Source organism: Harpia harpyja, chromosome 1 (genome assembly GCF_026419915.1).
Source record: "Harpia harpyja isolate bHarHar1 chromosome 1, bHarHar1 primary haplotype, whole genome shotgun sequence".
Lineage (NCBI taxonomy): Eukaryota > Metazoa > Chordata > Aves > Accipitriformes > Accipitridae > Harpia > Harpia harpyja.
In genome coordinates, this window is record NC_068940.1 from 21,924,693 (window position 1) to 23,078,125 (window position 1,153,433).

The window sequence follows — 1,153,433 nt, forward strand, 5'->3', positions numbered from 1 at the left end:
AAGCAAAGCAAAATAAGGAATTCATTCACTACTTCCTATTGGCAGGCAGGTGTTTAGCCACTGCCAGGACAGCAGGGCTCCATCATGTGTAATTGTTACTTGGGAAGACAAATCTAACTCTGAACGTACTGTCTTCCTCCTTTCTGCCAGCTGTTATTGCTGAGCACGACATCATACGGTGTGGGATATTCCTCTGGTCGGTTGGGGTCAGCTGTCCTGGCCGTGTCCCCTCCCAACTTCTTGGTGGTGGGGCACCCTGATAAACAGAAAAGGCCTTGATGCTGTGTAAACACTATTCATGGTGCTTACATTCCTGTGTTAACAACACTGGTCTGGTCGCCAATCCAAAACATGGCACCATTGCAGCTGCTATGAAGAAAATTAACTCTATCCCAGCCAAGGCCAGTACAAGCACCCTTCCTACTGCAGGGAATTTTAAAGTTTCCACCAAAGTAGTTTCACAGTAGTTAATAAAACAGTATTGACAGAGGAACTATCTGAAAGGTTAAGAGACAGATCCTGGACTTTAACTGATTAGTAATTCAATTTGCTTTTACTGTAGCCATTAGCAACCAGCATACTTTCAGGGCACTGTCAGGCTGTTGCAGCCCTACTGCTTTCTGGTTGCCTTTGGATGGCTCAGTGACAGAGGAGATCAAAGGCAGATCAGCTCAGTCCCTCAGCCCAACTCCCTGCGAAGTTACACTGCTGTCTCCCTGGCTGCACGCAATTATTTAACTCTTAATTCTCTGCTGATCATAGTAATATGTCTGAAGAAGAAGGGGGGAATGTTTTGTTAGACCTGTAGGAAGAACAGACACTGTTAAGAGTTCCCTTCTCAGTGGCTCCAGATAGAGCATGCAGGAGAGGAAGGGAACATAGGAAGGGATTGTTTTCACCTGTTGTCCTGTCTGGCAACTTTCAGCTCATTCTTTCTTTACACTATGGTTTTGCCCCTCGAAAGTGAAAGAGTAAGAAAACCCTGGCTGCACACTTAAAAGAACAAGAGCACACTTCTAGGATTATTTCATTTAGAGAAACATAGTCATCGTTTTCTTACATTTGGTGCAATACAGTTGGGAGGCAGCAATTTCTTTACGAGGTGAAATGCATATAATGTATATTGTGATCAACAGTGGCAAAAAGTTCTTTGTAGAATGAACTATCTAGGACCTGAGAAATAAAAATGCAGCATAAAGGATGGGATAACAGCAGGGGCTTTGAAAGCACAGGCACAAAGAACCAGGCCTGTAAACAACCCACCGATGACTAATTACCAGGGATTAAAGGAATGCCTCCTTGAGAGCTGGAGCTTGTTTGGGGTGTAAAAAAGGAACAAAGTGACAACCAAGGGAGAAAAAGAGTGTTCACTCATTCAGGATGACCAGAAACAAGAGAACTGAATCAACTCAACTGAAAAGGGGGCTCTTGTTATCTGACCAGAAACAGAATATACCTGAAATTAGTACAGTACCTGTGGGCCTCCCCCTTACACCTCCAGGCAGCACAGGCACCCACTGCTGGGGAGGGATTGCTGCTCATCCATGCTGAGCTACTGCTACATATATCCATGCAATAGCTTACCCAAAACAGGAAAAGCAATGACAGCCATTAGGAAAAGGCATAGGACTGAGCATTACTATGTAGTTGTAATTTATGTATATACACATGCATACTTAAACTAGCAATATGGGGATTAACCAGTAAACCTTAGTTAAAGGAACTGCATGGATTAGAAATTCTCTATGGTCTACATATACCTTTTGGGTTGACCATTGCATTGTAACCTAGTCTGGATCTCAGGGGCAAAGTGGTAACGCTTTTCTCTTGTACTTCACAAATACTCACTGTCCTAAATCAATGTACTCATTAGCTAGCCATCCCTGCAAAAAGGACGGCAGGGGACAGCCCTGCTCCCCCAAAGCCATTCAACCAAGCATCAGCATCCAGATAAATAGCTTCACATGTACTCATTAAGATTTCCTAATACAAATAACACTATGCAAGGAGCTGCTATTGGCTTATTTTACTGAAAGGAGCAGTCTGGTACTAATCAGCTATCGCTTCATCCTGAGAGACTTAGTACCACGCCATTATTAACTAAAAGGGGAAAAGTGGATTTCTTGAACCTTACGGCCTGTGCCAACGATTGTTAACTAAACAGAGAGAAGGCAAAGTAGAAACACCACCAGAGAAAACTCGTCTGCATTCACACTAAAGCCTGTAAGTTTATTTAAGCTATGACTTTGTACAACACCTGGCAGCTCCCGTTCTATTACATACACATGGTGAACAATGGGGGAGGGGGGAGTGGGGAGGGAAATAGAGTTTATCATCTTGAATTGCTTGACCAAAGCCTTAAATCTCACGATAGCTGGTTTCCTGGATTTTCCATGCTCCTTCACAATTATTTTTGCTCCTCCTCTCACATGTATATAAACTGCCAATATTTTCAGCAAGAGCTTTGAATGAGCACATGGAAGTACTTCCAGTATCTCTAAGGCTCAGATCCCAGGAGTATCAGTATTTTTGTGTTGACAGCTATGTTCAAACTCCCTCTCAACTTTTACTTCTATATATCTGTAAGAACATGTTTAAAAACTAGTTGATTTTTTTTTTATTGCACAGTTTTCTAACCTCGTTTTTCTCTTTGAATTTGTTTGATATGAGACAAGGCTTTTAATAAAGTCTCTTTCATAAAGAGCCCTGAACTTGATTTTAAATAGACTTAGTCACTAAATTTTAATAAAACACACAAAAGACAATTACAATTGTTAAATGCAAAATATTTAAAATGTCATTTTGTGAGGAAATATAAAAGACAGTGGAATGAAAAGACTGAACTAACAGAATTGCCCCCACAGCAGAAGATCTGATTCCTGCAGAGTTTAATATTTATGAAAGGAGTCTAATAACATTAATACAGCAAGGTGAGATATTTATAGAAACATCCTCAGTGTGTTCTTCAAGTATTGATACAGCACTTTAATAGACAGGCAAAACATACAGAAGCCCTTAAATGTGTTTTTTGCTTGTTTGCACTTATTTCCACATTCGTGATTATGTTTTCAAAAGACAGCAGTAGCAATTTAAGTCAGAAAAATAAATAGTAAAAACTGTAAAAACACAGTAAAAACACAGCGTTTTGGATGGGATTTCCTCCAACTTTTACTTCATCCTTTCTTTTTCTCGATTTAAGATCAGTAATCTTGTCTTCTAAACTGAATCTCAGAAGCCCAATTCCATGTGGCCACATATTCCTTTGACCCTGTCAGTTGCCTCTGAAGCAAGATCCCTTATTCTCTTACCCTCCCTCAGCCTGCTTGATTTCTCCAACAAAACATAACTTCAGTTACCGACCAGTGGGTCACTTACCTCCCTCTCTGCTTTCTAAACTCTCTCCTTTCCAAATGAATGAACTTTTAAGGTCCCCAATGTTAGTGACAAATGTTAGTGATAGGCACTCCGAAGTGAGGAAAATCTTATGAGATGGGGATTAACACACTTGCTCAAATATGGCTCTAAAGCTCGAAGCATTTGACAAATCCACCATATGCCTTTTTTGGTCTCATCTAGTCATAACTTAAAAGGATAAGGTAATAAAACAAATTTTAAGAACAGCAAAGTAGCTGAAGAATGGTTTCTGTATTTAGCATATCACCAGTGGGCACTTTGGCTATTCTAATCTCTCTCATTTGTACTGCTTTATTGTGTAATGCAAAGATGCAACCCTTGACACCACAACAAGTTTTAGCCAGGATATCCCTTCATAAGTTATCCCAGTCTTGCCCCATTCCAGTCTACAGAAAGAAAAATGGAGCTAGAAATCAGGAATAAATGTATCCTTCTAATTATCCAGAACCATACCACTGAAATAAAATCAGCTTAACAGATTCAAATCTACTTCTACTCTGCAATTTGAAGATCTTATTGTAGTTGGAGTTGCTTCAAAATACCTAATTGACACCGAGGATTTGAGGGTTTGGGGTGTGTAGTTTTCAAGGTGGGTTTTTTGCACATGAAATCACTGTGGCACTGCCATGCTTTTCAAATCTTTACCACTCTGGCTCTGTCTTGAAGTCACACAGAAGTAGCATGAATTGAGTGAATTAGCATAGCTATATGCCTCCTGCAGGTAACCATTACAGAAAAGGATTCCCTTTTCCCTCTTTGTTTTCTTACTTCAAAGAAGTCACTGTCCATCATTTCACTCTGCTACAGAGAATTGAGAACCACACTGTGTAGAGCTTTGCCATTTTCCCATTAAAGCACACCAATCTATATTATGAATTTATTTCTCTATATATTTCTTTATAGGAACACAGTTATTCTTGGGGCATTCCAAAACTATCTGGTCAGCTGAATGAAACTTAAGTTTCGTATTTCTGCAGCTGTGATAGCAGGATAAACAGCTGGCAAAAGTGAGGGAAGTACCTGCTAAAAGACAATACCTTTTCTGTTGGTTTTCAGTTTGCTTTATAGTCAATAGCTTTATGGGTTTTTTTGCTTCTGCAAGAGCAGAGAGGGAAGATACACAATCTCATTAAAAAAAAAACAAACAAAAAAAAAGTCAGCCAAAAAGCATCTTAAGATGACAAGTATCCAACTCTAAATTTTGTTTTTGAAGACTCCTTTATTCAAATGAAAGTAAACAAACCCATACAGATAGGACTTTAGTTGTTTTGTTAATAATTTTCTGCTCTCACTTAAGAGACTATTTCCAGAATCCAACTGTAAGTGGTCAAGTTACCACAGCATAGTTATTTTCTTTACAAAACATAAAAATCACTAATTCCTCTGTAAATAAATATTCATTAGCAGAAATTACATGTATGAACTACAGCCTTGAAGCGGACAATCTATGAGCACTCTCATGATTAGTTAGCACAGTTCCACTAATAACTTCAGAAGCTATGATATCTTGCTTGCAACCATTTGACAGACTGTCTGATTTGGGGTGCTGTCACATGAAAGAACCCCATTATAACAGATGGAAGGATATTACATTTTTAAGATAATTAGTTCTTTGGTGAATAGAATTGTGTCATCGACCATGAATTTCTGCACTGGACTTAAATCTCCAAGACTTTTTGCTTTGGGTTTTTGGGTAAACAGTCTAGGAATAATTATGTGATGTTTTGGAATTTACCTATAAATACGTCATTCAGGAAGGATACAACCCTCATGTTAAAAATTATCACAACAGTATTTTCCAAGCTTTAGTTTAGTGTTTAGTAGCAATTTCTAATAAGGATACTTTTATCAACACCACACAATTCAAACTGCAGACTTAAGATTAAATTGAAACAGTAGGGGTATATAGCTCAGTGATCACATGATATGGACATCTCATCAGTGACCTGGTGGTTCCAGCTCCATCTGTTTTAGGAGTTAATTCAGAATTACCCCACAGGTGTTGAGAAATAACTCACTCAGTATTAGCTTTCAACAGAACATAGAGTTTAAGAGCAAAGCATAACATTTGCACCTAATAAATGCAATAAAAGTTGATGTTCAACTTTATTAATTACTACACAGATAATTTCTGGGATCTGTATTTGGAAGATGCTAAAAAAACTGGATTGGTTTCAGAAACAAGCTGTAAGAATTGTCAATGATTTGAAATAGCTAACCTTTGGTAAGACAACAAATAAAAATCTGTTTACTTTAGTGAAGACTTCATCCCAGTCCAAATTTACACAAGACTAATAGAAGACCACATAATTTGGCAGATGAGGATATAATAAGATACAGCAGTAGAAAGCTGGGGAGACACCATTATAGAACCTTTTCTTTTTGTCTTTACAAAAATTAACCCTTGGAGCTATATACCTGGAGTTTTGTGGATTCTCTGACACTGCAAGCTTAAGCAAAGACAGAATATCATTCAGAAACACATGCTTTACCTTCATGTTGTCACAGACCAGACAATCCAGAGACTCCCCTATGCTCTACTACTTAGCAGACTACTCAGTGTCTCTGCAAAATTTAAGAGCTAAGTCATTTGAACTGGACAAGTAATTTTTTGAGGATGTGTTCATTTGTGAGTTTCCTAGTGATTTTTGTCTCCAATAAATGGCATAGGATCATACTGTTCCCAAATGCGTTTAGGTGTTTGCTGAATCTTATGTGTATTTCCTTTTAAAATACAGTTCTAACCTCTGAAGTCCCAATCTGGGTAGGTAATATTCCCATTTAAACTTAGTCTATCTTCACAAGAAGGACAATGCAACCACAAACTTTTTCTTTGTCCAGAATTTTTATGAGAAAACAAGCATGGGTTTGTTTTTCTCTTTAAGAGGCAGATTCAAAGGTGATTCAATTAAGACATTGGTCTTTAAAATTCTTTTAGGAAGTTGAGGGTTCTTCCCCACATGGAAGAATAAAAAAGTTTATTAGCATTTATCATAAATATCTCTTGCTTCCCCCCCTAAAATAAGAAAAGGTCTTAAATGCAGCAAAATTCTAGTATTGTCATGTCAAAGTTCTTTGGACCACTCAAAATTGAAAATATTAATAAAATCAAAGATCAAAATCCCTGAAAGTAGTTCATTTATTCAAGGACTTGCATACTTTGCTGCTAAACATTCTAAATTAGATTTAAATTTAAAATGCAGGCCTTAGGAGACTTTGATTTTACTAAATTCCGGGTTTCACAGAGAAGTTCAATAACTCAATGTGATTTTTAAGAGAACCAGGTCTCATTTTACAAATCCAATTATTTTCGTCTATGTTTTAGAAATCATATTCTCTTTAAAAACAGTCACTGCATACTCTTTTCAGTTGGGTTAGCCACAGAACAGGGAACACTTTTTTGCATCTACATACACATTCTTTTCAAACTAGAGACATGGGGTTATTCCCACGGATGACAGAATTCCCAGAGCAGAAGGTACTTTCTTGTTAAACAAATCTCTCAACTAGTGACAGTGGTTGGTTACAAAAAGCACTTAATGATGTTTGATATTCTCTTCACTTGTCACCCACATTTCCTATGGCTGTGTCGTGTAGAACTACAGCCCTTAGCAGCACGCTGTTTTTTAAAAAAAAACCAAAAACAAACAACCTAAAAACCTCCCCTGAAATAGTCATACTCCCAACTGCAGTGGGAACAAAATGTTATTAAGTTAGTTCATTGAATCATTTAACTTATGACCGCATATTATAAAAAAATTTCTCTAGCATGGGTCCTCAAACCTGTTTGTCCATTCCTACCATACAAAGCAGTATTGCTATGGAAACGACTTAAATTTCTGGACAGAGAGGATACACAGCCTCCCAACATATTGGCCCTTAATTTGAACTTCATTTGAAGCACTGCCCTGTTCATAGTCCTCTATGAAGGTCTTCACTAATGAGTGTAAACTACTCATCTCCCAGCCACAGAGCATGAATGAACAGTCATGAAAAAGCCAATTTTTAATTTAATCAAACAGCCCACAAGAAAACAGGAAGGCTGCAAATCAATTCTGTATTGTATTTACAAGCTGGAATGTCAATCAAGCCATCAGCAACAGGCAAATTACTACAAAGATTAACCGACTTATCTATCAACTTAGTATCCTTGGAAATGGGCAAACCACAGCATTTGAGGAATCGTTGCTTTGCACTGTTTATAACATGTCATCAGCTTTGTAGTGCTCTTGGGGTGCATCATTCCCTAAAGCAACAGAGGTAGCAGAGCTAATGTTCCCTTGACGTCAGAAGTAACAGACTTCTCATCAGGGAAGTGTAATAAGTTACTACTTCACCCTGAGAGGAAATATAGTTTAAAACAACAACAACAAAACCCAATCCTTGCCACTCAAAATCACACCAAACCAAAAACTTGTGGTGAACTTGCAAAACAAATGACAATGAGATGTGTACAAAAGAAAAGCATTTTGTCTGGAAATACAAACCTAATAAATTTTCCTGAGGATTACTTTGAGACCCTGTATTCAAGTGCTAGAAGAATAAATATGTGCAAATGAAATTATAGGTGCCACCAGTACTAAAAGGGTCAGACTATCACAGAAGTGTTGGATAACTTTGAGAACTCGTGTAATACAAATCACAATTAAATGTAACGTTCTTGCGGGCTAACTCCAAACACCACCTGTAACATAATCTTAGAATATACTGGATATGCATAATATTTTAAGCAGAGATAAGGAAGCACTAAGAGGGGAAACTACTAACAGAAATGCAAAAATTGTAGGTCTTGGAACACTGTGCACAATTCTGGTAATGCATTACTCAGGAATGATGAACTCAGACTGGAAAACAATCTGGGAAGAGCTAGGAAGATCATAAGGGACACAGAAGGGTTTAATCACATGAGAAAGGCTAAAAGACCTTCTCTTGATTAGCTTAGGAAATAGTGGGTGTGCAGTAGCTTACATACAGAGAAACACGAAGGAAAGCAAGCTGTACGATCTATAAAAAAAAGACATGCAAACCCTTGACTGATACTTTTATCAACACTTTATCTAGAAATTTCAAGGACAACTACTGGTTATTATCACCCATTAGGGATTCTGAGATATGCTGCCAATAGAACTAAAAGGGAAAAGGAAATAATTTTAAAATGCAGCTTGTTATGCATGCTTTCAAATGCTGATCCAGTAACCTGTATTGTATCAAATGAAATAACTCTAAAAAAAACCCTAGTAGCCCTAAATTTAAGCTTTTGTCCCAAGCCTTGTGTGGCAGTACATTCCCCCCTCCCCCCCCCCCATCCTGCCAGCAGGAAACAAATCTTCTCCAGGAAGGGAGAAGGGGAAGGAAACCCTGGAGGCTGCAGGTTGAAATTTGAACTGGCCAATCGAGATGCGCCAGGTACACCGAGGTGACCCTCCTAGCCAATAGAATTAAATGACCACAGGTCAGATTCGACAGGGGTATAAACGGGGTCCCGCCGGAGGACACGTTGGCAGTCCTCCTCGGAGCAGCGGGTCTGCAGTCGGGGACTCCCCCTCGGGCCGGGGCACCGCCCGAGGTAACTCCTCGAGGGAGAGAGCCCTCAGCTTTTAGGTAAGTGATACGCGCATTTTGAGCCATCACTTTAAGTCTTGGGAATTCTTAAGTCAGCCGTGTAGTATTAATTCTCTTTACATCATTGAGCCTGTGGTTTTATTAGATGTTACCAGACTTCTAACTAACTTTTGCTGAAGAATAAATCTGAGTTTTAACACCTGTTGGATTTGGTTAGTCGTGCATCCGTAACACCTTGTTACCATTAGGGTGCCTTTTTGTAAAAAAATCCATTTTCCCTACCTTAGAGTGGAGTGCAAAAAACTAATCCCAATAAGGAAATTCTAATTAGCCCACAGCTTACTTCAGTGTTTCATCTCCCAGAAACATGAGGAGCTGTGAGTGGCATCTGTCTAACACTTAATTAAGCAGGCATGAGTCTGCTAGAACCTATGTGAGATGCTAATTTATTAGGAAATGAATAGAAGCAGCTCCAGAGAGCTGTGGCAAGATATATCACCGGTTTATTGGACTAAAAATCTACACTAAGTGCCTTTTTCACTAAGCACACACATTGCAGTTTTAAAAAAAGGAAAAAAAGAAAAGAAAAAGAAAAAAGAATGAGGTTAAACTGCAAAGTAGCTGTCACCTACTTAAAACACAAAGGCTAAATGTAAAGAGCAAAAAATAATAATGAAAAACCAAGTAAGAAAAATTACAGCACATTTCTCACATTCATAGATTTTAATCTGTTCTTTGCTTATTTGATTTTTTTGCTAGAAACCAATATGCAGTTTCTGCAAACATCTCAGACATGAAACTGCTCATCATCAGCAAGTTTTCAATAAGCTAGGGTTTTTCATTGAAATAAAACACAAGTCTAAGCATTTTTTTCCCCAAACACAAAAAAACTTTCTAAAATAACTAGTTAATTATCTACACAACACAACTCAGTGTGCAGTATACACCTTAGATTTTTCCAGAAACCTTAACAAATTTCTAATCTAACACACCTAAGAACTAGGTTGAATGAAGATGGTTTCAGAAGCAAAGTGGGTATCTTTTGGAGTTCAATATGTTCTTGAAAAGGAAAAAAAAAAAAAAAAACAAACAAAACCCACAACTCTTTAAATTAGAGTCCACAGGTCATAAATGGCTTTTCCTGCCCATCTCAAGTCCCTTCTATAAAGGCAAGCTTGGAAAAAAACCCCCAACAACCAAACAATAAACAAAGATACTTCATTTGTTACTTGTAAAAGTTACAAAAAACCCAAGAACGTTCTCACAGTGAAAATCTGTTTTGTAACATTAACTGCAGAGGTCTTGGCAGGCCTTCATAAGAACATAGGGCAAAATAACACATTTCCCAGGACAGGAATACAGTGGCTGTAGGAAAATAAACACTGCAGGTGTGCCTTTACATGATAATTTGATTAATGGATGTGAATAAAAGGAAGCCTACAAGCTGGTTGAAATCCTTTTGCAATCAGAATAATATCACTGCTTAAGCATAAAGTTAGCTGAATGATAGTAATGACATGACGAACTTTTAGCTGAACTTCTGATCTTCCTATACATACCAAATCCCCTTCTGGGTTATTAGAATTTAGTGAGCAGTACTTTCAACATACTAAAGTGTCATGGTCCCTTCTAGAGGGAATAAAGAAGAATGGCTCTGGCTGACAGACCAAAACTGTGCAGGGCAAGATTACTAAGGCATTCAAGCATGTTCTAGGAAAAATACTGTCTTATTCACAACAGCTATAAGTAACTTTCAGAAACCTAGGTTTAATAAGTATGCACAACTTCAAATTTAATCACCACTGTAACAGATATACAATTACTTGGAAACTTACAGTAGCCAAAATCTGTATGCATCACTCAGTGGAGTAAAGGGGTTGGAATTCAATTTGCAAGTATGTTCTAACATAACAACAGGTTGGTTGAGTGGGTATATTCAACAAATCATTACGATTTACATCAAATATAACATGAAATATGTCCAGTAAGCATTAAATTAAAAAAAACCACAAAACTACAAGTGCCTCCAAGTCATCCTTCTAGAGAGCAGTAAGAGAAGACAAAGCACCCTAGCAGATTAAAAAGACATGACATCCACTGACCTGAACCTATCAGAGTTGCTCAAGAATTAAAACTGAAAAGCATGTGCCTCCTGCAATAGAACTGCTTAACAAAATATGAAATCCAGCCCCAAACACCTGGCGATGGAACAGCTGAAGGATTTGAAACAAGCATGCCAAAGACATAGGACTGTTGGTCCTGCTAACTATTGTTAGAGGGAATGAAAAAAAAAAAAAGGTGGTGGTCAGGGAAAACATAAAAAGAAATGCTTCCACTGATTAAAAAAAAATGCAGAATATGTTTTGAAGATATGCACTGATGTTCTGATACAGACATTAAATTCCCAGACAATTTTTTTAAGTACCCACTTCTCGTTTTCCTGTCCTCATAAGTCTTTCTCCTTCACAACAGGTGAATGTAGTTTTAATTTCTCACCTTAGCTATGCAGCACTAGTCTTTCTTCTACCCTGCCTTGTACCGCTTGGACTTCTTTCTGTGGAAACCACTTATCCTTTACTTTTAGCACAACAGCGTCTGTTGCTCTCCATGCTAGATCTCAGGGATCCTTCACAGAGTGTTTCAGAGCACCCCAGGGGAGGAGGGGGAAACAGAACAGAAAGAACCGTGACTGCTAGAGGTCGCTTTCCAACTTGCTTGATTCATCCACATGGCGCACAGGACAGAACGATAGCATCTCTCATATTAGTGTCTGACGTTTTATGGCTTCCTTCAGCTCCACCCAGAAAGCCACCAAGAGCAGAGAGGTTTTTTCTCCTTACTAATACAGTGTCCCTTCGAGGGCAGAACACCAATACACTAGCACTGCCACAACACCCCGCTGTGACCTTGGATGCTCTTCCTGACAAAAACCTACCATGACTGTAAGCTTCACCACTCCCACCTCTAGACCTGTCTATAATATTCAATTACAAACTATAAAAGCAAGCATGGATCTTATCTAGAAGAAAAGATTATAGGAACTGTTTAATGTCCTTTCACTGTATTAAGAGATCGGTTGCCTTTGTTTCTCATTTTTACCAGGTGGATGCTGAGCCTAGCCATAATCTTTATATACGTTCACACAAATTCAGACGTGCTTCCAAAAGACTTGAGGATTTGCCATAACTATGTCTCATTACAATTTACTGTCTTATTACTGTACAATTAACACTAGCCCAGCTGAAATGAAACATAAATTTTACAGATTATTGGTAACATACCTCTTAAAAAAAAAACCCAAACCAAAAAAAACTCCCCAAAACCAAAAAGAATGTATGCTGACAAATACTAACAGGTAAGCATGGAAAATGATGAGGCCACTTCTTATCGTACAACTAGGTTCATATAAGACTTAAACTTCTGAATATATTCAGCATAAGAATGTACAACCTCCAAACAGCACAGATAAAATTTACTTGCCAATTGATACCATCTCAATTTAAGGTCTGTGAGATATAAAGTGTTAATGTCAATATTTCTATTTCTTCTTGCATCCTTTGAGAAATTTTAGGAGAAATGTCAGGATTATGATAGTAAAATTTCAATTTTTTATTCCTTCTAAGATCATTAAACATTAATATAAGAAACAATAATTTTATGAGCTAACCCAAATAAGTGCAGGGCAAAATAATCATATGCAATATAATCTGCCTGTTTATTCAGTTCTTTGCTCAGTGACAAAAGAAAACATTTTATGAACTTCCAGTTTCCTTCACTTACTATAGTTTTAAGAAGAAAATCCTTATTAGCTGCTTTTTTGCACTTAAAAGGAAAGTCACCCTGCCCATGTGAATGACTGCAGTAGTGAACCTATGTACCAAAAAAATGCATTGATTTTCTTCTTTTTAATTCTTTAAGAAAATGAAGAATCAAGGTTCATTATTCTTTGAGGAAGAAAATGATCTAATTTTATCATTGGTTGACATTTAACTCTTAACTCAATAAATCTTAATATTAAAAGTCCATACTGGCTCATTAAAGAGATTCTGCAATTCTGGATGATGATTCCACTCTTCCTGTATTTCTTTCTATGAAATACACATTGCCCTTGACATATAGGCTTCCTGTGCCTAACCTAAGCACCAATTCAACATGCTATTAAACACATCTGATATTTCAGCACATGGATTAAGCACTTCTTATGTAAAATGCTGTCACTTGTACTTGTTTACTGAATCACGACCCTAGTTTGGTTTCTGTTTGGAGGCAGTTGTAGTTTGCAACATGTGATTTATAGTTGCTAGACAGTAAGACCATATGTACATAATGCAGTAACAATAATGAATGATAAAACTGCTAAAAGTTTCTGAAAGAAAAATAGTTGTGCGATCTTAAAATTTATTACTGCACTGGCAATTACTCTCGTAAGTATTTACGAGACTTTGTAGCAAGTGAATCATCACAGACCCTGCGTCACTATTTTATATTCACTGCAAAAGCCTGTGGACTGTGGAGCCGTGAATATCACTGGCAATTTGATTGTGTTTTAACCCTGGTGATTAAAGCAATTAGAATGGAATTTTGCTGGCTCACCAGGTTTTCACGTTTGCTGATGCATCCCCTAAGCCCAAAGGGAACACTGGTAGCACTTTGGGCACAATGCTTTAACCCTTACTCATGCATATGACAGGAATTACTTGCACCATGGATTATGATTATTTATATGCAATAAGGACTGACTCTACAACACTTTCTCAGGTATTCCATATAGAGATTGCAGATCCAGGTTCTTTTCCCAGACTGGAATTTCTTGGATTCTTTTAAATGACAGTTATGTAGAAAGAAAGGAAACTAAACTCTGTAAGGAAGGGAGTGATATCCTGGCTAGTGCCAGGATGTTAGATTTCCTAGTTTATTTAAAATAGACAGTATTTTTAATTGCCCAGACAAGGCTATCAATATGAGGTAATCAATCTATAAATTAATGGAATACATCTTGTAGGATTAACTCTCTTCATTTATACTGCCATGCTTGAATTTGTTGTCCTGAAGAAATAACTTAATTAGACAGTAGGAACCAGAAGTTCAATCATTGCTAATTAGTTTATTGGCTAGTAATAAACGTTAACAGTAACATACGTCTCATTCTAGTGTTTCAAATTTGGCATTTTATATAACTCTTTCCCAAATCCATAGGTCTGCAGATGAATTCTTCCCTTCCATTCCCCATGCTTACATTTACAGAAGCTAAAGAGACTGTATGCACTTTATGGATTCTATACTGACAAACAACTCCTGGCTATGTGGGTTAAAGAAAAGGAAGAGAAGAGACGAAGCAGCAGCAATACCTTCCCCTTGTTGAGATTAAAAAGAATCTTTAAGCATGACCAGAACGAGTACAAGCACTATCCTCTGGTCCTCCTTGAGGATGTAGCACAGCAACAGAACCTGCTGGGAGGAAGAGCTATGAATCTCATAGCTACTCTCCTTCCGCAGCACTACAGTTACAGGGATCCAAAGGAGGAAAACAGTTGCTCAGCTACTCTCCCTTTTTAGGGAAAAGGGACACCGCACCAGCAGAATAAAATTTCTTCCCAGGATCCAAAGAGATAGATGTATACAGATGTGTATTTGGATAGTTATAAACCAGCCTGTCAATTGCCTTGTTCATTTTGGCAGGAGCACAGGCAAGATGGCTCATTGAGACCAAGAGGAAGTCTGTCCTCCCAGCTGCGCGCTGCATCAAATTCCCACCTCCCTGTGTCACCTTCTCTGGTTATTAGAAAGCCAGTCTGGAATGCCTCTCCTTTTGGTGAAAGCTTTTCACCTATGTCTTTGTCCTCACCCTTTTCCTGCGTGCCGAGGCAATTCAAAATCCCTTCACCACTTGATGGTAACTTGAATGTCAGTTCCTGTTTAACAACTGTTCTCAACAGTCATCTGCATGTGGGTTGTGCATTTGTTTTACAGGAAAATATCATGAAAGAATGAGGTGGACCAGGTGATACTTTCTGAGGTTTTGTTTTTCTTGCTTTAAACAGCAGTAGAAGTAACAGAATTCTGTAGATACTGCCTGAACATAAATGAACAAAATAGATACAGAGGATATATTGTCCTCTAGGAAGCTTGTATTTTTGCATCTGCGCTACAGAAAAAGCTTTCTTTTCTAGGGTATGACTTAAGGCCATGAAGACGATGAAGGGCTTGGAGCATTTGTCATACAGGGAGGGGCTGAGAGAGCTGGGATTGCTTAGCATCAGAAAGAGAAGGTTCAAGGGGGATCTCAATGTATTTAAATACTTCAGAAAGAAGAGGGACCGAATCGTCTCATTGGTACCCACTGAAAGGACAAGAGGTAACAGGCACAAACTGAAACAATGGATATCTGTATCCAAACATTTTAAAAAACAAAAATGAAACAAACTAAAAACTCCACACCTTTTGCTGGTGATCGAATACTGGAACAGGTTGCTCGGAGAAGTTGTGGACTCACCATCCTTGGAGATACTCAAATCTGAACTAGAGACAGGTCTGGACACTCGACTCTAGCTGACCCTGCCTTGGAGCAGGGGCAGGGATTAGCTGAGGTGATCTCCAGAGATCCCTGCCAACCTCAGCCATTTTGTGACTTTGCAAAAAGTATTTGAAGACACTTCTGGAGTAGCAACTCACAAATGAAAAGCAAACTAAAGAAATTTAGTTGCAGAAGGTCGGTATAATATCTTACTTGTCTATATTCCTCACTGAAAAATACATTCAGTACAGTCCTAAATATCCTTTATAAATATTTCATAATAGAATATGTTATTATGCTGTTCATTATCACAAGATAGTTGGGAGAAACAGCTGGCTATAGTCACTTTTTTTTGTGTGACTTCTTCAGTTACATACATCCACCAACATCTATGTAAGAATACAGAAATACTGTATTGCAATGAAGAAAACAATAAGTTTGTTTTCTTTTGATAATCCAAAAAGGTATTTGAAAAGGTCTAGCCAGTTCAATGGGAAAAGTAAGGCACAATGAAATTGCATTTCTACTTTTGTTTGTACATGGAAAAAGTAAAAATGTCACTTTGGCTAAGTTAAAAATGGTTTCTCATATTGTAAAAAATCTTATCAAACCAGAATAAAAAAAAGGTCAAGTTCATGACTGGATGCTTCACTGCATCTGTTTCCACATGGACTTACCATTTTATTGAAAATATCAAGCACATAGATCAAGGTTCCATAGAAGTGAATTACTAGACCTGATACGAAAAACCCGTCTTAAAAAGTTTGAAGGTTGTTGCAGCACAGGTTAATTGTTTCATTATCCATGAAAAAGGGAAAAACCACCCCAAACATTTTCTCTTCAAAAAGCATTATTGACAGCACTGAACAAAAATGTGACTTGAAAGCCGCACGGGAATGTAGAGAAATACTCGGAAAAACAATAATAAAATAGAGCAGTGTCAAATACAACAGTTGTTTATAAATATCAACCCTTTGGCTTGGGAAGTTTAATTAGTGTATTCAGATCTCATTAGATTTTGCTTCTTTGGCTTTTTTTTTTCTGGCAGTATGGCCTGAAGTCAGTGCAAATTAAGTACTCTGAATGCCCCAGGAGATTGGGCTCATAATTATTTCTCACCTTAACATTAGCTAGTTCAGCTCAAAACAACCAAAACATGAGAACGAGAAGAACACGTTTTAAACAGTCTCATTTGAATGCATTAAAAGTTGTTTATGGGCATGCTTAAAGTGTCAGGCATCTGGCTCAGAAGTTGTAGATAACATATGCTTGCTATGAGTCGTATCAGAAGCACAATTTGAGGTAAGGCAGAAAAACGATAATTTAGTTTGTCAAGGGCTTTGGTGTATACTAAGACTCAGACTATGCAAATATTCAAAAATAAGGAAATTTTTGTAATAGTTGTGCTCTACTTCTGCATTGTTTTTTGGGGGGAAGTGTTGGTTTGTTTTTTTTTTTATTATAAACTGCAGCAAGTTATCATACACTACACACTTTAGTAATGACTAAATGCATATGAGGGAAGTTTAAATTATGTATTTCTGCTTCCTAGATTACTACATCTTGTAAGTAGTGCTTTGTGCATACCTTACCCATTTGGTACATGAACAATGCTACAGTATTACTAATATTTTTTGTTGTGTATATTTTGCTGCAGCCACTATAAATTTAAACACATTTTGTATTATTTTTTCCTTTGAAAATTAGATACCAAATACAAAATGCTTTGTATACTACCAAGTTGAAACAGGAATAGAAGACACTAACCTTGAGTGTTTTAGGATGGGAGATAATAAACTTCTACTTTGCTTGATAAAAACCAACAAAACCCCTGAAAAGACTATTCCACTCCAAGTTATTCTAAATGGGAATGGCATGGGATTTGTCCCTTGGGAATAAAAAGAGCAGAATAGCAAAGGAATGGCTTACATCCCCTTAGACAAGATGAGTTAAGCACAGCAGAATATGAGGGTGAAGTTCAATTCATCTGCTAAGATGTGTCTAAAACAGATACATCTACATCAGATACGGTGCTGGGAAAAGACGACATGTAGTGTATTAGATGTTGACATTTAGCCTCTGCAACAACATAGTAGTCGAATTTAGTGCATTGTTGCTGAAAACACTGTTGCTGCTGCTTGTGCTGTTTTTCAGGATAGCATGGATAGCCATGCTACCTCATTATTCAGAGGCACAGAACTGCACTCAGGGTCCACAAAAGGGCATCTAAAGATTAGCAGCAAGATTATCCTACCCCAACAATTTGTCCCAGCTGATGAAGGAGAATACTGTGATTTGCTAAATCTTAATTTGATAACCTGAATAAAAATATGTCAACTATAATTGTTTTACAGGAAGAGGATAGGGTGTTGTGTTTTTTTTTTTTAATACCTGATAGTCTGGGTTTCTCATAATGGGAACAAAAACATGGAATCAAGACTAAAGTTCTTTCTCCAAGAGAAGAATACACTTCAGGTTGCAGAAAACTTGTCAACAGAATTACAGATGCATCTCATGCCTGCATTAGTCACAGAAGCACGCACCTAGATGACAGAAGTTTGCATTGCTTAATTATTTAAGGTAGGATAAGAAGAGCCTAATATGGAGAGATCAAGTCCCACTAAATTAATCGGGAATCTAAGACAGAACAGCTTACAGGATCAACTCTTTCTCTTGATGAGTACATCTGAAGAAAAGCCTGTTCAAATCACAATAAAGGAGTCAGGAGAGCAACTATTTAGGTAGTAATGACATTTCATTTGTTTTAACCAAGCAGTTTCACCACACTTCACATGAATTGCAAGTATCAATGACAATATAATTAGTCATCTTTACATCTTTTCCAGCTGAAATGGGTCACCACACGGGAAGGATGCACTAATACACGAGTTTGGTTGATTACTGGACAGCTATTTCTTTTGGCCCATGAAGTCTCAGCAGTATAGTACAAAGGGTTAACAAATCACAGAGTTTTGCTAACTTGCAGAGCTTGAAAGCTGCTGAGCTGGAGAGCTGCTGATAAACAATTAACAGAACCTTTATTTAATGAGCGCTACAAAAATGGAAAGAAAAAAAAAAAAAACCTGCACCTTCACAGCACAAAGCTGTAAGCAAGCTTAGGCCATGCAATACAAAAGCTTTGTTGGAGAATTAACAAAACACAAGGTCAGAGCACTAACCGGAGTCTCTCTTGGGCATACATGTGGGCGCATATACATGGGCGCGCACACACACACACACACATAATTAAAAGAACAATGCTACTTACTGAAAATAAGGGGAGTGCTCCCCCGAGACCCTCTTATGTTAACTTGAGGAAAAAAAGTGGATAAAATGCCGGAACAGTTTTGCGAATACAAATAATGGTTTTGTCTCCTGCTATACAATTTCTACTATATACAAGACTACAGAAAACCTTATCTCCTTTTATCTCACAAGAAACATAACCAGGTGAGGGAGGGAGAAGGGAAATCCTTCACCATTATTTCTTCTTTTCCTAAAGAAACAATGAACAAAATCTCAAAAGTCTTGCTAATCACGTAAGCCAAAAGGATGCCAATACCTTCTTCTGAGGCACACACACATCCCAAACAAAATAAAAACAACAAAACCCACACAGATTATCCCAACTTTACTAGTTTCTGTCAAAAACTATGATATATTTCTGACATTGCAAAGACTAAGCTATGTATTGAAAATTACTCGGATTTCATTTTTACCTCAGTCAACATTAATCTCTCAGGCTTCTGTATAAATCAATAATAGATTATTATTAGCATCAAAATTTCTCAAGTTGTTGTGAGGTAAAGTTTTGGTAGAAATAAGAAGACTTTTTGGATGGAAAAATAACTTACATGACCACACTAAAAAGCACTGTGAACAGTTTGATTAAATATTTTAGATAAACTAAAACTAGTTCATAAATTCTTTGTTATACTGAGAGCAGTAACAATTCTGCCTCTACTTCAGATATCACTCTAGCGTAAATGCTCTAACATTTTCATAAATACCAAAAAAATAATGTAATATAATTGGTCTTGAAGCCAATGATATAAATAAATCAGACATGTGGACCTTTCCAGGACTTACAACCCAAAATTAATCGAGATCACCAACGCTATACATAAGAATCAAGTGAAAAGAAAATTAGTGGGAATTTTCTTGTTTCACATATAAAACTCTAAGTTCATCTTTGAAATTCAGGTTTTTCTGTAAGCTGCATGCTATGCAAAGTTAATCCTGAATCTTAAGATTGACTACTAAACACATTCTTCACCGTGAAAGGAAATAATATAAATATAAATTACTTGCCTAAATTCAATAGCACTAAAGAAAGAAAAAAAAAATCCCAAACCAAAAAATCAGGATAAATTAAGAAAGAGGTTTAGCAGATTCATTTGCACTGCTTTGAAGGAATAGCCTCTCGTATGGGCTGGAGGCCAAAGTTATCATCCATTCACATCAGGTCCCTCTGGAGCAACCACACACCTGGCCGCAAGGAAAGGCAGCTCTGAATTGAATATGGTTATCGTGGAACACAGACATGGGCATAATCCCTATGGATGCACACCCTGCACGTGGACAACTTGACACCCTGTGCTTGGTCTAGCACAGCCACCGATCCCACCTACCTATGTGTGCCACTTGTACGTCGCATGAGATAGACAGGATGGTGCAAGGTCTTCTAGTTAGTAGCCCTGTTATGGTTTGCTGTAAGGCGAGATGGGACTTCTAAGTGAGCAGGACTCAGTCTGCATTTATGCTGCCTATAAGGAAAGTGGTCTGTGAAGCACACTTACCCTAACGGCACAAACTCCAGGGGAGAAAAGTCAGGAACTACCATGTCTGACTCTTAAGTTAGACCACGAGTGACCTACCCTAACTAGATGGCAGGTATTTTATGACCACAACACACAACTTCTTTATGAGGGAATAGCAAAATTCTATGTGGATTACTAATCCATTACAACTGTTTTATAACTGCTTCCTTCTCCCCTTTCTTTTTCAGAGACAGAACACATAGTAGGTACATGATTGAGACAGAACAGGGTCAGGTCCTCAGCAGAATTAACAGAAAAAAAAAAAAAAAAACCAAACAAAAAAACCCCCAAGAAATACAATTTAGAAAATATCAATTTCGTTATTTATCCACCTCTGAATTTAACGAACATCTTTAGTAATAATGACTAGTTTTCTATATTTATAGACCAACAGCACTCCATACATATTCCATTTTACTGTTTAGCCTATGTATCCCTAGTTCATATACAACACATGTAAAAAATAGGTAATTATCACTAGACTATTTTTACAGTCAAAAATATTCAGAAAGACAGTTATTTACCCATTAAAATGCAAATAACTAAATTCCTTTACCCTTCATGTTTTACATCCTTCTAACATGTGAATAAAAGGACAGAAATGATGGGTTAATTCCAGTGCTAACTGGAGAATTATCTTTAATGGCAATAAAGGTATTTTTGTTTACATTTCTAGATCACAGTGTTAACAGTAAGAGACTACCAGTTTAAATATTTCATAATTGAGATAAAGTAGATATATGTAAACTGTACAACATTACGCTTACTGCTCAGGTCTCTCCAATAGAGCTACAAAGCTTTGGCCACTCTCCCTTTCTTTCATCCATTCCACACTTCCCTAACTGCCGGCAATGTTCAGTGGTTTTTCCTCAGAGCCCTGTGGTTTTTGGTTCTGCTATTTGACAGTTCATGGTAATTTCATATAGCCATAATCTAAAGACTGCCACTTACATGCACCTGTTAGAACCATGCTATTAAATAACCAGTTATTTCCACTACTTAACATCGGATCCTATCTGAAATGAACACTCTGTATGGATTGTCAGCATTTAAAAACAGCCCAAGCATCCCAATCCTGTATTACTGAGTTTTACATCAAATTATCTGCCCACAAAGACCTCAAAGTCAGTGCACATAAACCTGTTAGACCTAGATCAAGCTCCTCATGGACAATAACATCCCTATGAACTGTACTGTTCACATGGTTTTCATGTATTGAGCCCACACTGCGAAGGAGTAAGTCTGGATGGTTTAACAGCCACACACTTGAGTTTTTTATTGCTCAAAACAGCGAGACAAAACCGTCCATAGGATGCACACTAAGTGCTCCAGAACATCCCAAGCATCCAAGCTGGAAAGCTGGAGTCCCTTTATAGCGAGGTAAGGTCAGACCCTCTGCAGGACACTTCAGACCCTCAAGTCAGAAACCTGCCTCCCTTCTCCAGCAACAGCACAGGAAGCCTAGCTGCCTCCTTTAGGCACCTACACTGGATAGAGAGTAATAATACTTTTTAGCAACTAGGAGGTCAAGTAGTTCAAGAGTCCCACCAGTACTTAAGTACAGATGTATTCATTCTGCGGATGTGTGAGAATTGAACTGTATTCATGTTGCTTATAGCAAACTAGATAATAGTTCTCTTAATTCATGAACTTGCATATTATCTTGCTACTAATCAAGAAACAAAAGGAAAAAACCCTATTTTTTCTGCTAGTATTGCAGCACCTATCCCTGAAGGCTGTTCTGGACTGTGTCTTATGAAAGACATTTTTAAACGTAACCATCTAGAACAAAAGAATAAGTCAGCTTAAAAGTACTCAGTCTTCCATTTAAAAAAACAAAGAGAGTAAAAGGAAAAGAAAATTCCATTTGTGCAGTGACACAGTCAACAACTCCATCTGGGCTGAAACTTCACAGAAACGTAGGAGCTGGAAGCATTCAAACACCACCCAGTTTTACATTTGCAAAGAGTAGATGCTGCCCCAGAATGTGACAGGGAGGAAGGGGAAAGATGCCTTTAGAATCTACTTTGTATTTAACTCCAGTGGTTCTGCAGCTTAGGAAAAGCCTAGAAGTTCTCAGGTGGTATCCTTCTACGCAAAAGGTGCTTCCCACCCTGCCCCAAGAGATGGAAGAGAAGATAAAGATTTGCTTAAGGGCTGACTCTGCCCTTGTGAGAACACCCTCTTTTGGCACTAGGATAGAATAGAGTAGACTATTTCAGTTGGAAGGGACCTACAACGATCATCTAGTCCAACTGCCTGACCACTTCAGGGCTGACCAAAAGTTAAAGCACGTTATTAAGGACATTATTCAAACGCCTCTTAAACACTGACAGGCTTGGGGGTTTGACCACCTCTCTAGGAAGCCTGTTCCAGTGTTTGACCACCCTCTCAGTAAAGAAACGCTTCCTACTGCCCAGTCTAAACCTTCCCTGGCGCAGCTTTGAGCCATTCCCCCATGTCCTGTCACAGGATACCAGGGAGAAGAGCTCAGCAATCACTGATCAGGTTCATGCACAAACACTTCTCTGCACCTAAGAAAAGTAAGTTCCTAGAGAGACTACCAAAACCCAAACCCGTATCTGGTCCTTACCCTAATCTACAACCATGTGGGCTGCATTCTGAAACCTTAGCGTGGAATCTGCCAAAGCTCAAAATGTCCTTCCTAGATAAACTAAAAGGGATGCATATTAATAGTAATCATCTAGTTGTCTCCTGAATTTGAATTCAAACTGAAAACTTCTATTCAAGTGGTTTGAAAAAAATGATTTGTTAAGAAGCAATATAGACTATTTCACTAGAGTTTATAGAAGCTATTGCCTATGCAACAACAAATTAGTTGGATAGGTGCAGAGGGGAATGACGTTTCTCTGATGAAGTAAGAGAATACAACAGCCACACAAAGGCTTCTGTAAGTATCGTGCTTCTTAGTGTCTTAGATAGTTTTTAATGTATTTGCAGATGATATGATAGTATAACCACAATGTTCTTCAACAAACTTCACATGAGACTACAGTGCAATAGAATTTGGATCTTAAATCATTAATTTCATTTCAGTCTAAATAAAACAATATTTGACTTGAGAGAAAACTCTGGAAGACTTTCTTCTCCTGTTATGTTTTTTACGCCTATTTTTGAATTTAGTGAGTCATATTCAAACTTCATTTACAACAGGCAAAGTCTGTAACAATATAGAGATGGAAAGGAGAATAATCTACATTTTAAAATAGGAATATTTCTGTATTTGGTAATAGCATCAAAGAACAACTTATCTCCCCAGGAGCAAGGGATAAAGCACCGGTTTGTTCTTTTGAAGAAGTTTGCAATGTAATGACCTCTGTTACAAGACAAGAAAAATCAGTGAAGTATAAAATATCTACTAATTGTTATATTCGTCTTGTCAATCTGTTGCCTTAAACCAAATCTCACCCTTCCAAGAAACTACTGCTTTGCGGTGAATATAAAATATATGCAGTAAATGTTCTAGCTTATGGCACTGGATTATAGGCTACTGAGTTTCCTGGTGAGCAAAAAAAATAATGGGAGGGTTGTTCTATTTCACAGGATGATAATCCAGTTTGAGCAATAATTTATCAAACAGCTAACACTACGTTTCCAGGATGAATAGCTTTCATTGACATGAACTACAATCTAGTCACATAACTACTGCCACAATTAAAATTACATTATTTTAAATAATTTTCAACTGATTTTCTTTCTTCCTTAGTTTAAAATAGACCCCTATCGCTTTTACTTCTTCAGCCTATAGCTGAAAGAGGAAAACAGAGGAAAGAAATGCTGAAGCTCAATGTCATCAAGGAGAAGATTTTAAAACAAATGTTTTGGGATCCATGTTGCTTGTAGGTTTTTATTTTACAGCAATTTACATGTTTAGACAGAAGAATAGACAACATGTTCCCATATCAGTTCACTTTTCCCCACTTCTAAGGCTTTAGATTCAAGTTTGAGCTATGCTTTATGCAAATGCGGCAAAACATGATACATTTTGGAACTAAACCCAACATTCTCCATTTGTCCTAGAAAGAAAACTTCACTCCATCATGATATCAAGCATCTTTAATCTTTTCAATATGTCAGGTTCTTAAAAGGCCCGTAACAGCTCTGTGGAGAAAAAACTCCACACCTACATTTCTGCATAAGAGTAAAATGATCACATATTATATATCATATGCTCCACAGAGAATACGCTGCTGTGGTGGATGTGATCACAGAAGAAGGGAAGGTGGACTGTGGCCTCCACAATGTCCTTAGTTTTCCCTTCCACTCCCAGTACAGACTTGCTTTACAGAAGTGACTGTTAGTAGAAAGAAAAGATGAGTCAATGAGTTCATTTCAGTCAGTCCCACGCTTGAGAAAAACTTTCATGGTTATCACTTCTGATTTTAACTCCTTCCATAGATTCTTCTCGTGCAACCTGTCAACTTCATTGTCATTAGAAAATGAAGTATTAGATACTATGGGAAACAGGACTTCATGCACAGAAAGGAAGTCTCTGTGGGACTTTGTGGAGCTGTATCTGTCTAGTCATTACCAGCAACTTCCAAGCACAATTTCATGACTCTTGTAATACATGGAAGAACTCAAGATAAATGTTGCCAGTGTGTCTATTTGTACTTTCATTTTCTGTCAGTTTTTTGGATACTGATATTTTATTGCTTCTTATGTGCTTTTCTTTTCAAGTTTACACGCATCTTGAGTGTTTTAAGTGTCTGATTAATGAGACAAAATGCATATTAATACCTATCAAAAGCTCAAAAATAATAGCAGCTAAAGTTTTCAGTGTACTGCTTTAGTCAGTGCTCTTGATATGCAATGAATCACTGAAAATTAAACCATTGTAACATAGTTTATCAGATGATCAAATGTAAAGTTGTATTGAAAGAACAAATTTCAAAACATAATACTACACTAAGCTATGTTTCTTTATAGGAACATGTAAGGTGGCACTTAACATTCAGACACAACACAACTTTTAGAGATTCTATCCTTTCCAAGGGACATTCAAAAAAATGCTGCAGAACTCAACAACATTGATCCAACAAGAAAAGGAAAACTAATATTGGATTGGAGATACAAAACGATGTCTGAGAGCAAGGAACGATTTACTTTGCTGTAGAGATCTAGCAAGATCCATTTGTCACACATACCTAGGTTTAGTGGAAACAACAAAAAAGTCTTAGTAGTATTGAAGAGCAGCTTTAGTTGTTTTTCCTATAAAAAGCAGCTAGATGCATACCATCCCCTTCTTTTTCAATTCCCCGGTATGTAGTCATTTATACAGCAAAGACATTCACCTTCTTCATTTCTTAGTTTCTTATTTAGGTATCAAAATTTCCTGTCCTATTTCCTTCCCATGCTGACTCTCCCTATTTATTAAACTTCTTTGCCTTCTTAATATGAATGCTATGAAATAAATACTCTTACACTATTTGCCTCCAAAAGAATTAAGTACTGTTTTCAGTATGAACTACATGCCAGATGGCACGCTTGAGTTCCTAGACACACACAATATATGACATTGTTGCAGTTTCAAATAAATAAATAAATGAATAAAATCAGGCATGAAAATCATATCTTCCTGTTGTTAAAAAGTTTGTTTGAATTTTGGGGTTTTTTTTGATAATAAAGGAAGATACAAAATCATTCATACCTCAGAACATCATAGTACTACCACAACACATGAAGAAACATTTCAAAAAGGCCATTTCCTTTTTGAAAAACTTGTTTTAGGCATTGTATTTGATCTTCTAAAAGCAACCTTGGCTTAACATGGTTAATGTCATTAGGCTAGCTTGCAAAAATAAGATTAAAACTATAAAGATTCTTTTATATTTAGAAAGTGTTAAGATAAAACTATAATATTGGATTATTAGTTCCACAAATGAGCTCTGTAACAAAAAGCCCACTGATAAATTATTTTGAGTCAAATTCAAAGCTAGTAGCTTCGCAAACATTGAGGAAGCTTGCTTCCCCTTTTCAATTGTTCCAACGCAGGATTCTTCTAGCCTCGTGGACCTGCTCACAACGAGCTTCCATTTCATATTCACCATGTCACATTTAAGGGAAGAAAAAAAACTAACGTATTTCTAGTTCCTCAGCATGCTAAACAACCCTCTCTAATTTTCATAACTTGTTTTATATCACCATATAGTACGACAATATTTGTAGTGATAAACTGTCCTTGCATAAAACTGCTTTTGTGATTATAATAAACTTCAGCATTTTATCACTAATAAAAGTGATTTATTGCTTCCAGTACTGTGTGGGTGAAGCAATTCATGAAAGAACCCTAACGTCACTTCCCAATGTTTTAATTTAACCAGCTGTAAAACGGAGATACTAAATTATACTGTCTTGCAGGTTCGAAGATTATGTATGTCCAGTGGTCCATGAAAAATCTAAAAAAAATGTATTTGGTTCTTATTTTTTATTAACTGTCTACCTCACTTACATTGCTAAGTATTAATCCAGGAGAACGATGCTCTGTTTGCTTTACTGTGCAAAAACCTAGTTATAACTGTATAAAAATTAAACAGCTATAATTAATGCAAATGCAGCTTGAATGTTAAACAATTTTCTCTTCCTTATTCTGAAAAGGATTTGTGGTCCTGAACTTCATCAGGACTGTAACCTTATTAGTTAGAGACAGTATGCTGCTTTGCTCTGCTTCCATACTAATTTTCCCAGCATTCCAGGAATAATTCACTGACAGAAAGATGAGAAATATCGGACGTTTGAATGCTTGTAAACCAATGAACGTCTAACATGGCAAACCCATTAACAGACCTTTTGTCTTAGGAACTGCTTTGCCATCAACCCACAGTAGTAACCTGTGAGTATTTACTTAATCAGCTACCTTGCTAACACTATTGCTTATAGCTAGAAGCAGTAGAGTACAAAGGATCAGAAAACCAGAACATTTTTACTAGAGAAATGAAGACTAGGCAAACTCTATCAAGAATTAGTAAAAATATGTAAAATTCCGTATTACTTTTAAGTGGTGGATGTTCAGAGGCATACAGGTCATATTCCAACAGCATCATCCACTTTAGACAGATCTTTATTTTTCCTCTTTTCTTTTTGGGATAGCATCCGTATTCCCATTCCAAGTTCAGTTACAGCACTTTGCTCACCTGGTGCTGGATCTTTCCTATCCATCACATTCTACACATTTTTTCATCCTACCAGTTTTTCCCCAGCAAGTCCTTCCACTGTAGTTTTTCTAACCTACAAATTTGATCAACTGATCCAAAAACGTTTCTCTTCCCATATCTAGGGTAACAGTCCATAACACGGACATTAGAGAATCATTAAAACAAATAATAATTAAAAAACACCACACATAGAGACAAAAATCCCTAAAGAGAAACCAAGTTTCTTCCTCTCACGTGAAAGTCTTAACCAGACTCTATAGCTATGCTCACTCTTCCTTTTCTGGCTCAGTTAATCTTGAATTGGTTTTGCACGGTGGAATAGATGGGCAAGGGACATGTTGCTGGGACATGAAAGTTGGGATTTGAGTTATATTATGAAAGAAGTATTTTTCACCCTTGGTTTTCTCATCCTATTAAAACTGTATAGAGAGGAAGAAGGATAAATCTGTTGCTCAGCATCGTGGGAAAATGGTCACAGTTTGAAGTTGTAAAGGAATTCTTCTGTCAACATATATTAAGCAATATTCAGAGCATGCCTTTTAGCATGGCAGCAGAAAAAGACACCTTTTGTGAATCCCAAGGGGCTTTTAAGTGCAGGATTATCCCTGGGCTACTTAATGAAAAAAAAAAAATTAAAAAAAGTTTAAGAGGAAACACTTGAAAAAGCCTACCTAACAGCAGCCGCTTCAGTTACATTTGAAGTTATGCTCCCAAGTTGTTACATCTTTAAGTGCTTTTTTGACAGTAGCATCACAAAAGTGAAATGAACAGAATTAACACATATTCCATGGTTTTGTAGGCTATGGTGATTCTCCAAAAGAGTAAAATAACTCCTTAGTTCCCGACAACATCTGCAATAAAATAGGGGTAGCTGAACAAATGTTTTATCTTAAAAAAGATTTACTGCATATCTAGATATCAAAAGTCAAAATACAGAGGAAAACAAAACCAAAAAACACACACAGCACCACCATTATGAGGACAGAACAATGCAAGCAGGCAAGAGAGGCAATGATTTTGTTAAGGGGATACTAGGATATCAGGAGTATGTTTACAGCAAGATGAGTTACAGTGAGCCATTGCTGAACTACCTCAGCTGGTCTTCCTTCCTACGTATGGATAAATATTTTTTATAAGTCTAACTTAAAATAATTGGCAGGTATTTCCTTTCCTTTGACGGAAAAATCCAATGCGTACTGAAGTTTTGCAATCAGTTTGAATATATGCTAGATGAGGTTACAATGGGTAAGTCTTCTTCCAGTGCACATAAATACAGTAAGCGAGGCTTTTATGTGTGGAAATGACAATGCATATTGAAAACCACCCAGGTGCTGCCAGGCCATTTAAAGAACTTTAATCCAAAGTCTGTTGCATCATGCACTCATAGTACTGCATCTGACACTACTTAAAATAAGTACTTAATAACAGTGTAGGAAATTCTTCCGAATTAAATGGGATAAGCAGTTTGTTCCCATTTTTTACTTATAGAAATAGTTTATCCATGATATGCAAGTCAAAGACTATCTCTAATAAATGTATTTTATCAATTTGCATACATTCCACTATGCACTTCAAAACTGCTTGATAACCTTGTTCATACAACAAAAATATCCCCAAAAGAAGATTACCAAGAGATTTCAAGTGTATCACATGACAAAGTCTGCATTTTCTTTTGTGTTCAGGTGACTCAGGTGTGTCAAGATGATTTTGACTTAATTACCTCAGAAAAAAATTTGGTCTATAAACTACACATAAGTTCTTGTTTAATAAACCGAAAAGGCTGTCCTTTCTTCATGCTATCTCATATTTTCCCTATATGGCATAAATATTTAAAGCTACCAAAAAACCCTCCCGCACCAACAACTGTAGAGTTTTAGGGTTTTTTTTTAAAGGAATCTTACACTTACTATCTTAATTTGAATAATCATTTGCTCTCAGTGTCTACTGAAAGAAACCCTGGTTGATTAACTCAAAGACCATCATATAGCTGACACTCTCAGTTCACTATTAAAATTAATGTTTGATTAGAATTATACATCACTCATGATAATTTGATGATGAAACCACAGAGACAGAATTATTTCTTATTCAATGGTCTTATCTTAACTATCTCTGCAAGTGACCTAAATTGACATTCTTGTCTATAAAGTGTAGCCTTCTGCCATGGTTTAACCCCAGCCAGCACCTAAGCACCATGCAGCCGCTCGCTCACTTCCCGCCCCACCCAGTGGGATGGGGGAGAGAATTGGGAAAAAAAAAAGAAAAAAAAAAGAAAAAAGTAAAGCTTGTGGTTTGAGATAAAGACAGTTTAATGGGACGGAAAGGACAAAAGCAATAATAATAATGATACTACTACTACTAATAAAATGACAACAATAATAATAAAAGAATTGGAACATACAAAATAAACGATGCACAATGCAATTGCTCACCACTTACTGACCAATGCCCAGTTAGTTCCTGAGCAGCAATCCTCCCCAGGCCAACTCCCCGCAGTTTATATACTGGACATGATGTCCCATGGTCTGAAATACCCCTTTGGCCAGTTGGGGTCAGCTGTCCTGGCTGTGTCCCCTCCCAACTTCTTGTGCCCCTCCAGCCTTCTTGCTGGCTGGGCATCAGAAGCTGAAAAATCCTTGACTTAATCTAAACACTACTCAGCAACAGCTGGAAACATCAGTGTGTTAGCAACGTTATTCTCACACTAAATCCAAAACATAATACTATACCAGCTACTAGAAAGAAAATTAACTCTATCGCAGCCAAAACCCGGACAACTTCAAACACGTACATAAGAAACATGTATGATTTCTAGCTGCCCCAGACTGTAATAAAGTTTTTTCAAACTAACACTCCCATCTAATATGGCAGTCAAACTAACGCTCAGCAATAAGAACTACAAAATGGCTTGTGGGAAGATTTTTTCCTTCGTTCTTTGGGAGTGCTATAGCAGGATGCTGAGACTGCTGTAGAGGGAAGGATACTGTATGTAGCAAGATAGGAAAACTTCTTGATGCTCAGTGATGAACTTACTGGTCTGACTCAAGAATAAGTGAGGAATGGCAAAGTCTGGTTTGCATCACACACAAGAACTCCAAATTGTTTTCCTTGGAGTTACATGAAATGAAAACAGCAAGAACTGACACATTATCTCCAGAATCCTTTTGCTAATGGCCAAACCCAAATGATTTTTAAAAAAATACATAGTGTCAGATTTATATCCATGTGTACCTCTCCTGTAATTTTGTGAATGTCACTACATCTTTTTACATTAAATAAATAGCTGTCACACTATGCTCCAACTACTCAGTGTATCAGTAGAATCTAAAATCTGCTTACATCCTGAATTAAAAAAAACCAAACCAAACCAACAAAAAGTTAAAAATCTTCTGCCATTTCTTAAGAAGTTAAGTTATTTGGTATTATGAAGCTCAGGATAAAATGGGCAAAATTCAGTATATTCTTGAAAGTGAAATTAATTTTTCAAGTTCATTGAAGAACAGAGGGACTGTACTAACATCTTTCATAATACAGATGACCATCTCCCATAATATAGTTAGTGGTGGCTCTTCACTAAAGAGACCACTTTGTTTCACTTAAGTTTGGCTTTTGCAGCCACTTTAACATTGCTCATCATATCCATCAATCTGAAGTGAATTGTTTATTGGTATGAGTTAAATGCATTCCCATAAAATTGAAGACAGAATTGTGCGTATCAAGAAAATGGACAATTGGTATCTCTGTAGACATGACAAATAAAATTTTTGAATGTTCTTGAAGTGACAACTGTATTTAATAGAATTTTTGGGTTCTGCAGGTTCTCTCAATTGCACCAATTATCTAACTAATAAACACTGCTCCTTCAAGTAAGATATTAAGGTGTCTAGACTATGCAAAAGTTGCTGAGGTACTTCAATTTATCTGGCAAGATATCTGACAAATAAAATAACTGTGTTCATTCTTTGTTATAATTGAGAAGCAAAATTATTTGGGACATACATTTTCAAAGCAATACACTTCCACAAGGAGATACAGAATAACTGCCTAGATTACCATATATTGCTGTGACTCCGTATCCCACCTGCCTCCCTTGAGTCTTATAAATCTTTTAAAATAAGCACTACTCTGGGGTATTTGAAAGCAAATTTGTACCATTCAGGTATGCATGTCTTAAAAAAAGAAAAATACTTAGTTTGCTCTGCCCTAATGTCTTTTAATCCCAGATATCAGTGATATTCACATCCTTCTATAATAAGCTGTCAGGATCTAGTTAACTGCCACCAGGCAGTAGCAGAATGACCTACTATAAAATAAATCACAAATCAACCATATCTGGAGAGTCTATTGAAATATTTCTAAATATCACGTAAACTACAAAACAATCCACTTTGTCTTTGCATCCCCTGATCTTTAGGACACGGATGAGTTCCCTGCTGGAGCATAGCATAGTTCTGGCTGTGCAGATCTGTTTCAGCTGGACTCCTCCTGGTTACAGCTGTGCCTCTAACTGAAGAGCAAGATGCTTGCCATGGAAGAGACCTACCATGCTAATAATAATTTTACTGCAAACAAAGAAAATATTATTAAAAATATCTTCTGTACACTCTTGGATTAGCTCATCAGCCCACTGATGATATACTTTGACATGATTCAGGTCCTTCTCTCAGGAGACAAACAGAAATTTTGGCTAGATCCCCAAATTTGATACAGTTGTTCTATCTTTTAGATACTAGAGTTCCCAGGTATTCCTTTATTACCAGTCTTCTTCCCCTTAAGGCTCTGACTTGTGGACACCCAAAGACCTTTCTGCATTTTCAATTTTCACTAAGCAGCACTTCCTCACATCCTCTAAGTGCCACATAAAAAGCTGCATTATTTCCTCTACTCCAGAGACTACACCCTCCTTTTCAGTCTCTAACATTACTGAGCTCCAGCCAGCATTTACAAGGCACAGATGGGTTTCTGTCCCATGGACACAACTACAGAAGAGACTTGTTCATAGGCCCAGGCCTCCTGGGACAGATCTCTTAACTTTCTCCTTAAACACTACTGGCTTTCAAGGTATTGATCTTTTCAAATTCTTCTAGGTCAAGGGAAACTGTTACCACTTGCTCCTCAAAATGTATAACACTAGTGTAACCATTGCTCACCTCTAATAAATACAACTGCAACCAAAAAGATGCATAGTTTCATAACAGTTTTTAACGAGTAGATACATCCCTTTGGAAATTCCACATACAAGGCAAATCTATATATACACGCTCTCCAGTGGTCTTCCTTGGCTACTGTCAATCCCTTGGGAATATGCTGTGACATACAGGATGAAAAACACTCATCAAGACTTCCCAGTACTTGGATGTGACTTGTCCTGAATAGGCTGCACTGTATCTGGGACTCAGTTCCTGTATTTGGAGCTTGTATTTTGCAGGTTTTGAGTCTATGGAATGAAATGACACACCTTGGATTTTATTAATACAACTATGTTTGCTAAGTGGCTTAATAAGCATATGCTGAGTATAGTTACATTCCCATCAGGAAATGTAAAACACTATTTAAAACAGTGAAATTACCATAATTGAAAGAACACAGATGCTCTTTAATAATCTAGTAGATTGCACCCTCAATGGAAATGCTCATTAATTCTATTTTAAGACAGTGTGATTCACCTGTATGTCAGATAATTATCATTGAAAGCTAGGTAAGCAGAAAGGTTACATATTCAGGTTTGATGACTCCATCACAAAATAGGCAACATTTTCCATTTGGCAGCAATATGCCTATTCACTTACTTCTCCCATATCGTGTCATTTATAAGTAGCAAAAAAAGCTGGCAGGAACATTAAATTCTTCTTCCACAGAAATCACTTTCTGAAGTCAATCTGACTCCAAAACCTTACATTAATTAATACAATAAAATATCTGCAATCCAAAGGACGAGGTTACGATCCCCATAACCTGATTTCCAAAATCCAAAAGTGACCTACATTAGTAGCAATAAATAAGTGCTGCTAAATTGCTGCAAACATGAGGAACATAAGAGTAGCACGCAGTCAGCAGCATACAAGGATAGAACATGAACCAAGACTGTCATTGAGATCTTTCATGCTATTTTGTACAGGTGTGCTATGCGGCTCTTCAGTAGTCAAGATCCTTTAACAGATCCTAACGCAACATGGTGTAAGTCCATGTTTCAACATTGTTTAAGCAATTACTAAATTGCTGCCAGAGACATCATTTAACCTGTGTTCCTTTTACCTTATATACAACTTTCATATCCATGCTACAAAAATGTTCAAGTAACTCCTTAGTTGTTGGTTTACAGAAATTTGTGAAAACTCCACAATCAAACTTCTGAAGTCATTGGGAGGGGTAGCTCAAACTCATTCATTGCTCACTGAAACAACCAAGTATTTTTCAAATACTAAATCTTTTTCTAACTTGCTTTTGCTTTTCTACATTTCCTACTTCCTGAAAGGAGTATCTTAAACCTGCACACAATCTGCAGATATGTGCAAAACACTTAAACAATAAGTATTCAACACCACACACACATACTATTTGTTGTAATCTATTAAAGCAAGTTAACGGCAAACACAGAAGAAACAGAATTTTCCTAAGTTTGTTTTAGCAAATATTTTATATACTTTTAAAATAGATTTTAAAATATTTTTTAGGTATATGTAGATATAGAAGAACCTGAACTTTAGCATGTTCACAACTAACTTTGTGCCTCTAGTTAATATATGCTTTGACAAAATGCCAAAGATAAATGGGATATCTCCACTTACCAGGGAGAGTAAAACTCATTCATCTGCCATTTCAACAATGTAGGTGTATGTAATACTGTACTTATCAAACACTCCTAGAGAAGCTGCTCAGATTGTCTCAAAATAGTCTCCCACATTCCCATATGCCAGTTCAACAAAGTTGGTCTTGAGTAGTTTATACTTTTCTCTCCCAGGCCATTGTTCCTTGTTGGTGTTCAAAGGAAAGAGACTGGGAATACCTCTTGAAGGTCAGACATTCAATCCACCGCCACAGAGCACCTTCCCAGCCCCCTAATGAAGCTAGGATAATCCGGAGATTATCCAGGAAATAAAAGCTTGTTTCATTGAGCTCTCACTGTTCCTCACGCTCCCCTGCAAATGATACTGGCCTATAGCAACATAGCAAAAGAACCAAGCATGCTCACAATGGAGTGAGAATAATCTTTCTGCATAGCTCAGTCTGATACAGAGCTGGGGATCCAATCATGAAAAGCTTTGCTATAGCAACTCAATGATACGCTACAGTTGTTTTATGATTGTAAGCACTCCCTTTAGTTTTTCATATAAAAGACTAATTTTATTCAGTTACTCCACTGCATCACAATGTTAACTCTATGCTTAAAAGGCATAAACTATCCAAATGTAATAAATGTGAAAAGATAAGGAAATACAGCAGAGTTCCATCACATTACCCCCCCTTTTAGGTAAAATTAAAAGTAAAATTCAAGGTGAAATTTAACAAAGTCAGAAGTTGTAACCTCATTGATTCCACAAAGAAGCCTCTGAACAACTGGAACTAGGATTCTGGAAAGTTGTTGGAAGGGGTTTTTTTTGTTGTTTTATTTTAATCTTTGCAGTAGTGCACTAAAACTAGGATAAAAGAGAAATATCTGCTCTTTACATAGCAAAGCCAACCAAACAAGAAAATAGAATGCATCTGTTCTATGCTTTCATGATCGCATTCAAGACATTTATAATAACTTATAATGGGTTATGAGCCTGACTGAATATATCTGTAGCAATGGTATGTTTCTAAATTCCACAGAGAAGCAAAGTGAAGGGGACAAAAGAAAAAAAAGGAAATTTTTTTCTCTAGCAAAATAAAGACATTTACTAAGATCCACTGAAGACCAGAGCTGTAGAAAAATGTAAAAAAAATCCCAAACAACCCCAAAATAAACCCCCAAACCCCAACCACAAAAACCTGAAGAGCAGTAATTTCAAAGAACAAAAGCTTATGCAAAATCATAGAAGTTTTCAATTTGCTTCTAAAAGTGCATATAATGTCTATGTTAAAGTTGTGGAAACTGCCATACTGTGCATGAAAAGATAGCATGTACCAAGGGTACATCAATAAATAACCCCCTTTAAAATATAGGGCATTATGATTAGCTTTAATTAAACTGAAAAATTTAAATTAAAAACCAAATATGAAAAGATTGTGTAATTCTCATTCACTGTGAGAAAATACAGTATAGAATTACATGCCTGAAACCAGGACAATGCCTCAAGTCAGTCTCCTCTTGATACCTCCTGGTTTACTAAATATTTTATAAAATGCAATATCAAAAGTAAAAAGAGTGACTGAACCAATTATTCTAGTATTCAGAACAAAGAAATAGCTGTTTTCAGGTTTTGCCAGTGATCATGGATAACCTAAGCACATTTTACTAAAGTAAAGAGGAACCAGAATATGTTATTGCTCTAGGGAAAAGAAGTTAACTCTAGAGTTGCTCAAATACAGCCAAGCATTAACAACATCTGTAGGCCATTTCCAAATACATGGGTTTTTTCAGTATCATATCTGAAAAACAGAAGGGAAAAAAAACCCCAAACCCCCTCCTCTGAAACGAACAAACTAACATTCTTCTAGCTTTTATTGCACTTACCTTTCCAAGATGCAAAACTAAAAATATTTAGAATCTTAGTAAAACTTTCTAACCTGAAATCTTTTTCTGATCCTCTTCCACTCCAGAAATAACATATTCAGAATCTGTAAGTAGAGTACTAAAGCCTAGAGGTAGTCCTCTTTCTGTACCAGTAGGAAGAAGGGGAAAAAAAAAAAACCAAACCCAAAAAACAACCAACCCACAACCAAACTAAAGACTTTTTTGTTTGTTTGTTTGTTTGTTTTTAACCTTGAGGCCCACAGGTGAACTTCCTCCTTTCTATCATCTAGTCAGGAATGTGAGACAGAGTGAGCACACCTGTGCAAATGGTGAGGGTCAAGGACAGATCCATTGTTTAGTGTCTACGACCTGTAAGTGACCTAGAAAGGATCAGGCAATTTTAATTAACAATCTAACACTCTTGTGTCTGAACACAATACTACTGATGACTGCAAAACATTCTGTCAAATGCCCTAAAATAAACACATAACTGAAAAACAGCTACTGTCCAAAGAGATTACACTTTTGTATTAAAACAAAAACCAAACACGAATGTTTAGATTTTTCTAAAATGAAGATATGATTCATATCTCGTAGGCTTCTGCCTAATTCCTATGTGGTTCTTAGTTCTAGCAAAATTAAAAGAAATAGCAACAATTCTTTTAGCCCCAATCCTATTTTGGTAAAGCAAATGTAAAATTTACCAGCGGATATTAGGAATAGCTTTTGTTCTGCTTATTACACATATTTGGGTATGCTTGTTTAATTTTAAATTTCCTGGTTTGTTAACAATGTTATCACTTTATTAGTATGGCTAATTTGCAAAGCAGCCACAAATGTGAAGCCACAGCTGGGCTTTCAAAAAATAAATATATATGCAAGAAGTTGATCTTTAACAAAAAGAAGTTCTTCTTATAAAAAAGAATTTTGCAATAATATCATGACCTTGTAGGCTCATTAAAAGAACATTTCTTTTTCTTGACAAAAAGTATGAACTTTACAAAAAACAACGGAAGACTCAGCAGAGACAAAACCACAGGCTTAATATCTCAAGGAGATATTAAACTGTGGCATCATTGAGTTAGGATTCCTTAATAATGTCTGTAAATCAAAATGAAACATGACAGCACCAGTTACAGGTTTTTCTTTATAAATGCATTGCCTCATCTTCCAGCAGATTTCATCAATGCCCAACAGGACTTTACCCCTCCTAACTTCTTGACCAAGTTTTACTTTGTTGTTACTGTTGGAGCGGTACAGCAAGCCAAGCTATACTACCTGTACTGACCATTACTGTGCTTCAGCATACCAGATCATGTTTAGATAGGAATTCTCCTTTTCATCATTTAAGCTTAAATTGTGAACTTAATCCATTTTAATATATATCTCAAGATAACCTCATCTGTAGGAGCTTAAATAATGCTATGGGGTGGCAATACTGGTACAACTGCAACTTGTGGTACAGCTGTGTGCAGGGGAAAATGTTTGAGATCAGTCCATTGGGCTCAGACATTCCAGGAGGAGAAGGTACCTGCAATGCTGTTTTTCAAGACCCTGAAAGGACTGTGGAAGTGTAAGAAAGCACTAGTGAAGGGGCAGCACGCAAAACTGACAGTGTAACGCTCCTTTCTACCAGTGCAGCTGAAGAAAGAAGTTAAAAAGGCTGTCACACATAAAAAACAACTTTGGTGGTTAACTGTAATCTTACCTGAATGTCTATCCCTCTTGTCTCCAAAGTGTAAGAAGGTAATTTTCATATAAACCCACCCTTTCTCATAAAATCCTCTTGATGAATGCCACACACAACCATGCAACTCAAATTCATACAACATTTTTTGAGACTAAAGGTTCACTAAAATAAACAACAAGGAAATAGTTAATTATATCCATCCCTGTATTTGCTGGTATTACACTTCTGTTAAGAACACCCCAATTTCAGACCCCTATTGTCAATTTGTTTTAGGTTTGTGTGGCAGGGTTTTGGTAAAGGGGCCACAGGAGTGGCTCCTGTGAGAAGCTGCTAGAAGCTTCCCCGGCTCCAAGTCAGACCCACCTCTGGCCCAGGCTGAGCCCATCAGTGACAGTGGTAACACCTGTGGGAGTACAGATTTAAGAAGGGGAACCTGCAGCAAGTTGGGGGATTGGGATGTGAGAGGAACTCCTCTGCGGATACCAAGGTCAGTGAGGTGGCGGCGGAGGATGCCCCCGTAGCCTGCAGTGAGGCAGCAGGCTCTCCCCCCCCCCAGCCCACGGAGGGGAGCGGGGGAGCAGATGCCCACCTGCAGCCCAGGGAGAGAGGAGCTCATGCTGGAGCAGGGGGGTGGATGCCCCCCAGGATGGCCGCCGCTCTGTGGGGAAACCCATGCTGGAGCAGGCTGTGACTGAAGATCGGCCTGTGGGAAGGACCCACGCCGGAGAAGTTTGTGGAGGACTGTCTCCTGTGGAAGGGACCCCACAGCAGAGCAGGGGATGAGTGAGGAGTCCTCCTCCCCCTGAGGAGGAAGGAGCAGCAGAGACAAGGTGTGGAGAACTGACCCCAACCGCCATTCCCTGTCCCCCTGTGGTGCTGGAGGGAGGAGGGAGAGAGAACCGGGAGTGGGGCTGAGGCGGGGGTGGAGGGAAGATGTTCTAAGGTTGGGGTTTACTTCTCATTATCCTTGTTTTGTTTTGATTTGTAGTAAATTAAATTGATTTTGTGTTTTCCTGAAGTCTGGTTTTTGCCTGTGACCATAAGTGGTAAGTGATCCCTCTCTGTCCTTGTCTTGACCCACAAGCTTTTCTTTATTTATATTTTCTCCTCCTCATCCCACCATGGGGCGGGGAAGGAGTGAGTGAGTGACTTCGTGGTGCTTTGCTGGCAGCTGGGCTTAAACTATGACACTACTGTCTCGAAACTTCCAGTTTCAGGCTGTTTGTTTCAAGAAGGTTATCGTCTCTCATCTCCTTACTTATGGAATGACTAAATCACAAGGCAGTTAGGCAGTCAAGTTCGTCCCATAAAGTAGAAAGCTTACATACTTACAAAACACCAGGATCTGCTAAAATTCATAGTGAAACTAAATAAATGGATTGTGCGAAAACTCTATGCCAATGGATTTCTAGCGCCCCAGGGTATACACCATAACACAATGTAGTCCTCTCAAATAAATGGTAGCTAATAGAATAAATGTGTTTAAAATGAGATTACTCATTTAACAATTTTATACTATGTGTTCATTTTTCACATAGCAATTACTTGCAACTATAAAAAGGAGAATTACAGAAAAGTGAATTTAAATTGCCCTGCATGGAACAAAATGCTAATTCACTCCTATAAACAAACCCAAGAACTGTAAATAAATTGGCTTTTTTCATTCTATAAAGGAAGACTACCACTACTGTTACTTCTGCTCTCACCTCATGTATGGAACAGATCACCAAGATGCCATGTGAAAACTCACTCTGTAAACAAATGACCTTTTAAATTTTGGAAAGATTGTCAAGAAAAGATGGCCTAAAATGTGGAGTATAACAAAGTGCTGAGGAATTCAAATAGAAATAGCAAGGAATGATGAGTACTGTATTGTGTGCATTAGATGATTTGACAATGTTGAGAACCAAAATGAGTAAACCTTGTATAAGCAGTAATGTCAAAACACTATACTCAGTGCTGCTTCAGACTGTCAACAACATTTTAGTATTAATTATAAAATTCAGTCATGCCGCTATGTGTTCATGAGTCACTGTGTTACCTGACTACCAAAACCAATAGTCTCTTAACATCTTTTAAAATTGACATAGAAGGACATAGAAGGTGTCCACTTTACTGCAATAGTCATTCCAAATGCTGCTCTGTGTCTCTTTCTCTGAAATTTTAAGAAGAATCATGGAAGAGAAATGCAAAGAGGAGAGCTATTGAAAAGGAAAGGAGTATATGGCAGAGAGGGAAGAAAGCCTCCACTGAATAAAGTACTTATATATTTTTAGGCAGATGCTTAGACTAGGTTTTCCAGAGTTTCCCCCAAAACCAAGTTAGGCACAGGCTGTACAGATACCAGATTTTACTTAGTATGCTATTAAAAGTTTTAGGATTACTAGTAACATATACTGTAATGCATTCATAAGATTTACAAACTATTAATATGCATTGTTAGTCTTTAAAGACTGATTCTCAAATTATACAAATGGCAGTTAGTCAATCTACTGATAATGGGTTTTTCAAACACTCACCCCACCCATCCCTATAAGGATCAGGCTCAAGGGAGGATTCGGTCAAGATCAAAGGAGATGCCAGTAAGGGTGCTGTTGTGGTAGGAGACTGTTACAGACCACCTATTAGGATGAGAAAGCATAAAAAGTCATTTCCAAACAACTTAAGGTGGTCTCTAAATCATACACCCTGACTCTTAGGAGGGATTTTCATCTTACTGCAATCTACTGGAATGGCAACACAGCTAGAGCCAAGCAACTGAGCAGATTTTTGGGGAGGTGTCAGGGCTAACTCCTTGATAAGAGTAATGGATGAGGCAATTGCAGGTGATGCACAGGTGGATCTGCTATTCACTAACAAGGACAAACTTATTGGGGAGATAATAATTGATGGCAGCTTTGGCTGTGGTGGCTATGAAATGGAAGAGTTCAAGATCCCCAGGGGAGGGAATAGAAGGCGGCAAGTAGCAGACTACAGACCCTGGGCTCTAGAAGTGAAGAATTTGACTTATTCAAGAAAGTGGTAGGAGTGACCCAGTGAGAGGCACCTCTGGAGGGCAAAGGAGCTTGTAAAAGCTGGCAGGTCTTTAAAAGCAATCTCTTAGCTCAAGAATGGTCCCTCCCAATAACCAGGAAAAGAAACAGATTAGCAGATCAGTTTAACAGGGAATTCATGAGACTGTTTCAATGCAAAAATGCAGTATGCAGGAGGGGGAAGCAGGAACAAGCTACAAGGGAGCACTATAGTAATATTGCCCAGACACGCAAGGGTGGTATGAGGAAAGTCAAAGCTCATCTAGAGTTGATACTTGCAAGGGATATTAAGCACAACAGGACCTTCTAGTGCTACGTTAATAGCAAAAGCCTGGCAAAGGAAAACATGGCTGTATTGTTCTATGGGGTACTTGGCTGGGGTGACAGCAAACACAAATAAGGCTGAACTACTTGATGTCTTTCTTGTGTCTTCACCAACAAGATCTCCCAGGCCTCTGTGTGTAGTGAAAGCATTTGAGGAGGCAAGGAACTACCAGCAGTAGGTGAGGACCATGTGTGGGAACTCAACCCACAGAAGGCCTTGTGACCTGACAGACTGCATCCAACGGTGCTGAGAGAGATGGAAAATTTCATAGAGGCCATTATCATCTTGGAAAAGTAGTGAAGATCAGGGAAAGTTAGCAGTGACTGAAAAAAGGTAAATGCTGAGCATGAGCCAGCTGAGCATGTGCTCATGAGAGCACATCTAATAACTGCTTTCAGTTTTGGACCCCCCGGCACAGGAAGGATGTCGATTAACAGAAGTGAGTTCAGCAGAGAACCCTTAGGGTGATCAGGGGCTGGAGCATTTGTCCTGTGAAGAGAGGCTGAGGGAGTGGGACATGTTCAGCCTGGAGAAGAGAGGGCTTCAGGGTGACCTAACAGTAGCTTGCCCATACCTGTGTGCTGGTTACCAAGAAGGTGGAGTTGGTCTTTTCACAGCAGTCCCTGGAGGAAGGACAAGTCACAGCTGGTAAGGTGTGGACATAAGACAAAAAAATTGCACCTGAGGAAAGTGGAGTAGGCTGCCCAGAGAGGCTGTGTAGCCTCCATCCTTGGAGGTTTTCAAGACTCAACCGGATAAAGCCCTGAGCAACCTGGTCTGACCTTGTATCTGGCCCTGCTTTGCACTGGAGGTTGGAGTAAAGAACTCTTGAGGTTCTTTCCAGTCTAAATTATTCTGTAATTACATAAATTTATACAAGGAAACCAGGAAGAAATGAGATTGATGAAGGCCTTACAATGTAACAGAAAGAATGTTGTGCAAATAAAACTGTTCTCCTTATTTTAAAACAGTTTGTGTGTGCACTGCTGAATGAAAGGGGGTTCTGATCAACTCCACAGCTGTGCAAAGAAATGAAATCTGAAGATTCAGAGCTCTAAAGAAATACCTTTTAAAGTAATTTCTGAAGTGCAATGGGAGAAAACAAATGAATAATTGCATATAAAATTTAGAGTTGTGGTATACATTTTTTAAAGTTCAATAGATGTAATAAATAGCTTGTGAACAGCTTCTATAAGATGAGCCCAGTTGCTATAATAGATGTTTTTCAATCAGAGACTTTTGAATCAGACACCTAAGCAGCTACTTCCTCAAACAGATGCAATTTTTCTAATACCCAAACTAAAAATCAATCAATGGCTATAAGACCTGACCTTGATAAATCATTCTTTCCCCCTTCCTGAAGACATTGTACAACACACACACTATTGTGGCAGTTGAGAAATTTAATAGTATGGTAAACACCACTAAAACCTTTCTGTGCCTTCAGGGAAAGCTGTAAATATCAGTTCAAAAGGCGCTGATGGTAAGCTATTAGGAACGCCTAAATAATTTCTACTCTTAATACCAATTCGTAAAAAATTTGCTAGAATGACAGTGATAAAATTCTCAGTGAAATTGGCCAGAGTTCCTTGGACAATATTAGTGGTAAACTAATCCAAGAGAAAAGAGAATGAAAAATAGGGAAAAAAGATGAGTAAAATAATGTATCATGAAGGAAATAATTGATTAAATCTTACTGAAGACATTAATAGTACATATAAACATAAATACCATAGAAATGTGGAAAAAATCTATAATTAAAAGACAATTCAAGTGCAGCAGCAAGCCAAGAATATATTGCTTATCTGGAGCATATGTGACAACCAGAGCCAGGTAGTAACTTTATGTAGTACATGATACTGCTCTGAGGATTTGCCAAGGACAGGAAAGGATTGATGGAAGAAACCTTAGGCCAGGTGTCTGAAGCCTGTGTTTTTGGAACTAACAAACCTCAAGTTTCAGCATCAGTTCCTTATACAAATATGTTTGTTGTCTGTGTACTGGCTTCTTAGCAGACAAATCAGCATTTTCAAATCCTAGGGACGCTAACTGCCTGACAGGAGGGAAAAAAAATAAACAAGCTATCCAGGTTCGTGATTTCTGTGCTCTATTCCGTCCATGACAAGTAAACAGGTCTTACTCATCTGGAACAGAGAGAGCAGCAGCAGAAATGCATATGCACAGGTAAATGTAAAATGAAGCGCAGGGGAAATGTGCATATGTAAGTGATGTACAATTGAAATGATGGGCCCCGGGCTGATTAGGTGGGGACTGTGGGATTGTGATAGCTCTGTAAAACCAGCAGCTCAGTACTGACTAGCAGTCAAAAACCCAAATGAAATGTTAGGGATTATTAGGAAAGGCATAGAGAATGAAAAAGAATATTATTACGCTGCTATTTAAGTCCTCCAAAGTAAGATCTAATAAGACAGAAAAAGGCCCAGAGCACGTTGGTAAGAACGTTCAGTGGCATTGGACTCTTCCCGTATGAAAAACAACAGACTGGCTTGGCATCTTCAAAAGACTCTTGTCTCTCGAAAAGAGAGATAGAGATAACAGAGGACTATAAAATCAAACTGACACAGAGACAGTAGATATGGAGAAATTGCACGCTGTCTCTTCCAATATAAGAACTGGGAGCATAATATGAAACTAGTATAAGCCAGATTCCTAACAAAGGAGGCAGTTGCTCAGACAATGCAGGAGTGCCACAAGATGTTGCGAATGCTAAAAGTTTACAGAGCCTCCGGGGTAAACTGTAAAATTACATGCAAGCAAAACACACTGAAACCACATTTGGTTCAAAAAGTCTTGTGAGCCAAAACCAGTTGAAAATTGAGAATAATTCAAATGAAAATCATTACGTGCTCTGTCCTTATTACTAGACATTTGCTCTATAAGCTCTGATGGGCACAGGTTAGTAGGCTAGACGAATCTTCGGTCTGACCCACAACAACCTTTTTTTCTCTTATGTTAATGCCATTTTCTGAACCTTAGTTAATGCATCACCTTTGTGCTCTTAAATTTTAGTTGAGCAAAATCAACATTGACTATTCAAAGTTCACATTACATCTGCCATGTGAAAATTTCCTCTCTGTACCATTGCATTAATGAAATGAAACAAGAAATCCCCCCACACCTACAGCTCAGAAATTACTGTTTTACCAGATACACTTTCTAAAGAGTGTAGGGTAACCTTTGTATACTTTTTTAACCTTTAATTTTTTCTTACGCAAAGACAATGAAATCCTGTTGTGCTATATAATGTGCATATATACACTAAAGGATAGTTCCTCACCTGAAAGGGTTTGCCACCTGAAAGAAGTCATACAGCAGGTGTGGGCACGTGTATAAAAGAAATCTCTATCTGCATAGAGATAGAAGCAGATAGGTAACACAAGATGTAGTGGATAACAAAGCAGATGACAAAACCAAGCTGATTCTAGTTCTGTATGCAATTGTTAGACAAAAAGTGCCAGTACCCACAACTAGCTGCTTGTGAACAACTGATTTGTGGTTACAATAAGAACTTACGTTTCCTTTGGAAGAAGGAGAGGAGTTAAGGAGAAACTGCAACTAAATGGGAGGTAATTCAAGCCACTGTAGCATGAAAAGTGTCCTTCTTTTTTCTTTCTTCTCCCCAAGAGGTCTATGAGGTTCCTCTATGGGGGATTTTATATAAATGCATCTATTTATAATCTGTTAAGGTTACTCCTTCATGAAGATCACAGCAGGAACTCATTTCAATATCTGTGGCAAATAAATATCTTTACTATAACAGTATGTTTCCTGAACCCACTTGATCCATACTAAAGACAGTCAGAACCTGAACTACCATTTTTTCCTATGTGGGCTACACATACCGCACAAAGTAACAACTGGATTTTAATGGATTAATTCTCAGCAGGTTTCTCCCTATCTGCCCCACAATGGATGGAGAGAAGAGTGTGATGATGCAGAGAGAGTCAGGACTTTTTCCACCCGAATATAAGAGGTGATCTGAAAATAATCAGTTTAGAGACCATATGTACATTGTTTGTATGGTTTTGTTTGCAGTTTGCTTAGTGCAGAAAGCGCTCAAACAGGCACTGTGGGCTTGGGTCAAATGAGCTATAAGTGAGATAGATACACTATACATAGCGTTTCAGAGATGTCTTTGTGACTTTGGTAAAGAAAGATACTCTAGTCCTTGGAAATCAAATTTCAAGGTACATGGTTAATTTGATCTGAGTTATTGGTTTGTCAGGTATATGAAATCTCACCTTAAACAAAGTCCATTACCCATACACACAGTGGAAGGGTGAGTTTACTACCAAGAAGATAAAAGAAATTGCACTAAGCATGGTTGACTGAGTTCAAATTGAAGATCCATTTAGGGATTCAGGTTAAAGGGATACCTACTTTTGCATAGGCATGGATAATCAGAGTATCCACAGGAAAAAAAAAATGGAGTTTGAGAAAACAGGGCATAAAGATCTGTGATGACACATTTTTAAATGGCTTATAATCAAAGTCTGACCTGCAAACATTTTTAGCTTGTTTTCCCATGGAAAACTTGCACTATTTGCCAAAAGCACAGAGATCTGAAATGCATTAGGTTTCTAGCAGCTACACGACAACAGGAAACCTGGCAGAGAAGAGAGACTGTATTGCTGCTTAATGCTCAGAAGGTGGCTGAGCTCATGTGACAGTTTCTCTTCAGACATCAAGTACCCAGCCAGAAAAGAGCTGAATTGCCCCAAAGCATGTTTAATTCAGCATTACACCTTATCAGACATTAGGAGATATAATCATGCTTTGTTTCTAAAGGACAGTGGGCCTAGTAAGGCCCACCACTAATGATAGGGTTTCTTACTTGTAGATGTTTGTTGTTAACTCATTTTCAGGTTTTGAAGTTCTTGCTATAAAATTGTCCTGGTTTTGGCTGGGATAGAGTTAATTTTCTTTCTAGTAGCTGGTATAGTGTTATGGTTTGGATTTAGTATGAGAAGAATGTTGATGACACACTGGTGTTTCCAGTTGTTGCTAAGTAGTGTTTAGATTAAGTCAAGGATTTTTCAGCTTCTGATCCCCAGCCAGCAAGAAGTCTGGAGGGGCACAAGAAGTTGGGAGGGGACACAGCCAGGGCAGCTGACCCCAACTGGCCAAAGGGGTTTTCCATACCATGGGACATCATGCCTAGTATATAAACTGGGGGCAGTTGGCCTTGGGGGTGGATCAGTGCTGAGGAACTAACTGGGCATTGGTCAGCAAGTGGTGAGCAATTGCATTGTGCATCGCTTGTTTTGTATATTCCAAACCTTTTATTATTATTATTGTCATATTATTATTATCATCATCATCATTATTACTTTCTTCCTTTCTGTTCTATTAAACTGTTCTTATCTCAACCCATGAGATTTACTTTTTTTTCTGATTCTCTCCCCCATCTCACTGGGTGGGGGGGTAGTGAGTGAGCAGCTGAATGGTGCTTAGTTGCTGGCTGGGGTTAAACGATGACAAAAATCATAAAATCCTGATAACACACAGTTCTGTCACTAAAATCTTAAGAGGTATGAGTAAATATCTTTAACCCTGAAGAAAAAGAAGGACAAACAATAAAATCTTTCCTTCCTGAAGATGCTTCATCTCCCTCAAGGCTGAATACAAAAGCAAAAGAGATAAAGATACTGCAGGGTCAACAGGGACTTTCCAAGAAGAAAATCATCACAGACTTTTTTTTTGTACTGCACTGTACGATGTGGTGCCATGAAGAATTACCCAAGAAAAGTTGAAACAACTTTTCTCAGGTATCGAAAGTAATATAGCTATGCTTGTGTGGAGATCTGTGCAGAATAATTCACCAGGTTTCTCAGTGGCATAGATCTATAAAGTTGGTGGCTGCAGTTGAATGTTATGGATGCCTGGAAGGAGTATTTGCTTTAGTAGTTCACTGACCCCACTAATGGCTAGACAGTACTTCCCAACTGTTTGGAAGGACAGAAGACATCCACTGATGTCCAATGACTTTGGCAATTTCATGAGATGTAGGAGTTGCCTCATTTCATTAATGTATTACATTGGCACTTCTTTCCAAAGGCATTCAGATTTCTTGGGAAATGGTTGCACAAAAACCTGAAGATAAGGGAGTAACATGTTATAAAAGAATTCCTTTCAAACCTCAAATGAAAAAATGTGTTTTCACTTGACAGCATTAGAGTTTACAGCCCTTCCAAAAGTCATTCTAACCATAGCCACCTGTCACCTATGTATGTCTACCTATACGTATCTTTTATTCAGGCTAAAGTCTTACCCTCCAATTATCTTTGACAAGCAGTATCAAATATTATTTAAATTCCATGGGAAAGTTTTTTTTCATTTATCAAATTTGAACCAGTCATATCTAAGTTCCATTACACCTGTCCTGACTAAGTAGTGTAAAAAGACAGGCTTTGTAACTTTGTTATTGTAAGCTTTTGGTCTAATGACACAGCATTTACAATATTCTTATCTTGTTATATTTTTGTTTTTCATATCCAAACTCAAACAGTCTTTATTAACAGCATCTGCACTGATAAGAAATTCTGGAGACCTATCATATGTCAAGTAACCTATCACCTATTTAAGTCTACCATGTCACCTTTGATGCAGGTGACCAAAACAGAAAAGTACAAAAGAGATTAACAATATGCAGAATTTTACATAATCTGAGATAGTATACAAATGCAAACCTCTTCTATAGTGAATATTCCATTTCAACTGGAAAGGCAAATCTATAATTTTACTATTAAAATTACAAGAACAATAGAAAACAAGACAAATTAACACTGAAAAGGTTTTTATTCTGCCTACAGACACAGCTGGCAAATATCTAGGGAATTGAATACTATATAAACGAAACAGTGGAGAAAAAATATGCATGGGTAATCTTAATGAATCACTGGAGACAGCAATGGACCTTGAGAGGTTATCCAGTTCATACACTTCCCCAAGCCACGATTAGTTAGAAAAAGAAGAGAAAAATCACTCCAAAATTTCTGAAAACTATCAAGATAGACTTGCATGAGCAAATATGTTTTCTAAAAGACAAAACTATCAAGGTTAACGGTGCTGAGAGAACAAACAGGAAAGCTGAAGAAGAAAAATGTGCAGAAGATTTTTGTAAATAGTATTTTTCTCAGTGTCTGGAACTAGTATCTTATTTCTGGCAGTGTCTGACTGGATATCAAGTATCACTGAAATAGCATGTCAGAGCACTGATAGGAAAGCTATTTTTTTTTTCTTTTCCCTGTGCACTGTGCAGGTAGGAATATTTGATTTCATACATCATTTGCAAATTGCTGTGGGGATTCCAGAAAGCCAATTTGGCTTCACAAAATTGATGAATGAGAAAAAAATACTGCTGGTTTTGTGCCTGTTGTTTTTGAAAGCTGCGCACCTGGGACATTGGCACACTGGGCATCGCTAATGATTCATTGTCACAGCGCTACAGTGAAAATGCTGAAGTTTCTTTCAACCTTCAGGGAACTTGTTCATCAGAATGCGTAAATTATTTGCATTTTACTGTTCTTTTACTGGTCACCCTTACTAATAGCAAAAAAGAAACACTACAAAAATAACCTATTAAATCTAATAAAGCTTCTAAATGAACATGTTCAAGCAGCAAAACATGAGGGAGGATGCAGTCCAGGCTGAACAGGGGAAGCAAACAGGACTGCAAGGGGGCATGATGTGCAACTGCTGCTGCATCAGGCACGGAGAGCTGGTTTGCATAGCACTGTACATGGTGCTGGTGGGAAAGGAGACAGCAAGAGACACTAGTCCACTTTGGTTTCTAATGACTTTAACAGAGCTACATTAGATCGAAGTTCAGAAGGAATTTAGAAGATCATCTGATCTATTACATCCACAATACCTGGAAACTAATCCATTTACATTTTGTTTGAACTGCAGCAATCATCATTTAGCACACTAAATGAAACAGACTTCCATAAAATAGTCAGTGAACTACAAAGCAATCATTCACAATTCAAAAGAGCAAAAATGATAGGCATCCTAAACCGAAAAGTGTTACATAAAGGTTTCTATGTGCTAAAAATACTGAGAGAATTTTGCAAACCAGAGATTATTTTATATAGAAAGGTGTGTGGTTTTACCACTTCACTGTATAATTACCAATCTATGTTCTACAGACAATAATCTGCAGTAATTAATTAAAATAATTAAATACAAATTAAATATCTGATAGATGTCAGTTCCTTCAACCATAAGTTGAAAGAATAAATTTTAAAGTTATTAAAGTCATAAGGAGAGAGAGCAGTGGTGATCATCACCAAGTCACTATTGCTGCTTCCAGCTCAGGGGAAGCTGGTATGGTCCTGCTTGGCGAAAGGAGGCAGCTACAGATGTTATGAGACAGATGCTTTCAAAATTGCTATTTTTTAGTCGCATCAAGATGAGAAAGGAGCTGCCCTATTACACGTCCATTGGGAAGTCAGTTGCAGGGGCCTGAACACTTGGTGTGATCATGTGGATTAGCCAGGATCAAGAAAGGATTCCTTTGCATAGGATGTGCAGGCTACTCCATAGCCTCCATGGAAAAGAGTCAGATAACCTGCGGGTTAACACCATAAAACTGTCACGGCTCAGATACACTGTGCACCTCAGTCCCAGTAGGCAGCATTCAGTAAAAGAGATGAGGACAAGACAACAGGGAGCTCATTTCCGAACAACAACGAGGGCTGAGCCTTCACCAAAGACCGTGTCAGGTTAACCAGTCTCGCCGCCCAGCAGAGGGACAGGACAGATGCTTCCTGCTCAGACTGGTCACGCTTCCTCCCCCATCCCCAAAAAACCCCCAGTTTGACTGGGGAATTATCTGGGAGTCAAAAAAATCTTCATCACTTACTGGTTAAAATGCATGTCTGGTTCTTCAACACATGCATCTGAAATTGAAGTCTTTTGGGTGCTACTGAAGTGTCTGTGTCCTTTACCTGTACTTCTAAATCAACAGGTATAACTCAGTCCAGCTTCTAACAAGAGTAAAATGGGAGTGCAGCATTGCCTAACCCTATGCACTGGATTCCGAAGAACAATCCTGACATACAATCAATTAAGTTCAAATACATCTATTAAAATGTACCGAAATACCCATGACAAATTGATAATTATGTAAGCGGTGAAGAAAAACCTTCAGAAATCTAATATGGGAGTTCATGCAACCCTGAGGGTATATCAAATACAACGCCAAAAGAAAACATCACATTACTCCTCGAAAGTTATGTAATTTTCATTTTAAATCTGGACAATATCTTGATATAAAATACAGGAAATGCTTAAAAAATTACTACATGAACAGATATCCATCATCAGATATATCTGCATTAGCAGAAACATTCCTAACTACTTTGTGTATCCTTGAAGTAAACAAAAAACATGAGTGAAAGAATACCACGTCAGATTTCACATGTCCTTGTTGCACAAACACTTAATTAACAAATATGTAAAAAAAAAAAAGGAAATACACAAAAATCTCCCATGCCTTAGATATCAGAAAAAAGCTCCTTCGTTCGATCTTGATTTATCCAAGACAACCCCAGAGTGCTAGAAAGTGAAACTGGTGGGAAATTACATGTCCTCATTCAAATAATATACAAACTTTCTGTTAAGTCATAGGAAAACAGAAAACCAAGAAGAAGCGCCCAAGACACAAAAGGGCAGTGTCCTCATTGATTTTGCTTCTCCTACCATTACCCCTTTCCCCAAAAAGCTACCAAAACTCTCTCAATAAGCAAGAATAAGTATGAGCTGTGAGTGTGTATTAGGTTTGTGTGGCAGTGTTTCGGTAGCAGGGGTGGGCTACAGGGGTGGCTTCTGTGAGAAGCTGCTAGAAGCTTCCCCTATGTCCGACAGAGCCAATGCCAGCCGGCTCCAAGATGGACCTGCTGCTGGCCAAGGCCGAGCCCATCAGCGATGGTGGTAGTGCCTGTGATTTAAGAAGGGAAAAAAACCTGTGCAACAGCAGCCTGAGAGACGAGTGAGAACATGTGAGAGGAACAACCCTGCAGACCCCCAGGTCAGTGCAGAAGGAGGGGGAGGAGATGCTCCAGGCACCAGAGCAGAGATTCCCCTGCAGCCTGTGGGGAAGACCATGGTGAGGCAAGCTGTCCCCCTGCAGCCCAGGGAGGTCCACGGTGGAGCAGATATCCACCTGCAGCCTGGGGAGGACCCCATGCCGGAGCAGGGGGATGCCTGAAGGAGGCTGTGACCCTGTGGGAAGCCTGCACTGGAGCAGGCTCCTGGCAGGACCTGTGGCCCTGTGGAGAGAGGAGCCCACGGAGCAGGTTTTCTGGCAGGACTTGTGACACCGCGGGGGACCCACGCTGGAGCAGTCTGTGCCTGAAGGACTGCACACCGTGGAAGGGACCCATGCTGGAGCAGTTTGTGAAGAACCGCAGCCCACAGGAAGGACCCATGCTGGAGAAATTTGTGGAGGACTGTCTCCCGTGGGAGGGACCCCATGCTGGAGCAGAGGACAAGTGAGGAGTCCTGCCCCTGAGGAGGAAGGAGTGGCAGAGACCAGGTGTGATGAACTGACCCCAACCCCCATTCCCCATCCCCCTGTGCCACCCAGGGGGAGGAGACAGAGGAAACTGGGAGTGGAGTTGAGCCTGGGAAGAAGGGAGGGGTGGGGGGGAAGGTGTTTTAAGATTTGGTTTTATTTCTCATTACCCTACTCTGATTTGATTGGCAACAAATTAAATTAAATTCCCCGAGTCAAATCTGTTTTGCCCATGACAGTAATTGCTGAGTGATCTCTCCTGGTCCTTATCTCGACCCACGAGCCTTTTGTCTTATTTTTCTCCCCCTTTCCAGCTGAGGAGGGGAGTGATAGAGTGAGTAGCTTTGGTGAGCACCTGGCATCCAGCCAGGATCAACACACCACAGAGTGAAACCTAAGATCCAGTTTTAACAACAGGTTAATATGACTGAAACAAATCCCTCAGATAAATCCTAAATTTGCAGTTCCAGGAACAAATGCTTTGTATGCGTAAGAACTCAAGCAACAACTGTTACAGGCTAGTACCAGAGCAATTCCTAATGCTCAGCAACTGAGAAAAAGGAATATTCAGCTTCACAAGCCACCTCAACAAGGCATCAAGCATGCTTTCCACTTCAAAGAATGACAGAACCAAGCACTAAATTAAAATGAAAGCAAAATCCACTCACGCATATCCACTCACACAAGCAATATTGTTCCCCAAGCTCAGCAGCAGCAGCTCCCACTCCTGAGTAGCACAGCAAATAACAAAAGCCTTAACGCTCAGTAGGCCAGACTGGCACCTGAAATATCAACATAGAAGTTGCTGGCAAGAACAAATCAAAGAAAACAATAGAAATTCTACAGGTCCCCACCACAATATTAGCACAGAAACAGACTACTTTAGCACAACCAAACATGCAAAATTAAGTCAGACCAAATTCAGACTGACCTATCTCAAAATAGGTGAGGGTATAACCAGCCAGCAAATACTGGCTAAATCCTTGTGCCCTTTTCTTAGCTTTAATAAATGTTTTTATGGCTTATTATTGCAATATAGTCTTAATTGCACTGAATAACCTATACTCAAAGACCAAACAGGAGAGACAAGTGTTAGTCCAGTTTCCAGTCTTTTGGGAAACTGGATGGAATTGTAGCACTTCACAAGAAATTCTGCTGTTTCACATTGGTTTTTACACTGAACCAGAAAAGCAGATGTCACTTGAAATGAGCCAATGAGCAAAGTTTCAGAAACAGTGTTTTATATAAGTCTATTTTTACTAATTAAATATTTTTTCTTTGTTTTATTCCACAGTACTTAAACAAAGTTCCAATGATTATTAAAATAAATGCCCACAAAAATAATTTCACACTCTAACATTAAAATGCCTGTAATATTTGACTTTTTTTACTTCTGCCTTCTTAATTCTGTTCTCTGCAGCTCTGCAAAAAAACCCAATCCAAAACCCCAACAGTTTTTAATATTTTTCTGATTTGTATATTCCAGGACAGCTTACTAATACCAGGCAAGAAAGGGAAGTGTATGCAAGTCTGCATTAAAAAAAAAAAAGCCTGTGAATTTTGAATTCCAGGAAAAAATAGTTATTACTAAGTTTCAACTCAGTTTTTGGCTTTGACATTATTCATTAAAAAAGTATAAAAAGACCCTTGACTGAACAAAATGTTAGTATAAGTACATGCAACTGAATACAGCTTTAATTAAATGATTGTGGCAATTTTAAATCATAGGCATGAATTTAGAGAGCACGACTCATCAGTCAGAGCAGCAATGGCTACTTCTGCCACACTATCATCCTAACAAACAGTAATAAAGTACAGTCTGGAAACTCAAGATTTACTTTACCTCAAATATGGTTTTTTAAGGATTTTTTGACTACATGAAAACATTACTGAACTCAGAGGTTTAAATACAGGAGCACTAATGAAGGGGAAAGCAAAAAATAACTTTGCAGACCAGTATCAGCAGAGTTTGCTAAACAAAACAATATGTTTGAAGGAATAATTTTATTTCAATCTACAAATTATTAATATTCTTACATGTAGAAACACTGCTCTGAGTCACCAGTGCTTCATAATGACTTTATAATCCATCATGTAATTTAGAAGAGTCTCTTTTAAAATTAAGAAGTGCTGTTATGGCTTACAGCACATGTTAATTAACAACCATATTTTTTCATATCAAAGGTAGTAACAGCTGCATTTTAGAGTGAACTGAGGACAAGAAGCATTTGGATTAAATAAACTAGCAAAACTTCTCTCCCTGTCAAATCCCTGACTGTTTCTTTTATTTGCTTTTATTTCCATTTTGGCTGTATTTCCCCCCGCCTTGTATATATTAAACTTCAACTGTTGCAAGCAAAGTTTATTTTATTTGCTTTTCATCTGAGTTTCTTTTTTGGGGGCAATCTTATTGTGTTTGAGAAGGATTATCAAGAAAGACATTAATACACATAAAATAGAAAATTTAGACCTCAGGGCATGTTTATTTTTCCAAGAAAAGCACAAACTGAAATATGTCATCACATTGGTTGGGTAATTGAAATAGGTAATAACAATGGTTTCTGTGCTATGTTTAAATTTAGGTTACTAGAACTGTTAAAAGATGGAAAATACAGTCAGAGAATTGCATCGGCTTTTCCGTGTGTGTTCTTTGAAGGTAAAGCTTGCAGAAAGAAACAGAAAATTTGTTTTTTGTTTGGTTACCTAAGAATGTTCTAATAATTTGCAAAAGTCTGTTATAAGTAATTTGCAAAAGCAAACAATTTGCAAAGGTTTGCTCTCAATGCTCACTTCAAATCCTTTCTAGAAAATCAACTATACATTTCAAGTCAGAACTCAGTTCGCAAATCAGTCTGAATAGTCAGTGAGTTACAAATGCTTAGCTTGTTTTAAAATCATTCAATTAATTTGAATGCCAGAAATCAAAAAGCACATTAGAAAATGTTTTGTAATTGCTTTGGTCTTGTCTCAAGTCTTTGTATATTTTTAGGAGCCACAATGTCCTGTGGCTACCAATTCCATTGCTAGACTAACCAATATATGAAGACCTGCTTTCTTTCGTTTATTGTGAATGTGACTCCTAATAGCGTAAATTGTTAGGCCAGGTTCTTCTATCAGAAGAGAGAGCATAATAATTTCTTTCTGCTCTTCCTATGTAACCCATATGAAACCTCAATAAACCTCTCAGTCACATCCTTTCTGAGACATCTCTTTTCAAGACTGAAGAGCCCTAGCTTACTTAATTCTCAGGTGGAAGCTTTTTCCATATCTTTGATCACCACTACCGTGCTTCCCTAAATTTTCCAACTTGGTATCATTCTTTTCTCTCATGCTAAGGGAGAACTGTACAAAGCATATATCCTCTGGAAAAGCATGCAATTATACAGTGGCTTAAAGATTTTCTCTGCTCTGATCTCTATTGCTTTTCTAATAATCCCTAATTCTTTTGTGACTGCCAGTGATGAGCAAGCTTACATTTTTGAGGCTCACTCCTTCCTAACTGAAATCTACCATCTGACTGCAATAATTGGGAATCTATTTTAAATGGCAAGTTAGGTTTGTCCGCTGTCTTTGCCATCAGCATCACTTTACATTTATCTATCCTGAATTCCATTTTATTATCTGGTCACTGAGTCTCATAAGATTTTTCTACAGTTCATCACAGTCAGCCCTTGTCTCACAAGCAAGGCTTCATTGTAGTCAGATTCACAAAAGTCTTCTGCAGCACACCACAAGTTGCAATGCACTTTACATAATCTATGGGATGCAATGTTATTCACGCAGTCCTTCAGTGTCCAAAACATCCCAGGCAGCCAGTCCCATGTAATTTAGAAAGCACCCACTAGCTTATAAAAGTCCTTGATGGCGTAAGCAAAGTGGAGAGAGTAACAAAAGGTCTTGATCTATTTGCGTCCAGGAAGAACCTTCAGAACTCAAGATATAACTTAATTTTCAGTTCCCTATGTGGTGCATAAGATTGGGTCAGATCTCACCTAACCATCCTGTTACTTGTAATGTCATTTTAAGATACTTAAGATATTCTGTAGCTGCTGATAATAAATTGCACATTAGGTGACTAGTGACATAATGAGTCACTGTATTTGTACTTGGGATTGTCACGGTAAACTGGAACAGCTATTTACTGTCATTGTAGGGATTCTTTTGCTCATCTTGTTATCATGCAGTTTCCCTTTTTGAAACTGAGTGGGGATGCAGTGATTTTTGATTGAATCTGCGGGGACATTGAATATAAACTCATCATGCTTATTGTTATAGAGAGGCCCTGTAACTGAAGATTTCAGACCTGTTGCATCTTTGCTCAAGGATACAGAATTTCTGTGATTTCATCAACAACAGATACTCTACGCTGAATTATGCTCTTTCACTGTTGCTGACTTTACCGTACTCTTAAATTTACATATAAGCTAGTCAGTTTTCAATTTCAAAAGCCCTAGTTCTTCATTTAAATTAAGTTAACCTCTTCTGTATAGGCTTGCTTTATTACAGAGGCATCCCCAGTCTCTGGAGAATCTGAATTCCTGCTTACCACCCCTTCGACAGCCAGGCACTAAAAATCTGCCTTTCAGCCAGTTTCCAAACCAACATAGAGTACTATAAGAATTTAAGAGAATGCTACTACAGGTGTCCTGGTCTTCAACTGCCTTCCTAAAGACCCATATTATGCTTCTGTAATAAAATGACTAGGGGAAAGCTGTGGATGCCAACTATCTTGACTTTATCAAGGCTTTCAACACTCTTTCCCAAATTAAGGTCTGGATGGTTGAACTGGTAGATGCACAAAAAAAAGGGTGGATGATTGGACTCAGAGTATCATGGTTAATGAATTGTACTCTACCTGGAGGCTTGTAACAAGTGAAATACCACAGGGGTCTGTATTGAGACCAAAGTATTTGACCAAAATAAAGCATAATTCACTGTAATTGATTAAGCTTGGGAGACCTGCTCTCTTAATGAATGCCCAAAAGGAGAAAAGAGAATGCAAAATGAAGAAACTTACTTGGCAATTGATGTAAGTGGTCCCACACCTGTTTTTCTTGTCTTTTTCTTTCACCCTTTAATTATTTGAATTGCCTGTACTTTCTGTGCTTATGGATTTCTCTCCTGATGCTATCTATTGTTTCCAGTTTCTCATTCAAGCCTCTTCTCACTCTATTGCTTTCTAAAAAAAAAAAAAAAAAAAGAAAAGAGTATAATTTGAGTCCTTTCTTAAAGTTGAGATAAAATTTCAAGGAAGTAATTAGAAAAAGAAGCAGAAGCCTCTAGTAAAATGGTCAATATATGAGATTTTATACTAATACCATGCAGCTCAATCACACTGTTTTGTTTGTTCATTACTATAAACCATATTTCTCATCTGGTTTGATTTGATTATAACTTCTTATGGCAAGACTGTCTTCAGATTTACCAGTCATATAATTATCTTGTTGCTGATAAGTAATTATACTGATAAAACTTTAATTGTGGCAATCATCTTCTACTACGGAAAGACTCCCAATGATCTCAGTAACACTGGACTAAATGGAAGGAATGGAAGTTCTCTCTGTACAGAGATAAAAGTCTAGTTTCCTAATTTCCTGATTTGAGAATATATGTTCTTATTTCAGAAGACTACAGTCTATTCTGATGAGATACCAATTCTTCTATTCACTTCAGTAAATTTCTACCTGCTACAGTCACATTTAAAACTGTAAATAAACATTATGGACAAGAGTAAATAGTTAGATTTTCAAGGATTTTGCAAGGTGAAATGCAATAGAATGCTTTACTGAAATCTTCTATTTGCTGGGTATTTTTACATACTACATTCTGAAAATCCCTCATGATCTTTACTGGTTTAGTGACCAAGCACATGGCTGTACTTACCTGTCAGTTCGATGTTGTCCATTTGTTTTAGTACCTCCCTATATTTTAAACACAATTGAATTTGACAGGATATCTGTCTTCTTTTCTGATAAAAATGTTTGCAACAAAGTATCTCCAAGGCTTTCACCTAAGTCTCTTAGGTAAGTACAACCCCCAAGACTAGTAAAGCAGACCTTTTGGAATTATTTTATATACTGCAGTATTTGTTTCCTAAAAAACCCACACATATAGCTGGTAAATACATCTATTTTCCAGTTTGCTATATTAATAATAAATCACGATCAGATTTAGTTGCTACAAAGTAGGTAGTAAAATGTAACTGCTGTACTAGCTCCCCATGTAATTTCAAGCTGTGGTAAAGCTTGCTATTAGCAACACTTGCAATTTCACATTAAACCTACACAGTACAGCAGAGATTATTTATCATATCTGGTGTGATATGGGAAAAGAAAAAGTATTGTCAACAGTATTAGAACCAGGACTTGGTATGTTTCTAACCCTTAGATGAACTGGTTTACATATTATTTTGAAAAAAATTTACAGAGAATGTAAAAGTTTAAAAGAGAAGATTAAAAGAATTTCACTGATGGATTCTAGATATGGTAGCGTTACAGATAGTGGTGCAATCGGTCACAAGAACACAAACAGAAACTAGTTCTCTCCCACTGAAATGCAGTGCCACAACAGGGAAGAAAACCTAAGTACTTCTCATATTATGTGTTCAAATCACATACATACTCCCCAATATGAACGGGCTGGCTATCTCCGCCAGCGCCCTCAATGGGAACATGCATTTTGAATCTTCTGGGCTTGCCTCATAAAGTATTGATTTGTCAATAGCCAGTTGCAAACAGTTTTGGTGCAACCATTCCCAGAAGCATGCTTAGTACAGATAGCCTAAAGATCCATCCAACCTCCTACCATGAATTTTCCTTGAATTCCAGCACCCTTGGGAGGTCCAGCAACTGGAGCTAACTTAGATCACAACTGCAGCAAATTGCAAACTCTTGGGAATTACCCTTCCCTCACCTTTACATGTTTGGTAAATGTAACTTAGAGCCACCCTTTGGTTTAGAGCCAGATTTTCATCCGACATTTCCTGTAAGAAGGAACAGGTTTTCCGGAGCCGCAGTCTCACCCAACGAGCTGAGTGGGTACCTTATCTGCAGAGCAAAGCCTCCTGGTGCACTCAGGGACTGATGGTTGATTTCCATTTAGATGTTTAATTAAGGTGAGCTGTTCTAACTAGCTGATCCCTAGTCTCCTCTGTGCTCAAGTCTTTTGCAATGGACAACTCCTTTGCCCACGAGCTGCAGCCTGGACCTGAATGGGGAGGGCTGATCTCATCTGGAAGCTGGTGCTTTCTGCTGCCCTCTGTGCAGTTTCCAGTTCTACCTATTCACCAGCAACTGGGCACTGAAAACAACCCTGCCTTGAATTAAGTACTCTCGGTGAAGCGTTCTACTTAAAAAAGTTATGACAGCCCTTCTTGCAGCTTCTAGCTGAATTTAGGATGGCTCTGTGTGTGATCTCCTGCAATAAAGAGAGATTTTTTTTTTTTTTTTCTCACTAAGAGACATACACTTGCTGAGAACACTTCCTTTTTCAGTACGGTTTTGCAAATGTATTATTAGTTAAATGTGCAGTTTCATACCTGTATGAAAAGTTAACTAAATCTTTGACGGTGAATTCTATTTAAAAGAAAAACTAAAAACATTTCTGTTGTGATATTTTCTGTTGTGGTTTAACCCCAGCCAGCAACTAAGCACCACGCAGCTGCTCATTCGGTCCCCTCCCCAACCCAGTGGGATGGGGTAGAGAATTGGAAGGAAAAAGGTAAAACTCGTGGGTTGAGGTAAGAACAGTTTAATAGAACAGAAAGGAAGAAACTAGTAATGATAATAATAACAACAATAAAATGACAATAATAACAAAAGGTTTGGAATATACAAAACAAGCTATGCACAATGCAATTGCTCACCACTCGCTGACTGATGTCCAGTTAGTTCCCAAGCAGCGATCCTCCCTGCAGGCCAACTCCCCCCAGTTTATATACTGGGCATGATGTCCCATGGTATGGAAAACCCTTTTGGCCAGTTGGGGTCAGCTGCCGTGGCTGTGTCCCTTCCCAACTCCTTGTGCCCCTCCAGCCTTCTTGCTGGCTGGGCATCAGAAGCTGAAAAATCCTTGACTTAGTCTAAACTCTACTTAGCAACAACTGGAAACATCAGTGTGTTAGCAACATTCTTCTCATACTGAACCCAAACCATAACACTATACCAGCTACTAGAAAGAAAATTAACTCTATCCCAGCCAAAACCAGGACATGTGCAAATATATTTTTTTCAAAAAGTTTCAATTTAAATCCTGAAATTGTTTTAGTTCAACATCACATAAGTTTTTAAGGGTAACAAATAAAATACAAATTTGAAACAAGTTCAATGTTTTATTTCAAGTCAAAAATTAATGCTTTTTCCCCACAGATTTGGTCATTCACCATGAAAAACTTTCACTTCTCATCAAGAAAACCCAGTACTTCTTTCTATAAATTATATCCTAATTCACCCTTTGAATGAAAAGAACCCGTTACTGCACATCTTTACCTACATACAGTGTCACAGGCTAGGGTGATTCCATATTTGAAGAAAGACGTACAAGTAAGTAAAAATCTCTCCCTGTCCTTTCATATCCTCAACACCCATGCTGTTATGCAGTCAGCATTTCACAGATGAAACAATTTGTCTCCTTTCTCTACAAATCCATATGCACATACAAAAGTCAGTAATGCACAGTCTACTTATAATAAATAACTTAAAACTATTGCTGCTGGCTAAATTGTTCATAACTAAACCACATATACGCTATTAACATCGGCAAGTGATTATCTACTCCAACAGGCTGTGCAGTAGGAACACAATAAAGTAATCAAACAAATAATTATATAAGCCCTTACAAAACTTCAGTCTTAAGAGTTACAAATAACAATAAAGTCTGCATAAGTTTTGATGACGTTTCTTAATCACATCCACCTCATGAAGTTGTGACCAATCAGACCCATATTATGTTTTAAAGAACAGATTCTGTATAAAGCGTTTCTGTTGCTGAAAGCAGCACAGGAACTTTTTAAGGCATCACTGAGAATATTGCATTTATTTTTTAAATTGTATTCAGAATGGATTTCACAAGAATCATCTGGAACATGCCCACAAAAAGCAATTATAAAAACAGGCTGATATACCATCAGCCTCACATGCCAGAGTTGGGGTTTTTTTACACAGTCCCCCAGATCCTGTGAAAATTTTCTCTTCAGCACTGTCCTTACAAATGAAAAGATCGGCTAAAGAAAATACTCTAGAACACCTAAATCTCAGAGAAATTATGTTTTACCTGCATGGCAAATTGGATTTACTTAAAAAACCACACCGTAATAACAGTTGAAGTTTATAAATATAAATATTCATAAATAATCAAGACAAATTATGATAAAGGTGGTGATCTTCATGTAAAGAAAGGATTATAGCAATATGATCCACCATAAGGCGTATACCTCTTTTGGAGACTGAGTTGTTCTTATGAAAAGAGTATGCTAAATGATTTTATTTTTCTCTTTACACCTTCCTAGCAGATTAGAAATCCAAATCCAATTCAAACTAGCAGGAAGTTCTTTGTTCTGCTCAGCAATCACCCCTCTCCACATTAAATATAAAAAGTTATCTTTTTAAAACCCTGTAGACTTTTACTTAGTATCAGTGGAAAACTTGCACAAAGTTTTCATGAATAAATGTATTTCAGTGTGGTTCATACTTTGAATGAAACTAGGCTTTGGTGATTAAATAGCATAAAAAATGCAACATCCCAACAGTGTATGACACAGGCTCAATTAATATATTTTTAGTTGCATATAATGTTATTCTATCTTTTAAATGTTAGTGGACTAAAGGAGAAATCTAATATATGTCTAGATTAGCGATGAAGTTTCTTCTGAAATAACTTTGATAAAAAACTTGTAGTGTTTGTATTTTTCTGCAATGCCTTCTAACTCCCAAAGTAATTTTCTTCAGGAGACATTATGGAACTCTAGATTAATCTTACTGGTTTTAGGCTTCAGTGATTAAAGCAGCACGTACTGCCCAGTTACTCAACAGCTCAGCTTGTATGAATGTGTTCATATCTCTGCACCTGAGTAAGGATTTCTAACTTATAATACGTTTTTGCACATTGATACCAAGTCAGAGACAGATTTAGCTCTATGGAAGAGATTACCACTTTCAAACTGTTGTATATAAGCTATGGTAATCTTCAAAATAACTCCAGGTCTACCTCCCTATTTTAAAGATAAGGAAGCAAGAAACAAGGAATTACAGAGATTTGCTCAAGATCCCACAAAAAAACTATGTCAGAGCACATAACACATTCAATCCTCTTATATCTCCACCTCGCATCCCAACCTTACAGCCAGGCTTCCTGTCAGTGCTGCGGATAAAGCTGTAGGGTTTTGAGAGGAAAAAGGCTTTAAGGTCTGGAATATAGTCCTGCACAGGTAACAGCTAGAAACAAGTACTCATTTACAAAATAAGCAAAGCTGGAGGGAGGACAGAGGGAGAAAGAACAAAGGGCAAGCGTAGGAACCTAATTTAGAAAGGAACATTTTCAGAAAGAAATATTCAGTCTGTAAAATCATTCCAAACAAGCTTCAAAAACCTTAGCTTAATCAAGTGCTTTTCCACAAATGAAATTCAAAACAGAATGAACTGCTTTGTCCCCAGAATACACGTAAGGCAGACGATCCTCAGGCCAGAGCATGTCTTACCATCGCTTATAAAGTCCAGTGAGAAACTCCCGCTAACTAGCAGCTCCTTATGGTGACGGCTTCTGCCGAGCCTTGCTGTACAGGCGAGACAGCAATCTTTGCCATCTCCATGGTCAGGCGCAGGAAAAAAGCACCCAGGTGTGCCTAGGAGATATTCCCTGTCCTGCACTGAATTCGGGCTGGCATCTGCTGAAGTGCACTTTCTGTTTTAAGCACGGTATTTTTCTTTTGAAGTGTAATCTCTATGCTTTTAATACTTTGCAAAAATTTATTTTCTAAAAGAGTGAGATTAATCAGTTGCCCAGAAGTTGCTTAAAATTTGAAGGAAAATGACACTTTGAAATAGCAATAACTATGGATATGTATCAAACACAGGCTACTGCAGCACTGACTTGCCTCAGACTACCTGTAAATTGCCACCCTGCCAACAGAGAGCCAGAGGAAAGGCATGTAGCGAGAGCTCCCCAAAGTCGGGGAGCTCTGAGGACACCCCTCTCTGGCTGGCTGCACCCAGGTAGAGGTGCCTGGGCTGTCAGGTACCCCAGCATATCAGCACAGGCCAGAGCTGGGAAGCAAATACATACAAAGCCATACTCAGAGCAGCTGTCAGAACAGGAGTTTGGTTGGGGTTTGTTTTGTTTCGTTGGGGTTTGTTAAGATTTTTTGGTTTAAGGGGTAAGATCGTGTCTACAGTCTTCAACTTCCCCTTCAACTGATGCTGAGTTTTGCTATCCTTCTTCTTAAGGGCAATGCTGGATACTAAGCTTTCCCCAAACAAATATCAAGAACTGGATACTTAAAAGTGAGGAAGAAAAAATAAGTATATAGAGCAAATATGATGACATACACTCATCTCTGTACCAATAACACATTAAAACTTACAGACTGGTAACACTGTGTTTTTTATAACACACTATTAAGATTAATGAGATTTACTAACATAAAATATTTGAAACCAACAAAACACCAAGATTAAAATCAAGATACATTTCTGAACTGTTTTCCTACCTGCCTTTCTTTCATCTTATTACTGAAAAACATGTAGGTCACAGCTGTATTTATATTTTCAAGGTTCAAAAATAATTTTTTTTTAAATCAAGATTTCTTTAGCACACTGCTTTATCCCCAGCACTGCCTAACATGAATAAATAAATAAATGAGTAAGGGGGCACTAGACCACATTTTGAACATAATGACTATGCAAAACTGACATGACTTCTCTATTAGATTAAAACATAAAATCTGATAGGACTCTTATTCCACTAAGGACTTAAATTCTACCAAATATATACACAAAAGTATCAGCAATGGAGTGGAAGAGGTTCTAAACTTGGCTCTTCCAGGACACATTACTGACAATAACAAACACAACTTTGATGACAATTACATAACTTATCCTAACAGGATAAATGCTAATGGCTAACTGTCGTAGTTTAACCCCAGCCAGCAACTAAACACCACGCAGCCGCTCACTCACTCCCCCCCACTCAGTGGGATGGGGGAGAAAATCGGGAAAAGAAGCAAAACCCGTGGGTTGAGATAAGAACGGTTTAATAGAACAGAAAAGAAGAAACTAATAATGATAATGATAACACTAACAAAATGACAACAGCAATAATGAAAGGATTGGAATGTACAAATGATGCACAGTGCAATTGCTCACCACCCGCCGACCAACACCCAGCCAGTCCCCAAGCGGTGAATCCCTGCCCCCCCCCACTTCCCCGTTCCTAAACTGGATGGGACGTCCCATGGTATGGAATACACCGTTGGCCAGTTTGGGTCAGGTGCCCTGGCTGTGTCCTGTGCCAACTTCTTGTGCCCCTCCAGCTTTCTCACTGGCTGGGCATGAGAAGCTGAAAAATCCTTGACATTAGTCTAAACACTACTGAGCAACAACTGAAAACATCAGTGTTATCAACATTCTTCACATACTGAACTCAAAACATAGCACTGTACCAGCTACTAGGAAGACAGTTAACTCTATCCCAGCTGAAACCAGGACACTAACCAACAACCAAATATCTTTAAATACAATATCATTCTATAGTTATTAAGTATATACCATTTTTTAAAAATTTCAAACACAGATGATCAACATGAATTTCAGATTAAGAGGATAAAATCATTCACTGAGAATGTTCAAGAGGCTTCACATTCTAATTGAAATTTTGCATTTATTCTGTATATTTATTTTCCCCAAAAGGCTCTGAGATAAAACTGAACAGTCAGAATTAAATTGCAACCTCCATTTTAATAATTACTTTTGAATGTAGCATTCAGTAATATAGTAAATTGCAAGCATCTAATATGTGACAGGATAAATTTAAAGCAGCAGACTGAGACTGGGGAGGGGGGGGAAGAAGCAAAGTCAATTTGCTGATCTGATAGAAGTCAGAAAATGATGTTATGTAAAACATTTTGAAGCTAACCACCAGTAACTTTGAATCTTACAAAAGATGTCTTGCAGAAATAATAGATACAGGAATGCTGCATTCAGAGAAAAGTATGGCAGCAAAAAAAGAAATGCAAAGACTGTGCTGATCAGGAAGGATATCCAAGTGCTGCTAAGGAATAGGGTCCCAAAGTAAAGTGTGTACCCTAGATAGACTTAAACCCCCCACTTTCAATGAGGAAAACAGAATACTGTTCTGTAACCTTGCACTGGAAATGATTGAAATACTGCTGCTTACTGAACCAACTGAAAGCCAGATTTCTTTATTCTAGAAAGGGAGAAGAGCTTGATTCTGAAGAACCTGAATCAAGAGAAAACCTAGCTACAAACGTCCTCCACTGGCTTTGCTAGATCAACATGATAAACTCCTTTTTGCTATTAAAAAGCATTCCTTACTAGGCAGACCTTAGTCTTCTTACAGGAAGAGCTACTGTCTAATCCTAGGAAGCATCAGCATCCTGGCACTTAGATGACGATCACTGAAATTCAAGTGAAATATTTTGCCTGTGTCACAAATAAATTTATTTTAAAAAATATTTATTTGTCAGGGAGTTAGAGATTGCTGTGTTGACAGTGTCTAAAAGACTGAACAATCAGGTCACTTTCATACTTCAAAATACTTATTGGATTGACATTCAGTAACAATACATGTTGCCAGTGGATAGTTCCTCTTCACTATCAGTCATTATCAGTACGTATTCAAAGCAACTAGTCATTCCAAATGGATTATAGAGTCAGAAAACATAATGCTCTTTGATGGACTCTGACATGAAGAGCGTGACTCCAGTGATACCCTAGTCTCAAGCTCTCAGTGTCAGGACATTTTTCTGTACATCAGTTACTGGAATCTGCAACAGCTGAGGATATCTGCTGGACTGCTAAAAGTCCGAGAGGTAGATTTGGATTGTAGATGACGTGGCCCATGCACCAATTCTGAAGAGTGGTTCACCCCATTTATTGCTGCAATAACAGACAACAGCAATGCTGATTGTCATGAGTACTTGAAATTGCAATGTCTGGAAGAAATGCAGGATACATGTACCTGGCCGCTCTGAGTTTCTGAACACTACTAACATATGATTGACAAGTCTTCACAGTACAGAGACCTTGACCTATACATTCTTCTGGCTGTGCTCCCTGCCCAAGTATGCATGAAGGAAAGATTACGCTGTGGTTGAAGGAGATTCCATGAAAGGACATACTTTCCATACACTGCTTAGGTCTTTTCTTCCAGTGCATGGATTTATGAGTGAATTCACATGTCTATGGAGCACATATGTTTAAACTAGAGCCAAATTTGAAGGGTCACCTTCTTGCACCAAGGGGTCATGAAACTACATACTGCCATGTAGACAAGAGACAGGAGAGTCTTTTGTCAATGTATGGTGGCTGGTGTATACAGACAAGATGAGATTGATCAAAGTCCTAGCTGCTGTAGGTTTCGATAATGCTCCTAGGAGTTCTGCCTGCTGAGTTTGCTAGATGTGATTTTTGAACATTCATCCTGCGGTTCAGAGAACTCAGGATTCCTACGGTTTCGTTCATGGAATTCAGTGTTTTGGGGAAAAAAAGACTCATCTTCTATCAGCCAGTTATCAAGATAGGGACATAGCTTTAACGTCTGACATTTAGGAATCATAACCTTACCCGCTGTGTCACTCTTGTTCAGGCATCTTCCACATCATGCGGCAAACCCCTGCTATCAGGATATATACGGTGTCCCTGGTGGCCAGCCAGTCGCACACAACTAGGGAACGGTGGCCTCCACTGCTTCTCAGAATGGGCCGACCCTCATTCTTGCCAAATTGCTATCTTCAGGCTCCCTGCTTTTTCTTAGTGTCTCATATATTCTTAGTTTTTCTCTTGAATCCTCAAGCTGCTAACCGTCACCATCTCAACAATTTCAGTTCTGTCTGCATTCTTTCTTTTATTATTGTACATGCTTTAGCTCATGTCCCTTCTCATGCCTTAGCAACAGCCTTCATAATAAAATTGATTCAAGACCACACCGCTGTGCTGCACCAAACGAGGTCTGAAGTGACAGGTTGAAGGTTACAGCATGCTACCACTGGAACTAGGAATGTCAGTGAACACCTACTCATTAAACACCTTCAGTGCCATGTGAAGACCAAAGGCCAGAAGCATGAATGGGTAATGATGCCGGCCTATTGTGAATCTAAGGCGCAGTACAAAGAGCTGGTACAGACCTGGAAATAACCTTCAGATTCAGAAATGGGAACCAGTCTTTTTTCTGAAACAAGGGGATTATCCCCACAAAGTCACTATCTTGAAACTGAATTTTTCAGTACACGTGGTTCGGGTTGCTCAAATCTGAAATTGTTCTTTAATAATAGGGAAGTAGTTAATGTAAAGGGTTCTGCTCAAAACACTGCTATGGGCAAAAAAGAAACACATCTCTCATGTAAAGCCAAGATTTAGTTAGTATAACTGAAATCCTAACAGTTTGATCAATGAATTCATAGTCCAGTTCTAATTATAGAAAAAGAAAACTAAAAGAAAATAAAATACTATTCTATGAAAAAGTCTCAATAATAATAATACAGTTAAAACTACACACATTTTCCAGTAGCTACCCCTTTTTTCAATGTTATAGTCACTGTCCTGCTCTCCTGCCAGGCCCTAAGGTTGGTATCTTCAGTCCACACTGGGGGGAGAGGGTAAAGCCAAAACACATTATGTCCTTAGTTCTTTGCTGGGAGGTCAATGTTTGTTTATCATGTTGACGGTTTCCTCCTCACTCCAGGATCTGCTTGGGGTCATTTTTATATGTTTGCTAACAAATTCTACACTTTGTTTTCCTCACTGTCTGCAAGTCCACGTTGCATTGAAATTTACCATTTGTGCAACATTTATGTATGTTAAATCTTGTTCTTCATTGTTACTCCTCTAACTGTTTTACTCCTGCTCCCAGATCTGATTTTTTTGACTGATCTTTACGGAACGTTTTACAGCCGTGGGTTCTCCAATGTAAGCATGGGTCTGTTTTACTTATCATCCTACATCTGTACACCTCTACACTGTCCCCCCAATTTTAAGACCTCTGCTATTGTATCAAGCATGTATTCCTCTATATCACTAAGTTGTAAATATTTACTTCTACACAGAACTACTTGTTACTGCTATCTATATAAAACCCGTGGCTATACCATGCAAAGCTAAGCAAAAGTAAAACAAATTGGGCATAACCACCTGGTCATTATGTAAACTGCCAGTACAGGTCAACAAGCTAAAACAAAGCTCCAGGAAGGCCGTGCTGAGTTCAGATAAAGCAGTCCTGGCAAGCCTCAGTCCTGATGCCTTGCGAAGTCAGTACAATTCCTGCGACCTGTTACTAGCGATGATAATATTTTATTTGTTGGGCTACAAGACACAAAGGACTTTTCCCAGTCTGTTTTGTTGGCTTGTCCATGACAGCTTCAGCAAGAACTGAAGTTTAGCCAAAGCCAGTGGAGGGTCCCTGAGAGGGATAGAGTGGGAGACATAGACATTGTTAACCTACATAGTTGATACAGTTAAGAGGTATGAGCTATAACGCCCACACGGAGATGAGGGCAAAGTTAGAGGGAATGATCTCGGAAGTAAGGGTGATAGTGACAATGGTGACAGCACAGTGACATTCAGCAACAGTAATGACATTGGCTGTTTCTCCCCCTCCTCCTGGGGAAGGGAATAGGGAGCAGGAACAGATGCTGCTGATGTGGCAAAGTTAACAATGGTTGGCCACTAGTTGTTTTATTTTGATATGCCAGATATGGTCTTTCCAATAATTATTATTATTATTAATAATAATATTAATAAATAATAATAATTGGAGAAGGCTATCAGATTGGTTAAACATTATTTCCCCTTTGTAAATCCATGCTGACTACTCTCAGTCACCTTCTTGCCCACCCTTTTAGGGATTGAGGTGAGTCGGACTGGCCTGTAGTTCCCCAGATTCTTGTTCTTGCACTTCTTGAAGATAGTGGTAAAATTTGCCTCCTTCCAGTCCTAAGGAACCTTTCATGATCGCCATGACCTTTCGGAGATAATTGAGAGTGGCCTTGCAATCACATCAGCCAGCTCCCTTGGCACTGTCGGTGCTTCCTGTCACATCCCATGAACTTACACATGTCCAATTTGTTTAAATGTTCCCTAACTGGATCCTCTTCCACCAAGGCTGTTTTTCTTGCTCCAAACTGACACAAAGAAGGCATTGCAAACTTCAGCCTTTTCCATGTTGTTTGACACCCCGGCCCCTGTCCCATATAGAAGCAGATTTTCCCTGGTTTTCCTTTTGCTGTTGATTTACTTGCAGAAGCCCTCCGTGTTGCCCTCCACATCCCTCACCAGATTCAACCCCAGTTGGGCTTTGGCTCTCCTGAGGTGATGACAGCATAGTGTTGGCAAGTGACAGTAATCACATTGCAGAAAAGTTTACAGAAACTTCTTTTTGTGTTCCCTACCCTCACAGCAATTGGGACTGGGTGGGCTTGGCCACTGGTAGAGAGAAAATACTTTGGAAACTGATTTTTTGGTCTGACCCAGTATGACTTCCGTCACGTTCTCAGTAAGTTGCAGTGGGTAGTCCATGTGTGAACTCTGACAGGCATGGTGCCTCTGTGAGATGAGGTCTTTCTAGAAGCTGGTTTCGACAGCAAGCTCTTTGTAAAAGATACAGTTTAGCCCAATGCACAGTTTGGATGAAAGGAACAATAGACATAAAGAAATAATATATAATATAGCTCCTCAATTCAAAAATATCTGTTGTACAAAATGACCAGAAAGGCAGACTCTGCCCAAACTGGGAGGACAGATCAAACTGACAGGAAAAAAATATGATAGCAATAATTGTTATAAGTCTCCAGGGCTCAATAACGAAACTGGTCAGAGATTTGGGACTGACTTATGAAGAAAGCAGATAAAACATTTATCATAGCAAATTTCATTTAGCTTGACAGTCAGGAGCAAATATGAGATGTGGAAATGTTAAGAGATGGAACATAATTTATTGTCTTCACTGTCCAGGAGAGTATGCAAAACAAAGAATTCAGCCTTTCTTGTTTTTAATGAGAGGGACATACAGGGACATTGTTGTATAATACACCAAAGTTTATGAATCTTTGCATTTTAAGAATAATTGGAGCTTTAGTTGTATGAAATGCTAGCCAAAGTGTATTATGTTCAGGCCTTTCAAAGGAGAAGCTGATTTACACGACCAGATATATTGTCCACATGTAACAAAGCTTCTATTGTAAGATGGTGCCTTACATCAAAATCAGGAAAAAATACATAAACATATAATTATAGTAAAGGACTTACACAGGAAGTATAATAAAATGTGTTTCACTGACTGAAAGCTTTATTTCAGTTTATGACATCATTACTAAAGTAATTATATTTGTGAATGAAATGCCTGTATATACTATACTGACTGCCCATTTCTTTCCAAAACTTGGTAAAAATTCCATTTGCATAAAAAAAACAAAACAAAAAACCACCCCCCCAAAAAAAAACAGAAGCAGGCAACTCATGTAACTCTTCTGAAAACCACTGTCAACCAGCAGAAGTGGCATGATTTCTCCCAGGAAGTTACCATGTTCATACTAAAAACCAATAAATAATATTTTTAAATAGGATTTTTAAAGTCTGTAGCTATAGTCCTTATGTGGGCAGCCTCCTTTGGGATCAGCACCTATACATATCTTGAAACCTTTTGTTACTCCTACTTACACTAACCAGTAGTGAAGGTACTGAATTCAACTGGAATGTGTATCGCACAAGGTCAGATGAGAAAGAATAGTGAAAGAATAAAGAAAGCAGGCAACAGTAGATCTCTTAAGAAAGAAAGAGAGTTTTTTGTTGTTTGAGTCTTCCCAGGCATTGAGTTCCGCCTTGATTTAGCTGTATAATTCAGCATCTTAAGAAAATGGAAGCAATCAGACCCACCTACTCTGGCTTAATGGTGAAGCAAGACAAGGGGCAATTGAAAGTTGGTGAAAAAAAACCCTTCTAAAATACAAAATAGACACACACTATTTCTGATGTTTTGTCAACTCTTTTATTTCCCACCAACATTCAAAGATAAATGAAGCTGTGAGTTTTTCTACACTGCTGACTGAAAAAAAAAGGAATCAATGCTTTCTGCTGTGATAGAAATGGATAAATGGATTTTGTAAAAAGAAAAAAATCTCATAATTTTAGTGGCAGTGATTGCAGGTTTGGTTGTACACGAAATTTTGGGGGTAATTTTGTTCCAGTTTATACAGAAGATAAAATGTAACACAATGTAGTAAAACTGACAATTTTTAAGGTTTTATGTAAAATTTACAGTACAAATGTTAACATGGTTACTCAATGAAACATTCCAATCACTTGCAAAATCTGTTTGCAGAAAACGTCCTACTTAAAAGCTATTTTGTGCAATGTGATTTCTATTAATGGATAATAATTATTTAATAATAACAATCCTTAGGGAAGAAATATTAATCATATCAGATAGGTGAAATGCAAGCAATTAATTGTACACCTTAGTGATCTTGTAAGTCCTACCTACCTAATACCCTAGGGTTATATGTGATATAGGCAACTGTTACTCGAAATACATGATGTCATTATAAAATTCAGATATTGTGCTTTGAAATGCTCAGTAAAATAGAACAAAACCCAGATTTTTTAAACAGCCCACTAAGATTTGTCAAAGTAGTCTAGGTAGCCTAGCAGTAGTCTACTGACTTGTGTTGTAGAAATAAGGTTATGCATCAGATATGTGTTTATACAGCACACTGTTTCATAACTCCTCTTTACAAAAAGGTAGTAAGGGACAGAACTGGATTTCTAGCCCTATCTGTGTATTTATATGTTAACAAAAGACTGCAACTATCATGCTTAATTTCATTTCTGTTTTATCAAAAGCCTTCATTCAGGGTATTTCCCATATATATGCAATGTGATGTACTGATGTACCTTTAAATTTTAATAATACATAACATACCCTCCCTCAGGTGAACCCATCTCCAGATGCTTTACATGGCAGCTGCATTTTTATGTGGTAGAAACATCCTCATAGACTGTGTAAATTGTGTAAATTTTGAGAACATACCAGTGATATTGTCATAACTAGTAGATACTTAGATTGAACTATTTATTAATGACCTTTGAACGAGGGTATATGTGCAAATAGATTTAGCTACTATAGTATTAGTTCTGCTGTCAGGACACTACAGCTTGAAAGCTCCAGAACTGGGAGTTTTAAGAGGACCACTCAAAAGTACAAGCAGAAGATGACACCAGACACTCTAGGACTTTACACGCTGATTACAGGTGGTAAATTACTAACAATTACTACTGATTCTAGGAATACAACTTTGGGAACTGGATAAAACTGGGTTTAGGGATAACAAAGAACAACTCTCCAATGTATCCATAGATAGTAAATTAGGAAATGAGGTAGTGTTATGAAGCAATTAAAAAGAATCCCACTTCCTACAGAAGACTTGAAGCTGTCAACCTTAGAACTATAGGAGCACTGGAGGGGTAAGAATAACACCAGCAAAAGAGGCAGGCACTAAAAAGTCTATGTAATTTGTGATTCAAAACCAGACTACAAACAAAATTCCTAAAACCTTGAGAAATTCCAAAAGGCAGCTGGGGCTACACTCCACCATTTCTTACTTACATAAAAAAAAAAAATTTAGTTGCATTAGAAGGCAAAAAAATACATATCTTCTCCCTTTAATGCAACCAGTTTTTCTTGCTTAGATCTTTAATGCTGTCTATGGCCGCCTTCTTTGTAAGTTTTAGTATTAGGCAATCTTTTCGCTTAATAGTCTTCTACATTGTAAATTTCAGCAAAATGCTATCATTCATGCAGTCCTATTCACACCTAAATAAACAAAAATAAAATCTACTTATATCTCTTGGCGAGTTAATTCATTACACTGGACAATAATGTACACTGGTTAACATTTTAAAATGTCAAGCAGATTTGTCTAATTGCACTAGTATCTTTGCAGATAGGAACATACAATTTTGACCTTCTGAATGGTCATATTAACATTTAAAACAAATCTACATATATCAAGCTATGTAGAATATTGGTTGTAAAGTTCAAAATATTTTGAATCAATTCATGCAAGATTAGATAAGAACATGCAAAGGGCAGAAGGAAGATGGAGAACTGCAGATTCAGCTAACTATTGATTACTAGAAATACAGAGGTTTCAATCTGAATTTGAAATGTTAATAAAGCATTATCTCTTGTGTCAAAAATTTACATGCAAGTGTAAAACCAAAATATAAACCAAAACCAAAGCCACTAAAAAGAGCTGTTACATTACTCTGTGTAATCTATTAAAAAAAATCGAAACACTTCACCATTAGGTAATGTTAAAAATTGAACTGGTAGGTGTTTCAAGGATTGCCTTTTGCAAAATAGTCCATTAACATCAACATGCATTCTTAATATCTGTGCTTGTGCATTAAAATATAAATATATACACCTTGAAACTTCAACAAAGATTATGGAATTTTCAGTGGTTTTATTCGCACCAAATTTCCAAAGTGTATTAGCCAAATTGATGAAAGCCAGTTTCAAAATTTAAAGGCCTGGAGGAATAGAGGAATTCATTGAATGCTGAAGCACAAATCTAAATTGAAAAGGAGTAGACAATGTGATATAAATATTCTAAGACTAAGATTCACAAAGAAGGCTGCTTGTACCTAACAAAGCATGCATCATCTCAATGGTCATGTTATTTTCTATAAGCTTTCATTTTCACCTTTTTTCCAAAATAAAATTTTAGGAACATGCTTATCTTTCTTGTTCAGAATGCAGTATACGTGAAAATACTGTGAAAATATATATATGTACTATAGGTGTATCATATGTGAACATATAATGTGTTTCTCTTGTGAAGAATTCAGCCCACTGTTATTATATGTACCATGTAAGACTCATCATTATTTACTTTTTTAGCTTATAGAATGGTAGTCACCAAAGGCTTTAAGATTTATACTGGGTATTGTACATACTAAAGAATAAGTCCTTACTCTAAAGACATTGTTACGTAAATAAGCAAGAAACAATAGAGTAGGGAGAATAGAGAGAGTTGTAAAATGATTTGCCCACTCACACAGCTGCAAGTTAAAGATGTACTGTGGCATATACCCACACGCCCATCCATAAATCAGTTCTGGGGATTACCTGTTCTAATACCTGTTATTAGGAAAGTAGGTTTTCCTTAAAAGCTGTAAAATTGTTTGTCTGGTTTGTGTTGCCATTTATGAAGGTTTTCTTTCCACCCAGCACCTTTGCTCTCAGTAGCAGATTCAAAGCCAATGCAGATCATAGTGACTATGTCTGTGCCTACAGCTGCCTACACTGCACATGAATTTGGTTCAAACCAGAATGATTCTCTGCTTCCTGGAACCTCCATTTCACTCCATTCTGTTTAATTTCTTCTAATGCAATATAATCTTTAAACCCCTGGAAAAGCATGTAAAATGAGTGTTTCATCCTCACTTTTTATACAAATTAATGGCAATCCCAATCTGGCCAGACCAAAGAAACCACACCTATTCACAGTAATCCACCGCCTTCTGCACTTACAAAGTAACTGTTGAGTACTGCAAGAAGTAGGGACTCAGTTCATCTCAGGGCATAATACAGGGCCGAACAAAGATACCCAAGATAGATTACGCAGTGACAACAATATGGAGCTCTGCCTAGACTGATTAGCCCTTTAAAAAACAGGAGCCTTCCACCAGACTTGAATACCATACTATGAAAGAGTTAAAATGCTTCTACCATGAGAGCCCTGAATGTGGCTCTGAGCAAGCTATTTTTGGTACAGCTCTTTATTATGCAACATAGACATATCCTTTCTTTTAATTGCTGAATGAAATCCATGGATGTTTACACCAGGTAAAGTCCCGACCATTTGGACAGTAACATTACGACCATAAGAGGAAAACTAAATAGAAATGCAGTTGTCTGTACCTGTAGATGATTAGAGCACTCCCTGCTATGATTTTGGCCCCATGTCAAGCAGCATTCTCCAAACCAGCTCCTGGGTGCAGTTTAACAGCGAGACTGCTCCAGGAAAGACATCCAAGAGACAATTTCCATGCAGCCTCTCTGTTCTGGATGTTAACAGCATAAGTCATGCAGCTTTGGGGTATTTCGTCCTGAGGTCCTAGAAACATCTGTGGCATTCCTTAGTAGATGTAATTATATTGCTTCTGTTAGTCTTTGCACCAGTCCGTCAATGAAAGTTAATGGAGGCTTATGTGAGGATTCTAAGGGCGGCAGAGTCCATACTATGGAAACAGATTTCCAGACAAAGAGTATTTGGTGAAAATAAACATACAACCTTAATTTTGCTTCAGTGTTGGTCCCGAAAAGCTGTTTGATTATACCTGTAAATCCAAATTAATTGAAGCTGAGGTTAAAAGCACCAACATTCCTTAATTTGACAGCCTCACCACAAGAGAGGGTTGAGACTGGTGTCCTGGTTTCAGCTGGGATAGAGTTAACTGTCTTCCTAGTAGCTGGTACAGTGCTATGTTTTGAGTTCAGTATGTGAAGAATGTTGATAACACTGATGTTTTCAGTTGTTGCTCAGTAGTGTTTAGACTAATGTCAAGGATTTTTCAGCTTCTCATGCCCAGCCAGCGAGAAAGCTGGAGGGGCACAAGAAGTTGGCACAGGACACAGCCAGGGCAGCTGACCCAAACTGGCCAACGGTGTATTCCATACCATGGGATGTCCCATTTAGTATAGGAACTGGGGAGTGGGGGCAGGGAATCGCCACTCGGGGGACTGGCTGGGTGTCGGTCAGCAGGTGGTGAGCAATTACACTGCGTATCATTTGTACATTCCAATCCTTTCATTATTACTGTTGTCATTTTATTAGTGTTATCATTATCATTATTAGTTTCTCCTTTTCTGTTCTATTAAACCGTTCTTATCTCAACCCACGGGTTTTGCTTCTTTTTTCCTGATTTTCTCCCCCATCCCACTGGGTGGGGGGGAAGTGAGTGAGCGGCTGCGTGGTGCTTAGTTGCTGGCTGGGGTTAAACCACGACAACTGGATAGCTGCCTACACCAAGCATTATTTTTCTTAATCTAATGGGATTCCTTTTAAAACTTATCTTTTAATTTATTGAGTTCATATTACCTAGTTTTGGAGTGTGCATAAGATTAAGGTTTTTTTTTTAAATCTTAAATTACCCATGCATTCTATTAGCAATAGCATCTTAATTTGATTTTCCAGAAATACCTGTTACACTGGAAAACTTCTATGCTCACATTATGATTAAGAGCACTTAGTGAAGAATTCAGATTTAGAAAGTGGCATATTAGGTAGGGAAGTTATACAGTATTTCAAGTAATATTTTCTGTTCTCTTGTCTTCTACTTGATTCCATCTATAGGTTAAAAACTGCTTAGGGAATGAGGCAGGTCTTCATATTTTATTTTGTATTTGCATCATTCAATATGTACAACCAGACCTTACTATTTCCCATACTGATGCAGGACCAGGAATAGAACTAATAATTTCCTATTGGGCTTTTCTATAGTACTGCTTATTATTGTATCTAGATATTCATTTAAGGAGTTTAATATTCACAGCACACCCATTAAGCAAGAAGGGATTATTGTTCCCACTTCACAGATGGGGTCTTTGTGCACTTAGTTGAAAATACGTTATTTGAATGCCTTGAGGACTGAATTCCAAATTCAAAAAGTATAGGTTTTTTTTCAGAATTATTGGTCATTCACAGCTCTCATTCTCAGCGGAAGCTGTGACTACTCATAGCTATGCTAATTAGATCACAGGTATTTTCAGTCAAGAAAGGTTTTCATTATATTCTTGTTCAAGACAGAGAAAAGATCTGCTTGAATGATGCAGGACTGAGTCCAGAACAAGAGAAATAAATATTATGTCCCTCTATCAAGTCTTGCTTTAAGCAATTTCTCTTATCATTCAATGGAATTAGAGAATAATTTAAGTTGGAAGGGACCACAGGAAGCCATCTAGTTCAATTCCTTGCTTGGTTGTCCAAGGCCTTGTTCAGTCAAGTTTTAAACATCTCCATGGATGGACAGTCCACTGTCTTTCTTTACAACCCATTCCAATAAGTTTGATTACCCCCATTGGAAAAATTCATTCTATATATCTAATGGGAATTTCTCTTGCTGCAACTTGTGTTTGTTGACTCTTGTTCTATTACCCTGCACTTCCAAGAAGTGCACTTAGGCACTGAGGTAGAACGCTTCTAGAAAAATGGTATGTGATCATTTGCTGAGCAGTGAAGAAGGGGATGACAGAAGTTCACCTAAGAAGCTCTGAAGCTGTTTTGCAGATGAAATTAAGAACAGATAACTGCTTTCTATCTGTTGCGTGAATTCTAGTGTTGCCTGACTCGCGGTAAATTACTGAGAAGAGATTTAGATTTTCTGAGATAACAAAGTTCCAATTCAGCTGATTACATATCAAAAGATTACAAAAGACAAATATACAGTAACTGGATTAGACCAAATTTATCCTTCCAAGTTGTGAGACCTGGTAAACTAGAAGAATACAAGACCAAGACTCAGAACTCCAACAGTAATGTGGTAGCAATCTAGCCAGAATAGAGAATAAAAAAAAAAAAGTTGTCTCTTGGCAGGGGAGTGTACCTTAATTGTATATTTATGTCATGAAGGTGAGAAGGCTTTAGTTATTAATTATTCTATTAGTTAGACACAGGTTTGATTTCAAAATGGCTATAGTTTAACTGTATTATAGCTATAATGACTATAGTTACATTAATCTAGAAAATCACAAACCAATATAAATAATAGCTCTTTAGGAGCCAATAGACATGAAGTACGTAACTATTTTGCAATTCAAAATATTGTCAGAAATAACCACTGTGAGTAGCAGTATGAGAACACTATCTTAGGAATAGAAAGTTTCAATTAAAACAATTTGCTCCATAATAGAAGACAATTCCATTGAGAACATAATTTTTAGATAATTCCTAAGCCAAATGATTTAAAATGGGACATTTAAAATTCATGATAAAATGTCTTCATAATTACTATTTCCCAAATATGGAAATACCCTTTCATTTATAAAAAAAAAAACAACCAAAACATTTAAAGTAAGCATGTTTCTGAAAAATTATGCAGAAAATGAATACTGATTTGCAAAGTGAACTATCACATGACACTAACAATACAAGAAGATAACATTTATTTGTATTGAGCTCTGGGAAACGAAATCTCAGAAGATGTAATCTCTGTGAAATTACTTTGGCCTCCAATGCTTTTACCTAATGAGCATGAACAGATTCATTTTAAACTTAGAAACATGTACATAGTAATGGAAGACCATAAGAGATTCTAACTTTAGGACTGCAATACTAATCTTCACTAACTCACTACACACTGATTTTACTAGTAAAGTGATAAAAAGACACCCTCGTACCTAAACTCTGTTGACCTCCTTGGTGTGCAAAGAGAGCAATTTTAAAAATAGGAGAAAAGTTCCTGAAATAAAGTTTTTTACAACATGGAAGTTAAGCTAGCTGGAAAACCTATAAAAGAGCTCAGAAGTGAGTTTTTTTCCTGGTCTCCATGCCATTCTTTAGCTTCAGGATCTCAGTGTCTACGTAGGAGCTCTTAAATGTTCTGATTCTCACACAGTATAAACAGGTATCCTGGACTGTATGTCCTCATCTAAATTATTAATACACAAGCACATTTGTGGTCTTGCTTAAACTAGAAGAAAGGCTGTGGTGTTTAATTATGAGAAGCTCTGCATAAAGGAAATCATTACATTTAACAAGAAGCGGTCCTTCTGCTAGAATGAACAGTCATCTAATATACTATACCAGCAATATGATTTCTACTGGAAGTATGATTTTTGCAAGATAATATGTCATTTATCCTCACTCTGTTCTATGACTTCTATATTTGGGTATCAGCAATAAAATTTAGAATATACATAGATTATGCATGACATGTTTTCTCTCTTCTAAATAGACCTTTAAACCCCTAGAAATTCATTAAAAGGTAACACTGTTGATACAAGAAACAGAAACCTCTAAAAAAAAGGAACAGCAATGTTTCCAGAACAACATCATTGTGGATGTTTCCGCAGATGAGACGGAAACATTTTATTAAATGACCATGCCACAACCGATTTTAAGCCTTCCAATTAAAGTTCTTCCTCAAATTATTCCCATGTTTAACCACTGGGGTATTATGAACACTACATTTCTTGAGATTTATAATCCAATCTGTCTCATGAGGCTTCTGATTATAATTCAAGCAACTGCAGCACACACAAAATATGAAAAGACAAGCTTAGTTTGCAAGAAATTGGGAGTAGATACTAAGTCTGCATTTTCTAGGTAGTGTATATTAATGATTCCAACAACTTAGCATAGCAAAGACCTTAGTACAATTATATTATAATACCACAGTATCTAATGGACTACCCAATAAATACTAATATCATACTCCAATTCCTATGCTAGGTGAGACCATAAGTATCATTATAGCTGAGTAGTTACCCAGTAAAGCTGAGTAAATGATACTGGTCATTGTGGTGGCCATGTTTTATTGCATGCTCATGTTCAGTCTGGCATTCCACTCTCTTAGCCTTCGCCACTGATTTAATGATAGAAATTTCCTCATAGTCTGATTAGTTACTGGTATGATATGTCACAGTCTGATACGTTAACTAAACATGCACTTTCAATCTCATTCTGCTGATAGAAGCCAGAACACAGGGCAACAAGATCACTGGCTTTACCCAGCAGGATTTTTATTCATACATACATATATGCACATATATATATGCACACACTTATGTTCTATGAACCTCTTTTAAGAATTCATGTCAGAAAAATCATTCATGGCATTCCTTCCACACCAAGATACTCTAGTGCCATCTTCAATGTATTAATACTTCCCTCTATCTATGTAAAAGTTTTACAAAGACTAAGACTGTGTTCTCACTCTTCATGGCAGCATGATGTTGATGACCTAGATCTATGATGTGGTACACAAGAACTCCTTATTAAACACCTCAAGGTCCCAGTCTGCAGTCAATACTCTTGTTATTCCTCTGTAATTGCTATCGTGCAAAATGTTATGCCACTCCCTGCTTTGGTAAAGCTTCTCACCTTTGTGCCTGCAGGTATCTTTAGCCCATTTCTACTTTTCCTTCTGTGATGATTCTAAACTGAATATACACTTCCCAAAGAGTCAGTTTTTTAAAGATATCCATTAGGAACCTTCCCCACTAGTTTCCTTTTAGGTGCAAACCCTTGTTGTCTCATATAGCCAGTTCTTCAAGCTGAGACTTGCACAGCAACTGAGTAAGTGCTAATTTTTCAGTTTAATCCATTACTTCCCATTTGACACTATACCAGATGCTTTATGGATGACCAGATTGCATCTGCTAAATTTAGCTTGGTCAAAGCCAGAAGAAACAGTAGAAGAGGAGAATCTGACAGGATGTCTCTGGTATATTTGATTTGTACCATTTACTTCCCTATCCTTTAAGATTTGAGGTTGAATTTATATGTTCAAGCCAATCCAATAAGGTCCAAATAATAAAGACATGTGGTATAAAACCCATTAATGCCCTGTCCTACTTCAGTATGACTGCATCTTTAATCTTGTATTTAACACTGGATTTAAAAAACACCTTAGAACATTAATCTTCCCCCTTTCCAATGAAAAAAAAAATAATCCATTTTAGTTGATTCCACCTTTTAAAATAGTCCATTGTATGAGTTTGGTTACCCTTCGAAGCCTTCTTCCTTTTAATGTCTTCCTAATGTTGTGTAATTGACCAAAGGAAGCATCAAAGTAAGTCACTTCACTGACTGAATTAATTTCTGCAGATAATACAGTTCAATTTCTTTCCTCTGCTATCGTTATTGTCAGTAGCAATATATGCCAACAAAATGCATATGATTTATTTTCTTATTTTTACTTCAGTAGGCAGGGAAGTCATATTGAATGTTCAGAATTTAAGCTTTTATGTAATGCATTGCAGCTTAGTCCATCAGTGAAGAAGATAAAACACATATACATGCACTTAATCATTGCCAGTGCTATTTTTGCCAAGTTGTAAACTTATTCACTCAACTTGGTGAAAAACACTTGTTGATTCTTACAGTGAGAGTTCACTCTTCCCATCAAGAGCAATCCTACAGTCACAAACAAATGCAAGAGAAATGAGGAAGTTCTATGTGGGTATGTCTGAGATGCAGGCAAACTAGAAATCCAAATCAAGTCTTAATTTCAGTAAGTTCTCCATCTTACTTAGTGAAAGGCTAATATACTTAGTATGCCCAAAGTACTTCATCAGTTTTCTCTGGAAAAAATCCATATCACTTGCATCTTCACTTTTCCATAAAAACTATTAGCCCTGTAAACAGAACACAGACAAGGCAGTCTATAATCGCCTTCTGGCCTCAACCGATACTCCTTTGCAATCTGGTTAGAGTGAAAGCACAGGGTAGCTTTCAGTCTATCCTCGACGCTCAGCACAAACTAACTAATTTTTAAAGTATATTTTTATAGACGTGACAATGTACAGGCACTTACTGTTACTTACAGAAATCTATCTTTTTTTTCCTCCAAATTAAGTTACTGTAACTCTAGCTTCTCTGAATCCACACTTTTTTCACTTCTTCTGCCTCTCATCCTACAGGCCATATACCTCGTTGAGCAACAGAATCCATAAATAACAATCCTGAAGACTGCAGTTGACTAAAGTTCAGTGCAATTCCTTTAGCTGTACTTCCTGCACTTGACACAAACCATACTTTCATAAGGCATGTTATGTACAATATGAATGTAATTCCCCTGAAAGTCTTTTTACTTCCTTTCATTCTACTCTTTTCACTTTTTCTTGGATGCTGCCAACATGAATGGCTTTATACTTTGAAATTGTTTCATTCTATACTTGATCCTTTACAGGACTTTGATGTATGTTACTCTGTAGTCTGTTCATTTTTTTAAAAAGCTATCTGTAAGTGTATATGACAGCTTGCACCAGGTGCAAAAATCATTATTTGAACAAAGGTGTTCAGTAAAACTACTGCCACTGCTCAGCTTTGCAGAACCCATCTTGATAGGGCTAATTATAATACTCTAGCTTCTTTCTTCTAGTCAGCTTTTGACCAAAGACTCCATCCCAAAATTAATACTCATACTTTTGACCTTTTAGATTAGGCTATGTGACACTTTAATCAGTCTTTAATAAAACCTAAACTACATTCTACTGTCTCCCTGAGATTTATTTTTCAAAAAACCCTATCAGAAACTTTGACAAGACCTGTTCTTTGTAAACCCATGTTGGCAACTGATTATCTCATTCCCAATTCTTTTTCAAACAGCTGGTCTTTATATCACCGTGGATTATAAGCCTTCTCTGACATTGAAGTTCTCAGCCCATAAATAAAGGAAAAACCTCTTGCTTTTTATGACTTTTTTTTTTTTCCAAAATAGAACTTCCAGTAGGTTACAGATATGTTTTTAAAAAAACAAAATTGCTGTATACTACATGACATTAAAACCTTCAGTAACGGAACTGTATACTCAAAATGTCGCATGTGTATTAAAGCTAAAAATGAGAACATATTCATTAGAACTTAAATGTCAGGGAGTGGCACTTCTCCACGCGGGAGGATGAGATGAAAGCCATGGGTGATCCCAACTCAGACAGTGCCCTCACCAGCCAGGACACAACGGCACAATATCCGAAGGCTGTGGGCAGAGCATGGTGCGGGTAACAGGCTGCACCGACAGTCCCAGACAAATCAAAGTCTGGGTGAACTGGGTCCAGAGTGCATCCAGTGAGTCCAGTCAGAAGATGGGGCCAGAAGCATGACTGGAAACAAGACTACAACATAGATCCAAGGTTCATCCAAGAGCTGGGGCCAGAGATAAAACTTGAGAGAGGCACACCTCTAGCAGGGCTCTGACAAGGAGGGGGCACCCAGCCTGACCTGAAATGGGCTCCTGGACCCACAGGCAGAGGGGGAAAGGTGCGCCCAGGGGAGGCTGCTCAGGACAGTTAAGGTCTCAGGGTACACTCAGGGTCCTGACACTTAACTAGGAGACTTTTTCAAGTTTCTGTATCTTTCTTGGTATTGTAGCCTAAAAGTTCTACCATTCTGGGTTTAGTTAAGTATCAGATTTGCACTAAGGAAAACCTTAAATGTAATAAATCTTGGACCTCGGAGCCAAATTTTGAAAATATAAGAAGAAATTTAAAAAGTATACATACAAGTACGTGAGTTTCTCTTGATCTCATTCACCAATCTTTTCCACATAGCTAGTTTTTGTACTGCTTTCTAAAACATTCTCTGCTACTGAAGTTCTCAGCCAACAAACAGAACATAATGACATTAATTTATGCCATTATCCGGCTGAGCATTTGTAATCCCACTTCAATTGTCTCTACAGCTCGAACATTTTTTTCACTGCTAGAGATCTGTTTCATCTTATGATTATAGTTTATCTTTTAGTTAATTTCTTTAAACTCATCAAATAATTATCCCAAATTTTATTCAAATTTTACAACAATCACTGACTGCATTTGTGTGCTCTTAGCTTTTCATTTTTTTAAATGCGTCCTTCTTACCAATTTTGCACCACTTGGGACTTTGCAGTCAATAAAGCTGTTATAAAGGGAAAAGTGGTTGGGGTTTTTTTGTTTGTTTGTTTGTTTGTTTTTCCCCCTGCAGGAAAAATCATGGGCATTCTTTTGTATAAAAGAAATAATTCCACAGAGTTTTAAAAGTTAACATTTTGAAAGTATCTACAAGTAGTATTTACTTAACTTTTGTGACTCTGGTTTTATTTTTAAGTCTGTTCATCAGCATTTTTTTTCTCTGATATTTATGTGAATAAAAATTTCTTAGTGGAAGCACTGTAGAAATAATTTTGATTACCAACTCTCCAAATTACTCTAGGTATCAGGAGGCAAGACCACCAAGTAGTTGTGTACCTTTGACTCTACACAGCTTCCGAGCCATACAGTGTCATCATTTCTAGATATGTGTAGAAGTGAGTGAGGCATCTGGACAGTATTTTTTCTGAAGAGATCATCTAATATTAAGTATATAGTCTTCATCTATTTAGTTGTCTAAACAAAGGTCAAATGTTTCAATACTATTAGCTGGTTACCTCCCTCAAGTGTACAATCCTGTGCAAACACTGGAGAAACTAGGGAGACTTCTATATTCATGAACACAAAGGTATACTTGCTCTATATTTTGGAAGTGGGAAATTTTTAAGCATCGTACCTTAAGAATCTTAAGACCTTTATAGAAAGGAATAATTTAATTACTTTCCATTGGTGTTGCATTACTTGCAAGATCACTGAATTGACCCAGTCTCTCATGCATTCAAGAAAGGGAGAATGAAGCAGCACATCTGGCACACTCACACCATCACCGGAGTTCTGTGGCCAACTAGTAGTCTTTCTCTTGCTATCTAACACCTATTCTCAACCTTAAGTCATATTGTTCCAAGAATACCTTGACTCATTAATTTAAATGAATAAGCATTTCAGTCAAATGTCACAAATATGCAGTTGTCTTTGATATTAGAGTTCAAGAACTGCCATATGGCTTCCTTATCAAAACAGAAAGGAAGATGGAAGCAAAAATAAACTAAATTTAAAAATTATATTATTTAGTCATCAATGACATATCATTGTATAAGTCAGTTACAGCTCAGCCAGAAACAATTTTCTAGTACTAACATTCAGTAAAATGGGCACATTTCTGCTACTTTTAATGGAGCTATGTTATCTTCCTTAGGAAACTGACATTTGTTTCATGAAAAGAGCTTGTAAAATAATATGCTCCTCCATGACTGTTAGTAGCACAAGCTTGATCCAAATCATGAAAAATTTCATTTTCCTCCACACTTAATAACATACACTCTCAACTCTCCACCTGGAAATTAACTTATCAACATAAATACCCAGTTAACAGAAATGAATATTTAAAACTATAAATCAGATCCATGTGACAAGGCCCTGTGATTTAAGCAGGGCTGAACCTTAAAATTCTGCTAGGGAAGCTGTAGATTAAGGGAAAAAGTAAGAAGAAAAAAATGACAGAGATTTATGAAAGGGATATAAGAAAATTTGATTTTAAATTCAAAGTGCAAAGCCTCAAAACACAGTTTAGACGTCTTAAGTTTCTCTCAGAGAGGGTATTTACAACACATTTCTCCTTCGTAGTCTTCTTTCTCAGGAATGATACATCAGTGAGAGAGCATGACCTGGGACAGACCACAAGCATTTGGCAGCAGAATGCCTTCATTAGTCACAGATGTGCTCCTCATTTGGGACTGCTTGCCACCAAGGGGATCCTCATGAACGCATGATAACACTTCAATTTCTTTATCTACCACCTGGTGACCAAGCACACAGATAGTCTAGCAGACAGATGAATACAAAGACATGCCAAAAACCCAGTGCCCACATCAAGTTGAAGTACCACATGTGGAGTCTGTAAACAAGTGTATCAAATGCAGGCTTCTGATAAACTACAGCCTTGACATATTTAGGAGTATTACAGATTAAATTTACTTTAATCGTCAATGATTGAAATAATTTAGAACTATAGTTTTTTAATACTCCTTAGGGAAGAGGGCAATTTAATACATTCACACAACTATCCAGTTGTTCATAAGAGCCTTCTGCAGATATGGAGACCTCATTTAAAAAAGAAAGCTGAGGGCAGAAAGTCTAAAAGACACAGGCCATTTTATATACATAGAAACATTGTAATGCTAACAAAGATGTAGCAAAGCTCAATGTAAGATCTTACAGGAGGGGAAGGTGAGTTTATTTTAAAACAAACCCAGTTTTATTCACTCACACTCATGCTCTCTCATACATACCAGCAACCACCAAAACAGTTGAGTCCAAGGAGTCTGGCCAGCAGTTTGGCTGCAAGATGCATGAACCCAAGTGGTCTGGCCAGTACTGAAGCACCAAGACATATATCCAGTGGTCTAGTCAGGATTAACAATGACACTAATAACAAGTGACAAGAGCTATCCAGTCCTGCTAATCTAGGTGCTATCAAAATCCAGCCATTCTTGAATCTTTGGCTGTCTGCTGATCTCACAACTCGACATTCCCCTTCTTTCTCTATTCATATCAATCTAACATTTCTATTACAAATGTCTACATAAAACACAGACACCTGACATTTTAGAATCATAGTATGCTTAACAGGGCCCTAGCTACCATGACACAAAATTCACATTATGCTCACAGTTGCTAAAAGTCTTGCTTAAGAACATGGATGATCCCAGAATTTTGTGTTCTGTCCAGCTGATGGCCTGACCTGTTATTTCTGAATCACTGATAATTTTTAAACACGATTTTGTTTTATGATGGTTTTAGAATAGCCATAATTATAAAAAGCTCATGTTTATGATAGGCAGTTCTAAGCATTGTCATTAAAGGATTAAATGCAATTAGACTGTGATGTAGATTCATAATGGGACCATAAAAATACATGATCGGAAAAGGCTAGTAGTGCCAGTCAGATTATACAGACTGACATATAAATTAAACGAGACTCTGCTATCATTCAAGCTAGAAAGAGAATTAGGTTATTGTGTTACTACACAGAATTTATGAAAATAAGTGACTGCACTGATGCCAAAACAAACTACACGTATGTTAGGAGACTGGGAGTGTACTGAAGCTAACCATGGTCTGTATAGTTTCCAAAATCTTCTTGGATGCATCCTGCTACTGATAAAAAAGGAGAGGAAAAATAACCTCCCAACAGAAATAACAACATGAATTTTACTTCCATGGGCTATTGACATCACTGATACAAACGCCAGCACTGATGTGCCTATCTTTCAAGGAACCATTGAAAATTTATACACATTTCCTTTGTGTTTATGAAGTCAGCAGAGAGATCTGTGCAGCCATAGGGTAGTTATATGACCAAAAAAAGGAGCCTCACAGTGCTAGTCACTCAAAATGCCAAGCCCTCAAGTTCTGTCCAGAGCTGATCCATATACTTGGCACAAATGCAGTCTTTTATAAGTCTTCCTAGCATTCATGCTCTATGGCATTAGCTCTGTAAAACACAGAACCCACTAGTACAAGGATGCTGAGGATTTTTACTTTGAACAATTTTGTGGAATAATAAAAAAGGAAATATTTTGGTGCATTAAACTGTTAGCTTGACTTCTGCATCACCATTTGTTAGTGGCATAAGCACTCATCTCCAGCAGGCTAAAGGGTTCTGCTGCTTGAATGGCTTCTACTGAAACAGAAAGTTGTAAATCTCTTGCCATAATACATGTTACTGTATACATTGCAAGATCCTTGACTCCTCCCTAAAGATTGCAGGCTGAATGATGAAACACCTACAATTCAGGTAGGCAGTGCATCACGGAAAACGTTGAAGCAGAATAATGAACAGAGCCATTAAATACTGTATTATTGGAATGCAGCTTGGCTAGGACTCATTTTGTATTCTGTATTGAACTACAGAAGTGCACGTATTACAATGTACAAATTGCTCTGAATAGCTCTTCTGTGTCAATGCAATCCATTAACACTGCCTGTAAGATGGTTTATTATAAGCAATTTCTTTTAAAATATTAATTTCAAAGCATCTATTAGACTCTTGTTAAGCTTTGACTATATTACTGTTGATAACCTTCCTTCGTAACTAACTATATGGGTTATTTCCTTTACCATTTTCATTCTTTTGTAATTCCATTCAAAGCCTAGTCACAAGGGATACTAGAAATGCAGCACAGCTCAGTTCTTGATCTTTCCTGAATATGTCCCGGAACTTCAGAGCCAGAAAAAAAAATCTAAATTCTGCAATGATTTCAACAAAAATTAGAGAAAACATTATTTCTGCCCAGGAGTATAAAGAAGCAAAATCTATTTATTCCTATCTTAACTGTTTACACAAGCTTTTAAATCCATTGTTAGTTTCAGGCACTCAGAAGCTGGGAGAACTATACTGCTCCCTTTTTCACCTCTTTCCTTCTTCCCTCACCCCCAATTAAAAAGGAGAAGGCAGGTTGCTCATGCCACAAACTTAGTCTTCAAACCTCTTAACAATGGGAACACAACCTTTTTCCAGCTTCACAAATAATGAAACTGCTTTCACCTACTGATTAGTACCACCATAGGTTGAAAGGTTGAACATGCTCCAGGTCACGTTTCCTTTTTTTTTTACCTATTAGTTCACACTGTTTACATTGATAATTTTCCCACCCATCCCACCCCCTGTAAATACTAGTTAATTTTTTTCTTTTTATTTCCTCATGGGCTTGTATTCTAGAGATCTGACAAAAATAGATTTCCAGTACTTAGTGTTCTCAAGATTTCACATACCGCTTTGACATTGTTCTTCTAGACTGTCTCTTTTTTTAGGATGTGTACATTATGGAAAAGGAGTCTCACAAAACTGAAATCATCTACCTGTAATTTCCCCCAAAATAAGCACATTTCATATTTTCAGAGCTTTGTTAGGAACATTCTTGTTACTTGCACCTGTTACAAGCAGCTTTTGAGAAAAACGGTAAAACACTTTCATCTATGTTTACTCAGATTTGGTGTGGTGGTATCAATCACCTTGTCACAAGGGAAGGCTAGCGCTGACCACACATGGATATTCCTCTTTAAAACTGTCATTTGCTTCACCCAGTAACATTGTGAAAGATAGAATTTTATTTGTGATTGTTAAGTCTTTGATAGCAAAAGGTATGAGTCAAAAAAAACACCCGCAAGAGGCAAACCCAAAAGCTGTGCTCTTTCTTTACCAAACACGAAGGGGGAACCTGCTGTTATCAGCAGTGATGGGAGGCAGTGTCATTAAGCACAGAAGGCAGTGTGCGAAAAACCCTTCTCTTCTTTTTCTTCCTTCCTCCTGTTCTTATAGAGGCTGTCACTGGCCTTTATACCTTCTTGTTATCTCTCTTTTTGTTTTCACTAAGTCATATTTTACATATACTGGCTATATTTTTTTTTCTCCTTGCTGTGTCTGAAAACCAGTTGCACCCAGTTCTCAAGGCTCTGTTCCCTTAGTAAATGGTAACTGACCATTTTGTGGTCTCATGCTTTTACTCCTGGGGGCCTGTGGCACCATCTTGGGCTGGTACTCAGAAGCCCTTGTTATGCGCCATGGTTATAGTACAAGAAACAAAGTAGGTGCATCAATGTTTAAATTAAGACTATAACATTTTCTAAACAGAATAGTCATTAGAACTAATCTATATCAAAGTTTTTAATAAGCAATGTGATGTTAAACTCAGAAGGATTTGAAAGGTTCCCTTCCAGGCTCTCTACACTTGTAACTACTATAGCATGTCTCTCAGCAAGAAGCATTAGCTTCTGCTTAGTACTGCATGCAGTAAATTGCAGAATATATGAAGCTTATATATTTCACCAGCCAGTCCACACAGCTTCTGTTTGGACAAAGCAAATTCCAGTATGATTATGAAAGGGCATACCCTCAACCTCTTTCTACATTGCACTCCTAGTTCAAACTTAATGTACATATTTGTAGGTTCGCTCTTCTTCCCTCTCCCAAGACAATTATCTTGCCCTTTTTGAGTTAGGAAAAGTTAAGCAATAGAAATTGTGGAGGTGAAAAGAAGGAGAACTCGAGGAAGACTAAGTAATATCCCGTTGAAAGGAGCTAAAAAAGCAAAATTTGGTTGCTCATGTATCTACTAAGGAGAGCAAAACCAGCTTTCTGGCAGTAACTACACCAAGCTAGTTTGGGGGACAAAACCTAGTTCCGATACATTTGAGCTGTGAATGAGATGATTGAAGTTCTGTGATCAACAGAGTTCTTGCCTTAATGAACTCTCATCATGTAGAAGAGACGTGAACTTGCCAGCAAGCTTCAATGAACATCTGTAATTGTTTTGAAAGGACTTTCATGATAGAATATTTCAAAATTTATTTTAAAAAAATTCAAAAACTCTCAAAACCCAGCATATTTCAAAAGCTTATTTAAAGTCTCACACATTTTAAAAACTCCAACAAAACCACAATGAAATAGCTTCTTTTTGTGTTAAGAGGAAGTCAAGTTTTAACATGTTTAACAGAAGAAAAAATTATTGTAAATTGCTAATCATCAGAAATGAAATCTTCTTGAGTTTCTAAAATGCTACTCTTGAATCACAGAAACATGACTATAATTATAGTACTTATTTTCTGTTGGACATTCCTAGAATACCTCCAAAACTATAATGGCCTACATATTACAAACACCGAACTACTTCAAGTTTTTCAGAAAAGGTCTTGAGTTAGCTCAGAGTTCCATCAGTCTCATACAGAAAACTGTAACAAAGCCTACATCACATTTATTTAGGTTGTGTATCTCCACAGGAGGAATGTTGCCCTGCATTCAATGGATTTGCTTTCTCCCCTACCCCCATCTCCCAATAACTAAAGTAAAAGACTATAATTTTGTCACAGTTGGGTGTTAAAAGAGATTAAAATTTTCCTATAACTTTGCTTCACTGCACAATTGCAGTAAATGCTCTCTTATTCTAGCAGAGCGAGCTGTTTTGTCATAAAACCACTTAAATGACAAAGAGGGAGAAAATGTTTTTTCGCCTTTTTCACATTTCTTATAACACTGAGGAAGTCATTCATCACTGCTGAGATTACTGAATTTAGCTATGTGTCACAATGTATGTGATATCCTATAAATGAAACAAATGCAGAAAGTAAGACCTCTAGATACTCACTTTTTAATACGCAGTTCGGACTGTAGATTGCCCAAGAGATGAAGAGTGCATTGCAATGTGAAAATGCATTCTTCTCCAGAATTCCCAGAGGTCTAAGGAAAAAAAAAAATCTGAATGAGGACAGTTTGAGACAATACATAAGCACAGAAACACAATCTGGAAGAGATTACAAGGAGCTACTTGCCCCTTTAACACTGTTCAAACCCAGAGTGTTTTATTAAGTGAAGTTGACTTCTTTCTGGAAGCTGTTGAGAAAATTGCACTCACACTACAAATGAAAATCCTCACCATACTTATCAAAAAAAAGGAGTTCAATCAAAATTACCTGACCACACATACAGAAGTATATGATATCTGCAATCTTAAGATTTTTCATAGACCTTGACCTTTTTTTTTCAGTTCCTTGTAATTTTCAATCACGCCAAATTATACACAAGAAATATGTAAGATTTTAGTGTTGCCAAATAAAGTCTGCTTTCCAATAGCTGAATAAGTCACTTTACAACAGTCACTAAGTCAACACTTTTTGGCCTATTGATGAAAAATATTCTGTAAATATTTTTATTATTTCTGAGCAAGCCCACAGTCATCACAGAATAAGTGGCAAAGTAAACTTTGGATATATGACAGCAGTAAATTCAGAAATTCAGTTAAGTTTCAGGTTAGCTAAATTTCAACTACCATACTACACTACAAGATACAGACAAATTATTATTTTTTAAAAACAAGATCACTATATCACCTTCAGTAAAACACTGTTACAGTCTCATCTGGTAACTATGAAAAGATGGAGTATATAAACCTGTTATTTCATGTCAAGTACACAGTTTTACCTCCTCTTTGTTGCTTAAACATCTGCCTATATATATATATATTTAAAGGTAGACATGGCCCATAACGGAATACAGATAATTTGCATAATGGAGCCTGTGTTTGATCTAAATCTACTGGCCTCAGAAACACTTGCAAGGAGCATCTAAATTTTCAGTGTTCTCACTTGTAGATTTTAATGCTGCAGCTTCATGACTCTTGTTATATTTAAAAAATTATTTTTGTTTTGCACTCATTTGCAAAGATTAATACCTGAAATCTGCTATTTGCCAGAGGCAGCTAAGAAGGCAACATAAACTGAAACTATTCCCAAACTGTTTAGACAAAGCACAGCTCTCTCATCTGAAGTGGTCTGGTTCTCATGGTAAAAGGAATCAATAGTGTTAGTCATGTCCCATTGCTACATATCAAGTTAGGCCTTTGAGGTATAATGAAACGCACTCACACTGAAAATTAATACCCTGTGAGGTGTCATTTTAATGGAATGAATAAATAAATACAAAAACTTAATAAGAAAACTTCATTCCTATTCACCTGATCCTGCTTCTCTTCCAAACAATCTCTAAACTTTTTGTGATTTCAAGACTATCCTGAAAATGGAGTAACTACAGAAAAGAACTTCAAAGATCTGTGATCAGCCTTTTTGGCATATCTTATTATATGTAAGGGGGAAAAAATGTCAGCTGCTTTTCAGATGTAATCTATCAAAACCTCAAAGTTCTACTCTTCAAAACACTTTTTAAGAAGAAAACAAATCAATAAGATAACATTATTCAGAAAAGGGACTGAATTCTAGCAGCAGGACAGTAAGACAGTGATTCAGTTCCCCTTCTTCTGAAACCAAAGACAGGCAATACAAAACAAACTATTACTGAGAAAAATATTTCACTGGGACTTAATCTTTTAAAAGTATAATTTAGTATAATTTAGTTTGTGTATTGCACACTTTGCCTTTACTCAACTCTTTGACCCTACCTATACACCTCAATGCATTTTACTTTGGTTATGCTTTCCACTTATTTTTTGAATCCTCTGATCTCTTGCTTCTACTCCAACACTGCAAAAAATCACCAATATTGTACTGATTTCTTATTCAAACATTCTCTTCCCTGTTTCTACCAGGTCTTTCACTTACTCCCTGTATTCAGGTAGTCTTAGAACTCCCCTATTTGAAGTCCCATTTGAAATCCCATTCTTCCATCTCTAACTCACTTGCACATTCTCTTCCCCCAGGGCATATAGGTGGTCTCATTATATCAAAGAGTTTGAGGTGAAATTAAATCAGTTTACATGGGAAACACACATGAGAAAGCAAAAAGACTGATTAACCCTCTTTTATATCACAACTGTCCCTTCCACTATTGATATTGTCAGACACAGAAAGGCATACTGCAAATTCAGTACACACTCAAAAACTTCTGTGATATATCAGTCACATCCTATACAGCATATTTCCTTTCCCTGTATTTCCATGTGACCAGGCCAGCTTATGGGAGTTATTAACGTGCTATTTTTAGCAGTCATTTTTATTTTCTATTCAGATGGCTCAGAACTACACTCCACATCTCAGCATAAGGTTGCTTTACTTACAGAGAATAAGGCAGATTTGTGAAGGCAGATATCCCTCTCTTTGCTCCAAGATAGCTTGAGGTAAACTGCACCAAGAGCCACATCTCTTCTGAGCCTTATGTAAACTCTTCAAGGGCCTGATGCATTTAAAAGATGCATTCTATAAATCCTTTTATAACGCACCAAAATGGTAAGGCTACCTAGCTACTTGACATACATGTGGTTTTGCAGCATGATGCTGAAAGTGCAGCTGCTTGTTGATTTGTGTTGGAGGACTGCAGTAGGCAGAAGGAATGAGATCTGGTATAGTTCTGCCCTTTAAAGTAGCTCCTAGACCAACTGAATCACCCTACATTTTGTCTGGGGGGAAATCTTGCTGCTAGACTGCAGAAAGTAACCTGGGAGTAATGGAGCATTCACACAATATGGGCACCAAAACAGAGTGATCCAATTTGAAAAAAGAAAATACACTGGAAGAGTAAGAAAAGAGCAAGGAGAGAAAGTACTTGTTAGGCATTTGAAACCAGCCATTTTGCAGGCAGAACAGGGTACTGGTGTGCTCCTTTCAGTGAGTATGACAACAAATATTCACTTTTGTTAAAAAAATATGCTCGTAGTATTACAATATTGGTATTGACAAAGGAGAACTGCAGTGGGTATTGATTGACATACGGACCAATATTAAAAGTAAACAGGTTAAACATGTTCACAGAAAGTACAGTTTAAGGCTTGGAAATGTAACGACAGCAGATGTAAATTATCAGTGAATCAAGAAAATGCAGAAGAGCACTTTGTAGCCTGAATTCCCACATCTTACTTGCACAGGATTGGGGCAGAGAGGGAAGTTTTGTGCATGACAGAGAAGCATCATTGGGATAATTAGGCAATCAGAAATGCAGGGCATATCACAGAGGGCACCTGCTTTGAAATGTAGACATAGCCCTTATAATAAAAGAGCCCCATGGTATCATTCTTTTGACAGTTTCCTCATCTGACAGATCTGCTCTCATAACTTTTCCCAGAAGAACTCCTTTGAACTAGTAGATTGACATGGCAACAATACAAACCACTGGAAATATTTAAGAGTTTTACCAACCTGTGCAGAAATATACATTCTGTGCTCTGTAACCTATGTTTGTGCCTGGTTTTTTGAACAGAGCATGCAATGAAGCCATGTGGTTTACTTAGTGTGCCCAATTAAACTAGTATATCCTGGGTGACCAGGAGCCTTTCTTTGTATTTCAGATTAGTTTTCATCAAAACACTCCGACACACATTACTTCACTGTTTTCGTAGGCACCTTCCTTTGCATTTTATTATCTCCTGTAACTTCCAAGTCAGTGAAAACCACTTTTCATTTTGAATCTTAGTGATTCTAGCCATGTAATGTCCAAAGGCCCAATCTGTTGTTGCATGAAGCACTGATGACTAAATCCATCTCTGTCTTCCATCTCAACACAGCAATTCAGATCAACTTGAAATCCTTGCAGCCAATCTGTTACTGACTTGATAATTAGAAGACAGGGTTCACTGACTATTCAGAGCCTACTAAGAAGTTGTCACAAGAAGAACAGTAACAACAATAAAAGGCAGACACTCCTCACTCCCCCACACCAGTCTTTACGTATCTTTCCTGAAAGAACCAAACTTGAAAAAAAGTAGAAGTCTGTAAAGTCCTAACAATAGCCCTTCTTTTAGAAGTAAAAGATGCAATGCTTTTCATTCGGGACACTTGAAAGACACTTTGGTGCAATACCTGATTTTCTGCAATGAACAGTCTATTCAGTACTGTCACTTAAGTCCAATGTCTCTTCAAATCTTTCTTCCCCTAAACACCCTGGTTTCTACATCACAGGCATCCTGTAAGCTTGTAGCAGATTGCAGTGTTCCACCTGAAGTGAAGTCTTCTCTGCCAACTAAGAACACTCCTCAGCTGCTATTTTGTAGCCCTCAAACCCCAGCATTTCTAGGAGTCCATTACAGAAGAATTATGTGAATAGTTTAAAGGATAAAATTTTAACTCCTGAAACTTCATACATTTTACAAAGTTTGAAACAGTTTGTAGACAAGGAATTTTTGGCCACAGAGTCCATATACCATGAAAAACATGCTGTTTCCAGAGAAGAATAAAAAAAGAAAGAAAAACCCTGTACATATTAGAGTTCCACATCAGTGCAGAACTTCTAAGAAACTATAGGTGCAGAAGTCTCTAAGTGTTGGACTTCTTTCCCTAAATATATCTTTCATCTGTATCTAGTTCCAGTGCACTAACAAAGAGCACAGCTGGAATCTCTCCTGGCTCAGAACTTGTGAATACAAGCAGAACTGCCTCTCTCTTCAGTGCAACTCAAAACCAGGAAAACCGGCTTAGAGGTATAAACTGGTGTAGAATGTCATGGTTGCTGCCAGTTTTGTTTTCTACCTAAATGATGTAACTGTCAGTTATAAACTGGGATGTTTTCAGGCTATATGCACAGAATATTTTGAGGAAAAACAGAACAAGCAATAATTTATGATCACATAAACATATTCAGCCTGTACTAAAGAAACACGGGCAACTACCTCTAATTCATCCTGTTCATCTCATTAAGTTAATTCAGCCTGGAAAAAAAGATCCAAGAAGAGAGCCCAAAGTCATATTCCTACTCAGTCTGTTTTCTGGAGAAAAAACCACTCGTGCTATGTTTTACACAGATATGAATCTTGCACCCAAATATGACACCCCTCAATTTCCATTACGAGTTGTGTATTTTGCTAGCTAATGTTTAAAGGGGTTTAGTTCAAGTAGTACATATCTAAAGAATGTAAATATTTCAGAGTTAGAAAATGCAATATATACAATTATCTCTGCAACCCATGCACTTTCGTTTTCAGATACCAGTTTATGAACTGAAACAGACCAGGAACCTGTGAAAAAAGTGTATTGTAAGATTAAAAAGTGTGTGTACAGGTGAACTAAACAGAAATAACACTATCAATACTGTTTGCTTACTTCTGAGCGCTTGGGTTTTCAGCATATGTAAGTTTTAGCCTGCATAACATTTTTCAGCATAGAATATACTCTTCTGGATACAATTTCAAAATATTTTTCTCATCTAACACTAATAATCTCAAATGACCGTTGACTGACCATATGACCAGGCTTTGAACTCTGAATTCATTTGCAGCTTCCTGGTTGAGATACATGAGTGGTAGATCATACAAATATACTGAACAGGATAAAACAATCTCTTCTTTTACATCACGACTGTTCCTGCCAACAATTCTAGGTAGTCTCAGAGCAGGGCACTTTTAATGCTGGAGTGGGACCTTGAGCATTGGAACATCTGTGTTGTGTGGTCATAAACTGTGAACAGTCCCAGCTCTCTCACCATTTCCTCATAGAAGAGATACTCCAGTCCCTTAATCAACTTAGTTGTCCTTGACTCTTTCCACTAGATCCATCTCTCTCTTGTACTGGGGAGCCCAGAAGCAGACACAGCACTCCACATGTGACCTCACCAGGGCTGAGTAAAGGTGAAGATTCACCTCCCTTGACCTAGTGGCAACACTCTTTCTAATGCAGCATCTCTGTATTTCTCCTGGATCACCTGATCCTGCTTCCACCTTTTTATAACTGAGTTTTCTCAGGAGCCTCTTATTTATCCATGCAAATTTCCTGCTACCTTTGTTTTAATTCCTGCACATCGAAATGGAATATTCTTGGGCTTGGAGTGGATGAATGCTGAAAATCAACTAGCTTTCTTAGACCCCTCTTCTCTTCAGGATTGTATTCCATGGTATTCTTCTAAGCTAATTCCTGAACAGGTCAAAGTGTGTTCTCCTGAAGTTCAGGGTTGTCATCCTGCTATTTGCCTTGTTTCCTTCTCTCAGGATCCTGAGCTCCACCACCTCATGTTCACTGCAGGCAGCCAAGGATAGCCCTGCCCTTCACATCTCTGACCAGTTCTTCCTTATCTGTATGTATCAGGTACAGCAGAGCATCTTCCCCATCAGCTCCTTGATCACCTGTGTCAGGAGGTTCCTCCTAAGGCCCAAGGCCTCCAAACACAAGGTTTCTTCCAGTTGTCTGAAGAAGACATTACTCATACATTACTTCATAATCAGGTGGTCTTACAACTTTGCACATGTTGGTCTGCACTTCAATCCTGACCCACCAGTTCTCTGCTGGCTCATCATCTGTTCCCAGGCAGAGCTCCACGCATTCCAGCTGATCTCTCACACACAGAGCAACCAAAGGCATTTCACTTACTGTGAAAAGTAGCGCACAGATACATACACATACATGACACAAATACCTCTGTATTGTTCTGCAAAAACAAATACAACATTTTAATAAATTCACTCATTTCAGCTTCAATAGATAAAAAATTTATAGCATAGCCCATTAATTGATATTTTTGCATTCAACATATTTTCATTATGAATCATTCCTGAAGTGAAATATCAAACAAAAAATCTTCCACTGAATAAGAATGTTTATAACAAGAATAAATACAAACCACAAGTCAAAATCCCACTGTTCTAGCTAACAGTGGATATCATCTTGTTTCAAAAGTAACTCCAGTGGCTTCAAAACTACTGCACAAATGGCTCTACATGAGACCCTTTATAATGTCTGTAGCAGGTAGAACAACTTCTCTTTCTGCACCACAGAACACTATTCAAAGCTAGTTTTCCTGCTTTGCTGGTTTTGACAAGCAGACTGTGAAACAGATTTGCAAGACAATATACAAAATCAGGGAACTGCAGAGTTATTTCAGCATCCCTAATTACAATGCAGAGTTGGAAATGCAAGGACTGTCGACGCTTTTCTTCGCAGAGCTCAACTATCTATCAGCTGAAAAAAGCCTTGTTATAGCAAAAGTCAACTGGATAATTACAAGTACCTCGAACACCACTGCACAGTAAAATCTCTCATGTATATTTCATATGAAAATCTACTCAATTATACTATTATTCTTAGTAAATCTACACAAGAAGAAAAGATTTAAATTTCAAATTAAAGAACCGATCTAAAGCACGAAAATACACTGGAACTGATTTAATATATGGGAATTTGGTGAGGTCCGATGAGCAGACCATGGACTGAAAGCAGTTTGCCATATATTTCTTAGATGAAATAGCAAAAGGCTGTTCAATTGTACTGCCTTAACAGCCAAACATCTTCCTAATGTGCTTGCTCATAACAGCATTATCATGAGCTTTTATGTTTAGCTGTTGCTCCAGGTAGGACTGCGGACATCCCAAGAGATGGTACATTCTTCATGGCTGCTGAGAGTAGATAGCTGCAAACTTCTTTCCATACAGCAATGTCATTGTGCAAGTCTGGCTAGCTGTATTGGAGATATATCAGAGCAAATCTACGGAGTGTTTGAAAGCTCCATTTTTGCTGACTACTCCCTTGCTATGAATTTGGGAAAAGACTTAGGCAGAGCACAGCAGTGGAAGTTTAAAATCAAAGTAGCTGAACAGAAATCAGAAAAATGGTACAGTAAAGTTTAAGAGAGGCATATAGAGCAACAGAACTACAGCTATCTCAAAATGAGTGAAGGCCATCAGCCAGGGTCCGTACTGAATGCACAAATATCTTCCCATATTTGTGAGGGATAATAATAGATCTAGAGGACTTATTATTATTATATGTTCACTACTGTGCTCCAAGGTTGATACACAATTTAAACATTAACTGCAAGGTCTTAGCACTTTTCAAAAGAGATGCTGCTAAGTAATTATCAATAGAATTGAATATTCTGAAGAATCTTCAGAATTAAATAAATCTCCAAGTCATAACAAAAAATGACATACCTCATGCAAAGTCATCTGAAAAACAAAACAAAAACCCAGTAGTCCTCCCCTAAGACAATGGATGGATTTCCTTAACCAATATGCTGAATGATCCTGCTACTGCTTTCCAAGAGAACTCCAAGTAGAGCTTTAAAGTGTTAAGATGCATTGGAAGAAATCTCTATGTGGTGGTGTCACGATGGCAACCATGAGCACCTGAAACACAAATCTTGATAGAAAAGAGGTTTCCTTCAGAGTGCTTCTTTGGATGGGGGCAAGCAAAGACTAAAGGACTGACGTTATAACCCTCCACTTGTTCAGGAACACAACTATCAAGGTTCCCTTGAAGTTCTTTAGTTTTTACTCTTCTCCATCAGCAATTTCCTCTTCACTTCTGTTTCCTGAAAAGTGAGATGAATCAGCTACCTATTCTGCTATCTTTTCCTTCTGGGGCTTTATCTTAGTTTCCATATTAATTGATAAACAAGAATTTATGAAATCCTACATAAGAAGGTATTACATCTATTAAAAAAAATAATACAAGCTTTTCTTCTGTAAGACTTATGTCTCTCAAGGGATCATTTTCTTTTCCCCCTAACTTGACCCTTATCCATACTAGAAAAAAGTAAGGCAAGTTATCTGGATACAACCTTTGACTGACTCTCACTTCCAAAAAACCCCCCCCCCAAACAAGCCCTTATTTTTTAAAAAAGTCCTTACATCGTTTCCATTATATGTAAGTTTAAACTGATACAAGGCTGCCCTGGCAGAAGCTTTCTCTTCTATCCTTCCTTGCCATCCCCTTGATGAAGCACTGCATCAAGAAAAAAGGGTTTTCAGAACGAACTAAAAGTTGATTGTGAAAAAGTTGGAAATCCTGAACTGGCAAGATTTCTTATATCTAGTGAATAAATACTACAAACTGGAATATTCCTGGGTTGGATCTGTAAGGACCTGGATCTGTAAGGATCAAGTGATCTGGGACTGATTTAGCTGAGAAACAGAATCACAGTTATACACAACAAAAATAGTAAAGAGATGCTCTTCTCTGAGCATCTGAATATAGCTATATTTCAGGTGGGCAGGAGAGTCTAAAGAAAAAATAGGTGAATACAGTATGTTTAATTTATTGATTTCATAAGTCAAACCACGAACTACAAGAGTCACAGGTGCTTTCCAGCAGTTGGTAAAACCATACCAAGAACTGACCTCCAGGAGATGCTTAGCATAGAAGATGACTATTGTATGGCTGCTACAACAACAAATCTCTTCTTACAAAGGAAGAGGTAGAAGAGGCAGAACAGGTGTTCCTTGATGGCTTTCAGACATCATTACTTTAATCATGGCTAAGTATTCAATAAGTAAAAATTAAACACTTCAGGCACAGGAAGAATAAAAATATCTTCACTGAGAGCTAGAGCATAAACCCTTTTGTTAAATAGAAATGAGACAACACAAAAGATTTTACCTAGATGTAAAAAAAATTCTGTAATAATGCACTGCTTCTCTTTGGACTTATTTACATCTTGTGATTATTTCCAAAAGGTCACTTGTTCGACCACCATAAAGGGATTCTATTCTTTACTCCATATAATCATGTCCAAGGAGAGGGGTGTCATGCTAACACACCCTTATTTTGTTATTTTTTATTGACTGTGATCCTATTCTCCTCTTTCCAGCTTCAACGGGGCCAGATGACATCATCTCCTCCCCTCTAACTTGGATTACAGAGTGGATTGTTTCTGAAAACAAAGTATTAATTTTGGTGCTCATTTGAAAAGTTGCTTCTATTACCATTAATCATCAGATTTTTCCCACTGCATGGCTATCAATGAACAGCAAAGGAGACAGAGACACTGTAAGGGTGACTGTGGACAGGTGGGCCTAGGTAAAGTTGAATCTCTCCCACTAAACTGACCTTCTGTACAAAAGGAAAAACTAAGCTTTATATAAATAAAAAATTATCTTTGGTTCCAAACATTGCAACTATTTTCCTTGTACTTATTTCATTTCTTCTTTGGTAGTGCCATGAGTTCCTGGAGAATAAACACAACACTACAGGAAAGCAGAAAAAATATTAATCTCATGTGAACACTACCCAGCCTGCTTTTTAGAGTACTTAAATTGTGCTTTTGCCTTCACCAGAATGGAGAAACCTATAGTAAAATTTCTTCAAGCAAAATGATCAAGGAGTTGCCTGAATTTAGTTCTATTCTGCTGGGTCCTTCCAAATGCAAGGAGCAAGCAGAGGAGAGCTGAAGCAAACAAATGAACAAAGTCCTCTGTTATTTCAATCTTGAACAAACAGCAAAATCCAAATCACTGGCTACTGTATGGATTGTTCAGGACAATTCTCCTGACAGGTTCCTCTGTTGTGAGCATCTCAGCCATGTATTACCCCAGTTCCCTCTTTTTGCAGTAAGAAGGATGAGTAAGGAAGAGAGACCTTAATGCTGTATTTCTCACAACAGCTTAGAACAATTACCACCCATTTTTCATTTCACTTGAGATGCTTGCTACCTTCAGTCTCTATAAACATAACCCACAAGTTTTCTTATACTTTATTGGAGGGAGAAAACTAAAGGGGTTCACTCAGTCCTCCTTCAGTTCTTCTCTATCCACCCAAAATGCTGAAGCCCTCTTCAAGGGTGCATTTGGCACAATATTTTTATTGTTTTTTAATGTCAAAAGTTGCATCAGAATGGATAACTTTCTGTAAGAGAAGACAAACAGTCTTGCATTCAGACCTGTGAACGCAGCCTGGGCTTTAGCTTCTCAGTATTGTTTCCCATGAGAGTGAGTCGGGATGTTTTCCATCAAAGATGCAGGATAGGTGCGGTGGGTTGACCTTGGCTGGATGCCAGGTGCCACCAAAGCCGCTCTATCACTCCCCCTCCTCAACTGGACAGGGCACAGAAAATATAACGAAAGGCTTGTGGGTCAAGATAAGGACAGGGAGAGATCCCTTAGCAATTACCGTCATGGGCAGACTCGACTTGGGGAAATTAATTTAATTTATTACCAATCAAATCAGAATAGGATAATGAGAAATAGAAACAAACCTTAAAACACCTTCCCTCGACCCCTCCCTTCTTCCCAGGCTCAACTCCACTCCCAATTTTCTCTATCTCCTCTCCCCAAGCGGCACCAGGGGACACGGAATTGGGGTTGCGTTCATCATACGTTGTCTCAGCTGCTCCTTCCTCCTCACACTCTTCCCCTGCTTCACCACGGGGTCCCACCCATGGGAGACAGTTCTCCATGAATTTCTCCAGCAAGGGTCCTTCCCACAGGCTACAGTTCTTCATGAACTGCTCCAGCATGGGTTCTTTCCACAGGCTGCAGCCCTTCAGGAACAGACTGCTCCAGCGTGGGTCCCCCATGGGGTCACAAGCCATGCCAACAAAACTGCTCCACCGTGGGCTCCTCTTTCCACAGGGCCACAGGTCCTGCCTCACCATGGTCTTCCCCACAGGCTGCAGGGGAATCTCTATTCCGGCGCCTGAAGCATCTCCTCCCCCTCCTTCTTCACTGACCAGAGGGTCTACAGGGTTGTTTCTCTCTCGTATTCTCAATCCTCTCTCTAGCTGCAGTTTCTGTTGTGCAGCAACTTTTTTCCCTTTCTTAAATCTGTTCTTCCAGAGGCCCTACCACCATCGCTGATGGGCTTAGCCTTGGCCAGCGGCGGGTCCATCTTGGAGCCGGCTGGCACTGGCTCTGTTGGACATGGGGGAAGCTTCTGGTATCTTCTCGTAGAAGCCACACCTGCAACCCTCCACTACCAGAACTTTGCTACACAAACCCAGTACAGTAGGAATGATTATTGTGAAAAGGTTTGAATGCCTTATCTTACATTTGAAATATGTAGTTACCACAGATCAGCTAGTACTTTGTAATTCTACAAGCTCTGGTAACTTAGCAGGTACTTGAACCCTCTCAAGACTGAACAAGTTAATTCATGTTTGGGTGCCTCTCTTTGTTTTTCAAACACGGAGACGTGGAATTGTCGAGAGGATATCTTCACTTCTGCTTCAAACTATTTACATATAAGAAATATTGGCAGCAATAATATTTATTTTTAAAGTACTAGGTTGAGAAAAGTTAGAAACCTTTTAGAAAAGGTCAGCTTTAGTTCTTTGCAATTGAAGATAAACATCTGAAATGTCTTTCCTTCTTGTTCCTTCAAATCTGGTTTGAAGAACCTCTATTTAAGTATCTTGGCTTAAGGGAAAACTGTACTAAGCTATGCTGAGATAACACAGGTTGTCCAATATCCATTGCTGTTAGCTTATGCATATCACAGCATCAATTCTGCTTCATTCTAGTGCAGTATTAATGACGAATGCTACAGCTGCAGAGATACTGAAGTTGAATGGCTTCTAGTAGGATTCAGATCCTCTACAACAGTCAGCTGAAGAAAGGAGAACTACTCCTTGCTTTAGAAAATTGACATGCTACACAGGCCTGGCTAACATATTCTTTTTATTAATCTATATATAAAAAAAATACTCCTTCTGTTCAGCTTTTCCTTCTGTAGAGAAGAAAGGTATAAACTCCCTCTAATTTATTAAGGTATCATCCCTTGTACCAGCATTCTGTTGCTATTTCCTATGATGGTCAGTCTTGTGAAGTCTGAAGAATATTTTTTTTGTTACACTGAAAATGTTGTTTAAAATCTATTTAGTTAAACAATCACACAGCACTCCCACAGCATTCTCCTGGAGAAACTGGCTGCTCATGGCTTGGACGGATGTACTCTTCACTGGGTAAAAAACTAGCTGGATATCAACAATGTGGATGAGGGGATCGAGTTCATCCTGTCTGAGTTTGCAGACAACACCAAGGTGGGCAGGAGTGTTGATTTGCTTGAGGGTAACGAGGCTCTACAGAGGGATCTGGACAGGCTGGATGGAGGGACCGAGGCCAATTGCATGAGATTCAACAAGGCCAACAAGGCCAAGTGCTGCACTTGGGTCACAACAACCCCATGCAGTGCTACAGGCTTGGGGAAGAGTGGCTGGAAAGCTGCCTGGCAGAAAAACACCTGGGTGTGCTGGTCAACAGCCAGCTGAACATGAGCCAGCAGCAGTGTGCCCAGGTGGCCAAGAAGGCCAATAGCATCCTGGCCTGTATCAGAAATAGTGTGGCCAGCAGGAGCAGGGAAGTGATTGTCCCCCTGTACTCGGCACTGGTGAGGCCGCACCTCGAATTCTGTGTTCAGTTTTGGGCCCCTCACTACAGGAAAGACACTGAGGTGCTGGAGCATGTCCAGAGAAGGGCAACGAAGCTGGTGAAGGTCCTGAAGCACAAGTCTTATGAGGAGCGGCTGAGGGAACTGCGGTTGTTTGGTCTGGAGAAAAGGAGGCTGAGGGGAGACCTTACCGCTCTCTACAACCACCTGAAAGGAGGTTGTAGCGAGGTGGGGGCTTGTCTCTTCTCCAAAGTAACAAGCGATAGGATGAGAAGAAATGGCCTCAAGTTGCACCAGGGGAGGTTTAGATTGGATATTAGGAAAAATGTCTTCACCTAAAGGGTTATCAAGGACTGGAAGAGTCTGCCCAGGGAAGTGGTTGAGTCACCATCCCTGGAGGTATTTAAAGATGTGTAGATGTGGTGCTTAGGGACATGGTTTAGTGGTGGACTTGGCAGTGTTAGGTTTACAGTTGGACTCAATGATCTTAAAGGTTTTTTCCAGCCTAAATGATTCTATGATCACAGAGGCTCAACACTTATTCCTAATTAAGCGGGGTTTGTTTTGGTTTACCTTAAATCAATGAGGAATCAGTTGCAGCTAAATCAAAAGAAGCACTCCGTATCTGGACAGGGATTTATAATGTTTAAGTTCAATGGATTCAAAAGCAACTAGTCATGGCCTAGGTTCAAAAATATTAGCAAGGCTTTAAAGTTAGTAAGCACTAACACAATAGTTTCTTAGGCTGTTCTATGTTAACAGCAATTTTGCATAATGAATTCATAACATTCAAAATTTGCAAGGGAAATATAGAACATTTACTTAATACTACTCCTAAGAACAGCTAAAAAGATACAACTGCTTATAGCTACTGTCTTTTAAAATTGTCACATTGATATTTACCTCCTGAAATAGCTGAAAATAACCCTGGACTTTGGACACTACTGAAATAGTTAGACTGTTGTTTCTTAAATATACATCATTTTAATCATAACTAAGTTGAATGAAAGTGTAATTTAGATGTATACATAAGGGCACATACAAGCTGAATTACAGAACAGAACACACACCAGTTAAGAATGCTGTTTGAAATTATTCCTTGAATTTTTTCCCCTAAAATACTGTATGCCATAGACTGTTAATGCTTGAGACTTTAGACTATTTTGCCTTCTTAGTAAAAAATTAAAAAATAGGTATATTCAGAAGCCTAGTAACATCATAAGGAAAGCATTTTTTAGTTTTTCTCTGTGCTTCTTGAGCCTGTAACAGAAGAATAAGGTATAAAAGAAAAAACTGAAACCTTTGTGAAAACAAACACCATAATATAGCACAGAATAAAATGTGTAACTGCTTAACATGAAACCTCCCTTCAGACAATTTATTGACAAAACCACCAGAAATTTTTGTTAGTCTCAGTAAATGCCATTTATGACTGAAGAGCAAGCATACAGATTAAACCACGTTTTACTGAAACAAGACAATGCCAGCTACACAATGTAGTCTGTTATGCTAGTATTGTCTAATCATCTTTTGAAGTCAACTTCCACACCTTTTGGTACAATGGTCTATTTTAATATACTTGGACATAAGTAATTCAGTAATAACTGTCAGATCTCTTAGAAATGCACTCTTCCTACTCAAGCCAGTGCTCGAGGGACAGACATAAAATAAATTTCAAAGCCTAATAAGCTTTATTACCTTAAAACACATTAATGGGTATAGTTTCAGACAGCTCTGTAGAAATTAAAACACACAGTACTCTTAGAATATCAAGTTTAAACTTTCAACTAGGGTAAGGATCAGTATCCTTTATCACAGTAACTGTTTGTACTTTGCAACTGTATATCCACAAAAGAGTAAGAAAACGCTAGGACTCATCGTTTTTAAGCACCAAGAGCTGGGAGCAATCTCGAGCTTTCCAATAGATCTAGGCATGCAGACAATAGTCCCAGCTTCTTTGTCTTCACATGCCTCTCCCGTTGTCCAGGTGTTTATTACACTGCACAAGTTTTAGGGGCTTTATAAATATGTACCACAGTGAGACATCAAGAAAGGGAGTAACTGTCTTACTGTAAAGGAATAGTAAAAGGTATTAGCATTGTTTTCTTCTGTATTCAGATACTCTGAGAAAAAAAGTACTGCAACTTGCACCTGCCTGAAATTCTGCAATTGCATCTCAAAATTTTCAACCACAATTATAAGGGCACAAGCTTTGTTTACATTTTCACCATATAGTTTCCATTAGTTCATGACATTGATTCAAATAAAACACATAGAGTGCAAATGCTGCAGTAAGGGAACTCTAAATAATTTTGATAATTCATCTTCCTTCCTGAAAAGTATGTGCATCTTCCTTAATCTGTGACACCCTTAAGACAAAATACATTGTTTCTCAGGGGTTTTCTATATAGATTTTAATTATACAGTGCTCAAATTTTAAATTACAATAGAAATTTGACAAAAGACTTGCATGGGGCTACCATTTTTGATCCATCTCTCAGAAGGAGCAAATCCCCATGAGCCTTCTTAAAGAATAATTTTCTTGAGTTGCAAAGAAGTATTTGAACATCAATAATAAAGCCAAGTCTGTCACTCCAGCTGAGAACAAAGCTTTTCAAGCTTCAGAACTGCCACAGGGACACACTTCTTTTGAGGAGCAAATCCAAAGTGGCACTCAGGATTTCATGGCTCCTGTGGAACAGTGGTGATTGCTGTGCTTGGTGGTTTGTTTTTTTTTTTTTTCTCCTTCCAGCGGGGATGCTGCATTTAAAAAGTTTATTTTTTGTTTATTTCCATGTCTCATTGGAAACAGGAAACGATGGGCATTCTTTTCCTCTTTCCTTCTCCCCAAATTCAAGCTATCTCCCATAGGCTTTTTTGTGTTTGAAGAGATTTTTATTTTAACTCAAAAAAGCATAATCGAGTATGGCTGATGCCCTGTGGGGGAATCAAAGTTCTTTCCTAAGTTAAGGCAAACAAGTTACTTTGTCTATTTAAGGGAACAAGGTGAAGTACAGATTAAGAGTAGCAAAGCCACAAAAGTAAATGTGAAGGCTGCACTTCCACCCAGAAACAATGCATAAGAATACCCAAACATTGAGATTAGAAGATATATGTTCTTTAGCTGCATGGCAAATCACAGCACACAATATAAAAAACTAGCAACATTTTGGTTGAAGTTAATCTCTTACATGATTCTGTTGGCTTCAGCCACATTACAGCAGGATAAATTCATCTGTCTATTTGGCAATCACTACTGTCAATTCACCTTGATGTCTCTTTAAGATTTATGTAGGAAATAGACAGTTTTTGTTGTATACAAGGTGTATAATAATTTAATACTTAACCTGCATGGAAAGCATTACTGTAAAGCAGACACCTTTTTTTTTTTTAAATAAAAAATTATTGAGAAGAAAATACAGTGCAGGAAAGATACTTCACAGACCGCTTGCTCACACATAACAGAAGTCTAACTGCACCTCACAGGTCCCAGCTCCCAGCCTTGGCAACTATTCTGCCAAATTCAGCAGAACTTTCCTGGTTTACGTTAGTTAGAGACCTCATCTCTCTCTTCACTTGTTTCTCCTCTTATTTTTACGAGGAGACATTTTCTGCTACCTTCAACTGAAAGCAAGTGAAAAAGCACTATTTTGCCAGTAATTAATTTTATAGTAAGAAGAAATTTCAGCTGGAATTGATTAACAGAAGGAATGAATCAGAGTTGATGTGCAACATTTTAAAATATAACCGTAGTTGTGAACACACATAATCACAACCATAAAACCAGATCCAGTGTCTTCCACTGAGGCTTGAAACTTACTAAAAGGTATGAAAGAAGTCCTTTTGCCAGTTCCTCCCATACACATTCTCCCAATCATGTAACTGGGACACATCTCCTCTCCATTTGTATACAAGCTAAATGCAGCTGCATTCTTCACTGCTCATGCCCCCAACAGCAAAAACAAATATACCACAAAACAAAATATACTGCCATCAAAAAAAAAGAAAAAAGGAAGGAAAAAAAAAAAAAAGAAAAAAATCCAAACAGTTTCCACATGTGGTTTGTTTGATTTAAGCCTACCAATATTCTCTGTTGAAACTGAAGCTCAATTATTTTCAAAGCCTCTGCTCTCTCAGTCTTTTAATAATCTCATAATTTACTCCAACCCTGGAGTGGTGGTTGTTTGCTTTACTTCTCACTTCTGACACATATGGACAATGCAGAGGAACTCAATAAAAGTGACAGAGGCACCCTAAATGTACACCAAGCATCACACTTCTCAGCTTTGCTTCTTGGGAGGACTAGGGTCCTCAGCGTGGATCAGTTACATTTCCTATTCTCAGCACATTACAATTGATTTCCTCTTAACATCTTTCTTCCAGGTAGCTTTATCCCTCTCTTGCTACAGGACTCTGCCTCTGTGCAAGCTTATATTAGCCTGCAGACTTCTACTCAGGCTGTTCAGAGCTTCCAATTTCTATTCTCTTTCCCTGTTCATAGTTGTAGCTCCCATAAGAGGATGATACTCCACCCTAGCCCCTCTTTTAGATGCATTCAAGAGCACACGGCAGTACCTTTTTCCCCCAATAGCTCTATGAGTTGCCAGATTTGGAGCTCTTCTACCTTTGGCCCTGGAAAATGGCTGCCTTAATAAGGAGCTTCTCATGTGTCGACTCTGCTCAGAAGTGAGTAACAAGAAAAGCAAGAAAGAGACAACTAGGCTTTCCATCTTGGAATAGCATAATTGGAATATTAATGAGGTTGCTGTTGTGCACCCAGTGAAGACACAGCCCACGCTCTAAAGCATTCAAGCCATAGTAGACTTAAATGATCTTCTGCATTGAGATTACGGGGCGAGGTGCTGGCAGCAGTGAGGTGCTGCCAGGGCGGCCTCTGTGAGGAGAGGCCGGGTCTGCCCTGTGCTGGACACAGCTGGTTCCAGCTGAAGGGATAGGCCATATTACTCACATTTTATGTATCTGGAGCCTTAGAGCTGCACAGTCAGCCTAGGGATCTTCTATTTCACAAAAGAGGTGGCAACGCTTCCTAGCATTTTATTCTGCAGTATTGCAGAGTTTGTGGCTACAACCAACTTTATAGTTTGACTGCACTTAGCAAGCTGGAATACCGCTGCTTTTTGATTCATTTATTCATGGAAGAAATGGTCCCTAAACAATCTGTCCTTATACTATGCAGTCGTCAGTCCAACTCGTAATCTGCTTAAGATGTCTCTCTATTCAGCTATTCATATATTCTCTGCAGATTCTGTTGACAGCCACTCTTCCTTGCTGATCAAGTTCATGAGCCCTCTTAATCTGCACATATGTTTAATATGAACTTTGAGACTTTCTATATGCTTGGGGTTATTCATTACTGAAACATGGAATTAACCAAGTGGATCTTCTTCAGCATAGGTGACAGGAGGAATTACAATTGCAAAACTGAGTATATACTTTTTGGTGATACTTCTGTTCTTTACTGTTCTTACAGATACCAAAGAATCTCCTTTATTATGTTTGTTTTCTAACACTGTTTCTACAGTTCCAAAACCACAGTGTAATTCATTGCATTTCACAGAAATTCTTACCTTCTGCACGGTGACATTTTCATCTGTTACTAATATACACAAAAGTACCCTTCTTAAACCACTATCATCAGTTTGCAAAAGAATGACATCTGTACGACAGTATTCCATGATGTTGCAAATGTGGGGATTTTAATAGCCCTCCCTCTCTACTTGAACCCAGCTGAATTAGAAAAAACCAAGCGTTCTGTGAAAGAAGTTTCTCAGAAGCACATCTTTTTTAGAATCCATTCTTGAACATACACTTTCTTCGTGCCTTGCACTTTCCCAATGAGTTAGTTCTTCCATGATAAAGCTTGCAGCTGGAAGCAATTAAACACCATAGAGCTACTTCCTATCAGAAACTATGGTTTTAAAGGTACCATAAATAAAAATAAGTGCAGTATTAAAAATGAAATATTAACATAATACACAGAGACCCTTTTTATACTTGAAATAAAGTTATCCTTGTTTTCAATTAACTGCCTCTCCTGAGTCAGGATACGAGCATTAGATGTATTATGCCTTCAACCAAAAGGGATTATGATTAAATTTAGATTGTTAAACCTACAAATTTTTTCTTTGTGTATTCTCTGCAAAGTAAGTTCTACTGAATATCAAAAATTCATTGCTCAAAATAAAAATATCAAAAACAAATGCTTGATGAGGCTGTTTGAAATCAAAGCTTGAAACATAGGAGTCAGAGACGGAAAGGTCAGCTGCCTTTTCTATTTTTAAATGACTCAAGCAACAGGAATTTTGTATTATTCCTTAGGAGATGAGTCCATTGTCACTCAAACTTTTCCTTATTAACTCTAACTGTAATCTTATTTTATAATCCTTTAATTATAAAACTTAGAGTCAACAAGGCAATGCCATGCATGTATAACATCCTTCTAAGAAGGACATTAGGGATCAATATTCCTTAATCCACTGCCACCCCAGAGTGATTAATTATAACCATGTCTGTGTTCTGTCAAGAGCTAGTGGTGGGTACACATATTTATCCCATTTATAAATTAAGTAAACTTAACGGACTGATATAGAATGAAAGGCCGCATGCAAGTTTAAGACGTATTTCCCACCAAGGGGTAATGTCCCAATAGGGAAGAAGAAAGGCTTTTCAGGACAGAAGCTCACTGTTAGCCAAATAAATTGAGCAGCTGGCTCCTTCTTTAACAAAGATGCATCTGCATACTTAAGAGAAACAATTTAAGAATAACCAGGCTGTCTCTTACATTAGGGCAGAAAAGATTAAGCTTCAGAAGAAAATGTTCTCTTGAACTTCTGAAAGACTTCACAAGGAGACTGGCAGTACGAACTAATATGTTTGATTAAATAGGAGTAATCTGAGCCAATCCTAGAAATCAGAGAAGTTAACTGAAGGCAAGTTGCAAGGGTTTTTACTGAGGATATCTGGCAGAAACAGTGTCTTCTGGGAAAAACCCCTGACTGAGGCTCCCAAGTAGGCTGTCTGCAACAATGTGAACTAAGGTTTAAGGTACGCACACAGACTGAACTTCTGTTCTTTTAAGGATCTGGTTCAATAAAAGCAATGACATATTTCTAATTTTCTTACTACCATAGCCAACATTGGACTGCATTCCAAAACCAAGTTAAAATCAGGGATCTGCTACAGTTAAGTGGAGTTCCAAAGATTGTCAAAATGCAACTGATCAGAACAACAATAAATAGCAGATGTGAAAAGTGTGGCAGTAATCCCACGCGGATGTATCAGTCTATATGAGTCATAGTAACAGTGCAGTGCAACTATGAGAGGAGTTCACATCAAAATTCTGCCATACTCAGGCTTTCCATGAGTCCTACCAGTGCAAGTGGTAGGATGGAGGGGCAGTGAAATACTGTTCTGATATATTCAATTCAACAGTTTTATGAAACCTTCTAAGAAGTCAGTTCACAACTAATTTTGAAAAAGTCAAATCTATTGACTTGTTCACTAAAATAGTAGTTCAAGTCTTATGTATAACAAACATCTTCCTTCAAACATAAACTAGCTAATCCACTTGACAAAGGCTGTAAGAGTCACCTGAAGACTGAGATGCTCACACATTTTACATCATATGGTTTGTAGCAGACACACACTCTATGTTGTCATTTTAACATCACTTTATACCACTTCTAGTTAGACTAGAAAATATTTGAGGAGCTTTGCTGATATCACAGAGCAGTGCAAACAGATTCTCAGCTGGTTACTTTAAGCACAAATGTAATACAAGCAATAGCATCAGGGTTTTATACACTATTAATAGCTATTCACGCAAGCAATTCCCCACCTGAAACAAAACCAATCATTTAAACTAAAAAAAGAAAAATCATAAAAACAGTAGAACTGTATTTGAAAGCTTAAGTTTTTTCAGAGCAACTCAACATTCTTATTTCCCAGTTCACATTTTTGTGAGAGCTTTCAAAATCTCACTTTCAGTAGGTAAATGCAAATTTTAAACAATTTCCCTTTTAGCCTCTTCTCCCTGGATGATAAATCTGGGAATTAATGACTAACTCAAAATATTACTGTTTTCACAATGGTAAAGGCTACTGTGCTCTCACATTTCCTCATTCAAGAGAGGTTGAGAGTAATCACTACACTCTTTTCCTCTTCTCTTGGCAACTGCTCAAGGCCAATGTTATAAAGATAGTAGGCTACGCAGGATATGGCTTGACACCATGTGGCCATTTGAAGATTCTTGTTAGATCATTTCTCTAATTGGGAGATTGGGATGAATTATCTAAATTATTAACTGACAAAAATAGTTGGCATTTTAAAATTCATCTTTGACTTGTTAGGGCAATATAACTGAAAGATTGTTTTTTGACTGCCAATATGCATATGCAATTGAGCTGTAGAGAGCTCAGTTCCTTCCCTAAGCAAGACAGAAATTTAAATCAAGAAATCTTACTGGTTTCATTTAACTTTATAAGACTGCCCATTTAAATTTTACCTTCCTGTGTCTTATGTATGTCTAAATGAATACACCAAAGGACAGAATCTCTTATGATGCATTGCACTGTTGAATTAAAGAAGATATACCATCCTTCATCAGCTGAGGAGTTAATGTTACATTTTTAGTGCTAAATTTTACAGGTGCCCCACAAAAGTTGGAGTTCATCAGATGGAAGCCTCAGCGCTTTAGGGACTGAATATGATGTCTCGTTACTAAGAGACACGGTGATGAAGACAGGAGGTGTTAACAAGGAGATAGACCCAAGTTAACATCATAAACCAGCTGCCAACCACTGTAGGACTTAGACACAGAAGACTACAGCTGGCTCCCCCCTATCTTTCAGACTTAACCACAGTCATCTGACTGAGGAATCTGGATTCCACACGGGGAGCCAGGGTCCTGAAATTCAGCTGGGATAAGACTGAGTGTTGCCAGGCCAAACTCCCTTTTTTCTGTGTATGGCTTGTGCATTCTTGAATTATAAACTGAACATTTGCTTACAAGTTGTACACATAGAGTGGGTAGCATAAACACATGTTGAAACCAGTACTCTTAGCAGTTCTATTATTGGGAAGGGAAGTAATTATGAGGTGCCATATGAATAAAACATATATAGGGACAACTTGGATGACAGTGCATCTTAGATTATGTGTGATTTAGATGACATAAAATATGACTTAGATAATACAGTGATTCACTGGACAAGACCACTGGGACTAGATTCTCTTTTTAGTTCCAAGTGCTCATGGATTTCAGCAAGTCACATAATCTCTTCATGATTCAGGGTATCCTGTGAAATAGGGTTCATTATACTGGCTCCTTCCGTAAAGAACTTTGAAATAAGTCAGATGTAGAAAACCTCCACATTCAATAGCTTTAGATGCTTTTTGCTTACATGATTTTGGTCAGTTCTCTGACCTCACTTTTAGTAAAACATAATATTCTGCAGCAAGGAGCTGCACAGTTTCATTAAACATATTGTAAAGAAACACTTTCCTTTGTTTGGTATGTAAGTTTCTCCTCATTTTTCTCATGTTCCCTAATGGTCATATTCAAAGAGACAATGGGGTTGATTTTGTTTTTAACAGGATACACACATGGAGACACATTGTCTCCAAATGTGAAGCGGATGTTCAGTGGGAAAATCTACTCTTCTGATTCAGGATGCAAGCAGATTATTTCAGTAAACATGTGAGAAATTTGCTACCATTGAAGCCTATCTCGTGTGTCTCAGCTGGGCTTTGTTGTGCATGAGGGAACAGAAGTCCTGCTGTAATAATAATGGAAAAGAACATTATTAATGTATTAGACTCCACAGTGAGTCCTATATTCTAGTAAAGGTAGGTTTTAGACAGGAGAGATGTAAATCTCTAAGCAAGCCTACAAATACTAGCCTGCAGATCAGATTTCACTCTAGAAAAACACAATGCTAATTTTGCCAGACTTTGTAACACACTGACAGAATGGATTTAGACCCTCATGTACCATCAGATCTACTCTGACAGTCCTTCTGTTTCAAGTTTTCTCTAGAACTTCTGGCTATCCCAAACCCAGAAACAATGATGATGTCATTCTACTGGCAGGAAAGCTACACAGGTAACCCCACAAAAGCTGCTAAATACAAAGGACACAAACCCCCAAATGATGAAATGGGTACCTGCCCTCCAGTACTGCTCACACCAGAAACAGCAGGAGGTTTCTTTCAGGAGTGGCTGCTTTCACAACAGCCAGCCTTGAAAGGTCGTATGTGCCAAAGCTCCAAACTTTATATTGAAGTTAGGGGAAGCCTTTAAAAATACAGAGACAGATGCACAGGTCACTGCTGCCAGCTGTATTTTGTAGGAGGAAAACCAACATAGTAATAGCTGCAACTTCTAAGATGTATAGCCAAATGTAGATTTAGCATCTGCACTTCCATCTTAGCCAGCACGGTCAGTTCCAGATACTCAAGGTTATACAAGACTAGAAAACAGACATGTTCTACACAAACAAAAATCCTCTCAGAAAGAGCAAGAAGATTGCCAGTTCCTCAGAAGCAAATACAGTCAATTATATAGCATGGAAAAAGTAATGCAAAGGAGCTGGAGGCTTTGAATATTTGAAGCAACCCAAAACACAGTGGAAGTACACCATATAATGCAGATAAGTAAATGGTAGCTTAAGTTAAAGACGGTGAGATTTCATAGATGCAGACTGGTTTTGTACCTAATCATGGATTTAAAATATGTGTACTTTGATATAAAAACACCTTCTGAGGGCAATAGTTTAACAGGTAAGGGAAATCCACTTGATGTATGAAAAGCTTGCTGAGCCATATGCAGCGAGAGTACAGAAACAGCCAAGGAAAAACACATCTGGCATTCCTCCCTAAGCAAAGCCAAGGTCCAAGGTGCTGCACAGATCCTGTTGTGCTCAGTAACCAGACACAACACTTGCAATCATTTGTGCTGTATTACTGGGGACTGGTTACATCCACCTACAGCTACTGAAACCAATGAAATACTACAGTTAAAGAAGAGCTATTATGTTATTAATTGTATCTCCTCAGATACTGGAAAGGTTTTACACTAGTTTACTTTCTGTCTGCAGTAAGACAGTGAACAATTACAACCACTGTGTAAAGTCATAGCCAATTGAGAAGTTAAACTCAATTTCTCAGCTTCTTAAAGCTTGAGATTCTGACTTCAACTTTATTAATATAAATAATCATCACTGGTACTTGTAACAGTGAAATAGAATAGCGTAGGTACATCTGATATCTACTGAAACTGTCATAGTAAGAAATAACACTTCTTGCAAGCACATTTTTGACATCAAACTACTTACAATGAGTTGCCAATTCATGAGATAAGTTGGGTTGTTAGATTTCACTAGCTTCAGTGAAAGCTAGTGGTACTAAAGACTCATGAGGACCTACTCTAACATTTTCAATAAGCAAAATCCAAACAATACAGCTTAACCCTTAAAACTCACTACAGAAAAAAAAAAAGTAAAAAAGCCATTACAATTAGAAAATATATTAAACCTAATTGCAATAAGTTAAAACCCCCTGTTAACGTTTAATTTTACACTTAACCTATAAAAGTTACATTTGAAATCTGTTTTTCATTAGGGTTTTTCACATGTTCAACTGCACAGACTTAGAAATGTTTCTCACTTCTGTGCATGTACAATCTTTACATATGAATTATAAAGAGATTTACTGAACCGTGTTGAGTAAACGTTCTGAAGTTTTCCAATCTGATTTTTCATGTTTCAAAACTGTATTGGGCAAGAACAAAAATTGTACCTTCTGAAAATCATAGCTTCTGACTTCAGTGCTGAAAATTCCCCTGTATGGAGCTTAAGTATTAAAATTTCACTTAAACTTCCACCATCTTGCACACATGTACATAGAAATTCATATTAATGATAATTTTTCATTATTAGAAATTAAAATTGATACCTGGCAATATCAAATTAATCTGGGATAATAATACTTTTATTTCATTAAGGAATGACTGTATTAGGTGTCTGGAAGTTCCAATATACATTTAAAACTACTATACCAGAACCACGGTTACAAACTATGCAACATGCAGCCCTTTTTCCTCCTGCCCCATTGCACCTGATATACTCATCATTTGACAGCTTATACCTTTATCAACAGCTCTCCACCCACAAGCTGCTTCAGTCTTCCCTTCCGTACACATTCAATTTTGTATATTCAGTGGCATGCAAAGCTGAAGAACTTCAAACTGGGCTCCACCAGGAAAATGAGATCTTTCTCCAGCTCAGAGCAAATTTGGATTGAAGCAAATCTAGAAATTCATATGACATTTCACTCACTGTCATTTCAAGAACTTGCACATTATTGAATGAGGCTACAGTTCTGGACCTAGACTGGAACTTCTGTGCAAGCTGATCTTTACTATTTCCTTCAGCTGTCCAATAAACCTTTAGAAGCTCATAATTTTGAAGACAGACAGACCACAAAATTTTCAACCATGCCCTTTTCTAGAAGTGTCCCTATGAAACAACCATGCTGTTTTAATCTCAAACTTTTTTTTTTTTTAAATGAAAGATGAGGTGTCAGTAAGCACAAGGATAGGTATCTGATTTAAAATGAGTTGCTGCAATTTACACAAGACAAAATAAACAAAATACAAGAGAAATTATGACCTAGCAATAGCAGAGAGGGCAGAAAGGCATGGGTGCTTGCTGTCAGGCTTTTAAAAATCCATGGGGAAAGGCTGGAATGCTTTCCAGCAGAATGCTGGGTTTTTGGTGGTTTTTTTGTTTTTTTTTTTTTTTTTTCCATCCACAGGGAAAAGATTTTCCTCCAAGTTTTAAGGATATGGAGTTCGAACTTCCAATACTGCAAAAAAATTCAGTCCAAAATGATCACAGAGCCCAAGACATCATGCCCCTATTTGACATACTAATAACCCCAGAAATAATCCGAAGACAGCAGGAGTGGGACTGATATTCTGGTGTCAACGTCTGTACTGCAGACAGCTGCCCAGACTACTCTCTGGGCAATGGAAAGAAATAAGTATGTTCAGTGAACAAGTCACATAACCAAGTAAATGCCCCCACCCTGCCTCCCCAACAGATAAATTGCTCTAAAATTGTTTGTATATGCAGATCCTATAAACAGAGTCCAGATATTTCAGATGTGAAAGTCTATGTTACACCTATCTAAAGTTCATGCATCTTACTTGGAAGGGAAACATGGCAAGACTAACCCTCTCATAAACCTCATGTCCACAAGAAAACAACGTCAGCCACCAGCACCTCTGCTGCCTCCTCTCCATATCAAAGTTTGCCCAGCTGGAGTTGCAGCCTGACAGCAAGACCAAAGCAAAAGCTGTCTCTTCCTTTTCCTCAGCTTTTCAATAAACCACATTAAAAAAAAAAAAAAAAAAAAAAAGGCAGAAAAAGTAAAAGAGTACTTGAAGCACATATTTTTATTTCCTTAAATCATACAGATGTTCTTAACAGTCCTGTTTCTACACACAATGATTTTCAGAGAGATGTCGTACATGTAAGTAATCCTCCTAATTCTCAACTGAACTGAAACGCAACTAAAGTATGTTAGAAAGAAGCAAATAAATCCTAGTAAACTGATATAAATTATTCCTTATAATTTACAATTTGTATGCAGTCAACAAGGAAAATTAATACTTATTTATCAAATTTGATTAGATGCCTCATATCTGTAATTAAAGGTAAGTGTTTTGGATTTTAAATTTGTACTCTTGTTAATTTTAAGAACCATACATCAAGGAGGATATAACCTGGTCTATGAACTTTGAATATTCTCCAGGGCCTTCACAGAGACAGGAAACTTTTGCTTGGGATTGTGTATCAGATCAGCTCCCCCATCCACCTGCTTCACAGTGCATGGGCATGAATGCTTAATTTGGGTTCAAACCATAATAATTTTTCGTGGGTTAAGCCCAGCAGGCAGCTCAGCCCCACACAGCCACTCGCTCACTCTCCCCACCAGTGGGATGGGAGAGAAGGGGAAGGGTAACAGTGAGAAAACTCATGTGTTGAAATAAAGACAGTTTAACAGGGAAAGCAAAAGATGCGCACACAAGCAAAGCAAAACAAGGAAATCATTTAGGTTGGAAGAGATCTTTAAGATCATTGAGTCCAATCATAAGCCTAACACTGCCAAGTCCACCACTAAACCATGTCCCTAACCACCACATCTACATGTCTTTAAATACCTCCAGGGATGGTGACTCAACCACTTCCCTGGGCAGACTCTTCCAGTCCTTGATAACCCTTTAGGTGAAGACATTTTTCCTAATATCCAATCTAAACCTCCCCTGGTGCAACTTGAGGCCATTTCTTCTCATCCTATCACTTGCTATTCAGGAGAAGAGACTGACCCCCACCTCGCTACAACCTCCTTTCAGGTAGTTGTAGAGAGCGATAAGGTCTCCCCTCAGCCTCCTTTTCTCCAGACCAAACAACCCCAGTTCCCTCAGCCGCTCCTCATAAGACTTGTGCTCGAGGCCCCTCACCAGCTTCGTTGCCCTTCTCTGGACACGCTCCAGCACCTCAGTGTCTTTCTTGTAGTGAGGGGCCCAAAACTGAACACAGTACTTGAGGTGCAGTACCAGTGCCGAGTACAGGGGGACAATCACTTCCCTGCTCCTGCTGGCCACACTGTTTCTGAAACAGGCCAGGATGCTGTTGGCCTTCTTGGCCACCTGGGCACACTGCTGGCTCATATTCAGCCGGCTGTCAACCAACACCCCCAGGTGTTTTTCTGCCAGGCAGCTTTCCAGCCACTCTTCCCCAAGCCTGTAGCATTGCATGGGGTTGTTGTGACCAAAGTGCAGGACAAACTTCCACTCAGGAACTCAGGGCTCTCACCACCACTCATTTCCCACAAGCGAGACCACCACTGCCTCCACCAGGCAGTCCCAGCTGCTCCGGACCCAGAGAGCAGTCACCTCCTCAGGAGCTTCAGCTGGGTCACAGCCTCCAATGCGCCCAGGTATGGCACCCAGCCAGGGACCCAAACCCTGTGGGTCATCACCCCTGCACTCCCACGTAGCCTAGAGCAGCCTCCAGGCACTGCTGCCTGCTCAAGCCTCCGGGTGTCCCCAGCCAGCTCACCCAAGCCAAGATCCCCCACCCACTCACCAACCCCTCCCCTGCAGGGCCCTTTTTCCACAGCAACCCACCAATCGGACAATAGCTAACAAATCAAGAACCCACCAATTAGGAAGGAGCTAACATCAATCAGAGGTGAAACTTAACAAGTGGAAATGCCGGATTCTGCTGGGTCACCCACCCACCCACCCACCCTAAAAACATCTGCGGGGGGCAGGGGGAGGAATAAAAAGCTACTGAAAAATCAAAATAAAGTAAAAAAAGCCAAACAACAACCCCCCAGAAAAGTACTGCATGGTCATAGCTCAACTTTGTCCCAGATACATAATTTCTGAAATAATCACTAGCACACTCAAGTGTAAGTAAGTTATTTCTTCATTTTGACCTCAGTCCCATGGTTATTTGGTACTCATTTAATGAGTTTTAGTTGGCACCGGGTAGAGTGGCCTCATCACATAATAACAACATAGGTCCAGTTTGGTTAAAGTACTTTTAGACATCATTTAATTTAGGCTGTGTTTGTCTTTTACTGAACACATAGCCTGGTATCTTTCCTGTAATTCTAATGGTTTCTATGGTGATAAGAAGATTTGGTAGAAATTAGTCACATTTTCTGAGCACATGGGTTGGTACTCACTTAATGCAACTAATTTTTTATTTTTCTCTGTCATTTTCCTAAAGCTGACTTGAAGCAACATTATTACTAACTCTTCTTCAAACAGATTTTAAATATGAAAGGCAAAAATCCCAATATTTAAAGGCTTGCTGTGAACAAGCTATGAATATGTTCCACGTTTTTTCTACAGAGCAGATTAAACAGTAGTCGATTTCTTATATTCATACTTGAACCTGCACTGATTTTAGTTTTATATTTTCAATTTAAGCAATACTAAATATTCAGGGTTGAAAATTCTTGCTGCAATTTACCATGAGTTTTATCCAGAACAAAGTTTGTAGTAATCTGTGAAGACATATGTACTCTTTCAGTTTCCTCTGGGACAAAAATATTCAAGATAAACTCTCTCTCTCACAGTGAAATAATTTGTAACGAAATACTGCTTTCTGTCTAGATTGCATTGCAGAGTAATTGCCAATCACAGAGTTTCTGAAAAATTGTGCCATTTTGTAGTTGTCTATAATATTAAGACAACTCTGCATAATTGAAAAGCTAATTCTAATGTAATTTGAATCATCAATCTGAGCTACAGCTGGGAAAAAACTCGGTAGTTACCGTGAGCAGAGAATATGATGAATTTTCATCTTCTGTTTTGCTTTCCCCAAGTTGGACCTTCATCTGGAGTCCACAGAAAAAAAATCTAAAGCAACCCAAACTTTCTGAAGTTATTTTGACATTTACAGAGAAACTATGTGCAATATGAAAATGTTTCCTTTGGTGCAGACACTCAATTTCATTTTAAATAAAATTTTAATTTCCAGTTTTCTATTGTCATCTGTTTTGTAAGCTTAGGCATTATGATACAAAATCTAAAATTTGTGTTTTTTTCTTGTATTGTTATATATGAACATGTGTTGATTTCCAGACAGCTTAAAAATTATGTTTGTTGTAAGCCACATTTGTGTGTGTATATATATATATACACACACATATATAAAAAGTGCTCGGAAGTCTCATAATGGCCTGCTTTCCTCCTCTTGCTTTTGGAGTAGAACTGGTCACTGTGGGTTGGAATTTCACTTACCCAGGTAAATTTTCAGAAATTTGACCAGTATAGGTTATAGGGCTACTATTAAGCAAAATGATAATTTCAGTTTTGAGATTATAATTTGGTCAGACACCAGAAAATACAGAAATACAGAAAGCTGCCAATTGTTGATGTGATGTTGTTAGCCTTGTTTGCTAATAAGGTCTCATGTAAATTGCTGGTGGTCGTGCAGTCTCACTGCTGCTATTACTGAGTCAGTACCTACCGCAGCAGAATCTACTTGGCCCCTTGACAGCTGTTTCTTGGTCACCCATGTCAGCAAAGTCTCTACAGCCACATAGCCCTTCATTGTTGCCTGAGCAGCACAGAGAAAAACCATTTTTTTCTTATGCCTGCTATGAGGAATCTTGCTAACATTGTCAGCTGCTGAGGTTGAGTACAGCTACCAGCACCCTTTTACATGTGCAAGGATGGGGTGATGCACTTACCCGTGCTATTGATTGAAAGCAAAAATTCAGCCCTCTAAATGGTCTTGCCTCCCTTTCTGAGTTTAACCCTTCAAGTATTGCACAGGACCCGACTTACCCTTTCCAAAACAACTGCCAGCCTTTCTTTCACTCAGTACTTGGAGTGAGTTACAATCCACCCAAGTTTTCTGAATTCAAGCATCTTTAGGTAACTGTTTACTGTTTGACCTACTTTCTCCAGAAGAGTTCAGGTAGACATTCAGCATTCACAGGAACATCTTCTGTCCTCTAGTGTCAAGATATCAAACATTGCCTAAGGTGTCAGTTGAGCTCTGACCTTTCTAATTGTTTATCCAGATCTGATAGTCTATAGCAAATGTCTGCTAAGCCAGATCCACAGGAAAACCTAATCTAATTTTGTCTTGAAGGACTTTATGAAAGCTGTCAGAGGGAACTATAGATGCCACTGGAATGCATGAAGCTTATGTGCCATTCACAACTGAAATACAAATCCAGTTTACGCTATAACTTTGTGTCTGTAATTATCCTGAAACAAACTCTCTCTTTTATAGCTCTTGCTTCCTCTGTAGTCTAGAAGACTCTCAGTCTCTTTAAAGCTGTAAACTCTCAGGGCAGGGGATATCTCTGAGTACGATCAGATAAAAATGAAACAGAGTTTTCATCATTAGTTAAGACTTTTAGTCATTGTCTTAATTTAAGTAATTATGCGTATGCACCTACAGATACAAAGAATCAGTTCTTCATTAGCATGAATGGAATGGCCACAGACTTCAGCCACTTCAGTAAGAAGTGCTACACAACACTAAAAATAGTTCTTATTCAAAATTTTAATCCAATTTCCATTTTATAATGTAAATGTACTAGAACATTCTGGTTGTTAACATTACACTGCCTTTGAAAGTAGTTCTCACTCAGCTAACACCATCTGTTTATACCCAAATATTTTCATTCCATTCAGCCAAGTTGAAAGTATCAGTAAAAACAGTCTGCGTAGGGAAAAGAAATGTGCTGATACACATACACATTGACACAAGAGCCATTTTTAATACTGCTTTACTCTGCAGCCAAAAATTGAGCTGTTGCTTTTGAAATTCAGTAGAGGGAAAATTGAAAAAATCTTGTGAACATCTGGAACTGGATGAAAGCCAAAGGCAGAACTTCCATTTACTTCCACATATGAGCATCAAGACCCCGATTCAATTCACTTGCAAAGAAATGTTTGAGAAAGTAGAAAATAATTACTACATCATACACATAACATTCATCTCCTCTGTAATAGCAACCTTATGTTTCAGAGCTCACCTTCCATGAACTGAAAAGGAAGAGTCATTTGGTTGGGTCCTTTCTTTTCCTATTTATCCCAATGCAGTTTTTCATCCTCTGCAATCCTACCTTGGGGGGGGGGGGGGGAAGCACTTCTTTCTTTGCAGAACTTTGTATTCTTCTCTTCCATTTAAAAAACTGATCCAAGTGATCCCCATTCACTGCTCAGCTGCTGCCACTGATCCCAACTATCTGCTGTTTTGGCTAATCATGATTCTCACAAAGTAATAGACAAAAACCAACAACCAGAAGGATGACTACAAGAAAAGGCAAACTAAGTATGCTGGCATTTAAATCTTCCAGTTTTCTTTGGCAGGGGAAGCATTTATAAATGCTTTTTAAAAACTATTTACATCAAGAGTTTTAATATATCACTGAGGGAAGGACCAGAAGCTCCCTCTGGAACTATATAGACTCCACTAAAGTCTTTTCACGTGGCTTTGTTGTCTGTATTGATTTCTGGTCTCACTTGCATTCAGCCTAGAAGACAAACAGCCCCAGTAATCAGCAGCTCTTTACATCAGTTGCCCTTTTACAAAGTCTCTTTCCAGCTGGAACCAGGAAAATTCTTTCACCTGCAGGTCACACAGAGGAACCTATCTATGCAGAGGTGGCTAGTAGGAACAAACATCAAAATTTATAGCCTACCTTGTCAAAAAAGTGTGTGTTGTGACTAGGCAGTTTTCAGAGAAATAGTTCAGGATTTATAAGCTAGTTGGTGTTGGAGTGTTCTTCTTAAACGTCTTTCTCTTACTCACGTACTGTTGAGTTGGTGACAATAAGGGAAGCTGAAGTGAAATAATTTTTCCACTGTTGGAGCACTGAACATCAGCTTACCAGTTATATTCCATGAAACCAGGGTTCTTATACTCTTGCTCCCATAAATTGACTTTTCTATCAGTTTTAGGCTCAGTGCTTTCTACTAAGTTGTTAGAATATATTCATTCAATTTAATGAGCATTTGCTTGTCTTGCTCTTGTATGTACTAAATTTATATTTCAGTGTTGAAAATGCTGACACTGAGGAAAAAATGAACTTTCAGTTTAAAATTTAAAAAAAATCATTTGAATAAGGATCACAACTCAGAAAAGGGATACTTTTGCTCCAGTGTTACACATGGCTTTCTTTTAGCATCTGTAAATCACAAATGTGTTTTCAGTGATATGGCTTTGTCATATAAGCAACACCATGTGAGTGACTCAGATTAACTAACTACTCAGGTTAATATACCCTAATACAGGTGTATATTAACATTATATTTGCATATGATAAGATCTGAAAAATTGTAATGATCTGTATCGTCAACAATAATAACTTGCATTCTCTCACTAATTATGATTTTATAAATAGCCATTCTGTATGTATAAAGATGGCATCAGTCAATGCTGCAAATTTTTGAGGAAAACAAACCAGAGATACCAAATGCTTTGGAAAGAAATTCTCTCCTAAGGAAAAAAAAACCCAAACACATAAACACATATTTACATATACGTATGTCTATAGATATACATATAAAAACCCATCCTACCTGAACACCTAGCGGGAACATGAAAACTAGTACTGACTTTTGTGCTGTTCTTTTTCTAGTTTTCATACATATGAATAAACAGATGGAAGTGTTTCTACAGGGAGTTTAATCTGCTGATAGCAAAGGCTATGAAAAAATATATGGCAGTTTCTCAGTTTCCAGCTGATAACCAGATGACTCTTTTTTCAGATGCATACAATGAGCTTCAAGAGGCAAAGGTATCAAATAAAAAAATAAGCTGCAAAGTGACAGGACATAGAAAATGTGACTGTTCTCAACAATGCGTTGGTATTTATTGACTGGCTCACCAAATATGCAGCAACAATTTATCGAATGGTTTGGAGAACAGAATGATTTCTATGCAATGCTTTGGTTTAAAAACCAATTTTCTTTCCAGAAAGGTTATTTTTGAAGTGTCACTCTGAATTCGTGTATCACTGCTTGAAGTTATTTTAAAATACATTTCCGTGTTACCAGAAGCTAAAGGGGCAATATAGCCAAAAACGGAGCTTGACATCTGCCATTTATAAACAGAGATATTGAGACAAAGCTCTTTGTCCATACCATAGTTAAAACCCCAAACAAGAAACAAAACTAACCGAGCTTTGATCTAAGGCATTATTTTAATAAGTAGTGCTGCATCACATATGTGAGATCACATTTTGTGTGAAGCCTGCTATTAAGAAGAATCTATTTATGGTTGCAAATCTCTTCAGTCAGCTTATGCTTATGAATGACTTAAAATATATTAAGATAAAAACTGTGTCATTAAAATTTGTGGAAATATCTTTGAAGAGAAAAGCACCGCTACTTTAGATGTTACTAGAAAGAAAAGGTATGTATTTTGTAAAACCCCTGTTCCCAGGGATGTACAGATGACACAGACCTTTCACTGAATAACTGATACATTTCTTTACATTTTAAATGGCTTAGAAAATCTAGTTTTCAAAGAAAATATAATTGTTTTAAAGCACCCTATAACAAAATACTTCATTGTCACAAGGACTCATTCTTAAGATTTCTGATAAAGGTTTTCATTTTAGCATTCAGCACTGGTATTCTAAAGTAAGCTGCTATTAGTTGTACCTGATCAGTAGTAGAGTCAATCTTGCCAGATGTTACATGAATCTTTGAAACACAGAGACATTGGAGGGCTTTCTTTGGGATGACTGGCTCAAGACAGTTCTTAGAAATACAGGGGGGGTTCTTTTTTTTCATTGCATTTCAAATAAATGCTAATTTGACAGAACTTTTTGCAGATGAATTCTTCATTATTGCATTTTATGGTCTTCGTTTTATTTCTCAGCAAATATTAATGATTTCCAAACAAGGAAAAAAGTAGCCATCTGGTATATTTACAAAATCATGTTAATAGAATAACCCTCCCCTCCAAAATGTCAAAACTGAGGAGGTTCAAATAATCTTCCTCTCTTAAAAAAAATAAAAAAAAAATTGGTTAAGGAACATAAGAAATTTCCATATTGCATCCAATTGGGAAATGGGAATATTTGCAAACTGTTAATTTTACCAGACAGGAAAAAAAGGTACCCTTGACTAGTGGAGTTGTATAGCCAAATAGATGCAAAAGAGTTATGTTACATTCGTAAGTTAAAGTTTCAGTAGTAATTCAGAATATTATTAAGCTACAAATGAATTTGTAGCACTTGAAGGCAAAACTAGTTATTCACATTTTGTATTTTTAGATGAAGGCATAGAATATCTCATACAGTATTAAAATTTTTCAAAAAGCTTTAATTACTAAATTTCTAATGAGGTCATAAGTTGTGTATTGTCTTTGGTTGCTCAGAGAAAGCCACTATTACAAGAGAACTCCTGTGCTAGTTAGTACATTTGGCATTCGTCTGCTACAGTGAAGACTCAGAAGTCCACAAACAGCTACTAATATGACATATTAATCTCTCTCTGTCTTGGTAACAAAGATGACTAGAAGAAAAACCACATATTCGTAGGAATGAACACAAGGACACTTAAGTCTCATAGAGAAGTCATACATTTCAGAGCCAGGATCCTTCCCATCGTAAAACAAAAAGAACAAATTGAGCTGTCCCGTGAGACTCAGAAGGTCTGTTCAGAAAGCAGTTTTTAATCTGGAGGTAGAGCTACAGAGTATATCCCCTATGTATGTCCTTGTTCTCCTAGGCCCATGAAGATAATGCATTGTACATCCCCCTGAGCTGTTAAAAAATTCAGGGTATTCAGTCCTTTTGAACAGCATAATGAGGAGAAAATTCATGTTTTTCTACTTGAAGAATAATCGGTGATTAAACTCTTCCCAGTAATCCAGCTAGCCAATGTGTACAAGGCTGCACAAGGGAAAAGACTTTCTTGCCCTAGAAAATTATCATCTTGTGATATGAAGCATGAACTTTCATTAGCCTTTATTTAATTTGCACTACTGTGATGTTAGACATACTTCAGGTCTGCCCATCCTACTGGACTCGATCTCTTGAAGAATGAATTAGTCATTCACAGGCTGCTGATGAGGTAAACTTCCTTTTCCCCCCAGCCCCTCCGAAATGACTGTCCATTTGTTTAACCATCCTTTGTTCTTTTATGCTGCATCAGAATACAAAGGATATACCAAAACCAGTCACTATAAACTTAGTAATTCTGCACATCTAAGTTAGGTCTTCTTGATTTTTCATTTTTATGCTATCATGTGACCCTAAATTTTATCTAACTTTAGATACAAAATTACTTCCATATCCATGCTCTGAGCCATGTCACATTTTCAAACTGATCCTTCTTAAAAGTCAGGGACTAATTAGGTACATTACTGAATGACTAAGTGTCTTCCGGAGGAAAATACAAAGTAGTTATATTTATGTATATGTTGCTTTCTAAATGTATGTAAGCAAGCATCTAAAATTTTGACAATTACTGTACACTGCACATTTTTATTGAATTATTCACAATTACTCTTTTGTCTTTTTTTTTCTTCAAAGCTTCCTATGCATTCAAAACTCAGAATATCTGAAAAGTTTAGAACACTATTGTAAAGGTACACTGGCTTTATACTGACCCAACTGGAGCTTCATCTGCCAATACAGAATGTATATTCCTGCCTCTACATACATCTTAATGTTTTAATAATACAATAAAATTTAAAAAATAGAGCTAGCATGCTTATAGACATTTCTTCCACTTTTTAATCTAATGATCATGTAACTAATAACATGATGTCAGCCACAGTTCCTAAAAAGACCAAGTTTACTTTAATAATTCTTACACAGACATCTACTATGGTTGCTTGCACATAATTCTCCACATTCTACAATTCTTCATCATGTCGCTATTAAAACCTGTGTCTAGCATACTATTTGCTATAAGAATATAATCTGTTAGGAATGTAGACCTTCTAAACCTGCTCTGAAAAGAGGTGTGTGTGCCCCTGAATTACGCTTCCAACAAGACCACTCCCTTATAGTCTTCACTGACTATGCAGATAGCAGAGGTTCCTAAGTTAGTTTCCTAAAAGACAATATGCCAATAAAATAATTTAAATCATTACCAAAACATTAGAGTGGGAATCAGGAAACTTTAGAACTCCCAGTCTGCTTTCTAACCCTAGATAATTCTGTTTTCTCTGCAGAAGTACTGGAAATGCAGATATATTCCCAGGCAAAAACTCTATCAGTTAAAAGTGCTATTAAAACTTTTTGCTATAATAAAAGCATAACCAGGTAAGTTATACAAATTTTCCAAAGCATTTAACACTAACCTAATACTGTTCCCACTCAGGCCACTGACCATAGGAGTAAGGTTATGCCATAACTAAATGCTCCATAAAAAAAAAAAAAAAAAAATAAAAGGCTTAAGCACAAGCGACATTATTCATCTTTTTGAGGAGCTGGAGACTATCAAAGAGGCACAGATTTTCTGTAGAGAAGTACCTTATACACATTCAGCTCTTAGTCTATTCCACGCATAATCAGATTTCTTTGTCGTTGAATCAAGGAAGGCTCATGAGAACAGATTTAGGCAAGGTCATACCTTACAATACTGGAAAGCAGAAAAAGTTACAGGGCTTGGAGCCTCAACTGAGGTTAAATGCATTCTACAATCTCAAGGTAAAAAGGTCTGTATTACTTTACATCGGCTGGTGATCTAGGGCCTTATTTTTGATGTTTACCCATATCAATAGTATTTCTTCCTTCCTCCTGAATCTTTACAAGAATAAAGTAAAATTCTGAGTCTTACAAGAGCACATCTCCAAAATCTGAGATGACTTCCAGCAGTTTGTTCACTTATTCCAAAGCATCCCCCTGAAATATTCCAGTCATCATATCATTTACACACTAAATTAGTCAACAAGCATCTTTGTAAGTAGGAACTTGTTCTATATCCTCTATGTGTTACCCACAATTCAAAGGGAAGATGGAAATATGCAGTCATTATGGAAAGTGTGCAAGGATGAAGTAATCTAAGTTAAGATTTACTTCATACCAATCTGATCTTTCTAAATTACTGAAGCTCTAGCTGAAAGCACCTAACAGCCCAAAAGACATTAAGTATAAAAGAACCAGGCATCTAGCCCTTGATTATCTTAGAGTAGTGCCAGAAGAGAAAAAAAAATTACAGCAGCTATCATATTTATTGTCATCAGCTCATAGCATCCAAGACAGTATGACACAATTTTGTTCTGAAAAAAATAATAAGTACAGCATTTACATGGCACAGATTTTCACAAAAGGACAGTTTTTCCCTTCAAATAGGATAGACCTTACTGCATGAGATAAAGAGGTAGAAACTTGTCTGCTTCAGCAACGTACAAGTACACTGTGAGATCCAGATCCTGGGTCTGAATCTCTGGCAAAATAAAATGATAGAAATTTCAAAAGAAAACAACTACCCAGCATCCATTTACATACAAGGATATGCTCTGGAGAGTTGCAAGCCAGACCTCTTCACCTCAGGAAAGCGTGACCATCCTCAGCATGTTAGAATGGGCCCTTCATGGAGCCTGCGCAGGCTGGCTGAGGGCGCACCAAATATGCTCCAGCCCAAACAAGTATCAGAACCTCATCCAGGCTTCTCTGCAGCATAGATCCTCTGAACCCAAATGCAACATGGCTAATAGCTAGCAGAGTGGAAGGAAAAACAAAACTCTCGCGGATCTCAGGGCTTTGTTTCCTATCCCGATATTCAGTTTCAACACACACATTTCAAGCAACAACTTAAAAATAACTGATGAGGCTAAGACCTGTAATGAAAAGTGCACAAGGTATTTATATCAGTGGAAATTCAGCACAAAATCACCTGAGGATCTGGACTGAAGTGCTCCCTACCCCCAAATCCTATAAGAAATCTGTAACAGAGCAGGCACTTTAACCTAGCTTTGAGTTCATACCCTTTTGTTCAGCAAGTAAAAGTATGCATCTTAATTTATAAGCTGCAATTCAACTTTTGCAAGTGAAATAACAGCAGCAAGAGTAGAGCCATAGGTGATGGCAATTTTTGACGTAAAATTGGTTTAATATCAGCTTTCTTAAGCAACTGGAATTTTGAATATTCAGCATATAAGCGATCAGTGTTGCTGTTAATTCTTCAGAGATAGGTCCTTTCTGTAGCAGAGGAACAATGCACCATCTGTGCATAAGCTTGACACTAATTGCTAGTACAACAAATATTAAAGTTGATTATCCAGACTTACAAATTATAATAAATACAAGTAAAATTGAAGACAGCCTTCTCATCCCCCCCACTACCTAATAAAGCACAGAATAATTAATACAGAATGAAACATTCTTTTTTAAGCATAATTGGTCACAAGTATTTTGAAGAAACTCAGTGTGTTATTGGTCCGTATAATCCCTCCCTGATTATAACCAATGATCATGACGGTATTTGAAGGGCAACGGATTTTGTTTCAGGCTGTGGGAAATCAAAGGCAGAATATGATAAATCCTTTTAATAAAAAAGAAATTTTGAAGGCATTTAAGAAAAAAAATTAAAACAACCACGAGAAGACTTTTGCATTTTCAAGTCTATCACTATTATTTTTTTAGGGTGGTAAAAAACAATAATGAAATTTTTGTAGTCTCAGGCTTTGCTTATTCTAGTAAATTATATATGGCCAAGTCCTAGCCTTAAGTGATGGCATATGATCATCCATACTGCCTGTCGGTCTGCTCTTTGGCATGGGAGCACACCAAATTAACACCTTCCCAGTCAACACCTGTACACAGACTGGGGAACTTCATGGGCCAGGGACTGTTGTCAGCAGGCTTTCTGGAGTAGATTACCTGTTTTTTTAAGGGAAGTGAGTTAAACTCTGAGGACAGCATTATGATTTCCCTGAAAAAGAAGTTGTTTGGAATCCGACTCCTCAAACCCATGGCTACTCAAAGTGGCTCGCTGGCATCAAGGTCAGTCTCAGTTAAGACAGGGAAACAGGAACTGAGCTGAATGAGGAGGAGAGTAACCTTTCTTAGCGTAAGTAGATGAAGCATAGTTTCTTCTTTCTTTTTCTATGCTCGTAACAGACATTTGTACCTCCTGTCTGGTTTTATATGCTGTCAACAAATGTTTGCATTAGGAACATTTTGAGTTAATTTAGTCCGAGTGTGATTTAAGATGCCTGGTTAACACCAATGCACTTCTTCCTCAAAGGCTTGCCAAATCTATAATCCAAGACTCTGGAATATTTTAGTATCGCAAAGGGCTACAGCTTGCTATTATTCAATGCATCCAAAGGACAGGTGGGCCAGGTGAAGAGGTGGTGCCACTGGGGCTCAGGGAGGCAGACGCATCCCCCAGTGAGTGACTGCTGCTGACACGGAAAGGTCTTCAGCATGCAGTAAGGTATGAGGGTGCACACATGAACCCCAGGGAAGGCAGTGTGGAAAGTGTACACACAAAAGTAGTAGCATGTCACTTGCTGTCAAGGCCAGAAAATGAATTCTAGCCAACTTCATTTAGTAACAGGATTGTAGCCTCAGTAAAGTGGAAAACCACTGAAAAAGCTGACTGAGCAACCAGAAGTACTGAACTAAAGTATGATGTCAGCCTTAAAATTAAAGCCCTTAAATACTATTAAACTACCAGGTATTATGCTAGTCAAATTTTGGATTATCTGATTTGGTCACTGTCATTAATACTCAACACATTTCATTTATCAGTATTGATATTCAAATAGGGATAGAAATATTTAATACTAATGCCTGTGTCGTAAATATTTTCCATTGACACTGGAAAATAGGGCTGAGAAATACTACAATTTTTGAGTAAAGCATAGGAAAACATCTATTTAAAAAATGGGTGGACTTTTTCTTTGCTAATGTCTGTAGATTCAAGCAATCTATTTTTACCTATGTGAGCATCTAGAAAAATGAGATATAATTTAGCATCCTCAAATATTTGAACAGATGGGTTATAATGTCAAAAAGAGTTCTAGGATAAGGGAAAGATTTTCAGAGGCACAATGGCCATTAGATGACTAATTACCCTCTGCGTACTTCCAGCACTCACTGCTAACTTGTCTTCTCAAGCCTACCCAGATCAGGGCCCATTTTTGTTATTTGAGGTCTGCAGTTTGTATCAATGACAGACCACTCAACAAATGTTTGATGGATCAGTTTAATTCTCTAACACAGCATAAGTACTGGTTTCTCTGAATAATGGTCTCTTCAAGGACTGAAAATACAGGTGAGCCAAAGTCAGCGATCTCACCACACCTAGGCTATAAAAGCTAACATACTTGACCAAGCAAAATTATAGAGAAAGGCTGAACCTTTGAACTACCAGCTCTCAGAAAGAAAACAGCAAATGAGCTTAAAGAGTGGGGGAAAAAAATCTTTGTGATGTGTCCTTACAGTAAGTAAAGTTGGCATGGCTCTCCCTCCGCTCTTCCCCTAAGCGATCCCCCTGCCCCTCTCAGGGACAGAAGCGCACACAGTACTCTGGGGGTACACTGCCAGCCTGCCACAAAGCCGTCATTGCCCAGCTGCCCCGAGCAAAGAGCCTGCGGGAACAGGCCGTGGCTCTCTGTGGCCCCGTATGCAAACTCCCCTTCCTTCAGAAATCCCTGGCTGTAACTGGGTCACTATTGCACCGTCAGTAAGGAATAATATTCAGAAATCCATTCTCATAGGTATCTTCAGCAAGGCCTTTTCTTTGCTCCTAAAAATTTCCTGCTTAGTATTTTGCATAGTTTTGGTTCACAAATGGAGAGCTGCTCTCACATTTTACTCATTAATAAGTCATCACACTCTCAATCTCATGAGCATTTTATGAGGTGGTTTCAGGTGTATTTTTCTTCCCTGTTTCATTGCCTCCTCTGGTGTAAGGGTGAGGCATTGCACTGAGACGGTACTGTATTTCAGATCAGTTGTAACAATAAGTAGGCTGTACAGTACAAATTCAGAAAAACGTCCCATCACAATATTGTCAGTATTGTCAATACTCTCAGCAAAAAATAAATATTAGAAAATAGAAATAACTACCATGTTCTTCGAGTGTGTTCACACTAGCTATTTTTAGTCTCCAAGTAGAATCAGAATCAGTAGAATTAGCCCATTCCTGTCTTTTTCTATTACTATTTCCTGGAAGGTTCCACATAGTAAATTTAAAAATCACCTGGTATTGTTACACTTTCTGCCTCAATAATATGACATAACTGCTTTCCCAGAACTCAAAACATGATTTCTGCAGTGAGCAATAATATCATGTTGTTTCTTTCATATTTGTGGCCATAGGGTTGTTTTACAGGAGTGTGCTTGAATTAATAGGCAATTTCATCCATTGTAAAACATTACCAATAAATGGATTGTTTATTGTTCTTGTAACAGACGTAGCCTGAAGTGTATAAATGAGGTATGATTTCTGTATACTGCACCTCAACCATCAGGCTCTATTTTTAAAATCTCTGTGTGGCGTGGGTTGTTATTATAATAATTTCTTCTTTAGCTATATTTAGGTAAGAGTTAAAGACAACATGGGTGTCTCATCTCTAGCACCTCTAGACAACAACCCATTTATTTATGCATTGTGCCTTTAGATTTAGTTTGAAATAAAAGTGTGTTTGAACTAATAAGTTATTTCTCCAGATGTTAAAAATCAACAGTAAATCAAAATTCATCAAAACCTCAAATGTCTTTGCAGTACAGACTGCATTTGGGAGGTGATGCATGATTTCCAACCTTCTGAAACAATACTTTTGTGAGAACAGGATCGGGTTGTGCTGCAGTATGCAAAAAATACTGATTTTGTTTTTAAGTAAGCTCTTGTGCTAATAAAAACTAATAGATCAAAGACAAATGATTCAGAAATTATTCAACCTGTCACAGCATAAACTTGTTACAATGCAACATATTCCTGAATTATAACAAATCTTTCTGTTTTAATTGGAACTTGAATCACCTTGACCTTTCCTAGCACAGAGCAGAGTGCCCCTCTGAACTAACGGCAGCATCTGCATCCTCATTCCATTTTAATCAGAGCTCAATTTGGATTTCTATGTCTCGGCAATCAGTGCATTGCAGAGCAAGGAAACTGCAGAAATAAATGAGATGTTGCCTTGTTCCAGCTGATTAAAACATGATTCAAGGTGACTTTTAGGTGACACTACAAGTTGTCAGAACAGCAGTGTACTTTACTTTATGAAGGAAAAAAAATGTGTGAGGGATGTTTATTTCCCCTATCTGAGATAAGTGACAGAATTGAAATGCGAGCACTGGTGTGTCCATGAAAATATATCAGTGTTTAAAGAATCCTGTTATTAGGCACAGTGGAAACTACATCTTGGATAAGCCTCCCACACTGTGGGTAATTATCACTAGCCAGAATGCTAATTGCTTTTCGATCTGCTCTGTGCCTCCAATGAGTCTTGTTGAGGACTACTGGGGCTGTACCAGACACTTAACACTTAATGACACAAAGTTTATCAGAGTACAGCATCAGCTATTTCTAAGTGAAGAACAGGAAAAACATGCCTTAGAATGAAAAGAGAGAAAAAAAAAAAAGAGGAAACTATGGAACAACAAGAAGAATTAAACTCAATATTGTTTTCATTATACTTTCTTTTCAGGTGATAAGTAACTATGTCTTCATTGCAGTAAAAATGGTAAAAATTTGCATGTTATGGCTTTGTTACCTGAAAAGGTGACCACTTATTCTGTGTTTAAAAATTTGTGCTTTGTCATTCTATTTACAAGAGAGAAGTCCATCCATTAGCTAAGAATTCATAAAGCATTTTTTTTTTTACAGTTCCGACTGTTCCAGTTGAGAACTATCAAGGGTGGGATTCTACACATTTTTTCACTTTCTTATGGAAAAAAAAAAAAAAATTGGAAACTATCTTCTGGATAATCTACCATGTCTTCCATGGTAGATTTTAGTTTACCCCCTGAGACTCCAGAAAATATGTGGGATGGGAAATGTACATTCTGCAGAAAGCCTAATGCAATAAAAATGACCCTTCTGAAGAAAAGCGGGAAAATTCCAACATTTCTTCATTTTACAATATTTCCTTTCTTACAATTAGAACTTTTCCATATTCAACCATCAGTCAAGAACTCAAAGAACAAGTTAAGCAATTTCCACAGGAAGTATTCCAAGTATCATTAAAGCATGGTAAGATATATTGACTGCTTTAGAGACACGACAATAAAGTCACCCAAGTTTTACTGAAAGTCTGCAGAAGAGGGAGAAAACACAAAGGTCAGTGCTTCCACTCCTATATTAAATGCAGAAGCATTCTCCCCTATAAAACAAAGCTAATGCCTCTGCAGAAAGGCAACGACAACAAAATCGTGGCTGCACCACCAGTTATTTATTGCACTGATTCATACTTTGTTACGCCTCTTTTTCTAAATCTCTGATTTAGGCAGGGTAAGAAGAAATAATTATAGTAAGGAGGCAGAGAAAGGAGTCTTTGACTTTTGTTCTGCAAAAACCTGTCAGTTCTCTGTGCTGACAGTTTCAAGTGTGGAGGTCAAAAAAGCAACAACGGAGAACACAAGTAAGACCAGTAAGTTAAGGACCTCAACAGCAGTAACACTAAATATGAGTCACAACAGCTGTGAAGATGAAAGCAAACCTGAGTAATTCAAGTCAGCAGACTGTGTCACAAAATTTGAATGCAGATATCAGTATTTCTGCATGTGTGTGTGTGTGTATTCACTCACCTTAAAAGAAAATACTTTGCCATTCTTAAGTTACCATTTAAAACAGTAAGACAGACTACCTCAAAACAATATTTTAAACCTACTGTTCATAAAGTCTTTAAGTCCTAGTGGTTCACACAAGCTGACGAAGAAAAGCTAGCCTATTGTCAGTAGGCTGCTTTGAGCCTACAGCTCTCTGGACTTCAAAAGAAAAACTTTTAAGGGTCTAATCCAAGCGAAACAGAACAGTAAATCACAGAGCCCACCGATTTACATATAGAAAACAAACATTAAGCTCTTCATCTGGCTTGGATCCTGTTTCTCTTGTAATCACAACTGTAATTACACGATATTATAAACCCTAACCTCTGCTTCTCATAATAGGTGCAAACTGTATTTCTAATAAGTATTTTTAACACCTGAATCATTGTCTTAACCTTACACTGCTCCATCTCTAGGGCAATCTCATCCTTCCACAAAAAAGGTGACCTACTTCTGAGATGAGGTCTAACAATTGGGTTGTTCAGTGACAATACTGCTTTTCTTTTCTTTTGCTTTTCCTTAAAATAGTCTATTTGCCTTAAAAATCCCTTGCCCTCATTCTCTAACTCTTTTGATCCAAGTAAACTTTTGACAGCTTGTCTTAATATCAAGTATTACGGCAAATAAGATAAATATGCCTCAGGAGTGACTATAACATTATTCTCTGAATTCTCAGTACAATCAGTCAACAAAAATATTTCATTTCATACATCATTTACCACTTCTATAGGAATCGCAGAAGATACTGTGAATGAATTCTAGAATGAAAATTTCATAGTAGCAGGTGATGCATGATGCATGTATAAGATTACTTTTCACCAGTTCTTTCCAGCTTTCATCATTATGATCTTTACAATGCCTCCCCTTAGGGATAAAACTTTGGAATGAAAACTACGGAAAGCCCACAGAAAGGAGAAAGAAAACATTCAGAGAGAAAAGATGGCTACATGGTAGATCTTTGTCCACTGTATGGACAAACTCTAACTCATGAGTTCATGACAGGAGTTGGGTAAAACAACATTTGAACACTTTAAAAAGAAAAAAAAAAAGGCAAGCTTCCTCTACTTAGTACAAATACTGCATTAAGGGTATGACTTCGGCCAAAACATTAGCTACCTACTCAGTCATTTTCTTCCTCCGTTTTATTCTTTTATGAAATAGAAGCTAACAGCAGTATGGCTGAAAGGCGACAGAGAGACCTTTAAAGGCAGGTATCACACTGCAACAAGAATCTGTGAAGTTTAGAAAATCACCCACCAAGGAATTAATCTCAATCTGATGGGAGCTGTTTTTACCTGCTTACCCTCTAGTTGTGCTGACCACGGTGCCAGGCAGAGAGATGATGAATCTGCTCAAAATTGAAATACCAAGTCGGAAGAAAAAGGCACTTTTCTCCATCCGTCCTGTGTTCCTCCCCTATTTTCCAAGTGAAATATTAAACAGAAGTGAAATTTTTTGGTATCAGGAGTGATATTTCTTGATATCAGGAAAAATTACAATTCTGCTGAATTCTGAAGGCATATTTTCTTTTATCAGACCCCTGTACATATTTGTCTTGGAGATACTCATATTAGCATCTAAGAATTATAGCAGCTTTTTGGTATTTTTGGTTTTTGAGTTTGTTTTTTTTTTTAAATCTAGACAGTGTTGTGGTCATGCTATTCTTTTGGTAGTTACGGTAGCAGCTCTGGTTTGTGTTGTGGACTACTGTCCAAATGCTATGGGCAGCAGGCAGCTCAGCCCCACACAGCCACTCGCTCACTCCCCCTCAGTGGGATGGGGGAGAGACTGGGAAGGGTAAAAGTGAGAAAACTCCTGGGTTGAGATAAAGTCAGCTTAATAGAGAAAGCAAAAGCTGTGCATTCAAGCAAAACATATGCACTGCATATTATGTGTGTTTCTTTAGCCTACATAAATTACAAGGGGAGTAGTAGCCACGAAGATGATCAGAGGGCTGGAGCAGCTCTCCTATGAAGACAGGCTGAGAGAGTTGGGGGTGTTCAGCCTGGAGAAGAGAAGGCTCCGGGGACACCTTACAGCAGCCTGCCAGTACCTAAAGGGGGCCTACAAGAAAGCCAGAGAGGGACTTTTTACAAGGGCATGTAGTGATAGGACAAGGGGTAATGGCTTTAAACTGAAAGAGGGTAGATTTACATTAGATGTAAGGAAGAAGTTCTTCACTGTGAGGGTAGTGAGGCACTGGAACAGGTTGCCCAGAGAAGCTGTGGATGCCCCATCCCTGGAAGTGTTCAAAGCCAGGTTGGATGGGGCTTTGAGCAACCTGGTCTAGTGGTAAGTGTCCCTGCCCATGGCAGGGGGGTTGGAACTAGATGGTCTTTAAGGTCATTTGCAACCCAAACCATTCTATGATTCTAGTGCAGTAAAAATAAGGGTCTAGCAGTTGTTCTCCTCCTCCTCGTACTCCATAAAGTAGGGTTTAAATACTGTGCACCCTTGCTCAGGATCTCTCTCTGGGTATTTCAGGCAAAATTTCTGTCACATAAGGTGCTTACAGTGTGCTACAGTAGCTATTACTACTATGTAAAGATTGCAGCGTAAGAAAGTGAATGAACTCCAAGAAACGCTAAGAGAAATCTTTTAATGCAACAAAACATTATGTCCCTTATTGCCTACTATTTATTATCCACTGGCACAATTGATAAACACCCACAATGTATTTTCTATCATCCAAAATGTATGTACTTAAGATCAGCTGCTTTATTCAAGGCTTTCTGTACTGCATCAGGACAAAGGTCTGTCGAGATGAGAACTGCAGTAGAAATGGATTTTTAGGAAAACGGTGTAGGAAGCAGAGAGAGCAAAACCATTTTTCCTTTCTGTTTCTACCACAGATCCCTTCCTTCCTCTTTTCCATACATCTCCATCCAGAAAATGTTCCCAAATACGTGTCTGTTAGAATTCTCACAAAATACATTGGCTTGCATCGTGCAGAAGGTAAGAATCAAAACTCACACCAGTCCCTTCTGATGTATGAATATGACACTTACATGCATTTACCTTGAAGAGATTGCTTGAATAACTAGTATTCTGCCTTTTAAAAGGTATTTGGCAATGCTAGCAATGGTGACTATAAACGCGAGGGATATTAGTAAGGTAATATGATTTTTCTAATTATGCTGCTGTTACCCCTCAATATTTGTTTTTAGAGTACCACAAAGCCCTAAAACAGGGTAGAAAGACATTGTACACAAACTATATGAGGTGGAGATGGAGGACAAGGCTGAAATGGCTGAAATTTGTGATATCTCTGTGAATTTGAATTATACCTCACTATCAGCTATGAAGAAATCAGAGGTTTAGAATGGATTTGAAGACTTTGGCAACTTTAGCAGAAAAAACAATTAGAAATTAGTTTACATATTTTACTGAAAACCCTCCAAGAATACACAAAAAGTTTGCCCAGTTTTTCTCTTTTTAGTCATCTGATAAATATGATACATTATTATGTCCCTTTGCTTAAGGAAGCCAGTGTTTTGTAGAAACACAAAGATTGAGCTGTTACTGTGACCAGATCTACCAGATTCAAGTTACACAAACTTGGAATGTAAGGGGCCATGCAGCCCACTGCAGTAAGTTAGAGTAGTTCAGCATATTTCAACAGAAACACTCTTTTCTGCAGCATCTCATAAGATAACCCAGCACCCAGGACTTTATATCCTTAACTAATATTGTGGATTTCTCTGTCCATGAAGGCATAACCTCTCAAGTTCCCATATAAGCATTTATTCTGCATTTTTAAAAACATTTAAAGTGTGACAAATGAATAGCTAATATGGACAAGCATAAGCAATTATCAAGGTTAAAAGATAAGAAAAGTGAAAGGAAAAGTAAGCTAGCACTACTTTGAACTTCATATGTCATGAAATTGTTGCCGCTTTCAGAAATGATAACGTTTTGAAAAGGAAGACTGTATCTCTTTTTACACTTTGCTTTTTGAATTCTCTCCAGTGTCCAAGTTTACAAAGGTTAGATGCCAGTATGATCTAGAATAAGACCATTTGTGACTGATTTTGAAAGGTTACTGAGAGGGAAACCTGATGTGTGAGAAGCCTTGGGGAATGCAGCTGACTCCTATTGTTTCCTAATAGATCTGGTATCCCAATGAAAGACAAAATTGCTGAATTCTTGCCTGGATTTCCAGACAACACATCAGGATATCTAAGCAGTCAAATTAAGAACACATTTTGACCCCTCTGTATTGTGACAGATTTTTGTCAAAATCTGATGCTTGTCAGGGATGCTGTGAATACTACCTGGATATCATAAACAAAATCAAACAAATAACGTGCATTTATTCTCTACAACCACAGAAAACAGTTTAACCTTCACAAGCCCTGCTTACTATAATAGGCAGTATATTACACTAGAGAAGCAAGGCCAAAATTGACATTTGTCACTGTATTTCTGCAACTTTCTACCCTTATACCATCAGGCTGCACTGATAATCAGGGTTAACCTGAGAAAGAGAAAATGTTATCCAGGTGTCTGACATAGCATGATCTAGTCCCATAAAGGGCTTTGAATATTAAAGTCAAAATCCTCACCAGGGTCCCTGTGGGACACCAAAGCAGAATACAAAGAGCTTCTACCACGTATTCACAGTAACCTGACCTGCTAAACAATGGGGCTGGTGTGCTTGGTACCCAGCAGTTTCCAAGTGAATGTATATAATTCAAAAGGTACAAACCAAAACAATCAAGCTTAATATATTTGGACTTCAGGAGTCTAATATTGTGCAGTGCTAATCAGGATTGGGAGAAAATTTTCAGATGAATAATTTCTTTGCCCAAAGTGGAAGTGAAAGTCATCTGAACTGTTTCTGAATAGAGCGATTTACTCACCGAAGAAATATGGATATAAAACATCTGCCAATTTATGTATTTCATTTGGGACATGTGAGGTATTTTATGTGACTTGCAACAACCCTCCCCCCCAAAACCAGGTCAATTTTTTATTTCAGCCACCAAACCAACCAACCATCCACACAAGCACAGTTGACATCTGGCAATTTGCCATAAAACACACATACTTTGTACCCTTGATAAGAACAGATACCCCCAAACCACTGTGGAGTCCAGACTAGCAGCATGTAACTACCATTTAGACACAGAACGGTTTTGTTGCAGGGATCTCATGTCCAATTGCTTCTTACTTTCAAATATCATTATCTCTACCTTCCCCTCCATTCAGTTTCAATGAAGCTGCAGATTCTAGTGTGACTGTGGGAAAACTGGGACAACATACACCTATACTTGATCTAAGGGAAATACAGGGTTGCCATCTGTACAGAAATAATGGAAACTTGCATTCTCTTGCCCCACCTCACAATAGCTTCCTATAAATCAGGAACAATAGAGAGGAAGAAGACTGACTTCAAGAAGAAGAAATATTGCCCAGAATGAAGTGTATTGCTGTTTGTGCAAACACTTGCAGAGAAATCACATATAATTTTGAAACTCACAGTTCTTAAAGTTTTAAGAATGTTGTTTCTGCACCATCTTTTCTCCTCCATCATAAGGAAAAATATTTTTAGTGAAACTTTGAAATAGAGAAACTTTTAACTATGATTATTGAAACTGATATCCCATAATAGGTGTTACCTTTAAATTTCAAGTATCAATTTGGGCAGGAAAAAAAAAAAGTGATGGTACTTCAAGAATCTAGAGACATGTTAACTTCTTGATTTAATTACTATTTCATAAGTTATACAAATTTTCATGATTACTTAGATCTACATAAGTACCTATTTTGGCCATCTAGGAGTCTAGACTGGCAAATGCAAGGTTATGTCGAGCTCCTCTTATCACTGTACCAAAATGTTTCTTGCATTGTGCCTGTCAGTCCAGCAGAGAATGAAATCCCCAGACTTTTCATCCCTAACCTTTAAAGGTAAATTATTTCTGGTAACCATTTAAAATTATTTTAGATAATGCATGATTTTGAAAAGGCTGGAACTTCTTGTTATTATCCTTTATTATATGAGGAACTTAAAACTACAGGAATAAAATGGTAGTCTATTTTCATGCAGTTTCTTTTATCAAACTAACCATATTTGAGTTTTTACCTTCTGTCTGCCATTTCAGCAACACAAGGGAGTTTGGGACAAGCCATTTTACTTACAGTTATTTCAGCATTTTATTTAGGCTCAGAGGAAGATAAATTAGTTTGAGAACATTCTGAATATTTTATTCTGAAGACTGGAAATAATTACATCATGCCAAGTGATTCACCCTCCTGAAAGCTGAATTGCACCCACAGTTCCCAAAACAGAGAGAAAGTAAAAGAGCAGAGAACTGAATCTCTGGTTTCCCTGATTTCTCCAAACATTTTCTGAGTGACTGTGCTGCTTCTGCTGAGAAAGGCTTTGAATTTGAGTATGTCATCTAACCAGGTTACTTGGCGAGATTAAACAAAACCCACAGTGGGCTAATTGTTGCCCAGTCAGGCTTGAATCAGACCAAGATATATCAGCTAGTAAGATGTTTCGTTAAGCTAACTAATCATACAGACAGGCTGTAGCAAGTGGCAATCTTAAGTGTAGCGCCTGAAGAATTATCATAGTTTCCTTTAAACATAAAAGATAAAAAAGAATAATCACTTTGCTTCATATAATAACATAAAAACAGAGTACCGTCTTGGTTTTCAGTAATGCATGTGGTATATAAGTCATTAACAGGCTTCCAGATGGCACAATGGTTACATTTTAGCATCTTAGATGGTGTGAGGAAAGCTTTTTCGGGTGAGGGTTTGGACTCCATCTCTCGCTTGGATCTCTGATTGCTGATGCAAAGAGACAGAACAAAATGAAATAAAGCAGTATGCTTCAACACAGTGTGCCACTATAGGGAATTTACATTTATACTGAGTCATAACTTTTATTTTTGTGCTGTACAGACTTCCAGGACATACTGCCAAAGAAAGTCTAGACCACGGTACAACCAAGCTGGATGCAAGCCTGAATGCTACAGGAAGTTCCAATTGCAGAAAAAAGCAAATGCTTTCCCTGTAAAGGACCTGTCTATATTCCAGATTCTAAAGAACTTTGAATAAAGATTGATATAAAACTGCTGTATCTAGGCAAAACATTTTGCCTGCAGTAATATGTACTGTGAGCTGCAGACCTATTTCTCTGCTTGTCTTTTTCCGCAACTTCTGAAGCATCTTTTTTTGTTCACCGTGTAAAAGTACATTGATGCTGAAAAACCTGGTGATTGAAATTTTGAGAGTCTAGTCAAAACAGGTTTTGGCCCTTAAGGTCCCTTGCCATTTACTCCAATTGACGGTTTGGTAGTAGGGGAGAATGTAGGACAAAAAAGCACTAACAAAAAGAAAATTTACATTTAAAAAATCTAATGAAGAAACAAGATATGCTGCACTTCAGGTGTTTGCTGGAATCACAGGCAGAAGAGAAGCAGTAACAACTAAGGCCATCTAGTTAGAAAACACCTGAAAGAAGCAAAGACCAGAAGTATAAGCTCATCAACTACATCTTCCTGGAGACAGAAAATGTTGCTCCCAACAACACAGTGACTTGACAGGAGCTCATGCCATCACAGCCAAAAGGTGCAGTGGTCATGCGTATACATGAGACAAGCTTATGTTACCCCAGAGTTTTCGCACAGCTATTATTGCCAGCTAAATATTACCTTGTCTACTTTTCCTCACCAATAATCAGCAGAAGGCAGTGGCAATGCTGATTAGCACACTGAAGGGAAGGTGTTTTACCTGATATCACGTATTTGCTTTATGCAGTTGGCAGCACTAATCTAGATACTATTTGTTAATAAACTAGATTTCTTGGTGATAATTTTCATTTGAATTAATTCCACTGTGGTTTGAACACATGTAGTTAAACAGGACTGAAGATAATTGTATCCATTACTCCTACTTTTCAAGGCACCTGCAAGTTGGTAGGTAGTCATTTGATGTGCTTAACGTGTATGTTATGGAGACAATAGAAGGACTGAATCTAAGGGAATATTGGTTAAACTTTAATTTTTGTTAGGCTTACTCTGCTTATTTTGAAAAATGGTTATGCAGAACTTAAAGTCCAGGCCCCTATTTTAATTTTTCAGGTAATTAGAAAGTTACCATGATCTGAGATGAACACTACCTAGAGTTTATCTTCTCATAGCTTAAAAGAACAACTTCAAGTAATGCAGTTATACAAAAACCAGGATAAGAAAAGAAGTTTCAATTAATATGCAAAGCTATTAATTTTTGGTTTAGCTGTTCCACAGCTACAAACCACCATTTGCTGATGTGTTACAAAGCCAAAGAAACCTGCACAATTCAGTGACAGTAACTTACTAAATAGTTCATAGGACATTCAGGCATGGTTTGTGAACTTACTGACTTCCACTGACAGTTAAAGAGAAGACATCAGTATGCTTTCATTTGATGACTACTCTAAACATAGTTGTAGAGACCGGATTCAATCTAGAGCTCCTCAGCCATACTTTTTAGTGATATGAAAACCTTAAGGTTATTCTTACATCATAATATGCATATTCATAAGAAAAAGAAAAGCATCCTATTATAACTTACTTATTCAAAAGATATTTGCTATTTTTTTTTTAGTTTAATGTAAAATTCTGTGGATTCATATAGATGGATAGTATGAACAGATGTAGTAGAGACAAGGAAAAGTTGTTTTATGCAACTTGTTTTAGTACTTATTGAAGTTATCTAAAATTAGAAACAATAGCAAATTGAATATAGAATTCATTCTTAACCTTATCTACTTCCTTTCTAACTAGAGACACACTGTAAGTCAAAGTCTGAAATGTTCATCCCTCATTTAGAACTTCTCTTGACGTAACCTCAGCTGGCAGCTGAGTCCCAGTTAGCCACTCACTCCCTGCGGGTGGGATGGGGGAGAGAATGGGAAGGGTAACAGTGAGAAAACTCGTGCATTGAGACACTTTAGCAGGGAAAGCAAAAGCTGCGCATGCAAGCAAAGCAAAATAAGGAATTCATTTACCGCTTCCCATCAGCAGGCAGGTGTTCAGCCATCTCCAGGAAAGCAGGGCTCCATCACACGTAACCATTACTTGGGAAGACAAACACCATGACTACGAATGTCTCCTGTTCCTCCTTCTTCCCCCAGCTTTTATTGCCGAGCATGGCATCATATGGTGTGGGATGTCCCTTGGGTCAGTTTGGGTCAGCTGTCCCGGCTGTGTCCCCTCCCAACTCCTTGTGCCCCCCCAGCCTCCTCGCTGGTGGGGTGGGGTGAGGAGCAGAAAAGCCCTTGGCTCAGTGTAAGCACTGCTCAGCAGTAACGAAAACACCCCTGTCTTACCAACACTGTTTTCAGCTCAAATCCAAAACACAGCCTCATACTAGCTACTGTGAAGAAAATTAACTCTAATCCCAGCCAAAACCAGTAGAGAACTTCACTACAAATGGAGTTTAATTCACATCTGGAGATCCAAATTTAACTAATTTTTTAAAAATGTAGTGGCAGATCTGCTATGAGCCATTTTAAAGGTCCTGAGATGAAAGGTGAGCTTAGGAAACTAAAAATGGTTTAGCTTATGCATCGTTCTAAAATCAATCCATCACTATAAAATTTTTAGAAGTTTTTCCCAGCCGTGCTGCACTGATAATAAAAAAAGCTAACAAGAAATGTTGAACATGAGTATTATGAAGAAAGTAAAAGTTGTATTTCAAAAAGAATTAAAAATAATGCAGAAGAGAAAGCACGTAAAATATATAAGAGATGGCCAACTCCAATCTGAACTGAACATCTAACCACTGACAAATTCATGATGTTCCCCAGGTGCTGAATATTTCTTGATAAGGTACATTAAGCTGAAGTACAAAACTAGAGCTAATATAAAGTATGGTTCATAAGTCCACATTAAGGAGGGGGTACACTGGGTGAAGAGGACACACTGAAATACTTTAAAAAATAGTTTTATGAAGTCAAACTAATTCATGCACACTCTTTTTTATATTATAATAAGGCCATTATCAAATGTTATATATTTTTAATCTTCAACAAGGTCAGCAGTCTGCCTTCTACTTATTGTAACTATTCCTTTGTGCTGCAAAACAATTTGCATCCAAAGAATTCAGCATTGGTGTGGAGCTCTTATTATAGGACTTCTGAATACATTACCCCTCTCTGTTGTAATTAGTCTTTTAATTGCTTGATACTATTTTTGCAGAAAGAGGTGGTGAATTAATGCAGATGCACATGTCTCTGTCTACTGTCTGTGCCTGCCAATAGCTTTCCTTTTGAAGTTGCATTCATGAAAACAGTTTTAGTGATTCCTTTTTAGGATTTACAGTGCCTCCATCAAGACACTGATATTTTCAGTAGTAAGACTGCTTTATCTTTGTTTTGGTAAAATTTGAGATTTTGTTTTATTTTGCTACTCTGAAAAAAGTTAGTTTCTCCTTCCATTTGCTTTTTGTCTATTTCCTGGCTCCCCAGACCTAACACACATTCAACATGGACTCTTCAGGCACTTCTGAGTGCCTAAGACATTAAAATGAAGGAGTACAGTGCTCACTTCTTGTGACCTATGACATGGACAAATTATTTTCTCAGGAGTGTTGTGTATCTTGACCAGCAAAAATAATCTTTACTAAACCCCTAGTGGTTGCATGGACTCGAATTCAGTCTGGAAGTAGCCTATTTGAACCGAAATAGCAGCAAAAGAACATGTGGCAGAAGGGCACAGTCCCCACTGAAATGCACAGTTAGGTTTTGTGGTAATAAAAAGTGTGACTAAAATGCTACCCATCAAATTTGAAATCAGCTTCCAGGTCTGTAAAAATCTGCAGAAAGTGCTTGAAATCAAACAGAAAAAACCTCTTAGCCCAAGTTCCCAATACTAGGTGCCACAAAAGAACTATTTAAATTCAAACATGCAGTATTTCTTCAACTTTGTCGTATCACTTGAATTTACTTATCAATTATGGGATTAAGGTATTAATTTTCAGTCACCAATTTGAAATGTCCTTATGGATTTTATTCAAGGTCAAACTGAAAAAGGAATTCTCACTAAATGAAATGGTAATAGTGTTTTCAAAAATAGAAGCAATGTAGAAAAAGAGGAGGTAAAAGAGTTCATTAAAAGTTTTCCACCATGCTGCTTGAAAATTCTCATAATCATTGAAACCAAGTAAAACAAGGATACCATGTAATCTAAGGTTTCAGTATAAAAGGAATAAGTATATGACTTCAGTAACTACTTCTTCAATATTTTAAATTCATATTATAAAATAAATAGAAAGAATTTGTGTTCTAACGTGTAAATAATGGCTGATAAGAATGCAATAGGTCTATTTTTATCTAATGGACAGTTAAACAAAACCACAGAATTTTGAAAAATTCAAAATATTACCCTTCAATCACGTAATTTTGCCAAATTTTACAGTGCTCCCTTCTTACTAAAAAGCTGTTGATAAGGAAAAAAACCCAAACACACACACAAAAAGAGCTTTTATATCAAAAGAGTTAGGCTGTTTCAGTCAACAAAGCAAGCAAATCAGGAATTTAAGTGGCTCATAGGAAAACACCTTTCTTTTAGTTGAGCTCAGGCTAAAGAATCTCTTCTGATTGCTATTAATGATAGCATGTTATTGGATGTGAGACTTTTTTTTGTAGCAGGCAACTCAAGCATTTCTTTTGCTTTGTGGAGTAGAAACAAACCCCATCATCTTCACCCAGACATTGCCAGGGTCAGTTTAAATTAATGCTGACGTTTGCAGTTAGTCAGCTGGCATTCTTGCACAGCTGTGTCCTCCAAATACACATCAGATTCCCCGTTACCTGATTTTATACTGACAACAGACACAATGAACCATCAGAGGAAGCCATATAAAATGCCCAAGAAGCACCTCTATTTTCCCTTTCTATATATTAGACAGTCTAAATGTAGACTACTACAATATTGATGCAGGAAAGATAAAAATAAGAAATAAAGCTCAGTCGCAGCAACCATAATTTGAAGTATGCCTTGGTAATGTACCTATTTTGATCTAGTACAATATTTCTAGGTATCATAAATAAATATGACCTGCCAGCCCTTAGGCTTGACTTAGAGACTGTGACATATGGCTGTTATACATACACAGTCCCTTGGTTTCTTACTAAGGCTGACAAAGGTCAAGCAGTCCCGTGCCTTCCATCTCTCATTTACATTTTAGGCTTCAAGAACAAGAGGAGGCCCTCTAGACAGCTATTGCCGAGTAACACAGTGGATGGCTATGTTACAGATCATAAATTAGCAGGGTCAAGAAGTGGTCTAACTCACCCAGATTTTGGAGCAATTGCCTTCACAGATACTTAAATTATTAGGAAATAGCTTAAGGCAGCTTAGCTTAACTTCAGAAATGCCTAGTACATCAAAAGTCGCTTACTTCTTTTCTTCCACAAGAGGTGATCATAGTATTAGTAACACTATTATCAGTTCTTCAGGTAGTGCACAACTAATCTTTTCTGACATATTCATCATTTGCATATTTGTATTGATATGGCTAAGAGCCGTTTTGGTTCTCTGCCAAAGACAAAATTCTGACCTGTGCCAGTTTTCAGTCTATCTGTGCTAAAATTGAAATTCTAGACCTGGAAAGAAAAAGTAATAACAAGAAAATACCTTTGCTAAATGTGATCTGAATTGTGAGGTATGTTCTTTGTTGTCTTACAGAATCTCAAATGCTAAAATAATGAGATAATCTCTGGCCTCAGGCTTGGATCCTAAAGCTTATGCACCCACAGGACTTCATGAACTTCTACAGTCTCACCAAAATCAATAGGAGTATTCATGAGATGAAAGTTATTTGCATGCTTAGGTCTTTTCAAAGTCAATGCCTTTATTATTTGGATTCAGACTCAAAGTTTTCAGTGACCAACCATGTCAATAGCTCACTCGAAGAGTAACAGACAATTTATGTCTGTCGTGCTGGGTTACCAGACAAAATACTTCCCCTCACCTTCACTTCCTCTTCTGTGTGCCTCGAATATATCAGCAACCTGATACACCAAATCAGCATGCCAGTGGTTTATGAACATTGTTAAAGTATGCTTAAATCAGTATTCAGCAAGTAGAGATTTTTTTATTATTGTGACATTGTTTTATGACTGCTGAAGTGCAAAAACATCACAGATTTTATATGTAAATTATGCAAAAGCACAAAAGTAATACAAAAAAAAAGATCTAGTGTGATGAAGACATCTAAGGTTCAGAGTACAGACAGACATTTAGTAACCTCAATTCACTGAGCAAGAGTGAATGGATGGAAGATGGAGGATGTAGAACAGAGAACATGTCTGTTAATAGGACCGTCAGTGACAATGCACAGAAATCATCTGACCCTGATCTTTGCAAAACAGTCAGCAACAAGGTGCTGCAACTGGGTAAAGCAAAACCAGAAACATCTCGTTGATCCTTTGTTAGAGAGTCAGTGCCAGCAGAACCATTACAGAAGCACCAGTGATATGGCAGCGTCTATTTTCTTACTTCCTAGAGATCAAAAGAAGGCTGTCCCTCTTACTTATCTCTTCTGTAACAAGAACTTGAAAACCTAGTGCTCCTGTCTTCTTCAGCTAGGAGTTCCAGATGAGAGAGAAGGAAGATAGGAATGCCAGTCACTGTTTTTTTGAGAACTTATTCTAGTTGAGACCTTCCAACGTGTCAGGTCCATCTCCGGACTGAAAGGTGGCTGCTGGCACTGGAAGAAGGGGATCTAAACACTTTCATATCTACAGGTAATATGCTTGTAATAATCCAATCTTTACAACATCAAATTAATAAGACCAGGTGTAGGCTATTTAACTAAGTGTAGCAAAAGCCTTGCATGGGTAGTCAATGTGGTGTCTTCATCACAAGTAAACTTTTAATCATCTCAGTTCTTGCAACTGTGAAATAACAATCCATGATTTCGTATAACCATCCCAGTAACTTCATACTTCCTTCATAAAGGAGTAGTTTATGATCACCCTTAGAGAGTGTGAGTCTGCATACATACACATACATTTACTGTTGTATAGGAAAAGTTGTAAAGCCTGATCCAATGTCTATAAAATTAAATTTTCTGAATTCAGTAAAGGATTTCTTGTGTCAGACTCACTGTCAGTAATTTCCCTATCACCTTCCTATCTTTCTGCACATTCTTTCAAAAAGATAATGAGTTTCTTAACTTAAAAAAAAAAAAAACAACCAAAAAACCACTGAAAAATAGTTTGGTTTTTTTTAAAAAAATTATAGGCTTTTCCATTTTAAGTAATTTTGAAACATTTACCATTTGCCTGTGTTCAGCCTTTCAGCTACTAGACAAATTCTCTCCAAGTCCCAAAACACAGAAAGTTCCTGTTAAAAAGGTAAATAAATTTACCTTTACTTCCATTGCAGCACAGGAAAATGTTTACATATTTCTAACAGTAAGATCCCTAGTGCATTTGCTCTGCCAGAGTAAGCAAGAGAAGTCTACTCTAAATCAAGAATGTTACCCTTAATTCTCAAGATCTAAATGGCAGGTTAATCTATCCCACTAGGCTTTAACAACTGACTCAAAGTTGGATCCTAAGACCTTTAAAAAAAAAAATCTTCTAATTGAAAGTGTTGGCTATTGATAATATGTTGCTGTCATATAGTCATTTGCTACTGTATACCATAAATTTCGATTCTTGGCAGTGAAAGAAAGTGTTCCCTTAAAACTCCCTGCATTCATGCCATTTTTTTAAGCTGAAGTATAATATACAAAACTAGTCTTCCATGATTTACAGAACTTTTCTCTTTGTGTAAAGAGCAAAACAAAGTTAAATAGAAGATGATTTAAATTATGCTATTTACAATTTCTCTCTTTTATATAGATCTGTTTAGTATTGGGTATACCTTGCTCACTATTTTACGAAATTATTCATTAAAGATTTTGACATTTAATCCTTAAAGAGCAAAGAGAAATACAGCTATTTTAGGATTACTGAATTTTAAAAATTTACTTCCCTGACTTGGATGAATTCCTTTTGCAGGTGAAAAACACAGGTATGTGTATTTGTATGCTTGACGAAACCAGATAAGATTATCCGTACTAAATTGCATAAGTAGCAAATAAGAAATACCATAAAGTTCAATAAGCTCATCTTCCCCCGCAAAAAAACAAAAGCAATACCCACAAGGATAGTATATGCAATGTTCTTTGCGTTAGCAAAATTGTAGATTCTGAAGTTCCCAAAGGTGATACAAAGGTGATACATCTAAGAATACTGTTACAGTTGTGTTAACCTCAGTCCTTTAGAAAAGGCGAATACCAAAAAATGTGTTAAAGAGCATCTGAATGGAGTGCGCCCAAAGCATTTCACAGTATGGAATCAGATTACCATTTTTATATATAAACATACAGAATAGCTTAAATTCATATTTTTGTTCATGCTGTGTAAATCTATATTTCAGCTTTTATCAAATCCTGGTTTTCAATTAAAACATCGTGTATCTATCTTTTTCTCTAAGCTCCAGTAGAATTTTCCTCTTTATTTTCAGTTCATACAGGTTTGTCATGACACACGACTCCATTTCCTGTGACTCTATCACAATGCAGCCTTAAGTAATCTCTCTGCCATTTGCTCAAATTCCAGTAACTGTTATTAATGCTACTTTTGTACCCAAAGCAAGTAATTCTCACATCAAATGGATTGAGAAATATTCTCTTAATGCTTAGTAAATTTCACTGCAACGTGTACATGCACTTCAACAATACAGGCAATAAATTAATTGCAAAATTTCCTTTCCTCAAAAATGACTGGGGTTAATTGTAGCTTCTCCTTATTCTGAGAACATTAAAATCTAGCATGACTATGCAAAGGCTGCATCCAATTCCAGTCCTGATAGGGAAGGAATTTTGCATGAGTCCCTGAATGGCTGATGAAAAAAATGTCATCTTGTTACTATAGGAGATCCTGTATTTCCTGTTATTCTCCTTCTTTCTCAGAAGTACTTCCAGCACTTCACCATGATTTCTAGACACAAAAAGCACATGCAGTATCTGGCTGGCTTGTAAAAGCCAGAGCCAGCCGAGTGTTTCCAGCTGAGAAAACCCAGTACGATGACACACCGAGCCTTAGACAAAAAAACACAAACCAGTAGTCTAACTAGATTACCTAGGATTTTTTTGTGTGGCTACCTAGTGAGTAGAACATCTCTACAGCCATTTCTTCACACTTGGGGGACCACAACGGTGTTTCCTCTGTCTCCCACTAACAGCATTAGCTATAGTCCCATAGCAAAAGGAAATACATGAATTGCAAAGAGACAAGTCTGCCATTGAGAAAAGCCGAAGTACTTCATTCTCCCAGGCATGAAGCACTCATTGAAGACCATGTGAAGGACATGGGTTTTTTTGGAAGGCAATATTAAGTCTGACTGCCTTCAGGAATGTATTACTGAATTACCTTCCCATAAACTATTAAAATCAAAGTTTGCTCAGTTTAATTGAGGCCTCATGCTCTTGTCTCTCTCCATAAACCAAGCATGGGATAGGTTAACAACTAACACAGCAGAGTAACCAAGTTTCTGACATTACTTGCCAAGGTTTTCACAGCAGTCCAGTTAAAAATAGCTGTGCTGCTCACAGCTTGTGCCAAGACCAAGTGCCCACCTCAAAACCAGGTAGAGTAGCCTACTGTGAAATGTGAGAGTAAAATCCATATTCCTACTTCTTCACATACTTTGATCCAGCGCATGCAATTATGCCTCCCTCCCATGGCTGGTTGAAGCAGCTACTGTGACCTACTATTGACTTTGAAAGCAAGGAGATGACCTATAGATAAAGGGGTAGAAAGCTATGCTTTTGATTTTGACAACTTCCTCTTTGAGGCACGTTCTTGTTTTCCTCCAGGAATGATACATTACATACCACTGTTTGGCTCAGAAAGGAAAAACTTTTAAAGTACATAAAATTCCCAGTTTGGTTCACATTATTCCATCTTCAGATGTTCAGAGGCCAAATGCTCTTAAGTCTTCTGAATATTATGAATGATGAAACTCCAGACAAGGAATAGTAAAAATTCTATGCAACTTTCCTGAAAAATTAGAGCTAACCAGGCCTGAAATAACCACAGTTCAATATTCTCTGTGAAATATAGTTGGTCAGTTCCAAGATTAAGAGACTTGACAAAACCTTATATGAATAAAGCTGAGCAATAAATAAAGCAATAGGTAGGCTCAGCTAAAGTGACATTAGTGCTAGACATATAGGTAGATAGTTGTTGATATTTTTAAGGAAAAAAAAAATAGTTCACTGCAGAAAGAGAGGAAACACCAAATTAACAGTGTTGAGAGAACTGTACACTAATCACAATTGAGGAGAGAATATAGCAGATATAGAGTAGATTTGTAGACACACTTGACTTCACTTGGGTGCTCATACTGTATTTTGAATGTCTCATGTCTTACTGAAATAGTTTGGGTTTAAGAATATAATTACAACTGGTATCATAATTGACATGTATATTAGATCAAGCTAAGTTTGTGCATGTGTGCCATCTTTCTAAGAGTCTGCTCAGAAAGCAGAATTAGGTTTGGGAAGGATACTGAATAATATCTAATAATAAAACCAAAACAAGTTATTTTAGTAGGTTGTGTAATAGGAAACTTTATTAATGAAGTGTCAAGGCCTCTGGCTATCTACAGAAGATACTGAAAATAAATTAATTTAAGCCATGAAACAAAACCCAATATCCTTTGTTAAGCATTAACACTGCATAACTGTGGAAGAAATCATGGTACAACCAGACAGTCAAACATTTTTCATAAAGCAAAGACTTGGTTGGCAAGTGCAATTTAGCAGGTATGTGGCCAGAAAGCATTTTGTGTGGGAACGTGGCTGGGACAAGGAAAAAAGTAACACATTAAACCTTTGGAAATTGGTACTGCGCATAAGCTGAAAGAGTTTTTCTTTATGTCTACCTAAAGGCCTAGAATGACAAAGCCAATAAGATCCCGGTAAGACTGATAAGTTGTATTTACAGAAAAGAGTAAAAAAACCCCACTTTCATATAACATTTCCTAATATCAAACTGAAAACAAAGCAAATGAGCAGCTCCTTTGAACTGACTGCAATCTTGGCCGGTGTTTTACCTGCATGCAACATGAGCATGTATAAAACATAAAGATTCTCATAGATTTTGTAGCCAAGGCAGAAGGGTATGTAAGGCACCATTACAGTATGAGGTGCATATGTTCTTTGGAAATATAAAGCAGATAACCTCGTGGAAAGCTTATCAAGCTCTGATATGAATAGGCATTGCCAGGAGAACGCAACTTGTTACAATGTACTCAGTGGTCTTGAAAATTAAGACATGTCAAACTGGGCACACAGCGCATTGCAAAAAAACTGGGTCCAGTTCCCTGTATATGACCACAAAACTGAGCCTTGAAGCATTTTTTCAGATTTCTGAGGGGAAAAAGAAACCTGCTAGAATTCATCAGGACCAACTGCAAAATACTATATTCAAGCAGAAATCATCAGCTGCATAATTATAGGATAAGGAACAATATCCTAGGCTGCAGCTGTTCAGGAAAAAGAAGCCATGAATGATAGCAAGACATAAGATCAATTGAAGTCAAGATTGCCATAGTGTTCTAACCAAGACAGATGCTACACTGGGAAAATAAACAAGACTGTATCTCATTAAATTCTCAGGTATAATACTGTGAATAGTTCTGAACACTAAACGTTGAGTAAAATAAACCTATTTGAAAAGCATCAATAGAATCATGTTTCCCAGAACTGCAACTGAATAAAAGACTGAATGAAGTAGCCTTTCCAGTGAAGACATTGGTGGACATGCAACAGATAACATGATGATCGTATTCAAATATGTGAAAGGCTGCTGAAGACAGGAAGAGGAGAAAACAGATACCGAGTGCACTAAGACAGGTGATATGGACCTGCATGTACTGGTACCCAAGAGCTTCTTTTTAACAAAATACTTCTAGCAATTGACAAACCATTGCTCAAACTGATTTTCACATCAGATAACGACAGAACAGTGCTGATTAGTCTTAAATAATGTAAGTGGCTAGCTGACCAAATGGTGTAGCCCATCTCAATCCATAATCATGTTGAAAAAACTCTACCTGTAATATCTAGTATTCCCAAATTAATTTAGCTGTGAAGCTGCTATGATGCTTGCTCACCTACCTAAAATTTCAGTAGGTCAGGGCATCAGTTCATCTTCTGCAAGATCTTAAAAACTTGTAAAAGATTACAGAATTAAGATGCCAAAGTTAAGTAGCATTCCTTTCCCATTCTCGTTATTTTGATAGCCCTCCCCTGGAAAATACATTGCAAATCAGAATTAAGAGAATCAGCCCCCTGAAGTCAACAGATGTATTTCTCTGGATTTCTAACTTTTAGAATTAATCCTGAAAAAAAGGAAAGGATATGACAGAATACAGCAGAAGCTGTAGAGAAAAGATCCCTCCCTCATCAACAATATTGATACTGCGAAAAATGATAAAAAGAATTATATCAGCTTCAGGGAAAAATAACCAAAGTAGCTCAGAAAATAGGCATATATATGAAATGAGCCCTACAGGGTCTAAAAATCGAGAATATAAGGCCAATCCAAATAGAAGTCTGCCTAGTCATTTAAGGATAGACATGACAGTGTAGCTCTTCTCTGGCTTTTTTCTAATAGGGAAGTCATATTTCTAAAGGTCAGAATGTACTCCGACTCTAGTCTTCATGCAGAAAGGAAAGACAACCACTCTCCTCGCAGTCCCCAAATACAGCTTTTTCTTCCAGCAGTTTACTATGTGTTTCAACTGGTTAACAGAAGAGATGTAGACTATAGTGAAGATGAATAAATGTGAGGGTGTTGAAAAACGAGAGATGTAGTGCAGGCCTGTAGCCCACAAGGGACGGCATTGCCACTGCTAGTAACAGGCCACAGGCCTTGTGTCAGGCCTATGGGCCTCAGGTGGTGTCAGGCCTTGCTTGGACTCATCTTAGTCTGTCTGGAGCTATGCGTTAGCTTTTCTAGCTGTAACAGCAATTACCTAACCATCGCTTGATGGTTATACCCTTTTTTATTTCTAGCTTTTGCTTAGCTTTATCAATTATATTATGGTTATTGTTGTACATACAACCATAGTAATAACTGCTGGGGCAGCCCTGGTGGGCCATGGGCTGGGGCTCTGACATGGCTCCCAAGCACACACTTCTCACAGCTCATTTGCACAATTAGCCCTTTCACCAGAAGCCTGACTCAAGATCAAACAACTGCATCAAAATCTGGCCCTGACCCCAGACCACCAAAGCCATGGGGTTGGAGGGAAGAGGTTGTTCCCAGGACCTTGACAATAACATAATTAATCTGTGTAGAATGAAATATCTATGACCCTAGAATCAAATGCAAGATAGAGAAGTACAAGCAAAGGAGGCCCAATGCCTATGGACAATTCATCAATCGTCCTCTACTGCTCGTTAAAGGAATGCAACCATGGGAGCTGGCAAAAACAGTTTTAAGGGTAGCAAAAAACCAAAAAGTACCCAGTATCTATGTAAGACACTGTATATAATAAATCTGGATGTAATGGGGAATTATAAACAAAAGAAGAAAGAGTAAGGTGTTAACAAACAGATAAAAATGACCACAAGCAGACTAAGCAGTGAGGAGGAAGAAACCTCACTTTTCTCCTGGTGAAGGACTCTGGATGCTGATGGCTTCCTCTAACCCCATCAGCAGAGTGCAGCCACTGACCTTAATGTCCACAGGAGCAGTGGAAGTGGGAGCAGAACACCACAGAAAGGGGTAGATACTAGAAATTTTGTGTTCCCCATTTTAATGGTATACAATTTGAATGCTAAGTGTTATCATCACTGCAACTAGACTAACAGTAATTCTTTGATTAGAACTTTAAAATGTTATGCTAACACTAAATTCTTGGCTTTGTATGTAGCGTGTGTTCCTTTGGCCCACAGAATGCACAAACTGTGGTGCAATAAACTGAATGAGCATTTGAGCAACCTAGTCTATAAATTGGGTACTAAAGTGGTAACAGGAGTATTAAGCTTTTGCTGACACTATTTCTTAAAGATATTAACAACTGGTAAGAAGAATGTATATCTTTGGTTTCCTTCTTTCTTCAGTCTCTGAACAAAAAGTTTTCAATGGGTTGCACCCCAGCTCCCCCAGGCCTTCATATCATCTAGCTTACAAGATAAGTATTATGTCATCTTCTTTTTTGTTCATTCTGAAGAATCATGTAAGGAGCATAACTGAGTGGTTCTCAAATGAACATATTTTCTATCTACACTTGTGGCCACAGAAAATTCGCGATGGCTGCCAACTGCCTGATAAATAACTTGTGGTTTTTCAGAACAGTGCCATGGTAAGTGCTAATGCCTCTTTAAACTCTTGTGGTTTCAAGCAAGTATTGTTAAAAACTCCCTGAGTTTTCAATTTAAAATAATTAGATTACTTCCATACCAATTGAGGTACTGTTCTACTATATCTTGATGTAGAGCATTCAGCATATGCTTGCATGAGCATCTTTACACAGTTTGTTATAGGGAAAAAGAGGACTATACTAATGTCTGCCACAAGATTCATATTACTATATATAGGGTTCTTCCTGAGAACTATATAGCATCTAAGACTGTACAACATGTAGCTATATTGCTTACAGTAGAGTAGATCTCTACTGGTAGACTGCCAAAGCAATCTAATTTCAGCTGAATATTGTTCTCATTTCAGTCACGTTTTACTGCACAAGGAATTTTCCTTCTTTGGTACCTACAGTATTTGCTTGAGAGAAAATACCTGGATGAAAACACGGCAATACTTGACCACATCTATTCTTCAGAAAAAGTTTGGAGATGGGCTTCAGAGTTAGACTGAAGGCTGAAATGAGATATTCTAAGTCTCTTCCTGCCTGTGTTGGCATCCAGGAGCTGAGAAATATCAAAATTTCACTTAGAATACTCTGTCATACTTCACAGGTTTTGGTAGGTAAGGTTCCTAAGTAAGGCACTGGAAGCCTTACTTAAAGTAATCATGATTGCAAATGAAATGCAACTGTACAAATACCAACTCTATTGATAACTCTGCTTTGAACATCTACCTGAACAGTTTGTTCTTATGCAGCTTTCAAAACTAAAAATAAGAAAAACTCTACATAAGGTGCCTGAAGCTTTCCTTATGGAAAAAATGCAGACTTGTAAATTAAGCATTCCTCTTTTTTAAAAAAAAAACAACAAACTTACATGGTCTAACTGATTCTTTCTTATTCAAACATGAAAAATGTGTGAGTAGAACATGTCTCAGCTGTTACAATGAAGAATAGTTAATCAGAACTTAATATGTTGTCATTAGCAAAGAGATAGAAAAAAACAGTGTAAATATTTGTTCAGTAAATCACTGCACTTGAGATAATGAGACATTCAAAACATTGCAGCAGACATAATTGTGCAAAAGCTGTTATTTGTTTAATGTTTTGTCTAGTCTATACTCCCCCTCCCAAGAAAATGACTGTTCCTTTATTTCCTAGTATTGTTATAAGAATGTAAAGTACCTCAAGACAAAATTCTCAAGATCTCTCATTTACAAGTTTGTTCACTGAAATGTAGTATTTCTGCCTTAGTTAGTATAGTACATACAAATGCTTGCAATAGTAAAACAAAGTATATCCTGAAAGCTGTTTGATACAATTCAAATCAGAAATTGAGTACATTATGTGATTAGAAGAATATTTATATTTGTAGCAAATTATTTACTTTATATGAGAGACTGCTAGTGGCCGTTTCTCTCTATCCATGTAACTGATGCTAAGTTGTTTCCTTTCATCATCATTCTTGGAGTATAAGGCTATAAAAAATCTATCCATTCACACAATTTTTCCTACATAGCAAGTAAAATCATTCTACGCAAAACTAAAGTTTGTATGTAGTAAGTAGAGAACTGAAGAATAAATTTAGTTGATGCAAAATTATAAGAATCTTGTGGACACTGATACAAAAGCTGCTTCTTGAAGAAAACCGTAATATTTTCACCCTATACAGAGATTACAGATTGCAGTTTGCTTTTATTACATTTTATTGTTACTAAAAATTGCAGGTTTTAAATATAGTAAATATTAAATGCATTTACCTTTGATGAACGCCTCCCCTAAAATTGTGTCCTTTTGTCCAAGCAAATTATTGAGGCTAAAAAACCTTTACAAAACCCACAATTTATCAAATAGGACAGAATCTTATCCTAATTTCAGCTCTTGAAAATTCTTCCTTTCAACAGTAATGCTGTTTGCAACTTAATACCACTGAGAGAGAATCTCTGGCATGTCACATTTCTCCTGGAGTTCATTAAAAGAGTGTGAGTGTCTCCCTGAGTTAGCCAGAGCAGTACGGGAGGAGTGAATGCGTGGCCCAGGCTACCACAGAGTATAAAAACTAGACAACTAGTAAAAGAATTTCAAACAGAGCAACTGGCTTGAGCTGGCTTCAACCTTCATATTCCTTCCTGGTGACTGGAGACGCCCAGCATTGTGACAGTGAATATATTATGGTAATGGGAATCACATTGGTATTGGCATTGAACTTTATATTACAATTGCTGTATTTTTCTAAGTGAAACTTACATTTGTAATGTGTTTTCACTATATTTTGTATCACTCTGCTAAATCAGAGATCTCATATGACATCGACTATCTTTAAATAAGTAAATTTGATATTAAATATTACAAGCTCCATGCATGGAATATCTAAAAGAACCTGGTCAGAGAGTATTAGACTCTGACAGTGCCTTTCACTTGAACCTGTGGGTAACTGCCAGGTACAATGCTGTACCAGTCTAACGGCAGGTGACTCACAGGAAGAACAGACTGTGTAAATCATGAAGCTCAGCTCACAAACAGAGTGGTTGCCCATGTCTTTTCCTGCTTCGGTTATTGACTTGCAGGACGTTTAGCTAATGATTTCACAGTAAAGGCAGTTACCCAGGGTCTGGTTTTGGAACTTATATCAGGGAGCAGCAAGAGTGGGGCTGCACTTCAAGGGAGGACAAGGCAGGAACCAATGGTGCCAGCACAGGCAATGCCTTCACTGCCAGGGTGCCCTCCTGTAGCACCTGAGCAAAATAAGCAGTGCTGGATGGTGACAACAGCAGGTTCCAGTGACAGTCCTGTGATCTTCAGCCAAAGGCAAGGTTAACAAGTCAGGACTGAGGTTAATCCACGAAAGCTCAATGACTGTTCAGGGACAGCTTGAGACAGGACTAGACCCTGGCACAACCACAGCGTACCTCAGGCCATGCCTGAGCACCCTGGCCTGAACTGAAATGGAACCTTTTAACAAATTATTTTTTTAAGAAGAGACCAGTAATCCAGCCTCTTAAAGGTTTGATCTTTATCCATAAACAGATTACTTCATAGCTTTGGCTTTTCAAGAAATCAAGTGGATGGAGGGATAGGTTTTATGTGGTATGAATATTCATAAGAACATCTGCATTTGTGTTGCTACTTTCTGGTAATAAACTGTTCATATTATTTTTGTTTTCTTTCTTCTTCTTTTAACAGAGTTATGGATGTTTGTTAACACATTCTGTAGCTCCATACTATGGCACAAGCTAAGTCCACCACAGAAGATACAGAGACCACTATCCTTTGCTCAACATAAAGGTGTTCATCTTCTGAACGGGACGTCTCTTGGCACAGTCAAGCACATTATAGCTGGCCTTATTATCCTTGGCATTTCTCACAATCTGAGTCTACCGACAGATTAAACTGTAACACATAGTTTTTAGATATAATTAGTGACAGAATATTGAATTCATATCTAAGAGGGCAGGAAATCAGCTAATACCAGTAACAGCATCACTGAAGAGGGTGCTGAATGGAGCCTCTGCTTGGCTCTTTCAATTAGATTTGGACACAACTTAAGATTTCAGTTCTGCAACACACTTCTGTGAAGACAGATCCTTAATACTGCACAAAGTCCCACTCAAATGGATGAGGCTCAACCCTGCAATCCATGCAGAGTTCAAGTCTTCTCCTGTTGCCATAGGGAACAAAAGCACAGTCACACAAGGTTGAGAAATTGCAACACTACTGTTAGTAAATACAAAAGGTATCGTCAGTCCCTTTTTATTTATAGATGGCAAACCTTTTATGTTCACAGCTCTTTTTAACCAAACTTTTTTCTTTTTTTTTTAAAGGGAAGCAGGGGAAGAGGCAAATGTTCTCCTCTTAGCAGCTTTTCAAGCTCAGCTTGAAAAAACATACTTGTTTCATTCAAGAGAATAAATTTTCAGTTCACAGGGCAGGAATAACAACAGACAATACAATGTCATATTAGGGATCAAGCAATACAAGACAAGACATTAAAGAAGAACACAAAGCACCTAAAAAAGGTTAGGTTTAGTAATGAACTTCTGCAACAGAACAACGAGGTGGAGCTTTGTAATTGATCTGCCCAAATCTTGTCCTCAGAGCCAATACACCACAAAATCATGAGAGCTCGTGGAACTAGGCTCAGCTCTTACAGGAATTGGAAGAACGATCTTTTTAAAAACATACATCTCCAGTCTTATCAGACAGAAAAAATAAATGGAATTGAAAATCACCCTGCTGTGATCTCATATGCTACATCCTGTCTTTTATTCCCACAGACCTCTGGATTTCCAGAAGATTCTCCTTTCTCTCCATAGCCTAACTATGCCAAGACCCTACTCTTCAGAGCAATCTCTCCCCCACAACTCATTACATTGTGGGCTCTTGATGACATCTGCCAGCCTGCTCTGCACATAGCATATGCAGTTAAAGCAGCCTGTCCTCATAAACTCGCCCAACATTAGAGCTTTCCTTGTTGACACCTGCAAGCAAAACTTAAATACCAGGCCATGTGTAGCAGAGTATAGCATTATGGAGAAGGAAAACAGGGAGAAATCTCAGCCACAGACTTTTAGTGGAATATAATGTAAGCTATAAAGCATACTGTTTCTGCTCTGTTCTCTAAGCAACAGATTAAAAGAAACATTTGGGTTGATTTTTTTTTAGCTAAAAATAACTTAAAAATTTGAAGTTACTTATAATACGAAATAAAGAGTAAGTCCATAGTTAATAAAATTGTCTTTACAGTTTTTCCTGTAAATAAGTAATTTTTAATATTAGTTTATATTATTCAGTATTCTGTCTAAAGAAATACATGGAGCAATACTGTCTCTAAGTGTTAGGCAATCCTAGCATGCATGTTCTTTCTTTTAAGGCATGTTTTACTGAAACTGAATAGGCTTGTTTTTCAGTTGCAAAAGCCACTTCTACTCAAGTGAAATCAATGAAGTATCACAACTTACTCTAGCTAAGGAATTCACTTCATAACCTATTTAAACTAAGGAAGATTTTTTTAAAAACTCTATTTTATAGTTACAATAATTATGCAGCAACAGTACCAATTAATAAGTAGGACTGATAGTCAACCATCCCTAAAAAATGAGTGCATTAAACAAGAAAAAAAAGGCCAATAAGTAGCTACTCTCTCCTTTGATGTACATAACAGCCATTACAAACAAGGGTTCACATCAGGAAATTTTACATATTTCTCTCTCTCTTTCTCTCAGAAGTTTTATATGTATATAAAAATGATACAGATATCCTATTTAAGAATAATTGTTGAATAACATTTTCTTTGTACAAATAAGTAATTCTATGGATTAATGGAACACAGTACAAAAAACCATGAAAAACTACGTAAGAATAAGGTCAGTTAGATGTTGGTTAGCAGAACTGCCACCTTGGACTTCCAGAGGGCAGACTTTGGCCTGTTTAGGGGTCTGGTTGAAAAGAGTCCCTTGGGAGGCAGTCCTGAAGGGCAAAGGAGTCCAGGAAGGCTGGACATTCTTCAACAAGGAAATCTTAAAGGTGCAGCAGCAGGCCATCCCCATGTGCTGAAAGATGGGCTAGCGGGGAAGAAGAGTGGCTTGGCTGAACCAAGAGCTTTGGCTGGAATTCCAGGGAAAAAAAGGAGAGTTTATGACCTTTGGAAGAAGGGGCAGGCAACTCAGGAGGACTACAAGGATGGTGTGAGGTTATGCAGGGAGAAAATTAGAAGGGCCAAAGCCCAGCTAGAACTTAATCTGGCTACTGCTTAAAAGACAATAAAAAACATTTCTATAAATACATTAGCAACAAAAGGAGGGCGAAGGAGAATCTCCATCCGTTATTGGATGCAGGGGCAAACATAGTGGCAAAGGCTGAGGAAAAGGCTGAGGTACTTAATGCCACCTTTGCCTCAGTCTTTAAGAGTAAAACCAGTTGTTCTCGGGGTACCCAGCCCCCTGAGCTGGAAGTCAGGGACAGGGAGCAGAACGAAGGCCCCACAATCCAAGAGGAAATGATTAGTGACCTGCTTCACCACTTAGATGCACACAAGTCTACGGGGCCAGATGGGATCCACCCAAGGGTACTGAGGGAGCTGGTGGAAGTGCTCACCAAGCCACTTCCAATCATTTATCAGCAGTCCTGGCTAACCAGGGAGGTCCCAGTTGACTGCAGGTTAGCAAACGAGAACGCCCATCTACAAGATGGGCCAGAAGGAGGATCCAGGGAACTACAGGCCTGTCAGCCTGACCTCGGTGCTGGGGAAGGTTATGGAGCAGATCATCTTGATTGCCATCACATGGCACGTACAGGACAAGCAGGTGATCAGGCCCAGTCAGCATAGGTTTACAAAAAGTCTGTGGATATTGTTTACCTGGACTTTAGTAAAGCCTTTGACACCGTTTCCCACAGCATTCCCCTGGAGAAACTGGCTGCTCATGGCTTGGACAGAAGTACTCTTCACTGGGTAAAAAACAGGCTGGATGGCCGGGCCCAAAGAGTAGTGGTGAATGGAGTTAAATCAAGTTGGTGGCTGGTCATAAGTGGTGTTCCCCAGGGCTCAATATTGGGGCCAGTTCTGTTTAATATCTTTATCAATGATCAGGACGAGGGGATCAAATGCACGCTCAGTAAGTTTGCAGGTGACACCAGGTTGGGCAGGAGTGTTGATCTGCTCGAGGGTAGGAAGGTTCTACAGAGGGATCTGGACAGGATGGATGGAGGGACCGAGGCCAATTGCATGAGATTCAACCAGGCCAAGTGCCGGGTCCTGCACTTGGGTCACAACAACCCCATGCAACACTACAGGCTTGGGGAAGAGTGGCTGGAAAGCTGCCTGGCAGAAAAGGACCTGGGGGTTTCGGTTGACAGCTGGCTGAGTATGAGCCAGCAGTGTGCCCAGGTGGCCAGGAAGGCCAATAGCATCCTGGCATGTATCAGAAATAGTGTGGCCAGCAGGACTAGGGAGGTGATCGTCCCCCTGTACTAGGCACTGGTGAGGCCGCACCTCGAATACTGTGTCCATTTTTGGGCCCCTCACTACAAGAAAGACATTGAGGTGCTGGAACATGTCCAAAGAACAACAACAAAGCTGGTGAAGGGTCTAGAGAGCAAATCTTATGAGGACCAGCTGAGGGACCTGGGGTTGTTCAGTCTGGAGAAAGGGAGGCTGAGGGGAGACCTGATTGCTCTCTACAGCTACGTGGAAGGAGGTTGTAGTGAGGTGGGTGTCAGTCTCTTCTCCCAAGTAACAAGTGATAGGATGACAAGAAATGGCCTTCAAGTTGCACCAGGGGAGGTTTAGACTGGATATTAGGAAAAACGTCTTCACCTAAAGGGTTGTCAAGCACTGGAAGAGTCTGCCCGGGGAAGTGGTTGAGTCACCATCCCTGGAGGTATTTAAAGACATGTAGATGTGGTGCTTAGGGACATGGTTTAGTGGTGGACTTGGCAGTGTTAGGTTAACGGTGGGACTTGATGATCTTAAAGGTCTTTTCTGATCTAAATGATTTTATGATTCTATGTAGATTGACCAGGTCTCTGTAAATTAACAGATTTCTTCCTAAAAACAAATGGTTTTATGCAAGTTTTATCCTCACTTAAAGCATCAAACGATGATTTTTTCTTTCTAAGCAACTGTCCTGGTTTCAGCTGGGATAGAGTTCATTTTCTTCTTAGTAGCTGGTACAGTGTATTTTGGATATAGTGTGAGAATAATGTGGATAACACGCTAATGTTTTAGTTGTTGCTAAGTAACACTTATCCTAAGAGAAGGATTTTTCAGTTTCCCATGCTCTGCCAGCGAGGAGGTGCACAAGAAGCTGGGAGGGAGCATGGCCAGGACAGCTGACCTGAACTAGCTAAAGGGATATTCTATACCATAGAATGTCATGCTCAGTATATAAACTGGGGGGAGTTGGCCAGGAGGGGTGGATCGCTGCTTGGGCATTGGTCAGTGGGTGGTGAGCAATTGCATTGTGCATCACTTGGGTTTTTTCTTTTTTTTATTGTTGTGGTGGGTTGACCCTGGCTGGGTGCCAGGTGCCCACCAAAGCCACTCTATCAGTCCCCCTCCTCAACTGGACAGGGGGAGAGAAAATATAATGAAAGGCTTGTGGGTCGAGATAAGGACAGTTTAATAAAGTGAAAGCAAAGGAAAACAAAAGCTTTTATTCTCTACTTCCCATCAGCAGGTGATGTCTGCCCACTTCCTGGGGAGCAGGACTTCAGTACATGTAGTGGTTACTCCAGAAGACAAACATAAATAATGAATGCACCCCACTTTCTCCTCCCTTTACTTAGCTTTTATTGCTGAGCTGACATCATATGGTATGGAATATCCATTTGGTCAGTTTGGTTCAGCTGTCCTGGCTACGTCCTCTCTGAAGATTTTGCCCACCCCCAGGCTGCTGGTGAGTGGGGGGCAAATGTTGGAGAGACAGCCTCAATGCTGTGCAAGCACTGCTCAGCAGTAGCCAAAACACTGGTGTGTTATCAACACCTTTCTAGCTACCAATACAGAGCACAGCACTATGAGGGCTGCTATGGGGAGAATTAACTCCACCTCAGCCAGACCCAATACAATTACATTCTTTTTAATTACAATTATTATTGATATTATAATATTTTATTATTATTGTTAGTATTACATTCTATTTTACTTTCGTTATTAAAGCATTCTTAACTCAACCCACGAGTTTTACTTTTTTTCCAATTCTCCTCCCCATCCCAGTGAGCGAGCGGCTGCATGGTGCCTAATTGGGTTTAAACTACGAGAGCAACTCCTTCAATACAGCACACTTTTCATACTGAGGGCTATATCTACACTGAATCAACTAATAGTTTAGGTGAAGTGTATCCTGGCTGAGTTGCTACAAGTTGCGTAACCACACCAACCTCAAACTCATTTTTCTGCTATAATAATCATGAAGGTTTGGCTGCACCAAGACGTATTGCACACAAAGACTGAAGGAATTTGGAACTGAAACTTTGTGCCCCTATTCATTCAAGTCTTTGTTGTTTCTCTTCTGAAAAAGAATCATGACTTCTGCACAGCTCTTAATTAGCATTAATTCAGAATTTGGAGGCTATATCCACTAGATTATTTGCCATTGATTTGTATTTGTGACAGGTGAACACTAATTGAATTGCAAGAGCTTTATAACCTCTCACCAAAAAAATGACATTTTTTTAAAATAGCTAGATTTATGGAATACTATTTCAGGAGGTGAACTTATCCTAAGCGTTGTACCAAAGACCCATGAGGCAGAGTAGCTATCAAAGTCTTATTTCTAGCTGTGGGAGGATTCCCTTGGTTCAAGCACTGAGGAAAACAGCCACAAGGCAACCCACTAATGAGCATCTGAAAATCTGGCTAGAGGCAGAGCTGGTGAGCCACTAACATGGCTGGGGGTGAAAAAGGTACTGTGGGACTCCAGAGCTTTTGCACAGCATATTGGTACATAAGGCATGCATTACAGAACGAGTTCCCAGGATTGTGTGCTATGTCACAGGCAGCAGAGTAGCCCTGGATTAGAAAATGTAAAAGGGAACTTAAAGCTGCCTTAACTATTTGCCTTCAGCTTCAAGGATGTCTTTCTACATTAGAGCATCAGTAAGTTGTTTAACAGCCTCACAAAACAGTATCCAATGAAGAACAACCCTTTCATATCATACAAAGCCTTCTCTTGGCATTAGAATGGTTGAACTGAGCTGCCATCATCAGTGGGTACAAAAAGAAAAATATTTTTATTTTATTCCACAAAAACCAAGTTCCTCAGAACACTTTGAAATTAAATTAGCTAAATTTGAGTTTGTGACAACTGAAATAAGCAAAACAAACAATAGTAAAATTTTAAGGACTGGTATTAAGGAGCAATAGATACTGTTTGTCAACAATTTATCTTACAAAACTATTTGATTAGAAATTAGTAGAATAATTGTATTGGTTTTATTTAAAGTGTTGTTCTTGCCTGTCTCAGAGGTCCTCTTTCCATAAAAAGATATATAAACTGTTTCTCATAATGGTATTCCCCCCAAAAAAACTTTTTTTCCCCTAATCTAGGTTGTGCTCTCAAAACAGAAGAGAAAACCTGGAGTGGATTCATGATATGAAGAAAGATGATCCATGGAAAAGAGGCAAAACTTCATGTCTTCTCAGACTGTTCTGTATTCCAATGAGTTTCAACTCACTCTCTTATCAGGTGCCTAGGTGGAGTGGGATCCTTCTCTGACTTGTCTTGCATACTTCACTCTAAGGGATTACTTGTGCCTTTTGTTACTTTGCCCTCTGACTTCCATCAGCTACTTCTAAGGTAACCAATCTTGGTAATCATTTATATTTTTCTTCATTTCTAATCCCTAAGAAAGACCTTTCCATTCCTTTCATGAACTAAAACATAACAAAGAACATATAAGAAAGTATTAAGTTACAATGTATGCTATACACTAAGCTGAAAATAATGTAGTGAGAATTTGCCTTAACACTTAATTCTTATAAGTTGGCACCAGTACATGTTCCTACTAAAAAAAAAAAAAAATATATATATATATATATAGTGTCTTCTGGGTATTATAAATTTATAGATTGCAATACTAAGATTAACAGGGAACACAGAAAAGAAAAAGCAAACCCCAAGGAACTTGAAACTCAGAAAATGCTATTGAACATACTCACTATAAACTAACTTTTTTTGCCATAAAATAATTTCATTATTATATACATATTTGAAACAGAGCTTAAATTTTCACCTCCACATAATATGACTGAAATGAAATGTTCTACGCAGAAACTGCTATACATCTATTCTGCCTCATTTTGATGGCAGACAAGAATTTAATATTTTCTCCCCACCCCCCATTGTAAGAGTTAGTATCAGACTGCATGGAAAAGAATAAAAAAGCAAAAGACTGTTGGTATGATAAATTTATCCAGCATTTATCCATATTTCGTGCTGTCCCCCTGCATACTTTCCAGACGAATACATGTTCAAGGACAGAACGACTTAGAATCTCCCTTGCAGCACTGAAATGCTATGTTTTGTGAATAGTCTATATATCTCAACAAAGAATAAGGAGAATGTCTTCTCTCAGGCCTAAGGAACATGACAAAAATGATATCTGGATTAATTACTGCGAAGAAAAAGAGGGCAAGGGTAGATTGACAAGAAGGTCTTAGACTATAACAGAAGCCATCAGTGGGAAAAAGAACATAGTGCTGAGAGCTGGACTGGATTGGCTGTACAGAGAACCTGGGTATTAAAATGTGCAGGGAAGCAAAGGAAATATTTGTTTAATGAGACCAGAATAAGGAGCATAAAAAGTTGAGAACAAGAACTATCAGTGAACAATTAAATGAGCAATTTTAGGGAAAGCTTTTATGGAACAGGGGAGAAGGGAAATATGTCAAATATGCAAGTGTTCAAACTAGCTTATGTGAGTAAAGAAAAAATGGACAAGAAGTTGGAGGAGGTGAAATGAGATATCCATAGTCTGGTAATTACAGAGACAAGGAGAATGAGCCTGGGATAAGATCTACAGATGAAAAGAGACAGGATGGAAACCATTTGGAAAAAGAGCACACCAAAGTAAAATAGGAGGAAGCTTACATTCATCAGCACACCTTCTCTTTCTCATACTTGAAGTAAAAAAACCCAAACAAATTAGTTCCCTCGAAAGCCCCTGTAACTTCATTAACTCAAATGGCAGCAGTCTGCAGTTACTCCCCTGGCTCAGCAGTAGGGTTCCACATGATGGAGTTTCAGATAAGGCAGAGGGAAGGACATCGGGAAGAAGAGCAAACTGGAAACCACCTCCTTTTTAAAGACTGCGTTAAAAATGACAGAATTAGGATTCTAGCCTTAGTTTAGTACTTTTTAAATGCAAGCTATATTTATAACCACAAATACAAAATTCACCTTCGCCCATGTCATGATTTTCTTCTCTGTGGAAGGCATACAGAAAGAAAAGCCATTCACCTTGGCTGTCAGGTCCTTAGACTAAATCATGCAGTCTTTTTCCTTTTTGCTTCTGTTTCAAGGTATATGGCCTACCCGTTTCCCAAATTTCTTTCCGATTTACTGTCACAGTTAGTTTGGAGGTAAGTGGCTGGATTCATCTGTACTATTTTCCCCTTCCAACAGCTCCTGGTAGCTCTCAATGCTCTCATTAAACTTAATGCTTAGTCAGCTGTTCACTAGCTTCAGATGACTCTTCTTCACATTCATTCCCTTCACCCAGCAAGGTGGCAAAATAGGGCACAAGTGCAGCTGAAGTACAAACTGCTGATAGAGGCAGCTCCCTTCCTGAACATACTAACTGAACATATGGTTTACCATTACTTGCTTGCTACCAAAGTGGCTGGAGATAAAAATGATTACAGCTTATTTAGCCTATATTTAAATTGTTGCAACAGAGAATGAACAGAAGCTACATCTCGATTTCTCTTAGTAACAATAACAGAAGTTCCAGCTGCTTATACTTTAACAGCCAATGAAACTATTATGACAATTTAATAGGATATTCCACATAACAGAGAAAATGTTCAACTAGTAATACTTTTTGTAACTTCTAATTGAGTTAGAATATATTGTTTGCAAGAAAACCAGTGACAGTTTAAAGAATATGTCAACTTATTAATGTCCTTTCAGGTTTTACTTAGCATCTATGGCTGCAAGCTCTGTGTGAACTAGAATTTCCAATCCGTGGTGTGAAAAATAGCCTTCCTATCTGAAAAGCTGAATAGGACCATGCAGAGGCTATCTGTATTAAAAAGATCTTTACAACTGGAACAGTGGGGCTTCCTCCAAAAGAATCATTGCCTTTTAACAATGTTTAATCTCAGAAATCTATTAGGGGGATAACTGGGTGAAATATAATGCTTGTGATATACTGTGAAAACAAGTTAATGATCTAATGATTTCTCCCAGCCTTAAAATCCATTTCCTTTGACAATAACTCAATGTAGCATGAAGAGCACCCTAGACTGTGCAGTCTGATTCTCACAGTCATAAGTGTACTATGGATCAATGGGATGATTCAATAAAGATAAAAATAATGTCTCAAACATTCACAAGCACTGGCCTGGGGACAAACATTGGCCCTGAAGGGGAAGGGTGATTTCACAAGATTTCACTTTGGAGAGACGATAGCCTACTAGGCATGCAGGATGAAGACAGTCCCTTCATACAGACCTGGTGTGAGGCATTCAGAGCAGGCTAACGGCAGCGTGTGTTCTCAACCAGCACCTGCCTGACCAATAAACTTTTTATTTAGTGCCAACATTGTTAATTCCTAGAATAGAGACCAGAAAAGACCTTCCCTAAAATTTATTCATCCCCCAAAAATATCATGTTGGAGAAGGAGTCTTATGCACCTTATTCTTAATGGCCAAGGCTAGGCTAGTTAATGGTCCTCCTATGTTTGTCAACCACAGATTTGCAGACTGATGAGTAGTCAATTACTTGGTTTTAGGAGGATTTTTTCTTATGTTTTAAAATTAAACCATTATTACTGAAAGGAATATAATGAATATATCTATATTTCGTACAGATATATGTATATACACATCATTAGAATTGTCTAATTGTTCTAGAAATCCCCCCCTTTTAGTGTCTGCTCCTTCTGCTGTGTTACATTGAATTTGAAGTCTGAAAATTTCCATATTCTCCTCATATTTCAGCCATCTACCAGTGTATATAATAAATGAACCTCTCTGAGCACACGGGCTCAGGAGATGATTGTTTCCATTTAACAGGAAAGGGCAATTGCACGAACACAGAACTGAAGCAGGACAGAGAACCAGGTCAACCCTGGAAGCACAGCAGGAACACACACTCCACTCCTCAGGATCTTGCTCCTCTCAAGTAGGGAGTTTTGGTCCAGATTCTAGTATGTGGATCCATGATTCCACTTTTTGGCTTTCTACAAGACACTGGTAGCAGCCTGGTTCTCATGCTGGAAGCAGCTCCTGCCACCAGACATCTGGAAATAAACATGAGAGGGAAAGAAAGGGCAAAAATTGAAATGAGTGTTCAAGCACCTGTCCTGGAAGAACCTATGGTTCTGTCCTAGCTTTTTCCTGTTGTGATGGGTTAACCCTGGCTGGATGCCAGGTGCCCACCAGAGCCGTTCTATCACTCCCCCTCCTTCTCAACTGGACAGGGGAGAGAAAATATAACAAAGAGCTTGTGGGTCGAGATAAGGGTAGGAGGGATCACTCACCAATTACCGTCACGGGCAAAACAGACTCAGTTTGGGGAAAAATTAACTTGATTTATTACAAATCAACTGGAGTAGGGTAATGAGAAATAAAACCAAATCTCAGAACACCTTCCCTCCACCCCTCCCTTCTTCCCAGGCACAACTTCACTCCCGGATTCTCTACCACCCCCCCAGCGGCACAGGGGGACGGGGATGGGGTTTACAGTCAGTTCATCACACGTTATTTTCTGCCGCTTCATCCTCCTCAGGGGGAGGACTCATCACACTCTTCCCCTGCTCCAGCGTGGGGTCCCACCCACGGGAGACAGTCCTCCACGAACTTCTCCAACGTGGGTCCTTCCCACGGGCTGCAGTTCTTCACGAACTGCTCCAGCATGGGTCCTTTCCACGGTGTGCAGTCCTTCAGGCACAGACTGCTCCAGCATGGGCCCCCCACGGGGTCACAAGTCCTGCCAGAAAATCTGCTCTGTGGGCTCCTCTCTCCACAGATCCGCAGGTCCTGCCAGGAGCCTGCTCCAGCGCGGGGTTCCCACGGGGTCACAGCCTCCTTCGGGAACCCACCTGCTCCGGCGTGGGGTCCTCCACGGGCTGCAGGTGGATATCTGCTCCACCGTGGACCTCCATGGACTGCAGGGGGACAGCCTGCCTCACCATGGTCTTCACCACGGGCTGCAGGGGAATCTCTGCTCCGGCGCCGGGAGCATCTCCTCCCCCTCCTTCTTCACTGACCTTGGTGTCCGCAGAGTTGTTTCTCTTACATGTTCTCACTCCTCTCTCCGGCTGCCGAATACCGCCGTCCCAACTTTTTTCCTTCTTAAAAATGTTATCACAGAGGCGTTACCACTATCGCTGACTAGCTCGGCCTTGGCCGGCGGCAGGTCCGTCTTAGAGCCGGCTGGTATGGGCTCTCTCTTGAACACAGGGGAAGCTTCCAGCAGCTTCTTACAGAAGCCACCCCTGTAACCCCCACCCGCTACCAAAACCTTGCCACACAAAACCAATACACCTGTTAAGACATTTATACTAATCATTCCACTGACTGCACTTTCCTGATCCAAAATGGTCTATTTCTCAAGTAACCAACCAACAGAACCACCTTAAAGAATATGGAAGAACAGTCAGGTGATAGACTTGAGTATATTCAGCAGCTGTACTTCCAGGATTAGCCTCAATACAAAACCTACAATCTTCAGTGACTCCAGCTGAGACCACTAACTCCTGTGCTCCTATATTTTCAGCCTAATGGTGATTTAAGCAGAGTATCATTACATGGATCAGTACAGCTTTGCACAGAGAAGTGAGAAATATAAGACAATCAAGCGATCATACTTCTCATTTCTGAGAAGATGGAGGAAAATCTCAAAGGTAGTTGCCAACCACACTCAGAAAAAACAATTTAGCAGATAAGATACTAGGAAGGAAATGAAACAAAATGAATTAATAGAATTAATGGAATAAGAATGAATGAAATAAAAGCCAAGGTGTTCCCAGCTGAAATATTTAAAATGAGTCTATAATCCAGGGGGGGACCAGGGTGGAAATAAAAAAAAAAGACATACTTGCCTACTAAAGATAGCTGTAAATAATTTAAGGAAAAAGTCACAGGTCTTTTTCAGGAACTTGTCATTTATGATTCACTCATCTACTTAAAACTATTTTCTCTCAAATTCTGCAGATGGTAATAAGCTCCTACGTACTGTATGACTAGCCATGTAAAGGAAATACAATTCACATGGCTAAGTAAGCAGAGTTAAAAGGGCAGGGAGACTGTTTAATTCAACTGTCAACATTAAGGTGTTTAGCACCAGCTAAAAAGTCTCTAACAAATTAAACTGAATGAAGGACTCTGAATTCATCCTATGTTTCCTCTTTCCTTCCACCTTCATCCTCAAAGAATGTTTTAATTCACACCCTTCTTCAGATAAAAGAAATACAGAAGAACCTTTACAAAGCTTTATTGACTCACAAAGACTATGAAAGTGAAAGGCACCTCAAAAAGTGACTTTCAGGATTTTTTTTTAAAGGAAAGAGGTTGTATGTACTGGAAAAAACACTGTCAAAAAATTGTGAGCAATAAAAAAAATAAACCTCTTCTCAATTCTTATTCTCTATTCCTACAGTATCTGTTAGATTTTCACTTTGACTGAAAATTCTGTCACTTTTCCTCTATTAACATTTGGGGTTTGCTGCTTAGCCTTCCTTTTTTTACTGGTTTGTTGGCATGCCAAATCTGTGAAATCTCAGTGACTTCAGATTACACAAAAGATGTTCATATCTCTGATTCTGACACTGAAATTATGTGAAAGTTTCCTAGTTCTATGGAAGAAATACTACAGTAACTGACAAAATATTTGGTAAAATGTACCTGAAATTTTATTTTAGACAAGTAAATTCTAATTAGAAAACATCTTTCTAACAGAAAAGAAATTAACTTTCCCGAATCCATGTCATTTTTGAGTTACAAAGGAAAAGAGTCAAGGCTTCTCATTTTAAGTATCCATTTGTTTCATGTTAAGGTGTTAAGAATTATTGATGTCTTACTAATGAAGTTTTTAGCTGCATAAGCATTAGTCACAACTATCTTGAAAGCATTCCCGTTGTGCAAATTCTAACTTACTATTTCAGAAAAAAATCTTAAGGATTTTTAATGGCTGTTATTAAGCTTAGTGGGCTGCAAAATGTCTTGAATAGTTTCATTTAAGCTGCTAGCACATCACGTGTGTGTTTGCACCTCAGAAGTGCAGTTCCACTTGCTTGACATTTGAATTGCTTTGTCAGTCAGCGGAAAACAAATTCACACTTCCAAAATAAATAAATAAATAAATAAGTTTGTACTATTATGTTTCTCCAAGGGTCAAAACATGGAAAAGTTACAACAATAAAATTGTGTTTCATTTATCATACCTAACCACAGCTCAAACCACCAAAGCAATGTCCTTAATAGACTGAATACAAAACATAAAAGTCCTCTTACACTATAATAGAACACTATATTAAAATTAAATATTTACTGTTATCAGGAAATATTATATTAGCTTCCAAAAATAAATGCGATAGGCTATTCTATGATGCATGTGATAGCTAAATCTTGAAAGCTGCTGTAGTCTTTCTCCCAGCAGATTAGATTTTTAGATTGTTACATTGTATTGATCGTCCTCATCCCATCTTTCATCAAAAGTATTATAACAGCTTCTGATCTCTCAGGAAAATAGTTTGATTCTTGTATTTTCAGACACTTGCACATTGTATCTTAATGGTAAGACAACATATGTGATGAAACTGTGGAGAGGACTACAAAGTTTAAAGATGCCTGATTGTTTGGGTTTTTTTTAATTTTCCTTGCCAGGATGCCAGATTTCTCAGATTTACCTGATTCCATGGAGTCTGTTTTAATATTATATTCAGAATACTGTTTTCAACAATAGCTTTAGAAAGCTATTTTGCCTCATTCTAATATTAATTTATGATTACTCTTTAGTGCTGAAAAACTATACGCTTCTGTAAGAAAAATGAACATTAGGACCCTTTGTGAATGTAACATGTAAAAAAAAAAAAAAGAAATTAAATTTTTTAGTGTCCAGTTTCTGATGCCTGTTATACTATAGTATTAAAATAAAGGCATTTCTCTGAAAAAAATTATTTAGACAGATAGAAAGGAAATCAGATTCTCATCCAAGATACTATTATGAAATTAACTAAAAATCCTGCTATATCTCTATGGAGTCTTGGCAAATAAAATGCTGAAAAAGTTGAGAAGGTTATAATCACTTAATATCAGTGGAGCATATGAAACAAACACACATAGGGAAATAATGAGAGATCAAACTGTATATGGGAAATCTTAAGTCTTACCATTTAATGCACTGTTTAAACACACTGAAAGGTTATGGCTATGAAAATGGGTGAGACAATGTCTGGAACAAAGTAGGAACTGAAAATTTATGTCCCTATCTTGTTTGAAAAATTGAAGAAGTTAACTGTGGCTCCACCTTGGACAGAGACACAGTTTTATCTACTGTGTAACTTTTTGGTTCATACCCATGGAAAATGAAGCTATAAATGGTTTCAGTGACCGGTAAAATGGATTCCTGTGCTGTTTTATGACTGCTTGAGTCATCAGTTCTTTTCTTCTACTAGGAAAGAAAATTAATATTCTGTCTGTTTTCACAGCTGTTCTATTGCTTTGCAGAACCATTTTTATTTCAACTACTGTATCTTTCTTTGAAAGGATTTTATTCTCAGAACTGACCATTCTCTAGATGTTTGATTTTGAGGTCAATCTGTTTTCACTCCTAGCTACACCAGATTTTCCTCTGGATACCATCTAGTACAAGCTCCCTCCAGTTCCACTCCAAGAAAGCTTTTAATGTTGCCTCCTAGGACATTCTTCATGTTTGCACTCTTTTAACAAGCCACATTAATGCAGAAAACTGTAATAAGGTGAAAAGTTAATCTGCATAAGTGGTAAAAACTTTTCCCCCATAAACTTTTCAGGGGAGTACACAGAAGACAGCAGCAGAAGCAATACCTTGTTTCCAGTCCTATAGAACAGAACAGAACAGAATAGAATAGAATATTTCAGTTGGAAGGGACCTACAACGATCATCTAGTCCAACTGCCTGACCAATTCAGGGCTGACCAAAAGTTAAAGCATGTTGTTAAGGGCATTGTCCAAATGCCTCTTAAACACTGACAGGCTTGGGGCATTGACCACCTTTCTAGGAAGCCTGTTCCAGTGTTTGACCACCCTAACGGTAAAGAAATGCTTTCTCATGTCAAGTCTGGACCTCCCCTGACACATCTTTGAACCATTCCTACGCGACCTGTCATTGGTTACCAGGGAGAAGAGCTCAGCACCTCCCTCTCCCCTTCCCCTCCTCAGGAAGCTGGAGAGAGCAACGAGGTTGCCCCGCAGCCTCCTTCTCTCCAAACTAGACAAGCCCGAAGTTCTTAGCCGCTCCTCAAAGGACATTACTTCCAGTCCTTTCACCAGCTTCGTTGCCCTCCTCTGGACACATTCAAGGACCTTCATTGGCCTTCTTAAATTGAGGGACCCAGAACTGCACACAGTACTCAAGGTGAGGCAGCACCAATGCTTCCTGTAATGCTTCCAAAACACTGTTCTCTCCTTCTGGAATTTTTCTTTAACTTCCCCCCTGACCAGGTACTCCAAGCATGGTCATGGAACAGCCCAGGTTGGAAGGGACCTCAAAAGATCATCTGGTCCAACCTGTCATGGGAAAGGGAGCCTACATGAGATTATATAGCACACTGTCCAGTCACATCTTGAAAACCTCCAGTGATGGGGACTCTACCACGTCTCTGGGGAGCTTGTTCCAGTGAATGATTGTTCCCACTGCTAAAAAAATTCTTTCTTATGTCGAGATGACACCTCTCCTCGTGCAACTTGTACCCATTGCCCCCTGTCTTCTCCATGTGGCTCCATGTGAAGAGAGAGCCTCTGTCCTCTTTGTAGCTCCCTTTGAGTACTGCAATACTGTGATGAGGTCCCTCTTGAGCCTTCTCTTCTCCAGCAAAAAAAAGACCTACCTCCTTCAGTCTTTCTTCATAGGGCAGGCTCTCCAGCCCTTTCGTCATCTTCACGGCCCTCTTTTGGACCCTCTCCAATCTGTGTCATTTTGCATTGTGAGACCAGAACTGGACACAGTACTCCAGGTACAGCCTGAAAAGTACTGAGTAGAGAGCTTGTAGGGACATACTCTACCATGTCCTCTAGAGGAAAATGTCTATTATCCTCTGCCAGCTTCACGAAATACATCTATGTTTTGGGTCTGTCTGACATTGTTTTTTGGAAGAATTTACTTCCTTAACCTCAGTGTTTCAGAAAAATAAAATAAATGCAACCAAATGTAAAACAAGAACAAAAAAAATGATCAAGACAAAAAGCATTTCCTTTTCCCTGGTTTTCACCATGGCACTTAAATGCCTCTCTAACCCACAATTTTTTTTTTCCTTTTGACCCTATCTAATAAAGAACAAACAAACAAACAAAGAAAAATAATAATAAAAAAAAACTCAGAAAAAACAAAACTCAGAAACAAAACAAAACTAAGGGTAAAAATATTCCACAGAGAAAGGATGCATGTTATGTGCACACAGTTCACTCTGATCCATCAGAGCATGTCTTACCTCCCAAGACTTGAATGACCTAATCAAACATTTACTTGCTCCCTGAAGCTACAGGATAATAAAAATTCCATACCTCACAAAGATCCTATGAAAATGGAGAAACACAGGTTAAACAAGCAAACAAGGAAAAACTTCTTTTCCTAATGTACCACCCATTGGTAAAAAAGAGTTTGGTTTGGGGTTTTTTTTTCCCCTCTAGTTACTAGACTATGCCGTACTGAATGATACCCATATGCAAACAGATATACATGCAAACACAATCATTTTTCACGCAAGCACATACAGACCTCAAATGCATTACCAGCTTCAAAAACAGCAACAAGACATTCTGTTACTAAAAACATCTGAGGATCCCTTTTTTTTTGCTTTAAACAGCTACTGCCTCTAAAATAACCTTCAGGTTTCCTCTATTGCACCTACAATTCACTCTAAAATGACTACAGTCACTGAGGAATATACTGATATCTAAATGTATCACAGTGGAATTTCCTTCAAATTCTGATACTCTTGGGTTTCACACTAGCCAGAAGGTAATTTCAGTGCAGAGGTGCAGGTCACAGAATGTGAGTCTACTTCTAGATCTAATATCATCTGGTAATAGAAGCACATACTGCATAATTTCTCTCAAGATTCTTAGCTGAAAGATACTGAACCTCCTCATATGGCAAAATGATCCCTGGAATGTAGTTTACTATTTTCATATGCCTATGTTTGATCCAACATCAGACTAGTAATATTGATAAAAATTTCTGTTATTTCCAAAGACCAGTCTATTTCATGGCAATGATCTAGGTTGCCCTAATGGAAGCTTTGACATGAATATGAAAATTTTTAATACAAACCCTAAATTCTAAAATACAGTTACCAGGGGTATCAGCTCTGACAAAAAACACCTCTCTGTGGCCTTGCCAGGCAATAATTAGCACCAGCCTAACTTTAAAGTCCTTCTGAGGTTTAGTATTAGCATTAGAAGTTGCGGTATTAACCAAGTTATATCCAACAAGATCATGTTGTTAAAATATAAGGTAGCCTGGGAACCAGTAAGATAATTATAGCTTGCTCTATAAGGGAATGTGCCAAGTTTCATGCATCTGTTATTTTTCAAAGCGATGATGTGGAACAGGACCTTGTCATATGTCTCTTTCTTCCATGTCTCTCCTTATTTTACTATCTGTGGACTGGCAAATCAGATGATGAAGATGAGCTTGCTCTGCATACAGGCTCACACTGATCTCTGCCCCCTACCCTTTGCTTCTGCCTACTGTATGCTTTATTCTTCAGCCACTAAACAGGTATTATTCTTCCATGTTTATTATTACTTTCTGACACATTAAAAGATACTGCTTTTAGTATGGCCAGGACAACTACTTTATTAGGAAGTGTTCGTAACCTTCATTACAGAAAAATGACAGTGGTGTATTATCCAGGAAAAGGAATGCAGGGAAAGTGGTTGGCCGAATCTAAAGATGCCCGTGTGTCTTATAGCAATTATCAATATGTAGTAAAAGGGGGATCACATTAGAACACGATGTCTTCATGTATTATTGTAGGAAAAAAACTTAGGTTGCATGTACAAAAGCATACTAAAGCTGGAGGGATGTCATTAAAGAACTGCTGGATTTTTCGCCTGATAACTTTAGTTCTGAGCTTTGTACTGATAAGTAGCATGGTTTTCTTAATACACATCATGTTTAAAGCACAGCTTTTTAATTTATTATATATTCATGCTATAGGATGACACTTCAGATTTTTCTTAGGATTCACAAAAGGCTGATTGTTAAACGAGAAGCAATAACCTACTGATCTCAAAAGAGAGAGAGGATTCACAGGCTGTCAATAAACACATCAAAAGAAAGCTAAATCCACAAGCTAATTAAATAAGTCTCTACAGATGAGCAGAGATGGACTAAAGTATGTTTCAGAAGACTCTCTCTACATAGTGTACTCATTACTTGGATGTATTTGTTACCTGAATAAATAAAACATTCTTCAGACTCCACTGTTCAGTTCCATTCATCTTCTGTCTGACTAATGAAAGTGAATCTGACAAGCCGAGTAAATTATCCTTGCTCCGTACTAACCTTGTGAGTATCCCCAGGAAAGAATATGAGATTTCCATTCAGTGCCTGGGTACCACAGAAACTGGGTTGTTAGAATAACTGGTTTCTGATTGCTGTCAGAAATACTTTGACAAATCAAAGCATTAATCCTGCTTATTGCTTTTCACTATGAGGCACCACATTTCACCTCTGGATGAAGGTTTGATCCATAGTCTTTTAAATACCCATTAATTCAAACTTACTTAACTTACTATCATGAAGGTTTTCTGTCTGATCCTTCGTTCTTTTAGTAGAAGCTTTCTCTATTAGAGAAATTTTGGAACATAAGGTTGCCTTTGGGTCAAAGGCTTTGGGTCATGCCTCTGTCTGCTAGCAAAAAGATTTTAAAAATTGTATTTTTCTTCGACAAAGGCTAATACTCACATGTACTTAGAGGAGTCCAAAAGCTAGACCTTCAAAGAAAATATAGAGCATCTTTAGATTGGTGATAATGTTATAAAAACCTTCAGATTTAATATTACAATACTTCAAGAAGAAAGAGTTACTGTGGCTTTCAGCACAGTTCCTGTATTTTTTCACAGAAATGGGCGCTGCAGAGGAGAAGGAAAAAACGTATACAATGCAAGTGGTTTTTGGTTTTTTGTTGTTTTTTTTCCTCATCACTCCTTGACCATTTCCTTAAGACCACTTATTCCCATTTGTGAAAACTCCCAAACAGCACTTCGGCCATTCAGAGAAAATTCCAAATTGTCACTTGTCCATTCCATGGCATAAATTCATAAGCCTGATATTTAATAGGAATACAAATACTTTCTGTTATATTGAATACAGCTTCAGTACATGGCATTGAATACAAACAGAAGACACGCAATGATAACAAATGTAGCATATATTCAGAGATGAACAATAGTAATAAAATATTTCTGCACATTCCAAACCTGAATATAGACATGTCTCCTGTTTGTATAATGGTAGGAAAAGGTAAAAAAAGCTAAGGAAAAAAGCTCTGAAATAAAAAGTATAAAAGTATTCTTAAGCTACTATATAAATACATCTGTATTTGATGCAAACTGATCTTTAAAACTTAGAATAGTAGAGTAGAGCAGTAACCCAGTAGCAAACAGGGAGTGAAAGCCAAATCAGTGTTACCAGGTTTTGAAATTACTGCAATCCAATGAGATTCCAGCAGAACCTCAATAGATTTATGGAAGCATATACTGGTGAGGTGTACCAGCAGAAGAGACAGAAACAGTAGTCATGGTATGCAGCAGTTAGATAGCATCCCCATTCCAAAGAAGCTGCCTTGGACATTATTCTGGCTGAAAAGTATTTCTGTGGTTTTGATCCAGCTCCTTCTTAAGTGAATGGAAAAGGAAAACCTTTTTTTTTTTTTTTGTGATGTGTTGTTGGTCTCTTAGTTAATAGCCATTTTTGAAGATTGGTCACTGATTGCTTTGCATGTATTACAGCAGAAAATGAAGGCTGGGTAACACATATTTTTTTCTTTCAAACTCCTCCCTGCAGTTTTGTCCCCAGTTCTGCTAATATACTGATGTGCATTTTTGTGAATAAGCTTTATCAAGCATCAGTTACAGCTCTTCCTAGGTCACATATCCTACTGCTCTTCACCTATGTGAATGGTGCTATCCAAATTTACTCCAGTTGTGGTTCTGGATGATTGTACATACTATACTATTTTGCTAATTTTCTCTACTTTATTGTGTTGAAATGTCACTGCTGTGTTTCCAGGCTCAGAATTGGTCATGCAGTTGTATTCAGAAAACAAGAGAGGCAGCAGACATCCACAGATCTATATCCGTGACGTACTGATGGCATGGAAAAGCCATGCCAGGAGATTGATTCAGTTACTTCAGCAAACTCTAAGACTTGAGTTCAAAAACATACAGTAACAGATTTTAGTCAAGTAAATTAAGGAAGTATTCATGCTGCACATGAAAATACCTGATATTAGAATGAAGTGATGGATGTTTCCTCACTGGAAGAGCATGAAAAGTGTCACAATTTGTACAGGAATATTTATCTGCATATGTTACAATTACATAATCTAACAACAGATAAAAAAAGAAAAGCTAAAATGTTTAGCATGTCACATCAAAGACTGGCAAAGAGAAATTCTAATCCCCTCTCCCCAAATACTTTCTAAAAAGTGCCTTGAATTAAATTCACTTATATTGGAAAATGATTCTAAAGTGGTGTCAAAATGTTATACCATAAATTGTATTGACTGCAAACTTCACCCTTTCAGGCCTTCCAGACAGCTAAAAAATTCTTATTGTCAATATAACTGGGAAATCTCTCCAACATACATTAGCACAGGAAGGACAGAAAAAGAACCCGAATACAATTTTGTTGAAATATGAGAAACACTTCCTTATTGACTGTAATAAGGGCATGCTTAAGAACAGCATTCAATCAGTCCCAAAGGGGAACGAAATCTGTAATGCTGCTGCGATAAAGTGTACTGCCACTGTTTCCCCATTAAATATGTTGCAAACATAACTCTTCTTCTGTGATATGAGTTTGAAAATTAACTTCCATGTCAGTGGTACTAAATCAGTGTAGATTTGTAGCAAGCATAGAATGTCCAAAAACTTAATTCGTTCACTCACTATTAATTGAAAAATATCAAAGGGAATGGTTTTCCAGTGACACAAACCTATCTTCATCCACTTTGTAGAAAATCTAAGTAATTAAATAAAATTTGCAATATGCCTTGCAATAACATCTGCTGTTCTACTGTATTGACAAGTTCTGCAGAGTTCTGCTGTGCCCACAATTCAAAATAATTCCAGACAGAGGGCCTTCTTCAGGATAAAACGCTGGCTATCACAAACATCTGCTCTTTAAGCATAAGACCATCACTGAGAACAATCTGAGTACCATTAGCCAAAAGGAATGACCTATCAAGAAAATGAAAAAGATACAGAGAAAGGTGAAAATATGTTTGATTTTTGTATTTAACAAAGAAAAATTGGGAAATTACTGCACTCATTTACAGTACAACAATTCATTAGGAGAGTGCTTATTCTTCTGAAGCAACTACCAGTTTTCAGGTAATAATTCACAAATGAGTAGGATGCAGACTGATAAATCTACATTAAGAGAAAGCAGTTAAAAGTGATGCAATGGCACAATGGTTTCTACAAAAGAACAACAATATTAGCATGAAATAATAATGCACTCTGTGAGATAAAAAGAGAGTTGAATGCATTTAAACCTTTAAAACCATAATTAGCCCATATTAATATACCTTGTATTCTTTTGAATATCAGTCTTCCTGTACCATAAATCCAAACTGATGGAAACAATGAAACGAAGTTGTTTGAGATGACAGTATTACCACATAATTGGAAATGAGAGAGACTTTTCAGTACTGTTTCAGGAGTATGCCCTCTCCCCACCTCCAGCACTCCTCAGCATGCTGTAAATTGTAAGCTGCTTTTTTAAGTCCTTTAGCCTTCTACAAAAATCTGGAGAGGCCACTAATATTTTTCTGTCTTCTAACAGGGTAAATGTGAACTTTTATATACATATCCTGACCCTAATTCATGATTTCATGCAAGCTCGTACTTGTTACTAATATTCTAGTACCTGCTTAAATCACTCCGAAGATCAGAGAGATGCAAAAAGTGCCTTTAGATAAACATAGCCTTAACAATACAAACATAGCTGGGATATCAGTCATCTTCTGAATTAGATTCTGAGTTGAGAAGCAGAGATGTCATGTGTCACTTGAACAACTAAGAGTTAAAAGGTCAAATTGCATATATAAGCTTGTGAGTTATTTTTAATTCTCAGTACTTTATAGGGTGTGTTTGTTTGCATTTACTCAAAAAATATGTAAGCTATGGACCCATATACAAGTATTATAATTCTTTCACAGATAGCTTATTAAAAGGCATTGATCTTAGCATATTCATTGACTAGTAGTTAAGCACCATTTCCCAGGTTCAAGTGCACTACTATGTATTTGGGAATGTTTTCAGAATATTGTTGCACTCCTTCAAAAGAGAAAATTCTTTTAGAATTCTTATTATGTTACAGTAACATGTATTTAGTTTATTTTGAAACAGCATGTCCTCTAAAGAATGCAGTTATTCGTCCTCATTATTATAATCTATTATGTTCCATTAGTCCGTCATGTGGTTATTTCATTTTGATACTATGAATATGGACCAGGATTCTAATTACTCTGAAATGTTTGCAGTACCATATATTCTATTTTATCAATTTAGCAATGACTACACTTGTGGAAATAAAGTGTATTGTTTATTTCATGTAAAGCTTAGGGTCTCAAGTCAGCGATGCTCCAAGAACTCTGGCACCAATTCAACAACAACAACAGAAACCCTCATTTGGGAATATGTAGGGGTATGCAAAGCCTAATTAAACTACGAAATGGGAGTAATTGTATTTAAAATGAAAGCTTAAAAAAGAAACAATTCCTTAATAACAATATTAGATTATTATTTACATAATATTTAGGCAAATATACATCTTGGCTTCCTGAGACTTTTAATTCAAGTCAATCAAAAAGAATTTCAGTATTTTCATGTCAGTTTATTTCGCAGGGCTGAACTGTAGCTCTAAGGAATGCTTAGCACAAAGATGTGATGTCTGAAGGGTAGTTTAGGCAACCTTGGATTGTATTATGATTCTGAATCTCTTTGGTTTTTAGCTTCTCTTTTGCTGCGAGGCTGGGAAAGGAACAAAATGTCCTTAAAAGATCATTAGCTTGGTAGAAATTACAGAAGACCTTTTATAAGTGTTTTGGCTGTAATGCACACAAACAATTCACTTTCACTGTTTGCAGTGCCTTCATTTACCTGGGGAATCTGCTCTTACAAATTTAAAATTCTACCAACCATGTTATGCATGGTGAAAATAATTAGACTCCTTGCACTAATTGAACACGTTAATATAATTTTCAGTAGTATTAATCTATGTACTGGTTTTGTAAGGCTAACTGCTTTGCAGGGTTCCTCATCTGATTTATATTTCACATAGAAGCATACAGGTTTTTAGCTTCTGCTTTAGGTATTATGCAACTGGAATGCAAAGAGGAAAGGTAGGGTTGGTGCCAGGAAGAACAGCCAAGTAGTTCCAATTCAGGTAAATTACTCAAGAGGAAACGGCCCTGTGGTGATGTTGCTTTGAATTCTTCATGGGGCTCCCAAAAGTGACAGATGCCGCCCTGCCTCCAAATCAGAAAACCTCGATCTGCTTCTAGGAAAAGCACAATCTGTGCTTTTTTATAGTCTGGTTTCAATGAAAGATAATGCGTATGAACCACAGCTACTCAGGTGGAAAGTAGGCTGTTTGTTAAAGGACTACATCATGGGCTGCAGCGACTACCATGTTGTTTAAAGCTTCTCTGCTCTATAGTTACCCTTCAAGCTTGCTTTTCTCTTTTTCCTGTCATTCTGAATATTGAATTAAGTGGAACAAGTAACATTCCAAAACCACTTTCATTGAATTTGAACTAGGTTTAAACACGACTAATGTGTACACCTAGTATATGCAAAGTTTTGCCTTATAGGAAATATGCACGAAAATAAATTAAGGTGATTCTACTTAAACATTTTGAAGATTGTATGAGAATGTGAGGCATAATATCTCATTGCAGTTTCTGAAAAGTTGCTTAGACCAACCTGGATGGCTTTGCACCAGAGCATACACAGAACTATTACTCCTCTGAGCTGTAAGATCAAATTGCCAAATCTGGGTCTGTAAGACAGAGGCAGATGACAATTAAACTTTGTCTGTGAATACTGAGAAAAGTGCCCTCAGCGTTGGCCCTGCCCCAGCCACACCAGCCACACTGTCCCCACCACCTGGCTCGAGCCTGCACTTTGTTGCTGCTGCCTCACCCGGACATCTGTATTGGGTCTGGCCCGCAGGCCCTAGTTCTGTTAACTTCTGTATCTCTATGTTTTTCTTTGTGGGAAAGGACTTAATCTACCACACCCTTCCTAACTTTACTTGTGAGTGTTTGGATGGGTGAACCTAACAGACAGCTCAGAAATAATAATAGAATTCCACTACCTGTTGTCACAGTTTCGCAATTTTTAAATACCAGCAGCATATAAATGTAAAAAACCATAATAAAATACCATTATAATAGAGCTCCTGTAAAGTAAGCCACTTGAAAATCCTAACACATTTAGTGATGTTTTACACCCATTTTTTTTATTGCCAAGTAAATCAGACCAATGAGAATGCCTACCTTTAGTCAAGTCATTGAAACATCAACAACTTTAGCTGAAATTTTGTCTGACCACTACCTAAAAGATTTGAAAATCTTAGGAAAAGTGCTTTAGTTGTCTCATATAAACTAATTGTTCAATAAAAATATTCTTTAATGAAAGGGCAAGTCTATTCTCCTAAGCCAAGCATAACAAGGGATTAATTCTCAGCATAAATATCTCAAAACTTCTATCTGCACTGAAAGCATTTCCAACTTGCCATTTCAAAAGTTTAAATATAAGCATGAAATACACATTTAAAAGAAGAAGAAAGAAAGGGATCTATGGGGTACACACTCTTTGGAACCAATATAATAATTCTGAAGGAGTTAGAATGACTCCCCTCTACTGGAAAGGGAAGTATGATAAGCTACATTGTCACTCTATTAGTGACGGGCATATAATGAGGTACAATAAAACAACAACAAAAAAAATTGTTAGATCTTCCAAATATGAAATATGGAAATTGTAGTGTCATTTGCATGGATATAGCCCAAACACTGCTTATTCCACTACAGAAATATTAATTCTAATTAAATTTTTATTTTCAGAATTTAAGCATTTCTAGGCTATTTTTCCAGTCTTCCAACTGGTGGAAAATACCTCAAGTTTTTGTTTTCTGTTAGTGTTTCAAAATACTTTAGTGAGACTTCTCCATTCTGACCATGCGGTATTATTAACAATTAATTGTAAATGCATTGTCATAAAATACAGAGATCTAGTGTTAAAGGCGTAAGTATGAACACTTCCAAATTTTTTACAACAGAGTTTACAAGAAGTTAAGCAGATGGGTACACGATGAGCCATCACTTTCTATTCCAAACAGGGCAATACTATACTTTTAATTTGTCTTTCATTCATCCTACATCTGGACTCCAGATTTCTGCTTTAGGAAATGAGCCAGCTGTACCATGGAACTCTGCATTTATTGATGTATTATTTTATTTTAACATAGAACAGTAACCAGACACAAAGCTTGGCAGTGGCTTCAAACATAATTGTTGAACCGTTTTGGTAAAAAACCTGAATAGCTAGCCTGTAGTCATTATACAATAGCTGTAGCTTTTCAGAAAACACGGAGGTTTGAGGAAGCTTTTGATGGCTTGACTTATATTAATTAAGAAGCTGCTATAACTGCAAAAGACAAGACTGGCAAACACAGAAGGAAGTATGTAAAATAATTAGAATTATTAAAAGAGCTGAAATAAAAATTCTGAGATAACGATCTTGGGTTAGGAATCTGAAAACAACTGCCATCTCAAAGTTGAAAGAATTATCAGTATGCAATGAAACATTCTGAGAAAAATAGGTTAGATTACAAGATTTCAGAGAAGGGTCTTCTAGACAAGATCCACTCCAGTGGGATATATTCAGGAAGAAACTGGAGAACATAAAAGGAATCCATGAATTACAAGCTGATGCACGTTAAATAAGCATCTTCACTCAGGCTTAGCACACCCACCATACTACAAGGAAAGGCCAAGTCCAGGATCCCTCTAAATTCCAGTTGTTTTGTAGGCTTGTGATTATGGTGCCACCCAAGCATCGGCCTTGTACCAACACCTCAAAACCAGATAGAAAATGAAAGGCTAAACTGGATGCTGTGTTGCTGACAGCCCATACTAAACAGTTAGACAGGCTTATGTTTCTCTCCAACATACCCAGGATTCAGCCATTCCCTTGCACTAAACATGGAAGCAAGACAGTCTTGGATTTAAACCTGAATTTAGCTAGACGTGCACAAGGGCCAATGTAACAATACCAGCGTTCAGAATAAAGCAAAGACATTTTCTCTCCCGGACGTGCAAAAGGAATGCACAGAAGTTTGAAATAACAACTGTAATTCATCCCCTGCCTTGTCCCACAGGTGGTAAGCACACCTCTGCAAGAAAACTGCTCCCTATCCTCTCTGGAGTAGTACCTGCATAGGTACTCCCAGAGCTGTTGCCACAAGTGAAAGCCAGATGATGGTGGCAAGAGTGGGAAATACTATGAAGAAGTCTTTACTTTAGGTAAGGCTTTAATCTTGTATCTGCTTCTCAGTGACATTATATGCTACTATATACTTATCCGGCCATACAAAGGACTACCAGACATATGCTTTAAAACACCAAGAAGCTGGGGACAATGCGTCTCCTTGTATTGGGACTGTGTGGCAAGGTTTTGGTAGCGGGGGGCCTACAGAGGTGGCAGAAGCTTCCCCCATGTCCGAAAGAGCCAATGCCAGCTGGCTCCAAGACAGACCCTCCGCTGGCCAGAGCTAAGACAATCAGTGATGGTGCTAGCGTCTCTGGGATAACGTATTTGAGAAGGAGAAAAAAACCTGCTGCACAAACAGCAGCTAAGAGAGAGGAGTGAGAATATGTGAGAGAAACAACTCTGCAGGCCCCCAGGTCAGTGAAGAAGGAGGGGGAGGAGGTGCTCCAGGTGTCAGAGCAGGGATTCCCCTGCAGCCTGTGGAGAAGACCATGGTGAAGCAAGTTGTCCCTTTGCAGCCCACAGACGTCCACAGTGGAGCAGATATCCACCTGTAGCCCATGGAGTACTCCATGCTGAAGCAGGTGGATGTGCCTGAAGGAGGCTGTGACCCCGTGGGAAGTCTGGAGCACTGGAGCAGGCTCCTGGCAGGATCTGTGGACCCGCAGGGGACCCACACTGGAGCAGTCTATACCTGAAGGACTGCACGCCGTGGAAGGGACCGACGCTGGAGCAGTTTGTGAGGAATTGTGAAAGACTGTCTCCCGTGGGAGGGACCCCATGCTGGAGCAGGGGAAAAGTGTGATGAGTCCTGCCCCTGAAGAGGATGAAGCGGCAGAGACAACGTGTGATGAACTGACCCCAACCCCCATTCCCCATCCCCCTGCACCGCTGGGGGGGTAGATAGAGAATCTGGGAGTGAAGCCGAGCCCAGGAAGGTGGGAAGGGTGAGGGGAAGGTGTTTTAAGATTTGGTTTTATTTCTCATTACCTTACTCTAATTTGTTTGCAGTAAATTAAATTAATTTCCCTGAGTCAAGTCTGGTTTGCCCATGATGGTAATTGGTTGAGTGATCTCTCCCTGTCCTTATCTCGACCCACAAGCCTTTCATTATATTTTCTCTCCCCTGTCCAGCTGAGGAGGGGAGTGACAGAGCGGCTTTGGTGGGCACCTGGCATCCAGCCAAGGTCAACACACCACACTCCTAGATTTCTGTAGGGTAATGGTAGGATAGTCAGATCCCGTAACAATTTGTGATCTGTGAGAGATCTAAATTATTACCGTAGGTTGTTGAACAGTTAACCTTGTTTCTCCATCTGAAATGGCTTTTAAAATAAATACAGGAGTGATTTACCTCTACAGAGTAATATGCAATCATTCAAGGTGTTTCTTAAAGAGTGTATGTAAAATACTGCTAAATATTTGTGTAACAGCCTGTTTCTATCCATCCTACAGCTTGCAAATAGAGAATCTGCCAATGTACTGATAAATCACCAGTATGTGTGTCCTTTGTTTTTTTTCAGAAAGCAGTGCAAAGAGGCAACAGTAATGAGGGAACAAGGACAAATGTGTATGGAAGCTGAGAACAAACCTTAATTTCTTGTCAGATATATTTATCTTTCCACTGATTATTCTTTTAGAATTTAGAGACATCTTATTATCTGGCATTATTTGTCATTGTTATCTGGCTGTAAACTGCAATTTAGCACTGCACCATTACTGCACAGTAGCCCTCCAGCAGACCTAGCTGACAGCAGATACCAAGCTCAACAAAGAAACAATAGTAACTTCCAGACCAAAGTGATCCCTGTCTCAAAGACTGTGAGCAACAAGCTACTCTCAGAAGCCGAAGAAGAGTAACAAGAAGAAAACCAAAGCCCGTAAGGGAATCAAAATACTGTATTGCATCCAGTATGACACCTTTCCAGTATGGTTCCCCATGGACTATGGCAGATTAGGAAATACTGCTTATTATGCTGTGAGAAGTAGGGGACATAAAACCTACACAGTGTTTTATTCTCTCCCAGCTACTATGATGGCTCACTGGGATCACAGGAAACCTCCCGACAATTGCCCTAATTTACATTTAAGGGATCAGCCCTACAGATAGTCTATAAAACTTATTTGTCCACCTCCTCCATAACACTCATATTACCTGCCACTCCTCCAGAGCAAAGAAGGATAGCTTTTCTGTTACATCTTCCTTGATGCTGGAGCTGAGATATGTGGGTAACAACAGGTCAGTGTACAGTATCTCAGCAGGGACATGCCTTGCTACCTTTCATTCAAAATGCACATTTTCTCCGAAAATATTTTACTGTTGAAACTTCTTTTGCCACATGCGTAACTGTCAGGCAGTCAGCAAAAGTCATGGTACTGCTACATTCAAACACAGAATTTCATTGTGCTGAAGGTTTCAATCCATCTGAAGAAGTAGGCATCCGATTTGAATATTCCACACAAAGCAAAAGATTTTTAAAGAATATGTGAGTCAGTGGTGTGACTAAGAGTGAAACAAAATTGCTTCCCCACACCTCTTTCCCTAGTACATTATGAATAATTTCCTGCTTGTGCTGTGTGATGCATGATCCTGTGCTTGGACTATTGACTACATCTGAGAGACACAGGAAGAAAGAGGAGTATGTAAATAATGATGAATTTAATATAATATGAAATTAAGAAAGGGAAAAAATCTTTTGAGAGATGGTTTAGACTATGTCATAGCAACCAAAGAAACGAAAGAATCTTAAATTCAAAGCACAAAATTAGAAAGAATAATGAATAATCCTGCAATGACAAGAAAATCAGTGGGTTAATCTAACAGGTCTCTTACTGTTTGTTTAAACTTTATTATATTCCACTCTCACCCTCCCACATTTCATCTCAGAAAGGACAGAGATCTTGTTCAAGACTCAGAAACACTGGCATGAATCATAATAATCCTTTGTATACTAATGATGCACAGCTTTGTATCTCATTTAGGGTAAGACTGTTACTTTGTCCTGATAATAATATCCAGCTGACATTCCTCCTCATAAACTCTCTGACAGAAGGAAATACATGTAGTGTCATTTTGTACAAAAAAATGGTGTAAAAAAACTCAGCTGACCCTGAGAAAACCTTTCTACATTGGCCCAGCTTTGAACACAAGAGTTGGACCAGATGACCTCTGGAAGCGTCTTCCAATCCCTTCCATTCTATGATCTATGATTTCACAAGTCTTTTTAGAATATTTCAAGTTGCTCGCATTCTTTCAAAGAATGAAGAACAACACTGGAAAAGGAAGAAAAATGAAAAAGGTAAAGATAATGTTCAGATTTGGTTATAGACAAATTATCTGAACTGGTCACAAGTCCTTATTTTAATCCTTAGTATTAAGTGTGTCACAATTTATTTCACTGGAGTTCAACAGATCTCACAATGACCGCACCACAGAAATATCAAACTTACAGGAAACAAGGCAAAAATATTTCTCTTTCTTTCTTCTACCTTATCATTGAGTGTGTACTTGATGAGATGGAGACAGAAGGGCTAAATATGACATCATCTGTGATGATGGAAAAGTTAGCAAACCTCTTTATGGACATAATGACCTGAAATAACATCCTCACTGACGTTTCCTCCAGTGAGTGATATTCCTTTCACACATATGATGAAAGAAAATATTTCTTCTTTAGTACTCTTTCTGTTCTCTTTCTCCTTTGGCAGGAAGCTTCTGCTTCTAATCTGTTTGCCACTGGGTTTTGACAGTGAGTTAATCACCAGCTGTGATGCAGTCATTTGCAGTCTGTGGTGCAGACTCAGATGGCCTAATTTCCACCTAGGGCTTTTGCCAGCAGTCTTCTACCAGCTTAGTGCTTCTAAAAGTCTGAAGCAAATCAATAGTAGGGCACTGCAGCTGGGGTAGAATCTAGACCTCAGTGCATTTCTGCTTAGAGATTTCCTTGCTACTTGATTTCATTCAGAACTGTGCTAACTTTAACGTCATTGAACCCACAGGTCCTATTATGTAATTTCAAGAAACCTGAACCCACCAGAAGCACAGTTCCTACTCTAAAGTATGCTTCCAGAAGAGTTTTTTTTCCAAGGCCAAACTCCCTCCAATGTGCAGCACAGTCTTCCTTCACCAGAGACATGAAGAGATTTTTTTTTTTTCACTTCCTGCTATTCCCCCTTGTCTGTGACAGGATGGAAAGTACATTTAATCTTGTCTGAGAAGAAAGTTTGGTTTTAGGTAAAAATTAAATTATTTTCTAAAGCTTTCAGCATTTGATTTCCACTGGCTGAATTGGAACCCTCACACTCCTCTCAACTCCAGGGTTTATCATTATCAAGTTCGTACTTTTTTGTGTAACATTTGAAAATTTGTAAAGATTTTCCCCCCCAAAAAAAAAAACAAACGCAGAGAAGAATTATTTTACTGTGTGCATTGTACTGCCTGTAGAATTCCACAGTTAAAACCAGCCTCTGAATTTCCAGGGTCTAAACATCAGAACACAAAGGAAAGAGAGGCATCTTGGTGAGACTGTGACTCAGTTTCTTTCCTTAACTAGCTTGAGGATATATTTGCACTGCCATACCCAGAAGTTTTCTGAGTGCCTTGGATTCCAGGCTTTTGGTCATGTGGTGTCCCAGCACTGTATCAGAGCCAGAACAGAGCATTTTTTGTGCCTCAGGCTTGAAAGGAAACCTGAGTACACAAATCAGATACAGGCTGTTACATGCACTGATTTCAATGGAATTCCAATTCTGATTTCCAAGAATTAACTGGAAATATGATCCCCCCAAAACCTTAACCTAGTGCCTTGAGTGGTTTCTCAGCTCCCTCTTTGTATGAGGAGGAAAATACCATTTTTCCCCTTGCTCTTTATCTGTCTTGTCTATGTGGACCCATATCTTGTAAGTGTAAATGTATTTGATTACGTTGACACCAAGCACAACATCAGATGAACAACGGGACTACAGTGAAGCTTGAAGTTAATCTCCTGCACAAGTGTTTCTGGGATGTAGGTCTTAGACTGTAAGAGAGTTCAAGGCAAGAATGCTCTCTTGATAAGGTGCATATTTGTCCAAGATCGAGGATTTGATTTAGGCTAAGCACTACTACAACCAGTCACTACTAACAATGAATCATACATTCATAATTACATGGAACCAAAACCTGTGCAACTATATTTGGACAAATCTAATTTATTTGATAATCAGCTCTGTTGGTATTATTAAGTAAGAGTTTTTTGCAAAGGTCAGGCAGGACACAAACTCATTTAAAATGCCTATTTACATTCATTTCTTTTATTTCCCCAAAGGCACGAACAAATTGCTTAAAATTTTTAGCTTTTCATTTTGCCTGAATAATATACAGAGGACTCATGACAGCATGTTTTATTACTTCTAGAGGTGAGCATGAGTCTAATGCTCTCTCACTTGCTGGGTTTTTAACACATATAAAGCTTTATTAATGTGAAATATATATTTTCATTCTTCAGTATCTGGGGTGTATCAGCTAATTACTCGGTTTAAGTAAATTTTTAAGTATGACATAAGTTCCATTTCACCCATTTGGAGCCTTGCAAGTTGTTTTCTCCTGAAATAATAAATGAGATCTTTTTTCCTTCACAGTCATTGTTCTGATGGTTAAATTGTATGCATGCATGACACTCATGTTTCTTGTTTGAAGTTTCTTGATTGAACCTGGGTATTTCAGATCCTTAGTACGTGTTCTAACTACTACATTACTCCACATTTTAAGGTCTTCACCCTTCCTTCCTTTCCAAACAGAAGACAGGTATTTCTCTTTTTGTCAAAACACATCCTTATTTGGGAAAAAGTTCAGTTCTGCTATATTTTATTACAATTTTTCATTAACTTTTACTTTTCTCTTTAGCTAAATTTTAATTATGTATTATTTTTCCTATATAACTATATATTATTTTATCTGTTCAAATTAAGGAAAACTTCCTTAAAACTTATGAAAACCAACAGATGTACAGTGAATGTAAAGCAGTTGCATTAATGAATTTGATAAATATTTTAAAGACAGGAATTTAATATCTTCTCCCTCAGGATGCCTTGACTCCAACCCCTTCGTACTTCATACATTTTTTTCTACATATTATTATCAAAACCAAGTGGTGTCACCAGTGGTCAGACGAATTACTACTATTGTTTTTTTACATTTTTCTGATTGCACATGCTTTAATCATTAATCAGTATCCACCAACTTTCTTTTATAACTTCCATCAGTCTAGTCAGTGTTTTTTTCTATCCTGAGTCATTTTAATGCTCCTTTTCCTTGTTTTCTATTCTTTACACCTCTTCTGCCATTACCTTTTGTGTTTGCTTTTGTTCTAGCCCTGAGTATTAACAGTTTGAGAGACACTGTATCATTTTTACTGTATCTGTGATGAATGGAGTCCCTGACATACATATCAATTTATTGATATAGAACAATATAGTCTTTCATTTTAAACCAGTGGTGCATTTTATAGTTGACATGTACTCTCTGTGGAAATGCTACTACTGCCAGTTGTCTTAAGTTTCCCTTTCTAGTGCAGATAAAACTGTTTTCCATGTAAGGTGCTTTGAAGAGCAGTGGACTGCTGCTTTGATGTATGGATGCTCTGCAGTCTCTAGACACCAGAAGGCATAAGCACCTACAAAGGATTTTTTTCAGTTTATACCGGTACCAAACAGTACTCACTTTGATCAAGTTTCATATTCCATCATCTCTGCCCATTTTTTGTCACTGTAGTCAGTTTAGGTATCCAACTTCATGGACAACAGAGTTCATGTCCAAGTCCAAGGTTTAGAAGGTTGTATGCTATTAGGGAGCTTTTTCCCTGTGGTAGGTTAATGAGTCCTTAACCCCTTCCACACAGAGCTATTATTTCTATTTCTGCAGGAAAAGGCAATGCAGGAAAATACAGGTGCAGCTTTTCCTTTGGGTTTCAAATATATCCTTTTATTCAATAATCAAAGGCTGCATGTATGGAATCTCACCCAGTTCTATGGGATGGTTCTTGCTTTCTCAGTCAATTAGCCTCCTTCATTACATTGGTCGCTTTAAAAAGCCTCCACAGTTCAGCAGCTCTTTCCAAGGTAACCTACAGTTTCCTCTATTTCTCCACTCACTGTGTCTAGGCTGTAGGCTTTTACAACAGATGTTTCTAGCTGTCTCTTTGGTTACATAAGGGAAAATACTTAGCTCCTTCATTGCTATAATTGAAATGAAGTTTGATCTGGTGACTCCTTTTGTTTGGGTAACCATTATTTTCCCTGTTTGTGTCCACCACACCTGCTTATTTCTGTCTAAAATAGGAAAAAATGTTCCCAAAATATTGTGTCAAAAATTTCAGGAAATTATACCTACATTCCCAGAAATATTCAGGTATTTCAGGATCTGTTTTCACCATTGATCAGGATCAAAAGCCAAATATTGTTATTTTTATTCAAGGTGAAAAAGTGAGTTTACACATTTGTAAGCAAAAATTATGATATTAAATTTGTCCACATCGACTTGAAATTAGGATGTCTACTTTAAATTGACATGTTGCTTTCAAATTATATCTAAAGTTATCAACTTGAAATTAAATATCTAGTTCAAATTGAAATTAGAACAAAACAATTGTTGTCAATTGAAGCATAACTTCAAAATATCCCACAGAAAATTGTAGTGTTTTACTACAGTGGAAGAAAGGAACTGGAACATAATTGCATGATTTGGGAAGAATGATATTTTGTACTTTTTTCTGATTATCAAGGCATTTCTTCAGCAATGTCACAGCTTCTATGCCAACAAAACTGGACTGCGTAAAGCACACTGTGTTTAGTCTTGACTGAATGCTGTGGTCCCCATATATCAGCAGGGAATTCATGGGAATTCAAGGTACCCAAAAGAAATAGACCAGGTTTTCATGATAACAGATAAGAAGAATTTACTCAACAGCTAAATGGCACAATACGATAAATAAGCAAAGAAAACAAAGAACATTGCAAAACTCATATGACATGGCAATTTCTTGTGCTATTTAGGAAACTTATGTACATGATGATTATATAGCTATGTCATGGTTTAACCCCAGCCAGCAACTAAGCACCATGCAGCCGCTCACTCATTTCCTCCCCCAACCAATGGGATGGGGGAGAAAATCGGGAAAAGAAGTAAAACTTGTGGGTTGAGATAAGAACGGTTTAAGAGAACAGAAAAGAAGAAACTAATAATGATAATGATAACACTAATAAAATGACAACAGTAATAATAAAAGGATTGGAATGTACAAATGATGCACAGTACAATTGCTCACCACCCACACTGATCGACGCCCAGTTAGTCCCCACGCAGCGATCCCCCCTGCTCACACTCCCCCCAGTTTATATACTGGGCATGACATCCCATGGTATGGAATACCCCTTTGGCCAGTTTGGGTCAGCTGCCCTGGCTGTGTCCCCTCCCAACTCCTTGTGCCCCTCCAGCCTTCTTGCTGGCTGGGCAGGAGAAGCTGAAAAATCCTTGACTTAGTCTAAACACTACTTAGCAACAACTGAAAACATCAGTGTGTTATCAACATTCTTCTCATACTGAACTCAAAACATAGCACTGTACCAGCTACTAGGAAGACAATTAATTCTATCCCAGCTGAAACCAGGACAAGCTAAAGAACAAAAATTAAAAAAACATACTATGGAAAAAGCATGGGATAAAGATTCTTTCACAGAAAAAATAACAGGAAAGTTATTCATTAAAGTAGAAATCTTACCTAATTTAAGCACCTGAGTTTCAATTATTTGGGAAGCTGCAGATGAAACCTCTTCATTAGCAGAAATTTAAGAGCAAAGTAATGCAATTGGAGTGTTACACCATCTTTGGCTCTTTTAACAGAAATTATCTTAATCTATGCAGGATAATTGGATATCATGGCTTAATCTAAATAACGTTACTGTTTCTTATGGAAATTCACAGTATGCGCTGTTCTGAGGCCTGCCAGAGAATTAGGACTGAATGCTAGATCTATAAAGCTATCTGTTAGTTTTGACAATGAGATAAATACCAACCACTCTAGAAGGAATGCAAAGTGCTAAAAAAAGTCTTATTCAGCCCTAAATGAAACAAACATCAGTTAACTACAGGGTTACAGAAGTATGTTTGCCAGAGTGTGAATCTGGTTAACAGCTTGCAACAGTTGGAGTTCTAACTGAACTTATTCTACAAAACCAAAACCAAACCAAAACAGAAAAAGGAACAGTGCGAAGGGTTGAAACATGTATTACAAAGTGTGTTACTTATATTAGTATGTCTTTAGGGAAAAATCAATTTGTATTCCAGTCAGAATGCCCTCCCTATCAAGCCTGCAGCCAAATTCCACCTAAAATATCAGTGTTACTAGACACTGTATTTGCAAAAACTACATGACTGCACAAGCCTGCTACATTCTGAAAAGCTGCTGGGAATGTCAAAGATCTCTGTGTTTCAAATGTTCTTTAAAATTTGCTAGCAGCTGCATTATAATATGGGGTTTGTATCTTTTTCTTATAGTCCACCATAGTGCTGAATTAATTTGCAAGGTTGTAATAAAACAATTCGGCAAAGTATGGAACCTTTGTTATTACCAGTGCAATTAATATTTACCTCCTCATTGCTACAGAAGCTATAGTGGCATCAATACGGAGACAGATTGAGTCGTACTTGTGTGTACCAATATATTTATCTAAACAGCTCAAATACAGGTGAGAGGGACTATTTTTTGAACACATAATGCTCCAGATAGATAAAGGCTGCAAAACTGGGAACTTCAAGAGAAGACTTTCTGAAAATAAATGTTTTGGACAGCAGGAAGATATCCATTTCTTCCAGCCATGAAGACAATATTATCTGTGTTAAGGATTACAGGTATGAGTGTCCTAAGGTAGATGCCAGGGTTCAAATGTGAGTCACTGTGAACTCTTTAAGAACTGTCTCACAACAGAGGATACCCAGGTATACAGAGATATTCCAGGTGACAGTAGGAAATCCAAGATGTACACCTTAAAGTGAAAATGGAAGAAAAAACCATAAGAATGGAAAAAAATCCACCAAGACTTCTGCATGTCAGATTCATCTTCACTGTCAGATTCCCAATGGAAGGGATAAAGGGTAAAAATGACAAACTGTGGAAGACAGTCATAGCAGGGGCTGAGTCTACATTAAGCAGGGTAGTTCTCTAAAAGTGTACTGCAAAGGTAATGAAGATGAACAAATGTGTCATTTCAGTGTCTGTAGTAGTGAGGTAGGTGATATCATTAGTAATAAAATGGTCTTTCAAACCAGCTGGGAGATAGGATGCAGTGATTAGAAAAAAGTAAATGAAATTTGTAAATGCTAAGTCCAGGATCCTGGGTAATAAACCAGATAGAACTACTGCTGCAAGGTATCATAAGGTAATAAATCATAAATCATTCATCAGATCAAATCACAAAATCATAATTGAAACACAACTATGGAATAATATGTTCATTTTCAGAAGGAAAAAAAAAAAAGATAATGTTTTTAAGGTAGAATTGGGCCATGATTAGTTTAAAAGGCAGCCACAGCAACACACTGCATGTGTAGACCATCAATAAGACTAAGCATTGTGTAATTTTTTAGATCCTTATATTCTCGGATGAACATATGAGAAGAAATGCTTTGAATAATAATATGGCCCAATGTTAGACATGATTGCCAACATTTCTTTACCAGACAATTAATGACAACAACGTTGATGCTATTTTAGCTTATTTTGGTAAACCATGGAAGTTTAAGAAAAAGGAGACCATAGAAAACAATAAGCTTGAGCAAATTGGGCTGATTTGGAGCAAACTAAAATTACCACTAAATAAAATTGGCTTATACATAAGGGGGTTTTATTATTGTTACATTTAATGCAAGACTGTGAAACTAAGGGATGAAACTCAAAGGCTCACCAGCACTAAGACAAAATCTCTCTGTTAAAAAAGATGAGGTTTTGTACTGCTAGCAAAAGGAAACAAATTCCAGGGACAAGGCCCACAATTAACTGTATTCCTCACAACCTCAAAATCAGATTGCATAAAAGTAGTAGCAAAAGATCAGAAACAAAACCTGTATTTAAGGGGTTAATCTAGTATGGTCACACACAGTCTTGTCTCATATGATGAGGTAATGGACACAGAGACACGCAACCTTCTTCTCTCCTACCTGGCTTGGTGTTTCTTGAAAGAACTAATTTAATTTAGCAAACACTTCAGCTGTACTGCTTCTTACACCTAAATTAGTTTATTCAGAACTAGATTGCACATCTTACACAGTACTAGCCAGAGATTCTTGAAGTTTCCGTCTAGGCAGTACCATCCATACATTATTTTTTTCACAGAAATTCCACAGGAAATAGTTAGACTTTTGACCTCTGAAAACTGGACTTATCCTAAGATCTGCAGAGCCCTTTGGAAATTCATATTGGTCAGAATCATTCTGAAGAAGGGCCCATTCGCTGTTTCCTGTTCCACAAGCAGAACACTGGAACATCTTTCTCAGGATCATACACACAGGAACAACCACAAAAACCCCACCTCCAACAAAGAAAGCATTTTGGTTCAAGCAATAGCTTTTCCTAGAGATACTACAAAAATCAAAAGGGAACAAACATGAAGTAGATGCTGTCTGTACTAACTCTGCCATGTAGTTCATTGAAACTGTAAAATAAAAAATGTGTTTCCTATCTGGAGGCAAAAGAAGCACATATATTGTTGCTTCACAGTCTGTCACCTTCTGTACTGTGCATAAATACTTTATGTATTGTCTTTTGGAAGATGAATTAACTCAGTTCTTTCAATTCTATATAAGAAATCATCCACTTAATGGACAAAATCTGTCTGGGTATTTTTCCTCAACTGTGTATGACATAAATGTTCATTCCTTCTAAGGAAGTGCTGGGTCATGTGGTATCCCTGAAAGGAGAGGAAAATACATCTTTCCCTACTGCCAAATTTAGCTGTTCAAAGCAGAGAAATTTCCAGGGGTCCTAGGGTCTGGTAGTTAAAGGGAGGGAGTCAGATGTCTGAAGTTCAGACAGAGACACTTGGCCAGACAGCTGGTAAAAGAAGAAAGTTGCAGAAGATCTGAAAGCTTCCATTCAAGCACAGTCTTCTGCAGGCCACAGATGGCCAGACTTGACTGACATTCCTCCTAGGCACCAAAGAAGGCTCTACAGGTTCTGCTGCAATTTAGGAAGCCATTGAGCTGACTGAAGGAAAACCTGAAAACAAAGAATCATCCTATAAAGAATTCTACATTAAATCACTGAACTCTCCCATAATCCAGCAAGTAAATTACTGGCACTGAGTCATCAGTGTAGGTAAGTATCATACTCAGCGACAGAGAACTTCTTCCTATACTGCACAAGGGATCAATTCCAAAGAACCTAGGTGTAAAATATTACATGTAAAACATGCTGCTTAAAATTTTTATATTTCATGTTCATGAAACTTCTCTGTAAGAGAGCGAGGCTCAAGGACAATGATTACTGCTTGATTTACACTACAAGGAGTTTGACTTAGGAATTTACATCTAGAATATAGAGTTAAGCAAAAGTTACGTATTTGGAGAAAAATTATTAATATTATGAAGAGGTCTTCAGGAGATCTGGGCTTATTCATTGTTTTGATACTGTGTACAGTTAGACAAATCATTCAAGCTATGTCCTCAGCAGTTCCAAGATAGAGAAATACTTCTGACCTGGTATGTTCAACTGAAGTTGTTGCCTGCAGTATGCCACCATACAGGGTTAGAAATGTATACAGACACACATGTCATTTGTCAGAATAGGGTGTCTTTCCTCATTCTGAGTTCTACAAAAAGCTCTCTCCTATCTATTTAAACTGAAAATCTGTTTCTGGGAGAATGTAATTTCATTTGGGATATTTAAGTGCCACTATGAATAATGACTAAAATTTATTTCTCTGCTTATACTTGGGTAAGTTGTGAAGAGGGACAATTTGCAATTATTATTTTGCCCTTTGAAGTATATTTTGTCACGATGCTGCTCTTATTGCTAAACTTTTATCACAAAATGTATAAAAAGTAAAAGCAGGGAAAATTAATAAAATTTAATTTTTACTTTCTGAGTGACAACTTCAATTTATACAGATGCAGAAAAGGCAGAATTGAACATTTGCAATTTTCAGTTAAGCTAGTTAAAGTAAATATTCTTTCTGGAAGCAATTTGTTACTAACATCTTTGAAATACACAGCATTTCAAAAGGTATTTTATTTCTAGTACAGTTTCTTCCACTGAGGGAAGCTCAGGGTCTTAGTGGTATAGTAAATTTTTTGCTGGTTGAGAGGAAGCCAGATGTTCAGAAAGTTTCTTTGCTGTTCAAGCTTTTAAGAGATATTTTAGTTACGTACTAGAATTAGCAATTGGTATTCAGTAAGCCACTCTTCAAACACCAGTGGTATAAACGTATTTGCTCTAAAAATTATTCATATATGAGAGAGAGAGGTGGAAAAAGATCAACTAATCCCTAGTGTTGTGGAAAAGAAACTTAGTTAGTTAGACTTTAATTAGCACTTAACAATCATTTAATGAATGTGGCCTCAAAGCCTAATCCATCAAATTGTAACTAGCATTATCACTGGTTTAAAAACTATGTATTAACAAACAGGTTTGGAAAAATGCTACAGAATAGCACCAGGGAACCACGGCATTATGAGTTCCAGGTCTGTGAGTCTGTCAGGTCTGGTTACCTTGGGAAACCAAGTTCTGTGAAGACAACTGTGGTCTGACTTACTATAAGTAAGCTGGGGGTTGCTCTAATTCTTTGGATTCTGAGAACTGTAAGATGAGATCTTGAGTTATCACAGATAAATTTATGACACTTCAATTAACTGTCTGTTGAAGTTCATAGAATAATTATGAAGATTACCTGTTAATTGTTTAAAATATTTCAATAATTTGTAATTAGCCCTCAGAGCCTTAGTAAAATCATAATACTGACATACTGAATACTGGAGTCACCGACGCTTTTAAAAGTAACTGAAATTACAGCATAAAATTATACAACAGACAAAAAAGATGGATTTTGCAGAGGAAAATCATGCTTTTCCAGTCTACTAGAATCATTGGAAAAGTCATTTAAGAGAAGCATTCCAGAGAATTACTTTCAGAATTTTAGGAAAACAGATAGTGCATTGGGAACAGAGATAATGTGTGTCAATTGTAGCCAAAGCATAGATAGATCTGTTGTACCCATAAAGTAGAAACTGACTAAGCATACTGTAATTAATATTAGCTTGCCTTAGACCCAGACATAAACACACCAAAATAGCATAATCCCTGACAGTGTTATAACACTGTAACACTGCTAACACAATAATCAGCAAGAAGCACTTCGTAACACTGCTAAGTGTAAGAGTAATAGGTAACCATGATGAAGCAAAGGGAGACTTCAAGCATAGTTGCCCAAACAGGGTACAGGAAAAAAGTGCAAACTAAAATTTGCAAGATAAGGATGAAGGATGTAGAACAGGCAGGAGAGTAGCATGGAGGAAACAGAACAAAACTGCAGAACAAATAAGGAAGATGCCCGTCATCATACACATGGTGGGGTAGTCACGCAAAACCATGCTCAGCTGGATTATAAGAACTAAGCAGAACAGTGGTTCAGGGATTCAGGATGATCTCTTTAGATCCATTTGTATCATGGCCAAACATCCTGCAAGAGTATACTAAAAGAATATGCTAAAAGAGATTAATGTAATGCTATGTTAAGAAATTGTACAAATGAAACAGTGGCAAGTTGTGAAAATGAGAAAAACATTAAATTAGTCATGATTAAGAACAAAATGAAACCTAGGGCAATTTCTGAATACTAGTTATGGATCAATACAGATACCTACTTCCTGTTTTTCTAATACTGAATTGTAAATTACAGTAGAATAACTAATGTCAACTATTCATACATAAGAAAGGCTTATGCATTTGTCAGTTTCTGTTTTTCCTAATGCAATAGGAAAAAAATGTCAGTGTGTATAGCTCAAAAATATCTATCTATACATGAACTAGCTCAAAGAAGGCATCTGTAGCAATAGAAATTATAAAACTAGTGGAAAACAAAATAGAATGTAATGCAGGTCCCACCTTACCTCCTGACATGAACATTGTACCTCTAAAGTTTTGAAGAACTAGGGCAGAAAAATAAAGAACAAAATAGTCCATTGAAGTCAGAAGAGCATTACCATGATAGATGTTGGAAAAATATTAAGACTGTGGGGCTAAGTAAATTGTATAAGCAACAAAGAGCATGACTGAGACAGATAAATCAGTTAGTAGTAGAGCAAATGATGTCCAACACAGCTAACTCAATTAAAACTGACATAAGGAAGTACTTAAATTAGTTAAATTAAATTAAATAACAAATAGTTAAATTCTGGATCTTGTCAGCACTTTCAGTTATCTCAATCAGAAGTTTTAGGAGGTTACCTACATGTTTAAAATATCTATATCAAAGGCAATTACTTGAATAAGCAAATATACAGCAAAAATATATAAGAAATACATATTCCTATATGAAGTTATTAATCAACTGCTAAAGATTAGGTGTTAAGGAGTACCTGCAGAAATACACATGACAATGATTGGGCAGAAAACTTCTATTATTGTGTCTGTGGTAGCATACAGGAAAAGGCAACAGGGAGAAATCAAGAGGCTCAGGGTTGCAAAAAAAATGTTTTGGCAGATGTGAAAATTGAATCTCAGTTTTCTAAAGCATAGTCTGATGACTGAGTTACAAACCTACAGATCCTTGAAATGGATCACATGGAAATCATGCTTTACTTGTGCACTTTCCTCATCTCTATCATCACTCTTTCTAGTTTTTGGATTGGCGAGCAGTTTTAAGCTGAAGCAGAGTTCTTATCTTTAATCACTATAGTCTCGAAACAGAGACACGCTGAAATGGAGAAAACAAAGAAGAAACAATGTTGGAATTTCATATTTGGCAGATTTGACATTTTTGACAGTGGATTATGCCATAAGAAAGCAGATATTTATCCTGAAGTCTACTTTAGGTACCAGGATAATATATTAGAATTCTTTTTCCTTTAATCTTGATTTTTTTTTCTTTCTTACCTTGAAGCTTGTTACTAAAACAAGATAGGAAAAGTCTGCACTGTAACAAAGAAACTGGACTGGCAGAGACAGCAAGTGTTTTACTATTCTTGGAAGAGATCTGGGCCATTCACAAGGAAGAATATGTATGTTCTAACATATTTACTCAGGAAAGGTCTTTTTGAAGATTATTCTGAGGATAATGCAAGGGAAGACCTGAACCTCTCTGCTGAAGAAAAGGAATGGCTTAGCTCTGTATTCCTGAGGTATCATGTTAAGCTACTTCTCCTATAAGTCTTGACACTTCTTTTCCTTATATGAATGCTCATAGAACAATCCTTACAATGTGCTGCTGCACTTACAGCCTGCACAGCACACACCACATATTTAAGTGGAGTACCAGTCTTTCACTAAGCTCACATTGATTCAGCGACCATGGGCACTTTGCAGTACCAGGGTCATAAAATAAAGTATTTATTAAACCATGTTTGCCATATAAAGTCATGGCTACAGGTATGTACTTAGATTCATTCCAAGTGCATTCATCCTTGTAGAACAAGGTGCCACCTATCTATCTAAAACCCAGAGAAGCAGAAAGAGGTGGCAGCAATGCACATGCAAATATTTTTGGCCACGTGTGCAGACTGAAAATTTTGTAGAATTTTGGAGCTTATTATATAATAGTTTAGTAAATCACTATTACATTATTTCCTGTATTGACTAATTTTTTTATAAATCAGCAAAAGCAGTACATATTGACAAAACATTGTTTTTTAATGAGTTTTCATAGGCCTGATGGTAAAAATGAGAAGATACATATCTTTAAACTTTCTGTCTTGTTTTGCTACACTAGAATGGCAGCATCCTTATCAAAGTCTGCTAACGTCAGTGTTTTGAATATACAGACAGTATTGCATTTTACTTAAACATTTTCATTTCTAAGCTATCTATAACATTACTACTGTATATATTGTGATAGCATAATATCCTCTTAAAGAAAAAAAAAAAACAAATCCCAAAGAAAACAAACCTGCTCTTAGCAGGAAGGACAGGAAGAAAATATTGGCACCTGGAATGTAGGTTTGTGATAGTGTGAGAATATAGATGATACTAATATGGTATTTGGAACGAATGGAGGAAAAAATGGGATTAGATCTCAAGAAACATCTGTTCCAAATGGTCACTGTTCTCATGTTTTGCTTAAAAACAAGAAAAAAATCTAAAACAGCCATCTGGCTTTAACCATCTCGAGAATACCTTAAAGGGGCTGAAAGAGGTAAGTGTAAGAGATGCTTCAATGAAGTTCTGAATAGTTCCAGTGACTAGTGGCCCCTGAACTTTTGATTCACTGACTAGGATCCTTGCTAAAATCCTCTCTTCAAGACTGCTTCTCCGTCTCTGGATAGGAAATTTAGGAAGATCAGAAGACTATCAAAAAAACAGAAGACAAAATATCACTAATCCTGCCTTCCCTTCCACATGCACCTGAATACAGAGTTTGAAGTTTCAGTTTGAAGTATACAACAATGTAGACATCAGGCTAATCCTTAAGGCTGCCTTTAGCCCATCTCCATGCCACGCTGAAGATGTACTTAGCGTGACAGTTTCATGTGGTGCTGTCTCCACAGCATTTTCATGAGCTCATCTGTCTGAAAAATACTGTGTAGACTTACTGAGTACAGCCTAGAGAGTTTGACCTACATACCCTCCCTTTTAGAGGCTTCATCTAACTCTTATGATATCTAAAATTAGGCTTTTATACACCATCTGGGCAGAATCTCTCCACGTTTACTTCTACAGTTGATTTTTTAGTTCCTTTGGATTCTTTCAGCCCCACAGCTCAATGAAGCTGAGCAGCATAGTGAAGAACTCACCTTAGTATAATGTCTCTTTGAACGTCACTGGCATTTTGGCTCAAGCACCTTGAAAGAGCAGCTGTGTAAGAACATTTCCAAAAAACTTCTTATTTAGTCAAAATCAGAATTGTTTTTCTTTAAATGTACACCTACGGTGTCTGCATGCATTTTAAAGTCTGAAAACCTATTATTCTTCTGCCCCTGCTCTAAAATCACTTAAGTGGTTGCACACTGCTCTGAGAACAAAGATTTTCCTGCAACTGCTCAAGTGGTATGTCATGTCCCAGTAAACCACAACGAGGAATTCCACACACTGAAGGCTGGAAATAAAAGCCAGAAGGGTTCCTGTTGGTCTGATATTTATGGCAGTGAGGGTGGTAAGACAAAGTTGTTTAGCTTTAAGAATAAAAAAAATAATTCACAAGAGCACACATGTTCCTTGATGTGTTTGTGCAGAACACCAGAAGCCAAGATGGTACCACAAGTACCATGACATTACTTCAAACACTGCTTTATCAGAGACTAGTGCACAATCAGCAAAGGTTAGAATTTTTTTCTAAGATCAAGATGAACAGACAGATTTTCTTGCATACATATGGTGTGGACATAATTTGAAGTGTAAAGTAGGGTATATGGCATTATGAAATAGTTAAATAATGCCCTAAATATTACTTCATCATTTTCAACCTGATTTCATCTTCTGTAATTTCTGTTACAGGAATAATCTTGATAACTTCCTGCTGACTTCAGTGGGATGAGTGTTTTTTAGAGTTTACGTAAAACATAGTGGCTTTAGCCATAGATGAACCCTCACCTTCATACCAGAATTAGGCCATAAACCAGTTGTTTTTCATCTTCCCCTTTCATTGTTTTGTACATGTTGATCATGGAATATACTTTTCTATTTCTTTTTGTCTCCCAGTTGACTCACGCTCCCAACGTACATTTCTAAGAACAATTAAAGTGCTCCCTAAACCAGGTTATTTCAAGTTTATAAAATACCATAAAAAACTGCCTCCCCTAAGATCATGTCTGTAGTAGAACTTGGAAGGGAATACTGAATCCTGACTCTGAATTCACTAATTTGTTCATTAAATCACCTTTATCCAGAGTATTCAGATTTTTTAAATTGTAATTTCTCGAAATGAATCACTGTCATTCACTAAAATTAACCATCTATAAAATGATTTTATATATAAAAGTTGTGACAAAGCAGTTTTTCAGTACGTATCTGCTACATGATGCATCCTTCTGTTAGCAACATTCCCATGTTGAAACTTAAATGAAATGTACACAGAGATCTATTGTATTCTTGAAGGACACTTTAAGCACACTAGTTGTAGGCAAACATAGTTTTAACAGTGTGTCTGTTACTAAAGTTAATGAAAGCCCAAAAGACTGCAAAGCTACATACTATCTTGAAAATCCATTCTGTAAGAACTTTCTTATTAAGGAAAACTACCACGACAGGATGAGCTGCCCAATGAAAAATGAATGCTGGTTTAACAGATGATGTTGTGGCAATCCAAAGATACAGCGAGCCTCTCAGTGTTGGACTTTGTGAGTATAATTGTGACCCCTATATCTGATATTCCCAGTTAAACATTTTGAAGTCAGCAAAGAATTTTCCTGTGCATACCATAACTGTACGGTACTTCTCAGCTAGTTCTTAGATGCAGATTGCCACATGTAAAGAATAGTCTGACTGGTTCATGTTTATGGATTACCGAAAGCAGACTTTAATATTTAATTGTTTGCTTAAAGCTATTAGACAAGATTATTCAGCAAACACTTTCCAATCACATATGCAATTCGTGAATACTTACTGCTTGATGCTTTAACTGTTTTGTAATGATTACATTCTGGTTTGTCACCAACCATGTTTTCTGAACACTGGACAAAAGATTTTTGAAATTTCTGCTTTTTTCATGTTTAAAAATTAGAATTAAGTAGGAAAAAGTAATAGTATATTTAATAGTTTTAAAATATTTGCTATCAAAGTGTTCTGCTAATCTAAAACCTGAAAGAGGGTCTTAGAGCAAGACAGAGGAGAACATGGCACAGCTAACACTTTGACAAGGTAAAGGCACTGCAGTCCCTAAGCAGTTAACACAATCAAAGCAGTGACATGATTTTCTGGAGCATAGTAATGAGAATCTAGGAGGAAATCTGCCTTCTCTTATTTATGACTAAAGTAGTAGTAGTCTACAGAGATTGTTTTGTTTTGGTGGATTTATTTTGTGGATAATACAGACGAGGCCCTTGGAAAGATTCTGAAAGGCTAATACTTGAACCCTTTTTTGGGCTGGGGAACGTGCTTGCCAGGCTGCATAAACTATCCCCCTCATACATTTTGCCTGGGATATTTTAGTTTCACTGCACAGCAGGACATTGTGAATTGAGAAGGTTTTTTATGATTCTGTGGGTACAGCTGTTATCATAGAATCATAGATTCATAGAATGGTTTGGGTTGGAAGGGACCTTAAAGACCATCTAGTTCCAACCCCCCTGCCACGGGCAGGGACACTTACCACTAGACCAGGTTGCTCAAAGCCCCATCCAACCTGGCCTGCAACACTTCCAGGGACAGGACATCTACCACCTCTCTGGGCAACCTGTGCCCACTACCCACACAGTGAGGAACTTCTTCCTTACATCTAATGTAAATCTATCCTCTTTCAGTTTAAAGCCATTACCCCTTGTCCTATCACTACATGCCCTTGTAAAAAGTCCCTCTCTGGCTTTCTTGTAGGCCCCCTTTAGGTACTGGCAGGCTGCTATAAGGTCTCCCCAGAGCCTTCTCTTCTCCAGACTGAACAACCGCAACTCTCTCAGCCTGGCCTCATAGGAGAGCTGCTCCAGCCCTCTGATCATCTTGGTAGCCCTCTTCTGGACTCAATCCAACAGGTCCATGTCTTTCTTATGGTGGGGGCCCCAGAGCTGAATGCAGTACTGCAGGTGGGGTCTCACAAGAGCAGAGCAGAAGGGAAGAATCCCCTCCCTCGACCTGCTGGCCACGCTGCTTTTGATGCAGCCCAGGATACAGTTGGCTTTCTGGGCTGCAAGCGCACATTGCTGGGTCATGTTGAGCTCCACTATAATTAATAGTAATACCTAACTTTAAGCCATTGAAATGATTAACTGTATCAGTCTGTCCATATTTCTCTTTTTATATAACAGATTTTGTTTTGTGGAGACCTATGACATATAAATCCTTGAAGGCCAACAGATAACTGTGGTGTTTGAACTGGAAGTGCTGATAACTGTACACCTCAGAGCTGACATGTGGAATAGCTGTCAAGTAAAAGATTATATATATCTCATTGTGCATTAGTTATGTCAATCATCCTCAAACATAACCACAAGATCTAACAACCTAAAGCAAGAATACAAATGATGCCTGCACAGCTATTTGTCTCATCACTGGTTACCTATATTGTATTTTTTAATTTATTAGGAAAATTATGCGATAACCTGTTTTCATGTTGCCAGCTTGTGCTGAGATATGCTTGAGATATATGTTGCCTCTGATAACTCATTGCCTATAATGGTCCCCATTTTGAAAGTTAGTGGCTATTCTGATACTTTGTCCGCATAGTTTAGCAAATCTATTCAGAGCGACTTTTCTGTCACATGGCAAAATCCCCAGGAAGTGCTTCATAACATTGCTTCATGAGAAATATTATCAGTTGAAGTGTTTTTTTTAAAAGAAGAAATTGCATAGAAGTATTCTTAGCTGTCCATTGAAAAACCACCACTCTGTTAATCATACATACACAACTCCCATTTTTCTTAACTAGAATTTAAGCCTATGACTAAGATAAGCATCCTTTTTAAATATGGGTATCTTTCTAATTCAGATTTCCAGTGTTCAGTCACATCAGATTGAATTTCAGGTATTAAGTAGTCAAAACAAACTGCTGATTAACAAGCTCCTGTCAAATAATTATTCATACAAAACATCTGGTAAGTGTTTTTGAGAAGCAAAGTCAAAAAAATAATATATGTTGGCAGCCATATTCTGAGCAGAGAAAGAGATGACGCTCAGTGACTAAACCATATTCTGAATTACTTCATTCAATCTTTTAGTTATTCTTCATCATTCTGCCATACTATTCCAGGTGAGGTATTAGTGTTGTTCATCTTAGAAGCATGAGTTATTTAATTAACTAATCAGATATAAAAAATACAGAGGAAAAAGCTTGCTAATATTGGAAAGATGTGCATATTCTGAATTTCTATGTTGCTTCTCTTTTTATAAATTTAAAAAACTTCTCACTCAGGAGAAGAAATATTTGTAACAATACCAGTGAATAAACAATGCAATAAACAATACAAGACAATAAACAAGGTTGGTTTAAATATTCCTTGGAGAGGATTTATGGAACATGCTGTAGTTGTATTATACTTCTCTAACAATGCCACTGCTGACTCAGTTTCAAGTTTCAACCCTTATACATAATACTGTAATTCTGTTGAAATTCCATTCCATAGTATTAAAGATGATGAGAAATAAAAACAAAAACAAACCCCCAACCATTTCAGATGTCAACTTAGATTGGACTTGGCCATAAGGAAATAACAAATCCGATGTAACATTTGTTGGCAGAGTGATAAGGAAAACATGATGAAGCCAAAGAATTATTCTCTTGGAAACCCTTCTTTAACTTAAAACTGTCTCTGCATTCAGGCACAGATTTCTCTAACACTGAATACAAATAAATGCTGATTGCAACTTTGGTAGAGTTAAAAAGGAATCTATTGTACAGTGAATAACTGGGATGATGATGACACACTTAGTAGATAGTGGCTTCTCCTTCAGTGCCTGCCATTTACTCTGAATTGTTATTAAGCAGATGGAAACTTTATACTTGTGATCTCAGGAAAGTGTATCCCGGAGCTTTTATTCAAAGATAATTGAAACTGTAACGATTTGTTGCACATGTACAGCAGCTTTCTCCCTTTCTAGCTGCTGACAGGCAAGATGGTTATTTGAGAGAACTTGCTTCTCCAAGGGTTACAAGGAGAAAAGAGATACTATCTACTGGAGAAAATCTGGTTAGAGAAACAGTTAAAATTGCAGCAGATTCATTCTTTCTCTGTGCCTAAGCCAAATCAAAAGTTGCAGAGAAGTATCAAGTGTTGGCCACTTGCTGTGAGAAGTCAATGACTGAGGGCAAATTTCAGAGATGCCCCATATAGAACTTGACACGTTTGTGCTGTGCGTAGGCTTTATGTTCTAGGAAGCAGTGCTGGTCAGGGGTTGTCCATAGCTCTCTAACAAATAAGGTGTAGCATACTTGTCGCAGAAACTACACAATATATGGTTGCATATAGTAATACTACTTAACACATTACTAATTCAACTTATAAGTCACAAAGGCACTTGCCTGGTCTTTGCAGGCATGGGACGTTTGCAGCAGAACCAGGAAAAATGATCTTATTTTGGCACAGGACTATCAAATGATAGTGATGCTCACAGTCTTTATCACAGAGGGCAGATCTGATACACCTAGCTGTTTCTGAAAAAAGCAAGGGGAAAACCCATTTACCAGGTCTTTGCACTGTAAGGAAACATGTTCCACATGCTTTTGTGATGCTCCAGTGGATGCTGCTATTAGCGGATCATTATAGGAAGCTAAGGCATGACAAATTCAGCTATGCAATAATTTTAAAAAAGAATCTTCACAACGTGGCTACTTGAAAGATACACAAGTTTCTAAACCTTTTGTTAACACTAAATTAGCAGCAGTAGTGACCATCTTCAGGTTTTACTGGTCAGTAGCAATTACTAGCTGAAGCTCTCATCCACAAACCTGGAAAATTTAACAAAACAGTATACTCCGATCTCACATCTACCAAATCAAACAATTCAATAAAACAGAACTTTACTGAAGAAAAGAAAAAGATAACAAGGGAGATGAACAGACCAATATATAATTACTCATTCCCCAATATACAACAACAAAATTTATTTAAAGCTCATTAGAAAATATTTAAAAACTCATTATTCTCTTCGGGGTACCTGCCACAGCAGCTTGCTGTGTTCCAGATCCTGCAGTGGCACCTCACTCTGTGATAGCTGCTGTGCTCTGTCGTTGATACTGCCCAGCAGCAAAACCTTGCCAGGCTGCAGCAAGAACCACCACTCCTGCTCCACTAGCTGCTCTGCCTAATCACTAGCTGCTCATCTTGGTGATTTTTGCTTTTTAGCAACAGTAAGCAGCATAGAAAACATAGTTCCCTGCCATGTTTAAGGGTTTTTTTTGTTTGGTTTCTTTTTTGTTGTTGTTTGTTTGTTTTAAATGACTTACCTCTTCTGCTCTCACAGTGTATGGCTCTAGGCTCCTTTTTTATACTGATGCCTCAGATTTGGGTGCATTTCACCTCAGGTGTGCTTAGGTGTAGTTATTTTCCCAGACTTTTACATATTGTCTCAGATAGGTATTTTCCTGGACTTTATGGCAGACCTACTTTTTAAAAAGAAATTTTTGATATATAAATACAGATATTCAGTGCAAGTTGGACATGTTTAAGGCCTATCAGCTGGTCCCTTTTCACTTATTTCTCAGACAGGTTAGGAAAAAACACTCCTCTCCTTCCTAGCAGCCATCCCTCTGGAGCTCTCTGGGAGGGTTTACTCCTCATTTTTAAAGACTCCACCACCAGGTTGATGAATACAAAGCAAATATGTACTATGAGATTGCAGTAGAGCATTCTAGTCAGTGGTGTTAATTGCCTTGTGGTTATGGAAGAGATTTAGGTGCTAATCAGATGTGAAGTATATTTAGGTCCCTAGCCAGCTGTGATGCTTTGGAAAAAAAACAAACAAAAAACCAAACAAAAACCCCCAAAAGCACCACCACCACCACCACCCCCAACAGTAAAGATTTAGCTGTTTCTTAAGGCCTGAAAGATTTTTGGAAGTCTTAATTTCTTTGCATCTTGGGTCCTTTTTTGCTACATAGCACTGTAACCATTTCCTGACTTCGTGGATATTGTGAGGATTATTTCATGTGTACTACAAACATATGGAAGTACAATGAAATGGGAGCAGTATAAATACCTAAAAGGATTACAGACTGGTACAACCTCATTAATGAATCATGGTCAAGTAACTTCTGTGCTTAAACTGGTGATGCCTTGGTTGCTAGCCCATTACTGTCACTGCTTTAGGTAATAAAATAATAGTGTATGTCTTAAAAATCAATGCCAGGTTACAAGGAAAAAATAGTAGTGCCTTGAAATACTGCAGTACAATCCTATTATGTACATGATTGGTTTTGACAGTTCTGTGGGTTCAGGAGAAAAGCCTGAAACTGTCTTTCTCTGCTAAATGTCTTTGGCATTAGGCACTATATGCAGCGAGTGAGCAAAGCTGAATTATGTGTCATGCTATTTTTCTCTGAAAAATTCAAGCAGAGGAAGCGGACTTATATCTCTGGTAAGCAGCTACCTTTAAAAAATATTTTAAAATTTTCTTTATGAAGCTAGAGAAAATGCACTGATTCACTGGAATTTAAAAGTAGGCCTTATAAAGAAATCTCTGTAGAAGGGGGTCCCAACATTTTTGTTATTGTTCAAATAATGTCTCTAAGCTAAATGCAAGATAAAAACAGAAGTTTATGTACTAGCGCAGATCCAACCTTGAGCACTATTCCCTGTACCTGCAATGGGTCATAGGCGTAACCTCAAACTTTGATAAAATTCCAATCTGGATCTGAGCAGTGCAGTTCAGGCCCATGTCTGATTTCAAATATGAAGAACAATCTTCTGTGTATACCCTTTCTAACAGTTTTGTTGCTGTGTCTATTTTTTTTGCTTTCCTTTTTCTTCAAACATGAACAAAACCCCAATATTGCTTTTCAACATAGCTCGTTGCAACACTTCCTCAAGAATATGCAATTTGACTTGGATTTATTAAATATCCATGCTAACAAAAAAAAAAAAAAGTTATTTGATTGGGTCAAGCAAACTTGTGGGGATGGTTTGAAGACAGATAAAAGTTCTCGTGCTAAATATGAAATATATTTTGGAAATGTGAAAAAGAAATAATATATGTAAGTACTTGAAACGTGTCAATTTAAAACATGTTAGATCCATCCTAAATATATATATGTCTATTTAAAAATACTATGATTGCTTTACTTTTATCATAAGCAGACTGAAGAGGAAGACATGAGGACCACAAGGAATCAGGCATATATTGCTTTACTACAGAGGAGCAAAGAAAACAAAGAATATCTAATTTATAAAAACATGAACTGCATTTTTATCAGGGAAAAACAAGCATAATCTACAAATTCATAGAGGTTTCAGATATGCCAGTAAGTATATATTTGCCTTGTGAAATGCTGTAAGACACTCCAGACAAAAGCCACAATGTGAAAACTAAGAAACAAAGACTGTGAGAAAAGTAGTATTGAGGTTTTGAAAATGGCGGCTGTTTATCCAAATTAGAACACAATATGCCAGTGTTCATATATCGTTAACAGCAACTGAAACACCTGGAAAATGAAAACCAACCTGAGGTATACACAGTTCGTTTCAGGCACTGAAATTACTTCTTGAAGTAACATAATAAAACAAGCATCTTAAAGACTACAAAATGAACAGTATGCCAAAAATTATGAGAGTAAATTTGAGGAGCAATAGCTATCGGCAGCTGAAGACAAATACAGACAAGATTTATGTATATGCAAACCTTATTTTGGAAGGTCATGTTAGATGTCAGTATGTCAAAAATGACAAAACGCAGGCCTAAATTTGCCAAGGGCAGTCCATTTAATTTTAGGGAGTGTGACTACAGGGTATGGTATTCCAACACTGTGGATCTTTAAGGATTAATCCTAATCAGTCTTTTTGCACAGTTTTCCTTCAATAAAGCTATTAGCAGAATACTGGAAAAAACTGCAGATTCATTTTTCTTTACAGTAAAACATAAAGCTTTGGAGAACAGACATTTCCTTTTGCAGCTCATCTGCAATGTGCTGGGCATCTTAAATAAGCACCAAACAGCAAACAGGGAAAAACATCCAGATACAGCTGAAATTAAACCTTGGGTGAATAGAGTTTCAGATGTCATTATTAATGATAGGAAAAAAGAAAAAAAAAAAAATCAGAATCAAGCCTGGAATTTGAACCATCCACTAAATGTAATTTAAGTGTATCACAATCCAGGTTTGCCATAAATAGCATCTTTGCTGACCAATATCTTTAAGAAAGATGTGTTTACAGGCTTTTGAGTTTTCTACATCAGACTAAGAATATCATTTAGCAATTTAATGAAAAAAACTTCTGCTAAATCAATAAAAAATGCATGCAGGCAGGCGCGTTTCCTCTTTTCATTGCAGAATGAGTTTGAATGATGACTTTTCATTTAGTAGAAAGAAGCGAGTGTTACATTAGCAAGCTTCTTACAAATAAAAGAAATCCAAATTGAAAAAAATCATACTAATTTAGATTCTCTTGAGCAACTTTGAAAATCTAAAAGGGAAAACATGTCAGTAGTTACAGATAAACAATTTCTCTTGTTTGTGGCTAGCAATGACCTTAGCATACTGCCAATATATTGAAGCAGAAGTCTTAGATTAAAAATGCATTAGAAAATACATAGCTAAAGAAATTAACTGTCTTGACATTTCAGGAAAATCAGGTTTGATTCCATGGGGAACACATTGTTTAAAAGAATTCCATTTGTTTAGATCTGTGCTGACTTCAGCAGAACTTGATTTGAAAGGGAAATTAGCATTCTGAGTACAAAGGAGATAAGCAGGAGGTGGATGAAAATGAAAGAAATTATCCAAATCAGGAAATGAATTAGAAAATGAGCTGTTAATGATTTTCTATCTGGTAGAAAATCAGTAGTTATAGTGTCACCTGCAAGAATAATGCATGAGGGGAACTAGATCTAGGAAATATGTCTTCCAGATAGTCCTATTTCAAATTGGGCTTGTGAGACATACTCTCTCTTTGATGCGTACATGTATCTCGCCTTAGTTCTTATAGAAACTACACATTTGCAGCAAGGGAAGAATGTGAATTTGAGTACAAATATGAAGCTTCTCAAATGTCAAAAGGTACAGAGCAGGAAACTGATGTCAATTCCTCTCAGTGCCCTTTGTGTCCTTTGCTCTTGACCCCACTGGGAGGGCAAGTAAAAAAAGAATTGAGGACCAATCCCAACTTGTGCTGTACATACCTGTGAGAAAATGACTATCACTTGATATTATTTATAATGTATTTCCCTTTTCTTTTAAATTTATCTCAGTGTTTCTTTTGCTTTTAAATTTACAACTTCAGTGTTTAATTATGTTTTCTGTATTCATGATGTTTCAACACATGTAACCACAGAATGTAAAATAGTCAACCTAGAAAGCACAGCTGAATGTAAACCTCTTATTTATTTATTTAGCCATTGTACCAAACAAAAACCACACAGCCTTTGATTTTAATAGTTGACATTTAACATGTACTTTATCAGGCTGTGAATACGCGAGAGTAATCACAGAATCCATTTCTTTTGATTTTTTAACTTCTTAAAAATTTTCTGTGTAAACGTAATGCTTCCTTGTAAAGGAATATATTGAAACTTTCATAGCATTTTGAGACCATCTCCCCCTCCCTTTTGTGACCCACGGACAACTGTAGAGCCACTACTTTGTAGGACTGCAAAACTACAGGTTCTCTCATATTTCCTTACCTCAATAATGAGTGATATCATTGGAAAATTTTTCCCTACACAAGCATAGCCAATTTTCTTGCTGCTGGAAAAACTGATACCAGCTTAATATTTGAGGATATAATAATCTGATCAGTTCCAATAAAACAATGAAGATATCTGAGGTACTGTGTAAACCATAATTGTCTTCAACATTTCATTTTGACTGGAAATAAGGTTATTAAATATCATAATTATGTATTAAAAATCCAATAGCATACTTCATTTGTTACTGAAGGAATCCTACGTGGGAATAGAATTTAAGAGATCACAGTACTGTTTGGGAACACATGCAGCCATGAGTAAAGCTCAGGACATTAGTGAAAGATAATGCAGTGGCATTTCACTAGGCATATACTTCTACAGCATATTGGTGAAATCTTGCCACATTTCAAGTTGTAGAGAGATTTGCCATAGATTTTAATGGGGTTAGGATTTCAGTTGATGATCTTAAAACATGAAAAAATACTGAGTGCTCTTGAACTCCAGAGTCAGTATAAAAGACAAAGAATCAGAGGGTAAGAAAACACTTTTTATCTTGCCAATATTTAATGTAAGGTAATTGGCTTTCACCCATGAGAAAGTAAGTAGTTGGTAGATAGAAAGAGATCTGTGGAGGGAAGAAGGAAATAAATTTAATGAGGTGTGCAACTAAAGAAACGGTATTGTAGGTCATGAACAGAAACATGCCTGCCAAAATAGCAAGCATAAAAAGAAGAGTGTAAAGGAGCTGAAAAAGGGACACTTGGACATATTTATCCTCCAAAAGTAACTGTGAGAAAGTATGATCATCATTTCATGGAAGTTGTAAGTATGAGTTATTCACTACCCTGCTATGTTAAGAGGAGACTTACTGCAGTGCAAGAGGTACAGAAACTAAAAAACAGCATTCATATTACAAGAAAGGTGCTCTGTTTTGAAATTTTAAGGTTTTGGAGTTTAAGTAGAAATAAAATAACTTGGATGGTTAAACACAGACTCCTCATACCAAAGTGTGAAGAAACTATGAATGGAAGAATAACTTATGAATGGAAGTATGACTCACTTTTGAGTATAACTGTTAAATGTGGAAGGCCAAGGAGAGGAGTAAAACCTCTAGATGTTGCCAGAACCAAACCATCAGTAGTCTGCAGCTGAAGCCCAGAACGAACTAAGTGAAAATTAAATTGGAAAGATGTATTCACAGAATGCTAGGAAAAAAAAAAAGGAAGTAACTGAGGACATAGAACCCATTTCCAAATGCTACCAAAATTCTGGAAAAGATGATCACAGTGGTAACTAAACATAAACAAAACAAGAAGAAATGCATTTAAGATATATTTTGACAACAAAAAAGTGATTAATCTAAGCAGGATAAAGAATTTTTTGGAACAGTGATGAAAAGGAATTGAAGGACATTGAAAGTAGCCCTACACCTTCACAGCACCAAGGAGGCCTTGCTCTGTCCAGGCACGGCAGCAAAAAGTCTTTCATGGGAGGAGTAAAATGTGGCAGGGAAACTGGAGCAAATAATTATGTCAGCAGTCACATCACAAAACTGGCCAGGCTGGAGAGATAACCTCCTACTGTCAGCCTATTTGGGTCTCCAAACTAAAGCTTAAATTGTTCATAGCCCTGAATCACAGTCATTGAGGTCAAAAGAGTCCCCTGGAACTGGTCTAATCCAGCTCCCCTGCTCAAAGCAGGGCCAACTACAGTAAGTTGCTCAAGGGCCATGTCCATTTGGGTTTTGAGTATCTCCAAGAACTCCACAGCCTCTGGGCAACCTAATCTACTGCTGGATCGTCCTTACAATAAAAAAGATATTTTTCATATTTAAGTGGAATTTCTTGTATTTTAATTTGTGCTGGTCATGGTTTTACCCCAGCCGGCAACCATGCACCATGCAGCTGCTCACTCACTTCCTTCACAGTGGGATGGGGGAGAGAATCACAAGGGTAAAAGTGAGAAAACTCGTAGGATGAGACAAAGACAGTTTAATAGGGAAAGCAAAAGCCACACATGCAAGCAAAGCAAAACAAGGAATTCATTCACCACTTCGCATGGGCAGGCAGGTGTTCAGCCATCTCCAGGAAAGCAGGGCTCCAGCACGTGTAACAGTTACTTGGGAAGACAAGTGCTGTAACTCCAAACATGTGTTCCCCCCAACCCCCCTTCCTTCTTCTTATGCCAGCTTTATATGCTGAGCATGATGTCATATGGTCTGGAATATCCCTTGGGTCAGTTGGGGTCAGCTGTCCCAGCTGTGTCCCCTCCCAACTTCTTGTACCCGCTCCCCCACACACACACTGGTGGGGTGGGGTGAGGAGCAGAAAAGCCCTTGGCTCTGGGTAAGCACTGCTCAGCAATAATGAAAACATCCCTGTGTTATCAACACTGTTTTCAGCACAAATCCAAAACATAGCCCCATACTAGCTACTAGGAAGAAAATTAACTCTGCCCCAGGTAAATCCAGCACAGTGCCCACTGCGTCTTGCCCTATTACAGGACACCACTGAGAAGAGTCAGGCTCCCTGTTCCTTACTTCCTCCCTTCAGGTATTTACACACACCGATATCCCACCTCTTCCAGAGCCTCCTTTTCTCCAGGCTGAAGAGTCCCAGCTCTCTCAGCCTCTCCTAATTTGACAGATGCTCCTGTTCCTTAATCATTTTTATGGCCCTTTTCTGGACTTGCTCTAATATGTCCACATCTTTCTTGAGGTGGGGAGACCAGAACTGGACCCAGTATTCCAGATGTGTCTCAAAAGTGCTGAGTCTCGACCTGCTGGCAACATTCTTCTAAATGCAGCCCAGGATGCTGCTGCCTGCCTTTGCCATGAAGTCAAAGATTCATAGTTTATCCGCAAGCTCAGAGCCTGAGTTTTATCATGGTCATGTTTTCAAGATTTTTCTTCACAACGATGAATGGAATGAGAACAAACAATTAAAAAAAAAAAATCTAATTCATCTACAGTGAAATAACTCTGTGAGTTTGGACCCAAAGCATGGGTATTAAATGACCAGAATTATAATCCATTGTTGACGAAATTGATGTCTCAGAAACATTTTCGACAAATGTTAGCCTTCTCTCTCTGATCTTGAACTTAAAAAGTAATTTCATCCTGAAACCACAAGACTTTCTGCCATTGATTTAAAAAAAATCTATAATAATAATTGTAATTTTCCTAGAAAAGTCTATTGACCAAATATATACTGCCTACAATTTCAAAATATATCCTGAAATCTGAAAGCATATTTTTAACTTTTTACAGTGTCTTCCTCCACCTACAAAATTAATATGGAATCCCAGTCTGTTACTAGAAAATAGATGATGTTTTGTATTTTTTTCTCTCAACGGATGAAAAAATGACTCATTTCTAATCCTATGATGCTCATCTAGTCTGATAAAAAGCAAGTAAAAAGAGCATTATATCGTTTAGTATTTTTTTCCAGATAGAACCGCCCAAATTTTATAGTCATAAAGTTGAAGGTACTCTTAAGCTCGGTGATTTCTTTAAAACCTACTTAAAAATTGTTTTTATTAATCAGTCTGGCTATTGCATTGATATTCTAATGTTCATTAGAATTCACAAAATATTTAATCAATTACGTGAAATGGAGGTAGAAATTCAGATTAAACTTAGGTTATCATTCAAACACAAGCTCAATGTTGGGCAGAAAAAGTTCACATTGAGAATGATCTTAAGAGTAGTAAAAGATTCTACTCTGAGCTGGAAGTCAAAGAAAGGTAAATAACCTGCTTAGATTTACATCACTACAGAAAACATAAAACTCAGATTTTTCAAGGAAGTCATTCTGTTTCAAGTATTGAGCCCAAAGATAGATCCTTGATAGGTTTGGCCTACCCCCACATCTAAACAGACTGTGCAATGTCATGTTTTATTTTTTCCATCATACACTAAAATAATCGTTTGAATTTGACATGCTCCTGTTTTGATCTATATTTTGTAAGAAATCCCTCATCAGTTCCTCACAATAAACATAAATGACTACGTTTTTCTCCCTTTTTTCCTCTCAAAGCCATGTCTTTTACAGTAATATCATATTTGATGAGTAGATTATCAGCAATATTTGAGCTCTGTTCCTCAAGAAGATGGAAAGAACATTCACGATTTCTACCCATGCATCTAAACACCTTTGCTCTTATTTCTGAAAGACTTTTACGATTAAATGATCTGAAAGATTATACTCATGCTATCCAGATGCCAAATACCTGCAACTTTTTCTGATTTAAATTAAGAATTATGCTTAATTTTAAAAATGTTTCACAGTAAAAAATCAACACTTTAAAATATATTAGTATGTGTAAGTTAGTCTTTTTAGATGCATACTGATGTACAAATTGACTGCTGGTTTGAAGACATTTGGTTTAAAATATATACTGCTGTGTTTTTAATTCTTCCTATATTAAATACATTGGTCTGGTGGTGTACTGATTTGAAATCTAGATAGCTAGAAAGGTAAGTACTGATCAACTTTATAAATTAGATTGATACAATTTTAGTAAAAAAAAAAAAATAAAGGTTAAGTACTACTGATAGGTACAAATTTTAATTCTCTACTTTCATATTCTGGTCTTCTAGAACAACCTGATAAGTAACAAACTAAATCTGCATGAATAACATGGGTAACATAAAAAATGATTTAAGAAAGAAACCCAAGTGTGACTTTTAAAATGATATCTTCTTGAAAACATATGTCTCTCCACTGTTCTATCAGCAATTTGTATCACACAACTGATCAAAAGGGTACACACAACCACTCAGTGGTTTTGTCATGACACAATGATTCCACAGCCTGCCTTTCATTCCAGTGCTTGGGAGTCCAGACAAAAGCAAATAGGAAAGATACTAAATAGCACTAATGCCTTAGTACACAAATATGAAAATAACACTTGTAATCAAAGTCAATGTTTTTAGCTTGAGGAAATAGAGTTTTTAGCCCTATGAATGGCTTCTGACCACATTTTGTCTCAGCAAGATGTACTAATTATGCATTTTACCACTGTTACGGATGCATGACTAACCAACTTCAACAGGTGTTAAAATTTAGATTTATTCTTCAGCAAAAGTTAGTTAGAGGTCCGATAAGGTTCTATAAAATCACAGGCTCAATGATGTAAAGAGAATTAATACTACACGGCTGACTTAAGAATTCCCAAGACTTAAAGTGATGGCTCAAAACGCGCGTATCACTTACCTAAAAGCTGAGGGCTCTCTCCCTCGAGGAGTTACCTCGGGCAGTGCCCCGGCCCGAGGGGGAGTCCCCGACTGCAGACCCGCTGCTCCGAGGAGGACTGCCAACGTGTCCTCCGGCGGGACCCCGTTTATACCCCTGTCGAATCTGACCTGTGGTCATTTAATTCTATTGGCTAGGAGGGTCACCTCGGTGTACCTGGCGCATCTCGATTGGCCAGTTCAAATTTCAACCTGCAGCCTCCAGGGTTTCCTTCCCCTTCTCCCTTCCTGGAGAAGTTTTGTTTCCTGCTGGCAGGATGGGGGGGCGGGATGTACTGCCACAACCACCATCCATTGGAGTTAGGTGAGAATTTAGCTAATAGCTACTTGTACTTCCAACTCCTGCCTTCCAAACAGCTTGCAAATGCATGTGATGTTGCTAGACATTCCTCTTTAAACAGCTCCAGGGCAAAGGTTATATCTCCCACATCAAACTTGCTGTCATCTCTGGAGCACTCAGCAGTTTAGGCTTTTCATGTATTTATTTTTTCGGGCTCTGCTATTGCTGCACTTCATGTCTCTCTGTGTCTGCAGTGCAGCAACTGTACCCTGGGGTCCAGCCAGCTTTATACTGCTGAACCTCTGCCTGCCTCCTTTCTGAGGACAAATGTATTATGAATGCTTAAAACTTGTCTTGCCTCCAGTTTCTATTTCACATTCCTTTTCTGCAACACTTGAGCAAAGAATGTGAGAAACTGTTCCAGTATCTGTTTGGGAAAATTGGTTACTGCTTCTCTCTTCAGCTCCACCATTCTCTCAATCAACATCAGCATATTAATCAATCAATTCTGGTGCCAGTACTGTCCCACCAAAGAACAGACATACTGTAAGAAGTCTGATCCAAGTTAAGTGAACCAAGAAAAGGATACACTATACCTAGAAGCTATGTAATATATTCAAATGGCTTTGAAAATCCCTTTATTTTACTGAAAATGGGCATACATACGCATGACTATAAGCATGTTTTCAAAGAATCACAACTGCAGATAGTTTGCTCTGGACATTCCTCTACTTTGCTAAGCTCCTGAAGTAAGTAGCAAATTCTATGGGAGAGTATTAAGTGAAGGCTGTTTCCTGTGTGCAGAGTCACAAAAAATGAATTCAAAAGTAAAAATGTTCAACCTTTACTTCAGTTCAGAGAGAGAGGATAAGTTTCACTGACACATTAAAGCAATTTATTCTGAATAGTTCACACAAGTCTACATTTAATATTATTCCCAGAACATGTTGCACTGTGTTAATCAAATACGTAAGTCAGATTTTTATTGAATGGGCTTTTCTGCACACTCTGTACCAAACCTATTTCTATAGCTGAGGTATTTTTTGCTTACTGAAACGTACATGATGAAAGTTAACAGTATCAAATGAGATATATGCATATTCAATATATGGCAAGTGGGCAAATGTGACTGTTCCTCTCAAATTCCTGTTTGCTATTACGGTCTGTTTCCATCTGCATATCTAAGACTGTTTTTTCCTTTATTTTTCATCACATTCCTGAGTTGAGATTACTAAGAGTGAAGGCAGCACCTGCACCCTTAAATATATCAGTCATAAAACATTATGAACACAAACAGATTTTACCTGGTAAGAACAGAGGAATAAGATGGATTTCTCTTCCTAAGATGGGCTTCCCCAATTTCTTTGCTGATGGCTACCAGCTAAAGAACCAGAAGCAAATTAAAAAGTTCAGAAGCTCATACCAGAAAATGACAAATCCTTAAATATTCAACAGAGAAAATCACAATGATAATGAAATCTTTACCAGGAGAAAGGAAAAGAAAATGACATGCTGTGGTATAACAGTCCCTTTTTTTTTTATTTGTATGTAGAGTTAACAAAGAAGGAAAAAGAAATATGGCTGTAGACAAAGCTCAACAGATTTAACGAAAATCACTTTCAGAATGGAAAAACATACTATACTTTTGGTAAGGAAATGGTGGCTTGGGAAATGAGTGTGTGTGCTTTGTCAAGATCATTGTGTTCTTGTGTACCTTGAAGTAATGACTGATGGAATTGTGGAGTCCATGATTTCCACAATTCAGTGACCTGAAGAGGTCCTATGTATCAGAGAAAGAGGATACCTAGGAGATGGAACATGAAAGCGTAACTGTGCTGTTTCTGATATTTAATATTTAATCTGGTGGTCAAGAAAAGATGGACAAGGAAACTTCATTTTAATGAGGATGCAATAGTCCAGGAAATCATAGAATCATTTAGGTTGGAAAAGACCTTCAAGATCATCGAGTCCAACCATCAACCATGCCCCCTAAACCATGTCCTGAAGTACCCTGTCCACTCGCTTTTTGAATACCTCCAGGGATGGTGACTCAACCACTTCCCTGGGCAGCCCATTCCAATGTTTGACAACCCTCTCAGTAAAAAAATTTTTCCTAATATCTAACCTAAATCTCCCTTGCCTCAACTTGAGGCCATTTCCTCTTGTCCTATCTCCAGACACCTGACAGAAGAGACCAACACCCACCTCACTACAACCTCCTTTCAGGTAGTTGTAGAGAGCGATAAGGTCTCCCCTCAGCCTCCTCTTTTCTAGACTAAACAGCCCCAGTTCCCTCAGCCGCTCCTCATAAGACTTGTGCTTCAGGTATAAAATAAAGGTATAATAGCCCAGAAAATGTTCCAGAAAAGATAAATTTAAAACCCCACCCTATTAGCTGACTTAGCATTCCGGACCTACTATGTATCTCACATTTTTCAGGCAGCTCTGACTATTGGTTCTTTACATGTTCCTTAGGGAGAAGCTGAATTTAGTCTAGAATCACTAGAAGTACGGAATGAGTGTATAACATCAAAATCTTAAACATGTTTATACAGTCATTCTTACAGACACTAACTTTGTTCTGAGGATCTGTACTTTTTCCTCTCTGCTTTTTTTTTTCGGGGTGGGGGGGGGTTGGTTTGGTTTTTTTGTCTTGGAAGAGTGAAGGGGAAATTCTTCATTCTCCTTGATACAGGAGAATGCTCTTTTCAAAGATCAAGTACCTCTTCCTTTTCAGGCTGGAGTACCCCAGCATTGCTTTGGTGTTCTTCATTCTCTCAGAGAAGCTCTTAGGAAAACCTCTACATGCTCAATTTTTTCTTAAACAACAACAACAAAAAAACACATTCTTTTTCCTAAAAAACATACCTAATTCTCAAATTTTGGATCCTGAAGCTACTGCTACCTTTGAGGATATGTGCAAGTCCTACAGCACCTGGTCCTTTAACAATTTAACTCCAGCAAGGAATACCAGCAGCACTCTGCTTTCTCTGTCTTTTATTTTAAGAGAGAATCTTTTATACCCTCGAGGTCTTTCCATTACACTCTATGGTATACCCTCTACCTGTAGTAGGTAGTGCAAAAATTACCTGACAAAAATATATGAACAATGTTCATCCAATGACCCCTCTTTAAAACTTTAAAAAACATGGCAAGTCTTACTATCCTAACCACACCATTCAAAGTGTAGAACTGATTGGTTTGCAAAATTATTCTCAGTTTTCAGAGTATCTTCCCCTGCTGTGCTTTTTCACCTTTCCTTCTTTCCTCATACCACTCACAGAGACACATACTTTTTTCAAGAGTTCTTGTCAATATTGTCAGTGTTACATCTGTGTCACGCATTCTTCAGAAAATAAAGATCCTTTTTTTTTTTCCTCCTGGATCCCTCTCAATACTTTTGGGACATTTGCCACTGAAACACATTAAAATACATTCACTTTTTTCCTATAAGAATAAAATGCTGCACTGTGAGTTTGTGCATTGTTACTCTGCCTCAGTTTTCTTTGAAAAACTAGCATAATGTTTCTGCCTTATGCGTAAAGCACTGGGCAAACATTTAACAGGGCTCAATTCTAAGGCTGCTATTCTGATCCAATTTTAAGATGAACTCTCTACAGACAGAAATATCTTCCCAAGAACGTAGGAGATATTGAGTAAGTAATTTCTGAGATACATAACCACAGAAATAGTTCCGATATTCTTGCAAGTATGTTATTATTCCTATGCTTCCCCATCTGAAAACCATGTGTTTCTTTCATATCACATTTGAAGCAGCTTCTGCCTAACCATAATCAAATGATTGTAAACTGCCATTATTGTGATAGTATACACAATTCTCATCATCTCAATAGCACAAATAAATCTTCACTTTCTTTCTGATTCATTTTTCCCCTTCATTTTATAAATTGCAGGTAGAGAGTTCTTTCATTATTCTGGAATTAACTGGCCTCTCTCCCTGTTTCTCACTCAGTCTCTTACCCCAGTAAAGATCTGGTAACTTCCTAATGTCTGAAGCTTATGTTATGGAAAACCACTATTTTTCTAACATTTATTCCTAACATGTTTCAATATTTTCAATAACCCTTGAAAGACACAGTTCAAAAGAGAAAGTCTTCTGCTTTTTGTAAGACATGAAGAAGTAACATTTTTTTCTCTTCTCTGCTAATGTATTTAGACACTTAATACTTCTGTTGCTTCCTTTGATTTCAGAAATAGGATTTTCTTAAACTGTAGAGAAAATGAATCCTTTCATATGAAATCTTTTTTGTGATCTGCTAATCTGAATAAAAAGTTTGTGCCTCAAAAAGTTCTTTTAAGGAGCCATAAATTTATCCAAATTAAGTACCACTAATAAAAGATGCAATTTTACATTCAAAATCTTATTTTAGAATGAGCCTATTTCAAATGAATTACTCCCAGAATAAAATTCTTGTACAAACATTTCACTTTTTCTACCAGATTATGACAAGTAAACAAAAATGTCCCTATAGTGTAAATGTAAATTCTTCTCACCAGTGTATTATTAGGGTAAAGCCAGAAAAAAGTATACGGAATAGAGAGCTTGGAACAAGACACTGGGAAGATGGGGATGTGGAGACTTCTAAACTACTGCATGAAAGGTAGCAAAGTACATGCTATTTAATCTTAAAAAGTAAACTGAGTATTTTGCTGGGGTACACTAGATTATTTTAGTGTTTAAGATGATTGCAAAATTTGAACTGCAGTGGCAACAAATGGAGAGAAACTGGGAAAAACCCTCCTGCTTATTTTCTGTAAGATACTCTACAGTAATGTCCTGGTTTTGGCTGGGATAGAGTTAATTTTCTTTCTAGTAGCTGGTATAGTGTTACGTTTTGGATTTAGTATGAGAATAATGTTGATAACACACTGATGTTTTCAGTTGTTGCTAAGTAGTGTTTAGACTATGTCAAGGATTTTTCAGCTTCTCCTGCCCAGCCAGCAAGAAGGCTGGAAGGGCACAAGAAGTTGGGAGGGGACACAGCCAGGGCTGGTGACCCAAACTGGCCAAACCCCAAAAAGGGTATTCCATACCATGTCATGCCCAGTATATAAGCTGAGGGGAGTTGGCCTGGGGGGAGGCTCACTGCTCGGAAACTAACTGGGCATCAGTCAGCGAGTGGTGAGCAATTGCATTATGCATCACTTGTTTTTTTACATTCCAATTCTTTTATTACTATTATTGTAATTTTATTATTGTTATTATTATCATTATTATTTCCATCCTTTCTGTCCTATTAAACTGTTCTTAACCCACAAGTTTTACTTTTTTTTTCCCCCTGATTCTCTCCCCTATCCCACTGGGTGGGGGGGAAGTGGGTGAGCAGCTGCATGGTGCTTAGCTGCTGGCTGCAGTTAAACCAAGAAAAAAAATTATAACATGATGGTAGGGTAGGGGACTGTTAAAGGATGTAATCTTAAAAAACCCCAACACTTTAAGTGTTGTTATGTGTGTGCTTTATGTCATTAGCAATATGACATACGTCTAAAGTAAATGACCTAAAGGGGAAAATAATTCTTGCAGTAAAGAACAACAAGGAACAGAAGTTTTGACTAGCCTAAACTGGGCTGAGAAAAAGCTGATCTAATGACACTGGCATAAAAATGTTTGTATGAACACTGGAGCATGAAAGCCAGTATGAGATTTTCAGTGGTACTGAGCTGTTATTTTTGTCCAAATCTATAAAGCAGTAACACCATGATTTGTGATTAGTACAACAAATGTTTCTGCTACCTCTACACTCATGGTAAACAGCAAGAGAGTCCTTTCTCTGCTGAGCTTTCTTCAGTAAGTTTAAATAGTGGAAATACTTTGAGAAATTATCTTAAAAGATGCAGTTCTCTTTCAGGAGAGATACCCAAGTGAAATGGTGGTATATATAATACAATATGGAAGTATTCAACCCTGGCCTGCACAGAGTCTCAAGGAAATAGGTATTTTCATAAAGAGATCAACGAGTCCCCCCTTTTTTTTTTCAGTAATTCTCAAGATTCTGGAGGGAATTCTGCAAGTTAGAAAGCATGTATATTACATCCAATACTTACACTGTAAGAAGCTGCAGGTAGAATTCCTTTACCTAAAGTATACCCATATAAAAACAGATGCCAGAATTACTTAAACATAAAAAGGTAAAAATCATACATCTTCACCCTGCCCAAACCCCAAGATGTACCCTTGGTGGAAGAGGATCAGATCAGAGAATAATTAAGCAAACTGGACATACATAAGTCCACAGGCCCTGATGAGATGCACCGAGTGCTGAAGGAGCTGACAGATGTCATTGCAAGACCACTGTCACTCATCTTTGCTCTATCATGGTGACTGGTAGAAGTGCCCAAAGACTGGAAGAAAGCAAATATCACCCCCATCTTCAAGAAGGGTAGAAAGGAGCACCCAGGGAACTACAGGCCAGTCAGCCTCACCTCGATCCCTGGGAAGGTGATGGAGCAGCTAACCCTGGAAACCATTTCCAGGCACATTAAGGATGACAAAATCATCAGTAGTACTACAGAAGGCTTCACCAAGGCCAGTCCTGCTTGACCAACTTGATAAACATCTATGATGAAATGACTGGCTTGGTAGACAAGGGGAGAGCAGTCAATATGGTTGACCTGGAATTCAGTAAGGACTTTGATACTGTCTCCCGTAAGATCCTCATAGACAAGCTGTTGGCGTACAGGCTAGATGAGCAGACAGCGAGATGGACTGAAAACTGGCTGAATGGCTGGGCCTAGAGGGTGGTCATCAGCAGCACAAAGTCTAGTTGGAGGCCAGTAACTGGCAGTGTACCACAGGGGTCAATACTGGGTCCAGTCCTGGTCAACATCTTCATTAATGATCTGGATGACAGGGCAGAGTATACCCTCAGCCAGTTTGCTGATGACACAAAAATGGGGGGAGTGGCTGACAGGCCAGCGGCTCGTGCTGCCATCCAGAGGGACCTGGACAGGCTGGAGAAATGGGCTGACAGGAACCTCCTGAAGTTCAACAAAGGGAAGTTCCACAAGTCCTGCACCTGGGGAGGAACAACCCCACACAGCAGTATATGCTGGGGGCTGCCCAGCTGGAAAGCATCTTGGCAGAGAGAAGGACCTGGGGGTCCTGGTGGACACCCAAGTAGAACATGAGCCAGCAATGTGCCCTTGCCACAAAGAGGGCTAATGGTATCCTGGGCTTCATTAGACAAAATACTGCCAGCAGGTTGATGGAGGTGATCCTTCCCCTCTACTCAGCACTGGTGAGGCCACACCTGGAGTACTGTGTCCAGTTCTGGGCTCTTCAGTACAAGAGAGACATGGACATACTGGAGAGAGTCCAGCAAAGGGCCACTAAGATGATGAAGGGACTGGAGCATCTCTCCTACAAGGAAAGGCTGAGACAGCTGGTGCTGTTCAGCCTGGAGAAGAGGTGTTGCTCAGGGCTTCGAGCCACCCAGCGGAAGAGCTTGTCCTACTAACCCCCAAAGAGTAGTGCCCCACTAGCATCACACACCACCCAGCATCACCTGGGAAGGGTTTTATAAAGCACAATCACAGCAAAAGGGAACAGCTGGGAACTTCACTGTTCTTATGGTTTTCCACAGGTGGTCACTGAGTCAAGTGCTCCCACATCTCCCCCTTCTTTATTTATAATTAACACAGCCTTACTTAATCTATCAATTAATTTTTAAACACATTACAACATACAAGGCACACAAATTAAAATTATGATCCATTTCTATAACAGCTCGACCCGTTCTTCCTGCCTTCCTTATTAAAACGAGATTTACATTGATTAGCAAAATGTCGACCCTTTCTGCACTTGGGACACACTCCCGGACTTTTGGTGTGCCCTTGTTTTTCACCTTTATTTTTATTTGGACATTCACAGCGTACATGTCCCTTCTTCATAGTAAATGGAGATTTTAACCCATTTTCTTTCACAGTTCGGCGCATCTCTTTGATAATAGAAAATTGCAGACCCTCCCATCAGGGCTGGCAATTGGCTTCATAGATGACTGGAAAATCTCGGAGGTTTTGTAAAATGCCAGTGTCCCCTTCCTTAGCAGCCTGTTGTTTAATTTTTCCCCAAATATCACAGGGATCAGGAGGATATAAATCTGGTGCAGCTTCAGAATCAATAGGTCCGGAGTCAAAAGGATCATCATCCTCATGACTACCTTTTTCTGCCCAGCCAACTGCTCCTACCAACAGCGGAGCCGAAGGTTCCAATATCAGAGTGGAAACTCTGGGGACTGCAGGACCTGGAGCTTCTGCAGCAGCAGATCTCTTGTTCTGGACCAGTCCCAACATGTTTCTTTAAGCATTCAAAAACAATTCTCCAAGCCCCTAGTAGGGATTGAGATATTTTGTCATCTCGAGTTGCTGCTTCCCAGAGTTTAACTCCTATCGTGACCCACTGTTCAGGATCAAAGACAGTTACAAAATCAAGATCAGGGCACTTCACCTTTGTCCATTTTAGATGCTCAGTTATATAGGCTTGATATTTTTGCAGGAGCTGCTGCATCTCAGTATACATGGCTTTCTTGTCCCGGGATATTTCACTCCCCATTGTTCCCAGCTGTTCACCTGTCATCCAGCAAGAGGCGATTCAACTGCGCAGTCTTCTGCTTCCTTTCAGCAGTTTGAGAAGTTCAGCTGGGCTTGCCACTGATGCAGTCAAACCCACCGCATCTTAAGCCCTAGGATCGAGTCCCTGTTCAGGCACCATTTGTTGCTCAGGGCTTCGAGCCACCCAGCAGAACAGCTTGACCTACTAACCCCCAACAGGAAGTGCCCCACTAGCATCACACACCACCCAGCATCACCTGGGCAAGGGTTTTATAAAGCACAATCACAGCAAAAGGGAACAGCTGGGAACTTCACTGTTCTTATGGTTTTCCACAGGTGGTCACTGAGTCAAGTGTTCCCACATGCTCCCACAAGAAGGCTCAGGAGGATCTCATAAATGTGTATAAATACCTGAAAAGAGGCAGTAAGGAACATAGAGCCAGGCTCTTTTCTGAGGTGCCCAGTGACAGGATCAGAGGCAGTGGGCACAAACCAAAACAGGATGTTCCCTCTGAACACCAGGAAACACTTTTTTACTGTAAGGGTAACCTAGCAATGGCACAGGCTACCTAGAGAGGTAGTGGAGTTTCCATTCTTGGAGGTATTCCAAAGCCATCTGGACATGATCCTGGGCAACCAGGTCTAGGCGTCCCTGCTTGAGCAGGAGAGGTCAGACCAGATGACCTCCTGAGGTCCCGTCCAACTTCAACCATTCTGAGATTCTGCGATAAGTTATCAAAGATAACTGAGTAAAATATCCGTTGATCCACCATGGTGGACTCTCTAATCCTCTCCATTTTGCTTCCTACCTGCACTCAAATTGACAACTGCTCAACAGAGCCCAACGAATGTCAGAATTTCATTTGCCCTTTGTAACGCCTTTGTTTTCAACAGAAAACGCAGGCGTTCCACTTTCCAACTTAAAAGTTTACAGAAGAAAAAATTTGAAAACATGCATGTTAGAAATATGGAAATAAACTTCCATCTGGAATTATTATGTCTGTGGAAAGAGCCTAAAAGATGGAGAAGCAGAAGTCCTGGAGCCTCCAAAGGGATTCTCTCCTGCGAGAGTCCTGAAGCCTCAAATCTAGGACTGTCTATGCAGGCAAAATGGCAAAAAGAAGGAACAGAAAGATGGCAAACCTGGCATCAGGTTTCTGTAAATGGTTTTTCTGTTTAAAACCTCATCAAAATCAGTATGATCTCACAAAACATTATGATTTCAACACAGGAGCTGATCTCTGATAAAAATCTACCAGTGAAAAATTAATGTTCATTTTCACCATTCAGTGTTAAGTGTCCACGCATACAATGATGACAACACTGCTGCTTGTACAGCCTATCCAAACATAACACAGATCAAAGTCAGTATTTATTAATAGTTTCCATAAAATTAGGATAGATCTATCTTATTTTACAATGAGAAGACCTGTGACAATGCAGACAAGATTATTTGGTAAATATGAGAAATGTTTATCACACCCAAATGGTTACTACAACCCTGATGAGTAAGGCTCAACCTTTGCCATCGTTAGTTGTGCTGCAGTTTATGTTAGTAGGTTCTACTGTAATAATTGTCATTTTTATCATATTACTATTTAAAATACTTATTCGTGTATATTGCGCATAACATCACATAAAAGGGACAGAATAGTTTTTACTTCTACACCAGTAAGTGAATCAGAATCAGGCTCAGTTTCAGAAATATTTTTTTCTGAAAAAAGCTCTTTTTCTCACACAAAAAAATAAGTGTGCGGTTCTGTGCAGCTCTTACATGAATATCACATCATTTCACAGAAGCCAATGTGCGAGCCAATGACTGTTTTAACAAGAAGAGGTGCTGGTGTATGGATCTGGACAACCAAATTACTGACCATAGTCACTCTAAGTCACTCAGCAGATGTGAAGAAGATACTACATCTTCTGGTCTTACTCTAATGAACCTTTGTTTAGCACTTCAGACAATATACTGTAACCTGATGCGGCTTAGGAAACATATCACATTTTCTATGGTGTAATGCATACCATCAACCTGTAGGTACACACTGCTATGTAACTAAACCCTACCTTTCCAGTAATCAAATACCTGTGTAACTCTGCCAGTCCTACTGTTAATTTTGGACATGCTTTAGAATTAACAGATGTGTAAGTCACTACAGTGAATAAGAAGGTACTGAAGAAGACAACCCCTGGACTCAGAAGAGCAACAAAGCCAAGTAGCTTTATTAATTCAAGTTAAAGGCTTAGCTATTTGTATGACTTAATTGTATTTCTTCATTAATCCTACATAATTTTCAGCACTGCAAGTTTCTGTAAAAAACATTCTGAGGCTGCTGTAGATAGTTCATCAAAAGCCACTGACATCTGCAGATCTGTGGATATTAGCATCATGCTGAATGAGATGGGCTGCTCTGAATAAAAAGATGCATCCAGGTATAAATTAAATTATTTTTAATGCCAAATAATACATTGACTTAAAGTCATAACATGTTACTGAAGGTTAGTATTTTTATTTTACACAGTGCTTTTGTCACTACATTGGGAGTTAATTACAGCAGTTACATATAGTTATATATATTTCTGGAAAAATATTATTTCAGTTATGTGCATACTGTGCATATGAAGGTCATGATTCTGCAAGACTTACACAAATACCCAACTTTTTTACTATGTAAAAGCATGCTAGTTTCATTGAGCCCGCCCAAAACTACATAAGCACGTAAGAAATACATCCTCATGTCATTGTAGAAAAGAATGTAGAGAAAAAGTTTGCTGAAGTATTTCACCTACGAGAATAGTTCCTCCTAGCCAACTGGTACAGAATTGGTTGTTTCCAAACAGCTTACAACTAGCTCCTGTAGCACACTGGCTGCATGCCCACAGTATGACATTGAGATCACTGTCTCTAAGATGTCATCATCATCATAAGTTTTTATCCCCTAGTCCAAACTGCCAAAAGTAAGGGAGGGCTCCACTGCAGCCCATCAGGCTAGTATTTTTCATGGCAAGATGTTCAGGTTCTGTATTATATGACCTGATACAACATAGGGGGATGTTTGAGAAAAATAGTCCAAGGAACTCCAGGACAGAGAGAAGTATATAGTGCATGAGGAGCCAAGCTAGCATCAAGAGCAGTTCAGGAGAGAATCCTCCTCAGAACTGCACCCAGACTTCATGTCCGAGGGAACTGGCTTCTGTGCCATGGAGACTGGTAGCATGTGTACAGTGTAGCAATCAGGTACAGTGTAGCTGAGAATTCTTTCACAGTGCAGATGTACCTCCAATTATTGCATCTCACAACCATATCTATATTAAAGCTGGACTAGTGACTGCAAATTATCACTGCCTTAGCTAAAATCAGAACCAAATTATTTCTGAAGTGTCTTACTTTCTTTTAGGAACACTTCATATTTTATTGTAAGACTGCCAAGAAAGGTGTCCCTTTTGAAATAAAAAAGGTGCTGTCACAAAGGTCACACAGGAGACATTTAACCCTGGTTTTGTATATCATCTTGACATCTAAGTAAAGGGCTGGGAGAAGGGAAAAAAGAATTGTTGTTTGGTTTTTACAGCTAGAGAAGAGAAAGGGAAATCATTAAGTAACCATTGGCAATAAAGAAAAGAGACTATCCCGTGAGATTGATCGTATATCGGGTAAAGACAGGCCCTTTCCCTCCCTAATGGACCAGGATATCAGAGGGGCTTAACAGCCCTTTTTTATAGGGTCCTGCATACTCAGAATTTAGCAGAAGTAGATGCTCTTGCAATAGAATCCTAAGCACTCTTTTTTCCCTGAAGCTTGCTAAGCCCTTTTTAGTGTTAAGACACTAACCGGCTTTTTATCTCCAACCTCCAGGCAAAACAGTAAATTCAAGTTTTTCACCGTATCCTCCTCAATGAATTCAAAAGGTCTATACTGCCTCTTACATGGGGATCAGCTGCCTCACGCTAAAATAAACTGCATTTCAGCACTGTCAAATACCCCTTTCTTAGCAGTACCATCTCCATCAGAAGAGACACGGAGAGTAAACACAAGACACAATTGGCAGGCCAAGACTTTACCTGTGCAACATTTAAGTAAAGTATATTTTAGCCTGGCAATATTTTTATTCTTGTATCTAAAGCCCCTTTACAAGAAACCAAAATTATATTTAACCATCCGTTACTTCTGCATAGCTAGGTGACAACAAGCTTTTCCAAATCAGGAAAAGGAGCATCATTCCTACCAACAGCTTCCAATGACTCTTTGGGAAGTCTTCTTGTATTATGACTGAAAGTCACCTAGGAAAAACTGATCTAAGACATGAAAAAATAATCAACAGAGCCCCACCAATTTTAGGGCTGGGCCATGATCACAAAAGCTGGCTTTACCTGGAGTTACTGGTTAGCACAACAAAATATCTCATATAACCTTGAAAGACAGGGAAAATTATGGAGTAGGTGGGCTGTACGGCTTCTGCTTTAACGAAAACATACACTGATAAATGCCAGTTTCTCTTTACTTTCCACTGGCTGCGTTCACTTCTCCCTCATCTATTATGTATTTATTTCTCTAGTTCTGCAGTCTGGAGGTTTGATTTCAGCTAGAGCTGCCTGTTGAATGTTTTTGCCTCCACAATTAATATGCCAGGAAGCAACAGCTCAAGGATGACTACAGGCATATCTATGCGAGAAAAGAAGCGAATGAACCTGTTTTTCAGGTAGTTCCTAGGGAAAACTTCCAAAGAATTTTGGTCTCTGAATTATTTTAAAGGAAACAAACTTGCCCCCAAGTTCTCTCAGCACAGTATAATATTCAGTGTATTGTGACTCCTGGGAAATGATGGAGACCCATGGATACGTGAACTTTCTTATTCTGATTTAACTACATATTTTGCTCTGCTACAGGGAGATGGTTTTGGTGCATGCGCTATCCATGGTGCAAACACAATGTTCTCAGGCAATGAGGCAAATCTGAAACACAGCACACATTATATGCCCAATCCTGTTACCTACCCTGGCAAAAATTTCATTAGTTTTAGTGGAAGTACTGCCCAGATGGAAGTAGAAAATCAGAATCCAAGATCATTTGTGAACAATTTGTCACTAAATATGACAGTTCAAAAACTGCTCCAGACAATTCTCAGTTACTCATTTAACATACTACATACCTGAATTATAAAATACAAAAGCAATGGATTGCACAGTGATTCTACAAACAGAAGGCAACATTTTATCATAGGTAATCAAAATTCAATTATTGGTTTTTTTGTTAAAAGGATATTTCATTACACTGAATCTTAATTTTACATCATTTACTCCTGTATTGCAATGTGGCACAGGAGAGGACTTGCACGTTTTGTTTCCTCCCTTGAACTTCTGCTGCTCTCTTCCCCTTCCCTATTGCTAGCCAGAGCTTTGATCCCAGCCCCACTGGCCAACCCACTAGAGACACTCTGAATGTGGGATTGACCTTCAGCTTGGAGGATATACGCAATAAAGTGCAAATCACAGACCTCTCTCCCTCACAGAGGCACAGAGTTTCCTCCACAACATCTGAGATGGCTGCAGTTAACAGCTGTGGCAATGCTCTGGAGAAAATCCAGTTGATGCAGGCAGCTACAGTTCTACAGGCCGACAAAAAGAGAGCAAGGCAAGAAGCAGAACCACAACCCTAGACTCCAGGAGAGCAGACTCTGGCCTGTTCACACCTCTGCTTGGAAGAATCCCATGGGATACAGGCCTGGATAGAAGAGGGGTCCAGAGGACCTTGGTGATTTTCAAAGATCTCCTCCAAGCTCAAGAACTCATCCATTCCAATGAGCAGGAAACCAAAGGCAGTAGGATGTCTACATGGATAAATCAGGGCCTCTTGACATAACTCAAACATAAAAATAAAGCATACAAGAGGTGGAAGCAGGGACATAACTTGGGAGGAATATAACTTGGGAGGAATATAAAAACACTGTCGAAGCTTGCAGGGATGAGGTTGGGAAAGCCAGTGTACCTCAGAGGCTGAGAGAGGGGACAATACAGTTTAACATCTTCATTCATGACCTGGATGATGGTCAAGTTTGTGGATGATACAAAACTGGTGGGAGTTGTTCATACACCACATGGTTGTGCTGCCATTCAGAGGGACCATTCAGAATAACCCCCTGCACCAGTACATGTTGGAGGGCAATAGTCTGGGAAGCAGCCTTGAAGAAAATGACATCAGGGTCCTGGAAGACAACAAACTGAACATGATCCAGCAATGTGTCCTAGCAGTAAGAAGGCCAACAGCATCCTGGTCTGCATTAGGAGTGTTGCCAGCAGGTCAAGGGAGGTGACCATTGCCCTCTACTCAGCACTGTTGAGGTCACACCTAGAGTGCTGGGTCCACTTCTGGGCTTCCCAGTATAAAAGAAGACATGGACATACTGGAGTATGTCCAGCAAAGGGCCATAAAAATGATTAAGGGACTGCAGCATCTGTCATATGAGAGGCTGAAAGAGATGGGACCATTCAGCCTGGAGAAGAGGAGCCTCAGGGGGAAGGGGGAAGGAGGAGGAAGAAGTAAGCAGCTGATAAGACTGTTGCAGTGATTTTCTTCCTTGTTTTTCTTTTTTTCCCCCCACTTTGGTAAAAAAAACTCCAAAGCCCATACTTTAATACCTTCAAGGTGATCCTAACTGGGAGAACGGAAGAAATCTTTTACTAATCTCCATGAGGAAAAATAAATAAAAAATAAACTGCAAAGGACATGCCTTTTGAAATTGTAAGGCAAACTGGAAGAAGAAAAATCAAACTTCAAAAAAATCTTGGTAAACAAAATACTTATTTACTACTGTCTCCAGCATCTGCTCTGAGGAAATACTGATGTGACACATATTGTCAGGGCCAGAAGTGCACTTTCCCCTTCCACAAGATGACCTTGCTGTGCTCAGGGTCAGCTTGTGATAAAAGCTGTTGTGAAGAGCCAGAAGAAACCTCAACATCGGCTCCCCTCTCCCATGCTTAGGAGCTGCTTTTAAGCTGAGGCCCTTGTTCCTGGCTCCCACCTGAACTATTCCTCAGGCAGCAATAAGAAGGGGCTGGTCTGCAAAGGAAGGTGAGCCAGGAGCAGAGAACCACTGCACAGCCAGCAGGGCAGTGACTTCACCAACAAGAATGCAGTCCCACAGTGCCTGAACAAGGACAATGGTTCTGTGATAACATCCAGGGTCAGCAATCACCCAGTAAGATTGCAGTGAGAAGACAAGGCCAAGATTGAATCAGTAAGTCAAGCCTACAGTTTAGGATCAGGGAGGTATAAAACCAGGTGCAGATGCAGCACCAGTGCAGGCATAGTGTAGCTTACATGGGGGCTTGCAGGTACGTCCCAAGCAAAGGTGGTGGAAGGGGACACCTGGTGAGGCTTCTTCCAGCTCTTCACAGCAGCTCTTCCCCCTCAGCAAGCTGGCCTTGGAAGCAGCTAGCTGAACTCCTACGGGGAGGGAAGTACACTCCAGGTCCTGACACATAACATAAGAGTTCCCATTAAGATAAGTGCTTCTTCAGAGAAGGAAAGAACTCTCCTAGAAAACATATCATAACCTGTTGAAGGCAAAGATGCAGCCAGCTGGACAGCATTCAGTTGGACAAGCTCCAAATCACAAAGCTATCAAATAAAAGTAAGCAGTTCTGTTCTTTGTCTTCAAGGAAGAAACAAAAAGTCTCGCATATTAGGCATTACTCCTACTTTTCTGTCTTATCTCTTATCCCTATTACTGTTCTGGGTTAGTCATTACTCTTCTACCTTCCACTGCACAGAACAAACATTTCTGTTTCTGATTTCATAAAAATTTAAATCCATCATAACTGATTAGGGTTTAGACCCCAGAGAGACTTCTAGGCAGCTTAGAAACTCTACTAAACTTCCATCATTTTTCTTGATGGGCAAGTGTCAATCTTCTGCTATGTTTTCCTGATTATGTAAAAATAGGTCCATTTGACTATAAACATACATGATGATTAATTAAAATTCAAATGTAGCCTATTAATCAAAATCCTATGAATCTTATTTTCAATACTATTAACAATTTCAGGTTCAATGACAGAAGTCACTGGATGTGGTTCAGAAATATTTGCTACATTACATTTGTAAGTTTCTCAGTATTAAATACATTTTAAATATGTAGTTACTACTATATTGAAATATCACCTCACCTATTTAGTAGGTAAATTCTACTCCATTTGGCAGGTGGTTCTATTTAAAATAAGACTGGTTTGTTACCTTTTTTTTTTTTTTAAATTAAACTTCCAAGGAAAACTTCAACAAACTAGCTTAAATCAGAAAGATACTGAAAATGAGTCTCAGAAATTAAAAAGTCAGTGAATACTTGCAATGAAGGATGGCTGTCAGTTTCTCCTGTGTCCTTTGGCTACAGCCTTCTCTGCTACATAGCACACATCATTTCCTAAAGTAGGAAATACACTGGGCCACTGTACATGTTATCTTTCACTTCACTATAAAGTGGCATTCACATACTAAGCCCTATTTTCAACAGTAGTGTAACTCTGCCATCCATTAGCAATTCAGGGTAAAGTTTTCCTGGACTTACTCCATGCAAGCTAGAGAAACAAACTCAAAATCTATTTTAAAGAATTACATTGGTTTATAGTTTGTATTTACATCTTTGATTTTTTTTTTCAGGCATACACCAGGAAAAACATATATTATATTCAAATTGATGATATAATACAGAGCCCGATTCTGAGTATTAGCTGTGTTTTGTCAGCTTCCCTGACTTTTGTGCCTGAAGCATTTGGGTATTTTCTATTGTCTTCATTGTTCAGTAGAAAAATATTTGGATATTTTGAGTCCAAATATTGGATGACAGGAATCTCACAGGCTAAAGCTAATTCTCTTTAATAGGCCTGTTTGCCAGAATTTGAAACCCCAACAAAAAACTCACAGATCTGTTTTTTAAATATGTATAGGCCAAATTCTGAAGGCCTAATTCAGTGGCAAATTGCAAAAAATATTTCACAGAAGCAGAGGGAGAGATATTATTTGTGCTACAACACTAATTATATCTTGCTCCTCATTGTGCAGTAAGCACATGTTCAGTTACAAAATTATTTATGCTGTAAATTATTGTGTAGTAATTTAGCATTGTATGGTGCATAGCATCTAGACTCCTGAATGTTACTGCAATACCACTAATAATAATAAAAAATAAAGTTAAAGCAACACTTTCCTCCATACACATTTTCTTCTGAAATTTAAGCTTTACACATGTCTCAGAAGAAACAATGATGACATCAATTTAAAAACCAGTACAAGTTGTAAACTGACAGCCACATAATCTACAAATACACTGTTATTATAAATTTGTTGTGGAAAGGTATGAAAATGGATATAATACACTATTCACAACAAACTCATAGTTCTTACCAAGCACCAAATAATACGAATTCAATCAAAATACATAAACCTTCTTGGACAACACATCCCTAACATAGTAAGGAGCGGTTGAGAGTGTTACCGGTTTGTATCTTTTAAGCTTTGCAAGGCAATGTTGCTTAGCATAACCCCACCAATGGAGCCTCCATCTTTTGATCCTTAATGAAAACAGACTTTTCTCCTCATCAGAAGTGCACAGTTTTCTGAGGCAGCTGGACTACAGTTTGTCTTAGAAAAAGATCTTTCACTATGTTTCTCTTGCACTTGGGAGCTGATATTGAACACAACGACAGCACAACTAATTTACCTCTATTTTGCAATACTTCAGCATCAAGAACAATGAAACTACAGAAGTATGGGCTGTGAGAAAAATTCTGTAATCTGCAGACCCATCATACAGTGTTGTCATTGCTAGTGACAGGCCTCAGACTTTGTATCAAATTTGCTGCTCCTCAGAACTGAGGTTTGTCAGACTTGCTCTGTCTGAACCTGAGCTTTGTTTTAGGTTGTTTAACTGTAGCAGTGATTTTTTGTGTTTGGGTTTTTGGTTTGGTTTTTTTTTGACCAGGTGGCTATGGTTTACTTCTTTTGCTTGTCTTTGTATAGTGCAACCTTAGTTTTATAAGCATAGTAGCAACAAATAGTTACTCTGCTTAGAATTATGTATTTTTGACCACACCATAATGATGTAAGACAGCCTGGTATGACAGCAGAGCCCTTGAGAAGTGGAGACCTAGGAGGCTGTAAAGTACAGGAATGGGATGACAAGAGATGGGGCAAAGACTGGCATGGGGGCAGAGCATTTCTTTTTCGCCCTTTAACAACATTCTGAACTTTAAAGAAAAACAACACAACAAACAAACAAACAAAAACCAGCTGGCATGCTTGGATCTGCAGTCAGTGGCTGAAGGTCATACTGCTAGATTAAATGTATCTTAGAGATGTATATATGTTACTGAAGTCACTTTCCGACTTCACTACTGTCAGTGTTTTAGGGAACAAACTACTTGCAATGAGAATTGGGTCTCCACGCAAATATTTAGTTTGTGAAGCTAGAGGCTCTACAGCAACTGTGAATTTTCATGAAGATCCCATTCTTTCTAAATACAGTCATTATTTTTTCTGTGTTTTACTGAAAAACTCAAAGTTTAATTGTATCATACTGGGAATCAGGAAATTTGGATAAATTAATTCAGTAATTGCCTGGATTTTTAAATGTCTAAAAAAGTTATGGCCTAGGCTAACTCCTCCAAATAAGGCTTATGTAAAATTCAGAAATTATCACAAACACTTCCAAGAGGTAGCTTAGATGTGGCCATGGTGCTCTAAGGAAGAACAACCTTTAGCTCTATGGATATGAGCTTTTCCATTTCAGCTGGCCTTGAGGCTAGTACAGCCCATTTCATTCACTAACATCAGTGTGGCCCTTTGAAGGTTCTGAAGTCTGAGAAAAAGACCAATTCCTATTGTGTTAAATACATCATAGACAGATATAAATTTAAAGTAGATTTGGTAAATTCCAAGAGAACATTTCTAAACTTGGAATGGATGATCCTAATCTTTGCATGGAGAAGCAGAAGATAAATATAGCCCTAGAAATGCTACACATTAAAATTTGTTTTGTAACCATAAGTATGTTTCCCCTAACAAATAGAGTATCACTGCCTTTTCTAGAGAATTATTTGTCTGACCTAGAAACATCGTAATACAATAAATATTAACAGTGATGATAATAAATAATTTCAATTATATTAGTTTGCATTTTCATAGCGATGTTCATCCTGAAGCTCACTAAAGCATTCAGATAGAAAATAAGGTATATTGTGTTTTATGGACATGTATTCCATTATCTCAGGTTCGTATACACAACTTTCATGGCTAAAGTTGAAGTCTTTAATAAATGGAGATTTACTTTCTCTTATTCTCCAGCATGTTTACAGAAACTGAATTGAGTACCTACAAAACTTAAATACTAGCTTCTATAGCTTGAAATAAAAAGAAAGCTTTCAAGCAAAATTGTAACATATTTACCTTCTCTATAAGAAATAATGAGAAATACTATATAGAATGCAAGACACTTTATTGTTATTTATCTCTCATAGCCTGTATCTTGGCTTCTTTCCTAAGCATGCCCTTCATGATCTGAAAGGGAGTTTTTCTAAGGAAAAAATGAAATAAAATTGACAAAATCTACCTTCAGTATCCTTGTATTTATATTCAAGCATTTAAAACAAATTTTAAAGACAGCTTTGTACCCCATCAGTGGAAAAAGACTTTTCCTAAGTATCGGTAAAACTATAAATAATGTTTTAGGTTTCTACATTGCATACCTGAGTATGCAGTACTCAATTTTAAGCCTATGAACAGCCTGAACATTTTAAAAATATATTAAGGCTTGGCAGGACTTGAAACCTGAATGATACCTAGATCGGTAAAATATCACCCAGCAATTGTAAAATTAATAGAGCCAGTGTTTAGGTTCAATGTAGAAAGCTCATTTAATTCATTCTTTTGAGGGAAAGGTGTAAAATGTTCAACCCTGACTTTTATTTTTATTTTTGTTGTGAGGGAATCCATCAAAGGCACCTCTATGAATAGGCAACATCTGCTATTCCATCATTAGATGTTCAAAGATTTAGTCTTACAGAGCTGCGTAATTCTGGTTTTTCTTTGATTACTTTCTTACAGAAGAACTACCTTGATTATTGTTGGAATCATGAGGTAGGAAGCATATAGATTTCCTCTTTGTTAATTGAAGCTGAAATAGTGAGAAACAATTTATCAGAGAATTACACTTAATAATATATAAAAACACAGCACTCACAAACAGAAGTGTTCTATGACATAATTGCACCTTATTTCCCCCCCCCCAAAAGCAAAATAAAATGAAGACCAGGTGGATGCCCAGGGCTTCTTACTAGAGTATATACAGTATGCCTTTTATTCTAAACTACTTTGACATTGTTTAGCTCAATGTTTCAAAGTTTCAAGCTTAAACTCTGGTCTCAATATTAAACACTGCCATTTTAAACATCTGTTTATCTAGATAGTAACCATTTATATTAACCACTGAAGATTACATCTGCGCAGTCCTAAATCATCATGTTGTGATATGTTGCATCCATACATTCTTAAAACAATTTATCATACTCCACTACACATGAAGGCCAAAGAGATATTTTCACATATATTCAGTATGAACCTGTTCCAATACCCACAAGTTCCATACAGCATATATACCATCTAAAGCTACCCTGTAGACAACTGCATGTCAACATTTGTATTTCTAAAGTACAATTACAATTTCAGTAGATATTTTTTCAATCATTAATTCAGTGTTTGCATAAAAGGCCAGTTCCTGAGATTTACACAGTCATCCTCTTTTTAAAAATGTGACCCTGACAGTCCTGCCTTCAGTTGAAAAGCAAAGACCAAACACTAAAATACCAAATGGCACAGCATATAATTTTGTAATAGTACCTCACATATAACTACTGTTTGGTTTGCATGGGCTAGATTAGATTAGATGCAGAAAGAAATTGGGACTTCGTCAGGAAGAAAAATTTCAGAAGGGTATTTGGAAAGCGAGCTCCTTCCACTCTGAATTCTGCAACAGTGTTCCTCCCATCTGTATTGGGAGCCTTGCAGAAGACATTGTATTCCATACTGTTAGTGATCCTGGACAAGCCATGCCTGCTCTATTGTGCCCCACGCTTAAGGCTTTAGCAGCCCATATGTTAGCCTGAGCAGCTGCTTTAAGGTAACCTGTTGTCATGCCCCGTGCCAGCCTGTGCTGTGCTGGTGGGTGTTATGACAGAGATAACATCCCAACCTGTCAGGAGATGGTTTGTGATTCTGCTTGTTACACAAGATAAAGGGCACAACAGCATGGGAGGGAGAAAAGAACCTCTCCATGGATGGGATCTGCACAGCATGCTGTAGGAAAATCCACCCATAGTCTGTGCTGCATGAAAGAAGCGTTGCAAGCATTTGAGGCATGCAAGATTTACTCCCTATCTATAGTCCTCTTTATTCTCTCTTATTAAAACAGCTATTTTATTACACCATTTGCTATTGGGCCTTCCTCACTGAGATCTGGAATGAACTTTGCACTGCCCTACCCCTCCCCGCTCCCACACTCCACCTAAGAGCAGAACACCATCCACCCTAATTGTCCTTCTTCCAACATATAGGACTATACAGGCCTTACACACTTTCACTACCAGATCTTCACTCATACAATTGTATGATCATAATTCTATCCATCTTCATTTTTATTTACTCATTTTAATCTTTTTCTCTACCCATGAGCATCACTTAGCTGATGCAGACCACTCAAAACACTCGAGACATCTGTTACATGTGTTTTGTAGGCTGCAATTAATGAGGTATTCCATATGCAACTGAGGAATCAGAGATTATTAGTTGATACTGTGATATTTCACATTAAGAATGGATGAGCTGAACTTGTTGTTGATACTGTGACTTCATTGGTTGTTTCCTGGATTATTTTTGTATGTGCTTTAAAAGATATTCAAGTGCATAAATGTATTTTCTGCCATTAACTGACCTTAACGCATACTCTTGTGTAAACACTCAGACTAAACAGAAATGTTTTCCTGATAGCTCTGTATCTCTGAATAGGCTTAGAGGTATCCCTTATTGTTTATGAACACCGTATATTTCTTTCTTGTGTTGCAAACTCCAGTCTAATAGTGGGTCTTTTTATTCCTCCTGTCTTTCCCTTTCAGTCTTTGACTAGAATTTTCAAGAGACTAATAACATAAAATTGATGACTTGGTAGCACTAGCTTGTGTTTATCCAAGAAGTTTGGATTGCTAGGTAGGTTATGTAGACCATAAACCATCTGAAAGGGCTCTGTAACTGTATTTAATGGGGGATTTTCTGATAAAGAACAACCATTTTTGACCACTCCTAAGAGCTTACACAAGAAATCCTGTGAGTCAAGCAGACACCCTCATCAGCCAGGTTGTCACAAGAAACTGGTTTAATTATCAGCACATCTACTTGCTCACATGCCTATGTTAGATTCGGATGTTAGACTACAGTGCTTAAACTTCAGTAAGAGGTTTGACCTATGCTAACTCTCTAAGGAGGCAATTGTAGCCATGGAATAAACAGTTGGACTGCAAGTTCCAGTTCTCAGGACAGGATCCCAGGTGCAAGGTCTTAATGCAATGAATGTATTGAGAGATCCTTAGACTGATGGACAGTCCAAACACCAAAGAGGCAGAAAATCAAAGCTCTCATTTTGTTTCTGGATTCTTTGGCAGCAATCAGGTGAATTTCTGCAAGAATCATATAGGAGGGCACCACCAAGAATGGGACAGTATGTTCTTTAGAAACCACCGAATGCATTGTACTCATGGTGTACTTTAGTTACAGTTGCTGTTTCAAATGATAGAACAGCAATACAATAGCATCAATATGCTGTGATGTGGAAGCACCTGTGACTGATGAAACCTACCCTCTGGACTCAGCAGTATAGTAGGCACTTTCTCACAGTTTGCTTCAGCATGAAAGTTGGTTCATCATTTTGAACTGCAACCAGAATGACCAGGTTACAAGTCAATGTTCTTATGATTTAGTGCCTCTAAATAATAAAAAAAAAAAAAAGAAAAAAAAGAAAAAAAATGTCAGTCTGTTGTGATAAAAATACTCACTTTGCACAATATCCATCCTGAAGTTTTGTTTTTAGCTACTAAAGGACAGTCTATTGTTTGCAGACATGGGGAACCCAGTGCAGTACAAGATAGGGTATGCTTTTAAAGTAGAACAGCTATTTGTTGCTAACTCCATGTTTCAGTTAGTTCTGCTCACTGTTTTAGCAGAAGAAGCTGTCCCATGTGAATCTGTTGCTGAACAGATATTGTATCTCCAATTCCTCCTGTATCTGAATCTACATTGTTTCCATACAGACAAATTCTTAAAAAAAAATAAAAATCATACAAGCTGAAACATAAACAGTGTAGGAAAGAAGGTAGTTCAAGATGACGGGGTTAGAAGTACAGTCTGTGAACCACAATTTTCCTGCTTCTTCATTTATGCTTAATTTCTACACTTGCCATAAACAGGCCTAAGTTACAAAACTTGCTACTGAATTTTTCAGAACACAAAGCCCAAGACTTGCCATGCAGGTTCATTTCTAGATTGGGGGGTGGGGGGAGTGTGTGTGTATATTTTCTTTTCTTTCTTTTTTTTTCCTAATATGTATTTTAAAACAGATAGAATGGATAAAAATTTAAAAGTGTTCAGAGTGCTAGTGCTGTACAATGTGCATGTTTATGTAACTCTCATGAAAAAACACAGAGAGAAAGATAGCTTTGAAACTGGGCTCTCCTAAAAAATTTTTCTTTAAGGGAGATAAAATAATGAAAAATACTTGGTTAAACTGCTGGCCAAGTTCTTACTGTTTGCACCACTCCTGGAAAAGACCCTGGGGAGCAGCAGCAGAATCTGTGCTATTGATTGGCTGGTTAAATAGAGGCCTATTAGATTCAGACAGGCTAGATTGATTATACAGCAGCAGAAGGAGCTCAGACTCAGAGCTGAGTGAACGTTAGGGTGAGAGAGGGAGAGCAAGCGAGAGAAAGCGCACAATAGAGGGAGACTGTACACACTATAGCATCAGTATGTGACTGCTGGTGCCTGATAATACCGATATCGAGCTCCTTCAGTGGACAACTTGCTGAGCTACCTTTTTTCATTTGCAAGAGGATGCCAGCTCTAAACCAATGCAACTGATAACAGACTGGACATTGGAATAGTTCGTTTTACTTGTAATTACATCTCTTACATTCTGCATCTCTGAAGAAAGGCTTATTACAGAAGACAAAAATTCATCCTGTCCCCTTAGCTCACATAGTACTGATGATATACAGAGTTTGATCTTGCAGGTAAGGAAATTATCCTTTGCTTTTCTGAGCAGATAAAAAAGGAATTATTCTTTTTGTATCTTGCATGTTAAATACAAGCTTTGGCATCTGTTTACAGAATGCATTTATTGCACTTAAATTTCTTTCACTCACAGATGATATGTATCAAATATTATGTACAAAGACAACTAAGAACAGGACATGGTTTGTGCATTGTATTTATCATGTTTAACCCTTCAAGTAAATGGGGATGAAGCAGCCAGAAGCGATTATTTCTAACTACTTGTGTGACGTTTTAATGTAACTTGTCCCACACATGCTAAGCAGTCTGGAGTAATAACAGCGCACAAGCTCTCTCATATTATTAGTTTATTATTGTACATGTTGTAAAGCTAGGTAGAGGGAACATTTACCTGGAGGATTTCTCAGTGCTTGTCAGTAGTTTGAAACAGTATCTGTCTTTTGACTGCAAGCTTACCTCTGCTGTGCAAACATGATCTGCCTTAAATAATATGGCATTAGACTGCCATCTTTTTATAGATACAGTAGTTATTGCTAACGTTCTGCCTGCAAAGCGAAGATCAAGGCTTATGACCTGAAATATGAAACCTAGGATGTTCTGTTACGCTGTGCTGCATGTTTGAAGCAGTCAACCCATGGACTGATTGCTTGTTTTGAAGTGACATTGACACTACTGTCTCCTAACTGCCCAGCTCTACATAAACTTTCTGCATATTTCCTTCGGCTGTGTTGGAAATGGTTTTGCTGTGGTAGGTGATAGGTTGTGATAGGTTGCTGTGATTTTGAAGGTGGTAAGCTAAAACTGAAATAACCCGGCTTTTGGTTATGTAGCAAGTCAAAAAGTTGATTGACTTGGTGTTTACAGGCCATGGGAGCATAATGCCATGAAGACAGTGCTGTCACTTCATTAGTAACATGCTCCTTCCAACTGTGATAATCTGCACCACCTTCCTCATCAGTTTGTGCGCTCTGCTCTTTGCTCCAAACTGAAAGGATCTTTTCATATACCAGCTATTGTGAGTACTCCCTCTGAGTGAAGCAGAGGCATCAGCCTATTAACCCAAGCATTTAAGCAGATTTGCAGCCAGCCAAGTACAACTATCCAATGCTTTGTCCAGTTAAGAAACAGTCTAGCAGCAATAGCCCACTATAGACAATGCACCTAACTGTAATCCAATGACAAAAACATCACAAATACAGAAAAGCACTTTCTTCTCTTCCTCTGTCAAGATATTTTTTGTAAGTTTCTGTAAGGCATCATACTCAAATACTTAATGATGTCTCAAAATCCCAAATGTGAAGTGAAATTCCCACAGTTACCAAAATGATTTTTTATAATTTGTAAAAGACATTATAAATGTTGGGGACCTTAGACATATATAGATTTTTTTAAAAAAAACTAACAATAATTTGAAGGAGTAGCTAAGTGACCACACGAACAAAATATGCAAGGCTCAAGAGACAGCTTCATGTTCTATAATGTATTATATGAATAAGCACTAGCAAAACAAGAAGTACACTGATGAGCCAAAACCAAAGGCTTATTTAAACTATAGCATCTGTGCTGTTTTATTTCTTTATATTTTCTCTGTGAATAATGTCTATGTTGGTTTTTTATATACAAAATTGATCCATGTCAGCAATTTCAATGTTTTCTTCTGCAATTCTTTCCAGGTAGCAAGAAAGTCACTTGGGGGCACATTTTGCCACCTTAGCTTTCATTAAGTGGTATTTTACTCCATAAAATATTGCCAGAGGTGAGGACTGCATACATTGACTATGGAGTCAGTGTGTCAGAATCTGACCATAAATAATGGAAAGAAACCCTTTACATTTTAATTAACTGTAAGACAAAGACCTGGGTATTAGGCATTAGATCTACCAAATGTAGACAGAATTTTATAAGGAGCTAAGATAATTGGATGCCTAATTCACTTTGGCTCCTTACAAAACTTAAGGCCCGTCTGAAAACATTTCATGTGCAGTTTGACTTGCAAAAATAATCCTTTACTTATGCTCAAAAGCTTTCTTACAGCTCTTATTCATTTCTCTCTTTTCCTTCTTTAAAGTGTTGTTTACTATACCTGTGCTCTTTAAATATACCTTATAATTTTGTGATTGAAATCAAAGAATTAGCATGATTTTATTTCCAAAGACTGTGATATGATTACCTTCAGATTAGTATCTGTTAATATTCAGGTTACATCCCACCATGAAACTCCAAATAATACTAAAAAGTATTTATTTTTGCAAAGGGAATGTTCTATTTGAACATTATTTTTTTAAAAACACAAAAGAAAATCAGAAGCCCAAACAATTAGTTTAAGTTTATACTCATGAAATATGTTATTCATTTCCACATTAAAGATTTACAGTGTAAGCATCTTCTTTTGTAAGATTCAGGAAAAGTAGCTAAAAACCCCTCAAATCAAAAAGATTTTAAGAGGGTACATATTACAAATTGTGCATTTTCTTTCAAGTCTATAATGCTGTTAATCTGGACCTTTTGCAACACTTTGAACTAGTTCAGTTGCATCACCTTTTTCTCAAGAAGACTAACCTGGCCTTTTTGAAACTAATTTTGCATTGCTTTCCAGCTTGAACTCACAGAAAGTGAAATTTAGTTTTATTTTCCTAGATAACTTGAAGCCATTAGGGGGCTCTTTCCTCCTATGATATCACACAGCAAGCTGCATTAAACATATAGCTGCTTACTAAACTTGTTACCAAAAAAAGTCCTGCTTGAATGAATTTATTCTGGGTGTAGACCATTTTAATAATACAGAGCAAATAATTTTTTGTTTTTTGGGGGGGGGGGGGTTCTTATGCAGATAATTAAAAGAGGACAGTTCTTCCACTGCCAGTCAGATGGCTATGTTTTGAAGTTATCTTGTGCCCCATAAAGGGGAAGCAGGGAACATGTTCAGCAAGAACACAGTACTTTGAAGTAACCTCTGGGGTTACTAAGTCAAGTTAGCAGTCTGAACAGACTGAATATGAAGCACTACGAATGTCCAAAAAGCTTAAGTTTACTTATGCCAGTAACTGTGACCAAGAGTGCAGCTAGCATTGAAAAAAAAAGTTATCCTGTTGAGTAGTTCTATTGTACAGATAGGAACCTTAAGTATATAGAACAGACATACTGTTCTCTTACACAGCTTGCTTTCAGATGAGCAGAGTATGTCACCAGGATCTTTGGATGACTGTTCATTGCACAAAGTGAGAAAGGTAGTTTCAATTTTGCAAATGTTTACTCATGTGAGCAGCTACACTGAAGTAATTGTGGACCAAATTCTAGCACCCTTTGTTCTGCCTATTATGTCTTCAGTAGTTCCTGTAAATTCATTGCACCACCGTACCTGAAATCAGTTGTGAAGTTTGTACTATTCCTTGTGGGAGTTAGAAATAACTACTGAATAGTCAAATGCAGATTAAGAAAAAGTAATAGATTTGTTGTAAAGCACAGCAAGGTGGTTGCAAGCACTGCAGCAGCATGCTGAGGTTAGGCCAGGAGAAACATGAGTGTCAAAAGATACGCAAAATAGTTGTCTACCTGTTCTAGTTTTAAAGAATTTTCTTATTCCTGCCAACCTTGAAAGAAAAATCCCATGTTTGTAGATCACTTTACCCACCCTGACCAACTTGCTACTTTACGTTGTTTAGCTTGGAGAGATTCCAGTACTACCAGCTCCATTCAAGAAAAAAAGAAAATAAAAAAAGGACTGACACCCTTTCTGGTGCTCTACATTAATGACATAGGAGAATAATCTGGCCAAATTGGAATTTTTTATGATTTCTTTTTTTTTAAGCTAAAAAATTTATGTCCTTTCTTGGTTTTACTACGGATCTGAATAGACTCTCAATTTATGCACAAGCTTATAGCAACTATCTTATGATAGCAACTATCTTATGACATGCAAGGAAGAGCTTTGTTCTGTTAAACTGCATCTAGAAATTCCGACTAGGATCTGAAGACATTGTGTTTACTGCTGCATAGACAGGGAAACAGCCTTAGTCTGAAGTTCATGCAATATAATCAGAATTGTCAAAAACTGGAATAAAGCAAGTATTATTTCTGAGATACGTAACTGATGGTTCAGACTCATGGAGATGATCTTCAGTAACTACGTTATTAGCACATAGCAAATACAGTATCATACAACTTAGCTTACTGTCAGTGGAAGAGGGCTTTTTCATTGCTAAAAGGTGACTAAAGTTAACTGTGACTCACTTGTATTTTAAGTAATTAACTATGTACATGAACAGTCACCAAAGCTTAGCTGGTATAATTCTTAGTTATCCTGACTTTCTTTAAGGTCCAAATCAGGCTAAGCAAATTGCCTGAAGATGACAGAAGGTGTGTGGCAGAAGCCATTAACAGAGACCACTTCTTGGTTGGAGTCAAGTACCCTAGCTGTAAGACTCTTTTCTCCTCTATAAAACACACTTTAATTCAATTGTATGCTCTGTTTCCTTGAAATCAATGACATTTCATTAAAAAAATAAAAATTACACCCATACAAGATTTTTGCCACAAAGTTTCTGCAGAGCTTCACTCCAGAGGTAACTCTAATTTACTGGTTGGTTAGTTTATACCTTACGTACACACACTATGCAAAGCACTTGGAAATACTTTTGAATGAAAATTGTTGTATAAATGTAAAGTATTATAATGGCAAACAGAAGTCACTCAAACTTCAGCTAATGAAACCTGCAACAGACTGGGATGCTCTATTAAGCATGAATAAATCATTTGTCTCTGATGAATGTTTAAAGATTGATAAAAACCAATTCTTCAGACACGTACTCAAATAAGAAATGCTTAAGATTTTTTTTCCTGTTTCATGCTTTTCTGCAATATATGCAGGGAATCATTCATATGTCTAGATGGTAGAAGCAGAGAAGTTTATAAAAGCAATTCATGTACATATTGTCAAAACACTTTAAAGACAAATAGTAACAGCACAGACTAAAATACACATCGTAATGTAATAAAAAGCAAGAGCTCTTAATCTTAATTGCTTTAGTGGAAAAAATAACATAACTTAGCAAGTGGGGATCTTTCCCAACTCCTCTTTATGTACCTTGCATTGAAAGAACAGCCTGCAGCTTCATCGTATTTGCGTACAATCCCTGGGTTAAACCTAAATATATCTATATGTGCATGTATCTCTACATCTACCTATATTCAAGCTTATCCTTTACTATCTGTATTCCACACAGATGTATATACACCCATTATAGTGTACTTGCACTTTTTAACAATACAGCCATGTAGAACCCAACCGTGTTCTCTGTGTTCCATAGAAGAAAAGGGTTTATCACTTGTGAGCTGAAGCCGCTTGAGGGTACAGGTTATGAGAAAGGTGCCACCAGGAAATGCAGATGAGCAGATCATCAGATGCCAGGATCCTAACAACAAAATTTTATTTTCCCTGATATTGAAAGTATTTGGTTAACATCATCTGTTTATTACCTTATGCCAATAAAGAGTATCAGTGGCCAGAATTATAGCTGTTACGAAGCTGCTTATCACTAGCTAAGCTGGAGCAAAGCGTGAAAGCTCTAGAGTGTCCAGTAAAAAATCATTCCCGGATTGCATGGCCAGACGCCTCTCCCAACAGATGTGTCATGCAGACATTACTTTGAAGGTCAGAGAGAACACTCTGGGGATAGACATGTTCCTTTTGCGTTGTGTGTCCATGTACTATTTGATTGTCACAGCATATCTAAGACCTTGAACAACTGCTTACCAGTTATCTGACCTGACTAACTCCCAGATACATGGGACGAGGAAGACAGCATCAGTGAAGTGGTGCAGGAATACAATTAATAGACCTTGTCACAAGTTATTTTTGTATTGTTGACGAAAATCATTCAAATCAAAGTTGTACCTTACTGTAAGATGGCACAGTAAACTGACTTCACTTTTCTAGGAAACAACTAGATAATTATACACACCCCACACCCCCCCAACAAAAGGGGCAACCTCCTCCCCACTCCAGGTCATCTTTTCAATGTCTTGCCCAAGTGCAGCAAATGTAAACATGCCTGAGACACATCAAATTTCTTAAAACTTAAACTATTAGATCAAATGGCACTAGGCAGAGAGAAAACAGTATGTACAAATACTATCTAACTATATACATATGAATCTAAAACAAAACAACACCCCACACAGTTATTAGTTATTAGTATCCTTAGTCTGACGATTATATAATTCTCTAAGGCATTTAAATTTCTACCAATTTCTTTTGTTCATAAGTATAGATTTATATGAAACCCACGAACTTCTTCACCTGTTTTCCTTTCTAAGTGTTCCTGCCAAAACTTTGGAGAAGCCCCACTGCAAGAACTGGAGTCAGTTTGTGTTGTTGATACACACTGGTGAGAAGTGAATGTCAGGAATTAAAGGATGTCAAGATTAACTCACCCACAAGCTTTTACCATGCAAAACAGTTTAAACTCCTTTCATTGAGGATAGGTATTTTCATTACTTAGTATAAACCTTGGCATAAGAGTATGCATATAGACAGTTACCAAGAAATAAATGACATACTGTAATTCTCCATTCTGGTTTACCTTCATGTATTTTCTTTGACTCTGTCATGGTTTAACATTCTCAAGAGGAATCACTCAATGCTTCAGCCACGAACATTTTTCAGACAGTAATTCGAAGCCCAATCTTCTTGGCTATGCAAATCGCAGAAATATCGCTACAATGTTTCCTACTTCTCTAACTACTCATCATCTTTATTTTCATAAGATATCTGGAGAAGTTTTAAATCTACACCAAAATCCACAGAGAAATGCTGTACAATATGTGAAAGTATTACATATAACAAGTATGTATGTATCCGAAAGTAAAAATGAAGAGCAAAAATCATACTGAAGAATACTGAGTTTGACAGGAATTACCTGATACAGGCAGCATCACTTATTTCAGCCTGCATGGTATTTGCATCTCCTGTGGGTCAATGATGCTTTGTTTCTACTGTAGGACATGGCTGCACTTAACATATTGAACAACCAGCCATAGATCTTACACAATGTTGCAAGACTAGAACTTATGCTGAAAAACACTGGCATTTTCTTGGATGTATACTGCAAAATCAGCTTGAATTGTTCTCTGCTGAAGATAGATAGGTGTTTTAAAATAAAAACTTCTTTGCAAGTCTCTCCTGTACCTAGGACCAGAAAGCTGCTAGTGTCCAGATGTAACTTGAGCTGCTTTTTTAAAAATTTGGTTTCTCAACGACTGTATCACTTTTCTCATGTTTTCTTTATATTCAAGAAGGATTTCTGTCTTTTTTTTGGGGGGGGTGGGGGGTGGTGTCAAAGTGGGTAGTGCAGGAAACAAATACTATGTTTTATTGAGAAAATAAGAACATAAGGTCAGCCACTCCAGTCTGTAGCAGTATGGAATTTCTTATTTTGGAGGATAAGAATTGTTGAAGGCTTTGTGGGGTTTTTTGGTGTTTTTTTTGGTTGGGTTTTTTGGGGGGCGGGGGGGGGGGATGTTGGAGATGAGCCTCTAGCCACTAAAGCGATAGGTACTCTATACATCAATTAGATAGATATTTCATGTGGGCAGAAAATGCTGTGATCTGTTTCTCTTCCCGATTCTTCTGCCTTTTGTAAGAGAGTTTACTTTAGTTATAAATTTGTTCAGTTTCATCATACTTCCATAAATCTTGAACTTGGGTATTAAATTAAATCCAATTAGGTCACCCTGTAGCATGCTTTTATTGTAATGACACTTTAACCGTTCTGGATTTAGCTGCAGTTCTGTGCTTTCTCAGTATGTGTCAACTAGGAAAATTCAACATTAACACAAGGTGTCCTACTCTCAGTAATGATAATATGTATACAGAATGTGAAGTCTTATGGACTTCAAAGAAGAATCTTTAGGAAAAAAACCACTATGTTCAAAACAACAACTAGTGGTCGAACTAGGAGACTTTACAATGTTCTACTTAAAAAAATATAATTCCAAATTACCTTAGTTTTATACTTGTTTCAGTAAGAAGTGACTCATGTTTTTTGTCAGTGTACCAATGTAAAAGAGATATAGGAGTCTAGTAGGTCTTTTACTCAAAGGCAGCTCTTACCTTGGGCATAGTGGAACGGATCCCTACCACAACTTTATAAAACTTCTTTAAATCTTTCGTTGTCATCCTGTCTTAATACTGACACATAGTCATGTCATGTTGTGGAGGTTTAAGGGAACAGCACTGTGCAAAACAAGAACATATTTAACAAATTATCTTGTCTTGGTAGTATTGTCTTGAACATAAATAAGCTACACAGCTGTTGTTTTATATGACATTCTTTTAAATCTCTGTTCCATTATAGATGCATATGTATGCACAACTGACTCTACTACAGAGTTTGCTTTTGAGATCTCAATCAGCCAAAAAACATTAAACCCACCACTGTTAGTTTTATTTCAGATAAAATGCAGTATATGCTGGAAATTTCAATTTTTTCCCCCAAATATTGTGAATACTCGAAGTCACTGATTAAATGACCTACTTAAGTCACTAGTTCTAATGCATAGCCTACTACTTTTGAAATCAGACCCTAAACATCATTTGCCTCCAATGTCCCAAGAACCAGGATGATTATTCCTCTGAGCCAGCAAAACTGTTCTGGCGTAAAGCAGCATATAAATTTTGGCTAATGTACCATACATCAGATGACACATTGTCATTATAATTACTATGACTTTTAATTATACTTATTCCATCATATTTTAAAGTAGTGAAGCCACCAGTAATTTAAGTATATGATTTTGTACCACACTGAGATATCTTCAATGTCTTTTTTTCATCATGAATACAGGTTCTGCTCCTTGTGCCTATCACTGTGCACTATTGAGCACAATATTAGGTACCAAAAAAGATATTCTCAGAGATTTTGAACAATTTTTTAACAAAGAAAAAAATACATCTCCAAATAAAGTGAGAATGAACTCCTTGTTTAGGAAATGGAAAGCAAGATGTAATGAAGGCCTTAATTTTTATTGCTGTTTTACCTTAGAAATCTTTCTCAAACAATAAATCAATACTTTCACATGAACCAGACACATAGGATCGTTTATCCTGACAAGGACCAAAGAAATATAATACCACCTTTCTATCCATGTTATATTTTCTGACAAATCTCCATGTTATTCTTTTGCATTAATGGACATTTCTACCCTCTTTCTCCTCTTCCTCTCTCAGGAAGGGGATAGTCCTAGAGGTATTATGCTTTTGGAAAATAGCTGTAAAACCTATTCTTGTAGATATAATTCATAAAATTCAGAAAGTCCAGGAACACTGTTGAAAATGTTCTACAACCAAAATGTAAAACAATCTTTAACATGTATATGTCACCAGGGATGCTAGCCTTATTTCATACAAATAAGTATGGATTAAATCAACCAACAAAACACTGGAAATCTAAATTTGATACATTGGAACCATGTAGGGATAGATACACTCCTCTTTCATAATGCAGTATTTGCCTCTCATGTTAGTGACTTAAATCAAAAATTACCCAAGTTAGTGACTTAAATTAAAAATTACTCAGAGTAAAACCAGAAGACTCCTCTCCTTACTTTGAATTTCCTTCGAACATTGGTGATTTTGCCAATTACAGAATGAATAATTCAAGGATAGTACTAGTTACCTAGAAAATACTCCCCTTAATGTACTGTGAGAAAAAAAAATATTGAACAGAATTCAACTCAGTTTTCTAGGTGTCTTAATTTAAACTCTGCACTGAAAGCATTCATTTGAGGCAAAAAGCAAACCTATTTCTACTCTTCAGATATTGCCGTGATGACACAAATATATTTAATGAGACTTTTGCCTCTACAGTTGCCTCTACAACACGAAGTGCTCCTGTCCCATAGTTTGTTTCACCAAACTGCACGTGGGCTCAGTGACCCATAATGAATTATACTGGATGATTTATATTCAGTCATAAGTAGGTGAACAACTTACTTTCTTATGCATTATCTAGACTGAGAATCATATTTGACATGCCAGGATGTGATCTCCACGGGAATTACAGCTACAATTTGTTTATGTGTAAACACATACAAACAAGTGCATATAGATACCTACAACTATACAATCCGTGTCCGTATAACCACAATCCAGAAGCTTTTGTTTGAAAACTGAAAAGTCCCAGTTGGTCCAGGACTTCCAAAGATAAAATTTATGCACCAGAGAAACCGAAATGGAAATGAACTGTGCATCATGATAAAACGACATGCTTGTTCAGCAGTAATATTTTGCTGTGAACGGCCCCCCCCCTTACCTGCATTTAGTGTTGATTGCTCGGTTCACTGAAGTGCAGGATGCTGAGCAGAGCATGGGTCAATAAAATAATTTATAACGATCAACCTTCTGGGCAAACTATAGGATGAACTAGTCTTTACTGTTTTCTTCTAGCTGAGGAAATCTGTTCTGCTGTTCATAAATATTCACCAAACCATCAGAAAATCCACCAGCCTCTGTAACTTTTACTCCTTACAGAGAGGACAGAGGGCGTATTCAAAACCGATACATTGCACTTGAATACAGCGTAACAACAACAAATATCTATTTTTAACCTACGTGACTCTGATTGATAGACACATTAATTAATAACATGACTGGTTTAACAATAACAGAAGCTGATGTCGGGGTGACTTCGAGTCAGGGAAAACGACTTCCCCGAAACGTGGCAAAAGCAACGTACAAACCGATCACCAACCACCCCGGCAAAACGAAGAGCAAAATACCCACGTACCTCCTCACAGCTTTCCACTGAGCGTCACTGAACCGACCTCACAGACACGCGAAGGGCCAGGCTCCCCGGGCCGAACCCCGATAACTCCTCTCCCGCCGGGCTGGGGGAGGAGCAGCCTCCCCTCAGCCGCCCGCCGAGGCTCCCTCTGCGGAGCGGGCAACGCCCTGCCGCGCCGCGCGGGGCCGTGGAACCTTCTGGAGCGGGGTCCTCAGCGCAGGAAGGAGTTGCCCACAGAGCCTGCGCGGGGGGGGGGGAGGGTGCGGTGTCTCCTGTCAGCGTCCGTCGGGGAGAGCGGGCTGAGGCGTCGCACTGCGCGGTGAAGGGCTGTGGTGAGTCCTGCGGGTCGCTTCTCTGTCTTTCTCCGGTTCTTCTGTTTGAGTTAGCGGGCGTGCGGGGCCCTCTTCTAGAGGACCACGCTGTGGCGGTCTGCCTCTTGGCGTGGTTTGCCCCAGCGCCGGGGGCGGCTTGGTTTTCTGTTGTGTTTGCTGGAGCAGAGCATGGGCGGTCCTGGGGGTGGCTGGTGAGGGGGCAGCCAGGCTCGGGGGGGGGGCAAGAGCGAGGCCTTGGCACGTCCCGGGTGTTAAACCTCAGGGAAAGTCGCCTGGGACACTTCAGCCAAAACCTGTTTGCCAGAAGGTGGCGGTGGGTGAGATGCGAGTTGTTACGGGTGGGTTTAGGAGAAAGGAAGGGGGCTGGGGAGGAGGTGGGGTAGAGCCTGGGGGGGGGGGGGTGGGAGGCAAGGTGGGTGCTGAGGTGCCGGAGTGCCAGGCTTTTAGTGCAAGAGGTGTAACCGATGGTACTGTCGGCAAAATAGGGCGACATTGTTGATCCTTAACTCTAGGGCTGCGTTCTGTCAGGGGCGCTCCGGAGGGAAGGGAAGGAAGTAAAACAGTATTCTGCTCTGAAGGCTAGCATCGTGTTTGTCTCCACTTTTCTCTTTTTACCCTGATCTTAAATCTTGTAGAATCACGCTCTCCTACACTGCTGGTAAACCAGCCTAATTGGAGCAAGGGTGAAGGTGTTTCAAATTTTGGGTGCTTTATCTCTGTTCAGCATGCAAATCCAAATGAAACAACATTAAGAGAGTCTCAGAGAGATGTGCAGCTGATGCTTATTTCAGAGACTCGCGTGCTAGGAATTAATTCTGCTATGCTGCTGGCAGATGGAGGGATGCTCTGGCCTTTGCCTCCCTTAATCTTGCCATCCCATTGACAGTGGCCAGAATAGCCCTTGAACAAGCTGTCGTTACTCATTGCTGCCAGACCTGTTGCAGGTGATTCCCATGGCACTCCCTTTGCTATCCATGACCTCCCTGTTGCAGAAGTCTTTGGTTTTCCAAAATGGTTTCTTTATTCAAGCTGTCACTCTGTTGCAAAGAAGTAGAAAAATGATGGGCAGTTCATGAAATGACAATGACTCCACGGCATAGGTTCCCTTTCAGAGATTAATTTTGCCCCATGTTTCAAGAGCAATCTGTCATACTGATCTCAAAATAAGTTATACCTGAATTGGAGATAGGCGTTTCCTGCAATTCCCAAGTTCACTGGGAAAGGTGCGTCTGAATTAATGGACTTACAACTGATCCCATTTGGACTGCTGTTGTGAAAATACTGTTTGCAAACGTGTATTGTGGGAGTGAAAACAACCTTCTTTCTGTCCTCCCTCCCTAGGTGTAGTGCCTAAGTCTTAAATTTAGTTGATTAGTTAACTTCAGGAGTTCATTGAAATATGTTTGCTTAATATTACTGAGTGATATTGGCTTAACTCTACCGCTTTTTCATATGTGATAACTGGAAAAAAGAAGCCTACGTTGCACCTAAGTTTTCATTCATAGTACCAAATTCGGCCCTCTTCTTTATCAAATGTTAAACTGGGGGGAAAAAATACTAAAACAAAAATTTAAAAATTAGCTGGGGATGGTTCTCAGTAGAATTTAGGATTATGATTAATATTTCAGTGGGAAAATAAAATTTTGCTGTCCTGTAAAAGAGCAGTTTCCTTCTACCTGAAGATTTATGGCCTGTTGAAAAAGTCAGTTCAAGCATGCCCAAAATGCATTACTGTTCTTGCTCTCTGTCTTGATTGCATCACCCACAAATGCATGTAAGACTTAGAAACAGTTAGCCTCTAAAATTTTTCTTCTGAGTCATTGCAGTTCTCTATGAATTTTAGAAAGGCTTTAGAAAGTGATCTTCTGTGAAAAAAAAATCTATCTGGATTTTTTTTGATGGGACTGTAAGAGAAGAGGCAGGTGACTTCTGGAGGTCTTTTGGTGGATTTTAAAACTACTCTGGAGATTGGAAGGTGAAAAATAAACAGTATATTTCTTTGGAAGCACAATTTCTTCACTCTGCTGTTGAGGAGTACGGTTTGTAGGTTTGTGAGAGGTTTTTTTCTTCAAGTACACATTAAGATGGATAATTTTCTAGGATTATTCTTTCAGATGGATTCAGAATTAGTAGAAAGGAGCATGATTTAGATAAAAACAAAGAAGATAAATTACTTGCTTTGTTCCAAAAGCAAAAAAAAATTGAAATTTTGGAGCTTTTGTCATCTCTGAACTTGGGTTAAATGACAAGTCTGCTACATGAAGACTCTTCTGCAGTTGAAGTTCTTGTAGCAAAGGGTGCATAACTTAAAAATAAATTGTGACTGTTAGGTTTTTATTTGACAAGTGAGAGCAGAGCTTTTACTGCATTGTGGTGTTCTTTGCAGGCTGTTGAAATACCCATATGGGTTCGGTATTTTTTCACTAAGAGGTGCTATTATATACAGCCATTCACTGAATTCAAATTGTTCATAGTCTTGGAAGTTTCTGGGAGCCAGCTGATAAAAGGACCTTATTCTTAAGAGCATTTCCATTCCCTGCTGGATTTTAATACAATAGCCAAGCGCTCAAATTATAATTTTCAAACTACCTTGCAAATTATTACCAAATGCTGATGAAATACCCAGAGCTCTGCCATCTGTTCTTTCAAAATCACCAGTGGGACATGGTCAGTGTAGGAGCTGTTACTTATCCATATTACTTCTTATTTTATAGGGCTGCCTGGTGTTTTAATTTTCTTCTGGTCTGAAGTCTTGCCCGCATTTTTGACTTGTAATACAACACTTTCTTTCCTTTCCCAGCTAAGTTGTGGTGTATTTTGATAACACTGCACCCCAGGTGGTGTTATCCTGTCAGGAATACAAGTGGCAGTCAACAGGAGAGAATCCCGAATTGCATTCATAGAAGAAGTCTTTGGGGAAGATGAACAAAGGCATTCTTTGCAAGTCAGTAGGAAAGATGAACAGTTATAAGGAAGAGCAGTGGTTATTTAGAAAAATTCCCTTAATGAATCTGGTTCTCTGTTTTTTATGTGCTCTGCAAAGAAAACTTCCTGGCTGTGTTTGTGGAACATTCTCTTCTATTGAAAAACCATTAGACAATAGCTTACAATTTCCTACAGCTAATGGAGATATTCTGATATAGTATAAAATCAAAGTTGGTGCAGACCATGTGTTTGAATTCTGATCTAATCTATACCAGAATATGATGTAATTCATGAACTATGCTACATGGATTAGGAGATCTTGAGTAGCAGCTGATTTTTAATTAAAATTGGTATGGTAAGCTTTTAACATTTGCCAGTTTGATTGCAAAAATCAAAAAAGTTTATCAGAGAGGATTGTAAATTTGACAAATTAACATTGATTCTGAGGCAAAATTGTGCTATTATGTCACCGGCAGAAGCAATAGTGACATGTACAGCCGTGTTACTCTGTAGGCACAAATCTTGTCTGAGTTGTGTGTGGAATACAAATATAGGAATATGTATTGATACTGGAACTATAACGCTAATTACTATTAACGTTAAGCTACTTCCTAAGGGACGTGGTGGATTATTTATAACCTGACAGTTTTACATAAAGACTGAATACCTTTCAAGGTTTATAGCATAGTTTAAATAAATATTGGGGTTTTTTTCATGTGGAACAGAGTAGGTGAAGTCCTCTTTTTTTGTTGTTTTTGGTTTTTTTTTGTTGGTTTAGTTTTTTGGGGTTATGTTATGCAAGAGGATCAGTCAAGGTCTTCCTCTTAACTTACTAATTTTTTTGAGGACAAAATAGTTACTCTCATGTCTTCATAGATCAGATCCTCTAATTTTTTTAATCTTTTTTTTATGTCATAGTGGCTTTGTCTCAGCCCTATGTCATTCAGGATTTTTTTAAAAGCATCATTGGATCAGATAAAATTTTCACAGCTATTTTTATAGTGTTCTGCTATTTGTCTTGGTGCTTTTCTACCTGAAGAAAGGAAGAAGATATATTATGAACATGTGAGTTATACCTTGCAAAACCAGGAAGCTTGCGTGGGGATTTCAGATTGATAGGTGGCTCTGGATATTTGTCAAATGTAGATTTTTTTTTTTTTTTAACTGTGTGTGTTTTTCTGGGTGAGGAGAATAAATGTGTCTACACTGTGTATTGAACACCCTAAAATTTTGGGGAAAAGGAGGTGAAGATAAGTGCTCTAGCTATTGATCTTAGTAAAGCCCTAAAACACTTCTGTAGAATGTACAAGCCCTTGCATATCTCTGTAGGCAGGAAGAGCACAACTGTTAGTCCTCAGGTCCCTGTTAGTTATGCCTTCATAGAAGGTAGGCAATGCAATGTACTTGCAATATTATTATCTTATACCATTTTCTTGAAAGTGGAGGGCAATTAAAGTTGTATGCAAAGCTACCGTGTGCCTTTCTGAAAGTAGTTTTTTACTTGCTTATGCCTTATAGGAATTACTTGATGTCATTTGCAAAATTTTTACTCAGTTTTTCTCCTAAATAATGAGAATATTTGAGAAATATTGTCTCTTGGTTGATGAGGGACTTCTTGTGAAAATTATGATTTTTTAAAATTACTTCTGTGCACTTTAGCATTAGTAGGCATCATGTATTTGCCAGGAAAAGAAATGTATTTTGAGTTGATTTCCCTCAAATCAGGAGTTTTTCAAATCTAAAGAAGTTCTGAGAGTACACTATAAAATTGTTATTTTTGTGCTTGTAAGGCATGGATCGTTGAACTAGCTGTTTTATATGTGATTGCAATAAGAAAAGTATGTTTTTTCTACTTTTGGGCTAGATGTGAATATTACCTGAAGTTTGTGGTACGTTTAAGGTGATCATTGGGGGGCAGGCAGGAAACTACATTTGCAATCATGTAGAAGGAACACAGGGTGATGCCCTATATTAACCTATAGGGTGGAGAAAAACACCAGTTGTGCCAGATGCCCTCTGTAGATGCAGTGAGTCTGTAGAATTTTCTTGAAGCACTTCTCCCTCCCAGGTGCAGTTATACCACCAGAAAAGACAACACATGTGAGGAAAACTTGTAAGATGCATTCAGATGCAGCAGCCTGTTCATAAATTTGATGTTGTGTGTTTCATGCTTAATTTTTTGTTTTGTTGTGGACACTTGTGCCATCAGGAGTAATTAAGAACAAGCAAAAGAACTGTGCACAGTGAAACAAAAGCTTAAAAATAACTGTACAGCTGTTGTACTGTGACTGTTGTAATAGTATAGCTGGGCATTTGTGCATCTTAGGAATGTAGCAAGTATGCTACAGCAACTGTTGTAAGGGAAAAGGTTTCTTTTCCAGTTACCTTGTCAGCTCTCAAGAAAGAGACTCACAAATGGTGGATGAGTAAAACAGTCCCTGTGTCTGTGATCCCTTGACTCATTCCACAGGTTTTGTTTATTTTCTTCCATTTCAAAGATGTCTTACTTCTTCTGTACAGCAAATGGTATCTGCAACGTAAAGGAAGAATTCCAGGTTTTACAAGTCTGGGGTCAGATATTCCCAAGACAGTTTGCTTTTCACAGGGACAAGTCTTGAGATACTGAAATTCTGGAAACACAGAAAATTATTAGAGGGGAGTTGGCCCCAGGTGACAAAGGGAAATTGAAAGATAAAAGAAGAAATAAAAAATAAATAGAATCATATTGCTGCAGAGTACCAGCAACAATAGTTGTTTCCCCACCCCCATATGTTTTGTGAGTCTTGGCCTGTTTTGTTAAAGATGGAATTTTTGTCTAGGAAGAGCTTCATAAATGCTTCATGCACATGTAGGGAAAGGTGACTTGTGGTGTCAGGGCAATAGTGTGGAAAGGGATTAGCATGGTTAGATAAGAATAAAAAGGGGAGGGGGTGTGAAAGGTGCTGTTGACCTCTATCTTGTAGCCTATTTTTTCAGCTTTCACTTACAGTAACATGTTAAGGAAAGCAGAAGGTGGCCACTAAAATCAGAAATGTGACTTCCTGCAACTGAATAAAATTTCCTACTTGTGTTCTATTAGTAATTTTGCTGACACTAATTCCTTTGTTGCAAAATCAGTATTGAGGTGGTGGGGTGTCATTTTTTCAGAGTGAGCGACTGAACCTGATGGGTAGTGACTGAAGGGTTAAAAGTGGCTATTGTGAATCTGAACATTATTAGAGAGTATAAATTATTAGTGCTTTAGTGACAAGGAACTCTGTAGTAATTTCTTACCTGTTTACTCTTCTGCCTTAACTAGTGTATAAATACGATCAATTGCAAGATACTGATTCAGTATCTCTCAAACTGTGTATCAGTTTAGAGCTTAGCATAGATCTGAGAAAGGAGAATGTGGCAAATAGAAAACATGGGAGATCCTCAGACGAGTTGTTTCACTTGTTATGAACTAGCCCTTTGGAGCTTGTGATCACATCTTAGCTGTCATATGGGCCTTGCCATCTCATCCCATCCTGTGGTACCACAAGCAACAATGCAAGAGATACTCAGCCTAGCAGGGTTAATGAATGACCACTGAATACTTCTGAATGCTCTGGAGCAAAGTAGTAATCAAAATAAAGGTACTGTAAAGGGCAGCTCTAGTACTTTGTAGCAGAGCTCAAACATAACATGTCCCTGTCTTAGATAAAATTCTTATATGATTACAGGAACCTTATGGTACAGGTGAAAATTAAATTGCTTAAAACGCACTGTCTGTCAGATTTGGGGAGAGTATTCCTTCCGAATGATGAATCTGGTGACAAGTCTAATCATAAACTTTTATCAGTTTATCTAAAGTTTATGTATAAACTTAGGCAACTGTTTAATTTTTCTATTGCAGCAGCATGCTCTTAGATTGTCTTCATCTAGCTACTGTGATTTTGAAAGCGTTGGGAAAAAGGGGGGGGGGAAGCACTACGAGCTCAAATTATTGATGGATTGTACGATGGGAAACCCACATTTCTGCCCCACCCTTGCACGTGTCCAGACAATGCCATGGTTTTTAGGATGATTTCAAAGAAACAGTGAGCCTGTTCCATTTCAAATCCTTTGGGAAAGAACATACTGGATAATTAAGATATTTTGATACCTGTTACTTGAGCCTTGTCTTGCAAACCTAAACTTTTATTTTCTTGAATGTCCATGTTTTGTGGCATGTGCAGTTAACGGAAAGTTGTTAGAAACCCATTATAGAATTTTTTCTTGCAGTCTGTGTCATGTTTTGACGTCAGCAATGACATTTTTAAGTTGTTTTTGGTTTTGTTTTTTTTTTTTTTTAACTCTGACAAAAACAAAGTGCAGAACAATTCTGTTACGCTTATATTTGCCTGTTTCTCAATGGAACTGTTCACTTGGCATAAATGTTTCCATGCTGAGAACTTAAACATATATTCTGAAATACTATCAAATTTTCTCTTTCTGTGAAACTCCTTTGGAATTTCTGGAAACAGACATCACTGGCATCCTCAAACTGCCTTCGCTTAATCCGCCTTTAATTTTTTGTTTTATATCTCTTCCTGTGTGTGCTTTATACAGTAATTAGACTAAGATTTCAGTAATGTAGCAGGAATTCTGAATTTTTCATTTGCTTTTCTTTGCCTCATTCTGAAACTTCCCTTCCTCCGCCCCCCACCTGTGACTGAAATAGTACTGAACTGGAGCAGTAGAAGTCAGTGTTGAGGAAGAGATGTTAAACCTTTTTTTAAAAATTAGAAGGAAAAAAAAAAAGAAATTATAGCAATTAAAGTAATAATGAAGGAATTTGAGGAAACTGTTAGAAATCATCTGCTTTTATTCTAAGTAGTTAAAAACAAACTAGCCATAGATGTAATAGGCTTGTAAGATTGTCATCTCTCTTCAGACCTCACATAAACATTGCAAAAAGCTAAATATGTTTAAGATGTCATAATTAATGAATGACTTTTGATCTTTAGTGGTGTAAGTCTTTGCTGATTTATATGATGGCTTAAATTCCATAGAAACTATAGATCCAAGTAGTGTTTTGTCCTTTCTCTATTTATAATTTTTCTTTAGAAAGGTCTAACAAAGAGAAGAGGACTGCAGGCATCTTAGTCTTGCAGGGTCTTTAGCCAATTCATGAACAACACCTATTTCCCAGGAAAAAAACGTGTTGTCCAGTGCTAAAAGGCTACTAAACGATATTTAAATCAGAAGTAGTGATGAGTATCTGCTGGCAGAATTCAGAGTACTCTACTTTTTTAAAAGGCAAAAACTTTACGTTCTGCTTTGCATATCTAAACACTGGAGTTTTTCATTCCTAGCTAGCTGTCAACAGAAGCACTAATGCTTAACTTCATCCGTGAATATAATCTTGAATCCTCCTTCGGCCCTTCTCTTAAGGGCACTGCTTAATAAGAAAACAATAGTCCTACCTAGTTGATCTACTAAGAAAGTATGCTGTAACTTCAGGAACATTAAGGCAGAAGTCACTGTCAAGGCAAGTGAAATTTTGGAGTGAAATACTCATGACCTTTTGAGGGTAAGAAAAGTGAACTAACTGGGATTTCAACAGCTCATTCTTCACTTACAAACAACAGTGTTACTGATTCTTAGGCCTGACCTGAAATTCATCAATTTATCTGAAACACAGCCACACTGGTGGAGTGAAGACCCGCTTCTAGGCAAATACATTATTCAAAAGCATTTTCCTAGCTCATGAAATGCATCCACAGCTAGTTATTTGGTTGCTTAGCTCTGTGCACTGGTTGGGAAAAAAAAACCAACAAACAACAACAAACCAAATGACAAACACACACCATAATCTCTGCCACCAAACCTTTTCTGAAGGTGTTCACAGCACATCTGAAGCTTGCAATGGTCATCTTCATGTACTTAAAAAAAATAATAAATAAAAATGTCCCCTCCTCTTTTGTAGGTTCCACTGCATTCTGCATAAAATAAAACCTTTTAAAGGTTAAAATGAAAAGAAAATGCCTTTTAAAAACTGCATCAATATTACAGTATTAAATTTTTGAATATTTTTTAATTAATACAAAGACAAATCTTCTTACTGTTTAGAATGATGTATAATTTTTTTAAAAAATAAATTTCTGGTCTTGGCTTTAAGTTGCAGGAATGAAGGTGATTGGCAGGGATGAGAAATTGCAAGTCTGGGGTTTTTTTGCCATGAGAAGTTAACATGCAGCTTATTCCTTTTGTCATTCACAAGATGGGATAGCAAGAGTGATGACAACTTAGTGTCTCTGTACAGATAGTTCACCCCCGTCAAGGAGAATGTGGTGACTACCGTTTTTATTCTCCCTTGTTCTCTGCTGCTTATCATAAGAATACATAGGAAGTTAAAGTATATGTTTGTTGACTAGGATATCTTTTTGTTATGACCTGGATATTCATCACTAGTGTTACTAGTCTAATCTGGCTGCAAACCAGCAACCATGAGTTGAGAAGCTCTTTTATCTTGTGAAATGTCCAGGTTCATGAGACATTCAGTCTTCAAATAAAGCCAATTATTTAACTTCTCTTTCCAGATCACCAACAAGGTATGACAGTGTTTTGAACTTAATTTATACAGTAAACAAAAAATGAAGTCTATTTTTATCAGCACTTCCATCTTGGAAAGAATAAAACAAAAAAAGAATGTGGTGCAGTGATTAATGATTGTGATTAACTCTCTGCAGGTTGTGGCTTCATGCCCCAGTGATTCTTCTGTCATTATTCTGGATAAGATGCTACATTAAGCACATATGCTTTCATCCATACGGCTTGATAAAAACCTAAAGGTTAACCTTTAGCTTTGTGTTTTTCTCTAATGCACTTTTAATGCTGAATGTGTAACTTGTGGTTTATTCTGTTGAATTACCCAAGATGCTAACGTATAAGAGCTGAATTAGCTTTATTTAAAAATATTAATTCATTATGAAAGGGGGAATAAAGTAATAGTAGTAAAGAAGAAATAACTGTACAATTAGATGCTTCAGACTACTTTTGGAGGTGCTGCCTTCTCGCTTCAAAGTAATTTTAATGTAGCCTTTGTTTAGCATCAGTTGCACAAAGGAATTCCATAATTGAGTGATATAATACCGGTTGAAACCTATGAGCTGCTAATGCTAAATATTGGTATTTGTTATCAAGTGCAAAAACTCTTCAGTGGTCTTCAATAAATAGTGAAGATCACATTATTTTTGTACCCAAAAAATAATAACTTCTAATTCCAGACACTGTATAAATTACATGTTTACTGTACATTCCATCAAATACGTAGTATGTCCTTCATACCATATTACTAACTGGATGTTGCTGAGGTGATTCAGACTTCTTTCTATTACACTGTGAGGAAAAAGCTGATAAAGGCCCCACTGTAACCAAGATAATTAAGGTAGCCAGCTCCATAAAAAGCTTGTTTACATGTTACTGTCTAACGCAAGGGATTGCGCCACTGTAGAGTTTATATTTTGAGAACATATGTGATATGTAAATTGCCATTAGTTATATGTTAATTGGGGAGGAGGGGAAAGGGAGGCAAGTGCATTAATCATTCATCCTAACTATGGTGACTTAGCTAGCCAGTTAGTTACAATAGGAGGGGAAAGATGATGTGCTCTCAACTAGGTTCAGGTGGCTTGTGTTTTATTTTTGCTGCTTTTCAATAGTAGAGGAGCTTAGGCAGACTATGTATCTGGAGAAGGATTATAAAATAGTTTACATTCTTTCTCCCAAGTTTCCTCATAAGCTACATACCATGTCAAATTTGTGACCAATGATCATCTTCACATGTCTGATGTAGGTACAATTCCTGTTACAGAATACTTGAAATTCTGTGATGCACATCTTAAAATATAGGACTTTGCGTGTTTTGATGAATGGTGGAGGAAGGAAAATGTTTAACAGTTTTTTTACATTTATGTTTAAACAAAGTTTTATGAATGAAACAAAATATTGAAGAAAAGCTTCCATTGGAAAAATGAACACTTATTTCAAAATTTAGAGGGTATTTGTCTGTACAGAAGTAAGTATACATCCTGTATACTTACTCTTAACCTAAAATTACAACCTACTATACTATAGTCATGCTTCTGCTCGCCAAATAAGTACATTTCTGAAAAGATGTCAAATAAAATGTAGATATCCCATAACATTCTATGGGCTGCTCAGGTGCTGAGGTTCAGCAAAGTGCAGAGTCCCACACCTGGGGAGGAAAGGCCCCATACACCAGTATATGTGGGGGACGACCAGCTGGAAAGCAGCTCTGCAGAAAGAAGGACCTGGGGGTCCTGGGGGACACCTAGAATAAGAAGAGCCTGCAGTGCGTCCTTGTGGCAAGGGTGGCAAAAGGCATCCTGGGCTGTTTTAGGAGTGTTGTCAGTAGGTTGAGGGAGGTGATCCTTCCCCTCCACTCAGCACTGGTGAGGCCCCACCTGGAGTACTGTGTCCACTTCAGGGCTCCCCAGTACAAGAGAGACACGGACATACCGGAGAGGGCCCAATGAAGGGCCACAGAGATGACAAAGGGACTGGAGCATGTCTCCTATGAGGAAAGGCTGAGCAAGCTGGGACTGTCTGGATGTGATCCTGGGCAACTGGCTCTAGGTGGCCCTGTCTGAGCAGGGTGGGAGTGGACCAGATGACCTCCGGAGGTGCCTTCCAACCTCAAGCATTCAGGGATTTCCCCATCCCCTTGTGCCACTTGGCAGGGAGGAGGTAGAGGAGTTGAAGAGGAATGAAGCTGAGCCCTGGAAAAAAAGGGTGTTGGTGGGGGAAATGTGTTTTAGTTTTTCTCCTTGTTTCTCTGCATCCTTCTTTATTTTTAGTTGGCAGTAAACTAAATTAATTTTCCCCAAAATTGCATTTTTTTGGCTGTGGTAGTAATTGGTAAATCATCTTCCTGTCTTTATTGCAAACAGTGAGCTTTTCAGTCTTATTTTCCCCCTCTCCTGTTGAGGTAGAGGAGTGAGTGTGGCTGGGTGGGGGTCTGGTGGTCTGCCAAAGTCAACCCACCACAGACATAAATAGAAATAAAAGCTTTTAGCTTGATTAAAGCTTATTACATTTCTAATTTTTAAAAATCAATTAAAGTGTATGTTAACAGGAAAAACAGAGAACTGGGGTTCGTGTATGAATTACCACAGAATATGTCTAGAGAATGATGATTTTTTTTTATATTAATCATGTTTTAGGAATAAAGAAGATGAATCTTACAAGTTGTGAATTCTTGTGTATAGTCCCATATATATTACAAATATCTTTAGTACTCCCTTTACAGAGATCTCAAATAGATTCTTCTATTAAAAGTTACTCTGTTTAAGAAAGCTCATTTTTCATATTCTTTTATAGCTATTATGAAAATCAAATGAATCACATCTTTACTATAAGAAATCATAGAATGGTTGAATGGTTTGAATGGGAAGGGACCTTTAAAGATCACCTGGTTCCAGATCCCCTGCGATGGGTGGGGACATCTCTCACTAGACCAGGTTGCTCAAAGCCCTGTCCAACCTGGCCTGGTTGGCGTTAAACCATGACAGCTGGTTTGGTATAGAGTTGTTCTGCACTTCACTCTCCATTTTTTTTTTTGTTAGCTTTCCTAACCACAAGTACATTTTATGCTAATTTGAGTTACTGTCACCATCAAAATGTGGGGAAAATGTATTCTTGTCCTGCTTTGCAATGTTACTGCAATTATTACGTTATTTTATTTTATCAGTACCTTGTTTTTCCTGTAGCTTTTATTACAAAACCAAGAGAATTTTTAGCTCTAAAGACAATAACTATTTAGATCCCTAGTCAAAGTTTGGGAAATAAACAAGTTACCATCCCATAACAAAGCAATTGTCTATTCCAGCCACTGCTCCACAAAATTTTGGGTTTATGGTAAAGCAGACTCTTTCCTGGAAAAGTAAACATTGGTATCTGGTCTCTAAATGCACAGTAAAAAGATGGTTTCATGTACTGTTAATCAGGTTATTAAACTCTTCTGGGATACACTGAACTACCCTTATTTCCAACATACTGTAGCTGGCATTTGTCAGAAGATAATGGGGTTTGGGTGTCATGGCTTTTTTTGGTATAGCCATCTCTCTTAAACTGAAGATGACAGTGCTTTTGAAATTATATTTCTCTTCATATAGTATTGATCAATGTTTTTAATATTTGAACAAATGGCACAAATGTATTATCCAACTGTAGAATTATTATGATAATTCTGACTTTTTTAATACACTCAGAGTTTTATAAGACACTTTATAAAGAATATTGTAACAGTGAATGCAGTTTTAATCCTCTAGTAAAAATTTATTATTGAAAAATGTCCTGTCATTAGAGCTTCGTAGCTTTCGTTAATCAGCATTATTGTATGTAAGACACTCCAGATTAACTTAAATTAATTTTATAAGAAAGTGAAAACTCTTTGTATTGTATTGACTTATGTTGTTGATTCCTTTTTCTCCATTGTTGTCGTGGTTTAACCCCAGCCAGCAACTAAGTACCATGCAGCCACTCACTCACTCCCCTGCCACCCAGTGGCATGAGGAGGGGGGGGGGGGGGAAAGGTAAAACTAGTGGGTTAAGGTAAGAACAGTTTAACAGAACAGGAAGGAAGAAACCGATAATGATGATGATAACAATAAAATGACAATAATAATAAAATGATTGGAATATACAAAACGAGTGATGCACAGCGCAATTGCTCACCACTTACCGACCGATGCCCCGTTAGTTCCCAAGCAGTGATCTTCACCCAGGCCAACTCCCCCATTTTATTTACTGGACATGACATCACATGGTATGGAATACCCCTTTGGCCAGTTTGGGTCAGCTGCCCTGGCTGTGTCCCCTCCCAACTTCTTGAGCCCCTCCAGCCTTCTTGCTGGCTGGGCAGGAGAAGCTGAAAAATCCTTGACTTAGTCTAAACAATACTTAGCAACAACTGAAAACATCAGTGTGTTACCAACATTCTTCTCATACTGAATCTAAAACATAACACTATACCAGCTACTAGGAAGACAATTAACTCTATCCCAACTGAAACCAGGACAATAGTATAACAGAAACCCTTCCCCACCCCCATTAGTAAATTCTACCCATCTTGCTAAGATTTTGCAAATACATTTTGAGCATTTTTGGCTCCCCTTATTTCTGCTTGGCAGTTAGGAACACCATTCAGTCTTTGCAGAGTCTTACGTGGCAGAAAACTATTCAGGCTTTGTTATCCAGAAGAAAAAGAGCTTGTTGCTAATGCTGGTATTGTCAGAAACAGATCCAGGAGTACTGGTAAACTTTTAAATGGGTAAAGCCTATTTCTAAAATTCCTTTTCTTCTCACTACCTGATGAGCTGTCAATTTGAGTAAGCCCAACAAAGTGCTGCACGTAAATCAAGGTGTTTCAAAGTGACATTCCAACAGTTAGCATTCAAGCTCAAGTTTAATTGCTCGAAGAAGCAGTCTGATTTCAGAATGCATCATCTTCCAGGGACTCTCAATAAAAATTAGACCACTTAGTTTCCTAATACAGGAGCTTGTAAATATATATCCATCCAAGTGAATTTGGTTAAGTAGCACCACTTATGGAGAACATCACCTAATTTGCTATACACGATTGACCTTTTTAAAAATAATTTGTTAACATAAATTTGACATAGTTTTACAGTGCTAAGTGATTAGACAATAAATACAACTTGCCATGTGCCATAATTAATGTGTGTTTCACATTGCTGTGAGGATGAGAATATAGTATGAAATGTACTGAATTCTGCTTGGTTCTGTTTAATGCACTTGGTAGGTCATAACATAGCATGCAGTGCCCCTGGAGTTCATCTGAACGGAGTTAATGAAGATTGGGACAACTTACAGTAAATGCTGTGACCCTGGAAATAGTAAAACCAAGCTAAACGACTTTCTAAGCAGATACTCTAGATAAGTCACCAAGCTGATAAGCTTGGTCAATAGTTAATTTAGAGAAATCTTACTGTCTGTAGTATATACGCAGGTTGATCAGATAATAGACAGTATTGAAATGTTGCCAGGTTCCTTGTGAATGATGCTGATGAAGAAGGATGAACTGAGTGAGAATAAATGCAAAAGTTCGTACATACAAACTCTGATGTGAAGGTTTGCATATGAAACATGTACTTGCAAGTTCAAAAATTTTTATCCATAGCACAATAAATGAGTTTTTCAAATATGGGGATGTCCTTTATAATGCACTGTTTACAACTGTGTGTAGATAAATTGGAAATAAGTTTTTCTAGTCACAGATAATTTTAATAACTTTTAAGATTTTTTTAGCTTTTTGAAGAAAGTATGGTAATTTTATTTTATCTTTTTTTAATTTTACATAAGTTAATGCTGTGGAAAACTTGGCATTGTAGCCTGCTAATTTCTTAGTTTCTTACACAGAACATGTAGAGCTTATGCTGTTGTAATTTAGATATTCTTCAGCTCAATAGAAATATGACTTGGAGAAGTTTGGTCAAAATAAGCAGAAAGTTGAAAATTTTAATCCTAGACTTTCTTGCCTCTACAGTTGAAGGTAGTTCTAGAAAGTAAAAATGGAGTCATTGTAGGACCTATACTTTATGTTCTGGAAACCTCCCACATTAATCAAATATGCTAGTCTATCAGTATTTCTAGAAGCTAATAAGTTAGTCACGATAATGACTTAATTTGTGAAATAATTTCTTTGGTTGTTTGCTGTATTCTGTAAGTACATGCAAACAGCCTATAGTCTTTCTATTAGTATAGCAATCCACTCTTCAAATATTCCTTTAAGTCTCCTATATAATAATCTAGAAAGTGGATTCTAGGCAACATGGTATTCTTGATATCTGCAGGATGTGACTTTAACAAAATAATTTTAGTTCTATCCACTTGTTGTGTTATCAGTTAATAGACAGTTTTGGCCTGTAGGTAGAGTGTAATTTGCTTAATGCTTGATTCTTAGTTCATTTCAGCAGTTTCATGCGACTTGTTGTATTCAACTTAAGTAAAAAAAAAATAATAAAAAAAAAAATCAGTGGGATACATTCCTTAAAGTTCACTCAAAGATGCCTTGTGAAAGGGAACTTTACGCATAGGAGGGTTTGGAAAACAACTTCTTCTGTTTTGTTTTTTGGGGTTTTTTTTTGTTGTTGTTGTTGTTGTTTGGGTTTTTTTTTTTTTAGTAGTCTTGAACCACTAAGCTCAAGTTAGGTAGTTCTTTTACTCAATAGCACTTCTCATATAATAATAACCTGGGGAAGAGGTTAGAATGGAGTTGAAAAAGTCAATGAAATCTGCTTTATTTAAGCCTTATGTGCATTAAGATTGTGAGGAAAGAAGGCTCCAAGTGAGAACTTGAAGATGCTTGCTCCTTCTGGACAGTTACCCTATGAATGATCCTTAGTGATCCTGCAAAAGGGATAGTCACAGAAACTCTTATCCTTGACACAAATGTGAGAGATCTTACTGGGAAGCTTGTGTTTGCTAAAATATTGGAAGGAAAACCTTTTCCCTCTCTGACTTAAGATTTGCATGACGAAGTAGCTATATTCTACATTTTTAATAGTTTAAGGGATTTTTTTTTTTTCCTTGAAAGCAGAGGGATATGCAGCACTTTGACAACTCAGTGTTAGTTTAGCAGTGATATTCTTGCATGACATCCTGAGGTGAACTCCTGACATTTCCTAATGCTTCTTGAAATAAAAGGCTGCTGTCTCTGAAGGAGCAAATTCTCGTCTGAAGTGACTTCATCAAAAAGCTAGGAAGTAGGGGTAGTCACCCACTTTTTCTCAGTTCATTTTGCTGGGCACTGGACACCAACTGAGGAATGATCTTTACAAAAATCATGCAAAGTATTGCCAAACTGATCAAGATAGATGTCATTTGTGGTGGTCATATCATGCAATTAGTAGGTCGTGGTGTTTCAGTTTGAATTATCTTACCATTTGCAGTCCAGCCTAACTCGAATCTTAAGAAAGGTGATCATCTCTGGAGGGCAAGTCCTTAAAATTAACGTAGAGTGTGTTTCTGTGTTTTAGTCATTGTAGGATTTAGAATTTTTTCCTGTGCTGTGCTATTTAAGTAGAATTTTATATTTTTAATTCCGTTGAGTATTGTGACTAACACGGCTATGTGTTGTTCTTTCATTTGCCTGTCCTCTTGCGAGGGGAAAATTATGTAAATGGTGCTGTTACTAGCTTTGCAGAACTCTTCTAAACTCTCAGATTTTCCCAGTCTGAGATCTTTGGTGTTACTTTGATGAAGGCAAAAAATAAACTTGAAAAATTGACTGCATGAGCCTTATTGACAAATAAGGTTGTACCAGTCAGCACCCAGTAGTAACCACGCATGAAAATTTGAAATGCTTTGGAGAAAAAGTTGGTGGGTATTTTTTCCTGTGAAACATGTGAACATGGTGATTTAAAAAAAAAAAAAAATAATAAATTGGTGTCAAAGTTTTTCTAAGGGAGATTTTTGCGTGGTTCTGGAAGCTTTTGCATACATAAGATTGTTTGCAGCTAGTTGCTCTCCCATAGTATTTTATAGTGTAGCTCTTTGTATGTTAACTGAAACCCTTCAGTATTGTCCTCTCAAACATATATATATTTGATGGTTAGGGGAAACAAAATAAAATTCCTCTGAATTCTCTCTATCAGCACAGGTGACAAATATGTCTTTGTTCAATAACTGACTACTGGTCTGCTCTGAAAAAGTCTATAATTTGGTTGAACTTAGCTTTTACAATTGATGACCCAAGATTTCAATGTTCATACTGGTGGAAGTTGCTGAGGTTCTTAGTGCTAGGGCAGGCTTTGCTAAAAATAGTTGGGGGAGCAACCCATTCAGATCTGGGGCTAGTTTTAAATTGCAACAGATACAGAATACCCTGGTTGACACTAAGTTTGAATTTCATCCACAGTTTAGTACTACCAGAACACCTCACAGACTAATAAAGTATCTCACGGTATTATGTTATGATATTATTGTTATTATAAAGTGCAGAACAGGGCTATCAAAAACCTTGTGGGGTTTTTTGGTAGGTTTTTTTTTTTTTTAATTTAAATGATTTGGCTTGTCTGTGGCAGAAAGGAAACTGTTGTCTTTCTGTAAATGTAGAAATTTTTCTTCTGTACGTGATGTCTGCATTCAGAAGAAAAGTTCCAAAGTGACTGGGCACTGATGTGGAGCTTTAAACTACAGGTAAACTTCAGGAACCTTCCTCCTTTAACAGTTCCCAGAGTACACAATTAGGTATGTTTTTCTGAATTGCTACAAAACCCCCCCATAAACCTGTGTTAGAAAGTATGGCCTATTTTGAAATGTACTTTCCTCATAGTAGTTGCTGGATCAAGAAGACAGATTGGAATCTAATACAGCTGATTCCAAAAATTGAGTATCAAACCCAAGTGATGTTGTTGCCAAATCATTAAATGACAATTCTAAGCATACGAAGGGAGGAAGTGAATTGTGTGCCTAGGTCCTTTGCTGAAATGCTAGGACTACTTTTATGTTTAGAATTAACCATAGGCTTGAAATTATTCACTGAACAGGGGATTCTTTGTGGCTTTTCACTAATAATTATTTCTAAAAAGCATAGGTACTTCAACTTTCTGAACCACCTGGCATCTAGATTAATAGCTGCTTGGCATCAGATTACAACCACCAGTATGTAGTGGCTACCAGATGAGCATTAATTTAGTTTTATATTAAGCATGCAAAGCAAGTAGAAAAAATATAATCATTTATTATTATAATAGTTCTAAGTTATAACCAGCTGCATGATTTATGCTTCAATTAAACTATGCAGCTTGTACAAAGTCTTCTTCCTGTATTAATCATGCAAACTGGCTCATTATTTATGACTAAAAAAAAAGCAGATGAGCCAGGGTTTCCAGAGATGATTGGGAAAGGTTTCATATTCGCAACACCCCACATATTAAGCATGGCAGGGAAGATGAACCATTTCATATGAAAGAAAAATTTGATAGTGTAGAATTTTCCAGGTTTGCATTACAATAATCTCAATCTGCTGTTACTCTGTAAAGTGAAGTTAAATACTGCTATGATTTACACTACTCAAAGCCCTTAGACTGCTGAAAGTCAATAGCTATCAGTGAAGCTGTTGTTTGGTTTACAGTTTTTTCAAATTTGGTTGTGATTGGTAAATTATTCACTAGGAAAGAGGTAGTGAATATCAGTGGATATAGCAGCAAAGAGAATGTGACAAATCTATGGCTTTACTTTCTGAGTCCATTTGTATCTCTTAGGCATACTTGATTAAGGTGGTCTTGATGAATAGAAACATCTCAAGATGGAAAATGTTTCTTCCATTTTACGGAACTTTTGTGAATTTCCAGATATTTTGAAAACTATTGGAATGATTCAAATTTTCATGTTTTTCAGGGAGGAAAGGTGAAGTACGGGATTACTGAGACTTTGTTATCTTAAAATTATTTGTTGGCACCAGAACCTGTCTTGTTCTAATTTTAGCTAGAGATGTAAAACACCAGCTCTGTCAGCTGTGTGAATACCCTGGGTACTTGGCGAGTGGCTGTTTGCTGAAGTATTTCTCCTGCTTTGTGTCTCTTGGACAAAAAAGATTGAGGCTCACACCAGATTGCTTAATATGTGATGGAGGAAGCAAATCCATCCAACCTATGTATTTTTTATAAATTGAAATAACTAAAAGTCTGCAAGATAAAGTATAAGAATGAAGATTACAAAACATACTTATTTCTTTGTGTCCCCCCCATTTTTTTTTTCCTTCCCCTTCCTCATTCTTTTTCTCTTTTCTTTCCTGACCTCTCGCTTTCATTTAGCAAGCTCTTCTCTATGTGTCTGGGGTGTCTTAAGCCCAATCCTGTGGTTTCTATAATGGAGAGAATAAGCCATGCAATTGACTAAAAAGAATGTGTTTTATATGATGTTGTTATTAATCTGTAATAATATATTATATATTATTAAATAAATGTGACACATACTCAGAGTCATGGTGCCACAAAATGCCTAATAAAATTGGTCCAAGGCTTTGTTACAGTAATGCAGTTCAGTGTACGAACTCTGTAACTTAAAGTTCTGAAGCATTTTTTTTAATTGGTTAAAATAGCAGTGATGTGTTTTCTCCCTATTACAAGTCATTGAATAAAAGTAATTAGGGAAGAAAAAAGGTCTTCAGGAAAAAACCAGTCATCTTTTCTTTGTTTTTCCAACCCCTAAATATCAATAAGTACTAAATTTGGTGACAATGTTGTAGGAACTGATATTAAAACTAAATGGAAGTTTAACTTGACTATATTACAAGAGCTCTTTCTAGGGGAGTCATGAGAAAGAATAGTGTGGAATACTAGCTTGCCTCTGCAGGCTATTATGCAATTCAATGTTTACACTGTAGAACTTCATTGTGTAAGTCTGGGTACATTTCTGCTTTACCCCACACCAAATTTACTTAGTGAAGAAATACCAAAACTCACAGGCCACCTGAACTCCTGGCATAAGACAATAGACCTTCATGGCAGCAGGTTTTCCTGTTGATGAGAAGACAAACACTGAGTCCAGGAATGCCAGTTGACACCTTCATAAGGGTATTTTGAAAGGAACCAAAGGAAATGGTATTTTGTACTTGAACATGTAGTTGTGGGGTGACATACAGTATAGGAAATACAATGCCCTGTACTTGGAAGAAAATTTGACACCAGCTAGAGTTATATGTATAAGATTATTTCGGTGATTTCTCAAACCTGTTGTTAGACAGAAGTGTGAAAGGTATAAAGTCTAAAGGATTGTATGTTAGTGTTGGTGAAAATCAATTGACTTAGTCAATGTGAGTAGAATGGTGAACTCACACTAAGCTGTGTTTTTAAGATAGTTTCTTAGGTAGATTTCTGACGTAAGAAGCTATTCTTAACTTCAGTACTTTTCATGTACCATTTAGTATTTTTCATGTACCAAGAAGATCTGAGATTTGTAATTTTTCCCCCACTCTTGAGTCTCAAAAAACCCAACAAAATATCCCCTAAACTGATTTCTTAAGATGATGTATTTTCAGTGTTGCTGTACTGACTATTTGCTAATCAAATTATTTATGTAAAGTATGACTTTTTGTCTCTTCTTTGGCCTCGTAATTCTAGCCGCTCCTGGATGTAAAAGTGTTGGCAGTGTCTAGAACAAGTAAAAACCACTCTTTAGGGGCAAGTGAAAAGAGGGTGAATTCTAATCTTTCTACTGAAACCTCTAAATAATTTAATTTTACTGTATTAAAAACTTCCATTCAGCAATTCCTTTGGTACAGGCAAGCATGAAAATCTCTGGCTGACTTAAGACATGTGATTTGCAAGATACATCATAAATATGAAGGTATATGTGGGGGTGCTTTTCAATTTTCTGGTTTTAAATTGTGGGGAAAGTCTCACATTCATCTTGATTATTTTGTTGTCAAACAGTTTTGCTACATCTGTCTGATGGAAACTTGTAAATTATCTCGAATGTACTCATATTTTTACAGTCCTCCTTTCCACTATACATACAAATTTGTTTGAACTACCGTGTTTCCAGGTTACCAGGTAATAATCAAGAAAGACCAATGTGTAACCTTGACTGGCAGAATGCCTACTGGATATGAGGCACTGGATTCAAGTTCACTTCTGACTCTTTGGAAATTAGGTTTGAAAGTATTTTTAGTTTAAGTACTCTGAGCAGAAGATTTTTGGCCTTTCTGGGATTGGTTTATTTTCATTTAGATGCCCTGTAGGCATCTATTCTTTTGACATTGTTTTATGCCAATATGTTTAATGCACTTTTTTTTTTTCTATCACAAAGTTTTTAGGATGACAGCTTTTGCAACTGTTTCTTCCATGGTTTTAGTTGGATGGTTTGTGAGAGTAAAATGGTGTCTCATCTGTATTACACATTTGCCTGAGTAGATAATTATGATTGTTGCATAACTGGATCACATGCAGCTTAAATGCAGTAAGTTTTTTGGTGAAGTGAGAAGGTAATTCCCTCCTGCCTGAGGCCTGAGGAACTGAACCCTCCTCCTGGATCTCTGAGTCAAGGCTTCTGATGTGGTAGGTGTAACTGCTCCAGTTGATGCTGGAGACCATGCTCAGATCTTTCTGGCTCAAAACAATTTTTTTTTTTTTTAAGAAACATGATGTGTTTTGGTTTTTTGGTTTTTTGTTTTTTTTTTCTTTTGAGAAATGGATTCTGTCCAGAACGCTGTTTGCGGAGAAAAAAAATATTGCTCTGAAATTTTATTTCCTCCAAATTAAGTTTTGTGAGTTGCAGAGGTGTGTTCAGGGATGGATGGAGTTGTCCAGCTGGCTGCTTCAACCAGGATGCTGTTGGTGGTAGTGTGGCTTGGTTCAGTAGAGCCACTTGTTTAAAAACTGACTCTCATTGAACACTAGCTCCTTCTGCTGCTTTCCCTCCTTTCTTCCTTCAACAGGTTACTTTTTGTGCTTGATTGGGTTGACATCTCATCTTGGTTACCCTCCTCCAATCTGTTCAAGCTTTGACTCCAAACACCATAGATAAATTCTACATGATGTCCAAACACTGTGGTGGTCAGTGAAATGAAAGGTGCAGTGTTTCAATACAAAGGCTACAGTGAATCTTGAATAAAGGGTTTAAACTCTGGAAGTACTAATTTGAATATGGGAAATACCAGAACAGGTATTTTCTTCCCTAGCAGCTGAAATACAGCTGCTGTAACAGCTATACATTATCTCCCAGAAACAAATAGTAATCTCTTTAGAAAACAGGAAAAATATTATGGTGAAGGAATTACTACTTTTCAGAAGGTTGTGTGCATTTTGTAAACATTTGGGCCATATTTAGACAGTGCAATCTGTTTATCTAAGCTCAGCCATAAATGAGAAGCTGAAAAAGAAGAAGCTGAGAAGTCACTTAGGCAGGTAGAGGCAATAGCAAAATAGTTTTTGCTAAAATATTTTAGAGAATTGCATGATGATGACTGTGAGCATGCCTAGAAATAAGTCACTGTTTTCAAAAAATGCAGCACTGCATATTTCTGCATTTAAGGCACATATTTCCAGTGAGACATTTTTGATATTTTGTGTGTGTGTATATGTCTCTGATAAAATAATTTGTTGTCTTAAAGTATAGGTACAAATAGACTAAACAAAGGTTTGGACTGAATTAATTACAAGTTCCTAATATTTTGGGACCTGACATGTTTTAAGATAGCGTATGTGCAGAGTAGGATTCTTGCAACATTGGCTTTGAACAGAAAAATGTACATCTTGTTTTGTTTTGTTTGGCTTTCCATTTGAAGTAGATGGAAGAAAACTAAACAACAACATCTATATGAAAAGAAGTCTTAAGAATTGCTGGTTTAGTGTAGTGTTAAATCTTTTTCTTTCCTGTATGGCAATATATTTTTTCTGTTCATAGTTCAATCTAATGAATAAAAGTGAATTGAAATACTCTTAGAGACTAAAGGTATTAAATCATGGTCTAAATGAAAACAAACAAAGAAAAAACCTGACTAAACCAAAAAAAACCCCACCCTGCAAAAACCAACAAATGAACAAACATGAATTTACTTTTGTCTTTCCAAGTTTTTATAAGTTTGTTTGTTAGAATTTTTCTTTCTTGTTTGTTGCTGTTAATGTTTCTAATGTATTTCATTAAACAGTCATTATTTGACTAATGAAGTTACTTAAATGTGTTTGGAGTTAGTAATGACTTTTTCCAGGCACTTATTTTCTAATTCTGAAATCTATCAAAATGATCAAAGAGCTAGAGGAAACAGCACGCTAGTGCTTTTTGATGCATTTTCTTTCCACAGTATGTAGTTTCTGTTATCCTGTGATCAAAGACTACACAGTGAGTGCCATAGTTATATGGTTGCCCCACGAGGGGAGGAATAAACAAAGAGTGCTTATAAATTCTGATTTTCATGACAGCTTTGGGCTATTGAAATTTGTGGTATTTGGACAGAGTAGAATTTACCAAAGTATGTCCTGAATTGTGAAGCAGTCTGTCTGGGAAAGGAGGCCTGTATAGGAAGACTGACTTTAACAAGATACCTGCAGGAACAAGATAGTATCTATTAAGAACATGTCTAGTAAATAATGTAAGTAAGTCACATACTATTTTCAATTGTTTTTCCTGTTTCAATCTTAAAGGAAAAGGATGAAATCTGAAAACAAAGAATTTGGAGGATGCTTTATGAAGCACCGGGAGAGCCTTTTGTCTACTGCAGGGGTGGAAGCTCTTGGCTTGTCATTGATTACAAAATGGCAGCATATTTTTTCAAAGTTAAGGACTATAATCAGAATGTATTCTCAAAACGTATCAACTCAGTCTTGCTGTCTACATCTGGAATACCTGATGTCGTTTGGAGCAAGACAAGCTATTTTGAGCAAAATAGCATCATTTGTAGTTAGAAATAAGATCAATAAGGGGACTACTACTGTTTCTTTCCACTTCTAGGTGGCTCATGCTACATTTGAAGATTATCTGATATTTAATACAAGTTTTGAGTGCATTATCTAGATGTAAATGTTAGCATTTGCATTAATGTTACACATTTTTATGGTGTAGTTAATGTTTTTTTTTACTTCCAAATATTAAAAAACTTAGTAATATGAGTTTCAGTAGTTGTAGGCCTGAAAAGTTAGAGTTAGGTTGTTGGCCTGATCATGCTGTGTTACTCAAATCCCCTTCTGCAGAGGAGGTGTAGGTGTAGGTTAACTAATGAAATAGCAACAAGCCAGCTAACATTTCTATTGAGTGAGGAGGCTATTGTGTAGAAACTAGGTAGAGGGCTGCCTGGTCAGTGAAAGATAGGGTGGTTAAGAGAAATGTCTGGGAACTGCTTGACAGTTTTGAAGTCCCTGGTGAATTGTAGTCTTGGCACCTCAGGACAGATGTCCTCTGCCTGTTCCATGGCAGTGGTTCTCAATGTTTGAAAGTCCTGTAGAACATCTTGGCTGCTTACTTTCACTAGCAATTAATATATGAAATTAAGACCTTGGGAAATCCATTCAGCTTATCTTTGATTCTGACAGAATTCTGTGATTTATATATATATTTGTTTTGGTTTTGTTATTCCTTTGTGGTGTAAGCAGATGTGCAGTGAAGTTCTGTGTTGTCCAATGGAATAACCTAGACAAAAAGTTGAGAAATTGAAGGAAATGCCCTTTAGTTTTTCTGATTCTTGGGCAAGGTGGTGCACTGAAAATTAAAACTAAAAATTTGTGGAAGTATCTCAGTCTGCTGTCTGAGCAACTTTGGTGAAAACAGTAAGTGCAAACTGTACCATTGCAGGGACTGGATTATATTTAGTACTACTAGTGTTCCCTGTTGTTTTGGGATATTTGGTATTAATTAAAATGTTTTCCAATCAATACAGATTATATTTTATGTACAATTTCTCTTAAACACCTTATTTTGAAAGCTGTTTTTTTATTAACTGTTATGCAATTAAATTATTTCTTTTCCCCACAATTATTTTCTGTTCCGCAATGAGAAGAAAGGTACTAGCATGTTTTACTGGACGTTTTACTAATAGATCTGCCAGTGCTACTGAATACTATGATCCTTCAGATAAGGGGTCTTAAAGTACCAATCATTATGTGTCTGCTACTGCTGCATACATACTACTGCATACTACTACTCAGTCGCTGAGGCGAGCAGCTCCAATGCCAGCAGGATCTGCAGCAGAGCGCTCCAGCGCACTGCACAGGGAGGTTTCCTGAACCAGGGAAACCTCAGGGGAGCAGAAAGACCCTCCAGGAACCCACAGCTTGTACCACAGCGGCTGGCGGGACCTGGGCGAGGCCAGGAGCAACAGCGGGCAAGCCCCCCCCCCCCCCCGCCATGTATAAAAGAAGCCCCTGGGCAGTGCCAGCGAACAGGGTGGGCAAACAGGGCATGGCACGTCAGCAGTGGCGCAGCGCAGCAGTTCGTGTGGCAGTTGACGCGGGAGGGGTGTGCAGGGAGCGTGATGAAGCCCTGCCAGCTCGACCAGTGAGCAATGGTATCCACCCAGCAGAAAGCCGTGACCTCTGTAAGCTCTGCACCCACCATGACTGATGTAGCTTCCCAGACAGAGCTCTGGTGGGAACACACTGCCACCGAGGTGTCGGGCTGCAGGCTGTGCACTGCTCTTATGCTGGTACAGGGTGGCAGCAATGACCGCACATGTGGGAGGTGTGCCCAGGGAGAGGAACTTCTCTGCTGAGCGACAGCTCCGGGAAGAGGTTAGTGGGTTGAGGAGTATCAGGGAGTGTGAGAGAGTTAGACTACTGGAATCGCACCTTACCTTCCCTGGGACAGGCCCAACAGGCAGACAGTATGCATGATATGGAGAATTCCCTATCCTCTTTCTGCCGGGTTGAACACAGTGACTTAAGGGATAGGGGGCAATGCTGACAATTTTCTGCCTGGCACAGCAAGCATGTCTCCTCTCTTGACTAACCCACCTTCCCAGGTGCCCTTGCATAATAGGTACAAGGCTCTGCAAGTGGAACCGAACAATAACAAGGATGATGGTCCATCTAGGTTGGAGGCATCACTGAAGTTGTCAGTCTATGCCCTGTGTCAAAACTGCTTCCATAAAGAAAAAAAAGATGGGTAATTGTCATAGGAGACTCTCTTCTGAAGAGAACAGAAGGCCCAATATGCAGACTGGACCCACTTCTTAGGGAAGTCTGCTGCCTCCCTGGGGCCCAGGTTGAAAAGAAAACATACTACCCTAGTATGGCCCTCAGATTATTATTCATTAGTGATTTTTCAGGTAGGCAGTGATGAAGTTGCAATAAGAAGTCCAAGGACAATCAAGAGAGACTTCAGGACCTTGGGACGACTGGTTAAGGGATCAGGAGCAGAAGTAGTGTTCTCCTCTGTCCTTCCAGCTGCAGGGAATGATGAGGGAAGAAACAGGAAAAGCCAGCAGATCAATACCTGTCTCCAAGCCTGCTGTCACCAGCAGAATTTTAGGTTTTTTGATCGTGGGCTGGTCTACGTGACACCAGGCCTGCTGGTGACAGATGAGGTACACCTGTCTCAAAGGGGGGAAAGGATCTTTGCACAGGATTTAGAAGGGCTTATTGAAAGAGCCCTTTAAACTAGATTTGAAGGGGGAAAGGGATAAAACCAGGCTTGCTAGACATAGGCCTGGGGGTGGCATGTCCATGTTTGAGGGATGGTGTGGTAGTGAGGTCCTTCGGTCTGCCATCTCAGTGGATGTAGGGGATGGAGATCCATGCAGCAGCAAAGACGCAAGGGTTATTGATGTGTTAGAAACCATGGAAGTGCCTGAGAATGGTCACATAGGAATTACGGCTTCTCTCCTCAAAGAGGTGGTGGGATCAATAGCCCAACTGAAGTGCATCTATGCCACTGCACACAGCATGGGCAACAAACAGGCAGATCTGGAAGCCATAGTGCAGCAGGAAAACTATGACACAGTTACCATCATAGAAACATGGTGGGATAACTCGCACAACTGGAGTGCTGCAATGGATGGCTATAAACTCTTCAGAATGGAGAGGTAAGGAAAGAGAGGCGGTGGGATAGCCCTGTATGTTAGGGAGTGTTTTGACTATCTGGAGCTTAATGATGGTGATGATAGGGTTGAGTGTTTATGGGTAAGAATCAGGGGGAAGGCCAATAAGGCAGATATCATGGTGGGAGTCTGTTATAGACCACCAAACCAGGATGAAGAGACAGATGAAATATTCCATAAGCAGCTGGGAGAATTCTCACTGTCACTAGCCCTTTTTCTTGTGGGGGACTTCAACTTACCAGATGTCTGCTGGAAATACAGTACAGCAGAGAGGAAACAGTCTAGGAGGTTCCTGGAGTGTGTGGATGACAGCTTCCTGACACAGCTGGTGAGTGAGCCAGCAAGGGAAGGGGTCCCACTGGACCTGTTGTTTGTGAACAGAGAAGGACTTCTGGGTGATGTGATAGTTGGAGGCCATCTTGGGCATAGCGATCATGAAATGATAGAGTTTTCAGTTCCCAGGGAAGTAAGAAGGGGGGGTCAGCAGAACTGCCACCTTGGACTTCCAGAGGGCAGACTTTGGCCTGTTTAGGGGCCTGGTTGACAGAGTCCCTTGGGAGGCAATCCTGAAGGGCAAAGGAGTCCAGGAAGGCTGGACATTCTTCAACAAGGAAATCTTAAAGGCGCAGCAGCAGGCCATCCCCATGTGCCGAAAGATGGGCTAGCGGGGAAGAAGAGTGGCTTGGCTGAACAAAGAGCTTTGGCTGGAATTCCAGGGAAAAAAAGGAGAGTTTATGACCTTTGGAAGAAGGGGCAGGCAACTCAGGAGGACTACAAGGATGGTGTGAGGTTATGCAAGGAGAAAAATTAGAAGGGCCAAAGCCCAGCTAGAACTTAATCTGGCTACTGCATAAAAGACAATAAAAAACATTTCTATAAATACATTAGCAACAAAAGGAGGGCGAAGGAGAATCTCCATCCGTTATTGGATGCAGGGGCAAACATAGTGGCAAAGGCTGAGGAAAAGGCTGAGGTACTTAATGCCACCTTTGCCTCAGTCTTTAAGAGTAAAACCAGTTGTTCTCGGGGTACCCAGCCCCCTGAGCTGGAAGTCAGGGACAGGGAGCAGAACGAAGGCCCCACAATCCAAGAGGAAATGATTAGTGACCTGCTTCACCACTTAGATGCACACAAGTCTACGGGGCCAGATGGGATCCACCCAAGGGTACTGAGGGAGCTGGTGGAAGTGCTCACCAAGCCACTTGCAATCATTTATCAGCAGTCCTGGCTAACCAGGAAAGTCCCAGTTGACTGGAGGTTAGCAAACGAGAACGCCCATCTACAAGATGGGTCAGAACGAGGATCTGGGGAACTACAGGCCTGTCAGCCTGACCTTGGTGCCAGGAAAGGTTATGGAGCAGATCATCTTGAGTGCCACTACAGAGCACGTACAGGACAAGCATGTGATCAGGCCTGGCCAGCATGGGTTTATGAAAGGCAGGTCCTGCTTGACTAACGTGATCTCCTTCTATGACAAGATGACCTGCTTAGTGGATGATGGAAAGGCTGCCTGGCAAAAAAGGACCTGGGGGTGCTGGTCGACAGCTGGCTGAATGTGAGCCAGCAGTGTGCCCAGGTGGCCAAGAAGGCCAATAGCATCCTGCCTTGTATCAGAAATTGCGTGGCCAGCAGGACTAGGGAAGTGATTGTCCCCCTGTACTTGGCACTGGTGAGGCTGCACCTCGAATACTGTGTTTAGTTTTGGGTCCCTCACTACAAGAAAGACATTGAGTTGCTGGAGCGTGTCCAAAGAGCAACGAAGCTGGTGAGGGGCCTGAAGCACAAGTCTTATGAGGAGCGGCTGAGGGAACTGGGGCTGTTTAGTCTGGAGAAGAGGAGGCTGAGGGGAGACCTTATCGCTCTCTACAACTACCTGAAAGGAGGTTGTAGCAAGGTGGGTGTCAGTCTCTTCTCCTGAGTAGCAAGTGATAGGACAAGAGGAAACAGCCTCAAGTTGTGCCAGGGAAGGCTTACATTGGATATTAGGAAAAAATTTCTTCATTGAAAGGGTTGTCAGGCGTTGGAACAGGCTGCCAAGGGAAGTGGTTGAGTCACCATCCCTGGAGGTATTTAAAAGATGTGTAGATGTGGTCCTTAGGGACATGGTTTAGTGGTGGACTTAGCAGTGGTACGTTAACAGTTGGACTCGATGAACTGTAAGGTCTTTTCTAAGCTAAATGATTCTATGATTCTAAGAGAGAGGAAAGGAACAGATGTGTATTTCCAGGTTGCCTGAGTAGTCTTTTACTGAATCACAGAAGGGTTGAGGTTGGAAGGCACCTCAGGAGGTCATCTGGTCCAACCCTACCCCGCTTAGACAGGGCTACCTAGAGCCAGTTGCCCAGGATTGTATCCAGACAGCTTTTGAATAGTTCCAAGGAGCGACACTCCACAATCTCCCTGGGAAGCCTGTGCCAGTGTTCAGTCACACTCACAGTAAAAAAGTGTTTCCTAATATTGAGAGGGAATCTCCTGTGGTTTAGACTGTGCCCATTGCCTCCGATCATGTCACTGGGCACCACTGAAGAGACAACCAGGCTTAGTCTTCTTTACACCCTCCCTTCAGGTATATATATATGTTGATGAGATCCCCCTACGCTGAACAGTCCCAGCTTTCTCAGCCTTTCCTCATAGGAGACATGCTTCAGTCATTTTGCCATCTTTGTGGCCCTGCATTGGACTCTCTCTAGTATGTCCGTGTCTCTCTTGTTCGGGGGAGCCCTGAAGTGGACCCAGTACTCCAGGTGTGGCCTCACCAGTGCTGACCTGAGTAGAGGGGAAAGATCACCTTCCTTAACCTGCCGGCAACACTCCTCCTAATACAGCCCAGGATGCCTTTTGCCTTCTTTGCCTCAAGGACATGTTGCAGGCTCATGTTCTACTTGGGTGTCCACCAGGACCTCCAGGTCCTTCTCTCTGCCAAGATACTTTCCAGCTGGTTGTCCCCCACATATACTGGTGCATGGGGTTGTGGAACTTCCCTTTTTTGAACTTTGGGAGGTTCCTGTCAGCCCAACTCTCCAGCCTGTCCAGGCCTCTCTGGATAGCAGCATGACCCTCTGGCCTATCAGCCACTTCTCCCAGTTTGGCATCATTTACGAACTTGCTGAGGGTATACTCTGCCCCATTATCCAGATCATTAATGAAGATGTTAAACAGGACTGGACCCAGTTTGACCCCTGTGGTACAGTGCTAGTTATTGACCTACAACTAGACTTTGTGCCATTGATCACTGCTCTCTAGGTCCAGCGGTTCAGCTAGTTTTCAGTCCACCTCACTGTCTGCTCATCCAGCCCATATTTCATCATACTTTTTTACAGGGTTCTTATGGGAGACAGTGTCCGAAGCCTTATGGAAGTCCAGGTAGACAATATCCACTGCTCTCCCCTCATCTACCAGACCAGTCATTTCATCATAGGTGTTTATTAAGTTGGTCAAGTATGACTTCCCTCTGGTGAAGCCATGCTGATTTCTCTTGATTATCATCTTCTTGTTCATGTGTCCGTAAATGGTTTAGGGGATTTGTAGCTCCATTACCTTCCCAGGGATTGAGCTGAGGCTGACTGGCCTGTAGTTCCCTGGGTCTTCTTCCCTGCCCTTCTTGAAGATAGGGGTAACATTTGCTTTCCTCCAGTCTTCAGGCACTTCTCTTAATCACCTTAATAGACCAAAGAAGCCAGCACTTGTGGGTGCATCCCATCAGGGCCCATGGACTTACGTATGTCCGGTTTGCTTAAGTATTCCCTGACCTGATTCTCTTCCGTCAAGGGTATGTCTTCCCTGTTCCAGTCTTTCTTCCTGATCTCTAGGGCTTCAGATTCCTGAAGGCTGGTGGTCCTGATTGTAAAGACTGAGGAGAAGGCATTCAATACCTCAGCCTTTTCCAGGTCCTGTGTTACCAAGTTCTCTGCTCCATTCAGCAATGGGCTCACATTTTCCATAGTGTTCCTTTTGTTGCCTATGTACAAGAAGCCCTTCTTATTGTTTTTAACATCCCTGGCCAGATTTAATTCCATTTGGGCTTTGGTTATCCTTACGGCATATCTGCATGCTCAGACAGCATGTCTGTATTTCTGCCAAGTTACCTGTCCTTGCTTCCACTTTCTATATGGTTCTTTTTTGTGTTTGAGTTTGGCCAGGAGCTCCTTATTCATCCACGCAGGCCTCCTGGCATTTTTGCCTGACTTGCTGCTCATTGAGATGGACCGCTCTTTAGCCTTGAGGCAATCCTTGAATATTAACCAGCTTTCTTGGGCCACTCTTCCCTCCAGGGCTTTATCCCACAGGCCTTTTCCAAGCAGATTTTATTCTACAATTTTCAGTATGTGTCTAGGTAGCCTATTACTTAAACTGAAACTTCAGATACTATTAAATGAGGAAGGAACAGGTAAATGTTGGAGTATTTCATTGCATTTGCAGAAGATTCAGGCAATGGAAACATTGAAGATGGATTTTGAATTCTCCCTCCAAAAGAACCTAAGATCCTAATACTCAATCCTATTAAGAAAACATAACTAGTTTCTCTGATTTTGTCCCGGTTTTTTTCTTATGAGACCTTTCTGGTTCAGCTGTGTTTCAGGATGGCATAACTTTGCTTCTGTTTAGTTCCACTGGGCCTTTATTTTGACATGAAATGCAGTGTCCAGGGTATTCCCTGTCTCAGAATGAACGATAAACTGTTACATTTAACTTTCCTAAGGCTTTAAAACTGCTTAATAATCCTTTAAATCTGTTGGCAGCTTGCCTATCAGAGGAGGAACATGCTATTTTTATCATGTGAGTGCCTTAGTTCAGAATAATCTCCTGGCCTCTCTTTTGTTGAAGTATTATCTAGTTATGAGAAACACCTGGTGGAACTGATTAAAGGGTACAGACTTTTTTTGTTCTCTTTATGGGGTAACAGATATGATCATGCATCTACCATATTTTTAGAATATTAATCCACTATATCTGACTGATGAAAAAGAGAAAGAAGGCAGTACATTTTGTAAGCAACCTGACTGGAAGAAATTGAACAAATGTGACTGTAAAAAGTATTCTATTAGAGCCTGCAAAATGATTTTATTAGCAAGGTGAAGGAGGTGGGAAGAAACTTAATCACTTAGATTAAATTGTTCATTTAGTCTTCAGTTCTGTTATTAAAATCAACTGGAGCTCCTAGCTAAACTACTGGAAATGTAAATAAGGCTGAGGTAATGTTATGTCTTTTAGAATACATAAATAGTAACAGGGGATAAAAATGTGTATATTGCAAGATAAATGTTTGGAAGTTTTCACTAACTTGAAGTATTGTGTTCAAGAATTGAGATGTCTAAGCATTTTTCAGCTTGGAGTCTTTAAAAAAAAAAAAAGGCTAAAAAAAAAAAAAAGCACCCCACATTACCAAGCATTTGGAAACTAGTATGCCTGTGAGTCTTCATTTGTATGTCAGAAATTATAATAAGAAAATTATAGACACTATTGTATATAGTCTGTATTTAAGGTTGCTTAAAGAAAAAAAAAAAAGCCTGTTTGCAGATGGATTGACAGAACAGTTGTAACAAATGGCTGTCAGATTCAGATCTCAATCTGTAATGTTTAGCTTCATAATCTATATACTGGTTGGTCAACCTCAGCAGATTTTGATGTGTTAATTTTAACAACAGGTTTTAAAAAGAGCTTATAAAATGTCAGAATTGTTAAACTACATGCTTTACCAAACAGTTTTCTGTGCAGCTTCAGTTTGTCTTCTTTCCCAAAAAGACTGCACTCTAATTCTGTATGTAGATCTTTAGTTGCTAAATGATATACTAAGTAAACTTGTTACAGGAGACACCACCATCAGAGGTGTCAGCTGTCTCTGTGCCTCTTTTGTCAACATTTTCAATCTAAAACCAATGAAAAACTGCAAATGTAATCCATATAGGATTCATTTTACTGGACAGGATTTGAATTTGTGTTGTAGCTTTGAGAAATGTTGCTCACAATTTATGTTCTCGTATGGATTACTTTTTTTTAAACTATATAACAGACCAATGTGTTAATATTCAACAGTTGCTTCCAGTATACCCTCCAGCTCCAAGGTGAAACCAGCAGCTAAAAAGATGCAGATGATACCTTTTTGGTTTGAATATTCTTAGAATGGTAACAACTGATTTAGGAAGGGGGAGAAGAGTGTTTGCCCCTCCAGAACTACAGGTGACCCGTTGTTCCTCATTAAACTCTGTATTATTGCCTTGCTCAGAACCACTAGGGAAGCTGTCTTTTTGTAGGAAAGTGCGGATTAAGTTTGCCAGTGTAGTGCAACATTTCTGTAAACCACCAAATAATGATTACTAAGTGAGGTTTCTTCTTCTTTTGCTTCCAATTATAAATCATCCAGGCAGAGAAAAAATACTATGCTTATGCTGCTCTTTCAAGTATTAGTATTGTTAGAGGGTATGCTGTTTAATCATTAGCTTCCTTATGTTTGCATACGATAGACTGTTGTGTTGTGGTGCTTCCCTGGGCTTGGTGTGCTCAGGGATGCATGCTTCAGGGGAAAATCAGTTGTGAAAGCATAAAGGAAAGCTGTAACTTCACCTTTTATAGAGGTGGCTGTATCTGATTCAGTGAAGAATTCTTTGTGGGAAATATTTGGCCGAAAAAATGCATTTGAAAGGACAATGTTGGTGGGATCTGTTTTAACACGTATACTTTGGGATGATTTTTATGATGAATGTAAAGACTATCTATCTCAGCTATTCTTTCAAGTGTAAATTCCGTTTGACTCAGTTCTTCAATCCCGGGTGGGAGCTGTGTAACAGAAAGGGTGAAAGACAAGTCACTCCAAATGATAGCTTCCTGAAAGATTCTTCTTCCATTTAGGACCTGCTTGATGTCAGTTTTCAAAACAGTCTGACTTCTACTGAGCTATTCTGTGTTTTCTCTGGATACTCTGGAATAATTTACTGGGGAGCTGAGCAATAGTTTATGTCCCACTGGCCCAATTGCTAGGGATATTCACACCTTGGGAAAGAAAAAAAAAAAATTCAGGAAACATTTGGAGATAGCATACTCATCCAACCATATTAAAGATAAAATTAATGCATTTATTTAAAAGCAGCAATAGAAGAGTTATATAAAACATTCCAGTATTACTGTTGTGCTTAGCTATAAATACAACTCTTGGTTACATGAACATAACTTTTCATCTCTTTTCTTTAGACAGACCATCTTTGCTTAATAAGAAGGGTAAGACAGGGTAAAATTAAACTATTCTGTGCTGTCATAAAATAGAACTCAGCAATCTGGTTTACTTTTTGTGTCTATGATTGGGTACCATATAATATTATGTGGGGAGGGGAATGAATTTCCTTTGCTTGTTTCCAGCTACCTATTTAATATTATTTAACTAAGTATTTAACTAAATGCCCTAATTAGCACATGCCTGGCTTCAAGCTGCTTTTTTGTTACAACCTTTTGAAGCTGCATTGTTCATCATTCAGTGTGTAGTTTTACCTTTGTTATACACTGTTTTAACCAGATTCTTCCACAGTCCCTCATCCCCCTTTTTGTTAGGACATAGATTCTTTCAGGCAAAATCACAGAAAAGTGACCAGTGCAGATTCACCTTAATGTCATTCTGCAAGTATGTTGCGAGCTCAGCCTCTTTGGATCAAGTAAGCTTGCATAGGCAGTAGTGTATCATCGTGGATACATCATGTATTTATTTTTTTGTGACTTGACAGTGTTGGAAAATGTGTGAATGCTGCCTTTTAGTTTCACTTTCTAAGCTTCCCTTCAATAACAACAACAAAACCAAATAGAGCAGACAGGTTGGATGAAACACACACCAATCTTATTCTGAAAGACTGTTGCTTGTTTGAGTCCTTCCATTCCTTGGATACGGGGAGTTGTATCAGCTGATGATTGCATTACCATTTCCTTATCCATATAAATGCATACATGGTAAGAATGAAGAGATTGCTACACCAGTGGTTAGTTTAGGTGCTGTAGGAACTTGTTCCTGATGCCCTTGATTTTCTATCTGGTGTCTGGAATAAGAGAACCGTGATCCGTATTCTTGAACATAGTGCCAGTTCTGCATTACACTGTATTAGCCATTACAAAATTGTAGTTATACTAGAATAAACCACAAGGAAATAGCACAGAAGATAGTCCATGAGTTTAGTGGTTAGTTTTAAAGCTTGGCATATGCAAAGAGGCCCAAAGTAATATGCAGCAATAGAGAAGGCCTACAGAAGGAATGAAAGAAAGAAGTTTCTGGGGCAGGGGTAGGGAGGGAACGCTTAAATATTTCTTTGTCTTGCTACCTTTCCAACCAATTCCTCAACCAAACATTAAATACAAGCAATTTGACTGAAGGGGAAAAAAAAAAAGAAAAAAAAAAAAAAGAGAGGTGCCTTTCCCTATGAAAAGGAACTAATTAGAAATTTGACCATTTTTATATATAAATAGGTATTCAAATGACATACATTTAGTTAAATTTTAAGTTTACATAAATGTGTGAGAATCTGGCCCACAGTATGCGCTGCAGATAAATCTTCACAGTGTGACATGCTCTGTGTGGCTCATGGGGATTCAAGTGTGTACGCCACTGTTGTCTTGCATACTGGAAAGCCTGTGTCCTTAGTTATTACAGGTTCCTACAACACTTGTTTTCTTTCTCTTGACGAATGTGGTCAGGCCAGATCAAATATTACTCTTTGGAGTTAGGTCACCTTTTAAAGTGCCTCACTATACCTTATAAATCTTGTCACTCTCTTGAGTGAGGAATGGCTGTTTATTCCTGCTTAAGACGTGTTGAATTAAAATGCAAGTAAAGTACTTAACTCTTATCCAGAACAGACAATACCATTTTATTGTGTTGTCAGATGTTAATGGCTACAGAAAGTACCATGGAGGGGGAGTGCTATGTTTAGATTACTTCTCTAAAATAAGTAGCAGGGTAAACTAATTCAATGAAGTATAAAATATGTATCATATTTCAGACTGTCTATAATTACCAGAAAAAGAGAATTTAACTTTAGACTTCAGCTGTATATACAGCCTGTGTATGTTTTGAGCTGGTACTTGCTGGATTTCTGTGGGTGTAATGGGTGATTATGTAGTAAATCCATTTCTTTTTCAGTCGTCTTACATACTTGGTAGATAGAATAGTAAGAATGCAAGGGCTGTGAACAGCCCACACATTCTGACAAATCACACCTAATAAAATTAGGCTAAATATTAAGGTTATTTTTATTTTTCACCTTGAAAGTCCAGAAATCATGCCATGCTTGAATTGTCTGTCTGTGTGTTACAGCCTCCCATTATGTCCATCCCTGATCCTATAAAGGGGAAGAGGGTGGAGAATTAGAGGGATGCAGATGCCTGAGCTGAGAGAGAAATAGGGAACTTAAATTGTGAGTTGGCATTTTCACACTGAATGGGCAATTAAGAGTATGTTTTCTTTTTTTTTCTGTTTATCAAAGATAAACAGTTGAGCAGGTTCTATGTAACTAATCCAACTCAAGGCTGAGCCAGACCAGGTGAACTTTGGGAACTTTTGTATTATTTTCCTGTGGTTTAGAAAATAAAGCAGTCCCTGAAGCAGAGGTTTATAAAATTCCTGGCTGTCTCTTTGCAGACTTTGGTTGTAATTTCTTAAACAGTGCATTTGAGAGCACTCCTTAAAAGCTTGATACCTGTTTTACAGTGCTTGTTTTATATTTATTAATTACTGTTTTGGCGAAGAAAAAAAAATCCTCTTTGTTTAGCTTACAAAACAATAATAGTTATAATATAGGCTTGCTGTGTGGAAAACAATTACAGTGTGTAAAAATAGAGGATGGACAAGGAAATCAGACAACTCTTGTCGTCTTTGTTGACTCATTTTAATCCATAAACTGGAATGCAGTTTAAGATCAAAGCATGACTACTAGAAGTTAGAGCTTAGGAGCGATGTTTGGAGTCTTGTAGTTGAATATAAAATTTGGGTTTGGGTTTTACAATGGTGTGTTTGTAATTACCCCAGTGAAGAAATACCTTCAAGCATTTTGCATTGAGTTATAATCAAAGCAGTGTGTTTGTAACTTGTAGGGAGCATGAAGAAACTCTTGATCTATGAATTACTGAAAAATGTGTCAGTAAGATTTCATCTTGGGATTCTGCTGGTTTTCAGGTTCTGATAGTATTATGCCAGGGAAAGCTTGTCTGTGACAGAAAGGTAAGAGTTTGACTTTATCAGTCAGCTATTACAGCCTACATCATGGGACTGACAGCTGAGGGACACTACTGGCATCCTTGCCTCTTCCAGGAGAAGGGAAAGTGGGTTGAAAGGAGAGACGGGCTGGTTTTCTCGCATGGTAGATGACACTGATTCTTAGGATATTAAAAACCCAATAAACCAAAAAACATCCTTTGCATCCTTGCATTTTGTTATGTAACTCCTTACACCTACCTGTAGGAGAGGGGGAGAGTTGCTCTTTGCTGTGTGAGTCCACATGCAAAGGTGATGCCAGAGTTGCTGGGAAGTTGAACAAGCTGAATTGGCCGGGCATCATTCTTCTGTTCTTAAGATCTTGAAATGCTTAAGTAATTCATTGTCAAAAGGCTTTGTAATTTCAGTTGTTCCTTAATACAAGATAACTTTTTGTGTGAGCAGTGAAAGGGAGGGGGGAAAAAGCCAAATCAAAACCTAGGTGTCACTGCAACAAGACATTTAATTGCATAGTACACCTCACAAGTTTGTGTCACAATAGAAGTAAGAGAGAGGGTGCGGGGAGGCTGCTTTTAATCTTGTAATCTCTTTTTCTACATGGCAGGTAGTCTAGAACTAATGGGGAACATAATGCTTACACTTAGAAGGTTTGTTAGTACAGTTATGTTTATTACTATTAAGGACAGAGTATTCATAAAATATATTTACAACAGTTTGGAAAGAACATTTTTGAAGTGTCTCTTGTGCTAGTGGCAAATGAGAAGTATTTCAGTTTGTAGCTGTTCTAGGTGCAATAGACCTGTTGTGTAGACTTAAATGAAACAAACAGAAGTGTTACAACCCAAAATGCATTTGTGTTTGTGGCTAGTGGTCTTGCTGACTGTTTATGTTCTCCAGTCTGGCACTGTGCCCAACTTTTGTGTCCATGGCATGCGACCAGACCCAGCCAACTCTGTAGTAGTCACATCAACGTGCATCATTTCCACCCCATCAACTTATGTTGTGGCTTCCACAAGAATAAAACTAGTCCCTTCTGTTCTCAGGGTTGCATCACTCTCTGAACAGGCCCATGATATTCTAAATGTAACACTAAGCAAAGAACACCTTAATTCTCATCAGTAAACAAAAATCCCATACTGGGATGTTGTCAAAGTGTAGTGAAGACTGCAGAGCATTAAATTATATTAGCATATCACTGGGTTTTGTCTATTTTAGCTACTTCTAGAATTATTTTTAAGGAAAGTCACTATTACAACATTGATGTATATTAAAAAGATTCTTCCCTTATCCCTAAAAATAATGAAAAAGGGCCCTATTGTAACAAAGCTCAAAAGTAGTCAACTAGAGATCTTCTCCTGTTTCTTCCAGCAACCTAAACATTGTATTTCAGAATGAATTAACTGCGGCATTTTCATTCCATTTGACTAGAATGATCTGGCATGTATGTCTCTCTATTTGTTGTTAATGTTATCCCTGTTTTGTTGCTGAATCTTTTCCTCACCAAGTTTTTTTCATTTAAAAATTACTGAAATCTAATACAATGATAATAAAGTATACATCAATAACTGCATGGGTAATTTAGAATTCTTACATTCCTCACTTCCTTGAAGTTCTTGATTAGTTAACTTTCAGAACACAGTTGGGTTTTATGTAAGTTGTTTTGCCAACCTTTGACAAGAAATGGTAACATCCTGTCTAGCATTAACTTGTAGTTAAAAACAGGTTTCATCTTGAGAAGAAAACTATGTTGTGTGGGGCTGTGGTTTGGGTTTGTGGTTGGGTGTTTTTCGTTTTTTTTTGTTGTTGTTGGTTTGGTTTTTTTTAATGGGCTGATTCACTTCACAGTTTTGGCTGACAAAATGTTGTGCCTTGATTAAAATTCCTCCTTTTGTGTCTATTTTTCTTCTTTTGCAACTGCAGAGCAACAGACAAAACTCTTCAAGATGAGTAAATGTTGATCTCTGGCACTTTTTTTCTGTAATAAATGTAAACCTGGATTTGTATGATTTTCTCTGGTGATGTATTGCATTTCATTGGATATTGCTCTTGAAAAATACCTTCTGTTTCTTCAAAATAAAATCTTGTTTGGAAAAAAACCCATAAAATTATGGGTGATAAACTTTGAGGATAAGTGATAAGGAGAACAAATGTTCTGTACTGTAAAGTGGAGGTATTTTGAAAGCATTGGGTCTGCATTTTTATCATCTTAATAGTTTCATTTTGGGTGTTGAGTCCATGAATAATTATAGCTGTTAACAAGTGCAGCGATGCTACTTGTTGTTACTGTTGCATCTTAGGTGTTTTTAGGTTTTTCACTTGCTCAAAGTGCATCGCATTCCACCAGTTTGCAAGAATGGCTAGAAAACAAAACCAAACTGTGTTTAATTCGTATGCTTAGCCTCGTTCAATTAATTTATTTGAGTCATGGTAAAGAGCAGATTAAAGGTCACTAGTAACAGCAGCCACATGGTGAAAGATTACAAATTTTCAGAATGCAAGTGTGCAGTAGAACATATTTAGGTTTCTAACAGGTTTGAAGTGTCTTGGGGCCAAGTGAACTTGAGTGTGAATGGGAGACGTAAACCTCAAAAATGTAATTGGCAGAATCTAGTGCTGTTTCTTGGGCTTCATCATGTCTCTTCTCCCTAGACTGTAAATTCACTGCCACCTCCTGGGGAAGGCAGGTGCATGAGCTGTTCTGCCCTTACACACATTCTATTAGAGGAAGGGATGTGCACTTACCATCTCAGTGAATATCACTTCAACCAGGTTTCAGGTATATTAGGGAGCCTTGGGAAAAAAAAAAAAAAATCTATTTTATGTTTCAGTGCTCTTCAGGGCTTCTTAGAAGCAGGGAAGTTAACCTGCTGTTCCAAACCATGCTGAAGGTGAGAAATTGGTTAGATGGAGGACAAATGCTAAAAACAAAAATTATGTCTTTTTGTGGTATTCAGGTAATCCTCTGGGTTTTAGGACTAGGTCCACTGGTCTCATTAAACATGTGCTGGAAAAATGTTCAGTGTGTAAAAATGTTAGAATAACTGAGATTTTTGATGAGCCCACTGATAACTAAGAGAACCAGGCACTATTGTTGACTCATCGCAGTTTTACAGACTTGCTTTTCATGTCCTCTTGGTTGGTTTTCCAACAGAGGAGTAGTTATTTCAGTGGTATATGTCATTTTAACAAAACATGTAGGGACCTCAGCAACATATTCCCATTAACGCTGTATGATTTTTTAGACTAGAGTGTTTGAAGACCAGAGAATTTAAAAGGAGAATAAAGTATTGTGATGTTGGTATGCATGTATACTTCTAGAAGGAATTAATATCTGACTCTCTGTGGACCAAGTTGCTTAACCCAATAATAGAACTAACTAAAGCCAGAATTTTCATTTTTCTGGGTTACTCTGCAAATTGGGAGGGAACTAAAACATTTAGATTAAAAAAATCCATTGTGATGTAATGGACATTTCAAGTTACTTTATGTGACTATAAAGTATGTGTTTATCATTTGAAACTTTTTTTTGTAAGAAAAAAACTTTTTAATTGCATTTCTCTTTCTCTCTGAGCAAGTAATACAGTTGACTTAGTGTGGAGTGTTGCAAATTATGATTGTTTATAAGGAAAAAAAATCACATTTATGTTGATAATCTTTTAATTAAAACAAACCAAATTGAATTATTACTAAAAATTTGCAAACAATACATGGTTTTATATTGTTGCAATGGCTTTGGCAATATTTTTGATATGCAGATTTACCTTCCTTTGAAACATCTCTTCAAGCATATGTAAAAGCAGTTCTTATATGAAATTCCTGGGTTTATTTACTTCCAGCTCTTAAGTGATCAAAGCTTTACATATTTTTGGTGTAAAGCTCACAGTTGGGATTCTATCTTCACATAATAGTGTCAAATATATAGCTCAAAAAGCATAGGAAGAAAAATTTTCTAGTTGTAACAAAACCTTAAATTAGCTTTTTAGTCCTTGGAATTTGATGTCTTATTTAACAAGGGCAGAAGGTGCTGGCATGTGTTCAAACTCTTTTACATTGATTTGTTGGTTCAAAACAGAGTAAAAGATTTCTAAATGAGCGAAGTATAGCTAATTTGCTTGCTAATGCTGCCTCTCATGGATTGTTGATATCTAGATAAAATGACTCTGTACTAAAGCCAAGGCTGCCCTACCAGAGACTGGGCCAGTGTCCTATTGTTCTTAACACTGGTGGGAGAAGGCATTAAGGTGATTTGAGGCACTTTACTCTATGAAGACAGACAAGTTTCTAGTATATTGTCCTCTCCTAGGTGTACTGAAAGGATCACTTTCTTGCTTTTTTTACTAGTACCTGTAGTATTTACTCCTGGCAAAGTTTAGTGCCTGTGAGTTTACCTTTCTTTTCCTCATATTTCCTGACTCTTTCTGCTTCTGGACATGCCAGAAACTTAGAGATACTGGGGAAGATGGTAATACGGCTACTAAATTAGCAAGAAATATAGAGCCCAGCATGGAGAAGGCAGCATGCCAATAACCCCTTGCAACAGGGTTGTTATTATTCAGATCAGGACCCCGATAGTGCTTTGAGGCCGGAGATAGGACAGGTAGCTTGCTCTTTGAACAATGGTCAGCATAGAGCTAGAGTTGCAGGATTCATTCAATCATGTCTTGGAGTAACTGCAAAGTACCTCTACAGGGAGTAGGAACTAGAAAGTGTCTTGGGCTTCTTGTTGGCATCTTCTAAGTCAGATTCAGATCCATGTGTGTTGTGTTCCCCCTGCAGTGCTCTGTCTTGCTTTTGGTCTAAAGGGTTGCCTGACTAGTGATGGATCTCACATGGAAGCTTTTTCATGACCCCATCAGGAATTTCAGTTTCTGCTGCTTGTGATGCACATAACCTTGTGGTGAACGGAGTTACTGAAGTAATCCATAAGAAAACTCTTTTTTTTTTTTTCTTCTAAAGCAAAGTAAATTATACGTCCAGTAGGAACTGTCTTAATGCATGGAGTGAAGTGCAAAGAGCAAATCTGAAAAAGCAACATCAGTGGTAACAATGGAAGGATGTGAACAGTGCGGAGTACGAAAAATACTGTTTCATAAAGAAAACATGGATAGTGCATTATATATTTTGTTGTACAAGTACACATTATTTCGCAGGCAGTAGCCCCTCATCCAATGAGAAGAGGCTTCTCCTGGGGTAATTACTATCCTTAGGAGGAGGCTTGAGTATAATAAGAATTCTGTAAATAAGGTGAAACTGCGGCATGTAGGAGTGAACGTTCTCATTTATTATTCCTTTAAAGAATAGCATTCTTTCATCAATAATTCAGTTTTACAAATCACAATTATGCTGTAAATTATTAAGCTGCATAAATTATTCTTTGTATGTAATGTGTAAGTTTGAAGGTATAATAGAATTTTATACTTTTCACTAGATGACAGAAGCCGTTCTGCTCTTGCTATTCATTCATTTGGAAAGACTGCAGTTCTTAATTTTTTATTTTGTTTTATATAACTGAATCAAGCTTTGACCTAAGAGTTATTTTGCCATGTGGGACTTACATCAGTGAATAGCAGAACTTCTAGAAGAAACAATTTTCTGTATATTGGAGGGGAAAAATTATAGGGCATTAAATATGTTTGTAAAGACTAAAATTCTGTTGTGCTGGTAATGGTGTTTGATCACCACAACCTCCAACACCCTCTTTCCCCCCCAGTCCAAACCCAAACCCCATTAAAACCAAAACAGAACCCTGTAACCAAAAAAATCCAACCTTTGGACTGAGTTTACTCCCATACAGATAAGTCATGGGTGGTATTGTTAATCCAGTTGGAGGTAGGCAGTATACAAATATAGTTAGTATTTTTAGAAGAACCAAGGAGACTGTATTTTCCTTTTCTGCTGAAACTTGTCAGCTAATATCTCAAGGATAATTTGTCAATGTTAAGAGTCTTTCCCAGTATTAACTGCACTCTCATACAACACCAGCTAATTTAAGGCCTAACTGTAAGACTGCCTTTGGTTTCTAATGGATCTGTGAGGTGTTTCTTGTGACTTAACTGGCCAATGTAATCTTGCAGAATGTCATTTTGTATTAATTTAATCCATTTATTTGTTTCATTGTTATATTTTTTTTCAAGAGCAGTATTAATGCATATGCCAAAAGAGAAAAATACTCTCATGCGCTTTGTTCTGCTCACAGATGCTATCTTTGTCTTACTGTTAGTAGTTATACTGCAGTCTGACGGACCACCTTTTTCTCCTTGTTGAGCAGCAGAAGGTAAAACATTTTACATACAATTTATTGTCTATTTTCAAAATGATTGTGAAGTATTTCCAAACGATATGAAAGTAATATTGATTGTAACCTAGCATTCTTCTGAGGCAAAGCATGTCTGTGGTCCTTGCGAGTTATGAATAACAAATTTCTTAAGTTAATTCATTTGTCATGTTCATTTTACTCTTCTGCATGGTTTTCTTTCATTCCTCTGTATTCTCTTTGCTGTAGTAAGTGCAATGGTAATATTAACTTGGACAAAGGAAAGTTGTAAAAAAACCTTGACTTGTAAAAAAAACCAATTGCAATTGTCTGTGCATCATTCAGTTTCCAGGCAGTATCTCATTACAGTTCTTTTCACTGTAGACTGCAGCAAGTATTAATAGATAAGAGAGAAATATAGTCCACATCATGTGGAAGAGTCCACTATTTTTTGTTCTTGTACATAGGAAGAAAAGCAACAAAACCATATTTCTCTCTGTCAGGTTTTGATCACTTCAAATAAGTCTGAGTTATTTCCCCAGATTATTTTCCAGGAGTGTGAATCCTTTGAAATCCAAGGACTTGCCTTGAATATTTACAAACTGAGCAATTAGTTTACCATATGAGCTGGGGCACAGCCCCAAGATTAAGATGCCATTATTGAGATTCAGATATTGGTTTTATTTTGGCTGGCAATGAGACTGCAAGCTAGTAGGAATAGTCCAGCACAAAATTGATGTCCCTTTCCGAAGATTTAGTTTTTGTAAGAAAGAAAAGTCTTTAAAGAGATGTTGCTCTGATGAGAGGCAGGCAGCAAACTTGAACTTCATCCCTGGTTTGTAGTTGTTCCTCTCTGAGTGATTTGCCTTCTCCTAACCCTTTTTCCACATCAGTCACCTTCTTGTCTTTCCACGGATAGGAAAATGGAACACCTGGCATAATTTTTCTTTGTTCACTAAGAATCAAATACTATTCTTGCATAGAATTGTTTTGGAAGCCCTAGCGATCTCCTGCTAGTGAAAAAGAACATTTTTTTATTGTTGTCTTTAAGTACTCCTCAGTAAACAGTCTGTGTACATCTCGTTAACATTTCTTACCAAACTAAAGAAATCTTGAGGCTAATGTACTTGCATTTGGTATTTATTGTGGTCTCTAGATTAGTGTAATGTTTCCTTTATTTATTCTTAAGATTCTCAGAAGTATTCTGGAAAGGTGTTTTCATATGTGGTTTGACTATAGCATATAAAATTGTAGGAACTTAATGAAAACAAATTCACATTCACTTCAAGATAATTGTGTTCAACATTGAGAATACCAGCAGTATAATGCAGTATGCTGGTTTTGAAGCTTATTGGATACCCAGGAAAGACCAGGAGATGGGGTTTTTTTTGTTCGTTTGGGGTTCTTCGTGGGTTTGGTTTTCTTTTGACTGATCTGAAAGCCATTACGAAGTGCCTCAGTTGGAACTATGCCCCATCCCTCTCCCCAGTCAAATGAGAACTGCTACTTTTTTAGCAGTACCTCAAGCCCGATACCATCAACTGTCCATCTGACCCCATTAGTCTGTCAGAATTGGGAAATGAATTTAGATGAGTTTTCTTTAAAATATGGTGACCCAAGGGGAAAGCCGTCTATTAACCCTGTAGGCTTCTCATTAGGCCCATGCTAAGTTACTAAGGATAGTTTTATCAATTTGTTCACCAACCAAGGTAACTGGAGAAGGAAGTTTGGATTGTAAAAGGACTGTTCTTGATGTGCGTGGGTTAAACTCTGATCCAACATTGCTTAATTTTTGATGCTTGGTGTCTTTCAAATATATTGGTGTACTTTGGGTTTCAAGGCATCTCTTCTTGTCTTTTACCTAATTAAATAAATAGCTAAATCTTTTGTTTCTAAATCACAGTACATTTAGTTATGAGAACAAGAAACAACAGACAGCATACTAAAAGAAGTATTTTGATAAAGCTGGTCCTGCTCATTACAAAAATTGGTAGCAATGTCTACATCACCTGTCATCTGTGATTTGATGGAATGGTGAGTGAGGCTAAAGATTATGTAAAGGAATGACATTGTACTTTAAGGTTTGTCTGTTTTATGTGTTTCTAGAATGCTAGACCCCGTTCCATTTCGGTACTGAATGTGTAGTTTGTAGAGTGCAGCATAGGGAGCAGCTGTCTAACATCAAACCCAAAATGGCAGCTCAACACAAATCCATCTGATCTGACTGTAGCAGAGTTCTTGGGTCACTGTGTATACCCTTTCTTCCTTGGCAGCAAATGCAGCTTGCTGAACCCAGGTGTTTATTCAGAGAGACAAGTAGTCTGTCTGACTGTGTAGCCTAAGAGTGAAGCATGAGGGTGGAAAACAGTGTTGTAATTAGAATTTAATAAACTTGATATTGGGAAAGAAAAGAATTCCTGTGTGGTTTTAGGGAAAGGGGTATAATCTCTTGGTAAGAAGGTGGAAAACCTGTTAGAGATATTAGTCACCCTGTAGCGTAATGCCTAAAATGATGTTAGTCTGTAGGAGTCTTGCAAGTCGTTCTTTAATTCAAACTGTCTTATAATAAAAAGAGAACTACTGTTTCAATGCATTGCCATGTCAGTCAAGGCACAATTATATATGTCAGGATATATAGGAAGATAAAGGAGTGAAGAATATGTATACAGACACATGAAGCAGTATGTCCGCTAGAAATCTGTTTCTTTTAAATATGACTTGGAACCTTTTGTTCTTGTCATACTCAAATGCTCTCCATATCAGAACTTGAAGTGTTCAGAAGTGTTTGACTCACACAAGCTTTTCAGTCATGTAAGCCGTGTAATTCAGTGTTGCTCTTTTCCTTCTTGAACCCCTCTTTCAGAGGATTCTCACATTTTCATAGCATAATATAATACAAAATGTCTTTAGATTTTATTATTTCAAACCATGAAAATACCAGTTATGCAAATGGTAGAAGGTGAATTTTGTGAGTTGTTTGATGTTGGTTATATATTTGTTGGCATTAACTGAAGTCCACAGTTGTGGCTTAGTGATGCAGACAAGTCACAATAGCTATCTCCTACATAGATCCAAATACTACAGAATCTGTTGCCAGTTAGTGATATTGTATATGACAGCAACCCATATGTCATGATCTCAGAACTGTGAGAGCGTTGTATGAAAACTGTTTCTTCCAGTTTGCGTGGAATTCGAACCCCTGTTTTTTCTGGCCCTTCCCTGTTTTATGAATAGATGGAGTACTCCAACACTGATAAATTCGCACATTTTTGGAGCTCTTTAAAAATGAAGATTCAATAGTGAAATGCCAAATGAAAAAAAAATGACCTTATTATACAATTTGATGTGCACTGCAAATTTCCATATAATAAAAAGACTTTCTTCACTATAGTGCTTCCTAAGGCACTATAATAAAAGGGAGAAGTATGATTCCTTGCATATGTAGATGTGTGCATTAAGAATGTCTATATTTTTAATGACCATAAAGGATAAAAGCCTGAGTTCACTATAAAAGGATTTTAATAGTACGCAGTTCTAATAATGCAAACAAGAAAAGGCATTCTCTGTAAAATTTGATAGAATACAAATAAAAATTTTATATGATAGGACACAAAAGGTCAAGTGCAATGTTATACAGTGAAATAAATTCAGGGAAGACTTACTTTAGCCCCTGCAACATTAAAATATCATAATGTTCTCTAATGGGTTTGGAAGCCATTAACAGCCACTGATTGAGCACAGGGATGAGGGTTGGTTTGTTTTTGTTGAAAGGTTTCACTAATGCTGTCAGGTATGAGCTCTCTGGATAGAGAACAAGGTTTAGATGTATCAAGTCATCATTGTCTGACTTTTTTTTTTTTCCCTGAATATTTTGAAGTGAAAAGTCTGCCTAACTAGAAACAAATGGATTATACACATCTATTCTAAAGCTGGAAGATTTAGCTGAAGGGCAAAAGGTCTGTAGAGGATTTGCTTTTACTTACATGCACTGTAGAGACATAATTGAATATTTATGTGTGTAGCTATGTTGGTAACCACTATGATTGTTTTAAAAAGTGAAGTTTTAATGGCAAATAATATAGCCCAGAGTCCAAAGGAAGAATCTTTTCCTCAGTACAGACTGTAAAAAACTAGTAGTATTTTAGACAGAAGTGACATTTCCTAAACCAGACTTTTATGCAATCATGCACTAAAGCACATTTGTTACCATAGTTCTGTTATTTCTAAAATACACAATCTTAAGTTTTCCAAATACAAATGACAATCAGAAAGTTGTAACAATAAGACATTTTTTTAAGATGTTTTGCAGCTAGAGGCAACTCCAGTTAAAACTTTAGATTTCTAAAAGGCCTGTTGAACAGATTGAAATCCTGAAATGAAGGAGAAATATGAGATATCTTAAAATTCAGTAGTTTTCCAGTTGACAAAACCTCTTTTTCAGCAGAAAACAAAGTGATTGTATCTACCTTGCTTAAGAAATACCATAGTGTGGAAATTCTCTATATTTGTGGATGATGTATGTCTTGCTTAGGTGTGTCCTACGTCAAGCTGAGTGAGAATGTGCTGGACTGTGTCAACCAGTCACCACCAAGGACACACAGGCATACTTTTCAGGAGGTTGCCCGTTTTTACATGTTAAGCTCTCAGTAGTGATTTGAAGATGACTGCAGGTTTTTTTTGTGAATGACAATTTGTAAGATGGTTCCTAAATATGGTATGTTATTTTGTTCTTCAGTTATTCTATTACATTATTGCAGTTACTATTTAGGAAAAAATATGCCTCCACGCTTTCTATAACTAGGGTCTTGTGTTGCCCTTTTTTTTTTTTTTTTTTTTTTTTAAAAAAGGGGGGGGGCATTTTGGAACTTCAGAACCCTAAAGTAGAAACCTGTTTTCTAATTAATCACATGTTATGCTTGGCAGTCTAAGGGTAGAAGCAACCTGTTCTCCTTCCTTTCCCTTTTATTGTCTCTGAACAGGATTTCATAAATAAAATGAAATACTTCAAGAGAATGATAAGAAATCAGCTTAGCTGTTTCAAATGAGTGACTCTGAAGATGTATTAGACTCCTGGTCTTCTGTCACTGCAGTGTGACATTAAGCCAGTCAGTACGTCATTAAAGCTTTGAGTAATTTAAACTAACAAGTTTTTGCATTTTGGTGTTTGTTTGGGTTTTTTAACTAACAATAAAATGTATGTTGCTCTGTTTGTGGGGGTTTTTTTCTCTCTTGAAGAGCTGAGGTGTAATCAAATAAGAACTAGTTTTGCTTTTGTTTAAAAGAAAGTTGGAAAGACACTTGAAACTTGAATTTATAGGTGAAAAAACAGAAATGAAAAAGTTCTTTTCCACTTATGTTTTCTTTATTTGTTTCTGTAATAATTTATTTTTGAAATGAAAAACTTTCCTTGATATATTAAGAATGTGAGAAGCTACTTGAAGTATAATTGCTTTGAGAGAATAATGTCTTTTTATTAGCTCCCAGAAGTGGTGGTCAGAACTTCTGGGTTCTCTCCCATCAATCAGCTGCTGTGCCATCTTAGATTTTGTATATATCAAGTAATGGGATAGGAATAATAAAATAGTTTCACATGGGCATTAGTAATGAGAGCCTCAGATGAAAGATGCTGTATGGCTGTCACGTACTAATGTGTTTGATGTATGTCCAGAGATGCTTGGTTTTGAACATGTGAATATTTTTGTAGCCCAAAACAATTCAGAAGGATCTTTATTAAGATAAAGGATGAACTACATTATGATACATTCCACTGTTTTACTGCAATAAGACTGTCCTTTTTTGTATTGTAGGATTGTGAATGTTTCCCAAAAGGATAAGATACTTTTCCCCATTTTATGATAAAGGATGATACAGTTTATCATTATGTTGTTGTCTGTTACAAGACGCTGATAAATCAAGCAAACTAGTATCCTTTGTTTCTAAAACAAACAAACAAACAAACGAGTTATTTGAGGCTTCATAGGGCTAGTAAAAAGAGTCAACAAAAGGCCTATTTTTGTGCAGGGCTACAGATGTACAAAAAAGATTAGCTACAAAAGTGTAGAGTCATAGTTTATTAGATTCAATGGATTTACATTTCCTATTCTCAAGTTTTTTTATGTGTTAAATTTTGTATGTGACTTTCAGGGGACAGCAGCCCTGTCAGCAGAGTATGCAAAAGCAGCAATATTCTCAGTATGGTGAGCACGAGATGACTGCTTAATCCTGCAGAAGTACCTCAAACTACCTCAGCAGTCCTGGATGATGCAGGGAAATGGTGGTGCAGGAGTGCCCATCATTCTCATCTCATTCCCTGTCTTTAGTGGGTTAGGTCGTTCTACTTCCAGTTTCATCATTTGAGGAACGCTGGAAGAGGAACAAAAGTAGAACACAAAATAATGAGACAGTGGTCAAGAGGTAAGGATGTAGGTTAATGAGGGAAAACAGGAAATTAAAATGGAGACTACAGATTGTTTTTTGCAGTTCAAAGGGCACTCAGTTGTACCAAGCAGAGAATTTTAAAGATTTTTTTTTCTTTTTTTTTTTCCTATGCCTAGTACATCATGCAGAAAACAGTAATGCTGGTTCATCATTTTATCCAGGAATACAAGTTCATATAACTTTTACTTAATTAGCTTTAGGAGATTCATTTTGGATTTAAGGCTTTATAACAACTGACTTTCTGACTCACTGGATTATGCTTGAAATGTCTTGAAAACGTCATGTTTGGGATTCCATTCTTAATAGAAGGCTGCCTAGTTTAACAGCACTGGATCAAGGTCAGGGGTTGAAGAGCAAACTCAGGCTACATATTTCACTGGGAGCTTTCAGCTGGGAGCTTTAATAGATAATGAGGCACTTGATCAGGTCAAGACTTTTTCCTACGCTTGCTTTTTTGGATTAATTTAAGGTTTTGGGTTTTTTTTTTCCTTGCTTGTTTTATGAACTTTTTCAATAGCACATCTAGGTGTGCCTAAAATGACAAGTCAGTTTTCAGTAACACTGAAATCTGATGTTGTAGTACTAAAAGCCCTTTAGCAGCCGTGTTCACCTTCCAGCATGTTGATGGCTTTTACTGCTGCCTGAAACAAAGTAATGACAGTAGTTGGCCCTGGGATAGATGAAAACAGCTTCCCAGTTTTGGGCTTCCATCTGTCCTGGATGTGTTTGTCAATAGTTCATTCATTGCTGATTTTAGAAGTCATATCTCTAGTGACTTTTTAAGTCACTGTAAGTAGAAGTAAAAAGGGCTGCCTGAGTGCAGTTGTACTTTAAGATAAACTCCAAAAAAGGAATGTGGTCCGTAGACAGGAAGCTTTTTGTATTCTTGAACTGTTGTGTCTTGTAACATTTTGGCATTTATCATAGCTAAGTAATTAAAACAAACACATCTAAATTCTTGCTAAACTATTTCAGAGAGTTCTTTTATAATGTAATAATCGAAGACTGTACAAGGAGAACTGTCGATAGTGATACAAGATGAGTAGGATACTCTAGTAGCTGGAAATAAGTTGGGGAAAAAAAAAGCAGGAACAGTTGTAAAGAAGATGGGAAAGATATATAAGAAGAGGTGGCAACAGAAGGAGGGGAGAGTAAATCATAACAGGAACAGAAGTATGTTTCTTGCCACCTTACAAAAAAATTAATTACATCAGGATTCTGGAATATTTTTGCAGAACAACTAGATCCTGATGCTGGTTTCTTAGCTATGAAATGTATCCAGTGGGTTTTTTGTTTGTGTGTGTTTGTTTGTTTTAATATATGATGTCAGCCATTTTAGTAAACTTAAGATTTATTTAAACAACAGTACACTCATAGGGGATTTTACACCACTGCTTTTGTAAACATAGCTCTTTGGAAAAACTGTGTCTTTAAAACTACAAGTAATTCACCCTTCTTGAATGGCTGCTGTTTCATATTAGAAAAACCTCACCTATTGTGTATGCTTTCTTGAGGAGATACTACTTTCATTTTGTCTCTCTTAATATGACTTAAATGTTCAGATGAAAAAATTTATAGATGTTTACTAGAGGAGAATCATTATTCATTGAACTCATACAGCACTGCTATAAGTAACATTTAAAAGGAGGGAATGGGCTGGGTTTGCCTTCGTCTAATTATGAGTTCCTTGTAAATTGTACTTCACAGGGCAGAAGCTGCCACTGTGTGGGTGGGGGTCCCCTAGAAGTCATGAGTGGGACTCCATGAGAGGTTTGCCCTTGTACGTAGTGAGAGGAACTTGTGTGTGGGTCTTGACAGTCCCCTGGTGCCCCAGGTTTTGTGGGACCAGGCTGTGAATTATTCTGGCCCTGATCAAAGGGAAAGCCCCCAATGGAAACTCTGAAAATGTCAGTGTTTTGCTGACAGACCCCACCAACGAGCTCAACCTCCTATTTCATCCAACACCAAGATTCATTGATGTCTTTTGGAAAATGAGTGAAATCTAGTCTCTTGGTTAAATTCTTTTAAAATAATAGCTACAACTAAAATCTTTTGAAGTTATAAAGTGCAGTTAAGAATCTATCTTCATACATACCTTTCGTGTACCAAAAGTTTTGCAGTAAACTGAATCCCAACCACCAAATTTAAAGTCACATGTAACAAAAACATTGTTCCTAGCATACAGTCATTATTAACTCTGATCCTGTAATGCAAAACTGCAAGCAACCACTAAGTGTAGATTAAGTTTAATCACTAGTTCTGCTTGTGCATACTCCTGTCCACTTAATGTGTTACTTTTCTTTACAGAACCTTTAATACACAGAACAAGCCTAGGAAGGAAATCAGCAAACCACCAAAGTAGATCTGTGATACTGAGAGTACCGGAATGTCACAAGAATAGTAATCTTTTAGAAGGAAGATAAAACGACATGCATTCAGATTTGGCAAAATATGTTTTTATGTATTTAAGCATATCTGTCTGTAATCATTGATACGAAAACTGAGAAATCAGTGTAGTTAGTGGGCCAATCTGTACAGTTGCAACCTCCCCAAAAAGTTATTATGTACTTAATTGAATGCCCACAATTTTCTGATTTATTTTAAAGCTTAATGTTTTTAATAATGCTTACTATTTTTTCAGTGAGGGTAAAAAAACCCCAACCCAAAACAAAACAAAAACCCAGAACCAAAATCCCCATACAAACAAAGAAAAAAACCCCCACCCCACCCACCCCTCCAAAAAACCTAAAACACAAACCCAGAACAGAATCATTCAATTTAAATACTTCTAGTAAGCACAGGTTATCTTGCAACTTGTATCATTAAACAGAGATTGATTCTAGTCGCACACACAAATGCACCATAATTGCGCTTATGCACTTAGCCATTATTTAGGAAAAAGGCAAAAGATGGACAACTGAGAAATCTTTCTTGCTCTGACTGACAAGAAGTACAGGACAGTATTGTCATAAGTTTGGACAAAGGTCCAGGAGCCAACTGTGGTGAATAATTAGAAGTAATTTATTAAGCAAGCGATAAATAGGCAAAACAGCGCTGGGCGGCCGGGGAGCCACTGCTCTACCTACGGCTCGCAACCCCCCTTCCCATAGCCACAGTTCTTATAGTCCTCTATTTCGGGTATCTGTGTCATTTTCGGTATACGTATCTTCCTTAGTGTACTCCGCGTCTGCGCCGATCTGTTGCTAGGGGGGTCTTTTTCTGCCTCTTGGTGATTGCTGGGATGAAGGCCCCCAAGTCTTCCTCCTGCGACTGCCCTGTGCCCCTCACTTGACACATACATGTTTTATTACCTTTTGTATAAACACAAGGCTTGCACAAACATTGTTTACATTACCAGTTATCTGTAGTTAATGCAAGACCCCCTCCTTCCTGTTTTAAGGCCGACATCTAGTTTGTTTGGTTTTTTTTTTTTTACTAACATGAGCAAGATTTGATTAACAAACGCTTATCTATTATCACAGTATGAGAACTTAAAAGCTTTTATTATAATGTACGGAAGTCTCTGTATTTATGGAAAACATGAAATTTCATTCAAATGTCTGAGGTGGCTATATGAAAATTTCTGTGGACTAGCTAGATCAGGACATGTGTTTCAGTGCTCACCTGTGTATTGTGTTACCTAGGGTATCAACATTGTTTCTTTGCATATTTGGGAAGCAGGTACTGAAGTGTTATAATGCACCTTTGATATTAAGTTTCCAGTCAATTTGTAATATAGCAAATGGGAGTATAGGTGCCTAATCTTACACAGAGTACAGCATATAAAAAATGTTAGTTTAATGAGGCTAAAATTAAAATTTAAGTGCATTGGTGATTTTTTATTACATACATTTTGTGTCTGAATGAGATGGTTCTGCTGTGAGTTTTATAGTGTCAGAGAAGAATCTGAAGGCCAGCTGAGCATCTATGTCAGTGGGACTGCCATAAATACAGACCTGCATGTTCTGTATGTTTAGAACTATCTTCCCAGAGGTTGTAGCTGTTTTTCAAAATGTTTTTGTTCATCATTTCCCCTCAAGCTAGTTTTGGACAAAATGAATCCTATGCAGAATTGCAAGTCAAACCTTCTCTGTCTTTTACTGAGAGGAGATGCAAAGAGATATGACTGAGATAATGATTACATTTAAAAAAAAATAAATATTCAAGTTTTTCCATTTGCATTTGTAGCTTAAAATATTCTGAACAACAGCTATATATGAGTGAATGAATACTATATTGTTTTACAGTGCAACACACCTTTTAATGCTGTGAAATGTTGAATTCTGCCACTCCTGTTTCCTTCGTTAGTGCTAGTAATCACAATTTCTTTGGTCAGGAAAAGAACTTGAAGCTCTTTCTGTATCTCTGCATTCTCACCTGCAAGTCTGCCCATTACCATGCAGCATATGATGCAGCATGAAAGCAATTTTCAATGAGAAATGTAGTTTGTTGTTAAAAGCATCCAAAACTAGTCTCATCATCAGTCTGCTATTTGTAGTTACAGAGCCTACCTTTTTTTTTTCTTGGTTTTTTTTTTTTTTGCTATTTTATTGCTCCCAATGACTTAGAAATCTTAATTCCACAAAAAATTCATGTTGTTATAATTTCAAGGCACAGATCTTAATATTACTTTGTATTAGTGTATGTAAATAATGAGTGTTTCCTATGACTTACATTCAAACTGTATGAAATTAATTTTCTTATGATATAATTAAGAAATATTACATTGTTTCATATTTACTTGAAAGTCATTTGGAATGGCTTAAATATTTATGAACTTCAGGGATTATTTTTCCTATGAATAATACAACATTTGTTGTGGTTTCATCAAAACTAACCTACCTGATTAATTTGAGGGATTATTCAGTCATTGTATATATGTAATAGAAAAAAATTACCAGCTGTAATGTAATAATTATATATAACTCTGCATGCAGATTTATTTTAAAGTATAGGATGTTTGTTTTATTTATAGAAGGTAGATTGTCAAGGTCTTTCAAATAGTGTTTTACTTCACAGTAATTTTTAGAGAAGAATGCGGAACAGTTAAGTGTGGACTTAGAAAATTTTTTAGATGTATGAATTGTATTATAGTTGATTACCATTTTAGAAGGAAGAAGAATAAAGGGATGGATTTGCTTTGCTTAACTTAGGCTTGAGTGACATACAGATTCACACTAGCCACAGTTTGAAAAAAGATTTTGGATTTATGATGGAAGATGATTTAAGAGGTCATATAGGACAATGAATTAGCACTAGCTCCTTGCATAAGATATAATACACCACTGATTCCATGTACTAATTTTCACTATAATCTATTTAAATATCTTTTGGGAATACTAATGCTAGTTGATGTGCATTACATGTAAATCATCTTTAAGTCTCATTTGAAAATCAATTACTTAATTTTGTTCTGCTGGATAAGTTAAGCTCGTTCTTTGGTGTGAGGTGACTATGCTGTTGAGACTTCATGGTATTATGTGGTATGTGTTGCCAGCCTTGAGGAGATCTACCCAGTTGAGGGAAGAAATCTTTTGTCTGGGAAACAGAAGATACTAAACAATTGCTTCTTTCTTTGTGAGAGGGAAACTTGGGGAAAATTTGTGTACTGCTCTCATGAAGCTGTAGTAGTTGATCAATAGAGGCTGGTTAGCTCTGTGCAGGATTCTGCATAATGAGACTTAACTCTTTGCAGTCATTGTCTTCACAGTTTGTAGCTCACATCTAGATTTCTATTTCCATCTGTTTCTTCTAGGAGTCAAAGGCCTTCTAGGAAGTGGTTTGGAGACTTTTTAAGATTTCCTCTGTTTTTCTGGACAGTAGAGACAGTGTAGGTGTAGAAGGCAGAAATAGTCTTTGGGAGTTACAGCTAACTAGTTTTACATGGAGATGGAGAGTGTGCGCAGGTTCCAGAGGCAGAAGGAATCTGTGAGGCTGACCAGCCATGGGCCAACTTTATGCCCTGGATTTTGATGGCTCATGCAGAGTTTTACTGAATGGCCAGGTGAATTTAAATTGAGAAGTTGAGATAAGGGTAGGGTCTTAAAGTTTACTTCAGATTAACTCTCTGTCTGTGAACATACCTGTCAAGGTGTGTTGCAGCTCTGAGGGCCGGCAGTCAGTGTAAGTAAAAGCACTCTTAGTCCATTCTGCTTGACATCTTCCACAATGACCCATGTTCATAGCAGGACTGTGGCTGTGCAACATTTGTGATGTGTAGCTAGCACCCTTACAGAAACATGCTCTTCCTTTGAGCAAGAAGCTGAGGGTAAACTGAACAGCTACAGTTTGCCTGCTTCCTTCACGCTGTCTTACAGAAGAATGTATGGAGGAATGATTTAAGGCAGCAAAGGATACTTATTCTCTATTATGTGGTGATGATGATGATGGTGCTCTGGAAACCCTACTGTGAGGATGAGGATTTTGGAAAGAAAGGAAAAAGACCTACAAATTCTTGACTATACCTATTGTCTCAGGTAAAAACAATAGATATATAATCTGACATTGCTTGGTAGCAGGCAGCTACTTGCAGAGCCTCTGCAAGTATGATGTGCTTTACACGTGGAAGTTCTTGAACGTATGTAAATTTAAGAGGCTGCCAAAGAGCATCTTTGAATTTTAAGGCACTTCAAACTGCTGCATTGGTGATTACCTAATCAGATAACTGGTTTCTAAGTCTTGGAACCATACATACATTGGAAGTAGTAGTTCAGTAGAATGTTTTCACTTGCACATAGATGTTCTTTTTGTCTGTTTCATTACTATATTTGATCATTAAAGGTAAAGGACAAAATAAGCAGCGATTCAGAAATCTGCTCTGGTTTCAAATTGTTTGTATTTTCTTCTTACAGATGATAACATGTAGAAAAAGGCAACCTGTAATTTGCCTTTAAGTGCGTTATCTACACTGGAAATCTCACAATAAAAATAATGATCAATTGAGCCATAAATTCAGACATTAATGTTTTGTACCAGTAAATGTTTTACATAATGTGTCAAAACTTCCTGAATGCTCTTTGATTCTTGAAGCTTGAGATGAGCATAAACACCTGCTTGTTTTAGTGAACAGCCAACACTGAATGCATGTGTATCGTGATTTTTGATTCCCCCCCCCATTTAAAGCTATGAACACCACATTCCTGCACAGTTTTTTTTTTAAGTAATAAGTTTAATTACTTCAATAACTAGAGCATACTTGACCAAATACATTTATAGTTATAGAAGAACATAATCTTCTAGCATTTCTTTTATAGAAATTATCCCATGAACAGTGACAATGGAATCACTGGTTTTGCTCTAGAACATGACTTGGAAAATATTTTGGTTTCGGTATCAGAACACAACTATTTTTGGGACACAGTTTCGGGTTCTAGCACATTTGTTAACGTGAAGCAGTGATGTAGTAGACTAAGGATATTATAATTCATCAAAAAAGGGATGCTGGAGAGTGTTAGAAGGCTAATCCCTGTTCTATTTTTGAGTTACTTCTTACTAGAAATTATCCTTATATTTTATATATATTCAGTATTTTGTCTCACAGTGATAAGAATGGAATATTTTTCAACACATTTTTCAGTCTTCTATATTGGAGAAACAAGTGAGGCTGTTTTCTATGCTGAAAACCAGCTTTTTCTTAACACTTGCCTGACAAATGGCCGGAGTGCTTCGGGGTGGGGGAGTTTATTGGGAAGAGGATAGTCAGGAGGATTGGAGCTGTTACCCTGGGAGACCCTTCTGTCCCCCTTGCTATGTGTAACAGGACAATCTTTGTACTTAACCTTTTGTTGATTGCAGATATGTTTTCAGAGCCTTGGCGTCTGGTGAGCCACTCTGATGGGAAAGCAGAGTTTCAATGACATTTCAAATTGCATTTGATTGAGCTGGAGCAGTTCTTGTATATTGCAGGCATTAACAGCAAATCCAGTATTTGATCTTGTGAAGGAGCGCTGTGTCGTATTGGCCACCTCCCCAGGAGATGGGAGAATTTTTTTTTCATTTGTGCATGTATGCTTTTTTAGAAGTGGGATAGGTAAGGTGGAACTTTTTTATAACTTTGAATTGTTGGTTATGTAAAGGTGGTTGTCTTTGGATTATGCTATAATTTTCAGCTAACGCTGTGCAAATGAACAGTAACGATACCAGGAACACAAAGGCTTCTGTTTAGTGAGTACTGCTCAAAATTCTCTGTCACACAGAGCCATTGACTGAACATTTATGAAGAATGTATTTTATGGGGAAATGCAGGGATGGATGGGAAACTGTATTGTGAGATCTGCATGGAGCGTAGCCCATTTCTGCCAACTCTGGAGTTACAGGGTGGAAGTAGAAAGTGTAAACACAGAGCACTCAACTGATTCAGTGCTGGTAAGGCTTCCTAGCTGTACTGCAGACCTTGTACTGTAATAAGACTTCATTTTAACCAATTTACTAAAATGATCAGTAAAGCTCTCGGGCAAGAAATTTCAATTTCTGATTTAGGTAGATGCAAAGCTCCACAGTGGAAAACCTGATAGAATCTTGCTCAGCCAGATGCTGAGTACTTCAGTGGGTATCTCATTATTTTGCATCAAGTACTAGGAATTTTCTTTCTTAAGTACTGCCTTGTCTGATCATGTTAGCCCTTAACCCTTGCCTATACAGAGAGGGATCAACAATTTGCCCTTTAAGAAATTCTGTTAGGAATGTAAGTGAAATACAGACTACTCTTGTTGAGATGCAAAGATGGGGTTGGAGTGGAGAAAGTACCTTACACTTACATCCTAACCTTTTGGTTAGGATATTTGACCAGGAAGTTGGGAGTATTGGTTCGATTCATATTTTGCACTCAATTTAGTTTACTTCCCATGTATCATTTCCTCTCTCCCTGCTGAATATAATAGCCATCAGGTGGTAGATTAATCAGGAAGAGACACATAAACCTGTTTTGGTGATGTACACTCAGGGGAAGGGGGGGAAGTAAGACAGGAAAAAAACCCAAACAAAACCCACAACACTGTGACAGTGTAAGTGGTGGGAAGGATTCCTCACCATAAGAAATGTCATGTTCAGGTTAAAGCTTTTCCTTCAGATGTGAGGGGAGAATATGTGCCTGGATATCCTCTGTTTGAAGGATGGATTTGCATCCAGAATTTTTGCCATCTGAGTAAGTGTATGACCCTCTGTATAACAGCTTCTGACTATATTTTAAAACACCTCTTTAGAAAAGCCAAATTGATTCCCAAGGTAGAATTTAAGACTGTGTTTGGAGGCAACAAGATTCTGAAGATGGGGCTGGTTTGGGACTTGCACCTTTTTGCTTCATGCTTTATTAGAAATCTGAAGGTAGCATCTCCATTTATTTATTTTTAAAATTTTTGTTTCTTGGACTGCTGTTCTGAGAAATTTAACACTTCATACACCAAGAAGGGAATCACAAGTAACCAATTTCTTTGTTGTTTTTTTTTTTTTTTTTTTAATCATGCTGTATCATCGGTATAAAAGATCAGACTGTTCGATTCTTCAGTGAGGTGGTTTAAGTAGAGGGTGTCTGGGGATTTTGTCCTAAGCTCTGAGGCATGTCATCAAAGAGTTATACTATATAGTGTCTTCTAACATGGGACATCACAGGAACTCAAGAGAAGCAGCAAACACATGAGGTATTCCGGAAGCTACAGGGATTGTAAAATACAGCAAGTATGTAAAAATTAGTAATGTTTGAAATTTTGAGCTCAATTACTTTGTTTTGGGGGATTAAAGTCCCACTAGGAGTGGAGGGATAGAATGGGGAACAGTTAGTAAATAAGCATTATACATGTCTAGTATGTGTGTTGAAATGCTAAATCTGTTACAGTGTTGAAAAAAAAAAAATAATGTTGAGGAGGACTTAGAATAGCTGCGGTGCTTTTGTTATCCAAGCTTGTATTCATGCTACTTACTGCAGTCTACTTATTCAAGTAATTAAAGCCCTGTTAGAGCTATCGTCACTTCTTCACACACAGGTATATTTTTGTGTGATAGACCAAAGGAGGTTTTAACCCTTAGTAGCAGAAATGTTTTTTTTTATAGTTCTGTAAGAATAGAAATGGATGACACATTAGAAATGCTTCTAGAGAAGGGCATGTTTGTTCCATTCAAAATCATTGTTGCTATTAGATGCGACCTGAACTTTCTATAACAAATCATGTAAATTCTGAGATGGCTGATGAATGGATAGCAAGAAGGTATACGGTGACCGTAGTTCTTCTCTCTTTTGCTGTGCTAAGTTTACGTTATGCTTTCTGCTCAACCTTTCAGCTGCTCTTCTCTGTTAGAGCAGTCACAAGCGCAGCAGTTCATGACCATGGAATATGAGAAGCTGATTATAGTACCAATATCTAGGCTTCCTGGGTCTCGTATAGCAAGCATACATTATTTTTGTGTAATACTGGTTTTAATAACTTACCACAATGTATTCTGTGCTTTAGCTTGTTTTTTTACAAGTGTGCAAGAATGACACTGTACAGGCAGTCTGGAACATTGACGCTCATAAAATCTTATATATTAAACAACTGGGAATATATTTTCTTTCCTCACAGAAAAGTAAAGAAGGAGTGGTGTGTATTTTTTTTCCACCTAGAATGTTGGTGGCACTTTTCTATTCATAGGAGACTGTTTCTAATATTGATATCTTTAAGGCAGACACTTGAAAATTACACTGATTTTTTTTATGTGTTGTAAATTTCCTTATTTTTGTGACCTTGTGATGTGATGATGTAGTAGCGGAACTCTTTGGTAATAAACATGTGCTGTTGTGCAGTAGAAATGATGCTTCATCGCTGCAGCATAATTTAAAATGGGAGTACGGTGTGATGGGAGTGATCCTGTGGTTTCCGTGGCAACCAGGGATTGCTGGGCTGTTTGCATTGTGGAAGGCAGTGGGTAGTGGGCACTACGATACATGCCAGTATTTATTAAGACTGTTAGGATGGCAATTTCTGTCTACTGCATTGCAATTTATGCCTAATTTAAAGTTCCAGTCTTTTGCAGTGCCAGCTGCTTTCAACTTCCATTCCCTCTAGTGGAAACAGAGATAATTGGCAATGGTTAACAATGCGTCCTGACACCAGCAGCTCCGAGTGCATCCATTATTCTGTAAGGATGCGTGATGCATACAGGGAAGGCAAAGAAAATTAGCTGTTCTCCTGAGGCTGCAGTGGCTTTCTGTTTTGTTTGTGTTTTGGTTTTTATTTGTTGGCTTATTTGGGGTTGGGGTTTTTGTTATTGTTTTGGGGTTTTTTGTAACAATAAGAGTGTTTCATAAGTAATTTTGGACACTTCAGGAAGAACCACAGTTAAAATCTCTGCGGTTAAGCTAACGCACCCAGAACTTGTTCTCTGCAGGAGTTTTTATTTAACGAGCTTCAGAAACAATGTAAGACTCCTTTACATGATCAAAAGTTCGGCAGGTTTGTGTTTAGTTATTAGCAGAGCATGGAGTTTCCTTATGTGTAGAGCGTTCTTGCCTTCTGTGATGAGGAATTTTTACTTTATAATCAATTGAGTTTTCAGAATTCCAGTCCATCATATATATAGCAATGTAAAATTCTGAATAAAGATATGCTGCCTTAGAAAAGGGATCCATAATGAGATACAAGCTACATCACAATCTCTGTTCATACATACTTGGAATTTGGGCCCATTGGCTTAATGGAAGCACCTATCACGTTTGCTTCAATTTGTCTGATCTGGAAGATTACTGGAGCTATGCCACTGAGCTTAAAAAAGCAACTATGTTTTCTGTGCCATGATGTCTCAGTAGTTTTGTGTATATGTTTTTTAGAGCTGGGTTGGCTGTTGTCCTTCCTGCTAGCTTGGAATGTGAGTAGAGTAAAACAAACAAATCTTCCTGAAAGTGTCTGAGAAGACAGCTCTGTAGCCCTCCCTGAAGGATCTGGAAGGGATGCTGGACTCAGGTTTTCTCCTGGTGGTTGTCTTACGCAGTGGTCACTCAAACTTTCACTTGCTACAATGGGACAAGTCTAGAGCCTCTTTTGGTTCTTTGTGCCATTCCTCTGTCTCTAAAATTCCATTCTTCAGCTGTTAATGTAAGTATGTTTAAAATTATATAAATAAAAAATGTTAACAGGGTGATTTTTTTTTTTTTTGCTGTTCTTCATTACAATATTTCTCTTTAATTTTGCTAAGTGGATTATAATCATAAGTATCCAGTCTGATAATATGAAACATGTATTTTGAAGTTTAAAGAGATAAAAGCAAGACGTGAAAAGACTGACCTTTGCTTAGGGGTCCGTGGGCTTAGAATCTGGTCCCTAGTGCCAGTCATTTTACACTGGCTCTGGAGTAACCTTACTTTTCATTAAAGACTTATACTATATTCTTGAGCGAGTTCATTAATATCTGTTCATCCTTTTAAATTCCTGTCATATCAACAGGCATTACAGAGTTGTGAAGTGCTGAGTATGAAAAGTCAGCAAATGAAGCAAGTGGGTGGCAGTAGGCCAAAGCTGATTTTCAGAAGGTTGATTTATTCAGGAAATGTACTGGGGGGGGGCGGGGAATAAATCACACTTAAAGTGGATTTCTTAGGGGACTAATAAGAATTCCCATAATAGTAATTTCTCTGTTTCCATGTCCCCCACCTCCCGTAACTGCCCTTTGTTTGTATTATGTTTTTCTCCTTCTCTCTTTCATTTTATTTCAATATCAATGCATATTAACTCATTGAAATTATCTGCTTGATTACATGTTTTGGTCATTGTTTTTCTTCTAGAGTAGCCTGTGGTTTTAGCACTCTTTGAATATCATGTATTAAATTAAATATCTTTATTTGAATTGGTTTAGAGTAGGAAGAACTCCATAGGTTTAAACTAGATCTCTTTACTCCGAATGTCTTGATTCTGCATGTACACAGTAATGTGAAAACCTTCTACTTTACATAGTTTTCCAAATTCCTACAATCTGGACATGCGGATTTTAAATGTAGGTCAAGATTCTCCCCCAATACAGTATGTACATATCACTATATCCTCCTTTTCAGTAAAGGATTTCATTGTCAGTTCCGATGCTGAATCAACAAAGTTAAAGTATTCAAATTTTATAATTCATGATAATAGTATTACCTATTATAGTATTGTTTTCTTCTAATCTCTCTCTAGAAAAAAAATAAAATTACTTTCCTCTCTATGTAGTTTCAGTATGAATTCATCAAGTAAAAAATAGCCTATATGTTATCTGAAGACACCACCTAGAACATAGGTGTCTTTATGATAAAATTCAGTATGAGATTCTCAGTAGTTGGTATCTTAGCAGTCATTTTCAGGCAAGAAAACAAGCATGAAATGGCTATGGGGACTGAACTTTGTCCTAGTTTTGCTCACACTGATGTTCAACAGCATTGTAGCAGAACTTTGGTTGTATGGAGTTGGTAGGATTACTTGGTTTTGACCGCCATTCTTGTGCCATTCTCAGTTATTTAGAGAATCACTTGTCAGTAAACCGGTCTCAAACAGTAAGCAGAAATGATCTGATGGTGTCAAAATGCAAAAGAATCATTTTGGCTTGTTCCTAGAATTGTAGTAGTAGTGTAATATGGAGGGATTGTTATCCTGGAGGGTGGTGGGTTTTTTTGTGGTGGTGTGTTTTTTGGGGAATTGGGGTTTTTTTCTTTGGTTTTTTAAGCCCTTGAAGTCTATCAGTGCTGTTGGTTGTGAGGAGCCATACCTGCATTCTGTTAGGACTGCACATCCTGCAAAGCTGACCAACTCAACCCCTTTAGCTGTCAGAAAGATGCCTACCACAGCTGCTCCCTTCCTTTTATTGAAGAATTTGATATATTTTGTACTAATTGTCCTCTCAGAAATAGCTGCTGCCTCTGCTTTTAATTTGGACGATGCAGGAGACTTGCTGGTCTACTTTCTTATGCCGCACAATTTCATTTTTATGTGCCTAGTGTTTGTGTAAAGCACAGTAATCAGAATTGGCAGTTTTTCTTGCTAGCTTTTGAATGACGGTTTTAGTGGCTCAGATGGCTATCAGAGGAAAGTACGTGAGAATCAAGGCTTATGGTTTTATTCCAGCTTTTGCTGTAACTAAACTACATTGCCTTTGTTTCTAGTAAGAAATAATCACAATGGAATAGAAGTTGGTTTTGTTAAAGAAGTGGGGTTTAATTAGGATTTTTTTTTTTTTTTATTTTTCTATTGGAATGTTCAGAGTCCCTGACTTTGGGTTTTCTGCTACAGAGTAAGGTAGGTCATCATGAAGTACAGCTAATTACTGATTCATCATGTCTCCTCTTATCCTACTACTTTTTTGTAGTTGAGCGCTCCCATGGTACATATGAGATTACTGCTTATGCATTCAGAAGAAGCATTAAGAATAAGTGATATTTATGAAACTGTGTAAAGAGAGAGCTTATATTTCTGAATTCTATCATCATTTGCATTCCACTTCCACAGCACTGAAAATTCTTGCTTTATCTATACATTTATTTATTGGATTACCTGCTCATATGGTGAGAATGTGAGACTTGTCTGTCTCTTTTTTTTTTAACTTCATTAGTGTTTGTGTGTGTGTAGAGTCATTTATATAATAAAAATCTTGGATCTTCCATATGATATTAAATTGGTTCTATTTACCATATGATATTTTAGATACTGAGTGAGTTGGCATTTTATGAATAGGTAAATGTTTTGATAAGCAGTAATTTACTATGAATCCTACCAGTGGATGTGGAGAGCTCAAAGACCTATTAGCATTTTCCAGAGACAACATTGTGACTAGTAGGAGTGGTAGTGATTTGGAGGGATTGTTTTCTTATCAGATGCTTCACTTGGAGATACTTCAGTGCCCCTTCCCTTTTCTAGAAGAATTGAAAGGAAGTTCAGAAACTCAAACAGGATGTGTGTACATGTATGCCTCTGCTGTGTGCACTTTTCTGAGGCAGAGATTACTCACTTGTGGTAATCCATCTAAACAAGTATTTATTATGGTATTTGGTTACAGAGCTTATTTAGCTAAAAACTTAGCAGCTCTAGAAGTTTGGAATTTATTACATTACAGCCAAGTATACCTTCTGGTAAACGTGTATGGGAAAATAAAGAAATGGCAGTATATTATGTTTATATAACAATCGTATGGAATAATGATAGACTTTTCTTTGTGTCAAAGCTAATTGAAATTTCCTCAAATTCTGGAATTGGTAAACTTCTTTTGCCACACTTCTGCTTTTCAACAGAAACACATTTCCAAGTATAATCTTTTCACGAGTTTCAGTTCTGTCAGTTGATTTGCAGTTTTTCATGCTCTAAATAATATTGGCATCTTTAAAATCTGAAACAATAAGGGAAAGATTCTAGCAAACCTGGCCTTTATTTGGAAAGTGGTAGGCAGGAACCCCACTTGGTGTGTGAGGTGATCCAGGAGCCTCTTCCTGGTTGTTGCTCCAGGACAATGGCCCGATTGATCCTTCTCCTCTGACAGCCCTGGAAGGAGCCAGGTCAGGGGCTTCTGGTTGCTTTGACTGGTTTACTGGAGTTCCTCAGCCTGTTGCTGCTATTCTGTGCTCCTTTGTGCTTATGGAGATTGGCCTTTAATCGAGCAACTTACAGCCTTCTGCAGTTAATGCACTAACCATGTTGAATCCGAAAACATGTAATTGCTTATGACTTCAATCTGGAGGGGTTGGTATACACTGTAACACTAATGTCTCTTTCCGACACTTATTCCTTATAGATATAATGTACATGAGCCTAAACCCATGGGGTTTTGATGTAGAAAGTGTATATACACACTTGAAACAGAAGTATTTCAGGCTTTTGCATTGTTGAGGGTTGCTTTGTGAAGCAGTATCGGCGTGATGGCAAATATAAGCAAAGGCTGAACACAGCTTTGTTATTTATTTCCTGCAAGCACTACAGATGTGCATTTATGGTAAGCTGTTTGCTATCAAGTCTGCTAATGTGGAGCTCACTTCAGATGTATTTGCATCATTGTTTGGATTTGAGATACTTCCTAAAAGTGTTTGAGTTTAGGGAGTGGCAAATACTTTAAAAACAACAACAAAAGGTCTTTTAGGATCTAGAAGCATTAACATTTCATTTTTAACATAAATGTTAAGAACAAAGTGTGAATGCATCTGCTACCAAAAGACACAGAAATCAAGCACTACAGTCCAGCATGTTAGTTTAACTAACTGCAAGATATTATCCATTTATTAAACAGTGTGTAAACGTGCTACTTCACTAAAAACAGTATTATATGTAATCGCAAATTACTAATACACATTTTATGTTATATCAGAGTACCTGAATTTGCCCATCTTGATAGACTGCGAATTCTTATTGATTCTGTAATAAAGCAACTACAAGTGTTGAATAACAATGACAATCATGTACTGAGCAGTTTACTCAGAGTAAAAGTCATAGACTAATAATCCAGTTTACTTTCCAGTAATTACCTGTGGACTTTTAAATTATTCCCTAGCTTTTGATGTTCATTAGTCACTGGAAATGAAAATGGCAAGGAAACCAATAGTGCATAATTTGGAACATTTTTAATGTTTATGGATTTCTTAGCATGATTAGAAAATAAAAGTGGTACTGCTTTTCAGATCAATAGAGGCACATATTAAGTAAGTACTATAATAATTGCCTTCTCAAGGACAATGATTTAACACTGTTGGAAGTGATGCTGAGACTACTGATTTCTTAAATCTTCATTAGTGAGCAATGAAAACAGCAGGTTAAAAAAAAATCTCAAGCAGTTTTTTTTTACTAAGATCCTCTTGGCACAGTTAATTATCAATTTAATAGAGTTATCTACTGATACTTAATAATGTTGCTTTAAGCTTTCAACTGTCCCTGAACTTCAGTTACAGTCATGACACTGGTAGTGCAAAATATCAACTAGGAGAAGCATTTAAAATAGCTTTTATAGAAGTCCTTTCCCTCTTAAACTGAACCAACATTTATTTATGAAATTTCACTCTGCCTGAGTAGACTTATTATGATGTCCTTGGCTTGACATATCAATCTGCAGAAATGTATTAAAATGCAAATTCATGTATTTCAGCCCTTGAGCTGTTTCGTTCCATCCCTAAAATAAAATAAATAAATCTTAATAGTCTACAAGGTATTAAAAACAATACTCGTATATCTAAGAATAATCAGATTGAGCTTGTTTTATTTTCAAATTAACAGTGCTTAAAACATAGTTTCTTTAATTCAGGACCTATGTAAAGTTAATGGAAAAAATACAGTTTTATTGTGGGTTTAAATTCAATTTTTAATAGGACACGTCTTCTTATTTTAGGCAAGTTTGCTGGAGGAGGATATACTGTTAGCATGTTTCTGTTGCGTTTAGCAAGAGAAGTAAACCTGGAAGACTACAGATAATGTGGGCTCTAGAACTGTCCCTCAGAATAAAATATGTGATATTTGAGTTCTCACAAGCTTGATATTACATATTCCTTTATGACAGCAAACAAAAAGAGAGAATCGTAAGAGGGAAGAAGTCGTAGCTCTCGCAAAATCATTAATTTGGTTAAGTCTGGAAAAGGCTAGGGGGAAGGATGATCCAGGAAAGAAAACAGGGTGGTGGTTGTCTTTAGGGTTAACAAGTGGAGTGCAGTTTGCTTCAGAACAAATAATTTCAGTTAATTATATATATTTCCAAGTTGTAAGTTAAATTTAATTATAATCATTATGTAAAATATCTGTATGTTGAAGTGGACAGTTTAGTGAAGGAGCAGACAAGAAATATTAGGGTGGAAACAGAACGATTTGGAAAGCAGCTGTGAAAATAAATGTCATAGAGCTGATGACAGGACTTCATCTATAATACCGTGTTTGTGTCAAAACCCATTTTGAGATATAAAATGAGTGCACCGTCTAATAGAGGTAAGTTATAAGTTACAGAAAAAATCATCATGTGAAAGAATACCATGCACACACTCACTCACTTGCTCTGTTTAGCTTGGGAAAGAAATAGACCAAAGTGCACTTCCAGCTTTGCATAATTCTTCATGGAGTTCTGTGGTATTAACAGTATTAAGCCGAAAGTTTAGGAAAGGAATATGTGAAGACATTTAACATCCGCACATGTAGTATACACGTTGGCCACATTGGTTTGATTTCAACTGATCTTGGAAATGTAGTAGCTTTGGATCTGTCTAGCAGAGTCCTGGGAGACTTTCTGGAAATCCCGGGAAACTGGCAAACAAGCCAAGGTATCATAATATGGAAGAGAAAACAGAAAACAAAGGAGTGAAAGGCTCCATCTGGCTCTGCTGTCACTGCTGAGCTGACAGCAAACTAGGAGGGAGTACATTGCTTCATATATAAGATAGTGTGTGGCCTGCAGAGGTACCCAGTGAATAGAAACCTGCCATCGTTAACTGGGGAGCCCACAAAGTGTGGGGATTCCCCAGGTGATTACTATCGGGTGTGGCGGTGCTTATATGCCATCATTCACCTCTACCATGGAGGATAAAAATGGGGAAAAAAGGAAGGCATGCTGGAATAGTTCTTCTTTGTTGGGATATTCAGTGCATGTATGATTAATCATAAAGCTTACTTGAAATTAGTTCCTGGAGTTTTAATCTGTAAGAAAAAGAATATAATATTGTGGATTACACTCTTGGACCCTGCATTGTGTACCTTTCAGATATAAATCCCAGAAGAACCCTGTGATTTGTTATACTTTTTGATTAAGTAATAGAAATTGAATCCAAAATAACATTTGAATCACTATAATGCATCAGAAGAAAACTATGAAATTTAATATTAGATGAATTTAATATTAGATGAATTTAATTTTAGATGAACATTCAGATATAAGATTCACTCAGAGGGAAATTAGCCAACTCTTTTTAACTTGATCTGTTTTGCCTATGTGATCAATTCATGCATTTCAAATGTAAACCAAGATGAGTAAAAGACCTGTAGTACTGCTAAAATAAGAGTTCAGATGTTTGAGCCAGTCTCTCTTGCACTTTCTCAGGTTATTCCTATTTCTTTAAGATATAAGTCATTTTTTTCTCTTAAGATAAAAATGCGGATAAGGCTTTTGATGCATTACCTCAAACTTTTAATTGGATTCTGAGTTTTATGACTAAGCCTTCAAGTTGTGTGAGCATTCATTTATTTTCAGTGACTAACATGTAATGCTTTAGATATTCTTCATTTAGGGGTTTTGTTTCCAAACAAGTCAGTATACTTGCTCTGTTTTCTAAAACATGCCGGCTTCTGCTAGAACAGTTGTTGTCTGCATTGTAAAATAACAGTGTTCTATGGGAAGCTTTTAGGCAAACCCACTGTAATTTAGTCTTCTTAATGTCAGACATGAGTCCACACTACAACAGAAGTGCTCTAAATGTCAAAACAAATCAATTTTGCAAATGTCAGACCGACATTAATGAAAGCTTAGCTCTTTCACTAAGGATACTCTCCTAATTCATAATAAATACTACAGCATCTTATACCATGGCCATTTATAACAGAAGAGATACATGCAGTTGCCACCTTTGTTATGGATTAGGTTTCACAATTCAGGTATATTCTTCAGAAGCCTCTGTATTATACTGACAGAAGTTTCGAATCACAGAATAGTCTTAGGGGGGAAGGGACCTCAGCAGGTCAGCTTGTCTACTCAAAGCAGGGCCCACTTCAAAGTTTGGTCAGGTTGTTCAGTCATATTTTCACTGTCACCAGTGATGGAGATTCCACAGTCTTCCTGGACAAGCTGTTTCAGTGCCTAGTAAAAACAGACAAACAAAAAAAAACCCCAACCAAACAAAACAACCAAAACCCAAACCAACCAAACAAACAAAAAAACCACCAAAGTTTGCCCGCCTTTAGGTAGCAGAAGAGTGCAGTTAGATCCCTACATAGCTTTCTTTTCTTGAGGCAAAACAGAGCTTCCTCAGCCTCTCCTTTTATTTCATGTGCTCCAGCTCTCTTACCATCTTAGTAGCCCTCTATTTGATTCTCTCCAGTTTTTTGATCTCTCTCATGCACTGGAGGACCCCAGACTGGACATAATGTACATAATATTCCACGTCTACCTTCATGTGTTTCAGATAGAGGAGAAGAATCACTGCCCTTGACCTCTGACTGTGCTTTTGGTAATGCAGCCCAGCAAGTGGGTAGTCATCATTGCTGCAAGGTTACACTGATGACCCATGTTGAATTCATGGTCCACTGGAGCTCCAAGTCACTTTCTACAGGGTTGCTACTTACTTTGTTGCCTATATTGCTGCATGTTTTGTTTGTCTGTTTTCTTGTTTTGGTTTGGTTTTGTCCTAGGTGCAGAACTTGCCTTTTTTTTTTTTTTTTTTTTTTTTAATATGGCAAGAGGCTTTTGTCTGCCCCTTCCTCCTGCTTGTTGAGGTCCCCCTGAACCCCACCCTGCAACACATGGACTGCTTCCCCACGTTTGGTGTCAGTAGCAAACTTGTGAAGAAGGCATTCTGTCCCCTTTTCCAGGTTTTAATAAAGAACTTACAGATTTTTGGCTTCAGTATCAGCCTCTGAGGAATAACACTAGTAATTAGCTGCCAGTTGAATTTCCAGTCACTGATCATTATTCTTTGAGCTCAGCAATCTAGCTGGTTTTCCACCCAACCTTCCATATTCAGCCCAGATTGAATACCAAGGTTCTATAGGAGATGGTATTGAAGACTTTCCTAGACTTAAGCTACACAACATCCAGTGCTTACCCCTTGCCCGCAGTGATTTAAAAAAAAAAACAAAACAACAAACAGTCAAGCTAGTCAAGAGTGATTTGCCTTGCTAAATTTGTGTGGCTGTTCCCAGCCACCTTCTTGTTCAAGTGCCTAAAAATGACTTCCCATAAATAGCCTTGCTCCATAACCTTCACAGGGACTGAGGTGAGCCTGACTAGCCTGTAGTTCCCTGGATTCACCTCTTTTTTTTTTTTTTTCTTTTAAATTTTTTTTTTCCTGATGATGGGTGATCCCCCTGATTGTTATGACCCTTTGAAGCTGCTAGGGAATGACCTTACATTAACTGAGTGGCTCCCTCAGCACCTGTGGATGCATCCCATCTGGTCTCATAGACTTGTATGTGTTGGTTCCTAAATTACTCTTCCCATACTACCAAAGTACTTCTCCCCCTGGAGCTCAGGCTCCTGGTGTGGAAATCTGGGGGACCTGAGGAAAACCTCGGCACTGAAAACTGAGGCAAAGGCAGCAGTGAGTACCTCAGCCTTTTCCATGTCACTGCTCTCCTTCAGTACCAGGACCACATTTTTGGGATCTTCCTTTCATTCATGTTAGTATAATATGTATATAAAATGTACACTTAAGTACTTTATATTACATGGAAAGCTGGATATTTAGCAATTAACTTGACTACTTTAAGCAGGTGAGTCCTGTCACTGAAGTGAAAACTCTTAAGTGCCTTGATGAATCAGGAAAGGGAACTAGTGCTATGTGACTCAGTAAACCAAGTGCAGCTAAATATCACAGCTGCCATTTTGAATATCTGTGGCTTGTCCTTTGAAAAGATGGTATTTGAAGAACTTGGAGATAGTGAAGAAATTTCAGACCACCAACAAAAGACAAATTCTGCAACATGAAGGAAAAAAAAAATCATGATTGTTGCTGTTTAATCACTCAGCTGTAATGGAGTGAAGTATAAAACACAAATATGTGCTATGTGGCTGTGCAGGGCATAGCCACCTTACCTATAAATGAAAGGTGATTATACTCCTCCCAGGCACAATAGACAGTTGTGCTTAGGCATTCCCCAAGGGCATTCCCCTTGGCCCACTGTCTGATACTGCATGAAAGGTAATTACTTAGAAAAAGTGTTCTGTGGATACAGATGATATTTATACCATTTGGAGACCTCAGTAAAATTCCTAGGAATGTATTTCCTTCACCTAAACACTAAATTCTTATCAAAACAACAACAAAAAAATGTCCTGACAGGTTTAGGTATGCTGTTAGGTGATTACGCTTTCCTATATATATTGTGAATGGCTCACTAATCTTATAGTTACGGTATAAAAAATGACAGTTTTCAGAGAAGTTTGTAGAAGAAGGCCATGTGATGTTTTTCTAGAAATCATGAGCAACTTTAAGTGCTGTATTCCCAGATGTGTGGCTACATTTAGACTCTGAGACTGGGGAGTACTCTACAGTTGCTGAGTTTGACTTTATCCTAGCATGTTCTGAAAAGAGCCAAGGACTCACTTCCTGCCCCCATTCCTCACCACCTTTCTTTGGAAAAATTCGGAGCATGAAAACTGGAGGGGCATCATGGAAGGCCAGGGCTCATTACAGAGTCTTCAGGACACGTATGTTCTCAAGGGCATCTAATTACAGGGTAGCTGCTTTATGTGGTGTCTTCTCTACTATGTCGTGCTTCATGCAAGTTGTCACTGGTATTAAAGAAAGTGTAATGCCAAAGCTCAATAAATGGAAGTAAGCATTTTTAGGGAATGGCCATTTCCATTTCATACCAGTCTGCAAACAAGAAAGGGAACCACAGGAAGCAGGGCTCTTGCAGTTTTGACTAAAACTAGCTTGGCTGTTAGTTTGGCTGAAATTATTTTGTAAACCTTTGTATGCTTAGTTGACTGAAGTTATTTCCAAGGAATGATGATGCATAAATGTACAGCAAAACTTAACAGGATAACAACAGCTGAAAAGAACATGAATGTGACCCTGTTTGTTCTTTCAGGTTTGAAAAAATATAATAGTAGATATACTGGATTTTTCTTACCAGGTCAGTGTATCTTTTATTTCCAGTTCAGCCCACTGCCAAGTATTTGAACACATATATGCTTTGGAGCTGAAGAAAATTACACATCTTGGTTGAAGAATATGTTTCAGTTAAGAGAGGACAACAGAAATGGTACAGCCTTTCAAAACGAAGGTACTAGGAAAAGAAAACAGCTTTAAGATTTCTTACATGAACAGTGATTTTCATATATATCGGTACAGAAATGTAATTTTAGTGGGGTCCAAATGTCAACTGTCTGGGCATTTGAGCTAGAAAAGTCAGTGGGGCTGTAAATTATACATAATAAAATTACTAGCATTGTCTTCTTTTATCAAGAAAAGTTTTAATTTCTTATCCTTTGAAATAAATGAATCGAGGTGTGAATCAACTGTTGCATCTTTTGAAGCAGTTAAGGCACCTAAGGAAATGAAATAAAACTGTAACTTGTATTTGTTTTTAAGATCTGTCTATTTTGCTGTAAATTATTGTATAGCATATATCCTGTAATGTCCCGTAATATACTATTACTGTATGAATACAACTAGATATATTTTCCAAAATTAAGCAAGAATAAATCTCAAAGGAAGGATGTACTTACAGCAGATGTCAATAATCAACAATACCTATAGGCTTACATGGTCAAGAATTACCTTTCTTCAAGAATCTTCTTAATTTTCCTGGTCTTTTCCAAGGTAAGTGTGTCCTGAAGACAAAAGGAATCATATGTTTCAATAGTGAAAGAAAACTAATCTTAACTTTTATGCTGAGACTAGCTTTGCTACTTTTCTTCTGAAAGTACTCTTTGCTCTTCCTGACACCCTTTTTTATCTAGTAGAACCATCTTCACATTGAGCTATTCCTTATCCTAGGTTTTTGTTAGGCAGATCAGCTCTTTACTTTGTAACGACTACGTAGTTTTCTTAACGTTCTTTGCTCTTCAGAAAACTACTCAGTCTTAAAACATGTTCCCATTCTGTCTACTTAATTTTTCTCTGTATGTTTGGATATCTGTAGATTTAGAAAATGCCTTTGATTGTGCAGCCTGTTGTGCTGTTTACTCAGCTGGTAAAATACGACTTGAGAGGAATTATCCAGCATGGAATCAGGATGTGCACGTTTAATCAAAAGAAAAGTCAGAATACAATGTGGCATTGTCACAATTTTTTTCATCTGGGATAAATAATAATAGATTATTTGTATCGAACCAATTGTTTACTTCAGGATTGAAACCCGTGGATCAGTACTTCAATTATATTCCAGGTATTTGAATAGTGTACTGCAAAGTCAACAAAGAGCAGAGTCGTGCTTTTAAGATTATTCCTTTTGTTGATTTTGGAATTTGAAACATTCACCTTTACAAGTCTCATTTCATTTTTAATTCGGTATACAGTGTGATTTCTTTAAGGCACCTCACTTGATGTAAGGCTCAAAGCAGACAGAAAAGTTGAACTTCTTTAAAATGTTGAGTTTTGAAAAATATTTGTTGGCTATAATCCTCTTCCTTGAAAATGATTTAGCCTTTTGTGAACACCTCAGCAATTGCTGGGTGTCTCACAGGAGTGATTGGTGGAAGCCTCTAGTTCCAACTGAGCAATGCGTTCTCTCAGGTGAACAGGTTGCAAAAGGAGCGTTTTGGACTAGATGAGGACTATTCAGTATGCTTCCTTAAAGGCAATGCAAAGCCTAAAAGAACTTCATCTCACTAATCTGTTTGATTATGTGGCCCTCTGCCCCACTTCTGTCTTCTCCAGTTTTTAGTGAACATTTTTTTAAAAGTCTGCAGAACAGGAAAAAAAGCATTTCACAATATCTCATATTCTAATAAGTACATAGTCTTGAAAGTAGGAGAACTCTTCTGAAAATTAGCAATCATTTCTGGAGGACTCATCTTTCATAGAGTGTTTATCAACATGAATAGCTATCAAATCTCAGTATAGTAAAGGAAAATCCTGCCTTGCAAAATAGAGCACTTTTCTCTATTCAAACGTTGTCCAACTGGTAGAATTCCAGGCCCTAACAGGTTTAACCTTATGTTATCTTGTTGATGTATTTCAAAGTTGATACATCTTTAAACTGCAGAGGATACACACTATCACAGTGTTTAGTCCTGGGGCAACCTCAGCTCACTGCTGGAAGTCTTTAAATCGTTGTTGGGGTTATCATTTGAACAACTCACATGTGCCACTGTAATGACTTTAGAGTAGTTTTAACTGAAATAGTTTGTTCCTAACATTTTATTCTACCACTCCAAACCAAAAATCATATTCATAAACACAGACTACTTGATACATTACTCTTTATTCTCCCAAACCAATACATTAATTTCCCAATTTATCATGCATCATATTATGAAATGACAAGGTAAAATATCCCTCCTTGACCTAGTGATAATGCTTTTGTTCCCATATCTTTAACAACGGTTGGGGAGCAGTTTAAAAATCCACTTGAAGTTAGTTATAATGGTTTCACCCAAGAAGGAAGTTCACCCAAAGTGAAGTTCGGCAGTGTAGTTTTATAACTGTGGGATCTACCTCTTGCAGCTTATTGTAAAGGACACATTCTGTGCTCAGTACACTGAAATAAGTGTATCACTTTTAGTGCTCATACCACTTCTGGCAAGGCATATAGGTTGTAGTGCAATATAATGCACTTGCTACTCAGAACTCGTGTTACTTCTAGGAATGTTTGTAACATGTCTATCCCCACTGTTTCAGTGGTCCTAGACTATGTATAGTAACAACTTGGTTAGGAAACATTAGAAGTTTAAAACAGATATATTATTCCTACCTAATCGGTAGCATGTATGGCAGTAATTCTAACATTATTGGATTGGCTTCTTTTTCTTATTCAGTGACAGAGCCACATGTTTTGGTGGTCCCCAACAAAATGATTTGCATTGCTTTTTAAAAATAAATTTGGCACCAAACAACAGAAGGTTTTATTTTGTTATTCTAATCCATATCCTGTTCTGTAGTGATGGTATCTAGAGCATCAGGCCTCACACTTGCTATTCAGTCCATGCAGTATGATGTCATACCCTTGCAAAATCACCCTGCTGTGGGGGACTGAAGTGATTATAGCAGAGCGGTCTCTGCTCTCTCCTTGAGATAATTGACTCTGCATGGCCAGAAAGGTATCCACACTTGAGACAGACTTGCTGGCTGAAGTTTAGTGGTCTTGAAATAAATGCTTTTATATTAACCAAAACATTGCTCATTCAATTTTGATTAAATAATCATTGGCATCTATGCTATTTGGTTTTGGTTGTTAGCTGGTTTGGGGTTTTTTCTTGGTTGGGTTTTTTTTTTTTCCCCAAAAAATGTCAAGCTAATTTTACACCCTTACTGTTACACAAATTCTGGAACACCCTTGAACTTTATTGGTGACAGCTTAAAAAAATTAAGTGTGGCACCAAGAAGGTAGCTTTTTCTGAGTTAAAAAGAAATGTAACCATACAATGCTGGCTCTAGGATATGGTAGAGGTCACGTGTGCTCTGCGCAGAATTTTGTTTCTGTAAAAAATATATAGAGAGACCTCTTTCAGTTGACTAATTTCTTGCTCATTCATCAGCTGCACAGTGAGGCAAATCTCATGGATTCTGCCAGCTTTCTGCAGCCTTGTAATATTTTTAGGATCTACAAAATCTGTTTTAATTTTAATAAAATACATGTTTAGATGCAGTTTAAATGAGAATATCTGTCCTTTTGAATATATAATTCATTTACTATATATTAACAAGTATAAATTTTAAAATATACACTAGTATTTTAATTAGTAACTGATAAATAACTTTTTAGCTTTTATTTAATTGCTGGTATAAAGAGGAAATAAAAGCAGAAATTACTGGAATACATCCTACAGATAGTTTATAGGACCAGAAAGGAAGTGTGTGGGGGTCTCTCTCTGGTTTTGGTTTCTTTTAACTTTTATTTTGAATGTAGTATATTTATCTGTTTTATAAACACAGAACTGCTGGCACATATATTTAAAAATATTTGCAGTGCTTTGAAAAACAGAGACTGCAGATGGCTGGATTTGTGAGTTTCAAGTATTTTGGATATGAATTATAGGACATATTATGCAAAAGAATTGCAAAACCACTAAGGTTTGCAGAAAATGACTGTCAAACAGAGAGTGAAATATAATATGGAGAATGAAATTTACTTTTTGTTACACCAGTTAGTGATGGGGAGGGCCAGAAAGTACAGAACACTGTATGAAGACATTGGCACTGGCAGTATAGCAGGATGCTTTAGAAACAGTGGGCTTTTAATAGAAAGAGAATTTTACTTGTGCTTTTGTATGTTGTAAATATTTAGGATTTATTCCAAACCAGCTCAGATCTCCAAACACCATTCTTACTGCTCAGATTGATCAGCTGGAACATTTCTATCTGCACATTTGTTTAATCTCATTATTTCTCATCAATCAAATATTAAATAAGTAGAAGAAGGTAACTTTCTTGGTTGTGATAGGGGTCTGGAGAGAGAGACATAATTAGAAAAATTTTCTCCGTCTCTTCCCACCAGATTTATCCTGTGTGGCATATGCCATTCATATGCTTTTCTTCAGAGTGTGTGAAACAGCAAGCTGTGCTTTGTCTGCAAATTAAGCAAGGTTCTCTTACAAATAGGGTAGGGACATCAGAACTGAGTCTTTGTTACAGAGCACGATCTGCTACTTACTATATTTGTTTGAGCATAACGTGCTGCCACTTGACAGGGTGCCCTGTTTGTGCTCTTCCATGTGCCACACATCTTTTACTCTTTGCTGAGCCCAATTGTGTGCTACCTTGCTGAAATTTCACCTTGACATTTGCCAAAATGCTCTGTTTCAGGTCACTGTGCAACTATTCTCTTTTTGATCATGTAAAGATATCTCTCCCTTGCTGCCCACAGCACCTACGTACTGCTGTGTTTGAACTATTAATCTGCTGTTGCTGTTACAGGATCTGCTTTCCAGTAGGTCTCTCCAAAGGTGCTGTGCTTTTAAGGAGGCCTTCTCGGTCTGCTCCAGCAGTGGTGTGCCCAGGACATTGTGTTCAGTCTTGCAGTTACTTTACAATTTTAACTTTAGTTGTGACACTTCGGTCTCTGTGAACTGTATTGCTTGGATTTCCTTGGTACTGCCTTGTAATTGTTTTTTATTTTGTCTCTCTGTGCTATAAAACCCATCATAAAAAAATACAGCACAACATGCAGTCCTAAGGCTGCATATAGGTAACTGGCATGGTCAGTCCAACTTCATTTCAGTCTCAGTTCCTCTTAGGAAAAATGTAGGAAATAAGAGGTGAGCAAGAGGAATTGCTTTGTTGGTGGCAGCACATTGGGCCTCTGTGTTTCCTTGGTGCTGTTAGTCTCCTTATATATATATATATAATTGCAGACACTTTCCATTTGTTTATCCTGGGAGAGACCTCTTGGAAAGATGAAGATCAGAACTAAGTTGCTGTAGAGCCACATGAATTATTCTGGCGGCAACAGGCCCCACTTGTTTGTTGCATGTTCTCAAAACAACGTTGGATTACAAGGAGGCTCCAAGGGATTGAGGTCTGTACCAAAAAGCAACATGCAAATGGAACTCCTGTGAAATTGAAGGTAAATAAAGAAGGCTCACTTGCAAGACCTAGTGGGAATTCCCCCAACTTATAAATGTGGCAGGCTTAGGACATATTTTACCATTTCTTTTATTTTATGTTTCTCTGGTTATATATTAATATTTTCAGAAGCTGGTCATTTGATATGATGAAAGGTGTAACTTACAAATTGCCAGCTGTGTGAGGACAGTTTGTGCCTTCTATTCTAAGTTTTACCGTAATGTAAGGCTTTGAAACTTTTCTGTACTGCCTGGTTAGTTTTCCTTTTTAATGCTGCAAATTGCTAAGCAAAGTTACTTTTCTTCTGTTGTGCACTTTTATTTCAGCTTCCTGTACAGACAGCATGTCTGATTAATTACAGAAGAGTGTAACGTAGTTAAGTTTGTGTCAAGAAATGGGACAGCTACCACTGGCTTGTGATAGCTTATGGCCATGTTTTTGGCGAGCAGTGCAGTGTATGTGTGCTTTTGGCTCTGAGGTGGTAATGAAAAGGATGCGGCTTGTGTTCTTCCTTCAAGGAATAATGGAAGAGCAAGGAGTGGAGTCCAGGCTGTCTGTTGACTAGGAAGCTTATTTCACACCAGCCTACAACAGTACTTCTCAACCTGTTGTAGATGAAGGTATTCTAAAACTTATTGAGAAAGCCCACATACTATTTTAAGTCTGTATTGCCACATTTCACTTGGCAATGAATTAAAATTTTTTGTTATATACTGTCAGAATTTCATAATGAACTCTTGTATGATTCATGAAAGCATGTTTTTAATTTCTAAAGAGATATTAAAGCAAATAAGCTTGAATATTTATTTGTGGTGGTTGTGTTTTGTCCTTTGTGGCTGCCCACCTGTCTGTATGCATGATTTGCTACCTCCCAGGTGCAAAATGTTTTGCAGGGCTGACTTTCATCAGTCTGTAGTAGCCCCTGAACCACAGGTTGAAGACTGTTGGCCTAGAATGTACAAAAGCTGTCAAACATAATCTTCATGGCAGCAGACCTCTATAAGGAATCACAGATTAACATGATTTATAACAGTAGTTTAATCCTTTGAATTTAGCTATTTATTGCTTTTATTAAATAGAAAAAAAAAATCTTAATTTCTAAACCTACATGTGTCTGGAAATAATCTGATCCCAGCCTTCTGAACAAGATCCTTTTCTAGAGGTAGCCAATATGTAAAAAAGATGTATTGGGTTTGTGTGGCAAGGTTTCGGTAGCTCTGGGGGCTACAGGGGTGGCTTCTGTGAGAAGCTGCTGGAAGCTTCCCCTGTGTTTGAGAGCGCGCCAATACCAGCCGGCTACAAGACAGACCCGCCGCTGGCCAAGGCTGAGCCCATCAGCGACGGTGGTAGTGCCTCTGAGAGAATATATTTAAGAAGGGGAAAAAGTTGCCACGCAACAGAAAGTGCAGCCAGAGAGAGGAGTGAGAATATGAGAGAGAAACAACCCTGCAGATGCCCAGGTCAGTGCAGAAGGAGGGGGAGGAGGTGCTCCAGGCACCGGAGCAGAGATTCCCCTGCAGCCTGTGGGGAAGACCCTGGTGAGGCAGGCTGTCCCCCTGCAGCCCAGGGAGGTCCACGGTGGAGCAGATCTCCACCTGCAGTCTAGGGAGGACCCCATGCCGGAGCAGGGGGATGTCCAAAGGAGGCTGTGACCCCGTGGGAAGACTGTGCTGGAGCAGGGTTCTGGCAGGACCTGTGGCCCCGTGGAGAGAGGAGCCCATGCTGGAGCAGGTTTTCTGGCAGGACTTGTGACCCCGCAGAGGACCCACGCTGGAGCAGTCTGTGCCTGAAGGACTGCAGCCCGTGGAAGGGACCCACGCTGGAGCAGTTCGTGAAGAACTGCAGCCCGTGGGAAGGACCCATGCTGGAGAAGTTTGTGGAGAACTGTCTCCTGTGGGAGGGGCCCCACGTTGCAGCAGGGAAAGAGTGTGAGGAGTTCTCCCCCTGAGGAGGAAGGAGTGGCAGAGACAAGGTGTGATGAACTGACTGCAATCCCCATTCCCCTGTGCTGAGCTGAGGAAGGAGATAGAGAAAATTGGGACTAAAGTTAAGCCTGGGAAGAAGGGAGGGGTGGGGGTAAGGCATTTTAAGATTTGGTTTTATTTCTCATTACCTTACTCTGATTTGATTGGTAATAAATGAAACTAATTTCCCCAAGCTGAGTCTGTTTTGCCCTTGACAGTAATTGGTGAGTGATCTCTCCCTGTCCTTATCTCGACCCACGAACCTTTTGTTCTATTTTCTCTCCCCTGTCCAGCTGAGGTGGGGGGACTGATAGAGCAACTTTGGTGGGCACCTGGTCTCCAGCCAGGGTCAACCCGCCACAAAAGAATAATAGGATGTTGCTTTGTCTTATGAAACTGTTAAAAAATAGGAAATCACTCAGGGGGGAAAAAAGACCCCAACAAACCAAAACCCAAACATTTCAGACCCAGTAGCTGTATTCAAAAATTTTTAATTGCTGACTGACTTACTCTGCAAAGGAGAGAACAATAGTATATGAAAACAGATTTTTCCTTGGTATCATTTTTATGAACTGCAGTTCTACAAAGGATAGCTCACAAAATGCAGCTTCTGGAGTTACATTAGGGAGAAATATAGCCATATGTTGAAATATCAATAATTGCTGCTAGAAAAGCAGTGCATGATTTACAATTATTCTAATATTGTTTGAAAATTATGGAAGTAGAAGCTCATCTGGGGACATAAATCTCACACTTTCACTTTCCCTTTCCCTTTGTAGTGGAATTCGGTGGTTTTGCCCAGAAGGAATCTGCAAGTGGAGAGCCAAATGAGGCCGATGAGTAAGGTTTGCATAGAAATTTGAGAGGAAGTACACAGGAACAGCTCCATCTAGCTGGTCAGAAATGCGAGGTAGAGGAGCTAGTGCCACGCTAGAGCATGAGGATCAGAATTACGGAGATTGTTTTGCTTGCTTTTGTTGTGGTGTGTCCTGTTGAGAATGCTCATTAAGATGGGCAGGAACTGTTAACTATAAAGGGATTGTCTAGAAAAGGCCAACTAGGGAAATCTCACATTTAGGACTTAGTGTGGATGATGTCTCAGCCCTCTTGAGAGAGGGGTAAGCATGGTGAGAGGACTGCCACAAACCTACAAATGGCATTGTTACAATTGTATGCTATAAATCAGTATAGAAGAAAAGAACTCCTGAGGTGATCTGGAGTTCATTTAGGTCTGTTGGGCTCTGTGCAGGAACAACTGCAATCACTTAATATCAATCACCTAATAAATGTGTGCTGAAAAACTAACAATTTATTTTTATTTCTGTACTGAACTAAATTTTAGTATGTGTATACTTGATACAACACAACAAAATGTTTTGAAGTCCTTTTCCCAAAGTGAAGGAGCATTACCAAAGAATTTTCATTAGCTAGAAGAAGATGCATTATCAGGTACCTCAAACTCTTGCAAAATATGATTTTGTTGTCATGCCCTCAAATGCTGCTTAAACCAGCACTTTTAAAAAATGCAACTTAGTCTCCTATAGCTTCAGGACATGTGACTGCAGAGATGTAATAAATTGTATTCTCTCAAATGTCTTTGTTTCACTGACAGCTTCAGTGTGTGGCCAGATTTTCCCTTGACTGTCTCCATTGCGTATACTTACAGAAACTATACTGCTTTGTTTCTTTACAACAAACCTTCCTTACTTTACCCTTTATGCTTAAGCCCTCTACATTTCATTAGAGATTGGCAGTTTAAACAGGAAATTTGCTGAAGAGATCTGTATCTCATTTCATCATTGTAAGTAGAAGAGACAGGGCATGTACTTAAACAAATATTACATATTCTAATCCTCATTTTCCTGAGTAAACCAAGAGCTGTAGCTGTGAAATGTGTTGTTGGGTTTTCTTAAAACCTAGATCATATCAGACAATGAATTTTATACTTCATGACAGCAGGCCCTTTTTTCTTTCTCCAGGTGATAAAAGGAAAATTAAAGTTTGATTCCTTTAGCGTTTAGAGATTCCAGACAATGCATTCTTTATTGTGCCAGCTACATAATAACTGAATTTTTGTGTCACCTGTTCCATAGCTCAGTACAAATACAGGGGAGAAACAACTGCATTCGTAATGGTGAGAAGTCATTGTTATTTTATTATCCTCTACGCTTTCTGTAATGGAAGGTAAAGAGGCAATGACACTACAACAGAAAAAATGCCTGTGTAGCTGTACACAGATGGGTTATGTGGTTGGTTTTGTGTATCAGAATGCTGGAGCCTGAGTGGTAATGAAATTGATGGAAATTGAGCTTACGTTGTCTTTTATTAATTTGTGGTGGATATGCTTTTGAATAACTTACACTGAAGTGATTTAACTGTTTACAAACAACACTCCCCAAACTAAACCAAACAAACCCTCCACATTACTTTTTGTCCTTTGCAAATTTCTTTGGGGTTTTGGTTTTGTTTTTTTGTTTGTTTGTTTGGTGGGGTTTTTTTGTTTTGGGTTTGGTTTTTTTTTTTCATTAATAGCTTTGGTTTTATCTCGGTGTGACTATTAATTGTGAAGATGAATTCTGTGATTTGCAAAACTAATGGAACTTCTTTTGGTACAGATTCTCTCCATTTCACCTCTATCCTGTTCTGCAGCAACTCCAAATTCACCCAGGTATCTTGTGATGTTCTCACTGAGAAAAAGACACAATATTGAGAATTTTGGAGTTAGGCACTTACTTTATGACAGGCTGACTGCTAGCTGTAGTCTAACTCATTAACCAGCTATTACTAAGAACATAAAACAGATGTGTTTTTTCCGCCTTTCCTCAGTAAGGACACTGATTTTTATCTCTCCTCAGTATGTGGCTACCAGGTGTTTTTTCAAACAAATTGTGGTATTTAAATTATCTGCTCACCCTTAAGGTTGATTGATAACCACCTGAAGGATCAAAAATTATTGAGAAACTTAACACTGGTAACACAATCATGTATTTTTCATTTACTTGAGAATCTAGGCTAAGAGCAAGAGAACACTCTGCCTTCTTACACCACTGTGCACAGGAATTAACTATCAGATCTATCTTTTTTTTCCTCTTTAATTACACCTGCTCTGGCACTGACAATAATTTGTCATGTCAGGAAAGTTTGGTTCAGCAATAGACTGCAGCTTTCATTTGCATGCTTGTGTGTGAAGCAGAAGTACTACATTATACTCACATAACTGAAACTTAATCGATTCTTACAGATCTGTGCTTTACTGATACATGTCACGACTTTTTTTTTTTTTTTACCAGAGAAACTTGGTAAGACACCTTGAATCTTATAGTGGTATTTATAGTGCAAGTCTGACTCCCTGAAGCTGACTAACTTAGTCTGTTGAAGCTAATGGAAGGGTATGGGGTTTGTCAGAATATGTATTTGATAACTCTTCACCATAAGGGGCAAAGACAAGAGATGGTTAAGTAATAAATTAGGGTTTACGTATCTGGGTATCTAAGGAAGAGGAGAGAACAGAGAAAATAATAAAGATCATACCTCTCTGATCACTGATCAATGTACCACTGAAAGAACTACTTAGAGCTTTGAAGAAGTTCAACCAGAACTTTGTAATTGCTAAGAAGGGGAAATAAGATTATTATTGGACCTCATGGGAAAGAGCAAATTTTTTATGGAATCTTTGAGGGGGCTTGTGGGATTGTATAAAACCTCAAGGGATGTTCTGAGGGGATTGTGTGAACGTGTAGAACTTATTATGGGATATTTAGGAGAAGGGCCAAAGGCAGGGAAAGGTAGGGACTAAGGTAGATCAGAGAGGAGCAAGCATGGGAGAGGAGAGAGGAGGTGAGATAAAAAGTGCCAGCTGCATGTAAGCAGCTGCTCAGTATGCTCATGGGGGCCAGCCCTGTGCCTTACACAGCACAAGCCTGGGATGACTCAAGTTAAGTGTACTATGGATGACCAGCTCCTTGGTGCGCAACCGTCTTCTGGCCAGGGTCACTGTGCTGCTCAAAAAGAAAAATGCTTGGAGTGACTGTGGCTTTCCCACTAATCTAGAAGTAGTTGTCCTGGGAGAGCATGAAGGCACAATTAATGTAATAAATAACAAAACAAGATTTCTCCTTCACCACCCTGACTAAATAAAGATAATTAAAGCAGATTAATTATAAAATACTCTTGTGATAAGAGCAAGCGATGGTGCTATCTTGAATGTTATGCCAAATTCTCTATTTTAGCTACTTTTTAAGAATGGAGAGGGGAATCTAAATTAGTAATGAACTAGGCTTGAGATATTGGCTGCTGATTTCATATCAAAACCTCAGAAAATACTTGTGCTTGTTGATAGATAGAAGTATTAGTGCTTACAATTCATTGTTGCTATATAGTTGGTACTCCAGCACTAAATGGTAATTTTTGACCAGCATAATTCTCTGTAATGTGAGGTCAGTCTGATAGTCATCTGCTTTTTTTTTTTTTTTCTCTCCTCTTTTCTTAACTTCTCTAGAGACCCAGCTACAGTCTATGCTGTGAGCTGGAAGGTCACGGCTTGTTAATTATTACAATTAACAGACTTCTGCTGACTCAGTTCAAGAAGTCTAATACAAAGGTATGAATTCAGCAGGATTCCAAAGTTAAACTTTAATTGTATTAATATTACACTGACGATGTCCAGCTACCTCATAAGCAACACAAACTTATGAGCAATATGTTAAGGGGATTGTCAAAGTTACAAGTTTTTTAGATGGAAGGGAAAAGTCAACTTGTTGAATATACTTATGCAAAGCTTTAGGTCATTCAGCATATATGAATGAAAAGAAATGTTCAGGCTGAGATACAACCATTATAAGCAAAATATCAATCATAAAAAATTAAACAGTTATTTTTGAAGAGTAATTTTTTTTTTTTTGCCTGTTTTTGCTTTTTAGATTTTTTTACTTGTTGGAAGAGGAGGAAAATAAAATAGGTTAGAATTTTTTTTTTTTTTCCTCCAAACCAGATTTTAAAATCAATGACACCACTGTCTAGGTCAAAGCCTGAGTCTTATAATCAAAAAAATAGGTCTGCAAAAGATAAGTGAGTAATAATGGAGCTTAAATTTCTAAAAGTGTTTGGACTTTTCATGTGAGTATTTAGGAACAACAGTGTAGTCCATTTAACCTGCGGTTGTTTAAGCATCATTGATGCTTACAGTTAGCAAATAATTCTTAATAACGTTTCACTAGTTAGAAGGGTGGAAGTTACAAAAAGGCAGCTCATTTCTCCATAGTGAATATAGTATCATAAGACACAAAACATGTACAATGTTGCTGGTGTTGAACCTAGATGCAATTTTTAGCTTGAACATGGTAAGTCTGTAAAAATGTTTATGATAACAGAAAAGAACCCTTCTTAGGAAAGAACCCTTTAAGATCCAGTGTTGGTGGATTGTAGTAAATATAAGCTTGATATCATTACTATGCAATGGAGGAGAATGCAAGGGATAGGCATTCAGGCAACCTCCAGTCTGACAGCACATTTAAAACCTAAAGTCTAGCAATGCTTGAGATTTTGAGCAGAAATAAAGACGATTTTGCCATGGCAATTTATATCAGCATATTCTGCCTCAGGTAATGCCACAGTATTTTCAACTGGTCTTATTTTATGTACAGGAGGGGAAACAAAATTTTAAAACCAAAGACAAAACATTGTTATTCTTATCCCCTTCTATTCAAGTGTATATCAAGTGTGAATTTAGTACTTGACATAAAATCCAAGAAGTGTCTGAAAAATGAATTGTATTTCTTGTGTGACAGTTACAGACTGCTAGATGGTTCTACTCTGAACTGCCTGCAGGGAGAATTCCCTTCTCCCCTATGTCTTTTTTTAGCTGATTTCCTTTTACTATGTAAAAGTTAACATTGCATTTCATGTTGAAGATAAATTGTGGCCATTCTCATCAACTCCAAAAGTAAATTTCATAGTGTTTTGCCAGATTTTATACTCAGTGTTAATACTGAGCTGGGCATTCTTGGGGAAGCAAATATATTCTTGTTTGGGATGGGAATGGCATGTGTACAACAAGCAAAAGGCATAAAGCTGTAGCTTCAAATACATTCTTTGCTCCTCATCTAGGATTTGAAGAGTTGATGAAAAATGGAAAAGTGTTCGGAGATGCATGTAAGACTTCCTCTCACAAAAGGGTAGGGCTATGCAGTCATGGTGTTAACTTCCTCATGCTGAGATTAGAAGACATGCTGTGCTGGTTGCTGCTGGTTGTGGGATGATGGACTCCTAAAAAATCTGGAAGCTGAAATAATGGGGGTTTTGGTGTTTTGTTTTGGTTTGTTGGTTTTTTTTTTTTTCTTCTTCCTTTCTTTCTTTAAGGAGAAATTGAGCAAATTTGCCTGTTGTGGGCTAATCTAGTTTAGTTTGGATTTTTGTATTTTGCAAATGAAAAATCATAATGTATAGCAGGATCTAGAATGCAAACTAAGGCAAAGAAGCACTTATCCATGTACATGAAAAAACTCACTTCTGGAAGAAATTACTGATGAGATTTATTATGGATGTATAAGATACGGATATGGCTGTTCCTAGGAACCTCACAGATTTTTGTCTCCAAGGCAAAGTTCGCCTCATAAAATTAAATAGTAGTAGTAGTAGTTGTTGTTGTTATATGAATCTAGTGTTTCTTCTAATAAAACAGGAGTATGCCTACTGAGAAATTTCTGCGTGGAGTCAGTCCATAGAAACTGTTGAAAGAGGCAATTTATTTAGAACTCACTTTTTCAGCTTGTTGGATGGATGGCACATGCATGAAACGCTAGGCACAATATGGGTAATTCCAGTGGAGATTTGTTCCCCTCTCCCCATTCTCTTTCCCTCTTCTTCTCCCCTCCCCCTTTCCCCTTCCTTTGATTGTATGGGCACTTGCTGTAATAGATGATAGCGAAGTCTACAGAGCAGTTGTCTAAACTCAGACAGTGCAGGTGTGCATCCCAACAGATTCTTAGTTGCATAGCAGGTGAGTATAAAGAGGATGCACAGAAAATAGGCCATAAGAGCTGTACAGATACAGCAATTTACAATATAAAATGAAGGCGCACTGAAATGCACTTAAATTCTCTTGTGGTTTGTGTTATACCTGTTATACCTGCTTTGCCCTGAAGGACATCAGATACTTTAAGGACAGATAAACTGCAACAAAAAATTATTGATTACAGGGTGGAATATAGAGAAAGGTGATAGTCTGTATCATAAAGATATAATGGTATTGAAGATATAATATTGCTAAATAATTCCAAGCTGATGCTCTGGGATCCATGCTTGTTACTTAGAGTTGCATGCAACAAGAATGAAAGGTCACATTTGTCTAGGATAGCTCCCAAATGCTTAGACAAGTGTCAACTTCTGTCATCTTTTTCTATTTGCAAGAAAATGCTAACAAGGTATTGCTTCTTTTCACTCTCATAAATTACAGGAGCACCTGAGGGACAGGCTTGCCAGTCTATCTGATACTGTGCATCTCAAAAACCTGTAGGAAGGTGATTTTTTTTTAAGTATAATTATCGCACTATTTTAAAAACTGCAAAAATGTAGTTGCCTTGCCACGTACTAGGGTCAGCAAAGCAAAAAAAGAAAATCTCACAAACCTATCTAATCTGACCAGAGTGAAGAAAGTCATGCATGATAAAATAACTGAATAGTTGAGTGCATGGGATTAGCTTGAGTATCACCAGCTACCTCCGTCTAATGCAGAAAGTAGTGTCCACCTAAGGGTTTCAGCAGCTTCTTGAGTTAAAGTACTCTCATGCCCAAAACAGTCTTTATCCTCTTTTTTATTTTTCAGAGGAAAAAAAGATCTCAATGACCTGAAAAACCTCAGCCTGTGTGTATCTACCTGTGTGCACTCCTGAAAATGGGATAATCACTGTTCTTCTAAACCATATTCTATTTGGTTTTCAGTGAGGATGTTGAGTCGGTTTCTTACAGTTTAACCTCAGCTGGAGTCTTTTGATGTTTAAAACTAATCTTTATCTTCTGTTTGCTTTTGTAGTGCAAGGCCAAGGAATTAATAGGACTAGGGATCAAGGAATTTTGAAATTCAGGGAACATCCATAAAGTAATTTTAGGTACGCAGTATCTTCAAAGCAGACCACTATTACCTAAGTTTTAGTGGGTTTCAGGATCTTAAGGGAACCCTTCTTTCCTTTTTCATAACAGGAGCTGAATCTGGAAATGTTTGTAGGCATCTGGTAGAAAAATGGCCTTTGTAAGTGGTTCTGGTTTAGTTCTCTGGGAACTGGAGAACAGACTGGGGGACTGGGGAACTGGAGGCTAGTCAAAAGGTTAATAGGCTGCATCTCACAGTGGTGAAGAAAGGGAAAGGAGCAATACTGTTTTGCTAGGTAGTTAATATATGTTGCCCCACTTCTGCAAATTCTGTGAATGATTTTTCCAGCACTCTGGCAGTATAGTTGTTTACATACTCAGGAATGAGTGGAAGGGTTAAGCAGCTGGGAAACAAAGGTTGCTGTTTCATGGGTATATAATTTAAAGAAGAAAACTCTCATCTGTTATGTTTAAATCCAGTTTAACAAAGATTACAGCAATCTTAAAATATAAGGTCTTAGTCTCATGTGTTTCAGGGAACTATTAACATTCCCAGTGTTAAAAATCTACATAAGTCAGTAAAAAGAAGCTGGGACACAATTTTATTGAGGAGAGTAGACAGCATAGGGGATGGCTTTTTTAAAATCACAAAGATGTTTATCTGGATTTACACCTAGACACTTCTTTACAATGCTAAGAGAAAAGTAGAAAACTCTGAGTTGAAGTTTACATGTTAAAAGTCAGTGTTAAAGTAAGTGAAACAGAAGTCTGCTGAGGGAGCTGTTGGGCAGAGTAAAACAGAAGCACTGTTGCTTCCACTTTAATGAGGTAGTTGGTCATACACGATGTCAAAGTATCTTGATTTAAAGCCTCTGGGGGAGCCTTCAGGTGAACCAGGAGAGCTGTTTTAAAGGCATTCAGTGGCTAAGCCTTCATAGTTGAATTGAAAAAAGTATTTTCTCAGTATATGTTAGTTTATTTTACTTCACCATTTAATTTGCTTTACAGTGTGTCTAAGAAAACAAATTGTTAGTCTGCAACCACTCAATTATGTGGTAAGTAGTTGTATTTAGTGGCTTCTTCTAAGCTATCAGTAAGAATATTGATTGCTTTTACTGGATTGGGCCTTTTATATGTAGACAGTGAAACCAAAAGCAAACAATAAACTTTGCATAAAAAGAGGAAAAAAAACCTTTCCACTAAGATGTTTTTTTTTAACCAAGAAATGGTATGTAGTGCAGAAAGGAGAAAACTGCTATGGATCTGATCCAAAGGCCACTGAAATCAGTAAGAGTATTTCCATTTACCTCAGCTGGCTTTCACTGTAACTTAATTGGGCTAATAAATATTTTAAAATTTAGCCGCCTTGCAAGAGTAATCTTAATCTAACTTTTTATTAAACTTGTAATAAAAGCTGTAATTTAGTTTGTGTGAAAAACCGGGACTGGTCCTGTTTTTAGAGAACAAGGAGTGGTAGCCAGTTCTGTCTCTCCCAATCCATGTGAACCCTTTTTCCTTTATGTTGAGTATGTGAAGCAGCTCCTTCTCAGGAGTACCAGAAAAAATTGCATTGTTATGCTCTAGTATGAAGTTGAGAGTGTGGGTTATAAAATTGCGAAGCTGTAGTAGGAAGACGGGCAAAACCCCTTGAGAGTGTGGGTCCTTAAATTGAGAAGTTGTAGTAGGAAAATGGGGCAAAAAAACCTGAATAGGTCTGTGGAAGTTATCTCCCCAGCTTTTTTCCTGTTTCTCAGTACCTGGAGAGGGTTTCAGACTAAGCATAGCTTCATTGACCTTAGAAACCACAGGATGAATTTGTTAAATATTTCTTGAATATTTTTGGACATTATTGAAATTTACTGATACGCAGTTATGCCATATTATCTACGTTCTGAAAAATGAAGATGAGACCAAAGTTCTACCTGTTCCTGAGGAGGCAAAGACCTTTAAAAAAAAAAAAATTACAAAAACTGGAATCACAAAAAAAGGTGTAATAAGGGCTCTTTGGCACATGAAACTTTGAAAGGAGCTTTGACTCAACCTGCTGGGATCCTTGTTCCAAAGGTATGTGTCATCTGGGTGCAGAATTAAGTGTGTGTGTGTTTATATATATATATAAGCTAAATCATAGATGTTGCTACCTTATAAACCTGTGGGTAGTGCAAACCTGGCATAGTACACTTTAGGCTGGCTTAACGTGAGCATCTGAAAAGCGTATGCCATGATAAAGTGCTGCTAAAACACTATGCTAGAGAGCAGTCAGTGTGTTGTCCCACAAGCGGGCTTGGGTACCGGGTGTGCAAGGAGCCATTCTTACACACAGAGCAAGATCTTTCTTTGTTTCACATCTGCGCAGAGATGGATGCCGGGTGGTAACTCCACAAAGCTGGCACAGCACACCAAAGAACTACAGTGTATTTATTCTGTTACATGATTAGTAAAAACCTGCCTAAATTTACATTCATTGGTTAGTAGTCACCCTCTCCTCTACTATTGGCCAGTTATATTTAAATTAGCCTCCCTTGTTATGTAAATTAGCATGCATGCTCCTTGCAGGTGCAGGGGAGCAAGTTCTTCCAGCCTGGAATTGAGTCGGTGGTCAGGATCTCCCCCTGCTGCCTTTACCTTTCCCTTAGTTCATGCTGCTTTGGCAGTCATCCGGTCTTCGGTGCCTTCTGGGGCAGGATGAGTCCTTTTATCAGTCTTTAGTTCCCTCTTGAAGGACATAGTCATAACTCAAACATATGGCTACAAGTGCAGAAGAGTCTTTCGCAATGGCTCTGGTCTCTGTGATCACTGATTCTCATCTCAAGTAATCTCTTGCATCCAGGGGTCCAGCTGGAAGCACCCTGAAGTAGGGTGAGTTTGGGTATCGGAATCCGTCGGCTCGTGAGCAGAATACCGTACCTTCTCTTTCTCAACAGTGCTTGAGATGTGGCTTTCCTTACGATTCTTTAACAGCCTCCGATTTTGTGGGACTGCAGCTTGCACAATACAAATAAATTGCTACTGAAGAGTGCTTTGTTTCAGTCTGACTTTACTTTCATTGAAGTCAATAAGAAATTGTCACTAGCTTTAAACAATAAATTTATATCTGTTTCATGCTTAGCTCTCCTGAGCATATGCTTCATAGCTGAAGGCTAGGTTGCTTCGTACTAGGTGTATCTGACCGTGCCTTTCTACCAGTACCTCTGGATTATTTTAAATTTGGTTTCTCAGACTGATGTTGAATTGCTGTCAAACGTAATTTGTCAGAGTGACACCCTTGGCACAATGGGTAGTTCAAGTGAAAATACTTTTATATTAGCTGAAAAGAGTCCAATTACCTGCAAGACATTTTGCATAAAAGGTAAATGGAAAGTGTCTCTGATATGCTTGATGGAGGTTAGCAACCCTTTCAGATCTAATCAAATGTTGTGGATATTTTCATTTTTGGCACAATTTCCTTTGCTTCTAATCAGAGGGGAAAGAGATGTTTAAATGCAGGTAATATGATTAAATTGGCTGCAGGTAAAATATACATGCCATTGTTCCATGCTTGAAGGCTCACATTGTGTATGCTCAGTAAAATTATGTATGTGTATCTAACTATGTATGTGTATCCAACCTGTGTGCCAGCTGCAATTAAGTGAATGAAGATTTGGGGTTTCTTGGGGGTCTGTGACTGAGTTAAGGCCTTTTCAAGTTGGTGAGAAGAGTGAAACCAGATTAATAGTGGCTACAGTTCATTGATACTTTAGGCTAGTCTTCAAATATTTATCCATTTAGAGATGCATATATTTAACTATATACAGAGGAAGGATGACCTACTGATTAGCCTGTTATCTGGCCTTTGAAAGTCAGTTCTCTGTTCTGCCAGCATGCAGTCTATATAGCAAATTGTATAAATCACATTTTCAAATTGTAAAATACAGTTATTAGTACTGCCACATTTTAGATCACTTTTGCAGAGATTTATTTGTTACTGTGAGATGCTGAAGTCATGAAGCAGAAGAGGTCATGTAAATGGCTAAAATACATAAGACCAGATCATCCTGATTAAAGGGCAGAAATAACCTGGACAACAAACAGAATTGATCCCAATCAGTCTCTAGTTTATCCCTTAATATAGGGAAAGAGTATATTCCTTCAGCTTATTTTGTGGAACATACTGCTCCTACGCATTTTGTTTAGCCTGTGGCTATAGCTGGAAAGTGTAGCAAAGCTATTAATTTTGCCTTTTCCCTACTCCCCTTTCTCCCTGCCCCCCATCACTCACTTCTTCCCATCAGTAAGACTGCTGCCTTCCCATGATTTAAGCTGGTCTGATGGGGATTAATTTTCTTTTTACACATTTGCATAATAAAAAAAAGTTTGAAGCTGTCCAGTTGTAGTTTCTATTTGGAACTTGGTGTGTCAAGTTACTATTAAATAAAAAGGCAATTCAAATATATTAGAAATGTAAAGAAAAGGATAGCACCTGAAGCCATGAGTAAAAATAATGAGATTATCAACTTTGTGTTCCAGAGATTAACCTAGACTCTATTCCCCAAACCACAGTCAATGAATAATTCCTGCTCAAATAGGTATGTGTTGTTAATTCTTGTGGCAGACAGTTCAGTCCCTGGGTGGAGTTAAACAAAACATCTCCTATTCTGTAGAACTATTTAACTATGCTAACAGCAGCCAGTGGGAGCGACACTGTTCCTAACTGGAACATTGATTAAGGGAGTGGTGTGTGCTCTGAACTGTGTGTATATATATAATATAATATATGTATTTTTACCTGTTTCTACGTTTTGTTTTCCTTAGTAGGGGTAGGCAGTAGGAGTTGGGGAAGGGCAGATTACAACTGATAATTCTATAAACATCTTTTGTTTACAAAGCTGTTGTTATCAGTGGAGTCAAGTTGTCATTAATAACATAGCTAGTCACACAGCAGTCACTTAAAATGTTTGCTCACACATTAACTCATGGGGCAACAGTTGGGAGGTGAACCCCAACTGCATACTCTGAAGCAAAGCATTGGACTCGGGTAGGCTAGGTTGGATCTAGAAGCCACCAGTGACTTCTGGGGTAGGTATTCATAAAGTCCTTAAGTCTGTCCTTTATTTCATCAGATTTATATATAATCCTGTAGTCTTTATATGCATATAGAAGCCACCACCCTCTTGAATGTGGTCTGAGCTATACAACCTTTTGCTGGTACTGGGTGTGCTGTGGCCCTCTGGGGATTCAGCAGGTTCTTGGTGACCTCAACTCATTGGTACGTGCAGAATCAACAGGTCTGCTACCCTGTGGAATTTATCAGTCCTTGGATAACTTTAACGCACTAACTTCTCAGAATGTATTTTTCCTAGGGAGGCTTTTCCATCCAAATATATAGTAACCGATTCATAGGAAATTTACACCAATGAGGCCTTTTGGCATCACCACTCCGCTCATCTTTATCAAAGTTCATTTTACAGGATATCAGTTTACATGAACACTGGCACTTCATTAGCTCTATAATCATTACATTTACTTGTAAGCATAAGCTTCTTATGCTACACTATGACTGTGATTATCACAATTAATAAAGCAATACATACAAATGCAATTAAGCATAGTGCAAGGTGCAGTAAGAGGTGCAGAGTAAAATTTCCCTTTGTGTTCCATTCCTTAAAAGTACATCTGTGATGTCTCCCCATGAAATGCTGATAATGGTAAGATGTTTCCGAGTCTTCATATAATTGTTCTGTTAGCCAATATGTTCTCGTTTTTCTATTAATGTGCGTGAGATTGTATGTACAACAGATCTCCAGTTCTTTTATACAAGTACATCTTACCCTGATGTTAGATACCATGACATCATTGTCCTGTAACTTAGCACACGTAAATTACTAGTCATTACTGGCAATGGTAATATATGATAATGATTATCAAAACATTCCCATGCAGCTCTCATTGTTCGATATTGGTGACTTAATCTGACTGAAAAGTCTCAGCTAAGCAAAACTGCTTTCAAAGTAAGATCTGCTTTAAATGTTTTAAACAAATATTCCCAGATAATTTTGTTCTGAAATACAGGAATCAACACCTTTACAAACAAAAAAATAACACTATCTTTAAAAAAATCAACACATTTTCACATAAAATAGCATTTTATAAGGATTGCATTACTAGACTCAATGATTGTAGCTGCTTTGTATGTTACAGAATGACCTAGAAATAACATTTTCCTTCAGAGGAAACAGACCTGTGCAGTATCAAAACAGATAGGCCCATATTCATTTCCTCTATCCTAAGGCCAGGAGCAGCTAATCTTTTTGGTCACTGGTGCCAAAATTACTTAAGGAACACTGTAATTTATTACTGTTTGTGCCAGTCCAAATCTGTGTCACTGCCAAAGTTGGTACAGCTGTGGAGGGATCACCATCACTGCTATAGTCATTTATGAGGTGTTTAATTCAAGCTTAATTATCCTATATTCATTACAGTAACACATCCCTTCCTGTATTAATTGCTTTTAGGAGATGCTTATGTCTTAACTTTGACTGTATAAAGATCTTGCTGTATTTAGTATGTGATTTTTTTTTTTTTAAATCATATGGAAATGTCTTCAATTTGTTTATACATGTTCTCTTACAAATTAAGAATAAGTTTGTTTTTTTTTTCCACTGTGGCTGCATGATCTACTCATTTGTTCATAAGAACATTCTACTGCAGTATGTTGTACAGCATAAGCCAATTTTAACTCTGATTATGAAGAAAAGTTTAGCTGGTATTACCCTAGGCCAATGCTTTTAATTTTTCATGAGCAATGCCCTGAGGTAGAATATCTATTTTATATTATATGAGTTTGGTCAGTAGTTAATGAAGCTGAAAAGTTAATGTGTAGGTAGGATTATCACACTATCACCCGCCAATTACAATGAAACAGAGAAAGTTCTGCTATACAGGAGCAGTCAAAAAGAGTGTGTCTGATCTGTTTTCCTGACAAAGGAGAAGGCAATACAAGAGAATCAACAAGTCATCTTATTTTATGCTAAGTCTTTCAGAAAATTTGTTAAACGTTTTTGAGAAGTGAGACCCAGTGATCTAAGAAGGAACAATAGACATAGGTCTTCATTTATATGGTACAAATCCATTGTGTTTCAATCTTCTATCTTGTCAATAAAAAAAAGGCTCACTTATGTGACACCTAGAAGAACTATAATTCATTGAATGTTTTTTTTTTTTTTCCCTTTGTGTTTTGGATAAGTAATCTCTTAAAAAGGGACCAGTTGCAATGATGGTAAGCAGCACAGCTGAGCAGAATCAGTACTTCCCCCATGTATAACTAAGAAATGTGTAAGAGAATCTGTGCAATCTGTTAATTCAACTAAGAACTAAGGGAAAAAATAGTACACCTAATATAAATTGTCTCGTAAGTATAGCTGATCAGTATATGTGATATTGGAATATTTTTCAACACATTGGTCTTTGGAAATTAACTTAAACTATATTCATTCTTTTCTCTTTCATGGTTTCTGTCCACCAATATTCAAATGCTTTTGCCTTAGATTTTTTTAAATCAATGTTAACTGTTTATTAGCAATGCATGTTTTGTAGTATCAATTCAACTATAGTTTTAGTGGGGTATGTAGATATAGGTGATCACAAAGTTCAATGTGAACATTAACTGCATTTTGAGAAAGCAACATGCAGTCCAGGGATGAACAATAGATCTTAAAAAAAAATATAATCTGTGTGCAGACAGTTGATGAGCAGAAGAAGTGTAATTTGTTGAATTAGTTTTTCATTGCAAATTATTCAGCAAGGGTCTAATATTTACATTACCCTTTATCTTTTCTTTTCTTTTTTTTTTTTTTTAAAAAAAGCATTGCTTTGGATTTGAAACATTTACAATGTAGTGCTGAGGTAGCTTAATAAATTATGGACTGTTTGCATCCAACTGAAATTTGTTCCCAAGGTATTCTGAAGCTTTAGACACCAGGAAAAACTAAAGAAACAGAATAAGAAACAGTATATATTCCAGGTACATGTTTTAAAATAAGAAAATTATGTTTTAATATATTTTTTAAATTAAATATGATTCTGGAAAAAAACTACAGAGGTATTCAAGGTATTGTATAACAAATAATACCTTACGAAGACACCTGTCTCTCCTTTCCTCCAAAATGGTTATATTGAATAACCTTTCCTTGACCCCAATTATATTCCATGCACATTAACTTATTTTGGGTTTTTTTTGTTGTTTATCTGTTTGTTTGTTTTTAAACACAGTGAATACAGAAAAATGATTCAGACTTTTCCCACAAATTAATTTCTCATTTTTAAATTTGAGTAGTCGCACTGGGATTGTGATTCTCAGAGTTACTGTCATTCATTCAGAGAACAGACTTCCCCTGTGGACTTCTATGCAGACAAAAACCCCTTGAATTAAAAAGTCAGTATTCAAAAATGAGTTTTAGTAAAGGAATTGTTGTAGAGAGAAGACTTTGACAAAAATGATGTCTGTAGCCTGTTTGCTAGTGGATAAAATGAAAGATATGTTCCATAATATATAATGAATTAATTTTCAGCCTCCTGTATTAACATGAGCTTAATTATACTTCTCTACTCAATATGAGTAATAACTACTAGGTCTATTTTAAGAACCAAATGAGTTTCAACTCGGTGCAAGCCAGTTACTCTTCTTGTTTGTCATGTTCACTGAATTGAAACTAAAGCAAGCCGAGCTAAATTTTTCCATTTCCAATTTAGGAGTTTTATTGAAAGAAAACAGAATGAAGAGTTATGTTTGTACACTACTCGTGAAACTGGGAAGGAAGGTATTTTGTTCTCACTTTTTATTTAATATTAGGATTTAAAATCTCAGTAAACTGTGGAAAACCAATTTATTCTTTCTCCCTGATGGACTTTAACTGCCCCACACCCCCAATTTAGATGCTGTAACTGGTTGTTCTCTCTGTCATGGTCCCTTAGGTCTGAGAGAAGGGGTTAGAATCAGATCTGCACTTCGCTGCCACTCGTCCGTAGTTAATCTAACACTCAGCTGTCTCTGCGTATGTGGGATTGCGCACAATCATCTGAGCTACAAAATAGTAGGGTATTTCTTGTAGCATATATCTATGTTTTTGTATCTGCACACACACAAAATACGTTTATACTCTTTAATTATGGTATACATAGATGTAATGCAAAGCAAGAGTAGATTCCATATGAAATCTTTTAATCTGATGACCCTAAAATGACTTATAGTAAACTGGTTAGAGCATGATAGTCTGAGATGTAAATTCAGTTCCCTTCAAGGAGATGAAGTCGTCTATCTGATTTGTTAGTAATGGAGAGTAATTTTGTTAGGAGCGAACCACTGTTTGGCAAGTAGACAGTGACAGTACTGTTAGTACTGGTACCTTGTATCTGCCACTTTTTCCCCCTTTTTTTTTTCTTTTTCTTTTAAACCTGCTTGCATCACAAAAAAGCATTCAGGTCTGCTGGAAAAGGCTTTGGGACTAGAAAGTTGCTTTTTCTCCATCTTCATCATACCTCTCAGAATGACCTCAAAATAAACTGTGTTTAACGTAAACCCACTAATATTAGTAACTGAACTTGAAAGCTTCCTGTACTACGAACCAGAATCTCTGCAGTTCTGAAAAGAGCAGTTCTGGAAACAAGTAAATATTGGAAATACACAATTGCTCCGTGTGGCTAGTAATGAAAATACAGTGCGGAGTCTTGTAATTCTTACTAAGGTCAAATTCATTCCAAGTCATTGAAGACTTGAGACACTGCTGAACTTGGGTAAGCAAGACTGTAGTGGGTTGACCCTGGCTGGATGCCAGGTGCCCACCAAAGCCGCTCTATCACTCCCCCTTCTCAGCTGGACAGGGGGGAGAAAATATAACAAAAGGCTCGTGGGTCAAGATAAGGACAGTTTAATAAACTGAAAGCCAAGGTCGCGCGCGAAAGCAAAGAAAAACAAATGATATTATTCTCTACTTCCCATCAGCAGGCGATGTCTAGCCACTTCCTGGGAAGCAGGGCTTCAGTACGCGTAGTGGTTGCTCCAGAAGACAAAAATGCCCCCCTTCCGTCTCCCTTTACTTAGCTTTTATATCTGAGCTGACGTCATATGGTATGGAATATCTGTTTGGTTAGTTTAGGTCAGCTGTCCTGGTTATGTCCCCTCCCGAGATCTTGCCGTGCCCCAGCCTGCCATTGAGGGGGGGGAAAAATGTTGGAGAGACAGCCTTGATGCTGTGCCAGCACTGCTCAGCAGTAGCCAAAACACTGGTGTGTTATCAACACCTTTCTAGCTACTGATGCAGAGCACAGTGCTATGAGGGCTGCTATGGGGAGTATTAACTCCGCCTCAGCCAGACCCAATACAATCTCCACCCCTTATTCCATACCATTTGCGTCATGCTCAGGTCCCACATAATTTAATACAGATATCTTCTAACCATGCCATTGTATTTAATTCTCATTACTGAAATCCCTTCTTACCAACACTTACAACTGAAACTACATACTTAAACCACTTTTATACCCAACATACAGATTTATACATTCTTATTAATTACTATCCCCTGTCCTTTAAGAGATAGATATTCCATGGGCTTCTTCCACTCCTCCAGATGTTCACACACAGGTTATGACTTAGGCCCCATCCATCAAGATGAGTGGTCAGGACAGGAGAAGCAGTATGTTCGATCGTTGGGCACCAACACCGGCTTGGTTTGGGTCACCGATGCACTTGTCTGGTTCCTTACGAAGTTCACTCCTCTGCAGTTCAGGTCATTCCTGCTACATTACTTCCTACAACATACAACTCACATCACAGATTATTTTTCCCTCAAGGTTAAATGTCCTTGAGGCACACACTGGGTCTCCCCATCCTTCCGCATTACCCACCAAGTACACCCAGGTCCCTGAGCAAAGACAATCCCACGAATGGGTTTGCCTTTTCCCATGGGAGGAGAAATCCACACTGCCTTCCCCAGCCACTTCGCCATGTGCACTACGGGGACCTTATCTCCTCCCACAGTATGTAGGGGTTTTGTTTGGGCAGGACCAGGACGGTTAGCAGACCCTCTGGTGTTAACTAGCCAAGTGGCTTCTGCTAAATTTGTATCCCAATGCTTCCATGTCCCACTGCCTAGCGCTCTCAACATAGTCTTCAACAGTCCATTATATCTCTCAATTTTTCCAGATGCTTGCGGGTGATAGGGTATGTGGTACACCCACTCGATGCCGTGTTTCTTTGCCCAGGAGCTTATGAGGTTATTTCGGAAATGAGTCCCATTGTCTGATTCAATTCTTTCCGGGGTACCATGTCGCCATAAAATTTGCCTTTCGAGGCCTAAGATGGTGTTTCGGGCAGTGGCATGGTTTACAGGATATGTTTCTAGCCAACCAGTAGTTGCTTCCACCATCGTGAGTATGTAGCGTTTGCCTTGGCGTGTTCGTGGCAGTGGTCCAATGTAGTCAATTTGCCAGGCCTCGCCATATCGAAAGCCCAGCCACCGCCCTCTGTTCCAGGGAGACTTTACTCTGGTGGCTCGTTTGATTGCAGCACATGTTTCACATTCATGAGTGACCTGTGTGATGGCCTCCATGGTCAGGTCCACCCCTCGATCACGAGCCCACCTATATGTTGCATCTCTCCCTAGATGTCCCGATGTCTCATTGGCCCAGTGAGCTACAAATAGCTCACCCTTACGCTCCCAGTCCAGGTCCACCTGAGGTACTTCTATTTTGGCAGCCTTGTCTACCTGTTCATTATTTCGATGTTCTTCAGTGGCACGGCTTTTGGGCATGTGAGCATCTACATGACGTACCTTTAAAGTCATGTGTTCTACACGGGCAGCAATGTCCGTGCTAACCCTTTTTCTGGGATGGCCATGAGGTTGCCTGACACGATCCCCCTCTTTGTGTGCTGCAGTGTTGTTGTGTTCCCAGAGACGTAAAAAGAGAACAGGTAGCAAGTGTAATTGTGAAAGAACGTGTTTGAGTGGACCACAACACTGATTTTACATAGTGCCTGGATGTTGACTTCAGGCATTGTTTTGGCTTACCATCATCTTCACTGTTAAAAGAAAGGTAGGAGTTGCTGATACGTGATACAAGGACAGAACTGCTGCTAGCTGCATTCACACTTGTCTGGTACTGTTTGTGATTTAGTGAAACAGTGATTAGTACATTTAAAGGGCACCTACTACATTTAGTACACCCGCAGGCTGGGTGTGGTGGATATATCGTGTTCCTTATGAGACAATTTGGTAGGTGTTAGAAAGCATGACTGCCAGAAAGACAGTGGGTGATATTTATTCAAAGGTATTGATGGAATTTACTGTGACCTGTTTAAGCTGTAATAGGTGAGAAATCATCGTCTTGAAGTTATATATGTTAAACAATAAGGTCTTACAGTACCTTGTAAGAATTACAGTGCATCTTTCTCTTTCCCTCCTATCTTAGGAGACACTGTGTATCAGTTTTACAGGATTAGAAGGATAAAACGGAAAACCAGATACCTGGATAGATGGGCAACAAGTTTTTTCATATATACATTTGTTGTAATTTATTTATTTTTATGACCATAAGAAAAAGGTGTTTTCTGTCCCTTTTCAATAAAGGCTTTTATTTTCTTCAGCCTATCAATAACCATGTGTTCCCCTTCTTATCCTCACTTTAGTGAAGTGTGTGCATAGTATGTACATTCTTGTGGGTAGTTATAAAACCAGACTGATGTTTGTTTCCTGTAGGATTATATGGGGGGAAAACCTCAACTTCAGAACATTTAAAGGCACCCTAATTGAAAAAAATATACATAAATTTCACCAGTTCTGTCTTTGGACAGGAAACAGATATTCTTCCACTTCATTCCCATCTTTATCTCTTAAAGTCAGTGTGAACATTGAAGCTTTGTAATGCACCGTATGGGTCACATAATTTGGACAGTCTGGAACCCACAGAGAACAGGGTGGTTTAAATAAGGATGTACATGAAGAGTGGATTTATGCCATGTTGTGCAGCTGAAGCTAAGACAGGTAAACAGGTATAAATTAAAATAGGGAGTAATAATCATAGTATGTTTGATATTTCTAGTTTGATAGTTCTGGTTCTTAATTTGAAAATAAAAAATAGGCTTTTGTATTTGAGTAATAAGACATTTTAGGAAAAAAACCTGATACAGTATCTGCGAAGTCAGTAACTACAGTGAATGGATACAGGGATAGGTTTTCAATCACAATAATCTTTATTTTGCATCTTTGGTGTATGTCTATCCTAAATTTACTACTTCACTCTACTTCCTGGTTAAATCAGCAAAAGCTTGCATTTACTTCAGTGGGAGCTGGATCAGGACCACAGTTAATTACTAACAGCACTTGATATACTGTAATTTGACCTTAATGTATTAATATAGATATGCAGATATGCACATAGAACTATTAGTGCTAGTTTTAGTTTAAATGTGCTATGGTACCTCAGGGGCACTGTACAAATTTGCTAAAGAATCAAGAATTATTTTATTCAGGAGCTAAATCCTGAATTAATGTTTAATGAGAAATTTAACCTTGTTCTTCTATGTTACAGAACAGCTTTTAAGAGAACTTGCAGTACAGCAAGAAACCAGGGAAAATTTTAAACTTCTCATTCTTCTGAAGAGCTAGGGAACAGTTCAGTACATGGGTTACAGCTCTGTGTCTGGTAATTGATATGTCCCCATTAAAAATAAAACATTTTTTTAATTCTTATTCATGAAGCACGAATTAAGATTAATTTCCTCTTAAAATGGGAGACATGGGGTTTTTGATGTACATAAAAACCCCACATCTTGAAACACAAGCTTTGAAATTCACTGCTACTAGTAAAACAGACATTTATTATATATCCAAACACTAAAGGAACACTGGATTTAGATGACTAAATTTAAAAGTCAGTTTGGCACTGACTAGCTTGAAAACTGCATTTTCCCTTGCATGCAAATGGTGTCCTTGTAGTTGTGTCACGATGAGTTCTCTTATCTCTGCAGCTATTTGGAAGTCCTAAGCATACCTACTCAGTTATACTGGTAGTAGGGCAACATTTCCCTTTACTCTGGAAAAGCAAATGTGGCAGTGGCACTTTATTCTTTATGCTGACAAAAATTAAATTAAGTATTTGTGCATTAGCAACAAAAAGTGAAGACACTGAGGGGACATCTGCAGTCATTCAGTCTATGGACTGTGTTTCTGAATTAAAATACTGTCCTGGTTTAATGATGCTGGATTTGCTGTGTGTCTGTGCACTGCATATACGGCTTTCTATGTGATACCATGAAAGCAGAAGAGGAAATGCTAGCCTGGGGTCAAGTTATTTAATAAGCATTGAGTTACTTAATCCGTACAAAGACCGTGTTTGAAGAAGGTGCATCTACATGTTCTGATTCCTGATGAAGACAACCTGGACACATACTCATGCTACCTTTGGTGTTAAAGGGGTAAAAGTGAAAAAAAATGCTTCACTGTATGACTTGAGTAGAATTGTTTAAATTGGGATTCACATTTTTGTATGCAACCTTTATTCATTTACATTTGAAGTTTAAAGTCCATACTAAATTTTTAGGGGTTTTGATACTGAATTAAAATTGCCGAAGTCTAATAACCTTTATGGAACAGGATGCTTTCCATGCATGACAGTATGATAATTTAACAAAGAATGAGTAGGTTAATCCAGTCCTGATGAAGTCCTCTGTGTGAAATCCTAACTTTAGTGAAGAGACGGCATATCGTTGTGTCAGGTTTCATGCTTTGATTCCCTCTTTTCACAAAGTGTTGCATTCTAAGTATTTCTTGTTATTTCTGGAGCCATGAGCTGAAAATCTGCAATTCTTAATATGTTTCAGATTAGGCTGGAGAAGAGACATTGGGCTCTTACGTATATATAGATATTCACAGCAAAAGCAACTTTGGTGATTTTAGCATGAAATATCCGATTTAAATTTATCACTGCCTCAGCTTGATGTGTTGTCTTCCACCCAGTAGAGCCATGAAGTTAGAAGCTATGCTTGTACCCCAGCACCTCAGTGCTAATCTGGAATCTTTCTTCACCTGCTAGAGGAGATAGATGATTTAAGTGTGCAACAGCTATGTGACATGCCAATGCCAGCACTGAGTTGGTGAGAAATTTTAAGAGAGAATAAGTTGCTAGGGATAATAGTGGTTTTAATTATTCTGGAAAGATATACCAAAACTTGCCTGACTTTGCCCTGAAGCCAACCCACCCTGAACTAACAAAGGTTAGCATCTATGTACTTAGATTTGTAACAAACAGATGCATGTATTCTTGTACTTTAGAGAAATATGAGACAATTTTTACTCAAATATTTGAAAAGTAAACACAAGTTTTTCACTGTTAAAGATGGCTATAAGTTCCCAACCAATATTTGGATCAGCATTTGTATTTTGCTGCTCAGATACTCTGGAATACTAGAATTGGAGTGCAGCCTAATTCTGAGTATTTTTAATGAGATGTATAAAACTTCTTTTTTTCTGATTTCCTTTGTATTTTCAGTCTTATCATGGAAAATTAGACATATTTTTAACCTCTGCATAGGAAAAAATAATACTCAGTGTTTGCAGTCTTCAGCACTCCCTGAAGTGACGTCTTATTTTGCAGAATTGGATCTAGATGTTACACGTTTTCTCTGTAACTATGGTAGGTTAGCAGTTAGATGTGCACCTTGCCTAGGCACCATTCCTTTACTTGTGTGTCAGTGCCTCTTTTTATAGGTTTTGCTCTGCTTTTTGTCTGCAATTCAAGAATGGATTTCTGTCCAAGTAGCTCAGCATGTATTTAAATGCCTTGATAACTGACACTGCAATGTGCTCTGTTTGCACAAACATGTTCCGTATAATGATAACATACTTTGTGTGAATTTTGCTTCAATTATAAGAATCCTGTAAGTTCTGTTTGCTTTACCGCATATCTGTTGGAGGTTTTGGCTTTGGATACATATCTAAATTTCAACTCAGTAACTTCTTGTTTGTCAGAATGATCACTTAAAGATCTTGAAATTCACGCTCTGCCTCAGTTGTGTGTTAACATATTCAGAAAGTCCCTGAGTGTGTAGTACTTCTGACATCTCCAAGTCTATCTTGTTTCTAGAAATCAAGCAGAAAAAACACATTACAGTCTTCCAGTTCAGTCACTGTTTAGTAATAAGTGAAATAATTCAAAAAATTCAAAGCAATTTTCCACAAAGAATAACATTCTTAAATGAATGTCATTACTGACTTGTCAGCTTGTTTTGCCCTAGGCATCAATCTTCAGGGTGCTTCTGAGTGTCCCAGAGAAAGGGAGAACAGAATGTGTTCCTTTTATTTTCACTGGTGAGGTATTCTAAATATAAATAGCAACATTTGTTCAAGGTGGGTGAAGAGAAGCTAAATAACTGGGTTAAGACCACCTGAACGGTGGGGTAGGCACAGGACATAGCTGTTGAAAATCTGGGGCTCAATTTCAATTTAAGAACGCATGAATCAAAGCACATCTCATTTTACAGTGCTGCTGAGTAACAGAGGAGACCTGGAACACAGCCACACAACTGAAGTGATCAATAATGGCAATTAACAACAAGTGTTTTATGGCAATTTGAGGTGTTGCTTCACTTTCTGGAAGTGAAATGAAATTGATCTTCTTCTGCCTTTTACTTCACCTTGCCTAGTTTTAACTTCCTTGTAAATGGTTCACAGCAAGAGAGAATTGTCTCTAAGCTAACTTGTCCTCACAATAATTTTATTGCCTTATTTATTGTAGTGCTTCAACTGCTTTTATACACCGTCTCTTCTTTTCTACTCTCCTTGGTCCTCCTTATTCATTCACAGATTTCTGCGATGCTTCTTCTTGGTCCCCACATATAATCTCATGGTTCAAATTTTGTGTGTTCACTATGCCCACAATTAAATGTGTCCTTCTTGAACCTTGTGTCTTATTTCAAATCTCTACAAGAATTATCATGTCAGGGTTATCCACATGCTGCAGAATAAAAGATAATAAACAGAAAAAGATAGTGACTGGGATTAATTCATGCTGCTAAGAAGAAACACAGTTAAGGACTTTACAGTGAAAATGCCCTGCAATATTTCAAACTTGACACTTCAGATTATGAACTGTTTAGCTAGTTTCAATGCCGAGAGCAGTTAAGGAGATAGCCTTTCAGACAGGCAGAAGGCATCCTGGGCAGGTCTCCTTGGCTCAAAGGCACAGAAGGAAAGGAGGCTGCAGGAAAAAGAAAGGAGACTGTTATTCACGCAGTTAATTGCTGCCATAGTTTTTATTGTTTGTTGTGTTGTAAATCCAGGTGCTTTTTAGGTTTTTATAGAAGAACCTCGTAGCACACTCCTGGTACTATATACATCTAATGGGGAGGCTAGATGCAGGAGAGCTGCTGGTTTTCAGTGCAGCAGAATTGTAACTGACAGAGTTGCCTTTTGGTTTTGCAAACCCAGTGAATGGAGTCTTGGATATGTCTTTGAGATTTGTTGCATTTGGTGTAGTTATAAGAGAATAGCTGTCCACCAGATATACCTGCAGTTTGCTCCAGAAATAGTTTCTCATTATCTTCATTGTGGATTTCATGCCAAGTCAGTTGTAGCTGACAGTCACAGATTACCAAGATGAATTGTGGATATCCTGTGAGCTCAGGTTTTGTCGATGGGGAATATATTCAGATTTGGGAGCACTAGGGATCACCGTGAAATGTAGACTCTTTTCAGAGACCTGCCCACCACATCATCTGTAATTGCAGGAGTATTTCCAGTTCTCTTTGCTTCTGCATACTGAAGACAGCTCCTCATTGTGTAAGAAGATCCAAAATTAGCTGGGCTCTGTGTGTGTGAAAAAGAATAAGCTCTGGCTTTTTCTAATGTAACTATACTTTTCTTGGAGCTCTTATGTAAAAATATAGAAGCATGGAGGTAAGAAAGGTGCAGTATTTAGCAAGACAACATGAGTTTTGGTTTTCCTCCGATTTGCAAGATTTTAAAATATTTTTTAATTTATTTTGGCAGCTCATTTAAATTTTAGTCTAGTCTTCAGTACTGTGGCATTAACTGTACACTGTTTAGTCTAACAGATAATTACAGTAATATGGATAATTGTGGGATATTGATATATCCCACTGATGGGTAAGTTTTATGACTGAAACCTCCCCAACGCTTTTAGCTTAGTTATGTCAGTTAGAACTCTAACGAAAAAAAGATGAAGAGAATACATGTTTGAAAAGTTAACGGATTGTGCAAGTTTACGTCTTTGTTGCTTTTCTTTTTTTATGAAGGCATATTTATACAAGACTAAGACTTGTATAAATATTAGGTTTAATAGGAAAGTAGGTTTATTTGATTTGGCAAGCTGTGCTGTGTTCTTTCCTGACATTTACCATTTATGTGCTGGGTTTAGGGGTTTGGGTTTGTTTGTTTGTTTTCTGGTTTTGTTTTTTTGTTTGTTTGGGTTTTTTTTTTTTACTAATGACTCATCAACAGTCTATCAGGTCAAGAAGATTGCAGAGATTTGTGATGTTGGTAAAAATGGAAAGGTCTCTAGTAAGTGCTTGACGTGCTTTAATTGATGTTGTTGGTTGATGTTCCTCAAAACTCTGCGGGTATTAGTATATTATCAAACTTAAGTGTTACTCAAGAAGCTTTTATAAGAATTAGGACTTTGGTGCTCAAGTTTTGAGGTTTAAAACTTTTTTATAGTAATTTAATATCAATATAGTGCAGTCTGTCATATGCTTCTCTTCAAATTATGTCATCAACAGACATCTACACTTATTTTTACTCTAGATTTTGGGGGGTTTTATTTCACTAACTTAATGCAGTTTATTTTTCCTCTATGCATGTTCAAATTATAACTAAAATTGTATTTACAATTAGTTTTTATGACCACTAATTGTCTCTTTTTATCTGTGACCAGGGCTTACTATTCTCCCTTCTGTACTAATATTTCACCTAAGCTTTAAAAGTTTTAAAGATTTTTTTTTTTTATAGTCAAGTCAGGTTTTATAGTATTAAATCAAGAAATTGACCTGACAATTCAATTCATCTTTGATTCTGTGCATTTCCAGGGGAAAATTGGGATAATCTTGCTTATTATGAATCTTTGAAATTTTCAATTTTATACTGAAGACTACACTGTCATTCTGATGCCATTATTCTACTCTCCCTTTAATCCAGTGATGATGCCATGAGGCACTCCTATTCTCTAACCTCTCCTGGGGGTTTCTTCCTTTTTTTTTTTTTGTCATGTGAGCCAATCTATGCATTCACATGAGTGCTCTGTGAACTAAATTGGGATTAACTGATGGGAGTAAAGCCAAACTTTTTTTTTTTTTTTTAATCTCAGGTGATAGGGAGATTAGAGGAAAGGTTGCCATATTAATTTTAGAGCAAGTCTTGCCTAAAACCTGCTCAGTCTGGTTTATCACGTGTATCACACATACTTACATCAGCTTAAATTAGGGAACATTATAAGGGAGCACTATAAAGATCAGACTGAGACAGGAGAAGGAAGGCAGCTATGCTGGTTAGCATCAGCTTAAATTGATCAGATACTGGCGATAAATTAATTTGCAATAAATTAATTTCAGGATATTACACATCTTTAAGTAGTATCTTTCAATCAAAGGATCCCAAAACTGTCACATAAAGGTGTTGCTTTATCTGCTCTCTGTAATAAAATGCAGTAAAGCAGAGGGAAAATATAATGATGTAATTTGTTAAACCAATTGGTAATATATAGTAATAGATAATACTTTAGAAGCTGATTATGATTTTCATGTCTAATTAAAAGTTTAATCTCTTTGTTCCAAAGGGATTTTAATCCAAACACCAATGTTGGTGTTCAGTAGCTTACTGGAAGGTGAAATGATGGCTACTTGAAAGAGAAGTGTAGAATAGGCAGTGTGTTCACAGCCCTACATAGTAAGAAATTGCACAGTTTGGACATAGACCTTTTAGTATCCAGTTCAGAAACAGGCACTTCATCTAAACTTAAACTTTGTTTGATGTCACATTAGTATGTCAGCTGAAGAGACCACAGTCAGTAAATCATAGAATCATAGAATCATAGAATCATAGAATCAAATACAGAGGTTCTTCTCAGCACAGTTTTATAAAAACTCACTATGTATTGTCAGCTGAGCTGTATGAAACATCCCATGCAAGACAGAATGACAAAGGTGGTTTTGAGGAGGAACAGAAGTCAAAAGGGTTTTGGATGGTGGATGAGAGTTTCACATATTGGAAAGAAATCAGTCATTATAAAAAAAATGGACTTTAGCTGTTGCAGTATTTCCTTTGTTAAAGAATGAGAATGATTTTGTAAATGGCTTCTTTATATTCATGTATGGAAAAGAAAACTAATAAATGTATTATAGGTGCCCACACTGTAGGGTTAACTTGGTAAAAGTAAAAAAGTTAATGCTGGGGAGCGACGGCTTACCTGTGAGCATCCTGGCATTTGGGAAGTTTTCTAATGCAACTTCAATTCACTTGGCCTTCTATCTCAGACCTGAACCTCCCACTAGCAGTGGTTGTTGGGAGTGCCACAAGTGAAAGATGGGCTCCTCAGGTAAATACAAACTGTGCAGGGAATAAGCTGAAGACACAGAAGTGTTTCCTGTTGTGATATAATATGTAGGAAATGAAGCCAGCATGTACGTTAAAACCTATCCCCTATATGTATGTAGGTCAATAAGTTGTTTTAGCTTTATTCTTCCTTTTTTGTTTTGGAACTAGGGACACGTACTTAATATGTTGTATAAACTTGTTACTGAGGCACAGGCATTCAAGATACCCCCTATCTGGAGCACAAGTCTTATGAGGAGCGGCTGAGGGAGCTGGGACTGTTTAGTCTGGAGAAGAGGAGGCTGAGGGGAGACCTTATTGCTCTCTACAGCTACCTGAAAGGAGGTTGTAGTGAGGTGGGTGCTGGTCTCTTCTGTCAGGTGGCTGGAGATAGGACGAGAGGAAATGGCCTCACGTTGCGGCAAGGGAGGTTTAGGTTGGATATTCTGAAAAATTTATTTACTGAGAGGGTTGTCAGACATTGGAACAGGCTGCCCAGGGAAGTGGTTGAGTCACCATCCCTGGAGGTATTCAAAAAGTGCGTAGACAAGGTACTCCAGAACATGGTTTAGTGGCTATGGATGATGGTTGGACTCGATGATCTTGAAAGTCTTTTCCAACCTAAATGATTCTATGATTCTATGATATTTTAGAGTTCATGCTGATGCAGAGAAGAGAATAAACAGTGCAATTTCAGGAAGACTGTTAGCAGGTCACAAGCCTTGTTGATCAGCAGCTTACGGCACCAGCAATCAATAGGCTTCTCTATGGCTTCATACTGGAAAGGCCGGCGAGGTTGTCCATCCTGATGGCCATCATGGAAAGCAAAAGCCAAGGCAGTCTGAAAGGAACACTGTGTGGTGACATAGATTTTGGTGCCAGCCAGCACTCTCCCTAGGCTTTAAAGTAAAACCTGCCACAAGGATTAGACCAGGCGAAGACCTCTGGGGACCTTCTGTGTGCTGATGAAGCTGCTGTCTCAGCAGTTGTGAAGCAGCTGCAGATCTATCTAAGGAAAGAGCAGCCAGTAGATGTGCGTGCTTACAGTGTGAGTATGATCTTCCAGATGCTCTTCAGTTGTTAAGGAGGATGCATTAGCATTTTTCTCTTTGAAGAAGGTGTAAGACATGTTTTCTGAAATACTGTCAAATAAGTTGTATTAAAATTGATGCCATATTAAAATTTATTTTGCCTAATTTTAAGAGGAGCTGGATGATGGCAGTCCCCACTGAAGTCAACTCGAGTTTCTGCCATCAGGACAGTATCAGTACTGTGGGAGAACCTTCTTGTCTCATTTTCGAATAATTTTGATATCTACATTTTATAGTCTTTTAATTCTTTTGCTTATAATACTCTCTATGCTGATGGACTTGTCTGCTTGCTACACAGAGGGACTGTTTTAGCAGTGAATTGTTCATTTGCAAAGTGAGACAAAGAGTGGTCCTTGAAATCTTACCAATTAGAGAAAGAAATTTAGAAATTATAAGGGAAGTTGCAGGTTAATATAAAACTTTAAAAAATCCAGTTAGAAATATACTTGACCTGACACTCCTGAAGATAATTGTCATAGCCAGAATGGTAAGGAATAAGGAAAAGCAAGATCTTGCATTACTCTAGGTGCAGTTTAAATGAAATTCTGTATTATTAAATGATCATTTGATAAAATTTACTTAGCTGTACATTTCTGATTTTACCTAAAATGTTTCTTTTTTGAAAACATACACTGCTTTATCATATACTTTTATGAAGGAAGGTAGCACTGGCTAACAAAAGAAGTAGCTGCTTTTGTTTCCTTTTAAACCGGAGCCTTCAAAGGCAGAAAGGGACTCTGGGCATGAGCTGCTTTCCTTTCCCCCATCAACACTGTTTAACAGCTACCAGGTTACGTTGTTTTGTGAAAAACAAGGTAACCAGATCCCTTTCCAGGACCGCAGGAAGGAGGTGAGTTGGAAAATAATAGTGAAGTTTCTTTTCTTTATGTTTTATATAACTTCAGTGTAGGATCACTCAAGTTGCTTTCTGCACTATGAGTTGCTAATCAATAATATTTAAAATGTCATTTTAGTTTACTGAGTCTTGACATATAATCAATACTACTTTTGATTTACCTAATGAGGTTTGCATATTGTAACTTGAATAATATATGGATTGGCATTTAAAGAGCAAACATTTTTCCATTTTTGTTTTTGAGGACTACACCTGTGTGTGTGTGTGTGTGTATATTATAGATAATAGGACTGTAGACTTTCAGCTACGTTCACTGCCAAAAATAGTATTGCAAATACCGTTTTGTTTAAAGAGGGCTAGGTTACCGAAGGTTACAGGACTTTTTTTTTCAGTTATTAATATTCTATGGAATCCTAATAAGAGGTTAATATACTTTCTCATTAAAAGTATTTAATAGTGTAATAGTAACAGTGTGGAAAAGCATTGGGGTTTCTGCAGTTGGTTTGTTGTTGTTGTTTGGTTGGGGGTTTTTTTGGTTGGTTGGTTGGTTGGGGTTTTTTTGTGGTATAGAAAAACATGTTGTGTACCGTGCAATGTGTGATCCCTGAAGCTACAGCATTCTGTGTTGGCATGATCATCGCACTGAAATCAGTGTTAAGAATCTCATCAAACTGAAAGAAAGCAGACCTTACTGAGGAGCTCAGTTTTCAACACATACTGCCAAAGCAAAGCTTTTTCATTTTTTTCATCTGAGCCATTATGCTATATTAGCACTTCTTCATGTTTGTTTTTCTTTTCCATATGCCATTCTAATGACTCGCTTTATCTAATATTTTAATGAATTAATGACGATTCTTTTTGGTGCTACAAAGAATTTGTAAGCAACTATAAAGTTTAAAGTAAATGGTTGCAGTTAATATTGTAGGGAACTGAAAATTAAGCCATATTTTTATGACATAGAACAAACTTGAAATTTTCTTGAAAATAAATTGTTTTTCTTAACGTTGAGCACAGATGTAGGTTGGTAAATTTATTTAAAATGTCTTTATTTTTTTGAACAATCAGTAATTGCTCAGTCAGCAAACACTATACTGTATGTTAAAATGTGGAGGGCAACCAGTTGCTGTTCTTTCAAATCACAGGCACAAAACTATTTTCCTTGCATGGTAAATCAAAGAAAATATCATACTTTTTCCAATAGGAGGAACTCTGTAAGCTTTAACAGTCTTTAGCAATTTAGGTTACTTTAGTTGGTAACCTATATGGGTGAATTGTATAAGAAATTTATTCATGAGGGACTCAAACCACTTGCCTACTCAAATTAATCACTTTTAATTTCTTATGGCCTGTTGGCATTAGCATTAATGTGAGCATAATGTGAAGAAGGGATGTTCAGTCAGACTCATTACTTCAGTTTCCTCCTTGCAAAATGAGTGCAGTGTGTTGTTTCTTTGCATCAGGAAGCATTTATGGAAACTTATCGGACTCTGACATTCCTAGAAAATACAATCTTTGAATTCATGAGTAAGTACCTTTTGTAGGTGCCTGTGTATTCTGACCACAATGTTGTTTCTTTCAGCTCTCACTTTCAGTGACTGTTACTTGCTTGTTTACAGTGAACTGAAATGTTGTGTTATTTTTACTAAGTTCCTCCAACCTGAGTTAGTCTATTTTTATGATTATATTCTCATGGAAGAAAACAGTCTCTAGATGCTACAAGAAAGTTTACCATGATCACTGATCTTCACAAATAATAAACAGACTATAAATAATAAACAGACTTTTTTCAGTCTTCCAGTCATATTGGAAATGATTTTTAATGAAGGATAAAGATGGCAGGTAGCAATATCAGAAAGTTAATTGAAACTGCCAGAAAACAGGTTGGTTTAGTACCTCAAAATAAATATGTCTATAGTTTTTAGCAAAATAGGGACTGGGCTTAATCAGTAGCATACAGTTTTCATAGTGTTTTAATAATTAGCATATTTCTGACACAGTTGTGCCAAGACAGTGCCTGGGAATGGCCGAAGGATAACATGGGCCAGAGACCATTCCCAGCTGCCAGTCTGAACAAGGTCCCTCTAACTTTGTGTGAGAGGGGGACAGTTCAGCTTTATGGATATGAACAAGGCTGTTCAATGGGCCTTTGTCCGTTTTGTGTATTAAGATAAAGCCTCAATGCCTCTCAAAAACCATGGGAGTATTTTGCTAACAATGTGTTCCTATCATACTTACATCAGCTGTGAATGAAAACAGCTTGCAGGTGTATGGGAATAAACTAGGGGGTTGGTTGGTTGGTTGGTTATTTTTTAATCACACTATGAAAGAACTGCTTGAACTTGATTTTGTTGATTGTAGAAGGCTGGTCTGCTGGTTGGGGATTGTTGGTCTGTTCTGATTCTCTAGTCAGCTTCCTTGGCTGTGCTGGTTAAAGCCAGGGCAGGGCTAAACTCAGCCATGAGCTTCCTGAGAAGGTGGTGCTTCGTTAGTGGAGGAAAAAGTCAAGGTTCGTTTTCTTCGTTCTCTGGGCAAGCAGTGTGGCACAGCTTGTGTCTGTACAACTATACACCCCTCTGAGGACAAGGTGGTAGTTTCTCCACCTGCCTATTGGAAACAGCTGTCGCTGAGCTCTCGCACAACTGTGCACAGTCAGCGTCAAGGTGGGACCTACTGAGCATGAATTAAAAATATGCTGAGAAGTGGTGTCAGGAATCAGCCAGTGTGGGCAGCTGTGTAGCATTGCCCAGCCCTGTGCACTGGTCCTGTTTAGTTCACTGGTGTAGACGTAACCACACAGTACATTTCAAAAGCAGTATTTTCTGGTAACTATATCAACTCAATTTTCATTCTTTTTGCATAGAAATATACAGTGTTCACAACACCAAGAGAGAAGGAGAAACAGAGAGAAGGAGAAAGAGAAAATCAGTCCCCTGGCTCTCTTCTGTAATAAGCTGGTATCACACGTAGGAATCAGTATTAATGCTCTGTCTCTATAAACTAACAGCATGAGGAGCACTTACTCTCTCATATGCTACTATTTAGTCAGTCTATTGAACCTTAATTTAGCTATACAATGAAAAATATTCTTGGAGAACGGTGCTTTTGATTTTGGATAATACCAACCCTCATCACGTTTTCAGCTATTCCTCCCCCTCTGTTTAATCTCAGATTCCTGAGATTCCTTTCTTTTGCTATCAAGAGCTTTTAATATGGAAAATTTTTCTAGGTTTCCTTTAAAGGCAAAAGAAATAAAATTACTGGATTGCTCAGAAACTGTGAAGTGTGGGGGCTTTTTGTTTGTTTTGTTTTGTTGTTTGTTTTGGTGTGTGAGGGGGGGTTAATACGGAGGCCAGATCTGTGTTTTTTAGGATACAATTCTTGGTAATTTCTAAAAACTGAAAGTTTTGTATGTACATGGAAATAGATTCAGGTGATGTAAAACATATAGAAAGAGAATATATTTTGTAACTTAGATCATGCACATTTGTTGGCTACTGAAAGTCTTTGTATTACAGTTCTAGTGACTATGACCAAGAACTGTAAACAAAACAAATGATGTTAGGTTTTTAGGAAGGCACTTCTGTACTTGCTCAGGAAATGCCTTTGCTAATAAGATATACTGATACTCTTTTTCTGATAGAAATTTGAGTCTGCAACATTTTAAAAGAGGTAAGTTTGATAGGCAGATATTCACCGCATTCAACATTTGCCTCCTTTGTCCTTGAGCAAGAGCTGCAGGTGTTCATTGCTGTTCCTTTCTAGTTGAAATGAATATTGATTTTTAGATATAAAATTAACTACAGTTTTCTGCACCATGCAGCTAAATAATCTGGTAATGAAATTAATCATGAGCTTGCTCTGCTGTTACTCATAACTGGCAATTTTTCCAGAAACATTTCAATGCCATGTTGAAATAAGAATGACCAAATGTTTGGTTGGCCCAAGTAACTTAATCCTGCAACAACAAAAGATATTTAGTAAAACAGTGATGTCATGCTTGTATAGCATCCCTCCTGAAGTTTTTTTTCAAGTTAATTTTACATTGTAAGGGCATGCCAAATGAAGTGAAAAATGCTGCTGACAGATCTCCCCAAGAAAATGTACCTGTCATGTTACCTATTTGGTACCTGTGTAGTCTGCGTAGTACTGTGGATTAAGTGTCGTAAGTCTGGAGACATTTCATTGCTGGAGAAGGAACAGCATGGGTTCTGGTATATAGATATATGAAATGTGAGTAATCTCTTGGGGGTATATGGCAAAAATGGAGATAGGATTTGTAGAGGGGTTGTAAGCCAGTTGTTGGGGGTTTTTTTGTTTGTTCTCATGCAAGATTGTCAAGCTGAAGGTAAAACAATGAAAGAAACTAGAAAGCCTGTAGTACGCAGCAGTCTAATACCTTTTTCGAGGTTGGATAGTTCTCCAGGTATGATATTCCAGTCCTCTGACAGTAACTCCTGAATATATCATTTGCAATTTTCATTAAGATGGTCCTGCATTTTGAGGCAAGGTTAATGAAAAATACAAATCCCAGTAGAAGTCCTTGAGGTGCTCCAGTAGGAATTTTTCTCTAACCTTAATTTTCACCACCAGCCCATTATTCTCTTTTTACTAGTTCCTTACTGATTTTAAAACTCTTGCACCAATTCACATATTCTCTCATCTAAGTAACAATTTCTAATGTCATATTCTATCACATGAATTCCCGAAATCTAGATAGGTGAGACCAACTGTATTTTTTCCACTTAAAAAATTAATTGCCTTATCAAAGAAAGCTATCAGGATAAAATAGCACAATCTACTTTCGATGTATTAGTATACTACTTATTTCAGAATTCTTGAATGGAAATAGGACAGCCTTGATAATTTTAGTACTCTCTTCATCTTGAAAATGATAGTTCCTGCTAATTCCTGTTACTCATGTTGCCCTGTTGTCTGCTTCATTAACTGGATTCAAACAGACAAGGTGCAGTCTAGTTTTGGGAACACATAGATGGCTTTTAATTTCTACTCTGCTGTCGTTATTGATGAGCCTCAAGTTTTTTCTCTGAATCTTTGTGGATGAAGAACATTTGTTTTTATTTTACTTGCAAAATTTATCTCTGTTTTTGATAATGCTTACGTTAGACCTATGGTTTCTGATGCCAGAAATGCATTTTTTTCAGATTAATTATGCAGTTAAGCTTTGTTTCATCTAGTGTCTTTCTCCACAAATACGTAGTTGTTGCTTGAGATGTAAGGATGTTTGACTTGGAGATTGGGTCTATGTCCCTGGCAATGTTAGGCTCTTCCAACTCTCAAGACAGCTGTGGAATTATTTTTCATAATCAGATCTTCCTTAGTGTCCTCATGAAAACCATTTATGAAATAATTTCCTATCGATTCAGTGACTTCCAGGTGAATATAATGTTTGCTGTTGTTTTTGGAGATAAAGGGGCTTCATCCTAATTGTTACCGCTTGTGCAGTGACGTACTTCAGGAAATGACTTTTCCTGGGAAAGGTTAATATTCACTTACTAGAACCATTTCAGATATGTGTGGTGATTTTTAGTGTAACCATGAAAAGCCTACAGCTGAGTCTAAAGCTATCCTAGTGAGCTACTTAGTGCTGGGCCGGGTGCTGGGGCCCTACTTGCTTTGGCCAGCCTGCATTGGGCAGCTGTGCCAGCCCAGCCCAGGTGGCTGCATCCGCGTGGGGCTGCGCCACCTCCTGCGCCGTGCAGGACGGACGTGTGGGGAGAGCGCTCGTTGAGCCAATGCGAAAGTTTGCCAGGGAGGATTTCAACAATTCAGTTGCCAGTAAAATGTTTTAGGTTTGGGGTTTTTTTTTCTTCCTTCCTCCCCTCTTCTTTCTTCTGAAGTTATTTTGACTCACTTGGACTCTTCTGTCCATATGACCTGTTCTTATTTTTATAATCCATATATCTATATGACATGTTCTTATTTTTATAATCATTATTTACCTTTGTTCTTCCTTTCCTTAAGGTATTTATCATTGAGTAACGATGCTGTAGTAACATTACCATTTCACGATGGGTTTTTATTGTTCCTCTTGCCTTTTTTTTTTCCCCTCTTCTTTTCTTTCCCCCTTTTTTGTGTCCTGCACTAGTATTTCAAGCCCCTACATTATATTGTCTAAGCTGCTGGTATAAACAACCCTTTAGTTATTTCTCTTGGCAATTTTTTTTTTTTCTTAAGAGAGATTCACTTCAACACTTTCCCTAAGTGTACCAGTGATCTAAATCCTTCTTTCAGTATTAGTACTTTCTTCCTTAGTGCTGGCAATTAATCCACTTCTAGATCCATGACTTTTCCCATTAAGCTTGTTAAACTGCCTTTCTTCTTCTAGTGATTAAAACTAGATATTCAGATCATTTCAGTCTCTGGCAAAATTTTTCATCCTTATTTGTTGATTTAATGTTCTTAGTACTCATACCTGTCTCAATCTCTGGTGGAATCTGTGTCTGGAAAAGTCCTCTTTTGGTGATTGCTTTCTGTTGGTTGATGAATTTTAGATATTCTTCCCTAGATGATATTTTACTTCTTTGCTTATTATATTGTGTGCCTCATTTTTCTAGAAAGTACTAGAATTCCACCAAAGTTCACCTTTTATTTATTTTAGCTGCTTCTTTAGGTAAGCATATTGATCTTTTTCTGTGTTTTGCTAGGAAAAGTGGGGGAATTTTGTCTGCTCCTTTAAGAATCCATTTTCTTAGAACTGATTGTATCATTTGTTTTAACTGAATATATGTACATGTATACGTGTATATATATATATCATTTAGGTAAATGGGCATTGCTGTGCTAAGAGTGTTTAGAACACAGTCAGTTTAAAATTTTTAGAACAAAACTTTACCAAATTCATTCAATGATGACACTCTGTGCCAATGGTTAGTTCTTATGTAATATTAATCATTTGTGCACGCACAAAATAATCTTTAGCAGTCATGACATAAATCAACTGTGAGTATAGAATAGCACAGAGGTAATGGCTACAGTGCTTAATGGTGTTAGTCAAGGTGAGCAGGCCTGAGAGGTTTTTGAGAAATCTCAACTCAAGCCAGCTTCTCATCTATCTTCTCCTTCTTTCCTCTTTACGCCTGACACTTTTATGCTACTTGTTGTGTCCCCCTCCAAAGGAGATCTCAGCTGCTCCTTGTGCTGCTTAGCTTGGTTTTGGCTTTGCCAGTCATTCCCCATTAAGTGTTGGGCAGGATGTCTTGCCTATTTGCACTCTTGTGCTTAGCTGCTTCTTAGTTCTTTATCTTGCAAATTCTGTCACTTGCGTGGCTCACCTGCTGATCTCTGATTTCCCTCTGTTGGTAACATTAGTCAATTATGCAAAATGCTTGTACATTTTGTGGTTATGCTATCACAGTGTTACAAAATATTTATATACTGTTATTGGTTGTACCGTTTTACTGTGCTCATATTCCAGTTTAAGGCACTCTTTTATTAATCTTTTCCTGCTTAGTACACTTATAATTTATAGGAGTCCTAGACCTTTTTTTTTAATTTTTTAAATTATTTTCACACATTCCTAGTAGAGCACATGCCCTTCTGCTGTCTGGATTTACTGTGTTGATTGTCCCATTGCTACTTTTTAAACAGGACTTGCTTTTTCTGGAGCTACCGTGAATCTGAGGATATCTCCCTTCTGAGTGTGTGTAAATGATGATGTGGGCTGTTCTTTTACAGTATTCTTGTCCTGCATTGGATTCTTTTTTTCCCCCACCTTTTTGGGAGAATTCTTTCCTCTCTTCTCCTCAGTTCTGAGCTCCCTATCTGAAATACTCTCATGATAATATTGATGTAATCATATCTGGTATGTAAGCTTAATCAGCTTCAATTCCATTTCTAAATAATTTTCATCAGGTATCCACTGAAGGAGAATGTACATGTTGGAGATGTAGGCAGCTTCTCCTCCAACTTTTGCCATTTTCTCTGGTTTTACGGCCACTTTTCCTCTCCCTCAGTAATCTTTCTCTGTTCCTGTAAGTCTTTAAAAAAAAAAACCAACAAAAAATCAATCAGATATTCCAGCAGGCTTCCAGAGCACACCTGCTTTGTCCTATTCTGATTGTTGAGCTGTCTAATGCTCTCCACCACACCATTTCTGCACTATTTAAGATGTTAAGCAGACAGTATTGCCCACATAAAAGAATTATCTTGAAGGAGAGATAAAAGGTAATGAATGCAGAAATCCGTTACAGAAAGTTTTTGTTTTAGTAAACCTTTGACACTGAAGGTTTGAAAGATGGCAGGAGGTGCTTTGTACAAAGTGTTAATGCTAGAAAGGTACTGAGAATTCCTTCGTATGCCCCACAGATAGAGCAGCTTATATTCTGGCCTATTCAGATCTCAGCTATGAAAGAAAGACCTCCAAATGAGATTTGAGTTCTAATGTTGATTTAATAGATGACTCACTTTTGAGATGGTAGAAACAAAAGCCCTAGTAAAGCATTAGTAGATGTAGCTGTCAATAACTTCTTTTTGTCCTTGCTGACTTTTTCGTAGTTTCACATGTGATATAAAATTGACACCAGAAGCATTTGAAATATTTCGTGATATTACTCACAAGGTGACACCTCTGCTTTCTAGTCAAATCCCCTAATATGAACCTATATTTAAACATTAAACTTCTGAATCATCTGCTGCTGAAACTAAGTTCACCACATAGCTAATGCTGAGCATGCTAGCAGTCCCTCCTATGGTAGGCACCCACGTGCTTTAGTGTAGGCATGTGCTTACACACTTTAGTGCATATGGGAGCATTTGCTCAAAATCACAGCGGCAGTCACATGAATGCATGTGATCAAAACTCAAGAGTCCTGACTTCCACTTCTGCTTGGTAACCACTAGACTTTGTCCAATACATGCAGGATAAAAACTCTCCACATGGAAGTCACTGGGAGATTTCCCATCCAGTTTCATGGCATCAAGAATTCAGCCATAATGTTTCAGAAAACAAGAAAAAGGAATATATTTATGGTTTTATTATTATCCCTAATAATGAAATAAGGACAAAGAAGAGACAATATGGGGTCTGGTCTATGTGTACATTTTATTTCTGTTAATATCGTTGGAATTTGAAGGTCATGTAGTCCAACCTGTTTCTCAAAGCACTTGGTTGACAGCAGATGGCTGAGGCCTTTGTTCCTTCAAGACTTGGGTCTTGAAAACTTTTAGGATTGGAGACTGCACAGCCTCTATGGAGAGGTTATGGCCTGTTAATAGCAATGGCAGCACTGCAGTACAGGGCCATGTGGTTAGAGGTGCAACTAACTAAAGGTAAATAAAGTTTATGGTCAGAAATGTGTAATTGGAATTTGCTACCACAAATATTATAATTTGCTTCTGACCTTGGCTTCCTAGCAATTTTTTAATATATCACGCTGCATTGCTTGATGAGTAAGTTTGCAAGATGACGAGAGTTGCTTTGCTTTTCAGAGGTAAGATTTGAGGTGTTTTTTCTTTGAAAGTCTGGTAGGTTTTTTGCAGAACAACAAAAAAAAAAAGTAATGTGTGTCCTGTACTATTAATCTCAATTACTTCATGAATAGTGTTAAACAATCCTGGAATGCAAGTTCTCTGTAATTAAGCTGTCTTCTCCAGAGTTAGCTACTCCCTTTAAGATTAAGAACTCTAGGAGCAAAAATATCTTCAAATATATATTACTTCAAAGCAAATGAAGAGGGAGTAGTTACAAAGGCTATGATTTCATATGTCCTCTCAGCCCATCAGTTGTTTTTTATGTTTTATTGAACTCTGATCTATCTAAGATAATCTTGTTGAGTGCCATACTCTCAAAAGGGCAAGTGCAGCTCACCCGAAAGTTAGAGACCTGCATTCTTCACCAGGGTGGGAGGTTGGACAGGCAGAGTGCAGAGCTGGCTGTAGGCCTGAGCATATTTTTAGTTGAGTGATCAAGGGGAGGTCAATCTGGGAAAGCAAGCTTGCTATGCTGATATCCCTTGGTTGGTATTTTTTTCAGGAAGTTCTTCTGTTGAAGCATTTCACTGCCATTTCTGAATTCCCTCTAGACAGTCTGGTGATTCTTCACTTTCTAGAGCCATCCCCTGAAGAGGACAGATTCTTTTCTAGTGATTTCACTTCACTATTCTTAGCATATTCGGGACTGATCTCAACTGAAGCACGCTAATGAAAGGTTTGCATGTTTTAGCTGCCTGTACACAAATCTAGTTTGAAAACATTACAGCATAGCTGAGTGGGATTTAGCAGCCTTAATGCCATGTTAGATGTCCTGTGATATTTGTCCGTGGCCAGAAGACTGCTTCGGAAGGTCTACTATAGAATCCAGTTTTATATCTGACTGTCCCATTTGGATGTCACTAGATACTTATATTTAGCCAATCTCACCCACAACATTTTCTGGCTCTGAATGTCTGTCTAAAAGAAGATGGTGGCTGACCACTAATGTCCATTTGCCCTTTCAACCCAAACTCTGTAATTTCTCATGTACTGATAGCTTTTCTCTATTATGATATGTGTCAGAATTTATTATTCATGTTGGGCTTATTTTTTATGCCATTGAGCTGAGCACTTGCAAGCCTAGAAGAATATGGGCTCTTAGAGGTCACAACCAGTCTAATATCAGGTAATTAACTACACATCGCATTGAGATGAAAAGTTGGATCTTGGATTTCCAAGAAACAGCTTATAGGAGTAAGAAAAACTCCTGGGCAAATTTGGGATCTTAAGAAAATACACCAACAGAAATAAATAATAAAAATATGCAATGGCTTAATGTATTGGTTTGTGTTCCACTGCATGCGAATCCTGTAGCTTAGAGGCAACAAGCTCTGAAACCAGAAGCAGAAAAGGTGACAGAATGAACTAACGATGACAACAGCAATTGAGGATTCATATGGCAATAATAATAATAATAATGACTTCTACATATCTCAGTGTATGACCAGAACCTTAATACTAGTCTGGAAGTATAATTCATAAAGCTATCAATAACAGTTTGTCTAAGACTAGCCAGACACCAATTATCCCAGTGGGATATTGAAAGCAAATCTATCCTCTTGCTCTGTGACTGCAGGAGAATTGGTAAGGGTGAGATCAGTGGAAGTGACCCAGAAAAAGTTAGCAAGGGTGAAACCAGAGAATTTAACAATGAAGAAATTTCCTAATTCTGAAGAAGAGCATGTGAAAACAGAATGGATAGGACTGTGAATCTTATAATATTTTTAAAGGGTAAACTCAACAGAACTGCTTCTGTTTCTGTTGTACGAAAGAGTTACAGGCTGATGCGCAAAAAGTCAGGTCATTGAAAACGTATCCCAGGTGCTAACCAAGAATCAGCAGTCCAGTTCTAGGGCAGCTGACACTTTATCTGTAATTAGCTTACGCTGTACAACATGGGTAGTGCTGGTTTGTTGTTGTTTTTGGTAAAATCTAGCTGTTACTGTTTGTAGTTCCTCTGGGGTGACTAGAGATCTCTGATACTTACTACTTACATTACAAGGAGGCAAACGGGGAGCAGTAAAAATGATGTGTTTGTGGAGGCATTTCTGCAACTCCTGCTAATACCTTAACCCAAACACTTGTTCAAGGGCTTTGAGGTATGTTTGAGGACTTTGCTGTCAAAAGCAAGGAGGTTTCTTGACTTATGAGATGATATCTTGTTGTGGGGAAAAACAAAACACCTGAGTGTGGAACAGAGGGCTAGGCTTGCTTGTGGTTTTCATGTTTCTTATCATGAAAGATGCATGAGTAGTTTAATGCAAACGGTGCGTTTTAAGAAAGCTAACAAAGCTTCTCTGTAAATGAAGTTCAAATACAACTATATTTTACTGTTAGAATTTACAGTACACTGAGTGATGCTCTATCTCACATGCTTTTTTTAGCTCATTAGTCTTCCATATATGACATACTCTTCCAGTGTTATAGATCTATAGATACTAAAGCTGAGCAAGTAAAAAAAAAAAAAAAATCAAATAGGTAAGTTTATTTGCAGTTTTTGCATGGTATACCTAAATTCTGTTTCTGGTTTCACATTAATTAAGAATCTGCATACGTGTCATTGGATTTTTCTGGTAGGGTGCTTGCAGGAATTATGCAAAAAATATTTCTTAGTGGTCTAGTATATCTTTATTTAACTTTTTATTGCTTGACTTATTCACATTTATTAGGATGATTAGCTGTGAGATTAGTTAGGTGATGATAGCTATGAAAAGTCAAAATATTTAATGAGATTATATCAATATAGTGCATATTTGGGAATGCCTGGTAAATAATTAACGTATATAAATGAAGAAAAGTATTCTCTAAAACAGATTTAGTTCTAAATTTGTGCAAGATCAGGACTAGATTATCTTTGTTGTTTGAGTATTTTTCATGTGTTCTGAACAGTTTCTCTCGGAATCAATACTTCCTTATTTCTCTATGGCAGTAATTAATCGTTGTTGTAAAATCAAAAGGTTTTCAAAATAGGTCATTTTCCGAAGTTTAGTATGAGATATGAAATCATGAATTACTAACAGGCTATTTACAAGCTTTGAAAATACCATTGCTGTACATTTAATTATTTCAATTAGAGTTCCAATTTTGAACAGTTGCTTAAAAATAAAAATTCATACAATACTGTAGTACTGACTTTATAGATTTGCCAGAATAAACATCTTAACATCATCTTGTCCTGCTGCAAGGGGCAGTCCAATGCCTATGATGTTGTCTGTTTACTTATATATCATGCAAAGGAAAACATTATTATCTGATCATATTCAAAACTTTGTCGTTCTATTTCAGTGAAAGCTGCTGAATTGTCATGCTTCTGATATCTTCAGTGGAGACTTGCAAGACTATTTGACAGAAACATATTTCTAAGCTTCTGGTTAGTCATCAACTAGTAAGTAGCTTCTCATATTTTCACAGTTTTCATTCACCTCCAATGAAGCGTTTGGGTTGTCTTAGGTAAATAACATTTTTTAAAAAATATTTCACCATTATTTTCCCTTTCTTTTCTCTAAAAGCATTTTTCTCTAATGCCTGGTGCTCCTTTAAAGACTATAACACATTTAAGTTAGCATTTGTAAGTGCTTTAGCAAAAAAAGGAGCATTTTCTTAGTACTCCTGTTCAGCGTCTATCAGAGTGCTGTTCAGTGACCTGTATTAATCCCAGACCGTGAAGTGTAAGTAGGAATAAGACTTCAGTGGATTGTCTGTAACAAATATACAGCTCCATTAGCCTAATAGACGTGGTCAAGAATGGTATCTAGCAATCAATTACTAGAGTTGGTAAATCCAGTTAAGTGGTACCTGAACAGCTAAGTTCTATCAATATCCACCTGTTTGATTTTCAGATTGTCTCATTTTTCTTACTATTTTAAATACTTTGTTCCTCATACCAATATTGACTGTAATTTTTTTTAATTCCTTTCGGAAAATTGTAAGCCACTCATTTAAAGCAAATGCTCTTGTGGTCTTGCTATACCCATTGTCTGGCATAATAATTTTTTTCATTCATATTCTTTTGCTTTGTTTCTAAACCCAAAGAAGAAAACTGGGCTGATGGGAAAGCAAGAAGTTTAAGATTTGAAGTAGGGAAATTATAGGAAAAAAGCCCAAATTGTAAAACTTCAAAATGAGGGGAAGCTAGCTGTAACACTTCAGTTCAACGGATTCTGCTCAGAAAGCAGACTGAACCTTTTAAAAAATGATGCCGGTGGAGATGAGAGAATTGATGCAAGGTCTAGGTTACTTCTCATCAAAACATAGTGGGTTTTTTTTTCCCCCAAATATGTAAATGTTGCTTTAATTTTTAGCAAAAAAATAAAAAATAACTAGTTATTTGACAATTACCTCAGTTGAGTTACAATATTTGAACTGGTCTTAAAAATATGTATTTGGATGTGTTTACAAAATATTCTTTGGTTCTTAAATAGTCACAGTCCATGAAAACTAGCAATGCTTATTTTTTATTTGCTATTTGGTGAAATAGAAATTACAAGTTCACTGGTGGAAATATTTTCTAATGAGTCAGTCCAATAATATAATCTAAATTCACCACTTAGTAATATCAAAAATAAGATGTATTTCTTTGTAGGGAACAAGTGCCATGATTATTTATTTTAGAATTCGATAGCTCAACTTGATCATGTCATTCATTACTGTTTAACTTATAAAGTAACAGAGTGAGAATTATGTCCTCATTTTTATTGCTGTTTTATTAATTTAAACCTAACAAAAATAGATCTTGATTGAACTGATTGAGTTGGTGGGAAGGATGGTGAAATTCAAATGTTTAATTCAGTGAGCTTTCATAGAAGAAAGCAATCTCTAACCTGAAGTTGGAAAGCAAAATTAGGCTTAAATTCAAGTGAAAAATAAAACAGGAATCAAGTATTAGAAATCAAAGAAAGAAAAATGAAGCGCTTTATCAGATAAGCTATCTAACCCAGGGTGACAGTAGCTGTAGAAATTTGCTAATTTGGGATGTTTGGGATTTTAAATACCTCTGAGCCTTTAAATGCAGTCTGAATGTATAGACTTATAAGTTAAAATACTTTTTCGAGTTTCATAAGAAGTTAATGAAATTTATAAGTGCAGAAATTACAACCTGAGTGTGCACATCTGTGTCATTCAAAAGGTTAGGTGAAATGATTACATGTGCCCTGCCTTCAAACATATACAAGAAGGGAATGTATCCAGTCATACATCTGCTCATAGTCTGAGAAAGTTAACATAAATCATATGAATGGGTTTTTTTGTTGGTACTACATCTAAGTAACTGCAGTACGCATTGTGTCAGGTATGTACGACTGAGTTAAAGGAGAAGAATATTTTAAGCATGGGAATGCTACAGGTGTTTTTTCAATGTCACTGAATGTCATGAATTTTTTTCAACACTTTGAACAGTTGAATAATTTTGGTGTGCTTCTGTATTTTCTTTTATTGTATTAACATAAAAGCGAAAAAGCTCTTATAGGGAACAAAGCCAGGTTTTTATCTGGTGTCCTAAAAAAGCAAGAGGGTGATGAATATCAGTGAGCCACAGCTAAAGACATTGCTGCTTGAGTGGTGTGACACTGTGCATGATATCACCGAGTAGGTGAAAGTATAACATGGAGAGGCGGAATAAAGGCGTTCATTTATAAAGGACTCATCAGATGACACACAAATTCATGATCTTTTTGATGACTATTACAATGGTGTACCTCTTCAAAGCCTTTGAAGAGCTTTAGCTGTGCAGCTCCCTTTTATGTCAGCAGGAGACATGCTTTGCTGTGATAAGATTTAGCTGACTTTCTTTCACATACTTTGTTACTGAGCAAATCAGACCTTGATCACTTTTATTATGGCATGCTATGCATTCTGAAAGTATGTTTAAGTAAGTAGTAGATTCATAAAGTAATGAAGCAAATGATAAGTAATCAGTGTAAGTTTTCATATTTCTCAGCAGTTTCATTTTCATTTGTAGTTTTATGTAGTATCATTCCCTGAACACTCTTAACAAGAGTTTTTCAGTATCTCATTGATGCTACTATTTTATCCTTGGTTCATATTTCCTTTTTCTTTTACTTAGAAGAAAAGAAGAAAATTTGTTTTCAGGACCTTGGATTACTAGTTACAAAGGGAACAAAACTACTTCCTTCTCAGTTGGAGTTAAAATTCTATTGACATTATTAGTTTTAGGACTGGATTCTACAGACCTGATACTGTCCAGTGAGCTGAGAGCGCGTTGTACATGCTCAGTAAATACCTGTCGTATGTGCTTTTAGGAAATAAAAAAATAAAAATCCATCTCTCACAAATATTTGCTGTTTTAGTAAAAGCACTCTTGCATATAAGAAAAAGATTATACTGACAAAAAGTAGCATGTTGTACTATAGTATGAGAGAATAAACCATCGGCTGTACTACAGCAGGACTTGAAGCTCCTGAGCTTAAAGGAAAAGTAGCCGTTGACCAGCATTCAGTCATTTTAGTTTGAAGGCAAACTGGGCCATGGAAGAGATTCAGACACGTTTCTATGGTGTTGGTTTCTAATAATATCAGAAGAGTTGTTATGGTTGTAAGAAATGTGATATCACCTTTGTTTGAAGGACCTCCACTGACCAGGAAGGATGAGTTGGTCCGGTCACAGCTATATTGGCTTTGTGGTATAGGAAGACTTCCCTGTGGCAGGGAATGATCTTCTTTTGATTCAGGACAGTTTAAGATTCTGTAAGATGTATTGACATGAACTGGGGTGCAAGCCAGCTGCTCTGCTGTATCCTGAAGAAATGTAAACAGTCTAAAATGCAAGACGAATTTTAAAAACTGCATGGGTGAATTGTGAATAGGTAGCAGCACTTGTAACAGGGGTTTTCAGTTAAATTTGTCACAGGAATGTGATAGAGCGCTAGATTAGGAACTGGCACCTTGTATGTGAAAACAAATGAGGTGAAGAGGCATATGTCTAGAAATGAATATGTATCTTTAAAAATGTAGTAGCTTCACAGAAACATGGTGTGCTAAGACTTAATTGACTGATTTGTGATTAAAGGTTAGGAAAGCGCAAGTATACATGTAACAGTGATAGAAGACAATTAATTCCTACCCAGACTGGAAAACCAGTTAGCTTTAAAGTGATGCAGGGAGAGGAGACTTTCTGTTTTGTTTCTTTCTGATGATTCACTGCAAGATCCAGGCACAGTCCAAACCTGATTGGTTGATTTTACAAAATGTATTCAGCACATGAGTTTATGAAAAGTAGCTAGTAGAAATGTATTTCAACTCTGAAGAAATACACTCAGTTAACCTCTTTTTCAGTCTGTTAAAAAGTAAGTAGTCTCAACAGAACACAGTTTCTGATCAGCATTTGGACCCAGTGCTCTCTTCTGCAAAAGTGGTAGATAGCATCTCTTAATGCTTGCGGTCTATTAAGTTCTGCTGCTTCCCTAAGAATCATACTGAGAAATAATTAAGTACAATTTTGGATTTTGCCCCATAACCATTTATAAAAGGACTGAAAAAGATGCTAATTTCTATCATTTATAAACCTATAGGTATAAAAAAATTACACGATGAAATTATATGTCACTATTTGTAAATAACTAAAAAAAAAAAAAAATTAAACACCATCAAATTTCCCAGTCATAAGGTGTGCTATTCAGGTATTGCAAACTTTAGATTTGCCTGCTAAGGACAAGCTGTTTAGATTAATGGTTGGCTTGTTTGTTTAGTGTTGTTTGCTTTTTTAATTAAGCAGAAAAAATAAAAGCTTTGTATTTAGGAAGATGCTTTCATGCTTGGAGTTTAACTTTTCCTGTAGAAATCTAATGTGAAAGGAGTGTTTGAACAGTAAATTACAATAATAAATACTACAGTATACGGTTACTGTTTGGCATATCATTCCTTTTTCCTTTTGAATGACTCGTGTTTAGACTTAAACATCTTGATTCAGGTTATACAATTCTAAATAGATGCAAAAGGAAAGGGATTTGAGGTAGACATGCTATGAGAACTGGAGAAGATTTTGGTTGCAATATGAAGACAAACTGTGTGTGTGATTAATATTCAGCGAGGCCGATGAAAATTTAATTCAACTAATTTAGGTAACAGAGCATCTCATTTTCTTTTGCACTCCCAGTATAAATGCTATTTTCATCTCTATGGTGGTTCATATCACCTAATTCCTGCACAACTGCAGTTGCTGACAGTGGGAAAAATGTTGTCTTTGCTCTTACAAGTACTCTTTGAAGCCTACTGAGCAACATTGGCACAGACTGTTAGTAATAATTGAAATTACTTTTCTGAAAGTAACTTATCTCATCCTAACACACCTTATACTTTTATCTGCTGTAATTTTCTTTCTTGTGGCCCTTTCTGGAAATACAAAGAAAGCCATAGTGAATAAGTATAGAATGCAGGATTCATTAAAATCTGTTTGAACATTGTGCAGACGATGTGCTGGGAAAAACACACAGAATGAATATTGATTTGTAATGTGTGTTGGGAGTGGAAGAATGATGTATTTCAGAAGGAGTTTGCCTTTGATTATTTAAAATATTCCTTCTGGTTTTACTGTAAAAAAAAAAAAAAATCTGTATAGGACTGTGAAGAATCCTCTATATTTTTAAACAATTGTTAAAAATGGATTAGCAGGAATCTGTGTGCTTATTAAAGGATGATAACTATAGTGTCTTTTCAGTAAGAGGGCAGCAGGCAGAATTCTGGAGTTTTGGGGTTTTTTTTGGTTTTGGGTGGGTTTGGGGTTTGTTTTTTTTTTGAGATTAAAAATGGAATGCTCCTGTTAGAACGCATGTTCAACAGATGAAGAATATGAGGGGTTTTTCTTCACTTTTTGTGGTGTGTGGTGTTTTGGGTTTTTTGGGTGCATCTGTACAAATCTCAGGTAAGCGTGTCTGAAATCTAGTTAAAATAAGGCTATCCTTTTTGCGTGCCCTGGAAGTCCACACAAGGACTGTGCAAATTTCAACAATCAGAGGAATTACAACTGTTAGTAAAATAGAGCAGCGAAGTAGGTAAATAACATACAAAATCTGTTACTGTAGTTTTTTTAAGCTTCTCGGGAATTTCTGTCCCTTTTCTCTTGCTTTGCCCCAATAGCCTGGGAAACAAGGTTTTTTTTAAAAATTCACAGAAAGATGAAATTCAGTTTATTACCCCAGAGTATAAGTCAGTATATTTTTCATTACATCCTTGCTCTTTCATGCTCTCTCTGGCCCTATGAGTCTTTGTGTTCCGGGCAGAATTTAACAGAATTTCAGGCAAAGAGGGGCCACGATTTTCCCTCCCAGCACAAGGTGTGACTGCTGATCCAGGGCTGGGTCTCTTGGGACATCAGGAGGAGTCAGCTGAGAAGAATGGAACTGAGCCAGGTTACTCACATTTTAACTGACTGCTCAAATCACTGACCTACTATTGCATGGGGAGTACCCCATTACCACCATTATATCTTAAAAATTAAGGGGTGGCTTCTACTTTTTTCTATGCAACTTGGTCTGATGGATCTGCTTAATTAATTCATTAAACTGTGCTTTGATCTTATTTTAATGTTTTCCTACTTTTTTGTCAGAGTTGAGCAGAAAGAGCAAGAGTGCGACACTTTTCTGGATTTTTTGGCAATGTTTATTGTTTCTGAAGGAGTACATAGCATGGGGAATCTTTATAAAATTCTGTAACTTTCGAAGGATTTCCATGCCATTTTTGTATAACCAGATGATAAAGTTGAGGTGCACAGTACAGACTAATGGGAGACAGCTGACTGCAGATTTTGTTGATTATTAATTATGTGCAGGCTTTATGATTAACTCATTATTTAAAAACAATTAAGTATCCCTTGACAGACTCCTGAATTGTACCTAGTTACAATAATTGCTGAAAATATTTTTGAGAGGTTGTTCCAGAATACTTACTGTGATATGTGCTTAACCTTGTCTAAAAGTTGTGAAAAGAAAATAATTAATGTTTAGTTATATACATACACGTATTAAAGAAGTTATGCTTTCATAAAGTAAATTGGCACCATCCAATGCTTAAATACTGGCTGCAGATTTGAAGAAATAAACTGCCTTTGCTCTGTGGACAGTAATTACAACATGTGTCTAGTGTACTTACTTTTCTGATTTGGAATATGAAGTGCTCTGGTTCTCAGACAGTGAGGTTTCAGTTATGGGACAGAGAATGAATGGACAGAAGTACCAGGTTTATTTCATTATGTTGATGTGCTTGTTAGTTACAGAGGTCTACCTCATGCAAAATATTTTTAAACAGGTTGGGATTTGCTAAAAGAGAGACTCAATCCAGGTTGCATGTACAAGTCCTTGTGTGTGAAGATTTCCTAACGAAAGTCCTCTTGGACATCTCACTGGATATCTGCTTTTCTTCAGAGTCCAGAGTCTTTTTCTCTGTAGAGATTGCCCTTTGAAGGCAACATACAGCTTTAAGGCTGTGTCGTAATTTCAAACATAGTATATTTTCCTTAGCCCTCTGTGCTTAGTTTCTCCCAAATGCATGTTAGAATTGCTTTTTTTCCCTGTTCTTAGTAGTATGCTTTAAGACATACTCTATGGTAATATGTTGACCCTGAGCAGTAGGACGGGAGATAGTCACAAATGTGAGTACTTGGCTCTTTGACATTATTTATCATCTATTATTTTAGCCCTTTTAGTTTTCCTCTGCAAGCTGTGTAAGGCAAGCAGCCCACTCTGCTTGCACATCCTTGCTCTGTATGAAACGCTTCTACATGCTGCCATTTTTGCTACTAGCCAAAATGCAAACATGAATTTTAAAGACTGGGATCTGTACTATCTTACTCTTGTTTGGACAGTTATTCCAAAGCAAACCAGAACAAAGCTGTACTAAATCAAAATTATAGCCTTTTGTATGGTTGTAGTTCACTTTATAAAGTGCTGTGTGGTATAGAGTCATTTGGTAAATACCTACGTGCTCTAGCACTGACGAGCCCCTCTTTTGACTCCCAGAAGCAGAAAGTGATTTATATAAGCTGTCACAGTTTTAACAGTAGTAATGCTCTCTTCCTCAGTGCTCTGAGAATTGAGTTGCTTGGCTTTTGAATATAAAATGCAATGAAGTAGGAACTGTATTGAATGGCAGTATGAATTTTTAGGTAATGAAAACGTTGTGTCAGCAGATAATGGTTGGAAAGCAGATTCCCCCAAACCATTTTAACGTGTTTATTCGTCTTTTTTCCTAGCCAGCATTATGCCCTTATAATTTAGTTTTCTCTCAATTGTATACACGTTCATTATCAAGAGGTAGTTTAACCTATCTTTGTATTCTTTCCAAAAAGAGAAGACTCATTTTTTTCCCCCTCATAAGTTAATCACAGTTATGCTAATTCAGTTTATTACCCATTTTTGTCTGGAAGATGCTAAGACAGAAGCAGTGGAAGTAGTTCAGGACTTTTGTCAACATCATAGTCTTACAGAATTAAACAGTCCACATTGATGAAAATAGGAATTTTATATATAAGGAAGAAAGGTACATTGCTCACTCTGCAAACTTCATTTTTTACCATATACTCACTGAAACTATAACTTCCCTCCATGTAACTTCAGTGGTGAACTCAGACCTATTAGTTTGTCGACAGTGTAATGAAAAAGTTCACAAGCAGATTCCTGCTTATTTTGGTTTCCTCAGTTTTAGTTTACTGAGTTTATTTTGAGACCCTGCATTTCTAAAATGTTTGGGAATCTGTTTGCTGATCTCAGGTTGATTACACAGATACGAAGGAACTTAGAATAGCAAATTCATTTATGGAAACACTGATACTCAGATGTTTTCTCTGGAGAATATCCCTTGTCTCTAGAATAAAGTTTATTTTCTAATGCTATTTGCTGCCATAGGATTTTACTTGCAGAGAGTGCCCTATCATATTGATATGTTCTTATTTATATCTCTTCTCACCAAAAGTGGTTATTGTTATTCCCTACAGTACCACTACAACAAAACTTACCAGCAGCAGGACTTTTATTTCTCATTACACGTTTTTCTACTTTTCAGATACTGCTTTCTGAAACATACTTTCTCAGTGTGCTGAAGTATTTGTGTCAGTGGTTTATAAACAGCAAAAAAAGGGCTTCTGGTAGAAGGGGAAATCCTTGGCTTATTGTTCCTGTTGCTTGCTGTGAATACTCTAAGGAAAATTTCCAATCAACTTGTGAATGGGAACAGTGCCCACATAGCAGATGGCTATAAGTGTAAGCATACAGAAGACCATGTCCATGCATTAAATCTGTTTACTGAGGGCAGAGTTCCCAGGCTAAAATTTCATGTATCTGCAATTTTTGTGCCAATGATTGAAAGGATATGCTACTATTAGTCATCTTCTGAAGAAGTCTAACTTTGAGAAATAGTAACATTTTTCTTATCTGCATAAAAAGTCTTCTGTAAAGATAAAACAATTTTTTTTTGTTTTATTGCAGATGGGATTAACAAGGATTTTTTAAATTTCTTTTTAAAATTAAGTGGGAATTTTAAATAAGACCAACAAGAATAAATGTATTATCATCTAACAGAAGATGAATCATTACATAAAATTAACATAGTTGTTTGTGTCCAAATTGTCACAGAGTTAATAAATGAAAGTGAGATTCATTGGTTCCCCAGATAATTTTTGTTGTTGTTGTTGAAAGACTGTTTTATAATCATATCCTCTAATGCTTATATGTATTGTTAGATTGCTGCAAAGGAACTTGCTCACATGGACACATTTGCAGAATGTCACCATTGGTTTGCTTCATTAGAGTCTGTTCCTCTGTTGCTTCTTATGGGAGAGACTTATCATTCTCATTTATTTCACAGCACTGTTGTGTGTGTTGATAAAATCAGCAAACAATTCCAGGGTAATCTGTTCTAGATACTTGATCTTGAATCGCATTTTTCTTATCAGCTACACATGAATGTATCATTTGAAAAAAATATAGATATGAAATCTACTTAGCAGTCCTGATCAAGTGAAATAATCAATAGGTGGTCTTAAAAACCTTGAAGAAAAGAAAAATGATGGAAACTGACTACAGTGTTTGAATGAGTACAGAATTATTATTTTTTTTTTAAACTATAAGTAGAACTAGTGTCCGTATACTTTAAACTACATGAAAATCACAGCTAGGATGATTGATTGACACTTATTATAGAATTATTACTGAGGTCAAAGCTATACTATTTGAATAACAGCATTATTGAAAGCATTATTAAAAGATTTTTACTATTAACATCGGTGTAATAGAAAGAAATAATACTTTACAACTTGATTTTTGCTATTCAGCTCTTCTGTATTTTAGAACTTTTTCAGCTTGGGCTCTTGCAGTTTTAAAATACATATTTAAATATAAATTTAAAGATATTTGTTATTCAAAAGATTAGATGTTGAAGGCTGCAAACCTTTGTTTGGTGGATTGAAGTCTGGAGAAAAAAACCCTGAAAATATGATGTCCATTTATTCCTTTGGGAAGAGGAGGTAGTGTCAGCTATTTTCTTATGTATTCAATATTATTTATGCTGGTGAGAATGTAATCTTTTGGGAAAACGGAAATCTCATTGCTTCTTCAGGTCTAGTATTCTTTGCAAAACAGTCAAGTAGCGATACTGAGACTCCAAAAAAGCTTGGTTCCTGCCAGGAGGAGATTACTTTATTGTCTAAATGAAGGTAATCTGTGGGAGGCATTTTTTGAAAGCCCCATTCAAACCACAGACTGGTTTTATTTTGGATTACAGAAACGTCTGCAAACATTCCACTGGGCAGAACATTTGATTAAAACTGTTATTTTTTTGGGGTCTGTTACAGACACTCGGCAGAAATTGATTGACTTCAGAAGGCAGGTCCCTAGGCATAAGGGACTACCATCTGAGTAAAGATAGTAAAATCTTGTGTCTAGATAAGTTAAAGCAACTTAGGGAATGCATTATTTGGTTTAAGACAGGGCTTTCCATAACCTTATTTGAACTTCTGTATTGAAAAACATGCTTATCGTTTGAATTTTGCAGAATAGTGTATGGTATTTCAAGAGGTAGGAGGGACATGATTTCAGGTACATAGCAATTCCATTTTAGGCAGGATATGGAACAAAGGATTTCTGACTTAATTTTCTTCTCCTGCTTGCAGCATATATACATTGTGAACTGATTCCATCATCCTCTCCCCTACAAAAAAAAAACTTGTTCTAAAAGGGTCTTGCAAATGATTCTGTGTTCAGTTGCTCCATAGCAAGCAACACGTTCTGCATTTTTACATTTTATGGTTTGGAAACCAACAGAAACAATAGCAAGGCTCTTCTTTTGGTTTTTTTTCTTTTTTTTTTTTTTTTTTGTTGTTAATATGTTAATCATTAACATCTGATTACATTATACAGTGTGTAGTCTGGACTACAACAGAATTACTTAGCTTCAAATAAAACTTTATCAGTTTAGCAAGCTATGTATATTTTTGCTTGGTTTTAATAAATTAGCCATGTCTGCTTGTTTATTTTGTTATATTTACTCACAAATCTTTGTCTAGGCAGTGAATTAAAATATCTCTATTTAAGATCTTAACAGCATTCAAAATTAATTTAATAAAATGAACAATGCTTAGTACAACTATTATAGCCTAAAGTAATTTGAATAATTGAATACCACTTTGTCTAGAGAAAACCATTTGTAGCAGCACTTGCTTTTCTAAAGGAAAGCAGAGTGAAAACTCCAAATGTTATGTTGATAAATGTTTTGTAAAACCTGCTGATCCCATTGCGTATGTGTGGATAAAGCATCTAGACACTGACATTCTCTTAATGTTATTTATAGCTGCAGCAAAAAGCAAATGATAAGTGCACTCAAGCGCACAGAATGTTAAGTGTTTAAGATGGCAGCTTAAAAAGAGATCTACGTACTCAGAGGAGAAATAGCCTTTAGGGTGTTCACAGCAGGAGGAACCCCAGAGAGCAGATGAAAGCAGGTGTAGAAATGACAGAGTAATTCTTCTTTCCATTGAAGATGTTGAGAGTTTAGTTCAAGGGACTGCAGTTTCAATCTACTCATTTTTCAGTTTCCTTTCTTTGACTTCTGCTGTGATTAGAAAGGATTATAATAAAATATTTAGTTGGGAGAAGATGCAAATTAGGTCATCTGCCATAGTGACCTTGTAGATATGATGAAAACTTCACAAGAAAATACCCAACAAAGGGAAAAAACCCCAAACCTGCAATTATAAACTGGGGGGAGGCAATTCAAACCAGACAGAAACCTAGAACGTCTGCCAAAATAACACACTTATACTAGACCATGACGCTTTGATGAAAGGTTAGTAAAATGTATACAGTACATGGAAAAGGAAGACATTTGTATACCATATACAGTGATTAACGATGGCTATCACATTTATTTGCCTGAAGAAAACCAAGCTGAGGGACACCAAGCTGAGCGGTGTGGTTGACATGCCTGAGGGACAGGATGCCATCCAGAGGGACCTGGACAAGCTGGAGAAGTGGCCCCACGTGAACCTCATGAGGTTCAACAAGGTCAAGTGCAAGGTCCTGCACATGGGCCAGGGCAACCCCCAGTATCAATACAGGCTGGGGGATGAAGGGATTGAGAGCAGCCCTGCCGAGAGGGTCTTGGGGGTACTGGTGGATGAAAAGCTGGACGTGACCCAGCAATGTGGCTTGCAGTCCAGAAAGCCAACCCTGTTGTCCTGGGCTGCATCCCAAGCAGCGTGGGCAGCAGGTCGAGGGAGGGGATTGTGCCCCTCTGCTCCGCTCAGGTGAGACCCCACCTGCAGTACTGCGTCCAGCTCTGGGGTCCTCAGCACGGGAGAGACATGGACCTGTTGGAGTGGGTCCAGAGGGGGGACACAAAAATGGTCAGAGGGCTGGAACCCCTCTGCTGTGAGGACAGGCTGGGAGAGTTGGGTTTGTTTAGCCTGAAGAAGAGAACGCTCCAGGGAGACCTTACTGTGGCCTTTCAACACTTAAAGGCAGCTTTCAAGAAAGATGGGGACAGACTTTTTAGCAGGGCCTGAAGCAATAGGACAGGGAGTAATAGTTTTAAGCTAAAAGAGGGTAGATGCAGACTAGATGGAAAGAAGACATTTTTTATGATGAGGGTGGTGAAACGCTGGCACAGGTTGCCCAGAGAGGTGGTAGATTCCCCATCCCTGGAAGTGTTCAAGGTCAGGTTGGACGGGGCTCTGAGCAACCTGAAGATGTCCCTGCTTGGTGCAGGGCGGGGGTGGACTAGATGACATTTAAAGGTCCCTTCCAACCCAAACTATTCTATGATTCTAATCTATGTTAAAAATAATCTCTCATACTCCATCAGCTGCTTTAACCACTTCGTTTTAATCATGATGTGGCTTAGAAGTTCAGCTTTATTTAGTCCACCATTTCAGCTACTCTGATGTGTCACACGGAGAAAACAAATATATCAGCCCACAGTATATTTTAGCTACTGTTTTGACCTAAGATGTCAGGGGTAGTTTGGGGGAATAAAGATAAGAAAACCTTCCAGTACAGTTCTCTTCTAAATACTTAAATGTATTTACAGTAAACTTAACCTCATCTAAGTGAATTGTTCTGTGTGCACATGCAAATTTTAACATAGTAATTGAACTACCAGTATTTACAGCAGTGTGCCAACAGAAATTCTTCCAGACATTCCTTTCGGAGATACTTTAAAGCCATCGTATCCTTTGTCTCACATTGGGTGTATTTTTAGAAATATGTGTTTAGATAATATCATGTATGTATTTTTCACTAAGTTTGCCATTAGTAGGAAACAACACATACATGGGAAAGCTGTTTTTCATGTTTTGGGAAAGGTCCATCTTCCTTGTAATGAAGAGAAACACTTAAGGCTAAAGCTTTTGCTTCTCTTCTTCTGCTGAGTAATGACAATGTCATGGGGAATAACCCGATCTTGCTGCTGCATTATGTTACCAGGGTTGCTTGTGTGAACATGTGTGTGATACTGCCTTGTGGCTGTTGTAAGGAAAGAGTGAAGTTATTGGCCAGTGAATGAATGGTTCTTCCAACAGAGTGTAATAATTGCATTTTTGAAGTGGTCCAGAATCCAAGCCTATGTCCTCATGTGTGTTTGCTGTAAATTGGAATTTTTGTTATTGGCATCTCAGAGATTTCCTACCTCAGTATTTTCAACACTGGCAAAATCCCATTTCTGTCTGTTTTCAGCCACACTAACAAATGCCATAAACTTTGTTGAAAAAGAAATTGCATTTCCTAAGATTTTTGTCAATGTTTCCCTACATTGTACATTATAATAGCAAACAGAGAATCATCATCCACTCTGCAGGGACCAGGCAACTCAGCAGCAGGAGGAGACTATAATTTACTGTAAGGCAAGGAATGAAATTACCTAACAGTTGCCAGGCTTATGTCTTACAAGTACAGCAAGAAGAGAAGAACATGGTTTGGTTGGTTTTATTTTTGTATGATTTGTGTATAATGCAGAAAAAAGTAAGCTGTAAGAATAGATTGACAGTGTTAATGGTTGAACTTGATCTTAAGGGTCTTTTCCAACGAAAATGATTCTATGATTCTAATAGATTGCTACAAATACAAATAATCTTGTACCAGAGCTTAATGAAATCGGTAAAATTCTGATGTTTTTTGGATTTCCCTGCTTACAGAGCTGATCAGCTCTGAGCTTTCTATTTAGTATACACCCAGAGAACAAGTCTGGTTAGTAAAAAAATCCTCATCCAAGCTAGTGGAGAAAGAGTTATCTCTACTTCCTGTGTGGCTGCTATGAATGGCTTACATGCCAGCATGCAGTGCTGTAACAGTTTCTTGGATGTTTTGGGGTTTTTTTATTATTATTATTTATATATATTTTCACTGCTGAAACATTGGTGGCCATGCATATGCAGATGGCCTTGATTAATTAGCCCAGTGACTTTGATCATGCTCAGTTTGGTTGTAGCTTAGCCACCGTATTACAGGGTTTCTGTGATATAAAGAGGCAGAAGCATTATTGCTGAAGGCATGAGAAATATTTACTGATTTTGTTTACTACTGTCAGTTAGAAGTGTCAGGCCTGACCTAGGCGAAAGCCTAAAAAAGGCAAACAGTAACAGCTGGCAAATGCAAATAAAAAGGAGGGGAATTTGCATTTAAGCCCGTAAAAGAGGAAGGGCAAGAGGAGGAAAGAGAGGGAGACCTCTTGCGGTTTTTGAAGATAGAGAGTAGGAAAATATATTAGTGGTAATTGACTGGAAGCAATGAAAAATTAAATGTAAATGGCTGGGAAAATTGCTTTATTCCTTAACATTGCCCAAGAACCTGTGTGGAAGAGAAGAACTGGGGGGAAAAAATAAGTAAAAGAATGATCACAATGGTAAGTGAAAGGGAAAGACAGAACAACCTCTAGCATGTAGCAAAATAGCATACAGCAACAGTAAAAGACAGGTGAGCTTTTTTTTTTTTTCCCTTTTTTTTTTTTTTTTATGAATGGTAGCAGAGCATAGCCAGAAAACAGATGTATGGGTTATATTTGAGAAGTGGGATATGTGATATAAACCAGGTTGCTTCCTGCATTCAGATTGTTTCAGATAATAGAAGAGGATAGCTCCACATATACCACTATATATATACTTTGTGTGTGTGTTTATGTGTGTGTGTATATATATGCATATATATACACATACGTGTGTGTATGCATGCATATGGAGAGCTGGCTATGGGTCCAAATCTGCTGTGAATGTTCCTTTTTTTAATTTTTTTTTTTTTTTAATTGTACACAGTTGTTTTGTTTGCCATGGTTGTATTTCATTCACTTAGGTTGCTTCTTTCTTCTGTGTCCTTACTTTGATTATGTTCTTAGAATAATAAGGGAAACAAAACATTTGTAGTTTAAGATGAAATTTAATCGGTTTGTTGAAGAGACTGACATAATGCTAAAACAAACAAAGGTGTATGCTGGAAGACCAAAGAACTCTTCCTAATTTTGGATGTTTCTTGAATCCCATCATAAGATGCTACTGCTTCCCACAGCCTGCTTTCCAGCATTAAACTGGCAGAAATGTAGGCATGATATTCTCACTCTCTTCTCTTTAAAAATGTAAACCAACACCCCTCAGAACATACACATGTGAAACTCCTATGAGTTAATTGCTCTAAGATTTATAATGTAGGCCTGATAGTGAATCTCTCACAAATAGACAATTACTTGAATGAATAACATGTTTAAAGTCAACAGCTATGTAATATCTGTATGCTTCAAAGAGCTTTACTGAGTCAGAAAGTATCTCTGCTAATTTCAGTAGAACTTAAATAAATCCCTTGTATACTTGGTCCATATATTATTATAGGTGGTGACATTTCCCAACTTGTCAATTTTTAGGTCTATAGCTAGAAAGTTGCAATGAAAGAGTTCCTTTTGTTTTGCATGCTAAAGAGAATCAGAAAGGGAGCACAATGATATTCATTGAATGTGGGATGCTTCAATAAAAAATTATATCAACAAAGATAAATTTTGAGATTAGTGGAATATTTATATTTTTATTCTGCCTCTTGGCCCCCTATTATAAGTTGATATAAAGAAATAATTCAGCCATGCAGATGTGTGCAACTTTCAAATATTATCTCATTTGTTGTACTTGGGTTTTCTGTTGAATATATTGATGCTACTCACCTTCTCTGAAGCATCCACTGTAAATGTGCCATCTTAAAATAACTACTTTAATTGAAATATTCTCCTCCAACACATAAACACCTGGACACTGCTATACCTTTTCAGAACTTTGTACTATCTGCCCTGTCTGCATAAGGTCATCATCTTCTTTTACCTTTGATGTCTTCTTAACTGTCCTACCAGTGGTATGCCTTGTTCTTGTCTTTTCCCAAGTTGCTTCTGCCTCTGTTTTTGAAGAATTCAGTGGGGACTGATAACCTTTTAATTCAGATTTAAAAGCAACCTATATAATTATTTTGTTGGAACATAATTCTGTGGATTTTTTGTTATCTGTAGAATGACTTTCAAATCTTGAATATAATATACTACTTTTTATTGGTGATTGGAAGCATTTATAAGGGAATATATTGTCTACGTGCTGGTAAGTGTTGTCCACAGGAAAATGACCTTTGGGTCCTGTATAACAGTCAGGATGATTTCTGGCAATCTTTTGTTTCTCCTTAGGGGCTTCTTGCCAACTAGATGCAGTCCACCATAAATGCATTCTCATCAGAGTGTGTTTATGCATAGCGGTGTCGGAAGTAATAAGCACTTGGTTTGGTCTAGCGTATGAGTCAGTAAATACATAAACAGGTACAGATTTATGACTCTACACTTCAGCATATCACAGTGCTTGATACACAGTGCAGTCAACTTTATCTGAATGTCACAGAGGATAGTGAATGTATCTGTAATATCAAGGTCATTTTTGATGTAATTAATAGGTTGAGATTTCTTTTGTACCAGAGTTTCAAATAACTTTAGTTCTCCTAATCAGGCTTATTGCATATGGAATGGGTGTCCTTGAAATATGTAAATTATCCTGTGAAATACAGTCATGCAGATATTAAGTATAGGCTGATGCCTTTTTACGAGTGTGAATATTTTAGTGGATAGCATTCCTCTTGGAGACATATTGACTCTGTAGCAAGTAACACAAATTCTAAAGTGTTTATTCACATTACTAGTGTTCGTGAAGCCTTCTTTGGTGGAATCAATGGAAAAACTCTCACTGCTATCAGTGGATTAAATATGTCAGTCTGTAAAACTGCCAGCTATGACTGTTCACAAGGTTACTACATTTTATCTCACCTTTGCTATTCTCCATCCTATAGCTTTGCCAAGCATACTTGAGCTACACTTCATTTTTTTATGTGCTTTGTTTTGTGTCAAGGGAATATGCCATGATTGTAAACGCTACAATAGCAGACTAAGACTTCTTTTTTCTTTTTAAATGGGAGCGATCTGCTTAGATAATATTCCGAGAACCTTCATCTACATATCTACCTTTTTGAAAATGTAAAAGGATCAAGATAACTTTTCTTCTCAGTTGCACCTCACTTCTAGAACTAGAAGAAAAAAGTGACTTACACTGTTTCTGATCAGAAAGAATGCCTTGTTCTGTTGCATGTGTGGGGCTAAGGCATTGGAAGAGATACCTTTAATAAGCATGCAATTTTTTTTAGCATTCCATTTAAGCAAATGTGAAACTTAAATAGCAACTGTGGCTATATAACAAATGAAAAAGTGAAGGGAAGATCCATCCTGGGACAGTGTGTGCTACATTCTGCACAGTTCTACTAATCACGGAAGAAAAGCCTGATGTCTGCTAAAACAATCCTTGTGCTTCTGAATTTTAGTCAGTGCTATTGTGCATGATCAGTCTTCAGCTGCTCACGTGCCAGGTGAGCCATTACAAGCTATTTTAGTTATGGACTCTTACGATGTAATGTGCAGATGTGATGGGGTAGTCTGAACTTGGTTTGGGAATTTTACCAGAAAGAAACCTTACTGAAGGAAAGATTAATTCTATTCCATTTAAATGTTAAGTAAACTTTGGATTGTGTATAGTTAATCAAATTTTAGGATTGTAGAGCACAGACAAAGAAGCTCTTGTGGATACCATAAGCATAGATTATCATCTGCTCTGGCCATCGTGCTTGGATCTCCTGGGGAAAATTCCCTAATGCTTGGTAATTTGTAAATTAATTTAACTTCCAGTGTCTTTTTTATTTTTGGACCAAATAAGTCAATCTAAGCAAATGTATTACCATATCATTATTTTTCTATTCACTGGAGGTTCTGTCTGAACACAAGGAAAAGCTTCCTTACCGTGAGGGTGACCGAGCACTGGCACAGGTTGCCCAGAGAGGTTGTAGACTCTCTAACCTTGGAGATACTCCAAAGCTGACTGGACATGGTGCTGAGCAGCTGAGCCAGCTTGAGCAGGGGCTTGGACCAGATGACCTACAGAAGTTTCTTCAAACCTCAACTATTCTGTGATTCAGTGATACTGGAACTGTAAAAAAAGGGGAATTATTTTTAATATTTGGATTACTTTGATTTGTCAGTAGAAAATGATTCTGTTGTAATCATCTCTACACAAGAAATTCCCTGTTCAGCTTTCTAAGTCCCTAGTAGGACTGCCTTTCACTATCAAGACCTTTATATAAACTAAGCTATATTAGCAATAGGTATTTGGCTAGAAATCAGTAGAAGTAACAAAGTCTGTGTGGTGGCAGAGTTTGAATTTTCTAACAGCAAAATCTTTTCCCAGGGAATTTTTTACTATACGCTGTCTTGTTTTCTTCATCCTAAATAGTAAACAGTCTTCTTAGTGGAGAGTGTCCTTTTCCAGCAGCCTGCTTGTTTGCAAACCTCACATCTTCAGCAGCTTTGTTTTTAGTAACTCTCCCACTCTTAAGCTGTAATGCTGGCTGGATTGTACTAGGGGGATTTGTAGTCACCGTTATTTCTGCCGGCACAGGAATAGTGGCTTGTAGATGTGAATGGGACTGTAACTCCTGGTTGTGAGGGTGTGGCAGAATACCAGTAACAACATACCCCTATATACGGTGGGCAGTTTGGGTTACAAGAAGCTAGAGAAACTTTCATTTTTATACTTTGACTTACCTCAGTTTATCTATGCATCATACTCAGCAGTAGGATAATTTGGACGTAGTTTGGCTTCCAGTCAGTTGTAACAGAGGAATTATATAGAAAGAAGCCTGTATCTGTGCAAATTGGTGAGCAATATGTGGGTGGTTCCAGCTAGGTGCTGCAGCATCAGAATAAGCCCTCGTGTGTGGAGGCATGAAAGGCACTGCAGGGACATGTATTGTCTTGCCACTTTGCCAGGGAGACTGAGAACCGACGCTGTATCTGAGGTAACGATGTGCAGCAGAAGCACTGTGAGGGTTTAGCTTTGTGCCATTCTCATTTCAATTAAAAAGATTTCTTGCATTTTGAACACTGTGCTATAATAAGAGCGGAAGGTCAAATAATACTTGATTAAGTTGAAAGGCTCAACAGTGAATAGTTGTAATGCGTACCACAAGTCATGATTTCACAGACAGATTTGTATTTAACTGAACTATAACAAATGAAGCACTTAACCTACATAAGGCTATAGGTTCTGCCATGGGTGATTACAGCAGTAGCGTCTAGTGCTTCCTGCCTTGTTGGAGTATCACCCGGCCAATCATCTGCCATAAGAATGTGCCACTAGAATTAAACTTACTTGGGGGCAGAAGCAATCACACAGTTAGCAAAGCTGAATATTAGGATATTTGGATCACTTACGATCATGACAGTCATCGTTCCTGAGAACCACTGTGACCATGAAGTTGTTGATTTGACAAATGTGGGAGATTGAGGCATTGCACAGAATACATAGTAGCATTTTTACTAGCAACCAAAGACTGAGTGTCTAGCTATGGCATGGATCTGATTAAGGAGAAGTTAGTTTTCTGAAAATTTGGTTTAGGAAAATTGTAACTTCTTATTCAGGTCTCTTTCCACTTTTTCTTCTGCTAGCTCACTTGACTCTTTTGCCTTCTCTTCCCTATTTTTCTGTTAGACTTTGTTTCTGTCACTTATATTTATCTGACTTTATTGATTACCATTAAGATTCTTCAAAGTTATTTTCTTAGGTATGTTGCCATTATATTGTATATGAATTGTTTCCATGTTTTCATGATTTTTATGGTATCCTAATTTTATGATGTTTATAATGCGTAGCTAAAGTTAGTAGCTTTCATAAATGGGTGTTGGTACAAAGAAAGAACAAGCAATTTAAGCACCTGAAAATTTTCAAGATAGGTCTGAATGTTGGAATAAAAACTTGTAAATACCAGTTGTGTAAGCAAAGATAAAATTAAGACCATATACTACCAAACCTAAAAGAACCAATGATGTAAATCAAATAGGAATTACTTAAATTAGTAGCAGCATTACACTGTGATCAAATCAATTCTGGTAGACCAGATAATCAAATTTTAAGGGCTTGATGACATATGGAGTTTTTGCTGATTAAATATCTCTGATTAACTCCATGCATAATGCTTTTATTCCAATATAAAAGAACCTTTTTCTTTTAATCTCAGCTTATTTTGATGGTAGTGGACATTCTGTCTTTATGACATCTGTATATAGAATGATCCAGTGAGAGCTAACAAACTATATTGTAAATTGTAAATAGAAAAGAATTCAAAGATTTAGCTTTCTGTTGACTGTAATCACAATTAAGTGGTTCATCCAGCTAAGTAAAATCTGTAAGTTGGAACAGGTGTTACGTATTAATAGTTTATCTGAGTGAATTACTCAGCATCTGAAGTCAGTCACAACTTTAGAGCATATTTGCAATTTCAGTGATGTAACAGAAATATTCAGCCAAACTTTTCTTTCCTTTTTCTTTTTTTTTTTTTTTTTTTTTTTTTTGGTATTATAGACTACTGAGGCTTTCTAAAAAGATTTGATAGTACCTGCATGACAATTACAGCACAGAATCTGAACTAAAACTGGTAGTACTATGTTTATCTTCTTAGGAAAAATGCAGAATACCCTTGTGTATGAACATTTTTGTGTCGTAGTAATTAAGGCAAAGGAAATATGCATACATATGCAAAAGTAAAAAAACAAACAATCTAACAAGTAAATTTTTTATGAGTTGGAACCTAATGTCTTTTCTCCCTTGAGCTGAGAGACGTCGAGAACAGAACTTTCTTATCTGTCTTTTATACACTGTTCGCTGCTTTATCTAACTGTCAGTCTTATTTTTTTATTCATCTCTTTCCAAAGGGAAAAAAAAAATTTCAATGTCTCTTCAAATGACCATTTTACTTTTTGGTAAGAGCACATCATTGTTTTTTATTTTATTTCCGTTTTCTATGCATATCGGTTGCAAAATAAGCAAGGCATTAAGTAACTACTCCCAAACTCACTGAAGTCAATATCCTTGGATATGTTTCAAATTTTTGTTCCAGTTATTCCAGTCATACAAAGTAGTCCTTCATTTCATACTTTTAAAGGCTTTTGATTAAATGGCATTAAGATTTAATGCACATATGTGTGTTGAAAAGGAACTAAATAAAATTCAGCATCTCTCAGTTAAATCTTGTGTACACAATAAGGAAAATAGAATTATTTAATAAGAATGTTCAGTGTGGAATTAAGTTTACGAAATTTATGTCAGCTAATTCTTTTTAAAAAGTCTGGTAAATAAGTTCAGGGAAGGATCATCTACCTGACATTTGTTTCGTGGGTCTTTTTTTTTTTTTTCCTTAATTTTTTTCTTTCCTCAGTGAGGAGTCCTGTTTGGCATAACTGCTTCAAAATCTGTAAGATTTCAGTGGGGGGTGTCGTGCTCTGAGATGCACAGCATGGATTTCTACTAATCTTTGTCTACTTGCATACAACTGATACTCATATATTTAAGTTCCTGTGTTCATATAGTCAAGTTTTGGTGATCCCACGTTTCAGCGATGGAAACAGTCTAAAAACCTAAGGTGTAAGTGGAAAGTTTTTTCTTTAAGTAGAACAGATTATTGCATTGGAATTATATTATTCTCAGAAGTTCTTACTGTAAATGGAAAATAATGTTAAGATCTTTTCATGCTTTCTTCAGTTGATTCTCTCCACTTTGTTTTTCTTGACAGCTGGGCTGTGTCTGACAGTAGTACTTGATTAAGTCAAAGAATGCTAAACAAAGGTTTTGCTTAATTTAAATCTTTGAATTTCTAAGATCTGTTAAGCTGTATTCCTACAAAATAAGACCACATTCCCTCAACAGTTCCTGTTGGAAGGACTGCTTCATTTGTAAGCTGCTTGGATCATCTGCAGTATGATGCACATTGAGTTTCAGCTGAGAACAGTGATTTTCCAGATAAAATATCCAGAAGCACATTTCACGATTTGTGACTTTTAAATATTTTGACAAAGAACCTCTTGACTAATTGTGCACTCCGTAATGATCCAAGATTGTTTTAACAAATGGGGAAGTAACATGCAGGGGAAAATAAAACTGAATGGCACCCCAACCATAATGAGAAATAAAAGCTTTAACCATTACACCATTTTAACGAACAGTGTGTGCAGCACTAACTATAGTTTTGAAAACCTCCTACTGGTTATTGCCACTGGATGAGGCAGAAGGCAGGATTCTCAGTGTGATGAACCATTAGTTTAAGAAGTGTCAATAATGCAGATAAAAATTCTTTGTAAGGTGGTGAAGCTAAATACATTCGCCCTTGATTTGGCATCAGCTTGACATTCAGATTCTCTAACATGTCACACAGGTAATGATGAATGAACTTCTTTTTCTGTGCATTCATGTTTGATTTATTATAGTTGGACAGTCTATGAAGTGTGGAGCTATATAGAGAAGTGAGCATTACAAATAGAAAACTCTCAAATACATGTTCTGTGCATTTTTATACATATTTTCCTCAATGATAACCTAAACTGTATGTACCTGTATAATCCCCTTTAAGACTTTGAGAAATCTGGTAAGATTGTCTTTCTGTAATTCTGTTTATTTTACTGATCTATATACAAATTGCAGTCCAATTACTATGCTTGTTTCTTTTGAAATTCATAGAATTGTCATCTGGCCTATCCACTAGGTTTTTTTATTTGGTTGGTTTTTCTGGAAAGTGAGTTGATTGTGATTTAGTGGGATTCCTGGATATTTTCTAGATCTGCTCAGAATAAGAAATTTACACTTCATGATTTTTGTTAGATACGATAGTTCTAGCTAGTAATTCTGGAATTGATATGCAATTTTTTTTTTTTTTTCCGCTGAGATAGACCAACAAAATCACTGATTCTTCTTGGCACTAAAGATTGCTCACGGACAAAAGATTCTGCACAATGACACAGAATCAAGCAGCTTGCAATCATGAATAAACACATATTTATTTATTAGTTTATTTTTGCAGCATTGTTAAGAACTTCTACATCTATAGCTGTGGCTATAATAAATCTGACTTCAGGATTAATCCCGTATCTATGAATAAATGAAAAAAGTTGCACTGTGACAGAGTATTTGTGGTTGCTTGAGTGGTGTGGGTTTTTTTGTTTGTTTGTTTTTAAACTTATGTTTAATAATAGCGGATTTGAGCATCCTGAGATGTTAGTGGTGTGATCTTTACTTTCTTTTCTTCCTAGTTGGAAACCCAGTGATAATGAGTAGGCTCAGAGTATAGAGGTGGTAGATAGGTATTGTGTGAGTGTTGGCAACTTTGTAATACTTTAAATTTTTTTTTTTTTCTGAAAATGAAGAACAGTGAATCATTTCCTGTCTTTCTCTTGTAAAATATGTGCATTCTCATTCTTTATTCTACAGAGAAGAAAAGGTATCTCTCGCCAGGCTCTGTTACTTTTGAAAACTTGAAAATAACTGTTACCTGGAAGTCCCAACAGTACATAAACAGCCAGTGTCTTGGAAATGTGTCGAGTAGTTTTTTGAGGCTAGCATTGCAACATCGCCTCTGCTAGCTGATCTCTGTCTGCTGCTAACCCAGAGCATTGCATTCTTCTCCACGACAGCTGCCCAGAGAAGGGCTTTACCTGGGATTCAGGGGTTTCAGGCTTGAATTTTGAGATTAATTGGGAGCCTCTCTGTTCAACGTCTGTACCATCCGTGGAGAGGCTACGGATTATTTCATTCTATCTTTTGTAGTCTTTCAAGCCTTTTCTGTTTTTACTATGCCATCATCATGTCTTACCTAGTCCCACTGTTCTCAATTCAAAGGCACATGCAGCTCTTTTCTTCGCTTGTGTTGCAGGGAATTAGTTTTTACAGCTGCACTCTCAAACAGGTCTACTCTCCTCCCAGTAATTTTGGGATCCAATTCAAAACTTCCTTCTTTTCTTTTAAAAAAATTCTGGTGACTTTGTTGCAATTTATCTTTTTGACTCAAGCCAAATTCAGTATTAGCATAAGTAGATATCTTTTTACTGAGTCTTCAGTTTAGTGATAGAACAAGGTGCAATAGCGGTCTGAATATTTTCGTACAAAATATAGGCTTCTAGAAATATCACAATTTAAAATGAAACTTAACATTAACTCCATTTGTTGTTTATACTGAAATTGTTCTTTTTTCTTCTTTCCTGTACTTACATTCAGTACGGCAACTTGTTTGGCTGAAAGTCATCTAAAAATTCGTGGTTACCATTTCTGGAACGATCTTTCTTTATTCTCATTTTGTCAGCTCTGAAGCTCGTATTCAGGGGAGGGGTGATGTGCTCTTTTCTCTTTGAGTACTTTCACAGCAACACAGAATGTGTGGGCTTTGAGGGGACCTCAGGAGATTGCCCCAGGCAACCCCCCTGCTCAAAGAGGGTCGGTTAGAGCAGGTTGCCCAGGACCACGACCACTTGGGGTTTGCCTGTCTCCAAGGATGCAGACTCCACAGACTCTCTTGGGAACCTGTTCCCATGTTCGACCCTCCTCGCAGCAAAAAAGTGTTTTCTTGTGTTTAATAGGAATTTCCTGTGTTTCCATTTATGCCCATTGCCTCTTGTCCTGTCACCGGGCACCACTGAGAAGAGCGTGTCTGTGCATGTGTATAGTAAGATGGTGTTGATGAAAGCACAGAGATCATTTGCTCAAGGAGAAATCTTGAACTCTTCTTTGGGACAAACAGAATTTTTCTTGACCAAGTCTGCTTGTCTTTCTCTCTCCTTAAACCATTTTTTTTTTTCTTCACTCCCCCTATAATGGACAGATTAATTGGTAAGATTTCTAATTAGATACAACAGAATTCTGGACACAAATTTATTTTAACTTTCAATGCAGTAGTAATGTTTTACAACTGTTTGAAAACTAAGCATTAGGGTGTTTAAAATGACATCCCTGCTTCTTCAGCCTCACCATCTACTATAAAAGCTGTCCTTAAGGAGCAGTAACAAGAGTAGCTTGTGTTATTCTTTTTAATGTGATACATACTTTCTTTTACGCTTCCTTCGACAGTGAAAGAATTAACAAGGTTAATGATATTGACATTTAAGGTGTAACTGGCATCTGATTTAGTGTCTGTTAACATGAATGAGGCTTGTTACTTGAAATTATTCACTCATTTACCCTGCAAACCTACATAAATTTCTGTATGATTAAACTAAGCATGTTCAGGGTTTTAGTGTTTCTTTATACTCCTAATTCATACAGATTTCATGTTCATCAGACACTAAAAATGATATCTGACTATTTCAGATGTCTGCCCACATGTATTTACTTCCCAAGAAATGTTTTTTCATGTATGCAATGATTCATAAGCTTAACAAACATTACTGGTACAAAATTTATCATTCTGGTTTCATAAGCATAATTTTGTAATTTTTGTTTTGTTTTCTTTCTGTACTCTATAGTTGAGTGTCATTTTACCTAAACTTTCTAAAAATACTTACGTGATTGCAACGATACCAATTTTTAGACTGTTCTTCCCATGCTCATTGGCCTATCCAGGTGCGTGCAGTGGGGAAATTCTTAGGTTAATAAACATTTTGTGGTAATTCTGTCCCGCGACCAGATAAGCGAGGGTGTGCAGCATGAACGTAACTGTTACCGTTTCTGGTCAGCCTGATGCCCAATCGGTTTGTCGCCTGTGTAATCAGCCAGGTGATTAGCCATCACGGAGCTGCTGCCTTGCCCCAGCACTTCACTGCTTGCCTCCTCCGGGGAGCCACGGTCGGTGGAGAAAAGGGAGTCCAAAGGGAGCCAGGGGACCAGGCGTGGGGAATGCAGGAGGAGAGCTGGGAAGGAGAGGGGACTGTGGAGATGTGGAACACAAATTTGTAGAAAATTAAGCTTTATTAATTCATAAAATAACCTCTGTTTTCTTCAGAAGTATTTTCTGATATAATATTTAGCGTTAATTAAAGCCTTGGGTGTCTGATTTAGTTTGAAACGGTTGTTATAAAGTGTGAGAAGTCTTACAAGGAGCAAAAGCTATGTGTTGAAGATAGATGGGGTTTAAGTAAGTAGATTAAAAAATTAGGTGAATTAGTTTTGTTTGTCCCTCTTGCATGAACTGTATCTGCCAAGGATGTACATTTCCCTCTCTTTTGAAATAACTAAATTTCATAAAGAGTTTACAATAAAAAGGCTTTGATTTCTATTCAGATTTTCAGACTACATATACTTATCTAGCAAAAATATATTTGCCTGTGAAAACTAGCAGAATGTTTCTCTGTGGCAAATAAAGTTTCTGTATGTAAATGGCTGTTGGTTTCAAATTAAAATTTATGCTTATCTCCACAATGCAGACCATGCAAATCAATGTTGTTTTACACAAATATATGTGCTACTATCTCTCTTATAACTTTCTCTGACTTGTCGTTTACTAAAATTTAAAAACTCTGTGCGACCATCTGTCGTGGTTTAACCCAGCCAGCAACTAAGCACCACACAGCCATTTGCTTACTCCTCCCACCCAGCAGGATAGGGGAAAGAATTGAAAAAAAAAAAAAAAAGTAAAGCTCGTGGGTTGAGATAAGGACAGTTTAATAGGACAGAAAGGATGAAAATAATAATAATAATGATACTAATATAATTAAAAATGACAATAATAATAATAAAAGAATTGGAATATACAAAACAAGCGATGCACAATGCAACTGCTCACCACTTGCCAACTGATGCCCAGTTAGTTTCCAAGCAGCGATCCCCCCCAGGCCAACTCTCCCCAGTTTATATACTGGGCATGACATCCCATGGTATGGAATACCCCTTTGGCCAGTTTGGGTCAGCTGTCCTGGCTGTGTCCCCTCCCAACATCTTGTGCCCCTCCAGCCTTCTTGCTGGCTGGGCATGAGAAGCTGAAAAATCCTTGACTTGGTCTAAACACTAGTTAGCAACAACTGAAAACATTAGTGTGTTATCAACATTCTTCTCATACTGAATCCAAAACATAGCACTGTACCAGCTACTAGGAAGACAATTAACTCCATTCCATCCGATACCAGGACAGCATCCATTGCTACATTTTAGTGTTTCATGGAAAGAAGGATGTAAGAAAAAAGGGAGGAACAGTAATAACATGCTTTCATCTCATTCAGTGTAATATTAGCAAATGAGAAGGAAAAACTGTTGCTGTGCACAGAAGAGAGTTATTTTAAATATTAAGAATGCAAAAATATTTCTAAATTTGAGATTAATTTTATTTCATCAAATTGGTATGTTTCATTCCAGTTTCTCTGTACTAAAGGAACACATTATGTTTTACAAACTCTTCAACTTTTAAGTCTAGGTTATGAAAAAAAAAGAGTAAGTATTATACTAGTCTTATTTATGAAAAGTAGTTTAAGGAGTATAGTTCAGAAAATGTTTATTTGGAAAAAGTTATAATGAAAATCTTTATTGAAAATTTCTTAATGTATCTACTGAGACAGACAAAGAGTCAAACCAATATTGTTCAATCATCATCTTCTGCTAATGAAAACCTGAATAGAGAAATTTTGTGCCGATAGCTACCAGAAAATGGTTCATGTTATATAATTCCTTGACACACAGTGAAAAGTAGGGATGAATAAGGAGTTTTAGAAAGTTGTATCTTAATGTTCCTGAGCAGTGTGATTCCAACCTCTGATTTCCATTCTCCCAGGGAGAGCTTCCCATGCATTAGCCCATGGGATAAAAGATGTGAAGAGTAGGTAATATGTTAGCAACAAACTGGCATTACATGCTCCTAGAAACTCTCTTCTAGCTGTGCTGGGGCAGGTGGGAGAGGTACGTGTGTGTGTACATGTATTCCAGAAGAAGAGGAAGGGATCCTGCTGAGCACAACCATCTTGATCACAGCTTAGTGCTGTATCCTTTGCCTGCCAGGTAGGAGTAGTTGGTGGAGATCATCAAATGGACCACCTGCGTATGTCTTGGTGGGAGTCACAGAATGGGACAGGCACTATTATGTTGAAAATGTTACTTAAATTCAGCTCCCCCAAAATGTAATAATCTGTCACACATTCAAATTCAGGTATACCCTATATAGATTGCTCAAAAGTTAATATTGTATGCCTAAAAAAATTGTTTAGATGTTTTGGGCTTTTTATGACATTGATAATAATGTTTGACAAATCATCATTTTTTATTTCCATTGCAAACAAATGTATTCTTTCATTTCCCCGCTGTGTAGGAAGCTTCCTCCTGGGTTTTTTTTTGTTTGTTTGTTTGGGGTTTTTTTAATTATTATTATTTTTATTTAAAATACTATCATCATAAGCCCCAATACTTGATTTCCCTGGTATCATCATTTCCTTAAGGCAACTGTAGAGCATTCCACATTCTTTTCTTCTGTTTTGTTTCTACCCCTTCATGACCTTTTCTTATGCTTTTTAATGTATTTGTCTGCAGTGCCTAAGGAATCATCAAACTGCTGCCACTGCCAATAAACAAGTTATAACTTGTTTCAGTGAACTATCCTAAGCTGAACAGAATCATAGAATTGTTGAGGTTGGAAGGGACCTCTGGCAACCGCCTAGTTCATCTTCCTCCCTTAAAGCAGGTTCGGGTACAGCAGGTTGATCAGGACTGTGTCCCATCAGGTTTTGAATCTCTCTTGTGTTTCAATCTGTGCCCATTGTCTCTTGGCCTTTCAGTGGGCACCACCAAGAAGAGTCTTGTTCCATCTTCTTTGCTCCCCCTGCATCAGGTATTTACTGCTATTATATACTTTGCTATCATACATGCACACACTTTTTTTTTTTTACGCTGGGATCATTTGTGATTATTAGTTTGTTTTTCAAAATGTTATCTTCTATTTAATGCAATCCAATGATCAAGTCAGCAAACTTATTACTGTTTGGACAGAGCAGATAGCTGCTGAACAACCAACTTGAAAGAATGGATATACGCCAGACAAATTAGAAGAATCAAAGTAAATTATTAAACACACAAAGTACTCATTATTTTAAGTTACTGGATAAGCTCATTAACTGGAAATAATTTTTTCCTGTTACTTTTCTCAGAGCTCTTTTGATTCACTTGATAAAGAGTGAAAAACATTGAAGAAACAGGAGATGACCATTTTTCCCATTTCTAAGAACTATAAAATGCTGGGGCCCCAACAGCTACTGTGGAATTCTGGAAGCAGGAATTCAGGAAGTAAGAAGCCTCTCCTGATGAACACAACAAGAGTTGTGAACAAAAAGATTCTAAGTTCCAACATTACTGTATAAAGTGTTAAAGTGAAAGGGGCTCTCTGAGGGTGAATTCTGAGCAAGTTCCAGAATGGTGATAACTACACAGACAGATGTGGAAAGCAAAATTAAGTTATGGCAATCAGCATATTTTCAGATGTCAAAAACTGTAAAAAGCAAAATACCTTCTCTTCTTCTACAAGTAAAGAAGATATAAAAGACCATCAGGCTTTTCATACTTTTCCTCTAAGGACATTTACCAATGAAGATTATTTATAAACTTCACTAGGGGCTTCTGATGTTACTTTTAAATAACAGGTTACCACGTAACTACTTTGATAAGTACTCTATTTGCTTCATAACATGATAGTAAATAGATGTATTTTCAACTATTCTCAGTATCTTACTACTTACAATGAGGCTTCAGTGTAACGGACAACTGAGTAACAAAATAAAACTAATCAAAGTAATTTTTAATCAGTATTTAAGCTTAGTACATATGCTGATGAAAATATATGAGTAAAAGGCATGATTTATATGAAGTGAATTATACTGTATGTAAAATCTTTCTTGTACAACTTTTTTATATACACAATCTCCATATACCTTAACTGAACGATGCACAGTTGTTGGAGTGTATGAGGAGGATAAATATTGAAGTGAGGAGTGTGTGTCATGCTAACTAGAGTGGGGTTTTTTGTAGTGTTAGAAAACATATTTTTATAGAAAATTACCATTGCATTGCAACTTTGGTCTCGTAATAGGGAATGTAGCTTTTAGTGAGGCTGTATTACATTCATCATTTCTTTGCCTAGTAACAGAGACAACATCTAGGTTATTTTGTTTTGGTTTTCACAAAATATAAATTCCATCTTTTTTGTTTTTCAGAGTGTGAATGGAACTAATTATTTTCACAATCACTGTCAAATCAGTTTAGAAAGTTCTTGGCTATCATTGCCACAGTATTACAGCAATACTTTCATGAGCAACCGAACTGCAGACCAGTCACTAGAGCAATGCAAAATGTTTATCATTTTAATATGCTTGGATGTAAGAAATTGTTTTGTTTTGAACTAGGAGTCTTTTTGTTGTTATTTATTCTAACATGTCTTTGTTAGCTTGACAAGTAACAAGTCTTAATTATAACGGGCAAGCTAACTTTCTTTTTCTGGCAATATTGTTATCCTCTCTGTATTTCGTGAACTCCTACAGATGAGTATGTATGTTCCTTTTTTTTTTTTTTTTTTTTTTTATGGCTAGTTTTCTCCGAGTGTCCTAGCTTTACAAGACCAGTTACTGCAGGATTGTGATGTGTTTGGCTTCACGGACAATACTAAGCTTTGATGCATTCCTTTTAGTCTTTGGAAATCATTAGACTGTTTAGTGGGCCTTTTTTTGCTTGTGTCTTTGTGAATACCCACAGCACGACAGGGTCATCTGCAAAAGAAAATCAACAACATCTTTTCTGAGTCAGTTATTGTGTTTTATATTGTAACCACCTTACTTAGCATAGAACCACCACTCCATTTAATACTATTTTTGGAGTTGCAAATAGTTTGCTAAAGAATAAAAATTCATTTTATGGTTCTTAATATATTTTTTTTAAGAAACATTTGTTTGATCTTTTTTTTTTCCAAGTAACGATTCTAGTCAGATCGTAGATTATCATAAGTGCTGTTATGATCCTCATTATTGTCCACTTTATAATAATAAAACTCTACCTTTGGTCAATCCAGTTCCTTGGTTTAAATTAATTTCCAATAGATTGACTTTTGGGTTGAAAGAATTAAGCCATTTTATGTTGCATGGAGTAAAACAATTAGCTGTGAATAAGGATCTACATAGTATCTTTTGCCATGGGTTTTTTTTTGGAGGTGGGAGGATTTGACAGAAAGATTCTAATAGTGTTCTGGGGTCTGCTCCCAAACATTATTCTGAAAATATTAAAGAAAACTCTAAATCAAAATCAGTTAAATTGAGATGTGAAAGCAGAGATGAAGTGTGTAGTCATTCCAGGTATAATTTCTTTGGTCTCCAGGGAGTCACCAGTGACTAATTCAGCCCTCTCTTTCTACACTGAAATAATACTGTTTAACCTCATAAGCGTCTTAATTTATTTGCTGCTTAAAATGCTGGTTTCTTCATATCCTTAGTACAATTAAAAAAAATCATACTATGAGAAAAGGACAAAATGAGTGCTATCTTTACCTCACACGTTGTAAACAGTCAAAATTTGGGGCCTGAAAAAGCACAAACTGCAAATGGAAACAACCTAAAATTTTGTACAATTAACCCACAGGGAGACACCGATCCATTGTGAAAGCAGATGACAGAGTAGGCTGGTGAATTGTGTAGCTACGAGCTTATATGTGATGCTGAAGCGTATGTTCTCTCCTCACTCAAGTGTCCCCACCTGCCTAGCATGATGACCTGAAGCACACCCTCATTCGCAGTCTCGTGACGGAGACAGGGCAGTGATACAGGATTTTAAGCAAGAGACAAACAGTCACCAGCTACTGAGCGCTGCTTCCTCCTCTTCACTAACTCACATGCCAGGTGCAATCTGCCGACTGTTCGTGTTCATTGATGATAATTTATAGGGACGAATCTTTGAATTTGATGGGTAGAAAAAGTCACATTACTGGCTATGCTATTAATAAATACGGTTTCATTACTGATTCCCTATCAGATACAGAGCTGCATACCTATATATAAAATCTTCATTTAAGCATCTCGGGAATTTTTTACAGTAATAATGATGCTTTTGAAGATAAAATGGGTGTTATTTCATTGCTGTTTTCAAGCTTCTGCTATAAAAACATCAGGGTGTGAAGATGGAAGAGAGCAAAAATGTATTAACTTTTGCTTCAAGTTATTTTTTGCACTGCCATAATATTTTAGTGCCTTGCATAGTATAATAATGTACATTGAAGGTGTGGTGTTAATGCTGATTTGAATCACCTTTGTAACTAGGAGTAAGTGCATAAATTGTCTTACAAAGAAAAAAAAGTAGCAGCTTCTATGACTTGTTAAGAATTAGGCTTTACTTTCATTTGCTAAGAGGAATATTCCAAGAACATTCTACTAAAGGCATTTTTGGTTTAATGTTTAGTTGTTTTTAAATTAGGTTTTCTTCTCGACTTTTAATGTGCAGTTGAGTTTTGCATTGACAATTTGTAACTGGTTTGTAGGAGCTGCAAAGAAAGGGAAAATAAATGTCTGGCAGATGTAGAGTTTGAGTATCCAGTAAAGTCTGGAAAAAAAAAATTGGCTCTAAAGGAAGTGGTGAACAGGTATATTTATGCTCAAATCAGCACCATTTACTCTGTTCGATAACTGAAATAACTTAAATCAATATAAAGCAGATATTAGGATACATGGGACAGACCACTGGTGACATCGTTCTAGATCATCTGCAGAATGAGATATCTGGTTGTCTGTCCATTTCCTAAAACGTCTTTTAAAATATGGCTGAATAATAATATTCACACAGTGAAAGCTTTAAATGAAGAACACATTTCTGGTAATAAAGAGAAGCAGCTTTCTGCACAGCAAAGCTAATGCTCCAGTAACTGGAGGGTGTGTGTGTTTTGTTTGGGTTTTTTTGGTTTTAAATATGGCTTCAACCTTGTCTATATGAATCAGGGAGGAGATAGAGTTGTCAAGAGCTTGTTGCTGTTGTAAGACTGAATATGCCCACAAATTTTGCTGTGTTGAGCAGAAAGCAAGTTTCCTTTCCAAAACATGGGCACAGATGTGTGCATGCACCTCCCTCCCTCAACAGAAAAGGTGGAGGGCACAGAGATGAGAAGTTGCTGCTCTTTTACTTTTGTCTGGAAGGCCCCTGGCTGTATTTAAAAAGTGCTGTTACTAGCAGACACTGTTCTTTTGAACTTGGTTAGAGATGTGCTTCTCCATTTACATTGTTCTCTTGGGCTTCTTCTATTCACTTAAGACTGGGGGATTTATCAGATATGAAGCTTTCCAAAACTCTAAAATATGAAGAGAACAAATATGCATTTCTTTTATAAATTACTTAAATACTTAATAGTCAATTTAATAATTAAAATGCTATTAATATAATCTCTGAATAGGTCTAAATCGCCAGTTTTAAATAGACTTTGGAACACCAAGTTGGCATTCATTTTATAAATCTTGTTTGAACTGCAGATAAAATTAATTCTAGAACGTGACCTCTGCTTACTCAGAAGTGACTTTTTCCCACTTTATACTTCCATCAGAAATGGCCACTGAACAGTGCCACAAGGACCTTGATTGAATTTCCTAAGGCTCTGTCCCTTTGAGGTATACGTTCAAGTCCTTTAATAATTTTGCCTCTTGAATCCTGATTGATTTATTAGCATTTACGTTCACAGTTAGCCACTAGACCTTATTACCATAGCGGTTGCAGCAGCACCAATTACAGTAGCAGAACAACCATTCGCACAAAATCTCCCTTCTTCACAGATCCAACATAATCACGCTGTACCTTCTGGGTAATGCTTCACACCAGCCTGGAGCTGTTTTCAAAGGCAATGCTTTTTAGAGTTGTGTCCCAGTCTTCTGAATGTTTTTGACGATATAATTTCTCATGTTTGTGTACTGAGATGTAAACTGCGTACTTGTATTCCGCAGGCCAGGTAGCTTTGAATATCCTCTTACTGTCATCGGTCTCCACTGTTTGCCAATTACAATTGTTTATCAGTGTGGTGGGTTGACCTTGGCCGGCTGTCAGATGCCCACCCAGCTGCTCCCTCAGTCCCCTTCCTCAACAGGATGAGGTGAGAGAAGAAGATCGAAAAGTTTGTGGGTCGAGATAGAAACAGGGAGATCACTGACCAACTACCATCACAGGCAAAACAGACTTGATTTGAGGAAAAATAATTAAATTCTGGATGTTGCAGGGTTGACTGTATGGAAAAACAGTTCAGAGAAGGCTGACATTAGCTTCAAAAATGTGTGTTTTAAAAATAAAACACATTTAAAGCTACTGATATAAGGAACATCTACATTACTGCAGCATTCTGTGGTGAACAAACATATACATTTATGGAGTAATTAAATACATAATTCCTTTTTTTTCTCAGGGCAGGAGGGAAGCAACCACTGGGCTCTCACCTCCCATGAATTATTAAAGTCACCCTTTTTTCTCCATGTGGGAAAAAGCAGATGAGTATTTATCTTCATCCCAGTAGCAACATGAAAAATTTATTGAAGACCTTTTGTTTAAATTTGTAGCAAATAAAGGAAAGAATATATTCTGAGTTTTAAATGCTGTAGGCTAACACCACAAAAAAAAAGATAAAATATTTGTAGGGGTAGTATGTAATATCCTCTTTTACTTTAATGATTTATCAGGTCTGTTGTCATGTAGAACATAACACAGTTTGGCTGAAACAACTTCATACTGCATTTTATGAATAACTTGAAGTACTTAAGAGGGAGAATATATCTAGAAGATTACTCTAACATTGAATAGGAATGAACAAAACAAAATGTGGGACATCATCAAGGAAGTGTACAGGAGAGGAAGGAGCATGCTTGGGAGGAAGACAACATCGTTTTGCATCTATTTCAGATTTTGGTAGTTTGACATCATAACTATGGTGTGCAGTTTTGGTCTGCATCTGAAGAATCAAGTGGTGGAATTAGAGTACTAAAATGTTTGAGCAGAGCCCATGGTGGAGCAGGGGGGAAATGAGAGAGGGAAAGAGCAGCAGAGAGACTGCTATGTACTGACCATATACCCCCCCAACTCTCCCCTGTGTCACTCAGATGGAGTGGAAGGGTCAGGAGTGAAGGAGTCAAGTTGTGTTTGGGAGAGAGGAGAGGAAGGGTGGTGTTTTAATGCTTGACTTTTGCTTCTCACCGCCCACATCTATTTTAATTGATAATTAATTTAATTTTTCCCAGGTCAAGCCTGTTTTGCCCATGATGGTATCTAATGATTAATCTCTAATGATCAGGTACAAGATAAGCTGAAACTCACATCTGTGTATATTTTGGCATATAGGAGAAGATAGATAATGTGTAAGCAGGTCTCCCTTTCTTTATCTTGATCCACGAGCTTTCTCATCCTATTTTTTCACCCTGTTCTGCTGAGGATGAGGAGTGTGTGAGTAGCTGGGTGGGAGTTTGGCCCTTACCCAAGGTTAACCCACCACAACTGGAAACAGAGTCCTAAGCTAACCCTGAGCTACAGGAGCAGAAAATTAAGTCAATCAAGAAACCTAGAAAATGGCTTTGGGCAATAGGTCAAACTGGGTTTTTTTCCTCTTGAGATAGGTTAGTGGGTTTTTGTCCATTTTCCTATCTGAAAGAAAGATGAACGTGTCTTTTACTTTCTGGAGATGAGGGAAAATGTGATGAGAGGAGGACAGGAGGAGGAGGGTACAGTCCATCCTCTCTTTAAAGTTGAAAAAGGAGAGATTAATCTCTTTGCTGGAATGGGAAGTATCTCCCAAGTCTGAAAGAGTAGGTACTTTAAGTACTTTACTGCTAAGACCTATAATACACCGTCGATACTTCTTCAGCATATGGCAATACTAGAATCATCAAGGTGGGTAGGTTGATAGAGCATTTATTTTCATGGTTAATTCCACACCAACCATAAATATTCATGGTTAAATGATATCATTCACCATTAATAATGTATATTCATGGTTACACATGAAAATAATTTGTGGATATTTGTAATCTGTTGTCTTCTAGCAGTGAAATTTGGAAAAAAGTAGTGTTTAATTTGTATGAGAAACACAAAAACCATTATGAAAAATTATGTCTTGGTAGTCCAGAGTCTTATAGTCTTCTTCAAGTCATGTTCTCAAAGTAAAACTTACTGTTACTTGCTACATTTTCCACAGTATTGATCATTCATGATTTTTCTTAACACTGTGGAGCTTGTGGATCTTTCTTTAACAATCAAAGAGTGTGCTGTTGAGCCTAATCTCTGCTATAAATAACGAAATATTTATTGTGGCACTTTTTTAATTATCTGGACTAGGCTTGTTGTTGGGAGCTGTCTAAGTAACACAATCAGAATGTGGGTATGTTTAGCTGAGCATAACTAACATAAGATAATGTCGAGCTCTATGGTCTATGAGAAGCATAATGCACTTGAGTCTTAATTGTTTCTAGTTCATAGTTGGCCTTTAAGATTTATTACTACTGTGATGTTTAAGTAGCAAGCACTACTGAACATTCAGAATCAAATAAGAATATTGAAGGAATTCAATAAAGGAAATAATTACCAAAATTAATGAAGTGCTTAGAGTAAAATATAACTTCATTTGGACATTTAATTCAGGAGGAAAAAGTAAATCTTCTTCTTGTAATGTTTTGTGAAGTTAAGTAATTACACTGTTGTATCACAAATATGCTACATTCATCATTTTGTGTTTCCTGCATGTTTTGTCCCTGTTGAAAACAGTAATTATTTTCAGTGAAACAGATGCTGCAATTCAGTTAATTTTCTGAGAAGAAGGTAAACAGGTTACATTGTCTACTCAGCAACATTAGACAATTTTAATTAACATGCTTTGTAATTCATTGAAATTAGCAAAATTAATACAGAGGACACTAAGTGCTATTCAGAGGTAGTCAGTTTACATGCAAAATATGAGTCACGTATTGTAGTAGAAAAATAATGAAAATAACATAGCTAAAATAAAATAAAATATCTTCTTTATAGCTGAAAGTGTTCATTGGAAGTGTCATATGCTTTCTTTAAATAAATTAATTTTTATTAATTTACAAGGTCACACATAAGACACAGAAGCACAGATGATATTAGTATTAGTCTACATGTTTTGCTTATGGCTTTCCATTTAGATGATGACTGTGGATTGCTTTAGGACTTTTATTCCTCTTACAAAAATTCTTGGCCGATAGTTAATAATTGTGAGGGGGCTATAAAGATGACAAGAAAATGCTACTATCTGCCAGAATTTTTTTAAGAGTTTACTTTTAAATAAAGGATATATAAATGCTAAGTATTTTTGCTATTGATATATGTGCTGTCTTCCAACTTCTACGTAGCATGGGAAAAATTTTTCCCACAGTGTGATTTCAATTTCATCAGTTTGAAACAAGTTTGCCGGTATCATGCGATGAACATTCATGCGTGGCACCGTCCCTTCTGAGCTGTAGTTCTGATTCTGCTTTCCAAAAGTACTTCATCCCACTGTTTCTGGACCTGTTTGACTAACAGCACATATCAAGTCTCAAAGGCATGCATCTCTTGGGACTAGACTATGTGTGGCTCCACAAAGCCTCCATTGCTTGGGGAAGGATGACTCTTCTTCCTTTGAGTAATTAGTCAGTAGACCGTTTTTTTTTCCCCTGTGGAAATTAGTTTGTGATTGTTCCTGAAGTACATTTTTCTTCACAGTATTTGGGTTTTGTTTTATTTGGATAAGAATAACACTTTATCCATTACAGCTTTCCCTTTCCTTGAATCATTTTCATATTATCTTCTTCAAAAGCAAAGCTGCTTTTGAATTCAAACTCTGTTTCTGTAGACAGCAGCCCTGCTGGATTAGTTAGTCCCTTTATGTATGAGCCTCTCAAAGAGGAGTACCAAAGCAATATTAGTTTTTTGAATTTAAGCTTATATTTCAGCCTATTATAGTTATATAGCCAGACCTTGTGTGTTACAATAGTAAAGAATCTAGTATTCCATACAGTCTATGAAGTAGATTTGACCTGTAATGCCCCACTGTTTCAAAGGCAATTACAGATAAAATATATATTTACTTAAGAATAATATAATTAAAGTGTACTCAACATAAAGCAATATGCTCTTAAGTATATGCAGTTACCTAGAACTCCTGTCAAAAAGATGGTCTTGGAAGATATTAAAGAAAAAAAATTTCCTGTGTATGTAGAAAATGCTGCTGTGGAGAGGACAGAAGTTAGCCTGTGTCTGTGGATGCAGATTATCCACGGAATAACTTGCTATTCTGTACTGGTTGACCATAATTTGGCACGATTGGGTAAAATCTATGTTAGCCTGCAAGAAAAGTATGGTAGGTCTTTTACCTTTTTTCCTGTACTTAAACTTAGCAAACCTTTTTCAGTAATGAAAATGGTAACAGGTTATTTGTATTTATTTGCCACTATGGCTAAACTTCCGTGGTCTTTTGGTTGTTCTTACTCAGTGGTGCACTTTGTTTTGAGTCTGGACTTTGCACAGCATTGAATAGCTTCTCTAAAGCAAGTTAAACTCTAGTAGCATAAACAGCCATAAATATTAATAACTGCACAGATAATTCCCCTTTCAGTTGTTCTGAAATAATTTTTATGAATACTTTCAAAGAACTTAAAAGCCTTACATTTTATTTTCAAATTGTAGCTGGCTTCTATATAATTTATGCATTACTTGTTTAGCTGTTTATTTATTTATTTAAAGATTGCATTTAAATAAACATAAAAGAACATTTACATTAAGCCCACTTGTACTAATGTAGTAATGCATGTGGGCTTAAAATGGTGTCTAAGTCACCTTAAGGATGCTGGCCAGTATGGTGGAAAAAAAAAAATGACTTGAAGTAAATAAAAATCAGGCCCAAAGTGGCTGTGAATAATAATGAAAAGTTAATAACAGAATGGACTTCAGTGCAATTGTCAGCAGACACATACTAAAGGTTTAATTTAACAAAGTTGCTAGGTCGGTCACACACCATCAGAGAACATAAAACACTCTCCAATGATATTACTGTGGAATTTCTTTAACAAACTTAATGCCGGTAGTAAAAGAGAAAAAGTCATGGGTATTATGTGCTATAGAAAGGAAGCGGCAAGGGCTGAAGAAACTGTAAATGTACCTGATGCACTAAGATCTTGCACTGCCGGAAGATTTGTTAAATACAAAGGAAGGTAAAAATCATCCACACATCTCTACGAATTGCATCTGAAAGAGAAATTCCTTTCTAACCTCCAGTTGTCAGATCTGAAGTTTACTTGATGCGATTTTTCCTAGCATAGATATTGCTTAAATCTAATGGAATTCCTTTCTAGAGACTTATGAGTTGTGTACTTTGGAGGGAATCATTTAAATCGTTACTGGTTAAAACACTCTTGGAGCTGTTACAGAGTACAAACTGATTATTGACCAAGAATGTGTGGGCTTTATTTGTTTTTTGTAAGTGGCAAATTGTATTTTTAAATGCGATGAGCCATGAGGATAAGTAATACATGGTTGTATTCTTGAATGTAATAAGACAGACATCACATACAGTATAGCTGCGAGATGATTATTTGACTCTTCTTATTTCTGGTAATACTTCAGTTGGAGTATTAAGTAGAGAGTAAGGATTACTGTTGCTAATAGCTGGTCACAGGCTTTTATTTTAAGTCTGCAAGGTCTCCAGACTAGGACTTGCAGGTTTGCTTCACCTGGACTTGCTTTATGCTTGCCTGAAGCTTGGTTTAACTATGTTAGTAATTGTCTAATAATCAGATAACTGTTATGTAATCTGTTCAGTTTTAGTCTAGCATTACGTGATCATGTGATGCAACATCTACTGTTAATAATGTAGTTACATTCCTGTAGTTAATAAAGAGTGGTAATGAGTAGTTATTCCATGCTGAATGTCCTTTCTGTGGCCTGTGAATAAAAATGCAGGATAAAGGAGTACAGGCATAAGATGATAGTAGGAGCCCTCCAGTAAAGGTACAGAGTGATACCAGAGTCCCCAAAGGCTACGAAGAGCTCACCAGTGGGCCATTACTGATCGTTTAAGGAATGCAGCCTTGGCAAAACCAGTTTTGGGAATCAGAGAGGGAACACAGGACAAGTAATGAGTGTATGTAAAACATGCTTTATAGCATACATTTGGATATAATGCAGAATTGTGGATCAGTGGAGAAATCAAGGTGTATAGCATGTTAGAAGTCATACACAAATAATCCCAAGAGGGTCCTAGAGTGAGGAGGAAGAAGCCATTCACATAATCCCAAGAGCGCCAGGGGAAAGATGAGCTTAATATCAGACACTAAGGGATAGAATACAAGGAAGTGTCTGTATATGAAGTTTAACTGTGTTATTATTTTGGGGACTTTTATGTATCAGAAGTCTTTTCTTCATAATAATAATTAAATCTGGGCTAGTAATAGTCAATCAGACTGTTAAGATTTCAGTTCATCTACTATTAAATTCTTGCCTTGCACAGAGAGAGGATTTCTTTGGCCCACATACACTGCAGGAGTTGGAGTGCAACAAATTGGTGGAGAATGCAGGCAAATTAGGCTATAAAATTTATATGAAACAGAGCATTATACTTCAAACAGTTGAAAGCAAATTGGAGAGCATAGAGATGAACACAGGGAGAATGATGTTTACAAACTATCAGCTGCTAAGAAAAAGTTGGAGGAACTGCATTTGTTTAGTCTGAAGCAAAAAAACCTGAAAGTTGGACATCATAAGGATGTTTTGAAATGTAGGTATGGAATTAGTATTTCCGCTGTTGGTGCGACTGGCTGCCTGTATGTGTGCTCATAGTCACAGCATGTTGGTGCATAGCAACCCACTGAGACCTGCTGATGCAGAAGAAATAATGATCAGTATTCTCCACATCTGCTGGTAACAGAACAAGAAACAATGAACTCAAATTTCAAGGGGAAAAAAGTTATGTTGACATTAGGGAAAACTTTCTAAGTGTGACAGTAATGAACATTCATTCACATTATCTAGAAGCTGGCTGGAATCCTCTTTGGAGAACAAAGTCTACCAAGTAGGCTCACTTGTCCTCCCTTGCCTTACCCAGTAAGCATGTTGACTTCTTAAATTCACTTCCAGTCCTATATTTTTTAGATTTAATGAATGCATCTCCTTTGACTCTGTTTCAGTGAATTTTATGGTTGATTACAAGTGGTGTTAGGGATATATGGGTATTTTATTTTTAAATAGCATTTTAAATATTAGATATTTTTTTTCCCCGTCAAGATGTTTCTTTTACAGACACTGTCTTTGTCTCATAGGCAGAGAAATGTAAGACTCTTCAAGTCACATCTGCATTTAGGTAACCAATCAACATTTTTATTTTTCTTCGTATTATTTGATGATAGACTTCTGGTGCCAGAGTCTCGTGTGTTGTACCTTGCTTGTCTTTTGCAGATCTGTAAAGTTTCAAAACCTAAATTCTATCCTTACCTTATAAACTTGTCTTGCAATAAGGCAGCTTGAAACCACAGGTAATACTGCCTTGAGACATATGCTTTTCAAAGTAGTCCAGTGTTCTAAGTTGAAGTCCACTCTAGCTAAGAAAAGAGCAGGAAAAGTTACTTTGTCTTTTTTCTACTGTCTGTAATGTGATTCTAAGTCACAAATTAAGTCACCCTCGTTTAAATAGTTCATTAATTCAGGGGTTTCAAAATATCCTGCACTCCGCTCCCGAAGCTGGCAGACTGTTCAATGATTTTCTGTTGGTGCTTAAGCTTTTCAAAGCATCCATGCAGTTAATTATACAACTGTGTAAAACATCACATAATTTAGCACCTATCAGGTGACAAGCTGGAGAACCATGTGAGATACTGTGATAATTATGCATGTTGAAGCATTTCAGCTTCACTTTGCCCACTAATGTGTCTCCCCAGGACTTTTGTTGGCTTAGTTTTTATCCTTTCTACATCTGCCAGAGATTTTGGGATTTTTTTTCTGCTGACAAAATTCAATAGAACTTTATTTAATGTAGATGTTTTTCTTTAATTTCTAATGACCTGAAAGGTACTATGTGGCATAAACCATCTGGTATGTTTTGATCCATTTAAATACAGAGGTTTTTAAATTTGAGAAAAAGGAAATACAGCAGTGGAACATAAAAATTTTACTAGTAGTGTCCGGCAGGTCTCATTCAATGACACAATGAAATCACAGTACTAGTTATCACATGGGCAGAATTAAGTTATTCTAATACTTTAAAAGTGTTTCTTCTTTGCGTAAAAATGCCTAGTGACTCATCACACTGATTCAGACTGTCAGAGAGGTTTGCTCAGTTATCGGACAGATTATAGAGAAATGTGCTTACCATAAGTAGGACGGGTTGGTTCAACTGCGTGAAAAAACAGCGGTGAAATAAACTGTAAAAATGTCTGTGTCTTCCTCCTTTAATACATACTACTTGTGTATCAGTGAAATGGAATTGCTTCCATTCTTGCTGTATATGATGGTTATGAATAATTAAAGCATATAAGAATAAATTTGTGAACTGAAAGTTGTCTCATTCTTTCAGACAAAGTAAAAAGATTTTTTTCATAGCTACAATGGCAGACACATAAAGGTTGCATCAGAAGCTTGCATCAACATCCACAAGGTAGCTTTTTAGTCTTGTTTATGTTACTTTTTCAAAAAACTACATAGGAATGTCAAAATCCATGTCACCTTGTTTACTTTTTTTATTAAGATTGTTTTGTAGGACAGGAAGCACTGTGCAGTATGAAAAAGTACTTCCCTTTTATTCCTTGAAAGGTCCCTCTTTTAATTATTTATCTAACCATTTGTTCCCCCTCATAAGTATTAATGTTATTCCTGATAGTGACACCTCTTGAGAAATGCTATGGTGCAACCAAGGTTCTCTGATACTGTGAAATCTTCTATGTGTATTTCTGAAATAGCCAGAAACTTTCCTATGGGATGTGGGTTGGGGGAGATTTTATCTAAAATAAAACTGATCATCCCTAGCACTTAGGGTCCAATTGTGATAAATGCTAAGGATCTATTTCTACAAATAGGAGCACCAAGTTTAATTGAAAAATGATTGGGTAGAAAATGGGAAATGTATGTATATGAATATATATGTACTATATGAAAGCATGTTAAAATTATTTATTACTTTTATGCTTCTTCCTGAATAAATTACAATGAGATTGTTTCTTCAGAAATCCTTTAAGATGCTGGTCGGAAGTAAGGCATTGATCGTTCTCTGCCATATATTAGCAATGTATCTGGCCCATGAAGAAATACACTTTGTTAAAAACAAAACAAAACGCACAAAACCCAACACTACCACTACCCCCAAACCCAGCCACAACACTATTTTAAAAGTTTCTCTATTTTTAAAAGTAAAGAAAGGATTTAGTCATAATTCAGTTTTTGTTGTGTGCTATTAGCCAACAATACCAATGTGGTGTGAAGAGATGGTAGATGAGAATCAGGTGGATGGAGTGGAAAAATCCCAAATCTACTAAATCTAGGTGAAATATGAATGGGTGCATATTCCAGAATTACACAGTAATTTTTACAAGTAAATTTACAAGTAATTTTGACTGTAATTTTGTTAGGAGGGCTGTTTTGTTGTTTTTTTTAAATATGCAAACATTCTCTCTGTAAAGAATTTTAATGAGAAAAATGAAGAAAATAAAATCAAAACATGCTTTTGGTATATCTCTGCTTTCAGGGATTCTTTCCTCCTTTACCTTTTAGTTTTGTATTCACCTGTGATTTCTGCTTTTAGTCCATTGCTAGATCTGAGTTATGCCCATTAGTTATGGCAGGTGTGTATCTTTCAATATGATTCTGAAATGTCAAGCATATTAAAAAAAAAAAGCTAAGTGTTCAGTGTGGTCTAAATTTATGTATATGCATTCATTAATACTGAATATGTAGAGGCTGCAGATGTATAACAAAAAAAATTACAACTTTGTCTTTAAAACAAAGATTAATGATAATTCTCTTTCATCAGTAGATACATTCCCATCCATATCAATTGACCTTTTTGTGAGTATTAAGACTGGTATGTAATCATAAGAAAAAAAGGACTGAAAATGATGCTGTTCACACAGTGAATAAGAGGTAATACAACTGGGGACGGTTATCTCCACACATTTAATTTCAATGTGCAATTGCAACATACAGAGGATAGTTGGCGGCAATGGGTCAGTGACTGTATAAAAGTTGTAGAATTGTTATAACTGCCTGAGCCCTAAAATCAAATGCAGACCCAACTTCACAAGTTTTCCAAACTGCTTAGAAAAGCTGTGGGTATATAGAAGCAGTAGTAGACTCTACATATAGGAGAAAGTGATTGGGACTGCTTATTTGATAAATGCACATTGGGAGTCCTAAGGAAGATTTTTATGACCACATGAAATAAATATTTGAAAAAACAGGACCCTTTGCAATCACTGCAGTGTTCACGACTCCAGGTGTTATTTGGTGATAGACTTTCAGTTCCCTTTTAAGGGTGAGGCAGATGATGTGCTGGATTTCTGGGAAGCTGCCCAAGATCCAAATATTTTCTTGGTATACGGAGTCCATGACAGAAAAAAAGTGTCTTTACAGTCTCTCCTGTAGTTAAATCTCTCCATCATGAAGGTGATATTTTGCAAATACTACAGGTGGTCAGTTAAGACAGATGAACTTTGTTGTATTATTACAGTCTCCATTGCTTCAGCTTATGGAATTTCTGTGCACTACAGCTTTTTTTTTTTGTTCACTGTTTCATTTATGTGAACAAGCTTGTAATTATCTACTAGAAAGGTAATTTATTATGATAAAGAAATAATTACATACTTTCAAGCTGCATGCACTCAATGGTAGTGAATATCATATTTCATTTTATTCAAGTCAAGTATTTGTCTTCACTTATTCAAAATTCATGTCTTTTGTGTTATTTTACAATGATTTGTGACTCCAAATATTAATAACATTTGCACTTGAATTATATACATGGAATTTATTTTCTTCTAGCCTTCATATCGTTTTACAGTTTGGGCTTTTCACTGGCAGAGAATAGCTATACTTCTCTATTATTGATAAAAGTAATTTCAGTTTTTCCAAATCTTTGTTGGCTGGGGTTTGTTTTGGCAGAATTGAGGGTAAATTAGATCTTGGTCTTATTTTAAACATCTCCCCAAACTGTCAGGTGCAGATTCTGTGCCTGGTTTTGGGTTCATTGGGGGGGGTTGTTTGTTTGTTTTAGTCTTGAGTCCTTTTTTGTAATGAAATATTTATAATGCTGTTCTGAGATCTCCTGTATCAGTCCTGTCAATGCTACTTTGTCTGAGTGGCAATACTGTATGTCTGCTGGCTCAGGTGTTCTCCGATGATTTCTTCGCTTCTTGACTTCCAAGTATTTGTGAGACTATGGGATGAAAACACGCAAAAATGTCTCACCGTCTAAACCCATTGTGTTACTTTCAGTATACATTGCAAAAGATAGAATTATGAAACTTGAAGTGCAGTTTTAAGTGTTTTACAAGTTGTCTTTTGCTAAGTTGATTATCTTAGTGCTTTGTGCTCTGGACATTTTGCTAGGCCACTTTGCAACTGAGTATAGACATTTTGATTGTTAAGCTGAAATGTTTAAAATAAAAAATTAATGGGTAAGCCACTCCTCTGTAATGAAGTGAAATTTTGTTTTTGCTTTTTTCCTAATTTAAGGAACTATCATTATTTTGTGGGCTTCTCTAGTAATGGTGTGATCAGTGTTAAAAAAGTATTATTAACATACCTGTTCCTTGTCGACATCTTTTTTTTTTTTTTAAATAGAGCAATAACTTAATTTTTCTTGACTCAGTATTATGCCAAAGCTTATTCAAGCCTTTGCCCAGAGTTGAGAAAAATCAGCAAAATTCATGCATATTTTAGAAAGTAATTACTTTTGGATGCAGGTTAGTTTATTTTGTTTTGCTTTGTTTGAAAAAGATTCATTTAGCTCTAATTCTAGTGGAAGGTGTCTTAATGCAGTCTTTTACAAAAAATGAGAATACTTTTTGCTGTTCAGCAAGATCTGTGAAGTATAACAAGGATGAAAAGCAAAACCGACTGAAGACAACACTACTTTGATCCATGAGGTTATATTTGTTTAGTTTCATCTTCCAATTTAAGTGGTGGTGTTTTTGAGCTCAGTGGTTTGACCGTCAACTGGGAAACTTCTAAGGGAATCCAAATGGATACATATTCCTACAAATTACTTATTGTCTCTGCAGAATTTTTACTCTTTCTGTGTCCCTTGTGGCTGTGCCAAGCTTTAATGCAATACTCAATTACTGTCTAATAATCACTATTGTATGGTCCCTAGTCAAGCCCAAATATACTTTTATGTTACACTTATAAAGTTAACTAACAGATTGAAATAGATATATGCTATGAAGCACTTTACCTTAAAGTTGGACTTGTATTTGATCATGTCATTTACCTAACAAACAACCACATTCATAAGAAGAAAAGATTTTTAAGGCCTTGTAAGATGTTTGTATCCAACTATGAAAGAACTGAAAGTAACTTTAGCTCTTTTCTAGAAATTTCTTATTGCAAATAGCAGATATTCAACATGAAAATATTTTCATTTATATTTAGTAGTGTTTAGTGTCGTTCTGTGACAAAATTTTAAAGACTATGGGAACAAAGTATCAGTTTCAAACTGTTCAGAAATACCTGTTTCATATGCTTAAAATTTTTAAAATTTCCCTAAATATGAATATAAACAAAAATGTCAGATATAACTGGGAGCAATAAAATGAACTCTTGGTGGGCAGGCCGGCATAACTCCTATTTAAGGTTAAATGTAGCAAGGATTTACACAAGGTTGACTTCTTTTCTGATAACTAAAAAGAAATTCTAGAGATCCATGTCTCTACTTCAGCAGTGCGCTTGATATGATGCACCATAGGAAACAATTAGTGAAAAAAAAATGGATAATGGCATGATGTTATAAAATGGATAGAAGCGGCTAACTATGAGGCAATATGTTATGCTTAAAGAAGAAATACTTGTCTGGAGAGAAGCTAATAGTGTTGTTCCTTATTTAGGAGCTCATTAATATTTTATTTAATGACTTTGTCTCCAAAACAAGAAGTGTGAACAAGCGCTGACACAAAATTTTGAGACATTTTGGCTAGAAATGTGGCTTGAGATATCATTTGAGAAGTGACGACCCTGAGGCTTGAAACAATTGAAGTGTAATGAAATAGGAAAAAAAAATGCAAGTCCTGCTTTTTGAAATTAGAAACAATCACATTTTTATAAAAGGGAGTTTTATCGGTAGATAAAGGTGGGGAAAGATGATGCTTACCTGCCTGTCCAAGTGAGGTGTTACTTGTCCTATATTCAGGAGAGCTGAAGTTGTAAAGATGATAATCAGATTAATAGAAAGTCTTCCTTTCCCCTTGAGACTTAAATTACCCAGCCTAGAAAAATGATGGCAAAGGGGCAAAATAATTGCTCTCCTTTCGTATCTTGAGTATAAAAGAAGAAATACAGTAAGCAAGAAGCCTAAATTGGACAAGAATACACTACAGTTTAAAATTAAGACTAAGGTCCTAAAGCAGCTTAAATAGGAGAAATAAAGGAAAGTAGCTCAAGTAGTTTGAAAACATAGGTTTGTAATCAATAGAACAGACTGGGTTTCATGACCAGAGAGATTCCTTTTCCTGCTGTGCTACTAAGTAAATTCTGCTCTTTGTGACCTCTACCTTAACAAATCAGTGTGATTTTGATTTTATCCTGTTTTATTCATACATTCAGTGTTTAAGTTTATTAACACATTTCTTCCAGTATATTTAGGAAAATAATCTCTCAGTTAAGTATCACTGTAGTAGAAATGGACATCTGTTGTTACAGACTTGAAGAATTTCTAGTTGTCATTATGGATGCAGAATGTCATTATAATGGCTCAAAATTAAAGACTTTGTCTATTGTAAATCTCTTTAAGAGGTAAGTTATGTGCAATTTGCAGTGGCATAGGTCCACTGCATTGGGTCTGCTACACATAGGGGATTTAACATCCAAATCTATCGTAACAGTAGGTATGACCCTATATGTAGATTTATGAGTACTGGTGCATGTATAGAAATAATCAAAACCAAAGAACTCCAAAAGCTTAGAAGTTTTTCAGTGGCTCTGTGACCACTTTTTAATCTGAGTATTACAGAGGTGGGTAGAGTTTGGTTTTCAGGAGGTAGCTCTGAGGACTGCCTTTTTCCAAAGCTCTCTAAATATTTGGACAGACACCAATAATTCTCCAGCTGCTTTTGCTAACTTTTGTGTCTCGTTTGAGTTGGTCACCTAAACTGCTCTTTTGAAAACATATTTCATTCATATATTCATCTTAAGGCACGTAGACACATTTAAAAGTAAGGTCTTGAGGCCCAGTAATAAGAATAATATTTGTAGCTAGGAAGGTAATATATATTGAACTTGCTTTCCTTTACTATTAAAAAATACTTCAAAAACAAATGTTACTGATATCAAGACAAGATGGAAGGCTTGTTGCAAGGAAAGTACTGATAAGAAGTAGTTGGAGAAGAACAAGATGCTGCTGGAAGCCGGAGTGCTGTGTTTTAGGTCACTAACCTGAGAGCCCTTGGGATGTGTTAAGATTGTGAGTGTCCCGCTGACTTCTGATGTCTTGTGGCTTTCCCTGAAAACAGGAAGGAGCTATGTCTGATTCAGCATTCAAAATCTGATTTTTTTCTTTTTTTAAAACACAGAACTATTTAATTTTGCTTCTCTCTCAAATAAAATCATTTACATCCTAATGCAATTTCACACATCAGGATATATTCAACGCGAAAAAAACCCAACCACAAAAAGTAATTCATTTGACTTTAAATGATCTCCTCTTAACAGAATAAACCTGAAGCATTTTCATAGATGTTCATAGATGTCCATACAATTTGGTTTATGTGCATGAAGAAAGTCACCATTACACCAAGGCAGGGATCATATTTGTGTAATTCCAGGGTTCTTTGGGTGTTTATGGTGGGGGTTTTTTTGGTCAACCGAATCAACTGGTTAGGTTGCAGCATAAGCAAAGTCTAGTGTTTATTCTTATAACAAGACCTTTATGCTAATAAATTGTTGTTTAGTTCTTATTATAGTGTGGCTATTGCCCTCTAACAAATAACCCAGGGACACAGAAAGCTAGTGTCCATTTCCTGAAGTTTTCAGCTCATTGGCAATTACTGCTTTGTTCCATGACTGGAACTTTATTTTTCATCTACAAAATTCAAATGCAAAAAGAGATTGTTACGTAGAGGTAATTACGCTGCTTCATTCTGTTTTCCATTTTGGTGATGTTATTGGTGCTGGCAGGGGCTGGGCTGCAGGGGCGGTGGCCACTCCTGTGAGGAGAGAGGCGGGGCTGCCCCGAGCCGGACCCAGCCGGTTCCCGCTGGCTCCAGCGGCCCCACCGCCGGGCCCAGCTGAGTCCCTCAGCCTCAGGGAAAGCCTGGGGAAGAAAGGGCAAAAGGGCTGAGGGAAACGGTGGGAGAAAGAGCCCTGCCAGCCCCGAGGGGAGAGCGGGAGGAGGGCAGGAGGTGCTCCAGGCCCCCCTCCCCGGCAGAGATGGCCCTGCGGCCCCGGGAGAGACCCCCCCCGGTGGGGCAGGGGTTTCCCTGCAGCCCCAGGGAAGGCCCCAGGCTGGAGCAGGGAACAGCCTGAGGAGGCAGGGGCGGCAGCGGGGAGCCGCCATGGGCTGGCCGCAGACACCCGTTCCCCTGCACCCCTTGGGGGTGAGGAGGTGGAGGAGGAGTCCAAGTGAAGGAGGGAAGGTGAGCCTGGGAAGAAGGGGGAGGGGGAATTGTTTTAGCTTTCTGCCTTTGTTTCTCCCCCCTCAAGTCTATTTTAATTGGTAATAAGTTAAAATTACTTTTCCTCAAGTCTAGTCCGTTTTGCCCATTGCAGTAATTGGTCAGTGATCTCCCTGTCTTTATCTTGACCCGTGAACTTTTTTTCGTCTTATTTTCTCTCCCCGTCCTATTGAGGGGTGAGCCCTAGCAGCTGGCCAAAGCTGACCCTTCACAGGTCATCAAGATAGAAAAATATCTGATTGAATTTTCCAGCTTTGGCAACACTTTGAAATATAAGTAAACTCAGTAATCTATATTGCATAAAGTGTTCAGGAGAAACAGAATTATTAGGCATTGTGATATCTTTAATGACCATCAAGGTCAGAGTTTGGTTTCCTTTGTTTATTAACTATCTGAAGGAAGCACAATGAACTTCTTCCCACTCACTGTTACCTTTTTCTCTGAAAGCTCAGCCACTTAAATCCTTATCCGTACTAATGATGACAGAGTAGATTAACTCTTGCAGTCTTTTAAGGTGCAGCTGCCTGGGAGTAGCACATGAAGTCAGAAGCTGGTTTTTCTAAAGGAAGTACAGTGAATAACCCATTGAGAGCCACTGGAAGGTCTGCTGAGTGAAGCAGCGCTCCTCCTACGGACAGCTGCCACTTTGTGACCTCTGCAGGCTCTCCTGATTTATCTGAATGAGCTATGTAGCCTTTCACTTGAGAAAGAAAGTACATGGGAATCTACTATTAGAAAAGGTTTTTAAACATAACAAAGGACCATTCACATAAGAAGCAACAAAATACGACCTGAAATATAGCTAAACTAATACTTCTTGAGTAAAAATGAATTCAAAGTAACTTCAGCAGAGGACAGAAGCTAATCCTGAAGGTGATGAGTTTATCACCAGTGACAAATGAGAGTAGGGATAGTATTCTTTAAGTAAGCAGAAGGAATACAGTAACAATAATGACTTGCTTTGTGGTTTTAGTCCTGTTTGTTGAAAAGACTTTAGTCAGAGGCACAAAGATGTTTGTAAACAAGATATCCACATTGATTGAGATGGATCATAACGTACCATTACTTTAAATGCTACTTAATGAATATTTTAACATGCAAATTCATTTTTATTAAAATTTCTATTGCTTTAAATGTTAATGTGAATAGTATAAGGATATTCACTGTTATCAAGTAATCTGGTCTCATTATCTAATCGTCTGTTACAGAGCACTAATTTTCTTTAATGTGACAAATGTTATACTTTACTGTATTTGAAAAGAGTCACTTTGCATACAAAGTCCAGTAACAGACTTGCCCTGTACACATGCTATTGTATTAACATTGTATAGAACTGTATCAGTACCAATATAATGTAATAAAGCTGTCTTTGAAACATTTTTCATGTTACAATGAAGGTAAACACTTTTAAAAAGGGGCACCTTTTTCCTTTTGTATTCATGTTTCTTTAGATTGTAGCAAGCAGCATAAAATAATCTCTTGCCATAATTTCAGCCCTGCAAGAGTTACATTTCATTTAGCTGTCAGTTCTTGTTGTTGAGGAGCAAGGATATTCTGAAAGAAGCTGTTATAATCCCAGCTCACACAGAAGAATACAAAATCAATAGCAAGAAAATCTGGACATAAATGAGACAGGGCATAGTGAGGTGAGAGTAGCTAGTCTGTTGGCCTTTGAAAAGGAAGAAATCATTTGTATTGGACAAGACTGACAGCAGAAGGGGAGTTGTGAGTATCAGATGTACCTGGGAAATTATATAGAATTCTTTAAATATCATCAATAGGATGGGCAAGTTGGAAAGAAGGAAAAGTGGGAACTCATTAACTAGACTTTTTTTTTTTTAATAAGAACATCGGTGTAAGACTTTATACATGAGAAGGTTGAAAGATTGATGTGCTGGGTGATTTTTTTGTTTTCTTCAATTAGTGAATCGAGGCATGCATTCTGACATCTTCTTTTCATCCCAGCCCTAAGATCTGCTGAAAAAATATTTTTCTCTGTGGTACCCGAGATGGTTGTGAAATCCTTCAATTCTATTAGGTGTCCTTTATTTTTGAAGACAACCCTTATTTAATTCATCCATTACACACATAAGGGAAAGCTGTATTGATTAATCAAATCTTTGCAGAGTGACAGTGAACACTGTAATTGTTGATTGAGAGAGGTTTTCTGCATATAATTATGTGTGAAGTAACTTATTTTTAACAAAACATGCAATTCACAAAGTAACAAATTAAAAAAAAGAGAATGTTCTCATTTAGCATTTCCAAAACCAAACAATTTTTACATCTGAAATAAAATTGTGGCAGTGGCTTCATGTTTTACTCTCCTAAAATGCTTTTTTTTCCTCCGAGTCCCTCATTTGGTGCTTTTTACCTTGGACGGACATGGCGTGCCAGGAAAACAATTTCTAGAAGATTAATGTATATGTAACCAACAAATACTTTCCTACATAAGGACACAAAGCTCAGTGAGTAGTGTGTACGTGAGAGGAATTTTAAATGTGGGTAGCATGTCAGCTCTTCTTACCAGACCATGGAGGTTTTTAGGTAAAGGTCTTATCAGAGTTCTTTGCAAATTTTCTTCTAGGCTCAGCAGCATGTCAATGAAGAAGGATGCTACCCTGTATCACTGTAACATGATCTGAATGTTTTCCAGGTACTGAGGAGAATGTAGGAGGGCATTAAAGCCATGCAGTAGAACTGGGAAAAGAAGTGAGCTTCCTTTGAGCTTAAGATAGGGACTTTGTGAAAGTATCGAAGAATGAGTGAGGTGAAGGACTCTCTCCAAAACTGGTGGAGATTGATGCATACTCTAAACTGGGCACATTGCTTGTGAACTGAAAAAGCTAGCTCATGATGCAGAGCTAGGAATAATGGAGGAGGGTACTAGTTTTTACCTGTGCTGAAGGACTTCTGAATAATTGACGCTGAGCTACTTTGCTGTTTCCCAAGAATCACTTTATGACGTTTAGATCACCTTGTGTCCTGGATCTCAAATAGTGCTTACAAAGTAGCTTTAAACCCAAAGAATCCTTTGTGTCATCAGAAACTTCAGGGGAAAGTGTTTTCAACCCTTAAATGAAATGAAAAATTCATTTGAAGTGTATTTTCCAGTATATTTATTATATCAAGAAGAATAGTAATTAGGATTGTTTTTTATGATCAGGCTTTTTATTTTATACTGCATGTTTTACATAGCTAAGTATTTGTGTGATGGAATACAGACACACAATATGTTTTATACTGTCCTGCCACATAATAGATGTTCAGCACTGTGATCCTAAAGTTGTGTCTAAAACTTACTCAATTTTAGTTGGTTAAGTTGTGTTTCCAGGTGAACCATTCCTCCCTCATCTTCTTTTCCATCTGTCTGCCCTCTCTTGCCTCTACTTTTATCCCCTAAAATGTAACAGTAAGAAACTTTGTGGGTTGGTTGTTTTGGGGGTTTTTTTGTTTGTTTTTAAATTAGTGCAAAAAACACTTTGCATGGATCAGTTGAGAAAACAATAGCTTCTGTAAGGCTTTTTCTGTGCTTTGTCCAGAATAAGTCTGCATTGTGGAATCTAAGACGGAATTAGGTAATAAAAATAATTCTGGTGACTCTTTTAAGATGCAAAATGGTGAAAGCTGCAATTGTTCCTAAGAAATGTGAAAAATACAGAAAATAAGGTATCTTCTGCAGACACAATAAAACCATATGATAGTGTGATCTACAGTCACTGAAACAGATTGTTTAAGATTGAAAAACAACTAGTTTTGTTTTCTGACGTTCACCTATGAAAGAAATACCTTCTGGTGGTGGTGGATGTGGGAGGAACTGCTTTGTGTATTACCAACAGCATGTTGGCTCCTCTTTTACTTACAAAAATTGTGATAGATTTGGCTGAAAAAGAGCATACTTTTCTTTCACATCACTGATGCTTCCAACAAAAGTTTCAAAATAGTAGAGACTATTTTATGTTGGAATAGAGCTGAAAAATTTCAAGAGAGCAATGAAAGCATGGAGAAAATATGAAAAAGATCTACATCAAAGTGTCAAACTTGGTATGTTTGACTTTGTGAGAAATTACTCCGTATATAAATTATTGGAGAATTATAATGAATATTTGCTTACAGTTAATTGCTCAATTTCTGTACTGCACAATACAGTGAAGTATAATAGAGATAACTCATCATTTAATCTTGAAGGTTGTGTAACTAAAGTTTTCAATCATTTTTCCCCACCTGCCAAAACAGTTTCAGAATTGCAGGAGATATTTCATTTTGTCAGCATTGAATGCCAGGAAATAATGAGGCATGCCCCCACAAGATGATTATACTTTGCAGTTGAGAAGATCTTAAAATATATTTCACATATTAGAAGTTATATGTGTTCATTAAAAGGTACTTGCCCAGAGACTGTTTTGGCAATGGAGTAATTGTCTTCTCAATTTTTTTATGCTGACTTTTAAAATTAGGAAAATTTTACTTTTGTAATTATTACTGAAATGTTAAATACTCTTGAGTTTCAGTAGAGGTTGTAGCCATGTTTCAGAAGTTAATGTATTACCAAAAAAACCCACAAAACAGCCCTCCTTTTTACACTTCATAGATAGGGTACTTTCCAATAAATATATCACATTTCAAGTGAATGAAAATATTTCTTTAGGTAGCATGTAAAATAGTCTGTGGGAGTCACCATCACAGGTAATAACACCTAGTAAATTTCTAATTAGATGAGTTTTTTATATGAGAACATGTACATGAGTTAAAACAAAAAAGCTCTGCCAGTCTTTGTATAGAGTGATAAATTCATGCATCACTGGTATGTGGAAGAGATTTCAGCTGTAGGACTACGTGTGGTTGTTGGATGCATTATGGGCTCCTACCAACCATTACCTTCTGAAACCATCCTGTATTATTAATTTTCACAGTACTATATGTATTATTGATCTTTCCTATATGGCATGTCTCACATCCCAGCCTTTATGGAAATTATGGAAATAAGTGTTAGAATTGATGTTACTACTGAGTGAACTAGATAGCATCTTACATGAAATGGGTTGTTGCTCTCTTAGGTTATTAATAGATTGAAGTTCTTATAAACAGAATAAAAAATGCCCCCTAAAAGAAACTCTGCACATCTGACGGTAGTTATTCCTTACTATAGCCTTACACAGATGCAGAGATTGTTGATAGTTTTAAGAGAATTAACTGTTTTGCTCTGTAACTGACAATTTGATGGTCACAACAGAAAACCTGGGAATGAGATTTCAACACAATATGTTCAAAGATGGAAAATCATAGGACAAATACTGGAAGATATATTTTCTATTTTAACAATACCACATCATATTATCAGTCTGTGTTCTTGTTTTGTAGTTTGTCAGATACCTAAATTCAAAAAGATCTAGCATTTACATTGTGCCATAAGGTTGTAAATTACCCAAATGGATGACTTTGTGAATGTTAAATTGAAATTTAGTGAGTTAGAGATTTACACTTGATTAAATGCCCAACAGATAAATTTACCAAATATGTCTCTGTAATTAATGGGTTTTGGAAAGATTTGCTCCCTGCCTGTCATTAATTTATCTAACTTAAAGATGTAAAGGGCATCTAGAGGTTGCACTGAAAAGGACATAAGTAGTATAATAGATATAATTTTACACTCTCCAACTTCTGAGTCACCCTCCTTTCTTTGTGGCCCCGGTGACCAGAATTGAGTTTGAAGTTTAATTGCTTCCTGCTTTGAAAAAAACAAACCGTAAGACACTCAGTAAATGCAGACTATACACCTTCTGCATCAATGGCCACATGACAGACGAGGACCTGACCCATGGGCCAGCAAGACCTCTAGATCACTGTGCATTAATATGTTGCATTTGCATGACCTCCTGAGACATGCAAGAGACATCACTTTGTGTATAGCTTCTTCTTTTTGTCCCTTGCCCTCCTCTTTCATTAAGTAATAGAGTAGTAGACAAATAAGAAATTACTTTTTAAAAAATTGAAGAAAGGTAGCTTCTGAGGGTTTATCTTTGATGTTCAATGTGTACCTGACTGTCTTCCTGTGGAGCAGCTCTATCAGCAGCTCAGTTTCCACTGCCATGAGATTTGTCTTCTCCTCCAAAGTCCTAGATATGCTGGCCTTACAGTGTCTCTTGATGAACTTGTCCGTTTGCTCTTTCTCTCTTTCACCAGCACTGCCCTGCCCAACTGTCTGCAGTTGGACTTGGGTTTGCTTACTTCCTTAGTTAGCAGCTCTCACTTTGCAAAAGATTACTTTGTCTCTGTGGACCATGAACTGCTTGCACCAGGCGTAGATGCGTGCCATTTGCCCGTGGAAAAGTGTTCATATGTATGATCATAGGTTAAATAAAGAGGGAAGCCCCTACTTCTAGCTGTACCTGCATTTCTTTTGCCTAAGGGGCTGGCTAGCTGCTTAAGTGTCCTGTTTGTGTTTAGGAAATGCACTTAGCCTCCCCTTTGAAGCTTGAGAGAAAAGGTGTAGCATTTTTGCATTTCTTCAAGTAAAATTTAGAAGTGGGCATTTAATTCTCTGCAAGAATGATTGCATTTGCATGAGCAAACATTGTATGAGTATATAACTGGCTTTTGTGACAAAAATATCCATGTAGCATTAGAGGGTGTCCTTTGGAAATATTACCTTTACTATTTTATCATATATCTCTGGGTGTGAGCTATATTCTGAATTAATTTTCCAAAGGTAAGTTGAATAATACCTGTGCTTCATGATATAGCAATGCAATATTATTGCAGTATCTTCTTTGCATAACTGCATTTTGTTAAATTTAACAAAAAAAGTAAAATATCTATTAATCTATGCTTTTGTTCAATAAAAGTAACACCAGGAGAGTTTACTTCATTAGACTTCAAAAGATTTTATTCAGAGCCTCAAATAATCACAATTTAAAAGATGGAGGCAAGCCTTTAAAACCATTTTGTGATGTTAGTAAATACAATTATGAAAAGATTTTGCTGGCCGTTCTTACTGTATAGAAATAAAGAGAGCAGTATATTCACAGTGAACACGTCAAGCCTGGATACGCTGATCATGAAGCTTTTGATACACAGCAAGAGCAATTTCTTTTTTTAATTAGAGGGTTGGAATTGGTGTCATAATTGTGTATTGTTCTAACTAAATATTGACATTTTTACTGCCTCCTGAAAATATAATAATAATAGGTTTAAAAGGAAAACTTCTCAAGTGATTGAGAGGAGGACTAGGGGAATACCACCTTCAAATAAGTACGGAAACATAAGTTCAGTTGATGACAGCTTCAGCTAAAATCAAGGAGCTAACTCTAGGCTTGATAAAAAGTCCTGTGAAAAAATCATGATCAAACTGAATTCAGGGACAGCATTCTAATTTAATTCATCTGTGTCCAGGTTCCTTTTTCTTTCCTATATACCAATTGAAAGAAAATATGATATAGTCATCTTTATCCTATTGTTCCTAAACATAGCACTTTGAGAGAGCTAATAGAAATCAGTAGTAAGTGCATCAACATCTTTTAATGACCAAGAAATTTTAATTTTTTAGTCCATTGTTCATGTCAGGTTTAATTAAATATATAAGAATATATTCTTAAGGAGAACTGAGTGCTTGGGAGTAGCAAGAGCAGGGCTGCTCCACAAGGGAGGACGAGGTGGGCACCAGGGGCACCCACAAGCACCGGCAGGGCCATCATGGACAGGGTGCAGTCCTGCAGAACCCAAGCAGGCCTGGGCTGGAGATGGTGACAGGACCCGTCGGCAGTCCCAGGCAGGCAAGGTGATGAGCCACGGCCAGGATTTGGTCAGGAACAGCAGGAGGCAAGGCTGGAGACAAAGCTGTCCTCAGTGGAGGTCCAGGGTCTTTACAGGAAATCCAGTCTGCAAGCCAGAACTGCAGGAGGCAGGAGCAGGACCAGGCACTCCTGCAGCATCACTGGGGCAGGGACTGACAGCCCTGGGGGCTAAAAGGGGGTCCCGGGCTGTGGGCAGGGTGAGAGGAGGCTCAGGGGGATGGGCAGGGACAGTCAGGGCTGGCAGTGCCCTGAGGGTCATGGCACTAAGCCCGAATTTCTCTGCCAGCTCCATTATTGTGTGTGAGGCTAGCCAGAGTAGTTTTATAAAGGTGCAGTAAGTACTTTTCTTTCATGAAAAAAAATATTCAGAATAACGTAGGTCCATGGAATCATTTATATGACAAACTACTGAAGAAACAGAATGGTTTAATTAAGGTGTCATATTGCATATACTGCTTCATGTGTTTTTTGATAAAATATTCTGTCATCTTTTGTAATGGGAAATATATAGTCTCAAATTCAATCAGATACTTTCCCATGGTCACTAAGATTTAAAAATGGAATTTTATGAGAGTAATAGCTGCAACAACATTTGCTTCGAGATTAGTATTTCTGCAATACAGATGTTGCTGTTTCAATTCAGTGCAGTGTTAAAGTCAGTAATTTGAAACTTGGTTGATTGGGGTTTTTTTTGTTTTTCAGATGGATGCTTGAGTATTTGGAACTAACGCTTGTATTTTAATACAAGAAGTCTTGTTTAAATTTTGTCTTTAAGAAAACCAAAAAACTTCTGTTGTTTTAGGTTATCCTGACTGTTTCTTTATCTTCCTTTCCCCCTGTATTCAGTGGGCAAATTGGGGGGCAAAAGGCAGATGAAATAAGTAGATGGGAAAGGGTATTTAGTAGTATGAAAAAGGAGAGAGACAAAATTTGGTTTTGTTGGAAAGATTTTTTTTTTTAGGTTGTAGATGGCAAGTCACCCCCCACTAAAACAGTCAGTAATCAAGGCAGGAATCTTGAAGACATAGTTTCAAGTTTTCTACTCTGAGTCAGCGAGAATGAGAATTCAAACCTGTTTTTTTTCAGTATTTCATCAATTTCTTTTTTCATATTCTGGTTTTCATATTGTGTGCCCTTCCCATCAAACTGTTCTTTTTTCTGGCTTTTTCATTTTTTGTAGCATTTATAATAATTATACTAAGCAAGAATGAGGGAAAAAGAAGTAACTTAATGTTCTGCTGATTAAGAAATTCCCGTAGGTAGCGAAATGCCCGTTCAAATTGGCATACCAAAACAGGCAGACAGCTGTTTGAAATCGGACTCTCGCAGGACAATTTACTGTCTCAACCTCTGTTAGTTTCTGGAGTTGTTTCATTTTTGTGCTTATTACAAATACAAAGTTCAGAATCTCAAATATTTTTTCTTTGTTTTGTGTTTTCTTCTCCCTTTTGAAACAAAAGTCTTGGATTTTGGAGCTGCTTCAGGAGATGGCCAATGGGTTTCTTAGTCCTGAGATGTATTAGTTGTTTCCTCTTGTCATGAAATTATGTTACAACATACTGTACTTTAAACAAAACAACCCCCCCTGTAATGTGCCTACTTCATGTTGTCTTCCTGTTCTAGCAAACCCGCTGTTTCTATATAGAAGTTTTTCCATTGTGTAATGGAAATATGTCTAAAACTATAATCTGAATAACTAGGAACCCTTCCTCCTCAATATTTTTACCTTCTCATACTTTTCATTAAAAGCAACTCTTCCCTGCCTTGGTCAGTGTATCTGACAAAGGCTATGAAATCAAAACCGGTTTAGGAGTAATCACTGCTTCCTGTGCTATTGCTGTTCATTAGATAGTTTGCTATACTTAACCATCTACACACTTAAAACTACTGAACTCTTTTATTTATCCCTACAGAGCAACAGCTGAAAAGAATATCAAATTAGCTACTTTACTAATCATGACAGCAACTTGTGAATGGGGCCACAGTGAATTAAAGGTCATTGGTAATAAACAGCTCATCCTGAGTTGTTAAATATTTCCAAATTTTTTCATGATGACACTTCAATAAAGAGGACATCAAATACTTGCCAGTGGAGCTAATCTGTTAAAGGAGCAAGGGGATCTATTCTTCATAAGGTCTCTAGGAAAATTTATAATCCAGAAACCTTATTCTGCAGCTTTTCTTTTTGGAAAAATATTGAAGTTCTTTTAACCTTCAGCTTCAGTAAGTTACACCATTGTGCCTGTCCTCCAGTGCAGCAAGAAAACAAACATACGAGGAGCATGAAAACCAGCCTTCAGCATGGCAGCCAATGAAAAGAAAATGGCTTATGCTGCCAGAGGCAGGTGTTTGGATTGCTTGGCTCTTCATTGTGAGGAGTTTGGCATTTTTTTGCATGGCATTTTTAAAGAAAAGTACTTCCTCTTAAGAATGAACCAATTGAATGAATATAGCACCTGCTGGCAAGTCAACAACGGGTAGTAGCTCTACAGGCAGAGCGCAGTTAAGTAGATAAACTGAAATAAGGCTTTGTGTTGTTTTTGTTTGCTTGGAATTCTGTGCATGTCTGGTTTTGTTTCGGTTTCTAGGAGACTTATTTTATATAACAGAACTTCTGCCTGAGGAATCAAAGATCATAGAGTAATGAAACTTATAGATCATTTGTGATAGGAAGAAAAATCACTGAGTTCAGAGTCTCAAATTGCCTTGTTTTCCAAGCTGTGGCTGGAAAACAATAGGCATTTCTAACCTTTCTTTATCAGCAAAATGAAGAGATGAAAATCAGCTTCTGACAACATTGAGGAAAGCCAATTTAGTATTTCAGCTCTCCAGTTCCTGTAGGGTATTTTATCTTGCTGTTGCTGCAAAACCCCAGTCTTTCTGGAAAATTCAAAATAGTTCCGTTGTTGCTGCTTTTAAGCTGCTTATGTTTTTTAGTTTGCTTTCTGGAATGTATGATCAGACTGGAGTTACTAAAATTAATCATCACCCAGCTAATCAACCATTTTTTGCCATCCCTGTCTTGCTATCCTGCCTCACCTGAGCTGTTCCTTGCTTTTTTGATTCATGTAGTTCAAAGTACCTTTAAAGTGTTCTTTTCTCACCTGTTCACTGAGACCAGCAGTACTTTTCATCTCTAAATGAAATTTACCATTAGAGCAGAGACTCAGGAGGGATCCTTGGCCAGTTAAACTCATCATCGCCAATATGTGGAACTAGTGGGTTACACAGAAAGGGTCTCTGCACAGAGTGGTACAGGTTATGACCATGGAGGGCTGTGATAAGGAACAGCTACTGCAAGGGTATTAAGACTCACCTGTAAGTTGCTCCAGTGTGGCCTCAAAGCGTGGGCTCCTGCTGCAGGAAACAAGGACAAATTGTGTACAGTGCTGGGGACTGAGTGATCAGTTTCTGTGAGAGGCATCAGGGCTGCCTGTGAGGACAACATCACTTAAAAATGTAGAGCTGTAAGAAGGTAGCTGATGGTATAACTTACTTCAGTTTCCTGTTCATAGTAATAGAATTCGAAGACAATGAAGGCCATCTAGAATGACTGCCAAGTGTTGGTATGCTGTAGTAGTAGGCAGGATTATGTCTAGAAAGGCAAGTATTGTGGAATTAAGGGCTTCATGAAATTAATACTATCCTGTTTTAAAATGTCAGTTTTCTCTTAGGTTGGTGTTGACACAGTTCGGTACCTATTTAGACTCTCGAGTCCACGTCGGTACACTTTCAAAGCAACGCAAATCTCTGAATTTCTAGAAAAACCCATGTGTATTCCAGATTGAAGATACTCTTACTTTCCATAGTGCATTTGGATTTGCAATAAAAAGTTGTATATTCTCTGAAACTTAATGAAAAATCCCTAGAGTGTTCATAGCTGCTGGTCACAAAAGATATTTATTGGATTTGGTTTGGTGGCTTTTTGCTAACTTATTCTATGTTTTCTTGTTGCCGAAATCTGGAATAAAACTCCTTAACAGCAATGAGAAGTTAAGAAGCAGGCACTCCTTTATTGCAGCGCTGGGCACACGGGGGATCGCTCCACCTATCGTGTGCACCTGTCTTGTCTAACGATACAGTTAAATACACACCTGTTATACATATTCATTAAGTTTCTGGGAAATGTTATACATAATCATCAACTTTCCAGTAAATCATTAGCATATGTATATGTCTCTTCACGCAGGCGCAGCAAAGGTCTCTGGTGGTCTTCAGAAGCCCTCTGGTGGTCTTTCATAGTCTTCCTCACTTTGTCCGCTTCTTGACCTCTTTTAGCTGATTCTGCGCAGTATGATTCTCATCACTATCTATATTAGTTTGCATAAAAATGTATACTATGTTCTCTTTTGAAATCCAACCTTTTCAATGATTGGTCTCTCAGTTAGTTATCAAGATGGGAAAGGTAGGGAGTTTCCAAGAAGCAAATCTTCTTGGCTTCTTAAAAGAAAATATAAACCAACGATAATCAGCTAAAAGTACAGTACTGCACATTCTTTAAGTTCTTTATCTACTGTAGTCACACACCACAACTCTATATTCCTAATATTTCAGCTGTAATCAGATTTGATTTCTTTTAAAATGTAACATTCTACAGCATTTAAAGTAACTAAAGAAAAGGAGAGGGGAGGAAGAAAAAGCAACTTTTTTGAAATAATGTTGCTTTTCATCCATGCTTTGTAAAAGGATTTAAGCTTTTCAGGAAACACTGAAACAGCAACACTGGAGACCGCTCTTTCAGGAGAACTTTCCGTTCTGTTCTACAGTTTTCCTTTTTTTGATGAGTAAAATACAAGGAACTGCGGAGGAGTTTTTTTGGTTCCTTGTTTTTTGTCGTTCCCCCCCCCCCCCCCCCCCCGGCCCCCAGTCACTCGTTTGAAGTCTTAACCTTGATAGTTATCAAAGGGTTCTAAGCACAACTGCTGGAATGAGTCACAGGTTAGAGATAGCTATTGTTAGAGTTGATAGGGACTACACGTGTGAATGTGTCAACGGGCTCATAATAAAAGGGCACTTTGATGGAGTTTGAATTCCTGACAGACTGCCAACTCTTGTGCATGACCTTTGCCTAGGAAAAAGCTCTTAGTCAGAACTAATTAATTGCATTTGATCATGTTGTATCCTGGCCCTCTCTGATGATAAAATCCCCGAGCCTCCAGAGATACTTCCTTCAGTTTGAACTGTGGAGGTTTAGTGCTTTGTGGCAGTGACCGACTTATTCCCTGTGATGATTTGTGGAGTACATGTTTCTGTGATCACAGGCATAGTATTTTGAAAGTCACTTGCTAAAGACCCTTGTGGAGGCGAATCTTAGTTACGGTCTTTGTATGATTTAGGCAGCACTTCATGTGGTTCCTTTCTTGAGGAAACAAGAAGAATGTGTTGTGGTGATATGGAAATTTTTTTGTAGATATTCCATTAAATTTGTAAGTTAGCACACTCCTGCTAGGGAGTTGGTGATGGCAACAACTTTTAGTCTTTCCTTGTAATCAGGCTTATAAAAGTAAATTAGGTTTCTGCTTCCATTTTCCTGAGTCATTCGTGAGTTGAAATAACTTTTCTCTTAGAAAATGTTCTTTCTCCAACAGGGTGGTTAGCCTTGCCAATTCTGTGAGGTTTTAGTCTCTGCAAGTAGGCTGGTGGCAATATTCTGTATATGTTGCATGTTGTTTGGCAGCAGTAATCAAGCTTTGGTATTTCCATGTTGAAATATGAGACTTTTAGATATAGATGCTCAACGCTGGTGCATCAGTTTTCACATTATTGAGCAGGGAGGTTTTTTTAATTGTTAATTAAACTTTTGTCCTTAAAAAGAGATGACAGTAATTTAGCCAATTTTTCCCTCTATCTACTCGATCAGTAACATGACATGGTAATTGTAGTGTATCTGAAGCAAAAGTCACATCAATTAAACAGCTATGTGAAAATGATTCATCTGAGCAAACAATATGTTCATGGTGCTAGTACATTGTTCTCTGTGTTCCAGACTGTTAATTATATTAATTACTAAAGATCAGTTTGCAGTTGAAATCCTGATTGTCAAACTTAATCTGATTTTAACTGCTGACAGCTCTGACAGTATAGTCTGGCAGCTGCAAATAATATTGGTACTTTCTATCTATAATGGGACATTTTAGCAGCATCATTGAATGTCTATTGTAAATTATTTAGATTGAGTATTTCAGTAATAATATTAACTGTTCTGTGTTGCTTGTAAAATCTGTGGATTTCTTCTGGAAACTTTGGCTACTTTAATAGTGAGGACACTTACTGATCACAGAGCATCTGAGATTGGCAGTTTTTATGGACTAGTAATCCTGTTTTTATAGAGCTGGATCATGATTAACTTTTCAGTGTTGAAAAGCACTGAAAAGTGTTTTTCAGGAAAAAAAAACATATCCCTTGACTGAATCATAGTCTGATTCCCTGTGAATGTGTCCCTCTGCAAAGTTAAAATATAGTTTCAATATGTCTATCTTGCGCGATAGGCTTGCCTCAGAGATCTCTGAAGCGCTGGAGAAATGCAAACTTACTAACCTAGGGAAGACCTAAACTGGCTTACATATATGTAAGCGTCCCTATGCTGGACTCCTGTTTGTGGGGTTAAAATGATGCAGGGCTGTCTCTTCCTTCGGCATGGAAATAACCTTTGAAACTCAAATTAAAATGTATTCCTGCAATGGCAGGTTTTATTACTATGGACGGAGTGCATAGAACAAAGAGTTTGCTGAATAACATCTGTAAGAAAGCAACATGACATAAACACAGGAAAAGGATTACAACATAAGACGTGGCAGCCACTGTCCAACTAACATCATGTGTAGGCAACTACTGTATCTCTAGCAGTGACAAATAGCTAATGATTATGGAAGAACATAACAAAAGAGCATGGACAAAGGGATCTTCCTCATACATCATCACAGTTTCTGTACTCCATACATTGTTGGATTTCTGTGAAAAAGGTCTGCCATATTAGTAGTCACTGACAGTGTTGTCCTTCTGAATTGGAACCCATTTATAGTTTTGGCCTCCAAAACATCTTGTGGCAATGAGACCTATATTAGCAGTCTCAAGTTTGTTCTGTGTCTGCTGGGGTAGCTTCATTGTTTCAGTGATTTCAGTTGCCACTTCATAAAACTAGGATAAACCCAGCGTGAGACTGATCTGTTCCTGTCAAATCCATTTTATAAATTCCAGGATTTGATATATATGGTTTAGCTTATGTGTTATAATGGCACAATTATTTAGGGTGATCTAACACTTAATAAAACAGAGGCATAAATAAATAATTAGTGCCGGCTACTGCACTTCGGTCACAACAACCCCATGCAGCGCTACAGGCTTGGGGAAGAGTGGCTGGAAAGCTGCCCGGCAGAAAAACACCTGGGGGTGTTGGTGGGCAGCCGGCTGAATATGAGCCAGCAGTGTGCCCAGGTGGCCAAGAAGACGAGTAGCATCCTGGCTTGTGTCAGAAGTAGAGTGGCCAGCAGGAGCAGGGAAGAGATCGTCCCCCTGTACTTGGCACTGGTGAGGCCGCACCTCGAATACTGTGTCCAGTTTTGGGTCCCTCACTACAAGAAAGACACTGAGGTGCTGGAATGTGTCCAGAGAAGGGCAGCGAAGCTGGTGAGGGACCTGGAGCACAAGTCTTATAAGGAGCGGCTGAGGGAACTGGGGCTGTTTAGTCTGGAGAAGAGGAGGCTGAGGGGAGACCTTATCGCTCTCTACAACTACCTGAAAGGAGGTTGTAGCAAGGTGGGTGCTGGTCTCTTCTCCCAAGTAACAAGTGATAGGACAAGAGGAAACTGCCTCCAGTTGTGCCAGGGGAGGTTTAGGTTGTATATTAGGAAAAAATTCTTTACTGAAAGGGTTGTCAGGCATTGGAACAGGCTGCCCAGGGAATCGATTGAGTCACCATCCCTGGAGGTATTCAAAAAGTGCGTAGACAAGACACTTCAGGACATGGTTTAGTGGGCATGGTTGACGGTTGGACTCGATGATCTTAAAGGTCTTTTCCAACCAAAATGATTCTATGATTCTATAATTTTCTGAATTTGAAAAATTCTTAAAACAGTAAGGGGATAGCTTTATAACAGGTGTAGTAGTTAGGACCTTAGATTCTCATAAAATGCAGTTTCTAGTTCTTGACATAAATGTGTGCTGTATGAGTACCTTACAAAATTTGTATATACTTTCTTCTTTTGCTTTTAGATAAATATTTCTAAGGAATGAACATCTAATAAGTATAAAACAAGGGAGGAAGATATGTAGTTTTGCAGAACTCCCATGCAGTATACTTGGAAAGGTGTTACTGAATGAAAATAAATGTGCTGGAAAGGAGGTCTTGCATCTCAAAATTAGCTTTGGCAGAAAGAGAAGCAAGTAACCCAGATGAAAGTGAATCCATCTATTTTCTTGCATTCAAGGTTTTATATTGAAGAGAAAAAGCAAGAAGATTTTTTGTTATCTCATAACTGAGAACTTGTACAGTTGCATTGCCTCGGCTATGAATAGTTGTGTTTTCCTCTTGTATGCTGTATACTTGCTATCGCAGGGAGTAAATAAACCCAGAATACATGGACACACCCCTAAGGGCCTGGCGCATACATTTTATGTTAAATTCTCTCTGCTGCTGCTGTGGTTCATTTTATTTCACAGTGAGTTTCTTTGGGCAGCAGGGCACCTACCCTAATTCTTGAAATGTCTGCTATCAGTGTTACCAGCAGAAGTGCAGTTCAGCCTGTGCAATGTGGTATGTGGGCTCTGCACGGGGTGTGGGGGGGGGGTGTAATAATATCCTCCTGTGAATTTCAAGTGAAGCATATAAAATTATCTCAGCTTTAGTGCCTAGTCTTTCTGTTACAATTTTTGGATTTTCTCCCAAACATTCTTCTTGAATACTAAATTGTAATAGCTGAATAAAGAAGAGTTTTGAGAGCTTCTTGTAAAGTGCCTAGACTCACACGAAGAAAGCATAAAAATTCCTCTAGTCAGTTAAGGAAGGTATTTATCAAAAGAATGTTTAGGACTACTGGCTCATGCTTGTGTTAGTCTACTCCTCTGTGAGTGTTTCACAGATCAAGGCTGGGTTTTGTGTTCCTGGAATGTATCTTCATAATTTTTATTCTAGTCAGATTGTGATTCTAGTTAGAGATTGCAACAAAAGCAGAAAGGCATTAGAATAATTCCCGATTTTATTGCTTTGAGGACAGATTATTGTATTTTTAAATGGAAAGCCACTTGGATAAGTGGTTCAAATAAAGATAACAGATTAATTTTAACACAGTATGTTTTAGGAGTTTTCTTGGTCAAGACAAGATCTTTTTTAATTAATATTCAACTTCAAATAACTTTTAAAATGTATTGAAAAGATTCTGTCAAATACCGCAGATAATTGCTGTCATAGAATAATAGCTGATAAGTAGCAAAATGAAAATATTTTGTCCACCTCTTATCAGGTGTTTTGGCTTCCTGTCAATTTAGGATGAAAACCGTCTTGACACAGGTTCAAAAGAAGGTTTAAACTCAGTGAAGTGTAAATGAGAGTTGTGATTTCATGTAATATGTACTGGCAGTACGTATTGGATTGGAATTCTTGTTGAACATGAGTCAGTGTGTAGGAAAAAGGAGCTTCTTCCAAACACAGCAGCACAACTGAGCTGTCCTTCACTTTCCATTTTATTAAAACATCATACATGTGCCATTGAATGGCTGGAATACCAATTCTGCAGATGCTGTTTTCATCAATTAAGTTTGATTTTTGTCCCTTTCATGTGCTTTCTATCTTTTACTTTTTACTCCTGCAGTTATATTTCAACATGAAAAAGAGTTGTTGATTGAACATTCTTCAATAAAAATAATAAATCTAATACTAAATTATCTAAAGTCGAGCCACTATAAAGAAAAGAACTTTCATCTGAACTAACTCATATCAGAGGAGGGCTATTTACTGGAGCAGAGAAAATGTGATAAGCACTATTGTTTCCATTACAGAAAAAAATGAAGATGACTGTTTCAGTGAAACCATAAATGAAGAATAATGAGAATACTGTTAGCCATAAAAGTGTCCTATTACTGATGACATTTCAGGCAGGATAGGATATTTTAAAGATGAACTCGCAAAACTTCAAGCTTTCCTTTCTAAGTACTTCCATTAGCACATTCATGTATATTCCTGAGAGTTCTGAACAAGGAGTTAAAACTAAAACTGTTATGGCATGCTGCAGTTAAAAACTATCGCAGGTTTTTTTCATGAATTATGCTGAAAATAATGTCTCTAAATAAATAAACTTTGCACTTACTTTCTAAAAGCTGCATTTGGTTCTAGAAGTAACTGTTTTGCACCAGAATTGAAAGCAAGCGTACAGGTAGTCAAGTACTTATTTTAAATGTATCTGTGGATAATTTAGTGCAAACCTTATAACATCATTTTTTTGATTAATATATTTATTGTTGGTTTTCACTAGAAATTGTGAATTTCTGTTCCAGAACCAGATAACCTGTGCCCGTTGCAAGAGTTACTGAGAATGTCTTCATTTATAATTGTAATAAAAATATTAATACATTAAAAAAGGCAAGATAAACTGCCATCTGGTCCAATGAGTAATACAATCTCCCTTCCTGTAATATATACTTCACAAGTAGAAACAAAAGAGATTTTGTCTGGATTTGAGTATGCTTAATTTAGCTTTGTACATTGCAAACAAACTACCAAAGGCAGAGGAAAAATCTAAACTTCAGAACCCAGCTATTTAAAGCGGTTAAAGGAATAGCTCAGGAAAGAAAGAAATATTTCCATGAAGGAAAGAAATCATATGCCATTTAAAAGGAGAAATATATTTCTGTTTGGACAGGGGAAAAAAATCAACATTGCAACCCAAACTGCTTTTAAATCTCCTGCCTACATGTGCATATAGGAAAATAAACTGCCTAGTTCAACAGATGTGAAAGAGTCACAACTTCTCAGGGGCGCTAATGCATTCCTTTAGTTGCAAATTTATTGAAGGCTCTAACGAGAGGCCACTCTCAAAGGAAACAAGAAGCGTTCAGATTGAGGCAGCAGTTTCAGAGATGTTTGGATTTATGGAGTTTCATGGAGTTTAACTAACATTCTGTTTATATAGTCTGTTTTCACTTCCTTTATTTTTTTTTTAAATCTATCAAAGGAAACCAGTAATTTTGATTCTGCAATGAAAAAGTCTGATTTTCTGAGTTAACGGCAGCCAAAGTAAATTTCTTATGTTATGATTTCAGGGGACTGCAGCATTGGTCTGCCACAAAGGACAGGTTGCAGCTACTTCATTATGTCCCTGTTCCTATGGTGCATGACCATTCCAAATTCTATTTGAAGAAGATAACGTGTAATACTGCCTTGCAAACCTAAAGCACAGTGTTGGTTTGGCATGGTGATTTTCTGTTGCTTAAATATTTTCCTTCTTTAACTGTAAATGCACCCGCTTAACATCTCGGTTTCTCTCCACAGAGATGGGGAGTGAGGCTAGAAAACCTGTATCCGCAGTAAAGCCTTGCAATAATTGCCGTTACTGAAGGATTGACATGACATCTCCTTTGGCTTCAACCACTTTTGTTAGAGATCTCAAAGTGGTACCATCCTGTAATTTGAACAACCCAGTTCTCACATTAGAACTCTTCACTTTGCGGCATTGAATTAATCTCTTGTATTTTACTAAAGAGGATCTATTTCTAAAAGTTAATCACGTCTTCAGGCTGTGAAATTTTATGAACTTTTTTCCCTTGACGTTGAAATTTGCCTGGAATATTCATGAGCATTTTCATAATTTCATTTGAGCAGTGCGTTCGGTGTTTTTGCTGTTAGACATTACTGAGTTGGGTTTGTGTTTTTTTAATTAGTGTGAAGATACAGGAATCTCCCCCAGTGAAGAATGCTGGCATTTACTGAGATAAATTGTCTTTTTTATAGTAGTCTGATTGTTTCTGAAAGCAAAAAAGAAGAGATTTTGTACTTATGTGCAGTTGTGAGCTAAACTAAGCAAGATGCACGAGATGCCAGATAAAGTTTGACCTCAGTGAACACTGATACTAGTCTTTTTAAAATATAGTAAGAACATCAGACAAAATGAAACTTGATTGTATATGTAGTGTATATGTGTACATACTTACAGGGTTTGAACTGTGGCCACATCATCCTTTCTTCCAGGTTTTTGTTTTGTTTTGTTTTGTTTTTTAAAAACTTTAAACATGACTGAAATTCTGTCGGTCTTTTGATTACTTTCCATGAGGAAAATAGCTTCCTCATTATGTCTGTTGAAACTCAACAAGAAATGTTGCTTCCATAAAGTTCCTGCAAATGCTGAAGAACAGTCTTGTTCAAAGCAGAGTCTTTGAGCTGTAATATTTGGTAATGGTCAACGGCAGGGGGGAACTCTAGAACCAAAACCTGACCTTTCTGAAAGTTGCCTGACCCTTAGGAAAGGCAGCTTTTCCAGCTGACGGCAGCTTGTCTTCAAGAGTGTCCCAGTCACTTTGCTAAGAATTTCTTGCTTCTGTCAGGCAGCATTTCTTGGCTGCACATAGTCCTGATGATTTCTGTACTCAACAGTGGTTGCCCCTGCGCAGTTTCCAAGCTTTTGCCATTCAGCTCATTAGCAGTATCCTTCCCCTGTGTAAGTCAGGAGTTCCTGCCAGTTTTGAAACCAAATCCTGGCTTTGCCACTTCCCTGTATAAGCACGTATTTAGTTCCCTAAGCGGTTGGAGCTGCTTTGGAACAAATATGTAAGAGTAACTGTATGATAAGACAATTAGTAATGATCAACATTTTAAAAGTATTTAAATTAATTTGCTTATTTCAAGCTATCACAAATCAAACATGTCCTTGGCTTATCAGAAGGAAAGGGTCTTCATTAGAATAGCATTGATATAGGAAAATAACTTAAGGCAAAAGGAGGAGTTATCAGATACAGATAACGCATTTCAGTATTGTTATGTTATTACTTAGTTTAATTATTTTTTTATCTCTGAAAGAAGACGGTGGAGTGGGAAGTGAAAATGATAAGTATAAAATTGTTACCAATTTGTTGCATCCAAATTTCAGATTATTTTATGTGAATTCCCATCAGTTTCAGACACAGTCTTGTTGAGCGCTGTAGTCTTAATTTTTAGCCTAACAAGCAGATTATTATTAATCCAGTTACAATGAGGCTAACACTTGTAGTTCAGTTCAGTATATTCTGTTAAAATGAGATAAATACAAAATTTCCAAGGATCTTACCCCTTTTTCTGATGTTCTCCTCACCCTTCCCCTGCCCTTTGGGCTCCCAAGGCTCAGTCTGGAGTCCTGAAGAAGGGCTGCAGACCAAGAGGACTTGCTTTGTGATTTTTCCCAGGGACGAAATTGAGGTTCACCAGCCTGTAGGTTTCACAGACTGTTCTTTTGGCCTTTTTTGAAGATGGTTGCAACACGTGCCTTTCTCTCATCCTTTCTGTGGATCTGTGTCCCCGGTGATTGTGGCCGGCCCCAGGGACTGCTCCCTTGCCCCAAGCACACTGGGCAGTTTCCAGCTCCCACAGTTACCCCAGCATGCTTCATGCACTGCAGGGCAGGGCTGCAGAGTCAGAGGCAGTGTGTGGCAAAGCCTGCCTACCAAGGCCAGTGGCAAGAAGGGGAAGAGATGCTGAGGAAGAGAGTGCTTCATTATTGTACTGGGATGGACAAGTAGCTAGGCAGTGGTGGGCGACATGCTCTGTTGAACACTTGGCCAAAACTGAAATCAGTGTTCATGTCTGAATTAGGTGTGGCTTTGGGTAGATACGGGAACATAGTTTAATCAAGAACACTGATATGTTGTTTGTAGGTGTTCAGGTGGTTTCTCTAGCCAGTGAGTTACTTCAAGTGTCCTGCTACGGTGGGATACCTGACATTAAGGACTGCGGTAATATCTAAAGAAATTCTTTGGAATTTCTCCTAATGAAGTCATAGCAATCCTGTTCTGGTTTGCAAGTTACTCACCTTTAGCAGATTGAAAATTTCTGTCCCTAGAATACTTAGAAAAGAGCTTTAGGTGTGGTAAACTGTCAAGTGAGAGTCACTTGAGAAGTGGGAGAAACTAAGTCACAGTTATTTTGGCTATAGAAAGTTTATTTCATACTTTTGTTGTCTTCAAATATCAATGAAAGTGTAAGACAGATTTTTATATTCATGTATTTGTCAGGGAATTAATTTAGGTTCAGAAAATTGGTTGTGCTGGTTGTTCCCCCTCCCCCCCCTTTTTTTTTTTAATTATTAAGTCCAAATTGATTTCAAAGATCATTTAGCAGCTATGTAAATTAACCTGTTAATGAAAACCCATGTGACAGCAACAGCAGCTGGTGCAACACCCCCTCCCTCTTGTCTTTCATAGAATGTATAAAAGAGGGTAGTTCAGGGGCATTTCTTGCTTTGGACTTGCCCTAGCTTCTGGGAGAACTCTGTATTAGCTTTCAGCTTGCTCGATGGGGTGTTGGATATTTATTAAAACAGCTTTTAGTATCAATGATGAACAGGTAAAAATACACTGGTCTTCAGATTAACCTGTTCTGGAGATGTAGATTCCCAGTATCTTTGAATATATGTAGGAAATTGTGATATGCAAAAAGACAGCTATATGAATGCAGTGTTTCTTAAAATACCCAATTTTTATAATGAGGAAAGCTATGATACTAAAGATATAAAATTGGGACCAAGTAACAGTATCAAGCATGTGTTATTTCTTCCAACCTTGAGATTTTGGCTGGAAGGGTAAGAATCTTCTTAAGTATGTAGAGGACACAATAAACAAAGCTCCAAATAGAAAATTGCAATTGGTATTAAAAAATGGAGGTAATAGTTCCAAAAACTGGTTTGATGTTATATTTTAAAAAAAAAAAAAAAAAAGTACACCCATCTTAGGTATTAAGGATTTCAGTAAGCTATATGTGATTTTTTTTTCCTAAAAGGATAAATAAATTAGTCAAAGCTAAAAATAGCAATTAATTTCATTGTTCAATAGCCAGTATTTGTTACACAAGACTGTATGAAGAATTTTTACACATCTGAATCTTGTGTGTAAGGGGCTTTGGAGTAATGATACTCAGCTGTATGTAGAAACTAATTCTGTTTCTAGTTAAGCAGCTGAAGAGCTGAGAACTGCCAATGAAACCTGTTAATTGGAAATTAAGAATAGGCATACTTATCAAAACTTGGCTTTATGTCTTTTTCCATTTGTCTCAAAATTGGGAATAAAGTGTTAAAATAAGTGTTAATTGCTGATTTTCAACAAACATTCTTCAGTAATAGGTCACAAAATTTAGAACTGATCAGAACTGTGCGAAGCAGCAGCAATAAATGCAATGACAATTTTTGCTGTTATTTGAGTAATATTCTAGATTAGTGCTGATGGGGTAGGAAAGTGGAGTTTGCTGCTACCCACAAAAGTAATGACATTCCATTAAAATTTTTTTCAAGCTTTTCTGTTTGTTTTTTTTTTTAAGTGGTGTTTTCTAGTGAAGAATATTTCTAAAAAAAAAAAAAAAAAATCTTGCCCAGCAGGCTACTTTTCTACTAAGTAATGATCTGGGGAAAGTAATCCATCAGTTCTGCTCTGACTCAGCTTTACATATAACCAGATGAATCACAGGTATTGCTGAGAATGTCTTGCATATCTCTTTCAAAGGCCATGATGTTACTTGAGTTCCAGTCCTTCGCAAATTGGCAGTCATTAATGTTTCCTTCATGAAACTTTGGAATGTGGAATGCAAGATATTGGAGATATTGGGGTTAATGCATACAGGAACGCAGACTTTTTGCTGAAAACTTTAGAAACTCAGATTTAAGTCATGTAGTACAAAATGAATCTAACCGTTGCAGCTGGTTAGATTGTAATCATGATTCATCTGGAAGGCAAAGTCAAATCATGTTCTGTACCGTTTAGTTGCAGCTGTTGTTAATTCTTTTGCCAGCTGTGTATCATTTGTAGCATAATGAGGATATGTTTTCCACACCTTGTATGCTGTTACTTACCTGAGCCACAGATTTGAAGTTCAGACTACCTTTGAATATGCATAACTGTGTATCACATCTTAGAAAATGGAGTACTTGGGTGGATAATAAGATGGATTAATTGCATTCATTATCCTTATCGTAGTTTGTTTGTGGGGAAAAAGCTAGTGTAAATTTTCTGGATTGGTTTCAAGATACAAGTGTAGATGGGTTTTTGGGGTTTGTGTTTGGTGGTTTGTTTTGTTTGGGTTTTGTTTTTTTTTTTTAACTTCAGTCATTCTTAATTGTTGTGCTCCTTGTTTTACTTATTTTTCATTTCACCACTGAAATTCACTATTTTTTTCACAACACTACTAAGTTTGCCTCCCAGTGCTTAATGGTAATGCAAAAAAATAAGATTGCTAGCTAGGTGCTTCTTGAATTAAGACTACTGCCAAAAGAGTCTGCCTTCTATCTAACTTCTCTCTGTAGTGCACTTATTTGAGTACAAGCTACCTGAAGAATCCAATTTTAGACCCAAATGTCAATGCATGTTATTTTTTATGAGTTATTTGTTTGTTTATTTTAAGCTTGTGAGATAATGGCATAGGAAATATTCTTTCCAATGGAAAAAACAATTACTAGCTTTGACTGAGAAGCAGCTCAAGGTAGTTGTAGTGTGAGGGATGCTGCAGTATTGACACTTAACAAGTTGATATTGGTGTATTTGGAACAGGAAGAGAAAATTTGCTTAACTGATAAAGTGAAGCATATCAAGATTGTTTGGCAAACTGTATGTATTATGATAGCATCAGAATGCTATCTAGGATATTTTGTTTGTTTTCAGTGAATTGACTAATCAGTCCAGGGAGAGAAACAGCTTTGAGTATCTTTTGGAAGAGCTGTGAACTGGAAGGAGAAGAAAATAAGCCAGTATTTCACCTTTGGTCTAATGACAAGAAGTTGGAAAGGGTTTAGAGAGCAGATTTCCTTTTGCAGGAATAGAACAAGAACAAGAAAATGCAGAGCTGCCTTGTTTTTCCAGGGTAGGACTGCTGTCATTGCATAGAAATGAGATCTAGTAGATCTTACCGGTTTCTGAAGCAAGCTGGTTATTCAGTGGTTGTGAAGAGTAATTTTCATTATTTGTTATGAATAGGATAAACTCTTTAAGGAAATAGACCAGTACATTGAAAATTGTGTGAAACTTTTTAAACAATTGACTGGGATGTTCTTTGCACACAGTCTACAAATGATATTGAGAAGTAGTTAGCATTTACTTCATTACTGTAAATGAAAATATTTGTGTTGATCTCAAAAGTATTTTTTATTTAAAAAGAGAAGGAAAAGGTTGGCTTTTTTTACATTTTCTAATATGTCTTGAAAATCTATTTTTGCCTTTATGCATGTTTCATTCTACCGTGTGTTTCAATAATCAAGATTTTTTTCTCCTAGATTTCTACTTTAATTGTCATAGCTTCAGCTCAGTCAACTCTTTAGTTTCACTTTTATTGTTCTATGTAAGGTTGTGTTTGTAATGATCTTCTCCAGATAAATTACCGTACTATTGCATAGTATTAACATACTTTTGTTCTTTGATAAATTTTAATGAAAAACTTAACTTTCCAACTCCATTTTTATATTTGATCTATCTTTCTCCAAACTGCTAATCAATAAAGAAGTGATGTATTTATTCTTGAAGAATTCAGACCAGATAAAGCTACAGTCTCTTAAGATTGTGCACTTGATACTGGCTTAAAGACAGACAATCATCTGGAAAATATTCAAGTGAAAGAACCATTCCATCTTTACTTTTCAGTTTCTAAATGAATATAGCTTTCTTACGTTGTATGTTGAAGTATAAAATGAGAATGCTGTTCCACAAAATTCATCTTCCATTATTTGAAAGAACTCATTTTACTTAAAATGTTTATGAAGGAATAAAATTCAGCTAAAGTTGGTGATGGGGAAAAATAAATTTTAAACAGATGACTAAAGAGATAACAGGAATAATTGTGATGAGTTCCAAATTAGAAAAGTAGATTTTATTATCTCTTTTAAACCTTTGTGGTTTATTACATTTTCTTTGAGATACACTTAGATTTGTACTTGTTCTTTTAGGTTTTGTTCTGTTACTTTAGGACATTGTATTGATTTATTGTATTATGCCTGTGCTATTTCATAAAAATAATACTGACTGATTGAAAGTCAAGTGATAAATGATTAAGTTTATTTTTTAAGCTAATGTAAGAGTTCTGGAATAATTTTGGACTACCTACTACATCTACTCTCCCTATATATTCCATGGTTATGAGCATATGGTCATACGGATGCAATCATAGGCTTTGAATTTGCATTCTGTTTTCAAGTGTGCTAAAATTGTATTGACACCTCATATAGCTTATTTAAGCAAAAGGCCTGCACATATGGCAGGCATGGTGTGAAGAACAATTTTGTAGCTAGTTCTCATGCACAGTGCTGTACTGAGCCCAGTCAATCAACACCAGCTTGGCACAGCGGCAGAATAGAATCTGCATAGCAATTATAGTCCATCAGTGTGTATTGTCCTACAATTTAATTTATGACAGCTTTTTTACTACTTTTACATAAAATAAGTTCTTCATCTGTATTTTCATTACGTGCTTAGGTTGTTCTTAGCCTGTTTTCCTTTTTTAATGTGGTTTAATGAGGCTGTCTGGTTCTTTTTGGCAGTCCCTCCTTCCTGACTTCTGAATTGGTTTGCCAGTTTCTATTGAAGGTGAAAGTAAGGAATAAGTCTCAAAGGTCATTATGTTTGTACATGATTTGTGTGAAAACTGGTTAAGGAGTTGAACTTAAGAGCAGCATTGGTGTTCCCTTGAGGGGAGGACAGGCAGGACAGGACTTGAGCATCACACATGCTGTTTGTAGCAGCTAATCAGCCAGTCATTGTATTTGTTCTAACTATCCTTCCAGTGGGCAAATAGCTGCAGGCACAGCACGTGCAATCTTTTGTTTAGTAGGGCTGTGATAGGGATGTTGGGGAGCTGCTGTCATTGTCATAAAAATAGGACCAAACACAAATATGTAGGAAGAATAATTTAGACATTTTTCTCAGTGGAACAACTTGCTCGTACTATGTTTTTTAGTGATAACTGGTAATGTACGGGTATCAAAAAGCCTACTGTGCTTTCATTGTGCACGCCAAGTAATTTTTGAAGAAAACAGGCCTTAGAAATGGTTTGCCTTAGCAGATTTGTATGCCCATCTAAAATAATGGGACTGATGAGCTACTTCTTCTTCTGAAAGACCTTTCTAAGTATGCATGCGAGATTTTTAGAATGAGGTATGTTTTGCATTGTTTTAATTATACTTTGAATCAAGATTTTTAGAATGAGGTATGTTTTGCATTGTTTTAATTATACTTTGAATATCACAAAAAAGGTAGATAACTTAATGCTAGACAGACAGATTGGAGGGGGGATCAGCACTCATGAAAACCTCTAAGAATTTGTGTCGTTTAGAGGGAGGGCAAGGTATGTGATATTGATGGAGTAATTTGTCTACATACGGTTTGCCTTCCAAGACTGACTTCAGCTGCAGTAAAGCACATGTGAGAGAATATGTCTCAGCTATTCAGTTCTGGAAACTTTTAATCGGTCGTGAGGCAGTACAGAATACCAGAACTATAGGCATAACATTGTTCTGAAGTTCCTGGGAGGCAGAGCTAGAACTTAAGCTTGACATGTTAAAAAGGGCTCGAGAGTCTAGCATGAGGACCAGAATATTTTACCTAAAAATCATTTTTGATGGTGAGGCTAGTCATAGCTTTTATAATTGATGGAAAGAAGTAAGCAACTTGTCTGACCTGTTACAGACATCTAGATTAGGATGAGTTGCACAGATATCTGTTTGCTTCCACTGACCCTAAAAAGAGTCTAAGTGACTAGCTGATGAAGACATTTTAAAGGTCTAAATTTTGGCGGATTAATCCACTCACAATCTGTTAAGATACTTCATGGAGACTGAAAGTGTGTGTGTAAACATAACCCTTATCAGGTTCTATTTTCAAAACCCTTTGAATGTGCTAATGCTAATAATGTTATGAGTAAATTCAGATATTTAATATGATGATATTAAAAAAGTGCCTTACTAAGAGAAACACTACAAAATGTAGGAACTGCAACGACAAGGAAACAGATTATTAGAAGAACCTGATAAATTCACTCTAATTTTTTTTCCGGTTAAGATTTGTACAGAACTTTTCTGTCACTTCAATGCTAGTGAGAACTCTGAGATAACTCAGCAGCCACTGACTGTAACAAGTCTTTATGGTGCTGAATATGTGAAGGGCAGAGTTAACCCACAAACAAGAGGTACTGTAATGTAGCCTGGGAGATTTACATCCTTAGTAAAATGAGAATGGATCTAGAGTTTCATCTTACTTTTTTAACAGGCACACAATATTTTAATGAGATTTCATATATTTTGTTTACATTTTCTACATACTTGCAGTTTTACTTTTTGTTCCCTTTCAGGTTCTTGGGGAGAGAGGGGGATTTCTAATATTTTACTGTTTTTCATATGTTGTTCGCTATCTTTTCAGTCAGATGAAAAGCATCCCATTTCCCCTGTAGGTGGAAGTTACTCCGTATTGCTGTATTCTTCCCCCATAAATTCTTACTCCATTATGAAAAATGAAGAGCAAAACGGTAGCAACGTCTCAACCTATAATTCCTGTATTCTTCTATAGAAAATGAAAAAGTACTTCAGCAAGAAGGTTGTGCTTAATAGCTAACCTAATTTCTGTTCCTATCAGCTAGTGGTATTCTGGGAGCACAGGAGGAGAAAGACAGGAGCTATCCTAAGTAGCAGTCTCTTATGACAACTCAGACTGCTAAATGAAAGGGAAAACCAAATACGTTCTCTCTCTACAGTCATCATCCCTGCAGAATTATTTGGAATTATTGTGAGTGGAAGTTGTGTTCTCTTATTTCAGAGAAGATAGGACCAACTTCCAGGGTGCACAAAGATTTTATGGGTACTATGCAAAAGCGGAATTTTGGACGTCAGCAATGGCAGATAAATTTGGAACTAGTAAGAGAATGTGCAAGTTGCTTAACTAACCTAAATATTAATTTGAATACTTGTTTCAAGTCATCACTTTTTAAAATGGGGGAGAGAGTCTGTCCAGTGCAACAGGTGGTGGTGGTGATGATGATGATGACTTTTTTTGCTGTGCTTTTTCCCAAGTTTTTATACTTTCCATTTTATATAAGATTTTTAGTAAAATTGGCTGCTAAATGTGTTACCTACGTAAATGAATAAACTAAGTTATCTTCTTATGCTAAGAGCACAACAGTTTCATTCAAAATTACCAAGATGCTGTCTATGTAAGTGTGGGAGTACGTGGTACAAAACGTGTGTGGATGTGTTTGCACAGATAACAGTTTGTTTGGCTTACTTCTGTTAGTCATGTGATTTCACATGGGCTCCGAGAAAGGAAACCTTAAAATGAAAAAAATGCTCTCTGCTAGAGGACACTCACTGGCTGTATTCTGCGCCCCTCCTGTACGTGTATTTTGTCCTTCACAAAATGGACTTGGTAGTCTGGCTGAGGTGCTCATTCATTACTGTACTGTAATATTGTGTATCCCTCAGGCGCGGTCACGTAATCAGCTCACAACAGAACAATCGGGGTAACTGCAATTGTTGCAATTACAGTACTTAATGAGTACTGAAGTCTTCATGTTTTACTTCTTCCTCACATCGTGCAGTTCTTGCACTTTTGCAAAATGTGTGTAAAACATCACAGTAATTGACAAGTGTCAGTAACTAGCTGGGTACAGGACAAGTTCTTTATGTTTTGAAGTTCCCTGAGTGCTGGTGCAGCACTTTGAAAAATTCCTTAACAACTGAGTAGCAGTTCTTAAACTAGTGATTTGGGAGTCCCCTGCTAGCACACTAATAATCCAGACAGCAGCATTAAATCAGTTGCTTTAGTTTAAGTACTTCTTGAATGTACATAAAGCCTTACTTTATTGGGAATTGAACTAACTACCTGCAGTCTGAAAAGCAGTAAGTTGGGTACTTGAGCAAAGGTGAATTACTAATAAAGATCAAAAGTTTTCTCCTGTATATGCTCTCTGAAAGCCCTTAGCTGTTTGGGTAGAAGGGTGGTACAGCAGTTATAGAACCTTAACATGTTGAACCTTAACATGTTGAACCTTACCAGTCCTCGGAGAGATCTTCTTCTAATACTCCTCGGAAATAAATGATTCACAGAAATACCATAATAAATGCTTTTGGAAGATGGAAGAGGCAACACTTCAACACCATTTCACAGATTCATAATATTCCCTTAATCTGTTTAGCAGCTACACTGTTTTTTTTTCTGTTGGTAGCTTTATAATAAAATGGGAACAATACTATCAGCGTAGAGCCTACCTACTGCCTATGTTGATTTCCTACGAGTTTTACTTAAATATTATTAAATGCACTTTTTGTATGCATAGATTTGTGAATTTGTCTCCCATGGGTTACACTGCTGAGAAAACCATTTGATAAATACTTTAACAGTTTTATACTTTATTGTTGTAAGTCCATCCCTACAAGCAGAAGGTCAGGCAAAAATACCAGGAGCACTGCATGGATGGATGAACAAAGAGTTCCTGGGCAAACTCAAACAAAAAAGAAGCATACAGAAGGTGGAAGCAGGGACAGGTGATCTGGGAGGAATATAGAGGTATTGTTTGAGCTTGCAGAGATGCTGTTAGGAGGAACAAAGCCCAAAAGGAATTGAATCTGGCCAGGGATGTCAAAAGATGGCAAGAAAGGCTTCTATATGTACATCAGTGACAAAAGGAAGACTAGGGAAAATGTGGGCCCGCTGCGGAATGAGGCAGGGGACCTGGTGACATGGGACATGGAAAGGGTTGAGATTCTGAATGCCACCTTCTTAGTCTTTGCAGCCAAGACCAGCCTTCAGGTATCTCAGGCCTCAAAGACAGGGGAAAGGCTGGAGCAAGGAAAGTGTACCCATGGTGGAAGAGCATCAGGTCAGGGAATACTTAAGCAAACTGGGCATAGATAAGTCCATGGGCTCTAATGGGAAGTCATGTTTGACCAAACGGATAACCTTGTATGAGAAAATGACTGTCTTGGTAGATGTGTGTAGAGCAGTGGACATCAGCAAGGCTACCTAGGCTTCAGCAAGGCTTTTGACACTGTCTCCTGTAAGATCCTCAGAGAGAAGCTGGTAGGTATGGATTGGACGAACAGACAGTGAGGTGGACTGAAAACTGGCTGAATGGCTGGGCCCAGAGTGTGGCGGTCAGTGGCATGAAGTCTAGTTGGAGGCCAATAATCCTAGGGGTCAACACTGGGTCTAGTCCTGCTTAACATCTTCATTAATGATCTGGATGATGGGGCAGAGTGTACCTTCAGCAAGTTTACTGATGACACAACACTGGGAGGAGTGGCTGACAGGCCAGAGGCTTGTGCTGCCATCCAGAAGGACCTGGACAGCTGGAGAAATGGGCCGACAGGAATCTCAGGAGGTTCAACAAGGAGAAGTGCAATGTCCTGCACCTGGGGAGGAACAACCCCATGCACCAGTATATGCTGGGGGCTGACCAGCTGGAAAGCAGCTGGGCAAAAAAGGATCTGGGGGTCCTGGCGGATGCAAAGTGAAACACAAAGGCGGCTGATGGTGTCTGGGGCTGCTTTAGGAGTGTTGTTACAGCTGAATTGTATACCCTCCACAACAGATTTGGACAACCCAAATAAACAGATCAACAGAAAGAAGTATGTGTACAGACAGGTACAAACCAATAGGAAGTCAATAGATAAAAGGATGGAGGGCTAACAGGTAAAGCTCATCTAGGGGAAGGGAACACATAGAAGATTCCTTTGGTCACAGAAGCAGACTGGATTCATCTGGCATGGAATAACAGAGTGTTCCTCTAGGAGTAAAAAAAAAAAAAACTATCTTAAATGTAAAGATGAATAAGTTTTGGGGTTTTTTTTTTCCTCTCAAAAAAAATCTCATTTAGTGTGGGTTGTTTTTTTTTTTTATTTTAGGATGGTTTAAGTAACTTTGTTTTAATGTTTTATGTATATGGACACATATTTTCTTTTTGTATAAAACTAGTAGCCTCCTAAAATTTAAATATTGCTTCTCACCTTCCTTTGTCTGTTCTAACATGTCCATAGTGGTACTGAGAATGCTTTCTTGACAGCTACTGTGATTTTCTTGAAAAGCAAGTCAGAATGAAGACTGACTTTGTGTCTGCAGACTCTGATGTATACTGTCCCAAACTGAAAAGAGAAAAGGTAGGCTAGAAAAGGTAGAGTCTCGGTTTGTTTTCGTTTTCCTTGGTCAGCTGGGGAAATAACAGTGCATGTCTGTCCTGTAATATTAGAGAAATCTTTCTTCCCAGAAGATTGTTTTCTTTATTAAGTGCTGTGTTCCAGGTTTTTTGAAGGAGACATTTGTAAACTTCAGAACTCCAAACCCAGGTCTTTCAGATCTTCTGAATAGTGTGCTACTCCTTTGCTGTAAAGAAGAGAAAGAAAATTCCAAACTGAACAAGTGAAGCAAGTGAATTTGTGTTTTCTTAGAGGAATTTTGTCTGTCTTTCACCTTGATTTCTTCCAACTAAGACAAGCACTTCCCAATACAGGTGGGATGGCATGCTCACTATATTATACAAAAATCTCACTGGTACCGATTCACTTTCTCTCTCTCATTTTTAGGCATTATATGATGCCCCTAATGGAACACTGTACCACTGCAAGCTTGCAGTTTCTTGAATGGGAAGCAGTCAACAGCAGTACTGTGGTGTTTTCTAGTTGCAAATCTTTTCTGTGTTTGTGCTCTTATCCTAAAAGTCTGAATACATCAGATTGAAGGAGAGCATTATTTTTAATCAGTTTTATGAAACATTCAAATTTGGCTTAATAAACATTTAAGCCTTGAATTCAGTTTTTTTATCTGTCACAACAGATAGTCATCCTTTGTTCGTAATATATTTCTGATTGTGGTATGCTGAAACTCCAAGGGTAGTTCTTTAGTTTCACGGTATGCAGGCCCCAGCAAGTGCCTGACCCACTTGTGAGCCAAAGAAAGGGAATAAAAGGCAAGGGAAAAAACATACTGCTATGCACATTTGATAGGTTAGAAAACTAAAGCAAAATGTGCCTAAACTGCTCATGATCATACAGCAGTAAGTAATTTATCAGACTCTTAATTGGGGAGTTCTCACCTCAAAATTGTGTTCCAGATGACAGAGAAGTCTTTTCATTTCTTCTTTATTTTTTTAGTTACTGTATTTTTGGAATTTAAAGAACATTGTAGTGGCAGCTAAAACTCAGCTGAGGAAAACAAAGCATTTCTCTGACGTTCTCCTACTGCAGGCACTGTTGTATCCCCATCTCTTCCTTTTTGCTCCTAAGCCAGACTAGCTGGCTGCTGTGCTTTCCTGATACACAGACAACTGCAGTCAGCACTGTACACTCAGTAAAGCCTTCAGACATTTCAAGTCGTTTCCTCTCCCTCAAGTCACAGATTGTTTTCAACATAGAGTCACAGGCTGAGACCCGATTATACTTTATGAAGAAAAGATTGTATGCCAGTGTGTAATTTAGAATATGCTGTGAGACCTTCTGTGAGCTCAGAAATGATCTTCTAAGTGGTGGCTTAAAAATAGTGTTTGCTTCCTTTATCTTAGGATGTCTCTTTTTATGTGAAGAACATCATCAGACTTCAAGCAGTCTGAAGGAAGGCAGAGCCTTTACTTCTTTATATCCAAGGGGAGCTATCTGCTATCACTCTTGATTGTTTGACAGGAAAATAAGCTCATACCAGTCTTTGCTTTCACTATCATTCTCTGAAGAAAATTTATGATACTGCTATGGTGAATCTAAAGCTGTTCCTCTGCTTTCTGTTTTGTCCTGTTTCTGCTTAATACAACTGTATTCCTCTCTCTTGCCTATTTGCTTTTTAGTAAGTCTGGTTTTCTCTTGGTGCTAGACATTTAGTTTTGTCCTTTTGGTAATATAAATTAAAATGTCACTGCAGCCAGAAGTCTGAGACTGTTGTGTGAATTGAGAGTAAGTCATGGTTAGACTCGTCTGGAATTTTAACAACAGGCTATATTTGTGTCAGAAAACGCAACTTTGCTAAAGGAAGCTACGCTGCATTTGATCAAATCTTGTTTTGGGAAGCTGCGCAGTGTTCTGATGATGGCAGGATTGAATGTTCTTACTTTTTTCTGACTTTCTTCTTAAACACGTAAGGTATATGAAAATATATAGTAGTTATCCGTATGTGTGTGTGCTTGTATCTATAACATACACAAGGTGTAAATTGAAATGAAGCCTTCCAGTAAAGTTCCCATTTATTCAGAAGTTTGCATTGCTAATAGATTGATTGTCCCTTCCCACTGACAGTATTTTTTTTACTGGGAACTGCTACCTTAGTTACATAAGAGTAAATAATAGAAATTAAATTCTATTTAAAATATTAAAATATATTCTAATTTATCTCTTTTCCATCTCTTTTTACAAAGAATTTTTTTTTTTTTTTATTAGTTGAGATCAGTGTTTGAGTTGTACTGCATGAAGGAGAACACTTTCCATTTACAATGAGTTGGAAACAAAATTATTAGAAACCATTTGGGGTTTTGTGCATTGAAAGGTTTATTGGTAAGACACAGCTATGATATATTTCAGCCAGAGATTTAGCTAACTAATTTATTATGGCTTCCTCATAAATTGGATGTACTTTAGTAAGTGAAGGATCACTTTTTCCAATGGAATTCTAATGTGATCTCTAAATGTTGTTTGCTAATGTATATACATGAGTAAGTGCTAGTGCAAATGGCCTTAAGACTGTTCTAGTAAATTGTTGTCATTACAGATACCTGAACACTGATGTCTATGCCCACATTATGCTTCCAGTTTTTCACTCCCAAGCGATGTTTGGATAGACCATTAGAAATTGTTTTGATAGTATGGACTTAAGTGGTTGTGGAATTTCTTTTAAGCAAAGTGTTTTAAATGAGAATGGGATTTAGCACACTTCATTCTGGTCTTGAAATCATATACAATTTAAATGATGAATAAAGTAAAATATAGATGTCTGTAAAACTGGAGATAACATTTTTAATTCACTGTTTAGAATTCATCTATAAACAGTAAAATGCGATTAAGCATTTAACACTTCTAAGTTTCTAAAACTTCTGTCAAGTTTTACCTGCTTTTGTTGAGAAGAAAAAAAACCTATAACAATCGTGTTTAATTGCTATTTTATTAAATATTTATTTGCATTTCCTTCCTTCACCCTCCAATTCCTTTCTCCTTTGCATACCTGTAAATATAAATTTAAGCCTGTGTATGGGAACAGAACAGAAAAATCAATACAGCCCCCCTCTCCAGGAATAGGAGTGGTAACAGAGACAAAATTGTGGCCCAAATTTGAAGGCAGGATTCTGGCTGGGGTTTGTTCTTCTGTCAGCGAATAACTGCTTTGCTCTTTACTCAAGGAGGATTGCCTGGTGATACACTGCTTCCTAATAATTCAGATCCTATTTTAATCCAGTATAAGGAAAAAGAAGTATATCAGAAATTGGAAGAAAGCAAGGCTATGTGTTTGGCAACAAAAGAACTGGGTTCTAACAGATCTAATTCAGGTAAAAAAACATCCTAGAAAAACTTTAGCACTTCCCTAACTGATTTCTATGAAACAAGAGTGGTGTCTGAAGTATATGAGGCTGTAGAGTATAAATAACGTTTTTCATACTTTCATAGTTTTGATTTCTACTCAAAATGTTTATTGGTCCACTTGATTTCCAGATTGCTTTTCTCTTGAACTTCTGTATACATGATTTTCAAGAACCGCTTATATTCGAGTCATATATACACTAGTGGCATTTATATTCACCAACATTTTGACCCTGACCTCCTATACTTAAAGCTTAATTGGTGTAGTGGTATAGTTAATTTTCATAGTTTCTGAGTATTTCTATGGATCTTTACAGAAGCAGGTATATGAGGAAAAACTTTTAAGAATGCCTATTCAGAAGTGAGTAGAAATACTAGATTTGGTGAAACAGGAGTACTTCTTTCCTTGATTTGCTCTCCACAGTGAAGAGTAATTCTGCTAAATATTTAAGGATTAATTAATAGGTACAGGTGAGAATCCTGAATGCTGCATTCATTTTCAGTCAAGAAATAGGAGTAATGGCAGTTCTCCATCTTAGAGACTTCTATGCCCATACAAGAGTTAATGCCTTATAACGATCAAATGATAGGCAAGTGGGATTTGCCCTATATAGTAAATGTCCTTAATTATACCATCTAAAATAAGAGGGGAAAAGAAGAAAAAAAAAGATGCATCACAGGATCACAGGTTATTTAACTTGCAGGCCTTTTGCTCAGGAAAGATAGGTATCAAGTAAGGCTACATTTTATAGTTACTTATGCTCTGTTGAACTAGAACTGTAAGAAATAACTGCAGATGTGTTCCTAGGTCAAAAGAGGTGATTATCCCGCTGCATTCAGTGTTGGTGCAGCCTCACCCTGAGTACTGTGTGCAGTTCTGGGCCCCACAATTTAAGAAGGATGTGAAGGTCCTTGAACGCGTCCAGAGGAGGGTAACCAAGCTGGTGACAGGGCTGGAAGGAATGTCCTATGAGGAGCGGCTAAGGACTTTGGCCTTGTCTAGTTTGGAGAGCAGGAGGCTGAGGGGCGACTCATTGCTCTCTCCAGCTTCCTGACGAGGGGAAGGGGAGAGGGAGGTGCTGAGCTCTTCTCCCTGGGATCCACTGATGGGATGCATGGGAATGGTTCAAAGATGTGTCAGGGAAGATTTAGACTGGACACGAGGAAGCATTTCTTTACTGAGAGGGTGGTCAAACACTGCAACAGTCTTCCTAGAGAGGTGGTCGATGTCCCAAGCCTGTCAGTGTTTGAGAGGCATTTGGACAATGCCCTTAACAACATGCTTTAGCTTTCGGTCAGTCCTGAAGTGGTCAGGCAGTTGGACAAGATGATCGTTGTAGGTCCCTTCCGACTGAAATAGTCTATTCTATCCTATAACTATGTTCATTAGTTCTGTTATTGTCAAGTAAATGAGTGAAGTAAAATCTAACTTAAAATCTGGCAGTTTTTACACTAGAAGTGTTTTAACATTTCTCCTAGAATCACAATCTCATTATAATGGGAATTTAATGGAAAATATCAGCTGAAAGGTGACAAGAGAAGTTAAGTCCTGAAAGCATTACTGTTTGGAGTCTCCAGTACCCAGTGCCTCAGTGTGCATTTGGGTGTAAGAAAGTATTCATTAGGTTTGCTGAAAACTTATTTCTAGAGTGCAAATTGAAATATTCTTTAAGTTCTAAAAAACCCGAGTTGTTCCATGAACAACATCAGGATACTCTTTGTTCTAAGTAGAAACAGAAAAGGAAAGAATCAGTTTCAGCATCCCTGAACTTTGGAAATTGAAGGATTTTAAGTGCCATCATACTCCTTTGTGTCTAGTTCAGCTCTGTGTTTAACAAAGAACAACTTATAATGGAAAATAAGAGAAAGAAAAATTATGCTGCAAGCAGAAAAAAATTAGGGATATGAGGCACATTGATCCTTGTTTTCACATGGAACATTTTAATATTAGCTTTGCTCTCTCTGGCATTAATAAAAAAAAAACAAAGAATTCAAGTAGAAGTCTATCTATTTAAGAAATGTAAAGGAAAAATAACAGTGGGAAAAGTGGGCAACTAAGAAAAAGAGCATATACAGTCAACTAGTGTTTTCTTCACACTACTTCAGCTTAAAATCCTCCACAGATCTGTGAGGCTAGTGTTTTGAACATGGACTATAGTTCGGGAGATAATCCCGTAAATTCATTTAGGCTGAGTAAGTGTGCCCAGTAACTCTACCTGTCCTTGCCTTGGTTAGCACATGGCTTTGATCAACAGGTGTTTGAAGGGTCTTTCATTCCCTTTTTATTATTTTGTCTTCTCTGTAATGACATCAGACTTTTTTGGTTTTAAGATGCGTATTTCTTTGTTATATAGACAATTAAGTGATGCTAATGCCACCTGTACAAACACAGTTCCTCTGTGTTGGTACTTAAGCTCTTTTTCTCTTTCCTTTGTTAAGTGGTTGCAAATCAAGTATTTAGGAGCAAAATTATTTAGCTCCTTGTCTCCAGAAAATGAATTATTTCTAATTGTAGTTTGAATTGTTTGAGACCAAGTGATTGATTTTAGATCATAGGTAAGCCATAGCTGAAGACTTCAGTCAGCTTTGACTCTTTAGTCAACAAAGACTTTAGAGAACTCATTGTTGTCTGCAAGTTTATTTTTTCTGTAGGTAAAGATATGCCAAGATGTTAATGAGGTAAAAAAAAATGAGTATTGATATCTTTTGGAAAACCAAGAGAAAATCCAGGTTTTAAAGCTGTCTTCTCTTTTCTAGCTGCTGTTAGCTTGGGGAAGTCATTTTTATCTGGGTACTATAACACAAACACAAATAGTCTGCATTCACATTGTTTTAAACAACGTGAGCTTTAAGGCAAAAGTGGATGCCACTAGTAACTAGTGACACTAGTAAGTCCTCATGATATCAAAATAATAAAAAAGTGGTTAATTGTACTCCCATAGCCTGATTAACTTTGTTATCTTCTGTGGTTTTTTGATTTTGTAGAGATAGATAAATTTATTATGAATTTAATCAGCCTGTCTTTATTCATAGTAGTGTTTCTAACTTAGAAGCCATAACTTGGTATTTCACTTGAAAGTGGAAAACCTGTAATGAAAGTTTTCTGTGGTTTGTTTTTTTTTTTTTTACACTGTTTTTCCTGAAACCTGCAAATGCTGATTTTCCAAGAATACAGTCACTACCACAATGACAAAAGTTGAACTTAATGTGTCCATACTTCATAACACAACTGACCCAGTTCTATGTTCAATGAATAAACTGTTTTGTTGTTGGTTTTCGGGTTTGTTTTTGGTTTTGGGTTTTTTTTTTTTTAATCATTTTTCTTAATATGGGTTTTGTGGCAGGGATTTTCCTTAAGGAAGCTAGGTCTCTAGATGCCACTAAAATTCAAGTTCTCTGGATATTAGGGTACAAATTGATCAGTGATTCTTTACAACCTTGCACACAATTGTGCACTACAGGAATAAAATGACTGGAGAAAGCAAACCTAAGACTGTCAGTTTGCAAGAGCAAAGCCTTTCTGATAGTAAATACGGACCTTCAAATGTCCAGAGGGACTAGACTAAATCCATGGGTTTCTTTCAATCCGACATCATTAAGAAGAAATACTTTATTTCTTAAAATGTTTGACAAATGCAGATACATATAGTACTGAAATGGTGGATCTTAAAGCACAGTAGAGAAGAAAACATGACATTTCAGAGTTGTGAACAAATACATGAACAACAAAGATGCCAACTGAGGAGAAGCCTTTAAAATACCAAAACAAACAACAAACCCGGACTGACCAAAGTCAGGAGAAAAAGAAACAGAAAAAAAAAAATTAGCAGGCTGAAAGGATTGGGCATTTTCTCAAGTCTCAGCGAACACCATAAAATTGATAAATCTGATTAAATACTCCACCTAATCTAGCAATACAAAGGTGTAAGGATTTGTGTGTGAGAGACTACAAACAACTTTTAAATGTGTGCTCTTGTTCCATGAAACAAAATGTTTGAAGACTTCTACTTTCTTAATGTATCTAAATAAAAAAAAGAAAGATGTCTGTATGAAAGGATCTGTTTTGTTGCCACTTTTCACCTAACTATTGACTAAAAGATACATCATTCAAGCAAGAGTTACTTTTACTGCTGTCACTCCATTATCTTATTTTTAGTGTACCATGAAAATGTTATAGCACTCAGATGAAAAGAGCCCTTGGATGAAGACACATTGGTTCAGCTTGAACCTTGCAAGCATCAAAAATTATCATCAAAAGGAGCAATATGAAAAATTGTATGAGACTCCATTATATTACCATTTGAAAAAGTAATACAAAACCCTCAAGTCAAGGCCACTTTGACTTACAAATATTTAAAAATTAAGATTTGACCCTAATGGTAGCAGTATGATTATTTTAATTTTGTGAACCTGAAACACACAGTCTCCTAGCTCTTAAAGAATCTTACACGATAACGTAATATATGCAACTTCTTGCATTTCATTGTGAATGCTGGATGCTTTGTTTTAGTTTCTGTAGCGTGCATTGGCTTTCATGTGGTCAAGTTCATGTCTGTATGTTTATATACTTTTTTTTTGAGAAATACTGAAGTACAGGACTTAGAACGAGCTATTGTCAGAAATTAGTCTCCTGACTTCTTTATGACTTGCTACATTGCTGGCTTGTGGGTATAAACGAAACTCCAGTGAACCCATTCTAGTTGGTTTTAGTTTGTGTTTCGGCTTTGTCTGACTTTTATTACTTTCATTTGAATACCATCTTCATTAATATTTTCCACACTGTATTACGGTTTCATATGACACAATCATCTTCCAGAGGTTGGTTCACTTTGTTTTGTTATCCTTGCAAACCCTTCAAGAAAGATGTGTTCTGCGTTGTTTTCTTTTAAAATAACTTGATTGTGTTGGTACAGATAGACAAAGTAATTTGAAGTAAGGAGTAACTCAAAGGATGATTAAGAAGAGTATTTTAAAGTGAAGCTGAGAAGTTCAATACTAATGAAGCTAAAAATGCAAAGGGCAATTTGTTCCTACAGATATCTGTTATTTTCTTTTAGTAATAAAGTTGTCACTTCTTATTAAAAAAATCTTTGTTTGAATAGTATTGATTTTTTTATTTTTTTCCAAGGATCTGATAACCCATGTTTTTATTTCTAACTAATATATCCAAAAAAATGCTTACAATTGGTAAATATTTTTTGAGAAAACTTACAACGTTCTAACAATTGATAGTGACTGCAGCAGTTTGTCTCCTATTTCTCTTTATAGCATGCACTACTTCTTCACTGCTTATACAGTCCACGTGCACTTCTAAAAACGTGTAATGAGTGTTGAGATGCATCTAGGGGCTATGCCTCTTGAATTTTATATGGTTATAGAAATAAAACTGAAACATAATAACCTTTTTTGGTTTTTTAAAATTTTTTCTTTAAGTTGTGCTCAGTAAATCAAACATGATGACATGCAAGAGTGAGAGGTATGACAATTCAGTAGATACTCTTGCTACATTTTACCTATCTTTATAATATTGTTATTTCTGTAGAATCTGAGTACATTTTTTTAGACTCTTGGAAGTTCGTGGTAAACGTTGACACATTTTATTTTAGGAATTTGTGAAATCATAGTTACATACACATCTGTTGAAAATCTGCTAAGGATTGCCTGATAGGAACATTTTTATATAGTGCCCTATTTATGAGCTTCCTTGCTGATTGCATTTTAAGAGAATGTCTCCCTGCACAGATGACATTCAGTTTTCTAATTCACTTTTAATAAGGCAATCCTTTTCAGAGATTTATTTGCTTAAGATAATGAGGTAGGATTACAGAGGAATTAACTGCAATGCTATTAAGTTTTTTTTTTTTCCTTGGGTCTAGCCTTACGCTTTCAGTTTGAAAGTAAGCTGAGATTTATTTTTCCTAGGCTACACAACAAATTCAAGACCAGAAGACAGAAAGGCAGCTGAGGTAATAATTCTTCGGAAGAAGTAAGACGCCCATGTCTTTGAGGTATGTTTGTTTTGAAAATGCTGTTAATTATTTATTAATCTTGCTGCTATGTTTAAGAGTAGTGGTGAGTGCTTTTGAACATTAGTGACTTTTTCACATCTTCTGATGTAGCTCAATTTGAAAGGAAACTCCAAAATATACTTTTTTTCCTCTCTTTTTTGATAAGTGTGGGGAATTAGTGATAAATCTGCTTCTCTTTTATCTGGCACTGTCTTTCTGCGTAGGAAATTAGATATAGCCAGACGCAAAGCTAAAAAACCTAGAGGTTGTATGTTCTTTCTGACTTCACAGTTACAACTTGCTTCAAGTGCCATAGTTAGTGTGAAAAATTTCCAAATAAGAATGTTCTGGAAAAAGCTGTAAACACTTCTCATTTTGTATGCAATATTGATTGCTATGTTTTAAATAGGTACAGGAAACATTTCTATCAGCTAGAAGAAAAAGAAAAGTGTGATATAGAAATAAATTACAAATAACTCAATAGGGGAGACCATAGTAAGTCATCAGTAGGTAGACTAAGTAATGGAGGATACACTAAGGAAACTGCCTTTCCACAGGTTTAGAAGTAGCCTATTTAACAATGTTTCTCAGTTACAAAAATTGTTTGAACTCAGTAAGTTGGATTCCACTTTCGTAGATGTACCAGCAAAGCTTGTGGGGTACTAATTGAATGGAGTTGATGCTAATTTCATTTTAGGTTTAGTTATCACTTAGCATGTTCAGGAGCTTTAACAGAGCAAATTATGATCTTCATACAGTCAGAAATGCTGGGGCCTAGAAAGCATTATTTCTATTACACTTGGGAAATATTTGTGTTTAGGTTAACTCTTCTGGAACTCCTTCAAACCCTAGTTTTCTCTTTCCTTCAATATACTGAGTTTCAAAGAAAAAGGTTTTTTTTCTCTTAAAGGAGGCATTTTCTCACAACAGTAATACTCATTCAGCTATCTTTGATAACTTCAATCCTCACCTGAAGCTCCCTTCTTTTTGCAGGAGGTGTATCTCACCAGCATTGACTGTTGTCTTTTCTACATTCCTGTCAGATCTGTGCAATTTTGTTCATGTTTGACTTGATAGAAAGACCACGTAGAAATTTTGGCTAGCAACACAGCCATCTCATGGCATGTTAAGTAATGTAAGCCTATAGTGTGATACATACATTTTGTCTAAAAATATATTTTCTGCTTTAAAAAAAACCCAACTGTTAGTTTCCTTCTCCGTCACAGGCTATATTTATTTGAGCTTTCTTTAAAAACTACCTACCTGCCCAGGACCGTTGGCCTCTAGGATTCTTTCCTTTTCCTTTTGCTTTAGATGTTTAATAACAGCTTTGCAGCCTTTGGGGTTGGGAAGTTGAGTTCTGTAAACTATCTTTTTATAATATTATTCACAACTAATACATTCAGAGCACTTTTTTTGCCTCCTAGCATTTTAACCACAAATATGTCTCTTTTAACGTCATTCTTGTTTCTTTGGAGAAGCAGTATTTGAAGTACTGTAACAAACAACAAGAGAGAAATCGGCAAATATATTTAAACATGTTTAATCTATTATTCTCTTACCTGACAGTGTACCTAAATTTTATATTGGAAAAAGGAATTTAAAACTGTTGTTAAACTTTTGATGAGGCTCTATACATGTGCCAGTGACATCTGAGAACAATGCTTTTTGATAAATGAAAAATCTCCATTGCCTTTTCATGACTCCCATTGAGATACATACTTGTTCCTCAGGGCACAGTTTGTCTCGTGGATTGTATTTGATTTGTATTCTAACGATGGAAGCTCATAGTATCAGTGTTAAATACATGTAGCTTCTCAGAAGCATGGAAAGGCATTATTTTTATATTCGACCATTAGAAAAAATGTTTAAAGAAAAAGGGATCTCATTTTACTGGGTCTGCTGAAGCAAGACACCAAGTAAAATATTTAATAATATTTAATCAGTATGCTTTAGCTTCATATGTATTTGTGAAGTTGATATATTTTTGCCTAGCCTGATCCCTCAACGTTCCCATCCAGTCTTTGTTATTATATAATTTTTTTAAGCCTTTATAAAATCTTTACCTTCTCTCACTTGTGGAGACATAATTGTAAAGCACCAGGCAAAATGTAATATATTATGAGGAAAAACAAAAGAGGCAAAACATGTCTGCCCTTTCTCATTCATTCTGCCAGATTATTTAATCTTGTTCAGTTTAGTATTTCTGTCATTTCATAGAGTTATGTAATGGCCAGGTTACCACACGCTGTTATGGTCAGGTTACCCAAGTGACTTCAAATTACTCGGTAATGGTAGTTTCCGTGGTAAACATAGTCCTTGGTGGCAGAGAGGACTCGACTTTCCCATGTGGGAGCCTTTATGTTATATAATAATCAGACTAAGGGAAAGAGAGTTTTTGTAGCCTAGAATTGTTCTTCCTATATATATATATATCTCTGTCTCCTTCTTCAGAGTCTTCACATTAGACTTTAAAAAATTATTTTACTTTAATATCTCCTCCTGGTGATACAGGCCTTTAGCAAGCAGTGCAAGGAACTACTAAAAAAGTTCATGCTGATGCTTTTGAAATAGTCTGCCTTACTGATTTAATAAACCTTAACGAAATAAATAAATGGAAACTTGCAAATGCATTTAAACAGTTCTTGTTCTGAACTAACCTGAAGTATATGTTACCATTGGTTTACAGAGGTTCTGTAGCAGATGTTGAGTGAAACTTTCGTATGTAGCTTATGTATCTATGTTAGTTTACTCCATGTGTAATGCTCCAACTTAACATTTGTCTGTTCCAGGCACTCAAAGAACGTAAGATGTTCTCTGAAATGCAGAGCTCAGAGACTCTCTGAACCCTTAGGCTCCTCTTTGCGTGATGATTTTTGATGTCCTGACAACTGTTAGAGTAGAACTTGTGGAGAACAGAAAAAAAATAGCAAACCCAGTGATTTAATTTTGTTTCTCTGATTTAGAATGAAGTTACCTGATCTTCCTAGTGGTCCTGTGCATATATTGTCTTTATGTATGGTTATACACACATAAAGCATGTGTACAGTTTTGCCATAGTACAAAATGCATACTGCATTCTTTTGATGTATCTATCTTTTAAAAATTAACACATGAAAATAGTTTATACATGGAGCACCCTAAATTTTTATAACCTTCTGTATGTCTGTGTGAAAACCTGACTTGATAAATGCAAATGGAAGTTTCAGAGCTACCTTATCACAGACATGTATTTATGATGAGGCTAAAGAAGCTCTCACCCTTCTTTCAAGGTTGAAATGCAGAACTGAGATTCAACATTGCTGGTTGCTGGCCTCACTTTTCAAGATATAAACCGAGAAATGAATTGCCTAAAGAAATGGACACTTAGTCAACATTGGATATTAGCCTTCTTTAGTACCATGAGAATAATTGGCATTTTACTTCCCTGAAAATTCAGAAACTTTGCAGAATGATTTGAGTGTTTTGTCAAATTAAGTTGAAAAACATTTTAAAGCAGAAAGTTGATTGAAGCTTACAAAAAAAGCCAACAAATTTTGAATCTATGAAAATTAAATATTCTGAGCTTTTCAAGGTTTTCTACTCTGAAAGTAATTTTAAAAACTGAAATAATATTGAAAAAATATTTCACAAATTCACATTTCTGGCTTCAAAATAAGTATAAACAGATCAACATTTTGCTCAGCTTTAAGATGATTTGATCACATTTGAGCTAATGATGTAAAAGGCAGAAGCAGTTGATCAAAAATTTATCACCCTGTATGTCTTAAAAAAAATTATTTTGGGACCATTTCAGAATGATTATGGGGGTCTGAAATTTTTATTAGTTTGCTTAACAACCAAAATACATAACTGTTCTTGGAAGTCATGGAAACAGTAGATAGTCAACCATCTCATTCAAATATGTTAGGAGGATTTTAAGGTAAATTTCTAAACATAAGATCAAAACTTGTCTGTAGTTTTCGTTTGTGCAACCGTTCTTGTTTAAAAGTACAAAACCTAGGGATTTTGTATGTCTTTTGCTAAATCAATCTCAGCTTTACAAAGCCTGTGCACTCCCTTTTGAAGATGTAAAGAAAATCGTTGGGTACTCATCAGATTGATTTCCTATGTGAATTCAGTGGCACGTATTTTCTACTCTAGGACTAAAGCAGTGGAACTACAGTGGAGGATTGCACATGAGATGTAACAGCATGAGGAATTAGGAAGAAGGGGAAGAATTAATTGCATTTATCACTTCAGCTAAAGGAAGTGACTTAAGATTCCTAATCGAAATGGCCAAGCTGCCAAACCTGCCTGTGCAGAGGAGGTGTATCCGCGTGCTGGGGCAGCGGGTGACCACCGGCCGGTGGGGCCATGCCCTCCCCTTCCTGGCAGGCCCAGTCCCACCGCGCCGGGGCTGAGGCAGCCCCCGAGGGCAAGGGCAGGTGAACCAGTGCCCTGGCACCCGTGCATGGCTGCAAGGTGGGCTCTGCTGCAGAAGCCATCCCCTTGGAAGCAGCTTCAGAGTGAAAGGTGGGTTTGTTTCTTGCGTGCAAAGCATGCATTAGGTGTGATCTGTTCAGCAGGGGGTCAGTCGTTTTGTATACCGGAGCTTGATTACAATGGGCTAGTTCTGGCACCTGCTAACCGGCTATTTGTATTTGCACAGTGTTTGATTTTGTTCATAAGAATTTACTTAAAATCTAACAGATCCAAAAAGACACTGCAGTTCAGATTTCTATTGCCAGTTTTCCCTGGATCTATATAAATCAAAATGGTTATTGTTTTTACCCTCTCCAGTGAAATTCCAGGAAGTGAGCAAAAATACATAGACTTTTTTTTTTTTCTTTCAGAACACATGGGAGCACAGCTTAACACATGTCACTAACAGCACTTGAAAACTAGGACTTAGAAATGCACAACTGTCAGTTTTTACCCCAAATTTTGTTACTTCTGTGTTCTGTTAATTTTGAAGGTTTGCTAGCAATATGAATTATTTTTCCCAACAAATATTTGATTATCCTTGTGATTTTTTGATTCCTGCTTTTTTTTTTTTTACACAGAATTTTTATGAAACAGCTAAATAGTGCAGTATAACTCCTTCAAAATATGTATTAAGAAAGACTATCTCTTCAGCAGGAAGGAGTAATTGGTATTTCTGTTTCTTACAGTGAAATGAGTTTAGTTTTAAAAGGCACACAAGTTCAAACAAAACAGTGTTAAATTAACCTATAAGGTTACCTGAACAGGAATATGGACTAGCTTTATTTCTTCCAAATACTCTAAAATTACAGTGTCCTGATCTGGCCCACAGTCAGTGGTTTTTTTTCTGCTTATTTTTAATGGATCAATTTTTGAATGCTGAAGCTGATCAGTCCCTGCTCTTGAGATAACGTTCCAGCCATCTATAGATAGCACACAATTAACTTGAGGGGAAAAGGGGAAAACCAGGAAGGAAATATGTGCAATACACAGAGCATCTCTCTATGTTCTGTATTCTGTGTCAATTTTAATGGGTCTGTAATTAGGTCACAGGACTGATTGATAACAGCACTTAGCTTCCTGGGTGACATCACCCTCTCCTTCCTTCCCTAATAGGGATTAAGATGTTGACACATAGAAAATTCTACTTCCTGGACAGGGAAAAGTAATTAAACCAGTTGTAGACTTGACACTGGCTGAATTATTTACCAATATAGCAACGAAATGGAGACTAACAGGAAGGAAGAGCACAGGGAGCATGTGGAAAGAGCACAGATATGCTTGCAGCCCGTGTGTGTGAAGGAGCTTGGTTTAAAGAAACAATGAGAGGACTAGGCTGGGACAGGAACAATCATGAGTAAAATGATGGTGCATTTCAAATCCTTAGGCAGAAAAAGTAAGGCAAAATACTGGCAAAAAGCTTTGAGATGAAACAAGACGATGACTATTGTAATGCATGGCTAAATGCTCAGAGATCTTGGCATGAGAGGAGAGCAGTGAGTGCCCAAAAAGCATGCTATTCAAAGAGAGATTATCCGATGGAAAGGAAAAATGAGAAGGGTGCCTTATACATATTTCTATACATAGAAAGCTCATAAATGCAGCAAAGGACACAGCTTAGAATGGTGCTTCTTAATTTAAAAATAGCTGTCATGTTTCAGACTGAACATACAATGTTGTTTTTGTGTAAAACTGTACAACCCAGCAGTAACTTTTAACTTGTCTTTATAAAATGTATTACAATTGAGTTGCTGTATGGTACAGCTGAAAGAGCTTGGTGCCATCGTTAGTACTTTTTGTTATTTTGTTGTCAGGGAGGCTATCCCTTTTTTCAGACTTACTTTTACTTTTTGGAGATACTATTTGCCCAACACTGACTTTAATTTATAAGATGGAATACTTAAAAACATGACTTTTGAGATTTTAGGATTTTTGTTATTGAAAGAATGAAAAACTGAGGAAGCGTATTTTTCTGATCTCACGTGTTAAGATATATTTGTGCTTGAGAGAGACTGCTGGCTGGTATAAGATGACCTTTAATTAAGAGAGGACTACGAGGAACCAGGTCAGACATGGCTGTAAGAACTCACACCTGATCATAGGAGCAGGCTGCGGCTGTGAGAACAGCTAAATGCCTGGCTATGAGAACAGAAGAAAAGAAACTTGTTTTGTGGTGGATGATACTAGTGCAAGACTTGAGCCTCGGACATTTCTGTTACAGTTATGAGTTGGAATTTAGTTCGTGTGTGCTGCATGTAAAAGGTTTGCCATCTTTTTGATGTTCTTTACTGCAGGTGGAGAGAAGCCTCATACATACATCTGCAGTAAGTAACAGTTGACTGTTCCATATATGCTTTCAAATAAATTAGGAAAGGTGGTGTAAATAATATTTTGATTCCATTCCATAGAGGCTTTCATCTTACATATCTATTTGCCATTTGTAATTTTTGAGCTTAATGAAATGCACTAACATTTTGTTTTAACAGCTATGTTAGTTTTCAGGTTATTTCTGTTGAGAGGTCTTGGTGTCAGGTTTGTTGTAGGAAATAGTAGGGATGTCCTATGAAATCCTGCTACAGTACTGCTCCTGACAAAATGAAAATCAAATGCACAGGTTTGATTTAGAAGCACTAAGAATAGGCTTAATCCAAGTCTGCAAGCTCTAATCCAAAGTGATACAGAAGCTGTAATGAACAAAATGAATGGCTTACTAGCACCTGATCTGACAAGAGGAGAAGCAGAAATTAGATACAAAGTGTATCTCATCTCAGAGATTTAAAACAAGTGGCTGCATCCATTTGATTCTTAAGGCTGGAGTCATCAGAATATTTTTTTTCCCAAAGTCTCTCCTTTCGTGCTCACCTTTAAAATAAGACTGAACTCTGTTAGCCAGTGACTCAATAACAGATCTGAACGTATCAAATCTCATGAGTTATAGATTTCCTCAAGTACAGGGAGAGAAGGCAGAAATTAATTTGAGTAAAATGCCCATGCTTCACAAAACAGTCTCTTCTAAAATTGCATGTGTTTCTGAGCAATATGTTTGTCTAGAAATTGTTGGTGGTATTAAAAAAAAAAAAAAAAAAAAGTAGTGGATGCTACAAACCGTTAACAAATCATCTTACTGGTCATTAGCCAGAGGTTTTATCTTACTTGCTTCCAGAGTTAAAATTGTGAGCAGAAATTGAGTTGTGAGTGAGAAGACAGCTGCTGCCCAGGATTTTCAGCCATATGGTAGTTTGAATGGATAAAACAGAGATAAGCTTCAAACTTCATACAGCCTATTGAGATGAATATAAATATTTGGACACTTCTATTTTATGCTGTCTGTGAAGAGTTTGACTAATACGTCATCTTCACAAGAAGAGCTAGATAGGTGTCACCATTAGTTCCATTCCTGTGGCTTTCAGGAGTATACAGGATCACTTTACAACCCCACCCCAACCCAAAATAAAAACCCTGATGTTTTTCTCAAATGTTTAAAACTTGTGGATGGAGAGGTGTCTCACTCTCCCTTCTCACCTTCCTTCAGTCCTGAAGCACATGTGTGCTAATTGAGAAATCACGGATCTTTGACAGCCACCAGTAAATACCTGCTGGTCTGCTCAGGCCAGGTTTTACTGTTCTCTTACAAACTTTTTATTCAGGAGACCTTGTACCAATATTTCAGAAATAAATGAGGCAGTCTGTTACTTTCGGGTTCGCTGCAGACTCATACGGGTGTTTCGTTGTCTGAACCTGCTTGTCACTTTTTTAACCGCCTTCTACAGCAGTGGTTCCCAACCTTTTTTTAAAGGGATCTTCACTACCCCCTTCCTGAACTCCAGGCTCCTCATTGGCCCCTCTTCCTTCCCCCTCTGGAGGACTTTTTCCGATACCCCACCCTCACTCACTTCTACTGACGTTTCTTCATCATGTCCTTCTTGTTGGCTTTGGCCAGTATCAGTGCAGCTCTCCAAAGTGCAAGTCCCAGCACAGAGTTTTAGCTCCTTAGGAGCTCTTAGCTTTTCTGGACTCACCTTGACTGACAGCACACTTTGCAATGGTTGGGACTGTTTCTTCATATTGATTTTTCATTTTTTTCTTGTAAGGGTAGATTCTGAAGTAATCATATAATCCCACAAGCTGTGCTTCCATTAAGGTCCTGTACTACCTATAGCTTAATTCATCTGTCCTTGTTGCAAAGAGGATTTTTAAGTTGAAAAAAGTGCATGCCAAAATATTCACTGAATATTTTAATACCTTTTTTTAATTGAATGAAACCAGTGATCTATTAATGAACAGTTTGGTTTACATTTTTTGTAGATAGTTGCGGTGAGGAGCTTCTTATTCTCATTCATGCAGACTTTTTAAGAGTATGTAGGGAATTTTATTTTTCCATATTTTAATTCCTAAAATTCCTCAGGGAGCCTGAATTGGGAGACTTTCTGTTCAGCCCTGCAACATACTATAGGGTGCCAATGAAGGAGTCCTTGGTATTTGGAAGGTAGAAACCAATGACCCAATTGCATGAATTCTTGCCCGTCGTCTTAGTCTCACTGAATTCAACTGCACCTCATGTTTCAAGAGGAGCAAGTGGATACACAAAAGTAATTGTTTTCAAAAGCAGGCTCATACATCATCCAAATTTGAAAAAAAATGCGTTATGCATACGGGGTTTAATATTCTGTCCTGCCATTGATAGACATGTGTAATCCCTATTAAAAAGATTTATGCTGAGCATTGGCAGCTGATATGATCCTGTAGTGTAAATCTGAATTGCTAAATTTCACAATAAATAATTATTCTTGGGTTCTTTCCTAATATGATGCAAAATTGTTTTTACTCTGTATGTTTAGAGTAAACTAAAAATTAAAATTAATATAACTTACCAATGGGTAAAGCACATGTGTTTTATACATCATCCAAGATGATTTATACATTATCTTACAATTGTGACTCTGTTTTGGGGGAAAGGTTGAGTGACCGTATTTTTGAGGAGCCTAACTAGTCTTAATTTTCAAAGGTAATAAAGGAGTGGGTTTATAAAGCAAAAAGCATGGATAATAACACGTTACTAAAGGCTTTAAGAATAGACATACAGGATTTAATTGAGAAACAAAAGGTCAGTGATGCAGATGAGGGTAGAATGTAAACATCCCCACGTGAGCACCCACTCAAGGCTTTATATATATATAATTTTGCTGTAGAAATATGACTACACTGCTTCTGTAACCAAGCTAGCTTATGTTTTTAACAATAATTGACAGCTGATAATTGACAGCTGACTGAACATTGTGGCTGAAGCATCTGAAGGGAAAAAAAAAAAAATCTGTCCATCTCAGAAATCTTTCAGTAATGTATTTATTACTGTTTCCAAGTAATATTCAAACAGTATTTTTAAAATGACTATATGTTATAGGTAAGGTTCTTACTAGCAAAGGATGATTGAGAAAGGGGGGTCGTTTACATCCCCATTCGTTTTTGTTAGGTTTTTTTCCCTTAGTTTGAGAACTTGCAGCTTGTTAGTATTCCAGGCACAACGCAAAATCCTTCCTAGTCCCCACTCTCCCCACCCTGCAAATTGCAGAACGGTATTTGGTTTACAAGAGAACAGAGTTTGAAGGAAATGTGTTGTGATATGTTTGTTTATATTAAATTAGTTGTTTATGGAATGTTCTGAATATAGATAACTTCTAATTGAGAAAAACAACAGATTTATTGTACTGAAACCTTTTGGTTAGTATTTGTGTATTTCAGGAAGTTTTTATTTATAAGGTCATTGATTTTGGAATTTGACAGTAACTATGATGTTCCATTCAACTATATTTGACTTTTTCTGTGTATAACATGCCAGGTGTGTCTGTCTTCATCTTATTTTTTTATAGACAGGAACATCTATAAATTGCAATGAGAAAGTGATACGGAGTTAAATAATTACCTTACAGATCATAAAACAAGTGAAATTAATTGAAGACCCTGCACTCAGCAACACTGTTTCATTCTATCTCATCTGAGGTACTTTGGATTGCTTAAATTCTGGTCTTTTGCTATGTTTACTGCAAAGGCAAGAAAAAGGGAAGACATACACATCCTAAGGAAAACCTCTGAAAGGTACATCAGCTTAGTGAAATAACTTCTTAAAAATTCTGTATTACTCTGTTATTGGAGAGCTTTCTGATTAATATATGATGTCCAGGCTTCCATTTTCATTGGTATATTTTGGAACAAGGTAACATTATCCTTCAGCAAGGGCTTCCTCAGGTGATCTGAAAATTCTGCGACATGAGACTTTTTAATTGCCTGCATATTTTAAATTTTGATAGGTTACATGGTCAACGATCTACCTCTTAGAGAAGAGCAAGTAATAATTTGGTCACAGTTGCATAGTCTTCCAAATCCTAACAGTGTTTCATTGTGTTTCTTCTTAATAGAGTGACTTTAGCAGTTCTAGAGGAAGAAGGTTGAAGCTTTGAACACTTATTATTCATCTTTGACATCTATGGTTTTCGAGCGGTGTTAAAGTTAAATGGGAGTTCATTTACACTCTATTTCATTTAGTAAGTGCTCTCATAATTAAATGCAGATCCATGTAATTTAGTGGTAGAAAGAGAAATTCATTAAGATTCCTGATTAGGAAGAAGTGTTAACAGAACTGCAAAGGTTATAGAAATTTAGCTCCTGTTTAAGGTAAATTAAGCACAAACCACATTCCTGTAACATGAAAGAGATTGCTTAAACTGTAACTGGCAAGAAATTTCAAAATTCATTTTCATCATCTGTGTGTACCAAAAGCAAATGTAAACATACATTTATTAAATTAATATAGGTGATAAAATTAATAGATTTCATGCCTTTTGTAATGTATTTTTTTGTTGTATTAGGCATAAAGGTTAATATTTTTGTGACTACTGATGAAACTGTTATGGACTTTAGGTTATTTAAAATATTAATTTTTAAATGAAATTCCTAAGTGAACTGAATTAAAAGACATTTGCTTAGTATCTCTGGAAAAACAGGTAGCCTTTGATTGTTTCTAGTGCCCAAATTGGTATTTCATCTAAACTATCACTTTCAGGAAGTTATAAAAAGCAAAGGGCCAGCAAGCTTTACCTTTGACTTCAGTGGAGCTAAAAGTTCACCATCAATTTTAGTAATAATTGGATAGTATAATGATCTGATAATAAGGAAATATAGAGGCTCTGTTTACTCTCTTAAAGTTAAAAATGCTCATATTTGGTTTTGGTTTGATTCTGTAACTTTAAGCATATACTTAGATACAGCTGCATGAAAGCAACATGCTTTTCACCTAACCCTTGAAAATATTTTCTTACTATTCCCAAGGCATTTCTCTTATGATGACGTTCAAACATGTTCTGACAAACAATTCCTAAAAGTATCTGATGCTTCCCCTGTAAGGTGAAAAAGGACGTTGAAAATCTGCAATAGGATTCCACTTAAACTGCTACAAACTTACTCTGTTCAATGATGTCAGTCTAAATTGAGGACACTTTTATGCTGTCCTTACATCTCAATTACGCTAACCCTTCGGTTAACCGTTTTTCTTGGTCATTTTTATATTAGCTCAATTTGTAGGTTTTTCTTTAACACAAAACTGCTGTCAAGTGTAGGTGGTACTAATAGGCGTAGACTTTGAGCTCCGCTGTATTGTCTCAAATGACCTGTTCTGCCGTACTGCGCCTGTGCCCATATGCCTGTGCAGAGGTACTTTTTGCCCTTTGGCTGCTATGATGCAGGTTGGGGGGGGCGGGCATTGGAGGTTGGGCTAGGTGGACCTCTGGAGGTCCCTTCCAGTCTCAATGGTTCTGTGATTCTGTGGAGGTTGATGTCTGCACAGTACACTCTCTTAGGGTGTACACAGTCTCAATTACATGATGCTACAGCATCTGACCAGCAGTGGAGCGTTCCTTCCTCCCTCTACTGTGGTCTGGGCTGTGTTCAGCTCTGAATGTAATGGCACTGAAAAAATCTTGTCTAACTTTCTGTTCACCACTATTGTCTCCAAGGTATGTTTCATTAGAACAGCCTTCCATTTCTCATTAAAAAAACAAACAAACAAACAAACAAAAAAACCCCCCCCACATGAAAAAAACCCAGCTGAGTTCAAATTTCACTTCTGTACTTGATTTTTTTAAAAAATCTGCTGGATAACGGAAAATTTTCCAGATCAAGGACAGGAAATTTTCCCTCGCCCACGTTCCAAACTTCTCTGTGTTGTCTGGAGTGTAAGGCACCTTCCAGTTAGATATGTGAATCTCATTAGCATGCTCTTTATACTCTTTTTCAGATCACTAATGAGGAATTTAATTAAAACATGACCTAGCACTCATCCCAGCAGCATTCACCAGACACCTCCTTTTGACATGATACATTGCTATTTTTCACTGATCCACGTTTTAAATACTAGCCAGTTTTCAAAGCAGTGGTGAGCAGAGGTGGAATACCACTTTATTAGCGACAAGTTATTGAATCCTAACAAAAATGAAAAATGAAAAGCTCTTCACTGAAACAAAATGAACAGAATTATTCTGCCCCTCTTTGTGCAATAGCCTTGTTAATAAGCTACCAAAACGTATTGCCTCATAACTCAGGTCCAAAACAATGACTTTCTATTTTTTGTATTAAGGAGATAAGAAAGATTAAAGGCAAATATTAACTGACAAGCTCATGTCATATTTTTCAAAGAATTATGTCATCAAGGCCTAAATTTACAGCTTTTCACTCTGAAGAATATTACGTGATAGCAGTGCTGGGGAAATTGGTATTGAAGAAGCAATAAAACATTGTTTTGCTGGTTTGACCAGCTCCTCTAGTAGTGTAATTAAGCTGGCTACTGTTCACATACTGCTTCAGGAGTTCTCATTATGCAGGGAATTCCCTTCCTTTTTTTTTTTTTTTTTTTCTCCCACATCAGCTAGTCCCCAAATCTCCTTACTAGTCGCAATAAAACATAAAGAGGATAAGGAGGAGAGAAAGTGTAGTAGAAAGTGTAGAGCAGGGTCAACGAGGACAGGTTGCCTGAGGCTGTGTCTACTCAGGTTCTGAATATCTCCAAGGATGTTGGTAGTTCCGTAACCTGTAACAGTGTTCAATCACGCCTGCAGTGAAACTCCCACCCCCCCCCCGCCCTTAGGTTTAAATGTAATTTCTTGTGTTTCAATTTGTGCCCATTGCCTGTTGGCCTGTCACTGGGCACCGCGGAGAAGAGCCAGGCTCTGTCTTTTTTTATTGGCGGTCCCCCCCCAGGTATTGAGGTGCACTGATCACTTGAGACTCCATTCAGCTGTTGATGGGTGTCATTCAGGGCACCCTTAGTTGTCCACCTCCACACAGGGGACAGAGGGACCAAATTGACAAAGGGTCTGTCTGTGACCGTGCCCCTGTTGGAGCGGCAGTTCTAGGACACACTGGGTAGCTGAAATCACAGTAACACCCCTGCTTTGGAACTTTAATTGATCCTGAAGTATTGGTACAAAAGATTTCATGAAATATTCAGAAACATAGTGCATAAAGTTGATCAGTGTGCTTATCCTCTAATTACTACACCTAACCATATATAATGAAGCATGAGTTACTTTTACCATTGCTGTACATCAGAACATGTCTGATAAGTTTATTTTTCAGTCTTCTGCAGGAGCCGTGTTGATCATGTGCGGTGGATTTTGTATTCTGTCACATGCTGGTAGACCTCAGGGAATTTTAAAATTGGCTATCAGTGATCTTAATGAATGCATGGACCTGTTGTACCATATCTCACTAGAGTTGTACCTACTACGTGTTTCCAGTGCCAGCAGTCCTTTGTCTTAAGTAGACATGATATAAATAAGGGTGAATTTAGGCAATTATATTTGGATAACACATTGTTAATGAGCGGTCATTTGGAGTACTGGAATGGTAAGGTTGGCATTAACTACTGAGGCACACTGCAAAAATAGGAGGTACAAAGCTGAATATCAAGACATACTTCCCCAAAACAAGAGCTGCTGTAGTATGTTTAAGGGAAATAGATGAAGCCCTTCTACTTGGGAAGTAGAACAAGTGGACAGGCAATCTGTTTTATGGTAGTTTTGAAGCTTTTCAAGTATGTTTTCAGAACTTGAATCTTATGGTATGTTAGAAGCCTGCTTTATTAACATTATCCCCTAAAATATGTAAAAAAATTTCTGTGCAAAGATGATACAGTGGCAGAAACATTCTTTTAGGAGTAAGACATATCTGGAACATTTACAAGAATATGAATGATAACATTTCATAAATGCCATTTAAGAGATGCACTTGAACATCAGCTAGAGCACCAGCTTGCTCTCCTTTAATGAATAAAATTGTATAAGAGAAGAGTAATTGAAATGCGTCAGTGTGAAGAATATCTAGCTCTTTACATCTCTTATCCCATTTCAGTTTCCTTCACCTATTCTTTCCAGCTGCAGTCTATATTTTGGAGCTGCTAGTCCCTTTCATTCTAATACAAAAGTTGAATCACTGGAATCACACTACTTTTTTCTTTTTTTTTTTCCCCTTAACATCTAGCTTAAGGTTTTGAGATTCATCTTTCTGTCTTTCTGTTAAATAAAACTTTTTTAGAAGATACTCTTCTGGCATCATTCTTCAGGAAAGGTGCTGTGATGTGTGATGAGGCTAGAGTTAAATCTGGATTCTCCACTTGCGGAGAAGCAAATTGCCTGAGAGTATAGAAGTTTGGCCAGCTTCGTAGCTGCAGAAGATAAAGGTCGGTCTTTGAGTTCAAGAAATAATACTGCCAAATCTTTAAAATGCTTGAATTAATTAATCCCTCCTTAAAACATCTTGTACGGATTATCAGTATTATTTTACAACTCATCTGAGTTTAGGGCCTATGCTTAAAAATAATGATCACAGTTTGAAATATTGGAGGGATGACTTTTACTTTGTGCTAAGCACCCCAAAAGCTATGTACTTCAAGAGTGATTGTGAATGTCAGTTTCAAAAACTAGGCTGATCTTCCTCAAATTAGGCAGTAAGAGTAGAAATTCTTTGAGTTTAGTTCAAGTATATTTATTCGAGACAAAAAGGATTTTTGTGTTAACAAGTGTATTTAGAAATTTTGTGATTCTTGCTTTGTCATCCTGCGTCTAAAATAAGTAGGTCACTATCTTCGTTATAATGTCTAAACAGTAATCTCCTTAGAAAAGACAAAGTTAGTGTAATATATTCTTCGGTGACATAACCCACTAGCCTGGGCTGAGGCACAAGGTATTTACTTCAAGTCAACAGCAGTACTGGTCTGGGGCTTACCATGTTTGTTTTCTATTTCCTCTGCCAAAAATGTTTGAAATACATAATTACCTGCAGTTTTATTTCATGGGTTTTTTTTTTCCAGATGCTCTTAAAATAATCAGCATATTTGTTCTAATTCTATGTGTGTCTGTTTTAAGAACTGATTTGATCTTAAGTATTTCACTTATGTGTGTAATACTGTGCCATTATTTGCATCACATGATATGTAGTGAATGACAGATGAGGAGATTGGACATACTGGGTCAGTTATGTTTATTGTCTGCAGTGTATAAGCTCTATTGCATCTCATTAAAATCTCCTTAAAATGCCAGTTCAAATGTACCATAACATTCGCTGATAATTGTGTTAGCAAAAACACAGAGAAAAAGAGAAAATGCAGTTCACGTACAGATTCTTCATCATTTTGAAAGACATTTATGTGGAAAGTAGCTAATAAAAATAAGAGGACTTTGCCATTTATCATAAACTCAGTGTTGTGCTGTTCACCAATACGAAGTGGACTAATTGAGGTGAACTTTCTTTAGGAAGGCTGAGAAGGTCAGGTCACGTTCCTGCACAAGTAGAGTGCTGCAACTGCTACTCGTTTCCCTCTCACACTCTAATAATCACAATGATAACTCCTGAAGTGGGTCTTCCCAGTGGTCATTTGTGATGTTCACTGGGCTTTCACACACTTCGTCTTCATTGATAAGTAATATAGTGAAGACATATAGCTTATTATATATTTTGAGTGTGATAAAAAAGATTATAGTGGGCTTAGGACAGCAACTTGATCATTCTTCTTGCAGGAAAATATTAAATGAGAGAGCAGTAAATTTGAGTGCTGAACTTTCATTCAAACTGGGCTATATCTGTTGACAACGCTTTTCTTCGTTTTGTTTTGGGGGTTTTTTTAAGTAACTGTACAGGTGAATTGTTACTGTCTGTACAACTTCTCCCATCTCGGGTGCAGTTCCTGTTCTACTGATGTTATAGCAATGGGTATTGGGAACCATTGCTGAAGACGGAACTACCTGATTCGAAAAACGTTCCATTCTGTGTGAATGAGCTAAATTTAAAGGAGCTATGTGCTGATTTTGTGTAATATCTAAGATGGTGGCATTCTCTAAGGATGGGTAATGAAATAGGGCCAGTTGATACAAACTGGTGTGGCAGAATCATTACTGAGTCAACAGTATTAGTTCATGTAAGGAGTTCATGCCAGATTTTCTTTCTTTCTTGGTGCTTTATGATCTGTAAAGGGGGGAAAAAATATTGAAGAAATATGTATGAGAAGCTGGATACCATTCCTATTGTAATATTAGGAATCCTCTCAATGGGTGTTGTATTTGACAAAACATTACAGCAATTAATCAGCAAATTCCTTAGGCATGTGCGTGATTAAAAGTAGGTGAGCTGTCCTGTTTATTTCATATCTTTACATTTCACAGGCTTCAAAATAATTTTAGGACTTGGTTTATAAACAATATTGCTAAATAATATAATTAGTAATACTATTAGTAAATAAGTAACCAAATCTAAAAGTTAAAACTGAATCTTATTAATCAGTAACCCTAGGATATGGCCCACTTCTCTTTCTATTGCCAGGTGAGGTTACAAGCAATATTTTTCTCCTCCAAATCTAGTGGGTTTCAATGTTACTATACCTTTTCATCTGAAACGTGTGGCTCATTGACAGTCTGCACTGAAATCTGTTTTCACAATATCTGCAGTACTATTTTGTTAACCTAGCTCTTACACGCTGTCGCTAAAAGAAGATTACATTTCCATTACATGGAAAAAATATTTTACCATTCCCTCCTACTAACCTCCTGCCCAAAACCCTCTTCTTAAAAATTTGCTTTTACTGGAGATTAGACCTAGAAAATGTGTGAAAGAGTAACTCTCTGCCTTAGCAATGAGCACAGTGGATGTGTGTAGGTAGTGAATTATTGGAGGTAAAGAATTTTTCTCGATCATTCAGATACTTAAAGCGTATTGAAAAGTCATTCCACCAATAATTTGCCACTCAAATTAAGACAAAGGCTGTGTTCTGTTAGCTGGTATAGCCTCGTTTACTTCTCTACTATCACACCTTTTCAGCTTGCGTCAAATCTTCAGGCAAGATTTATGAAATGGCACAAAGAGCTATAGTAGCTTAGACATAGAGGAAGTCAAATGGCACACCCTTATTTTTAAAGAGGTGCAGTTTGCCTTACCTTACCTTGGTATGATGCAGGTTATTTCCAAGTGGTCTGTATTTTCAGGGCGGATGTTCTTCATCATGTTTTGAAAGATATAAAACAAAATAAAGAAATAATGAGCAATGTTTTGAGAATTATGTTTAGATCAGCTTTGACATCCTAGAGAAAATTGATTTTTTTGTGAATATTAGACTGATATGTGATTTACCTAGGAATTACTAATAAATGATCCTCGGTAACATAAGTATATACAAATTCCTCTTATAGCAAAATTACGTTATACTGTTAAGAAGGTTTTACTACATGATAGACAAACAAGAAAATAGTAAAATTATAAACATGCAACCAGGTCTTGAGCTTCCTAGTGGGCCTTGCACATCCATTATAATATTTTGACTTATTTCAAGAGGATGGCTGACACTGTTTCAGGTAATATATATGTAACAATTTAAATAACAAATATCCCAGATACAGGACCACTAGGTTGAATATGAGCTGTGCAAATATTTGGATGTCATGTTTTGAGATCCTAGTTGCACGTGCACTTTTTTTGTGCTTAAAATATTGTATTCTGCTTATTGTTGTGACGGAGTCTTATTTTGCTGCTGATACAGAAAATATGTGTTATAATCATAATGTGGAGCTCTCATTTTCATCTTAGCTTGACTGAAATCTGAATACAGTCACTACATGCTCACGGAGTAGCGCCTGTTTTCTTTCTAATGTATGCCAGATGTTTGTCAAGTTAGTCATCGCAGATAATCAGATACTTGAATTACTCTTATTTCTGTGACTTCCAAACAGTAGCATGCAAACTAAGCAGGCATATTGTATGTAATGATGTATTTAAAATGTAATTTAATATTGAACTTATTTACATAAGCAGAGTGTATGGTAATGTTGGGAGACTGTAAGAAATTTAGAAATATTTTTTTATTTTATGTAAACAAGCTTGAGTGGATTAGCATGGAGTGGACTACTACATGCAGTACAGCCAGAATGATCTGCATTTTTCACCTACTTGGCTTTTAGTCCTTAATGATTTATTTTTGTATCTTAACAATTACATGGCCTCTGTGGAAGTTGTTGGAATGTGATTTAAAAATAAAATCAAACTTCTCTAGGTGTGCTGTTTGCTTTCTTTTAATGGGTAAGTTCTTTAGTGACCACTCTGATTTGGTCTAGTGATGTGCAAAACAACTTCTTAAAACTTGTTCTTCCCTTTTTAAAGTATTAACTTTGTGTGGACTTGTTTGCCTTTTCATTATGATTGTAGTTCATTTTTGTCATCAAACTTGTATACAATTACTGCAACAGTAATGTTTGAGTCACACACACACTAGAATAATTGACTAAACCTCACAGATACGAGCTGGAGACGGGAAGCAGCCCTTTCTGCATTTGCAAAATAGAGGCACAGGTTGGACCAGGGGTGTGGTAGAACACCAGACAAGTTCTCCAAACCACTTTGGTCCCTGAGATCAATGGCTTTCTTCCCAAGTGAATGATCTCTGCTTGGAAACAGTGCAACTAAGTTGTAACATTTTTATGTTGTGATTTAATATGCATACATGTTGTAAATATACACAGAAGACAGATATATGTGTATGTGTGTCTATGTATCTGCATGTATACGCATATGTAGAAATATGTAATGGGTATGTCAAATGTAGTGATAAAAATTTAGCAGAACTGAGAAGTTCAGGTCTAAGTCCTCGCCTAGAGACACTTGCTTTCATTCTCCCCAAGTCATCATCTCCTCCATACAAAGCAATTTGACTTACTTAGGGAAGTACCCTCCCCCCATTAACTGCAACTGCTATTCATTTCAGTGTTACTCTGCTTCAGTGTCTTTTTGCCCTAGTGCCAACCTCTGCCCAGAGAATATTAATTCAATTGGTGTAATACTTGAAATTCCGTCTCAGTGGTGGGACTCTTCTGTAGTTCTGGGCCTCAGGACTCCCACCACCAGGAGTGGTTCCAGCAGCTGCATGACATATTTAATATTTTGAAGTTTTTTAATATCAGTTTGACCCCTTTGAGAGCTTACTCTCCTTAGTGAGATGATAGATTTGTTCTCTGAAAATTTTAGAACACCTTAAGGGTTGTGGTGGAAAGTATGAGCAGAAAATGAGTCTTGCCTGCCTTAGTTTCATTCGGTTGGAATTGTTTATAAAAACAGCCATAAAGTCTGGAACATTACACAGTGCATGGGAAATAAATAGAAGACATAGGGGCTTATATCTATTCTTTGTTCCTTAATCTCAGCACAACTCCTTACTATGTAGTGTGACAAATTTTATTTGACCCTGAAATACAGATTTTTATAAGTATTCTTATCATCGTACATTTATGTTTCTGTCAGTTTCAGCACAGCAAGTTAAAAGAGTGACATTGAGTACTCCTGACATTATGCCTGTGATAGTTTTTATTTCCTAATGTAAACATCATTCAGTTCATAATTACCTCTCTGGTACGTACCAACTCTTGACATTCAGTCTTGCCACGTGTCTAGTGTTTTATGCCCCACAAATCTTTCTCTCAGCTGATGGTTGGGGTTTTTTTTGAAGTATGGGGCTTCATAATTCAGTGTGTTTATCTATGATTTCAAAAATTGTGTATTTGTGTTTTAAAAACTTTGTAATATTTGTGCCAACTTACGAAAAGGCTGGGACATACTGAAATTTTTAAAATTATAGAAATAAATGACACTACTTAAAAAATGGACCAGGAATATTCGTTTTATCTCTGCTGCCGAGTTTCTTGTACGATAAGCAGCTATGTCCTTCAGCCTGCTTTTCTGAGCAAAGTTAGAGATAATCAGCAGGAATTAATAATTTTATGGATGCAAAAAGCATTGAATTATCAGCTGATAAAACAACTGCATTTTGTGCATGTGTCTACCCAAATTATAGGCAGTACATGTCACCGCATAATTTTAAAACTAAAAAAGCATTCATCAAGAGCTGCTTTAGAGTTATTAATTACTCTGTATCCATATTAGTGTTTGTTAAACAGAGGTGGAGTTGGGGGTTTTTTGGCATTCAAATGAATGCAAATGTGAACTGTTAATTAAAACTCTTACTTGTTCATTTTTATATACTAATAGAATGCAGTTATACCAATTAATTATTTCTGGTTGTCTAAACCAGTAATAGTTTAGAGTAGTATCTATAAACTGAAAATAAAATGTTGTAAGCTATGTTGTACCTTTTAATGGTGGTCATCAATGCTTTTAAAACTGTATGATGAGGGCTTACATAGGTACTCAGGGACATCAAACAGATGGAGGTTCAGCCTATATAAATTAAATTTTAAAGCTGTTAATTAAAATGGAATTTAAAGCATTATACAGAGAGACCACAGCCTAAGTTATTACATGAGTGAAATTTATTTGTGAAGAACTGAGTCTAACTTTCCTGTGGTGTTTCATTTGAAAACTGGTTTTCATTTTGCTTGCTTCAATGAAAGATATTAAGTTACTTTAACAGGGCTTTGTGAATGACTTGAACAACTATTTGCAAACTTTACCTATGGCACTTCTTATCATTCTTCAGGGGGAGGGGGGAATCTATGAACATCCCTAGGGAAGAATATTCCTGCTTTGGCAAGAGAAAAAGTCCATAATACACAAGATGGCACTGTTTCACTTGTGAAAATGTCTCATTTTCACAGATAACAGTGAAAAGTGTGATATGAGAGTGCAGAATTTTTTATATTTTTGTATAATTCAGAATAAGATATTTGCATAGTTTAATAGTTTTATTATAGACAAACCAAAGCGTAACTGTATAGATGCAAGACCACATAACCAAGGCGAGTGAAAATGCCTCCAAAGTCACTGTTGACAAAATTGAATTAATCGGGAACTGGAAACTAAATCTGAGCTGAAATTCTTTGTGACTTACTCTTTTGTTTCTAAGAATTCTGGAGAATTTGGAATTTAGCTTTCAGATGGTAGTTTTTCCCTGAATCCTCAGAGCTCCCCTGACATGCGTAATAAGCATACCTTGTAGGCTTCAACACTTCACTTTTAAAGTTAGCTTGTTAAGAGCAAAAGGTATGTGCTGAAGTGCATGGGAATTTCCTATAGCGTAGAAGACTTCATTTTTTAATTAGGTCTTAGTCTAATGCAGATTTTAACTTGTCATTGAAAAAAATTTCATCATAACAAGTATACAGTGTATTTTCAAAGATTTTTTTCTGCTGTAGACATTTCTGACCTTAAGCAATATTCATATGTTCAGCATGTGTGAAAACCCAGCTATGTCTATTGATGTGCTAAACTATGTTATAGGGAGATAATTTTAAATATTTCTTAATATTTTGCCAGGATTTGTTAAATAAGTTGACAGTGTTTCATTTGTTAAATAAATTGACATTGTTTATATATTATATTATTCCTCTTGGGGGCTGAGTAGAAAATCTGCAAGCCATCGACCAGATTAGATGGAGTCATTGCAATAACATTTCAGCATTTTCAATCTCAGATATCTATATTTAAGTACATATGTACTGATAATTTGGTAGTCCTTGGTCTGCTCTTTGCAGTGATAAACTTCCTTAGGTGTTTTGACATAGAAAGGTGTTATTAACTCTTGCATCCTAAAGTTCCAAAGTTTAAAACTGTATATATATGAAAGAAATAGTATTGTATAAGGAAGCATATTCAGAGGAAGGACCACAGAAAAGGAAGGCTTGAAGTTCCATTTGTTCTTTATTGCGATAGTTACTGTCACTTCTAGCTTAAGGATGAAATTTTTTGTTCTTAAGGAAATGTCAGAATTCAGCCCCTCTAATTTTAGATAAATTTTGTCAAGGTAGATGTCAGCTTACTTTTCACAAATTTGAGCTCCATTTAAAGACATACAGAAGTCAGTCAATGAAGGCAGCATTCTTACCTGCTTACAGATTTTATAAGGCTTAAATGTGTTCACTCTGAAATTTACAAGGTTTAAATATGTTCACTCTGAAATTTCACCTGTTAGTCATTTGCAAAATATTGGTGGGAGTGTGTTTGAAGCAGGTCTGTCATTAATAACTGTCACTTTTTGTTTTGCATCACTGAGCAATTTCAATGTTATTTCCTCTTTGAGAAGAATAAACTGGAAGATGTGCTCTGGAAGCACATGTCCCCGTGTTTTCCAGCTGTTATATGGTACTTCATTCACAGGACCAGATGAGAAGCAGATCCCATGAAATGCGTATATTGTGGTTATAGGGACCACAGTGCTTATAGCTTCACTCTGTGGTCTGCTTCTATTCCACTTTCTAGCATAGCCAGTATCTGTAGCTATTGCTACTGTACCCTCCAAGCAGGAGGGCTTAGAACTTAATTAAGAGTCTAGCATGCAGTCTGTAAATGAAGTTGCATAACTATCTAAAGCTGACTGTTTATTTCCCTTTAAAATGTTTGTGAATTTTCATTGGCCTTAACATTCACATTTTTTCCCTGCCATAGCCATGCTATTGCTAAATAGCTATAGAAAATGCTTCTGATTTATAGACCTCAAAGTGCTTTATAATCACAATGTATGTGTAATTTAGGATAGTTTTATTCCTGTTTCCTGGATACAGGAGTTTGAGTATAAGAAGACACGGTGCTTTGACCAACAAGCCAGTGACTGGGTTGGTAAAAGGACCACTTGTGGTAACTACATTTTGTAGACCTTGACCATGTACTGATGATAGAGGACATTGTGCAAGTGCATTGTAATAAAATGCGAGGGACCAAGTTTTTCTGGGTTTTGGTTATGCATTTATCCATTTACTAAAAATATCTAAAAGGCCTATGTTTTTCTTCATGTTGACCTCTTTGCGGTGATGAATTTTATTTTGATACTACTGCTTGATAACAAAAGCACTTGAGATCCTTAGCTAGAGATGTATATGGCTGTGCTACAGTAGAAGTGAACCCTCTTTGATGTTATCAGTCATTTAAAGTTTTTATCAAGAACAGCAACAAATAACTCCAGTTAGTCTTCTGCATTAAATAAAATGGTAAACAAATCTTCAACCATTTCTGTGCAGACACATTGTCTAGAACCTTATTTCAAATAAAGAGATCACAATTTTTGTTCATATTATTTTGTTTTAAATATTGGTTGTATTTTGCTGACTTCAAAGAATAATTTTTGTATAATTTTGAAACTAGTAAGTATACTATAAGTGGTAATCATTCGTTTGCTAGAGAATAATAACATCTTTTAAATTTTCTATTTTGAATTTCTACTGTTGCTACTACACAATGAAAATTTCAAGGGGTTTTTGGGTGGGGTTTTTTTTGGTTGGTTGGTTTGGCGTTTTTACCTTTTAGTTTCTCAATAACTGTTTTGGATACTAGGACTAGAATGGTCACTATAAAATAAACATTCTAATTTTGCAGTGATGTTGCATCCCGTTGGGATTAGACATACTTTAAAGAAACAAATCTCAGTAATGTTTCTCTGTTCCCAGTATCATTATTCTGAGGAATGCAAACAGTGCTTGATAAATGTTCATAATGTTAAACTTGTTTCCTAAAACACCTTAAGTGTTTTTCCTGAACTTGTTCAAGAGTTTGCATAAAAAATTGGAATTTACATTTAGTTTTGATCTTGCTTTAAAGTGCATTATCAAGTAACAGAAGGCAATTCTTCAATAAGTGAAATAAGCTTGGAAGGATACCAGCAGTAGAGTCAGTGTATTAGCGCTTGCCAGATTTCAGAACTCAAATGAACAGAAACATAAAGAAGAAACTGAAGCATTAGCTGCCTCAAAACATCCACTTAAGACTGGAGTGTGCTTTAAGTGCTGGTAGTCACATGACAATGTCTCATTGTCTATTAGTGAGGAATTTATGCTTTTGTTTTTAAAAATAAACTATCCCTTAATCATTACGATGATTTCATTTAATTTCAGTTAACCAACAATAGATTCTATATCTGAAATCAGAAGCAGCCTAAGCTGGGAATCATGCATAAATACCAACAGGACAACAGGAACCTCATTTCCAGTGGGATTATCTTTCTTTGTTTAGCTGGCTCTGGGACTCCAAGGAAGAGTCAGATCCACTCTCCATTCAGTTCTGCTGGAGATGCACAGTGCAGTGCACTCTGCTTTTACACTCAAGGTTAACAAGTTAATGAGATAAAGATTAGGAGTTTTATTTCCCGATTCAATTAGCAAGATGAATTTTACATTATTGTTTTACTTCTGTGGAATACAGCATTTTCAAAATTAATGTCTAAATGCTGCATTTTCCCCATTTCTATTATTAATTGTGGTCATTTTATGTTGCTTTGGGCTGGGTGGTTGGACTTGATGAGGTCCCTTCCAACCTGCATTGGTTTATGATTTTTTTGCATCTGGCGACTCTATGACAATCGTGTCCTGCTTTCCAGACTGATAGAAGTGTGAAAGTGATGTATTCTGTAATTTTTCCATTAATCAGTTGTTGAGGATAGTATTTATGGTCATGACTGACAAGTTACTTTCTGACAGTTACTGGCCAGCTTGACTTTGGAACATCAGGTACTCTTGCTGATCACTCACTGCTGTGGTACAGTGTCATTTTGGTATGCTTAAAGCTATAGAGACTATAAATTTAAGGAATCTCCTAGGCCTTATGGTGCTATGACTAAGTTAATTTCTTACTGAATTCAGGACAACCTTGCAGAACAAAGCATGCTTTGCGTGTCAGATTTTTCTTGGAGGTGATATTGGAAAGATCTTGCAGAAATTCCTCAACATTTATAAATACGAAAGGAAAGTATGGATTTAAAGGAAGAAAAGATTGAAGGTCAAAGGAAAGGGTGACTAAGAGGGCTTTTTTTCCACTTTCTTCTGCTTCCTCACAGTCATACTGACAGTTCTTGCACTTCCTTAACTTCTTTCTTCCAACTGAACACCACCAATACCAAAGTAGAAGAGAGGACTAAAAAGGACTGATGCTTCTCTCCGTAAGTGCAGGAGTCCCAACACTCCTGCTATTTCAAAGCTACAAAATTCAGTTCCCTGTGGTAGCTTTGTGCAGAACCATGGTTTGGGGCTTTGAGGAACAAGCATGAAACTATTGCATGACCTGAGAAAGGATATTCTCTTTATTCAGGCACTTTTGACCATCTCCATTTCTCTCACTTTTGAGATTCCAACAGAATTATTACTGAAATTCTAATTGAAGAGGGATAAAGCTACCAGAGTTTGATAGGATGGTAATGGGTATCACTTAACTGAAGTTTTGCAGCCTAGCAGAGTGGTGATCTTTCTCTAATCCTGTAGAACACTCTTTATATCTACAAAGGCAATAAATAGGAACTAGGTGCCTAGTTGCTGTTTGTGCTCTCAGAGATGTCCCTTACCATTACCACAAAATATGATTCAGATGACTGACCAGGATGTTTTTAAGTGTCCATTAAATCTTACTGAAATTTTACAATCCCCAGCATGCTAGGCATGCCTGTTCATAAAGAAAGCCCTAAGGTATTTAGACCATCTGTGAAAACATAAGTAGACCATAAAACATCGTCTTTTTCTAGGGTCTTACGTGTTATTCCTTCATTAGCAGGTAGAGAGGGGAAGATGCTTCACTTCTGTCATTCCCAAAAATGTAAGCATCACAGTGCATACATCTCTTGTATGATGTATCTTTTGCCTACTTAACCCATGCTCTTTTCCTGCAGATATGAAAGTTTTACTTTTACTATGAGATACTCTCTGTCTGTCCATAGTTACTGCTGCAGGTTCTTCACTGGGGTTCTGACTGCACTGAGAAAGTGTCTTGGGAAGTTGGAGACAGTGTCTTCAAAAGATTGATCCCAGCCTTCTGCCTTCCATGAAATTGCCCAGAGAACCACACAGGGGTGTTGGGAATATTCGTACAGAGTGCAGTGACATCAAACTTGAACTCTTGTAGGCATGTTTTCCCTTCTTCAATTTCTCGTAAATTGTATGAAGTTAGTGGTTTTTCATTAAGAATTAAATTTGTTTCCTTTTTTAAGAAATATATTCACACGGACTTATGGACTACATTGTCTTTATTAGCCTTGGCTGTAAGGTGATATTAAATACTTGTAATATGTGAAAGTAGTACATGAAGAGTTTTCAAGTTTGGCAAATCTTAATAGCATTTTCTTTCTTTCACTAGAACCCTATGCATCATCTTAAAAGTAGTTTAGATGCTAGAATATAGAAGTTCTTAAACTATCTATTAACATGCACTTGTAAAAAAATTCTAAGTGATGATATCATTCTTTGTAACTTCTATGTAGTTTGCATGAAAACCTTTTAATACGCATTTGCACAAGGTCAACGATAACTTACGATATCTTTTAGTATTGGATTTATGTGAAAATAACTGAAAATCTCTTGCAATTTCAAAGGGCTTAAGTATGATATTTTACTGTCAGGTACTTCATCAATATTTTATGTAAAGTGAGGATGAAAAGCACATTTTAACAAACCAAAGATTTCAAAAATATTGTATAGCTTCCTTTCTTTTTCTGAAAGGATTTTTTTTACACAAAAAGGTGAATAAGGAGCTCAAAATCAAGAAAGGTCACATTGATAATGCGATGCATAATAAGAGTTACACTGGCAAAGGTAAAATACCTTGTGAGACACTGGCCAAACAGACTATCTGTACTGGAAGGCCAGTTAGCTCCGCGTTGCTCCAGTTTGGGCTTTGGGGCTGGTCCACGAGGGTGGGGAATTGGGGGGCAACCCCCACCTGGGCCGGGCAGGGCCATCACCAGTGGGGCACCATCGCACAGCGCCTGAGCTGGGTGGACAGAGCAGGGTCAGTGGCAGGTCCCACCGACCGTCCAGCTGTCGGTGATCCAGCAAAAGGTGAGCTAACAAGTCGGGTCTGAGGTTGGTCTGGGAAATCCCAGTGACGGTGCAGGAACAGCCAGGAGCAGGACTGGGAAGAGGTGTACCTCCAACATAGCTCAGGCCAGGTCTGGGTGCCCCCGGACCCATGTGCATGGGTGCATGGGTGGGGGTCCCTGGTCAGGCTGCTCAGGGCAACTAACGCCTGTTGGTGCCTGCGGGGCTCTGACAACAGGTATCTGCCCTGATTGCAGTGCAAAGTTTTGGTCCTCTGGTGGAGACTGCAGTTTCACTGCAAGATCCCCATGGCAAGTGGATGATGGGGAAATGCAAGCCAATTGCAAAGATCAGGTTGGCATATTCAGCCGTAGATTTATAGGTGTAATTTCATCGGAGAATGTGAACTGATATAGCTTTGTGGATCACAAGACGTCAGTGAAGGCACAGGTTACCACTGGCATCAAACTGTTTTACGTTCGAGCATGCAGGAAGCTGCTTTCTGACATTTTTCGTATAATTTCATGGGAGAAAGGCTGTCATCACAGGAGATCCCATTTCAGCAATCATCTTTTAAAAATCCGATCTGTGATTTGGACAGGAGAGGTGGAAGAAAACGGTCAGTAAAATACACTTCAGTCCTCTCAGATGGTATTGGATTCATGCTTATTACATTGTGTAGGATATTTTTTTGCCAAAGATGGCTGGGGTGAAAATATCCCCTAGGATCACATTCTAATCCTGTTACAGCAATACAAGTTTGAAGAAATGCCATTGACAAAAGTTTTTCTGATCTCTGTTAGATTGGTATAAAATTCTTTGATAGTCAGAATCACTACCTTGATGGAAATTGAATAGCTTGCCTTTAGAGTTCAGCAAGAACAGACTTTGGCTGGTACATCAGAAGTCAGTGCTCTTGCTTTTATTGAAATATTCAGCAAAATGTTATAAAACTTTTGAAAATGTTTATTTTTATGCAATTAACTGTGTCAGATCACTAACATTTTGTTAATGATTTAGAAGGCACCAGAAGTCTGAAGTGGTTTGAGGCAATTTTGTGGGTAATTTGTTGATAAAAAGCCCTTCTTTATTTCGATGCTTGAAGTTTAATCTTTTTGGACATCTTTGAGCATAATTGTTAAACACCGTGAGAGTGGTGAAAATGAACTTCTGGTTTCTGGAATTTCTTTGAACATGTGGGATTATAATTTAGTATCTTTTGGTCATTTTTTTTTTTTAATTTTGTTGAAAAACAGTGCAATTGAATCAGCACGTCTGCTGTATAGGCAGTCATGTTGCTGAATTTGCTAGTAAATTTTTTTTCATTGTTTTTTTTCTTACATTGCCCCCTGTAGACTAATGGAGGTGCAAGATAGATATGAATGCCTCCATTTCTACTATGCAGTTATTGACATACAGCAATGGAGAAGATTTTTCTATATGGGTTAACCTTATGTAGAAGAATATGTCCTACTTCAGTTACGTCTTCTAGGCTTTGTCTTTGGGCTTCACAGTTTCCCAGCGTATTTTCTTGAGCACCACAATTCACTGCAGCACAGTGGCAGCGGAGAAGAAAATACATACAGAAAGAAGGTTCAGCTGTTCAGCTATTATTTGTGGTGATGACTTCCATCTCATGAGTACTATTTATGACACAGTTTGATTGTTATGGTTTCTATGGTTTCATAGAAATTTACATGTTGCAGCTCATGCAAGAAGTGTACCCTATAAAACAGTGCCAAGGATTAGCTACAGAAATCATTCTTAACCTGTGGCAGAGTCCTTGAGGTATGCAGATTTGGAGATAGATAGTCTCTAGGAATATCACTGGGGAAGAAGGAATGGGGAAAACCCCACTTTCAGTGTGCATATTCAATAGATACTTCAGCAAAGACAGAAACTACATTCTTGGAGTTCTGGCTCTTCAATAGGTTGTTCTGTCTGGGCTAAATACATATTGCTGAGCTAACGGCTCCTAATAGTTATGAAGTTCCATTAAAGATTTCATTGTTGTCAAATGAGTCAATTATGGCAAGAAAACATAATTTAACATTCTGTAGTTGTACTGAATATAAATCACGTTTCAGGATTTTTACTTTTGTAATATATTGTAAATTGAAAAGCATACAGACAATGTGCAATACTCCTTTTAAGAAACAAAAATTTAGGTGTGTTTTCATGTGCCAGGTATTTTAGGCATTAGGGTTTATAAGAAAAACACAATTAATCAAATAAATAGTAACTCGTCTTTCCTTGTCCTTTTTGTCAGAGCAGTACATCATTTATTGGTGTGACTTCTGCAGTGCAGACCCATTCCAATTGCTATGTTCAGGTCCTATAGTTGTTGAGAACTCCATAGACAAGCTAAGCAGAAAAAAATGTATTAGAATCCTTCTAAGTAGATTTCAGAGGCCTTTTTTGTAATGCTTTTGTAATACATTTCTGAGTATTTCTGGAAGACTGAGAAAAGTATCCTCTAGGTAGAAGGTTTGACACTTCTCCTGTGTTTGTAGATGGAAGGAATTTGGAATAATGTGTTTGGATCAGGATGGGAAATTGAGCATTATCTTTGTATGCTTGTTGAATTGCTCTTAGGACAAAATTTAGAAGTAGAAAATTCTTCATTTTTAGCAACTAGGATTACTTAATGATTCAGCTGGGAGTTTTACCAAATCAGTTGCTTCAAAGGCAGCTTCAATTTAGTAGTGGATAGGTATCTGTCATTTAAAACTACCCCCCTCTGGAATATAACAGTATATGCTGTCCCAAAAAATAAATGCAACCCATTTTCTATTAAAAATTCCCACAAATATAAATAGGCAGATCTATTTTGTAAACCTAGAAATATACTCCAGCATATCATGGTCTAATAGAAAACCACTAGTGAATGAATAGTACTGTACAAGAATGTATATTAACTTTGCAAGATGAGTAATTTATATATGTCCGAAAACAGTAACGGCATTCTAGGTTTGTATTTTAGAAGGTGGCGTCATATCTTACAGCAGTGGAAGAGAGTATTGGTTCTGGGCATGGCATTGCAGTGTAAAACAGGAGGTTATAACAGTCCATAATCTGTCAGTCTGTAGCATTGTCTTATCAGTGAATGAATATAGGAAGTTATTTAAATGAATGCAAATAGGAACACATCATGCAGTTGTGCTGGCCTCTCAACTTTGCAATAAAAAGTTTTAATTTTATTTTTGACTTAAAAATAAATGTAACTTTCTTTTTTGTCTGGTTCTTGACATCTCAAAACATTCAAGCATTATGGCAAAATTAACAGTTAAAGAGTAATTCAGTGCTGTGGCAAGCACTGTGGGACAGGAGGAGAAAGCAGGATGTGCTGTGCTGTGTCAGACCAGCTGTTACAGATGCATGACTAACCAACTTCAACAGGTGTTAAAACTCAGATTTATTCTTCAGCAAAAGTTAGTTAGAGGTCCGATAAGGTTCTAAAAATCACAGGCTCAATGATGTAAAGAGAATTAATACTACACGGCTGTCTTAAGAATTCCCAAGATTTAAAGTGATGGCTCAAAACGCGCGTATCACTCATCTAAAAGCTGAGGGCTCTCTCCCTCGAGGAGTTACCTCGGGCAGTGCCCCGGCCCGAGGGGGAGTCCCCGACTGCAGACCCGCTGCTCCGAGGAGGACTGCCAACGTGTCCTCTGGCAGGACCCCGTTTATACCCCTGTCGAATCTGACCTGTGGTCATTTAATTCTATTGGCTAGGAGGGTCACCTCGGTGTACCTGGTGCATCTCGACTGGCCAGTTCAAATTTCAACCCGCAGCCTCCAGGGTTTCCTTCCCCTTCCTGGAAAGTTTCGTTTCCTGCTGACAGGATGGGGGGGGGGGGGGGGGATGTACTGCCACAATCCACCCTGTGACCACAGTCATGATTCGACTGGTTTCTTTGGAGTGGTGGTACAGTCACCTCTTGCCTCCAAAGTTAAAAGGGGGTGCAGTTTGGTGAGTTTGACGCTCACTGTGGGTCATCGTCCCCTTCTGGTCTAGAACCAAAGTGGAATATCCAGTGTATGGACAGTTAAAGGAGTATACTTAACTGTTAGTACAGGCTTCACTACTAAGTATTTGATAGAACTTATTGCAATATAGATAACAATAATCATAACTACAAGCATTATTAAAGATTAGAGAGGTTGGTTGCCCACCCCGTGAAAAGAAAATCTGAACATATCAACTTTCCCAACCAGTTGGACCCTGGTGCAGAAGCGATTGCTTCTGAGTCTCTTGTTGTATTCTTTCGGCAATTTAGTCTTGAAGCCACATTGACACATTTGGAGTGAACACAGCAGTTGTCCATTGACGTGTTCAAAACTTTATATATACCCTTCTCTTTCTTTAATAGCTGTAAACTCAGTTCTAGGGTGCTCTATTGATGTTCTTCGAGTACCATTTCAACTCCACCCCGTGATCCCATGGGTCAGTTGGAGGATATAGTCACATCTGGTGTTTCATACTGAACTAGCATTTACTGCACTTGGTGACCAATTATAATTGTTACATTGCTCTCATGCGAGGTCAAGGACTCGCGATATATTAATGTCCATCATTTTTCCACGACATTATCATCTAGATCTTCACCATCCACGCCTGTCGCCATCATCACTGTCAGCAAAAGGACCAGAATGGCTTGTTCCTTCATGGTCCTGTAAAAAAAGCACAAACTAGGCCTCGGTTTAAAAACCGGGTCAAAGGGTTAGAAGTCCGGTATTATCCACCGGACACTGATACGGTGGGTCTTTCCACTTCCATCCAAGGCTTCCCAGGCATGCAGGCCTCTGGGTTTTGCTAAGGTCATAGGAACAATACCAATGGAGGGCAGTTTCACCATGACGGATTGACCCATGTATGTCTCTCGTGGGGACTGATGTTTCTGGTCATCTGGTATAAAGTCTTTGCCCCTTAATGGTTCTGTAGGACCGAATGCTCGAATTTTTGGACTACCATAATGTCCCCATCGGTTGTTAATGGTGAAAACTGCCTGTGGTAATCGCGTGTCCCAATTGTGGCGCGAGACATCAGCATGTTTTTTAATCAGGCCATTGGTTCGCTCAACTATGCCATTGGCTTGAGGATAATATGGGGTGTGAAACACCCATTTAATGCCCTCCCCTTGAGCCCAGTCTTGTACCACTGTGGCTGTGAAATGTGATCCATTGTCACTTTGGATGCACTCAGGAATAGGTAGAATACCAAACCACTCTCGCAAAACCTGAACTGTCTGGTTTCCAGTGGCTGTACCTACAGCTGTTGCCATAGACAATCCTGATACTACTTCCACTCCTGCCAAAATATACCTCTTTCCATGAGATGGTTTTAACGGACCAATGTAATCAACCTGCCATGTGCTCCAAAGAGCCTTGCCTTGTCTGATATGCTGGGCCGGAGCTTGGTTTGGGTGATTAGCTTTAAGCCTTATTCGACATTGTGGGCAAGCTGTGAGAATCGCTTCACAGGTTTTCATAGATACTGGCCAACCCCGAGATCGGCATTCGTAATAGAGATCTGCTTTCCCTGAGTGGCCTCGTTTGAAATGCAACCATTCTGCTAGTCTATCCCAATCTTCCTTCTCACTGGTGACCATCCTGATTTGGGCCAGGTGGTCCACCTGCTGATTCCATTTCGCAGCTGGGGTTCCATCCCGGGCATGCCCCTTCACCCACCCCACCTTCAAAGGTCGGGATCTCCCTATTGCTAGGAGACGTTGCCAGTCCTCTGTCCTCCACACTTTCACATAACCTACTTCCCACTTACTAGATTCCCACTCACATATCCACTCTGTAGCACCCTTAAAGGTTGCGTAAGAGTCAGTATAGACGATGGTAGCACCATTCTCTACGGCCAGTAATAAAGCCCGTAGTTCTCCTACTTGTGCACTACCTTCACCCTCTTCTTCGACTGTCTTTCCGGTACCAATTTCCAACGCCACTGCTTTATATTGCCATTTTGATCCCACTCGACAAGCAGATGCATCTGTGAACCACACTCCCTGCACATCTGAGCCTGCCATGAATTTGGGTGCCTCCTCAATCGGAGAAGGTTTATATGGTTGACCCAGCAAGGCTGGGTCAGGGTCTACAGGTTGCTGTAATTTGAAAACCTTAGTTGGGCCCTCTTTTAGTGGAAGCAATTGGCTTATCCCTTCTAGGTATGCATACCATTTCCTTACTGTGGCCTTTTGGGCTACTCCCTCCGGAGGAGGCGACCCATTGAGGATTGAATTTAAGAGAGGGAAAGGGCCCTGTACTATAACATCCTGTGAGGTACGCAGCTTTTCAGCTTCTTTAACTGCTCTAGTGAGGGAGAGGACCCCCTTTTCCCAATCTGAATATCATCGCTCCGTTTCTTTGAATGCAGTGGAGGAGAATAATAATGGTCTAGCTGGTCCCTGTCACCCCTTTTGAAACACGCCACAGTATGAGGCATGTTCAGCAAATCCCCATTCCACCCTTAAAGGATCTCGTGGGTGCAATGGACCTAGCCTCTGATAAGCTTTAAGCTCATCTTTCAGGGTGTTGAGGGCTTCTGTATGTTGCAAAGTCCAATCCCATTTTCTGTTTTTTCGGAGTAAGTCATAAAGGGGGCGGCCAATCACCGAAAACCCTGGTATATGTTTTCTCCAATAGCCCAAGGTACCTAGCAGCTGTTGTAATTCCGTCCTGTTACTTGGAGTCTGTCCCTTTTCAATAGCTGATAAGGTGTCATCGGGCACTGCAACTGCCCCAGCTATCCACCACGCTCCTAGGAATTTGACTTCTTGTCCCGGACCTTGGCATTTAGAAGATGGAATGTCTAGGCCATTCTTGACTAACAGATTCCAAATGGCCTCAGCTACTTGTCCTACCTGTTCCTTGTTGTCCCCACCAACTAGGATATCATCTATATATTGGTATATGTGGACACCTGGTGGTACCTCCACAGCATCAAGGAGCTTGGCTAAAGCATTATGAGCGATAGTGGGGGAGTGCTTGTACCCCTGGGGAAGTCGATTAAAGGTGTATTGGGTCCCTTCCCAAGTGAAGGCAAACTGGGGCTTGTCCTCTTCCTTTAAGGGAACCATAAAAAACATATCTTTGACATCTAAAGCAGCCATCCATGGGTGGGCTGCAGCCTGTATTGCTGTTATCACTGAGGTAATACTTGGAACGGCAGAAGTTAACGGTGGGGTATTACTATTCCGTTTTCTGTAATCATTAGTCACCACCTTCCATCTGATTTATGGACTGGCCAAACAGGGGAATTGTAAGGAGAATGTGTGCGACTGATGATCTCTCTCTTCTCCAGATCATTAATGACTTCCGAAATGCCCCGTTTGGCCGCGGCTGGAAGTGGATATTGAGGGACACGGGTTACCTTAGATTGCGGTAGTGCAGGAGCAGTCTGCAATGTTCTCACACGAATAGCCTTTGCCTCCATGCCCCCGAAGCTCCACACCCTACCATTGGGTAGATACCATTGTCTGCCTGCCAGCACATCAAATCCCAATATATTTCCCTCAAAGGGGCTTAAAGCCACCTCCACAGCTGTCATTCTTTTTTACCCAGGTAGCCAAAGTTGGGTTCGAGCTATGGGGCATTTTTCTGTTGCCCCTGTTACTCCCCTAATGTTTATAGTTTTTCTCGATGGCCTAATTCCCAGCTCACTAGCCTGTTGCTCATTTAAAACACTAATTTGGGCCCCTGTATCAATTAAGAATTCCAAACTTATCCGTTTTGGGCCCACAGGAATGTGTATATAAGGCTCCTTATCAGCAGACCATTGGCAGGTATTCACCATGCGGATTGGGCGGCCTGAACCCCAAACCGCAGCTTCTAGTTTTTTTGCCTGTCCAGTTCCTCTCGCAGTGCCGCGAAAGGGCTCCGTTTCTCCTCCCGAGGGGGCGGAGTTGCCGGCACCTCCCTCTGTTCTCTAGCCTTCCCCTCCAGCAACTCCACCAGCTTCCGGATGTCGTCAGTGGACTGCCCGTCCAGCATGGCTCGGGGTGACCCCAGTGCCAGCACCTTCCGCCAGAGATCGTTTCTTTCCGGATCGTAATTCCGGTCCAGCCGCCCGTGAGATCGAGACCGCTCGAGGGGGCGCGGCTTACAACTGGCTGCCCGGACCTTCCTGCCGCCCTCCATGCCACCGCTCGGCTCCGTCCATCCTATCTCGCGCCCGTAAACTACTATGCTGTGCAGTACTTCCTCCCAAGTCATCACATGCGCTGCCGGCCCCTGGGGGTTCTGTCAGTTACGATCAATAGCCCCCTGGATTCTCTCTCTGAGGGACTGGACGTGTATTTTTAAGACGTCCGGCAGACCTCTAATAAGGGGTCTGAGGTGGCGGGGATCCACCGGTGCAGTCATCGGAATCCCTTGCTGCCCTCTATCATACATAGCCTGAATACAGGCGGCTTTTTGCACTCCCTCGGTTAACTCCGACAGTCCCTTTACCCAGATAGTAATAGGTTCTCCTCTCTCCCTCGAGTCCACACCCCCAGCCCAGTAAGCTACTCGGGACGTCATTGACCGATCCCCCGTAGGTCCATCATTCAGAAATACTCCCGGTCCCCAGTAATTCCTTGCTTCATCATCACTCAACAGTATCCGGTCGTCCCCCCCCCCCGTTAAAGAAACTCTCCACAAATACTCAGTTTCGGTTTCACCCGGCTTGCGTGAAAACTTGGCTTGTAACTCACTGAGTTCAGGTCCTGACCAAGGGGTTGTGCAAATAGTGGTTCGGGAGTTCCCACCATGTGGACCCGTGTGCCTTTCTGTTTTAATAAGGGGTCGCACCTCTCTTTCTTGAAATTCCTCTACCTCTTCAGAACTATTTCCATCAGAGTCTCCCCAAATATTCCCATCCCAATCCTCAGGATCCATATCCGTGATTAACTTTCGGATTTGGGTGATGCTGGGGGGTTTTTTTGCTTGTGCCAACATCTTTTCAATCTTTTTTTCCAAAAAACGCGTCCGCTCCTTCCCTTTCCTCAATTACACTCTCAAACAATCTATTTCTCCCTGCTTTTGAACATTATCCTTTTTCAATTTATCCATCTCCCCCTGCCATTGAACAAAATCACTCTTTTGGTTTTGTGCTTGAATCAAGCAGGCACCCAGGACGGCACACAAAACACCTTTGCCTTTACCGTCCTGACAAAGCCTGCGACACAGTTCTACTCTCTCCACGACCGCTGCCGGGTCGGGCCACTTTTCCTTCGCCCATTCTAGCTCTGGGGGAAAAGGGCTGCAGCCGTGCCTCTGTAATAATTCCTGTACTGACACCATCCTGCCGACTACGCCAAAATGTTACGGATGCACGACTAACCAACTTCAACAGGTGTTAAAACTCAGATTTATTCTTCAGCAAAAGTTAGTTAGAGGTCCGATAAGGTTCTAAAAATCACGGGCTCAATGATGTAAAGAGAATTAATACTACACGGCTGTCTTAAGAATTCCCAAGATTTAAAGTGATGGCTCAAAACGCGCGTATCACTCACCTAAAAGCTGAGGGCTCTCTCCCTCGAGGAGTTACCTCGGGCAGTGCCCCGGCCCGAGGGGGAGTCCCCGACTGCAGACCCGCTGCTCTGAGGAGGACTGCCAACGTGTCCTCTGGCGGGACCCCGTTTATACCCCTGTCGAATCTGACCTGTGGTCATTTAATTCTATTGGCTAGGAGGGTCACCTCGGTGTACCTGGCGCATCTCGACTGGCCAGTTCAAATTTCAACCCGCAGCCTCCAGGGTTTCCTTCCCCTTCCTGGAAAGTTTCGTTTCCTGCTGACAGGACGGGGGGGGGGGGGGGGGATGTACTGCCACACCAGGGCTCCCTTGTCCCCAGTGCTTTGCCTCCTCAGGATGGGCCCGTGACCAGCCAGAAGTGCCAAAGCACTGTCCTGCACTACCACTCGCCCAGTGACAGCAGGAGAAGGTATTTGGGAGGCAAGAGGGGAAGGCAGGTCAACCTGGCCGCTTTCTGTGGGCCAGTCCCCTCCTAGCATCAACATTTGTTGGCTTGACCTGCCAGTTCTCTTGACCAGATTCTCTTTTGAGCTTGCTGATACGACTTGCTACCAGGGCCTCCCACGGCTTCAAATTGCAGCCATTCTGTGTCTGCTGTGTAGAGTGGTACGTTCTTCCCTTTGTTCAAAGCTATTTCTGACCAGTTTGTCAGAAACTTTGTTTGCCTCCTTTTGGTTTGTTGGGATGGGATGATTAACAGTTGTGTGTTCAACTTAGCCACTGTACTCATGAGTTGGTAAACTGTGGTTGTGCCCCCCTTGAGTACCTGCAAGCTGAAAAGTCCCAGCCTGTTCGTTTTCTCTTCACAAGGCAGCTGCTTCATCTTACTTACTATGAATTTTTTCTTCTTTGTATGTCATATCAATCAATTCATAGGGAAAATGAAGTATTGGCATGCCTGTCTTTATATGAAACACCTTAGTGTAAGACCTTCTTCAAGCCAGTTATACTTGTGCCTCAATACTCAGAGCATTTAAAATTTACTTAGCCTGAAATAATTAAACAGTAATATAGATAATGTTATGTTCTTAATACTGTGATGATTTGTAAAACTAAAATTAAATTGCTAATACAAAGGTGCGGTAGCCTAGTGATAAAAAATGAAAGAAATACATGATAAAATGTGGCAAAATGAAGTAGTGAAAGCATGGGAATTAACATGAGAAAGTTCTTCTTAACACTTGCTCTTTATACATCTCTTGCTACTTGACCATTTTCTGGTGTACTTCTACAGTACAACTGAGAGTAAAACGTGAGCTGCCACTGAAAAAAAGCAGTTTACTATTCTCCTTCCCTCACACTCATTCTTGCCTTGCTTTCCTCATTGCTGACAATGGTATTCCTCTGGCACTACACTGGAATGGTTTGAAAAGCTGAACTGAAAAGAAATTAAACCCTATCCTCCCGCCGCCTTTTTTTTTTATTATTTCCACAAACTAGGTCACCATGGTTCAGCTAGTGTCTGTTGGGTGTTACGCAAGAAGAGAGAGAGAACTGGATAGCAGGAACTGCCCAACAGCAGCAGAAACATTCCAAAGATAAGAGTTTCCTTGCCAGAAAAAAAATCCTGTATGTGATTATGGACTCTCAGGAAAGGACTTCTCTAAATCTTGAGCATCTACATTAAGCTGCTAATTGACAGCTTAGAGTGATAATCAGTATATTTTATCTCAATTACAAAATTGCTGCTTTGTATTTTCTTTCAATATTTTCTTACATTGGGTTAGGCATTTAGTTTTCTGAGCTGAAAATGGATAGACTGTGGGGCTACCTTAGACCTCTAAGCAGCTGAAATGGCTAAACTCTTATTTGAAGTCCAGATTTCACTAGGCACAGCTTCACCATTCTGATATCTCTGAAGAGCTTTCCATAGGCGTAATATGTGGAAATGTAAAACCATATTTCACATCTAGTGCTTAATTTTGCAGTTGTGGCACTGCATCCAGAATTTGGAATGCTGCTATTTACTGAATCAATGTCTATTAAAATTCATGCCAGTATTATTGCTTTACTTGATACAGGGAACTATTTCTGTATCTCAAAAGGTATACACTGGTTTTTGTTAGGTTTTTTTTAACTGTCCAGTTTTTAAACATCAAAACTGTTTTTATTTGGCAAATAAACACACTAGGGAGATAAATGTAAAGGAAAATTAGTTGTGTAATATCTTCATAAGCCACTATGGAATTCATATTATGTAGAAGATACTGCTCTACACTCTAAAAATAGATGATTTGCAAAATATACTGTGATTTTGACATACATAATTGTCTGAATTTTGTTGTTGCTTGTAATTCTTTCCAACTCTTTTAATATAAACAGTGACTGATGGTCAAATTGGCCTGAATTTATTTAAATGTGATTAAGCCAGCTAAACTGAATGGAGATTCAGATGCTCTAATTTTATTATTTAACATGCCAACTTCTTTGTGTTTGTTTAATATGATTTTTCAAGTTGTCAGTGCACATCTAATGGTAATGCCACATGAAGTGTAGCGGATCATTTGTGGGAGACTACATTAATTGTTTTTGTTAATAATTCCTTCACTTCCAATTGCTGATGGCTAATTTGTTGGAGTTTCTGCTCTTCGGCAATTGAGTTGTGTAATTATTTTTTTATCCGTCATACAAACGGTGTGGTAAATTGCTATTCCTTGTTTGGAAGGCTCCTTGAGCAGATTTCTTAGGATAATGCTTGGGATTTCAAATTTCATTTTCTACAGATGTCTGCCATGATTAACACTAAATTTTCTTGTCTATATAAACATCGTTAATGATGCACAGTTTTGCAATGTAGTAGTAACATGAGTTTTAAGATACGATATCTGGGAAATTATGCTGGCAGACCATTTTTTTAAAGGCTGTGATTGGTACAGGGCTCTCTTAAATTCTCAGAACTTTCAGAATAAAGCTTGCCGCATGCAACTGCAGTTTTGCTGCCTTCTGAAGGTGTCTTCTGAGCGATGAGCATATGCTGTTTGATCCATAGCCCCACGTTCTTAATCGGTGTCTTTGGCATGGAAAATTTCCACAAGAAGACTATTGTTAGTCAACATCTTGAATAAACTGGAAGATAATAGGAAAAATCAGATGGTCTGTACGGGGAGGAGTATTATTAGTCCATCCTAATACATACAAGAACGTTCCCTCTAGCAAAAGAAAGATCTCTCTTCTGGCATTTCCTCAAACTCGTGCAGGGGCCAGTGATACACGTGACTGGTATAGGGCTTCAGTGGGGTGGTTTCTTCTTTCCAACTGTTTATTTGTACTAGGAGAAACTAAAGATAGGTGTCTTTTCTAGGTGAAGAACTATAGGTGCCACAGCAATGCTATGTAAGTGGAGAGTGAAAGCAATCCTGTGGATGGTCAGGGAGCTAGCAATACCAAAATCTTTCTATGAAGAAATGGCTCAAAATATTTAAAAATTCAAAAAGTCATAGTCAAAGGCAACTGCAGTTGTGTTTGTGGTGTTTCTGTTTTCTCAGTAGTTCTGGCAGCACTGCACTAGATCTGTGACTTAACACAAGCAAGTGATTGGAAGCATCAATAGAGTTTGGCTTTTGTAATGGGCAATGCAGGGCTGTGCATCTAAAGTGGAGAGGGCAGGCAAGTGCCCAGCATGTGGTAACAGGTGGACTGATAGTGTCCATACCCCTACATCTGGAATTACCAAAGAATCAGTAAATGTAGTTGAATTATTTTGTAGTTTGAATTATTTATCAAGTTATTTGGTGGAGCTGATACCAGAGCATGGTGTGGCATGCTGGGGACAGTCTTACTGAAGTAGTATTATTCAGGATATGTAAGGATAGCTGATAGTAGTGAAATTAAGCATGACAACTGTGGTCTGCTCTGGAGTGGAGAGCAAAGCCAGCAGGCATGATTTGCTTAATTAAACTGGTAGACAGGGTTCATTTTTAATTTGATACTCTCATTCATCTTGGAAGTAGACTGCTAATACCTAAAGCCTATTGTGAATCAGCGTTCCTTTTTCAAACTGGAAAATACCTGTAAAGTTACTCAATTTCAGGCAGAAGCTCTTGGTGGTAATGAATAATACCATTTGAATTTTCATAGTAGTGATGTCAGAAGAATATCATAGTTCCACTAAGTGTCAAAAGATTGTTAAACTGATTTGAAAAACACTATGATAGGCTTAGCATTTTAGAAACCTAGACTACACTTACAAGACTAGAGGGGGGAGAAGAAAGGAACAGCGGAATAGCATGAATAAGCAGAAGAGAGATGCAAAGACATGATTCCTGCTGCAGTCAGTTTCTCACAAAGAAATGCAGAATAAGGGTAATCTGAAGCTTCATTAAAAGCGACGGTGTCTGGATGCAAATTTCATGGAGTTTAGTAGCCCCCAGCTCTAAAAGTAATAGTATTTTTGGATACTCCATCCCTTTAGAACTGTGGTTCTAATTAAACACTGTAACAGCATTTGCCTACATCTAGAGCATAAATGTGAAAATAGTAGTAAAGAGTTGTATGCCTAACAACATAAAACTGCTTATCAGAAAAAAAGATTAAAAAAAGGAAGCATCTCTTTGGCTCTTGTTGAGATTGGATTGGGCCCTGTGTAAACTGTTACATTTTGTGGAAGAAAGAGAAGTCATTTGATTTTGCATTTATGGCTATTTATAGGTAGGAGCTAATGCATGTACTTTGTTGGTCAAGTGTTATTTATTCTGGCTGTTAAAAAAAAATTGCTTGAATTTGATCTACGGGAGTGAGAGGATACGATGTTGTCCTCTTTAGAGGAATTAAATAGAAGATAAATAGTTACAATTTGCCTAAATGAAAAATCACTTCATAACAACAAATTTTTTATTTTCTTTACTTAAAGACACGCACACACACTTGATTACAAGTTAGCCGACTGAATATAACCTGGTAATATTGTTTTGCTCTTTCTATATCATTGACAAACTGTGATAAAACTAAGATGCTTTCATCTTCAGGTGTGAAGGTTGTTGGTTTTTTTTCTAAATGCCCTTTTAAAGTCCTGTATATTTCCATTTTTAACAACAGAAAGAGAAATCCCACAATCCTGTTTCCCTACCACCCTCAGAAGAAAGAAAATCTCCCTCCCAGCAGAATGCCAGATAATGTCTTGGTGTTTATAAGGGGGTAGGGGTGGAAGAGAAGAGAGTTAAATAGTGGTTACAGCAGTTAGTTTTGTCTTATTTGGGGCACAATAAGAACATTGTCATCATTCTGCTTGACTGGCACATTTTTAATGCTGCCTTGGGCTGTCAATGGGTAAACGTGAACTTCTAGTTACTCTTTTTGACCTTAAACTACACTGTCAAATCTAGTATAAATTTCAGTGCCTTTGCATATACTTGGGGAAAAAAAAAAAAGGAAATTCTTTCACCTCCCCTTAATCATTAATTCTTGTAGAGCTTTTTTGAATATGATAACAATGTGGTAAGAAATTTCAAGGTTTTTTCTTATCATATTAGGAAGAACAAAACATTAAAGGTAAGCTTTTCGTAAGGGTGGCAGAATATGTGGCTATTCTAAAGAGCAAAGCAAGTTAACGTGTCCTCAGTCATAAGAACTGCTCACACTCAAGATTCACTTCTTCATCTGGGAAACTGGGGGGTTTGCCTGAGAGGGAATTGCAGACCTTCAGAGGAGTGTGCAGGTGTTGCAAGCAGCAGTACTCTCCACACATTTTTTTGACTAAGTCTGCAGGGCTGACTCCATCCCATTAATAAGCATAGTTAGGAGTGTTGCCAGGCAATGGAAGATTTCCATATATAAGCCTAAAGAAAGAAAGAAACAGCACCCGAAGGCAGCTTCCTCAGCCCTTGGTCCTCCTTCCCGTGCTCTGGGTTTCTTTAAACCTTTAAGTCCTTTTCTTTAAAAAAGTGCTGAGGAAAACTGAGCTTTGTGATCAGTCAGCTTTACACCCAATATTAAGCTTGCATTTGAGTTTCCTCTTCACATACATTTTTCTTATATAGAATAGTTTTATCTTGAAATGCAAATGGAATTCTCTTATTCTTCAGCAAGAGCAGTGTATGGATGTGTGCATATGCTTTAAAGCTAGAGCTTGCACTAAGAAACTTAAGAATTAAGATCAAACCAGTTGCCTGTTTTCACCATCTGTATTAAATGTTGAAAATCTCTTGCCTTCTTTGAGGCATGAGAAAACAGATCAGTGATCTGAGCTCATCATTTTGCTAACAGATAAGGTGTCAAAAGGCCAACAGCAGACAGACTGGGCTTTCAGCAAGGGAAGGCAATGCCAGCCCTCCTGGGTACCCCCCGCCAAGGGAGACCAAGGAGTCTATTGAATTAGTGTGGTTTCCCTTCTGGTTTTTTCCTCTTGCCAGCTGCTGACCCCAGTGGGCTGGCTCTGCAGGGAGTCCTCTCTGGGAAAGCAGGTGCTTTATGAGGGCAAATATCAGCAAGGGTCTACCTACCTGACAGCAAGACGAAAGTAATCTCAGAGAAGTTAAAACCAGTAATAAACATTTGTCTTAATTTTCTTGCCAACAGTGAGAGTAGTATTTGTCTCCTCTAAGAGGTGTTTACATCAAAACTATTTGCGGCTCAGTGTGTTGTATTGTCTTTACATTTATTTGAATGTTACTGCTGTCATTGTGGGCAGGGCTTTGTGTGAAGCCTGCTGCTTGCAAGAGTTGTTCCATTGAAGTTACCTTCTGTGACTTGTCAGAGTAAGGATGATTGTTTGCTTTTGAGAATCAGATAGAGTAAGAATTCGGGATAAATTCTGAACCTCAGTCTTCAACACGTAGCCACTTGTCGATGAGGTAATCAATATGTGATCCCCGCAAAGTGTTTTGGGAACTCTTTCCTTGAGCACTTCTGAGGTAGAACTTGTAAAACCTGGATTTCGGGTCCTGGGAATAAAACACACTTCAGTTTCCCTTATAAAAGAGCAGCTGAACAATGGCTGTAAAAATGATCCTGTGGACAGTGTTGAATAGAAAAAGGAATAAAATAATTAAAATTAATCTCTGTAATCTCCTTCCAAAATAATGATGGCATATTGAACCTGTTTAAATTCTGACAGATTTCAGTGCTCAGAGAGACCATTTAATAAATCATGCATTTAATTCACTTAACACTGAGAGTGACCCGGTCCTGCAGGAAGAAAAAGATTGTTGCTTCTAGTTTGATTCAGACAGTTTGCATCTTAAAATATATTTGATGTTCACCTTGAAAAAAATAGAGTAGTCTTCTCCTGTATTTGGCACCGGTTAAGTTTCAGCTCTCCCCAAAGATAGCAGAAACAGGCTCAGTCCAGTGAAGAAGTTTCTGTGCAAGCAGAGGCATCAAAGCTTCCACATGCTGTTTTTTATGGTCCGATACTTATCTGCTGCCAGTGGTACTTCTGAGTATTAGTGTGCCTAAGTGTACTGGGTATGAGCCTCACAATTTATACATCAAATGGGACTTTTCTAACAACTTGAGGACTAGAAAAATCACAAGAAAATAGCAAGAGGATGGAAGAATTTCCTTGTAAATTTTCAGACTCCGATTCTTAGAAAATTCTATCAATTTCTTTGAACTCTTTCCAAAATCACATTATTCAGGCATAATTTGTGGTTTTCAGTAGCTTTGAGAAAAAAATTGTGAGAAGGGAACAAAGTTTTAAATTGTAGGTGATAGATTTGCTGAAGTCTGCTACCCTCTTGAGAAAGAATGTGGCAGTTATCTGGTGTTGATCTCAGGAGTGTTTGGGAGCACATCTAGGTAATATGGTATAACTTTATTCTTCATTTTCTCATGTTTGAGTTTTTGTATGCAGATGTGCATTTACTGAACAAGGTAATTTAAGAAAGAGCTATGGGGATTTTAGCCTCCCAACTTCCACCTCTGAGCTGAACATTAGCAGCCCATTTATTCCCAACACAGTTCAGCAGCCTTCTCTAAATCCTCAATCCGAGCTGTCATATGCATCCTGTCTCCTCAGCTGCACCATAATTCTATCAAAGCATAGGGAATGCATCATTATCATGTGAAGGGGAGATTTTTTTGCCCAACATTTTACATCACTGAGTGGCACAGATCAGCGTGCATTGATGTTTCATTTACTGAATGTGCATACAGCAACTTAGGCATCCTTGTATTTTTGTACAATAAATTCATAAGGATTAAAACCCACTTCCTAATTTAGTGACATGAAATGACCTGCATGGCTATCAATCACATTTTGTTTGATTTCGGGTTGTTTTGTTCATTGGTTTTTTTTACTCAGCTAAAAATCAAAGTTATCAGTCAGAGGAAGCAAGAGAAGCTTAAGGTTAAATTGCTTCTGGATAGTACCTGAGGAACACTAAAGCCCCGGCTTTCCTGCAGGAGGGGAAAAACATTTGCCTGCAGAATTCTGTTCTTTAGCAGGAGCATGGCAGTGTTGAAACACAGAGGACATTCACCCCAAATAACAGAAAGTTAGTACTTGGGGGTGGTTATACTTAAAGAAAACTTTAAAGTCTAAGCCAACATTTCTGCAGCTGTCTGTCTTGGGAGGTTCTGAGCAGTCTCTGCCGAAAACTGGACAGCTGGTGGCTACTGAGCTAGCCGAGGGATTGATAGAACAGGCTTCCCTTAGGTTTTCTTTTTGACCTTTGGGCAAATGCTTCACCTTCCTGTGCTTCTCTGTCTTTTTGTTCCCTATGTACCAAATAGAACAGGCAAAGCTTCATAGGCTGGAGGAGTCTTGTTCAAATGCAGGTACACAGAGGGCTGTAAAGATGGTACCTTGTGGAACTAGGGATCATGTACATATCAAGACAGATGTGTTCAGTGTCAGTGAGGTTTTGGCACCTTTGCAAGTTGAGATATTTCTGTAAATATCTAATTGTAGTTAATCAGTTTGGGCCATGATAGCCAGGAATGGAATCTCAATTCCACTGGAGTTTGTGTCAGAAATAACATCAACTTAAATAATGCTATGATTTTGGCTGTAATTCCTTGGCATTCTCTTGCTCTCCTAAACTCTCTCATTTGCTGACCTCTTCAAATTCCTAATCTTCAGGACATTAAGAAGCTATAGGAAGCAGATTTGTTCTTCATGGGTTAACCCAAAACACAAGGCTGGACTAGTCATACATGAGCATATGTGCTCAAGTCATTACATCTGAATTTGAGCCTCCTTTCAATGCATGCGTTCTGGAGCCGAATGCAACTCCTTTCATTGAGCCTTGGCAACCTAGCAGAAAGAGAGGCTGTTAGCAAGTGTTAGCAAGTCCCTCTGTCTTTGGGATCAGGGGACTTAAAGGCCTGCTAGCTGGCTTCTCCAATTACCTGAAGTTTTCTTAGGTCCCTCTAGACCTCTGGATAATTGGTGTTCTATGCTGTATTGTTTTCTTTAATTTTGAACTCGTGCTGTTTAGCTGAGCTTCAGCGCTTTGATAGTCTTTGGTCTTTTGTTTTTATTTTTTGATGTCTGCACTAGTGCAATATTTAGCCACAACTTAGGCAGATTTTACCGTTTCTGTGCCTATAAGTAGTATAAGCGTTAGATAATGCATTGGGTTTTGATGAAATAAATGCGTAAAAGATGGTCATTATTCTGTTTGGGTTTATTTCTAAAATTGTATTTACTTTGGTTGTGTTTTGCTTTCGATTGTTTCCAAGGGAGTATCTGCTGAGCTGTTAGAAATTAGAAGAATCTTGCTTCATAAAAGGAAAGTGGGAATAGCAATTGTAATGTGCTATCCAAATCTTTTTTGAACAAAACCCTTCCTTTGTCATATTATTAACTAACCAATCAAACCCGAAGATCCTGTGCTCCGTTGTTTAGCAGGTTTTTGACATAGAACACAGTCCAAATCAATCCAGAGTAGTATAATTAAACCCAGCATACTCGAGTCTTTTTCCAAACTACCATGTGTTTACGGCTGTTCTATTAGCAGCAGTTTTTGCTTTGAGATGACATATTATACTTTTTCCTCACCACTTCCTACATTTCCAAGATAGCAGAAGGGAGAGTGTACAGGAATTTGGGAGAGGAAGAGAAGGAATAAACTTACATTAGGAATATTAGGAAGCAAACTGGGCTTGTAAGGTACAGACTCACATCTGAGATGCAATGGAGGCCCATTGGTTTTATAACACCTCTGCAATGTGTGCAGTATTACCATATTTACCCTCTCATCCTTTTACAATGTATTTCTCTTTGGCACATTTCAGGAAAATCACAAAGTGGTAGCAGCCATATTTTTTAAATGGGGAAGTGCAGCATAGGAAAGACTGTGTTACTTTGGTAAGAATTTAATCTTTCTCTCTGTCTTTTTTTTTTTTTTTTTTTTCCCCTTAATCCTGAAGTCACTGTCCAGCAAGATGTCCTTTTCTGCTTGGGTCAGAACAGTTTAGTCAAAGCTCTCGACTGGCTTTATGGAGATTTCATCATGTCTTCTCTCTTTTCCACCTAAATGGGAAAGTTTGAAACCTAGTGTCATTGTTTGTATGAAGCTAGACACTGCTGTGATAGACAGCCCTTGTGCTGTCTAGGGAACCAGGGCTGCTAATAACTTCTCACTTGTCTACAAACATAAAAGCCAGCTACCATCTGGTACTTAGCAATATATAACAACCACCTTTACCTGTGCTGAGAGGTAATTAGCCTGCCTGCTATTGCTTTTTCACATTAATAATAATAAGAAACGTTCAGCCACTAGAATGAAAAACTACAGGGTTTAAAGGGCCCTAAAAAGTCATCTAGTATAGCTATGTTTTCTGTTCTTAAAAAAAAACAAAAAAAGTTGGCAGTTATGAAAGGTAAAGATATTTCAGATCATAAAAATCAAGCTGAATCTACCAAAAGAAATCTCACACTGAAGCCACGAAACAGTCAGTATTAGAAACCCACACCATTCTCCCAACTGATGGTGTAAATCTCACCATATGGAATAAACCGAATACAACCAAATGGGCCTGAAAGTATTTATTCCTGCAAGACACAGAAAATCAAGAAGTTAAGAAATCTAAAACTAAAATGTGAGAGAGTACCAAGAAAATAAATTACAGGAAGGGACTAACGTATCTTAAGAAGTGCTGGAATAAAATAGAACTGCGGCTAAAATCCAAGTACATACGTACTTTTTTTTAAAGTTTGAGTTTCTCCAGCAACTGAGCCTGTACCTAGAAATATGTAAGTCAGCACTCTTCTTGAGATGTCTGCCATGTATCACCATTTGGATTTGGCTGCTTTTTATTTTGCAGGCAGAAATTGGCCTATAGGAGTTGAATAGGGAGAAAAGAAATCCTGATAGTTCAGTCAGATACATCCACTTTTTGTAGTGTTTTTGTAGCTATAGTACATATTTTCATACTTCATATCGTTCAAAATTGGTACATACAATCTTTATTATGTGGAACTTAATTATAATTTCAAAATTACTGCATATCTTACCTTTAAACATCGTTTAATTGACTGAAGACTGAATTGAATTCTACTGCCAAAAATGACAGAACTTTTCATATTAAAAATATTTTGCTTTCTGTTACTAGCACAGGGGACAGTCTCTTGACTTCAGTAAATTTCATTTCAGCTTCTTACATCTCTTCTTACACCTTTTGCATTGACTTCAGGAGCCTGTGGAAGAAAGACCCTATAAAGTGAATTCTGGATCAAAATATGTTTTACCTAAATGTAGCATTTATACGTATGCAGGTGTCAATTTTGTAATTTCTACGTTCAAAGTGTCAACGCATTTTGAAAACAGATGTGCCATTCAGAAATTTATCCTAACTGTATATGCTAATTGCATTGTTTTGTTGCCTACTTAAATTTGTATAAAACTGTGTTCTTGACTTCATATGATGGCTCTTCTTAAGAATTATGCCATGTATTCTTTGACCGAATTATATTGGACTAGGATATTTTTATAGCAGTCATCTTCAAACAGAAGAGGAACTGACTCCCACTTAGAAATGATTATTTCATGTCTGTAGTGACAGCTGTTCTTGTTCCCTGCCTTAAGGCCAGGATTAAATTTTGCCTTACTACACTGACACTGGACAAACCAAGGGAAACCCAGAGTCTGCTCTCATTGTGTAATTATGTAGACTGAGTAGTCAGATATAGACTATTCTCCTTGCCCATTCTTTTAGGCAGAAACATATGTGAAAAGAAGCACAGGCCTCCTCTTTGTCATTTGAGTGAAAAGTTTCACCCTGTAATGAAGTAACACCAGCTAAAATTAAAGGTATTTAGAACAGGAGCCCATGAGAAAGTTGAGATGACATGTCTTTCAAGAGTGTTTTGAATGTTGTTAAACTGCTACTATTAATTTTTTGAACAAAGCTGAATACTTAAAAGGTAGGAGAGTATAGAAAGGCATAAAGCTTTAGGATCTGTATAGACTAGTTGGTCTGATGCAAATCTCAGGAAATGATTTATGTGTCATACTACAGTTTAGAAACTGCTGTATGTAATTGGTGTGAACCCACCACAGCTGTATAGAATTAAGTCTTCATAAACAAGGCTTTCTGCTAACCCTGTCAAACATCTGATTAATACGTGTGTAAGTTGATATAGCATACCTAAATTCTCTCGATTATTTGCTTTACCAATGATACTATGGTTCAAGTTATATAGAGTTACTGTCTCATGTTAGGCATATTCAAAAATGAAATAGTAAAAGCTTTTCATTAGAGAGCTGACTTCAGGACTACGTAAGGGGAAAGAAAAAAATCTACCTAAGAATCAAGAAAACTTTATAACTTTTATTAGAAGTCTAAGTAGTTAAGGTTTGTCCATAATCTTGTATTGGTAGTTTGCAGGTCAAACAAATACTGGGACAGTATGCAGGTGAAATATATATTGGTTATATAGTAAATTATGAGGAAGGCAAGACACAGCTTGTAGAGTGATCCTCTATCTTCTAATGAAAGTAGAAGAATTCAAAAAAAGGAAATTTAATACTGCAAAGTTAAGTTCTTTTATGATCCAGTTTTCCCTTACGATGGCAGACCTTTTTCTGAAGACTCAGGAAACTGCTAATGAATCATCACAGAAAATTGCCTCAAAAAGAATTTTCAGTACCCTACTATGGCAAAAAAGACTGAATTGGCCCTTGAACGTGTAGGAATGGGACCAAAGAAAAGAAAAAGTGATCTTACGTCTGTGCACGCATAGAAAGGCCACTATTAAAATACTGTGTATAGCTCAGATGGTTTTATTGCCAAAAAGATGTGAAGAGAGCTAGGCAGTACTTCTAAAAAGAAGGCAAAAGAATTATCCAAGATGAGAAAAGTTAGGTCTTCTGAAATGAGAGTTGAAGAGTTCAATTTATTCCAGCCCGGTCTTCAGATATAGGTACAATATCAATAGACAAGATAGCTGAAAATTATGGGGTTTTTCAGCCTTGGTGACAGAAGTGTAACAATATGCTTGATTGAAAGTTGTCAAAAATTACCATTTTACTAAGTGTCATCCTAACTGTCAGGATAATTAATGAAGCTCAATTAACAGAGGTAGGAAAAATAGAAAGCATATTACTACCGTAAAGATGAAGTATGTTTCAAAAAGACAAGTTTTAATCCTTTTTTTTTGTATTTCATTCATTTGGCAGTGACGGGGAGGGTTCTGTGTTTTGGTGGGTTTTTTTGGTTTGTTTTTTTTCCACCGTGGTTTTTTCTTTTTTTTTTTCTGAAAAGGCTTGTCAGATGGAATGGTGCAGATGGTTGGGTTGGGCAGTGCTGTTTATCCTTCTAGCCTTAGAACTTCTCAATATCTGAGTTAGCCTAATCATTCTTCAAAAGCCCAGGTGAAAACAGGATCACTCCATTCTGCCTCCACGTGCTTGTCAAAACACTTCCAACTCATTAGATAAGAACACCATAACCACATGTCAGGGCTCCAGCGCTTTAGCCAGTTATTTGCTGGGTTCAGGGAGGATTAGTTTCCAAAGCACAACCAATGAAAGACATTTTTTCTGAGTATGGATATAGGTTGTCCCCAAGACTTTCTCTGGTTTATCTTGGACTGAATATGGGACATGGAATAGGGTTGTCCAGTACTCTGAAGTGGCATGGAAAATCCTCTATTTCTGTATCTGACTGACGTATCTTTTTATACAGCCAGGATCATGCTAATAAGCAGATTTGCAGCTAGAAAGCGAAGATGATTTTATTTCATCTCATCTTGTGTAAGGAACCTTGAGGGAGTGATGAATAGTTGTGTTCTTCAGCCCAGGATATGGATTACCTTCGTGGGTCGCCAAAGCATATCTAATCAATTGCCTCTGCCATGAACTTCTCAAGCTCCTGGTAGAGCCCAGGGCTCTCCCCTTTTCTGCTCTGTTTTACAGGCATTCAGTCTCATGTGCTTTGTCCTGCACTCACTGGCCTGCAGTTTACAGCAGGTCAGATTAGGAGATCTAATGGTTCTTACTGGACTGTGACAATGCAGATCTACAAAGCAGCTGTAGCGTGCTCAGAGTATACAATTCAATGTGCATTTTATTGTCTGTTTGCATTAGTTATAATTTGTTTATTTTTCCTATTGTGTTTGTTTACTAGCTTGAGCCCATGGGTTTCAGCTTTTCCACCTATAGTCATTAAGCAGCAGCATGAAAATATGGAATATGACTGACATCTCTAGTGCATAAAATCTCTGTGTTCTCTTTGCTTTTCTGCACTTTCTCCACTGGGGCTTTTTGCTTGTTAAAGTGTTTTAACCATCTGTTAGAAGACAGGATAGCTTTCCTAAGGAACCACTGCTGTATTTCAGGTTTCCTTTCAGATCGTGTGAAATTCACACTCTCTGAATTGTTCAGAAGCTGGGTGAGAGGGAATGTTTGCAACTGGAGATTTTGTGAATAAGCAATCCCTTTTTAACCTTCCATCCTATGTCTTGTTTAAGTTTATTGTTTACTGTCCTTGTTCTGTCACAATGTAGTAGCCATAGAACTAGATTTAAAATATTTAGAATTAATAATATTGGATACAGAAGGTACGAAAAAGATTGTGGATTATATTTAAAGATTAGAAGGTAACTGACAACTTCACTGGCAGTTCAGTACAAAGGAGTCCGTAGCAGTCCTGAGAAGAGAGACTGGGAAATACCTGCACCTTGAAACAAAACTGAAACTTGGAGAGCGTATATCTTTCTCAGAACCTTTTGCTGGAGTTTCTTAATACCAGGGCAGTAGGGCAGAGGGGAGAATATGGAGGATAAGCTCACAATCAGGGCTTCACCTCTACCGTTCAGGTTCAAGCTTATGCTTCACTTACCCAGGCTTTCAGGAATTGCCTTGTTTGTCTGTGCCCTCCTTGCCCCAGTGCAGTAAATAGTACATTACTTAATAGTGCATGCAAGAAAAGTTGACGGATACCCACTGTAAAATAACTTCTGTATTGGCATTTCACCTACAGTATGGGAACTGGCATGCTAATTTGATTAAATTTCAGGTTTTCCTATTATGTGCAAGTGACCTGAGAAGAAAGAGAGAAGGGAGTGGCATTTTACAGGGCAACTGATGAGTAAGCGCTGCTGGAAATGGAGGAACAAAAAAAAGAATAAAGGCTGGATAGGAGCAGTGATGTGCAAATGCAGTGAAGAGAGTTGAGGAGTGTCAGGAAGTGGTAGCGGTTACCAGTACCCAGTGGAACACTTGCTGAAATTTTTGGCTCGCATATTTGGGAAAGAGGGGAGAAAGTATCAGAACAAGGTGGGGAAACAGACACAGACCACACCGCAGCTGCTGGGACTGTCCCAGAAGAGCATAGTGTTTAACGTGCTGATGACTGAAATTCATTGAATAAATAGAATATTAAGATTCATTAGAGTGGATCGTTGTTGTGACAAACAGAAATAACGTGTTGTAGATCAAAGCAACAGAATCTGAGAATCACAGAAGGGTTGAGGTTGGCAGGGACCTCGGCAGGTCATCTGGTCCAGCCCCCCCTGCTCAAGCGGGGACACCTGGAGCCGGTTGCCCAGGACCATGTCCAGATGGCTGCTGAGTATCCCCAAGGATGGAGAGTCCACAACCTCTCTGGGCAACCTCTGCCAGTGCTCGGTCACTCTCACAGTGAAAAAGTGTTTCCTGATGTTGAGGGAACCTCCTGTGGTTCAGTTTGTGCCCGTTGCCTCTTGTCCTGTCAGTGGGCACCACTGAAAAGAGCCTGGCTCCCTCCTCTTTGCACTCTTCCTTCAGGTATTTATATACATTGATAAGATAACCTTGGGCTCTAGTGCTTTGGAAGCATGGAAAATGGGATCTACTTAAAAAAATACAACTGTATCATCTTATTGATCACTGTATCATTTAGCTGTTTCATCTAGCTCCTGTTGTGTATAACTAGTTGTGAATTAACACACATTTTGATAAAGAAACTTCCTGTAGATACCTTTTCTTTTCCTTTTCTGCTTTTTTCCCTTATATGTTTAAAAAATACATATGTATATGTAATTGCATGATCAACAAAGAATTTAAAGAAATACTTAAATCCCATTTACTTCAAGCAGTGAGCTTCAGTATTATACTCCAGAGATAAGAGGTAATAAGTACCCCAAACCATCTGATTTGCATGCTTTCATCTGAAGAACAGGGTAAGCCACAGTATCAAAGGTCACACTTCTCAGTTATTCCATTTAAATTGGAATGATTTGTTATATTGTAAACTTTCAATCCTTTCTGTTATATCTGTGTAAAGTGGGCAATAAATGCTCAAGCCTGAGTGGTCAGTCAGTCATGGAAACAATAAAACAATGTTTGAGGGGGCTGGGATCTTTGGTTTTCTGGGTTTTTTAGAGCATGTTTCATATGGGATGAGTTAATCTGTTTCTATCTCCTTAGATCATCCTAAAAAAATTTTCTTCCCTTCCTGTAAAACATATATGTATCATTCCTGCCTCATCAGTCAGTTATTTCCCTTGAAAAATTTTATTTGATGTTTTTTGAATTCATGGAAAATTTTCTGTGCTTTTCTGATAGGGAAGCGATCAGAATATTTTCCAAAAAACAGTAGCCCTAGACAATGTCACAAGCATTTATGTTTGTATTAGCCTGCACTTATGCCAAAAAGAGCAGTCTTTCTTGCTGTTCTGTCACTCATTATCTTGGAAGCGTGTGTGTGATATACTACTTTGTGTAGAAATGCGCAAGTAAATTTAGGTTTATGTTTGCATTAGAGAAGATGCGGCTGAAAAAATACATCTTGCATTTGAAGTGCAATGTAATGAAAGTAGTAGTTCACTTTATGGTCCCCATCAATTGTCAAGAAAGCTCTGCACAGACCACAGAAAATCTGTTCTACTGTGGCAATAGAAAGAGCCATTGTGTTTGAGGAATAAAGTTGTCAATCACATTTTTCCCCTCTTCAGTATAGGCAACTTTAAAGAATCTTGGTATTCAGCAATAATTGTTTGAAGCCAAAATTACAAAGAGGGAAAAGGGACAGAACCTTCTTTTAACTTTTTAATCTACCCATTCCTTTGAAAAGGAAGAGCATATGTAAGAAGCTCAAAATATGAATTTTATTCTGAGGCAGCTCTTATAGCAAAAAGAAGTCTTTTCTTGATCTCCTAGGCGTAAGATAATGTTGTAGAAGTCTTACTCAGGCAGGAAAAAAATGGGTAAAATATGTACCAGCAGTGCAAATGCGTTGTGAGAAATTATGTGAATTTAAAAATGTGAGAGCAAACAAAAGAAATGGCCACAGCCAAAACCAATAAATATTTTGAAATTTGCATTTCCCTTACTGAGAACAAAGGGGAAAAATGCAAACAGGAAAGAATGAAAAATAAAGATACAGAAAAAAATTCAAATCTTTTTGAAGTGACACTGAAGATAGACAAACAGGGTATATTATGAATAAAAATAATACCTGAAAACTCTGAACCTAACTTGATTTAACACCTATTAAAAGCATCAAAACTGAAAGATACAGATGAAATTCTAATGGTAAGGGCATATGCAGTACACTGCTATTCTGCAAGAGCTAGTGGCAGACAAAAAGGCTTAAAAATAAGGTTTTACAATTTCTGTCAAAAAGAAACCGTTATAAGAAAGGCGAGGGAATTGAATGAGGTAATTTTTCAAGGGAATAAAATACAAATATATCACAGGATCTCTGTTTCAACCCTAGAAATGAGACAAGAAGAAAAAAAATAGCAAATCCTGAGAGATGGAGAGGTCTACTTCTGTGGTTTCCCCAACAGGCACTTTTTTGTATGGGCAATCTCACAATATGAGGGACTTGAAAGACAGAGAAATTGCAGAGGGAAAATTCTAAAAATATTTTCCCTGGTTGTATGAAAGAAAACCAGAGGAGGTAGTAAGTAGCTCAAACCAGCAGTTTGAGCTTAAATTTCAGGATGGAAAACCCCACAGTATTTTATATTGCATAAGATCCTTTGACAGAGATAGATACAGAGAATTTACCTTAAATTTGTTCAGTGAATCACTTGTTTGAATGTGTCTAAATACCTTCTTTTTAGCATGGTGTGGTTCCCAGGTGTCTTTGTCTTTATTCAGCAGTCAGATATATACATACATATCCTTGCAGAGCTACATTGAATGATGGTTGTTTACTCCTAGAACATGCAGAACATTGTAATACATTTCACACACAGAAAATAAATCTCCACAGTAGGAGTATTTTACATCCAAACTGTATGCTGAAGACATAATTCTTGTTTTTTCTATCTTTAATCTGCTAGCAAATTGCCATCTTTCTGTAGTGATCCAACTGCTGGATGGCCGTCGACTGTAACGTGAATTTGTAAATGGTATGTGGAAACAGTAGTGAAATTTGTTAACAGTAGCAGAATTGAACTCCCAATTCTCATTCCATTTATCTCTGTATTTTTAAAAGGTCCCACTAATGAGTTCTTTATGTAATTAATCATGCTGACACAGCTCAAAGCTGATTACTTAAATCTTGGTTGTGAAGTAAAGGGTTGTTAAACTCTTGCTTCTCCGAAGCTTCTGTAGCTTCGGTGAAGTTAATGGAGGGTTGAATATGCTATGGGGCTTCTCAGTGTAATACCTTCCAGGACTTGATCTTGAGTTTGTAAAACATTTAACAGAAATTATTTTAGTATACCTCTAGTGTTCACTGCTAAATGATCTCCAGATTGCTGCTGGAGAGTGTATTAATTATTCTCTTAGCATTGTAGGAAATACACATATTCCAACCAAAACTTTTATTTTTGGTCACAAGTAATTCCTACTAAATATGAAAAAAGTATTTTAATTAATTAAGAAGTAGTGGTATGTTTCTGAAAGTTGAAGTATGTGATAACATTTGTAAAATCTGACCTATATAAATGTCCTAAAAGTGTACTATTGCAAGTAGATCAGCAGTAACATTTTAAAGACCCCTCAAGCACATGGAGACCCAATTTTGCCCATCATAATCATGGAAGCTGCTCACTGTAGAATAATTAGGCTATACATACGAATCTTTGCAGAATCCAGGGACTAATCTGGTATGATCACAAAACCTAAAACTTTATAAAGCGTGAGTCTTGTAAAAGTACGTGTCTCTTTTCTGGTGCATGATGGCATTGAAATCAGTGGAATGCAAATAAATTTGGTTTATTGCCAAAACAAAATAAAAAACTCTAAAAAGTGGTAAAAATCATGACCATGTGCTCCATTAAACAAATTGATATTGAAGCTCACATTTGCTATTAAGCAATGGAGTACAGGAGATACCAAAGATACTCTGATACTCTGAGAAACCAAAGAATTCCACCAAGAGTGGAAGAGGGAAAGAAGGAAAGGGTGATAATGAAGCTACAGATACTATAGAAATAAGAATTCCATAACTGGAGTTTTTACAGTGTGTTTTGCCTTCTTCCTTAATCAGAGGAAAGAAAGAAACCGATTTCAGAGAGTTTATCTGCAGACTGCCTCTATAAGAAAGAGCAAAAGGGTATATGTTGATGTTCATCCATCTTTCAGCTGGCAGCTATGAAACATGGGGGAGGGTGTCTTAAATTTTGAGGATGATGTCTTTGACACTGACTAAACTTTATTTTTCAACTGCTATATTGACAGTTAGATCCAACTTATCAGGCAAGCCAGGAGTGTAATCCTTGTAATCATTTTGGTATGTTTTTGTTCTTTTAAACATTGTCAATTAAGAGCATTTTGATCGTTCTGTCTCTAGAGCCTTTCACTCAAAACATTAGTTCAACATGTTACTCTTCACAGAAAATGTGCTAGCTGAAAAGACAGACTAGTGCTTAAAATGTGTTGAAACCTGCAACATGTCATAAAGACGTTTTCTCTATTTTAAGGTAAGCCAGAAATTTCTTTCAAGAAATGTTTTTGGTTTACCTAAGAGCCACATGGGATGTCACTTCAGTGTGCACAAAAAATGGTGGTATCTCTGAGGCATTAATGAGATTTCAGTCTCTAAAAATAACCACGACTGCCGCGTATTTATTGATATTTCTCTGGCATCATGAAATACTGTCCATTTTACAAGTCAGTCAACAATTTTTAATAACAGTACACTGACATGAGTTAGCAGTTTAATAGTCCTAAATTTTGGCATATTATGCATCAATAAACATAATTTCTTACCCATTTTTTTCATAGTTTGGTCTGTTCTATAAAGTTTTTAGTTAACTTACAAGATAGTATGAGCAATGAAGACATGGGATACTGTTTTGATAAGCCATGTAACATACAAGACATTATAACAATACGACACTAAAGATAGAAGATATATAAGGAGATTGCAAATTCAAAACCAGAACCAATTGCAGTATACAGATAATTGGCTTGCTTTCCATTACAGAATAAACCTAACATTTGTCTTGAGTATAACTAAGAAGGAAACCCGTTTTTCAGGTATTACTGTGAATTTTGGGGGGAAAAACAAATACATTTTTTAAAACTATTCAGTGTTTTTTCTATTTGCAGATTTTTCTATGTGTGATTACTATGCAGTTACTACTATGCTTTAGTTGCATTTGAGATGCTCTAAATGCTTAAATGATGGTAACTAATAATAAAATAGTTCTTTTACCTGTATCAGGCACTAGTGTTTGGTTTTTATCTACAAATTTATTGCATTATATACCACTGGTTTTGTTTGAGGGAAGAGTGTAGTGAAAGAAGTGAGACAATTTTGCAAAAAATGTTCAAATTCCCTCTCCTAACTCTTGTTGAAGTTCTACCAAGGCTTTTTAAGTTGACTGTAGACTTCTGCCATACTTTGAAATTCATCCATTTACATGAATGCTTATCAGTACTATCAGGAGTTTAAAGCCAAGGTATCTGTCAGTTCTGAAGCTGGTCTCTGCTGGTCTGAAAGCCAGATGGCTTTGCCCACTGTTATTTTCCCACCCCGAGCTGTCCCCAGTGCTTGCTCCCTCTTTGGAGATGCCAAGGGCTGCGTGTTTCCCTGTCCTGTTGTGCTGCTGGGTTCACTGAATAAATCTGACCCAGCAAGGGTTTCTTAGGAGTTTTTGCACATGGTAACAAGCGAATCTTAGAGCAAACCTACCCACAGGAGGTAGAGGTGTAACCAGGGGGGGGAAAAAAGAGAGAAAAAAAGAAGAAGAAAAGTTCTGCATGTCAGACGATTGTGTTGCAAGCTAAGCCCCTGACATGGGTTATAGGTCCTCAAGCTTCTTTCGCTTGTGTGCTTCTGCTCCTGGGCTAGTGTGTGGCAGCTGGTGTAACGCATGCAGTGCTAGCAGTTTGTCTGATTCCTGGGTCGCCTGCTGCCCTCAGGCCCGCAGAGCCCCTCGGGATCAGCCCCGCAGAGCTGGGTGCTGCACCTGGCACATCCACCGGCTTCCCCCTCTAGGCTTGGGAAAGAGTTCGGACAGCCTTGGAAGGCAGCTGCTCTCGAGCAGTGTTTCTGCTTCTGGAGCCTTCTTCCTTCTCCTTAGCAGTATGAGGATTTTAGAGACATTTTTCTGCTGTTTCCAGACAGAAAAGTCTGAGTTGTCCCCTGACTCTTTTTGAAAATCTATATTCTGTAACAGGCTCTTTGGACTTACATTTCCATAGAAGTGGCAGAAGCACGTTAGTAACTGTAGCGTTAGCTAAAGAGTGGTTTATCTTCCAACTGTGGCGATACTTAGGAACTTTTTACAATGGATAGGGTTAAAAAAAATGCACTACAGTACAAGCAACAAAATTAGAAAATACATTATTAATTAAAAGACATATTTAAGGACTTAGGTCTTGGCCATGGAAATAAACCCCTAAATTTAATAATGTCTGTGTTGGAATTTAATAATGTCTGTTTATTAATACTGATATTGCATTGGGACAGAACAGGACAATGCTGGAGATCAATTTTTGCCTATTCATTTAGCTTATGGTGATGTACTGATTCCATTAAATGCCACTGATAAAAATAATTTTAGATGTGGTACGATGTAGTGTGCAAGTAAGGTCAAAATCAAATGAATATTAAATGAAATTAATATTAACTAGTATTATCTTGAATCATCTGAACATAAAACAGTCCACATACTGCAAATGTTAAAATACAAGCAGTGAAATGTTAGATGCGTAAATATATGCATACTATACACTGAGTTTTCATTTACAGCAATGAACTTCCACTTTTATTGAAGCATTTAGAAGAATGAGAAAGGATCAGTAATCTATAGCCCTATATTATAAAGGACTGGAAGGAAATACTAAATAAACTTTTAGCTTTGAAAAACTTGCTCTTAAATATTTCTATTTTAAAAATTCTTTAAAGATCAAATGGTTAATTCTCCCTTATGAATCATAATTCTTCCTTATCAATCATAATTTTAAATATTTTTATAGGTTTAGATCATGTTTTTGTGCTACACCAAAAATGAATATTGTAAAAACAGAACTTCTCGAGTATATCTGTTCTCTGCATGCATATAGCTATGTCTGTCCCTTTTAGTAATAAATGCAAGTTTCTGCTATTCTTTTCCTTTTCTCATTGCTGATCCTATAGAGCCAGGAATTTGACTTCATTGTCTTCAGTACAGCCAATTGAGAATAGAATTTCTTACCACTCGAGAAATAAGAGACTGACTGGTTCCTTGTGTGACTCTCTTGAATGCAGAGGTATTACAGGTGCCTAACTTGGAGAATATTTTTATTATTTTCAATATCAGAAAGGAAAAAGAAAGGACTGGTCTGTTTTTAAGATATCTAGCTTAGTTTTGCAGATTCAAAGAAAAATTTAGATTGAAAGCCCTCCTCAAGGCATGTCTTACTTCAGAATTAAGTTGGATTGCTTACGACCTTGTCCAGTAGGGTTTTGAAAATATTCAAATCTTTTGAAAATTGTCCTGTAGTATGTCTCTGAGCAACCTGTCCCAGTGCTTAACCTCGCTCCCTGGAAAAAGCTGCCTCCTTATGTCTAATGGGAGTTACCTTTATGGCCACTTGTGACCACCGTCCCATCCTGTTGCTGTGCACCTCGCAGGAGAGCCCGGCTCTGTCTCTTCTGCTGCTCACTTTCTGGTACTGGCAGACTCCGATTAGATCCCTGCTGTGTCTTCTCTCTCTTGTCCAGGCAAAACAGACCCAGCTGATGCAGCCTCTCTGTGTGTATCAGATCTTCCAGCATCCAAACCACGTCAGTGGCCATGCCCCAGCTTGTTGGAGTTCCTCTGAATGTCATCCCACCCCTACAGTGCATTAACCACTCCATCCCACGTGGTATCATCTGTCAACTTGCATACTGTCCCACTGTTTGTGTTGTTGAGGAAGATGCTAAATAGTATCTGGACCAATATCAACTCTTGAGAAATGTGGTTCCCAGAGTCTTACAGTCCAGTCAGATTTCCACTACCTTGTGGTCCATCCAACCCATAAGTCAATAGTTTGGCTATGAGGATAACGTGGAGACTGTCGAAAGCCTTGCTGAAGTCAAGGAAAGATGCCGGCACTGCTCTGTTGGTCTACATCTGGTCATTTCATCATAGAAGACAAGTTGGTCAGGCAGGATTTGCTCTTGGTAAATTCATACTTGCTATTCCAAGTCAGCTAATTGCTGTCCATGAGCCTGGAAATTTTTTCTAGGATGATTTCATCTATAAATTTGGTAGGGATTGAGGTAAGGCTCAATTACAAGGCTGACCAGTCTTGTAATTCTGTGAATTTTCTTCTTGCTTTTTTGGAAGATGGACACGGTTTTCAGTTGCTGGGCAATTCCTCTGCTTGTTTAATAGATAGTAGGGGGTATTTCCCCAGCGATGGCAGTCACTGCACTCCACTGCTGGATGCATCCTGTCCCATTTTGTATTTCTCCAGTTTACCTACATCTCTCTTAACAAGTTTGAAAGAATGAGATGGGAAGAATAAGACATTTTATCAGTAGATTGAATGGATTTTCTTAAAAACTACTGTAAGTAAGTGAAGATTACCAAATACAGGAGCCCTTAACCATTGGAATAAACTACCAAGGGAAGTGGCTGATTATCCATTTCTTGAATTCCTTAAAGCAAAAACTAGTATCTTCCTTGATCATATGCATTAATCAAACCTCAGGAGTTAGGCTTACTACCAGGGAAAGTGAGTGGAGTCTTTTGTCTTGTCTTGCACATGACTCTGTTATTTAATTGTTCCTTCTTGGTTAGAATCTATGGAGTTGCCATTGCAATCATTTCCTCAGAGGGAGCCGTTCTTCAGTAGTTTTGATTTAATGGTAGAAAGAATCGGAAGAGTAAAATAATAACAATAGTTTATGTAATGTTATATCCAAAGAGAACTGACAGATTCTACTTTGTGAAAAACTTCCTTCATTTTGGGAGATACGGGATCAAAAGTGAAGTACTTTAGCAAGTGTTTTTTATGGGAATAAGGCTTTATATGATGTGTCTTTGCTACACCTTTAGTGAACAGATGGGTAGTAATCGATTATGTGTACAATTTGGGCACTAAAGAAAATGTTGTCATTTTTTCCCCTGCTAGCCATTTATCTATTTAATTATTTGACAGAACAGAGGAAATGTAACTAAATGTTCTGTTTTAATTAAAATGAAAGTAAATTTATTAGTCAGGGAAACTGTGTGTTCTGTTTATGCTTGGGGAACAGAACAAACATATGTCTCTGCTTCGTTGTTTGTCACTGTCTAGCATGAGGTTATTTCTTGTTGCTTATTTGGCCTATGGAACAGATCATACTAGTGATATTCTTCATTTTTATTAATTATAAAGAATTCTAGTGAGCAGTAATAAGTAAATGGCAGAAGAAAAGCATATCCTGAGAAGCATTCCAGTAGGTGTTGTTTTTAAAAAAATCTAAATTAATGGCAGTCATGACATTTCCTAAATGGGAGCATGTAGTTGGCTGGTGGAACTAGAGTGTTTCTTCAAGTGAAAACAAGGAGTGAAAACAAGGAGAATAAGAATCAGTTTGTTTCTTTACTGATGTTTCCATTTCTTCAGCTGTCTCCATTGCCTGGCTAGAGGAGTACAAGGCGGGGGGCTTTTACCTTGGTGATCAGAGATTTATCTCCACTGGAATTTTAAAACCTTCGGTAAAATCTTATGATTTCCCACTTACACTAAGCACACTGGAGGGGGACATACTAGCACCAGGCCTGGCAATGCAGAAAGGAGGGATGCTGTGCTGACACAGTAGCCCTTAGTGGGGGGGAATCCCCATCGGCTACAGTGCATTAAGGCTGCCCCTGTGGACTACGCTATATGTTCTTTAACCTTGTTTTCTCATTTGACACTTCTAAATGAAAATGCTGTCAATCTAAGCTTCCAGAATTTGGAAGTGACCGAGAAGTTTATCCTTTGTTTCACTTCCCCTCAGTTTCTTCCTCTTTTCAGAAAACTACTCAGATTTATCCTTTTTCCTGCTCTAGTCAGAAACTAGGTTAATCCAGTTAATAGAAGCACCGGGATTAGACATTAATTGACTCTACAACCCTGTACTAAATACAGTTGTCCCACAAGCTGTAGGTGATTCAGCAACTAAGAGCTCTGCTAAATAGTTCAGTAATTTTCAAAATTCAACTTTGGTCCTATCTTACTGCTCAGTATAATTACAAAATATAACTACTACAGATATAGTGCGAATTTGTCCCCTTGTGGCAAAGAAGGCCAACAGCATCCTGGGCTGCATTAGGACGAGCGTCACCAGCAGGTCAAGGGAGGTCATCCATTGCCTCAGCCCTGGCGAGACTCATCTGGAGTGCTGAGTCCAGTTCTCAGCTCCCCAGTACAAGGCACACGTGCATGTACTGGAGCGAGTCCAGCAAAGGGCCAGGTAAATCATTAATGGATTGGAACATATATCATGTCAGGCGAAGCAGAGAGCTGGCACTGTTTGGCCTGGGGAGGAGAAGACCTGGGGAGGTCTTACCAATGTGTATAAATACCGGATGAAGGGGTGGGGGTAAAGAAAAGGAAGCCAGACTCTTCTCAGTGCTGCCCTCTGACAGGGCATGAAGCGACGAGCACGTATTGTTATACTTAAACATGTTGTGGATCCTGTACATTCTTGCAAGGAGCAAACAGGATCTGGGCGCATCCTCGTATTGGCAAGAAGTGGTAAAAAAGAATAGCCTGTACGACATGCAGATATAGTACAGGGGAGGCATGGAGGACTCCTAAGTTCCAGTGAAGATTCTATATCAAAAATTACCCAATCTTTCCTTCACGTAGCTTCAGCATGTTTCAGCATTATGGTTTCAGTGGAAAGGATACCCTCGCTTCAACAGAAATCTCATCATCACCTTGTAACATTTTAGTGTTCTCTTTTTTGATCTGCTGTTAGCCTACTGAATGCTGAGTCTAAAAGAAGCAATTTATCTTAGTAAAGATAAAAAGTACATAATATGCCCCAGAAATAATGTCCTTTAGGATGATATTATGAAAATCTGTCTTTAGAATGTCCCAGGAGCTTTTTGCCTGTTAGTATTTACCTACCTCTAAGCAAAAATTTATTAAAGCTCCTGTTACAGCGGGGAAGAAGGCTGTATCTCATTACCAGCCATAAGAGCCATCGAATTCCACCAAATACAATGTTCATAATTTGAAATCAGACGTCTTCGTAATCATCTGATATATTATCTAAAAATAGAGTATCTGAATAACCATTTGCAACAATCCAGAGAGAACCTTGACCTGTGAGGATTTAATATCAGCCTGTGAATGAAAAAAAGATTATTTTTGCCTATATTAGTTTCAGAAACATGAAGATAGTTTCCTTATGAGGTTTAAACTTACAAAAATGACACCTATTGCATGTAAACTTTATATAGTTACCAGGAAGCATCCCATTTCAGAGTGGTCACTGCATTCCATACAGTACCAGGGTTATATTGGTTTCCTAGGAAACATCTCAATTAAGCAAGTTTCTTGATTGAATGGTGTCTATTATATATGCTAATGTGAAATTCCACAGGATGGGCTGAAAGATCTACTGATGTCTGAGTCAATCACTTCATTGCCTTTAGCTGAGTCGTCTTTCTTGTCTTTCCCTTGGTGTTGTGATGCAGAGACTGAGACAGTGAAACATCCCACTATTCTTTTGTTGCCCTTTATATATTTTCTGTGCTTTCCTCCATTTGGAGAGGGACTAATTAGCTCAGAATTTTATGGTAACAGGTAGCAAAATGCCAGGTATTATGTTGTTTTCTCCAAGTCCTGTCAGTATGTTTTACCTGTCATTTCATGCAATACTAAAGGCAAATGACTGTATTATCACAAGTTTTCTGTGACTGGCAACTGTTACTGGCATCGTATATCTAGGAACAGCTGTTGTTGTTTTATTAGAAAATACTCCAGTGATACTTAGTGTAGAAGGAGCCAAGGCAGTATCAGCAGCATTGCCATTCCCTCTGCGGTTAGTATTGTGTAGAATTTGCTAACCTGTATTAAAAATTTATTTTTTCTAATCGACTATTTTAATTTTTTAGAGGCTTAAAGAATATTCAGAGAGACCATATGCAAAATGAATTGCCTTAATCCTATTCGCTCTGAATATTTGTGCACATTACCAAATTAAAAAAAATAAAATACAATATGCAGTAGGCATGATCTGGGAGCCCTACAGAGAGTCTTCATCAGCAACATGAAGATGGCTCAGTTGTGTGTTCATCCACTAGACAGAGTTAAAAATTTCTGTCCCACCATTTTGTATCAGAAAATGTTGTTTGGCTAAAAATGAAAATTTCCACTGCTGTGATCAATTTCGGTATGATTTTCTCTAAGAAATCTAAAGATAGAGAAGCAACAATATTTTGAATGCATCTGATTTCAAAATTATTTTTGCATTTTTATGGTCTATTTCTTTTAGGTCATCTTCTACCTAGAAATAGCAGTGATATCGTGAGTCAATTATGTCCGATTGCGATGCATCATCAAATGATATACATTATTTTTATACCCTACTTGACATATTTTACTTTTAAACTCTTTAGGATCAATTGTTAATTGCTTTTATTGAAATATTTTTAGATTATAGTTTCTAAAGAACTGTCATTAGTAGATCACGTACCAACTTCTAAGAAAAATCATTTCTGCATATATTAGTAGTTGTAAGAATATTTATGCATAACTCTGTGTGAATAAAATTGTTTATCAAATAAGAAGAGAAATAGCAATTGGAGGGAGTGTCATTGTTCTCAGGCATATTGCTGGGACTGGTTCTTATGCACTGCAGCTGAGAACAAAAATAATGATTTAATCTGGTAAAAAAAAAAGAGAGAAAACACAAGGAGTTACACAGCTAGTGTTAACTGCTATTTGTTTTCAGAGGTGGTGTTATTCCTCTTCATGCATTGTGAAATTGGTAGCATGCAATGGTAGAATACTTTTTTTTTTATCCTTTCACTCTAGGAAAAAGGGAAGCGGTTTGTAATCTGTTTGTAAGACCAGAAAGTTGCTGCTGGGGGTGGGGGGTAACTGGGATATTCCCTGGTGCTTTTGAACAACAACATGAAAAATCCCAGTACAATTGTTCTCAGCGTGTGAGCAGAGGTTCTTGGCAGCGACTTTGCTCATTTTCTTCGACTGCAGCTATTAGAGTGCACGTGCATAAGAACAAGGAAGAGTTGGACTGAACTTGGCAACATCCTTATCCCAATACAAACGTAGCCATTCCTAATGTATCTAGGGTACAGGAAATTTGTAAGCTATAAATGACCTGGATTTTTCATTACTTTATGTATTAATGAACCACTTCTTAGTCTTTTAATAACTTGTTGAATGTTAGCTGAATGATCAGTTCTCTAGCAGTTACCTGCAAGATGATCAATACATGTTTAGCATATTAAGCACCAACAAAGAGAGACTGGTTTTGCAGGCATATCCTCTAAAGGATTAACTGGAGCTGTTACCTAACAAAGAGAATTTCAACAGCAGCAAAAGAAAAACTTTCCTTTTTTAAATCTGTAGATACTTGGTTACTTTTTGGTACAGCTTTATATGCTTCTTCATAACTAGTCTACCTCCTTTTCAGTATTGCTCTTAAACATGTAACAAGTCCACAAGTTAGAAAAAAGCCCCTTCTTTTTTCCACCCCCTGTAATCATTGTCGCAAGCTCTCAAGTCTAGGAAGGGAACTTTCTGAATGCAATCTGCAAAGTTCTGCATTTTGATATACTGCTAGAATTGTGTAAGTCTGCTGGACTCCCGAGGTAAACCATATGCACACAATGACTTCATGGGTTATACCCAAATTCCCCTGGAATTCCTCTGCCAATACCACTGTAGTCCCAGACAATATTTTAATTTTGAGGTTCTTTTCACGAGGATTTTTTTCCCCATGCCAAATGTAGATTCTTTTAACATTCAGACTGATGAAACGATCGGCCTAACATCAGTAACGCCAAATCTCAGTATTTAATCTTGAAACATAGGCTTACAAGAAATGCCAGACTTCACTGAGGCTAATGTTTTCCAACTGTCAGCTTCTTCCTTGAAATGGCATAATTTTAAATTGATAAGAAAATCTTTGACCATTTTATACCAAATTAGTCTGCAATACTGGTTATAATCTCTTTAAACTGATATTCTTTGCTCCTGCCTGAGAAAAGTCTCTGAAATATGTATATATGAATGTATATGCATGTATTTATTAGATATATAAAAAAGAAGAAAGTTCTCTCTAGATTTTCACCTTTTAAATGCTTTTCTGGAGCATCAAGACTTCCCTCTGCTTGTCATACTTGTTGCAGAAACAAATGAATTGATGACTTACGCTCTGAGTATCTGGTGAATATTCATAATTCTGCCTTATTCACTGAAAATTGCTGAAAAAAGACCTTAAAATAAAATGTTTTGTTTTCAGCTGTATCCTTGGGTTGTTACACCTAAGCAGCATTTCATCAAATGGTTGGTAGGCTGAAAGGTAACCCCTGTGTTTTGCCTCTTTCACTTTAAGCAGCGAGGAGGGCATCTTTGGAGGGTGGCTTGGCGTGAATTCTTCTTCATGTGAAATTGTGTGGGCCTTCAGAGAATGAAAGGGGTGGGGGTCTGTTCATTTCTCCCCCCCCCCCTTTTTCCCTCCATGTTACTAATGTAACTACCTCCCCGACAAGGAGATTTGAAATTTGCTTCTCCCATAGTGCAGTAAAATAGTGAAAGCATCTGGATAAAAGCAGCCCCTCCCCCAGATCACGAGATCCGAATCCAGAGCTATGCAAAACCTAACAGAAGTTGCACGAGAGAGAACATTTTGAAGACTCTGTATTAAAGCATTGATTCATATGTGCTGCAGTTGCAAGCCAGAGGACTTATAAATAGCAAATGGAAACAGCTTCTATTTCATTCCCTCCAAGAGCTTACATCTCCCAAATTCCAGCACCTAGCTGCCTCTTGCCTTCAGTTCCCTACCCTGCTTGCAAGATTGTTTCTACTGTATATCGCGGAGCCGCTCAGAGTGATTTTGTTTGAAAAGTTCTCAAAATCCAGCACTGGATTTTATCCCGACTTTGATTTAAGTGATCTTAGTGAGCAGTGTCGTTCTTTCCATCTAATCTGGTGCAACAGCTTCCCTTACAGTTATGTTAAATCATAGAATTACTCTTTCCAGCTCTCCTTTTCCAGTCTAGATCCTTTATACTTGGGGCACCTATCATTTACACTTGGGATGCCGCTTCTGACTCATAATACCGGTAACCAGTAGCTTTCTCTTGTTCTGTCCTGCCGTTCCCTGCTGGGGCTTTGGGACCGGAGCGGGCTGTGGTTCCACAGCTCGCTTCAGAGCGCGCGTCCTGCTGGCTAGAAGCGAGGTTTCTCTGTGCCAGTGGGGTATGTGCCAGGGCTTTCACTTCTATGTTAATTACATTTTTAATACACTGCCTTAGCAGGTTGGATAAGCAGAGTCTGACACGTTTGCTCCGTTACCGAAACCCTGAATGAGGAGAATGCCATTAACCTTAATTCCAAATAAGGTGTGTTTGGAGTAAAGCTGTGATACGAGGTTCGGATTTCGGAATGACTTTTGCATCAGCCAGCCTGCCTTGATGCAGACCAGCCTGCGAGGACATAAATTACCCACCAACTTACAGTTTATGGCGTTAGTAATACGAATACAGGGGCGTCGAAGGGCGGGAAGGCTTTCCAGGAGCGGGGCTGATCTGGAAGGGGCCGGGTGGCCAACGCGAAAGCTCCAGTGCCCCAGCAGGCTCGGAAGGAGGCGTTAAGGGGCATCGTTCGGTCCGAACCTCGCAGCCACCGCCGGACCGTGCCGCGGCTGGCTGCCGAAGGAGCCGGCCGTGGAACGCTTAGCGGGCTGCGACGCCTTCGCACGGAAAGAGGACAATTCACCGCCGGCTTGCCGCCCCGGTGCCGTCCAGCGCGCTTTCCCCGCGCCCCCCCACCCAGCCCTCTCGGTCCCCCGTCCGTCCGTGTCCCCCCCCCGCCCCCTTCCCGGCACCGAATTTGGGGGTTTACTGTCGCCAAGCCGGAGCCGTCCTCCTTCAGCAGCTCTAGCGCGAAGCGGGGCGGTTGGCGGACGCAGAGGAGCCGGCGCCCGTTCTACCGGTAGGGAGGGACGGAGGGAGGGGACGGAGGGAGGAATCGCGCTGCCTTCCGAGCGCCGGCGCCGGCCGGGGTCTGCCATTTGCTGGCGGGAGGCTGCGTGCGGCCCCGAAGTGCCGGAGAAGGGGGGAAGCGAGAGGAGGAGGAGGAGAAGGAGAGGAGGGGAGCGGAGCGGAGCGGGGGCGGGCGGCGGCGCAGCCAATCGCCTGGGCTGCCGGCGCTGCAGGAGCGGGGCCGGGGGCTCCCGGGGCCGGGGGCTCCGAAGGACGCGGAGCCGGGGCCGGTGCCTCCCTGAGGACGGCGAGCAGCGGTGCCGCCGGCCCTGCGAAAAGTCCCCATTCGCTTCTTATAAATTAAAGTGCCTTGTCACCAGTTAGGGCAAGTCAGCCAAGGTAAGGCTTAAATGAAATGACACTTTGGTGCGGGGCGACAGGGATGTTTCTGGGCAGCGGTGCTGCTAACACAGCCTTCCGAGCAGGGCGGAATGTTTCGTGCGCTATTGCTATCGCAGCGGGTCCACAACCTGTAATCTGGCCGTCTCAAAGTTGCCGCTGATACGTAAGCCTTACCCTTGCGGTGCTGCAGAATCGCGTTTGCTTATCCGAGGCAATTACAAGGGGACCCGCAGAATCCAGGCATAGCAAGGTAGCGGCGGGCTGTGTGCGTGTGTGTCTGTGTGTGACCGTGCTCGGAATTCTACAGTTCTGCTGCTTAACTTGCGGGAATAATGTGCAGATGCGTTTTAGTGGGGATGACAGGCAGATTCTTTAGCTCAACTCGCATATGTGAGCGTCTCTAGACAAAAAGCATGCCATGTGAAACTGTATGTGGAGAACAGTAAGCTTGGTATTTGAATAGCAGTTTCAGTTGTGGGGTTTGGGTTTTTTTCCCCCGTGTCTGTAATATTATGTGATAACTGAGGATTGAAATCGCAGGAAAAAAAAAAAACAACCTCTTTCAGATTTACCTTTAGCTGCTCGTCAAGGCTCAAGCAGTGACCCAACTTTACTTTGTGTAAAGGGCACTGTAAATAATGGACAGCCAGAAATGAATCCTCTCTTCATTTCTTCCAAGCCCACCCCCATGGTATCCTTATTAATCAACAGAAACTAAGGCGTGCAGTGCCTTTAGTTCACACCACATTTTCACCAATTGCCCTGCCAGTGGTCTGGAACTGAGTGTTTTTGCAAGCAAGGAGTTCCTCAGGATGACTTCACTAACGTGTACCTTTGAAAACAAGGTAGTCCTGAACCCCTCTCTGTGTGCGTGCGTCTGTGTGTGCCTGTGAAAGAGAGAGTTTGGTTTGTGTACACGAGTGACGAGATACAAGGAGGACAGGGTATGGAAGCCAGTGAAACGTGGCAAATGTACAACCCTGCATGTATTTATCTCAGTGGGTCTCTGTAAAGCAGTGTGAACATTTCTTGTATTTTAATGTAGTTCATCATTCAGATTAGGGTTTGGGATAAATCCAATTTCATGAGCATCAATGCCCCATTAGTTTTAAGTGATCAAAAGAAATACGAAGGAAAACACAGGTAAAATTATGATTTCAGTTAGCACAAGTGATAAAATCACTGCCTCTATTCAAGGTAAAGATTTTATTTTTTATTCCAAGCCACTAAGCATAGCTCCTCATTTCCAAAGCTTTACTTCTGTGCTGCAGTCAATCATATACAGTTGTGTGAAAACACTGAAGCCTTCCTTCTGCAATAACTGTCCTTCTCCTGGATGATAGTAAATGTTTGTCTTCAGGGGACATATTAAATTAATTTAAAAGTTTGGCATATGTTTGGCATTTTGCCTAACTGTAAAGGTAAGAAGACTCATACAGAGAAATAACCCAAAGGCTTCCCTAACCTACTCCACTGCCTTTGGCAGAATATTTCATTTCAGACTTTTCTGAAGAAGACATGGTATGTTATAGTTACCTAATGCAAATTAAGGTGTGGCTCTTTGTTTTGTTTTGTTTTAATGTGAACCTATGGAAACAATGTAATAGTTTTGTAGTTAGTTAAAATTACTAATCATCCTACTTAAGGACACCAATAGATAACTTTGTTTTATTTCTACTTAGGAAAACAGACAAGCAAACTGAAAAAAAACCCAAACCACCCCATTCTCTGTTACCTTCTCCCTCTAAAAAAATGACAGGAGAAATAGTGTGTCAGACAGCACTTGCCTTTAAATAGGAGCAGATCCAGTGCACAAGCGTGGCTTAGGGGGCACTGTGTTGCTGACTGAACCATTTACAGATGAGATTCAAAACTAAATTCCTTCCACTTGTAGGTGCTGAGGATCCTATAAGGCTTCACCAGGGTAGGAGTGCTGACCCCGCTATTAGGACAAAATGCCAGTTGAAGTTTTTATACTTTGACCTGTTTAATTCCTCAGGTAGTTTAATTTGAGAGCAGCGTTCTTTACTACCTACATTAAAATTATTGTTGTCTAGTGTTTTTGTCCTGCAATGCAGAGACTCTAACTCAACCACTTTATTGGTGCATGCTGTGCTGGCTCGTGGTAATAGTTCTGGTGAACATATGCAATGTTATAAAACAACTGGGGATAAATGTCTTCAACATCCAAAATAAGTGTGTGAGAGTGTATGTGTGCGTGCCAGAGAGGTACAGTTTTTATTGTGCTAGTACTGACATTCCTGTGGTGCGTAACATTTATGTAATACACTTCAGGGAAAAATCTGTATTTAAAAGTGATTACAAAAAATTTAAAAAAAAAAAATCGTCACTGAACTCAGTTTAAGTTTAATCACAGGTTTTAATAAGGACTGGATATTTATCAACAACTAGAAATAAACACATTTAAAATGTGAGTAATTGAGTTGTTAGTTCCCAATATGGTTATATGGAAGACTTCAACCTACATTTCAGGCTGATAAATGAAATTTGAAGGGTATGAAAAATCCTGTTCTAGGTCTGGAAGCTCCTGCTCTCGTTAAGCACTACGTTTCTGTTAATACAAGTAGTGCTGAAAATTATCAGTGTTATCAGATTGAATCAAACCAGCTAAATACCAGTGAGTCATCTGTTCCATGCAGATGAAGGAGCTCCCGCTTGGACAGTTAACAGCTAGTTAGCTCTGGCAGACCTGTCCTGCAAAGGGGCCTAAGCTAAATCAGCCAGCAGGACACTTTGGGGCACAGTTTGCTTGTAGGCAATGCAAAACAAAGGTGGCAACTGACATGACAGGAAGGGGAGGAAATACATAGCAAAAAAAAAAAAAATCAATATAAAGTGATTCTATTCATAGAATAGATTCTATTCATCTTCTCCGAGAGGAAGGAGATGCATATATGAAGGTCATAAGTGGAAATAATATGAAAACCCCCAAATTGCCTACAAAGATTTATATAATCTAGCATGTAAACCTCACTAGCATTAATTATAGTAGAAAACTTATTTTCCTTGGTCAACAGTGTTCTAGTTTCAAGAGAGTATAGTCCAGTGATAAATCAGGGTGAAGTGCTTTAATTTCACCACTTACTTGATGGGCAATCTTAGACAAGTCCCTGAAGCACTCTGTAACTTCATGTATGACATGAACATTGAACAATAATTACAGAACGAATATTGTACAATGTTGTTTTAAAGAAATATTGCAGAGCCTAATACTGAAGTGTTAGTGTCTCCATTACTCTGTAAATCGGTTTTTATTATAAACACAATTTGGGTATCCATTTCCAGCAAACGAAGCTGCATGGAATTTGAAAATTCAATCCAAGAACTGAAGTAGAATTTTTAAGAAGCTCCTGAATTGGGAGCCAAAATAATCATGTCTCCCATAAGGGAGAAGGAAGACTGGCAGAATGAGATTTTTTTTCCTCCAAAACAGGCTTTATCAGACAAACTACTGATACTGAGATGCTTTAAATAATGTACCATTACTTTTTGTGCTGGTCTTAATGTGCAGGTGGAGAACCAACAGGTATTTAAATTAAACCAGTTGGGGATTTGAAGGGAGTGACGTAACTCTACACTTGCTACAGTTACTAGACCCCCTTCAAATCCCCCAAGTCTCATTGCACAAGCCTCACCTCCTATTTGGTTGTTTTGGTGTTGTGGTTTTTTTTTTTTTTTTTGAGGGGGGGGGGAGTTGTTGTTTTGGGGTTGGTCGTTTTTAAATAATGTTTTTGTGCATTGAGCACAACCAGAATAACATAGTCATGTAGCTCTATAAGTAACTGATAAGCAACTTGGTGGCGTTTGCACATCCGCAGTTCTTGTATACTGAAAATACATTGAACAGATGCCTGAGGCCTGTAAGAATCGTGATTTTGCATGATGGCAATTGCCATTTTTATTTTGTGGAATTACTTCAAACCTGAGCAGAGTTAAGGCTGGGTTTGTTATGATAGAAAAGGCAGAGGGTTATTTTACAATTACAAACTTGGCTCCCTACTCTTCATGAAACTGATTCTTTTAAGCAAATATTCTTGCAAGGGGGAATATATTTAGGTCACAGACATATTTTTCCATCCTCACTCCACCTTACCTAGGTTTCAATTTGTCCAGTGCTTAAATGGACAAATTTTAAAGGGTGTTTGTGAAGTGTCATATAAAAATACCCAAGCTAGCTCAGGTACTGGCTGCATTTCTACCATAGGACTGTAGCGACCTTTGAGATTTTTTGGTCTGTGTAGTACTGCATAGTCTGTAATATTGAACCCTGAAAGTCTTTTACAAGAGGGATCAGTCACATCATCTTGACTTAGCAGATGGAAGGAGTGAGGCGGTAGGATGGGCATGCTTTTCCGTAGGACAGTTTGCTGGAGGTGGAACTGAGGACTGCTGTGTCCTCAGCCGATCCACCCGCGGGGGCGGTGGACTGCTCATTGCAAATCAGCCAGCTTCAGGTTTTTCATGCGCTGTGGTGGGGTCTTGCACTTGAATAGTTTTGAACTGTTTGGTGGAGAAACCTGCCTCTCGTTGCTGGTGACATAGGTAGCTTGAACTGAAGTACATGCCTAAATGCAGGTGGTCTAAATACTGCTCATCATGTCTTCTCCCTGTGCAGTATTCCTATTGAAAACAACCAACTCTGTGTTTGGTTGACTCCCTGTTTTGGTATTTCCAGGTGTATCGTAGAGTCACAGAAAGGAAAGGACCTTTAAAGATCATCCAGTTCCAACCCCACTGCCATGGGCAGGGATGTCTTTCACCAGGTCAGGTGGCTCAAAGCTCCATCCAGTCTGTCCTTGAACACTTCCAATGGTGGGGCATCCACAACTTCTCTGGGCAGCCTGGTCCAGTGTCTCCATCATGCACTGTATTGTTTCATAATTAATTGCCATTAAGCCCTAATAGCCACAGTTAGGGATGCATATATGGTTACACATGCACACATATTCTTTGGGAAGGTACAAAGAAATGGAAATTGGCTTTTTAAAAAAAGAACGATCCTTGGTACTGTTAAAAGCATGTAAAAGTTATTGAACACATCGTGTGGTGGTACAATGAACTATTCTTTGACCCAAGTCTGCCTATTTTCACAGATGGGAATGTGCATTTCCATAATTATATTAAATGATTTATTTTGAATAATATTCTATGATTAGACTACTTAACCAAATGAGTAATATATTTAATAACAAAGTTATACATTTGGATTTGAATTCTGTTTAATTCACACTCTTATTGGGTGGTGGGAGAGCTGTGAATGAAAATCTTCTGGTCCAAGAGACTATGAAGTGCCTTTCATTATCAGTAATTATGCCTTGCCCAGAGGAAATATTTATGTTCTGTCTTTTCCTTGTAAACACTATTTCTGTATAGGGCAGTTGTTGGAATGAGGCTTAAGCTGATGCTTGGAATCGGGGCAGGGGGTGAAGTTTCTCAGGCTTGGATTTCTAGCTAGGATTCAGTCAAACTTTCTGTCATGTTCTGCTGTTGATGGTACTCAAATGGACAGAATAAATAATTAAAAAAAAATCAGCAACATAGAGACCATCTCCATAGTAGTAGGGCAAGCATCTGAGATATTCAGAACCAAGTTTGAGACCCTGTCCCAGTGAATTCAGTACTATTTGTAAAGTGCAAGTTCTCCTTCATTAGACAACCTTCCTATAACTAGTAAAAATTTTAATAGTTTAGCAATGGTGGCAGTGTTGTCCCACAAACGGGGTTCATTTACCCAGTGTGCAAGCCAGTAACACACAGAGTAGAGGTACTTTCAAATTAATTTCATTGATGCGCATGAATGGGTGCCTGTCTCAAGACAGCACACCCTTGTCTCAAAAATTCTCACATTTACACACTTAACTAATACATACTCATTGTTATTTTCCTTAGATTGGTTCTTTCTTCTTTGCCCCTCATGTAAATCAGTGCACAGACTCTGTCTTCTTCCTTCGTTGTCTTCTTTTGAGTAGGTGGTATCATTTGAGTTGGTGGTCGCAATCTCCCTGGGTAGGAATTACCTTTTACCTACTTCTTCCCTAATCTTGGCAGTTCCAAGCGGTTCTTCAAGGTTTATTTTCCAGACCACAATCCATTACCTTTTCTGACATAAACATAAAGCCCCATTGTCTAGTAGTTAGTTCCTAAACCCGAAATCATGTCTAGTTATTGTTTCCCTATTTTAAATATTAACTGATGGGGGCTGTACACAGGACTTCAGCAGCTCCCTGGTTATTTCAGTCATATTATACATATTAAATGATAACAGCAGGACAGGAAAAGTGTTGCTATTAATTTTGAGGGTGTTGGAGTGTATATGCATGTGTTTGTGCATATTTGAAAGAAGAAGTAGCTGCTAAAAGGGAGGTAGCTCCTTTAGTTTGTTCAATAGTGAGAAGGATTTCATTTGACTGTAGGAAGGTATTTTTAACACTGATATATTGTATTAGCACCTGGGAACTGCTGACTCTTCTAAGCGTAAAATCTTGGCTTTCAGGAGAGGTGAAATAAAACTAGGGCATATGAGCAGCACTCTAGCATGGCAGCTATTAACTGCCCATGGGAACTGCCAATATTTAAAAATAAAAAGGAAACTAATTTATGTCTGCATTACAGTCCTCAATCACTTTCTTTTATGTTTTACATTTTGTTCTTTCTCATAAATAATAAGCCTTCTTACTGGAGTCACAAAAAAAAGCTACACATCATTTATTACATGCAATTTCCACACACTTTGCTGATGAAGAAAATTTGTTATGTATTTGCCATTCATTAAAGCACAAATTCTTGCATTCATATTAGGGAATTTGAGCTGAGAGTTATTATCTTGCCTATTCAGCCTAGAGACATCTTAAATATTTTTGTATTTGCATGGCAGAAGGTATAAAATAATCAGTTCATTTAGCATTGTATGTTAAGTTGGGGTTTTTTCTGTTTGTTTTTTGTCTTTTAATTGTGAACCGTCTAAGACTTCTTTTAAAAAACTGCTGAAGAAATGTAATGTTTGTTCTTATACTCATTCATTTTCCATGAATGCACAACTAGTGCTTTGAAATCCAACATAGCTTTGTATTAGAAACCCTTCTAAGTGGTTTTGGAAAGTGGTAAGACAATCTGCAAGCAAACATATGTTTTCAAGTGGCACTCAACATTTCTGGCTGGTTGAGCTGCTTTCAGTGTCAGGTAAAGACTGCAAAGTATTCATGGTACAATTGATTCATACGAGGTCTAGTGTTTCCTAAATAAACTGGATTTATTTGTTTTTCTGTATATTCTCAGGACAGCTATCCTAGGCATGAGGTTCACAGTGCGTTAACATGGTGGGTGCCCCAGAGTTGCCCCAGGAAGCAGTGTGGTGGGAAGGTGGTTACTGTTTGCTGTGGTTTAACCCCAGCTGGCAACTAAGCACCATGCAGCCGCTCGCTCACTCCCCACCCACCCAGAGGGACGGGGGAGAGAATCAAAAAAAAGAAGTAAAACTCATGGGTTGAGACAAAGGCAGTTTAATAGGACAGAAAAGGAAGGGACAATAATAATAACAGCAACAATAACAGCAACAACAAAAATAAACAACAACAATAATAATAATATTATAATAATAGAATGTACAAACCAAGTGATGCACAACACAATTGCTCACCACCCACTGACCAGTGTCCAGCCAATCCCCAGGCCGTGAAGTCCCCCGGCCAACTCCCCCAGTTTATATACTGGTCATGACATCCCATGGTATGGAATACCCCGTTGGCCAGTTTGTGTCAGCTGCCCTGGCTGTGTCCCCTCCCAACTTCTTGTGCCCCTCCAGCCTTCTTGCTGACTGGGCATGAGAAGCTGAAAAATCCTTGACTTAGTCTAAACACTACTTAGCAACAGCTGAAAGCATCAGTGTCATCAACATTCTTCTCATACTGAATCCAAGACATAGCACTATACCAGCTACTAGGAAGAAAATGAACTCTATCCCAGCCAAAACCAGGACACTGTTCCTGGAGCAGATGATGTGACCTGCTGCCAGAAGTGCCTTTACGCAGCCCCGACTTCTTCCCAGGTGTTTACCAGGCACGTTACGGGCACGCAGGCCGTGCATGGGTTAAAGATAGGGCGCAGGTCGCCAGTGCCGGTGGAGTACCATGGATCAGTCCCCAGCTTACTGCTGGGATATAAACACGTTGCCCTGGCGGTGCATGTGGCTTGTGTGCTGTAAATTGGATGCTCTAGGTTTAGAGGGTTTGGAGGGAGTGATCCTGTTACATGAATATTGTCCTAGAGGAGGCCTTTCTGTTTCTCAGATCCAGCTGAAACAGTTGCATCATGCTAATACCAGCCATGTTTTATACTGTAAGTAAAAAAGGTAATGGATGTGTGTCAGTAGATGGATGTGTGTTACCAGAGAAGCGAGCCTGAGAGCACAGAGGAGCTTATGGAGAATTTATGCAAGATGACTCAGCCAACAAGTTGCTGGGTTTTGGTAGGGCTTGGGTTTTGGTGTGGGGGGGGTTGGTTTGTTTGTTTGTTTTTTCTTGGGTTAACTTTCTGCGAGATGAGAGAGCTATGTCATTTTATATGAAGGATTGGGAAGTTCTGGATCTAATGCAGTGAAAATGTGGGGAGTAACAGGCTGGACGTGGGGAAAGAAAAATAGGGCACCTTTATTTCGATAATCTTTCTTTAGCCATGAGGCAGATGAATGGAAAAGATTACCAGAGGGATGGTCCTTTGTACATGTCTTTGAAAAGTAGCCTCCTAGACAGAAACCTATTCAGGAGGTTTGTAAATACCTCTCAAGCAAAGCCAGCAGGAAGAGCTTTGTTGATTATATAGCCTTGCATTGTCACTTGAAGGCTAATGAACTTGAGCTGTTTCAGACTATATAAGGTCAGGTGAGGACTGATTTCCTAAAGCTATTAATGCCCATTGTGCTACTGAAGTCAGTTTGGCTTCTGTTGTTACATTATGGTAGTATGTTTGGTCAAATATACTATGTCATGTCAACATGCCTATATGTTTCCTAGTTCTGAACAGAGATGGGAGAAGCTCCCATTTATGCTTTCTTTTTAAGAAAAAAGGTATAACATTCTCGGAATGGAATGAGTTTACTCCACAGGACCATTGTGTGATAATTATTGCTCATTACATTATAATGAGCACTTGCTCTATTCATTGTGGAGCTTATTATATTTTAATGAGTGTTGTGACTCCCCTGCAGAGCAAAACTCAAGAATGTCCCCGTGCATGCGGCTCATTTAAATGGATGTGCACGTTTTGGGACTCGTGTGCATGTACTTATTTGCAACATATAGTTGTAATTTTGATTTTAAAACCAGGGTATTACTTTTCTTAACTTTGCAGAAATCCACAAACATGGATGCTTCTATACTTAGCATTCATATTTCATACCAGGTGAAAGATGAGTGGTTTTATTAAAAGACTCTTGTATTAAAGGACAGCTTATAAATATTTTGTTCCGGACTTCAGTGTATTAATTAAAATTAAAGCTCGTGAATTAATGTGATTTGGTACGCAACCCCCTCCAAATCTACAGCTTTCAGATTCAGGTTTATGTTTTTTGAAAAATATTAATAAATATTTAAGTAAGTTTATGGCATCTGTAAACTAAATAGAGGAACTTTAAAATAGAATTGGGTTTTGTCTTCTGAGGATCGTCGACACTCTGGCATCACTGTATTCAGGAAAAGGAGAACTAGAAACTGAATGCCATACAAATTGATTTGTAGGCAAGGTCTTAAGCCTGTCAGTCTGTCTAGTCAATCTTTGTAGATTGCTGGTGATCTTGTTGTGACACCAAAGCTTTTGATAATGACATTGCTGTAATGTCCACATACAGTGTTAGCCCTAAAGGGAAACACTTTGCTCTTCTTTATCATCTCCTGATGTTGCCACATAAGCAGCTTCAAAATGAGGCAAACTGTTTGAAAAATACTGTTCTATCAACATTCAGACTTAAAAATATGAGCTGATTTCCCGATGTGGCAAAGTTGTTTATCCTTTGTGAAACCGGAAGGACACCTTAATTTTCTTAGTTTAAAAACTGCAATATTAGTAAATTCAAACTGATAGATAGCTCTTTAATCAAACTGTACCTTTATTTTCTGTACCCTTCCTCTACTGTGTCACTTTTATTTGAACATCTTTTACCATCCACAGAGACTTGCAAGCAGGGGTTTACTGAACTTACAAGTACACAGCAATTACTTGTTGGCTGATACAAACAGTAGATAGGTAAGGGTAAAGCTAACCTGCTCCTAGGCAGAATATTATAATGCCTGCTAACTCAGATGTGGGTTCCTGCTGAGTCCCAGTGCACCAGACAGTTACCACTCAGGTGGGGAAGCACGAACCTCCGTTGCTGTTGAGGATGGGGCAATCGTTGTTCTTGCTGAGTTTTTGTCTTCCCAAATCCCTGCTTTTTTTCCTCATGTCTTTATACTTTTTCATGACTTTTTCATTACTGCCCACTCTGTATTTTCACCTCTGTCTGTATTTTAGCTGTAGCTACATTAGAGGTCCAAGTTCTTTGCTCCATTTTGGTGGAGTCCTCAATATACCTGACATTAGAGAACATTATATTTGGAACAAAGATGGACTTTGATTAGTGGCAGAAACAAAGAACTTTAAATGGATAGTTTAAATCGAATTTGGCAGCGTCCCTGCTATAACTGTGAACATATTTTGTCTGCAGGAAATGGTTAGCTTATGGACTGCACATAATGACTGGCCTCTTAAGCTCCCATCTCCCATATATCTCATGCCAATGACAGGAAGTATTGTATACCTGATGTGCAATTCTGCTGAGTAATTTTAGCAATTGCTTAAAAAGAGCAGAAAGGAAAGGATAAAGGAGATTAAATAAAGAATTCAATAAAGAAGTAAAAATACATCATTTAAGAAAGATTGAAAACTTTATTTTATATGATGCAAGAAAAGAAAGCCATGACTAAACCTGTTTTTCGCTCCTCTTGAAGTATTGTTCCAGGTTATTGTAGTAAAGGTGTCAATTAGAGTCAGCTCCTTTATGCCTCCTTATTTTTCTCTTTTCACAAGAAGATGTAGTTAGTTTTACAGGTTGCCACATAACGAAGTTGATTTTTTTTTTTTCCTCAAGAAGTTATTTATGCAGTAGGTATCTTACTCCTAAAGAGGATTACAGGCTCAGACCCAATAATCAGTGTTTATAATTATTTTTAGGATATTATGAGCAATATACTAGATACTGAAAATTATATCTATCTTCTGCTTAATGTTGGCTCACCAGGGCAAAATATATTTGCATACTGAGTTGGATCCCAACCTTGAGATGCATTTAGGTCCTCGGCCAAGGGCCTCAGCTTTTTGTTGGCACTCTTGCTGTCATGGTTTAAGCCCGGCCGACAACAGAGCACCATGCGGCTGCTTGCTCACTCCTCCCTGGTGGGGTGAGGAGGAGAAAATATAATGAAAGGCTCACTCGTGGGTTGAGACAAGGACAGGGAGAGATCACTCACCAATTACCATCACAGGCAAAACAGACTCGATTTGGGGAAGTTAGTTTAATTTATCACCAATCAAATCAGAGCAGAATAATGAGAAATAAAACCAAATCTTAAAACACCTTCCCCTCACCCCTCCCTCCTTCACAGGCTAAACTCCACTCCCGGTTCTCTCTACCTCCTCCCCTGCAGAGGCACAGTGGGATGGGGAATGGCGGTTGGGGTCAGCTTGCCACATGTTGTCTCTGCTGCTCCTTCCTCCTCAGGGGCAGGAGTCCTCACTCGTCCCCTGCTCCTCCGTGGGGTCCCCCCCAAAGGCGACAGTCCTCTACAACTCCTCCAACATGAGTCCTTCCCACAGGCTGCAGTTCTTCATGAGCTGCTCCAGCATGGGTTTTTCCACGGGCTGCAGTCCTTCAGGCATAGACTACTCCAGCGCGGGCTTCCCCACGGAGCGGCGGCCATCTTGGGGGGCATCCACCCCCCTGCTCCGGCGTGGGCTCCTCTCTCCCTGGGCTGCAGGTGGGCATCTGCTCCCCCGCTCCCCTCCATGGGCTGGGGGGGGGACAGCCTGCTGTCTCACCACGGGCTGTGGGGGTATCACCTCTTCCCCCTCCTCCTTCACTGACCTTGGTATCTGCACAAGGGTTTCTCTCATATTCCACCCCTCTCTCCACTGCAGGTTCCCCTTCTTAAGTCTGTTCTCCCAGAGGCACTACCACCGTCGCTGATGGGTTCGGCCTGGGCCACAGGTGGATCCGACTTAGAGGCGGATCTGACTTGGAGCCAGGGAAGCTTCTAGGAGCTTCTCACAGGAGCCACCCCTGTGGCCCCTCCCCTCCTATGAAAACTCCACCACACAAACCCAAAACACCTGCTCAACAGCACAGGAAGAACTTCTGCAATGGAGATGGCTTCTGTTGGTATTAACCTTCCCATCATACCAACCAAGGGGCTTCTCCACAGCTACCATCATTATTGTAGCCTGAATAAAATGCACAGAAAACATGTAGTCAGGAAGCAGGTCTTTGCAGCAGGGTTGACACTAGATGTATACGTCTCATTTTCGGATGTTGGATACCACCCTTGTCCCATCTACAACAGCTGTGACAGTAGTGCTGGAATCATCTTTACAGATTTAGGAAACTGTTCCTCCATCCAATTACTTGCCTCTGCCTTTTTTATGATAAGGATGTTTCTTTTTGCTATGAGGACTAAATGAATTCTGCATTTCAAGTCTTTGCCTGAATTGAGCTGTTTTGTGTTTGTGTGGCGGTGTTATGGTAGCGGGGGAGGGGCCGCAGGGCCGGCTCCTGTGAGAAGCTGCCAGAAGCTTCCCTGGCTCCAAGCCGGACCCGCCGCTGGCCCAGGCCGAGCCCGTCAGCGACGGCGGTAGCGCCTCTGGGAGAACGGATTTCAGAGGGGAACCGCCAGCGAGTCGGGGATTGGGACGTGAGAGGAACCCCTCTGCGGATACCGAGGTCAGTGAGGAGGAGGGGATGCCCCTGCAGCCCGCGGTGAGGTGGCAGGCTGTCCCCCCCCAGCCCACGGAGGGGAGCGGGGGAGCAGATGCCCACCTGCAGCCCGGGGAGAGAGGAGCCCACGCTGGAGCAGGGGGGTGGATGCCCCCCAAGATGGCCGCCGCTCCGTGGGGAAGCCCGCGCTGGAGCAGTCTGTGACTGAAGATCGGCCTGTGGGAAGGACCCACGGCAGAGAAGTTCGTGGAGGACTGCAGCCCATGTGAGGCACCCCACGGTGGAGAAGGGGACGAGTGAGGAGTCCTCCTCCCCCTGAGGAGGAAGGAGCAGCAGAGACAAGGTGTGGAGAACTGACCCCAACTGCCATTCCCCGTCCCCCTGCGCCGCTGGAGGGGAGGAGGGAGAGAGAACCGGGAGTGGGGCTGAGGCAGGAAGGAGGCGGGGGTGGAGGGAAGATGTTCTAAGGTTGGGGTTTACTTCTCATTATCCTTGTTTTGTTTTGATTTGTAGTAAATTAAATTGATTTTGTGTTTTCCCGAAGTTAAGTCTGGTTTTTGCCTGTGACCATAAGTGGTGAGTGATCCTTCCCTGTCCTTGTCTTGACCCACGAGCTTTTCTTTATATTTTCTCTTCCTTATCCCACTGTGGCCGGGGAGGGGAGTAGTGAGCGAGCGGCTTCGTGGTGCTTTGTTACCGGCTGGGCTTAAGCCACAACATGAGGGAAAGAGCCCTACTAACCAGACTAATTTTTCAACACTTGAAAGATGCTAAGTGGAAAACATTAATCTTTTTTGTATTATGGTCCAGTTGAAAGTTACCAGTTTTTTGTTATGTTTTGCTTTGTTTTTTTCCTTTTTAGCTTACCTTAAAATGACTGGCCTGTTTATACCTGTTATGTGTTCTCATGCAGATATTTCCTTTGTCTCTGTTCCTTAATGCATAAACGCATCCTTTCATCTTTATTAGCTTACTCTGCGAGGTGTAAATAACAATAACAAATACACCATTCCTGTGTGAGACATCTCAAAAATATTGTTATTGAGTAGGCTCCCAAAGGCCCTGTGAGACTGGCATCTTAACATTTATTCAGTCTGATCCCTTACAGTTTGCACTTTTTCAGTTCGAAAGACCACATAATTCTCTACTGCCTAAAGGCCAGAGAGATTCGTTTTTCTCAAAAGCAAAATGAATAGGTATTTTCAGCTACCTCCATTTTGTTTAAAGTTTGTCTTTGAAAGCTTAGCATGATGAATTTGAGATTTCCTTTCAGGCACATACCTATTTCTTTACATTACTTGTATTTTAAGGTTATAGTTCTCACTTCTTATTGCTCAAGTGCAGTAGAGGATTATTGAACTCTTCTTTGTCAGGTAGCTCCGACAGACTGCAATACTACTTTTCCTTTTGAAGACCTTTTTATACCTAAAGTGGTTTGTGGTATCTTTGATGTTGCCTAATTGGAATCTCAGAAGTGAAAAAATAAATAACTGAATGAAGAGGTGAGCTGCGTGCCTAAGGTTGTACATAATCTTATTTTGCTTTCAATCGTTCTTCTATTCATGCGCCTTACGGCCAGGTAACACTCTAATACTATTGCTTTATTTATCTGTATCACCCATTCCTGGATTTGAGTCTCTCACTTATCTGTCTCCCACACCTTGAACAGAATCTCCTGAATTTGCATTTGTCTTTATGCTCCCTCTGAATCCTGCTCAAAACTTTTAACTGGCCTCTTTTTTAATGGCTTGCCCTTCTTGAGCAGTTCTTTTTCAACCTGTCTCATCTACTTGTCTCACCTAGTTTAGGCTTAAGTTCCTTAGGACAGGACTACTTGTCGTGAGACTCTATAAATACTGTTCACAGAGACAGCTCAGCAGAAGTCCTGCACTTGGTTTGGCGTTACCCAGCGCAACACTATGGCCCAGCTGCCAACCGTCCTGCAGAAAAGGACATGGGGATGTGGTGGGCAGTGAATTACAGGCAAGGCAGCCATGCGCCCTTACGGCAAGGAAGGCTTCCCAATGGCTGGACACAGCCGGCGGGTCAGGGCAGGGGATTCTACTCTTCCATTGCAGCAGGGCAGCTGTGCCCACTTTCCAGTGCTCCAAAGCAAGAAGGAGGTCAAGAAAATGCAAAGTGTTAAGCGGGAGGCCACTGAGGTGCTGGAGGATCTGTTTTGTCAGGAGACGAGAGAGAAGGCACTGCAGGGAGCTGGTTGCAGGAGCAGTAGAGGAGCCAGATTCAGGCCCTCCTGGGCACAGCAACAGGGCAGAGGACAGTGGCCACAAGTGTCAATGAAGGAAAGTCCCATTGGATGTAAGGAGACAGCTTTTCACAGGGAGCGAGGTTAAGCACTGGGATGGGTTGCTTAGAGAGGGACCTCATCCCTGGAGGTTTTTAAAACTCGTCTGGACAAGGCCCTAAAGCAACCCAACCTAACTTGGAAGCAGCCCTGCCTTGAGGAGGAGTCTAGACTAGATGATCTCCAAAAGTTCCTTTCAACCTACATTTTTGCTGTTATTGTCCAGTCTTCAGTCCTATTTGCAGTAAGTGTTTAGTTTATCATTTGCTATGTTTTAAAAATAATAATGTGCTGAGTTCTGTGGATTTATATGGTGATTTCACAGGGATCAAATCCAATTCTAAGTCTTTAGCAATATACTTCTTTAATAGTCTTGACATGGAACTGCATTGCATCTATTAAGTGCTCATTTCTAGTCACCTTGGATGTGAACTCCACTCCAAACTTCAGTAATTGGAGAAACCAGATTAGAGAATTAGACTTACTTTTGGAGGATACTTTTTTATCTGCACCAATTATGAAGCAAAGTCCCCTTCTTCCAGAAATATATATTTTTACAGAGAGTTAACAGGAGTGTTTGTGGAGAGGTAAGAGCATTAGTGGACGGAAAAATTCAAGACTTGGAGCTGCAAGAAGGATAAGTAGGGCTTGCTTGTCATAATGGCAAGAGCAGAATTGATTTATAGAGTTCGATGTCTTTAAGGCCAAAGGAGAAGATGAACCTGCAAAGGTGAAGCAAAATGTTTATGACATCTTGGGGTAAGATACAGAAAACAGAGTCTGATTACCAGGAGGACCAAAGATCTGTTTGGCACTGGAGTAGTACCTGAAGGAAAGAAATTGAAGCCCTCTGAAGCAAAATGACTTGGACAACAGAGCATTCTAGAAAATAATGATGAGAAAAAGCTTCTTTGTGCACTTAAAATATTACCTTAATTTCTAAGATAACCCTCTTATTTAATCCTCTTTTTTAGGAGGGCAGAATTTAAAGTCCTCCTTCTGATTTCTCTGAGTTTAGAATTATTTTTTTGCCCTTGAGCAGCATGCCACTACAATTAAGAATGTTAATTTAGAGCGTGGCCTGGCAGAAAATACTAATCTGTAGTGCTTTTCTCAGTGGGTTGGGGCCTAGCTGGCATTAAGCAAAAGGAAGCATCAACCACCCTGAAGGACTGAGACTACTGCTTCACTTCTGTGTATGTTCAGTATTTTCCTAATTTCCAATGCAGCTGCATTTGATAATCCTAAGTGAATGCTACATGTGTAGTTCATTGTTCAGCCTTTGGAGAAATCTCAGACAACCTTATTATTATCTCCCCCCAACATATGCTAAATAGCGTAGAGAAAACAGGCCTCTTGCAGATGGACACAGAAAACACTGTGGACATTGCATTTGCCAAGATACCACCTTTTTCATTATTTGTGATCTTTTTCAAGGAGAATACCATGTTATATGTTTGTCCGCTTTAAGTTCTGTGGGAGTGTGCTTTTAAAACAAAAGTATTTTTAAATTATTTTGCTAAGTTGATTTCATCCTTTAGTTTTAATGTTTTAAATTTTCTTTATCTGGAATGTGAGACCTATTCTTAGGCAAGGAATGGCTTGGTATCAGCTTAGTGAGATTACTTTCTGTTATGATTTGCATTGTCTACTGTATTTCATCTTCTCACAAACACTATTGAATGTACCAGCTGACACCTGATGGAATGGTAATTGAGTTCAACTGCCAGCTCTGGCCAGCTACTTCAAAATAATCAAATGTTTCTACTTCTTGGAAGCGGCAAGTATACTGTATCATTTTTGCTGTTGCAGTGTCTCCTAGAAACCCCTAATTTTTTTTCTACTTTTTTGAATGAGAAAGGGTAATTTAGATTTTTTTTTTCTTCCCAGCAGAGAAATCAAATTAGAGTGTGTTCTATCCAGACAGAAATTATGAAAGTAGCTACTTCACTCTTACCTTTTCTTTCTTTTTCCATGGAAGCAGTGTGTCATCTGTTTGAATTTATTACAGATTGCTGACCCTGGAGAAAGAAAACATGGCATATCTCTGGTGTTTGTTAGTGACTACCTGTCTTTTTTATAATTTGAAGAGTTAAAGATGCAGAGTTAGCATCGCAATAACATTGCTTTGCAAGTGCCTTTGATATTCCCATCTGAAATTTATTATCTCCTGTCTAGAACCAGGCCTACAAACATCTCCGAATCCAGCTATTGAAAAGGGACAAAATTAAATTAATATTTCCCATGCTATCTCAGTAAGATCTTCTTTTTCATTTCTAGGTGTTGTGAAATGAGCAGAGAGTGAATTTTACTTGAACTAAGCAGAGAGGAGAAGCGCAGCCTTCTGGCTAGAGCACTGGTCTGGAGCCCAGGAAGGTGAATTCACTGTTTCCTTACTCGGTGCAACATAGCAATTTTTAGCTTGTGTAGCAGGCAACATTTACTTGCATTTAATGATCGATCTTGGTTAGATATCATATCCAAAGGGGCTGAACCGCTGCCTGATTTTGACCACGGGGTCTGTAGGACTTGGCAACAAATGGGCTCTTAGAGACAGGCTTTACACCTACCCAACTCATAAGCCTTGGAGGCAGCTGTTGTGGCCCTAAGATGACTGAGGAAGGGGAAGAATTGGGAAGCCCTGAGGTAAAAGTATCTGGACTGTCTCCTTAAGGAACCCTACTCACAGCACCATCTCTTGGTTGGATAGTAAATTTTAAATGCTGCTGGGTTCAGTAAGAGCTTCAATCATCTACTTCCTTGTATGCATGTGGCCAGTCCTGGAATAAGTCTTATCTTGTAAGGATATAGTTTTAGTAAATGCCGCCACCTGCCCTGTGAGAGTCCTCCTGATTTCATATTTTTACTGGTTTTGGCTATTCCATAAACATAAGATAGCATAGAAAACTGAGGAGTTCTGTTCTCTTTCTTAGTTCCATGAGACAGAGTTTTTTCTTAAAGCCATAGCCAGTCTCTAAGAGAGTTTACTGTTGCGTCACTGGTATTCTGCCACTTCTTCCTCTCATCTATCCTGCAAAACTTTAACGCTGTGGTCTGAAATGCTGTCTTCGTTGCCGCTGAGCTTGGTGGAAAGATTGCAGCTCCAAGCCTACCTCACCACATCCTGCCAGAAGTTATTATATCCCGTCTGACAGTAGAATTGCATCTGTAGCCTCTCCTTAACTTGTCTCTGTCAAATAACCTCCATTTAAAAACAAAATTTAATCTGACACTAAATGTTTTGACTGGCACCAGAACTGGCTATGCAGGCAGTTAAGCTAGCGGATCTGAGGAGGCAGGAACATGTGGAGAAGATGTTAATGAGGAACTGGGGCAGGTTGTGGATGGTAACTTTTTCACTTAACTCACTGTCAGCCAAAAAGATACCTAGTAACAACTGTGTAGTTTTAGAAGTGTGAAACGATGGGTGGAAAACTAGCAAAATATGTCATAGATTTGATGATAAAAATAATTTTTTCTAGACTTTCTTTTTTGCTTCTTGACTTGCTGTGATTGGCCCCAAATGCAGGTTTTCCTCCTCATAACATTATATTTTTATCTGGTGAGCAAGTGGGCAGTGATGCCTCAGTATGAGATTAGTTTTTATTTTAAATGCTTAATTTCAACTTAGAGAATTGGGGAATGAACCCTGCTTAATAAGCAGGACTCACTAAAATTAGCTGAAGATAATGAGCCAGAAATTTTGCTGATTAATGCCTGATGCAGCATCAGTGAAGTCAAAACTATTGCATAGAGTGTAACTCAGAAATAGCTTGTGAACATGTGCAGCAATCTTTCTTTGGCAATTTTTTGAATTCTTTCGAGTATTTCCTAGTACCCGAAGATTTGCATAATTGCTGTCAAAAGTCATGATTGAGCCTGCAGGTAGTGCAGTTGACATAATGTCCATTGAGTCTGAAGATTTATTTTTTTCTCTCCTCAGAAGACTTCAAGCCAAATGTTACTCTGGAAGTTTTGAGGCACTGATCGTGGTTGTTTCCAGTACTGTTGTAGTGGAAATATGGTTAAATATTCTTTGGCATACGTCTCAGAAATGCAGACTTACGTAGCAAGATTGAGTATAAATCTAGGTGGATGTATGTTTGTATGTGTCCGTGTGGTTATCTGTGCTCATATGAAGGCTTACTTTCTGGTAACACCCACAAAAAACATACATGTGGAAAGACAGAGGCGCTGCACTGTCTCTATCTCACCATATTGTTATTTTTTTAATAATAATAATAGCCCTTTTAAATTAATGTTCATCATTTATTTAGTAGATCTGTAGGAGTACTAAGCTCGTATACATAGTTTCCATGTTCTAATGGGCCTAGAGGTGACTCATTAAACAATGAAATAGAGGTGTTTTTGTAGCTAGATGTACCAGTCTAGTTATTAAAGAAAAAAAAGGTTATGGCCTACATAGTACACTTTTGAGACACTGTTCTGCTTTCATTTATTTTGTCAGTAGGTAGTGGTAACTGGTTGGAGCTGATAAAATCACAGGAGATTTCTTTTCTGGATCAGATCAGTTTTGTGCCTTAGCTAGCTACAGCACTGCTTATTTTTGCTCTTAGTTTACAGCTCTTCAGAACACAAATATTTTGCAGTCACTGTAATCACAGAAAGTTTGATATACAGATCAAGTTAAGTTTCCTAACAGAGAGCTTTTATAAAGAAAATCTCAAAGTGGTTACTGATGGTGCTTGTCTAGTGTTACAGCCTTATGGAAAATTGTAGAGGGAGGAGGATCAAGGCATTGATCTCTACTTTCACAGATTTTTAACTTTACGTAGTGTGACTAATTTCTGTTCCAGTGGTGGGACAACTTGGTCTGTAATGCTGGGCATCCAGATAAACCTGCAGAGAATTGGAATTGGGCAACATGCTGGCAAGTAGGTGACAAAGGCTGAAAAAGCATCTAACACCCAGTGTTGTACCTTCTTTCCTTACAATATATGTGACATATTTGACATGATATGGGAAGGTTCAGTTGTTAGATTTATAAAAGTACCCACAAAGCATGACCAAGATGAAAGGCACACGGAGTAGAAGGTCGTATTTTCTTCTCAGATGGATGGTTCTTGGGCTGTGGGTGGTTTAGCAACTAAAACTTATGGAAAAATATTTCTGTGAAAATCTTTCATTTTTTATGTGTTTAGAAGAAAGATTTTTTTTTCCTTTTCTATTATCACAGATCCTGAAGTGTGGCTGATTGCTATTGCAGGCTAACCTAGTCTAACAAAGTAACAGCTGAAGTGGTGAAACAATGCTTAAAGTAATGCCAAAGAGTGAAAAAAGTCAAGGTGTCAAAAATGTCTTCTGGATAGGTTAAAAGTTATTTTCAGGAGTGCATAAGTGGAAGGGAAAGAGATTAGGTCTGTTGGGCCTAACTCCAGAGTACAGGTTGGCTGTGAAAACTAGCAGTGCTCCACAATGACAGGGTTTTGTCTGAGAAATGCACCCAACAATACAGCGAGAGACTAAAGCAAGTCAGCTGGCTGTAGTTCAGATTTAGCCTTGTTGTAAACAGTTAATTATTTTTTCTTTTACAAGTGCATTGTTTATACTTACTTTTAATGTTACTATTTCTTTGTGGATTTGGGTTTTTTTTGTTTTTATTTAAAAAAGCAAAAGCATAAAAGGAATCTGGATTTGCTGAGTATGTTGCCTTGGCTCAGGATTGCTGGTTACCACAAGCAGGGGTTTCTAGCACACTCTCTAGAGTTTTCAGAGGTAAAAGACTTCATGTAGACTGGTTTCAGAGCTTGTATGAAAACATTATCAGAAGAAAAAAAGTCTTCAGGTGATCATAAGAGGATGCTTACGTATGTGCAAAACACTCAACAACATGTGGGAATATTTGGGACATAGAAAGAGGTTTTTACATTTCTGTAGAAGCTTCAAATGCTTAACAAATACCAAATTCCTCAGTCGTCATTTTTTGGTCAAAGTGGGCACGAAGGAGGAATGTAACTCATTATACTAGGACTTAGGTTGTACTGGGTGCATCTTGATACTCCTGGGAAGCGACATCTGTTGAAGAAAAACAAATGTCTTGATTAAGGTTAGCACTGAAGAAAACTCAAACTCCCCAAATTCCTGAAATCTGATACTGTGTGAGGAGCAAAAAAGAGAACTATGTCTCAAAATCTAAAAGTAACTAATAAACTAGAAAATACTTACTGTTTAGGTCATTAATCTAATATGTATCATACTGTATCAGTAACAGCAACTAAGTAATCAAAGAAAGAAAAGGAGGAAAATGAACCTCAGTGTATACTCTCACCACTGCGAAAAAGCAATTTAATACATGGAAGAATTCTTTTGGTAGCACTTTAAACTCAGTAATTATCTCAGGATTTGGCTGCAGTATATATCTATTTTTGGTTTATTTTGTTTTAGTCATAACTGCAAAAATAACCTGTGCCATAAGGAATAAACTTTTGGCATGACATTGTAGTATTTTAGTTAAAATTTTAGAGTAGGCCGTAGGACCTGCTATGCAAAGCTTTTCCAGGGGAAGGAACAATGTACAACTTGCTTCCTGGTATCTCTATGAAACACTTGTTGTGTTTAATAAAAAAAAAGTAAATTAAAAAAAAAGAAAAACCAAAAGCACCTCTTGATGGTTCAAAAAAAATTGAACGGAATTAATATTTTATATTAATGATAAATGATTTTATTACATATTTAACTATTACAAGGATTATTCTTCAATTACAGATCTCCTTTATTGTGCTGGTTAGTCAGACCAATGCAGAGAGAATCTAGAACTGGGAGATTTAGCCCAGCTGTGTGATTATTTTTTTCAAAGGTCTTCAAGTTATATTTTCAAGTAATTAGCACCCACCACTGGTTTTAAGATTCACAAAAGTTCTCATTAAGATACTAAATAAATGAGTTAGATATTTCTAAATAAGGGATTTCACCTAGTAGTGTAGAATGCAACATCTTGATTTGCAACTCAGCGATGTATTTTATTTTGTAGTTATATAGTCAATAAACCTTAGCTTACGATTTAATAAGGTTCACTTATGAATAATGTTGGTTGTGGACATTCTTATCCATTATTTCCATTTTATGAAAGGAAGGAAACAACTGATGGGTATAAAGATGACTGTATTTCAGATGAGCCTGAGCGACAGGCAGCAGGCACCTAGCTCAGCACTCTCAGCTGTTGGTGTCACCCTGCTGTGATGCAATTCAGTAGCGTATGTCAACACTTCTGTAATCTTGTGCAGTGTTTGTTCATTGTATGGCTTTACTCTGTCACGTAAATGAACAGAATATGGAAAGAAAAGCAGTCAACATTTATATAATGAAGTTGTTCAGATGTTTGACACTACTGTGAATTGTCATGGTTTATGATGTTTCCTAGCTCTCTGCTTGAATGTAAGTCATAAATACAGTTCTTTTGGGTTACATACTGTACAGCTAAAGAAAGATATTTCCAGTTGCACCTTGCCCTCACTTTTGAAGAGTGAGAAGCATTTTATATCATGAGATGATTTACTAGTTGACATTTGGAAAGGATGTCTACCTAAATTCAGTCTGTTGCTTTTTAACCACTTACGTGGTTTGCTAGTACATTGTTACCTAACCTGTAAAACACATACTGGATTCAGCTGACTTGTGTCTTCTCAAAAGTGCAATGTATGTGTTCATATATCTAAAACCTGTGCTTTTTAAAAGTTGCAGATAATATATTTTTGGTTTTAGATCTCATGTGTACTTGTACTGCTAGATGTTTTTACTCTTTTAGTTCATCTTACAGTAAAAAAGGTATATTTTAATGTACAAACTAAGATTTGAATTTTGTGCTTTGAGGCCAGTTTGTGCAAAATGATGCAGTCGTATCCAACATTCATAGTCATCTCTGTTAACCACTCTATGTTTGTTTATATTTTAGTATGCCTTAAATATTTTCTTTTTTAATACAATTTGTATTCTTCTCATTGCCTAATTATCCTACATGTTGTCAGCAAGGTCTTTTACTTATTAGGATGGCAGACCTGTAAAGTGCATAGATTTTTCTCAGCCTCATTGATTGCTGGTGCTAAAGAACAATCTAGTCTGTGTATAAGTGATATATTTTCCATATATATAAAACATATCTTTTTTTGGCAAGTACCATATTGAAAGGTGTTGACATTCCATGTCATACTTTATCTGTTTTTACCACAGAATGGTGTCTGAGATACACTGTTTCTGTACACATAAAAGGACAGAAAATAAGCACATAACTTGCACTACTCCGATAATGCAGCAAGTGTCAATTTGTGCAAGTATGCCTATAAGCAGTAACTTAAGCAAGTTGTCTGTTTTACTTGATTAATTTTTTCCCCCCAAGAGGAAAAACTGGTCAGCTTTGAAGTGGCTTTATAATAAAACTGCAGCACCGTAAAGCTTTTATTATAGATTCACATGCTTAAAAATGTTAGTCATGGCAATGGTGTGGAATTTTCTTGTCCCTCCCATCTAGTAAAACTGTAATTGAAAATGAGTATGTTCATGATCAGAAATGTCTGGGACATGTGGATTTATCCACTTCAACAGTATACAATTTGCATGGAATCTTGAATCAACTTCTGAACCTCTTGGCTGTTTTTGCTTGGTACAGTAATAACAGAGAGTGTTAGATTATGTCAACAACTGCATGGAATTTTATATATACAAATACTGATTTGCAGAGACATGTTTATGCTAAAAAGAATGTTTGTTTAGTCATAAAAAGTCTCAGACATATCTAGCCACAATTCTCACCATCTTCATTGGTCACTCACTTTATTTGACGTATTGTCTTCTTTTGTTGTATCACTTGCCCTTACTGCCCAAACTATAAATCAGACTTCATTGTCACCTGATAAAAATGCAGTCTAAGTCTTCCTCTAGAGAAGTAGGAGAGGAGCTGCAAGTGTGACCCTGAAATCTAGGAGCTGGGATAATATACAAGGAGAATTTGTAAGTTAAACTCTCAAATGTTCAGGTTCCTTGAGGCTGTAGACTTTAGTTTTCCTCAGGAACGTTTTTCCTCTGAAGAGTCAGGCTGATCAGAATGATTATTCCTTTCCTGTTAGGCTGGGATAGTATTCATCAGTCTCAGTGCAACTGCTTCATAATGTCTAACAGGCTAATTATACCAAGGGCACAAGCTAATTAATTACCTAGAGCTCACTGTGAGGAGCTGTTGTTCATGTGTTCTTTATCTGTGGTACAGTTAAGTATTGTGCAGAAGTACACTTCTAAAACCTTATCTGTGAGGCTTGAAAGACTTCTGACATGTGCCAACAAAGCTCAGAGAAATCTCACCTGGTTTCTGATAACACTGAAGAAATTTTAAGATTTTCTTTTCTCTTTTACTGTATTGCATCTTCCTAAACATTGGATCATTATTGCTTAGAACCCTGTAGAGGTGTGGTACGGAAAGAAGAAATCTCAGATGCAGCATAAAAACCTGCATTCATACACTCTTGCATCCATACTCTCACAGGCAGATGGTAAACTGGCCAAAAAAAGAACTTTTTTTTTTTTTTAAATCTTTTGCTTTATGGCCATTAATATTATCTTTCATATATTATTTGCATTATGATACCACCTACAGGCCATTTTTAGGATAATGCATGGGGCTGGGTATTGCACTGATAGAATTACACGAGATAGATAGATTACACGAGATTACTGATAGATTACACAAGAGAAAGTTCAGAGAGATTTATTTGGAAATTCAGCAAATAAATGATGGATGTTGGACCTAGACAGATACTAAGCTGAATGTAGTGCTGCTCAATGGAAGAGAAAGAGTAGTGAGGAGGCAAATTTTAAGTGAAAAGAAAGGATGAGGCTACCTTTCTCTGATCTGGCAAGAGTTAGGAGTGTGAGAGGTGTCCTCTGAAAGGGATAGCCACTTCAGACAGATCTTACAAATCTGTGTAATACTCGGAAGGGAGAATTAGCTGAGATGATGGTGCAAAGTTATTTGTATTTTTGGTTTTAGTTAATAGAAAATGTTTGCTCATGTTGTTGCCTCTGTTCAGGGGTGGTACATGTATAACATTTGAGGGACAGGCTTGAAAGGTCATCGAATCATAGTATAATTTACATTGGAAAAGACCTTTAAGATCAAGTCCAACCATTAACCTAACACTGCCAAGTCCACCACTAAACCATGTCCCTAAGCACCACATCTACATGTCTTTTAAATATCTCCAGGGATGGTGACTCAACCACTTCCCTGGGCAGCCTGTTCCAATGACTGATAACCCTTTCAGTGAAGAATTTTTTCCTAACTTTGAACTAAAACCTCCCCTGGTGCAACTTGAGGCCATTTCCTCTTGTCCTATCGCTTGTTACTTGGGAAAAGAGACTGATGAGTTATGAAAAGATACTGAGTTTGTATTAGAGGGTATGCGGAGGCTATACTGCTGTCTAGTACTGCATTGCTACTGAGGAGCAGATAGCGGAATATATCTTAATGAAAACACTTAATTTACACCTTTTCAAAGTTGCTTTTCTCCATTCCTTCTGTCCATTATGCCTGGGAAAAGGGGTTTGTATTGTGTCCTGTGAGTCATCAGATCTAGGAAGGAAGTGATTTGCAAAAGATTTTTCACATGAAATATCCTGTTATTTGTCACACAGACTGGAGGGGGTTTTTTGGCTGAAAAGCTTGTAATCATGACAAATACTGTTGTATGAAAAGAGATGCAGACAGGCTCTCTGGCAGATGAGGTTTGCAAATGATGTCAGTTTTCAGAGGTGGAAAATGAAAGAGTAAACTTGAAATCATTTACAGTGTGAGGAGTATCCTATTTATTAAGTGAACTCTGCAGTAGTTGCTATTTCTGCAAGTTTTTAGATATGACCCTGTACAGAGTTTATTCCAAAGCACACTGTCTCACTGAGAGCAGATAGAAAATATCATTGAAATGGCATTTGAAAGGGAAAGGTTTAATCTCCTTTCCAAATACTAATTAAAACCAGTATTCCTGACAAATGGTGCTACCTAAACTCCTACAGAATCTGGGAATCCAACATATCTTTATGTGGAGAAATTTTAAAGGCTAGGCATATCTTGACACCTTTTAAAAACATTTTATTTTATAACACTGCTTTCCTTTCTCCATAGTTCATAAAAATGTTATTAGACTAAAGCAGTCTAATTTGTGAAAAGGCTGTATTGTGGTTATGTACCTGAACTGTTGGACTATGACTGATGAACCATGTAGTATTGGTTGCTCTTCTTCCTCTTTTTCTTACTCTCCGAACGCTAATTTGTTAGGCATGCCAAGTCACTCAGTTGTACATCTTTATATATATTTGAATTACGAGGAGCATCCTACATACTTAAAATCCTGTATTCCTTCGTAATGTTTAAATGATTCCATTTATATTATTATGTTTCCTCTTTTAGTATGAAAAGGTGCTGTCAGTAATATGGTGCCATGTATGTACAATATGTTTCTATATGTTACTCCCAAGAAACAGGAAAATGGTAATCCCTTTACGCTCTGATCTTACATTTGTCCTGGAAATTAAAGAACAATAGAGTTTGTCTCAGTGTATTATGATTAATTTTTTGTGAGCCCTCACTATGAAAGGAGACAACATTATTCAACCAACTAAATTGCCTGGAACGGAGAAACTTCTAATATCTAGTGGATAATTATAACTTGAAATAGTATGTACTGTTTGCTTACATAGCTGTATAAAATTTATGGGGTCTGTACTGGCTAATGAACGAAGTGAAGCAGGTAATAGTATCAGTTGTTTGACTATTTTGCAGTACTGAAACACAATTTCAGATAGTATTTCTTCTACTAGTGGAACCTGTTTCTTGGCAAGGACTTGAATGAGTATTTCCTAGATATCCCAGTTCCAAATGTCACTTATTAGAAGCAGCTTGTGCATAGTAAAGATCACGATCAGGTCTTTTACTGGATAGATAACAGACTGGTTTAGGTACTAGTCATCCTTGGTCCTTACTGAGTATTGCTGTGTGCAGTGATACTCTGATCACTTTGCACACATAGTGATCAGATAGCATTTAGCTGTACACAGGAGGGTGTTTTATCAGTAAAGGGAATGAATCCAAAAGACCTGATCTGAATTCTAATTCAGCCAGTGTGAGTATGAATATCTCATTTGCAGTAATTTCTTCTGTAAAACTCTTGTATCAATGTTTGATTGATACCTGAGCTGAGATAAATTAATACAGTTAGATTCCTTTTATGGTCTTTATTTTGAGATTCTTCTGCAAGGAGGGGACAACACACCTGAATTAGACCACGTGTGTTAGCAGTGGTTTTATTTCTTGGAACTTTTGCATGTCTGTTAAGAATTATCTCCATATGCTAATAAAAAGTAATTTTAACTGAAATACATATTGTATCTCTTGCATCTTCCTAGTATCATTGTATGTATGTTTCTAGTCTCTTTTTAGAAAGAGCTGATGCATCTTCAGGTTGAATTTGGACACATTGCCGTTTAGAATAAACAGACACAAAATTCTTGACGTATTCTACACAGTGGAAATTCTGAGTACGGACTGACTTCATATATTTCTTCAGAAATGTAACTTTGTGTTTGTGTTTGAATAATAAAGGAATTGCACAGATTTTCTTTCAGTAAGTTCCAAAATAGAAATAGTCATCTCATATGTAGATGCTTCCTTTACAGGTTGTAACCTGGAGGACACTTTTCTGTGTTTTAGATTTAATATTCTAAAGTTGAGCTACGTGTTCAACTTTCATACATCATGTATGCCATACTATGAATTCCATCCCTGCTAGCTCAATTGTAAATTTTAGACAGAGTAAAGACAATCTGGGATGTATATTTAAATATCTTTTACGTTAGTACACTGCTGCAGCATGTAAAGGAAAAGGAACTCAATTTAATAATACATACTGTCTGTGTATGTGTATCTGTTATCCTGCCCTCCTCCACTGCTAACAACTTTTGAAACCATAGGCCAGTTCTTGCCAAATTCCACAGATGGTTAGAAGTCTCAAAGATGTAAAGTTTCCTATAAATTTTACAAAAATAAGTACTGTTTCTAGGGCGAAAGACTGCTGTGTGGTAACACCTTCTACTGAATATCCCACAATCAGGAAACTACTTGAGTTATTTTGATTTTGTTTTTATGATATAGCTATGTATTTCTGAGCTTGTAGTGTTGTAAAGTGTAGGGCTGTTGCAAAAGAAGGTGCTAATTGTATCACAAAGGGACAGTCTTCAAAGTTAAAATGGTTTGCAATTAAAAGGACTTCAGTTGATGCATTTTTGTAATTTCTGCTGTAAATATATGATTGGATAAAAATCTTCTATACTAGTTAATAATTTATTTTTTGCAAACTTTCTAATATACCAGTGGAAAATTGTGCAAGGAAATTTTTTTCTGATTCATTCCTGGACTATATGCTATTCAGTGTTATACCAAAGTGCCTCACCAAAATGGGGAAGTTATTCCTGAATTGTGCTAGTACATCTGAAAGGAGATTTTTTTATTTGATTTATTGGACTTTATTGAAACTTCTGGATGATTATTATGATTATTTGCTTGTTCTCTTACAGTATGCTTATATATGAGAAATAGCTGAAACTGCTATGTATCAACTTTAAAAAATGCAATTTGCAAAGCAGAATTAGAAAATATCACCAAGAAGCCTAAGTAAAATCCTATCCTGAATGAAATGCTGATAATTGAAAAATAATTCTAGATATCTAAAGTATTTAAAACCTCCAGATATGAGAACACAGTAATAATGTATGCTTTAACTGTAGAAAAAAGTCTCAAAATTGAGTGACAGTAGAATTGCTTTAATCTTTGACTATCAGGTGAAGGCAGTAATACTCAGGAACCTGGGTATAGGAGAAAGAAACTGTCAGAAGGATGACAATTTATGGACTGCTAAAATAAGGATTTTGGAAGCTTATGGAAAATAATATTAGGAAAACATTTTGATCATGTGGAACAGCAGTTTACTGTCAAATACGCATTTATAATACATTCTTTTCAGAGGTATTACTTAAACAGTTTTGTGGTTAAACAATGTGTTTTCTTAGATACAAACAAAAGATGATGCTTCTGCAACTGTTGTTCAGTATGGTGAACTAAATATTCTGTCTTTATATAGGCAAGAGTCACTTAACAATGTCTTGATAGCATGCATAACAGTGCTATCACCGAAACACACTAATGAAAGACTTCGTCTGATAGTCACTTACTAAAGACCAAATGTGGGTGACCCAAAACTTAAAGATAGTTTAGTTTAAATAGGAGTTTGTTCAACACCAGAGTGGTAGATGGTGTTTGAGCAGGAGATGGAGGACTGTGCACACTACGGAACTGTGATTCACAGACTGACTGCCAAGTAAAGAAAGACTCAGTTACCAGAATCAAGCTCTGACAACAAACTCATTCTGGATATAGGATGAAAAATGAATAGATTTTGTGTGTGTGTGTGTGTGTGTGTAGGGAGTGGATTTATATATTTTTTAATGCCTGAACACAAGTATTGTTGAAAATAGAAGAAACCCTGACTCAAAGAGCTGGAATTTTGTCCTGTAAAGGACCTTGAATTAGGATTATTTGAGTGAATAAATATTTGCAAGGCAATAATCTGAATTTGTTCTTACAGTGAAGAATATCAGACCTTGAAAAACTTTGAAGCTTTCAAATGATAATTTAAAGTGATTAAGCTCTTGCTACTTGTCTTTCAAAAACATGACTGAAGGACCTAGGTCATTTAGACATTGTTAAAAAACCTTCCACCACTTGTGCTATTTAATTTATGTTACCTAACCAAGATTAACACTATGGGTTTTTTTCTTTGTCTTCCTCACTAGTGGAGGAGCTTGAAAGTTTCCTGTTTAATGTAAACTTTCATGATTATTTATTAATTCTGTACTTTAATTAATTAACCAGGAAACTCTCTATGGTGAAAATTTAAACTTTTCAGTGAATGGCCCATTGGTGGTGATCCTGCTGTAACTGCTTTCAGTAAGCTAGTACTTGCTGTAAGCCAGAAGGTGAGTGTGATGCTTATTCTGTAAAAACCTGAAAACTTTTCCATTTTGGATTTCACTGTACTTGACAACAATTACTTCTTTCTTTGGTCACAAGTGGTCTGTGTTTTCAAGGGAACAGAAACCTTGAATAAAAAATGTCCTTGTGACCATAGATTTTACTTCTACATTTTGGGAGTCGTTTTTCATTAGAATGTTAATGGAATATCTCCAGTTAGACCTCTGCAAAATGATAACACTTCAGTCTCAATGGAAATGGAACAGTTGTCTGCTTTCTTTTCTAACCCTGAACTGTATGTGTTGGTAAATAAACAATTTAAACCCTATCAATCATCTGGTAAAACAATTTAGCATCTGAGAATATTGCTTCAACAGCTGTTGTTGGATGATCCATTCTAACCAAACATATCAACCTTTGTTATTCAGGAGGTTTACATAAAAAATAAGATTATTTCTGCAGGCAATCGCATAATGCATAAGAGATGCCTTTGACTGATCAGCTGCACTCTTTATCACCAATGTAAACCAGCAAATGAATAAAGCAATAATGAACTGTGTACTTATCAAGGAGCCACTGTAACAGCATTGATTTCAATACCTTGTTTAGCTGATGAACTGATTTTTCTCCATTCCCTCTGGGGCGCAATTTATATAAACCAATAAGCTTCTTTGCAGGCACCCTGCTAAACGCATTGCTTGTATGTATTTCAGTATTGAGATGTTTCTTAATACCCAAAATGGCAATGAATTATGCATCTCAACACTGAAATATTTTGTTTTGCCAGACTTCTGATAAGAAAGCTACTGCTTTATAAATAGATGGACGCAACTTGAACAAACATAGATAAAAAGTAATATACTTTTTGAGATTTAATTTGACCTGTTGTGTTCCATATACTGTCTCAGTGCATAAACAAAATAAAAATTAGAAACTTCTGTTTACAGCCCTGGATTATAGAATGGGCTTCAAGTATATTAAAAGCTGAAGGCCTCTTTTTCCATTCTGGGTTTTGGGTATGCTATTTGCCATCACTTAAAGAATATATATTTCTTAATAACCTTTTCAGCCTTCTTTGCACACCTACTATTTGGTATGATAAAGATTCTATTTGTGAAATATGAAAGTAGTTTTGTATTTCTTTGTAATGGAAAATTATTGCCACATGAAAATATCTTGCTTCCTACTCATGTGAAATAACACCCTTTTCAAAGGTATTTAGTAAAAATGTATCGGAAAAAAAACAACCTAAAGTCTTGAGACCATGGGTTTTTATCAATTACACGATGCATTTTAAAAAAGGAAGTGTAAGTTCTTGAAGCCATTATATTTCACAAAATCATAGAATATCCTGGACCCATGAGAATCATCGAGTCCAACTCCTGACTCCACACAGGGAAACCTAAAAGTTAAACCATATATCTAAGAGCTTTGCCCAAATGCTTCTTGAGCACTGAGGAGCCTGGGGCCATGACCACTTCCCCAGGGAGCTTTTTCCAGTGCTTCACCGCCCTCTCAGTGAAGAACTCTTTCCTAATATCCAATCTGAACTTCCCCTGATGAAGCTTTAAGCCATTCCCTTGCATCCTGTCAGCGGATACCAGAGAGAAGAGATGAGGACCTCCCTCTCTGTTCCCCCTCACGAGAAAGTTGTGGACAGCAATGAAGGCACCCCTCAGTCTCCTCTTCTCAAGCTGAACAAACCTGGTATCCCCGGCTGCTCCTCATAAGTCATGGCCTCTAGGCCTGTCATCATCTTTGTTGCCCTCATTTGGACAGATTCTAATATTTTTATATCTTTCTTATATTGTGGAGCCCTAAACTCCACACACTACTTGAAGTGAGGCTGCACCAATGCAGAGCATAGCGGGACAATCACTTCTTTCAGCTCGTTAGCTATACTGTGCTTAAGGCACCCTAGGATACGGTTGGCCTTTTTGGCCGCCAGTGCACATTGTTGACTCATATTGATCTTACCATCAACCAAAACCCCCAGATCCCTTGCACAAACACTGTGCAAGTAGAGTATTTTTTTCAGAATATAAACAGCAAAATTTTTCAGCTTTTTCCGTGAGATAAATGGTTGGGTAAAGACTCCATAGTTCATAACTTTCTCCTATTGCCTATTGTTAATGCTACTCATTATGCATTAAGAGCTTACTGCACTGTACAAGATGCAATAGCTTCTGCAGTTGGGATCATCTGCTGTAGAGGGAACAATGAGTTTTATGTAGAAAGCGTTGGGCAGAATATATTCATTTTCTATTAGGCTTACCTTAGTAACTTGGTTTTCCGTGGGTTTATTTGATCAGCAAATCTCTGTATTGCTCCACATTTTTCTTCTTGCTAAAGAAGTAGCAACAGCGGTATGGTCAAATCCATTTTTAAGCCTTTTATTATGACTTTGATATACAAATACTGAGCTGGTGGCTGTGTAACTCTGTTGCTGCCCATACAGTTATAGATTTGCTGGTTGTGGTTCTGGTTCCTGAAGAGTTGATTTAAATTAAATAGCCTTGACAAACATGATACAAGTATTTGGAGAATATAAGATAAACGGAGTTCTTGGTAGTAGGTACATTACAACTGAAATCTTCAATCTGTCTCAGTAGGGTCCGACTGACTTACTAAGCTCACACCAGAGCACACTGCTCTGCTCTAAAAAGAGCACCTGCCCTTCTTTTGCTATATGGAACAAGTAATTTATTCCAGCTCAGATAATACTTCAGCTTATTTTCTCTGCTGTTCTCTGCACAGTTGCTTGCTGATATACTGAGTGGAGAAGGAAGCATGCAGTTTTTCACTCCATATTCTTTCTAGCCTGCTTGATGAGGGGAAGGATGCTCTAATAAGTTGAGACCCTATGAATTTCATATTTGCTTCCCTGATGCAAAAGGTACTCTGGGGTTGCGAAGTTGCAGACCACGCAAATAAATAAGATAAAATTTATTCTGCGACAGAAGGGATTTGAACTCAGTAGCCAAATCATTCACTTGTGTCTAAGACTTCTGCCTCCTAGGGCAGCAACAGCACTGCAGGGACAAGGGACGGACTCCTCAGAGTTGACCTCTGCAGGGATAGTCCCCGCTTAACCACAGAAAGTTAGTCCAAATCTCAGCTTAGAAGCACAACTGAAGGCTTAATGCTCTACCTCTGCAGTTCAGGTTTCCTCAGGTTTCTCCACAAGAAGGAAGATCCCATTCTCACTGAGCTAGAATTGTGCCCAAGGGTAAAACATGATTGTGAATGTTATATTATCACTCTGCTGATGTGTTTAACACATGCATTTAAGGTATTTGAAAATGATTTAGGTATAATATACTTGCCACGCTTTCAGTCTTCATATTCTGTGACTCAGGAAAGAACATGGGTTTATGTAAATCATATTTTATGTTTGCTTTGTTAAGGCCCCTGAAACAAAAGTTCTGATGACTATGCTTTTCATCTCTAAATAAATAAATAAATAAATAAATAAATAAAACAGCCTTATAGCCTGTTTGGGATTTGTGTGTGTGTATGATTTCCCAATATTTCAGAATGCTATCCAGCTCTCATTAATCAAAGTATTTTTTCATTTGAATCTTCTTGTGAAATACTTTATTGAGCTTACAGTGTTGAACTTAATGCCTCACAAGGTTTTAGCTACTGTTATTTAAATTACTGTCTTGTGTACCCTGCACATTTGCAGTGGACTGCAAGGTGTTACAGGAAAGGAGTTTTAAGGAAGATCTTCCCTTACTCAAGAAGTCATCTATGTGTCTGTAGCCATCGTAGCTCTTATGAGACTGTTCCTCCTTCTTCAGAAAACAAAGTCATTTATGCAATTCTTGGGCTGTTTTTTTTCTCTCCATCATTTGAAAGCATTATAAAGCTCTCAGTTTTTTCTCTTTGCCATTATTAAAGGATCTGTAGATATACTCGACCAAATTGACTAGTAGTTGTTGGTTCCTTTACAGGCAGTAAGAAATGGGTGTTTAATTTGTACTTGCACACTATGTTAAAGGCAGAAGTTTCAATGGGTAAGAAAAAGGAGGTAAATAGAAACATCTGATTTAGCAAGTGAACATGATCGGGGGATGTGTGTGAGTATTAGGCTGGTTTAATATTTATATCTGGGACATAAGAATAATTAGTATTCTGACAAATAGGTTTAAGAACAGTCTTGGATATGCCATCTGTATTGTCCAAGGTAAGTAGATAAGACATGCTGAAACAAAAAAATAGGAAAGTTCTTTCTATCAGTTACTTGCTGTAACCATCTGAAAGAAAAATACCTTGCAGAATGATTGTGATAATCAATTTTCTTATTAATGTAGAAAAAAGGGAACAAACAGAAAGGACTATGGAATGAACCTTCCACTTAATTTCCATAGCAACCAATAAAAACAAATGTTTGACTGCAGTATGTCATCTTCGAGGTAGGCAATTGCAACTTGTGAAGTTTAATTTGAAGGAAAGGTCAAATTCAATGCTTTCCGTTTAGAAAAAAAGTGAGAGAAATCCTCGTATGCTAAATACTAAGTGTGAACACCTTTTCCTATACAGTGCATAAAAATAAAAATATGTGAAGTATTATATTTGTGTTCCGAAATAGATACTTTTTGTTCATTTCAGGAATATTTCTTGTAGTACTATTAGCATTGTAGAAAGAGAAAATTATTCCCGCTTGTATGAGGAGGAGTTGTGCTCGATTGTGGAGGTGAGAGAAAAGAAGATTCAAGTGAAAGTTTAAGGTATTGGCCGTGGATTACCTGAAACATGGTACCAAACATTACAAAACAAGGAGAATGAAGTACAAGGAGTGGTTTAGATACATTTTTAAGATCATCAGCTACTCTGCCTGAGTATGTAACACTTCTACCAAGTTTTGAAAAGCCTCTGTCGTCAATTTACTGGTATTCTACTGAAAGACAGAGTAGCCATGTTAACACTAAGGCAAAAACAGAATCTGCGGGACATATCTTGTAGCGACAGTGGAAACTTTAAGTGAAGAGTAGATCTGGGGAAGGTGATTTTTTTGTGTGGTTTGTTTTGTTTTTTTTTTTAATGTTATATATCACACCTTCTCATAAATATGAAGGGATAGCTTTTAGTTATTACCTTTAGCACATTCTCTCAGGCTTTTATCAGGATTGCTTATCCACACAATCTGCAGCAAATACCCAACAGTTCATGTCCTCCAAAATTCCCAAAGGTTTGCTGTTTGGTTCTTTTATTCATGTATTTATTTGGGAAGAGTTATGCTAGCATCTACCTTTGCATCTAGCTTTGCATCTCTTCTCAAGTTTAGACAAAGTTACAGTCTGGGGTATCCATTTAGTACTGTAAGTGAACTCTTCATAGTGTAACACATTTTTGTCCATAGCTGATTTGACTATTTACTATGACTTTTAGTATGTCATAGGAAGTGCAAGGTTTTGTACAAACATGTTTCTTTTCAGATCAGAATGGGTGAGTGGGAAAAGAGGCATAATGCCATATATAATTATTATTTTAGAAAATGTGAAATATATCACAGTAATAAAATTAATCTGTCTCCTCAATGAATGCACTAAAGAATCTGTTCTATTTTGGGGAGGTTTTTTTCTGCAATTAACTGAGTACTTTGAACAAATGGCTTGTTCTTTTCTGCATCCTGTGCATGAAATAATTCACTATGACACTGACACGCTTTATCTTCAGAGCCATCACAGAATATTATAATTCCATTCCTATAACATTGTGGGAGTTAATGCATTCGTTTAGGCAGAGCTGGAGCTATACCTTGTGCCAGATCACACATTTCATGATGCCAGCCAAGAAGATAATTTAGTAGGATGATTTTTGCATACTAAAAATCAGTCTAAGAACATTTTCACTCCTTTAGGTATTCAATTCATGCCTTGTCACTAATTATGAAGATAGAAAACAGATACCTTAAGCTCCTGGCATTTATCCAGCTCAGCCATTCATTTTGGAGCACTGAACAGTGTGGGTTCTGGTAGGGTGCTCTGATTACTATCAAAATCCCAAGCTATAGTAGAGGTGCTTAACATTAATGTCAGAGTCACACACAGAAAAAGCAGGTGTTTTCTTATTACCTGCCTGAAAACTACAGATGCATCAAATTTTTGCAGCCAATTTTATCTCTTAGCAGAACAGTAATATGATTAGTAGCATTCTTACAATGTTAGATCTCAGTTTTGGCAGGAAAAAGTATCGGAACATGATTTCTTTCTCTAAGTTTATATATGTCAGTATAATGTTTGCCCCACATACAAACACCTAAGTAGGTGAATTGTATTTTGTTTTCCTTTCTTTGTCTCTTAATAATGAGAGCTTAACTTTGCAGCAATAATTTTTTCTACAATGGAATATGTTTCCCACCTTGTATTATTATGTTGCCTTTGTTAACTTCTCTGACTTTCAGTGGTCTAACAGAATGCAACTATTTATTTTGGAAAATAATGCACTTTTCATGCATTACTGAAAAAATAAATATAACCTTGCTGCTAGTCTGTGACAAAAGTACTACTAGGTATTATAAGACTCCAGTGAGGAAGAGCTTTCCCAGTATAAGAGGTTTGACCCTTATAGACTATTAGATATTTGTTTGTTGTTCTTTAATATTGCTGATTTCTTCTTTTTATTATATTTTGTCAATGCTATACTTTGCATTTTCAAGTGTGGTATTAAAGCTTGTATATTTTTTCTATTTTTCTAACTTCTGATGGTCAAAACTTGGGAAAAGATTGGTTTAGAACAAAATGAAAACTTCTGGAAAATGTAGTAATAAATCGCTGAAATCACCAAATCATTGTTTTTCCTGGGTTTTTTTTTTTAGACTATGACAAAATATATTTTCAAATATTTTGAAACATAATTTGAAAATAACAAGATAACGTTTGTTTTTCTGATGTAGATGTAGTCCACAGCAATTTCCTGTGGAATTTAAGCATTCTATAACAACAAAAACATTCTAACCTGGTTCAGCTGTAGCAATATATATATTTATGCCAATGGCTCTGAGTAGAAAACAAAGAGTTTTGTGACCTGGGACCGGTTCTCTGGAGTAATTTTCTTTTGAAGATGGTGGGAGTTAATCTTATCCTTGGCAAAATGCATAGGGTCCTGCTCATGAATTTACTCTTTGGTAATGACTCTTCATGGTTATTAGAGCTGTTTCTCCTCAACATCCTGAATTATAGAATGGAACAAAACTTATTTCATGATTACTATAATAGCCTTAAAAATTACTAGCTTATTTAAATAAAAAACTCTTCACGTTGGTGGTATTCCATGTGAATGTTTAATAATTACAAAAACCCATGTTAAGTTGACAAAATTCAGAATCCAGGCCAAATTAAGAGGAAACTAAAATCTCCTAATTGCACGGAGCTTCACAGGTGTGGCAGCCAAATTGTCTTAAAGTCTGCCTCCATAAAGACTTAATGCTAAATTTTTTTTACTATTATTAGAGAATCTTGTAAGCATCAACATACTGGAAAGATAACACAGATTCAAGCCAATGATATAAGCATGTGCGTTCCTAACCATTCTTTTTTTGTTCCTTCTAAGAAACAATATTCTTTAATTTCAGAATAGTCTTAATGTACAAGTGAGGAGTGAGACAATTGAAGGGGTGGTTATGAAAACTGAAAGTTTGTTGTCTTATAAGGTACATAAGTTCTCTGTTTTATAGTTGAATCATAGTAGTGCTTTGGGCTTCTTTTCTGGATTATGTATGACCTTATAATTAAAATTTAATCTGAAATATTGCAAGGCAAGTAAGAGTGAAAAAGAAGGTACAATACAATAAAAAAATCTCTGAAGTTACTGTTACATACGTGTGTGTGTACATATGCAAAAATTTTATGTATACCGGAGAGTTACGTTTTAAGTTACATTCTTTGCAATTCAGGGGACCAAAAGAGTAAATATTATGGATTAACATTTGCAGATCACAGGACAGTTGAATTCAAATGTCAACTTTAGCCAAGAACTGAAGTTCCATCTGCTCAGCTCAGTTTCATCCAAGTGCTCTGAGCTCGTTAGAGCTAGCTTGATTGAACAATTTTCTTTTTTAAAATCAGACATAGTATGATAAAGCAGTTGCAGGACCTATTTTAGAAGAGAAACAGCTAGGCAGGAGGCCACCTTAGTAGGCAGAGAACATTTGGTAGTAGTGGGTTTTGAGTTTTACTTGTAGAATGGCTCCCTTTTATCTGTCCACCAACAGTAATTTCCAAAATTGCTGGGACCACTGGGTAGTCAGGCATGATTCCTGGCATCACAGGCACAGACACCTTTAACTTAGAACCTCAAGGGACCATACATTGTATGAAAATTTTTGCAAATAAGGAGGTTTACCCTCGTTTTCCCTCCCTCCCATATCTACAACCTCCTCAGTCCCTTTGGGGGTAGGGGCATGACTGAAAGAGAAAGTAGGGATTTTGCCTGTGCAGAAGCCCCCAAATTGTCACCATTATAGCCAAAAAATATGTGGGACTTCAGTGGCTATCTGCAGTTATAGTATATTTTCTGAGTTCACTGAAAAATTTTCTTTGACAGTACACTGACATCAGGCTGGGAATCCTCCTTAACTGCATGCCTTCTTTCTCTGATGAATCAAAGAGTTTATGAACTAAGTCACATATTTCATTCTGATGTGTGTTTTCTGCTTCATTTATTAAAAAGCTGTGGGCTATTTCTTCAGAACTTGTTTGAGGGGGAAAAAAACCAACAAAACCAACAAACCTTGCAGGAATCAGGGATGTAAACCTAATGTTATTGAAGTCAATCACACAAATCAAACTGTTTACAATGTGACAAGCATTTATGCCTGGTTTTCTCCACCAACTCATAAAATTGAAATTAATTCATTTCTTCTATTTTATAACATGTTCTTGTTTAATATAATATTCATAGAAACATCTTGAGTGCCTTGGAATTCTCAGGTTATATAAAAAAAGGTGACAGAAGATGCTTCGTAAATTATACCCATCATAATGCTTAAGCATACACATACCCTTTAAACTAATTGTCCCAAAAGGACATTTTTTCCCTGTATTACAGCTGTCAAAACTCCAGCTGTTACCTCGGTGTCTCTGTGATTGCTCTTCCCCTTCAGTAAAGAGGTGCTTGTCTCTTTTGGCAGGGCCATCACAGGAATTATATCTACCCTATTTTGACTTAATTGATTGTCCAGAGTTTGTGGTTGCACAATTGCATCCAAGACACTGTGGAAATGATAATGATATTGAGGCATGAAGAGGCTTACTGATCTTGTGTAGGAGCCTGAGTCTTACAGACCTTTATTTATTACCATTTTTTCCCTTCATCCTATGCTACTATTTACATGACTGTAGACAAACTCTACCATATGTATTTGTATACAGTGAAAGCCAAAGGATTAATTAAAAAAAAAAAATCTGTTTCCTGTGTGGTTATCTTATTTTATTTTAGATCAGGTATTTAAAGAAGCAAACAAACCCCCTTCAGCACAGAAAGTTGTCAGAGATGTTTTTATAGGATGTGGTTAATACTGATCCTTTTGTAGTAAGGAGAGTGTCAGATACTGAGTGATCCCGCGATTGAATTTGTTTACTTCACTACATTTCACAAGTGAAGGGTTTGTTTGAATGACCTGAGGAGAAGGAAGATCTTTTGTGCTGGACTTTGATTTATACTTGCATAACAAGGATCCTAAGGTTTTAATTTTTTTTAAATGTTAAGTCATGAAAAAAAGAGAAAAAAGAATAAGCCTTTACATTTTCAAACTGATGTGAGAACAGCTGGAATTGTTTTGTGTTAATGGAGAGGAAAGATGGAACGTAGGAGACGACTTCCCTGAAGTGAGTATGAACTCTGTTTCCTGTGCCTCAGTCTGTGTTGCACCATGCTGCCTTTGTATTAATGTCTCATACGCCCTGATAGGAAGGTCACTGCTGAAGCTGGTTAAGGCTTTGTGTTGCTCGTTCAGCTTCCTGAAATGAGTAAAGAAGGACAGGTTTTTAATGGCATAAGGTGGATCCCAGTGAAAGGAACCACTTCTGATCCAGGAACCTGATTTGAAGACCTGACCTCTGGAAGAAGCAGGAGTAACCTTCACTGTCTTGAATCTTCTGATGTGAAAACTGCAGCAGGGTGTCTTCTGAGCCAAATGTCATTCACTGCAGATCAAACACACTACTGCAGTCCCTACTGAATCACATTAGGATTAACTGGAAAAAGTGTATTTTGAAATATAATTTCATTTTGTTACAAAATCTAACTGGATTTCTTACCCAGTAAGTGAGCCATCCAACCCAGACACAGAGTGCCCTTGCATGGTCTGTTCTATCTGAATGGAAGAAGTAGGAGAGAACCACTGAGGATAATATTCTACGGCATAGAAAAGCATGCTGTGTGCAGGAATATAAATACAGTCTGAAGCCAAAACCTCATTAAAACTGATGTAGGATATATCATGTATACATACAGATAGATAGAAACTCGTGCATATTTAGATATAAATAAGTGGCTTATTAAAAAATGTATGCTCTTTCCTTCTCTCGTGATCTTTTCCCAGTTGCATGTTTTCTACAACTGTGTGTTTATACAACAGAGAGACAGGTGCTGTTGTTTGTAGAGGGATTCCAATTTTAGTTTGACCTAATGTTCTCTGTTCTGTACAGCCAAATTTGAAGGACTCTTTCAGCCCATTCAAGTAATGGGCATAAAGTCAAACAAATACAGTTGTTTATATTTATGTGTTGTAACTTTGGTGAAATATTCTTACGCACAAAAGATACCTTGCTTTGTCCAAATGAGCCCCAAACCCCACTCTTTTCCATCAGTAGCATCACTTTTGAGGATATTTCTGTAATAACCTTATTCCACAGCAGCTGTCAAACAAATTAAAGGCATATATGCTGAATGCACATAAGGAAAGCTGTAGAGAGGGGATGGGATATCTGATGGAGGATATTTTTGTCTTGAGCTCAGTTTTTTGAGCTAGGTTTAATAGATGAACAGAAATCTTTTATGCTGTTGTATTCTCGAGTGTTGTCTTGCAGCATGATTATTTGCTTTGCTGTTATGTAGACTTAGATGATAAAGAGGTATCTTGATGACAAAATAAATATTTATTTCTGGTACAGGGGACACTGCAGAAAAAAAAAAAGCAGAAGAATGGGATTATTTACCTCTTGAAAGAATTTTCTTATTTTACAGACATATATCTTATTTCTGGAATTATGACAGCAGCAGATTAGGAGCTTTAGTTGTTCTTAAAGAAGTCTTGAGCACTATCGTTCCTAAACTTACCCTTAGTGGTGAGCCCTAAGAACAAGAGAAAATTTTGTTTACTGATACAGCTGTGATCATGCCCAAGTCTTTCCACTCTGGAGCTTATCTAACTAGGGAAAACATGATTAACATTACACCTTTTTATTTACTATTGAGTGTTTCAGTGAGTATGTAAGAGACCTAAAAATAAAATGAGTATTTTTGCATTTTCTTTTGATGCTTTCATTAATATTTTATAAACCTTTTCAAAATGAAGTAAACCACAAAGAAGTGCATACTAGCTTAGTGAATGAGAACTTGTATTCTTATATAGGTACAATAAAATATTAATTTTTATTTCTGTAACTGAGTGTGAATCCAAAGCAGCAAACAAACAGAGGTTTAAGCCTACATAATTTGACCTCTCTGCATAGTTGTTAGACTTTACATCTCACATTTGGGGAGCTTCCTTATTATTTGAAAAATAAATATCTTTCATCAAGGAATCTATATGTGAGATAATTTTATATCCTGCTGTGCATTTACTACTGCACACTGCTTTCTATTGCATATATAAGTTATACAAGTTATGTTTATTATAAATGGACAAGATGATCTGTGGGCTCTTAATAAAGTGACTGAGGTATTTTGCTTATGGCCCTGTCTTTAGCAGATACAGTAAAAAAGGGCACTGAGGAACATGGAAAATAATTTCTCTTTTATTCTTGGCTACAGTGCCAGCTGTATTTGAGTAACTTGTAGTGACCCTTCTCTCCTTAGTTCACACTTTCCGCTCAAACAATCCAGCTTCCTCAGCTGTGATCTTCATCCTTCGCATCCACTAATGATGCCCCTGGAGGTATTGGACATTCCCAGAGAGGATCTCTATGCAGTTCACCTGTTAAGTATTTAGAATTCAGAGTAGACTTGTCTGTTCTAAACATGCATTTTGGGTGCAGTTAAAACTGCGGCCACACTCACTGCCTTCGCTCCAGTTGTAAAGTCCAGTTCAGAGACCAGTTGTATGGCAGGAGGTTGCAGGTCTGTACACAGAGGCTCTTGCTTGTCCAAGGCAGAATACAAACAAATAGCAAAGACAGAGACTGTATGTTCCAGCCTGCACAGATGAATGAACAGCAAATTAAGTGCGGGGCAATTGTGAGAAGAAAGAGGAGGAAACGATGTGTTTATACACTTCATGTAAGCTTTTTTTCTCTTTGACAGCCTTTTTCCATGCTGTCGCTCAGTTCCTCTTGCTATTATTTTAAAAGACCTTTTGGGGAATAATCATTTGGCCTATAGGCTAGTCAGCTCCTCCTAAAAGTGTGTGAGAGAACAGCATTCCATCAATGCCTTTTTCTCCTTTTATATGTGCTTTCTTAAGCTGCTGTTTTTGGAACCAAGCAATTTATTTTAGAATCCCAGCTTCAATTTAAAAAGAAAATCATCAGGATTCTGCATCCTTTGGCATGTAAGAAAGATTTAAAACATTATCTCCCTGTACCCTCCAGGTTCAGAGAGCAAATTAAAAGAAGTCACAATTCATTATGTTAATTTACCCCCTCCCCAAAACTGACCTCTGGTAATTTAATGCTTGGGGTTATCAGTATTAAGCTTCTGTAAGAATTACTTAAAATTTCCCACAGATAGGGCAGAAGAGCATCATGGATGAACAGGAGAATCTTGACTGAAAATAAGCAAAACCAGAAAGTACTCAGAAGGTGGAAGCTAGGATGGGCTTCCTGGTTACTTCCTGCAGAGGCATTGCCCAAGCGTGTAGAGGTGAGGTTAGGAAAGCCAGAGCTCAGCTGGATCAAGGACTGTAAAAGAAACAAGATGGGTTTTGTAAGTACGTTGGCAGCAAAAGGCAGCCTAGGGAAACTGGGCCCACTGCTCAGTGGGGCAGAGGATCTAATGACAAAGGACATGGAAAAGGCCAAGGTACTCAGTGCCTTTTTTTGCCTTGCTTTTTACTACTAAGTTCTGTTCTTTCAGACCTCCCAGGCTCCTGAGCCTACCAGCAGAGGCTGGGGCGTCAGGTATTGCCCTCCACAGGGGTGGACAGAGCTAGGTAATCTGAAGCCAATTGAACATAGCCCAGTCTGTGGGACCAAGTGGGCTGTATCTGCCTGAGGGTGCTGAGGGTGTTGACCACTGTTGCAGTGAGGCTGCTCTCTCTTGTCTTGGAAAGGTTGTGGTGATCAGGGCAAGATTCCTGGTGGCTGGAGAAAGGCCACCACCACCACACCCGTCTTCAAGAAGGATCCAGGTTAACTTGGGGTTGGTCAGCCTAACCTCAGTTCCTGGGAAAGTTAGGGAGTTTAGAAGCCATATGTAAACACATGAAGGGGACAACAAAGTGATTGGGAGCAATTGGCATAGATTTACCAAGGGCAAACCATGGCTGACCAACCTAACTGTCCTCTGTGATGGCTGGCTCTGAAGACAATGGGAATGGATGCTCTTTACCTTGGTTTTAGCAACACTTCCAGTGCTGTCTCCCATGTTATTCCTATAGCCAGATTTGTTGAGATACTGACTGCAGATATTGACTGTAAGGTGGAAATTGTCTGTACCACCAAGATCAGAGGGTTGCGATCAGTGGTGCAAAATGCAGTTGGGGGACAGTGAGTAGTGATATCCCTCAAGGATTGCAGATAGAAGAAGCACTGTTTTCATGTCTATATTAATGACCTGGAAAATGGGGCGTACTACACTCTCCGGATGATTGCAGAGGAACCTTGACAGACAGGACAAATGAGCTGACAGAAACTTCATGAAATTGAACAAAGGCAAATGCCAAGCCTTGCATCTAGGTGGGAATAATTTACCACGCAGCAGTACAGGCTTGGTGCCAGCAGGACAGAAAGCATCTTTGGAGAAAAGGCAATGGGCAGGTCCTGGTAAAGAAGGCCCTGCAAAGAAAGCCAACTGCATTCTGCAGTGTATTGGTAAGAAATTAGCAGCAAGTCGAAGGGAGTAATTTTTCCCCTTTATTAAGCACTTGTGAGACTGCATATGGAGTATTGTGTCCAGTCTGAGCACCCCATGACAGGAAAGACATTGATGTAGTGAAGCGAACTCAAGGAGGAGCTGCTGAGATGGTCAGGGGACAGGAGTACATGATGCATGAGGAGAGGTTGAGAGGGCTGTGTTTGTTTAGCCCTGAGAAGATAAGGTCACAGGGAGGTCTTACTGCTGTCTTCAGCCACTTAATGAGAGAATACAAAGAAGATGAAGATTAATTCCTAGTGATGCATGACAATAAAGCAAAATGCAATGGGCACAGGCTGAAACATGAGAAATTTTGGTCTGAAAAAAATAATGAGAGCAATCAAATACTGGAACAGGTTTCCCAGTGCCATGTGGAATCTCCACCTTGAAGATATGCTAAACTTGACTCGACAAGTCCCTGAATAACCTGATCTCACTGTCCCTGGTTTGAGCAGAGGTTCCATCCAGCCTAAGTAATTCTACAGTTCTATTATCACTGCTTAAAATAATTTAGATCATTAAAAAAAAAAAAAGTGGTGTGAGTATAAATATTTACAGTACTTCACTTTTTAAGATTAAAGTTTCCTTTATTGCTTGAATGTATAGCTTTGTTGTATTTCTGAGCAACTAGATAGAAACTCTGAAATGCAGCATTGCTGCTTTATTTTTGGCAGAAATGGCGAAAGGCATATGGGAAAGCTCTTGTTAGGAGCTCCTGAGTCTTCCCTTCTCACTTCCAGAAATGCTGTATTCAAAAGTGTCATGGGTAAGCATTGCAGATGCTTCTGACTTTATCTGAATTGAACTCTACTGTCAAAAAAATCAAGATTTGTTCATTATTTATGATGAGTTCCACAAATAAATGGAAGCAAGAACAATCACACAGTTCTGGGTTTGTGAGCGGTTATTGGTTTTTCACACGATTGCTAAAAGATTAGTAGAGCTTTTTGTATGACAAATATTTTTGTTACATAAGAAGATTGTTCAGTGAAAACTGTTTTCTGCATTTTTATTAAAAGTATTCATGCCTTTATTGGAAGTAGAGCCAGGACCTTAATATCGCTTTGTTATTTCACTGCACTATTTAAACAGAAAGAAAAAAATCCACAAAAACATCCCTGGTTAACCTGAAAGCAAGCCTGCAGTAAGCATTCTTAGTCATTAATATTTCTAGCAGTAGAAGCATATTCTGCTTCTAGTAGAAATACCTGAATATCTGAGGATATAAATAACCTCCCAGTGGTAATTAAGGCTGACTTGGATTTTAAAAGAGGGGTTGGGTTTTTTGGTTGGTTTGGTTTGGGCTTTTTTTAAAATCCATTGAACTGAGAAATGTGCTCTCATCTGGACATATTCCAATATGTCCAAATATTCCAATTCTGTTAATTTGCCAAGAATTCTGGGCTCTGAGGAAATACATAACTACGAACCAGAGGTTTATATCACTGTGAAGAGCAAAATGCTTACTGTAAGTTTTGTGAACATCTTTGTTTAACTGTAGTGATTATACTGTACTTAGTCTCCCGGCCTTCACAGTTATGCAAATTAAACTTATTTTCTTTTAATGTGCCTGAAGTACATAAGCAGTGATTCATACTTACATTGTGTCAGTAAAGGAGTATAAACATTATTTATGCCAGCTAAGAGAAAGAAGTATTTATAGAACTTTATTGATAATTCTTGATACTAACGTAGCGGAGACACAAATTTTTATACGTTGTTAACTGCAACATCAACAGCATCCTGATAAACCTTACAGGGCCTGACTGTCAAAATTATAGCCACAGACACATTGATAGCTGTGTTGTTGTTTTCTACCTAGAGATGAATTGAAGGAGATAACCCTTCTGTGGAATTTATTGTAAGACTTTGCTGCAGGACAGAGGATCAGACTGTAGCTATAATTTTACTTCCCATTAGCTGTCAGTTGGAAATCTGTTGGGAAGATGTCCTATTCACAGATTCCTTTATAAAAGGGCCTAAAATTACATATTTGAGCATATTCAGTTGACAGTTACATGAAAGTAATGACACAGTGGAGAGAAAATAAATACTTTGAAGCCCATGAAACTTAGTTCCATGAGTGAATGGAATTTTTCTTAGAACATACCCTCCATGGGATGAATATAATTTAAACATAGATGAAACAAGAAAAAGTCTTGTAATTATACATATTAAAGGGCTAGTCTAACATCAAGCAGCATGTGATAATCATTTTTTACACTTTTATTCTTCCGTATTCTGCAACTGTCAGTTTGCACTACTTTGCTTAAAGCGTTTGCAAGCGAATGACTTTCAGATGTGACAGTCAGGGTGTGGCGTACCTGAGACTCCTCTAATAACTTCTTATAAAGTGGCTGTTTCACAAATACTAAACTTGATTGATTGACTCAACTACTTTGCAGTAATCATCAGGGGCTGGGGGGAGTTAGTTGATTGCTGGGAGGATTTTGAGCTTGGCAGGTGATTGTCTTACTGTGCTAAGGTGGTTACATCTTGTGTGAACTGGTAGCCTCTCTGACTTTTGCAAGAAGAATGTGAAATTCTTTTGCTGAGCAATTTCAGTCACAGATGCAAAAATCCGGCTGTATGAATCCAGGGCAATTATCTTTGAGTTATACTGAGAAGTGGGTATGTCTGGCTCTGACGTGGATGTAAGCTGGGAGAAAGGAATGGTTTTCTGGATCAGAGAGAATTACATTTCTGGTGGAAATGCCTGCCTTTAGAATCTGCCCTATGTGGGAAATTAGATTAAAGTTTGTTTATTCTGTTGAGCTATAAGGCTAAACCCTGAGACTTGACATAGAACATATGATGATTTTCAGTGATCTTTATGGAAAGACCCACCCAGACTGCGAGAGAAGCTGGATCAAGCTCTGTGTGTGTCATTTTGTTCAGGCTTGGAGGTAAACTGTTGGTAGAGTTTAAAGACTCTGAAGAGAAATAACAGTTCCTGCCTGTAACTTACAAATCAGCAAACCAATTGTGCATTGCTACTGAATATAAAGGATTAGAAAATTAATACATTTTGCAGGGTAGGTTTTATATTGTTTTCTCCCCCCCCCCTTTTTTTTTTTAACCAATGTGCATTAATTATTAGGGGTATCTATGTAGATCTCTCTCTTCTAAGCACCACAAAAGTTGCATGGGGAAAAGCAACTATTTTCTTTTTTTGTATATTTTTTCCAACACTTTTCCTTAGTGGCTATTCAGGTCTTTGGTCAACATCTTGTCCCTTCTTCTTGATCAGAAATTGTCTATGTAATAACTTAAGACCATTATTCAGGAAACCTCTTAAGCAAAAGCAGTACACTCATGTGCTCTTTCTGAAGGCTGTTGCTGCATTAGAACATATCCTGGGAGGGAGGACAGGTTAACTTCCAAGGGTGTAGATTCAAACTGAAATCCCATTTGCATCCCAATTGCAACTGTATGTCCAGGTAAAAAGAAAACACTTTTGTCACAGTTCCTCCTCCTGACTTGTACACTGTTTAAATAGGAACAGGATGTGGCATGTCCATCACAAAGAAAAGAGAATTGATACAATGAATACATGAGGAGTCTCTTCTGTTCTTTGAAATAGCAGTTCCCTAACACCAAAATGAGAGCTTCTACATTTCCACATCAGTGGGATTAGAATACTAGCAGTCATTGAAGAATGCTATGTCAAGTCACTGAACCATCTTGCCTTGCTGATCCTTATTTTTCATGTGATTTTAGGACCGTGTGGAAAACGCTAAACAATGAATGGAAATTACAGTTTGATGGACAAATCGCCAACACTATGAACTAACAAGAAAAAAGTAAAAATGAAAGCAGCACTCAGAGAACTTAACCTCCTTAATGACTAATTAAGTTAACTATCCCAGTTAACTACCCTTGCCAGTTAACTATCCTTGCAGATGTTCTTTTCTAGTAAGCAGGCAAGCACTTTAGCGTTAGTTTATGAAATGTCATTCAGTCATTATCTAAGTAATCTTTATTAACATAATCTTGAATTATTTCAGAGCCTGTCCCCTAATTTTTCAAGCCTGACTTGATGTGAATAGTCCTTTCTTTCTGCATTGCAGTCTTTGTATATGAAATTTGAATGTAAGAATTTTGAGATTTGAGGTGTACAATTTGTGGATTTACACAAAGCAGTTCTTTGAAAACTTCAGACAGTTGAAGAACTTTTTTAAAAAAGATTTTTTTCTGCTATATAGACAAAAGTGATCATATTTCATTTCCAGGTATCAGATCAACATTTTTGTACAAAATACTTCTCTCAACAGAATGATTGTGCATTTGAGATTGGAAGAAGTTTAGAAAGCCAGCTTTGACTGTGTGTGTTAATAAGTCTTTGCTCACCATTTTCTGAATTCTTTGAAGTAAAGCAGATCTTCTTTTAAGGAAAGTAGAGATTAAGGTAAAAAAATAATCTATACAGCTTAGTCAAATCTCTGCTGCCATTTAAACAAGTTATCTTATGAATACCTTATTCAGGCCATGTGTTTTATATTTGCAAATTGTTTGTAAATGACTCGTGGATTAGTATTGGATATGAGCAACTCTAAGCATATTTTGGTGTGAATCCTTAGATTTTTATAACTTTTACTTGAAAATGGTATGTGCTGTTCTGTTGGTAATAATTTACTTATTCATATAGATTGTACCCCTTTAGTATCAATCTACCTCTCAGTCTTCTATGGATATCATATTCATAGCTCTTTGAGGTAAGAGAGGGCTATTACAGATGGAAAAAAACCCACAAGTCTGTTGCTGAGGTGGGAAGGAAACAGAAATTTTCCTCATCCCAGGATAGTATCTCTAATTTCTGAGACACTAATTTCTTTTTTATTTATCCCCCCCTATTCAAATGTTGCTCAAAGTGATGGGGGGGAGAAGGGAGAAGAAAGATTTTATAGTTTGTAATGAGAGAGCAAAGTTCTCTTAACAGAAGGCCAGGAATATCTATGGCTAAATCCTTATGCATTTGGGGGGTCTCTCCTGATATTTCACTGGGAACTACTGTGAGCATAACACCTGAAAGTCAAACCAGGGGTTTAGTTATCAAAATACAGACTTGAGAAGCTATAGTTTGACATAAATAAAATCTTGGCAAAATGTTCCCAAGGGGTTTAGGTTCCTCCGATAAGAGGCCTCAGCGTCCCTAAAAATTCTAGTTTATCCACTGTCTACCTACAGTTATTGACCTTTCTTAGTCTAATGAAAAATTGAATGATCACTGCATCGATGAACATGATCCATACAGGAAAGAACCAAGCCAAATCCAAAAAATTAGTTTTTCTAAAAATTAAAGTTCAGGAAGTATCTTGCCACCTTCTGCTAGTCCAAAGGCAAAAAACACTTGCCTGACTTTGCACTTACACTTAGAAGGCCATAGAATATAATTTTTCCAATTCTTTCCCTCTCTAACAAAAACAAAATACTGTCCTTGAGCTAGCTTTCCAGTTGGGGAATGATTAGTAAAAAACAACCTGCAAGTGACTGATACATTAGATGGAGTTTTGAAAGAAGCTCCTTTTACGAATAAAATAGTTTTCTTGCATCTACATTGTCTTCATCTCTAGCATTCAAAGCTTTTTGTTGTATCCTTTTTTTTTTTTTCTCCATCTTCCAGTTTAACTGTCTTGGATGTTTCTTGGCATTCAGGAGAATCTCAGATTTTTCAGAAGAACTAGAAAGTCCAACAGAATGGCTGATTGTGTTGAATCTTCCATTAAAAGTGCCTTTCATGCCTCAGCAAATATCCCCATAAAGTGAATAAATTGATTTCAAAATAAGAGAGCTATTTAAAACCATTATGCTTAAGTCTGTTCCCTGATAATTTTATCTGCAGTAGAGACTTGTACCTTTGCAAAGATTATTTTTGGAAAGGTAGCACTTGGCACCCCAGGTGTATTTGTTAACACAAAAATATTCTTGAATGTTATTAACTAATGGCACATCAGTTAGCACATCCTTCTCCTATAAGAGGAAAAAATAGAAGGGAACAAATAAACATTTTTGCCAAAATTGCTTCAACTGTTTTCTTTAAATCTTCAGAAATTTTTGCAGAGAGGAATTTTAATTTTCATCTTAACATTTTAAAGCATAGCCTTCTCTTTTTCCTGGTGTTGATTACTCCTCACTTCTGGATGTTTTATTAAAGCTCAGGTCAGAAAAACAGTGGCAAATTCACACTTCTAGGTTACACGTGTATGTGAGTCCCTCATAACCTTACAGGATTGCTGCTGTCACTTTGTTTCTAGGTCTGCCCCACTTGTGCCATTCTTTGGGCTTATTCAGACTTTATGTACACCCAGGAAGCTGTGTGGCAGAGAAGAATGGAAAGGATTTAGCTGTACTTTGCATGTACATGCTGACCCTGGAAAAAGAGGGAAATAGGTTTTGGATGGTGGTTTTGAGCTAGCATGTCTCTGTGACATTGTAAGCGGACTCGTTCCTTGTTCAGACTAGTGACCGAAGGCACGATATATCCCTAAACCTTGTTGGCAGCAGACCTTTTTAGAATATATATTGAAGGAGTCTTGCTGACGTGATGATTCTCTTTTTTCCCACTAGGATTTCAAAATTATTGATGAAAGATGCTTTCTGAGGAATATAAAAGGGGAAATGTTTTGGTCCACTTAATAATCTGCAGCACTAGCTTTACCCCAAATTATATACAGGAATAAATTGGTTTTATTTGGAAAGAAGAAGTAAGAATCAGCATCAGAAAAATCCTTTTGCCATGTAAATAGAAGATTAGCAAAGATACTTAAATTTGGATTTTCTAAAGTGGTTATTATTGTTGCTATAAATCACGTTCCTCAAAGACACAGGCAAGGCAAAAATCATAGCTTAGAAAGAAATCCCATATTGTTAAGAATAGGTCTTTGCTAACTCCTTACATTATTGTATTATAGGCATTAATATTGCAAGAAAAAAACATATATTTTTAAAAGTTTTAATGCTATGGGTGCTTTCACCCCTTACTTGCAAAAGCAGGGCAGGTTAGATAGTCATGAATTTATCTGTTGGGATTGTTTCAGGATATAACCTTGTTCAGTTATCTTTGTACAACACTGAAGTTAACATGTTCTGTTTCAAGTGAAGCTATGTTTTCACTTTGAGTTTTCAATTCAGATGTGTTCAGAACCAAACAAAATATTTGTATATGTGGGAAACAAAACTTCAGAAATTTACAAAGGTTCTAAGGGTTGTTTGTGTTCAGTGTGTGGATCTGATGATAGCAACTCTTGCTGCAAAAGCACACTGAATAACTCCTAGGAAAGGATGTTAGAGCTTTGAAAAAATATTTACACCCTGAAAGGAACAGGCAAACATCCCTAAATCACATAACAGTAGAAATCCCAAGAAATAATAGTTTGTGCTTGGTCCAATTACTGTGAAGTTGCATAGTTTCATTCTATTGTATACTATAAAACAGCCAAACGTCAGCGTCAGTGCAAAATCCATCACGGTTATATTCCTGTAAAGCCAGAGGTTTAAGTGTGTACCTGAAAAATCTTACTGTGTCCCAGAGATCCCTCAAGGTCCCAGCAGTCACCAGGAGACAGTCCTGCTTCCATTGGCCCTGTAGTATCAACTTCCCGTGGCCGTCCTCCGCTGCAGCTCCAGAGAGGCTGGAGGAGGTTTGGGTCTGGGCTTCTTGTTAGGCTGTTCCAGGATCCAGTTTATAGATCTTAGACACACTTAGGTAAGGAATACTTTGTTATCCACTTGGCACTAATCAAACTCAACTAAAGCAAAGTTAAGATAAAATTCAAGTACTAGCATTTGTCTATAGCATTCAAAACAGACCACACATTTTAAAGTATTTTTAGGCTAAATAGATGAAATGAAAGATGTTGCAGTTAACCTTGCTGCACAAGCCTTGTGTCAAATTATCTGTTCCTCCCTCATCGAGTTGACTTTATGTCCATGCTGTTAAGATGGCAGTCAGGGTTGTACTCTTTCTGCTTGCCTTAAACCTCAAATTACACTTGCTCAGAAGCTTGTATAAGATAATTTACAAAGCACCCTTGGTGGCCTCTTACATTTCATTGTGTAAGGTCTTTCATTAGATGTTAACATTCTATAGCAACCTGTACTTTAAAATTGTGTGTGATACAAAGATCTCTGTAGGATAACTGAATGATATCTGCATAGCATGCTGAGATCACCCATTTATAATTTTTTTCCCCTCCCTAGACACAATGTGAAAGTACACTATCAGGAACACAGTAAACAGCAGCAAGTGGTCATGACACATGAAAATTTGTTACAAAGTTGGTAAAGAAATTACCAGTTTGTGTATCATTATTGGCATTACTGCTGAGGAACTTCTGCCTGAAGAGTGTTAGGATGTTTAATTCTGAAGAATTTACACAGATTGAAGCATGTTGGTCAGATTACTGTCTAACTGTACTATTAAGTATCAAATCTGTTCACCTATCACTTTGCTGGTGCAAGATTTTCTTGAAGCTCTAACATCTGTAATATGGGGAAATCATTCAGTTCAGCCTTACAGTCTGTTTTTCACTAAGGGTCTGCATCATCAGAGCTATGTAGAACATTTTCCCTGTGGAGGTAGGCTGCACTTTCAGTTTACGATTTCTGTATCAAGAGAGCGCATATGCTTAGTCCCTAAATTGAGCAGCACTGGTTCTTGAAAGGTAAAGCTAAGTGATGGGGTTACATGAATCATTATATCTGTTAGCATTCATTGCCAGAGGGGTTCTGGTTGCTTGAAAACTTTCAATATGTGACAGAAACCCAAAGAACAGCAGGAGCCAAGATTATCTGCCTGTCTTTGAATTCAAGCAAGGTAACAGTTGACTATACAAGGGACCAGCTAGCAGAGTTAGTTGCAGTGCATACTTCTCTGCACCTGCCCCAGTGAATTAGGCCCTATATATTTATTTCCGTGAATGCTCTGTCATTGGTGTGGACATACTCCTCCCCAGATGCAGGACTTGGTGTTTCTCCTTGTTGAACTTCCTGAGATTCCTCTCTGCCCATTTCTCCAGCCTGTTGAGGGCCCCCTGAGTGGCAGCACACCCATCTGGTGCATCTCTTCCTGCCCCCCAGTTTTATATCATCTGCAGAATTCCTGCGAGTGCACTCCATCCCATTTTCCAGGTCATTAACGAAGATGTAAATAGTACTGGCCCTGGTATGGATGTTTGGGGTACAGCACTGGCCTCCAGCTGGACTTTGTACTGCTTATCATGACCCTCTCTGCCTGGCCATTCAGCCAGTTTTCAATCCACCTCACTGCACTTACCTAACCCATACTTCAGCTTGTCTCTGAGGATGTTACAGGAGGCAGTGTCAAAAGCCTCGCTAGGGCTGAGGCAAACAATATCCACTGCTCCCCCGTCATCCACCAAGCTAGTCACCTCATTATTGAAGGCAGTCAGGTTGGTTAACCATGATTTCCCTTTCATAAATCCATGCTGACTACTCCTGATCATTTTCTTGTCCTTCATGTCCCTGAAGATAGTTTCCAGGATCAGATCTCTATCACCGTCCCACTGATTGAGGTGAGGTTGACCAACCTGTAGTTTGCTGGACCCTTCTTCTTGTCCTTCTTGAAGATAGGAGTGACATTTGCTTTCTTCCAGTCTTCAGGAACTGTCTCTCCTGGTTGCCACAAGCTTTCAAAGGTAATTGAGGGGCCTTACAATGACATCAGTCGTCTCCCTCAGTACTCCTGGGTGCTTCCTCTCAGGCTTCATGGACTTGCATATATCCAGGTTGTTTAGAAGTTTCCTAACCTGTTTCTTCACCACCAAGGGTGTCTTCCTTACTCCAGACTCTGCCACTGACCTAGGATTCCTGAAGACCAGTCTTTCCAATAAAGACTTGAGGTGAAGAAGGCATTGAGTACCTCAAGTCCAAACACTTAATCAGAACCATGTTTGGCTTGATTCATTTGGTAGACAGTTTTTGTAGACCTTTGCCTGAATTCACATTAGGGTGCTGTAGATCAGAGTCTTTCCAGACGCTGTGGACTTTATATCCGTGGAGTTGGGAGTCTGCCTACACTGTGTGTTCATGCCTCAGTGTCATAGCAGGAGGCACCAGAGTGCCGCTGAGTTTCAGGATTTTAACTTTCCAGACATCTGCTGGAAATACAACACAGCAGTGAGTAAACAATCTAGGAGGTTCCTGGAGTGTGTGGAAGATAACTTCATGACACAGCTGGTGGGTGAGCCAACCAGGGGAGGAGCCTGGCTAGATCTGTTGTTTACGAACAGGGAAGGACTGGTGGGAGGTGTGATGGTTGGAGGCCGTCTTGGGCTTAGTGACCATGAAATGATAGAATTTTCAGTTCTTGGTAGAGGCAAGGAAGGTGGTCAGCAAAACCACCACTATGGACTTCCGGAGGGCAAACTTTGGCCTCTTCAAGGCACTGGTTGAGAGAGTCCCTTGGGAGATGGTCCTGAAGGGCAGAGGGGTCCAGGAGGGATGGACATTCTTTAAAAAGGAAATCTTAATGGCTCAGGACCAGGCTATTCCCATGTGCCGCAAGTCAAACCGCTGAGGAAAACGACCGGCCTAGCTGAATGGGGAGCTTTTGCTAGGACTTAAGAAAAAAAGGAGAGTTTATAATCTCTGGAGGAAAGGGCGGGCAACTTGGGAGGAGTACAGGGATCTTGTTAGATCATACAGAGAGAAAATTAGAAAGGCAAAAGCTCAGCTAGAACTAAATCTGGCCACTATTGTAAGGGACAACAAAAAATGTTTTTACAAATATGTCAACAGTAAAAAGAATCCCAAGGAGAATATCTATCCCTTAATGGATACAGAAGGGAACGTAGCAACCAGAGATGAGGAAAAGGCCAAGGTACTTAATGCCTTCTTTGCCTCAGTCTTTAATAGTGAGTCCAATCATCCTCAGGGTACTCCACCTCATGAGCTGGAAGGTAAGGATGAAGAGCAGAACATACCCCCCTTAATCCAGGAGGAAATAGTTAGCGACCTACTACGCCATCTGGACACTCACAAATCTATGGGACCTGATGGGATCCATCCAAGAGTACTGAGGGAACTGGCAGAGGTCCTTGCCAAGCCACTCTCTATCATCTATCAGCGTTCCTGGTCAACAGGGGAGGTCCCAGAGGACTGGAGGCTTGCCAATGTGACTCCCATTTATAAGAAGGGTCGGAGGGAGGATCCGGGGAACTACAGGCCTGTCAGTTTGACCTCGGTACCAGGGAAGATTATGGAACGGTTTGTCTTGAGAGCACTCACATGGCAAGTCCAGGATAAGAGGGGGATCAGGCCCAGTCAGCATGGGTTTACAAAAGGCAGGTCCTGCTTGACCAACCTGATCTCCTTCTATGACCAGGTGACCCGCCTAGTGGATGAGGGAAAGGCTGTCGATGGTATTTTCCTAGACTTCAGCAAGGCCTTTGACACTGTCTCTCATGGCATACTCCTTGAGAAACTGGCGTCTTGTGGCCTGGATAAGTGCACTATTCACTGGGTGAAAAACTGGCTGGATGGCCGAGCCCAGAGGGTAGTGGTGAATGGGGTGAAATCCAGTTGGCGGCGGGTCACGAGTGGTGTTCCCCAGGGCTCGGTGTTGGGCCCTGTTCTGTTTAATATCTTTATTGATGATTTGGATGAGGGGATTGAGTGCACCCTCAGCAAGTCTGCAGACGACACCAAGTTGGGAGGCAGGGTCGATCTGCTTGAGGGTAGGGAGGCTCTACAAAGAGATCTGGACAGGCTGGATCGATGGGCTGAGGCCAATTGTATGAAGTTCAACAAGGCCAAGTGCCGGGTCCTTGCACTTCAGCCACAGCAACCCCATGCAGCGCTACAGGCTTGGGGAAGAGTGGCTGGAAAGCTGCCCGGCAGAGAAAGACCTGGGGGTGCTGGTTGACAGCCGGCTGAATATGAGCCAGCAGTGTGCCCAGGTGGCCAAGAAGGCCAACGGCATCCTGGCCTGTATCAGAAATAGTGTGGCCAGCAGGAACAGGGAGGTGGTTGTCCCCCTGTACTGGGCACTGGTGAGGCCGCACCTCGAGTGCTGTGTTCAGTTTTGGGCCCCTCACTACGGGAAAGACACTGAGGTGCTGGAGTGTGTCCAGAGAAGGGCAACGAAGCTGGTGAGGGGCCTGGAGCACAAGTCTTACGAGGAGCGGCTGAGGGATCTGGGGTTGTTCAGTCTAGAAAAGAGGAGGCTGAGGGGAGACCTTATCGCTCTCTACAACTACCTGAAAGGGGGTTGTAGTGAGGTGGGTGTTGGTCTCTTCTGTCAGGTGGCTGGAGATAGGACAAGAGGAAATGGCCTCAAGTTGAGGCAAGGGAGATTTAGGTTAGATATTAGGAAAAATTTTTTTACTGAGAGGGTTGTCAGGCATTGGAATGGGCTGCCCAGGGAAGTGGTTGAGTCACCATCCCTGGAGGTATTCAAAAAGCGAGTAGTCGGGATACTTCAGGACATGGTTTAGTAGGCATGGTTGATGGTTGGTCTCAATGATTTTGAAGGTCTTTTCCAACCTAAATGATTCTATGATTCTGTGATTGAGCTTCTGTATGTGGAATGCAAACACAGCCTGGAGGTTATAGGGCACTTTGCCTGGATCCACTGTTTTTTCCTGGATCTGAGAGTTTGGAAATACTGATGTCAGGTGGGAGCTAGTTCTCATTATTGAGCTAATTTTGTTTGCTCTGTTTTCATGGTGACTGAATGCTGCTGAAAAGAGAGTTGAGTGGCTTATCAGCCAATTTATTTTGCCTACTTCTTGCACTTTAACAATTATATGTTGTGGCATAAGTATTTAGTTAATGTTGGTTACATGTAGACCTCAGTTACGGTTTTCTAAAACCTGTTACACATTTGCTTAGTAAACAGATTCCCTGAAATTATTTATTTTTTACTTTATTTATTTTTACTATATTTATTTATTTTATACTATATTTTACTATTTTATTTATTTTTTACTATATTTATGATTTTATACTTTAAATGTTCTTTCTTTCTCCGCAGCCAGCGTAGGGAGAAAAGTTGTCACACTAAAAGCCTGATTTCGTTCTGCTCTTGCACATGCAATCCATTTGCTCAGTGGGATTCCAGCTAAGTATAGAAACAAGAACAGCGCACTGGGGAATGCATGCACCTAACAGAGACCTGAAAGCTTCCAACCTTAAGCTTTGCTAATGGCAAATGATCTTAGTGACCTTACTCTGCTGTATCTCAGGCAAGAATTAGAGAAAAGCAAAAAATAGTTCTTGCTCACTTCAAACTTAATTGATAATATCTGTCCTATTATTTTAAATTGCTATCTGTATGTTGTATTTGCTTGAAGACATAGAAGGCAGTGCTGAACTTTACTTCTTTTCTTAATCTGCCGGGAGCTTTTCTGTTGACACAGTTGGAAAATGAGTTAAAACATAACTGCTTGCTCTGATCAGAAAAGTGTAGCAGTTTACAAAACGTAGTGCTGTGTGTTCTGCTCTGTACAATGAGCCTTGGTCTGTTCCTGCTGTAAGCCTGCTGCAATTACTGGAGCCACACAAGGGATGAAGCCTCCTCATACAGTTCAAGTAAAGGCTTTGATTACACACTCTCCATTTTGTCTAATGCTTGGTCAAATGATGTACTACATTGTTTAGGACACTTTTTCTTTTTTTTTCACTTAATCACAAGTGAAAGGAATAACCACATACAGTGTTTGTTCCTCCTTGGTAATAACTACTGTACAGTGGCAGAGGTGACTTTAGAAATAATTTAAATAACCATTTCAGAACCAGCATTTCAGCACTTCAATTTGATTTCCAGAAGTTGTTTCCTAAAGGTTTTCTCTGTCAGTCACTGTCAGGACTGATGAATATATAAGTAGCCTTTCCTTAGCAAGTACAGAAAATGCTTCTGTTAATTGAAATGTATTCTTTTTTACTGTGCCCACATTTTATAAATATTTTAGATTTCCAGAGGATCATCTAGGGCCATTCTGTTAGCAGAGATTATCATTATGTGTATTGTAATTGGACTTGCAATGCTACACTGTAATTTCGTACAGAAGAATTGCAAATACATTAATGATGATACAAAGCAGATGGTTAGTTCATACTAACTGTATTCTTCATTAAGAACTACCTGAACTGTAACATTATGAAGGACATCTGTAGGAATCCAGAACATTCAGCAGCTTCTAAGAGATACTATACATGGATGGTTTGAAATAAAGTAATTGGTTTCTGAAATCACTTAACAGGCTCTTTATTTCTGCCTGAGAATAAAATTGTCACTGGTAAAACTAAGCCATTTCTGGAGTTTGAATTTCTAGTCTTAATTATAATAATATCAGTAAAACTCTTACACAACAAAGAAAGGATGCAGGATGAGAAAGGCAAGCTTGAGAACTGAGAGGAATAAGCAAAGTTAATGAGTTGGTATGATAAATAGACACACTACATTTGGTATTACAACAGTGTCTACTAGAAATTGTGGAGCATATTTTCATTTTAGAAAGAACAGATAAATCCCAGATCTCAACCCAAAAAACATGCAGGCATTACCCTGATGTTTATAAACAGAGTTATGAACTCATATCTCTTGCTGTCACTGTGAGTAGTTGAACGTTCCTGTTTGATTTAAATGGATGTAGTTGCAGTAACTCTGATGGAATTTCTTGAGCTTTATTTTGCTAGAGCTCAAGAACGTAAATACATTCTTTCTATTTTTAATTTTTTTTTTCCAATTCTAGATCAGTTTTTAAAAAATAAATTTCCGAATACACCTTTTGGTATGTTGTATTGAACTGCTGAAGGAAGAGCAGGTTACGTAGTTTGAAAATTGTTTAAAAATATTCATTCAGGGCCTTTTAATGCAAAAGATACACGACAGTATTTGGAATATAGAAGGTAGCAGACGTAGGTGGCTGCGTTCCAGCCATTACTGATTGAGTGTTAAGGGCCTGGTACTATTGGGTAGATTGTTTAGCCCACTCTGTTTTCATCATTTAGTGATGAAAAGCAAGCAGAAAATACCAAAATGCTGAATAGAGCTTTTTCAGATTGTCTTTCGACAATTTAGTATTCAGCCAATTTGTCTTGGGCTCCTAAATCCATTGAGGTGACCTAACTTCTTACTGCTCCAGGTGCTACGGATGTCCTTGATAACTCATTTTTTTCATTCCCTGACCAGTTCCATAGCTAACTGTTTCCCTACGCTAAGCAGTTACTCCCACAGCGATCACACTGAACGGTCACCAACACTTCTTGCAGCCCATCATTTTCTGTAGAAAGATCTTTATTCAATATGCCTCAAATTCAGTTTGTTAAATACGTAAGTATGAGCAAGTTCACTGCTTTAGTTGCTGTAACGGTATTGCTTCAAACAATAGGTTTTGGGATGTTTAGAAACCTTTACTACAAAATTTGCATAGCAATATATATATATAGCATCCATTGTGTTCTAGTTCCTCTAGAATCTTATTGGGATACCAGTAAGAAAATAGGTCTGTGTAATATTGATCCCGCCTATAATTTCAAGGAGAAATAACAAGACTAAAAATAAGAACAGTGGTAATAAACTGGTTTTTACTGTTTTGCAAACAGTGTCCGATTTCTATATATGACTGTGGTTTTTGTCTGGTTCTTATACTGCAATCCAGAAAGGAGAAAAATAATTTCTTATTTATTAACAGTTATTTAAAATTTTTATTTTATTAAGTATTGGCAAATGTACTCATCTCCCTTTTCTATTTATCTTTAGATGAAAATTCACTGGCGCAATTGGTTTTGTGGGATGCAAAGGAGAACTAAATAAGAAGCAACAGCTTTTCTTCTCCAAAAGATATTCCATTGTAAGCCTTTGCAAAGAGATAGGGGAAATCAAAACCTGCGGGAGAAATTTACCTTTTTATATATAGCAAGTAAAATCTGGTTAGCTTTGAATCCTCTAGTAAATAAAATATGGAGTTTTGACATTCTTTCTGTCTAGAAAAAGGGGGTTGGAATTTCTCTTTTCTAATTAATGCACTTATCAGTTGGAACTCTGCAAAAGCACTGGGACTGTACAGCTCGGAATGCTAACAGTATGGTACTTCAAACTACAAGTTTCTAATTTTATTGCTGAGATTTTTTTAATCTTTATTATCCTGTTTTGCAGAGTAATCAGTTCTGAGTATTGTCTCCAGCTTCATATGTAATCATTCAAATATTCTTCAAAAGGCATTATTAATATATTTTAAAAATATTTTTCAATGAAAAACATTTAATATACAAGTTTAACTCACTGCAGCCTTTTTACCTTTCCTTGCATAGTTCCATACTGCACTTTTCCCATAAAAAAATTTAAATACACCCTGTATTTAAGAGTTGACATGAAATAATTTGGATTGAACCAGCAGGGGAAGGTGAGCAAGGGAAGAATTTGAGGCAGGCAGCCGTTCGAGCAGGTACTGCTTGATGTTTCTGTGGAAGAAAGGGGTCTCATAGCAGCTTTCACTTGTGCTTTTCCCTGTCATCTAATGGCAGAACCGGTTGGTAGCCGCATGGCCTTGCTTTGCCTCTTCTGCTTTTCTCTTGGTGGTTTGCAATCTCCTTACCCTTTATTTCTCTCTCAGTTCTAAAAAAGAAGGCAGAGAAGTGTTTTGCCCTGTCTATTCCTTGACCTTTCTTCCCAGGTCTCTTCTGCAGAGTTTGTAGTGGTAATATTTTATTTTTCGTGGATTAGCCTTGGGAACCAGAGCAGTGGAACCACCATGCCAGTGTCCTGGTTTGTGCCCCCCCAACATTGTCCCCTGACGTCGACTGTTTTCATTCTGCAGGACTTGAGCACACACAGAAATGCCTAGCGGAGCAGCTGCACTGGCAGGTGTCATTCTGGAGAGGGGAAAGATGAAATTAATTTGAAATAGGTGTGGAAGGGAGATTATTTAAGCACTTGATAAAGTACTCTGTCTTCAGAAAAGAAAGGTTATTTTTTGTTACAGGATCTCTTATCTCTAACCGGAGGTTTCCTGCAGTGCAAGAATATAAATGACAATAACACAAATTTTAAAAAATATTATTCCCTAAGAAAAGTAAATAAAAAGTTATTTTCCTGATAAAATTTTAATTGTAGCATTGGTAAGTTTAGAAATAATATTAAGTAATATTTTTCTGTGAAAATAAAGAAAAACCTCTGGGAAGTAATTTGGTGGCTGAGGTACTTGGAACGCACTGGATAGTAGAAAAACCTATTTCACGTTCTGCTACAGCTGTCTCGCGGTACTTCTGGAGGTTGGTTGGCGTCATGGGGACTCTGTGGGTGAGGCAGCTGCAAGAAGAGAACCACGCTGCTCACGGACACAGCTTTTTATTTCTGCATTGGCTGGCTGTTGCCAGCGGCCAGCTGGGGCAGGGTGCGCTTGGGGCGGGTGTGATAGATGTGCATTTTCGGTACAGCGCGCGGGTTCATACCCGCCGAACCCGCGGTGCCCCGGCTCACGGTCTCGGCCAGCACTGCAGGCTCGGAGGAGAGGCCGGCCAGGGCTGGCAGCGGCGGCGCGCTGGGCAGCCCCATTCCCCCGCCGGCGGTTAGCAGGGGCCTCGCTGATCCCATCACCCCCGGCCGGTCTCTTTGACTTTCTCCACATCTAAAGCCAAAAAGCGGTTGTTAGCCGCTCGGCTGCTGCCTTCTAGGCTCCTGCCCTGAAGGCGTTGCAAGGATGTGGAAGCCCGTAGCAGTTCATCCGCGCTTCTCTCCGGCGCGTACCGACACTAGTGGAGTGGGCAGATGTTGTTCAGACCTCGTTTTATCTGAGCGCTGCTTTCAAGTAGGTTTTACCCCATGTCTCTTCAAAAATACATTTTTAATGCATTTTCACCTGTGCAGCACAGAGGCTGTCTCCTAGCAGTGTGGAAGGAGTGGGCATGCACAACGCAACAGGGCTCTTCACGTAGTCTGTCAGCATCACCACCCACTGCTATGAATAGACAGAAATTTTGTAACTGGCGGTGGTCATTTAAGAGCTGTGTTTGGTATTGACAAGAGGTATGAGAATGCCGCTGACTTTCCTTTCAGAAAGCAAAATGTTCTTACTTCACGTTTTAGTTGTCGTGAGTTTTGTACTTTGTGAAGCAGAACTGCGTTTAACATGGTGACATCTCTAACATACATTGGGTCTGAAATGGCTGTTTAAACTAATTTTCTAAGATGCTATCTGGTGTCATGTGAATGAGGCTTACTGTAAATCATAGATGCTTCATCATGCTAGTTTTATAGGAATAATTCCAGCACATCTGACTTGTGCTAGCACTGCAGTTATTAATAACTCTGTTGAATGGCCTGCGATAGCACCGCACTGCTTGCTGATACTGATACCTTTGGGGAATGTTAAGTAATCAGCAGCTATCACGTACTTCAGAAAATATAAGTTTCTTACGGCTGCCTTTTTTTCAGTTGCATTTTTTCCAATGGAAATTTGCAGCTTTTGAATTAAAAAAAAGTAAGAAATCAAAAGCTTCTTCAAAGTTTAATTCTGTATTGAGGGGGCAACATATTTGGACATGATAGATTTGCTTTTTTTATATTTATTTATATATTTTTAATATCACTGCTTCTGATGGGTTTTTTTCTTTCTTCTTGTCTACAGATGGTAACTGTATGCCCTGCAACAGTATTCTTGTAAAGGGATTTCGTGTTTAGAGATTCTTATTAGCTGTTATCTGTTACACTGCTTTCTACTTCCTCTGAAAGATATTTTTTTAGTAAAATACCCTCTTCCATATTTCCTTGAATTCTGACACGTGTGGGGTTTTTTTGTTTTTGTTTCCCAGCAGCTAAAGAGGCAGTAGATTTGATTTGGCAAGTCATTTGGAAAAGGAGGAGCGGAGAGCCCTGTAACCGCTGAACAGTAAGTGCCTGTTTTACCTGCTATTTTAGCTGCAGAAGTAAGTAGGATACGCAGATGGATTGGTATGAAACTTTTATAATACAGAGGAGCATAGAAAAATGTGCATACATGGAAGACTAACTATTCTGAAACTGAAATACTTCAAAAAAAAGGCCAAGAGATCTGCTTGGATGTAATTATGGATCAGGTCATGAGCAGTGTTGAGGTATACAGAGTAAATTATTGAAAGCCAAAACTGAGAAGTACATTAAGTGACATTCTGTTAAATTGATTTGGATACTAAGTAGTTTTAAATATTCAATATAGAAAGTCTCTAAAATTAGAGGGTGCAGTTTGGATGTGTGCACACAACTCTGCCCTTGGAAACTAGGAACTAATTGAATAAAGACATGCCTGTCAGCTCTATTTGCACGCTACTAAAAATGCTACTCTGTTTTGTACTACAAATGACTGTCAGCTTTATTTGCAGCATGCTTGTCTGTTAATTCAAATGCTTTTTTGAATCATGTCAGATTAAAATTTCTTTTTCAAAATGCAGGTGTTAGCTGCTTTCTATTTCTCCCCAGGAGAAAATCTCTCTCCAGCAGAAAACAATATATAATAATGAATCTTACAGGGTAGATTTGGATGTGAGAACCTAAACTCGAACACTAATGGATGAAGCTCGGACTTAGAAATGTTTGGACATATTTGCAAGTGTATTAAGCACTTATGCTGTTGTTTGAGAACAGTCACCCAGGAAAAATATTTAAACTCTGCACCTACTATACAATATCTTTAAAACCTTCACTACTTCAGCAAATTAGTTTAAAAATGAAATTTTTGCTTTTCTTAGAATTGAAAATATGAAAGCAGCTGAGGCAGAAGTTCATAATACTAGGTTGTAGTTATATTAGCTTAGGAATTATGAACATGGCTTTAATATATTGTAGTGTCTTTTGTTTACACACAAGTGCAGGGAAGGAGAATGCCGTAAGATCTCCCTGACTCTGGGACAAGCTGCTCTCTGCAGCTTTTTGAATACACAGAATCTTGATCCTTTTAGAGCAACAAACAGGAGGCTTGGGAAGCAAAGGAACTGTGTCGTGTTTTAGTGGAGTAGGACTAGCTGGAAGGAGCATAGAGTAATTTTTTTGCGTGGATATAACTGGGATGCAGATTGGACCCAGTCAAACCAATCTGCTTGCTCATTGCTACCAGATGCATGGCTCCCAGCTGTGTTCCTCTCTCCTTTGTGGTACCGTGTCTGATGCTCATTCATTCCCTTGAGAAGCCAGTTGCAGCACAGTAACCAGAGAAAGACTAATGCAACCAAAAAGCTGAAGGGTTTTCTGTCCATTAAGTGGGCTAGATTGAAGGAGCTGAGAAGAAAAGCAGAGGAAGTGGACTGCGTATTTCGATAGCTCTGGAGTGTTGGAGGAAATGATCTGTGTTGCCTAGCCACAACCTTCCTCCATCCATGAACTTTAGATTCACTACCTCTGTCTCTGAGGGACTGCACACCTTCTCCTGCCATCTCCTTGGGCTTTGGGTGGAAGCTAACTTCAACTGCTGAGTAATGAATGATGGTTTGCTAGAAAGGAAAGAAGGAACTGAGAAAGAGAGAAATGATAAATTACACAAATTATAAGGGTTGTAGGCTGATAATAGAAGATTGGTTATGTATTTTAGGAATGACTGTAATAATATAGGCCATCTCCTGTGGTTGGTAGATGTATGGCTTGAGAAGTTATCTGAAAACAAGTTGCCATGGGGATATAGTTGCATTACTGCTTTAGAAATCAATGCCAAGGCTGTGCAGTAGACAGCAGTCATTGAGTTGTAAGAACAATAGATGTAAAAATGAAAGCTTTCAATAAAATATTAGAAAGAATGATGAAGATGATAAGACTTCTGAACTCTTTGCCTGAATTTTGGGGGAATAAGATATCTGCTGACCTTATTGTCAGAAACAGAGATTCTGATCTTAGGTTACTGGTACAAATCCTGCTTAGTCCAGCAGGATCAGAAGAGTTGCTACCTAATGATTTTTCTACACATTTGGCACTAATTATTCTGTTGTTAAAGATTTTAATGGAAGAGATGGGAGGAAGTACCTGTGGTGTGGGTCTGTAGGATGTTTTCTCTTGTATTTCCAGAAAGGCTCTTTTTCAGGACAGAACCACAACACATTTGAGTGAGGAAAAGATTACTTTGACATTAGCTATCTGGGGCCTTGTCTATGCATATGAGAAGGTTCATGGTTTCTGAGAGTGTTAAATGAGTGATGAACACATGTTCTGATGGTCTGTAATTGTGCAGAGTGGGAGTATATTGACACCACTAATACATAACTGTCACTGTGTTTATTTAAGAAATACTGATAAATGAAGATGAGCTGTTGTTATTGTGTGTTGATGTTATTCTGGTGGTTGATGTTATTCTGGCATGTGCATTTTTGACACATTGGATTTTATGCTTCAGTGTCAAAATAGAAGTACAACTGTCTCATAAATTGTTTGCTTTCAGTCATTTATTTTGGTACGTATCAAAGGATTGATGCCTTGTGGGCTGTGTCTTACTACTAGCTTGTGTAGTCAGCTCCCCTGGAGTCCCATTTCCTTGCTCCCTGGTGAAAATGCAGTAAAAAATGAATAAGAAAAAAGTATGGTCTCTGGTGCGTTACTTCCATAACGCTATTACTAAAGCAGCAGTAGTGGATGAGATGGAACTCCATCTGTCTATGACTTCCTTATTCTAAATTATTGGATAGGACCTTGGTTATGACGAAGTGATTTTTATCTTTGCTATCTATGGAAGATAGATACCCAGTAGAAAGTGGATTTTAGAAATGCAGAAATAGAGAGATTTCCCTGTATTTAGAATGCTTGTGTTTAGAATAAGATAGTGTATGTATATAACTTAATTACATAAAAATGATATGATTTTGATTAGTTACAGTCCACACAATAAATATAGTGAAGGGTAAAGGATGAAAGGGGGAAAAAAAAAACCAAAACCCCACAAGATTTTTCTGTTTAGCTATATAATTGTTTTTGGAAAAATTTACTTATTGGCAGAAGTGGATTAGTTTTCTCTCATGTGTGTAAGGCAAAAGACCTAAAGGGCATGGCAAAGTGAATAGGATGTATGCTAGAAAAAAGTATGGCTAGACAGTGTAATGGACCTAATATTATTGAGATGGATCAGTGCTTTGCATGTTTTTATCTATTAGCTAAGGTAAATTAATTGTTGCTTTTGGTAGGATATGGAGATTGCATATTTGAATGATTTGCTATCCAAGGTATCAAGTTTATCTTACAGTGTATATATTTATCCTTTAATAATTGAGTTTTCAATAGGAAAATCATGTAGCAGATGCCCTTGTTCATGCATTAAAACTCTTGTATTGCCATAGCAGGCCAGATTTCTCAGACACTTGTTTGAATATATGCTGAAATAAATAGGGTTGAACTCTGTCATTTAATAATGCGTTGGTCTGTTCTTGACCTTTTTTACAGAGGTAGATGTCACTGATTGGCAATGTCTCTGGTATACTGCAGATACAGCTAAATGAGCTCTAAGAAAATTAGCTTACATGTGTATCAGTGTACATGCAGTGTCTGAGCACAGTGCAGGCAGCCATTTGCATTTTTACCCAGATGCCTGGTCATGTTGTGCAGCCCAAACTGAGTCCTTTGCTGTCAGAGCTGGAGAGCTGCTGTTTACAAAAAGTAACTGCTCTGATATGTATTCCCCATTTACAGACAGAAGAACTGGAAATGTGAGCATGAAGGAAGCAGCTATCCTAGAAGCATTTTGGGTTCCTGTTTCCTTTTTTTCCTCTTTTTTTTTTCTTTTTTTTTATTATATACACCTTATTCAATTCAACTGTTTCTCATTTGGTTTTAAAGTAAATATAAATTCAGATTTTGAAAGATAACATCTAAAAAATAACCAAGCTTAGATTCCAAACTGACCAACACAATTAATTATGAAAACATTTGTAGAAGGTAACACTGCAGTTTAATGAATAATTCTCCTTTAAATCCTTTCCCCAGTGTTTTCCAAGAGCAATATTTATAGTATAATCTAATATTGAACTCCTTTTTATTATTTCCTCTCTATTGATTTAATTAACTGAGGTGAAGAATATCTGTTTTCATAAAATGTTGTAGAACGTATTAGGTAAATTGTTACAAATGCTCATGTAATACTATAAAACTTAGAATTACAATTTTCTAAACTTCATGCCTTATAATAGAAGGCTCTCTAGAGGGGAAAAAAGAGTATTTAACTCTTTGGAAAAGCAGAACAGATGAGTGTCATTTTTTACTCTCTTGTTTAGGGAAAATACTATAAAATATTATTACTCTTAAATCATCGGTGTTGATTCAGAACTGTGTTAATTCTACAAGAATCCTATTTATTTTTATAACCTTTGGATTAAGCACTGAATGTGACATTCTTTACTGGATACTTACATCTATGTGTGTATGTGTATCTTTTTTGTGTCTGTTTACCTTTTCATGCATAAGAAATCTGCATTATTACAATAATCACATAAGAGCCGTTCATCTTCATGCAAAGGGGCGGGTACAAGTCTTAAACACCAGTCAGTGTTGCTTAAATCTGACATAAGTGTCTTTTACAGACTCTGTTCAGTCTCAAGACATGTATAATTCCAGCAATGTCAGCACCTCACAGTTCAGAGTTTTAGAAAGAAAACTAATATTCAAGTTTTAAAATTACAGCATGCTGCATGATGAGGTGTAGGAGATGACTTCATAATCATGAAAAAACCCCAGCTTTGTTCTGCTCCTTTAAGAGAGGGGTCCACTCAGAAAACAAACAAACTAGCAAAACATTTCACTGTAGTTTCTTCAGTCTAGAGTGGGGTTTGGGATGGAGCATGGGTGCTATGCTAGCTCTTACTCCATCAGCCTGTACCTGGCGATTAAAGATGCTCGTGACAGACCTGTCAGAGTAGCTACTTAGTCTCCTATTTGCTAAGTTGCTTTAGCCTCCTGTGCAAACAATTTCTCTATCAAGAAGGAATAGGCCTGAAGCTTCCTTAATGCTATTATATCTGCATTAGATCGGGATCACGAACTTCTATCAGCTTTTTAAGCTTTTCTAATCACTGTGGGTTATTTATTTTCTTGATACTGCTGTTCTGTTGTGAAGCTTGTGGCAATTCATTTTGATAACCGTGTACTTCTTTTAATTCTCAAAGGGTGATGAGGGTTTGCTAGTAGCCTCATTAACAGCCCAATCCCTTTCTACTTATAGTAGTTATAGTAAATCTATGCTAGAATATATGGAAATTTATGTATCCTTATCAATGAAATACCAATTTACTTTCATAAAAAGTAGCAGATAACCTGTGTGAGAAACACGAAACACTGAAATGCAAGAGAACCACCAGTGAAAAGCTTGAATCTCACTTTGATTGGTTGGTTAGAGATGAAATTATAGGTACACAATTTTGAGTTATTCTTTCTCTTGATTGTTTTCATAGCAGGTATTCCAGGCCTCATAAAAAAAAAATCTGGAAGCTGTTACACTTTTAAATTTCTTTTTCATTAAATTGTGCTCTCCCTACAAGCTCTGTTGAATGACTACTTTCATAAATGGGATATAACTTATTGCAACTTATCAGCAGATATTTTACATGTTGCATTTAGGTACCTCAGTCTACCACTTTTCACGACTTGAACAGAGTACTCTGGGAACAGTGTAGTTGTAAGCACTGTCGAAGAAGGCTCAAAATGAGACTGAGATATGAGGTTTTGCTCAGAAACTGATCTTTCCTATGAAATGCTTTCCCTCTTCAAGTGAGAATGTGATTATTCTGGCTGTTCAGTCCTGACTGTGGTGCTCTTTTAATGATGCTGGACGAGTGCAAAACCCTCATTCTGCTCACTTACAGAAACAAAGCTAAGCTCAGAAACCATGTAAGTTACAGTTTGAGGTGCCCTCTGGGTGCAGAGAATCCTTTTTTTTTTTTCTATTAAGCATACTGTGAATGATTTCTTGAAGACCTTCAACCCACACTAGAAAGCCTAGTATCACATACCATGCCTCTTATTTATGAACAATATGAAAACAGTCTTAGAATGTTTCACTTACCATTAGACTATTATTAATGGAAGACCAACATATTTTGAAACTGAATGCTGCATTCTTAAATTTTCCTGGTGGGTTTAAGTATATAATGTTATTTGTCTACAGAAGCTATTCTTCCAGCTCCTCCATTAAAACACCAATGACCTGATCTTTAAAAAGTTCAGTTTTAAGCTTAGTTTTAAGCAGACAATCCCATTAATGTGAATGAGCTTTTCATTAATAGGCCTAAAGTTAAGTCAGTCTTTTTTTGTTTGCACAATCAGAACCTAAGATGTGATCCTACTGATTAACCTTGATTCTCCTTCCCCTTCTGTTTCTGAGGATTTGCTGGTGTTATGGCTTGAACATTAAATCTCAATTTATTTACCTGTTTATCTGTTCTGGGAAGTTGCTTGGACAAGAATGGAATCTAAAATTTTCACAAGAATGCAGCAAAGTTGCATATACAAAGTCTATGGCAGTTCAGTGGGATTAGTGTATTTAACACATTTTGCTATTTAAACCTTAATACAAACTAGTATATGAAAATTGTCAGCTGTATAAAACCTGAAGTTATCTTAAGACCATTAGTAAGGTTTTCATGATGTGTTTAACTTCAGTTCAAATAAAAAAAATCATATGCACTCACATTTCTAGAATAATGAAGACCTATTCAAGGAAGAACATTGAAGTGATTTATATCTAGACAAAAATAATGGAGGAATAACATAAAAGTTACAAAAGACTACCTTGGTTGAAATGAAGGACAGGATCTCTTCCTCAGAAGAGAAGCTTAGGAAGAACAATAAAGAACAGTCTGAGATAAAAGCGTGGAAATACGTCTTCCTGTTCTGAAAAGATGAGTGAGAATGAAGGTGACTTTGTGTGTTTCAGTATTAGCACACAATTCATTTTTTAAAAATTACTTTTATATGCTGACATTCATGAATGAATTTAATGAAATACTGTGTGTTCAAAGATACCAATACATGCATCGGGATTGAAAGAGTTGGATTTTTTCTTTTGTTTTGGTGTCTTTTTGTGACAAACAACTGTTTTGCTTTTCTGAAAAAGAAAGTGGTGATAATATGAGTAGCTGTTGAAAAAACCAAGGTATTAGATAGTCTCAACAACAAAAAACCATGTTACCGTCTTCTTTGTGTCAGTATTGACTTCCACTGGTAGTTGGACATAGTTATTTACCAAAGTACACTGTTATTTTTATATATTTTTTACCTGTTTTTCAAATACCATGCTATGTAACACAAGCTTTCTCAAGACAGAAAAACAGTCCACTCATTCTTGGTACTCATTCCCCTTCCCTAAAGAAAGGAGAGGAAAAAAATGCATATACTTCTGAAATGCAAATAAGCATACATATAAGAATATTTTTACTTTCTGTTAGAAAAAATGCAAGATTAAAGTAGTTCTCAGTTATAATGAGTTCAGTTGTTGAACTGAAATTCATTAATCGTGCCTATAAAGAGTTTTTAATGATTGGTTTTGTGGGGTTTTTTTTCATAACTTAGAGCAATGGAAATGGAAAAGTAAGTAAAAATGAATTTGTGGGGGAACTTTTAGTTAGAAATTGTAACAGACCAATGCAACTACTGAGAAATGGGGGCTTGTGGAGATTTTGTTCACATAGGTACACACATACACATACAGATCTATGTGGAGGGTGTTTGTGTGTGTGTGTGTGTGTTTACGCAGCCTTCAAAAATCAGAGTGTTTTTAAATGGAAAAAAATATTTCCTTGATCTTTTTATAGCTATAGATTCTAGTGTTTAATTAGAAAAAATGAACTTCAGAACTACAGAAATATTAGTGGCAAAGAACAAAATTGGTTGCCTTTTCTTAAAGTCACTGTTTTCCTGTTGATTTCGGTGGATTTGTAGAATTTTTTACTTACAGATTATTTGGTCCTGGATTATGCTTTAGTGTAAATTTCTGAAAAATATGGGATAGATTTACTCAATTAACAAAGAAAGAGTGATCACAGCAAGAGTACTTCAAAGTATCTAAGCAGATGTTAAAGATGTTTTGCTATAATAATAGCAGAAAGGATAATTCTGATAATATAATATTAATTGGAAGACACTGATGCACTTCTAATGTAGCCATGCATAACTATTTAAAGACACTCTCCTAAGAATTCATGTAAAATACGGCAGTCATTTCCATGTCTTTTCAAAACTCACTTTGAGATCTTTTTCATTTAACTCTTCTGTTTAGGTTTCACCTGAATTTACTACATCATTCCTTTCTGAATTTGCAATACAACAAGCTAGAAAACTTATGAAAATGTTTTCTTGGGTTATTTTGGAAATTTTCAATATCGGTAGTGACTGCACTGGTGGAAGATACAGAAATTGTTTCTTATATAGTAGAAATCATTGCATGTTCATGTTGATGTCCCATGATAGAAAACCTGGTTATCTGGATTTTGAGAATCCTCCAACATAAGAAAGAACGTAAAAAATAAGATATTCAGAAAAAATCCATTCCGCTAGTCTAGTTTACCCCTAGGGTAAAAAGTACGAGTAAATGCTTGATGCTTGTGTTCATTTTTACTACAAAGTGACAATAAAAATACTGCTACAAACAAAGCTGTGATTTCTTTCAAAGTAAAAGAACATTTAAAATGTGACATGCAGAGTTGTATTTACTCAGTCTGTTCAGACAGCCTTCTGTATGACATTTGGTATTTTTCTAATTATTAGAGATTCCTTTCTTGCCAAGATAACAAAAGTAGGTGTCTCAGATATTTCTGTATTTGCAACAGTAATTATCCATAGAAAATTTCAACACCAAATTACACTAATTTTCTTCTGTATTTGTTTGTTACGTATAGGCAGACACTTCCTGTTTATGTACCCACAAACACATGCATGTTTATCTGTATCCTCTTCGTTCATCCATCTGGGCAAAGCTGCTTTTGCAAGTTATGTGACTGTTTTGTACATCAATTCTGACTTGTGAATACTTTGCAAAATGAGTTGCTAAGTTATATTGTTTGCGTTTAACAGATAACATATTTTACTATAGATATCTATGAGGAAGCTGTGACATTCCATTTGAAGAATTATGCATAACTCAGTCTAAAACGGAACCAAATACATTTATTGTTGGAAGTGATAAATTGAGAAGCCTGATGGTTTAATACTGGCTGAGCTGGAAGAGTGAGAAAAGAAGACAGGAAGATAAGATTTTTGGGAAAAAAAAAAAAAGTTATGCTCTGTATGTACATTTCAAGAGAGTAGAGAAAGCTAAATGTAATGAAGGGATGAGTGCAGCCAAAGACAAATCTAGTTGGTACTGTGTAGAAGAAAAACATTTTTAGGGAAATGGTAAGAAAAGAACATGCTAGCAGTAATGCTGTGTGGATGACAGTGATTATACTACGTTTGGCAGAAGTAATGTCACAGGAGAAATCAAAGACTTAAGGAGATCTCAGTTAAAGTGTGATGAGAAAAGGCATGTTTTTAAATACAGACTTCAAATTTAGACTCAACTTAGATGGATGTCTCCTTTTCTCTTTACTTATATTTATTTCTATAGCTGCATAACAGAAGTCCTGGAACTGCCAGTGACCGTTGAACAGAGCTCTTATTCACCATTGTGCCGTTTAAAATTATTCCTTTTCTTTAGTGTTGGATTCCTGGGTAATAGTTTTACTTCTGAAGAGGATTTTCTTTTATTGGGGTTTTTGTGACTTCCATGATTCCTTTTTTATTTGAACTGAAGGGTATAGATCCAAGGAAGGACCTGGATTGTTGCAGGAGTTGATTCACTTCGTACACCTGTGAAACAATGAGTAGGGATTAACTGAACTGGTATCACTTAATTACAGGCTTCATGAAATCTATTTGTAATAAAAAAATTAATCTAGGCCTGCAGAAACTCTAACAGAATCTACAGAGGTCTAAAATGAAGAGAGGGCCCCTGGTGTGTGTTACAGGAGACCTGAGAGGGAAAAGTTGTTAGATGGTACCCTCCAGGGGTTCCTCCGTCATTCCAAGGAGAAGAGCTGCCAGCCATCCCTCAGCAGCTCCAGAGAAGATAGGTCCTCTCCGTCTGACTGCAGAAGCAAGTCAGACACTAATACAGTGCAAAACCCATCTTTGCACTGTTACTGCCCTGCTCCAAATGGCAGTGGTCAGTTACGGGGCTGCTCTACAGCGATCTCCAAATAACACTGATCACGTGATTGGCTGCCTTTTATATTTCCTCCCCCCCATTTCCTCTTTCAGGTTCTTCCATTTTACCATCTTCTTGTCCCCTCCCAAATAAACAACTTGCTCATAATTACCTTTTCCTTGTTTATCTTAGCTTTTCTACAAGAACACCCAAACTCGGTATTTCTGGTAGTGTTCCCTAGGTAGTCTCAACTTTAAAAAGTATTACTGAGATAGTTACCTAGGCAGTGTGGATCTTGCAAGACTTGACTCTCCAAAAGAGCTCCCATATTCTTCTGGAATGGTCTGTGAAGTGCAGCTGCTTCTCACTTCGGTCTCTGTGAAATCCAGCCCTTCCTCATGGCTCTGTGTGTAACTTCTTACATTGTCATCTGTTGCATCCAGCAAGTTTAGTCATATCTGCTGGTGTCTGACCTCCTGTCCATTTAGCTTAACCCCAGGCCAGTTCATGCATCCTCTTTCCCACAAGCTTCTCTGCAGGCAAACAGTCACGTCCAGCCCAGAAGCTGACCCTGCTTTGAGCAGGGTGTTGGACTAGGTGGTGCCCAAAGGTTCTCCCCCAACCTGTGGAGGATTCTGCGACATTACACACATGGTGTCAGGATGTTGTAAAATAGGTAGATAAAGTCTTCATGCCACTTTCACTGAAGCCAGGAGCAATTTGCTTTGGTTTCATGTAGTGCTCAAATTCAAAGTCAAAATAGAATTCAGGTTACTGTTGCTTCTTTGCAAAGAACAAGAAAAAAACCTTTACATTTTTTATTATTTTGCCAGTAATTGACCCAAAGAGATGGTCTTACCTGTCAAAAGTTGGGCACTATTTGACCTCTTAATGCTGCTTTCTTAAAAACTGAAGTCCACAAAAGGCATTCTGAACACTGAATTGATTTTTTCATAAATTCCCCTTGTTGTATATTGATGTAATGAAGGATTTTTTAGTATTTTTATTGTGGGTTTTTACTCCTAGAACATTTATAACTCAAAACCGCATTAATAGAGATTTAAAAAATTAAAAGAAAAGCAAGGTGCTCTCTTATGGAGGAAAGCAGTTGATGCTGAGTGCCACTGAACTTTTAAGTAAAAGCTTACTTTTGCCAAACTTGGAATTTTTAATTTGCCTAGTGGGAGTTGGAGTTTTGTCATTTGAATCCAGCATACAGAAAGTGAGCTCAATCAGTCATAATCGTGATGGACAGTGATAAATAAAAGTTAATCATGATTACTATTTGAGGAAAAAAATCTGTAAGTTGAATGCATTAAATGAAGAGCTTATTGGGAAATTTCAGTCAAGAAGTTATTTAATTTATACTATATATTATGTATTGCCAAAATACCTATAACAATAATATAATGAATAATGTATGTGATTTTAAGGAGTTTCAAGTACAGTGCTGAACTGGTAGCAAACTATGGGAGGTAAATGTCTTTACTTCTTTCTTAAGTATCTAATGTCTACTTTGCACCTCCCTTCCCATTCTTTGTTTTTTACCACTCATTTGGGATGCTACCATACCGCTCAGTGTAGCTCTTGCTATTCATTTTTGAGAAATAATTTGTTAGGACAAACAGTACCTGTGGATTATACACAAGTGGGCTGTTGCAAGTTCTTCCTATTTAAACTGGATAATTGCTCATCAGAGTCTCATGTATTTGCTTTGTTCCCTGATTGGGTGACCTGACCTTTATAAAAGGGAGGAATGACTCAAGAAATCACTGAAAGCTTTTTTCTGCTAGCAAGTTCCTTGGGAGGAGAAACAGCACAGAAAAAAAAGCCTCTGCTGCTTTGGGAATGTAAAAGGACCTTTGTGCCATCTTGCATATCTATATTATCCTTGACTAGTTACATGGACTCCAGATATAAATGTAGCTGGATTGGTCTCTGGTTGAGGAAAAGAGAAAGACGGGAGTCAAGATTCATGAGTCATCTCCCTGTGTTTCACAGTTGTTCCTTTCACAGCAGGTAATGGCTAGCATGACTGTGTGTGCAATTATAGTTATAGAAACGGTGGCTCGATTTTACCTGACTAATTGTGTTGTTACTGTGTCACAGTTCTGACAGTCACTCTGTGTGCAAATCATATAGGTAGAGTTGCAAAAAACATTTCTTCAGTCGTTGATTGTGGTAGAGCACTTCTGCTATCCTGAAGTTGCTATGTGCCTGCTTATCATGTACGAATTAGTTTTGTGTGCCAACTGAGGACAGGTATTGAATCCTTTAATCTTGTTTTAATGTCATATTTTCACTAACTGTTTGTTATAGCGTTAATTGCCTGTCTACATGCCGTGCTGTTTACAAATTAAGTACTTTTTCTGTTTTGTTTGCAAACTTTGCAGATCTCCCTTTGTTCAAGGAAGATCATATATTTCTTTACTCATTTGCACTCTCTTTCATAAAATGTATTTGCTCAACGGGGTAACAAATCCATTGGTTTGTAGTGTTTAATAGTTTCCTGTACCCATTCATGAATATAAGAATGCCTTGTAATAACCCTCTTCAACATATTTTCTAAAATCAATGAGTCTTTTAAATCATCTCTACAGTTAACCACTCACTGGAGTCATTTATTGCTAAAGGCAGCATAGCAGATCACAGCTCATCTTGCACATCATCTAACCAAAGCATCAATTAGATTCACTTTTAAAAATCCTGTTATGACAATAAGACTTGAATTCCATAGTGGTTCTAATGTATTTCCAGTATAATAGTGCAGGTGAGGATCTTATGTGACCTGCCTATTTGTATTCTGGCAATGAAAACCCCTTTTCTGATGGGAATTTCAAGGGCACTGATGGTTTTTATGTAAAATTGAATTTTTTTATATATAAAGGACTGGACACCCCCCAATCTTTTAAAATTTTATTGTTGTTGTTGATGAAAAGCAAATTATTCCTCTTTGAAAAGCATTTTTTAAAAATAGTTAAAGAGGTTATCTTTACTTTCGTATCATGTTGGGTGTCAGCGTGCCTGGAATCCTTTATTTGGGCCATGTGGTATCAATCTCTGGATTAGTTGCCTAGCTGTAATGTAGCTAATTTTTATTCTTTGTGAGTGGTGCCTCAGTTGATGCTATCTGTTAAGAAATCCATTAAATCTTGTGTTTATTGATAAGCTACACATAGAACCAGAAGAGAGTACCTTGGATCACTAGTCCACATTGCTTTTTATAAATTCCTTGAACTCCTAGTAAAGCTGATATTTTAAGCCCTTGGTACAAGACACTCTTGACAGCCTTGTTTATTAAGAAAAAGCAATGATAAAGCAGATGCCAGCCCAGTAACTATTCAGGAGTTTCTTTTGCCACAAGCAACATTAAAACCTTTTGAATGTTTCTAGTGACTATCTCCTAAGGCTGTTTCAGCTTTTCACGCTCTCCGTTCATCCTTATGGTGCTGTTAGGTAGGGTTCCAGTGGGGTTTTGTCCTCTGGGGAAGCCCATCTAGATATAACACATGACTAATCTTCTTCAACCTAGGTGTTACCGGGAAGGAGCTCTGCCCAGGGCTGCTTGCACTAGCTCAGCATTTCTGTTCTCTTTTAATTGCAGGTGCTGCTAGGCTTTCCTTCCAGCTTTCTTCATAACAAAATCTGAATTCCAGTTCATCTGCCACCTTCTGTAAGGAACGTGGGGCCTCTTCTATAAATAATCTCAATAGCTTTTATTCATACCATGTCTGTTCCATTTTATGACCCCAGCTAGTTTAAATGATGCAACATATTCTAGCCAGCACTGCAACTTTTTAAGGCCTGTTAAGCTAACAGGGAGTCTGGATTACACGCTGCTTCAATACTGGAGATAAAAGTCAAGGAAAAATGAAAATGAACTTTTATCTAGAACTTGAATCAAACCAATGCTGGCTAATTGTTAGGGCTGAAGTCAGGATTTTAAAGGAAAGCTTTGAAATTTTTTATTCCATCTTGACAAAATAGAACCAAAAAAGAAAACTAGAAATGTCAGTGTGTTAATGCTGGATGAAAAGTCATCTCTGGCCTTAGCTTCTTCCTTTTTTGGTCTCAAGATATTACTAACATAATTTAATAACGTTTACAAAGGAAAAGATGAGACTAATCTGTTGTGCTAGAAATAGAGTCCATACTTGTGCTGGGTTGAAGGTTTAGGTACAAACTGTCTAAAATCAAACCTATAATGCAAATACAACAAAACCACAAACTGTTTCAGTTAAGCCTCTGAAATCCAAATTAATTTAAAATTAAGAAGATATTCAGCAGTTATTAACCCAAAGGGATGGCTAAGCTGTATTTTTTGCCATCTACACGGAAGAATAATAGTATATTGTTTTCTATGACTTAGAAACTACTGAAATTTTAGAGAGTTGAGTCAGTAAAACAAGAAATTTTAATTAATCAAAATTAGCAATAAACCTCATGAAGTATATCACTGAGGGTAAAAGGAATATTTGGAAATAATATCTGCCTTGGATGGAGGAAGAATTGGAGAGAGAAAAAGAGACATTCTTAGATTTAAAAAGTAGCCTGGATTATCAGCACTTAGGAAGAAATCTTATGTGATACAAACTGTAGAGTTAATGGAGGCTTCTGATATTGTCTCTCTGGAATTCCAAGCCAGTAGGAGGAATGGAGCCTCATAAGTAGGAATTGTTTGATGTATGTCTGTCAGTCAGGATACTATTGAAAAATTAATCACACATTACTATCTGAAATGATTTTATGAATTTAAAATTATCTAATGCTAACTCTGCAGCTAAACGCTACTGTTACCTTTAAAAAATCAAGTGGGAAGAGTAATTTATTAGTTCCTGGGCAATGACTAATTTTGGGTATCTGGTTACAACATTGGGGCATGTAAAGCCCATATCTGTGCTGTCAGATTGTCTTTCTGTTATGTAGTATAAGAAGTTACTTTCCAGAGGACCAGCTAGCTTGAACTATATTAACTGGACTTCTTACATTTCACAGAAATTGTACTACATTTTTACACACACATGCTTGCAGAGCTGGGAGAAAAATCATCTCTGATAGCTTCACATATTAGCTTGCACAGCTTCAGCTGTTTCCACTTGAACTTTCCAATTTGCTTCTCTATCTTGATTTTTCCCAGAGATTTTTCAGTGTCTTTGTTGTATCTTATTCTAAATTTTCTTCTGTTATTTATCTTTTTATAATGTCTGATTGCTTGTCAGTTTTAGATCCCTTTTATTTTCTCACTTTTTCCTCCCCACACCTTTCTCCCCACAACAGAATTTCTGTTGCCTTATATGGAAGAACAATCTTTATTTTTCATGGAGGCTTTGTCTTGTGGTTATTTCTATTTATTTTGTAAAAGGGAGTTTATGTAAAGTAATTTACTAGGTGATATAGAAGTCAGTTCTAGATTAGCATAGACACTTTTTGGTGATTAGACATGGTCTTTACCAGAAGACTGTGTGTAAGTGTGAAAGAGAGGTACAAGAAATAACACCCCTTGACACTGTACAGCCATCAGCTGGGTTTGTTGGCTCTAAAGAGGTGAGGACGGAGATACCCAATGCTCTTTTCTCTCTGTTTCTTTAGGAAACTGTTTGAGTTCCAGGATAATAAAGATTAGCTTCCAGAATAGTAATATACTTATACATAAATTCAGCAATAATTTAGGAGTTCAATATCTCATGCAGTTATCTTACAAATTAAAGAAAATTTCCTTATGCTATTGAAGTAAAAAAGGGGTCCAGTTTCCCATTTCTAGAAGATCTGTCAATATAGAATAACAATTTGTAGTTACTGAAGTTACTATTAAACTATTAAGAACATTTTAATTACTTTTTTCCTAGTTTTTAGTCTCATACACATAGCTACAACATTACAACAGAGGGGCAAGACAACATGTAATACAGTTTTTAAATGCTTTCCAAAACAGTTTTGACACTACTTCTGTCAGATTGACTAGCATGTGCAGAAGGCACTGTTTGTTAGAAAGCACTGATGATTTTATATTGTGTCTGTATTGCATAGGCTGAGAAAAACTCAGTGCCTCATTTCTTCATGTAAAGTCCCATAGCTCAGCTCTACCAGCCTTGGGAAAAGAGAATAGAGCTCAACTATAGATGAACCATTTCCCTTCATCTACCTAGAAATTCCACTTTTTTCTGCCAATTACCAGAGGTCCACAGGAGTATTATATATTCTCTTGGCAATCTATCAACCTCTTCTTCAGAAGGACAGAACAAAAAATAACATCCAATTTTTCTTTCTGATACTAGCCCATTATTTTGTCTTTGGTCTCCAGGTCAATACACCATTATTTCTGCAGGGCTGAAGGATATAGCATTGGCAATAGACTAAGCACAGGCAACGCAGGAAGGAAGAAACATTCGCCTGCCTAATTATTTATGTCTAAATAATGATGTTGATGTGAAGCTGGTTGGATTTTGATAATGGAAGAATTTGTTCTGACAGGGAGGAAGCCTAGAGGGGAGAGTGCAGAGGGACAAGTCAGAAAGTATACGAGAAATGCAATTTATTACAAGTTCCGTAACTAATTGCCACTCTGTCACCATGGGACTGAAAAGGGTCCCCCAGGGATGTGACAAAAGGTGTGTAGAGCTATGCTGAATGTGCATCTGCAAAATTGAATCATTCAGATGAATTCAAATGTGTGGTCAATTTGATTATGGAAGATGAGGGACACTGAGATTCAGGACAAGTCTTCGCTACTAAGGATGCATCTTCTCATGATGGTAAAGCATATGCATTTTTGCATCACTGTGCTCATACTCGTTTCCTGGGAATTCATTATAGTGACTTGCTGCCACACTAAGCAGTAACTACTCTGTTGTAATGATTTCCAGCAATGCTGGTGGAACTTTTCCCACCTCATCTTATTTAATTATTTATTTTAATTTTAACTCACTCTGACAGTCTCTTGAGATGCACAACTCAGTTTCCTGAGGGCTCCCAGGAGACAGCAATAACACAAGTCTACTCTGCAGTTGCATATATCATTATAACAAAAACCATAAAGCAGGACACTTAATCTGAAGCTGCAGACAAGAGCACTGAGCAGTCAGCATCTCAGTATGTTAGCTTAAGGCAACTATTTAAGGGATTTCCGAAAGTTCAGTCCTTTTTTTTAGTCACTCACAGTTCAAGTTCGTCTGTTCTTTGCTTACTGCCTCTTCTGTGTTAACCATTCAAGGTCTTTGCATCTGTACTTCCCCCTGTAGGCAAACTTTACTGTCTTCATGGCAGAGTTGAGGTGGGTGGGGCAGGTTTTTAATGAGTATTTATGCTAGACCTTTAGTAGGAGAGTGCTGAATTTGTCATAGGCTTCACACACAATGCAGGAACAGCTGAGGCCTGAATGTGATTATAACAGGAAGTAGATGCTGTTGCAATCTCTCTTTTTATTTGTTCAGAATAAAGAATTTTAAAACTTTAATTTTGGGGGAAGATGCTTAACAGTTAATCTCTGAATTGAGTTAAATAACAGTGGTTATGGCAACATGTCCTAGTTAATGTTAATGCTAAGAAGAACAGATATTTTTGAGATGAAGAAGCCCTTCATAGTTTGCCGCTTTTTTCTCATATTTATTCTAAGTCATATATGAGCCAGACTGTAAAATAACACTGTTTACAGGCTCCATTTTGGTATTTTTTTATTTTTTCCTATTGATGACTTCTGAGAAGGGGGAGAAACAAGTTCTGTATAGTAAATCTTGATTTGTTGGTATCTTCTGCACTCATTTATATTTACTCTTTTATAAGGCAAGAATTTTCCACCACCATCATCCCCACAGTTTTTATAAAGAAAAGTTCAGTAGTAGTGATTTCAAATACTTTTTAAATGTGCCATTCTTAGAAACCTCAGTGCACTTTATATACCATTTTTAACTTACTATGCGCTGCTTATAGTCTTATGAACTGCTCCCAGGCATTTCCCAAGATGGAAACAAGGGGAAGAAAAATAATACTTGAATGGATAAAACTGCAGCCTTATCATTTTGTGAGGTACTGCTTAATTTTAACATGCATCTGAAGTATAACAATGACTAATCTATTTAAATAGCTCATCTGTAAATATAGAAATCTTTAGAAGGAAATTGCATGCCTCAAGGCAAAAACTGATTTCTAGCAAGAATCAGGAAAGAATGCAGAAAGGCAGGGAAACCAAGGAAGAAGAATATATAGTTAGAAACAAATGTGAGACCCAGAATGTCTAGATTCTGTCCCTGGTATAACTTAGACTTCAGACAACATTTAACTGTGAAAAATTCCTTTTAAATCACATTTTTACTTAAAGGAGGTAATAATACATCATGTTGTATGAATCTGTTCTGAGGTGGGATGTGAGGCTTTTAAGAGACCAGTGGCTTGGTCTTTGTAGGGGTTGAGGGGAGATTACATTGATATGGAAATAAGAAGCAGGATAATACTAAATGTCTAAAAATTTCTTTCCTCCGTGGAAAATACCATACAGAGTTTCTTTTTGAACTCCAGCCCAGCTGCAAGAGACTGCAGTTCTTCCTTCAGCATAACCCACTGTCCTGAACTGAGTAATAGCAATGGAAAACATGTCCTTTCTGGGTATTTCTAATGTACAGCAGTTCTGAAGTATTTTTCCATTATTCTGATGAGAAACTGTACTTAGATGAATACAGAAGAATGTATGGTTGGGCTTCCAGTATTATTATGGATTTGAAAGAAGCATAAGGGAAAAAAATCTGCAGCCAAAAGACAGTTGATGAGCTTCCTTCCACTGCAGTATTTTTCCATCTGATTTCTAATTTCTTGTTTGGTACTTCTTTAGAGATTTTGAATTTGTTCTGCTGGGTTCCCATGAAACTTAGAAACAAAATTAGTTTCATTGTGCTTCTGATTACATAACTTGTAATGGCTTTGTGATACTCAAACAAAGCCAATATTGGAAAACAGTTCTAATTTTTGTAGATTTCGTTGCATGTTTTGAGAGTCCTGATTGACTCATCTTTGATATCTTCAGATAACTGAATGGTTACCTTAGGGTGACTCTTTATCTGAGTTTGAAGAGGTACTTTCAAGGTACTTTGGTTTAAGCGCTACATCAACCTCCATGCGCATTTTCACATTTTACTATTGTACTAGAAAAGGTTACGTTTTCCTTTTTGAAGCTGAGAAAATATTCTCACTGAGAACTTAGATGCTTTTATAAAAATAATACTGATCATCTAAACAGCAGTACCTGAACTTTCTGTCAGTATGAAATAATTTTGTGAGGTTCCAGTATGATATTGGTTGGAATTTATGTAAAGCACACAGTGTAAAAGTGCACATTTTGACTGAAAGTTCCTGTCAGTATGCTCTAATATTAACTCAGAATCCTCAAAGCCCAATTTGGAGGCTTTCTTTTGAAACCCATCATAGCCGTGGTATTTTTCACCATGTTGGATCTCTGTGTGGTGTACAGAAGATCAAGAACTCATATGAAATGAATTACTAATCAGTATCTATCTAAGGACATTGTAGCAGTGATTTTATTTTACTGCCAGACCAGGTCAGTGATTTGCAGGTAAAGGCCAAAGGAACTGTCCTGAATCCAGTTTTTAATAATGTGACTGTTTTCATAGCTTGGAAGAGCCATGCTAATCCTTAAGGTATTTTAATAAAAACAATCAGAAAACACTTTTACAGGAAGGACTGAAAAGAAATTTTAGTTACAATGAGAGCCTTTGAGAGACTGGTTAGTACAGCTGTGAGTGTAATCTAAGGTCAGAAACCTGAAAATTGCTGGTTTAATGATGAGTAAGTGGCTTTCTTTTCTTTCCCTATTAGATAGAAAATGGTCGGCTGTGGAACTCTATCGTGAAGACCTCAGAAGAAAGACCAATTTTTCCAGTCATCTTTTCATAATGTAAATATAATTTGAGCTTTCCCAAATGGGCAGCTAAACCATGAGCAAGCAGAAAAAACCATTTTGGACTGTATTTCTGAACCAGGCTTCACCTTCTGTCTCGGGAACTTATTAAAGGATTACAGCTGAAAAAGACAAGAGAAAGAAAACCTTGAACAGGAAGCTTATCCTACAATGAGAATTACAAGTACATCTTGTATCTGCCCAGTCCTAGTTTGTCTCTGTTTTGTGCAGAGGTGTTATGGAGCTGCTCACCATGGCTCCATCAAGGTGACTAGAAATCAAACCAAACACGTGGAAGGCGAAACAGAAGTGCATCATCGTCCCAAGCGTGGATGGGTGTGGAATCAGTTCTTTGTTTTAGAAGAACACATGGGACCAGATCCTCAATATGTAGGAAAGGTAAGGCCATTCATTGTCTTCTTTTTGGTTTTGGTTTTGGTTTTGGTTTTCCCATCCTCTGAAATGTGGCATTGATAGAGGAAAACCAGGTATCTCCTTAGACAGCACCTCCTTCTTTAAAGGATGACTCTTGGATTGCTACATACATGCACAGTGAACTTACCAGTTGTCTATGTATACTTTCTGTGTTTATTATAAAGAAAAAAGATAAATAAAAGTAAATAGGATGAAGATATTAAAATATGATAAAATAGCATTTCTTCTGAGCTCAGCTAAACACAGAGTGAGTGCAACTGATCCTCTTACATCAGATTCTAGAACCCCAAATGCATGGGGCTTAAATACCTCACTGCTAAAGACTTTTCCAGACTATTTCAGAGTAAGATTCAGTTCTACTTCAGGGAATAAGTGCAGCCCAGGGTCCATAGGGTATTCATTCCACTCTGAGGGTAGGGTGGAAAAGTACTCCTCCAAAGGGAAATCCACTGTGACTTTCTTCATAAAAAGAGGCAGGAGGTGTGTTACTTGTTACAGTTCCTCAGAAGCCTGTGAGAACAAGCCCTGCATTTATGTTTTGACATATATAGTGAGCTTCGGGCATAAGGTTCATGCTGATGCAGTTGTAGGCTGGCCAACTGAAGTCTGGTTTATCATGTGTAAAGTTGCCTGTATAGCTTGGGTTTTAAATTTGCATTAAAATAACACAAAACTGTATATATAGCTTTATTGCAAGATGTATGACAGATGGAGCTTTTCTCCCCCTGAATACTGCCTTTCAGCATTATGATACAATTTTTTATTATGTAATCTAGATGGATCTTAATTTCCTCAATGAAAATGGAGAAAGATGTTGAATATGAGGGGTGAAGAAAGATGGTTAACAGAGACGAGGGCATGGAAGAGGAATTATTTCATTTTAATTTGCCTTCATATTGGGAATCCTGAGCAGTATATCTTAGAGTATGAAAAATATCCAAGGAAACGAATAGCTTCTGAAATCACAGATGTCTGGTAGCAAGGGCTTTCAAATTTGAACAGTATCATCTTAACTAAAAACAGCAAGTGGAGCATCTGTATTTAACATACTGTTAACACAAAGACCAAAAAAAAAAAAAATTTAGTTATGCCAACCTTAGTAAAATACCAAGTATTTTAGCATACAGGAAATTGTGGAGATTTGTGCAGGAAATGTAAACTGGGGAAGGACCTTTCTAAGTGGAGATGGTTGCATTGAAAGAGAAGCTTTTAAAACGAGTAAGGGGATGAGGAGGTATGCTTCCAGACCCATCTTAGGCTGATTATCATTTTCATGAATGATTTTGGAATAGAAGAAACATTTTACAAACATGTTGCTGATGCAGAGCTATGCAGGAGAGTCAAAACATTGTCTGGAAAGAGCTAGGTAGCATGAATAAGATTTGCATATGGAGATACAGAGTAAAGCTCAGGACCACAACGTGATAAGCCTCTTACAGAACATCATCATGAATTTCTGTTATACACTACTGGTTTGCCAGGTGTAAGTGACAGAGGAAGAGAAAGATCTGGTCACCAGATCAATTATTGCCTCTACTGTCATACCTTAAAGAAGGTAAATATGATACTAAGCTGAGATAATCAAAACAGAGATAAAATGGTATTGAAGCCATTGTGAAAAATAATGTTAACCTGTTTACTGCTATGATTACTTTTGGCCAAGAAAAATGAATTTATATATGAAGCTATACAGAGAAAATCGAATGCTATGGTTGGGGGGGTGGTAGAGAATAAAATATGTTTCTTTAATTACTCCCACAAATAATAGTGGTGAGCACGTATTATTCTATAAATACACTTCAGAAGAAACCACAAGGGAAGGAGAATTGCTATTTAAGTTGATTCAGCTTTTACTTGAGAAAATGAGGTTTTGGAGGCCATGAGTTAAATTAGAATGGAAATAAGAACACAAGTGAGATTCTGGAAGAGTCTACTAATAGGAAGAGTAGAAACAAATCTAAAGGGATTTCAAAGTAAAGTGTGCTTGTCTTTATGAAGGCATTTATAGACATGATTGCATTCAAGAACAGAGGCCTGGTCTCAGTGAGCTAAAGGATGGTCCCTTTCAATTTTATGTTCCTATGATAGCATTATATATTTTCTTTCATCCTCTGACCACTCTATTAATGCTACATTTACAGAGATCAATGAATAGGATTTCTTTTAATCCTTTGTGGTCAGAATGTGACTACATGTCCTGTTTGAGGACATTTCTTCCTCTGTACTTACCAATTTTTCTCCCCTTTTCCTCAAAGAATTCCCTGTGGTGTTCATCTTTTTCCACCCTGAGTACTTCACAACATTAGTAAGCTCATCTTTGCAGAAGCTTTGTGGGACTTAGAAGCATCTGTACTCTATTTTCCATTTGTTGTGATGGTTCTGATGACCTGATTTACTGCAAAGATCAATCACATTAGCTCAGGCATGTGTTTTTAATTCAGAAAAAAGGAAAGCCGGGCTGAGACTGACATAATATTAGTAGCCAGCAAAATTTCAGTAGTGGTCATTGTGCATGAGTTCCTTTTCATTTTGAAAAATAGATGGTTTACTGATGTTGCGTTTAATTGTACACACCTCATCAAGGTCTCATTCTACGTGCCTTTAATTTAACAAGAGTTTTTCATGCAAAGCCCCTCAGTTTATGAAGGAAGGCTATGTGACTGGTGCCCTTTAATTCCAGGCTTCTGTTCGGTGGCAGCATGCTGTCAATTCTGTCAATTATTAATTCTGTAGACTACTCTGCTTCACTGGTGAGAGTTTTGTCATTTGAGATCTGTCCTTTCACATTTTTCACACCCAGTTTGGGAGTAACATCACAGAAAGCAGAGTCATTATGTACAATGCTGTTATAATGATTACAGTCATTGTCATGGAAATGCACACTGAGGACAAGAATAGGGTAGGCCTGCAATGAAAATGGTAAGGTTTCTCATTCTTATTCTTATCGTGAAATGACTGTCAAGAGGATGGATTAATTTACTGCCATCATCTGTTATACAGGAAGTGCTAGGACAACAAGTCATCATTATATTTTAATATCAAGCATATCTCCATTCCTCAATCATTATTTCTTTTCTCTAAAACAATTGTCATTTGGAGACTGGAAATCTGTATAAAATTAATCCATATTAGCCATACTCAGAAGGTTTTTATACAAACATGGCAAAACACAGGTTCTGGAAAAATGAGGTTGTGGTAGAAATGAAAAATGATCCTTTCATAGATGTTAAGTATTTTCTGTGGTTCTGGGATTATTGAACTAGTTCCCTGCTGTTGCACTTGGGGTAAGTCTTCAATGTTTCAGGGTATGTTTTCCTGAGCAAACAACTCCAAACCTAGTTTTGTATTAAAAAAGATATCTTTAAAGAATTTAAAACCACAGTGACTTCTTTTTCTAAAATGATGAATTATTTGGGGACGGTTTCTCAAAAACTTCCAAATTATCAATACTATCTAACAATGTTAGCTCTGACAGATTGCTCATCTGTGGGTGCAAGTAAGTGTGTGTGTGTGCGTGCGATGGAAAAACTGTGGAAATTTGATTAAGCGGGAACAAATACCCTTGTCTCAGATAAGCAGCTTGAATCCACAGAACTCAGCTTTCAGCTATGTGAGACTTCCTGACTTTTGCATCTTTCTGATGAGAACTATTCTCATGAAAACATAGCTGTGAGCACTGAAAGGGGCAGGCTAGTGAATGCACCATGCCCTGGTCAGGAGTCGGGTACTGACTGCACCAGCTCAGAGGAATGCAGATTCTCCTGAGGAAATCTAGAAAAACTTGTGCTGTAGGGCTGCGAGCTTTAACGTTTCTCAGTCACCATGGCTGATAGAGTTTACATTTCTCTCATATTTTCTGCACGCTTCCAGGTTAGATAATTCATGTGTCAGGATATGGAAAACAAATAACAAATAAAGAATTTCAGGAAAGAAGAGAAACAGAGTACATGTTTCAGCCCATAACAGTCTTCATTTTGAACCTTCACACTGCTTTGTCTCCAGAAGGTCTGCTCCTTCTGATATTTCTTAAAAGTGAGTTGCACTGGAAACACGTCATAACTACACATTCACTGTCCTTTATACTTTGAAGAGAGAAGTAAATGTGCAGTGGTAAAGGAAAGATCAGTGTTGGTTTGAAGCTGAGTGAGTCATGCTATTAGAGGGAATAGGAGAGGAATTTAATGAACAAGACTGATGCTTGATTTCTCTGTGACCCTTTGGATCTCTGAAATACCAAATGTATACCTCTTAATCCACTTCAGATGTCCTCTCAAGGGTAAATAGGAATGGCTTTTCAGGTATTCAACTCTGTTGTGTTTTTCAACTGCATTTTTCTTGCCAAATTTGGGGGGTAAGGGGAGTGACACCTTACTTAGTTCTTACTTTTTACCTGTAATTCAAAAACACTTTCAGGTTTGTGTTGATGGGAGAGATAAGGAAGTATGGAACAGTGAGAAATGACTGTGAACATAGGAAAGGGAAGAGGAAAGTAACAGCTTTTAAAATGTCCTGAAATGATTGTACTGAAAGTTAGATTAGGAATGAAATACCAGGTGTTATACTGGATTTTCAAGGTAGCAATTCTATTAATTTGTTATTTTACTCTTGAAAACAGAAATACAGCATAACAGACTTGTCATTCAAAACTCTTTTTCAAAGTAACACGGTGACATGTCATTGCAATAAATCAGTTCTAATACAGGAGAGTGAATCTAATCTTCCCTGATCATATCAAGACAATTTCACATCTCAGATTTAATAACAATAAGGGGAAAATATGTATACTTTATAATAAAAGTGGAGTTTAACAATTAAAATTCTTCTATTCAATGTTAGAGGTTTACATAAAATAAGGTGTATCAGATGTTTCAGCATTTTAAACATAAGCAAACAGTTCCAAAATGTATTCTGATAAAAAAGTATTTTTCTTTTATGATAAAGAAAACGAAAGTGTAGATGTTACAGTCTAGAGATTTTGCACATGGCTTGTTCGCCATTTTCATACCTTTGTAAAAAGGCATGCAAGTGACATAATCAGCATCTACAATAATGTGCATCTCATTTTCTCCCTTTTAGGTTGCTAGTTTCACAAATGATATATTTAGATAAAATAATTTCCCTCTATAGCTAGTAAAAACGTGGTAGCAATAACAACCTAAATATGCAACCACAGATTTTTCTGTTCTTTTATGGACTTTGGTTGCTTCTTTAAAATTTTATACTAGAATAGACCTATGTAGAAAATAAAGGAGAAAGAAAAGGAGAGGGATTTTGGCTCAGCAAGCTTTAAAATCACATATTTCATGTGTCTACTGCGAAAGAGATTAATTTTTTTAATTCTTCCAGGGCTTTTAGGGGGAAGACCAACACTGAATGAGTACATTTAATATTTGAGCAAAGTTTTTAGCTTCACAATGTTTAATTCAGTTCAAGACTGAAATGTCTCCAGCTTCTTCCAAAGGACCTCAGGAAATCTGTGAAAGATTGAGATTATAGATGTTTGCACTTGTTTTGCATCTGTAACAGCACTGAAATAGTAGAGGTTTGTATTTTTAATAGAGTCCTTCTAATTAAAAAAAATCTTCCCTGTTACAGTTTCTCCATAGGTCACTGACCTCAGATTTTATACTACTTTCTGTTTACTTCAGTCTTTATGGTTTTCTGCTCTTTCATTACTCAAAATCATCTTCTTCCCTGTTACAGCATTTTCATTGCATTAGGTCACTAACCTCAGATATTACAGTACTTTTTATCTATTTCGATTTTTATGCTTTTCTGCTCTCTGATTACTCAGGTCCTAATTCTTGTCACCCTTACTGTTGCTAAATAACATTTTGATTCAGTGCCATTGGAGTTGATGGAAAGCCAACACTGATCATATAGGACAGTGCCTATTTCTTTATTCTCCCATCTGTCTCCCACTGTTGCTCAGGGAGCAGCCTTACCGAGAAACAGGAAATGTGCCCTCTCCATCTTAACTGCTGTCATCAAATCTGAGGTCAGTATTGTGCAACATTATATGGTCCTGTATCATGTTAGCCATCTCATTTTCTCTGTATTTTTACAAAAAGCTAACTCAAGACTGTTGCCAGCCCAAAAGGTTTTAAAAATAAAAATGTGCACGTGTACTTGCCTTTTTTTTTTGAGTTCTGTTGGCACAGACAGCCCCCTTTGCTGCCTCGATGCTGATAGTAACCCTACCTTTATGCAACAGCTGTTGGTTTCTTTTTGAGAGGTTGAGTGCACATTACTCAAATTCTACAAGTCATAGAATGCTGTGGACCTTTAGGTTTTATTTATTATTTTTAAAGTGGAGTCTCTAAACATTCAAAGGTTATTTGGGGGAAAATCAAACTCAAGGGAAGAGAGTGCTTTCATCAGCCTGATCAATCTGACTTTCTTCCAGCGTGTTCAGCCATATCTGAGGTTTCCTGAAGCATAGCTCTTGCACTGCAGTCCTTTGATAGAAAATGGCTATATACAGACTGACAAGGGCATTTTGACTTGACAGACCAACTGAACAAACAGAAAAGCATGAACATATTGAAGTTCAGTCCTAGTGCAAAGACACGGGATAAAGTGTTTACCTGGTTTAACTTCATTTAAGTCAATGTGGAATTGCACCAAGAAGAAGTTTGGTCTTTTATGTCAAAACAGCAACATTGAGTCTAATATGTCAAAGTAATAACTGTTTCTGTGAGGAAGCTTTATACAGTCTGTCAGTTCTATATTGCAAAACATCAGTTCGCTATGTGGAGACTGTTATTTCAATTAACGGTTCAAAATAATTTTGTCAAGGTGATCTAATCTTCCCCAAGATTCTTACAGACTGAAAAAGTCTGTGCAAAACTTGACCCCTTTTTTTTAATTCTTTACTCTTTTGTGATTTCGACACACCAGCAGCTGAAGTTCTGTGGCTTTTACATGTTCTTTACACTGAACGACTATGTTGATGAAAACAACATCTTTTTGGTGGAACTGCCATTTCTCACTTGAATGTTTTAGCAGTAATTTTTTTTTACTTACAATAGTATAATAGCTGGGGGGAGCCAGCCTTGTACCTACCTAGCCTTGTTCCTTACTTCACTCTGTTTTCCATTTTGGTGATGTTATTGGTGCTGGCGGGGGCTGGGCTGCAGGGGCGGCGGCCGCTCCTGTGAGGAGAGAGGCGGGGCTGCCCCGGGCCGGACCCAGCCGGTTCCCGCCGGCTCCAGCGGCCCCACCGCCGGGCACAGCTGAGCCCCTCAGCCTCGGGGAAAGCCTGGGGAAGAAAGGGCAAAAGGGCTGAGGGAAGCGGTGGGAGAAATAGCCCTGCCAGCCCCGAGGGGAGAGCGGGAGGAGGGCAGGAGGTGCCCCAGGCCCCCCTCCCCGGCAGAGATGGCCCTGCGGCCCCGGGAGAGACCCCCCCCGGTGGGGCAGGGGTTTCCCTGCAGCCCCGGGGAAGGCCCCAGGCTGGAGCAGGGAACAGCCTGAGGAGGCAGGAGCGGCAGCGGGGAGCCGCCATGGGCTGGCCGCAGGCACCCGTTCCCCTGCACCCCTTGGGGGTGAGGAGGTGGAGGAGGAGTCCGAGTGAAGGAGGGAAGGTGAGCCTGGGAAGAAGGAGGGGGGGGAATTGTTTTAGCTTTCTGTCTTTGTTTATCCCCCCTGAAGTCTATTTTAATTGGTAATAAGTTAAAATTACTTTTCCTCAAGTCTAGTCCGTTTTGCCCATTGCAGTAATTGGTTAGTGATCTCCCTGTCTTTATCTTGACCTGTGAACTTTTTTTTCGTCTTATTTTCTCCCCCCCCCTCCCCCCCCCCCCCCCGTCCTGTTGAGGAGGGGAGGGAGAGAGCAGCTGGGTGAGCTTCTAGCAGGTGGCCAAGGGTGACCCACCATGAAGTTGGTGTGGTACAACTGCCTTCTCTGTAATTGCATCTTTAACTTATGGCATACTCTGTATGCATAGCTTCTGTCAATCATTATATCAAAATTATGTAAAATGCCAAACTACTTAGTTTCTGTATTTAAAAAAAACACAAAAAACGTGTGTCAATTACATCCATAAGATGTGGCAGTGAGGCAACAAAGACAATTCTGCATTCTTTTATATTTATCTTGAACTTGGTACCAGTTAATCTTAAACCAATAGGTGATGAAGCTGAAGATATGCTGACAAACTCAAGTGTGAATTAACATGTTAATTACTTCTCAAGTACCTTCTCAACCTTATTTTAAGAGAGGTGCTCATTCATCTTCATTGCCTGTGTAACTTTTCAGGCCCACATGCCTTGTTGTCTTTTTAAAGATGCTGCTGCATCATTTGGCTGTTCAGTATATTTTATCAACTCATTCAGGATGTATTTATGAAAGGAAATGTTAGCTGGACTTATGCTTAACTTGTTTATACAATGACAGGAACACTTCTGTTGAATGATTGAAACTCTAGATTAAATAATCCTATTTACTGTATATCAAGCTACAAAGATTAAAAAAAGTCCAGGAAGTCAAACATGATAATTAGGCAAATAGAATGCATATCACCACAGTTGGGTATTTTCTCCTTTTTTCATCTAGAAGGATGTGACAAGTGAAACCGTGCAGAACATGCTTTAGTAGGAAGATATCCTCAAAGCACCTGCCACTACTGCCTGTTGTGTGAGGAATGTGAATCAGGAATGATTTTTCACTTTCCTTTCCTTCCTCCCACAAGCAGTAGGAGTCATCCAAAAAAATAGCACAGCAGACTAGAAATAAAGAAAACAACGCAGTTCTTCACATATGAAATTGGTAAAACTGCTTAGTATAGGATGCTTTGATGTTTAATGCCACATCAGTGTTCCTATTTAGTCTCTCAATAATGAATTGAGGTTCAGCAGGTAAAAACTATGACACATTGAAATTAAGAGTAAGCCACAGTTTGACAGAAAATCCATGCATTCAAGAAGTCAGAGCTGCATGTCCATAAATACAGATAGCTGAGCTTTATTTAGCTCAAATAAATGTTAACAAAAATCATTTTTGCCTGTCACACACCTATATCACAGGGATTTGTTGTCATATTAAATATTATTCCAAACTTGATTGTGTCAGAGGCTATTACCGATGAACTCAGCATTTCCAGTCCATCTTCCTTTCTTAGATAAATTTTACTCTATATGTTTCTAATAGCATGAGCAAATCTTGTTTTACATTTTATTTGGAGGAAGTAGTTTCTCCATTTTTCCTCTATATTGTATGAAATCATTGTGACACATTTCTTTCAGAGCACAAGGAATATATTCGTTATAGATAGTTTTCATACTTAAAGCAAACTGGCAATTTAAAGTGACTCATTCAAGGTTTGTTTGTATTTAAATCGTTAATCATAAGGATCACGTAAAATCGGGATGTAGATTCCAGGTAAAAGCTGAAATACATGCATGGTAGTATCGCTTATAACATTAACCACTGTTTGTGGAGAAAAAAACCCAAACCTAAAAAAACCCCTCCAGTGGCTCCAATTTAGTGCACTGTTTAGGAATTGAATAATGTTGTCGACTTGTTTGATTTGTTTCTTTCCAGTTTTGACTTCAGGGAGTAGATATTTGGTACTTCCAGAAAATCAGATCCCACTGAGAAGCCTCCATGTATGAACCCTAAACCAGCGACACCCAGAGTTCTCTTCCTCCTATATCTTAGTTTAAAAAAAGCATTACTAGATGTGAAAATTCTGTAATTGCTCTTAGTCGTGGCCACTTTCTTACTAATACAGCTATTGACCTTTACCTTGAGGTATGCTGTCTTTTATCTATTACGTATCATTTTCCTCTTTGTGAATCCACTGCAGAAAGCAATATTTTTTTTAGAGACACTTCTGTGTCCCTCAAATATAATGACTTCTTTGACTTCACTATGGATGTTGATAGTTATTATAGTGGTTAATAGTAGCAAAAAGAATGCGTATCACGTGATTAGCATATACAAATGTACTTGACTGGAAATCAAAAGTGAGAGTAATGTTCCTGGTTCTTTCACAAAAGAGACATAATATTAAGTAGCAATGCACAACGCCTGTATTAATGCACAGTAACTTTAGTATGATTACTTTTTATCTACTTAGATGTAACTTTTGGAGAAGAGACATGATCTTACTATGTATTGTGTACAGTATCTGAAAAAATGGGACCAATGAGGTCCTACAGTAATATAAGTAATTCTTATCTCCGAAACTGCTATTTCAGCAGAAGTTAAGTAGTTCACAAGTCTTGTACTGACCACTTACACAGTAAAGAGACATTCTGCTCCATGCCTCGGAAGTGTTCTGAGCTATAGGATATTAGCATTTATTTGTGTTGATTTTATTTTCTATGGGAGAAAAATGTTTTTCTCTGGCAGCCTTTTGTAGCAAAACATAATGAAAACAATCCCTAGGTGGAAATGTGATACAAGTATTAAACCACATAGCTACCCTAGGGAGAATGTAAAAGTTTCCCTTCTGGCTCAGTAGTTACTGAGTAGTAAGTTGTAACTTAAAGTTTCTTCAAAATTGCTAGAACCATTTCTGATCTCTAAAACCAATATTCTTCCCCCACAAAAAACCTGAGAATTTAAAACTCACTGCTATTCAGGAGCTGTCTTCATCAGTGTAATCTCCTAAATACATCTGTAGGTGCAATATTGGTTTATTAAACTGGAAACATCTAAACGACAATACTCTTCCTCCAAGAAAAATTGTCTGCAACATTTCAGTCTATTCAATACCAAGTAAGTGCAGGAAAGGAACCTTCTCAGTGTGTCGGTTTACAGGTGGGAGAGCAAGAGTGCTCCAGGTTGTCAGACCTTCTGTTTTACCTTGAATAATTTTCATTTGAAATGCTTCTCATTTCTCATGGTATTCCCTTGTGCTGAGTTGTTTCCAATCAATAGTTACTGTGTTTTCTAACACCCGCATCCCTCCCCCATCAGCAGTGCTATTAAAGAAGCGCAGACAAAGTTTTTAAAATCTGTTGAGATTCTGCAGAAATGCTTTCTCCTCACTCTTCATTATTCAGCTGGATTCCATTCACTTATTGAAATTTCTAGGATTGCAGTTCCCAGTTGCCAGCAATTCGTGATTGGATTTGCTACTTCTAATCTTTCTTTGTGGTGTTGTTCCTGTGACTCTGAAAGATCACCTTGCTCTGACCTCATGCGGATCCTTTGGAGGCTAAAGGATGATTCAGTCTTCATATTACCTCAGCTCCATGTGGCAGCTGATGAAAGATCATATTAAAGTGTGAACAGAATAGTGGATGTATGTGGGCACTAGAAGCTAAATGAAAGCTGTTTGATGCACTTTTCTTCAAACCTTTTTCTTTCTGAAACATAGTAAATAGGAAGATACGTTTCAAGACTACATATTACGTTAATATATTACAGCTACATGAACTGCAAAGGGGAAGCAAGATACAAAAAATGTGAATGATTTTGGTTTGTATTGCCTACAGTCTAGGGTCCAAAGATTCTTGAGAGATACTAGTTAATTCACCTTCACAGCATGCTTCTGAAACTTAGTTTTATGAAAAGTTCAACTGAGGCATTGGGAAGTAAACTGGGTTCCCAAAGAGTACATAACAAGAAGCCCGTTCTTCCCATCCCAGCATTTATTTAAAAAAAATAGAAAAAAGAAAAAAGTAATTTCAAAGTTTATTCCTCAACTTCGATTCAGTTGAGTTGCATCTTTCCAAACCTCTTGCTCTAATATATACCCCCTGAGTACGCGTGGAGTGGCAGTCAGTTTTCCTGGCTCTTAGCACCACAACAGGCAAATGCTTTTTACGTCAAACAGATGCAGACTTGTTACTAGTATCTACTGAAATACGGCTGAAGGCATAATCCAAGAACACAAAACAAGGGAATTAACAAGCAGTGTTGTACTCTGAAATGTTCATCACTCCACTGAAGCCTATAATTAACAGGTAGTCACGCAGTGTAAAAGAGGGCTCTGCACCTACCATTTCCTTGTTTTCTTCTATGTACAGATATCGTGCAGAGAGAAATCTGTATCTCTACTGTCTTGATTTAGCAGAACATAAGCACTAAAGTGTTGGAAATCTGCAGCTTACTAGATGGTAGGTGTAGCATCTCATGGTAATTAGTAACATCTAATATCATATTAACATATTAAAGAGTTTTATGTGGTTATACTGAGTTTCTGAACAACTCTAGCAAACCATGCTAATGTGACAATATTCTGAATTTCACAGACTGGCTTCCCAGCTGATGTAAATGGCAAATTATTGGATTTGTTCTCTAAATTGTATTTGAAGATCTTGCCACATTTCTAGAGAATCAAGGAGAATGGTATAAACATAATTGCATGTTGATGTCTGTGTCCTAGTTGCTGTTTATTTCATGTACCCTCTGAAGAGCTTCTGACAGAAACCAGTTACGAGTTTAGTCTGTGAAGCTCTCCAAGGGGGGAGATCATGAATCAGCTTCGTGTAGTAAGATGTTTTGGGAAGTACGTGTGGATCTAAGATGATGTGTGAAGAACTTGGTTTCTCTTCTGTCACTTGTTGGAAAAGCATCATGTGGAGCAAAAGTGTGTGGGAAATACAGAACACAGGTTATAGGAGCAACAGCAAGTGCAAATCTTAAATGTTAGGTATAATTCTGAAACATGAAATTAAATTACAGAACCTTTGGGCTTCATCATAATCAGTATTTCTACTTTCTGGGAGTTTTGCAGAACCCTGACAGAGGGTCCTGAGCGTTGCAGCAATGTTTTATGTTTTTTATTAACATTCAGCTGACAAGCAGAAGCTAAATTTGGAATTGGCTTTTGTTTGATAGGTTTTTGTTATGTGGAGGCAGCAGGACCTGGGTGAGGTAATGGGTAAAAGAATCATAGAATCATAGAATAGAATCATAGAATCATTTCGGTTGGAAAAGACCTTCAAGATCATCAAGTCCAACCATTAACCATGCCCCCTAAACCATGCCCTGGAGTACCCTGTCCACTCGCTTTTTGAATACCTCCAGGGATGGTGAATCAACCACTTCCCTGGGCAGCCCATTCCAATGTTTGACAACCCTCTCAGTACAAAAATTTTTCCTAATATCTAACCTAAATCTCCCTTGCCTCAACTTGAGGCCATTTCCTCTTGTCCTATCTCCAGCCACCTGACAGAAGAGACCAACACCCACCTCACTACAACCCCCTTTCAGGTAGTTGTAGAGAGCGATAAGGTCTCCCCTCAGCCTCCTCTTTTCTAGACTGAACAACCCCAGATCCCTCAGCCGCTCCTCGTAAGACTTGTGCTCCAGGCCCCTCACCAGCTTCGTTGCCCTTCTCTGGACACACTCCAGCACCTCAGTGTCTTTCCCGTAGTGAGGGGCCCAAAACTGAACACAGCACTCGAGGTGCGGCCTCACCAGTGCCCAGTACAGGGGGACAACCACCTCCCTGTTCCTGCTGGCCACACTGTTCCTGATACAGGCTAGGATGCGACTGGCCTTCTTGGCCACCTGGGCACACTGCTGGCTCATATTCAGCCGGCTGTCAACCAGCACCCCCAGGTCTTTCTCTGCCGGGCAGCTTTCCAGCCACTCTTCCCCAAGCCTGTAGCGCTGCATGGGGTTGCCGTGGCTGAAGTGCAGGACCTGGCACTTGGCCTTGTTGAACTTCATACAATTGGCCTCAGCCCATCGATGCAGCCTGTCCAGATCTCTTTGTAGAGCCTCCCTACCCTCAAGCAGATCGACCCTGCCTCCCAACTTGGTGTCGTCTGCAGACTTGCTGAGGGTGCACTCAATCCCCTCATCCAAATCATCAATAAAGATATTAAACAGAACAGGGCCCAACACCGAGCCCTGGGGAACACCACTCGTGACCCGCCGCCAACTGGATTTCACCCCATTCACCACTACCCTCTGGGCTTGGCCATCCAGCCAGTTTTTCACCCAGTGAATAGTGCACTTATCCAGGCCATAAGACGCCAGTTTCTCAAGGAGTATGCCATGAGAGACAGTGTCAAAGGCCTTGCTGAAGTCTAGGAAAATACCATCGACAGCCTTTCCCTCATCCACTAGGCGGGTCACCTGGTCATAGAAGGAGATCAGGTTGGTCAAGCAGGACCTGCCTTTTGTAAACCCATGCTGACTGGGCCTGATCCCCCTCTTATCCTGGACTTGCCATGTGAGTGCTCTCAAGACAAACCGTTCCATAATCTTCCCCGGTACCGAGGTCAAACTGACAGGCCTGTAGTTCCCCGGATCCTCCCTCCGACCCTTCTTATAAATGGGAGTCACATTGGCAAGCCTCCAGTCCTCTGGGACCTCCCCTGTTGACCAGGAATGCTGATAGATGATAGAGAGTGGCTTGGCAAGGACCTCTGCCAGTTCCCTCAGTACTCTTGGATGGATCCCATCAGGTCCCATAGATTTGTGAGTGTCCAGATGGCGTAGTAGGTCGCTAACTATTTCCTCCTGGATTAAGGGGGGTATGTTCTGCTCTTCATCCTTACCTTCCAGCTCATGAGGTGGAGTACCCTGAGGATGATTGGACTCACTATTAAAGACTGAGGCAAAGAAGGCATTAAGTACCTTGGCCTTTTCCTCATCTCTGGTTGCTACGTTCCCTTCTGTATCCATTAAGGGATAGATATTCTCCTTGGGATTCTTTTTACTGTTGACATATTTGTAAAAACATTTTTTGTTGTCCCTTACAATAGTGGCCAGATTTAGTTCTAGCTGAGCTTTTGCCTTTCTAATTTTCTCTCTGTATGATCTAACAAGATCCCTGTACTCCTCCCAAGTTGCCCGCCCTTTCCTCCAGAGATTATAAACTCTCCTTTTTTTCTTAAGTCCTAGCAAAAGCTCCCCATTCAGCTAGGCCGGTCGTTTTCCTCAGCGGTTTGACTTGCGGCACATGGGAATAGCCTGGTCCTGAGCCATTAAGATTTCCTTTTTAAAGAATGTCCATCCCTCCTGGACCCCTCTGCCCTTCAGGACCATCTCCCAAGGGACTCTCTCAACCAGTGCCTTGAAGAGGCCAAAGTTTGCCCTCCGGAAGCCCATAGTGGTGGTTTTGCTGACCACCTTCTTTGCCTCACCAAGAATTGAAAATTCTATCATTTCATGGTCACTAAGCCCAAGACGGCCTCCAACCATCACACCTCCCACCAGTCCTTCCCTGTTCGTAAACAAATCCGCCGGGAATTTCAAAGAGTGTAAAGGGTCAATTCTCCCCCATCCTCCAGTGCTGGGATGCCTATCAGAGGACACACTTAGAAGCTATGTGGCTGGATTAATCATGCGTGTGAGATGTACAACAAATAGAACTTGATTAATTTAATTAATTAACCATCATGTTTGTTGATTAGGTGAGTTGTGAGTGTCTTGATTTATGGCCTTTAATAGTGAATTTAGTTTCCTGACAAGGAGGGAAATTGAGCACCAAAGACATTTGTTTGTACATATTTATGAACCTCCAGATGAGAGAGAAGAAATTATTCCCAGTTCAACTCAGAATTTAAGTATATGACTGGAAAATAAAATGTGCATAGGAGGAGAAGAGTTATTCTTTTCCTGCTTAAACTAATTAGAACTGCGCAACAAGAAGACCAGTGTTACATTTTGTATAAATGTCACTGTTCCTTTTTAATTCCTGTTTTGTCAGAGATGTCAAGAATATTTTTCTGGGTCAGATTCTCACATGGTATTTTTTACATTGGATCTGAATATTATCTTCTGTAGAGCTACTTTATTCTCTGTGTTAATGTCTTTAAGCTGGAGCTGCTTACTAATTTTTTTTTCCTGTTTTGTTTTCACAAATACTTATCATGTTAAAATAAGTTAAACTGGCTATTAAGTTTTTTCTTGAAAAGGAGGGGAAGGTGATGCTCTGCCTTGAGGAATTGGATAGTGTTCTGAGGGCAGGGTGGCAGCCGGGGGAGACAACATCTGGAGTCAGGAGGTGGAACAGCAGAGAGCACTGCTGAAGGTACTCCCTTCACTGACAACAGTGGGTTTTTTGCCTGCTCCAGCATACTGTTAGGTCTCAGTCTCCTGTGAGGTGCAGTGCAAGTGGTGCATTCTCTCATAGCTCAGGACGACGAGAAGGACCACACATGGAGCAGGGAGAAAGGATGAGGCACAATTATGCGCAAGAGAACTTGATGAGATGGGACTGACAGCCAGAGCTGGAAGCATGAGAACTGTGAAAGGAGGGTAAAGCTTCAAATCAGTTTTGGTGTCACCGTTTATTTGCCATTAAATTACCAGCTGAAACTATGAACCAGAATGAATGATCCCGATTTAAATCGCACTATCACCTCTCTGAGATCTTCAGATTGCCAGCACAGTGGGAAGGAGTATTACTTAAACAAGAGTCAGTACTGTTACATTTTTGGTAGTGTCTATGAGTTGTGTAATTCTACTGACTGACATTATCTTTCACAGCTTTAACATTGCCCTTTTAAAAATAATAAAATACTATTTTTAGGGTATCCATCAGTGTACAGATGCCTAAGAGCATTAGCATTGTTCCTTTCTCTCCTGCCTGATAGCTGCAAAAGGGAAGGGAGAAGCTTTTGTCATGCTTTGCTTAAAAATGAGAAAAAATGAACCCCTCTTAATTGGAGGATCCCCAGGCATTTGGGGACATCTCACCACTCTGTTGGAATGATGGGCAAGAGATAAAAGGACACATATAACAAAAAAGTATGTAGCCCTATGAGTTCAAAATATGTTCTTTTCTTTAAATGTTCCTCCACAATTAAACCTCACTTCAGTAAAAACTTCCCGTTTTCAAAAGTGATGAAGTTGTTTTGGTGAGCTTGTGTTGTGCATAAAGTATGTGTGCAGAATACAGCAGAATATTGTCCTGTTGTATGTATGTATATATGTTATTAAAAAAGAAGAGTAATGAACACATGATAAATGCTCTAAATACTAGCATTAGTGGTATGATCACACATTATTTTTGTATGTAAGGATATTCTTATGGCGGCTAATCCTAAACGTAAATATAAATAGGTCTTTTAAGAAACATAAGAAAATGGATAAATCTATTATTTGTCAAACCTTACACCTCTTAAGAAATTTGAGCTAGAACAACCTCTCTTAGAAGATGCTTGGGTTTTTGCAGATTTTGTTTGGCTCAAGAAAAATGTGTTGTGGTAGTATTTCAGCACTCCTGCCTGTAAGATAAATTAAGTGTTGCCGACATACAATGAAATAACAATTCCCTGAAAAAGTGAGACCGTTCTTCAACCCTTTATAAATGCTACCTTTGAATGTTAAGAGTCTGATTTATGGTAGAATTGGACTAGTTTACCTATCCTTATTCAAGGCAGGATCACAGATTAGGAGGAGATTATTTATACGTGAAATAGCTAAAATGCTTTTTTTTAAAAGGCCACAGAATTGTAGGCTGGGAAGAAGCCTCAAGAGATCATCCGTTCCATAACTAGAGCCCGCTATGGGACCAGCTATGACTAAACCTTTCCTAACAGATTTTTGTCTACTCTGTCTCATTTAATCAGTACTCTTTTGCATCATCTCCGTCATTCACTCATTCATTTTCTCTCCTGCTCTCATTTTTTTCTTTTTTTTTTGGTCTAAGATGTTTGTCCACATGTCACAGTTACTTGTATGTTAACTACTGAAACTACATGCACAAGTTGGCGATGTTGGAGGGAAATAACTATAATCATCACAAACTAAAATGAAGTCATATCCAGAACTAATTAGCTAGAAATGTTCGTCTAGCTTAGCATGATTGTTAAGTACATAGTTAGTAAGTACATAGGACATCAGAAAATGTCCCTGGTGTGGTACAGTCCATGCTGGCCATTCCAGGGCCCAGTTGATTTTTTTCTGGAGTCCCTGAGCTGATGCAGCTTTTGCAGAGAGAGGTACCTCTTCCATGCAGAGGCTCCTTGGAGAGCACGTATGTAGACTATTAGAAAAAAGCTATTTCAAATCTTGCGTTAGTAGGTAGTATTTCTGATAATCGGGTCCAGTTACCTCACCAGCTACGGTTTTGAAATATGACCTCTCTTTTCTTCTTTTGCATGAGGCAGGGGACCACAACCATGAAAATAATTTGTTCCTCTACCATGAAGAATTAGTTTTTTATTGTCTAAAGAAGTGAACAACTAAAGGAAGCATTTCAGGCTGGGGAGGAGGAGGAAGGTGTCATGTAGGATACCTTTATAGATTATTGCAATAACAAGTTGATTTTTTAACAAGCTTTTTTAACAGTGGAACAGAAACATTTTTCCACTCCCTGCTATTGGCAGTTGGATAATATTAACAAAAATGTTAATATCATTATTATTATTGGAGACGATTGTCCAGAATAGGAGTGAGAAGAATATTTTTCGTGACCAGACTAGTTTGGCAAAAATCTTCTATTGGTTACTGAACAGATACTGGAACTGAAGTTGAAAGCTAGCTGAAAATCATTTGTTGGATGTATTCATATACAGTAAGCCATGCTTGCTGCTGGTCAGGGGTAGGTATGAAAAATTCATATTCACGAGGAAGAAAGGAGCTGATTTATTGTCAGGTAGTGTTTTGTTTCTATTTCACAGGCTTTCATTTTTACCAAGGACATTTTTAAGACCAAATGAAACTTGAAAAATAATAATTTTAAATGAGGAGAAAAAAATTGCAGAACTCGCAAAACATAACGTGAAGGGGGTGTGTGTCCGTAATGTAAGAAGTAAAATTACACAGACAGAGGTAAAGCTGTAGCATTACTACTGTAAGACACAAATGGAATTAATCTGTAACTAGGTGTGCTAATCCCAATGTATTGTGGGCTATGAAACTATTTTCTGAATTTTTATCATTAATTAATTTCTGCTTTCACAAGGCTTCACCTGTCCTTGAGCATTTTGAGAATTTCACAAGCAAGTATTCCCTTCAAATGCTAATTTTCTGAATAACAGCATGATACTGAAAGCACCACTTCCAGGGAGGAAATAAATAGCATGCAGACTCATACTTCACTGTATGTCTGTGTCCTTGGTGTCTTTCTGCAAAGCTGTTATCACAGCCGTATCATGTGCTTTAAGCTGACTGCTGGAAGCTTTGTTCTTTATATTAGAAATACATGTAGAATTGTGAAAATTGCATTAATGCTCTGTTCAAAAGAAAAGGCAAAATGGGAGTTCAGTGTACTAAAATATTTGTATTTCTAATTCTAAAATATTTGTGTTTCTAAGCTGTCTTTCTCAACTTGATCAAGATTGCATGTTTGCTATATATGTAAATAGGTGTGCATCTGCCTTCACAGAATTAAATATGGATATTTTGGTGGGGAGGGGCAGGGCATGTTTTTAAACTGAAAATGTATTTGTTGCCTGCCCATGGAGCCTTTAGATGTGTTTAGGAAAGGCTGAAACACACATGGTCCTGAGACAGAGATCTCCTTAACTTTGAATTATTTACTTCAACGAAAATTCCACATTGGCTACCTTAATTCTAAAAACAAACAGTTTTGTGGGTTGTTTTTTCTCTATTAGAAAATTTCCTGTTTAATTGTACAGGAGTGATAAGTGCATAAATTATTATAATTATTAATGAATATTTATATATTGCTACAAATGTACACTTTTTTTGCCATATATTCACTCTATTCACTGCAGATTTTTGCACCCAATCATCCTCCCAAAATTCTCCATGTCATTTAGCAAAAATTTTAAACACCAGTGGCTGATGTTTAAATTTTCATGTGTCCTTGGCATCACAGTTTATCAGCGCATTCAATGTGAATGCACTTGGAAGTGGGCTTTTAGGAACTGTAGTGCATGTGGAGTGTACAGATGAGTGTTACAGGCTAGGATGCATAGGAGAACACAGGGTGAAGAAAGGAGAACCAAAAGAAAGTGAAGAGGCAGTTTTTGAAACATAGAGATTTGTGAGATAGCCTGAAAGACTTGAGGGGAGAGTTGGATCAGATGGGGATGTGATATCCTGAGCTGAGTGGGACTTCCGTCTTTTTGGAGTAAAGGTTCAGTACAACAAGGCACCTGCAGCTTCTGGGGGAAAAAAAAAAAAAAGGTAATTCCACTCTGAAAACTCTGTGGGAACTCTTCACTTCAGAAAACTTCTCCCTTTGATCTCCCATACCACCAAGTACTCTGCAGCTCAGAATTCAGCTTGGTTGAGAGGTCTCTGCTCCTGCCCTGACCTTGATTACGCAGACAGCTGGTCCTGAGCAAGCAATAAATAAGGCAATAGCCATCTAATGTTCTGAGAACCATCTTATCCTGCCATTCATGACCCAGTGTGAATTAACACTACAGAGACTTGTAGTACTTAGTGCCTAAGTAGTATTTTAGCTATGTAACGTCTGCAGATGTTGCTGACAGCAGGATTATAATTTGTTAGCTCAATAGGCCTTCATCCTCCGAATAGGACACATTATCTCCTTTTGTTCCTTTTTCACTCACTTTGAATTTAGTCCTGGATCTGAAGAGGGAGCAACTCTTTTTTTTTTTTTTTTTTTTTAATGTCTGTGTCCAGACAATAGCTTGCCATTACTTTAACAGTATCTGAGTAGTGTTATTTTGACATGGCAAAATGTTGCATACCCATGTCAATATAGTTGGTTCCCATAAGTGCCAGATACTTCAGAGGCAGTAAAACAATCATATTCTTGAAAATATAATCAAAGAATGAAATAATTTAGTGCTCTCTTCCAGGTCATCTAACTGCAGATATAGGGGTTTATTCCACCACACCTTCCCCCCCCCCCCGCCTTCAGTTCTGAAAGTCTGAAGTCTGAAATCACAATTTTCTCCCTTTATGATGTTACCTAAGTTTATTTTAAGATTTATATCTTGTCATGCATTACATATATTTATAAAATATGTAATATGTGCACTATAAATCAAAGCAAACATCTTTGAAATTAATGTTTATTATTGAAACAATAAGTATTTTCCTTAGTTTTATCTACCAGCATTAATGGCCTGATCCAAAGTCCACTGGCATCAGTGAGGTTTCCTTCATGTTCTGCATTTCATAATTCGAAAGAAAGGACAAGTGTCAATGAAAGTGATAAGCAGCAATTCTGAGCCCACTCCAAAGAAGAAAATACTTCTCCCTTATGTAAATCATAAGGTCCTGTGGAATTCAGACTACAGGATATTTGGAAGGAAAAGTACTTAGTATGATTTTTTTTTTTTTTTTTAAAGAGCAACCATTTGATGATCAAATAAAAATAAAGATATTTAAAATACAGTAATTCTTCCCTTTTTCTGATTTTATGCATCTGTAGGAAAAGTCAGGCATCAAATAATGAAACTTAGAAAATTTAGTTTTGAAGCGCATTTCCCGCACATTACAACAAGTGATGTAAGACATTTGTAACATTTTTAATATTACTTCTTTTGGAAGTAGTTGTAAGACAGATAAAAAGTCACTCTAAAATAAAACGAAACTGATTCAGTGCTAGTGTTACCAAAGTCTAATGGAAATTATTAGTGCCTGTTCTTCAGAGTGTAGGGGTTTTTTTTTCCTACAAGTTAGATCAACTCAGGAGTTTATCCTTCTTATGTAAGACAAAATGTGTCTCATTGGCATTTACAGAGGAGTAGTTCTGATACAATCTTTCTTGTTTAACTTCTCCCATCAGCATCTGTTGTGATGCTGAATACTTATTCTGTAGGCTTGCTCCTCATGCACACACAGGAAATTCTCCACGGTGTGGATTTTGCCTGAACAAAGGTTTTATTTATATTAACAGAAGGGGTGGGAGGCAGGAGGCATTTCTGTTTTTCTCCAGAGTTTTCTTGAGCACACCTTTAGCAAATGTAATATTTACTACATTTCTGATATTTGTCTCAGTTTTCTTTAGTTCTGATAGTACAAAATTGTTAGGGTCAGAAGGAACATATTTCCAGCTGATTGAATCATGTTAAAAATTATCATTTGAGGAAAAAAAAAAATTGATCTCTTATCAAAATAAAACTTGTATTTCTGCTGCCTAACCAGCAGTCTGCTTTGTTGCCATGATCTCTGGTGTTAGAGCTATACTGCACCAGTGGACATAGTAACCTACTAGATTATTATTTCTGTGGAATAAATCAGATTTTAGTAATATGAGTAATAATTACTCACTTTAGGATGACTGAGTGAAAGCTTGTATTCAGTGGGTGTTTGAAGTACCAAGCTATATATTTTTATTTTTTCCTGAAAAAGAAAAAAATATTTTTGAACTTTCTAGTATTGGTGAAATTAAGTTAGGAAAAAGACACTGGGAGATCAGAATCAGACCCCCAGGTCTTCTGCAAGACCATATGGGCACTTCCTCCTGGGCTTCTTAAATGTAAAGGAGACAGTCTGTTATGGAAAATGTGTTAATGTATTAGCTGTACATCCAAAGGATAGGATTCTATATTGACTCCTTCTTGCACTGCTAGCAAGAATATCTAGTAATAGATATATTAATGGTCATTTTAATTACTTCCTGAAATGAACTGTTGTTATATTAATTTCCCTATCATGTTATACATATTGTTTTAAAGCATCATTTCCACCTAACCGTTTCTTGGCAGCCAGTAGCTTTAGAGATTGTAATCCTATTCTGCCTGAACATTTTTTTGAGAGGACAGAAGGTGTCAGAGAGTCTCTGGGAAGAAAAATCACTGAAATGTTCATGATAAATGACAACTGTATTGATATGTCAGCATACACGTAAGAAACACTAAGGAGAGGAATACATTGCCTCAAAGTGTGAATAGTTTATTTATGGCATTTAATGTACTTGGAATACTGGTTCTGGAGAAAGGTCAAAATTTAACAGGCTTTTTTTTATCACTTATTCTAACAAGTGATAGCAGTGAATGGAACAGCATGTCTGGGATTCCTTACATGTACAGAAAGAGAACATTAGTGTTCCCTCTTGAATTAGATGATGATGAATATAGGACAGTGCTTAATGAGAAACATAAATTTAGTGTTAAATGTAACATGCAGATATATTACTGTTTGGTTTAGTAAATTGATGAGGCTCTGAGTTGCTTTCTTGAAATACTTCCTGCTAAACACCATGAAAGGGTAACTATTGAAGAAACGGGTTCTCAACTAGCTTTTTCTTGTGCTAAATTCAAGATAATTCCGTGGTCAGGATATGTCTGTCCTGCAGACAAATGAAAACAAGTTCAAGTATGAAATATATGTGACTTTACAATGGACAGCAAAGAACTTAAATATTTTTTCAGTGAGAAATTTAGAATTTGAGGAGAAGGTTTTAATTAATTTTTAAATAGCCATATATCTAAAGCTACATAAGACAAATTCAGCACACTTTCCATGTTTTTCAACATATGGGAGAATTCTAATGTAAAAATTATTGCTCAGAAAGAATATCAAATGTTACACAATTTTACATCACAATTTCATCTGCAGATACCTGATTCATGGACATAGATTCTTCTTGTATATCCTGTTATACAAAAATGTACCAGAGCTGCTTTTAGAAACAGGTATTTCATGGATTCAACACAGGAACAATTAAGCATATTTGGAATTTAAATGTGGCTTTCTGGAAATTTGGAGGGCTTGGTCTTTTTGGTTGCTATTTCAAAAGTCTAATGTAATTTCTTTTTGTCATTATTAGAATGTGTGTTGTCAGTCACAATGAAGAATGGTTGTTGTCCATGAAAGGATGGAAATGCTCTGTACTGTGCTGACAAGGTATAATGCAGGACTTGAAATTACATCGTCAGGTGGGAAAAGTAGCAAAAGATTACATGTTACACAAGGCCTCTATAGGAATGCTGTTCACTCAAAATGCCAGTCGTAAATTGTGATATAAAATTGGTTGTAAACATTTTCAGAACTTATGTTTTACTTGTCCAGAAGTTGTACTGAACTAAATGTAAATAATGAGGGGTTTACTGTGTCTTACAATCAAAGCTGTGCAGTGGTGGCAGTACGGATGTTTATGGACAGGTGGGGGTCCTGATGACTCTGAGAAGAATACAGAAGCTGTAGCATGCTCATTGGTAAGAATTACCTGATCAAAAAACCTTGAGCTCAGAAATTGTACTACTTCTTGATGATGCATATGTGAAGTAGGGAAATACACAAAAAATATTCTTAAAATTCACCAGTTTACATCCATACAATCCAGAAAGCTTTTGTAACAGTTCATAAAAAGCATGCTAAAGTTAAGGACAGTTGTTTACATGCCCATTCACTGGAACTGATATGTTCCCATTTCTTTATTCCTACTTGTAAAAGCAGAGTCATCAGTGTAACAGTCGTGACCACATTGTCACTTTTTTATTGCAGTCATTACATGACATATCTCTGGAGGGGGCTATTGATAAGCTTCTGCTGTGAACATAGATTTTCTGACTTAACCAACAAAGATGTCGAAAGTAGCATAGTTGGCATTCTCCATTATCGATGGATTTTGAGGCACTAGTGACCTTTTAAAGAAATTTGTGGAAACTTTTCCTCATCATGATGATGCAGGGCTCTTTTCCTGTGTCATGTAGTACTTTTTGTTTCTAGCAAACAGCAAGAGTACTACACTATAGGAGGAAGAAAAGTATCTTTGATAGGAAAATATCATATTCTCTTCTCAGGGAGATGCAGAAGAAGAGTGATCACTTGTGAGACTTGTAATGGAAACTCTATATAGAAGCATTTTTTTTTACAAATCTAAATTTCACCCAACAGGAAGACAAGCTGTAGGCCATATAAAAGAGATGAAATGGCATTCCAGATGCAAAACCAAAACATGCTTTTAAGTGTTACATACCATAGCAGCAGTGAATCAATAACCTAATAAATCGGCATTCTGATATTCAATATTGTCATACCACTTTCTAATATTTAAAAAGTATATAAGAACTGTTAAGAAATAAAATGACCACCGCCCCCCCCCCGCCCAGTAATGAAAACATGCATTTGTTTTACCTGGAAATGTGCATCAACATGGGTTGATAAGGAGCTCACAAAAATACGGAGATTAAATCATTTTGAAACAATGATCTCTGCAGTTCTTGATAATGCGCGGTAGTGCATTCTTTTCAGTTTCTTCAGAATGAAACAACTTCTTCACCTGAAGTAGAAGCCATTGGACAGTAGCTAACCTGTTCTCTTTCCACAGTCTTATAAATTTCTCAACAAATTAGCTTCAAAGACATCAAAACCAAAAATGTGTGAAAGATTTTTGGAAGGATGGGATAAAAAGAAGCTGGTAAATTAATTATCTCTCCTTGAACTTTTCCACATAATATTTTTTTCCTAATCAAACTCTGTAATTGAGTAAGTAATCGAGTCCCTGGCATAAAATTTTCTCTTGTTGACTTTACATGGCTCACAAATACTACATCAGAAAATCACACATTTATTTTTATCTTCATAATATTATTTAGGAAGAGCAAAGGAGAAAGAAGTAATTTAGAGTATCACATGGGTACACTGCAGAGTTGTTTTTCCAGAGCTTAAAAATGAATATGCTGGTTTAAGATCTTTCATAGAGTAAACAGTATTTGCTGTAGCACTGTCCGACAAATAAGCGACCAAACAAATAAATCATACTTTCCATAAGAGTTTGAGTACTGTTGCACTTACAGCTCTGTGCTCCAGCGAGCTATTTTTATCACTCCTGTTAATATCAGGAGAAGCTATATACATGGAGATCACACATAATGTGGAATTTGTTGATCAGGGTTTTAGAGAACTAATAGTTCTTTCTTGTTTGGAAAAATCTGAAATAATCCTTAGGTTGGCATTCCTGTTAGTAAGGGTAGGTATGTATTTTCTTTTTGGAAGACCCTGCTACAATGGATGTATTCCCTTTTTTCCCTCTATACTGCAAATGGAAAAGAAAAGCAGAGTTTGAGTCTCTCTGCACATAAAAACACCACCCTGCAATGAGAGTAGCTTGACTGAGCAAGCACCAGAAATGAAGGTCAAGAGCATCGGTAGAAAGTCTACAGAAACAGCATTTACAAACAAAGCAGTGCTTCAGTGATGTAAGTAAATTAGAAGTTTGCAAGGCCTGTGCCAGGGAGTAGTACCATGAACTGAAGCACTTTTATTGTATGCTTGTGCCCATTTATAGGAAAGGCATGATTTTTAGAAGTGCTTTATACTGGCATAGCACCTCCTGACTGTAATTTAGAAACAACACAGACTGAAACCAAATATTCTTCTTCTGATGGTGATGTAGTGTGGCCAGGACTTCTTTTAGTAAGAGTGTGTCATCAGGGCATGTGGATTCAAACTTAAGTCAAATTTATGGTCCTTTTACATGGATCTAGGAATCTAAGTTATTACCACAATTACAGATTTATTGATTGTAAAGTGAGTTTTTGGTGACAATGATTGTGGATTGTGAGGAGATGCTGAAAACTGACGACCACTCAATTTTATAAATTTGTCTAGAGAGCATGAAGTAGTTTTCTGCACATTAGCTTAGTAATATATGACCTCAGAGGGGAGAAAGGAGTCATGTATTGCCAAAGCAGAATGCTATGAAGTAATATAACGTTGACCCATGCATTAATTACTTGTTCATACACATTGAAGCCAGACTTCTGACTACCGTACAAACAAACCTAGTAGAAATCTGGCCTAGATCTTGAGAATTATTTGGCTGAATGTAACAATGAAGCATTCATTTAAAGTCTAACTTTAATCTCTCATAGTTTAATTTACCGGTTATTGGTTGGTTTTTTTCCCTATTGATGGTGTTTTCTGATGGCATGGAAAAGATGAGTTTCTAAATGTTCTGAAATTCTGTAGCCCTCCAGGAATAATTTTTTTTTTTTATAGCTTCAGGAATCCATTCCCTCCCACTTTCGCTGGGAATTGCAGAGTTCAGCATTGTCTAATGATATCACAACTGGATGGACCAGAGTCTGGTTCGGGGCTTTTAAAATCTGAATTGTTTTCTTATTTCTGGGTAAATTTGGTAATTCAAGTCTGTGAAACTCAGATTACTCCTTTTTGAAAGAGAGATAATGATACTTGCCCTTTAAGGAGACTGTAAGAGCTAAAAAAATAGAAGCTCTGTAACTAAGACCTTTTATGATTTTCCTTACTTAGTCAGAATTAAAGGCGATATGATACGACAGAGTCAAGCACTTATCTTACACTAATATCTTGTGGCCGTTCTGCATAAGTTATCACTGCATATGAGCATTTCATGGGTTAAAGGCAGTGTGCTTCCATTCTGAAACAACTCTCCTGGCTATAGAGCAGCCCTGGGAAATGAGGAGTCTTGTTTTGTTTTCTGTTTAAAAGTAACCTTTTTTTTTTTTTTTTTTTTTTTTCAAATAAGACCCAAACAAAAAGACCAACTTAATTTCAGGCGTGTTTTAGAGTAATGGTTCAATGAGCTGTAGTCACAGCTGTAGCCCTGAGACCTGCAAACAAGTATATTCACATAATTATACTTTTAGAAGACTTTGGTTAGCATGTTCTGCAACAGGATGCCTGTCCAGCTCTTTAAAACCTGTAAGACAAATATGCTGTGTAAATCCTGCTTTCTTTAAAAAGAAAAAAAAAATAGTTTCCATGTCCATCATAGCATTTGCCCAAGTAAAAGATGCCTGGAATGAAAGCTTACTGCAGTGAAGTGAGTTCAGATGAAAACTTCAGCAGAGTGGAAGTATTTTTCTTCTATATTGATTTAGGCACATAGTACACTGAAAGTATAATTTTGGATTCTATTTTTCTTAAAAATATATAGTGTTCTTTGAAAACAAAACAACAGTTTTATACATAAACAATTATTGTGGTGTTTTAGGATTCCATTTTCTATTTTCTTGTCATTCACTGGAGTCCTCCTTTTGTACAGAGAGAAAATAGAAGCTATGTTGACCGCTTGTGTCAGCTTTAGTACACCTGATGGTATTTCAGATGTGATTGCTTATGCACCTGCATGCTTCTGCCATTACCCAGTCTCCCCAAAAGCAGCAGCAAAGCAGCGGACTTCAGATAAGCACATCTTGCAAGAGCAGATGTTTGTATGCTGTAGTGTTATACTGTGAAGTTAATATTGTTTCAGTTGTGTTTTTCCTGGATGATTGCAATCCAATTATTTTTTTCTATCTCAGAAAACCTATTCAGCAGATGGGGGCAATTGCAATTCTGTATTTTCTTCCTCTGTTTGACAAGGGTGGGGAACAGCTTCTTCTCGATTTGTGGACACTGCTATGGATAATACAGTTATCTCCTGGGCTAATGATTCCCTCTGAGAATTCCATCAAAAGGTGTGACATTGCCCTGAGCAGTATATTTCATTAAAACGTATTTTATAGCTCAGACCAAAGGAATCAAGTCTGTGACAAATCTGAGGATGTTTTTACTGCACAGGCACAATGAACATTTCAGTAGTATCAGCTAGGCTCTGATTTTGCAGTGTGTACCATTCAGAATAATTTTATATGTGGTTTTTACTACTACTAAATTATTGTATCCTTTCTTTTAAATTACATGTTGTGTCTACATAAACATCAAAGGAAGTCAACATGATTGCAGTTCTTATTAGAGAGAAGATTAAAATATTTTTTACTCAGTGTTTTAGTGTTGTACCATTAATTCTTCATACGTATCCACATTTTGATGTTTTTAGTGAAGCATTAAACAGTTCTGCATAACAAAACTAAAGTAACATGCATACGTTCTTTTTTAATATGTTCTCCCATGCTTTACTAAAGCTCATAGCTCATGTTGTTGGGAATAGTTTTGTCATTCCTGTAGGTTGGGCACTCATTGGTAGACTTCGCTGTGGTAGTGTTGTGCTGGGGCCCTCTTGTCTGGTTAAACCGGTTGGCAATGACAACAGAATTGAGAAGAGGAGGTTCTGCTGCTCTCCTTGAAAGAATGTGCTGCTCCCCAAACAGAAGACAATACTTTATTCAAAAGACATAATGGTAGTATCACTACCAGAACTTGAGTTTTGCTTTTGGAATTCTGTGCATATTATTTTTATTGTTTATTATTTGTCAACAACAAGTTTTAGTTAATTCTCTGCAGTTATTTCAAAATAATTTAGGTCTATATGTACATAGCTACTTCTACTCTGATTAAATTCATTAGGTTAGTGCAACAGCTCTTGATTTTTTTCAAATCAGCCTTGGATTTGAATTTAGCACATGTATGGGAATCTCTTACTGAAATTTTTTTTTGTTTTTCAGCAGAACAGCATGTATCTTATGTCCAGATCCAAGAATTTATCGGTAGTCCAATTAAAATATTGTAAAAGTCATTAGTAGTCCACTTAAAATGCCACCCACACAACACACCAAGAATCCGAAGTGTTCAATTAAAGCAAACGGGGGAAGCAGTCACGCAATTAAATCACTAACAGTCAACTCTTCTACTTTAGGGCTGCCCCTCTTATCCAGGCTTCTTTCTCATTCTTCTGTCATGCATGGTTTCCTGGTAGTGGCTTGTCTTCCTTAGGCAAGCTCAGGGGAGCATGGTGATCACTGTGAGTTGTTAGCATCCCACATTCCCAGCAGGAGCAGGATGTTGGCTTCCTCCTCAATTTTTTCATTGGTTTTATAGTACTTACTAGCGTGCTTCTTTCCCGTTGGTCCCTGCTTCTATACTGTCCAGTAATTTCTGCCTATTTGTGCTCATTTGCTTGACGAGTATGTATGCTTAAATGTTTGGGTGTATGATGCGGCTAAGCATTAGCTAAAACAATTAAGTACAAGATGTACGAAGATGAAGGCTAGTGAATAAGGCCAGTAGCTAAGCAGTAGCCACGTGACCATTTGGTTTTGCGGTAAGGCTTTAGCTACCCGATTGCTTTGCAGTTACTAGCACTAACAATACTGTATTAGCTGGGCAATAAGCCTACAATCTGTGCATTCATTTTACAGCAGTTAATAAGCTGATACATCAAATTATGAGTATTTAAAGACTCATAGTATCAAAATTAATATAAGAATATAAAGAAAACTCATTAACTGAAATGTTTGGTATACCTCTTCAAATCATGCCCTTAGAAAATGTAGCCCTTCTACAGTTTCTGCAGGAATACTAAAAGAAAGGTAAGCATTTAAATGGACTGTTGGAAGAAAAATGTTTAAGTCTTAGCAAAACAAGGACACCTTGGTTGCTATTCTGCAAAATCAGTCATACACTGCTGATATGGGCTACTTAAAGATTGAGGAACCATTATAAATCATCCTGAATGCAACCTGTTATTAAATATGTCAAGAAGTGGTGCCCACTGGGTTGGTAAAGGTGACACTCCAGATATGCTCTTCAGCTATTATTTTCAGTTTCTTCTTTTCCTAAAAATTCAGAGAAATAAAGACAGGAATAATGCGCAACAAGGGATGAAAATTAAATCCTTTCTGGCGGCTTCTGGTTGTGGACAGATTCAGAATATTTAACAGATACGTTCTTGTTAGGAGCATAACCAAATCAGCAGTGATAAGTAATGTTTTCAGAAGCCAGCCCATCACATTTGTACAAGGAATTCAGAAGACTGCACTGGCTGGAAGTTGGGAAATCGGAGACGTTGCTGTTGGGGAGCAGTAGAGTGAGGCAGCTCCCTGGGGCTTGGGCCACTGGGGGGCTCCCCCAGGTGGGTCATGGCAGGGCCAGCCAGGGGCCACTGGGGCAGCCCCGGGCATCGGTCACCTCCCTGGGGATGGGGCCAGGCCGAGGGGGGACCCGGCTTGGTGGCCGGGCAGGGCTGCGGCATCGGCATCGCTGGGGCAGAGGCTGGTGGCCCCGGGGGGGCTGCAGTGCACTGAGCCGTGGGCAGGGTGGGGGGAGCCCTGGGGGTCTGGGGAGGGCTAAGTGGTGAGTGCAAGCTGTATTAGTCTCTAGTGGTTAACTAGGCAAACTCTTGGTCTGCAAAGTCGTTTTTAAAATAAGGGTTTGGGTCTAAGGTAAGATTGCTTAGGGTAGCATGTTGAAACAATTTAAGAAAGAAAAAAAAAGCTTCTTTAAGTAGCAGTTAAAAAGTTAATATCACAAATCAATATATAATCGTCAGATGAGGTGGACTATCATAGAAACTAAGACCTACTGAGAGACATTTTCAGTAATGTTTTCATAGTCACAGTGAAAACCTCTGATACAGAAATCAGAGAGCTATGTTATAATGTTTGGCATATTTCCCTTGCATTTCTTTTCAGTGCTCGTTACTCATCTCAACATTATGAGTAATCATGTTTCAGTTTGTAATGCGTTTGTATTTCTTTTTAAATTAAGAGACTCCTGCAATGTTCCAGCTTTCAGTCTCTGACTGGCACAGCAGGGGAAAAAATAACACCATATTTTGTGTTTATCTAAACTATTTATTCACATTACTACAGCATGTGAGTGTCTCATCCTCTAGTGTATACATGTTCTCACAGTAGTCATTGGCAGAAGTGGTGGCATCTCATTGAAATGACATGTCTACACCCTTTTGTGGGATCTGAGTTGAGAAGACTTCTCCAGGTCGCACAAGTTAGGTCTGAACTGGTGAACAGAACATGGGTTGGCTTGAGTCTGCATTGCTTAGCAGAATCCCCCTCTCTGTCAAATTAATCTGAAAGAGAAATAGTTACAGCAGTCCCAAGTAGAGAGAGAGTCCGCTATTGTCCAGCTAGATTTTGCTTCCTCACTGTCTTTTGTAAGTCATTATGGACATAGCTGCAGAAATAGTCTCCCAAACCATGTATTTGTAGCCTAAATGGTGAATCGCATTTATTCTAATTAGAAATGTTTTTGTGGAATAAACCACCTGTTGTGGAGATGATTTCATAGTACGCAGGGAAAAAGAAAGAAGCGCGCCATGCTCAGGGACATGAATCTCTCATTAATCTGGTAGGCATTGTCTTAAGCAGGGATTCCCAGGGGCTCTCTTCAGCACAACACATATTGCAAATAAGTGTTTGAGAGAAGCCTTGATATTTTTCTACTTGGGCCAATTTGTACTGAGATGGAAGTATTAAAGAAGACAGTCATTTAATCTTTACTTTACAGAAAAACTGAAATATAACCCAGCTGACAAAGGAAAGGCTCTTTTATTATGCAGTAGAAATGCTATGAAAAATCCTATGTGAATTTAAAATTCAGCATTAGAAATTAAAAGGCGTAAATCAAAGTGTTATATTTCAAACAACATAAGAAATACTAGGAAGTAGGGAAGCAGGAACTTCTCTTAGCTTTCTCTTGTTTTCAGTTGTTGCCTTACAATTGCAGTGTAAAAGACCCAGTTGCAAATTGAAGGCTTTCAGTATTTATTAACACTCAGATAATTTTCTTCTAGTGACACTCCTGCCTGCATTTTTCAGTTGAAGTTTGTTGGGTAACATGATATTTAGGAGGAATAACAGATGGTCAGTTGGTTGTGCAATCAGCTAGGCATCTTTTGTGTTTCTCAACTTCTATCACTTGTTAGATGTAAAAGCCCTCTGACTCAAAATGTACCTGGATTTTCTTCGCTGATGACAAGTACAAATAGTTGTTTCTTCACAACAAAAATATCTAATGTTACTAACTTTTCAAAATGTTCCATGCATTTTCTGCTATCACAGTGAATTTCTGAATGTGCCTTTCTGCAGTATGGTATTGGAACGCCATGTCTATGATGATATTTGGGGTTTTTGAGGAAAGCTTACTTCTTAAATTCTACAGGAGTTCCTTACTCTGTTGATTTCTTACCCATCTATGTAAGCAATTTCTTAATTGCTTCATAATTTCATAATTCCAGTTATGAATGCAGTGATTTTTGCTGGGATGTCTATATGGTATACCTGAATATGCTTTTACATACACACATGCAGAGTTAAAAGGAGAGAATGAGGATGGAGATTCTTGTGATCTTCTTCAGTTTGGGATAGTGTTACCTTGAGTTCCTTATAGCATCATAAATTCAGCAAATTTGTCATTTTCCTGGGCATACAAATTTTCTCCTGGGTTTCGTGGTTTTTTTTCCCCATAAATTAGAGACAATCCTTCTGAAGCAAATGTTAACATTTGCAAACACACTTAGGAATCATTTTATCAAAAAAGGAACCTGCAGCAAGAGAAAAACAGTTCTGATTGTTTCTGAAAAATTAGAATACCAGCAAACCAGGGTTAGAATACCAGAATACCTACTATTCTTGGTCGTAGGAATAAATCACTTCAGAGAACATTTTGACTTTATAGGAAGTTTGGATGCCTGGCATTTTACATCGAGTGAATTATTCCTTTGTTAGTAGAATACAGTACTATTCTGAGGATAACAAGAGATGTAACTAGAATTTTGCCCATCACTACTCTAAAGGAAAGGTATAAGACTGTCCTGTGGGCCTATAAAGGCAAAGCCAAGAAAACAGACCCTTTCTCTACTACTTTCTTTCTTCCATTTTCAAAGTAAAAAAAAAAAGGGTCCACAGCGATGATCCAGTTTTGTTTGGGTTATTCAGTCAGATCTTCTTGTGGCTCGGATAAGTATATGGTGCATTGAACGAAGTCACGCTGAAATTTATATGAGCTGGCAATCTTAATTTTATTAGACTCCCCCCTCCCAAACCCCCCTACAGGACAAGACATAAATTATGTGCAAAACCATAATTTCATAGATTTAATACAGAGATGAAAAATGTTACCAAGCCCCATATGCTTGCTCCTCTTACAAATAGCAAGCTAGTTTTAAAGGCAAGAAAAAGACTTGGCAAAGAAGGCACGAGGAGAGAGTGAGAAAATAGCAGCACCTCTGTATCTTATGACTTAAGTCAGAAAAAAGATGATTTGTACCTCCAAAAGTCTTACTTTCTCTCTATCCAACCCAAATGGTTTCTAAACTGAGAATGGAAAGCAGTCTGGAAACTGACACCTTGTGTTCCGTTAATAAAAAGTAATATCTGGCATTCTGCTTCTGCTTTGCTCAGATTCTGTGTAGAAACTTAGTAATGCCACATTGCAGATGTTGAGATAGTCAGGGCAGTGGGATAAGAATAAGTGAGTTCTTAAAATTAGAAAGTTCCCTTCTGATTTAACATCACAATATAACTGTGCAATACCTGAGGCTGTTCATTTCTGCATTATCACTTTGTTCTCATTATGCACCTCAATAAATACATTCTGTTCTCAAAGTTGTTTTAAAGAAAAAAAACACAAAGCCTCTTAATCTGTCAAGAAATCACCCCTCCTTCTCAGAGAACACATGTTCATTTTTAATCTAAACAGACAATTCTTTAAAGTCAATTTAGAAGCACTGAGACTTAATGGGTAGCTGTTTCATGTTATCTCTTAATACAACAGGGTACTTAGTGACTCCCCCCCCCCCCCCCCCCCCCCAAATATAAGCTTTATTCTACTCAAGGAGGGGTATAACATACTTAACGTGTTTTACAGCACAAAGTGTGTTAGGAACAATGAAAATGCTGGCAGTATCAGTCGAAGTTCATTACTTCATTATAAGTAATTTAAATACAAGCAAATTAGATGACTTTCTAATTAAAACAAACAAAACCCAGAGAAAATGGCTTTGTTTTGTTGAGGGATAGAGTAATCCTGGACAGACATCTGTCACTGCCATACTATGCAGTTTCCTTTTACAGTAAATGGTGCTGTCTTTGGGGCCACAGAAGATAACATAGGTGGTGGGACTGAACTACAATCATTGAAGCAAACAATCCTCAGTGTGACTGCTTCAGGCTTAGTGCTTAAGGCAGAATTTCTAGCTATGAGTGCTGTAAGATAACTACTAGAAGGACTAAAACCAAACCCACCCCAGTTACTGGAATATTCTCAACTTAGGGAAGTTTTCTAGAATGGACATAGAACCCAAGAAATCCCAGCTTAAAAAATTAACTATGCTGGGTGGAAATGACCCTGAACAGAATGATTGACTTGCTAGAAATAGCACATGAGGAATTATGGCAAAAGGTGGGAAGGTTAAAAACTAAGTAGAATAGTGCTAACAGTAATATTGTAGTTTTTATATCTTACATGCAATAACCTTTTATGAAATTTAATATGTCATTTTATATGATTTTATGTGTATATATTCTACAGCTGCACTCCAATTCCGACAAAGGTGATGGATCAGTCAAATACATTCTTACTGGAGAAGGGGCGGGGACTATATTTATTATTGATGACACGACTGGAGACATCCATTCAACCAAAAGCCTAGATCGAGAGCAGAAGACACACTATGTGCTTCATGCCCAAGCTATTGATAGACGGACAAACAAGCCACTCGAGCCTGAATCTGAATTTATTATCAAAGTGCAGGATATCAACGACAATGCACCAAAATTTACAGATGGACCATACATTGTTACTGTGCCAGAGATGTCTGAAATGGGTAAGGAAAACAAATTGTTCTATTCAACAGTCTTTTAACAAGTGAAAATGCCACATACTGTTTGACAAAGTTATAACACATTATTGTATTGCTGATTGTATGTAAAAGATATTACAATTGAGAAGAGATGATAAGAAGACGTCAAATGCAACTTTGTATGTTATTTGGGACATTCATATTAAGAAAACAGTGTGCGCGCACACACACATATGAACTGTAGAGGAGAGTCACTCTTATTCTTGAATGCCTTAACAGACATTCCTGGGCAAATGGTACTTTGCACTCTAGCAACAAGAAGTATTCATATATCCTCATTCAACTACACACTTTATGGCCTTCTCGTAGGCCTACATGAGTAGTCTACGCAATTCACAGAATTAAACAAATACAAAGGAACAGTAGTTTTCTAGATTATTTTAGACCATGGTGTCATATGTTTATTTACCTTTATTAAGTTTCTTATAAAGTGAACCGAAGTTCAAAAAAGTACTGATCTTTGGTTTTCCCTGTTAAACATGTAGTTCAGATATTCTTATTCTTTGGGGTGCTACATTATGCAATCAGTTTTCTTTATTGCTTCTCTGGTGTTGAAATTAGTTTGTAACTTTCCTCTAATATCACAACATCAAAGCTACATAACTAGTCTAGGATAGACAGATGGAAATACTAGTTTTGTGCTAGATATTTTTTAAGAAAGCTTGACTTCTCTACCAGAAGAACAATCCTTATTAGCCATTCTTGTTTGTTCAGTATCTAGCTACTAAAGATTTTCAGATTATAGGTCAAATAAATTTTCATTCCTTAAAATAATTTGCAAATTGTTCGTTGTTCTCTTAAACCATAGCTTCCTCTCAAATACTGACTTCCTTGATCTCATCTTTTACTTCTCAGAGCTATGAACATGTAGATCTCCATTCCATCAACACAGTGATGCTAGTGCATATAACAGGACATGTTTTTAATGTAGAATTCCCTATTTTAACCATCTAAGCATACTCTTGCCAATATCATTCCCAAGAGAAATTTATGGAAGTACGGAAGGGTGGTATTTCTGTGAGTAATGTCATAACACCAGGATTATTTAAGAAATACACCTTTGTGGGAAGTACTACAGTGAGGGGATAGAGCTTCCAGTAGGAATATTGTGGGCCTGTACAAAACCTGTTCAGTTGTCTTTGATAATTCACTGTGGCACAAAGCTTTACTGTTAGAGTTGCAGTTCATTTCAGTAGCATCTAAGCTCTTATCTCAATTGTCTCTCGTCACACCACAGACTGTCTTGATGTGAAATTTGTTTCTGTTATCGACTGTCTCCAAAAATGCATAACTGTTCCTCTTTCTTCAGTTTCCTTTGTCTTTAATGGAGACCATTTTAGTTAATTGATTATTTCCTTCCCCTGTGGAAGCCTTTTATTTTCTGCATAGGAGGAAAGACAGTGGAAAGGAAATCAATATTATCCTCAAAGTCAAAAGCAGCCAATGTAATTAATTTTTATTTGCTCATTCCATTTATGAAAGTTCTCTTTTTTTTTTCCATCCTCTCAAAATGTAGTATTCTTACATAGAAATTAGTCATAATTCTGCAGTAGTCTGAATCTTGGTATTACTGTACAACTACATTATACAAGTTACTGTTTTCCAAAGTAAAATTTGAATAGTTAGTCTGGGATGGCATTTTGGGTTATAAAACAGAGTGGATTATGGTAAAACAAGGAAGTTTTAGTGATAAAATAAAGCATTAATGCATGTGTTCTATAAATGAAATACTTTACTGGTTGTACCTGAGTCTATTCCACATATCTATATCTATTCCACAAAGCTTTCCTGCTGTGTGAATAAAACTGAATTTTCATATCCCACCGTATAGGCAGTCTGCTATAGGCATACATTATATTTTCATCGCAAATTTATGATGATTATTTTCTTTTTCCCTTATTGATTTGTTTATGTTTGTTGCATACTGAAAGCATTTTATTGTCTGTAGTCTCAGGAAGACTAATTCTATTATTGCTTCCACAGGATACATGCTTTCTGTCAAATAATGGAGCTCCCTATGCCATTTTTATTAGTTCTATAATTAGCACATTTTTTGACATTTAGCTGTGGAGTCTATACATAACTGAACTTCTTGTTGTTATTTTATGAATTCCTAAGGCTACTTCACTACTTCAAAAATTTCTTTTGCTTTTTTACATGGTCATTTAAAGAACTTTCAATGTTACTCTCTCTCTGTGACAGCCCTCATGCCTAGTGGCAGGTGGTATTTTTGATCTCTGCTATGCTGTTCAGTTTCAGCAGCAGGTTCCTGTCTGTCTCCTCAAGAAGTTAGCTGGTATTTTTCCCACAGGTTGAATCTTTCTTGATCTACTTGTAAAAGCTTGTAGGACCTTTATGGCTTTTCTTTTTTTAGGTCACTGACAAGAAAGTACAGGTAAGTTTGGTTAAATTATTTGCCAAATACTAGATCACAGTGTTCACTGTGGCACAAAGTGAAAATATTATTTATGCTTTAGGTACTATGCTGAAAGAGCTGAAAGAAAACACCTATTCCTTGCCTTCATTGAACGTTTTTCCTAAAAGTTGGCTCAAGAACCAAGGTTTATATCTGAAATGATTTCTTTTGCAGTGTAAAAAACTCAGTTTCATTGAGCGCTATAACTATGCTCTGTTATAAGGTTTATGAAAGAGTCATCGTTATATAAATGTAAAAGGAAATAAAAACATTTTTCAATCAGTAAAAGCCTTCCATATCTGCTCATTTTCAGATAGCTTGAAAATCAGTGAAATACTGCATATTAAATTTTCTAGTGTGAGGTCATGCATAAGAAGAGTATTCCCGATAAATTCTACTAGGAAATTAATAGACACACTGGACTTCCCTGAACTTCTTTCCAGGGTATTATAATATGAGGTAGTCATAATTTCAGATAATCTGCAAGACAATATTCATGGTCTTCATAAATATGGTTTGTATGAGAAATGCCTATTTATGTTCCTGTGTTGTTTGATTTTTATCTTCTAATGAAGATAGCTGACAAAAAAAAAATTGAGATTTTCTACAATGAGGACTTGGATCAGTATTATAGTCATTGGACTTGAAGTGTTGACTTCCTGGTGAAATAACTGTTTTCTAATGTAGAATGAAACTAAAACACGTTGTGTTGACTTAGTGTTTTAAGACAATTGTAAGAATTAGTTTAGTTAAGCAGGAAATCCCTGTGTTCATTAAACTTCACCTTTTTTTCACTTGTTTTACTTTTTGTTCAATATTGATCCATTTGAGATTCTAACAGTGCAGCAAACCATGGAAAGTCATGCATACAGATTTGCATTCTCAACAGACATGTTTTATTGAACTGCCTCATTAAACATTAAAAGTTTGTCTTCAGAGAGACAGATTGAAGTATTTCCCTTCAGCTTTTCTTTGATACGTAACTTTACAAAATTTTTATTGTAAACATATATTTAAAAAAGAGAAAAACAAAAGAAGAGATTTTGAAATAAGACTACAATTTGGTTTCCCAAATGAAATGATCCTTATTTTTGATAGCAGAAAAAAGGCAAAGCTTAGAGGGTGGTGTTCAGAGCATACAGACGTATTTTCCACCTCTGTATAAAGCATTAGCTAAGAAAACAGAATTCCCAATATGTAATCTCTAAACTGTAGTGGGAAATCATGTGGAATGGTACTTGTACTCTGAATAAGCAGAGCCTCCACTTCGGGGAAAAAAGTCTTTTTTATTGCCTAACTGGAGTGTCAAAATGCTTTCATAGCAAAACTTTGAGTTTTTCTTGACAGGCACTTTCACAGTAGGTGAGTGAAGAACGTATGGAAGATATGCCTCTGGGTCCAATGTTCATATCTGTTCTGAGGTCTCCAGGGAAATTAGATCCTTATTTTTTTATTAGATTATTTTCTTCAGAATTGTTAACATTAAAAACAGCAAGGCAGCTGTACCATACACTTTTCCATCTAAATCCTTCATTACACATAGCTCAACAGCAAAAACTGATGCTGCATCTGAATGGTACAAATATATTTGGAATTGTGATTTGTCTGTCATGTTGATGAGCTGAATGATGCTAACTTGGAAGGAATAATTGGAAGGTAAAGGTAGCCTCTTTACCTTTTCTCTCGCAAGGCGTTCCAACCCACAGCTTTCACAAGCTGCCTTTCCTCTGCGCTCAGCAAATCGGGCAAGAGTTTGGCAAAAGGCCAGTATGGGTGTATCTTATAAGATGCTGAGCATGCTTGTGTAATACAGTGAAAAATTAAGCATCTGATGAGCTACATTGCACTGAATGAGGGTTTGAGAGGTGGGGTGGGGGGTTGAGTTAAAACTTGTGATTCTAAGTGTTCCTTTAGATGAGAAGAGAACACTTTGCCGCTATTCAATACCAAATTACTGTTATCTGGTGTTTCTTAGGAGAGACACACAGATGTGTTAGAATATCACTGTGGTGCATTTTAAGGTATAATAGCATTCCATTCATGCTTAAATGACCTGTCCGCTGCTTATGTGAGATACTGCCTTTCACTAGCCCCGTTTCTTTGTCCCACATCAATGAGCACTACAAGCACTCGTATTCTATCCCCTACCTTTCAAAATAAGGAGCAGTGAGAAGGAAGTCTCTGAAGAATGGGAGAACCATGAAATCTCAGTATTTATGGTATTTTCTTCTGAAATAGCCAAAATCTGTTCATCCATTCCATAACCTACCTTGATTTTCTAGACCCCGGGGAAAAAGTGCAAATGGGAATTCAACCTGTTAGATGAGTAGGCAACTGTTGGTAACTTTTTTCCTGGAAGCAGGAAAATCTATAGATGAAAAGGTACAGAAGTTGCCCAGCACTCTGGGTAGCAAACTCTGGTAGGTGACTATACTGCTTGGATGGATATGGTTTTGTTATATGCAATTAAAAAAAATAAAATCATTGTGTATGAGTAACCTGTTAATAATTAATGATTCCACAAGATTCCAGCATAAAATAATGAAGCCATGAATAAAGGAAAAACAACAAATTAGTGTGGACAGGCCTTCACCCTTGAATACAAGCTTAACTAGAAGACAGAAAAGTCACAGCTTTTCCACTTCAAGTTAGAATTTATTGCCTGGACTACAGAAATATATCATTACAGTATTTAGACTGTAGAAGAGGGGAAAAAATGCATTTTCTGTTCTTTGAAGTGACCTGATGTGGTTTGCAGGAGCGCTTCTTCTAAGTTTAGATAGCAAATGAATATGACTGAATAGATTCCTAGAACATTTTAAGAAAATTACACTATCTTTAATTCATATTTGTTTACCTTGCCACATAAACCCAAATACAGTAATTTAGGCAGTTTTACCATTAACTCTTGAATAACTATGAATAGATTACTAGCTCCAGCTTGATTTTATTACAATATTCAAATTCATCAAGCTGTCCTTATATCTGCTGCGTGAATATATTTATCTATGAGACTGTATATATTTGGCCTGTTCAGAGACCAGGAAACACTATATTTAAGTATGCAGACATGTTTGCTGTACCTTTTACTAAATCACCAGTAGAGATACAAAAAGCAATTTTTGGTGTCCAATTTAGTGTGGCACAAATGAATGAATAGTTTCTCAAACAGTGAAGAATCCAAATCTGTGAAGATCTGTATGCTTACTTTACTGTACTTGAAGTGAGACTCCATGATTTTACGTATTTCTGTTGCCAGTGTACACTGAGGGTGTGCACAGTAACAAACAGTTCTGTGCAATGGAAACCGATCTATGAAGTTAATCAGTTGGAACTGAGGATCTGATGTCCACACCATATGTTTTTGGGAAGTCTTATTTTAGATTAGCTCTTGTCTGGTCTCTGAGACTAAATGCCCATTAGCAGTCAGAAAAAATCACATGTGCTCCTAAAGCACATCTGGTTTAGTTTCATCCAAAGGAGTCTAGTTAGCATGCTCTGAAACTGTTCCATGAGGCAAATCAAAGTACGACAAGTGGGGGAGATCAAGGGATTCAATTCAAAAGCATACTTCTCCTTACAGCCAAGATGTGAAATTGAACACCCCAGAGTGTAGGTGATGCCTCAGTGGTTAATTTAACTGAGAAGCCACTTTCAGATGCAGAATTACATGAGAGCAGCCTGTTCTGTTATTATTATCGCTGTGTTCTAATAGTAGGCCAAAGAAGTCTGTTGAAAGCAGTGTCTGTAGAAGGATAAACAAGTGGGATGAAGACTGAACCTTTATACAGTTGCCAATCTTTCATTTACTTGTTTCTTATATGAAGTGTTGGGCAATGATAGCAAAAAAGGTTCATCATTAAATGTCTTGAAAAATACGGTAAAATGTAAAATCACTTGTCTCTATTCTATCTGAAGTACTTATGCATTTTATTTTCTACAAAGTGTTACTCATAAGTTATCCCACTTAGTGACATGCTAAAAACTGATGTTATTTTTCTAATGGTATTTATTAAATCATACGAATATTTGTCGTTTCAACTCCTTATCCTTCTAATTTGGATCCATCATTGGAATCCCAACGAGGTTCTAGTATTATTTCATTTTCAGATCTTTGAAGCCTTCCAATAGCTAGATTTTTTGATTCCTTTAGTATCTTTTATTGATATGGGGGTGTTTATGCAAATTATTTTAAATATGCACTTCAACATTAATTTGTATTGTGGATGAAGATAATCCTGAAGTCCATAAATATGAGTTGTTCGGAAGTCTAAGCAGTATCCAAGTTTGGAGTCTGTATGCGTGAACGTGCATAAATATGCATGCTATGTAGTTACTATTTCTGTTCATATATATATATGTAATTAAGTTACATATACATATAGAGAGGGAAAGAGAAAAAGGTTTTTTCAAATGAGTATAGTTTTCTTTAAAAATATGATAGGATAATAACATACAGAGAAAATGTTATTAATCCCACAATTGCAGAATGTGGGGACTGTAGAGGTTTCAAAAATGTGTCTAAAAATATTTGTCCAAAAATTATATTTATTATTAATTAACCTTTCTTTTCCTGTATATACAGGTACATCTGTTCTACAGGTGACAGCCACAGATGCAGATGACCCTACATATGGAAACAGTGCCAGGGTAGTGTACAGTATTCTTCAGGGACAGCCATATTTCTCTGTTGACCCTAAAACAGGTGTGTATTTTATATTCCTGTCAATGTGATTTGGCTAATGTGTTGCAGTTAACTGAGTCTGGTAGATGAAATCCAATGTACAAAATGCAGGTGGGTGGGATTTTTTTTTTAATTCCTATTATATCCTACTTCTTGGTTTAACACTATGAAAATTAGGAGTTGCTATGTTTCGCTGAGTACTAAAATGAGCCTACTGTGTACAGAATTAATTCTGCATCATGCCATGATATGAGCCATTCAGCCAAACTGGAATAGCATTTTTTCATCTTTTCAAGCCTCTTGTTTAGGAAATGAATCAAGTGTGCCTAATACATTATGATTTTGACTGCTTTGTTTTGCCTGAAGGATAGGCTTGGGAGGATTATTGAATGTGTGCTTCAACACATATACCATAACAAATGAATATCATTCTTGTGTTTATAAAACTGCAGTATTGCCATTTCACTGAAAATTTGTTCTATGATTCCAGAAGTAGAATGAGCTGAAATATTTATGCTTAAGCTCTATGCATTGCCCTCTCCTTTTTTTCTACAAAGTGTAAGTTATGTATAATGAATCCAAATTGGTTTCTTTAAAGAGAGAAGAAATCTCTTTTGGGAAAGGGGGTTGTTACTAGTTTTGGATTTTCTGAAGAGCATTATCTTAAATATTAATATGAAGATATATTTTTAGTATGCATTTATAGACCTTCATAATGAGGAAATACAGTTTAAGAAAGTACTTTTTTCGTCTGAATTTTGTAACTGGTTTTCCCTATCTATATCAAAGCTTTAATACTGAGAGGAAGGAAAGAAATATAGTGATCTCTACACTTAACTATAGGGAAGAATAATGCTTTTTAAAATGTGCTGAAGTGAAGTAAGTATAGTGTAAATAGTTTTCATTGTAATATTTTTACATTTAAGTGTCTTTGCTTGTGTGCATTAATCTCTGTGAAACTTGGAGGTATACACTTGCTTCATTACAAGAGAAGTGTATCTGTGCCATCTCAGCTAGCTTTGAGGTTTGCTTTGAGTAGGAGGCTAGACTCAATGACCTCCAGAGGTGTCTCTCAGCCTAAATTATTCTATAAATTTGTGAGCTCATGTTAGAAAGGTCTAAGAATGCAAAGCCTGACAGGATCATGTTGGAGGACTATATAAGGTGCTGGGAGGCAAACCTGATGCAGGCCTGTTCATACATACTGTGTTTTTGGAACATCTGCTGGCACACACCTTACCCAGCTGTGTGTGAATAGAGCCTAGCAGAGTACTGGCTGGCACAGGCTAAAAACACTCTGGGGTACGTGTTAACAACTAAGAGGTATGGAAAATTAGTGGTACAGTGCTCAAGCTCTGTCTGCCCTTGTTTTTACTTAGAAATACAACCCTGGTCTACATTTCTATTTCTGTTTTAGGACTCCAAGGCAATGGCCTATATTTTTTGTTTTTATAATGGTATGGAACTTGTAGTCTGGAGCTGCAGTTCAGTCAATGAAGAATCATAATGGATGTTCTCAGTATTGAGTCTGTATCACAAAAGAAAATACTATTGTTGTATCACTGTTTGTATGTTATAAAGAAAGCAGATGGGAGTGTATTTTCACTCCCCAAGCCTTAGGCTTTGACAGTGGTTTAATAACACTTTATGAACTTAAACTGTTCTTAATATGTGTATAGAATATGAAAATTCTTCTGATACCTTAGTCTGTTAAAATGGCAAAAGAATAAAATACCTCATGAGGTAAGTAGACAGTGAAAGAGTAAAAAAACTGAAGAAAGCTTTTTGATTTGATAAGTTGTCTTTTTATAATTGCAGAATAGCAGTTAATTTAATTTGGCATGATATAATGGGAAGAAGTAGAATATTGGAAATGATGGGAAAGTCTTGAAGAATAGAGTGTTTCACTATGAAATTTCACTTTGAATTTCTGGGGTTTAAGACTCATTTTCTAAAAACATCACTCTTCTGAATTTGCAAGCATTTCAGTGACCTATTTTTCCTAAGGCTTCAATTGTTCAATTCCATCTTAATTATATTTTATCTGGAAGTTTTCTGAATTTACACTGACAAGCACAAACTCCCTTTACAAAAAAGAAGGGCCAAAACAGGGAAAAAGAGAAAGAGAAAGGTCCCAACATTCATGACTGAATGGAATGTTTGTGAAGCCTAGGGATCTTTTATGGCTACCAGTAAAGCTTCTTGGAGCTATCAGGTGCAGACATCAAGCTGTTCATAGCTCTACTCATTTTAAGAAGTCTTCTGCTTCTAGCTTAGTGCTGCCTGAACTTGGTTTTAAACAACTTACTATCTGAAGACTTAAAAGTTATGGATTTTTAGGAGCTTAGTTTGGGATAGTTTAAATAGGATTTTAGAACTTGTACATCTAAAACATAATAGTGGGCCAGCACCAAATTGCAAACCTTGAGGTAAAAAAAGCTGTGGTTTTGGCAAAAGAACATCTTTGTTAGCTTATCTGATAAAAGCTTGTCTTCACACAGCCAAAGGAGGGGAGGTGCAATGCTGGAAGAGTAACCTCCCTGCCCTAATTAGAGACTTGAGCCTGGACTTCTCCCAGGGCTTTCCCAGGAGAGCCTCAGCCCCATGGGCTGGGGCTGAAACCCATCATGAGGAGTCAACAGGAGATGCTACCCTGATCACCCTTCAGGCTGAGGGAGCTACTGCCTACAGGGGAACGGGACACATTATGGGATGCAGGGAGGAGCTTTATGGTATTTTGCTAGACTTATTCTTGGATGTTTAGAGGAATGACCGTAGGCAGGGAAAAGGAGGGATTGAGATGGATTAGGGAAGAAAAAACAAGGGAAAAATAGAGGGCTAAGGGGATAAAAGGGGCCAGTCGTGTGTAAACAGGCTCTTGCTCAGCACCATTGTCTAGTTATGCCCTGTGCTTGATCAGCATAGTCTGTCCTGTATCTTACTGTGCTCCATTTCTAACTATTTTCCTGAGTAAAGGGGCTCTCTATCAGTGTGCATGTGTGTGTGGAGATTTAAGTGCCAGCAACTGGAGCTGGACCATGCGTCAGAGGGGCCTGTGTGTCTGTGGTGCCAGCAAACTGGAGAGTGCAGAGTGTGTGCGTATTGCATGGGTGCCTACGTCAGAGTCTCAGGCTGGAGTAGCCAGCGAGTCAGATGAGGGGCTTGGGTGCCAGGTATCCATGTGGCCAAAAGTCTGGGCCAGATACTGGAGAGACCAGAGGTCTCACAAGTCAGCTGTTGGAGCGGCCAAGAGGTCCAGACCAGTCTGGAGCGACTGTGTGGTCTGTGGGTTGACCGAGAGGCCTCTTTGCATCTGTGTGTCTCTGTGTGTGAGGCAAGGGGAGACCAGGGAGCCAGGAGCCAGCTCCTGGATAGTGTGGGTGCCAAAGCCAGCTACTGGGGGCTCGTAATGTATATGCGGAGGTGTCATTGGTTACTGGGGATCCAGGGGGTCTAGGGCCAGTTACTGGATATGCTCAGTGTGTAAGGCCCATTACTGGGGGATCCATGGTGTGCTGGTGTGAGTGGGGATGTGTAAGTGTGTCCAGGATTAGAAGGGGGTCTGTACTTGCAGCTGGAGGGGAGCTGCGGGCCTCGCACTTGTATGGCTGGGTGCCAGCAAGTGTGAAGACTGGGCATCCAGGTGCCAGCTACTGGATAGACTGAGCGTCTAAGGCAAGTTGCAGGAGGGATCCATGTTGAGTATGTGCATATATTTCTAACTGTAAGCCATTGTTCCTCCTGATAAGCTGGAGAAGCATGAGGCTGTTTGTGCCATTTGTGTTTGAGTGCTGAGTGTTTCTACCTGTGTGTCACCCGCTGTGTGTATGTGTTGCATCTGTGTGTGTGCCTCTTGGGAACACATGCTTGGCCTCGCTACTGCTTCTAAATTGTGGATTAAAAACAGGGAGCTGCAGAAACCTCATCTCCATCAGGCTACCAGATTTGGCAGCTCCCAACAATCTTTAGTTTTTCAGTTGATTGGCTCTAGGGCCTGTGTTTTGTTATGTTTTGTTTTGTTTTTTTCCCCGGGAAGGAAGAATTGTAAACTGTGTGTAAAAATTTGCTGCGACTATGTTGTTATGACTGTGAATGTCAGAACTACTGTCTATGTATAACATAAAATGAAAGATTTTCAAAATCCTTTGAATTTGAATGACTTTCTAGGAATTGTTTTGTATTTGTGTTTATTAATTATTTTTAGTAATTAGCTATGTAATTAGTAATTAGCTGTGACAGCCTGCGCTGGTTTCTGTTTGCTTTCCTCCCCAATTGCAGCAAAATACACTGCTGAATTTTTATAAATAAGTATGTATTAATAATGCTGATGAAATAGAGAGAAGGAGTCGAAGTCTAGATCCTAGGTGTATTTGCAAACATTAGTGTATAGGATTATATGATTCTTTTAATCAAAATATTCAGGGAACCCCAGAAAACATGAGTCGCTTGGCCTTTTAGGGTACCATTAACCTCACTGTAAAAATAAAAGTTAAGTTACTAGTGAAGAGTAGAGCAAATAATTTATTAATATACTTAGTACTTTAACATGGTTCCCCCTTCCTCCTCTCCCCTCCCTGTAGTAGTTTGAACATCTTTTGAAATGCCCAAATATACATGAAGACTTTTCCTGGGAGTTTAAGTTACAAATTTAATACCCCACCTTTCCCAAACTGTGAGGTTTTTTGATCTATGAACTTGATGTAGGATCTGTCCCTGCTTGTTCTTTCCTTATGTCAGGTGTGGCTCATCAACAGTCAATATTTGACTGGTAACCCAACCCCAGAAGCTCATTTTTTTCTGAGGAAACCTCAAATTAGACTGTATGCTTTTTCTAGCAGCTATAGCAGCCCCCTTTCAGTTGCCACATGCTTTGGGAATAAAAGTGAAACCCGTATTGCAATTCTACTGCTTACATAGTAAACCCGTATCTGGAGGACATTAGCTACACACAACTCTTCACAGGTGCATCAATCTTTCTGAACAGAACATACAGAGTGAATTAGTCTGTGGGGCATTTGTCCTTTCAAATCAGCAGTTCTGGCTGTAACTGTGATGAAATAAGAGATTAAAACCTTCATTCATGGCAGTTTTGAATTGAAATGTAGACATTGGTGGGATGGGAGAGAAACACATTTATCATTGAATTGAATGTGAAGAAACATTAGATATTTGTATTTATAATGATCTGCTGTTACAGCAGCAATATTAGAAAGATCTTAATCATGGATCAACTTGTCTGGGGTTTTTTTACTTGAAGATATTAAATAGTAAAGAAATATGTATGCCTATTTATGAAAGAACATAACTGCAAATTAGTACAGACTAATTATGAAGTGTGAGGAGAGTGTCAGCCTCCTCCTGCTTTCTGTCTTCACAATAATATGAACAATGGCTTCAAGCATCCCTATAAGAAATGACCTATTCACTAATTATTTAGTTTGGTTCCTGACTGAGAGCACAGTACAAATAACAAACATAGTCAGTGGCTGAATAGATGCTTCCAAATATAGAGATGCGCCTCACAAACACCAAATGAGCAACCCCTGAAGTTCAAGACTTTAGTCCTCATCTGTAACTATTATTCTTATCCTTTTCTAAAAGTTCTTGGCCATAGTTCATATGGGAATGACAGCTTTTGTGGCATTATAGTATGTAGAGTGTAATTTTAAAGTTGCATGTGTATTCCTCTGCAAAATGAGAAAAAAATATTGATTGCTTATCAAGTTATTCACAGATTTGGTACTGCTAAATAAATACTGATACTTAAAAAACCCCATTAATTAATGGAATCTATTAAAATGAAGTTCTTTAAATACTGAGGTAGTAATTATGGATTTAATGGATTAAGGTCTACCTCGTTTCCTTATTTTAGAGAAAATAACTTAAATTGACATAAAGAGGAGTTGCATAGACTTCCTAGTACAAAAAGGAAGAGCACTCGCTGCATGCTTTAGTAGAACAGTCTGTCGTGGTATCCCAGATAAGGATCTACTGCACTAGTTCGAGTAATGATAAGGTATTTCGTGACCCTATGTCTGCCATGCATATGAAATCATACTAGTTAGTAAAATCATTTCAGAAACCGAATTCTGCCACTTATTTGAATGCGCATCCTTATTTTTTATATTAAGAATTCATACTTTTTTTTAGTTGAAATACCTTTCTTAGTGACATCTGTTTAAAATAAGCATGCTTACTGGGGTTAATGATCCCTGGCTGATATGCAGGTTGGTTCATATTAAAGTGCTAACTGAAACAGGAAAGTCCTGTGTTTAACTCTGTTTGCTTCATGCTGAGAGGCTCCAATATAATTCTAATGACCTTACAGGGCTATAGAAGTATCTTGCATAACCTGAATGCTTCTACTATAAAGCAATACTTTATGACATCCCCCTAACTCCACAACTAAGGCACCACAGCTGATGCCCAGGTTTCTGTAGTGGCCTTAAAGTAAACTTAACCTCCTCTATCACAGTTTTTACACATGGGCTCTTAAATTGTTATTGTTCAATAATTAAATCTTATAAAACCAGTCAGGGTGATTGCATTAATCATAACATTTTGCTAAGGACACATTCTGTTTGAGTTAGGTAAGGAAATATCTATGGTGAACCTTAAAAATCTCACTTGCGCTTGCGTTGCCGTCCACTTATTTAAAGCTATTAGTAAAAACTCTAACTTAATTATATGTGATTGGTTTCTACTTAGTATCAAGATGAGGTCACAGTGAAGAATCAGTCTGAAAGTTATTTTTATTAGTGATACATCTTTCTAACACTGTGTAGATTAAAATAAATTTATTTTGTGCATAGGTACTGTAATTTTATCTTGAAGTTGTAAGAACTATATTCCATATTCAGGTTTTCATACATGTAGTTTCCCTCAAGGAATTTCTGAAATGTTGTAACAGAAATAACATCTCTAGCGTATATCATTGCCAAAGTCTACAGTTTGTTGTCAAGAGAATCACTAGAAATTGAGACTCAAAATTTGAAAGTCTTACCTTGTTCTTCTAATTCTACTAGGTACTGTACAATGCACTCCTCCATTCCTGAAGGAACAGAAATATGTGCTCCATCTAAAAATATTGTCATGAATACTTGTTTGAGAGTGTCATCTGCTAGCTCTCAGCTAAGAGTAATGTAAATATTGTAATGTCCTTTGCTTTCAATTTTAAGTAAATATTGAATTTTCTACACCTACAGTTTTCACACTTTTAAGATAAACTCTAAACAATGGACTCAATTCTCACAGTTTTCTTGTGTGTTCAAAATATTGATACACTATTACAGTTTTCCCTAGAGTTATTCAAAGGATAACTCAGGCCACAAGACAGATGGGCAGAGAGGTATGAGCAGCTGAACACCCCGCTGTTCCTTTTCATTTTCTAAGGGCTCTGTTTTGGTACAGTTGAAAATTTTAGGAGGGCATTGGTACAACTGAAAACTTCTTGTTTAGGCCTTGTTTTCCACTAGCATGGAAGCTGCATGGAAGGGTCCTTGCTAATCAAAAGTGTACAAAGAGGAGGGGCAAAATGGTAAGCTGCAAATGCGTAATAAGAGTAATACCAAAGCAGCAGCAATGCTTCGGAGCAAAGGTCTGTACAACCTAGTTCAGTGTTTCTAATAGTGACTGATATTTGCTGCGCCATCCTCTTGCCTGTGTATCCTGATGCAATTTTTGCCATCCACCCCCAGGATATTTTGTGGTCTGGCTGCTGGAGCAGGACTTTGAGGAGCATGAGATGGGTTGATCCCTTGTCAGGACCAATGTTCTGGCAGTGTACTTTCTTTGCTGGTTACCTACCACCACTCTCTCTTCCAGCATCAATCGTATTAAAAAGGAGGGGCGTAGGAGGCAGAAAAGCGAGGGCAAAAAGATTGCCTGATGTTCTAACCTTCTTTGTCCTCTCATATGAGTTGGGCCATGTGTATTGGAGGTTGATTTCAGAAATAGGGAAGAAACTATTCCTTGGTTGTTCCGCTCTTGTTTGTTTCTGTGTTTGTTATTCCTTCATCATCTGGTGTTGTGAACAACTACTGTGGACAATCTGTGTTGTCCAGCCACAAGTTATCCTTAAAGAAAAATAAAAAAACAATTGGCACATGCTTCTGTAACCACTAGCTGGCAATTGGCAAGTTCCCAGATCATGTTATCATCTTGGCTTCCTAACCAGAACTCCTGCAATATGGTAACTGCATTCCTTTTGCTGTTAGACTTTTTTATTTTTTTAACTTTTCATCTGTAAATACACAGATATATTTTTACACTTATAACATAATGCCTGGTTATTGTGGGCTAACCCCAGTAGGCAGCTAAGCCCCACGCAGCCGCTTGCTTACTCCCCCCACAATAGGATGGGGGAGAGAATGGAAGGGATAAAAGTGAGAAAACTGGTGGGTTGAGACAAAGACAGTTTAATAGAGAAAGCAAAAGCCACACACACAAGCCAAGCAAAATGAGGAATTTATTCACCACTTGCCATCAGCAGGCAGGTGTTCAGCCATCTCCAGGGAAGCAGGGCTCCATCACATGTAATGGTTACTTGGGAAGACAAACAGCATAACTCTGAACACTCCCCCTTCCTCCTTCTTCCCCCAGCTTTATATTGCTGAGCATGACATCCTATTGTCTGGAATACCCCTTGGGTCAGTTTGGGTCAGCTGTCCCGGCTGTGTCCCCTCCCAACTCCTTGTGCCCCCCCAGCCTCCTCGCTGGTGGGGTGGGGTGAGAAGCAGGAAAGACTTTGACTCTGTGTAAACACTGTTCAGCAGTAACAAAAACATCACTGTGTTATCAGCACAGTTTCCAGCACAAATCCAAAACATAGCACCACGTGAGCTTCTATGAAGAATATTAACTCTGTCCCAGCCAAGACCAGTACACTGGTGAAGCACTGTGTTTTATTTGTTCAACCAGATTTAAAGTCCTGATGTAAAAGCAGTGAGACATACATGATCATGTAGTCTGGATTCTGTTGCCACATCCTTTAGTCTTTCTCTTAGGTGCAAAATTGCTATCTGCTCACCATTGCCAGGTTTTGCTTTTACCTTGTATGGGACATTGGAAAAGGTTCCTGATGTTAATGTTTATTAAGCTTGGTTTTCCACACATCTAGACATTCCCATCTTTTCAGATGTATTGAGGATAGTAAAAGGCCTGCTGTTTTGTGAAAGTCTAAAATACCATGCTGTATCTATTCCAGAAGTTAAAGATCTTGGTGTGAGAAAAGCATTCCATTGCAAGTGTCTGTAAAATGTCCATTTTTCCAGAGTAGAATTAATTCTATGAACAGGTGTTTCTCTCTGTGTCTTTGAACTTTTCACAAGGGATATATGAACGATTAATTGTAAGTTCTCTGTTTTTAAACAAGGAAGGCTAATGTTCCAGCCAAACAAAGTGTGGAAATTGCGTGTGTGATAAAATGTGTTTAACTTCAGGGAAAGGGAATGAATAAGATTTCACCCTAAAGCCACAAATACATTACTGTAATTTTTAGCTCAACTGGGATGAGAGCCAGGACACTGACTCAGAAGATTAATGCACTAGACTCTTTAAAGACTCTGCCCCTAAGGACCAGTCCACATGTTAGCAATACTTTTACAGATCAGTCTTTATTGTTGTGGAAATAAGCAGTGACTTTATTGCCTTTAATTGAGCTAACAGGTGTCCTTTTTCTAGACAATAGGTTATTATTGGCATCTCTAGTTCTACAAGAAAAAATTACTGGGACATTGAATCTTCCCCCCCCCCCCCCCCCCCCCCTTAAATTTTTGGCTGGTGGACTGAAATGAAGATATAGAGCAAAGCATTAAGTTGAAATTTGTAGAGGTGCCCTAATTCATACACAGCTCTGCTTCTTGATCCACATTTCCCTTTTCCAATTTAATTTTCCCTTTCACAAGCTGTTGTGGGTATTGGTATTGTTGAGGATAATAATTTCAGAAATGCAGTCAGAGTGTGGCAATTAAACTTTGCAGTGGCAATGAAAATGAGAGGGAGCAGTACTGAGGTACTATTCCAGGAGATACGTTATCTGCCAGTTCGGTAATGCTAAGATGCCTGCTTATGGTTGGAGACACACTGGTTATATATTTGTTAAATGGCTTAACTTCTTGTGTCTCTATTTTATGAGTATTTTTACAAATATATTGTGTTAATAATGCTATTGCTTTAATAATAAGTTTGAGTAAGTTCACATTTTTGCCTTTCACATTTTGAGAAATTACATTTAATTCACACTGGAGGCGGGGAAAAGACCAGTTGTGGTAGACTTGTGAAAGGAAATGCGTATAGAATTGATTGAGGATACCGTTTCCTTTAGTAGTTGCATATAAATGGAGATTTTTATAATGCACACAAATCCTGTGATTTAAAAACATAGGTACTCTCAGAATTAACGCATCATCTACATTAGATCAATAAATATGCATGCATTTGGTTTCCCATCAGTCTTCATTTTTTAGAACAATGCATACATTTTCAGTTACAGTCTGAAAAAATGTGGCTGATAACATCTTGTCTTGTAATAAACCATACAGAACAACAAACCTAGTACGATGGTGATGCTTTTCCAAAGATTATGCATCAAGACAATGCTTCTCAAGAGCTATTGTCCAGCAAAACCAATTCAACTGCAGTTGAGATACCTCCTAAGAAAACTGAACAAAAGCTTTATAAAATTAACACAAGCTCCATATCTATTGACCAGCTACTTAAAAAACCAAACAAGCACAAGGTATTTATGAACCAATTTTACACCAGTTTTAAATATGATAACAACAAAGATGACATTTGGGGAACCTCTATAATTCAATTCTTATCTGAATAGGAAGGGAAAAAGAAACTGCCTGTGGAAACCGCCAACAAACTTGTGCTCTGTTCAGGGAATTTGACCTTTACCAGCTGTATGTCAGCATTTGTCCTCCCTTCAATATTTGGCTTTGCAGCCTGCACACTGTCACTGCCTGTGGGAATGGGGAACACAAAGACTGACAATAAGGTTTCCCGGTTTCCCTTAGGTGGTGTCCATCTTTTCTGAACTTGCCCCAGAGTGGGTTTTCTTTCCCTCGCAGACTTTGTCAAGCCCAAAAGCAGCAGCAGAAGCAGTACAGTGGGGTTTGTCTGGTCTTTAACACTGCAGATAGGCTGTGTTCAAACACAGTAACCAACAACTTTGCCTCATGTCTTTGTAACTGTCTTTATGATTTGCCAGCATATTTGTAAATTCAAAATTTAGGAGAGACTATAACCAGACTTCCTGAGACTCTAACTTTACTTCCAGGAGAAGATACTGTTCAGTACTCGTTTCTTTTTACTTGTCTTTGCTTGCACGTGTGTTCTGTGACTTAACTAGTGCATGATAGTAGGAGTTAGGTCTTTTTGCCTGATGTCAGATCAATCAGCGTTTGTCCACCACCATATCTGGAACTGGAATATTTACGTGACAAAAGCATACAGATATGTTACCAAATCAAAGGCTCTGTCTTTATATGGAAATTTGGAAAGAACAAATAGACTTGCTATTCTGCTTGTCAGGGTCCGGAGTCCACTAACAGGACCCCCCACCCTGGCTGGGGCCCAGGACCCCAGACCAGCCCCCCGGGGTGCCCCCTGCGCTACCCACGGCCCAGGACCCCATGTCACCCCCCCAGGGCCGTCAGCCCCTGCCCCAGCGACACCGCAGCAGGGCCCCAGCGACACCGCAGCAGGGCCGGTCTCCGGCTCCCCACAGCCCTGCCCTGCCCTGCCCAGCGGTGGGCTCCGCCAAGCCACGTCCCCATCCCCAGGGCTGGGGCTGCCCCAGTGCCCCCGGCTGCCCTGCTCCTGGCTGGGGGTGGGACAGGCCCTGGGTGCTGGCCCCGCCATCACCCACCCGGGGAGCCCCCCGGGCACCTGGCCCCAGGGAGCTGCCAACCCCTGCAGTGCCCTGACACTGTTGCAAGTGGTGTTGTCAACAGAGGACTGTAAGGTGGATGTTTTTCTTCACATTTTTAAACCCATGAGCAAAACCCATCCCTCAGGCAAAAAAACGTTTTCAAATTCTCAGCCACTGCGTACCTTCTGCAATATTTTAAACATTAGATTAAGCCCCTGAATTGAAAATTGTCACACTAGAAGAGGGAGAAGTGGAGCTCTGTTGCTACCCATTGCAGAGGAGTGCAGCCCAGTCTGCAGTCTTCAATTTAGGTCCCCAAGGAAGTCTTTTGTTTTCTTTTCACATAGTTTCATCTTGTTTTTCTCTTGGAACACATCTCAGGAGTAAAGCATGAAATTTTTTATATTATTTGTGGTCATGATTACATTATTGAAATATTCTAAAGGTGCTGTTCCTCTTCTCTTTCCTTACCTGGTCCATAAAATTCTCAGTATTTCTGTTACATACTATTTTGAGAGCATGCTTACGATGTTTGCAAGGAAAAATTCAATTCCATCTGTAACATTGGGAAAGGTGCAAGAGTGGAAGCCTTCCTGGAATTTAGTAAAGCAATTGAAGTCCCAGAAGCAGATATAGCCATCATGGGAGCAGTCCTGAGGGAAGAGGGTAGATTAAATGAGGTTTTTCTCTCTCCCGAACTGTTCTTTCAAGAAATACATTTTAGATCAATAGATTGCATCTAGAAGTGTTGGGGCAGAAAATGCAACAATTCCCGATGTATCTAACCACCATGTGAGTTAGGCTTCACTTTACTTGAGTGGAAGATGAAAATAAAATGAGGGACTTATCAGCTAAAGCCATTTCTTCCTGAGAAATCTCTACTTATGATGAGATTTTCTCTAGGTTTTTGTCTTCAACATGAAATGGCAAGGACTGGTAACACAATGCAGGTCCTTTCACTTGAATGCATTTCCTGACTCTTGGCTTTAATCCATTTGTAATCAGTTCTGTTAAAAAGTTAATGTCATAGTGAAATGGATTAATCATCTGAGCCATAATGTTCTGTAAAAGTAACTGAATCACTGAAAGAACATACGAGTGTGTTTACTTGTCTAATCCTTTGCATTTGCTTAAATATAGTACCCTTCTGTGCTGTAGAGAGGAAGCCTCCATTTTCAAAGTGAATGTCTTTGTGGTAAATATCTAGCTTACTTTGTACTTTGGAAGAAGAGAAAAGAAAAACTGCTTTAAATTAGGAAAAGCAGACAAAACTCATTCTGTTGTTTTTTTACAGAACTTTCTACTCACATAAAATGACCTTTCTGGATATTTTTTATAAGCTTCTGTTTTATTCAATAGATCAGATTTAGTTCAGGTGTGATACTATCTCCAAGGGATTCTCAGCGGTGTTGACAATATATGTCAACAATTGCACCTTCTGATTCTGAAAAAATTGACATAAAGTACTACATAATTTTTTTTTAAATTACTCCAAAAATTTTGCTTCTAACCTCAAAGTTGTGTAGTGTAGCACGTTCTGCAAGAGTTTCAGAATGCTCTGGTAAAACAACAGTTGCAAGGTATACTGAGATAATAAAAATAATACAATGCATTACAAAATGCTATAAGGTATATCTGCAAATTATTTTGTGTAAACGCTGCCTTGACAAATGATTAATTATAGATATATATGTCCTGGTTTCAGCTGGGATAGAGTTAATTTTCTTTCTAGTAGCTGGTATAGTGTTATGGTTTGGGTTCAGTATGAGAAGAATGTTGCTAACACACTGATGTTTTCAGTTGTTGCTAACTAGTGTTTATCCTAAGTCAAGGATTTTTCAGCTTCTCATGCCCAGCCAGCAAGAAGGCTGGAGGGGCACAAGAAGTTGGGAGGGGACACAGCCAGGGCAGCTGACCCAAACTGGCCAAAGGGGTATTCCATACCATGGGACGTCACGTCCAGTATATAAACTGGGGGGAGTTGGTCTGGGGGGGATCGCTGCTCAGGAACTAACTGGGCATCAGTTGGCAAGTGGTGAGCAGTTGCATTGTGCATCGCTTGTTTTGTATATTCCAATCCTTTTATTATTGTTGTAATTTAGTTATTGTTATTATTATCATTATTACTTTCTTCCTTTCTGTTCTATTAAACTGTTCTTGTCTTAATGCACGAGTTTTACCTTTTTCCTTCCGATTCTCGCCCATCCCACTGCAGGGGCGGGGAGTGAGTGAGAGGCTGTGTGGTGCTTACTTGCTGGCTGGGGTTAAACCATGACAATATATAAATTGTTAATGTAAAAGTCTTATCTGTAAACTATCACAGAAGATGAAAGAAGGTAAAAACAAATTACTGGAAATATACAATTTTTTCCAAATATGGTAGTCTACTCTTACACTAGCTATTGTTAATAATTTTAACAGTTATACATTAAAGTACAGAAAACATTCATTTCATATTCAACATGTAGATTTGTTTACTTTAAGCCACCATCTCCTTGTTCAGTTAATACCCTATTAAGTCAGGAAACTAAGAGCAAGTGAAGTGTAATACAAAGTACATGTGTAGTACAATTGAATTTGGCTTGTGTAATTGTTTTTAAAATACTGTTTCTTGACATAACTTTTGGTTATTCATCGTTCTTGTAAATTCTGTCTTTCCACTTCTCTTCAGGTAGAACCTTCTTTTTCCCTGGTATTATTTCCATGATAAAGATCTTGCAAGTGGATTTTTTTTTTAATCTGGACTGCTGAAACAAATGAAGCAAATGTACATAAAGTCAACATCTGATAATTTTAAAAACTTTTGAAACACCCATTTCTGGAGTTGCTTCTTTTCAGAGAAGAACAGATGCAAAATGAAATCTTAAAAAAATGCAAATTTAAACAGAGATGATTAGGCTGTAACTTTTTGGTATGGCTTGAAGAGAGGGTGATACGTATTTACCCTCCATGTGCTTCTCTCAGGATGTATTGTTCTTTAAAGATACAAGGAACAATTAATGTCTTGTTTTTCATAGGAGTGGCCTCCAGGGATAATAATTTTTCACTGGCTTATATGTCAGATACCCGTTACCACCTACCTTCTGTTGGAACAAACACTGAAATAAATGGAATTGACTGTATTTGTCTTGATCAGCTAACCATACAAGACATGAAAGTCCCACAGATATCTTTTATTTGAACGTGGTTTAATCTGACTTTGCAGGAATTTTGTCCTGCTTTGAACAGAGACTCCTTGGCAAGACTTTAGGAACACTCTAACCTCCGCGAACCTTAGTTGTGGGGGTATCTACTACATTCACCGAGCACGGCATTAGGCTGCTTGTCAAAATCTAATAAGATTTTTCTCTTCTTGATTCATTTTCGATTAATAATACAACTAAGAGCTGTTGCCAGATGACAGCCACAATGTTGCTGTGTTTTTAATATTTTCTTCTTTTGACTCTGAAGATCCTTTCTTTCTGATAGGAGTCCTCAGGGTGAATTTCAGGGCCTTGAAATTAAAAATGATTCATGTAGCTGCTGACACATATTCCTAGGCAGAAGCAGAATAACAAATCAAAACCAAACGTCCTTTACATTTTCTGTCAAGTCAGCTATTTTACTTAAAATATTCTAAATTATTACTGAAAATTTCATTTTTACTAGGGCTGTACCACACAGGAAGAGTATAAGAAGTAATAGGTGAAAAAGGAGCAGTGCTTTTAAACTCATGTTAGGTGCTAGGATTTTTTAATCCACCTTACCTTTTCGTTGCATTACTATCTCTTTTTATCTGTAATTAAGAATTTTGCACCATTTGTTGTATGACAAATAACTCCTCCCTGTAGAACACATGAATTGAAATGCTCATTGGAGCAAACATATAGAGGAAAATAATTTTCTATTACAGGAGTTAGGACTCGGAAGAATATCCAGCCAGATGGTTTTTCGGTACCTGCAGCTTTTGTCGTACTTTTAAAAGCCAGCCCATGATGTTGGCTGTGCTGCAAGCTGCCTGTGGCTCATGAGGATATTGGAGCACCTGCCTCTGTAGTGCTATAGTTAGCTCAATTCACTTCATATCTGGGGTCTTCTCCAGGACTTGCCCAGTTTACTTGTGCAGAAGGACACTCCAGTGTGTTCTAACCCATTGGTGTCCCCTGCCTGCGTACGTGCTTCCCGTCCTCAGGAGCAAGCAGGGGCTGAGGGCAGCTGTGCCATCCCAACCATTGCTGGGACTTAAGAAGGGAGCAGCCAGCCTTTGAACTGGTGTTTCCTGCAGCTGTGGGCTGCTGCAGATGTGCTCTGCTCCTAGACCCTGCCTGGTACATAGTGAACAGAAGAATAGAAAAAGGCTTTGTTGGCATTTCTCTTTTTGACTAGTCAAAGTGGAAAGAGACAGGCATGTTCAGCGATCTTAAACGTCTTTTCCAGCCTGAATGATTCTGTGATTCTATGTTAGCATTTCCTTGTAACATCGACACTGAAACACCGATACATCAAATGGCAGGGAAGTCTATCTGAGGATCACCGGTCCTCATATTCATGGCGAAAAAGGTCTCCTATCTGGTGGCAATCATCGTGGTGCCTGTGTGACATTGTAATGTCATCTGGTTTCATAGGAAGTGCTTCTGATCTTCCACTCCAAATTGGTTTCATATAGATTTAATTTTACAAGCACAGCAATATATATATATATTGTGTTTCTGTTCTGAGAGAATGGCTTGGTGGACCACAGTAGACCATAATGCAATCCAGAATGTAATATGATGGCATTGCTACTTTTTCATTGTGCAGTGATGGCCTACCTAAGTGACTTAGAGATAATACAAGTCAGTTTTAGAAAATGTGATTGAACTCTGTTCATTTCAAAGAGATTTTCTTTTACTATTCAGTGAAATTTGTATTTAGCTTCTGAAGTCTAGCCTTTCAGTACTGAATCACAAATTAAGACAACAGCACAGTCTCTAACTGTACTTATTGTCTTTATGTGAGGTTTGTTTTCTTTGTTTCAAGCTGTCTTCTTTTTCCCACTAGAAAGACCAACAGATTTGAAGTAGAAAGGAATTTAAAAAAAAATCCATATTTTTTTTCCAATCTCTTTTAAAATATCACATGATAACATATTTAAAGGGTCATTATGGAGGTTTTTTATTATCCTTATAGTTTTAACTGAAAATAACCAATTAGTGCTGAGGATACTTTGAGTAACTGTCTTACAAGAAATAGTGAAAAATGACATTCTTATTGTTTTTCTGAATCAAGACGAAATTGTCAGTAATGTAGTTTAGTAGGTTTAAAGTTTCAATTAGGAAATAATGAAATGAGGCACTGCTGATTCAATATCAAACCTCTGATTTGCAAGAATCGCTGTAGTAGTCGCAATGTTTTTCAGATTGTTTAGTGTTAGTTAAGGTATTTCTGTCTAGTGGAAAAGTGAGGAGGAAGAACTCCTCCCTGATCCTCCCAACAGAAAACGCACAAACCCCCTTGTGTATGAGGAAACTGCATTTATCTTTGAAAAACAATTTCTACTGAAAATTTTCAACCAAACTCATTTTGTCTTTTGAATATATTGGTTTTGCTACTTGTCAGTTTAGATAATCCATTCCCATATATATTGATAGTTTATGTTCCATGATTCAGTAACTGTTTATGAAGTAGTATATACTAATATTATTTTGCTATTCTGATTGTTGGAAATGTGGGTTCAGTACTGAGAACACAGCATAAGAAATAACATGTTAGAAATTGCAATTGGCAGGTGGTAGGTTAGACTGCTGATAACTCAATTAATTTTGTAGAGCACAAATTCTGCTGACTGGAAGAAAATACTAACTTTCAGAAGTTTGGGTTTTTTTAATATCTTCTGGGCAGAGCTAACAGCAATGGCTATAGTTACGGTTGAGTAATAATTTCCTTTATAAGGCATATAGACTTTGCCAGATTTTATCATTTAAGCTGAAATTAACTCTTACGTAACTGTTGTTATGTCTGGTGATTATGTTAGTTCAGCAAAAGCAGTTTGTAAGAATGTGACCAGTGAAAGAAATTATTTTTTTAGTATTATTTTTCACATTTTGTAACCACTTCTGGTTTGAAGTCAGAGTGTGGCAATTGGGAGGAAGGTATTTCTGGAGCTAAAAAGACAGATTTTGTTTTCATAGTAAGATTACATGAAGGTTTGACAGAGTTACGAGCCTCTGAAGAACCACCATTGGCATGCGTCCAAAAGCACTTCTAAAAAGATTGTCACTAGATTTCCTGACTGGGCTCCAGCCATGTTAAGCAGGGCTAAATATAAGTGCTAAGTCATTGTGCTAAAGCTGTATAAGGGAGTTACAACAGTACAGTAATTGTTGTCACTTTTTTGACCAGGAAGGAGGAAATGGTGAGTCCCAGTTTTAGTTTTTCACAGACATTTAGTAATTTTGAGCTCCAGAGCCTTACTGTTGAGAGATCTACAAAAGGCTATTCTTGGAGGCCTTTATGGATGACATGATTGAGAAACTGCAGTGGGTCAGCTCAGGAAATCTTGGAGATAAATCTAAGCAATTGACAAACTCTGCCCAATACGATCAAAGCTTAAGATGCTCAGAGGATCTCTCCTGCCACTGTCAAAGAGAAAGAAAACAGGAAGGACACTAGTTTAGAATTATAGAATCATTTAGATTGGAAAAGACCTTTAAGATCGTTGAGACCAACTGTCAACCCAACACCACCATGCGCACTAAACCATGTCCTGAAGTGCCTCGTCTACGTGTTTTTTGAACACCTCCAGGGATGGTGACTCCACCGCTTCCCTGGGCAGCCTGTTCCAAAGGCTGACAACCCTTTCAGTAAAGAAATTTTTCCCAGTCTAAACCTCCCTTGGCGCAACGTGAGGCCATTTCCTCTCATCCTATCACTAGCTACTTGATAGAAGAGACCAACCCTCAACTCGCTACAACCTTGTTTCAGGTGGTTGTAGAGAGCAATAAGGTCTCCCCTCAGCCTCCTTTTCTCCAGGCTGAACAACCCCAGTTCCCTCAGCCGCTCCTCATAAGACTTGTGCTCCAGGCCCTTCACCAGCTTTGTTGCCCTTCTCTGGACACGCTCCAGCACCTCAATGTCTTTCTTGTAGTGAGGGACCCAAAACTGAACACAGTATTCGAGGTGCGGCCTCACCAGTGCCCAGTACAGGGGGACGATCACCTCCTTAGTCCTGCTGGCCACACTATTTCTGATACACGCCAGGATGCCGTTGGTCTTCTTGGCCACCTGGGCACACTGCTGGCTCATATTCAGCTGGCTGTCGACCAGCACCCCCAAGTCCTTTTCCGCCAGGCAGCTTTCCAGCCACTCTTACAGAATCATAGAATCATAGAATCATTTCGGTTGGAAAAGACATTCAAGATCATCGAGTCCAACCATTAACCATGCCCCCTAAACCACGTCTTCCCCAAGCCTGTAGCGTTTCATGAGGTGGTTGTGACCCAAGTGCAGGACCCGGCACTTGGCCTTGTTGAACCTCATACAGTTGGCCTCGGCCCATTGATCCAGCCTGTCTAGATCCCTCTGTAGAGCCTTCCTACCCTCGAGCAGATCAGCTCTCCCTCCCTCCCAACTTGGTGTCATCTGCAAACTTACTGAGGGTGCACTCAATCCCCTCATCCAGATCATTGCTAAAGATATTAATCAGAACTGGCCCCAAAACTGAGCCCTGGGGAACACCACTTGTGACCAGCTGCCAAGTGGATTTAACTCCATTCACCACAACTCTTTGGGCTCGGCCATCCAGCCAGGTTTTTTTACCCAGCAAACAGTACGTCCATATCCGCTATGACATCTCTATCTGGAGCTTGTCTCTCAAATGAGATTGTGTGTTTATAATTATACTCAGCATGATAGAATAAGTGAAGAAATACATTCAACAATAGCTCTGATTATTAGTAATACACAGTCATAGTTCATGCCTTTCATAATCCACACCAATTTGAACTGGTAGGTGTAGATTTTTCCATTTTGTTATTGTTTGTGTATATTAATTTCTGCAACTCCAAGATAAAGCCCTGATCTTGTAAATGGTTGTATGGCTGCTTAGTTTTAATACTAGCATGTGTCTACATCAGCTAATGCCCTAACGTATATGAAATGGATTAAGATAATGCAACCAGATTATTTTAACTGTTGCGATCTGGAGCATCAAACATATACAGAGCCCTGATATCTTTCCAGGAAAAAGATAAAGATATTTTCTTGTACATTAGACTTAGAATTTTCTGCCGCCTTCATTACAAATAGGAGATGAAGCACTATGCATGGGTTTATAAAATTAAGAAGCCATGAGATACAGAAGCATGCAAAAGCTATTTCAAAAGGGTGAAACATCAGATACTGGCAGTAACAGGATGACCATATTAAAGAATAAAAAAGGGTTTGAGCAAATAGGAAGGTAGAAAAAACAATTAATGTACTTTTTGAGAAAGTTAGCGAGCTGTTATTTTCAAGATTGCAAGAACAATAACTAATTTCAATGTGATGTTGAAGAAGAATAAGAATTATCTCAGGGATGGATATGAACTGTGTATATTTCAGGTGTCTGCATTAAAAAAATGGCATTTTAAGAAACCATGAAAGAAAGTACTGCATTAGTCCAGGTGAGGCAAGATGAAATCATGAATGAAGATCTTAGCTGAAGTAAAATTGAAGTATTCCATTATAATAGCTATAATCTGTTGGTCTGCGAGGCTAGAGACACATTCCCTTAGGACTATATTTATGTAAGCAATACCTTTCTTTGAAATTTATATTATTTTTTTTTTTTTCTTAAAACCATGTACCCTTACAAAAATCTTGCTTGTCAGATCTAGTACAAAACAAAAAAAGTCACTGGAGCCAAAAATGTTGTTGTCCCTGTTTCTCGGTTTCCTCACTTAGGAGCATGAAGTGGGCTGTGGATCAAAACAAATGTTCTGGTATCGTATTTTCTGACAAACTCTTTTTCTCTGTTGACTGGAAGTACATTTAATACATAACTAAAATCCAGGCATTCCTTTTTCATTGCTGCTGTGTGAGTGGATACTGTTGTGTTGGTTGTGTAACATGGGTTGGCCCATGCATCCATCCGTCATTTTAATGCAGACACTTACCTTCTGCATTATTGTTGACAATTCCAGTACAATTTTTGTTGAGCAAGTTATATCAATTCTCCCCTTTTCTGTTATTAATAATTCAAACGTTGTATCTCCGGAATTGGTCTTAGTTGCACATAACATTCGTCTGTAATGTCTCTTTGGTGATGAACACTTACATACTTTGTCACATCTCAGAAGGTCATGAAATGTTTCAGTATGGTTGGCTGATACAGTAGATTACATAAATGATCTCTTAACCAGATAGAGATTTTGTCTGACATTTTAAAAATGCACTGACTATTGACTTCTTGGAAAATGTGTTTGCACATCATCGTTCTCACTTACTATCAATTTTGTGGTTTTTTGTGTCAAGTACAAAATGGTTTTATTATTCTTGCACTAAAAATAGTTGACTTGGTTTCCTTTTCACATGGACAAATAGGAAAAAAACCCACATTACTAATAAAGCCAATGGAGTCATGCTAGTATATCATAAGCAGAGTCTGGCTATTCAGATTTTACAATATTTGCTCTCAATTATTCATGGTATGTATGTTCCAGTAAATCCTTGTGTCAGCTGTCATCTTTATCATTCATGTTTTAGTAGGTCATGTCACCTTAGGACTCTTCTTAATGAGACTGGTGAATGTCTGTTAGTCTTATAAATCTAATAAGAACAATGAAAAAAATTAACAACCTGGATTTTCAGGGTTTTTTTGTAGTTTAATATGGAGATACATGTGCCTTTAGCTTGCCAGTTTGTTAATTCTTATCTCACTAACATAAAGATATAAATGTGTTGTGTTTGAACTTTTGCCAAATTGTTTTTACAAAATAGAGGATACATTTGGTATTGATACCTCTAACATGACAAAAGTCTCCCCCTCTGCTGTGGAGCACTTTGTTCCTCAGTTGATCTTGCCTGCCATCATTGCATGTTGAAGAAACCTCATTATTTCGAGATGTGCATACCGGCAAGGGGTGGGAGGGGGTTATCATACTGACAAAACTTCAGCTTATAGGTTAAATAGCAAGTATTGCACCAGTACAAATCAGAGCCGAATCAAACCTTTTCTCTCAGCCATGGAGTCACCTCACTTTTGAAATCCTGTGCAAATACCAAATACAGAATTATGGCTACAGGTGTTTTCCAGAGAACTGTTCTTTCTCTTGCTGTTGGAGAGTGGAATAGCGCTTACCTTTTTTTTTTTTCTTTTCTTTTTTTTATTTTCCTCTTAAGTGTAGCAGATTCAGATGTTTCTGTATATAGATGAATCCGAGTACAGGAGGTGATTGGATCAGCGCCTCTGTGGTTCTTTGGTATTCCAGATGATATTACTGTAGTATTACAGCTTGGAAAATCCTCAGATTTTCTGAAAAATGCTGGTGCTCTCCTATATGACCCTTTCATGGTCATAATCTGTAAACCATTCAAAGGCAGGGTTTTGTTTGCTTGCTTAGAATGTGGTGTTTGTGTATAAAAAATGAAGTTACCTTCAGGTATTCTGTAGAAATGCATGGGGGAAAAAAGTTTAAAATGTTACTTATGTAGACATTGCTGACAATTTAGCGCTTAAGACTTCCTTGGGAAATGCCATTTAAATTGAAATTAGAGTTCAGAATAAAATGTCACTGCTTTTGGGGGGAAAGATACTTGTAGTTTTGTTTTTGTTCTTTGGGTTTTTTTCCCATTAGCTGTTGGTGTTTACAATCCCTTCTCACTTATGCAGAATGACAGGATCAAGAATGCTTTTTCTAGACAGTCTCACCCAATACAGAAATGGCAATTTCTAGTTCAGAAATGTATCTGTTTCATTAAAAACATGTGGGAAAGTTTATAAAACATGCAAAATTACTTGTTACTATTGTCATTTTTACTGAGCTCATTCAGGGGAAATTAAAGGTTATATTCTCTTAGATAAATCTTTGGGATCCAATTCTTTTTTTCATCTAATAATACTTATTGATAGTGTTTGTGCTTGTTCCAGATGATTATTTAATGATACTGTAAAAAAAAAAAAAAAATCATAAGCACATTGAGGTAAAAATGAGGAAGAAAAAATTTGAGCAGTGATTCCTGGAAGTAAAAAACTGGAAGGCTACAGTAAACTACACTGGGAAAAATGAAATGCTAGAAATTGATACTGGCTTTCTTGACATTAATTCAAATTCATGACAATATGCCTTGAAGCAGAATTTAGTACATTCTTTGTATGCAATTTTTACATTTCTCCTGCATTTCTTACAGGTAATTACAGGCATCTGTATTTGTTCAAACAGTTCATGAACACTGTTGCTTATTATTGTCAAAGCTTTGGTATATTTCTGTGCTAAAAACTGAGAAATTGTTGTTTTCTTTGATATATTAATCATGTTTTCAATTTATATGGCCATTTTGAATGTGTAGGTTCCAATATTATTAGTGTTCTTTAAAGATTCTTTTTTACTGCCACATATAGGGCTTGATTTCGTGTTTTCATACCTTCCTTATCTGAGGCTGTACCAGTGTGGTCTCACATGGCAAAAAAAGAAAGGTAAGACACAGAATAGTTCAGTAGGAAACCTGTCCTCATTCTGGAACTTTTTATTATTATTACAGTGGGTGTGTGCCACATTTTTTATTTTCAGAAAGAGTAGCCAATCATCTAATATTAATTAAATTGATAATATTTGCATTTAAAATGAACAGTTTGATGGAAATATTTTAAATTACTGAAAACAGCACTGAAACAAGTGGTGAGATATCAATTATTTATTTGACACCACAATAATAATAAAGCAAATTGGAAAACTCATTTTTTTACACAAGTTAAAAAAAAAAAAACCAAACATAAATACTATGACATGGAACTGCAAATGTATTTATTATTTTTAAAGCCTCCCATCTGAAAATGTTCTTCTCTTTATTTGGGAACTACATTTGCTTTGTATCCTTAATGGAATTGTTTTCAAATGGGTAACACTTGTAACTTCAGAGTATTTTTCCTTGAAAATACATCCTCAGATAAAACATTTCTTCTGAAAAGTTACCCTCCCCAGGTAGACTGCGTAAAACAAAAACAGACATTTGGGGAAGTGGGGGCATGAAATCTACTGAAGGAAAAGAGTAGAATGTGGGCAGTCAAAGGAAGAAGGCAGGGGCACAGACTATAAAGAATACTGTGGAAGAGAGGGGACTACAAGGTTATTTCTATTCATGTTACCTTCATTATGCTTTTAACATGTACCACTGCAGAACTGCAGTTTGTTTGCTCATTTGAATTAAATAGAGAACTCAAAGGCAAGGTACAAGAAAACAGTAATTCACATACAGCCTGGTAGCCTGGGAGTCTGCTGTTAAGGGCGTAGGACGAGTGCTAGTCAGTCTTTAAGAAGCACCTTTGAGAAGCTCAGGAGCAGGCAATTCTGCTGTGTCTTAGGTCAAGCAAGCAGGGCAGAAGAGCAGCTTGGCTGAACAGGGAACTCCTCATGGAGCTCAAGAGCAAAAAGAAATTGTATGATCTCTAGAAACAAGGTCAGGCTTTGCAGGAAGAGTACAGAGCTGTGGTTTGTTTATGCAGGGAGAAGACACAAAAGGCCAAAGCTCAATTAGAGTTGAAACTGGCCAGTGTTGTTGCAGATAACAAGAAGGGCTTTTTTAAGTATGTTAATAGCAAGAGGAGGTAATAGCAAGAAAACATTGGACCAATACTTGTTGAAGATGGTCATGTGACTAATAGAGGTGAAGAAAAAGCAGAGGCATTCAATGCATTTTTTGCCCCAGCCTTTAATAATACTGATAGACCTTGGGCTGCCTGGTCCCCTGAGTCTGAGGACCATGAGTGTGGGAGCAGTGACTTTTCCATTTGTGGACACTGAAATTGTAAGGGACCAGCTCTATCAGATGAGTGTTCACAAGTCCATGGGACGTGATGGATGGAATTCATCCTGCAATTCTGAAGGAGCTAGTGGATGTTATGGCAGGACCCCTCTCTATCATCTACCAAAGGTCTTGGGAGTCTGGGGAGGTCCCTGCTGACTGGAAGGCAGCCAGTGTTATTCAAACTTAAAAGAAGGGCATGAGGGAAGACCCAGGGAACTACAGATCTGTCAGTCTAACCTCAGCTCCTGGAAAGATTATCGAGAAGATTATTCTCGGTACTGTTGAAAGGCATTTCAAGGACAATGCCATCATCAGGCACAGTCAACATGGGTTCACAAAGGGAAGGTCCTGTTTCACTAATTTGATATCCTTCTATGATAGGGTCACCCACCTGGTGGACAAAGGGAAGGCAATGGATGTATTTTTTCTGGATTTTAGTAAGGCTTTTGATACTGTCCCTCACAGCATCCTTCTGGACAAGTTGTCCAACTGTGAGATGAGGGGGTTCACGATGTGCTGGGTGAAGAACTGGCTGAAGGGCAGAGCTCAAAGGGTTGTAGTGAATGGAGCTACATCTGGCTGGTGACCAGTCACCAGTGGTGTTCTGCAGAGCTCAATTCTAGGGCCAGTTCTGTTCAATATATTTATCAATGATGTGGGTGCAGGAGTTGAATGCAAGTTGGCTGATGATACCAAACTGGCAGGTGCTGTTGGCTTTGTTGAGGGACAGGAGGCCTTGCAGAGGGATCTAGATAGACTGGAGCATTGGGCAGTGATTAATGGGATGAAATTTAACAAGTCGAAATGCCAGATTCTGTACCTAGGATGGGCTAACGACGTTTAGGTAAGTGTGTGGTTTAATAAAGGAATGTGAAACTTTGCATTTATAATGATTTCATACCTGCAGTATGGAGTCAATTTTTTGAGTGGTTTATTGGTGATTACAATGGCTAGTTCGGCAGGTACACAAATACTCTGTAATTGTGTGTTGTGGCTGTGTTATAAGGTGAAGGAGAACAGAGCCCAGGCTGTAAAACAAATGCATGATAACATAAATCCTTGTGTTACAAAAAAAAAGGAAAGGAAAAAGAAGAAAAATAACAAATACATCCAGAGAGAACATGTTGGGTATTTTCCCTGGAAAAAGAAAATTCTTGTTAATGGTAATCCCCAGATACTCAGCTGATGGGAATCAGGATAGCTACACCAATGTCTGAATAAGCAACTGACTCCCAATCCAGTACGGCTACCTGTGAGAACCAGTGAAGTAAAAGGAAGAAAGGAGATCCACAATTTTGGAGTAAAACGGCCCTTTTGTAGCATGTTTAAGAAGTACTGACAATATTTTAAAAGTGTAAGGGGGTTTTACCCTGATGAAGAACTACAACACTTGAAATCATAGAAGCATAGAATCACAGAATGGTTTGGGTTGGAAGGGACCTTTAAAGGTCATGTAGACCACCCCTCTGCAGTAAGCAGGGACATCTTCAACTAGATCAGGTTCCTCAAAACCCTGCCCAACCTGACTTTGAACACTGCCAGTGATGGGGCATCTACAACATCTCTGGGCAACCTGTTCCAGTGTTTAACCACCCTAATCATAAAAAATTTCTTCCTGATATCTAGTCTGAATCTACCCTCTTTTAGTTTAAAACCATTACCCCTTGTCCTGTCGCAGCAGGCCCTGCTAAAAAGCCTGTCCTCACCTTTCTTATAAGCCCCCTTTAAGTACTGAAAGGCCACACTCGGGTCTCCCTGGAGCCTTCTCCTTTCCAGGCTAAACAACCTCAACTCTCTCAGCTTTTCCCTATAGGAGAGGAGTACCATCCCTCTGATCATTTTTGTGGCCCTCCTCTGGACCTGCTCCAACAGGTCCACGTCTGTCTTGTACTGAGACCTCCATAGCTGGATGCAGTACTCCATAAACTGGTCGTAATCATCATAAACTAGTAAATAACTAGTAAATAAATCATCATAAATTAGTGTTTATTCTTTATAATACAGTCATAAGCTGACATACGCATTTTGCAGTATTTCTTAACTTGTGTCGTTAACCCATTTTCTGGACTGTAGAATGAGAGGAATCCTAAGTTTTTGCTGCATGAAAAGATGGATTGCTGCTTCAAGTTATGCTTTTAATTGCCCCCAGTATCAAAGGGAAACAACTTTAAGAAAAAACAGTTTTGAAAATCCAGTCTCTAATAATAGGATTTTAGAGTACTAATTAATGTAAATAGAAAAATGTGGATAGAAGGAGGAAGTACAATTTATTTATTTTTCTCCAATTTAATATCCTTTCACACCCTGACTTTCACCTCCAGCCAAATTCATTTCTTTCTGACTAAACTGGTTGCTGCCTTTTGAGTTGATTATTGACAGAGTGAAGACTTAAATACAAGTGAACAAAATGAGCTAATCCCTTTAACAAAATTCATACCTCTCTGCTGCGTTTAAGTCCTGTTTAATAACCCTGCTGTGTTTATTGTAATTTTGTGCTGCGTTTTTATTCTCAACTACTCCTGTACCAGCTGCTGCTGCTTCTGGAAAGCAATGTTCCTGGCTTATCATTTCATGAGTAGTAGCTGCCCAAGGGAAATGGTTAGATCACATTGGGTCTACAGACTGTCCTCTGTTTCTAGTACTCTGTCCTTTGTTTCCCTGTATGTGACATACAAATCTTTAGTTGTTGTCTCTTCACATGTGTGTGTGTTCCTTAATCTCATAGCCTGTTAGTATTATTTACATTACTGTAAAACATCACAGTATTTTGGATTCCTGAGTGAATGCAATTCAGAATGTGTGCAACTCTTGCCTTCGGCTCATGTTGCCATCTTCTCTTAGAATTGAACTTTCCTTTCAGACCTAAGCCTGTATTGTATTAGATGTATTTTTTTTTTTAATTTTACTTGAATGAGGACATGAATAATTCAGTCTTGATTGAGAAGATGGAAAATAGAAAATCCACATGACTTCTAATAAACACTATTGAGCAAAGAAGTCTTAAGAAATCGGGGTACAATAAAAGCCTTCTGGGTCAGAGTAGTGGTCCATCTAGCCCAGTATCCTGCCTCTGACAATGTCAATGGGGAGATACTGTTTAGGGAGAACACATTAACCTGGGCACTTTCTGTAGTCTGCTGCCCTAATACTTGACAGCATGCACAACCGTTGCATTAGGGTTGTAAGGCGGTGGCACCTTGCCTAGTCCTTACACTATCCATTTATGAATCTGTTGTCCATTTATCCTCTTCTGAACCTGCTGGTACTATCCTGTGGTAACAAGTTCCAAAAGTTCACTACCTGCATTTTAAAGAAGTACTTTCTATCTGTTTTAAACCAGCCTTTCTTATGAGTTTCATCAGTTGTCTTCAATTCTAGTGTTGTTGGATTTGGTAAATAATAGTTCTGTGTTTATCTTATCTTGCATTTCATTGCCCAGAAGAGCTTACTGTCATCTACTGACTTTTGAGATTTCACTTAATGCTCCTTTGTCTTTGACAGAAATACTGAATAATAGTACAAATTAAACTACAAAAATAATATGATGTAGCAATCCTACTTTTCCTGCAGCAAAATGCATTACCTTCCTGATTCTGTAAACCTTGAGCATGTCTTCCTGCAGTTCTCAGTCAACAGATTGAAGAATGTTAGCCTCTCTAGTCCCTCCTCATAAAGCACCTGCACCAAACAATCAATTTACTTGTTCGTTTCTGTACCTTACTTAACTCTGCTTGGGCCTTAAGACATGTGTTCTTACACTCTAAGGCCAGAACTCCTCTCAGTACTCAAGATGTGGGCACATTAAGTTTTAATGAGTGGCACAAAGTCATCCTCTGTCCTCTTCTTCATACCTTTTCCAATGTGCCCAGCATTTTGTTGGATTTTGTAGTGGCCATTATTCCTGTGATCTAGAACTGCCAGCAGTAACTAAAACCTTTGTTTTACTTATTTGTAACTGCCTGTATGCATAGGTGGGGTAATTTTTCCCTTTACGTTTCTGTACACTTAAGCTCATCTTTACCTTTCTGGCCAGTGTTTTGATCTTCTTAAAGAATTCAAAGAAGATGGTGTTGGTGGTGTAGGTGGTTTGAGTTATCTTTCTGATATTTACTGTTATTGTGCTGATTATTTCCCTCTTGGCCTTTTCAGAGGCACAATAAATGATAGCTGTTTCTCCTGTGACTTGCATCAGACTGAATAGGGTACTTTTCTGTATCTGTCAGCTTTCTTCCCAGTCCTAGTTTAAATATTTTTCAGTGACCTTTTTAGTTTCAGTGCCAGCAGCCTGGCTCCATTATTGTTAAAGTGTAGCCTGACGGTTCTGTCCAGGTTTCTCTTGTCTTGAAAGGCTCCCTGGTTCCTGCTTTGCCAAAATTCTTCCTCTCTACACCATACTCTCATCCATGTAGTGAGACTGTAAATCTCTACCTGCATCTCAGGTTTTATATATGAACCTGGCAGTTTTCCATGGAGATGCTGGACTTGAGTCTCCTGGCCCTGAAGGCATGAGTCAACCACCAGACCATCCCTCCTGCACTTTTCTACATCACTGATAGCAACATGAAGTATGCCTACTGAGTCCTCCCCTGCACCTCCCAGCTCTCCAGGCATATTAGGAGACCTATGTAAGCTTTACACCTAGCAGACAAGCTAATCTGTGTCCTCTCAAATGTCACAAACTTAATTACCTATGTGTCTAATAGTTAAATCTTTCCACTGCCCCCACCTGCTTGTCTCCATCTTTGAAGTTCCTCTTTGTGGTGGGAGTGTTCTTGGAGCATCCTGCAAGAGAGCAAAGCAATTTCAGTGTCAAGGCAGTTCTCAACCAATGCGTTAGATCCCTTTTTCTGAGCTAGGTGCCCTCCTTTGTTGAGACTCCTGTACTCTGTGGCAAGAACTTTTGTCCACTTCTGCTGTGGAAGAGAAATTGTTCTACGGTATTCCTGTAGACCTCAGCTATTGACCTTTCAGATTTTTTTGGAAGTTCCAGGGAGGTAGAATAGTAAAAGAGGTGTTGTCAAGTAGTCATCATTGTGGTAGTGGGTCTTTATATAATCTACTTGCAGTACATTAATAAAAATTTACCAGTAGACTGAAGAAATTGTGTGATCACTACTGAATATCACTTAATATTGACAAACTAAGTGGGAAAGGATGGAGAGGATAGACCATGACACAGAGTGATCTGGAGCATTTGAGAAATTGGCATAGGCTAAAATACAACTGAACGTAAAAACTGGAGCATCACATTCATATTTTAGACTTCCTAATATTTGTTACCAAATTTTATGCTCTATCAGTTACTGGTACCTAGTTAACCTCATTGGTGAGGTTGGGCTTCATCTGTTCAAATACACCTTTCTGTGTCTGTGCTAGTCAACTTCAGATTCTTTTACGGTTTATTGAGGGAAATGGGAATTTCTGTGACTACTCATGTCATTGAAACTTCTAAAGCATCCTAGAAATATATAGTTCTCTTAGTTAGTTAGAAGGAAGATCTAGACAACCAGCTCAAGCTTAGTTATTGCACATATTTAAAGTTAAATCAGAAGAGTACACAAATAACCAATTAATATGGAAAGAGGAATTACCATTGGCTTTAGCATGCACTGGTCCATGCGTTGTTTGGATAGCAGGTGTATTTTTACTTGAATAGCAGAAGTTTATTTATCACTTCAGAATTTCCTGAAGAAATTAAAACCCTGTTTATAAAGACAATCTTGGTGATAGCTATTAGGCCATGATCCTGCACTTTTTCCTTTAGTAGTCTTTAATGAGCTTTGTTTAAAAAAAAAAATTTAAAAATTGAATGTATTATTTCCTTATAGATTACTTTTACTGGATCTCAAGGATGGAATGAGTAACATTGATCTCCAGCCTGCTGCTGTTAATAAACTGTGTTTTAGCAAGTGAAGCTCATACATTCTTTTTTCTGTGGCTTTTCTAGAACTGTACAGCTCAACTTTCTTCAGTTTTACAAATTTTAACATGACCTAGATGATTACAAAATTAAAAGATTTAATTTAATAATTTTGCTATGAGAGCTCCTTGCCTATTCCACATTTGCTTGTTTTACTTAGGAGAGTGTCATCTTTTGAAAGGTTTTAGAAAATGCCCATTAGCAATGCCAAGGGAAAAAAAGTTTAAAAGCCTAAAATTTGTTCTCTTTCACGCCCAAGTGGATGCATCAGTGGAACATCCAAATCCTTAAAAACATAAGTCTTCTAGCATAGCTTACATTTTTTACTCTGAATTGCTTTTTTTCTACTGTCCTAGAAAGTTTTGTGTTCTGAAATTGTGTTACTTATGTATGTCCATCTATTTAAATAGACCCTTCTATGTCTGTGCTAGTCACTCTCAACTCCTTTTATGGTTTGTTGAGGGAACTGGGTACTTCTGTCACTTCTCATCAGAAAGTCTACAGCATCCTAGAAGTATGCAGTTCTCGTCATCAGTTGAAAAGATATTTTATTGTTTAGAAGCCTGTATGACTTACATATCTGAATGAGACACAGAAGTTACCTCTTACCACATCTGTATAAATGTCTTCCAAGATGCTACATTTTATTAATAAAACTCTAAGTTGAAAGTTATTGTTTAAAACAAAAAAAAATGTATAATCAGTACTATGTATAATACAGAGTTTGAATAACATTCATAGAGTAGAAATTTAGAATATAATGGTGATTGAAGGATAGCTAGGACACTGTTGGAAGTGATACATAGGAAAAGTTCCCCTACCGAAATCTTTCATTAAGTTGCTGTAAGACACATGATATAATCTTTCTGCTTTATTTGACCTTGGTGTTTTCTCAGCTTGAGTATTGTGTCAGGTTCTTGGTACTCAAAATATGATACAGACTGTTTGGAAGAATCCAGAAAAGCTAACAAGAATGATAAGGACTTTGGGAAAAATTTTCTGAAAAGAAACATTGAAACCATTGTCTTTGCTTGGTCAGAAGGAAAAAAAAAGTGGCTGGGAAAATTATGAGTCCTCAAATATCACAAAAAGGACTGTAGCAAAAGGAAAAGAATTCTTTTCTCTGTCTGTTGCAGGTGAAAGTGTTAATTCATTTAGATTGCCAGATTTCATATAATGCCATCTTCTATTTAAATTTAAAACAAATAAACAAAAAACCAAAACCCACCCAAAAAGCCCCAACACCTTAGATTTTACAGGGAAAAAAAATCCTATCAGCCGAACAGTTACATACTGGAATAGGTTATCCAAGAGGGTTTGGAACCTCTTACCACTGGAGGTTCTAAAATCAGGTTAAATAACATCTGGTAAGAATGCTTGATGTGAGGTTCTTGAATTTGCACGTGGGGAGATGGGACCTTACAGGTGTGTGGTGGTGTGAGGAGAAGGAGCGAGCAAGGGAGGGAGAGATAAAGAGGGAGAGGGCTGGAGTTTGAGGCTGCAACTGGGAAGACCGAGCCCCCCCTGTGGCAGGGCTGCTTCCAGCATGGAAGTTGCACCTTCGTCTGCTCTGTTAGTCCAAGCTCAAAGTGATGCTAGTGGGGGAACTGCAAAGCAAGCCACCTAGTGCCTGGAGAATAGAGTAGCGAAGAGGCACTGTGCTCCAAATGTGAGAAATACAAGAGCCTCAGTGGGAAAACTATGAAGAGACTTTATGTATGTATGTCTTGTGCTGAAAGGGGCATGCTCTTGATGGCAGTGTTTTCGACTGATATTTGGATAAACTTGTTTAAATTAATCAATGAATATGATAGTAATGGCAGCATGAATAGAAAAGCAAGACTAAGAACAAAGTTCATGAACAAATTATAGGATAACATTTTAAAATTCTAAAAGAAATCACTGAGAATAGAATAGCAACTACATTAGTCAATTAATTTAATTCAACAAGTACATTATTTGTTGTATGCAGTTTGCATGAGCCTTGTTGATAGAGGTGCTTTTTTTTCAATGATGAAGCGACACATGAAATGGCAGCACTGGAAATGAGAAACAGGCTACTCATATGTGTAATGCCCACAGTGTACCATAGCTCCTCCAGCCTTATCCGAGCTGTCATAAGGAATGTACGGAATATTTACTGTGAATAAGAATTTCAACACAGTATGAGCGATGTCACTGTACAGTGGGGTTTTCTAAAGATTTGCAGAAGCCTAAGTTTGTTACTGCACAGACTCTGAAGCCCATCAGCCTGCAGTGTTACACACCTTACCATGTTGATACAGCAGTAAAGGCAGGGTACGGGGGGAAAGCTAAGATTGTTTATGCTCTATAGACTGCATTTTTATTTCAGTTCCACAGTATGGCTGCGTACATATTTGGATAGATGGCTTCTAAGAAAAATCAGTTTATTCTAATAATAAGCATTTTAAAAATAGTTCATAAATCTACGTTTGTTTCAGCTTACCCAGTAATGTTTTGTGTTCACTGTAAAAAAATAATTTACCATCAGCATGATCAAAAAATGAAAGATCCGTGAAAATGATCATGGTGAAAATACTCTTTCACCATGAGATTGTCAATTTGCTGATTATCTACTAGAGAACAGACCTTCATTAACAAAAAGAATAGGACCAGTAAGGTGTGCTGTCCTTTTCAGCTTATATATGCAAGATGTATGTATTTGCCAGTCATAACAACACAAAAGCAAAGAAGAACCTAGTATTTTAATATGTGAGTTGTTGCTTCTGTGCATCAAAGGAGAGCATTTAGATTCAGATTTATTGCCTGCTTTTTCAAGTGGACATCCCTGTGTGTAAAGAATTCATTCCCAGCCATGAATGTGTCAAGCAATCTTAAAAAGATTGAGCCTCAACTGACTTGGAAGAGTGTTTTATTAAGATAAAGTTTCTCACTGTGTCAGTTCATATCTTATCCTAGCTTAGAAAATTAAAGGGGAAAAAAAAGGAAAATAAAAACAACAACAAAAAAAACCTGAGGGGCATTAGTTCTCTGTAAACAAGAAGATCAACGCGGTACAGCACTTGCCTACCCAAGAAACAGCCTGACATAAATGTGACTTGCATGCTATTTGTACTAAGAATAGAGTTACTGGCAACTGTTGACGTGGGTGGCATCCACTTCATAGTTAAACAATCAATCACATAGACTTTTCATATCCTTTTCCTTTGCATACCTGCAGATGTTCACATAGAAAGCACAAAAGAATTAAGAATTTTAATCCTATTATAGTTTTTCACAGTTACCATTTCACACTTCTGTGCTTAGGTAAAGGTTATGTAGGGTACTTCTTAAAAGCATCAAAAGCAAAGAAAAAAAAGGATGGTGCAGCTTGTGTATATATGTATATAAAGAATAGATACAGTGGCTCTAAATAGAATGGAATTACAGGATTTGCATGCGAGAGTGATTGGTACTAAAGTGAATGAACAGAGCTTATGTATAAATTGAAATGCATTATTTGTTTTACTACTTCTTTCAGAATAATGAACATCATTTTTGACAGAATATAAAAACCCACAAAAAAGTCGTACCAGTATTTCTCTCCTCCCCGTTCCACTGCAGCAAAACCCCTTTATATAAATATTCACTACTGCAGGAAAACCAAATGTACCCTTGAAGCTTGGGAATACTGCGTGTCATTCAGAAGCATCCTTTTCTGGCAGACACCTGAAGTTTTATCCAAGCTCTTTTAGCTAGGAGAATGGTCACAGTCATATGAGGCCTCTGGGATAGAAGGAAGGAGAATGAAGGGAGAATTGAAGACTTCCATAAACCATTGCTTATTTTTGAAGTGAGCCAAAAATGGCACACTTACACTTCCTTTGGATACTGTCCTTTTTTTTTCCCCTGTGATATTTTTTAAGACTATCTAATGTTGCCAGAATTTTTAATTTGTGTTTTGGCTCTGAAGAGATTCCATTACTGGGGTAGTAATGTACCATCTGCACAGGGGGAAACTACACCAAATGCACAAATAACATATTCAAAATGAAGATAGTACAAAGGCTCCTGAAATCCGCTGTCTTTCTGTGTTTTTCCATCTGCTAAATTTGTAACTGTTTGGATGCTATTTGAGCCATATCAGGATATTTAGAAGTGAAATACCTTTGTTGTTCATAGTTTAGACAATGCAGGTCAGGTAGCTGTCCTTTTAAAAATAGTCAGTCAAAGGTGGACTGGTTTACTTTCTTATTCAATAATGAAATTATGCTTTGAATTTAAACATACAAAACGTGAGTGGATCATACATTAAAGCTAGCCTCAAGTCAAGTACTTAGGGGCCCAGCAGGAGAAATGGATTTTAATTCTATCCTTTGCCCTGACTACCAAAATAAGAAATGAAGCAGTGGTATTTCTTTCTGTTTATTTAAGATAGAGTGAAGGTTGAAGAACATCACCCATGAAACCTGTTGATGACAATCTCAGAAGTGTTACGATATAGACTGACTTCAGGAAAATGGCTTCTGGCAAGAAGGAAAAGCGTGGGCCCTGTTAGGAAGAAAGGAAGGCAAAGAAGTCAGTGCTCAGATTTCTTATTTCCCCTTCCACACAACATAATACTGGTCGGCACAGCATAAACGAGAAATCAGTGTCATAGATCAGTTATCACACAAGGGAAGTTTATGTAAAGAGGCATTGCAGCATTTTATATGCATCAGCAAAGCTGCATTTGGTTCATGCAGTTTTCAGCCAAGGATCTTCTGCTGAAAATTGCCAGCTTTAAACTCCAGATGTTCATTCAAATTAGTGCATGCTATCTTAGAGCATTTGGCTAACTGAAATGGTGAATGAAAGCAAGGTATTCTTTAAGACTGTCAGTACCTGCATTGTGAGGAGTTACAGCTAAAAACAGACTGCTTGATTTCCATTCAGAAGCAGGTGAGAAACAAAACCTTCTGACAAAATTGAAAGGTAAATAGAAGTACCCTCATGTTCAGAAGGAAGTTGTGTCTAAGCATCTGATACAATCCTACAGTGAGAGACCAGTAATACAGCAGGAAAAGGACTTTCCTGCCTTTTAGGCAGGTTTTTTCCCAGACATAACACCAATCCTTTTCCACTTACTCTGAAAAACACTATTTTTCCAAACTGACAGGGGAAAGGGAAAAGGGTTTATTGTTCCAATGTGGTCTGGACTGTGAAACTTGCATACACTGTCCGGTAAATTTTGGCAAAATACTGAGAAAAAGGAATCAGACATCTACTTGATGCTGATTACTCACATTTGGGAAACCAAAACAGAGAAAACAGAGATACTGAACATGGTAATGAAATAGCTGCAAATTTGTTTACTTGAAAAGACCCTGTGTGGGTTGACTTTCTCTTTAAATCCATTTAGAGGCAAGGTCAATTCCACTGTTTAAATTGTATGAAGCACTAATGCATCTAGGGAAGGTTACTTTACATAGAAATTACACCTCGGTTAAATATTCCTTTTTAAGTCCTTCAGCCAGAATTTCAATTACACCTTGGTTTGTCCTAGCAAGTCATTCAAAATCTTTTTGAAAGGCTTGCGGAAGGAAAGTGACCTGTTCCCTTACACTGTGAACATGTAGAGAAAGGGTCAATTTACTTACATTCTAATCCTAAATGGAAGAAGAAATTGCTTTTTGGAATATCTGGTGTAATTTGTTGCAGGCTGCCTGTTAGATAGCACTTTCTGAAGATGATAGAAGACATTAATTGATTTTGTAGTTCAGTGACACTAGGATAAGTGATTCTCTCAATCACACAGCATGGCTTTGAGACTTGTTTTCATTTTTCTTCTTTTTGATTTGAAAGGTTTATATCAAATATGTAGGAGGCACTTGATGGGAGAAACATTCCATGCAACACATAATAAGTATGATGAATGTATCAGCCAGTGTCTGCCTTTGGTTAACTTACTGGATTTTAGAGTAAGTGTATTAGTGTCCTAGGAGGAAAAACAGAGTGTAGATGAGAGAGGGAGGGAAGAGTAAATAAAAATACTCTTCAGTGTAAAGGGTTAGTTGGAAACTAGCACTTAGGTATTACAAAATGAAAACCAGTTTTTCTGAGCAGTGTTAGCATAAGCATTGTTTATCAACCAGTAGCTGATATCACGTATTATCCAAATGATACGTGTAATAACTCATATAAGATCCAACATCTGTTTAAGATGTTATATATTCTGTAAACAAATACCAAATTTTTCTTGCCCAGGAATTCAGTCTCAGCAACTTGAGGTCTAGTGGAGAATGAATAAACTCACTACATCAGCCCCTTTTCCCTTCTCTCCTTTTCTCTCACAAACATGCACAGTTAACTACACTGTACTGAGGGCAGTGCTATGATGTGATCCTTGGGGAACCAGGGGTGGCTTATTTCTAGCGGGTTTTAAAGAACACCTTCTCTTGCTGTGTGTTGTGACATTTAGCCAATATGTATAGTCCCTTCGTCCCTGCCCCTATATTGAGAGGAAAAAAAAATGTTCTGTAGATAGAGTTCTCATAAGAGAGGTGGGGGAAAAAGCCACATTAATTTCCTTGTTAGTGTTCCTCCAGTTTCTAATAAATAACATGGGCCAATCACTATTAAAAGAAAGAAGATCTTAACGGTTCCTACCAACTACACATACATTAGCAAGGGAAGTTAAATAAAGCCAAATGTTGCTGAAACTAATCATTATATAATGGAATAATCAAGATAAGATAGCTTTGCAAGTCTGTTCCCTCGCACTTCAAACCCATACATGGTTTAGTTTCCACAGACTGTATTTAAGTTGATCAGAGAAGAGTCGTCTTCTGCATTTCTGATGCACTTCATGGCCAGTTCTGCAGTAAGCTTATGCAGTCCTTGAATTTTATTTTGTTTCATTCTTTCCAGACTTATATAGCTGTAAGTATGTGCACTTATACTGAATTTATTCCTGATAAGAGTCACTGCGAAGGGTATTGCATAAACTTTGGTTTTAACTGTGTCTTGCACCTCTGGCTTTAAAGTGTATTTGTTACCAGAGTCAGTAATAGGATCTAGCTGCAAAACTAAGTTCTGGTTATATATTGATATTTCTCCAATATTGCGTGTTCCAATGCAATTTCTATTTTATCTGATCTTTAGTAAGAACAATACATTTTATTGACAACTTATCTCTACTTGGGCTTACTGGTGGATGAAAAGCTGGACGTGAGCTGGCAATGTGCGCTCACAGCCCAGAAAGCCAAGCCTATCCTGGGCTGCACCGAAAGCAGCGTGGGCAGCAGGTCACGGGAGGGGATTGTGCCCCTCTGCTCCGCTCTGGTGAGACCCACCTGCAGTACTGCATCCAGCTCTGGGGTCCTCAGCACGGGAGAGACATGGACCTGTTGGAGCAGGTCCAGAGGGGGGACACAAAAATGGTCAGAGGGCTGGAACCCCTCTGCTGTGAGGACAGGCTGGTAGAGTTGGGTTTGTTTAGCCTGAAGAAGAGAACGCTCCAGGGAGACCTTACTGTGGCCTTTCAGTACTTAAAGGGGGTTATAAGAAAGATGGGGACAGACTTTTTAGCAGGGCCTGCAGTGATAAGACAAGGGCTAACAGTTTTAAAGTAAAAAAGAGTAGATTCAGACTAGATTTAAGGAAGAGATTTTTTACAATGAGGGTGTTGAAATGCTGGCACAGGTTGCCCGGAGAGGTGGTAGATTCCCCATCCCTGGAAGTGTTCAAGGTCAGGTTGGACAGGGCTCTGAGCAACCTGATCTAGTTGAAGATGTCCCTGCTCATTGCAAGGGGGGTTGGACTAGATGGCTTTTAAAGGTCCTTTCCAACTCAAACCATTCTATGATTCTACTGTTTTACCAAAAAGTTTAAAAGCCAAGCAAAACTGGCAATCAGGACACTTCAGTGTCAGAGGCTTATTAAGAAATACTGTGGTCAGTAAGGAAAATTATTATAAGATGGGGAAGGGTGAGTGGAAATGGAAGTAATAGGAGTGATAAATCTAAGCAAATGTGGCAGCACAGATAAAATCACCTTTTGTTTTAATGTAGGAGATTTAGCTATGATCTGTAAAGAGCAAGTTTATATAAGCATAGTCACTTCTCAGGACAAGACTCAAGAAGGAAGTCTGACAGATAGCTAGGGGCTATGCTATCAAAGGCTTTTAACAAAAAATAACTTTAACAATATAAAGTTAATCTACCACCTTCTAGGCAGCTAGCCTGAAAGACAGGGATGATGATTGAACAGTTTTTCAAGCCAGCATGCTATATTCTGTACTAGCTATAAAAACTACTGTAAAGCTGCCAACAGCCACCTCTGGCAGGAAATTGCAATACTCAAGCATTTTAGTTACATGCATGCATGTTTTTCTCACAAAGTCATCAAGATACAAAAATACAGATTTTGTGACTGAAAAAAATGCCCCTCATGCTTTTGAACATACAGTTTTCCATGACAGCCGACAATGATTCTGTTAGAAAATATATTCTTGTTGGAAAAGCCTGGATAACTGAAATTAGAACACTTCATACAGATGAGTCAGTTTTATTTTTTTAAAAAGGTTTTTGAAATAAATTTTATTTTTATAAGTGGGAATTCAACTCAAAATAAAAGAACTTAGCATTACTAAAATAAACGTCTTCAATATTAGTGAGCTTTAGAATCTTTTTTTGTAAAGATTCCTGAGGTTATCTTACTTTCATCCTGACTGTGATGGGGAAATATTTTGCTATTTCAAACTTCTACAGACAAAGAAAAAATGTTCAAAATATACTTGAGATATGTCAGAAATAATGTCAAGAGTCATAGTCAAGACACTTTTTGTCCATGTCCCTTCAGTGTCCATGAAGGAATAGTATCAGCAACTGAAGTACTCGTAAGGAGTAAATAACTGTAAGTGATACTGTGTTTTAGCAATAAATTTGTTTTCACAACTTTCAGCATACCTAGCTAATAACATCATGCAAACATACTTCCATAGTTGAGAACAAATTTGACGGTTTTAAGAGAAAGGGAGATTGACTCGCCTCCATGTCTGGGAGCAAACTTTAGTTTTTCTACTGAGAGAAAAAAATGAAATTGGACAGAAGACAGCTCCACTTGTATTTTGCGATTATCGTTTAAGGAACAGGAATTAATTTCTTATTTCCTAAGGGAGAGCTATGGTCATAGTTGTGAAAAGCTATTGAGAAATAATAGCATGTTTCACATGGATGTCTGTTCAAATGCAAAACAAGTTGGAGATCATATCTGAAACTAGCAACAGCTTCTCTTTGAGAGAGTAAAATCCAGAACTACGGGGCACCGAAGTATGTTATATTTTAACAGAAAAGTGGGATTTGTAATTGTACATTATCAACAGAAACCTGTGACTTAAAAATCATATATTTAAGTCATATATCAGATGTGTAAATACATCATAGATTGTAAATACATTATAGTAATGTGATGCACAATTCATACACATTTGCATCAAAGATGAACATAAAACTTCACTGATTAAGGCTGTCCTTTCCCATTAATAAATTGCCAGAAATTTTATTGCAGCACATACTATATAAAGCATAAGACTGGGCATGTTAGAATTTCATTATTTTTTTTTTCTTTGTAACTTTAAGCTTTACAGTATTCCTTGGAAATAGACCATTATTTTTTGAAACATTTTATGGATAAATTGTTAGAGATGGACAAGTCCTTGGACCTGTATAATGCCAATTCAGTGTAGAACATCCCTGGCTGGATGACTTTGTTTTCTACTTTTTTCCTCCTTGACTCAGAGATTTTGAATACATTTCTTCAGATTTATTCACCAGGATTTTATCTTTCCCGATTTCATGTAAGATAATACATGAAATTGGGAAAGATAAAATGCCTGACAAATCATATGTGTACCCACAAATTAAAAACCACTTACTTAGTAGGAGTAATCTGTCTGGTCAAAATGAGCAACTTCACTGCTTATTTTAGTTTTCAGAAACTTTTATAGTATTTTACATTTTCTCAACCCAGTCAATGTTTAATTGTAATGAAAACTATTTGTAACTGAAGTGTTTTCACTTTTAAAATGCACAGTATCAGCTTGCCAGTTCAGAGCACAAACCGTTACGGAGAAGAGGGATGTTTTGTCCTGTATGTTGAGACAAATTGCAGTTCCTTTGCTTCTTTCCTACAATAAGTAGATCATCTTTTCTTTGGAAAATACAGAATACTTTCAAACTGGACAGAACTAAGCTACTGGTTGTGGGGGACTATGCTGAAATTGTAACCAAGTTCTGTTGTGGTTCAAAATTGTATGATCTAAACGTGAGGCTTAGAAAGAATAGTAAACTGATGTGATGGATGCAAGACGAGTTTAGGAACTGCAGCGTTGAACTGATACCCAGCTCTCTTCTTCTGTAGCACTGCTTAGCTGTGCTTCTTGTAAATAGCACAGAGTTTAATAAAATGGAAATATACATAGAATCATTTAGGTTGGAAAAGACCTTTAAGATCATGGAGTCCAACTGTAAACCTAACACTGCCAAGTCCACCACTAAGCCATGTCCCTAAGCGCCACATCTACACATCTGTTAAATACCTCCAGAGATGGTGACTCAACCACTTCCTTGGGCAGCCTGTTCCAAAGCCTGACAACCCTTTCGGTGATGACATTTTTCGTAATATCCAATCTAAACCTCCCCTGGCACAAATTGAGGCTCTTTCCTCTTGTCCTATCGCTTGTTACTTGGGAGAAGAGACCAGTACCCACCTCGCTACAGCCTCCTTTCAGGTAGTTCTAGAGAGCGATAAGGTCTCCCCTCAGCCTCCTTTTCTCCAGGCTGAACAACCCCAGGTCCCTCAGCCGCTCCTCACAAGACTTGTGCTCCAGGCCCCTCACCAGCTTCGTTGCTCTTCTTTGGTCACGCTCAAGGACCTCAATGTCTTTCTTGTAGTGAGGGGCCCAAAACTGAACACAGTATTTGAGGTGCGGCCTCACCAGTGCCGAGTACAGGGGGACAATCACTTCCCTGCTTCTGCTGGCCACACTATTTCTGATACAGGCCAGGATGCTACTGGTCTTCTTGGCCACCTGGGCACATGGCTGGCTCATATTCAGCTGGCTGTCAACCAGCATGCCCAGGTCCTTTTCCGCCTGGCAGTGGAAACCATAGTACCAGACAAGGGTGTTATGGCTGCAGTCATTCAAAGCAATTTAATTTTTTTAAATTTACACATTGGAGGGATTGTTTTGGAAGTCTCAAACTAAGGCTTCTGTATAACGTTTTCAGTATTTCACTTGCTGTGGTATCTGTTGCAATGATTATAATGTTTTGCACACAAATTATGAAAATCTTCAGAAATTTGGGGGAATCTGTAATTCCCGCAGTTTTAAGGACTTGAGTAGGTACTTTCTCTGAGAACGCTTCAGAGAAGTTAGGCCTTTGGGCATTTCTTACTACTTGTCTCAGGCATACCCAAAGTTGAGCTCTGCTGCTTTGTTTTTTTATATGTGTAAATTTCAAGACATTGTATTTCCTGTACATGTTTTGAATCGCTGCAGGCAAGAATCGAGGTAATGGCACAAAGCCATTATTGTGCGTGAAACAAATGATTGTGATTTCTAGTTGAGTTCCTTATTAATTTATACATGTAAACATATTCATATGGTTTATACCAGAGAAACCATACCATTTAGCTTTCAAAAATGTGGTGACTCCTTCTTCCCTTCCCTCCAGAATTCCTTGATGAAGTCAGTTTATTTAACCAGAATTTGGTATCATCCTTTTGGCTCTGCAAATACTCTGTTATTGTGGGGCAAGAATATGCCAGCTGCACAGGAGAAATATATACCAAGCACAAACATTGCATTCAAGTAGAGGATTATAAGTGATGACTGAAAACCCATTATCCTTGGCAGTGTTTTGCCATTTGACAGGTTTGCACCTGTGTGTACTTGTTTGAATTATCTCTGCATTATTATCAGCATCTCAGTCTTTTAGGTGGGGAATGCACCTAATGGTCTGGAAAATTATTTCAGTGTTGCTCAACAGCTGTATGTGATAACGTAGTGTGTGGTACAGTAAACTCTTGTCAGTTAACACCACTGTGAAAAGGGTGAAATATAGCTGGCACACTGCAAAATAAGATATCAAATTAGCCTTTCTTCTCATTAACTTGTTAAAAAAAAAAAAGATAGTAGTATCCTATGATCGCATGTCTGTACATAAATTTCCTATTAAGGTATTTCTCTTAAACTTGGGTTCTGATTAGAAATGATCTGATAGAATCTCTGCTTAAATAATATATAAATAAATAAATAGATGAAAACCAAAAAATATATTTATAGTCAGTGATGTGTGTTCTGGCCCATCTGTGTCTCACTAAATTTCAGTTTTAAGGAAAATAGAACCAGAAACAATGAATTTGTACTGTAGCTAGAAAGATTCAGGCTAGTCATTAGGGAAAATTATAATAGGATTGTTAAAGGACTGGAATAGGTTGCCGAGTTAAGAAATGCCAACTTTCTTAATGGATGTCTTTAAAACATGTTAGACCAACATGTGTCAATAATATTTCAAATATAGTTTATCCTTCCTTAGGACAGGAAGAGTTGTTTCTCTGTGATTTTTTTTTTTACTTTATACTTGGGCAGATCCATTTGTGGCAGTAAGACTTCGTGTTTGAAACTGATATTCTTGTAGATTGTGTCCACGTAGAGATTAAAGAATAATTCAGGCTGGTAAATGTGTTGGAGGAGGGATGATAGAGACTATTTTATTTTAATTGCTGCCACAGTCATTTATGTGGTGGAATACACACTCCTTAGCTCACAAGAAAAGTGAAACTACTTTTTTTTCCTGGAAAACATATTCTGTTTTTTAAAAAAATGTGAAATTCAAACTTTTCTATTTTTTAAATCTGTTACATAGCAGACAAAAAATAGCCCAGACTTATTGAGGTGACCAAATCAGTGTTCTCTTGAGACGCAGGATTAGCCTAGCCCAGAATGAACATGCTTGTTCCTGAGCTGTCTTTGGATGAATGGGCTGAATGTATTGCTGGGAAAACTAGGTAAAGAAGAAAACATAGAAACACTAGGAGACAGGAAACACAGAGTTCAATCAGTGGAGGAAGGGGTTTCATGTTTCCATGTGACATTTCCAGAAATATATATTGATCTGTGCCAGGCACCTACATACACAAACTGTAGTTGCCCTGAGCATGATCAGTAAGTTCATTACTTTCAGGATGCACTAAACTATGGAGCATGTAAAGATTTAATTTACAGTGGAAGGTCTCTTTACTCCCTGGATGCATGAAACTGACTGTGTAGTTGCTTATCCTCTGTGTACTACACATCTGTAATAAATCCAAAGCAGGATGTATGGGACATCCCATTGGAAGCACCAGCTAGGTTAGATTTTATGTGTATCTGGAAAACATGAGAATTCTTAAAGCCTGTCTCGATAAAATTTCAGACAGGTATGCAGAACATACCTGGAAAAAAACCAGGATGGATGGCAGCCCTGGTGAGAAATCTTTTCCTTTTTTTCTAAGTTTTTGGTTTAGTCTTGCAGCAGTGTTTTCAGTGTAAGATTCTGATCTGTGTTAATTTGAAAATTGGAGGCTAGAATATCGTATGATGTGTTCCTTTCATGACCCTTCTTTCCACAGTTCAAAAGGAGGGAGGAAGGAATTGAAAATAGGCACACACACGTGCATACACAGCGTGAAAGGACCATAGAATATCCTTGTATTTTCTTGCCCTCTTCCTGGTTTTTTGGATGAGTCCTTTTTGGATGAGTTATTGATAACTCTTGCATTGTATGCTATATCCAGTATTCCTGTTGCTCAGAGAAGCTCATTGTATCAAGCTCATTTTAATGTTCATAAGCAGGGAAGTGGGAACATCACCATGCTGCAAACTAAGATAGGTAACCACAGAAGAAAACAAACAAGAAGAACAAGTGGTCCTTTTAACAATGCAGAAATATTCACAGTTGTTGACCTGGTGCAGTGTTTAAGTAATCTAAATATGAGTTCTTACATGAAGAAAAATCTGTAGTAAAGTGTTTCAGAATATTTCAGTAGATTTCTTGAGATGAGCTGTGTTCCTGAATAAGCTGCTCACAGGTGACCCTCTATTATTTAGAATTGCTCAGAGTAAAGCCGAAGGACATCACAAGTTGGTGGAAATTCTTAAGCATTTGCATAAGCACTTCTAGAACACCAGACAGCATCATTTGGTTGGTACGGCTGGAAATAGTTTAATGGGATGATTCACCAGGAATCTGAAATATTTTTGAAAGCAAACCTGGAAGTTTGGGCCGGTGGTTACAGAGGAGTACTGGTAGAATAGTTTGTTTGTGTAACTTTGACTTTTTTGGAAGCTGATAGCCATGCATCCGCAGGTAGTTAGGAAACGTTCTTCTACTTCAGATTTGAGTCCTCTGTAATTACCAAGATGCTCTTAGTGCCATTATAGAATATGGATTTTATTCATAAATCCCAGGTGCTGAGAAGTCAGTCTTTTTATATGCCTTTATAATAACAATAGTCTTAACAACAGAAAATGAAAAATTCCACTTTAACAGTTTCATGAGAATTTTTGTTGTTTATGCAGGACTGTCATACACAGACATGTCTTCAGTCCTTTGCTAGAAATAGCTTTCAAAAATGTCTCCAGGAACACTTATGTGGAATAGGCACAACACTAAAAAAGTTCTTTCTGTGTTAGATACATAAAGCTCAAATAAATAGTGAGAACTTGTAAAATGCAGAGTTACAACCACAGATTTTGCAAGGGAAGGCATTGTGTATCTCTGGACTCTAAAATGCAGCACTTTTCTTGAAATCAAGATGTGATGGTATTCTATGTATGAACTGCAGCAGTCATACTCTGAGCAGCACCTTTCTAGAGCTTGAAAATGCAAAGGAAGAATAGCTGTGGGTCAAAGGGGTTGCTCTGGAGTCAGCTGGCCAGGGCTGCTTTCTAATTATTGCTAAGTATTTGCTGAGCATCATCACTGTACTGCACGTAAAAATTGGAAGGAGCTCTGGGGCAGAAGCATGTGCAGTGAATAGTCAGTTCATCTAGTGCTCTGTGAAGCACTAGGTCTGTCATGGGCATCCATTCAGTCCCCAGGACAGGGAAATCCCAGTTTATGATTCTCACCTGGCACTGCTGGGGAAGATGGACTGACTGCCAAATGGTAGGCCACCACTGGTCTGTTTGGACTGTGGCCCTGATGTTCTGCTAACCATTTGGTCAATGTTATTTATGCAGTCATAAATTATCAATAGTTAATAAATGGTAACGTTATCCAAGATATGACATAATAAATGATGGAACCCCTGTTTCTCCCATTTTCTACTGTAGGGTTTAGCAAGGCTAATCACTTCCGCTGTTTTACACAGCAAGACTGAATCTTTAAACATGGTCCTTGTATTCTTCTGAAAATCAGGTTTTTAGATACAAGAAACTAATGGTGAAGTCAGTATTTTGAAATATTATTGCCCAGTGTTAGGTGTGATTTTTCAGGGATAAGTGGGCACACTTAATTGCAGGCCATGTTTTTAAATGACTGTTTTCAGGCATTCATGTTTGAAAATTACACCTTTCATCTATATTGTCTTGCTATCGTGTAAAGAAAACTATTTTGCTAGGGTTTGGTTTTTTTTTTTTTTTTGCTAGAATGAGACCAAAAATAGAAGATTTAATGCTTTGAGACAGCTTTTAGAAACTTCTAATATCTTGTTATTAAAAAAAAATTAATTTGTTGAAAGCAGAGTGATATAGCCATGTCCTTTGCAAACTATATATGTGTAAACCATTAAATTATCTTAAGATTTTGAGGATATATGTGTCATTGTCCATTTGATAAATGACATCTTTTGTAAAGGGCAATAAAAGTCTGTTCTCTAATCTTTCTGTAAATGGTTTCTGCAACACAGTTCATAAAAAAACCTAAATGATACTGTATTACTGTAATGGATCACCATGCAAAAGTTTTATGCATGTCAAAATTCGTTTTTAAGGTTTACTCTTCAGACTCCTAACAATCAGAATACAACTTTTTACTAACTCTTTGAAAGTATTAAAAAGAATTTATTAGGATAGTATATCCTCTGAGGTCAAGCTGGCAATTGTCCTATATACAGGAAAATGTTCCTCACTAAAAGTGAGTTTTACAAGTGTACAAGAAGTTCTAATCAAAATTAAGAAGATATTGTTAACATAAATGGGCAACCTGTATTGGTGCTAAAGCAGCTACCATTGCCACTTTCTGGTCAATTATATATTGGAAGTTATGTTTTCTAACATCACCAGCAGAGCTACTCAAATACAGCAGAAAATAACCATATCATTTATTCAAATGCAAAATACTTTAAAATATGCATGCTTTATTTTCATTTTCACTTTCCTGAGAGTTACAACAACTAAGTTTTGCAAATAACTGTACTAGCTCCAGGAAATACATTGTTCTTTGTAGGTATTTCCTGTCTTATTCCTATTTAATTTTCAATGTTTGGGTTAATTTACAATAGCTGAGCTTTAGGGAGTCAAAATTTTATTTCAGTTATACTCCCACTGTTGGTTTACTTACAGCTTGTCTCAGAAGATGCAGTTCTGAATTTCTCCATGAGAGTTTCATTAGCAGAAATACACTGTTTACAAAGTCTCTTTCTATAATTATTGCTTGTTGTATATTGGAGCATCACTTTGTGCCTGTAGCAGATAATAGTTTTCACTTGTAAGCTAGGCTTTCTCCAGTAAGACAAGATCGTAAAAGACTCCGGACAGTCTAACATTTAAACATGAAAGAAAATGTAGGATTGGAAATAGAGGTAGAGAGATTTTAATTGAATTGCCTGTTCCTAAGAGGAAGCGAATAGCCCAAATAGGCATGCAGTCTGTGTTTCCTATTCCTGACCTTAGGGCACAGATTCACAAATATATATTCTACTCTTCAGCTATAATTTTAGAAACATTACGGTATAAACAAAGTGTAATTATTGGCCAGATTCTCAGGAGCTGTAACATCAACCTTGCTCGTATAAAACAGTTTTCCCTGATATGAGCTCCCCTTGCCATTAACACCCGCAGAGCAAAAACTCATCAACTAGATTACTAGATTGACAACTTAGCCCTAATCGTGGTAAGAAGCTTTTTGCCTAAAAATAAAAGATAAGATTCTTTACCAATGTGAATCAGCATAGCTTCATTATCTTGATTTGAAGTATGTGGATTTATACCAGATCAAGATCAATGTGAGGTCCTGCTCACCTTCAGCATGTATGTACTTTAAGAAGATCTTAAGAAGAGTGGACAAGAAAACCACTTGACAGTTCCAAACATGGCAAGCCATAATCGCTGCATTTTCAGCAGAAGGAAAACTCCTGTCCACTCTGATTAGGATTCCCTATGGCTAGCCTCCTGATACCATGTATTTTTATAGGTTCTTGCCTGGTACATGAGGTGAAATGCTTTTTTTTATTTACATATCAGATACTGTATATGTAGGTACATATAAATTGCTTTAGGTATACTGTTTCATATTACCTCAGCTCATTCTGGAGATTTAGAAAACTGAGCTACACACACAGAGAAATGTTTGCTATTGTAGATTAAATTTGGAGGAAAGACTTCTCCTACGGACATATACAAAGAAAACACTGGGCAAATAAGTTTCTGTGTTTCATTTGGTTTAAGAAAAATAGTGAAAGAAATTCAGAGTGAAAACTGGTATACTGCTCTGAATCTTTGTTTTATTTTGTCATAACAATTAGAAAGAGGGGATACTCTTAAATAGCCCATGATATAGTGTTCAAGAACAATTAGGTCAAGAATAATTATTTCACCTTGGGATAGGTACTTAAAGTGAAGGATTGGATTTTAAATAGACAGCCTACTTCCTTAGGAACTTTTAAAAGCATTCTTATTCCTCCTAAATGTTAGCAGAAGAGTTCATAACTTTTTTATTTGTCATTCATATACAAAAGGTACAGTAATAGTCTAATTTAAGGTCAACAATGTTAAGGAAGGCAGCCTTGCTTGTTTTTATTGAAAGTTTATTTTCCAGTGATCGTCTCACAGCTTCATTTGAGTAAGTTTGAATGAACCTTCCCATCACTAGTTAGAACATGCATTTGGTAAACAATCACTGACTCTTTGTACCAAATTGTAAATCAAGGTAGCCCTATTACCTTTTGTCTATATTATCCTCCTGTGGGTTTTTGATATGAAATGGAGAAATTAGAAATAATTTCAGAAAATTTTATGCCCCCGAGAAAGGACAGAGAGTATTGAAGTCCAATTTTTTATTAATTCCAGGTCCTCATGAGGCAAGTATTTGCACTAGACAGAACTCTAGAGAAAGAAAAAAGCTCTCTGACACTGCTCTTGTTCTGTTTTCTTGCCATATGTAGATCACAAATTCATTATCCAGACAAGTAAACTTATTGAAAATATAATTTTTAGGAAAACAAACCTTATTTTAAAAAGGTAGGTGGAATTTTGCAAGCATTTTTATTTCATTTGCTAAAATTTCCAAAATAATTTTATCTGTAAAAAATCTATATTTCAACTCTTCATCTTTGGTCATGCTGGTTTTCAATACTGTCTTTCAATAGTACCCTAAAATACTTTGGCATGTCATTCAAGTCAGTAAAAAATTCCTTTTGAAAATTCTCCAGAAGATTTAAACAGCTAATGTTTGTTCAGTGCAAGTTTGAAATATTACAATATGTTATGTTGCCAGTACATAACCAAATTGTATAAGGGTCTGAGACACTTGAAAGATCCCAGTTACACAGACTCACTTAATCTTTAATCAAATTGGTGTGTTTGTAAACTGAGCTTGAAAAGGCGCATTTGTACATTTGTTATGCAACTATATAAATATTGCGTTCATCAGAAGGGGTCATGTAGATTACTGTAGTTTATTAAGCTGGTTGGTGATTGATCAAGGAAATCAAGTTGTAAGTTGATAGGTTTCCTTATTTTCTTAGAGATATAATGGAAACCTGAAGGTACAAAACAAAGGCTATTCTTGTATTTTTCAGTGATTGTAGATGAGAATGGTAGGTAGGAAGAGGAAAAGGCAAGAGGATCTTTTGATATTTATTTTTTTTTCCTTTTTTACAGAACCCAGCATAGAAGTTTGTAATATATGGTGTGTATAAAATTGTGTTACTTGTAACTTGGTTCATAAAGTTGTGTAACTTTCCTCACTGTGTGTGGGATCGGTGACAAAGTCCTGGCTTTCCCAGGGCTGATGACAAAACATATGTGGGGTTATTCCTAAGTAAGTCTTGTGCAATAAGAGCTTTTAAGAGTCAGCACTTGTATTTTCAAATCTGTGCTTTGTCTAAATTCAGAATAATTTTAAATGCAGACAAGCTTCAGTTTCAAATCAAGAGGTGTTCAATGCTAATACATACAGCAGAGGCTGACCACCCTGCAGAATAACGTATTCAGTCAATCAGAAAGAGAAACAACTTTATAAAATTGTGTCCTGTCATGGAGTGGTCATATTTTATGTTTTGTGTGACCTTACTGTCATGCTTTTTAGTTTATCGTAGTGTGAGGGTGCCTCTTTTCAACAAGCTACACCACTTCACTAATTCAGTAGTCATTTTCTTGATAGCAGTCCACCTGTAACAATGGAACAACTCAGACTTCTGTTGTCAGCCAACTGTAAGATTTATTGTACCTCTAGGTGGAGATTTATCTTTTCTCTGACTAGATCAGTATCTAACTCTCAGGTCAATAAATCCTGATTGAATCTCAACAGAAGTCAATAGCTACCTATTATGTCACCTAATAGACAAAGATTTTGTGGTTGTTGGGTCTAAGAAAGAAAATAACGTTTGTGAATGCACATATCAGAAGTTTTATTACAGGATTTCTTTGAATTTTATCTATATAACATCATCATCTTTTTTGTGTGCGTCAGAAAGTTGTGAAAACTGCGGTACACTTAATGCTACCACGGTCACATTTTCAGCATTCAAAAAGTATCTACTGTCATTCCTTAGTCAGCATTCTGTTTATCCAGAGTGCAGTTCTTAGACATCTTTTCTCCTATGCTGAGTTTGAACTAATATTTTTCATTGTGTGAATAGATTGGGATTTTTTACAAGTACTAAGGTTTCAATGAATTTTTGTTGGTTAAAGTGTCTTTTTCCAGAAAACATTACAATAGTACTTTTTTTCTAGGATTTTTCTTTCAAGGACCTGTAAGGAAACTAATTAATCATATTTGTAAGGTAGTTGTTGTAACATAGAAACTTACATGTATTTACACTCTGATATACTAAGTCTAGCACAAAAGCACATTCCAAAATGAAGACATTTTGCTGATGGTATTTTGCTAATTTTTAAATTTGATGATTCGCTTCGAACAGACATTAGCTTGCATGGCCACTATCATAACATGTCAAGCAGAAATGGTTTCATTGTAATTCAAGTACCTAGGATACATGGAGAAAGTGTTTCACATTTCCATATTGACACCAGTCTCGTATTTCATTTGCACTTTAGAAATAAGCATACTTAAATGCTGAGTAAGGTTGCGCTTTAAGTGACTTATAACAATTACAAATTATGCTATACTGCTGTAAGGTCCTTAACATGTTATTGCATGGGTCAATGAAGCATCGAAGTTAAGTGGAATGCTCATGGGTATGTAATGAATATGTATCACAGGGAGAAAAGAACACAACAACCATGTAAATGCTTGGTCTGTGGCTAACCAAGCTTTCTTACTAACAGATAATCTGAATTATATGTCTTAACCTTGTCTGTCTTGTAATTAAATTAGTCAGCACAGGACATTTTGTCCAAATGTGGAATCTTTTCAAGATTGTATGTTGCATTCAGTTTTTTAATGAGTTGGACACTGTTTTGACCCTATTTGAAAGATTTTTTGTCATGCCTGTAGTCATTGTCTCTCTTCTTGTCCCTCTTATCAATGTGATCTACTTTGAAAAGAAACCATAATATTATTCAGCATAATGGCCAACTATATTAATTATCTCCAATTATTTAGATATGTTATCATATACTTCCTAAAGACAAAAAGTTTGATTTGTATAAAAGTCTAATTTAATAGTAGTATATGAGAAATATGAAGTCAAGTCTGTGGCTCCATCTTTATTTTTCTTTCCATTATGAAGGAAGTAATAAGGAGCTTTGGTTTATGAGCGAAATATTAACAGCTTTAACCTTCAGCTGTCTATTATTTTGTCATTTTCATTCAAGCTATAGATTAAATACATTTTTATGTAGGCCAGAACATAAGTGAGATTACAAGAAGCAATGTTTGATACTGGCAGTCAATACTATTTCTATTTTAAGAGAGGGCTATTTCCAAGCTTGTGAATACAAGTAGTTAGTTTTCAGATAGTTTTAAGCTCTTTCTTGTCAAATGGGATTTCCTTTGAGAAGATTCCTGTACTTAATTCCCATCTGCTATGTTCAGAGGTTACTGAATGTATCCCCTTTTTACATAATTGTTTTGTTCGTCTCGTGTCATAAGGTTATCCCTTCTCACCAAGGATTAAATACACCTATAAGAAGTTTATATCTGAAGAAATCACACTTAATGAGTAACTTCCTCCCTTCCGGTGTTCTTTGCCCTTGCCTTATCTTCACACTCACGTCATTTGCTTTGTTCCTCTGCTTGCCTACCTGACAAGTAGTCTGTTATGGAGAAGTCCTCAATATCTAAGCAGCATTAAGTTATCTGTTAGTCATGTATATCTGTATCCAGGTATGTTTCATCGCTGTCTTGCACGTAATACTTTAAGTATTTCTTTATACAACCAGCAATCACTTGTTACCAGCTTTGAGCAAACACTTATCTCCCCCCCCACCCCTAATTAGGGTACAGATTCTTCTTTGTTTTTTAAATACATTTTTAACTGAATTGTCAGAAAAAGAAAAATAAGTTTTCAACACAGCAGTAGCATCATAATTCTGTAGGCTTGCCTCATGCTGCTTTACCTGAGGCACATGCCTACTGCATTAACAGGAACACATCAGAGTTTGACCACTGTATTGTTCAGGTTGGAGAATCTGACCATTTAGCCCTGTTTGCTCCTAACTATATGTTTCTCCAGAACTACAGAAATGCCACTAATTCAGATTCAGTTCCAAGGTAATCACATGAGTGAGTGCAAAACCACTGAAGTGTCTTCTGTTATAAATTGCATTATTTCATCATGCACACTTATGCAGAGTAGTAGTATATAGTGGCATGTTGCTTCTAGACACCTTGGAGGTAGCAAAAAGTTGTCATCAAGGCAGAATCATCATGAAAGGAAGAGATTCCACCGGGGCTCTACAGGGATTGGTGTAAGACCAACTTTATTCAGCTTCTTTCTGTGCATGTAAACTCAGGTTTATGGTCCAGCCTGCCCAGAGGTCCTCAGACAGTAGAACCATGTCTGTACAGCTTAACAGAACAAATGAGAAGACACCTGTACCTTTACAGCCATATAGAGCCACACCAGACATAGGTTTGCTAAAAGAGTTGGGGTTGTGATTAGATAATGAGATCTGCACCAAAAAAAGTCAGTTTTGTTTAAATGCTAAATTACCTGAAAAGTTTGATGATGTCTAGGCCAAAGTGAAAAGTTGATGTTTACAGGAATGACAACAATCACAGTGCAGTAGACCAACAATCCACTACCACTAAATCCAGAAAATATCTCTTCCGTGGCATAGTGATTTGGAAGTAGCAACAATCTGAAGACAATGGGGCAAGTCCAACACTTCAGTGGAAAACCATCCCTGATAATAATGTCCTGCTGATTAAACCAGGCTACATGAGGCTGAGAGAAATGTACTTTAAAAAACTGTGAACCATACTAACTGAAACAGAGCTGGCAAACCTGCCATTCATACACATATGCTTTAACTTTTAGCAAGAGAAAAAATGACAGCTTCCTGCTCAAATAGGGTGGCCATTTGCAACGGTGTTTCTATAAAAGATATTCCTTTGATTTGCAGCAATTGCATATTGCAGATTAGAGTTTCTTGTCTGCTTTCTGGGAGCAGCATGGCAGCAAATTCTTAATTCATTGGAATATGCTTTGCATTATGAAAACAGTGGAAGGTGGTATGATTACATTTGGCATCCATGCAATTGCCACATAAACTGGTGTATTTTCCACTCAGTCAGTGAAGCTTTCTTCAGATTCCTTAATTCAGGAGGCTTTGGCACAAGACTTCTTTATTTTGTAAATTCAGGCTGTTACTCATTAAAATTTTTGAGAAGGTTTTATTTACTATTAGTAAATTGGATAGGTTATTTTTTTTTTCCCTGGGGGGGTGTCCATTGTAATATAATCAGTCTGGTTAATCCCCCCCCTTCTTTTAATACCAAATGAACACTATTCTAACCTACTATTTAAAAACCCTTACTATTTTCTTTTTCAAATATACTTATTTTTCAGCAATTTCTATTTTGTTAGAGCAGTTGTCTTTCAATGTTGGATTCATGTATTTTATTTCAATGATAATTCTCCTTAAGAAAGGGCATAGTGTCTTTCAGTACAGTAATCATGACCATAGAAGAAAATTGAGCACTAATTGTCATTTCTATAGTTCTTTGACTTTTAGCCATGAAGTGTCTAGTGATGTCCCTGTAAAGGAACAAAACGTATAATGTTAGTTATATAAAGCAGATCTGACTCAAAGGACTAGATTAAAAACATATATGTCATAGAAGCATTCAGAATGTGGAGTATGACCATAATCTCTGTATTGCACATTTTGTTTACAGTTATAGTTCGAACTAAATCACAAGTCCAAGTCAAAGTCTATTGGGATTTTGAAATTTGAAGTTTATTTTTACGTTTTAAGAAAAAAGGAATGCATCTACTGACTTGTACTTGCTCAGTATTTGTCTTAAAATGTAAACCCTACAAAAAACGTACTTCTTTCTCTTAAAAGGGATGTGTCTAATTCTTTCGAGGTAGAATAATATTAGATTTTGAGATGTATTTTAATATATACAATATATTCAGAATATTAAGTTACAATAAAATAAGCTAACTACATATCCTAAAGCAAAGCAGTGATAAAAATAGAGCTTTTATTCACAAAGTAAAAATAATATTAATGAAATTACCATCTGCAACAGTTCACTTCCCTCAGTAATTGGTAAAATCACACATTTCAATAGTTATTAAATATTTAAAATTATATTTGAACCATTTAGTGGTTGTGATCATGACAGATATATAAGAAAATAGAATATGGGGGATCTAGTATGACCTACTGGCCCTTCATAAAATCTCTAGTGACGAGGCTCATGATCCAACAACAGAATGGAAATTTTTCAAACAAAATTAACTTGCCCATGACAAACTAGTCTGTCATTAAAGTGGAGTTGTTTTGGTTTGGGTTTTTTTCCCACTAGATAGAAAACCTTTGAGCTTAAAATGTTAAAATGAACCATGGTTTATTCTGGGAAGGTTCTATTCACACATCATGCAGGAGTAGGCTGTAAGATAAAGCTGACTAAAATCCTGCAGTGGTTACTGAATCTAAAATAAGTTCTTGTTCTGTATAAGTAATAAGATAAATTACTTCAAGTGTACCAGACTGTCAGGTAAGTACATAGTTAAATACTTTGGTAAATGCATAGTTAAGCACTTGGCTGTGGCAGACATTTTCTTAATAATTGCCTGCACTTGAATTAAAAAGTCTTGATTTTTACAGTCTCGTTACAGCTGAGCCTTCTGTTGTAGCTCTTCTTACATGCAAGCATGCAAGTAAAATGGTTCTTCACAGAATGCTAAAAAAGACAACATAACACATTGTCAGATGCTACAGAGCATAGAAGTATCTTAAAACTTGGAAAAAAAAATAAAAAAGGAATTGATTGCAGTTCAATATCAGGAATGAGTTCAGAGAGCCTGAGTGGAGAAGGAAGTAAAACTTGCCAAAAATAAACTTATTTTCAGGGCTTTCTCAAATCCAGAGGCATTGGGTAAAAGGAAAGAAAAGGAGCTATCCACAGTAGTAGACATATCAATCATTCATCTCAATGTTCTTCTCGGTCAGTTTTGTATGAAGTTTTGAGGATAAATGCAGGACCGTCATGAAGAAATTTCCTGATTGCAAAAAGTTGTAAAGAACTGTCAGTACAGCAGAAGAAGCTTATGTCTTCAAAGGCAAGAGCAAGAAGAACATAATGAAATTAAATAGTATTATATAGTAAAGGCCATGTTGCAGGGCTAATTATAAGACTATCTGGGTGATGCTCTTAGTCATATAATTTAGTTTTAGTTAGTTCTGTGAGGAACAGGGCATTGGACTTGTTGGCTCTTATGGGTCCCTTCCAACTCAAGATATTCTATGAGTCTGCAGTAACTCCGGTCTCGTTAATTTGTAAGTGTCATTGGAGGAGAATGTCCTGGGTATATTAGTCAATCATAGATGAATCACGAGTGTGATGTATTCTGAAAAAAAAAAAAAAAAGTTATAATTAGAAAAGGCAGTGATGAAATCTCATCTGGAATGTAGGTAGGTTTCTGGTCATCCACAGTCAAGGAAGATAAATTCAAATTGGAAAATGGGCTTTCCAAGACTGTAGAAATTGTCAGAGAAACAAACAAACAAACAAACAAAACCTGGTGTGATTTAGAGGTGAATAAATGTAGACAAGAAGTTAGAAGAAAAAGTGTGTTCTGGGAGAGCCTTCCATGTGGGAAAACACATCTCATAATTTTACGATGGAAATAGGTATGACTAAATTCAGCAGGCCAGAGGTCCAGAGCTATGTGTCCTTCTGAACTCCATTCCAATAGATATAAACCTCCATATGTTGTACGCAATTTTTGACATAGCAGTCAAACTTTGGTAAAAATTCTTCACTTAAAACCAGAAACAGGGTGGGGTGTCCCCGTAATGATGTCTACATCTTGCTTTTTTTTTATTGCTTTCCTTTCTTAGTAAAGATGAATAAATATTGGAAACATAGCTGAAAAGTACTCAGTTAACAGGGTCACAGTGCTGCCTAACAAATATGAGGCAAAATTAAGGCTGTGTTTAAATTTAAAAAGCCTGTGACAGTTTTCTTTGTCAGTTTCTTTCTGCACCGTTTTAGACAGGGAGATGTCTTCCTTAATGTGAACTTCCTGTCTTCTTGTGGGATGTATAGGAGCCCCTGCCAAGTATACTGAAGATACTCAGGGCAACTCCTGCTTTAAAAGGAATTGCTGGAGCATTTCATATTACCTTATTGGAAAAGGCGACCAAGAAAGTTCTCCTTACACCTTTTGGGCTCATTAAAGAAATTTGAAAGTATGTATGATTTTAGTGCTGTACTGCCAGAAGAGTTGGTAGAGCTGCTAGTGACAAGGACAGAGCATCAGGGTCCTCACAGTAGTTACATACCTCATACCAATGATATAATTTTAGGATGTATATATGTATATGCAACCAAGAAAAGAGAGAGAACTAAATCCTCCGTTATCTCCTGTCCTTCAGCATATCATAGAATCATAGAATCATTTAGGTTGGAAAAGACCTTCAAGATCATCGAGTCCAACCATTAACCATGCCCCCTAAACCATGTTCTGAAGTACCCTGTCCACTCGCTTTTTGAATACCTCCAGGGATGGTGACTCAACCACTTCCTGGGCAGCCCATTCCAATGTTTGACAACCCTCTCAGTACAAAAATTTTTCCTAATATCTAACCTAAATCTCCCTTGCCTCAACTTGAGGCCATTTCCTCTTGTCCTATCTCCAGCCACCTGACAGAAGAGACCAACACCCACCTCACTACAACCTCCTTTCAGGTAGTTGTAGAGAGCGATAAGGTCTCCCCTCAGCCTCCTCTTTTCTAGACTGAACAGCCCCAGATCCCTCAGCCGCTCCTCATAAGAGTTGTGCTCCAGGCCCCTCACCAACTTGGTTACCCTCCTCTGGACATGCTCCAGCAACTCAGTATCTGTCTTGTAGTGAGGCGCCCAAAACTGAACACAGCACCCGAGGTGTGGCCTCACCAGTGCCGAGTACAGGGGGACAATCACCTCCCTGTTCCTGCTGGCCACGCTACTTCTGATACACGCCAGGATGCCGTTGGCCTTCTTGGCCACCTGGGCACACTGCTGGCTCATATTCAGCCGGCTGTCAACCAGCACCCCCAGGTCTTTCTCTGCCGGGCAGCTTTCCAGCCACTCTTCCCCAGGCCTGTAGCGCTGCATGGGGTTGCCGTGGCTGAAGTGCAGGACCCGGCACTTGGCCTTGTTGAACTTCATACGATTGGCCTCAGCCCATCGATCCAGCCTGTCCAGATCTCTTTGTAGAGCCTATCCTAAGCTTAAAACCAGTTTTCTTATTCTAAACTTTGGATACAAGTTTTTGGAGTTAAAAACTTGCCCATTTTCATTTACTCATTTTTCAGAAAAGAGGAATCTGATGCAAGTGGGAGATATGATTAGTCATCCACAACTCCTTATTAACTGCCTACAAGCATTGATTTAGTACCATACCCCTTGAAGCAGAAAGGAAGAGGAAAGTAATTGTAATTCAGAGGAATTTCTGTTTGTTTAAATCAGTTTACAAATGTAACTAGTGCATTTATGAGGATTGTACAGAAGACAGATGTTCCACTGTGTAGAATTTGGTCTGTTTGAAATTGAAATTGAAGGTTTTTTAAAAAAATCCAAGATTCCTTCCATGCATATACATAAATATTAAATATTCCAATAAATTTCATTTCAATGTGAAAAAGTAAAGCAATTTATTTGAAAAATGTCAAAGCAGGTCATTTTTAATTTTAATACTTTTCTATCTTACTATTTTTCAGTAAAATGAATTTTCAGAACAGTATTACCAGGTTTTGTGAACCATATTGATTTTGATGAAACCGCATATTTAAGTTATATCAGTGCCTTTTATCCAAATGTCTCCATGCCTTTCTGTTATAGTATGTATAAATTGTGGTTAATTTCAGTATATCATGGTGAAATTTATGAAAAAAGGTGTGTTTGTAACTGTGTCATTTAAAGGAAAAACCCACTGATGACCTAAACCAGACTGGTATACTATTTTTAGCCAGCTTGTCCAGAATCTATGCTTCTGATGAAACAGAACTTACAGTGCAAAACTGTGTTAAAATAATTCTGAATCTTCATGGATACTTTAAAATGTTATTCTTTGTGGCTAGTTCTACTTATTTATGTGCGATTTGTTTTCAGAATAGAATGGAAACAATGGTATAAGCTACATGAAAATTTCTGGTTTGTATGTAATAATGGCTAAATGGTTTTACTAAAGAAATCAAAAGAAAGTAAACTTAAAGTACAAGAAAAATAGTGTTCTGGAAGTCACTTTTTGCATCATCTGAGACTGTGGGAATCAAAAACCTTGAGAATCATGCTGTAGAGCAGGTTGTGTAGAAGAGCAAGGCTCTTCTTCTGAAGTTGCTTTGTGTTAATGGCTATTATTTAGTCAAAATTTACCCAGAAGCAACATCTGATCATGCTAAGGTATATTTTCTTACTAGGTATAACAGCCACTCAGTTTAAGAGTCCAAAACCAAGTTATGCTAAAAATGTAGTTTTTTGAAAATTTAATGTTAATAAATTTAGCATTTCACATATTTCTTCATGTCTGTGTAACTCACTCCAGTCTATCAGTGTCTTACATGTACTCATGAGCCCAGAACTGGACCCAGTGCTACAGATGCGGCCTCACCAGTGGTGAGCAGAGGAGAAGGATCCCTTCCCTTGACCTGCTGGCAACGCTTTTCATAATGCAGCCTGGGATGCTGTTGGCCTTGTTTGCTGCAAGGGCACATTGCTGGCTCATGTCCAACTTGAGGACCCCCTGGATCCTTTTCTGAAAAGCTGCTTCCCAGCTAGTCTGTCCACAGCATGTACTGGTTCCCTGGCACAGGACTTGACATTTCCCTTTATTGGACTCCATGAGGTTTCTGTCAGCCTGTGATCAAAGAAATTAGCAGGGCCTAATTCACAGGCACCATCGTAAGTGAAAAAATTCCCATAACTGAAACTGAGCCCACGGAATTGACTGTTCCTTCCTTTGTTGTAATCTTTGCTTCTGTGTGTGTAATTGGCTACATGTTAAAAAAATTTCTGATGGTGATGGATAGAAATAAATAGAATTTTAGGATCACTCAGTTTTGGTTTTCTCTCTGTACTGTAGTAAAAACAATAATAGCTTATCTTTCACTTTATGGACAAGTGTTAGGTAAGTCACACTTATGAACATAAATGTATATGATTGACGTATCAAATACGAAAGTAGTTGTTTGAGATCTGTCAAATAAGAAAGTTTAGCTTTTGGGTAGTTTTAAGAGGTATGTCACATTTTAATTCAGAAATTAACTTTTCTTAAAAAGGAATTTCTGTCTTCTTTAGTGGTGTAAGAGTTTCCATTCATTAATATTTCTATTAAATAGCTATTTAAACAGTTATATGTTATATAAGTTGGATTAATTATTTATTAATATAATAATTGTTCTAATACATGATCTTAATTTCTTCACATCCTCAAGCAAGTTGATTGTCTAGTAGCCTCTGGCATTGTTTATTATATATATATTTATATTTATACATATATATAAGACACAAACAACTAAAGCCAGCTTATTTTGATTGTAGAAAAGCTTTGCATTTCCATAAAATCTGCCATTCTCCACCTTTCCTGAAAAGAAAGGTTATACCCAGCCTTTCTTCTTGCTCGAACAAGCTAATCTTGATCTTTCGTTTGTTTGTTTTCTTTCCATCACAGGAGTCATCAGGACTGCCTTGCACAACATGGACAGGGAAGCCAGAGAGCATTATTCCGTTGTCATTCAAGCCAAAGATATGGCTGGGCAGGTCGGAGGGCTGTCAGGGTCAACAACTGTAAATATCACACTCACTGATGTCAACGACAATCCTCCCAGGTTTCCTCAGAGTATGTACAATTTCAGCATATAACTGATTTGAAAATCGTGTTGATTTTCAGTGAAGTAAGAAGCTATTAGTAAAATCCAGTTAGTATTCAAATTCGTGGGGAGAAGGCAGCTTGAGAAGTGTTTGGATTCACCAATATTTTTCAGTTCTCCAGTGATTTCAGATGAAGCACAGAGATGGCATATGCTAGAATATTGAAACCAGTGAAGATTTCTTTCAATTAAACACTGAGTAAGAGTGAGATGGGTGACAAACCAATACTCTTGTCATATGTGGGCTATTCTCCCATCCTTTTTGAATGTATATTTCAACAACTGTGTGATTTTGATCCACAAGTGAATTACATTGTTCCCATGGTAGACCACAACAAAAGGTAACACATTAAAAGATTTAATCCAGCATGCCTTTGGCTGCTTCCATACACATCTATCAATTTTTTTCTTCAGTTTTTTTCTCTATACCCATGCAAACTTTTAAGATCACTTTTTACATTACAGATGGTCAAAATCCAAGCTGTTTCTCACTGTTGTCGAGCTATGGTGGAGTCTGCCTTTATCCTAGTTAAATGAATTGTTGATGTTGATGTCAAACTGAATGTTCTCACATGCATATATGAAAAGTATATGCTAGAATACTCTTAGAATATCTTAATATGACCACTAATAGGAAGTTCATTATTATGCAGCTCATTGGGTGCACATTGATCTGACACAGCAGCTGGAGTCTTGTAGGAATTCTGAATTCAGTCAACAATTTATTTAAAAGTCTTCTGGAATGCAATTGCATAGCTAAACCCGCTTTCCTTTGCAGATTGGCTCAAGGCCAGTAAGAATATTGTAATCTGGACTCAAGACATTGCGTGAGCCCTTGTAGAACATAATGGAGTGGTAGCTATAGGTACCTCCACCAGGAAACACATTAAGCTGTTTGAATGAGAAGATTTATAAACAATAATAGAGATTACAAAGCTCCGGGGGAAAACAAAGCTCACTGGCAATACACGTTAACGTAAAATCTGGTCAAGCAGTATTTCTGGTTCGTTAAAAGTGTTGTAGAAATGAATATTTTTTCTGTGCCTCGCAAACACATAAAAACATAAAGCGTTTGAAACACAGCCTTAAATAAAGTATATTTGGTTTTATGTTCCACAGAATTGTCATTGCATCCATCACTCTATTTAATACTTCCTAACTATTGGAAAGGCAAAAGGTAAGGCATATCTTTGAACAAATATAACATCTAAAATAGTTAAAGCAGAAAAAATGTCCTAAGTTTCCTGCAAACTCATGAGACAGATGGATCCCTACATATCAGGTTTCAAGAATTGGCCTCTTTTATTTTGAATGGAAGGTTTTGGATATTAAACTGGCTAGCAAGCAGAACTGTACGTTGTCACATACATTTCTTTATCTGTATTAATATTTTTTCAGAAATGGAAGAAATATAAAATGTTCAGGTTCTATTCTATACATTCTAAGGGATTCTAATAATTGCAAAAAATAACACTGAAAACGACAAAACATCATTTCACATTTAATGAAAACTCATTATTTAACAAAGCAAAATTAAAAATGTATTTTAACATTATCATTTTAAACAGAAAATACTAATCCTAGAACAGGTTTTGTAGAGTACAAACAGTGGCTTTATCTTTCCTTACACAGGATTCCTATACCACAGTTATGACTCTAACATTGCTTTTTTACTCCTTTTCAACAAGTATAATTTAAACACTTTGCAAAAGAGTGGTAGCTATATGTAAGTAATACGGAACGAAAGTATAGACCATCTAAAATCAGGCCATATTAACATCATGAACTATTACAATAATACATGAGTATTGCACTAACAGAAATAAACTTCACTGTTTATTTTTCTTTTCTTTGAATGCCATGATTTTCAGTTAAATTTCTCTTCAATTTCCTTATTAGACGGAATGCTAAATGAGACTTACTGAGGCTTGTCACATTCAGAGTTGAATTCAAGGGAAGTGCTAACCAAAACTGCATATATCTAGTGTATAACCATTGGGACAGGCTGAGCCTCAGCTAAACCACAGACTTTCTTTTGGTTAGTTTCCTTTTCTCCGTTACCATACTTGTGAGTTTTGAATCTGACTCTAACTGTATGAGTACTTTACTTGAGAACATGCTGGGTAGCACATCTGATTGATGCTTTTATTATTTGTTTCATTTAGAAATATGCCTTATTGTATATATTTAAAAGATCGTACCTTTCTGGCTTTGGTAGATCAGTGTTCAGTAGAGATGCATATGGAGTAAGTTATGCAGGATTTGTCCCCCTTGAAACACTTTAAAAATCTATTTAAAACTTAGAAATAGAGGTTGTAAATATATCTGCTTAAATGAATTTACTGTGGTTTTTTCTGTACTCACTCTAAATATAGCTGACTTTCTTTCAAAGAAATTACTAACAGAAGAGCTACAGTTTTCCAAAATACCAAAGAGTCTAGGAGGAAGAATAGGAAACATTACTGCATAATTTTATCAGTCTGATGGTTGCAGTTCTGAAATACATGGTAATAATAATCACTGGAATAGGAAACATAGCTGAAGAATTCTGCGTGCAGAACACAGTGGTATGTCTCAGAAGTAGGCAAGGGGTTGTGAATTCAGTGGGAGAACAACCTGAAACCAATTCAGTATTTTGCTTACCAGTTACTTCAGTGCATCTTGTACAACACTGATTTCTTTTTCTTCATCACCACAGATTTCATTTCTTTTGAGAGTCCAGTTATAAATTAACTATCTATTTAATGTAAGCTGACAGACAATGCTCTGCATGGGAAGGTTTTTGCTTTTCAATAATCAGCATCTCTCAGTTCTTGTTAGTTTTACCACTGATGGATCCACTTGGTTGATGGCTGAGGGCCCTAATTTCATAGTCATAAATTTATTTCAGTAATCTGATAGAAAATGTTCCGTCTACTGTTGACACTGTTATCAGCCTTGAGTTACATCAGAATTTTCTGTATAGTTTTCTTTCATTAATTCTCTCTGGTCTTGTTTAGGATGTATAGATTCTGCATGTTTTCCTTTGTTTAGGATGAATAGATTCTGATTGAATCAAGATCATCACACTAGGCAGATTCTGATTGAATCAAGATCATCACACTAGGCAGATGCTTCCACTGACATGTTTTGTACATCAAGTGCTAACGATTACACTCTGGACAGTGTGTAGGAGATCTGTAGTTATTGTGTGTAGAGTCTAATTTTACAAGGAAATTACTTCCCTGATACCCCATTTGTAGATTTTGTCATTCGATACATCTAGCTCAGTTCTTTAGGATAAAGCAGAATTCAAATACGAGTCATGGCTTAAAACATTTTTTGTAACGCTTGATGGTTGAGTCTTGGTTGTTTCGTGGCAGTATATAGATATAATGTGAAATTACATATATGCATAATTAGTTCGGCCTCACTTTTTACAATGTCATTGTATGAAAAGTACACAGCCATATTTAAGTAGGAATGTTGTATGAAGATACTCCAGTTAGTTCTGAAAAAATAAGCTCACATCCCAGAAGTAGACATTAACTCTGTTCTGTGCTAGTAAGGTGTCTAGCCTTGTTAATATAACTCTTAGCTAATTAAGTGCAAAGGTATCTGCTGTTGATTTTCTTTTGGAATTTATACTCCAATATGGTCATTTCCATATCCCCAGTTCCACATAGTACATCCAGTTCCTATGATGCCCATACATAACCATCAGCATCCTCTCACTCCCCACTGCCATGCACTGTAGACTGTCCCGTCCTCCTGTGGCGGCTAGTCCAGAGCTATCTGCCTGCTGGTTGACCACTTGGCTGCTGCCAAATGAGATGAGTAAAGTGGAATTTTCTCTGATTTTCTTTCAGCAAGTCTTTCTCTTCTATTCAACCAGTAATTATTAAGCAGCTTGTAGAATCATAACATCTGTGAGGCCTCTGCCCTTCTGTTAGATTTGTGTGAAATTGGACAGGGGTTAAAAGTTATGGGAGGCTATTGAATTAAAATGATTACGGAAGTTGTGTGTCCTCAGGAAACTCAGTTTTAAAACAAAACAAGAAAAGGACTCAATAACTGGTTTGGCTTAAGATTGCTGAAATCTGATCAACTGCACCTTTGTTAATTAGATTTTGTTCATACCTAGTAGTCTAGTTTCTTGTTCATTGTGTTGTTTACGTGATGATGATGATAAGTCCAGCAACGATCCAGTGTCCAGGGAGCATGAGGAAGCATTTCATTCCAGAAATTGCTCTACATTTGAATGTTGCTTATTTAATAAGATTTTTTTTCATTATATTTAGAGGAATGCCTTTTTCGTAATTTACGCTACAACACTTACTACCTTTGTGACTATTCCCAATAGCTATATCCTAGCTATAATATACTAAGGGTAAAATGTATTGCAATTGAGTAGTCCCAGGTATCGGTTATTGCTGAAGAGATGCTTAGGTCTTTTAGGAAGACCTTAAATCAGAATAGAGGGACATGTAGAAAGTTGTTTTAAAACCAGATTTGCACAGAACCCTAATATTTTGTTCTTCAGAAGATATATTCCTGCATAGAACTTTATTCCCTTTCTTCAAAAGTGAAGTTACCATCCTGGAAATTTTATTTTATTCTCATTTTTCTCATTCCTGTGTTCCACAAATAAGTTTTTTGTACTACCATATTCACTGTTTGTTTCCACAGGCAGTTCACAATTTAGGATATGCTTTTCTAGAATTATAGTTTATATATTACCAACAATTTTTATCATATATGTGTTCCAGGATGTCTAAAGAAATGTAGATTATAATCATATGATTTGATTGTTTTTTCCATCTGTAAGATTTATGGAGGATCACTCTTCCTTCCCAGTGGTTAGACAAAGTCAGCTTCAGAAACAGCTCCTAGTGTAAATAGTACGCAGGATGAGCCTGATGTGCATGATCAATCTACTGAAAGGCAATTATTAATATCTCATTAAAAGATAAAATGGGTAACATAAATGCACATGCCAGGGGAAATGCCAGGAAATTAGATATTTCTAGGTGATAAGGAAATATAGCAGCCTATCTTAATATATTTTATGTCCAAAACAGGTATTAAAAATTAAATGTAGCTTCTTCTTAGTACTGTTGTGAAATTGAGTCAACATAATGAGATTTAAAGGGTGGGTTCTCATGAGAAAATTTAAGGGCTGTTCAAAGAGAATTCTTTTTGCTGTGCTCTTAAAACACCTCTGGTTAATACTGAGAGTTTTCTGCAAAACTGAATTCTTGCCCAACATGCTAATCTCAGCTAACTTGAGACATAAAGATTAATCCAGAACATTTTAGTATATTATTGGGAAATCTTAAATAACAGGGGAACTTTGATATAAAAAAAGACTTAGAAATAATTACTTGTAACCTAGAAATTCTATGTGTTAGTGCTGATAAAATGTAAACAGTATTTCAGTATAGACTTATAAAATTATAATGGTATCTACATAAATCAGGTTTTAGTTATTTGTGTAAGGAAAGAAAGGTAGCAAGATTTTCTTTTGTTGAGAATGTTGTTAGGACTGTGTTAAAGGTTGCTGTAAAAATCTGGCAATGCATTTCATGGGGTGTATACATTTTAGAAGCTGTTTTCTTTGTCAAAGAAAACAGCTATTAAAATTGGTTATAGTACATGTTCACATAGTAGTCACACAGCAAAATTCTGGTGCTAACGAGTATTTTGCTTCTCTCATATTCTTAAAGGCGGAGAATTTTTTCAATTAATTGTGTTTATAAAGTGTGTGCTCAGGTTCGAGTGAATGACCAGTGAGTGACATGTCCTTTGTGAGTACGGTTGGTGTTCAGTATACTGATTTTCTGCCTTTACAGAGAATCGTCACAGGTAAATCTCCAAGCCCCCTGACCTTAATTGTTCTTTGTTTAGAAATGGCTAAAGTGTCACATCAGAAGCTGAATGTGGGGCAGGTAAATATGAGCTAGCAAGCTTTCATTTCTATCAATTTTCAGAACCTGAGTTTCCTTCTGACTGTGACAGGAGCGCATGTAAAGGGGAAAAATGCTATTATATGCTTGTATTACCTGATGAAGGTGTGTGACTTGAATGTGTCAGGCCAAGAGACAACAGCTGTTAGTCTTAAACACAAGAAAATATGGTGCTTTTTTGATTCTCCAGAAGTATTTAGAATCACCTGCCTAGCAAGGCTGCTGCACAAGGACAACAGGCTGTTTAAAAAGCAGCTAGCATCAATAATGTCCTGAGGAAACAGAGAGGTAAAAGGGACAAGCCTCAGTGATCTGACTGATTTTCTAAAATTTCTCTTATACTCGTGTCTTTCTAATGTGCTAGAATCAATCATTCATCTATGAATTCAGCTTAAAGAGATGGACATGTGAGATGAGGAATACCTTACTTAAGAGATGACGATGTTCATTAAGTACCAAAGAGAGTTAAGAGATAAGAAATAAAGTATATGTATCTTTGAGTGCATGCTTCCATAGACTGGAAAATACTGTGTAAAGTGATTTGTTCAATTGTCTTCTTATTCTATTAGTTTGTGAGAAGATTGATATGTTCTCATATTTGCATAAAATTTGAAGTTAAAGCTACCAAATTGTTTCATTTGTCACTGAAATCTGACATAAGTTGTTTAATGGCATTTGATCGCATAGGAAGTCTCATGATATTCTATTTCCTGAGCAGAATAAGTGTGATTCCCGTAACCAGATTTTTACTGTAAAAATTGAAGGAAGTAAATATAATACTTTTCAAGAATATTTAAGTATCGGATTCAAAAACTTCTTTAACAAGAATTCATGACAATAAAACTTGATCACAGAATTGTTTACAGAATTCAAATATAAAGGGAAGCTGGGAGGGGAAAAAATATATTTAAAGTCAAAGTCTAACTAAATATTTGTAGAAAATATGTGTTCTGTATACTGAGCTTTAATGCCAGCTATGTGCATCAACTTTACTCCTGACTAGGATGGAGTCTAGCAGTGGTTTTTATTTCACTTAATTGGGTATTGTCTATGAGAATTTCTGTGTGTAAGGTAGATTATTCATTACATACATCATACATATCAAAATAATTTTGAAATGCTCAAAAAAAAAATTCTATAAGGGTTCTGAATAAGGCAGTAGTGATTTTGGGAATGAGGGGTTTGGTTGGTTGTTTTGTTTGTTTACTGATGTAGAGTTGGGAGCAGGACCACTCCATTTTAAGGGTTAGTCTTCAGATCTCCCTTCATTTTTGTATCCTTTATAAAGCTAAACCCCAATGGGAGCACAATCCTAGCTGTGGTAATGCCAGGGAAAAACAAACAAACAAACAAAACCAAACACGGTCCAAATGGAGTGTATCCCTTTTACAAGTGTTGCTGTTGCTCTCTGCTGACCCAAGCTGCCTGATGTAGCCGTGGTCCTCCTTTAAATGGCATAGAATATGCTCAACACAGCACAGCTCTAGAGATTGCTACAGATCATGCCCAATTGTTAAGTTGCTCATTAGTGATGATTATGGAGTGTATATGTTGTTTTTCCCACACCATTTGCAGAAAAAATGTGTATTTGGGTATTCAATACCTACAGGAAAGTACTGAATCTGAAATCCAGGAAACCCAGTTTTCTTTCTGTTTCTGAAAAAACTTCACAGTTTTTACAAGAAATCAGAATACTTTTGATGTCTGAGAATTAGTCAGAAAGCTCTCAGGTACTTTTAGTTACTGTCTGTAAAGGCAAAGTTGCATGGAACATAAATTAAACTCATCACTGATTATGATCTTAATCACAAACATAACTCCCGGGCTGCACTGAGTTGTAAAAAGTAGGGGCATGGGGATGCACAAGTCTTCTTCCAGCCAAAGGGGTCTATTGCATCTAAGAAGAATGGTTTTTTTCTAAATTGTCCCAAGAGTGTTGCGTTCTCAGAGTTTCGAGGCAAGCAAAATGTCTAAGTTATGAAGATTGTTTTAGTGTCATATTTGCAAATAAGAATTAACTTCACTTAAACTTCAAATATTTTTAGAAAGTGAAAAAGCATTGGTTTTTTGGCAGGGAAGAAGAATAAGCCAAACGCACATCTTAAAAATTTCTTCTTTAGTTTAGCTGTATGAAAGGGATGTTGCCATCAAAAAGAATATTCAGAACAAAGACAGTAGAGAGAAAATTGACTGAGCTTCTGGAATCATAAAAGTTACTGTATTCATAATGATGATTGATTAAAATTGGTTTTATTATATTAAAAATAAGCATAGTAAAGAAAAATGCAACAAATGTTCAAGACATACCGTGAGAAATGGACTTCTAAAAATCTGCAGTCTCAAAAGAGAAATCCAGAATAATCTACTACATGTAATGAAAACAAGCAGCTCTGTGAATGGAGAATAACTTCGTAACAGAAAGCCGCCAAGCAAGGTTGAGCACAGTCCACAGTTGGAGCTGCACGTGAATTTTATCAAAGATGGCTGGTAGTAAAACGTGAGACATAACTTCATGAATGCCAGGAACATAGATTCATGTGGGACCTCCAGAAGGTCATCTGACCCAAAGCCCTGCTTAAAGCAGGTTCAGTTAGATCAAGTTGCAAAAGGCCTGGGTTAGTCAAGTTTTGAAAGGTCCTTTTCAGGTCCTTTTCTGCAAAGCTGCTTTATGGGCGGTTGGCCCCGAGCGTGTACTGGTGAATGGCATTATTCCTCCCCCAGTGCTGTCATTGAACGCCATGAGGTTCCTGTCGGCCCATTTCTCCGGCCTGTCCAGGTCCCTTTGAACAGCAGCCCTGCCCTCCAGCATATTGACCACTTTTTCCCAAGTTGATACTGTCCACTCACTTGCTGCAAGTACATGCAACCTGTCACTCAGGTCATTAATTAAGACATTAAATAGTTTTGGCCACAGTTTTGATTGTTAATTGGCTGCCAGTCTGAATAATCAGACTTTGAGCCTGGCTCACTGTCCATTTATTCTCCATATGTTATCAATTCTGCTCATGGCTGAGTACTTAGCTAGTTGTGGGTTCAAGCAAACTTTCTTCACATAGCACTTTGATATACATTTAGGATGTGCTGATATTTTGTGTTAAAGCAATCAGTTACTGTGTTTCTCAGTTTGCTAGTAGATAGAGAAGCGTATGGGTGTATGAGCTGTGATGTGTGAATGAATGCATCCATTGGTTCATCACCAAGCAGTATTTATCCTTATGTTACTAAAACTATACCTTGGATAAACAAATAACAAGCAGGCCAAATACTTGCTTATTTCTCTACTCGTTCAGTATTATGCCTCTCCCTTCCTTTGTTAAGTAAGGTAATTCCTGCTGTTCAAGAGGACATTATAACCTATAAAAGTAAGTCAAAACTATCAACAAAATAGATTAACGAATAAAATAAAGTAACATGCTTATTGAGTTGCATTAAATACTGTCATACTTTTTTTGAGAGAGATTCAGACAGAGAAATTGCTTTTCTGAGGGTAAAACACAGCATTATAGGTTGCCTGTAGGCTAATTGAAATGAGAAGTAAATTGTTCTACAGATCAATAAATTTTCTGTACTATAATGACAGATAAGCCATATAGTTTATTGAAAGAAAGATGAAGATCACCTGTATGCATTTGAACGATGTTTCAATTAGCATAGATTAAATCCTGCAAAGTGATATGACTATCCTATACAGTACATTAACTGGAAAAGAGTATTAATTTACTCATTTCATGAGCTAAGTGAATGCATCTGAATGAATGTTAATATAAAAATTGAGAACCAAATCAACCTCTACAAAATCTTGATCCATAAGCCACCGGGCAGCCCCTCTAGAACAATTCAGAGCATCCCCAAGACTGTTTGAAATTTCTGCTTTACAACAGCTCCTGGAAGGCTGTGATGCTGGGACCATAGGAACAATTTGTTCAACTTGGGCAGATTTGGTGAAACATTTTTAATACAGACTGGTATCTGTTCCTCAGGGCTCCTAACTTCCCAACCAATTTTTAGAGGGTTGAGACAGACTGATAGCTTACCATGAAGAATCATAAATTGACAGTATATGCATCCCACATTATTTTTAATGTCCTATCAAAATTTATTCAATGCCCAAGGAAATGTTCAGTTCAGCCTTTAGTTGGTTCCTCTACTTTCCAGTAATAAAGTTTACAACAATTTAGTGTTTAGTAGAACATTCCCAGTTGTCACCGCTAGTCTAAATAAATGTCTGTAATATATTTTATCTAACCATACTGCTGAATTTTATCCTCCTATGTGTTTGTTGGTTTTAGAGAGTATTGTTTGTAATTATCTATTTGGCTCACGTCTGTATGAGACATCTTCAGGCTGTCTCTGAAGCAGTGGTTAAATACTTGTTGGGAGACATTCCTGACCTTATAATCTAAGAGTTTTTATTTTTTAACAGTTTTCTTTTCACTCCATCCATTTTTTTGAAACATGTCAGTTCTACAAATACTGACAGATAATTAATAAGCGATTTCAAATATTTGTTTTGCTTGAAGTTTTAGTATTTCAGAATGTTTGAAGCTGGTATCAGTAAAATGATTTTCTGAAACAGATGGCTAACACTTGGGGTGTGATTATAAAGCAGAGTGTAGTGTCATGAGGATATATTTGAACTAGCTTGACTATTTGGAAGTCTCTAATTAGTTCACCCTATCATATGGGTTATAACACTTCCAGTTCCTGAAGTGGCTTGATTATATAACACATTCTTTATGGCCTCTACATAACATATTCTTTACGGTCTCAACCTTTTCCTTTTTGGAATGCAATAGCCAGAGCAAAAGTGTCAAAAGACCACATTTCACACTTATTTTAACAATAAGTAAATTCCAAAATGAATCTCATCTGATCACTATAATTTTATGTATTAAATAAAGCAACCAGCAATATGAAAGTGTCAGTTGACATCATCTGTAAGCACGAAGCACTGCAAAAGAATGCATGGCAGAGCATTTATTTGGAAATTTGTGAAGGTGGCTTTTATATGCATATCAAAGAATTGCGTCAAAGAATTAACGGTGTGTTTTAATTGAATCAACTACTAAGCAATTTTCCTGCTATATCAGTGTTGATATTTTCTTCTTTACATGGTAAATTATACTTTTTCTCTTGTTCTACTGGACATTTCTTGTTTCCCTTGAGCTTTTTTAATGCATGGTAACTTATTTTTTGTTTTCCTAGGAAACCTCTCTTTCCTTTTGGACTAACAAAGTTTAGTGCACTCTTCCATCCTTCTCACACTACCATTTGTTTATTAGTATTATGGGCTAGTATTACAAAAACAATTCAAGACTATAAATAAGTTTAGGAACCATTGTGCAAGGAATTAGAGAAATCTGTAATAAAATCTTCTATTTTCTAACAGGTGTCTAAAGTTAGTTGTATTTTAGTGATAACAGCCATTCCCTCTGCAGTTGCAACTTCTGTAGATTCGCAATTTCTTCAGTCCATCCAACAAATAGTGTTTTTTCTGCCATAATGCAGGTTTTATCTCTGAATTCAATTTAAATTTTGCCTTTCTCTTTCTACCAGCTTACCAAGAGCAGCTCTGCAGTCATGCTAGCTGGTTTAAACTCAGCAAACTGTAACAACACATTAGCTTTGATAAGTAACATCTTCTGATCCACTGTCCTGCACCGCAGTGTTGCACTATTGCATTCACTATCGCAGAATGCCCAAGAGGAATATAGAAGAAACTCTGCAGAGTTTCAGAAGATATGTAATAACAGAAGTTGTTATTTTGCTCTCTTTTCTGTATTGGTGGTTGGCCTGTGATGTAAATTGTGCAGACTGTTGGGGGGGGGATTTGGATGGGGGGTTGTTGGGGGGGAGAGATGTGCTATGTGCACACCTTCTATTGAATGTGTATTCTCCTTTTTAGTGCTGGTAGGTTTCTGCATCCCTGCTGTGTTACAACACTAGCATTATAGGAGAAAATTTCTTTGAGCTGTTTTTGTGGCCTAGTTTCAGACAGAAATTGAGGTTTATGTAATCACATTGTCTCTGTTTGCCACTTTTTTCTCCTTGTGGCACCTTCTTGTCCCCAGGCAAGTTTGCACCTGTTAGGAGATTTAATCCAAGAGGATAGAAACAGTTAAGAAAATTACCTTTCAAAAAATATTTCATTTTCTAATGACTAACCTAACAGGTTATAAAAACACTGAAAGGAGGTCATATTTGTTATGGGTGCTTTTTATGGGCACAATTGTGTAAAACTTTTATGTACCCATTATGTTCATTTTCCTTTACCATGGATACCGATTAAAATTTGTGTGCAAAGGGTTTTGTGCCGCAACAAAAACACTATAAAGTGGTAATGGTAAAATATTAAGATTTACTACATTTTTCTGTAGAAAAAAATACATGTTAATTCAATGTTGCAAAATACGTGCTGATTCAGTGTTGCAAAATGTTGATGTGATGTTGCAAAACTGATTGAATTTCAGAAAAACAAATTATACAAAGATTTTCCAGTTCAAGAGTAGCCATTTGACTACTCATTTTATGGAAAGTTGGTGGAGATAAATATATTTTGGTTATGGAGAAGATAAACTTTTAAAAATACTGGTTTGAAGTAAGCTTCAGAGTTAATTCCTGTGTTATGTGATGAACAGCAGAAATAACTGAAAACCAAAATCCTGCATTAGGTAATTTGGATTTTGAATAGGGAACGAAGGCATCCCAGGTAAAATACAATTCCCTTTTGAATTCTTTCAGGAATTTAAATAAGTTCATAGGTTTATTTGTCAGTTTTGCATATGAAATACTCTCCCGTTACTCAGAAGTGTATCAAGCACATAACGGTTCTCTAATTTAGTTTGGCTAGAAAATGTCCAAGCTGTTGTGGTTTTTTTTTTTTCCGCCCCTCAGAACATTATCAACTCTATGTTCCTGAATCAGCTCAAGTTGGATCAGCAGTTGGCAAAATCAAAGCAAATGATGCAGACACTGGTTCAAATGCAGACATGAAGTATACAATTATAAATGGTGATGGCTCTGGGGTGTTCTCCATATCTACTGACAAAGAAACAAGGGAAGGAATTCTTTCCCTGAAGAAGGTAAGCAATAGACTTTGAAAGTTACCTGTGTATGTAATTAAAATGTAATGATGAATGCTGAATAAGCAGATACCATGATGAAAATATTTTACTGTGTAAACCTATTGAACCATGAACTTCAGCAGTGTAAGCTTCTCCACATCGCTTCCTGAGACTTTAAATCTTTGCAGGAGAGGCAGGGAGAAAAGAAATTCAGGGAAAAAAAAACAGTTATTTAAATCTTCTGTGCTTTTTGAATGGTCATATCTAATATTTATAATAAACTAAATCTTACTGAATTTTTTATGATGATAGTTTAATTTTTCTGAATGATGGTTTTGCACATTAATTTCTTTCAAAGAAGTAAAATTTGGCTGAAAGTTGTACAAACTGCATGAATCTTGACATAGAAAGTTTTATCTGTGGTAATGAATGTATAATTCAGTCTTCATAGGCTGTTATTCTTTGACTTGCTAGCTGGCTTCTAAATAGTCAAGTATTGTGCACTGTGTAATGTAAATACTGACTTGCTTATAAAGAGTCAAAACGTAACTGGTCAAGCCATCACACGGTTATCATATATATGAATTTCCTATATTTATGCCAGTCTATTCAAACTATTAATTATAAAGTGTTCTTGCAATTTAATTTCACTCTTAACTGAATTCCATGCACAAATACAATTCCATAGATAGTTTCGTCTCCATATTAAGTCCTCTGAACTGAGTTCATAGTGAACGTTTCCTGAAGTGTCTGCCAACTTATGCTAATATTCTATGGCTAGATTTAAATTTACTTTTATAATAACCCAGAAAGATGGGTTGTTATATTAAAGTAACATCTTTTTAAAAACCTTTCCAACAAAGGGAAATAATTTCTTGATTTCAGTTATTACTTGGACTAACAGACATCAGTTAGCAATTCTCAGGTGGATTTGTTGTTATTGAGTCTTACAGGCATCAGTTACATCCGTACAGCCTAAAAAATAAAAGTGAATTTGTATTCATATTTCATAATATGTATTCTGGGCCTGATTAACGGTAGGAGGAATGAAACCCAGCAAAATGTGGGAAAAGAGAATAAATAAAAACTGTCATAAAGAATGTTACTTTTTTGCATCTGAATAGGTATGTATGTAAATTTTTGTTTAACATCTTAAGATTTTGTAACTGAAGGAAATGTTATTTTTATAATTCATAATGATTTAAAAATGGTTCCTATCTCTCCCAGTATCTTAAAAAGCTTCAATTCAGAGTCTTTTATAAAGGTTGTGTAATACCCACCTCGTTCAGCCACATAAAAGTAAACTCCATCTTTTTTATACCACTGAACTTATTTCTTGGTGGCTTTGATGTAGCTAATGCCATAATCTGTTATTTCTTCTTCAGAATGAGCGTTGTTCTTGTTTAAAAGTTCACCATGACTATTGTTCATTAAATTTATGCCTGTTGAGAACATGAAGCAGAAAGGAAGAATTTGCAACAAAATGAAAGAGTCCATACATAAAAAGTGTAAAATCACATTTCTTACTGTTTCTTGGCAGACAAAATAGCTTCAGAGAAATTTTCACTATGTTTTAGAATGTGACAAAAGCATATGTTGCCTGTTCTTACACATATACATGACAGTGATTTGAGTCATTTTCCCATCAAGACAAGAAGGGATACATTTTGCTTAGGTAATGTTATATTTCAGTTGAGCAGAAATTCAGCTTTTAAAGCTACGTAAATTGGTGTGGAATACCTCCATTCTTTCCTCAGAGAAGTTATAGTATCCCCTTGTACAGTACAAAAAAGTGATCTCATTTTTTAAATTGTTTTTTTACTCAGATCTTGAATGCAGTTTAACAAGTATTTCATATACTGTGTGCTGTAATTACTTTTGATTTAGATGATTGGATTTTAATCTGAATTAGTTTGATAGCCTACCCAAAACAGATAATCTCCACTAAGAATGGAATGGGTTTTGTTTCAAATATCAGATGCCAGTACCTTCTATAAAAATAAAATGGAATGATTTGTCCTCTAATACGTCTCTAGAAGAATGTATAGTAGGCACATCAGAAAAGCCAGAAGTAAATATATCATTGTGTCCGAAGATCTGAAGTTGTAGAGAGACAGGAAAATGCTACAGCTAATGACTGAGACAGGCGACTGATATTCAAGGCCTCTCTGTGAGTTAAATGAGGGAGAATTTAAACTTAGGTGTTACACATTACAAGTGAATGTCTTTACAAGTAATTTATTCGAGTATTTGCTTCTCTTGGGGAGAGCAAGGGGTCAGACAGGACAGAGCCACATCTTTCTGTTTGGCTATTTGGACTTAAATGAGTCCTATTGTGAATTTGATGGGACAGCTGAAATATGTCCTTTGTAAATATAAATTATTTTGCATTATGATTTTTATGCCCAAACTCTTGCTGAATTAGAATAGCTTAGGTATTTTAAGATGAACGTTATGATCAATAGATTATTAAAAAAAAAAAAAAGAGGGGAATAAAAACCTCCTACTGGTAAACAGCTCAGATTACCTGAAATAATGGATGAGTCTATGAGAAATTTCCTAGCACACCATTAGACAGGCTATAAGTGGGGGCCCAATTTGTTCTTCAAATGTAAGATAAATGTTAGTTTTAACAAATGCACAGTGTTTAAGCTGAAGCCCAGCAAAATACAGTTCTGTAAATTCAAGTTGGCCTCCAGATTTCAATTTTTTAATATTTTATAAAAAGGAAAAGGAAAAGTGATGTAACAACTGGACTTGTGAGTTGTTCAAAGATGTGGAATATCACAGGGCTTGCTTTGCTTTGTAAATTTCCTTACTTCTGCTCAGGAGAGAACAAGGAAAATTAAAAAAAAAAAACCAAAACTAATTGTGATCCCTGATAATAGTAAACCTTAGTACAGTATGTGTCTTTTCTGTCTAAAATAGCTCGACGTTGAAAATAGTGTTGTTTTTTAAGCTCTATGAATCACAGTGCAGGAGAGTAAGCTTTTTTTCTATTATGTCCCAGTATCTGATTCCTTAATTCACAGATGTTGTGGGAAGAAGGAGGAAGAAAATGAAAGTAAAAAACTGCTTTGGCTATGGTTGAAATGTCAGCTTTTTCTGATTATCTGAATGGATTATTCTTGTATTTCTAGACCAAAAAAAAAAAGTGTTGGTATTGTCTGATTAAGTAACTACACAAAAGAAAAAAAACAAGACTTTGTGTTATTCCTCATGTGTTTTCTGGGAGAAATTAATCTTCCTATACAACCTAATCCAGTCATTGTCAGTAGAAACTTATTTTTCCAAAAGGCACATTAGTTACAATTTGCAATCCTTTTGTAAACTTTTTTAATCTTAGAATATATGTGCTGCAGAGCAATGCAACTTACTATTTAATACTTCCCTGCTCATAACATAAACACATCATAAATTAATGAACAACAGTTAGAATTTACTAAACTTGTATTTCTTTATGAATTGATTTAATTGAGTAGATGACTTAGCTCTCTTTTTTTAACAGTAATAGATTTATCAGACTATGGTAAATTTCCATGCCTTTAAAATTTTTATTTTTACATTCAGGAAAGGGAGACAGAGAAAGCAAAATACAAAAAAGTCTCATCCTATTAGAGTTAAGAGAATGAATTAATTGTACTTCAATACACACAGGAGAAATCAAAGAAACATAGTATATATAAATCCTGACTACCTATTTTTCTTATGCGTCATCAGTCAAATTTACCATAGATTTTATCTACAAAATACACACTGACGTTGACAAATGACACATTGCCTTCCTCTTATCTCTTAAGTACTACTTTTCCACTCTTTGGGGTGATATGAAATACCAGTTTAGCCTTGATCGAAGGGTTGAATACTTGTACTGAGTTCTGTTCAGGCAGGCTGTCAGGTCCACGCAGAATGATACTAGTTGTAGTGGAATTCTGCCATGCCATAATGTCATAATAATTTCAATTCTAAAAAAAAATTCTACATGTATGCATCTTCTTTTAGTGTTATGCCTGTGTTCTGAGACTGTTGGAAACTTCGTGGTAGTATATATACACCTGTACAAACTACCTGCTTTGCTCAGTGTGATAATAAATATTAACCTACCTGTCCTTCTTTATAAATTGGCTGAAGCTAGAAATTTGTAACCCAGTAAGTATTGAGGTGTCTATTACAAGGAATGAGTGCTTTTGCTCAACATAGAAGCACATTTAAAAAATAGCATTCTGAAACTTGAAATCTGTCCTATGACTGCCTGGACCTGAAATGGTATTTTTTAAAACCTTTTCAGTAATTAGATCCAACAGACAATATATAGAAAAAACAACTTCTCGCATTAAATTCTCGATGGGCTGTCTATGAAAAGCAGTCAGTTACTTTAGTGACACTGAAGAAACTAACTCAGAGTAGTTGTAGTCCTGTAAACATGGCTTCCAGTAAAAACATTGCTTAATTCTGTATCTGCTAATGGAACTTCATTACTTGTGTACTTTTTAAGTTAAATATCCTTTTGATCCCCTCTACTACATAACTATCTGACACTGGAAGAGTTGAGAGTTGGGTGTGTCATGTTTATGTTAAATCTTGCATAAGACAGTGTAATGGCATGGTAATGTAGGGTTAAAATAAATAAGTCAGTAAAATTAGTTCATGATAATCTGAAAACCAGCTGAACTAGAGAGGTGAAATTTTCACATGAGTAAATAGCAAGCTAGAAATGGGACTCTTAAGAAAGAAAGTATCCATGCTGTGTGATACACGAGTCAGACCCCCAGCTTCTTCCTTCCTAGTAGAGAGGTAGGATTCCTAGTAGGAATCTTGATTTAAATAATAGGACAATGCTGAAGTGGCAGTGGCACTTCTGGTGAATAGTACAGCTGGGGATGAGCCTTCTGTTGGGTTTTATTGGAACATTAGGCCCTGCAGAAGGCATATCCCCAGCTGCAGAATTTCTTCCCGTTTATGACGGCATAATCCATGTGCAGCCCAGCAGGATGTGGTGAGACAGGCTGAAGAGTTGTCTCTCTCATTGTTGCTGGTGAAGAATTGAAAAGAAAATGGTCTAGAATATAGGGATGTACCCTCTCTGGTTAGAAAAGCACACAAGTACATGTTTAGGCTATTCTTAGACGTTTAAGTTCCTGTCTCTTATGATAACTGAGTGCTTTTCTGCAAGGAGTTCCTTTTTTCAGTTGAGGATCTAAGAGAAGAGATGCCCGAAAGAATTTTAGTATCCCTATCACTGTCTATTAAACTTGTTAATTAAATATGTGAAGTTAATTTAATTTGGGATACATCAGTCTCTACCTTTTTCAGTATTTAGCATTGACCAATAAAAATATAAAGGTGATAAAATCTAGAGACTTTACATTATCACGGAAGAAGAATCTGAGGCTCATTCTAAACCCTGAGTTTTTCCAAAACTGGTACCTTGCCCACAATTCTGTTGTAGAGAAAACCTGAATCCATCCTGCTTCATGTATATCCTTCTACTTACAAGGTATGGCAGTGGCTGCTAGAATATCTATCACAGAATATTGTCCCTTTCCAGTAACATGAAGAAATGTGGTTTAGGTTAAATGGAAAAGATGTGGTTAGCTTGCTAGCAGGCTAAACTGAAGCACAGAATGGCATTGATAAATCTTTTTTTCTGCCAACAGCCGCTCAACTATGAAAAAAAGAAATCATATACACTTAATATAGAAGGAGCAAATACTCACGTTGATTTCCGTTTTTCGCACTTGGGACCATTCAAAGATGTAACAATGTTGAAGATCATTGTTGGCGATGTGGATGAACCTCCGCTCTTCACTATGCCTTCCTATGTCATGGAAGTTTATGAAAATGCGAAGATCGGGACTGCTGTTGGCACAGTAACGGCACAAGATCCTGACACTGCCAACAGTTTAGTGAGGTATAGTATGTCCAAATTATACGGGATTGAATTCCACCAGCTAAAGGGTTAATGAGATGTGGGATGTATGAAACTATGTCTTTTATTTTAGTACCTAAACGGAAACATAGGTCAGAACAGTGTCATAATCAGTCTGTATGGATTAGATTTAATAACGTAATCTTCAACTTTTTGTTGGTTTGCACTAAAATTGCCATCTAGCCATTGGTCTGAGCAAAGGTCTGTGTGCACTAGTTCCTGTAACAGCACCTCTCCAAACGGCCCACGAACAAGGCCAGTATATGTTACCACATCATATGAAATGGTGCGCTTCGCTGCCCTGCTGCCAGTCAGTATCCTGCCACTAGTTGTAAATCTGTTCGGGATCACAATGCTGGTTTTCCCCTGTCGTGCCAGTATTGTGCTGGCCCTCCGCACGCTTGCCCCACCGTAGCTGGCCCAGGTGCTTGTGCAAGACATGAACTCGTTTAGGTACACCTTTCCTCACAGACAAGCAGTATAATTTTTGCAAAATTGTGTTTGACGAGGAAGCCATTATTTTATAATATGCTTCAGTTTTAGTGGGGTATCAAAAGAATAGAATGGGTGTAATAGTGCACCCCACTGATGTTGCTAGGGATATGTCATCTCCAACTGCGAGGTCCAAGACAAAGAGAAGTGCTGAGAAGCAAAAACTTGCAGCATCAGATACATCATTGGAAAACTAAATGAATACGTAACATACTAGGAAGGAAAGATTTTGATAGTCTTTTTAATGAAATTCATTCTTAAAGAAAATGTTCTCATTAAAAAGAAAAGGGAAAAAAAAAAAAAAGGAAGATTTCTGTGTTACTGCTCTGGCCAGAATACTTCTTATACTAACAGAACTGGCTTGGAAATAGGTCATGGTCTGAACTAAGGAACTGAAATCAAGCTGGAAATACCCCCACAACAAGCTTGAAAAAGCATCGATGCCAAAAATATATATATGGATGTTAATTTGACTTCTTCCAAATTTAAGAGCATTTGGATTTAACCTTGAACACTCTGGAATTGGGGTTTGAATTCATTACTGGTTTAGAGTAAACTTTTCAGTTACATGTTTTCATCTATGATAAGATCACGTGACATTTTTTACTGGCTTCATTCGTAGAATGAGTTACTTTCTAAACTGACGTGCAGTGTGAGAATTTTGTGGAACAATACATGAATGTTTGTCTTGAAGATGGTAGTGGATTTAAAATGTTTCAGAAAAAAAAATTCTTCATGAAAACATATTTGATGCTACTCCTTTTTATGACATAATGATACAGCCTTTGTGGAAATCATGTGACTATATACTTGGAAAACAGTGTATCTTAAGCTAATTGGGCATTTTTAGTCTCCTGACTGAGTTGAAATCTGCTGGGTACGTGTAATAGTCTTGGTAAGATGAAACAATTTTTGCAGAACAATGAAAGCATCAGATTTTTATGGTTCTCTTGTGCTAATAGCCTAAGAATCAAAATGTTTAGTGTCAGACAATCAATATATACAATTTCTTCGTGGCAAGTTATTGCCTTTGAAAAATTGCCACTATGGTATTTGTGTCTAAATCATAACATAAATGAGAAAATTTCACTAAAAATAATTGCCAAGTGCCTGTAGCTTTAATCCTATAATTCTGAAACAACAGCTAACACAGTCAGACAGATTAGCCATCATGGTAGTTTGGGAGTAGGAAGGGCAAGTACAGATTTGACTAGTTCCTCCATAATTCAACCATCTGTGGCACCTAAGAGTTTTGTCTAGAAAGGGGTAAGACAACCATTGTAAAAGGGAAGCAGCAGCAGTTTGTACGAAGGCCAGAAATAGATTTTCTGGGTGAATTGGGCAATAAATTGGAGATAGAGGAATTGGAAGGAAAAATATTTCCAAATATTTTGCTTTTGTATTGGCCTTTTTTTTTCCAAACAGGAATTTGTAACCAGTGATTGAGGCCAGAATATTGAATATCCATATTATGTCCTTACCTTTGTCTATTCTACTTCCTCCCCCCATTGACATTGTTTTTTGCATTGTTCCTTCCATCTCTCTCTGTTTCAATGGAGAAAAAAAATAAAGCGCTGGCAAAACATACCGAATCGTGAAGCTCTGAAAGCAGCCGGCCCTCAGTTACGTGTTGGACGTGTTCGGCAAGGGCAGTAGCAGCTCAGATATCCTTGACAGATCATTATATTGTGACCAGGTCCACTCTCCAGCCAGGCTTTATCCATGGCAGTGGAACTGACAGTGAATGTCATTTGTGAGCGGGCGGGCTTTTTATTAAGATGCTGATCCTCTGAGGTCTGGACTAACACGTTGGTGCATGGGTCTCTGAAGAGGCACCAGACTGGGTTGGTGTGTCCTTAGGTTCTCCTCGACCTTCCTCCTGCCGGAGAAGAAAGGCTGCTCTGGGAACGGGCAGCTTTAACCCCTGCTTCCCTCACCTCCCTTCGCACGCAAACGCTGACACGGTGCAGAAGGGCTTTGTGTGGTTTCAAGATTTGGTCACGGCTTGGGAAACTCTGGGTTGGAAGTGGCACGCAACCAGAGAAGCGGGCCAGGCCAGCCGGGCTGAGCTGCTGCTCCACGGGAGGCAGGGTCCTGCCCCACGCTCCGCTCACAGCCGTGAGCAAAGAGGCGGCTCGGAGGAGGCTGTTTTTCTCAGAAGCGTGCCCACAGTGCGCTTATGTCCTTCTGTGCTGGTTTGCAAGAAATGCCTCCGCTGTTCGTCTGAAACCCTGATGAGTCTGAAAGGTAGTCTGAGGGTGATGAGATCATGTCTATCCTTCGTTTCCACACAATTCCTAGTTCATTCAAAATAAAAATAGCGATTATAAAAATAAACCAGGAAGACTCAATGTCACTTTTTTAGAAAGCACAGATCCCACAGTCTCTGGGGAAGATAGCTACAGATAGGACTTGCACAGCTGATCTGTGGGGAGCAATGGAGTAATGGTTCCTCAACCAAATGGTTCAGATACATCTCCAAATGCTGTGAGTCTACAGGACAAGCTACGGAGCAGCGATTTTCTTAACAGTTTTTCCTAATACACTTGCGCATCCTTTCCACTTTTATGAGGATGCTCATTGCTGTGTGCGAGATTGATAAAGCATTAGGCACACACAGTTACAACCATATCACTTCTCTACTGTCCAGCTGCTAAGAGAGATACAGTGCTCTGATTTGGTCACTGCCCAATTAAGTAACAGTTTATTTTGGTGGCAGGAATGATTCTTGTAACCAGAATAGTGGTTAGAGGAGTAGTTACAGTAATTAAAAAGCTGAAGGGAAATCTTTTTAAAAAAGTTATTTGAGCTAAACCCCAAAATAAATAAGAACCTCTATTGTTATCAGTAGAGAGACGAAGGCTTTTTTGTCCTTATTTCCTCACTGCAATTTCATCACAGTGATTTCAGCTTGTTCCTGAGCTGAGCAGTCTTCAGAGGGCACTGACTTTGTGCCAGTGCTTGTACTAGTGTTTTTACTTTTTCAACCCCAACAAAAGAGCCTCTGTAAGAACAAATGTAGCTATTAGAGGTTTCTTTTATTGAGACGTTATCTGGTTGGCAATTTGGGCTGTTTTAAAGGATTTTTCTTTTTAAGGATTTGTTGGGTTTTTTTCTTCAAATAGACAGAAATGCATTTTCAGGGAAACTTTTTAAAATACTATGTTTTGAAATAAAAGATTATTATTCTCTTGAAATATGAAAAGCAAACATAATCATAGAAAGCATAAAAAAGATATTAAAACTCCATCATGTATTAATTCTAAAGATAAAGATTTTTTGAGTGGTTTGAAAAACAGCTATTTACTTTAAAAACTGTGTTCTAAATCAACGGAAGACATCCTAAATTGTAATTAATTCACAGGGATTACTGCCCTGTTGGAACATTTATGAGAAACTAATCCCCTTTCATTGCATTGTGTCAAGTAGTCTGCTTCCATACTAAAGTCTTTTGTTGCTTGAAAAGATTAGGGCTAAGTCATGTCTTATAATAATATCTAGTGTGCAAGCGGGTCTTGAAAGTTCCCCGTACAATATGAAAGAAAGTATGACTATTAAATGCTCTAATTCTAATTTTATTTTAGTATATTATTCATTTTAAATCTCTCCATATTTACTTAGAAATGATCTTTTTTCTTCCTGAACCCATACACAGAAGACTTCCCTGGAGATTAGGGGTGAAAACAGCTTTTAATTGGCAAGTTACGTATGTGCATTGGGAGCAGCCCTAGGCTGCTAGTACTGCCTCAGGGCTGCAGTGGTGCCTGTCGAAACCCTGCCATCTTCCTGTAGGTGATTTTTGGGTGGCGAGTCCATCTAGCTACAACGCATACTCCCGATGATCCTTGGAGCTTTCTGACTGCATCTGGTCTGTTTTCAGTGGAGTGGTTTTCAGGAAAACAATGTTGCTGCTGTTCCCTAAGCCTCCTCCAAGTTAGTGATTCAGAAAAGAGCAAAGGCATAGTTTTAAGACCATGATACTTTCTGAAACTCTCATATAATAGTGAAAATAGTTGCATGACATGGGCAAGTTCCCTCATACTAGCTTGATCCCAGTTTGATACTGTCCTATAAGGAACTGAAAGTCTTTATTAGCGTTGTACCCTGGTAAGAGTAGTTTTTGAGAAATAAGTCATACTATTTTAGAAATACTCTAACGTCAGCTCACTCCTTTTGTTGCTGTTGTGCAGTCTTTGTCATGCACTGGTACAGGAGGCAGATCACCGTTTGAGCACTAATGATGGGGCCTCTGTCCCCTCTGGTAATTTTTTACTCCGACTTACTATGTTTGACTTAGGTCGTTTGCATTTCTGGGCAGGAATGGGCTCTTCCCAGCTATTTAACAGAAGACTCCCGGTGAACAGGGTACGGGTACTGATCAGCACTTTCCATGTGATGGTAGTGTCAAACGATAAGAAATGTAAGCACCTCCCCTTTTCAGAATCATGTCTATTGTGGCTTGGTTAAAAATAACCTTATATTTTGTTGGATCCTTGGAAGGTTGAGTAGGTTTTGTTCTATTAATACATTGGAATTCAAATCATTTTTGTGTTGGACCGTAACCAGTCTGTAATCTACCTTACTATAATGAATTTTATTCGCTAAAACTGAAATCGATTAGCTATAGAAAACTGAAGTAGTCCTAGTGCCTTCCTGATGTCATTAGAAAATTAACTTTTTCCTTCACTGTGCTCTTGACACTACTGCTAAAAAAGCAGTAAAACACAGAAGAAATAAATATGAAACATAAAAGTGCACATGGTTGTCTTTTATAGAAAGCAATTGTTTTACTTCTGGGAAAGGCAGAACCAGCCAACCAACAACAAAACAATAAAAACAAAGTAGCAAACAAAAAGAACAAAGTCAGAAAAAGCTTTTTCTTTTTTTTTTCTTTTTTTTTTTGGAGGGGGGGAATATCAGACTGTTAATTTTGTGCTAGGTTAGTGAAGAATACAAGTACAATGTCAGCCCTGATTCTGGCTTCTCACTTTTCTAATGGTTTTATGGTACTGCCTTATAATGGATGATGTATCATAATGGTTATGATACACGTTACACTAATGAGTACAAAAATGTGCTTTCCAACACCATACCTGGTATCTAGAAGCTATAATGAATTCAAAGTTGCCTTCCCCTAGTTTGATTTAAATTGACAGCCTTTTCTTCCTTTCTTTCAGATCAAATACTGAAAAATTAATGAATGACAAGTACATAGGATTATAACAATTTATGTAGTGTAGGAAATTGTTCTTCAATTCCTGCATCAGGCGGAGAAACTTATTTTAACTTTTTCTGCATTGGTAGTAAAAGATAGAAGTAAGTTCAATACTTTCTGGCATCAGCCTTTAGAAAGTCGTGTTAATTTTCAGTAAAAGGTATTTTAAGAGGCATTCTCATATGTAGATGAAAGAACATACCCATGGAGTTTCATGTATTCCTGTTGTTATTTCTGAGAACCTTAAAGACATAAAGTGTTGTGGAGAGATAAAGACACTGTGTTGTGTTCTGGTTATAGACTGTTTTTCTGATGTAAAGTTTATATTTACTAGAGGTAGAATAAAACTTGAACTTCTGATTCAAACTCAGTCACTCAAATTTTGGTCACATAAGATCAGCATATTAAGTGAAGGGAGGTGCAGGAGAGAGCTATGCGAGGGTATCAGGGGGGCAAGGTTGAAAATGAAAACTGTATTTTTAATATTTTTTTTTCCTTCCTGTCCTCTAAGCTCAGCATCAGTTTCTATGCCGCTCCCCCCTACTGTCAGTAGGGAGAGGGGATAAGGTTGATCCCCTGCTGGAAAATATAAAAGCCTCTTCACCTAGTTGTACTCGCTTGTCTTACTTGCTCTTTGAGTGTCATGTAAGTGGAACAAGGTCAATTTGTTTTCTGCTATCCTGTGCACAGGATGCTTTGTTAGCTGTACTTAGGGCAGCCTGCTGAGATCAGTGCCATCATGTAGAGTTACCGTCCCTCCCTCACACGCCCCATGGGGGAACATCCCCCCGGGATCTTGCTCACCCTGCGCTTGTGGAGGCAAAGGCAGACATCTGTCCTGCACTCTTCTCAGACCCTCAAAGCATGACACTGTCATAAGCCTGTGATCAACACCTACAGAGACAGACTAATATCTTACCAGGGTATGTCAATGGCTCTCAGTTAGCAGAGAGGAGCTGTGTCCTCCTCCATCTCATCTCCTTCATTTGTTTGCTCTCTGTATTCCTCTGGTATTATTCTTCTCTAAGATTGTCAGTAAATCAAAAGAGAAAAAGGACGCCCTATTTTGAACGGCTGGAGACAGAGGGGAATTTTTCTCCAATTTCTTCCCTGATTCTCTGTCTGTCTTCACAGGGAGGAACCATTTTAAAACATTTCTTTATAGTGTTGAGGTGGGAGATCTGTTGCTGACTTTTCCCTGAGGCCTCAAATTATTTTTGATTCTTGTTGAGCTATGTGTCCCAGACCTCCCACTAACAAAAATGTCCACCTCTCTGTGCAGGAACTGGTAAGCTGTTCTGACAGCTGTTCTGAGCAGGAAGCATCCAGCTCGGGATGGTGGTCAAAATCTCACAGCAACCAGAGCCACCTCCATCCCTCACTTAGAGCTGTGAGAGAAAACACTGACAGATCATCTTTATATGGTGACTCTGAGCGCCTGATTTTTCATGCCAGGACATCATCTGTATGTTTCTATAATTTCCACTGACTTCAGAATGCCTCCAGTATTTAAAGTTCTTTTATGGTTTTAGGAGTCAGCCTTCATATCTGAACATCTCTGTAGTGTAGTCTTTTGACAGGGCCATTCAACTCCAATAAATAGGCCTAAATCTATCAATCTTGGTTTTATTTGTCTTAGTCTTTAGTATGAGGAGGAAAAATAAAAAAAGAAAATATGTAAGTAGAAGACCATTCTTTAGCTGGTAAACCTTTTAGGAAGAAAAAGTGATTCTCATGTGACACTGACTGCACTTTATTTCTTAGCAGCATTGGAATCTGAATGTTAATCTCTCTGAATAAAAAGCAACTGCGATATAACAGCTCTGCCATCAACACATCTACTTGAAATGCATTTGGACAGTTGTAATCCTCTGAAGAGAAGTCAGGAAAAGAAGACAAACCTTTAACTTGCTTTGACTTCTGAATTATGACTCTAAGGGTGTGGGCTGTTCTTAGCCTACATTTACTGGCAGAATTAGCTAGAAAAGATGAGCAGTGGTTAACACGTGCAGACAGAAATTGTCAGCTAGAAAAGATGTGTATACAGAAATGGCTCATTTCCTTCAAATGAGCAGCATTCCCATTTTCCAGTGTCCAAGGTGAGCAGTGAGCTAGCAATGCATAGGGGATGGGAATGAGAACGGGAGCAGGAAGCCAACTTCTGCATGAAATGCAAACCAGTAGCGGCTGCCTCTCAGAGGCTGTGCTGGGAGGCAGCGGTTCACTGCTTGCAACTCCCCCGTGCCTCCTGGGATCTGCCACCTCACATCTTTAGGACAAGGAGAGGGAAGGCTGCCACTTCTGCGGAGCTGAGGTTTCGGTATAAGAGGTGAGCCGGGAGTCCCGTATGGGAGACAACAAGGTACTGCTGATCAGCTTGATGGATGTCAGCTGGCAGCCAGCACCAGAGCTAACTCAGTGGGAACAGCATATAAAACCCAGTTCCTGCAAATGCTCTGAGAGGAACAGTATTTTTCTCAAAGTTATGCTATGCCTGTCTGAAAAAAAGGCAAAGGAATGGTAAACAGAGGGATTACCTCCTCCAAGCTCTCTTCAAATGTATTTCATTTTCACGACTGGAAAGCACAGTTGAAGGCTGTAGTTCTCAGTAGTAGTCTTCTGCTGAGGAGCTCTGGAACTTCCAAAGTCTCCTTAATCTACCAGACACGCTGCAGGGAGAAAATTGGTTACCTGCTGTATTGGCAGCCGACTTCTGACTCTCACTTCACAATTGTTTTTCTCTCCTGGAGAAGTTTGTTTGAACTGCAGGGAAATAGATTGGCCCTGGAAGGGAGGTAGTGTAGTGCAAGACAGTCATGGCAACAGAATGTCTCCCCACTGCCTCATTTGGCTTCAAGGGGATGCTGCTGGTTCCCAGGTTCATGAGGAGTGCTGCTGTGAGGAGGCAGAGAGAAGATAAAAGGCATGCACCAGTGTTATGTCCCACTGTGGGCCATTTCTTGTTGCTCTCCAGCTGGCCAAACACAGAGAGTTGCAGCTGATCAGTTCTCTCACTGATCATCCTGGTATAACCTGCCTCCCTCACCCTGTGCAGTTGTTGCTTACACTTCTTTTTCAAAGTTATTTTTTAAAAGAAGAAAAATATCTCTATACTTTGAGTTGGAGCATCTCTTTCTGAGAAAGTTTCTTTGCTTAAATTTTTAACTAAACAAGTTTCCTTATAATGGCATTTGATTTCTAATTGATAAGTCTTTAGATGGTGTTGTAAGTTGTTTGTCAGAAGATCTGTCCTCTTCCCATGACCTTTTTTAAGCGCTTCTTTGTAACCAGTTTCACTTGTTATTAGAGAACTGGCTATCTACCTGTGTCTCAATAGGAAAGCCCGAAGAAGTACTGTGACCTGTGAATCCATATCTGGTTGAAATGTGGCTTTGGAAGTTCATTAGCAATAGCAGGTTTGTAGCCAGAGTGGAAATTTGTAACAGATTTCTTCTTTGCAGTTGGTAAATAGGGTAATAAATAAAAACAGCATAATGAAAGGATAAGCTAAAGACTTGATTAAAGAAAAAAAAAAGACAAGTTAAAAATGCAAAACAAAAACTCAAACTCAAGGCTCTTCCTTAAAACACAATAACTGGAGAGAGACATACTGGACTAGTAATAGACTATGCCACTTGTCTGTCAAGTGACAAACTGATGTTAATATTATCTTAAGACTGAAGAATTTAGGGAGAGAGATTCTGAAAATGCTTATGGGTTTTAGCTTCAGAAGCCCTCCTAGAAGGTTTGGAAATCATTAATGTTCCTAAACTCCTTTAGCACCTTTTAAAACTTTCTCTATTTTTAAGCAGTCTGTATTATTAGAGGCTGACTACTTCAATAACACAAACTGATATACATGTGTAGAGTGCCCTTCTGCCTAAGGCCCATCTTGCATATATATTTCTCTTTAGTTCCTAATTCACACAAACGCTTTTTAGTTTTCAGTAAAAATGGTGGGAATATCTGTCACCACTGAAGCACTGCTTTACTAAAAGACAGAAAGTGAGGAACGACATCACAGGAGCCAGGGGCTTGCTTTGGTCAGAAGAAGGAAAAAGGACATGGGTGGAAGCTGGGAACACCCTTCTGTTGAGTGACTCCCTAGTAAAAAGGTGGCACATGTTGCATTTCTCAGTGCTAGCAGGATTGAGTTTTGGTATTTAATTTCCTTCAGATTCTCTTCAGATAGTGTGACTAATAGGTTTTCTATATTCATGATCCTTTTTAATGTAGTTTCTTTAAGATTGGTTTCTGTTGCTGGTTTGGATGTAAACAGTTTATGGAGAGCTGTTTATCTAGGCATGTCTTGTTATTAAGTCTCTTTATTAACCTGTGCCATGCAATTGAGATGTGCTGATTTAGTGGTTAAAAGCATGCTAATTTGCACAGCATTGTCATGAGTAAATGTCTACACAAATATCTGCAGTGAATATTATAAGTTCATTTTTAAATGAATGCATTCTAAGTAAGAAGAAACAGTCAACTGAATTAAGGTGAAAATTCACTTTTGAAGTAACTCTTTGAAATCCAAAACTTGCGGTATACCTTTTTGCAGTCTAGAAAAGGCATTGAAAAGCAGCTCAGTAGAGGTGGAGGGAAGGGTAGGAGGGGAAGGAAATTACAATCTTTGTGGCAACCAGTATCTAGCTGAAAGTAAATTTTTTACTAGATGAAATAAATTCCAAAGCCTACGTAAAGCATCATTGGCTCTGGAGCATGCTATATTTATGGATATAGCTGGTCTCTGTTCTCAACGTGTAGATAAATCAGTGGCTAATATTTGTAAAGGCCTAAAATTTTAAGCACTTTGTAAATACAATGAAACTTGTTCTAAATGTCCTCTTACATATGACAAAAAGGAGTGGCTCTACCAAGAGGGTTTCTTGTACAAAATATTTTTAGAGCGCTTGGGAGCAGTGATTTAGGCAAGCATTCCTAGTTCTTCTACTGTGTGGGAATATCTTCTGTAACGTGTTTTACTGAGGCATTCATGAAGGTTGGGAACCACAGCAGTGCCAATGGCTGCTTTAGATATGATACACAAAGCAATTTTAAGGAAGAATCTGGAGTAACGGAGGAGAACTGAACATTATGATAATGGGAAAGCATAAGAAAGGGCCACTCTTTTACTTATTCATGATCAAGAAAAATTCTGTCAAACTGTGAAGGTTTCAATATGTCTGTAACTGTATGCAAAAGTTAGCACACTAAGGGGAAGTGCTACTGTGGATAAATTAGAAACTTTTTTCATTATTTTAGTATCACTGGAAGTAAAAGTGGTAGTACAATAAGTTACCTCAGGATCACTTTATTTCCATTAATGACACAGAAAATACAATTGAAATTATTCATCCAATACCAAGTTCTTTAAACTGAGAGCGTTGAGCTTCTATAGAATACATTTAAATAACTGATTTAGAAAAAGGTGTTCATTTTTTTAAAAATAAGACCATCTTTTATTATATGTCTGTGAAAATGAAGTGCTAGTTAGTCACTAACTAACACAATTCATAACAGAATCAAACTTCAGTTTTTCTACCCAAGCTTCGGTTTTAGTTCTGTACCTTACTCGGAGGGAGAGGTAATGATTTGTTATAAGTCACCCCCCCCAAAAGCCACTGAGTATTTGTCATGGTTTAAGCCCAGCCAGCACCAAAGCCCCAGGAGGTCACTCGCTCACTCCTCCCCGCCTCCCTGCCCCCTCCAGTGGGATGGGGAGGAGAGCTAGAAAGGAGAAAAAAACAGAAGGTAGAACCTCATGGGTTGAGGTAAGGACAGTTTACTGGGACAACACAAGGAGAGAAGTTACAATAATAACAATAGTACTAATAAAAGAATATACAAAACGAGTGATGCACAATGCAATTGCTCACCACCCAGAATCTGATGCTTCACCACTTCCCCTGGTGTGATACCACCCCCACCCCCCAGCCCGCTCCCCAGTTGTATACTGGGCATGACGTCACATGGTATGGAATATCCCCTTGGCTAGCTTGGGTCAGCTGTCCTGGCTGTGCCCCCTCCCAGCTTCCTGTGAAAATTAACTCTAACCCAGCCGAACCCGGGACAGTATTCTTACTGCTTTAAGTTTTTTTCTCATTTAAGCCCAATTTGAAATCCTGTCTGGTTTTAAGCTACTGTCTACAAATACTAAATAGCCCTATTTTTATGGTTCTGTGGTCCGCAGAAATCTGACTCACAGAGTAGTCACTGTGCCTGATGTTAATAATAAGTAAACAATGTCCACAGTAATAAATGTTTGCAGGGAGAAGACTCTTGTATTATAAATTGTTTTGGGTTTGCAGTACATAGTCCATAAGAACAGGTCAGTGAAGCTTTTTTTTTTTTTTAAGCAAGTATTTCTTGTCATTAACAGGAGACCCTAGAGTCAAGAAAAACAAGGCCGTAGTAGGAGAGAAGGAATTAAATTTTATCATTGCATACCTGATTGTAAGCTCTACCAGTCAAAGGTCCTGCTAAGGTCTCCAAGAAAACTGAGGGACAATTACGCTTCCTATGCTTCCTCTGTCAGCATTCCAGTTCATCATGTAAAAGATGTTTGTGTATGTGTGCACTGTCCTACCTTGCCCAACACAACCGAATGTTCCTTATTTCTGTCTTAATAGTAGTATAGTCAAGATGGTCCAACTGTCATAGCTCATAGTTTTCCTACACTGCCGAGCATAAGGTATAAGGCATGGAGGGATTTCTCCACCTGAAGCATTTATCTTCCATACAACGTTCAAATCTCAGCACAATTCCATGGCAAGCGTGGCAGCTTTATGGACTTTTAGAGGTTGATACCACTCTGTCTCCAAAGCTTTTGTAATTAGTAAAAGGTAAGGCTATCTGTGCGCATGGGAGATACAACTTCTTCACTGATTTTGACACAGTCTTTCAAAACATTTCCATGACAAATAAACACTTGGAGAACCTGGAAATCTGTGCTTCATGGGAGACTGAGACGTGCAGAGACACTGGGAAAATCAATTGTTCTGAAATTGAAATGCAAATCCTGATTCCCAAATAAAGAGGTGTGGGTAGCCTGGACCAATACTGCCACATAAAATAATGCCAACAGGATAGCTGTGTGGTCCTTTTTTGTGTGTTTGTTTTGTATTGGGTCCTCAGAGGATTCCAATATTCCTCAAAAGCAACACAAATTTTCTTGGATAGCTGTAACATTCAGCACGTTATGATCAGTGACTGATGAATGTTGGTCAAGAGTTTGCTTTTCATTCATCTTCTGAGTCTACTGAGTACTGAGAAGCAATACCAACTTTCGGAATTGTGTCTGCAATGCCCACTGTGATTCAGCAATTAGAAATTCAGCATATTTTTTGTTGTTGTTCTTTTTTTGGCAACATCACTTCTTGTGATTTTTTTCATCCAATTTGGGACACACTGATTAAATAAGGTCCTCTGAAAAAATATTTCCTGACTTAAATTCTTAAAAGTGGTTGCCCCATCCCCTACATCATCAAGATCTTGCCAGTCCGCTTTCAGTATGAAGGCAGTTTGAGTGTGTTACTTGTTTAAAGCAACTTCAGCTGCCATCTTGCACATCCAAAGTGTCCTTACTGAGCACTTCTGGTGTATTTTAGAATGAGGTATTCTCAGGCTTTGGTAGTTAATGAACCACACATAGGTTCTGACTGTAGCTCAGGTGGAGACAGCAAGTTAAATCCTTATTCCAGAGAAACATAAAATGGGTGGAAACTGAGGTCTGCTGTCTCTCCAACAGCTCCCACAGTCATATGGGAGCTGTTTCGCTCTTTGCGATGTCAAAAGGAAAGACGAAGAGCAGGCAAGAAGGAATGATTTTCTACCCTAGTTTTGGCTGCTTTGATTTCCAGTGCCTGACCTACTGTTCTTTAATTGCTGAAAATACTGAAGCATGAAAAGAAAATCTTGAGTGCCACAAGCCAAAATAGCATATTGTAATGCAGATGTAAAATACTTCTTGCAAGTGAGAGAGGTGGGTTCAGGTTGTCTCCAACAAGGAAGATCTAACCTAAGTCGTCAAATCTTAGCTGGCTTTTCCACTGAATGTCCTATCCTTTGACCAGTTAAGGTGACTCACTGAAATTGCTGCGTCCTTCTCTAGTGCTTTATTTCTTTTGCTTTTTCACATGTCATATCTTACTTTAATATATCATTCAATGAAATGTTTGTTTGCTTGTTTGTTTTTCCTTCCCACAAATAGTTTAAATAAGTACATTGTGGGAGAAATAAAACTGAAGTTATTTTTAATTTTTTTGAGCTTGGCAGCTTTTATGTGCACCAGTTTTTATTAGCTGGCAATTACACTTTTGGTGATATAGAAATAAGAGCAATTGGATGGGACAAATAAATCATTTTGACCTATATATAGCTTCCATATATTAAAAACTTCACAGAATGAAAGCAGGGCTGACAAATTATCAGGAAAAACAATTATGGTGTATAAAAGACTTAGAATCTTTTTCCTTATTTTTTTCATCAAGTCTGAAGTTAGTGAAGAAGGCTTGATAGGGGTCTGTAATTGCTTCATTTGTTAAAAGCTGTTGTAAATTATTCCGGCTTTGGGAAAAAAAGGTCTTGTCAATCTCTTCTTCTGTGTTCCCTCCCTCTGCTTCCATTAACCACTTCAAGGCTTTTACTTTCTCAGCTAGGCAAAGTGCCCAGAAGCCGAGGGAGTTAAGAAGGGCTGCTTAGTTCTGCTTCTAGGCTAGTGTCAGTTGCAGCTCTGGGAATCGGCCCTTTCTGCGACTAGTCTGTAAGGGTTATGTTCAAAATGACTTAGGTCATCACGTCGTCAGAAGAGACATGCTTCAAAACAGGTACCGGGACTGAGCACATTGGTTTGCAGGGACAAGCAAATAAGCAGAAGAATAATATCTTAATATCTGTTTTCTTTTCTGCCTTTCCATTTTATGACTTTTCAGTCAAAATAGATGTGTATCTTACCTGTGACAGGATTGTATACTGCTGTGTAAAATGTCACCTGTTAGCTATTTATACATTTGTAACTCACAGTGGAAACCTTGTTATGTATCAAAAGAAACGTAACATTATGAAAGAAATGAAACGTGTTATTTTGGGTGTCTCCATAATATAGAATTTTTCTTAGGGTGTTTTTAAAAATTTCTATGATTTTAAAAGCTTGAAAGTAATGTTCTTACGTAGTTTCTGTTACTTTGGATTATATGTACTACAATGAGTATATATTTATTGTTTTATTTCTTCATAGATATTTCATTGATCATAACACAGAAGAAGATAGGTATTTCACCATTGATGCTAGTACTGGGACCATTAAGACTGCCAAGATCTTTGACAGAGAGGAGACACCTTGGTACAACATCACGGTGGCTGCTTCTGAGATAGGTAAATAATATATTTGGCACATAGCATTAAATCAAAAAATTAGAAAGGAAAATAATAATTTTCAGATTTTAAGAAACACTATCTTGAGATGTTACATTCTTTTTAACACCATTGGGTTTTTAGCCGGTTTGGATAAAGGAGAGTTTTCTCTGTGTGTGTAAATTCCCTAATTCCACAGAACAAATAAACAAAATGCCACATGCCTGTGTGATTCCACCTATGTAAATGTACCATGCTTTTCTGTATGTGATAGAAGGCTGGCAGTTTTACTCAGGAACAGTTCCAAGCATTCAGTGTCCTAAAATCAACATCTTGTCCCATTTGTGTTTCATGTATCTTAGAAAATAACACTATATAGTACTGTCTAAGAAATTCATCCTTCCTTCTTGTATCTGCTGTTAACCTATTTTAGCAAATTGCATGTTAAATATGCCAATATTAATTTATATCTGACAGGTGCCTAGACGTTGCTAATTATCAGAGTATACCTCTGGCCTTTTAATAGTCAAATTGCCAAGTAAAGGTACAATAAGTACTTGCCTGTGCATTTGAAAGGCCTCAAAGTCTGATGAATTTCCATTGCCTCAGATAAGCCCTGCAACAGTCAAGAAATGTCTGACTGAGTAGTCCCAGATAAATATTTTTACATGAGGCAAGGACAGTTTAAAGAACATTTCAGTTAACCTTTTTATTACAGGGTCTTTATTTTGGCAGAGTCAAAGTTTTAAAGTTAAAAAACTCAACAAACCAAATGAAAAAAAAAATCCCAACCTGGATCAATAGATCCAGTCCTGCTAAGTACTCTTTTTGATATGGTCTTTCAGTGGCAGTGATTTTGATCAAAACTGTGAACTATTTTTATGTCTATTCCTTTCCTTTTCTTTTTTTTTTCCTTTTTTTTGGTGTATTCCGTCATTGCCAGGTAACGCAATACAGGTTTTACCTGTAACAGGTGCCACTGACATTATTGAGCCCCTTCTGCTTTCATCTGTTTCGTCTCCAAGTTAAAATGGAGTCTGTTCTGCTGCTACATCACTAGTACAAGCTATAGAATTAACAGCATGTACATATTTTATAAGGACAACAAATGGTTTCTTATCGTTGTACCTGCTTTTGCAACTAAGTTGACATTTTGAACTAAGTAAATTTCTATTGTAAATAGTAAAATCTAGAGGTTTATGGTTAGCCTTTTAAAAAAGGTAACCACTGACACTTCAGCGTGCTTGACAGTGTCTTTGTATATAACGTGTTATTTCAGTGCAGCATGAAATAAAATACAATTTAAGCCTAATCATAAGCAGGTGCATACTAAGTGTTAATTTGAATTAAGATTTAAAAGCCACATTGGGACACACTGAAAAAAGGAGTAGTCACTACTCTTTTTGGGAAGCCATCCAAGTGTAATTATTTTGCAGAAATAAATCTCAATAGCATTAAACTTAAATGTAGCTTGTTGTTGTAGCACCGTACCAGCTACTAGGAAGACAATTAACTCTATCCCAGCTGAAACCAGGACACTTGTACACAATATTTATTTCATGTAGTCAAATGAAGTACACGTACCATGCTGTGTGTACCAATACTATGGAGAATGGAGAAGGATTATGTTTATAAGTAAAAGAGAATAGAACAAATGATGAGGATGAAATGCCATTTTTTTTTAAGACAGCCTGCTTAAAATTCTCCATTCCAGGTGCAACTTGTTACAGGAAAACAGATCTTTTTTTTTCCTCCCTTGCATTGCCTTTCTTACTGTTAAAGTTGAGATTGGAAAGATAAGTAAGTCTATAATGTCAGTTTGAAAAACAATTCAGTTATGAATAAAGGAAGAGACAGCAGTGGAGAAGAGATGGATGGCAGGCAGACTGACAGGCAGCCTAAATGACGGGCAGCCTTTCATTGTGTCTACTTCTTTGGCCATTTTCTTACCTACAGCAGTTTGAAAATTACAACACTGCTGTGAAATCAACAGTGAAATCCATTGTGAAATCAGTAGTTGGATCTACAGTAGAAGAAGGAGCTTATGTTGCATATAGTGCATCAAGGCCAAAGCTCTTATGTTAAGTGTTATCTATCCCATATCTACAGCCTTTTATGGCATTCACTTTCAAGTCAATGCACAAGGAATTGCAGAACTAAGACTAAAGCTGAAAAATAAGTGGAAGGCTACGACCAAAATGTTATTTAGCTGTGAGAGTGGCAGTCTTCAAGTTCATCTGACATGGTAGAAGGCATTTGTCGCTTCAGACACCATTTGCTTAGCCAGGAACATAGCAGAATCTGCAAGGCCCAGAGAGATCATACTGCTTCAACAATAAGAGGTGCTCTGCTGAAATAATGTTATGGTTATAGTTAGTTTCTTGAAGTGTTTTCCTCTCTTGACTTTACGCTACACTTCACTGACAGCATTCAGTTTCTACTGATCATCCTTTGGGCAGCTATTTGTAGCTGTGCTTATTCTATGCAAAAGAAATTTAGAATCCACATCATATTTCTACCCTCAAATGTATGATATCCTCATACTTCAGCCTTATTGTTTCTGAACCTTTCATAAGACATTTACTTTCACTTTTCGTCTCACTCTGCATTGATTAAATGTCCCCTCTGAAATCAGTGGAAGTTCTACCACTTTCCATGTTGATGTAATGATCAGTGTTGTTTTCTGGTTTTGCAGATACCTCCTAAGTCACACCAGAGTTCATTGCCATGAGAATGGATGGGGCAATCCTTTTTTTCTTTAACATGCACTGTTCTTTAGCAGCAGCATACAGTGAGGAAGAGTGGGATTTTGGTGTCCAGGGCACAGCACTGAAGCTGTTGCTTTGTTTCCATACTAGTACTTCCTGAAAACTCCTTGTGGTATTAGGGAATAAGAAAGATGATAAAATAATACTATATTTTATATTGAAGGATCTACAGACTATGTTTGGGGCAGGGGAAGGACTACAAATTGATGGTGATAGGATTTTAAAATATGGTTTCACATAGAATTATTCACATTTCATTAGCTTGTTAGAATTCTTTGAAAAAGTTTATAAAAGAGTATTTGAAAGAGGAAGGAGATAGAATTTGCTTGGCTCTATTAAAGGCTTTTGACCAAGTCTTTCACAAGAGTAATGGAAATAGGAAAACACAGAGCAAGTGCACAAAGTTTTCTAACAGATGAAAGACTGATTTAGAGGAAAGAAATACAGTCATAGTGAATGGTTGTTCCTTTGGGAGCGGAAGAAGTTAAGGCTGAGCTATTTTAAGGACTGGTGTAGGATCTGTCAATTAGAATTCTTTGTAATGATAGCACACAATGATAGGAAGTGATTCAGATTCCCAAATAACTGCTCTAGCTGCTGAGAATTAAGGAAGATGGAGAGAAACTCATGTAAGAACCAGGCACATGGAAGTATGGGCTAGATAAGCGAACAGTGAAGTGGATTGAAAATTGTCTGAAATGGCAGGCTCAAAGGGTTGTGATCAGCAGCCCAAAGTGCAGCTGGAGACCAGTCACTAGTGGAGTACCTCCAGGGGCTGATACTGGATATAATACTGTTTAATCTCTTCATTAATGACCTGGTTGATGGTCCAGAGTGTACCCTCAGCCAGTTTGCAAATGTCACAAAACTGGAGTAAAGGCTGATACACCAGAGGGTCATCCTGCCATCCGGAGGGATCTCAACAGGCTGGAGAAGTGGGTGAACAGGCACCTTGTGAAGTTCAATAATAGGAAATGCAGTGTCCAGCACCTGGAGAGGCATAATCCCATGCACCAGTACACAAGCAGGGCCAACTGGCTGGAGAGCAGCTTTTCAAAAAAGGACTGGAGGTCCTGGTGGATGCAAACCGAGCATGAGCCAGCAATGTGCCATTGTGGCAAAGGCGGCCAACTGCATCCTGCACTGCGTGAGGAAGAATGTTGCCAGCAGGTTGAAGGAGGTGATCCTTCCCCTCTATACAGCACTGGTGAGGCCATACATGGAATGCTGGGACCAGATCTGGGCTCCCCAATACAAGAGAGACATGGAGCAACTGGACTAAGTCCAGCGAAGGGGCATGAAATCAGTAAGAACTGGAGTATGCGTCATAAGAGGAGAGGCTGAAAGACCTGGGACTGTTCAGCCTGAACATAAGAAAGCTTAGAAGGAGCTTATCAGTGTGTTTAAATACCTGATAGGGGGAGTAAAGAAGATGAGTAAAGATGAGCAAAGATGAGGAAAGACTCATCTGAGTAGTATCCAGTGAAATGACAGGAGGCAATGTGCACAAATTGAAATACAGAAAATTCCATTCAAACATAAGAAGAAAAATGTTTTTACTGTGGGATTGGTAAAAAATTGGGACAGGTCACCTAGAGAGGTTATGGAGTCTCCGTTCTTGGAGATACTCAAAACCCAACTGGACATGGCCCAGAGCGATGTACACTAGTAGCCCCAGCTTTGAGCAGGGGAGTTGAACTTGCTGATCTATGTATGTGCCTTGCAATCTCAGCCATTCTGTAATTTTGTGACATTGGGAACTGTGTCTTGAATGGGGAGAAGAAAAAGGACAACTATTTCTCACAAATACTGATGTATTCTCAAAGAAAATAGGTGGTCGTAAAAATAATTGTGGGCAATTCAGTTAAGGTTTCTCTCTAGCATGTAGTAGTGCTGATAACAAAAGCAATGGCAGCATTAACAGCAAACCCCCAGATCACAGCCCCTGCAAGAGAAAGATGGCACTAAAATATAAATGGATCGACTTCTGCCAGTTCCAGAGTCAATTTCAGTTAGAAAAATAAACATGTACTTCAAAGTTTTCAAAACAGTAGGCAAATAGGACAAAAAATAGTATCCTTGAAGTCTTTGTGCTCAATAAGAAGGAATAAAAGCTGTGGGGAGAAATAAACACTGATGATTGAAGGAATCACAGAATGTCTTGATTTGAAAATCAAAGTGAGGATTATAGCTTTCACTAGAAATTTCTACTTAGAAATACAGCAAGGAAGACTGTGTCAGGAAACTTCTAGATATTAATTATAACAAGTGAACTGACTGTGTTCAGTATCTGCTCAATAGGCACAGAGCAAACCGGCTTCTAGATATGGCTTTCAGATGATGTTAACATCAAGAGATTACTGGGATTCATAAAGTACTGGACATTTAGATGGATAATAAGTATATCTGTGGCTGTAATAAGAAATGTGATTTTCTGAAAGCAAGATAAGTGCTTTTTCAGGGCAGATCCAAAAGTTTCCATTTCAGAGATTTAGAAGATACTTTCTATTGGGAATTTTTCACATATTTCTCGTATGCAGCTGGTAAGTATACCAGTGTGTAAAATAGATTTCTGGGTTTACTAGATCATCGATCTTTTTGGGATGAAGTTGTGGTGTTCCTGAGTGTCTCCAAAGTGCTCTGCAATGGCTGAGAATGGAAAAGCAGATCATTTCCCACTATTTACCTGAAGGACCAACTTGAATGCAGTGAATGCACAAACTGATTTTGAAGGGTCCGTAAAGAGTTCCTAATCCATAAAGCTGCGGAGAGGCTGTGGAGAACAGGAGAACTGAAATAACAGGGTTCCTGCCAGGTTCTGTCAGATCCCCCAGACTTTAAGAACTGCTAGCAAGAGACAGTAAAAAATGACTACATGAAAAGATACTGCACATACAGAGCTTTGATACCACAGTGTATTAGAAATCAAAATACTTAAAAGACATCATTATGCAATTGATTTTACAGACAAAACAAAAATCTCCAAGGCTAACAGACACAATCAGATGTTGGAAAAAACCCCAAAGATATTTGTCTTTGTTTATATGTCTTCCATATTTGCTTCTCCATTCGTATTCCTCATACTAGCTTCAGGGAATAAGATACCGAAGTGCTGAGTTAGAGCAATAGCTCATTGACAAAATATGCAATACCCTGTGATGTGGTATTGAAAGGATCCCAGGAAAATACAGTGATTACAAAAACTACACAAAGAAATAGCTTTCAGAGATATTTTCATGGAGGGCCAAAAAACCCTGTTCAGAATTAAAATATATGAAAAAGCAGGACAGCTCACAAGAATAAGAGTTTGGAACAGTTACCTTGCAAGAATTAGGATAAAAACATTAAAGTGCATGTTCTGATCATAACATAAGCAGTTTTTTCATCAGTAAGTTTTGGTACAAATAGAAACAATAACAGAAAGATACAGTTATAAAATTCAGAGGAAGACAGGATGCACTGAGGGAAATAATAAGTTGCAGCACTGACATAAAACCCCTTGAGATTTTGAATAAATATTGACAGCCCTATAATTACATTAAATAAAGAGATAAAGTCTATAATTATAGTGAGGTCCAGTTGTATCTTTTCTTTAGGTGCACAGGGATATTGCCACCTCATATTGCCATCAGTGAACAGCAAGTTATGAGAAGAATTTGCCAGTTCTTTTTCATGTTTTATGGTTGCATTGCAGCAGAAAAGACATTCCCAAGATTTCGGTAGGAGATTAAAAATATATGTTAGTTCTGATAGCACTAAATGAGACTGTCATACGGAGAATGAGAACTGAAGATAGAGTGGAGATGTAAGGTAAACAGAATAAACTGTTAATGCTATTAAGAGGCACACAGATTTATTTTACAAAAAGTAAAAAAAAAAGACAAAAATACACAATTCATTTCTCTTTATTTTGAAACACATGAAAACAACATGTGCATTGCCTGAAGGAAGTAAGTCTATGGAGTAATATCTTCCTGGCATACAGCATTGAAAGAATTAGGAAAGAACAAGAATTGATGACATTTTATTTTCTCATTTTGAACTTTTTCCCATAATCAAGAATAACTTTAATGCCTTGCGTCAAATAATTAATTTTTAGAAAAAGAACCCTTTTCAAGATCTGAAAGAAAGTAATCTAAATCAGAACAAAGTGCTGTTACAGTGTTATAATCTCCTAACCCTCTGTGTCTGGTGGACAGCAGGATGATTGTTTAATACCAATGAGTTTGTTGCTAGCTTTGTGTCTTAGATTTTCCTTAAAGTGAATTTTTTCTTACACTAAATATAAAATTTTCTCATAGTGATTTTTGGTCTGTAATTTTTTCTTCAAAACTAATGGTTTTTTAACAATACAAAGTACACTTAAATAATGAAATTCACTCAATTTTTTTAACATCAGTACAGGGAAATTTCATCTTATCTATTGTTTTGCTACTTTTATGATTATCTCTATAGCTACATTACAAAACCAGACATAAAAGTGTTACCTGAAACTCTGTCCCCACCAAGAAAAAAATCCCATTTATTCTTCATCTTTGACCTCACTTACATTCTGCCTGCCAGCTCAGTTTCAGAAAGAGTTTTGGTATTGGTAACAATTACTTTATTTTTCCAAGGGACAGAATCTGCCACAAAAGTGTTTCCCTAAATGTGGACCAGATGAAAGTAGATTTTAAAAACTACAAGGTCTGAGTTTTAAGACTCTTTTGCTCATAGAGTAATGACAAACTGGATATATGAAATCTTTTTAATGGTGAGAGCTAGACACAATACTGGTACGCTGTCCAAACTTCCCAAGGATACACAGTTTATTTTCAGCCTTGGCAAGTTGCTTACTAATGGACCATAAAATCACAATAATATGATTTGTAGCAGAATCTACCATTCTTTTAAATGTACTTATCAATGCAATAAGGAAAGCCTATACAAAACTATTAAAAAAACCCCAGTTGTCGAACGGCAGCTAGTTCTCCATCCTGCTCAAGAAGTGATGTTTCTAATTCCAAGTTCGGTGCTTATTTCCCTGTTTATCTTGGTTTAGTCATTGGCTTCTAGGCATGATGGATTTTCTCCTTTGTTTCTCTGGGGAAAGGTATGATGAAGGTACTCCTACGTTGTCATCTGAAGATGGTGTAGGGTATGGCTCTTCTGGCTGCTAAGGTGGGTCCCCAGAGAAGAGGCAGTCTTTGGGATCACTTGGCATTTCCCTGCTCAGGGCTTTGTGAATCAGTCTCAGAATCTCAAAACAGACATTTCTGGCAACAGAACCAGTATATTTTGTGGTGCCCTGATCTACTTAGGAGGTGAGCGCCAGCATTGTCTATGAGCTGCAGAATTTTGCTTGCATTAAGGCAGAAGGAGTTGCAAGCTTGAAAGTGCTAAATGTTTTAAGTCTGCTGCAGTGCTATTATTCCTACTATTGCTCCTGTTTCTACTACTGCTACCACTACTAGCATGATCCAAGAGAGGTGATCAGCACCTTCAGGTTTGTATTTTTCAGTGAAAAGTCAAATTTTGCTATAAGAAAAAATAAAACATTTTCTAGCCAACTTCAGGTAACAATATTTGAAAGTACCCACTACCTTAAAAAAGCAGAATAGAACATTATACTTACTACTAGATTCTGCATAATTTTCTCCTTGCCAGAAAATTTACTTTATTACATATATACCATCCTGAATTAAACCCAGCATTTTCTGAATATTACCTCTCTCACTTACATACTAGACATTCTTTCATCATTTTAGTTCTGTTTCTGTAGTATATTTTATCCTTCCTGGATCTATGTTTAGTCTTCTAATGTGTCAAAACTAATCATTATTAGAGAAGTGTGATGAGTGATTTCTAATTCTCTTTAAAAAAGTACCAGAATAGATAGTTGGTTGAACTTCCTAGGTATTGGCTTGCCTCATAAGGTCTTGAAAATATGTCAAAATGAGAAAAAAAAGTTGTTATGGTACTGATTAAGATCAATATTTAACATTGATGATGCATTCTAATCCTATGCTAGGTGAAGATTTTTGTTCTAGATCGTGAAAACATGTAAAATTACTCTATTTTTTTTGTAAAATCCTTCACTTTTAAAATAGTTCAGGCTGTCTCTGGGTTAAATTATTCACTCGTCTTTCATAACAATAATTGTTTAACTATACCAGTCTAACTTTAAAAAAAAAAAAAAGAAAAACAAGCAAAAAACCAAAACCACAAAAGACTGTTGATGTCAGGACTGTTATTCTGGATGTCATTCAGGTAGCATTTATTTTCATAAAGCCCATGGGAATTTGTTAAAATGACAAGGAAGTCTCAGAGAGCAGTAGCTGTATTAGCAAGCTTTCTTCTTAAATAGGGGTTTTAAAGTTTGCCCACAGAAATTAATGGAAGAGAAGATTCAAGACTTCAGACTGGCTGTTGATAGGGACTTCTGTAAGCTTGCAGAGGACTTGCTGGTGGAGGGGCTGATACTCAATGAGTTGATTCACTTTACTGATATTTAGTATTCTGGCAGAAGAACTACTTATTCCGGGAAAAGCCTCAAGCATAAGAAAGCAAGTCCCTAGCGTAGGTGAATCAGAGCAATATTTCTGCTTCAGTTACCCCTTAAAACAGAGAGCATTCACTTTGAAAAATCTACTCTTGAGGCATAATGCTAATAGGACACAGAATGGATCTGGCTGTTTTACAATGCGTAGGCCTGAAATACATGTCAGCACTGATTATCTTAAAACTGGAAATCTGCCAAACTGCTGCAAGAAATTTGTCTAATTAACAAAAATGTACTACTACAAGGACCATTATTAGAGTGGTTTGGAGATTGCAGGTGAGTTGTACACCTGAAAAAAATTGGAGTTTATATTTATTTTATTTAAAAAAAAAAAACAAACGTAAAAGAAAAAAGCTTGTAAGGTCCCTCTTAATTAATTCTCATTCTCTCTTCCCATTATAAATCACGCTATCGTCTTGCATGCACATCTGTGTAGTATACACAATCTGACAAACTTCAAGACTGTTTTGGTAAGAGGTGTTAATACTTTCCCTATTAGGATTTTGTAGTGAGTAGGCTGTCAACGTGGAAATTTGCCTGCAAATCTCAACGATCCCATGAGGTAACTGATTCCAGAAAGATAGTGATAATACCTTGTGCCTTAAGAACTCTTTTGAACTGGTAAGGTATTTATGAATTCTTTGTGCTGCAAAGCAGCTGCGGAACAAATAAAGGTAAACTCTCTGAATCTCCATTATATCTCAGTGAAAATAATGCTAGTTTAACAGACTAGTGTAAGACCACACTGGGTAATAGTGACAGGCATATAAGAGGACGCATTAAAGATGGGGCAAAGAGGCCTGATACACTGTACTAAAAAAAAAGTATTTACCTTTGTTTTTTGCCACACATTGGAATAAGAAGTTTGATTTTCCTTCCCCAGTAACTATTCCAAACATGCCAGACCTACAGAATGGTTCTCTATCTCTGGTACCCTCTGCCCTGTGCTCTTCCTGCTTTTTTGCTCCCTTCCTTTTAGATGTATTATGCCCCCTTATCGCTTTGAGGATGGCCCTGCTTTGAGCTGGGGACTGGACCATTGACCTCCAGAAGTCCCTTTCAACTAAGATTTTTCAGTGATCCCCTGATTATCTGATAATCACAACTTTTTTTTGCCTTCTGGCAAAAGCTTCTCCAGGATTTCTCTAGTATTAAAATCTTCCATTCCTTTACTGTAGTTTATGAATCCACTACCAAATGGATTTATTCATCCTTAACCCTTTACTGTCACCTCTGCCTACCATCTCCTTTCTGTGCTTTTGTGTGCTCTCTCTTTATCTGCTTTGTGTCCTTCCTTTAATTTATACCACTTTCTAGTCCACATACCTCACAAACTATGTTCGAGAGCCTCCTGAACAAAGCCTCAAGAACAAAGCTCCTTTGAGTCATAGATCATCTCTAGATCATCTATTGCTAGATATTATGTTCTGTAATTGTATTTACAGGATTTTTGCAATTGGATTGTCTGATGATATTGACAGAGGAAGTTACCTAAGTGTGTTTGTAAGTTGTATTTCAGTGAGCAATAAGAAATATTCAATCTCTAGTGCTTGTGCTGTTCTGCACAATCTCATGACCTACTTCCAGGGAAGGACGAAACATCTTTTTGTGTTAATACTCATACTGCAAAGGGTTTCCTGGAGAGATGATTGCTTCTTTCAGTAATAAGAGTAAAGGTAGATGAATGGTTCCTTTCTCCCAATTGCTTAGTGAACAGCCAAGTGTCATTCTTTCTCACCTTCACTTCATATATTCCTAGCATTTTAACATTCCTCAAAGTTTTCCATTAAAGTGTTTTCCAGATAGCAATGGAGAGCCTCAGTCTTGCATGAATATAATTGAGCACGCCTTCTTTTAGTCCCTTAGTTCAGCTGTTACAAAGATATTCATTTCAGTTTCAGGGTAAAACTGAAAATACCAACAGTCAAGGAAAATTTCAGCAAGAAAATGGAATTTGCAAGTCTATAAATGTCTTCTGAGTGTGTTCTTCTGACTGCTAATGCTAATGTTAATTGGGAATAGAGGTTCCTGTATTATATAAGTTAAATCTTCCTTTTCTGTTGACTTTTTTGGTCTCCTTTCTATTCCTGTTTTATGGGGATAATTAAGTTCCAAAAGTGAATTAAAATCATCAGGTGAACATAGACATATTAGTTAAAAAGGGGATGTGAAAAAACTGAAGAGAACTTCTAAACCCCAGGCTCTTTGACTAGTATCCCAGGTGAAAACAGAAGGATAAATCTCTCACTTTGTCAAAAGAAACTTCAACTTTCTCAAATATTCTTTAATTGGGAGGCTACGTTACTGGTGCCTTTGAAGCCAAATATGCGTCTAATCAATATTTTTCAGAATTCTGAGCAGAGGCCATTAAAGGTGTGACAAATCTAAGGCATTTTACAAATGACCCTTTTTGACAGAAACATGATGTGGATTAATTAAGATCAAAATAACCAAGGCAAATGAGGTTTAGACTACTAATGTTTCTCTCTTTTTTTCTTCTCATGAGAACACACAGGGACATGCACTTTTAAAATGTCAATCTGTAAGACCCTGTTCTTCCATCTTGTTGTCTTTGAAAGATTGACTTTGCTGTCTTTTACAGATAGTTTCATTTAATTGGTGAAAGTAAAATGAAGTTTGTCATCTAACCAATTGATACTTACAGAGACTTCAGAAGCTATATTTTAGCTGATTATAAGAAGTTTTAATATGTAATTCTTTCAACAAAATAAAATTTTCTTACTAAGAACAAGGGGATTATGGATCAAAAAAATGAGGTTTTTCTCCCATTTTATCAGGGAAAGTGTATTCTCAGTGAAAGGATTCTATTTATTGTGCTTTTTGAGGGTGAACTCTTTTTGAGGGTGAGCTTTCATGGAAGTATACATCATAGCCTAAGACACTGTTACTTAAACATTGTTTTCTTACTGATATGTCACTGCTAAAGCAAGACTCATTAACTACTTTGTGTAATAGCATAACTTGTGAGGAGGCTGAACTCAAGCTTGGGAAGGATTTATATGTGCCTATGCCTTCATGTTTTCTTATTATTTTGGTATTTTATCTCCTAAACTCTTTAAGGGACTGAGAAAAAGAAAAAGGTTGTAATATTTTTCGTATTAGATCTTATTCAACACTGTGATGACACTTTCACATTTATTACAAAGCAATTGATCATTTCTTAGCATACAGTGTGAGAATATGTGGTAACTCCAACAGCTTTCTCCCACTTCCATTCCAGAGTAACTTGCATTTTTATTGCTGTAACAGTGACTTAAGACTCATACCATACTTTCTACTCTTTTTTTTGGATTATTTTTCAAAACAGTTAATGAAGCACAGCAAACAACATCTTTTAGTATCTTGCGACCTAAATTTCTGCAGCTGTATCTAGTTCTCATCCAGTTATTTTGTTAAGAATCCATGTTTAAATTGAAGATGTCACAGAATATTGAGTATTTCAAAAGGCTTAATACCCCCTTGTGTATTTTGCAGACAATCCTGGGCTAGTGAGCCACGTTCCAGTTGGTATTAGAATCCTGGACATCAATGACAACCCTCCGGAGCTCGCCAGAGAGTATGATGTAGTCGTCTGTGAGAATGTAAAGCCTGGTCAGGTAACTCTGACAGTTATCTTTCTCGCAGTGAGAAAGAAGAATTACTTTATTTGTTAATGCCACTATGTAAGAAGTTTGATTTGGGGAACACGCCATAATTCTTTCTGATTTCATTTTCGTATTTCACATTTGATTCTACTTCTTAACTATATTAGGCGGAAGGGAGAAGATTTGGGAATTTGTTCAATATGATCTTTCTTGTTGCTGAAAAAAATACCCAAACTGTCTTCAGTAAAGACAGGCAAAACTTTAATCTTGTCAGGTAGGTGATGGAATTTGACAGGCCGCTATCCTGAACAAAATGGATGAAGCAGATTTAGCATCTGTCATCTAAGTAAGTGCCACATGGTAGCAAGGTTTCAAATACAGCTCAGTGAAATGGCTGGGTAACATGGCTGCCATCCTCACTTTTTGCATGTTGATTGCCCTTGTCTGTGCAGAGTCATTATGGAAAAGATGTTAAAGGGTTTTTCACAGCTATGAGCGTGGGGAGGGTCAGAACTGAGACTGAATAGCTGAATCCCATTCCAGCCACTGCTCCTGTGATCGATGCACTTCATTGCAGTCCGTGGTTTGACAATTTTACCAAGTGCCTTTGCTTTTCTGCATAGATTGAGCTTTTACCCAGCACTCTATACTGGTTTTGTGTTATTACACAGGTTGCAAGTTGCAATTGTGAGGTCATATATTTCCTGAGGAATATATTACTAGTAATAACAGTTTTCTCATCAAATCTTTAAAAGCGCACATAAAGCGTACATAAATGCGTAATGGCATAGTTCTATTTTTAACGTTAAGACTATAACAATGCTGTACTTCATCAGACTATAGGCTAACTAAAGTTACCTTGACTCTAACAGTGGCCGAAAGCTGACACTTAAAGAGCAGTGTAAGAACGTTGGCAAGCATGTATGATACTTACCCCATGTATTTCCTTGGTGTCAGATCATTTGCAGATCATTTCCTGATCCAAATACGGTTTCTGTGTTTTTAATAATCCTTTAATAACCAACTCATATGAATCTGTCTAGTTTTTCCTACAACAAACATAAACTTTTGATATCTTCTACCTCATGCAGCAAGGAATTTTACAGTTTAATTGCATGTTTGTGGAAGACCTACCACCTTCTTTTTTTTTTTTCTTTTTTAATCTTCCCATGCTGCCTTCAATCGATATTTACCAGTTCGTGTGTTGAGAGAGCGAGCGAGCGAGCTAGCACAGTTGATCCCTATTTATTATCTCTATGCCATTCATAAATCTCTAGCACATTGCCCCTCAGCCGTCTCTTGTCCAGACTGAAGAGTCCTACTTAACTTGGACAAGCTGTGATAAAGCCCTTCTAGACTTTTGATCATTCATCTTGTCCTCCTCTAAACTTTCTCCAGTTCCTCTCTATTCACCTTGAGATGGGGAATCAAGAGTCAAGATGCAGGTATGCAGTGGTTTATAATTCTTATCATAGTTTATGCTTCACAGTATATGATGATCTCTGCTTTGTTCTCTATTCCTTTCCTAGCAATTTCTAACAGTGGCTTTGCTTTTTAACCACTAGTAAGCATTGAATGCAAAAAACTGCTTGCTGTAACACTGATACCATTAGAAGTAATGGTCAGCTCAGAGATCATCATCATGTATGTGAAGTTAAGACTTTATGTCTATGTATAACGAATTTCACGTGTCTTTGTATTGCCTGGCTACTGAGTATTGGAAGGTCTTTAATGTCAGCCCTTTCTCTTTTCTTCCTTGAAGAACTCAGTATCGTTAAGTAGATTTGGTGGGCTGATTATTCATACTCTTTATAAGACATTTATTATTACACTGACCAACAAGTGGCCCAGCATAAATCTGTGTGGAACAGGAAATCTTAGTGACTTCCTCTCCTTGTGGAATAGCCAATTTACAGAAAAGACCCTATTTCCTGTCTTTTGAGTAATTATTTGTGCAAGGACCTTCCCTCTTATCCCATGAGTGCCTAGTTTTCTTCAGTGCTGTTACTGAGACACCTCACTCAAAGTCTTTGATAATCTAAGTAGGTCTGTCTATCAACTGAATCTCTGTTATTAACATGCTTATTAAAGTAGAAATAATGTTCTGAAAACCTCAAATAAAGCCAAATATAGAAAAATTAGAACTTGTAAAAGACTAATTTAAAAAAAAAGAAGATAAAATCTCTTAAGCGTTAATTGCAATTGCATTCAACATATTCTGATACTTTTAAAATTATATAATTTAACAGTAATTGTTAAATTTTTGTAATTAATAATAAGCTAAAGCATGCAGTGAAGCTAGCTCAGAAATGCTCTGTTTGCTGGGAGTGTTGTTGGTGGTAAGTAGCTGATGTTTCTTACTAGCAAAGTTTTAACTCTCCAATAGTAGCTTTGCAAATGGAAATTTATGAGATGTTTAAAGGATAAAATAAGTTTTACTATAACAGCATTTGCTCCTGATTTGGGTCAGTGCTGTATTTCTTTCTGAGCTACTGTTGCAAGCATGAATGACTCCTGACCTCTGCAGCATTGCAGTTTAACACCCAAGATTAATGCTACCATGAAGGACTCTACGACCAGTAGTTTAATATGAAAGGCTGGATCAGCATGCTGTTGTATTCTTAAACTAACAGGACTCCATTACGTACATGACATGAACTAGTTTTTATTTGCGTTGCACAAGGCTTCAGAAAAGATTGTGATACCATTGCACTGTACAAAAAGCAAAAACAAAACACAAAAGTGCCTGGCTCTTACTCAGAAGATCTTACTGTCTGGTTTAAGCAAGGAAATGACAGTGTTCAACAAATATTAAGGAGGGACAAATAAACAAGGATTACAGAACAAGACAAGTGTTCCATATGCTAAAAAGTGTGCCCAGCTGGATGGTTCTGAATCACTGAGAAGGCAGTATTTACTCTGAGTTATCCATGATCTTGTGAGAATGATTCATAAGATTTATCACTAAAGAAGAAATCCTGTCACGTACTGCCGGGTACTTCTGCTTGGCTAGTGCTTTGAGGTTGGGCTTCAGCCCTGCACTGCCCTGTAATAGTCCTCGTTTCTTTCCTCAGCACATCTATTTTGAATTTATTATGTGCAAAATAAACTAACCAATAGTTTGTCATTGGAAGACTTTTTTTGTTTGCTTGTTTAGTTTCAGAAGAGGCTTCTATGGAAAGAAATCACACTATCATTTAATTGCACAGCCTCTGTCTCCTGCTTCTTTTTCCCTCCACAGTTCAATTTATTTACTTTAAAAAAAAAAAGCCAATAAAATTTAAGGACTTAAGTGCTTAAATGAACCCCCTAAGGCATGTCAAACAGAAAATGCTTGTGAGAAGATGATCATTTCCACACTGAAGCGACACCTTTACTCCCTTAGCAGTCACCTTGTTGAGAAGATAAACTAAAGTAAGTATCTCCAACAGCTTCCAGGTGAAGCCTGATAGATATTAAATATTAAAGTAGATAAAGCAGCTGTGATTTGATCTCAGATGGTATCCAGTCTTGGAGAACTCCGACTTCTAGAAATATACTGATTTTGTGAATGATTGTGAAACTTAGCCAATGTAGGAAAATGAAATTTTGCAATCTTCCACAATGTGTATTCACAAATGAATTTTTCCTCTGCTTCAAATGCAACTTGTTTTATTATTTTTAAGACAATGGGAGCAAATAGCAATGTAAAAGAAAGTTTAAATGCTTTGTTCTGGAAAGTGAAGAGTGAAGCATTGACAGTTTTCTGAATGTTTCCAAGTTCAGTGTTTGTCCTGGCAGAGTGTGAACCTATTGAAATATCTGACTAGATCTGCTAGTCATATTTGCTATAGCTCTCCAAAGATAACATTTTTTCTGTGTGCTTTTCAGAGGAACAATAGAAAAAGTTGTGATAGTAGTGAAATGTCATTTCCCTGACACTATCCATCACTGTAAATTAACACACAGGTGTGTGTACTTGCACATGCACACACACAAACAACTTTTTCAGAATCAGGGTGTATAAATATTGTGCTGCTAGCATGAGCTACCTCACCCTGGATGCTGTTATTTCTAACAGCCAAAGGAAATCAATGTAGCTGGCAAGGAACACCTCTGATGTAAGTTTGTCATGTGTATATTTACCTGTTTATTGATTCAGTTCTGAAAAGGATCTGAGTAGAATTTAGTACCTGCTCTCTATCCTCTTCAATTAGTTCTCCTCCGTTCTTGAAATTCTTTCTTTCTCTCCAGCTCTTGCCTTTAAAAAAAATAGCATAACCCATCATTTTCATCGCTTCAGTGCTATCAACTGAGCTCTACAGCAGCTGAGGTTCTGTGTCTACATTTTTATTTTAATCAGCTTTGGTAAGGTGCATGTTAACATCTGCTAATAGGCCATTAATTAGTTGACCTATTAATTAGAAAAGGGTTAACAGCACATTCGGGTGTCAAGAGGACACACACTTTTGTTCCTCACCTCTGAATGAATGTCCTAGGAATCTTTTATGTTTAAAAACAGTTCTGTCAAAAATATTTTGACCTGTCCTATTACACATACAATGTCTATTTTCCACATGGAAAAGCATGATTTCTATACCATTTGCTGCTATACTTTTTACATACATTGGTGAATTCAGGGGATACTTGAACTTCCATGTGTGAAAGCAGGGAATGTAGACAGTATATTTTGTTGAGTTTTAAAATTAGTCTTAAAAACAAATAAATTTTATACTAGTCTTGAGGCACTGAGGCCTTGATCAAAGGTATTTTTGTTGCAAAATGGCATGTTCTTGAAGCAAGATTCTGTAAAATGTCACTGAACGTTTTATGTAAGAGAGGGCAACAGGACGAAAGTTTATCTACTAGTCTGTCAAATAAAAGCTGAAGGTGCATGGCAAAATGACTTATTATATCACTGATAAACAGCACTGAGGATTTACAAACAAGGACATTAGTAAATTCATATCTTTTTTTTAAGGTCTTACCTGAATTGTTTACAGCTATGTATGGTATTTAACAGTGTTTTTAGTATTTGAGTAATAACAGAAACTGATTCTCTTGAAAATATTCTTCCATCAACTGTTTCTTTTGTCTCGCTTTGCCTCATAACATTTCAACATTATTAACTAAATATATCTAGCTAAGATAATCTTATATTTCAGTTTTTACATGGTAGTTGTTTCAATAACAGATACACCACCTTTGCAAAATTCAATAGTGAACAATTAGCTTCTGCCAAACTTTTTCACTGATATTGCCATGACTTTGGTAAACTGCATGATTATAGATGTTTTAGACTGATCTTATTCTGCTACAGTTCAGCAGACTTTTAAAATATTCTTAGCAATTTTCATCAGTATTGTTAATTGTCTCAGGTCTGTATAGTCAATATAATGTACTATATTGTATATAGTCAATGGAATAAGCATTGTACTCTATTGGCTTTAAAATGTATTTGTTTTGCTTCTCTTATGTGAATGGAGGTAGAGAACTGTGTGCTGTCTTTTAGTTTTAAAACAGACCAAACCACTTGAGCCCGCGCTGTTTATGCTTCAGGTTCAGTCCAGACAGACTATAGCTGAACACGGAACAGAAAAGTCCTCATGAAAAGAGCACTTTCCCTCCTCCTTTTACGTTTCCCTCAGGATATCTATCAGCTCTGTGCAGCAGTCTGTGTGGGCTTCACTGCCTATATCACAAGAACAACTTTTATTAAATTCTACTTTAGCACTTGAGCTTCCAGACCCAGCATGAAAATGAAAGCAGAGGTAGAAATATTGCTTGGTCACACATTCCAAAAGCTTAGCTCAGTTTTAGTTGAAAGTAAATTTTAAAAACCACCAGAGCTTTCGAAGGCAAATGTCCTACCTTTCAAAAATACTTCCCGCATACATGGTTGCTATGTCTAATTCTGTTCCTTTCGAGCGGACCAAACTAAAACCAGGAGTGGCTGCTGTTCTTCCTGTTCTGTTCTCCGGCAGTTTAAAACTGATTCTTAAAAGGAATTTTAAACAGAGAGCTGGTATTATATACCTGCCATTTTTTTCCTAGCCAATATTGAAGTGCATCTAATTACTGGGATGGCAAGCAGATGATGCTCCACATAGACCATCCTGGTTCAGCCTGAATTTTGTCTCCATAAAAACAGATGTTTAAGTAAACGATAATTCTGAAACTCGCCAGGATGCAATGCAGATGGTGAAAATCTCTGTACCAGGTCCTCACCATATCAGAGTGTCAGAAAGTATAGATGCTTTAGATGCTTTTATCTAGCTCTGAAGTGTGGTTCCTAAAATATTTCATGCTAGAGGAATCAAGCTAATGGCCCAGTCATTTCATCGGTTGACTTTAGCAGCAGTCAAGTAGAAAATTAAAATAGGCTAAGTTTGAGCATCCTGCTGAGGTCAGGTACTCTTTGGGCCAAGTTAAAATTTCAACACATTCACTGTTGATTTTTATTTCAGGTAATTCAGACTATCACTGCAACTGACAAAGATAACTCTGCAAATGGGGCAAGATTCCATTTTTCCCTTGATGAAGGGCTTTCTTTGAATCCCAACTTTACTCTAAGGGACAATGAAGGTAAATCAAACACATAAATCTCAAAGAAATGGGTCTCTCTTTGGTCTGGGATGTCTCATTGGACAGAACAATTTCCATGTGTTTCCTGACAGAGGGGAAAATCTGTAATCTGTCATCACTGAACTGGCTGATATCAAGGACATGGTGTATACAACGTATTGCAAACTATGAATAATCAGATACTGCATTTTATTTTTATATTCCATTTTATTTTAGCATTTATACTTCATACATTCAGGAATGTTTTTAAAAAGTGGATCAATGAAAAAGATGTTGGCAATTTAGTCTATTTCTAGGTGAATAGCACTGAGTGGGTACTGTCAAGGTTATTGCCGGTTAATTGTTTAAAGGAGAAAATAAGAATTTAAGGGGCATAGAAAGTTGAATTCATGCTTACTTTTACATATATGATACCAAGAGCAGGTCCTTCAGTGCTTCCTTGATGATAATCTGTTGCTTCATGCCCTTCCTAACAAAGTGTGCCTAAAAAGTACAATCAGAAATTCATAGCAGATAGGCCCAGAAGGAAAAGGGCCTTCAGAGTCACCCAGCCAGGTGTTTCTGAACACTTCATGAATCAAAGAACCATACAGCCTTTCCAAAAAGACCCCAAATCAGCCTTAATATTGGTTGAGTATTGCCTCATGGTTTCCATTTTACAACCTGATGAAAATGAAAGTAAACTTTAAATGCTTGTCTGTAGCTTTCCTCTTGAGCTTTTGTGTATGTGTGTATTATGTGGTTTTGTTTGTACGCGTGTGGGGGGGTGGCTTTATTTTACAGTTATATTTTTGCAGTAGTGCCATGGAACACCTGAGATCTTACAGGTCACTACTCATCTGTAATGACTGAGAAGCATTAACTTCATCATTGGTACATATGGTACATACAGTGATGTTTAAACCATTCTTTACAGATATTTTTTTATCTGCTTGTAAAACCTTTCAGGGAAAGAGACTGCATAATCTTCCTAAAGAATCTGTTCTAATGTTTAGCTATAATTACAGCAGAAAAAAAAAATCAAGTCACGCAATTTGTTCGAGCTAGATTCATGGCCCTCATATTCTGGTTCCAAAAGAGATCAATACAATATCTATCAATATTAAAAAGATAATGATATTTGAAGGACTAATTCATAAATTAAAAATATTCCTTAAGTAATGATTCCAGCCTTTAACAGATTAGTATATCAATTCCACTCAGATCATGATGGAGCATTATAGCAAAAGCCAGAGGGTTGTTCCTGAAATAAAGGAAGTGTACTGTTGTGTATTTCTGTATTTGAGTTTAAGATTCAAATAAACTGAGTATTGGACTGTGATCTCATGTGGGAGACCATGGCCATGTTCATTTCAGTGCAAGATACTTACATCAAGACATGCTTTTGAATAACTATTAAAATTGTGGTTCATGATGAAGTAGATGTTTTATGGTTTTGAACATATTTTAATCAGGATCTGTATTAGATGTGTTTATTACCAGTGGAAAATACTGTGTTATACTTTAAGGACTGCATGTCAGCATAAGTTATTTACCTACACAGATTTATAAGACGGTGAGAACTTCTCATAAATCTCTAATGGGGCAGTGTCACGCTTTAGATATAAGTATGCAGCAGTAAGTACTTGCTGCTTTCTTATTACCTCCCCAAGAGCGGTGAGCAATAACTTCACCAACAGCAGAAGGCAGCGTTTGGACTACCCTAAGTTGGATTTGGCAGGGGAAAGTAGGGGAAGGAACTGGAAAAGGTGTCCTTTAAGGTAAAGGCCTGTTGTCCATTATGTTTTTATTTTACCTAAGGAGATACAAAAAGTAAGTATGCACTTCGTGTAGTGTCTCGCATAAAACTTCTATACATAGAGACTCCAGAAATGCAATTTCCAATTTGCCCATATAATTCAAACAATGAAAGTTTAACTAAAATCATCACAAGAAATTTATCTTAAAGACAAAAGCATTGTCACTATAAATACTGCCCTTTATTGGGACCTTTTCTTTGTGATACAATCTATATGTAAAATATCAGTGAAACATGTATAAAGTGCATTCAAAATATCCAGTTATCTAGATTACAACTTTCCTATTTATCATCTATTCCTATTCAGAAATAGAATTTCTATTGCTTTCTATTCTAGGAAATAGCTGAGAGATGGTAGGCAGAAGAGGCTTTTCTTATGTCTGTGACAAGTTTGCACTTTTGAAAACTCATGTTTTCGAGCATCAGCTGTTAAAAAGAATCAGTGCTCAACACAAGATAGCTGCTATTTTTACCTCTGGATTTAATAATTCTATAAAGGCTGGCATTCTTGGGGGGTTTTATTTGTTTGTTTGTTATGTTATGTTTTTTAAAGAAAAAAACTACAACAGTTGCCTTAAGAGAGTTTTCAGTAATGTTTTGCAGAACGATAAAACCCCAAATCTCAATGTCACATTGAAAGGGCTAGTCAGTGGTAGCTGTATCTGTCACTGCAAAGCTATATTTCTCTTGCAGGCATCTTTGGATCCAGTCATCCTCTCCTTCTATTTCTTCATGACAAAGGTTTCATTTCACAAAAATCTCAATAGATGTTTTCTTCCTTTGTTTTCATAACACAGAATAAGAGAATTCTGCTCTTTGAGCCCAAATACATTATTGCATGAATGTTCCCCTACTCCATTATCATCAGCAGAGCTACAAGATCAAAAGACTACAGCAGTGAATTGGACCTTTAAATATTAACACTTATATCTATTCACTTTGACTGAAATCTAGAGGACCTGCACAAGCATAAGATTTCATAGTTTGTCCCTACCTACCTGTATAGACTGCAGCAATATACAGTCTCAGCATGTGTGTGATTCAGGTCAATAATATTCTATGGCTTCAGAAGAGGAAATAGATATTAAAGTGTCAGTCCAGATAATTAATCATATGACCAGTTAAACTTTTATTTCTTGGGCCTGAACTTGTGCCTTTACTCAGTAACAATCCACAGTGTTAAAGCTCCAGCCTTTGAATATGCACCCTCATAAGGCAGAGCTTAAAACCCTCAGGGAAATGTAGGTCAGGAGACAGCCACAGGGCTATACGGAATATGCAGTCCAGCAGAACCTAAGAGTTGCTTGGATCACCTTCTGGATTCTGTTGGTGTTTACAGTTTTCATTTTAAAGAAAAAAACAGAAAAGACAGAATATTACACCTTTTTCCCTACTGACTGGCTTCTGAAGCTACAGTAGATTCTTTGTTGCTATTTGACTTTTTTTTATATACTGACAAAGTACTAATCAGAGAGAAAAAAGGCTTAAGAGTATGAACAAGCAGACAGCCAACAAAATGATGCAGTATCTGTACACATGTAAGCAAGACAGAACAAGAGCTGCAATAGAATTTCTTTGCTATACAAAGAAAACACATTATGTTGTAATAATTTCCTGCAATTCTAGAAAGCAAACCTAGGGAAGATGCCTTTTTGTTTGTTTGGGAATTGTACTTATGAAGGCTTTTTAATGAAAGCAGGGCTGTTTACAGTTTATTCTGTCTAGAATAACGTTGCAATTTCTATGAAAACCTGAGCAGCCAAATACCTTTTTAATCTGGAGGTGCTTTTATGTTGCAGTTCAGATGCTACATAACTCAGTTCATTGTTGTCTGTGTTCTTCTCACTTTGTTTTTTTAGGATGTTATCATAAATAATTTTTTAATGTTTTTTTCACTTGTATGTAATAGCTCAAATTTACACTTTTTGCCTAATCAGAAATACCTGCTTTTGGATGTCCCATTAAAAATTTGCCAGGGCAATATGAAACTAAAACCACCTTCTGTTGGGGAATCAGAGGAAAGATGAAAGAACTTCCTCACAATAGAGCTGTTTCTAAGTACTGAATTTTAAAAATGTCCTTTTTTTATCCTGAAAGAATCATAATATTAATCCAGATGCTTAAAGAATGGTTGATATATTTGTCAAAATTTGTTAGTTTGATGGAAAACGCATGAGAGCATATGTCATTTTTATGATATCTCCAACTGTTAATATATAGATGCTCACATTTGCATAGTTTGTCCCTCTCTCTCTGAGGTTACAAAATACATTCCCTCTTTCTGCCTATTTTGTTATCTGTTAGAGACCTCTTTCAGAAGTTACACAGCACTTTTCAGGGAGCTGGCAAAAGATTGAACCCTCAGAGAACAGTTCACGTAGGTGCAAGAGAACATTTATGAATTTTATGCACTGTAAAGCACTTTTTTGCCGGTGATATTTTTTGTCACAAGATATACAGTCTACCATGGATGCTCCAGCGGGTATTGTAAATTTCCTGGACAGTAAGGGTTTGTGCAGAGACTCTGCACACTCACCCAACACTGCCGGTAAGATTTGTACATTCTCTTACTTTAATAAATTGAGACTGCTGACTTCTGAAAGTAGACAAAGTTTACCTTACTTTCAAGGAAGAACAACTCCCTAGAGAATGCTTAGCATTTGTTCTCCTTTTATTTCTTCAGGACAAAGGTTTCATTTCACAAAAATATTTGCAGTTTTATTTTTCCCCTCTGCCCACTTTTCTCAAAGATCTGGCCTTTTGAAAATTGCCCAGTGATGGAGAATATTCTGGAGTTGGAACAAAGGTAGGACATTTTTCTGATAGTACCCCTTTGGAGATTCCTTTTTCTTAGTGTTATGCCACAAGATATTTTAGTACCCACAGAAGCAGAGACCTGTTTTTCTATAGATCTGGAGCACAATGAGTTCAATTGCATCTATATAAAATGAAAGTTGTAATGTGTTCATTCACCCATGCCTATGATGCAAATTAACATTTTTCCTGTGTCACAGATCAAAAATGAGTAAAAAAAAGATCAGTTTTTCTTGGCATTGCTGTTATTTCGGCAGAGAGCAACCTCCAGAGAGTAATTCATCCCATCCCAGTGTGAATTCCCTTGCAGAAGTTTCTGTTTGTCTCTCTTCCCTGTTATGTGCAAAATTCTTATCTCCAACCATATCGCACAAGATGTCTGTAGCAGGCCAGTAAACTGACTTTAGGGCTTTAACATTGCAAATAAGCATGCCAGATACCAGACGATGTCTGAGTTGCACTAGTGCATCTGAAGTGGCATTAAAAAAGGTCAGGTTGAAACCCCCGCTTTGCAACCCAACGTGAGTGGGAAACAGCTACATAGTTCCTGCCTCCATTTACACTGAAGTGGCATGCTTGCTCTGGTTATGTAGTATTGCAAGTTACTACTGCCCTTCCATGAAATATCATCTTGTAAAGAAGACAAGTTGTAACTTGAGAGAAATGATATCTGAGAAAGTGCAAAGTTAGCATTGTACATGGTGACTGTAAGTGCAGCCCATAGAAGTGCTGTTACTGTAAATGAGTTGAATGCCTGAGCAGGTATTATCACTGAATCAACATATGAAAGTAAAAAAGGAATTCTTACACGAGTACAAAGGACAGAAAACTAGGACTAGCTACCATAGAGGGAGATGTTTTTCTTCCTCAGGCCTTTGAACATCTTCAATAATATTTTGATTTTAAAAAGTTGGATCTAAGATCGATCAGATAGGTAACAGTGCATACTGTATAGGTTAGGTTCTTCATGCATTTCTTTTCAGTACTGCTACCTGTTGGTGTTTCACAAACCAACCCATAAGCAAATAACTATGTTTCAGGCCCCAAAAGTTGCTTTTCATTTTTGCTACCCACTGAATTAGAAATTGGCAATAGCTTTTTGCCCATTGGCAATAGTTTGAAACCAGCACAAAAAAAAAAAAATATTTACAAGAGTTACCAGTAAAGAAGTGAAACAGAAATGGCTATCAATATAGTCCCACCTAAACAAATTAATTGCTCTAACTTCAGAAATATAAGAAATGGAAATCATTCCAGTATATTTTCTTTAGTTTTAATTAGTTATGACTTGTCGGAAATTTATAGAAGTTGAACTGCTGATATCAGCAGAGCTGAAAATTAAAACACGCCTTAAGCTAGAAACAGGTTTTTACTCTATTTTTTTATTTCCATTTCTCTGGTGTCTGCCTGTAATGTATAACGCGTCAAAGGAATTCTCAAATTGTGAATAATAAATGAGTATCCTCCAAAGTGCTGCAGTAGTCACCTTCCATGGTGTTATCATTGTATCTCAGCTTCCTTGATTTTCCTGTGCCCTCCTTTCTTCTCTGAGTTCAGAAGCTCAGCGTAAAAGGACAGAGATGATAGAAAGAGAAATATGATAACAGCCTTGTATACAGTGTGCAGTCTGGCTTAATAAACTACCACATCTTCAGAGTGTGAAGAGCTGCTGCCTTAGAACCATGCAGAATTTCCCATGTGTAGCCTCAAACCCACTTGAGATGAATCTTAAGTTCTAATTGCCATGTCTGCAAAGCACAGCCCAAATACGACAAAGTTTAGATCATGAAATGGGGCAATATGCACCACAAGGAATCAGATAAATCTTCTTTCCCTATGTTGGAGTTGTTAGTCCAGCCCTTAGCAATCAGCCCTTTCATCTCCAGCAAGTCCTGGTGCTTATTGTACTTCTCAGGGGTGAAGTTCACAGTTTAAATCTATTGAGATAAAAAGGTCTTTCCTTCCAGGCCTAGAAGAATCAGATTTGTAGTTCTCATCATCCTAGTGCTATTGCTGCTATCCTATACACTTGTCTTCCCTGTCTATCTGCTGTATCTGTTTTCAGGTATCAGAGGAATTTCTCAGTCCATGACCCCTCTCCTCCCTTGCAAACTAGCTTTGTTGATATAAGTTTTTATTTTATTTTTTTTCCCCTCAGTAAATGCTTTCCTAGGTCATCAGTGTCTGTCTTCATACTTGGCTGCCTGTAGCTTTTACAGTTTGTGGGATTTTTTTTCTTTCATGCTAAGATCCTTCTCTTAAAAGTTGCTGTCTTTCTAGCTCTTCTCTCAACAGGTCCTCCAATAGTTTTTGACAAGGAATGTAAACAAAACATGGAAACTCAGAACATCAGAATAGTGATCAGGATGCTGCAGTTGGTACTGCAATTTGGCTAAACTTTTATTATCTATTCATTTTGTCGGCATACTTTTACATACAATTGTCCTCCAGAGTAGCGCTCTGCCTAGAACATTAGAGACATCATTTCTGTATTATGCCAAAATCATTAGCTTTGATCATTTTCTACTATCCTTGATTCTCAGTGACTTTCGGAAACTCAGTTCTTAGACAGAGTTTCCTTCTCTGTAAAAATGTTAGAGATCTCATTTGTAAAATGTTCTAAAAGATTTAATGAGAAAGAATAGTACATGAGAGCTGAGTTGCTTTCCAGTATTTTATTTATATGTACACACAGGCATGCACTAAGAGTTACTATATATACCTCTGTAATAGTGAGAGTAATAGTATTAACACCTCCGATGATATTGGGAACAGAAAATTTCCATGCCAGTGCCCAAAAGATTATGATCATACTTTTTATTTCTGTTCAAATTTGTGAAATTGCATTGAAGGAAAAGCTTTGCATTGTTTCTTTGAGAATACTTATAATTGTGTATGATGTTACAGACTCTCCTGGGTATATGTCAAGTAACATTTGTTTCTACAGAAACCTAGTCATTACTCCAGAGAATACAAACAACATAAATTCACGATGGCAAATATTTGAAATTAAAAATTTGATTCTGGCTCCTTCTTTGCCTAAAATTGGTCTTATACTAATATTTAATTCTATGATGTTAATGATACAAGAAAAACAACTTAATGTTGAAAGAACAAATACAACATTAAAAGAAAAAATGTCTATTTTTTGATTTCTATTTATTTTGTGTGGTATAAAAATGTCAGTTCCTTGTTTGGCAAGACCTTCCACCCCAGAGAAGCATGGTTTAATTACAGCTCTTCTCAGATTTTTTTCCCTGTAACATTTGAATTGTCTAGTTTGTCCATTTTGTCATTTTGGTCTTTTCTTTTTATTTTTTTCACATTTTTTATTAATTGTCCTCACGATTTTTCCCCCATCTGTCCACAGTTATCCTTACAGCATACATGCTTACGTCTCAATGCTCTTTCCAGAACATCTTTGCCAATAGTCTCTGTGCTTAAATCCTGCCATTACTGCTAGATTCCTGCTCAGGAATCTTCAGTTTTTCTTCATTATATTTGGTCTCTGATGCTTTTCTTTTCAGCCTGCCTTTTCATTGCTGCTTCTGTAGCTATATGGTGATGCTGGATCATTCACTCTTTCTAGATGTATGCCAGAGGATGGAAGGAGGCGGTTTTGCTTTCCTGCTCAGATTTGAACACTGGGCCTTCTTCGGGTATAGGCCCAGGAAGATTCACATGGACAAAATTTTGTAGGATTTTCTTACTTATATGGACAAGGTAGCTGAACTGAAGCATCTGGGGCTTGTAGACACCATAACAGAAATAAAGTAGCACGTTAAGCAGAAATGAAAGACTGTTCTTACTATTGGTAATAACATGTGCTGTCACCTTTTGGATTTAGCAGTATAAGATCTGAAAATTTTTTCTTTTGGAATGAGACACATGACAGTTGTTAATGCTTAGCTCATGGATATAGTGTCACTTACTACCAATAGGGAATTACATTTCAAGCTGAGTCCTTGAACATATCCTTAGGTTTTTAAGGTATTATCTCTGGATAACTTTGTTGTGTGATTGTCATCTTCTCATTTGTTGTAACTTGAAATATAATTGTCCTTAGAACTGTCACATCTTTGAAATTGCTTTCTCTTTCTGTTGATAAGTACATGTGCTAAAAAGTGCAAATGGGAGTGTTGCACTTCTCTAGTGACTTCAGTGGGATTTCTAGGTGACCACTCAGACTTTAGTTTATCGTGGCAGTATTGGTGCTGAGGGAAAAAATTATTTAAATTTTACACATACGAAAATAAGATATAACTATATATTATCATAGCATTTCTTTCCCTGCACTCTCTTTATGCCCCTTAATTTCTTGGACTTAAAGGGATATGGGTGACAGCTTACTATCTTCATTAGTGCCTATAAATGCTCTTGCAGTGTGTGTGTAATAAGCATTAGTATTCTCATTGACTGTAATACATGCCAGATGGACCTGTAGGTAACATAATAGTGACAAAATCTTACATCACTATCTCCCCTGTGCTTACTCTACCTTTATCCTATACCAGTTTAGAACATGTAATGTCTGTTCTTTTCCCCTTCTTTTCCCTTCCATTCCTCCATCCCTCTTCCCTTCCCTTCTTCCTCCTGACCTCTCCACAGCATGAGTCTTCGGCCACTGTCCTTTCAGATGTTTTCTGAAAGCTCACTTGATCTATAAAACCTGTCACAAACAGTAGAAAATGAAAGTCTTATTTTAACTTTCACTAAAGACCTTTTAACATTCTTCTGAGAATTAAGAGGAATTTATGTTGTGGATGAATTCCACAACAGATATTCTCAGAATTCTAAGTATTCACATTTACAGATGTCCATGTAGCACCAACAGCATGACATGGGATTAAAACACTTGCAAACTGGGCCCAAAATGTTTGTCAAAGTCCATTTAGACTCCAAGAAAAGTACATGAGCTTCACTAATTGTATTTATGTAATGCTAATTACTTTCCCCTGCCTCCTCTTTTTCCTCCATTGGCCACAGATGCTTCCTGACAAATTTTAATTCTAGATTGGGCATTTTCACAGATAAGGACTGTCTAGTTTTAAGATGCCCCATGCTTCTACTCGCCAGGAGACAGAGAGTCAGTAACATTTTTCATTTTTTGCTTCATTAAAATGGTATTTTGATTTCGATATTGTAGATAATACAGCCAGTATCCTCACAAGACGAAGGAGATACAGTCGAACCACTCAAGATATCTATTACCTCCCCGTTTTGATTTCTGATGGTGGAGTGCCCCCTCTCAGCAGCAGCAGTACTCTCACAATTCGGGTTTGTGCATGTGAGAGAGATGGACGAGTGAGAACCTGCCATGCTGAAGCTTTCCTCTCCTCCGCTGGCTTGAGCACCGGAGCTTTAATCGCAATCCTGCTCTGTGTTGTCATTCTTCTTGGTAAGCCATTTTCGCTATTAAGTAATCCTGTCCTTCCACTGGCTCTCTGAATGTGACAGGACAGAAATTTTTAATATGATACGTTTTTGAACCAGAGGCTGCCTGGTAGTAGGAAGTAATTAGAAACACATAGCTGTGATTAGAGGGGAAAGGTTTAGCTAAAATTAATAGGGAGAAATGCCTTTAAAGTACATTCATGAATATCTAGAATCCACTAGAAATTATTTTTCAGAGGTTATCAAGTAATTAGCACTGCAGATCTTTTTTCTGTAAATTGGAAAGATTTCAAAAAGCCACTGACTCTAATTCCATGCCTAGAACAGTGTGAAAAATGATAGAAAAGAGATGAGGAAAGCTTTTTGAAATGCATTACACTGTAAGAAGCACCATTAGCACTGTAGAAAAGCCATTTCTTAATTACCTTTGTGGGATAAGCTGGTAGCAATGCACAACATAATCCACAGGGGCAAGGGACATATGAGACTATAAGATGACTCCATTAGATAAATGCCATCGCAAGTGCGTTTTCTCCTGACCTTTTTTTTTTTTTTTGCCCAGGCCAATTCGAATATTACCCATTAGTTAATATTCTTTTATTTTTTTTCTGGCAGAGGCATAACTTGCTAGGCGCATGCCTCTGTACTACTTATGTGCCTTTCTGAAGTCTTTAGAGTCGGCAAGAAATAATGGGAATTGCAGCATGACGCACATAGGAGATTTTGAGGCTTTTTTTCCAAAGGCTCTACATTTTCTAAAGACTACTTTCCTCACAGCTTACTTCAGAACTTCCTTGTCAGAAAGCTGTTTTAAAATGTATAGTAGTACATGTAGTTTATAATCTTGTATTTTATCATACAAGATTGAATATTCATAAGAGAAAAAATAAACCTTTTACATTTTAATTCAATATATATGCTAAATATTGGGTTTAATGAAGCACTGAAAGCCCTTAATAATGTTTCTGAAAAATGTCAGCCTTAGTTACTCATTTCTCATTTAAGTGAAAGAATGTTATCCCCTTTTATGTCCTTCATGAGATCCATAATAATCTGACTAGTGGATTTCATTATTGGCTCAAGAAACATCAGCAATCCCCACAAAGAAAATACACAGTAGAAGAGTGCGAGTGCTCTTTACTGACCCTTTGGAAGACCAGGGGGTACTGGAAGTTTGTAGTTTCAGTACAGCATTGTTAATTTTCCCCTTAATTGTGTGGTCTCAGCCTGTTGCATTTTGACATGTTGCTGTGTCAAAACACAGCTGTATGGATTTAATGGGTGCTTTCCAGGCATATGGTAATCTATCTTGAGGTAACACCTTACACAGCAAAGGTATTGCTCACTTAGGAATATAAGTATGTTCTTCTCCAGATTGGACAGGTTTGGTGACGCTTTGTTACGGACATGTGCCTGATGTAATGATCCCAAATACCAGTATTAGCCTGAAAATATTACACCTCTTTATTCATGACTTAGTATCTGCTGTTTCTTTAGCATATATCTACTTACTTCAGATGTAAACTTTAAACCTACTCTAATATCTGCAGTTTTCTCTTTAGCAATCGTGGTCCTTTTCATCACCCTAAGACGTAGCAAGAAGGAGCCCTTGATCATTTCAGAAGAAGACGTCCGGGAAAATGTTGTGACATATGATGATGAAGGCGGTGGAGAAGAAGACACAGAAGCATTTGACATCACAGCACTGCGGAATCCATCAGCTGCTGAGGAGCTAAAATACCGGAGGGATGTTCGTCCTGAAGTGAAGCCTTTGCCCAGACATCATCCGTCCTCAAGCCTTGACAGTATAGACGTTCAGGAGTTCATTAAACAAAGACTGGCAGAGGCTGATCTGGACCCCAGCGTGCCCCCGTATGACTCCCTACAGACATATGCCTATGAGGGTCATAGATCAGAAGCTGGATCTATCAGCTCTCTGGATTCAGCCACAACACACTCTGACCAGGATTATAATTACCTTGGAGACTGGGGACCTGAGTTCAAGAAGCTAGCTGAACTCTATGGGGAAGTAGAATCAGAAAGAACAACTTAGTGGTAATTCCCAGAACAGAGAAGTTCCTAAACAACTGGAGATAAAATGACAGCAACGGTAACAAAAAATGAATACAGTACTTGGAACTGAGCAAGTTGTATGCAGTTACTGTAGAACAAGTGCCCTTTTCATATTTGAAACTGGGTTCTCCAATTGGAAGAAAGTTAAATTTTGAAAAATACAGAAAGCAGAAGCTATTGTCCCTTGTGTATATTTTTTAATTGCTCAATAAAGTCCGTGGTACCGTATCTGTAACAATACCTAAAGTAAAGCCAAGCAATGACATTTTTATTGCAATATGCTTAACATCTCCAAGCTACAGTAAGTTTATGGTCGTGCCTGTTTAGGAAGACAGCTAACGGAGGAGCAAATGTCTTGCAGGTGGTTGTGATGTTGCATTTCTAGCTGTGCTCTAGGCCTTGTGATCCCAATGTGAGGTAGCCAATGGGGTTTACTATCAGTGTGAGAAGTGCTAACAGTCTGTTTCCTTTACAGAAGGGATAAGCCACACCTGTCCTCTTAAATAAATGGTCCTTTGATGATTTAATCTTATTGAATTAGCAGGTTGCATTGAGATGATGTCATTTCATTATGTCCTTCATAATCTTTTCATCCATAACCAGCTAACAGAAGGAGGGCATCGTTAGCTGTTAGCTCAAACATGGCTCTAGCCCATAACCCCAGACCTGCTCTGCTACTGTGTGCTAGAGGACCTGTTGTTTCCAGTGTCTTGCTTTTTCTTTTTGTCTTTTCACAGGAGCATCATTCATTTAAATGGAATGGGTCCAAAGTACTCTTTATGCAGCAAAGCAGATGAAGCGTAGGCTCTTTCAATAAAAACAACAATGGCAGCACCATTAAACTACGCAGTTGTTTGGTTCACTGTGCTTCACTTCTGTCAATAGATGAAGCTTTTCAAGTCTTTTGCTGGTCTGAGTCCAGGAGCTACAACAGTCAGTGTAAAACACAGAGTTCTTAATCATAATGTCTCTCTATTTCTGTGTTCGACTAAAAGCAAAATAGAGCTGCTGGTAAGACATTGGGATAGTGAAAATTGAAACAAAGAGAATAAGATGATGCTTTTTTTCTTTTTAGTTCAATCTACTGATACTTAAATTCTCTTAGAGTAATTTCCATCTAAGCAGAGCAAGCTTTTTTCTCCCTATTTCAAGCATCATGGGAACAGGAACATCTTAAGTCAGTGGAGGAAGAAAAAATTAAAATGTACCATTATTGTGATTCCTATGGATTAAATAAATTGATTTCTTATGTTAGTAACTTTTTAGCTAAACAGTTCTGCTTAACGCTGCAGGCTGCTTAACACCTAATCCAGCAGATTCTTATGTTTTCCTTTGTTTTGTTTGAAACTTTAACCTTTTGTTTGTCTTTCTTGTGATAATACTATGAGAGTACCAGGAGCTCATAATATCCTGTGAAAGATTATGACCTATAAGGCTCACCGTCTACTACAGTCTTCTGCTTTTAAGAAAACTGTAGCTCCACTTAGGGAAGTGGACTTCTTGCAATATGCATTTGATAGGGAAACTGCCCAGAGCAGAAGCTGTGTACTGTTTTTTTACTCTCTGGGCTGGTGTGGAGAGCGATACAGATCTGTACACTCCACTAGATTTCCTCCCTATACATTTTAGTGCCACTTACCTTCAGCTTAGTAGAGAAGGGTCTGTATTTATTGCTGACCTACTGTGGGCCACACAGGTAAAGCAGACTATTCAGCCTTCCCTTCTTTACTGTATGGTTGGGTAGGTCCAAGACATGACTGAAACTTCTGATCAGTTCTACTTTGAGGATTTTTTTTTTTTTTTTAAATTAACTCCTTCCTGAGATATAGTTGACTGCAAATTAGCAAGTAGCTTTGTAAGAAACTTTTCAAACTCTAAAAAGTATTAGTTGCACTGTAGTTCCAGAATTGGTTTTTACTACACTGTTCTGTCTGCAACTTGAAAATTGTAATGTTTCCCTTTCTGTCAGTGTTTTGGTTTGGGGTTTGGTTGGTTTTTTTGTTTGTTTGGGTTTTTTTTGTTATTTTTACCAAATACAGAATCTTCTAGAAATGCATTTAAGGAGACATGCTCATTGTAGAGTAAAGTTAAACAGATGCTTTAATACGGTAAGAGTTACACTCATGCTGAGAATGGTTCATGTATTGTCTTTTTTGGGGGTAGAGTTAGGATGTTCCAGTTTTGTCCCAAATGAAGCAACTAGTAGTGCAGGATTTTATGAGGAGAAATTTTCTTTTGATTTAAATTGCACTTGCTTTATGCCAACATCTCAATTTTTATATTGTATGAGTAGAGTGCTAAGAAGAAAATCTTTCAGCATTAGTAGTACCAGGGGCCATAATACTTTGTACCACATCTGCATGAAAACTGCATTCATTGTTGTATTATCGTTTTGAGAGCCAGGTATTAGTTATCTTTATGTCTGTTCCCTCTGGCCCTACACCAAAGCAGGGAAAATCAATTGTATTTTGTGCTTTAAGCAGTGTTCCTGCCATTGTTTTCTTTTTATTTGCTTCATAGAGCATTCAGGCTTAAAGCAACAGAAGTGCAGTGACATAAGCAAATAATCACTCCTTATGCTCATGTTCTGATTGAGGTAATGAGTGAAGGAGGTCATATCTCAGAGAAATAAGAATCCCCTTTTCACCATTCCTGGTGCTCTCTTTGCTGCTGTACAGCACGTGCATCATACCCACAGCCCCTGGAATTCTGAATCCTTTAAAACTCTACAGGGTTATTCAGACGCTGCTTCAGTGATGCTGCGGTGTGTCCTGGTTGGTATGTCCTATCCACAGTGATTGCCAAATGTGCTTTTCTATCACGATACGTCTGCATGCTTGCTATGCTTACTGTTTTTTACTCAAATACACATCACAGTGCCGTGTTGTTTGCATGACAAATAGCAGAATATTAAATCTTCAGGGCCACAGAAGAAGGCCTTACGGTGCAGAAAGAACAGGTTTACAGATTTCTTTTCCTGATCCCACAAATTTGTCCTTTGGTCCTTTTTGTCCTAGAAACGAATTTAAACTATATTTGAGAACGTCTATGTTAACATTGATTAAACTGGAAGAAAATTAACACTGTATGCCATGGAGGGCACAATCATTTTGTAGCACTGCTGATTTAAACAAAGTACACATTCAGTGAAAGTATCGTGGGAAGCTCTTTCCTAGTTTATGGTTAAGTCTGATTGTATAGACTTTGCTTAAAGCTTTCATGGATGTTTTGTGTACTCATATTCTCAGATATTTTCCTATTAGCTTAAATAGTAATCCTGTTGCTGCTTAACAGCTAAACACTGAAAACTGCCAGTTTTACTTAAACTGGAAGATACTGAGTAAAGTTAAATGGCACATACAAAGTGGCGCTTAAGGGCTTTCCGATTTACAATTTTATTTCTGCAACAGCTATTCAACTAATAGTGCATTTACACCAAATGAATCAGTTGCATTCCCTCAAACAAACCCTCTTTCTTGTAATGGTGAGGGCACTCAGTATGCTGTAATCTTGACATACCATCTGAGAAAATGGTCTGTTTATATATTTTAAAATGTGAAAATACATTGTCAACCTAAAACCAGTCAAGGAAGAGCTTGAATTCAACTAGCATTAGGTTAAGATTCCTGCATTGAAAACAAATTAGTTTGTCAGTGTCACCATTTATTACGTACGCATAGAAGACTGTAAAAGTTGAAAGTAATTTCACTCTCTTATGCACTTTATTTTTTTCATTCTTCTTAGAAAACCAAAATAATTGTAAACGGTTTTGAATTCTAATTGATGCAGTTGTTTCAGTTGTGAATACTGCAAGAAAATGTCTGTGTGAAAATATTCTCACTGGTATTTAAAAGGAATTACAAAATTTCTGTGGTCTAAGGCTTTGTAAAATCATCCTTTAGAAAAATCTAAGTATTGGACCAGTCTGGAATTAACCAAACTCCTAGACTTACACAAACGGTAACAAGGGAAATATTCTAAATGCAGAGAAGAATATGAAATTATGCTGCCTAGGGTTACTTTGTGGATTATAAAGTGCTAAGACCTTGTACTTGCAAGTACATATAAACGGCACAGCGCATTCTAAGGAACATTAGGAGCGTGTTGCAAGTATTGGGCCGTCCTTATTTTTCCAAAGTCTCCAAAAATATATATATTTTTTTTAACAAAAGAGTAATGTAAAGTATACCTCCTTATGCAAGTGTTACTGATAGAAATTGTTACATTTTCTTTTAATAAACAAAAGGGACAAAATCTTTTATTCGTATTTTTCAAATAAAATGTGCTCTTTGCTATGGTGATGGGTTATTGTATTCCTCATCACAACTAGAACGGGTTATTTTCTTTTCACTCTTGTATTTTATACTCACCAAAGAAATACAACTATCTAAAAGCACTCTGTCTTTAAGAATCAGATGTGATACAGCGGTATTAATGAGGTCAATGTCAGAAACGGTATGGTAACTTTAACTAGATTTTAATGCCTGGTGTAGTCACTCAGTTGTGTCACTATTTCAAAGACTGTTGTACATGATTATTGCTACAGATGGGTAGGGAGAGAGAGACACACCAAGAGATGCTTTGCAACAGACTGCAGTATGACTGCTAAATGGTTCATTGCTTTTACTTTGTGGCAACTATTCCACTCCAGCCGTCACTGTCCTGAAACTGAAATACAGCGTTACAGGATGAATACATTATCCACATGAATGAGTTAGGGAATTGCACATCTATGAATCCAGATTGGTGGTAGCAGCCGGGATTATTATCCTAAGCTGACACAGAATAGAAGAGAAAAAACAAGCAAGGACATTCACAATGATCAAGCTCAGGCACAGGCAATGCAAGTGCACGGGAATCACTCATTCTTTCTCAAAGGAATTAACAGGCTTTACCAGCAAACTACATCTTAGAAAATATCGGTACCATGGCTCACAAGGAACTTGTTGCATACAAGACCTTCTTTCCCAGACTGACATAAAATTCAAAAATAAAGCTAAGGTTGACAGGAAGTGAAAATAGTTTTGTTAGAGTACCCTACTTGCTCTACTTTATTGCCTACAAGCCAATTTATATTGTCTGCCACCATACTATGCAATTCCCACATGTGCCTCAGCACAACCCCAGAAAAAAATTATGGTAAGATAATATTTGCAAGACAAATATTGTCAGGCTGAATCTGAATGCAAGTTCAGGAGAGGAACTAGTCGTTCTGTGGGTTTTGGTTTGGTCCTCATTTGAGGTGTTTAAACTTTCTAAAGAATGTTTATAAGTATTTTAGATCATCTTTCATATCTAAGATTCATTGGACCTTTTTTTGTCTTAGCAAAGCTTACTATCCTCTTACATTATTGTTAAATTAAATTTTAGGTTGCTTGAAGTCCATACTACTACTTCTATACGTGGCAAATGTGTTACCTATATTTAGTTGCAGAGTATTCAAAAGCTAGAAAGCTTAGCTTGTGAGTTTAGTAGACTTTTTCTGTGGGCTTCATGATTCCGTCTAGCATTTTTGTGTTGTGTAACTCCTCACAAATCCATTGACACACCTCAACCTTTAATTAATCAAGAAACTCCTGAAGATCCAACAAACTCTTTCCACGCTAGCTGCCTCTAAATTTGGTTTGTTCTGGAAGTACATGCAATAGAGCATATTATAGCTGGTGGGCAGTCAGTACCTGCAGAAACATCCTCATCCAGCAAAGCAACTTTCAAAGGGACACGGGACATTGGGATTTGGACTCTTAGAGGATCATAGGGCACACAGAGCTTGAAAGGTGTTAGATTCCTAGCCAAGCCTGAACCAATTCAGGGTCCATGGGACCTTCGTAGTGGACCTTGTCATCATGTGTGTTCAGTGTCCAAATAGCTGGTGAGCTCAATGGAAAGCCCAATAGAGGTACACGTAAAAAAGTGAACTGTTTAAATACCTGAGCTGCCACGTCTTCCGCTAGAGTGCTGGGTAGGAATGGATCAGTCTTAATGCATTTGCCAGGCTTACAGTGTGAACAAAATTCTGAGGCATGCTGCAGTTCTAACACACACCTTTACCTGCCACATTACCTGTTCTGAAACAAATTGGATTGCTTTTGACTTTATTCTGAAGATTGTACATTGTTTACTTAAAATCTGAATTAATATCCATGATCCATGTTTAAAAGTAATTCTTTCCTGTATCTTCTGGAATTGATCTGGGGACAAAGCACCTACAAGTAAAATTCAGCCCTGTGTTGAAGTCTCAAGCACAACATATCTAACAATTTCATGATAGGATTTGGGTTGGGCAAAAATCAAATACTGGTTGTGTACAAAAACTAAAGTTCACTCTTACTAAGCAAATTATTTTTTTGTCAGTTTAGTTCTATTGATTTAAAACTATGCTTGAAGTGTAAAGGTATATGAAAATATACATATCTTGATTATGTCATGAAGACCACATTTGATTTCTCAAAAAGAAGTAAAAACAGCTCACAATCTGTACTATTTGCAATCTCTTTGAACTTACTCTTTTTGATCAAACTTGTATTTTCCAATTAGTTTCCATGCTTTGTGCTACACCAGTTTTCAACTGGGAAATGGTAATGTGGAGGAGAATGATTCAGAGATTAAAATCTTTTTAATCTCCAGCTGCTATAACTATTAAAAAAACCCCCTAAAATTGAAAACATCTTTATGAAACAAATTGGTTTATCAGCTCTGAAAAGCAAGTCACTTGCATATGATGTTGGTAATAATAATAATAATGTTCTTGTTCTTTCTTACTTGTTTTTATCATAAAGCATCGAATCAGAAATTGTGCTATTTGTTCTCTTGTATGTTTCTAAAATGTTTCAAACCTGACATATAAAGGGAACATCCCTATGAATGGAGGGGTCTGTTAGTTCTGTTTTGTCTATCCCCAGACTGAGATTTTTTTTTTTAATAGTTTCATACAGAGAATTTTTTTGATGTAGGATACCAAAGTATGCTTTAAGTGTTAACTAATTGAGTTCTGTAACTGCAAATATATCATCCAGTTTTCTGAGAGAGAGAAGGAAATGAAAGGCAAAGTAAACTCTCAAATCTTGTACGTGGAACACAAGCTTAGTCTTTTTAAGCAGATCTGAAACCACCACCTCATAAGCATATTCTATCCTATGTAGTGTTATTTAAAAATGAAAACAAAAAGCCCTCCAGCGATCACTTCATATTGTGTCCTTATTTTCCAAATGAGCATTTCATGTATCTTTATCATGCTTTTTCAATAATATTTTACTGTTTCAGTAAGACTCACTAAAATTTTTTTGACAAATCTTCTCATTTTCTCAGAACATTAAGAAGTCAATTCTGTTGAATTTGATGGAAAGTCTATCAGAAGGACTGTTCTTTGACCAAGTCCAGGATAGAACTTCTCATCAAAACCTGCAAGGACTAATCAATAACTGACTGGTCAAAGCACTTTATCATGGATGTGAAAGATTGGCTTCAGAGCAGGACAGTACATGGGGATCTCTCACTTATTCCTTTTTCATAATCCCACATCACAAATTTCAACAAATTTTTATTGATTGCTTAATGAGTATTTTTGGGTAAAATAGCATTCTTATTTTCTGTCAAGCTCTGTGGGGCTGAGTGATCCTGAAAACATGAGTTATGTATTGTTCACTTTATGTCCTCCTTTATTGTTTCATGTTGTTTTCTTTCTTTTCTACCCCCACTGGCCCTCTTTTTGTGCTGGATGCTTGAAGCCCTGTAGTACGATAATTTATCTTAATGTCAGGGGAATCTAGAAATAAAACTTCATCTCTCTGAAAAATGGAAATACTTATCAGTGGTATCTGATGCCAAGTGTACTAATCTTTTTTTACTCTGGGTCAAACATTTTAATGGGACTTTATCACAGCTGAATTTCTTATCTTTTTCCCATGCATAATAATAGGAAATTCAAATCACCTTCTATGATAGCTTAAAAAATCTTGGTTTTATTAAGCATTTATATTGGCCAAGACCCTAGTGTCCTAGGTCACATAGACAATGACATTATTTGCCTAAGGAATTTCTGGCTTGAAAGGCAAGATTTCTGAATCCAATGTTACAAACCAAAGACTTGTAAGGGAGGGAAATAGATTGTAGGAAGCGTGAAGAGCAATGAAAGGGTAGTAGACAGCAAATGTCACAAGGCAGATACAATTACTGGTGAAATGATCAGAGGTAAGTCATACAATCAATAAAATACATAGTGATACAGGACAGGTTTTTCAGTCGTGTATTACAATTATTATTGTAAAGTTTTATGAATTAATACTGCAATATTTTAAGACTGTCCCAATTACAGGTAATAAAAACATATGTGATATATAATGGGGATAGACTATGAAATTCAGAAAAAAATTACAGTGGAAAAAGGAGCGTATTAAAAAGTTATTTATTTAATGTGTTTCTTTACACTACTCAGCTAATGCTAATTTCTATTGCTAATACTGTAAATACCCCACATTGCTGGGTCAGTCATGTACATGCAGATTCCCACTGATATGCTTAGATTTTTGGCTTGCTGGTTTTACATATGGATTTTGAAAATATTTAGTTTGTTCTGCAGGTTTTGGACTGTACTTTTGTAGTGAAAAACTGCTACAATTTCCTCACTTCTGAAGCAGAATGTTATTTTTTCTGATAAAGATTACACTTTGCAAGAACAGTGACAATAGCTACACAGAGGGCTGCGGGTGAAAACAGTCATGTGTCTACTTACAGGAATCTGTTACTTTTTGACTGATTTACTATCTAAGCTATCTCTACCAAAGAAAGTGAAAAGGGGCAAACTCTTTGGCTAGCTTGGACCTTCAACTTCTACACTGGATTCTCAACTGTCATGTCAATGAAATTATAATTTTAATGTGTACATACACAGATGCAGTGTGTCAATTGAAAAGTGAGTGACTTTGGACAGCAGTTTAGACTTGCACTCAGGCTGCCTCTTGCCAAGTTATATTTTAGAAGGAAAGAATGCCTTGTGAGAAAATGGGTCAGATGATAGAAACATCCCAATTTAAGTGTGCAGAAGGGGTGCTTGGTGTCTTGTAGTTTTACATGATTCTGACAGCCAAGAAGACACTGCTATTATTTGTTCCTGTGGAAAAGAAAACTTTTGCCCTTCGAAAGTGAAAAGCTGTTCCTTGTTTGCAAGGTGTTCTATGTCAGACATCACAACTTGAAAGGATTCATCCTGAATGCGAGAGGTTGTGATGGGCAGTCTGTCTCTTTGCATCTTATACAATTGCTGCTGATGGAGCAGTCTCTATGGTCCTTGGTATTGCTAAGGAGCATCCCATTCTTGACAGACTTTTTAATAAAAGTATGATGATAAATTTATTTGGTTAAAAAAATTAATATGAAATACGGAGCATTTCAGTTCAAGGTCACTAGTTCATATTTGAAATGAAAATGAGAATTGCAAACATGATTAGCACCAAATGACTGCTTCTTTACATGAAATTTGTTTGTAATTTCACTTCAGTGTTAGTACAGAAAACCTGCATGATGGCAGTGCCAAAGAGATAGTCACTCAGCCTGATCACTATATTCCTGTCTGCTTCTAATTATATTCCGAGATTCTTGTTTGACTTTGAGGATCTGACAAGTATTCCTGTAAAGAGACCTATCCAGTTTTCAAATAATAGCATTGTGGCTGTATTCAGCACAGCATTCCATCTCCAGCTTCCTTCCTTGCTGCATGACCAGTAGTGTTTCCAGATTGGAATGTGACACCATCATGCCTTGGCAGCTCTCAAAATCTGAATAAATCTTTCTACAGAACTCATCAAAGTAAACTTGTTCTGTCTGGGTATAGAATGGCTATTTTTGTCTGGTTTGATTTATGTAAAATACAGCTTAAATTGTCACCTCCTCTCATCATGCAATTAAAGTTTAGCAATGTTGCTTCCACTTTTCTAAAGTGAAACCTGAGCCAAGACATTTCACAATTAAAAATCAAAGAAAATGGCCAAATAATATAAAGATACGGTGACAAAAATATCAGCTATGTAAGGGATAAGGAGCAAATGGTAGAAATGTTTTCTAAGCAGAGGACCATTCAGTGGCAGCTGAATGGCCGCTGATACTATAGAATGATTATAGATCTGTTGTAGAAAAAACTGAACAAATCATACTAGTGGACCCTCAGCATACAGGACTTTTATGTACTCTAAAGGCCAGAAATAAGAATGGCTTTGTTAAATGGGAAAATCCCAGAAAATTATTTATTTGTACTGCAGTATCACCTGAAGAATTTCTGGATGATCAGGACCTGAATTTCTTGGTATTGATTAAACACCAGCTGAGATTTGCTACCTCAGGGACCTTAGTGTCTACAGGAGGCTGAGGAAAGCTGTCATCCAGCTGATGACAGAAACAATATGAATAGAAATAAAGGATAATTGAGGATGTTTTTATAATTGAAGTCCAAGAGACAGCCTAAGGGGAAGATAAGATTGAATCATTTCTGAGAGAAATATGATAAATAACTTGTTGCTTCTGGGTGATTTAATATTTCTAGCTATTTACAATGGAAAATTTACAGGTGAGCAAAAGTCCTTGATACAGTTTTTTTGAAACATGATAAAGAATAACTTTGCAATACACACAGGAAAGAGGAATAGCCATATGGGATCCAGCAATAATGGACATGAAACTAGTTCACTTAGTGATAAGAAAATACTTTGTATCTATAATGATGTAGAATCAAGGCCAAATATTTTGCTAGTAAGAAGAGTAACAGTAGAAGAAAACCTGTTCCTTGAGCTTAGTATAATAAAAGTGAAATTCTATTCCATGAAAAAGAAATGTTGATGCATCAATAAATAATCTTTTCCTCTCTCTGCCATTGATTCCCTATCTGTCCTTAAGCAAATACCCAAATATATGCCTACTACCAAGTAACTTACTCATATTTCTTCCAGTGTGTAACTATTAGCCCCAACTGTTCAAATATGCTTGCCTGAAATCAGTTCTCTCCATATATCGATACACACTAAACAGAAGATGCTAAAATGAAAGGTGCTGAAGCTTCCTGGTGATGATTTCTACTAATAATCTGGAACCTTAAAGCTAGGTGATTTAGGAGCTCAACTTTAACATCCAGCTTTGAAAATCCCTTTTTGTTAAGTGCTTCAAGAACCTGGGTTGGAAGTGCTAGAAAAATTCAAAACCTGCCTGTTCTGTTCTTAAAGTATTCTTAAGAAGTGTCTAGAAACTGTAAGAAACAGCAAAATCAAGTGGACACAGCAATTCATAGGATATGTGAGGGAAAAGTAAACCTAGTTTATTTAGAAGGCTAATCTACTAGAATTTCTTGAAGGTGTCAACAAGCCCTTGAATAAGGATAATCTGACTGATTAGTACACTTGGATTTCCAATAAGCTTTTGACAAGGTCCTTCATCAAACCTATTATGGAATGACATGATCTTAAAAGCTGATTTAAGAACAGGAAACCAAGTACAGGAATACTTTGTAAGAGTGCTGTTAGACATTATACTAGGACTGGAATTGTCTGATAGAGTCAAAGATAATCTAGAAAAGCAAACTGTGAAGACTGGCAAAGCAATCAATGGCTACTTAGTGCATGTACTAAAGTTGTGGATGAAACTGAAATAAATGCAAGGTAATAAACAAAGGCAAAACCAAGCCAAAATGCAACTGCACCATAAACTCAGAATAAATTGTTACTACTTGGGGAGGATATTTTGAGTTACTGTTTCTATCTAAATATCTGCTAAGCAGTCATCAAAACCAACATAAATAAATCTGGTGTTAAGAATTCTTAGGCAATTATAGAAAACCAATTAGAAAATGTCATTATGCTACCTCAAAAACCCAGAATGATTCCACATTTCAACTACTTAGTAAAACAGTCTGGTCCCGTAGGAAAACTAGAGAAAGCACACAGAAATCAAGAACAATATTCAAAGATATGGAATAGCACCCATCTCAGGAGATCTTAAAAGTTAGGACTTTTTAATATGGAAAAGAAATGACAGATGTTAATAATATTTAATAAATTATAAAAATAAATTATAGAATTAGAACTGTCATGCAGGAAATAAATAGAAAATTACTGTTTTTCACAATAGAAGAAGTAGGAGCCATAAAATGAGTTTTTAGTTAACAGATTTAATATAAACAAAAGTAGAGACTTTTTCACATGGTCTGCAACTGAGTGGTAAAAGTCATGTTGTAGATACAGAGCTGATAGAGCCTTTTTTCCGCAACAGGTGTAGCTTTGGAAGTCACACAGTTGCAATTTGTTGTTAGGTACAGGGTTGCTGGCCTGCACCATCCTCCTGGGGTTGTTTTTAAAAACTGTTTCAACTCAAAGAAATTTTGCCTAGAGACAATGGAAAAAAAATCTGGCTTCTGGCAAAGGGAAGAGATACTAAAAATGAGACCAAATGACTATAGGGTTAAAACTGCTTCCAGTGTTTCATGCCTAGTGGTTTCGAATACAAACCATCAAATAATTTCCAGCCCTGTAATACTTGCCTCCATCCCCTCCTGTGTCTTTCAAATTTGCCTGTCACCCAGTTACAGATGTAGTTCATGAACCTTCTTAAGCTGACTTGGTTCATCTCTAGATAATGCCATTCAGGAAAATGAACCCAGATGTCCATTTAAAGTCCAATGAACTATGAAACTTAAGTCAAAGAACTGCTGGCCTCTACTCATCCTATATTGTCCACAGGCATCTATTATCCCATTCAAAATGCTCTGAAGTGAGTCATTAATTAAATTACTGAGAGCTGAGATTATGGAGCAACCACATAAAATATTCAGAGTATCATTTTTAAAGAGAAGTAGAAATGTGAACCATTATATTTCTCAACTATTAATCACATCACCTCTTACATTCATGAGGTTCTTTCATATTATGCTTGAGATTGTAGCTGAGAAAATACCTGGTGAGAAACTAACTTAGCTATGTGCTTTATTCAGTATCTGGGTAGGTCAAAGAAAACTTTGATATTAAAGATTCCAACTATATATGTTAAAACTTAAGAAATTCAAAGCAAACTCAACCAACTGCTTAAATGCATCTATTGTTGGAAGTGGTAATTGAGAAGAATGCACTGAACTATCACATCTTTTGTTACAAAGGCGACAATTTGAAAGAAAGGGAATTAATATTTTAAGCATACAAACTTATAAATTTTACATTGCCTATGTCATAAGCAAATAAATTATTCATATTATGCATAAGAAAAAGCATATGTCACCAAAACACGTTTACTTCTTACCTGTAAATTAGTGAGTGGCTTTATTAGAATTACTCCTTTTTTTTCCAGTACCTAAACTTTTTAAAGGAACTACTCTTAAGTATATTACCTGATAATGTTTTATACTGTCTATGTAAAAACAGACTGCTTTTCATAAAAAAAGTCCAAATGCTGCTTACTGAGAAAAAAGTCATGCATGTAATTTAACAGAACATGGTATAATCATATTGATTATAATAAAATATATGTATGGGACTTGGATTATAAATGGCTCTATGAGGGTCTTTCTGTGTGTATACATATGTGCAACAATACATGCATATAAAGTAAATACATTGTAGCTTATAATTCCTACCTTCCTGTTGCAGAATGAAGATTGCATTCTACGCATACTTAAGAGTTTATTGATAATACACTAAGATTTTGGGGGGGACATTGTATTGCAGTTAGTTATGTATTCCTTCCTACTTGATAGGCAGAACATTTGTTTCTTGTATTTAGAATTCATCAGGATACCCAAGCTTATATCTAACTTACAGCATTTTATTAGTTCTGTCAATGTCATTTGCGAATGTGACAGCTACCACCCATGGTTAACAGCTCAATTATTTATGCTGAACCCACACCAATATACTGGCCACAATAGTTATACAACCCAGTTAGGTATGGGCATTTAACATGCTCCTGCACAAGATGCAAGAGAAAAATCTTGCTCATATAATAAACAACTCTGCCTGTTTTATTTAGAGTGTTCTAGGAACACCAGAAAAAAAAAATCCCTATATTACAAAGTTCTGCTTATAGATCCCCTTTTACTCAGAAAAGCAGATCCACACCTTCCACAGATTCACACCACACATACACACCCTTGATATACTGTTTTATTTTAAACATTTTAAATATACGGTGAAATTAATAACTTGGTTCGAATAAAGAGTTTTAACTGCTGAGAAACAGTATTTTAAAGAGAGAAGTGGCAAGTCACAGCAGAACAACAAATTCCATACACTTGTTTTAAAACTAGATAGCTTTTATCCTTGTACTGAAAAGCTTCAATACATCGTCTTTGCTATTGTGTTTATTTGATACAACCAAGGGGTTTTGTTGCATCAAACTGGAAAAAAAAAAAAGCTTTCTATTTGGTGATCTATACTTACCGACTGGGATATTCATTCTTAGTCATTTGGGGTAGCACTGGAGCTAGATTATTTCTGTATGATATATTTACGTGTCTGTGTCTGTTTTTTAGCATTGTTGCATGAACTGCAGGACTGAAGGGACCACTTCATTCTGGGGTGGCCCGCCTGCTCTGCTGCTTCTATTTGAAATAGGCTCAGGTTGTCTCAGTTCAAAGATGCTACCAAGATAGTCTTCCTGGGGGAAGATTGCTTTGCATTCCAAGATGTCGGGGGCATATTAGGAGAGAAAGGACAGTGGGTGGTATGTGCTAGAGGCATTTATTTTTCTGTTTCAAAAAGCCTGGGGCAGACACAGTTCTGATCTATATTTTAGCCATGACTGATGCCTCTACATTACCTAAGGGCCTTACAGAGCATTATAGAATATTATGTATAGGAAAAATATGACTGATGTGTGAGATTCAATGTCTTTTATTCAAAAATTTCCTATTATAACCACTCCATATAAGCCAAAATGCAGGTAACTGCCTATAAATCAAGGCTGTGGTATTAGAAGAGATAATGATGGATTTTATCCCTCTGTCCTGCAGAAACACAGCGGCAGGCTGACCTACATCAGGATATTGCGGCTCCTGAAGGCTAAATTTTGTGCTACTAGGCATGATGAGCTATCTTACATATATTGCTGGATGGAGTGCAACTACTTCCCAGCAGGGCTTTCTAAATGAATTTTTGCTGTAAGTCACACATCCAACCGCAGTGCGTTCACACTGTTGCCAGACACGCAACAACAAGAAAAGGTTTTTTGTATGATGACTACAAAGAAGTCACCCAGTGCAGCACTTGGGAGTCATGGCTGTTAACTTCTTATCGTGTTTCAGGGCAGGAACCTAGGCATGAGGGAATCAGGAGCTCTGCTTTCAGCAGCCTTCTCCCTATCATTACTTCTGGGAGCTGAAGTACTCATTTAGGTTGTCTGGCACTTAGATCTCTGCCTAATAGGAGACTTGATTTCATCTGTTGGCCTCAAGACTGAGGGGACAAAGTCCAGGCTCCCCTTATGCGATTCCACTGGCTAGTTTTATGATTTGATTTTTATTTGTAAGTAAATTTCATTTGAACTTATTGCATTTTCTATAAGTTGACTCTCAGACATGGCAGAAATACAATAGGAAGTCTAGAGCAGAAAAACATTTCCTGAACTTCTCTGGTTTTCTTATGTTCTTCAGTTAGTGGAAAATATCATTAGCAACTCAAATGCTTTCAAAAATCTCATGATCCATTTCTGCTATCAAGTTTGGGCAGACAATTAGATAATGATTTATGTTAATGCGTTCTTGTGCATTTAACTTGAGAACCACACACCAGGGTCGCCCCCTGCCCCAGCGACGCCGCAGCAGGGCCGCTCTCCAGCTCCCCACAGCCCGGCCCGGCCTGGCCCGGCCATGGGCCCCGCTGAGCTGGGCCCCGTCGCAGGCCCACGTCTGTCCTGTCCTGTCCTCTGCCAGACCCCGTCCCCAGGGAGGTGCCCGACACCCGGGGCTGGGGCTGCCCCGGTGCCCCCGGCTGCCCTGCTCATGGCTGGGGCTGGGGCTGGGATGGGCCCTGGGTGCTGGGCCCTGCCATCACCCACCCGGGGAGCCCTCAACATCCTATGAAAGAGAAGAGCCCTCTTAGATCAATGAGGGAATTACTAGTTATATCAACTTCTATCATGTGGTCCTCTTCACAGACTTACCCAGTCCCTTCGCTAAATTCGTTCGTTTGCCTGCCCAGTCTGTCCTTACTTCTTGGTAGGCTGCTCTGGTGGGTTGGCCTTGGTCGGCTGCCAGACACCCGCTCAGCCACTCTCTCAGTCCCCCTCCTCGACAGGACAGGGGGAGAAAATGAGATGGAAAAGCTCGTGGGGCGAGATGAAGACAGGGAGATCGCTGACCGGTTGCTGTCACAGGCAAAACTGACTCAGCTTGGGGAAAATTAATGTATTGCCAATTAAAAACGGAGAAGAATGGTGAGAAACAAAGACAAAACCAGGGCTCCAGTCAGCCCATCGCGGCTGCTCTCTGCCAATCCCTTCTCCTCACACTTTTTCCCTGCCACACCGGAGGGGGGTCTCTCCCGGGGCCACAGGGCCATCTCTGCTGGGGAGGGGGGCCTGGAGCACCTCCTGCCCTCCTCCCGCTCTCCCCTCGGGGCTGGCAGGGCTGTTTCTCCCACTGTTTCCCTCAGCCCTTTTGCCCTTTCTTCCCCAGGCTTTCCCCGAGGCTGAGGGGCTCAGCTGTGCCCAGCGGTGGGGCCGCTGGAGCTGGCGGGAACCGGCTGGAACCGGCTGGAACCGGCCTGGGGCAGCCCCGCCTCTCTCCTCACAGGAGCAGCCACTGCCCCTGCAGCCCAGCCTTGCTGTCAAAACCTGGACAGCTGGACCCAGTACGGCCGTGATTCTGCCATGATTTTAATACATCTCACTGACTTTTCTTTTACACTGGATCCTGCATGAGTTCCAAAAGGCTTTTTTGTTAGTTTGTTTTCTTTTGCCCCTAATCTCAGCCCTAGCTTGTCCAATCTAACCTCTGTAAAAGCCAATAGGAGTGATACCGCCCTTTGGACTGGGCTTTGCATAAACTGCCTCCAACCTGTCTTCTGTAAACATAAGAGTATCATCACCTCATGTTTAGTGGTCAGACAATAAGCACTCTCTGATGATGCAATGTTTACCTAATTATTCTTATTTTGTTGCTTTGGATAGAGCTTGAGGGCAGCTGATGTGATTTAATACATCTAGCTCAGAGAATATATTCATTGGTTTTCTGCTCGGTAACAAAGCCTAGTTACCAAACAGGACTGCAGAGCTGAACAATCTTTGGCATTCCCTCCATAACACTAGATTTTGCCACTGCTATAAACTTCAAACTGAATCTGAAGAAGCACAAACAGAAGTGTGATCCATTTCTCAGTGTGAATGAACAGAGAGGAGCCTCTAAAATGTAACTTAGCATGATAAAAGCTACTACGCACACAAAAAAATGCATACCTCTGTATTGAAACAATGCCCCCCTAAGGTTTGGCCAGTACTGCAGCAGTACTGGGGATGAAAAAATGCTGAATACTACATAATATATATTCAGGGCATAGTACGTGATCTACTTCCTGAATAAGTCGGTACTGGACATCACCATTCATAATGGTGTCTGCCGTAAGACAATGTACTTTTTATTTCAGGCATGGCAAAGGATACTATTTTCTTGTGCCTTTAAATCTAATTGCTTAGAAAGATCTGTAAAACTCCAGATAGTTTTGTGCAGAGAACAAGACAACGAGAAACAGTTTTTAGAGGTAAGTAGAAATTTTTTCTTTATTTTAAACATTGCCTCCTTTACCTCTCATTTTCCACAGCAGTGATCAAGCCTCTCAAAAAAGCTCTTATAACACTTTTCAGATAGTTTCACTCATTTTTGCTTCACTTGATGGAGATTACTATTCCCATGTGTTGTGTTAGCTAAGTAGTCATGCAGCACATTTGAAGCTTGAATTAAAAGTCCATTTTTTCTCCCTGAACAAGATTCATAAATAAAAAATATCATCTCTGAATAAAATTCAGGTATTGCACTGAAGGGAGAAGGCTTTATATGTTAACACTGTCAAGACTCAACGATGCATAGTAAAATGGCTCCACAAGCGATGAAATTCAGATTTCAAGCTAAGTTCTCTGACTTTTGTTTAAAAAAAAATGCACCAGTTTACTTAGATTCATAAGTATTTCAGTCAGGATCAGTTCAATTTTAGTATGCAGGTGTGCTGAATAAAAAAGCCAAACATGTAGGCTGTTTTTCTGTACCTTAAATCATCACTCAAAGGGTTGTCCTCCTGCCCTAGAGGAGACCACTTTCAGAACATTATATCTGAGAGACATGGCAATGTGACATCTAGATGCATCCATTTATCATGCGCACACTTTTCCTCCCCCTAACTCTAAAGTTAATTCAGCAGGATCTTATCCTACTTCATCCTCGTACACTTAGCTGACTGTCAATGATAAAGAAATGAAGACTAATACCAATCATTGGGATCTCATTAAAATGAACTATTGAATGCCATCAAATCACGTCTATTCCTGCAGCTGTCAAAGGGATGAGATTGTTCAGATTATGGATGGTCTTTCCAAGTTGGCACTGGTAGTTCTGTTAGCTCTCGAAAAAACACTGGCAATTGTACATGTTCAGTTCATATCAGTTAGACATTTTAAGGAAGGTACCCATACTCTGTTCTTTCTCATTCTTTGTGCGTGAACAGTCTCTGGGTAAATAGGTATCTAACCCTGTTCAATAGCAAGACATTAGGATAACTATGTGTATCCAGCTGGGAAAACTGAAATTCTTTACTGCTCAAATGTTCAAGTACCATACCAATGTAATACTCAAAATTTAAAAGTGTTAAGGGTGCACCTACTGTTCGAATGAGAGCAAGTTTATTTAAAACTGGTGCTTTTAGAATGTAATTAGTTTTGTGTGAATTTAATTGCTCTTTTTTGCTACTTTGTCCGTCTCTGTTCAAAAGACCACTACAGGTTTAAAGACAAAAGTATATTAGAAAGAATTGCCTTGATTATACATCTAGTCCTGTTGAAAAAAAAAATGAATTAACCTGCTACAGAAGTTCACAATTTGCTTGATTCCTTAGACAGTTTTCCTAACAAAAGTCATATCTCAGATTCTGTAAAACATAGCCACTTTCATAAATCCACTGATTTAAAGGAGTAAAACCAGGTCAAATTCAGCTGATAAAATAATTAGTTGTACAGATTTGCACAGCTCAATTTGAGAAAAAATGGCTGTCCTGCTATATTCATCTTTGGTTCTGTGAACTGATTATATGTCAGATAGACAGAACACTCATGGAAAGTTGCAGCTGCTTAAATCATGTTTCTGTGCTGAAACAACACTTGATTTCCTTGTTTTTTTCACTAATGTGTTTACTAAGGACAGGCACAGTGGTTTTGCTCATTATGCCAATAGAGTTGAAACTCTGTGTTTCCGTGCACTTGCTGGCCTCTTGTGCTTTTGAAAGTAGCTGAAAGCTTTAAAATCCTTTAGCTGGCTTGATTAGACAGTGGCCCTTCGCCTGGCATTGATTTCAGGATTTAGAGTTTATTAGAGGGTCACCAGGGTTTTTTTTTTTTTTGCTGTGTTGTTGGCAATTACCCAACTTCTTGAATAACTAAATACCAAACCCAATCAGAATTAATGCTGGTCTCTTTTAAAAGGTTTCAGTGTTCCTTTTTCCTTTGTATGACTACAGAATTCTCATGTATATACTAGTACTTTAATATATTTTACATGCTTATGTGCTAGGTTTAGAATTTTTATTTTTTTAATACAAGAATGCAAGTAAGAAAGAAATGGTGACTGAGTGTGCATTTCAGTTAAAGGCTAATCCATATTAAAGGCTTTTAATGAAAAAAACAGCAAAAAAGCTGAACAAGGTGTCTACTGAAATAAAAGCTCATACAGTGATTTGCAGTGTGCCATATCACTCACTCCTGAAGACAGAACCAGAATGACAGGTTATCTGTATGGTGTTTACAAGGAAAGAACATTCGATGAATAAAGCACAGAGGAAAAAGAGGGGTTATGGTCTGCAGATTGCTGGCCATAGCAGGGCTGTGTATAAAGCACTGATTGATGGCATTAGAAGCATCCAACAACCGTGTAAACAACCAAATAAAATGAATACTGTCCAACACAGCTTGCAATACCTCCTTGTTTGGTGCAGTTTGTATACTTGGTATGTATACCTGCTATTCCGTAATTACTGAGCTTGAAAATACTAAATAGTAAAAGTTTGTGGTCCAATTCCCACAGAAAAGCACTCAACACATTCTTTTTCAGTTTTGACTGTGACCTTCAACTCCTATTCACTGAACAGTTTCCTGACCAGTTCTGCATCCATTTGATTGAGGTTTCATCCAGGTTATGTTCCCCTAACTTGCCCTGGAATGTCACATGAAATAGTATCTTAGGCTTTACTTAGTGTCTACGTATATGAAACCTATTCTTTGTTCATTAGAGGCAATGCATTGCAGAGGGTGGAAATATGATTAGACAGAGAAATATCTTCACCAACTAAGCGTTGGCTCATACTCAACTTCTTTTTCTTTTTAAGATATGTACAAATAGGTTGTAGGATTATTTGCTTCAAAGTTCTGCTGAGAATTGGAACTCAGCTGAATGTTACATAGTATTTTGAGTCGTTTGTTTGTTTGTTTCAGACAGGCAAAATATTTCTAGTTTTCTGGGATGTTACATATCTTTCATTAATTTTCAGAATGGAAATTAATGGGTAGAACTGTTAGTTGTGGAGAGCTTTGACCCTTTCCCATAAAAGTAGTCAGTGAATTTCCTAGTGAATTTTCTGGTGAATGAAGGGAATGAAGGTATTACTTTGATTTTTGCGCATGCTATACTTCGGTATTTATTCCTAGTAGATGCCATTATCCACTTTTTCTGTTGTCTGTATTCATCTGAGGTTTCTGAAAAAACTGATGGTACAGTCATCGTGGTCTCTCATTAATACTCCCATCTTTCTTCCAAAATGGGTATTTTGAATCTGTGCTTTTAATATAGTTTCTTTAAGAAATTGTTGGTTGTTTCTGATAATTTTTCACTCTAGCCTAGATGCATTCCTTCTGAGGAAGGAATGTGATCTACCATGACGCAGAACCTTTTAGGAAGTCTATTTTCCTCTGTATTCTGGACCTTCATGCAAAAGAATGTACCCCTGAAATACAACCCCCTTTGTCTCATTTCTTTGCCTATCCTAAGAACCTGAGAAATTGATGTTCTTAAAAAAAATAATCCAGTCATGTGATTTATGCCACCAGTCTGAGGCTGAACCATTTAGGTCATAATTTTGGCTATGTTTTAAGGTGTACAGGTCCTCTTTTTTTTTAATTCATGATACATGGCACATTAGTGTATGTTTGCTCATGTCTAGGTTGAGTGGACCAGTTTACTACTTTTCTTCTTGTTACCCTTCATTGCAGATAGTCCTTGTCCAGGCCACCATTACCTCCTTGTACACACATTTCTCTGTGCTTTGCAATCTTGTAGCAGTAAGCCAAGTTTATGGTTCTTCCTTCTCAGTCTCCAAGGCAACGTGCAATGGTCTGCAAGACACAGTCCATCATGGTCCAAGAGCTACAAATGATTAGATTTCTTACACATTCCCAGGCACTTTCTCTACCTGTTAGGTTTTTAACTTTGCTGATATTGATTATTCTCACATTATTTATCTACTCTCTTTTCCTTTTCTGCCTGTCCATACTTGCCCATATTTTTGGTTTTGTCCATGTTTTGTCCATATTTACTCCTTTTCATGTTGTTTTGCCCAAATAAAGTTCCCTTTAGAGCCTTTCCTTACAAAATGGCAAGTTTAAAGCTGCTCAGGGCAAGAAATATGTGGTAAGACCCCACAAAATAATACCAATGAAGCTATACTAGAACCAAAAGCAGAATAACAGTGATAGGACATAGACAATTAGTTCTGAGAAGCACAACTCTGGCAATATACAAAGGCAGCTCTAACCAAATTTGTGTTTCTACCAACTGTTGTATCATGCAAATGTAACGTTCCACTTAGACCTAGATGAGAAATATATCTACTATACTTCAGCTGGACAGGGAAAACACATCTCTGCAGAATCACAGCCATTTCTATGTCCAGATGCTTGATTTCATGCATGCCATCCATATGACTAGAAAGCAATCACTTTTATATGTGAAGGAGCCAAATGGTAGTCCTCATTCAGAATATGCTTGTCATCAAATCTGATGCATACTTACACACATAATAGCAATTTCTGCATTGTGTCCATGGCAAAAGTATACTTCTTGAGTCCTGATCTTAGCAAGTACTTTTTTGATTGCCTAGAGCTACCTTTAAAATCTTTGGGAATGATAGGATCTTCTCTCTTTTCTAATTAACTTAGTTATTGTGTGGTTTGTTTTCACATGCAGTTACTCTCTTTAACATGCTTACAATGCTGTATCTGTACAGATACTGATTTAGGGGCTGGCCTTAGGAGCAGCTGCATTTGAAAAGGTAGATGACAAAAAAAAAAAAATCCCCCCAAAACATTTATTTAACCATTTTATTTCCATTGTAGTTTCATGTCCACCTGTCTTTCTAGTCTGGACATCTGCAGGACATGGCCTTCAAAATTTTCAGCTGTATTTTACTTTAATTAAGCATACACAGTGTTTACTAAATAGGTTCTGTACTAAGTATAAGTCCTAGTCCATGATTATCTATTTGCAAAAAGCAGAAGTTTTTTGTCAGAAACCCCTAAACAATTAAGTAAACCAGTTGCCATAGGATGAGATTATAGTCTGTATCCACTATGTCTGACTATGTTGGGTTGACCTTGGCTGGCTGCCAGGTGTCCACCAAGCTGCTCTCTCACTCCCTTCTTGGCAAGACAGGGGGAGAAAATAAGACAGAAAAGCCTGTGGGTCAAGACAAGGACAGGGAGATCACTCACCAGTTACCACCCAGGCAAAATAGACTAGAAGGGGAAAATTAAATTGATTTATTGACAATTAAAAAATAGAGTAGGATAGTAAGAAACAAAAACAAAACTAAAAACATCTTCCCCCAAACCTCCTTCTTCCCAGGCTCAACTTCACTCCTTCATTCCCAACTCTTCTACCTCCCCTGCCCCTTAGTGGCACAGGGGGATGGGGAATGGGGGTTACCGTCAGTTCAGAACAGCTCCTCTCTGCTACTCCTTCCTCCTCATGCTCTCCCCCTGTTCCAGTGTGGGGTCCCTCCCAAAAGGTACAGTCCTTCATGAACTGTTCCTATGTGGGTCCTTCCCACGGGCTGCAGTCCTTCAGGCACAGACTGCTCCAGCGTGTGTCCCTCACGGGGCCACAGGTCCTGCCAGGAGCCTGCTCCAGCGTGGGCTTCCCACGGGGTCACAGCCTCCTTCGGTCATCCTCCTGCTTCGGCGTGGAGTACTCCATGGGCTGCAGGTGGATATCTGCTCCACCGTGGACCTCCATGGACTGCAGGGGGACAGCCTGCCTCACCGTGGTCTTCCCCACGGGCTGCAGGGGAATCTCTGCTCCGGTGCCTGGAGCATCTCCTCCCCCTCCTTCTGCACTGACCTGGGGGTCTGCAGGGCTCTTTCTCTCACATGTTCTCATTCCTCTCTCTCAAAGCTGCCGTGCAGTGTTTTTTTACCCTTTCTCACATTTATCAAAGAGGTGCCGCCAGCATTGGGCTCACCTTTGGCCAGTGGAGGGTCTGTTTTGGAGCCGGCTGGAACTGGCTCTGTCTGACATGGCAGCAGCTCCTGGTCTCTTCTCACAGAAGCCACCACCGCTGCAGCCCCCCCGGCTACCAAAACCTTGCAACAGAAACCCAATACACTGATTCTTCTCTGTTGCTTTTGATGAATAAGCTAACAACAATGGTCTCTGTGATTTTTTTTTTCTGTTTTATAAGTTTCTGTCTCTAAATGCCAGAAAGCAATAGTCTCATTTGATTGTTATGAGAATTCATGTAATATTTGCATTATGTTTTGAATATTTGTTTTTAGTTTGGGCATCATTAATTAAAAAAAAAAATTAGCAGTTACAGCTTTTCTACATTCTAATTCTGTTTTCCTTTCCTATCATAGAAAAATATAGATTGTATTTTCCTCCACTCATTTCTGTAACTCATTTCAAAACAAAAATTCTTTTCCATGTATTGGGGGAATTGTAATAAACTCAGTAATTGTTTTGACACATACTTTAAATTATGAGGTGAGAACTGTAATTTTGATAAATATTTCTTCTTTTTGCCATGTAAGTATGTGTTAAATGACCTGAGACAAGGAAGAGAATTAAATACTTTATCAAGAAAGATTACATTTGTTTATAATTCCTCTGGTGAAAGAGCATTCATCATTCCTCCCCACCCTCCCTCATCTTTTCATAGTGAACTATAATCCCATCATTTGCTTGACTGGCTCTCTTGAACTTTGACATTTGGTTTACTCATGCAGTGTAAAAAGAATTAAGCCGGAGCACCCACCCAGGTGGGTGCCTATACAGTCCTGGCTTCTCTGCCTCTCATTTGTCTTAATAAAACAGCCAGCAGTACTAATAAGCCTAATCAGGTCACGTCAGTTAATGTACTGTCCTTGTCATAGACTGAATTTTCTCTTTAGAGGCAGAAGGGAATCATTTCAACATTAGATCTCTTCCGGACATTATCTATCTGTATACTTCCCCCCTCCCCCGCAGCTCTCCTCTCTAAACCATCACTGGTTTTAATTAATATCTGCTCTTCTTTTCTTTGACCCAGTGAGCCAGTAATAACTTATGATATGTCATTTTCTGTTATGTTATGCCATTTGCATGCCAGTATCTTGAGCATGGCATTAGATCCCGTTGTACAGCTGCAGACCTACTATTTATTGCTATAGACCATTGCAATGAAAGGCAGAGTACTGCTTTTTAAAGATTTTTTCCTTACATTTTGCATGTTTTGATGCAGCAAACAGCAATTAAATGACTAGGTATATAGGCCTATAGCATTTTTATTAACACTGAATTCACAATATAAAATTGTAATATATTTAGACCACATTAACAGAATGTGATCCCTGATTTTAATATGAAAAATTCTATCAGTTGAATTTTTGCCATTGACTTAGTGGAACAGGGATTCATTCTTTAATTTTATTAAGATACAGATTAAAATTTAAGGTGTCCTGGAAAGAAACATGATTGAAAGAGGATGAGACATCTGCTCCAGCAGTGCTCATTTTTTTAATGATTTCAGTGGTAACTCTGCTATCTATTGCTTTTTTTTTTTTTCTGTATTTTTCAAAACTCTACACCAATTTCCACCCTTACTTCCAGAAGAGACAGACAACTTTATATCTGAAGTACCAGCTTCTTTTACATAGATAGAGAGGATTTTCAGAATGCTATGAAGTCAATGCTTCCTCAGAGACTGAATATAGGACACTAAATCTAGGCAATCATTACTGAAAATATTAACCATGGCTGATTCCAAGGCAAATTATAAAAGCTTCTTTAAACTTCAAAAATTGATTAAAATTAAAAGCTGGTGTTTACTTGAGCTCAAGATAGTTAGCAGACTAGCTGGCATCTCATAAATCAAATATTTAAATTTTGAATTATTAATTCTGTAATTCTGTGAGTTACAAAATCAAGAATTATTTCTGAAGTCTTTGCTGATTGCCAGGTTTATTCCTGGTGTATGACTGGTTTTGTTTAGCTATTTTCTATTCTTTGCTGTTAAAAAAACATGAAGGTGCCTATGCTACTACAGGGTGCCTTCCTGTATCAGATTAACATCTGTGTAAATGCATTTTACAGTCATAAATCTATCCAAAATACTAATGCTATTCTATAGCTCAGGATGAGATATAGGAAGTTCAGGAAACTATGAACTTCTTGATTGAACATAAGCAAACTTTTGAGTGATCCGGTCCCACGGTCACTGTGTTGTTGGCACTTCTGTTTGCATCCAAAAGAACAAAAAACCAGCTATATAAAAACACATTACCAAATTAGATGGGTCAGATCTCTTCCATAAAAGCAGTCACACTTCTGAAAATCAGATTATTATCTGAATACTAAATTTTGCATGCAGGTAGGCAGAGAATTCTCATTTCACCTTTAATGCTGAAAAACTAATAGGTTGCTTTTTTTGTAGATGCTAAAATTAGGTGTTGGTGCAGTTAAGCATGGATGAATGACTAGTATGGTTTTTAAAAGCAATTTAGATGTTTTACAGAAACTTAGTTTTTATATTTAGTAAGCTATAGTACATGGTTAACCAAATGTCTTGTAGGACCAATATGTACTGAATTTACCTCCTGAAATATTTTATGTAACAGGTCCTAGTTAATTTGAAACTTACATAATTGTAGTGCAACCAAAGGAATGCTTGTGACTGACATCATTGTAGTATCTCATTCATCCTTTCATCTCTTTTGTTTTACAAAATTCATTGCCAATGTCTTTTTTTGCTGCTGGTATTGATAGTTGGCTGTTCATTTTATGTTACAGAAAAAAATCAAAACTTATGCAGTTCTTATTTTCAACTTTAGTGATTTCATGTCTCTACCGGTTAGTGGTAATCTTATTAAAGCAAAACAAGCTGAAGAAGCAAGATTCCATATTAGTGCTCTATAAATACTATTTATCCTATTGATTTCTATTTATTTTAACCATCAGCTAAGAAGGAGCAAAATGATGTGCAAGTGATATTTTGCACAATGTTATGCAAAACAAGCATTAATAAATCAAACGAAAGCCCCAGCTGGTGAGCAAACACCCAACAAAACCCCTGCTAGCTCTTCCTTAAAGCAGACCCTCCAGTGGAGAGGGAGAGCATGGGGGAACAGGCATACGTAGTTCTCTTGCATTTCCCTCACAGCTGGACAATTAATTCACTCAGCTTCCTGGGTGGCTGGCTGATCTTGAAAGGTTTGTTGAATAATGAACATTTGCTTGACATGTGGAAAAAAATAATGACAACTCTCATCCTTTACTTATTTTCCATCAAGACCTTGCAGCTTCTATAATTTTTTAATACGATTCTGCTTCTCCTTTTATTTCCGCCCCAGAGATTTGTGATGAGAAACTAGAGCTGCAGGTAAAAAGAGAGCAACTGGTGACATCACATGATGGAAATTATTTGAGAGTCATTTAAGAATACTACTAAAAACCAGTTATGAGATTGGTTGAAGTGTTTGATATCTACCTGATGCAAATTCTTCTTCAATGGGCTATAGAAGGGATAACATAGATACAGTGAAATTTCCAGAACAGAAAATAATCTTGAACATGGAGGCATACGATAATTGTTTAGGAACTTGGGGGAAAATATGATTTCAATGAAAGGAAGGAGAATATTTAGTTACAAAATTTTCTGTAACAACCAGTTTGACTGACTGCTGCATGATAATAAGAAACATTTCCATCCAAATTCATAAAAAGCTCAGGAGTAACATTCATGGAGTACTGAATAAAGTTGTGGGTAATGGATGGAGAGATACTCTTGCCCATTCCAGATATTTCTTAATGTATGTACAGCTGCTCTCAAAACGAGGACTTCACCCCGTTCTTTTACATTTTGAAACTGTATTGGCTTATGATCACAGACTTTTTTTATTCTGTACTGCCATAGGTTATAAAAGACTCGTAATATCTTTGTGAAGGTAAAGCAAAATGCATCAGAAACATCTTCCATAAAATGGTCTGAATAGAGAGAATATAAGGTTTGGCATTTGTGTTAAATTAAAGAAGTCAATAGAAATATTGATCATGATCATGTCTCTTCTCAGAAGTGAAGAGCTCTATAACTAATACATAAAAAGCACACATTTTGCAGATAAATAAATGTAGTGTCAAAATCTGTGATCCCGTAAGCAAACACTTAAAATGCAAAGGTAATGCATAAAACATCCACTGTTTGTGTGTTTAATTTTATTTCATTTTAAAATAAGTAGGACTGGAAAAGAGAGACAGAGACATTAAGTAGTACTTTAATTATGCCTTTGGCCTTATCTGTAGAAGAATAACCAAAACATTGTGTACGATGTCATCCATAACTGCAACTGTATAAATTGAAAAAAAAAACCCAAACCCTAGCTTGCTTATGTCCTAACTTCCAGTCTCCTGAGGACCAACCCAAATATACGGAGTTTTGTGGTTGGGGTCAAAAGTTATCTGGATGAAATAGTACAGAGTATCAGCAGAGGATGGTCTCAAATACTGTTCCTTGTGAATATGCGGCCTGCACACTGCAGAGCAGGTGCTCCCAGAAACTGAATGATGAGAATGTGATTATTTAGTAATAGAATTTACATAACCCCTCTTGTTTTATTACCAGCATGACAGAGACTTTCAAATTATTTTAAGTGGTGCAAAACAGGCTGCTTTTCTCAAATAATATCAGCTGGTTTTGTCCTGGAAGTCCTTTATAAGCTTCTAAAATATTATCAGGCAAATTTGCATATTTTATCTAATTAAAATTTTTTAAATATGGAAGAGCACTATTAAGAATACCCAAAATAATGAAAACTAACATCCAAAATCAAGCAGTTTCCCAAACTGTAACATAAAGCACATTATTTATGAACAATGTCTACAAGAATACATTGCATTTTTTACATAACAAAATCATACACTAGTGAAATGATGATGGAATTAAAGTCAATTTTTGTGGCTTTTTCCACTGAATTATCTTCACTCACCTCGTCAGACCAAGGTAATGCACTTCAGTAATTTCAGCTGAAATAGGCAACGGAACTACAGAACCTCTTTGATAGCCAGGACTCAGTCACTGTAATCACTTTATATGGCAAGTTGATCTTCTCATATTATACACCTTCACCAGAAAGCACTAGCAATTGCAAAGCACACATGTGATATTTGCAATAGTTGTAATTCTTTTAAAGGAAAAGATTGATTGTAATTGTGAGTCAGACTGCAGAGACAGTTTAGGAGTCAGTCAAAGCCCTTCATCAACAGAGCTCTTTCTGAAGTCCATTTCAATACTTTTTTTCACCTTTCACACAGTATCTTATATAGTCGTGAGAGAAATATAGAGAGCGTTCCCAGACAGAGATAATGTCATCCACAACACCATATTTATTCAAAACTTCATTCATTTTCTTCAGTGTGGCCCTGCTGGGGGTCATTGGCCTTTAACTCCTGAGAGAGTACAACGAAATTTATAGCATATTTCTTTGAAGAAGCTCCACATATTTTAAACCTAAATCAAATCGAAGTTCACAAAGAGATCAACACATTATCTACATAAATAGGATATATACTCTTGTCCCTCTAACAAGCCTACATTTTGGTAAGCTTCAGTTTCTAAATTGTCATTGATAAGTTTTGCTCCAATTATCTAAAAACTTGATTTAGGACTATTTACCAATATGATATAAACCATCTCTGCTATAGTGATTTGCCATTCAGGACCAGAACAGAACAAAAGATACTTTAAAAAAAATGGATCAATTGAACCATTCCTTTTGTGCAGCTTCCAGCACAGCCACTTGAACAAAAGGAAGTAAACCCAAAAAATTTGAAAGGCCTCTTTTATAATGTGAACAGTTATTAAATCTCAGACTCAGTCAACGGAGACATTATTTAAATGGTGGGTGGGGGGTAGAGATGGAGAGGATAAAAGAGTATCAAGAGATAGGTGTAGCTGAAACAGTTTCTCTGTTAGACAAGAATGATCAAGACATCTTAAAAGATTTTAGTAAGAAGAAAGGGGAGCTGATGAGCTCCACAGGAAAGATAAAGCAATTCTCCCTAGGACAAGGCATCCTCCCCTCCTACTTCTCACCCTGCATTGTGGTCTACCAGCTATCTTCCCTCTTCTGTTCCTGGATTGCCACAGGCAGACTGATGGCACTTTGTTGACTGACCCTTTTGCAGTCCTTAACCTTCTTGACATGACTTCTTTCTGTTTGGCGAACGCTTCTGCTGCTTCAGCTGTCACTGGCCATGGATTGGTTTGCTGTCCTCTATTTCCTCAAAATTAATGTTAAATAGTAAGTGCAGTTATATAGTACGACCTGTTGCACCTGCAAGAGCTGCCATTTTTTTCTGTTTCTTATTTAACATTACAAACTGCATCTGTTCCCCAGGCAGCCAGACAGGGGCACTGTGACATACTTCTGCAGGGTTTGCATCTGATCAAATTTGAAGTCTGTATCAGAGCTGGGAGCTGAGCAGTTGTACTCAGTTGCAGTTCAATATTATACATGCCTTTCTTTCTAAACTCAGGAGATTTGCACTAATTTCTAATGAATAAGTTATCCTGCAACATGCAGACCATGTAATAAGTTTCCTGTATTATGCTAAGTGCATTTTTTTTAATGTCGTTGGCTCAAGGGAGGCTGTGCGTGTGGCTGATATACTGCATTGACCAGAGATGTTTTCCTAGCATGTAGTCAAATTAATGATGGAAGTGTAAAGCATGCCTCACAGGGTTTATAGATGATGTAGATGTTATATCTATACTATAAATTATGTATTATGTAGGAGAGTTGTTAGAAAATAAATGCACACTACTTGTAATAGTTTCCAAAGCAATATAGAAGGAAGAAGTAATTTTTCCTGGAAATTCTCAAAATGTTCACTTGGCTATCCAAATCAAGTCTGAAATTTGTTGCATCTTTCAAAAGCAATAAACAAACAAACCACCTGAATAGATGGAGGTTTCTATGCAAAGGTGTTACCCCAGGAATTCTCTTAAGAGTTCGTATTTGTGAATGCTTTGCTGTCTGTTCTGCTTCATGATAGAAAAGAGCTTTGCAGATTATCGAAAGCTACAAATATCACATGTAAAATATATGCACATATATGCATACAGGATATAGTGGCATGCCATTCTTTTCACTTTCAAGAACTGCTTGTGAATACAAACATTGTAATTTTACGCACAATGCAGCAAACTTCTGAAATGTTGAAGTTCTGAATTTGCCAGTCATCTCCTCTTCCCTAGGACTACACTGGTGAGTGAAATACATTAACTTAAATACTTTGCTGTAGCTCAGTAATTATAATAAAATACAAACAAAACCACCAATTTACATATATTCACTAGAGATTAGTGTTCTAACCTATGAGACCATGCCCATGTTGCTATTATTAACTGAAGTATGACCTGAACCTGTGGGCAATGAGAATCTAGAGACAGGACTGCAGACATTGCTGATACCATTCCTTCCTTAGGAGCTCATTTCAATGTAAAAAGAAATGAAAAGGCTCAGGTGGTAGCTCATCAACAGAACAGTGTTTTTACCCTTTTGTACTTCTCACTCTCACTTCTGCTTCTTCATTACTTGTCCCTTTACAAATTCTCTGCCTCCAGTGTACTTGCTTACTGATCTGCCCTAGATGCCTGGTGCTTCATGGCTTATCAGCTGTCTGTCATCTTGGATTTCACAGAACAGTTTTCCAAAAACCCAGATACATTTTGTCACATGAACTATTGTTACCAAGCTTGTTTGGGTTATAACCTCCATAACAAAGCTCAAAGCAGTTAGGCAGCAGCTTAAGATTTTTGGGAATGTTTCTTGTCCTCATTTGGTCTTCCATCTTTTCACTGCTTTTTGAACTAAAGATACTTAAGATATTTTAAAAGGATTAAAAAAAATTGTGGAAATTCCATACATTTTCAGATTTTCTGGAGACAAATTAAGAAATGCATATCTTGACAATGGCTACTTTCCATCTAAGAGCCAGAAAGACAGAGAAAGAACATATTTAGCAAGTTCAAATTTAAATTATTCCAGAGCTGCAATATGTATAGAAAAATCCAATGCATAGACAAATTTTCCACTAAGTCCTTTCAATATTTTTCTTCTTTTGGAAATACTTCTCTTTTTATGAGATTCTCAGATGCTATGCTATATCTATGTTTGTTAGACTGTAAGAAAGATTTCTGGATGTGTATGGGCAAGAGATGAGTAAATGGTCTTGGTGCTTTGAATGTCACTATTAATTTTACTGACACTGTTTGCTTACTGTTAATTATGCATGCACTAGCTAGGATGTTAGGAATGTCAGACCAGGTTTGCTGAAATGGTAAGTAAAGTTGCAACAAACTCAAGGGAATGGAAACACTGAATAAGTAAAAGGTTGTTATTTATAATAGATGGGACTTCTAAAGTGATATTGATTTAGAAAAGGCTCACTTGACAAGACATATCACTATGTTGTTAACCGATCTTAATCACCAAATGGTGGTGGCCTTTTTAAAAAAAATGTTCATTTGATAGTATTATTAGTAAAGTCCAGACCAGGATAAAATACATCACAGCCAAGTGAAATATTTGCAGAGACTTTCCAGAACACAAATGGTTCCTTTATAATGCTAATTCCCACCAAAGACAATGGGGGAGTTGATTTCTTTACACAGTTTCATCCAGTTGTTTTTAATTTTGAGGACAGAATATCAAGTATTACTAGGGGAACAAAAGTCCAAGTGAACTGAAACTGAACCCTTTCCCTGTAACTCTGCACTCTTATGGGAAAGTGGCAAACATATTCACGTAAAATTGAAGGCTGGATTTTAAGTTCATTTAAGCTGCTGCTCCTGCTCCACTGAGTGAATTTGTAGCAGTATTGGCATGGAAGGAAGACCCCAGCCATTGTACTTTCCCTTTGTCATGAACACACTGAGAAGCCTTTTTTCTTTCATTTGGTTCCTCCACTCTGTTGTAGCCCTTGTAGCCCGGCAGGATCTCAGTATAGCCCAAGGTCTGGTCTTGATTTGTCTTAAACTGCTTATTGCACTAGCTGTGAAACAGTCAGGTGGCTAAAGTGTACTAGCAAAATCAAATGGTGGTTGTTGCTAAACTACAGGCCTTGTTCACTGCTATTCAGCTCTGCACTTATTCAAACTTGTTTTACTAAATTGTTTGATCTAACGCTTAACTGTTTGAGCTAATGCTTGCCAATACCATATACAGTAATACTTCCCTGTATCATTTATATCAAGGGTCCAGAGAATGATGATAAGAAAACTCTTTTTAAAGTATAGAATAGGAGACCAAATGGAAAAGAAGCATACAGACAAACATCAACGTAAAAAGAGACCCAGGCAAATGCAAAAATTTACAAAAATGTTAAAAAATTCGAAGAGGACCTGAAGAAGAAGGTACCACCATAAACACTGAGTTAACAGACTGCTATAGCTACCATTCCTTTGCACTTGCCTAAGGGAGACAGGCAGGGACCAGGAAACCATATGTGACCAGAACAGTGAGAAAGAAGTTCAGATAAGAGTGGCAGCTGTAAGGCAGAATATTAATGATTTAATTGCATGATTGCTTTCCCTGTCCCTTTTATTTTGGTTGAGCAATTTTGATTATTGGTGTGTTGTGCAGGTAGAATTTTACCTGGAATAGTAATGACTTCTGCCATATATCAATATGAGCCATAATAACACCACCAGTATCACTAGTGCATTTGTAGTTCTGTATATGAGATATGTTTCCTTTTTGGTCATAACAAACTTCTGAACATAACACCAAGGAGAATGCAGGTTACACCTAGTGTTTTGAAGATCCAGAATACCTCAAAGGACTAGGATGAGGGGGTGAAATGCTTCCTCCAAGTTGTCTAGCAGAACTGACCTTAAGCCCCTTAATTTTCTGAACTATCAGAAATCAGAGATGAATATCTCAGTCCCTATTTTTACCTATCTATGTAGTCTAATATGCAGCAGTCTCATTCTGGTCTTTACTGTTCTTATGTTGCTGAGAGAAAGATCCAAAGCTTGACACTCCCCACAACCCAAAATATTTGCAAAAGTGACATTTTCCACATAAAGAAACATACAGTATCTAGGAATGTTCTCCTGCTTAGGATTTCTGTCAAAAATGGTACTAGGGTTATAGCCTACTTGAGACTACATTTTTCATTTTTGTTTAGCTTTTATCCTAAAAGCCATCTGTTCCAAGGTTTGTGCACTGGTTCTATGTGTATCTAAAAAGTGCTGGAGGATGCTTGCTCATTGTCTTCTTTCCCCTTTCTCTAGTTTATTTTTTCTTCTCTTATGCTATATTCCTCTGCTTAAAAATTTTCTATTCTTTATCGTATTAGGGCTCCTCTGAAAAAATGAAACACTTGTCTCGTGCTTTCTCTAATTATTAAAAATGGTTCCAGGTATTGCTTCCTACATTGTACTTCTAAGCTTTTACTAACAACTTTGTCTTTTTTCAGATTGTTTTACTACGTACATACATACACACATTCTATATACATATACACATACATATATGCAAAGAGTCACATATACTTCTAGACAGAGGACATCCAAATATATACAAACTGATAAGCTGTGGCTGGTAATGAAAAAATGGACAGATTTGCTAATGATGAACACTGATGCGGCTCAGAATTTAGCCTCACTTGGTTGTCACAGCTTTATCAGACTTACTTGAACAGAGGAACTTCAGCTGAGAGGTGACCGTGTCATCCAGAACAATAACAATGTTCTAGCCAAATGTTTCTGCATTTACTGTACTATCATTTAATAGATTTGACTCACACTGAGCATGTGAACAAAAACTTTGTGCTGGCTGGCAGTGGGGGTTTTATTTTGCCTTTCCTTCTGGCCTGGCTTTCTGCTAGACCACAGCCTCTGTTCAGAAGTGCGGTCCTTGCCTTGCAGGAATATTGGAAGTGACAGCAATGACATTCCCATCACTATTCGTATGCACCTAGTGGGTACCTCTCATGGCCTTGCAAGTCCGGGTTCTAAGTAAGAAGATAAAGTGATAAAAGGAACTAACTTGCCTTGTTTTCAGTCATAGTTACATGCACAGGTCCAAAGATAGAAATAAACATGAAGTTCTTATTATGAGATACATAACAGATAGATACATCTGCATCATATAACCACCTGTAAATTAATGCACTAATAGGACAGATCAAACAGGATCAAAGAAAAAAAAAATGCTTAATGGAAAGCCTGACCCTAAAATCCTTTAGTGTTTCGATTTTGTCATGAGTACTGACTACGGAAATTGAACCTTTCTTTTCTTTAAAGAGATATGGCTTCCTGTGAAAGTACTAGATTTGGGAAACTAAATTTCTGTGGTGTCATACTACATCTAAATTCACACAAAATGTTGTGTTTCAATACTATAGTGTGGCGAAGAAGCTCCAGAAAGACCAATACCACTGTATAAACCTCCAAAAAAAATATCTCTTGAGCTGTAGCTACAAATACCTGTGTTTCTATGTCCCAGAATTCAGTCGTACCTTTTACCATGCAACTCACATCTCAGAAACTTGATGCATTATATAGATTCTTGAGAAGATTTCCAAATGGAAAAACTCCACTATAATTTCTTCTTTTCTTTCTGGCAGTTTCATCTACTGTAGACTATAAGTCCTTTATTTTGGTAGGCATTTGTAACAAATATAATAGTTATTTTCTGTGATTTTTTTTTTTCTTTCTGGATTCAACTAGATTATTTACCATGAGTAAAACAATATATTTTTTCTTACTTTACAAATTAAAACTCAGAAAGATTGTGTTCTTTTTTTTTATATACTTCATATATTTATCCTTCATTTTAAGTTTCATCCTTCTTAAAAAAAATTATAATTCTTTAGAGGGTTATTAAGTATTAATCTATGTAATACTAGTAATTGTTTTTAATCAATCTGTTCTTGTGAAGGTAAAGAATTTAGTGGGACAGAGCAAGAAATACAGTCTTATCCTATCATGGATGAAAAATTACGATTTTACTTTAAGACATTGAAAAGTTCATTAGTGACAGACTTGAGTGGGTCTTTTGGTGAATATGCATCTTTCAAAAATCATCAGTAAGGTATCACAGATGAACATTTCTGATAATTCATAGAGACTATTTTTCCCCTTGGATAAATTAATGTAGTTTCTGTTTACATGTTTCTGTCAGTAACCTTATGGGATCCTGCAATTAGTATAAAAGCCTGCCTGTGTCATACCTGTGTATCCCATTGCTTTTCCCAAAGCAGGAAAATCTGATCTGTTGAATGGAAAAAACTGTGTTCATTTTGTAACACCATACAACTCTCTCATTTAGAAGAGTACCTAAAACCTCAGTGTATAGACTGAAATCATGATCAGGGAAGATACATGACTATATTACTTCTTCTTAATTTTAATGAGTAAACAACATTCATGCTCATCCTAATTAGCAGACGTGACAAAAAATAATGATATAAAAAACTATTTTACCACAGTGCTGGATATGAATTATGGAAAATGTCAGCAATTACCGATAAGACTACACATTCCTTCTAAGTAATGAATACAGAGAATTCTTATAAACTATTTACATTTTAAAGAAATTCAGTATTCTTTTTTGTATGTCTGTAAAAATATATTCAAATAATAATGGCAGAAGGTAAAAAAATTATATATTTTATAACAGCTCTGCACTTCCACAACTGTTTCTAGGCAAAGGATTTTAACATATTTAGGGCAAATTATAAAAAAACATGTAATTGACACAGAAGTCCAAGTCTCACTTTGAAATGCCTAAGTAGCTGAGAGCACCTAAATATGCAGATGGGGCCTAACTGGAATTGCAAATATTGGCCTGTGACATGTTTACTAATTAATCACTTGGACTATTCTCCATTAGTTATGCAGAGCGTAAGAGAGTCACTTGAGCTGCATGACATGTTTCTGAAGAGATATCATCCCACTTTACAAATAGGAAAATTAAATAATATACAATATATTTTCTAAAATGAAATAATATACAATATATTTTCTGTGAGCTTTCTGGCTTAGGGCAGCATTAGCTAAGTCCCGAACTCCTATGGGCAAAACACATGCACACATGACAATGTATACTTCAGAAATCAGTGAAAAGACAAGTGTCATTTCCTTTCTTAAAGATGAACAATACAATCTGAATATTCTCTGAGTGGACTTCCCTTGGAAATTACTTCTATATGCAAGTTATATCTAAATTCTCTTTAGCCTGGCCTGATGTTATCTAGAAAACCTAGATGAGAAATATGTCCAACAATTTTGCTTGACTAACTCAATGGACTCCTGCAAGGATAAAGACAACAAGTAGTAGACAGAATTTAGGCTGACTGATCCAGTCAGCGTAAAATACTGTATATCTTAATTTTTAAGACACTTTAATTTTTCTTAAAAATGCAAACAGACAAAAACCCCAAATCAATCCCTCCTATACAAAAATCAAATCTATGCTTTCTCCCATTATGCAACATTTCAATTGATAGACTCTTGAAGCTGAGGGGCAAACATGTGGCAGACGTTTTTGCGTTGCTTAATGCACTGCTGGAGGCACTCAGGCATTAAAACAATTGTTGCATGATAAGACTACTATGTAGAAGTAATTGCTCTGACCCACGAACGCACAGCACTATCTTAGTTTTCTTTACCTATTTTTGGTAACAGCAAAACACTCACATCTAAAATAAACCAAGTCCACAATCGGGGGAAAAGATGGAATAATACTTTCTTCCATTCTCTGCAAAACATGTCCAAGAAGCTGAGAAGGACCTTAATTTATGAAAGTGTTGTTTACATACTGGTTTAGAAGGGCCAGGCACTAGGGAGTGATTGACAGAAGCTTCAGTGTGTGTGGAAAGACTTGTAGAGATTTTGGGAATAGAACACATTTGGCTCTGGAGCATTAAATGTGAGCAGTAGAAGCAAAACTTTGCAGGAGCCAGAGAATTAAGATGCACTTTTCCCCTCTTTCTCCCCACCTTTTTTTTCCCCTCTTCTTCCTACTCCCAGCATCCCTGAGCAGTACAGGTGATACTCTTTAGTTAGTACTAAAGGCAGTAGGAAAAAGCAAGTAAGCAAAAGACTTTTAGAAAGAAAACAACAAAAATAAGAATGCATATAATCAGAGAAGCAGGAAATAGGGATAGCCTTGGAATGATATGATACTATAAAATCAATTATTCAGAAGAATCAAGAGATCGGGCTAAAAGCATAGATAGAAAACGACGACAGCAAAAACAACAAGAAAAGGAGATGGGTAAAAAAAAAATTGGCATTGTGACTGCATAATGATTTTCTCTGGCTTATGTAAATACTTCTGTGGACCTTCTCATTTTCTGTATGAGGCCATAGTATGACCATAGTACATCAAGGAAGAAGGCAGCATTTCTCTGTCACTTCTCAAAGCAGTTCTTCAATAATTAAATAGCCATGACCTGAAGCTCATCAGGCATTTAGAGCATTAGAAATAGCTCTGTTAATCATAGGTTAAATGTCTGTGGGTGAGTGGAGACCTCACAGAAACAGTTTAAGTGCAGTTCTGCTTCGGAATTGATTCTTTCGATATTGTCAACAGAAATGTAGGGTTTGCTACTAGAGGTTTTGTGCAAAATTTAACATGGAGGTAATACTGCTGATTGATAGCATTTGGTTACCGTTGGGCCTAGCAGCATTACTTAACCACCAGGCCATACTATAGCAGTTGCTGTACAAAATTCCCCAAAACAATTCCCCTGTCCCTTTCTTAAACCTAGGAAGTCACTAACCAAAAATCAGAAAATATTGTTTTGGAATTGAAATGCAGAGTTAAGACTGCATTGCTTTAAAACACGGGGGAGTTTCATACCACCTAGCTTTAAGCATTTTGAGATTGGAGGCTAGTGTGCACACATACTGCCGAAAGGCATAAAGGGTCCTCCATGGACTAATTTCAGATAGGAGCCAAAGTTATGTGTCCCAAATAATTCGCTAGGTGATTCTCTTTCTCTTGTTTATATGTAGGTCCTAGACAGACTAGCCACTAGGCATATTAATTGGTTGGGTTGTTATGCTTCCCTGATGCCTTAATTTATGCAGTAGGATGAAATACTGTTACAAAGCAAGCAGAAAATCTGTTAATACAAAGAAAAAGGGAACAGGTTCACTGCACCAGAGAATGAACACGGAAAAAAATTCAAACAAAAAGATCAGTAGACCTTCTTAATATTGCTAGCATTTTTAATGGAAGTATAAACAATTTTTATAGTGCTGTTAATGTATTATCTTTGATCTATTGATAGGTCATAGACATAAGAGTGCAGGTATTGTTAAACAAGACGTCTTGAAGATAGCTGACCCTCAAGCCAACTCTTATGACCCAGCTGTATATAACTTAAGTTTCCTGAACTTGGCCTTTTGTATACCTGATTCCACATAGTGAATTCTTCTTGACTCAAAGGCAGCTGTACTCTATGCTGCATAGTAGTGTTGGTTTTCTTGTTTTCGTCTATGCAGCTCCAGGTGACTAAGTAATTACAGCCCAGGTTCTGGTTGCTACTCTGCAGGTATCATGGTCCGGCAAAAAGGATCAAGATAAGCCTGTGAATAGCAGCCAAATAGAATTGCAATCTGTAGATTTTTAGAACTGTATGTATGACTGCCTTGGGACATACGATATCTCAAATGAGAAAGCAGCAAAAACATACCACTTACTTACTTTTTACTATTACTGGATGTAGAGGAAGATACAGGGCTTTGCCACACCATTTGGAGGTATATAAATGAAGAAATCTTTCCTCTGTGATTTAAAAGTCTCTAGAATTATTTTATTCAGTATAGCTAGCTCAGTGGGAAACCTCCAGCAGCAGCTGCATTATAGTTGGGAAGATAGGTTAAAGCAAATAATATTCATTTAAGCAACCTTATTGCTACCATTAACCTTTTCCTACAATTGGAATTCACATTTGTTCCTTTTTTCTTGATCATCGTCTATGCTGACCTAAATAGTCAGAAGGAAAGGCTGGCAAGGGCATAAGAGAGGAACTAGTTATCTTCAAAATAAGCAAACTTAAAAAAACAGCTTGATGAAATAGTCTCATTGGTTTTGGTGTGAGATATTATTCTTCATAAATTTTTTCATCACGGTACATTATTTTATCCAGCCCCTGGATCTTGAAATTCTACCCTTCGTGCAGCAGATTTCTTAGTCTGCACAGAAAATGTCATGTAGCTCTATTATAAAAGGAGATTTCTTTCTCCAAGAAAGGTGAATTATTATATATTTAGAAGATATTCAAAGATGCTAAAGGTTCAGACTACAGAGAAAAATCTTTAGTTTAATGTGAATGTGGCTCTTTGCTCTTCTGGGATTTCACTTCATTGATCTTTCAGAATGTTCCTGTCAAATGCTATTCTGCACAGTCTGTAAGGAGTAGAGGTAGCCCATCAGCAGATGTGTTGCTTTTCTGTGTGGCTCACACAGGATGCCAGCTGGTTACACCCTGGAGCTGACAAAGTCTCCAAGTTGAAGCTGCTTGCATGATCGGGGCTCTACTATTTGGAAGGGCAGAATAGAAAGCGGCGATAAGGCATGGGTTTAATTCATGGCAAATAAAAGTATTAAGAGGGTATGATTTTTTTATATTATTTTTGCAACCGATGCTAAAATATGCAGCAATGTTTTTCTTGGGTGGCTGCATCTCATTCTTGTCAGCTGCAGCAAATTCAGTCTTCCAGAGGGGAAAACCAGAATACTTTCTGCAGTCAATGAGTATATAGACCACCCACTTATTCAGATTTCTGTGTTGGGGCTAAATCTTAATTTCCCAACTTGTCTAGCACAGACAGCTTACTATTTTACCCTTCCCACTGGAAGCTGGAAGCCCCAGGTAGACTCTCTCCAGTGGCTCTGCTGTAAAAAAGTAGCTATGAGTAGGTGATGCATTTTCTATCTGTCATCTCTCATTAGAAAAATAAGCACATAGTTCAGGGGACATTTAAAAAAAAAAAAAGGCTGCTTCATTAGAAAGTGCTTTCTCATGCTAGATTCTTGTTACTTATGCAGATCTAAATTAACCTCCTGGGACCATGACTTTATCTGACAAATCAGTTCTTCATCTGCAATTCCTGTTTTAGCTTTCTTTTGCTACATGATATTGCTTGTAAAACATTTCCTCAAAAAAGCCACTAGGGGAAACATCAGATAATTCATCTTTTGAAATGAAACTATGCAATCAAGAACTGTCCTTCTGCTACAAATAATTCTGACAAGCAATGGTCTGGATTCTCAATTTTGTGTCTCTGTTTTATGTCAGCATTATTCTACTGAATTCAAGATAGGCTGACAAATGGTAAAATTATTAAACATGGTGCAAAGAGGCAAGGAATCCAATTGTAATACTTTTTGTAAGTTCTCAGAAGTGATGTCTTCACTAAATACGTGTCATGAAAAGCAACACATACAGTTTTGGTAGCTGATTTGTGGAGTGAAAAGGAAAAGAGTAAGGATGTCTGCTTTAACTGTAGATGGATCACAGAGTAATCAGCAGTCAGTGCTCTACTGGGAACACATTAAAGCTACCTTCTGTCTGAACTAGCCATTGCTTAAGGGATGATTGTTGAAATCTGAAATCAGTGACATAACAATCACTGAAAATCATAATTTTCCTCTTCCATTTAATGCTTTCAAACCTGAACTCAGGGAAGCTAAGGATTGCATCTCTGGAGCTGAAGGAAATAATATACGTGTATCAAACCTGTTGCTGTTTTAAAGTTAACAACCTAAAAGAACAACCAGAAATTTCTCAGAGTTGTTGAAACCAAGTGTCCTGTGACTTTGTACTGCTAGTAAATATATCTGAACTGTGGAATCACTTACAAAGGCAATTGCTATTAATGAATGTGCCTATACTATTAGCACTATACATATAATGTAAAAAAGGTGCTATTCTCTTGTGGTTTTTTTTTTTCCCCTCACTCTTGTAACTCATATGGCCATTGCAAGATAGAAGGAGGATGCAGCTTTGTCAAAAAAGGGAAATCTGTATCCTGCTACTGCTAAGGACAGAAGTCTGAGGGTATTGTGAGAGAAAAGTTACAGAGGAAAGTAGGAAGAGCAGGGATTTTTACAGGAGAGACTAGTGATGTATGTAATCATATTTTCTGTATTAATTTACCAGGAAGGTCAATCAGTTATTTTGACCTACAATGAGGTTAGCACAGAATACTGAAATACTGTCATGCATCACTCAATGCAATCCTAAATAATTGCAGAAAATCTTAATATTGTGTCTTACTAATGGGAAATATCTTGGTGCATAGGAATAATATGCTTTTTGGTAATTTTTTATCAGTAAAATATTAAGCAGTATATGAAATATATCAACATGAAGAACCTTGTACTGTTCCACTATATATATAAATATATACAAGTCTAGAATTTTTTCCAGACTTTTGAGATTTTGTACTCATTCATTTATTCTTCATGCTAATCTAGAACAAAACCAGTCAGTAGCTGAAAGAAAGGCTTCTCTGAATAATATGATGCTTTTTATACCTTGTAACACTGATGTTTTTCCTCATGGGATTTCAGAGGGATGCTCAGCTGTAATTAATGAAAGCAGAAAGGTTGCTTCTCTCCTGTGATGATTCTGTTTCTTTATAAGGATGAGTATCAGTGAAGAAAGTTCACAAAGAAGACGCCATCAGCTAGAAATGGGCAAATTTGATCTGTCTGGTCATAATGTTAAGATCGGGGCAAAAAAGAAGAAAAAAGTTTATTATCATTACTATCATTATTTCCTTAATTCCCTTGTCTTGCAGTGCTTAGAGGCCCAGGGATAACACTAGTAAGAGCAGGAAAGATAGATGCATTAAAGAATGAAGAATTTTACACCAAACATTTCAAACCAAGTGGTAAAACTGCAATGTGCTGTTGAAACACTCTTTTTGGAGGGCTTTGATAAATATTGATGGTACACTCAAAGCTATACAACATAGGAAACAGTAGATGAAGGCTCGCTCTTACCATGTAATTTGAACAAGAAAAAGAAGTCTCATTCAAACCCCTAGTTCTGCTCAACAGATTCAGCAACAACAGAGTAAATATGGCTTCACCGATCCTCTATATTTATCTGGTAGAGAAGAAAACCTCTAAAGCATGGATTAGCTATGCTTAGTTTAACACATGGGCAGGCAACACAGTAAATAAGGCACCAGTATTGACACCACAAATGAAAGCTTGCCTATTCTTTTCTCAGTAGGTCGTGGTTCATTTGTCTGAAGGTAATGTCTTCCAAATACCTCTATGTTTCCTCATGAGCTGGAAACTTAGGCCAAACTCATTTTCTTCACTCCAGATGAGGAACGAAGAGTCCCAAAATGTTCTGAGTGATTCTGTTGCTCTCTATCTTTCCTGTTTTATCAATAATTTTTCCTCACAATCTTTCTAAAATGCCTCATAGTGCAACTTCCAGCTGCATGATATTGTATTTTGGCTAGTGTAGTGAAGCTATTTCTAACTCTGTAGGAAAAGCTAAGATGCAATTAGGCTCCTTCTGTGCTGTTTTCATGGATAAATCTATACATTTTCTTATAATTTGAATTTTAAGGAGGGACTTGGATGCAATGATGTTAATAAAAATTATAAGATAGAATAGGAGAATGCCGTTATGGTATATGGTGTATAGCATAGAATAGGTAAGAAGGCAAGAGTGAGAAAACTCTCTCAGACTTTTTAAACTGAGAAAAGCAGGGAAGATTCCAAAATTTCACATTTACTATGCTATATTATATTTGTTTGAAAGAATAACCTAAAAAAGATAAACATGGAATGCCTTCTTAATCTTAGGGTCCTTCTATTGCAGCATAATAGCAAAGAACCACTTTCAGGTTAAGTTTTACTCATCACATGACATCTTGAAGGACTAGTTGAGCTCTTTCCCTGGAAACTCCTTAAAAGTCTCTGGTTTCTGCTCTGGCAGTTGGGATGAAGCCAAACCTTTGACAGTATTCCAAAAGCAAAACTGAAAAATGAAATAGAATTGAAATTCTTTTCCAGAGGTGGTAAAGTGACATGGTGATGACTGTTAGCAGGTGCTGGAGGAATAGCTTCTCTTCCCTACTTATGTAAGTCATGATCACCTCTTGCAAACTGTAGGTACTTCTTTCAAAAGAAATTATTGTCATGTTTCGGAAAGAAACATGGTGATTCTCTTTTACAATGAAATAAGACCTTACTACAGATGGAAGTATTTTAGTTTGACTAATGGCTCCAATTTATGAAATTGGTGTTGGGATCAGAAGAAGATAATTATAAGGTGGCATTTGCTAATTTAAGTTCATCAAGGCTTCATAGAACAGCTTAAAACATAACACAATATAAATTATGAATGCTTCCAATCTTTCACATGGCAGTAAAGTCATAGTCACAGCATTCATACACACATACTGGTCATGCTTCCTGCTTAGTAGAGAAAGAACAACCATACCTAGTTATGTTTAGACTTATTTACAGACTTACAAAAACACTCAGGAATGCTATTTTCCACACTCTTTTTCTTTTAAGTCTGGGCTCACTAAACGATATGATAAATATAAAAAAATACTGACTGAACAGTTTTTATATTACAGGGTCCAATATGAAGTCCTATAGCCTTCACGTGGCCAGAGATAGAAAAAAATTCAATCTGAGTAAGCACACAAAAGAGAGGAAGAGATGCAGTTTAGTTATCACTGATGTCTGTTGTCCTTAATGGTCTTAGGCACCAGGGTCCCAAGGTGGCAAGTACCAAGAGCTCTTTGATGAGGGAAGCTGGAAATATCTTCCTCATTTTTTCTTTCGTTCATTGTTGGTATTTTATGTTCCTCACCCTCCTTAAAAGAAAAGGGGGTGATCTTATCTGCTTCTGCCATACTTTCAGGATGAGGACTTGCTCTGGTTTCACCGAGCATGTCTCTTACTTATGCTGAAAGTTTATTCTGGTTCCACTAGACTCCTTTTCTGCCTGCTCTACAGGCTTATTTTGGTGTAAAGAGACATTTCGCAGGCCTGTTCTACATCCTCAGGTCTTATCTTACAGATTTTACTCTTTGCCCGTATTTCCTCTTACCTTGTTTGTGCAACTGTACCAGAAGTTTTCATTTGCTCCTTTGCAGCAATGGCTGTTATTTCAATATTTAAGCTTAGCATTGTTACAAAATGCTATTAGTGGTTCTACAGTGTTACAAAAAGCTAATATACTATTGCCAGTTACACTATTTTAGTGCGCTCATCTGGGTTTGAGGTGAGCAAATATTGATTACCACTTGCTTTGGGTGCAACAGGCCTCTGCTTTGGCAAAATATGTGTCAAGGGGGCCTTGGTTCAAGACAGAAGGGAGGGCTATGGGATCACGCTTGGGAAGGAAGGAGCTATGTATCACTAGATCCCTGTACAAGATGCTCAACAGGCATTGTGACAAGAACACCATTCCTCCTTCTACGCATACTCCACTCTTTCTACAGCAGAGAAACTAAAGATGTGCCCACATTGCTACCAGTAATGTTGCAGATCAGAGTGCCACCTGCCAGTACCACAGATCGTGACTATTTAACTCATTCCAGTGACTATATCCTCTGAAGAAGAATGGACTTGCTGGGCAATGATATACGTATGATCCCGGAAGATCCTCTGTGCATAAGGCAAAGAACATTGTGTCACCAAAAATGGTACTTTGCAATTCAGCACAACAAACTGTGATGTTCTGGTGCACTTTTGGTACCCATGAACTGCAACCAGGACAAGTGGAATTCAATGGCTTTTCATACTGTTACTGGCATTAAGCAGTCATTCCAATAACACCACATTCTCCAGGTTTTTTTGCCATCCTTTTTGTGTAATTTTTCCACCTGGCTGCAGCACTCGCTCCTTCACCACAAGCAACAAAATCTCTTTTCTCCCAAAGTACCACTACTAGCCCTCTTCCCAGACCATGGTTGGCCTACCCTATGTGCAACAGAAACACCATACAATGGACACATTGAGGGGAAGGGGAGAAGGCTTACGCAGGAGCAAGCACACAGAAGAGATGTGCACTGCTCATCTCTTGCCACAGGGCTGTGCCAGGATCCAGGGACAGGAGCAAGGTTTTACATCCCAGGTGAAGATCCTCTCTCTGACTGTTTGACAGGAATCGCTTCCAGGGGTGTACATCTTCACCAGATATAATAACATTTTTAAGAAATTTTCAAATGTTAACAAAAAGAACCACACAGGCCTTGTAAGCTGAGACTTTACCATTAGCAATTGAGGGAAGCTCTCTTTGTGGGCAAATTGTCCTCTAGCTGCCTACCTACAGTGCTTACCTGTCCCCTTTCCTCTGCGCCAGCTGCTGCTGTCCCCTACTGGAAATGGAATCCCAGTGTAATCCCATTAGAGGTTTTTCTGTGTTATGTCTGGTATTTCATCATACTTATCAAGAATGTTAAGTTCCTTAGCTTTTTTTTCCCTTTGATTGTTTTACCATAACCTTCACCTTGCTAACACTGCTCTTCTTTTTGCTTTGCAGCTTACTTAGAAGAAGGATATTAAGAATATTTCCAAATGTTGTATTATGAAAACATCTGAACAAACTTCATGTGAGTTTCAAAAGCCATATAGAGTGGCATTAAATCTAAGGCAATCTTGCTGAGAGGCAAGGTATGTTAGCACGAGTGCCTTATCATATTCAGAATCTGAATGAGTTCGTCCCCCATCATTGTGAATGTGAGCAGAAAGAGTTCAAGTCGCCTGCAGTATATTGCATTGATATATTTTCACTGTAGCACCCTGAAAGATGTAGTTGTTGTTGATAACATTACATTTATCAACACTTCCATTCGCAATCTGCATTGGCAGTTTCTCTTGATTTTTTTTTACCATTGTTTTGTCTCATCAGAAGCCTCTAGCAACTTTTGTCCTTTGAGATAGTTATTCTCACCATGCCATACTATCTGTCTGCATACAGTATTTTACAGTCTTAGTTTTCTGTGTTTTTACACATAATGTTGATCTGCTGATATCCTCTATGTCCCTTAAAGGTTGGTTTTGTCACAGGTTGAAGCAGCAGCTAGAATGTGCTGAACGACTTCAAGGGTGTCTGGCATTTTAGGCTTTTTTGGACAGCTGAGTATAAAAGTTATGATCCAAAAACACAGTTGTAAACTGAAATGAAAGAAAACCATGCTTTCATCTGTTTATACCAAGACCAGATCTGAAAGATCTTCTTTTCCATATTTATTTGATTTGTATAGATATATTCCCAGTCCACCTGTGCAGGGATTGTGTACCCTATAACTGCTAGGTTATTTCTCTGTGAAAGCAGCCAAGTTTTAAGAGAAAACTATTTTGGTGGAGAGACAATATATGATAGTCCTCTTCTGTCTCACGTACACCTATGCAGATGTAATCTTCCAAATTTATGCACTCCTACTCATTCAGAGCAGAGTTCGGGGAAATGTTTAACCAAACTAGCAACTTCCTGACTTATTTGGGAAATGCTGGCAAAATATTCTTGCAAAAGCAGGTTTGGCAGAACAGTTGTCTTCTCCTGTAGTCTCACAAAACAATTTAGCCTGGAAGTGACATCTCTGTTCCAAATCCCCATTCAAAGCAAGGTCAGCTTTAAAGTTGAGCAACCATTTAACAACCACTTAAAAACTTCCTAGTGAGTAATCAATACATCCCTTAGTGTATGTTCTTATGAAGTGTTTCTATTTATTGAATCAATATCATAGGATATCATTCCACAAGTTAAGAAACAGATGCCATGCAAACAGCTAAATAAGACAAATGACTGTAGCTTACTCTGACCTTGGAGACCAGACACAATAATCACCAGCTATGTTGGATTAACAGTATCTTTGAGACAATCCATAACATTTTAAAAGATTTTTTTTTCTACAGCACTGTTGCAGTTTCCTACATACCACCCAGCAGACAAGAGGAAACCCACCCTGGCAGATACAAATGTCTGTGAGCCAGCTTCTTGTCTTCTTCCATTTGCTCACTAGTATGTCTTTCTGTTGACAAGATGCCCACACAACACAAAAAGCATTTAAGAAGTGTACTGATCACAACTATCATTTTCTCCTAGCTAATTTATTTCTGCTGTTGCCTTTCATATTTTTGTATACTTTCGGGGGAAGGACAGTCTTCCTTTTCCAGGGACAGCTCTTGTCACATTTCTGGTGCTACTACTGTACCAATATTAAATGAAGACAACAGTGAAATAGTAGGCCCCTACAAAGTCCTCTGGAGCTGCAGCACAGCAGCATGTTGTGGTGTGACAGAGCAAGAAACAACCAAGAATCCATTTATAATAATGCTGGCTTCAGAGTGGATTCAGCTAGAGAATCAAGGTGTTGCTGACGACTTGCATGTGAATTCCCCGATCATCTGTATTCATTGTAATTCTGCACGGAAAAAGGAAGTAGTAACAAAATTAATAAAACGTGTAGCAAATTTTCTTTGAGGAAAGCCTACACTGGCTAGGATTCTTCAGCATGAAATGTAGATGTAGAGTATATGTGAGATATTAATAAAAAAATGCAACATCATAGAGATCAGTAAGGAACGCTTTATTAGTACATCAGAAAAAAACCCCAAACCCAACCTGTAAAATTTATTTCCACATTAAGGGGCTTAGTCTAAATAAGTTTGAAAAGGTACTGAACACATACATAGAGGAGAGATTGAGCAGTGACTATTACAAATAAAAATCTAGGTGAAATTCAAAGTTCTAGAAGACCCTAAACTAGAAGTCAGGAGGGTAAAGCAGGAGAAGGCTCTTTCCTTAACCAACTGTAATTGTCCACTTTCACAGACATAAAATTGGGCTAGATGCAACTTTTGGTCTGATCACAGACAGCTTTTCATCTGCCACATACTCTATACACGTGAGACCAAATACCTTCTCTTGCATGATACATACTCAGTAAGCGTAAAGTTAAAAAAAAAGATGGGAAAAGATACTTGTTTTCTTCTCTTTTTATTTTAGCACTTTCATTCTACATTTACAGTGTCACTGACAGCAAAAGGTTGCAGTTAAACAAGCAGAGAAGTTATTTCAGATACAACTAACAAGCTATTTTCACAAATTGGAAAGCTTTGGTAAAATACCCCCAAATTTTCTGTTGGAATGAAACTGGAGTATTTTACATTTTGTAAGAGTACATTTTGCTAGGTGAGTGACTGTATAGCAGAGAGTAATATTTACTCAACAATTTGCAATTATTACTTGAAATAAAATAACTTAAACTCTTGTTAAATTTGGCTTTGTAAGCTTTCTTGAGGAAATACAGATTAGAACAGACGTAATATATCAAAAATCAAATAACTCTTAAGCCTTAGGTCAGATGTTTCTAGGAAGTGAAGTGCAAATTTCATAATACTTTATAAGAAAATGATTAAAAATAAATTCTAGCATTCTAAAAAATTCTGCATTGGGATTTATAAGAATAATAATGATACCAATTAGAACAATAGGTCTGAAACACTAAGCTAGCTTTATTAGGGGATCATGTGGAAGGAGAAATGGAAATTGTAGGAAAAGCCACCCAACCTTTGTTTCTCCCCTCATTTTTTCTGTCTCAGCTTCTCCCCACATAAAAATTCCCCCCTGTTAAGAGATGGCAGTTTACCCATTTTCCTCACGAGTGTGGCTATTTTAGGTCCATTTTAGGATACATTTATATTCCTGAACTTCACAACATCCTTTGTTATGAAGCAAAAATGGTTAAGGGACATTGAGAAATAGTGCCTGCATTTTAAATTTAAATGAGCTATATATTCTTGCTCTTGACTGCTTACTGGATGGAATGGGAAGCAGAGCTTGTATGCACATGCAGAGGAATATTGCCAAAAATATTAATTGGCCAAATAGCTTAGCATTTCAAAAAACAATTTTCTTATTCTGCCTCTGGAAGAGGTACTGTGGTGTGAATCTCTTATTCCCCAATCTAATGTTTTTATTATGCTCTGCCACAATAAAACTTAAGATTGTGTTTTACAACATTTCTTTTGGGATGTAGTATTTTTCAGAAAACTTTAAGTTCCAGTTCTTCAGAAAAGCTGTCTGCATACTCTTCACTAAGGAAAGACTGAGAAGCTTTTGAAATGAAAGTAAGCCAAGGATGTGAAATTATCTTGTATTCTGTTGTAAAAGAAATCATGTAAAGAACTGAGGATAATTGCTGACATTCACCCAGAGAACTGCTTATAAGGAAAAAAAATGCAGAACCCCAAAACAGCATATAAAGAAAAAAACCCAGAGAAAGAGGGATAGAAATGGATTGTCCCTTCTGCAGAAAACTCTTGAGTAATAACAGCATTAGAAGCAAGTTAGTCACAGGACTATTGGAAATAGTCCTGTATTGGAATCAGAACTGGAATTTCCAGTTCTACTTAGAAACTTTTGTTTTAAAATCAGTTGGGGTTGTTTTGTTCTGTTCTGTTTTGTTTTGTTTTGTTTGTAATTTTGGGCCAGAAGCTGTCAGAGCAATCCGTACTGCCTAGCCATATATATATTTTTTAGAATGGTTGAGGCAACATTTTTGATTGCAATTTTTATTTCTTAGAGAAGATGAGAAGTTCAGGATAAAGGACTTGAGTTTGATTCATTTCTATCAAATAGTACCTCACTTAGTTACAAATTCTGGTGAAATGGATGGGACTTACAATGTAAGCCAATGTTCTACATAAAGCTATCAGAATCTGTGTTTTGCATAGTAAGATATCTGGATAGCTTGGACAAAAAATGACAGCTGAAATCCGGCATACTAACAATGAAGAACAGTCTAAACAGCTAGCAACAGCTAGCTCTGAACATTTGCCTGAAAAATTGATAAGAATGTTTCCTTCATTTTTCTGTCTCTGAGAGTGTCTTGCAGATGAAATGTTAAGGGTGTATACACTGCAAAATTTCTAGTTAAATTTGTAATTAAGTTAGAGAGACTTGACAAAAGTGTCTATGTGTTCTATTTTATTATTCAGCTGAAACCCAGTATTTTGCAATATAATAATAGGTATAGAAAAGAGCTTCAGGAGAATCAATATAATTGCTTTTCTTTCTGAATGCCACAATAAGGAAGTTAGTTCTTAGATTATTAGATCTGACATTTAGTATTAATTTGTCTTAATGAATTACTAGAATATTACTTGATCCATTTAAGAGTGCAAAATTCTTTGACTTAGAGATTTGGAGGATTCATTATTCCTTTCTTCAGCTCCCTGAAAGCTTTGGAGAAGACCTCAAAAGAAAACATACAAGATAAAGGAGTATATATTTTTAAAAATTGAATATACTCATAAGGAAAGGTTTGAAGATTATTCTAGAAAGGTAATATTTGTGCATCCCATTAGGTGCTTTGTCACTGCTGGGTAGTGAAAGCCGGAGTCTCTTTCTGGTGAAGAAAGATGGAAAAACCTCAAAATTTTAGGCTGAATAAGGATATTAAAAACAGAGGCAGGGGGAGGAGAGGGAAGAGAAAATAAGAAAAAAGAAACATGGTGTAAGAAGCAATAAAGGTTTGGTTTTGGGTATTTTTTTTTTTTAAATTAAAGAACAAGATAATGAATGTTAATCAAAACAGAGGGATGTTTTGATGAGCCTTTTCCTGATTCTGAGAAACATCACTACAGATTCAGTAATGTAACAGTGAACAATTATATTAGACAGAGAAGAAGCTGGACTTACCACAGTGAATAATAAAACTAAGATGCTTTGGAAGACTCTTCAGAACCATGATGATTTGTTTTCCACTGAGAAAGCAATTTACAGTTAGATGTTCGCTCAGTGTCATGTGTGTGCCCTGTTCTCAGGTAACATGCTCACACAGAACACAGGTGGTTTCGGTAGTTTCAAGCAAAGCTGTGGCCTGCCTGGGGACTTTGGTAGTCCCCACAAAAACTGCCTGCACTGCCAGGCACAGAACAGTGAGAAGGAAGCTGGAGCTTCAGACAGTTAACAGTTTTTGTACCAAGATTACCCTGGCTGCCTAAGAAAGCAAGACTAGTGAGACTGTGCTCCTTGCATGCAGTATGTGTTTGTGCGTATTTCCCTGCCTCAACGTGACTTTCATGCCTGTTCTCAGAGGACTGAGATGATAACTTTTACTCAAGTTTGACAAATGAATAAACGGAGTTGGATGCCTGGATGCAAGAGGGGACTAAGGTCTCCCCACCCTGGAAATAATCCCTCCCCTCTCACCGCAGAGTAATGCTGCAGCGTAAGGCCATTTTGTGATAGACAGTAGAGACTCTATAGAGGAGAGATGTTGTAAGTGCAGGAGAATCCTTTGAACCATACAGCTAAATGAAGTCAGGCTTCATTTGTCCTGCTACTCATAGAACTGCTTGTTTCTATAACCACCAGCAAAAACAGCCCAGCACGCTAACCAAGGGAAAGAGTCAAGCCTGGTGAGAGTCTGGCATATATCGCTTCTTCCCTGGAGCAAAATTAAAAAGCCAAGAAGTTGAACTTTGACATGCCACTTTCTTCAAGCTTACAATAATTTTGCAACTCTGTCTGAAGCAAATATATTTATGATGAGGAGACTTAATAGGGTCTCCCTTATTAACGGGCATCAGGCACTGAATTCTGGATGAATTTTTAAGCCTAATTAAAAAAACCAAAAAAGGGCAGGGGGAGTAAGGGATTATTTCCTTGTCCACCAGTTTGTGGTTTATGAGGTTTGTTAACACTTTCTCTTTCAGTAACTAAGCATCAACATTAGGCTGGATCCTATTTAAGAGTAATTTGGCCAAATACTATCATTAGCAAACCCACTTGTTATGTATGCTTGCAGAACTGAATCCAAAGCCCAATAAAGATGCAACACTTTTGCTAAAACATACTACCTGGGTTTCATTTTATTGTAATTTCTGACAAAAGAAGCTTTTAAAAGCAAATTTATTGCTTAATACTGAGGGAGTATACAGTTAAAGAAAAGGCAGTAGTGTCCAGTCAGGTGTCCAAATTAGGATGGTCTGTCTTTTGCAGCACATCTTATTTTAATTGACCATATCTTGTACTATTTAAACAATTCTGTCTCTCCCTGTCTTTTGACTGAAAAAAAATTTGTTTTATTCTGCAAAAACAAAGTACTAGTGCTCCATAGCACTACTAGAATTTTCTGAAGAGAGTTGAATGGAGACCTGTAGCATGGAAGTTTTTCTTACAGTTGATCCTGTGAATCTAATCAACAGGAGTCCTGCTTTTATGCTCCTGTATTTATGCTTTCATTTCTTGCCCAGTTTTGGAAATCAGGAACTCCCAAACAATGGTACATCTCCAGCTTCAAATGTGTACCTAGAAAGGACGTAAACGATGTAAAGCTAAATCTAATGTGAAGCAACCAGTATCAAGCTGGATTTAGATTCAATACTTTCAAGACTGAAAAACCTATGGTTCCTGTAAGACATCCAAACATGTTAACTGACACCTGCATTCAACAAATCTGTTAAATATGTCTTGGATAGGTGACACTGCGGATCTGGCAACACATTTTGTACTCCAATAATTCCCATCAATTCTCATGCAGTTATGGCAGAGTGCCCTGCTTCATGACACCCCAAGAATATCAAGTTATTTACTTTGCATCTGTACCGAGGAGGAGATCCACAGTGGGAGCCCAGCATGTGGAAGCTCCACAGCCCATGTCAGCTGAAACCTAAATGAAATGAGAACTTTGAAAATTAATTTTAAACCCCCCAACATTTACGTGGACTGTTTCTTTTTTTAACAGCATTTTCATCTTGATATACTGTGATAATAGTATTCTGCAGCTTGTAAATAATCTGATTCACTAAGAATTTATTTACTGGTAAGTTGGTGAAATGACTACATTCCCTGGCTCCCAGATACTTTTCATAAAATTGGGATTTTATTATCTTTAATCTAAATACAATAGCATACTGTGCAGAATATTGACAAAAGCTAGATCATTAAGTATCTTCTACTTCACTGGAATTCAGATAGATCCAATACATGTAGTTCCACCAGGACACAGACAGAACTACGTACACCATGTAATTGCTATAAATTGTTACAAGAAAACCAGCTTTTTTGTGGTATTGATTCCTTTCATATTTGTCATTGTATATTAAACTTCCATTAAGGAGGGATCTTTTTCAGTCACTCTGCTTCTCAAATTTAGATCAGAGGCTGTACTATCACTTTCAGTTAGGTTTACTATAGTCACCATAGGTAATGTCTCAGAAGGAATAAACTTGCTGTTCTAATATCTTTTGGGAAGGTACTTCTGAAGTGGCAACAGCATGACTGCAGCCTCCTGTCACTGTCAACATTAGTAGGACACAGGCTTTGGGGTCATGGGCACATGATGTATTTTGAAGAACTTGGTAAACAAAGATTGGCAATGTTTATCCCTGTTCTGGTATTTCCTCAAAAGTTTTGACTTAGACTGCTGAATTGGGTAAATCCTCAATGTTCCTGTGATCATCTTAAGCTGTCATGGATTGTCATTAGCAAAACATTATTAATAACTTTATTTGTGGATAAACTCTTTCAGGAAAGCAAGGCTAATGTTGGGAAGAGCTAGTGGAGTGTAGACTGCATTTTAAAGAAATGTTTTATATGTCATCATTCTAGTGCCTCATTTCATTTGTCATTATAGAGATTCATGCTTTTTTTAAACAGATACCAGGATGGTTTTCAGAACTTACATTTTACCAAATACCACATAACATCGACTTACTTACTAACTATAATGTTTTTTCATCTTTGTAATGCATAGTATTAGAAGTGCTGATTCCAATCTGCTTTATAAAGACAAATAAAACACCAAGAATAACTTTCAATTTCCAGTGTTGTAGGGATAGAAACATGAATCTAAACATGTACCAACCCTTTAAGAAAAGCAGAAAGTGTCAGAAATATCAAGATATGTATATGTTTGTGTTGTAATGTATTCATTCAAACTTAACTTGATACACTTTTATAAATGCATAGAGAAATTAGTCTTTTAAAATTTTTTGTTTCTTTCAAGACCCAAAATAGTAAAACACCAAGAACTCTCCTAATCGTGTAACTGACAATAAAAATAGTGAATTAACTGAAAATTATATCAGCTAGGGTTCTGGAAAGATTCAAAGACTGACCTTTTGGTCAATGCTGTTCTAACAGCTTTAAGCGGTGGGAGTCTGCAGTGCTTGAATTGTTCTGATTTTTCTAATATTTTGAAGGCTACTCGTTACTTCTATAAAGATAGGGAAGTAAAAGTATCTTTTGCCTCACAGCATTGTGCAGAGGAGCAGTGAGGTATGGGGATTATATTTCTGATTTTAGATACTTAACTGGGATACCTAAATTAAAACTCCTTTCACTATAAACTCTTAAGTAATGGAGGAGAACAGAAATGTGCTCCTGTCTATTTTCTGAAGAAGTCTGTGGTGTCTAAAAATCTAACAACTTAACTATTTTAATTACATAAAGTTAAGCAGCTAAATCTGGGCTTTGGTGCCATTCACTTATAGCTCTTACTGTCATCTCCTATGGTCAGGCATAATAAAATTTACCCTGTTGCTAGTGGCTGACCTTCTGAGATACCAGTTCTGAAGCACATGGTAGGGTTTTGAACATGAGGTAAAGTGCATCTTACTCTGAAAAGCTGTCAAAGACCTCTGCAGCACAGGAATCCTGGCAGAGATCTGATCTGAGGCTCCCAGCAGTACCCATCTGGATGCTTGATGATTAAAAGACCCCTGGCTTGATACCTCTGGAAAAGTCTTTGTTGGAAATAGTCAAGATTTCTGTTAAAAAAAAAAAAAAGAGAAAAAAGAAAAGAAAAAAAAAAGAAAGAAAAAACAATCTATATAAGAATAGATTTGTTCCAATGTGCAGAATGAAATTGATGGAGGTGAGAGAGAGACACAGAATATCTGTTAGGCATAAAGATTTGCTAGTCAGTGTGGTTGTTGAAGACATAAGTTCTGCTGCAGAATTTATCAGATGACAGAGGTTACTTTCACTATTTAGTTTTTCTAGCAGAAGATATTGAGAATGGCCTACTTCTGATTGACCAGTACATAAGAGACTCAGCTGAAATGTGGGAGAACTTCAGAATATGATCTTCCCTGGGGGGCTTCCACATCCCACCTAGGAGTCCTTGTAGGGATATTGTCTTTCTACCTCTAGGGGGAAAAAAGAGAAAAAAAAATTAGAACACCTTTGTGTTGTCTATCAATTTTTTTTTTTGTCAGGACTGCGGAAAAAACTTCTTAGTGCACAAGAGAATGATCCACAGTGAAAAACCAGTCCGGTGTTGCTGCAAGCTGAGTAGACAGCTTATAGCTGCTGTTTAAACTTACAGATGAGATATTTTGAGGGTACTGTCGTAGCCCAGTGGGGAGTCTGGGCTGTGCTTCCCCAGCACTGCTGCTGCTGTCAGTTATTCCCGACCTCGTGACTGTGGCTTTGTGTAGCACTGAGCTTTGCTCTAGAAAAGGCGCAGGAATGGCTCATCTGTCAGTTAGGACCTCACTGAAGTCCTGTGAAATAAGTGAGAAGACCCCACTGACTGTAGCGTAAACTAAAAGTTAACTGTGTGAAGTCAGAGGAAATTCAGCCTCCTGGCAAGAGCTGAATGGTCCCTGAGTTGTCTACAGAAATAATTTTGACTCTTTTAAGAGTCTTAAACAGCAATTAAAATATTTATGAAAACAAAAATGTTCTCACACAGGTCTTAAAAAAATGAGTTTGGAAATGTCTAAAATATAGACTGCTAGAATGTTTAATTCTCTAGGTACAGCAAGATATAAATTCTTGCAATACAGCTTCTCCTTTTTAATCTCTGTGTACTGACATTTCAAGAGCCTGAGCTATGGGAAACTTTATTGAAGAGCCTATTGTATTACCAGTGTTCAGAGTGAAAAGAACAAAGCCAAGGACATAGTTTACATTCTGCATTTAAACAACAGTTGATTAGGTGATAACAGTATTAATTACTCACTGGCAGGCAAACAGGCTAGGTAATCAAAAACGTATTTGCTGCAGTGAGATTTGTATTGTCATGAGAAAATAGATGGCAGACAGAGCACTTTGGAGAGGGGATCTGGACAAACTAGGACTCCTGACTATCTAGGTGCAGCAGCAGGACTGCCAGCTGGTAGCTTGATTTCATTACCACACCATCACTGAGTGCCCAGCTTAGGCTGCACCAAGGTAGTGCCTACATACCCTCCTACCAGAGGAAATGGCAAAGCTAGCATTATTCTATAAGTATTAATAAAACATTTGCACAGGAAATGGTGACATAATAGATATTAATTCCTAGAAAATTAGAAATAAAATATTATATTGAAGCTACCGTTAAACTACGTATTCATAGAATTATTTTTTTGAGAGAGGTTATGGTTTGTTGTTTTCTTTTAAGCATATAAGATAGAGTTTGTGGCATTGCTACTGTCTGAAAATAAAGCAAAATGTTACAATATGAAGCAAATCAAGCACCAAAGTAAATTGCAGCTGAATATCACAAACATTTTTAATGAAATCCATGACAAATAATACTTCACATTTTTATGAATTAACTGCAATTAAGGTGTTATCTATGGAAAGAAGCTCCAGCTCATTCACTGCCACTGGTACTGTATTTGCATTTCATTGAATTCCTCTTTTCTTTTGTGTTAAAAAAATACAGTCCCAATTATGATGGCCATAGACATGTATTCATTTAGAAGCACAATCTGAAAATCAGATAATATATGTTTATTAACAGCATGTACAGTTAATTTTACTTATAATTCAGTTATTACTTCCAGAATTTTTATTCGAAACAACCTAAAGTCTCATTATAGCAATGCTATCAAGAAAAAAAATAGTGAAAGTAAGAGTGTTCTGAAAGTTAGCTACAAAGTACATTTTGTAGCAAGGAGCTATTGATCGCCTCTCCATTCAGAGGGGTGAGGTTAGGTGCACCCACATAACTAGCACTTGACTCAGCCTCTTCTGAGAACAGTCCAAGAAGCTAGAGTTCTTCTACTTAGGATTTTCATTTTTTGCCAGAAATGTAACACTGAGGAATATAGCTTCTCATTCAAAAGAATGGGAGGGAGCTCTGAATCTCCAAAGACAGGAGGAAAAGAAGTCTAATCTTTTAGGGTGCTGCTAGCACAAACTTGCTTTTTTATGGTGCCATGCATATGGTACTTCTGTTCGGTATGTTCTTTAATTGCAGTTTTTGTTCCATTTTGTCCTGCCAGGGGGAACTCCTCATTTATGTTTCATTTGTGTGTCCAGTTATTAGAGTCATTACATTAATGCCAGGGTCTTGTCACAGTTTCAATTACAACAGCTGTTGCGTACAAGCAATTAGACATCTATGCAGCAGCTTCCTCATTGCTGATTGCCGTTTACCATTCTGTTGCTGCAATTAGACTAATAATTTACACGTGTCCTGAGCCTTCCATGCTTGGGATCTTGAACAATTAACTGCTTATAACCTCTTCCAAGGCAGGTAAAATGCCAATTTATTCACCTTCCTATGTGGAACAGCTGGTAGAGTCTTGGAGCCTGATTTGCCTGCAGCAGGACAAAGGATTGAAGGCAAGTAGCCAAGACCAGTCACACCAAACCCTGTTTGAAAAGAACAAAGGGGCAAAGAAAGCTACTCTGAAGTAGATCTTTGCTAATCAAGAGGGAAGAAAAAGTACTTGAGAGCAAGGTAAAAGAACTTCCCTCATGTAATAATGTGGTGTGAAATCCTGAGGCCTTTGGGTTTGTTGTCAGAAAGCTGAACAGAATTGTGATACAAACAAGTGATATAGTCTTCCTTTCCCTTGCATGGGTATGGCGATATAAAAAAACCCGTACTGGTATTTTTATTCTGTACAGAAACAAAGACAGCAATCACTCTGTTAATCATGGTTACACAGCATTACTGTATACATATGGGGTTTTATTAGTGCAGATGTCTGGCTGAGAAGAAATCACGGATCAGACTGAAGTAGCTCTTCTTAAAACTATCAAGCTACTTAGCTGAGGGTTGTTTAAGATGGAATGAGGGAAATGAAGCATTCTCTCCTCCCACAAAATTCAAATTAGTCTGAATGTTTTGGTGTATAATCCCCCATTCTCTCTGATTTGTGCCGTCAGTCACTGCGGGGCGGGATGAACAGATGTGTTACACGACCATACTGTGAACTATACTGAACTTCAGCAGCGATGCCCCGGTTCAAGACTTCACAAAGCGCAGCACAAGCATCCTGGGACTGTTGTCTCCAGGTGCAGTTCGATGAGCCATGGGCTTGGGCAATAACAGCGACTAAAGAAATTCTCGCCACTTCTCATTCCTGTCTCTGTGTTGCAGTTTACCTCCCCTCTCCCCTCTCTCGTCAGAGGCCAAACAGATACCTAGGGAACAGTAAGATTATGGTGAGCGTACCATGGTAATATTAACCCTTCCTGACCCTTTGTTCAGAGTTTGTTTTTTAACCAAGATCAGTTCGGTGGTCTGGACTACAGATGAGCCCTTGTAACAGTTGTTTTGATAAAATGAGGGGCACTTTAAGGGTAAGCATAAGCAAGCCGAGGAAGAAAGGGAAGGTCTTCAGGTGAATGTGCTGCCAAACCCAGAGTCTCATTGAACTGCGTCTTCAAGTACAGTGATACAGAAAGAATTGAGATGATAATCAGAGTTATCCTTCTGATATCTTGGGTTCTGTGCTACCTGCTTTGTACTATACATAAATGGTTGTACAAGGTACAAAAGTAAAATGTTTCATTTTAAATATGTGTGTCACCTTTTAGAGCAGTTCAGATCTTATTTATAAACCCGTTTACCTGCATGTAATATTTACTTTTTATTATTCCATTATGTTTCATTATATGTTATACTGGAACCCATATTTTACACAGCATTGAATTTTACCAGCATGATGACCAAGACCTGGGAAGATAGTCTTTATGCCTTAATAATTAAAAGCATTAAAGGTCTTGTAATGTCATTCAATTGAAAATCATCTCTATTTAACTATCTGTAGTTACAGTGTTCCAGTATTCCAGTGTTTGAGAAGCTTGTCTTTAGCTTTGCAGAGATGAAGTAACTAGTTGTCTTAGCATACTTTCTACTGGTTATTTTTAAAAAGGTATAGTCTATATGTAATATTACATTTCTTGTTTTTCCTCTGAGTTTTGAGTGGTGCATCCAGAGATAACACCTGAAATTCAAGATGCACAGACTATTACTCCCATTTATGATCCCTAGTTGGTATTTGTATATTTCTTTCTTTTAATTTTTTTTTTCCAGGTGCTAGAAGCTGCTGAAGACTCCCAATTCTCTGGAAAGCCAAATTAGATGAAAATACATATTTTTTTAGCTCCTCAGAAACTAACAATTCTTCTTGGCTACTTTCCATTAAAGCTTATTATTAACAGGGGACTTAGAGGTCTGGTCTAGTGAATAAGGCATGGAAATGAAAAGTAGAGATTTCAGAGGATTTCAGAGTCACTTGTGCCACCAATTTAATCTCTGACATCTGTCACCCACCTTTCACCTGCCTCCTTCAAGCACTTTCTCAGTTTGTATTTATACAATGCTGATCCCACAGTCATTACCTTAGCTGAAGCACAGGGGGTGGAAAGACAGGCCTTCAGAGCTCATATCGTGAGCTGCAACGGTATGAAATAAAACTTCTGTATTTTCAATTCACTTTCCCAGCGTGTATTTGCTGTAATTCACTCCATGAACTGAAAAGTAGCTTCAAAATATTGAACATAATTGGAACTAAAATAGCACTGAAATTTGTTTGTTTTTTTTAATCCTGAGTGAGACTTCTGCATTTCACATCCTGAATAGTAAATAATACGGAAAGAATTACACAGAAATACCTTTCTATATGTTGTGTCTCTGCCTGGCCTTCTGTTCTTGCTAGCACTGAAAGTCTGGCAAACAATACCGTACGCAAGCTTCCTACCATTCTTTTTCCTCGGGTTGAATTGGAGAGTTGTGTTGGTAACCTATGAGATGCTATCATAAGAAATTCTCCTGGCTAGGACTGTAGCAGTCTACATAAACCACTTTTTCTTACATTTTGATGCATGTTAAAAAGTTATGACCTTTGAGCTGAATAAAAAGCCACAGTATTAAACTCACCTGCTACAAATTACTGTCAGAGATCTTACTTGTTTTGGGAATGAGTTGTGAGCAATGAATTGGATACTTGTCTTCTCTAGCAGGCAGGGAGACTATTCCAGTGCAACAAAATTAGTTATTCCTGGTGCACTTATGCGACAGCAACAAAATTAGCATTTACAGCCACTCTTTCCTTTGAGGAAGAAGTGATTTTGATAATCTTATCATTTAATCTTCTAAACATGTCAGGGATAGGTGTCTTTGAAGTTCATGGTTGTAGAAGTGTGCCAGAATTTTGAAGAAAATTTTCATACACCTTTCCAGCAATTTAATGTACCACAAAGACTGTGCATCTCCAGAGCTAAAGATAAACAAACTAGAAGGATTTCACTTTTCTAAACAGAGAGACTTAGATCAGTTGGTGGGAAGACTAACAGTAAAATGAGTTGAGAATAACTATTCAGTCTACTAACTGCATTCTTGATAGGAAGGTCCTTTTTACTAGTCCTACATTCAGTTCAGCAATTTTTCTGAGTTTCAGCAAGTGCCACACACTTTTTCCAGATGTCTAACAGTTTTTTTCATTCTGTCACTTCTGACATTTGTCTATTTATTTGTTCCACTGTTCTCCTGAATCTTTCTTATGCTCTCGCACTTTCTCATGCCCTTTTTTCAGTCACTGCCCGTTCCCCTGTATGTCAGGAAAGTTGCCCACCTGAGCAGTCTCAGGCGTGCTCTGCAGGGACATTTTCCCCCCCCAGCTCCCTAGAGGGTTCCTGCTGGCTGCAGAGGTTAGCAGGCAGAACAAGAAAAACAGGAGTGCTCTTCTGCCCAGCCATGCTCTTTAACAGAAAAGATTAACTGTGAGCAAAACAGATATCCATTACAGAAAGCAACATTTGCAATTGGCTTTTGAAGGGAAATTCAGTGTGTTAGTTTCAAAATCTTACTTGTCCTGTGCATTTAGCATTGTGGTGATTCACTGAGATGATAGCTTTTTTTCTGTGGTGAATTCTCTTTTTGAGGAGTAGGAACAAAACGCATCTATCTTCGGTCGGATTTAATACCACAGTACAATCTGATTGCAGTAATTTTGCATACAAATACATGATTTCTATGGCAGCAGCCTGTGGAAGGTTCATTATATGAATAGTATAATCATATTTAACATAGGAGATGCTTGCGCTGCTTAGTAGGCAATATTTCAAAGTAAAGAAAGTTTAGAAAAGAAAAAAAAATCAGGAAACAAAACCTTTTATAGGGCTTCTTCACTTCGTGGAGAGTTGATGGGAAGAAGGAGCTTCATCACATCATGTGATGGTTCATTACTTGGTAAATGAGTCATAAATGTGCCCACTTGGACAGCCAGCTCACACTGCTCTCAAAATCACAGCAAGGTTTTCTCTTGATGAGCCTCACAAGCAGTTATTTTATCTTCCTTGCCTTAACACTGGTTCCATGTGCTGCGGGATTTTTGTCGCAGCAGATTTTGTGATAAAAAATGGGAGCCAGCTGGAAGCAATAGCTGTTCTGGCACCAGAGGTCAAGCATCAAGTTTCTCTTTTCCAAATATCCTGTTGTTCCTCTTGTTTTGGCCAAGTGCCTCCATTCATAACTATTACCAGCCAGAATGGACAAAACGTTATTCTGTGGTGTGGAGTAGGTAACGTCAAATATGCAGTGCTTTGCAGAGGTACATGCAAAAAAACTTCTCAGTGCCAGGCTTGCTGGACCTTCACCCTCCTGAGCAGCATTTGCACCAGTTTTGAAATCAGTATTGACAGATACCCTGCCTGTAGTTGTCATGACAGGAGGATAATGCATACCACCTGCTTTGGAAACAACTCTGCTAGTATGCAGCATCATTTCTAGATATGCTGGCATCTAGAATGTCATATCTATATGCTAATATTTAGTGGTTTGGGTTTTTTTACAGTAACTGCAAACCAGAAAAATGACCTAATCAGTGCTTACGAGATAGCGTTTCAGATGTTTTCAGAATGCTATGAGCAGGACAAAGAAAGACATTCTGCTTAAAATGGCAATGCCCATGGTAATGAACATTGAATGCCTTGTGTTCCTGCACCAAAGATAACAGCCCTTACTACTTTTCTTAACTCATGTGACATGGAATATATAGTTATGTTTCATACAATTGTATAAGAACTTCAAGAAATATATCAAGACTATCGATGTACAATTCAAAAGTATGGTACGTATGTCCTAGAGTCTTTCTGTTGGTATGGTGTAAGTATATACAGTTTAATTCTAAGCTTACCTATTTTAAAATGGCTATAATTCATTGGGACTGTACGTCTTTGGAAATGCTTTTTAATATACTGGATTTTATATTTTTATACATTTTTTTGTGATAGATGAATAAGCCTATTTCTTAGTTTTCCCCCCACAAATCCAAGTGTAAATGGATATAAGTATTGTTTTAATGGAAAATATATAAATCTTAAACTAAAATTCAAAACTGAGGTACACAAATACGGAACAACTGAAACATACAATTTCAGATCATATTCAGTTGGAAGCCCTTACTTTGAGGGTACCTCCCATGTACCAGAAAGCAAAAAAAGGCCCAAACAATACTTTTTAGGAGGAACAGCATAGTTTCTTAGAAGCAAAAGCAAAACTACCTCTTGTGGAATGAGTTGCATGACAATTTTCTGCCTGTAACTTCAAAAAAGTGATGATCACATTAAGTACCTAAAATTCCATTTATATCTGCTACAGTGTACCTATTGAAATGAAATGAGTAGGTATTTCCAATTATTTATGGTTACTGGTGCTTAACTGGGCCCTCATGATAATTAACACCAGTGACAATAAAAGAGATACTTTTCCTGTTCCGTTTTCTCACATTTTTCTCCCTTTTGCAAATGCTTCAAATCCCTGTATTGTGAAGACTAGGATTTTTTTGTTTGTGTATTGCTTTTCTCTTTTTCTTTTTTTCCCAATAATGTCCTAGACTGACCAGGAGATTCACAATCCCTCAACGGCTTCAAAAGAACGTATTTGGTCTGGTATAGCATCACAGTGCATCATATAGATATGGACTATGGATGAGTCCAACAGTCAACCGACCAAATTTGACTGAGACCAGCATCTGAATGAGGAGGTGATATCTAGGCAACATGAGTTCACATCACTAAAGAGCACTTAGACAAAAGGCCTGGTTAAATGCTTCTTTAAATATGTGTAGTGTGCAAAGAAACATAGGATGGCAGCTAGGCAACTGGCCAAGAAGTGTCCTTCCATCTGTTGCCAAACCCGCACTAGCGTACTACTTACTGAAAAGGGAGTCCAGAATCTGCGTCATCTTGTCAGGGAATATCAGTGCAAGTCATTTCAATGTGTAGAAACTAAGCCTGGGGTAAACTGACTCTTGCAAGTCAAGCACAAGACCATCCAGAGCAAATGAAAGAAGCATGTGAAAATTAGAAGAGGCTTTTTAAAATGGTTTAAGAAACACTACTCTTGAGTAGAAAAGACAGCCTAATGGTACCAGCTCTGCTTCCAAATTTTCAACCTGTGGTGGGATTTCCTGGGGGATAATTGCATACTATTAAATTAAAAAACTTGCTATTAAAAGTTAGAAGCCTGTTTACTCTAGGTCATTGTCGTGGTTTAACCCCATCCAGCAACTAAGCACCATGCAGCCGCTCACTCACTCCCCCCCCCCCCCCAGTGGGATGGGGGAGAAAATCGGAAAAAAGAAGTAAAACTCGTGGGTTGAGATAAGAACAGTTTAATAGACCAGAAAAGAAGAAACTAATAATGATAATGATAACACTAATAAAATGACAACAGTAATAAGAAAACGATTGGAATGTACAAGTGATGCGCAGTGCAATTGCTCGCCAACCGACACCCAGCCAGTCCCTGAGCGGCGATTCCCCCCGCCCCCACTCCCCCCAGTTTCTATACTAGATGTGGCGTCCCATGGTATGGAATACCCCGTTGGCCAGTTTGGGTCAGCTGTCCCGGCTGCGTCCTGTGCCAACTTCTTGTGCCCCTCCAGCTTTCTTGCTGGCTGGGCATGAGAAGCTGAAAAATCCTTGACTTATGCTTTACTTGGAAACCTTGCAAAATCATACAAACTTCTTAGTATATCTTAACCATATTCAAACACAATTATAATTTGCAACTTAATGGAGGGGCAGAAAGTCATACACATCATTGAAAGCCATTCACTTTTCATTTTTCAGTATTGCTGTAGTTACTAATTAATCTTTTTGCCATTCACTCTTGGCATACATGGTGAAGATGTTACAGTTTTGTTCTACTAATTCAGTTACTTTACAATTAAGTTGGAAGGGAATATTTAGAGCTCAGGATTGCCACTAAAATTGCCCAGAGGTCATACATCTCATCTGCCAGTGAGGGCGTGCTTGTCTGACATTCCCTAATGGGCTTCTTATTCATAAGATTTCAAGTAGGTATTGAATTGTACTGCTTCACCACAGCTTCCATTTCTGATATCTTTTTCTAGAGAGTTTCTATTCTTTTGTTCTTCAGAACCTAAACTTTAATTAAAAAAAAATTATTTTATATTCACTGGAAATATAAATATGATTTATTTGTTGCTATAATTACCTTGTTGTGACTCACTATTGGAAACATATCTGCTTTTATATCCCTGGAGATAGTTAATTGTTTTTCCTTCAGTGTTTTCATCTCATCTGGTGTTTTCTTCATCTAGCCACATCAAGATAAAAAAATCCATGCCTTCAAGAATATTTCATGAAGTGTGATATTGTTAGCTATCTCAGTCCCCAAAGAATTCTACAAATGCAGCAAAGACATAAATTATGTCTGTGCTAGAAAAGATACTTATCTAAGTGAGTGCTTCTGTTGCCTGCAAGCCAAATGAATTGGAGAAATTTGTGTCCACACAGTTCAGAGCTCGATCTCTTCTAGAGCCAGTTGTTTTCACAGTACCCTGTACACGACCTCTCCCATGTACGTGACTACGATGCCTCATTATAGAACAGATCATGTGAGCTGTCCACATTCATCCTTGACTCTTCTCTGGCACTTGACTATATGTATGCTGCTAAGAGAGTATTCAGGACATGTAAAATTAGAGCATTTACTGTAGAGTGACAACACATCCCTCTGCAGGATACTAGGGTTGCCATGGTCCATTGGAAATGGACCAATGAAGAAAAAAGGCAGAATTATGAGCATGCTTTAGTATCTTATTCAGTAAACATCTGGTTTTGTTTGGGTTTTTTTCGTGGTTGGCTTTTTTTTTTCTGATTGTTATTTTATTCTGCTTAGGATGGCCTTTATTGTTATTAAGTAAATCTGCTCTGATACTCTTCTGAGGGAGTAAAACAAGACTGAAAGCCTTAGGTAAGCAAGCTTAAAATATATCAGTGTAGGTTCACTGGGTGGCAATAACAAGTAAACTGCACCAGTGTGAATTTCCTAATGCAGACAGGGCTTGAACTCAGCACAGAAGTATTCCTGATAGACTTGCTAAGGCTTGTTTGAGAATATGACAGGTATGCTTCTAAGATTGCCTCATATTAGGAAATTTCCCCTGACATTTTACACATTGATAATCCTGCACCAGTCTAATGAAGAGGAGCTTTAAATGGAATGTCATGGTTCATTATGTTATCTGAACATATCATCTCCTACCCTTTCACATAGGCTGCCTCGTACATTAGTTTTGTCGTGGTTTAACCCCAGCCAGCAACTAAACACCACGCAGCCGCTCACTCACTCCCCCCCCACCCAGTGGGATGGGGGAGAAAATTGGGAAAAGAAGCAAAACCCGTGGGTTGAGATAAGAACGGTTTAATAGAACAGAAAAGAAGAAACTAATAATGATAATGATAACACTAATAAAATGACAACAGCAATAATGAAAGGATTGGAATGTACAAATGATACGCAGTGCAATTGCTCACCACCCGCCGACCGACACCCAGCCAGTCCCCCGAGCGGCGAATCCCTGCCCCCCACTTCCCCGTTTCTGTACTGGATGGGACGTCACATGGTATGGAATACCCCGTTGGCCAGTTTGGGTCAGGTGCCCTGGCTGTGTCCTGTGCCAACTCCTTGTGCCCCTCCAGCTTTCTCACTGGCTGGGCATGAGAAGCTGAAAAATCCTTGACATTAGTCTAAACACTACTGAGCAACAACTGAAAACATCAGTGTTATCAACATTCTTCGCTCTGAACTCAAAACATAGCACTGTACCAGCTACTAGGAAGACAGTTAACTCTATCCCAGCTGAAACCAGGACAAGTTTTGAGAACAAATTCAAACCAGTAAAAGTTAAGTTTTGAGATGGAGGAAGCTGGGAACATTTTAATGAAAGGCAGTCAAGTATTCTGTTGTCTCAGATCATATTCTTATCTGCTGCTTCACTGCAAATATTTTGTTATCACAAGTAGTGGTGACTTCATCAGGTACGATGATACTAAATGTCTTGGGACATGAGGACAGGGGCAAGCCCTGCAGTATTTAGTTAAGAACTGGCCTTGGCATTTATTTTGAAACAAAACCTTAAGGAATACAGGATCTCCCTTCTGCTTTCCTCCTTCAAAGTTCCTACTTCTATCTTGCTCATTTTACTTGTCCCCAGGCCCTTCTGAAAACATCTGCTACTCTCATCGTGATAGCTGCAGTGTTTCTAACGTGGAATAATAAACATGCTTCATTACGGGTGCACGGCAAGGGTAGGCAGTTGCCAGAACAAAGCTGTAGATGCAGCTTTAACCCTGCAATTGCCCACTGAACCAAGACTGTTGGTTCAAAAAAACTGGATGAATCTCCTCATGAACAATAATTAAATTAGCAGGGACTAAGGATACTGGAATTGGCAGAGCTTAAAGACTTCTGTGATTTTCTTGAATCAAGCTGTCCTTTCATTTCAGCAGAAAAAGTGTCTGATATTTGCAATTAATTTTCATAGCTGCTAGGTCATATCTAGTAGACCATAACTGGGAAAGTTTGCTGTCTTTGGAGCAAAGAATTTGAACATGTAAAGGAAAATGATGCATGTCAAGGATGAAAAGAAGTATGTTGCTGTGTGCTGGAAAAATAATAAGTGGTTTCAGAACTCTGACTTTTTTTTTTTTTTTTGGAGGGTTTTATTTCTAAGAGACACATCTCTTAAAAGGTGTAATCCCACGCATCAGCTTTACATTGCCTGCCCTCTTCTTTCATAAATCATAATTTCACTCTCTTAAGAGGAGAAATAAGATGGTTAAATCAAATATCCTTCACTCCAAAGATTTCCATTAGAAGAAGTTGGCAGAGGTGATACTGGCTCATTCAAAGGACAGTAATAATTTCCCAGAGCTACTGCCATTTTAATTTCATAACTATTGCCACTTTCATTTTAAACAATTTTATTATATTGAGACCCCATAGTTATGTCAATGATTTCTTCTTCCAACAAGTTTTCCAGTGTTGGGATCCTTCAGTCATCACATATTTCAAGTTTGTTCTGTTTTACTCCACTGGGCAAATGTCAGGAGGCATACCCAGACACGTGACAAAGTTTTTGTATTTTTCCTTTCTGGACAGGAGAGAATACTTTGCTTCTGTTTTGCCAGTTACTTACATATCCTATAAGCTTAGGCTGTGTTGGTTCTTATCTCCACTTTGTGCTCTAAATTTTCAAACTTCAAACTCCAAGATATTTTATGAGGAGCAGAACTTGCTAAGGCCAGTTTTATGTGGATTTATTCCACATCCTTTCTAGCCATCTCCCAAACTGTTATTACTTCATCTCCAACCTTGCCTGCTAGCAGCTTAGCTTTCATCCTTGCCTTTTTTCTTCCTCCAGGCAAGCTTTTATCCTCCATGTCCCTGGCAACACTGCTGAGCTGAAACTGGACTTTTTTCATGTAGTAGGGGCAATCACCTTTATACTCCTGTGCCTGTTTTCATGAAACTTGTTGGAACTTAATAGCTGTGAGACCTCTTACTTCTATGCTAAATGTGGTAGAAATTGGACAGTTGCTTCAAAGTTACCAGGGAAAGCACTAGCAGACCACATAACCTGTATCTCACAGAAATAAAATGGGTTCTTTATGAGGAGAACTATCATGAGGACATTAATAACTCTCAGAATTTTGTTTTGGCCAGGCGTTGAAGAAAAATCAAATTGGTAATTATTGAAACTAAAAAGATCATAATGAGTGAAACTTTCTTTTGTCCTCTGGAAGGTTTGTTAGCTTGTGTCACTAACATTCAACCCTCAGCTTCTAGAGTCTTTCTGAATAACAGCCCTACTTTCCAGCATATCATCCACTGTCCCCAATTAGGATTCACCTTCATATTTACTGAGGTTGCATTCTTTTCCATCAGGCCATTAATACAGATGTTAAACAGTGTCAGTCCCAGTATCAACCCCTGATGAATACCACGAATAACCATCTGCCAGCTGCTAGTCATAACGTTTTGAGCCCAGGGGTCCAGCCAATTTTCCACATAGCTCAACTCTCCAGCCAGTATCTTACCAATCTGGTGGTAAAGATAATATAAGAGATTGTGTCAAAAACCTTCTTAAAGTTAAGGTGACCAACATCCACTGCTCTCCCCTTACCCACACAATCAATCATCTCATCTTAGAAGACACTCAGCTTGATCAGGCATGACCCTTGGCATATCTCTGCTGGCTGTTTCCAGTCACTTTCTTGTCAGTTGTGTGCTTGGAAATGGCTTCCAGGAGAATTTGCACCACGATTTTCCAGGGCACCAAGATAAGGCTGACCCATCCATAGTTCCCCAGATACTCTACCTTTCCCTCCTTGAAGATAGGTGTGAAACTTGGCTCTGTTTCTGTCATCATGAACCTCCTGCAGTCACTAGGATCTTTCAAAGACAAGATAGAACAGCCTCTCAGGACAATGGCCAACTTCCTCAACACCCTCAGCTACAGCCTGCCTGGTCTCATGGACCCAGGTGTGTTCTGTTGATTTAAATACTATCTAACTCTGTCTTCCCCTGTGGTGGGAGACGCCTGATACCCCCAGAATCTGCTAGTAGGCTCAGGGACATGGAAGGACTAAAAATAGACCCTAGTAGTAAAAAGCAAGACAAAGAAAAAAGGCACTGAGGACCTCAGCCTTCTTTCATGTATTGGTATAATATTTGGTCAGCCCTGAAGCGGTCAGGCAGTTGGACTAGATGATCATTGTAGGTCCCTTCCAACGGAACTGTTCTGTTCTGTTCTGTTCTACTCTATTCTATTCTAATTCTATTCTATAAGTAAGTTTAGTAAATAAGCATATAAAGAAGAAAGGAAAAGTGATAGAGGATGACTGAGCATGTGACCAAATGAGAGTAGGAATGTGTAAAAAAAAATGTAAGGCATAGATGGAAAATAAAGAAATGGAAAAAGTACATAAGAAGGTAAATAAGGCATCTTTCAGTGCGATAAGTAGCAAAACTCATTGTAGAGGACAGAAAAGACTGAAAGATAGATAAGTCTGAAAATTAAATAATTTTTTTTCACGTCAGGTCTTTCAAATAAAAAAGGTGAACATAGGTATAAGAGTGAATTTTTTTAGGAGGGAAAAGAAATGCTAAAGTAGAATGGGATTAGAGTGCAGGCTTGTGATGAAAACTGTGTAGAGGACTGATGCAGGAACAGAATCAATACCAGCAAGTCTGATTCCAAATTACGGTCTGTTCCTGTGCTTTGAGGAGGTCAGCTTTCCTGGCCCCGTTGCCCTCCAGGACCTCTCCCATTGGTTTCCCCAAGCTGATCCCTGAACAAGCCCAGATCTGGTCTCCTGAAGTCCAAGACTGTGACTTTACCATTTGTCTTGCTCACTTCTCTCAGAATATTAAACTCTACTATCTCATAGTTATTGCTGTCAAGGCTGCCATTGACCTTTACAACATCCATTCATTCTTCTTCATTTATGAATAACCAGTCCAACTAGGGGCATCTCTCCTAGTTGACCCAGAAATCAACAATTTATTGGCTCATTAATCATCATCAGTTGTCTTCGACAGTCTCCAGAATACTCCTGGATTGCTTGTGCCATGTCCCATTGCCCCTCCAGCAGATACTGAGGTGCTAAATCATGGGATTAATTGTGTAAAACAATCAGGTACTTAAATATTTTTACTGAATTCCAACACTGATCTTTTCCCTTTAAGAATAATCCATTGGAAAAATATGCCACAGAAGACTAAGTACATTGAGTGAAAATCTCTCTGGGCAACAACATATGTAAACCTACTTAGCCGTGTACTGTTCTCTGAAAGATGATATCATGGTTTAATCCCAGCCAGCAACTAAGCACCACACAGCCGCTCACTCACTCCCCCCACCCAGTGGGATGGGGGAGAGAATCAGAAAAAGAAGTAAAACTCATGGGTTGAGATAAGAACAGTTTAATAGAACAGAAAGGAAGAAAGTAATAATGGTAATAATAACAATAATAAAATTACAATAATAATAAAAGGATTGGCATATACAAAACAAGTGATGCACAATGCAACTGCTCACCACTCGCTGACCAATGCCCAGTTAGTTCCCGAACAGCGATCCCCCCAAACCAACTTCCCCAGTTTATATAGTGGGCATGACATCCCATGGTATGGAATATCCCTTTGGCTGGTTTGGGTCAGCTACCCTGGTCGTGTCCCCTCCCAAATTCTTGTGCCCCTCCAGCCTTCTTGCTGGCTGGGCATCAGAAGGTTAAAAATTCTTGACTTAGTCTAAACACTACTTAGCAACAACTGAAAACGTCAGTGTGTTAGCAACATTCTTCTCACACCAAATCCAAAACATAACACTATACCAGCTACTAGGAAGACAATTAACTCTACCCCACCAAAACCAGGACAGATGATTATACTGAAAGTCAATTATGTCCATCAGTAGTACAGTAAAAGTAAAGGACAAGAAGCAGGGTTTGCGTTATAATTGTTTGGTCCACTAGTAGAGTCTGACAGAGGAATTTTCCTGTATTTATGAGTTAGACACCTCTAACTTACCGGCTGGCCACAAAGAATCATGGAATCATAGAATCATTTCGGTTGGAAAAGCCCTTCAAGATCATCAAGTCCAACCATTAACCATGCCCCCTAAACCATGCATGTACCATTACTTTGCAGAATCTTTAAAAAACCTATGCTGAATTTGTGAGCCAAATGCCAAAGTGAAGGTACCAAGTTTTTATATCTTTTTTTTGACAGCTTAATATGTTTGCTTATGCCACAAATTAAAAGCTCATACTTATAAAACAAGAGTTCCCCAAACAGGTTACTGAAACTGGACTAAAAATTTGTTCTAAAAATTAGCTGGTTGTGTCACACTACTCTAGTAAAGGTAATATCGAAACTACCAGCCAGTTCATTCTCATACAAATGGCCTGTAATGCATGAATCTGTTTTATGTTAGATTGTTCTGTGAATGCAATGAGTACACAAAAGGAGCCTAAACATGGTGATTGACATACAGTTCTGGTAACTAAGTTTATCTAGGCTGGATACAAGTAGTCATATGGAAATCCATGGTTTTGCTGAGCTGTGGGATATATCTGCTGCTGCAATTGTGTGGATATATCCTATGGTACTTTGCCCTGGAGTAAACTGAGCCACTTTATGTGGTATCTTTTCCAATCCAAGTGTGAGGAATTTCTAGCGTCACAAAGAACTGTGAGAAATTGCTGCAGGACTATGAGACTCATGGTGATTGGCCTGTGTTCCCATTACAAAATTAGCAGGTGGTCAGCATAAATGAGTGGTTTTGTCCTACTGGGAAAGACCACCCGGGAGCCATCAGATCTGTGGGGGAATCTGCCTCTTCCCTGAGGGCATGAAGTGGGAAGCACCTGTCTCTGTGAAAAAGGTGGCAGACTCTATCTTTGAGCTAGAATAAGTCCCTATATGCTTTCTGTGACTGGAGTTGGAATTTCAATAATGACATGACTCAACCAGTGTGGAGCCACAGAATATAAAATTTAAGAAGCTAACAATACAGTTCTACTCCTGACAAGACAAACAAATACCTCATCTTTCAGGAATTATAAGCACTACTGTTGTTTACCTTGAACATTGTCAAAAGATTTTCCTGGAGAGATGGACAAAATTATTTTTTTAAGTATCCTATCTCAAGAGCAAGTATGAGTAAGACCTTACAGTTCCAACTGAATACCTGTTTATAGTGATAAAAGAAGTCCTGCAAAGAGAAGTTGTATTAAAATGAAAGTACAGAAATTGAAGCAAGATTTTTTGTTTCCTACTGAAGTTATACTGTGTCTTTGTTGCCTAACTGCAGTTGCATTGCAACAGATGCATTTTCCCAGATCCAATCCTGCAGGAGAGGCCTGAGCATTTGGAACATCTGTCATTTGATGAAAATAGGATAATCGCTACATTCTCCTGGTATTCTTATTTGAGTTAGTACATGACAATTTAGAAAAAAAGATGAGGGAAATGTAGGAGACAGGTGGATGTTCAGCAAGGAAAAATCCCCCTAGACCTTTAATAAATGCCAGAAGTGTGTACATATATATTTCTGTAAATGCACAGGAAATTCAGTTTCCTTTGGGTATGAATAGTTTGGGCTGCTCTTACAAAATAAGCTCATTAGCTCTAGGGGTGGTTATGAGAGAGACAAAATAAAAAGACTGATGTTCTGTCTTGGAAAAAATAGGTTCTAATGAAGAAAATAAGAAAATGATCCATACTTTAGCCAAATAAAAAATTTACGACTGGATAAGAGAATGACTCATGCCATTTTGTTGTATTAACAAGGAGAATATAATCAGGCAGCAAAACAAAACCAATTGAATAAAAAACATTTCCAGGAAAATGAAAATCATTAAGGTTCTCTCTCTCTCTCTCCATGGAAATAAATCATCTATATGGATCATTGTTTGAATATCTTGGGAAATTTGTTCCTGCAGAAGGAATAAAAAATTCTCAGAAAAAAATAGTTTCTATCGGACTGCTTAGGATTTTGAAATAGAGAAGCTCTAACTGTGTAAGAACTGCATGTGCAAATGACATACATGAACACTGATGCCAGTGCTTATTCATTATTTTCTCTAAGATGCCTAGCATGATGCAGATTATTTATTTAAAATCTTTCAGAATTTGTTGACATTTGGGGATTTATGGGAACTCGGCAAACATCTGCTGATAGAATTGCTTCTCACAACCTTGAATACAGCATGCCTGATCACTAAAGTTTTGGTGGAAACTTCCTTAGGAGTATGTCACAGTGTTCAGCACACATCAGCTGGGCTCCACAAACCATCTCACTTATCCTTATCCCTGAGGAGCTCTCAGAACATGGACATGTATCTGATGCCTTTGATACCTTTTTCCACAATTCGTTAAAGATGCAACAATGATGTTTCACTGTATAGGGATTTTGAAAGCATGACTCGATTTTAAACCTACCTTTTTGCAAATTACTTTCTTTATTAGTGCTCTCAAAAAAAAAATTTTATTTCCTACAGGAAGCATGTTAGGTCTGGTTCTTGATGCATTGGTGTTCTTTGAATCCATTTTCCAACATTTTGGCTCATGAAGCAACAGCACTTAATGAACATCACCAGAACAATGGTTCTGCCTTCCTCAGTGTCCTGCTTCTACCTGTAGATCTCCATCTGATACTTCCAGAGAAAGTGAAAAGCCTCTCCTCTTTTACTTGCTCAGTTAAGATTCTGTGGATAAAAACATTCTTTTTTCAACCTTTTCAGAAAAGTACTTGGAGCTCTGAAGTGTGAGATTTGATTGTTAATCCTCAGAGTCAGGATCTCAGGAAGAATTTCAGTCTTCACTTCTGTGTAAGGGAGGAATACAAAGGTGCTGCTTATTCTGTCTCGCTCACTCTATATTTTCACCTGCTCTCCGTCTCATTCTTTCCAGATGCTGACTGTGAATAGTTTAGAGATTGTAGGGACCTGTGGAACTCAGTGTTATCACCAGACTAAATCATTCACTTCTGGCTTGCTCTTGGCTGTACTGGAGCTCCCCTTCTCCTCCTCTGAGTTTTAAGATGAAGGCATAGAGGAGAAGAGTAGGAAATTACTACCCCCACTGTGAGTTTCGGTGGTGTTCTCCCTCTGAACTGCAGCCGAATGGTAGAACAGATGCTTTAGGGAGTTCCACAGGCCCTTCCTCCTTTACTTCCTCATTTGGGGTCTATTTGTAGCTTCAAGAGATCAAATACATTTTACTTCAATCCCAACCAAAATACAACTTTAGCTGGATGATTTGAATAACGTCCTGAAGCCTTTTCCCTGTCCCATCAAAACAGAGGTAATTTCATCCTTAGGAAATGATTGGGAAATACATTCCAATCCTTTCTGAGCACCTTCAGAAAAGCCACTGGACTTAGCAGACAGTGTCTGCATAAAGGAGACCGGTCATATGTTATCATACGGTTTATTATGGGTACCTACAAAGCAAATTTAGGATCTTGTAGAGAAGGAATGTGTTCCACACCAAGTTCCAACATTTTTAGCTTGCATCCAGTTATGATAGCAACAGGGACCACCTGTGTAGCTGACAGGGATGGTAGAGCATCTGCTTCTTCTTCTGCCAACTTTGGACACAGAAAGGCTGGGACACATCCTGAAAGAACAAAATGTGGAGAAGAGGTGCTGGCACTACAATACAACCAAGCAATCGGGTCTCAGCATCAGCAAGAGTCACAGCCTCCCTTCCTGCTAACGTCTCATCTCAGTACGGATCATGCTGCTTTTTCAACCCATTTTTTTGAACAGCATCCTTAGGTAGTGAGGTACTTTATCTAGATTCACAGTTTTTATTATACACCCTGCTGCTCCTCTGTTCTCTGAGAATCAAGTTATCTCCCACTGTCTGGTTCAGTATTCAAAAAGACATTAGAAAAAGGCCAGAACTAAAGTGTTAGTGAGAAATGTTGAATGCGGTTTTCTTGTAAAGCTGAGTGCCACTTCCACAGGCAGCCCTGTCCTATGCTTCTGCTAGTAAAGATTTACACTGTAAGTGGTATACATGCAGTTGTGCCTTTATACTCAGTAAAAGATGCTGAAAGTCTTATTACTAGAGCCTTTCTGTGCACCTGCCTGTAAACATCCTAAATGTTTAGCTAGGGATTTTAACTATACACTGTGTTAATGTAATGGTGCAGGTCTAGCATAGTCCCCGCTGCATTTCTCAGTGTATCATGTATAGGGCAACTGAGCAACAGAACCAAAGAATGGTGATGATTCTCCATCTGTAACCTCTTTCTATACAAACTTCATGTGGATACCTCAGTGGTATGAGTGTCATTGTCAAGAACACACAGAGTACAGTGTGTAATAACTGAGGATGTCGCTATAAAATTTTTGCCCACCCCCACATGTTTGTAACAGCAGCTAAGACCTTGGAAGAAATTAGAGTAAGGGATAAGTGCATGGCACATCCTATGAGAGAGAACAGTCTGAAATAGACGCAGGCTAAGAATTTGGTAAAAACAAATGCTGTCTGACCTTTTTTTTTATTCTGCTGAAAATTCAGTTGTTTCCCTCTTTTCATCAGAAAAGGAATATGGATTGGCTCTGTGCTTTTAGGTTACTCTTCAAGTTAATACTGATTATTCGGAGTTATAATATTTTAAATTTATAACAAAAATCCATAAAGGAGTTCTTATAATTCTTTAAAAAAAAATAAAAATCTAAGTCATTGCAAGTTCTCTCAGTCTAATTTCCCGTCAGGAAGCATCTAATGTGCATATGATTTCCACCATTCATCCTTCTGTGTTTGGTAGTTACTTCTTGGTACTTATAAGCCCACTCATCAATTTAACACAGATTTGACAAATAGTTAGAAATCATAAAGATCTGAAGTTCCTGTACCTCTTTTGAAAATAACAGGTTGGTATAAAGGAAAGATCCAATTTAAGGCTTAAACAGCTACCTGTTCAGCTTTTCCTGCCAAGTGCCTAGTCAAGATGGGTGTAGTAGCTGTCTAATCAAATTATGATTTCTGTACCACTCAAAACTAGCTGTGATACTCACCATCTCTTTTCCCCTGCACAGTTAGGAGACACAGAAAGGGTTAAGAGATATTAGCAGGATCTGAAAGGCAGGAGCTCAAAAAAGATTTTTCATCTGGAGTTAATATGGTGCTCTAGCTAATATAGCTAACACTTAATTTCATAATTTCATTGAAAACCGGACCATTCTTTCTAGAGCTCATGAAACATGCCATTAGTTTTCTTAACAAAATCCACATGTCAAAAGTTATGTAACTTCAGTTACATCACCTGTATGTTTCCAGTTCTGTGACTTATAGAATTCCCTCAGACTTTTAAAAATATCCTAATAATGCAATAGGAATTTCTTGCAGTACTGATAGGGGAGGTGACACTACCACGTCTAATAGAGCAAGCAGCTTCAGCTAAGTTTTATCTGTATTTATCAATTTTTCAGTAAGATTTTTCTGGTCAGTTAATACAGAGTCTTTGAAAAAATTTTCCAGCTGGAAACTTGAGAAATTGCATTTTGAATCTATCTTTCTTTTTTAAATACTGAATTTTCACAGCCTTTTTTACAGCTTTCCAAGTTTTGTCCCAGTTGGTATACTGATCTTCCTGAAGTTAAGAATTAATTTATTTACTTTGCTGAATTGGGGACATTTGAAAATTCAAGGTCTGGGAAGGTTTTGATACAATGGTGAAGAAAATAAAAAAGAATTTATTTAATTTCATGAAAACCATAACATATTACACATTTTCTCCATTATTTACCTAGATCTACTTCTCTATGAATCTGAAATCTTTTGGAAATCAGGGAGATGTTTCCTTGTAAAAGACTGCATGGGATATAAAGTAAGATTGAATTTGTGAGATTAGGAAGATGTCTCTAGTAAGACTGAGTGTTTAGGTAAAATTCTAGTAATAATGCTAGTGGACTACATTAATACATCATGTAGCACTTCTTATGATTTCCCATTCCATTTGCTGCTCAAGCTAGTAAATAAATCAGCATAATTTAAAGTAAATTCAAGGAAGAGAAAGACTTAGATTAGAAGTTAATTTTAATGATAGAAATTTTACCTCCTACATACACCATCAGAGAAAGTGAGCTCATAAAGAAAAGACAAATATATGCTTTCCTTGGAGCATTGTTGTCTGTGACTGAGTTTCTCCATATTTTGTGGCTGCAAAGGTCAAGGATCTCATGTCTGAGATGAACAAAACAGTCTAGATGATTAAGCCACAATGTAAAATTACTATTGCTCTTAATATTTAATGGTTTAGCAATATCCTAGGACAATGGGTTGTAAGAAACACCAAGGTTTTTGCTTTGTTGAAAAAGGGCAGCTTCTAGAACAAGGGTGGTCCTGGGCATGAGTTCTGTACCTAGAAGATTGATCAGTCTCGCAGCACTTGCCAACTTAACTGTCAGTAATCCAGAAACAGCTAACCTGAGAAATCCAAGCTGTTTTAAATAAAGCAGCCTTCATACCATTGGAGTCAACAGAGGGAGAATCTATCCTCAGGGAGAAGAAAATTCAGCTGCTATCTGCCTTTCTGTGCTAGACACTCATCAAAAAGTGACCTGGTTTATCTTTTGGGTGGATATTTTGAGTGCAAATAATTTCTCATTAACTTTATCCAGTCACCCTTGGGAAAATATTTCACTTCTATAGAGCATTTTCTTATCAAAATAGAGTCTTCATTATCCCATTCAGGCAATTGTTTTGAACATTTAAGCATAGATGAATGGCAGAATTGATGGTATTAAGTTGAGAACCCTGGAGTATGCATCAACACAGGCTTTCCTAAGGCAGTTTTAGGAGCTCAGTGCATCAAAAAGAATCTAGGAACTGCTTGATACAGATGTGGATTTTTGCTTTTGGAAAAACATCCCCTGTGTTCTCTTATAATGTGACCTCTGTGGTCATCAATACTTTTCTATGTCCTCCATACCCAAAAAGTCATTCCTTGTTTTCAGTCCTCTCAGGAATGAAGGATCTGGAAGATAACACAGGTTTGTCTGACAACTGAGACACCAGACCACCTTAAAACAAAATGTTCTCAGTGACTTAGGACATAATGATTTACTTGAAGAAAAGTTTCTGTTAATTATTACTGAGTTATTTACTTTTGTCTTACGATTATTATCTTAATACCTGCATACTCATTTTGTGGTAGGTCATTAAGATCTAAAATTGGAGGACTAAATTTCAGCTCTAGTATGAATAAGTGTTTGTTCTCCAAACTCATTACATTTATGAAATTTTTTCCTGGAGAGCAATTTCTGTTTGCATATCTAAAAAATAAATAGTCCTTATAATTCCTTCCATAATGTATACCACATATACCTCACTGTACCAATATTTATATTGACAGTTATCTATTATCTATAAGCAAAGTGAAAATCTAAACTGGAATTCTATATATTTTGAGTGTGTAGCTTCTAATAATCTTCCTCATATCAGGTTGGACAGACAAAAGAGCACAATTTCATGTATTTTCCTCATACTTGGAAGAAGACCTTATCGCTCTCTACAACTACCTGAAAGGAGGTTGTAGCGAGGTGGGGGTCAGTCTCTTCTCCCAAGTAACAAGCGATAGGACAAGAGGAAACAGCCTCAAGTCACAGCAGAGGAGGTTTTGGTGTGCTATTAGGAAAAATGTCTTCACTGAAAGAGTTATCAGGGACTGGAACAGTCTGCCCAGGGAAGTGGTTGAGTCACCATCCCTGGAGGTATTTAAAAGGCATGTAGATGTGGTGTTTAGGGACATGGTTTAGTGGTGGACTTGGCAGTGTTAGGTTTACGGTTGGAGTCGATGATCTTAAAGGTCTTTTACAACCTAAATGATTCTATGATTGAAAGTTTTGACACACATAAAATTCCTTTGATACTAAATGATACCACCTCATTAGCACAGTCATTTTCATGCAGGTATCCCGATACAAATCCTTAGAGAGGCCACCTTTCTAAAAGGTTTTCCTATCAATTTTCATGTTGGAACAATTTCCTTTTTTGTATCTCTGACAGAAACTTGATTAGTGGCCTTGAGATGACAAAGCTACACATATGCTCTGAACCAGAAGAAAAAAGGACTTTTTCCTTATATCTCTTCAGTGACATTCATTAGTGTACGCAGCTTTTCGTGTCCTTTGTAAAAAGTTAATGGATTGCTGCAAAGGAAATCCTTTACTTTGTTAAAATCCACTTCTCAGCACTATTTGTAAGGGAAAGACCTAACACAGTACAGACTTTAAATGAAGGTCAGCATTAGATGATAGATATAAAGCAGAGAACAAAAAGATGAAGAAGAAAAGATAAACTACACAAAAGGGTGAGATTTGTTAGGAAGTTAAGGCACTGAACAGCAACAAAAAATAAGAAGGATTTTTATCTTTTAAGAAAAGAAAATGAAGAATGTGGTCTCAGTGAGTTCTAAGGCAAGTGTTTATTTCATTAGTGTTGCATTAATAATGACGTGCTCTTCCTCTAGTCCTCACAAATCTAGCTAATATGATGTATCCACTGTAATAAGAAAAGTACTGCATAAACGTAGAGGAGTGGTGTGGATTTCCACATGAAAGACATACCAGAGACACAGGGAAATTTTTCCTTCTCATGCCTAAAATCAGTGTAAAAGAATTATCTGAAATAAGAATATCAGAGAAAAGAATCCTGTATTTAACATTCTCCCATGCTTTTAACTTCGCTGGGTGGAAACCTTTTATAACAGTGCCTGTTACTGCCGCTGTTATTCCTGGCCTGTTGTTGACCTGGATTTTCTTGGAGTTCTTTTTCCACCTCAATAAATTCTTTAATTTCCTTCATTTAGAAGCTACCAGACCTGACAAGTGACTGATAGTGTTACTTCTTGTCTGTATGGGTACTGTATGTATGTGCATGGAAGAGAACATCTGCTTCCTAGATGGAATATAGCCTCATCCTAGAAGTACAGCCTTTATATTCAATAATGTTATTACTGCATTACAAATAAGAAGAGTTGTCTGGAAAGTCAAAGCATGATATTACAGTTGTAACCAGTAACACTGTAGGCCTACAGTCAATTTCCTTCTTCCCACAACTTCACTTAAAATGCTTGGCTGTATTCGTTCATATCTTTTCACGTTGCTTATATACATTTGTATATACCAGGCATTGGAGGCTATTCCATCAATGGTCCTCCCTAACACATGGATGGGTGGTTTTACGTGGTGGTTTTTCCTTTACAAAGAGCGGATGAAGATCTTCATTTGCTACATCTCTGTACCCAACAAGACAGGTGGGAAAAATATACTTGTTCTAGAGTATCACCAGCTCCTTGTGATAAATGAGCAGACTAGCAGTAAGGTCCACATTTTAGTCCTTTGCCAGCAAGGAATTGGAGCAGGAGGCTTACCACAGGCCAGCACTGCTGCCCTCCTCTTACCTCACTGCAGGTGCTCTGAATGTAGATATCATTCTTGGATTTATAGCCTAGGATCTTTATTCTGAGGCACATTCCACTTCTTTAGGTAAATGAGTAAAATGTTTCTCTGGCTAGATGTTGTGGCTTTAAGTATAATTATAATGTGTGTAACAGGAAACTTTCTAGTGAGTTTTGTTGTCATACATGTGTAAGAGAAAGAGATTGGGAGCTGACACCTGAAATCTGTTATCACCCCAGTGGTTGATTGTCGTCAAGTCTCGTCTCAGTCAAGATTTGTAGTAACGTACATACAATTAGAAAGTAGTGTTGTTTGTATTAGCTCTCGCTTTAATATACAGATTAACATAAAATGATCAGCAAAACATCATTTTCTGACTAAAACATGCTAAACAGAGACCAAAGAGAGAACAAGAGTTTTAAACTTCATTGAAGCAATTGTTTGCAAGCTATTAAAGTGCAGGAAATGACTTCTAATGTAACAAAAAGACTTCATGTAGCTACTGAAGGGCAACGACTTCAAACTAGTTAGGTGGGTGATCAGAGTGCTTCTTAGGTACAGAAAGAATGAAATGAGTTAGAGTTTGGAAGAATAAACTAATGATGTGGAAGGAGAAATTAACTGTTAAATCTGTCATATTCCACGGACAAGGGAAGACTTTAAATATATGACCCTATGGTAAGTAGATTAGGTTAAGATTTTCAGTCACTTATACCTATGTCTTTCCAAACATTTAGAACTGTATTGCCTATTTTGGATGCCATTAATAAAATTTTGCATTTGCATATTTATCTTAACTTGTGTTAAATGAAGAGAACTGGAAAACACCCATGTCCTCCTCACTCATGAGTGCTGACCCTATACTGGAACACCCCATGAAATGCCCCAAGTGCTTTTCTGCACAATTCTGAACTTCCAAAAGGTAGCAGAAGAGGTCTCCATTTTAGCTGCATCAGCTGGGGGCAAAGGCAGCACCAAGAGGATCAGGCAAAGTAGAAATGTCTTTCAGTGACTGCTGATGACATGCAACACGATCTGGCGTACATTGGAGTATATGTTCGAACCACATGTGTCGCTTGTTCAATATCACAAATCGTACAAAAGGAACAAAAGCAACCACAAAGGACCAGTGTCTGTACTTTTAAAAGGCTTTTAAAATTAGGTTATATTCAATATATAATAAAAACACAGGATGATGCAGTGGCTGGTATTAAATAAATGAAAAAGGGGATCAGAAGAAAAGGCTACAGAGAGAAACAAATTCATAGCAAAATAATGTAGACAGAGGTGACTGTATAATTATAAGGATTTTAAAATTAGCAATGCCCAAACCAACTAATCAGCCAGACATACCATCAGAACTGTGGCTACTACCCTGTTATCTAGTATTTGCACATTTTGAGATGAAAATGAGAAAACATATGCTCTGTCACTAGCATAAGTCTGACAGTATGAAATATCAAAACTGGAGACTTGATAGAAAACTTCAGGAGAGAGCAATGGGTTGTACAATGTGCTGCTTAGCAATCAGAATGAACCACTTGGCTAAAATGGAAAAAGATTAAACAATTCCTATTTTCTAGCAAAGATAATGGATTTTCTTGTTTCCCTTAGGGATAGGAAGTCAATTTTCCCTATTGGAGATTGAAATGCAAACCTTATGGACCCCTAGAACTTAAAGGGAAAAGTCATTTTCCTTCTTTTTAATACATTTTTTTCCCCACCTCTTTTGTACGGTTTGTGTTATTTAAATCCACCACATAGAGAATATAGAATAGTAGCTATGTTTTATTAAGAAAATAAATCATGGCAGAAAAGTACTGGTTGCACAGAATAATCAGCTGATTTTATGGAATTTTTATATAGTTAACTTGCACAAGTGAAGGCAGATTTGTTGAAGTTTCTTCATTTTCACCTCTTTAGCACACAAACCAACACTGAATGCTAATGTTTAAGAAACTGTAGGCTAACACTGCAGGGTGCAAAATAAAGATCATTTATCCACTCAGGTTTTCTTCTACCACTTGGACTTTCACATAATTAAGTTTTAGAAAACTCTGCATGATTTCAACCTCAAAGTACATCTATCTTGTAATCATACACCTTTGGAAAAAATGCTTTCATTTTCTCTAGTTTTTGTACTGTTGTATTTTAAATCATAGTTTTTCCTTCTCAATAGTAGTAATGAAACTTGTATACTAATCACAGACTGTAAAGTGCTGAGTCCTAAGTCCTTTGAACTAGAATGCAATAATATTCTATGATTTGCTAGAGTGTATTTGTAATCAAGGATTAAATCATGAATCAGACCTTGGTGAACTTCTAAGGATTTGGTATTCCACAGATAAGCAGCCAGTGTATTATTCAATTATTCCAATCACAGAAGGCTGCAAAACTAGGCTGACCAGTTCACAATGAGTTCATTGCTAAAGGTGAACCATTCAAGAGCAGTGCATGTTTTATCTAACCAGCTTCTGCACACTTAGAATAAATTGCTTTCAGATTGTAAATTTGTGTATCTGGTAACTGAACCTGCCTGTAGTGAAGTGGCCCTGGCCAGAGGAAAATATTTTAAAGGACAAATCCGAACTTGGCCTGCCCACTGAATGCTTTTGAGTCTTTGGCATGCTCCAGAGTCTTTCAGGTTGAGGTGGCCTGGAGCATCATGACACCTTTTCCAAAGTAGACCTTCACCATATTTTCTCTCTTGCCACGATGCCTGCCTGCCACTCAGCCCAGCCCTGTGGATGTCAGACACTGTACTGTATGCAGGACACTCTACGACTCACGCTGTTATCTCCCAGAACGCTACAGCAAAAGGCAGGGAAAAGGAGGCAATTTTGACTGGGGAGGAACTTCAAAAAAGCTTTCAATAGTGAGCTCTGAGACCACTTTGCTCTAGGGCCTATTAGTTTCCAAAGGTTGGAGCTGGTATCACTGGGATCCAAAGACTTGACCTGCCTAAATGGAAAGCAGAACAGGTTACCTTTCCCTCACATTGTAAAACTTAAGGTTCAGGTATACGTCAAAGGCTCCAGCCATCATCTCGTTGGCATTTGATGCTGTTTGTTTGGATGCTAGTAACAAAAATGAGTTCATGCAGTCTGGGGACTGCATTTTAGGCAGAGAATACTAGTTCTGTCTGGGTTTTCTGCTTTTTTTGTACATATGCTGATTATGCTTGTACATTTTCCTGTCCCAAAATGGCATAGCTGGTTGAGATGGCCTCTCTGCTTGATAGAGGAGGGTGGGTGGAGGGGTGTGAGGAAGTCATGCAAAGCAAGAGCTGTGAGCAGGGAGCGCTGAAGCATAAAACTATATCAAGCATATGCATATGTGCAAACTGACCATCTAGGTGTAACTGGATGCTGTTGTTCCAGGCTACGAAGTGCTTGGCTGCTGAGAAGACTTGAGTCTACTAACAAATCTGGCACTGGCTGGCAGTTATTAAAAATTTACAAGCCACATTACAAATGGAAAATGTAAATGACGTCTGCCAGCTCATTCATGTGTTTATGGTGGCAAGACAGTAGATGGTTCATGTTGCAGGTTTCCCTAATAACAGAAGCTGAAGACAGGATTCCTGCTGTCAGCTGATACTTGCCAGGACAGAGCTCTTCCCTTGTTAGTGGGAGATGCAGAGTCCTGCCTGTGCACTCACTGCACGGCTAGAATGTGGTTCTGCCATCCTGTGGGCTTAAGAGCAGGATAACACAAAGACTACTGCATAAACAGATACTGTGAAGACGGTAAACTGGAGAGTATCTCAACAGATGGGTATCCACAAGACTTTTTCTCTACCTTTCGACTGCAGGGTTCTTAGATTGCTGCTCAGGGGCTTGAAAATAAAGAGATTGTACCTGGGCAGAAGACTTGGTAAGTGCACTCCAGAGGAGGCTGTCAAAAAGTAATACAGATGCAGACCCAAGATTAATTCTTTTGTTTCATTTCCCCTGGCACCTTCTTCTATTTTCAGCTGAGAGTCATGATCTTGATGTTCAGAACAGGCAAACAAAGACAGAGTGGCAGCAGTAATGCTTCACCACTGCCCATGTGAAAAGTTGTGCTCCTCTAGATCTGCACATCCTGACCCTGGCTTGCTGACTCACATTCCTGGCTTGACCTCAAAGCTGCTTCATCGTGGTGGACGCGTCTGGTGATCGAGACTCTTGGATGAACCTGACTACTATGAGCAGACTGGTTCTGCTCAGCCTGCTTAGGTACCGTGAGACTGGCCCTGTCTCACCAGCCTTGCATTGCAGCTCAGTTCCCGGTTCCCTTTTCCTCGTTGAGCAGGCTGCCCGTGCTGCTCCCGACGGGGGAGAAAAAAGCCTCCAAGAAAAGAGGACTTCAGAGCTATTGGACAGAAGCAGGAGTTAAAAAAACCCACCTCTTTTCTTCATCAAGTGATTCCTGTGAAACACTTGGACATATGGTCACGTTCATCTAAAAAAAAAAAAGAACTGAAAAAGAACTGTCACATTAATTTAGTCTTATCTTAAGAAGGAGGTGACTTGGGGTAGAGTCAAACTGTTTGGCAAATATGGTCAAGTTTATCTCTGTCCCAAACCACCTTTTTCTTAAGATAATATATATGATGTTTACATATGTATGCACACACACAAATACACATATGCTTGGTTTTGAATTATTAGGTCGATATAAAACCTCCAGAAAAGCCTTTATCATTATTCTTCTGACTCCTTTTTCCCTCTCTCTCTGTCTTCTACTGGCTGCAGATCACTCTGTGAGGAAATGGCCCTATGCCAAGCATATTCCTATTTAAATTTTGCCTACATTCCCTACAATAATGGCTCTATAGTGGACAGTTCTTGTGTGAAATGTGAGCAGAAGTGAAGACCTTTATGGCAGGCAAACATTACTGCAAAAACATTGATTCAGTCTTGAGACTCAGGAGGTCTCTGCCTACTGCTGTAACTAGTTTCTTTCACGATCTACTTGCCTGTGCTTGGATCAATACTACTCCCTGAGGACAATGTAGTGAATTGTCTAACTTAGTTAATGCCAGTCTTACTTTGTCAGCAGATTTCTCATTGGCTTGGGGAATGCATGTAGCAATGGTCTGTGTTTGTGCTATTTCAATGATATTGGATACACTCCAGTGATATTTCCAAAATAAAAGGCTTAAGAAAGGTTATTTTGTCAAAAAGTGTCACTGAAGGTGGACACATGCTGTCAGACAAATATCAGGTAGCTTTTTTCATAATCATCAGCGTAACATTCACATATTGGAAACATCAGCAATACTGTTACCAGTAAACCACGCCATATATCTCTAAAAGTGTCAACAAAAAATCTTCCATTGAATGCTAAAAATGGGAAAACTAGTCCAGGTTCTCTCAAAAATAAATTAATTTTTAACATAAATAAAAGAGAACTTCAATCAACATCAAAGTCACATCACCTTTATGTGAATAATAACCATTAAAAAGATTATTTTAATTACTGAAATATAAAGTATCTGTGTAAATGAATAATTAATAACAAGGCATATTCGCTCAAAAATTAAACACTCAGAGTCCATTTAAACAGAATACCAACTTAGCTTCTTCACCAGTAATGTCATGGTCTGAATAGAAAACAAGAAAATATGCAGCAACTTAATTTTATCTCTAGTAGCAGTTTTAGCATTCTTCATTTTGTTTAATTTAGAAGTTTGTTGAACAAATAGATTGAGAGGTAATATCTTTTTGGACTAAAATGGCACATCCTAAGTTTCATTGATTCAGCAGTAGCAATTTCTGCTACTACACAGCTGTTCTATGTAGACCAATCTTCCTACCTTTTGGAGATATCATCTCTGTAAGTTCACAGCATTTTTTTTTTACAGATAGACTAGATGACTTGCTCAGTGCAACCTAGGAGGCATGCAGAAAAGTCTTGCAACCTGTGGCACTTTAACCACTATACAATTGTGTTTTGACCGTGTTAGGGGATTTTTTTATTTTATTTTATTTTTTTAAAATTTAATATACCAATTCAGGCCCACTTGAATCAGTAAAACCCTGTGTTGCACCTGGGGTTCCTAATCTTTCCAGCCCTTGTGAAATCTAACCAATGAATAGTCCTTCTAATTAATGTATGATTAAACCACAACTTGTAAGGATTCTTCCTCCCAGTGTTGCATGTGCTCAGCTGTAGAAACTATTTGACCTCATCTGTTTTAAGTCTTATAGTAGCAACAAAAGGCATGATAACATTATGGAATGTTAAAGCAGGTTCTTTTCTTCTCTCCGCCTCTATGGTACAGTTACTGTTACTTTTTGCAAATGGTTAAAGCAATATCAAACATTTTAATGTAAATATTTGAGTATAGTATATAGAACAGCTATAAATTGGACAGTGTTTTCCTGTGATCTATCTGCTATTGTTTTAAATTTTATAGCAAGTTGTCTGTGCAGCACCAGGTTATGCACACGAATAAACATGTAAAAATAATTAAACCTTTGAGTGAAACAAGTCAGTTCTATCATGAACAGAGAGAGAAATAAGAGAGTTTCAGGTGTGATGCCCTATCTTAATCCTGAGCTGCAGCTGAACTGTTATAATGATAGGATCATAAAAAAGACAGAAATTCAGATAGAGACTCCACTTAATCAGGATGCATGAAAGCCATTTAACTGAGAGATCTTTCAGGGAACAGATTTTAACCTAATAATACCGAAAACCAATAATGGGAGTCTAATGTGGGATATGTTAATACTTAGTAGGTTATCTAGGGGCATAATAGTGCATGTTATGTCTTTTGGCAGTCTCATGTTTGTACTCACCTGCTTGCTAATTTATTAACTCCGAAACCTTCTTTTGAAAGCACATACTATGTGTAGGGTTTATATTCCAGCTGCTGAGTCTGCAACTGGAAAACCAACTCATCAATATGTGTGGTCAGACCTAAACTCAACTATATCCAAGTGTTAAAAAAGGTGAACCAAATCATAGGTTAAAGCAACACTTGCTTGGCATTTCCTACACATGATTAATATGCAAACTTTAAAATGGCTTAAAATATTGTTTCTGAAATTGTTGCGTATGCTTTCCATTTGTCAACCCTGGTAGTAGAACTTGCCAGGGCATTGGTAAATGCACACATCACTGACATGCATTATTAATAACAGAAATATTTTTGGCACCAAGCAGGCTTTAGTTCCATGCCAGCTGCTGAACATGTTTCATTGCACTTTCATCTCACAGCTGCCTTCTTTCTGTCAAGAGGCAAAGAACAAGCTATGTCTCTGTTCAAGTGCATACCCTCGCTTCTGCTAGTATGTTTGTGTCCTGAGGCTGCCCAGATGATCAGACTTGCAGCTATCCAAGCTTTGAGACTGTAAGCACAGCCCTAGGTACAGCCTAGATATATGTTCCAGGTCATGCAGGACATCATATGCAGAAGCACATCCAATGGGTTCACTTACTCTAAAAATACCCTTCTATATTGTGACCAGGAGTACACATACTTTTCATATGTAGCTCTGCAGATGGATCACAGATACCAGGTAGGAGACTCCAGACACCATTTTATCAGTGTATAAACTCCTCACTGTTGAAGTCTTCATAGCTTCTCAGCAAGTCAAATCATCCCATGAGTGTTTTCTTACTACTGGTAAAAGGGAATTTGAGCTGAAGAGTGTAGAAGGGAGTTACACAACTCTCTAATTCAGAAATTTCTAGAGAATGAAAATATTTCAGAGTGGATGCTCTTTTGTGCTATGCTTTATGCAATAACTGACTTGAATGTGGAAAGTTTGTAAGATGCTCATGAAAACTGGTTCATTCTGATTCACTCTCAACTTGGTCAGCAGCACAGGCTGTTAAAAAGGGCAAAGCAGTGGTGAAAAAGGCTTTGTTGTATAGTTTTGCTGGTTGACTGAATCGTTGGATGTTAGCTTATCTAAATCTAATACTGTCATATTTCAAAGTATGATTATTTTTCTTTAATGACTATTAAATGTGTATTTAATAATTTATTGTTACAATCCCTGCCTTTTATCTGTTGAGAAGTATCAAGTCACAGTAGTGTCTGCCATTCTCAAACTGGCTATAGGTAGCTGCAAAAAAGGAAAAGAATCGAATGGCTAAACAATGAACATATGTATGCAAAATCAAATGTTCTATCCCATTTCAGTAAATGCTCCTCCTTATTCACCTCTTTGTTGGGCTGAGTTTTTTTATGATCCTACTATATTTAGAGTTTCTCAATAAAAAGAAGACAAAAGAGAAAGACAAGGTAAGAAAATTAATGCACTTAAAAAATGTCAGAGGCTGAAAGATAACCCAGTTTTCATACATCTAGGTAATTAACATGTCAACTATAGTCTTTGTGATGTGGAATTTAAAGTATTCTTAAAAGGTTAGAAGTATATATTTGCCTTCAGTACTTACTATAATGATCTGATGCTGCCATTAATATAGATGCTCTTATAGAAACCTAGACTGGAAGCAGACATATTTGGAACTCAGGTATCTACTTTTGTGGCAATTTGCGTAGTGAATATGTTTTTATAAAAATTTCGCAAGTTGAACAATTTATCTCACAGATACATTTAAAGACTGGGACATGGGTCTTAGAGAAGGCAAGTCATCATGTCTCACTTTATCCATCTGTAAATTATGGATAAAGATGTTTATCTCTTTAGTAAAATACTTACAGATCTACTAAAGAAAAGATCCATATATATATATCTAAGTATATGCATATATGTATTTCTTATAAAGGGGCGCAAGAGACTTATTTGCTGAGATGTCATAAAACTACTTGTTCTCACAGGGAGGAGATATTTCAAGAATATTCAGTAAAAATCACCACTTTTAAATTTGTTATTTTTTTAATTTCCATTTTAAACTAGACTCTTACTACCTGACAGTTATTTTTTATGTTCTCTCAGTTGCAGACAGTATCGTGTTTTCTGAAATTCTTAACATCTTTAATATGACTGGGTTCAAAGTGATCAATTTTACGTTAACTAGGGGTAGCAAAATATTCAGAGAATATTAAGTAATTTTTGAAAGTTAATGTATTTTCAAAAATGTGATGATGACAGTTCTCTGAAAATGCAATGCCTGCCATGCATCAAGAAATGTTATGCTTCTTTAGTTTGCTAGTGTCAGGAGTGCGCTGAGACTCAGATGTTGCAACATGAACTTAATATTTGGTATGCGTACAATTCCACTGAAATAAGTGTCTTCTCTTGACATGTGAAAAACACAGAGCTGTGTGACTACAGGGTATATGAAGAGAAAGGATATTGGACCATACTGTCACATCAAATACGCTAGGACCGTTTCATCATGGAATACACTTTCTGTAGTCATATACACTTGTGAAAAGGGTGAATAAAACACCATCACTCTCTTTTGGCAGGCTTTTGCAACCAGCACAAGTGTAAGTAAGTGACACAAACAGAAGTAAACCTATGGAGACTAGAACATCTGAATTTAAAACTTTTTCTGGTCTGTAAAGAACTACAGGAAAAAAACTACCTGGAATGCAACAGAACCAGTTTTATACATCCTATAAAACCCATGAACAGAACCACATTATTTCTGAATGTGCTGGCATCTTATCCTTTCTCTATCTAGAATAAATTCATCTTTGCAAACTTGCACAACATTTATGACAGTGAAATTAGTTTGGATTTTTTCTTGAGACAGGATGGTTATTTATGGGACTGATCCTTCAAGAAATGGAGTAGATCTAAACACACTTAATCACATGCAAAACTTGAATTACCAGCAATATTCTACTAATTTCATTATTACAGTCACAATGTTAGTCTAACATTTAGTCACTTTAAGGGCTCAACTCAGGTACTGGCCATATTGCCAGCATTTAACAAGTGTATGTATCTAACTATGAATGTTTATCTGTCTGAAATTTGCTAATGTTATGTAACAAAGTAAAATACATATTTTAAAATAGTTTGTATATCCTCAAAATTCTGTTGCTGTTGTTTTCTCTCATGCAAGTGACAAATGTATATCCAACTTTGTGACTTTTTTCAGGGCTGGTTGCCTTACTTGATCAATTAAATATTTTTATATTTTCAGAGACTACAGTGAGCTGACAAAGGTATTGAGTATGCAACACAATGCAATAGATACCATTCAATTTACATTGCACTTTGGTGGGGATGGAAATATATGGCATAAATAATAGAAATTGAATAGAAGTGGTCTAGAAAGTATCAGAAGGAAAATCTGAGGTGACAAAAGGTAGTGGGCTAAATACACATTTACTCAGATGATACATTGTTTAGAGAAACAAAGCTGTCTACTACTCTAATGAAAACTTTAAGGCATGAAATGAATTACACTTCCTCCTAAGTGTAAGTGTGGGTAATACCAGATGATTTTTTAGAGTCCCTTACCTCAAGAATGCTAATGCAGAAATGAAGAAGTGTAACAAAAATGACACAAAGGTGGGAGGGTGGGATATATGACTAAATGAGATCTGAACATATTAACAAAACAAAACAAATCAAATCAAATCAAGAGGACTTTGATATATATCCTGAATGTGAAGACAGGATTACAGTTTGATGATTGGAAAGAAACAATGCTATCAATCCTTATAAGGATTGCAGCCCTGGTGTTGTATCAAGCTGTAGTACATGAAAGTTGCTGTCACCTAATTTGCTGGGTAACACAAGGGCTATGGTAGGAGCAAGGCTGATGATAGCTCCATTTATTCTCCAATACTTTTCTTCCTGTGGATAAACTCAGCTCTCAGCGCAGTTTTCTGCTTGAAACTACAGGAGTAGTTCTATGTTAACTTTATTTTTCATGAAATGGACTGCATAATTCTACAAAGTACACAACTAAACTCAGAATATATTCTGAGGTTAGGCATTATCCATATATATATATATATATTTATATATATATATTAGATATGAGCTCCTAATAAAGTGATTCTGATAGATTAACATCATGGTATAGTCATCTTCTGTCACACATGTGTAGCAACTACCTATCTATACATGAGACTGAGAAGGAATAAAACACAGTACTGAGGTTTTATTACATTTTGATCTTTATGCTCTCATTTAATCTTTGCTACAATGTACTGCTGATTACACTTGTAAATCTGTTTGTCTATTGGGTAATTCCATTTAACCTCTTTATCTGGGTAGGTTTTGGCTGTCCACTTTTTATTTTTTCATTGAACTGCTAATTATCAGTTTGTTTTCTTTTCCAAATATAAGCCTGTCTCCTGGTTTCTTATCATGTATTTCTTAAATTAGGCGGCATTTTGTGTTCCCTGATATTCTTTTGTTTGCTCAGCTATCCTTTAAGTCTCAACTGGATGAAATCGAGGGGCAAGACACTTTGTTTGAAAGGTCTGTAATCCTCTCTGTCCTGACTAACTAAATGAGGAAAAAATCTGGAAAAGAATTCAAATGCTTTCAGGTAGTGCTTGGTGATGTAAGGTGAAAGTCTTGATGCTGTGTAGACTGATAATACCAAATAGTTTAATCAGGCATTGTATCAGGCAGAAAATGATATGCTTTTATGATTTTTAATAATAATCAGTGGAGAAAATGAAGCATCCTTTTAATCTTCCAACGAGATCGCATAGTGTTGATCATACTTTACCACAAATTATTCATGTACTAAGAATTTATTGAAAGCAACGAGAATTTTTTATTGGCATGAGGGGTGGCACTTAGGGGAAACATGCTCGAGTAGACATGAATGGCATCTTCACCATTCTGATCTACTGTAACATCTTCCATATTTTAGCATCATGATTGATTCAGTGGCATGCTTAATTGTAATTCTTATAAGTTGTCACCTTTCCTACCTCCTAGTGGAGCAAGGATGTGAGATCAGTCACAAAAACACAAACTTCCAAGCTGTCACCAACAAAATAAATATGGTTTTCACTGCAATGTGTGAATGACTTCTTTCTTTATGTCTCTGTTTCTGGAGAAGAGCATTCATTCCTGACAACAACTGGAGTCACAAAGTGCTTACTTTATCAGCATATGGAAAGAATTGCAAAAGCAGCAGCAGGAAATTTCTACACAGGCTGCATAAATTTGGCCTATCACCTGCATAAGAACTTGAAATCCTCACACCACCACTTTTCTGTTCTCTGCTTCTCTTCTGTGTGTTCTTAAATCACATCAGGAAACTATTAAATACTGTTAAAGTACTTTTAAAGAACTGTCAAAGATTCTCTCCTTGCTATTTTTTCGCTTTACTCTCTGACATCTCTGTCTCCTCCCTCCAAAACTTGTGTCTGTTTTTTTTTATTATCCCTTGGCACCTTTGTGACCTTGGCTGTCCTCCTGTCCTGTCCCAGGTTAACTCAGTGGAGAGTAAGTTTTGCCCTAAGCAAGAAGTATGTATTTACATATACCTTGCAAGAGTGGAATAACGTTGCTTGAATAACCTTTCCCAAGATGGTATTTCTTGTTGTCAGACTAGAGTAAGGCAGGAGATGGCAGGGAGAACACTGTGGATGGATTCCTTATCTGAGGGGCCTGCGAGCTAGGGATGGCAAGCAACTGGGGGTAGAACTCCTGTAGGAGTTAATCTACTGAAGTGTGTTTGACGGGTGGACAGATCTGGGAGATATGCTCCAAATACAAGAGAGCCAGAGTGCCTCTACAAGGTTGCCCTTCATCAGTAAAGTTTTCTTAAGCATTTGGGAGCAATGGTTATCCCCTTGCTTCTTTCACAGATGATTGCAACCCTGTCTCCAATCTTCTATCTCCATGCAGGCAGGTGTGCTCACTGGAAAAATCCATAATTTGAAATTCATGTAGTGAACTCATGTAGCAATATCCCTTGCGAGTCGTTTCTAAGGAGGGGAATTTGCCTTTTAACCTTCAAGACTTTCATAGATTGGATTACATGAACTCATCTATAATAAAACAAGTCAGTTTCTCCAGTTTGAAACTGGTCCTTTTTGTGTCTACCTAAAATATCTATATGCATCTTTCTAGATATAGATATATATAAAATATGAGCAGATATCACATACACAAACTGAAATAAAATAATAAAAATTCAAGATTTTAAGGACCTCAATGAGCACCCAAATCCTGAAATTCAGCAACTAAAATTGTTCCTACAGCTACAATTTAACCTCATCCCCCCCCCCCCCCCCGCCCCATGGTGAGATGATGAGGGAAAGTGTTTTACTCACTGTACAGAACCAAATTCTCTGGAGACAATTGTGGATCTGTGTAATGAAAGGACATTTTCAGAAGGTGAGTGTGTGTAATGAGTGAGAGGCAGCTTACTGCAAGATAAGTTTGTTGAGGTATCTTGCCCTAAGAAACTAGATTGTTTTCCTAACACTGTCATAGGGTTCCTTTGCATTGCTGAGCAATCTACTTAAAATAGTTTTTATCACGGCAAAAGATTCCTCATTTCTAAATGCCCGACTTGAATTTTATAAAAAACCCTAGAACTCCCAAGTAAGGTCAGTGGGGGTATGCTTTGTATGTGTAAAGTGCTCTAAAAAGGAAGAGTACTTTGGGCGATCATATGCAAAGTGGCTCAGACAGGTCTCCAGGAACAAGTAGATGTTTTTATCTTAAATTATCTGTCCCCATCTGTAACAATGAGGTAATAAATACTATCCCTTCATCTTGGGGATGTTGTGAAAATTCTTAATAAATGTGAAGCACTTTAATACTGTGCAATGATGACTGCTATACAAAACCCTGGAAGTAAATAAATAACTCTAAATTCATAGAGGGATTGAAAAGTGTGCAGCAAATACAGTATAGAACAACACACTGCACAAGGCCAAAACAAAATATTGAACAGCTGTTCGCTAACTAAACATCATCCTGCCAGTGCACAGAATTAAACACAGGGGAACAGACCATTGCAGTCATATAATTAAGACTGAATCAAGATGCATATGTACCAAGCATCTGAATTAAGATTACACAGGAGATTAAATCTTGCATTTCTTAACTTCTGAACACTTAATGTTACAGTATTAACAATTTGTGTGCAACTTCCTAGGCTTTTTCTAAAAACTCACACTGAGAAAGCAGTTTTCATTTAGTAATATTGCATTGATACTTAACAAATTATTAGCAATGCTATAACCTTTTGCTCCATGCAGAATGTTGCTACTTGGCCTAATAAGGTACCTGATAACAGAAGTAAGTGGTTAGCTTTTATGGAGACCAGAGCAAGAGCAGGACCAAAAGCAATGCTTTCCTGCTAGGTTTCCCAGAATTTGATGAGAAGAAGAGCAGGATTTAGAGCAGGACATTTTCTGGACAGAATTGTGCTCTGCTGGACACAAATGCTGCTTCTTTATCTCTTCAAGTGTGATCCCATTTTGTCCTAAGGACTAGGCAAGGGTGGCCACAGGTGGTGGGAACGTGTCCTTCCCTTCCCTGGTGGGGTGCAGTCTCACCATGCTCCAACCAGCCAAGCAGGGCTGGGGCCGAAGCCAGGACCCGGGGACAGCCATGGGCCAGATCAGGAAAACCCTAACAAAGCCCTACCCAACCAGTCCTAATCTCACTCCTGCAGTTGTTTAAGAGTAGCCGGTATTGGATATTTAGAAAGAATACAACGAGGGAGCTTATTAAAGTGATCTTTCTTATTTTCTGCATTTCTGGCAGTCAGCTCTTCAGGGATTTCCTGAGCTAGAGAAAGCATGTTTTACAGATATTGCTAGGTAAAGTCCCCATGAAACACTCCTCCTCTTCCATGCCCTTCAAACCCATACCCACATCCAAACCTCCTTTTTATTTCTCTGCTTCTTTCCTCTCTAATACTGTGTCTGTTCTGCTTTAGCCCCCAAAGTTGTCCTGACCAATATAGAAAAGATGGATGCTTACTCTCAGATCAGCATCCTGGAACCACTGTAAACTATAGCACCAGCTTGCAATGACATTAAAAAAACAAAAACAAAACCCGGGCTCTGAGTTGAAGTAGGCCCAAGACTGAGAGGAAAATTTAAATTTCTAGCTTCAAGAGCCCTTTTTTATGTTTACTGAGGTTGTGATTTTTAACTTGAACAGATGTCAATAGACTTCCCCCCCCCAAATTTTCAAAAAAATTATTAACTTAGACAAAACAAAATAATCTCTTCTGATTTCCCTTACTATTGTTGTCTGAAATGACTGAACTGTTTTCACTAAAATTTTGCAAAAAAATCGACCTGTTACACATGTAGCCCCAAACAATTAACATTTGCTAGGCTTTTTACATACTGTTTTTCAGCCTTTCTGACATGGTCGTGAGGAGCAACAAATCTTCAGGTGAAAGATCCACTCCGAGGAAGCAGAGTCCTTAGGAGAAGTCCCTGCTGAATGTTCCAGGATGCTTTGGACATTTTCATCACATGAATCTTAATGCATATGCATATCTTCTGGATGGCAAGATGTCTTTTACCTGGCCCAAAATGTGAGTCAAATGCATGAAGTTCTTCTAACTTTCTAGGTCCACTTACAATAGAAGGTAAATTAAATATAAGATGGGATGTTCTGGGATGTTCAGCACATCTTAAAAAAATAGATATGTCACTGAGGCTTAATTAAAAAAACAAACCTTTAATTAACGACAAGCAACTGATGAGGATTTATCCTGTATTATAGTGAATGCATATTCTTCTACAGAAGACACCTGAATTTCTAAGCAAGCAATGAGAAGAAGACAGAATGATCCTGCAAGATTTACTTCTGTTCAGCTGAAACGCTATCTGACATAAATCAGATGTCACCCTTTTGCCTCTTAGGAATGCCACAGTTAGCAGATGTATGAACATTCAGAGAAAGGCCATCTTACAAAGGTGAAAGGAAAAGCTACAACCTGCATAATGTCTTCTCTGGAGATTTCTGGAGTAATTTAGTAGCCTAAATAATCAAGGGTGATATAGGGCAGGAATGACTAAATCAAAGTTCTCCTGACTTTGAGAAGAATTTACAGTTTAAAGTTTGAGTTATATAATTGGGTATGGTCTGAACCTTACAAGTCAAATTATTATCTTATTGAAAAGTCTAAGGAAAGTGCATTACTGAAATAAACCAATTATTTCTATGACCTAATTAAAAATAATAAATATTAACAAAATGGAATTGACAGGCATTTTACCTCCAAGTTTATAAAAATACCTGAACGAATAGCAAAAATAATGTAACAATACAAAGCACTGCTGTTGAACTAATCTCACATTAAAAACCTGTCAGGAACATGATAACTGGCCCAGATTTGCATAAACTATTTTAACACATAGATACATTTTACACTTACTTACTATTTTAACTAGGAGTCTCAACATTTTGCTGTTTTTTAAAACTTCCGTATTTTTAACAGCACTTTATTTCTCTCCCCAACTTTTTTAAACTTATGCTTTCTCCGTTTCCCCAGGAGCCTTCTTTGGTCCTTCACTCCAAAAGAAAAGAAAACAAAAAAAAAGTGTTATTTTCATGTTCCCAGCTGCTTGAAGGAATATTTGCGTGATACAATGTTTTAGGTTATATGATAAAGCTCACCTCTCTGGGTGTGAGAGCAGCTGTGTGTCTCTAGGGCTGAGAGCAAAGGGGGGTTGGCTGTGGGACCAGGGGAGTCCCTTCCAGGTCTAGGTGAGTGTCTGTGTGTGTGTGTGCGCGCGCGCGCGCGCACGCGCGCACAACAGTCTGTACCAGCAACTGGAGTGAGGCTTTGTATGCCCCAGTGCCAGCACAGCTGGGGAGACTGGGCTCCAGGAACCAGCGACTGGACAGACTGAGTAAGCCCAGCTGCTGGAGGGATCCGTCTTGTACATATGCATATATATGTTCTCACTGGTGGACTTCCACCCTATCCAGGCTGAAAGGGGAGCAGGATGAGGTCATTGGTGCTGTCCATGTTCCTGCGAGTGCTCTGAGTTTTGATGTTTTCAGTTGTTGCTGAATAGTGATTATACTAAGCCAGGGTTTTTTCAGCTTCTCCTGCCCAGCCAGCGAGAAGGCTGGAGGGGCACAAGGAGTTGGAAGGGGACACAGCCAGGGCAGCTGACCCAAACTGGCCAAAGGGGTATTCCATACCATGGGATGTCATGTCCAGTATATAAACTGGGGGGAGTTGGCCTTGGGGGGGATTGCTGCTCGGGACCTAACTGGGCATCGGTCAGCAAGTGGTAAGCAATTGTGTTGTGCATCATTTGTTTTGTATATTCCAATATTATTATTATTATTATCATCAATATTATCATCAATATTATCATTAACATTATTATTGTCTTCCTTTCTGTCCTATTAAACTGTCTTTATCTCAACCCATGAGTTTTACTTTTTTTTTTTTCCAATTCTCTCCCCCATCTCACTGGGTGGAGGGGGAGTGAGTGAGTGGCTGTGTGGTGCTTAGTTGCTGGGGTTAAACCACAACAAGGTTAAATCTAAATTAAATTCCAATACATCCTGTGCAGGGATAACTTCTACAACATTTATTGGTATATGGTGGCACAAACACCCCATACCAAGCTTGTAAGGAGTAAAATAGGTTTATATGCAAGGAATGGTATGGCAGAACATCAAAATGCCTGAACAGTTAGGGTCTAAATTCACAAAATAGCATGTGTTCCGACTTCCAAGAATTACATTTTTAAGGTGTACATTAATAATAGCGATGTTATATGGTTTAAAAGGGAAACAGTTAATTGCATTACTGAAGGTGAGAATTTTTTACTTTTGGTTACACAGGCCTGTGTTATATGGGTCTGATTTGACTGTTCATGAAAGGATGGCTACGAGATCCTAGAGTGGCTGTTTAGACCTAGCTCCAAAACCAGTTGTAGGCACAGTTGAGAAGTACTTGAGGAAACAGAACTGGCACAAAGTGTCCCATTATTTTTAGAAACAAGCAGGCGCAGACAGGTAGAACCAGGCTTGGCATGTAGCAGGTCTGGTAGAGGGAAGTACTACAGAAAAAAGTATTGTATTCTTTTACTCTTTTTGAAACAAAAAGAAAGCAGAGAGGGATCATTCCTGCTATGCTTTCAAGGGCAAGCAGCCATGTTCTGTTTCTTGCTGAGTATAAGCCGGTATTTACAAAATGTAAGGACTGCTGCACTAAATCAGATCACCATTATCCTACTCCCTACAGAGGCCATTAGGGAGAGAAGCACCAGTCTTACTCACTCCCAGAAACTCTCTGGACAAAGTGTGCTGAACAAAGTGCTGCACTGAAAGAGGTAGTGAAGAATAATTCCCAATTCATACACCAGCCGAATTCCTGCCTATGTAAAAGGAACTGTGGAATACAGTATTTGTTCAACTCGGCTCTTACACCAGTGCTACCATTATGATGAATATCCCAACAAAACCAGTTAAAAGCTAACAGCATTAACTTAAACAGTGGTAGTTGAACTGTGTTAAAAGCACGTTAACAAGTAGAAAGATACATTTATACATTGTTATGTTCAACCATTTCAGAAGAAAATAATTATTTCAGGAAAAAAATCACTTTTCTTTGCAAGGTGAAGTTGATTTACACCTGATCTTTACTCTGAGGCATTTCAGCCAGCATATTAGGATAGAAACTGCCAGTTGTTACTCAAAATTGTCAACATCCATTTTCAGGGTTCTGCATTGAGCATCTCAGGAAGAATTATATGAAGACAGAATCACATTCTCAGGAAATAATATCCTTTCAGGCAAATTACAAGCAAGCCCCTTGACAGGTTCATTATAAGCCTTTTTGTACCTTAGATTTATTAAACTCTTTTAACTCATACTGTGAAAATTATACGAGAAAAAGGAAGAAAAAAATAAGTCTAGGAGAATTCTATTACTGATCTAACAAACAAGTGACTCAATTTTTAGAAATAGATCTTGATCTGGATGTCTTGGCCTCCAGTAAAGGAGCTTCCATTTATTTCTTCACAGGAATTAGTACTGATATTTTTCTAGTAAAGAGATAAAAGACAAAAATATGTCATGATTTCTGTGTAATGAAAAGTGATTTGAAAAGAAAATGGAATAGGAGTAACAGGGCATTGAGACTTCTGGGCATGTTACTTGACAAATCTCCAACACTGCAAACACCTAGGAAAAGTGATGTCTTTGTCTTTTCCTGTGATCTACTACTTCATCGTGGCTTATGGTATTTGACCATGTCTAGGTTTCTTTTGGAAATGTCCTGGTACATCATTCAGAACAGTCCAGGTTTAACCCAGGGAAACACAGGTCAGCTAATGCTAATTACAGTTTAGAGTCTGCATCATATACGTCACCTGGACTGTCATATATGGAGGTACTGATATTGCATTGCAATTTATAATGGAGGATGTCTATAGCTCTACTATTTCCTTTATTCCTCCTCTCCTCCCTTGCACAATAAATGAGCACCAGTGATTATCAATAAAGTTTTAGAAAACTCCCCTTCTTTCCCACTGCCACATATAATATCTATTTTATAAAGTTCATTTTGTTCTGAAGAACCAGATAACAGCTACCGTTACAGAAAAGAGCAAACAGCATGTATGTCAAAACTTCATGTAACATGGTGGTTTCTTTATGTTCAGTAAGTCTATGTACTTCTATAAGACATCTGAATGTTCAAAAATGTCAAGGCTTAACTGAAGGAAATAATATCCCAGTTACTTCAATTACTTTCCTTATTTATTATATTATTGGGTTGTTTAATTTTTTTACATGCACACACATGCCTATACATGTATATATGCATATGCGGTGGGCAGAGGGAGTCTTACTGCCTAGTCCACAGTTTGTTTTGTCTGCCTACATATTTCTGCAGGCAGACTTTATGGACTTAATCTCAGTGAAGCTATTGGAAGTCAACATTTGTAATATAGCCGGAGGAAGAAGTTTCAATTACATGTTCATAAATGAGTCTTACAGGAAACAAGTATCATTATAAATGCACAGATTGATATTGGCATCATATATATTTGTGCACAGACTGTTTGGTATTGATCAAGAGGACAAAAGCATCAATTTCTTAAGAAGAACTTTTCATGACAATGGTTCAGAACAAAAATACTGTGCAAAAAAATGCAACTTAAAGAATGGATGAAAAATGAAAACCCTGGACCTCTTAGTGCCTGTGCAAAGGAGATTTTTTAATTACTGTTTTTCTGTACGATTAGCACATAGTGCTAACGTGGATTTTTTGTCCACTTTTCTTATGCAAGTAGGGAACAAACTCCTTTTGTGTATAAAAGGGTAATATTTGAAATTTAAACTCTGGAGAATACAGTAGCTGTATGCTGCTGTATCCTTTGTTTAAATCATTAATTTTAATAGATTGCTTTCTGATAATTATTTGTCTGTGGTAATCCTAAAAAATCCTTGTCAGGAGGTTCCCAGTGTGCTAGGGAACGTGTATAGGAAGACTTTCTGATGTAAGCAACAAATGACTTAAGAGCAATACCCACTATTAACTGAATCACATAGAATACCACAGAAAGTTTAATATAGTAAATACACAAAACGAATGGGTGCGGTATTAAAAAATACTTCTGAAATCAATGGAGCATTTACTGCAGTATTTTGCAGGCATGGTATGAGCTGAACTTTAAGGCAAGACCTGAAGGAAGGCAATGTTGTTGCTTTGTAATATTTGTTGTGCACTCCTGTGAGGAACATTTGAAGACACTTGACTCATTAGTAGTGAGAGTAAGTGGAATTTAACAAATTTTCTTTACAAAAAATATCATGCACATGTATTTCAGGAAAATGTAACTTATGGAAAGGCCACAGAAAGTTTATATGTAACTACAAGACTGCAATATTTGAAGGATTTGAGGTTTTAATCCAGGTTTTAGTACAAGTCCAAAAAGAGACAACAATATGTGTACTCATTTGCATGTGACTTAAATGCTAACCGTATTTGCACCATTAGTAGAAATAAAGAATTAGTTTTAGCAAATAAGATCTTTTTTGTTCTTACCCAAAGTCAGGTATACACATCTAGTAGTCTTCAAGGTAAATATTCTACTTTTTATTATCTTAAAAATGCATGTGCTCTGGTTAATTATATTTTTGTTTTTTGATAAGGTACTTGATTTTGTGACCCTTGCTAGGTGCTTTTGTGAACTCTTTTACTTGAGCGTGGCAGATATCATCCAGAAAGACCATGTCAATACTGCATCCTGCATCCTCTCTTGCTGATCATAAAGAGCACAAAATGTGGTACATTGCTATGGTAGCATTTTCTAATGAGACTGAAATGTTATTGTCTCCAGTGAGAAGTATGGATAGAAATAAAATACTTTTTTTTTTTTGAAAGCTTAAGTTCACATGAGAGCATCTCCTGAAAATAGATAGTATAACATTTTCAAGAATCTGATTCTCATAGACACGTGGTGCAACCCAATTTATGTTCATCATCTCTTTACATTGAAGCATAGGAAGTAAACAGAAGGGAAATCGTACACATGATTCTTAATGGTTTTGATGGTAAGCCTTAGCTATTCTGCATATTCCCAGCTTTCCATGGTGACAAATGAAGCTTGAAGAAACAATCAGGTAACCCAAAAAGAAAGCAAAGCTTTCTCTTTAGCAATTTCTGTACTTTTATCAGGGTATCAGAGTATTTTGTCCTGGTTTCAGCTGGGATAGAGTTAACTGTCTTGCTAGTAGCTGGTACAGTGCTATGTTTTGAGTTCAGTATGCGAAGAATGTTGATAACACTGATGTTTTCAGTTGTTGCTCAGTAGTGTTTAGACTAATGTCAAGGATTTTTCAGCTTCTCATGCCCAGCCAGTGAGAAAGCTGGAGGGGCACAAGAAGTTGGCACAGGACACAGCCAGGGCAGCTGACCCAAACTGGCCAACGGTGTATTCCATACCATGTGACGTCCCATCTAGTATAGAAACGGGGGAAGTGGGGGCGGGGAAATCGCCGCTCGGGGACTGGCTGGGTGTCGGTCAGCAGGTGGTGAGCAGTTGCACTGTGCATCATTTGTACATTCCAATCCTTTCATTATTACTGTTGTCATTTTATTAGTGTTATCATTATCATTATTAGTTTCTTCTTTTCTGTTCTATTAAATCATTCTTATCTCAACCCACGGGTTTTGCTTCTTTTCCCGATTTTCTCCCCCATCCCACTGGGTGCGGGGGGAGTGAGTGAGCAGCTGCGTGGTGTTTAGTTGCTGGCTGGGGTTAAACCACGACAATTTACAAAATTCAAGCTTATTGAGTTGCTGTCAGGAAATCTTAAATTTACTATTTGAATAGCACAGAAAGAAATATATAAGAACTACATTTCTAGGCCTTTTGGGCAAATTTTCTTAAAAAATCTGATAAACTATTAGCTGAACTGTGCCTACTAAAATTCTTACTAAGTGATTTATATTTAGAATTCAAATGCATGCTTCCTGCCATACATTTTATTTTCTATAACACTCTCTTTTCTTTCTACAGACAAAGATAATTAAAGTTTATTAACTATATTTGTAAGGTAATACTAAATCTCATTTTGCTAATGTGTTGGATTTCCACATGTGACTGTAGTAATTTAACTTAATGCAGTTTTGTATTTATTTATTCAGTGTGTAGGTGCTTTCAAAAAATAAAGATAAATCATGCACTGCTATGACCTACAACTGCAGCATCCAGATCTATGTCTCCAGCAGGACTGCTCTCAGAAATAGGGAAGCAAAACTACAGCTAAGTCAAACAAATGTACCTTGTCACAACACTGTGCAAGTTCGTAAACCCAGGTGACTCCGAAACATAAGCAGTCAATTCTTCTTGCCATTGAGAAAAGCCACAAGAAAAAAACACCACACAAACCCTATAGCATTGACAGACTCATTTTCAGGGTACTTGCTTAAATTATAGGAAGATCAAGAGTCAGATCCCTGTTCTGAACCTGTGGGTCACAAATTGTAAGGGAGGGCTCACAGTTAGAGACCCGGGCTCTCGACGTCCCTATAGCTGCCTGCAGAAGAAAATACAAAGCTGCTGCTTTGAAAGCACACCTCAAAGAGGAAAGGGAAAAACATGCAAGAGTGAAAAGAAGCTGTGCTGATAAAGCGGTAAAAAAGGTGGCAAGAAGTAACACAAGCCAGAAAGGAATCTGTAGTTAGGGATCGCATTTAAACAGAAAGACTGGGGGGTTTCATGAGCAGCAGAGGGAAAAATGGGGCAGGCAGCTGAAAATCCAGTTGTTGTCTTTGAGAGGGCTCCCAAGCGCTGTGCCGGCCAGTGATGCTGCTCTGGCTTGGCATCGTCTCAGAGCGACTTCTGCGGCTGCTCTGCATAGGTCAATGTCCCCCCTGCCACAGTCATACTGGGGGGTGACGAAGAGCTAAAGCAGGGTACGGGGCTCTGCACAGGTCTGGTTCACACGCACAGCCAAAATTCTCACGCATGAATTGTTTCTTTAATATACTGAGTACAGTTTCAGTCAACAGGAAAAGAAGGCAACTAAGAGAGCAAGGGAACCATAAAATCTGAATGACGCCCCAGGAAAGCAAAGCAAGCCACGCTTACAGTTTTCAACCATTCTCTCAGTCTGGAAGGGGTCTTATTTTTCTCTTAAGCTACTTCGTAAGATCAGGCTTTGCAACTCTGGAAACAGGAGAATTGCTATCACAGACCATTGCATTAATTTGACCATCCTCCATTAATAACTTTTAAGTAATATAGCGTGGCTCTTAGTTTATAATGCTTTTTTTTAATCTAACCTATTTCCATCTAAATCTCTGGAAACCTTTCATGTGTTAAACTTTACATATGGCTTATCCCATTGTCCATGTTTTTATTTATTTTTAGCTTGTTTTTATAAAAGAAATTGCTATAAGTGAATGTATAAATAGATGAGGTAAATTTCCAAAGTCAGACATTGCAGTATGGTCAATTCCTTTTCAAGTTGCGTCTCCTTGGTGCTGAGGTATAGAGGTCAGAATCATTATTAAACAGAAGCACATATGTAAATGAATCTGTGTATCATATGTTAAACAGTAAAGAATGACATTATATAATATATTATACAGAGATCTTGTTTGAAGTTCTGATTTAAACTTATGTAAATGTATTTAAACTTGCCCGTGGGCAAGGTTTTCATGTTATAACTTGAAAAAATGAGGATCTAAGTATTGCATATCTTTTAACAAGAACATTTATTGCAGAAATAGAATGTTCCTCAGAACAGTCATGCTGCTTACTTCTTATTAAATATACATATTAAGGAATATGTTTTAATCCTTTTATCTATGAGTTTCAGAAAGCAGTTCTGAGTTATCTGGCAGTATTCTTCACTTTTAAGTTCTGTGAAGAACAAGCATTCAATAGCTTTTGACATGAACCACCATGCGGCATGTGTTGTCAAACTGAGCTTTCTGGATAAATTATTTTCTGAAACTAACAGGTTGAATGTTGCGGATTGTTATAATGATCCTCGCTGCTGTCAAAAAGTACAATAATAAAATTCTAAATTTAGCATTTCAGTTAGAAGTGACTGCCAAAAAATCCTCATGATCTAGCCCAACATGTCTTGCTTTCAGCATGATTTTGCTTTATTCTTATTTTGGGGTTTCTCCAGTGAGGAGTTCTGCCATTCCAAACTGACGAGAGGCAGTGGGTGAAGTTCAAAACTCACTTTAAAATTAATAAAATATTGATGAATCCCAGTCTTATAAAAAATTAGCATAAAGTATAATCACAACTGATGAGTGGCGTGATATTTGATATTAAAATTTATCAAAACTCCCATTGTCTTTCATATGCATTTAAAAAGATCTTTCCTTTTTTTTCCCCTTCAGGTTACCTCTTCTATATCCCAAATGCTTTATGGTCATAAGTTTTTCAAATGTTGTGTCAGAACAGTTTAGAATAAAGGTCATTCTATCATTCAAAATGCTTTGCAAATAAGCTGTTTCTAGAATTTGCCATTTCAGGTGAATGAATTGATTTTTAGACAAACCTTTCTTTTGAAAAATGGTAATAACCTGGCACATTTCATGGTGTGCTCCAACAGTGGCTAATGTTTAGATGCGAGAGAGGTTTTGACTGCTACTTTTTGCATCAGCTTTTAAAATTTCTGGTATAATAATATTATTAGTAATTTTCTTTTTTATACCAGGAATCTCTTTTGCTGTGGTGCAACCTCTCAGAAGCATCACTTCCATGTTCTGTCCAGCACCCAAAAGAAAAATATGAAAACTTAGTTAGTACTGAATCAGTGTTAATAACACAGTTTGAATACCAAATATGAACTATTGGTGCTTGTAGTGGGTTGACCCTGGCTGGATGCCAGGTGCCCACCAAAGCCACTCTATCACTCCCCCTTCTCAGCTGGACAGGGGGGAGAAAATATAACAAAAGGCTCGTGGGTCAAGAGAAGGACAGTTTAATAAACTGAAAGCCAAGGTCGCGCGCGAAAGCAAAGAAAAACAAATGATATTATTCTCTACTTCCCATCAGCAGGCGATGTCTAGCCACTTCCTGGGAAGCAGGGCTTCAGTACGCGTAGTGGTTGCTCCTGAAGACAAAAAATGCCCCCCTTCCGTCTCCCTTTACTTAGCTTTTATATCTGAGCTGATGTCATATGGTATGGAATATCTGTTTGGTTAGTTTAGGTCAGCTGTCCTGGTTATGTCCCCTCCCGAGATCTCGCCCTGCCCCAGCCTGCCGTTGAGGGGGGGGGCAAAAATGTTGGGGAGACAGCCTTGATGCTGTGCCAGCACTGCTCAGCAGTAGCCAAAACACTGGTGTGTTATCAACACCTTTCTAGCTACTGATGCAGAGCACAGTGCTATGAGGGCTGCTATGGGGAGTATTAACTCCATCTCAGCCAGACCCAATACAGTGCTTTAGAAGGGAGGTAGTGATGCTGTCATGCTGCTTACGAAACTAGGAACATAAAACAGCAAAAAAGTCTACATCCTGTGCCAAGGTAGGAAAGTACAAACCTTGAATAATATATATTAACTTTCATTTTAGAAACAGAAGAGACATCCAGATAAACAGTTTATGTACAGTTTATCTGCAGGGGTTTTTTTATAGCTTAACTATTTCCCTCTATACGTTAGAGGTGGTTTGAGCTAGAAAACCTAGAAGGAGAATATGCATTAGGAAAACAGTCTCGAACTGTAACACAGAGAATAACAATCAGGAATGTATTACATTAGTCCTTCTTTATTCCTTCATGACTTAGGCTTTGTTCACTTTTTTCAAGGTTATTTAAGTGTTAACAATAGGTACAAGATGATCATTAGTTTGACAGAATGACAAAGATACTGTCTTTATGTAATATTCTGTCTGATGAAAAAACTAGATTTCTTTTCCAAAGTGAGATCAAGTAGGTAGGAAGCTGACACAAGGTTGGAAGCTACAGTTGCTTGGAGAAGGGAGATACTCCTTCACTTTCAAATAATTCACCCAAATACGTGCTTTCGTTTCATACCTTAGAAACCAGTGTGCTGCTTTAAGGAAGTGGAAAAATGTTGGAGGACCCACAAGGAAATGTGTGAAATGAGTCACCAAAACATTGTTTTGATATAAGAGAAATATGAATAATCCTTCTAATGTTCCCTCAACATAGGCGAAAAAAGAAATAGAAAACAATAAAGTACCTTTTGTATACTTCTTAATTTTGAGCGTTGGGTGTTGATTAATTTTCTTCATATATATTTAGGATTATTTAATGAAAAATGTGTCTGACAAGTTCATGGTGGTAATAACTAGTGTTGACTGATTATATATGGCACAGAACTGAATTAATATAACTTTTTAAAGAGTGCAGTAATTCTGCTAATGTATAATCCTTGCCACCTCTTTATCATGAAGGGCCATGGCTAGCTAAGAAAGGCCATTAATTTTTAACAGTTGAGACAGACATATTTGTCCTATTAAAATCCATCTTCAGCATTGTTATAAAGTTATATCTTTAATGACTGCCACTGTATAATATTAGATATCAGATTAAAATGGAGATGATACTTTTAAGATAAGATCTCTCTTTTATTATGAAACATATTTTTGATATAGCAGTGTACATTTCCTTCAGAATTTTTGAAGATAAAAATAATCATATACAGAGATAGCTCTTGTAATTATAGAATTTGATGCCCAGAGGTATAAAGTGCAGATTTTGGATATCTTCTGTAACTCAGATTACTGATTTTATTAGAAATGGGTATTGTAGATTAAGAAGTTATAGAAGAGTAGATATTGATTTAAGAGTTAACAGAAAAGACCTTGTAATGGATCAGAGTACAGAAGATTAAAGTTCTGTTAAAAGCATTCATTTCCTTCAAATAGTTTTCCTCTCAGCAGAAATGTGAATGCTGACACTAAAAAATGTAAGGTTGCTCTATATCCCAGTTTTACAAAGCAGATATTAATGAATGTACTTGATGGCATACTTGAGGTCTTTTATGAAAATATGCAAAATGCTCAAGATAACGTTCAGTCAGCGGCGAGGACAGCAGAGGCGACGGTAAGTCGGCGGCTAAGCGCTAGACGGAGGCGGACCGGGAGGTCCCCGAGGCCCGGGAACGCCGGGGAAGGGCGGAGGGACCCGGCCGGAGCCGGCGGCTCTCGCGGGAGAGGCTGACGCGGCGTGGGCGTTGCCAGGGGCAACCGCGGGAGATTTGAACGGCCCCGAGGGGCGCGGCGAACAGGGCGTGGCGCGGCAGAAAGGGCGTGGCGCGGCGGTTGGCGCAGGCAGGGCGCAGCCCCCCCTCTTCCCAGCCCGAGCAGGCTACTCAAGCGGTGGGTGTCAGCCCGGAGGGAGACCCAGGGATGGTCGCCACTCGGGGGAAAGCCGTTGTTAGGAAAAACATGGCAACGCAGACAGAGGTCCCATGTAAACGTGCAGCTGTCCAGGTGTCTGGCTGCAGGGAGTGCCTGAGTCTGTCAGAAATGATGGAGGGCAGCGGGGACACCTCTTGTGTGAGGTGTGACCAGGTGAGTGATTTGCTCAGCCTGGTGGTGGAGCTGAAGGAGGCAGTGGAAAGGTTGGGGAGTATCAGGGAGTGGGAGAGGGAGATAGATTGGTGGGCCCACACCCTACACACCACACACCCCACACCCTACCATCCCTGAGGCAGGGGCAGCAGATGGAGGCTCCACAAGAAGTGGAGGGTCCCCTGCCCTCCTGCCACCAGGCAGGAGGGGACCTAAGAGATGGAGGGGAATGGATACAGGTCCCTGCTCGGGGAGGCAGGCGAATCCGCTCCCGGTCTCCCTCACCTTCCCAGTTGCCCCTACTCAACAGGTATGGGGCTCTGGAACTTGAGGACCAGGCCAGTGAAGATCAGGGTGTAGATGAAGCCCTATCTAGGGAGGTGCCTAAGCCTAGTCGGGCAACCCCACGCATTCTCACATCCTCTGAAAAAAGAAAAAGGAGGGTAATTGTTGTAGGCGACTCACTCTTAAGGGGGACAGAGGGCCCGATATGCAGACCTGCATGGTTTAGGGGGCATGGTTAATGGTTGGACTCGATGATCTTGAAGGTCTTTTCCAACCAAAATGATTCTATGATTCTATGATTGCTGTGTACTCTTTGCAGCTAGCGTACAAATGAGAATGAGAAATTTCATTTCTGTAGGGGGTACTCTCAGGAGAGCAAATTTAAAATCAATACTATAAATGAAGAAAATTGCCTGTCAATTAGTAAAAACAATTTTGTGGATAAAGCAATTGTGTGTATCAGTATCATGTCATCTGATGATCTTGGTGTGTCAGAATATGTTTTATCTAATAAGAAGTAAGAAACTTAAATTATTTGAGTGAATGGATTTGATTTCTATAATCTTTATTCACTATCTTGCTTTAGCTGTTGAATATTATAGGAAGGGAAAGGATGGGGCAAACTCAGATAAAATTCTGTTAAAATGCAAATGACGTGAATTTCTAGATAATGAAGTATGCATTAAGCTTGGAACATTAATGACCATAGTAGTAAAAAGTATATGGCATATTTTATGTAGCTCTACCTCTTCTTCTTTGTACTCACTTAGATGAAAGTGTTGAGATAATTATAGAGGCTTTACATTCCTTTTGCCACAAAAAGAATTAAGAGCTTTAGAACCCCATTTTCTTAACTGCATTCTTTGTTTTATTTTTTCTGCTTATATAAAAGAAGATTTCAGTTCAGCAGGTAACATTCTCAGATATCAGCAGCCACTTTTGGAAAGTGAGTTTGGGGAATCCTAAAAAATATTTTTTTTACAGAGTTGAGTGCAAATATATTAATCACTCCATTCGTACTAAACACATAGTTTGACCCTATTTGACTCATGTTTCAAGTGATCGCTGCTGTTACTTTTTTCGAAAAAAAAAAAAAAAAAAAGAGGCAACTGCTAAGACACTACAAAGACATCATTTTCTTTCTGGTAGCTTTTCTGAGTTTTGCAGTTTCTATGGTCTTTCAACTGGTTTTGGTCCCTAGTTAAGCTGAACTCTCCTGTCCCTAACCACTTTCTCAATAATGAGCTTGTTCTTTACAAAAAAGGCTTTTTAAAATTCAGTCCATTAGTAAAGAGTTAACTAAGACAGAAATATTCTTTGCTAAGCTGGCTAAAATTTTTGGAAATGGGAGTATATAAAGTTACTCTCAGAAATGTATATTTAGAAACCTGGAAAACTCTCTTCATACAGTACTTCTGACCTACCTCACATGGATCACATTAAAAAAAAAAAAAATCAGCATAAACTTAATGGATTTGGACTGTGGAGCATCTATTAACAACAGAATTAAAACCTTGAATAGCAATTACCTGCAAGGGCATTTTGTCAAACTAAAACTAGAATAGCCAGCCCTGGGGAACTGTTAGGGCTATGTGAGAGCAGGATCAGGGAAGAAACATTCTGAGCATACTTGCTGTGGGGTCATCTAGTTTACCAAATACCATTTTAAGAAGCATTTTGGGAACTAGCTGTAGTTGGAACGGCCAATTCTTCTGAATTTTGTTGAATCACTTTTGGCTGAGTCCTATATATCTCTAGGCACTCATATTTTAAAAATTAAAATAACTTTGAAGCTTTTTGATTGGCTATGTCATAATGTTTTCAACAAGTCACTAAAACTACCTTGAAATATTTTATGACTACTTTCTCCTTTTTATTTGACATGATTTATAACTGTAACAATTAGAACAGTAAGAAGATACTCAACTATACCTGTATGCACCCTGCTTGGGATAATTCATAAATTGCTATTGTCAATAACGTATAGTTGAGAAGCACTGTGCACTTCGGTGATAGAGCACGTTCTTCCCAAAATTGCACTAAATCAGAAAAATTACTGCAACATTGAATTTGATGTAACTAGCTCTTGGAAAATCTAGACTAAGAATAGCCATAGGACACCTGCCTACATTTAAAAAATAGACCTAAATGTCATCGAACTTAGTCTTGGACTTTTTGAAATCAAACTCTTTTGAAGGTTGTTTGGTAAATGCTGTTACTATTTTTTTAGTTATATAACTGATTTTAGAATGTGGATGCTTTTATTTTTATGAAAATTAAAGTATTGATTATCTAAATCAATCTGTCTTTACAAAAAAAAAAAACAAAAACAAAACCACCATGAATTTTGAAATTTTCAGGTTTTGTTCCAGCTTGGAATGAAGACTTAATTTTAGAGCAGAGAAATTCTTCCATTTGAAGTACAATTTTTGTCCCCTGCCCAATTTTTTTTTCCAATGCATTGAATAGGAATACAGTTAGTCAGTAACAGAAAAAACAAAAAACAGCAACAACAACAAAAAACCCAAACAAGAATCAAGGAGATTCAAAATGTAAATTATATAAGTTTGAGTTAAAATGTAGGACACTGACGTAAAAGAAGGTGTTTCTCTCCTCAGACCTTTTCATCTAGTTTTGAAGAGGAGAGTAACTCTTGTAGACTCCCAGCAGCAATTCATATTGTACTGAGTTGCTCCCACTTGCTGGAAACATGCTATTTTTTAAAGGAGAGTGAGGGAATCAGGAGGCAAAAAATAGAACTGAGGGCATTAACTTGTTTAGCAGGTAGGAATGGTACTTTGTTAATAAACTGGAGAAGTGCTTGGCCTTCACTTTGAAAATAATGTGGTCTTATTTAATTAACTTGATGCTCAGGATCCAAAGGCAGTAACTGTGAAGTAAAAATTCCAAATAATTAAAGAATTTTAAAGATATTACATGTGGCCAATTGGTAACCACAAACTTAAAAATATTAAATAAATATTAAGACAACAAATATGGATGTAAACACATGCTAACATGTCTTTGCAGACAGCTGAACCCATATATCAAATGGTATAATTTTTTCTAGTAACCTCCTTCCTTATCTAAGTCATTCCATGCTGTAACTTAAAGCACAGTGATGCAGAACTGGTCTGCTACATCTGTTAAATTGATCTTTTATTAATGAATTAGTGATTTGTTGAGTCAAATATTCCAACTCTTGCTAACTAAAAATGATTTTGCTTGCCTTTTCACTAAATGCTAGTCCTATTCAGGGTTTATGTTGATAAGTTCTATATAGAAGATATTTAGACTTAAAAGCAGATCTAAATAATTGCATTCAAGATTCTATTGTTTTATTTAAAAGGTCATTAGAAAGTAGAAATTAAATAATTAATTCCTGACAAGTGACAACTGACTCCTTATTTTAAAAGATTTACTCTGTTTTGTATCAAATAAACAAAGTCAAATCAAGGAATCAAACTTATTTTACAATGTTAGGCAGCAACCTTTCATTAAGGCTCTTTTTTCCATATACATTTCAACACAGTTGTTTAACAAAAAACCCCAAACCATAAAACTTTAAAAGGGTGGGTGTATTGTCTTTTTATGTTATCCCAGCATCATCCCTGAAGCAAAGCCCATTGATACAGCTACATATTTGTGAGTTTGCATTTTAAAGATAAGAGTCTCCAGGTGAAGTATGAAAATGACAGGCAAAGAATAAAACTTGCGAGAAAACTGGTTAATGGCTATGCAAACAGAAAATATTTGTCATGTTGGGCATTACTATGTCCTATTGCAAAAGTCCGGGGAGGTCTGCGTAAGAGGTTAGGTCTTTGAAACAAGATAACAATCCAGCACCTACTGTGAGCATCTGGCCTTTTCTAGATAAGGGGCATGACTGGAGTTCCTCAGAAATTTGTCTCAGCTACTTATAAACAGAAAAATTTTCCATCCCCTAACAGGCTACATTATTATGTGCTGTGAGTATGTACTGAGCTACTGGGGAGACTGAAGGAGATTTTGAAAGTTATTTGGTAGAAACTGGAAAGATAAATTGAGTTTAGGACAAAAATGGGGTTGAGAAATTCAGAGAGAAACTCTGAAGTATGAGTTCCTGAGAAAACTGGGGCAGGGAATCTCAGCGAGTCGCTTTCTCCATCTGTCAGGTTGCTCCTACCTGAAATTTATGTATCTAACTGAATAGCAACCTCTCATATTTAATTGTGTTGATTTGTTTCTGGAAACAGGAGAATCAGAAACCATTTAGCCAAGGAGTGCTTAGGGCAGATGTTTATGTCAACAGGGATATGAAAATATTAATTAGAAAATACTAATCAAGACTAAATCTAGTAAGAGGTGTTTAATCCTCTGACTACTGTTATTACAGCTTTCTCTATTAATCTTTGCACCAGAAGTACTGAAGGCTTAAATGTGAAGGGTGAAATATGGAACTGCAAGGAGAACCAGGGGAAAAAGGCAGGCATTCACTTCATAACCTTTCAGATCAGCAATTCCCTAAACCACATAGCACAAAGAGGAGCTGACTGTATTTCTGCAAAATATTCTCAAGTTATGGCGTGCTGGGATTAAAACTGGTGAAATAATTCCTTTTATTTATTTTGTGATTTCTTTTAAACGTGCTTCTATTATTTTTTTATTTGCAGAGCTCATGAACTGGTTAAATAGTCTGTGAATCTTTTTATCAAAATTATTGAATGTGTTGCAAAATTCAAATACAGCTTTGAAATGTGCTTTTTTTTGTCTCTATTATTTATTCAATTTTCAAGGATCAATTTTAATTTTGTGATGATGTATATGGTTTCCACAGTAGCCAGGAAAATATGAAGTAGTTCTGTGCATCTTAAACATCACTGTCCTGCTATTCTTAATATCACATTCAGGTATTGAAGGAGTGTAAAGGGGAACAGAAGATAATTTGGGACTACCTCAGGAGAAGAGCAGGTTTACAATTTCTGGCGGTAGTAAGTCAAGATGCTGTCACTAGAGTCTACCTTGAATGAACAGAGAGCAGTAGCTGAGCTTGTGGAAGCTGGTGAGTTTTTGGTTGCATTTTATCTTGCCCTCTGAGTTTTTCTCTCTGGCATTGAACACTTCCTCCTAGTGACTTGGAAAAAAGACATTTCCAGGACAGAAACTATAAAAAAGACCAGAGATCCCTTGAGGAAGGTGAGATGGAGTTTCTTCAACATTCAAGAGATTTAAACAGGACGGAATGGCATCTCTTCTCCAGGCCCTATTGCCAAATTAGAAAGTAAATGTGATTTTCTTCTCTGAATTAAAATCAGAATATGGATGTCTCCAAATGTATATGTGTCTGAATGTGGGGTTGTAATCTTGTCAACTTCCACTTTTCTCCTCTCACAGTCACTGAAACCACAAAATATCCTTCTTAACCAAGGGAGTTATATGATAATAGGGAAGTCTATCCTTTCAATTCTTGTTACAGGGTTATAGCAATCTTTGGATTCAAATGCTTCAGCATCCTTGATTTGGAGAGAAATTACAGGTCTATAAATGGGACTTCACAGCAATTAAGCAGTCGATATGAGCTTTATGCTCCCAATGGTCAGGTTTTCTTATGTGCATATATATAAATTGATATGCAAATAGCTTAAATCATTTGTCTGTGTACAAAACATACAAAAAATATAGTTTCTGAGGCAAGGTGTATAAACTTGACTTTAAAGCATCTTTGTCTTTTATATGTCCAGATGCATTAAGTCACTTCAATTTTATCTGATATAGCATTACTATAATTTGATTTTTTAAGATTCATAACAGAAAGCATGTTCACATGTGTAAATACCTCACAGGAAGTATGCAGAAATGCAAAAGCTCCTGTCTAGCCCAATGATCATAATTGTGCTTACTGAATGAGATTCAAGACTTTCTTTCATGACATTAAAACCTACTAAAATCTAACCCTATGCATGAACAGTCAGGACTAGAAAATAATTTTGTTTTAAGTTTCTTCCTGTTCTCTTGAAAATAAGTCCAAGGAAAAATAACTTTTTTCAAAACTGGTGCGGAGTCTTGATCAAATTATTTTGGTGGGGTAAGTGAACGAGTCAAAACAAAAATTAAGATTGATGATAAAATTCTCAGTTGACAACTGATCTCCATTGTCACTGAGGAGGTTTTTTCCCCCTTTCTGTTCTGTGAATTATCTATATTTCCACTGACTCATAGGCAAGCGTGAAATGTACTTTTTGATGTAAAGGTGAGGAGTGCATATTGATGTCAAATATGAGATTTAAAGTATTTCATATCTTTTAATATCAAATGAGTTCATCTCTGTTGTAAACAGAGATGAACTGAAGCATTGACATTTGGATTTGGATGATGTTTAGACTTCTGATTTTAGCTCTGACCCATAACTGAAAGCACAAGAAGGATTTCTACTGAGAAATTTGAATTCAACCTCCACCTCAAATTCTGAGTATTTGGATTTAGTGTTCTGGATTTGTGCTTTTTCTAGTACTAAATGATATAATATGTTAATAACTATCACATCAGTAAATCTGATAAGCAGATGCCATCACATCTTAGTCACTCTGGAATGAAAAGGTAGAAAAGAAAAAGGCACATCTATAATCTTGATTTGATTGCATTTCATGTAATTTACCTGGTTTTAACTCTTGTCATTGTTTACTTTCTTGTAGATGTGGTTTTTATTACTGAAAAAAAGCCCATTACAGTAAATAGTCCCAGCTATGGTTGTATCTGAAACTGAGTTGTAGCTTTTATTGGAGCTATGGACATGAATGATACCGAAACTGGATTTTCTACTTGAAATATAAATTAATTATAATACTCTGGCTAATCTTACCTATTTCTATATACAAATGTCAAGGATATACCAGAATTTCTGCAAAACAGCAGTCACTTTCTGACTAAATGAAAGCACAAAGAACTGTAGAACTAGAAGCCATCAAAAGGATCTTTTTCTACATGTTAGTGTTTTAAACTGGAACTGGGGCTAAAATATCCTGCTTAGTGTGTATATTGAATAAAGTGAGATTGTTGTAGTATTTCATGTAAGTCAATTAGAAGGATCTTTCTACAGTTAAGTATTCTGAGTGTTCACCTGTGTGTTGAGGGAAATCTTCTAAGTGGGGTTGCCAAGGCCTTTTGCGAAGAAGTGAACCAAGCTGGAAGGCATAGCTAAATGTGATGTCAGTGGTTTCAAGGCAGCTGATCTGATGGTTGCCCCTGTGCTGCTCTTGATTCATCCAGTCCTGAAATGAGGGTATACTTTTCCTGTATACTCAAACTTGCCGTGTGGCTCTCCACCAAGTCCTGTTTCAGGCTTATCTGCAGCACCTGATAGAAGGTTTTGTCTGTAGAAGAATGTTGTCATGGTTTGGCTCTGTGACTTAGCTCTTACTCTAGCAGCTATGATTTTCTACTTTCTGTTTCTGGTTGGTATTAAAATGTCCTGCATTTCCTACACCTCAGAAAGTAGCTTTCCTTCTTTCAGCCAGTTGTCTTCCTGCAAAGTAACATCTCTTCTCTGTGATTCTTCTTGACAGTGTTAACCATTTCTAGTGAGAAAACAGGGTACAAGGCATATTTATTCCTGTTGGTCTCTCTTTTTTTAAGGGTTTCCCCTCAGCCATGAAAATACAATGGATATCAGTGATCTGTCATACTTTTTTATTCTGTTCAGCCTCAATTTGGGAACACTTTCTGCTGCACAGTGGAGGTTTGCTGTACACGTCCAGTAGCACAGTTGTGCCACAGACCATGCAAGGCACCATATTAATCCTTGTGCAGGTCAACAGCCTGTACCTAATGCTCTCTGGTCATACTGGATTCATAGGCCATGCCCTGGAAGGAGCCATTTGGTACTACACTCCATCCTGTCAGTGGCCTGGTTGCTGGTTGTATACAAATTCTGAAAAGTGTCTAAAGCCCATTTTTGACACCCCCCCCACCCTCGAGAACTTCCTCTACCCCAAAACTTCCAGGCTAAACCCCCCATACTTGGATGTAGGTCAGCACTGTGCCTGTGGGACCATTGACTTTTTAAGTGTGACTTTGAGTGGATGCAGGATGTGTGTATATATTAAAGTTACTACTTAAGTGAGTGTCGTGGCCCTAAGGGTGGCTGCTAATGGCTGCCAGGCCCTGCCGTCACCCACCTGGGGAGCCCCTGGTGCTCCTGGTGCCTTGGCAGTAAGTGAAAAGGGAGCATGTTCTTGAGAGATTTTGCTGATCAGGATCCTTATCTATTTCTTATTTGGAAATAAATAGAATGAAATGTTTTATCTCAAAGAGAAAACATTATTTCATCACAGGGATAATAAAATCATGCACTTGTTGTGTTAAACTCTTAGACTGAGAAGTTCATATGGTGGGCAATGCAAACATTTTAGCATGACATGCCTTAGAAAATATTTGTAAGTATGGGCTGAATTCACACCACATGCTTTGAGATAGCTGTGAGTTCAAACTGATATATCAAGTGACTGAAGTGCTTCTGATAATGTTGAAAGGATATGAATGTGTCCAAAGTTTATTAGGTGCATACGTGACCATGAATGAAAATATAAATTGGACAGCTGAGCTGGTTTCAGATGGTGCTTTTTTTCTGATGATAAGATCTTCAGTATTTTTTCTGTTTCATGTTCACTCCAAGCCAAAGAAGTTGTTAATATAAGACACTGCTGGGGGATTTGATTTGCTGGTTTATTAGTTTTTAGCAATAGGGTATTAAATATTGTTATTTTTTTTTTTTTCCTTTCCTTTTTTTCCCTTGCGGAGCAAGCATCCCCTATAGTTAATTTTAGCTGTTTAAGAGGGAACAATGTAGCAAAGAGATAGGTTATAGCAATGTCTTGTTTTTATCTAATAGTATTTTAGTCTAAAAAGCTTATACCTTGCTTGATATCCCTGCTGCCTTTCTCCTTGTTTTTCTGCCATTGTCATTGCACATGACATAGATGCTTTATGAACATGCTCTCTACCAATTGACCCATTACTGTACTCTTATAGAGCTGTTCATACAATCATTGGTGTACATGAACGCAGTGTTTTTAGAATAGTTAAATAATCAAGTGGCGATTGTTTAGATTCAGAGAAGCATTCACTCAGTTTGCTGGCAAATAGCCATCTCTATATCAGGTCCTGGTCCTGTGAAGTAAGTCTCTGTTGGAAACAGCAGCTGCATTTTTTCTCCATAGTGTTTAACTCCTTAGGTATGAGACTACATTGCACTTGACAACTAGCAGAAAAATGAGAACATTCACAATTTGGACACCACTGATTAACTGATCCATCTCCAGTGGTTGTGAAGCAGGAGCTGTGATAAGTCTGTCAATGTGGAACAGTTTCACAAGGAAGAAACAAATTGTTCCACATTGCAAGGCTATTCAAATGCTAATTTTTCGGATAGTAAGTCTGACAGTGAAGTTGGTACCCATGAAGATTTGCAGTTTTTTATTTTCTCAAGGCTAGAACAGCACTTCAGATTTTTCACTTAAAATATCTTTCTGAAAAAAAATCCTGTACAAAAGTTTTTATATAACAACTGTCATAGATGTATCTACAAGCAAACAGAAAAAACCCAGAGTTTTCCAGAATTCAAAGCTATTTCACTTGCTTATATGGTTGCTTATGTATTTGTCCAAGGATAACAACAGATAAGTTTAATGTCTCGTCCATCATTTATGAAACAAATAATCAGTTCCATGTATTTTAATGTATATGTGGAAGTAGACAGGGATGGGGAAAGGTAGTCTTTTTAATGAAGACCAGAAATGAAAAAGTTTTGGTATTAAAATTATTGTCAGTGGGAATGAAAGATTTGGAAAGAAAATGGAAATTTCTACTTAGTATTTATACAATATAGGTGTCAAGATAGACTGTATGGTTTAAGCAATCCAGTCTTTTTATGAATGATAGTGGCTTGTTATTTTTATGTGATGAGAAGGATACGTTTAAGGTACTGCACTGGGATGTCAGTTCTGCTCTGCTTTTGCCATAGACTTTCTACATTATATCTATAGCTATTTGAGGTATGGCTTCCAAAGCATTGTCTACCCGCATCTGGGGTTTTGTGAGGATGAATGTATTAGTGTCTGAGTCAGCAAGATGCTCTGATGGTAAGGCACAAAGTAACTGTGGAGATAAAATCAACATGCTTTTGCTTCCTTCTTGTACACGGAGCTTGCCTTTGTTACCTACTAAATTAATCTGGTATTAATCAGTCCTATCTTTACCTCTGTACATTGATCTATGGCTTTTCTCTTCCTCTGCACAATCTCCTTATAGGACTCCACAACACCAGCAAGTCAGGTAAAATATTCCTCCCCATATTCTGTTTGAATAATTTATAGAATGCTGCTAAGTCCAATGCTGTGTCAGGCTCTCCATCATGTCAAATGATTACACATGCACAGCATGCATGCAACCAGACAAGAGAAGAGCAAACTGTTTTAGTGAGACATAGGTGCATTCTGAGGGAAGATCACTATGAAAGTCAGTGCTTATGTATTTCCACCTTTCTTTTGTGATAATATGTTGCATAAATTTAGTCTCAGAAAACAACAGTACCAACAACACTGTCTTTTCTTTATTGCAGGTTTTTGTTCTTAGTGGCATGCGAAAACGTTCTTGATTTAAGGGGACTGCTTATGGATTGAGTGGGATTACTGTTCTTCATTTATGACAGTGGTAAGAAAATAATAGAGCCTGATGACCCTGTTCCAAAGAGAAGTGCAGGTCATCATCTAACAGTGAATCTAAAGGAAAAAAAAAACTTTTGCTGGCCAGTATTTATGTAACTATTCCATGAAATGGAAAGGCAAAGCACCTTGGAACGTATCAGGGAAATGTTTGAATTGCCAGCAGCATGACTGAGAAAGGAAAAAAGCCAGACATGAAAAACCTGTCAAGTGCAAGTTGAAAGGAGCTTGGACTTGTTAGCAAAGATATAGTTTCCTCTTGCTAGGTTCCAGAGGATTTTAGATATTCTTTTTAAAAAAGGGGATTATATCAGAGATGCCAGATTCTTTCATTTTCTCTGCAGAAAAGCAACCCATGGGGCCCTGAATTTTGGGTAGCAGCTTGTTTTAGAAGACAGTTGTAGATACTTCTGAAGCACACTGATTTACTTCACCAGCACTAACTTCAAATATTTGCTTTCAATTTTATCATTCTGCCCTTGTATGTGTCTTTTGGGTGATTAATATGGTTAATTGCTTAAAAAAAAGTTTTAAATAATGCCATTTCTAGTGATAGAACAGAATAATACCCAGTTACGTGCTTTTCTCTGGCTACTCTACACTTTAACACAATCAGTTCTGTAGGGTTAGACATATTCTTCTAAACCTGTGCACCATGATACCTGAGGTTCAGAAAGAGTCACATGTTTTAGAAAAAGCAGAATTAAATATTGACAACTTACTTAGTTCCTATACAGCAAGAATTAAGAGGAACAATTGCTGCTATAATTTTTCTTAGCCAGGAAAATACTACCTGTTGGCAGTGGTTCAGTTTCTTCAGAGTGCAGATACACTTCTTTGGACTGAGCTGATGCTGACTTGGGGTTTTGAAAAACAGATGAGAAAAATAAGGTAATATTCTCAGATGTCTGAAGATCCACTCCTTAATGAAAATACAACAGATTAGTCTACCTCAATCCTGATACCACAGTTACACATTCTGCCAGTTCTGTTGCAAATCTACAAAACATATCTGTTTCCAAATATGCATGCTACATACCCAGTTATGGCTGATGAAGTGAATAGAGTATATCCTTCTGACAGAAATTTTTTGTGGGCATTTACCCTGGGAGCTCTTAGCATAAAACATAACCTGAATATTATTAAGGACAAATGTTCAGAACCCAGAACAGGTGTTAAGGCATGCACCTTGCAGATAAAGCCAGTAGTAGTTGCTAAGCTAAATCCTCTTAAACATCTCTGAAATGTTACCTCTTAGCTGTTATGTTTGACTGCTCAAAAAGATGCCAAGAATTTAGTGCCAAGTTTCTGTGACCACTGTCGAGTTTCCTTGAAAAGAGCAAGCAAATGATGTTGGACTACCGCTAAATTATACTGAAAAATAATGCTGAGTTTTATAATATTAATATTGAAGAAAATACTGGAAATTAATAGTAACAGCAGTTCTTTGATTGAGTGTCAGGGCGCTGCAAGGGCTGGCTGGTCTCTGCAGGCTGGGAGCCACGAGGGATCCCTGGGCTGGCAGAGCAGGGGCCCTGTCAGACATGACCTGTCCCATTGCCCCCAGCAAGGTCATTTATTCGGCTGTTAAACTGATGGTTTGAAACTGCTAATATCTTCCTAGTTTTGAAATACTTCTGTGCCAGACTTTGAACTAACCATCAATCTCATTGAAGAAGGTCTTTATTGTACTTAAACTCTGGACCTAAGTACTCTGAGGAGGATTTTCTAGTCACAGAAACGATGATCTTTTGGGTTGAAATAAAAGTGCTGAGTTTTTCAAGTCAATTTATGTTAATCCCTGGTAAAAAAATTAAACTATTTCTTTTCTTCCTTTGCATACTTCCAGGAAAACAAGAAAATCTTTCCCTATTGACAGATGTAGTTTCTCATAAGCACTGATTTATTTATGAGATGATTACAACTGGGAGCACCAGCAATCAATCCTGTCTATGTCAGCAGAGGGTAAGTTGTCACAACAAACTCTCTCTCTTTCAAGCTCTCTGGAATCTGGAAAAGCACACTGCAAAGTCTGAGAGGAGAGGAGAGGAGAGAAGAGAAAAGAGAAGATTTGGATTATATGCCTAGTTTGAATGTCATTAAAAATGTGAACCATAAGAGAGTTGTCACAAGTCCTTTCCCTGTTTGCAACATGGTACATAGTCAATGTGCTATTGCTGCTAGTGTTTGTAGAAGACTAATCAGCCAAAACAGCCTTCTGAAACCTGTGTGGACTCAGCGCTTTGTCTTTGAGCTCAACAGCTGTAGCACAGAGGCTTGATTAATATTGCTTCCACTAACAGCACTAAAAAATAAAATATTATGTCACCAGGAAAGATGCTGCAGTCTAAAATATAATGGTAAATTGGTTCATGTTCCATTTTTGGAACTATATAACTGCAAACCAGAAGCTGATTGTGTCTACAGTAATACTAGGCCATTACCTAGAAGTGATAATCATCTGTATGTAGGGGAGCGCCAGCAGAAGAGCAATAAAACCACAGAAACTGATACTAATTTTTTTCCTTTCTGGAAATAAGCTATTAGTCACGTGAAAAGTACTAGCAGTCAATTGATAATTTTTTTTTTTTTTTGCTAAAGGCTGTATAGTATGCTCCAGTGAAACATTGCTGGAGCTCCAGTTAAATTGTGTTAGTTATTTTTTGTTTGAATTGATATATAGAGGAGCTTGACAATATTATACCACACCTTAATATCAATCAAGTCCTAATTCTTTATAGACTTAGTGGTTGTAGAAAACCAAACAGAATGCTGACAAGGCAATACAATGTTAAACGTGCAAGCACTTGATAAATAAAATTCAACAATATGAAATATTAATCACACATTTTCCTGAAGCTGTTAGCAAGACAAGCACTTTTAAACCTGACTTTCCCATGTATTAAAGGCAGACAGCAAAATCTTGTCCTGATGTCCTTAATTCAACCCTAGCTCTATACATAGAACATGTACTCCTTTTCAGTTCTACTTCCGCTATTCCACTTGAAACCATGCACAAAAACACAGTAGTATTGCACACTAGAGGAAAAAGATCTTTTAATGTTCGTAACAAATCCAGAAATACCCATAGAGTAGAACAACACTGATTTCTGAAAACACACTAAGTGATCGCAGCCAATAAATCATCTTAAAGGCATAAGCAAAATTGTCAGGCAGTTTACAGGTGGATAAGTAGGCTGACATAACAGCAAGGTACATAAGCTTGTGCCTTACTGGACTCTGAAGTCACTGAGAATACTTATTTAAGTAGCTCTTTGAAAGTTCTGGTGCAGATGCAGAGAGGAATAAAAATCAATCTGTTTAAACAGTTACCACTCATATATTCTCCTCTGCTTTGTGGCACTGACCAGGGAAAACCTGTAATAGTTCCTGAATGACCACAGTTTTTAGCTTGGTGCACAGACACTAATGGATCCTTATTTGAATCTCATAATCTACAAGAAAACTCTGATGATTCAGGAGCTGCTTTGTGAGCCATTCAGTCCTCGTTTTACGAACAGGCGCGAGAGGTGGGAGGCAGCTGGCCTGGGTGAGTAACCTGTTCAGTCGTACAATTTTAAGGTGGGACTACAGGTGAAGCAGAACCTGCTGTTGTAGCTTCGGTGCCCAGAGTCAGTCATTCCTTCACGCACAGGTGGACACAGCGGTCTGGGGAGTTAGACTTGCAGGCCGTATTTGTGACGGTGAGATGGAAGAAGGAGATGGAGGTCCTTTGGAAGCAATCATCATCTACACATTACAAGAGTGGCAATTAATGCATTGTCTCCACAGCGTCATTATGTGAGCTGCCTCTCTACAGTCAGAATGCTCAGAACCTGTAGCCAGTAATGTTCTCTCTTTTTATAAGATATTGCTGAAAAGTATTTTTATTTTATGAAACAATTTTTGGAGTTTAACATAAAATTCAAGTTATAACTTCTAGTATGTTTCTACCAGCAGAAATACACATTTTGCTTTTTAAGCTCTCAGCTTGCTAGTGTTTCTAGACGCTTCTTACAGCCTAGTGTTTCAGTTGCTATAAAAATGCTATCCAGATTATATAAATCTTTCAACAAAAATATAAGAAGTCCCTGATGATATATCATGCTGGAAAGTCCTGAAACTTCTTTCTTTGAAATAATTCTAGTGTTCTCCTGGTGCACAAGAATATGTCTTTATCTTGAATATTCTTCCAGGTTTGTCCTTTCAAAGTCTGTTCTCATTCTCCTTTTCTGCTTCCTGTCTTTCACAGAAACTTCCTCCTTCCTCTGGTAAAGGTCTATAGTGCAATCACCTGTAAGGATGCAACATGCTACCTTTAATACAATTTCCTTGTCCTTGTGGTAGTAGCTCATTGTAGCCAATTATGTAAATATAACAATAACAATAATAATAAAAGTATTAACAAGATGTTTAAAGAGTCGAGGACTGCAGTTTTACCTATAGCATTTCCCACTTTGAGCATCCTTTCTTGATAATCTCACACAAAGAATACTTTTTTTCTGTGAAATTTTCTTTTATCAAAGCTAAGATCTTTTCACTAAAACTTCAGCAGGAAAATTGAATGTTATGATTTGGAAGTGCTGCTTTGATGTCTCAAAGGAATTTTCAAGCAGATATGCTCCCATTTTTCTTCTTTGGGCTGAGGTCTTTGTTGAAATCACACTGAAGCAGCAGCATCTCTTCCTTTGATAGGAGAAAGAGTTTGTTATGGCAGTCATCACACACAGTTTCATGGACTCTGAGAAAATAAATTACAACCATAAGGTATCCTGGGAGTATTTTCAATTGAAAAGAGTTGACTTTGCATTGGGAAAGCTAAACTTTCATCAGAAAGTGGATTTTTTTTTTTTTTGTGAAAATCTTGTTTAGTTGAAAACTTAGGTTTCCATTAAAAATAAGCTTGGTACATTTTTTCCATCCATTTTATTCTCCATTACATTTCACCTTGTCGGTCCTCTTCTAAAATGCATTCCTTCTTATAAGGTTCCAGTATTTGATGTCTGTCTGATAGTATCCTGTCTTCATCTCCCTTTCCATTTTTTTGTGTTTCCTTTGCTGGCTTCTTTCAGTTTGCTTTTCACAAGTGCTGTATTTAAAAGGAGAAAGGTGGTTGGGGGGGAAGAAGCAATGGGAAATCTTAACCCTTTTTCCTTTAAAATTGTTTTGAAATTTTTACAATAATTAATTGAACACCCAGCTAGGGTATCTGATGATATAACGTTGCAAGTGCTGTCAGTTCAGTCTGTTGAACTTTCACAATGGCTCTCCGAGAACTCTACTGAATTGCTTTCATTAACCACAGATAGAATATGTGTAATGTTTCCTTATTCCCATTCTCCTTCACTTAGCAAATAGCAATTAAATATATTCTTCGCAGCTTCCCCTAAGAATACAACCAACCTGCGGGATGCCTGTTCCAGTCTGTGCCTTTTACATTAGTAAAATGTACATAAATAACATTTCTATTTCTAAAAAATTAATGACAGAACGTTTCTTTCTCCATTTGCATCCCTGCAGTGAGACAGTTTTGGATATGCCCCAGGTTCCTTTCTGGCTTGAAGAAATCAGTTTTACACCTACTTTGTATCATTAATATGAATCAAAGTAACTGAAGTAGTGTCTTGGTAAACCCGGACATCATTTGGGTATGTGTATGTTGTTATGCATGCAGAATATACAAAGGACCTGTGGTCTGAACTTTTAGTATTGAAATATATTGCCATTAATGTTTTGAAATGTAGAGATAATTTATTACAGGTAATGTAAACACCAAAGCAACTCTGTTAACTTTTTTCATGTGTGCCTGTCTTTAAGGTCAAGCAGCAAAAGCGTACTTTTAAAAGAAAGATTTCCATGGCAACAAAAGAGAGTCAGGGAAAGAAGACATTGTTAATTCACATGTGTCTTTTTAGCCAAGAGTGTTCCTGAGATGCCTATATTTGATTTGTTTACATGACAAGCAAGCAAACACACAAAAAATCAAGGATATTTTTTGATCAAATTTCTACATTTATTGATAGGAATGAAAGTGTCTTACTCTGTCAATAGAATTTACCAAAATCAACAAGGTTACATGAATAAAGGAAAAATGAGGTTTTCCAAGACCACTCTAACAAACCCTTTATTTCTTGATGGTGACTGCTTATCATTACTAATAATACTGTGGTCTAATCACATGAAGGATGTGGAGAAGTGAGCCAGGAGAATTGCAGTGTGTCTTCTAAAATATATTTGTAGCAAAGCTCAATTTCAGGATACGTTTTGACCTCTGGTGGTGGTTGTTGTTTTCTATTTAAATAAGAGGCTTTACAGGTATGCACAGCAATTAACACAGAGACTGCTATCCTTGATGGTGATCTATCAATCAGTGTGACTACCAAACTTTTAAGACCCTGTATATGTGGGATACAGGGTCAAAAGTCTGCAGTTTTAGACTGCAAGTGCCTAGTGAGGTACTGTCACAACCCTCAATGCCAAAAACAAGAGTTCTGTATTGTGTGGGCATATTGTCAATCGTCTTAACAGATAAATGACAAATGCAAAATATTAAAAAAGCTTGGCTAAAAAGTTTTGTTTGGAAGGATTCTTTACAGCAAATCACATTCTTAATTTGTACGCTGGTAGAATTGTTGGCATACCTGACGATATCACTGCAAATTAAGCTTTTCTGATCTGTTACTTTAAATTCTGTCTCAGCTGAGTAATAACTAACAGGAGAAATGCAGAAACCCAGTATGTTTCAGAATGCTTCAAATAGAACCTTCAGTTCATTTGGGGGTCTAAATTCTTCAGGTAGGCAACTCTCTCCACCGACCATGCATGTACACATCCCTTCTTAGGGTATAATTTAAATTCTTTTAGATTAGGAAGGATAAATGCATCTTATTAGTAATATTTTAGAATTGATGTTTCTGTAAGTTGGTGTTTAGGCATATATGCATATTTCATGTATATTTCACATAATTAATTGTACTTCCTTTGTCAATGAGTTCCATTTATTAACATAAACTACTGTTAAAAATTGTACTGTGGCCCTTGGTCACAACTTTGCATCACATCTTTAAACCTAGATACTTAAAATAGTTCAGAAAATGTTGTATACCACGCAATGCTGGAGAAACTGTTTAATGAATTAAGGCATGACCTCTCCCTTATATATATATCAAAAGATGTATATGGCTTTGACTTCCTTCTCAGCATATCTTGTAGAACCCACAAATCATTTTCTCCATTAGACCAGCTCTAACAATGTAAACATTTGATGCACCTATTCATGGTTATTTGTCTTTAAAGAATTGTATTTCAAAATATGGTACTGTTATCCAAACCACACTCACTTGAAATGCTGAATTTCCTCTGTTGCAAATAGTTAGCTCAGATATTAGGAGTCAGAAAAAGAAAAGGGAAAAGCAATTACCACTTTGAAGTCCTTTTTGCTGATCTTGACAGTTCTTCATGATGAGAGAGCGTCCAAGATGCCTACTTGTCTATTTAGTACAAAAATAAAATTAACAACTAAATAAATACACAAGTCTGCCACTAAAGAGAAATGTTATACTAATATTAGAGTTACGTTTTCATGCTGATGTTGTCTCTATTTCTTTAAGCATGACAACAACTATTTTCTGTTTACATACCCAATATGTTATACTATGTATAAAAAAGAAATGAACCCATCTTGTGTTTTTTTGAATTAAACTTATTGGTGAATTATTTTCCTATTTGTGTCAACAAAAGTAATTGCTCTAGGCATGGGGAAAAGAGGAACAGAATTACATGGCGTTATTAACACGACTAAAAACTGGATTATCAAAATGAAAGGTAGCATTTCTAACACTAACACCTTAAATAATGATTTAAAAATAAAGATATGAAAGAATACTTGAATAGTAAGTTAATTTCCCACATTTCTCTTCCTGCAGATTTCCAGTTAAAAAGTTGTTCTTCTTGCTGATGCTAAAAAATGTGACTTGACTAAGAATGATTATTTAAATAATGTGATATTAGTGCCATCTTTTTCCTGGGAATCTTCTCTTCTGATAGCTTTCTATGTGCTAATCATTCACAAGCAGGTGAGATGTTGTGGTGTCTTCATGTGTACCATCTATACAGAATATGACCCTGCTAGATTGCTGGTGTAGCTCTACTGGGAAGGAATACACTGAACACAGGGTTGCATAGCATCTCAATGTCCACTGCCACAATTTGTCACCTGCCTCCTTAGAGTGACATTTTTCTGGATATTCCTTTGCACAAATCTTTGAAGACAATGAACAGGTAATAACAAAAGATAGATCATAGCATTTGAGCAGATCTCTCTCTTGAACACTCATCATACTACTAACAGGAGACTCTTTCAGTACACTAGTACTGGAGATTAGTGAGGCTTTTTTATCTCATAGGTTCAGCCTTTCCTGCTCCCATCATGCTAGAAAAAAACTACACAAAAATGGACACCAACAGTTAGAGAAAGCAAGTTTGGGGCGGGGGGGGGGGGGGGAGAAAAAGAAAACATCTATCTTCACCCTGAAGCAATTATATTCAGTAGAAAAACTACAGTGCAGCTGCCTAAACTTGTACGGTAAAGATTATATTTTTCCAAGAAAATCTCAGCAAATAAATCTTAATTATGGTGTAAGATACCTAAAACTATGTATACATGTAACTTTACAAAAGTAAATTCAATAAATGTTTAAATGGATCCAAATAATTCTATGGTGATTGAAGTAAATCACAAGAAGGCTGGTAAAACATCAACAGAAAGTGTGTGCTTATTGCAGAGAGAGAGGAATGCGACTGAAGAATAAGCACTCTATTTAATTCCACAATGTACTTAGAAAGAAAGATTTATTAACACTTGATTCTGCTGTCCATATTCATAATGAGTAGTGTGTGAGACCACAAAGTTTCTTACTTCAACTGATAGGACTGTTTCTAGTGGAAACGTGGAAATTTGGTGGTATCTGGTGACAGATATTAATATCAGATTCAAAAAGATTTGACCTATTTAGATATTCAGCCCATGGACATTGGTCTGAATATATTATATACTGTCCCCAAAATTCATTTTCTGTACATTGGTGTTGCTCTGTACCTTAGGTACACTGGCCCCAAATCCAGACCATCATTTCCTTACTGAATCATTTTAATGCAACACTCTGCTTCTGACAGTAAGGGATAGGCTGAAGGAGGGAAATCCACCAAATATATTTCAGTTTTCCTCCCTGTCTCTCTAATATACTGCTATGCATATGCTGAGTCAAGCACACACTTTTTTCATCTCTTAACTCAGTGAAGATAAACTGTATATCAGTTAAGGAAGAAAAAAAAAAACCAAACGTGCTGAAATGCTGAACTTGCTTTTACTTTAAGTAGAACAAATTACTTCCCTGGTTGCCATAAACATAGAAAAGGTTTTTTAAACTAGAGCAGGTTTTGTAGTACAGGCTGTAGTTGTTTCTTCTTGCAAGCTTTCATCATCTGTGGCAATGTAATTTCTGGGTCATAAATGTGCCTTGCTAACCAAGATGCTGCAGGAAATTGTGGTCTCTGTGAAAGAGAGAAGAGATAGTCAGTTGCAACTTGTAAATGTATGGGCTGAGTATTATTTCATTACAGGAAAATGATGTTAAGAACAGACAACAAAATAAATAAGATTTAATAGTTGGTTTTTTTCCTCCTTAATGGAAAACAATGCAAAACAAAAGCCAGTCAAGCTGCCTACTCTTTAAAAATAGTTGGGCAAATGAAAGCTAATTTCCCTAGGAAATTATAATAAAAAATCATATAAAAAATATCTACTACAAACTTTTGAAAGATTTCTTTAACTTTGTAAGGCTGGTACCAAATCCAGCAGTGGCCAGGTATAAGAGCAGAACCAAGAAGTTTCCAATAGGAAGATAAGTCATTGAAAGAAGGACTCAGGTACGACCACTGCATCAAAATTTCTGAGAAACCAGAACAGCCACAAGAGATGGTTATGTTTACCATGTTTTTTTAACAAAATGATTTTAAAGATGCTAAGTAAACATCAGCAAATAGATTAATAAATGCCAGTTGGTATTGCTTCTCTGTGAAGTGATTTACCTAACTGTAGGCTATTTGTTAAGTATTAATTAAACTAAAAACTCACTGTAAGTTTAAAGCCCTAATAAGAACTGAATTAGTTTATTTATTGCATTTACTGCCTGCAGGTAGGCAAATTAATTGCATGTCATCAAAGTTTATTTCATGCTGCTATGTTGTGCTTTAACAAGCACACTGCTGAATATTAAATATATAATGATACTCCCATCTACCTCATTTAGCAAATTGTTTCTCTCAGCTCCATTGCTGTCAAGTACATACCAACTTGTCCGAGAAAGAATTCAAATCCATATCTGTTTCTTTTACTATATCCAATGCAGTATGTGATTCATACTGGAAAACAGAGAATTAAGAAAGGGGAAGGTCCATCAGCATGGAGTGACAGCCAGGAGGAGACTGTAACCCCATTTCCCACTTTCCTGGAGGACCAGCACCGGTACTTGTGTCTCTGCCTCACCAGTTCCACGTCTCTTCAGCTCTCCAAGGCATGTGCCACAGAGCAGCAGCAGACCTGAACTGCTGCTTCGCGAGTGCAAGGAGGAGATTTCGGTGAAAAGGAAGGTTACACTAAACCCCCTCAACCAAATTTTATGCACATGAAAGAAGGAGCAGAAATGGACATGCAGATATTTATTTGCAGCACAGCCTATCAGTGGGGAGACAGGAAAGAAGAACACGCTAATGGTTCCAAGGGGTGCTTTCCAGACACAGCTGCCAGCGGCAATGCCATGTTTTCCAGCACAGAGGAGTCAGAATTAAAGATGTAGCTGCTATCTCTCCCCTATTCTCTATTTCTTAAAGGAAATTTAATTCAAGTTTAGTTCAGGTAGGTACAATTCCCCCTTACTGAATATTTACATCTTCTCTGAGGTCTGTGATGCTTCATGTTTCGGATGTCGGTATTTATGGTGGTGATATGGAAATGCCAGTAGATCATGTGCCAAAGGAGAGCAGAGGGAACAGCTGGAACACTGGATTACTTCACTGACCTTAGTAAGTAGTGGGTGCACCTACAGTAGCATTATGGTTAGGACTGGGAGAGGTAAAAATCCCAGTTACCCCTGTGAACCATACTTTGGACAAAATCATGAAACAGAGTTTAAGAGCATGGCCTCGATTCCCTTCAGGTGAAACTAAACAGGCAGCTGAGCCCCAGGAATGCACCTAGTGCACTCCCTCTTCTATGGGGCATTTTGTCCACAGGTCTAGGCTGGTCTGAAGTAGGTTTTAATCATTTAAAGCATGTGCAGTGTCAATGTCAAGTCCTCAGTACCAGCTGTTCAGGTCACAGATGCACATTTATTGCTCCATATTACTTCATAATGTAGACGCGGTAAGAGTCCCCTTATGGACACATCCTCCCCCGGGGGGTCTAAGATGTCAGATTTCCATATAATTGTTATGATTTACTAGCAATGATGAATTCTTTTTGATTCATATCTGGTTTAGATTAAAAAATGCCTCAAAATAGCTCACACTCAGCTGTGTTTTAAGAAAAGAAAAAGCCCTTCTCAAACCATTTTTCAGTTCAGATTTAGTTCAACTAATCTGTCTAGCTTTTGCAATTAAAATATACCTCATCCAACCTAGTCAGCCAATGCTGCAATAGAGAAACGTATTGCCTTTGGTCAAAGTGAGTTATTCTCATCTTCAGACAATGGATCTTTCTTGTAGAAGGTACTGCATGATTAAGCAGTTTAAGTTCAAAATAATGTTTTAGGTTCAGCTATTAGTCTAGGAAGAAAAGCTCAGAATAGGTTTTTGTTTGAGTTCCAGCTGACTTCCCGATTCAGTGTAGGGGCTCTTCTGCCAAAAGCCCCAAAGAGAGAGAGGAAAGCAGTGGAGTGTCTTTGGCTTATGTAAGGAGAAAATGCTCTCCACAAAAACAAAACACCCCCCCCCCCCCAAACAGCTCACCCTGCCCGTTCGTTTCAAGTTTTAGGTCCCTCCTTCAGGTAGGCTATGGTTTCAGCAGCTTTCATGACTCAGTCAGCCTGTCACTTCTAGAGAGCTGCAGCAGCAGTTGAGGAAGCCTGTTGTCTTCACATAATCCTGATGAGTCACACCGGGACGCCCTGTGAACCCGATATGCCAAATTCTGCAGTCCTACGTCCTAAGAGTCCATGCAAATCCTCTGTCAATTTTGATCTACATGAACCTGCAAACTGAGAGTTCTGCTTTGAATTTGGAATATAATCGTACGCTTACAGGCAAAACAAACCTCTAAACAACAGTGTGCTTTCTGTTTCATGCGTAAGCCATGCAAAGCTGTGAATTGTGGGTGGGTTTGATGATAATTTATAAAGAGGCTCACATTTGATTCTGGGTTCTTTTGAAAGGTCAGTGAGTCATGAAAAATTCTGCACTGAACAGGAGTCATAACTGAGATTTTCAACAACGCGTTGGAGCCCTAGTGAATGGGGGTGAGGTTTTGTACTGAAGTTTTGTTAGAAGTGGTTTGAAGCTGAGAGAAGGAGTTAGTTGATTTTTACTGCTTTTAACAAAAATGTTGAAAGCGGTGTAGCTTTAGTCTGAGAAGGAGTTGTGAGTCAAGTCAAGGCATCTTATGGGAGTCTCTGTTTTGAAACCAGAGCCTGAAGCTCATGGCACTGCTAGCCTCAATAATGACAACAGGTAGGAACCAGTGAGAATATGTTTAATATTTCACTGTAAAGGAAGGAAAAAAACCTGAAAAAGAAGTCTTTTATGGCTGGGTGAACTACTACCCCAGTCCCTAGGAAGAAAAGGTTCATATGTCTAACTGTGTAGAAAAGCAGTGCTATGAAACAGGAGGGACTTAAACTTGTTAAAGGCCGTCTTTAGCCTATCCTGCAATACAGAAGTCTCAGTAGTCGAGCTATAGCATAAATCAGCATTGAAATATCTGACATGAAACTATTACTTATATTAAACAACATCTGGTGTGTTTGTATTTCTAGACAGGCTTTTACATGAACTAGAACTTGAGGCCAGGTTTGTCATGCAGGCACAAATTAAAGTCTGACTTCTGCTCTAGGACTCCTGGTAGCACCTCAGCCTAAGCCTCTTGCAGGACAAGGTGCAAGATTAGAGTCAGGCTTGAAAGCTGAAAAAGGGTGTGGGTAGCTACTGCTTCTGAGGGGGCTAGGATTGGATGCATGAATACTTGCGTTTCAGAGCTTAGTCAAACATGATCTTTAACAACTTGAGGGCTCTGCACTGGGGCAATCTGGTGGATAAGAGCTTGTGCTATTTTGAGCTGGGAGGTGGCAACAGGGATCACTGTTTTACAGCTAAGTCTGGTGTGTGCCACCCCCAGGGGAGGAACATGCCTGACTTGAGCTTATTTTTGCAGATCAACAGTAGCCCACAAGCTTATTAAGCCAAGGTAAAGGCTCGGGCTAAGAACAGACATGTAGGCAAGAACAGACATGGGTGAAACCATATGTACTTGAAGCCAGATGGCTCTATGAAAGGTCTTTTGGGAAATATTAAGAATGTCTGAAATAATTAGAATTTAGATATGAATATAATGAAATCTGTAACTGAAGCTTATATAGATGTGTGTGATTTAATGTTAAGCTAACTACATCAAGGAATTTTAATCGTAATTTGTGGCAGTAGGGGATTCCAAGTAATATGTAAAATCTGTCCAATGTCCTGGATAAACCCTCAGGAAGCTATGCTATACTCTAATACTCCCTTGGCTAAATTGTTAACAGGACCCAAGATACCTATACTAAATTTAGTTGAGGCAAATAACTTTTTTCTTTTTTTAATGCTGACATAACCAAAGTGGGTTTGTTTTTGTTTTTGTTTTTGGTTTTTTTTCTGTTTTTTCATTCAACTAGTTATAATTGATGATAGTTTGGTTTTTCTAAAGTTTCTTAGTTTATTGGATATTATTTTCTAATAGGGCAAAGGTTTTTTACCCCTCTTTCTTTTAAAAAGTAAATCTCCACATTGTATTTTCTTCAGTTTAGTCAAAGAGTGATATTAAGGCACAATATTGTTACCTTACCTATGGTGAAACATGCAATTATTCAGACCCTGGATCAAGTCTGAATACATGAAAAATTAAAAAAGCAGAGAGCAGAGTAATATAGATTACATGACATTACTAAAATGTCATTTTAAGTCAAAAGTCATGCTCAGGACAGAATTAGTTTTCACTGTGATATTCAAGAAGTATATTTTATCTTTATCATGGAGTTACTGCTTTTAAATATATAGTGCTAATCAAATTAAATGTCATGTAAGGTCAGGAATTATTTAATCTGTGTAAATTATAAGGGAATAATTATTATAGTCTGTATCTCCATGGTCATTTGCAGGCTAGCGGTATTTTGCCTTATTTTTTAAAGTGTATACCAGAACATTTTAACACCAGGATTATAGAAATGATAGAGTGGCATATTTTGCTCATTTAGATTGTGTAAGAACTACCAGGACTATTTGGATATTTTGGTGACCAAGTGCACTGATTCCTGGAATTAACAGTGCTCTCAGTCTAGAGTAATGGCACCTGCTTTCCCTGTCGTCATTCGTTCTCCTTTTCCTCACTTTCCTTGAAAGCATGTAAGTAGATATGCAAGGAAAGTAAAACCATGATTTGCACTTAGGCTGCCTTACTTTTCCTCTTTGTATTCCCCTTTTTGCTGTGAAACCACACAAAAGATGGACCTATAAATAAAGCAGCTAATGATGTCTGATTTGGCATTCATTTTTTTAGGCCATAAGTTAATATGTCATGTTTGTTTGAACTTCTAGGATGATTTTAATTAATGTACTTTGAGTTTCTTTTCCAAATTGGTGGAAACCTGACATCATAATGCCATTGGCATAGTACATGGCGGATACAAGCTAAACAATTCTCTGATTTAGAGGCAAGAGGGCAGTACAATGATTTCTGCAAGAATGCCTGGGATAGACCTTCACCCCGGATTTGGAATAGCCCAGATCTGATAACTGTCAAGGCATGGTTCTGAGCACGCCTGTTTCACTACTGAGGCCATTGCAAAGGTTGGTTTTGAATTGAAAAACTGCGGAAGGAGCTTTGAGAGCTGGTGAAAATTCAGTTTCATTTCTCTTGTAATAGACAGCAGGTGTCTTTTTAAAGTTTGTATATTAAAAAACCCCCATATAAATGTACTGCTGAAATGCAACATTCTGCTTTTGGTCATCGGTTTTTCAAACTCTCTACATTAACAGCATATTATGAAATGCCATTATGGTGCTTAAGATTGGTGTTAACCTTACTGCTTATAACTTTCTATATTTACAGATGTGTTGAAAACAGAAACATTTCTACCAATTAACTTTAGTGTACTGCAGAAATAAGCAATATAACACTTGATTTATGTCAGCTGGTGTGTTGACTTGGGTTTATTGTTTGCTGCTGATTCAGTTTACCTTGTTTAGTCTTTTATTGAAACATGGGTTTTGGTACACTTTCCTACCATTTAATCATTAAAAGCAATTTAAGTATTAATCTTGATAATTTAGTAGACAGGTTGCATTATTTGTTCATTTCCTTTAATTCATGTTGTCTTAGCAGATCAACAACTGTGTTACTTCTTAATGAGGGTTACTGTGTGATTGCAGAAGAGAAAAATTGCCTCCCTTAGTTTGCTGGAAAAGCAAGTACATTCTCATACTGGCAGAAACCTTCAGCACCCTGTCTCTCTCTCTCCCCCCCTTTCTCCCCCCTCTCTTATCTCTTTTTTGTAGTTGCTAAATTGTACAATAAACAACTTTGTATATGAACAATAAACTGCATTGCCTAAGATCATTTTATTGGTCTATGTTTATTTACCACAGAGAAATTAACAAGGAATTAAAAGTGAACATCAGTATATATCTTTGTTTCCATTTCTATGGAAGATTGCAATGTACTACAGTTGACTGAAATGCTTTTTAAGTACATATGCCAGCTAATTAAGTTACAATGGTTAGTCATATTTGGCTAAATGAAGTCACCATATTATTGTTTCTTATCCCATATGGAATAGATATTAGATTTTTTTAATATAGGTTTGAAATTGGATGTTTACCAAAACTTCAAAATTAACCTTCCACAAACATTCCAGATGTTTTGAACTAAAAAATTGACCAAAAAAAGGCACAATTAGATTGTCAAGGGAATTCTTTTAAAATGTTATAATTAAAAAATCATGATTTCAAGCATTTGCCAATCCCTAACTGAAATTGGAAAGCCATACTAGTATTTTAGATTTACTTGGAAGAAACTTGATAGTGTTTGTACAGACAAAGTCAAACAAACAAACAAACAAATCTGTGATTCCATTTTTATTTCAGTTTGTGGAAAAAAAAGTGAAAAATCTCCCTTACCTTGCTGAGAGATGTTTAGTGGCCTTGAGACCCACCCTTAAAGACAGCACTTACTTCTCCACCTGAACTATGTTTTCCATCTTCTTTTATGCTCATTAAGCTGTGTTGAGTGGTCTCTAATAAATGTGACCTCCAGAATACTGTAATCAATGAGGTATCAGGACTCCATCCAAGAGGTTTCTCTACTGTTATACTTTTACACAAAACAAAGCACAGTAGTGCATTTGAACCCATGAACACTGTATGACTGATAACACTAGGAGTGGTTTGTTTAAATTTAAAATCCAGACCATAGAGTTCAACATGAAAGCCTACTCGCACTCATACATTCTACTCATCTATTGTAACAGCAGAAAACTGGTGCCAATAATTCTCATTCTTCCCATACTTTAGTTAGAATATGTGTATCATGCCTTAGTAGAAGATGCTTTCATACCTAGGGGAAAAATCCCAAACATGGTTTCTTTGTTTAAAATGATAGCAGTTATAATTCCAATTTACTGGAGAATAGCAGTTTTCTCATCTATATTTAGTCATTCACTGTTGGTTTACAGTAAAACAAGAAACACATCAGCGAACAAGGGGTTGCTATGACAAAGTTATTGCCATAGCTAAGAGAAATAAGAAAACCTTCCCTCAAATTAAACTATTTTCCAGTGAAATGATATATTGCAGTAACAAAATCAATGTTTGAAAGCCTTTTTCTTTTAAATGACAAGTTTCCAAAGTTTAAGTTAAAAGAATGTTTACGTTTAAAGCTGCTACAAAATAATTCTTCAGAAAAGCAGCTTGTAATGAGAAATATCTAAGACTGTAGAGATCTGTATTCAGTTTCAATGTGTTGGTAGTTGCCCTATCTCATTACATCCTCTTTGTATCTGTTGAAAACATGTTCCTTTGCTGCTTCATCTTCAGTTGCCTTTCTGTAAATTGCGACAAACATTGCTTGCTTTTTTTTTTTTTTTTTTAATAATGGATTTTAAGCTCTAAGCTTTAAGAACATGGTTCTTTGACTTCATGTCAGTGGCAACTTGCATGTCTGGTATTTTTATATATCTGTGAAGAAAGCAAACACAACTACAGCTATCAAAAACATGTTCAAAACATTTTGGTGTAACAAAGTATGTTTGTGTTTCTAAAACCAATGGAATGAGCTAAACAGCTGCACATGTTAGAGCATTCATAAAACAGAGATCTTAGGTGCAGTTTTATACCTGTTTATGTTTAAAACTATCATAAAAATATCCACAACGGTCCTCCATCACAGTGTGTATGATATGTTTTTCTGTTCCTTGTGATGTTCTCTGTATAAAGTTCCTCAGCTCACTATCAGTTTGAATAAGACACTTAGGCTTATGGGGGTACATTTACAGCTTGTGCCAGTTATTTTAAAAAATCATTACTGATTTTTTTTACCACTCGTCATCTTTCTTCTCCCAGCAACAATGAGAAGGTCCCCTCAAAGATACAATTTTCAAAAAATAGTCGTTTTGAGCTGCCAGCTTCTCATCTTCACTGATATGTATTACAAGAGAGAAAATTTGTTGAAGTATTTATCAGTCTACAGTCATGTGTTTGATAAAACTCAAACCTTTTTGAAGACAAGTATATTTTGTTAATAAGCTTCTACTTTTTTTATGCTGTGCATGGTATTATAGCCTATCCAGCCACAAAGGCTAGAAACCCTCTGGACCAAGATCAGTAATTCTTTGCTATGTTTTCTAAGTTATGTTTTCTATATTGCTGGAATCCTGTTTCTTTACCAATCTAAAAATGACTGAAATGTGTGAAAGATGGGTATGTTTGTCTAAGAGGCCTTTTAGACTTCAAAATTCTAAAATTGTCAGCTCTCAACAGCTGGGTTATAAATAATTTTTTTCTGTGGTAAAAATGACAGTTCCTAAATGGTATGTGACTTTACTGTTGTAAAGTGACATAAATTCGTATGGTGAAAATAAACAAATAAAATAATTTTTCCTTACAATAAAATTATAAAAATGGTCAAATTAATAATGACAAATTCCAAGGAAAAGTGTGTCTTTGCACTGATGTCAAGTCTACCTCCAGGAAAATTCTATCATGTCTCCAACATTAATTGTGGACTTCTGATATGCAACACCTTGATATCAAAGGGAGACTCCATGGTTATGTGTTTTGTGAATGTTTTTAATGTCTTTAGTCAGAAATAATGATAATAAAACCACTGCCCCAGTCATTAGCTATTCTAATTTTGTGTAACACCACTTAAACCAATTGAAATTGTAAGAGAAGGCATCACTGCCTGTGAGACAGGTGACAGTTCCTCTTCCCATTGAACTCTGACTTCAAGACATGTACGACTTGGTCTGAGATGTTGACATCATGCTAAAATTCTGTCATGACTAATATTTCTTGGCTCTCAGCAAGAAAAATATATTTGAGTCTTCACCGAAAGGTGAACTTTTATATCATTCCCGGAGTACTGATGCCTCCAAGTTAAGATAAAGGAACAATAGTTTGGCAGAAAACTGACCAGCTGTGGATTAGCACGGCACATTAAAAACCCAAACAACCAGACACAGAAATAGGTTAAAATTACGACGTATGTGAAGACTGTATGTATTAGGTCAACCACAAAGGTAAACACTCTCTCCACGGGGCCACAGGTCCTGCCAGAACCCTGCTCCAGCGCAGGCTTCCCACAGGGTCACAGCCTCCTTCGGGCACCCACCTGCTCCAGCATGGGGTCCTCCCCGGGCTGCGGGTGGATATCTGCTCCACCGTGGACCTCCCTGGGCTGCAGGGGGACAGCCTGCCTCACCGTGGTCTTCCCCACGGGCTGCAGGGGAATCTCTGTTTCAGCGCCTGGAGCATCTCCTCCCCCTCCTTCTGCACTGACCTGGGGGTCTGCAGGGCTCTTTCTCTCTCATATTCTCACTCCTCTCTCCGGCTGCAGTTTCTGTTCCGCAGCAACTTTTTTCCCCTTCTGAAATCTGTTCTCCCAGAGGCACTACCACCGTCGCTGATGGGCTCAGCCTTGGCCAGCAGTGGGTCCGTCTTGGAGCCGGCTGGCATTGGCTCTGTTGGACATAGGGGAAGCTTCTAGCAGCTTCTCACAGAAGCCACCCCTGTAGCCCCCCCGCTACCAAAACCTTGCCACACAAACCCAATAGAATTATGAAAATATATTAAGGAAAACATTATTGTATATCTGTCAGATTGCTGAAAACGAGGACCAGACTCAGACACTGGAGCATTTCTGCTCCTAAGGAGTGATAGATTACCTTTTTCCACATTAATTTTGTCTCTGGAGGTAAAATCAATGCTATTTTAAACAGAAACACAATATGGGCTGTTACAATTTGACTTGTTTGGGGATTCGAAGGGACTGAACCATTACTTTTGATTTCTGAGGCCTGGGTATTTGCTGAGGTGTTAACTATGTTTATGAGTGACTGGGACAGTTATTTTCTGGGCCCATTAGTGCAATATAGCATATATGCTCTTCTAAGAGCAAATAAGATATTGAAACCCTTTTGTGTGACTGGGTTATCGGAATCATAGATTAAAATGGATCTGTAGCTCATCTGATTATTTTTAAGCTTTTTAGTTCAAATCATACTTGAATTATCAGAAATAACTCCATAGCCAGGTGATGACAGAGAACCCCTTTTGTTAACACTAACAAAGGATTTCTATTTGATGGGCACTGTGTAGCACAGCAGTTTTTGCACTGCAGCCTTTAAAGACAGAGTTCCCAACAATTGTATAGGTATTCCAGGAGACTTTTTGATGGATATTCCAGGTATTTCTGGAGACCTTTTGATGAATAGTCTGGATTATAGAGCATTAGGCAAAGATACTGAAATGATCCCATTGCAGATATTTGTTTTAGCTTTTTAGTTGCTTGCTCCTTGGAAACTGGATGAGGTTGAAGAGTGTGGGGGGAATTGAACAAGTACTTCTGCCTTCTAACATGGGTCCTCTGAATCTTCCCTGGGAGCATGTGTTTCTGCTGACAACTTAAAAAAAATCAGGTCATAACCTTCATACTCTGAATCATATTCTAAGGTGACTGCGTAATGGAATACCTCCTCTCCACCGAAAATAAATAGGCAACCTTAGTCTTTGCCGCCTTTCTCAAATAAAAATATTAATCATTTTCCTCTTCTCATGCTTCTCTCTGTGACTAGTGTATGAAAAAGGGGGGCTATCAATTCAGAATGCAAACCTCACCCATGATAGAGGTTTTAACCCGTGATACTGATCTTGTATAGTGAAAATTAAGTGAATTTGATTGTGTTTTTATAGCACATAGAGTCTCTAATTTTGTACTTTAAAGAAGATAGATTTCTAATTAATTAACTGGTATATATTTGATTTGCAATAGCTCAGCAGTGGGCACTTTGTTTCTCCTTTTACGCTTAAAAAACAGATGGATTTTCAGAGGTGCAGCATGCTTGCAGCTCCTACTGAAACTGTAAGTCATTTTCATAATATGCTGGCATAGAAGCATATGTTATTAAGATCACAGAATGGATTTTGTTGTTCAGAAATAACTTCTGTTGCCAAAGAGGGAAGAATTTGGAAGAGGGAAATGAAACTGTTATTGCTTTGTGGCTTATTGCATGGTATCTCTTCCTAGCACAATAGCAGTTCATAAAGAATGAGGTGAAGAATTGTAGAGAGATGGTTTGTTTTTCTAGCTTTCCTGAGCTTTATAATTTATATAGATTTATTTATCTTTTCTAGGCTAAATCATAAAAATGGAGTGAAATGTACCTCACATGAACATTATTTTCTCCTTCTCCCTCAACAGGAGGGAGTCTACCTTACTCCTAAAAGCTGCCAGTCCAAATTGTCCTCAGAAACTTGCATTGTTAGAAATTCAGATACCTTCCTGAATATTGCTTCAAGAGAGCTAAGCACTTCACAGACATTCCTCTCTGACTTGAAAACAGAGGTGTGCCCTTGATCTCTTTTCAATAACAATGCCAAAATCCAGCAGTCCTCAATTCAGCACAAGAGACCCGTGTGGGCAGTAGGTGTACAGCTAATAGAAAGAGCTGAGCTTTACTCTACACCATGCTGCCAACATCTTCTCCGTGCCTGCTCTTCCTTCTCCCACCTCACTCTCTTCACTTTGCATAGAAGGTACTTGGGCAACTATCTGGAAGTGTATTTCCCTGCTGGTTCCCCTGAGCCTAAATGATGAGGACACTCACTCTCAAGGGTACAATTTCTCCAACGTTTTGGTGCTATAATCGGCGGCTTTGTTGCACTTTGTTTCCTACCTGCAAGACGGTGAGATAGCCTTGTGAAAACAGGTACATACAAGACTGCAAAGCACCCAGATGCTATGGGGGATGTAACTTGTCCACATGGTGTTGAAGAAAACACCATGTAGGGGAAGCCTCAGAACAGCACTTACAAAGAGGAGAAGACACAATAGAGGATGCTGCTTCCACAGTAGCTCTCCAGCCTCCTCTCTTATCAATCAGAACAAATTCTGAGATCCAAGCAGGTTTGTCTCATTTGTTGTCATTAAGGACAGTATCATAATTATTCTTTACATATTGATTACTTCCTTTACACTTTCCTTTTCTCTCCCCACATAGCTTCCTGACTTTCAAAATGTTTTCTGCTTGATATTCAAGTTTTCTTTTCTTTCTTCTATTATCCCAGCTGTTATTTTTTTATCAATTTTGTTTTAACTTCAGTGGAAATAAACACAGTAGGAAGTAAATTCTCTGAGACAATCACCATCCTTTCTACTTGTGTAAAAAGCCTAGCACTTATTATGTTTTATGTAACCCAGTAAGATTGATTTACTGGAAGTGAAAGTGAAGGGTAGGGTGAATTGTATTAAGGCAGCAATGGCAATCTTCCTTCCCCCACTATTACTGCATCGCATGACAAAACTAAAATAATGCAGTTACACAGCTCTTCTTTCCCCCATTCCTTCCACTTCCTGCACCCACTGAAAATGGAGCTGACATTGCAAACAGTATTGTGAATTCTTATTATACCTATTTTTGCCACCAGCACTACCTTCAGATGTGAAATATTAATATATATTTAAAAATGCAATGGACTCATATTCAAGGTATCCTCTTTTTTTTTTTTTTTTTTTTTTTTTTAATATGACTCCCTCCTCTGCTCCAAATACTTTCATGGAAGACTAAAAATACATCATATTTACGTAACAATATTTAGCTGAGGAATTGTGGATGAGCAGTACCAAAATGACTTCTTAAGCTACCCACTATCAATCATCAAGCTTACATCAAAAGAGCAAAACAGAATCTGAGTATTGGAAATATTCATTCTGAGTATAATTAACAACACTGATTCATGCTCAGCTGTAAGAGATCACGAAGATTTCTGTTTTTCAAGGCTAATCCAATAATAGGCCCTTCCTGTGAGATGATAGAATTTCTTAACACTAATGTTAGTGTCATTCAAAAGAGTTGAACTTCTGGAGCCTTAACCAGTATTTTTAAATATTCATACAAATCTTGTCAAAGTCAATAGGCATTTTTCTATTTGCTTCAATGATGTGGAACCTGGGACCTGATTTTCTGATAAGACAGATCTTCAGGTGCTAGATAAAGCCTGGGAATTTCATGGGCTTATAACTGCCTTTATGAGACTAATATAATAGACTGAACAGTTGTTTTAATATACTAGATTCTGCATTGTCTTACTCTGTATTGCTTTCTTAATGTTGAATAAAATGTACATCTATATATAAATGTGCTAAATAGCATCATATAGTGTTAAGAATAACTTGAAAGTGTGTATTGTTGCTGGAATTAAGCCACCTCAGTAATAACCCCCTGTTGTTTCAACACTCCACATGATCACACATTGTTTCTATTTCTGACTTACTTTCCATAGTCGTCCTTCAACATCTTTAAAAAATAGATTTGTATGATATCTTTTGGGGTGCTGCTGTTACAATTAGTTACAGTGAAAGCTGTGTAAGCAGTGTCCTGTATAACTGCCCCAATGGCTAGCAAAGTCTAACTCTCCCTAAGAGCTCCGCGATGTGAATCACACTGCATTATATGGCCACCCATTGTAACAGACCAAAAATCATAGCCCCGTTCATACTTGCTGTCATCTTCCAGCCAATATAATTTAAGCAGTATGCAGTAAACTTTAGTGACAAGAACTGATGCATATTTTTCCCCCTTAATTTTGAAACAGTAAATAGAGAAAGATGTTATAGTGTAACCTACAGAGACTTCAACAACTTCAAGAAACATGGTAAAGCCATGTATAGGGAAGAACTGTGTTTAGTCATCTTGGCCTCCAAGAAGACAGGAAGGCAGAACTACCAGGCTGAATAAATACTTCTCTTTATTCCTGTTCTCTGATGTTTTCTCAGTCTTGAGGGACTTTGCAGATGCCATGCAACAAATGTCTCTGCTCCTACTCTATGTAGGTTGCTCATGAGAAAATGAGGTTATGTTTCTATTTCTAGAAGTCTGTCTGTGAAATGTTTCTTTTCTTGAGACAGGACATTGCCAAGGATCTTTTGCTATCTTTCTGTATTATAATTGAGGATGATGGATGATACATGGTCTTCAAATATGTTCTTTAAAAACCTCAGTGATGGATATTTTTATTGGTTTTATGTGGCAAGGTTTTGGTAGCGAGAAGGCTGCAGCGGTGGCTTCTGTAAGAGAGAGCTGCCCCCGTGTGGGACAGAGCTAGTTCCAGACAGCTCCAAAACCGACCTGCTGCTGGCCAAAGCCGAGCCCATCAGCAAAGCTGGGGGTGCCTCTCTAATAACATATTTAAGAAAGGGTAAAAACGTCTGCACAGCAGTTGTGAGAGAGGAGTGAGAGAAACAGCCCTGCAGACCCCCAGGTCAGTGAAGAAGAAGAGGGAAGAGGTGCTCCGTGTGCTGGAGCAGAGATTCCCCTGCAGCCCACGGAGAAGACCATGCTGAAGCAGGTTGTTCCTCTGCAGGCTGAGGAGGACCCCACACCTTAGCAGATGGATGTGCCCTGAAGGAAACGGCAGCCCATGGAGAGGAACCCATGCAGGAGCAGGTTTTTTGGCAGGAGTTTTTACCCATGGGGGACCTACGCTGGAGCAGTCTGTTCCTCAAGGACTGCAGCCCGTGGAAGGGACCCATGCTGGAGCAATTCATGAAGGGCTGTACCAAGTGGGAGGGACCCTGCGCTGGAGTGGAGGGAAAGTGTGAGGAGGAAGGAGAGGCAGAGATGAAATGTTATGAACTGACTGTAACCCTCATTCCCTCCTGCCCGGTTCTGCTCAGGAAGGGGAGGAGGTAGAAGAGTCAGGACTGATGTTGAGCCTGAGAAGGAAAGGGGAGTGAGAGGAAGGTATTTTGATTTTATTTCTCATGATCCTCTTCTATTTTTAATTTGCAATAAATTAAAATACTCTTCCCCAAATTGAGTCTGTTTTGCCCATGAAGGTAATTAGTGAGTGATCTCCCTGTCCTTCTCTCAATCCACGAGCTTTTTTCACCTTTTTTTCTCCCCCTGTTCTGCTCAGGAGTGGGAGTGAGAGCATAGCTTGGTGGACACCTGGCAGCCAGCAGATTAACCCACCACAATATTCCATAACCTTCCTAGGCAGCCCAGTTTAAGATTATGATGGAGTCTGGCTGTGCCATTTTAATTCACATTCCATGCATAAGTATGATTACACCTTATTGCTTCATTCAGTGAATTAATTCAATACTTCTTTCATCTTCCTTATTCACTGTGCAGTCCTATGTGTTTGTTTATCATCACCAAAATACAACATAATCTCTTCCTTAGCAATCATAATATACTCCAACTCAAATAGTGGAGTGAATCACGAACTTTATTGGTGACGATTATCAGACTGGGTGACTGAATTATCCTAATTTTGCAGAGAAGACAGCAAGTCACAAAGGATGTCAGCCTCTGCAAGTGTTATCTAATTTGAGTGCTGAGCTTCAAAATCTTGGCTTGATTTTTCAGAAGACTGATTTTTATTTTTTTTATCAGCTCATCAACCTCCAAGTTACACATAAATGTGTTTGTTTAACTAGTCATAAGTAAATTTCAAAAAAAGTTTAAATTTTTTTGAGACCTTTCACTTTTGAAGGAAAATAGAACTGGAATGCAGTAATATATTTAGTTCCAGGGTCCATTAATATTACTATTATTGCCTAGGCATTTGCCTACATAATTAGTAGAAATGTGTGTCTGACCCAGACATCTCCAGAATTACTTTGGAGACTGCTAGTGTATTTGCTTTAATTTAACTGATACTATTTACATTGGAACGCAGTGTCAAAATTACCTTTTCCCCCCAAATCTTTCATCATATAAGTCATTTCATTCACATACAATCTTTTTGGTATTCATTTTGGGCAATCACTACAGCATTTAGCTAATTTTATTCTTCATGTCTGAATCCATGCCAAATTGCTTATTAGGCTGCAACCATTAAAATTTCTTGGGTGAATTTGTCAGTTTTGATGCTGTGTCAGATGCCATCATTCACTCTTGTTCCAGAATGTGTGCAAATCCCTAAGCCTTTTATTTACCTAAGACAATATGTTTCTGATGAAAAATTTTTGCAAAATTTTTATCATTCTGCAAATCAAATTTTACTGACAGCAATTGCTGTGTCTTTTCATACCTGTGTAGCTATTCCAAAAGCTTTATAATTGCCTTATTGATTCTTCTGAGTATACTTTGAATTTCATTCATTTAACTCAACTATCAGCAAGAAAAAAAAAGTTTGGGATACAGACTAAGGTATTTGTTTAATCTTCTTGGAAAAGCACTGTTAAATTAATTTTATTGATGTATAGACTGCACTTTACCAATTAAGACTATGATGTTTACAGATGGCTTGCTTTTCTTCTGGCATGCCTGCTTTCGGGAAGATGTTCAGAAAATGCTGAGATTTCAAGAGTAAATTCTAATTATCGTGAACCTCTCTGTCAATATGAAAAAGAACTCTGCACAGCATGGAAGTAATAAACCATTACCCTAACAGTTCAAACCAGTTCTGTGCCGATCAAATTTCTTGTTATTTAGATAACTTGCGATATCTCTGTCTGAAAGTTTACTAGTACTAGTTGGGATGGTCCTGGAACTATATTTTCTCTGAGTGAGATTTTCACAAGGACCCCACATTGTCATAATTTTCCTTGTACTACATCAATGTCACTAGCTTCATTGGGAGGAAATCTGGGTACCAAGAAGTTGGGGAAAAAACTTTCTTTTTCCTTCCTTCCTTCCTTCCTTCCTTCCTTCCTTCCTTCCTTCCTTCCTTCCTTCCTTCCTTCCTTCCTCTCTTCCTTTCTTCCTTTCTTTCTTCCTTCCTTTCTCCCGTTCTTTCTTCCTTTCTTCCTTTCTTCCTCCCTTTCTTTCTTCCTTCCTTTCTTCCTTTCTTTCTTTTTCTTACTTTCTTTTCTTTCTTTCCTTCTTGCCTCCCTCCCTCTCTTTCTTTATTTTTCTTTCATTATACACCCTTATTTTTTAAACACATGTAATAAAATGCTGTTCTGCAGCATCTATCATTTAGCAATGTCAGAGGAATTAAATACAAACCCAAGAAAATCCTGGTATAGTTACAAAATAGCTAACATCAAAAGGTAAAACAGCTTTAGATTTGTGTTGTGTTTTAGTGACCATTTCAGCCTAAAGCCAGAAATCAGTGTTTTTGCCAGTATACATGGCAAAGACAAGTGTGTGCTCCTTTAATTTAGAATGGCCAGCTGTTCTTAAACAGCAGCACAGAATTTGAGTGCAGAGACAGAACTAAAGATAAATATACGCAGAGGATCCCAAATTGAGCAATACTTTCATAAGTCATAAAAGCAATTTTAAAATCAATTTGGCATTTGATCAAATTCCACTTTAGGTTTTAGAAGATGGAATTGAAATGCTGAGACCACTCGGTGAGTTAAAAACCTGGTAAGAACAGCTTTGCAGTTTGAATCCTATACTACTTTTTTTTCCTTAGAACACACAAAAATAAGTCATATGGCTCTGACATACAGGCTGTGCACCACAGTGCTTTGGCTGAGCTTGCCAAATAATTTGTGATGATTACCTTTCTGAATGTGTCTGGTGGTTTTGTTTTTGTTTGTTTTATATTTTGTATGGGAATTGATTATGGCTTCAGTTACTTAGATGTGGGTTTCAGCCTGCCATGAAAAAAAGGGTGAATACATACCATTATTGCCATAAGAGCATCCCTGGAAAGAGAATTGTGACTGTGAATCCCAGCTGTGGGTGCTGGTCCTGGTTTTGGCTGTTTAGATTCCCCACATCCTATTCTTGCTTAAGTGGCACATGTAATGAGGTATATCAAAATTCATTCTGCATATTCTCCATCCTTTGTATAAAAAGAGCAGTCACTGTTGCTTGCTAATGGTTACCCCGTTTGTATCCACCGGAGGTGTAATCTCTGTGGGGCATTAAAGTTTTCCTGCAGTTCAGAGTCCCGAGTTTGTGGAGTTTGGAAGCTGGAGTCCTGTTACACATATCTCCACACTTATACTTTGAATCAAGGATACTAGTTCAGAACCAACCTCTTACTTACAGGCATTTATTCTGGACTCTTTGGGTTATAGAGCTATACCTTAAAGGGGACCACAGGAGAATTTCAGTGGATTGTTATACAGTCTAAACAGAAAGATCCTCCTCTGTCCCTGCTTCCACATGGAAAGGTAGTTTGGTTTACAGTGTGGAACGGGAGCTTCTCAGTAAAATTTAAATAATTTTCTTGAGTAGGTACACAAATTCGCTCAGCCTCAGAGACAATACAGATATATTTTCAATAAAACTATGTTGAATTTCACCCTTGATGATTTGGTCCCTATTGCACGCATGTATAAATATTTCAAAACAACAAAGTAGGAAGCTGACGAGCATGAATATTGCTGAAAGTTACTGCACTGCAGTATTTTTCCTTCTACTCAATTAATAATGCATTTCTTTAACATCGTTGAGAAAAAGAATAATTTTTTCATCCATATGCTCAGTATTAACAAAACTCCATTCTGGAACTGAACTTTATTTTTTATATTTGTTATAGGAGAAAAAGAAATTATGCTTATACACATTAAATGAATATGTTCTCGATGAATAAAATTAAGATGGTTACAGTAAATACCTGTTTCAATGAACACTGTTAAAATTATTAGAATAATATGATTTATTGCTAAATCAAGATATCCCCAAACTAATACAATCTAAATATCCTTAACACTGCTCATTTTTTGTATTTACTGTGATGGCATGTGAATGACTTCATATGCCATGGAAAAGAACAGATTTTTCAGTATACTTGCAAGATAATAACTCACTATTGTCCAATGCCTGTATCATTACAGCAGTATGACAAAATGTTAAATCAATTCTTCTGTTTCCAGCTGGCAAATATGTAAAATACCCTTACTCATCTGACTTCCCTGTTATGACTGTGTCCAGAGACACAGGGCACTTTTTTTTAAAAAAGTGTCTGAATTTGTGTTTCATTATATGCTAAATACTTTAGGAAATATCTTCTAGTTCCTAAGGCTGTTTCTCTGTTTATAAAAACAATAGGTCAAGGGATGTTCTATGACCGTGACATCAGGTGGCACATCAAAGTTCGTGTCTGTATGCCTACAGTTCTTATTTTGTCTTTTAAATGGGATGGCTACACCTAAACCTGACCTTTGGGAACATGCTGTTCCTGGCACACCCTAACCTGAGCTGTGTCTGCTCCCACCCAGGTTTTATGTATTATATGGCATATGATCTATATGATATTATACAGATGGTATCCAAAATACTAATAAAGATCTAAACCAATAAATCTTCATTCCACATTAACAAATGGCATACAAAAAACCACTTTTCTGGATCCTGAATGACAGGGAAAAACCCCCACTTTTCTGGATTCTAAATGGCAAAAAAGCACTTTTGATTTGCCTGATGACCCAGAATTGAACTTGGAATAAAAGTGAAAATGCTGGAGAAAGAATAAGTTCAAATTAAGTGCATGTAGCTTTCCACCAAAAATATATTGCTATTGACCTGGTGAAACCAATCTCTCTCCACTGCTGGACCCATAGAAGATGAAGGTGGGGCATGCACATCCTTGTGGGGGACATAAATTGCATTCTTTGTTCTCTCTAGCAGAGGAGGAAAACAATGACTTCATCTCTCACTGCAGTAACTGCAGCTCTGCTCACTGACTAATGTTTATAATCTCAGAATTCTGTTTATATTTGAAATGGCTTTTCCTCTTGCCAAGTTTAGTTGAAGCTGGCCAATAAATTAAACAGAATAGGTAGCAGGGATAGGGTGATAGGTAGATGAATGAATAAACAATGCAAATACATAAGCTTCGTTTCCTCAGAAAACCAGAGTAAAAGGATGTCTGCAGATACTTGTTTAAGGAGCATACTAGCCAACAGTTTTAGTAGGAGGATGAGCATTAGTTCATGTTAGAGAGTACCTGTGTCTACAGAACAAAATACTTGACAAAGGCCATCAAATTTCTTTCTGTGAGATGTTATTCTGAACTAGTATCACCCAGGGGACACACGAAACAGGTACAAAAAAATGAGAAAAGCCCCAGTGCTGGAACAAATGACTAGGCATGTGGGAAGAGCACAAAGGCTCCCACCTGAACTTACACTGAATTTACTAATGCCTGCTTTAGCATAGTAGAACAATGGGATTAAATATTCAAAGCTTGAATTTTCAGAGAGAGAAGTCACTAGCAGTTCCTACTAACTTCAGATGAAATTGTGTGTTAGGGAAATCAGGCTTTATGTACATCCTTTACTCTTTTTATTTGTTAGAATGACAAATTCTCATTTGCAATATAAATTCTATGCAAATAGATAGTAGATCCCAAGATCTTCTCCAAACTTTACCAGCTATTCTACATATGCAACACACATAATAATTCTTACAACCTGACACCTCCAAAGATGTGTACGGATATTAAATCAAAACATTCATTTGAGATTAGAAAATATTTTTTGTGTCATCTTATTAATGTGAAGGATATTAGACAGGTTGACTGAAGTTCAGCATTACCATTTACTTACTGGTACTTAAATTTAACTCCTCATTGAACAAATAAGTTGTAAAAGGAGACTGAGCTGCCTTTCTGTTTCAAAGAGATCAGACAATTAGGATAAAGTGCCTTATTTAAAAGCCTAGCTTCATGCATACCAGGCTTAAAACTCTACTTGGTGTAGCTTGTCCAGGGACACAGACAAGGTGTGAGCAGTACATCTGTGGTTAGTAGTCTCCCACTGCATAGTTACAAAATGATAGTGAAGACCACTGAATGTCTAGCTCCTGATGACATGCAATAATTGTTGATAAACTGTGACACTTCCAGAGCAAGAAGTAGAGAACTGCATACCCAAATGAGGTTGAGGGATGATAGAAAGAAACCATGTAAATTGACCTTGGACCAGGACACTAGAGTTCCCATCTATACTGTCAGAGTAACTATATCACCAGTCAGATAAGACAATAATTCTATGTCTTGTCTTGGATAGCCTCAAACACCTGGCATGGGTACTACTGCATTAGCAGCTCAGTGGGAATGCTGCTATCTGCTGAATTTCGACTTGAGTGTTCCCTAAAGGGCTCTCATCAGAGCACTGAGTCAGCCTGATGCCACATATCTTTTGAGATTGGAACTCACAGCTTGAGGTGACAAAGGTACAAGCTTAATAGTCATGGTTAGGATGTTCTTTCCATTTTAAGTGCTTAATTTCTGCTGCTTATAACTTTCCAAGCCATTAACTCCTGGAAGGAAATTTCTCAGACTTGTGCTCAATCCAGAGGTGAAGTGCTTAAAAAGTTTGATAAAAATCCATTTGGTTGTTACTGAGGTATCTGAACATAAGGCTAAAGGGGAGTGAGAAGCACTTCCTATTACACGGGCTATGTATTCCAGATACTTTCTTTGTTTCTGAAAATTATCGGTGTAATTAATTTTCATGCTGACACAGTTCAAGCTGTCACAAAGCTGCCATTTCTCTATCAGGTAATATTCACCCCATACACATTTTGGCTTATCATAAGAGGCACATTTTTTGTTGTCTTATATTCCCTTTGTGTTTATTTATAAGGCTCAGTGGAAAGAACAGAGAACATCTACTTTGGTAGAGGGGATGAAAATAGGCTTAGAGACCACAAAGGTACTCTGAAAAAAGACGACTGGGAAAAGATTTTAGTCCTTCCTTTAGAGAAATGGTAAAATCAATTTTGCACTAAGTTTTGGCATTTTCATGCATGCTATCAGCAGGAGAACATGAAGCCAACTTTTTCTGGAGTCTCAAACTGAATCTCCAAAAATTCCAGGACTTCCCTTAAACTGTTCTGAAATTAAAATGGATGTGTAAAATCTTATTTTTACTTCAAAATTTTTGAAGGCAAACTATTAACCCCAAACTGGACACAGCAGACCAAATCCAGGTTTGAAAACATTAATTGTTTCCCAGGCTGCTTGAAGAGGTGAATACTTCTTATGCACTACTTCTCTATCTGATGCCCTCTCCCATATAATTCACTGTATAGTCTGCATTCCATCCTGCCACTGTTTTTCTGCACCTCCTTGCTCTGCACATGGCTCTCATGCTCCTGTCAGAGGTGTTTTTCTATCCACCTCATTGCGCCGTAAACTGACAATTGTTTTGCTTGTGGGCATGGCAATGGTACCTTTAAAACACCCAGGAAGTCATGGCACCTTTTTTATTAGCAGCTGCACTTCCACATGAAGATACTTGAAATGGCAGTTATCCAGTTAGCTTCAATTCTATCAATATTAACAGGAAAACCATTTTGGATAAGGGAAAATTCTCACACACCTAGCCTTTAACCATGTTTCAACGTAGCAGGCACCTAAGAGTCATTAGAAATGCAATATAAAATCATTATATTTGACAACACTGCAGGTGTATTCCAGGATCTGAAGAATGGCGCTATTTAAAAGCTCCCGTAGCTTAGGTTTTTGTTCATTGCAAAACAAAGACGCTTCTGTTTAGCTTCTAACTATTTCCTGCACCGACAACACAAGACTATGGACTTTAAAACCCAGTCACTTATAAGGTACAAATTAACTGGATCTTCTGGCATGCTGGTGTCTGTATCTCTTGAAAGGCCACAGTTTTATACAGAAAAGTGTATATAGAGGAATCACAGCATCCTACTGCTTAGGAAGGTACTTTGGAAGGCTGCATTTAAAAGTTTTCTGGGAAGGAGAAGCTCACAATTTTATTACAGATGTATATGATGGAGAAGCTCTTTGTCAGGCTACCATGCTCCAGAGTAGCAGACTGATGGGAAGAAAAGGTGTGAGGAGTCAAAGAGGTAACTTCTACTATCTTCTGGGAGGGAGAAGAATAGAGAAGCAAATTGGAGACCCAGAGGAATATGAATATCCTTCCTGTATCACGTGTGTACACCGCATTTCTCCATCACGACTAGACTTCTTGATGTGCAATGAAGGGAGAAAACAAGCCATAGAACACACTAAAGAATTGGTGCAGAGGGAGTTCCTAGCAACTCCAAAGAGAACACAGGGTTGGAGTCATTAGCTAAGGAAAAAAAGCTGTTAAAAGTCCTGGGTTTAGTGGTAGTGTGCATGGGAGGAACCCTTGTTAATTATGCTCCCCATGAGGTAGAAATGAAAGATCTGATATCCTCACCTCATGCATGCAGGAAAATTTTCTTCTGAAATACATCAAGATTTATGTATGGATCAACTTTCTCCCAGATTTCAAAATTAGAAAACAGATCCCACAAACCCACTGGCTGCAAAATCAGAAAATATTTTCATGTTGTGAGATTTCAAAACTTATATAGGATTACTATGACTTAGTTTCTTATCCTGCTGCATAGAGAAAAGAGAAAATTATACTTACTATGACTCATAATCATTCTGTAAGTTGAGCAGCACACTGAATGAAAATTTCAAGGATTTTTTTTTCTGAACTACAGGATTTGTTAACCCTTCAATGGTAGAATCAGTCTTGAGATACATCCTCAACCACGATTAGTGTACAGACTGAGTGTTGCAAATGAGTGGTTTGGACCTCTTAAAAAATCACCATCAAAGGTATTAGCAAAAGTGATTTAATAAGAATTTATAAAAGTTTGATGGCAAGGTTCACTCTATTACTTAATACATGGATGAAGCATACAAAGGAAAATCAAGTTAGAATGATTTATACAGAGACCGAAGATGCAAATGGGTAAGGGGGAAACATAAAAAGGAAAATTGAGTTAGAATTGATTTTTCATGACTTGTACAGATATCAGAGATGTAGAAAGGTGCGGGAGACCCTCCTGTTGAGTTATTAGGTTCAGAGAAGACCCCCTTGCTTTCTAAACTCCTGATGGAGCTTAGGTGCAGCTGGATCTACTCATAGACCCAGACTTAGTCAACGGTTTATGTCTAAAGGGATTTTATGTGCGTAGCAGCAGTCTGAGGTTCATTCACAGTCTGAGGTAAATCACAAGATTTAGCAGAACTTGATTATTGACTAATTTAACATTTACAAAGTGATTCAATAGAATTTGCTACAATCACAACAGTGACTTAAGTATAGATTCAAAAGGGCAATATTTATACTATACTTGCTGTCGGATAACTGGGTCAATTCACACACACATGCACACAGACGTGTATATATATATGTTTATATATATAAACAAAGGTATATGTGTTCAAAATTCCCCTTGAGTTCAGTGAAATATTCACGTCAAATGTCTTAACATTTCTCAACAGGCAAAGGGTTGAGCCTCAAGGAGTGAAGGGTCTCACTTTGCCCAGGTCCCGTTGTCAGCTTGCAGCAATGGTCCTCCAATTTTCACAAACTGGAGAGTTCGTGAGCTCTGAGAAGCATCCCAGTCAGAGGGAGATGCTGGTCGCAGCCCGCTGCTGTCCAGGAGAGCTCAAAGCTCCCTCAGTTGGAACCTCTGTTTATAGGTTCACAAGTTGATTGACTTTGGTCTGTGTAATTTCATTCTGGCCATAGTTCGTGTCAGGCAACCACAAAGTGAGCCATGACCCAAGCAGCAGGAGTTTCAGATACAGTTCCAGGCAACTGGAGTTTCAGATGTGATTAGGGGGTGCCTAATTGTCCTGACTCACTGTACCATAGCCAGGATAAGAAAGTACTGTGTTGTCTCAACTCACTGCACAAGAATTTTCTTTGAAGAATATTCTTTCCTATTTTTAAACTCATGTTTATGATTTCTTTTCTATTCTTATTCCTTTGTAACCTAAACATATCATTAAACATAAAAGAAACAAAGCATGCAACTTTCCAATGTTTTTGAAAAAATTAAAATTTACACAAGACATTTGTGAAACAAAGATTTATTCAACAAGGAAAGCAGAAAAAAATTTTCACTATTCTGTTCTTTCACAAGTCTTTAATTTGCACAGACAAAAAGATGATTGAATGTTATGCTGTTACCACTGATGCACATGATTATCCCCATGTGTCTTTAAAACCCAAGGGAAAAAGCAGACATACTAATTTATTCCTTTCTTAAGTTCTTGATTATATTAATTGGAATTACTTCTATAAAAAACAAGATTGACTAGCCCCAGCATAATTTTGCTTCTGTGGTTAAAACTGAAAAAACCCCATATATGTTGTCAATAAAACTTTACTGTATGATTTAGTCCATTCATTCTTGGTAAGGAGCAAAAAGTTCTTTATAAACAGTAAGAATATCGATGTTCAGAACACATGACCATTGGCAAATTACAGAATTTTCTATTTCTATAAAATACCATAAAATTCTGTACTCAGTCTAATAACGATAAGTTCAGAATCAACGTGCTATAAAATGTGGGTTGCAAGCTTCAGGTCCTTTCTGCCGAAGGGGGGATATTACCATAAATATCATGATAGGGCCATAGATAACATTTTTAGAATCTGATGATAAGTTCCACAGCAATTTGAATCTGACACTGTATTTAAAGCTTTTCTTTAAAATTAGCATTCTCTTTTTTTTATTATTATTTTTTATTTTATATGGTAGGATGTCCTATGTGTGGCCTGAAGACTAGATACTTCCTTCTAAAGGAATGCAATTAGATGTTGGTTATCCCTGATGTCTTGCCTCAAGATCCTCCAGATGGGGTTGCAAGTGGAACAAATGGTTCTGGTAGATCACAACCCATGGCCTGCTCCTCTCTTCCTCAAGTCTTGTGATTCCCACTCAGCATGTGACAGAAAATATAGTTATCACATAAGTGAGTGCTGCCACCATACTATATGGTGGGACCATATACGTCATTTGAGTCCCTTGCCTTGCCTTGCCTTTTTACTTGCCTTTATTTCCCTTCTTTTCCTTTATTACCTTTCTAACTTAGCATCCCTGGACATGTATAAAGAGTCACCCTTTTTGTAACTGGACAGCGAAGTCAAGAGGAGCCTATAGTTACAAAGGTTCATCGCAGTGAGTAGATAGACCAGGTCTGTGTTTTTGAAGAGAATTTTGATGTCCTATGTCCATAGGATCTGCATGATTAGCTGTCTTAAATCAGATTATCCTGATCTTATACAGGTGACTCTTAGAATAAGCAGTGATTATGGTGGCGTAAGGATTGAGTAGAAAAACAATTTTACTTATATTTCCAATTCTCGTATCAGTTGCTATTTCCACATGTAGACAATACTGTTTGTTGGAGAAAGAACTGAAGAAATAAGCCCAGAATGAACATTTTAGATTCTGAAAGACATTCATGGTGAATAGTCATAGTGAGACACTTCTCTGGGCTAACCACTGATTTTGAAGTTTTGTTGGCTGTTAAGTGCCCTGTTCCTGAGATTTAGGGAGAAGAGTTAAGATTTTCGGGCTCTAGGTAACATTTAGGAAAGAGTTAAGTTTCCTTCTGAAGGCATACTCCTGGTGTTTGGGAAATGCTATAACTGATTTTTTTCTGATGGAAATATTTTTAGCTTTGAATTGTGGTACATACCATGTAAGAGATTTATTTAGCTTTTTGAAGGTGGTAGGACACAGTTGCACACCAGAAAGGTGTTAAAATATAATAGTATTGAAAATGGGAAAATAAAAAGGCTTTTTTGAATAGTGTCAAACTCTTTTAAAAACAGCTTGCGCTTCATCAAAGTCTCTGTTTCCCCTTGACACTTTTTGAGGTATCATTTCTTGCTGTTAATTGCCAGTGAAAACATGCTGGCAGTGAGAAGCTTTGGAAATTGTGGAGCATCTCTCTTTGTGTGTTAATTGCTGCTTACAGATACTATCATATATACTGCACATAGATTTTTCTGTGTGCGCCACAGGGAATTTTCAATATGGCATTAAAAATTGGCTTGTTCTTCTGTTTGTATTTTTGATCAAAATTACAAAGTTCTCTTGCTTTGCTTACAGAAATGCATAGAAGGAGTCCCCAATGTGTAATCAGTGTGAGACCAAAACTCTTACAAACACAGAACTCTTGGGTGTCTGTAGTAATGATAATAGTCATTAAAGTTTATATTTGTGCCTAAAGGGTATTTATATATGCTGCTTGAAGTAGTTAACTAATTTGCCTTGCTGTACAATTTGCTTTGGTTTGTACAAATAGTATTTTTTGAAAGATAGCTACCCCAAGGTTACCAAGAAATTGCTATTAAATGAGAGAATTTTATTTTCTCCCTTGGTCTTTCTATGCAATTAATAAATCGTGACACAAAATGGAGTTAAAACTCTAATGGAAAGCTTAAGAAATGACTGCAATAAGAGGCTAATATTAATTAAAAGTAAAATAATTGTTCTCAGCCACTAGGCATATTCTAAATATTATCTTCTGGTTTAAGGCCAGATTCCAACAAAATTTTCAAGTTCCAGTTATTTTTCCAGCTGTTCTCCTAAAAAAAAAAGAAAAAATTGTTTCATCTTCTTCAGTTGGTTTGCTGCACCATTGGCATATATGTTACCACTTCTGGATTTTACATGTGGGAGTTTGTATTGTTAGGAGAGTGGCTAGAGCCTATATGATGCAATATTTTCTGGGAGGTTTTTTGCTGGTTCTTTCATGCATTACATACCTTCCTGGTCACTTCCCAATGGTCCTGAACAAATCAGTTTCCTTAGCTTCCAGTTTCCTTTGCAAACTAAGTGACAGTCTGTATTTTAGAGGCTGATTGGCATTCCTGTCTTCAGATCCTGGAAATTACTTTTCTAGTAAAGGTGAACAACAGCTTCTTCTGCTATGTAGCAATTATAATTGTTTTGACCACAGAAAACCTGATATAACACCCTGCCAAACTGGATGATAGCTATTTTTTTCATCCATTTGGCAACTACTCTTCCTTTGTGGAAATGCTATGTAAAATGCTGGGCAATGAAGAGTAAAGCCCACTAGGTTTCACCTAATTCATATTAATTTTGGGAGGGAGATGGTCAGCTAGAACATGAGTAAGTTCTAATCAAGTTTGTTCTAAGATTAGAGTGTTCATGAAGTAGAATGACTTGCAATTAACTGCATTAATTGACAGCTGAATTTCTAAAAGTGGCACAATACAGACAGCATCCATCTAGTATTTTTCTAAAAAACACCTTTTCTATAGAACCTGCTTAGCCTGATTGGCTGAGTGAGCTGAAATGATGTCATTTAGAATCATAGAATCATAGAATCATTTCGGTTGGAAAAGACCTTCAAGATCATTGAGTCCAACCATTAACCAAAGAGCACACTGCACACCCCTGTGTTTAAATGTATCTTTACTTTTTGGTAAGACAAAAGCAGGAGTCAAATTGTAGCAGACTCTTTCTTGCATTGAAACACAAGGTTGAGAAAGAAGATGAAAAATTATTTTCCTTCTGCAAGATATCATCTCTCTGAGTCACAGTGCCAGTTTTCAGGAGCTGAATTTAAGGCAAACTGTTCTATGACACTTCCCTTCCCCTTCTTCCTTTTCTCTTGCATCCTACTCTCACCCCAGTCCTGTAGTGGAAAATCAACTTGTTCTATTCTACTAGATTACAAATTTCCCCTGTACAAGATGCATCCTCAGTAGTAAAATAAGTTTTCAAATTGAATATGAGGTTCCCATTTGCCACATTAATAGATGCCATTCTAAAGTAATTAAATAAACAAATTCAAATAAGTGGTATGCATGCATATTTAATAGGCACAAAGTTATGTTTCATTTCAACTTAAAGCTAATTAAATGGCTTGCAGTCAGTGTTCTTAGGATGACATAACTCTGGAGGAAAAATTATATTAATCATTCAGCAGTTACTTCTGTTATAAACTGATTCATTTGTTTTCTATCTTTGTGCAATTGGTAAAAGCATCTAGAAACTACAATCTTTATTAAAAACATTCAGAGCTTAAATATCCTAAGACAGTCTTGCAGAAAGAAAAATTTTGTTCTCTTTTTAATAAAAATAAAGCTTTTAGCTAGACAAAGGTAAAATAATTAATTCACCTAAAATAAAAGATTGATCAAAATCTTGTGGTACTAGCTGAAAAAATAAATCTGTGCAACTTTGTATGGCTGTTTTGAGCCACCCCTAATTACTTCTTTATATGCAGGTGGAGCATGACTAATCAGCTTTTGGGATTTCATTTTGTTTTAGGATTTAATTTAATTTTAGGATTTCAATCAGTGCAGTGTCTAGGCAAGATCATGGGATCCAGCGCTCAGCCTATTTTTCAATGAGAAATCTCTTATCGACTTCACCAGTATATATTTGTATCCATTAATATTTCATATTTATAACATTTATCATAAGAGTAATAGTACATTACAGTGGCAGAAATACTGAGCTCTGATGCTGAAGGGTCTTATGTGGTGTAGGTTCCTGATGCCTGGACAGAATCCATTAATCAAATGAGTGTTAAAACTAATAATTCTTGATATAAAATTGCTTTCTTAGAGACAGAGACTTTATATACAGAGACTGTAAACAGAATCCCCATGACTTCAAGAAGCAGAGTTAGAGTATGTGGAAGCACTGGTAAATAGCAGATGAAAATCCCTTGTTGAATAGTTGAAATCCTGTGTTTAAAATTTCATAGCCACAGAAGCATTTAAGAAGCAGCTTGGAATCTTACATACCATGCACGTTCTATATTTAAAAACAAAAATCCACTATTTTGTGAGAAGTCATAAAGGGATCATTTTTAACATGGTGTACTCTCCATGCAGGGTATAAAAAACAACTTTCAGCTGTTTATAGTTGTCCTGGTTTCAGCTGGGATAGAGTTAACTGTCTTGCTAGTAGCTGGTACAGTGCTATGTTTTGAGTTCAGTATGCGAAGAATGTTGATAACACTGATGTTTTCAGTTGTTGCTCAGTAGTGTTTAGACTAATGTCAAGGATTTTTCAGCTTCTCATGCCCAGCCAGTGAGAAAACTGGAGGGGCACAAGAAGTTGGCACAGGACACAGCCAGGGCACCTGACCCAAACTGGCCAACGGGGTATTCCATACCATGTGACGTCCCATCCAGTATAGGAACGGGGAAGTGGGGGCAGGGATTTGCCGCTCGGGGACTGGCTGGGTGTCGGTCGGCGGGTGGTGAGCAATTGCACTGCGCATCATTTGTACATTCCAATCCTTTCATTATTGCTGTTGTCATTTTATTAGTGTTATCATTATCATTATTAGTTTCTTCTTTTCTGTTCTATTAAACCGTTCTTATCTCAACCCACGGGTTTTGCTTCTTTTCCCGATTTTCTCCCCCATCCCACTGGGTGGGGGGGAGTGAGTGAGCGGCTGCGTGGTGCTTAGTTGCTGGCTGGGGTTAAACCACGACAGTTCTTTTTGGCGCCCAACGTGGGGCACGAAGGGTTGAGATAACGACAAACCTGACCAGAGCTTGTTAAAACAAATTTGTTATAAGCATTCATTATATCGGTCTAATAGTTGCTGGTCATTATGTTGATTTATGTGTTCTTAGAGTTGTTGCTCTGGTTTTTGAAGTTCTGTTATGTATCACCTCGCTTGCTGTATGTAGTCCCTCTTCTGCTGCTTATCATCCGTGGGAGGTGGATTAAGGTTTTCGCTTTGATGTGTTGTATAACACTGGTTTATGGTATGATAAAGTCGTCGGCTGTGGGATTAATCCGGTACTTGCACCCAGCATTGTCACCTTTATACTGTGGAAGCCATCTGTGGGAAACTATTAATAATTATACCATTTACCTTTCCTCCTTGGAAAACCAGTCTATGGGTGGGATACCTTTCTTCCCCTCTCCTTTCTCCTTCAGTCCAGTTACAATGGTGTTTGAGAATTTTGAAAAATTTGAATACTCTTGGGATGTTGGGACCAGCACGGTCCTAGCCCTACTGCTAGGAATTAGCATGCTTCTGAATGTGGTTCAGCTCTCGTTTAAGGTTAAACAACTATTTAAGAAAATCACCCAGAGATCTGCCCCAAGGCTGGATAATTATGAGTGGCAGGGTGTGTGGGGTAGTATGGGCAAGTACCTAGAAAAGTGGGCACCTCCAATGTTTTGGAAATTCACCCCTGAACAAGTGCAGAATCCAGAAGAACTAGTAAAATATTTGGAAAAGGTATGCTGTCACCCCGGCAGCTCCAGAGAGATACAAATTACTGCAACATGCTGGGGCCTGGCCCATGCCTATCGAGCCCTGTTCGACACCAGTCAGTATCCTCAAGGGGAAGAGAAGGTCTCTGGACCTAACAACAAAACGATGAGCACTGCGGTCACTCAAACCTCGGCAACGGGCACTGCGGCCCCTCCAGCCCCGGCGACGAGCACTGTGGCTACCCAAACCTCAGTGACAGGCACTGCAGCCCCTCCAGCCTCGGCAATGAGCACGGCAGCTACCCAAACCTTGGCAACAGACACTGCGGTTATCCAAGACCCGGCGAGCGGTACTGCAACTGAACCAGCGGACCAACCTGCTCCAGTATCAGTTGCCCCCATACAGAAAAAGAAATATACAAAAAAATCAGTTCACTTAGCGAAGGATGAAGGCGAACCAGGGTCATCACGGGAACAGGAGGAAGAGGCAGAACCAGAGGTAATAACCCGGTCCCTATCCTTGAGTGAGCTGCGGGATATGCGAAAAGATTTTGGCCGCCGTATAGGTGAGCATATTATCACCTGGCTCCTCCAATGCTGGGACAATGGGGCTAATAGCTTGGAATTAGAAGGTAGGGAAGCCAAGCAGCTGGGATCGCTTGCCAGGGAAGGTGGCATTGACAAGGGAATTGGAAGAGGGACACAAGCCATCAGCCTCTGGAGGCGACTCCTGTCAAGTGTGAAGGAAAGGTACCCCTTTAAGGAAGATGTTATATGTCAATCAAGCAAGTGGACAACCATGGAAAAAGGTATCCAATATCTGAGGGAATTAGCTGTGCTAGAGACAATTCATCATGATCCGGACAACCCACAATTACCCAAAGATCCAGACGAAGTCCAATGCACACGACCCATGTGGCGGAAGTTTGTACGGAGCGCACCACCGTCCTATGCCAACTCACTGGCAATAATGACCTGGAAAGACGAAGAGGCACCGACAGTGGATGAAGTGGCTCGCCAACTCCGTCAATACGAAGAAAATCTCTCCTCCTCCCTACAAGCCTGCATTTCGGCTGTGGAGAAGCTGTCCGAGGATTTCCAGCAATTCAAACAGGAGATGTCCTGTTGCCCACCTGTAAGGACCAATGTCTCAGCTATTAGGAGTGAGCGCTCCTCTGCCCAAGAGAGAGAATATAGAAGGTACACACCGCGAGGTGCCCTGTGGTTTTACTTATGTGATCATGGAGAGGACATGAGGAAATGGGATGGAAAACCTACCTCGGTCCTAAATGCACGGGTACGTGAGCTGCGAGGAAAAAACACCGCAAAAGGGGATTCTACCAGGAAAAATGCCACTCCGGTTTCCAAACAGAGTAGAAGGGCTGATCTTTTTTCTGATCCTCTTGAAGGGACTTCTGAGCCAATTTTACGAGAAGTGAATACTGGATACTCTGACCAGAATTAGAGGGGCCCTGCCTCCAGCCAGGTGGAGGAAAGGGATAACCGGGTCTATTGGACTGTGTGGATTCGATGGCCTGGCACGTTAGACCCACAGGAGTATAAGGCTCTAGTAGACACCGGCGCACAGTGTACTTTAATGCCATCAAGTTATGAAGGGGCAGAACCCATTTCTATTTCTAGTGTGACAGGGGCATCCCAAGAGTTAACTGTATTGGAAGCTGAAGTAAGCCTAACTGGGAATGAATGGCAGAAACACCCCATTGTGACTGGTCCAGAGGCTCCGTGCATCCTTGGCATAGACTATCTCAGGAGAGGGTATTTTAAGGACCCAAAGGGGTATCGATGGGCTTTTGGTATAGCTGCCTTGGAGACGGAGGGCACGGAACAGCTGTCTACCCTGCCTGGTCTCTCTCAAGACCCTTCGATTGTGGGGTTGCTGAGGGTTGAAGAATAACAAGTACCAATTGCTACCACGACGGTGCACCGGCGGCAATATCGCACCAACCGAGACTCTCTGATTCCCATCCACAAGTTGATTCACCAACTGGAGAGCCAAGGAGTGATCAGCAAAACTCACTCACCTTTTAATAGTCCCATATGGCCCATGCGAAAGTCTAATGGGGAGTGGAGACTAACAGTTGACTATCGCGGCCTGAATGAAGTTACGCCACCGCTGAGTGCTGCCGTTCCAGATATGCTAGAAATTCAATACGAACTAGAGTCAAAGGCAGCCAAGTGGTATGCTACAATTGACATTGCTAATGCGTTTTTCTCAATCCCTCTGGCAGCAGAGTGTCGTCCACAATTTGCCTTCACTTGGAGGGGTGTCCAGTACACTTGGAATCGATTGCCCCAGGGGTGGAAACACAGCCCCACCATTTGCCATGGACTAATCCAGACTGCACCGGAAAAAGGTGAAGCTCCGGAACACCTGCAATACATTGATGACATCATCGTATGGGGCAACACGGCAGAAGAAGTCTTTGAGAAAGGGAAGAAAATAATCCAAATCCTTCTGAAAGCCGGTTTTGCCATAAAAGAAAGTAAGGTCAAGGGACCTGCACGGGAGATCCAGTTTTTAGGAATAAAATGGCAAGATGGGCGTCGTCAGATCCCAATGGATGTGATTAACAAAATAGCAGCTATGTCTCCACCAACTAATAAAAAGGAAACACAGGCCTTCTTAGGTGTCGTGGGGTTTTGGAGAATGCATATTCCAAACTACAGTCTGATTGTAAGCCCTCTCTATCAAGTGACCCGAAAGAAGAATGATTTTCAATGGGGCCCTGAGCAACAACAAGCCTTTGAACAAATTAAACGGGAGATTGTTCACGCAGTAGCCCTTGGACCAGTCCGGACAGGACAAGATGTTAAAAATGTGCTCTATACTGCAGCTGGGGAGAATGGCCCTACCTGGAGCCTCTGGCAGAAAGCACCTGGGGAGACCCGGGGCCGACCCCTGGGGTTTTGGAGTCGAGGATATCGGGGATCCGAAGCTCGCTATACTCCAACTGAAAAAGAGATATTGGCAGCATATGAAGGAGTTCGAGCCGCCTCAGAAGTGGTTGGTACTGAAACACAGCTCCTCTTAGCACCCCGACTGCCAGTGCTGGGCTGGATGTTCAAAGGGAGGGTCTCCTCTACACATCACGCGACTGATGCCACGTGGAGTAAGTGGATTGCACTGATCACACAACGGGCTCGCATAGGAAACCCCAGTCGCCCAGGAATTTTGGAAGTGATCACGGACTGGCCAGAAGGCAAAGATTTTGGAATGTCGCCAGAGGAGGAGGTGGCACGTGCTGAAGAGGCCCCGCTGTATAATAAACTGCCAGAAAATGAGAGGCAATATGCCCTGTTCACTGACGGATCCTGTCGCATCGTGGGAAAGCATCGGAGGTGGAAAGCTGCCGTATGGAGTCCTACACAACAAGTGGCAGAAACTGCTGAAGGAGAAGGTGAATCGAGTCAGTTTGCAGAGGTGAAAGCCATCCAGCTAGCATTAGATATTGCTGAAAGAGAAAAGTGGCCAGTGCTCTATCTCTATACTGACTCATGGATGGTGGCAAATGCCCTGTGGGGGTGGCTACAGCAATGGAAGCAGAGCAACTGGCAGCGCAGAGGTAAACCCATCTGGGCTGCCGCACTGTGGCAAGATATTGCATCCCGGCTAGAGAATCTGGTTGTAAAAGTACGTCACGTAGATGCTCACATACCCAAGAGTCGGGCCACTGAAGAACATCAAAACAACCAACAGGTGGATCAGGCTGCCAAGATTGAAGTGGCTCAGGTGGACCTGGACTGGCAACATAAGGGTGAGCTATTTATGGCTCGGTGGGCCCATGATGCTTCAGGCCATCAGGGAAGAGATGCAACATATAGATGGGCTCGTGACTGAGGGGTGGACTTGACCATGGACACTATTGCACAGGTTATCCATGAATGTGAAACATGTGCTGCAATTAAGCAAGCCAAGCGGTTAAAGCCCCTGTGGTATGGAGGGCGATGGCTGAAATATAAATATGGAGAAGCCTGGCAGATTGACTATATCACACTCCCACAAACTCGCCAAGGCAAGCGCTATGTGCTCACGATGGTGGAAGCAACCACCGGATGGCTGGAAACATATTCTGTGCCCCATGCCACCACCCGGAACACTATCCTGGGCCTAGAAAAGCAAGTCTTGTGGCGACATGGCACCCCAGAACGAATTGAGTCAGACAACGGGACTCATTTCCGAAACAACCTCATAGAAACCTGGGCCAAAGAGCATGGCATTGAGTGGGTGTATCATATCCCCTATCATGCACCAGCCTCTGGGAAAATTGAGCCATACAATGGACTGTTAAAGACTACATTGAGAGCAATGGGGGGTGGAACTTTCAAACATTGGGATACACATTTAGCAAAAGCCACCTGGTTAGTCAACACCAGAGGATCTGCCAATCGGGGTGGCCCTGCCCAGTCAGAATTTTTACATACTGTAGAAGGGGATAAAGTCCCTGTAGTGCACATAAAAAATATGTTAGGGAAGACAGTCTGGGTTACTCCTGCCTCAGGCAAAGGTAAACCCATTCGTGGGATTGCTTTTGCTCAAGGGCCTGGGTGCACTTGGTGGGTGATGCGAAAAGATGGGGAAGTCCGATGTGTGCCTCAAGGGGATTTAATTTTAGGTGAGAACAGCCAGAATTAAACTGTATATTAGTTGCTATATAACCCTGCTACTGTATATTATCCTTACTATAATTATGTGCTATATCCATAGTACTATAGTAAGAATCACTTAGATCAAGCAAGAAAAGAACTGTGATAAAACTGAGCAAAGCGCAGTAGTGATGGAACCAGAACTGACTCCAGCATGCAACAATCCAACGGTGCACACCATCCTCCTGCTGCGCCAAATGTCACCTGCTTGTCACACTGCACTGAAGCCCAATTCTGCTCTACCGACTGAGAGGACTTTGCACCATCCCTCCTGCCCAGAAAGACTGGTATGACAGATGGAGCCCAGAGTCGGAAACTAAATGAACTCAATGAACATTTTATGAACATGACCCATGAACTAAAGGAATGATATCTCTGTGTGTGTATACATATATATATATCATTGCTCATATGTCTTAAAGGAATGGAAAGGTGATGATTGATCAGGATGTAACTAAAGGTATGGGAACTGTGCATGACGTCGATGGTATAGAATAAGGGGTGGATACTGTCCTGGTTTCAGCTGGGATAGAGTTAACTGTCTTGCTAGTAGCTGGTACAGTGCTATGTTTTGAGTTCAGAGCGAAGAATGTTGATAACACTGATGTTTTCAGTTGTTGCTCAGTAGTGTTTAGACTAATGTCAAGGATTTTTCAGCTTCTCATGCCCAGCCAGTGAGAAAGCTGGAGGGGCACAAGAAGTTGGCACAGGACACAGCCAGGGCACCTGACCCAAACTGGCCAACGGGGTATTCCATACCATGTGACGTCCCATCTAGTATAGGAACGGGGAAGTGGGGGCAGGGATTCGCCGCTCGGGGACTGGCTGGGTGTCGGTCGGCGGGTGGTGAGCAATTGCACTGCGCATCATTTGTACATTCCAATCCTTTCATTATTGCTGTTGTCATTTTATTAGTGTTATCATTATCATTATTAGTTTCTTCTTTTCTGTTCTATTAAACCGTTCTTATCTCAACCCACGGGTTTTGCTTCTTTTCCCGATTTTCTCCCCCATCCCACTGGGTGGGGGGGAGTGAGTGAGCAGCTGTGTGGTGCTTAGTTGCTGGCTGGGGTTAAACCACGACAATAGTGACAACACTAATCCAGCCAGTCCATTTTTTTGTTGTTGTTGTTTATATATATTTTCTATAAACTCCTTTTATAGGATAAAGCAATTGCAATGTACTTCTCGCAGTATTTGTTGTACTTACAAGCACCCAGCGTAACAGTAAGAACAGTAACTCGCCCAAATCCCTGAGAAGGGAGGATGGTGTTCTCAGGCTGGATTTCTGTGCTGTAATGAGGGTTAACAAACCAACTGATTTTGCACGCCTATACTTCAATTTTATAACTAAGCCCTGTTCATAACAATATCAAACACAAATTGCTCCCCAAGCAGCAGATGTAACGAAACTTTGTTTCTTACAGACTTATTTTTAAGTACTAACGTTCGCTCTCTGCACAATGCTGTTGTCATTAGACCGGTCTTTACTCCTCGCCCTCCGTGTGAAACGTACCTTCCTGTGGCCACTAAACATGCCACAGTAAACACCGGTCCCTTCCACAGGTCCAGCAATTTCAGTGCCATACCCCAGCTGCTTCCCTACTCCTTATCCTTCTTTGCATGGCTAGCCAAGTAAGTGCCACTCCTTGCCGTCCTTGATGTAAAGCTACTTTCCAATTTCCTGGCCTGGTAAATATATCCTGGTTGCCTAGGTACTGGCAGTCAGATGAGTGAGGATTACAGATGAAGTCACGATTTAGCTGTTCCCACACAGAAGCGTTGCAAAGATCTCTCTTTTACCCTGGTGTCAATTTTCATTCAGCTTCTAGAGGGATAATCTTTTGAAGATTTTGACCGCTTTGTTTCCTGCTACTGTGATTCGGTGCTGGGTTCAAAATACAGTAGGATAAAACCGGCAGACAAACAGACACTCTGTATGAATATGTAAGTTACTTTTCCTTAGTAAAACAACCTAGAGAGTAAATCTAATGATTAACATTTCCTGAACCTCAGATCCTCCATTTAAAATTTGTTAAACTGAACTGTCACTTACTCAAACCCAAATATACCTTCTTTTTTGTAACTTCTTTTTATTTCTTTGAGTCACAGTTAAACAACTATAGCATGTACAATTTCAAAGCCAAAGCAACTCTGTTTTCTCTTTAAAGATAAAGAAAGACCAACTTAGGTATAATTATTGACTCAAACCCCTTCATTCTCTTCAATTTCTTTTATTTGATTTCAGTAACATACTATTGATTTCCTTTAACATCTTTGCACATGAAATCTGCTCTACCATGAAAGGCTAGTATATCATTTATGTTCTATCTTTAATAGAAACTAGGCCTGTGTGACTTTCTGTACTAGGAAGGTATTTTTTCTTTATTAAAAGGGCCTGCTGTAGTAAGATCTACCAGAATCTAAAAAAAAGCTGGTATATACTGTTTGTGCATCATTGGTGCATATTAATATTGCTGTTATACTGAAAATTTGTTTCTGAAATTGGTATCAATACACCCTTAAACCTTTAAAAACCTTATGAATATACTTCTTCTCCACTCTTTCTAAATTGTTAGGTGAAGCAGATTTACTGTATCACCCAAAGGAGTCAGATTTGAGCTATTTTGAATGAAGAGAGACACATGATGACACGTGAAACCTTAATTGCTGCTTCCTCCTGTTTATTCAAAGTTGATTTTTTCTTCTGCTTTGAACCGGGGGAAAATGGTGGTGGGACAGGGACTGCTGCTCACAAGGTTATCTCATGAGCCCATAGAGTTCTAGAGGTCAAAACAGCATCTTGATCTGCACATAGATAGCTACAGAACAACAGTAAGTAAAGGGACATCTAATAACCAACTGAGATGCCACATTCCACTTTTCCACAGGTTTTTTGTAATTTCCACATGCAGCTCCATATAGAATAATATACGCAGAAGGTTAACAAGGAGATTGGTGATCTCTACAGACTCTAATTCTGAAGACTGTTAGAATTTTATGAATACATTTCAACAAGTAAAACCTGACTTCCTTGTTACTTTATTGTTGTTTATTTAGACAAGATCAATATTGGTATATGTGCACAATATAGAATCACAGAATGGTTTGGGTTGGAAGGGACCTTAAAGATCATCTAGTTCCAACACCTTCCACTAGACCAGGTTGCTCAAAGCCCCATCCAACCTGGCATGCAATACTTCCAGGGATGGGACATCTGCCACCTCTCTGGGCAACCTCTTCCAGTGTTTTACCACCCTGATCATAAAAAATTTCTTTCTCATATCTAGTCTGAATCTACCCTTTTTTAGTTTAAAACCATTACGCTTTGTCCTATCACAACAGGTCCTACTAAAAAAGTCTTTCCCCAACTATTTCTGGCCTGTGCTAACTCCCCAACGACAGTCAGGAATTTCTTGCAAGGGTGCTAATCAGAACAGACCACAGTCATACCATGGACCATTTTGATAACTTAAAACCATAGAAAGAATTGATTTCCTTTACTTGGGAACAGTACCTGGGATTGTTTAATTCCCTAGTATAGATACAGCCTATACCAATGTCCAATCAGACTTTTCAACTGCTGACCTCAACAACCAATTGTACATAAATCTGCAAAAAGAACAGATTTTCCACTATGTCCCCTACTTCCCCTCATACAGTTCTCTGACTTCATAATTTTTTTTGTCTGGAGAGAGCTTTGGTCAGCTAACCTTCATAAATCACACCGTATAAATGAAACTAGCTAGAAAAGTAAAAGAAAGACTTCTCATAAAACATAGAGAAAATATGTTGGTCCTTTTATCCCTTTCTGGAGAGTTTTAACACTATCAGAAATAAGGGGCCAAGGCACACTTCTCAACTGGGGATGTGAGTTCATAGATCAGTATGGGTTTATAAATTTTAAATGTCACTGTTGCTCTGATTCACTATTTTCAGTAAGGTTTTCACCAGACAATCCCCTGAATGGGGTTTGGAGCAAAGGTTTGTAAACTGTCTGTGATATCAAACTGTTTTAATGCAGCATTTTCAGTCTAGTTTCTTGAAGAAATGAGATGTATGCAACCATACTGCCTCTCCATCTGTATATCTGTAAATGTCTCCTAATAACTTTAGAACTTGTTGGTCATTTCAGTTAAATTTGGCTGAGAGTAGAGTTGTCAAGGGCATTCTATTACTTTTAGTCCAGTAAAAATTGGTAACAGAGTAGAGAGTCATTAGTGAAGGAAAAGCAGTTGTAACTCTGTCCTGTATTTCTTCCAGAATGAAGCAAACAGCTACCTAATCAATATACTTGCAGCTCTGAACAAAACCCAGCATTTTTTCCATTAAATGTAAGGAGAAATGGGAGGGGACCTTGTGCAAGGGAGAAAAGAGAGGGCTTTAGGGACATGACAGGGAATGGGGCTGCTGGAGAAATGAATGATTAGGAAATATAGAGCACTACCTCACAAAAATTTGAATTCCATGATCTCTGCTTTTCAGGCAACAACCTCTCTTTACTAACCATGTCATAATAATAGCATCAGCAGATCAGAAAATGGCAATGACAAGAGAGAGGTGCTAATACAAAGTTCATTGTTTAAGTGCCTTTGAATATAAGGGTGAGAAAGATTTCAAGCAGCTGACATAGCAGGGGCTGCTGACAGGCGGTGTGGGTGCCAAAGACAGAACAGAGGGATTTGTCTGAGGCAGATTTTTAAATGACAAGCAGGGGGTCCATCACTGAAGCATAATATCTGGAGAGTGGCATCTATGAGAAATAGTTGTTTTTTGCTGATTTCCACTGAGGTCCAAACTCAGCAAAAAAACTGGGAGCTGCTGCCTCACCCAGGGAAGAAGTACAGCAATTAAGATACTCGGACACTTTTTCCTCTGACAGGCAGCATCTTCAGGCTGCCACTGCATTCAATCTCCAGTCTGAGAATGAAAAAACACAGCCTGACACAGCAACCTTGAAAGATTGCTGACCCTGTGTTGTAGCTTTTATTTTGGGTGCAATCCAAACCAAAATTTGCTTTTTCTTTTCTTTGAGTGGTTCTGATGTTTCAGGAAGAACCATTCCTTTCTTAACTTGCTGTAAGAGAACTGAAAGTCTGGAGGGAAAAAGATAAGCCTGTGAAATGGGTGTTTTTTTCAGACCATTGTTTTAATGAAAACTATTGAAACTGAATCTAAACCAGACTTAGACCTTGATTCACTCTGATACCTAATCTACTACTTAGTGCCATTCATTTTGCATAGCTGTATTCAAGGAACTTAAATAACTGTCTGGCACCTTAGCTTTGAAGCCTTGTGGTAAGGCAAGTGAATAATAATTTTGAATATACTACCACTGCATACATGACAGCTAAAGCAGATAGATAAATGGATAGATAGACAGACACGGAGAGAGAGAGAGAGTTAGCTATCACCAAAATAGCTAGTGAAGAGGGGAAGCTGTGGAAGACTATGTCTCCTCTCAAAGAGCAGGCTTTATGGAAGGATATGTGTTGTTTCTGCTCCCTTTCCTTTAATACCTAAGAATAGAAATTAATAGCAGAGATTTTATAGTGGTGGGCATGTGCCAAAGTAATCACCATTTTTATTTTTACAAGTGTAGATAAAATAAAAAATACTGTATTTATGTGGAAGATGCTTTCTCTGCAAATAGGCATATAAGTAATACATAAACATGCATTGGCATATATATAGTAAATGTAGGCAGAATTTCCTTCCTCTGATCTGCATTGCAGATATCTTATCTACATTGGGAAACTGTGTTGGATATTCTGTAGTCATTTTGAGCACAGAGCAACGTGACAAAATTTGCATTAGAGTTCCACAATTTATATGAGAGTACTTTTTCTTAGGTATCTAGAGTGACAGATGTTTGCTTGTATAGGTACCCTGCTTTTTTATGCAGCTTTCTTGTTCTCATTATTTATTTACTCATTCATTTATTCACTCATTCCTTAATTGTAACATTTATAGGATATGGAGTTTTGTTAGTTGAAACTTTCAGGATTTGGTTATCAAAATAAACCTCATTGATTCTGCTTCATGTAAAAAAAAAAAAAGAGAGAATTTTTGCCATGTACTTCAATGATGGTTTAGTCTATATCTGAAAGAGTTTGCAGGATCATGACCTTATATTCTAATGCATCTTTTACCCCATTAACACTTTTCAAAGCTAAGTGAAAAATTACAGAAATTAGATTTTTGTGTGTGTGTGATGTTGCTAATAGGGCATTATAATTTCATATAGAATTTAATTACATTCTTGAGGATTAAGAATCTTCTTTATCTACATAGCAACATTTCAAATATCTAAAGGAATGATTACACATTAGCATGTTCATGAACAAACAAGGATATCTTAATGTCAATTATTTTCAGGGAAAGTTAATGGATTAGTTAAACAGAAAGTATTTCAGTGGGATATTGGTGGCACCCTTGTGTATAGCTAAAGTTAATGATGCCTTTGACTTTGTACCAATTATAACAAATCTTATTGCAGGCAGAAGATTTGACACTTTTAATATTTTGACGTCTTCAAGAATCCCCAGGCAAATAATCCTTTTTCCTTCAAGGCAAAATGCAATGCAATCCAGTGCAATGAAAAATGAAGGTCTCAATTTTCAGATTGCTTTACAATATTGGTTTGAATCCTTATTGTTTTAAAGTCACTTTGGAATTCCTGCAAGTTACAACTTTTAGTACAGAATGAATGCAGGAGTATGCATATTCCTTATCTCATAAGAACTTTCTTTTAATCTGTTTTGTTGCTTTTTAGTTCTTAAAAGAAAATATATTCTGTAAATCTATTATAAGAACTACTCTTTCGACATGGACCTGAGGCTTATCATTTACATGTGCATCAACAAATGTATTGCAATTACATCAACCATTGCCTGCCTGAAAATTGAAAACAGATTTTTTGCTCTACTGAAATGTTTTGCATTATGTTAGTTGTTTGTTTTTTTAAAATGTAAATTTCTTCACTGTGTACTCTGCCATTTCCTTGCATTTTGATTTAATATTATGACATGAACCTGTCAATTTATTTTGCTCATACTTTATATGTTGTTTGCTACAAGAAGTTGCTCAACATAAATTTATTTGTGTAGAAGCCAGCATTAAAAATTGACATAGCTCTTCTCCACATGATGTTGTAAAAACTTATTTTATATGCTGTCCTTAATATACAGTATCATAAGCACTTTTTATGAAGAAAAAAATAAAATACAATTTTAATGGGGGATATAGTGAAGATAAAATTCTTGTCTCCATAACAAGGGAAGATCATTCCAAAGACATGAAACATTACTAAAAGGTGGAGATATGAAATTGCAAATAATAATTGAGAAAGTCCAAAGTTTCATATCTTAAAATGAAAATAATTTTTCCTACCTGTATAGGAGAGCATGACACATATAGGATAAAATTAGAAAGATATATGAATAATACATGGGTATATTCTATATGTTATTGTCTTTTGTTTTGGGGGATTTGCCTTAAAATCTCTTCTTCTATCCATTAAAAGTAGTCTAAAGAAGAACATATTAAAGAGAAAATATTATCTTGCTCTCCTGAGCTGGTTAAAACTGTTAAAGGCTGTCTGCATGAAAGAGGAAGAAATTAGGACCAAGTTTGCAAAATCCAGAATTGTTTTGGCTTTACCAGAGAGATTTGCCTTTGCCATCACTCGCTTTCTGTATGTTCTTTGAATAAAGCTTAAGAGTTACATAGGAAGAATGAAAAATAACTCTTTCATAAAAAGGATTTTATCATGATCCTTCCATAAACTGCTGTTTAAGTTATAGAGCACCACTAAATGTGAGGAGTATATATAGATTATAAAGAACTACTAAACACAAATGAAATTCAAACTTTGCACTCCTTCACTTGATTTATGCTGATAATTGGAGTTTTCTTTATGAACTTTGTTAAAGTTACTCTGCCTTTAATGAATTTTTCATTTTTCAGATTGGGAAACAAAGGCAGAAAAATTAGAATGGGAATATTATAAATAATAATGTAATGACAAAAATTACTTTCAAGACAGAATATGGGAAAACATGAGAAGTTTGGATTTTTCATTTGTTGAAGACCTGATGATGTTCATGAACTGTGGCTAGCAGGATGAGGGAGGTGATTCTCCACCTCTGCTCCACTCTCATGAGACCCCACCTTGAGTACTCTGTTCAGCTCTGGGGCCCCCCAGCATAAGAAAGACATGGACCTACTCTACCGGGTCCAGAGGAGGGCCACGAAGATGATCAGAGGGCTGGAGCACCTCTCCTATGAGGCCAGGCTGAGAGAGTTGGGGTTGTTCAGCCTGGAGAAGAGAAGGCTCCAGGGAAACCTTATAGCAGCCTGCCAGTACCTAAAGGGGGCCTATGGGAAAGATGGGGAGGGACTCTTTAACAGGGAGTGTAGTGATGGGATGAGGGATAATGGTTTTAAACTGAAAGGGGATAGATTTTAGTTTAGATATTAGGAAGAAATTCTTCACTGTGAGGGTGGTGAGGCACTGGAACAGGTTGCCCAGAGAGGTTGTGGATGCCCCATCCCTGGAAGTGTTGCAGGCCAGGCTGGATGGGGCTTTGAGCAACCTGGTCTAGTGGAAGGTGTCCCTGCCATGGAAGGGGGGTTGGGACTACATGATCTTTAAGGTCCCTTCCAACCCAAACTATTCTATGATTCTATGATTCTATGATTCTGATTCTATGATTCAACTAAGATTTACAAAGCATTGTGGGTTTTTAAGAACGCCTTCCAGTATTTTCATTTTAGTCTTCAACAGAAACAATGACAATGATGTTTGACAAATTGCATGATGGATCCAGGGTTTTCTAGAATCAACAGTTAAAAATTATAACTAGCTAATGTCTGTTCAGCGTCTGATTACATTTTGTACTTCCTCTTCATTCAGTTTCATTTCATTGGTTCTTTTGCTGTATAAATCAGAAAGAATTCCTCCTTCACAGTTTTTTATTTTACAGTTCTCTTCAAGATACTTTTGTACTGCACTGCACTTTTACCAAATATAAGATTACTGTTCTTTGCTAGTTGTGAGTGTTCCCTGAAGACTACAGATAGCACCTGAGGCGGTAAAACAGAATTCATCTGACAAGGGAAATATCATTCAGCAGACAATGTAGGTTATGATGTCCTGAACATTTAGGAGGAACAACAACAACAACAAAAGGCAATAGTTCCCTTTCCTGTACAAGTCAGCTGTCCTCATATTCAGATGCAGTAGCAGCTGTCTTCTACTCCTGAGCTGCAGGCAAAGTATATTTTTCTAAGTCATCCTGCATTTGCGCTCTGTCCTGTATCTAACCTAGTTAGACTTGATTGGCATCAACCTTATTTCAGAAAAAAACCTACACTTAGTTTAGATTTGCTGCAGGGCAGGCCAGGCCAACTACAGACTGTCCCAGAGCCTTCCCTTCTGAAAAAAGCACAAGTCAAAACTCGAGCTTCCAACTATTATTCTAAAAATGTTCATGGATCTGTTTGTTGTTGGGAAGGAAGTGCTGGACGTTAGCTTGTGGCAGCGGGCAAGGAGGTTTATTCTTTGAATGACCATGGAAAACTTAACCACAATTAAAAAGGGATTAAACTATATGTACTATTATTTCTTTGGTAAAGCAATCATCGATGATAGCTGCTTTTGCTCTCCTTTGGCTTCCAGCTCAGTGGTAGCAGGAACAGCACAGCACAAGAACATGCGGGCATAAAAGAACAGTGGGAAAGATTCAACAAAGGAAAACAGCAAGTAAACAATACCAAAGCTAAGCAAATAAATGAAAGGAGGTATAAAGCTGGCTGAATAAGGCAAAGTGCTAAATAAAATATACAAGAAACCAGAAAACAAATCAAAAGCTTTTAAGAGACTCAGTTACCATGGGAGCATTTTCTAAAGTAGACACTGCAACAGAAAAATGAGTTTCAGACTTATCTCTGGAACAAGTCCATAAACAGGGCCTTTTTTTAAGAGCCACAGCCAGACAAATGTTGTAGAGATCCTTCTACCCATTTCACCCACCCATTTCCTTCAGTGTTTATGTGCATTTTTCTACCACAATAAAAGCTGGTCACGAATATTTGACTCAGAATAGAACTACAAGTAAAACAAGAGAAGCACACCCAAAAACTGCCAATAGACTCAGCTAAGGATCACCAATAATCTGGTGATTGAGGCAGTTAATGTGAGATAAGTGTGACCTAAGCAGGCTCCTAGAGCTGGATGTTAACTTGATGATAATAGATCTCCCCTAAACCAACCAAACATACCATTAAAATCTTATAAAGTCTTTGACTGTCTCCTCCTTTGAAATTTCCAAACTCCATCTAGGGTTGCCTTGTAAAAATATTTTATAAGTTCACAATGAGCATTGCAATACTCCTAATCCAGCCATATTTCATGAGTATGGTCATGTACCAGGTACACTGCAGAGATACTGATGCTGCGTTGCCTGAGGAAAAGCAGCAGTCTTCTTCCCCTTGACCTGGGCAGTGCTGATACGCTACCTGAATGGCTTCCTCGCACAGCAGTCAGTATGTATGATTCTCCAAAATGCATGATTCTCTGCAATGCATGTGCCACAGTCACTGCTGTGTATTTTCTGAAGAGACTATTTTTATCTTCACAAAGTGACTAGGCATTATTTTTAAGGACTGTACCTTGTGACACCACTGAAATCTATACTTGCCTCCTTCAGTGCTTCTGTTGTCCTATGTTCCTAGCAGGACAAGCATCCAAGGAATACTCTTAAGATTTCACTGCTCAGTTCTTAATATTGCTAATTCTAATGTTTTCTCTTTAGTCAGCTGTGAGACTACAGAGAAGATATCTCTTAATGCAGAGAATTTTCCAGTTAAAAAATGACAATTAATTTCCAATTTCACTCATTTTATTCAGAGAAACTTTCTAAGTTCCTTTACTGATACAGCCAGATAAAGGACAAATAACATTTGGATAATGACTACAAAATCAGTGGACCCTGTATCTAAGTGAAATGTATTTAATGTAAGCACATGTCAAAAATTAAAAAGTCTTACTTTACAATCTTCCAAATATTTGTTAGTGAACTAAATGATTCTTAGGCAAAATGCAAGGAATGATGTGGAGACTTCTGAAATTAATAAAGCCATGACATTTTTCAGAAAAAAACCCCTAGGAGTAGAGTAGCTCTTGCAGAATGTTCCTTGACACAATGTAATGTTAACAGGTTTGATCAAATCCTATCAGGACTGTCACCATTATAATGTGTGATGGATGGAGTTATGATACCTAAATGCAGGACAAGCAATGACAGTTTTATCCACTGGTGTCCCAACTCTTGCCCTAGAGCCAAACACTGGGAGGTGTGAGGTAAAGCCAGTTTATTGAAGCTGTCTGTACTGGCCCCATCCTTTTGGACAGAGAACATACTATCTAGACTATAAATGATATCTTGTAACATTGAATTGCTTGAAAAATTTTAAAGCACCCCTATATGTGAAATTTTGCTGCCATCTGTTATAAAACATGCTTCAAGAGTCACAAGGGATATTTGAGAAATAATACATCCTTCTGAAGTGTCTTTTTCACCATAACCAAAGGACTATTGAACTGCTTATTTAGGATGTGGAATTTTCTTCTCTTTATACAATACCTCTTATTCTGAAGGATATAGAAAACACAAAACCTACTGACAAAGACTGAAGTATATCCAAAATTTCATCTATCAGTCAGTTCTTTAAAAATTCCTTCCTATTGCACTCAAACACTGGAGTTCTATAGAGGGTACCAGAAATGCTGTAAGAAGAGTAGGGCAATTATTGGTAAGAAGTTTGTAACCGTGAAGGTAGAATGTAAACAACATATTGAAGCTGAGTTTTCATAAGTTAGGAAAAATCTGCTTTTGAAGGAAGGAAACTGAATTAAAGCCATAAAGATTTTTTGTGGAAGAATTAGTAGGGAATCACATGAAGTTCAGCAGCAAATTGATAATGTTGCTGATCGGTTTTAGTTATTAAGGTTTAGCTTCATGCATTTCAATAGTCAAACTGCACTGTGTTTAAAGACAGTTTAGACAACCACATTTATCTTAACATCAGAAAAGGTGAATTGGTCATCACCTTGAAGAACTATCTATATGCAGTTTTGATGGAGCTTGGAAACTTGGAAGAACCGAGAAGGAAAGATTTGTGCTGGTTAACTCTAACATTTTTAGGATGCTAACAGTGGCCTTTATTTCCAAAAAGGCCATTTTTCAAATTTACCACTGTCTGAATAATACTAGTGTAGAGTGACAACCTTAATTATTTTTTCTGTGCAACCTTTCTGTGACACTTCATAGTGCTTGAGATAGCTGAACTCATGGTTTCCGAGTGAACTTCACCTCTGTCCATAGTGTCTTCCAAGTTTCTCAAGGCTGAGATACTGTTCAATCCCTACCAAGGGAGGAGTTCACATGATTTTGTCTTTCTCATACCACGCCTTGGGTTTCAAATCTTATATACAATACCCATAAACATCTCAACCAATTTCACTTAAGCTCAAACCATATCTTCCTCTGCAAACATAGGGCAACCTATGTTGAGGACATAATCAACATATTTAAAACAAAATTATTTCCAAAATAACTAGGGCCATGAGCACTGAAATAAATGGAGCTTGGTTTCCTCTTGACTCAGATTCATCATTATCCATCATTGTCAATGGGATTCAGCGTCCAAGAATTGATGTGTACCAAATAAATGTTCTCTGTGCTGGAAAGTCTTTCTTTTTCTCTACAAACTAATTTTCTTCTGCTCCTCTTCCAGAATGGATTACCTAGTAGCTAACAAGGAATGCCCTCATACTGTTGCCTCTCTATCAGGTAACATTCCAAGAGATGGGTCTTTCCTTTATTTACAGAAAATTTTCAAGGAATTTTTAGAAACTTTGTTATCTTTGAGGGCTATATTTCTAACAAATACAGTTGAAGTCAACTGACTAGAAGTTTAACAGAAGCAGCAGGGGAATAACACATACACACACGCGCGCACATACACACTAGTGGAACTCTTTCTTCCACAGGAATTCAGTTTGACAATCCTTGATTTCACTGTTAAAATAATGAAATGGACTAAATTCCTGTCTACCTTACTAGTATCTTATATACAGAGAAACTCTAGATTCTAAGACATCAACTTTTTCTTCATCAGCATTTTTTCTTGTCAGAAATTGACTGCTTTTTTATCTTCCACTGAAGTATCAAATAATTTAGAAACTGAAATTTTTTTTTTCTCATAATCCCAAGTCTCTAACATGCTGGAGACACACATGCACATAAAATTGCCTTTGCAGTACCATCTTTGCATCTTTTAAATTAAATGCCACTGTTACTTTTATTCATTTATCCTTTTAAATTTGATTACGATAATGCAAATATTATGAACTCAGTTACACACGAAATGAAACTGAAATACCCTAGATTGTCCTAACAAGACATGGTTGAACACAGATTTAAAATCATTGTATATCATATTCATCATCTTATTGTTTCTCCTTCGCTTGACTGTGGCAGTTTTCCAAGCTGGCTTGACATTAGCCTTGCTCATCATGTTATTTGCTATTGGCAACTTGAGCTGTCATGAAGGTGTAAAGAGTGGTGATGTCCATATAAACTTTTTTAATAAACTCAACATTACAATTGCCTTTAAGCTTCATTTATTCAGGCACTGCGGCAAGCATCTAAGCCTTGTTGATTAAAGAGCAACATGCTAGAGTTCAGGTAACTACCATCAATATGTAAGGATAGCAATCTATAAAGTCTTTTACACATATAATATTACACACCTGTGGATATAATTCCTGTTTGTCTGGCAGAAGTATCCTTTGTTTGGAGCTTGTAAATAAGATTTTGAAAAGAGTTACCAGAGAGAGCTATTTGCAAATCCAGTAAGATTCATATGAATTCCAGGCATCATATTCACTATGCAGTCCTAATGACATTAGCACTGTTTATCACTTAGCTCAGTACAGAATGCATGCTTGTTTTTATTTTATGCGCTTACAATCATATAGATCTAAATTGTTACATTACATGTTTTCTTCTTTCCTTTTGTTTAGCTTTCTTTGTGTACATGGAGGGAGCCATACAACAGCCTGTGAAGCTTTGTTTTTCTAAGTTTCTTCCTCACAGACTCTGAAGGCTTTCTAAGGGGACCGCCTTGCTAGCAAAATCTGTAAAACCTGCTTCTTAACAAGGCACATGTAAAAATGCTGGTAAAGGGGACGATATATGTTTTACCTTGACAATACCACTTCTCAATTTGATAAAAGCAAGACAGTGCACTTCCAACTGCCTTAGGTGCCGTGAATAACCACACAAAATAAGAAATATCACCTCTATTCTTAGGTTCATTTAAAAAAAAAAAAATAATTTTCTTTTATTAAAAATAAGAGTATCTGCAGATACACAAAAGCAGTGTTTCAAAGCCCATTGTTATATAAATCCTGTGTTGCGTAAAGCTTTCTGCACTGTAGGACAATCGGTGAGTGCAATAAAATGTTCTCTATCAATCTGTGTCATAGCCCATTGCTTGTTGTCTTGAGTATAGTGTATAAGCCAGCCAGAAGGCAATCTTTTTTCCCTTAGACAGATAACAGCAGCGATACAGACTGTGTATTGCTGCTGTCAGAAGTTCAAATAAAATGTGGATAGTAGATGTCACCTACCACATTTTGGGAGGAGATAGCAAATCCTTTTTAGTTATCTATGCTTTCTATGTCAATTTTCAAGATTTTAAAACTATTCAGGGACACATGTATGAGTCAATTATTTCCTTCACCATTGTACATTCCTGTTGTCATATATGTGTAACCCATATGCAGAATTTTATTTATGATAATATATTTGTACCTGCAATCCTCAGTTATGTTTGTAGTTTAGACACATTTTTTCTCATATTCTTATGGTTGTTGGCAAATGCAAAATCTTAAAAATGTCATATAATAGTGTCCAGAAATGCTGTACACTATCTCCAGCTGTTTAAATAGACCTAGAAGATACCACGCTTCTCCACAGAATTACTTAAACTAACATTATTTTTCACTTAGGAGTCAGATATAGTGCATTCACTGCACCAGAATGGGAGGAATAAGGCAAGTTAATTCTGCAGTGGGTATTTAAAGTTGTATGAGATAAATAAATATTTTTTCTGATAGCAATAAAGGAAAAAGGGAAATTATTTGCCTATATGCCTCACATTAAAAAATGTGTGAAACAGTACATACACTGATTGTTACGAAGACCATTCAAGTTGTCAGTTTGTAGAATTTGATTTAGCAGGCTCAATCACACAAGTGGAGCACTACTGAGGTGAACTCTGACTGTGTGTATCTATAAAAAGTTCATAAAAGTTTATAAAAGCCAAATTCCTGCTTATGACAGAATCATACAGGAGTTAAATGGTAAATACATCTACAGATAGAGAAGCAGTTTTGATTACAGTTCAGAAAATTAAGCTATGATCTAGTAAAATTAACTTTTTCACATCATGCTTTAGTAGAAGAAAAAGAGAGTAGCCTTAAAATGGGAGGACTCTAAAATAAATTTTTCAAATTACAATAATACTCATAATTTTGATTATGTAAAATAAGAGAGAAAAAGGGTGAAAGAGGACAGATACATACCCAGAAAATGGTTAAGAGGCTTTGCATTCTAGGTAAATTTTATGAAAGCACTTTTGGATGTCCAGCTGCAGTATGTGATCTTCAAAAAGACAGGAAAGGATATTTACTCATAAGACAATTTTAGACAAGAGGTACACTGTACTTCAACAGTTACACAGATAAGATGACTTGCTCATTGTCACTCAAAATGACTGTTGCACATGAAAAAAAGAACTCCAAAATCATATATCAGCAGTCCTAAGTTCCCCCCAAAGCTAAAGATGGATGACTTTTTCCGACTGACAGAGATCAGTAAGATTTTTGAATTGTATGAGTGCCTTCACCGGGGTCTGTTTAGATAGCAACCTAGGGAAACGTCTGAGGTTGACAGTAATTTCATCAAGGTCAGCTGAACACTTCTGAATTTGCTGAACTGGAGCCCTAAAAGACTTCATCCCAGCAATGTATTGTCAAGGTGATGCTTTTTGTAAGAACTTTTTTTGCAGTGCTTCTAAGGAATTCCTTTATGTTTACCTGTTTACTTTTCATCTACGGCCTGACACGGCACTTAGAACACACCATGCATAAACACTACAAAGGCTTGGTTAAATACAGTTCTTCCCTTTGCTCTGAGTGATAGAAATCCCAAGCAGATTGACTATACTTTTCAATTAACTTGAAAGCCATTCTGTTGACACCAGTCTGAGAGGTTTCTGTGCTCCTCAGGCAAGAAAGTATGAGCAAAGCATAACAACATTTTTCCCAGTAGCTGCTGATGAACTGCATGTCTTAGAGCTTCAACAGACACAGAAAAACCTTTTGCAAAGGCCAAAGCCTATTCTTCATTTACAGGCTATGCTGACACAGCTTGGAATGAGAAATAAACCTAAGAATGCAGTAACATTAAATCTATACTTACAGCCTGTCAAGAGGGCAACTATGTTTTATATACAAACACTTCTCTATATTTATGTGCATATGCTTTATGAAGCTGCATTCAATGGAAGTATTAAAGTACATGAATATTTTCTTTTTTAACAATTATCCAAATTTTAATGCATTATTTTCAGTTATGAATCGATGATTAACGATAATTTGTGCAGAACCAAATCATGGGAGATGCATGAATTCATCTCAGTAAACGTGTTTCCAGAAGCGTGGAATCAGTGGTATTTATTTCATAATTTAGCATGTTTGGCATCCAGGATAGGATTCTTGTGTATGGCTCACTTTTTACTGGTTAGTACTTGCTCCAGTGGACTTTTCAAGGCTGAACGCAATTCTTTACAGGGAAAGGGTCATGGTTAAAAGAGCTATGTTTACATTCTTGTTTATTAGGAGTCATATTCCTACCACAATTCAAGTGTGCCAAGAAGACATCCACCATTTACTGACAGTTCCTCCTTAGTGCATGGGCATTTGGACCCCCATTTAAGAAGGATTCAATAGACAGTATGCTGTTAATACCATAAGCCCAAAGCCAGACATATCAAAGTTACAGAAGATGCAGCTTTAAGTAACAGTATGACACAGGCTCCAGTATCATTCCACCACTAACGGAGACTCCCTTTGTGAATGAATGAGGCTGAAGCCTTCTCCCCTTACTTCAAAATGTCAGACTGTAACTGAAAGAAGAGCTGTTAAAATGGAAAAAAATAGCCTTTTTTTTTTTTTAAAAAAGTTTCTGTTATTAGGAACACATTTTAAATAACTAGTGGGAAGTTAAGTAGGCTTTGTTAGTTTCATGCTGTGTAACCACCTACACAGGGAGAAGAACAAGAATGAAAGAGGTACTCATCTATGAATACCTTTAATTCTAGTTTGCTTTAAACTTACTTTGTAACTACCATAATTATCTTTGCATATTTATTGATCACTTCTAGTTTTGGTCAATAGGATTACAATATATTTTACAAGTAAATAAACTTTACAAAACATCTTGATTATGTCATCTTCAAATTTCTGCTCTAAGTGGAGGCTGAACTAGATACGGAGGAGACCTGCTGCTTGCTGAGCAAAGGTACCAACACTGCTCCTCACTGTGTTGACTTTCCTGGGCTGTTTTCCTCCCTAGATGAACAGGCTGTTTTTAGGACAACAAAACTTTCTTGGGTGCGCTCATGATGTGATAATGCAAATGTCAATATGTTCTTGCATGAAGGGTTTTCAATCACAACCTCGGGCAATCCTTGCGAGGGCTTTCTAAGCAGCGTGTTTCCCCACCTGCCCACCCTCTGCAACGCACTGCTGTCCACATTAGCCAAAGAAGCAAAACATGCACCCTGAGCAGCCACAAATCACAACCCAGGATATCTGCTTGAACTTGCACTCGTTTCATATTACCTTAATATGCTGAACCGTGAGCTGTGGCAGCTGAGGAACAGCCATGCCACCCATTCTGCAGCCTAGGGTGCGATCGTGTAGCTGAGAGCTGGGAGTGACTGTCTCTTAGCTCGTGTGTGGCACCAATACCGCAGGAGTATCAACCAGTACACTTAAATTCATGATACCGTGGTTTGGTTCACCTGAGTTAATTGTGGCTTATTCAGATCAGCTCACATGTTTTTTTGAAACAGTTCATTGAGCTCTAATTTTCTGATTTCAGGCTCTGTCCTAAAATTACATTCTTGGATCATTAAAGCCCAAGAAGCTCAACAAGCTCTCCAAATAATTGAACAAGATAAAATTCCCTTTGTGAAAGTAAGAACTACCTTTTTTCACTAATGAATTTGCTGCAGTAATAACAATAATGACAACAGGAATAAAATAGTCAAGAAAATGGCTTTCTGAAGAAAAACCTCCACAGCTGCCAGATACCTTTTTCTCTTTACCTTTTTCAAAATAGTTTGAATTTTGCTAGAACAGCTTGCACAGAGCAGCGTGACTTTGATTTTCACTAAAAAGAATACTGCAGCCTTCAGAGCACCGGAAAGCTTCTGCACTTTAATCATTCCCCTCATATGGGGAAGCTTACTTTTTCCAAAGTTTGGAATCCAGCTCACTGAGAACAACATCAGGCCCAGCAAGGTAAAAACCATATAAGTCTTCTGTGGAACTATTCACTCTGTCCACTTAAACATCGGGTTACTTCTTACGAATACCAAGTAAATAAAGATTTACCAGGAATAATAGGCCAAGGTCTTCTGCTTTATAAGGTAAGGATTTATAGCACTTGAAGAAATTTCTAATTTTTACTAACAAGAACTTATCAACCTCTGTATGAAAAGGGACAGGTCCCTGTCATTATTGAGAATATCCACACCTGTAAAGAAATGGGGAAACACAATCACAGATTCTCTAGGAGACAATTAAAAACCACTCATCAATACATGACACAGTACAGAATACATTAACAATTCGTTGCTGCTAGCTTACAGTTTGAGGAGACACCATAATAATCTGATATTCAAATACATGACTGGGAAAGCTGTAGAGAAAACATGTGTTATTCACTGTTTGTTTTCACAAACAAGCAGACCTTATTCCCCAAGAATCTTCACAGAAGGAAAAGGTATTATATCCCTATGAGTATTACACAAGCATAAGTTCTTGGGTACCTGCATATGCAGAAAACTTTCCTAAAATTCACAGGTGCCAAAATAATGCTGAAGAAAGTATTCTTACTACCATCTTGGAAACAGATCATGAATTCAGAAATAAATTAGTCAGGTTGGTATAAGAAATAATTTATTACTCTTGAACAATCCGTCAAGAAAATGTTTGTCAGAAGCTAATTGAGAAAGTGAAGTTTCCTTGGTTTGCTTTTTCTGTAAGATAAATTGTTAAACAAAATATCAAGATTGTGTATATACAGATTTGTTCATTTATTCTTTGTAAACAGCTATGTGTTGAATACAAAATTTATTGAGAATAGTTTACAAAGGTGTACCTGGGAGATGTGGAAAATACACATTTTTTTTTAAAAACAACAATAAGAGTTACAGAAAGCAATAATATATTTTCAACTAGAACTGGCAGGTTTTTTTCAGATGATGCATTTTATTATCCTTTCTGGATGCTTCAGGGAGCTAGGGAAGTATGCTTTTAGTGAAAAATGTATAGGAAAACAAAAAACCACATTTCCATAAAAGAAAGAAATGGAAAAAAAGCATGCTCTGCTCTGTGGAATTAATGTGTCTGTGTGTATTTTACTGTCATGTCTATTTGCTTCCCAGATATTATCAGAAATAATTTTTACCCTTAAAAGTAAAATCAATAATAAGCCATAAATAAAGCAGGGATAATTGCTTGTAAATAGATTTTGCATTTGAACTTTTCCTTCTAGCTTCACTTCTTCTCACTTTCTTTTTTTTAAGTCCCATAAGGAACAAGAACACAAAAATACATAGCATTTATTTTAACACTCTATGCAAGGTCTGCTACATGTTTCAGTCAGACAGTTGCAGAATATGGAACTGAATTCCAGCATTGCAAGCAAGATTTGGGAAAGGTGAGAAAAAATGAGTGGGACAGAGAGAGCCCTTCCACACACGCTCAGAATCCAGGCAATCACCAGCCCTTGATCTCTCACAGCTGCAGGTCTCATTTTAACTCTCTCAACATGCAGAGATCTTTGAAAATGGACCATCTCTTTCTGTCAGAAGATGTGCTGCATCCCCCCCACCACGGAAGTCTCTGAATGTTTGGAGAGCTTCTCTAGAAATACGCTGGCAGTAACTAGCTTTGGCATGGAAGCAGGATAGTATTTGCATTTTATACAGAGAAATAGCAAAATAGCTTTGTTTTCCTGAAGTTTTATCTTTTTTTCCTCTCATGTGGCCACAGTGAAATAGAAAATTAAAGGGGAGCTTACTAATTTGAAGCATCCAGAATACTGGTCTTCAAGAAGAATGCTGGAATCACAAGATTCAGGATAAGGTTGTAAGATCTGACAACACTGATTGTGGTACACAAAAGAAATAAGTGAGAACTTGTTATTTTTAGTGAAGAAATAATGGATTCTTTTTTAGCTTTGTTTCCATGGGAAGTATTATGGAAAAAACCCATAGCTTTATAACTATATGTCCTGAACAGCTTCAGCATCTTTCAAAAACCTCAAGAAAAAAAAAAGCTTTTGACTGTGCCTTAAAACATCTACAGGGAAGAGTGTCCAAAAATATTGCTCTAGTCCTCAAAATCAATTTCCCAAAAGTCAACAGGCAAAAAAGGTGTTCAAGATTCAAACCTTGAAAAAAAAAAAAATACACAGTGTTTATTTTAACACTGTTTACAGTTCAAAATTCAAATGTTGAACAAGAGCAGACACATCCTCTGATGATAATTTTTAGATATTCGAGTCAGTTTAGGTGATAGTGGTGGCCATGCTCGTTTTCTCTGGCAGTAAGTTAAAATAATGTCAGAAAGCACTTGCACGGCAGTAGTCTTTCCTCCCTCTTGAGCACAGGATGTAGGCAGGGAAGGAAGATGCTTTTCTTACCAGTTTCAGTCCCGTTTGAGGAGACTGTACTGATTCTATTTTTTTCCTCAGCTTTTTATTTAACAACAGTTTGGATAAATCTGTTTGTATGATATCTCTTTTACTTTAAAGGGACTGTCCAGCAGATTTGTGGGCAATTTGCTATGTAGGCAGAAAGGAAAGGGATACATATTAGGTAACTGATGTTAATGTTGGAAAACATTTGCTGTCTGAGCTGCATTCCATACAGTAAAAAGTAAGATTTGGAGGAAGTTTGTGGTACTTGATCTCAGATCTAGACCACAGTCTCCCTGCACTTATGTTTGTGCAGGCATAGCCTGGTGTGTACTGTTGTGTCTGCCTCTGAGCTCTTTCTACTAACTTTTTTAATTGATGAAATGCTTGAGAAAAAAAGGTATCAAACAAAGTTATGGTGTTTGGGTTTTTTCTGAAAATAAGAGGTAAGCAGAGGAGAAAGACTTCATGTGTCCAGTTGATTGTAGCGCTGCTGCATGATCTCATTATTAGCCACAGAGAGTCCTACAGAGTGCATGGATACATACTGCAACTGCAGAGGAACATTTTATATAAAGCATGCTGCAATTTCTGATTATTTTTGCTCATAATTTCACATTGCTTTGAGGAAAATACGTTTAATTAGTTTTGGGACTAGGAAATGAGAGTGTATATCTGTATAGAAGAAGAGTTTAACTTTTTTATTTCTGGAGTACACAAGTGTGAGATACAGGTGAGGATTCAGGTTATATATAAGCTATGGTAACAAAGACAGATCTCTTTTATGCATAGGTCTTCAAAATAGAAATATTCAGCCTCACTTAAATACCAGAAGCAGTCCAGTTGTAGTAGCACAGAACTTGATGAAGGCACATTTATTCTAGTAGCCTCATGCTGCATTACACCAAAGAACTTCTGACTGCATTTAGGCACGATGTGATGAAAAGTGAAAGCATTTTGCTGTCTGTCCTTGCACATTTTTCTCCTTGAAACTATGAGAATATCCAGTTTTGTTTTTGTTTTGCTTATTATTCTTCAAAGGTTGAAGGAAAACATAGTCTCTGTATTGGCAAGAGTTATCTGCAGAGCTCCATGTAAATAGTTGATCTATAAAATGTGTGGAAATCACATAGGAGGTGGTCAAATTTGGGAAAGACAATGAGTTGCATAGCTCTCTATTTTTTAAATTTACTTCCTCTTCCACAATAAAGTTTGAAATTGAATTGTGAGGCTGTTCAAACCGAAAAGGCAGTATGTCAGCAATATTTTGTCTCCAAAATTAATCACCAATTTAATTAGAAACTATTTGGTTTGTAGCCATTGAAAGAATAAACTTACTGCCATTCAAACATGCGCTATATGTTTTAGACAGCAGACGTAGTCTGAATATAGTTACACTCAGCTTATAAAATATTTTGCTTCAAATTTTTGTTGCAATTATGTTTTAAGGATGGTAATGACAACCCATGGGTTTTCTCACTTTTACCCTTCTGATTCTCTCCTCCATCCTAATGTGGGGGGAGTGAGCGAGCAGCTGGATGGGGCTGAGCTGCTGGACAGGGTTAAACCGCAACAATATACTTGAGTCATTTCCATAATTTCTATTCATTAGTTAAATGAGACTCTGACTTTCACTTCTTGCTCCACAATTCAGCTTCTAAACTTATCAGAGGGCATGTAAAATTCACTACCTTTCCCCAGAAAAATTTGAATAACAGGAGACAAGGATGGGTATCAACTGCTCTAGTGATTTCCTGGTGTCCGTGCTAAGTCAGCTTTGGCTTTAGATGGAAGAGGCAATACAGTGTCTGCAACGAAGAATTGAAAGTAAAATGGCTTGCCTTAGAAGTTTCTGAACAGCATGCATTCTTCCACAAAGACCACAAGATTGCAAAACCACATAGACATTGTAACACAAGAAACCACAACGGAGAGTTACAAAAGGAAGAGATGGCAAATCTGAAAGACAAGCAGATATATATGGGATATACACAAAAATAGAAAGGATATGCATCTTTTCAAAAACAGCAAAGTAAACGAGCACTTTCTGCTCCATTGAGCATACATCCAATTGTGCATCCATGGAGAAGAATAACTGGGAAAATATTGATGTTATCTCCTGTGTATGACACATTAGTAAGCTATCTTGTTCCTTCTACAAACAGTGTGCATTGCATTTTTTAGTCTTTTGAGATTTGTACTGAAATGTGAGTTTTTAAAACAGTGTGAAGGAAAGCCTGGCTGGATAGGGCAATTTGGCACTAAGATAGATGCCGCCTTCTTTCTTTTTCTTTCATTATTTTTTTTTTTTTTAATGAGCATTGATTCCATTTTCTGTATGTGGAAAGAAAAGACCTTATTCATATCTTGTTCAAATTTTAACTTGAAAAGTTAAAAGTTAACAATTTTCCTCTCAGTAAAATTTTATGATGTTATTTTAGTGTCTATGTAAGTATGTCTTCTGAAATTGATATAAAAAGGAGATTTTGTATTTATGTATCTTTTGATTTTGGAATTTGTCCAAAGTGGATTTACCAAGGAAAAACATGAGCTATTTACATTAAAACCCAGTATTGACATGAGAACAAATAGAAATATATGAAAAAAAAAATTAACTTAAGGGTCAGAAGTTCCCCCATCTGTAGAACAACTAATGTTTGGAAGAGTTCTTAATTTGGAACAGTAGGTGCAAAACATCTGACTAGGTTAGAAGTGGAGCTTGCTAAGCTTGTGAACAAAAGTACATTAGCTAAACGAGGAAGTAACTGGTGTCTGAGGTTGTCCACTTCTCATCATATGGCATTCAATAATGCAATGTAGTATAGAGATCTTGAATATTTCAAGTTCAGCAAATTGCCATTAAATCTAAAGCAGTTTCAATACAATTCTACCTGGAGTCCTCATGTTTCTGCTATAAAGTGTGTTCCCAGCTATAGGACTATAGCCCAACTTGCTTCAGAAATAATACCTTTTAGCAGAAAAAAGAGATTCAAACCCAAATAAATGGCCACAGGTTTTCAAGAGAGTTACTTGTCACGAAGTAAATGGATCTATGATGAATTTCAGACTTTCATGATTGATGAGGTAGGAGGATCACATATCATACTTGTTGCCTGAGCATTGTTGCACATCAGCTGAGAATATTTTTAGTCTGTTCTTGGATGAGCTCTTAAGAGGTGGGCACAGCTATCCCAACATTGAGGCAACTGACACTTTAAAGTACAGTGACACATTATTGACCAATTGCTTAGTGTTGTCATAATCAACAAACAAAATTTTCACTAAAGTTATTCCAGCATCTGCTAAAAATAGGCAAAACAATGGTTGAAGGAGTTTGTTTGAGTACAGGTTCTTTGGTCCTTTTGCCATTCTCTGATGCTAGGTCAAGACCTTCCTTGATTTGTTTACCACAATGCTCTTCTGCCCTCACCAGTCACTTTCTGTGTTTCTAGATGATATGTAGAACTACCCCCTTCCATCCAAACAGAAGCATTATCATGTCTGCCATGAGCAGTCAACCCTCTCTTCATGTTTCCTCATTCATGCTTGTTGCAGTTTTCAATATGGCTCAGTCTAGTTTATGTTATTGCTGAGTTAGGTTAAATGCAAATGCTGCATACTCATTTACAAAGTCAATATCTTCTGAGTTCCTTGTGACTACCTCTCCAGGGCGTAGAACCCAATCTGAACAACAGTGCTACCCACTGGCTCTGCAAAACACATTGCAACTCAGGGTGCACTGAAAAAAAAAACTGGGATTTTTCAGAGAGCAGTCAGAAACTGTAAACATCATACAAAACTGGATCTTCAATTTTCACATACATAGCTATTAGGTGAGGAATGATTGCAGCAAAATTTACATCATTACACTTGTATGAAACCAACAGATTAACCACCTTAAAGAAAAATCAAACAGTACAACATTTACACTGTCAACTGGGAAAAAGACCAAGCCTTTAAATTTTCATCTTGGTTTTATTTAATATTCCATTTTGCTAAACCTTCAGTTTCTATTGTCTTTGTTTCTGTTTCTGTCACCATGCTTACTATAAGTTTGGATTTCATGTTTAATTGGTAGCCTTGACTCAGTTGTACCCACGGCTTTGCTGTACAGTAAGAAACTCTAAAATGTCTGACTTTAAATGTGACATTTAAAGTAATGATACAAGAAAAACAGTTGGTGAAGCTCTCTGTATTATAGATTTTGTCAAATTAAAGAGTTAAGATTCATTAAAGAAATTTGAAGCAGACAAAGAGTTTGATGCCTTCAGACAAATCTTTAGAAGGGAAATCTAAGCATCTTTGAACTGCAGAACATCACAGCAAAATTCAGTCTCAATAAAGATCCCTGAGATTCTGCTCGGAAGCTTAGAAATACCAATGCTGGTTTTCATTTCTGATGTTTCCATCTGCTTTTTATGTTATTTTTGGCCATTTAAATGATTTGCATAATTATGATTATTGTGAAACAGCCTAATGCAGTGATTTGATGGTTATAAAATGTCATGGAGTTGGATTAATGATAGATTAGAAAAGTCAAATTTAGTGGATTCTCAAAGGCTGAGTACACCTCAGTACTTCTCAGTGTCTTTGCTCTTTATTATGGCAAATCAAATGAGGTTTTTCATATAGCAATCAGACCTCTTGACAATCAAGTTTTGTAGATGTTTTCAGCAAATTGAAAGAACTTTTATTTACTTCACATCAAATAAAAATTGGATTCAATTTCACTTTTCATGTGGTTGACACTAACACAAATAGAAAATAATTCAGCAAATGGCTAAATTAAATAGTTGGCAAAATTAGATAAGGTTAATGATCTGTTTTAGCCTAACATTTAATGTGCCTGCTGAGACTACTTTTCACAGGAATTTATAGGGCGTTTATTGTATATACAGTAAGACATAAAACAAACTCATTAATAGCATACAAGAAAAACAAGCTTTATTTTTGAGCGTTGTATACAGCTACCTATAGCAGCAGCAAATGCAAAAGTATTTGAATGAAAAACAGTCAGACCTCAGGTTTGTTTGAATAATATATTATTACTCATTTGCGTAGATCATAGTTATGGGTTCTTGTTTGCATTTTAACAATTATGGATCCCACTAGAGCAATAAATAGTGACAAGTTTATTCACAAAGTGCAACTAAATTATGTTTATTATGGATTTTTTTATTTCTTCTTGGAAATATGGGTTATAAAGCTAAAATACATATATTTTCAACAGCCAGTCTCAATTTATGGTCGTTTGCATCACAAGGTACACCTTTATATATTTTCATGGATTTCATAAACATTTTATAGATCATTTCTTGAAGTAAACATGTTAAAATAATACACAGCACTTAACATAATTCACACTAATTTTTACAGACTTTTTCTTAGTTGTGTCCAATGACGTATTTATACTATGATCATTTAACTATTGTTAAAATAGCTTAAAGAAATTGTACAATGCAATAATAATAATGCAATAATAATGATGCATTTTAACAATGAATTTTTCTTGCCCTTTTTTTGTGAATGTGTCCAGGTTCTTAATTGCTGCTAACAACAATACAGAATTTTAAACAGTCTTCATCTACTTTACCAACCACCTAAAAAAAATTTAGACTTAAAATTTTCTACCTGACTCTAATATAATCAAATACATTTCAGCTGACTTGACACTCTTAGAAATGGCTTGCCATAAAATCTTTATGGGTCACCAAGCATTTATATAAAACAACTCTCCTTCAAATCCTAATTCCAGTATCTTTGTATTCAGTTCAGCCCTTTACAATAACCTCACAGTGCTATGGACCTTTTGGATCACACACATATACATATATATATACACACATTCACATATGCATACATCATATACGTATACATGTACTTACATATATATACACACATGTACATATATACATATGCCTACACACGCACATATATATACACGCATATACTCATATATATATATGCTGACCAAAGATCACTTGGGAAAGGGACATGATAAAAGAGAACAACTTTCTGAGTATTTGTGATTGGGACTTCATAAAGTCCCAGCTACAAATTTCAGTTTTGTATTTGTAATTGGGACTTTCAATGGGCACAAACTGAAGCACAGGAGGTTCCTTCTGAATATCAGAATACACTTTTTTACTGTGAGGGTGACCGAGCACTGGCACAGGTTGCCCAGAGAGGTTGTGGAGCCTCCATCTTTGAAGATATTCAAAAGCCGTCTGGACATAGACCTGGGCAACTACCTCTAGGTGGAACAGCGGTTGGACCAGATGACCTCCAGAGGTCCCTTCCAATCTCAACCATTCCGTGACTCTGTGATAAAAACCCATTTGATAGCTAGTCTTAAAACAGTGCCTTCCTAACCTCTTAATTTCATATTTCTCTAACTTATGCTTATGAGTCATGGTGTAGTGTTGTCCTTCACAGAGTCTTCAGATCAAAAGGAACTGTGGAGATTTCCTAGTGTCAGTCTCCTCCTGCAGTGTTTCCATCACAAAGACCACTGGTCCTGTTGGAGTCAGCACACCTGAAGAGAAACAAAGATTCCAACTTGGCTGGTAAATGCCTCAACAGTTTGGAAACTATTAAAAAATCCTTTTTCCTATGTCCTTTAGCTTTCTCTTACCTCACTTTCACCCTCCTAATCCACCTTAAAAGATAGAGTTCATTTAAGGAATGATTTAAGAGCATGCATTAACTGTAGTTTACATCCAGAACAAAACCCAGTCTAAAAAAATAACCCCCCCTACATATAAACACAGACAAACATGGTAAACAAACACCTCTTAACTCTATGGAAATGCGTATCAGGCAGTCCAGCAAGGTGAGAAGGTAGTACCTCTGGGAAACTTCTGTTTAGTGACCAAGCATGAATAGTAGGATAAATGATGAAATGGTACATTCTGCAACATTTCAGTTGGCTAAAAATCATATTTATTGCCTGGTCTTTTTAAATAAAATTTGTTTTATGATGGTGCTTATGAATAATAAAACAAGTGCTAAAGAAAACGGCCAAAAAAGAACAAATATTTGGAACTTTGCTAGTCTTCTCAGGCAGGTTACTTTTTACTTCAGTTTACAGTGTTTGTAATGGCCAGATATTACAAGCTCCATATCAAAGGAGTATTTAAATAAACATGACCCAAATAGATAATACTTTTTTCTCTAAAGTTAAAATATGAACCAGGCCAATACCTATCAGAAAATGAAATGGAAGAGATCTATACCTGTCCACAGAATTCTCAGCAAGTATTCATCAGTTTTAAATACTTGACCATATATTAACTCTTTTCTTACTACTGTTTTTCTTAACATACCCATGAAACGTTATCTGTAGGCATTAACTATTCTGAGAAGTGTATTAACAGGATGTAGTATATTATCTGATGCTCTAACTGCAAAATTACTGTGTGCAGATCATGAGAAAAACTTCCCTACTCATTCGTCGTCAATTTTCTGTGAGGTAAACAGAGCCAATAATTGTATTCGTGATTCTTAATAGTGCACTATTTCTTTGTGTTTATGGAAAATATCTGACTTGTGAATTTTGGAGCATTTGAACCAAACCTTTCTTTCAGTTGCAGGGTGTTGTGTGAACCCCACATATATTAAAAATAAATGGCTTTAAACTCTCTGGAATGTGATCCTTCTACCAAACCTCACACCCATTCCCAGTTTTCTTACATTTTTATTTGAAATGATACAGTAAAATAGTATTTTCAACTTTTCAACATAAATACAACCTGTCAATTTGAAGGGAACACTACGCACCTATAAAGAATGCTCGTTTTGGAGATTTCTAAAGATAACCAGATAGCACTTCAATTATCTAGAGTTTTTCCGTGTTGTCTGTAATTCTGAGGGAGTGTACATGTGAGCTCTGAGAGGTTTTCTGAATGTTGATGTCAGGTTGCCTAGAACAAAGTGTTATCTTACTTCATAGAACATCCAATATAGATCCTATTATAGTTGCTGAGGTATGTCACACTGCTTTTACTATAAATAAATAAAGTATTATCACACAGAAATCATGAAGAAAAGTGAAAACAAATTCTTTTGTTAGTAAATATGAAGGAGAGAAGAATCTCTCTGCACCAAATTCAGGATCACGTCTGCATACTCCTTTAGAGTCATGCATGTCTCATTACACTGGAGTCAGCAACTGATATCTGATGCATGATGAACATTGGTCCATGAGTAGCCCAGTTAAGCAGACATGATCACTTGTCATATAAAATACAAGCAAATGTGAGGAGGATTTTCAAAATCTGACATCTAGGTATAAGTATTTTAGCCTACTAGATCTATTACAGAAATCCAAGGACATAATAAAAAAATTAAACTAAAGGCATCATTTTCCACAATATTTTTCATAAATAGTAATAAATGAATAAGTAATATCACAGTATACCTTGTGAAATATTATTATTATTATTATTTGAGGGTCATAATTAGCCTCAAGATTGAAAAATCACACAAGGATTGATTGTAACAACTAATTTTCCAATAATAATGTTCTGTATTTTCAGAGTAATGGTGAAAATAACTATACTTTCCTGAGAAGAAAGTTAATAAAGAGAGTTCCCTGTACTCAAGAGATTTCCGAGACATTTTTAGGGTTTACTAAGTATGGTATTGCAGCATTTTACATTTTATTTTACTAGTCATTGATGTCCAGTGCTTTAAGTGGTTATTTTACTCCAGAAACTAGAGGTCAAGAGTAAATCAACACCTCAGGTTTTGTATTTAATCAGTGCCAGCTGTTCAGTTCCTTACTGTTCAAACTGAGAAAACTGCACCACCTTCTCAGCTGATGGAAATCTGAAGAACTCTCTTTACATCAGTGGGGAAATACTAATCTACACCACTTTAAGAGATGGATGCCATTTACCATCCCTTTTTATATATTCACTGTTCAACATTTACAGCAGAACTAAATGAGAGAAGAACCTCTGGAAGGCTTCCACTGAACATAAAAAGGAGATTTAAATCTTCACAAAGGAGATCTTGTGGAATGATCACTGGAGGTGATTAAATAGTATTTAGTCTTGTACCTCCTTAGGAAGCATTTCCAAATCTAGTTCTTACAACTGGTAAAGCTTAAATTAATTTTTGAAAGGTATCTATAAATGTTTAACAAATCCCTGAAAAACAGTAGGTTTTCTCATGTATATATTTGAATGTTGACAATAGTTGCTCATGTTATTTGGTTTTCATTCTTTTCCTTACTTTGCTGATCAAAATTACTTACAAAGGAAATCAAAAGTATAGAATATATATATTTTTCAGCTATAGAACAATTACACAGAAATGTGAAAATAAATGTGAAAATAAATATTTGACATTAAATTTTTCTCAGGGGAAAATGTGTAATTCATTGTGCCAGTGTAGTGCCTACCATACTAAGAAAACCCTACAGCCTGGTTCCTCTCCGAGAAAAGATAAAAATCAACACAAAGTGCAGCAATTGGTGAGTGTATTAAGATCAAATATAACAGGATCAAGGTAGAGCTCTCCTGTTCACTAAACATTTGTGAACATATAGCCTCACTATGCTGACACCACCTGCTAACTACATATTGCTCTGTGCTGCATGTTTCAAAAGAAGTTTGCTTTTTTTTCAAATATCTTATCTTAGAAATTGTACAAGGTCATAAAATTTTTCTTTGGTGAAGTACAAAATGAACCAGAGAGTGATTATAAAGAGACAGCTCTGTATTAACTGAAATCCTGTAACTGAACAAAATAATGGCTTATACAAATGGAACAATATGGTGAATAATTCCCATATAGAGTCACATGAACTCAGTCTGTGTTGCAAGTGACAAATTAAAGTTCTTTGGCACGAGAAGCCTCTTTCACATTTTTTTGTGCAGTGAGATTATCTTTAGAAAGACAGGATCTATGAAGAGTGAATAGCCTTTCAAATGCTTCCCCGAGTCCTGACAGCTTTCAGTCCTGATATTTTTTCTCTGAGTTCTTTAACTGACTTGTCAGTTTCCTGGCTTTTGGCAGGTGGATGCTCATACACTCATCAGCGAGTCTTTGGCATCCCATTTCTCCCTGCCCCTGTCAATAATCACTCCTAAGCTTGGCAGATATACTGCTGTTTTCTCCTTTATTCCTTTACTGCTGATTTGCTCGCTTTAAAATAGCTGTTCTCATTTCTGTGTCTGGAACATGTTGCATTTTGTTTAGTGCTCTTCTCCATAGCAGAGGAATCCTCTCCTCTCCCCTCATGTCATTCCCTGCTAATGTCTCTCCTCTACTGCCTTGCTCTAATGAGCTATTTAGTTTCCTGATGTGTGATGACTGTCACTATCAATGTTTCCAGTGCTTACCAGTATGCCGATTCCTGAAGACTCACACACGATCGTGAGAACTCACTCTTAAATATGAGCGGCTGGCTGGTTGCAGAAGAATATACGTACTGTCTGTATTTTCAAATGTCCTGGAAATCTACATGTACCTGAGTGGTTGTTGGCCTTAAAAATTTACGATAGACACAATATTCTATAAACTAAAAATTGTAATGATTTTTGAAACCCAGACTGTGTGTCTACAGAATTTTCCAAATTTCAGAAATGTTTACACCTCTCAAGGCATGTAATCAACACAGATTTTATTAGGGATCCCTGTCATCTTATAGCTTTTTAATTCTTTTATGCAGGCTGTTCTAAAATTGAAACAATAATATATTAAAAGCTACATTTATTAATTGAACTGGGGACTGGTGTGATGTTCACAAAAATAGATTGGAGAATCACAAAACTCAGTGGGGAAAGTAGATGTTCTTCACCTTGAGAAAGAGATCGGATATGGTTGTCTGCACTCACAGAGTGACTGTTCTGGGCCTTCTAATATGGCTTTCTTTTACAGGTAATTTAGAAACATCTAAGTTTTCCATAAGGTATAACTATAAGCAAGAAGCAGTATTTCCTTATCATCAAGTCTGAGAGCTATTTTCTAAATTATCTTTCAACTTCAACCAGGCTTAGTAGGTCAGAGTCCCCCACATGCAAGCTGATATTATTGGAAATCAGAAGCAACTAGCTGGTGCAGCAGTTATTTAATGAAAAAAAGTCAAAGAAGAGGGCTGTAAATGGTAAAAAGCAGGAAAAGAACTCACTAGATATTGGGTGTTGCCCAGTTAATCTATGTCACTGAATTTCTCTCTCTAATGAAATGCTGTTCATTAAATGAATTGATTTGTGTTTTAAGAGGGGAAAATGAATTCACTGAGCACCAGAAGTTTTAGATCAATTTTCCCATATTCCTGTGTGGTGTATGAGGTCAGTGTATTATTATGGACCCATAAAATTGAAAACTGGCCAACCTGTCATCAGATCCCTGAAGAAGAATTTAACAGGTAATTAGTTTACTAAGCTTCTTACTGATGGTTGTGCTTCCCTGTGATTTCTAATATTTATGTTTTGAGCTGATCTTATAATATTTCATTTTTCTTTGTACAAAATAATTTTTTTGTATTTGTTGTACATGAATGGTATGAATTCATGTATATGAACTTGAAGGAGAGGTTTTCAGCTGTGCATTTCTACAAAGTTTTCTTATCTATTATTTAGGTACACTCACTTGAAGTGATGTGTTTTTCAAAAGTACTGAAGACCCACTATTTCCATTTGAGTCAAATACTTCTGTGAAACCTACGCATTGCTCAGAAACAGACTCTCACATCACTCCCAAATCCAAGTGATAAAGGCAGCAATTATTAAAACATTTATGAAAAATCCACCTGTTGCTTTAGTATATCCGAATAACAAAGAACTGAGCTGTTTATATTTTTTTATTTTAATTTATGAAAATACTTCTATATCAAACTGGCTTGTTACTTATTTCACTGTGCAAGACACTGAAGTTTCCTTTCATTTACATAGGCTTTTACAGGATAGGGAGTAGCCAGATCCTAAATTTGGGAACATTGTTCTTCAATATCTGCTATCTAACTTTTTCTCTAAATATCAAGACATTATAGTATACATGTACAGATTCACTATGCGTAGAAAAAACTAATTTCAAAGTAAGGCTGAGAGAATATTAAAAATTTTCCTGCCTTTTTCAAACATTCAGTTGCCAAGCTTCAGCTTCCAACAGCTCACAATTTCACTGTGCTTCACAAAGATTTCATCGTGTTGCTTTTTACTGTAATTACAGTTTGTTCTTCTTTACATTAATTTTTATAGTAATTGTTTTCATTAATTTAGTATTTATATTAATTCCTCAGAAAGTGTGTGTGTGGGAGTTTAGAATGTGATGTAATGAAAGAATCTTCTTACACTGCAATTTTTCTACCTGAGTAGAGGACAACTGTTACTTTGCATTAATGGTCTAATCTTCCATTTCCCACCAGCAACTGCAACTTTAACAGCATATTAACAAGGTGCATTTCTTTCAAAAAAAAGCATAAGCAGTATGTACTGTTCTTATCTAGATGAACATAGAATCATAGAATAATTTCTGTTGGAAAAAGCCTTAAGATAATTGAATCCAACCGTTAACCTAACACTGCCAAGTCCACCACTAACCATGTCCCTAAGCGCCTCATCTACACGTCTTTTAAATACCTCCAGGGATGGTGACACAACCTCTTCCCCAGGCAACCTGTTCCAATGCTTGACAACCCTTTCAGCAAAGAAATTTTTCCTAACGTCCAATCTAAACCTCCCCTGCTGCAACTAGAGGCAGTTTTCTCTCATCCTATCGCTTGTTACTTGGGAGAAGAGACCGATCCCCACTTCGCTACAACCCCCTTTCAGGTAGTTGTAGAGAGCGATAAGGTCTCCCCTCAGCCTCCTTTTCTCCAGACTGAACAGCCCCAGGTCCCTCAGCCGCTCCTCATAAGACTTGTGCTCCAGGCCCCTCACCAGCTTCGTTGCTCTTCTTTTATCCTCAACGTAATTCTATAGTCTTTGTAGTTTTCATCCAAGAAAAAATAGTTATTTCTCAAGGCATGCCAGACTGGCGTCATTACTGAAGACAGTAAATTTTCATGGAGCTTTTTAGCACTGTCGTGGTTTAACCCCAGTCGGCAAGTAAGCACCATGCAGCCACTCGCTCACTCCCCCCCACACCCCCCAGTGAGATGGGGGAGAGAATCTGGGAAAAATAAAGTAAAACTCATGGGTTGAGATAAAGACAGCTTAATAGGACAGAAAAGGAAGGGGGGGAAAAAAAAAGAATGTACAAAGCAAACGATGCACAATACAGTTGCTCACCACCTGCTGACTGGTGCCCAGCCAGTCCCTGAGCCATGGTGCCCCCCGGACAACTCTTCCCAGTTTATATACTGGGCATGACATAATATGGTACGGAATACCCCTTTGGCTTCATTTGGGTCAGCTGTCCTGGCTGTGTCCCCTCCGAGCTTCTTGTCCACCCCCAGCCTCCGCTGGCAGGGCAGTCTGAGAAGCCGAAAAAACCTTGACTTAGTATAAACACTGCTTAGCAACAACTAAAACATCAGTGTGTTATCAACATTCTTCTCATCCTAAATCCAAAACACAGCACTATACCAGCTACTAAGAAGAAAATTAACTTTATTCAAGCTGAAACCAGGACATGCATGTTCTTTTCCCTCAATGGGAAGACTGCTTCAGTAAAAAGAGAATTGTAATTATCAAAGAGATACACCCAGACACTGCATAAAATGTGCAACTCCTCTAAAATATTGAGTGTTGGAGATTATGGTAACAAAAACCCCAAGACTTCAAGGTGAAATGAAAACTGATTTGCCCTCACTTTTCTGTAAGATACCAGAGCCTTTTCACCACTGAGTCTGTATTTAGCAAGGAAAGCCATATTTCATTCATTAAAAAGGGAGCTAGTAAGGACAACCCCCTCTAGAAAATGTGTTTTGTTTTCAGGGGTTCAGTCATGTCCCGGAGAGCAAATGCAGAGACACCTATTTATTAACTGGGAAAAAAATCTTTCTGGGCTAGTTTGACCACTGGGCTACCTGAATGTGGTTTTTTTCTGCCAGACAAGAAGGCTGGTAAGATGACAGCTTAAAGAAATGATTAAAAAACCCTATAGTATCTAGCCATAACCACTTAATGACAACAAAGATAATTTTGAGAAGAAAGATATAGTTACAATTTTACTTTCAGAGTCAGAAGATACAGATGGAGAAGGTGATAAATAGATGGGATTTAATTAAAAAACCCCTAGATCCCTGGGCTTATAAAATAACATGAGATCAATTTCAGGTAAAAATGTCCTTAATTGTTTATTGTTTTCTTACATCTTTAACTTTCTGGGCCCTTTTAATCTGAAATACATGTTTTCAAAAAAATTCTTTTGCTGTGTGTTTCTCAGCTTTGCTATGATGCCATTTCTGAAGGGAAAGTATAGCTTCCATACTTGCGTGAGCAGTACCAGAAGCATGTCTACTCTACTGTGGCTGCATCCGTGAACGCTGCAAGCCAGACTTCATAATTCATGAAAAGAATGTCTTACATAGAGCTTATTTCTGGGAAATATTGACTCAGCTATGCAGACTGGCTAGGGGCAGGTGTGAGCTTCCTGCCTGTTTGAATGTGAATCAGTTGCAGCCAAGAAGCCATTAACTTTGTCTGGCACTGTGCCTAAACTAATACAGTTTTCCTTGCAAAAAAAAAGACATAAACAAGTAGAGCATGCAGTCAAAAGTTGGCTCCAACTTTAATTACAAATACTAGTACAGAAAAAATAAAATACATCATTTCCTACTGTGTTTTGAAGAGGACCACTATTTTGACTCAAGCAGAATCAATATATTTTAAAATATGACTTTAATCAAACTATTTAAGTCCACACAAAACAGTTTCATCTATCTCTCTGTTCTTTCATTAGGAGCTAACAAAATGAATGGTCCTCACAGGAATCATTCTCTGAAATGCATTATCCTCTCTGCATTCTTTCCACAGCCCAGAATTTTTATTATGTGTTGAATGTCTGCTGGCATTTAATACTCATTATCTGAAAGCAAATATCTTGAAGTATTTCAGAAATTATCCTAATGATGACCTTAGACTTTAATGGAAGCCAATGAATGTTCTCGAAACTCCGTTGTGAAGGGCAAGCATATGAAAAATACGTAGAATTTCTAAAATGCATTGACAGATTGATTGATGAGATATGATCAAATTGCTCAGGAGAACTGCAGAGAATACAGTGTCATTACCTGAAAATACATTGACTGGAAGTACCAAAGGAAATGCAAGCCAAGCCTGCAATATTAGTCTAGTCAATGCCCACATTTCTACTTTTATTGATTTTTAGAAATGATCATCTGTTCCAGCTTGGGCATGACTGTCAGCATGGGACTGAACCTGTTATCTGTGATAACCTTTTGCTGAGGAAAACAATGAACTGAAAAATATCTCAGTCACCTTTAATCACCATTTACTCTTCAGTTCCTACACAGGCAGGCATTAAGCCACAACTAAAGGTAGTTCAAGAATCACTGCAGCTGTGAGAAAAGCCTGCTTTTAAAGGTGAATTCCAAAACATTTTGTTTTCCAGGACTTTATAAGATGGCATGTTTCTTTTTTCTTTCTTTCTTTTTTTTTTTTTTTAATTTGGCTAATCTAAACTGTAATATAATCAATGTAATAGAAAAAAGTTCTACGTGTTTTCTTTAAGCAGTCAAACTAGCTATTTACTTCAGGACCTCAAATATGGGGGTTGGAATGTTTTAACTCTTAAAGAATTCATCAAATTTCATAGAAGACTTGATTTTGCAATGTTACGCTAACGTGGTAGTGGTTTTTAAATCAAAATCTCTGTGGTTTTCTTTATTGTTGCTATTATTTTTATGGCATTATTTGTATTAATCATACTGATTCTGCAGACATAAACTGACTTACTTCACTTTAATAAGCCTTAATCTTTGCCAGGGTTCAGTGACCAGGAGATCCATTCTGAAAACCGCGAAATTGTAGCAGCCCCTTGACAACAGCCTTCCTCCTACACCATGCTGTTTTATCAGAAGTTCAGTGAAGCAGAGGCTGAACTGATATCTGCAAAGAAAAGATTGGTTTTAGATCAAGTTAGAGTCAAGTAACACTTGTATTTTTCTCTGTGTGGATTTTTCTTTTTGCTTTTGAGTTTGCTCTGAATCCCACATGGATACATTTAACTTCCTAAAATGTCCCTTCCTAGATGTTTTCTTTTGCTCTGGAGCCTGACAGCCTCACGTACTGAAAGCTTACTTAGCCATTTACTGCAGGCAAAACAGAACAAATAATTAAAGAAAAACATAATCTATATCCTAGAGAAGGACCCAGGAAAATATATCTCTGGGAAGAGTTTAGAGGCAAAGGAGAGAAACTCAAGGGCTAAAGCGCTTACTGAGGAATAGGTCCAGCAGCCTGATGCCAAGGCTTCCCCACAATATTAATTTCATTTTTTTCCTCTTACTGAGGATTTTGGATAACAAAGCATCCACAACGTAGCACAGCCTGTGGTTGCCAACACATGCCGTAGCCCTGGTAAAGCAGCCGCTCTTAGAGTTCATGAAATGCAAGGAGACCAAGAGCCACGGGCTGGCTTCCCCTGATCTATACTGTTCATCAACCCAGGAAAGATACTGCTCTTTAAATGTGAGAGCATGGGTTGAAATTTTGCCACATTTACAAGCAAAGTATCTTTTTTATTCAGTTGGCAAATTAATTATAGCTTTGAACATTGATCATGTTAATGCAGCACAGAGTAGAACTGTGTCCGATATTCCCATAATAAAACCTTGTTTTAAGGTTTTCTATCTCAGGCGTTGAAATGCAATTTGGATGCAGCCTGACATATGTGAATTTCATTTTCGGAAGAATAGTTTATGCTTGCTGTGACTAAGGTGTGATTGGTTTCTTTTTCTAATTATTTATAGGTCCATAAAATGTTTTTTCTTTCACGATTCTTCATCTGCAACCACAGACACACACAAGAAACTGCTACATTCTATTTTGCAAGAAATATAACCCTTTCACTACAGAATCCTACTCTGTGTTTTTCATAGGCAGAAATAACCCCCCCAATTTATATAACTTAATTGTTTTTCCTTAGAATAAGGATTATTGTTTTAAGACAGTTCTTCAGATATAGTTCCACATTGTTAAGTAGGTTCAAAAATCTAGGAAGCATTGAAAGGATTTAATGAAAAGTGGACTTAAAGTAGGTCTTTGTATCACAACATTTTGAACAGTGAGACTATACTTTTCTGTTCTCAAATGTAAGTTGGCATATTTATTTTACAATGAAAATCTAATCTATTTCTGTGTCTTTTTGACAAATATTCAAGATATTTTTTCAAGGGAAACACAGTCAAGATGCTTTTGTCCATATAGTCAAGTCCATTTTTTCCGTTTTGATATGGACAGGGAGACTATTTGCAACGCCACTGCATACCTTGTGTGAATGAGATAACTGCAAATTACAAACAATTAATAAATGTTATACCATACATCCTGATATGGATCATCATTAAATTCACAACAGGTGAAACTAACCAGTCCTCATTTGCACTGTAATTATTTTTGACTCTTACTTTACAAAGGGAAACTTACTGAAATATATGAGATGATTGTGTATAGGCAAAGAATAAGAAAAGCATTACTCTGACTAGGGAATGTGCTTTACCGAAACTGATCTTGGAACATCAAAGCTGATCTTGGAAGACAGAATGACACATGCATATTGTTTTTTATTTCTTAATCTTCCTTCTTTTTTTTGTTTTTCCACCAAAGACTTGAAAGGTAGATTTTGTTGGAAAAAAACAAAAAAAACCCCAAAGAAACAAAAAAACCACCCAAACCTCAAATCTTATTTTTAATAATTGCAGTTGGGCTTCTGTTTGGTCAGCATTTTTGTGATCCTACTTGCAATATGATTTTCACTGATGACAGGTGGTGTTTATATATGCACGTTAAGCATTTTGCAAAGTGCATGATTTTTCAGTGTAAAGTGGGATATGCTAACAAAAACAGAGCCCTCAAAGTTAGGTGCCTAGAAAGGCTGGAATTAAGTTTTTAAATTCTTAAAATGCCAATCTATGTCCTGCCTGTTAAACATGATCAGACTTTGCATTTTCTTTTAAAACCAAAAACTATTTACATACCTGAGTATAGTACATTCAGATGAAAATTTTGTGGCTGCACTGGTTTTGGCTGGGATAGAGTTAATTTTTTTTTCATAGTAGCTAGTATGGGGCTCTGTTTTGGATTTGTACTGCAACAAAGAGTGTTGATAACACAGGGATGTTTTAGCCATTGCTGAGCAGTGCTTACACAGAGCCAAAACCTTTTCTTCTTCTCACCCCACCCCACCAGTGAGGAGGCTGGGGGGACACAAGGAGTTGGGAGGGGACACGGCCAGGACAGCTGGCCCCAACTGACCCAAGGGACATCCCACACCATATGACTTCATGCTCAGCAATAAATGCTGGGGGAGGAAGGATGAAGGGAGGACATTTGGAGTTGTGGCGTTTGTCTTCCTAAGTAACCGTTATGCGTGATGGAGCCCTGCTTTCCTGGAGATGGCTGAACACCTGCCTGCTGATGGGAAATAGTCAATGAATTCCTTATTTTGCTTTGCTTGCACGTGCAGCTTTTGCTTTATCTATTAAACTGCCTTTATCTCAACCCACAAGTTTTCTCACCGTTACTCTTTCCATTCTGTCCCCCATCCCACCGCAGGGAGAGTGAGCGAGCGGCTGTATGGGGCTTCACTGCTCTACAGGGTTAAACCACAACAGTGGTATACTGCCATTTCTACAGCTTTAAAAGGTTTTCCAATATAAACATTTTTTCAGGCAAATTTCAGTGGCCAACATGCTTTTCTAAAGAGTGAAGGAGTTACCAGAATAAATATTTGTACATGCTGAGATAAATTAGACATGTTAAACCTAAACCTGGCTAATTAAATGGGCTTTTGTTCACTTAAATACATATATTTTATTTAGACATTCAGCTTTTGAAATTTAGCTCCTACAAGACAATCCTGAGAATAAACAATTAGAAAGCACAAAATGGCAAAGAGGATGTAGACATTACCAAAAAAATCCCATCTTCATTTTATTTTTTCAGAATGATTTATTGATATTCCTATGTGGATGTGGAAATAGCTAACATTATGTCTATATATATATGCAGATAACTGCAAAGTATAAGTGCAAATATTTAGATATTCTGGAACACAGATGAGGATATGTCGTGGTTTAACCCCAGCCAGCAACCAAACACCACGCAGCCGCTCACTCACTCCCCCCCACCCAGTGGGATGGGGGAGAAAATCGGGAAAAGAAGCAAAACCCGTGGGTTGAGATAAGAACGGTTTAATAGAACAGAAAAGAAGAAACTAATAATGATAATGATAACACTAATAAAATGACAACAGCAATAACGAAAGGACCGGAATGCACAAATGATGCACAGCGCAACTGCTCACCACCCGCCGACCGACACCCAGCCAGTCCCCGAGCGGTGAATCCCTGCCCCCCCCACTTCCCTGTTCCTAAACTCGATGGGACGTCACATGGTATGGAATACCCCGTTGGCCAGTTTGGGTCAGGTGCCCTGGCTGTGTCCTGTGCCAACTTCTTGTGCCCCTCCAGCTTTCTCACTGGCTGGGCATGAGAAGCTGAAAAATCCTTGACATTAGTCTAAACACTACTGAGCAACAACTGAAAACATCAGTGTTATCAACATTCTTCACATACTGAACTCAAAACATAGCACTGTACCAGCTACTAGGAAGACAGTTAACTCTATCCCAGCTGAAACCAGGACAGGATAGAATACGTGTAACTGTAGCATGTGTGTATGAAATGTTTAATATGGCTATCGAATATAATTTTAAAATTAATAGTGAAAGTTACACTAGCAGACAGGAATTGGCAAATGTTTATCCTTCCTTTACGCTTTGCATTTCTTCTATCAGAAGAACTCCTCTGGCTAGCAAGCAGGATCTATAACATGTATACACAGAACTCATCAAAATAGTAAGACAAAAATTCAGCTGTCAAAGTAGAGCAGAACTGTTCTGGAATGGAAGCAGGATTCAGAAACAGCTGGTGCTCGTGTACCAGCTTGTGCTTCACAAGCACTCTTGTGATTCTCATCTTAAATTTCCTCAAAAAAAGGACAGAGCATCATAAGAGCTTACAGTTACAAAGCAAGCACTTGAAAAGAGTGTAAGAGAGGCAGCAATCTGCAGTACACCTGAAGAGCAGTATAAGCAGTTTGTTTCGCGAAAGCAATGGATTAATTCAGGAGCTCAATAGTGGAAATTTAAATGCTTAGCTTGTTTACTGTCACCACTCCTTTACTTGGAAGAATTATTACATGGCAGAACTACCACTAACACAGCAGAACACTCTGTTTTGCTGTTCTGAGTGGACCAAGGGAATGCTCCCCGTGACTCTTCCTGTGAAGGAAAGAAGCCCTGTGCTCTCGCTCAAGCTCCACAGTCACGTACCAGCAGCAAACCCAGCAGAGCTGTGCGAGGTTGTGCCCCAAATGTGACAGCTTTGCACAGTCTGCAGTGTACAGCTCCTGATTCTGGCCATCCTGTCACTGACTACTTGCATTTGGGGCAAAACTGAAAAAACTTCTCACCTTACGATCTTAACCTTCAGGGTAGAAGGAGAGGTTTTAAACACTTGCCTCATTATCAGGAAATACCATAATATCAGAGAAGATATAAACTCAGTCTTTGCTGACTGTTGCTCGCCTCTTGGGATGAACAGAAGGGGCTCCAACTTACCTTGTCACCAAAATACAGACCTTTCTGCCACTAAGTGGCCTTCTTACATCTACTTAAGCAGTGAGCTTTACATAAAAACTTATTAAATCCTAGAGGATGAGAAAAAAAGCACCACCCACTGGCTAGATAAATTTGATAGGAACTTCTGTAAAAGTGGTCTACTAGAAGTTTATAACGTGCTTCAAGGAGCAATCAAAGAACATCCTAACCACAGGAAAACCTATCTTCCCCCAGATTACCATTTTTTTTAAAGTTGATCCATGAGTTTCTATTAAACATTTTCCTGACAGGCTCAGCTGTGCCCGGCGGTGGGGCCGCTGGAGCCGGCGGGAACTGGCTGGAACCGGCTGGAACCGGCTGGGTCCGGTCCTGGTCTCTCCTCACAGCGGCCCTGCAGGCCAGCCCCCCGCTGCTGCCGCCGCCGGCACCTGTAACTGGTACAATCCTGGATTCTCAAAATTGGTTATTTGTCAATATACTTGATGTAGGAAGTTGGGCATTGCCAGAGCTTCCGTAACAGATTTTTTTTGACTGAAACATGTGAGCACACCCACAAAGCTCAGCTCAGAAGACTGACTGGCACTCGTCACCCTGCTGTGTCTCTTTCTGACCGTGAGAGTAAGTGGAAGTACTGAAATGTGAGGAAAGTTTTCTTTACCCACTGCTCTTAACCCACCCAGGAGAGTTGCCTATAACTTTTCCTTCTCTCCCACTCTTCCCTTGTCCCTGTCCGAAGAGAAGTCTGTTGTCTGGGAAATTTCTAACCCACGTTTCCAGGCTCAGGAGGTTTGTGAGGAAGATTTAGGCTCTGAGGACGAATGTTTGATCATCTAGTCCCTTACTTTAATCTAGATTATGGCTGTTTAATCATCACAAATTATTTCATATTTCTACATATGTGTATTGGTTTTGTGTGGCAAGGTTTCGGTAGCAGGGGGGGTTACAGGGGTGGCTTCTAATATATGTTAAAACAAACAAAAATACTCCAAACCACAAAAATCCCCAGTCCTCATTCCCCTTCATATATACATTCCTAACTTCAAACATGAAAAATGTATGTAAATAAAAATAAACTTTTAGAGATAAATCCAATCAGTCTGGCAATAAAAATGTGTATTGAACCTTTTAGTAGACAATCTTTGATTTTTTTTCCGCAAACAGCATGTGATTTATTGCATTTTATATAAGCTGAAAAACAATGGACAATACTATTTACTCAAGGCAAGCATGAGCTACTCCCTGAATGAAAACCAAGTTAAATTACAGTGCCGTCACTGACTTCTGTTACTCAGAAGGGTCCCCAAACAGTCTGATGCAAGAAGAAGATAATAATGCGATAGGATAACTTGAAATGTGATGTTCTATGGTTATCTCATGTAATCAGACAAGAAAAACAGAGGTTAATTTTCTTTTCTCTTTTTGGCAGTTTGCTTGATTAAAATGACTGGCATTTTCTCTCCTTATCACTTTCAAGATGAACAGCCTCTGCAAATTGAAATGATCAACAAGCGTAAATCATGTAAGAGGAAAATGCTGTGAACTTTTCAGTCTCCAGTGTTGTATCTATGTAACTACCCAGTCTGCAACTAATGCCAATGAAGGTTTTATTGCAAAAAGCAAAAGCACCTTGGATGACATGCAATAAATACTTAAAGTAGACTCCCTGAGAAGTCTTTGATAATTCTTTCTAAGGAAGATTGAACTACATGTACAGCTACTGGTACCTTTATATTTTTATGGAAGGCTGGAGTGAAGGGCTGACTGGAAAGGGGAATTGAACTCTTCCTGCAGTTAATGAGACCTTCAAACTCTTGCTTTGGGATGGATAAAACTCACTCTCAAGAAGAGACTGTGAGCTTGTGCTGATCTATACTAGCAGCTGCAGATTTAGTGGTTGGTTACTCCAACTAGCGTTGCAGAAGTAGACAGATAAAGAACTGTACAACTCTCCGAGCTTCTTATTTATACTCATGGTATAAGGTAAATCTTCAGTCCTCTGCTAGAGTGTGTAATTAATGCCAGAAGTAAAACTTTCTAAGGATGGGAGACAGGAGGATTTTAACCGCTAACCACTCCACTTCTACCATTTCAGTGTTAGAATAAAATTAAAACTGGGTGGTATTCTTACTCATATTTAGCAAAAGACAATATGTTCTGGAATGGTTCCCAAAGTTACTTGTGATGCTTCTCTTAGCATAGAACTGGACCCAATCTATGTCCACACACCATGGCCCATATCTCCACCCTCACTTTTCTACTCCAGCTCTCAGGTTTGGAAAACTGTAATTACAGCCAGCCATTCATTCACAGAGCTGGTTTCTGTCCAGCAGCAAGGATTTACCTGGTATTAACAGGAGATGTTGGCTGTGGAAAATAATTCAGTAGCAATGTAGCAATCTTGTAGGGGGGCCTCTTCAGCTCATTTTTGTCCTTGACTCCTAATGACAAAGCTGGCCCAGAACCCAGAGTTTTGGCTTTTAAAGATCTATCTTTTTGTGGTTCACATTCAGGCCAGTTCTGAGACCCAGATGGTCACAGATTACCAGTGATACCATGGATTTCTTCCAGTAAAAAACTTGGTTCAGATTTGTAGATCACAAAAATATTTGATGAGCTGCCCCAGACTTCTTCATCTCCTCACATATGAAGAAGCATCGGTTTGCTATGATTCCATCAGATCCAGCAGCAGTGAGCTAACAAACCTCTTCTACTAATAAACATCTCCACGTACTGGGACCTGATTCTGTGCCACTGAAACATGTTCTTTTTCTTTTTAGGATGCTTCTTAGGCTATGAGGAATCTTATGAAATGGATGGAGGTCTCTGCCTAGGAAGGCAGGGAAAGCACAGCTGACATGATGCATGTCCACAGTACTGCTAAGGAAGGTTCCCATAAGTGGAAGGGTCTTGCATGCACTGCAGTGTTGCCTGCCGTGGAAATTAATCCCCTAGATGAGTTGGGCCCTGCAGTGTGAGATTCAGAAATGCAGAACACCAAAGGCTGCACATCAAAATGAGTGTGAACATTCGCATACTTTTTCTATGGCCAACAAAAGCATCTTCACCTGTGTTTCATCATTTTACACTAAGAAGCAACTGAAATCGTATGGGAGATTTTAAAATTTATTTTACCTATTAACTACACTGTTTATATATTGTATTGCCTCTGTTATGATTATGCTCTGTTATGATTATGAGGCAGTAGAAGCTAATGAACACAAGAAAAATAAACTCTTTTTATTCACATATACTTTGCGATGACCAGGAACAATGAAACATACAGAAAATGTCATATTGAATGAACAGCTGTTTCAAAATATAATGGTCTCTAAAAGAAAAAACTTAATAAGGTACCAGCAGTTCTTTATGGAAGCAAATATTCATTTTTGATGCCATTAGCTGTTAGCCATCCCTTGATATAGAAAGCTTAATGGTGCAGAGAAGTTTACACAAGCCTTTTCAATAGGCTGTATTGGATCAATAACATAAATGTGGACACACATATGCAAACACACAGGTGTGGAAAGAAATTACTTCAGGTTAGAGTTGCCACAACAGAAAGCTAAGGATTCATCCAATCCTTAATCAATGCATTGCAAAACATTTGCTTTTTTTCTTTGTGGTTTATGATGTGTAGTACCTTCTGTTCTGTTAAAAAGATTGCTTCTTTGTGCTGTCCTGGTAGCTGACAGAGGTTACAGAGGTAACACAATGAAAAAGACTCCCTGGGGGTGCGGAGAGGTCTGTGTAATGTCTCCTGCAAACCAGAAAGTCTCCAAAAGGCTGCTGGCCCACATGGGAACCTGTGAGAAAGCAAGCAGTATTGATGATGGAAACACAGAGAGAGAAGAATGACTCTCCCTCACTGGGTCACTTTTGTTCAGTTGTCTTTTATTCCGTGAAAGAGATTCTGCCAGCAGGATGTAAACAATTTAAAGTGTAGAATAATTATTTATTCACTAATACATGCAGTAGGTAGGTAGGATGACTATGTCACTGTGCTAAGCATTAACATAGTTGCTCTGAACTTCTCCCAGCTACATCCTGCATTCAGCTCTTCTGACTGGACTCTCAAGCTGTTTAATTTTCCTCCAAACCCCCCGCCTCCTCTCAGCCCTAGGTCCTACTCCTGATCTCGGATTTTCCTTTACTAAACACCCACTAGCTCCCCTAACTCTCCATTAAGTCTGTCCTTTTCCGATGTTTTTTCCCATTTATCTCATCAGACGCTTGCTGCTTCCTCCCCCACACTCTACACTTCCTTGCTCCCGCTGGTTAAAGGTTAGTTCCTTGAACCTTTTGATGACTACTGGGGCTGACTTCTGTGAGGGCAGGAAAGGAGGCTGCAGACAGAAAAGGAACAACCATCTGATAGTGCCCCGCTCCTGACCATACCTTCTGCAGCTGGGGCTGCAGAGCTACCTGAGGAGACCCTAGTCAGGCTCTGAAAAGTATTCCCTGAGCTAAAACATGGGAGGTTTCTGAGAATATATGGTGTATTTGAGGCAGACATGATGAGGGCTGCATTTGCTGTAAACACAGCTGTTGTGTACGTTGCTGCTCCTGAAGAATGAAAATCTGCTCAATGTGATTAGATGTTATCATCTGCTGGAAAAGCCTATCTGTGATACGCTTCACGAACACGAGGGCAGCAATTCTCTTGCCCAAACACAGCCATCTAGTGCCATTTTAGGTGCTCTAGGTTATCAGAAAAATCCTCTGAGGGCTGGCATATACAGCCAAGAGAAGACCCACGTCCTTGTGGAGGAGGAGCTGTTTGTTCAATACCCCTACAGACAATACCTATGAATATCTTCAGTGGCAATATGTTTAGGCAATTGAGCTGGCAAAAATGTTCCCTAGTGATCCCTGACCTATGAACCACTGCTTGCACAGTTGAGAAGAGCCTGCTGTAATCATCGAGAATAAATTGTACTTCATGAATTTTTACATTTATTGCAATTTTTATCTGTCTAGTGGTTTGCCTCTTGTAATAAATGTTATCCCAAATCTGTGTGTCACTCAGTTGTGATTCAGGGGTTTCTATGCAATTTGGGTTTCCAAGTATTTTTCTGCTACATTGATAAATTCCTTATAAATAAAAATATCTATTCATTTCTTTGCAAATCCTGGATAGGCTTTTTTTTTTTTTTTTTAACAAACAGGTATCTCAAGGGATAAAAAAAGAACATTTTACAGATAGACCAGTTACAAACAAAACTGAACTTTTTAAAGTGTAGTGCAATGAAATGTGACAGGAATAAGCATAGGAGAAATACAATATGATGCAAAAGGAATAAAATGACCCAATGAGACTTAACTGAATCTTGCAGGCAGCTTCACTATTAGTATCATAAATTGTCTGTATTGTCCCTGTTATTGATTGCACAGGAATAAGTGTGTTGATTGGATAAAGTCATATTAGAGCTACAAATAGGAAGGAATTAGGGTCTTAAAACTGTGGATCCATGTACGTTTCTCCTATAGTGTTAGCTTAAACAACCCCTGTCCTGTGTCAGCACAACTACTGATATGATGGAACATTTCAGGGAATTCATACAGTTGAAAAATATTGCTGGAAATAGAAGGTGTTATTTTGCAGCTAGTCTAGTTACTGTTTCTCCAGTATCATTCAGTGCATGACTGCACAAAAAAATGTTCCTACAAAAGGGTTTTAAGAGAAGTGGAAGACATGGGAGGAGGAATGAGCACATACAAGCAGGGGATCCTGAGCAGACCTGGGCAGTTTTGGCATCAAATGTGAAACTATAGAAAAAAAGACTTATCAGACAAGAATAATTTGTCCTTGGCACATATGAATGCATGTATTTTTTTCTTTTCTTAATGGAGAAAAGGGAGAAAAAAAAAAACAACCAAAAAAGCCTTTTGCTGTTTTCCCTTTAATGTGCTGGAGGTTACAAGGAGTCTGTTTTGCTAAAAATCTATAAATTTTTACACCAATGATTTAGATATTTGATCTTTTTGACCATATTGAATATGGGAATATAAATTTATGTACATTGATGATTGATCAGTGAAATAAGCCATCCCCAAGATGTTGTGAAATACATGTAAATAAGTAGGTACACTAGGAAATTTTGGTCACAGAAAGACGTATTTGAAGAAGGGTTCTTCAGTAGCCCACTTTTCTTTTTTTCCCCATTTGATTAAACCTTTGCATTTCTTTTTACTGTAGTATCTCCCATGCTTGCTGGATCATTTTGTACTACTCTTCTGCCATTGTTTCTCTGCAGCTCAGTCATCTGCATGTCTCCTTCATTCCCCTCACAGCTAGCTTCCCACACGCTAACCCTTCTTTGCAGGAGTTAGTTCTTCTGAGATAAAAATTGCTGACAAGATTATGAAAGAGGGAGGTCTGTTTTTTAAGGAATAAAAATGGAAAGCAATTGGAAAGCAATATACCTCAGCTCAGGGCAGAGCTTTCAGTTGTTATCATTTTTATATGACTCTATTTGTCATATGTGTGATCTGATAAGCAGAAGGTAGAGGTGCAAATGTAGGCAGAGGAAAGCTACTCACTGCTTGGTAAGAGCACTCAACTCTCCTTTTAAAAACACAACCTTTTTAAAGCAGTTCTTTCTGAAACTGGAAAGTGAAGTGCTCTGTTAACTTCCTCATAGGGAGGGAAAATAAAGGACATATTGGTGGATCTTTACCTAATACTCTGGCCTCATGAATGAGGTTCTTAAGAGAACTGGATCTGCCTTTGCTATTGGAAACCTTTCGGCTGAATGTCCAAATAACCAGCAGCTTTAAGGAGCTATTGTAATGATATAAATTATTGGAACTATTTTTAATATAGTGCTCCTGGGATACTCTCTCCAGGCAATGATTATGTGCAGAGTTAGCAGTTATATCAAATCACAAGGACAGTCTGAACTATTAACATATTTTCAGATTTGCATACCATCCTATGCGATTGGGGAAACTGTAATTGTTATTGCTCTGGGTGAATGGAATATGCAGGTAGCACAGGGCAACACTAATGGGGAGATGACTGCACTCACACCTGATGGGAATAGCATCATCTTGATTCTTGGGAGCATTACTGTGTAGTTTAAGTAGCTAGTTGGTTAGTTAAGGTTTTCTGAACTTCTGAGTCCACATTTCCTCTTGTAGCAAATTGCTTCAGTTAAAAAACCCAGTATTTCAAAGAGAAAAATGTGTCTAAACTATTAAGCAATGTCTTTCAGTGAATGTAAAACTCTGGGGAAAATGCTATGCTCTGGATGATCTTTCCAAATTCTGTCTTATTGTATTACTTTGACTCAAGGCAAACAGACATTTTGCAGATACCAGAGGCAAAAATGCCTATGAATACTGATGCATTCAAGTTTGGACAAGAAAATAAAATTACAAAACATTCTGAATTCTCTTTGAAAATAACCTGATATTTTTGTTGCCAAATATGTCTACCATTAAAACTTTTTTTTTCTGTATACAAATTTTATTTTTCCTGTATTATGGTATGCAAGATACCTTAAAGCAATGTGGCTGTACATTTCTCCTCTTTGAAGCTGTAAGGGAAAAAAAAAACGGGAGGGGAACCTCATAGTATGGATTGTAGACTCAAAGCTAAATGACAGCACTTACACCAAAGCTTCACCTGGAAACCAGGAACCAACCTGAGTTAGACAAGGCTGAGACTTGCAGCACGTCAGTGAAAGTGTGACTACACTTCCGTAATTATTTCATTCATTAATTTATCACTGATTTCATTCATTAAACACTAATCTCAGTTTGCCATCCAAACTGCCATTTGTGACCTATACCGGTCTTTTCTTAATTCTTTAGCAACATGGTAGGTTAGAGAAGAGTCCATCTAGCCTGCAATCCTGTTTATGACACTTATGAAGAATGAGCACCTTATGGAAGAAGGAGAAACAGGGCAAACATCTAGTGATATTTCTCCAGTATACTTTGCTGGCGTCTAGTGATTTGTGCCTGAGACTGTCTGAATCCTATCCACATCTTAGTGGGTTAATAATCCTTTCTCCCCACACTCCCTGTTTTTGGGGGTTTGGTTTTGTTTGGTTGGTTTGTCTTGTTTGTTTGGTTGGTTAGTTTTGATTCACCTTTTGAACCCTCATGCAATTTTAGCATGTATAATGTCCTTTTGCCTGACTGTGGCTACTTATTAGATGAAAGGAACTTCATTTGTTACGAGCTTTCCCTCCCACACTTCTTTGTTGTATCGTTCCATTGCAAGGATAATAAATATGTGCTTAAAAATACCATTGTATTTCCAGGACTTAACAGTACTATGAAAAGATCACAGTGTGCTGTGGGAGTAGATAATTGAATGCGCAGGTTCAAGTTGCTTTTCTGATTGTGCTTTATCCGATTCCACACAATTGCCATAGGCTTAGGCACAGGCACTTAGATGTCATGGTGTGATTCTCTACAGCACCTATCTAGGACACGGGGAATCATCTGCAACCCAGCATGCACAGAGATATTCAATCTATATTAAAGTATTTTACCTGCTCTGGGGACTACCACAACACAGGAAGAATGAGATCAGTCTTCGGGCAAAATAAAGGGCTACTTTAACTCTTAGTAGTAGTCTTTATTCTCGTTTCCTCCAGCCATAAAAACTTTTTCACCAAGAATGATTCTGTCTTTTCCTTTCCCTACTAATATGCCAGCTAACAAGATAAAATGCATTGATATCTGTGTAACATTATTTAAAAAGTATCAAAGGAAGCATGAGTTTTGTTAGAATGTATATATGACTATATTTTCACAGCTAACTCTGTTTTCTGGGTTTTTTTTCCTTTCATGTTCTATTCCTGAAAGCTTATGAAGGCTTGGGATTTCAGAGAAGTCTAACTTATACAGCCAGCTTGTATTTAGAGGTAGTGATAAACGTGGTTAAGCACTTTAGGATCCTGTGGAGAGAGAGAGCACAAAAATCTTTTCTCAGATGTATTCAAAAAGATCATGAACGACCAGGTTAATTTGCAGAATATTAGATTTAGGAATTTAAAGGCACAATTTATCCCAAGATCTAGCTGCAAAAGAATGTAAATGGGGTATAGGGAAATATTCAAGGATGTATAGAAAAGTTGCTTTTCTATTTATCTATTAACAAATGCCTAAGGTGAGATCCATGGAGAAAAATGTGTTCATGAAGTTATATGGAACAATGTTTTTTTAAACACAGAATTCCCAGGGGATGAATACTAGGGGTATTTGAGGATATAAGGTCACAGAAATAGGTTATGGTTGATTCAGCCAAGCAAAGCATGGATGGGTTATTACCACCAAGCTAAAAGTATCATAGCTTGTATGTACTGCAAATACATTTACTGGGGGGGAAAAAAAAAAAAAGGAAAGAAAAAAAATTCAGACAGCATTTGTAACCTCAGTATTAGTTAGGTGGCTTTCTGGACTCTTTTCATTTTGGTGGTGTCACTGATGATATATTTTTTAAGGGAAAAAAACAGTATTATTTAAAGAAATAATCAATTTGCTGCAGACAGGGAAAAAAAGCTGCTTTTCTTCTGCAGGATTTTACTCCTGCTTGTCAAAGAAATATCAAAACAGGCTGGATGTGTCTGCTGGCATGTCAGTGACAGTGAAGTGACAGTACAGACACCTGCAGCCTATCTGTATGAGCAAGAAAAGGCTACTGCAACAAAGTCTCCCGCAGAATTTCTGAAAGCAAGCTCTGTTCCAGACAGAGCCATGAACAAAATCAGGTTAAAGAAATACAAAGCAACAAGAAAAGGACTCCTTGGCATACTACAGTAGATAACAATCCTGCAATAATACAGCAAATATGGAAAAAATCAAATGCAAAATGCAAGCTTCCAAGTTTAGATTTCTAAGTAGTGTCACAAACAACCAGCACAGAAAGGGGACAAGAATACATCTTTCTGCCAGCTGAAATATTTTTAGGTGTGCTATGAAGGTTGCCCAATCACACTGCACCCTGAGCAATACACATTCTGTTGCTAAGCAAGAGAACTGTTGGATGAAACTCACATTGTTAGCAGTCAGCAGCCCTAGAAATACAGGCCAAAAATATATTAAAAACCACAGACCCTTTGCAAATATTATAAACCAGGAAATAGGGGGCTGTTGTGCAATGTGCTACTGGAGTATTTTCTGGCCTCAGTGCCAGCATTTGAAGGGCATATGTGGGATGGAACTATTTTTTCTGCAGTTTTCTTTTGAATATTGTACCAGTATATATCAAAATTTAGTTTGTGGAAATCCTATGCCCGTTGTGAACCATTTGGACTTAACAATCGATGCTTGGCTAGCCTGTTGCATGCTGTTATTTCTTTCACATAACAAAGAGTTGGAGTTAAGAAATAAACCTTTAAGCAAACGCCATTTATGCTGGACTGAGTTCCATTCTGCTGCTTTTCCCATCTTTTACTCTGGGACTGCAAAATATATCAGGACAAAGTTTGTCATGCACCAGCTGCTGAAACGACATTTTCTCTGTCCAAATGACTATGGGGTTTCAATTAGGGAACTTGATCTAAAGCACTCATCCTTATAGGGTGATAAAGGGTGTGTATGAAGTCTGTTTAGATCAGCAAACACTAACTGTGTCCTTAAACTTCTAATACGCACACTAGATTACAGGCAATTGGTAGAAAGACATAACCTTGTCAAGGGTCAGTTGTCAGTTTGACTACTTACTGACATGTATACAGAAAGAGCTGCCTGTGCTTGTATAGAGGAGTTATCATACCTGCCTTCTGCCTTGCATACATGTCTCACCTGTCCAGAAGGAATGCATTCCCACTGCAGCCTGAAAACACAAAGCAAGAGAGCTGAGTTCAGTATGGCTATAGCTCCAACAGAGAAATGACAGTACTATCAGATCAGTTCATTTTAGTCATGCTGTGAGTTGCTGCTATTAGGCAGTTGAAGCAAACCACTGGTGAGCTGCCACATATGGCTGTGCAAAGCTTTCCTGCGGTTGTGATTTTCATTGTCTTGACACAGATGTGAAGGACAGCACAAGAGCTGATGAAGTGTCTGTGAGATCAGCTTAGGCAAGTAGGAATTACACTGGTAATCAAAACTGTGATTCCAGCATTGCAAATCAGCTTTTTAAATAATTATTGGTGTGAAAATAAATCCTGTGTACACACACACCACTGTGGGAGGGCAGATAGGGCAGTTTCCATAGAAGCTGACCCAGCAGACAGTTCAGTGTAGTTGGGTGGGTTTCAAAATAATTATAGACAAACTGAAATCTGATTGAAAAGGCAATATTTTTTTTTTCTTGTCTATCTCATAGACTATGTATGCAAGACTGTTCATGAGCAGTTGTTTGTAATAAACATTATACAGATCATGAATGCTGTAAGATTTTTATTTTTATGCACTTTTCCTTCCCCTTTCCCCTAAAGATCATCATCCTTCTGATGACATGTCATGGTTTAACCTCAGCCAGCAACTAAGCAGCACGCAGCCGCTCGCTCACTTCTCTCCCCACCCAGTGGGATGGGGGAGAGAACTGAAAAAAAGTAAAACTTGTGAGTTGAGATAAAGACAGTTTAATAGGACAGAAAGGAAGACAATAATAATGATGATGATGATAATAATAATAACAATATTACAATAATAATAATAATAAAAGAATTGGAATATACAAAACAAGCGATGCACAATGCAATTGCTCACTGCTCGCCGACCAATGCCCAGTTAGTTCCCAAGCAGCGACCCACCCCTCCAGGCCAACTGCCCCCAGTTTATATACTGAGCATGACATCCCATGGTATGGAATACCCTTCTGGCCAGTTGGGGTCAGCTGCCCTGGCTGTGTCCTCTCCCAACTCCTTGTGCCCCTCCAACCTTCTTGCTGGCTGGGCAGGAGAAGCTGAAAAATCCTTGGCTTAGTCTAAACACTACTTAGCAACAACTAAAACCACCAGTGTGTTGTCAACATTCTTCTCATACTGAATCCAAAACATTACACTATACCAGCTACTAGGAAGAAAATTAACTCTATCCCAACTGAAACCAGGACAACACAGTTCTCACAGGCTGGAATCAGAATTTCTTGTGATACCAGTAGCAATTGTCTTCCTACGCCTCCATAATTCTGTAGGCTATTATTTCATTTTTGTACAATCAACCCATGATAATAAGGGAGGACTGGATTTGGGAGGAAAGCCACTGTTTCTTCATTTCTGAAAAATCCAGAATATTGTGCTGAGTGTCAGAGACTGGTATTTTTCAGTGGGACCCAGTAGATGACTCAAAGGCTGTAGCCCGTCCGTAAGATATAGGCATCCACCTGGCTGTTGGTTTTCTGGATAAAATTGGAGCAGGTGTTTGGAAAGCAGACTTTACCCTAAAAGCCAAATCTCTTTCCTTGTGTTGGCAATGAGCTGAAATTTGCAGGTGTAACGGAGAGGGCATCACAGGTCTGAAGACACACCTCCTCCTGTGCCTGCACAACCCAGCACAGAGTCAAGTACTGCCTCTCCTCTCACGCAGGGGATGGGAGTCCAAAATTGAGACTCCCCCCTCTCTGCTGTTGAGGTGGGATGACTTTGTAAAAACAGCGGTGAGATGCTTCAGTGCAGTTAGTCAGGCTTACTGCACTGAACAAAACCACATCTCATGGATAACACTGCGGCTCAGGTGACTCAGAGACACTGCGAATGCTGGAAATATGGGGCCATAATTCAGTACATAATCCTGGTCAGTACACAGTGCATAGCAGTCCAATAAATTTTACATAGTACACAGTACATAGTATCTGTGCCATTATATATAAAGATAGCTCAGGAAGCACGAGGTTTTTGCTGCAAACATGGGACCATTTAATAATCACCTCTTCCAGATAAGCCCTGTATCTTCCTTAAGAAGCAATGAGCTCTTTTTGGATACCTGTCCACTAAATGTAGGAGGTACACAATTCATACTCTCGCATTTGCAGAATGAATTGCGTACATATATATTTACTATATTTTCTATGATCAAAGACTCCCAAGCCCATTATGTGAATACAAACACACTTGGAAAATTAATTTTGAAAGTAAAGGTGTCAATGTATTAATAAAATGTAAATATTTTCATCATTTGAAGTAGGAAGAAGCCATATTTGTCTGAAATTAGGGTAGCATCTAGCAGAAGGGTTTCTAAGAGCTCAAAAAGGCACTTAAGGAGCAGATCTCACCTGTGTTTCAGACACTTTGGTCATTGCAAATGTACATAAGATGTGACATGCAACTAATCAGGTGAGTTCACAACAGCTCAGCATGTCTAAAGAGGAAGCAGAGCTTTCTAATTTGTGACTCAGAAAGAAAACGGGCATTTCTTGAATTACCTTCTCCTTTGCAGTTAATAAATTCAAGTTCTTCAGAGACCTTCTGACTTCCTCCTAGAACTTCACATTGCATCCAGAAAAGGAATAAAATCTGTATGTGAATGAACAGACATCATTAGCCAACACTGTTCACGTGCTATCTTTCCTACATATTTAGAATGTTAAGTGCCTTCAGCGTCCATAATCAATGTACGCGTTATGAACTTCACAAATATGCCCATATCAAGTAAGTCAAATAAACAAAATTGTGACATACTTGCAAAAAGAAGGCTACATTCATATATTGGTGGAACTGCTATCTGTTGGTTAGGCAAATTGGGCTCATGAATGTGGTTATGTGACTTATCCATTTATGTAGCTGCAAGTCAGCTGGTTTTTTTATGTTGAAGCAAAATATATTATAGTTTGTTTTCAAGGCAAGCTGAACCCTTCAGATTTACGCCAAAACAATAGATTCTGCTGGTTTTGTAATATAAATGTAATATCTGGAGTGAAACTTGAGAGCTGGATCCCTGTATGGATATAAATTAAAAAGTATTCACTAAAACACATTTGAAACAAGCTTGCTACACTTTTCCCAAATGTTGCTGTAAGTAAATTTTTTAACAGCATAAACCTGTATCTCCTGTACTAACACAATTAATGGATTTCTGCTTTCCAGCATTGCCTAGCCTCTCATTTAGAAGGACAGTATAAGTTTGGGGTTTTTTTTTCTTTGCAGATTGGGAATATAAATCTGATTATGTTTTTCTTTCCAGATTAAGAACATAATCAGGACTCATTATAGCTAGCAGTGATAAGCCAAGGGGAAAAAGAGCTGGATGCTGCTTTTTTTGTTGAAAACTACAATTTGTATCTTGTGCTGATAGTATGCTTTATGACATTTCCTTGGCCATCTGCACACTATAATTATCCTTCCCTCCTACAGCATTTTTTCCCCGCTTTTTTCTCTCCTTTCTCCTCCCCTTACTATCCCCACTCCCATGATATAGAAAATCTCTTCTAGCGTTAGCATTTCAGGTTTTTCATTTGTCATTTTGTATAATAAGATTAGATTTCATAGTCTACACAGGACTGGCCTACAGGAATATACTAATAAAGAATGGTTCTACTAGAGGGTACCTATTTTGCTCTCTTCTTTCCCCTCTGATTGCAACACGCAAACAAATTACTTGCAGAAACACTATAAAATATATAATTTAGCCCTGTAAGAAAAATGACATGTATTTACCTCAGGAAATACAAGTACACTGTAAGATATATATATTTTCTTAATAACCATCACAATACTTAATTTTAAGTTTGTCATAAAATTTTAAGTATTCTTAAAATATCATTAAGAAAAAATAATTTTTTAAAAAAATGGCCCTAGAGGTCTTTAAGGATTTTGTACATATCTGCTTGCAGGAGATCCTAAGAAATAAATAATGAAGTAAATTCAAATCTATATTGGCTATATAATCCTGGTGAAGGCAATAGGGTTGCAATAAGTAAAGAACAGAAATTGTCAAAATACAGTGCTGCTTAAACTTTTCAATATGGTGACAAATGAACACTAAGAAGGGTTAAGAATACTTCCTTTGTGTCTTTCAGAGCAGATTGTCTGGAAGTGATGCATCCCATTGCAGTCATCAAGACATCAACTGTTCATTTTACATGTCTTCACACTTCTATGTTGAGTAGTACAGTAAAAATAATAAAAGCTTACTATATCATATTATATATGTTAACTTTTCAGTTTGCTTATAATAAAACAAATTTATTTATCCTGTTTTTCTATAGAACCAAACGTAATGCGCTATTCTTTGTATCTGTCTGATTGTCCATCTGCTTCAAAAACTTTTTGAATGTGTTATCTAATTGGACAAATCTGAGAGAGCACTGGGTCTTAAGCATGATGTTTCATCTAACTTATACAAAAATCCTTGAATGGTCTTTCAGAGAAAAGCCCTAAAGAAGTGCCTTCATAAAAGCAAGAACATGTTATTTCCAGCGACTTCAGAACACTAATATCAGACTTCTTTCTGATTATGCAATATGTCTTCCAATTTATGTCTTCTTCCCTGTAACTAATGAGTCTCTTACACTGTCTCCTAATTACAGTAAAATTCCTTTAGCTTTCTGAAACATCAGATATTGAGACCATTCCAAAGCATGAAGACCTGACACTGTGTATAGACTTACAATCTTAGATTACCTTAATAAATTTATTTTTAATGTTATAAATCTACTTAAAATGTGAGATTATGTGTACCTAAGATGAAAATTTAGTGTTTTCCTACATAAGTACTGACTATAATCTTGTATAACCTTTACATGTATATCACGTTGTTTAAAGCAAATGAATTGATGAAGATGAATACTCTTGTCAAAGATGCCAGAGCTATGTGACTATGGATGACTTGATCATATTCTTTGATACTCTTTAGAATAGAATAGAAAATTTCAGTCAGAAGGGACCTACAATGATCATCTAGTCCAACTGCCTGACGACTTCAGGACTGACCAAAAGCTAAAGCATGTTGTTAAGGGCGTTGTCCAAATACCTCTCAAACACTGACAGGCTTGGGACATCAACCTCCTCTCTAGGAAGACTGTTGCAGTGTTTGACCACCCTCTTGGTAAAGAAATGCTTCCTCATGTCAAGTCTAAACAGCTTTGAACCATTCCCATGTGTCTTACCACTGGATCCCAGGGAGAAGAGCTCAGCACCTCCCTCTCCCCTTCCCCTCCTCAGGAAGCTGGAGAGAGCAATGAGTCGCCCCTCAGCCTCCTTTTCTCCAAACTAGACAAGGCCAAAGTCCTTAGCCGCTCCTCATAGGACATTCCTTCCAGCTCTGTCACCAGCTTGGTTGTCCTCCTCTGGACGTGTTCAAGGACCTTCTCATCCTTCTTAAATTGGGGGGCCCAAAACTGCACACAGTACTCGGGGTGAGGCCTCACCAGTGCTGAATACAGCGGAATGATCACCTCTTTTGACCAGTTGGTTATACTGTGTTTAATGCACCCCAGGATGTGTTTTGCTATCTGTTTCAGAGCCACTGGCACTGTGTCTTTCAATGGAGAAAGAGCCTGTGTACTCTAAGAAGTGTAGATAAAAGTTTAGGTTTGTGTGCTGTGGGTGTTATAATCTACACTTCTGTAATTCTTATGGGCTGCATATCAGCACTAAAAAGAAGCTGAGCAGAATTATGCCTTGTGGAGTTCAGATGGCAGGGCACCTATAAATAATTCATAACTGGGATCTTGTCTTAAAAGAATAATAGAATCCACTTCTTACCCTGAGCCTTTAAATTTTATTTCACAATTGCAACCAAATCACAGAGCATCCCTGTTGGCATCAGTGACAGTAGACGTATGCTTTCACTACGGAAGGCTCTGCTGTTGGTTCAGGTGGACATAAGCAAATATTTTACAGTATTTGCACTTTTGCTCAATTGTTCACCAGTATTCAGCAATGTTCTTGCCTCACGAAGGAAGTTGAGAAGAGCCAGTTTGCATGTCTTTTCCACAAAAAGTTCCCAGACATAATCCTGATGAGAGTAATATGCTTAGAAATATCTTTTCATAAGTGCTGTAAAATAGAGGCACATTTGTCACATTGGGATACCTAATGCCTAGAGCAAGGACATGTTTTTAACATGGTCTTAAATGGGCTTGCAGTTGTTAAATTTTGGTATACATTGCAAGTTTTGATGCAGGGCCAGAAACAATGCAAAACCTATGGATCCATTGAAAAGAATAAATTGGCACTAGCAGAAGAAACAAACTGATTTCTATTCTGCTGCCTGTGGCATTGGAAGACATCTGTTAATTGTTGATATTATCCTTTGTGCTCTGCTTCTTGCCTTGTTGCTGTGGGGTTTTTAAACCTGTTTTTTCTAGACAACTTGAGTATCTCAGTTCTAGATTTCTTAGTTGGCTTCCAGTGCTATTCTTCTACCACCTGGTGTTAGAAGTGCAACCTTTACGTTTACATGTGTAAAAGCCAATGCTCTGTTAAGCAGAACTTGCAAGACTTGTCTATACTGTGTTTTGAGTGTCAGCTCAAGAGAAGATGGTAGTAGATTTGTCCTCCATGCAAACAGCACACTGGGGAATGCAGTCCAAGTGCAACTGAGGTGCCCTCTGGTGCAAAGGGAATACCAGCTCTCTGAGCGTACCCACCAGCTCAATCACCGCCAGGCAGTTAAGATACACTGAGACAGATTACTCATCAGCATCCTGGAAGCATTTCTGAAGACTTAATTGTAGATCTTTTAGCAATGCCTAGGAGTTTAAGTCTTGCACTGAGACTCCATCATGCTATGTGATTAGAAATTAAATGAAGGGCTCTGTCCTGAGATTAGTTCCTCTAATAATAAACTTAAGCTAATTTTGTGGTTCCCACCTGGACACGTAGAGAAGGCTTTCACTTCCTTGCAACTTAACATTTAAAACTTGAGCAAGATTGATCCCAACCAGGCTGGCCACGTTCAAGTTTAAAATCCATTAAGAATTTAATTGTTGTTACTTTTATGTCTATCTAAGTCATTACACAAATTAAAACAACCAAATAAGCAGACACCGTGTTTGTATTTCTTTCATGAAGTACTTCTGTTGTGTTATTTTTGTTTTCTATGTTCTGTAATGACAAGAGATTCTTTTTGAATGAAATACTTTGCATTTCTGGAACTGGTATTTTGATCATTTGGTTCCCAATTCATGCCTGGGATCAACAGTGTGCAAGACATCATGAGGTCTCCTAACGGAGAATAAGGCCGGGGATACACCATGTTCTCAGCCACTGACAAGGTGCAAATGGTGCCTCGAGACTTCTAGAGTGAGCCCCTTGCAAGATAACACTTTTGCCTTGATTAGAGAGGAGTCCAACCTGATTAGCAAGTCCCCCTTCTCCAGCTGTTTTCTGTTAGAGCGGCAGCAGGTAGCAAAGGGTTTTCAATACCAGAAAGATTTGTCACTTTCCCTTCTGTGATAATAGCTTTCATTCTAACAAAAAGAAGCATTTCTAGCCTTCATGGTCATATGAAAAGCTTGAAAAGCTGGATTCAAAAAGAATGGACTTTTGAGGACAAATAATAAAGAACCCAACAGTTATTTTTAAAAGATTCCTATATAATTTGATGTGGTCAGGCTTCCTTCATAACTAATGAATGCATGCAATTAATTCCGTCAGTATCATGACTAAAGGAAAATTAAAGGCAGCTAAAATCTTGTCCTGCCTATGCTCTAGACCAACTGAAAAGCCAGCTGTGTTTAACCCAGTCTTGTTCTAGGAACTAAGAAACATTTCATAAGCTTGGACATACTACATACTGTGCTTGGCTATAGACTTGACTTTGTACTAACATGGTTCCATCAGTTTTGGACTATGAAAGGCAGTTTGAAAGCTATCAATAGTGTCCAGCCATGCTGTCTGTTGAATAAAGGAACCTGGGAAAGGGAAGTTTTTAAAACTATGTGGAGCACAAAAGGGATGAGTTTGCATTTGTCGCCTGTACATTGTATAGATATATTCTAGATTCTAAGCTAACTCTCTTTTTCTTTTTCTATATTTTTTCTTTTTTTTCCTATTGTAGGTACAGCAGATTGTAGTAGGTGAAAACCATGGCACCTTGCTATTCCACTTCTTTCATCTTTAGTTTTGCACACAAGTATCCACATATTACAAATGTTTAATGTTTATTTAAAATGTCAATAAATCTACTCAATACCAAGTAATAGTGTCTATAAAAGATGTTTTAACAACAAAATTAATGTTATTATAAAAATATAAAATTAAAACGAACAACATCGTAAATAAAATTATAACTGTAGGATGATAGTAAATGTACTATAATTATTATATTATAATCCCTGAAGATTTTTTATTATTATTCAGCAGAATGCTTTTGCTTCTAGGAATTTCAGGTTGTCAGTTAGTCTGGAGTTCAGTTTCTTCTCTTTTCTTTCCATTTCAATAAATGTGAACCTCACTTAGCTGTAAAAAATCTTTTCCTTCCATCTTTTTTTTTTTTTTTTTTCATTTCTGGAAAAAAGTTTTATGGAGAGGAGAATATGATGTTCAGTGCTTCTTTGTATTCCTAACAACTGGGCTAATGGTTGTAGCTACTAGTTTGAGACCAAGCATATATATCTAAGGCATCACGAAACAGAGCACTGTGGCTTTGGCAATTCTATACACAGGGGTACAAACCAAGTGATTACGACGTACTAATATGGAAAAATTACAGTCAATAGAGAAAAAAAAAGTTGTTAAGGTATGAGTCATCTGACCTATTTTAGACTTTTCCTTTAGGATGAGATGAACTTGCCCTAGAAGAGTCTGTCTCTTTCTACTGGAAATAACAAAGCCTGAGGTAATGAACTTGCATAGAAACCTTTGCACTGAGAAATTGGCCATATCTAAATAAGGACACATTTAATCCTGTTGTAGAAATCTGACTGGTTTTGAGATTCTGGGCCTTACTGCCTCTGCACCTCTCTATGATGTTAGTGTAAGTGCTGCTAAGAAAGATGGGGAGATGTGTCCTTTAATAGGGATACATACAGAAATATTAAATGCAAATTACCCTGAACTTTAATCCTTTTTGCTTTAAAATATTATTTTAAAATTATCTATATAGCCATTTGAGATTTTTAAATACATACTGAAATATCTTTTGGTATGTATTTTTTTATAAATATATACTGAACCTATATAAATATATAGCTGCTGAATTAGCAACTATACAGTTTTAGTTTAATAACAGAAATCGGTTATGTGCTTTATCTTCTTCATGAAATGTGGAAGACAATGAGAGATATTTCGGTCTTTTATGCTTGTCAGTTCACAAGATTTCTTTTGTTATGATAATTGGATTGATGCATAATTGTCTGATATGTATAATTTGTATTACTTTGTTTTTACTAATTGGTTCCTCATCCTTTCTCATTCTATTTTTGTAATTTAAATAATTACTGGGTTATGTAACAGTTACCTAAACCAGTGCTTGCAAATTACTCTGGAAACAGCTCATTGTTTGGCAATTGATTATATGTTTTCTTCTGTTTCTGTAACTCAGCTTCTCCTCTCTATTTTTTCCAGGTATGAGTCCCTATTGCTTCTTCCATCCTCAGAGGATGATTTTGTTTATTGTAAGATATTTATTAATTCTTTTTGCATAGTCATAAATACTCAGCACTCACATACAACAAACAGCAGTTTCTTCCAAATTTTTTTGTTGTTTGCTTCTTCATATAGACTTAGTGACTGTATTTCTGCTTTTCCCCCCCTCATATTGATACATATAAACATTTCAAGGCTGAAAGTACTTGTGGAACTCCAAATGGTACAACCATATTAGAGAAATAATATCTGATTATCTCCTTTTTATATTGCTGAATATTTGAAGGTCAATGGAAACTGTAGTGTTAATTATACAGCATGACGGAGTTCACCCTTAATTTTTGATCGTATCAGATGTTACTAACCAAATAGCTGACACAAATGTTGCCTGCTTATTGGCCAAACAGTATTTAGTTTTCCCAGGAGACTGTAGTAATTTTCATGACAGTGGAGTAACTTCCATCTGCTAAGGACAAGGTTTTGGCTTCTGATGATGTTCTCGCAGAGGTGTCTTCTCAAATAGTTTTACTTGCAAATTATTTGTGTTGATTGAGCGCCTATTCCCCAGCCAGGAGTGACATTCTCCTGTGCTGCATACACAACACAAAAGGTCTCTAACCCAAGAGCTTACAATACAGACTATGGCACAGCTGACACATTCTCTCAGGAGTTGAGAAAAGGGAGGGGATGATCACAGTGAGAATACAAGATCATAGTCACTCAGGTCAAGGTACTTTCATGGGCTTCCTTTTTCATCTTAATAATATACCCTGAAAGAAGAAAGTGAAGAACTGTTCATTTTAAACTGATAGTTCCTAAATTCTAATTCATGGAAAACCACAGGCTCCTTATATTCATTACATTTGACATGCTTTCAATAATCTCTCTTATTTTAAGAGTGAAAGGTGATTTGTAAGAAATTTTGAATATTAGAAATTGTCCATGTTCAGAAAAAGTTTTGTAACCACTGGCCTAAGCCAGAAAGTTTCTTCTTCTTGGGAGTAAACATTTCAAGAGATCAAAGAAGTTCTAAATCAATTTTGGGGTTCAAGTTCATTTGCAAGGTTACTATCTACTAGCAATACATATTACTGAGTGAGTGTTTTGTTTATGACAGGAATGTCATGAAATTTAATCAAAGTTCTCGTGTTCATAGCAGTCTTGAAATGTACACCTAAACATATGGTTTTTCAGTGACGGGCTTTGGTAATAAATGGTTAAGGAAGAATGAAGAGTAGATTAAGTGATATAAAACTCTTTGGAATGTAGAAGTTCTCCTAGGTTGTAGTACATTTTCCTCTTCTGTTTTTTCCCAAGAAAATTAAGGTACATGGTGTTGGGTCAGGGTAGAGGGTGAAGGAGGGAAAGAGAAAAGAGGCCTTAATTTATGAATGCAACTGAGACATCAACATGGTATTATTTAAGTAAATATTTGGTATTGTAAAAAATATTGTTGACCTATAAGCTGCAATAAGCTTATTTCATGTGTGTGTTTAAAGAATTTTCAGTAATACATTACATCTTCATCCAGCTTCCTCAAATTCTCGTTTCCTCAAATTCTCTGTTCTATGCAGAGTCATTACTCGCTGTACTAACCTGATAGAGAAAGTCACTTCCCAAGCCTGTGGTGACAGTATTTCAGAGAAAGCAGCCAAATTTTTTTCCTTACATCTTTTTATTTAGTGTTCTGATAGGAACATAATGTGTTATGGAATAGGTGAGTTGCGGATCTGTCTAGTCTAGTATCAGACAACAGCAAATATTGTATGCATCAAAGGGTAAATTCTCCATACTCTATGAAAAAAACAGAAAAATCTTTTGGTCTTAATTTTATTCCCTAAATGTAGGATATCGATAGGGATTTTGTTTTCTTTTTTCTTTTTTTTTTAATTAGCTGTCATAATGATGAGAATAACTGGTTATGAAACATAAATGATTCAATGAAGCTTTTTTTGTGCTGACAAAAAATCTTCAGTGGCACTGCATGATGAATCTAACACTTCAGAAAACTAGGATTAAATACGTGTTATTCCTGAAAAATTATAAGGTCCAGTTGCCGCTGATGTTCTTTCCTTCTTTCTATTTTTTTTTTTTCTTTCTTTCTGTGGTTGGACCTGGCACAGAATCTGTTATTTTGGGTGCTGAGAAAGGATCTGAATTTCAATAAATCTATTTTTTTCTTGAATTCTCTCCAGTCTTCATCCGTTGTCATGACAGAAGGTTGTTTTTCTTAATAAAAAGGGATAATTACAAGAACATTAAATTCTAAGGATCTTAAAATGGAGCAAGGAAAATTTTATGTTGAGGAAAACTGCAAAAATATCTAGTCTTACCACAGCTAATGACAACAGCACACTGGTAATGAAACCTTGTAGTCCAGTATTTAAACTGATCTGTAACTTCCAGGGGTTAGGATGAGACTAGACTTTTCCCCAGTGGGAAGAAGAAGAGAATTGGAAGGTCAAAAGCGAGAAAAAAACAAAACAAAACATGAAGATAAAGATAGTTGAATAAGTGAAGAAAAACCTGTGCCAGTATCAGTTGCCAAAAGTAAAACGCTTGGGTTGAGATAAGAACAGTTTAATAGAACAGAAAGGAAGAAACTAATAATGATAATAATAACAATAACAAAATTACAGTAATAATAAAAGGATTGGAATATACAAAACAAGCCATGCACAATGCAATTGCTCATCACTTGCTGACTGATGCCCAGTTAGCTCCTGAGCAGCGATCACCCCAGGCCAGCTCCCCCCAGTTTATATACTGGGCATGACGTCCCATGGTATGGAATACCCCTTTGGCCAGTTTGGGTCAGCTGCCCTGGCTGTGTCCCCTCCCAACTCCTTGTGCCCCTCCAGCCTTCTTGCTGGCTGGGCATGAGAAGCTGAAAAATCCTTGGCTTAGTCTAAACACTACTTAGCAACAACTGAAAACATCAGTGTGTTGTCAACATTCTTCTCATACTGAACCCAAACCATAACACTATACCAGCTACTAGGAAGAAAATTAACTCTATCCCAACCAAAACCAGGACACACAGGTTGCCTTCTGACCCTCCTGATCTATAAGATATGACTAAATAGATATGTCTTAGTACTTTGCTAATGGGAGAAGATAAAAAACCAATGGCAGTTTTCTTCATACTGCACGTGGTATTGGACAGTACTAAGTAATTAGAAAAGCAGTCTGGTTTCTACAAATTGGATAATTATGCACTTTTGGCTGCCCTGCTTTCTTCTGATAATTCTTGGAAATTCAAGTCTTATTTTATCCATGATTGTTGCAGGACATGGAAATGTAAACAACTTTGTGTTATTTATGAACTTTCAAACGCAACAGGTTTAATTTTCTGTGACGCTAATACTAAGAAACCCAGTTAATGCTTCTGATGAGTGTCAGTAAACATAAGTTTAGAAATAATTATTTCAGATAACTAAAAAAATAAATAAATTGGGATTTAATTCTGTAATGGTCTGAAGTCAATAAATCTAACAATGAAAGCAGAGTTTAGATTGATATTTGCACAAAAAGTACTGTGTTTGGCTATATCATTCATCTTTTCTCAGCCATCTTTGTTTTTGTACTTAGAAATTATCTTTCAGCTTTCCAGTAAGAAAAATGTACATAGAAAAATTCGCCAATAATTCTATTTTTGTTAAGGAGAATAAATATTGGGAAGGTTATGACTGTGGCCTTTGGAGTACCGGCAACTTTCTTGCTACGGTGATTTGTAATATTAGCTTGCTTCACAGTCCAGAAAGAAAGTAGAAATGTTCACAGCTGACAAAATCTGTTTTAGCCAGCACTGAATTCATTGACTCCTAAAAACAAGAAAATAATAATCCCAAGTTTACTACTTTAACTGAAAGCTAACATGCAAATGAATGCGTGTGACATCCTTTAAAAAACACTGAAGAAGGAAGAGAGCTCATGAAGGTGATTCTTATGAAGAAATTCTATAATGGAATTTGACAAACTTTTTTAGACTTCTAAGCAACTTAGAGAAAAAGAAAAGAGAGATTCTTGTCATATTATTATGTAAAATGGTTAAAAAAGTACTATGACAAGCATCTCATTTCCTGAAAAATTTTTTTTTGTTTGTGAGACCTTTGGAACCCATATTTTTGTACCAATTTTGTATGTATTCAATTTCTTGGACAAAACGGAGTTCATACAGTGCCCACCGAGTAGCTGGAGAGACTTTGTGATGATGCCGTGGTGCTGTGAGGGCTCGGGGGACCCTGGCACTGGCACTGCCAGGAACAGGGCAGATGATTTTCAGTTGTAACAAAAAGAAAGTGGGAGTGTTGGGAGAGGGAGGGATTTAGGGATAGTATTACGGAGGAATGGTATCCGTGTTGATATGGACTACACCTCAGTTCAGGATTTTTACCATGACCATAGAGTTCCAGTTTCTGTGGATTCAGCAAAACTTTGGTTCATACCCACACTGATGCAATTCACTGGCATTCAGTATCCAATGTGTCCCTCTTTTAAAAAATTTCACAACTGTGACTCCCCAGTAAGAGTAATTGATAAAGTGTAGAACAGTGGAAACTATCTGATTTTATGAAGGAAGTTAGACTCTTCTTCTATATATGTTGAAATATATATAAGGTAAACTTATAAATATATGTTTCTTTAAAAGACAACATTAATATATTTCTGTTACTGAAATTGTATGCAAAGCTTACAACACTTTTGTGTTTAGACAAACCACCGGCATCTTTTAACCCCAGAAGAGAAATCAGTACATGTATTGAACAGGCTGTGCTTGCAGAAGGGACAAGAGCTTTAAGTGGTCAAAAAACCTGGACCGCAGTTAAGGCCACATTGAGTTTTCATTCTAGTAGCAGTATGGAATGTGCTTGATAAACCCTCTCAAACTACATGTTAGTATGCATGTATAACGTTGCATGTTTATTTGTAGGGTCAGAACCTTGCATTCTAGCATTCAGAAATATATCCACACAAAAAATATTTTTCTAGAAACTAATAATCACAGGAACAGGCATAGATGCATAGATGTGCAGCAAAAAAGCTTCTATATCAGTTAGCAATGATTAATAACAGACCTCTGAAATCCTAGGAATATAATAATTTTAAGATTTCTTATTGCTAACATGGATGACATCCCATGGGTTGCATAGCTTGGCATGGTGGTGCTTATAAAGTTTGGTTACCCTAGGAACACCAGTAAAGATCCTTTAGGATTTAAAATATACATGCTACCAATCTTTTCTTTCTGAAGTAATAATGCCTTCTTAGTCATTTGATAGAATTATTTCTATGAAGTAATATTTAAATTAACCAATATATTAATCTCTCTAAACCAATTAAGCTATTTTGCAATAAAGCAAATAATTAGGTCGAGAACACACAGTTTATTTATTCTTGAAATTAAAGCCTGACACTATAAAGAAATGAGCAAGTGTTATTAAAAACTATTGGTTGTGAGCTAATCAGTGTTTAACTGGCTGTAGAGCAGCAGTGCAATCCGCATTGCAATCTGTTACTGAACATGGTGCTATTAAAAAAAAGTCAGTTAAACATGAAATGCTACAGAGAACTGCAATTATGAAAGTTAAATCAGAGTCATGCTATTCTAAAGAGTAGTCTTTTAAAAGGATATAATTCTAAGGGACTGCATATTGCACAGCAAGTATCTGTGATCTGCAAAAGGCTGCAAAGTAAACATTTAAATAAATGGTTAAGTAAGCAGTTGCATCCATGTGAACATTTTTTCCCTCTGGATTTGTGTTTCAAGGATGAACTCTGTGTGGATTGCCTGACATATAATCAGGGCAAAATTCCTAAGGCAGACTTTTCTGCAGTGTGGGACTTTCCTTTTTCCCTTGTCTGTTCACACAAACCTAATACAAAATTAATGCCTTTCTTCCTCTTATCTTTCTGTGGCTTGGTTGTAATTAGGCAGCACATTTTAAAAATATTAGAGGGAGCTAGCAGATAATAAAACAAACAGCATATACAAAAAGAACATCTGATTACTTAAATCGTATGTTCATTGGGTCTTTGGATCTATCTCTGCATATAAAACATGGGTTCTGTTTATCTGAAAGTGAAATACATTGAATGACTTTTTTTTTAAAGAAAACCCAATAAACTCAAACCAGCAGATTCTGTTTTATTCCCAAACTTAAAATGGCTATTTTGTCAAATCATTCATTATTTTTACACTTCAGCAGGCTGAGAAAGTACAGTCATTTGAAAAATTTTCTTCATAGGTGCTTCAGAGATGACGTATTGATAACACATTATTTTTGCTTATTAGCAGTGCTAGTTATTTATTGGTGCTAAGAGAACAGAGACATGGAATGAACAAAGTCAACTTTATTTTCCTAGGATCCATAATGTATAATTTTTTCCTGAATGAGCAGACTGATGATTTCAATGTGGAAAATGTAGAGACATACTCAAGCTAGTTTTAAACCAGCTGGCCTAGGTACCAAGAGCAGTACGGACATGACAGCACACAACTGGGTGTGGACAAGTTACTCGAGCACTGCTCAGGATACCAAAGATGGTTTTTCAGCTTGTGTTGAGTTCTTTGGTCTTTTAGCTACTTTACTATCATCACCTATACTAGATTATTGAAAGGTAGTTTGCATTTTGACAACAAAAGGTATAATCATGCTTTGACTGCAAGATAGATTTATCTCCGACAATACTGTCCAGTGTACTCTGTACAGCTACAGTGACCAAGCTGTACGCAATGCAGTGGACAGTATTTTGACCTTGACCAAACAAGTTGGCTTGCTTTTAAAGCTTACGTTTCCTTCCTTCTTTTTTTTTTTTTTTTTTTCCCTCCTTTAAAATGGCTCAACATACAGTGAAGCTACCATGTCATGCTGGGAACTCCTGCAGTTTGGTTATGTGACAGACCTGTAGTGAAATGACTTAGGAGAGACTTTAGGAAAGTGCTGCTCACCTCCTGATGAAAAGCTGGGCAATGCTTATATATATGTCAGAACATCAGCATGTTCTCTGTCAAAGCTGACCACAAATTCAGTCTATGTCCTGGGTTACTATAGTAAAAGAACAGATTAGAAAACTTGAAACATGGTGGGACCCTCTAACTTTGTCTTAACAGGCATTATCTTGTCAAAGCTGCCAGAACCCAGGTGACCCAGAGGAAATATGTAGCTCGACTTTGTTCGATAAACATGGGTAGTTGAACAGCAATGTTTCTTTGTGGCTTTTTATATAAAAGCATAAGATGCCAAAACAGCCCACCTGCTTTCCAAATAGCCATTGGAGCTTTTGTAACCTCTGGAAATGTTTCTACGTGGCATTCTCCTAAACCTGTGCGCTGCCAATATGGGAGTGAATTAATCAGACCCAACTGGTGCTTCTGATGGATTTCATGAAACAGCATACTTGGGATTTCCAACTGCTTGTAGCAGAAGCACATAGTTCTGGCTAGTGTTCATTGAGAGTGGCCTTAAGTGAGCAGCAAAGGTTGTCAAATTTAAATTGAACCTGATGATCAAGGGGATGAGTCTCTACAGAGCCAAATACATCATCTGCAGGCAGAGGAAGGGGATCTGAAATTTTAAGTGTCTTTCCTAGTGAGAAAACTTAACATTAGTCAACATCAGTTTTGTCATTACTATATTTTATCTTCTAGGGTAATTTAGAGCTTTAAAAAATACATGTAGGAAATGGCTTTTTATTTTTTAATATTCAGGCTTGTCTAGAAACATATATTAGGTATGCAAATTTTTAATATGCAAATTTAGTACTTGATAAAGGTCTATGTGAACTAGGTCAACTTAATATGAGGTACAGAAATACCTACTTGGCAAAAATACAGCTATGTGTAGTCCCAGCTTGTGCTCCATTTCGCATGCCACTTTGAGTCATTGCTCAGCTTCCTGTACAGAAAATGCCAATGATACAAGCACTGAACTGCGATAGGGAATAAAAATAAGAAATACTGTTTTGCGGATTTCATTTTCAGTCCGTTGAATTAAGCAATATTTAGAAAAAATGAAATCACACAAGAGTAGTGATAATAGCTAACAGGCTGCTAGACCACTGATAGAATCCAAGTTTTACGACTTTCAGCAACACACGAAATGTGTAGCTATATTGCACAGTTCTGTTAGGTCGCTTCTCATTCTTTTCAGTTTTATTAGAGTGCTGAACACCTTAATCCAACAGTAGGAATGATGCAGCAGTCTTATTTGGTGATGGTGCCTAGGTATTTCTTTTTTGTGACTAGGATCTAATCTGTCATAAATTCTAGTAATATGCTTTTAAATAAAAATAATGAAGTGGCACTACCTGGATAGTATCTGAAACATAGAGAGCAAAAATATTATACAGGAGTTATATGCTATGTTAAGTTTCTCAATCATAAAATAAAGTGATTCAACAGCAACAGAAGCACAAGTGGCATTTCGTGTCTTGTTCTTGTCTGTTAAAGACAAAGAAATAAACTCCTTTGTAGAAAGAAGTCAGCCTGGGATATGATTTCCATCATGTTTTCTCAGAAAGGCTTGCTTTCTTGTACCTGCAAATTCATGTGTGTGACTTCTACCCAAAGAATATCATTTAAGAACATCTGAAATAAAGTGGGTAATGTATATATTTTTGAATCATTAGCTTGCCCCAAAATGTACATAAGTCTATTGCAAAACATATCTTCTCATAACTGTCTTTTTTTCTCTATTAAGTTTTACAGTAAGTAACAAAAATGCTGGCTGTTTTTCTAAATTAATTTTTCTGCTCACTATTTTTCCTTCTCTCTTCACATTGGATTCCCCTAACCACTTCCCTTAATATTATCGCCAGAGGAAGAAGGATAGGAGAATGTAAGGGTTACAAAGGAAGTCTGCATCTTCTCTTATAGAAGGAAAAATTTTGCAGGCAACCAGCAGATTCTTCTGAAATATCAGATGCTTGTTATCTGATGCTGAATTATCCTCACGATGTAACAACTTCATTCTTTGAGGCACTTAAATATGGAAGGATTGGAGTGTAGTCTCCAGCTGACTATTTTAATCCCCTGGGTCACAGGAAGACCAACTGCTTTACTTCAGATGTTAACAAGATTGAAGGAAGAAACTAAATGCTCATTTCCCAAATTGCAGATTAATCCCCCAAACACTGAAATGTTCCATCTTCACGTGTAAGACCGTAACATAAGTAGATTGTATCAATGAACCAAAAAGGACTGAAATAGTCTTTGAGGGTACAAGGTAAAATCTGTTAGTGGGTTGACATGTAGGCTCCCAGACATGCAGGAACCCTCTCCCGGGAATCTAGCTTAGGAACTGGACAGGAATTTGTTGCAACTCGGAAGCTGTGTAATGGTAAATAAAAATAAACCAAAACCTCAACCAACCAACCAACTAAAATAAAATGAAAGAAATAAAATAAAAAAACTTGAGACATGGGGATACAAAACCAAAATGGAGCTTTGTACTGAATTAGCAGCTGCCTTTTTCTCTGCTATCTGCACACAGAACCCAGAAATTTCTGCTATTCATATCACTTATTTCCAAGTTAGTTTTGTAGGTACATCATTGTATGAGCCTAAGTCCCATCAGATGTTAGTTGCTATACAAATAAAAGGCAATGATTCTATATTTTCATTTTTGCAATACTTTTAGAATTGCTTCAGAAGGATAATGTATGACTTCATGAGGATTTCACACAGCTGCCTAAATCTGTTACAACAGCTTTAGAATTCAATTTACGCTGCTGCAGAATTCGAGACCTCCCTTGCATAAACTGTGTGAGTCTTGTTACTTTATGTGAACCATGTCCAATAATATATAAATAGCCAAACAGAAAAACTTTAGATTTGTATTAGTCATTAAGTAGTTATTTTTATAGTTTTTAAATGAAGTTGACTGTCTGATCTGACAAAATGAAAATTCAGATTTTAAAGATGACTCAATCTCAGCAATGCCAAAAATGTTCACAATTAGTTTTCTGGAATACATCACCTTTATGTGCACAGACCTTTCTGAAGTCTTAAACTACGCTCACCCCTGCCAGTCTTTAGAAGAAGTTTTTGCTTACTATCATAAATATCTCTGACTCTATTATTTTTAATTTTCAACAACTGACATCATTGTAAACAATTCCTATGTGCTTGCTTCTTGTCATTCTATCCCTTATATTCTAATTAACCCTCAGATATATACAGATTGACATTTTGATTCACATGGTGGCTGAATTTGTTTGTCGATTAACTTTCAGCTGTTCAGTTACTCAGAATAGCTTTCAGTTTTTCATTCAAGTTTGGAACCAAACCATTGTGAAGAGATTGTTTAACATGGCATTCCAGTCTAGCAGAAGACTTATTGTTTTGGAAACTCACTTAAAACAACCAAAGCACTACAGACAATCTCGACATCATTCTGCTATTTACTTCTTAAAAATACCTGTTGCTCCACTCAAAATCAGTGAGTGAAATACAGTCATATCATTTTAGCTGCCTTCTCTGAATATTTATCCAGAATTGGCTTGCTGCTCTGCCATGAGTAAGTGAACAGTCTCAGAAACTGTTCTTACATTACATAAGGCAGATGGCAGTAGTACCAAATCCCAGAAGACTTCCAACTGCTGTCATGACTATAATCACCTCTGAGCCAAACAAATATTTAAAAAGCTGATTTTGAGAGATGTGCTCATTTAGTAGAGTGTGAAGAAGAAGAGAGTGAGAAAGTGAGTTACAGAAACCTCAAACTCTTTGAATCCCTGGCCAGCATGTTAACACAGCTTTGATTGAAAGAGTTAAGCATTTCCAGTGAGGTATGCAGGGCACTAATCCAATGAGATAAGCTAAAGTAGAGAAACAATTGCTATTCCCTTCCAGATGGGAAAAGACCAGATAGTGGGTTTGTTACTCAGAAAATGGCTTTGCAGCAGATGAACGTTCCAATTCTAAAGTGTCAAAACTGCCACTGAGTGAAATGCCGCTATTTGTAGCAAGGTCTTAGTTTTGTTTGCTACCATATTTTCATGTCTATAACAATTTTCATCAGATTTTCCTCAGTTTTGTTCTGCATTTAATGAATTGGGGTGGATATTAGAGTGCCTAACACTAGAGTGCTTAGAAGTTTGTACTCCCTTTCGCATTAAATGAAATAAACCTCTCTAGGGAGAGATTCACAGCACCTGATTTACACAGCAGGTGTCATCTACAGAAGAGGGACTCAGATTTGCCTCTGTGTACTATCCTAATCTTTAAAGGAGCAGAGTTTCATTGCTATTAAAGGAAAAAGTAGGAAGAAGGCAGAAAAACCTCCCCTTGACCTTTTCAATGTGACCCAATTGTTTGAATTCAGTGGGGATAATAATCTTGTTAGTCCTTTTCCAGGACAGCACTTGAGTCTCACTTTTACAGGCAACTGAAATAGCATTTGAGCAGAATTAAGGAAAAGATTAGTGTTAGCAATTTACAACTGTGATAGGCCAAAGGATACATAGAGGATAATAAAGTAGGTATTGAAACACAAAGCCTGCTTTCAAATTTATATATCACTTTTAGGCATAGTCCTGAACAAATCCAGACACATCCTAAAAATATTATTATTATTAATAATAACTCTCTAGAAGATTACACATTAGACAGATGAAAAAGCAACTTGCTGCAGGCTGAGACTAGCTGAATGAAGTGACCAGTTTGCAAATCTCTGTGCAAAAGGCATCTTAAGACACCTTTTCTGGGTGACATTTATTTGTGAGTAGTTACGTAGCTAAGTTTGATCCAGAATGGCCTAGTTACATTTTGGATTTTTTATTCCTGCTTCCTGGAAGCTGGTCTGAATAATCCTTCCATAAGCCAAATTTCCAGGCCCTTCTTCCCTTTTTCATTATTTTAATCTTTAATGCTCCAAATATCAGGTCCCTGGATATCTTTGATAAGCAAATTTTGTGTCCACTTTCCACTACTTTCAAAAATAAAAAAAAAAAAAAGAAAAAAAGGCAAAATGGAAAACTGGTAACTTCTACACATTCTGTAACTATCTGACCCCCATTTATTGTTACTTCACATTACCTATATTCTGCCATGGCCACCCCAGCCTATTTTTCAGTGTCAATGGGAAACTTAAAGTCCACCTTACTGCTCTGAGGGAACATGGACTTTTGGAGGCAAGAATAAATTTGTACACAACTTTATGGCAAAGGATTTGGAATCATAATTTTCAGAGGAAATGGGAAGGGATGGGCTGCCATACTTCTCCTAGGATTCAAGCCCATGATGCATGCTGGTTTCTTCTACTTACAAAGGCAGCTTCTCTCCCCTTCAGTGGGATAGCACGAGAGTTGGGAAGTAAGTTGTAGCACCTTGTGAATAGTTCTGCTTAGAACTGTTTTACCCTGCACTTTTTATGATCTCCTGGCATGCATGTTAAATGTTCCTTTCAATTAAATAATGTTATTTTGTTAATGTTTCTGGAGTGATGGGATATGGTGGACCGTAAGTTGATGGCAGAAGCTCTGCGGACAGAGAGGAGGCAAGTGAAGTGTAATTTCTTAGGCTATAAAAAGAGGAAGTGTTAGCAGGCCCTAGGCAGGGCAGTGGTCATGTTGAGACAGTTCTGCAGAAAGCAGGGGCCAGATCTCAGAAGTATAACAAAATTATACTCCTTTCACAAGAACAATTTTGCAAATTACAGCTGCATTATTTTGGGCAGTTTTTCATAAAACAGAATGACCTTGCAATGTGAGATGGCTCATGAACAGCTTTAGGAATCCAAGTATCAAGGTTTATTGCTGGTGCACCCCTGGGTGCTGGTATAATCATTCTCTTCACCTCCCAAAGAATAAACATTGAGTCCTAAATCCTTATCATCACAGGAAGAGGAGCAAGCTGTTTTAGAAACCAAGGACATCATGCATAACCCAGATGTCATGGATTTGATAGCAGTGGACTGCCATTATAATCCACGGCTGAGATTAGTTCTCGCTCTATTGCTGCTTTTTGCACAAAGTACGAGCCCTTTCCCATCAGTCATTACTCTGCTTACACATCCAGATCATATGCTACATCTTCCACTCATCCATCATCATCCACTAAAAGTTCTGAGGTTTTACGAGTCCCTAACCCTAGCTCTAATATTCTCAGCGTGTCTTGTCATGTGCAGACCTCAAGGATAGGAAATTCTGTTTCCAGTGCAGGGGAATTTCAGTTTTATTACCATGTTCTTCTGGGAAATGACAATGTGAACAATCTGTGGTCTGGGCTGAATCCATGTGCCTTTGCAACATGTACTTTGATTTGTTGTATAGCGGTGGTAGTATGGTACAAGGGAATCAAATAGTGAAATAGTGGGTCTGCTTTCCAGGGTCAAGGTTTAGCCGCAGCAGCCAAAAGCCGATCACCTGAAGAAGCTCCCCATGGACATCTCACGGTGCAATAGGACTGGCTTTCTACAAGGCAATAGGAGAGGACCAGTGGAGAACAGGCAGCAATGCAACCTAGACTACATGCGGGGCCATTTATGGCAGCACTCAACATAATCAGTGCCTGAGGTGTTGGAATAAATTCAACAAATATTGTGTAAATATGTTTACATACCATTGATCGGTTCAGATTTCTTCTGTCTCGTTATGTACCAATGCATGACCTTAGTGAATCTAGAGGAAAAGGAAGAGGAAGAAGCAAGAAAAAGCTTTCTTGTCCTCTTCCTTATAGTCTCCAAATATACCTTATATTTTATCCACTTTCTGGGGTAAAGGCTAGGAAAGTCCTCTAAGCTTTCTGAGCTTTATGCAAAAGTAGTTTTGAAAAACTTGCAGAGTGCTCATATATTCTTTTACTTTTCTTAAAAGCATTGTGATTTCATCCAAAGTTTATGGCAGATAGTAAAGCTGATTATATACCACTCAGATGAATACAGTTCTGCTACATAAAATTCGTATTTCATACACTTAGAACACAGGGACTATGAATTCATAATGATTACTGCTACTTCTGAACACTACTGTGGTTGCAGAAAGCACTTTTTTATTATCTGCTACTTTAATGTTTGGAGACCTTCACCCTTCTAGTAAAGTAAAACTAAAGTAATACAAACCCTTCTCTTTAAACTGAAGTGTTTTCTGTTGAAACGTTCGTAAATAGCAGAACCAAAAAAGATCACCATCAGCAAACACTATTTATTCAAGCCTTAATAATTCCTGATTCTTAGATCCTCCTAATATTGAAACAATGATGACTCAAAACCATCTTGGATTCAGATGAAGCATTTCTATTTTCAAGAATTATTTCAGTAGGAATTTTTCACTGGATTCAAAGTGTTTCATCATTAAATTTTCTCTGAGTCTTCACAAATGTCTTCAGCAATAATGATATAAATTTGAACTTGGATAAAATAGTATTTTTGTTTAATAATTGTAAACTATTATGTTGGTTTGTATTAAAATCAAAATATGTTCCTTAAGAGAGAATATTTTGTTAAATTAGTCACTCTTCCTTTTTCTTTAACGTAACACAGTTTGTAAAGATTGGATTGAGTTTTCTTTAAAGATTTCCATGCTTTCTCTTTTTGACCAAAGAAAATCAAATGACCAAAAGTATTAATTTTCAATAATAACGTAAAGGCAATATCTTTGTTTATATTTTCTGTTGTTAACTTGATGCAAGTTTAGAGATATATAAAAACAGTTTTGCTGCAAGGTTATGCTTCATTAGTCTTATTTCTCTCATGTCTCTTGCACTTTTCTAACCCTGCCACATTTCTGAAGCTCCTTGAATCCAATGAAATTATCATATGCTTATTTATGCACTTAGAGTTAAAGCTCATATTTCTCAGGCATAATTTGTAATGGCATATCCCATATTTTTTTCCTGATAAGAAACTTCTTTGTGATAGAACAACTTCCTTACTCTCCTTCCATCTTCTTGCTGATCCATGTGTCTTCCAGCATCACCTCTGATATTTGGATTCAGTCACTCTTCTGCTCTCTTAAAATAAATGGAAATCTAGTCATACATTACAGAAGATGTAAGGTGTCAATTAGAGCATGTAAACCAGCTGAATTTAGTATTATGTGTTCTGTACCACACCCTGAGCTAGATATACATATACCTCAGTCTCCCATCCATATATTTAAATAATTGAATTGCAGCATTCAAAAAGCATTACGAAACTAGGAAAGAAACCTCCATTTTAATTACATCTGCAAGTTAGTTGGCAGCTTACCTTTACACATCTCCAAGCTCCCAAGCTAGTAAATAAAAGATTGTGTCCCATGTGAAAACAGTATTTAATATTTATTGTTGTTTTATGAAAGTATCTGATTGAAATATCCATCTTTCAAAAGGAGGGAAAATGCACATAAGAAATCATGAGGACAGTTATTTCTAATTGAAATAATTGCCATAGGCAAAGGAATATTTCTGCAAATGTTGATCTCTTAAGTGTAAATCTTCCTAATACTTGAAGTCTCATTTCTCATGTGTAGCTCATAGAGATCAAGAGAGTGGTAAGAATTCAGGACCTCTCTTAAAAAGGCCACTATTGATTTTCTATGGGTTTAAAAGAAAGCAGATCCTGATTTAAAAAAAAAAAAAGACAGAAAAATAAAGGCTATATGTTTCAATTTATCTCTTATAGAAAGTTTTGCATTGTTTTGTTTTGTTTTCAAATGGGATAGGAAGGTTTGACCCTCACAAGCTTTACCTTCAGATCTTTGGACAGATGTCCAAATAACATTCAAGATTTTTGCCTGAACCACTTGTGTCATCATAAGCTAAAAATAACAGAAGATCACATTATCTACTAGGATTTATAACACTTCTGCTATCTTCAGGGTCACTCAGTAAAATCGATCCAAATTAAATTGGGGTGTGAATTTAAAATTGATTGGTTATCTGCACTAAATCTTTGTGTGAACACTGATTTAAGATTAAAGTGGTTTTAACTTATCTTTATTAACTCCCTAAGTTTCCAAATAAGGGATTAATGCCATTAAACTAACCAGGTTTGCCATTCTGATTAACTTTCCTGAATGTTCAGGAAAGAGAAGTGCTCACTTACAGAAACTCTACAAGCAGGAGCTGTTCCTTCACGGTATTTCAATTCTTCTGGGTCTGGAAAGCAAAAGATAGGAAACACATGTGAACATTTGTTTCCTTTAAATGACTGAATTTGACTTCATTTCAGAATGGCCTCAGATTAGGGGAGATCTTACTCCGCCCACAGCAATTTGCCCATGCATTATTTTATTCTCGTCTATCTGTTCATAAGTACATACCCATCCCTCAGGGCTCTGTCAGGCATGATTTGAATTCAGTAGACTTAAAGAGACCAACAAGAGCAGAATCATTCTCACTTTTCAGGCAGAGTGGTTTAAGAGTGAATCATTCAGTCAACGCAATATCTGAGGAAACACAACTGAAAATCCTATCCTGATATCACTCTCAAAAGATCCTGACTCAGGAAGTATTAAAGTCACTCTGCATCTGGAAGCTCATTAACAACTAACTTTTTCTTCTTTTTAAGGGTTAGTGAAAAGGTTATGTTACAAAATCTTCTACCTTTGATTCCAAATGGAGAAAGGTATAAAATCGTGTTTTTTATGGTATTTACTTCCAGCACATAAGCAAAATATGAACCTTATTGTGTTTTTAAAGATAAAAATGGAGGGAGCTTCCAAACTTCAGCTGAGGTATACCTCTTTTTTGCAGAACTTTGTAAAGCAGATCACTTATTTGCACACTGTGTTGTCAGCTACTGAGCTGCCACCTGAAGTATTCTGTGACACATGCTGAATTTTATTTTCTATCTTTTTTAACTGTGGTTCTGTTCTACTTTTTTTTTTTTTTTTTTTTTTACATGCTGGGTTAAGGCAAAGATAAGGTTCTGCTACAGGTTTTGGTTTTGCAAATCTGTTGGGGATTATCTCCTTAGAAACATGACATTTTGTACCATGGAGGTATAGAGACAACTGCCATGCAAATAAAAATTTTTGGAGCATCAAAAACCCCTTAAAGTTAACTGTTCTTTTAGCAGGCCTAATTTTTAAATGTATTTTACTTGCAAAGGAAAATAATGTGTTACATTGGATTGAGAGTCTGAAATCAAATTATATGGTAACAGTTCGGTTTGGATTGTCTTGTGTCCAATTGAGCTATATGCCACCTTTGGAAACCAGTGTTTTATTCACTGGACCTTTTTTATTATTTTTTTTTTAGTAAGACATAAGCATCCCTAAAGAGGTGTTGACTTAATGCAATTATACAAAGTTGAGATTGTTTGGCCCATTTTGAAGAGGGACTGAGAATCACAGGAAACAATTCTTGTGACATTGCACTGGCCAGAACGTCCACACCACATCATACTCATCTGCAAGATTGTCAGGCGATGTTCTGCAGAAATCTGTGTGATTGAATTTTATATGTCTGTGCTATGTTCATAATAATGATTATAGCATATCAGGCTGTAGCAGCACGGAGATCAACACAAAACTTAAAACTTACTGGAGAAACTGGGTAGATATTCCATCATTAATCTGTGGCAGGCTTTGTGGATAGTTTTCTTGTAGTGCCAGTTAAAATCTAGTGCAGGTCTGCCTGCATTAGTGTAGTTGCTTGTATGACTAGCCCAGACAGAAAGTTGTAAAAGCCACTTAATGCTGGCTAAAGCTGAAAGAATTTAGGAAATATGGAATAGGTTAACAAAATCTAGAAGTTGTTACACTTTACTAACACTCCCTCTCTCCCATGTTTGCAGCTGCTTATTCACAGTCTTTCACAAATCACTTTCACAAATACAGGTTTAAACAATAGTGTAGTGATTGAATCCAGTTTTACATCAGTGTATGTTTATTCATGGATAAAGCCAGGAAAAAAGGGAAGTGAGGAGTTAAAAGAAAAAAAAAAAGCACATAAAAATTGGCTTGGTAGACCAAGCTACTTTAGAAAATAAACTATATAGAAATTTAATTTCTTTCCTATATGATTATAGGTGTCATATCACTTCATAAGCTATCTCCCTGTGTAGCACACTGTGTAATATTCTTGCTTAATGAAAATGTTGAAGCCAGCACTAATGTCTGCAGTTTTCAAGTAACTCAAATTTAGGTATTTACAAAGCATCAATTTATAATAATTTGAATTTTAAAATTTAAAAAACCCAAGGTGTCCTACTACTTTGATACAAATAGGAATTTCACTTGCTACTGCATCAGAAGAATTGAAACATCATTCCTACCAGACAATGTCTACAGACAGCTAGTCAGTTGGCTTAAGCAAATAAGACAGGTACTTCTGAAGAGGCACGATTGCTGCAAATTGGCAAAACAACTAAAGTAAAACAAAAACTGATCTAAAATACTACTATTAAGTTAACTTTTGATTTTGCTGTAGATCTTTATAGTCTCTGGTTTTATCAAATGCTTCCTTTATCACCTCTTCCTCCCAGTTGTATATATATTGGAAAGTTCTCAATTTTTTATTAGAAACTTTACAAAATTTTTCAGCAATTCTGTTGGAAATAATGGTAATTACATAGTATTCATTTTGCTGCTAGTGCATGAGGTCTAGGTGATTTTGTAACTAATTTCTGTCATTACTAGACTTCCCACAGAAATAATAGCCAGTTAGCAGCTTTACTGAAGAGAGAGACAAGGAGGAAGGGAAGGAGAAGACAGAGAATTATTAATAATTTGACAGAGAAAGTCCAACACATGGCTGAGAAACTTGTCTATTTTTACTGTTTTCTTTCTCTTACTTTTTTCTTCTTCTTACCTATCGCCTGAATTTTACGAGGAGGACAAATGCTAATGAGTCTCTAATTGGTCTAAACCCCAGGAGATTACTTTAGGGAATTTGTATTTCAAATGCGGGAGTTAAATTTTTGCAGATAATTAGCAGGTCAGTTAAACTAAATAATTTCCTGCTGCTGGTAGGCATATACAGTCAAACACAACCTTAATTTACTCATACATGTACCTACTTCAAAATTATTTGTAAAAAGGCTGAGATTTAAAAACAGAGTGTGTATAAAGGAGGAAATTTAGTTTTGCTCAGTAATGATTTTTTAAAAACTAATTAGTTATCTAAATCTTCTTGGTTTTTGCTTTTGTTATATGTGTGCATGCTTTTCTTGGGGAAAATTTTGCACATCTCAAGCCTTTCATTCTTGCAACTAATGCTGGCACTGCAGAAAGGATAGCAGCATACATAGTTGTTATAATGCAAAAATAACTTTGCTTTCATAAAGTTGTCATTACATAATACTGCCTCCCCTCCAATTTAAATTTAGGATGTTCTAGAAAGGAAAGATTCTTTCCCAAAATTCTCTCCAAGACTCAGCTTCTTTAAGGGTGAGAGATGTTGGGGAAGGGCCAGGAATGAATACATCTTAATTCAAACAACTCTACTTCAAGCACGACTCATTACAAAATGGAGATTAATAGTGGTCTTAAAAAACCCCTTTGTCTATCCCAACAGTTTAGTATGGACACAAACTCACTTGAAAGAATCCCAAACCCAGATGTTTCTCTCTCCCTATTTCTATTGCACCCTGTAGCCCTTGTCAAAAGTGTCCAGTTTGGAGTCGAGTTTGTATTTGATACTTCTCTGTCCTCTGAAATGGCAGTCACAAGTCATGAGTCCCTTCAAAGATGTACTGCTCAGTTTGGAGTGGTTGTAGCAGCGTGAAGGAACTGGGAATGGAGCATGAGAGGTTTCAATTGCTGCAGGGCCTCTGGGATGGAAGTCAAGGGCAATATTAATACATCCAGCATGGTCACAGCCACAAACTGCCAGGCTTCGTGCTGTGGAAGCAAAAACATGTACGGTGAATTTCCAGTGATGTGGATTCCCATTGCTCTCCATTTCTAGCAGCAAGTGCAAAGTAGCATTTCTTGGCTAGAAAAGCTGGCATGAAGTAGCAGAATATGCTATTTCTGCAAGCACACGATGATCACACAGAATTTCTGTGTGAAGCAGCAGACCCGTCTAACCAAAAAACTTGCACAGATCTTCCAATATCAGTGTCAGGGGACATCAAGGGTAAAGGAATGGGTAACCATCACAGGGTGGCGAGTCACAAGCTCAGACTGCTACTAGACCTATTTCCTACAAGCAAGCCAACTATTGGGATACTGCTACTGGAGATTTATGTTGCCATACGGACCGAGATGTGTCTGCTAAACGATGAGCTTTTAAAATCTGAGCTGTGTTTGAAGGAGCAGATGGCTCCTGCTTCTGTTCTCTGCAGTAGAACCTCAGATAGTGTACATGCAATCTGCGCTCCTAAACAAAGAGAAATACGCTACCCTCGAGGCACAGCATTCCTTGATTCAGCAGGACCTGGGCAACCACAGGAGAAGGTTCACGGCAATCAGAGAAGAAAGAGTTAAACTCTCCAACTGTGTATTTTCGAATGCCTTAGTTGTTCCAATATTTTTTTTGTATGAAATTCTGTAATAGTTTGTGTTAATGTATCATTAATCCACAGACTGCATGTGCTATTTTACCCTTGTAGTCCTTTAGTAAGACCTCTTAGCAAGGCCACAATTTCTTATTAGAATTGGACAGTAAACATATACTTCTAACAGCTCAGTTATTAAGTTGGAGACATTGATAAATAAAGCATGGATGACATATAGAAAAATTCCTAACAAACTAGAAGAAACTATAGAACTGATGAAACTGCAAAAAAGAAAAAAACGGAAGTTTGAATTAGAAAAAATGTTATAGAGTTGTTCCTCCAAAGCCAAAGAAAATTAAGACATTTGCTAATCAATTAACTATATATAAGGGAATTAAAATAAAGTAACTATGTGCAAAGAGCAATCTTCCCACTTGCTACTAATTCCAAAATGAATGAAAAGCCTAGACCTGGGGATATGAATGAGTTGTACTGTGAACAGCATTTTAAGGTGATCTTTTAAGACATAGGGCAATAATGTCTATTGAGTCCTTTCCCATCCCTTTCTTTCCTTCCCTATCTCCTTCCTGTGCATGTTTGTGACGTGACATAAAAAGTCAAGGTAGGAATGCATTGCTTGTTTACTTGAGTAAACATGGAGTAAGATAATAATGTAGAGAATCCCACTTTTGCTTACTCTACTGCTGCTCACATTCATCCTTATGTACTTTAGGTGAATTTCTTCATCTGTCAGCTGGGTGTTGTATTTGTTATCAGCTCACCTGCTTGTTGTTGGTAATAAGTGCTACCATTCTCTCATGATCAAGATGGAATGAAAATTTTACAAGCCTGAAGATTTGGTGCTTCAGACTGGGGGAAGTGGGGGTGTGTGTGTTTGCAACGGAAACACAAAGATAATATTTGTTTTATTAAACAAAATAAGTTTCTAACAGATTGATATACTGGGTCAAGTAGCAGAGGATCAGAAAGCCATGTTTGCTAGGATGTCAGTAACTTCCATTATCGATGCTTTAAGTTGGAATATGATGAGAATAAGGGGATAAAGAAGAAACAAGGGATTCGGTAACACAGCCATCTTCTGGGTGACAGAGAAAGAAAGCATAAGAGGGAGAGAAAAGAAATTGCTACTTAGGAAATTCTTGTAAGTTAGATTTCACATTTTCCACTTTAACTAATTTCCCTGACTAGGGTTGAAATGCAGCTGGCATTTGGGCTTAAGGGTTAGGGTACGTTTGGTCAGCAAATTTGCCAAATATAAACTTTGGAGCACATGTAGGCCTCAATTTAGGTGCTGATGTCACCATACCCTTGGGAATTCAACCAAACTGCCCACTGCAGTCCACTGTTTTCCAGGTCTGTACTTGCAGCACAGTGAAGCTGTCCAGCTTCCCTTCAATTAGACACTGGTTTAAGTCTGCTCTAGACAATTATGCCAAATCTGGAACATGATAATACTAACCTACCAGATAGTCTTTTCTGCATTTAAGCATGGTAAATGTGAAAAGACTTGCTTTGTATTTATTGTACCTTTAACTATTTTACAGATTTAAAAAAAAAATAGTTACTAGAAAAGAGGACAGAAAGTGAAATGAGGAATTCACCAAAGACCGAAACAACTTTTATAAGTTTTTCCCCTAATCTCAGAGTCACTATCTAACCACAGATTAGTCTTGTACAGTCTTTCTCATTGATGCTGTCTGTGGCCACTTGTTAAGTGAGCATTTGCATGGCAAAATCATCTGGTTCCTTCTAAACCTAATCCTGCAGTCCTGGTTAGTAGTCAGCTGCTGATGTGAGTGACACCTCATCAGTTCAAAATCAAATGCAGCAGTAACATGAAGCTGAAAATATCAAGGGTATGCTGCTGGTTACAAATGCTGGCATGCTTTAGCCACGTGAATCTGATGAGCTGCGCAGTCGAAGGTAGTTGTGTTTGAGGGTTCTCAGCACCTCACTAAGCAGGATCATTAGACTACAGATGAACACCCAGTTCATTTTACTGGGAAGGAGTATGCATGTGATTTTATTTTCACATGATTTGGCACTTAACAGAGCTTCAGTCTGAACCTGTATTTCTGCTGCGTCCAACCAGAGCTTTTTATTTGATATCTTAACCACTGAACTGCTAAACCTTCTGTGCAGTTCTACAGAAGCCCTTCCCATGGCCATGTCCACTGACAAAGGGCAACAGATCAAATCTTTATTGTACATCAACATACATCATATACATAAGAGAGAACTCTGTGGGATGGGAAGTTATTCTTGCCCTTCTCCTCCATATATGTAGGCAGAAAACACACTATAACATCTCTATAACATTTCCCACCCTTGCCTTTTAAGAATATTTGAAACCAGGGACTGATTCTTAAATGACCCCCCCCCCCTCCCCTGGTTAAAATATATATTAAAAAAAGCCATAGATAAATATGTCAGCTTTGGAGAACTGAAGAGAAGGCTGCAGGCATGCGAAGCAATTGAGCAAAGACAAGTCAGGCACAATTAAATAATGAAACCTTACAGTTAACTTGATGTGCTAGCTCACCTCTAGAGGATGCTAAATTTACTCAGGTATTTCCAAGCCCGGGGCACACAGCACACAGGCAACCTTGCAGTTGTAGTTTGAAGGGAGTTGAGCACCTGGAGATTACTTGGTGTCAGGAGAGAAATCATGTTGAATGTCTTTCTGCCACAATGAATTTTATAAATTAAAAATGTGTGCCTTGGGCTTACTCTTTTCAGACTGTAAAAAATAAACTTAAACTTTCCAAGTTGGTTAATTTTAAGTTATTACTTTGCATTCCTTTGGATGCATGTCTTCATTCTACTCCCTTGACTTCATCAAAATTACTTGGTATAGTCATATTTTACCTAGTGATTATAATCATGACAGAATAGCAGTTGCACCTAAGGTGCAATAGTAGCAACACAAAAATAAAAGACAATGGAAATGGAATAGCTTTAAGGATCGTTAGTCTTTCTGATACACAGACTGACTCCACAAACAATTGCCTGTTGTAAAATGTAGGAATTACTAAGAGAAAAGCACTGCTGAAGTTGATCCTCAACGGTAGAATCTTTTCTAAAATAGTTTTGGTTATGCTGTGAAGTTTTGTTATGTATTTTAAAATAGCACGAGCCAAGTGTAGTTGTTTTGAAGGAGACAAGAGGAAAGGAAATTTTTGCTCTTGGGACTTTCACTGAGCAAACTCTTAGGAAAAAAATATTTCTTAAAAGTTAACGTTACGATCAAAAACTTTAAATATCAGTACATTAAAAAGCACCTTGATAAAGCACTATTTTATTCTTCACCATGCACAAGGTAGACACAAAGCCTTATGTGATTCCTAGCATTCCCTCTGCAGTAAGGGATCTTCACTCTTTTCACTCCTCTGTGACATTCCAAAAGAGTTTTCACTCTCACTAGCTAAAATAGCCAGGTGGGGAGTTGAGTTTGGGGGTTTGTTTGTTTGTTTGTTGTTGGTTTTTTCTTGTAACATACAAACGCTTTCTCTTTCATTCTTGTGACACATGTAGGAACAAGAGACCAAGAGTGTTACACACATTGCACAAACCACTTTTTGGAAAAAGTAGATGTAGCAAAGATGAAGGATATAGTACTTAGGTTTTCTTATGCAGCACTTGAATTCTGCGTTAGGTATGAACTAGGTAACTGGGCTCCTGTGATTCTGTGGGACCTCGGCAGCCTTGTAGCTTGGGAAGAAAAGAACTAAGAGGCAGACAGAAAAAGCCATTTTCCTTGAGAAGGACAACAAACAACTAATGACTGATTATCTGGTAGCTCTTATAACCCACTGGAGCCCAGCAGCCCCCAGCAGGTGGCAATGACTCGTGCATCACAGCATCTGTTATCCATCTCGGAAACTGCTGAAGGCTTGTGTGATCCAGCAGTTACAGTCACGTAGAGCAAGGAGATATTGCCTACCAGGGTGGCCAGATGTCCCAGATCCTGTCACAACGGTGCCACTGGGAGCTAGATTTCAGGTCTGTTCCATTGCATAGCACTGGCTGCACAGTGTAGAGGCAAGAGGTGAACTTCACCTACCTGATCTAGTAATCTCCCTTTGTTTAAAATACAACAGATCCACAAAGAGTTGGCTGATACCGTGTGCTGGGAAGGTGAGACCTTGTGTTTCTGAATGACAGAGCTGCCAGCCATCTGCTAAGCTCAGAAATCAGCAGGAGCTGTCAGTCAGGGGCTGCGGAAGAGCCATAAGAGTGATCAGTTGTCTAGAAACATACTTCCATTATTAGAAGCTGGACTCACAAGCTCCATCCATGCACAGAAATCTAGCTTTCTTAATGAAGCTGACACTCCCAAAAGATAATGGGCACATAAAAGCAGTGGGTTTAGTGGAAAAACGTACCTCAAGAAGTAGTTACAAAAAATAGAACACCTGAAACAAAAAGCTTTAAAGAAAAAAAAGGAGTTAAAAATTAGAAAAAAGAAAAAAAAAATTACCATTTTGTATCTTGGTTCCCCATTGTAGGGAACAGAGGGTTCAAGAGCCTCAAATTAGCCTTAAAGGGGTTGCAGGTGATGGCTAACTTACTCTTAACTCTAAATTACTACACAAACACAAGTTATTGGGCTTTGTTTTTACAATGCCTAGCACAATGAGGTCGTACACCTGGCTGGTCCCTAGACATTAATATAAGAACCATGATTAATGATACTCATATATCTCAGAAATTATGTTTGGCTTTCTAACTTTTTGCTACAATTAAACCATTTTTGCCGTGATGAACAAAGCTAAATAAGCTTTGGATTTCTGTTTTCTTTCCAGAGGATTTAGGATCCTTCCTCTCTATCTCCATTGGCTTTATCATTAAAGTTAATGGAATATTACCATTAATTTCAGTGGATTTTGAATGAGGCTGCCCAAGCACTGTCCTGGAAATGATGCTTCTCCTTGTTTGCTTATGGAATAAACAATAACAGATTATCTGTCCTGAAGATTACAATATAAAAGAGATATTATTCTAAGAAGTACTTCTTAGGAAAAAAAATTGGTGTTGTACCCTTCAAGTTTAGAAAGGGTAGAGAGCTACAGGTCCCTATTACAGTCTGGTTCCTTTAGACATTGCTAAATTTTGTAGTAAGGTAAAGGCTCCTTTTCTTAAGAAGTCTACACAATTTCTTTGTAACATGAGCTAACAGTTGAGTATTTGCTGAATGATATGACTTAATGAGAACTAATTAAGACTCAAGATCCATTTTGCCAAAAGGCATGCAAAAGCAGTTGGAGAAAGGCTGTCTCTCTCACTTTGGCTTACAGGCTAAAGACAGAAAAAGGTCTGGGAAAGACAATTACTGTTCTTTTATTTCTGAAAAAAAAAAAAATTAAGCAGAGGAAGAAATTAAGCAAACGCAAAATCAAACAAATTGCTACAGGCCAATGACAAAGTAAATAACCATAACCAGATCCCAAGTCCAAACTGTGGCTAGAGTAGCATACAGCATAGATCACATCATTTAATATAGATTAGCTAGGAAGATCAAATAGGAAGACAGAGAACAAATGACAAACAGAATGACTTAGAAAAACATGGATAACTTAAAGGAAGAAACACTAAGGCAAATAAAGTACAATTTTAAGGACTGTAAATTGTTATTAGCAGAGCAAGAACAAAACTGTAGAGATTTAGAGGAGGCTACAGGTTTGCAGATATTGAGGGAGTGGGCTTTTCCTGCATATGAAAAGCAAGAATGTTTGGGGGAAAAATAGATTACAGAGAGGATGGTGAAGGCTGGGATCAACTGTTGAAAAAAAAGGAAGTGGTTAATCATGCAAGATGGTCTGACAGGCAGGGCATGGGCCAAAACATTAAGAATTCAAAGGCAGGATAATAAGGTTATGCATGATTATATAGTGAACATGAAGCAAAGAAAGAGCCTAAGAGGGGAGACACAGGCACATGACCTTAACAAAGCCAGCAGTTAAGAAGGCAGTTAAGAAAACATTTCTATAAGCATGAGAGGTTTAGTATTTTGTGCTTGCAACAGAAAATATTCTAAAATCAGTGGAGTACATGTTTCCATACTATAAATCTCTAGATTACTTGGCTTGAATATATGATGACTTATTCAAAGTCTTTGAAACACCATCCTAGTATTTTATTTGCCTTTATTTTAATAAGAAAATTAAATAAATATTGGTATATTACAAATAGAGATAGGTGGACTTTAAATTCTGTTTTTAATAAACATTTAAACAGTGACTTCTTTGGAAGTAGCTGTCAAAATACTATGTCCATTTTCAGGTACCTAAAAAGTTTTTAGTTCTTTGAATGCATAATGAAAAGATGTAATTGTAAGACTTAAAATCCCTGTTTGGGAATCCAGACTTCAATATCCAGACATTTTCCCCCTGTTATTCTTTCAAAACCAAGAATTCAACATCACAATAACCTTGTGATAAGTATTGCTAAGCAATAGTAGTTCTGGTCTGTTCTAAAGTAATTTAAGTAAAATGACTGGCCACCTGCTGCAAAGTTGTAAACATGCTTACTCCCAATTAATCTGCAAATTATCTAAGCAATTATCTAAAATATTTTTACACTTTGTATTTGTTGAATAACAATTAAAAAGTAACTATGTGTTTGTTTGGCGTATAATATATAGCAAGTCAAATTCCCTAGTTTATGTAAAACAGCATCTGAAGTGAAGTGAAAGTTAATCATAGTCGACACATAAAATCCTGGAAAAAAACATTTACTGACTTAATCTGTTAATATAAATTAAATAAGAGAATGCAGTCTGGGTTTGGTAATAAGCAAAGAAGACAGTTATCTCAATGCTTTGCAATGAAGGTGGCATAACACTGAGTAGTGAAAATTTATCCTGCACCTGTAGAAGCTGAAATGCATATTAACATTGTCAAGCTGAACAGTTTGCTTGAAGTGGTATGTGAGATGATAATTAAAAGTTGCAAGTCAAAATTCTTACAAAGACAAGAATGAGCTTTCCCAGACTCCCTTTACAGTCTGTGACATTGTAGAGAACAGAGGTGATGCAAACAAGCAGTTTAGTTGCTGTTCTTCATTGCCTCTTGGGTCCTTGCATTAAGTTAACTGAGGATTTTGCCTTCAGGAGGCTAACGTGAAACCTATGGCCTTTCTCATCAGAGCCCAAGATCTACATCGATATCTATATTGATATTGATATCTATATCTATCTATATCATCTATCTATATAAAGATCATCTATCTATGTCTAGATCATCTATATCTGTATTATGTCTATCCCTATGACATCTACATCTACATCTATGTCTATCTCATCTAGATAATCTATAACCATATATACACCCATATCCATATCTATATTATCTATAACAGTGGCCTGTGTATTGGGTATACATGGTAAGGTTTTGCTAGCAGGGGTGGTCTCTGTGAGAAGAGATCCGGAGCTGCCCCCATGTTGGACAAAGCCATTTTCAGCTGGCTCCAAAATGGACCCACCGCTGGCCAAAGCTGAGCCCATCCATCAGTGGTGCTGGTGGTGCCTCTGCGATAACATATTTAAGAAAGGGTGAAAAACAATGCACAGCAGCTGTCAGAAAAGAGTGAGAAAAATGTGAGAGAAACAACTCTGCAGACACCAAGTTCAATAAAGAAGGAGAGGAAGAGGGGCTCCAGGTGGCACACCTGAGATTCCCCTGCAGCCCATGGAGAAGACCATGATGAAGCAGGAGGACCTCACTGGAGCAGCTATCCACACTGCAGCCCGTGGAGGACCCCACGCCGGAGCAGGCTGATGTGCCCTGAAGGGAACCGCAGCCTACGGAGAGCCCACGCAGGAGCAGGTTTTTTGGCAGGAACTGTGTCCCATTGGGGACCCACACTGGAGCAGTGTGTTCCTGAAGGACTGTACCCTATGGAAAAGACCCATACGGAAGCAGTTCGTGAAGAGCTGCACCCTGCGGGAAGGTCCCATGTTGGAGCAGTTCATGAAGGACTGTATCCCATAGGAGGGACCCCACGCTGGAGCAGGGGAAGAGCGTGAGAAGGAAGAAATGGCAGTTATGGACTGACCACAACCCCCATTCCCCATCCCCCTGCGCCATCTGGGGGAGTGGAGGTAGAAGAGGGATGAATGAAGAAATGAAGCTGAAGCTGAGAAGAAAAGGAGGATGGGGGGGAAAGGTGGTTTTTAGTTTTGGTTTTGTTTCTTACTATCCTACTCCATTTTTAATTGGAAATAAATTAAAATAATCTTCCCCAAGTTGAGTCTGTTTTGCCCGTGGTGGTAATTGTGAACATCTCCTTGTCCATATCTCCACTTACAATCTTTTTCATCTTATTTTCTCCCCATCTTGCTGAGGAGGGGAAGTGAGAGAGGAACTGGGTGGGCACCTGGTAACCAGCCAGGTTTAACCCACCACAGCCTGGAAGGTATAAAGCTCTGTTATATCAACTTAATTACCAAATATTAAGCATGGACACTTTGTTGTCCTTCCGCTGTGTTTGAGGCTTTCAGGTAAAACTGCTTTGCACTCACACAACTCAATACACATATATATCAAACTTATGGCTCTCCATCCACGAATATGTCATCATTTTCCTAGACCTGTCTTCCAATACTACTGACACACTTGTTAGAACAGTTCAGAAAATTGCCATGAATTAGCTTTAGGCATGAGCAAAATTGCAAATTGCATCTCTGAACCATTTTTGCCTCCCCCCCCCCCCAGGTCAGCAAACCCTGAAATTTAATAACTGCAATCCAAAACTCCAAAGAAGACATTTTCAAAATGTTTACAAGGTTTTGGTATTTATCATGTAAAGCTAGCTATCAGGCAGAATTTAGAGTTGCCATGCTGAATCAGACCTAGTGCAGTGGTGTCAGATACGGGGTGTATCAAATAATTCAAAGGATCTTTAACTACTACATGTAGTAGTAGTTGTTTTTCCCATAAAACATCCTTCTTTTTCTCTAGCAAGGAAGCAATGACATAAGTGCAGAAATACAAGAATGCAAGAATGGTCCAAGGGAGACATAAGACTGAAGTACAGGAAAAGGTACAGAAGTTTAAACTTCTCTTGATATTTTCAATTTTGCAGGTGTTTGGATAACTCAGATAAGTTTTGGATAACTGTGCAATTGTTTGATTTACATTCAATGTTGAGCTGAAATGATTGGTTTCTCCCTAAGTCCTCTGATATTTTCTCATTTATAACGCAGAGAAGAGCCTTTCATGAAGTAGGTAAAAATGGAGGCCTATCCTGAGCCCTAGATATTACTTTAGAAATAACAACAGTGTAAGGAACCTGCACCAAGGCTTTCCTGGTAATATAACAAAACAATGTATTTAACAATTTAATTATATAATCAAAGAATAGATGAATAATAGCTCAATATAGATATGACATGGCAAACGTACTACAGCAAAATGAAATGTATGCAAATGATGTGTCTAAGGAATAAAAATTAAAAAAATATGAAAAATCAGAAGTGAATATGAATTTTAAATCAAGTGAAATTATGTTTTATTATTCTTTCTGTATTTCTATTGTAACTATTAAAATTATCTTGACAAAGTCACAACCCTCAAAATTGTTACTGAAAATTACAGGATTTTATTCTTATTTGATGATCTCAAGTCCATACACACAACAGATTATTGTTGCCTATTCCTGCAATACTTAGTGATGACTTGCTATACAATATACTCCAGCAATGAAATTAAAATAATGTTAAGCTTTTAAATAAAACATAATAATTGGATTTAACATTGTTGCTTTTTGCAGAAGTGACTTTGTGTATAACTTTGAATGAAATAAGTATTTGAAGTGGATAGTTTTAAAAGAACATTTTAACATTATTTTTCGATGTACATTGAATTTGAGTTGTTTTGAATCAATACTAAATTGCACATGCAACTGGAAATGTGATTTTTAAGAGATTAGATTGGTGAGGGAAAGGGGTAAAGGACTACCTGTGGTTATACAAGAACATTAAAAAGCATTCTCCTAGTGAAAAAACTGTTAACGAAGTTGAACTAGTTCTTTCAACAACATCTGACAATCTAGCAAATGCCACATTTAAAGTAATTTCATCTCTCTTGTCAGATATTTCACAACACTGATTAGATAATCAAACCCCTAAGGGGATGCTTTACATCCTAGTTTTCAAAATTTCACTGCTTATGTAGCTCATTTACAGTATTAAGAAACAAAAATCATTATTATTATAAACAAACTTTTAAAGTTAAAAAGTGACTGGTTACTATCTCAAGCCATCTTCTACGTTTTTAGCATTACTTATTGAAATCTATCTGTATTCTTCAACCTGTCTAAAAATTCAGTGGTACATTATGGGTTAACCTTGAGTTAAAGCCACCTGTAAAACTCATTGCACTTTGCATTTAGATACAAGCCCTTTACCTCTAGATATATTCCAGGCTTCAGTACCTTTTAAAAGTTTTCTTAGTAAAACAGTAACAGTAAAACTATTTAGGAAACCAGTATAAAAGCTAAGGTTTCCTTTGTAATTTAATGAAAACATTTCCTTGTCCTTATCTTTTCAGGTTCTGGTGTGCCTTTGCCTGATTTATGAATGTTGAGCAATTTCTCACTTGGATTTATATTCACTTTTGTTAACTTCCTTCTCTTTATTATATATCAGCTTTTATTAAATAGCTGAAATAGCTGCTTTAATTTTTCTGCAACCTAGAATGTTGTGTATTTATCCTATGGACCTTATTCCTAACTTTTGGGATTATGGTTTCTTAAGTATAGAACAAAAGACTCTTTGGCAAGTCCTACTTACCTTTCACATTTTTCAGTTCCAAAAATGTGCATCCCCAAGGACTTTTGGCCTTTATCTATACATTAAGAAGTGATCATCAAAACTGTCACCACTTTCTACTTTTGAAGATTTCTCTCTAATACAGGTTCCCGAGCTTCAGGTTTCTTATAGTCAGTACACCCTTGGAATATTAATTACCATTTTAAAGTGTTATTTGAATAGGGTTTCTTACTTTTTTCTGTCTGTGTGTAAACATATAATTGCATTTATTCTTAGTGCAACTTATTTTACTCTGAATCCTTTGGCAAAGACAACTAGTCAATATATACCAACTCTCCTTCAGAGATCCTCCAAGAAGGTCAGTGACTATGCCAACCCTTCAAGAATCATTTTTCCTTCAAGAATTTACTGAAAAGTATGTCATGTTTAGAATGTGGACAAGCATTAAAATAAGTGGACTAAATATGCATTGAGGCATCAAAGCATTTTGATCACAATTAGTTCCTTATGCTTTGCTGACTCACCTTAGTATTCTTTAAATAACTTAAAGCAGACAGAATATGCAAAATGCAAGACCACTTGCTTATCATACCTTCTTTAAATAGAGTGATGTTCCAGCAATCTCTCATGAAATAAAAGCTTTGCTCATGCGCTAAAAAAACCAGCCTTAAAAATCTAACTATTTGTACCATATGGAGAACTCCTTTCAATGGCATTCTCTTCACAGGGGACTTAAAGCTGTGTGCAACTATTAGAGTGAAGCCATAAATTTCTCAGTAGGTAATTTTATTTGGTGCACAGTGTTTATCTTATGTCTACATTATTAAAATGATCCAATTCTTTCTTTGCTATGCAATAGAAGGGCCTTTTGCAACCTAAATACATGTATTTATAGTTCATAAATATTTCTCCAAAGATATTTTTTAATGTTCTGATGAAAGTTGTTTTCTGTAGGTTTTATGAATCAAGCAACATAATTATTTATTGAAAACAGCTACAGCTGCCTGCAATGCAGATGAAAACAAAGAAAAATACATAATTCAGACTACAACTATTTGCTCTTTTCTGTAGATTCCGAATTGTCATCTATTGCAAAGACTTCACAGTAGCTCTTGCATAAGTCCCCATTCCTTTGCTTCAGCAAAATTCTGATGTTAAACTTATCAGGAAATGTGTTTTTTCTATAGTTCAGGATTTTTGTATAATCCTAGATTTTTTCTCATTATTTTTCAATATAGATAAAACTATATTAACAACAAAAAGTTAAAAAGCTGTAATTCTTTTGCTTATTAATACTTCAGGTTCAAGATGAAAAGAACAAAGTCTTTAACACACTTCATCTATTAACATGAATGAGAGAAAGTATAGTGTAGAAATGTTTGCTAAATATGGATTTGTTCCATTTTTCAACTTTTTTCTTAAATAAAAGGTACATAACTTCATACATATACTAAACAAGAGTGAAAGAGTGTATATATTATAAGACTGTCTTCTCAATCTCATGTTACAGAGAGGTCAAAACCCTCTGCTCTCTAAGGTCACTTGGGAAAATCCAGATTAAAGTTCCTTTTACCAGGACTACCTTGCTACTGTGCCATCAGTGTCTCTACACGACTGTTACACACAGATTTATTTTTTATATAAATGTACTGTGCATATAGATTTCATATAAAAGTACTGTGTAACTGATTACCGTGTGCACATTATGTCTAACCAAATCCTCAAATACTGGAATTACTTCCAAGTGGATTGTATAGGTCAGACCCCTGCTCAGACTAAACAAGCAGTAAGTCCAGCTGGGCTGATAACAGGTTCAGAAGGCCAGAACTAATGTAAAAAGTATGTAGACTTTGTCTAAATGACATTTCAGGGCAAGAAAAATGGGAAAAGTCCACATAAGATTTAATGTGGCTTATATCTGAACCTTGTTTTATTTCTTCTGCTACTCTAGGTGTGCCCAAACACTAGTGCTGCCAAAAAAAAAAGGGCTAGAAGCCACAGAACATTTTGCTGGGGGGAACCAAAACATACCTAGCCGTCTGTGCAAAATGAAAAAAAAAGCACTCCTTTGGCAGCTATTAAAACCTCAAAGTCCAACATTTTGTTGAAATGGAAAACAAAATTAAACATTTAATGTGACACAAAAATAACCTGGAAAAGGCCTCTGGAAATCTTGGGAACCTCTTCTATTTCATATCGTTTTAAATCCAGGACTTATGTGGTTTCTTTCCAGTTCGGTAAGGATTATTCTCCTATGAATTCAGGCCGTTATGACTGCAGCACAGTTTCTAAGAGGCTTACATGAAAGCTATTTGCAACTATGATTTACATAGTGCAAAGGGTCATGTTACAAAGACCATACAGAGAAAGTGAAAAAAATAGATTGATTTGTTTCAATCTTTAAATCCAGTAAAAAATCAACCAACCAACCAACCAACCAAAAAGATAGTAAAAAGACTAGCTAAAACTGAAATAGTTCCATCTGCCCTATCATGAATACTGTGGGCTTTATTTCACCATTAATTTAAGATTAATTTTAAATCTAAGTATTAAAAGGGCAGAACTCATTTTAGGGCTCTTAAATGAAAGCAGTCAATAAATTTTTTCTGATTATTGGCTGCCAATCTCTTGTCTAAACCAATCTCAAGTGAAAAAGATTTGGTAAATCGTGTTCTGTCTGCAAGCAAAAAGATACTGATTACCACAATATTAGACTCCTAAAAGATCATTTGGACTAAAAGGCATAAATTTGTAAGCCTTTTGTCCCCTGTTATAACACGCTTCATCTCACTTCTCATCTATGCAACATACGGACAAATACATTGCCAGGAGAATTTAGTCTTGCTTGTAGTGAGCATATGCCATGAGGACAGCTATCAGCGGTCAGACTCCAGCACAAACTCCTGTGGTGGGAAACGCAGAAATGCTACTTGCAATTACTGTGACTTCATGGAAGGATTCACTGCACTTATGCAAAGTGTAAACAGGTCTTACTTTTAGCGTCCAAGCCATGAGATGTGGTATGGGTTAAATAAAACGAACGCAGTGACACATTCACCCCCGTGAAGAACGTTGTCTGCTGTACTACGTGAAGACCGAGCGTATCTTGAAAGGTATTGGTTCGCAGCTTCAGATTAATGTGCTTGAAGTAGTATACAGAAGTATACAATATACCCATGCATACATGATATTTTAATTTATCCCATACAATCTATTCTCATAAATGTGATTCTTCTGTGAAATCTATTATTTGCTCAGTCTCCCTTGTGGAATCACTTTATGCACACCAAACTGGATTTCTTGTATATTTTAGCTTTGCCATGATTTTAAACAAAAGAAATCCTCCAATGCAAAACAAAGAGAATGCTATGTTTTTGTCATCTAATCTTGATTTGTATGGTGAAAAATTCCTGTTAAAACAATACTGATGAAAGCTGCATGCATTAATATTTTTCACAAGTCTTATAAATACAGAGTATAACTAGAATGCAATTTATGGTTGTTACTAGAAGATGCAAATATTTACTGAGTTCACTATTATTATTGAATCTGATGTCAAAAGTGGCAACAGCATACAACATAAACAGAAAAGAAAAACATGTAAATAATAAGACTTGCCTCCAATAAATTATTTTTTTTCCTTTTTGTATCTACCAAACAAATGCTTAATAAAACCAGCTCTTTTCTTAGTGCGGAAAGATCCTTTAGAGAAACATGAAGAAAACATATTTATTTAAAATATAAACTGCAACATGGTATGGATGCCAATATTGATCTTATGTAACCAGTTCAACAGTTGTATGAAAAAATAATATGCGCAACATACCCGATTTATTTTTACAGATAAACATTGTATTTGACACTCAAATTGGAAAACAGTTACTGATATACATAATAAATTCTAGATATACACTTAAAATAACTTGTAAAAGGGCACTGCTGCTTTAGTTGCCTTACTTGCAATGAGGAAGTACAGTGAGCAGATTTCAACTTCATTCACCATGGCATGAAAACAAAATAAATCTACTGACGTCAGCATGGAACACCACTGTAAAAAAACACCAAGTCAGGTGAGGACAATAGAACTAATGCTATGGAAGACAGGCACTCAACAAAGGGATTAAATAGAACTAATCCTTAAATTTTTTAATTTTATAATAATTTTTTTAAATAATTTACATTAATTCTGAGACTGTTTTGAGCACTTTTCATGTGTTTAGTGTAGTTTTTTTTTAAACTTTAGTCTTCTTCATTTTATAACGTTTTAGCTCTGCCTATAATTTTCTTGAAAAAAAAAAGAATAGGATTTTCAGTTCCTTGAATGTTCTAGTTCTTTAACATTATTTTATTATTAAATTTATTTTAATTTCAAACATCTAACATTTTCATTTTCTTTTTACAGGTGTAAATACTGCTCTGGTTTTCACTGTTTTGATATGCAACATTTGGGCGTATCATAAACATCATGACTTAATCCATCACACTTCACACTAACAGAATCTGTTCACTATTCTGATGCATAGGTCACTCCCCAAGACAACTTGGAGAAATCCAAAAGAGCTTCTTAAAAAGAGAACTGTTGAACATTTGTACTCTGAAAGGTTTAAAGTTACATTAATACAGTTTATCTAGTAGCTGATCTGAATCATATTTGATACTCTCAAAATTAAACAACTATACTTCTATAAAGTGATTATTTTTTGTGTAGACATTTGCATGTGTTTCAAAGAAAACATTTCATCCTTAAAGGCTGAGTCAGTTTACTGATGCTAGTATTTGTCAGAAATTATGGTTTATTTCCATTTTTTTAGCAAATTTGAATATTGCTTATAGCAAAATAAAAAGTCGTACAATTCAGAGTGGAGACAAAATGTCATAAATTCAAGAAATATCATGAATACCTCTGTTGAAAAGTTATGGAAGTCAGTGCCATTGTCCTAGGTGTGAAATTTGTTCTTCTGTGGCATATGACTTCAATTATGTCATAAAACTTGAAAAATCACTAAAATTCAAATGAAGGGAGGAATTATGCAAAAGGAAAAAAATGTCCAGAAGAGACAGTTCAGATCTTCTTTGATACCTATAAAAATGGAGTTGCCTTATGGATAGATGCGCTGTCCTTCAAGGTTCTGGTCAAAAATTGTATGATTGATTGTTCATCAACCTTTAGTCCACTCACTAAAAACCAGCACAACATATTGAAAGCTGAAAGCAACTGTTATTTCTTAATCTCACTGAATTGTGCTCTTCTTCGGCAACAATAACATGAGCCATTAAATGAACTAGTTAAGATATGGTTCCTATTTGTAACGTGACTTACTATTTAATATTGGTAGAAATCAAATTATGGGTTTCATTAGGAATAAGATGGAGCCAAGAAATTTTAGTATTCACAATGTCTACAGCAACTGGGGAATGCCACAGCATTCAGATAATAGAGACATTTGTCTTGTACTTACTTGTAGCTGTCTCCTGTGAAATTGGGAGTTGGTAGATTTTAAATCTCAATGGTAAAAACTGCCATACACGATTAATTTGACTTAACATGTAGACTCCTGCCTATGCACTAGGATGCATAAAAATTAATTTGTAATTTTATAAAAAAAAAATTAAAATCAAGTACTTTTGTTGCTCTTTCAAACACTCCAACAGATCTACTTGTTTACACTGATGAGAAGATTTAGTAAAAAGTTATGAATTCTGAGAGAGGTAAGTTATAACCTTTCAAAATTTCCCTTTTGTTTTATTTCTTTAGGATCACACTTCCAAAATGATGAAATTATTTCTTCTGACTGATTTTTTTTTTTAATGGCTTCAACAAAACATCTCAATTCTGTTGAAGCAGCCTCCAGTATTCACACTAAAAAATAGTTCTATCAGGACATATTCAAACACCTCTACACATGAACTAGCAACCATAAAGAGGGGAAATAATACCAGGTTTCCAGGCCCTGCAGGTGAGTTTCAAGAGATATTTGTCCGCAGGTTATGCACAGGAGAAAGAAGACAGAACACCTCAACCTTTTTTATTCTGTGACAATAGAATAAAACTTACCCTTGAAGCTGTAGAATTTTCTTGGGCAACCAAAAAATGTTATGTTGTCCAAGGTTTATATAAGTATAGCAGTTCTTCCACCACTGAACTGGTATTGAGAATTACCCACATGAAAAAAAGGTCACATGATCAAGAAGTCCTAGAACTTCATTACATTAAGGGTGTTCCAATATTTCCAGTTAGGAAAGGTCAAACAGGTAGTAACATAAAGCGTCAGACATCAGCAGCAGTGTCATGACCTACTGGCAGCTTTTTTATGTTAAACTGCTTTGATGTTGTCTCAAAGAGACCGTTAATCTCTGTGGACTATAGAGGTATCTGTGCTGCAGACTGCATTTGCTGCAGGTAGGCTCTACACTGTCAACATTTGCTAGCTGACAGGTATTCATGGATGAATGACCATAAAGCATACTAAAATCCCAGTCTGAAATGGGCTTTGTTAGTACAAGTCATAATTCAGAACATTACAGAAATTTACACTATATTTTTGTAGTATGCTACATTTTGCATATTCCTATAATATGCAATATGAAGTAATTACATATTACAGAAATATGCAAAACAGGCAGCATATTGCAGAAATGCCAATAATTCAGCATATTTCAGAAGAAAAGAGGTGTAAGAAAGTAGGTTTTCTTTTGCTGAGCTTACTATCCTATCTTTGTTTCTGAAATGATTTATGAACCTTATACATTGAATCCCAATCAGTTTTGTTAAGGTTTTAATTTTAAAAAGAATGTATTATTAGGCAAAAAGTTACAAGTTGTGAGAAATTATTTTGATTTTTTGAATGTGTACACATTCAAATGTGTACAACAGCCTCAGTCAATGCTCCAATCCTCCTTGGCAAGACGTATTAGTCCCTAGGTATAGTCACACTGCTATAGCCAGATTGCTCCCAAGACTTAAGCTAGCTTGCTTATCTCTGCATGAACTGCAGTCTGAACTCTCCTTGACTTCCCATTTTAACTTTCCAAAATAACTCAGTACATGAGTTACTGATCTAACTGACGTACTGTATTCTACGGTCTACTCAGTATTTCTAAAACTTGGCGGATCTACCAGTGTAGAATTCCCAAAGATAGTTAGATCTCATTGTGTTGCAACAAAAGTTACAATACTTACTTTTGTGGGAGCTCAAAGTCCTAGAATGATGCAGTTAAGAAGGACTGTCAGCATGCTTTATTTGGTTTTGGTTTAAAGTATGTTTCAAATGCCAGCTATGTAAAAGGAATTTAAAGTGTGACCCGAGTCCAAATCTAAAGGTAAGGAAAACTCCCCTCCCCCTAAAACTCTCTCTCTTGATTTTGTTTTGTTTTGTTTTGTTTTGTTCTGGGGTTGGTTTGTGTTGTTTATTTTTATTCTCATTGTTTCTGTGAGGCAAGAATGATGATCTGTGAATGTTTGACTGTCATATATGAACCAAGCTTCTGCTTATAAGAGTTTCAGCTGAGATAGCCAGATATGAAATTACTTAATTGTATGACAACAGGAGAGTGAAAATTGGTTCAAGCATTATAAGATTAGATTCTAGACACCAGAAAACCAGGAGCTGCCAATCTGAACAGATGACTGAGCTTTATATGGAGAATTTTCCTGAAGTAGGGATGAATATATTCCACCTCCACTTGCTTGTTGGGGTACCCTGGCTCCTGCTCTCATGCTGCTCTGTGTCTTCCCTTATGTGGCGATCGGGAAATAGAGGGGAAATAGACCTGGGTATTCCTAAGTGTCCTCTGAGTTTGGATTTGCCTGGAGTATAAGCTTGAAAATTCTTCTGAGTTGCATGTTTTAAATTAAGACATCAAATCCAGAGAGCCAACATGGTGTATATTATAAAGAGAATAGTGCGTGTTACACTGAAAGTATTAGATGCTCAGGATGTTGCTTATAACTAAAATTGGCAGTCATTTTCAGAGAAAAGAAATTAGTTAAAAATGATGGAAACAACAAGTTTCTTTGCACAGTGAAGCAGAATTTAACTAAAGCAGAAATTCAAACAAACATATTTGGTAGAGGAAAGTAAAAGTTGCATGTATCTGCAATAGTGACTGTAAAAAGATTCAAATATTTCCCACACAACCTTTTTGGAAAGATTTGAAAAGATGACAAAATAAAGTTGAAATGAAATCACTTACAGAAATCTCTGTAGCAGAAAAAGGCAAGCAGTGTTGTCAAGACTCTTTAGCCAGACTAGGTTTCTAATGAGAATAATGAGAAGACATTTTTACTTTAACTGCACAGAAACAGTCTGCTCCTTGAAGTGTATCAGGAGAGGTATCATTGTTATTAATCCTATAGTTCTGATTACACCCACACACATTCTAACTGCACAGGGAAGAAATCTGACAGCAATTTAATTACAAAGATCTGGAGAAGTAATTTCTTCTTTGTTCTGTTTTCCTCCTGACTCTAACAGTATCCCCCACACACTAAGTCTAGGGAATTGGGTGGTGTCATTTCCAAGAATTGTCACCGACCAGGTTTTATATAATAAATGTTCACCAAAATGATGCAACAAGCAAAGTGAGAAAGGATAATCCCAGGATTGCACAACTAATGCACCAAAACCATTTATAAATGCATCTTCAAAATTTTTATGCTGGTGGAATGGGCAAATGTTGAAGAAAACAGGATGTGTACAGAAAATGCAGTTTGCACATTTAATTTGCATATTTACATTTCTTGTAGTCCTTTGATTGCCACTTGTTGCCCATTACATATTGTTCTGTTAGCTACAAATTACTATATTTTTCTGGGTGGCGATCTCATTTTTCATTGAGACACTGACACCATAATTCTGTCAGTGTGAAGTATCAGTAAGAAATGTTACTATTTGTCTTTCATCAATGCATAGGTAGTCATATACAATATTAGGATTATGTTAAGAAATTACACAACCCTAGGAAAGTATCAGTATGCCATTAGCACACTTTTTATACTCATAACAAAAACTGTGATAAAGAGGAATTGTTTCATGTTTCAGGATTTTTAGAATCTGTTTCAGATTTTGTTAATTAGAACTAAAATACTAAAATTCAGTGTTATTTTCAAAGGAAAATCTTCAAGTCAATTACAGTTTCATTAAGGTTTTGACTTTATTTTACATTATATGAAAAAAAATCCAAGCTCTATCCAAACATATTATATGAAAAGGAAAGTTTTATTGGCATTCTGAAAAATATCAGACGGATGTGTCACCAAACTTGAACTTTTTCCTTCTTGTTTTTTATTTTTTAAAAAATGTTGGGTTTTTTTTTTCAATTTTACTGATGCTTCAATCTCCATAAAACTGTTTTCATTACATTTTTCCATTTTTCCTGTCACTTAACAGCATACTCTTTGTATCCTCCAGGGCAAATTTCCTTCTTAACACTCACTCCATTAAATATAGCTTTCCTCCTATTGCAGGAGGAAAATATCAGCAGCTGAAAAGTAGAGACGAATGCTCAAAAAAAGAGAAAAAACAGTAATGTTCTTGGGCTTACATGACTGACTTTTTGGTAAATACTGTTTTCTTTTGCTATCTCTCCTCATGTCATACTGTGTTGTTGCAAGCTTTTTCCCTTCTTAGAACTTCACTCATTCTTTTCAATAAACTGCATGTTATCCTTCCTTTATGACAGTTATTCCCATGCCTCTTCCTGATCCTCAAGTGCTTTCAAATGTTTGCCCTGTATTAGAAAACATTCTTATCTTACACTGGAGAATATTATTCTCCTCATCAGATCAATTTACCTTCTAAACAATAAGCTATGGAAAACGAGTACTGCTATGACAGAGTAGAATATGGCCATGAAATTGCAAATTCTCAAGGGGAAGGGAATGTGTTTAAACGACCTGCTAAAACATTGCTAAAGTGCATTACTGTAGTTGTAATTACTAAACAACTACTTTATTATGTGTACATAATACCTGTCTACCACACAGCATTCTCGAAAAATCATATTATGTTTCCGATCATGCAATTGGCATTCTTTTGGCATGCATGTGGCAGTTTACTGGTAAGCAATTAAGTTTTAATGTTAGAATAAATTAAATTTATTTCTGACTGTTTTGATTATAAAAATCATATTCCTACAGATAAAGCACATCAACAGGAAAAAATAAAGTTCTAAACCTATTAAAAACTGCCATTGATCTCAGTTGGCTAAGTTTTTACTGAGTATTTCAGAATTTTCATTGCATTAGCACTGGAAGTGAAAAGATAAACTTATTAAGTTCAAAGTAATAATAATTTAATAATTTAATTGTTTCTCAGCTGCTTCTGCAAATCCTGGATCCCGCTGTGAAAGTACATGGAAGTACTACTAGCCCTAAGAAAAGCCGCTTACTGTTATTTCTATTTCAAATATTAGAAATATGATGGTTTGTCAGCTTATCCTATCCAAACAATCTGCAAGCTTTGGATCAGAATTTTCCACTTTTGAAGTAAGTAATGCATAGCTCTATTGAGTCCAACACAGTATTCAAAAGGAGTAAAAACTGTGAATTCCGGCCTCTAGAACTTACAACTTTCTGCAGGAACTAGTAACATCTATTGTTATTTTTACAGTAATTGGCATTGTACTAGTATTTCATGACAATGTTAATGATATTTATGAAAATATATAGTATGCCAAGAAAAGTAAATAGTAAGTCCTTTGAAGCCACACAGAAATGGTTCATGTCAAACATCTTTTCCCTTCTCACGGGAGATATCAATCATATATGCAAATCAGAGAGCACCTTCTCAGTTTATTACTCTACTAAAAAGAAAATTACTCTTAGAGCTGGATCTGACACACAAAACTGGGAAAACAGTATTCTAGCTTTTTCAACAGTTAGAATTACATTTTAACCACCACTAAAAATAAATTGTTCAAAACAGAATTTCTAAAGTCATTTTTGACAGACTGTTTAGTTATTTGAGAGTCAAACTTTGAAGTGGGATTCGAGCACTTAAACAAAGGCAGCTATTGCCATTTGCGAAGCTTTAAAGTATCCAACTAGCCTGCAGATACTTGTCCACAAGGGTGCAGGTCTCTGGGATCTTGTGCCACTTCTGTCAGCCTGATGCAGATGTCTTGGTCATCCTTAGGCATCTAAAATTATATCAGCTTATGATTATTCAATGGTTTCCTTCATTTGCGAGGAATAAGTCAATGTCTGAGACAGCTAAGTGAGGAGTAAAACTGATCTGTTAGTTATGTAACAGTGAATCAGTAAATATTTGTTCATACTGAGAAGATAATGATCTCAATAAAAGTCAGCTGCCAGGGGTCAGGGAATTAGCAGTCTACATACGACCAAAAAACATGTTTCTTTTTTCTATCAAGCTCAGATTTGTCACATGCATGATTTTTTTTGCCAGATTACATGCTTCCAATGCTTATCCAGTGCATTGGCATTGTTGGAGAAGAAGGAAATTCAGGATGTATGTGTGGGAAAAAGGAAAGTTTTATAATCTCCTTTGAACTCCATTCACCTAATGGTAACAATGCCCAGGATGAAGAAAGAAAAAGATGATCCTTACTTACTTCAATATATCAAAATCAGGAGACAGCAATCTTCTTACCGGAAAACCTTCCACCCCTCCATGACAATTAACTAGTGAGTATTTAACAGATAGCCATCGGTTGCTTCTTCAAGAACAGTAAGCAAAGGAATTATTAAATAGACACAGCAGGTGTGAGTGCTTCAATGAATTAAATGAGAAACAAAGCAGAATTCGTCTGATCCAGGAAGGAACGTCTCTATATTATTCTATACGGTAAGTAGCATAGTCTCTTCTGTCCAGCAATGCCTTTGAAATTAAGGATGAATGTGGTCAAGCAGCACAGGTCTTTTCTCCAGTGGCTGCAGATAATGACACCATGAAATGCATAGATAGGCGTATCACAGTAACATTTGTTACCATTTGCACAGGGCAGCAAGAAGAAAGATTTCTTATTCTTTCTGTCCTTCCTTTTCCATGTAAGAACTAGAGATGATGTGGCCCTTAACAAAAATGAGGAAGCTATTAACAGCCTCCAGAGAAGATACAGTATTCATCATTACAAACTGTTGATCGTGCCTTAACGCTCCTAAAATATACTTCTAAAGGAAAGATGGTGAAAGGTATCTTAGACATCTTTCTTCCAGATTTAGGAAACAGTCTGAAACTGTGTTGCAGTAAAACAGCTCTAGGACAGTGAAGAAGTTGGAGAGAGACCGATGGAAAAAACACTCCTTTCACAGACTGAAAGCAGAAGCTTCTTGTCAGTGGAAGGGAGCTGAGGGAGTGATGAGGTTATTAGTATACTACCAAAGCAGTGTTTTAAGATAGCTTTTTTTCAGCTTAGATCTCATGCCTTGAAAAAAAGACTCTATAGGGTAGTGAGGAAGTCTTCTAATGATTGAAAATGGATGATCATATCACAAGAAGAGAGTGGTAGCATCCGGCTCAGCTTGGAAAGAACAGGAACTAAGCATATAAAAGAGCTGGAGATTATTTTGGTGGAAGGAATACGATATACTGTCTATGGGCATTTCATATTTACACGCACATACTCAGAGTTAATATTAACAAACGTCTGTCTATACCTTCCATCTTTTCTTACACCCACAGGACCTTTAAATTGAGACTTCCTTAAAGCAAAGGTCTCTTTTTTTACTATCTGGAAATTTCTGGTGGGGAAAAAAAAAAAAAATTAAATGTGAAATGTGTGGCTGCTGTATTTGTAGTTGAACACTGCACAAAATCAATGTCTCAAAAGTTTTCACACAAACTTAGAAAAATAGCCTAAGCTCATTCCTCTACAAAAAATATTTTAACTCAAATTTTTTTTGCATGGATAGCTCTCCTGATTATTTCTTTGTTAACCTAGGAGGTGAAAAAGAAATTCCGTAAATTTACCCCAATCTGTTCAAACTCTCTTACATAGTTCTGTCTTAGAAAAATCAGAAAAGAAAGAAAAACTTTTGTTTGTTAACTAATTTATCTTTTTGTTTTCAGTAGTGTCTGGAGCTGGCTGCATCAGCTGCATTTTCACCACACTGCACTGACAGAGTGTACCTGCAAAGTAATTTATCTTCAAGTTAATCAATAGGAAAGAAAAGAAGAGAAGGAAAATATATTCCCATTTAAAAATTTCTGTAGGGTGCAAGTTTGGACACATTGCACAGCTGGGCATCTCAGACAATGACACCAATTTCATCTTGCTGAGAGCTTTGTAATTTTATTTTCAGTTACCAAATAAACATGAGCAAAAGAAGCACACCTACATCCTTTGGAATGTCCTGTATGACAGCACTGACTTCACTGAAACCCACTAAATCATGGATGTGACTACTAGACTTCAAAAAAGATACTGGGCCAAAAGAAACAAAACTGAAACTTCCAATTTAGATTTCCTAGCTCTTTCATGTATTTCTTGTGAGTCTGAGACACCTCCCAATATTCTGATGCCATAGTTTAATAGTCTGCAGTAAAACTAATCTCTAAAATCAGTAGTCACTCTTACTTGCTGGAGATGGTAGTGGTCCTTGAGAATGTGGGTGTTCTCTGGCCCATGAAGTTAACTTTATCAATAGAATCACTTCTGGTGCAGTGACATTCTGCTAAATGGTGTTTCCTTCTTTCAACCAGGAATCTGCAGTAGGCAGAATTATCCAGCCAAGCAAGGGGGGGAATAATGTCTTCCTTCAGACTCCTGGCTGCACCCTTGCGTATGTAGCCCAGGGTGCCGTTGGCCATCTCTGCGGCCAGGGCACGGCCCCAGGTCCCTTCCCACGGAGATGCTCCCAGCCAGGGGCAGGGACCAGCCCACGTCCCTGCACCAGAGCGTCCTGCCCAGGGCCGGCACTTGGCAGTCGTCCTTGCTGAATTTCATTAGGTTTCCTCTGGTCCCTTCCTTTAGCATTTCTAGGTCCTTGCGGATGGCAGCCGTGCCTGCAGGCCTATTGGCCATTTCCCCCAATTTGGTGTCATCTGCAGACACGCTGAACGTGCCCTCTGTAACCTCCTCTAGGCCATTGACAAAGACACTGAACAGGAGAGATCGCAGCATAGAGCCCCTGTAGTACTCCACTTGGCAAAGACGTTGAGTACGATGCATTAACCATTACTGTCTGGGCCCAGTTATCCACCCAGATTTTTACCCATCTAGTTGTCTAGTCCTCCAGATTGTAACAGCTCTGCTAAAGACAAGGTAAATCACAGAAGGCAATGGGTCACACGTGATTTACCCTCAGTAAATCCATGCTGACTGTTCCCAGTCACTTTCGCCTTCTGCATATGCCCTGAAATGAGCTCCTAGAGGACTTGCTCCATGATTTTCCCAAGAGCCGAAGGGAGGCTGACTGGCCTACAGATCCCCAGATCATTCTTTTGGACTGTTTTTGAAGATGGAGGCAACATTTGCCTTCCTCCGTACATTGAGGAGTCCCCTGATCTCCGCAGTCTCTCAAAGATTATAGAGAGCAGCCTTGGTAGCACATTAGCTAGTTCTCTCAGCAGCCTTGTGTGCAGTTTACCCACCATGAGTTGTCTATGGAAACTGAGCATATACTAGTAATAAAATAGCAATTGAACAGCAGCAGATAGAACAGATACAACAGCAACAGAACATTAATACTACACAGGATTATACTATCAAACCTATTAGAATTACATGTCATATAATTGATTAATTTTCACATTTGCCTGAAGAACCCTAGAAAAACTCAATGGGAAAATGATAACAATGTGAGTCACACTTCTCTTTCATGATAACAAATCAGGCAAGGAGGTATGTTTGACACTTGCTGCCTTCTAATTTCAGAACAAGCTGCCAGAGGCAGAAAAATATTAAACTAAAAATTAAACTTTCCTTCAGTCACCTGGGTATTACCCGATTAAATCAGCCACTGGTATAGAAGTCCTGTGTGCTTGAAAAAGTAAATGTTCTTAAATAGTAGTGATGTATGGCTTGTCCAACTATTACCAGCATGTGTGAAGGAGATGTTCGGATATCACAATTATGTAACACAACCCCTTTTTTTTTCTCTTTTTCCTTTTCCCTTTCCTTTTCCTTTTTCTACAGAAAGAAACAACAGGACACTCAATGAACACTGATCGTGCTGAATAATCCTCATAAGTTGATTGACTACTGCACAACTTACCTTTTGAGGAAGAGGTAAAAGTGCACACTACTAAAGTAAGCTACCTCCTTTACAACACTTTTGCTACTACATGATTGTATTTTCTTTCCTGGTAAGACAAAGCTACTGAAAGCTGTCAGAACACAACCAAAGTTTCAGTCCTGACACAATGATGTTCATCCTGTTCTGCTACCTTTTCTAAATACAGAGTACCAGCAGTGCTTCAGCAAAGTTACACCAGGGTTACATTGGGTCAACTTGGAATTTGGTTCCAGACCTTTGCTATTGACTCAGATCTAGTTAGATCAATGTGTCAACCAGCCTGACTGGCCATCGAAGTGGCCAGCTTTTCTGACTCAAAAACTTGTGTAGCTGAGAGGCAGAAGGTGGGTACCCCATGCCTCAGAGATCCAAAGGAAGGAGACACTCCAAGACAGCGCACAGCTTGGACATAAGGTGCTTAGCTGGGCATAGAACTAGATCACAGTGTGACACCAGGATGTAAGTCTTACAAACCTTGTTGCTACATTTCTTCACCCAGGCAAGGATTTATCCAGCAGATTTTGTGCTGCTGTAGCCTAACCCTCAATCATGTCATGTAACAGTAGTTACATCTGACCGACATTTCTAACATCATACAAACTACTGTGATCAGTAGATGTGAATATTGACTTACTGTCTATGTCCAGCCTGTTGAAATTTCTTCTCTGTGCTGGGCTAAGCAGAGCCATTGCAAAGGTTTAGTACCCTACGCAACTTCCCTCATCTAACAATAATTTTCAGAGGAAAACATCACACTTCTTGTCATAGGCATAAGAGAATTTGTAAGCTTGCTGAAAAATTATGCACCATAAGCATTCTTTGAGTGTTAAATCTAGAAGTTCCCCTGTGGCTTTCTGGTTCTCTGCCAAACCTTGTCTCATTGCAGGGATGTCTCATACAGTGCAACAGGCAATGTGCTAGGCTTTGGGACCATGGAGTGTATGTGGGATACCCCATACTACCCCAGGAGGAATTAATTCAATTTGCCTTCATTTGATGTTAATCACACTTTCATCTGTTAGTTGCGGCACTGAGTACCTGCAGCTTACAGTTTTAATTAACAGCACTGTTATAGCTGCAACTGGGGGAATATCAAAAGTGCATATTCACAATTCAGTTGAACTTTCTACCCTTTTTTAATTTTACAGGACACAGCATCCCCTTCATTTTTTAGAGTATATGAATGGGATTCTATGTTTGCATCTTCACCTAGATATAAACCACAACAGGAATATAGCTTTAGCAGAAGGGGATACACAATGTCAAACCTAAGGTTTTAGGTATGCCACAATACAAATTTAGTTGCAGTTGGCTACTCCAAAACTGGTCTTGTGAAATTAATTTGAATATGCCACAAACGAACAATAACTTCAATCATTTCAGAAACCTCAGTATTTCCTCAGAAGACTACCCCTTCTGAAGTAATCATTATTCCTCCTTTTAAGTCTGTCCTTCAACTACTCACCTCAAATCCTGCAGCAAAGGATATCACTGGGAAAAGTCAGAGCAAACAGGAGCTCAGAAGAACACTGTTACAAAGCAAGAAAAGAACAAATTGTTCCATTTCTATTCTACCCAGCAAATTAATGTTCCTTTGTTATATAACTGAAATAATAGTCACACTGATGAAATGTAATGTGTATTCATAATAAACAACTTCTGGTTATTGAAAATGCTAAGATTTTATTTGCTATGTAATCAACTACGGGTGATTACCTCTCAGGAACAAATATTACTGCTTGCATATTTTATATATAAATATCTGTTATCATCAGTTTTGAATGTTGTTCCAGAATAATTTTTTTGAGTAATTAAGAAGAAAGCTTAAAAATTTTTGTTTTTAAATGAATGATGTAATACTACTCCAGGCAAAATATTCCATTATGATACTCAAAAAAACCCAGTAAGAAATTTCTGACCTCTGAACAACAAACAAAAACCAAGGCTTGTTAAGACATGAAGGTAAGAAAAATTACCGAGCAGTCTGGGCATTAAACTAGTGAAAAAAGCTAGTGATTGAGGTCAGAAAGTCATCTTTGTGGTATCATTAACACATTTAAGTTCAGTCTTGCAATTTCACTGAGTTATTCAACTACATTTTCTCACACGGAAAAGTAAAAAAACCCCAGACCTAATTTGTGAAGTGAGATGTTAATAAATAAGAAAAAGAAGTCAAATTTGTTCCATGTATGCTTATTGGGGAGCTACAGTTGGGGACTCCTGGGTTATGTACATAGTCTTTGCATCAGATTCTGGCAGTATTTTGAACCTCTTTAAAATAAAATCATTTTCTGTTTTCTTAGTGGCCTGGTCTGTACACGCATGTATTTGTTGAAGCTGTGGGAGATACTACAACCCATGAGAACTTTTTTTAGTGTTTAAGCATTCTGCTGAACAAGAATGCCTTAATTAAATTTCTGCTTACAGAATGATGTAAAACTCATTTCTATTCAAGGGATTACAGAGGACTGTAAATAGGTGTAAATACCAATCTTGTTTGCAAATCTAGCTTCTAATCCAAGTTCATCAGAGATTCATGAGAAACCAATTTATTTTATCTAGGCTAACAGGCTATAGAAGTATTTGACAAGCATATGCACCTTGATGACAATCACAGAAAGAGTGTTGATAGAGAACCACTATTAATGAGCTCAATTGGAGGTTAATTTTGCTAGGGCATATTTTTCTGGGAAAGCAACAGCAAGAAAAGAAGAAATTATGAGATGTCATGCAATTTACATGTGTCACAAATCAAAATATTATAATATTGAAAAATTAATTCCAAAATATTAAGACGATATCAGAAGTACAACAGTTATACTACAAATGTATTATGACTTCCAGAAAGCTCAACAACTTTATTCAGATTTGATTTTGCTCTTTTGTCTGTGGTTATTCATCTGTTGTCCTTTGTTATGGACAGTTAACTCCAGAGACATATTGGCGTTGGTCTACAAAAAGTCTTTTTGCTCTGTGTTTGTTCAGCACCTGGAAACAGGGTCCAGGACTGTGACATGGATTACAAAGTCTTATGGCTCTTCAGATGGTAAATATAAAAAAAAGAAGAATTTCAAAATGTCAACAGATATCTCAGATCAGTCTTAAAATGCTACTACCACATAGTTATTCTCTGACTGCAGAAGCCAAGTTCTGACAGATGCCCCCAACAAACAGTGATGTTCTTTTAACAAGTTACCAGACACTAGACTGTTATTCTGCATTTGCCAGGGGTTATTGCCACCCCCAAAAACTGGATATCTTCACACGAATGGTACCGGATCTTCTCCAGCCCAAATCAGGCAGTATTAACTTCAACAATTTCAAGAGGCAGTTGAGCTAATCCATCTAGTTTTGCCTGAATTAGGACAGGGAGCAGTTCCCCAGAGTGCTCTCCTTTCAGAGATGAGGGCTAGTAGCCTCCTGCAGAGCATCTGGAATAGGCTGCTTAGGCATCAGTATTTTACGCAAATCCAGGACAGAAGACAATCACTGTATATGCAGTTCAAACTGATGCAGCTTAAATACAGGAAAAAAGCAAGACTCACCTTTTAAGTTTGTGTGCTCCCTTGAGGTAAACTGGTTTTCCCCTTGACCCTACCAGTAGGGTGACATTTCTTCATCTTTGTTGAAATTCTTCAACACTTAACCTCCGTCACTGATGTCCTTACTTAAACTTTGCACATTCTTTTACACTTCTGCAAAACTGAGTATAAAGTGGTGCCAGTGAGAGATGCAGTATTTTAAACAATAACACATGTGTTAATGCCTTTCACTTCAGGGTATGATATTCCATACCTTTCTTGCACAACTGACTTGTGAGGTCATTTCAGTTCTAGATAAAGTGATTGCACAAAAGTTTATCTGATTAGATGTTTTTTTCTGTATCACATCAAGTAAGAAATACCATGCATATAGAGTAGGTACGCTTTACTATCTTTCCTCATACCTTTGTCTTGACTTTTGAAAGATAGCTTTGTATCACAGGAACTGATGAGAGGAAAAGTGCAGAGGAATCACAAAGCACCTGAAAACCTGAAGTTTGTATCTTCTCCATTATTTATCAGATATGTTTGATATGCTACTTGTGACTGCACTTTTGTCAGCCTCCTGCTATACTGTCTGGGTCATGACAGTAGCTTTCCTATTCCCAGGATCTACTGTTCTCTTTTTTTCACCCAAACCTGCTTAATATTTTATATTGCCGTTATTTATTGTTTCCTACTACATGTTTTGCATTCAGGAAACTTGCATGGATTCTGCCTTGAATTTATATATGTTGTTAGGAGTTTTTGTCCATTTGGATTTAATCCTTGTGAATCCAGTTCAGAAAACCTAAATACAAGAATTTCCCATAAAGGGAAATTGAGAATTTCCCATGAAGTTAGGCACTCAGTGACTTCAGGCACTTTGTCCCGGAAAATTTAGGTACCTAACTTATAACACACATGTACAAATTCTCTAATCCAAGATTCTAAAAATATTTACTCAGATGCTGTGTAACCTCACTTCAAATGTATAGACTGAAACAGTTATTAATTTAGGAGAGAAGTCCAATGACTTAAAACTGTATAATATCATTTCATTTGCCACCATGTAGTAGTAGGACATCAGGAATTACCCACGATAAAAGGGTGCAATGGTTTAGCAAAGTGATAGAGTACACATTTTCTAGCAGTGTCCCAAGTACCTATCAGAAAAGTTTTCTACCTCTGAGCCTGCTCAGAACTGATTCAATATTTCCTGAGAAATGAAGCACAAAAGTGGCCAGAATGTTTTTGATGAAAACAGTTTTACTTGAAATTGCCACTTCTTCAGTATCAAAATGGTTCATCCAAAACAGTTCAGTTTTGATAGATTTTCCCCCAAAGCAAGAAAGGGCATCCATGGAAATCCTGAGTGGATTCTTGGTCAAATACATCAGTACCACAAAATTAGTGTTTTCTGATTCTGCTGCTGCAGAGCACTCAGATTTGCTGAGGCTTCAGGTGGGCTGGCCTGAAATGCAGAGAACCAGCTGTAACTGGGATTTAGTTCTCCACACTGCAGCTAGGTTCTGGGAACCTTTGATAATCCCATCTGAAGTCACAGCTGCCTGGTCATTGAGATTCCGAGGAGCAGAACTGGAGTTTGGAGCCCAGAAGTCCCAAGACAGTTGTGACACCAGGTCCCAGATGTCCCTAACGGCATTCCTCTGAAACCTGACAGTCTTCTAACACAACTGCTGATCTTTAAGTATGTTACACCTTAAAGGACCAACAACACTTAATGGTTAACTTAAGTGGCCACCCACTTAAGAAAATGGCTTTTGCAATTTGTATTTTCATTGAATGTGGAGTCAGTCCTGTTCCACCAAACGGGATATTGCTAGAAGACCTTTTGATCTAGTTTTACATGGCACATCCAAAATTACACAAGTTTCTATCAGAGAAAGAAATTGCATCAAGGATTCCGAAATAGTGCCTTATCACCAAGCAAATTTTCCTCTCCATAAGGGTACAGTAGTTTTTCTGGGGAAGGAAAAAACATTCTTTTTGTACCTTTTCCACATGCATTTCTTCAAAGACTCTTTAGGAAGTGAATGAACAGGAAAACGTGTGCTTCACTACAACTTTATCATCTTCACAGATCAAAATTGCTTAATTTGTGTCTAGTGTGTAAACACTGAATTGTTTAAGTATTGAAAAGACATACTTTGTGATGCTAATTAAAAGTCTATATTATCCACAACTGAAGTGCTATTTCAGCTTTTCTATGTTGTGGTAAAAGTTGTTGTTGTGAAACAATTTCTTTAAAGCAGATATGTTAATTTTTTCTGGTTTTATCTTTTCAGTCTCATTCAAACAATGTTTTCACAATATATCAAATATACATTAGCAATAGATTAAAATCAGTCTATAACATAGCACATGGCTTACTCTAAATGAATTCTGCATTGCCTGACTATTTTGCTCTGTGTTACACGTCTTTTCTGATTTTTCAGCACAAGTTATGTGCTAAACCTCCCATATTCTCAAAGTTAATGGAACACATTTTAGACATAATATATAACTAAGTACCCATCTGTCTCAGGGACTTATTTACTTGTTCTTAAGACATACTAAAACTGTATTATTTGTCACCTCGCCAGAAAGCAAAGCCCTGGACCCCAGGCCAACTAGAATTTACTGTTTTGCATCCTCACCGTATGTATAGTGCAGGACCCAGAACAACCTGTTCTCTGAGTAGAACAGAAATCTGACCAGCCACCACCAAATTGTGTTTGAATGTTATTGACACTATGCAAAGATTATGTGTTTTGGGGAGCCTGTGAACACAGTGGTTTTGCAGTCTGCCCACAGTTTACAGCTGCTTTAACAAACCCCCAGATAATGAGTCAGTAGTCTTTTCCGTTTAAGTATTATATTCCTTGTAGCAAGGCTAAATTTGTGCATGCCTGCGTAAGAGAGATTTATTTTTCTCATATAAATGCTTCATGGATTAATGAACTTTCTGTTCTGTACTAATGAATGTACAGTTAAGAAAATGCACTGGCACAAATACATCCTAGATAAAGTCCTTTATATAGTTTCATTAGAAAATACTAATCTCTGCTTTTCTTTGCTCTCTGTTGCGATTCTCTCCCTTTGCCTATCAATGGGCTTAAGTGGCCTTAAGACAGATGCAAGCACTGATGGGGCAATTTTAAGAATTCAAAGGACACTAGGAAAGGAACAGATTCATGCAATGATATTTCTCTGCCATAAGTGCATAATTTAGGGCAACAATAGTACTTCTGCCCCAGTTTTACAGCCTCTGAAAAAGGAAGGGAAAACTAGCTCCCTGCTCTTCTGACCAATGGTACCCATTAAAGTGGGAGTCAGCTCTTGGGATTCCCATGCTCTTTTATTGTTTTACTCTCTTTAAAAATTGCAATTTTCTCTTGGCTCCTTTATCCAAATCTCTTCTATGCTGAAGATAAACATAGTAGCACTCAAATCCTACATATTTGAAATAATCATATTTGGGGTGATTTTGAAGTGAAATCCAATGGAGTCTAATAAGCTTAGTCTGAAATTGTAAAGGCACTTATTTTGTTTATATTAAACCTATGTCTGTGATTGTCATGGTTTACAAAATGATGTATTTCGACTTCTAATAATTTTGGGTGGAATTGTTTTTACTGTTTTGCTGAACCAATTAGATTTTTTCAGAAAAGTATAAGTGAAAAGACAAAATCAGTTACCATTATTATATATTCAATACTCTGCACAGATTGGGGAGGGGGGTTCTATTAATTTAAAGCTGCTACAGCTAAAAACAAACAAACAAAAATCACAAAGGCAGTCCTGTGGACAGAACAGAGACTAGCATAAGCCCTTCTTTTTCTTCTGATTTAGATTTTGACTAAATAATTAAAAATCCTGTTTGTTTGAGGTTATCTTCAAAAGGGATTCTTTTGTATAATATTGCCATTTGATTAATCTACAGCTTTTAAATATGATCTTGCGTTGTCTTTGTTTTATATACAATGAGTCAGAAAGATTATTTTTTTTCTAATACAAACCAAGGCAGTGTCAGTCCAGAAGAACAGTTTTGACCTATCCCTGACTGTTGGAAGTGATCTCACTCCTGTGTTTGTGTGCTGAAACAGAAAGGCAAGCTCACAAGAAAAGCTGTTTGCTATATGCAAAAATTATAAGGCTGTTGTTGAGTTTCAAAGACTTCTAAAACAATGGAGGTCCAAAAATGATGTTAAGAGGATCTGTGGTTGCCTCTGTCAACTTGTGATTCTTACCATGGTTCCTAGTATCCATTTGCTGAGGCAGCTATTCATGCTTTTTGGCATACCTCTCTTGATCTGCAGCCTTCTGGCATCTCTGTTTCCTTATCCTCGTGCTCAGGTAGGTGGTAGAAATGGCTTATAGTGTGAATGGATTCATTTATAAGAGAAGTTATTTCAGAAACTCAGCTGGGTGACACAGAAATAATGACAAGCTACAGGCATTTAAAACCTGGCAGGAAAAACAAGAGGAAGAGAATAGCAGTGCTGGAGAAAGACTAGTAGAGATGACACTGATCTTGAGATGACCTCAATATCCCATCAGGAGCTTGTCAGATTCCCAGAGCTCTGTCTGAGCTCCTTATAAAAACTGCAGCACCTCTCTGTGGTGTACAGTGTATTTAGCCAACAGAGATGCTTGTGGTGAGGACATACACTGCCAGTACAAGTGCAGTCATATGTAAGGGCTTTGATGTCTTTATATTGTTGCTTCATGTGCCTGATCTGAGCTCGCAGACTTTGTACTGAAGAAACTCTTATAGCTGTGACTGCTGTTGCCATAATCTTAAACGAAATAACAGCATTTAAAAATAATAATTTCTTTGGCTGAACAGCCGCTAGATCAGTAGCTCAAATATTCAAAACAAGTGACTGTTGCTGTTAGGAAAAAAGATTACAGGTGGCTCACTGGCCAATTGGAAGGATATACTGATGGAGGTGTGAAGCAGTGACTTTATTTTAACTTTTCTACTAATCCTTAGTGTAGTACATCACATAATAAATATATTTTTTTAAAAAAAGTCAATTTTAAGACAAAGAATAAGATACATAACAGTAACTTAGCAAACTGTGTAACAACTGCAGACAGCATACATTCAATCTAGCTTTAATTATGATAGTAGAAAGTAAGGTGAATGGAAAGCCTCAGAGAATTCCAGACTAGTTGGTTAGCCATTTAATAGCTAAAAGAAACCTCTATTAGCAATAAAGACATAAGTCTTTCATATTAATTAATAACACTAAAGAGATCACAATAATTTATATTAATGACAAGTGGAAAAAAGCCTTCTGCTGAAAGATAAAGTTCTTCTGGCACTAAATCTGTGTTCGTACAAAGGATCCAATCTTCAAATTCCCTAAAAAAAGGTTTTGAAACTTAGTCTTTAGATAAACTTAAGTAAGATTTCTTCCCTAATAGGTTTGCCAACAAAAAATTGTTCTGTCCCATTTTTTATTTCTATAGAATTATTCTTCATTTCTTTACCAAATTGTGTGGAGGTTTGGAAATACTCTGCAGCTGTTTTTCCTTGTTCTGCTTTTATTCCATATGCACATTAATTACTTGGATGTGCAATACACAGGTATTTATTAAATCTGCAGATGACACTAGGCAGAAATGGAATGAAATAACTTTGAAGGATAGGATTAGAGTTGGAGAAATTATCAGAAACATCCAAATTGCAATTCAGCAAGTTCAAGGACAAAAGTATCACACTTACGAAGAAATGATGGAAGAATAAGGTGGGAGATGGCTTGTGTCAGCTGTTATACAGAAGATGATGTCGAGCTTACAGTCTTTCACAAATTGAACACAAGATAACGTGTTATTTAGCAGAGAAAATCAAAGTTCATATTGAGAGGAATTAACAGGAAAGTTGCAATGTAGAACACAGCAAGAAATACTTCTAGTATTGGTAAGGCTTCAGCTGAAGTGTTATTGTCATAAGCCAGCACACAGTTCCGTAAAACTGTAGAAAGTTAAAAAAAAGGAGAATAATCACAAGTCTGAGAAACTATATGTTTGAGATTAACTAGCTGTAACTGGGGTTTGTTTAGTGTGGCAAAAAGCATATCTGAAGGGAGATACGATTAAAATGTTGTACATATAAATGACTGCAGTAAAAAAGGAAGGCAATTTTCCATGCTCATTGTGGATATGACAGGAAGCAACATCCTCACATTATAATAAGGGGAAAACTTTGTTATTTTAAGGTTGTCTAAATTCCCTCATGGATTCCTTACAGAAGCTGTAGAGATAGCTTGGAATGTTTTAAAAGCTGGCTAGGCAGATGCCTTTCAAGTATGGATTGCATACAACTGCACCTAATTTGAGACAGAACTATACTGTAGATGTCTTTTGAGATTCCTTTCAGCTCTATTATTTGTAATCAGTAGTACATTAAGACTTTATAAACAAATACATAAGCTACCATATGTAAGAATACCAAAATTCCATTAATTTTCAGACTTCAGCTGGAAAACCAAAACATAACATTAAGACAGTTCCTTAAAATGCTTACCTATGTGATGGCATTCCAATTCAAATCCAACAGAGTGGACTATCAGGATTATCTTTTTTTAATCACCTTCCAAATCAATTTTGACCCACAGACTGTTTTAGCCAAGCTGTTCTTTATTCTTTCTTTGCGATTTACTTCCTCAGTAATATAAAATTATACTTTCTTGGATGCCTTCCCAGGAAACCACACAATCTCCTTTGTACATCTTCCGTATTAGTGTTTCTTCTGCATTCCTCTAACAGACAGTTTCACATCTTGCACCAGTAGTTTGTTTTGTTCCACTTTTTCACAGGCTTTTTTCATCATTACAGAAAAATATCAGTTTTTTGTGTTCATACCTGCTTTCCTAGCAAAACTGAACACAGTTCTTTCATTGTCTGCATCACCTACCCAGCCCCTGCTCACAAGGATACTAATAGTTTCTTTCTCTTTCCCATTCCTATTTCTAACTTCTAGCATTCTTCTTTCCACCACTGTATCTCTCACTGACCTGATTTCTCTGTTCTCATGGTTTAAAGTCAGACATGGTAAGCATGTTTTTATTCAGTACAAAATAGGAATTATAAAAGATACCTTCTTCAAAATAACATTACATAACTTTGACCTGAAGATAATTTTAATGGAACATAACTACATATTCCAATGGAATTATTTTCAATTTATGGTTTTGTAATTGAAAGAAGAATCAAATACTGTTTATAGTATTTCTCTTTGCCATACAAAATATATGTGTTTTGTTAAACATATCAATTTTCATGATCTGCCAGGAAACATAGTTTAAGAAACAAATAAAACAAAATAATTTCATATAAATTTCAATACTTATTACTCTGAAATTGTTGTCTTTTTCATAGCGGTTTGGGGCAATTTTCCTTAAATGGCTGATTCTTTCTAGACAACAGATGACTTTGTTACTCTGTGGTATATGCAATTTTACCTGAGTTGCTTTACTTTTACAGGACTCTAGTGAAAAAATAAAATTCAGGCTTCCAACATGATCCATTGTATTGTATACTCAAAGTAATTTAAAGTGCAAGTGTTAGGGACAGAAATTTGTATACATAGTAATGTACACAATAAATAATGTGTAAAAACTAACAATTCATTGGCAGAAGTGTCACTGATGAATGAATTTAGTAAAGTGTACTCTATAAAGTTTAAAACTGGCCTGATTTGTCAGTCTTCTGAACACTCCCATCACAATAATCTCTAATTCCCTAACTGATATACCTAGCCCTGCTTCCCCCAAGTGTATTCATTCAGTTAGTACAATGGACTGCGCAATTTGTTCCTGATCTTCAGCAATTACCATATTATCATGAGACACACTGTGCAATGGAAAATTATTCATTATCACTGTTGCAGTAGACTGAAATATGCAGTATCCTGTCCTGGTTCTCTTTTCCTGCCATTTTGGCAGATATTCCTCACCTCAGATTTCATGGTCTCACCCAGACTTCAATACTGGTCTTTCACTTCCCAGCTGACTATTTTAACTGCTGGATTACTGAATAAATCATTAATATCTCCTGCTGCAGCTAATCTACTGTTTCATCAACAATTATCACTTGAACAAAGGAGGAAGACTGCCTCTTTGTGTACAACAATAACTTTTTACATGAAAGGATGAGATTCAAATTATTCAAGATCTGATGAAAGTTGACACAAAGAGATTTCACAGCAGAGTTTCACAACAAAGTATCTTGGTAATTAAGGCATTTTTGTGTACTGTAGAAGATCTGCTAAAGCTCCAGATTCAAATTATCCGTAAGGCAGAGAACAGAGCTCTGGTTTCTCAAATCCAGAGGAAAATGTTAACCAATAGGCTTTTACTGTTCTGTGGAGGATAAGTCTCTTCAGTGATTGCCAGCAAATTCTTGAAAGCCCTATTTATGTGCAGAACACAGTAAGATTAAAGAGGACTATTAATATTTCAAGTGTACTTTAACCAATGACTGGTAACAACCACAACAGCAACAAAAAGGGGAATCCTAGGAAAATCTGAACTAATCACAGTCTATTTCTGATTCCTTAAACTTCTGAGAACACAAATATATCAGCTGAAATCTAAGGACCTTGATTTCCATAGAAACAAGGAAGGAAGAGATTTTCACCAGCTGACAGACTATGTTTTGTAAGGTTGATATAAGGGGGAACAGGCATTCATATATTATAAGCAGTGCAACTGTTTTGTAATTTTGTTGGAGTTCTTGTCCAAGCAGCATACATACGCAGGCTCCTACTGAGTCGTTCATTAGTAAGGTATTTCCACAAGGCAATTCACGTAAAAGCCAAATCATCCTTTTCATCTTTCTCTACTGATTAGATAGGAAATTTATGCTTCTGTATTTCTGTAGTGACTCAGTTTCAGTAGAGTCCCTGGTTTTTGCTTCAGGTATGCTTAAACTGACACATAGTGAATAAGACTACCTTCCAGAAATGCAGTCTGGATGATCAAAACCACATAAAGATTACAGAAAATATTTTATGGCAGATGTTCCTGGCAGAACACGTGGTATATGCACATAAAAAAAGAGTATTTGTTTTCAAATACCTGAAGTAACCTTAGGATATAAATACAGATAACTAAAAGGGGAACCATTATTCAGCTAGGGGCTGACTGATATTTACAAAACAAATTGAAATGAAATGCTTTATTAAGAACACTCCTAAAAATAGTGTGGGAGGTGACATTTTTGAAGAGATTGAGAACATGATATTTTTATATGTTTCAAAATTGCTAGTGATGTATTTGATAAATTATTTTTAATAATTTTTAATACTTAACTGAGGACAAGTTTAATTAACTATTGAGGATGAAATAATTTCATGGCACAAAAATATTTTACCTTTATAGAAGCAATCTAAGCATGTACACACTATCCCCTAATATGGTGTAAATAATTCTCTGAGGCATGTTTGTGGCTGCCTTTATTTGCTATGATGATCAGAAAGGTTCAAATAGATTTTGTAGAAAGCTAATTTTACTATTCATTTTTCAGAAGGATATTTCACAAAGTGTTTTTCACACAACTAAGGTCAAAATGGATCAACACTTTAAATTTTGACCATTTATATGCAGATAAGAGGCATTCAGCTGAAACTTTCAAGTTTGTTTGTTTTTTTAATTGGAATAATCTAAAACTAATAAGTAACTTTAACATACAGCAATTTGAAGTTCCATTGCCATACCTTATTGGAAATACATACATTATCTTATTTACATATGAATCTTTGACATCTTTTACATGGCTCAAAGGACAAGACATTTCTAAATTGTTATGTCTTGCATCATGATCCTGTATGCAATGTGTTACTAAATTGTCTGCACAGAATGTTAAAGATCTTGCCGCTGCCTCAACATAAATGTTATTCCAAATCATGCAGAGAGTGTTAAAAAGGCAATTCCTTTTGTCAGGAGGAACATTGGTAGAAAGAGACATTGAAATAGCATAGAAATTTCACAGCATTTCTTGAACGCAGCACTCGGAGAGATGGTGTGGTGCCTAGACTGGATGGTCTGGCACATGCCTCATCTTTCTTCTTTCTACCTATCCACAGAGGAAGCAATCATGGGGATGGTCACTGAGACAACTCAGTAAGTATCAGTACAACTGGCAATTCCCTAACTAAATGACTATTTTTAGACATCAGACTTTTTCTAAAAGAGGCATGAGCTATTACCTTTTTAGAAAGTTTATTTAGTGATCACTTAATGAGACAATAACCGAAAAGGAAAATGAATTGGTCAATCTGAGCTGCGTGTCCATTCTTAGCATATCTGTAGAAGATTTGGTACAGAATTTCCATTCCTAGTACTGATGAAAATTACATTTTTCCACATCTGGACTATTGAGGGATGACATTTACTGGGATTCCTGCCTCTCCCTGAAGTGCACTCAATTTCACCACACGGTCCTTTCATAATATGCAGCTCACCATTCCCAGCATCCTGAAGATAGGAATTTTACTTTAAAAAATAAAAATGAAAAGTCTTAATGCTAATGTGTATTATTATAATTTTTATTTCCATCCTGTGCATGATAACCCTCGACAGGATAATGCAGAAATTACTGGTTCTAAGATACTATATTGAAAGTTCAGGAAATCAGATAGTTTAACTGAGTCCAAATCATTGTTCCTCCAATTTTCTCCTGGATGGCAGGGTTGTCTATGACGCACCAGATACTGTCTATGAAGTTGCACCCATTTCTTCTGTCTTTCTGTGAATTACAATTAAAACAGAGTGACATCACATTTTGGGTCTGAACTACACTGGGAGAGGAAAATGGCAGGGATGAATATTCGGTCTATCCTAAATAAGGAAAAAAGTCCAAGAAGCAACAGATACAGCAGTTTTGCCTTTTCAAACCTGCCACAGTAGCATGGGCAGGTGCTTTGCTGAGTTTTCCTACAAAGAACAACTGAAGTAGCAAGATTTCACTGTCTGTGCATTTCCTTTTCTCTGTAAGATTGGAATGGTTTAGCTGTTCTCTTTAAAACAAAATCAATTCTCCTTATCAGACCTGGTGAAGTGATATTATCACAGACAGCTCATGAAATATTGGGAACACTTGTGTGCATTGACACGGAAGCTGTGATTTTCAAGGAAATCTCCGGGAGACAGAGATTTCAAGGAAACCTTAGGAAGTTTACTGTCTGAGGTGTTTTGCAAGTACTGCTGGCCTTGATGATATGAGCTGTAGAACTACCAGGTTCTCTACCATCACAAATGAATTATGTCCTGCTCTTGTGACAGATTGGACAGCTTTCAATCTCAAATGTTAAGTACCTTACAGTACAGATGAAAGCACATTATTGAAGACAATATGATTCTTACAGCTTTCATTTTCTTAACACTTCAATAGCTGACAGAAAAAAAGTGAGCATCTTAGATCACTTGAAAACATTTATTTTAAATCATCAAGGGAATTGTATAAAGGTCAATTTAGGTATTAAAGCTCACAGGTAATACACAGGAGGTGGTTATCCAAGAGAGATAGGCTGGTATGCTGTTCATACAGCATGAATTAGGAGAATTGAAAGTACAGTCTCAGATGTTCTGTATATGTATATTTGCTAGGCTACAAGGGGACAGTGTTGATATACACGATGTAAGAAAAATATATTAATGGAATAGATAACTTTAAAAAATGGTCTTGTATCTATCAATACTTTCTTTTTTTTCCCCAGGAAATGAAGGTGAAAATAGTGATGAGCATGAAAGCTACTTTTAATGTAAGATGGTGTCTTACATTAACATAAGACTAGGTCAATAGTAAATCAATAAATGACTTTTTTAAAGACTATGCTTTTAATACCAGCCAATGGACTTCCATTTGTTGGTTAAATACCAAATTACTATCTTTGCTAGAAGTCAAAGAAAATTCCTTCTCGGAAGGAAATTTCCTCTCTATGAAAAGTTAATGCTCTAGGAGGACAAATGCAGACCTTATGCACATGCACATGCGTGCGCATATGCATGCACACACACCTGCTGAGAGTTTGCCAACTTTTAGCCTGCAGCATAATCAGCCTTCTCTGAAATATTTGATAATTTTAGTTAAAAAGCTGAGACCCAAAACTGCTTTGGTGGATTTATACGTTCTCCAAATCTTCCAAGGTTTTTGATCACCTTGGATTTAGTCTTAGAATAGGGAACATAATCTTTTAAAATACTACTGCTACTTCTTATTTCTCAATTCCTTCAGTTAAAACTCAAAATATATAAATGTGAGCTCCAGTATAGGTATAAGATAAAATCATATTCAAGTGACATCAATTTTCTAATCCCAGAAAAATCAAATTACAAAATAGAACCCTCTTCAGAACTGGAATAACTGCAAATTTAAGGGGGGGGGGGGAAATATGTTCAGCATACTGGGATCAAGGCACAATTTGTGATAAATTCACAAATTGCAGCCAGCAACTGACTGTGTAGAAAAAACATAAAATGACTATGCAGAGAAGGAATCTCAGGAAGGTTAATGTGAAAAATCCACCTACTGCCATCATATACTCCAGTCTAATTTCAGTTTTCACAAGATATCGTCTCTGACACTCTTTTGCAGAAAGGTTAATTTTAAAAAAAATATATAGCATTACTTTGCAGAGGAAGGCATGAAGGGAAGGATAGGCAGAAAGGCTTTTTATTTAAAAATTGTAATTTTTGTAGCACTGAAATTGCAAATGCCCATACATTGTACTCTGTGGTGGGTTGACCCTGGCTGGACACCAGGTACCCACCAAAGCTGCTCTATCACTTCCCTCCCTCAGCTGGACAGGGGAAAGAAAAATATAACAAAAGGCTCGTGGGTCATGATAAGGACAGGGAGAGATCACTCACCAATTATTGTCATGGGTGAAACAGAATTAACTTGGTGAAAAATTAATTTAATTTACTACCAATCAAATCAAAGTAGGGTAATGAGAAATAAAAACAAATCTTAAAAAACATCTTCCCCCCACCTCTGCCTTCTTCTTAGGCTTAACTTTACTGATTTTCTCCACCTCCTCCCACTGCAGCGGTGCAGGGGGATGGGGAATGAGGGTTTCAGTTAGTTCATCACATGTTGTCTCTGCTGCTCTTTCCTCCTCAGGGGCAGAACTCCTCACACTCTTTCCCTGCTCCAGCGTGCGGTCCCTTGCATGGGAGACAGTCCTCCAGGAACTTCTCCAGCATGAGTCCTTCCCACAGGCTGCAGTTCTTCACAAACTGCTCTGGCGTGGGTCCGTTCCATTGGCTGCAGTCCTTCAGGCACAGACTGCTCCAGCTTGGGTCCCCTGCAGGGTCACAAGACCTGCCAGAAATATGCTTCAGCACAGGGTTCCCATGGGGTCACAGCCTCCTTCGGGCATCCCCCTGCTCTGGCGTGGGGTCCTCCCTGGGCTGCAGGTGGAGATCTGCTCCACCGTGGACCTCCATGGACTGCAGGGGGCAGCCTGCCTCACCATGGTCTTCCCCACGGGCTGCAGGGGAATCTCTGCTCCGGTGCCTGGAGCATCTCCTCCCCCTCCTTCTGCACTGACCTGGGGGTCTGCAGGGTTGTTTCTTTCTCATATTCTCACTCCTCTCTCTGGCTGCAGTTTCTGTTGCACAGCAACTCTTTTCCCCTTCTTAAATCTGTTCTCCCAGAGTCACTACCACCATCACTGATGGGCTCAGCCTTGGCCAGCGGCAGGTCCGTCTTGGAGCTGGCTGGCATTGGCTCTGTTGGACATGGGGGAAGCTTCTGGCATCTTCTCAAAGAAGCCACCCCTGTAGCCACCCCATTACCAAAACCTTGCCATGTAAACCCAATACATACACTCAGCAGGAGTTCAGGTGCTCTGATTCCTTTACAGATTGTATGTTACTTTTTCATATTATTTCTATTTGAAAGCAGATTTTAAAAAGATGAGCTGTCAAACCGAAACTGGTTAATTACAAAAATATAAATGAAATATAAAATTTCCTACAGTGATACTTTTAAAAAAGGTGGATTAAAAAAAATAATTTCTTAAAGACTAGGACACTTTTTCTGTTCCTCTGTTGTTTCTCAAAGTCTTTTTAAAAAATGTGAAAGAAGTAACTTCAGAATGCATTTCCAAATTAAAACTCACAAAGACTGTTTCACAACTGCCCACAATGGCACAGTCCTCCAGGACTTGTAGATGTGTATCATCATTTAAACAACAACAGCAGGCTATGCTGGAAAGTACAACACCTTCCAGGATCTCTTCCAATGAAAAGAGCTTGCAACCTCAGCACTAAAGAAAAAATCGTATAAGGAAGTGCACAACAAAGTGAAAGATGGTATTTTGCGCCTGCTCCCATTTTTTATTTTTTTACATTCTTTACAAAAGTTCACAAAGGGATCTTACTTGCATATATGAAAAAGCCTATCAACAGGGAACAGAGTAACAAAGCACTGTGCATACATCATAACTTCAGGCCAGCATTTTGAGTTGAAAATAAACAAGTTGGTATTGACTGGATAAAGGCTAGCTAATAGTTTTATCCTCACTGGCCTGAAGCTCTCAATTTAGTATATATTAATAGACTTTCATGGATACTAACTAAATTGAAGTGAGATTAGATACACCTGCTGTAATGCAGTCACAACCCTCATTGTAGTACAGACATTCTCAATCAGATTGGAAAACCCCACCCCAGTAATCCATGACAGCTTTTTGTTCCTAAATCTCAAAGAGATCCAAGCCAACTCTTTACACAGATGATACTGGATAAGCTAGAGCAAGAGAAAAAGAAAATTTACTGGTTGCACCAGAGTGCCCTGGAAAATCAAAGTAACCATGGTATTCTAAGAAGCCAAGTTCTTTTTTAAAACCAGTTAATAGAGCTGGGTGAGATCTCAAACAAGATTTTTGGCTTGAAGGAAAACACAGTGGCTAGTTTGAAATAAGACTGGTGTGTGCCAAAAGTCTCTTCCAATTATCCAACTTTGTCAGGTGATCTTGTAAAAAAAGTCACCTCTCCCAGCCTCCCTTGCAAGAGTTTCCAAGAGTACAACACAATATGAAATGCGACTGTCAAGTAAACTTTTCATGACAATAATAAGAACAAACTAAGGACCTACTATTAACTAAGATCATTCCTACATCTTATTTCATTTGCTGTCTGTAAAGAACCAGTGTGATCACTACAGGAACAAGGTATAGAGTTTGCATTCACTGTAAATTATAAATTTCAGTGGGAAACTTAAGGACTCTGCAGCTATGTGGCTACCATTTTAAAATTACACAATGTATTAACATTTATGCTGACAAATAAAATCTGATGGTTTTCATACTATTTTTAGGCAAAACAACTTTCTGAAGAGAACATTCCTATGTTTGCTATTGATTAGTGTCCCAGTAATTTTTTTCTGTATAATGAGCTGCCATGTTATTTGCCATCCAATGCATTTATGATTGTACTGCTGATGTAACCAGTTTATTTATGTCATGATAATTGGATCAGCTCAGTAGACTTTGTTGTATAACACTGACTGATGTCCCACTCAATGTTGTAAGTTTTATGATCATACATCTCTCATTTTAAAGAGTAAAAAAATGCTTTCCATCACAGATCGATAGTTTACAACATGCACATGCGTATTTTCTCAATCTATGCTTTAGCTTTTTTCAATATTTTAGTTGTTTCTGTCATAAACCATTAACTTAGATACTTCAAGTAGAGAGAATCTCCCTAAAAATGCTTGCTAGTATAGTTGATGATGGATTTGTTATAACTTTAGCAACCTTGTTCTTTATCATAGACTATTAATTAAGAACCTATTCATTAAATTCTTGTAGCACTAATTCTTAGGAGTTACTGCTAAGAGACAAGAATGAATGAAATTTTTTAAAAAAATCTTTAGAGATATTTTTAGAATATTATAATAAGGAAGGGGTAAAATGTTCTGCTTGTACCTTTTTTCTTTTTATACCAGAGGTTCAATTTCCTTTTTAATTCAATGGACACAGATCCTTTACCACTAGAAAACAAATTTATAAAAGAAAGGTTGTCAGAGTAAATTAACACGCTTATCTCCAGAGTTCAAACGATAGATGATATTTCAAGAATCATTTGAGAGAGAGAGAGAAATTGGCCATGCTGTACAAATGAATTGTGTGAGTCCCTGCCCAAAATAATTTACTTTCTAAACAGAAAAAGATGAAACGTTCAGGTAAAAATTGTATTGTTAGAGAACTGAAAACCAGATTAGCAAGTACATTAAAAAAAAAAAAAATTAGGAAGAATTTAGGTGCCAATGTTCAGAACTGCAATACTGAAAACTTTTCTGTCATCTAACCCGCAGTTACCTACACCCCATCAGCCTCTACCCTCACCTAGACTTTGCTTCTCTGGATGTCCAGGTTATCTCCATCCTTCACAGTACTGAACACCTCCATACCACCTCCATGTCAGACGTACTGTATGGGCATTCTTCCACAAGCAACCTCACTCAGTCTGGCAAAGCATTCCTGAGGCCCCTGGACCAAAGACCCGAGACCTAAGATACCCCTTTCCAAGAGGTTTTCTCTGCTAACCAAGAAGTAGCATCTACTATGCTACCAAAAATGTTATACCCCCTGCATGAGCTGGCACAGGCAGGACGCAGGAACATCCACAAAACCATGGATGAAATGCAAAGAGCAAATTTATTTTCATTACCTCACCAACAAGGGGCTCCCCGAAGCAGCACCCATGCAGAGGCACACAAGCAGGGACGCAGGCACCGCGCAGCTCGGTCCTTGCTAGAGGATCACTGAACCTGCGGTTTTCACCTCTATTTCAGGGATTGGCGCAGGCATAGTTTACTGCTGTGGTTTGATCTTTCCCACAGCAGGGCAGGAATTTCAAGCATGTTTGATAGGGTGCCTCTCAGTCTGTCACCGACCTATGTTACTGGAACACAGATGTTCTACTTGTTCAACACACAAGGCTAAACAACAATTAATACGAGATATGTGTTTTTCAACACCCCAGCTGCAAGTCACTGAAAGTCACTTGAGAGTGTTTACCATCCTCCTCGCCAATCTTCCATTATTTTACACACACCACACAGACCTACAAGATTTTCTTTAAAGTGGATCAGGTGATAGGAAAAAGACACACTGCTCTCTCAGCATCATCAGCTTCCTGGGAGCTGGATCTTGTCAGCTCACCACTTTCTAATAACTGCTTTCACCACCATATCCATCTGTGCTTCAAAAGAAAAGAGAAAAACTTCTCACTTGTCACACAAAATGTTCTAAAACTGTGAATCCTGCATGAAAATGGCATCAAAAGATATCACATCTTTCCACTTAGAGCCATCAGTTGTCAAAAATATCAATTTCTGTTAATATGGTTAACCTTTATTTTAGGATGTGCTTTCCAAACACAATGAGAGTTCACATTACTTCAGAACAACCAACAGCTGCCCAGTTCAGTTCTATGCTGTAATGTCAGTTTACTTCTAGCCAATCATTATTTTTTTAGAAAATGAAATCTGTGGAACAGTCTCAGTAGGAAGAATTAAAAAGAAAAGCTGGCTTATAATTAATTAATTATAATTAACTATAAGAGGACTCAATGACGATCAAAGTAAAAAAATAATAAAAATTAACAGTTCTAGTTCTGATGGGAAATGCAGAACTGAAATTTACTTATTTATTTTCATTAGAAGTATCTGCTGCGTTCTGCTTATAACTTATATGAGATGTCAGCTTGAAAGAACTATGTATGGTCTCTGGCTACAGAGTGGGCTTCCTTTAGCTTCTTTCAAAGTTCCAAAGGCTTTAAAAAAGAAGAAGATGAAGATGATGAAGATGACGACGACAAAGGAAAAAATGAAAAAGAAGAAGGAAAAGAAGGAAAAGTAGAAGAAGGAAAAGTAGAAGAAAAAAGAAAAGGAAAAGAAGAAGGGGAAGGAAAAGGGAAAAGGGAAAAGGGAAAAGGAAAGGGAAAGGAAGAATTTAGGTTTTCCACAAGTAATCTAGAACTGTTTGTAGCAATACAGCATCAGAGTTACAAACGCCTTAAACAATACTGTATCAGCATGGGTTTTCACTTTATGATTTTGATTTACATTGATTCGGTAAGCATAGAGAGCGCTTAATATTCCTCAATGTTTTCTCTACTGCACTGTGACATTGCTATTTACTTCTCTATCCCTCTTCTGTGTTTATAAGCAGGGAGGCAGAGTGACTCATATGAATTCCTGTCTCTCATTTATATTGTTCAAATAATAATTACTTGGTAAGAAAACCACATTTAGTTGTGTTTGGATGATACTTTTTTTTACTCTTTGAAACTTCATCATTTCTGTACATATTAATAACACTTCTGCTTTTACTTCTTGTTTCACACAGAAGAAATAAAAAGGGGGAGTTGTTCACCCCACATTACACTTTTATATCAGCTGTGTTTCATGTAAAAATCTTTCAGATGGATCCAGTCACACCAACTTGCTCACTAGTCTGTTGAAATGCTCTAGCAAAGCAAGCCAAAGAACTTGGAAATTAGACACCCCATGGAGTGTTAGTAGTTCTCATGGCCTTATAAATATTGATAATTACAGAACCGTTAAGTAGATGCATCTCTGTTGCAAAAGATACCATAGGGAGCACTGAAAGAGATTTTCCCCAATGAAAAAAAAAAAGAAAGAAAGAAAGAAAGAAAAGAAAAGGAAAGGAGAATAGCTCACTGCTTCCTGCAGGGAAAAAAATTTGCAGAAATGTGTCAGGCACAGCCTGGTATTGGATGATAAAGAAAATTAAAGGCTGAGATTATAGTTATATCTGTCTTTCAAAGTGAAAATAAAAAGACATGGATTAAATGCTTTGATTTGAACTCATAGTGTTCAAAAAACAGGGAAACATTTATCCAGTAAGTCAAATAATGCCAGATAAAGCAGACTCCCACACCAAAAATACAGATTTTAATGAAAAAACTTAGCTGATCCCATCTGTATTTGGGAATCAATGACAGGAATTGTAGCAGGTAACATTTTCGTCCCCAGTATTTGCATTTCTGGCTTTGATAATGTACCCACGGATGCTTTTGAACTTGCATAGTGAAACTAGTGCTAGGGCACCATGGGCATTGCCAGCTCCCTGAGGCCAGGAGCCCCAGGGCGTCCCCTGCTTCCATCAGGGCAGGGCCTGGCAGTCAGGACCCGTCCCACTGCCCTAACTGGGAGCAGGATAGCTGGGAGGCACTGGGACAGGCCCAGCCCCAGGCATCGGGCACCATTCTGAGGACAGGGACTGGGCTGAGGCTGGGCTGCGACACGGGCCTGTGAGTAGGCCTGGCTCGGCGGGGCCCGTGGCCGGGCAGGGCTGTGGGGAGCCGGAGACTGGCCCTGCTGTGGGGTCACTGGGGCAGGGGCTGGCGGCCCTGGGGGGGTGACATGGGGTCCTGGGCCGTGGGCAGCGCAGGGGGAGCCCTGGAAGGTGTTTGACAAGGACAGGCAGGGCTGGCGGTGCTCTCGGGGCCGTGACAGGACGTAACTGAACCGGCGTACTTGGCTTTTCAGAACTCTTGAAGTTCCATATTTGCTTTTGTACCAGGTGCAGATGCCCAGATTCTAGCAAGGAGGGCTGCAGGGGCGGCGGCCGCGGGGCTGCCCCGGGGCCGGTTCCCGCCGGCTCCAGCCGAGCCCCTCAGCCTTGGGGAAAGCCTGGGGAAGAAAGGGCAAAAGGGCTGAGGGAAACGGTGGGAGAAACAGCCCTGCCAGCCCCGAGGGGAGAGCGGGAGGAGGGCAGGAGGTGCTCCAGGCCCCCTGGCACAGATGCCCCTGCGGCCCCGTGGAAAATAGAAAATTTCCAAGAATAGAAAGAAATAGTAGAAACTGTTGTTTTTGCAAGGGTCTTCATCATCTAATTGTTGGTAGACCTAGTCTGGGAACCTTCTCAAATGAATAACAAAAAAGTTCTAGGCAAACTTTAAGATTTCCGAAATTTCTGTAAGATACCATCAGGTATGTTAAAGACTATAACAGCTGAAGCACAGTTTTTAAAAGGTGCTGATATTCATGCAGATGATATGACCCTTGGAGGGACTCTACAAGTTCATCTACACTTAAAGCAAAAATGTATTCAGGGGTTGCTACTTCTTGTGACAATGAAATGCATTGGTGACACTAGACAATACAAGTAAATTAACGTAGAAAAATATTTATTTCACTCGCATGAAATAACTTGCAAAATTGCATCTCAAATGTATGTGTGCTTCGTTTTACAGCAATTAAAAAATATATTTAAAGGTCTTTTTATTACTAACATATCTTACTTGTTTTAAAACATAGAATTCTATTTTTGCCTCAAGTATAGCCTAATTCAAAACCTTTTGCTATGAAAAATAACTTGTACAAAGAATTGTAATGAGTATTCAAAGCCCTTGAAGCACAGCAGCTTAATCCATTTTTAGAGCCAGTGGTATACTTTCCTTGGAGAACTGCGCTTTCATTTTACTTATTTCAAAATGAACCACAGCTCCACAATCACTATTAGTTCAAATGTCAGTTCCATGAGATTTATAAAAAATTACTTTACTAAAAACATATAATGCAACACCAATTAAGCTGCATGTTTCTAGAGGGAGAGTGATCTCAGTATCAGTGAGAAAAAGCAATGTTGAGGTAAGACTACTAAGGAATTTGTTATATTTTGGTATGATTAGCTGCTATAAGTCTCTAAAAAAACACATTGCACAACTGTCTTCCAAAAATAATCAGAGGGAATAAAATCTAAAAAAGCATGGTGTGATAATGTATTTCTTTCTAGTCTATAACAATAACATGATTTCTTTGTCAACTTCTATCGGATTAGCAAGCTGGAAATCACTACAGTACAGGTATTTTGTCGGGTAACAAGCGAACATCTGATGGTAATAACTAGGACTGTTAGCACTGAGTTCCCATCTCCATCTCCCTCCCCAGCATCTTAATTTTATTTGTTGTTGAGGATTTGAGGAGGAATTTGGATAGAGAGCTACTATTTTCCTATGCTTGGTTTCAGAGAAAGAGAAATATTTTTGAGATGTTTGAGCAAAACTGTCATAATCATTGTAAGTGTTAACATGATGAACTTTCCCTCTTACACTTAAACTGAAACATTTGCCTCTACATAGCTCACAAATTCCTCCAATTTTTATTAAAGAACTGGAGTCAAAGTTCATAGAAAACTGATTCTACAGCTATAAAGAATGCTGAGATTAAGTACCCAGGATTTTGGGACTCCTTCCCTCACTGATATTTCTGATCAAAGCTGAGTTTTCTAAGGTATACTACAGTTTATTATCATTGTTATTATTATCATCATCGACATCATCATCATCATTATTCCTTAATATTTTTCTTTATTTTTCCTTTTTTCTATAAAAGCAAAATCTAAAAGGTGATCTGTTCCTGGGAGATTCAACCCCTGAGATAAGGAAAGATGTTTCCCAAATTCTACAATACCTTCAATCCTTTCATGTCTCCACTGCAGCCCTACGTATATCTTCCCAACATAAATCTAACTTTGAAACTGGATCAACCACTGCATATTCATGTGTAGGAAAATAACAGAATACAGAATAACAGAATTATAAGACTCGTCAGCATTTGATAACAAGACGCTCACAGACATATCCTGAACCATTGCTTCATTTTCAGGTAGACCACTATCATAACAGACTTTCATAATTACATAATACACAATGGCTGAACCCACTAATAACCTAAGTGAATAAAGGAACAAGATGATGTTCATTTAATCACTTCTATGTAAGTGGGCAGGAAGGAGAATAATTATTTACATGGGAGTGGGAGACACAACAATGAGGAGGTTGCTTCCACAGATCTTTCATAGACAGCACTGTGAAACTAGCTTAATAACACTCATGACCATCATAATTTTTTATTTCCTTCTATTCATGTAAAAAGAGTTATCCATTTCAGCTCCTGTCCTCTAATCATGTAAAATACACATCTCTCTCAAATTCAAAACAGAACCTACACACAAAACAAAATTATTGATATGAAGCAGTGATTCATAGCAGCAAAACATCTTATATAATTACAGTAGCATCTAGACAGCAAAAAAGATTTTTTTGTCATGCATTATGACAACTGTATAGGACTTCAACAAAAAGGAAAATACTGAGGACTGTGTAGGGTAAAATAAAAGAACACACAAATAGACTGAAATACAATGAATAGTTAGTATGATGGGATATTTGCTTTATAACACCAAAGAAAGTCTCCACATATGCCAGGAGCCTGCTGCGTGGGTATCGTTGAAACTTATGGCAATCACTTTATCATTGCCCCAAAATTCGAACAGCTAAACTGTCAGGGGAAGGAGAGGATCCTCCATGTTGGGAGAGGAGTCAGGAGCCAAGGGTACGCTGCAGTTTAAGACCAAATGACACTGTGGAGCCTTAATGGATTTGAATACCGAAACCCTTCAATCATAGATATATGTACAGTTTTAAAAATTGCATGACTTGCCTGTTCTGTAGCAGAGATGACGTGGTCCAGGAGAAAAGTTGGGTGGGTTGGCGTAGCGCTTCCAGACATGGGGTGCACAGTCAGGGGCTGGGCTGCAGGGTCCCATCCCAGCCATGGTGTGTGCAGCCACGAGGTCCTTGGGGTCCTCTCCTGTTCCTTGGCTCCCCATGGGTGTTGCAGTGATGGTCCCAAATCCTGGGGCAAGGTAATGGGGGCCCCTGGGTTCCCCCAAAGTCTCTCAGGTTTTTTATTCTGAACTCCCTCCACAGCCTCTCTTCTTGGAATCTCCCTTAAATTTCTTTAGTTTCCCACATTATGGGATTGGGTAGAGAATATTTCCTTGGTGACTAGGGTATTTAACTTGTGCCATTGTTTTCTCATGTGCTGTTGCCATTGTTGGTACCATAACTGAGGTGGTCAGGACACTGCTGGGCATGTTTAGACTTGAGGATCAGCAGGTTGTTTGCATAGTTCACCTTTCTATTTCCCTGAACTCACAAAAACTATTCAAGGTTCATTCCTGTGTTTGGGAAAAGGTGTTGGTCGCATTTTGTCTCTTCTGCTAAAACAAAAAGTTGGTTAGAGCTCCCAGGCTTATGCTAACAGCTGTGTTAACTTGGGTCTAATTCATGCAAAGGGCTACACAATGCCCACAGGCCAGTGGGCCCCTGCCCTGCCCTGCCCTGCCCTGGTGAGTGTAATCTCATCGTACCCCAACAAGCCCAGCTGAGCAGGGCCAGGGGTGGCTCTGGGGTGGTGATGCCCAGTCGAGGCAGCAGCAACGAGGCAGGTTCTGGGGCAGGGCAGGCGGTCAGGTCAGCGGGCTGGGAAAGTGAGGTGCACAGTTGCAGCGTAGATCAGTTCAAGAGCGAGGCTGAGCATTCGAACTTCCATACAGCTCCCAGGAGATGGGGGCAAGCCCTTTCTTCTCACAGCTCTTGCCCAGAAGTCAGACCCAAGGTGCCACAGCTGCACCAAGTCAGAGCTAGTCTGAAGCACAGGTGGCTAAATCCACAGTGGGGAACGGCTGCAGAGCCTGTTGGTACTCTCAGGGCTCTGTCTCTGACTTCACTGGGGAGGTAGAAAGAGGAAATATATGCTGTGGGAGAGAGTTTCCCAAAGCTTGTCCAGGAGAACAGTAACAGGTATGGGTATCCTGTGTCCTGTAGTGCCTAAAGTACTGTGGTCCAGAGTGAATCTGATTTATACTTCAACATACGAGACAAAAAAATCTAGATATGAAGGAAGCTATATTTGGAGATACAGTTAATAAATCAAAGGAGATCAATCATTTCAGGAATCTTAATATATAAAAGCAAAATAATTCAACATAAGATAGCAGGAAATACAGTTTTCCAGAATCAGTACTGAAGGAATTCCTGTGGACATGCTGGTGATGCTTTTAAAAGTCCGGTAATGTTATACAAATGTTTGTAGCTCCTGTGGAAATGCTAATATTTTGTGAGAATGAAGCTGCATCTCAAATGAAAATGCTAGCTAATAGTATGCTTTTTTTAAAGAAAAGGAAACGGTTTTGGTTTTAATGCATATAAAGCTATAAAGCTGGAAGATATTTACCATGTGGGATCAACACTGTTAAGCATTCAGTTCCCAGATGGGATCTAAACAGGAATGTGAGCTTTAGACAAAAACATTTTATTTTATTTCACATTTTCATCCACCACTAGGACAAGTCTTATCTTATATTCTCTATATGCATAAAATTTTATAAGGAAATGGTAAGGATTCACTATAACAATGTAGTTATTTAACGTTCAGAGAAGATATTTACTGTGATGATATTATCTAGGTCCTTCCCTCACCTATACCACTATGGCTGAGGAATAAATCACTATAAAGCTCAACATACTATACAGTAATTCAGATTTAATGTGTTGAGTGTAAGACTGAAGGTCAACAGCTACAGCAGTATATAGGCATAAATTATTACTTAATAAATTCACATTTAGGAGAATCTTATTGTATGGCATAGGACTGGGAACATGGAAATAAAAAGACCTTTATTGGCATAAATTAGGATGACCACATTTCTTACAAGTGAATGGATAATTCTGACCTTTTAAAACATCTATGAGAGTGGAGTGAAGACTTTCTGCTCTAAATTATGATGACATGACTCTGGATTAACTTCAGAGATACCGCAATGGAGTAGCACAGTGCTCAGTATAATTTCTACACCCTGAGCAATTTCTGAGGAAAGACAGAGACCAGGAAACAGGTAAAATATTCTGAACTGTCTGAAATAACTGCTGCATACATACTAATTTCCATGTTGGGCCCTTGTCAAGTGTACTCCAATGAAGCAAAAAGTAAAATGAGATCTTATATTGTTATATAAATAGGACAATTAAAACTCCTTGACTTGTGTAAATACTTTCAATTCAATAGGTTCAATTCATTTCACTATTTCCTGTGTCCATATTGATAATATATATAATAGAATCATATATTGCATTATAACAATGACAGAAGAATAATTTGTCTTGGGAAACTAAAGACTTTGGACCTCCACAAAGATACAGAAAAAGTTTTGTGATGATTGGATGAGCTTATTAAAAACATATTTTAATCAAAAAGTTAAACATAAAGGTGCTGCAAAACTAGTGGTGTCTACACCTTTGGAAACTGGTTATGATGACAGTGTAGTCTCTGAGTTACTGTTAATAAGCAATACTTGGTGAGTTTTCTCAGTTTTCTCTACAAGGAGAAGGATTTTTTCTCTTTGAATTGCAACTCTACTGTACAGAGTGGATATGACTTTTTTGTGATCTTTAAAAAACTAAATATATTCAATATTTTTGTGCCTAGAAGACAACATTCATATCTGAACATGACATTAATAGAAAAAAATTAACAAATTATTGTCTACATGTATGTTTTAATAAAAGTTATGTGAAAACTACCTACTGATATTTGAAAGATCAGATAATACTAGTACAATAAAAAATATTTTTCCTCTTTGATCTTCATAACAACAAAAAAATGTGAGATGAATCAAACTGCCAATAGATACGGTGTTGTTTTCTGATTATTTCATTCATTTGATTCTTTCAAGTTTCTCTGTGAAAGGTTAACAACTGTTTAATGTTTCATCTCCGCTGGAACTATTATAAACTGAATGACCTGCCTTATATTAATTCTGTATATCCACTAATGATTTATTTCAGAAAAAATCACAAGAACTTTCCCTTCACCGCACACACATACTTAAAGCTATGATCACATTTAGACTATTTAAACTTCTTCCACAAGACAGACCTGTTCTTCATTTTGGACATTATGTAATTATTTCCTCTATTAACTTTTGCTGTCTTTTCTAAATTCTTGCATTATTTTTAGTATTTCATAATCCCTCTGTCTTTAACCATCACTTGCAGCATTAAATGACAGTTATATACTCTTCCAGTATTACCCATTCTGTATCTCTTGCCTTTCATGATTTTCACAGTAATCTTCTGCTTTTCAGGAGAGTTCACATACTTTCAGAGTTCTTCTTGAGCTAATCTGTCATAATTTTATATCCATTTAAGGTTTCTGTGAGTGTTATGGCTTCTCCCTTTTTTGTCCCTCTTCCTAGTATTTATGTACCAAAAGGGTGGCATTGTATTCACGTTCATGTGTTTAACCGAACTACACTGAATCAGATAATACAAAAACCTATGCACCAACTTGACTTTGACAAATAAGGTTGTCACTCCTTTCCTATGGTGAAGGAGCAGAACATTAGTAACAAAGGCTTGGTCTTTGGCAATAGGTGATGCTCCAGTATTATAGAATCATAGAATCATTTCGGTTGGAAAAGACCTTCAAGATCATCGAGTCCAACCATTAACCATGCCCCCTAAACCATGTTCTGAAGTACCCTGTCCACTCCCTTTTTGAATATCTCCAGGGATGGTGACTCAACCACTTCCCTGGGCAGCCCATTCCAATGTTTGACAACCCTCTCAGTAAAAAAATTTTTCCTAATATCTAACCTAAATCTCCCTTGCCTCAACTTGAGGCCATTTCCTCTTGTCCTATCTCCAGCCACCTGACAGAAGAGATCAACACCCACCTCACTACAACCCCCTTTCAGGTAGTTGTAAAGAGCGATAAGGTCTCCCCTCAGCCTCCTCTTTTCTAGACTGAACAGCCCCAGATCCCTCAGCTGCTCCTCATAAGACTTGTGCTCCAGGCCCCTCACCAACTTGGTTGCCCTCCTCTGAACACGCTCCAGCAACTCAGTGTCTGTCTTGTAGTGAGGGGCCCAAAACTGAACACAGTACTCGAGGTGCGGCCTCACCAGTGCCGAGTACAGGGGAACAATCACCTCCCTGCTCCTGCTGGCCACACTATTTCTGACACAAGCCAGGATGCCGTTGGCCTTCTTGGCCACCTGGGCACACTGCTGGCTCATATTCAGCCGGCTGTCAACCAGCACCCCCAGGTCTTTCTCTGCTGGGCAGCTTTCCAGCCACTCTTCCCCAAGCCTGTAGCGCTGCATGGGGTTGCCGTGACTGAAGTGCAGGACCCGGCACTTGGCCTTGTTGAACTTCATACGATTGGCCTCAGCCCATCGATCCAGCCTGTCCAGATCTCTCTGTAGAGCCTCCCTACCCTCAAGCAGATCGACCCTGCCTCCCAACTTGGTGTCATCTGCAAACTTGCTGAGGGTGCACTCAATCCCCTCATCCAAATCATCAATAAAGATATCAAACAGAACAGGGCCCAACACCGAGCCCTGGGGAACACCACTTGTGACCCGCCGCCAACTGGATTTCACCCCATTCACCACTACCCTCTGGGCTCAGCCATCCAGCCGGTTTTTCACCCAGTGAAGAGTGCACTTATCCAGGCCACAAGACACCAGTTTCTCAAGGAGTATGGCATGAGAGACAGTGTCAAAGGCCTTGCTGAAGTCAAGGAAAATAACAAGGAAAATTGACTATGTCTACGTTGAAAATGGCTGAAAAGTACAAGTGTCTGCTGCGTTCTTCATTCCCTAGATAAGGAAGAGACACTACATATGAGAGGGGAAGCAGGTATATTCACTTTTCATCTCTCTTGGGGCTTCTTCTGAAGACAGAGTCTACAACTTTCCAAGTGGAGGCCTCTGTCTGAAAAAGAAGTCATGCCCAAAGCCTGAGTCCTGACAGACCTATGAACTTCTGAGATCAGAAAATGTGGTGTCCTTAGGCCTCGACTTATTAGAGCCTTGCTTTTCATTTCTAATACTTCAACAGCGGCATGAGATGTAGACCTTCAAAAAGTGACTAAAATTTAGAATTGTTCTTCCTCTGACTGATTATGAGTTGTCACACCAGCCATGGGGCTAAAATCACTGCAAATGTGTAACAGACTTAAGCATGCACCACTAGAAGAACATGATCCCTTGCAACTATGAGACTAGGTCCTTGAGCAGAATTCAGCTCTATATCCAGACACCCAAGTTAAGGTAACTACAATATAAGTTTTAGCAGGCTAGTTGCTTTTAATGGATGAAGAACTAGTCAACACTGGACTATGGGGAACTGTTCATCTCACCATAAATTAGATGCCTATGTTTGAATAGTTCTCCTTACTTCATTGACTATATTAACTATCTATTGCTGTTGGACTTTAGCAGGAGCTTAGACACATAGCTGACATGCAATTGTCTGCACTGTAGACACATAAACATAGGTGACTGGATCTGGAGCAGAATCCCAGCCACCACGTTTGTGTCAAAGTTGACCACCATCTACAAAAAGACAAAATTAATTGAGATATCTCCCAGGCAGAGTAGGCTAAGGAGCAGAGCAGATATTGAACCATTTCAGGTTTGAAATATAGCAAATCTTCATCTTTCTTGTGTCAACCAAAATTATTTCCTGAACACTTCTTCAGGTGGTATAGTTTTATTGACACAAGCAAGAGACTGTTAAGCACAAGAACTGACAATATCATATTTTCTGTTCTGTAGCAAAGCTTAAACCAAAACTTGTCCTGTATTCTTTGACTTCTACAATATTTAAGGTGTTCCATAAACAAGAAACATTACATGAAAAACTTGGGTCAATGAAGCTGAGGGTATTACTTAAATATGAGAACACAAAATTATACTTTAACTCTGCAACAATTACTGCAACTTTGCAATTCAGAAAGTGATCTCAGTGGTTCTCTTTGAGACAATGAAGGATCTGTGTAGCTGCCTAACACATTTCTCATGGGACACATTTTGACTTTATCCTCTAAATAGATTAAAAGGTGTGTATATGTATTTTTTTTTCATATGTATCACCATTCGTTTATGAGGTTTCAACAGGAGACTTTCAGTTAAGCAGTGTTATAGTTTAAAAAGCACTAATTTCAAAACCACGCAGTAGGACAAAAGATTACATTCTTCAGAAACAGAACATGGTATGTCTCTATTATATTTAGTTTTTGTCTTTATCATTGTTCAGTGACGTTCAGACATCACACAAATCTTTCCAGAGCTGGGATCATGTTTGTATGTGCACAAATGCATGTGTGTAACTATCTGAACTTATCTCAATACTACATTGTGCAGCATTAACAGAAGAAGGTTCATCTGCCCAGTGGCTATTCTGGGACATTTAATTATCTGCTGTAACATGGATTTCCTGTGCAGCTTTGGGCAAGGCACTTGCCTCTGTGCTTCAGTGTGCTACCTGTAAAACGGAAATAATAGTTATTTCCTGCAGAGTAATTATGAGGCACCAAAACTGTGAGGCTTTCACATGGAGGATATTCTTTCATGTCTGCTCTATGGCCACCTGACACTTCCCAATGTAGGAGACCCTTTTCAGAAAAAAAAAAAAAAGTTATAATGCAAGAATGTACAGGTAACTTTATATCTCAGCTTTAGAGTGCTTCATTGTCTCAGCATTCTTTTAGGACAGATTTTTTAATGCAATTTCTTAAGTTTGACAACACATTTCCAAAACCACCAGACTCCAGTTTGCATTGTTATCAAGGTTAAGATTTTAAGTGCAACAATGCAGATTATTACAATGCAAAAACTGAATACCTCCAAGCATTGAAAGACTATTACTTTCTGAGTAATTGGATTCTTGAAGCTGGCACAAGAGTAATGCTTTAGAAGAGGATTTCACAGCTGTTTCCTGGACAACAAAATAATATGGAAATCCATTCCAAGTGCGAGAAGAGAACAGAAGGATAGATTCAAATCTGCATACACATTTGACATCCAAGACTGCAAATATGCGTACTACAGCAGTCTATGCTAAAGGCCACTTAGGATGAGGATAGAAGAATATACTGTAAAAGAATTAATTCTTGGTGAATCTTCCTAGGCTATTTCTTGCTGTCATACCAACCCACGCAGCTATATCGTTGGCTTCTGTACATCAAGTCACACAACTACCTTTTCCTTTCACACCATCTTAAGTTCCCTCTTCTTGCTCCTCAAACAGTGACCGCCCATAGCATCCAACGGCTTTCCTATGGTTCTGCCTTCCTTCTCTTTTTTCACTGTTTCTACCTCTTGCATTTACTATTTTAATCTCTTCCCACTCCCACATTTGAGCTGAGTTTTTTGTTTGCTTCTCCAGCACACTCTCTTGCCATAACCAAAAGGTAGACCTGAACTCATTCAGAGTTCAGCAGTGTCATGGTTTAACCCCTGCCAGCAACTAAGCACCACATAGCCGCTCACTCACTTCCCCCTCCACTCGCCGGTGGGATGGGGGAGGGAATAAAAAAAAAAAGTAAAACTCGTGGGTTGAGATAAGAACAAATTAATAGAACAGAAAAGAAGAAACTAACAATGATAATGGTAACACTAATAAAATGACAACAGTAATAATAAAAGGATTGGAATATGCAAGTGATGCAGAATGCAATTGCTCACCACCCACCAACTGACGCCCCATTAGTCCCCGAGCAGTGATCCTCCCCCCCCCACTCCTCCCAGTTTATATACCAGGCATGACATCCCATGGTATGGAATACCCCTTTGGCCAGTTTGGGTCAGCTGCCCTGGCTGTGTCCCCTCCCAACTCCTTGTGCCCCTCCAGCCTTCTTGCTGGCTGGGCATGAGAAGCTGAAAAATCCTTGACTTAGTCTAAACACTACTTAGCAACAACTGAAAACATCAGTGTGTTATCAACATTCTTCTCATACCAAACTCAAAACCATAGCACTGTACCAGCTACGAGGAAGAAAACTAACTCTATCCCAGCTGAAACCAGGACAAGCAGGGAATCGTCTATATCAACAGAGGGGAAGTTTTGCTTAATTCCTGCCTCCCTGAAATGCTCCCTTTCTCTGTGAATCTGCAACTTCTGTTTAAAGGGAGTATGAGCTTTGGTGAATTAATCTACCAAATTCTGAGAAATGTGATAATCCGTGTACTCAGTAGATACTCCTTTAATTTCTCTAAGCAACTGAAAATAAGATTTTATCATGAAAAATGTCAGACAGACTTTACAACAGACATTATTTCCTGCAGTGTCTTCTAAGGTAAAGTAGTATGTAATATGAACTTTGCAACTTTAAAGGAATTAGGCCCTGTTTGGCAGGTGGAGATGGGAGTGTCAGCTTGCTGAGGATTGAGTACACAGACTATAAACATGTGTTGTTGAATAGCACTCGCAGGACCGCAAGTAGGCACAAAGCAGTCTGAAAACTGCTTCTGCTTTGAAGGAGAGGGAAACAGACACAACCAGAAGATACTACTAACAATAACGATAAAAAGAATAGCAAGTATGCATGTGTATTTGTCCGCAGCTTTTGAACTTCTACCTATAAGAACTCAATTTAGTTTTTAATTGTGGACCAAAAAGCAAAATTTAAAATCTTTGCATGGAGAATTTTTAGCAAGTTCGTGATAATTCACCAAGCAAAAGTATTCCAGATTCCAACATTACATTTTATAATAGCTGTGTATAGCTAAAAGGCAGCGATTCAGTTGATCAAAATTTATGGAAATCTTTAGTCTGTTGATTACAAATTTGTATGAGAGGCCTTGAAAAAGCTTGTGGGAAATCCATCAGAAGGTCATTCTTTGTTTAGAAGAATGTGTCTAATAGTCTTTGCAGACTTCCTCTAAAGTAACGAAGCTTTCTTCTGTTCGACATAGTGTTGTCATCATTCAGTGAGGTTCTAATCACAAAATATTTTTAAGATACAGCACTCCATTCAATCAAAGCACACAACCCATGTCCATGCATTCATCACAAGCATTTGATTTCTTTTTATTTCAGACTTCTTTCTAATGGCCTTCATCCTATCTGATGCAGCAAAGATGCATCAGGCAGTCTGTTAAGATATTTTTTTAATCTCATATTTCTTCTTCTCTGTTTTATCATTGATAAATTGTCAAGCCATTAGTTTTCAGGCTTGGAACTTGGCTTACTGAAGTTCCTGTACCCCCTTATTTATCAGATTTACTTCTTACTCACATATTAGCCACAGCTTTGTCCAGAAGTTTTATGCTCCCTCTCCACTCCTTCCTCCAGGTCCTTTTCTTCTGAGTTTAATCAGAGATTTGCAGTACCTGCAATACTGGAAATGTTCTACTCCGATAACGTTAGGTGAAATTATTTGATTTAAGTAAGAAAGATCTCCTCAGAGGCATGTAGATGACCCACATAGCAGTAATGAAACCATCCATGTACATCAGAAGGCAGAATCTATCCCCTCCTAATGTTGACTTCAGTTTCACTTAATGTATCTTAGAGTTCTGAGGCAAGTATTAAGTGAGATGATAGTGTGAAGAACAACTTTTGTACATGATTCAGGAAGTATACTTTCAGGACACACAGCTTACATGATGTGAAACCGCACACACAAATGAATTCATAATAGATATTCAATTTCCTGCCAAAATTTTGACTTAAATTCCAAAATCTGAGTTACAAGAAAACAACTCAGTTGTTTTCCAAAACAAAACAAAGATATCATATGTGTTTGGGTAAATCATATTTGTATAGGGGAGTCACTTATTTAAACATTTACCAATGTGGCTCATATGCATAAATATACACCTGTCCTCAAGTTTCAGTATTTGGTGCAAACACTGACCAAAAATACTTTAAGCAGAACTAGTGTCTCTAGTACTTAAGGAATGATTTTGACATAGGAAAAGGTTATGACACTCAAAGGCATCTGATTAAATTTTGTTTTTTCCTGAAGAGAAGGAATGTACGCATATGGAAAATGTATTATTTAACTTGTAAGACTGAAGCTGGTCTGGAACAACCATTGGTCATTAAGCCATGACATCAGACTATGAAATTCTGCTGGTTTTTATTTTATGTCTGGGAATGTAAATGTGTTCTTTCTATGTTTTTAATCAGGGCTAAATGCTGTCCTTTTTTTGCCATGCACCAAAAAGGACCTTTAACGTTAAGCTTTCTTACACCACACTGTTGAATTCTTTTGGGGGCATTCCCTTGTGAGATTGAATAAAGTTTTTAAAACTATAAAACCTGATTATCTCAGTAAGAAATCTAAAGATTTATAGTACAGCTCCAATGGTGTGCCAGCAAGAGTGAGTTCAATCCTAATTTGCAACAATAATGATGTCAAAGTGATTTTAAGGGGACCATTATTCTTCTATGTTTTCTGTCTATTGTACTCAGAGATTCCATTTTTCTGCTGCTCAGTAATTTCTTTAATCATTATTAGAAAAGATGATGTTATAAACTACTAATTTTGACCAGCTGAAAGAGTTTCTTTTTAACAACTTCCAATTACTCTTTATTCCTCTCTCTAGCTGTAGGAGATAATGTATTAATTTCCTTTTATCCCCAATGATACCAAGACTGTTTTATAGTGCTTAATAGTTAGACTGAATCAAAGAAGTAAAAATGGTGGAGATCCATTAAATTCCTCTATCTATTTCCAAGCAAAAATATAATTTTTAGGAACAATATAGAATCATAGAATGGTTTGGGTCAGAAGCAACCTTTAAAGATCATTTAGTCCTACCCCCTGCCGTGGGCAGGGACATCTTTCAGTAGATCAGGTTGGTCAAAGCCCTGTCCAACCTGACCTTGACCACTTGCAATGATGGGGTATCCACAACTTCTCTAGGCAACCTGTTCCAGTGTCTCACCACCTGTATTGTAAAATATTTCTTCCTTATATCCTATCTAAATCTACTCTCTTTCAGTTTAAAGCCTGTCTCTAATCACCTCCTACGTTTCAACATGTCTTCCAGGAAGATCTGTTCCATGATGCTACCGGGCATGGAGGTGAAGCTGACTGGTCAGTAGTTCCCAGGGTCCTCCTTTTTACCCTTCTTAAAAATGGGTGAGATGATATATTGGTGAAGATTTTCAAAAGCCCCATCAGGAGGCATGAACGAAAAGTTTAGCTGATCATAATAAACTCATCATCAACCTTAAATCTATTTCTCTTGTTCTCAATTTTGAAATGTATTTTTGGATGTCAAATGAGGGTAATACATTTAGGAAAAATAAATCATAGATTCATAGAATCATAGAATTGTTTAGGTTGGAAAAGACCTTTAAGATCACCAAGTCCAACCATCAACCCACCAACACCATGCCCACTAAACTATGTCCTGAAATCATATGAAACATCTGGCTGCAGAAACCCCTCAATGACCGACTTCTTCAATTATGTAAACTTAAATCCATTCACTTGATTTTCATTCCTTTATTTAATGTTTGCCCACCTTTAGTTTTATGTTTTTCATGCTTCTTCACTGTCCTGTAAGAATGATAGATATGGGTTATTAGATATGCTCTGCATCTCTTTGAGACTTCTTTTAATAGTCATCATAATGTTTCTAAATGCAACTTTGCTGTTTACTATTAAAAGTTCCATCAACAGAATAGCTTTTGCATCACGGATCATATGCTCTGCTTGAACTTTGAATATAGAATAACTACTATACTTGGTGAAATCTATTTTAGATGCAAATGTTTGTCATAAAAAGTAATGCAACATGACCAGTGGACTACAAGAAAATCATTCCACTGTGCCCATAATTACACTATGACATTTGGAACTGAAAATCAGGAGTGGGCTGGTTTTAGCAAGCAAATTGATTGACATCCAAATATTTCAACACAAATTATTTAAATAAAATCACTGTTCTTCTTCAGAAACAAAACCAATGAGGTATGTCTCAAAACACTAAGAAATTTACTGTTTTCATCATCTTCTACACTTTTTCAACTAAAAGTCTTGTCACTGTTCAAAAGTATTTCTGAGCATTTTAGCAACCTTGCTATTTGTGATTTCTGCTAACCTATACTATATTTATAAGCTGCTTTTGAGAACAATCCTTTTTCTTCCAGCCAATTAGCTTACATCATCATGCTTATGGCCAGCCTCCTCTAGTGTGGACTGATTGCGCCCACAGAGAACAGTAGACAAGGTATTGGGTCAGAATCTATTTTGCAGGACTCTGGGTCTATTCACACACACACTGGCCTTTCAGTCATGCCACAAAATCAAGATTGTATTTCTCCCACACGCATGCCATGTGAATACATCAATTTTTAGCATGGTCTTTGATGTCACAGGCTGCACTTCTCTTCTTGTGAGAGGCACCTTTGGGGGGCATGAAGACCTCTGCAGAGCTGTTCTGCCATGTCTGGAAAAGATGGCTGGGCAGATTCTTGGATTTAGGGACTCTTAACCCCTGTCTGAGGATACAGTATAGCTGAAAAATTATTTCTAGAAAGGTCCAAATCTGCTCAGGGTACGCTCTATAATAATTAGTGTTTTCTTATAATATTCCCAAGGTAACTTTAGGGCTGTTGGACAGCACAGCATATTTGTGTTTTAAGGCATGATGCTAAGATATTTTTTTTTTTTTTTAACGCAATGCACAGCAAAGAAGTTGTCGCTGTGGAAGAATGTAAGCTCTGTTAACCAAATGCTGGAGATGACTGGGGCTATGCAGCTGAGTGAGATGTGGCTTGGTTCTGCCAGTACTGTCTATCAGAGTGCTTGCTGAAGCAATCCAGTCCATCAAACTGCTTTCAGCTTTTGTTTAGAGATAGGAAGGTATAGTTCTCCTCCAGAAGGGATCCTGGGCACAACTGTTCATATGAACAATTTGTAAATGAGTACGGGGGGGCAAAACAAGGAGTGATCCAAACATAGAGATTTTTATTTACTATCTGATAATCATTTGCCATTACTATGATACTACTGTATATACTAATATACTACTATGGTACTACTACCAATTGCATATTTATTAATCTAAAACATCCTAAAATATTCACATGGTTTTAAAATAGTAGTACTTAGGTAAAAACCCTATTGGAACACAAACCAAGTCTGAGATACATGAAGTACTATGGTTCGAAATGTATTAGTGGAAAATTGTTGTCATATATGATGTCCAATATTGCTTGTATAATTCACTACACTAAGGTTATCTCTGAAAACATGTTACCTTCACATCTGGGCTTTTCATCAGACAATAAATACTTGCATGTAAAGGTATTTGTTACACTCTTATCTTCACCTCCACTGAAATGGAAAACAGAATTAATTCCCTAAGATGTATTGTATTCTGCCTGGCCCCTAGCTGCTGCTCCAGGGGGGTCTAGGCCTTCCATGGATTCTCTGTTATATCTGCCAGTTCTGTGCAATGCCTTGGATATCTAGTGCTATTTCATACTCCTAAAGCAGAATTAAGCTCCTATGCTTAGGCACCTGAAGCACTCCTCATAATGTTGAGATCCTGTGGTTTTTTTTCTTGTTATAATCTCAGAAGCAAGCAGAGTGCAGCAAAAATAATATTTGAAATTAAAAAGGCAGCCCACAAAGGGGAAATCTTTAAAAAAACCCCAGAGGTGATAAGAAGTGCAAGAGAGATGGATTGTTAAAAAGAAGCATATTAGAGGTTTTGAAGGTACTGAATACCTGTGTCTCCATCTGTCCTGAATGATCTCCATCTGCCAACCTGTATTTTTCAGAAGATGAGTTTCTTGATGGCAGTTTTTGCACTCTCCCAACAGATATTAAGGTTTCTGTGCACTGGACAATGTAAATTGGCTTCTCAATTAAACTAATTTCACAAGGAAATCTATGCCATTGATAATATCAGATGCACATAGATACACTAAATTGAAGTGGCTTTTAAAATTTATTTATTCTATTTTTTATGTGGAATTGTTCTGTAGAAAACAGCAAAAAACTCTAACTAAAGGGCTTTGTCTCACAGGTGTGTTTTCACCAGTGTCAAAGGGCTTGGGTCAGGTCTTCTCTTAATGCAGCCTGTTAAAAACAAAAAGAGACAGAGGGAATGTTACATATGCACCTCTATATACACATGCTTATTGGAATAAGGAAACCCTCGGGAATTCTTGAAATCTCATAGCTCTCCTGCAAAAACAACCTCTGTCCATTATGCATCTGCTATTGCCATCAAGAAAAACATACAATTACAATCCAAAGTGGAAAACAGTGACTTTTCCATGTGTATTCACTGTAGAAATAAAATATTTTGATGGACGAATCTCAATTTATTTTTAATTGAGGCAATTTATGTGATGTCCTGCCTTTCTAGTCCAAGCAATGAGAATGGAATATTTTATAAACATAGTATTTAAACAGCCAGTGAATGTAGGGCTTATAAAAGCAAGACTAATGATACTGACTTTTGCATGGATTGAGAGGACAGGTGTTATACAAGTTTACCATGTAAAACAGCAAAGCAGAATCATGGTTTGGGCAGTGTAGTTATTTAAGTTCTATTAACATCACAGAATAAAGCATCCTGAATGAACTGTACTGTGCCAATTTATGTGGCTGTTCAGAGAGGTACACAAATGGGACAAAACCGGAATGAATTCCATTACAGAATTTATATCTAAATCACAGACACAAAGAGCAGTATCTATCCATCCTAGGCAGAAACTGTTGCATTCCTCATCTTCTTACTTTTAACAAGAATTCTAGCACAATCTAGAATAAGAAAACTTCTCTGGTTAGTGGAAAAGGCTTTATGCTTAACAGAAGGGGCATGGTTACAGTACAGGACCCTAGACTAATCTAAGTATCTGGTGACATCTTAGAAATTAAGGTCATTTGAAGAGCTTTTGCTTTCAGGAAAGCTGAAAGAGAGGATGTAGCCAAAATAAAAGTGTACAATTGAAGACCCATTAATTTCAGAAGAGTTCAGATTCAAGTTTTCATGTTACCTATAATATGGAAGCTAAGAGGAAAAACACTGGGAGATGTGAATTCTACCCTCTAAGCAACAGCTATATCCTACAAAATGGTCATCAAGATGATATGTGTGGCTCTGGTATGTAAACATATCTATTAATAAATAACTAAAAATTCTGGAAAGCATAGTTGGCAAAACATGAGTTAAAATATGCTACTTATCATCATTGTTTATCAGCCATATAGAAAAGAAAAACTGTCAGATGGGTAAAATGCATACTGCAGCTAACTAAGATTTATCTAGAATGCTTTAGAAATTACTCATGCTTAATTCAGCTTTTTTAACAAAAGTAAGTAAGTTGGAAATGAAGACTGGCAGGTCATCTTCTAGGGGGTTGTCTGTGAGCTCTTTGATTTTTTAGAAACCAATGAATGTTGAGTGTTTTCTTAGTTTGTTAAGTGGTAGTGAAGCACTAGCAAGCATGGATATTATATTGCCATGTCCTATTTCTCTGTCTGCTGAGATTCTTTCCTTTCTTGAATCCTTTCCTTCCTAAACAAATCCACATTGTGTTTTGACTTTCTAGTCATGAGTCAGATAGATCAAAAGTAGTGATGAGTGCATGCAAAATAAGTGCATTATAGCAGGGTTTGCCAGTTTAAGTCTTCCAATTTTAAGTATTTTATTCCAACACAGTTGGGGGGAAGGTATTGGAAAATAAATCCCTTGTTTTTTAGAGGTTTTGATGAATTACTAGGTAAGCTCAGTGCAAGTCAGCTGCTCTGCACAATCTATGCCAAATAGTTGTCTTGTCAATTGGGGGCTTAATATTTCTATTTTCATTTAAGTGATGAGAAGCAAACAATTTTTGTAGAACTCAGTGATAAACTGCATTGTTAAATGCTTTTTACTCCTACAGTTAAACAGACATTCACAAATTGCACTACGGTAAACAGGTAAAGAATCAATACATTGCTATCCTTCGTTACAATATCACAAATGGGCACACCAGCTGTATTATTACTTCATAACTAATTAATCAGTTATCAGAAAATGTGTGTTTAAAGAAATGACCATGGCATAAGAGTGTACACAGGAATTATTGAACAGGCCTGATTTGCCCTTGTTCTTGGTCCTCTGTAGTTATGTACAGATAAGCAAAATTAATGTAAAACAGAAACAGTGGTAGTTTACCTCTGAGACATGAATGATGACATGCAGTTTGCTGCAGCAGAGAAACAGGCTTTACTCTAAGGAAAAAGAACTGATCTGCCACTGATTAAAAACCTGTGTACATACTCTGAGAGGTAGCAGGCTCATTTTAGTAAGCCTCTTGAGCTCGTTCCTTATGCAGAACCCTGTGTTTCTTTCCCTGGTAACCATTACAGGTACGCATTGCTCTGCTCAGAAATACAGGATCTGCATCAATGCAGATAAGCCATTTTGAAAACTAAATGAAGACAACTCACTTTTTGAAGATAAAGCACAGAGTTAACAGCACTGAAAACCAACATCAGCACGGTCAGAAGTGATGGCAGGCAAAATACTCCACGTGTTCCTGAAGGTCCATCTAAACAGTTAATGTCTCTCAAGACTGACCATACCTTCTTGTGAAATAGTATAAATAGGAACCTAATATAATAAAGAATGGAAACACTATATTTAAGTCAACTATTTCTTCATTTAATCCAATGAAGATTAAACTCTTGTTAGCTTTTGGGCCAAGTAGCGTCAAAAGCTAAGTATCTCATAACCTTCCAAAAATCTTTGGAGCTATCCAGTCATATTGCTTCATTAATCGTTACATCATAAAGGAGAATTGTACAGTAATTTCTTAGAATAAGAAAGATATTCTGCAGATAATATTTACAGATAGTAGGTATGACTACTACTACTAGTGTGCAGAGAGCTGACAGGGTCTGTCTGAGATCCCATGAATCTCTGACATTTTGCCAGTACAGCAAGTAATAGACTTGAGTCAGGATTTGAAATCAGTCCCTAAGTAGCACAACCCACTGTGTCAAACTAGCTATTTTTAATACATTTATGTGTTTCGCATTATGCCAGCTGTTCCTTGTCATGCTGCTGGATTCTTAATGCAATAGGAGAGAGGCTATTAATCTTGGTAATAAAATGTTTGAATACAGAATGTACAAAGTTATGCATAGCAGAAACCATAGAGAAGTTAATGGTCCAAATTTAGCACTGGCTTAATTCTACTCAAATCACTGGAGATAAGCCAGGTCTCAGTCTGAGTTAGTGACTTTTGTACTATGCTAGTGAATTTCTGTCATACTTGGTAAAATTTCTTGTACTTAAAACAACAAATGGTGTTCCCTCCTGAGTGCACTATTGCTTATTGTCTCAGCTATTCATGTCAAAGACATTGAGATTATATGGAAGTGCTTTTCATCCATGTGCACAGTGACAAAGTGAATATCTGGTGAGTTAGAAAAGGGAATTGGTTATTGAACTATGAATTATGATGAGTAGTAACCAATAGCCACATTGATTCTGTGAAAAACAGTAATCAAGATCACTGTTTTGTTAATAAAGTTAAAAATCCCAACCACACAACCAAAAAAACCCCCAAGCCTTAGAGAAATGGAGCGTAACTTTGTAATGAACACGGCAAGTTTATAAAGAATTAATGATCATATGCTCAACTTTTCCTGTTGCAAATAGTGATACATCATGGGAGCAATTTGCATTAAGTTAACTTACTAATTAAGAAATGGCATTTGCTAAGGAGCAAAACTCCTGCTTAATTACTTAATAAACAAGCATGAAAATATTTCAAGTGGACTAAACACTTAGTGAACAATCACCTTTTATGACAAGAGCCCTCTAGACTGTATAGAGAATAAATGAAACTTTCCCGTCTATTCTGGGGTTTCATGAGGGTCGAGTAGAGGGGGAGAATCATCTCCCTTGACGTGTTGGCTATGCTTCTTTTATGCAGCCCAGGATACAATTGGCTTTCTGAGCTGCAAGAGCACATTGCCGGCTCATACAAAATTTTTCATCTGCCAATATCCTCAAGTCCTTCTCTGCAGGGCTACTCTCAATCAAGTCTTCACTCAGTCTGTATAGATTTTGGGGATTGCTGGACCCAGATTCAGGACCTTGCAATTGGCCTTGTTGAACTTCATGAGTTTCACATGGGCCCAAGTCTCAAGCCTGTCAAGGTCCCTCTGGATGGCATCCCTTCCCTCAAGTGCATCAGCTGCACCACTCAACTTTTGTCACCTGCAAACTTGCTGAGGGTGCACTCAATCCCACTATCTATGTCATTGATGAAGATATTAAATAGTATTGGTCCCAGTACAGACCCTGGAGGGACACCACTCATTACTGGTTTCCACTTGGACATTGAGATGTTGACTGTAACTCTTTGGATGTGGCCATCCAGCCAATTCCTTATCTGTCTACCAGTCCTTCCATCAAACCCATATCTCCAATTTAGAGGCAAGAAAGTTGTGTGGGACCGTATCAGCGGCCTTACAGAAGTCCAGGTAGATGACATCCATAGCTCTTCCCTTGCCCAGTGATGTAGTTGCTCCATTGTAGAAGGCCGCTAGATTAGTCAGACACTATTTGTCCTTGGTGAAACCATCTTGGCTGGCTCTAGTCACCTCCCTGTCTTCCATATATTTTGACATGTCTTCCAGGAGGATCTTCTCCATGATGTTACCGGGTACAGAGGTAAGCCTGACTGGTCAGTAGTTCCAAGAGTCCTCCTTATCATCCTTTTTAAAAATGGGTGCAATATTCCTTTTCCTCCAGTCACTAGGGACTTCACCTGACTGCCCTGACTTTTCAAATATGATAAAGAGTCACTCAGCATGCTTTTATGCATCCTGGAGTTTTGCAGATCTCAGCACATGTATTCAAAGATGCTCGTGGAATTTGTCCTGAGAAGCAGAAAATGTGGGAAGCATTGTTCTTTTTCCTTGTCTGTCATATGGTATGTTCAGTTATTAGTATTTTATCATAGATAATAAAATTTGTGAAAAAAGTTTTTATATACAAAAGGAATTCACATCTTTATTGGCATATTCATGGGCAATGTCACCAAAAAAGCAGTCAAACATGCTCATAAACAAAGCTACTTTTTCGCTTCACAGAACACAACAATTATGTTGGCAAGAAATATGGCCAATGACCCTTTACTTTGTGAAGAGGCAGCTCTGTTTTTTTCAGGGCTGCCAATCTAAATCTGCTCATTAATGTTGCTTTCATATATTCAATTACTAATTCAGCTCCACATCATTTCACCTGCTCTTTGAAATTCAATTTAATGGAATTTTTATGAATACGTTTTTGCCTTTTAAAAAATAAATGTTATTTTCTCTTAACCTGTTCAATAAGAAATTACATCTAAGTTGAAAGTGCATTTCAGGGAAGATGCAGCTTTGCAGCTTCCATCAAGCATCAGATAGGACAATGTTAAATTACAGATAAATATATGACGCAACGGTTGCAGGTGTACAATCCATTATTGTCCTGGATGTCCTTTATAAAGATGTTTTCAAAGGCATGAAACTGGTCAGCCTATTTTAATAAGGCCTATTGCACACTAACTCAGCTTTATTTCAGGCAACTGAAAAGATACCCATTTTAATTTTATTGTACACAGCTAGCTTCATTACTCAAGGGAACAGCCTCTTGTGGCACTCTGGGTTGTCTTTGAACTGCAATATGTTACACATCAGTCCGCTTTGGCATGAAAAGTGTGAGTTAATGCATTTTTAAAAAGAATTCTCACCAAATGCAGACACTTGGCTATACCATCCCTCTTCCATCCATCAGTGACCCTCTGCAGTGTGGCACAAATTATTTCCCAGCTTCTGCCCATGCTAAACATATTTGCAGATATAGCTCTCTTGGGAGTTCCCTTACATTATACTTTATTTGAATTCTTTCATTTCCTTATAAAAAAACCCCACATGGGCTATGTTTGTGAGCATGCAGCATCATGCTATACATCACCATGCCTTCAGCATCACCTGTTTCTTGGTAAAACAAGCAAAGGATTTATTCAGCAAGACTTAATGTCAGGGTCTTAACTGCAAGACTAGAGCCAAAGGCTTATAAATATAAAAAGTAGTCTAATTACATGTAATAAATAGATAGTTACTGAGATACTCGTCTTTTTCTGGTCAGCAATTCAAAGATGTAATCCACAGCAGGGGTTCATGGTGGCAGGTGAATACTGCTTTTGCTTGTGAACCTAGATAATAAGTGTGCTGCTCTCCAGACTGGGTGGTCTTATTCATAGGACTGTTCATGGTCTTATTCAGGTTTTCCCTCCAGCAAATTCTTAGTGTCCCTCTTTAATCCTAATCCCAGCCATTTTCTTCCCAGCCGTTATAAATATAGGCATGGAGTTTCATGCATTTCATGCTTCTGTTGTGTCAATGAATTTAGGCTTTGGATACAGATACAACTGTATGTAATAGTTCTTCTAGGAGTTCAATGACTTACATACTATAAGATGATTTCTTCTGCCACCATTTTGTCTAAGACCAACTGTTGCAGTTTCAACCATCCCCCACACTGAACTGCCACTGCAGTGCATTTATAATGGATATCACATAAATTAATATTATACAGCTATTATCTGTTTTCTCTGGAGTGTCACCAGCTTTACACACAAAACACACATAAATCATTACTGATCAGTTTCACAATATGTTACCTAGCATATGCTTATGAATCAGTGTTTCTTCTATTAATCATTTCCATGTCACAATGCCTTTCTCTTTGTTCTCCCTCAAATGCTAGGAAAACAAGAAAGCACACTACATTTAAAAGAGATTTGAAGTCAAAGTTCTTGTTTTACTACTGCATGTGGCCTGAACTGCCCTGCTTCTGTATTTCAACTGAATCCAGTGGCCCTGAGAAATTGCAAGCTCTTCTTGTAGACAAGAAGTCATGCATCCATTCACAAAAGAGATAAAGACAAAAGGGATTGGTAGAATATTTTCAGCCTTGCCAATTCATCTGAGGTATTAGTGGAATCATCTTTGAAGAGGAGGTGATCATGTCAGCTTAGTTGTGTTTAATCCGTTGGAGAGTCAGGATTTGGAATTATGCACATTCAAATCCTTTCACTAAAGTCATCACAGACAGCAGACAGTTTCAGTCATTAATGACCTGGCTTGGTTTTAAAACAAATTCTAGATAATAAAATTACTTCAAAACTACATGCCAGATGTATATATCTCAACACAGAGCTTAAGCCTGTATTTAGAGATCTTGGTACTTATTTAAGTACTTATTAATTATTCAGAAATTTAACAGAAATTCCCATAAACTCCAAAATAATTCACTTTCATTTATCAATTTCTACAGTTCTTTGTTATTATCTATAAGACAGTGTTGATGTCATTTGAAGAAACCTTAGAAAAACAGACTCATTGTTCTTGATGTAATTGATGTAAGCAAGTAATAAACAATTTGCAAGGATTTTAATTAACCTGCATTACTAGAGGTATTTACATTTTAAATAACTTCAGGATCCCAAGTTTCAAAAAATAACCTTGTCTAGCCAAAAAAACCCCAGTCTTTTGAAAAGACCTCTATTTATAATCCATCTCCCTTGTTTTTTCTTCCACCCAGTATATACTTTAAAATTATCTGCATGCCGTGACTTCCTTCTTCACTGAATATAATTTTCTAAAGTCAGATAATGTATGCCCTATCCAATCTTACTTGCCCATAAAACTATCATAAGCATATTAAAGCATAAACATATAAAAATGGCTTCTCTAGAAAATTAATGTCAGAGTAGTTTTCTGTTTAGTGCTAATGTCCTCACATGCACTTAAAAGGAAGACTAAGCTCTCCCAGAAGACTATGAACTCACTGCACTTTTCTGTAATACAAACATACATGCACACATATATACAAGGTACAGATAGTAAAAGCTGTTAACTTTCCATTTAAAAGTTTTTGGCTTCCAGTCATTAACTTAACAATCATATCAATTACTTTCTCTAATGTACTGCATCCAGCATTTCCTTCTCAACTGAAAGGGCAGCAAAGACTTAGTTTTGTAATTAACATGCCTTTTAGCTAAGTGAGCAAATTCTAACACCATATAGTCTTTGATTTCACTGAGACATACAGATACTTTTCATGGTCATAGAATAAAACAGTAGAAAACATGAATACATCAGTAAACCTCAGACAATGTCATCAGTACCAGTGGTATCTCTTACGTTGCTGTAATTAAGACCACAGTTTGTGTTCCAAATAGCGGTAATGCATTCACAAGACTGGGAAGATTCCAACAGTCTGTAGAAAGGCAAGCTGCCACTTGCTTATCTTATAACAAAACAATCAACATACTAATTCTTTGAAGAATAGAATAGACTAGAATAGAACAGAATACAATACAATAGAATTTCAGTTGGAAGGGACCTACAACAATCATCTTGTCCAACTGCCTGACCACTTCAGGGCTGACCGAAAGCTGAAGCATGTTGTTAAGGGCATTGTCCAAATGCCTCTTAAACACTGACAGGCTTGGGGCATCGACCTCCTCTCTAGGAAGCGTGTTCCAGTGTTTGACCACCCTCTCGGTAAAGAAATGCTTTCTCATGTCAAGTCTAAACCCCCCTGATGCAGCTTTGAACCATTCCCACGCATCTTACCACTGGATCCCAGGGAGAAGAGCTCAGCACCTCCCTCTCCCCTTTCCCTCCTCAGGAAGCTGGAGAGAGCAATGAGTCGCCCCTCAGCCTCCTGTTCTCCAAACTAGACAAATCCAGAGTCCTTAGCCTCTCCTCATAGGACATTCCTTCCAGCTCTGTCACCAGCTTTGTTGCCCTCCTCTTGACACATTCAAGGACCTTCACATCCTTCTTAAATTGTGGGGCCTGGAACTACACACATCACTAACTGTAAGGGCTGTGCAATCAGACCTCTCCCTTACATATAGCGTGACACCTCCACCTTGCCTGACCTGCCTATCCCTCCTGAACCACCTGTAGCCCTCCATCCCAACACTCCAGTCGTGGGACTCACTCCACCAAGTCTCACTAATACCAACGATATCATAGCTCTGGGAGGTGACCAATGCTTCCAGTTCATCCTGTTTGTTTCTCATACTGCGTGCATTGGTGTACAAGCATTTCAGATATGCTCCTGAGCCCTCTGTGTTCCCAGGAACAGTGTAAATATTCCCACTAGCATTGCACCCTCTGGAGATGCCACACCAACCCTTGGCTTACCTACTGCAATCCTGTTGGTATCCCCTTCCCCCACTGATTCCAGTTCAAAGCTCTCTCGATCAGCCCTGCCAGTTTTTGCCCAAAGACCCGTTTTCCCCATCGGGACAGGTGGATCCCGTCAGGCCCCAACATACCTTGTTTCTCGAAGGCTCTTCCATGGTTTAAAACCCCAAAGGTTTGGCAGAGGCACCAGTCCTAGAGCCAGGTATTAATATCCTGGGCTCAACTGTTTCTTCTGAAGCCTCCCCCCATTACTGGGGGGATTGAGGAAAATATTACCTGTGCTCCCAAATTTTTTAGCATTCTTCCCAGGGCTCTGAAGTCTTTGATTGACCTCAGACTTTTTGTTGCAACATTGTTTGTACCCACATGAAAAAGCAGAGATGGATAATAGTCTGCAGGTTGAACTAGGCTCTTCAGTCCTCTGGTGATGTCCCTAATTTGGGCCCCAGAGAGGCAGCAAACTTCCCTGAAAAGAGGGCCTGTGTTTTTTTTAAGAGTACTCTATGACGAGAACAGCTGTGAAAGAAAGCTCTCCATTTTTCAGAGGGACCATGCAGCTTCATTGGCGGAGTTCTAAAGGTTTAGTTTGCCAGTTAAATTTGATGACACTAGAAGACACTGTAACTTGAAGACATAAAGTCTTTAAAATTCTGATTGCTTTTCAATTTTTAAAATTTATGGAAAGAAATGGGAGATTTTCAACACCCAGCTGGATAAAGCCCTGAGCAACCTGGTCCGAGTTCACCAGCTCTGAGTAGCAGGTTGGACTGTCTTGCCTTTTTCAATGATTATTGGGTTCCAGATGTTTAAAAATTCATCCTTTCCTAACCTTGAACATTTTAAAAGTCTTCCAATGAATTACATTTTCTGGCAATTCCGAATTTTTAATTATTAAATGTGCTAAAGCTATACTTATTTGGTATACAGCAAATAGTTTAAAAAAAAAAAAAAAAAGAAAAAAAAGAGAAGATATAGTTGATTCTCATTTACTTTGGCAACCTCATTTGGTCTAATTTAGTTCCATTTAGAACAATAGTGTGAACATTCTGACATTATGCTGTGAACCTGGAATGGCTTTAGCTTCCTGTCAAGGCACTTTTTCTGACCCTTCAGCACAGTCTTGTGTTTAATGAGTAAGTTATACACAGTAACTACTGTGGTTCCTCACATTGTGAAAGCTTTTCCTTGAATGAAAAACACCTGGAGTGGTAACATTAACAATTCCAGAGAAACTGTAAAAGATTTATTGCTCTTTTTACCCCTTAAGGCCGTAAGAATTTATAGTCATCACATTTGCATAAAGTTTGCTGCTCATTCATGAGTTTTTGTTCTAACCACTTTTGCTCCAAAAAGACGGGACATTTTAAAGTAGTTGTCTTTGTGAAGAGATGCTTTCTGGTTTTAAATAGTGTGGTATGATCTCACTGGCAGTCTCGAAGAAGAGAAGAAAAGTCTATGATGAACTTATGCACAAGAGAAAGCCACAAAAGGGACAAAAAGGAGCCAGGACTAGGGTTCCTTTATCAGCTGACATGATTCAGAATGCAGGTGACTTCATGATTCATGGTCCTGGCTCCAAAGGGAACGCTCTCAGGAACTCAGCAGGTGCTTCCTTCCGAGTCCTTGGAAGTGTCAGAGAGTGAAGTCATTGTTTGAGTTACAGTAGCAGCGTATCAAGGTACCACCAATGTGTTCAAACTTGTCTTCATCTGGTAAATGGGTGAGAGTGGCATGATCCTGCTGCCCTGCCTATAGCCCCTAATGATTTACAGAACATCTCCGGAATTTTGCGGTCCCTAAATGCTGCTGTGATGCAGCAGCTACTGTTCTTGAGGACAAGGTAAGAGTTTGCCTTTCTGAATGACGCATTCACCCTGCTGACCTCAGACTTCATTACAGTGGTGATCTGTGGTCCTTCATAGCTTTCGTCCATGAGTGGCCGAGGCTCCCAGGTATAAGATTGAAATCTTTTACAAGAACCCACTCTTTTCTTTGCTGTACTTTTCAGAAGGGATCATACACTTTTTTTCTCCAAAAAGAAAATAATAGCTACACAAAGAATCAGAAATTTCAGGCACTTTCTTCATAGATTTAATTGTCTTCTAGTTTGATTTTGATATGTAATATGCACATACTTCCTTCATTAACAAGGCTTATTTTGTTTAACTTTCTCTATTGCGGAAGACCAGTAACTAACACAATTATTCTTCTGTTGCTGCAGTAAGCGGTGGCTTCTGGAGAGACTCTGTAGGTGGTGTTCAAGTGCACAAAAAAGGTAGCGCGTATCTAACTTTCACCTTCATATTTCAGAACCTTTCTACTCTCATTGAAGTATGTTGTTCTACAGTACTGTTACACAAGTTTAAGGGGGGAGCGGGAGGCTGTAAAAACTGAAGAAATATTATGGCTTTTTTCTAGTATGTATATATATACAAAAATCACTAATTACATAATAGCAATAAAAACCTTACAAGAACAACAGTTAGTTCTCTTGAGGAATAAATGATCATCTGGACTTAATTAACTCTCCCAGAAAATTATAGCCAAATAGCAAGTAGTTTCATTATAAATAATACAGAAGTAGGAGCTAATTGGACTTTTTTTGTAGTATACAGCATGTTTGACTCAAAATCATGTTAATTACATAATAGGATGTATTTTTAATTTGCTCAAAGACAGGTGCAACTTTTGAACATGCTTATTCATTTGCTGTACATGTTTCACAACTGAGTAAATTCCTCAATTCGTCATCCTCAAATTAAAGACTACTACACATTAGTAGCTTTAACTGTGGATTAATTAATTCTAATTGGCAGGATTGTTGAGGGCTATGTATTAGCAAAAACCAGAAACAATTGAATGACCACAGAAAAGATGTAACTTCTCCCATTGGCTGTGTTCTGTGCTTATTGAGCATAGGTATGAGAATAATTTACTAATATTTCATTGGGGAAGCAAGATGTGGGTAATGGTTACAAAAATCACCTCAGAGCACTTGAAACTACCTTGTCTTGCTGGAGATGTCTCTGACAACTAATTCTGTTCTTTCTTATTGTTTTGATAAATGGCACCCAAGAGTAGTCACTGATCTGATTCTTTCCTTCTTTCCTAACTTGCCAGAATAAAATTGAAATTCAAAGATTTCCTGCTTATATGGATGCCTCTGTGTTTTTCAGAAACATTCAGGTTACAAATTAGTTTGTAAAATTAATCAAAACAAACCCAAGAAAAACACTTTGCACCCCACCACACCCCTCAACCAAAACTCAAGAAGATAGAATTACATCCTAGAATATCCTATTTACGTTTGTGTCTCAAGGCTTTTCGCAGCCGAGCAAAAGTTATTGTCCAGGTGTCTGACAATTTACTACAGATCTTTTCTCCTATCTGTGTCCACACTGAGCTGCAAACTGGTTTCCAGCTGCATCATTCTCCACCTGATTTGGCTGGAGGCATTTAGAGGCTCAATTCAGTCTTTCACTGAGATACTTCTTGGTTTGCCTGTGAAAAGTCAAAGGAAAAAGCATCTCTGTGAAATCAGGGAAAACATTAACAACATCGCAAATAATCTCTTGCACCTCCTTCATTAACTTAACATAGTAATGAGGTTTTTTTAATAAAAAACATTGTGGGCTTTCCCAAGTTTTTGTGGAACAGATACTGTCAAAAGCGTTAACATTTTGTCTCCTGAAGAATTCACTGCAGTTTACACTTGTGGTTTAACCCCAGCTGGCGACTAAGCCCCACGTAGCCGCTCACTCACTTCCCCCCAGTGGGATGGGGGAGAGAATCAGAAGAGTAAAAGTGAGAAAACTCATGGGCTGAGATGAAGACAGTTTTATAGGGAAAGCAAAAGCCAGGCATGCAAGCAGAGCAAAACAAGGAATTCATTCCCCACTTCCCATGGGCAGGCAGGTGTTCAGCCATCTCCAGGAAAGCCGGGCTCCATCACGCTAAGTAACGGTGACTTGGGAAGACAAACATCATCACTCCAGATGACCCCTCTTCCTCTTTCTTCCCCCCAGCTTTTATTGCTGAGCATGACATCATATGGTCTGGAATACCCCTTGGGTCAGTTGGGGTCAGCTGTCCCAGCCACGTACCCTCCCAAATCCTTGTGCCCCCCCAGCCTCCTCGCTGGTGGGGTGGGGTAAGAAGCAGGAAAGCCCTTGGCTCTGTGTAAGCACTGCTCACCAGTGATGAAAACATCCCTGTGTTACCAAGACAGTTTCCAGCACAAATCCAAAACAGAGCCCCATACTAGCTACTATGAAGAAAATTAACTCTATCCCAGCCAAAACCAGCAGAACACTGAATACTAAAATAAACATACTTGTGATTCTTGCACATTAATTATAACTCACGCGACGGTCTTAGCCTATTTCCAGGTTTGTGTGAAGAATTTTCAATAAATAAATAAAAATACAGTGGAAAGCCAGTGTGAGTCTGACAGTGAATCATTGAATCATTCTTATAAGGAAATGCCACTTTTCTATGGAAGGCTGGAAAGAGGCAAAAAATATTTTTCATGCTCATCTAAACACAGAGTTCATAATTACCAACTGTTCAGTGAAGGGTATGATTTCAAACAAAAAAACTCACATCCAAAACTCAGCCTCCCCTCTCTCCAGATGCCTGTTCAGCATTACTGAAAGACCATGCCTTGTAGCAGGACAGTTTAGTCTTTTCCCTAAGAAGATTAACCTATAGGCACTTTTTTTTTTTTGTGATATATTACAGCATCTACACTGTGGATGGCTGTAGTGTGTTTATGTAATACATGGGTATTTCTCTTATGCATTTAGTAGCTGAAGGAGCACAAACTTTGTACCTGCCCATACTTGTTACCAAAGTCAATCCAATGCAACACACATCACTTCAGGCTACCCTAAATTATGTGTGGTAAAGTTTTTGGCATAATGGTTTAATCTTGTGCTGTATATTTTTACCACGCCATCAGTCTGTTTTCTTCATACCTTGTTGACACAAATGTTTGGGAAAAGGCTTAAATTGTCTGTGGACATAGAATCCCCACTGCTCACTAGAACAAGGCAGTAATATTAACATGAAACTTCTTTGTCTGACAGGAAACATGGATAATTTTCTTCAGGGCTACAACTGAAATGACACTTGGCCTATGTTACTCTCAACAACTGATATCTTTTTCAGCACCATTAAGAGAACCTTCTCAATGTAAAAATATATTTATTCCCTCCTCTGAAATTGGAGCCTACATATTTCTCTGGAGGTAGTAGTTCTTGCACCACAGTAAGCAAGTTATCTCAGTACAACAACTTGGATATTATAAGGCAGACTAAAGAGTTAATATTGGGAATCTGGTCACTGTATGTAAACTCGTCCCTGTCTTCCACTTTCATTCAGGTCTGAAAAGGACGTCTTTGTGATACAGTCAGCCACCCAGTATGACAATTTCAAAGAAAACTTGAACATAACTTCAAAACAATGGTCATATGAGGAGGTAAGCTCTTCAGGTACTGTTTATTTGTAATTGGTTACATCTCACTTTTAAACTCTGGAAGGTGCCATGGGCTTGCTCAACAAGTCTTTTTCACTTCTGCTTTGTGTTCAGTGTAATGAAAGCAAGAAGAGCCTGGCACACTGTGAGCACAAACTTGACAACTCTGATTTTGCCTTATACAGAGTAATGCTATTTTGTTATCTTATTGTATTTGCAGTTTATACATTTGTACTTTATAGAGAAATCCATGCTAACTTACTCACCTGTTCTCTAATACTCATAGTTTCTTAGATGGCCCCATATTTTCTTCCCTGTCATGTTAAGGGTATATTTTTTTCCTGCTGTTGACAGTTAATTTTTTTGTATTTCTTGCCACTTATTAACTTTTCATCTCCTCAGTGGCTGTCTGTAAAATTGAACATCACAACACTGGTGTTTTAGGTTACCTTTAGCAGATCTGTTTTCTTCCATTTCTTAAGAACTTTTTATATCAATAAACTCATTCAAAACCTCTTTGAATTATTTTGGCAATTCATTCCAGAAACTTTTGAATCCCCAAGTAACAAGTGTTCTCCTTCTAAAGATTCTTATTGCTTCTCAAATCTCTTTTAACAGTGGTTTTACAACAGTGTTCCAGCTCTCCTATATATTTGTCTTTGTATATTTTGTATTTTTTTCTCGTTTGTTTTTTTTTTTATTATTAGCCTAACTTGTAGTTAAATTCTTTTGCTGTATTCACATCATCGTATCTACTTTTAATTCGTTCACTACCAAGCCAGGCAGGCATTGTTTTTTGCATTGTCACGACAGTTCCTTGGCCTCTGTCATGGTTATATTGTGCTCTCAGATTAAGACTTCAGTTTTGACTGCAAAAGAGTTTTGACGAACTTTGCTTTTCAAATGCTGCCCTATAACTATTTTTAAATGATTCCCATTTTCTTTATATGTGGAGTTGTTCCTTTAGATTTTTATGTTAACTTTACTTTTTCCATTTTCTGTTAGCATCTTCAGTAGTACCTGAGATTACTGGACATAATCCTACATTTCTCAGACATTCTCTGATGCCCCTGAGAGTTAATTTGTTGCAACTGGTTCCTTATTGCGGCAAATCTCTCTTTTCTCCTTAGTACTGTCCTTAAGCAAGTCATCCAACATGCAATAAATTCCCCATAATTTTCTTGTATTTCTTGGACATTGCGACAATCAACACGTATGTGATCGGTCTGATTAACAGCAAAGAAAGTACTGCATATCATTCTGTGTACATTGCCATGTGGAAGAACGGTGATATAATGTAGTAACGTTCAACTCTTCATTGTGTTATGAAGACACATTCCTTTTTTCTTTAATACTACAGTCTCCCAGGATATCTGTGATTATGACAGGGAAACTAACTGCTTGCCACAGAATGTATCTTTCATTTCATTAACTATTTGATAAGTTGATATTTTTGCAAATGCTTTTTATCCCTAGACAACAGATTGACCACCAGTGGATTCAGAACAGTGATTGCCTATCATTTGACACACATTCTTCCAATTTTTTTTGCTTGATTGACCTTTTTCCCTACTATAAAATAGTGAGGTTTCGCTATCTGCAAAAGATCCAGTCCCTGACCATTGCATGTACTACTGCCATACATACACAATGCTCTCTGGTTTTTCTGCTTTATTCAGGAGTAAACTTGACTTAAAGGAGTGCAAAGTATTCAGTTTCCACAGTTTCTCAGAGTTTACCCATATCAGCATTTGTGTTTATCCAAAGCTTAGCAGCTCTGCTTATTAAAAATTAAAGATGAATAATCCTATGATTCATTCTGCAGTCTTGGTAAACAGTAGATTTATCTTCAGATTTATCACTGAGCTTCAGATTCCTCAGCTTGGGAAACCCTACTGGCTTAATACAAGCCTTGTGTTTGGTGTTTTTTCCAAAATGGAATAGTGGGACAATGTAAGATCTCTTCTAAAATGATACACTACCAGTGTCTTCAATGTTAAAACATCTGAATTTTATATCTCTAATGTTGTACATAAGAAAAGCTCAGTTAATTTACTTTTATCATTCTTTCAGATATCAAGTTTACATGAGAGTTCTCTGATTCGTTTATGAACCAGCAAATGTACAGACCCCATACCCCACTGAAAAAAGACTGAGTTATAACTCCAAATCACCGAATTATCACAGCATATTTTGTTTACATGTATGGGTTTGTAATAGAACAGATTGCAAACATAAAAAACATTTGGAATACATAACCAAAATAAATTAGTCCTTCATTTCAACCATGACCTATAAATTTTTCATCTTCTATGAAACAGTTGACATTCCATTTCTAGCATTAGATACATCATTTCTATCCAAAGTTACACAAAATTCATTCAGAACTACTGATTCAATCATCAACCTGCCAGAGAGCAAAAGGTAAAGTGCTTCTGTGGACTTTTACTTTTAAGTATTCAATTATTTTCTAAAGATTTCACAAGATATTTGAATGTAGTCTGCTTGCTTTCTTACTATTTATGATTGATTCAATGCCTAGAAAACAGTTTCACTTTCTTTTACCAAAACTTTACAGAATGGTTAAATAACACAATATGTCATATGCCATATGTATGACTTGTGTCAAACACCATCTGACAATTGTCAATATTGCAACTCATTTTCTGAAGTCATCTTTTTCCTGATATACCTGTAGAAGCCCTTCTCACCCTTCATGTTCCTTGCCAGATTCAGCTCCAGGTGGGCTTTGACTTTCTAAACCTATCCTTCAGACTTTGAGAGTGACTTTATATTCCTTCTGGATCACTAGACCCTTAGTCCAGCTTCTCTACATTTCCTTTTTCATATTTGAGGGTTTCAGGAGCTCCTTGCTCATTCATGCAAGCCTTGTGCCATCTTTCCTTGATTTTCTTTTTCTCAGGATGGACCATTCTTGATTTTGGAGGAGGTGACCCTTGAAAGTCAACTGGCTTTCCTGGACACCTCTTCTCTCCACGATTGTATTCAATGAGATTCTTCCAAGCAGTTCCCCAAGAGGCCTAAATCTCCTCTTCTGAAGCTCAAGTCTGTGATCCTGCTTTTTGCCTTTGTTTCCCCTACCCTGTCCCAAGATTTTGAACTCTACTACCTCATAAGCGCTACAGCCAAGGCAACCTTTTGATTTCCCACCAGTCCTTTTTTTTGTAAGTATCAAGTCCAGAAGAGCACCTCTTATCATCCGCTCCTCAATCATCTGTGCCAGGAAGTCATCATCAAAGTACCCACCACAACACTACCCATGGTGGTCTGCCCACTAATCCTGAGCTCTTAAGTGGCTCGTCATCCAACCCAAGGTAGAGCTCCATGCTTTCCCACTTTTCTTGCACATAAGGGTGACTCCCCCTCCTCACTTTCCCAGCCTGTCATTCCTAAAAACACTATATCCACCCAATGCAGCACTCCAGTTGCATGACCTATCCCACCACATCTCTTTCATGTCAAAGCAACCATAGCACACAGATCTCCAATTTCTCCTATTTGCTCCCCATGCTGCGTGCCTTAGAGTGTGGTACTTCAGAGAGGAAACCAGCCATGTGCCCATCTTCAACAGAGATTCAACTCCTCCTCTGGACCAAAGCTCTAAGCGTTCTTGGAAAAACTGCTACAGAACTACCTTAATCACAATTCAGTTGTAGATGTACAGATATCACCATTGATGGAGGAGCACCAATAAGAAAAGGTAACGTATTTGGCCTGTTGAGGCATCTCTTCATTCCTCCCATGTCTACCCAAATGCTCTTGGAAACAGGTTTTTTTTCCCTAGAACAGGGCAGGATATTATCCCTGTGGATCTCTGAATGACCATTTGGTGATGGTGAGGGTGCTAATGTTCAGCACTGTGAGTAGAAAAAACTCTTTTTACCTCTTAACCCTTAATGAGAAAATGGATGCAGGTTCATCAGGGGAATGACAGGATTCAAGTCCATAGAGGAAAGGGGCCAATTTTAGCAAAATTAGCTACAAAGAGTGAATATCTTCTTTATAAAGTTCTGAAAAGTGGTTTTTCTGTCCATTTTTTTTTTCACAGGACGTAAGCATTTTCCTTAGAACTATTTGAAATCTCCAAATATCTGACTTATTGGGGGAAAAAAGGGAAACAAATTAATTTCTAAAAATGAAAAAAAAAAAGTATATAAAAGCCTGAGTGAGATGTGAAATTATAACAATTCAAGTTAAGCTTTATTTCCTTAGTGTTTTTTTTCCAAGACTTCAGATTTAATTTAAACTTGTGTTTTGACAAGACTAACTTCAGTGAATCAGTCATTTCCTCAGAGTTCTTTTTTTCTTTTCTGACTTAATTCCATCTGCCTTTTTTTCTATTAATTTCTATCCTTCCTTGCACGTAATTTCCACATCAGAATTCTAAAATACTTGCATTTATAAAAAGTATTTATTCGTTATTAAAAAGAATTCATTTGGGGGATATTTCACCCCTAACACATCACCTATTACTTTTTTTCTGAGGATTTTTATCATAGCCCATATATTCCAATCTTCTATACATCCTAGCTGATTTGAGTGTCCTTGTGAGAAAAGTTTGTTTTCTTTTGTTTGTAAAAATTATGCAGATTTAAACCAATAATTTATTATGCACTAGCAGGAGAAATAATAGACATAGTAATTTCTTCTCTACCCAAGCATAATTGCAATGCCTTACTGCAGTGCTGAAGAAATTCAGACTATAATGTGCCACAGTTAAAGCTCATTTGTTTGGCAAAAAATCCCTCACCTGATACCTTCTCTTAAAATCAGAATATTCTGAGTGTGACAAAAACCTGTTGATAAATTACTGTCCCATTTATTCTATGGTATATCTGACCCTTTCCTGTCCTTTATGTCCTCTCTTTGTAGAGTTTGATGTTCTCTGGCACACCTAGCATAAATTTCCAGTCGTTAGGGGCAAAAGCTGATTATTTATGTTTATCTGCAAAGTATCATATGAGCCTGAATACAGGAAAAGGGTATGTTTTGGCAACTTTATTTGTACTATGAACTTTTATTCTGTACTTTTCTCTGGAGCTGGCAGAACTATTCAGGTGTACAGTACAATACAACCTGGTTGGGCAAAAAAAAAGAAGAATGTAAAATAAAATTTCCATTTCTCAAAGTAGGACATATTTTGTACAGACATATTTCTATGTACTTTTACCAAGATTAAAAAAAATAATAAACGCACATTAAATATGTAAAATTATGTATCTAAGGTTCTTTTTTCTCCTTCAAAGAAACAGCAAGCCCTTTATTACAAGTACTCTTCCTTTCTTTATAGGCACCTGAGAAGGCTTATGGCTCATCATTATTGCCAATATAATGAAATTGTAAAAACAATATTGCATTCAGTAAGGAACCACATTTCACCATACTCTCTCTAAGATCCACATATTCCTATCAACACCTATGCATTTATACAGCTACAACATGCTTGTGAATCTTCTGAATTAACATTACAGACATTCACTATTCAATTAGATCCCTAACCAAAATATTTATTTTTTTCAACTTTGCTAAAATACATTACATATAGTTTTATATTAAATCTCAACTCTTTTAGAGCTAGCATTTCATTTCTTAGTATTAATTCTGCCAGTGAGTAGACTATCTTAAAGAAAAACTACAGAGAAAGCAAACAGCAAGGTCTTCATAATCTTAAATCTAAACTGGTGCTCATTGACCAGGTGTCCAATCTATCTTCACTAGTGCAACACATTGCTAATGACAACTTTATTTACTTTTCCTTGAATTTAGAAAGCTTCTGATTTAAATAAAGGTAATTTGGCTGATGCAGTAACACACAGTTCTGTGCATCATCTACAGTACTGGTGTGTGGGTCATTGCTGTTCACAGCAGCACAATTTATGAATGTACATTAAGCTTTATTTTCTTCATTAGCTTCTCATTACTGTTTAATATTAGTTCCCAGATTTGTTATTCCCTATGTCATTGTTACAACTTTGTATTTGCTCTGAGTTTGTCCAACAGCATACTTCCATTAAGGTCTTTAATTTACTTCAACACTCTAGATAAGAAATTCAATTTCTATCATGATACCGTGGTAACAATTATTACTCTGGTAATAATTTCTAGCACTGTCTCTGGTGATATTATCTGCCGTTGATTTATAAGTGCCGTACTAGTATCAGTTTTCTTTTCTCTAGACAACTAGTAACCATCTAAGAGGTCAAAATATTTCCCAGACTTTGCCGTTACTGTTTTAATAAATAACTCTAAGGTGCCTTTGAAAAAGGTTGGTCACTAGAACATGTGCATTTTCTTTATTCATCTGCAGAAACAGCATTAGATATTAGTTTGAAATATGCTGTTAATATAACAATGAATGTTATATTTACATATATGTTGCAATTCATTAGCAGGATTTCTTGAATCTCTGTTACCCTGTAACTGTCCAAAACAGTATGTTATATGCTTACTTATGTGTAGATCTTCGGCCATTAAGCACATTATGCAACAAACCATGTTCTACAGGACAACTGCAATGATTTATAGAGGTATAGACACTTTTTTTGTTTTTTTTTTCTCTTGGGTTGAAATAAATACCAGCAGGAGTTTACTTTATGTGTTTACTATTCTCTTTATTTCTTTGGAAACTAAATCTGGATTTAGATGAATAATACAGCTAATATTTTACATGTGATCTTGAAAACAATTTACAGATATTTTTGAATTTAGGTAAATTCATTTCTCATAGACCATGTAAAATTAATAATAGGGTCTGTTTGCAAGAGTTAGTGCAGGCATAGTGCTTAAGAATTTTTGCTTAAAAATATCAAGTACAGGAGAGTTGAGATTCAAACCTTACTTCCTTTCTTTTCCAAGGCAGATTTCCTTTTGCCTTTGAGGAGACCAATGTGTCTTGATAATCAACAGTTAATATTTATAAAATCGCAACTGGAATATTAATATAAGGAGTAAGTGCAGGAAGACACCTCTTAACACACCCATCTACAAAGTACATTATGAAAACAACCTCCTGAAATTTCATTTGTAATCTTCCACTGAGTGTTAGTTTCAGCTAGTTCACACTGTAAAAACTGAAAACAACAGTGCAAGTCCTGCAGACTCACCTATAGGTCTGTTCTTTTCTTGCTCAATGCCATGCACCTCAGCGTTCACTTGGCCTATATCACTACCAAGAGCATAAGCAGAGCAAAGAGCTTAGTTTAAAAAGAAGCCGCAACAGAGCACAGGATGGCATGAACAGTTTTAAAATTCAGAAACAAGTCTCAGAGCTGACAGTTGGAAGAGCTATTCCTCACTACCTGAACAAAGCGAAGGTAGAAATTAATTTTAAAAAATACTAGGAAATTAGACACCATCATTTTAGACAGTACTTTTGCTAATAGTTGACCATGTTTATACTCCTTAAAATGTCTCCTGTGGAAAAATGTCCATTCTGTTTATTTTAGAAACAAAGTTACCAGAGATCCAGGCAGGGAGGGGGAGAGGCCAGCTAGCATTCTCTGTCCTCATTAACTCCCCAGCTATGTGATATCCACATTCATTGTGCCGTACGGAGATGAGGGTCAAACCTGTCTTCCCTCAATTACATGGCATTTTAAAGGTTTTAAAAAAGGATACCAATAGTTTTATTCTTGAGGAAACAAAGAGCTGAGAGTGCAGGTTGACCTGTATCCTCACCTGGATTTTTGACAGTAATTTAGAGATTGTTTTTTAGCTTTCCTCAGAAAAGCATCCATCTGTGATAAAACTGATGACAAGGCATTTCAGGCAGAGCTGATGAAACAGTAAAACCTGGTCTCACAAGAAGATAACTGCAGCAGAAACTTTCTAGAAATTTCACTATTTTACAAGAACCTTGTACTAACAGAGAAAAAAAGAAATATTGCTCTCTCCAAATCCCTTCTTCCTCACCAAAATACAACAAATTCTACTTTCGTCCTTAATTTTCAGAATAATAAATTAAACCTTATTTCTGATCTGAAGCACACAAATCTGATTCACCACTGAAGCCAGTACCACTGACTTCACTAGAAGTACTCTAAATTTCACTGTTAGAAATTATGGCAACTCCTTGCTCTCTGACAATAAAATGGTTTACTTAAAATTAGTTGGAAAACTTGTGCCTCATTGAAAGTGTATTTTATAAAGCAGAGTAAATAAAATACATGTGTTCAAAGTACTCTGGTCTTGTTCAGAGGACTGACTTCCAGTCCTTGTACATGAAAATCAAGATTTTGACAATTATATTTCAGTAGAACAGGTGGAGATATGTTTACTGTGGCTGAAAATCTTCAGAATACACAACATGTATTCTATGTTCTCAAAGTGAAGACATTTAATACAAAATTCAGAATTATTATAGTGACATATGTCCATGTCTGTCTTGTACTGGGGAGCTCAGAACTGGACATGGTACTTGAGGTGTGGCTTCCCCAGTGATGAGGAGGGGGGAAGGATCACCTCCTCAACATGCTGGCAACAGTACTCCTAATGCAGCCTAGGATAAAATTCATTGTAAAGTATCAGATCAAATAAAAATTTCCCTTGAGTGTTTTGTATAAATTTATAGAAAAATATTGTCATAAAACCCCACCTTTAATTTCTACTTGAAAAAAATTTTTGGCAGAAATCTTTCCGGGTAAAACCTGTTCACCATCTTTCAAGACAGTAGACCAGAAGATGATAATTCAGTGTTAATACAGACAACAATTTTTTAATAAAAAAAGATCAGAGAGTTGTATTTTTCTATATTATCTTTTGCAAAAGTTTGTTACATGATATGGACATTTACATGCACACTCAGAGAATAACTAGGATTGCAGAACAAATTTGGTGTTGTTTTAACTTGGGAGAATAGAAATCGTCTGCTGGGATAATTTTTCGTTAATAAAAGGGCTTAATTTTCCTTGACCCTTTAGGTTTCTAGCACTCCAAAGTATTGCAATTGGATCCATCAGACCAGCCAATATCAGTACTACTGAACAACTTGGGACAGTCTTTTGTAAAAGAATGAAGTATTGATTTATTTTAATCTTTTCCACTTCAAAGATCAGAGTTTATGAAATTCTTCCTCCTCTCCAAGAAGGAAGAAGGGGGCTGGAAAAATGTGCAGTCAAAATACACGTAAACAAATGTTAGCAAAATCCATGGTAGTTATGATAAACTACATAACAAAATATGACTGGCTGGAAGTAATGTCTTTTTGTTTTATCCCTTCACTGATGCCTTCTTTACAGATTTTGGCAGCTTATATCATTAAGAAGAATACATTTTCTCTTCAGCTAATTTAAGTAATTTAAAGATAACATTAACACACACCCCCTCCTCCCAAGACACATATTCAGGATAATGCTAGCATTGCTAATAGAATAATTAAAGATCAAGGTGACTTGGCACTAGTTCAAGCATATCAACTCAATGAAAGAGAAAATCAGATTCAATAAGGCTGGCCAGGGTGAGATAAGGTCCTTAGAGCCGAGCTTGGTGCAAAAAACCCACAAACAAATAAGAAAAACAAATCATGCACGAAAACACAACCCCCCTAAACAAACACGCCACAACAAAGTAAAAAAAAAAACAAACCTAACCAATGATCCTAATAATTAATAAAAGGCATTAAATAACATGGCTGTAATAGGATTAAGAATCTGATGAAACTTTACCAGTGGTGCTTTTCAGAGGCTGCCCATTGGTTTCCTCAAAGCTCCCTGCCCTGCCCCCCAAAAAGTGTGTGGCACATAGAAGTTTTAGTTTTCTCACTGCACTCAAGGAATGGAAAATATGACATATGCTACATCTGGCAATTACCAGAGAATATTTTTGCTGTCACATACATGACACATATTTATTCACATGAATTTTATTTTTTCTTACCTCCTATGCATAGAAGAAAATTTCCCTTCAAGAAGACCCGAAAGGAACGTGTCATCTGAAAAACAGAAACAAGTCCTATTATATAAATCCACAATGATGTCTATGGGCCTGTTATTTTATCACATTATAATGAAATTGATTTATATTTTGCAGTGGTAGACAGTATCATAAAAGTCATTGCAAACGCCTTTTTTCAACCCTACAATATTAAAAGAAGGGAAATAACATTTTCCTTTATACTGCTCTGCTGTTTTCAGAGGCAAGTAAAATCCATGTGTGAAAAAAAATGCCTGTGGAAAAAAAAGACAAAAATAATTTAAGAGTTGTTTCTGCTATTAAGAAGGAAAAATATTACTTTATTTTCATCTGACCATCCTTATGACATTTATTGCTCTTCTATAAGCTTTCGCTTGTTGTCTAAAGTACCTAATATCCCACTACATTCCAGATTACAATATATATTTTAAAGCATTTTCTTCTTTCTGAAAATCAGGTTTGAACTGATTTTTTTTTTTTTTTTCCTTTTTTCCCCTTGTTAAATGCACAGAATGCTAGTTATCAAGGAAATACTAACATTCTGACACAACCTCTATGGTATCTTCTGCAGCTTAAGGTGTGTTGGTATATTACAGGAAACCTAAAGAAACAACTTATACTTCTCCATGTCTAAGTCTACCAGATAATAGGTTGCATAATGTGGAACAGCCTGGATACTGATCAACTTGTCTGTCCTGCAATGTATTATCTTTTTTCTGTAAAAGAGAGTAAAACTGAGGACTTCTGAAGCAAACACCCAAGGGGCCATCATTTCAATTCTCCTAATGGAAAAATATATCACTACAGTTTTCTGACTGGAAAATGAAAAAGGTATTTCTTGTAACAATATAATCCCAGCATATTATTCCTAACTAATTCTCCCTGAGATGCTGTAGCTATAACTCTGCTACCAGAGGCTTTTGTGAAAAAGGTGATGAAATACCAGAGCACTTAATTTATAACATGCGAAACTTACCTGTAACTGGAAAATCCTCAAATGACCTGTAAAATTGTCAGGGATGGACTCCCTAATCCTCTTTTGACAGAGTCAAGGATTTGACCCATAAACTGTAAGAAGTCTGGCAAATGACGTCTTGCTTCTACAATAATTGGTGCTATTTTAAAAATATGACTAAGGTTAGATCTCACCTGATGGTGTTATCCGCCTGCTTTACCTCTCCAGTTAGGCTTCATGGAAATTGAAAAATCACCTGCAGAGGTAAAATATGGTGTAATCTGCACAAAGGAATTTTCTTTCTGATTACATCAGTTAGTGAGTGCCTTGTATCCTATTTATATATTTACAATAATTAATTTAATCTGTCTGCCTTATCTTTGGTTGATTTTGCTCTTAAACTAAAGCCCTACCCTTTGAATATAAACAGCACTATAAGTGCGTTGTCTGAATATAGTATTTTGCCTGTTTGTCTTCTGTATTTTTGTGTATAATGAATTATTATAAGCACACCCATCACATTCCATGTTACTAAAAGGAGAAGGAAGTAGCCTAATATTACAGCTCATAAAAAGGAAAATATTCCTGCTTTCTGTTATTTTTACTTTTTAGAGGGGCAGATTTTTGGAGGACAATTCATGTAGTGTATCTGGCTCCAAATATCAACTAAAATTTACATATTTTATTTCAATTTAATCTCTTAATATAAGTTAATTTCCATCTTTTGCATAACTAGTTCTCCTAGGAGACTTGTCCTCAGCAGCTGAGGCTGGCCTCACACTTATGGAGGTGCGATACGAGGTTTGAGACACTTTGTCCATTAACACCTTGCAGAGGTGCATTTAGTATAACCATAGGGGGAGGAAAAATGACATATTTTGAGATCTTGTTTGTTCCTGCACTTAAAACCATTTCCAAAGGGAATGTAAAAGCCAGTGCATATGGCACAAATGTAATTCTGGACAGAGCTTGCATATAAATTACAACTCAGAGTCAAGACCACCATCTGTCCAAAACCTCCTTTCTGATCTCCTTGCTTGAAATACAACAGAATCAGAGAAAGCATACAACACCATGAGAGAAACAGAACAAAGCAGCTGGCTTTTCATTGTAATAAAAAATGAAGTTAAGAAGAGGTGCTTGATAATAAGCCTTCAGATCTAAACTCAAATTTTTTCTTGATAATCTATCACCTAGTCATTGATTGAATTTCTTCCCCAACCCTCAGTCTAGTTTAATACTCTATAATGGCTGTTAAAGCTTTTGCTATGATGAGAAAATTTGGCTCAGCTTTCCCAAAGAGAAAAGAAAAAGTGAATACCCTAGAATACCTACAAACTATTTAAAAATATGTCCAGCTGGTAGCTTTGCTTTAGAATGTCTTATTCCACAAACAACCACAATGCAGTCAACTAGCTGCTGGTGCATTAAGGTATAATTATTTATCAAAAATGGCCAGTTGTGATTTGTTGAACTAAACCCTGGTTTTTTGATAAACATTGAATTATTTCAGTCTAGGAGGAGTGAACTAGCTTGAATACAATAAGGTCCATATCTTTCTGCTACAAACCTTTACCTTAACTCCAAGCAAAAGACATTAAATAATCAGTTGCCCCTAACACAATGCCATTTAACAAGTGATCTAACTTTTCAGTCACATGGGTGTCGCACAGTCTGCCTTGATGTTGTTCCAATGGTTAGAATGAATTGGAATTCTGATGTTTATGCTGCCTGAAATTATGGCCTGTGGATCCATGAATGGCCTTACAAGTCAAAGGAAAGGTCTAGTGAAACTAGAATCCTTTCCCAGTAATGACCTAGAGTTGACGCCTGGAGGAGATTAAGAAACAAGTAAGCAGGTAGCGATACTTCCTTAAGAGATAATCTTATCCTCTAAAAGTTCATGGATCATAAAGCCCAGCTCTTGAAAGATGTCCACATTACTTGTCAGAACAAAATATCTTAACTAGTTTGGATACACTTCAAAATTTTGGGGTTCTTCTCTGTAATTTTAGAGGCTTATCCATGAAGAGTTTGTCATCCATCCTTCAAAGATTTTCCCTCTGAAAAGTATCTGCATACAGAATTATTAAAGCTTGTTCACATGATATAGTTGTTTAACTAACAGTTAAGGAATGAGGAAGAGATGTAAATATCAAATTATTTGGTTATATCAAAACCTTTATAACCACTTTGTTAGACCTCAAACTACTTATTCAGCTCACTTCCTGACCAAGCATTATTTCCAGTAAAAGTCTAACCAGAAAAAGATTATTCAGAAAATGAAAAACTCTTATTTACTTAAAGCTTCTTCCAGAAGTCTCTTGCATATGTGGTCTAGGCAGGATCTAAGCAGGTGGTCTAGGCAGGTGATCTAAGCAGGATTACATTTTCAATAAAATGTATGGATTATTTAGATTCAAAATTATCTTGGATAATGCCAACATTTAAACACTTATAGCAGACTAAGTTAAAGAAACAGAAGCTGTACTACTTTTTAGTTTATTGGAAATTTAGAAACACAACTAGAATTTCTAGCAAAACAAAATTCTAATTTTTGTAAAGACACTTTTGCAGAGGAAAAAAAGACCTGAGGAAATATTTGGTTCACATTTTCTTCCTTAAATAGACTGTTTCTATGGCTGTATCAGTATTTGCTTAGCTTAAATCTGTATGATATATGTTAAGGATAAAAATACTATTTTTGTTGGTACATTTTGGTTGATAATAAAGATGGACAAGAGTTGAAAGTAGTTTTTCAACTATTTTCTTAGCAGAGTATGACACAAATCTCCTGCATTTCCAAATTGAAATTTTAAGTACGAAAAAATTTCCTATATCTTCATATTCCATATCATTATTTTTTAATTATTTTGCCAATATAGTGAAAACTCCTAAGAAAGTACATCATAATAAGGCCACTACAAAACAAATAAAACTGCAGACAATTATAAATTATTTTATGTGGCAAGTGCAGCTGCATTAGATTTGAGGGAAGGAAGAATAGACCTGGAAGGAAAACCAAAAGATGGTTGACAAATGGTCACTTAATCTGAAATTTACAGTTCAGTATCAATCCTATACATAAACATCCCTTTCAAATGAAGTTGTTCACTCAGGGAGCAAGGGAGGATATTCAGACTTTCATTGTGCTTACATTAGACAGTTCAAATGATCAGCTATTTATTAAAAAAGGTCATCTTAAGACCTAAAATTAGGGAGTAGGAACTTAGTAAGCAAGTCTATGACAAAAGCAGCTTTGAAAAAAAAAAAAATCTAAAGATGAAAAGGCACTGGAAAAGTTCTAGGACATGAGGATTCTACAGAGGTATTTGATCATCTGCAAGATTCTGTATTGACTGGGCTCCTGAACCTTCAAGTTAGCCAAGGAAAGATAAAAATACCCTTCCAACGGAAGCCAACTGCTTAAGAAAAAATTAGATACTTGAAGACTTCCCAGTCACCCCTACAAATCTTCTAGAGTTGATACTATTCTGTGTTCAGAATTTTCAATGGGTTTGGGAAAAGCTAATTTATTCTCTTGCTGTAAAGAGCCTGACTTGATAGTACAAGAAGCAGATCTAGAGCTGTAAGACAATTGATGAGCTGATTCAGTGCTTGCTAGGGAAGTGATGCCCTAACACACAACGTCTTCCAGACGGCTACCAGACACTGGCAAATGTGACCGAATTTCACACCTGCTCAAAAAATAGCATTGAAAGAAGACACACATGTTGTTGGCTGACTCTGAGCAAAGAAGACACAAAGGTCAAATTCTGTAAAATATGACGTACTTTTCACGAGATACAGAGTGCCTCCAATGCTCATAGACCTCAGTGTAACTTCAAGGTGCCAAACTCCTTTCTAGGACAGGAATTACATGTCTGAGTATCAAGCATGCAGTTAAAAATGTCCACCTTCCTTTCTATTGGGAAGTAATCTGTTAGTGGCACGCATATGTATTTTCAGAAGTCTTACTGGAGGATGCACAGTAAAAGCGCAGTTTCCCTGAGAAGGTAGTATATAAAAGAGAAATACAGTGTGCTTTCTTGTAGATGAATCCATGAGCAAGGCAAAATTGTCTCTGTTCTGCCAATGAGCAACTGTGTGAGTACGGACACATTGCATTCATCGCTACATCATATCCATTCCACTCTTTCCCACTGTCCCTAGGGAGACTATTAGCTCTTAAGAACAAGGAACGGCAATTGTTATTATAAGTCTTGAATAATGTTTTTATTCATAGATCTCAGCGTGCTTTATAAAAGGAGATGAAAGTCAGCATTTGTGATACAAAGTGGGATGAAATAGATATGGAAAAAGTTGCACTTGACACTAAACAAGTCTCCTGATTTCAATTCAGATGATTTATCCACCAAGTATGCAATAATACATTTCAACACTGGTTAGCATACAGGACTCCTGTTCTTGGTGGGGCATCTAAAGGCAAATGGATATAATAGAGAATAGAACCCCAAAACGTATAAATTAAGCAGTTAAAAACTCAAACCAGCAGTAGTTCATGGCCATATGCTATGCCCAAAACTCAATGGGTAAGCATGCAGAGACATTAGGACGCTGCCCAGAAATGAGAATCTGGGCCTCGGTTAGTTGACCAGTTATGTTGCCAGCACATGTAAATGATTTACATTATGGGATGTGCAAAGCGTTCTGCAGGGTAACAACATGTGACATTTTATTACAAACCTAACATTTAATTAGCTGCCTGGAACTTGACTGATGAATCAAATGTGCTCATACATTTGGCATTAGCCCAATATAAAAATCATGTATAATTTCAGTCAAGAAGATGACATTGCTATTATAAAACACTTCTGCTTTAAACCCAATTGAGACCGTGGAATATATTCTTAATGTCAAAGTTTTTTGCAATGGTGGTTAACCATTATACTATTCTTGCGTGTACAAGGCATATATACTCCAGAAATATATTTTTAAATTAATTTTTGAAATTTTATTTTATTTCCTTCCAATGTCAAGAGTTTGAATAGCTGGCAGATGTGAAACAAACTGCAGAATGATTTTTTTTTTTAATTCTAAAATGAAAGTTATTTTTCTAAATTGAAAAAATAAATCTTAAAATACAAAATCTCAATTCTTGTTATTATATTCCTTGATGTACTCTTTAACTTGTCCTGCTTGGTGTTTATCTATTTTTTGGTGTTTCTCCACAAACTTCACCATAGATCATTTTGCTCATTCTCTTAGTTGCAAAGATATATCCATATATATTCTTCAGTCCTGAGAGGTTTGCAGTTAGTCTGTTCTAAAAGACACCTACACTGAACTCCCTTAAAAATTCAGTTAGGAATAGTTTAGATTCTAAGCTCTATACATACTCATTTCTCTCCACTGAACTAAAAAAAAAAAAAATAAAAAAAAAATCAGAAACACCAAAAGAAAAAAGTACTCTCAAGACTTCTAGTAATTTTTTGCAGACTCAGGCAATTTAAATTGTTTCTTTAACTAAAGACAATCAAAGTATTAGACCATTATCTGATCTGAAATGTTTGAGGTCCAGGAGTCACTAAAATGTGACCCTTTTGGAAATAGTCTAGAGGGTATCAAATCCTCAGATATACTTTTACAGTTTGAAAGGATTTCAAACCCTCAGGTGAGCTCCTGACCAGAGGATTAAAATTTAATCAGGATGGTAGTGATCATGAGACATACTGTGTACCTTGTTTAGCTCCAAAAAGTGAAATGTGCATTGTGGGATCAGACCTTGCTCCTTGTATTTGACTACAACCCCATCTGCTACAAAACTTTGAGAAAAAAACGTGAATTACTGAATAAATAAACCAACAGAAAATCAACCCATACAAAATGATCAATTGTAAACAGCTGGCATTTTTTTATTGCTGGTTCCATCCTGCTATCAGTTAAGATACTAAATATGAAATAAGATGATGAAATATTATGCTACTGACTATGTTTTTATACATGAATCTGTTGTGAGCTGACTTCTAAAATGAGTACTCTTCAAATGAAAGTTATATATTTCTATTTTTTAATTCTGTCAGTAATAGTGATGGTAAAGATGTCTGTATAGAAAAATAAATATCAAAATTGAAACTGAATTCTCAATTTATACCATAGTTACGTTTTTGCCATAACTTAGGAAAGAGAAATAATGAATAGCAATGAAAGAGAAATAATGAATAGCAATGAAATGAGTTAATCCTATTATCCAAAAACTCTTACTCAACATGCTAATTGGAACTCTAGAAAACTGTCAAAGGAAGTAAAAAAGGAAATAAATACTTGTCTACCTCCTCAGAGCTTTGGAAGGGCCCGTCAGAGAACTTAAAGCTGGAGAAACTAAGACTAGTTACGGCATAGATGAACCCGAGCGATCTCGGTGTTTCCAGTGGAAGTGAAGTGGTTTTTACCATGCAATAACAGAAATACTCTCCTGTCGGACTTTGTGCAGAAAATTATCATCCCACCCAGAGGGCAGGCAGAGGCAAATGTCAGAAGTGGCATCATCCCTACAACCAGCTCTATCCCATCCCAAAGAGCAGGTTTCCACGGCTGAGAAGAAGATCTTTCTTTGCACGGCTGTGCCAGAGCTGGGACCTAGGAGGGATGGAGGCTCAGGGAAAGGACTGAAGGAAGGAGAGGTAAGAGAGACAATCTGGCAGCTGACGAATCAGTGAGAAAATAAATAAAACTGAAGGCAAAACTTCAGAGTAGGAGTCTGCATAGCAGAGCTAAATGAGGGTGTAGCCTTGTAGCCCAGTAACTCTGTTGCTATTGCTTGCAACAGACTGGTTTAGGGCATGCTTCCAGATCTGTCTGGGCTGGGTCTGCCAGAAGATTTGTTTTATCCTGCAACAGCAATTGTCTAATAATGAGTTATCTAATATTTATCTGAGTAAATAAAAGCACTCCACCCTTTGCTTTGGCACCTTGATATGACATTTTTCAAAAGTAAATATAAATAACACAGCAATGCCCCGCTACTAAAAAATTAATATCTCCATATTTCGTGTGTCTTTTTTTTTCCCACCAGTAGTCATGCCCTTGTTTAGCTGGAGGCACAATCTTGTCAAGACACAAGAAAGCACCAACCCAAGAACTACATTAATTTTTTAAGCATCCTCAGCAGCACTGCTCCTTGGGTCTCCTGTGCAGAGGAGAGAATATTTTGCCTTTGTCCATAGCATGGAAAAGTATCTACATATGAATTCTGAAAGCTTTTTGATACATAGGTTGAAATAAAATACAATAAATGTTATTTCTAATTAGCTTAACATATTAAAAAACTATACAGTTCAACTAAGAATATTCTCAGCACCCTGGGAATTAAAACAGAAACACCGACAGCAAGTGTTAGTGGCTTAGTAGTCAAGTATCTTTCTCAAGATCACAGCAGTCAGTGGCAAAGCTGAATCAATAATCCTCTGGATCCTCCAGACCATTAATTGTTCTCAAATTCTTATACCAATGAGTGGATGAATTCTGACATAATGTTCTTAATGACATCATTCCCTTGAGGTTATTTGTAATGCATGAGTAGAGAGGGAGAATCCCCTCCCTTGACCTTCTGGCCACGCTGCTTTCGGTGCAGCCCAGGATAGGGTTGGCTTTCTGGGCTGCGAGCGCACGTTGCCGGCTCATGTTGAGCTTCTCGTCAACCAACATCCCCAAGTCCTTCTCCTCGGGGCAGCTCTTAATCCCCATATTTCTCAATAAGTGAAATGAAGTTATTCCAAGAAAGACGGAGACAGCTCAGCCAAGATAATCCAAAACCTACAATTATACATTGAAAATAGAAATTGATATAACATGATTGTACAAAAAAGGCTATAAAATACAAAACTGTTGAGGACACTTAGTTGGGTCCTAATGTCTCGGAATGCAAAATGTCATATATAACATATCGATTCATTCATAATTTAATGTGGTACTTAGAAAAAGTGCTTCCTTAATTGGTGTCCATCAGAAAAGGACTGAATAATAATTAAAAAAAAAAGCTCAGCTTTACAATATGTGTAGATGACAACAAAAAAAAAGACAAAAATCACAATCATAAAATGTTACAAATTTATTCACTCATGTTCTAAAGTCTTATTAGTGTGGTGTTTGATATCTAGATTGCGCTATTCATATATGTTTTAACACGGCACTTGTATTTCCTTGATTTTTCTTCTGTCAAATCCAGATTCAATTGCCTGGGGCAGGTGTAATGAGATAGTATTTTGGAGAAGAGACCTGGGTTCTCTTCTGCCTCACCAAGCATAAGAACAGTTAGTGGTGTCAGCCTGAAATAAAGATGTGGCCATTACCTGAACAGGTGAAGGATCGTTGTTCTTACACCTACAGTCTTCCTTTCTTATTGTCTCACTTTTGCCTTTGGCCCATGGTTCAACTCCCATAGTAGCAGTACTGTGCTAATACTTTCATTATTCTTTCATTAACCACTCAACTTCGTACAGAAGTAAACTGCTTACATCTTTTGTCTTTTAGGATCAGCAATTGCTCTCTGTGTTTCTCTGGGCACTTCACATTCTCACAGCAAAATTCACCCTAACTTCTTCATTTCTTTGTTTCCTATTAATAAGATGCCCAGCAACGTGTAAATTGCTGTAATCTCATTATGCCACCATCACACTTTTACTGTCACATTTATTCTCCTTTATGAAAGCCACTAGAAAAGAAAACAAACAAACAAAAATGATCAAGCTATGTTACAAGCCGACAGAAAACAGATTTTCTCCTGCAATCAAGAAATTTTCTATGCTGTTGGTAATTCCAATATGCAGATATACCCCTTAATGCCTAACCTATCAGTCTCACTGTTACTCTTAAAATACTTGTTCTATATATCAGTGGTAAGGCCGGGCTGTCATTTCCCACTTACTATGTATCCATATTTTTCTATTTCTCCACTTACTTCTGCTCTAAGACAAAGAAAATATTCTTTTTTCTTTCTTTTTTTTTTCTTAAATTGAAGCTAAAGCATGACAGTGTGCTCTTATTCATAATTTGCATAAGAAGCTCTTAGATGAATTCAGCAGTTGACAATGATATTCCTAACTGGTTAGCCAAACTGACAGTATGAAAAATAAAAAATAAGAATTCACAATACAGAACTAAAGAACAATTTCACTAAATAAAATAATTTGAAACAGGAAATATGGTGTAATTTACACTAATGTTAAATTCCATGCAGAGTCTGTGAATGGGTATAATTTACATTGGATCTTACAGACTTGGAAGTCAAAGTGGCTGGAAATTTCAACTATTACAATTTTATGATCAGAAATTATTTTCTGAATTGAAATTTTCCATTCTAAGGTCATGCTTTATAAAAATGTTTCTATCAGTTTCTTTCAGCATAGCTTGATTTCATCATGACTAAAAATACTCTAATTCATAAGCAGGTCTGAACCTCTAGTTTTAATACCTCCAACAAGACAAAGTGTATTTCCCTATTTCTTTTTATTGAAGTTAATACTGTCATCATCAGTTAGAGTCTCATTTTCCTCTGGGCTGGGTTTATTAGAAGACTTTATTTGCCATTATCCAAATAAGGCTATACATTGACCTATTTGTATGATTAATCATGGAAGTCAAATAATTGAAGCTATCATAAGCTATGTCCAGGAACCAGACTTAAGAAAGATGGTATCGGTTGCAAGACTATAATTCCTATGAAATATTATGCCACTATGGGAAAAAAAAAAACCCTCTTCAGCAAAATAAAAAAAAAATATCTAAAACTCTTACTATGATACTTTGGCCAAAATATTTTATGTTTTAAAATATCTTTCTGGCATTTCCAAAAAATACTATTTTTTAAAATTTTCATCTTAAGCTAGGATGAAAAGAAATGTAGAAATGTAAAAATTCATGTAATGATACTGGATATTACATTCTTAATTTCATTCAGCTCTCATAAGAACTATTCACATAAAAGTAGGGAGTATCACAGACATCAGACCATTCTGAAGAAACCGATGCTTGGTGTTCTGCGTATTTCTCATGTCTGTGCATAAATGTCAGGCTAGTAGCTGTGGAACAGTCAAGACTACTACTAGCTAAAATAGTGAAAACTTCTCTGTTTCAGACTCATCTGTGAAGTGACAATATCTAAAATTACACTGTTACGTTGATATAAATGCTGAATATAAGCTACTTTCCAGCTAGAGGTTTCATCAGAGACACAGAGAGGTAGCAAAATTGTTTAGAGAAAAAAAATATATTGCTAGATGTAAGCAGCTTAGCATCAGAAGATAAGCTGTAAGTATTTTGCAACCTTGTTTCTAGCAAATTTAGACATAAAGTGAAAAAACCAACTGGATAAACAACTTGGGAGTAGATACAGAGTTCATTCTGCTTACTTTTTAAGCAGAAAAATGATACTGTGATTTAACTGCTCTCTTGCAAACAACTGATTTTCTATTCTTAACATCTGATCTTTCCTGGATCTGTAACATGGCTTGTCCCCCAACTTTTTTTGGCTGAGCTGCTAGAAAAAATGAGAAGGAACTTCAAAAGAAAAAAAAATCATTTGTTCCATATAGTTAAATGAGCCGGTGGGCAACTGAAGAGAAGGAGTAACTGATTGACTGACATATATTACTATAAAATAAAACCCCCATATGCAAGTAATATGGTGGGCTGTTTCATACAGAATATCTGATTTTTTTTAATTTTTATTTTACTACTTGGAAATGACTAGGAACTGAAAGGAAGACTTTTTAGTTTACTAGCCCTACTCAGTGTCTCCAGATACCCTCATGCATTTTGACCTGAATCTTTTTACTCTTAGTTCATTCTTTCAAGTAGGTGATCCATTTCTCTGTATTACTGAGAGAAGAGTATGATATGATGAGCTCTTTACAGTGGTGTCCTGGTTTCAGCTGGGATAGAGTTAACTGTCTTCCTAGTAGCTGGTACAGTGCTATGTTTTGAGTTCAGTATGTGAAGAATGTTGATAACACTGATGTTTTCAGTTGTTGCTCAGTAGTGTTTAGACTAATGTCAAGGATTTTTCAGCTTCTCATGCCCAGCCAGTGAGAAAGCTGGAGGGGCACAAGAAGTTGGCACAGGACACAGCCAGGGCACCTGACCCAAACTGGCCAACGGGGTATTCCATACCATGTGACGTCCCATCCAGTATAGGAACGGGGAAGTGGGGGGCAGGGATTCGCCGCTTGGGGACTGGCGGGGTGTCGGTCGGCGGGTGGTGAGCAATTGCACTGCACATCATTTGTACATTCCAATCCTTTCATTATTGCTGTTGTCATTTTATTAGTGTTATCATTATCATTATTAGTTTCTTCTTTTCTGTTCTATTAAACCGTTCTTATCTCAACCCACGGGTTTTGCTCCTTTTCCCGATTTTCTCCCCCATCCCACTGGGTGGGGGGGAGTGAGTGAGCGGCTGCGTGGTGTTTAGTTGCTGGCTGGGGTTAAGCCACGACAAGTGGTAAATTGCATTATTACTTATACATGAACGGTGTTTGGGCAAATCATGTTACTAGGGCCTCTGGGGTGTTTAGAAAATCTCAGTCCTTGCTATTTTTACTTTTTTTTTTTTTAATTTATTATTGCTTTACTTAGTATTCAAATATTTTTGTCAGACCCTTTTCTGGGCACAATTTGGCTGGTACACTGTTCACAAACAATTCCTTTTTTACAACATCCTATTTTCATTCAAAGTGTGTGTAGTAGTCATCTAGGCTACAAAGACTTCTACTCCATGGTTGGATGGCTGATTTTTCCAAGAAGCTGAAAAAGAGTTAAGTGATTTCAGACAGCTTAGGACTCCCTTTGTGCAAAATCTTTTTAAAAACAAACAAACAAACCCAAACCCTCTAAGCATTGTTATACAGTGTACTGAAAAATATAAGTAATTTATGTTTTCTGAATAAAGGTATGGATTTTATTCAAACAATGATTTTTTTAAAAGATCAGTCCAGTCTTTACAGACACTTACTAAGAAGTGACAAATACAGGGAGTGCTAAATTCAGATGCATACAATTTAAAATGGAAATCATGAGCTTTCTTCTGTTTGCTTTTGAGGTATTTATCTCAGAGATGAATTATCAGTAATTGCTTCATATGAGATATATACAGAGTGAAACTTAATTAGTAATTTAAATGTACACCAAATTGGAACATTTTGAATCTCAATTAAAATTAATGGCTGCAATTAATCCAGACTTATTAGTTGCCAACTTGTTCCCCATTCCAGCTGCTGACATTTTCAAGTAAATGAGACAGTGTTTGGTGAATCCATGTCATAAACAACACCATCAAGGGGTGCTGTCAGCTCTTTATTTGTCAGAAAGATGTTAAAACCTTTCCATCTGCCTTCCAGTTGCCTTTATGAGGGATCTACCAATCACAAAAGCTGTCAGATCACTGCCTGCATAATGTGAAAAAGCTTCCATTAGTCCTGAGATAAGCACAGAGCTGCTCAAATCCTCATGTTGATTAAATTAATCTTTCTTAGTAACATGTAAGGAAATAGAAATTCAGATTTGTTTGCACATGTTTGTCAAGAGGAATAATAATTCATGTGTATAAAAGTTACAACCATATTTTTGAGGACACAGGTTCTTAAAACAGCTAATTTAAGATTCATCCTTCTTCTGTCCTTATTCCAAGGGGCAATTTAGTCAGAGCTTTTGCACATATTTGTTAAGGTGTGCATTTTAACCCCAAACTAACCCAAATCCAGAACAAATATGAAATTCTTATTTGTCTGGGGAAACATTTCATTAAATATCCATTAAGTCTCACCCTTACTTTTACATGTCATTATTACACTACATTCATTTAAAAACTGATGAAACCCAAAGCACAGAGAAAATTTCACCTGACGCCAACTTGAGAGTCTTATACAAAACCCTTAGTATTGATACCCCACACCCAGTGTTCCAGTGAATAAATGACCTCTTCTTTCCAAAATGAAGGGAAATCTACGTTGAAGCTCTCAGCTTCACTTGGTAGTGCGATATATTTAGATTGTGCTACGCAGCATGCTAAAATCTTGTAAACGTGGCAAACTAAAGCTATATCTTGCCACCGTAGGATATTATTTCATGTTAGGTTAAATCTAATAAAATGTTCCCATGTTGAAAATAACCCTTTTACCTAGGCCGTTGACAAAAATATCTGCTTTTAGCTTACAAAATGACCTATGCAAAACAAATGACTCCAGGTTAGAATGACAGAGTGAAACGCTAATTTAGAACACTTCAGTAGGCAAGTCAAGCATTAGTAGGTACATTCAGTGTGTACCAGGATAAGTGCTATTAATGCCTGTTAAGCATATGACTAGAAAATAACACATTCTCTTCTTCTTGGTGTGTTCAGATGGGCCTGAAACTGTGCTTGCCATTAGATAAGCTTTGTTTTTCTTTTCAGCTGGCATTATAAAAAGCAGCAAAGTCTGTAAAATTTTATTATATATCACAACTACAGCAACAAACTACTCCTCTGGGATTAGGGCGTGCTCAGCAATCAGCACAGTTAAACCACATACCACAAGAAACTGAACCAGGGCAGAGTCTCTTTTAGTCCTGCAATCTATTAAAACTTATTTTTTTCTGTGAGAGCCTCCTAAACGCTTTGTGGCTTCTAGCTGCAGAATTTACTTGCCTGCTGCTTCACAGAAACTCAGAGCCACAAAACACCTGTGCTCTTCCTTAATACACACACAATCCCGTCCTGACCCCTGCTTGATGCTTGCATACTTTTGGAACCTATGGATCTTTCTAACTAGTGCTAAGGCCAGTAGTTGGTATGATAAAAGCTATTATCTTTACTTATATTTACTTATCCACTTTATCTTACCAAAAACTCTATGAGATACAAATTCATGCAGCAGATCACATTGTGTTTCTGTATTGGATGCCTTTTGCCAGTTCCACAGTATGAAGAGATCAGAAAGCAATTTCACCTACCCTGAACTTGTAGATTAGCAAGGGAATTTTCCAGGTTTAGTGAGCCAACTCAATGGCTTTCTCTTAAGATCTCTCTACCACTTAGGTCAGAGTTTTTCCCAAGGCACTTTTTTGTTCCAGGCTATTCACAGAGTACTATGTGAATGACCATATATGATGGGTACAGTATGCCACTATATGATGCATAGTACTGGGATTCCTGACAATTGTTATTCCTTGATTTATTTTATGTTCAAAATTTTGTCCTAATACTTTCTTAATGTATTCTTTTTTAAAAATATTGGTAGGTCTTAGAAAGCTCTTGCTTAATCTAATCCTTATCAATGTACAGATATTTTGAGTCTCTTTCCTGTCCTGTGACTTTTACATCATGGCTTTCAAGATAGTAATCTTCAACCTGAAAAGTGTTTCCAGAATTTCAATATTAAAAGAAGTAAAAACTGTTGCTATTTCAGCACTAGTATTAGTAAAACTGATAACTATACTTCCTTTATAGTTCTGAATCTTACAGGCTCTGCACATATAGAGGCTAATTTGTTTTATAAGATAATATTATTTCATTGTTTGCAGAAACCTAAAGCAAATTTTAGTCTGCCAGCTAGTTCATCTCCTATGGGCTGAGAAGTTATCCAGAGAGGTTGTTATGCATAGACAGAGTAAGCATTTGCCTATGGCATCAGACTTCCAGAGACCACAAAATGGTTACTGCTCCACTGCCACCACTTCCAATGACAAAGCCTGAAAAAGCAGGTGCCAAAACACCATAGAAAGTAGTGGTGGTCCCTCCCAGCAAACCTTGTCCTACTGAGCAGTCTTCCTTTAGCTTTTCCTGAGTCACCTCTTCCTCTGCCTTCTCCTTCCCTTCCTCTAGCAGGAATATTCTAATAATACCTGGACAATTTTTCTGTACTGCCAAGAAGCTCTGAACCAACTCTGGTACTCTGCTTTCTCACCTTCATGCATTACAGATAAACTCTAGGGAATGAAGCTGAGGAATTTACTCCAAAATCATAATCAAACGATTGGAGATAAATACAACACTACAATACAGGAGAACACAGTGTAGTACTTTTAAAACAAGGATGAGACTGCATGATCTGAGAATTTTGGTTTACCAAAATGAGGGGAAATACAAAGTTGCCACCAAAGCCATTGGTTATTCCTAGGACATACAATCAGATGTTTTCAACCAAACTCATTTAGAATTTGCCTTCAATACAAAAAAGTTGGTTTCAGAACAGTATGTTTGCAAGGTTGGGTTTTTTCTGCAGTCCCTCTAAAACATGATCACAACTTGTATAAAAGAACAGAGGAAATCTCTATTGCCTGCAGCTTCCTTAGCTGCGACATGAGACTAGCTGCTTCAGTAAAACTTTCTAGCCTTCACTAAGACTGCCAGACAGGCATTGTGTCAGATTGTACAGAAAAGACAAGATGTTGAAACAAATCTGGGAAATAGCATGAGGAAGTTAGACGGCAAGGAGATTTCTCATTAAGAGGGTAGTTGCCTTGCCCCTTTTGAAGAATTTACATACGAGTCACTTCCATGTCAGGCCTGCATGGACGGTCTCAGCTATCTATAAAAGCCAGCACTAGTACCTTTCTTCAGAACATTCACTGTGCTCTTTTTAAGCACCACTTTCCCTGCTTTGTGCCTAGTGTGCTTCCAAAGGCTAAAGCAATTCAATGGGAAACATATTTTCACAAAAAGAAATGTCATTGTAACTTAGATTATTTTAAATAAGCACTATGCACTTACTGGGTATGTCCTATACCTGTTACTTCTCTCTCATTGGCACAACTCAGCAAAGACAGGCTTAGAAACTAATATTTTCACTCAGAAAATTACATGAATGGATGAAAGGAAAACAGAAAGCATGTACATGATATGTTCATTTTAAGTGAGCTTCTGATCCCATACTCCATGAAAGCTCAGTATTATTCCAACTGGTCTGACTGCAGTTGTGGTCGGATTTGGAGACAGTCTGAAGGATTGTAAGGAGTACAATTGAAAATTTTGACTGCTTATCTAAAATTAAAGCAAAGACTATAATGGATAAAAAATATGCAATTACAGTCCTTTATAGTTATCTTAATTACCTTATTAGGAGAGAATAAACATGTGACAAAAACCTGATAGAATCTTGGCATCAGTAAGAGTGAAAATACAAACAAAATTGTTTAGACCTTAGTCCCAGTCATCTTTTTAGAAGCATGAAATATCCCCGTTCTCATAGCAGTCTGTGGGAACTGAAGATGCCTCATGCATTCCAAGATCCGTGCAGCCCCACTGCCGAACCATAGCTCTTGAAAGACGAATGTAAAATGAGATGCAACTTTGGAAACATAGAAGGCTGAAAGGGTGAGAGAAGGTAATCATGTGAATAACAAATCATCAATGTGATAGAGAGACCTGCCTGATGGACAGCCTCAGAAATGCAAAGGACTTGTGTGTGTGATAATGAACTGTGAGTGTTCAATGTGACGTGACAGCAAAGGAAAGCCAAGGCTTTCCAATTTAGGGCTGAGTATGCAGAGATATCGCATGACAAAGCAGACAGGCAGCACTGGCCTCTGAGCATCTCTGGTGGAATAATACTTTGAATGCAGGATTCAGTTCAAGAAACTACCTTCCATATAAACATTTATAAACTGTAGGGAATTCAGAGACAACTGGGGGGGGGGGGGGGAGATGAAGGAACTGATTTATGAGGAAGGAATAGAAAATTCTAGAAAATTCCGCATCTCTGGTTTGTCTGGTGCCTGGAGTGAAGCAAGAAATCAACAAGTATTTGAAGGATGCAAACCCAAAGGACAAAAGCGTTATTTAAAAGAATGCGAGAGAGTGTAATAAGAAATGGTGCTGTTGCGATATTGAATAACAATAAAAAAAGTTGAACTGGCTATTTCAAATATATCCCAAGTTCTATTAAAGTAGCGATATTACTTTCCTGAGGGAAATGACAAGAACCTTTTACTAAATAAAAAAAAAACTTTACTTTTTTATACCTAGCCTGGTAAAATAAAGAAGAAATGCAGCTCCTGGAGAGTTGGGCTAACAGACTTGTTTTTCCTCTCCAAACTCTGATTTATTTTATAAGATAGCAGCTATCCCTCTGTTGTTATTGGAATACATTTTATATTTCAGTATTTTGATGTATTCAAACTTTAAGGTAATATAAAAAATTATTTTAGTTACCTCTCCTTAATTCCTGTATCTCCATGACCAAGAAAATTAAGTCAGTTAGTTCTGAAAATGTAGGCAGTAATCCTATTCTAGCAACTTTTAGAATACAATTTGGGATTTATTGTCAACATTTGATTCCTCTTTAGAAATGGCTTCCTCCAAGACTGATTTGCTGGTTTTATTTTATATGGACATCAGAGTTCATCTCTCACTAGATACTATACCCTCATGAATGCTTGAAAAATTATCATATTAACAAGCCTTATGTTCAACAGAGAAATCAACCTCCTTGCAAACCTGAGCAGTCACTGCATATGTATCTCAGTCTGAATATTTATATACTTGAGTATAATAAACTGTACCACAGAGAAAAACTACACTAAAATGTGATGCTTAATAAAAATTTTCCTATTTGTTTACAAAATTATTCTATAGGCTATAATATCTAATAAAAGTATGAGTAACTATCTAGGAAGAGCTAAGGAACCAAGCTCTAGATAGGTTCAAGCATTTGGTGATAGTAAATATAGGTGCAGATTAAGACCAAAAATGTCAGAAAGGGAAACATGCACTGATGATAGTACTCTAGCTTATAAATGTAATATTCAGCTCTCTTTCCTGACTATGAGGGCCTTAAAGCTAAAAGAAAATAACGCTTTGTGTTAATCCTTGCTTCTTTCAGATGTCAATATGATTAATTGCAATCCTTTTTCAACACATTCACTTTGTAAGTCAAGCACATGGTTTGTCTTCTGGAAAGTACTGAGTAAATG

At 37.7% G+C, this 1,153,433-nt stretch overlaps 1 protein-coding gene across 10 annotated transcripts; it reads left to right on the forward strand.

Moving 5' to 3' along the window:
• Positions 1-246,176: 246,176 nt before the first annotated feature.
• CDH18 (cadherin 18) lies at positions 246,177-796,057 on the forward strand. 10 transcript variants are annotated; one of them, XM_052781123.1, is made up of 16 exons: positions 246,177-246,476; positions 381,583-381,682; positions 473,305-473,390; positions 560,512-560,607; positions 606,275-606,351; positions 626,401-626,881; positions 661,866-662,160; positions 669,198-669,317; positions 729,779-729,946; positions 742,817-743,004; positions 748,644-748,897; positions 763,858-763,994; positions 776,778-776,899; positions 783,334-783,451; positions 793,210-793,461; positions 795,008-796,057. In XM_052781123.1, exons 6-16 carry the CDS (start codon positions 626,654-626,656, stop codon positions 795,508-795,510), a joined length of 2,385 nt encoding a protein of 794 aa, XP_052637083.1. In that variant the 5' UTR covers positions 246,177-246,476; positions 381,583-381,682; positions 473,305-473,390; positions 560,512-560,607; positions 606,275-606,351; positions 626,401-626,653; the 3' UTR covers positions 795,511-796,057. The 10 variants fall into 10 exon arrangements, with proteins under 10 accessions (XP_052637083.1, XP_052637110.1, XP_052637134.1 ...); XM_052781150.1 differs by lacking the exon at positions 560,512-560,607; XM_052781174.1 differs by lacking the exon at positions 560,512-560,607 and having other exon boundaries at positions 606,278-606,351.
• The last annotated feature ends 357,376 nt before the right edge of the window (positions 796,058-1,153,433 follow it).

Coding starts and splice junctions, on each gene's coding strand:
- CDH18 (XM_052781123.1), top strand. CDS start 626,654: ATGAGAATTACAAGTACATCTTGTATCTGCCCAGTCCTAGTTTGTCTC. Junction 748,898..763,857: donor ACTGCCAACAGTTTAGTGAG/GTATAGTATGTC, acceptor ATTTCTTCATAG/ATATTTCATTGATCATAACA. Junction 793,462..795,007: donor CTGTGTTGTCATTCTTCTTG/GTAAGCCATTTT, acceptor TAATATCTGCAG/TTTTCTCTTTAGCAATCGTG.